This window comes from Leptopilina boulardi, unplaced genomic scaffold, assembly GCF_019393585.1.
Source record: "Leptopilina boulardi isolate dan_hultmark-lab unplaced genomic scaffold, ZJU_Lbou_2.1 LbouV2_126, whole genome shotgun sequence".
Classification (NCBI taxonomy): Eukaryota; Metazoa; Arthropoda; class Insecta; order Hymenoptera; family Figitidae; genus Leptopilina; species Leptopilina boulardi.
This window is the reverse complement of record NW_026137670.1, coordinates 474,990-1,628,422: the sequence shown is the minus strand read 5'-3', so window position 1 is coordinate 1,628,422 and position 1,153,433 is coordinate 474,990. Positions and strand designations below refer to the sequence as shown.

The window sequence follows — 1,153,433 nt, the reverse complement described above, 5'->3', positions numbered from 1 at the left end:
GAATAATAGAATCTCAAGTTTTTATATTTTTTAAAAGTAGAGAAAAATCTAGTGCGGGTAGTATTTTTGTTTGTAGTATATTCAGCCACAAAGTAGCTTTTCCAGACAAGTGGAGAACGAGTGGCTTTGTCTGGTGGAAAATATGGAGGCGAAACATCTGTTTTCAAGGCCAATGTATATATTGTTGGGCTGATAGGAAATTTTAACATGTGCACTTTATTGTCTCTTAGTCCGCGTATAACACGCTTTATTTGCTGAAAGACAAATGTTTCAAGCGACCCTTGTGGCCACTTTCCAATCTTATATCGAGAGGGTCTTTCGAGGGTCATATTTTTGAGTTCTCCATCTTATACGAATTCTCTCTCTCTCTCTCTGGTACTCAATTCACTATATCGTTTCGAATAAAAATTTTCCCTGCCTTAAACATTTTTTTTACATAAAAGAAAGGTTTTCTAAACTCGTATATTCATTTTAATTTATTATTCTAATTTTCAATTCAAGTGTTAAAAATGATTTGTGCCTTATTTTGAAAATTGTGCAATTATTTTTTCTCTTTTTTTTTCGAATATTATATATAAGCTTATAACAAAACGCAAAAGGGCGCGCAACTAACACATGAATATATCAAGGTAAAATGCCTGTCACAATTTCCGGATTTCAATATTGACGCCAGAGCAGAGCTAGGCGTTATCCAATGTGCAAACTTTCGCCCTGTATTTTAATTTTGCGACGTTCAATATGACGCCGTCGCCGCCACCATCACCACACCAAACACCACCACTACCACCGACTATTACCACAGCGAAGCTGCACAGAGTTTGCAATAACAGTTTAATCCCCGGTGATGAGAGAGACACGGGGACCCTCCTTACCCCTTTGCACACACACTAACACCGTTCAACCAAGAGAGAGAGAGAGAGAGAGAGAGAGAGAGAGAGAGAGAGTACTTCAATCAAGCCACGTGTTTGAATTAGTATCGTCCAAGATCCATCGGAGATGATCGATATATAACTCACTCGACGTTTTCAAACTTGCTTCTTATACCTTCATTTATTATATATTGGAAAAAACAGAAAGTTCGATCTTTTTCATTCTAGTACATCTTATATTAAAGTTTACAAATAATGTTTAATCTGCGGGGAAATTAAGAATCCAGAATAGAAATTCTTTTCGTCTTTTATTAAAAACAAAATTGTGCTTTTTTTCTTAATGAAAAAAAAAAAATTTACCTGGAACAGCTAAAGGTTTCACTAAAATAGCGAAAGTTATTAAAATCTTAAATTCTTGAATACAAAAATTAGATGCAACCCAGTGGGAAATTGCCAAGACTGAATATTGGCTAAATATTGGACCAGTTATTTTAGCCAATATTGGACCAAGTCTGAAAGTGTAGAGACTAATGCCAAGGCTCGAATTTCAATATTGGCCCAATATTCAAAAATACAAAAAATCAGACTTCAGCCAAGATTAAAAAAATTAATTATTAAATATACTTATACCCTAACCGATTGATGTTGTTTATGAGAGAGAAAAAAACACTGCCATCTGGCGGATAGTTGGAAAGTTAACGTAGCGCGAAATTCAAATTGCGTGAAGGGAAAACTGTAAGTATAAACATTTACTTGTAAATGTATTTACTTAAGAATGCATACTATTGCATTAAACAAAACTTAATTAATGTTATAATGGTAAAAAATAATTTTTTTAATTTTAATTCTTTATAGTTACAGTTTTTCCTTCATGCAGTTTGAATTTCGCGCTACGTTAACTTTCCAACTATCCGCCAGATGGCAGTGTTTTTCTCTCTCATAAACAACATCAATCGGTTAGGATATAAGTATCCGCGATATGTAAAGAATCTTTACAACATTTCTTTTATTTAGCTGAGAATTGTTAATGCCTAGCAGGACGTTAGAAAATATTTTTTTCTTTTTCATCCATTTATTGCGGATGATTTTATATATAACCCTTGATCCGAAGGGAAATAATAATATTATTATATATAATATATAAATATAACAAAAAATTGTATTACATTTCAGTTTTAATAATTAATCTTTTTAATCTTGGCTGAAGTCTGATTTTTTGTTTTTTTGAATATTGGGCCAATATTGAAAATCAAGCCTTGGCATTGATACACTCCCAGATTTGGTCCAATATTGGCTAAAATAATGGACCAAGATTGGCGAAAGTGCTCCCAATATTGGACCAATATTCAGCCAATCGTGCTTTTCCCACTGGAAAATATCAATTTAAAAATCTAAAATTTAGTAAAAAATGACAAAAGGTTTTTCGTGTAGAAAAGTTTAGAAGGAAAGGTTAAGTTCGAAAAGAAAAGTGAAAAAAAAGATAGGAGGGTGAAAAGAGAGTGCATACGAATTCTCAAGAATTTGAATGCGCCAACCCTTTGTTTACGTATGCAAATCAACGAGGATCAATGACGTTAATTAGTATTCTGTACTCTTTGCGCTTCTATCTCACTCTCTTCTGTTTCTCTCGCTTCACTGATCCTTGTGTCCAGCTATACAATCCTACTGCATTGATTAACATTCATCTTTTTCTTTTTATAAAAAAAAATCCTTTTCTCTCTCTCTCTCTCTCTCTCTCTCTCTCTCTCTCTCTTATTATTCACAAAATTCTCATTAAAAAATATTGCTTATATTTAACAATAAATATTTTACTTTCCCTGTACCATTCAAAAATTAGACATCGACAATTTTTATTTCCAGAATTGGCTCCCTCTGTATTCACATGAACAAAAGGAGAAAAAAAAAATCTTTGGGGTTGATGCTCATCCATCAAAGTACAATGAATGAGTATGAAATCAATATGGGGCAATTGTGGTTTGTGAATATTTGCATTTCTTTTTCATTAGAAAAATTTTTTTATATATAATTTTTTACCCTTTTATTATTGTATCCTGATTGTTAGGATCTTTAATTTATTCACAACATGTATAATCAATTTTTTTTTTGTTTCTTCTTAAACAAAGACATTATATATATATATATATATATATATATATATATATATATATATATATATATACAATTATTAAATTCAGAGAGAGAATTTTGTAATATAATGTCTTGATATAATTTTCTATACGACACCTGTGAGTTTATATTTTGGGTCTCTCTCTTTCTCGCAATCACAGTCGGAACAAATGCCATGGTGTCTGCTGAATTATTTCGTTGGGCCCCGCAAATAAAAGGGTTGCACAAAAGCCTTGGGAACCCAATAAGAGACGTGCATTATATACCTCGCCAAAAGAATTTGTGTGCCTGTTGAAGCGGAACTCGAATAATTCACTATAAATTGGAAAAAGGAAGACATTTTTTTTCACTTTAATGTCATTGCCCTCTTCTGTGCGATAATCATATAACAATTTTTTTTTATATATGCTGAAAAGAATTATTTGAAAAAATTTTTTTTTAAAATTATTTGGTTCAATTTGATAATAGTAATGTAATACTCAACACTGAGAAAAAAATTTAGTGTTTGTAACAAAATTGTTTGGTTAGGCAATTTTGGTTCTTGTAACCAAATTTTGGTTGACTGAAACAAAGCCGTAGAGTTATTTCAACTAAACATTTGGTTAGGCCAACAAAATTATTTGGTTAAACATTTTTAAATTCCAACCAAAATTTGGTTACGACAACAAAATAATTTGGTTAACACAACAAAATAGTTTGGTCTAAAAAACCAAATGATCATTTGTTGTCCTAACCAAAAATTTGGTTGCGACAACCAAATAATTTTATTCGCTCTCAGCTCATAGCTTAAGAGAACAGTTAGTTTAAATCTCTCACAAGGATGGGTTTTTGTTATGCCAATAAAAAACACTCAACCGAATTTTTTGGTTGACTCAATCAAATAGTTTGGTTGCTTAAATACCAATAAAACTTTTTTGTTGGCCCAACCAAATTTTGGTTGCTCTGACTAAATATTTTTCTCAGTGAACTCTCAATATAAATATTATTAACGTCCCTTTCTTTATATTTTTTATTAGAAAAATCATAAGTTTTCCATTTTATTGGAGCAAATTATGATTATTGTTTGACATTGATTGAAAACTATATATATGAAATTTAAAGTGCCCATTTATGTTGATATCTGAGCGCATAAATTTCGATGTTTCACATAAATTCCAAATGTTTACGTGACTGAGTTAGTGCAGCAATGGCTCGACATTTACGAATTGGTTAATTAAATCTAGGAAATTACTATTCCCCTGGTAGCATTCGCTATATTAAGGCAAGAATCTTATTTAATTAGTCTCTGAACTGAGCGCACATCTTTTCATAGTAATCACCATTTTGGATTGTCTTCATGTAACGGTAAATCACTACCAAAGTAGATCCTAAATTTTCACTGATGGAGTTTAGTTTCGAGTGACTATATTATAAATTTAAAATATATACATAATCTTCTAAATAATATAATGTTATTTTAATTATAAATTATTAAACTATTTTATAATTAATAAACGTTGGTAGAATTTTTTGGAGAGGTCTTTTTTTCTCTATATATTATATTTTTTGGGAACGTATTTAATTTCATATTTCATATCATATTTCAATCATATCAAAAATATATGGTGCCTATTAGCGGAAAAAGTTGAGGATATCATTATAATAATTGCTGACCTTCATCTTTTCTATATTCGGTGGCGGGAATAAAGAATAAGGTGGGCGCATTATTATATTGTGGTATTTCTATGAGCAGATGAAAATATAAAGGAGCTTCCGCAGATCTTATGAAGTTTCCATTGAGAGTTTTTGACATGCTATGAATGCCCCCGAGGTGTTCTACGTTATGGTTTATGATGAATATGTCGTATCATATTACGCGCAGTGTTTTTTCCACTCTACCTTTTCTATAACCACTTTACCGCGGTTCATAACCGCAGATGGCGTTATTCGTATCTATTATTAATATATTTCTTCATTTTTAATCGTATTGTTTATAAATAATAATAAATAACATTCCTTTTTTCATTTTACTTTTTTTTTTGCATTCAAATATTTTAAATAATTTTTTTTTTTTAACTATTCGAAAAATATTTACGTATATTTTTTGATATTTAAGGGGAAATCACTTTTCAAAATTCCAGTTATAGTGATATATATATATATGTAGAGTTCTGTTTAGCATATCAAAGCCGTTATCGACTTAGGTGGAAGGGTCTACTGGACAGAAGTTCGCAATATCCCTTAACAAATATAGAGGAAATATAGAAATGTTTGTGAGTTATCATAATATTCAAATTCCTTTTTATATTCATTAAATAAAACAGAATACATGGGAACATAAAAAAATTTACAAGTAAATGATAAGAAAATTTTTTTTCGTTTACTCATTTTTTACAATTGTCTTTTATTGATAAACAAATTTTTATTAGGGATATATTATTGGAAGTTAACATTAGCTTTAAATCAGACGCACGTAAGCTTGCAGTAACCTTGCGGCAAGCTTGCTGAGCAATATTGCCAACCTTACACTGCAATATTTAGGTAAGCTTACCATGCAAGCTTGGGTCAAGTGGGACATTTGAAGCTTGCGGCAAGTTTGCCATGAAAGGTTGTCAATATTGCGCGGTAAACTTTATGCAAGGTTGCTGCAAGCTTACGTGCTTTCTGGGAAACAACATGAAGGTATATTAAATAATGGTAATTATAATAATAATTATAATAATAATAATAATTATAATAATAATAATAATAATAATAATAATAAAAATAGTATAATTAATCATAAAGTTAATTAGAGAACTAAAATAGTAGTAGTTAAGTTCAAATTTAATTCTAAAATAAAAAAAAAGAGACGCAAATAATAATTAAGATGAAAATAAGTCCTTTAAATTAATTTTCCGAAATGATTTTTGAACTTTGAAATTGACAATATGAGCTTGCTTATTGTCCCCATACCGAGGGTATAATAATGGTATTTTTGTACCAAAAAGGAAAGCTTTGAAAATTCTTTGATAATACAAGAAATTGAGATAAAGTTCTTTTTTTTTCTCTCTCTCTTGTTATTGTCTGAGATTATAATTCCTATCTCGAGAAAAGTGAAACGAGGGGTAAAAATTGTAGAATGAGTTGAACTAATCAGACGTAAGGTATAATACATAAAGTGGAATAAAAGCGGAGTTGTGTGTTGGGTTCATTTCGCGGACACAAAAATCGTGTATCCCTGCGCGAAATGAAAACAAATGCAACCATTCCATTGTAAACTCACCCATTTCAACATTTCTCTCTCTCTCTCTCTATCTGTCTTTCTTGTTTTCCCTGGAAAGTTTAATCTGAAATATTTCCTCGAAATATTTTACGCTGTTCGACCATCGTGTGGGGCATAATTTTAGAGTTGATTGTAGCCTCGAAAACCACCTTTTATTAACTACATATATAGTAATCATAAAAGAAAGTCTCGTTTGGAATATTGTACAGATGAGTTTTTAATATTTTAGGAAAAAAAAGAATTAAAATAAAAAAAAAGATAACAGTTAATTGGCAAAGTAGGATGATAATGATGATGATGATAATTTAGTCATAATAATATATGTCAATTAAATAATAGATGTGAAAATGTGAATTATTAATTAATTATGATTGACATCATCATTTTGAGTTATCAAAAGAGAGAGAGAGAGAGAGAGAGAGAGAGAGAGAGAGAGAGAGAGAGAGAGAGATTGGTTGAAATATTAATCCATTGATTATTTCATTGTGAATGATGCCAATAATTTATTTTCTATCCGATGGCTTCAGAATGTATTAAAAAAAAAAAAAAGAAAATCTATGCATTTTATAAAATTATCCGCGTGAAATTTTATTTTTAAATTTAAAAAATGTTTTTATTTCTCTAAAATAATTAAATAAATGTTATTTTTAAGATTATTTAAAAATTTTTTTTAATGCTTAGGTCAGGAAAATTGTCAATTATAAAAGCTGGTTTTTAAATATTAAAAGACTGAATTAATTATCTTAATTTTTTAAAAGCAGGTAATTTGTAACATTGCGCATTAATTTTCTTTTTTTTTTCAACTGAAAGAGTACTTTTTATATTTATAAACTTGAGAAATATTATTTTCCAAGTTTATTTTAAATTAGCGATGGAAATGTTTAATATGTAAAAATATTTCAAATTAAATTTTAATATTTGTTTTTTATGTGAATTATTTTTAGTATAAAATTAACATTTTTTAATATGAAATTGACATTTTTATATAAAAATTGACATTTATTCGATTAATTAACATTTTTTAACTTCGTACAAAATGAAATTGACAAAATCATATATTCGATTATTGAATAATAATTATGATTTATTAAAGTATCAAATTTATACCAAAAATAACAATTTGATATTTTTAAATTAGTGTGAATTTCTCGGGCATTTATTTTTAGAATTTTATATTATTCCAAATATAGATATAAAATAAAAAATTAAATGTTTTTATATAACACAGTTTTTAACGATTTTTAATTATTGTTATGATAACTATAATCAATATTCAATTATTACTTTAATTAAAATTGGCACAGTCTGCAAAACACAAATTTAATTTATTCCGTGTTAGTTTGCCTTTGATTTTTTCTAATTTTTATCATCTGTTCATTTGTATAATAAAATTGCAAGGAACTATTTAAAATTTTGGTTCATTTTAGAGAAATTTATCCACTTTTTTTTTAAAAAAAATTTTTTATAATTTTATTTTATAGTTAAACAATTAATGTGAGGCCAATTTGTGTTAGTGTTTTATTAATAATATTCGTAATTGTAAATCATTTTCCAAAAACGATTTCCATAAACCGAAAATGTCAAATTATAAGGTAGTAAAAGTTCTTGACATTCAATGATATATTGCTAGTGTCAGTGAATTAGTCTCCATTAGAATTTATACGTTAACGTAACTCGAGAATGTGGTCCTTGTGTAAACTTATGTGTTTCCAAATATATCAACACATAAGACCCTTTCGCAGATGGCTAACAAGAAATTGGCTATGAAACTGTTTGAGAGCCAATGATAAACATCAGGGGGATGCTTTCCATACTATAATAATTATAATATCTCCTACGCGATGAGCTTTATCTCTGTTATTTCATTTCCTACTACTAACAATTAAGGCAAATATAATATATTTCACAAAATATTTACTATAAAAACAACAATAATTTAATTTATCATAATTTAATTCAACTAATTGGTTACTTGGCTATTATCAAATAAATATTAATGTTTATTAAATAATAAATATGAATATTATTAAATGAAAATTGTTTGGCTAAAGTAACTATTTATTTAGTTGTATATTTAGTACACAGAAAATTAAAAGGCATTAAAATAAGCTGCAACGCTTATTATTTTAATCCATTTTGGTATTAAAATAAGCAAAATTTGATTAAAATAATAAGCGTTGCAGCTTATTTTAATGCCTTTTAATTTTCTGTGTTAAGAATCAAATAAATTTTTTAAGTTTAGTATTATTATCATTGTTGAAATTATAATAATTTTAAAAATTCTAATTTTGAAATCAAATTAACATTTGATTAATTATCATTTGATTTAATATAACAAAATATGGGAACGATGCCTATATAATTATATAAGATAATCAACGTTGTCTTATAAGCAAGATTCTTATTCTTAATTGCAATTTGCATTTTTTTTTTACTATATTAGTCTTTCAATTGTAGATTAGATAGGAAAATAAGATTTCGAATCTCTGGTTTCCCTTTTAGAAAAATATTTTTTTTTCATATATATATTTATTTTATATAGAGGGACACACAGGACTTTCTCTCAGGAATGAAATTCCGATGTTAGATTTCTTTGTGCAACAAGATAAGATTTTACAGTCATGACTTGTGAATCATCATTCAAATGATTAATTACACCTGAGACAAATTGGCCTCCAGCATTATATAAATATAATACTCGGCTCTTAATTAAAGTTTGAATTCTTTATTAATGATTGAGATTATAATTTATTGCATTGCACTCATATACATATAAATACACTTATATTATATTTACTTATCATTTATATATAATTAACTTATTATTTTTAGTGGTTTATAAAATTAAATTCTTTCCATCACTACTATTATAATTATTATATTATTTTTATTATTATTAATTATTAATGTTATTATTATTACTATCATTCGAAAAAAAAATTTTGTTTTAAATTTAGTTTTGTGGTAATTTATATTTTGTGTGGTGATTTACTTTTCTCTTGTGGAAATAAAAAATAAGTGAGGGTGATTTTTTTTTCTCTCTCTTCTGGTATACATTCACTTTTTTTGTGTGGAATTTTTTTTCCTGTTCGAATCCCTTCCGTTTTCTTTGTGAGACATACAAATCATATTGCACCTTTTTCCCATATAGTCGAAACGAATTGGATATGGTGAGGGAGTGCGCGAAGGCATTTTTCATAATTCATGCCCAGCAGTCTATGGAGCATGCACCTCTACCGCGGAAGGCGATAATTTTGGTACAAGGCACTTTTTAAGCTCTATTAGCGTTCTCTTACAAATCTCTCAGGTCGGAGATCGTGCGATAATACTCCGCGAATCTCAACTTCCATTCGGCATTCATATATATATATATATATATATATATGTTATGTGGCAGAATATATATATATATATACGCTTGCGAAAAAACGAGTTAGGAGGCGCAAGTGTGTCGGATCCCTACAAAATTTGCCCGGAGGTCTCTCGACAGACGCGATACGATAAATCAACGATTTTTGCTGCTCCGCATGAGGAGAACGGCCGGAAACCGAAATTACGCCATCTTTATAGTATGAATTTAATTTATTGTCTTTAAATGTAGATGGCTATATGCAAGAAACTTGCAGCTCTTGTTTTCCAAAGGCCGCTACAATTAGAGTACCATATAAACTAGTCTTTTTATTCTCTCGGAAGTAGCCCTCCGGCAAATGGTTTTGCTTTTTCCCGTATTGTATATATAGTATACACTTGAGATCTGGATGAGGGATAAGAAAACCACCCCGTTCAAAAGATGCCTTATCCTATTTCTTTGTCAGTCATTATTATTTTGTATAATTCATTTTTGACATATGCAAAATAATCGCAACTTACAAATTAATTTATTTATAAAATGAAAATAGTTTTTGTTTTTTTAAAAAAAAGGAAGCAAATATTTTTTTTTTCTCGAAACTTGTAGACCTGGGAAAAAATTTATTTAACTCAAATAATTATTCACTTGAATCGATAATTGATAATTTTTTAATAATTAAATTAAGTTTATTTGAACTAATAATTTGAAGGAAATAATATACGATTCAAATAAATATTATTTATTTGTTGGAAATAAATTTTATTTACGCCAAATAAAAAAAATTATTAGGCTCTGAGACAAATATATTGTTTAACTTAAATATATTTGTTTCAAATAAAACATTTCTTTGGATGTAGTAAAATATTGATTAAAGGCTTTTTATTAAGAAAAATTTATATTTATAGAGAGTGAGAGAGAGAGAGAGAAATGGAAAATTATTCGTTTTTGATAATGGGTTACGCAATTATATTCACCTGACGCAAATGAAACTCGAATCAGCTTAATTGTGACCAAATGTCACTCGTTTTATGAGAGCGCAAGCGGTTTGTGATAGTTTGTTCAATACCTCGCCCCCCCCCCATACCCTCTTCAGGTCTTCTCGAAAATTTTGTTGAGCTATTAAAACTTTGACATGAGTTCTCATTTTACCGAATAGAGACATCGTAAAACGAGGTGTGATGGATCAATTTTCTTCCCTCTTTTATTAAGTCATTTACCTTTACCGTATATATATATATATATATATATATATATATATATATATATATATATATATATATATATATATATATATATACTTTGTAAACATTTTTATTACCGATAAAGTGAAACATCTATTTTTACAAAGATAATTGTAAAAAATTAAATTTGTTTATTGAAAATTTTGTTATTTTTGGTTTAAAGAAATATTTATTGAAGATTTAATTTTGGGTATATTGTAAATTTAATTACTTTCGATTTAATTCTATACACCGCAGGAGACCGAGTTATATTTGTCTTAGAGATAAATAAATATTTATTTGATTTAAATAAACTATTATTTTATTTATAATTCTTTTTTTTTATTCGTTATTATTTTATTATTTTTGTTTCATATTGTTCTTCTATATAAAATATTTCTTTGTAACTATAAATTATTAATCAAAAAAAAAAAAAAAAAAAAAAAAAAAAAAAGAAAGGTCATTTACGTCATCAATGACCTGTGAAAGTATTTTCTATATGTGTGTATCTATCATGAAGATTGTGGTCCCGCATAAAGTTTAACAGCATCAATGTGCGTTTAACACACGACATTCTCAGCTAGTATAAAGAATTATGAAAATATGCGGCAAAAGTTATCTGCATACGGTATCGTCGTGAATTGAATAGCTGCGTTGAGAATACTTTTGAGTTGTATCGTATAACTTTCAATATGAATCCTCTATATAGATATATTTATAAATAATTCTCACGATACTTTTATTTCTTAAACATAGATCTATTTTAAAAACGTCGAATTGATTTTTTCCCTTCAACAAAATTCCATATGAATTTACCAAAAAAAAAAAAAATTGCTAAAAATTTCGAAATATTATCCACAATTATATAATTTGCAAAAAAAAAAAAAAAATGTGTTGAAAACATTTATATAGTCATTGAATAGAAATTTATATATAGACATAAATTAATGCTTTATAAACATAAATTTAGCATTCCATCAAAATTTTTCGCCTTTACCATAGAGGAATTACTTTCTCCGGGGTGCGCGCTTTCTGATTCGACTTGAATCTAAAGTCACAAGTGTAAGATTTATATGTTTGATTAAAATTGCCGTTTCTCTTCCGGGAAGAAAATTATCTTTTATTATTTCAGGCTGAGTAATAGCCTTTAATTTTTAATGAGCGAAAGTGGATATATATATATATATATATATACACGAGGAGGTTAAAGTTTGTGATATTTGTAGAACGAAAAAGTTTCAAGTGCTTGGAGGAATCATTATAATCGAAATTACCATTGTTTGAATTTATTATTGAAATTAAAATTGCTTTTCTTGGCAAAAAAAAAAAATATTTTTTCTTCTGAGATGCTTTTAATCTTATAATGCATTCAGAAAAAAAATTGTTTGGATCAACTAAATAAATGTATTCTAACACCGTCCGACAAAATTCAACTTTTTTTTTGACCCACAAAAAAATTTAACATTTTCGGAAACTAGGACTCAAAAAAAAATACCCGTGTCTGGCCGTTTTGCTAGATCAAGTCGTTTGTGGTTTTTAGGGGTGAAAACAGCCCCTAAATAAAAAGTGACAAGATATCTTTTAAAAATTATTAATATTTTATAAAACTTGGTATCTGGGGGTTTTCGGGGTCGCTGATTATTAATCTGATGTCAGATTTTCAAAATTCAAAATGGCGGATTCAATTTGGCGGTGAAAATTTTACAAAGTTATTAAATTTTTTTTAAACCTTGATATCTAGGGGTTTTTTGGGTCGCTGATGACAAATCTGATATTAAATTTTTAAAATTCAAAATGGCAGATATAAAATAAAAAATTAATAACTTTTTAAAAGTTTGATCGCCTTATTGAATCCGCTATTTTGAATTTTGAAAATCTGACATCAGATTAATAATCAGTGATCCCGAAAACCCCCAGATATCAAGTTTTACAAAATATTAATATTTTTTAAAAGATATCTTGTCACTTTTCATTTAGGGGCTGTTTTCACTCCTAAAAACCACAAACGACTTGATCTAGCAAAACGGCCAGACACGGGTATTTTTTTTTTGAGTCCTAGTTTCCGAAAATGTTAAATTTTTTTGTGGGTCAAAAATTGTGTCGGACGATGTAACCAAACGTTTTTGTGTATTTTCACTTAAAAATTTCAAAACATAACCTATAAATTTTTGTTTCTAAGGTCCCATTTTTCAGATCGCGTCACATTTAGTTTTCACAAAACTTTTAATGTATTATTATTTCATTTTAAAATGTGAAAATAGAATTAGAACCAAAAGATTTTTTTTTAAATTACAAAAAAACGCGTGCGAGATATACGGGGTTGATTTCTATTTCGCACCTCGTCAAGACAGTTGCTCTGCGATAATAATGCTAATTACACACAGATGAAGTCGTTTGGAACAACTCTTCGATATTTATATAAAAAAAAAAATTTCAATGCCATTTACATGTTGTCTCTTCTTGGAATCCCAGTATTCGGAAGATTATACATATATATATAAATACATATATATGTGTATAGCGACTATATAAAGTTTGTGAACACATTGCGGGATTTACTTTAGTCTCGCACCAACATTTATACCCGTGCATTCTCTTTGAAAAGCAAAAGGAAAGCGAAAAAAAAAAAATGTCGGAGCACATATAATATATACAGGCAACGAATTAAGTTGTACCCGCGCGTACATTCTCAAGCGCATCCGGTTTTGCTCGTTTTCGCCTTCCCTCTTACTTCTTTTTTTCACTTAATACAACCTATCGATTCTCGTACATTAAATCCGACGACACTTTAACGAAAAAAAAAAAAAATAAAACTTTCTATGTCACTGATATCGCCATCACGTTATGCCCCTTCGTATTTATCACATTAGCCACTCAAGGTGCTAAAGCAGATAGCTTTTTCTACATTGAAATGTAATTGATTAATAAATTTTACTCAAGTATTCTCACACTTAAAAAAAAATTTTTTTTTTTTTTGCCTTTGACAAATTTTACAGCCTTTGGTCACCTAAGATCTGTTATTGTCTTTTTTATGGTATTATAAATAATAATATGGTAATTTTTAATACAAGAAAAATAAATAAATTAAAATAAATTGTATTTGATATATTATTTTATTACTTTATTGTTATAAAAAAATATAAAATGTATAAAATATTGGTATTAATTAATTACATTGATGAAAGTAGATTTTTTTCATTAATATAATAAATATTGTATTTTGCAATTGCAAAGTTATTAATAAGTTGTACTCAATTTGTTTGTATAATTAACATTTTAAAAGTATGATTAGCCTTTATTAACATAAAAATATATATAGGTATGAAAAGGACTATATAATAAAATGAGATTAATAAACAGACAAGGGTAATAATTTTTAAAAAGTTTAATATATAATATATGCGTACATTTTTAAACTTTCAGTAGAGATCTTTGTTAAAAAAACCAGATGCATGCATTTATCTTTTAATTGGTGGAAAGTTTAATTAAAATTAAATTTATGTGACTCTTTTCTTGATTATATATTTTACTTTTATATATATGCTTTCATTAAATATTGTTTATTAAAAGTGTAGTTTAATACTTGTTCTTTTCATAACGTTTATTAAAATATTTCCAGTCATTTTTATTATCTCTTTATACTATTTGAAATTATTATTATTATTATTATTATTTTATTATTCTTATAGTTTGGCAATTTTTTATTTATATATATATAGCTTGACTATATAACGATTGCAAAAACTGATTTTACACTTTATTAAATTATTAATTAATAAAGGAACATAACTTTGAATTCAGAATATCCCTCTATTTATATATAAAGAAGAAATAATAAATATTTGACAGTTTTTCGATACTTTATTCCATGCATGTGCAATGAGATGTACTTATTTTCTTTGAAGTATTATTGATTAAAAAATGAAAAAGAATGTTAATGTTTGTCGAAGCATGGAGATTTCAATCTTGAAAAAAAAAAGTTATTATTATCTCCCCTCTACTTATTAACAATATTGAGAGAATTCTTCTGGAAAATCGTGAACTGTGTGACATAAACACCCTCATCTTATGACAATTTTTTTTTTTTTTTAAATATATGAAAGAAACGATAGAACATTTTTTTTTAACACTCGTATAATTTTTTTTCTAATAATTTAATAAAAATGCTATAAATAATTTTAAAAATAAAAATTAAATTCAGTACTGATAACATTATAACAAAGTGTGGTGTAAATAGAAATGATAATCGCGTGCAAAAATCAGTTTACTTGGTACTTATATCTCCGCCCAGAAAAAATGTACAATAGAAAAGAATTAATTTTATAAAATGCAAGAATTTTCTTATATATATAGAACTGCTCGTGCACGAACTTATGATATTAATCTTTTGTTACTATTATAAAGTTGCACAAGTTCAATTTGAATGTTTTTACAGAAATATATATATATATATATTCTTTTTGTCATATATATTATATGAAATTTGCCTATTGAAAGTACATATATTCCCTATATAGAAAATCGCATAAATCTCCAAGGGTGTTATTATTATTAATAAGCTTTACTCGAACCCTTGAGGCGTTTTATGAAACTTGTTTAATAAATATTCAAATGCCCGATTGTTAAGCAATTTTTTTCCCCTCCAATACTGTGAGAAATTAATTACTATAGTATTTGTAAAAAAAAGCTTATATATATAATTAGAAAAATTACAAGAATAATAATAATAATAATAAAAATGATATTTATCACAAAAAACACAATTATTGTTATATAATAATTAAAAATAACTTAAAAGTAGACATTATCTATTGTTGTAGGATTTATTAAAAAAGGGGGAATAAAAATAAATCTATAAAATAGACGTAAGAACTTGATGAAAATGATTTTTCTCACAGAATTAATTTATTCCTCCCATTATTCATTAGTTTGAGTGAAGGGAATAAAAAAAATACAGTACTGATTCAGTGAGTTAATTCATTTAGAACGATAAAATTCTAATTCATAAAAGATTGTGATTAATGTTTTGAGTGAGGACCGTGACTAAAAAAGTGGAATTTCATGATAACGGTACTAACACGAAATATACATCTTTTGAGCATAAAGTGTTTTTCGGTATACATTTGTAAATGAATATAAAAAGAAGAACAAGAAGAGGCCAAGCAATTTCGCTTGATAAATTTTTAAAATCCTTTTCGTTCCTCAGGGAGGTCTTAATAAATCATTTGATCATTTTAAAGTGTGCACGCCGCTCGAGTGACCTATCACTTCCTTTTTTTTTTGTTCGCTGCAAATGTCTTTTATTTTTCTCGTTGATAAATATTAAAATTATCGTTACTTTAATAAAATGCTTCAATTTTAGTAGAAAATTTTCGAAATAAAAAAAATATATTTTGGCAATTTGAATTGTTGATGGAATTTAGTAATTGTAATCACTATAGAATGATTTCACTGAAAATAAGTTGAAATCTTTACTTATTGAAGTAGACGATTCTGTTTTACCTGGTAATAATAATAATGAAAAATTTACTGTTCTGTTTTACCGATTAAAGCTAATGCATATTTGACTGTTCTGTTTTACCGACTAGTGATAATGCAAATTTGACTGTTCTGTTTTACCGACTAGTAATGCAGATTTGACTGTTCTTTTTTACCGACTAGTGGTAATGCAGATATGACTGTTCTGTTTTACCGATAAGTGATAATGAAGATTTGATTGTAATTTAGTATAATATGCTTTTAATTTAGAAAGTTAAAATTAAATTTTCAATAGTGAAAACAATTTTTTTTACCAAATCATTTCTACTAATTTAAATTCATATTTTTTTTATTACTTTCATATCATATTGTGTGGATTATAAAAAAGAGGGGTCTTGTTTTTGAAACCCGATCCACATTAGGTTTCTTAAGCCTAATAAAAAGCTTAATTGTCCGGAGTTGTGAGATTCGAAATGTTTTTTTTTCTGTTAAAGGAGTGCGATTGTAGAGAATTAAAGGGAGAGAGAAAGCAAAAAGAGGTATAAAGGTCAGAATCTTTGAAGATATTACAATAAAAGCGCAGCATCGTGTCGTTTTGCTTTTTGTCGGTCTCGCTTCTTCTTTTGTTGTATATATGTACACATATAAAATATATATATATATATATATATATATGTAAGAAGGGGAGGCGCGATGCGAACAAGAAGCAACGGGAAACGAGGCATTGAAACTGCAAATTTCGTCCAAGCTATTTGGCTAATGGACAGATAAAAAGTTGCATCGACAATCTTTGGCGTTTTCAATTCTTTAATGCACGTCATAAGACATTGATAACGTCGAGAGTATAGACCATGCCGAGCCATATAATATACCTTTCTTTTTCCATTCCCTTCGAGCAATCTTTAAGAAGGTACTGTATGTTGGCACACTGGACAATAGATAAGCAAGAACCTGGGCTCGCTTTAATACTGCAATTTTTCAAAGCAGCGTGCATAAGAAATAATCTTTGAGGTACACGCCTATTTCTCATTACTCTTGTGTCGGGGCTCTTGAACCCCTCCCCCCCCCTCCTCTAATGTCGTTCACTGCTCAACTGTAAAATGCTCTGATTATTATTGTTATTATTCTTAAGGACATGTGACATGATTTTACAAAAATATTCCTAATTTTAAAATAAATTTTATTTGGCTTCAATAATTATTTGCGAATATTAGCAAAAATATATTCAATAGTTTACAACTCATAGAAAAAAAATTATAATATAAAAAAATTAATTTATTATTAATTAATATTAAATTCCCATTTCTTTTTGTTTTAGGACGATGATGGGATTTCTGCGAATATTCTTTCTTTAAGGTAAGATATTATAATTATTTTTAAATATTTATAAAAATTTAAACAATTTAAATTACAAATATCCAACAATTTTTTTAATGAAAAAACATTTAAGAATTTTAAAAAAAAAATGATGCATTTCTTTGCGCCTATTGGAAGGGGGTGAAGAAACAATACACCACGCAAGTAGTTTGATTCACGCGATGTAGCGGATGGTAAAATACAATTTCTTGGACACCTTCCCGTCTATTTTTCACCGAGCTAATTACTTATTATTATTATGATTATCTTGATAAGTGATGTTGTATTATATATATAGATATATGTGTGTGTGTGTGTCTAGGTATAGGCGACGGAAGGGGTTTTTTAAATCGAATCTCGCGAAAGGCGTCGCTTAAACATCCGGTTACGGGCGTTAATATAGAGGACGTTATAATAGCTGCTCCGCCCTCTTGTGCACAGTATATTAGCGGTAGAATGCAATGTTTTTTTTTTTTTTTTTTCATGCAATGGAAATCTTTCCAATTCGCACTGACACGCAGCAATAAAATAGAATTTGCCTGAAGCGTCTAATCTCGCGGGGCCGGTTCTTGAAGACGATGTGTAAATTCTCTTGAGAGAGTAGCGTAAGAAAAAAAAGAAACAGCAATCGATTCTAAATAGAGAAATTCAAATAAATAGATTTGATTTAATTATTCCTGAATTAGAATTTTTATATGAATATTTAATGATTTCAAAAATTTCACCTTATTAGGCATTTAGCAGTTTAAATTCTTTACCCGTGGGATGGTCGAGTGGTTACTGTACTGGATTTTCAGTAGCAAGGTCCGGGGTTCGATTCTTCTCGATTGTGGGTTTTTTCGCTTCGAAAATTCTTCTCTCTCTCTCTCTCTCTCTCTCTCTGCCTTTCTCTCGTAATTGTAATTAATTCGAAAAAATATATGCAAATATGAATTATTATTTGCTGTCATTTGAAAGAATAAGAACAAAAGAAAACTTCAAGGACAAGAGAGATAAAAGAAGAGCAAAAAATATTATTGGAAATGAAAAGTTCTACGGAGATTCGGAGAAGCAAAGGAGGAAAAAAAGGAAGAAAGGGAAGACGGATAAGGTGGAAAAGAGGAAAAAAGGAGGAAGGAAAGGAAAACGGTTAAGAAGAAAAGGAAAAAACCGGCAAGGACAAAATAAATAAAAAAAAAGGAGGAAATATTAGAAAAGAAGGAAAAGTTCTACAAAGGTAAAGGAGGAAGGAAAGGAAGAAAGAGGAAAAAAGAATCGGCGGACGAAGGAAATAAAAGAATGAAAAATATTGGAAAAAAAGTAGGAGGCAGAGGAGAAAAATAGGAAGGAAATGAAGAGGAAACGGAAAATAAGAAGAAAGGGGAAGGAATAAAGAAGAGAGAGAGAGAGAGAGAGTGAATTCGAAGGGTCGAGATACTGACATCTCAGAGGGAGGAAGTGAGAGAAACTGAAAAGGGTAGAGGATTGAAGGGTTACGAGAGGGGGGGGGGATTTGAAGGGAGAGGAAAGGCATGGCATGCACGATGCACGTAGCGAGATAACTGGTTTCGCGGAGCCTGCTATCATGCACTCTAATTACCAGCCATTACACCCAGACAGCAAACCCCTCTGAATTGTTGCGTTCTCTTCCTACACTCGTACTCTCGACCACCGAGACCGGTGTGCCCTGACCGCAGCTTTAAATGCAGTATTAATATACAGAATAGCCATTTTGCCGACGTTGCACGTGGTTTTCTCGCGCGAATCCCTCTCAGTCCCTCTTTACCTCTCTCACTCACTCTCTCTCTCTCTCTTTCTCTCTCTCGCCTGCTCCTGCGTTGAGTTTACCACACCGACGCTCCTGTGGCATCGCTAGTCTTACCTTATGTCGTCGCTTTCCGTGTTTGCATCTTAAAACAAGATGTTAGCAAATTGATTAATTGAGAAAGCACATTTTCCCTAGGAAGCGTGCTCAACTTCTTTGATGTGTTTGACATAATATAATCAACCCCGCTTTAATGGAACGTGCATACATTTTTAGTCTCCGCTTTGTGGTTATTATACATAGATAGACAATTTTTTTTAACTCTAGAAAAATTTTTCGGAACAAAACAAATTTTTGTTGATTCACTAATATTTTGTTGCGTCAATTAAAAATTGTTATAAATTTTAAGGGAGGCTAAACAGATATCAAGAAAATATTTTTCCTTTATATTAATAATAATGCTTTTTAATTATTATTATTATAACAGTATATAATTTTCGATAGAAAACAAAAATCAATTTTATATTCCATCGCAACAAGAGAAATATAGATTCTAATCACTGAGTGATTATATTTATTTTTCATTATCTGTATATAATTGAATCAAATGATTGAACCAATCTTAATTTTCAAGATTACAAGTTTAAATTGAAGAAAGAATGAATTTTTAAGATTCGCCAGTATAAGAAACGGTAAATTGTGGAAAACGCTATTAGATACGTATCTTTCGCACTTATAGTATTGGAAAGAGAGAGGATTCTTTATCGAAACTAATGCTTGCGATTTAAGCCAATTCGCAAATATTTCTTATCATAAACTAAAAGTCTAATTATTTTCGATATTTCTAAAAGATCGAAATTATATCCGTGTGACATATAATGTGCGGCAACAACCGATGGATATAAGCAGTGAAAAAGTATATATATACAGTATTGTATATATCTTTACGATCTCACCAAGCTCTGTTGCGATTTAACGATGTCAGATTGACCTCCTCGCTAAGACGATAATGTCGTAAAAATTGATTTTACCGTAACTGTTCCATACTGCTTGCGCTTTGTGCGAGTAGACAAGCAATACACAGAGAGAAGAGAGAGAGAGAGAGTTGGAAGATCAGTGAACTGCAAGTTATTTGCAATTAAAGATATATTGCTTCAGTTTCTCTATATCTATTGAAAGAATGTGCTCGATCCTTTACACATTTTTTCAGCAAAAAAAAAAAAATATATATATATATATACACTTGACTATATTTTCTCAACAATTCTATAGAACAAAGGCATTTTTTTCATTTGGTGTGTGTAATCTTGTAAATCTTTTTTTTTTTCAAGTTTGTATTCTATAATAAATTTTGTGTGATATAAAGATGGAATTCGTTTTATGAAGATGCTCTTTCTTCGCATTAAACATTCACAGAAAATTATAAGGTACTAAAATAAGCTGCAACGCTTATTATTTTAATCCAATTTTGCTTATTTTAATCAATTTTGGTATTACAATAAGCAACATTGGATTAAAATAATAAGCGTTGCAGCTTATTTTAATGCCTTTTAATTTTCTGTGTTTTCATAAAAATATTCTACTATAGATATATATTTTTATTTATTTTTATATACACTGAAAAAAAAAATTTATTTGATTCAAACACTCGATTATTATTATCAAATAAATATTTACTTGAACCAAAGAAAAAAAAAAAAATTTTCCAAATCATTTTAAAATTAAATTTTAATTTTGAAATTTCATTCCGAAATAATCCGATTGTTTTAGATTCTAAATTTAACAATTTTTTTATTTTATGTATTATTATTATTATTAGTAATTACATATAATCTCTGGTATTCAAATCAAATGAATATTATAGTGAAATAAAATTGTTAACGCAGTAATATGGAAAATATATAATAACGCGATATATCGTTACTAATAAATACAAAATTATTGAAACTGTAAATTTTAGCCTCAACAATATATAATTAATGATTGCAGCATCAGATATATAAATTAAATTAATCTTTTGGCTCGTGTGCGATCATTTTCGTTCAAGTGTCAGAATATTATTTATATATATTAATGATTATTGACTGATTTATAATTTTACATAAAATCCACATTCATGCAAATTCAAAGTAATTAAATGATGGAATATATTTCATTTGGAAACTTTATTGGAAATTTGAAACTGAAAATAGAAAATATTCTTTTCGAGAAAGACTAGATATATATTCGTTTCATTAAATGCGAATATATCTCATTATGATATATGGAAAAATGAATGACGAATTTAATATTATAAATAATAAATGTTAATAATATATATATATATATATATATATATATATATAATGAAACAAATGAAATAATTTACATGTTGATATGAAAATGTGATTTTGTTTGAAGTTCCTTTCACATGAACTTTGTGCCATATACTACACGAGTCGTCCTCATTCATGCTAATTTGGACTTTGTGTTAGTTTTGCCATATAGAGGCTGTGTATGGATCTCTCTGTCTCTCTCTCTCTCTCGCTCTGTGCAAGAGTAGAAGGATAATTAGACCGAACATACCGGTCCGATTGAAACGTGCGATCGGTTGAATTGATCTGTTACACGACTCGTCTAGCGAACGCCGCTTTTTAAAGATAGAAAAATTCGATAAGTTTTAATTAATTTCTACATAACTTCTTATCTCTTCAGTAGTCTTAAGAACAATGTTCCCAACTTCTTCTGTATTTTTTTTTTTTTTTTTTTTCATTGCACTGAGAGAAACATTCACTGGGAAATTGTTTTTCCTTCCTAATTAAGCTGATTCAAGTTCAAAAAGTTAAGTAATTTTAAATGAATTTCGATAAATGGGTGAATTACTACTCTGAAAAGAAAATTTATTTGATTTACCGGTGTATTTGGTTATTATCAAATAAATATTTGATTCAAATAAGAAATATTTGATTCAAATAAATATTTATTTGATAATAACCAAATACACCGGTATTTGAATGAAATAAATTTTTTTTTCCGTGTAGTTTTGACTATTCAGTTATTTTTCTGGGCATCTTAAGAAAAATTATTAGCTAGAACTTTCACCGTGTAGTTGTTATTTTTAACTAATACAGATTGTTCAGTTTGCATTAAAAATTTATTTTTTAATCATGTGTTTTATTAATATTTTTTAGTTTAATTAAAATTAAATTAAAATTTTACTTTTTAATATATTTTTTTTTACAAATTTCTTTTTTTTTTATTAGTTGTGCAAATATTTTTTTTTTTTTTTTGATTACCGAATTAAAATGCTTTTTGGTTTCATTTTTTATTAATGGAAAATTCTACTGGCTTTTTGAAGTGAATTTCTTTGATGGAAAAATAATGAATATTTGAATATAACTGGATATTGAAAATGAGATATTTGCACGATCAGAATATAAATAATATAAAGAATATATATGTATAATGAATTAGTTATTTGTTCAGTAAACCAAAATTAATGATTATTTACATAATTTTTGTTTTGCTGCAAATATATAATTTTTTTTTTTGTAATTGTAATGAAATTAAAAAAAAAATTAAATATAATTCTATATTTATCTGGGCAAGATTGAAATGTTAGGCTTTTAACTTTTATAACTTTATTTTCTGTGACTGGGCACATAGGTATGTCTGTATATTGTTTGTGATCTAAAACGATCTTTAGACAATGCATACCTAAGAATGTGCCACTAATTAACCGTTCGTATCGGTCATCTGATTAGCTACTTAATTGGATTAGCTTGCGCATATGTTTTCCACTGAAACATTCACATAGTTAGTTTGTTATATATGTGTAGCAATTATGTCAAAATCTCCATGGAAATTTTTGTGGAATTTCTACGGGATTTCTTTGGAAATTTCCTGGAGTCACTTTTCTGGAATTTTTTTACGTATATGATACTTTAATTTTTTAAAATTTTAATTTACAAAACTTTCTTTTTTTTTTAAACAACGTTTATGTAGAAATATTTAATAACTTTTAATTTTATTTATATGCAAATGAATGTATTAGTAAAATTCTATACAATACACGGAGGAGATAGATTATTAGAATTTTAAATATAAAATGTATGGATATATAATTTATTACTGTATTTTATATGGGTGATCCTGTTTTTTTCTCTCATTATATAAATATGTAATATACCATCAATTTCTTATATGGATTATAATTTTGAATGATCATCAATATATAAAGAGGCGATTAAAGAAATAATCGATAATAAGGAAATCCGTAGGCAGTAATATATTTTGAAATACAATAATCAATGCGTCAGTTATAGAGAAAAGGTAGTATCAAAAACTTCTCACAAAGGATGCTAAATAAAATGCAACGCTCACAGATTAAGAGGGAACCGTTTTCTTTAAAGGTCGTCCGAAGCAAAATGAGAGAAAGAGAGAGAGAGGAGAGAGTTCGAAAAACGAATGATTCTACGTGGGCGTCATTGGGGCGTGTGTGCTTGAGGTAAAAAACTTTTACATGATGTAATGACGCCATAAGAGCCACTGATTTACAATGAGTTAAAGGTGCGGTTTAACATGAAACACACACATTTAGCGCACAAGTAGAATTTCACATTAGCGTGGAATTTTTCATGACGAAAGAAACTTTACCGATTTTGGTTTACGAGAAACATCATTCTTATTGCAAATCCTATATAATTATAAATCAATTGTTTTGTTTTTATTATACAAAAGAAAAATGAAAATGCGGTTTTTCTCTATGTTAGAAATGACATTATGAAAATGTCAACTCTTGAATTGCTTTTATTAAAACGAAAATGCCAACGTTTCGTTGAATCTTCGCACTAGGTACTGTGGCGTAATTAAATTTTCTAATCTTAGGAACGAATCTTTATTAATGATCACATTTTGTGAAATGAGAATTTTCCCTTATGATGCTTTCCTTTTGAAATTAATTTTCTTTTTATTTAAAATTGTTTTCTAAAAAAGATTAGAATGAAATTTTATTCCTGTTATGTAAATTAAACTTTTTAAATTTTACTTTTTTTTTGAAAAATCGTCATAAATTTTCATTGGGAATTATTTACGGATATTTTTTTTTTTTTTAAATTACAGGTTTCGTTTGCGAAGAAAGTGAAAGAAAATTTAATGAGCGTAAAGTTGAAATTTATGAAAATTTGTTATATTGAAACTAGTAACGATGATAAATTTACTTACAATATTAAAGAAACAAAATGTGGGTCATTGAATTTTTTTTTTCACTTATTCCTTTTGTAGATTTTAATTACTTTGAAGTTTTTTGTAAATTTTTTTCACTAATTCCTTTGGTTGATTGTATTATAGTGAAATACAATGAAAAAAATTTTACCAAATAATTTTTATTTGAATTAAATAAATTGTATGTGAACCAATAATTTTTGTATTTGACTCAAATAATAATTATATTTAATAAAAATAAATACTTATTTGATATAGAAATAAATAAAAAAGTACATGATCCGCATTATATATATTTAGCCTCATATTATAAGCGCAAGTTTAAGCTAAAAACACCCACACACTATAAAAAAAACAAAATCATTTACTGTTTATGTATAATTACGTAAAGCGATACAAACGTTTTAACTCGTGTGTAACGCTTTAAAAGCTTTTAAATGATTTGTGAAATGTGGTTTTGGTATATACATTCGTATTTGAAAATCAGCGAAACATCGATTTAATTTACACGTAAATAGAAAGTGACTTTACACAATTTGATAATAAATTACTAATGATTGTCGCGTGAATGAGAGGCGTTTGTAATTTAACGTCAAAGCGTCAATAATATAATTACATAGTAAATAAAAAAAAAAAAATCATTTTCTTAAACCCCTTTTGCATTTAGTAGTGAAAATTTTTCCCTTTTATTAAAGCTGATCAAAATTAATTGTTTCATTTATTTTATAAATTATTATTATTTAAATTATTAAAAAAAAAATTATGGAAAAAACTTAGAAATTGAGACAACTATATATATGATTTGGAAATACTAAATAGATATAAATTGAAAGTGCAATTGAAAATATGCAAATATATGCAACATTATAAAGAAATTGCATTTGTCTATATTAAAAGTTTTTCTAGTATTATTGAAAAGACGATAGAAATATGTAAAGTACAATATGTTGTTTAATGTAACCATTTGTTGTTATTTTTTCTTTTTTTTTTTTTTATTATTTGCAACACATTTGGAACGAATGAGCCTTGCGGGCTTGAATATCGCAATTTTATGCGTCTGTATATGTATCTTTATATTTAATCTGTTTGGCACACATTTGAATTGAGTATATGCACACGCGCCTACACATATTATCATAGTAAATAATACTCGAATCGTAGAAAACTTTGATTGTAGTTATACCGCTATCAGATTTTATATAGCGTGATCAAGGAGTGCCTGGGAAAACGCAGTTATACATATCTCCTGCGGATGTTCGACAAATCTAAACTCTTTCACTAGAACTTTTTCTATTTTACAGAAAAAAAAAAAAATTTAACAAAAGAAAAATCATAAGAAACAAATTTGTCAGTTAGCAGAATTTTTGAAATTTGAAATGGTAACGGTTAATATATAGTAACTGTTACCATGGCAACCGTACGAATGTATTGTATTTTTAAATTTATATTCTTATCACTGTAAAAAGAAAGGTATTAATTTATAATACCGACTTTAGGTAATAAATTGTCATTTGATTCTATTTTGATACCTAAAATCGGTACTTTTTTAATACTTTTCGGTACTGTTTTAGTACTTTTCGGTATTGTTTTAGTACACTCAGAAAAAAATTTGTTTTTTAAAGCAACCAAATTTTGGTTAAATCAACAAAATAAATACATTGATATACATTTAACCAAACATTTGGTTGCATAAACCAAACGTTTATTTAGCTCAATCAAATTTTTTCTTTGTTCAAAAAATTTATTAAAATAAACCAAACAGTTATTTAGATTAAATAAATATTTATTTGAATTAAACAAATTTTGTTTGAACTAACCAAAAAATTGGGTAAATATAAAAAAATGGTACATTTGGTTCAAACATATCTTTTTTCTGAGTGTACTTTCTTTTTACAGTGATTTTAAGAGTCTAGAATATGAGAATAAATTTTTTTTTTTCTATTTATTTTGAATGAAAATTTATAATTTAAAATAAATTTCTTGTTGAAATGCGTGTATATAATTGAATAATATATAATTGAAAATTAAAAATCTATAAAGAGAAAGTGTGCGTAAATTTTGCACACACATGTTAGGAATTATCTTAAGAGATTCGTAAGATCAAACTATATGCTTATTCATTCAAGACAGGTTACATATTAGGCAAATCTAATGAGATATAAATTACGATTGACCAATATGTATAGTTTAAAGTGTATATATATAGTATTATATTGACTTAAAGAGAGAAAAAGAGAGAGAGAAAGAGAGAAAGAGAGAAAGAGAGAAAGATTGTCGAGAAAGCTCATGATGATGCAACTCACGACTCTATGAATCTCTTTCACTACAAAAGCAATTCTCTATTGTTTTAGTAACAATGCTGAAAAATATCTAGGAGTGCTCATCGCAATAAGGACTCTCTTCACCGCTCTATACCTAAAGCAATTTGTTTTCCGCAATACGTTCTGTCAAAAATAAGCTACTTTACCGTGATTTATTAAGCACTCTCGCTTTTCTTAGAGAGATGTGAGACAATACGTACTTATATCATGAATTATAGCTCGCGTATTAAACATTTATTTCATTGACTTTTCTCTTCCTATATACTATATATCGTTATTGTATTTATATTCATTTTAAAAAAAAAATGATGGGTTCATATATGATTGATTGTATCATTTCTTTTGATAATTGCAATACAGAATTTAATAATATATTTAAATAAAAATAAGGAAAATTAATTTTTATAAATTAAATAAAACATTAAATTTTAATTAAATAAAATCTATTTAATAATTATTAATAATGATTGTTAATAAATTTTTTTATTAAATTTATTTTCAAATTTTTATTTTGATAAATACAACTGTTGTTGTATTCAAAACATTACAAAAAGTTGAATGTAAATTCTCTCTCTCTCTCTCTCTCTCTCTCTCTCTCTCCCTATGCCTGTAGAATCCTGTTCTTGACACATTGAAAATTCCATTTCACTAGTTTAAATTTGACAGAAATGTATACATAAACCACTGATTTTTTCACCAGAAAATATATACGTAATTTCTATACCTATTTTCTTTTCAAAAAATAGTGCCTTTTATCAAAATGTTTCAAAATGTTTCAAAATTCTACTCTCTGACAAAAGGTGCGTTAAAAATAAAGATCGAAAATAAAATTTATTAATTTACATTTTAAAAAAGTATATAAATAATAAAAATAAAAATGTAAATATGAAAATACAAATTTAAAATATAAATATAAAATATAAATAAAATATAAATAATAAAATTTAAAGTTAAAAAATTTTAAAAAGTATTTAAAATATTTTTAATAAAAATCTAGTTTTTAAAAAGAATATGTGTTTCTCTAAATTAAAATTCAGAGAGTTCGACAAAAACTAAACTGTATTTTTGATTTAAAAAAATTGAAAGTGAAGATTATTAATCATTTTATTCACGCTATTAAATAATATAATTCAATGTATAAAATCACTTTTGCATTAGTCACGTAATATGGATATTTAACAATATAGAAATCGAAAAAGTTGAGTATAAAATGGAAAATGGCATTTCAATGCTTTGATTGAAACCTGCATTATATATAGGCGCTATTGTTGCTTCCACTGATGAGAGGAACACAACCCACTTACTCCCACGAATGCGTTTCTTTCGATAATGACTTCCACAAATGGCTAAAGAAATATTATTCCTCAAAATGTCATCAATAGAAATCAAAATTATAGGTACAATGAACATTATATATAAAAAAAAAAGAAATTCGTTTTCTTTCAAATATATATTTTTTGATTAGCGTTCAAATTCAAATAAATCTTCCATGTCCATCTTTTTCATATACAACATTTGATTAATTTCATATTTTATTTTTAGAAAAATATTTATAGAAAAGTTCTGTTAACCAAATATATCATTTTTTGGGGGTTTTTATCAAATAAAGTTTGATTCAAATAAATATTTATTTAACCTAAATAAACGTTTAGTTGATTCAACCAAAATTTGGTTATTTCAAACAAATTCTTTCTGAGTATAGTTATTTTTGGTAATATTAAATCTTTTCATTATTATTTATATTTTAATATTTATTTTTAATATTTATTTTTAATATTTATTTTTAATATTTATTTTTAATATTTATTTTTAATATTTATTTTTAATATTTATTTTTTATAAAAAATGTCTGTAGGTATAATATGGCTATTTTAAAAATGTTATTCGCAATATGAAATGGAGGGCACTAGGAACTATATATGTGCGATCGTTATTAATGAATGATTAGAATTTTATGATGCATGAATCTCTCGTGGGTTAGAATTTAGTGCGTTGAAAAGTTTTTTTTTTTTATTTTTTTTATTTATGAGTTCAGTATCGTTACCATAATCTCAAAGATATCAAGAGGTACAAGAGGGCTTTCTCAAGAGAAAGATGACTAGGCATAAGCGAACTTTACTGACCTTTTGCAGTGATATCGCGAAATAGCTGTCCTTACACTGAGACTTTATATATAGAATATATCCCAAGTAGCGTAAGTGCACATTGAACATAGCCAAAGAGATTTTTTATAGCTTCCCATATAAGCCCCTAAGATCAAGACTTAGTACCAAAGTAATCTTTTAAAAATGTTTGTGATTTTTAACAACATTAATATTTTAGTGACATTATTTTTCCAATTTTCGGTAAATTAGTCAATAAACATTTTTTTAAAAAATAATTTCATACATTGGAAATATTTAACAGCTTTTTTTTATAAATAATTGGATTAATCCAACTTTGGGAAATAATTTAGTAATATTAAATAAATTTTATAATTGGAAAATAATTTAATAAATTGGAAATATTTGACTTTTTCTAAATAAATTGAACTAATCCGCAACATTGAGATTTAATTTAATTAATAATATAAATTTTGCCCTCTCACATTGTATGTATATATGTAATGAAATCTAATACCACTGACCCAGAATTCGAATATATACTTGAAAGGATTCATTAGTTCCGTTACGAAATTAATAGGGGGTAATTTGTGTGAGCAGTTCTAAAAACTACATTGTTAGCATTTATGGACTTCTGATATTCGTATATTTTATGCTTTTAACCCACTTTTGAAATTTATACTCACATTCACTTTTCTATATATTTTACGAGATTTAACATCCAATGAAGTGCGGATATTATCTCATTAAAGGGAAATAAAATTCCACACTTGTAATTAACTATACATTAAACTGGGCAGTTAATTATGAGTATCATACTTGTTACTTTATTGATACAATTTTTCTTTCTCAATAATAAATTCATCTAAAAAATTTTTATTTGTTTTAAAAATTAAATTGAAATTTTCTAACTGAAAACAAAATTTCGTAAAATAAAGTCAGTTTGTAAAAAAAATCCTATAATTTTAAAATAAAGTTTTACTTCAAACAATGATAGTTGAAATAATATGAAATTTTCATTGTGGGAAAAGTTGAAGATTTAAATCATTAAGTTTGAAAGGTGTTGTATTATTCAACCACATACTATAAAGATTTAGGAATACGGATTTTATACGAATCTTCTAGATCTTTTTTTGGATGTGTATATATAGTGAAAAAAAAGACCACGCTTTTTATTCCAGATCTGAAAAGTCCTGCTGAGTTTTGAAAGAAAATTCTCTCGACTCGAGAGAAAAATAAACTTTAAAAAACTATTTTGAAAAATTTTCAAGTGAAGTTAATTTTCATTCTTGACACTTTTAAAAGAAAAGATATGTAATTTATTTAAATTTTCCTATAGTAAATTGTTTTTTTTTTTTTATTCTTGAGTATATGTACAATGAGAGGAATAATTTAATAAACAATGAATTAATTCGTATTATGTAAGATAGCATCATGTTGGGATCATAAATTGTAATAACCGTTTTTGGAATACTTCCAACGAGGTGTCTTATAACTTTTTGTTCGCCAAGAGAGAACTTTTACAAATCAAGTTGTCCATTTCAACTCCATTCATTGAAAGTTGAATGTCAGTTAAGATTTATTGACATAAAACCAATGTTTAAAGAGTTGAAAACAATGACAAGCTGCAATTTATCAATGTATAAATAAAGTTTGCAAATGTTCACCAGTATGACAAATTTTTCACTTACAATGCGAATTTTCTAAGCTTTCACTGTATCTCACTTCATTATACATGCAAAATATTTCCTCATTATGTAACACAAAAAATAATTTGGATATTTAAAAATAAATTCTTATGCACTCTCTAAATTTCAATTAGTCAAACTTTTCACATATTTATTAAAATTTTGATTTAGTAAATTTTTTTTTTTTTTTTTTACTAAAGTTTTAGTAAAAAATGACTAAAAATTAGGTAGAAATTTCCAATAATTTAAATTAGTAAACGAATTCTTTAAAATCAGAGAGCATTATCAAATGATATTTTTAAATTATTATTATTATTAAAGTTATGTAAAAATTTTGCATAAAAAAAGCCTTTACCGAATTAAGTATTGATTATTATATATTTTGTATATGTATTAATTAAATTTAATTCTATGATTTGTGGTATTTAAATGAAACTGGCGAGTTTCCTTTCTCGTCAAGTGAGAACCAACTAATAAATAATTCCTTAATCCTGCTTTATAAGCACTGTAAATATTACGGTCGTGTTTTATAAGCAGCTTAACTTCTTTTTTTTGAGTTAAATCTAAGTTTTAAATTATAATGCAAACTCTGCGGTATAATTAAATCATGATGATGATGATGAGAATGTTAAACAAAGAGGAGATGATTCAAAAATTTGTCCCCGTGAAATTCACTCAATTATGTTGTAATAGTTAATGTTTAATATTTATAGTGAATATTTAGATTTTTGTTTGATAATTAATTTTAATATAGAAATAATTATTTTTTATTATTAAAAATATGTATTTTTTTTTTGCATTGTAAAAAAGTATGGAAATATAAAAAAAGCTATTTTTAGTTTCAAATGAAATAGTTTCGAGAGGCAAAGCACTGCTTGTGTTAAATTAAATTTGTCTATTTGAATTTGAAACTCGTTTGATTGAAATCATACTTGCTTTGAGCCAAAGAAATTTTCGCTTAGATACATATTCAGTGCCCATACTGGATAAATTCGTCAGAATGAAACTAAAGTTTTTAGTTGAAAATAAATAAAATATTTAAAAATCATTTATATGTGAAAATTTACTCTATTCACATTTTTTTTCAGTTTTTATATATTTTGCAATTAATTGTTCACTGACCTGTGAATTTAGTGAATAAATGAAGAATTTAATTACTTAAATTAAATGTGTTTTTAGGTTTTTTTTTTTAAACCCTTATATTGAAAATAATTTGGATATAATTTTTTTCTTTTGGTAGATTTTGTGAATAATTGTGGTAAAAATGACTTTTTCTTATTTTTATTATAAACGAGACCCGTTAATATTATTCGACTAAAGGCAAAGGTGCGTGCAAAAGTCTATCTTTTGCCCTAACGAATTTCCTGCCTCAGAAAGCATGTTCGTAAATCACTTAAGAGTAGTAGAGAAAACGCCGGTAGTTCTCTACTCGCCTACACCTTTTTAACGACTAGTAGTTCATGATAGTCTCTCGGTCCGGTGAAATAACCCGTGTTACTCTTGATGAACCTATTTCCGTAACTGTGAACCTGTCTTGATTAATCAAGCGAATAGCTTTCTCTCTCTTTCTCTGAACCCCTTCCATTTTCTTTCATTCATTCCACCATAGTGTGAAAGCTGACGAGTGTAACGATAAACGAATGATTGAATTATTTCGTTCGCAAACTTTACACATTTAACTCCCCGGCGAATATATATATATTTTTTTTCTGTTCACCAACACACGAACCTTGTGATTGGCCCTTGACGCCTTGCCGGAAGGAAACATCACTCTTAACTCTAGTGGCATTGTACGTCTGCTTTTTAACACTGGGTTGTAAAAAAAAGTGTTCGAGTTAATGTTTGTCGCAGCTGCTCTATAAAAATTCTTTTACAGTTTTTTTTCCAACGTGTTTCTAACCAATTACGTTTTATATGTATAATGAATAGACTTTTGGAAATTAAGTTTTTTTTTTTTTATTTTGGTTGTAAAAATTTCTTTTTCAAAACTTGGATTTGGTTGGGGAGAAAAAGAATTTCTCCTAAGGAAAATTATATTGTTTTATTTTTACTTTCATTTCCACTGAATCTAAGTTTTACTGTATTTACAATTCTAATTTTTACTATCTTCACTTTCACTTTCGTTGATTCTAATTTTCACTTTCACTTCATCATGGAAGCAGTTGCTATAGTACCGGTTTCTATGGTACCAGTTTGAATAGTACCGGTTTAAATGGTGCCGGTTACTATTGCACTGGTTACAATGGTACCACATTAAATGGTACCGGTTACTATGGTACCGGTTACTACGGTACCGGTTACTATGGTACCGGTTACTATGGTACCAGTATAACCGGTACCATTTAAACTGGTACCGGTTACTATTGCACTGGTTACTATGGTACGGGTTATCTTGTACCGGTTATTATTGCACTGGTTACTATGGTACCAGTATAAATGGTACCAGTTTAAATGGTACCGGTTACTATGGTACCAGTATAAACGGTACCGGTTACTATGGTCCGGTTACTATAGTACCGGTTACTATTGCACTGGTTACTATGGTACCGGTTACTATAGTACCGGTTACTATTGCACTGGTTACTATGGTACCGGTTACTATAGTACCGGTTACTATTGCACTGGTTACTATGGTACCGGTTTATATGGTACTGATTATTATGGTGCTGGTTTATATGGTACCGATTATTATTGCACTGGTTACTATGGTGCCAGTTTAAATAATACCGGTTATTATTGCACTTGTTACTATGGTACCGCTTACTATGGTACTAGTATAAACGATACCAGTTTAAATGGTGCCGTTACTATTGCACTGGTGACAATGGTACCACATTAAATGGTACCGGTTACTATGGTACCGGTTACTACGGTACCGGTTACTATGGTACCGGTTTATATGGTACTGGTTATTATGGTGCCGGTTTATATGGTACCGATTATTATTGCACTGGTTACTATGGTGCCAGTTTAAATGGTACCGGTTATTATTGCACTTGTTACTATGGTACCAGTATAAACGGTACCGTTACTATGGTACCGGTTACTACGGTACCGGTTACTACGTTACCGGTTACTGTGGTACCGGTTATTATGGTACTGGTTGCTATGGTACCGGTTACTATGGTACCAGTATAAACGGTACCAGTTTAAATGGTACAGGTTACTATGGTTCCGGTTTAAATGTTACCATGGCAACCATACGAGTGTACGACGGACGGACACAATAGTGCAACTATAAGGCTTTTGGACCTGAGCCACGAAACCTCAAAAATTAAAATCTATTTTACTATTTCTTTTATATCAATAAAACATTTTTTTTAATTTCGCCTTTAAATATTCGAAAAACAAGATTTCAAAAAGAATTTCGAAAAATTTCTACATTCCACAAAATAGAAAAAATAAATTCTCTAATATGTTTTGAACAGATTAGAACAAGTTATAACTTGTTTTCTTATAACCTGTTTCGAATGGACATTAAAAAATTCAGTTTGGAAAAAAATATAATAGGCGACTTTGCCTCTCTAAATGATTTAATGGAAAAAAAAAATTAATTTATATAAAAACGTTTTAACAAATTAATAACTTGTTCCAATTAGTTAGTAACAATTACAGAGAGCAAGGTCGTAAAAATTCAACTATCAGAATTTTTTTTTTGTCTCTGATCAAATCTAAATGATGGTTTTACAAAAATGCAAATAAAAAGTGACATTTGGGGAGGTCAGTTTTGTAATTGGCAAACGATCTAATTTCACAATGTCATTGTAGCTGTCATAGTGAATCATCGGATTAGTCGAAAGGGAATAATCGTAATTTATTTGACATTTTGCGTTTATCTGCACTCAAATTTCGATTGGCTGTTGAGAATAATGCGGTGTGTGGATATATATATATATATATATATATATATATATAACGCGTGAATATTTAGTGTATAAATTGCGCGCTTCGTGAAACACAAGGCAAGCAATCGAATGTATAAAATAACATGATGCGATTAATTTAGTAGATTATTGTTGAAAAAAATTTGTTTATAGTTTTCAAAAAAAAAAAAAAAAAGAATAATGACAGAACAATTATCGACAGATGGTCATCCCTTGATAGGAATTATATGTGTTCATAATTTATATATTTTACAGATGTGTGTTGATTGTGGGCGACATATTTTCTCTCCCTCTTTATTTTTTTTTTTTATCGCGTTCTTCTGATCTTTTTTGCGAGTTATATACCATATCGTGGATATACGTCCTCGCAATTATTGGAGCGAGTGAAGTTGGACCTTTAATGTTCAAAAGGGTTTTTTTACACAATGGACAGGTGCTCGAAAACTTTTGACCCCATTTTCATTATAAAATAAAAAAAAAAAGAAATAAGAATACTTCTGGCTATGCGCTACAGTAATTTTACTACTTGGGACATAAAGCTCATACCCGCCCTTTTGCCCATGCCGGAAGTGTAACGCACATCCGCTCGCCGATATAATGTACGAGACCCTCGTTAAGATGTTTCTCATCTTCCTCGAATTTCTATGGAGGCTGCGCGCCACTAACATTAATTTCACAATGTTTCCTTGAAAATTTCAAAGTTACCGTCACAATAAGTTGTTAACATTTCTCATATTCATTACTTTTTTTCCCAATTTTTTATTAAGTTTATTAAATTTTAAATTTAATTGTAAAATTATACTATTTAAATAAAATTTCTAAAAAAAAATTAAAATCTTTTTAATTAAATTAATTTGGTTATAAAAATTGTTAATTATAGCAATTTGAAAATTATTTAAATATTTAAATTATAATTTGTACGTGGCGAGAAATATTTTGTAATACTCTTTACTTATTGTACAGTAATAATAAATAGTTTTGTGAAATTTACATCAAGTTGAAAACTTGTATTATCTCAGTCATCGTCATGATTCCTTTTGTGTTGTGTATAGCAGCAAAACTTATAATGCGAGTTACTGCTCTTGTACTGTATATGTATATATATATATATATATTCGTGTCTTACGCGAGGGTAGAAATTTACAAAGTAAGTTTATCTTCTCAATTACTTTGATTGCTTACATGATATAGTTATATGAAAGTTTTACTCATAAACATAAACAATACAATTCCCTCACACATATGCAGAAAATAATTTCTGGTAAATTTTAACTCATTTAAAATAATTCCCCACTTCAAAGTCATATAAAACTTATTTAATTTCTCTAATTATTATAAATTCCATAGAAATTAATTATTATATATATAGAAAAATTATAATTTTTTTTTTAAATAAAAATTGGAAAAAAAACATTTGGTTTCTATCAATTTTTTTTTTTCCAATAAATTTCTGAATTTAATTGCGAGTTTCATTTTAAAAAAATCAATTCTCATATTAACGAGTATTCTAAAAAAAAAAAGGGCAAACGAAAATCAGCCAATATATAATCAATAACTCAGAACCGTTTGGATGGTGATGGTAGGGAGAGAGGGTTGAAGTTTTGTGAATTTCTTTTTTGCCGCAACCAAACGTGAATTTCATGAAAAATGCATGTTTGGGGAGAACAAGAGCTCTACATCCCTTGGTTTATATATATATATATATATAGTCTAAAATTTAAATATTGAAATATATATTTTTCCAAAGGATATTTTCAATTTTCACCAACGATTCTAATTTGATTTTTTAATATTTAAATTAATAATAAATTTTAAATATGTATAAAATTATTTTCGTCAAAAACAACTTTCGTTTTATTTTCGCACTTTTCAATTTCTCATAGTTGATTGTTAGAAAGCTTCTTCTTCTTCTTCTTCTTCTTTTTTTTCTTCTTTGTCTTCTTTGTGTGATATATAATGAAGCTCTTTCTCAGTATAAAATGAGCCAATTTTCTATGAATAAGTATGATTGCAAAGCGACAATCATCATTTCAAGCCCAAGGGAAATAATCAAGCAAGTTTGAAGGGGTTGTAGAGGGGGTGGGGGGGGTGAAAATTATACCCCGAAATAAATTTGACCCTTATTTATTATACACAATTTTCTTTCTTTTGAGAAACTAATTTTTCAGTTTCAAAGGTGAATTTTCGTTTCTAATAATTAGGAATCAAAATATTTGCGATTATTGTGTAATCCCAATAGTATAATATGAATATATATATATATATATATATATATATATATATATATATATATATATATATATAATATCTACGCACCTGTTGAAATTCACTTAACAGTATTGTGCAAATTTACTTGCTTTGCCAACACATAAAATCTAACCGTTAATTAGCATTTATGTTTCCACTGTTATAGAGCACATTTTACTATCTGTTAAACTATTATCTGCAATATGTCATGAATAGCAAATACATGCGGCTATTGGATAATTGTTATTGTTGCACGCCATATATATATATATGCATATAAAAGGAGAAAACTATTTGCAAAAAAAATATTTAGAAATAAAGGAAAAAAAAATTGAGAAAATAATTTTCTTTTTAAGATCGATTAAAAAAAAAAATAACCATGATAATAATTTTTTTTTTTTTAGAAAAGCAAAATTAATGTTAAAAAAAAGTTAATGCTTTTGAAAATATATTCTTTTAAATCGTATATCATAAATTGAATTTTGTCATCAATATGACAAGCAGATATGGCAAAGGAGGTATGACAAGGGTCGTCAGTAATTTTCAGTAACAAGCCATTATCAGCCATTAGCGGGACATGAAAGCAAGCAAATATACACACTTGGAAAATTAAATTTTGGTTCGAGACAAGCTATTGATCTTGAGTAACAATCAAAATATTAAAAAAAAAAAAATCTTTTTCTAACTGAAAAATAATATTTGGGTAAATATTTTCTAATATATTTTTTGTTATATTTAAATAAATATTTGTTTCAAATAAATTTTATTTAGTTTCAAGAAATAAATAAAAATAAATAATAATTAAAAATTTATTAGTTTCTGAGGCAAATATATTTTTATTTGCGTCTCAATTAAATGCAAAAGAAAGATTTCCCTTTGTTATGATTTTAATTATTAAATATATTAAAAAATAAAAATAATTAAAAAATTAAACAGAAATGATTAAAAAGTGCAAGTAGAAAATTCAAATAACAATAAAAGAACACAATTTGGAGAAATTCCATGAAACAATAATGAGACTAAGACTAAACTTAATTAATAAAATAAATTTAGTCAAGAACTCGAGTGTCGGGGTTATTTTCCCCATTTTGCTTGGGTCCCATAACATCAGTACGGCATTTCCCCTAATTGCGTACTTTCTAAGTGGCACCGATTACAACTAACGAGGACTTGGTTTCCCTGAATAATTTCTAAAACTGACATGGGGTTAAACAAACGTGTAAAATACCACTGACGCATTTAATCAGTAGTCACTGTTTTAATTTTTTTTTTTTTTTTTTCATTTAAAAAAGCCACCAAAAATATCGTATTTTTAATAAAATATTTTCTCTAAACTATCCGGAAAAAAAGTAATTAAAATTTTTATTTTAAATAAAAATTATTTTTTATTTATTTGCAATTTTTTATGATTTACATCAAAACAGTTTTGTTTAGTTTCGTTAAAGGATTTATTTTCATTTTAAACTTTCTCATTATATTGTTATTGACGTTTATAAAGAGGAGCAAGAGGTCGTGTTAAAATCTTTACATCGCGTTCATAATCCCATACATTCCAAAGCTACTGGCATTTTACCATTTTGGCATGATTAGATTACGATAAGCGTATATATATATATATATATATATATATATATATATATAAGAGAGAGAAAGTCATAGATGTCTTCTTGATTGGTTACATTGAGAATTTCTTTATTCTCCATAATTTTCACAATGGACAATATGGACTTTGAATATTTAATCCTTTCAAAAGGCACATACGTAAATAAATTAGAATCAACGTCTGATTACTTCGCGGTCTTTCGATAATTCCTTCGAGACATTAATAATATTTTAATTTTTTTGACTTGACACTTTTTAACTATATCTGTGAGATTATATATATATATATATATATATATATATATATATATATATATATATAAATTGTTAAAAAAAATATCTACTGTACAATTTCATAATTTAATGTCTTGTAATTTTTATCTATTTTCTTGAAAAACTCTCATCATCCTCTTTATAATATAAATATATATTATATAAATACATAAAAGTCGTCTCTTGATTTATTATTGTCTGCATATATGTGGAATATATAAAAATCATCGAATTAATAAGAGATGTTTTTTTTTTTGGAATTTCACACTTGATTGGATGAAATTTATAAATTTTCTTCATTAATAATTATAAACGATTTATATAAAATTTTTATTTTATCCTGCTCAAGTCATTAAATTATTCTCAGTCTCATTGTTATTTTATTGAAATCTTTTTCGATTTGGTTTTTTTTGAGAAAAAAGAAAACCAAGTTTTCACTTCGTGTATGTGAATCTTATGGATTTTTAATATATACAACTTATACAAAAACAGACAGACATTTTTTTATTTATATTTTATGAGATTGAATAATTGTAATCCCATGTTTTAGTTTAGATGAATCTTTTAATTTTGAAAATTCTTTTTTTTTTAAAGTACAGAATGATTCAACATATTTCTTTCAGTGTAATTTTCATTGAGAACAGTATCAAATTGATATAAATTTTTTATTTTTGCTATCAACTTGATACTTTTAAGTGAAATAATAATTTTTATTATTAATTGAAATTCTTTAATAGACTGAAAAATAAATTATTTGATTTATCGGGTACTTGACCTTATATAATAAATATTTATATGTATTAAATAATTATTATTTGAAATTGTATTTGTTTCAAATACAGAAATTGTTGAATCAAATAAAGGAAGGTTAAGAAATTGTTGGTTCAAATAAATATTTATTTTATAACAGACAAGTAACCAATTAATTAAAAGATTTTTTTTTGCACTGTAAAAGATTATAAATATGTCAATTTGTAATAATCAACATATATTTCAATAAAAATGATAAATACATGTGGAAAATACTTTTATATAAAATTAATACGACCATTAAAAGTGACAAATCTCATCGTCGCAGATTCTCCCTTATATGCAATTGTTGAAATATAATTGTAAGATAATTATAATCCCAGACATAAAACACTTTTTTTTTTTACAAATATAACATTTACTAAAAATAAATGCTCCTATTAAGTTTATAGCATATAAATTTTATCGCTGTATCTATTTTTATTAATATTGGTCAGTGGAATATCTGCGACGTCAATAAATTTCTATACTTTGTCTTTGCTTTTCATATATATATACACTTTGTATATATATAAATCTGCGAAACTTGCTTGAAATTCCTGAACAATATTTAAATATTAATTCTCATCAAGTAGATACGTAATGGCAACTGGAATTTATTTCTTGCAATTAATTTACTCCATGCGGGCTAAAGTATATAAGGTTAAAATTAATTTAGATAATTATATAGGATCTATTTTTGAATAATTACTCGGTTAATTTGAGATTAATAGTAGTAATAAATATTCTTATATGCTCATATATATACTATATATATTTATTAATTATTGAATTATTATTTTTGTTTCAACGATAGGGAAGTTTTATTGAATTCTATAAATGTGATTTTATTGGTTGACATGAATATTTTATTAAAATTATTAAAAATTATTATTATATATAGGGTTTTGTAATAATATCACAAAGTTTTTTATTTTTTTTATATTTTTATCAAGATTAAATAAATTTATATTTTATTCTATTATTATTTTGTGTAACTGTTATCAAGGCAATACCGTTTCCATATACACGGAAAGAAAATAAATATCAAATTTTATAAAAGTATTTAGTATCATTTAATAATGAATCAAAAACTTTTGACTATATTTTATTATAACTATAGTAAAATTTCATAAACGTTTATTAAAGATTAGTATTTCTTATATGGAAATTTCGCTTTTTACAATATTTTCCATGACTTGAAAATACTTTTACAAAATTTCAAAATGTTGCTAAGGATTTTTTTCCTTATAGCAACGATTTATTATTTATTTATTCCATGTACATCTTTTAATAGTAGTAGTAGTAGTAATTCAAATTTGAAATTTTTTATTTCAAATTTAGTTTTTTTTTCATTTAATTTCTGTTTTGGAAAGAATTTAACGAATGTTCAAATAAGTTTTGGATGATCATAAACTGTTTAGTTGGAAATGTAACGTTATTTATTTGCAATGTCAGTAATAAAAATCTAGTGGGAAAAGGTTCAGAAGGTCCTTCTTGGCATAATATGAGAATCGCTGAACGATGATTCGCCGTGGGTCGAATACTTTTGAAAAAGAAATGATTATAACTAAGATTTATTTCAAGCTCTTTACTGTCACAACACTCGACTTACTGAGAGAAAGAGAGAAAGAGAGAGAGAGAAACCTTTGCCAACCAAACTAAGTACAAACTCGTTGGATAAAATTCCATTATTCAATGCGGGGACCAGTTCTCCGAAGACGAAAGCGATTATTTAATGCCACATAGCAAGTGTTAAATTAGAATAGATTGCTCTGTTGAATAGCTGACATTCGAAATGTTCGCCTTCGAACAGGTAACTTTGCATCGTGTATATATATATGTACTTACAAGGTATTTAAGATCTGAAAAGCTCCTTGGCGACAATTCACTGTCAACAAGAAAACCGTCAACGGTCATTAGATCAATGGTTTGATTCATTCCTTCCTTTTCAATTCAGATTGAATTTAAAAAAATATTTTTTAACGAAGTCCTTTGAAAAAAAAAAAAAAAATTGTAACATAAATTTTATTTTGACAATCATCATCAGACAATGTCAAACTAAATTTTTTTTTTTAAAACAGAAAAAATTTTATCGCAAATTTTAAAATAATTAACTTTTAGTTAATTTTTAAATTCAAATTTAGACAGAAATTTTTTCTGTTTTTTGTTGTGTATTTTCAAAAATAAGATTAATTATAATTAATTGCGAATACTAAAAGGGAAAAATATTTTTTCTAATAATTTTTAATTTTAAAATAACTAATTTTTAATTTTTATTGATTTTCAGGTGAGCGAATAATCTGGGTTTTAATACGTAAGTAGTAACTTCACTAAGTTTCTCCCTAACTAAGTATCCTAAGTATCTGATGCCCTCGACGCTCGTGTCTCTATCGTTGATCGAGGATTAAAACTTTCAGGAAAATATATACTAAATTTCTAGAAATGTATTTTATTATATAATAATAGTTAAATTTTTATCATCATTAAAAGTATAATAATTTCCCTTTGTCAATTACATTGTAATAATTATTATTGAATAATTTAGTATTATTAAATTTTATTTCATAATTGAAATAAAAAGCGTCGATAATATTTCCGTTCTAGTTATGATTTAATTTATTAATTTTTTTAGTGAAATGTATTTCATGTTTCCGTTTTAAATAATTATATATTATATATAAATTATATAATATATATATATATATATATATATATATATATTTTCAATTGAGAACAATTAAAAAAATTTTCAATTTTGAGAGGTAGAATAATTGTCAGAGGATAACTTTCCATTATTTCGTATGTGAGTTAGTGAATTTTAATTAATTCGAATTTAGATATAGTCGTACTTTTTGGTGTTGAACACGTATACCACTAACGTTACAAAATTTAACAATTTAACGTTCAAACTAGATGGTTGAGCGAATAACTATTTTACGTGAATCGAACTCGAGGGACTAGAAACTGGCGCATATACCTGATCTTGCCTCTTGCTGAGTTTAACTTGATATACAGTTTGCATTAAAATGTCACTTATTTAAAAGACAAAAAAAAAAAAAAAAAAAACTATGGACTATTTTTGTTTATAAATAATTAAATTATTACTTTTTTAACAAAAAATTATTAACTAATTATTTTGCTAATAATTAACTAAATTATTAATCTTTTCTATAAATTATTTACAAAAAAAAAAATAATTTTTTATTAAGAAACAAAAATTGAAATAATAATTTTGCAATGTATTTAGAAAAAAAAAACGTAACGAGTCCAAGAATCCCCCCCCCCCACCCCCACGAAAACCTTTCCATTGCTCACTCTATACTAAGTTTTGAACCGCATGTAATAACTTTGGGGATTTCCTGAAAAAGGAGTTTCAGTGTAGTAATACTTTGTGGTCGAACGACGAGGTTTTAAAGTTTTGGAGTTTCCGTCTTTTGAAAAGTCCCAGAGGTATTTTCCACAATTCATATGTATAGGAAAGTATCCAACTCATATTACGCGAACAGATTGTATTTTTCTTTGAAGATTTATCCATCATCTATATATATGGAAAAAAAAAACATAGACGCTTGGACTTTTTTTCTTCTGTATTAAAAAAAGAAAATATGCGATTTTCATTTTTGGTTAATTAAATTTTTTAAATAGTCAAAAAAAAAAAAAAAAATAACGATGGAATTAAAAAAATGTAATTCATAAAAAAAAATGGGGAGAATCCGCTAATCTCATAAAGTACTAGTACACTTTAACGATGTTTGTTTTTTTCTTTCGATAAATACATAGATAAGTAAAACACGATTATCGCATATGGGTTTTGTAGCGCTTTTAACACGACAATGATTTCAAAGTAATTCGCACGCGTCTGTCAATTTGTGTATATATAGGAATTTATATACAATATACCTTCTCGATTTCCTGTACAGTAACGGGAGCTTGTCAGGATTCGATTTTAATTGCAGGTAGAATCTTATTATCAGAGTGTATTTATCTCGCGAGTCCATGGAAAGTTGAAGAAAAAAAAAATTTTATTTTCTATTAAGCAATTTATTTCATTAAAGTAAGTTGATTGTGGATGTGAGATAATTAGCCATCATTAAACATCATTATCTGAATCGATTCGAGGTGATTTAGTTATATATATATATATTGTAAGGGAAACAGGAAACGATATTGGTGATTTAATTGCTTTTCATGATTTTAATTCGGGGGTTTTTTTTTCAATACAGAGATATGATAACGTTAAATTAAAAAAATCTGTTCTTGTTTGGATTTTGTTATTTATCTCTTTTAAAAATAATTTTTGTTATTCGGTATTTTATTCGTCTTTTTTTTTTTATCTATTTTGTAAAATAAAAATGTAACTGTGTAAGTTTGGGTTAGTAACCTCGTGTCCTAATGGGCAGCCATAAATGAGGAAAGTTATAGGGGGCCATGTGGTGCCATCTGCGAAGTTCCACCTTCCCAACTTCATAACCATCGTTGAAACTGCGAAAACTGGCCATACGTTGAGAAATTTCCTCAGACTATTACTCCTCTACAGTTCTTCCTAAAATCTCACTTGAAACTAAACTGAGTATCATTTCATTTCGAAGGATATGTAATCTGCTTTCTTCTTTCCTCATATAATTTTCCAAAGTGTAAATTCGTGAATTTTTCCAATATATTTTTGAAAAAGAAAATCGAATATTTGTTTTTCCAAATAAAAATTCAAATGAGTCACAATGTTCAAAAATATATTGAATTTCGCTCTCTACTCTCTAAATTTGAATCAGCGGAATCTCGCTGATTCTCAGCTATAAGTATACCACTGATTCCAATCAGCTTATATGCACTGATGAATTAGTGGAATTTCACTGATTTTTCAGCGTATATCTGCTGATTGGTACCAGTGGTATACTTATCGCTGATTCAAATTTAGAGAGTAAATCTGAATTAGTGACTCACTTTTTGCTTCTGAATTAGTAAAATTTGACTAATTATTAGTAACTTTTACTAAAAATTAGTAAAATTTTACTAATTCTAAAGCAAAAAGTGAGTCACTAATTTAAATTAGTAAATATATTTACTAATTCAGATTTAGAGAGTGTTTTACCAAGTAGAAATTACCGTATCAGGGCCCTAGTAGGGAATGAGACGCCACACCTAATTAGGGCCAAATCAGGGCGATCAGAAAATGTGGATTTCCTAATCAGGGCCTGGCAAAAATTTCTACACGGGCATAGTATTATATGAACACAGAAAATTAAAAGGCATTAAAATAAGCTGCAACGCTTATTATTTTAATCCAATTTTGCTTATTTTAATACCAAAATGGATTAAAATAAGTAAAATTGGATTAAAATAATAAGCGTTTCAGCTTATTTTAATGCCATTTAATTTTCTGTGAAATATTCGTAATATTAAGCTAATAAAAAAAAATTATACAATAAGTCCGGTGGATTTTATTAATATTTTTATTTTATATACATTTTAAAATCGGAATCAACTGTTATTTATTTTTTCATATGACCAATGATTTTAAATAAATGAACCAATAAATTTAGTCGAGAGGGTCATATTCACAATATATATATATGGCGAGGAAGCTCACAGTGGGATACTATAGAATTTTGCGATACATTGAAGTTATAACGGAATCGTGATACGCAGTGACATGCTTCTTAACTATGGTAATGCTCTGCTGTGATTCAGTATCATACGTGTATATGTCTAATCCAGAGGTCATGCTAGGGATCAGTATACGGCTCTCATGCTGCAAAATGCACCTGCGCCTATATATACTGGATAGTATGTGCTTCTGCATGATATTGCATTCAAAATATAATCGAATTAAACATCGAAGAATCTCTTCTTTAAATATAATAGACACGCTCGCGAGTTAAATCGCGATAATCTGTATACGCGTTTTCAATTGAGCCACCCGTGGATTTGTTTCAAACTAAAAACAAATTTTTTTTTTCTTTTTACCAGTAATGAATCACATTTATTTTCCAAAAGCTCAATGAATTTGAAAATTAAAGGAACGTTTAATTAATTGCAATTCATGATTTGACCTGTTTATTATTGTTAGGGAAAATTTTATAAGGCGAAGATCATGGTAGAAAATAACCCAAAGATCATAAAATTCAATCAGTTGCAATTCGTGTATTGACCTGTTTAAACGTTGTTGTTGTGTTTGTATATTGCAAGCAAAATTTGACTGTAAATTTTTTTATTCCGGGAGTGTTCAAAATTCTTGAAAAAACGCGATCGCTTAAATCTTTAGAAATAGTATTTTGTTTTTTAAATTAAAAATTGATTTTTCGGTAGTGTTTAGAATTTTTAAAATCACAAGTGTTTCCGGTACATTTTATCGTCCAAAATGTGTGATTCATCAGTTGCCGACTATAAGGTTAGAGATATTATCTTTGAAAAATATTAATAACATTTTATATTTAAAGAGTATTTTTAAGAAATATAAAAACCGGGCATTTTTTTTATTGGTATTTTAAAACGTTTATCGGTCAATTTAAAGTTTTATCAATTTTTTTTCTTCTTTTTTTTGTCCTCACACCGATGCGAAATTACGAATTTCATTTCTATTTTTCAAGGTGGCGTTCGCAAAGCATTATAAAGGGTAATAAACAATTTCAAATTATAAGCCTCGTGGTGGTTTGGAGCGATAAAGAAAACGCGTGTATTCTGTACAGTATGCGCAATAGACAAGTACACTTAGCCGCGCGCTAATGGAACCGTTTATCGATGCTGGGGTTTTAACTTATTATGTATAGACTTCTAAAACACCTTTCATAAATCCTTTTTCTTCATTCACTCTCTCTCTCTCTCTTTCTCTCTCTCTCTTCGTTCCCGTATCTCGTGTTGTCAACATACAGTCATGTTTCTTTCTTTCTCTGTCGATTTTAATCTCAGTCTACTCTTGCGCAGATGCATTTACTTTTAACAAAATAATTTTTTCTTTTTACTACTCGCGTGTCTATAAGGAATGTTTCTAATTACTTATTTACTATTTTTTTGTACATCTTCAAATATATCTATCCTGCTATAAATTACTTCTCGAGATATAGATGTTCTCTTAATTTTTTTTTTGTTTTTCTTTTTTATTTCTTATGTATCTTTTGCTTTTTTTTCTTATATTTTTTTATTTTTTCTTATGGGTTAAAAAAATATCGATCTACATTGATCGAATTATAAAAATAAAGTTTTTATTTATTTCAAACTCATACTTAATTATTTATTTTAGAAATGAATTTTCTATTTATTTACTTTTAGAAATTACAAATTTATTTATTTTAGAGAAATTTTTTATTTATATATTAGTATCATGAGTAAAAAAAAAATGAGATAAACATTTTTTTATTTTTTGCTCTTTTGTTGGAAATCTTTTCGACATTTGTATATATATATATATATATATATATATATATATAGGTGACTAACGCACAGCTCTCGGTTACTTACGATGCTTCAATTAACAGAACCAGCAATTATCTGTTATTTAAATGAGGCTCACCCTCAGAAACTCGTCTCTCTATCTTTGTTTCTCAGTATATTCTCTCTCTCTCTCTTTCTCTTCCGCCTATCTAGTTGAGAGGTTGACAACAAGGGTAAAATCTTGATATACCTTGCACCGTATCCGTTTTCTCTCAGTTCTATATATATATATATATATACATAATACTGTTGCATTTTCGTCCTCCAAGCTCCGTCTCGCCATTCACCGAAAGAGGGTTGACAGCATAAACCTTGCACGACACTGACGGCACTTTCTAAACGCGTGAATTTTTAATAAAATCACCTGTGCCGTGAAAATTCTTTCACAAGCGATTCTTTAAACTTTGATTTAACCAAGTTAAATGCAATATATTTTTAATGTTCAAATTTATACATAAATATAAACTGAGGAGATATTCTTAAGGGAAAAATATATTTTGTAGTATAAAGATTTTCAAATTTTGAAACTATATACACTCGTACGGTTGCCATGGTAACATTAACCATAGCAACTGTTTTCATAGCAACCGTTTCCATGACAACCGCTGCCATAGCAACTGTTTCCATAACTACCATTACCATAGGAATCATTACTATGACAAACGTTACCATAGAAACCGTTTCCATGGTAAACCATGGCTACACTGAGAAAAATATTTAGTCAGAGCAACCAAAATTTGCTTGGGCCAACAAAAAAATTTTGTTGGTATTTAAGCAACCAAAATATTTGTTTGAGTCAACCAAAAAATTTGGTTGAGTGTTTTTTGTTGGGATAACAAAAATGTTTGGTTAGCCCAACCAAATTTTTTTTGTTAAGTCAACAAAAATGTTTGGTTGATCAAACAAATAGTTTTTTTTTTACCTTATCTCTATTCTTTTTATCTTTTTCATTATTTATTTATTTTTAATTTCACATTAAATTTATATTTATCCAATTGAAATATTTGAGGATTTTGAAAAATCTCATCTCCGCCAGGGATCGAACCTCTGTTTTAAAACTAAAGGTCGGGTGCTCTAACCACTGGACTACCCATCCTTGTGAGAGATTTAAACTAACTGTTCTCTTAAGCTATGAGCTGAGAGCGTATCAAATTATTTGGTTGTCGCAACCAAATTTTGGTTGGAATTTAAAAATGTTCAACCAGATAATTTTGTTGGCCTAATCAAATGTTTGGTTGAGATAACTCTACGACTTTGTTTCAGCCAACCAAAATTTGGCTACAAGAACCAAAATTGCCTAACCAAACAATTTTGTTGCAAACACTAAATTTTTTTCTCAGTGTATATTTTATTATATACAAACTAATTTTTGACCTGTTTAGTAAAGAAATTATTTTTTAACAACTGGTTCTTTAAAACAGAAAAAAAATTTTAATTAATAAAATTTATTTTCTTTCAATTATTTATTTTGTTTGTTTGAAAACAAAAATGAATTTTATCGTTGAATTTCCATTTAGATTTAGGGCAATGAGTGAATGAGGGAGAGAGAGAGAGAGAATCGTCTCCTTAAAAACAGATTTAGTAAATCCTGTTGAGAAAATTGTCGCGCGTAAAGAGAAATCTAAGAAGCAAGCGCTTTTCGTGAAAATTGTCGGTAGTGAGATAGGGAAAAGGTAGATGACGTATATACACCCTTAGCCATTTCTTGATAACACCTCTCTCTCTCTCTCTCTCTCTCTCTCTCTTTCTTTCTTCTCTCTCTCTTTCTTCTCTAAAACCTTTTTGTATATAAATAAATATAGTATTACAATTTTGCGCTGACAAATTCCATTGATACCATGATGATTATCTCAGGCTTTTGCTTATGTCATTTCAATATAGATTAGTCACGTAATCTCCAAAGAAAATGAAATTCTTTTCTTCTAAATATAGAATTTATTCACAAAAAGGGCATTGAATTTAATTTATTGAAAAATTAAATTTCCGCAGTTTAATTTTTCATTATAGTTTTTTTTATCTTTACATTTAATCATTCTAATCACAGAAAGTTATAAGGTATTAAAATAAACTGCAACGCTTATTATTTTAATCCAATTTTGCTTATTTTAATTCATTTTGGAATTAAAATAAGCAAAATTGGATTAAAATAATAAGCGTTGCAGCTTATTTTAATGCCTTTTAATTTTCTGTAATATTATATAATTTAAAATATATTTATAACAATATTTGAAAAATTCCATGTAATGTGAATTTTAAAAAACGCGATTTTCTCTTTTAATAAAAATGAGACAACTGTCAGAAAAGTGATTCCTTTATCGAAATGTGTCTTTTTTCACAAAATTATATATATATATATATATTTCTGTTGCAAATTACTTCTTTTGTTGAAAATGTTACGTTCTTTATTTTTTTTAGAGAGAGAAAAAATTCATGTTGCCTTTAAAAGAAAAATATTGCTTTGATGGAGAGAAGTTACAATTGTCGTTACAGTTTGAAATAGAATTGCGAAGTGTTCTTGATATTTTTAAGAAAGAATACTTGCTGAATTGAGATTCGACTTGGTATATATATATATATATAGGGTCCCTGATCGTCAAATAAATTCAGTCTCGAGAATTTCCGTCTGCCTCATTCTCTCCATATCCTCCTTTTGCGATTTGCCCGCTAGTCGAGGGATCAGAACGAGACACGAGAATCAATTTTACACGACATATAGCTTTGAGTTTATCGTTTTATCGTCAGGTGGGCGCGTCGCATTTCCATCATGTCATAATGTCGCTCTTCAAATTACCCTATAATGAGAAATATCACGCATTTCACTTTTTTTTTTTTTCCTTGATAGTGTAAACTATCAATTTATTAGAAATCAATTTTTATTAGAAACTAATGTAACAATTTATTTTTTTCTCCCTAGATATTTATTTTCTAATAGTGAAAAAGAATAATTAATTGGTTAATCTATTTTCAAACCTATTTTATAATTTGTATTTATGAATAATAGAATATATTATGGATTTTAGAGATGGAAAATTGAATTGGTAATATGTAGACGGTTTAGTTGTGTAAAAGTAGGTCAACAACGATGGACCAGATGGCATCAAAATGACCCACCGGGGACTTGGTGCAATTCAGAGACTAGTTTGCTAAATGTGATGGTACTCTGGGTATTGTCGTTAGGCGTATATTTCACTTTTTTTTTTTTTTTTTTTTTCTTTTTTGTTCGCCCTGCATACTTTGACGTTTTGTATTATTGTGGACCTGTGCAGAGCCAGCACACGTCTCAGTGCATTCATGCTCGTTGAAACAAGAGCCTTGCTTACGTATAGAAGTCACTGAGTGATTGAGAGCATCGTCCATGCGACAGATTTCTCCTCTAGAAAATGGAATTTCAACAACATCCCTCAAAGGCTTTCTGTACGTCATTTGATGGAGCGTCTCATTCGAATATCGACTTTTCTCGATCCCCACTGTCATACCAAACTTTTTTTTCTTTTAATTATTATTTAAATTTAGAAAAAAAAAAATTATTCCAATTGGTATTATTATAATTATTGAATCGTAAAAATATGATAATTAATTAGTAATTACTGATATATTAATTCGGTATTATTGTGTATTTTTTTTAAAAATGAGTTGAGAACACCGGGCGCGCTACCAATCACAGCGAGTTACGTCATGCGAGGAGTGGGGGTAACGATCAGTGATTGGTTCCCCCACTCCTCGTTTGTAACGCGCGCAGTGTTCTCAACTTGATTTTTTATAACTATGAAATATAAATAATTCATTTTTTTTTCTATTTCAGATATTTACAGATGTGTTGAAAAGTGATTAGCTTCGGGAGTGTTCGATTTTAAAATCGCGATCGATTAATTAGGTAGTGTATTTTAGTGATTAACAATTAATGCCACTTAGGAAGCAACAAGGAAGGGAAACACGCGACGCATCATAGGCATCCCTATCATCAACAGGTGAGTTTTTAAATAATATATTAATATTATATTAATAATAATAAACTACTATTAAATTTTCAAACTAAATTATAATAATATTAATTATTATTATTATTATTATTAAAAATCGTTTTAATAGAAAGGAAAAGATTTTACCAAATTAGGAAAATGAAATTAAAAAATAAGTTTTTGATTTAAAACAATTTCTTTTTAAAAAGAAGAATAATATTTTGGAGGATCTCTCTTTCTTTTGTGTTAAAACAAAAATGCTTTATACTTTGGTATAGACGAGTGAAAGATTCAAATTTTGTTGTTCGCCTCTGAATCAAATTTTATTTCCGTTTCCATAGTTTCAATTTTCAAATATCTGTTGTAGCTCTACTCTAGTTACGGTTCACTAATTTTCAAACACTTGGTGATCTCTTTTTTCCACTTTTTTTTTTTTTTTTTTTTTTTTTTTTTTTTTTTTTTGAACGAAGCGCACAATCAATATATAGTTTACGCGCGCGCTCATAAAATAAAGCTCCGCAGCAGAAACTTGACGGTGCATTCTCATCAAAGTGCAATTCAAACTTTAACCCAAAAGCCCAGAGCTTTTGGAAAGACACTATAAAAGCTATATGGAAGTAGAAATCGCGTGGCTCAATGAAAAAGACAAAAACCCCCTTTAAAATCCGATTGATGTAATATTATCTATATATATATATATATATAGAGAGAGAGAGATAGATAGATAAAATCGAGCTGAGTTGTTTCTTTTCGATTGTTTCCTTTTCCCGTTATTTCGCTTTTTAGTCTTTAAATTATTGTCTGTCACGGTTCCAAGAAATAACAGAAAATAATAAAATTAATAAGAAAAATAAAACTAATTTTATCAACAATAATTTATATAATAGGAAATAATTTTTAACAATGTAGTAAAAAAAAATTCAAATTCTTCTCACAATTATTGTAAATATTTTTTACTCAAATTTTGAATTGAAAATTTATTTAAAAGAATATAGAAATAATTTGAAAATTGAAAAAATCGAAAGTTGATTAAACAATTGAGAAAAACGGATTTATTGTTATTTTCCTTTTTTTTTACAAATTACATTTTTCTGTAGCATCTGGAATCAAATAATTCGGGAATAATTTCAATTGAGGAGAATCGTTCTGATGGAACAATTTTCGAATTTCTTCAGTTCACGTTTCTGGCTGTCGTGAAAATGGAGAAAATTGTTCCAATTACGTGAAACGTCACCCAGAAACTCAGCATCGAGTCACGGCATTGTTTCTCTTCTCTTTCTTTTTTTTCTTTCTTTTTCTTTCTTTTTTCTTTACGTTTTCTGATTCGTCCTTATTTTCTTCATTGTCTCTCACTTACTATCATCCAAACAGTCGGTTCTAAAGACTAAACTTAAGTACACAAATTTTTCTAACGTCCGCTGATAGACTGATATCTAAATTACACGAATTTAAAACGTTCTGATTAATTAAAATTGACTAATTAAAATACTTATATTAAAAAAATTTGTAAAAAAAATCAGTCTGACAGAAACGGACTTTTACTATTGAAATTTGAAGTATAAAAATATTGCAAAAGCGTGTCTGACTAAATACCCTTTTTCTACTGAATTATAGTAATTTGTAATCTTCTGTCTTACTAATACTGTCTTTGACTACTTAAAAAAACGAAAATATCTAATAATACCTTGTTTGCAATTTATTTATTTTTACGATTTAAAAAAAGTTTTGTTCTTTTATTACTCAATTCAGTTAATTATTTTGCGCGCAGGACAACAAAGTTTCCCTCTTTATATAATGCATTTTACAGTTTCTAAATTTCAATCAAACTTGGAGATTATAATTCCAACGTCATATTCAGATTCAGCAACTTACAAAACTTGGAAATTATAAGTTTTCACTATATTGTATAATTTATAAGAAACAATATTTCTAGAAAATAAATTTTAATGGTTTGTTGAATATCATGTCTTAAAGTTTGATTAAGTTTTTTCCAAAGAGAGAAAAGTGGAAGCTCGAGACTTAGGGAAATTAAATTTATATAATATAATCTATAGCACATATAAATTAAGTGCTGAAATTTCATTTTTTATATAAAAAAACTAAATCAATTGATTTTAATTCACAAACATTAAACCCGTGGTAGAAATAATTAATAATCTTCTATTTTTAATTGGATGCGCGGCATATATATATATATATTTTTTAATATAAAAAGAAAGTTGCATAACAAATATGATTTCAATTATAATTGGCAGTTAATGAAAAAATAATTTAAAATACGAAACAATTTACAATATATAGAATATTGGATTGCAATAAAAATACGTAATTAGCATTCAATCAGTTCAACATTGTGAGCATCAATTTTTCATTTCTCTCATATAGTGTGCGATCATGTTGTCGTGCAATTCTTTGTGCACGGCGCTCGCGATTCCTTCCTACAACTTTTTGCTCTTCACTGCTCGTTTATGAGGCTGCTATGTCTATTTGCTGATGTAATCGTTTATTGCTTGAATTCTATTGCTATTTAAATGCTTATAAAAAAAAAGGTCTCAATTATTACAAGGAGAATAAAAACAAATAATTTTTATCAGTATTTTTAAAATATATTTTTTATATAAATAAAATAAATATATATTTTTATAATATAAATAAGTTATAATATAATAAATAATAGAAGGAAAAAAAATTTGATTAGATTTCTATGATTTAAAATGTAGGGAGGGGGGATGATTTGTTGAAATGGAAAAAGGGTCAATCATTTTTCCGCTATTGGTGTTTACTAGCCGTTGAGAAAAGAAAGGAAAAAAAAAATGCTTCTAACCACAATCTAAAGGATTGTCAATGCCCCTCTCGACGGCTCACTCTCCACGACACAACTTCCGAGAGTTTTTTTTTTTATATTCCAACGTCATTGACGCTGTTCTTTCCGGTTGTTTTTTTTCTCTCTCTCTCTTACTTTTTCATCGTCCCTTTATTCCTTCTAGCTTCTTAAGTGTTTTCTTGTTTTTGTGTCGATTGCTTCCTAAGATTAATTATAGTCTCCGACATCTTTCATGTTTTTATTGTCATTCTCAAATGTATTTATAGATTTTCTTTATCAAGAATTTTTTATTAAATTAAATATGAAAATAGTTGACTATTTAGCACTTGATTCACACTGAGCATCAAATGGCATTAAAAAAAAAAAAAAAAAAAAAAAAGGGTTCTTTTTCCCTGAGAGTCGTAGTAGTCGTCGTTGTCGTATAGTCGTTGAATAATACATGCGCGCACAGTCGGCAGGTATGTAGTTGGAATACACATCGTTTACCGAGCCGGTTCTTGGCCTATTTTACAATTCCTTTGATACTGGATTTCGCATAAGCCAAATCGAATGCTTTTCACAAGAGAGCAACCGACTTCTCTTCGCTCTGCTAACCAATCAAGTGCCCAAGAAAGATCCATGATCTCTGATCCGTCACAAAGTAAACTGGAAATTTTAGTAAAGTCTTTATTTCATTTTATCTTTTGTGTAATTTTTTTTTTTCTATATAAAAAAAATTTTACCAAAAAAAATTGCGTTTATTTTTCATGGGTTTAATTTTGAGATTTAAAAAAATTAAGGAGAAATAGAAGAGTCTTTATTTCATTTTATCGTTTGAGTCTTTTATTTTTTCTACATTAAAAATTCTTAACTGCTCTCTAAATCTGAATTAGTAAAAATGTTTACTAATTTAAATTAGTGACTCACTTTTTGCTTCTGAATTAGTAAAATTTTACTAATTATTAGTAACTTTTACTAAAAATTAGTAAAATTTCACTAATTCTAAAGCAAAAAGTGAGTCACTAATTCAAATTAGTAAACATTTTTACTAATTCATATTTAGAGAGTGTCTTTCTATTTACGAATTTATTTATTTCAATAATTATTATAAAAAAATTTAGCTTTAACTAGCAATAGTTTTAAATTTGATTATATTTATTTATAATTTTATTATAATTATTTAAAAATAACTTTTCAAGAATTTCATCAAAATTATTTAACATGTAACAGGAAGATAGTTTTGTTATTCTTAGAAACTATTGGTGATGCAGGGGAGATAATATTCTTTTTAAGAGACCCTTGAGAAATGACATTTTGACACTTAACGTGGCAAAGATTTCGAATCCTGTTTTAGGTTTACAAATAAAGGGGAAAGCTTTTCCTGGTTCAGTTAAAAAAAAAAATATTCTAAAAACGTAACTTGATCCTATTTATAAATCGCTAACATATTTTTAACACGATTGTCTCTTTAAATTTACAAAAATCATGAAAACATGTAAAAAAAGAGTAATATTAAATTTTTCTTCTATTTTTTTCTACTCAAAAATATGTTAACATTTTTTTTTTTTGAATTAATATTCCAACCGTTAAAATGAAAGTCAAAGTAGTAAATCATTTTTGATATTTTGTAAGCGTTATTTCTCAACTAAAGTATTTACCATTGAATGGTGAATAATTTAATTTCCCTTGACAATTATGAGAGTGTTTATTTTTTTTCTTGGTAAAAAAAAAATGCAATTTACATTTGCAATATAAATATATTATATATATATATAATATTGCAATGTATTTTGAGTAACTTGTATGTTCACACGCTTCATTTACTCGGCAATGAAGAAAAATAGTAGTCAACTAATTAGAAATGAAAATGTAATTTATTCGTCAGAATTTTTTTTTATATTATGTATAACGCATATATGGAAAATCAATGAATCTGCAGATCTCTCGATCGGAATATATCGAAGCGTATTCAAGTGTACAAGTTTGTATTTTATATTCAGTCGAGGATTGAGCAATGTAGAGTTGGAGATTTCCCGCTGGACCAGTTGGCCGATAAACCTAACACGCGGAAGGAAAACTTAAAAAGTCCCCTATACACGTTTTACTCAATGATCGATCGTTGACACATTACCAATATTAATATGTATTACATCTGTTAGAAAAATATTTTCAAAAACTTTTTTCTTTTCTAACCTCCCTTTAGAAATCAGTTAGATTCATTTTTAATTCATAAAATTAAACTTTAATTTAATTATTAGAAATTAATTGCATAATAGTAATAAATTAATTAACTAAATTGTATATAATGATAATAATTATCTAAATAATGTATAATAATAATTATCTAAATAATATATAATATTAATTAACTAAATAATAATAATTATTATTTTCTAAGTAATATATATATATAATTAAATAATTATATAAAAAATTAAATAATCGATTGAGAAATCAAGTTGAAGTAATTAATTATTTTAATGACCTTAATTACGTATGTTAATTAATTGATTCATTAAGCAAAAAAAAAGAGTTTTATTTTCCCAGAGTATTTTCTTTTTTTGGAATATATATTTATTATATAGATAAATACAAATAGTTCTTAATCTCTATTGTAGGTGTCAAACGTTAATGACAGTCGCTTTCACCGCAATTTTCAAGACAAATCTGTTGAATCGCGCAGGAAACTATTTTCCCTTTTCTTTGGCCACACACACACACACAATCGTGTGAGTTAAGATACCGCACCTGCGCTAAAGAAATGTGTGTATGTGCCTTTTAAAGAATTTTATAAATCACAAACTCAACCTTTCCGTGAATAGTTGTTTTATAAGATTCTTGCTCAAGTAAAAGTAAATTAATTTTCTCTCAATTCAAAATACTATTCCTATATAAGTATTTAATTGCAGAATAATGATTATTCTAAATTAATTAATTAAATAAATCTCTTGATCTTCTAAAATAATTAATTATTTACACCGCAAAATAATTTTAATTTTAAATTTAAAAAATAACATAAAGGAATTGTTAAATCTATAATCACATGGCGAAAAAGGTATTGTTAAATCCAGTTTGTGGCGAATAAATTTTTTTTTGTTTTTTCAACTGTTGGTACAATATTTTTAAATTGTTAGAGGAACAAAAAATTTTGTTGCAGCAATATTTTTATATTTTAATTTAATTTGTCGTGGAAACCTTTTTTTTTGTTTACAATTCACAAAAATTTCGAATAAAAAAAAAATGTCTTGCAACAAATCAGATTTATAATTTCTAACAATCCGATTGTCAGTGTAACAATCCTTTCTCTCCGTGAAATATATAAAGTAGAATTTTAATATTGAAAGAAAATTTTTAAAAGAAGAGAAAAATGGAAAGGATAAAGTTAAAACTGAAAACTAATGTTCCCTCTCAAGTGTTGAATAAATAGAGTTACAGAAAATAAACTCGGCATTGAAGTACAACGAACTCAGACCAAGTACTTTTGCCGAGAAGAGGAGAGTGAGAGAGAAAGAGAGAGAGAGAGAACGAGAAAGAGTGAGTGTAGGGTGAGTTATCAGCTTTTCCAATAGATTTCCGTAAGCACCCTTTGTAGGAAATACCCGGGGTACAGAAACTACTGTATCCTATAATACCACCATGGCGGTCCGGTTCAAACCCCCATAGGATTTGAGATGCGAACGGTGAAAAGCCCCATAGCTATCGCATAGCTGCAGGAGAGACTCCTGTGAAGGGTCCCCTGATGATACATACAAACGAAATCAAAAGCGGAGCAACGCACTCGAAAAGAGAAGTCGAGGAAGCTCACAGTAGATTTATTCTCGCGGCGCGCGCTATATATATATATATATATATACATACACGAAAGTGTTGCAGTTCTTTCTAGGGCCGTTATTTTCCTCTTTTTTCGACTTTCCATTCGTCCGAATACTGGAGCTCTCCTCCGAAGGAGTTGGAAAGGATGGCATCCATCACCCGGTTAAGCGAGATAAGAGCCAACCCCTCTTGGATGAGCTATCAATAAAAAGACTGTATTCCATTTGTGAAAGTAAATTTTTCTCAAACTATTTCAATTTGCTAATTTATCACTATTTTCATTATTAAATTTCATTTGACAATTTGTTTTTGTCTTAAACGAAAAAAATTAAGTATAAAGAAAAATAAAAATGTAAAAGAAATATAATTGCAAAATTATTTTTTTTTTAAACTATTGTTAATACAAATTTTTCCTCTTAAAGTAAACTACTTGGGGTAGAAAAATAAAATTTCAACTAAAATTCAGTTATATTTCACTGAAAATCAGTAGAATTATTATATAGATTTAGTCAAATCTGTTTTACCGATTGCTGATAAAGCAGATATAGTCGATTCTGTTTTACCGATTGCTGATAAAACAAATTTAGTCAAATCTGTTTTACCAATTACCGATAAAACAGATTTAGTCAATTCTGTTTTACCGATTGCTGATAAAATAAATTTAATCAAATCTGTTTTACCAATTACCGATGAAACAGATTTAGTCAATTCTGTTTTATCAGCAAATGGTAAAACAGATGACTAAATCAGTAATAATTCTACTGATTTTTCAGTGAAATATAATTGTATTTAAGGGAAAATGTTACTGAAGTGAAATGGAAAATTCAGAGAAAAATCAAGTTAACGATTGAAATGGTTAATAAATAAATAAGATATATATATGAAGTCAATCTAAAATAGGCAACAGGATCGTTTTTTCGTTTACACGGTTGAGTTGTTCTAGGAAACAATTTTGCATACAAATAACTGTCGCGTTACTGCTAAAGCAATAATATAACGTGTATTACGTGGTGGTGCCTACACAATTTTGGTGCGGGAGTAAATTGAATCTTATCGACCAAGCTCCTCGCAAGCTAGCTCTGTGTGTTATATATGTGTGAGAGAACCCCTTAGACGAGGAAGGTTGGTAGTTTCGATAATTTGCATATTTACTTCGTATCCGGATGAAGAGTACAGGCGCGCGTCTCTTGGATTTAATACGGTGACGCCGGTGCTCACGACCTTCTCGTCACTTCGTTTACAGCGACACGATTTTACTGCCAGCGCACTTTTGTTACACATATATATATATATATATATATATAGTGATCGAATTCCATTTGGAAATTTTTTATTATCCTTTTTCGAGAATCAATGACTGATCAACTTTGATACTCTTTCTCTCTCTCTCTCCCTCTCTCAAAAACTTTACTTTAGTCGTAAATGATTAAAAACTTATTCAATTTAACTTCGATAAATCGTCTTCTTCCTTTTCCGTGAGCGATGTTCTCAATTTTTGCGCGAAGAAAGAATTTTTATTCATTTTTAAATTATCTTTTAGTAATGCTCATAATATAAAAAACGTTGAGAGTAGTTGCAAAAATTTACTGTTTTAAAATTATTTTTGTATTTATTCGAAACAAATATATTTTTTCTCTAGGTGTTGATTTTCTTGATAAATTACACTAATTGTTGAATTAATATAATTTACAAACAAAAAAAGAAAATAAATTGAAAATAAACTATAAATTTTGAGAAAAAATATACTTACATTACAAAATGCAAATAAATACATATAGAATTTGGTGAACCTTGAAAAATCTCAAAAGATTGGAGAATATCGAAAGAACAGTGTAAACACTTTGTGTGTGAGAAAGTATATATATATGTATAAGTATATATATATATATATATATATATATATATATATATATATATATATATATATGTATATTATAAACGAGGAACGATATTTCCATCGTACAGGTTCTGTAAATGTTTGTTTAAGAAAGTAGGTTTGTACAAGAGTGTTTTCTGGAAAACTGAAAGCACGTTCTGGAATCGAAACCATTTAAAGAACATAATCTCGCTGAAGCCACTTGCTCCTTTCGTTCTTCTCAGGATCCCTAAAACCTTTTTTAATGTATATTTTTATAAGGGAAACCCAAATTTCTAACAATTTTTACGTTTCATCAAAAAAAATGTTTGAATCTAAAAATTTATTACTCAAAATTGAATGTTATTTTACGATCTTAAAATTTATTTTACAACCTAATTGAAGGTTATTTTACAACCTTAATATTTGGTTTACTTCCTTCAATATTTTTCTACAATCTTAAACAATTGTTTTATATTTTTGATGTTTGGTTTACAAGCTTCAATTTGTTTTACAACCTACTTGAAGGTTTTTGTCCTTGTTTTACTTCCTTCATAGCTTTTCTAAAACCTTATAATTTGTTTTACATTCCAAAAGTTTATTTTACCACCTTCAAGTTTGTTCTATAATATTATTGAAGGTTATTTTATAATCTAGACATTTTTTTACAACCTTTAATGTTGTTCTACAACCTTAAAATTGGATTTAAAACCTTGAAACTTATTGTAGGATTTACCAGGTTATTCTGGAACCTTAAAATATTCTTTTTTTACATTCTTTTTATTTGCTTTGCAACCTTTTAAAGGTTGTAATACATCCTTAAAATTTGTTTATCATTCCTGAAGTTTGTCCTGGAAGATTTAAGTTTCTTTTAGAAAATAGAATACTTAACCATTATCAAAGTTATTCTACAAACCTTAAAATTTGTTTTACCTTTTTAAAATTTGTTCTACAACCTTTAAATTAATTTGGCAACCTAATTGAAGGTTATTTTACAACCTTAATATTTGGTTTACTTCCTTCAAGATTTTTCTACAATCTTAAACAATTGTTTTACATTCTTGATGTTTGGTTTACAAGCTTCAATTTGTTTTACAACTTACTTGAAGGTTTTTGTCCTTGTTTTACTTCCTTCATAGCTTTTCTAAAACCTTATAATTTGTTTTACATTCCAAAAGTTTATTTTACCACCTTCAAGTTTGTTCTATAATATTATTAAAGGTTATTTTATAATCTAGACATTTTTTTACAACCTTTAATGTTGTTCTACAACCTTAAAATTAGTTTTAAAACCTTGAAACTTATTGTAGGATTTACAATGTTATAAAATTATTTTACACTACTAAAACTTATTTTATTTTTCTATACGGTTATTCTGGAACCTTAAAATATTCTTTTTACATTCTTTTTGTTTGTTTTGCAACCTTTTAAAGGTTGTAATACATCCTTAAAATTTGTTTATCATTCCTGTAGTTAGTCCTGGAAGATTCAAGTTTCTTTTAGAAAATAGAATACTTTACCATTTTCAAAGTTATTCTACAACCTTAAAATTTGTTTTACCTTTTTAAAATTTGTTCTACATCCTTTAAATTTATTTTGCAAACTTTTAAAAGGTTATTTTACATCTTCAAAATTTGTATGACATTCCTAAATTCAGTTCGAGAAGATTAAAATTTCTTTTAGGAAAATATAATATTTTACATAGCCTTCAAAGCTATTCTACAATCTGACAATTTGTTCTACAACCTTACAATTTGTTCTACAACCTTCAAAATTTGTTCTACAACCTTTAAAATTATTCTAAAGCATAAAAATCTTGACAAATAATTGTAATGACAATTAAAAAATTTTGTTCATATATACCCGTTTAGTCATAAAAACATTTAGATATCATGCACAAAAGGAAATTCTAATTAAAAAAAATAAACTCCCAATAATTGAGAATTGGTTATGTTTCGTGGATAAAGTCGAGTCAATATCTTCCAGTTAACTGAGAAGGATAATAGAGGGATGAGCGCGATCGGTGATCAGAGCAGGAATAATATATTTGATTTCGGTTTTCAAGGGACTGCGATATACCCTCGTTACATAAACGTAGCCACGTGGCTAGTTTAAACAGAGACCACACGCAGATTTTCGAGAGGAGAGAAAAAGTGAGAAGGAGAGAGAAAATATGTAGAAAAGGAGAAAGAGAGAGAAAGTGTGGATACCGATTCAAACGCATATAGTGCGCTGAACCGTAAGGTATTGTCATTCGACCCTCGTACTCGGATTATTTCGCGCAGTTTTCGAACAGCCCATTAAAAGCCCGGCTTGTTGGGGTGATAAAATGCTGATTCGAAGCTGAGGTTCCCCTCCATCCCCCTGTGGAGCTCACTCATATTCCTCTTATGTCTCAGAATATATATATATATATATATATATATATATATATATATATATATATATATATATATATATATATATATATATAATATTGCTCTAGAGTGATTTCGAGTTGTATACAATAAAATTCCAAAGAGTCAGAGAACATCGACAATGCCAACTCTATTTTACTGGACCAACCGGCGTGGCGTAGAATTACGATTTTCAAAACAAAAGACGTCTTATGCACGCCTTCTGTACCACGAATGACAATTTTACTATATATATATATATATATATATAAATACACAATGACAGTTTATGAAACCTGTAGAGATTTTGTTACGGGTTTACGATTTTTAAATTCTCTTGTTTGTTTCTATTTTTTTTTGTCATCTCTCTCTCTCTCTCACTCTCTCTTCTTTGTTGCAATTGCTGAATGATGAAACAGATTTCAATTCACACCTGTTTCAAAACTTTTCATTTAAATTCCAATATTGCGAGTTAGCCTTTGTTGGTTTTCTATCGCTTCGAGCAGACCTCTGCCATTGAAGTAGAGAGATGTTCTCAAAAAAAAAAAAAAAAAAAAAAAAAAAATTGTATTCGACAATAAAGTGCTTGATGAATCAAAGTAGTTTGAAGTTTTTTATTGGATCCGTTTCGTCTATTGAAAAATTATTGCACACAAAAATCGCTCAAATGTACACAAGTGGAATTCTAATAGGTAATATGTAGCAATGTGACAGGTTAGTGATAGAGTCAGAGTTACATTTGAAAATTGGAGAATCACTTTTTTAACGTGACTGATTTTGAAATATATATTTTTTTTGTTAACTGACGTTATTGTCAATTAGAAATAGGAGTATTGCGCAGAGAACTATAATAAACAAATATATTTCGTTTAAAGATAACCAAACTAGAAATATAATTTTTAATTTAGAATAAATATTTTTTTCTACAAAAAAAAAAAATTGTATATAGCAGATGAAATTGTCAATAAATTGATTATATTGTTTAGGTAACAAAAGAAATGAAAATTCTAATGGCAATATATACATTATTTTAATTTATTACAAAATGGAATATATATGAAATGATCTGAGAGAAAATGAGACCACGCAATATGGAACAAACATGTGGGGAGGCTGGTAATGCTTTAGGATGTTATTTTAATGGAAAGCATTTCTCGCATTGTGTGAGGCGTTCGACCCTAGTGTAATTTTCCAACCCTGCATGAGATCGTTGATCGATTTGATCGGTAAAATAATAACACCAACTTTCAATATACAAAAACACATATATATATATATATATATATAATATATCTTCAGAAATATGTTTCCATTCATTTGTTTATATATTTATTATATTGTACAAATAGTCATATTTTCTTTCCTGCATTTAATATTAAATTAATATCGCAATTAAATTGCCTATTGGAATTTTGTTCATTAAAGTTAATATTTTTTTTATATAACAAGTTCAATAAGTATTTTTTTAATTATTTATAAATTAACGATAGAGAAAACCGATAAATTTGATGTGGGGGTCAAAAAAGTTTGCTGTGACAGAAAATTTTTAAAAATTAAGATTAATATTGTTTATTATAGCAAACTTTTTCGTTGTCATAGCAAAAAATTTAGCTGTGGTTACTAATTTTGATAGATCGGATAACAAACATTAGTTAGCATTTGTAAGAAATTCCTTTTTTTCCATGTATAACAAATCTGGTTTATTGTTGCAATAAATTTTTGTTCCCCTAGCAAAACGGGTTTGTTGTAGTAACAAATATTTGTTTATCCTACAAATATATTTTGTTGTTGCAACAATTTTTTCGCTTGTATAACAAATCTGGTTTATTACTGCAACCTTTTTTTTTTGTTAATATAACAACATAGAAAATTAAAAGGCATTAAAATAAGCTGCAACGTTTATTATTTTAATTCAATGTTGCTTATTTTAATCCATTTTGGTATTAAAATAAGCAAAATTGGATTAAAATAATAAGCGTTGCTGCTTATTTTAGTACCTTATAATTTTTTGTGAAATCTGGTTTATTGTTGTATGTATAGTTTGTTGTTGCAACAAATCGTTTTTGTTCGCCTAACAATTTGAAATTGTTGTGATAACAGTAACACAGAAAATTATAAGGTATTAAAATAAGTTGCAACGCTTATCATTTTAATCCAATTTTGCTTATTTTAATACCAAAATGGATTAAAATAAGCAAAATTGGATTAAAATAATAAGCGTTGCAGCTTATTTTAATGCCTTTTATTTTTCTGTGAAAACTGTTGAGAAAACAAATAAATTTGTTTTTAGAAAAAAAATTTTTAGTTCTGTATTAACAATTCTTTTGCTTTAAAAGAAATTAGTTTAATTTTATTTAAAATTGAAAAATTCCTTATTTCTCCATGTAAATAATAAAATATTCTTTATTAATTTATTAATAAATTTATATTATAGAGAATGAGAATTTGATAAAAGGAATTTTTTTTAAATGATATAATCAGGTAAAGTAGGATTAGAGAAAATATTTGAAAAAAAAAATAAATTCAAGTGAAATGAAGAAAGATTTATATTATAAAAAATTTATAGAATCTGGTGAGCGTGAGTTTTGAGAAATAGCGGATATACCGTGATTTTTATTAGCGGACATCAAAGAGCAATTTCATATTCCTTTCGTTGAATTGGCTCGAAGGAAGGGAATTATTATCCAAGGGTATAGGGAGATGGAGCCTCCTTTGTGCGTTTGACGCTTTGAGTTCGCGTTCAGTAATGATCGTGCTATTTTGTCGATGAAAATCTTGGCGACGATGTCACTTGTACAGTTGTCGTCGTCTTTTGATAAAGGATTACCAAAGGGGGATAAACTATATATATATATATATATATATATATATACAGAGATAGAGATAGGAGAAGAGGGGCATAACGCTAATAGTATATATAGGTGTATTTCATCGAAAACTTTCTCCCCCGTCTCTCTGTGTTATATCGTCCAGAGTTCCGGCCACTAATTCATTACTGTCAACTATCCATTTCTGCGCAAATATCAGTTTCATTCTACTGATTTTTTTTTCTATCTCACTAACATTGAAAGGAGAAAAACTAGCGCAATCAATGAGAAAATATCTAGATATAAACCTCGGGAACACTTTTTTTTTTCTTTTCTGCCTCCGGAAAATGCAATTTGTCTCAGTATAATAAATTTATAAGTTTTTTCCGTTCAGTTCTTTTAAATAAGTCATCGAGTTTCTTATTATATTTAATTTTTTTTGTACTGTTTGGTGGAAAGGATATCATTTTTTTTTGTATTTAATTTGTCGTTAATTGTACTACTATTTGTATTTTTAATAAATTTTAATTGTGAAATTAATTTTTGAAAGAAAAAAAAATCTTTCAGTGCATGAAAGGGAAATATGAAAATTCCAGAGCTCTAGAAACGGTCTTGTTGTTTTATCAATTATATAATAATTTTTCTTCATTCATGTATGGAAAACTTGTATCAAAATATACTACACAGAAAAAATCTGAACTCAAAATGATAGCGTATGCTACTCATTTTGATATGCAGCAAAAATGAGTCAGGTTGGTGGCGCCACTGTTTATGTCGTTTATAGCATTAAAATTTTACATTTAGAAAAAAATTTACGAAAACGAAAAATTATAGAAATGTATTATATTTTAAAAGAAAATAGTTCAATTAACTTTAAAACTGATGTTGAAAAGTTAAGTTATATTTATTTATAGTTAATATCATAACAAATTTTTTTAATATATACGTTTGTGAACCGACCTTTATACATTCAGCACTTTTTATATGAACCTTGGCTTGATACCGTTTTGATTTTCAATACTAAATCTACTTTTCATTGAGCTTTCTAACCTACAAAATTGAAACACATGTCAAATATGTGTTTCAAAAAAAGTTTTATTTTTAATTTATAATTCTTAACTTAACATATATAATATTTTTTCAATTCAATTTTCAAAATTAATTAAAGGTACATGTTTTATAATTGTATAAAAACTAATTTAAGTAATAGCTGCTTCTTACAGTTTTACATTTTTACAGATGACTAAAATTATTATAACTAAAATAACAAAAACTCATTATGTATATTAATTAAAATGAAACAGACGTGACAATGTCGGTATGTATTCTTCATATAAAAAGAGCTTTAATCTTCGTTTGAAAAAATTCTAAAAAGATTTATCTTTGCAGAAATGTATCAGGTCAATTGTTGCAATAAACTAAAAGCCATTTAGGCCAAAAATGAAAAAAAAAACATCTTTTAATTGAAATATATTGGCTTTAACCTAGAAATTTTAAAATGAGACTAAGTTTTTTCTGTGTAATAATTAACTGCGTCTGAATGAAAGAAAATTTGATACTTTTTCAAAGAAATTTGATTCTTTTAGTTTTTTTTGTATAATTAAAATGATTCGTGAGAATTTTCTTTTTTTTCTACAGTTGTTGTGAGAGGAAAAGTTTTTGGCTTCTTTCATTTATTTAAATTAAATGAAGCAGTATAAATATAAGTTTAAGAATAGAATGAAAATCTAAAGTTCCTCTCTTTCTCTCTATAGATGTATACCCATCGAATGTGGAAGTCCGTTTGCGGATTCGAATTCGAGATTCGGTCACTATATATTGATGTGATGCACCACTTTCGGTTGGTGAAGCCTGACAGTCTAAGTGATTTCCTCGGTTTATATGTAATTTCCGCAATCTCTCCTCTTCTCATGGCCGAGTCTCGAACGAGAGTGGTTGAAACTGGGAAGAACTTTTGAGCAATGTCTTCAGCCAGAAACCCGGAAAGTGCTTTAGCAGTGCCAATCATAGTATATTACGGTAGATTTAGTTAAATCTCACATTCCTAATATGCAGGATAAGATTCAAAACTAATAATATAAGAAGTTGAATTAATTTTCAAATTTTTTTTCCCTCTCAATGAATTAGGAAAAAAAAAAATTTTTTTTGTTTCCATATTCTTCAAATATTTCTCGAATATATTTTAATCTTATTTTTAGTTTTGAATTATTAAAAAAAAATTCTAACGGGGCAAATTGTTAAACGAAAATGTAATTGTCAGGGGGGGGGGAAAGGAGAAAGAAAAAAGAATGAATTGAAGAAAAGTGTATAAAAGATGAATATAACTTATTAAAAGAATGAGAAAATACTGGCAAAAGTTAATTCTTTGTTGCGTTGCAGAGAGAAAACGCTTTGATGTTGAAATAAACAGCTTAATTACAAAGAGTTCTTGTTTCTTTCGATCTTTAGACTCGACGCTCATTAAAGATAATAGCGAATACTGCGAGTTATAAGATTCTTGAGACATTGTTCTATTTGAACGATATATAGAGAAATAAATAGAAAAATATATATAGAGAGAGAAAATTATCTTGAAATTCAAATGGTTAATGACTAGATCCGTGTTTCATCATTTATACATAGCCAATCAAGGCCGATTATGTATTAGAACTGTTGAATTTGATTTTTCAAGTATAGCAAAGTCTAATTATGCAAAATTCTCTCTCTCTCTCTCTCTCTCTCTCTCTCTTTATACTGAATCGAAATAATATGTTCGTTATAGTGAATTTTAGTTTTGTTCACATCCTACAACGACAGGATGCATGGCACTTTGCCACACTTTGGATCGATTTCAAAAAAATAAAAAAAAAAAAGGAAAAAAGCACATAAATCTCACGTTGAGAAATTTCTCTAACTTTTACTTTATGAAATTGCAATTATTGCGTCTGCTACTTGGGAATGTTTTTGTGGCTCTTCTTCAGAAAACTTTTATATAACTATTAGATAAGAAAAGTTGCGAGTGATGGAAATTTCTCTGAAAATTCATTAATTTTTTACTTGGCTAGTCTTTGAAATAATAAAGCAACTTGAAGAGGGATGAAAAAAAAAAAAAAAATTAATTCTCAAGAGAAATTTCGAACAAATTTACACGTACGCATTTATCAAATTAGTTTGACAAAATATTTAAGATATAAATTTTTATTTCTATATGAAAATCATAATAGAAAAAAAAATGAGCCAAAAGTTCTGAACGTTCAAATGAACGAAATATTTTTTTCAATCTATAAATTATTAAAAATTATAATGTCAATGTTAAATAAAACAGTAAATTAAATAATTATTAAATTAATAATTTATTTTTAGATATTTAAAACAATATTTTGTAATAAAATTCGTACTTAAAGAAGTTGCAAAAAAAAATTTGTTCATTTGAACGTTCAAAACTTTTGGCTCATATGACAAAAAAGCTAAATTCAATTGAATGGAAAAGACAATGAAAATTGAAATTATATGCAAATACTCGTGATTTTTATATACAAAAGGAATAAGCACATCTAACCTGAGTCAACTTGCAGAGGCTTCTAATCCTGAAACGTTCTAATGCTGATATCTTTGTTATTTGAAGATTAAACTCAAATTCAATTATATTGCACGAAATCCCCGCCAAAATTATCATTTTGAATATTCTGAATATCTCATATTGAATATTATTGTTATTATTATTATCATCATCATTACAATATTCAATGCAACTAGTTGAATACTAGTGGCGTTTGAAACAATAAAAGTTAATATGCAAATGAACTGTTTTCCGAGGGAAAAATTTTTGCTTCTGAAAAATGATTTTGAATTTAAATGAACTCATTTTTAGATTGCAACTCGCACACTACTCTATAAGTTCTTATATAAACCGGAAGTATAAAAGTTTCATTGCTTTCTATTCAAACCGATGGGACGTCCATAAATTTACATTTGGCAGATTTTTTCTCATTTGCTCTTGAAAAAAAAAGAAAATTAATTTCGAGAAGGTGTTATATAAGAGAAAATTTGGATTCTTTTTTCAAATAATATTTTTTTAAAATTGTAGAAATTTCTTTTTTCTGATCAGAAATTATTTTTTTCTTTTGAGAATAAATAAAAATGATTTTAAATTGCATATTCGTGTTGTGTGTATGGTATAAATTGTGGAATAGAAAAATGTCTTGCTACTTGATAAATCTTGAACTGTGCCCTTGAGAATTCGTCAACCTTTGCTCTCGTTGGATTTTGTTTTTCTTTCTCTGTCTCTCGTGTTGAATTTATCCCCTAGGGAGTAAATGCGTGAGGCAGATAGATGTATATATATATATAGGCATTGGAAAAGTAACTGCTAGTAACAATGTTTTCTCACCCTTTTGCGTTTTAGCGGGAATGAAGCTCCTCTGTAGCTGAGATATTCGGTTATATCTTCCGCAATCAATTTCGTCAATACCGCTTGTGAGCTGGTGTCTCGCCCGCGGCGGATTCACTCACCCAACAACCACTTCGTCCCCTTATACGTCAACCCCTGCAGCTCTCTCTTCAGTGGGGTTGTTCGATAGATTTTTACACTACCCTACAGCTGTCGACCTGGAGCCTTTCTCAACATATATATATATAGAGAGCAAAATCTATTCTAGCGTTGCTTATGAAAAATATTACAAGCGCTTTACAAGCCACTCAGCAACTGATCAATCAAAAAATTACTTTTAGAGAGAGAGAAAGAGAGACTTGTATGTTTCGCATTATCCACCCACAATGTCGGTTCATCAAACGTTCTTATTCTTTATTCATTACAAGTCTTGTACTACATATAATACAAAATCTCGAGTAAAATATTGTTTTCATATTTTCACTCTTAATCTTCAAATTTGGAAATGTTTTAATCAAAAATATAATTCCCTTTGGTTTTCAAAAACATTCTTTTTCTATAGTAATAATCTAAAATCTGTTTAAAAAAAAATCGAACGATTTTAATTCAGTTATTTACCCAAGTGAAAAAATTAACGTTACTAACGTTACTAATGTTACTAACATTACTACTCTCTAAATCTGAATTAGTAAAAATGTTTACTAATTTGAATTAGTGACTCACTTTTTGCTTCTGAATTAGTAAAATTTTACTAATTATTAGTAACTTTTACTAAAAATTAGTAAAATTTTACTAATTCTAAAGCAAAAAGTGAGTCACTAATTTCAATTAGTTAACATTTTTACTAATTCAGATTTAGAGAGTAATGTTACTAAAGTTAGTACCTATAAAAAAATTAAGAGTTTCTAAAATATATTTTCACAGAAACTTTGACACTACTTTCCCATTACGACTTTCACTTCCACTTAAACTTTTTATAATTTTCATTCCCATTTCCACTTATACTTTTTCTAATTCTCATTCGCACTTCCATTTCCACTCTTTCTAATTCTCATTTCCACTTTCACTTTTTTATTTTCATTACCACTTCGACTTCCACTTTTTCTAATTTTTATTCCCACTTCCCTTTTTCTAATTTTCATTCCCACTTCTACTCCCATTTTATCCACTTCTAATTTTCATTAGCCGTTGCCATTTCGACTAAAACTCTTTCTAATTTTTATTTACACAACAATTTCCACTTTTTTTAATTATCATAGATGGAAATTAGAAAAAGTGAAAGTGATAATGAAAATTTAAAAAATTAGGAATGGAAGTGGGAGTGAAAATATAAAAAAGTTGTAATGAAAATAAAAAAGTGGAAGATGAAATATGAATGAAAATTGGAATTTTGGTATTAAAATAAGCAAAATTTGATTAAAATAATAAGCGTTGCAGCTTATTTTAATGCCTTTTAATTTTATGTGTTCACTTTTTCTAATTTCCATTCATGGTAATTAAAAAAAGTGGAAATGGTTGTGTAAATGGAAATTAGAAAGAGTTTTAGTCGAAATAGCAACAGCTAATGAAAATTAGAAGTGGAAAAAATGGGAGTAGAAGTGGGAATGAAAATTAGAAAAGGGAAGTGGGAATAAAAATTAAAAAAAAGTGGAAGTGATAATGAAAATAAAAAAGTGAAAATAGGAATGAAAATTAGAAAAAGTGAAAGTGGAAATGAGGGTTAGAAAGAGTGGAAGTGGGAATGGAAGTACGAATGAGAATTAGAAAAAGTGGAAGTGGAAGTGGTAATGTAAATAAAAAAGTGGAAGTGAAAATGGGCATGAAAATTATAAAAAGTGGAAGTGAAAATGGGAATGAGAATTAGAAAAAGTGAAAATGGAAACAGTAATGAAAATAAAAAAGTAGAAGTGATAATAGAAATGATAATTATAAAAAGTGCGGGTAAGAACATTAAATACTTCCTGGTGGTCGATATTCGACAACTTTCTGTAAAAATATAATTTAGAAACAGTTTCTTAATTTTTTTTATAGGTACTAACGTTAGTAACATTATTAACATTAGTAATGTTAATTTTTCTACCTGGGTATGATAAATGGTAAATGATATATAGATTTTTATATTTTTCCTTATACATATTTCAATAGATATGTTTAAACTCACATTGCACGTTCACTAATTCGTCCGAGTTTTACAACAGCTGTGCAATGTGCCTCTGCTCTTGAGAATAAGAAGCAAAAAATGAAAAAAGTAAAAAAAAAACACACATCTTATTTCTTTTCCCAAAGTTTACCTATTAAAAGTAGGGTAAATTTAAAGTAAAAGTTTCTTTTGAAAACTTTTCTATCAAAACTTTTGTTCAAATTATTTGAACGTACACTTGAAATGTGATTAAGTAAATTTCAAACCTTCAGATTTCTGCAAAAGCCCATATTGACTCACATAATTTAAAGTAAAGTAGCAAATTTTTAATCCGAAGAAGTTGTATTACCACTTTTTTTTCACCCCCCCTCCCCCCCTACTACTATTTCTTCTATAATTACAGTTTTTTTTTTATGAAACTCAATTCTCGAAAGAGTTTGAGTAAAGTTTGATTTATAACTTTGCGGAAGTGATCATTTTTCCAAATCTTCCTTCGATTCCCGACATCTTTGCTCTCGACCTTTTCTTCCTTCGAAACCTTTCTCATGACATAAACTATCGTCCCATATCGCAAAGCGACTTTCTTTTCTTATCGTATTTTTCCTATAAAGAATCGGACATTGTGGATTTCGGGAAGCATTTCGCCACATTAAAAGAAGGAGTGGGAAAAAAACCACTTTCTCATACTTGTTATGAATTGCTAGCAAGATTTTTTATTTTTACAAGATTAATATGATTTTTTATTTCTAAGTACATTTTTCAAAAATTCTTTTATTTAATATTTACAAAGAAAATTAAAAGACATTAAAATAAGCTGCAACGGTTATTATTTTAATTTAATTTTGCTTCATTTTGGTATTAAAATAAGCAAAATTGGATTAAAATAATAAGCGTTGCAGCTTATTTTAATACCTTATAATTTTCTGTGTATATTAAAAAATAGTGATTTGGTTATTTTTTTTTGTGAAATTTACTTCAATCAATCAAAGAGCATTGTATCGGTTAATTTCGGAAATTGCTGACAATATTGACGCCTGTACTAACATAATATTAACGACACGATTTGCGGCGGCTTTGTCGACTGCTTGACCATTACGTAATTGCTTTTTGTAAATACGTAACTGGACAGATAGAGAAGTTTGCGGTTAATTCTACCAATAAAATCAATATGTCCATACCATATCAACGAGTGCACATTTCTAAAAGATTACAACCGCAAAACATGTTTGATTTCATGTTCATATTACAACTATATGAAAACAAATGAAATATATATATATATATATATATATATATGTAAACATTTCATGTACACGGACCATTTATGAGATTAAATTTATCGGTTATTTGTATTAACCGCACTGTCGTTTGGTTTATAAAATTGTCTGAAGCGGCGTCGCTACTTCCTGTGAACTAGTTATTCATATTTGTCTCTTTCTCTATAGCAACATTCCAATAGAGAGAAAAAATCACTTTTTTACATGTGACAGAATATTTTTAGAAACTATAGCTTTTTATTTCGGATATTTTGGTTTAAAATAATTTCCCAGACAGCACATAACATTGCGGCAATGTTGCGGCAATATTGCCTTGTAACATTACAGCAATGTTGCCACAACATTAAAATGCCCCACCTTGCTCAATATTGCACAGTAAGCTTGCCACAAGGTTATGGCAAGGTTGCACCACAAGCTTGCATCAATGTTGCTCGGCAAGTTTGCATCGTAAGCTTGCTGTAAGATTCATGTAAGGTCGAATAGTAAGCTAGCTGCAAACTTGATGCTACAGAAAATTCTCGCCGTAGGCCATAAAAATAATTTTTTCTTCCATTAAAAAATAGCCAGATTTAAATGTTTTAATTCCATTTTTTATCCTATCTTTAATTTTTTTTAATTGAACAATTAAGTAAAATAAAATTTAAATTATGGATATTTTCTTTTTTGAAGTGACGTTCAAATATTATATAGCTAAAAAACTGACAATAAATTTAAGAAAAGTGCCTACGGCGAGAATTTTCTGTAGCATTAAGTTTGCAGCTAGCTTACTATTCGACCTTACATGAATCTTACAGCAAGCTTACGATGCAAACTTGCCGAGCAATCTTGCGGCAATGTTACCGTGCAACATTGCTGCAAGCTTGTGGTGCAACCTTGACATAAGCTTGTGGCAAGCTTACTGTGCAATATTGAGCAAGGTGGGACATTTTAATGTTGTGGCAACATTGCTGTAATGTTACACGGTAATATTCCGAAACTTGCCCAGCAATATTGCCGTAACATTGCTGCAATGTTATGTGCTGTCTGGGTTGTATTTGTTTTACAGAAATGTTAATAATTTAATTTTACACAAAGTAAAGTGAATTTAAAATTAAGTTAAGATAACGTTTACTACCATAGTAACAGTTGTCATGGTAACGGTTGCTACACGGAAAAACGCAGGAAATTAAAAGGTATTAAAATAAGCTGCAACGCTTATTATTTTAATCCAATTTTGCTTATTTTAATACCACAATGGATTAAAATAATAATAAGCGTTGCAGCTTATTTTAATGCCTTTTAATTTTCTGTGAAAAGAAAAATTAATTTTTACTACTTTCATAGTAAAACGGGAACTGTCCAAAGTTTCTGCGCATCTCTGTCAACTTTTACTTCAAAAATAGTAAAATTTACTATTTTTGTAGTACATTTTACTGTCCTGTAATAATTTTTACTGTTTATGGAGTAAATTTTACAATTTTTTGAGTAAAAGTTACCAAAGATTCGCAGAAACTTCGGACAGTTCCCCTTTTGACTATAAAAGTAGTAAAAATTCCTTTTTCCTTTTTTCCGTGTATGGAAATGGTTGCTATGGAAACGGTTTCGGGTCTGAGCAACGAAACCCTAAAAAAGGCAATATCAATCATTTTAAGAAATATATTTTTTTCTGACATTATAACTGCATTTTTGAAAAAAAAACCACCAAGTGATTTCACGTTATTAGTTTTCATCTTCCTCTGTAAATTGAAAATCAAATCCTTGAAAATCACTTCAGAAAGCCAGGAGAGAATGTCTTGTGGACTTTCATTTCCTTTGGTCATATATTCCATTGCAGTTCATTTCTGATAAGAAAGCTCATTTGAAAAAAAGAACTGCGCCAGTGATTTAAACGATTCATTCGGAAAATGCTCCCAAGAGGGAGAAAATGGTGCAACGAAAAGTTTCACCGCAAATTATATCACTTTTGAACCCTTTTTTTTTTTTTTTTTTTTTTGAAAATCGAATAAAAAAATTCAATTGCCTCACAAACTTCATATTAAATTTATATAAGAGATGCATTATGACAATATAGAGGATTTCAAAAGAAAATGTAATTTTCCTTTTTGTTTATAGAGACTGATCAAATATGCGTTGATTGCCAAGTATTATATATATGAAATTTATTTTATCTTTCTTTGGATATAGCCACAGATGTGCACACTGTGTACATAATTAAATAAAAGTTCCATCAGGTATATTAAGTACAGACACCCAACACAACGTGTTCAAATCCCAAAGCCAAAGGATTCTCAACTAAATGCGTGGTTATATAATTTATTATTAAACACAAAAGAGAATTTGTTTGTCAAAAGAAAATATTAAAAAATAAAATAAAAATGAAAATTATTTGATACAAATAAATATTTATTTAATAATAGTCAAGTAACCGATTTTATTTGAATGGAAAAAAAAGTTTTTTCATTGTATTATCAATTATTTAATTGAAAATGTCCAAAGTAGCTATATAATGTTTCTTGTATAACAGAAATAGAATTCTGTTTCTTCTCTTTATATACCTTTTTGATGAATCAGGTGCGGCTATATAAAGTAACAAAATACAAAATATCATTTTCGTATATCAGATTTAATGACCCATAATCTCATGGACCCGTAATATCTAAGTTACCTTTGGCACAGGAGCAAAAGGCAGCTCAGGGAGCCACCAGTGTACTTGTGCTAGCTTTTCATCTCAGTAAATGGACTGCTGGTAAAGCAATTTTGGTGCATTATCTATACCTTCACCCTTCTTCACCTCCTGGTTTTCTGCCTTATATCATATAACATTTAGTTCTTCAGTGTCCATAAAAAACAACAGGGAAATTATTTCTTATATTCCCTTATAGAAATCTGTCTTTTTTTTTTAATGAAATCTTTCTTCAAATTAATAATTTTTATTATTTATTTTTTTTTTTATTGAAAATTTACTTTTTATTTATCAAAATAGATTTTAACTTCGATTTACGGTATAATTACAGATTTGACAATTTCTGATATATTAGCAGGAAATGACCTTTTATGCTCTAATTATCAATCTTATTGGTTGTAAACACCGAGAGACTGTAAAGCCCATCTGCATGGCCACTGAAATGTTACCGCTTCAAGCAATATGATGATGTAATCGATGCTGTTGACAGTTACCGAAATCTCCAGTGGTTTATCATCCTTCCTGATGGATTTGATTTCCATCAATTAAAATCCAATTTTACGATATTCTAAACTTTGATGATTCGATATTTTCAAATAATTTTATTATTAAAATTTAATTTTTTTTTTTCTAAAACAAAATAGATTTTTCCTTTTTGGTCAAATGAATCACTGTAATGTTAAGATTCAACTTTTTTTTTTTTTTCATTTGTTCTGATGAAGGACGTTGAGATTGCTGTATGCGACTATTATAAAGGACCTTCTGTGCTGGTTAGAACAATGTAGTTGGCACGTTCTAAGAGTACGTAAGAGGGTGATTTTTTTTTGTTTTTTGTTTGATGCACTTTGCGCGAACCGAGGGCTGAGAAAAGGGGTGACAATACAACACACAGGTCCGGGTAATGCTTTGTCCTTTCGTTGACACACAACTATCCAGCATCATTCATTACCCTATAGTGGTCCATGGTACAAAAGTAAATCCTGATTCATGATATCTTCACGTACAGAAAACTCTTGCAATTATTTTAGTACTCTCGAATTATAAATCAGTCCAATTCTTTTAAATCAGGGGAAAAAATATGTTTGTTGAGAAATTTTTTATTCCAAACGAAATATTTTCAATTATATTTGCCTCGAGCGAGCTTAATGGCAAATTTATTATTGTTTAAATAACTATTTATTTCAACTAACTAAAATTTGTTTGACAAAAATTTATTTCACTAAAATTTAGTTGACACAAATAAATATTTATTTAATTCTCGAGGGAATTAAATTTTTGGCTCTGAAAAATTATATCAATTGGAAGAGCCCATTTGGTAGATCAATTTCGGGATCAATGGTGTTTGATTAAGATGTTTTGAAAGATAAAGGCGTTGTATCATTATTCAATGAAAAAAAAAAAATTGTTGCTTCGCAAAACGAAAATAACATCAATCGAGAATTGCTTCAATGATCATCATAGAACCGCAGACAGAAATTTTTACCTGCGGCAAACTTTCAATCATCTGCCAAAGGTGTCGTCGTCGCATTAAATTTACAGCCGAGTGACTCTGCCGTCACTTCAAATTCAACCCAACACATTCTAACTGCTTCAAATTGTTACAAAACACATGTCTTGTCAGAAATATCTTTTTTCAAAAAAAAAAAAAAAATCCTGCGGGACTGCATCTTTATTTCTTCGGCAAAAAATCAAATCTTGAAAAATTGAAAAAAATCTTGATTCACAATTTCGATAAAACATCAATTATTCACAAAATTCATTGCTTTTTTCTCCACATTTGCATTCTATTTTTACTTTTTCTTCGTAGCTATTAATTTTCTTTCAAATAAAATTTTTGTTGAATCCAAAAAAACAACAAATTAAAATTTTTTTAAAAATTGTTTTTTGAACAAATTTTATTTGAAAACAATTTCATTACTATTTATAATTAAATTGCGTATTCTAAATATAAATTTTCAATTTTGTTATTCATATATAGGAAATAATTGCAGGTAATAGAAATGAATGCGAGTGAAACATGGTACACGATACCTGCACATCTTGTCCATTAACCTGTTCTTAGTACCTAAGTACCAATCGACATTAAAATAAAGGTCCAAACTATGAAAATATATTGCCAACCATCCAATCTTGAAACGACCTGTATTCGAATATCATGTGGCTTTATATCGTTCAGGAATATATTATAACACGATGAGACTAGTGTCACACTGCAATGATCATTCAATGAAAATTTAGGCGAGCTGCAATGGCAACTATCTTGCGGTTTATGACAGTTACATATACATATATATATACACAATGCAATAGATATACATTTTATAACCTTAAAGGAAAACAATTGGCAAAATTTCCATATGAATGATTCAAAATGTGAAAAAAAACATTTTTTTGTATACAAACATTCCAAATAGGAGAACATGTATTGCCTCAATGTTGCAGCAATATTGCCTCAATATTGTCGTGCAATATTCCCAATATTGTCAGGTAATATTAATGCAATATTCACTGAGAAAAATGTTTAGTCAGAGCAACCAAAATTTAGTTGGGCCAACAAAAAAATTTTGTTGGTATTTAAGCAACCAAACTATTTGTTTGAGACAACCAAAAAATTTGGTTGAGTGTTTTTTGTTGGCATAACAAAATTGTTTGGTTAGCTCAACCAAATTTTTTTTGTTAGGTCAACAAAAATGTTTGGTTGATCAAACAGTTTTTTTTTGTAAAATTAAAAATTTTATTCTACCTTATTCTTTTCTTTTTGTTTTTTTTTTTATATTTATCCAATTGAAATATTTGTGGACTTTGAAAAATCTCATCTCCGACTAGGATCGAACCTCTGTTTTAAAACTGAAGGTCGAGAACTCTGACCACTGGACTACCCATCCTTGTGAGAGATTTAAAAATACTGTTCTCTTAAGCTATAAGCTTAGAGCGAATCAAATAATTTGGTTGTCGAAACCAAATTTTGGTTAGGACAACAAACGATCATTTGGTTTTTTAGACCAAACTATTTTGTTGTGTTAACCAAATTATTTTGTTGTCGTAACCAAATTTTTGGTTGGAATTTAAAAATGTTCAACCAAATAATTTTGTTGACCTAACTAAATGTTTGGTTGAGATAACTCTACGACTTTGTTTCAGCCAACCAAAATTTGGTTCTAAGAACCAAAATTGCCTAACCAATCGATTTTGTTGCAAATTTTTTTCTCAGTGTTGTGGCAACATATTGTCCTATTTCGATTTTATCACTAAAAACATAAAGTAAATATATGGTAATTTCTTATACTGAAAAAAGAGTTTGGTATTGACAACCAAAACGTTTGGTTGGTATTTAAGCAACCAAAATTTTTTTTGTTGAATCAACATAATTTTAATTGTCTCAATCAAAATTTGTTTGACACAACCAAAATTAGAAAAAAGGATTTTTATTGTCCTAACTAAAGTTTTAATGGGACAACCAAAATTTGGTTGATTCAACAAAAAAATTTTTGTTGCTTAAATACCAACCAAACGTTTGGTTGTTAATATCAAACCTTTTTTTCAGTGTAGGTTAGGGAAAAATTCACGAAAAAGCAATAATGGAACTTTATTTAATCAAGTGAAAAATACTCAAGTGACGTCTCAATACGTCTGATGTAATTCGAAGACTTTAGAGCGAAGGCTTCTTGGTGAAGGGTCCAAGGATACGAATCTCCTTTGTGCCAAAAGGGTTTATGGGGTGGACCAAAAGCTTCCAGACAATGGCTTAATTAATTCCCTCACGTTTAGTTGAAATGGTAATGATCTTGATCTTCTCAGCATCAATGGAGAATAAATCATCGTAATATTACGAATTTACTATATGTACCATTAGTGAGAATTTCGTTGGGTCAAATTAATCAACGATCTCGATATATTTATATTATTATTATGAAATTTATCTCAAAAAAGTAAATTTTATATTTTGTTTCATACATATCTTTTTTACTAGAGATAATTTTTCATACATATATGTCAATTATATATATATATATATATATATATATATATATATATTGTGAAAAGAAAATTGCAAAAAGAATTTAATGTCCCAGTTTCTGATAAATGATACTGTAAATGGTTTCATGAGGATTTCTATAATGGCCTCGACAAAGTGCTCTCCAAGATTCTTAAGATAAATCGAAGCAGTTTCTTCCTTCAAGTCATTTTTATCTCTAGGAAAAACTAGCATATCGATCGCGTTTGCATTATTTAACATTGCGTGACAAAATATTCACGAAAAATGCAAATTCTTGGGTAAAGTATTCAGGCGGAGACTACTACGATATTGCTATAATATTCATACATATGCATGAACTATATAAGAACATATTTTGTAGACGAAGAGATACTTGATCGATCGATATATGTCTGTTTGCAAACAATTGAGGAACGCATTATAATATATGCTATATATGATTGTATTGGTCAATTAAAAAAAAAAAAAAAAAAATAGAAGAATTTGTCAAAACATATATTTTTTCAGTTAAAAAATAATTGTATATGTTAATTGAAAATATATATATAATGAAAATATTGACTTAATTTTCTATTTCATTATAAAAGCACACATTAAAGTTCCAGGATCATAGAGAGAGTGGAGTACTTGCATTATATATTCAAGTATTCTATGAAACTCGATATAGGACTTGCGACAATGCCTGCGAAGTGGAAATTGACACGTTCGTGCAACATCTTATATTAGTGAGATGAATTAGCCAATCATATAATATTTTAAGTATGGTTTTTTTTTTTTGCAAAAGGTGCTTCTTTTTTTTCTGAAAAAAGCTCATATTCTTGCAAAAAAAATAATTTATGGTTAATCCATATTTTGGAATTAGGGTTTAAATATGAATGTGACAATCATAGAAATTGATGTGTCAACCATAAAATTGTTATGACAAATAGAGAAATTGTTATGACAACCAAAGAATTTGTCGTGGCAACCATAGAAAACGGATAATTCATATTTATCCACATGTCCCAATTTTCCAATTTTGAAAAATATTTTTTTTTCACACCAAAACTTTTACTTTCTATAAGTAAATTACAATATTATTGAATTCTTATCTAATGAAAAAAAAAAAAAATGAGAAATCTTCTGATGAATGATTGCCAAAGGGTTTTTGTGTATATAAATTTAATCGACCGTAATAATTAATCAAAAAAGAAGAAAAGAGGCATAGACGCAAAACTCCTTCGGGATTGAGATGCGCGATGATTTCGTTGAGAGTTTTGGAGGCAGAATGCGCGCAGTAAATCGTTCAAACCAATATGATTGTATGTGTGTGTACGTTTAATTGCAGAGAATGCCCATGGTACCGCCTTTACTCGCAATATATATATATATATACTTCATTACACAAACGTGTCTATTTTTATTATACATTTCAAAAAAAGGAAGGAAGAAGAGAAAAAGAAAAATAATTATATATAAAAAATTGTTCTACAAGAAAAATATAATTTTCTTTTAGATAAAAATGATAATTTTATAACCAATGAAACTATTAGTGGTATATTTACTTAGGATTTGCTCTTAATCGGTTTAAATTAACAATAAATTATTGATTCGATTCTGGAATTACCAGGAGAATTTCCTACATATTCCAAACACCTATTTCGTAAGCTTCATTATGCAATTCCCAGGATAGGTGTGGACTATATATATATATATAGAACAAGGGAATGAAGTTTCCTTGGGGAAAAGTCCTAATCTTACGATCATTAGTTACTAATGTTCTGAAATTGTGACATTGACCTTTACTAAACCAAAATTACGTGCTATAATTTTGATTTGTTTGTTACAAATTAATTTAAAGCCTAGCAAATGTTGCTACGAACATTTTTTTTCACCTAGCAATGGTTGCTAAGGACATTTTTTTGCCTAGCATCGGTTGCTAATGATTTTTTTTATCCTTGAAACGGTTGCTAGGGATCCATATTCTGGAATTTCAGTACAAATTTCTAAATATGGATGTAACAACCATAGTAAATGGATGTGTCAATCATGTACGTTTTGTTACCTTCTATTTGATTTTAGTTACACTATAACATTTGAAAGCAATATTTATATTATATAGCGTTGATAGTAAAAAAAGTGTATATAAAAATTTTCCAAAGGAAATGTCAAATAAAATTTTTTTTTTTTAAGAAAGGATATTATGAGACAAAAGCTTTTTTTTATAATATAGCAAAGATCGATATGCTTGCGATATTGGTCAAATGTTTCCTGACCTACCCAGTAATCAGTGACCGTTAAACTGACACGTTCACGTAAGAATCCTTATGCTATTCAGACACTTAAATATCATAATAATGACTCACGAGTAGCAAATTACATCGGTTATGAGTCACTTTTTCCATCATAAAAAACGATCGTATATATTATATACTCATCTCATGAGAAGATTCCAAGGATAAATATCCTTTTTTTTGATGGTCATAGTTATATTTTACGAGAGTATACCATATATACTGTGCATTTCAAGAAAAGTATTATTAGAAATAATAATGTTAAGATGACTTGAGTTAACATTTAATGTATATTATTATGTGACGCAAATATTACTTATACAGTAGATATAGTCCTTTACCGATTTCCTGTTCAAATGAGAAGAGTTTCCTCTCTTATAGTTTCAATTATATACAAAATATAAATATAATACATTAACGTTAATGGATATAGGCGGTGAAAATTGAAATTTTTATGAATTACCAACAATATATTAATTATCACACACTTGTTATTGTCATTGTAATTATTGCTGTTATTATTGATGTTAAAGTTTTTATTCATATTATTTTATTGACACAGCAATTTAATTATCACACAATTTTTATTGTCATTTATATTATTGCTGTTGTTGCTTTTATTGGTGTTATTCTTATTAGACTATTGTTATTATAGTTGTTATTAGTGTTGTTATTGTTGTTTCTATCTTATAGTTGTTATCGTTGCTGTTATTATTATTATTAGTTTTATCATTGTTATTGTTACTGTTGTTATTCGTGTTATTGTTGGGATTAATGCTATTGTTATTGTTCTTATTAGTGTTATTGTTGGTATTACTGATATTGTTATTGTTACTGTTGTTACTAGTGTTATTGTTGGGATTAATGCTATTGTTATTGTTGTTATTAGTGTTATTGTTGGTATTACTGGTATTGTTATTGTTACTGTTACTAGTGTTATTGTTGGGATTAATGCTATTGTTATTGTTGTTATTAGTGTTTTGGTTGGTATTACTGGTATTGTTATTGTTACTGTTGTTACTAGTGTTATTGTTGGGATTAATGCTATTGTTATTGTTGTTATTAGTGTTATTGTTGGTATTACTGGTATTGTTATTGTTACTGTTGTTATTAGTGTTATTGTTGGTATTACTGGTATTGTTATTGTTACTGTTGTTACTAGTGTTATTGTTATTAATGTTGTTACTGTTGTTATGCTCTGATTATTATTGTTACTGTTATTATTGGTGTTATTGTTATTGTTGTTATTATCATTGTTATTGGTGTTATTGTTGGGATTAATGCTATTGTTATTGTTGTTATTAGTGTTATTGTTGTTATTAGTGTTATTGTTGGTATTACTGGTATTGTTATTGTTACTGTTGTTACTAGTGTTATTGTTATTAATGTTGTTAGTGTTGTTATGCTCTGATTATTATTGTTACTATTATTATTGGTGTTATTGTTATCATTGTTATTGTTGCTATTACTTGTGTTGTTATTATTATTGTTATTGGTATCAATTGTATTGTTATTATTGTTGTTACTGTTGTTATTGTTATTATTGGTGTTATTGTTGTTATTACCGGTGTTGTTATTATTGTTATCTTTGTTATTGGTATTAATTGTGTTTTTATTATTGTTGTTACTTTTGTTATTGTTATTTTTGGTGTTATTATTATCATAGTTATTGTTGTTATTACTGGTGTTATTATTATTGTTATTATTGTTATTGTTGTTATTAATGTTGTTGCTATCATTTTAATTCTTGTTTTGCTGTTATTATTCTTGTTATAATTGTTATTGCTATTATTATTGTTGTTATTGTTATTATTTTATTTTTGCTGTTATTGTTATTATTATATTTTTTCTGTTATTATTATCATTTGTAATTATTGCTGTTATTGTTGTAAAATTAATTAACATGAATTTCATCTTGAAGAATTTGTTAATTTTAAAATGACAATTTTCATGAGAAGGACAGTTATTCCGCGGCGGTACTTATTAAAGTTGATGACGGTGCGTCATTTGAGGTGGAGAGGGGGGGGGGGTGGGAGGCAAACATATAACAGGTAGCTAAACCAAAAGAACATTCATATTAGGGGTTTAAAAAATTGCAGTGAGTTATCTTTTGAGAACGATCTATCCTTGAGATCGAGGGATAGGTTGGAATCATATTTCGACTGTTGAGAGGCGACGCATATATATATATATATATACGAATACACATTTCACCGCGGATTGCGCCTGGGCCCCCTTTTGGCAATCTGGGTAGCGCGAAATGATTGTTATTAATTACTACAGTGAATCGAATTAATAGCCTCAAGCCGTGCTAGTCTGAGCGTCTCATATGTTCCTCTGAAATTCCTCCATCTGTGTATATACCACCTGCCAACTGATATGGTAAAAAATAATTTAAAAAAAAAGAAACAATATTTGCATTTTTTTTGAGAAATATATGTATTTATATATAAATAAATTACTGTCAATCACAATCTCTTATAAACGAATAATTGCAAAATGAAAATGTGTAAAAAAATAATTGTAAAAGAAAGTGAGGAATTTTTTTTAATTTAGATTTTAATAATTTTAATTTCTTAAAAATAAGTTGTGAATGATTATAATTTTTTTTTTTTTTTTGAATAATTTAAGCATGAAACTGATTGTGATTAATGGCACAAATATACAGGAGGAACGTCAGAGAGAATGTTACAATATGCCCTTAAGTCCTTTTAGCCTGTGATTCGCAATTTTGTGGTAACGTTTCTATGTGCCGTTACACTTTGATATAAACGCGACACATATATATACATATATATATTATTGCAGCATCAGGTAACGACTCTCTTTCTCTCTCTCTCTCTCTCTCTCTCTCTCTCTCTCTCTCTCTCTCCGTTGATGCATTATAGACTCTAATCGTAGCTTATCTTCACTAATGCTTTAGGCGCACGTGAATTGCACATTTTAATGTCTTCAGAAAAGACGGGAGTGATTATCCTCTTCCGATGATTAAAAAACATCAAAGCAATATTATTAAGTAAATCATGACTAATATGTCGCTTCTATAAAGTTCCTCTTACTTTTTTTATTTGAATTTCAAAAATTGATTCCAATTTTTATTTACGTTTTTAAAAATATTTTTTTTTTTTGCCAATTTTAGATTTTATAATTGAATAAAAAAGAAAAATTTAAATGAAGCTTTTAAGGAAAAGTTATTTTTGAAAAAGATAAAACAATTTCGTTCTGCATGAAGAGGTAGATTTTCATTGCAACCTCTTTGTTTTAGAGACTATATATATATATATAGAAGAGCATCGGCAATTATTTTCTCCGTGAATTTTCAGTACTCCCGGTGTACATAACACGATCAAGGTGGGGCTCTAGTTCATTGCCTTGACTCACGAGATATTTGCATCCCGGACGCCAGTTTGCCTTCATCGACATTTTGTACGCTGAGAAAATTTTCGGCAGGTATATATATATATATATTGTATATGTGTGTGTAAGGAAAACCTGCACTCAGTAAACAAGTTAAAAGGAGAAAATTTTCACCAAGCAGAAATAATTTACTCTTCTATTTTCTGCAATTACAGTACATTTAGAAGGAGAGTTTATTTAAGACAAAATAACTGATTTTCATGTATATCAATACCATTTATTTTTTTAGGTCATTGAAAAAAAAGAAGATATTTTTTGAGAAGAAAAAAAAATGTTATCAAAAATTTTTTTTTTCAAAATACAATTACAAAAAACTAATCTTGGCATTCACATAATGAGGAAATTTAAAGTTTTTTTTTTTTTTTCTCTTTTCCTTTAAAATTTGCAAAGAGATATTATTTTCCGGTGTGAGAGCTAATTAAAATGAAAGTCGCATTCAGTAAATTTAAAAACAAGTCCTAATTACCCCGAAAACATGGTTTACATGGGGGTAACATTTTGCCGCACATGTAGTATATATAGGGAACGAGTTGGGTACCAACAACTATATAGTGTTGTTGATATTTATGTTTGCAGATTATTTATGACATGCGGAATGAGTACCCACACGCGTGTGTACTATGACTTCTAACACGTACGAGAGAAAATAAAATTAAAAATAAAAAAAAAAAAAAATGTCCGCCCCCGGTACTACGCGATATTTGTGCTCTCTCTCTCTCTCTCTCTCTTTTTCTCTGCATTTAAATACATACCCTACATATCCCTCTCTCTAAAGTAACGTTGAATAAATGAGTCTAGTGTGCTTTATTTGCTTGTATATATACAATATATACCTATATGAGTTTATATAAGTTGAGTAGATAGAAGTATATATAGAGGGGAGTGGTCTTAGCACGCATAACAGACATTATTCACATCACAATGGAAGTTCCAAGTAAAAATAACTTAAACAAAAATATAACACTCCTCGATAGAATTTTTAATAACAATAATAATAATAATAATAATAATAATAATAAATAATAAAAATAATCATCGAATGTGAATTTAATCAAATAATGACCACAGACACACTAATCAACTTGGATGAATGGCATTCAATGATTAATGAATGTACTTGAGACTAATTTTTGGACAATGGGAACTTGAATTTTGTACAGATCAATTGCATTTAATTAAGATGACGATGATTGTTTTATTTTTTTTGATTATCATTCTCATTGTAATTATTTTTTTTTTGTATTTTAATATACGGTTAAAACTTATTTATATATTAGAATTTTTAAGGTCCCGCACACTGAAAAAAAATTCTAGTTAGAATAACCAGAATTCTAGTTAGAATAACCAGAATTCTGGTTAGGGTATATTTAACATTTTGATTCTGGTTAGGTTAACCAGAATTCTGGTTATTTTAACGAGAATTCTAGTTAATTCAACTAGAATTCTGGTTAACATAACTAGAAAGTAATGTTAAATATAGCCTAACCAGAATTTTTTTTTCAGTGCAATATAAAGATTTTCCAAATTCAAAATGGCGAACGAAAAAAGCGATGAGATTTAAAAAAAAAAAGAAAACTGTTTCTTTGAATCAAAGAAGTATTTTCTTTAATATATAAGGTCAAATAAATGTTTTCTTTAATTTAAAGAAAATTTATTTCATTTAAAAACATTTTTTTATAAACTTTTTGAAATTGAAAAAGTATTTTCTTTAAATTAAACAATTCGTTTTTTCAGGGTAATTGTAAATTTTCAACAAAAATATTGAAATAAATATTTGTAAATAATATTGATTTTAAATTTAAATATTTTATAAGCAATATTGTTAATTATAATTAAAAAATTTATTATTATTCTATCTAATGTTATTTTTATTTTATTGTTACAGGTGAGTGAAAGATGACTTTCTAAAATGGTTTTCTGACGATTTCCAATAATTTTCATTCCTTTCGAAGTGAGTACATTTGAATAATTTTTATTTATTAATAATTTTCTTTCAATTTTCTTTCGTTAGCATTGCCTGCAAATTAAAATATATTGCAAGCAATTGTTATTGATTTTTGTAATTATTTTTTTTTTGTATTTTAATATACGGTTAAAACTTATTTATATATTAGAATTTTTAAGGTCCCGCACACTGAAAAAAAATTCTAGTTAGAATAACCAGAATTCTAGTTAGAATAACCAGAATTCTGGTTAGGGTATATTTAACATTTTGATTCTGGTTAGGTTAACCAGAATTCTGGTTATTTTAACGAGAATTCTAGTTAATTCAACTAGAATTCTGGTTAACATAACTAGAAAGTAATGTTAAATATAGCCTAACCAGAATTTTTTTTTCAGTGCAATATAAAGATTTTCCAAATTCAAAATGGCGAACGAAAAAAGCGATGAGATTTAAAAAAAAAAAGAAAACTGTTTCTTTTTTCTTAAAAGTATTTTCTTTTATATATTAGGTCAAATAAATGTTTTCTTTAATTTAAGGAAAATTTATTTGATTTAAAAACATTTTTTTATAAACTATATTTGAAATTGAAAAAGTATTTTCTTTAAATTAAACAATTCGTTTTTAAATCAAAAATTTTCTTTAATTTTAAATATTTCATAAATTTTTGAATTAGATTTTCTTTTCTTAATTGAAAATTCTCAGAATAAAGTCAAAGTGCGCGTCATAACAAAGGTTTATATTCAGGTATACAATAAGGGTCGTTGGTCTAGAATCGTAGATCAAGGGGCGGGACAATTAGAAGCACATTAAAATTATTCAAAACTAAATAGTTACAATTCGTGTCGCAACCGGTTTAGTAGTCATAATTATCGTCGAGCTTTTTTTTTATAATTTTTCAATTGTATTTGCTGCTAAAAAACCTCATTATATAAAGAATTATATTTTTTTATTATATCGGGAGTGATTTAAAATCGCGATCGTCTAATTTTTATAGTGTTTCTTATATTTTTTTGTCTTAGCTTCGGGAGTGTTCGATTTTAATAAAACCGCGATCGAATGTTAGGGTGTTTTCATTTTTTTTGCCGTAATATCGAGAGTGTTCGAAAATTTTTTAAATCGCGTGTTTTTTTTTGTGTGTCCATTCAACATTATCATAACAGCTCAAAGGGGAAAATCGGGATAGGATCGTATACAGCGACGAATAAAAGGTTTTTAGTTTTTTGACATTATATAAATCTGTGCTCATAAAATGGTTACAAAATTATCATTAGCCTAAACCGGGTTTTCAGGGTAATTGTAAATTTTCAACAAAAATATTGAATGTAAATATTTATAAATAATATTGATTTTAAATTTAAATATTTTATAAGCAATATTGTTAATTAATTAATTAATAATTAATTAAAAAATTTATTATTATTCTATCTAATGTTATTTTTATTTTATTGTTACAGGTGAGTGAAAGATGACTTTCTAAAATGGTTTTCAGACGATTTCCAAAAATTTTCATTCCTTTCGAAGTGAGTACATTTGAATAATTTTTGTTTATTAATAATTTTCTTTCAATTTTATTCCGTTAGCATTGCCTGCAAATTAAAATATATTGCAAGCAATTGTTATTGATTTTTATTTTAAAAAAATAACAAACAAATACAGAACAGATACAAAACAAAATTTTTTTAATTACATCTTAATGGGATTTTGAAAATATATTCATGAGCGTCCCATTAAAGTAACTTCAATTTAATTAATTAAATCCATTTGTAATTGTTCCATCAAAACAAATGTATTTTTAAAAAAATTATTATTTAACTCTTAATATTTGAACTAAAAAGTCACTCGGATTCTTGTAATAACATTTGTTAATGTAACAATCTACATTCATGTTACTTGAGATATAAAATTAATTACTATAATTACATATGCGTCGCGAGAACAATGGCACATGTTTAATTAAAAAAAAAAAAAAAAAAAAAAAGTTTATAAAAATTTTCTCCCATACATAGCTTTTATACGCGACTAAAGTTTGATTTATTTTCACAATCCTATTCCCAAAATATATTATGTTATTTTGCTTCGATGCGGGCGCAGCGTAATTTATTCCTATAAGTAGTCATGGGATTATTGTCCCCGCGGGAAATAATTGCAGAACTAATTTGAAAACTGTTTCTGTTATTCAAATTTCCGGGAAAACTAAACATGTATACCAATTTAATACTTATTATTAAACTTGGCACTTAAAATATTGTAATAAACTTTTCTCTCTCTGTATATTTATTATTGGAGTCAATATCATAACCATTAATGGTGAAATTAGTTGAATATATAATTTATATTTCTGCAACATTGAAGTAGAATATTGAAACACGTTGAAGTGGCGCTTAAAATGTGAATTAGTAATTTTTTTTTCTATTTTTTTTTTTTTTTTTAGTATTTTCGCATGGGAAAATCCATTCGATAAATGTGCGCGCAAACTATACAATGCGATAAGTATCGATAATAAAACTGGCTCTGAAAATGGTATCATTGGCAATCACAAGCCACGAACTGGTTGATCGTTAACGTGTGACGATGCAGAGAACAGGGTATCGATCAGAATTTATGTGTCAGGATATATATTTCAATGCGCTCTTCTGTATAGGAAAATCAAATTCTACTCTGGATAACGCACTCGTGCAAGTGTTACACACTAATTTTGAAAAGAATTAGTTGTTTATTGTTCACATTTTTTATTTCCTATTTTGTTTTTTTTCTCTTTTCTTCTTTTTTTTCACCATTTTTTTTTTTTTTTTTTTTTTTTTCGTAAAACGAAATATATTTTTCGACAAGATAAGCGAATATGAATTAGAAATGAAACAACTTTGACATTTCATTTCACTGTCTACTTTAATATATATAAACATATTCTAAAAGGAAAAAATAATAAGAAACATTATTTTTCTTTTCAAATTTTAAAATTGTCCATTAGTTCTGTCTTATCTCTCTTGTAGAAGGGATTATATACTTTCGTCTCAAGACAAAAATTTGACCTTGTATTTTCTCATGGATAATAGATAATGTCAAAAGTTAATTCACAATTCATTATAAATTCTTTATGCTAAAATTTATTGTTGTTAAAAACGTATTTTTTTTGGTTCCAAAAAAAAACTCTCTTAATTTGAATCAGTGAAATTTCACTGGTGAAATATAGCTAGAAGTCGGTTACTGAATCATTTAGTGAAATTTTCACTGAAAATCAGTCATATATCACTGATTTCCAGTGAAAATTTTACATAAGTTATTTTCTATTGCTTGCATATTCACTAATTATATTAGTTTTCAAAAAATAACTGAAACTTCAGTTAAAATGAAAAGTATTGATTGAATTAGTAAAATTTCTACTGATTCAGATTTAGAGAGTACTGAATAATTTCGTCGCTATATTGGATCCGCCATATTGAATTTTTAAATTTTGACATTAAAATCACATTCTGCGATTTTTTATTAGTTTCTTTTTTTGTAAATAACAAATTTCGAAAAAACGGAGTTATGTATGTTTCTATATATTTATATATAAATGCAAAGAGAGAGAGAGAGAGAGAGAGAGAGAGAGAGAGAGAGAGAGAGAGAGAGAGAGAGAGAGAGAGAGAGAGAGAGAGAGAGAGAGAGAGAGAGAGAGAGAGAGAGAGAGAGAGAAGAGTACCTCAAAACGATGGCCTCTAGAATCCATTTAGATAAGTAAACGACTTTGTTAATTAGATTTGTCGAGAATATAATGGAACCTGCGAAGCTAGAGAACGAAACAATTCTGAGTAAACTCGAAAGTACACTGACTAGGCTTACTTGTGCAACCTCCTTCCCCTCCCCTTCTTTATCCCGCTGATACACAATCTAACGAAGAAAACTTTTTCCCTGTAATTATTGTAATTGAAAATGGAGCACACTTCTGCATTTGTCGTAAATCTAATGGTGAAACTAAAACTATTTATTTAACAACTCGAGAGATAAAGTGATTTAATTATATATATGTTTCGTGAATCGTCATATATACTTTGTTAGTCATTTTCACCAAAATTACGGTATTCTAGGTCGGTGATGCTATTATTAAAATACATTTTATATAATAAATATTCATTATTTATTTATGTCCATTGAGTATTAATTTTCTTTTATAAAATAAATTCAAATTATTAACAAGAATAGGTTCTTTACCGTGTAAATCATTTTTTTAATAAAATAAGCAATTGTTAATTAAATATGGGAACATTTTATTAAAAATCTCACTAGCGAGATTGTTGGAAAAAATAATGAAATTTAAATTTTATTTTAAAAATACATAATTTTTCATCATGTGACAAAATAGTAAAAATGAAAATATTTTTCATTATGATTCATATGTAGAAAAGCGTCGAGAGAGAAAGACAGAGGAAGAGTTGAAAGTACCAATTTGTAATTTTCTCAGAAGTTTACGTAGCATAAACTGATAAGGATTTCCCAACCATAAAACGAAGAATTGTAAAGACGTTGAGCTTTATTTGCTGCAATTTGAAGGCATACAGTCTATCTTGCATCTAACGTCGATTCGTCTCTGGGAAAGAGAGAGAGAGAAAGAGAAAGAGAGACACGAGATTTCCTATTTCGTGGAAGAGGCAACTATATTCTGTGTGCAGTTAAGACCTCAAGGTGTATCAAGTTTCTTCGATTGTATCATCAAACGGTCTGCATGGAATCTTCGTCATTCTCTCTCTCCATGCCCCGGCTATTTTGGGGCCCTCTCTCTCTATCTCCTTCCTTCTTCCACACGACGTAAACTGTAAAGCGTCCGTTCCAGAGAAACGCGCTTAATCCGTAAGGACATCTTGTGCAAAAAAGTTCACCACTGCAATGTTTTGCTGGGTGACGACGAATATTCGTTTTATCATCTTCTTGGAAGTATCGAGAGACGAACGAAGCAGAAAGATTTTCGAGATGAGAGAAGAAAGCGGCACGAAACGGCATTATTTTTCTGTTTTTTTTTTTGTCTTTTTCTCTCTCTCTCTCTCTCTCTCTCTCGCTCACTCTTTCATCTTCGTTTTATGACGATATCAAGACATCTATATGTACCTCATGTAGAAATAATAACGTTTCCTTATGCTTTTTCCACTTCTTCGAACAAGTCACAACATTTATTTCTAATAAAGATAGGAGGAGGGTTGTAATTACAGAAATATGTTGAGTATTCAATGTTGTTGAAGTAGGATTCTTTTTTCGTTTATAAACTGGTTATAATTATACGGAAATTTTTATCTTATTATTAATTGTTATTTTTAATTTTTATTTACAAAAAAATGTTTCAAAAATATTCACTTCTACTTCCGCTGATTTCAATTTTCACTCTTTATTTCACATTCACTTCCACTAATTCCAATTTTTACTATCATTTTCCTTTCTAATTTTACATACACTATCATTTTCACTATGCATATTTTATACTCTTTGAAATTTATTTCCCCTTTATTTTAATTTTTACACATTTTGATATTTTTTTTCAACATTAAATAGGAAAAAGAAAATAAGATTAAAAAATTCCTCAGGCCATTTATTAATATTTTGAAAGTAATTTAATAAAACGTGACTAGAGAATATTGACATCTTCGTAACATTAGAGCTCAACTATATATAGCAATTACAAAACTTTATTACTATTTTCGCAATCATCTTTCCTTAATGGAATGAATAAAATAGACATGAAAACATGAGAATAACATTTCAGAGCAAAGTTAATTAATTCTTTATGACTTCCTGAAATAAAAATATATATATTTTCTAATGAAACTTTTGACAAAATCATTTTTTATTTTTAATTTGTAATCTCGGTATATTGCAATCAAGGAAATTATAGTTGGATCAGTGAATATCAACTGAATTTGGTGCAATATATCGAGCCCAAGGCTGTCTCTGACTAATTCACCCATTTTCGTGCAGTAATAGATCATCAACCTGGTGATATCTATTACCCTGAGAAAGAACCTTGAACGGGTACTCTGCCATCAAATTTTCTATTAACACTGTCTTTCAACCCCAGGCTATTGCCATTTTCCGGAAAGTATAGGATCTGAGATTACCACCCTTTACCATCTCTCGTATCTCATATTTCTCATCTTCCACCCACCACCTATCCTTCCATCATTCACCTCATAAATTTTATATCATTAAAATTTCTTAATTGATTAAAATAGATATTATATAAAAATGCCAATATTTAACAATTTTTACATATTGACTTTTAAGAAAATTACATTTTTTTTTCTGAAAAATCCAAATTGGAAAATTATATGAATAAGTTTTAAAAATCATTATAGTCAAAATTTTCACACTAAAAAACTTTATATGATTCAAATATAATATTGGTTATTTGACTCAAATAAATATTTATTTATATCAAATAATTATTATTTGAATCAATTAAATGGTAGGGGAGACCGAGGAGGAAAGTAACAAAAATCAGTTTTTTTATGCTAACATTAAAAATATTTGTCGGATAAATTTGTCCAATATATTAAATGAAAGCTTGGACATTCACCTTTTAAATAAAATTTGAATTAAACATTTATAATAAATTGACAGTTCACAGTATAACTTTTACGCAAGCTCTTCATCTGTTACTTTCCTCCTGACCCCCGAGGAGGAAAGTAACAAGCTCCTAGGAGGAAAGTAACAGTATAAAATTATGTAAAATTCTTTAGACTAATGACTATTATTAATTAGAAATATTTTTATTAGGAACACATAAAAGTTTAAGTACACTTTATACTTATTTGGCACATATTTGGGACATATTTAGCACATATTTCGAACATTTTATGAATTTAGCTCATTTTTTTTCTTAAAGATATTTTATGCTTACCTAGATCACAGGTTTTTCTTAAATAAATCTCTGTTATTCGTAAAATTAAATACGATTTGCTTCAATCATTAGTTAAAACATGGACAATATCGACAACAGGAGAAAAGTAGCGTGTTACTTTCCTCCTCGGTCGCTTTTTTCTTGTATGTCAACAAAAAAGTTAAAACTACACAAATGTTAAATTGTTTGTTTAAGCACAACTTAAAGACAGATAATAAGGCTACAAAATAACGAAAGGCACATTTTGAAAAACAATAAAATTAAAGAAATACGAGACTTTGAAAATTTGAACGAAAACTTACTTTTGACGTTTTTTCTGCACGTCACACCGGAATCAGACCTAACCTTTCCTGTCAGGCTCGGACACACTATGGAGGAGGAAGGGGGAACAGTGCCGACTAAAAATATGTTTGAACCATGTCTATCCGATAATTTGTTTAAAAGTTATAAGCTTTGTTACTTTCCTCCTCTGTTACTTTCCTCCTCGGTCTCCCCTATTTATTTCAAATGAAATTCTATATAAACTGAAAATTTTAATTAATGATTTTTAGAATTTATTTAAGCGTCCCAAATTATAGATTTGATCCAATTAAAATCATGTAGTGAAAATCTGTATTTTCTAAATTTAAACAATTGTAAATTTATATCTTAAAAATAATTTAATTGAAAAATAAAATTCTGTTTAATACACACTGACGCAAATAATTTATATCACAGCTTGAAATATAGTTTAATCAAATCGATAAAGTTTCATATATAAATATATATATATATATGTATATTACCTTTTTTTTGCTGAACTGAATAGGAAAATTGAATCTTTAATTAAATTTTCATAATATTTTCTGCAAACAAATAAAATAGTAAAGTAAAAAACAAAAATATACCCATTTTTTGCAAAATTATTAATTTAGGTCGGATTATGAAAATGTACATGACATATTTTATGAAAATATTATTTCCCTAGTAATTTTTTGTGTATTGAATAATATTGTATTTGTTTTATATATGGTTGGAAAATCCATTTTTATATGTACATTTATAATGATTTGTTTATATAAATTTTTTTTTTTTTGAAAAAGAGATTAAGATAATCCGAATTTTAAACGAACACTGCTTTCCATGTATATACAGTATATGCATATTAAAAATACAACTGGCTGTATATATATATATACATATATATATGGATTTTCTTGCAAAATTAACAACGAAAAATTATTAAAAATTCAAGTACCGGTAATGAAAATGTTTTTCATTTCAAGAACAAAAAGAAAAAAAAACATCTGTGCATACATATATTCATATAGGCGTTACTCAACATAATTATCCGATTTTACTAAGAAAAAGCGTGCCAGTTGGGTGTTAATCATTCCCGACCTATTACACGTATTTTACACACGAAGCCAAATCGTGCTCACTCCTCGTGAACTCAATCCATCAGGTAATAATTTTGATAATTTAAATTTCGAACACAGAGTTAGAAATTAACTTATACAAATTGCGCGGAAAAGGAAGTTTCGCATTTGGCTTTTTTTAAAATTCCAATTGGATTGATAACAATGGAGAATTTTTGAATTTAACTGTTGTATAATTTTTAACAATTATTTGCGAAGGGAAAGGAAATTTTCTTTTTTAAAAATTACGGATAAAAAATTTTTTTTTTCGAGATATTTGTTTTAATTTAGATTATGTTAAATTTTGCTTATTTTCTTAAATAAAGATATGTCAGAAACAAATCCAAATGACGAGTGTATTCATGTTCATACTTAAATGTATATATATATATTTTAGAACTCAAGAGACACAAGCTTCTAAGTAGCGAAACAGTATGATGCTCAGTAGGGAATAAAGTTTTAGTTTACTGGAAAACGTCTTGCACTCGTGATAACAAGATATGTACCACTACTTGAGATGTAATCAAGTTTAAAACAATTAATTAGTTTTTTAACACAATTTATATATATATATATATATATATATATATATATATATATATATATATATATATTCCGCCAGTGGAAACTAAGTTATATAAGATTATAACTTCCACATCAAGTTTCTATATGAAATATATATATATATATATATAAGAAAGGAAATATTTGTTAGACATTTTATCATTTTGATATTATTATCTTTCTGAAACAACAGTTCTCTGAATGATAAAGGCAAATATGCCCATTGACATTGTGCATCTGCACAAATAATCACTATCTTTCAAATACCAAATATAACAATGATAAGAAATATCTTCTCTAAACTTCCGACAATATTCAATCAATGCATTTATTTTTATCAATCATGGTTATAATGATCGTTTTACGATTAAAAATATCCAATTCATTATTTATTTATTTTGCAAAATTGCAACAATTCATTAAATTAATTTCTCTGAAGAAAATTCAATGTTATTTATTCCTTCTGTTTAATTTTATCAATTCAATAAAAGGGCCTTGAATATAATTTAATACAAATAATGGATGATTGATTGATTGATTCAATCATTCATTCCTCATTGATTCTTTTAAAAATTAATTTAGATTTTATAAAATGCATTTTATTGGTTAATTAATTTTATTCAATTCAATTTTTTTAATTTCAAATATTTAGTTGAAATAAATTAATTTCTTTCAATTTATTTAATTGATTTAAATATGAATTGAATTTAATTTTATTGGTTGAATTTAATTTTAGTTTGTTTTAATTCAATTCATTTCTTTTGATTTAATTAAATAAATTAAATTCAATAAAAGTCACCGATTGAATTAACTGAATTGTTTCAATTTAAATTAATTTAATTCAATTTCATTATTATTACAATTTAATTAAATAAATTCAATTTAATATAATTAAATTTGATCCATTGGTTAATTTCAATCAATTTGAATTTAATTTAGATGGTTGGATTTATTTAATTTTCTTCAGTTCATCATTTAAATTTATTCAATTAATTTCTTTTATTTAATAAATTTAATTCAATTAAATTTTTCGATTTAGTTCAATTTTTATTTAATTCAATTTCAATGTAATTAAATAAATTGATAATTGATAAAATTTAATTAATTCAATAATGATTTTAATGAATTTTAATTTAATTAATTTAATCGGTTAGATTCTAATCAATTTGAATTTAATTAATATATTAATTTGGTTTTGAATATAATTATTTTCATAAACTAAAATATGTTTTTGTTTATTATATTTGTGCTCATTAAAATTTGTTTAATTCCATATATAACTTTTCGCGAAATATTTACACGTGAATGACTTTTAAAATATCAGTATTGAAATTCGCATAATAATTTTTTTTTTTTTATATATAATCTCTCGGTAGCATTATGTATAACGTAAACTCGTATGCAACAATTGTTCTCATTTAAACAAAAGGCATTTATTGTTTGATGAATAAATGCGAGAAAACATATAATGAAAGACGAATATATGCTGATAATCATAGAAAACGAAATAGATGAAACTGAATAAATTTTATTCATTTTAACATGAAAAGCGACTATTGTCGTCATATCTACGGCAGTCAGACGAACGGTTGAGCTTTGAATTTTTATCATCGTCACCTGAGGAGGTATAATATAATCGCGTTTGACACCTTCTTGGATTCAGAAATTAGATTTCTCTCTTTCTTTCTCTTTTCTCTCTCTCTCTCTCTCTCTTTCCCTTTCTCTCAAAGGTATTAAGTTTATATTCCATAGACTGATTCTTTATATTTGTGGAAGTTTTATTTCTACGTAGATAATAATAAGACTCGTAAAAAAAAGTCTTCTCCTTCTCTCCAAGTTATCCATCAATATAACGAGATTTACTGACAGACAATATTTCAAAAGTTACTTCATATTGAACAAAAAGGAGTAAAATTACAAAAAATTGAAATTTTTTTAAACCAGTGGAAATTTTTTCTATTTTTTTAATAATTATTTACTTTTCTATATTTTTATAAACATTTTGTTATTATTTTCTCTTTCATTTATCTTAATTTTAATTTTTATTGCATTTATATTTCATTTATTTTATTTTTAATTTTTATTTATATTTTTTGATTTGAATTCATTTAAATTCAATAAAAAAAAATATATATATATATATATATATATATATATATAAATTGACATACAATTTCTCACCTATATTTTGATAATATAAATTTATGACTTTTGTCTATCAATAAATCTCTTTTGATATTTGACAAATCTGTCAATATTTTATTGATTTTAATAATCTCGGATTTTGCAGTTTTGTCATATTTGATCAAAACTGTAATGTTGAGAGAGAAAGGTTCGTTAAACAAAAAGCATAGATCATATGTGACAGACCTTTGTCCTAAACAAACATGCTTGTCTGATTACCAACCCAAACGCCTCTGGGTTGCCGATTACACACCGAAAAAAAAAAAAATGCGAATCAACATTTCACCTTCATATTATTGAAAACTCTACTTCTAAAATTATAATTAATAATTAAAATTTCTGTTTTTAGTAAATAGTTCAATTATTTTAAATTAACATTATTTTATTTTATTATAAAATTACAAATTATCTTGAAATTTCTTTTATAAATTTTTTTGAAAGAAATAAAAATAAAATAATAAATAATAATAATAATAATTAAATAAAATAGTAATAAAATTATAATAAAATAATAATTTATTATATTTTTATTATTAAAAATTATCTAGAAATATATTTTTTTAAAATAAATATTGACAAGATTCACTTTATTATTTTTTTTCCCCGTTCATTTGCACTAATAACGAAAATTTGCTTCAAAAACATGTTTGTAAAGAATCAACGCTCTCTTTTATAGTGAACTCGATTTGTGCCAAGATAGTTTCGTTTTATTGTCAAAAAATTCTTTTGGTCAATACCTATATAATACTTGGAAACGATCGCAATTTCGTTTCGCGAGTGCAAAAAAAAAAAAAAAAAGAAAGAAAAAAAAAACTAAAGCGACCCAGCCACTTGGCGAAGCTTGGTTGGGGAAAAAGCTACCGCTGCGAAATCCGCAATAATTCGATAGAGGACAGGGTCGTTTAATAACTTGGACAAATGTTTTGTCGCGAGTTTCTCTTCGTCGTTCGCTTTTTCAGCTGCTGTAGGGAGGGGGGAGCGCAAAAAAAAAAAAGAAAAAAAAAAAACCTCTATCCAGGCGGTGGAAAATAGTTTGAACAAATGTGTTTCAACCTCCGATCGATGTTAAATTTTCTTCCGCAAAACTTTTCCATTCATTTGTTTTCTAACTAGTTTTCAAAAACGGTTTTTCTAATGAGTTTCCAAAACTATAATACAGTTCCGCGTAAACGAGTTTTTAATTAATTTCTAACGCGGTTTTTTTTTTATAACCAAAATAATCGATTTTCTAATTGTTACTTTTTTTTGAAAAATATTTAATTGGTAGAATTTTTGCCCCTATATTTTTGCATTGTGTATTTAGAATGGATGCTATATAGTGGATATATCCGCAATCTTTATAAGACGCGTGAAAGGCTTTCAAGTGCACTTGTTCATTGGATTTTAAATGCACACTTCATTCCAGCTGTAATATACGATTGTGCACTTTTGTTCTATTATGAGCAAACAATTATTGTACGAAAGTTTCTCACCAGTCGAACATTGTCTGAAGTTTACCCCTACGAAATTATATATAAGCAATTATGTGTAATTATTATTATTATTCAAAATTGAACAATTCACTTTTGCATTTAATGACCGTCATTTCCAAAATGTGAATTTTCAAACTGAAAATAATATATTGTCGACATATATAATATTTTAATATCTGAATTTTGTATTTAATGAAAGAGATATTTTTCAAAATTGATAAAATTCTATTAAAAAATAATTTTTTATAATTATCGAAATTTAATTAACGGATAGAATTAATTTTTTTTAAAGTATTTAAATAAACTTGTAAAAAGAAAGAGAAAAATATTTAAATACCTATTAATATAATTGTAAAATATTTTTACATTTCCACTTTTTAAAATTGTTAAAAAAAACTTTATAATATGGTTTATAACTCGCGCGAAAATAATTCATAACTTTATAAAATAGTTTTTAATGTTCGCACACACTTTGCTTTTTTTTGTGAATAATAAATTTACTTTTTAAATTTTTTGAAAAAAAAAAATAATTCTTTATAGCGCCGGTATTTTTTTTTTAAAGTACTTTTTCTGAATCAACTTTTTTTAAAATATTTATTTTAAAAATTTTATAAAAATCAGTAATTAATAATAATTGATTCGACATATGCTATTTAATATAATTCTATTATTTTAAACGTAAAATAATTAAAATTAATGTATTATTAATAATTATTATTAAACAATTGTTTTTTGCAAAATTCCATTTATATTACAATTGAAATAAACGAAATGATGAAAACTAATTTTATAAACCATGTGAGTAAAATTGTATACAATATTTTATTTCAATTTCCTTTATAAATTATTTTAATGGAAAATGTAATGTATAATTTAAAAATAGATTTCATTTTCAGTCGAATTTATTATATACACACACACACACACATATATATATATATATGTATATATATATATATATATATATATATATATATATTTAAAATCTTTTGACTTATTTTCATCTTTTGAGAATTAAATCTTCAAGATAGTTAATTATGAACTTATATATAGTTGAATAATGTCTAACTCGTTGAGAGGAAATTTCATTACGCAAATAAAGTACGATGTGGTTTAATTGACATATTTTAATATGAGTAATTAATTACCTATTAATATATCTATATTTCAAAACTTCTAATTCTAATTTTATATTTTTAATAATTTTCAATTTCGATTTTCTTCAATGATGACTATTTAAACATTATTTAATCATAATTAATAATCGCATAATCATATAATTGATGATTGTAATAATAATAATTTATAATCATATAATTTTAAAATTTTAATATTTTATTACCAATTATAAATTTTTTATCTACAATTTAATTAAATCAATACGTGCAAAATAAAAAAAGTTACATTAATTATGGAATCATAACTTTTCAAAAATTAATTGACTTTATAAATATGAACGGAAATTATTAAATATATATTTTATAAATTATTATTGTTAAAAAATTATGTTTTAATTAATAATAACAAAAAATTATTAAAATGTCCTTCATATTTGATCCGTCATTTTGAATTTTGAAAATCTGATGACAGATTTTTTATAATCGACCCGAAATCGAAAAAAATTAAAAATACAAATTTTTTAAAATCATAAACTCTTTTTTCTTCTGCGAAATGTTAAAAAAAATTGAATTTTTGCATATGTCGATTCAATGATAGACTATTTATTTTTTGCTTATATCATTGCGCTTCTGTAATTCGCACTAATGACTTAATCCTCCTAATCAAAAAAAAAAGCAAATCTTTTTCTTCTTTCAAAATATGAAATGTAATTAATAAAAGAAAATAGGTATAAAAAGTAGTTTCGTGTTAAGATCTATCAGTGCAAAATTCTTCCCTAAAAGAAAGTAAAGATTAAAAAAGATCCCCTATTTCTTTGTTACTATATATATATATATATATATATATATTATGAAGAAAATGAGTCTTTAATCCCTGCACTTTTAGCACACGATCATTATTCGCTCGCTCGCGCTAAGTTCCAAATGGCGTGATAAGAAAAGATTTTATTCGATTTTGCCGAGTCGCGCTCTTGAGTGGCTATACCACTATATATATATATATGTACTATTTTCACAAATAAAACGAAATAAAGACCAGTAGTGTATAGATATATAATGGAACGATGTAAGTTTAATAATGGCCTTGGAATGATAATTGAGGCATAAAAGATCGAGTATAATCTCTCTCGTAGCTCGCGATTTGCGCCGGAATGGACCTATATTGTACATATTATAGATGGATGGATCTCTTGAGAGAGAAAAGGGTGGGGGGGATATGTATGTGCGAGAGTCAATTTGCAGTGGAAAATAGCATCGTGAAATTGTTTCATCTAAGGTAGTTGTTAATTTAAAAGCGAATTCCTCTTCTCTCTCTCTCTATCACTATATATATATTGCTGAGAATTCTGAACGACACACAGAATCCGACTAGAGAGAGCCACTTGATTTAGTAACGGCAAATCAACTCTTGGGTTTTCCACGCCGACGAAAATGAGCGTGAAGGAAACTTCCTGGGCGTTATACTACTTGTTTTCCACGAGAGAATCTCTATCTTTCTCTTTTTTTTCCCTATTCAAAGAATAAATTACAAATTTTCTACACTATGCATTTCTGAATTATTATTTCGACGAATCTTTAATAATCAACTAGTGCGCTTCCTTATTTTTTTTTGTCTTTTTCTGATGCTGTAACTAAAAAAAAAAGTTCTAGATAAATCAGAGAGGCGATTATGTAATTTTATTTCCACTTCAACAATGCCATTTTCACTTTTGTGAAAGTGGAATTAAAAGGATGAAAGTGGAAATAGAATTGCACAATCATAATAAATGTTGTAGCAAGATTGCCTCAACATTGACATGTAATATTCGCAATATTTTCATGAAATATTGATGCAATATTGTGGCCATATATTGTGCTATTTGGGATAAAATAAAATAAATTAAATTAAATATTCACATTTATTTATTTAAAAAAACATATGTTAAATGAAATGATAAATTTTTTGTATATAATAAAGTATATGTGAAATGAAAACGAGAAACAGAAAAGAAAAAATTTGGCAAGTGACCAGAAGTTGGCGATTAACAGAACGGTTAATTTTTGTTTTACTTTTTTTCATTCCAAACTCTTTTTTGGTTTCCTCTTTCTCCACTGATCGCGGCGTTCATCTGGCTCACTTTTCTCCTTACGCGAGAGAGTTCTTTTAAAGACTGCAGTGAGAGAGCGCGGGTCAATTCTTTTGTCGCTTTTTAGTTTCGGCAAAGAGATATATACACATATACGGTACATACAACGCCTTGAATTTCAAAGAGCGTAAACTTGTGGCTAATGAAGACTCAATTCAAAGAGCATACACACTTTTCGAGATGGGAGATTCCAATATATATATATATATATATATTATTATTATAATAATATACATGTAGAGATGGAGAGAGAGTGCGGTTTTGATATTCGCCGCACCAATGTTGGTAACGTTGTGGAGATGTCCCTTTGCGCATAGATAAATGGAGCTAGTCAAGATAACGACGAGTTATCGACATTTTCTCTTAGATATATGCTACTATGTATGCGGCATAATTATTCGCTTGAGTCAAAAGTTATTATAGTCATTTCTTATCGACTTTGTAAGAATTTATTTTAATAAGAAAGTATCGAGTTACTATTTAAAGGATTCACATTTATTAAAGTCCTATTTTCTAAAATGAATATTTATTAAAAAAAAATTTCCTTTTATACAGGTACATAAAAAATGACACAATACAATTTTCGATTAAAACTCTCAAGTTAAAACATTAACAGTATTCCCTGACGATTATCTCCAAAATTTAAAAAATTCAAAAAATTGTTTTGACCTACCTCAGCATCCGCTAGACCAATCAAAAAGTGCGCCATACATTTTTTGTTCAGAACATTTTGACTATTTTTTTGGCGGTATTCCCGAACGATTATCTCAAAAATTTAATTTTCCGAAAATTTTTCATAAATTAATTTGAGTGTAGCTCAGCATCCGCTGGACCAATCAAAAAGTGCGCCATACATTTTTTGTTCGAAACTTTTTCCCTATTTTATTGGCGGTATTCCGGAGCGATTATCTCGAAAATTTAATTTTTCTAAATTTTTCCAAATTTGTTTTCTAGTGTAGCTCAGCATCCGCTGGACCAATCAAAAAGTGCGCCATACATTTTTTGTTCGCTACTTTTTGCTAAAGACTTTGACGGTATTCCCGAACGATTATCTCGAAAATTTAATTTTCCCAAAATTTTTCATAAATTTATTTGAGTCTAGCTCAGCATCCGCTGGACCAATCTAAAAGTGCGCCATACATTTTTTGTTCGAGACTCCCGGGTTAAGACTTTGGCGGTATTCCCGATCAATTATCTTGCAAATTTAATTTTTCTAAATTTTTTCCAAATTTGCTTTCTAGTGTAGCTCAGCATCCGCTGGACCAATCAAAAAGTGCGCCATACATTTTTTGTTCGAGACTCCCGGGTTAAGACTTTGGCGGTATTCCCGACCAATTATCTCGCAAATTTAATTTTTCGAAATTTTTTAAAAAATTTTTTTGAGTGTAGCTCAGCATCCGCTGGACCAATCAAAAAGTGCGCCATACATTTTTTGTTCGAGACTCCCGGGTTAAGACTTTGGCGCTATTCCCGACCAATTATCTCGCAAATTTAATTTTTCGAAATTTTTTAACAAATTTATTTGAGTGTAGCTCAGCATCCGCTGGACCAATCAAAAAGTGCGCTATACATTTTTTGTTCAGAACTTTCTTCTAATCACTATGGCCGTATTCCCGAACGATTATCTTGCAAATTAAATTTTTCTAAATGTTTTCCAAATTTGCTTTCTAGTGTAGCTCAGCATCCGTTGGACCAATCAAAAAGTGCGCCATACATTTTTTGTTCGCTACTTTTTGCTAAAGACTTTGGCGGTATTCCAGAACGATTATCCCAAAAATTTAATTTTCCCAAAATTTTTCATAAATTAATTTGAGTGTAGCTCAGCATCCGCTGGACCAATCAAAAAGTGCGCCATACATTTTTTGTTCGAAACTTTTTCCCTATTTTATTGGCGGTATTCCGGAGCGATTATCTCGAAAATTTGATTTTTCTAAATTTTTTCCAAATTTGTTTTCTAGTGTAGCTCAGCATCCGCTGGACCAATCAAAAAGTGCGCCATACATTTTTTGTTCGCTACTTTTTGCTAAAGACTTTGACGGTATTCCCGAACGATTATCTCGAAAATTTAATTTTCCCAAAATTTTTCATAAATTTATTTGAGTCTAGCTCAGCATCCGCTGGACCAATCTAAAAGTGCGCCATACATTTTTTGTTCGAGACTCCCGGGTTAAGACTTTGGCGGTATTCCCGATCAATTATCTTGCAAATTTAATTTTTCTAAATTTTTTCCAAATTTGCTTTCTAGTGTAGCTCAGCATCCGCTGGACCAATCAAAAAGTGCGCCATACATTTTTTGTTCGAGACTCCCGGGTTAAGACTTTGGCGGTATTCCCGACCAATTATCTCGCAAATTTAATTTTTCGAAATTTTTAAAATAATTTATCTGAGTGTAGCTCAGCATCCGCTGGACCAATCAAAAAGTGCGCCATACATTTTTTGTTCGAGACTTCCTTCTAATCACTATGGCGGTATTCCCGAACGATTATCATGCAAATTTAATTTTCCTAAATATTTTCCAAATTTACTTTCTAGTGTAGCTCAGCATCCGTTGGACCAATCAAAATGTGCGCCATACATTTTTTGTTCGAGACTCCCGGGTTAAGACTTTGGCGCTATTCCCGACCAATTATCTCGCAAATTTAATTTTTCGAAATTTTTTAAAAAATTTATTTGAGTGTAGCTCAGCATCCGCTGGACCAATCAAAAAGTGCGCCTTACATTTTTTGTTCGAGACTCCCGGGTTAAGACTTTGGCGCTATTCCCGACCAATTATCTCGCAAATTTAATTTTTCGAAATTTTTTAACAAATTTATTTGAGTGTAGCTCAGCATCCGCTGGACCAATCAAAAAGTGCGCTATACATTTTTTGTTCAGAACTTTCTTCTAATCACTATGGCGGTATTCCCGAACGATTATCTTGCAAATTTAATTTTTCTAAATGTTTTCCAAATTTGCTTTCTAGTGTAGCTCAGCATCCGTTGGACCAATCAAAAAGTGCGCCATACATTTTTTGTTCGCTACTTTTTGCTAAAGACTTTGGCGGTATTCCCGAACGATTATCTCGAAAATTTAATTTTCCGAAAATTTTTCATAAATTTATTTGAGTGTAGCTCAGAATCCGCTGGACCAATCAAATAGTGCGCCATACATTTTTTGTTCGAGACTCCCGGGTTAAGACTTTGGCGGTATTCCCGAACGATTATCATGCAAATTTAATTTTCCTAAATATTTTCCAAATTTGCTTTCTAGTGTAGCTCAGCATTCGCTGGACCAATCAAAAAGTGCGCCATACATTTTTTGTTCGAGACTCCCGGGTTAAGACTTTGGCGGTATTCCCGACCAATTATCTCGCAAATTTAATTTTTCGAAATTTTTTAAAAAATTTATTTGAGTGTAGCTCAGCATCCGCTGGACCAATCAAAAAGTGCGCCTTACATTTTTTGTTCGAGACTCCCGGGTTAAGACTTTGGCGCTATTCCCGACCAATTATCTCGCAAATTTAATTTTTCGAAATTTTTTAACAAATTTATTTGAGTGTAGCTCAGCATCCGCTGGACCAATCAAAAAGTGCGCCATACATTTTTTGTTCGAGACTCCCGGGTTAAGACTTTGGCGGTATTCCCGATCAATTATCTTGCAAATTTAATTTTTCTAAATTTTTTCCAAATTTGCTTTCTAGTGTAGCTCAGCATCCGCTGGACCAATCAAAAAGTGCGCCATACATTTTTTGTTCGAGACTCCCGGGTTAAGACTTTGGCGGTATTCCCGATCAATTATCTCGCAAATTAAATTTTTCGAAATTTTTAAAAAAATTTATCTGAGTGTAGCTCAGCATCCGCTGGACCAATCAAAAAGTGCGCCATACATTTTTTGTTCGAGACTTCCTTCTAATCACTATGGCGGTATTCCCGAACGATTATCATGCAAATTTAATTTTCCGAAAATTTTTCATAAATTTATTTGAGTGTAGTTCAGAATCCGCTGGACCAATCAAATAGTGCGCCATACATTTTTTGTTCGAGACTCCCAGGTTAAGACTTTGGCGGTATTCCCGATCAATTATCTTGCAAATTTAATTTTTCTAAATTTTTTCCAAATTTGCTTTCTAGTGTAGCTCAGCATCCGCTGGACCAATCAAAAAGTGCGCCATACATTTTTTGTTCGAGACTCCCGGGTTAAGACTTTGGCGGTATTCCCGATCAATTATCTCGCAAATTAAATTTTTCGAAATTTTTAAAAAAATTTATCTGAGTGTAGCTCAGCATCCGCTGGACCAATCAAAAAGTGCGCCATACATTTTTTGTTCGAGACTTCCTTCTAATCACTATGGCGGTATTCCCGAACGATTATCATGCAAATTTAATTTTCCTAAATATTTTCCAAATTTACTTTCTAGTGTAGCTCAGCATCCGTTGGACCAATCAAAATGTGCGCCATACATTTTTTGTTCGAGACTCCCGGGTTAAGACTTTGGCGCTATTCCCGACCAATTATCTCGCAAATTTAATTTTTCGAAATATTTTAAAAAATTTATTTGAGTGTAGCTCAGCATCCGCTGGACCAATCAAAAAGTGCGCCTTACATTTTTTGTTCGAGACTCCCGGGTTAAGACTTTGGCGCTATTCCCGACCAATTATCTCGCAAATTTAATTTTTCGAAATTTTTTAACAAATTTATTTGAGTGTAGCTCAGCATCCGCTGGACCAATCAAAAAGTGCGCTATACATTTTTTGTTCAGAACTTTCTTCTAATCACTATGGCGGTATTCCCGAACGATTATCTTGCAAATTTAATTTTTCTAAATGTTTTCCAAATTTGCTTTCTAGTGTAGCTCAGCATCCGTTGGACCAATCAAAAAGTGCGCCATACATTTTTTGTTCGCTACTTTTTGCTAAAGACTTTGGCGGTATTCCCGAACGATTATCTCGAAAATTTAATTTTCCGAAAATTTTTCATAAATTTATTTGAGTGTAGCTCAGAATCCGCTGGACCAATCAAATAGTGCGCCATACATTTTTTGTTCGAGACTCCCGGGTTAAGACTTTGGCGGTATTCCCGATCAATTATCTTGCAAATTTAATTTTTCTAAATTTTTTCCAAATTTGCTTTCTAGTGTAGCTCAGCATCCGCTGGACCAATCAAAAAGTGCGCTATATATTTTTTGTTCAGAACTTTCTTCTAATCACTATGGCCGTATTCCCGAACGATTATCTTGCAAATTTAATTTTTCTTAATTTTTTCACAAATTTGCTTTCTAGTGTAGCTCAGCATCCGCTGGACCAATCAAAAAGTGCGCCATACATTTTTTGTTCGAGACTCCCGAGTTAAGACTTTGGCGGTATTCCCGACCAATTATCTTGCAAATTTACTTTTTCTAAATGTTTTCCAAATTTGCTTTCTAGTGTAGCTCAGCATCCGCTGGACCAATCAAAAAGTGCGCCATACATTTTTTGTTCGAGACTCCCGGGTTAAGACTTTGGCGCTATTCCCGACCAATTATCTCGCAAATTTAATTTTTCGAAATTTTTTAACAAATTTATTTGAGTGTAGCTCAGAATCCGCTGGACCAATCAAATAGTGCGCCATACATTTTTTGTTCGAGACTCCCGGGTTAAGACTTTGGCGGTATTCCCGATCAATTATCTTGCAAATTTAATTTTTCTAAATTTTTTCCAAATTTGCTTTCTAGTGTAGCTCAGCATCCGCTGGACCAATCAAAAAGTGCGCCATACATTTTTTGTTCGAGACTCCCGGGTTAAGACTTTGGCGGTATTCCCGATCAATTATCTCGCAAATTAAATTTTTCGAAATTTTTAAAAAAATTTATCTGAGTGTAGCTCAGCATCCGCTGGACCAATCAAAAAGTGCGCTATATATTTTTTGTTCAGAACTTTCTTCTAATCACTATGGCCGTATTCCCGAACGATTATCTTGCAAATTTAATTTTTCTAAATTTTTTCCAAATTTGCTTTCTAGTGTAGCTCAGCATCCGTTGGACCAATCAAAAAGTGCGCCATACATTTTTTGTTCGCTACTTTTTGCTAAAGACTTTGGCGGTATTCCCGAACGATTATCTCGAAAATTTAATTTTCCGAAAATTTTTCATAAATTTTTTTGAGTGTAGCTCAGCACCCGCTGGACCAATCAAAAAGTGCGCCATACATTTTTTGTTCGATACTTTTTGCTCAATTTTTTGGCATTATTCCCGAGACATTATCTCGCAAATTTTATTTTCCGAAAGTTTTTCCCACAATTTTTTGTGTGTAGGTGAGCATCCGCTGGATCAATCAAAAAGTCCGCCATACATTTTTTGATCGAAACTTTTTCCTTATTTTTTTGGTGGTATTCCGAAGCGCGAAAATTTTTCCAAAATGTTTTTGAGTAGTGTTCGATTATCTCGTAAATTCAAATATCCCTAAATTAATTTATAGTTAAAAATCAAAAAAAAAAATTTTTTCAAATGAGTAATACCAAAATCTTTTTTTATTTCATTTTACATGCCTTATTTCATAAAATGTTGAACCCCTTATCTAAATCACAGTTTTAAAAATTTAATTTGAAAAAAATTTAAATGTAATAGCATTTTATACTTTTGTCACATTGAAAACTACTGAACAGAAAAGAGTTTGTGTATAAATATTGTAGAATATAAAAGAAAACACGTGTAACATATGACGACTTTATTGTCCTATTGGGCATAGTTGTCAGCTGCACAAGACATGGGTTTATTGTAGTCATGGGAGTTACCCCATAATATATATAGGAGGGAGATAGTACGTCACTTTTAAAGTGATCCACTCTGATTAATTATGGATTGCTTGTGAAATAGTAAACGTACTTTAAAATCTAACCTTTTGATTTACGTCGTTATTATTCATCCCTATTTAAAGTATCTGGTATATATATATATATATATATATATATATATATATATATATATATAATGATTCAGAGCAAATGGTGAAAGAGCACCGCTGTTCTTGATGCAAATTGATCAATTCAAATTGTAACAAACACCCAATCAAAATCATTCATTTACATTCTTATTGAAGTGCATCGCTTTTTTTCAATTCTTTACAATTCTCGTCTAATAAACGTTAATTTTCTTCATCTACCTTTGAGAATACCAGAATTTAAAGATTCATTAAAATAAAATTGATTTTCCATTAAGAGGAAATTTTTTTTTTTTGTAAATTCTAAATATAAAAATAATTTTTACGAGAATTTTAATGATTTCAAACACGTGCGGCAAAATTGATAGATTGTGGGATAATTATAGTTGGCGTAAAATAACTGTTAAGATCTACATTTACGATTCTCAAGTGTATATATATATATAGGGAAAGTCATAATTTGTCATCACTTATTTGCAAAAAATGAAAACTCTTTGCACGCCATGTCGTCATAAGGCGAAACCCCTCCAATTAGACGTATGGAAAAGGCGGTGGTATATTTTAGGAGAGATATGTGAAGAGTCCCTTTTAGCCCTAGGAAAATAAATTAATCATTAAGCAGTAAAAGTCTTTGCGATGCAAAGTTAAATGTCTCAGTGACGAGTTGTGTGTTAAATTTATATTTATTTATAACTCTCATGAAACCGCAAATACCGAATTTTCAAACAGTCGTTCATTGTATTTTGCAAGTGGTCCGTTTAAAGATTTGGTTCGTCAGCCGACAGGAAACATATATTTTGTCTCTTGTCTAAAAATACAAAAAGACAAAATTCTATATTTATTTATATAATTTTTAATTAAATATGGCCATTTCTTGAATTTAAGGATATAAATATGATTTCAATATTTAATGTAAAGTTTCTGTCAAACTGAAATAAGAAAAGTCATTGAAAATTTAGAAACAGCATTGAAAATAGACATTTTCATTGGGATGGTATTAATGTATAATCAAAAAAAGGGAGAAAAATAAAATCTTTAAATTAAAATATTAATGATCCATGTTAAATCATACATTTTTTTATCATCATTAAATGATGATAAAAAAAATTATTATAAATAAAAATAAATAATATTATTATTGATAAATTGAAATTATGTATATTAAATCCATGTATAATAAAAATAATAAATCTAAATTAACATTTAACAAAATTGACAAATTTTTAAGGGGTTATAAAAATGGAACGAAAAAAAATGGCCCCTAATGTTCTTTTCAATGGTGTAACAAAAGGATGAATAAAAAAAAAAATTGTTCTATATATCAAAAGGGGTTTGTTTATCAGCACGACATTTAGGTAGTCTAATCAGTCCGATCAGATACCGAAAATTTTTCCGCACGTAGAGGGCCATTTTTGTCGCCGCGGTGAGTTTTATAATAATGACAATCGGGATAATAAATCACGAGGGTTGGGTGTGAGAGAGAAAGAGAGAAGTGGAGGACGTGTGCGCGTCGTCGGTGCTAACAAATGTCTCTATTTCGAGGCAATGACATGCCTCCCCTCGTTGAGCCGTAAAAGTCATACAGGCTTAGATATCTTACACATGGTGTACAATAGGGTAGAATTTTTTTTTTTTCGTTTTTTATTGTACCGAATTGAACACAGCTGAATATGCCAAACTATATCTATAGAAGTAACTCCTCGGGGATTAGGAAAAATACACACAGGACAATTGCACAAAATGTATATTCGATTTCGAAGGGTTCAATACAATATCATGGTAATAAAACACAATTTTACCTAAATATAATTTAAAAAAAAAATCGAAACCGAAGTGTAAAAATCATTTGGACTGTTTTCGGAGTGCAGGAATGGCAGAATAAAATAATTATAGTTGAATTTTTCATTTAATAGATTTTTATTTATATTATTATCTCGCGAATTTAATTTTTCGAAAATTTTTCCCAACTTATTTGAGTGTAGCTCAGCATCCGCTGGACCAATCAAAATGTGCGCCATACATTTTTTGTTCGAGACTTTTTGCTCAATTTTTTGGCATTATTCCCGAGGCATTATCTGGCGAATTCAATTTTTCGAAAATTTTTCCATCTTATTTGAGTGTAGCTCAGCATCCGCTGGACCAATCAAAAAGTGCGCCATACATTTTTTGTTCGAGACTTTTTGCTCAATTTTTTGGCATTATTCCCGAAGCATTATCTCGCGAATTTAATTTTTCGAAAATTTTCCGAGGCATTATCATGTATTTAATTTTGACCTAGCTCAATATCCGCTTGACCAATCATTCTGATATAAATATTAAAATTCGGTTGAATTAGAATTATTATAAATGAAATGTACAGTAAGGAGAAATTCCGTTAAATGAAAATTTGTGTAATCTAAAAATTTTAGTTAATATTTATTCAATTGAGCTTTAATTTTAGTTTCATTTTAAATTCAGTTTTAAATTGAAAGAAAAAGTTTTGTTATTGCATCTTTTAATTAAATAACCATTCGTATTATTTTCAACAGCTCGCAATAGCCTTGCACACCTGCTAACTCGGTGCGTTAACGATCGAGTGAATCAACACTCGTGTTTTCATTTTGAAATGTCTAAAATGTACTTGAGTGTCATTAATTTGACCTTTCTGAAACCTCCAGGGACGTGAGGAAAAGATAAATTATACTAAAAGAGTTTGAAATTGAGAATGTCAAGGAAAAAACAAAGGAAAAGAGGGAATTGGTGTTTTTTTTTAAACTTATGGTAAATTGGAATTTCTAATATTCCTGTAGAATGTTCATTGTAATAGTGATTCTTGAATTAGACTTGCATTCTGCACTCTAGTCGAGAATTTAATTTGACTTCTGAAAATGGAAAGTTGTCCTTTAAAGTTTAGACATATTACTATTTTACATACCAATTAATTATCATTTTTGAAATTTTCTATTTGACCAAATTCGGTCAAACGAACTATTTTCCATATAATTTCCTATTTGTCCAAATTTGCATTTAGTCGAATTCGTTCAAACAAAAATTGGAAATTTGCCCAAATCATTTATCCGAATTGGTTCAAACGAAAATTTTCTGTTTGTCCAAATTTGCCTCTGACCGAATCCGGTCAAATATATTATTATTTTAAATCGATTTTCGAATTAAATAAAAATTGAATATCAAAAGAAAATTTAGTAAAAAAAATTTTTTTTGAAAAAATGAGAATTAAATTAAATATATTCGTAATCAAAAAAGTTAAATGGCTTTTTTGGATTGAAAAATAATTGTATTTTTTTTTGTCTATTTTTTTATCGTGAATTTTTTTTTTAATTGATGATTCTCGTAGAAACAAATAATAGAAAAAAAGAATTGTAAATGGATTCCATAAATTACTTGCGAGACAAAAAAAAAAAAAAAAAAAAGAATTAAGTTGAACTGCCATCGTTTTCTGAGCACCGATTCAGCAATTCAGAAAGAGCGTTAATAGATCACGATTAGCGTCAGTGCACGGGGGATGAAACAATTTCCTTAAGTTGTATCTATATCATCCGATTCTGGAAAAGCGTCGTTTGCTATCGAGCGTTTCTTGCTGGGTGATTTAATCTAATGCGAGTGGCATCCCATGGTCTGTGAACCATGTGACTGCCAACTCGACACTAGACATTCAATTCGAATCTTTACTCAACAAACAATTATTAATAATTAAAAAGCTACAAATCGATAGTAAATAAAATAATAATAAATATGTGAAATAAATATTTATTTTTTATTACGAATTTTTTTTTTATACAATTTTTATTTACGTGAAAATTCCTTCAATATAATAGTTTTTGACCGAATTCGGTCAAATGTAAATTTGGAAAAATAGCAAATTTTTCTAAATGAAAATACAGATTAAAACCAAAAGAATAATTCGGGAAAAAAAATTTTCTTTCCCTTAGTAATATTTGTTGTTTTATTTTTGTTTCTCATAACTGCAAATAACTGGGTTTGTTTGTTTATAAAATGTGACTCGTAAAATAGGATTTAATAACTTTGTAAAAGCTATTGTTATTATTCAATAAATACTACAGTTTAACAACAGTGATTGTCATCGAAATTTTGTTCTGAAAAAAAAAATTGATACAGATTTCAGACTGCTATTGATCGAGTTTGTTTGAATATGGAATAAAAAAAAATTACCATTTACGTTTAAACTGCCTGTTATCTTTTTTTTGTCGAGAGTAGCGCAAAAAATGAAATATATATTTTTTTTATTTAGTTTGCCTGAATTTACAAATTTAACGGAAATATTACATTACAATCTCTGTTTATATGAAAAGAGTTGTTGAAAAAAAAATTGTTGCTACGATTGTAAAAAATGAAAAAAATAGAGTTTATTTTCCTAATTTTTTCAGCATGGAAAATGTCTATGCGGAAAATAATCGATTGTTATAAAATTAAAAAAAAAAAATGATTAAAAACAAAAATTAATCCAAAATATTCAAATATTGTCTTATAAAAAGCTTTTAGGGTGATGAATCAAAGTGGTATATTTTATCAATAAACATTTATCCAATCTGTAAAAATTATAATCTCCATCAATCGATTAAAAGAGATACAGAGTTATACACATATTTTTCTATCAATATTGAATCTTTTAAGTTAATGAATAATTTATTTGAAATAATAAATAATTATACTTTGTCAAATGAATTTTTGCATTTTGGGGAAAATACAAATCAATTAGGAATTAATGAATAATTGCAATTTTATTGTTAATCTTAATAATCTCTAATTTTAAAATGCTTTTGAATTTTAAAATTGTAAAAGAAAATTCGATAAAATTTTACAAGACAATTAGATAAAATAGAAAAGCAATATTTTGACAAGACAATTGTATATCCATGACTAAATCAATAAGGGAATTTTTTTTTTTAAAAACAATATATCAAAGTGCGAAGACAGTTTAACCGATTTAGTTTATTCCAAAGTGAGCTAGAGACAGGATGACTAATTTTCCTCTTGACGTGCTATCTATCACGCTCGAGTGGCTTAAAGTAGGCGTTGCAACTGTTAGATTTGATAAGTGTCGACACACTACCATCCCGAAACACCCCTGAAGCTTTCACGTGTGTATATATATACATTTATATATATCCAAAGTTTTACCCAAGCGTCGGACAAGATGATACGTCAGTAAATAAGCGGAGCCGCGGGCTTGATAGAAAAAACCAGGGAGCCTGACGTAATGATGTAGGAAATTATGCAATGAAGGCCAGATATTCCTTTTCGAGGATTAACATAATTTAATTACATAGTAGCAGACTTTTAAGATTGACGGCTGTTGCGAATCTTCCTCACCTTTTTCTTCCCTCTCCTAGACTTAACTATACAGATTGTTTCTATAAACAGACCTCTTTTCGTAAAAAAAAAAAAAATACCAAGATTCTTCTTTTTTTTTAAATTTCATTATTAAATGTTTTTTTTTCAAATCGATTCACGAATAAATTAACTTTTACTGCTTTCAAAAAGTAAAACCTAAACTGTTCGGGAGTTTCTGTGTATTTTTGGAAATTTTTTACTTCAGAAATATAGTAAAATTGACTGTTTCCGGAATAATTTTTACTATTTCAGAAGTAAATTCGACTATTTTCGTATAGTAAATTTGACTATTATCGGAGTAAAAATTACCAGATCCCCACTTAGAAAGATTCCCTGGAAAGTGCCCTCTGGAGGTTCTATCAGAATTCCGTCGGAATTCCATCGGAGTTCGAAAGAATTTCCGACGGAATTCCGATTATTTTTTTTTCAAAAATTTTAGAGTCCTAATTCCGTTGGAATCCCATAGGAAATTCTTTGGAACTCCGATGGAATTCCTACGGAATTACGTTGAAAGTTCCGGCGGAATTATGATAGAACCTTCAGGTGGCACTTTCTGGGGAATCTTTCCAAGTGGGGAAATATGCAGTAACTCCAGACAGTGTAGGTTTGACTTTTAAAGTAGTAAAATATACTTTATTCGTGTGAAAAAATTCCGCGGAAACTCCGTGAGTGAACATATTGCACTTAAGAAAACTCTATTACTTAGTTAAAGTCGTTTTATTTGTATACAAATAAAACTTTTAGGTTAGGAACTTGTTTAATTGCCCAACCATTTCAAACCTAACCTAACCTAAGTTAACCTAAAATTTTGTTTAACTTTCATAAATATACAAATAAAACAACTTTAAGTAATAAAGTTTTCTTAAATTCAAAGTGTTTTATTACAAATAATAATTTTAATTCAGTTATGTTAAAAAAAAACTGAGTTTTTATGCTAAGTTACCCGTGCAGAAATTGGCCCTGGCCTGGTTGAAACAGGGAACCTAACCGGGGCCCAACTAGGCCCTGTTCGGGTTCCGGTTTTAATGGATTTTAATCGGGCTGAAATAGGGTTTTTCTGTGGGCCCTGTCAGGACCCTTTCAAAATTTCTGCACGGATATATAAGAACAAAAATTTGTCGAAATTTCAAATAGGAATCTAGGGAATTTTTTTCACATGGAATTAATTTATAAAATTATTAGGTATACTTGGAATATAATGAAAAATATAGATTTACATCTGGAAATTTCTTATTTATTTACAAATTATTACTTGGAATTTAATAAAAAAAAAAAAAAAAAAATTATAGATTTGCAAGTTGGGAATTTTTATTTTATTTTTTTGTCTAAGATTCGGGATAATCTAGTGTAAGAGGTTCTTGGTGAGATGATAAGCGTTATCGGGAGTATCGTTGCAGCAGGGTCTTTGCGAAACGAGATTAATACCGGGGATAAGAGCTGAGGCACACTAAGGCTATGGTAACACGGGGCCTCGAAGTTTAGAGTGTACTGCGTAACGGATTGGATTAAATCTCTTAGTGGCGCATAGCCGGTGCAGAGAGAAAGAGAAAGAGAGAGAGAGAGGGAGAGAGAGAATGAGCTTTGTGTATATCGGATTTCCAACGGTCTCGGTTCTCGTAATTACCGAAAAAATTCACTTTATTTCACTTAACCCCAACCTTAACACCGCATACACTCTCATTAACATAGTCCCGCGTAAGCTTCAACCGCTATTTGCCTTTGAAAAACGGAATGTTTCGATTGTGTGTATATGTTAAATCCACAAAATGAAAACTGGAAATTTATTTTTTTTTTTTGTCTCCCATTGGATAATGAGAACTATCTTTTATTTCAAGATAGGGTTATCATGTATTAGCAATCAAGCACAAACGGAAAAGGAAACTTACACCTGATTTTATATGGTTAGCGATATCATACTGTGTGGGTTATATGGTCAGCTTTAGAAATATATACACGCATACTTTTGCGGCAAATTTTTTTTTTTATATATAAATACATATATGTATATATGTGCAAAGACTTTTGCAAAACCTCTTTTCATGCTGCTGATGAGCCCTCCTGGTTTGAAATTATGAATCACATGAAATGAAAATTTATCATCCAATATTTATCACTTGAGTCTTCCAACTGACGGATATATATGTATATATATATATATATATATATATATATATATTGTATATACATATACTCTGCGTGCAAACGTCCACTTGCTTCATCAGCTTTCATGTCCAAAGAACTACCGTGTGCCGATTTATAAATTCCTTTTTGCAATCTCCTTGGTGGAAAAAGGCGGCTAAGTGAATTTGTTTCCCTCTTTTTTTTTCCTTTAGCCCTTGCACAAGTGTTTAATATCGTGCGATAATAACTATTTAAGACATTTTAAATTTAATATTCCAAATTATGCAGTAAATAACAATTTTTTATTTTCTGAATTATTCTTTGGATTTTTATTTACTAGAATAGTAATTTTTTTTAAAACTATTGGATTTAAAAAAACTTTGCTTTTATTATTATTATTACAATTTTTTTTTGTTTTGTTTGTTTTTTTTTTTTTTGAGAAAGAAGGTAAAGGAAAAAAATTTGAAAATAATCGTTATGGGGTTCTTTACTATTTATATTAGGTTTGGTGGATTTATTGAATCCATTTTGTGGGTATGAAATCAATATTATGTAGAGATTGCTTTTCTAGAAAGTGCTACCGGTCACGCATTTACTGTCGATTGGGGAGCTTAACTTAAGTTTCCGATAGAAGATACTCTACAGTCTGGCAAAACACAATATATTTTTTTTTCGAGACACAGCATATAAGCTTAAATATTACCTCTTTTTTCGATCAGATTTATATATATTTAAGGTCACTCACCTTTAGTTTTTTTCAAAAGACGCGGATATTTTCATATTTATTTCCTATATAGAATATTTTTATGATAAAAAAATTTCTGTCTTGACAAAACTGACTTTTTCCACTTAAAAAAGAAAAAACTTTACACTGTAAAAAGAAGGTACTAAAATAGTACCGATTTTAGGTATTAAAATAGAACCAAAAGGCAATTTAGTACCTAAAGTTGGTATTAATTTAATACCTTTCGTTTTACAGTGTTTTCACTTATTCTAATAGATAATTATTTTTGAAAATTAAATTTCCAAATAAAAAAAAATTAAATTTAGAATTAAATTAAAAATTTTTTGTTTAAATTAAAAACTATAATATTGAAAAATGACGGGAAACAAATCGATGATTTATTTTAAAGTTGTATGAATATTTTTCTCTCTTTCTCTAATATATTAAAAACATTGTAACCATTTTTTATAGTTACTCAACTCCTCATTTATATCGATGTAGGAATAAAAAAAAAAAAAATGAAAAAAAAATGAGCGAATGCAAAAATGTATTAAAAGTGATAAATTAGTGAATGCCAAAATGATACGTTGTAGTCTTTCTTATTTTGAACGTAATAAGATTAAAAATACGAAAGGTTGGGCAACGATCGTGGATTAAAGCGCGTTTGATGTAAATTTAAGGTAGCTCAAGAGGTTCACTTTCTTTTTTCAGTGAGTTCGTAACACGGCATGTGACTTAAATCAGATTTAAGCCTCCTTTTCGCATCTGACTTTTTTTTGTATCCTTGGACATTTCTTTTTTTTGTTTTTGTGTGATTTTTTTTCTTTTCTTTTTTTTTTTGAAGCAACAGTCAGTGCGACACTGTGTGAGAGTAAATTGTTGCGATGGGACAAAATTCGTGTCCTTACGCGGTGCCAATTTACAGTAATAGCTGCAAATTAGTCCTCATTAACAGATATATATTTTTGATTTTATTTTTTTCTATTATCAAGTAAAAACAATGTTCATTGAACATAAATATGACAATAATTATATTTTCCTAACCATTTATTTTTATTTGAAATTTATTACAACTATTTATAGTTTAGTTTGATATTATATTTTCGCTTAAAAAAATGAAAAAATGATTTACCATTTTTTTATTCACTTTTTGTAAATTATAAATCTTTTATTTGCTTGCTTGTTTTGCATTTAAAAAAGAGATAATGCTATTAGTTTTTATTATCGTTCTTCGAGATGAAATTCCATTCATTCTTTAATCATTTTATCGTTTGGATTTTTCAAAATATTCATTTTGTATGCATGGAAAAAAACGTAAGTGCAAAAATTGCATATTAAAATGTAAATAAAATTACAATTGAAATTAAAAAAAAAAAAATGAGTCATAAAATATATTGAATTACAAATACAAAAAGCAATCATAAATACATTAAATTGCAAATATAAATAAAAATGTAAATGTAAATATAAAATAAATATAAAAAAAGCATAAAATAAATATAAAATAAATGTAAAGATAATTGAAAGATAAATATAAATTTATGCAAATAATTTTTGAAGAACAATAAAATAAAATTTCGATTATGAAAACAAGAACCTATGAAAAAAAAAAAAAAAAAATACAAATACTTAAAATTTATGTGACAATAATTTAAAGGAAAATGATTCCACGTTATCAAAATGATATCGGTCAGAGTATTTACACTAAGTGGAAACAATATTTTTTTGAGATTCTTGGCTGGAAATACGCCTGAGTAAATTATACGAACGAAGCAACAAAGTATGAAAAGTTGTAATAAAAAAAAGAAGTAAAAGTCAGTAAAGATCAGCCCCGAAACCCTAGTGGGACTTGCTTCACCCACAGAGGCCATAATATTCAATATAAACTCTTTTATTTTACTTATTTTTTTTTTTTTTGCTTTTCTTTCAATTCAAAAAGAAACAATAAACCGCAGAACTTGATTTTTTTCATCATCATAGAAAATATTTTAAGGAATTTATTTTCAATGACAATTTTGAAAGCTTAAACAAAATTATTATACACAAATCATATAAATAATTTTTTACAATATTGAAAATTAAAAATTTGACACATTTAGTCATCATATATACAAAATGCTCTTTTTAAAACAATGTCACGTCATCGATTTATCATCAAAAATGGTTTCTCGTGCGTGTATAGAACATGCAACCCTCTGATTTTTTAAAAAAATGTCTTGTTACTGGCATACATATCGCATGCCTGTCCTCCAAAAAATATATATTTTTTTTTCTTTTCTTTTTTTTTTTTTTTTTGCATTTTGCGGCAAGACGGAGCAACAACCAGTCCTTGTGTGTCTGACAAAATTTACGATGGAGTCTCATGCATCGTGGAGGCTTTATTTTAATACGCAGAGGACCTCGGGTATAGGATGTGCCATCCCGCTGTGCCAAAAATCTTAAATATTCATAATTAAATATGCTAATGAACGCGTGACTTCAACAGCAAAATAATTATCGAATTGTACAATGCCCTCTATGTTTAAAAAAAGAGTGTATCAAAAAAAAAAAAAAAAAAAAAAAAAAAATTGAAGGGTGGGGAATATCTGTTTATATTCTTTTGTTTAATAATAATCAACTTTTTCAAGTCCGAAACTCGATATCGTAATCGCATTTAATTAAGAAAACCTCGTTGCAGCTTATATAGCTTTTGTGAAACGTGCGCTTTACGACAGTATGTTAATTTTACATTTATGGATGCTTATAGCTTTTTCTGAAGAGGCACATAACTTGGAAGCGAAAGGAGTGGATGATAACAATTTGTTAGCGAACGAACAAGCCGTCATGTTTAGCTAATAGTTCCCATAAATGATTATATTACTAAATATCCATTTTTTTCTTGTTGGCTTTTTTTTTCCTTGCTACAAAATAATTTCCGAAGGCTTATATGTTCCTAATTAGCCGATTTGGGAATAATTTTATAGACAATTTCTCTACTATTTAAAACGATAGTAAACAATTTTTTTTTGTTTTCCTAAAACGATTTTTTTTTTTTAAAGAGAACAGTAAAAAACAGGAATTGAAAGATTCTTTTTTTTTACAAAAGATTTTATTTATTATAAAGTTGTCAAGGAATATTGTCATATTGAAAATTTATTCTAGTCTCTCTATTGGAGCATGTTAAAGAAGAGAAGATAAAAGGACCAATCAAAAAGGGTAGTTAAGAAACAAAAAAAAAAAAAAATGTGAACAGCAAGACACACAGGGATATCGGAAAGACCAAAGTGCAGACTGGTTGCGTGAGATGACCACATCGTTCTTTTAGTGTACAATTAATTATCGACATTTTACTTTACGAGCATTCAACAATTCATATAAATTTGTGTAACCTGTAACCTTTTGTCAACGACAGAAAAGAATATTGATATTGGTTGGTGCTTTTTTTTATTGCGATACAACTCACTCTTTATTGTATAACATCATTCTCTGTTCATAATGATTTATGTATGTTAACTCTTTAACACCTTGTTGAATTTTAAAATTTTTATTATGACACAGTTTAGAATAACGTAATTACAAATTACTTATTACTAATTAATAACTAATAATTATTAATTATTAATTAATCATTAAAAATTGTCAACTTTTAAAAACTTTGGCCGACATATTGGATCCGACATTTTGAATTCTGCTTTTTGGAAACTTTCCTTTCGGCACTTGTTTTCGGTTCAAAACCAATTTTCTTTTTACCGAACTGCAAATTTTTAGCTTCAATCCTCTTCTGTTTAATTAATTCTCTTCATCTTCTTTTATCCGTCTTCTATATGTAAATGTACTTTTAATATTTTTATAAATTTGTTTTCCTCCTATTTCATGTTTTCTCCCATATATCCTCCATCACATTTCATAATCGTCAATTTGATCCAGGTGTTGAGGAAAATATCTCGTGACCAATCTTGATTCTTTTTGTTTTTTTTTCTGTAAAAGAGAAGGGTGCCAGGAAATGGTACTATCCATTCAATTACATGACTTTGCCGGTGGTCTAAATTATCTTCAATATATATATATATATATATATATATATATATATAAAACTGTCGTTATTAGTATATAAAAGTTGTGTTATTTCGTTATTTTTATTTCACACAAAAATCGTGCGTGTTATGGCTATTCAAAGTGAGTTAAAAGGGACGTGTTGCATGCAGGAATTTCTGAACTGAAATTATCCAAAGCTACTGGTATTGAAGCCATAACTCAAGGCATCTCTTGTGGCTAGTTTAATCAAGTTGTACTTTTTCTTGGTAAAGATTTCTTATCGGAAAAAAATTTTTCATCTACAACATTCATTTAGATCAAATGTTTGACATACCATAAAATGTTATAAATTCATCTAGAATTTTATTTCTTTCTACTGTAGTTTTTAATTTTTTTCTATTCTTGTTTTCTTTCCAGTTTATAGTAGTGAATCTTTTTTTTTTTTTTTGTTTTTAAAAGGTTTCAAGAAGTTTCTACAATGTTCCATTAAAGTTTTTAATAGGTTTTACAAAATTTTCAGAAGGTTCTATCAAATTTCTAGAAGGTTTAATGGAATTTCAGACATTTGCTGAAAGTTTTTAGGTTTGACGAAGTTTCTATAGAATGTTCCATAAAATTTTCAAATGGTTCTATAAAGTTTTTAGAAGGTTCAATGAAATTTTAGATATTTAACGAAAATTTTTAGGTTCTATGAAGATTCTATAGAATGTTCCATAAAGTTTTCAGAAGGTTCTACAAAGTTTCTAAAACGTTCAATGAAATTTTAAACATTTTCCGAAAGTTTTTAGTTTCAATGAAGTTTTTAGAATGTTCCATGAATTTTTCAGAAGATTCTATAAAGTTTTTAGAATGTTCAATGAAATTTTAAACATCTGCCGAAAGTTTTTAGGTTCAATGAAGTTTCTATGGAATATTCCATAAAGTTTTTAGAAGGTTCTTCAAAGCTTCTAAAAGGTTCAATGAAATTTTAAACATTTTCCGAAAGTTTTTAGGTTTGATAAAATTTCTATTGAATGTTCCATAAAGTTTTCAGAAGGTTCTACAAAGTTTCTAAAACGTTCAATGAAACTTTAAACATTTTCCGAAAGTTTTTAGTTTCAATGAAGTTTTTAGAATGTTCCATGAATTTTTCAGAAGATTCTATAAAGTTTTTAGAATGTTCAATGAAATTTTAAACATCTGCCGAAAGTTTTTAGGTTCAATTAAGTTTTCAGAATGTTCCATAAAGTTTCCAGAAGGTTCTCTAATGTTTCCAGAAGATTCAATGAAATAAAATTTAAGCCATTTTCAAATGTTTGACAAACCATAACAAAATTATAAACTAATTAGAATTGTATTTTTTTTATGTATTTTTCAATTTTTTTTCTATCCTCTCTTTTTTTTATCTACAGTTGATATTATTGCTCTCTTTTTTTTGTTTGCAAAAATGGAGCTTTTTTATTTTTATTATAACGACACGCTGTTTAGTAAAATTTCAGATTTTAACGTACATATTTTATATTTTTTTTTTGTGGATATATATGAAAGCTCTTTTGATGCAATTTTTGACTGGTAGCAATTTCAAGCGTGGAATTTTATTATACACAACGCGCATGTTATAATGCAGAAACTTGTGTTGCAGTAACAATCCCGAGTAACCAGATTAATCTCCACCCTTTTTCCCGGACATTTCCGTCAGTGTAGGAGCGCGCTTGGTCATATATTACAAAAGTGGATATCATAAAACCGCGCGTAAATGCGGTAACTTACCTCTTCGTTTCCTAGGAGATTTCGGTGGTGGAAGAGTGAGTCTTTCCTTCTTGTGTGTCTACCCCGAAAAAGAAAGAAACATCATTCTTAGAAAGAAAAAGAAAGAGAGAAAAAAAGGATATAAAAGTAACTTTATAGCACTGCTGTAAAAGTGAGGCGAGGATAAAATGCGCGTTGCAAAAGGATCAAAGTATTTAAGAAATTCTTTTCATGTGGGAAATTTTCCTGTTTGTTGTTTCAATTTTATATTCCATTTTTCATATATTTCAATTAAAAAATTATTTTCCTTTTTACTCCAAAAGTAATTTTTTTTTCCAAAATATAATTTTTTTTCAAATGTAATTTTTGCACACGAAAGAAAATTTTTGTACAAAATACAAACTATGTACGCCAATCATGTTTCGGTTTTATTCCCATGTTTATTTTTTTTCTCCTTTGCTTTTGTTAAAGTTCGTAATCTCCGCGTGCATTTTCCAGAAAGTTCGCCTGATTCTGTTCCGCTTCTTGTTTCTTGAACGTTTTTCTGTATTTTTATTTTATTTCAGCTCAGTTTCTTTTTCACAAGTGTATTTAGTTCCTTGAGACTTGGTTTTATTTTTTTTATTTTTTTTTTTTGCTTCTTTTGTTTTGTATAGCCCCTTCTTTCGTCCTTAGTGGGGCGCGTTTACCAGAGGGCTTTTAGAATGCGATGCCATAAGTATGTCAACTAACTTTTAACAGACGTTATCCTTTAGGAAACGATTTTATCGATTACTACTTTGCCCATTGTTTTTAACACATTTTCTCAAACAACGAGAACAAATTGCCAGAGAGATGACTTCTTCACGGTAATTGAGAAATAACTGTTATTGATGACAATTTTAAGAGACGAGAAAGAGAAGAAAAACTTTTCGATTTTTCTAAATTATACCTTTTGTATAAAAAAAAGTATATATATATTTTATATATACGTGACTGATCAATAAAAAAAAAATTGTATTTTATTATAAAAATGTTTAAAAACAGTTTTTTGTTATATTGCGTAAACATTGAGATATGTATTTCCTGTTGAAAAAGAATTCAAGCGCTTCGTATTATGCATACTTAAAAATTCGTCGCGGTTCTTACCGCTTGATGAAACAAATCGCTGGAATTCTTTTTATTTATTTTTTTTTTTCGTATATATTCCTCCTCTACATATTGTCCAAGTTCACACTGGTAAATCTCATATCGGTGGCGTGCCAAAGAGGCATTAGCGTTCCGACACAATCCACCGGCAAAAATAATAAGCCAGTATCGAGCCCACGCCTTCAAAATTTTCGATTCCTCGAACTTTTCAACCTGAGTTTATACCCCTTTTTTTTAAGCGTACATTCAACCTCCAATTCGAATTTCCGGAAAGCGGCACTTTTCTTTAATCGACACTCACATTTTTTGTCGATTTTTAATTATACTTTTTTTTATAATCAATATTTTTGAATTTTAGTCGATTTGAAATTACTCTGAATTTTTGTTGAAATTAAAATTTTATTCATTTAAAGAGTCGCAAAAGAAAGGTTTATCTAGAGGCTTACTCTGGGCAAAAAGTTGTTTTTTTTTTAAGATGCGACTACATGTTTAATCCGTCTTTATGAAAAGTAATCACTTTTCAAGCTCTGGAAAAAATGTATCACGAATTTTTGTCACGAGACAACAATAAACGTGTAAAAAAAATTGTGTAAAACTTTAATACCATTTGACGTTCACATTGTACAATTAAATTGCATACTTTTTTTCTGCAAAAAAAAACTTCTTGTTCTACTTTTTCAAAAAAAAAAATTTTTTTTTCTAACACCTGACTTTTTAATTAGTTTATAATGAGAAATAATTTAATTTCTTTATTTTTTCACCCGCCAAATTTATATATATGAACGAAATTATTTCTTTTTTGTCGCCCTCCTGCCCCCTCCCCTCTACTTTCTTTTTTTTCTGTGTTCTGCACGACAGGTTACTCGCATGAGCACCTTGGGCCAGAATTATAATTTTTTTTTAAATTTATTGGCCCGCTAACACCGTGAGACTTGTACCACGTTCCCTCACGATGCGCCGTCATATACCGACGGCTAAATCATTTGGTTTTTTAACATCACCCTCTCTCGTAAGTGCGCACACGTATTGCATTCATTTAAACATGAAACATTACTCTTATATTGCGAAAGAAGATGTTCGTAATATTATTATAATTTTTAATTATGATCGTCAAAGCCATAGATTATATTAAGACGAGGTTAAAGAGAGGGGGTTTGTTTCCTCTTGAAAATAAACGATTTTTATTATTTATTACTTTTTAAAAAAAATTATAATGTATAAATTTTTAAATATTGATTTACTATATTGATTTATTTTTTTCAGGTAAGCGTTTCATGAAGTTTAGAAAATGTTCTATGATGTGTCTAAATACAGTCTTTATGAAGTTACTGGTAAGTCCTCCATTACAGATTACTAAAGATTTTTTGGAATTTTTCAAAATTTTACCTTAAAATTTTCATAAATTAAAAATAATTTCATATTAAATTTCTATACAAAGTTTCATAAAGTTTCGTACAAAAAATTTGTTTAGAATGTTCCAGAAAGTTTTAAAAAGGTTTCAGGAAGTTTTCAAATGGTTCTATAAATTTTTTCGAAGGTTCAATGAAATTTTAGACATTTACCGAAATTATTTAGGTTTGACGAAGTTTTCAAAAAGGTTCTACGAAGTTTTTAGAAGATTCACTGAAATTTTAAACATTTAAAAAAAAATTCCAGGCATCAAAATTTTTTTAGAGAATTCAAAAAATAGAATCTAGAAAGTTCCATAAAGTTTCCGAAAGGTTTCACGAAGTTTTCAGAAGGTTTTATGAAGTTTCTAGAAGGTTTAACGAAATTTAAGACATTTGCCGAAGGTTTTTAGGTTCAATGAAGTTTTCAAAAGGTTCTACGAAGTTTTTAGAAGATTCAATGAAATTTTAGATATTTGCCGAAAGTTTTTAGGTTGGATGAAGTTTCTATAGAATGTTCTACGAAGTTTTTAGAAGGTTCAATGAAATTTTAGATATTTGCCGAAAGTTTTTAGGTTCAATGAAGTTTCTATAGAATGTTCCATAAAGTTTTTAGAAGGTTCAACGAAATTTAAGACATTTGCCGAAGGTTTTTAGGTTCAATGAAGTTTCTATAGAATGTTCCATAAAGTTTTCAGAAGGTTCTACAATGTTTTTAGTAGGTTCAATGAAATTTTAGACATTTTCCGAAAGTTTTTAGGTTCAATGAAGTTTCTATAGAATGTTCCATAAAGTTTCTAGAAGGTTCAACGAAATTTAAGACATTTGCCAAAGGTTTTTAGGTTCAATGAAGTTTTCAGAAGGTTCTACAATGTTTTTAGAAGGTCCAATGAAATTTTAGACATTTGCCGAAAGTTTTTAGGTTCAATGAAGTTTTCAGAATGTTCCATAAAGTTTCCAGAAGATTTTCTTAATGGTTCAATGAAATTTTGAATTCCGTCACTTATTTGTCAGAGTATATGGACTTATAAAAGAAGCGACACGTTCCAATTTCGAAAGTTTGCAATCAAGAGATAACTGGTTGATTTAATTTAAGAAAAAGATCCTCGTAATAATTAACGATGTACCAATTAACAGTTGCGTTGGAGTTGCTTTGTGTCCTCATTTGCGTGATTGACTATTTCCTTTCTCTCTTCGACTCTTCAGTTTCTTCTTTTTACTTATACCATTTGTCTGCTGCCCTCTTTTGTGTCTTGCTTGTGTGATCCCATTTTATGTGTATGAATATACGTTTTCTATTATAGACAAACTAAGACACAATTCAAAAATTAATTTTAAACAAAAAATTCTATGAAAAATTAATAAAAACGTTCCATTTAAATCATTCTTTTCAGTTTTATAATTACAAATCGACTTTTTTTTTCTTCTGAATGTTTGAAAAATTTATTTTTGATACTTACAAGAATGTTTAATTTGGATATGGAATATGTCGCGACATATATGGTATTTTTAAAATGAAGAAGAATAAAGCAAGTAAATTATTGAAAAGTTCAATATACTCTTTTTTTTATAAAAATAAATTATCGAAAATGAAAAATTAGCAATATTAATAATAATCAATTTAATAAATGTTGAGAAGCTATTTTTTAGTATGACTAATAATATTCCTTGAATTTTTTTTTTTTTTGGGGAAAATTGAATAAAATATGGAATCGAGAAAATGGAACAACGTATGATTCGATTTGTAGCGATATGCCTGCCATTATCGCGATAGTAAAAGCACGCGCTTTCATCGGTTCGTTAAATGTCGGTGTGGAGCATACTGATAAACTTCCATTAAAGGAGGGTCCATGCAGAATCTATTGATCCATATATATGTATATATATATATATATATATATACATTTTCTGCTTATACGTACTTTGTGAATGTAATTTCGAACCTCCCCAATACCTTCTACCTATATATATATATATATCTACGTCTCCTGATTCTGGCACTAATAAAGGGGTACACTTAATGAAAGGGTTGTATGTTTGATACCCTTAAGAATTGAATTATCAACAGTCTCCTACACTGTTCGCTATTTTCTTTAGGGATGAATGCACTTTAAACTCTGCCTTTTAATAAACCCTTTCCTTTTATTTTTAATTAACTTTTTGAATAAAATTAAAATCTCACGAATTAATCCGATAAAACAAAAAGTTACTGCACTTTTTGAAAATAAGATTCTGATTAAAAACCTGAGACAATAGAAACTCATAAAATTGAAAGATTTTGAGAAACTGTGTTTTTTTTTGTATACATATATCGATACACGTACCTGAGGCTTAGTAAAATCTGTATATGTATTACTATTCTGTAAGTCGTGTCAAAGCCCGAAAGCGCATTGTACTTTTTGAACAAGTTTCGGAAGTTCGGTTTCACTCGTAAAGGTGTATAGCGAAATGGAAGGGAAAGAGGCTTCCACTCGGGAGTTTACGACAACAATAAAAACTAAATAGTATCTCGCGCTGCTGGCTAGGTTACCCGCACTACCATTCCATCGTGTAATGAAAAACTTCATATACATGTATTTATGTATTTGTACATATACAATAGACATGTATTGAATATATAGTTCACTTTTCGTTCATAGTTCTATTTTTTTAAATTAGGTATAAAATATTAATTTTCCCAAAAAATAGGGCAAAATTCAATGTAATGGAAATTAGTAATTATTTTCTTTTTTTCATATACATGGGCTTTTTTTTACTTTATGGTTTTTCCAATTCCTCTTGTAATCGAGGACGACAGAGCTTTAAACTTTTTAAACGATACTATATCCCATACGGAAATACAGAGAAAAAAAAACAGCATTCTCGTTTCACAATAGCACTGCAATTTTACGATATCGTGAATAACTTCGGAGATCCACGTAAATCGTGGACGTTTCTCTGTATAAGGGAGAGAGAGAGAGAGAGAGAAATGGCCATTTGCAGAAAAATCGGTGTGGTCTGTCTTCGCAGCTATAAAGTCAGTTTTACTTTTCGATTTTTTTTATTTTAGGATTAAGTGCATGTGGTATAAAATCCCTAGATAGTCTAGTAATTTTTTTTCACACTAGTAATTTTATATTTCTCATAGGAAATTTCATCTTACATCTATTTTAGTAATTTTTTTCACCTTAGTAATATTTTGTCACTCTAGTAATATTCTGTCACTCCAGTAACTTTTTATTAGCTATATGACTAAAAAATTCAAACCTGAGGTTACTCTAGTAATATTTCGCAACTAGTAATTTTTATTAACTATAAATTACAGTAGATCTAGTAACATTTTGTAACTCTAGTAACTTTTTACTCAGTACATCTTAGAGAAAACTTGGTTCTAAAGCTTCTTTAGTAGTATTTTGTCATTCTGGTTATATTCTGTCACTCTAGTAACATTTTATTGGCTATATCAATGAAAAACTTGAACGTAATGTTGCTTTAGTAAAATTTTCTAAGAGTAATTTTTTATTTGCCATTTAACAGAAAAACGTGAACTTAAAAAAATAATAATTTTCTATATTTCTTAATTTGATTATAAATTAGGTTGATGAATAAATACGAACCAAGAAAAAAAAAAAAAAAAAAAAAAAAATGAATTCGATTATAATTTCTGACAAAATTAACGACGATACAATTGTTTTGAGCGCTCGATTATATTGGCCGCGATGGGAAATTTGTTCGCTATCCTCTCACTGTTATATACTGTGTATTGCAGTTTTTGGTCTTCGCCCTCGATATTTACATATCTGTTCATTTTGGAGGACGTATTCACATTGGAGTGTACATTTAGAGGGATATATATTCTATTGAGGGCTGGCATGAGTCCAACTGTCCAATATTCCCTGCGTTTAATAATCTCGTATGAATCTTTTCACCAAAGCGAAAAGCTCATGTTTGCTAACGAAAATGGAAGTGCAGATACTCAAAACGTATCACACTTGAAAAAATTACTAACCTTTGACGCAAAATTTATCTTTATGTATTATTATTAAAAAAAAAAAAAGAATTCCACTATTTTTCTTCTTTTATAATATTTGCTAATTTAAATTCTACCTCTTTTCATTTTATCTTCAAATAAATTCACTATGAGAAATAATTATGGTTCTAAATAAACGAGAGACCGTTGAATTTCATCTTTGATGTCTATAAAAGAATTTGCAGTAAAGAATGAAAATAAAGAAAAAATTAAACAAAAATTATATTTGAATTACAATTATTATCTTATTTGGTTTTTAGTTATATTATTTTCTCAACTTATTCATTTTCTTATTTGTATTTAGGATCAGAATTTAGAGCTCACAGAATGAAGTAAAGTTTTTTTCTTATCCATAATTTTCATTTATGTATTTGTTTTTATATACGAAAAGCGGACATTTACGAGAGTCATTTAATATACACAATGAAATATAACTGGTGGAAATGTGTGTCTGACATCATTTGACCCACAACGAGAGCAACGATGGTCAATCACATGCAGATTGCACATGTATCGGTGGTTGCGTATATGTACACAGAGAATAATTGTATATATACATACGCGCATCTATATACAAGAACCCAATGCACATGTGTTGTCAGTACGGTGGTCTCACTAAAGCCCTCATAAACCCCGTATTATCAAGTCAGTGTCATGGCTGACTAGTGACTGTGCCCTGTATTTTAATTAAAGCCTATCAATTCAACTAGTAATACACTGACTTCTCTAGATAAGAGAAATTATACTTTTCATATTATTCTATTATTATTCTTCATTGACAATTCGCTTTATTTAATATTAAATCATTTTTTTTATTTTAAATCTCAACTTAAAAATTAGTTCAATTGGATTTAAAATTAAAGTGCAACAAAGATGAAGTACATAGAACTCGTGACGCCATCTTACACTGGAAAAAAAAATTTATTTGATTCAATTAATTGTTTATCAAATAAATATTTATTTGTATCAAATAATTTTTAGGGTTACCATAGCAACTGTTTCCATGGTAACCGATACCATAGTAGTTGTTTCCATAACAACATAGTTGTTTCCATAGCAACTGTTTCCATAACAACATAGTCGTTTCCATACCAAATTTTTCCATAACTACCGTTACCATAGCAACCGTTTCCATCACAACTGTTAGCATAGCAACCGTTTCCACAGTAGTTGTTTCCATAGCAACCGTTACCAGGACAACCGTTAGCATAGCAACCGTTTCCATAGTAGTTGTTTCCATAGCAACTGTTTCCATAACTACCGTTACCATAGCAACCGTTACCATGACAATTGTTAGCATAGCAACCGTTTCCATAGTAGTTGTTTCCAGAGCAACTGTTTCCATAACAACCGTTTCCATAGTAGTTGTTTCCATAGCAACTGTTTCCATAACTACCGTTTCCATAACTACCGTTACCATAGCAACCGTTACTATGACAACCGTTAGCATAGCAACCGTTTCCATAGTAGTTGTTTCCAGAGCAACTGTTTCCATAACAACCGCTACCATAGCAACCGTTTCGAAACTATTTGTTTTCATAGCAACTTTTGTTGCATACTTTTTTTTTTATAAATTTGTTACTTTTGTCATCAGTTTGCTAATAATTAATAATAATAATAATAATAATTAACTGTGAATTAAAATCCAAATAATATCAAAATAATCCGAAAGGAAAATAATTGAAAGAAAAAAAAAAATTATTGAGGTCAAGTTTAGGTGGTCGAAATATATTAGATTTTAGTAATCTGTAGGTATAAAACATAATTATATTTCTGAGTAATTTGAAAGAGTTTTTGAATTTAAAGACGAAGAAGAAGAAGAAGAAAGAAAGGGGGAAAACATTGGTAAAGAGAAATTCGCAGAAGTATCGGATTCTTTGACCCTTTAAAAAAAATTTATACGTATTCAATGTATGGGACTTTAATAAATGTAATGAAGGATAATTGAGTTTTCAAATCATTCGTTGATTACATCTACGGACAGAGAGAAGGAGTGAGAGAGAGAGACCGGTGGGTGAAACATAGGGCAAGGTAATTACGGACCGCCCAGTCCAAAAAGAGCAGGTGCCTGTCGGCCTCAGAATCAAGGTGTGAGGTTCAAATGCTTGGACCGCCCTAGGTTACAGTTCCCTTCTAAACTGGCAGGTTCTGGTCGGTGCCTTGGTTCAAGGGGGAAAAGGAGCATAACTGAAAGGCTTACGAAGAGTGTGTGTGTGTGAGAGAGAGAGAGAGAGAAAAGTTCCTTGCGCGTAATCGCCTTGCTTCATCGTCGAGAAGGAAGATAGAAAAAAGGAGGCAAGGATCACTGTCTCAGATCTCAGAATCTGCAGTTCATGGGAGGAGCTCTTGTGTTGATGAATTTTATTGAAGTTCTTCTTCTTCTTCTTCTTCTTCGTCGTCTTCTTCTTCTCTAGAGCTTGGATGAAAAAAAAATCAGTACCCGTATATACGGTACTTTTTAACGATTTATTCAGACCTCTTTTTATGAATTATTCACAGCTATAAATTTACCGAAATGATATTCTAATAACAGTTTCCAGCTTTGAGATCTGATATGCAAAATTTACTGTTCATATGGCGTGCAATATATTTTTCAGGGATTTGTTCCAATGCAATATTATATTCGGACTCATGCGATGTATTTCTATATCAATATATATATATATATATATATATATGATGAAAAGTTATCATCGCAGTGTCCAACTATTGTGTCATTTCAACACTATTGTTTTATTTATTGACAACACTTCCGTTTATTTTTACATCTGAATTAAAAAAGTTATAGAAAATCCAAAAACATAATTTTAGTATTAGTTATTAAAAATTATTTGTTTTCTTCTAAAATTCGAGAAATTATTTATATATATTAGAAGGTATGAGAAAATATGATGCAGAACCTGTCGTCGATTGAAGAGAAATTGCTATGGAAGTAAAAGAAAAAGTCTAGAGAGAGAGAGAGAGAGAGTGATAACTATTAGGTTCAAAAGTTGAAATTGGTGTGATAATATCAAAAATACGAGAAAACGAATGATAAAGAAAAGGCGAGACAAGAAAAAGATTTCATGAGAGCTTCAATGAAAAATCTCAAAACATATTGTGTGCCTGCTATTCGTGGACATTAAGTCATTATTATTGATTGTTGTCTCCGCTATCTTTTGCCACAATGGCAAAAATATTTTTCCCACGAATATTAGTCATTGTCATTGCTTCTATTTTTCAAATAACTTTTTATATACAATACAATCAAATTCCATAGGAAAATTTATTTGTAAAAATTCACCAAACACTTTATTTCAAAATACATTTTTCCAAAAATTAATATATCTCAAAAAACATTTATTTAATTCAAATAATTGTTTAGTATTCAATTTTTTTTTTGCACTGTAGTAAAAATGCAAATTAGAATTGACATCTCAATTATAAATAGCATCCATTTTCATGTGATAAAAGCAAAAAAAATTTCAATTTCTTATTTTTTGGACATTTATGAAAATAAACGATTGTCTGGAACTTTTAATTTATAAAAATAATTTAATAAACTTCGTGTCTTTCATCGCAAAAAATGTTGTCATTCAATTTTGTTTTTTTTTTGCGATAATTTAAATTTATGTAAATGAGTATAATATCATTAAAATATTATAAATTCTATTAAAAGATATTATATATGACAAAAATCATATAATTTGCAAAATCTTCGCGCACAACTGCGTGAATCATGTATAGCATGTTACGCGAGCTATAAAAATGTCATGAATTATGACCAATAGTTGGAACTACCTGCGGTGTTAATCCCTGGAAGTCTGTAAAACAAGTGAATTTAATTATATCTAACTATATAATCAAATCCAGTACTGTTTGCATGAAATACATTTTTCTATATATATATATATATATATATATATATATATATATATATATATATATTTCATTCAAACAGTATAAAAGCAAAAATGATATATTGCCGGTCCATTAGACGGGTATTAAACTCGAATGTAATAGAGTCGTAGTTTTCTCTTTCTTTTGTAGCTTTTTCGCGCTCATAAAAAAAAGACGTTAATTACTTCGTATATATATACATTTGAATTTTACAAGTAAACTTGCTGTGAATGGAATAGTTGTTTATATATATTTAGCCATTGTCGCGTTTGCTTTTTATTTTCTTTCGCTACCAATCGCGTTACCTGTCGTAAATAGTTTGAGAATTAAAAAATTCTGTATTAATTGGTAAGGAAATAAGGAAAAGTACCTGAAAGTTGTATTTTTTTTCGATAATTTTAACTCTTATTTCAAAATTTACCGTGATGCAGCTACTAAAAAATTACTAGAGTGACAAAATATTACTAGAATATAACTAGATTTTTCTGTTATAACGCTAATAAATTTGTCACTAGAGTTACAAAATGATAAATATTCAAAAATAATTCACCAAAAATTTGTTAATCTGATTAATTTGGAAATTATATATTCAAAATGTAAATTTAATTGTAAAAAAAAAATTGATAGGAAAAACTGTAGCTATATATTCAATGTCTACACTCCTATATATATATATATATATATATATATATATATATCCTGTAAGTTGAGATATAAATCAATGCTATCATTTTGACGAATGGCTTTATAAGAAAAACTTAGGTGACGCAAACGAGGCGACGTGAACTGATTACTGATTAATCTCAATGGTGGTAGCACACACACACACACACATACACAAAATACACATAAAGAATGAAATTAATGATAAATATTTATGGAGCTCATCGATATGCAAAACCCGATCGTTGAATGTTGCACATTGGCCAGACACTCGCCGAAATAATCATGGCTGGTACTACCGGTTATGCGGAAAATAACTCGATCGGCAATTTTGTCTGTAAGCCGAAGGATCTTCCCCCACCCTTCTACTTTCATCCTTTATGGGATGTTCGCTGATCATTATCAAGCGATCGTTTTGTCCTTTCATCGAGTTTCCATTATCGATACACACACACACACACACACACTGAAATCGATTAGATTGTAAAAAAAATCAATTAATCTCTACAATAACATACAGGTGTAAAAATTTCTTTCAAGACACACGTTGGTTAATACTTTTTCGGAAATAAGAGATTTTTATAATTTTTAGTTTTTTTAAACTAACATTTAATATATTATTTTAATATTTATTTCAAATATTGCTGATTAAGGAAGTATGATAATATTTTTTTTTTTTTTTTGCAAAAAAAGCAAAAACCGTTTTTCTTATTCATTTTTTTCTCAAGGAAATTGTCGCATATTCTTGATGACAAGAACTTGTGAAAATATCGAATAAATTAACAGAATCTTGTATATATGGTTGTGGAATTTAACAATATATATTCTTTCGATTTTTTTTTAAAACCAATTTATCATGTCGTGTACGTGACATTGTCGCCACGTGAACGTGTAAAATCTACAGAGATTGTACTGCTAAAAAAAATTTCTCGATTTTCTTTGATATTTTCAAATGTATAAAATAGGTAGAAAGGGGGTATTTCTTCTATATAGATCGCGAATGTTAAAAGTTCCAATAAATTCGCAAAGGTTAGGTTGTAGCAGAGAAAATTTACGATGAAAAATTCCTCAAGTAAAGAGCATTTTTATGATGTAAAAATTAAATGTTTTCTTATTAGTTAATTAATAATTGAACATAAGTTTCTAATCCATGGTTTTTAATTTTTAATCCACAAACATTAAATTGTGTAATTTCACTTTGACTTTTCTTTCCACTCTTCATTTCAATCAAAGTGAAAGTGAAAATGAGTTGTTTTTTGTACGAATTTCGATGATTATTACCAATTGCATCAATTGAAGTTTGAGTAATGTAACAGAAGTGAATTGAATCGAATATTAATTCGCGAATTTGGCGTTAATGAATGAATGTGAATAATTTAACACATATGTGAAACAAGGAAATATTGAATGGCGAATATGTATATATATATATGGAGTGTAACTTGTCAAGTGGTTGCTTTCGGTTGGAAATTATAGGAGAGTAATATTGTTGTAATACAGGGCAGGAGCCCCAGATACGATTATACATTTTGAAGGGAAGATTACCGTAATGAACCCTAGCAACCCCTCGCAGTGCGGTCCAACGATCCGAAATATGGACAAGCATCCACATCCCAGCGCGATTTGAACGTTCGACGATTCCACGCTGAGAGCTTCAATCTCTCCATTTCTTTTCCTGTCTCTTCTTTCCAGTCTATATATATATACAATATACAATATTATATATAGAAGCGTGTGGAGTAGAGCGTCGCGTCGCCCATCTCTCCTCCTCATCCTCCCATTGGGTTTCATCCCAATCAATCTGGTGCCGTTGATCTTGTACGAAGAATGAAATTATTATGCTACAGAAAATACGTGCCCGCCACGCGAGCAATTTCAGTTTCAATCTCACCGCCGAGGTACATGCGTTTATCGAAATGAAAATTCTCCTTCCTTTCTGATACGCGGCTTCCCCTTCCCCCTCTTCGGTCTAACCATTGCATCGTAAAAACATTTTCAAATAGATTCCGCACTGTCCAATCACACGATGAATGGAATAATATAGGAAAAATATATATATATATATATAAAAAAAAGGAATTTGAAAATTCGGTCATGTAAACTTTCAAACTGAGTATTTGTGAAATTGTTTTTAGGATTTTGTAGCCCAGGCCCGGAAGCCTTATTCCATGACAACCGTTTACATAGCAACCGTTTCCATAGTAGTTGTTTCCATAGCAACCGTTTCCACAGTAGTTGTTTCCATAGCAACTGTTTCCATGGTAGTTCTTTCCATATAGCAACCGTTTCCATGATAATCGTTACTATGGCAACCGTTTCCATGGTAGTTGTTTCCATAGCAACTGTTTCTATGGTAGTTGTTTCCGTAGCAACCGTTTCCACAGTAGTTGTATCCATAGCAACTGTTTCTATGGCAACCGTTTCCATGGCAGTTGTTTCCATAGCAACCGTTTCCACAGTAGTTGTTTCCATAGCAACTGTTTCCATAGCAACCGTTTCCATGGTAGTTCTTTCTATAGCAACCGTTTCCATAGTAGTTGTTTCCATAGCAACCGTTTCCACAGTAGTTGTTTCCATAGCAACTGTTTCCATGGTAGTTCTTTCCATATAGCAACCGTTTCCATGATAACCGTTACTATGGCAACCATTTCCATGGTAGTTATTTCCATAGCAACCGTTTCCATGTTAGTTGTTTCCATAGCAACCGTTTCCACAGTAGTTGTTTCCATAGCAACTGTTTCCATAACAACCATTTCCATGGTAGTTCTTTCCATATAGCAACCGTTTCCATGACAACTGTTACCATGACCGTTTTGTTCCTTAGCAAATTAGCAATATTAATATTGGTCACGAAATCCATTGATGAAGGCGCACCCTGCGCCAGCTTTTCTCATATTTTTTTTTAAGACAGAGTAGAAAGTTTTCTATTTTTATTTTTTAAAAAAATGTACTATGAACTGATTCTGTTTATCTTTATCCAAATTTTTTGTTTCTTTTATAATATTGTACAGTGGTTGCAAGATTGAAAATAATGTCCAGTATAAAAAGTAGGATTATTTAATGGTTAATTTTGTGTTCTTGCAATCATCCAACTGTTGTACAGAGCAAAACCGCCTTTTCTCATCCCTCTTTTTCGACTTGAGTGGTGTAAGTGCCTCTTTAATAAAGTAAACTTTAAGACTTGTATAGTCGAGGCGAAGATAAAGTTTAGCAGAAGCTCAAGGAGAGTTAGAGCAGTGCCAAGTTTTGGAGTAAGTTTATCGCTAGAAAGGAGAACGCTTGTTTAACGTTGAAAAAGCGAATGGATGTTGTGAGTGAAAGAGAGAGAGAGAGAGAGAAAGATCTTTTTGTTGTTGTTGTTGCTTCTCGCTGACCCGTGTCTTTTACAAACTCTCTCTCTCTCTCTCTTTCTCTCTCTCTCTTTCTCTCTTTCTCTCTCTCTTTCTTTCTCTCTTTCTTTCTAACGAAAGTTTAAAGGTAAATCGACAAGTTTTTAGCCATTAAAAGCTTTTTCAAATATTTTTTTTTGTCAATAATTATTCCCTCCGGCGTGAAAAATTTGCTTTATAAAATATTACTCGGTCACAAATTTAAACGAAATTTATTTATTTTGTTTAGTCGCTACAATTGTTACTACAACAAATTTTTTAGTTGTTAAAACAAAATTTTGATTATCTCATTATATGGCACAACCAAAATTAATTGACATAACTAAATAAAAAAAAAAGGAACAACAAAAATTTTGTTAACGCAAAAAAAGTTTACTTGCACATTAAAATTTTGTCAAAACTTTTTTTTTTAGTAAGTGAATAAATAAAATTAAATGTTTAATTGAAATAAATTGAAAACTGTCATTAAATGTGAACGAAAAAGAATTACAGAGAGAGGGAGGTGGTGGGGGGGTATGAAATGTTTACGAGAAAATTGAATTTGGGGACGTTTTATGGAAGCGTAAACGATACGAGCCAGTAGCGACCCTTCTCTTTGTGCCTTCCTTCTTTGCAGGTTTAACCAACGGGAAGGTTGCAGAAGGCAGGGTCAACTTACTGCATACACACAATGTGCGTATGGTTTCTAGGCGAGAATTTTTTTTTTTTTCTTTTTTTTTATCTTCCTCATTTACGGTCCTCCTCTTCTTCCTGCTTTAGGAGGCACTAGACCGCATCGTTGTATGTACGGAGAGGGCATTCTATGGCTGGAACCATTACTCTATGGTATGGCGATATATTATACATACACAGTTTTCTGAGGATCTCAAATTGAGACCATAAAGTGTATCAAAATGTTGATAATGCAACGTTTTGATGCTGTTTATGGTCTCAATTTGAGAGCCTCAGAAAACTGTGATATATACTGATGCATATCATGGTTAAACTAGGTTATTTTTAACCTACGCGAAATGTGGAAAATTCTTCTTTTCATCCTTTAATATCAACTTTGTGTTTAAATTATAATATATACGTTTTTTTTCCTCGTTGCCACTTCTTTTTAATATTCGTCACATAAAAGTTGTCAATTTTCAACCTTAGAAATACACTCATGGCAAGTCCCAATGCCACTTTCTTTCAATTTATTTTAAAAAAAAAACGTTTTTCTTTGGTTGCTGCGAATGCCAAGCAAGGTCATATATATATTCGCTTACTCGAAAGCGGTCATTCCTGTTTCTATTTCTTTTCAATGTACAGAGTCTTCTATATAAACTCGTCATTTTACTGTGGCGGTCGAAAGCGGAGAGCTTTTCCAATTTTTCTTATACCTCTCAAGTGCACTTCGATTTTCTTTGTTTGCTTGTTTTCTTTTGCTTTTTTTTTTTTTTGAAGAACATTTTAAAACGCATATTACTGATATGATATAGAGGACATTTTGACCCTAGGGAGTAAAAGCATCTTTTTTGTCCTAGAGTGTGAAATGTATTATTTTTTTAATTGATATTTTTAATTATTATTATTATTTTTGTTGTTAAAAGAACAAAGAACTGAATTATATTTATTATTATTTAATTACCAGTATTATAGGTATTATTTTTAATATTTTCTGCATAGCGTGCAGAAAAGTTATAAAACAGTGGAGAAAAGTATTATTTTCTGCATAGCGTGGAGAAAATTTATAAAAACAGTGAAGAAAAGTATAATTTTCTGCATATTATGCAAAATTTATAAAACTCAATGTAGAAAAGTATTCTTTTCCGTATAATGTGCAGCAAAGTTATAAGAACAGTGCAGAAAAGTTTACTTTTTTACACATTATTACTTTTTTATTTCTTTTATTTATTTATTTTTTTGTTTGTTAAACAAGCAACGAATTGAATTATATTTTTTATTATTATATATATTATTCTTATTATTATTGTTTTTAATTTTATTATTATTACTATTTTTATTAACACCTGTTATTTGTTTTAATTCGATTATTATAGTTATTTTTATTTTATTATCCACTTAATTTATAAATGAAAATCAGATTTAATTTCAATAATTTATTGATCATTTTAGTGTGCATAAAATAATATATATATATATATATATATATATATATATATATATATATATATATATATATATATATATATATATATAATTTATTTGTGCCGCAGTTGTTGAAGTTGAACAAAAGCAATAAAGACACACCCGCGTGTGTTTTAATAATTTAAATGATCATCTATATATATTAGTGAATAGCCTTTTAAAATATTATATATGAAAAGCACCAATTAATATTAATCATCAAAAGAAACAATGCATTGAATTTATATATATCGGACAAATTTTGCAAAATTTATTTAAATTATTAATTCTATTTTTCATCTCTCTTTTTTTTTATATATATCTTTGGACAGGAAAAAAAAAATTTTCCAATGCATTGAAAATAATTTTCGAGGGAGAAAATATATCTAATTATAAATTTTTTTTAAAAAATAATTTTTGTTTAAAAATGCATAAATTTTTTTTATTTAACAAAATTTTATCTCTATTTTTACTTTGGTATGTATTTTTATATTTTACTTGCTTTTTGTCTATACTTTGAATTCAAGATAAGGTTCATCTTCAAATATTTAAAATGATATTCGATGTGAAAAGGGCCGCCGCCAGTCGGAATCTCAAAGTACATTTCGCCCGCGGACGTTTAGGAAGGTAGTAGAGTATAGTAGAAGAAGACTTCTCTGTTCTTCTTCTTTTTTTTTTCCTATAAATCCAGAGTTTTTGGTGCAAGTTTTATGTACTTTAGTCCAAAATGTTAAGTTAGGTGAGACAACAGAGAGACGGAGCTTTTCATTTCGATGCACGAATTTTTTTGTTTTTTTTTTTTTTTTTCCAAAGGGAAAAAAAGTTGGGCTCTCGTCAAGCGACCAACAAGAGAGAACAAGGGAAAAGTCAGAAAAGCGGTAGCTTCGTTTAGAGGTTTGCTTCCATGAGTGTGTGTGTGTGTGTGTAGAGAAAAATATCTAACGCAAGTGTAGAAAGGTTAAACTGGGTTCAGTTTTTTTTTATATATATAACCTTTTTCCCCGTGACAAAGAAGGGAAAAAGTAAGAAGGAAGGAAATATATATCTATATATAGCAGAAAATGTTGGAGTTTTCTTTTCCATTTTGGTATCGTGTACTTTACCAACGCACGTTGAAAAGAACAGCAAATTGACAAGGAAAAAAAAAGAAGGGGAAAACATCCGAGGATTTCGTATATAAGACGCTCGACATTCGTAAACACTGTGACTTTAGACTTGAATGAACTCGAGGGAAAATTTTTTGAAGATGATATGAGAGAGGGGACGAAAAGATGAGGAAAAAAAGGTGCGAGAAAGAGATGTCGTCGTCGCATGAAACTGAGATATTCCCGGAGGTATCTCTCAAGTTTTCAAATCAGTAAAAGTCATTTAAACTTCTTCCCTTGCGTCTTACTTTTCCACACTTGATCGACTTCTTTTCATCATCTTCTTCACGTTTGTTCTCAGTTTCACCTCAACTGCGATTTCATTCTTGACGTAGGGACTTTTTCCTCATAGTCATATATATATATATATTTTCTTCAAATACCATTTGGAATCTTGTTACACACGCTAAAATTTTGATTGGTTAAAACTTTTTTATGATTTCAAATTTTTTTATGCTGAAAAAAAAATTAAGTTTACAAAACTTTTTCAACTGCCGTTCATTCATGTAATTGCACTCTTAACAAAAATATCAGGCATCAAATTAAAAAAAAAAAATTATAAATTTACACAATTGGCAAAATTTGTTAGTAATTTGCAAAAAAATGTTTTTCCAACAAACATTAAATTTCATTCTTAATATGCGAAAAAAAGACAATTTTAATTCACTACATAAAAAAATTGTTTGAATTTATAAAAAAATTTATCCACAAAAAGTTTTTTTTTTCAACACACACAAAATGTATACATATAATACTCATCGTGAAAGAATGTTCAAGTATACTAATTGTTCAATAATTTCATTTTCAAAATGACGCACAATTATTAGCAATAATTATCATTGAATATGTGTTTGAATATCGGTTGGTTATAACGGTCAAAAATATATATACAACTCGTATCTGGTAGTTAATTAACCACACGAAGTTATTATTTAATTGGTCAATTTTACAAAAGAGAATTTCATTCAGAGGAAAAATGAACATACATATATACCTATATTTTTGTGACGCAAAAACATATTCGGGAATCCGAAACAGGTTGCCAGTGAGAAAGACCATGAATATGTACAATTTTAAATTATAAAATTCCACAATTTGAGAACCTGTCTCCCAAAAAAAAAAATATATATATATATACTATATATATATATCCCCAGTGTGGCTTATGAGTTGTCTCGTCCTTTGCCATTTTCATTACTGAAATCCTCGATTCGCGACAACCAGATGAGGTTAAGTTATTAGCCATGTGTGCAATTCTCCCAAGTTTGTTCGTGTGACTCGCGCGCGCACTCCGTTTCAGTCGAAATTCAAGTTCATCAGTACATTTGCATATATATGCATATATATATATGTACATTTTACATAAACGTACATTGTCCCTTGGTGCTGTAAAAAATTTCTTTATATTTAGTTCATATGGAAATTCTCACAAAAAATTGTATTTACTAAAGAATTTTCGCATTTCACCGACATTGGACAAAAAGAATTTTCTTTTGTCCGAATTTGGTTTTCGTCCGAATTTGATTTTCGTCCGAATTTGCTTTTTCCAAATTCGTGATTTTGACAAATTTTGTTTTATCCTAATTTGGTTTTTGTTTGAATTCGGTCTTTTGTCGAATTCAACACAAAAACATAAATCATTCAACATAACTTTGGCCTGACATAAATCACAATTAATATAAATTATACTTAACATAAATTGTATTTAACATAAATTCTATTTAACATAATATTCACATACAAAAAACATAAATCATTCAATATAATTTTGGCTTGACATAAATCACAATTAATATAAATTATACTCAACATAAATTCTATTTAATATAATTCACATACAAAAAACATAAATTATTCAACATAATTTTGGTTTGACATAAATCACATTCAATATAAATTATACTCAACATAAATCCTATTTAACATAAATCACATACAACATAAATCATATTCAACATAAATCTGTCTTAACACAAAAGAAATGCAATTTATGTTAATTGTAAGATTTATGTTGCATGTGATTTATGTTTAATTCGAATTGTGTCAAATGAGATTTACGTTGAATATAATTTATGTTGTATGTATGATTTATGTTGAATACAATTTATGTTAAAGGTGATGTATGTTGTATGACATTTATGTTGAATGTGATTTATGTTGAATACAACATAAATCCTATTTAACATAAATCACATACAACATAAATCATATTCAACATGAATCACATACAACATAAATCATATTCAACATAAATCTGTCTTAACACAAAAGAAATGCAATTTATGTTAATTGTGAAATTTATGTTGCATGTGATTTATGTTTAATTCGAATGTGTCAAATGAGATTTACGTTGAATATAATTTATGTTGTATGTATGATTTATGTTGAATACAATTTATGTTAAAGGTGATGTATGTTGTATGTAATTTATGTTGAATGTGATTTATGTTGAATACAATTTATGTTGAATGCGATTTATGTTGCATGTGATTTATGTTTAATTCGAATTGTGTCAAATGAGATTTACGTTGAATGTGATTTATGATTTTTAAGATTTATGTCAACCAGGATTTAGGGAATATTCATGTGTCTCAACAAAAAAAAACAGAAATGTGAACATGAATGTGAATCAAGTGCGAAGGGAAGATTTTGATGCCACTGTGAATATATTAAACGGTTTTGAACACTCTGCAAGAAACCTCAAGAAGCATTGGCTGAGTAGTCCCTTGAACTTGAGTGGAAACAAGGAATGGGAATTCAACCCTCGACAGTACAGTATATAGAATTTGAGAAGGGATGCAAGTCGGTGTTTGCGTTTACGCGTTGTGCCGTTAACACTGACAGCCGAAATACCTAAGTGCAATCGCGACCATTGAATATATATATATATATACACTCACACGGCCGAAAGCCATCTAGATTCTCTCTCCCTCTCTCTCTCTCTCTATCTCTAAAGCGAGAGACGCGCCATTTGAATACGAAATTCAAATACGCTGACGAGCCGTAAGTACATACATACGTCTCCGTCTGTTTGAACTGGTCCCTCTGTATGGTAATTGTTGAACTATATATACATACGCATCGCATACTCTATGTCAGGAGATATATGTAAGCGTCGGAAACTTTGCAAGATGATGAAAAACACAACCTCACATGAAATCTCTTTCTCGTTCACGTTCATCACGTATACTTACCAATCACTGTTCAAGAGACATCAGAAACGAATATTTATCCTTATACCAATGATATAAGGGAGTTAGGGGGGGGAGAGATAGCGAATTTCTCATGGAAACGAAGAGAGAGAGAGAGAGAACTCACACGCGGAAAATACTGTATCGCATTATTTATTTTTCTTTTCTTTTTTTTATTTCCGATTATCTGATTCGCCGCTTTTGCTTTATGTATTTTGCAACGCTGATTCACTGATCGTGCATGATCTAGGAGGGTATAATGTTTACCCATGGTATTCTGTAAACTGCTATATAGAGCCCAGGCCTTATACTTTATCCACTTGACTTTGAGAAATTCTCAAGTCAATACAAGGATATCATACAAGGAAATGGCGCAAGGAAGAAAGATAAATAAATAAATAAATTCGAAAACCGAATTAGGACAAGAACCGAATTCGGAAAAAAGCAAATTCTGCCGAATACCGAATTCGGACAAAAAGAAAATTTGGTCGAAAACCGAAATAGGACAAAAGCAAATTAGTCCAAAACCGAATTAGGACAAAAACCAAATTTGGAAAAAAAGGAAAGTTGAACAATAACCGAATTTGGAAAAAAGAAAATTCGGCCTTATACTGAATTTGGAAAAAAAGCAAATTCTGCCGAATACCGAATTCGGACAAAAAGCAAATTTGGTCGAAAACCGAAATAGGACAAAAGCAAAGTCGGACAGAAATCGAATTTGGAAAAAAGCAAATTCGGTCTTATACCAAATTCGGAAAAAAGCAAATTCGGCCTTATACCAAATTCGGAAAAAAGCAAATTCTGCCGAATACCGAATTCGGAAAAAAAGCAAATTCAGATAAAAGTAAATACGGCCGAGAACCGAATTAGGACAAAAGCAAAGACGGACAAAAATCGAATTTGGAAAAAAGTAAAGTCGGACAAAAACCGAATTTGGAAAAAGAAAATTTGTCCGAATACCGAATTCGGACAAAAGGCAAGATAAAAGAAAATTCGACTTAATACCGAATTCGGACAAAAATAAATGCGTTTTCTGCCAAGGCAAATTTGTGTCCAAAGTTGATTGAAAAGTAAAATTGTATTTTCTATAAAAAGCTAATTTACTGTGCAATAGAGAAATTAATTTTACTTTGTAACCCACTTTTAAAATATTATTATAATATAAGTAGGGAATATATTCTGTCTGTAGAAATCCTGTGCAAGTATATTTATTATTATTATTATTTAATTTCTATTCGTAATAAATTTCAATAAAATTATCTGTGAGTACTCTCTCTCTCTCTTTCTCTCTTGGCACTCTCGGAAAATATAAATTTGAATCTCTGACCACTTTTGCAAGTTCAAAGTAAACTTGACTCTTATACGAATTCTGAAATCACGTCCCACAATGTTATACCTGTTGGTTCATATATATGTATGTATATATATATATATATATATATATATATATATATATATATATAGTCATGGGGGAAACGTTACAAGTCCGAGTGTCAGGAAGTCGACACACCACTTGTCGGAAGTGAATATCAGACCTCTAGACAGTACAGAGAGTGAGAGTGTGAATATGTGAGTGAGTGAGAAAAACAGAAAGACAGAGAGAAAGAGAGTCTCTGAAAAGTTAAAACTTTATGCATCAAAATAATGTAAACTTTAGAATATCAAAGATAAACTGTGACATGTCAAAAAATTCATTTTGAGTTTATGAGAAGTTATGCAGAGAGGGTCGTTTCAATTTTCTCTCTCTCTTTCACTCTTTCACTCTTTTGGAGGTCGAGGGTTGAGTGACTATATATATATATACACGTTAAGTGTGTATACGTGTGTGCGTAAATTAGGTAGGATATAGAAACTGGCTCTGAATATAAAGCAAGGGGGATGGAAATGGTCAAAATGGTTTATAAAGTGCGTGGGTTGGATCTGGGTAAACGGAGTTTGGGTACATGAGATGGAGTTTGCATTAATCAGGCATCAGAGTGGTTTTATGAGTAACGGAAGGTACAGACAGACAGACAGACGTATAGTATGTATATATGTACTGACAAACCTTTGCAGTATGGATTTTCTGCATGTATTTTCGAAATGCCAAATAGAAATTTAGAAAATTTGAATTAAGAATTAGAGAAAAGTTTAAAAAATTTGATTTAACAAAAAAATTTAATTTTTATTTAAAAAAAACATTGATTGAACATTTTTTTCTATATATAAAAATATTTGGAAAAAAAAATGGAAATTCGAAATTAAAATAAAGAATTGTGTATGATTGAAAATATATGTCATTTTGAGGGGAAAAATTTTTTTGACAATGAAAATCGTGGCAATTATTCGAGGCGACGAATAAACGTCATCAATTTTAAATTCAAACGAAAGCATTTTGCGCAGATTGGCTGTCAGCAAGAGTTGCATATATATATATATATATATATATATACATACAGCATTCGTATATATTGTAAAATCATTCAGCAAGTGCACGTACACTGTGTGAGGGATGCGCGATCGAACGCGCATTTAAATACGAATGCAAAAACAGTAGCGATGAAAGTAGAAAAGTGGGTGAACGAGAGGGAGTATTCTCGTAAAATTAGCGTATTTCTCGCGTTGTCTATGTACGGTAACGATCGAAGCAATCGCTATTCCATGAATACCAAAAAATTTGCGATAGAGGTCGTTTTTTTTTTCCAAAAAACCCTTATAAATCCTTCCTATTTTCGTCTCGGTGCGAATTTTATTCTCGATCTAACTCAAAAATAAATCGTAAAAAAGAATGAAAAGAACAATTTTCACATAGTAAATTTACATCAATTTGTTTACGAATGTAAGTGGTCAGTATTTTTCCCAATTTTTCGTTATGGAAGAAAATTTTGCAAAAATATTGCAAAAATTTCTGCAACGGAATAAAAAAATTTATTTATAAATTTCAATAGAAATTTGTTTTGTTTTCCCACTTGGAAAGATTCCCCGGAAAGTGCCCCCCTGGAGGTTCTATCAGAATTCCGCCGGAACTTCCAACGTAATTCCGTCGGAATTCCAATGAATTTCTGATGGGATTCCGACGGAATTACGACTCTAAACATTTTGAAAAAAATTAATCGGAAATTCTTTGGAACTCCGATGGAATTCCGACGGAATTACGTTGGAAGTTCCGGCGGAATTCTGATAGAACCTTCAGGTGGCACTTTTCGGGGAATATTTCCAAGTGGGATTTGTACTTTATTATCATTTAATTTAAAGAAAAAAATACCGGATTGTATTTTGAATATAATGGAGAAAATTATTTTTCTCAGGTGTATGCAATTTTAGCGCAGTGAGAAAATGTTGAGAGATGTTGAGAAAAAGAAAGAGAGAGAGAGAGGGAGCTTTTATTGAAAAACGAGGGGCATTCGTCCAGTGGAATTTTCACAGCTTGACAACGGTCCTCGTGAAGTAAATCAGAGACGCGCGATTGTCGAGTGCAAACGAAGATTTCTTAATCTCCGACTACAAGAAAGAGAGTTACGTATAACCGTGCTGCTTAATTCCGGTCCGGGCATTTGTCATTTGAAAGACTAAGAGGATTACTGCAAGTTTTACTTCTCTCGTGCGCTAACGAAATTATATCAAAGATATTATCAATCTTGGAAAAACTTTTCGTTAAGATGCATATCGTTAGTATTTCTGTTCAAAAAATTTTTGCGTATTACAAGGTGATCAATTAATTTCGTTTAATTGGAAAAAAAATGTATATACTTTTCTGCATTGTGTGCAGAAAAGTTGAAAAAAACAGTGCAGAAAATTATACTTTTCTGCACAGAGTGTAGCAAAATTGGAAAAAAATGTATACTTTTCTGCATAGCGTGCAGAAAAGTTAAAAAAAACAGTGCAGAAAATTATACTTTTCTGCACAGAGTGTAGCAAAATTGGAAAAAAATGTATACTTTCCTGCATAGTGTGCAGAAAAGTTAAAAAAAACAGTGCAGAAAATTATACTTTTCTGCACAGAGTGTAGCAAAATTATAATGAAAGTGCCAAAAAAATAATTATAAGTATTTTTTTTAGAAATTGATAAAATTAATAATATTTTAAAAATAAATTTAAGGTTATTCTGCAAAGAGTGCAGAAAAGTGTACTTTTCTGCACTCAGTGCAGCAAAGTATTGATTCAATTGCAAAAAAGTGTTTCTTGTTTCAAAATGCAGAAACCAATATGATCTTTTCCACCAGTAAAAATGTCATTTTAGTTACTTTTTACCTTTTAAAAAATATATTTGCTAACATAAAATGTGAAAATATCTTTTTCAGATGGAGAGGATGAAATATACTTCACAGACGACACCGTTAAGGGTAAGTTTTTATATAACATTTATATATTGTTTTTTACCAAAGAAATGTGGATGAAAATTGTTTTGTGCTTTTTTGACTAAACAGCATTTAAAAAAAACCCACAAAAATTTTTCTTGGAAAATTTTTAATGTAGAAAAGAAAATTTTTTTTCAGATATTATTTTTTGAAGACGCAATTTTTATGATGGCTTTTAAAAAATAAATTTCGGTAGTTTTTTTGTTGAATAATTAAGAGTATTTTTCTCAGCATACTTTTCTGATGTAAATGCATTGAGATTTTGGAGCAGATTTTAAATTTTGTATATTTTTTCATGTCAATTCATTTGAATATGCGCTTTTAATATATATATATATATATAAATTGTAAAATAAAATACATGAAACTGCAGTTATGTCCTTGGTGTGTGTATATATAGAGAGCTTGAAAGCACTTGAAAAGGCACACTGACATCACTCTTTGAAGTAATGTACCATGGGTGTAGAAAGGTGGAATTTCCGGAATGTCTCACGGTCATTAAATCAGATTTCCGAGGACGAAAACACCGATCCTTTTTCTCCTTATTCGACATTCTACTAAATCCCAATGTCCACCGAGAAGTGAAATTCGTTTCTCGAAAGCGACTTACGTTCTTTTCGATGTTCAACTAAACTCTTTTCGCGTCGTCGTTGAAACTTTTTTTTTTTTTTTTGTTTATTTTTCCTTTTTTTGAAATCTCATTTACCGCACGATGAGCGCGTTCGGAATTAGTCCACGGGCGCCTCGTCAGTCACGTCGCATCTTTCTGGCATCGAACACAAGAGAGAGAAAGAGAGAGAGAGAAAAGAACCGCGCTCACTTCCAAGAATCACACAAGCAATAAAGTGCCCGCCAATATATGTGCCCGGGTAAATGACTTTACACACGTATGATTCGAAATTTTTGCTTACAACAAGGCTTTGATATCAAAAGATACTTCTTCTTTTGTTTATCCAAAGAACCAATAATCCATAAAGGGGGTGATGAAACCAAACTAACCGTGACGCACCTGTTTTATTTGTTTGCCTTCTCTTGAATGCGTTGGCGAAAAAATAAAATGCTATTCTTTAGAGGAGTTTTTTTCCTCTTCTTAAAACGATGCTGATTAAAAAAAGCCATAAAAAAAAAGTTTCATCAGTTTAATCCAATCCAAAATTTGTTTCCAATCAGTTTTTCTCCCCATGTAGTAAATAATTTACCTACTATTTAAAATTTTTTATAAAAATATGTAATGGTTTTCATGGAAACGGTTGCTATGGTAACCGTTACTATGGTAACTGTTACTATGGTAACCGTTACTATGGTAACCGTTACTATGGTAACCGTTACTATGGTAACCGTTACTATGGCAACCATAAGAAAGTACGACGGACGGACGGACGGACACCAAAGCGAAATTATAATGCTTTCGGGCTTAATCAACGAAACTCTAAAAATTTGTAAAAAAAAATTAAAAAAAAAAATTAATAGCTTTTAAAATAATATTTTCCCGGTTTCAATTCTCCTTAGTGTATTATGGAAAAATATCTTTCTCTCTCTAAAAAAAAATAGTTAGGGAAGTCTTTTGGTTTATATAGCCACTTCCCGGTGTAAATTAGAGGAGGGAGTAAAAAAAAAGAGTTAGTTTTGAAGTATGGTTTCGTTCAATATGCACTGTGTAATATCGCATGTACTCGTGTGACCTTTGCTGTTTCTCGATAATAAAAATGCAGACTTACTGACCACTCTTTGCACGCATTTACATTATACTGGCAAATATATGAGTCACATGGTATTTTTGTTCCTCTCTTATAATACATATATATATACACACATATTATGTAAGATCGATTTTACAATCGTTGTGCATAAAAAAAACACTTGCAAAGGAAATTCCGTAAATTCCCTTTTTTTCCTGATAAGAAATTCGCTAATTGATTCCCGGTTTTTGTTATCTATAACATATTAAAACACAGTTAAAAATTACACTTAAAAAAAAAATAATAAATAAATTAATTTACAAGTTTAATAATTAAAAAAATTATTTTTTATTTGTTAAATGCCTCCAAAGAAATATTAATGTGAAAATATTATTAAAATTTACAATATGGTTTTTTTTTTGGAAAAAAAAATTAAAGAAACAAAATTATATGCCACTTTTGAAAAAGAGATTGCTAAATTATATCACAAAATTAACCTCCCCAAAAATTGTATAGAATTGTGGTATGATTATGTTTTGCGGGGCTTGCATGAGATTGCATGAACACACCAGATTGAACGAGTAATTAACCCCTCGTAATAATCTTAATTCATTTTTCTTGGTAATTCATACTCGACACACAAAATCGAAAAGGTAATGCAATTTTGCAAGCGGAAGTCAAAAATTAATTGTCCATTTACCTCCTATATATATATATATATATATATATATATATATATAAATTTTAATAAAATAAAAGCTTTTTGAAATTATTACATTAGAGTTATAAATTAATTTTACTTTAATTTTACATTTCATAATAAATGTATTTTTAATTTAATATTCTATATTATTTCAATTATAATTATTATCTTATTATAAATGTATATTAGAAATAAAAAATTTTGTTTTATACAAAAATAATATTTGTGTTTAGTATAGTAGAAAGTAAAAAATCGCTAGTCGGAAGCCTCGCTGATTACGAATTTAGCATCAGATTTACGAAATTCAAAATGGCGGCTTCAAAATGGCGAACCTTTTTTAAATTTGATTAAATTCTTTTGAAAATTATTACTCGAGGGTTTTTGGTATCGCTGATTACGAATTTGGCATCAGATTTTCGAATTTTGTTTTCAATAATCAAAAAAATTATTCAAAGCAAGGTTTTGCTGGAATTAATCAAAATTCGTTAAAAAACAATTTCTTATCTTCAGGCAAAAAATCAGAAATAGAAAAAAGAAAATTATTCTCTTTTTTTTGCTCCTAACTCGTAATGTATTTACATTAAGTTTCGATATAGAAGTTGTAATTATTCCGTACTGTGCATACTTTACGTTTTCTAGCGTTTGTGTTATCGCTAATGGAAACTGATGTATTTATTGCAAAAGCGACGCACACGTTTTCTATCGTGGTGTACCCATAGCGATATATTTTACGTACTCCAGATACTTTTTCTCGTAACGCGCGCTCGTGAGTAAACTTTTATCTTGCAGTGATATATGGGGCAACTTTGCTTTTCACCTGGTACTGTGTTGGCCAACTGAAAAGAAAACACTTTTTTTTTCTTTTCTTTTTTTTTTGAACGAATAATCGAGCGTTATGTCTCCATTTGGAACAAACCCTTTTTCCAACTCGTTGTCGTATAGTCGCGAGAGTGTCGTCGCCATCGTTGAAAGTTAATCCACTTCTCCAAAAGTAACTTCTCGGTAAACAACACTCACAAACAGTGAATTATCTTTCGTTTAATTTATTTCAATTAGAAATCCTTTTTTTTTAATTGAAAAAAAAGAATTTTTTGTTGTATAGAATTTTTATTTTTTAATATTTTAATTAAGGTAATTAAAAATTAAAATATACTAAAAACCCTTATTTTGTGAATTATTCAAGATTTTTGAATTTTTACCTTAATAACGCAATTATAAAATCAAATGCATTCAAAATTGTCAATGGAAGTGAAACGTGTTTTTTTTATAGAAAGCGATAGATGGCACTACTGTCGAAAGCGATGCAAAAGAGTTGTAATTCTCTTCGTGTTTACCTGGTTTTTTTTATGCAAGTGACGAATTCAAGTTAATTAGCATCTAATTAGCGTATTATAAAATAAAATTTTCTAGTTCTTATTAAAATTTTTATCTCTTAACGCCCTGTTTAATTCGAAATCATTAAATACACATTAGTTGTTATATTAACATTGTTAATATTGAGATTTCTTATCAACATTTTCATCAAATAGAACTTATTATTATTATTATTATTATTATTATTATTATTATTATCCTTATTATTATATTATTAATATTATTATTATTATTATATTATTAATATTATTATTCATATTATTATTACAGTAAAAGTTGTTTGTTGAAAAACAGTTGAAATATTTTCTGTAATTTTGATACCGACTAAATTTCTTTTTTTTTTTTTTTGAGGGGTATTTTAAAAAATATTTTGTAAGAAATTTGATTTTTTGTTATTTAAGTGATCTAATTTCTAAAGAGTTAAAGAGATACAAAAACTCGAAACCATTTTTCTAAAAATGTATCTATATTACAAATTTCAAGAATACCTTTAAGAAAACAGAGGTTTGAAAAGAGAATACAAGAGAGGGAAAATTACGGAACAAGATAGGGAAACCTCCTTTAAGAAAATGCAACAAAGATCAAGTTCGGAGGGTTTGACCCTTCAACGCAGTCAACTCCTGCCTATAGGTGTCCAATTACAAGAAAGATATATATATATATATATTTCGTTTCGATTACAGTTTGAAATTTTTTTTCCAAATATCTGTTTTTTCAGGTTTATAATACACTTTTATTTATTCAAGAACATGATTATTTTTTTCGAAAAGAAAAAATATTACTAAAAATAGTTAATATTTTACTAAAAATTAGTGAAAATTTCGACTTATTTGAATTAGTGAACAAAATGCCACTAATTCAATAGAGAGTAAAATTATTACCACAATATAAAAATTGTTACAAAAAAAATGTTGTGTCAAAATTTAAAATAATACATTTTCAAATTTTTTATATGCACTCAGAAAAAAAGTTATTTTTGAACCAAATGTGCCATTTTTTTATATTTACCCAATTTTTTGGTTAGTTCAAATAAAATTTGTTTAATTCAAATAAATATTTATTTGATCTAAATAACTGTTTGGTTTATTTTAATAAATTTTTTAAGCAAAGAAAAAATTTAATTGAGCTAAATAAACGTTTGGTTTATGCAACTAAATGTTTGGTTAACTGTATATCAATATATTTATTTTGTTGATTTAACCAAAATTTGGTTGCTTCAAACGAATTTTTTTCTGAGTCTAAAAAAACAGATTTAGTAAAAAATTTTCTAACCAGATGTATTGAAATAGAAATTGACGTTGAAATTTAAATTCAATAATAATAGCATAGTAAATTGAATTGAATAAAATGGAGGGGGGGGGGTTTAGAGAATCATAAGAAAACTGATTGAATTGCCGGTAAATTAAGATGGAAGGAGTAACCCCCCATGGTAATATTGAAAAGAAGAAGAAGCGGGTCTTCAAGGAATTGGAAACCTAATTTCGCGGCATATTGTTTTCATACGAAATTACTTTAACAGCTGCAGATTGATGGATCGCTCGTGTACATTTGTGCGTTGCAAAAAAAAAACAAAAAAAAATTCCCTTGTCAAAGTGATGTATTATGATTAAGTTATATATCCACGCGCCACGCGGATGAAAACTCTCGTATCGCTTTTGTTATTCAAGGTGTTTAAACAATTTCAATTATTTTAATTTCTAATGAATTTTAGAATTAAATTTTTTTTTTTAATTCAATTGCAAAAAAAACGTACATATTTATAACAAATATTTTTGCATATATAAATTTTTTTTTTTTTAATTGATTTCAGAAATAAATATTGTTTTTTGAATTAATGATTATATAAAAGAATTGTAAATTAAAATAATAAAAAAATGATGGTTACAAACGACGATTTGAGATAAATTAAAAGTTAATAAATTAAAGCAAGTTACATTGTATACTAACGAAGGTAAAGATACAATAATTTTAAATGTATTTTTTATTTTTATTTTTAAAGATAGTAATATCAAATTAGCACATAATAACGGGAATTGTATACTTAACCCCTGTTATACCATCAGTATAAGGTGGAGGATAATAAAAAATCTCGAGACGAGATGATAACAAAGTTTGGAAACAAGCCTTATTTTTTAATGGTCGTATACTTGAGAGAGAGAGAGAGAGAGAGAGAGAGAGAGAAAGAGAGTGATTCATGTGTTGCTTAACGAATTTACTGCTCATTATATTCTCAGTGGACTGTATTATCTACCAGCTCATTTCCGTTTCTCGCAAGGTCAACAAGTAGAAAGATGTTACCTTAAAAAAAAAAAATACACATTTACCATTTAAGTCATTAAAATAAGCGAAAAATCACGAAAATGCTTCATTTTTTAATTAAAATAATCAATTAATTTTTTTTTAAAAAAAAGATAAAATTTTTTTATTTTAGTTTAATATTTTAATTTATTTTATTTAAATTGGAATATAGAGTAAATATTATGATAAATCTTAAATTAAATCAATCTTGAAAAGTAGTCTTAATTAAGAAATTAAATGTTAATTTAAACTGAAACTTGTGCTAACATATTTGCAGATCTGAATTTACGAAGCGTGACCTTCTGTGATTTTTCTGCTTTGACTTACAAAATTTAATGGTTTTATCAAATTGTCTTAAATTCAGAACACTTAAAATGTCAATCTTAAATAAATCTATAAAATTAATGGCTATAAAAATATGTTATAAACTAAAATTTTTTTACTAATTTATTATATTTATTTATTTTATATAGTAAAATCATTTTACAGAGGTAAAAGTAAATTTTAATTAAAAAATTTGTGGTTTTTATTATTAGTAGTACGAGTGAGTTTTAGTAAGACAAAGCTATTTTTAAAATTTTACCAATAGTAGAAAAAGTAAGTTTCAATCAGACAAAGCTTGTTGAATTTTTGTCATTTTAGTACCAGTAGAAAAAGTACATTTTAGTTAGACAAAATACACAGAAAATTAAATGGCATTAAAATAAGCTGCAACGCTTATTATTTTAATCCAATTTTTCCAAAAATAAAAAATAAAAAAATTTTAGTTGGAGAATTTTTACTAATCTAGAAATAAGAATCTTTAATTATGTCTAAACTCAAAAAAATACACTAATTTTCTTAATTCATAAAAAATTTACTTTAAACTAGTAAAATATTCTTGAATCAAGAAAATATTTAATTAAATACTGACAACTACACAGAAAATTAATAGGTATTAAAATAAGCTGCAACACTTATTATTTTAATCCAATTTTGCTTATTTTAATACCAAAATAGATTAAAATTTATTAATTTAATCCAATTTATTTTAAGCCATTTTGGTATTAAAATAAGCAAAATTGGATTAAAATAATAAGTGTTGCAGCTTATTTTAATACCTATTAATTTTCTGTGTAGTTGTCAGTATTTAATAAAATATTTTCTTGATTCAAGAATATTTTACTAGTTTAAAGTAAATTTTTTATGAATTAAGAAAATTAGTGGATTTTTTTGAGTTTAGCTAATTAAAGATTCTTATTTCTAGATTAGTAAAAATTCTCCAAATAAAATTTTTTTATTTTTTATTTTTGATTCATACCTTCTTTGAGTGTATAGTCGTATGTCGATGTCAGTGCAAAAACCTTAAAAACCGGTTGTTCTGATCGAGATGGAGTGACCAACCGTATCCAAGATCGGATTCAAAATTGATGTCCCTTTCATGGTACGGGCATCGTGAAAGTCACGAAGCGAGGGCGAAAAGATGTGTGCAAACACACATATAAATAGAACATTCATTGTTAAATGACCAAACACATACACAAATACATGTCAGACGAGAAATTATGACGATTTGCGATCGCGAGATCGTATTAATATTATTCGCCTTTTAGTATTCAGAAATATTTCTTTCATCACTTTAGAAATTCGAGAAGTTTCTTTCTTTTATTTTTGAATATTTTTTTCACTTCTTGTGATTATGAATAATTAAATAATAAATAATAATAATTTATTAAATTAATAAAAATGATTAAATAACTTTTGGTTGTTTTTTTTATTTTCATTTAATTTTGATTTATTATGAATTTGATTTTCTTTTAACTATAACAGTAGTTTCAATAAGTATTTAAAATAATTTAATAATAATAATAAAAATCATACAAATTCCCGGGACAAAATGGAATGAAAATTCTTCTCTCGTCTCTTTTGAGACTTTTTCTTTCTTTTTTTTTATGAAAAAAAAAATCGTATATAATCTTTACCTGCAGGGATTCTTTGATAAACCTGTGTAATCACATGAAACGTCAGGGAGTGTAGAGTGTAAATGGTTCGTAATGGAATTTCTAACCGGAGAAATACACGGATAAAGGTTAATTGTATTGGAGAGTAAGAGTACATTTTATCTGTTCGAGCGCCTGTCCTGGTAAAAAAACATGCACGATAACGGTTGAAAGCTTGCCCCATTAATGCTATCTAGATAGCTCGGACATTCTTCTCAAGAATATCTGAGTAATTATCCGTCGTGTTACTAAGATTGCACGAGTTCGACCTTATTGACATCTCATAACATCACGTATATATATATATACACCTATCATTACTATATTATAAAAAGATATCGTTGCCGCTGATTCAAAAATGAACGCTAGGCGAAAATTTCGAACTGTACTCGCCTACCATTCAACTCGCGTACCGTTCAGAGAATTTCAGAGGCCAAACGACAAAAACAGATTAAAATGAACATAATCTCAAAATTAGTAATATTATTAAGATTTTTAAATTAATATATAAAGTTGATAATTTTTGTTTGAAAAAAATTCATAAATTTTTTAACATTAAAACTATTAATTTTACTTGAGTAAAATTTATGGATTTTGATTCCTGTTTTTTTTTCTTTCTTTTTTCATTAAAACTTGATTTTTTTTGGGGTAAAAATTGGAGGACATTACACGAAAAGTTGAACATGCTCGCGGAAAAAAATTCTCTGGTCCGCTTACTAAGAAAATGTCATAATAATTCATTAGTTTCATGTAAGTGTCCGTGTTTTAGTGTCGTGTAGATTCGCACGTCGAGTTCTCCCAAGCCCTTCGTCCGAGAATATATATATATATATATATACAACACGGCCCCGATTTAACTCGAAAATTAATATCGCGTTACAAGTTGAATTTAACGTCTCGCGAGACCCTCGAATCTCTCTCACTCTCTCTCTCTCTCTCTCTCTCTTCTCCTCAGGACTGGTTCCCAGAAATCGTTCTCTAAACAAGCCGAACCCCTTCATGAATTACCGAATCTCCGATGTAATCCAGGTAATTTTATTGTAATTAATTAATAATCCTACTTTAGTAGAGGGTGTATTCTCCCTCTTAATTGAATTTCCAATTTTCAAAATAATTTTATATTTCTATTTGTGATTAGAGGGTTATATTTCAATATTAAACTAATTAATAGATTGAGTTTATTATGTACTGTAAAGTGATTTCCAATTTTATTCTCAATTTTATAAATTAGTTTTTTTTTTTTAGTACAATTAAATGAATAAAAATTTGTAAAAATTCTTATTAATGTGAATTAGCTTACTTTTCACTAATTTAAATTTCTAATTGTTTTTTATTTTTATTTCTAATTGTAAAAATGGGAAATATTCTTAAATATACGCCCCAAGAAGATAATTAAATTTACATTTTACTTTTCATCGGTGCAGAATTCATATTTCATTTATTATCACAGAAAATTAAAGGGCATTAAAATAAGCTGCAACGCTTCTTATTTTAATCCAATTTTGCTTATTTTAATACCAAAATGGATTAAAATAAGCAAAATTGGATTAAAATAAAAAGCGTTGCAGCTTATTTTAATACCTTTAAATTTTCTGTGATTGTTTAGTTCTACAAAGTTTCGATAATGAAAATTAATTTCATGATAATAATTTTATTAATCGAGAAAACAATCCTTAATATATATATATAATTGGAAATCGATAATTTTTAATTTGCCTTTGAATATTAATATACAATATATTAAAATCTGTATAATTTCTTCATTAAAATAATAAAAGCTTTAACCAAAAGGGAATTTAGTACACAGCGGGCAGAGTGCCGATCTGTCTCTTGAAGTTAATGCCCCTTGATCATAGTTGATCCCCAAGGATTATGTAACACCGCAATGTTTAAGCGCCAAGCCCGAAACACCAGAGACCCGTTTTGGCCTCAGTAAATTTTGTACCCACGATACTTTCCTTGTTGACTTTTATCCTTTCAATGTGTGTGTATGTGTGTGTGTGAGAGAGAGAACATTAGACTGATGCGAGCTTTAATAAATATGTCTTCTTTTAGGTCAACGTCATATAAGACCATAGACAAATTCTTATCTTTCTTTATACATAATTCTAGTTTCTCAAAACTTTTTGCCTTTTATCTTCCATTTTTTTCCGACGTTTTTCTCATTGTTTTCTTTCAACGGGAGAGGAAATATATAAATTTAACTGATAGTCATCCCCCTTGTTTTTAGAAGATGGGAATATTTTTATTTTATTACGTGTTTCTTTTTCGTAAAAAATTTTGAACTTGAAAGTGTAATTTCTATTTTATTACAATTTTTTTTTTGGATCTATCTGAAAATAATAATTATGTAATAAACAATTAGTTCCTGCAAGCTACACTGAGAAAAATATGCTATTGAATCAACAGCATTTCTGCCAAAGGTATAAAAATTATTGATCCAAAAGCATATGCTATAAAATTTGTAAAATATTTTATAGATTCTATAGCATATGCTTTTGAATTAATAATTTTTATACCTTTGGCAGTATTCATTCAATAGCATATTTTTCTCAGTGTACAATATCAAGCTTTATTAATTAAAAACACAGAAAATTAAAAGGTATTAAAATAAGCTGCAACGCTTATTATTTTAATCCAATTTTGCTTATTTTAATCCATTTTGGTATTAAAATAAGCAAAATTGAATTAAAATAATAAGCGTTGCAGCTTATTTTAATGCCTTTTAATTTTCTGTGAATACGACTCACCAGAATTTACATTAAACAGTAGTAGTACATAGTTATGAAAACGGTTGTTATGGAAACAGTTACTATGGAAACAACTACTATGGAAACGGTTGCTATGGTAACTGTTGTCATGGAAACGATTGCTATGGCAATAAATATCGTATTCCGATCGTTTCTTACCACCTTAAATTTTTTTCTACACTTGATTTTTTCAAGGAAGCCAATATCGTTACATGTTTTCGTTTATTTATTAATAATAGTTATTATTATTTATACGTTTTTCAGTTTTAAATTGAATTTTTTTTCCTCTTGTCATTACACTGAGAAAAATGTTTAGTCAGAGCAACCAAAATTTGGTTGGGCCAACAAAATAATTTTGTTGGTATTTAAGCAACCAAACTATTTGTTTGAGTCAACCAAAAAATTAGGTTGAGTGTTTTTTGTTGGCATAACAAAAATGTTTGTTTAGCTCAACCAAATTTTTTTTTGTTAGGTCAACAAAAAAGTTTGGTTAATGAAACCAACAGTTTTTTTTTGTAAAATTAAAAATTTTATTCTACCTTATCTCTTTTCTTTTTTATTTATTTATCAATTTAACATTGAATTAATATTTATCCACTTGAAATATTTATGGACTTTGAAAAATCTCATCTCCGCCTGGAATCGAACCTCTGTTTTAAAACTGAAGATCGGGAGCTCTGACCACTGGACTACCCATCCTTTTGAGAGATTTAAACTAACTGTTCTCTTAAGCTATGAGATGAGAGCGAATCAAATTATTTGGTTGTCGCAACCAAATTTTGGTTAGGACAACAAACGATCATTTGGTTTTTTAGACCAAACTATTTTGTTGTGTTAACCAAATTATTTTGTTGTGTTAACCAAATTATTTTGTTGTCGTAACTAAATTCTGGTTGGAATTTAAAAATGTTCAACCAAATAATTTTGTTGGCCTAACTAAATGTTTGGTTGAGATAACTCTACGACTTTGTTTCAGTCAACCAAAATTTGGTTCCAAAAACCAAAATTGCCTAACCAAACAATTTTGTTGTAAACACTAAATTTTTTTTCTCAGTTTAACGTTGTTTGGTTTGGAAAAATGCTTTATTTCGCCTGTTTTTGTAATAATTGATAGCGAGGCACGTTTATTAAATTCTGTGGGTGACGCCTATGGGACGCTGCTGAACATTTTAGGAAGCAAAAATGTATCTTATGCAGTGTACGGTTGGCTTGTCACTATCGGCATAAATATATATATATATATATATATATATATATATATATATATATATTGACGAAGAAGTGATTTGAAATTCGATATTGAAAGACCCATGAGAAGTGGATGGTAGTTGGTGATATTCCCTTATCTTGCGCTTCATCGTGACGTTGCTTCGTGCAGGTGATGTACGAGATTCGCGTATAACCAAAGGATTAAGTGTATGTACACCAAAGACACTACATATATACACTGACGCGTATATATATATATATATATATATATATACATAACGAGAAACTTTTGGGAACCACACGGTTGCAAGTCTCTCCACATCTTAATATTTGGGAGTATATATATATATATAAATAATCGGCTTACAGTATACCCTTCTGCAGTGTGCCAAGAGTGACACGAGAACGAACGATGGAATGGATGAAGCTTGAATATATATCCAATGTGCCTCCTCCTGGCCCAAGGGCCCGACATCATATCAGCTGACCGAGGAACACAGGATTTCAATTATATACACGAGCTACCATTTCATCAAGAATCGGGGGATGAACACCATCCGGTTATAAGCCTTCAAGGTGTGTCCGCAGGTATCTTTATTGCAAAAGAAAAAAAAAAAACATTTTGCCGATTTTTCGGTTGATGGAATTTTACCGGAAAGTATCGATGACTTTAAAAAGAAGGCCCATTTCCATATCGGAAATGTGTCCCCTTATATTGAGCACTCAATGCTTTTTGCTTTGGAATTTTTTTTTTTCCCCCAAACGATATACACAAATTTATTTGCCAGTAACGCAAGCTAAAAGAAATAATGGAGAATATTTAAGCCAATTTTTATAAAAATTCTTCAATAATGATGATGGAAAAAAAAAATTCTCTGAGAAATTGTCAAACTTATTTTTGAATTATAGTGATAATTTTTACTAATTTAGAGAATTTCGAAAGAATAATTTATTTCATATTTATTAATTGTTAGATGTCTCTGTGAATTTTGTTATAATTATATATATAACAATGTCTTATATATATATCGTCACGTAGATGAATTCTGTCTTGAATTTGAAATTTGCAGTTATGCAGATTTCAAGCATAAATTAGAGCAGTGTTTAGAATAATCGTTTTAGCCATGACGTGTATGAAGAGCCGCCGCAAATTCAGAAACAACGTTTGACAAATTTGTCGTGAGAACACAACATTTCTTAACCAAGCTGAGATTGTTTCTAAATAGAGGGATTCTAGTTTATGGTACCCTCCACTCATCTGATATATGATGCTTATATATATTCTCTCGTTTGGAAGTTTCAAGCTTCTCTCTGACTTTAGTTAAGTGAACGAAGACCTATAGTTGTTTACGCCACAAAATCCCTTCATTAATATCCGCCACACTGACCTTTTCGTCTTATTTCAAAATACATTTTTGTTAATTTCCATTCAATAATAATAATTACATCAATTTTTATCGAATTTATAATATTTAAAAAAATTCGTTGTTCTTGAGAATTCAAGTATTGTGTGAATCCAAGCGAAGAGAAATCTGCCTACAATCAGAAGCCTGGGAATTTTCCAATAATTTAACTTTGACCCGACACAATATTGGCTCGCGGCATTTCACACAATACGCGAGGAAACCGTTAATAAACTTAATGTGCATTGAACATCAGAGCCATGTATCTCTTCAAAGTAACAAGCATTCCTTGTCAGTCACCCGTGCTAGCAGATGTTTACAAGTTCTTCTATACGTATATATATATACACGTATACTAGTCCAAACGCGCGGATCTAAACCACTATATTAACCTGTGCGCTAAATTAAACCGGACGCGCTTTTCGGCTCATTCATGCGTAAATATTTCAAACTCAAAACATCGCCAGGATTCACGATCCAACTGAATTAATCTCGATTCATGACTGTAACAAAACAAGATACCCCTTTATGTTATCCTCATTGTGTGTGTCTCTCCCGACAAGACATGCATCCTTCTTCTTTGGGTTCCTTTTTTCTTTTTTCTCTGAAAAAAAGGGTTCTTTTTTGATAAAGTAGAAAAATTAAAATATCAGTAAGAGAAGCTGGCGCAAAGCGCCTTCATGTAGGGTTTCGCGTCTTTTAAAATTTAGTTCTTTTTTTCTTTTGTTTTAAAATTCAGGTCAAACATTTGTTTGTGTATATTGTAAAAAATAGTTTGCCATGGTAACGTTTACCATGGCAACAGTTGCCATAGTAACGGTTGCTATGATAAAGCATGTCATGAAATCGGTTCCTATGGTCCCATGAAAACGGTTGTTATGGAAACAGTTGCTACGGAAATAAGTACTATGCTAACGGTTGCTATGGAAACAACTACTATGGAAACAACTATTGTGGAAAACAGTTGCTATGGAAACAATAACTACGGTAACGGTTGCTATAGAAACAACTATTGTGGAAACAATTGCTATGGCAACAACTACTATGGAAACGGTTGTTATGGAAACAGTTGCTACGGAAACAATAACTATGGAAACGGTTGTCATGGAAACAGTTGCTACGGAAACAACTACTATGGAAACGGTTGCTATGGAAAGAGTTGCTATGGAAACAACTGCTATGGAAACGGTTGTCATGGAAATAGTTGCTACAGAAACAACAACTATAGAAACGGTTGCTATGGAAACAACTATTGTGGAAACAGTTGCTTTGGAAACGGTTGTCATAGAAATAGTTGCTACGGAAACAACTACTATGGAAACGGTTGCTATGGAAACAGTTGCTATAAAAACAACTACTCTGGAAACGGTTGCTATGGAAACAGTTGCTATGGAAACAACTGCTATGGAAACGGTTGTCATGGAAACAGTTGCTACGGAAACAACTACTATGGAAACGGTTGCTATGGAAACAGTTGCTATAAAAACAACTACTCTGGAAACGGTTGCTATGGAAACAGTTGCTATGGAAACAACTGCTATGGAAACGGTTGTCATAGAAATAGTTGCTACGGAAACAACTACTATGGAAATGGTTGCTATGGAACCAACTATTGTGGAAACAGTTGCTATGGAAACAACTACTATAGAAACTGTTGTTATGGAAACAGTAGCTACGGAAACAACTACTATGGAAACAGTTGCTATAAAAACAACTACTCTGGAAATGGTTGCTATGGAAACAGTTGCTATGGAAACAACTACTATGGAAACGGTTGTCATGGAAACAGTTGCTACGGAAACAACTACTTTGGTAAAAGTTGCTATGGAATCGACTACTATGGAAATGGTTGTCATGGAAACAGTTGCCACGGAAAAAACTACTGTGGAAACAGTTGCTATGGAAACAACTACTGTAGAAACATTTTAGTGTAAACAAAAAGCTAACGTAAAAAAATAATGTTTCAAATTCAAATTGAAGAATTTAACAATGTGAAAGGACCACCTTGCCATTATCTCGTTGGAGAACGGTTTGATTTTTGTATATGCAAGAATTTGCAACTCTCCGACAGTTGTAAATAGTTATCCAGAATGACAGTTGAATTTCAGAGCTCTCCATAAGTTCGTTATTTGAATTCTCCGTTTATTTATTTTTTTTTTTTTCAAGAAGCAAGCAGGCTTCTCAGTTCTGACGTCGCTTCGCAAACTTCTGCAAAATGGTGAACACATATGTATGGGGGGAGGAAAAGGGGGACAGGGACCTAAAGGGACACGGAGGTGATTTCGAAGAAGTTGGTGGATCATTCCCTATACTTTCTCTCCTCTCTCCCCTTTATCCATTCCTCTTTGGAAAGAGGAATATACAAATGTGGAATTGGAGAATCGTATCGTGGAAGAGTCGGTCAGGTTTATCTTTGTCTTTTCTCTCTCTTTCTCTCTCTCTCTCTCGCTCACTCTGTTCTTTTATCTTTTCGATAGAGAATCCTTCGTATCCTTCTTCTTCTTCTTATTATTATTATTTCTTTTTGCCCGCCATTGTATTTTGGACAAAGCCGAAGCAACGAATAACAGCTACTGGTCTTATCCATGGCAACATTCGACAATATCAGAATGAAGAAGACATATATCTTGCTTTCAATTTCTTGAGAATAAGACGCGCGCGCCCTATGCAAAATTAATGCTCTGCTTCTCTTTGGAAAACTCATCGAAGCAAATTTCAAATTCTCATGGGGAAAAAAAAATTAAACATTTTTTTTTTAAATTGCAGCATTTGAAAAAAAAATGATTAAAACTCTAAGAAGTGAAATGAATATTTTATACTTGAGAATAAAATTGTCTATAGATGATTTTATTAGGGTAAAAAAAAAATGAAAAACGGAGTTCGCTGTCGAATCTATCAAAATTAGTAACCAAATTATTTGTTATGACAAGTTATAAACAAGTTTGCAACAATATCTTTGCTCTTACAACCAATTTGTCAGCTTTTTCTATTTTAGCAATTTCATGTGACAGCTAATTTTGTTAGCATTCTTATATTTTAGAAAATATAATTTAGTGTAGAAGTAAATTTATCTGTCTCTATACTTAAGCAAAGATAATTCGATATGGCAACAACAAATAGTCGATTTATTAATTCGAGGATAAAAACGTTGCTACCGACTAATAAGGCAATTTTATTAAATTATTATTACGGTTTAAAAAAAAAACTTTTGCTCTATATTTGTCAATAAATCGTTAATATATACCAGGTATAATTGCAGTCAGACATGAATATTTTACTATAATTTATCTCATTACATCTAATAAAGTTTCTATTTCATTAACAGTTTTCACTCAAGTCTAGACACGTGACCTTTTTATCTTTTAGAATTAAAATCGACATTTGAATTGATGTCTAATTATGTGCTTCTGTATAAATTCTATTATAATTCATACGCAAGCTATTTTCATTTAACATTTATACATTATTTAGTCTAGAATATAATATTTGCCTTTAATAACTTCACTGATTATGTTATTTAATAATTAATTAATTATATTATGCATTCACAATATGTATATATATATACATTCATAGAATCAAATGTCTCATTAAGTATATTTTATTACACAAAAACATTAACTATATATGCAACTAATTTTTTAATTATTTTTTTTAATATTATAGATTTTGCAGTCTAATTATAATTTTGTATAAATAATTTATAGTATTTTTTATATAAATAGTTTTTTTTTTTAGAAAAAGTGTTTAATTAAAAAATAGGTAAAACAATTTTTAGAAATATTTTATTAATAAAATTAGATTTGGGGTGCAATTATGTTCAACTTCAACAAACCTAATAAAAAATTTAAAATATATAATTAATATAGAAATTGTTTTTCATCATTGAACGAATGTTGATTAAGCTCTGAGATATGTGTTTATTATTTTCAAATGGATGTAAAGTGAACATAACGTGTAAAACGATCGTTTCCTATTGGTAGCTTGTATAGTTGATGTACCTTACTATCCTTTCCCAAGATCCAGCATCCAAAGTGAGTGAGACAGAAACCTGCCTGCTCTCAACTACCATTTACATGAAGTCGAGTCGTGGGGTCAGTATATTGGACCAGTCTTTCTCTCTCTCTCTCTCTCTCTCTCTCTCTCTCTCTCTCTCTCTCTCTCTCTCTCTCTCTCTCTCTCTCTCTCTCTCTCTCTCTCTCTCTCTCTCTTTCTCTCTCTGATATTATCTTCAAAACATGGATACATGTTTTGTCATATATAATATAATCCAAATTTAAAATTACTCTCTCGACTGAGTTACTCTCAGATATTCATTCACACCATAAATGATAAATATTTAAATACACACTATACTTTCAAGTTTTAATTATTTTCATCGTTTACATAATTGTATTTAATGATTTTATTATTCTATATCCGACTTTAGTATAAGCCATAAAAATATTTCCATCTTTCATTTGCATACCAAACTTACTGCATTTTCATCTTCTCTTTAAGCATTCATAAAATTTTAAGAGAGTAATTAAACTACATTTTCAAAGTGCACTTTATATATATATATATATATATATATATATATATATATATATATATACTTCATTCTTATATTTTTCAAATTTTTATTAAAGAAAACTGTCTCTTTTTTTTGTAGTTTCAATTTTGAAAACTAAAATATGATTTTTAATTATCAAAACTATTTATTAATTTAAAATACCAGGCGGTGAACTCAGAAAACCTTTTTTTTTGGATTTTGTATTTTAACACATTTGGGTTTCAGGGTTTCGTGGCCCAGACCTAGAAGCCGTATAGTTTCCCTTTGCCGTCCGTCCGTCGTACACTTGTATGGTTACCATGGTAACAGTTTCCATAGCAACTGTTTCCATGGCAGCCGTTTTCATAGCAACCGTTTCCATGACAACCGTTACCATAGTAACCGTTTCCATGGCAACAGTTACCATGACAACCGGTATCATAACAACTGTTACTATGGCAACAGTTACTATGGCAACAGTTACTATGGCAACAGTTACTTACTATGGCAATAGTTACCATAGCAACAGTTACTGTGGCAACAGTTACTATGGCAAAAGTTAGTTACTATGGCAATAGTTACTATGGCTAAAGTTACTATGGCAAAAGTTAGTTACTATGGCAATAGTTACTATGGCTAAAGTTACTATGGCTAAAGTTACTATGGCAATAGTTACTATGGCAAAAGTTACTATGGCAAAAGTTACTATGGCAAAAGTTAGTTACTATGGCAAAAGTTAGTTACTATGGCAAAAGGTAGTTACTATGGCAATAGTTACTATGGCAAAAGTTACTATGGCAATAGTTACTATGGCAAAAGTTACTATGGCAAAAGTTAGTTACTATGGCAAAAGTTACTATGGCAAAAGTTACTATGGCAAAAGTTAGTTACTATGGCAAAAGTTACTATGGCAAAAGGTAGTTACTATGGCAAAAGTTACTATGGCAAAAGTTAGTTACTATGGCAATAGTTACTATGGCTAAAGTTACTATGGCTAAAGTTACTATGGCAAAAGTTAGTTACTATGGCAAAAGTTACTATGGCAATAGTTACTATGGCAAAAGTTACTATGGCAAAAGTTAGTTACTATGGCAAAAGTTACTATGGCAAAAGTTACTATGGCAAAAGTTAGTTACTATGGCAAAAGTTAGTTACTATGGCAAAAGTTAGTTACTATGGCAAAAGGTAGTTACTATGGCAAAAGTTACTATGGCAAAAGTTAGTTACTATGGCAAAAGTTAGTTACTATGGCAAAAGGTAGTTACTATGGCAATAGTTACTATGGCAAAAGTTAGTTTCTATGACAACCGTTACCAAGACCTTATTTCCCTTAGCAACCGTTGCTAAGGATTTTTTTTCCTTAGAAATTCAGGAAGTTAAAAGTAAAAAAAAAGAGGGATAATTGCAGTTACGCATTTTTAATTAGACTTTTTAATAAGATTTTTAATTGATGATTATGAATTAAAATTTTGTTGTAAAATTTATATAATATAATTTAAAATTATCTCTCATGATCCCACGCTGTATAACAACGCAAAAACAAGTGAAAATTCTAAACGTTGTCAGTGTATGTATCTGTTTCTTTTGCATTATAACATAAACGATTAATAATGTTTGTAGCAGATAAAGAGATTATTGTCGTATATGCAAAAAGGACCAGTAGCATTTTCTCTCTTGAGAGGAAAATAGATGTACGTATAAGATTATATAGTGACAGTCGCTAAGTGTTATTCCATATAATGAAAGTTTACCTCGAGTGTGTATCGATAGTGTCAATGCAATTTGATCTGCTTTTGCAGAATCAAGATAAAGAGGCCAATTATATATGCTACTAGAATTGCCAATGATTGCAAATGCTTTACAAAGTGTATAAAAAGTTCCACTGCACACACACATATATATATATATGGAATATAAATATATACATTGAAAGTAATGAATGTTTAATATGTACATACAATCAATTGGTAAGATTTATCTTTTTTATTTCAATTCACGATTCATATTATTTTATTACTCAGTGATCAATTTCTCTTTAATGTATATACATATCTCTACATTAGTAAATGTATTATATATATATATATAAAATTCAATTATTTATTTAAAATAAAACATAAGCCTACCTGTGATAAACGAAATCGATTATTCAATAACGATATTAATTTTATTAATATTCTACTAAAAATAAATTATAAAATTCAAATTTTATTAATGCTGGGAAAATTTTGTAAAAAGCTATATGGTAATTAAATATCTGAATGATATTTAAATTAACATGTATTAAATTAAAAATATAGAAATAAAATTAAGAACTTATAAATTTTTTTAGTACTTGAAAAATGGTTATTAAATTATAATATACTTATTTGTTATTAAATTATATTCACATTAATATGTATTATTTTAAAAATATATGGAACTAAAATTGTTAATACACTATTGGAAATTTCGTTTACAAGAAAAGTATCGATTACTCTTAAAAATAAAGAACATATATTATTTCATTTGACAAATAAGAAATTCAAATTTTGTTGAATATTGGAAAATTGACAATTCTACAAATATAACAACGAACTGACATAATTCATCACAGATATCTAATTTATAAAATTCTATAAATTCTATGTGTAAAATTTAATTATAAATTATGAAAATAAATGATTTTAAAATATTATTAAGAATAATGGATTCGTTAATCAATTATTCTTTAATTATTTTTTTTAAAAAAAGTGATGAATTCGACTTAAATATATAAAAAAAAAAAAAAAAAAAAAATATGACGAATTGATTTCGTTAAATTCAGACAAAGAACATTTGAAGACAAACAATGAATTGTCTGCTAGGCACGTTACATTCTTTATAACAAACCATTTAATTCTCATTTGCTGTCTTCTGAATGAAGAAAACGGAATGATGATGCAAAATTTTCAACCATCTGTCTTGTTGAAACATGATGAGATGGAACAGGCCCTTTATAACACACCAACAAAAAAAAAATGGGGAAAAAGGACTTTTAAATAAGCATTTAACCCCAAAACTGATAATGCGTTTATTGAAGCGATTAATGCATTCCTAATTGGCGATTCAAACAGCTACACTAGCGCCACAGTTGAACTAACTTAGGCGTGACTCGCTCTAAAGCAGTCTCTGTTGTGACAGTTTATTTCAAATTATTTAATTATTCTGATATTTTTATTGCGTTTGTAAAATAATTTTTAAGCGTTAAATAAAAAAAAATAATTTAAAACACATGGAGTGCTACAGAGCGAGTCACGCCTAAATTAGTTCAACTGTGGCGCTAGTGTAGCTGTTTGAATCGCCAATAGTTTGCTATATCATATATAATATTTATTTCATTGTGTGTGATTTGTAGACTTATTTCAAGGGGGGGGATAATTTTAAGTATGCGTATATATATATATATATATATATATATATAAAATACAATGCTTTAGAAAAAAAAACACACTCTTGAGCGAGAAAGAGAGAGAAGAGTCACTGTGATCATTATTCATTTATATAAAAAAAAGTTGGAGGGGGATATTATATCGATGTGCGCCAGCCTTTTGCTTGAATAGACTTTATACTTGAAGCACACACTGCTCAAGTCGACTCTCAAGAACAAATTATATGCTATTCAAAGCAATACGCAGTAGTACATATATACTTACAAAATAGATATCACTGCGTTGAACACCATAAAAGACCGCACCTCTATACACTTAACCCAGCCAGAAAAATTCTACTCCCCCAGCATCTTTTGCTTTCAATATTTACTTGACTCAACGATACTTATATTCCAACGAACATTAAAAGATTATATTCTGATCTCGCCATTTATTGAAATGTTTATTGTGCGAGGTCTTCTAAACCATCAAATCGGATTATGGTACTTGTCAGCAGAAGTTAGTTTAACCATAAGTTTATATCACAAACTATAAAATTGTAAAAAGTATAATTTTAAAAGAACCATAAAGTAACGAAACTATGCGGTTACTACAACCATAAAGTTAATTGAACCATTAGCTAACAAGAATAAAATTACTGCAACCATAAAGTTACTTCAACCATAAAGTTACTTTAACCATAAACTTTCCACAATTATAATTTTATTACAACCATAAAGTTACATCCACTATAAAGTTACTTTAACCATTAGCTTACTACTTCAATAAAATTAATGCAGTATTACTTGTACTATAAAATTACCACAACTATAAAAATACTTTAACCACAAAGTTTCTGCAACTATAATGTTACTACAACCATAAAAATAAAACAACTATAAAGTCCTTACAACCATACAGTTACTACAACCATACAGTTACTACAACCATACAGTTACTACAACCATACAGTTACTATAACCATAAAGTTATTAAAACTAGAAAAATTTTTCAACCATAAAATTTCTATAACTATAAAGTTACTACAACCATACACCTACTACAATCATTAAGTTACTTTAACCATAAGCTTACTACAACAAAAAAAGTACTGCAACCATAAAGATATAACAACTATAATGTTACTTTAATCATAAAGTTTCTACTACTATAATGTTGCAACAACCATAAAATTATATCAACTATAAAGTTACTACAACCATACTATTACTATTTCCATAAACTTACTGTGACCATAAGTTTCCTACAAAAATAAAATTACTGCAACTAGAAAGTTACATTAACTATAAAGTTACTACAACCATAAAGTTACTACAACCAGAAAGTTACTACGACCATAAAGTTACATCAACTATAAATTTACTACTACAAAAAAATACTTGAATCACAAAATTACTTCAAACATAAAGCTTATCAATAACTAGAATGTTACTACAACCATACAGTTACATCAACCATAAAGTTACTACAACTTTAACAGACATTATATGTATGTTATGGTTGCGTATATAATATATGCAACCATAAAATTATTTTAATCAAATTACCGCAAATATAAAGCAGCTTCAACTATGGATTATCCACAATTGTAGAAGTGGTACACAACTGTAAATTGCTTAGAACTGTAAAGTTACTACAGCTATAAAGATGCTGCATCTAAACATATATATATATATATATACAAAACACACTGTTATTCCACAGATGCTGAGAGGATTACAGTTTGAAAGAATACATATAGTGCATTTAATGGCAAAGAGCCGCTGCGTACAATCGAAAGTATTTGGGAAACTTTGATATAAAGTTGAATTAGTCTATTATTTGAAAGCGGGGGAAGTTCTTGTCTTTTAACGTTTGCTCCGCGAAAGGGGATTTCCTGTCTCTCCTGGTTTTCAAGCAAATTGAAAATCAACGCCCTCAGCGGAAATCCTGACCACGGAACCAAACGCAGAGAGCGTTGAATAAAACGAGCGATCAATCTCAGATAACCTATGCCTGACACTGAATTTACTTCTTTCTTCTTTGCGCTCTTTCGATCCAAGAGAATTTACGCCAGGGCGAACACACACATATATATATATATAGTCTCACGAAAATTTATGCGAATGAACGAACGAACCCTGACTTTTCTGAAACGAAGGGTATATATATAAGTATGGTGTATATATATATATAAATATATGTATAGTCGAGTTTCAAAACGTGTCGATACATGCGATTTCACGCGGAATCGCAAATTATATAACATCTGTTGCATCACTTGTCACAGAAAATGGAACTTTATATCGGTTTGAAATTGAAATCTAAAGCTTGACAAAGAGGTTTCACGCTAACTTGTTGGAAATCCTCTTCACTAGAATTTTTCACTCGAGTGATAAAATTTACTGTTTAAATATATTCTCCATATTTGTGAAATTAAAATTTTCTTAATTTTTAAATTTGAATTAGTTATAATTCGTTAACTAATTAGTTAGTGAAAATTTCTACTAATTTTTTTAAGACAAAATTTACTAAAAAATTAGAGAAAATTTTTACTAATTTAAATTTAGAGAGTAAGAAAGAAAATTATTTTTATTCTATAAAATTAATACACAAAATAAGTTAATATATATGTATATATATTTTTTTTTTGGTAATAAAAAGTATATAATCGAACATAACTTTTTTTTAGAAGCGAAAATTTGGTCTGCATTTCAAATAAAATTCTCCATTTGGTATATATATATATGTATATACACCTATTAATTCTGAAACAATTTCCGAGGTCATTTCCTGGCTAAGTTGTCTCTCGACTATGTTCTGTGCGATGTTATTAGCCGATTCGGAGCATCTTCATTTTGCTTGCCGCGAAATTATATACATATATATATATATATATATATATATATATATATATATATCAGAGAGTAGTGTGTGCGAACACAGAATTCCTACTATTCTAGAGACTTACACGTCCTGATAAAAGCCAATTTAGTCTGAGACACGGAGTGGTCTGAGACGTGATTTCTACTACTACCACTACTACCAAAATTTATATATATAGCTCTTTCCGCGTGCACTCGCCAAGATCTCATTGATCCTTTATGCCAGAGAGAAATCTCTGCCGGGAAGAACAGCAGTAAGAGAGACTGCAATTACACTTTGGGCTCGGAGAGTGTGACATTGCACACCTCGCGAAAGTTACGATCCCAACACTGCATAATCCACACAAATTTCGAAAACAAACTCTCACAGAAATATATATATATATATATACACACACAAAAAAAAATATGCAAAAAGCAAAATTTCATGAGAAAAATTTTTCAAAATTATAATCACGCTTAAAAATACATAATTTTCTTTTCCCTAGGGAAAATAAAACCAAAATAAAATTAAAAGAAATAAAATTATAACCCTACTTGTAAAAAAAGAACATTAATTCCTTTTCCGTATGGAAAAAAAACCAAAAGTAGAATTAAAATATTATGAAACTCTTTTTTTATTATCGCTTTATAGTTCCGCTTTGGCGTCTGTCCGTCCGTCCGTCGTACACTCGTCCGGTTGCCATTGTAACAGTTACCATAGCAACAGTTATTATGGCAACAGTTACTATTGCAAAAGTTACTATGGCAACAGTTACTTACTATGGCAATAGTTACTATGGCTAAAGTTACTATAGCAACAGTTACTATGGCAAAAGTTAGTTACTATGGCAAAAGTTACTATGGCAAAAGTTAGTTACTATGGGAATAGTTACTATGGCAAAAGTTAGTTACTTTGGCAAAAGTTACTATGGCAAAAGTTAGTTACTATGGCAAAGGTTACTATGGCAAAAGTTAGTTACTATGGGAATAGTTACTATGGCTAAAGTTACTATGGCAACAGTTACTATTGCAAAAGTTACTATGGCAACAGTTACTATTGCAAAAGTTACTATGGCAACAGTTACTATGGCAATAGTTACTATGGCAACAGATACTATGGCAAAAGTTACTATGGCAACAGTTACTTACTATGGCAATAGTTACTATGGCTAAAGTTACTATAGCAACAGTTACTATGGCAAAAGTTAGTTACTATGGGAATAGTTACTATGGCTAAAGTTACTATGGCAAAAGTTACTATGGCAAAAGTTAGTTACTATGGCTAAAGTTACTATGGCAACAGTTACTATGGCAAAAGTTACTATTGCAAAAGTTAGTTACTATGGCAAAAGTTACTATGGCAAAAGTTAGTTACTATGGGAATAGTTACTATGGCAAAAGTTAGTTACTTTGGCAAAAGTTACTATGGCAAAAGTTAGTTACTATGGCAATAGTTACTATGGCTAATGTTACTATGGCAACCATTACCATGACCTTTTTCTCCTTAGCAACCGTTGCTAAGGATTGTTTGAAAAAAACAATTGAAATGATCTTATTTATTTATTTATTTTTTTTATTTATTGAAACGAAAACATGAAAACTAATTAACAAAAAATGAGTTTAACTTTTGAGATTGTTTCTTTGAAAAATCAGAAACTTGGATGAATTCCAAAAAGTCAAACTAATTTAAGGGAGCGAGTATAGCGCTTTAGAATAACCATTAATCGTATAATATTGATCTCGTGCATAAGGACCTAGTGTAAAGAGATGAGAATGTAGTATTTCTCCTAAGCCTTAAGTAACTTAGAGAAAATTAAGATCGCATTAACGTAATTAGAAAATTTACTTTACTAATAGCATTAAATTATATCAAAGAAAATTAATATTGTGTGTTTTTCTTTTTGAAAATATTCTTAGGAACAATTTGAGAAAAAATGAATTCAAAAAGAATGAGAATCATATAAACTATATATTACAATAAAAGAGTACATAATCCCTATGATATAAGACAAGATACATTTCATTTTTCCTAAAGTAGAATAAAAATTGTCCAATCTTCAATTCACCTCTTTTATCATTGTGATAAAACGAGATCAAATTTTTCTTTTTTTTTTTTTTTCATCACAATTTTTATTCCTATATATTTATTCCAAAAAAAAGAAGAATAAAATTCACTACAATATTTTCCACTAAAACAAAATTTTGCCATCATTTAACAAGATTTAATTATAGTTAATTAAATACGAATAAAAATGTGAAAAAAAAAATCTAGAAAAATGTGCTGAGAATACAAAAAAATGTAATCTACTGGAACCAAGTACCAATTATAATAAGCCGTAAAAGCTTCAGTTATATTAAGTTATCTCTGCTGATAAGTCAACTAACGAAAGTACTAAACTGACTTTTTCCCGTTGAAAGCCAAGATCACGTGCTACCTATAAAAACATAGTATATATAAAGATACAGAGGTCAAAATTCTCACTTCGTCTATCATGACGAACGTGTATAGAAAGACAGTGCAGTAAATGAAATGATATTCCCGTTCTTAATGTCAAGACAAAATGTATTTATTCTCAAAAAGACGTAAACCGGTTCAAATAAAATGTTTCTATCTTTTATAATTAATTAATTTTGTAATTTATGCATTATATTAAAATATTAAATTATAGTAAAATTGTAGTAAAAGCATCGTGTAATAAGTTGATTTTTTATAGTTCATGTTAATTTTGTATTTAGAGGATAAATGAAGAGGAATTTTATTTTTTATATTTTTATCTTTATTTGGATAATATATCGAATGAGAATTTTACAGCCATAATTTAAGGATAATGAAAACCTTACTTGTGGATAATTATCCATAATTTTACTTGTATTCTTTGCATCTTTACATAATTTTACGTCCATAACTTAAGGACAATAAAAACCTTATGGATAATCTGTAAGGATGCTACAGATTCTTATAGATTTATCATTCTTAGGTGCTAAATTCTCAACACCTTGTGCATCCGTAAAAATTTAGGTTCAACTATTTAATTATGCTACATCTGTTTATTATCCGCACGGTAGCAATCAGATAATTTTTGGAATCAACATCGTTTTGTACCATTCTTACACTGAGAAAAATCTGCTATTGAATCAACAGAATTTCTGCCAAAGGTATAAAAATTATTAATTCAAAAGCATATGCTATAGAATCTGTATAATATTTTACAAATTCTATAGCATATGCTTCAGAATCAATAATTTTTATACCTTTGGCAGAAATGCTGTTGATTCAATAGCAGATTTTTCTCAGTGTATAATCTTTCTTATAAAGATAAAACATTGTACCATAATTTTTACGGATAAGATGCAACATCTTTTTAGTAATTGTACTATTAAGAGTTGCATCTTAACATCAATAAAATACAACCTTTCGGCTTTAAAAATTCAGCTATAACAATGTTGTATCTTAACATCAAATTATCCTACATCTTTAATAAAATTTTGATTACAAAAATGCTCTAAACAAATGAATACTAATTTTCTATCTGAAAAATTAAGTAAAATTTTTCTTCTTTACAAATTCAAGTAAGCAAAAATTAGCAGATGTTTGTTTCGTACATTGGAGTGTACTTGTATTTCTTTTTGCTAGAAGCTAGAGCAAAGAGAAGTTCGAATCGCTTAGTGTAATCCAGTGTAACTGGTTCGCCTTGATAGCTCCTCCTTCCCCTCAATTCTTCCTGAACTTTGCTCCTGCTGGGGCCCTTATATTCCCCCACCCTCACCATCATACATTTGAGTACCGCACCCTCACCTGTCTCTCGTTCTCCTCCTCAACCACTCGTCCTTGTCGCTCTCTTTCTTTCTCTTTCTATCTCTCTCTTGTGAGTCCTCCTGAGACTTTGCAGGGCCGTGCATCTTCTTCTCGTGACCCGAGGGCATCACGGGCTTGGTCCGCCCATTTGTAGCGCCCATGTCGTACTTACACTCTCCGCCGTATAACTCGTTGCTTCTCTTCATCCTCTTTCTTTCTTTCTTTCTATCCCCTTTTCTTCAATCACATCCCCTCTTTTGAAATTCAGTTCGTGAATCAAGAGAGAATTTGTACTCTCTCATCTTATTTGACCGTGTGTCCCATAGAAATAGTACTTTCCAATGATCGTAAAACACTAGGATTTTCTTTCATTCGCACCAGTGACAGTTCTTTGGTTGTTTCTTCTCAACATGTTTTATGGTACATAGCACCTAATTTAAAGAATTACCCAGAACCGGACCAATCTCCCAATTTTCCGCCTTCCTTCAAGTAGTGTATCAGATTTTCTCTATCCAATTCCTTTGCCACCATCAACGCTATAGCATATATATACAGCTATATATATAATGTGTAGCATCTTCGAGGAAACGATCGTGTCTCTTTGTGAACTAGCTATAAATTCAGTATTTATATATAAATGCGTCGATCGAACCATTCTTTAATCGATGAATTTATTCCGCAAACTTTCCACAACAAAATTAACATCTTACTGTGTGTGTGCGCGCACGATTGCATAATTATATATAGTTTGAAACATCTCAAGAGGCATATCTATTTCGATGAGTTCTGAGAAACGCTTCGTTTTCCGTTATAAAAGACACACGGTTTGTATATATATTCACGAGAGAGATATCCCTTAAATCTGATGAAGTCTATTCCATAGATGGTAAAATCGTACACAGAAGCTCAGCATCTTTTTATTGCGCAATTGTTTAGATCCTTTCATTTGATATCCTTTTTGCTTTATTTCAATTTTTCTTTGCTTTCTTTGGTTTTCTTAATTAAAATTGTTTAGCTTCCGTCGAAGTATGGTACAGTATAGTAAAATATTGTAAAGAGTTTACCATAGTACAGTACAATATATTTATACTAGTTTTCGAAATTCTTTACTGTTTCAAAATTTAAAATCGTCGATTTTCATCGTTTTTTTTTTGTAATTACTCTCTTGTGGCATGTATATGACATTATTATAGGAGCTTTAATTTCTTTTATTTGTGAGCTTCTTCGCTATATAATGTCATGACATAAGAAAATACATAAATACTTCACGCTGATGTTTCAATACCAGAGTCTCGTACCATAATTCTTTCTGAAGGAAACAAGATCTTGATCCTTATCTTTCAGAAGTATTACTCCAGAGAAAATAAATGCAAACGCCGAAGAGAGTCAGAATTATATTTTCCTTCCAACAGAGATTTTACTTATGCAATTATAATTGCAGTAGTGTGTTATTCTATCTTCAAGACAAGGCATATTCTCTATTTTGTAATCATATATACACGTTCTTTATATAAAAATTTACATTTTCCATTGTACATTTTATTGTCTGAATTTTTTTTTTGCTGAATAAATATCCTATAATTTAATTTATATTAATGCTATTAAATATTTCGAAAAAATTGTTCAATTTAGAAATTATTGATTCGAATGCCATTAAACACAAACACGTATATGCAAATTATTGTCTCTACGATTATGATTGGCGTGAAAATCATATATAGGTATGCTAAATATGCAATCGAGACATTCATGATAGTTGTATGACTAAATTGTAGTTACAATGAATAGCGGTGCTGGCTATATATATACATACAGCTTCAAGAGATATCTCTCGTGACGACGCGCGAGATGTTCGAAAGAGGCGCGCATCTTGTGCTTTTTGTTATCCCAGAACAATTTAAACTTTTATAATGGGTTATCGATCGATCTCGGTCATTGTCGGCACGTTCGAGAGTTCTCCCTACGATTCGACAGAGACAGGCGCATTAATCCTCACTCGCGGAATTTTTGATATATTGTCGTCGCGACGCCTTTAAAAGGTCATGATGAATTTACCATATATACCAAAAATTATTCACAATTTGACGCAATTTAAGGAATATTTTTTTTGCTATTTTTTTTTGTTCGAACTTTATTTTTTTCAAAAATTGTTCTAAAACATTGTTAATGTTACTTACTACTACTGTTACTTACTGTTACAAACTTACTATTGCATATTTACTACTACTACTGTTACTTACTGTTGCAAACTTACTTTTTTATACTTACTACTATACTGTTACTTACTTGTACTGTTACTTACTAGTACTATTACTTACTACTACTGTTACTTACTGTTACTGTTACTGTTACTGCTACTGTTACTTACTAGTACTGTTACTACTACAGTTACTTACTACTTTTGTTACTTACTAGTAACAATACTTACTACTATTGTTACTTACTAGTAACAATACTTACTACTATTGGTACTTAATAGTAACAATACTCACTAGTACTGTGACTTATTTGTACTGTTACTTACTACTACTGTTACTACTACTGTTACTTACTAGTATTGTTACTTACTACTACTGTTACAACTACTGTTACTTACTAGTACTGTTACCTACTAGTACTAATATTTACTACTACTGTTACTTACTGTTACTGCTACTGTTACTTACTAGTACTGTTACTACTACTGTTACTTACTACTATTGTTACTTACTAGTAACAATACTTACTACTATTGGTACTTAATAGTAACAATACTCACTAATACTGTGACATATTTGTACTGTTACTTACTACTACTGTTACTACTACTGTTACTTACTAGTATTGTTACTTACTACTACTGTTACAACTATTGTTACTTACTAGTACTGTTACCTACTAGTACTAATATTTACTACTACTGTTACTTACTGTTACTGTTACTACTACTGTTACTTACTAGTACTGTTACTTACTACTTCTGTTATTTATTACTATTTTTACTTACTAGTAACAATACTCACTACTACTGTTACTTACTACTATTGTTACTTAGTAGTAACAATACTCACTAGTACTGTAACTTATTAGTACTGTTACTTACTAATACTATTACTTACTAGTACTATTACTTACTACTACTGTTACTTACTAGTACTGTTAATTACTATCACTATTACTTACTAGTACTATTACTTACTAGTACTATTACTTACTAGTATTATTACTTACTCCTACTGTTACGTATTGTTACTGTTACTACTATTGTTACTTACTACTACTGTTACTTATTGTTACTGTTACTACTATTGTTACTTACTAGTACTATTACTTACTAGTATTATTACTTACTCCTACTGTTACTTATTGTTACTGTTACTACTATTGTTACTTACTAGTACTATTACTTACTACTATTGTTACTTACTAGTACTATTACTTACTACTATTGTTACTTACTAGTACTATTACTTACTACTACTGTTACTTAATAATACTTTAACCAACTACTATACTGTTACTTTCTACTGTTACAAACATACTATTATATATTTACTTATCTTTACAAACTTACTTTTGTATACTTACTACTACTGTTACTTATACTTACTCTTACAAATTTAATTATGTATATTTAGTACTACTGGTATTTATTGTTAAATACTTACTGTTATATGTTTACTGATACTTACTTTGATATATTTTTAAGAATTCTAAATATTGAAATTTAATTTTACTAACTATATTTGCGTTGGTTTAAAATTAGCCAATAATATAAAAATCTGAAGCATATATTTATTTTGATTGCGCAAATCGAAAAACAATCTTGATCTGATTGTTCCATTAGAATGTTAGACATGGTTTTAATGAATTGCGGAGGCATTTTTGGTAGCAGAAAGAGATAAAAGTGATTCTGAGAAAGGGCAATTACAGGAAACTCTCATCGTGGATCGTTACCACGTTCCCGTATGCCGAGGCATTTGGGAAAAGACGTAATTTGGGATCTGCAGTGGACAGCGGATGGACGGTTTGTTTCAGCAAAAGAAGAGAGAGAAAGAGAGAGAGAGAAGAGGAAATAACGATTCTTTCGGCCTTGCCAAACGGGAATACTACCACTACTATATATATATATATATATAAAATTCGAGACGTTGTCACGACAGTAGCAGAGCCGAACCAGAGAAAAGATTTAAGCGCAGAGCTGGCACACTCGCTCATGAGTTATGCTCAAAAATTGAGGTTACTCCCTGTGTCCGCGTTCGCTCACTATAATCCTATATATATATATATATATATATATATATACACTTCGATTCTCGATTCTTTAGATTCAGACTGCTTTTGTTTCAAACGATATATTTTCTCTCTTTTCCATTCACGAGAGAGAAGAACGTTGTATGTTTGTTGCATCGTGTTTCACTGGTCGACCCTCCTCTTTTGTATATATATATATATACTTTTGGTTGTGAATTCGAGGATTATAATAAATGCGTATGCAGTAGCCATCTGCTGTCTCTTTTCCTCTCCTTCTCTTTACTCACTGTCGTCAAACATGTCTTGTGCGCCGATTCCAAAGGACAAGTAAAAATAATTCAATCGGTGCTCCTGCCGACCAATATCGACAGTTCGATTCTTCTAGATATCAAATATTCTCCCTCTCCCACTTTTTCCATTCTCTTTATTTTCACTGGAAATTTTCATCATTGTGCCATTCATATTCATGGATAGTCATCTCTCCCTCTCTCTCTTTCTTTTTCTCTCTTTTCATATATATGCGATCAAATACATGTCCTCGCATGTGAATTAGAATATATATGCTATTATCAGGTTTATATGAAATCTCAAAATGCACTTAAAATGTCAGAAAATTTTCCATGTTAATCTTATAATGATTTTATGAATAATAACTAAACATATACATACATACATAAAATAATAATCCTATATTGCATTATTGATATTAAATATAGAAAAAATAATATGATAATTATTATTGATGAAAATTGAATTATTTATAAAGTGAACACGCAAATTTAATTATGCTAATGTTACATTTTAAATTGACATACATGATCAATTATTATTAATTTCCATTCTGGACTATATATTAAAATTGTGTTACCCTTTTTTTTGTGTATTTTAAAAAACAATCATTTATTTCATTTTTAAAAAAAGGTAACAAATAAAATCCTACATGGCAAATGTTAATTTCACATGACAAAAAAAAAAATTCAAATTTCCAGAAAATGGAAAAACATTTCGTTTGAAAAAGTTTTATTTTTCCGGTACAAAAAATAAAAATAAATAAAATAACAAGTGAATTGTATTGTAAGTGTGCAAGGCGCGGTGGATTTTTTTCTTTTTTTTTTTTTTTAATTTTCCTCGGAAAATAAAGTCATTCGCACAACCGGAACCCGCCCATCTCTTGTCTAAAGCAGTGATAAAGCAAATAAAGCTTTGCCCTGGCACAATAAACCGTCAGCCGAAATCACGTAATCTAAATAAATTTACATCCGTTTGTACGGGAATAAATTTCACTTCGTTCTTGGACTCTCCGTCATTCGCTATTTCACGCAGGGAGTCATTCTGTGGAACCCCTCCCCCCCCTCTCTCACTCTCTCTCTCTACAAGTTTCCGGACCCGGGACATCAATGAATAACCAAAAAGCGTCTTCTGATGCTCTCCAGATAGTAGCAAAAGCTAAATGAGAGTAGGAGAAAAAAGTCAACATTTTATATTCATTTATAGAGTTAATACAGCAATTTTGAATGAGTGCGGAAAAAAAATAAATCGCATCCTTTTGGAGTTAAAAAAAAGGGGTTGACGCTAGGGAGAGTTAATTTTACACCTATGGAGTTAATTTAATGTTATTAACACACTTTTGGAGTTGATTTTCGCAGTAGAAAACTTTGGGAGTTGGGTGTAAAATTTTTAGAGTTGAAAATCAACTCCAAAAGTGTGTTAACATTAGATTAACTCGATAGGTGTAAAATTAACTTCATCATGAACCCAGAACAAAAAAATAAAAAAGAAACTAATGTATAATAAAAAAAAAAATAGAAGAGGTCCAGTGAAGATCTGTTACTAGAGATGCAGTCTCATATATGTATATGGTACAAGCGACCAGATGAGACGAGATACGACCTTGCAAAGAAGAAGAAGAAAAAAGAAGAAGAAGAAGAAGAAGAAGAAGAAGAAGAAGTCTTACTTGGAATGGAATCAATGGAATCGCAATGATATATGACGCGTAGACGCGAAATAGCATTGCTCTTTCTGTTAACCCTATCTTATACGGTTGCGTGGTGCATATCCGGGGGTGTAATAAACTCGATAATAACACCAAGGCTCGGATATTTAGTGCTTGCTGTAAATCTTATTGCAAATCGACGCCGCGTTTCGTCGAATACATTACTACTTCGGTAGCAAGCTACATATATATACATACAACGCTCACTAACCCACAACATAAAAATTTCTCCAAGCCACCAAAACCTTACAGAAAATAATGGCGAGAGACAGAGAGAGAGAGAGAGAGAGAGAGAGAGAGAGAGAGAGAGAGAGAAAGAGAGAATATACAAAACCTTTTACCGTCGAATATCAAATGTCTTTTTATAATAAACATATATGACACCAATGCTTTCATCATAAAAACTAATCAGATTCTTTAAGTCAATTATATTTGACATTGAGTCTGAGTTAAACGAACTTTTACTACTGGTAGCAAAATTTAAAAAATGTTAACTTTTTGTCCCACTGAAACTAGTTTTTTTACTGATGATAAGTAAAGATGAATTTTTGTCTGACTGAAATATGCTTTTACTACTGATAGCAAAATTTGAAAATTTTGTCCCACTGTAACTGTCTTTTTCTACTGATAAACAATTTACAGTGTTTTCACTGATTACATTTCCTTTTACTACTGATACAAAAAACTTACAATTATATTGAAAACATCAAGTCTGACTAAAACTGACCTTTACTACTGACACTAAAAAAATGTTAACTATTTTGTCTGACTAATACGTGTATTTTCTACTGATAATTTTTAGAATTATTTAATCTACTGAGTCTGACAAAAAAAGACTTTTACTACTTATAACAAAAATTGGAAACTGTCTCACTGAAACTTACTTTCTCCACTGATAAATAATTTACAGAACTATTTTACCTTAATAAAAAATACTTTAAGAAAATTTATACAAAATTTTTTTTTTAATAATAAATTAACAAATTATTTAAACAATTTTGTCTGACTAAAAAGTGGTTTTACTACTTACATCAAATTTACTTGAATTTTCCATGTCTGACTTAAATTTACTTTCACTACTGATATACGAAATTTACATAATTATTTAAACAATTTTGTCTGACTAAAAAGTGGTTTTACTACTTACATTCAATTTACTTGAATTTTCCATGTCTGACTTAAACGTACTTTCACTACTGATCTACGAAATTTACATAATTTTTTAAAACTATTTTGTCTGACTATAACTGGCTTTTATCACTGATATTAAATTCACAATTATTTAATTTTTTAGCATGACAAAAATTCACTTTCCGTAGTGGCAATAAAATTATATATTGCATTATGGAAGTCTGTCTAAAATCAACTTTTACTACTGATAATAAATTGACAATAAAACTAAACAGTTTAAATGAAATGGACTTTTACTACTGATATTAAAATAAACTGTTATTTAAACTATCAAGTCTGACTAAAGGGGAATTTTACTACTTACATTAATTTTACAATTATTTTGAAACTATTAAGTCTGACCAAAACGGGCTTTTACCACTTTTATTTCTAATTTTACAATTTTTTCAACTATTCAGTCTGACTAAATCGTACTTTTACTACTTGTACTCTCTAAATCTGAATTAGTTAAAATGTTTACTAATTTGAATTAGTGACTAATTTTAAAATTTTACTAATTGTTAGTAAAAGTTACTAATAATTAGTAAAATTTTATTAATTCAGAAGCAAAAAGTGAGTCACTAATTCAAATTAGTAAACATTTTTACTAAATCAGATTTGGAGAGTGTATAATTTATTATTCTCTTTTTTTTGTCTTACTGAACATACCTTTGATGCTAAATTTACATTTCAAAAATCTTGTGTGACTAAAACTAACTTTTACTACTACAAGCAAATCTTTATAGCGAATTCTGTTGTAAAATTGACGAAAAAACGAAAAAAAAAAAAAACCTCCAAATTAAAACTCACCAAATAAAATAATAATTTATCAGAGCAATTATTTTCATCGATTATTAATATAAGAAGAACGTAAATAAACTGTACAAAAACGATGGACATTTAGTGCCAGATATTGAAATTTCAGTGTCTAACTGTTGGATGAAATCAATGATGCATTGGTTAGGAAAATTAACGAGTTGATATGCTAGAGGTATGATATTGGATTCAGAAAATTTATGATTCTTGTGTTATACCACCCGCGACGCGCGATTTACGTATATATATACATATATACCTACTTTGTTGTCGGAACATCAATAAGAATTCGCGATGAAAATAAATTTCACTGTTTTGACGCGAGAGGCATTTAATAATAATAATAATTCGCCAATTGTAAAAGCCTCCCTTCTCTCTCTCTCTCTCTCTCTCTCTCTCTCTCTCTCTCTCTCTCTCTCTCTCTCTCTCTCTCTCTCTCTCTCTCTCTCTATATATATATATATATATATACGTATATATTATACAAAAGATCTTCGGCTTCTGTTGCGTGAAGACTCGCATCCTCAGGGCATTCCATTTATTAGCATTTTCTCACACGTCACGCGCGAAGACTGTGAAAATGGAAATATAACACATCTCAAAGATAATTTACTGCCAACTTGTTTGCGATCGAAAAAGAGAGAGAGAGAGAAAAAAAATTATTATTATTATTATTTCAGGAAATAATTTTCAATAATACAACATTTAATTTAATAATCAAAAATAAATATTTTGCATAAAGAAGTTTTTTTAATAAAAAAATTTTTTTTTTTTAATATTTGAGTGGCATAATTTGAATATCTGATGTGAAATTTTTCTCAAAGATTATTTTTCTTTTTTTTTTTGAATTTTTCTTTATACGCTTTTTATTTGTGACTAATATTGAATTGAAGAGAAAAAAAGAGTCTTGTGGATATAATCGTCGACGAAGTTTTCATACTTTCATACTTTCCGAGACTGAACTTCATAGGCTCGTTGAAAAATTCATGACATACGACCGTATCAATAACAACAGATACATTTGTAAACTCTTTAGTTTCACTCGTGCCATTCACCCATTCACTTGTTCTAAAGACTTACTATGCTATGTCTCACGTTTGATACTAATTTATTTATATATAGAGTCTCTTAAAAGGGAGAAAGATACAGTATGTCGCATTTATAATATTCCACTGTCAGCTATTTTTTTTTTTATATATATTTCAAATATTCTCTTTTTTTCAATTCCAATTTTTTTTTTATGAGACAATTTCACTGAAAAAAAAATTTGTTTCAATCGGTTAATAATTGCACTTTCAAAATTGAATTTTTTTTTTATTTTTTAATGCGACATTTAAAAAACTTGACTTTAATTTATGTAAAATACTATATCAATGCGGTATATTATACATCAGAATTTTAATATGAAATGTAAAAAAAAATGTTTTTAATGTGAAATTTTACTGCTAAGTGATTTTTTTTCAGTTGATCTTGTTTAGAATTTTTTTTTCGGTTATTAACATGTGTATGCGAAACCGATCAGATAGACAATTTAGATTAAATGACTCAGCTCCAAAAAATATATATATATAAACGTTTCAAAAGAAGATAGATGATAAATTTGATTGTATTTATTCAAATCGTTTTGAAATTTATTCAAAATGGCTTCCAATCGTTGCCTACCTCAAGGACATGACAATTTTAGTAAAAAAAAAAAAAAAAGTATTTTGTTTACAGTTTTTTTATTTCGCTTCCTTCGTCACGATAGTTAACTGATGTAAAGAAATAGCGGTCAACGGTCTTTTATAATATGATCAAAAAAATTGATTGACATCACAACTATTTGACAAAATAATATATAATATATGTAAAATACATTCATGGATATTAATATTAAATATTTTTATTTATGATTTATAAAGTCGAGTCAAATTTTTTTTTTTTAAATTATATAGCAGATAACTTATAATTATATAAAAAAAAAAATTTGTTTGAATTATTATTCTTTTCTTTTTGCAACTATTTTTGAACTGGAAATTTATTTTACATCGATGTTTATATTTGTGACGAGTGCGCGGGAAAAATGAAAAACTGTTTTAAAACCCTTTTTTATTAAAAATTTTTGTATGAAATATCAATATTCGATTTGTACGTGAGCTCGAGGTACTCTTTTAAAGTTTATGATTTCAAACAATAACTTTTCAGTTTTATGTGTCTTCTTATTCTCCGGACAATTCGCCTGAGATGTGAAAGTGGGTTGGAAAAGTCAGTAAACTTTGTATGTAGCTTGCAGAAATAAGATTCTAGTAATCATAATAAGTAAAACAAGTCAAAATAGTAAAAAAAAATTCTATTTCAAAAGAAACAAAATTTTACCCATATTTTAAATGAAATTTTTTTTACTATGATCCCATATAGTTATATTTTTCTTTTACATTAGTAAATTTTGATTTTTTTCTTCATTTCGTTTTCTAATATTTACAATTTTTTTTTTTTTTTTTTTATACGAATCGTAAATATTTAATATATTCTCTCTTTCTTCAAATGTGTTTTCATAAATAATTCTTGAAAAAAACGAGGTATAAATATATATATATATATATATATTTGTTTTTTGTCAAAAGAAAATTTTTTCTAACATAAAAACTAGATCATCAAAAATTTCCATCTGATAAACATTTCACACTCTAGACTTTTACATTTTCGAGAATTTTTTTTTTTTTCAAATTTATTCCGGGACGTTTACTCAACCTAAGGATATCATTCCCTTAGAATTTAAAAGTTAAATAACATAGATATATAAAGAGACGACCTGGAAAAAAAATTGAATTTTTGCAACACAAAATAAAAAATGCACAGAAATTCAGAGGTATTTTTTTTTCTTTTAACCACTAAAAAAAAACTTTGTTAATTTTAATTTTTTTGTAAAATATACCATAAAGGAGTAACATAATTAATAATTAGTAATATAATTTTAATTCAGTAAAAAAATAGTAATTTTTATTTAATTTTATGATTTAAAATATTAAAATTTGAGTTGAATTTAAAAATTGTTGAGAAATATGATTGAAATGAAGATTTCTTATTTAATCTATATGAAACAGTTTTGAGGTCAATATCCGCAATGACAAGATTACTTGGTGAATTTACACTCAAACGATGGAAAGGAAGTCGCACCATCTAAGCTACGGTGGTATTGACATGTTTAGGTTGATAGCATCCAGTTGTGACTAATAAATTATTATATCATGACAGCATCTAGCTTCAATAACGATCGGTATATTTCCGTATGACTAAAGAAACGAGAGAAATAAGCACCTAACATTGAGAACCAGTTACTGACAAAGTCACAATAATCATATATTTATAAGATTTTATAATTTTATCCCTATATTTAAAAAAAAAAAAATTTTTCCTCAATTATTTTTTCAAAAAAAATTTTTCCCACATTAATTCATTTTACATTGAAAAATATTTTAATTAATACTTAATTTAATTGGAAATTTATAGTTAAATTAATATTTAAAAAAAGGAAAATAATTAAAAATTAATAATATTTATTATTTATTTTTAAATATTTGTTTAATTTATTTATTTGATAATTTAAATATTCAAAAAAAATATTAATTTTAAATATAATAAATAATGTTAATTAATACTGAAAATGTATAAGACGAGAATTTTCCACGTAAAGCTCGAAAATGTCTTGATTATATATAAATGTAATACGAGGGATGAATTCATTGTAACTGAGTACGTTACATGAAATGACGGACTTACCTTGTCGACTTTAAACTCGATCCAATAATAAAGCGAGAGCATTTAGTTAATTGTATTAAATAATGGAACACTTTCATTCTTGAAGTGAGATGTTGCAAGTCACGATTCCATTTCGTTATTACTTTATAAATTATGAATGAATCTGAGGAGCGTCCACAAAGCTCGAAAAGACAATGTTCTAATTTAAATTTAAACGTCACCCTCACATCCGCCCCTCGTTTTTTTTTTTCTTTCTTTTCATTCAATCAAGTCATCAAGTGACAATGATGAAAAAAATATAATCACGCCTTTTTAATGACAAAAAAAAAGAACAATTTTTTTCAGTTTCAAAACATTTGTTTTTTTGAACTACGAGTATTTTTAATATTTTTTAATAATAAATAATTTATTTAAATAAATATATAATAAATATTAAATAATCAATTATTATTTTGTGATAAAAAGGGTACATTTTTAAATATAACAAAATCTAATTATTGTCAATTTTAATTTATTGTATTTTTATTGGTTTACAGTAGTTATTTATTATTATTCTTTTTTTTCATCTAATTTTGGTACAATAAATGTGACAATTATCCCAGTTGAGAATCTATTTATATAAAATAGCTTAATTTTCCGAGAACTAATAATAATTCATTACCTATTTAGTTTCATTACTTTTAATATCAATTTAAGTTCTCGAGAATAATATTTTTTTTTTATTTCAACTTGAAAATTAACTATATATAGAAATGGATGATAAATACTATCAATAGTTTAATTAAAGTTTACCCCGAAAAATTTAATTTATTAGAGATTAATAGAAACTAGTTTTTTTTTATTTTCTAAAACAAAACAAAAAAATTAAAAATAAAAATAAAAACAAGTAAAGGAAAATTAAAATTGAGTTAAAAAAATTAATTTATTTTATATTATAAAAATTTTTTATTTATTTATGAATTATTTTTAAGCGATGAAAATAAAAATTCTGCTTCAACTGATTTAGTATGAGCAAAGAAACTACGGCAACATAATTTGCAAAAGTTTCAGAGCATCATTAGAGGTTTTTTTCTTTTTCCACTTTTTTTTTTTTTTTTTTTCTTTTTATTATAAATATTTGATAAAGTTTGAAAAGTACAATAATGAAGTGTACTGGAATAAAAAGAGTTGACATGACAATTACTATTCGAAAAATAGCTGTGTGTATAATAAAATAATCATGTATATATATATAAATATCGATATCAGAAAACGTGAGGGTAAGGATTGTACATGCATGTTAAATTGATGTAAAGCCCTAACGATCCAGAGTTAGATAACAACGTAACATTACATGCAATGAAACCTTGGTTATTTTCAACGATTCCATTTTCCTAATCACAGAGGTTAAAATTGAATGAAACAAATATTTTTGATTTAAAAATTAAATTAATTTCATATTTAAAAAAAATTAATATTAATAAAAAAATATTTATATTTTTACTCTTAATTAAGGAAAAAAAAAATTTTATACTAATTATTAGAAATTATTTATTTTTACTGTGTTTTTTTTTTCATTTAGTAAATGTTTGCATTATCACCACAGGAAATATTTTGAATCTTGGAAGATATTCATTTGTCTCCATTTGCATCGATAAGAAAAAAAATTAATTAAATTCTCTTAAAATCGTTGAGTTTTACAGAAAAAAATTATTATCAAGTTTTTTTTTCTTCATTTTATTTGCTTTTTATCAAGATATTTTACGTTTCGAGATTTTGATTATCGAAATAACAAATGACAGTCGTGCGTTTATTAAAAATTAAAAGGGACGATAAAAATGTTGAAAAACAGATGGTCCCAAAATTTTTGACAGTGATACGACAATAAAAAAGATTATTGACATGAAATTAAGACGGAAAGTTTTTTTGTAAGTCATTTATGAGAATCATTCTTATAAATTATTTAATTATTATTATTATTTTTTTTTTTATTATTATTATTATTTTGAAATATTTGTTTTTAAAAGTGTGAATGAGAAAATGAATACGATTTCAAAGTTTAGGGAGGAAGAAGAGGGATTAGTTAAAACTCGCGTCTGTTAAAATGTAAATCCCATTAGAGATGCAAGATAGGAAAGTTTAGAAGGGGGGGGGGGGGGGGACGACGACTATACGACGACGACACACGAAATACACAAATTACAGGCAATATACGCAGAGGCAAACATCGCGGATTCATGCACGGGGCCAATTAGCGACGAAACTTTCGAGACGCCGTCTCTCTGAACTAATCAAGATCTCGCGAGCCAGATAATCGACGATGATACCTGGCGTCGCGTTACGTTATATGTACCGAACAGCGTTAAAATCACTGCCACTGATAAATTAGTTCCTTTTATATAAAATTGCTTTCTTTCTTTTTTTTTTATTTTTACAGTGGCTACAATGGAAATAGTTTTTTGCAAAGAGAGATTTTTTTTTTTTTTTTTTACTAAAAATTGAAATTTACAAACAGAAAACTTAATTGAATTTTTATTTTTGCAAAAAGATTTTTTTAAACTAAATTTTAAATAAAAATGTATTTTTTTTGTTTTGTTTAAAAAAAATTCTATAGTAATATATTTATTTAGTTATTTTAAGAAAAAACTTTATTCTATTTATTTAACTTTAAAAACTACATTAATCCATAACTATAATAGCTTACATATAATAAATATTTTATTTTCTCCCTATCTAAACTAGTTACATAAGTCTTGTTATTAAAATAAAGTTCATTTAAGTTAAATAATATTTGAATATTTACATATATATATATATATATGTACATTAATTTCTGTTCCCCAATAAATATTTGCATTTATAATAAAAGAAAATAAATTATACTCAAAATAAAAAAAATTTCGTGAGCGTTAAAATTAATTAATAAAAAAAAAAACAGGAGAAAATATATTTCCGAACACCAAAATTAATTGATGTAATATGAGATAATTAATGACATGTTACGTTAATTTATTAATTATCAATAATTTTATAAATTGACAAAGTCATAAAAATGAAGGTTAATTTATGGTTAGTGAAAGAAAGAAAAAAAAAAAGAAATAATATTACGCAAGACATTTTCTCTCCTTGTGACTGATTGAAAAATGCAGTTTAAGCTATATATATATATATATTGTTATATAAAAGAGCATCATCAATCAGAGTGTTGTCAGGTGAAAGTTTTATTTCATACTATATATAAACAAGAGGTATAGTGAACTCTAGAAAAACTGGTTCAAGTACAATATCTCGCGTAACGTCTAGCGTAACTAGTCATGGCCTTAATAATGTGAAAGTAAAGATCTCGGCCAAGACCTTCAAAGACCTCCGCTCCATCTTTGCAAAAGTGCAGCGTCCCTTATAGTTTATTAACTGTTGACTTGGTTCGTCTATGACGAGGCTATTATATGATCCCGTGAGTACAGTGTCCTTGAGGCGACAAGACATTAATTACGAGTCAAATACAATCGAATTAACACAGGGAAAAAGTTTACATTTCACTTTTTAACATAGTAATAAAATAATAAAATATAAATAGTAATAAATTAATAAGTGAATAGATAATAAAGTAATAATAATAAATAATTAAGTAATAATAAAATAATTAATAAAAATTATTAATAATTAATTAATAATTAATAATTTTTCGACTGTAAAAATTACCAAAAAAAAAATTGTAAACCTCTGACTAGTTTTTACTCCCAGGTGGAAAAGTTCCCGGTAGAGACTACCGGTAGTCATTACCGCTCCCGCTACCGGTAATTTTTCCTAGACTACCAATAGGCACTACCGGTAATTTTTCCGGGACTACCGGTAGCCACTACCGGTAATTTTTCCAGGACTACCGGTAATTCTTCCGGTACTTCCGGTAGTTAATACCGGTAATTTTTCCGGTACTATCGGTAGTCACTACCGGTAATTTTTTCGTTACTACCGGTAGTCACTATCGGTCGTCATTACCGCTCCCGCTACCGGAATATTCACTACCATTAGTCACGACCGGTAATTTTTCCTAGATTACCGGTAGCCACTACCGGTAGGTACTACCGGTAATTTTTCCGGTACTACCGGTAATTTTTTCGTTACTACCGGTAGTCACTATCGGTAATTTTTCGGTAGTCACTACCGGTAATCATTACCGGTAATTTTTCCGGGAGTTACAATCAAAATTTGTTATTTGGTAATAAATTTTGATTGTAATTCCCGGAAAAATTACCGGTAATGACTACCGGTAGTACCGAAAAATTACCGATAGTGACTACCGGTAGCAACGAAAAAATTACCGGTAGTGACTACCGGTAGTACCGAATAATTACCGGCAGTAACAACCGGTAGTACCGGAAGAATTACCGGTAATAACTACCGGAAGAATTACCGGTAATAACTACCGGAAGAATTACCGGTAGTGGCTACCGGTAATCCAGGAAAAATTACCGGTCGTGACTATCGGTAGTGAATATTCCGGTAGCGGGTCTGACTTAAACTCTCTTTCACTACTGATAATTTTAACTATTTGTTCGAAGGTCTGACGGTGTCTTACTTCTATCACTTCAGCCAAAAACGGGTACTTTTTTTTCTAATCTATGTCTGACTATAATTGTCCGTTTCTACTAATGCAAATTTTTTTTCTAAGTTCCCTGACAATTTTTATTCAATGTCAATGTTGAGTATTTTTCTGCACAAAAATACCAAAAAAAAAGAAAGAAAGAAAGAAAGAAAACCAAAATAAAGAAAGAAGGGGAGAAAAAAGAAAATAAAAAGAGACTCGAATGGCGCATAAATCAATCGTTCACTGCTTTTTCTGCATGTGTATATGTATGTGTGTGCTGGCCTAATGGCGGCTCGGTTCGCGTGTTAAACAGCAGTTATCTTTGGCCTTACCTCAAGCCAACTGGTCGCGTGCTTCTTGGGTTGGGTTCAGATCTTCATTGGCGGACCCGGGCGGAGCTTCGTTTTCTGTAACGCGCACTCCTTTTGCTTTGGCTGGCATCGCGCGACAAAGAGGTGTGCAACGCGCTTCTAATTGAACTGCAACGAACAAAAAAAAAAAAAATACACTCTCCTTTCTCCAAACTCCACTGTTTTTTTTTTTTTTTTTTGCCCAGCTGTGTGTACTATCCAATTACACACAAGCAAGGTTTTCTAAAATTAAACACCTTATACGTGGGAATTAATAGTTGTTAAAGGGGAGAAAAAGTATGGTTGCGCTACATTACATAAAATGGTAATCCATATTTCTGGATAGTGCATCTGCCAAAAAAAAACTGGTGGGAAACTTTTTGAACTAAATATTGAAACAGAAAGCATAAATTGGATGAGGTGATAAGAGAAGACGCGGAGGTTTTATTATTGGCTCAACCATAAATATGGATTGGACATCCATACCTTGTACCATATCCATACCATATTCTAATAATAGAATTTGGTCCATAGAAATATGGATGACAATAGATAAACCATAAATTTCTAAATTAACTATGGTTTGCATAGTAAGGTCAACCATAATTAAGGATGGGATATCCATACCTTTTACCATGCCATACCATACCAAACCATATCCATACCTTATATCGTACTTAATACCAAACCATATCCATACCATATTCTAAGAATAGAAAAGTGGTTCATATATGGTTAAGAATAGATAAACTATATATTTCTAAAATATCGATGGTTATCATTGTAATGTCAACCATAAGTATGGATGGGACATTCATAGTTAATACCATATCCATACCATATTCTAATAATAGAATATGGTCCATAGAAATATGGATGACAATGGATAAACCATAAATTTCTAAATTAACTATGGTTTGCATTGTAAGGTCAACCATAATTAAGGATGGAATATCCATACCTTTGTACCATACTATACCAAACCATATCCATACCATATTCTAAGAATAGAAAATGGTTCATTTATGGGTAAGAATAGATAAACCATATATTTTTAAAATATCGATGGTTATCATTGTAATGTCAACCATAAGTATGGATGGGACATTCATAGGTAATACCATATCCATACCATATTCTAATAATAGAATATGGTCCATAGAAATATGGATAACAATGGATAAACCATAAATTTCTAAAATAACTGGTTTGTATTGTAAGGTCAACCATAATTATGGATGAGATATCCGTACTTTATACAAACCGTATTTTGATAATAAAATATAATCCATAGAGAGATGAACGAGAGTGGATAAACCATAAATTTGTAAAATATCTATGGTTTGCATTCTAAGATCAACCATAAGTATGGATGGTACAATAATAATAGAAAATGGTCCATAGAGATTTGGATATTAATAATAAAAATAATAATAATTATTATTATTACTATTATATTATTATATTATCATTGTTAATTATAATAAAAATAAAATAATACTATTAATAATAATAAACAAAAACAATAATGTAATTTTAAAAAAAAATTACCCTAAATGTTGTAATGTGCATTACATGTAAAATATGTGAATAGGAAATGTGTGCGGTGGAGAGCGAAGGGCTTGTGAAAAAAAGAAAGAAATTGAAATTAGTCACAAAAGGTAGGAGAAAAATATCTTCCGCAACTGGCAGAGCGAGTGCAAAAAGTATTGCTCTGCCTTAGGCTTTCACTCTCATTCTCTCTTTCTCTCTCTCTCTCTCTCTCTCTTTTGGCGATCTTTTGTTCGTTCCATAATGAATTCAGTAAGTTTTGTCGAGGGTGGTAGTTTTCATGGTGGCACCCTCAAAATTGGGATGTAACCGAGGAGGAAGGGGGCAATTTATGAACTAGACGTTTCCTTTATGACGGGGCGCGACTGAATTTTAACTCTCGTGACTCACGATGGATCTCACAAAATGAAGGGTCTACTGCCTTAATATGTGCGAATTTACAGTATAATCCAGCAAAAAAAAAAAAAAAAAAAAAAAAAATGCGTGAAAATATATTTTCAACCGTAAAAAAAAAATAATCTCCTATACACAAATGTTTATTATTCATTCTCTTGTGTATCGAAAAACAAGTCTTGCTTTTTCAATTTGCAATCAAAAAATAATTTCACAGGGAAAAAAGAATTTAATTCATTCAAATAAATCAATTACTTAATATTATTTATTATGTATTTACTTGGACAAAATATAGATTTTTAATTAAATCAATTCAAATTATATTTATTTTAAATACAAGAAATTATTTATTCAAATACAATTTATTTAATTTAAATAAAAAAAAAATTATTTGATTCAAGTAAGTATTTATTTGCGTGAAATGAAATATGTCTCTTATTAGTGTAATATTAATTGAGATTGAGTTAATCGATTTAAAAGGAGGATTTTCTCACGTAAATAATAATAATAATAATAATAACATGAGAGAAAGAGAAAGATGCCGTTGTATATTGCAATCGTAATCCAAGTTCTCTTATATAGTAGGACGGGACTAAAGTTTCTGTTCATCAATAACGACTAACGTGTTGTGTTGTGTACTACTTGGTGTGTACTTGGATATTGCGAGTACCGTAATGTTTACGCATTTACAATGTTGGAAACATTGCAAAAGGTTTGCTTTTACTGTAACATGCTTTTTTATGACAATCTCGTTACTAAAGTAATAATAGTATATACCAAAGTCTTATTACACATTGGATATATAACGTGAAAGGATTTTTTTTTCTATGATAAAGAAAAATAAATATTATTCTTTATTTAAAATTATTATAATAACAATTATTATTTTCTTATTTATTCAGAAAGATTTACTAAAATATTTCCGTCACAATTTTACTAAAATAAAATTTTTAAACATTGACTAAATCTGTGTTTTACTACTTATATATAATTTACATGATTTTGACAGACTATTTGTCTGACTAAGAATGACATTTACTACTACATTTGAAATTATTAAAAATTTAAATAGTTCTGTCTGGCTGATATACAAAAAAGTTTTAATGTCTGACTAAAAACTATCTTTTACTACTCATTAAATAAATTTTTTAAAATCGTTGGCTGACTGAAAATTACTTGTACTATTAATTATAATTATAAAAATGTAATACGTTCTGTCTGACTGAATTTGACCTTTACTACTGGTATTTAAATAAATAAAATATTTTTAAAATTGCCTGACGAAAACTGTCTTTTACTACTAATAAAGAAAATGACTAGATTATTTTTTTTTTATAACTTCTGCAAAAGAATAAATAGAAAAATACTTGGAATGTAAAATATAAAAGAAGAAAGTGAAAGAAAAATATGTATATCTCGTAAAAGTATAGATATATATATAAGAAAAGGAAATGAGTTAAAGAGAAAGGAACAAGAGAGAAAGAGAGTGTCGTTGCGTCGATGCCTCGGGGATTATATACGACATCCAGCGACAATACATTTCTGAGATCACTATCGAACCACTATTGTCGACCATTAAAAATATCTTCTCAACATTTATTCGGCAAATAAATCTCGAAGCTGTGGAATGCGTCCCTCCTATATATGAGTATAGGTTCCGCGAGTCGCAAGTGGATCGTTCGTCGATCCACAAGATCAACGTCCTCTCTCTTATGGTTTAAAAAAAAAAAAAACAAAACAAAACAAAATTTGTTGTCCCATCATTGCATTTGACTATAATACATGTCCAAATAATGTTCTTTTTCCATATACGAAAATTAATTATTTTTTGTTTAAATAATAATAAAAACACAATAATCATAAATAACAATTTATAATTAACTGTATTTTAATTACTAACCGTATTTTAATTTCGAACCGTATTTTAATTATTTATCATATTTTATTATTATAAATATATTTATTCTAAAAAAAGAAGATATTTTTAAATGTTCTAAAAAAATGTTCCTTTTTTGTTACAGGAGAAATTTCATTATTTTTTTTTGGCCAGTGATTTTACTCGAAGAAAATTGAAAGTACAACTCACTTCAAAAAATGTAAGTCACTTTTATAATTATCATTCTTATTTTTATTTTGTCACGTCTTATAATGTGAACTTTCTAGTCAATTTATCATTTATGTCCACTTCACGTCACTCTTGAAAAAAAAAAAAAAAATTAAAATTTATTCATGTCGGTGCAAACAAGTTTTCACCTAAAACCTGCGTGGACCATGCGGTTTTTTTTTACATAAGCATTAATGATAATGATATTAATAAAAAAGTAACATTCATTTTAAATGTAAGAAAAAAAAATTCTTACCACTGATTTAGGATTTTTAAACAAAATAAAGATTATAATTATAATTATTTTTATAATTATAATTACAATTACCCAGGTGTGAAAGTTCCCGGTAGTCACTACCGGTAGTCATTACCTCTCACGCTACCGGAATATTCACTACCGGTAGTCACTACCGGTAATTTTTCCGGGACTACCGGTAGCCACTACCGGTAATTTTTCCGAGACTACCGGTAGTCACTAACGGTAATTCTTCCGGTACTACCGGTAATTTTTCCGGTACTACCGGTAGTCACTACCGGTAATTTTTCCGGGACTACCGGTAATTCTTCCGGTACTACCGGTAGTTACTACCGGTAATTTTTCCGGTACTACTGATAGTCACTACCGGTAATTTTTCCGGGACTACCGGTAATTCTTCCGGTACTACCGGTAGTTACTACCGGTAATTTTTCCGGTACTACTGGTAGTCACTACCGGTAATTTTTCCGGTACTACCGGTAGTCACTACCGATAATTTTTTCGTTACTACCGGTAGTCACTATCGGTAATTTTTCCGGGACTACCGGTAGTCATTACCGGTAATCTTTCCGGGAGTTACAATCAAATTTTGATATTTGGTAATAAATTTTGATTGTAATTCCTGGAAAAATTACCGGTAATGACTACCGGTAGTCCCGGAAAAATTACCGATAGTGACTACCGGTAGTAACGAAAAAATTACCGGTAGTGACTACCGGTAGTCCCGGAAAAATTACCGGTAGTGACTACCAGTAGTACCGGAAAAATTACCGGTAGTAACTACCGGTAGTACCGGAAGAATTACCGGTAGTCCCGGAAAAATTACCGGTAGTACCGGAAGAATTACCGTTAGTGACTACCGGTAGTCCCGGAAAAATTACCGGTAGTGGCTACCGGTAGTCCCGGAAAAATTACCGGTAGTCACTACCGGGAACTTTTTCACCTGGGTTTAATAATAAATATAAATAAATAATTTCTAAAAAAAATTAACGATAATTAAAAATAATTTAATAATATTGTTTTTAACTTCTGTAAATCAGAATTTATTTTTTTTTTTTACAATAAACACAAACAAGTATGCAATTGAAATTTTACATGAATTAAATTAAATGCCTAGAATAATTGTTAGCTAGCATATACTCAATATAATCAACTGCATTTAACTAATGTCAAATGCACTTGAAACAATAAAGATAATTAAACTGCCCTTGCTCGTACTATCGTTTATACTGATAAAACAGAAACTATTGACACTCTTTTTAAAACGACATCATTAATCGTATTTAATGATTATATTATGACCGGTTTTTACAAGTCGTTTCTTTGAAATTTTTTTTAACAATATTTATTCATCATCATAAATTGTATCACCAGACTGATAAATACAATTTACACATATATACAATATGCAAAAAAAAAAGAAAAAAAAATGTTAATAGCATAATTATTTAATTCAAATTGCAAAATCTCGTGTGTGTTGGTGTTAATATCTTTGGCGCCATGTTTATATAGAATTTAGTTTCATATATACACGATGACTGTGCAACGAGGTGTGAACCTCTCGAGAACTTACTACTGGTATTCATAATAGTCGATCATCAACCATGCGTGAAGTAATAATTAGCTTAATTAATTTCACACTGTTGACAAACTAAAAATGATAAAAAAAAAAAATTGTAACTTTGTTTTACAAGGTTAAAATTGACAATTTCATAAAATCTAAAAATAGAATTATTTTTATTATCTAATAAGAATCAATTTCATTTATTTTTACAACTATTATTTAATTAGTATATATATTTCTTAAAATTTATAATATTATTACATTATAATTATAATTATTTTATTGATTCTTATAATATTTTTTTGTGATAAATTCTTTATTGTCAGTTCGTTTCAGACAGTTAATAATTATTATTTTATTTAATCTTTTTCAAAAAAAGAAAAGAAAAGAAAAATGAATAATTAAATTCTATAACCTTCAATTGATTTTTATTTCAAATGTCAAAATTTAATTGAATCTTTTGACACAAGATATCCGTGCGGTAAATAAAATATATCAGCAGACAATAATGATTTATTTATGAGATAATTCTTACGTTTGTCGCCGATTGATAGTTTAATATAAGAATGGCAAAAAAATTTATTTAGAAATATAAATTTATTTTAACTAGTAAAATTCTATTTTTATATTTTATTTTATATTTTAATTTTCCATAAAATTTTTGATCATTGATTTATGCCTCCAATTAAATATTTCTAAACAAGAATGGAAAAAATTTAATTAGAAAAAAATAATTTTATTTTGTTTTTGCAAAAATTGTTATTTAGGTTTTTAGTTTTCGTGGCTTAGGCCCAAAAGTCCTATAGTTTCACTTTGGCGTCCGTCCGTCCGTCATACACTCGTATGGTTACCATGGTAACAGTTTCCATAGCAACCGTTTTTCTCATATTTTTTTGATCTAAATAAAATATAGAAACAAATTTTGTCCCTAAAAAAAAAATCCTAAGCTTTATTATATGCAATGAGAATTTACATGTTTAATGAAATTCTAACGCCATTTCGCTAGTAATATACTTTTCAGAGCGCGTGTAATAAGAGACAGAGGAGAATATATTGAACAAAGAGAAATATATACAGAGAGAGAGAGAGAAGGATTAGTAAATTCTAAATCTTGACTCTGTTGAATTACTTGACGAACAAGGAAATTAATTAATTTTCCCTTCGGGTCTAATCGGTGAAAGGCGTGTAAAGGTTTACGTCCACAAGGCAATCTTCCCAAAGAAATATCATCCCGTGAATCTTCCCTTGTGCGCGCACCTTCAAACTATTTTTAAATCTCGCCAAAAAAAAAAATGGGGGAGAAGGAGATATCTTCTCACTTTAGAGACAGGTGAATAAATTAAAAAAATTTCGCGCTTCCTCGACAAAAAGCAAAAAAAAAAAAAAAAAATTATATACTCGAATCCTCTTTTTATATGGACACGAAAAGCCAAATGCGCGCACGAAGACCTCTCGAATGAGAGTGTGACGTGTTTATTATCTAAAAAGCACTCTCTTTTGCATCGCCTTCGTGTCTTAACGAAAAAATGCACTATTAACACCATCTTCGAGAGACATGTATTTCGTTGAAAGATACATTTTTTAAACACGCGCCACACCAATGACTTGTTTCTTTGAAATTAATTTATATTCCACACACTCTGAAAAATAAGTGTTTTGCGATATAAATACAAAAATGCGTAAATTCAATTTTGAATTTTTTTTTATGGTATCAAAAGAATTTAAAAAACATTTTAAAAACAATTTCCGACGTATTGGGTCAGACACAAGGGGGAATTTACTCAGGTAGTCAAGTGTACACTCTTTCTGTAATACTTGTGTAATAACGTGTAATAATGCGTTATTACGGTGCTGTACGTATATCACAGAAAAAAACTGAGTTCATTTTTGTTGCAGTTCATTCTGAATTCGGTATCATAATGAACAACAACTAACTTCAAGTTATTCAAAATGAAGCGGACCCGGATCAAATGTCAGGTTATGTTAGTTTCTGTTGAAATTCAAGATTTTAAGATTATTATGTTGGCAACAACTGCAACTTATGTATGCAGCGCCACACTGGCGCAATATTCAAATTGAAATAGTAGAAATATTTTTTACTTTAATTTAACAATAAATTTGAATAATTATAGTTAATGTATAATATAAATTATTATTATATATTATATTTATAATATTCATTTACAAACTATTATATGTATTATATTTTAAAATAGTATCCTAATATAAATATAATAATAGATAATATATAATAATTGTAAAATATACAAGAATTACAATTAAAAAAATGGTATGGGATAAATTTATTAAAATAAGTTTAAATAAAAATTTATATATATATATATATTAATTAATTATATTAATATTTATTTAATATTAATAATATTAATTAATATTAATACTTTGATATTATTTGATTAGAATTATTTATATATTTATATATTACAAAACTGGACTGCGGATGTAAAATAATTAAATTATACATAAAGTAGTAATTATAATCTGTCACATAATAATATTCTTAAATTAATTATTTCATTATTTTTAAAATTAAAAATATTTAAACTGAAGAATGTTATAACAATCATTACATTATTATAATGAATAACACTTTATTTTTGGTTATAGTTTTAAGTTTAAATTTGGCGCCATTATCTTTGGTTTTTAGACAGTGGCGCCGTTAAATTTCATGTTTCGTGTTGCATGGTTGGTATTTATTTCTGTCAATTCAAAAGTTTCTAACCTAAAAATAATTTATTTTGTTTTCTATAAATTCAATGAATCGGATTTAAGAAACAAAGTTTTTTCAAGTGTAATCTGTTTGTTCATTGAAAACAATAATTTTGATTAATGGTTTTATGATAAAGTGCTTCTTAATTGACTATAATTGTCATTTTAACTTGAACTCAAAATGAATCGGATCTAGCTCATTTTGATGCTTTTTGCCTGAAGTTCAAAATGAGTTTCTCGAGGTTCATTTTTGTGTGTTTTTTTCTGTGTAATAACGCAAAGAAATCTGTAATATCTCTGTAATAATGTGTACTAAACTGTAGTAACATGTAGTACTTAGTAATAAGGGTAATATGAGGTGTATTACCGGTAGTCAAGTGTACACGTTTTTAACTAGTAAATTCCCCCTCGGTGAGACATTTGGAATTTTAAAAAACTAATATATTCGTATTCAGCGACTCTAAAAACCCCCGAGTAACAAATTTTAAGTAATTCGAATGAATTTAAAAAAAAAATCCGCCATATTGAATTTAAAAAAACGCCACTCGGCATCAAAAAGTAAACAAATTTTAATGAATTTTAAGATTGCAATTTATATGTAAACCAATTTTTGAGAGAAAGGTGCTTCAGTTAACACTAATTGAAATAAATTGTTTCAAATGTATCAAGAAATTTTTTTTTTTTACTTTAATAAAATCATTATATTAATGTAAGTGTAATTTGCTGATGACGCATGTCTTTGGCACCTTTGCCACATTTTTTTTCCACCCAAAAAAAAAGTTTCATAATACCCGCGAAGTGAATTTATATATTTTCACCTACACACACACACTGATGTTGTATTTGTATATTCATGTAATTGGATTCGGGTTGAATTAATTTGAAATTAATGACATCACAGTAACAATGATTTTGTAGTCTCTCGTCAAAAATTTTTGAGTTGTCTCCTCCCCATTTTGCACGAAGGCTTTTCAGGCGACTGTTAATAACGGTGGTTATTAGGATGAGCGAAAGCAATGTGCAGGCAACAAATGGTCATTATCAACGATGACTGGCAACAGGTCATCGTCGCAAACGCCGCCGTTGATCCTGAATATGAGTCTGTTATTTTCTACATATATACTATATATATATGTATAGTCGTCAAATCATTAATGTTATACTCTGGTATATATATATTAAGCTTTGACGATTTTTATTCTCTGGGTCCTTTATATATAAATAAGGAGTGGGAGGGGGGCCAAAAAATTATTTACTGTTAATGCCCGGACCGCGGATGTAAAAACGGTAGCTGTCATTTTGATGAGAGATCCACCTTCCTTGTCAAATTTGTACCTATCTCGATTATCCTTCAGGTTCTTTTGCAAAAAAAAGAAAATAATGCCAAAAAAAATTCTTGATTTTGCTTGTCACTTATGGTGGTTGAGTATGATAAATAAAAATTGTAGCACATCCAGAAAATGTATTCTTACATTAAGAGGAAAAATATTTTCGTTTAGCATTGAGAGAATTCTAAAAGGTTTTCCATTTAATTAAAAAAATTAATTAAAAATTTCACCCGTATCGGGCGTCGAACCCTGGACCTTTGGGACTTAACTGTTTCAGACCGAGACGTGTACGCAGACCACGCAGCCACGCTGACTTTAAAAAAATTTGCCTTATTTTAACATTTTTATGTCGATTCTGTAAACTAAAATTTTTTTTCTCCTCTCTCTATTAATTCAATTTACAAAACCAATTAGAATATTAGTGAAAAATAAATGTTATTAAATTAATTTTTAAATTAAAATGAAATTTGTTTTCTTTAAATTTTGTCATTGCTCGATTCTAGTCCTTATTTTTCGTGTTATTTAATTACTTTAAAAAAATTAAAATAATTTCCCAAAATTTTGTCGCTCTAATTTTTGAAATTTCTTCTCATGCTCGAGTAAAGGTCATAGTTTATAGTTGGATAACGAGGGGATTAAGAGAAGGAATCACATGCGGTACCACGTGTTTGCGCATGAGAATTATTGTCACAATTACAGCCACTTTCCTTCTGTATAATATCTTGGCGCTCTTGTGATCTTCACAAATGTCGCTTTCTTCTGCAACATCTTGATGAACAATATCTTCCCCTATATATATATTTCACCGGATATCATATTCTCCCTCGCCTCTAAATATAAATTACTCTTTCCAAAATATAAATCTCACACTAATGAATAACAAAAAAAAAATTTTTTTCTACAAATCTTTACTAATTTTTCATTTTAATTATAATTAAAATTTCTCTTGTATACTTTTTAATAGATTTCTTTTATTTTTAGGACAAAGAAATTCTTTTCTTTTTTACATATAAATTACAAAAACATGATTTTTTTTATAAATTTGTAATTCTATTGTATAAAATAAATTCTATGTGATAATAATTGAATTCTTGACGTGATCGTGAGTCACATGTGAATTTATAATGATTTCGAAATAATCGTGCGAGTGAAACGATTTATGTGCTTTGATGTCTTGGTAATTATTAGTCAATGCTGATAGATTATCAGTTTTATATATATATATATATATATATATATATATACCATTTTGTATATTCTATTCGATAAAACAAATCAATATCCGCAAAAAAAAAAAAAAAAAATTGAACAGAGAGTGGAACTAATGACTAAATTGAGGTAAATTTTTATGTAGAGACCTTGTTCTCTCTCCGTTTCTTCATTATTATCAATGAAAAGTGATTTCACTTGTTTCTTGATATTATATATAAACACACCTTTGAGATCAGGAATTCGATATCTTTTTATTATTTATCATTATCGATATAAAATGTATGTTTTTTAAATTAAAATTCTTTTTTTTACCAATTATTCGGTTTTAAGATAAAAAAAATTTTTTTTAATAAACATTTTTAAAAATAAAAAATTGGAAAATAGTTATCAGAAAAAAAAATTTATAAAAAAATTTTAAAACAATTTAAAGAATTTTTAGCACGAAATTTGAATATCGCAGGTGAACCTCGTTAAAATATGCAATTATTTTTTTTTAATTGTAAAAAAAAAACAAATTTCTTGTTTTACTATGATGAAAAAAAAAGAAATATTCCGAGTGATCAATGATATCTGTTAGTGATAGAAGTAATTGCATCGTTGAACTCATATTTCATGGAAAAAAAAATAAAATAAACAAAAATCAACAAAAATAAAAAAATCTATATATATATATAACGTAATATACAATATTTTCGATAAACTGAAGTCTTGATTAATTCGTAAACCAATATGAACCGGATACAATACACATTGTTACTTTTGCATTGTGATTTTGTGAAGAGCCACCGTTATCTATAGGCTAGAGGCTATTGCACGCAAAGCCATATAAACAAAACGTACCATCGTGTCTCGTCACTGCAAACAACAGTTAAATTTGTGTTAAATAATATTTGTTTTTAACGTTTTTCTAAAAACCACAAACAAAAAAAATATACCAACAACGACTTTTTATTTCGTAATTGCATTTCTTGCAAAAAAAAAAAATCCACATCTTTTTTTCCCAATATTTAAACAATAAAAAATAAAAACAATTATTTATAATTATAATAACTATATAAATAATTAAAATTAATAATCCGTAATTAAAATTTAACAATAATTTTTTTTATTAATGTTTTAATATCTTATTATCTTAATCAAAAATCATAATGAAATTTTTTTTTACAATTTAGTATTAAAGTGTAAAATTAAAGTAGAAGTTTTCAAGTGAATTTTTCGGCGAGAAATTTTCTGCAGAAACTATTTTCATTTTACGATTCTTTTATGGCCTAGACCAGCTGCACCTGCGATATCATGATGATGATGATGGGTCAAATGCATCAATATATATGTGTGTTAGACAGGTGCGTGAATAAAGAAGAATGAAGATTCTTCTTGTCTTTTTTTTTTTTTGACTATAAAAATTCTTAAAGACATATATATAACATTGGAATGTTCAATTTACAATGATCTCGCGTCATATAAACAGTGAATTAGATCGCTTTGAGAAGAAAGCAATTTAATATTTGATGTTTATGACATGATTGATGAATGGTCCATTATAGTTTGATTTCTAAGACAATGATCCAGTGATTTTTGTCCTGCCTCTGAAGACCACACGCACTATATCGGTTCTCGATATATATATATATATATATTTTTTTTTTTTTTAAATTTTCCTATGAAAAATTTTACTATTTATTATTTTTGTAATTTAAAATTTTTAACTTATTCAAATTTAGAGAGTTCTTAATATAACTCTTAAATAATTTTCGTAATAAATTTATGTTGAACAATAATATTGTCGTTTAGTGTCGAAAAACATTTTTTTTAAAATTTCATATTCTTCATTTTCCATCTTTTATGGACACAATATGCAGCTTGTCAATTTTGACTTTTAACACTCACGTCTCTATATATATATATATTGAAGGTTTAGCTTATATTTACGATCGATCGTATGATGCTCAACAACAAACCCATAAATATAAGCCCTTCGATATCACAAATTGAACGCCGCCGGTGACGTTTTATATAAAAATTCAAAATAGAGTTTAAAAAAAAAAAATTATAAACGATTAAAATTGACAAATTTTGTATGTGAAAAAAAAGAAAATTCCAAATATACTGGAAGTCACGATGAAAATGATATTATGATACAAATTAATTAGTTAAGCAAGTAGCTTCTTTTAAAAATTGAACCCCTGTAACATAGTCACATTCTTTCCCTTATATACTACAGTTTCCCTTATTCTGTTCATCGTATGTCGCTATAGTCTATTCCGCTTTGACTTGGTTCCTCTCATTATATTTAAATTCAATTGCTTTGCGTCTGTCTTCCGGATCGGTCGTCTCTATTACGCGTTAAGAGTATTGGAGAGATCGTTATAAACAATTTTAAAACAAAAGTAATCGCTGTGGTTTAGTGCTGTGCACTGGTTACCTGTTTCTCTGTTATTAATTTGGATTAGGTGATATCAGTTGTAAGTTGAATAATTAATAATAATTTATGTGAATGTCTAAACAAAATTACAAATTTATACTTTCCTCGAAATTCAATCCTTTTCGTTTATTCCTTTTATAGTTTATTTATTGGTAAAGCGGGCAACCAATATTATACCCCTCTTTTTTCCTCCGTACAAAAAAAGTAGGTACGGTGTATTTCATAGGTGTATTTATAATAAGAATTTCAATCAATTTCTCTAACTCTGGAAGATTTTAATCAATTTTCCAAATTCTCAAAACAAATTTTCCTTAGAAGTGAATACAGTGGGACAAAACATGGTAGAAGCTAAAGGACAATCAATAACACTAGAGATTGAAATTTCGTTGTAAACACCTCTCTCTCTCTCTCTCTCTCTCTCTCTCTTACTCTCTTCCTTCGGGTGCTATCGACATTTGATTCGTGGAATCGTATCAATATATACGTGTAAATATATATATATATATATATATATATATATAGATATATGTGTGTGAATAACACCTACGTTAAGGCAATGTCAAAGTGGACAACGTCCATTTGCTGTTATGCAATCAAAGGATCCGTGGTAGCCTCTCCTCTTGCTGTCACACACGATTTCAACGTTTTAGTCGTGGTAATTCCAACACCTATGGTGGAAAGCGGATTTGCCGAAATCAATGATCTACTACAACTGCCATACTAATACCAAACCAGCACGGTCCTTTGTGATGTCAATATACTCTTGCTCCAACGTAGACGTGGATCAAATTATTTAGTATACTATTTAGCATATTATAAATATCGTTAAGACATATTAGCATATTCATTTTCAAATATGCGAAGCTTATTTCAAGATTCGGAAAATAGTTAATTAATTTATTGTTTTTTATTTGTTTATTTATTTATTTGTTTATTGGTTTTTTTGTTTAAAGTGTTCAGATATTTAATTGTATATTTATTTGTTTTTTTGTATATTTATTTTTATTTGTTTATTCATTTATTTATTTTTTTGTTTATTTGTTTGTTAATTTCATTATTTGTTTATTTATTTTTTTGTTTTTTTATTGCATTTATTTATTTGTTTATTTTTTTGTTAATTTATTTATTTGTCTATTTTGTTTATTTGTTTGTTAATTTATTTGTTTATTTATTTGTTTTTTTGTTTATTTATTTATTTTTATTCATTTGTTTATTTGTTTATTTATTTTTTTGTTTTTTTATTGCATTTATTTATTAGTTTATTTTTTTGTTAATTTATTTATTCGTCTATTTTGTTTATTTATTTGTTTATTTTATTGTTTTTTTATTTTTATTTGTTTATTCATTTATTTATTTATTTGTTTATTATTTTGTTTTTTTTATTTGTATTTGTTTATTCGTTTATTTTTTTTGTTTATTTATTTGTTTACTTATTTGTTTATTTATTTTTATTTATTTATTCATTTATTTATTTTTTTGTTTATTTATTTGTTTACTTATTTGTTTATTTATTTTTATTTGTTTATTCATTTATTTTTTTTTTGTTTATTTATTTGTTTATTTTTATTCATTTGTTTATTTATTTATTTGTTTATTTATTTGTATATTTATTTTTATTTGTTTATTCATTTATGTATTTGTTTGTTAATTTATTTATTTATTTTTTTGTTTATTTATTTATTTTTATTAATTTCTTTATTTGTTTATTTATTTTTTTGTTTTTTTATTGCATTTATTTAATTGTTTATTTATTTGTTTGTCTATTTTGTTATTATGTTTAATTGTTAATTTATTTGTTTTTTTTTGTTTATTTATTTGTTTATTTTATTTTTTTCTTTTTATTTGTTTATTCATTTATTTATTTAATTGTTTTTTAATTTTTATTTGTTTATTTTTTTGTTTTTTAATATTTATTTGTTTATTTATTTTTTTGCTTATTTATTTGTTTACTTATTTGTTTATTTATTTTTATTTGTTTATTCATTTATTTATTTTTTTTGTTTATTTGTTTGTTTATTTATTTGTTTACTTATTTGTTTTTTTGTTTCTGTAATTTTATTTGTTTATTTATTTTTCTTCATTTGTTTATTAATTTTTTTGTTTATTTTTGTTTATTTATTTGTTTATTTAGTAAAAAAATTTATCCCTGAGGTAAATTTTTTTATTAAACCGAAAAAAAATTTACTTCTGTCAAACCAAATTTTTATTTAAAACAAATAAATAATTATTTATCACAATGACATTCACTTCTGTGTCACTAAAAAAAAAAGTAAATCAAAATTACGTTAATGTTACTTAAAAAATGCGTAACAAAATAAATCAGATCTGTCTTTTCTCGCCGCGAACATTTAGAAATAATTTTCATGACTTTGAGTTTCTAAAAGAACCATTTTGTCATTCTTTTTTTTTGAACTTTCCAAGTATGGGAGCGATTGAATGTATTTTATTATTATTATTTTTTTTTTACCTTTTAAGTGTTACTAAGAATAAGTGTCACATTTTACTTTCAGAAGGGGGGGGGGTAAGCCAAACACCTTAAACACCCTATATATATATAATATGAAAAGGTGGACAATGAACCAAAAAAAAAAAAAAATGAAAAGTGAACGCGCACAGGCATTAAATGTTTCCAACGTCGTTTCACCTTTTCGCACTTTACTCATGTGAAATGACCGTGTTTCAAATATATATTTTACGATCCGCGAGAGAAAGCTCAGTCTTTATAGTGTCTCACCTTTTCTTATTCCGTCTTGTGGTTTGCAATTTTTTGCAATTGCATTATTTTTTTCTTTTCTCTAATGCTTTTGTCGCTTTTTTTCCTCAATAAAAGAAAAAACAAATTGCTCCAGAAATAATAATAAAATTTTATATTTAATACAATTTTTTTTTTACAATTAATACAATTTTTGTTTTCATAATTTCGTTTTTACCTATTTTTAGTTTTTTTATTGTTTCATTTCACCTATACGTCTTTCAGTATAATTTTTTTTTTTATATTCCATTCTATAAATATATTGTTAGAATAGAGTGTTTTAATATTTCATAATACTTTATGTTTGTATTTTGTGCGATTACAAGTTTGATGTGTGTTCAAATTGGATATTAGTCAAAGTTTCATAAGAGTAGTAAAAGTGGTTGTCAAAAATTAATCATATCTTTTATGGTAAAGAGTCAAAGTCCTGGTTATATATATTATATATATATGTATATCTATACAGTGACAACCATTCCTTTCACTTTAACGATGATGCTTGTTAGTCGTATATGCTTATGCATTTTAGTTATATTGGAAATCAATAGCGATGTCAAAGCGTCTTCTCTCTTTGTATAGAATTATACCGGCGCCACTCTAGTGTTTAGTGCTTTGTTTTCAATTCGTTATAATACACATATATATGTATATAATATATATATCTCTAGAAATCAATATTTGTTTTCACATGTCGCACATGTCACTATTCATCGTAAAAGGCTCTTATACTATTTCCTTTCTACTTACAAATTTCAACGATTTTCAATCGCAATAATATTGCAACAAACACGTCAACAAGTTTAATAATTATATCATTATTGTTTCTATTAATTTAATTATAGCTAATGTACTACAATTAATTGGCGTCATTTATAAAAGTTAATATATTTTGAATATAACTATCATTCCATTATTAATTGATAATACTAACTATTATTATTAATAATAATAATTATAATAATAAAAATAGTTATAATAATAATAAAATAGTAATAATAATAAAAACAATAGTAATAATAATATTAATAATAATATCAATTATAAAACAAAAATTTCAATTTTATAAAATTAAAATTTGTTTAAAAAATATAAATATTTTGCTAACGCAATTGAAAATTACATATTTTTTTTTCTTTGGTGAATAAAGAGATCGTTTTGTGAAAAATTTGCAAACGATTGGCAAAATGATCGCAGCAGCCAAGTTTCTCTCGATTTACACGCCAACGCTGCTAACTGCCTCCGGGAATGCATCGCAAACAGCAAATAGTTCCCGTTACACTTTTTCTCGAGATTTATATATACAATATATATAGATATACCAAAAGTCATTCTTATAATGAAAACGATAGAACGATAGTTGAATATGCTGTAGTTATCTGGTCACCAATTTATGTATATAATATTATTAGACTTGAACGTATTCAAAACAGATTTCTCAGATTTGCAGCAAGACAGCTTGCTATACCATATGATGCTCATTCACATGACTATGATAACTTGCGTTCAATATTTAACATGCCTATGATCTCTTCGCGTTTTCTTTATGCTGACTTGATTTTTCTTTATAGACTTGTGAATGGTATGATTAATTGTCCTACTCTACTTTCAATGATTAATTTGTCAGTTCCTGGAAGGTCGAGGAGATACAATTCACTTTTTTCTGTTACTTATCACAGAACTAATTATGGTAATAATGCCTTGATTAATAGGCTTAGTAGAGAAGCAAATTTAGTTGCAAATGATATTGATTTTTTTGATGACAGGTATTCCAGATTCACCTTATTATTGCGTAGATTAATATTGAATCGTATTAATAATGTTCCTACCTAGCTATAAATTAATTAGCTTAATATTAATAAATTGAAATTATACTTAGTTTTAAGAGTACCTATGTACGAAAGGGCTTGTCCCGTTAACTAAATAAATAAATAAATAAATAAATAATAAGGACAAATTTTTCTATCGATTTATTTGTAAAATTCCCTCATGAATAAAATTATATTTATAATTTATTTATTTATGAAAATTTTAAAATTAAAAATTTATATAAATAATTCATTATTTTTATTTATAACCACATAATACAATGCATAGTAAAATTTTCTATTTAGAGGTTTTTTTTATTTAATATAAATTTTTATTTTTATTTACAAAAAAAGTTTGATATGTATTTTTTATTTCAAAAAATAATTTTTATATATATAGAAAACTTTTTTTTGTAGAAAACCTTTTTTAAATAAAAAACTATTTTTATATCATTTTTTCTATATATATATATTTGTATAAAAAAAATACAAAAGAAATGACTATTTTTAAAAAAATTTAACAAAACGTTTGCAGTTGTTTTTTTTCATATATATATATATATGATTGAAAAGACTCAAAAATTCGCAATTTGGATACTAGCCGCTGGCCAGATTTAGCTATCGGTTCATTCAAAGCCGTTTAAAAGGCTTCAATCGATATGACCAGTTGCATAAAGCTATTGGCAGTGATAAACAAAGAAAAAAAAATGGAAAAAAAAAAAATGCGTCATACACAGGACACACAGTGCCATTTGCAAAATAATAAATGTTTCAAGAACAACGAGAGTTTTTTTGTTAGACAGAATAGAAATGCAACAATATGATGATAGTTCGTTAGATTCTATATAACAAGTTTTTCCAAAACAATAATTCACATGTCAAAAATTTATATTCAACTTTTGATTAGAGGAGAAATTTTTCATCTAGAAAAAAATTGTCCATTCTATATTTTTCTCTCTCAAAACATAATTTTTTATTTTTTTATTATTTTTCTTTTATTTATAAATATTTTGTATTATAAATATAAATTTTTATATTATATATAAATATACAATTAAATATAAATACTACTAAAAATTAATTTCAAAATCGATTTGACAAATGAACTATTATTATTAAAATTTTATTAAAAGTGAAAATCCCGACAATAAAGATGTTAACGAAATACAAAATTGTTTCGTGAAACCGCAAAATCCTATAAACATTGACAGTGGTCAACCGCAAAACTGTTATATTGAAAGTTCAATTTGTTCAAACTATATGGATTCACGAATTCTTTTTTTTTTTTGCTATGAAACTTTTTTCTTTTTAATTGCGAAAAATTATTATATCTTCAATGAAAGTAACTATTTTTGAATAAAATTATTTTTTTTTGTCATTTTGAAATCGTTTGCAAAATATTTTTAATTACCGATTAGAGAAAATTTAATTATAATTCAATTATCTTAATGGAATGCCACTAAATATAAAATTTTTGTATCCATTTTATTGGACTCTTTGTGTTATATGTATGGGATTTGACTTAATTTTTAATTATCATGTCACGTGACTTGTTGTATATATATGAACTTCATTTTTAATTAAAAGGGTTCATGAGTTGCGTTTGTCGGTTCGTTTGTTCTATTTCTCTCTTTCTCTCTCTATCTCTCTATCTCCCTATTCTGTGAAATAAACATTCATTAACATTTTCTTCCATGCAAACCACCTAATTTAAATGCCATTAAGTGACAGCGAGCAGCAACTACGTTGCATTTTCATCATCATGATGAAAACTTCACTCGAATATTATATATATATATAAAATTTATCGTTCACCATCAATCATAAAATTCTAATTCTAAATAAAAAAGAAAATTCATTCTCCAATTTTAATTTTTAATCATTCAATCTGATTTTAATTTTTTTTTTTAAATTCTAAATAAAAAAGAAAATGCAATTCCTAATTTTTATTTTCAATTATTTTCTTTCAAAGAGATTGTAAATTATTAAAATTACATTAATCATTGGATTTTAGGGCAAAAAAAGAAATTGATTGAGATAATTTTTTTTTGATATTTGTAAATTCTTATTTCATGGGGGGAGAGGGCGACTATGTAGAGTCGATTATGAATAACAAGTCGACTACGTGACTGACTATACAATAGCTGAATAGAAGCTAATCGGTGACATCCGCCAGTTTAAAGTATCTTTTCAGAAGAAGTTTGCGTCACGACTCGCATGACAAATATAGTTACAATATACACGAGTGCATGACATTACGAAGCTATTTATGCGAATCTCACTGTTACAATATTACACCATTTTCTTTTTTTTTATATAACATTTTGTCAACTACAAATTTTATGCCTTTTATTCTTTTTGAATCGTCATCAAAAAAAAATAAACACGATCCTTAGGGAAATTATTCTTCCTCTAGGAAATTTATTTACTTTTTTTTTCTAAAGTAGAAAATAACTAAAAATATAATTGAATCTTTGATTACGAATTAAATGTCAGTTTTTCAAAATTCAAAATGGCGGATCCAATATGGCGGACGATAAAATTAAAAATTGGTTACCCACTTGGAAAGATTCCCCGGAAAGTGCCCCCTGGAGGTTCTATCGGAATTCCGCCGGAACTTCCAACGTAATTCCGTCGGAATTCCATCGGAGTTACAAAGAATTTTCGATGGGATTCCGACGAAATTCTGACGGAATTCCGACGGAATTAGGACTCTAAAAAATTTAGAAAAATCCCATCGAAAATTCTTTGGAACTCCGATGGAATTCCGACGGAATTTCCGGGGAATCTTTCCGCCGGAACTTCCAACGTAATTCCGTCGGAATTCCATCGGAGTTCCAAAGAATTTTCGATGGGATTCCGACGAAATTCCGACGGAATTAGGACTCTAAAAAATTTAAAAAAATCCCATCGAAAATTCTTTGGAACTCCGATGGAATTCCGACGGAATTTCGGGGGAATCTTTCCGCCGGAACTTCCAACGTAATTCCATCGGAGTTCCAAAGAATTTTCGATGGGATTCCGACGAAATTCCGACGGAATTAGGACTCTAAAAAATTTAGAAAAATCCCATCGAAAATTCTTTGGAACTCCAATGGAATTCCGACGGAATTTCCGGGGAATCTTTCCCCCGGAACTTCCAACGTAATTTCGTCGGAATTCCATCAGAGTTCCAAAGAATTTTTGATGGGATTCCGACGAAATTCTAACGGAATTCCGATGGAATTAGGACTCTAAAAAATTTAGAAAAATCCCATCAAAAATTCTTTGGAACTCCGATGGAATTCCGACGGAATTTCCGGGGAATCTTTCCAAGTGGGTAACCAATTTTTAATTTTATCGTTCGCCATATTGGATCCGCCATTTTGAATTTTGAAAAACTGACATTGGATTACGTTGGAAGTTCCGGCGGAATTCTGATAGAACCTCCAGGGGGGCACTTTCCGCGGATTCTTTCCAAGTGGGTACTCGGATTTACTAATCTTGTCTACAGCCAAGGGGTTAATAAATTAATTGAATAAAATTTTAATTATCTAAATTGATGAAATTGAATTTACAAAAAATGAAAAATGTTTTTTTTTTCCTAAGAAAAGAAAACTTGATTGTTCAAGGTGTGAAAGAATTTTACCGATACTGCTTCTATATATATATGAGATAGCACTCAAGCGAAAACCGTCTTCAAATCCCAAAGTCCTATATGTGTGTGTGTGTGCGATATTGACAGAGCTCGGTTGCACTATATTTGTTCAAGAAAAAGTTGATGGAAAGTCGAAAGATCGTGTTTCAAATAAGTTTTTCTGTGGACAATTCGAAGGTGGCGAGAATGCCCGGAATGCTTTTTGATCATTCAGCCAAAATGTGCTCTGAGTAGTCAACTTTTACGAAAACGAAAAAATTGGATCGTTCGCCATATAACAGTGTGAGATCAATCCAAATAAACTGAGAATTTTCTGCATCGAATAAAATGTTTAGAGCAAAGAGAGAGGGATATATCATATATGATGTATGGGGAAATAAATCGAATTTTCCTTTATTTGTAAACTTTCACATAATATATATATACAAACGGAAAAAAATTTATTTGAAACAACCAAATTTTGTTTGAAAAAAAAACCAAAAATGGTTGATTTAACCAAAAAGTTTATTTGGTTCAAGTAAAAATTTTTCTTCAATTGAATTTATTAAAATAAGATCCACTTTTTAAAAAGCCTGTAAATTATTTTCAATCTAATATGATAAGAATTATTATTATTTTTTCTTTTGATATAATTGGATATATTCAAAGATAATCATCATCAGACTGCAAAATCCGATTACTTAATAACCCTTTGCTTATATATAGTCTTGTAAAAATTATTAGTATACGTTTCATTTATTAAAAAGAAATATACATATTTTTCAATGGATAATTTTTGGTCCTCTTCACATCTCGTATTTTCAGAAAAAAAAAAAAAAATTTATGTATATTTGCAAAGCACGTATTTATTTATTTTTTTTTTTTACAATATGCGAAAAATTCTCAACTCAAACTCAACCTACTCGAAGATAACATGATTTGGTAAACTTCGTTCGAGACTGTTTTTACGATCCATTGCTTTTTCAATATGCTGTTGCAATTAACTTCCAAGAGGTCTCCTCTCCCGTCCTCTTGACTCTCTTGAGTCTCCAAGGAGAACCGGAAGCGGAGAGACTGGGGAAAGGGTGGGGGGTAGGAAGGGGCTCCGGACACTGTAACCGAGTTATAAACACAAGTATAAAAATGAAATTTGTGGAGACCCTCTTCTACGTTCGGATAAGACATTATTTAATTTTGTATCGCAACTACTTTTCGCTTAAAGCAATGTGCTGTCTCTCGCAGATTTTAGCGTCCCTTATCCGCTCTCAAGAAATATTTCATGTCTGGATTTTAATCAGGTTACAAAATTAATTCTCATACCAAACATTTTATAAAAAAAATAAAAATAAAAAAATAAATGAGAGTGAAAGAGAGAGAATTTCATCTCTTCCAAGGTAAAATTCTTCATTGCCGCGCATCTCTTAGCATTTTCATTTTAACCCTTTTTTCACATCTTAGGAATTTGAAAGTGATTAATTTTTGACATTTTCTTTTGCCACTTTTTTTAAAATTTTTACAATTAATTTTTTTTTGACAAAGTATTTAAATTTTTCAAAAGAAATTTATTTTTACTTTTTGGAAGATTTTGATATATATAAAAAATATTGGTTTATTATAAATTTGATGTTAGATTAAAAAAAAAAAAATTCCATCATATTGGATCTGCTATTTTAAATTTTGAAAATCAAACGTCAAATTCGTAATCAGCGACACAAAAAACCCCCGAGTAACAAGTTTCAAGCTAATTCGATATTTAATAAAAAAATTCCGCCATATTGGATCCGCCATTTTGAATTTTAAAAATCTGATGTGAGATTCGTAATTATCGACTTCCAAAATTCTTAGGTAATGAATTTCAGAGTGAATTCAATGAAATTTTAATACAATTTTTCGCGAATTCGATAAATTTAAAAAAAAATTCGCCATATTGGATCCGCCATTTTGAATTTCAAAAAATTGATGTCTTATTCATAATCAGCGACCCCTAGCAACTAGTTTAAAAATAGAAAAAATAATTTTTATTTTTGTATTTAAAAAAGAAAATATATTTCTGAAATAAAATAATTCTTTAATTGGGTATTTTTTAACAATGTTAAATATTTTTAAATATTTTTAAATATTTAAATATTTTTTAAATTTTTAATATTTTACAAATTGTGAAATAATTTTATTTATGGAAATATTTTCTATTTAGTTTAAGAATTCTGAGAATAAAGTCAAAGTGCGCGCATCATAATAAAAGTTTACATTCGCAGGTATACAAGGTCATTGTCTACAATCGCAAATCAAGGGGCGGGACAATTAGAAGCACAGTGAAATTACTCTAAACTAAACAGTTACAATTCGAATTGCAATCAGTGAACACGTGTTCAATTATCGTCAAACAATTTTTTTTTTAATTTCTCAATTCAATATCTAAAGTATAAGATTATTTTCTTTTATCCATTTTTTCAAGAAAGTAAATAGTTTCGGGAGTGTTCGAATTTTTTTTTTAAAACCGCGATCGATGAAATTTTAGGGTGTTTTTTTTTGTATTAAATTTTTTAACCTTTATGTTTGTATAAGCTTCGGGAGTGTTCGAATTTCTTTAAACCGCGATCGAATGTTAGGGTGTTTTCTTTTTATTTTCAATTATATCGGGAGTGTTCGAAATTTTTTTAATCGCGTGTGTATTTTTGTGAGTGCATCTGGTAATATTCATGCAACACCAAATGGAAGGTACTTAATTTTTTTTAATTATTATTTTTTTTTAATTTATTTTTTATCTATTATTATATTTGTTATTATTTTATTTTCATATTTATTATTATTATAATTCACTGTTAAAATTGCATATGATGTACTTTGAAAAGCGAAATTCTATAACAGAAAAATCCAGTCACGAAGAATCGAACCCCGGTCCTTGTTGTTTCAAATCCAGTAGGGAAGCCACTCGGCCATCTCACATGTTTGTGAACTAAAAGTGATAATTCACTGTATTTAGAAAAATTACTACAATTTCTTGAAATTGCTTACATTTTCTTGTAGTGTTTAATGAATTTAATAATTTTACTTTCCAAAATTATCTAAAAATTAGTTTTATAATTAAAATAAATTTTTTTTTGTCTCCTATTTGATTAATTTTCCAAGAGAAAAAAAAATTTCTTTTCTAACTTTGATTTTGGTTTCCATTTTAGATACGAACAATTTGTAAAGTCTTGAAAGAGAGTTGCAATGTTGATTTTCTGTTTTAGTCGAATTCTCCAGGCATTTATCTAAAACGTCGGTTTCGTGTTATGTAGATGACTTCGTATATAGCTCTCTCTCCTCGTTGAGGCTAGGACCTTGTTGTATATATATAAAATTAGCATGCTCCGTGATAGGATTGAATTTATTCATGTACAATTTAAACTAGCTGACGAGGGTGAGCATCTATTGCATGCGTGCATACGCTCTCGCAAAATATATATAGTTATTTATACAGTAACAAGAGCATGTTTTCTCTCCTTCTATATGATTGAACTTCTTTGAATGATTGACTATCAGTTTTCTACTAGTTTTCTATCAACGAGAATATAATATGAAAATTAGTTACATATTCAATTGATCCTTTCAAATATTATAATTTCAATTTCTCCTTTACAAAACAAAATTGTATTTATAATTATTCTACCGAGGAATATATTAGACAATAACTAATCGATTGGGTAATTATTGAGATAATACTCTATATAATCTGTAATTGTCCAATGGAGAACAATTATTTCAATATATTGAACAGAACAAAACATACTTGAATATTATTAATAATCAATATTGTTTCCTTTGCAGTTGCGTAATATTCTCTAGATCTAAATCACAAATTATTACTTTTCTTTAAATTTAACACTTAAGAAATTGGAAATTAGTAGCTTTTTCACTTCATATTTCACTGAAAATTAGTAGAATTCTTTACTGATTGAAGCAGTCAAATCTGTTTTACCGATTAATGATAATGCAGATTTGAGTGTTCTGTTGTACCGATTACTGATAATGCAGATTTTAGTGTTCTGTTTTACCGATTACTGATAATGCAGATTTTTAGTGTTCTGTTTTACCGATTAATGATAATGCCGATTTGACTGTTGAAATCAGTCAAGTTTCCGAAAAAATTAACAATGTAACAATCTTAATGAGTAAAAAAAAGGGATTTTTTCATTGTTAGGAATTTTTTTAGCTAGTAGATGAGAAACTTTTCTTTCATTGGCACACAGAGGGTGTACTTATGAGTGCTTCTAGCCGGTTCAATTATCTCTAAATAGCCGTATAATCGTGGCGGTCGAGAACACATGGGAGATACTTGACAACCAAGAGAGAAAGAGAAGGGTTAGTATTCTTGCATTTTACCACCCTCGACGAATTCCTACATGCTCTTAACAACAAGCACCATTTTTCATTTTATATATATATATATATATATATATATATATATATATATATATATATATATATATATGTGAGAGAGAGAATTAACTCCCTCTCTTTTCACAGATTTCATCTTGTTCCAAAAATTCACTTCGAGATAATGAAAATTTGAATCGTGAAATTATATTTCTAATTTTCTCTACCCTTCAGAATTACATGCGAAAATTATTTCCAAATACTCATCTTAAGGACCTGGGGATTTTAAATAATTATATATCTTCTAAAGAGTATAATATGTATAATTCCAGAATAATGAAAATTTGTGTATATTCACTGAAAATACACAAACGTGAATTTAATGAGGAATTTTTCTTTTTAATTAAATAAAATTACGAATGAAAAATATATTATTTATTTTTCTACCAAATTATATTATAATAAAAAAGCAAAAATTTTTTTTGTTGTGTTTAAAAGAAACAGAAAATGTTTTTTGACTTGTGTAAATCATTTAAAAGTTTTCTTGATATTAAATTATCATGCTCATTGAACATGCAATGAAACAATTTTTCGCAAAATGCCTCTAAAATCTCATCAAGTACATAGTGAAATTGTTTTTAACCCGCACTTTGTTTGATCATACAAATCAAGTTGCCGAGAGTCAAACGACAGTCAATTAACTACCGTTCACCCCTAACCAACATGATTTCAAAGCTCTCTCCTAGTACAGGGAATCTGTCTCTCTCTCTCTCTTGTCCCCTTGTCGAAGTGACATAAAGCCCAGCCCGTTCGTTACCTAATCACATTTGGCACCGCGAGGTCTGAAAGGGTTAACCTCCGTTTCGACGAAGCAACAGAGGTCGAAACGCGCCTAGACTTGAGCGGATGTATATTTCCATGTTTCTCAGTGAAATACACGAATTGCGACCCCGAGATTTTGGCTCTCTGATGAGAAGGCAGGGGGAATGGAAAAAAAGTGAAATTGAAAATGGAGACCATAGGTGGAAAGAGGGTATAAACGAGAATGAAAAGCAGGGATGAGAATGAGAGAAGGAAAAAAGAGTGAATTTCAGGTGAAAAAAAAAAAAGAGAGAGAGAGAGAGAGAGAGAGAGAGAGAGAGAGAGAGAGAGAGAAGTGTATATGTGTGAGAAAGGGGAGAAAAAAAATTCAATGTGAGAAAAAAGGAAAAATTCTTATTGCAAGAGAAAGAAGAAAGAATCAATGTGAGATATGGAAGGAGAGTTCAAGCAGGGTTGAAAAAAAAACATGGTAAAAAAAAGGGTTAAAAGCAAAAAATAAACGAGACATATATACACCATTCTTTTGTATATATGTGATACATTTACTGATACACGTGCGCGAGCTTTACGTTTATTGTTCTGTATAAAATATTAAAAAAGATTTCCAGATGTTTATTTTATTTTTTTCAAAAAAAATAGGTATCATTCTGCATTTGTAGTAAATATATATAAACTGTAATGTTAAAACCAAGGATTTAAAAATCACGTCTTTTTTTTTTTGTCTAATTTCAGAAATTCTTTCCAAGGAGAAGGATGGATGCGACAAAATCAACGACTGGTGAGTAATTTAATTATTAACTAATTTATATTCTAAATAGAATATTATTTTTTCGAAAAATTTTGAAAAAAGATTTTTACAGTGTAGTTTTAATAATTTTCTCATCGTCAACATATTGCCACTCGGGAGAATAAAAGTTTCTCTTTCATAGAATTTGTTTTCCAGAAGCTTAATTTTAATGCTTTTTAAAAGACTTATATTTAATGGAAAATTTAAAAAAAAAAAAAGAAGGAAACAGTTTTAAATTTTAATATTTCACTCGATTATAAATTTTTTTTATCTATTTTTTAATTTTCACAATTTTTATACAAAGTCGTTTTTAATAGTGTTCTGAAATTGAGAAAATAGAGTAAAACAATTTTTTTTCTTTCAATTTTTGCATTCAATTAATAATTTAATAATGTTTTAAAGTCCATCAAATTTTCCCATGAATTTTAAGTAAGATATCAAATTTTTTTTTTTTTTAATATTTTCTAGAATCGTAAAAAAATTTATTATTCTCAAGGGATAAATGATATTTGTCTTTTGAGAAATATTTAATGATTCAAGAAAAAAAAGAGGTTAAAGGGGAAAAAAAATATTTTTAAAAACTGATTCCGCCATATTAGATTCGCCATTTTGAATTTTTGAGAAAATTCTATCGGACTTTTTGCCAGTGATCCCGATTCTCTTTCAGTAACGTGTTCTAAGAGAAAATATTTGCTTAAACTCCCCAAATAATGAGCTTCAAGCGAATAGAATCAATTTTTTAAAATAGTTCCGCAATTTTTGATTCGCAATTTAAAATTTTTAAAAATTGCTATCGAATTTACTGTCAGCGATTCTGAAATTCGCCAAGTAATGATTTTTAAGCAAATGTTTGCTTAAAAACCCCCAAGTAACCAACTTCAAGCAAACAAAAGCGATTTTTCAAAATACTTCCGCCATTTTGTATCCGACATTTTGAATTTCGAAAACTGCTATTGGATTTACAATCAGCGATCCTCAGACACGTCAAATATTGAATTTTTAGCAAATATTTGCTTAAACCCCCCTCCCCCCCCCCAAGTAACCAGCTTCAAGCGAATAAAAGCGATTTTTTAAAATACTTCCGCCATTTTGTTTCCGACATTTTGAATTTCGAAAACTGCTATCGGATTTACAATCAGCGATCCTCAAACACGTCAAATATTGAATTTTTAGCAAATATTTGCTTAAAACCCCCGAAGTAACCAACTCCAAGCAAAAAAAATTAATTTTTAAAACTTATTTCGCCATATTGGATCCGCCATTTTGAATTTTTGAAAAAAACGTTATCTGATTTGCTATCATCAATTCCAAAACTCTCCAATAAACAAATTTTTTTCGCAAATATTTGCTTAAAAATCCCCAAGTAACCAACTCCAAGCAAATAAAAGCGATTTTTTAAAATACTTCCGCCATTTTGTATCCGATATTTTGAATTTCGAAAACTGCTATCGGATTTACAATCAGCGATCCTCAAACACGTCAACTATTGAATTATTAGCAAATATTTGCCTAAACCCCCTCAAGTAACCAATTTCAAGCAAATAAAATTAATTTTTAAAACATATTCCGCCATATTGGATCCGCCATTTTGAATTTTTGAAAAAAACATCGAATTTGCTATCATCAATTCCAAAGTCTTCAATAAACAAATTCTTTTCGCAAATATTTGCTTAAAAATCCCCAAGTAAGGAGTTTTAAATTATTTTAAAACTAGTTCCGCCATATTGGATCCGACATTTTGAATTCTTCAATTCTACCACTGAATTCAGTGTATATATTTTGTCATATTCGAATTATCAAATTCAAAAATCAAATCTGTAAAATATATAATCTAGTTTTTGATTATAGAAAATTATTTATCATAAATCGTATATAATTGACGTGTTATTTTCCACGTATATTGAGGATAAAAAAGTAACCAAATAATCCGCTAATTTTCCTTTTTAATTCACCCTTTTTACTTGTCAAGTACATGCATGTATACCTTTGATAAAATGAGTAAATACATGTGTTCATTTGAATCCACACATACGAATATAAGCGCACTCGATTGGCGACGAGCTGCGCGGCATTGGAAGTGAAAGAGGAGGTTGCTCAAGAGGAGGAGAGTAGAGAAAGGGGGTGAGGGAGGGATTTGAGGGGCGCGATGCTAAAACCCAAAGAAACATTCTGATACTATACAGCGCGAACCGACAGTTTCTGTTCCGAGGTCGGTCGGTTCGCGATTCTCTTTTGCGATGATGCTTCCAAACATCTCTTAATAATTGCTCTCTCAAAAAAAAAAAACTTTACTCATCAGAAACCAAAATTATAAATAGAGATAGAAAAAATAAAAGAGGTTTGACCTTGAACTTCCTTGTGGATTCACGATCCATGTAATCAGAAAAAGAGATCGTTTTAACAGATCGATAATAGTAATCGTCAAAGAGTGGTGGGGGAGCGATAAAAGAAAGATAGATAGAGAGAGAGAGAGAGGGGAATTCGCGCATGGCGAACCGTTGCCTCTCCACCTCCGGAAAACGTCGCGTGCTCTCTTGCAACTTCAGTTCGTTCTCCGAGAACCGCGCTCGGGGTGATTCGCTCTGATTCATTGTGTATATGTGATTCGCAAAATTAAAGCGATTTCTATTTGTATAAAAAAACATGAAGTGTCGTGCATTTTATTTTCAAAATTAGTTTTTTTTTTGGAAAGTCTAATTTACTGGTAAAGGAAATATTAAGGAAATTCTTTCAAAATCAACAAGAAGCATTTTTTTTTTAAGGATTCACAAATCCAATACAAGTGACATTGATGGATATCGCCTGGCAGACACTGTTGTTAAGACGTGAAAGTCTAATCAGTATTCTTAGTATCAATAAATTGGAAGATTTACAAGCGAAGGAAATTTAAATTTTAATGCACTTTCAAGGTGTTTTAATTCCTCTTGTAAAATTGTAAAATCGTTTAGCAAAATATTTGCGGAACATTTAATAAGAATTTTGGAAAGCAGATTTTGAAGAAGAAGCAGATTTAGCTATCTGTAACCTAGGGAGGTACTTGTAATTTGAATTATAGTATTATCCAAAGGAATGATTTATTCGAGGATGATGACAATAGCTAAGGAGGAATATTGTGGATGAAAATGATGTGTTGCATGGAATGTGTTGATTGTCTAAGTAAGCAATAATGAGTGACCAAGTGTAGTGCTTCGGAAACATGATCGGTCACCACGAGTACAAGCAAGTACTTTGGTGTGTTGAGAGTGTTTCGAGGATCCGTGTTATTGTCGATTGGCACTAAAACTACTTGGCATCTGGTGAAACTACTCGTCATCTGTGTGAATATCAACTCCTCGTCTGGTGAATTTACTCCTCATTCGTGAAACCCTTCTCTTCACTACACATATAGATATAGCAGTGAAGTTGTCTATATATATGTGCAAGTTACTCCCACTTGTAGATATATATGTATCAGTGAACTTGCAGTACGTTTGGGAGATCATCAAGTGGCTCTTGTTGTTTTGATGACCTCGGGCCACCTCTGAAGGTGTCAAGTGTGTTGATGCAAATTCAATCTCATCATTCACAGTGCTAAACGCGTGCATCTCTCAGTGATTTTTAGTGTTGAAAAGTTTTGTGTCTTTTCATCATTACTTTGATGATTTTACAGTAAGTTTTTTTTTTTTGTCATACTATCTGGAACGCGCACGCCAAGCTGACAAGGAGAACGCGTCGTAAACTCGCGCGGCAAAACGCTTCTTCTTCACGACCCAAGGAATCTCTTCTTTACCCACCCAAGATTGCCTCACAGGTAAAGTTGGATTCTGAGTATACATGTAATGAGTTCTTACACTTATTTCAAAGCGAGAACAACGCGTCAGTCTAAAGATGATTTGTCGTTATTGCAAAACCAGTAGTGAGCTCAAAACTCATTCACCTCTCTTTTTCTTCTTCTTCTTCTTCTTCTTTTCTTTTACGATGAGGGATTAGCTTCGATTTTACACTTTGAAATTCTTCACGGTTATATCTCTCTTCACTTTAAAGATATGAGAAAAAAAAAGTGATAAAATTTACGTTTTCGTATTAGGGGAAAAATTTCAAGAAATATTAGGTTATTTTTTTTTTTTTAAATTTTGAATTTTTCATTGCTTCCATTTTTGAGAAATTATTTCTATTTCTAATTCTGAATTAGTGTTTTCATAACACTAAAGATTCTATCAGATTAATCAATGACTTTTTTTTCAGTTATCATTAATTTTAGATTAAAATGATTGTTATAATTGATGTTTAAATATTTAAAAAAAAAATACATTACAATTAAAAAACATTAAATTTTGTTTCCAACAATTAGTGATCGTTTAAAACAATGTTTCATAAATCATCAATTAAATGTTCCAGTCAGCATTCGTCAAAAATTATTACCCGGAAAATAAATTCTATTTTATTTTAATCAGTGGTAATTTTAAAACAATAGAAGCAAATTGCTAATAAAAATTTTATTTTCATTTATTGACATATTTTAAAATAATATACGAAAAGTAATTTAAAAATCTTTTTCCGTTTTCAATTAAACAAAAATTTCATATAGTTATATATTTCAATATACAAGTTAATTAAAAAAAAAAATTTTTTTTTATTTTTTATCGACTATAGAAAATTAATCTTTATATAGATATTGTGTGTCCTATTTTATGACATTTTTTTTTTTTTGTGTATATAAAAATAGGGGGTTTGAAAATCTCATTGAAGAGTTAGTTTGTCAATATCCGCAGAGTAATATTATACCGTAAATTGTACAAAATATCGGATAAAAATGTATCTGACAAATCAACAATCTATTTGTGCTTGTTTTTTTGAATGTCATTTACCTTTTTTTTTTTGAACATTTTCCAAAGCGACACTATATATTTTTTTTTTCCTCTTTTTGCATTCAAATCGATATAAATTCTGATGGGAAAATGTTGTTTGCGTTAAATTCATTTCGAGAAAACGATGAATTATTGGCTCGGCTGAAAAATATTGAATATCAAATATATATATTGATGATTTTAAAATCACATGAATTTTGATACGTTTGATTCAAGAATATTAAAAATTCTATTGAAATTTTAAATGATTGATAAATAATTTGAAAAGTTAAATTAATTTCCGTAATAGTATTTTTCCTTTTTTGATTTTTCTTCTACCTGTCTATTTTATCTCTTATTTTCTTCTTTTTTCCTTGAATGCACGTTTAGAAAAATTGTGTCAATAAATTTTTTTAAAATGATAGATTTTGAGAGATTAAAAATCATCAATATATATATATATATATATAATACGTGTGTCAAAGTTCGTTGTATATTTATATAGGAATGAAATGGAAGAGATGAAACATGTTCTTTAACGGAGGAGGAAAAATCGAATACAGTGAGCGCGATAAGCAGGAAATTCAATAGAAACTGACGATTTCGCTAGTATACACATTTGGTCGAAATAAATCGTCTGCGAACTACATACATATATGAGAGACGTGTTCAAGATATTCCTTGCACGATATTGCGTTTATATTTCGCACTACTATACGAATAGAAACGAAATTGCCCCGTTTTTCCGTAATAAATGGTCTCGGAAAATACATACACATGAAAAAGAAATTGTCACGGTTATTAGATACAACTTTCACTTTGCAAAATATCCATTTTAACCTTCGCGAATTCTTCCCGCGTGTATGAAATATAGAAAACATTTGTTTGGAAAAAAAAAATGCTCCACTCTTTTTTATACTATATTTTTTTCATTTATTGAATTAACTCATTTTTTATTATTAATTTTTGAATACAAAATTTGCTTTTTAAATTTTTATATATAACGTCAAATTTTTGTCTCTACGTATAAAATATACCAAAAAAAAAAATTCTAATATTTATGGAGTTGTAAAATTTTTCGAATAGATTATATTTATTTTTTCTAGTGGAAAATGGAAAAAGAAATTGTTTCAACGTTATGTGAGCGCAATTTTTTATTTTTCATGTATTTAATTAATTTTTGTGAAAATTAAAAATTTTAATAAAAATTTTGTTTTTTAATTTTAAATTTATATAACATGGACATAGTTTTAAAAGAGATGGAGATTTTTTCCCTATTTTTCTGAAAATTGAAAAGAGAGAGAAAAATTTTTTTTTTTTTTTATTTATCTGGATTTATATTTATGGTGAAAGAAATGAAAAATTTTTTATTCACATGAACATATAATCTGTTTCTTTAACCGTAATAAACCTCTGAAGCTTTTTCTAAAATTAAATAGGAAACTTGGGCGCAAATGATGAAAATCCAGAACGACATAATTCGAAGATAAAATGATATGCGTTTTCATATATTTTTTTTTTAAAGAAGAGCTTTTTTGAAATGAAAGCTGCTTTTACTTTTGAATTTTGTGATATTTACAATATATAGCTTGAAGGGGGAAAATGGAACTTGATTCAAACCTAAATCCCCAGCTTACCTGTTCTGTCACAGTCTGCATACAAATTATTTGCTTGCGCTAAAATCACGTAAATCTATGAGTTCTCGAAATAAATATTAAAAAAAAAAAAAAAAAAAACAGTGGAAAAATAAACATGTACTTTTTTTCTGCAAAAAGATCTATTACATAAATGCTCAGTTTGTTTTTGAAGTTGGTATATATATATACAATGTAGAATTTTATAGAGACACAAATATTGCAATCGATAGAACAACTTCACTCACTTTTTCTCTATCTCTCTCTCTTTTTCTCTCTTTCTCTATCAATTTTTATGAATGCGCACTTGAAACTGGTTTCAACGTTTTACCACTCTACAATTAGTTCTTTGCCCCGCGCAGTATTAAGGATCTGCTCGTTATTTTATTGGTCTGCAATTATCGCACTTTTACGCGCACTCTCCATGATTATTATATTTTTATAAAACAAATCTCTCCCGACGTATAATTATTTTAAACGCCTTAAATGGCGGCGAAAAATATTACTTTTCATGATTTTTTACTTTTTTAATGAATTTGGATCTGCGGAAGTAAATATATATATATACATATATCTCAATTAGTAAAAATCACTGGGATTTACTTAAATTTTTTTTAGTATTTTTTATTCTAATTCATAGTTTACTTTACTTATTTATTTTAATATTTATTAATTTTTATATAATTACTATTTTTTAGTATTATTTGTATTATTAGTATTATTATTATTATTATTACAATTTTATAAGAAATTTTTTTTTACACTTTTATTATTTTCAGTAAATATTTGAACATAAATTAACGATTTGAGACAAGTTGTCAATTATTTTAATAGTAGTTAAAATTATTTTACAAAGTGTTAAAGCAAATGATTAATGCGAGAGCAGGTTTCGCGGCTCTTGTATAATTTACTGAGTAAACTTAACACTTAAACCTTAAAAAAATATCTAAATATTTAGAACTCATAAAAATGTAGAAGTTGTTTTTTTTTCCAAAAAATAATTTCTATATCGATTTTGTTAATTTTCATAATTTTGAAAAATAACAATAGAAAAATTGTATTACTATTTTACTTCCACTGTATTCAATTTCAATCGTGGCAATAGAAAAAAAAAACAAAATAAAAAATAGACATGGAAAAATATTTATTATTTTTATTGTAATTACAATAGAGAAAGAAAATAAAAAAAAATAGATCGAAAAATATTTATTATTTTTATTGTAATTAAAATAGAGAAACAAATTAAAAAAGTATAGATGGAAAAAATATTTTATTTTCATTGTAATTACAATAGAGAAACAAATTAAAAATTAATTGAAAAATATTTTTATTTTAGTTACAATAGAGAAAAAAAATATTAAAAATATATCGAAAAATATTTATTATTCAATCGTTTTTATTGTAATCACTGTTTTGAAAAGTAAAATGATTGTTAAAACGGTTCCTGAAAACATTTTCCAGTTACAATTATCATAATAATGATCAAGTATATACAATAAAAGTGATTAATATACACGTATAATAATGGGAAAAAAAATATTATCATAAAGGAATGGATAATATTTTTTTTGATGACCTTAAAAGAGGAATAAAAGTTATAACTGTGAATGAATATTGTGATTCATTTATCAACGTTAGAAATGGGAAAAGTCGGTAAATTCAGGGAAAAATAGAAATAATATTACCTCCAAAGGTATGTATATATATATATATATACAATATAAAATCCAAGTGAAGAATCGCGCGCGTAGGTAGAGGTGGTGGTGTATCATCAAACAAAACTGGTTTTTGAATTCTTTCCTCGCCCTCTCGAAGGATTCGATCAAAAGTTGAGGGAACTCGTCTTAGTTTCAGGTCGAACCTATCTCGACGAAAAATCTATGTCAACTGACATGTTGACACGTGTTCGGACGTAGCACGAGACTCCATAGAAGTCAGGTAACTAGTGTCAGATTTCACTATATTTTTATATGTGTACATGTATGTGTGTCTGAAGCACGCATATTCGCATAAAAACGCATCACTTTTTTTTCAACACACTTGACATTCATTTGAGTCACAAATCAAAAAAAAAAAAAATATATATGCGCGAGAAAAACATACGTGTTTCTTTGCAATAAGCAAAAAGGTCAATGTCATTCTGACTATATCATGTTGCTTGATTTTAGATATGCATTTCATTTTGTTATGATGCCGCTATCGTAGCTTCCATTTTTCTGTCATGATGCGCCTCTATAAAAGACATCAACTCAAATGGTTCATTTTATTTCGCAAAACACTCCTCCAATTGTTGTGTGAGTAAAAAAATTGTAATCTCAATTTTTATCAGGGTTTGGAAATGTTAAAATTGAATTTTTTAGTGTTAAACGTTGAATATTTCAATTGTTTTTTGTGAAAAACGTTGAGATTTCTCTGGCATTAAACGGTTGTAGTTTCACTTAATGATGATTTTAGGCGTTGAAAATTTAAAACGCTGATAATTTCAGAAAATAGTAGAGGTAAACGTTGGTATTTCAGTTGACGGTACTTAAAAACGTTGATTCATTTTTGATTCCTTTAGCACTAAACGGTTATAATTTCAGTGGAGGATAATTTTAGGCGTTGAGAATTTGAAACGCTGATAATTTCAAAAAATATTAGAGGTAAACGTTGATATTTCCGTTGACGGTAGTTAAAAACGTTGATTAATATGTGATTCCTTTAGCACTAAACGGTTGCAATTTCAGTAGAGGATAATTTTAGGCGTTGACAATTTAAAACGCTGATAATTTCAAAAAATATTAGAGGTAAACGTTGATATTTCCGTTGACGGTAGTTAAAAACGTTGATTAATATGTGATTCCTTTAGCACTAAACGGTTGCAATTTCAGTAGAGGATAATTTTAGGCGTTGACAATTTAAAACGCTGATAATTTCAAAAAATATTAGAGGTAAACGTTGATATTTCCGTTGACGGTAGTTAAAAACGTTGATTAATTTGTGATTCCCTTAGCACTAAACGGTTATCTATATCTATATTATTAAACTGTAATTTCAGTAGAGGATAATTTTAGGCGTTGACAATTTCAAACGCTGATAATTTCAAAAAATATTAGAGGTAAACGTTGATATTTCCGTTGACGGTAGTTAAAAACGTTGATTAATATGTGATTCCTTTAGCACTAAACGGTTGCAATTTCAGTAGAGGATAATTTTAGGCGTTGACAATTTAAAACGCTGGTAATTTCAAAAAATATTAGAGGTAAACGTTGATATTTCCGTTGACGGTAGTTAAAAACGTTGATTAATTTGTGATTCCCTTAGCACTAAACGGTTATCTATATCTATATTATTAAACTGTAATTTCAGTAGAGGATAATTTTAGGCGTTGACAATTTCAAACGCTGATAATTTCAGAAAATATTTGAGATAAACGTTGATATTTCCGTTGATGGTAGTTAAAACCGTTGATTAATTTGCTATTCGCTTGTAATTTCAGCTGAAGATGATTTTAGGCGTTGACAAATTGAAACGCCGATACATTCAGAAAATAGTATAGGTAAACGTTGATTTTTTCATTGACGGTAATTAAAAACGAATAATTTGTGATTCCTTTAGCACTAAACGCTTGTTATTTCAATAAATAATAATTTTAAACGTTGACAATTTAAAACGCTGATAATTTCAGAAAATAGTAGAGGTAAACGTTGATTTTTCCATTGACGGTAGTTAAAAACGTTGATTAATTTGTAATTTGTTTAACACTAAACGTTTTTAATTTGAGTTGAGAATAATATTAGACGTTGACAATTTTAAAATTCAAATTTTAGTATTTCATAAAATGTTTATGGTTTCTAAAACGTTAATAGATTTAATCGAAATTTTTTTGAAACGTTGATAATTTAAGATAATTTTAACTTCAAACGCTGATAGTTGCAATGAATCATAATTTAAAACGTTGATAATTTAAAAACAAAATTTTAATTTAAAAAATGAAAAGTTAGCTGTTATTATTAACATTAAACGCTGAAAATTTCTTTCGTTGGTAATTTAAAATATTAGTAGCTTCAATCGTTGCTAATTTTAGTGAATTTGTAACTTCAAACGCTGTTAATTTTACATGGCGGTAAAAATAAACGCTGATAGTTGCAATCAATCTTAATTTTAAACATTGAAAATTTTCAAATATATTAAATTAAAAATTAAATTAAATCTAATTTACAAAAAAAAATTGACAAGATAAATTTCTAAAGAAAAAAAAAAATCTTTTTCCCCTCACGAATTTCGAATTATAGCTTTATAAAAATGCAATTTCCATAAAAAAAATATTAAATAAATGATGAAATAGCGGACCCGTGGAAAGAGTAATGGATTTATAATCTCATCCATTAATTTGAGACTGGTGGCAATTAAATCGATGGACATATTATTATTATTAACGTTTTCATATAAATGAAAGACGTGATTAGTCCGTACTTATTGATATTTTATTATTTTCTATAAATCTTAAATTGAATTTCATTTTCTTGGAAATACAGTATTACCTATATTTTACCATGGAATACAATAAATATGTAGGCAACCAAATTCTTTTTTTTGTCCAAAAATTTTGGTTAGGACAAGAAAATTTTTATTGTCAAAGTATATTTATGAATTATTGAAATATTAATTTTCAAAATTGACAATTAGGTGGAAAAAGAATTTAAACTCACACACACAATGATTAATTATTCAATCAATCATTTAAATTTTACATTATAATAATTTATCAGTACTCAATTAATAATTCATCAATTAATTAGTATACAATATCATATATTGGAATATTAATTTGTGTTATTTGGTGACAATAGGAAAAAAAAAAAAATTGCAAATGAAAATTTTAGGTTTTTTTTATGTTCGTCTCGTTATAGAAAGTGTAGAAATTGGTGCAATAAATATGGGACAGAAATATAACTGTGTGCAACTCACAAGATCCAATCATTCAATTAACAGTGTCCAAATCCTTTGGGTAGAATTTTATTTAATAAAGCTAAATCGAAATTGGTTAGTGTGTGTGTGTGTGTGGGGAAAAGAGGCCATTAGTTACATTCGCACCCGTTGGATTGAAGATGTTTTTATTATTTCTTTTTTTTGCCTCTTGTTTTTTTTTTGTTTCATCACCAAGAGATGACAAGTCGCTCGTAAATTTCTGTTCTTTACAGTTGCACATTATATACCAAACTACCATTATTTACATATAAATACCCGGATTCCATTTTTCCACCTTTTATATTTCTTTCATCCCCATAAAAAAAAAATCTGATACTTCTTTTCCCATGATCATTAAGAAAATCTTATATTAAATAAATTTTTGATTAGGAACATTTTTTTACACAAAAATTGGTAATTTTTAAAACTTTTTTATTAAAAAAGAAATTTTCTTTCTCGCAGTGTTTAAATGTCATTTATTATAGTTACATTTAATTAAGAAGGACAGAATGTATATATACACGTAATCCAAGGGAGAATCCAATCGACCAACTACGTTTTATTCCACGAGTTAGCAATAGTGTGGTATATCGTGATAATAGAATCTGCACGTATTGCTGATTCGATCGAGAATTAAAAGAAATTTCACAGTCAAATTTATTCAAATGATTCGTACCGATTAAACACATACCAGGCTTGCATAAAAATAATTACTTTTTCATTCTCCAATTCCCCATACGCGATCTTCCATTTGATATTTACCTTAAATGCAGTTGCTTTTGCCTAATAGACCCAATGCTAGCTTGTCTCATTTTCATTCAATTAGTATGAGATTTTAGTGTAGAACGAATTTTTACAGGGCAAAAAAAAGAGGATAAAAATGCAATGTTTAAAATTTTTATATTTGATACGCAATTAAAGACAAACATAACGGTATTTTTATTGCAAATTTTACAAAACGAATTCTTTTTTAATTTACTGAACATTTAAAAAAAATATTCATTAGATCTAAAAAAGAAAATATATGAAAAATTGGGAAAATTTTATGTGTTACAATTTGAAAATTGTTGACAATAGAGCGACAGAGATAGGGAATAGAAGATAAAAATATAAAGCACCTTAAAAAAAAATGACTCCTCGCGGTACAATATGCGTATAACGTCAAAATGATTCAGTTGAAAACGTAAATTTTGAAATTGAACTGGCCGCCACGTTACGCCAACAAACCTCTCTTCTATCTCTATATACGATATGCCGACATAACTCATATCCGCTCCTATGATTGGCTCCCGCACTATCGATAGGAACATGATCGCCCGTCTAACATTTGCAATACTCTGCGCGTTCGATATTTGTATTCATATATATATAGGTATAGCTATATGTGTTTCAACGGTTTGTGCGATCTTCATTTTCTACGCGACAGAATAACAAGAAATCACAGGCATGCGAATGATACGCATTTCACTGTGTTACAAAGCGCCTATCACTCTTCTTTTGTCAATGACATATGTATTTTCAACATTATCTTGATGATCTTTCGAATGCATATATGTATATTCGCTCACTTTCTACAAGAGAATGACATGAGAAATTGAACAACAGCGCGCGTACACTATAGAAAATTGACCATTGACACCGAAACGCTTCTATATATTTTTTTCTATTCACGCTCATTCACTATATAAACCAAAATCCAATGAGAATTCACTATGTGAATTACTGTATAAATCATGAATATTTCAATTTTAAGTACTTAATTTTTATTAGTAGCTTACTACCATGGAAATGGTTGCAATGGATACGGTTGCTATGGAAACGGTTACTATAGTAACGGTTGCTATGGAAATGGTTGCTACAGTAACGGTTGCTATGGAAATGGTTGCTATAGTAACGGTTGTTATGGAAATGGTTGCTACAGTATCTGTTGCTATAGAAATGGTTGCTATAGTAACGGTTGTTATGGAAACAGTTGCTGTAGTGACGGTTGCTATGGAAACGGTTCCTATAGTAAAGGTTGTCATGGAAACGGTTGCTATGGAAACGGTTCCTATAGTAAAGGTTGTCATGGAAACGGTTGCTATGGAAACGGTTACTATAGTAACGGTTGCTATGGAAATGGTTGCTATAGTAACGGTTGCTATGGAAACGGTTGCTATAGTAACGGTTGCTATAGTAACGGTTGCTATGGAAACGGTTCCTATAGTAACGGTTGCCATGGAAATGGTTGCTATCGAAACGGTGGCTATAGTAACGGTTGCTATGGAAATGGTTGCTATAGTAACGGTTGCTATGAAAACGGTTCCTATAGTAACGGTTGCTATGGAAACGGTTCCTATAGTAACGGTTGCCATGGAAATGGTTGCTATGGAAACGGTGGCTATAGTAACGGTTGCTATGGAAATGGTTGCTATAGTAACGGCTGCTATGGAAACTGTTACTATAGAAACGCTTGCTATGGAAACTGTTGCTATAGTAACGGTTACCATATCAACCATACGCGTGTACGACGGACGGACCCCAAAGCGAAACTATAAGGTTTTCTCTCTAAATTCGCGGATCTTTATTTTTTCTATTCAACGAGAGAGATATTACTTTAGTTTTACCGATATTTATTATTTTATATTTGATAATCTTTGACAATTGCCTTTATTATATTTAACGCTTTCTTATTCTAAACACAAAAATTTTACTCTTCCACAAAATCCAAGTATTTGAATATATTTTCCATTAAAAAAAAAAAGTTGACTAAACATTTTTTTTTTTTTTTGATACTATGTCAAGCTACACAATTGATTAAAAAAAAAAACCAATTTTGATAAACTGCAAACTATGATAAATTGCAAAAAAAAAAGTTGTTTTAAGATTCAATGCAAAATTTATGTATATCAAATGCTTTTTTCGCGTAAATTGCCATGAAAAGCGCGATTGAAAAACTATTTCATGAAATATATGGAGAAAATTTATTAGAATAGGCTATGGTAGAATGAAATACAGAAGTGATATTGAATATACACTATTTATATAGTGTGTATATGTGTGTGCAAAAATGTATTGAAATTTTGAAAAATATTATATAGCTGTATGAAAAAAGATGTGATAATAATAGGGTATTGAAATGATTTTTATTGATCGTAAGGGAAAACAAGTATTGCCTGCTTATTTTTTCTCATCTCTTTCTCTTTCCTTTCCCTCCCCCCCCCTTTTTATTGCGAACATGTTTCAAACCAAGTTAAACGCGTTGTCTAAGAATTCTCTTACAAAAGCCCTTCTCTCTCTCTCTCTCTCTCTCGTTCTCTCTTTTCCCTGCTTTTGCCTTGTCTTTTTCCGAGAAAAGTGATTTTCAAGTAGTACGACGCGAATGAGTTTGCATACCGTTCTGGAACGAGCTTCAGAAGAGAGAGAGAGAGAGAGAGAGAGAGAGAGAGAGAGAGAGAGAGAGAGACTCAGTGATCTCTTCTCTCCTCTCAAGGCCGACAAACTCGGCTTACTAAAGTGGCATTTTATAACACGTAACAAGGTCACACGCGGCTTTTCATCCTCTCCTTTGCTCAATGTTGCGACACTATGTATCTCTCTCTTTCTCCCCAGTAACACTGGAAGAGAATATCTCTTTCTCTCTCTCTTTGTCTCTGGGGTTTTTTTTTTCATTCTCTCCCATGTTCTCTCTCTCTTGTTTATCTCTTCTCAAGTACGAACGTACAAGCATTTCTTTGTTTTTCCTTTGCAAAAACGACGCAGTGCAGATGAATAGATACCGGCTAATTTTCAGCGTTCATTAGAAACAACCAAACGTACAACACGCGCATACCAAACCTTGAGTCGTGCAAAATACACAAAGAATCCTTTGGGAAAATTGATATAGATTTATTTTTTTGTAACTGAAAAAAGTATAACGTAATAATATTAAGTTTTAATGTTAAAATGTCCGTATCAAGGCTTCAATACTGAGAAAAAAAATATTAAAGTTCCGAAAGTCAGGTTGGTTTGTTGGTTAACACTATGGACTCATATTTGAAAGGTTCAGAGTTCGATTCCCACTACCGGGATTTTTTTCTTAAAACAAAAAATTCTGTCAGTATTACATTTTAATATTACACCAATATTACGTGTAATAATACGTCAATATTACCTTAATATTACCTTAAGGCGAATATTTTAAAATTACTGTAATGTTTCGGTAATATTACTGTAATGTTTCTGTAATATTACTGTAATGTTACTGTAATGTTACACCATAATATTACGAATCTTCCATGTAATATTACTGTGATATTAAGGTATTACGTGCTACTTGTGAATAAACACACACACATATATTGTATCTTTATTTATTTTTTGTTTTTTTTGTTTTTTGTTTCAAGAGAAAAAAATGATGATAATGATGGATTTTTTTTTTATTTTTCTATAAAAGGGAACTTGCTACTGTATATATGTGTGTATACATAGGTAACCGATATTTCCTGACGCTTCAGCGGATAATTGAAACCCTTCGGAAATCACGTTTTCTACACAGGCTTGTCATTCTCTCGCGTATAAAAATTGTATTTTATTACCAGACACGTTCATTCTCTCAGACAATTTACTTTTTTTTTTTTTGTTACTGTTGTTGTTAGGTTAATCAAGTTTATTTATTAGGTTTTTTTTCCAAATTGATTACTTTATTGCACATGGAGAATTGCATTTATAAAATTTATAATCTAATTAGACTAAATTATGATACAACCTTCTTTTTTACAATGTATCTTATTTTAAATGAGTCAACTGTACTCTATAAAATTGAATCAGTGAAAATTAAGTGATGAAATAGTTGGAATTTAAGAACTGAATAACTTGAATAAAATTTTGATTGAAATTCAGTTATATTTCACTGAAAATTAGTCGAATTCTTTACTTACCGAAACAGTTAACTCTGTTTTACCGATTAATGATAAAGCAAATTTGACTGTTCTACTTTACCGATAAATGATAAAGGAGATTTGATCTGTTTTACCGATTAATGATAATGCAGATTTGACTGTTCTGCTTTACCGATAAATGATAAAGGAGATTTGATATGTTTTACCGATTAATGATAATGCAGATTTGACTGTTCTGCTTTACCGATAAATGATAAAGGAGATTTGTCTGTTCTGCTTTACCGATAAATGATAAAGGAGATTTGATTTGTTTTACCGATTAATGATAATGCAGATTTGATTGTTTAAAAAAATTTCAGTCAAAAAGGTTACTGAAAAAAATAACAGCAAAATTATGATCAATTGTCAATTCTTCTGTATTAATATTTAAATCTCGGGACTATTTTGAAACTTACTGTTCAACTTGTGATATATAAAAATTGAATTTCATTCATAGTGAGCATTAGCGGAACACGCGGGTGTAACGAAACGTGAGTCATACTTAGTTCAGATGTCAAGATTGTACGATAAGGATTAAATAATATGCGCTGTATAGTATAACGTTTGATTAAACATGAAATCCAAACTACACTTTTCAATCTTGCATGAGGGGATTTTTAAAGTCCCATGATTCTGTTTATATATTATTTTCTTGGTGTACACGCACATGACCTGTAAACTTACTTTAAATTAAGTTGCAATTCATCAAAAATAATAAATAAAAATATTCTCATTATAGAATCATTAAAACAAAAAATTCATGTATACCAAGATTAATATATATTCACTCACCTGAACTGAAGCTGGATTATATTTCACGTACTAATTTGCATTATAACCATCCACCTATATATTGTTACAATTGAAATTCTTTGCTAATATTCAAAAATTAATTTCAATATTTTTTTTGCATAATGTAAAAACTAGTAATTTAATTTTGAAAAAAAAAATTTGCAAAAATAGGTGAGAGAAAATAAAAAGAAAATTAGACGATGATTTTTAAAATGTAATTTATAATATATATATATATATGAGAATAAATGTACGTTGAATTCTGAAAAGGAGAGGAGAAAAACATTTGCTAGGACAAGTATAATGCACTAATTGGAAAGGCACCTACGTACATTTCATTTATGATTGTGTGTGGTGATACGAAGCATATCGCGGTATGTCGTTAATATTATAGTCACGCCACTTTGTTACGAGATACCGTGTGCGTCCATAAAGAATCCTGACTATGGCTTCTCAGGTTTAATGTTTCAACCGCTATGTTTTGTCGCAAACTCCTTTATAGTGTATATCGTTCAGAAAGGCGGCGGCGGCAGCAACAGCGAACAACTTGGCAACGCGATATCATTTACATAGCGATGAATAATCGACGTTAAAATGAAAGTAATTTCTTAATTGATATATATATATACTAAATTAATTAATTATTTATTTAATTAACTACTATATTAAAAATTGATTTTGGTAAATGCTTGAAAATATTCGAAATTATATTGTACCTAAATTTTGAGGTTATGTTCGTTTCTTGGTTAAGGGAATTTAAAGGTTATGTTTGTCGGACAGTCTTAAACACAGCGACAATCCTTCCGGTTATAGTCACAGTCGAAATTCACATAAATTTTGAGGTTATATTCGTTTATTTGTTATAGGGGGTGATTTCCCGCCAAAATTTGAGGTTATGTTCGTTTCTTGAATCAGGAAATTTAAGGTCATGTTTGTAGGACATAGTCTTAAAACCCAGCGGCAATCCTAATGATTTGCGGCTATATCAATATTCACATAAATTTTAGAGGTTATGTTCGTTTTTTGGTTAGGGAGGGGATTTCCCGCCAAAATTTGAAGTTATTTCTGTCAGAAATAGTCTCAAACCCAATAATTAATAAAGTTATCATCAGTTAAAAATACGAAGTAAAATGTAAATAATAAAAAAAAGAAAATACTTATTATTAGAAATAAATCCAAGTAATTGTTTTCTAAGTAAATTTTCAAATAATATTCAGCAATGAAACGTAATTTGAAATGCTAAACCGTATCCGTGCCCTTTAAATTTCGCACGTCAACGAAATTTAATTTTTTTTTTATATATATATATATTCTGATTGAGTAGGATGGTGTTAAAATCTCGTGCATTTCGTATAGAAGAGAGCGAGATGAGAGTCGTGTATTATTATAACAAGAGTGAGAGATACGCACCAACGCAAAAGTGGTCGATCCCCCTCAAAGCTCGCGCGCGACGTCGTTGTCCCCCTCTATATATATAGCTGCATTAAATACATAATCTCGCGCAAATAATGGCGGTTGTAATTAAAAGTTGTCCCATCCACTTCCCCTCATACAGTGCGATGAAATCCCTCGAGAGAAATCTCTCTCGTTCTCTGGATACCGATATACAAAACGGGTTCGGTCTCGCTTGTCCTGCCAGTTTAATCGACATCGCAGTCATTTCTGAGAGCAAGAGGGAAAGCTTTTTATATACGATATATACTCCCCCTCTCCTCTCGCTCTCTATATCTTTCCTTCTCTTTTTCTCTTCTGTTCAATCCTTATGGACGACTTGAGATCATTCGCCATCACTCTTATAAACCTCAACTCGATTCTGGTCGATTCTTTTGTTCAACAATACATTCAAGTCTTTCCTGGACTTTTGACCATTAATAGCTCTATATATGTATATGTATAAGAATCACCTGCTTTAATACCATCATCACAATGGCATTAATCACAACTTCTTTCTCGTTTATTGCCTTTATTACCTCATCACAATCAGTCGATATCAGCGCTCCAGGCTTCCTCTTAATGCATATCTATCCCTCTCTCTCTCTTTGTAATTAACACCAAGTTCATTTTATTCACCTGCAAGGTATCGAATTCTTCATTAATTTTCACAAAATTTCTCTTGGAATTTCAATTTAATTAATTTTATTGTAATTAATTTTATTTTGGACAATGTAGTTTTGGACCACGTTTTGTTTTTATTTTATTGCACTTTTTCGCTACTTGGGATTATTTTTTCAATCACCTGTTCTAAATACAAATATATTTCGGATTTTTACTAAAAATAGTTTTGAAACAATTAGCATATAAAAATTTTTATACTCAAACTTATTTCAGATTAAAAAAAAACCAGAAAGTGTTCCACATTCCCCTATTTTTAATAATGAAACAAATAGAACACTAATTTATATTCCTGTTTATAATATTGTATATATTTTACTCTGAAACCTCACGTATAATCATTTCACTACCCTCTCTCAACTTGTAAAGCCCTAAAACGTTTCTGAAAGCAGATGTCCAGTTTACTACCAACTATACTCTTTGAATAGTAAATAACCTCTCTTGTTGTATAGAATTTACATAAATTTACGATATTAATCGCTAATTAGTTGGTTAATAATTTAATTTCTTTTTTTTCTGTTTATTAAGTTATTAAAAAATGTGTAACACATTATACTGGTTTTCAATTAAAACTATTTTGTATCATTTGAATATATATATATACATATATATATTAATATAGACAATTTATAAAAAGCATTATAATTAAATAATTATGCACAAAGTATTAATTATAATTTTATTATTTTAACAGTATGTCATTTTTAATTAACGTTTATTTCAAGGAACGTTATTTTTAATTATTAATAATTACAAAACGATGATTATTACAAGCGATAGGAGATATAACTGCTGATAAATAAGTTTAAGGTTTTATTTCAATAAAATCTTCCCAATTCAAATAATTTCTTTTTTTTTAATTATAATTAAATAACTACAGGTAATTTTAATTGATTAACAATTTAACAAAAATAACTTTAAACGCTGCTAATTTTATGTTTTTTTTTTAAATTTTACTTGACGATAATTTTAAACGTTGGTAAAATTAAACGCTGATATTTTTTCTCAAATGGTATTTTTAATATTGAGAAAATTAAAAGCTGTAATTTTTTTTCAATGGCAATTTTGAAATAATGGTATTAAACGCTGTTAATTTAAGGGAATAGTAACTTGAAACGTTGCTAATTTAACTTGATGGTATTTTTAAACTTTGACAAAAGTAAACGCTGATACTTTTTCTCGAATGGTATTTTTAACGTTGAGAAAATTAAACGCTGTTACCTTTTTTTCAATGGCAATTTTGAAATAATGGTATTAAACGCTGCTAATTTAAGGAAATAGTAACTTTAAACGCTGCTAATTTAAAGAAATAGTAACTTTCAACGCTGCTAATTTTACTAGACGGTAATTTTAAACGTTGACAATAAAGTAAACGCTGATACTTTTTCTCGAATGGTATTTTTAACGTTGAGAAAATTAAACGCTGATATTTTTTCTTAAATGGCAATTTTGAAATAATGGTATTAAACACTGCTAATTTAAGGAAATAGTAACTTTAAACGCTGCTAATTTTACTTGACGATAATTTTAAACGTTGGTAAAATTAAACGCTGATATTTTTTCTTAAATGGCAATTTTGAAATAATGGTATTAAACACTGCTAATTTAAGGAAATAGTAACTTTAAACGCTGCTAATTTTACTAGACGGTAATTTTAAACGTTGACAATAAAGTAAACGCTGATACTTTTTCTCGAATGGTATTTTTAACGTTGAGAAAATTAAACGCTGATATTTTTTCTTAAATGGCAATTTTGAAATAATGGTATTAAACACTGCTAATTTAAGGAAATAGTAACTTTAAACGCTGCTAATTTTACTTGACGATAATTTTAAACGTTGGTAAAATTAAACGCTGATATTTTTTCTCAAATGGCAATTTTGAAATAATGGTATTAAACACTGCTAATTTAAGGAAATAGTAACTTTAAACGCTGCTAATTTAAAGAAATAGTAACTTTAAACGCTGCTAATTTTACTAGACGGTAATTTTAAACGTTAACAAAAAAGTAAACGCTGATACTTTTTCTCGAATGGTATTTTTAACGTTCAGAAAATTAAAAGCTGTTACCTTTTTTTCAATGGCAATTTTGAAATAATGGTATTAAACGCTGCTAATTTAAAGAAATAGTAACTTTAAACGCTGCTAATTTAACTTGATGGTAATGTTAAACGACAGAATTAAACGCTGATAAGTTTTTTCGGATATAATTTTAAACGTTGATAAATTTGAACGCTAATAATATTTTTCGACGGTAATGTTAATTGTACGTTTCGATATAGTTTAAATTTAAACGTTAGTAAATTTTCCATGAGAATATAAAAAAAATATTAAGTTTTTTTTTTTAATAGTTTCTCAAATATTCCATCTGTTTATACTTTTGGTATTTTTTTTTAAAAAAAATTGTATTTTTTTTTTTATCGTTACTTTAGTGTTGGGAATGAAACAGTTTTATCATTACTAGAGTTCAGAATGAAGCAGTTGATGAGAGATGAAAGTTGCATTTTAAAAAGTCTGTATACGCGCGTTAATTAAACTACCCCTTAAGAGAAAAGGACAGTGATACATTCACATTTTGCGGTATTATATATATATATATGCAAAAGTGACATTATATATGTACACAGAAACCTAGATATATATTCTCAACACAGAGGTATCACAATTCTCGATGAGATTCTGTACAGGTGCAACGTAAAGTTCGCCTCACAATTGTTGTGTAGCTTCCATTGTTGCATCACAAGTTGCTTCCGTTATTTCTCTCTCTCTCTCTCTCTTTTTTTCTCTCTCTAAAGGTGCGCGCACTCTATAATAAGAAAAAGCTCGTCGTTGTAATCGAGAGGTACGCGCGCGGCAATGCTCTTCATTTCTCACCTGAAACTTTCCACCTCAATCTATCTCTTATAAAAGAGAAAAGAAAAAAAAATGCCACAACTTTTTTTCTTTTTTTTTTTAGTAAGTACATACTATATAATATCCAGGTGCAAATTAGTTGCTTTATTTCCATTCGATTCGGACCGTGTGGCTTTTTGTCTTTTTGATAGGGGGGGAAAAAAAAGAACTCGACTCAGAAGCACATACAGAGAAATATAAATCAGCTTCGCGAGATTCGAAACGCTTTGGATGCAATATAATGCAAGAAGAATCCAATGAGTTTTCGTCGACATTCGAACCGTGAAGTACAAACCTTTACCACTTTAGATCACGACACATCGAATCGAATTTTGTAATTTACGATGCGCATAGAAATCTACTTTGGTATGCAAAGGAGTTTGAATTACATTCGAAAATCCCCCCCTCAATATCACTAAACTGTGAAAGTATTCTTTAATATAAACTGCAGAAAAATTGATCCAACTTTCTTCTTCTTCTTTCTTTTTTTTTTGTACACCTTTTTTTTATACACCTTTATATACCTTTTTTTTATAATACGCGTGAGTCTTCAAATTTCGCACTTGAATCGACATGTGAGTCAAGTTTAATGAGTATATATCTCACCTATATATAAAATAAAAACGATCACTCTCTTCGAAAGTTATTGTGTGTAAAGCCCAACCACCTGGCAAAGTTGTATATATATCGTAGACAATTATTAAATTTTTATTTTACAACTTTTTGTTTTGTTTAAATAGAACAAAGATTTCTACTTATAATTTCACTCATTTTCAATTTTGTCTATATTTGTATGGAAATACTATACTAGACACGAATTAGTATTATCTGATAGAAATATTCTTTTATTAATAAATCGTCCTCTTTTATTCCTTTTATTAATAAATAAACTATTTTATCAATTTACTCTCTAAGTCTGAATTAGTAAAAATGTTTACTAATTTGAATTAGTGACTCACTTTTTGCTTCTGAATTAGTAAAATTGTACTAATTCTTAGTAACTTTTACTAACAATTAGTAAAATTTGACTAATTCCGAAGCAAAAAGTGAGTCACTAATTCAAATTAGTAAACATTTTTACTAATTCAGATTTAGAGAGTATACTGACAAAATTATTTTATTCAAATAATCGATTACTTGGTTATTATCAAATAAATATTTATTTAGACCAACTAATTTTTATTTGAATCAAATAATAATTATTTCATACAAATAAATATTTATTTAGACCAACTAATTTTTATTTGAATCAAATAATAATTATTTCATACAAATAAATATTCATTTAATAACATTCAACTAACCGATTATTATTTGAATCTGAAATTTTATTTTCAATAAATTTTTAATAAAAAAAAAATGTACTCTGTAAAAATTAATTTCTAGATATTAATGCGCGCATATTTATAAAATTTAATCAATTTTCCACAATTGAGAATATATAAATATACATATATAAAGAATGTCATGTTTTATTTTCCAATTCGAAAATTGAATTTCGTAATTGCACTAGTTCGTGAGGAATGTTTCAATCCCGAAATACGGTCAGTCGAAATACGTACGACGTGAACAAATATGATTTTACACGGTCGTTTTTGTCTGTGCTAAATAAAATCACTTTTTTAACAAAACAAAAAAAATGAACCGCTAAATTTCCTCTTTGTGCGTTTATTACTCGAGACAAATTCTGATAAAAACAAAAAAAAAAGCAAAAAAAAAAAATTTGCATCTTTTCAACTCTGTATATATATATATATATAGTGTCGTTGAAGTTAGATTTACTTGTGTCGAGTGAATAATGTGAACCTTCAAGAGCAGTATGGCACACTGGATTTAGGATTAAAATCACGTCGCCTCCATGACGCATAAATTGTGTAACACGACCTTTCAGGACATCAAACTCTTGTCGTCCGTTACAAACAAACAAGAAATACTCTTTATTTGAGTATCAGCGCTTTTTTTAACACTATTCTGCTTCGTTGACTACATCCGGGTCACGTATATCGCCATAAAAATCCACACTTTGAAGATTGCCTGCGAAAAAAGGGATGTTAAATAGAAAAACTTCTATGCTTTGAGTTCTTTTTCGCGTGTAAAGTGAAATTAATTGAAAAGTGAAGGAATATTTAGCAAAAAAAAAAAAATTATGTTACTAAAAAACACGTACGGGCAATGGAAAATGGTTTTTGATTTCATTTTTATTTAAATTAATGTTTAGAAGAGAATTTTTTTTTATAACACAATATTTATTTAATAAATACAAAATTCTGCTAAATGAGAATTCGGCTAAATCAAAGTTCCGCTAAATACGAATTATGGTAAATAAAAATAATACACAAATGAAAATCAAAATAAAAATTCTTTTGGATAATTCAGTTAAATACAAAATTCTGCTAAATGAGAATTCGGCTAAATGATAATTCGGCTAAATGAAAGTTCCACTAAATGAAAGTTCCGCTAAATACAAATTACGGTAAATAAAAATAATACACAAATGAAAATCAAGAAAATAAAAATTCTTTTGGATAATTCAGTTAAATACAAAATTCTGCTAAATGAGAATTCGGCTAAATGAAAGTTCCACTAAATAAAAGTTCCGCTAAATACGAATTACGGTAAATAAAAATAATACACAAATGAAAATCAAGAAAATAAAAATTCTGTTGGATATTTCAGTTAAATAAAAATTCAGTTAAATACAAAATTCTGCTAAATGAGAATTCGGCTAAATGAAAGTTCCACTAAATGAAAGTTCCGCTAAATACGAATTACGGTAAATAAAAATAATACACAAATGAAAATCAAGAAATTAAAAATTCTGTTGGATAATTCGGTTAAATAAAAATTTAGTTAAATACAAAATTCTGCTAAATGAGAATTCGGCTAAATGAAAGTTCCACTAAATGAAAGTTCCACTAAATACGAATTACGTTAAATGAAAATAATACACAAATGAAAATGAAGAAAATAAAAAATTCTTTTGGATAATTCGGTTAAATAAAAATTTAGTTAAATATAAATTTTGCTTAATGAGAATTTTGCTAAATAAGTATTCGGCTAAATGAAAGTTCCGCTAAATACGAATTACGGTAAATAAAAATAATACACAAATGAAAATCAAGAAAATAAAAATTCTGTTGGATAATTCGGTTAAATAAAAATTCATTTAAATACAAAATTCTGCTAAATGAGAATTCGGCTAAATGAAAGTTCCGCTAAATACGAATTACGGTTAATAAAAATAATACACAAATGAAAATCAAGAAAATAAAAATTCTGTTGGATAATTCGGTTAAATAAAAATTCATTTAAATACAAATTCTGCTTAATGAATGTTGTTAATTTCCATGAAATAAAATTTCAGCTAAATATCGAAATTCTGGGGAGAATTCGTTTTTTAGTTAATTGAGAAGCATATACATTTCTCTCTATTGGGAAGTTTGCTTCAAGTATTTCACCACGTAATTTCCTGATCGTCTTTAATCGAACACATAGGTTTCGTCGACCTCGTTGCTCTGATTGACCGCAACAAACAGACTCTCTGACCACTTCAATTCGTCTTGTGTATGCCCTATACTATTCCAGTTACACTCTGCTTTTGAATCACTAAATCGGTGTTTCGAACCTCGAAACTCCTCTTTCTCATTCTCTCGAATTGCCTTTTATAGATTTGCAAACATTAAAAAGAAAATAACACAATTTTTTATCTCAAATATATAATATATTGTATATATTGAAAATAATTTTGGTCGTTTGAATAATTTGTAAGGTTTAAATATTTCGTTTTGTAGTTTATCAATTAGTGGTTTATCTTTTCTGTTTTTTTTCTTCGTTCTTTAATATATAATTATTTTTTATTATTTTTTCCCGTGAAACCTTTTAAAGTGTATTAGCTAAAGAAAAAAAAAAGAATATATTCTTCATCGATAAAATAAAGTTGATCCGTTAAACACAAAGTGTATATCTTATTCATTAAAGTAATGTTCTTAATTCACTGAAAAATCTGTGGCATTTAGTTCCGTAAGAAGGGTATAACATTCTTGGCAAATCAGAAACGGATGGTATATTGCGATAGGCCCCCAAGTGAAGAAGAAGAAGGCACTTGGAAGCAAATATAAAGAAGAAACTACGACTAAAAACTTGTTAATGCACGTTTATCGGATTAACTACAAACGAGTCTAATTTATACCTTAGTAAAAGGCCAGACTCTGGTCTTCCACTTCCAATCTTTCGGCAAAGTGGACATTTATATATATATATATATATATATATATATATATATATATACCTATATCTTCTTAAAGCCTTCCATCTTTCGTACAAATTCTGGTCCTGTTCCTATTGTGATAATATACCTTTTCTCACTTATAACCGACGCTCATTTTTCTCTTGATAAAAAAAAAAAAAGAAAAATATCACTATGTTTCATTTCTCTGCCCATCTTCTCCTCGAGTAACTTTTCTCTTTATCACGCCTATTCATTCTAACCTTCACCTTCGTTCTCTTGGTCGTGGCCTTACACATTTTCCAAGAGAGCTTTGCACAGACAGAAAAAGATGAGAAAATTTTTTTTTTTGTAACTTTCTGAGACTCTCACCAGTAGCAACAATGAGCTTTAAAAAAAATCTGTTATACAATGCATTTCGTCAGGAATTGAAAAAAGTTCTAATAAAGTTCCTCTTTTATTACTGTGATTCCTTTGCCTTTTTAAAAATATAAAATACGAAGATATATTTCACTATTTGTGGAAATTTTTAACAAGGTGTATTTCAAACATTTATTTTATTATTTAACTGGAAACAAAATTTTTGTTCTTTTAATGAACTATTTCTATAGTAACATATATAATTATTTTTATTTCACTAAATTTATGTTTAACTGAATTTTTATTTGACTGAATTTATATGGAACCGAATTCATTTTAACTGAATTTATATGGAACTGAATTCATATTTAACTGAATTTATATGGAACTGAATTCATATTTAATTGAATTCATATTTAACTGAATTCATATTTAACTGAATTTATAAGGAACTGAATTCATATTTAACTAAATTTATAAGGAACCAAATTCATATTTAACTAAATTTATATGGAACTGAATATTAATTTAACTTAATTTATACGGAACGAAATTCATATTTAACTGAGTTTATATGGAACCAAATTCATATTTAACTGAATTTATATGGAACCGAATTCATTTTAACTGAATTTATAAGGAACCAAATTCATATGTAACTGAATTTATATGGAACCGAATTTATTTTAACTGAATTTATATCGAACCGAATTCATATTTAACTGAATTTATATGGAACGAAATTAATATTTAACTGAATTCATATTTAACTGAATTTATAAGAAACCAAATTCAGATTTAACTAAATTTATATGGAACCGAATTCATGTTAACTGAAATCATATTTAACTGAATTTATATGGAACAGAATTAAATACAAAGTTTGATAAATGAAAATTAGGCTTAATAAAAATTATGAACAAATAAAAATTCTGTTTGCTTAATTCGGCTAAACAAAAATTCTAAGTACAAAGTCTGTACAATAATAATTCGGTTAAATAGAAATTCTCTATTTAACTTAAAATGTTCTTGTGAAATAAGAATTTTTTTTAAATCAAAATTCTGATAAAAGAAAATTCGGCTAAATAAAAATTTCGTTAAATACAAATTTATCATAAATTAAAATTGAGGTAAATTAAAATTCTGATTATTAAGTTTTGCAATAAATTCAACAAAAAGTACTTTTGTTGCATCTTAAGATTAAAAAATTTTAAATTGCTCTTTCTTTCATGAAAAGTTGTCTTAATTTTTTGTAACTTTGACAAAAATTAAACCAAATCATCACAAAAAATTTTGAAATATTTCAAAAAAACAATTTTTTTTTCCAATGATTGTTATTAAAAATTCATGAACATATTTCCCAAATGTAATTTCCGTATACATTCAATGTCAAGATTTTATAGTATAGATATTTGCCGGAACAGGATCAATTTCGAAAAGTTGTTGGATTGTTATTGGTTTCATGAAAATTGTAGAAGGGGTGGGGGGAATGCGAGTGTCCTTTGCTTGCGTCTGGACGTTATTTTACACTTCAACGATGCTTTGGCCTCATCCCAAGTGCCATTATACTTTAGAAATAGGAGTATTATCATTGGCATGAATACACAAACAGGTTTTCCCTTATGGCACGTAGCGAGGAGTTTACACTCGTAGTTTTTGGTGTACTTACACACCGCTTCAATTTGTAAAAAAAAAAAAAAATAAAGAAATAAAATAAACTATGGCACACGTGGCCTGTACAGGCGTGCTTACATATATAGAATACAAATTAGTTTTTAGGAGGAGGATTTGCGAGAAAACTTTCACCTCTCGGACTCTCAATTTTGTATGTGTATGTGTGTGTGTGATGCATCTCGCGAGAAGGCTTGCACCGCGAATCGGCAGGACACATTAGTATCCCTTATATTCAGTCGTTAACGAGTGTTAGGGCAATTAACACGCGAAGGGGTTGAACCGACGCTATAAATAATGGAACCGAGGCGTCCTGAACGTTGGGTTAATTGACGGGAATAGGAGAAGGGGAAGGAAACTAGTGGTTGCACGTGAGTATAAATACACTCAGTTATATACTAACTTGTACCTATATATATATATATATATATATATAGTTTTGTAACATACGATTCTCGCAGTGTGCCAGATTTTCCATCTTTATACTATTATATGCAAATTGTACCACTGTAAAGTATAAAGGAACAAAAAAGAACTAACCGCCGTGTCATTCTGAAAAAAAAGTTCAAAACTTTTCAAAAAATAACTGACTTTTTCCCCCGCTCAATGGCCAATTATGTCGAGAGAGAACGAGAAGTTGAATTCGTCAAAAGTTGAAATGCAATTTTCTTTACTGCGCAATGTGTCCATATTTCGAACGAGTAGCAACACACTTTTTTTTCTGTTTCTCTATTTGTTCAAAAAAAAAAAAAATTGGTACTAGGGGAATAAAAATTAAATTTTTTCAAAATCTTTAACGTATGTGAAATTTAAAAAATTTTAATTCTATGTATTTAGTTTCCCTCGATCTTAAATGATTTAAAAGGGAAACTTGAATTTATTCGCGACTAAAATAAAAAATGCCTATAGAATATCGCCACCAAATACTGTCTGGTCAACAGATTTTATCGTCGTTTTTTTTTACTATATTGAAACGAGGAAAAAAATGGTTGGAAAGTCATAAGCTCTCAAGGCTTAAGAATTTAATCCATAATCAATTGATCACGACTAATCGTTCTCTCAGGATTTGTAAGATATTATCGTAAAAAAAAATATATATATATATTGAGTGCACCAGACTGAAAGGGATGATATAATAATCAGACGAATTTAATGTAAAGATATTACGAATATAGTTTTAATTAATGTTTGTTGTGTTATTAACAGTAATCATTTGAAAACTTATATAGTCGCAAATATATATATATATATATATATATATATATATATATATATATATATATATACGGATATATTTACATTGAATACGCAATTTAATTAACAGGGATTCGTTAATTATGCATATATCCATATATATTTACACTTCGCTTTTCATCAAATTATTATCAGATGTGATTACAGAAGAAATTGATTACCTAATATTATTTTGAATTTTAGTAATGATAGTATATTACAATACTGTATTATGTATTATTTAATTATCTTATTTCTTTTTATATTTATAATATTAGTTAACTTCTAATTTAATTTATTTTTTATTTCATTTCTTTTAATTTAATTTTATTTCATTTAATTTCATTTCATTTAATTTCATTTAATTTTTGTTTATACAGAACGATATTACAGAAAATATAAAATGAAAAGGAATTTGACATTTTTCTCAATACTTTTTCCTTATGGTAGATGAAAAATAAAAATGTCCTCAAAATAACATCGTTGAGTTGGCAGTGTCACCTCTTCTTTAATAAATTAAGAAAAGATACAACAACCTGAAAAGGAAACTTTTTTTTCGGTATTTCAATATATATATATATATAGATGCGTGCAACGTTATATATATATTATTTATATATAGTTCGCCTTTCAGATTGACTTCTATTCTAACTTTTTGAAACATTTCTGAATCCAATGAAATAAGTCTTTTGAGAATCATAAGTCATTTAAACATCGCTGATTCTGTAGAAAGCAACGAAACTTCAACTTTTATGTTTCTATACCTTCTTTGAATTAATAAATTTAACTTTTCACACATAATTCAGCATTATCAATTCATAATTTCATTGAACCGAATTAATTTTTAAGTAAAGTTTTACGGAAGCACTTTCTACATTAGCAAATTTTTATATAATATAAATATTTAACCGAATTTTTATTTAACCGGGCAAATAAAAATTGTTCTATTAATTACGAATTCTGATACGTGAGAATTTGGCTAAATGTGAATTTTAATCTGTTAAATGCGAATTTTATTTATTTCAAAATTTACTTAAATAAAAATATTATTTAACAAAAATTTGGATAAATAAAAGTTGTTTTACATAAAAATGCTGTGTTAAATGAGAATTTAGATAAATCAAAAGTTCTATTAAATACCAATTTGAATAAATGATATTTCAGCTAGATGAAAATTCGATTACATGATAATTCGGCTAAATGAAAATTCGAATAAATAACAATTCGGCTAAATGAAAATTCGAATGAATAACAATTCGAATGAATAACAATTCAATTAAATAACAATTCGGCTAAATGAAAATTCGATTAAATGATAATTCGGCTAAATGAAAATTCGAATAAATAACAATTCGGCTAAATGAAAAATCGATTAAATGATAATTCGGCTAAATAAAAATTCGAATAAAGAACAATTTGATTAAATGATAATTCGGTTGAATGAAAATTGGATTAAATGATGATTCGGCTAAATGAAAATTCGATTAAATGATAATTCGGCTAAATGATGATTCGACTAAATGAAAAATCGATTAAATGATAATTCGGCTAAATAAAAATTCGAATAAAGAACAATTTGATTAAATGATAATTCGGTTGAATGAAAATTGGATTAAATGATGATTCGGCTAAATGAAAATTCGAATAAATAACAATTCGGCTAAATAAAAATTCGAATAAATGATAATTCGGTTGGATGAAAGTTCGTTTAAATGATAATTCGGCTAAATGAAGATTCGAATAAATAACAATTCGGCTAAATGAAAATTCGATTAAATGATAATTTGGCTAAATGATGATTCGACTAAATGAAAAATCGATTAAATGATAATTCGGCTAAATAAAAATTCGAATAAAGAACAATTTGATTAAATGATAATTCGGTTGAATGAAAATTGGATTAAATGATGATTCGGCTAAATGAAAATTCGAATAAATGATAATTCGGTTGAATGAAAGTTCGTTTAAATGATAATTCGGCTAAATGAAAATTCGAATAAATAACAATTCGGCTAAATGAAAATTCGAATAAATAACAATTCGGCTAAATGAAAATTCGAATAAATGATAATTCGGTTGAATAGAAATTCGTTTAAATGATAATTCGGCTAAATGAAAATTCGAATAAATGATGATTCGGCTAAATGAAAATTTGTTTAAAGGAAAATTAGGTTAAATAAAAATTCGAATAAATAACAATTTGATTAAATGATAATTCGGTTGAATGAAAATTCGATTAAATGATGATTCGGCTAAATGAAAATTCGTTTAAAATAAAATTTAATCAAATATTATATTTGGATCAATAAAAATATTTTCCTTATAAAAAAGCAAAGAAAATAGTTGCCGTGGGAGACAAAGCATTGGTGGGAGAATTGAAAAAGTTTCCGCTTGTTGTTACAGACCTTTTTAATTTTCTCTTGTGTTTATCTCCCTCGATGAGGGCCTCTATAGAAAGGAAACAACTTTTTCACAATATAGATATATATATAAAAGAGAATATAGGCAGTGAGGGTGGTAAGTTATCAGTGCAGTAACTACCTATCGACAACCGTCACTAGAAATAGGAGGATATTGTTTTTAGGTTGCGGTTTTGCGTTAGTTGGGGTCTCCCCTCTTGGGAAATTGGACCTGTAGTTTCGCTGGCAGCACACTCGATTTACGTTGCTTTAACTCTGGGTGGGCCAAAATTCATGGCCCACCCTGAATCCTACAAAGCACACTAGTATAACTGGCCATAGGATCGTTCACCTTTATATATATATATATACACGTACCGTTCAAAATCTGCCGGACAGTGAATTGGCTCATCGCCATATTTATTGGGATAGGCGAAATCGCGTATCAAGCAGAAAATCCCATGACCATGTGCAAATGCAATATCTTGCACGCAATGAACCATCGCGTCTGCTTCACAAGAAATATTGCCTCTTCATGCAAAAAAAAAGAAAAAAAAACCTTTCGATATCCTCGCCAAACGGCAATCTTCCGATATTAGTGATAAAGTCCCATCCATTCAGACAAACGTTTCTTCTTCTTCCTCCTGATACCTTTTTTTTCTATTTCTTCCTCTTCTCTATTTCCTTTTTCTTTTTCTTCAAACTTTTTCCTCTACTTTTCCATCTTCAATTAAATATCGATATTTATTTATCAAGTCTGTATTTTATGAATACAAAAAAATATGTCCGTCTTTAATTTGAAAAAAATTAAATTTTATTATTTCAATTTTTTTTTTAATAGAATATTATTATTATTTAATTAAATGAAAATTAAAAATTGACATAATTAAATTATAAACTTTAACGGTGATAAAGATTGATAGATTATAAAAAAGAAAGGAATTCGATTAACAAAAAAATTCGGTTGTAACAAAGCAAAAAAAAAAAAAATTTTGTTGATAAAATTGTAAATAATTTGACGCTGTCCACTTGGAAAAAAAAGAACTAGTCTGGACAGAGAACAAGTGGAGTGTAAATAAAAGTTCTATCGCGAGCAATCGTGTCAAAATTAAATTTCAATTTAGCCTTATTTCGATCGACGCGAAGCACAATACAAAACTAATTAGTTTCGAATCAAGTTTTCCGTCAATCGGAATAACAATAAAATATAATTTACAGTTGATTTTGACACGATTGCCAGATACAACTTGTATTTCCAATCTATTTCAACATATATATATATATATACATATAAATAGTAATATATTATATATAGCTCGAATATATAGTTGTTAATTAAATTATTCAAAATCAATTTTTTTTCTTATTTTATGTCTGGTATTAAAATTAAAAAACCATTTATAACTACTTGATTTATATTATTTTATTATTATTTATTTATAAAATGTTTTGTAACGAGTTTATTTTTATTCTGTTTCAGGTATGTATTTTATGACAAATACTGACATTCATTCTCTTTGCTGTAAGGTAAATATTTAATTTTGTTACGTTTATTTTTTTTTTTTTAATATTTTATATATTTTTGTTTTTAATTATTAAAGTACAAAGTTGTAAATTTCTATATATATTGAAATTGCATTGCATACTGTGCAGAAAAGTATACTTTTCTGTACTATTTTTTTAATTTTTCTGGATACTAAGCAAAAAAGTGTACTTTTTTGGAATTGATTTTACTACTTTGTTATACATAATATGCAGAAAAGTATTATACTTTTCAGAATTGATTTTACGACTTTGTTATATATTATGCAGAAAATTATAATATTTTCTGCACTGTTTTTTATAATTTTTCTGTAGACCATGCAGAAAAGTATACTTTTCTGAACTATTTTTTATACTTTTTCTTCATACAATGCAGAAAAGTATACTTTCTTGTACTGTTTTTACAACTTTATTGTATACCATGCAGAAAAATATACTTTTTATACAAAGTAAGCTTTGCAATTAGTCAACATTACGCTTTCCGACGATTTTGATTTACAAACTTATAAATAATAATAATAATAAGCAAGATTATAATTATAGGTATTATTATATACCTATATACAACTGCGATACTGACTTTTAGCAAAATATAAGAAAAATTACTGAACTGTATAGTAAATTTTACTCTACCATAGTTGGATTTTATTAAACTGTATATTAAAGTTTACTATACGTTATAGTTGGATTTTACTAAACTGTATAGTAACGTTTACTTTGCGTTAATAAAATTTTACTATACTGCTCTGTAATCTTTCGAATATTACAACACAGAAAATTAAAAGTCATTAAAATAATAAGCGTTGCAGCTTATTTTAATGCATTTTAATTTTCTGTGAATAAGTCACAGCTTAAATATAATAATAATCGCGATATAATAAATATAATAAAAATGTGATATAAAAAAAAGAGTAAAATTATTGAGAGAATTTTTAGAAAAATATTATATATATATGACTTGATTTAGAAAAAAGATATTTTGTTATATTCTGAAAATTGTATAGTGTGATAAATTACCAAATGACAAGATACACTATTGAATATATATGGTCTCAGTGACTATAGGAAACGTGGCAAAGCCATTTCGTACAGATACACGTGCCATAATCGAACCGGCCGACGTTCCGATAATGCGATTTCCGTAATGAGAACTCGTATGATAAACGTGACGTCCAAATGGCACGTCACTTTATGGGTACACGATCGCATTTGAGTTGCGACAATTACAGCCATTATATTAATTCGGGTTTCACGTGTCGATAGTATCCTGCTTAAGTGAAGATCATTTTTATACTAAGGGACGTCACACAAATATATATATATATATATTTTCAATCTCACCCTTCGAAGATATCAAATGACATTGAATTAATATATATATATATATGTTGCAACATTTTCAAATTCTTCGTCAGAAATTTAGTATTGTAATCTATATTTTCCTAATCAGTGAAATATTTTTATTGTCAAAAATATTTAATATAGGATTATATTGCACGCGTTGTGTGACTCACACTTTTCTGTTCTTTTTTCACAATTTTAAAAATAACGAAATATTATAATGAAAATTTCTTAAATTTTTTCTTTTTTATTACCATATATGGAGAAAAAGCAGAGTTTCTAACGGTCAGGGAAATGTCAGGGAAAAGTCAGGGAATTTCAAAAAATTTCATTCAAAGTCAGGGAAATTTCTGTAAATTTATACAAAAATTAAAATTTTTTGTGAATTTAAAAATTTTTTTAATCTAAAAAAACTTGAATGGTTTTTATTACCATTTGTTACTACTATTAGAAATTAATTTATTGTTAAATATGTCAGTAACCATATTTTTGTCCAAAGAAAGCAGAAATAAGGTTATTAAAAAGTCAGGGAAAAATCAAAAAATGTCATGGAAAAGTCAGGGAATTTTTTTCTCAATCCTTGCTGTAGACACCCTGAAAAAGTGATTTTTAATTAAATTAATTAGGTTTTTTAATAATAGTTTTCCATTGTATTTTCTTTGCACGAAATAACTTTGCTTTTGAAAAATTTTGTTTGAAAAAAACAAAAAAAAATTCTTCTTCTTGATTTAAATTATAAGTGAGCACTTGGCCTAGAGGAAATTTATCTCTAAGCCTATTAAGAGAACTATTTTATAATCCGATATGGAGAGAGAGAGAGAGAGAGAGAGAGAGAGAGAGAGAGAGGAGAGAGGATGTATTAATGAAAAGGTATGAGTTATAGCTATCTAGAAGTACGACTTGAATGCGGTAAACGTCCGCTGCAATCACTTCATACATGATTGAAATCATTGGCGTAGAAAGAGATTTCTCGTTTGCTTTTCACATATACACAATAATAATAATAATAATCATAATAATAATAATAACGTCTGTCTGATGACATAAGTTTGATGTTGACGCCACTGACTTGCGGTTACTCTAGAAAATCGATGAGGAATTAAATAAGCTTTATGTTGCTCCATCACTTCTTTTTTTTTCAATACTCTTCCTCTCTATTTTGTCTCGGATTTTTTTTTCAACCCCCCCCCCCCTTTTCTTGATTCTTTTCCTCACACACATCTCACTCTCATTTTCTCTCATTTCTGCTAACAATCGTCGTGACGAATTCTTCGAGTTCCTTCCATTGACGCGTTTTACCTCTCACGTACTCGTAGACAAAAGTTTCTCACGAAGAGAGGAACTTGAACTCATTGCACTCGAGTGGATGCGGAATTTAATAAGACGCGCGAGAGAGGTCCCAGCATACACCGCACTCGGTAGAATTAGCTCGAGCAATCATAATCCGAAACTATTTTCTTGTACCGAAAAAAGAAAGAACTTTACTTTGTCCAGAGAGTTTCATTTCGTCGCTGTTTTTATCTTTCATATATATATATATATATATATATATATATATATATATATTATATATGAAAAGAATTTTTTTGCAAAAGTTGATGAATTTTGAATTAAATTCTTTGGAAAATTATTTCAAGAATTAAAAATAACGAAAATATTTAAATTTATTAGAATTTATCACATTTTTTTATCTAACTTTTTTAAAATTTTTTTTTAACTATTTTTTTGACTTTATTTGAGATAATTTTGTTTTAATACTTTTTTTTAAATTGAGTAAATTCTTGTCAGATATCGATAATGTCTTTCCGTTTGTATAAAGTAATATAGTCAACAGTATTCTAAATTGATTTCGACATCCCATTTTCTTTCTGAAATATAAGAAAGTAGAAGCATCAATGGCATATTTTACTGGACGTCAGAATCTCTTTATACAATTTTTCTTTTTTTTTTTTTTTTTTGTTTTTTGCAAAAAGCCTCCCAACGTCAGCAAAATAAAGTCTTTCTCATATTCCTGCAACAGTTGCATAAACAAATTTAAAGGCCAAAAGAGTCTGTTCTTGTTAAAACGACAGCAAGAAAGTAGAGAAAATTGTTTTTCCTTATTTTTATATATATACGAATATATATCTATATATATTCAGAAAACAAATCCACTTTACGGGTATCAAAAAAAAAAAAAAATATTATATAAGCAAATCTAGTTTATAAAAAAGGAGAATGAAAAAAGGAAACTATATTAGTATAGTATATCTTATATGCAGGAAATATGTATGAAAATAACAGAAAGGAACAAAGTATGAACACAAAAATAATAATATAAACCGCGAGATTAATTTACTTGTTTACATTTGTAAATGGCGCTACTTACAATATGCAAATTGACATGTTTTGCTCTCTTAACAATAATTCCTTTTTTGCGTATATATTACATATATAGTAAATAATTTCTAACTGTACTCAACTGTGTCGATAATAATTTTTGATAGATATCAACCATTTTTCCAACATGCAAACTGACAACCAGTTTGGAATTATATTACTGTTATGTAACACTAATTACAATAAATATATTATATTTATTTATTACTCGTTTACATAACCGGTCAAAATTTAAATATTATTAATAACATTTTAATTTTCAAATTAAGAGAACAATTATTTTATTAATTATAATCAATCAGATACAATTTTAGTATTATATAGTATATAAAAAATAAACTTGAAAAAAATAAAACAAATTGGAATAAACTAATTTCCCTGAGATGATACGTTTTCTCTCTTTGCTTTTTTTTACATTTATTTTATTTTTTTTTTTTTTTTAAACATATTCCGAGGGCAATTAAAACGACAAGAAAAGCTCAGAGATATACGAGCGCGTAAATCACTTCTAAACAACGTTAATTACAACTCTAACCCTCGGCATACTTTGCGAGTTTCTATTTGTAGTTGAAATAAATCACATTGTCGAATCATGCTTTTTTTTATTGATAAATTTTGCAAACTGACGCTTGTAAAATGTTGTTGAAGATTGGGATTCTGATAAAATTCTAATATTTATTATATACATATGTATAAACAACTTGTAATGTTAACTCTCTACTATAACTTATGTTCTTGAGAGTGTTTTAAACACTGTATGTGTGCTTTAAAAAAAAAAACAAACACATAAAAAGCCAAAATTCACAAATAATAATTTCAAATCAGTTGGTTACAAAAATTTATCATTAACAAAAACGTCGGAAACTGTTATTGATAACTAAATTTTATTACTGAAAAAACTATTATCAAAAGAAACTACTATTAGATGGTATCATAACTATTAGGTACTATTAGCGAGAATTATCTATTAGTAGGATTAGTACTATTCGTAGGTACTAGTACTAGTAGGTCCTAGAATTAACGGATACTAGTATTAGTAGGTACTAGTATTATTAGGTACTAGTATTATTAGGTACTAGTATTAGTAGGTACTATTATTAAAAGGTACTAGCATTAGTAGGTAATAATTTCAGAAGGTACTAGTATTAGTAGGTACCAGTATTAGTTGGTACTATTATTAAAAGGTACTAGTATTAATAGGTACTATTATTAGTAGGTACTAGTATTAGTAGGTACTAGTATTAGTAGGTACTAGTATTAGTAGGTACTAGTATTAGTAGGTACTATTATTAAAAGGTACTAGCATTAGTAGGTAATAATTTCAGAAGATACTAGTATTAGTAGGTGCCAGTATTAGTTGGTACTAGTATTATTAGGTACTAGTAGGTACTAGGGTTAGTAGGTACTAGTATTTGTAGGAACTACTATTTGATGGTACCACCACTAATAGGAATTATTAGTGGGAACTATTATTAGTAGATACTAGTATTTATAGAAACTACTATAAGTGGAAACTATTAATAGTGGGTATTATAATATAAAAAAAAATTGACTTTTTGATTATATAAATATGTAAAGGGAGATATTTATAAAACTATATTCTCAAAATAAAGCAATATAAAATAATTGCAATTTATTAACCCCTTCACTGTTACTGACCTCTATAGAGGCAAAAATAAGTCGTGCCACCAGTGTGCATGACCGCTATAGCAGCATCTTAAAAATAAAATAGTTTTACTTAATATAATATTAATGTTAATAAAAACATACAATATGGTAATATAAGTTTTAAAAAAAAAATTTTTTTTTTGCACACTGGTGGCACGGAAACACGATTTTTGCTTCACAGCGAAGGGGTTAAATTGACTTTTCTAATGAGATTACAAATATCGAGTCTAGATTAATATAATAAATTGAATTGGAGAATCAAGAAAGCATTATATCAAATTAATGTTTTGTATATAATCACATATTAAATGGTGTCTTGGGCAATGATTTAATAACCGGGTGGCGGCATATAATGGGCGGTAAAAAAAAAAGAAATAAAATTTTTCGTAACATATGTCTAACGATAGAACCAGTCGATGAACCAATTAACGCGTTGTTCGCATTGTGTTAAACGTCATGCACAATCATTGGCGATCATATACAATGGGCTTTGAAAGTGGCTATGCAAATTAACACACGCGGGTCACATTTGGTCTCTCTCACTCTCTCTTTCTCTCTTCAAGCGCGTCTCGTTTTCGCTCAATTAACAAATAAGATTTTTCTCGTTTATATTAATTTGTATATGAAGTGGGGGGAATAATTTATGCGCGAGTTGAAATAAACATATTAATAATAAATGTATACTAAGATCAGTTCGGGCGATACAAAAGTTGTCGGTTCTTTTGCACGCACTGAATTGTGGACCTCACGCACGACTTCCCCCACCATTTTTCTTTATGTTCCTTTATATTAATTTGACCCCTTTACCCACCAATACCACTATTAGTAGGAGTTATTATTAGTAAGACTTATTATCAGTAGGAACTAGTATTAAATGTTATCACTATATTAATAGCATTTATTATTAGTATAGGATTTACTATTAGTAGGAATTATTATCAGTAGGAACTACTATTAGGTGGTACCAATATTAGTAGGAATTATTATCAGTAGGGCCTACTATTAGGTGGTACCAATATTAGTAGGGATTATTATCAGTAGGAAATACTATTAGGTGGTACCAATATTAGTAGGAAATATTATCAACAGAAAATACTGTTAGGTGGTGCCAATATTAGTAGGAATTATTATCAGTAGGGCCTACTATTAGGTGGTACCAATATTAGCAGGAATCATTATCAATAGAAAATACTATTAGTTGGTACCAATATTAGTAGGGATTATTATCAGTAGGAAATACTATTAGGTGGTACCAATATTAGTAGAAATTATTATCAGTAGAAAATACTATTAGGTGGTACCAATATTAGTAGGAATTATTATCAGTAGGGCCTACTATTAGGTGGTACCAACATTAGTAGGAATCATTATCAATAGAAAATACTATTAGGTGGTACCAATATTAGTAGGAATTATTATCAGTAGGAAATACTATTAGGTGGTACCAATATTAGTAGGAAATATTATCAACAGAAAATACTGTTAGGTGGTGCCAATATTAGTAGGAATTATTATCAGTAGGGCCTACTATTAGGTGGTACCAATATTAGTAGGAATCATTATCAATAGAAAATACTATTAGTTGGTACCAATATTAGTAGGGATTATTATCAGTAGGAAATACTATTAGGTGGTACCAATATTAGTAGAAATTATTATCAGTAGGAAATACTATTAGGTGGTATCAATATTATTAAGGATTTACTACAAGTATGAATTAGTATCAGTTGGAACAACTATTAGACAGCGCTACTATCAGTAGGAACTACTATTATTAGTATAAAATATTTAACTACTGTTAATTCAGTAAATATTATTAAACATTTTTCTTTAATTTCTTGAAATTTTTTCGAAAATTATCATTTAAAAAGAAAGAAAAGTTTAGTAATGAAAAGAAAAACTTTTTCTTTTTCTCCTTCTTGTGTGAAAATGTCGCGTTACTACTTTTCTTGTGTGTATGAGTAGAACATAAATTTAACATGATATTGTGTGCTGGGAGAAAAATGTCGCGAACAAAAATCGTTGAGTTGGAATAAAGTTTTGAAGAAAAAGTTTTTTGACTAGGATAATACGAGTTTAAGAGGCATCTGAATTAGTCACGAGTTTCTATCCTAATTCCTCGTGAAATGAATTATTTCCAACTTTGCCACGGCTTTCGAAATCTGTTTCTTGCCCTTTATTTCACATCATTGAAAGTTAATGCAATGCGCGAGCGCGCACGACAAAAGTGCACACAGCTCAAAAAGTTGGTATTAAAAATTTTAACTCTTCCCGTTTATCAAAAAATGAACATAAATTCAATAAAGTGAATTTAATTAAGAGCAAGCGCCGCTTCTCATTTTCATCGGGTTTATGTTAATTTGTTATATATATATATATATCTACTTTTTTCTTTTAATATTCATTAGTTTTGAGTTATGTATATTTTTCTATTAAATAATGCATGTTTAAATTAAATTAATGTTGGAATTTTTAATTTGGAATTTCTTTTTTTTCTAATTTTTCATTATTTAAAATAGATAAAAAACTGTCGCAATGTTTACAAATATTAATTTATTTATATATTAATATAAAATACTTAATATAAGTAATAGTTCACAGTGACCTATTTTTTCACTAAAAAATGAGTTTTTATTTTTTTGTAAAACGACTATAAAAAAAAAAAAAATTCACCTCTCCAACGAATATAATTTTTTGAAATAGAAAGCGAAAAATGACAATTTCACTCTATTTTATTTCCACTATTTTCTACTAACCATTTTTCTCAGAACTTCCACATAGAGCAAGTATAATTTCGAAATGGAAAGCGAAAAAAAATGACAGTACCACTCAATTTTTCATTCACTAGCTGCAATGTTGGAAAATGCACCAATTTCACCACAAATGTTATAGAATTAATTTGCATAAACATAGGGAATAATTTTATTAAGAAATTTACTTTTAAAAAGAGAATATAGCACTTTTAATTACTGCAATTGAAGTTTATTTTAAATTATTACTCGAAATAATTAAAATGGTGAAATTAGAGTTTTTTTTTCTGAACATTTAGGGAAATTTTCTTTTTTTATTACAAAAATTTTTTTTTAAAACTATTATTCTTTTTTTTTTAATTACAATGATTTGATATTATTTAAAAAATTTCTTTTTACTATTATTAGAAACTACTATTAAGAGTAATTTTTTTTTTTCGTATCACTGAGGAAAATTCCCCTCGAGACTCACAGAAAGACTTAATATCTTAAAACAAGAAGATTCACGCGGAAGTGAAATGAAGTTATAACGCTACACATTGTGGCGTTTAGACATAAAGAAAGAAGAATAATAAACTTTTTTTTAAAAAATGATAACCCTCAGGCTTCTCTCATATATATATACTAAAAGGAGAAAAATATATTCGGTTTTCTCGAAAGAAATAAATAGTACACTCTTTTTTTTTTGTCGTGTCATTTTTTAAATCATTTATTTACAATTCTTTTGACACTTGAGAAATTTAATTTTATATTTAAATTTTTTGTTTTCTCTTGGATAAATATAAAAATTATAAATTATTATTTTATAGAAATAAGTCATAAATATTAAAATGATACTTTTTGCTATAAATGTAGTGATGTTTGTCTGACTCGGAGCTTTTTATCTGATATTCTTGCTAACTTTTCAAATGTATATTTTTATTTAATGACTTTTTTTTATAAATTACGAGAGTATATAATAAAAATGACAAGGGGATAAAAATTCGAATTTACTTTTTCTTATCTTGAAATTATTCTTTTGTGAAATTCAATCAAATATATCTATATATTTATTTCATTCTCGAAAACAGATTATAATTGTGTATATAAATATACACGTAATTAGTGAAGCTACGGGTGCTCGTGCAGTAAGAATAAACATTTCACCTACTGCGAGGACTCATTAGTGCTACGACGATTGTCCCGACCCTCGATAGAGCGCAGAAACTCGTCGAGAATTCTCTCTCTTCCTCTCTCTCTCTCTCTCTGGTTCTTTCTTTCTCTAGCCTCGGAAAAGCGATTATTTGTCGCCGTTGACTCTGACAATAATGCTGTTGTCAGCGTTGCTTCTTCTTGTCTCTTCTTAAGACTCACTCCTTTTGTCTTTGGTTGGAAGGCCAGCTAAAACTGCTAAAAGCTGATTTGCAAAACTCTCCTCTCTCTCTGTATCTTCTTTTCATCAATCGATTGTTTAGTCCGTCTCTTTAATCTCCAGATTCTCAAACAAGAAAATAAAAAAAAATAGAGTGTAACAAGAAAGAACTTTTCTTTCATGATTTTAATTGTCTCTCGGTGTTGAACCGCTTTTCTCATAATCCTCCCGGGTCCCTTTTGTCACAAAACAATTGAATCACTTTTCAAAAACTTAATTGATAATTTAAAATTCAATAACTTTTTTACTTAAATTTTCAAATAGAAAAAAAAAATTGATTGCACAGAAGAGAAATGTGATTTCTTAATAGTAAAAAAGGGCAAAAATAAACAATCATAAGGGCTGATGTTTTGTGAAAATATTATACTACTCTCGACTGTATCCCCCATCTTGTATAAGGTCTTGGATGCCGAGGGCAAGGCCCATACGTTGAGGGAAAGGAGGAAAGAAAGCTAGAGATATACGACCTCATAATTCGCTTCTAAACATCGCTAATTGCAGCGCTGACCCTCTAAATCTTTCACGATGCTATCTGGCGAGCTCGAAAATACTCGCTTCTAACTTGCTCTCTCTCTCTCTCTCTATCTCTCTCTTTCTCTCTCTCTCTCTCTCTCTTAGAGAGATGCTGTGTGTTGTGAACGAATACCTTTTCCCTTTAGCTTACAGCTTACACACGTACTCTATTAACCCCGCGCTGCAGCTCATCCATTTCTCAGATCGACGAGCGATACCGCGTGGGCATTTCGCACTATACTTTGCAAAAAAAAAAAAAAAAAATCAGGTTGAAATAGAGAAAAATATTTTCCAACGGAGAAAAAATAATTTTTCACAGAAAGGTCCAGTGAAAATGAATACAAAAATATTATTTAAAAATGATGAATAATAATAATTTACTTTTTAGTACATAGTATACACTGAGAAAAAAAACACCAAACATTTGGTTAGGCCAACAAAATTATTTGGTTGAACATTTTTAAATTCCAACCAAAATTTGGTTACGACAACAAAATAATTTGGTTACGACAACAACATTTGATTAGGTCAACAAAATTATTTGGTTGAACATTTTTAAATTCCAACCAAAATTTGGTTACGACAACAAAATAATTTGGTTACGACAACAACATTTGGTTAGGTCAACAAAATTATTTGGTTGAACATTTTTAAATTCCAACCAAAATTTGGTTACGACAACAAAATAATTTGGTTACGACAACAACATTTGGTTAGGTCAACAAAATTATTTGGTTGAACATTTTTAAATTCCAACCAAAATTTGGTTACGACAACAAAATAATTTGGTTACGACAACAAAATAGTTTGGTCTAAAAAACCAAATGAACGTTTGTTGTCCTAACCAAAATTTGGTTGCGACAACCAAATAATTTGATTCGCTCTCAGCTTAAGAGAACAATTAGTTACAAGGTTGGGTAGTCCAATGGCCAGTGCTCCCGACTTTCAGTTTTAAAACAGAGGTTCGATCCCAGGCGGAGATGAGATTTTTCAAAGTCCACAAATATTTCAATTGGATAAATATAAATTCAATGTTAAATTGATAATAAATAAATAATGAAATAAATTAAAATGATAAAAAGCAAAGAAATAAGGTAGAATAAAAATTTTAATTTTATAAAAAAATCTGTTTGTTTGATCAATCAAACATTTTTGTTGACTTAACAAAAAAAAATTTAGTTGAGCTAACCAAACCTTTTTTTTATGCCAACAAAAAACACTCAAACAAACATTTTTGTTGACTTAACAAAAAAAATTTAATTGAACTAACCAAACCTTTTTTTTATGCCAACAAAAAACACTCAACCAAACATTTTTGTTGACTTAACAAAAAAAATTTAGTTGAGCTAACCAAACCTTTTTTTTTATGTCAACAAAAAACACTCAACCAAATTTTTTGGTTGACACAAACAAATAGTTTGGTTGCTTAAATACCAACAAAATTTTTTTTGTTGGCCCAACCAAATTTTTGTTGCTCTGACTAAACACTTTTTTCTCAGTGTAGTAATTCTTACAAAATCAAAAATAAAAATAAATTTCCAATTACAATATTGGATTAAAAAGTAAGACAATTGCAATTCAAGAAAATTTTCTTCAATACAATTCATTGAAAATTTATTTTCAAATCATTATTATAATTCAATGAATGTGAAAATATACAATAATTATTAGACAATTGCTTCTCTCGACATAGATTAGACACTTTATATAGGGTATAAATAAATTATTATATCAAGAAAGGCGACAAGCTTTCTTTACTTTTCAACTAAGTTATCCAGTGCTTTTGAAATATAAATGCGATGTTCTACTTTTCCTCATTATGAGAGAACGATTTGTTTGTATTATATATATATAAAGAAACAATTTGTATTATAAAAAGAAATAGCATAATTTTTCTTTTAAATATATATTTATATTTTTTTATTGAATTTATTAAATATAATAAATAATCATTATAAAATTTTCCAGATATTTCATTATTAAAAGCAATAATTTAAATCCGTTTCTTAAGTGAACCATACGTAAAATGTCAATGGAATTAAAGACAATCAACTTTGATTAATCAATGTAAAAGAAAAAAGTTGAAGTAAAAGATCAATTTTTTTTTTATCGTGTGAAAAGAAATTAGCATTATTCGAATGGCTGTATTCATTATTCATTTATTCGTGATTGCCGCGTATACTTTGTACGAATAACGAACAAAAAAAGAAAAATATTTGTAATTTTTCTTCTTTTTTTCCAAGTATAAACGTTTTTTTCGTATTTTGTTTTTTAAAGCCGGTGAAATAAATAAAAATATCAGGAAATTGAAGAAATGATTGCAATTTAAATGCACTACTTCATCAGTGAAGAATGGTATCGGAAAAAAAAAGAGAGAGAGAGAGAAAGAAAGAGAGAGTGAGCCATTTCGCTTATATTCTTTATAAGCAAAACTTCTGAAAGAGTAGCTGAGAGATAGGGTCGGAAGAAGGTTATTGAAACGGGGGTGAGAGGTATCTCGTTTAGCAATCTTGTCTTTTCTCGTCATGGACCGAGCGCGCGGGATCTTAAACAGCTTCTTTCTCTTCGTGTGGTTCAAGTTTAAATTTCAAAGCTCTGCTTCCGCACACGCACAACTCTTTCTCCTTTTTTTTTTTTTTTTTTATTTTTATAAATTCCCCTTTCATGTTGTTCATCCTGTACTTGCGTGTAATATTACAAACTGGAAAATTATTATTTAAAACTATATATTGTTTCGAAAATACACAGGAAAAAATTTTTTTGTTGATTTAAATAAAAATTATTTGGTTCTAGTAAATATTTAATTAATTCAATAAATGTGTAAATCCATTTTCACTTTCATTTCCAATTTCCATTCCTATTTCTACTTTCACTTTTTCCAATTTATTATTAACATTGTTTTTTTCAAAAATATTTATCTATAAAGCTTATATATAGATAGTGTGACATTTTTAAATGATAATCACTTTCCAAATACTTGTAAGATAACGAAGGAAGAAGAATTCCATTCAATCAAACTGTCAACAATATATCTATGACTGTTTAGAATATTTCTTCCATACTAATGGCTCAAGAATTTTTCTCAACATTGGAATTTTGACCAAAAAGCGAAATGAGAAGTAATTTTGTTTGAAATAACCAAAAACGTGTGTTAATACAAAAAAAAAAAATGGTTCAAGCAAAACTTTCCTCCGAGTACAGATGTTATTTTCTTGAACCAATTACGCGGTATATCCTCCACTTTATGAAAGAAAAAATAATTACTTTTACGCGGAATTATTATTATAATGAAAGTCATTATCCATTGTTGGTGTTTTTTTTATGACACTAGGTCCTTAGAGTCATAATTATAAAAAGTTATAATAATAAAGAGTTGTACGTGTTTTTTATGAAGTTTTGAATGTACCATATAGATTTTTTTCTTCTTTTTCTCTTTCTCTCTCTTTTCTATAGTGTATATATATATAAAATATACTGCTTGAGACCGGCTCGAGTTGAGCTTTAAAAGAAACATAACCGGAGGGTTTTGTTGACCAAAATCATTTCGTAAAAGTCACGTCCTTAAAACAAAGTTCTAGAGTACATATAGGACCTTTACAATAACGTAAGCGGACCATGAGAGAGAGAGAGAGAAAGAGAGAGAAAAGAGGCCGTATTTCTCAGGTGGCCACCATGAAGCCCCTAAGAAGCTTGATACTCGTTTCCTGATCGTCTTGTTTGTTCCACTTTGACGCCGACCGGCTCCCAGGAATGCGAGAACGAGACGGGTCAACGGAAAACCATGTCGAATACAATTTTGCTTTTAAAACAATAGATCTCTTTCGTCTCGCTCTTTACAAATTTCCATGAAAACTAGTTTTAACCTCAAGTTTTATAATCGAACAGATAAAGAAACATTTTATATTCCCCTTTAAAGGATTCTCAAAAAGATTTATTTTTTTAAAAGTTGATAATATACCCAATTATACAATATTATTATAATATAATGTTATAATATTATTACATAATAATATTACATAATATTATTACATAATAATATTTTATGTAATTGTATTATATTTATAACAAAAAATGAACAAATTTTTGTTGCGGTTATTTATTAATTATTAACTATTAATTAATTAACTTTGAATATTATAAAATACTATCGGATAAATATTTTCCCGAGTTTGCAATTTATATGAATTAAGCATGCAAAGTATTTTCAGTGGAAATTTTTTTACCTTTAAACAAAATCTCATTGAACAATATATATATATATATATCGAACATTACATTTGAAATACGGTACATATATGTACGTATATAGGAAAATGATTAATCAACATTCAATTAGTTACATTCCTCACATTGTATATTTACCGGAACCTTCAATAGAGCGATACAATCGTTGTATTGAAATTTCAATTTTACTTCGTGGAATAATATAATCGAAAAAAAAAATGGATTTCACTCGAGAATGCAATTAAAATTGTAATAAACATTAATCTTGTAATATTTGAATATAATATATATTTCAATTAAATGAGCAAAATTATTTGATTTATTTTAATCTCAGATAATCATCTTTGTGTGCTTTGTAAACAATAATAATAATAAAAAAAAAAAGTTCCTTTTCAGTAACTATTATACTTTTTATGAATACTTTATTAAAAATTTTCTTTTATACATTTTTTTTTTATTTAAAATTACAGTTTCTACTTTTAAATATAATGAAATTCGTCTTTCTCTCTGAGTTTCATTTATTATATTTTAATATTTTGAATTAAAAATTTTACAATTTTTGCAAATGAAAATTTTTTTTAACTCTTCCACGGGTTTTTTTTTTAATTCAAAATCTGAAAAAAAATTTGACACAAATAATTTTTTTTTCAGTATATTAATTTTTTTCGTGTTTAAAGTCTTAATTTGCCTCGTTCGGCGAATATTACGTAATTTCGCATTGTAAATAATAAATTTTTTTCAACGTCTCTATGAATCACTACAAATGACTTTTGTTTTGTATGAATGCATTGCAAAACTGAATTTTCTTTTTTTTTTAAGAAAAAAAATATGGATTTAATTTTGAATAGAAGAATTTAACTATATGGAGGCTTGGAGAAAAAAATACCTGAGTATATTACCTGTATGGCATTATCACGCTGCGACTTGTAATACTTAACTGACTGAGCCTAATTGTTCAAATACACGCGCTTCACCACAACTTGACTCACCCTCGTGCGAAAACAACAATACTTGGACACCCACACTGAGTTCAATATCTACATTGTATTCTGTGTTATATTCGAGTAGATATATACATATATGTATGTATATATATATAAGTACCTATATATAAGCTGCACGCACATGTTCCATAAGCGGAATTTCAATCAACCCCACCGACCGAAGTAGCGCAACTAATCTTGATCTACCTGCTCATTTCCTAATAGTCCAACAGTTTCAACTAATCACTATGCTTCGTGCAAATTTTAACTTTCCTTCTCTAATCCTTATATATGTTTCCACATGATAAACCCACCAAGAAACGTAACCAAATATATATATGGATCAAAAATTTTGCTCTCTAAAGAACTCCGCACCATTTACATGAGAATTTAGGGTCCGGTGAAATTTTCTGCAACTTTGAACTTTTGTAGTTTTTGACCTTCTGAACAAAAAATGTAAATGGCAAAATTCCAAAAAATGGACAGATTTTTTAAAAATTGAGGTTTAAGTTTAAAAAATAGTGTTAAAAGCGAAAAAAAAATTCAAAAATGAGTAAAACCAAAACAACTAAACAAACTTTCTTAAAACTCGTTAAAAAAATAATTTTTAAACCTTTTTTCGCCAGTCTGCATCCGGTATTTTGAATTTTGAAAAACTATCATCGAATTCGTAATTAGCGACCCCGAAAACCTCCGAGTAACAAGATTTAAGGGAATTCAATGTATTTAAAAAAAATCGTCGGCCATTTTGGATTTTCAAAAATTGACATCGAATTCGTAATGAGCGACCCCGAAAACCCTCGAGTAGCGAGTTTTAAGACAGTTTGTTTACTTCTTTTGGTTTTACTCATTTTTGAATTTTTTTCGCTTGTAACACTATTTTTTAAACTTAAACCTCAATTTTTAAAAAATCTGTCCATTTTTTTGAATTTTGCCATTTACATTTTTTGTTCAGGAGGTCAAAAACTACGAAATTATAAAGTTGCAGAAAATTTCACCGGACCCCAAATTCCCATGTAAATAGTGCGGGGTTCTTTAAATTAGTGAGAATTCGTTAACTATATAATTCAAAAATTAATAGAAATTTTCACTAATTTTTTAGTTAAATATTACTATATATTTGATTTAGTATTTTTTTCTTACATTTTATGATGTGCCACTGAAAAGATTACAGATAATAAAAAAGTGCTTATCTTCATTTTGAGATTAGTCATCAAAGATATTTATTTGATGACTCATCATTCAAAATGCAGATACAAACTTTCCATTTTCTCTTCTGATAATTTCTGATATGATAAAAGATTTTTGAACTATTGCATTTTTTTTTTATCTAGTGATTCATTATTAACTAATTAATAAATTATTATTCTATTATTTTATTATTCATTTATATTATTATTGCAAAACATTTTTAAAAAAAATTCACAAACAAGAATATAAGCAAAAGTTTACAAAATGCTTGAGTTCCTCTTGCATAAAATCCCTTTGAAAATATATGTACACATAACAGAAACGTTTTTTAAATTCAACAATGATTATTTTTGACAAAATTGTTTACTATTCAGTGTTGCAAAAAAAATATATAAATATAGGTAAAAATATTTTTTTCGTCCTTATATTTCCGGTTCTTATTATTTTTCAGAGTCTCAACGTCACTCTCGAAGAATGTCACCGAGTTGAACTCGGCTGTACACTAATGTAACGTGACCGTAAATCTGCATTCTATGTGTATGACGACGTGCGAGCGCTTGGATTTTGGTCCTTTTCTCTCTCTCTCTCTCTCTCTCTCTCTCTTTCTACCCCGTGAAACACGATATTAATGTACGAGAATCATGAAAATCTCATTTTCCCTAGCTTCTCTTGGGAAAGTACCACGTTACGAAGCGACAAGCTACGGGCGACCAAGAAAAGTCGTATTTTCATTCTACATACTCGTCTGGGACATTCAAGCCTTCCAGGTTATTACGTTATAAACATGAGTCTTAAGAATCAACCTCGTTCATGACCCAACCTCTGAACGTCACGACTACAAAATTAATCGAATGTTAAATTTTAATCAAGAATCTCACTCCCTCCCCCCCCCCCTTTATACACACCAGTATCTCTCTGCATCCTTTGGAACTTTATGACTTTTACTCACAAGCGTTTATTTATGACCTTCTTCTTTTTTTTTATATTCAAATTTTTGCAAAACTATGTAAAAATTCTTTTTTCAATTTTCATTGCAATGAAAACAAAAAAAATCCTTTTATTTTTGAAAAATAATTTTAATTGATGCTTTTAACATTGTAGTAATATATTTGTATTTTATTTATAAAATATTTTGTAATAACTCGTCTTTATATTAACAATTTTTTATTTTTCTGTTTCAGGTATGTATCTTATGGCTTTATTCTCTTTCCAGTAAGGTAAATCTTTAATTTTATTATTCTTGTTTTTTTTTACAAAATATATTATTATTTTAATTATTAATTTCACATTTAAATTGTAATCAATAAAAAATAGTATTTGAAAGCTTAATCAACTGTAAAGTAAATTTTACTGTACGCTAGTGGGATTTTACTAAACTGTATAGTAAATTTTACTGTATTTTAGTTGGATTTTACTAGACTGTACAGTAAATTAGTACATTAGTTGGATTTTACTAAACTGTATAGCAAATTTTTCTGTACGTTAGTTGGACTTTACTAAACTGTATAGTAAATTTTACTGTACGTTTGCTGGACTTTACTAAAATGTATAGTTAATTTTACTGTACGTTAGTTGGACATTACTAAACTGTATAGTAAAATTTAATATACGTTAGTTGGATTTTACTGAACTGCACTCAGAAAAAAATTCGTTTGAAGCAACCAAATTTTGGTTAAATCAACAAAATAAATGCATTGATATACAGTAAACCAAACATTTGGTTGCATAAACCAAACGTTTATTTAGCTCAATCAAATTTTTTTTTTTTATTTTTTAAAATAAACCAAACAGTTATTTAGTTCAAATAAATATTTATTTGAATTAAACAAATTTTGTTTAAACTAACCAAAAAAGTGGGTAAATATAAAAAAATGGTACATTTGGTTCAAACATATCTTTTTTCTGAGTGTGTATGGTAAATTTTACTATACGTTAGTTGAATTTTACTAAACTGTATTTTAATCTTTCTTAATTAGAATGTTACAAGTTAGTAAAAATTAGTTTCAACAGTATAATTATGGCGATATATAATAATAATAATAATAATAATAATAATAATAATAATAATAATAATAATAATAATAATAATAATAATAGTAATAATAATAATAATAATAATAGTCCAGTAAAATATAGGAAATGTTTGGGTATTATTTTCCCCTGATAAATAATTCATATAGTAATTGAACTTTCCTCACGACTTGCAATTTTATATCTGACACGGTTAAAAGTGGTGCTAAAATTAGCATCTCTGTTTTATATAAAAAAAAAATACCGTATCTCTTTTGAGTGACAATGCAATTGATGATGCATTAGACATATTTAGCTTATGTATAATGCAGATGATGACAAACAAATAAACAGAAGATTGTATTGTATTAAAATAAGATGCAACACTTTTATTTTATTTTAATTCTAATTACATTTTTTTTTTTTTTTTTTTTTTTATTAAATACAGTTCCATCAGGAAATGTTTTTTCCACTTTATTTGACTATAGGTAATTTTATTTATTATTATTATTTTTTTTTTTGAATATATGTATTCCGCCCTCAAAGAGTGGTCGTAAAATGTGTGAAGTTAAAATAAATTGTTCTTGCTTCTGCATGCATCCTATGACCTTGTTTTGACTTGCTCGTTTTCATATATAAACACCTACGTTTATATATGTATATATAGAATAACGTTGTCGCGACGTGCTAAGACCCTCATAATCTACGCTATTGTATTATATGTGCATGAACAATGTGTGAACGTTTAATCATTGTTTGTCTTTGGTGATAATTTAATTTTTATGTTGGCGAATTAAAATTTTTTTTTTTTACTAATTGTTCCTTTCTTATGGATAATTTTATAATTTTTGCAAATTTTTATTTTTGAATTTTTTTTTCATAATTTTCAAACATTTTTTTGATTTGATTAAAAACGATTTTGTAATTCAATTTAATAACTTTTCTTTATTTTGAATTTTATAATTGTTATTGAATTATCCATGTAACTGAAAGTTGCATTTTCAATTTTACGAGGACATATTTATTATATTATGAAAAGATTTTTATGCTTGAGGCGACAATTTTCGACATAATAACAGCAGTCGATCATATATATAATATATATATTTTTTTTCATAAAAGTGTGGAATCGTAAAAATGACTTTAGTTGAGGTTTCTGTCATATTACATTTCTTGTTGGTAGAATCTATCGCAAATATACAACCATTCAAAAGGTTTCATTCATGTTTGCCGAGGTTAAAAAGGGAAGACTTATTAAAAAAAGAAAAGAAAATTATTTATGAAAAAAAGTCTATAGAAAAAAATATATTTTAAAAAAACATTTGATAAAAACTAAATAAAAATTGTAACTAAATTCTTTACTAATATTAAATGCATAATGATGAAATTACCAGAAGTTGAAAAATTTTATAGTAACACACAATTGGTACTGATAGGGCAAAATTACAAAAATTTGAATTTTATTGTCTGACTAAAAATTGTTTTTACTACTAACAGATAAAAATATTACTTTTTGTCTGACTGAAACTGTCTTATACTACTCATATTATAATCATTAACTAATAAATTATTTTTTGTCTGACTGTGACTTTCTTTTACTACTGACAAAATTATGAAATTACAAGAATTATAATTACAATTACAAGAATTAAACATTGTCTGACTGCAACTGCCTTTTACTACTGATATGATAAATAATAAATGTTTAATTTATTTTGTCTGACTGTAACTATCTTTGACTACTAAACATTGAAATTCCAATTAAAAATTCTTTTTTTAACGAATACTGAAATTACAGAGAATTAGAAATATTCTTTCTCCCTGATAAACTTCTTTTACTATAAAAATATTGAAATTAGAATATTCTATAAAAGTTTTTTCGTTTTCTACTAGATACAGAAATTGCAAAATTTTTAATGTAATTTTTTTATTAGTATTAAAAGAAAGTACCTGTCATAATTCTAATTTTTGGCATATTAGTATTAGTAGTAAAAAAATCACTGTCAGACTGTTCTTGTTCTTTTGTATGAGTAGTAAAAGAACATTTTAGTCAGACAAAATTCTTGTAGTTTTACAATAAGTATGACATTTTTAAAATGTATAAAATATCAGTAGAAGAAAATGGTTTTAGTCAGACTAAATTTTTTCAAAGTCTTGTAATTTTTTACATCAGTAGTAAAATACAGTTCTAATCAGACAAAATTTTAAAAAAAAATCAAATTTTTCTATATAATGTTTACAGTAATTAAAAGAAGTTTTAATCATTTAAATTCGAATTTTAGTAATTTTTCCATTAGTAGTAAAAGACAGTTTTGGTCAGACTGTCTGAAACTATCTAAAACTATACAGATGTGAAAATTATTTTTAAAAAATTGTCTGACTTAGGTCGTCTTTTACTACTGTAATACTAACGTTACAAAATAATTGTCTGTCCCAAACTGTCTTTTACTACTAATATCAAAATCACAAGATTTTTAATGACTGATATGCGCCACTTATTTTAAATAATATAAATTTATTTATAATATATAAATACGTTGTAAAAAATAAAAGTAAAATAATTATCACTTATAATGTGAATCAATTTAGCAATTTTGATCGAATGTGTCTTTTTTCTTTAAAGTATATATATATATATATATATTTGTGATTAATAGTGGACAAAAGTCGAATGTCTGAAATAAATTGGCAATATTGAAGCACATGAGTTTGTACGACTTTGGTTCGTTTCTTTTATTTATGAATCTCATCTGATTATACGATTTAGCGCGATAATTTTCGAATCCTCATTACGACTTTAATCTTTTCGCTTTATCAAGTTGATGATTTACCGGCAGCTGTAGTGCATTACTTCATAATCCTGCAACTCGATTTCGGTGGCTAGGGTTGTATTGCCACAGTATATATATATATATATAGTACATTGTATCATACATGTATATACATTTTCGAATATATAAACATGTGTGTGTGCGATACAACAACGTCAGAATAAAGCTCGTACGAGATGAGATGAGCTCGTGTGTTTTCATGTATGCATGGCTTCTCTCTCACTCACTCTCATGGTAGTGGTTGTACCGTATGGCTCTGGTGCGGTGTGATGTGGTGGGTCTCGTGTGTAACAAGCGAATGTGGGTAGAACAATGTTTTCATTAACTGAATACATGGCCAGCAAGTCGACATTTCGTCCAACTCTCTCTCTCTCTCTTTCTCTCTCTACTTTCAAACATATACACACACTTTTCACAATTCATTTTCACATTTGTCTATAACTTTTTAATTAATATTTTCCATCCTCTCTTGTATATATATACACACATACAACGAATGAGCGTTAGACATTTCTGATGTTGGTGCAATACATGTGGATTCTCCTCTCATTTTAAATATATATACTCTACTAAACAAATATTTATTTGACGTTCGTTTAGTTAAACGTTTGCCAAAAATTAAATACAATTTTATGTTTTACTTATTGTATTAGGTGCATATAATTTATTATTATTACTTATTTTATTTATATTATATCGCTTTTTTTGTTCAATATAATGTATTAAAAAACCTGAACGAAAAATAATTCATGTTCAAATGAAAAATAATAGGTATGGAAAATAGTATATGGGCTACAGCACGTAAAATAGCAGTTAAAATGCAAAGGTTTGAATCAAAAGTAAACTTCGTGTTATATATTTTTTTTTTTGCAAAAAAAGGCGCAGTATGTGCATCTAAACGAGAAAAATAATGTGTAGTCAAAGCGGAAGGTAAATCTGCAGGTTAAATATTAAAAGCTGCATGAATAAGCACGTGGTATAGTATTTTATATAGTGTTCTAGGAGCAAGACATACATATTCATGCTTTTCCTACCCTTGCTATATATATATGCCTCCAATGGTAAAGTAGATTCTCGCTCTCTCTCTCTCGATCTAAGACGACGATATTTCCAAGGTATTTGTTCCCAAAGTACACGGGGGTCTTGATCTCGAGAAATTTATTCCAATTGCAAGAAACTCTTGCATCATATCTCGATGTAGCTTCAAGTCACGAGTATGTTCCACTTTAGTTGGGATTGCAATGCAACTACAGGTGCCTGAACCAAATTTACGTTGCTCGATATATATATATATATATATAGTACTATCGAAAATTTCCCGAAGGACCAATGTCCAGTTGCAAGTTCACCGCTCACGCTCCCTATCTGTTAATGTAACGAACCCTGACAAACGGCAAATATATATATCATTGTAAATAAATGGATGTTATTAATTAATATTTTTTTTTATAATTGTTTCTCCGTTTTTTTTATTACGGTTTTATAATATCCCTACACTGCAAAAAGAAGTATCATGAAATACGTGGTCTCAAACTGTCGATGACGTGTATACACGCAAGCAGATTTTTGCCCAGGTAGAAAAATTAACATTACTAACGTTACTAATATTACTAATGTTAGTACCTATAAAAAAAAAAATAAGAAAATGTTTCTAAATTGTATTTTTGCAGAAACTTGTCGAAAATCGACCACCAGGAAGTATTTAATGTTCTTACCCGCACTTTTTATAATTTTCATTTCTATTATTACTTCCACTTTTTTATTTTCATTGCCGTTTCCACTTTCACTTTTTCTAATTCTCATTCGCACTTCCATTCCCACTTTCACTCTTTCTAATTCTCATTTCCACTTTCACTTTTTTATTGTCATTACCGTTTCCACTTTCACTTTTTCTAATTCTCATTCGCACTTCCATTCCCACTTCCACTCTTTCTAATTCTCATTTTCACTTTCACTTCCCCTTTTTTTATTGTCATTACCGTTTCCACTTTCACTTTTTCTAATTCTCATTCGCACTTCCATTCCCACTTCCACTCTTTCTAATTCTCATTTTCACTTTCACTTCCCCTTTTTTTATTGTCATTACCGTTTCCACTTTCACTTTTTCTAATTCTCATTCGCACTTCCATTCCCACTTCCACTCTTTCTAATTCTCATTTCCATTTTCACTTCCACTTTTTTATTTTCATTACCACTTCCACTTTCACTTTTTCTAATTCTCATTCGCACTTCCATTCCCACTTTCACTTCCACTTTTTTATTTTCATTACCACTTCCACTTCCACTTTTTCTAATTTTTATTCCCACTTCCCTTTTTCTAATTTTCATTCCAACTTCTTCTCCCATTTTCTCCACTTCTAATTTTCATTAGCTGTTGCCATTTCGACTAAAACTTTTTCTAATTTCCATTTACACAACCATTTCCACTTTTTTTAATTACCATGGATGGAAATTAGAAAAAGTGAAAGTGATAATGAAAGTTTAAAAAATTAGGAATGGAAGTGGGAGTGAAAATATAAAAAAGTTGTAATGAAAATAAAAAAGTGGAAGATGAAATGGGAATGAAAATTGGAACAAGTGGAAGTGAAAGTGTGAATGAGAATTAGAAAAAGTGGTAGTGGCAATGAATATAAAAAACTGAAAGTGGAAATAGGAATGGAAATGAAAATTAGAAAAAGTGTAAGTGAAGTGGGAATGAGAATTAGAAATAGTAGAAGTGAGAATGAAAGTGCGAATGAGAATTAGAAAAAGTAGAAGTGGAAATGGGAATGAAAATTATAAAAAGTTTAAGTGGAAGTGAAAGTGAAAGTGGTAATGGGAAAGTAGTGGCAAAGTTTCTGTGAAAATATATTTTAGAAACTCTTAATTTTTTTATAGGTACTAACGTTAGTAACATTAGTAATGTTAGTTACATAAGTAACGTTAGTAACGTTAATTTTTTCACCTGGGTGGCTAGATAAACAGACATATTTGTCCCAAAATTGTTACTCGAGGGTTTACGGGGTCACAGATTACGAATCTGATGTCACTTTTTGAAAATTCAAAATGGCGGATCCAATATGGTGGACGACTTTTTCAAAAAGTCATCTGATTCACTTAAAGTTTGTTACTCTAGGTTTTTCGGGGTCGCTGATTTCGAATTCGACGTCACTTTTTGAAAATTCATAATGACGTATCCAATATGACGGGCAACTTTTTCTAAAATTCATCGTCCGCCATATTGGATCCGACATTTTGAATTTTCAAAATCTGATGTGAGATTCGTAATCAGCGACCCAGAAAACCGCCAAGTAACAAGTTTTAAGTGAATGAAGTGACATTTTGGGCCCACTTATGAGATTTAGATCTGGACTGCGAAGGGGTTAAATTGTTTTAGATAACTTAGAAGCAAGTTATTAAAAACATCTTAAAAAGGCGACCAAAATATCTTAAAATAAGATACTTCTTTTTTCAGTGTAGGTCACATAAGAAAGTTTTTTTTGTAATTTTCTATTTCTGTATAGTATTGTATTTTTCTAATTTTCTAATTTTTTATTTCTGTATTCTTTCATTTTTGTAATTTGTTTTTGTTTACCCCGACGATTATGTAAATAAATTTAAATAGACGAGAAATACAAAATAAGTGACACACGATGCGGAACTGTGAAATTAGCGGATTAAATTCATCCCTATAGTAAACAACACACACACACACACATAGGCGTGAAGCTCGATTAGGATCGGTTTTGTAGATTCTTGTTGCGCGTGTCTAATTCATAGGTCAATGCAATGTCAGTGTATTAAAAAATATATCCTGAATTAACTTCCAGCTTGAAAACTAATTTGTAACTGCAAAATCGTGACGCCTAAATATGACCGACATGCGACAATGAACCAATAAAAAGATAGAAATTATTTATATATTTGACCTTTTGACAATTAACAATTAATAATATACGTCGCGTGCTGAAATTACGTGAGATTGTGATCGCAAGTTTGTATATATATATGTGACACACTGTGCAACCTCTTCAATTGATTCATCGCAATTGTTATGGTAACACTGATCTTGCGATTTTCTTTATATTATATATACCATAATCTAAATTTGAATTAGTAAATAAAATTTACTGAAATTAAATTTTTTTTAATGAATTAGTAAAATTTAACTACTTAATAGTATACACTGAGAAAAATGTTTAGTCAGAGCAACCAAAATTTGGTTGGTATTTAAACAACCAAACTATTTGTTTGAGTCAACCAAAAAATTTGGTTGAGTGTTTTTTGTTGGCATAACAAAAATGTTTGGTTGAGTGTTTTTTGTTGGCATAACAAAAATGTTTGGTTGAGTGTTTTTTGTTGGCATAACAAAAATGTTTGGTTGAGTGTTTTTTGTTGGCATAACAAAAATGTTTGGTTGAGTGTTTTTTGTTGGCATAACAAAAATGTTTGGTTAGTTCAATCAAATTTTTTTGATTAGGTCAACAAAAATGTTTGGTTGATCAAACAAACAGTTTTTTTTGTAAAATTAAAAATTTTATTCTACCTTATTTCTTTTCTTTTTATCATTTTTATTTATTTCATTATTTATTTATTATCAATTTAACATTGAATTTATATTTATCCAATTGAAATATTTGTGGACTTTGAAAAATCTTATCTCCGCCTGGGATCGAACTTGTGTTTTAAAACTGAACTGTTCTCTTAAGCTATGAGCTGAGAGCGAATCAAATTATTTTGTTGTCGCAACCAAATTTTGGTTAGGACAACAAACGATCATTTGGTTTTTAGACCAAACTATTTCGTTATGTTAACAAAATTATTTTGTTGTCGTAACCGAATTTTGGTTGGAATTTAAAAATGTTCAACCAAATAATTTTGTTGGCCTAACCAAATTTTTGGTTGAGATAACTCTGCGACTTTGTTTCAGTCAACCAAAATTTGGTTTCAAGAACCAAAATTGTCTAATCAAACAATTTTGTTGGAATCACTAAATTTTTTTTCCCAGTGTAGAATTTATTTTTGACGAATTAGTAAAATTTAACTATAAGGGGATTCGAACGCACGACCTGAAGCTAATTCACATTTTTTTTAATGCCTTAACGACTGCGACTAATATGGGGATTTTGATTGAAAATTTAACTAATTCCTAAGCAAACAGTTTGTTACTAATTGTTATCAAATATTTACCAGATATTTATTATATAAATTACCAAATAGGTAAATATTTACCAATTAAATATTCATTTACTTAAATTAAAAATTTTTTTTTTATTTAAGTCAAATAAATGTTCATTCAGTTTAAACTATTATTATTATTTAAAGGAAAAATTTATCATTGATGTAAAAATAGGAAAAATAGAACACGAATGAATTCATTCTATGGTAGAACGTTTGAACTAGAAGCAGATCTAAGAGGTTTTGGAATATCATGTTTTCCACATTTTAGCCCTGGGATGATAAGCATATCAAAGAAGCTAAGTGTATATCCTCAAAGCTATTAGATAGGCGAACATATACTGAACCCTAAGAAGATAATGCTTCTGTACGCGAAAGCCAAATATGTGATAGCATAAATATATATAAACACATATTCCATATATAAATCCTATATATATATATTGGAAGTTCGAATATGAAATTTTTTAGATTTATGGTTTTTTTTATATTTATTTAAAAAAAAAATAAATAATAAGAATAATATATAATTATAATTATTATTAATATTATTATTATTAGTCCTGAATTAACAAAAATGTTAATTACGCAAAGCAGTAATTTTTATTTAAAAATTAAAAAATGTAATTTTTTAAATCACAATTAAAAAAATTTTAATTTAATTACATATTTGTTTATTAAAAATAATTAATTTTGTTCAGTTAAGAAATTATGAATTTATTTTTTTTTAAACGGCAATTTAAAGGAAAGGTTAATTAATTCATTACATATATATTGTATATATATATATATAAACACAGTAATATAGTAGGGTTGTACATGCAGGAGCATATATACGAGTCGTATCATCTTTCCGCACCGACGAAAATTTAACTACACTCTCTCGCTGTAATTGCACCGCAGAATAATTGCGGGAAATCGTATGAGAATAAATACGAATACCGCCCGACGGAAATTACATATTTGCAGTTACGGGGAATCTCGATAAAACGTATCCTACTTTCTACGCGCTTGTAAACAAATTAAGCTCAGAGCGATTTGCGTGATTCGACAGTTGGCAAATAACATTATACCTGAGCATTTTCTAATTTACCTAAAAGCCAGCCTCTCTCTCTCTCACTCTCCTCTTGTGTACAATATGTAAAAAAGTAGAAATTTCATTTCTAAAATATTTTTTCCAAATTTTGAAAAATGAAATATTTTGTTATTTTATAATTTTTATCTCATATAAAAATTGATAAAGGGAAATTTTTTTCTCTCTGTGTATAAAGTTTTGGATTTTTTTTTTTATATCCGATTTTACATTGAAATATATATTTTTAAAAAAAATCCTCTTTGATCCATTCAATATAATATATTAATTTAAGAAAAAATTTTTTTTTTTAATTAAAAAAATAACGTAGCATTAGTTTTTTGAAATTTAATTTCAGGGAAAATTAATTTAATTTTACAAGTAAATTAATTGGAATTATACTGTAACGTTCCTCCTAATGTCCTACTTAGGGAAAACTGGTTAGGATCTTGTCAGTATTCCTATAAATTAATACTAATTTATGAGATAATTTTTATTTTAAATAAATGATAATTTAATAATAATAATATTGTTAATACACGAAAACATTTTTTTATCTGGCACTGCGATAATTTTCTCTAGAATAGCGAAAACTTTTGCTGTTTTAGTAAAATATATCGCTGTTCCAGTGAAATTTATCGCAGTTCCAGGTGAAGATTTTTTTCCGTATAATAAAAATAATAATTTTCTTACAAAGAGTAATGTTAGAAACTTAATTTATTTGCATTTCGTTAAACTAGGAAAACTGGCGAGGCCCTGATCAGAGCCCTATTTTTAATCTAGTTTTGTTCTGGAATTATAATAAATTAATTATAAATTTATAATTAATTATTAATTATAAATATAATAAAATATTGTAATTATGTAATAATAATTAATGAAAATAACAAATAATATTTAATAAATAAATAAAAGTAGAAAATAAAATTTAATTTATTTGCATTTCGTTAAAATAGGAAAACTGGCGAGGCCCTGATCAGAGCCCTATTTTTAATCTAGTTTTGTTCTGGAATTATAATAAATTAATTATAAATTTATAATTAATTATTAATTATAAATATAATAAAATATTGTAATTATGTAATAATAATTAATGAAAATAACGAATAATATTTAATAAATAAAGAAAAGTAGAAAATAAAACTTAATTTATTTGCATTTCGTTAAACTAGGAAAACTGGCGAGGCCCTGGCCAGAGCCCTATTTTAAATCTAGTTTCGTTCTGGAATTATAATAAATTAATTATAAATATAATAAAATATTGTAATTGTATAATAATAATTATCGAAAATAACTAATAATATTTAATAAATAAATAAAAGTAGAAAATAAAATTTAATTTATTTGCAATTCGTTAAACTAGGAATAATGGCGAGGCCCTGGTCAGAGCCCTATTTTTAATCTAGTTTCGTTCTGGAATTATAATAAATTAATTATAAATTTATAATTTATAATTAATTATTAATTACAAATATAATAAAATATTGTAATTATATAATAATAATTAATGAAAATAACGAATAATATTTAATAAATAAATAAAAGTAGAAAATAAAACTTAATTTATTTGCAATTCGTTAAACTAGGAATAATGGCGAGGCCCTGGTCAGAGCCCTATTTTTAATCTAGTTTCGTTCTTGAATTATAATAAATTAATTATAAATTTATAATTTATAATTAATTATTAATTATAAATAAAATAAAATATTGTAATTATATAATAATAATTAATGAAAATAACGAATAATATTTAATAAATAAATAAAAGTAGAAAATAAAATTAATAATAAAAATTCTTGTCAAAAATTTACTAACGTTGGTGGTATTAATAATTTAAAAACAATTTTAACTCTTTTAAATGTTTATGTTTCCTCTAGACAATTAATATTATATTTAATTATCAAAGAACACGAACGTTATAGATTATTGAATGAATGAAAATAACAGCAGCCCAGTGTGAGAGAGAATGTGCGTCCTTTATATATATATGTATCTGAGGCGTTAAATCAAATTGAACGGGTTTTGCGAGTTTACAAAAGCGCGTCGGTGTAAATAAAACGTTTGAAACGACAACGACGACTACGACTACGACGACGACTTTGGCTACCTCTGATTCAGTCATCGTAATTCAGCCGTACTCCAGGAAGATTTGTTGTTGGAAGAATTCGTCCGCGTGAGGATTTACGACAACGATTGAAACAAAGATAATGATCGGCTGCCCATTGGGCGAGCGTAATAGTCTGCATGAAACGCCTCTTAACCTTTCGACGAGCGAGTGGCGAATATTGGCACTTTACTCATTTTCTCTCTTTTTCATCTCCCCACCTCTCTCTCTCTATAGTGAGAGAGAGAGACGATTCTCAATTCTCGGAAATTACATTTACGACATTAAACCGAAGAAAATCGGTGAAAGATAGTGCGTTACGCTACAATTGATTCTACGGAAGAACAAAATGTTATATCGTGTATATAGTATATACCTGTCTTTTTCTCATTCTATAATTTTCTGTCATTAATTTTTCGAAATTATCCTTTTTACGCTCACTGATAATTTTCATAGACACATTTCAGAAGAATATTTTACGATTATTAGTTATGAGAGAAAATTATTTTATTTAGGGGAAAAAAATAATTAATTTTTTTTTTCAAATCACAAAAAGAATACATTTTTTTGAACTTAATTTATTTGCATTTCTTTAAACTAGAAAAACTGGCTAGGCCCTGATCAGTGCCCTATTTTTAATCTAATTTCGTTCTGGAATTATAATAAATTCAACCGGGGTGGAAATTTGACAGGGTCCAAATCGGGGTCAGATTAGGCTGTCCTATTAGGGAATGAAACGCCGTGCCTGATGTGGCCCTGATTAAGAAATCCAGATTTTCTGGTCGTTCTGATTTGGTCCTGATCAGATGTAGCGTTTCATTCCCTATTAGGGCTCTGTTAGGGCAATTTCTACACGGGTATTTATAATTACCCCAGCGTAAAAATTGCCTGATAGGATCCAGATTAGGAAATCCACATTTTCTCATAGCCCTGATTTGGTCCTGAACAGATGTAGCGTTTCATTTCCTACTAGGGCTCTGGTAGGGCAATTTTTACACGGGTATTTATAATTACCCTAGCGTAGAAATTGCCCTATCAGAGCCCTAGTAGGAAATGAAACGCTACATCTTTTCAGGACCAAATCAGGGCTATGAGAAAATGTGGATTTCCTAATCAGGACCCCATCAGGCGCAGCGTTTCATTCCCTAATAGGACAGCCTGATTCGGACCCAATCTGGGCCCTGGCAAAATTTCTATATATAATTAATTATTAATTAAATTTAAATAAATAAATAATAAAATAAATTTTTTATTTATATATATATTAATAATTATTATCATTATTATCTATTAAAAGAACAAATTTCCCATTTTAGAGGAAGAAAATTCTTTTTTTTTCTAAAAGGAAACAAGCGTCATGTGTATAAAAGAAGAAAGAATTTGATACAAAGTAAAATGGGAGGGGGGTGATAAAAAAAAGAAAGAGGGGGGAAAGGACGAAAAATGCGAAAAGCAAAAAAGAAAAAAAAAAAAAGCAGGAGACTCTTTCTGCAGTAGCGTTGCATGTTATACGTCTTTCTTTTGTATATATATATATATACGTGTGCGCTAGCTATACTCTCACCGGTGACCGTCGAGGCTGATAATTACGGTGCACACCAAGATCAGGTTTCAGGGTAAAATATTTGTTAACAAACGTGAATGCAGTGACGGGTGGGGCCGAAGGTGTCGGATCCTCGGCATTTGAGACACCTGGCAACATTGTAGGGTAAAACCTCTCTCTCTCTCTCTCACTCTCTCTCTCTTTGTCACCCTTTTTGAGACTGCTTCATAAATAATATAAATTCGCATCGAATTTATGATTATTATTATTATTTCTATTCATCAGAATCTAGTTTATTTTCCCCCTTTCTATTTTTTAAAACTCAAAGCTTATTATTATTCTCTGTTTGCTGCCTCTCATATATGAATGTATATTTGCAATATAGGTAATAAGCTAGTTCCGTGTCACGTCAATAGATGCTGTGTATTTTACTCACTCACATTAATAAATAGACTACAATATATGAAGCATGCCCTTTATACAAGAGTTCACGCCTATTCTTCTTCTTCCGTTGTTGCATTTTTTTTTATATATATGTGACGTTTCACGGTGAAAGGGACCTTAGATGCAAAAAATTTTAGGTTATGTTCGTTACTTAAGAAATCAAACAAGGAGCATCAACTCTTAATACTCTCTAAATCTGAATTAGTAAAAATGTTTACTAATTTAAATTAGTGCCACACTTTTTGTTTTAGAATTAGTTAAATTTTACTAATTGTTAGTAAAAGTTACTAATAATAATTAGTAAAATTTTACTAATTCAGAAGCAAAAAGTGAGTCACTAATTTAAATTAGTAAACATTTTTACTAATTCAGATTTAGAGAGTACTGATTAAGTCGTTATTAAATTCAAAATAAAAAATTTGATTTTATAATTAAAAATGAAAGTTTAAAAACCGCTTAAGTTATCAGTGAACATAACCTAAAAAATTTTTTGCAACTAAGGTCCTTTTTACTGCGTAGCTTCACTGTATATTTAAAAAAATATATGCCACACACGAACGTTGAATATAATAAGCTCTCTCTCATATATATATATGTCATATTGGAGTCGTTCATAAAACCGGAAACACGACAAATCAACCAGTTGGTTTGCGATGCTACAAAACCCTTTAAAAAGATACCACTTATTTCGTCTTAGTTCTCCTCTTACAAGACAACCCTCTCTGACTATTCTCTTTATGCGTAACAATACCCTCTCTGACATGTTCTGCGGTCGCGTTTAGTTCCAGCTTATTATTGACAGAAAGAAATAGGGGGGGGGGGAGGTGGGGATTTTTATACATTGTAGACCTCAGAATTTAATATAGACCTTGTTCCCTTTTTTTCCATTCAAAATATATGTTAATGTATTATTAGTAGTATGATATTACATTGTGGTTTATTTTTTGACGCTGGTATACTTTTTTGATTTTGTGATAATTAACCGTGGAGAAATTTTTGAAATGTGTGCCACGTGGGATACTCAAGACATTTTTAAATATAAAAATTTTCCAGAATTTCCCGAGACTTTTTATCTGTATTTTGTCCAAACTAGGAAAATTGTCAAGGTTAGGAAAACTAGTCAGGGGTGCGATTCTGTAACTTGACTTCACTTTCACTTCACTTTCACTCGAAGTTCACTTGAAGTTCACTTCAATTTCACTTCACTTTCACTTGAAGTTCACTTGAAGTTCACTTCACTTTCACTCGAAGTTCACTTGAAGTTCACTTCACTTTCACTCGAAGTTCACTTGAAGTTCACTTCACTTTTACTTGAAGTGAACTTCGAGTGAACTTCAAGTGAAAGTGAAGTGAAAGTGAAGTGAAGTGAACTTCGAGTGAAAGTGAAGTGAGCTTCGAGTGAACTTCAAGTGAAAGTGAAGTGAACTTTGAGTGAACTTCGAGTGAAAGTGAAGTGAGAGTGAACTTCGAGTGAAAGTGAAGTGAGAGTGAAGTAAACTTCGAGTGAAAGTGAAGTGAAAGTGAAGTGAACTTCGAGTGAAAGTGAAGTGGAAGTGAAGTGAACTTCAAGTGAACTTCGAGTGAAAGTGAAGTGAAATTGAAGTGAACTTCAAGTGAACTTCGAGTGAAAGTGAAGTGAAAGTGAAGTGAACTTCGAGTGAAAGTGAAGTGAAAGTGAAGTCAAGTTACAGAATCGCACCCCAGGACCTTGACTAGTTTTTCTATATTTATTTTTTTGTAAAGATACTTTAAAATTTGTTATTTACATTTTTTTCAAAACTAGGAAAATTTTCAAGATTAGGAAAACTAGTCAGGGCCCTATTTGGGATTTCGGTCAGATTTCCAAAAAAATATTTAAACAATTTTAAAATGACTTCCCTTAATTGTTGATAACTTTCAAACAAGTAGTTTTGAAAACTTAGTTTATTTAAATTTTATCAAAATTAGGAAAACTAGAAAGGCGCTAGTCAGCTATTTTAGATACGAAAAAAAATAAAATACAAATTTTTCCATTTTTTTTCTATTTACGATATATTTTATATGTAATATAGAAAAAAAAATGTACTACTCTTTATTATTGATAGTATTTAAGATTTACGATTATTTATGATTCCGATCACGATGTGTTCAAAACGGAACCTTTATATGGTTTCATTTGTGTATGTGATCTCTCATTTTCAGCATTCTTTTTTTTCACATTGAGAGCTCAAATTTTGTATGCAGGTGTATCTTAACGTGTATTGGTATAAATTATAGGAATAATATAGTGAACATGTTATAGTAATATAGTGAAGCATTAAAAGTCAATTTTTATGATTCATCCATTGAAATCAGAGATTAATTGTATCGATTATTGCTTAATGTAGTTTAATTAAAAATTAAGTAGCTATTCGTTTATATCAATGATTAATAAAATTTTTCAATTCAAAGTAGAGATTGGAATCAAAATCAAAAAACGATTTTTTTTTATTATTTATTTTATTATTGTCAATATTACCTATTATTATTATAATTATTATCATTATTATTTAATATTTTAATTAATGATTATTATCATTATTAATTAATTTTGAAGGTAATATTCAATTTTCGATTAAAATCGAAATCGATTTTAACATCCCTAATTCTGTATATACTTATACTATCAAAAAACTAGAATCATACGTTATTATAAATTAAAATTTATTTTTGCTAAAAATCAATTATTATTAGTAATTATTTATCATATTTTGCAAATTTTATAGCATTTATTTAACAAAATTTTTTTATTTTTTAATGTATTGAAAAAATACATTTACTGGAAACACACACACAGTTCTCAGGTGCCCTTGGTAAAATTCACACTTGCTTGAACAAATGTACTTGCTCTTGTCTTGTGCAAATAAAAATGGAGAAGCAGGTCGCACATCTCGAGTGCTTCTCATAGGTGTTGTTTTCACACACGCAAGAGTGCTACTGGAACTCGTTTTTGCCTCCTTGGTACAAATATATACTGCGTGAAAAAAAAATTAGTTTATTCTTGAAAAATTATATCATTAACAATTATATTTTTATGTTAACTATTATTAATACACGGAAAAAAAGTATTTATTCGATTAAACGATCATTCGAGAATTGACATTTGGGAAAATGACAAAAATATGTGACAATTATCCTTTTTTATTAGTATAAAAATTTTTTTTAAAAAAATATATTTAATGAATTTTTTTGCAGGGGGAAAATTTTTTTTTTTTTTTTCCCTAGATTTTCATCAAAACTCTCGGGGCTTTTATATGAAGGGAATATTATTGCGACGACACTGGTGTGTCTTTGAAAGGACATTCTCAAGAAAGAGAGAAAAACGTATAGGATGGCGTCAGTCTGGTGATAATAGGCTGACTGTCGAAGCGTCAATATTGAACTAAAAGACTGATCGCTATATACATATATATATACATACACTTTGAAAGCAAATGTTTTCAGAAAGACAGGCGGTCAGCGATAGAACGAGATTTTATCAATTATAGTTTATATTCTCAATATCGATGCAGTTTAAAATGAATTTTTTTGATTAAAAACTGGAATTAAGTTACAAATAAAATATTTTCTTTACCTACAGGAAAACTAAAGGAAAAAATTAAGGAATCAGTGATACTTGAATTGTGTAGAAAAAATAATAATTGTAATGAGTTTCTTTTAGTCGGTAAATTTAATTCATTCTCAGGGTATTTTACCGAGTAAAAATATACATAAGTGACTTTACGTATCTTGAAAACTGTAATGGAATTTTCTTTTTTTTTTTTTTTTGGAAACTGTAGTAAAAAATGAAAATGATTTTTATTTGCAAAAATGTGATGAATTTTGCCCTAACTTTATTTTTTTAAAACTGCATAGTGAAAAATAAAATTAACTGGTTACTTTATTGGGAAAGATATAAGATCTCGGATAAATTTGAAACTAAACAGCTTAAAACAGTGGAAAATGGAAATTGGCTTGAAATTTACTTCAGGATCATTTGTCTTCGAGTCACGTTCAAAACAGTGTTATATATGTACGGAACGTTGTTTTGTCATTTATTCAGATCGAAATTTAGACGAACCGCGAGAGCAATTTTTATTGAAATCGATAAAACTACACGAAGAAAAAAAATGTTGTTAAATCTAATAACCGAATTATTAATAAAAAAAAAAAACTAAAAACAAATTTGATTTGTCGTTGAAACAAATAATTTTTTGTTTTCTCAACAGTTTTACTGTTATCATAACAATTTTGAATTATTAGGAACAAAAAAAATTGTTCCTCCAATAAACCATATTTGTTGGGCGAGCAGAAACATTTGATGCTACAACAAGCATAATTTGTTAGTTTTATGTTAATAATTGTCAATGCAACAATTTTTTTCCGTATAATAACGACAATTATTTAATAAGACAAGGAGGCCCCACCGTATCAATTTGATAAAACTGCTTTACAGTATGTTCATGTGTATATTTGTATACATATAAAATTTTATCTTGTAAAATCTCAACTTAATATTTAAGCCATACAAGTTGTGGCTATTCTTTCTAGCAACGAAAATCTGATCATGACGTGCATTTTTTTATGGATATACATATACATATGTGAAAGAAAATAATCGTGGGGTCGAGAAAAAGAGATTTAGGGAGAGAGAGAGAGAAAGAGAGTGAGAGAGAGAGGGGGGGGGAACCCTTCGTATAGTTTCTCCTATCAGGATACGATCGATACCACCCGCCGTTATAGACAGTAATAACCCTCTTCTATATTTCAAAAAAAAAAAAAAGAAACTAAATTGAAAATTAATGACGACAGTGAATTGTCCTCTTGTCAAAATATTGAGAGAGTTCTTTTTTGAGCTGAAAAATTTGTCTTTCAATCAAACAAATTTTTTTGCTTTATACAAATTTTTTTATTCCAACTTAATTATATAGTTTAAATATAAATAAAGCTGACTAAATTTGAATTAATTGTAATTTTAATTTTACTAATTCAGATTTAAAGAGTATTCATTTTTCAATAAAAATTAGTTCATTGGTTACTCATTCACATAATGCATGCTGTTTAATTTTTTTTAACTTTGTAAGGGATTTTTTCATTTTCCAGGAAAACATTCTATTCAAAAAAATGGAATAAAATTGATTATTCTTAGTCTACTGCAATTTAGGTTCAATTGGTAGGTTTTTTTGAAGGTATTACGTGTTTTTTTAAGGTAAAAAAATAATAGAGACATGCTGATTAATTTTATTTGAATTGGTAAGGAATTTATTCATTTTCCAGGAAAACATTCTATTAAAAAAAATGGAATAAAATTGATTATTCTTAGTCTACTGCAATTTAGGTTCAATTGGTAGGTTTTTTTGAAGGTTCTTTGAAGGTTCTTTGAAGGTAAAAAAATAATAGAGACATGCTGATTAATTTTATTTGAATTTTTATGGAATTTTTCATTTTCCAGGAAAACATTCTATTCAAAAAAATGGAATAAAATTGATTATTCTTAGTCTACTGCAATTTAGGTCCATTTGGTAGGTTTTTTTGAAGGTCATAAGTGATGTTTGAAGGTAAAAAAAATAATAGAGACATGCTGCTTAATTTTATTTAACTTTGATAGGGATTTTTTCATTTTCCAGGAAAACATTCTATCAAAAAAATTGAATAAAATTGACTATTCTTATTCGCATGCAATTTAGGTCCAATTAGTAGGTTTTTTGAAGGTTATCAGTGATGTTTGTAGGTGAAAAAAATAGAGACATGCTGCTTAATTTTATTTAACTTTAAAAGGGATTTTTTCATTTTCCAGGAAAACATTCTATCTAAAAAAAGTAAAAAACATTGATTATTCGTATTCCATTGCAATTCAGGTTCAATTGGTAGGTTTTTTTGAAGATTATAAGTGTTTTTTGACAGTAAAAAGATAGTAGTGACATGCTGTGTAATTTTATTCAATTTTGTAACAGATTTTTTCATTTTCCAGGAGAACAATCTTTCACAAATAATATAATAAAGTTGATTACCTTTTATAGATTGAATCAAATAAAAATAATGAATTAAATAAATAAAAGTCTATTTCTTTTTGAGTTTAAATATAACTAATTTTTATTTTCAAACATATTGAATAAGTGATTGTAATAGTATATAGGGAATTATTTTGCAATTACATATTCTCTTCTCTATAATTCAAATTAGGAAATAATTGACATAATTGTTGAAACATTGAAATCTTTAATTTTTAAAATGACCATCTATTTAATTGTACAATCAACTAAAATACAAATTGAACTAAATGAATTAGTGGTTAGAGTATATATATATATATATATATATATATATATATATATATATATATATATATATATATATATATATGTGAAGAATAAAAATATCATTGACAGAATTATAGTTTAATTGACATTCCACTGATGAATTCTCTCTAGTGATTCAATTAAAATCAGTGCTTTTGTCGTCGTTTATCAATACGACAAAATGTATATATAGTATATATAGAGAGAGAGAGAAAAAAAAGAAAGAGAGAGGAGAGAGCATAAAGAAGGATGGAGGTCGATATCGTGGCCCTCTTTTTTCTCATGAATAAATTCACAAGCTGGACACCAGAAGTAAGGACAAAGATGTTAGTCGATGATTGGGGAAACGTTTTCCTTCTTTTAAGATCGTCTTGTTAGTGCGAAAGTCCACCTCCGAAATCTCTTACTCCTTCATTTTTTTCTCTCTCTCTCTCTTCTTCTCTCTATACTTGTATAAATATAATGTCTCCACACCAAGCTGCCGTAAATGGAGATTCCAACGTTGTTACTTAAGCTGTTAGCAGCACGAGGAAACAGGTATAATATTAATCGATACACCTTAATAAACATTTTATCCAAATTCATCGAATTCTTCGCACGAGTATATTTCCCCCTCTCTTTTTTGAGAGAAAGAGGACGTTTTTGAAACATTCTCCCTAGATTTTTCAAATTCCATTTCAAATTTTGCAAGTTTTACAAATTTTTGTTTGCGTTTTCATTTTTTTTTTTTTTTCAATCAACTTTATTTTTGTTTAATAAACATAAATACAAAATTAATTAAAAATTAATAATAATTTTGATCAATGTAAATAATATTATTTTTTTGCTCGACAAAATTGTTTTGTGAACTGTAAAAAAAAAAAAATTCTGTTCTACAATAGGTATTATTTTAAATATTTTCATAGAACACAAAGTGTTCGGATAATTCAGAAATTAGCTTTATAATCTTTAGCGTACTTAACGAGTTTGGTTATACCTAGACAAAAAAGAGTTCGACTTAATTCAAACTGAGCAGAAAGTTTCACTACTGAAGTTAGCTTGGGGCCAGTTTACATTCTCTCTCTCACTCTCTTTTTCTCTACAATAAGAGTGAAGAGAAAGAAATTTTCTTTAAAGAAAAAAAAGAAAGTTTATTGACACTTTTCTATTCGTGTGGAAAAATCAATGTGCGACTGAAAATTAGAATGAGAAATGAAATTCTTTCAATATTTTTTGTCAAATAACGATTATCTTTTTTTTTTTTTTTTGATTTTAATTATAAATTGATATAATTTTCATTGATGGAAATATTTTACAATAATTTCATTTGTTTGAAAATTGTTAGTAATTTTGAATTATCTTTAATTAATACTGATATTCTACTTCACAGTAACTGACAGTGTAATTAATTATTAAAATTACCATTAATTCAAACAAGGAATAATTATCAAGATATATCACATTATGTATAATATGAAATATTTTGAAATTATCAATAATTTATTAAAATATCGTATGTGTAGGATATATTTAAAATTTATTCAATAATATGAAATAATAATATAATAATTATTTCTAATAATTTTAAATTTTTCTAAAAGAAAAAATTGTTGAATTTTCATTGATTTAACTATTTAGTTTGGTTAAAAAGAGTTTAAACAATACCAACCAATTGTGGGTTTTCTTCATTCCCCATAAGAATTAAAATTACGTATTAAATAAAATTAGAAATTTTTTTTTTTCACTTTTGCAATTCTTTACGGGTTTTGTATACTTATTTGTTTACGAAGACGTTTTTGTCACCTCTCTCTCTCTCTCTCGCTCTGGTTCTTGCTAATACTAAGAAATTCTTCAGAGAGTTAGCTTTGAACGACGTAAACAGGGAACTTGGCTTAATGAGAAACTGCCATACGCGAAAGCTAACTTGATTGTTGAAACTACAACATGGAAGGTTGAGATATATATAGAGTCAAACCTAACAAAGGTCGACGGTGGGTGATGGGATGGCTATAACGACAATGCTTTCTTTAACTTGGTTCGATTTTTTTGACCCGCGACCTTTCTTTCCATTTTATTTATTTTTATTTTTTTTTTTTCATTTCGGCAAAGAAACACTCTCTTTACAAAGTGACAAAGAACACTTACTATTGCTCCTCTAAATTGCCACTGTGCGAATTCGATTTCTCGGCATTTCAATTTGTAGCAAAAAAAAAAATAAAGAACAAAAAATTTTCTCAATATAAAAAAAAATTGTACATAAACTAATTAAGATTAAAAACAATACTTGTTTACTTTTGTAGTTTTTATTATTTATTATTAATAATAATAATTTTTATTAATTATTATTTATTAGATTAATTATAAATATTATTTTTATTTTATCAGAAATCAAACAAATGAATTGTAAAAATAAAAATTTAATGCGAGCATATTAATTATGTTGATATTAATTATTATTATTATTATTGGCAAAGTACAGTGAAAGTAATGATTCTTTGGTGAGATTAAAATGGAACAAACAAGGATATTCCATTTGGAACTCGAGGGAATTTGCAATGGATTTTGTTTACGACTTGACAATATTCGCGAAAGTGTTATTAAGCTACAACCTGTCTTTGACACTATTAAATTAATAATTATTAATATTTTAAAATATTTATATTATTAAATAATAATAATTTTAATTATCAATATTTTTTAATATTAACATTTTTAAATACTAATATTTTCTATTTTTTATATAGTCATTTTAAATTCTAGGAATTTTTTTCCTTTTATTAACAATAAACGACGATATTTTATAGAGAAATAAAAAAAAAAAAATTTTTTTTTTTTTCAAATAATGGGAACGGCAGACAGTAAAAGGAGAACGGTATATACGTAAAGTACCATTGTCTACGCATAACTTTCCAGACCAATTGTTTATTGAGGTTATATTTTTTTCACAATTGTAAAACTAAAATCAAAACAAAATTCGAGATTATTGGATTTCTTTTCGAAATAGGCATTTGTGTAAATACATATAGATTTTAAAAGAACTTTTATCCGATTAAATTTTTTTTTTTATATATAGAAGAAAAGAAGGAAAAACTACACTAATATATATATAGAGAAAAATCCATTATAACCGCGGTAATAAAACGTTCATTATATGAAGTATAATCTTGGACTATTAACGAGAAACAAAAAAAAAAAAAAAAAAGTCGTATCATAAAAATAACAATCTTTAGATGATAAAAAAAAGGAGAGATATTACATTGAATTAATACCACGAGGATTATAAAGTGTAAAAATATGCGCAAGTGTTGGAGAGAGAAAAAAAATGTATAATCTATATGATTATTAAAATATGTGCATTCGCATACGATTTAGAAATTATACGCGGGTTAATTAGCACAAGATTAAGGAGATGAAAAATTTTTTTTTTAATAATAAAGAGTTTAAAAAATAATTTATATTTTATCATAAATTCGTAGGATATCTTTCTTTCATTTTTCTATTAATAGAAAATTTGACAGTGGTTATAATTATTACTATTTACATTTAGAAATAGAAATCAATGCAATAAATAATTAATTTTAATTAATAATAATTAAGAAACTATTTTAATATTTCCGTTTTAATAATTTGATTTTTAAAGGCTTTTCAATGTAATAAGGAGTTTATTCTCTGAATGAGAATAGAAAATTCGAGGTGTATAATTTTAATACCAAAAGTGAATTATCATTTCTTTAACCGCGTGTCTCTCTAAATTTGATTAAAATGATAATCAAATGAAACAAGATTAATAGACGAATTTAATACCCTAAAATGGATTATTATTTTAATCCTATTTTCATTGAAAATTTAGTCCGCAATGCTTTTTAAATATAGCATAAGCTTCCTGAGTTTATAATATATAAATATTTAATTTTTTTCATATATATATATATATATATATATAAATTTATTTATAAATAAAGTTTAAGTTTAGATTTTGATAGTAGTACTCCATTATGTGATTCAAATAATCGGTTTCTTGACTGTTATCAAATAAATAATTTTTATTTAAATCAAGTAATTTTTAGTCGAATTAAATAATTTTTATTTGAATAAGATAAATTTTATTAGAATCAAATAATTTTTATTTAAATAAGATAAATATTAGAATCGAATAATTTTTATTATTAATAACACCGTGCGACAAAATTCAACTTTTTTTTTGACCCACAAAAAAATTTAACATTTTCGGAAACTAGGACCAAAAAAAAAAATACCCGTGTCTGGCCGTTTTGCTAGATCAAGTCGTTTGTGGTTTTTAGGGGTGAAAACAGCCACTAAATAAAAAGTGACAATTACACAGAAAAAACGCTGGGTAAATTTTGTTGCAGGTAATTTTAACCAATGCTAATTCACATAGACGGTGGCGCCCTCAACTAGGATAAAATTTGTTGCAGGTAATTTTTATACTGATTTTGGGGTAAAAATTCTACTTTTTTTTCTTGTGTAAGATATCTTTTAAAAATTATTAATATTTTATAAAACGTGGTATCTGGGGGTTTTCAGGGTCGCTGATTATTAATCTGATGTCAGATTTTCAAAGTTCAAAATGGCGGATTCAATATGGCGGTGAAAATTTTAAAAAGTTATTAAATTTTTTTAAACCTTGCTATCTAGGGGTTTTTTGGGTCGCTGATGACGAATCTGATGTTAAATTTTCAAAATTCAAAATGGCAGATATAAAATAAAAAATTAATAACTTTTTAAAAATTTGATCGCTATATTGGATCCGCCATTTTGAATTTTGAAAATCTGACATCAGATTAGTAATCAGTGACCCCGAAAACCCCCAGATACCGAGGTTTTATAAAATATTAATAATTTTTAAAAGATATCTTGTCACTTTTCATTTAGGGGTTGTTTTCACCCCTAAAAACCACAAACGACTTGATCTAGCAAAACGGCCAGACACGGGTATTTTTTTTGGGTCCTAGTTTTCGAAAATGTTAAATTTTTTTGTGCACCGAAAAAAAATCCTCTTGTTTCAAGAGGATTCCTCTTATTTCAATGCATACACAGAAAATTAAAAGGCATTAAAATAAGCTGCAACGCTTATTATTTTAATCCAATTTTGCTTATTTTAATCCATTTTGGTATTAAAATAAGCAAAATTGGATTAAAATAATAAGCGTTGCAGCTTATTTTAATGCCTTTTAATTTTCTGTGTATTTTCCTCTAGTATATGCTGCAAAAGGATGTCCTCTAGGTTTAAGAGGATTTTCCTCTATGTAAAATTATTCCTCTTAGTTTAAGAGAATACTCTTATTTTAAGAGGAAAATATTATCTTAAAAAGAACTCTGAAATAATAAAAATGCAATCATCTAGTTTGTATGTCATAGATATAATTTATAAAATTAAAAGGAATAAAATTTGATATTCCATGATTTACATCTATTTGAGTATAAATAAATTGAAATTGATTTTAATTTTTTTTTTTTGAATAAATCAACTAAATCTATTTTTAATAATATTTTTATGCGCAAAACATATAATTCATTAAATTTGAAAATTTATTTTAAATAAATTTTAAATAAATTTTAAATAAAATTAAAATAAATAAAAATCGTAATAAAATAAAATTTTAAATAGCATAACCTCAAAATTATTTAAATTTTCTTAAAAATTTCTTTTACCTTCAAAAATAGGCACGTATTGTGTAAGTTGCAATTCTATCAAGATATTTAAAAGATTATTATTCATTTTGGTTTATTCCCCTTTTTTCACACAGAAACTAAAACTTTTTTCACGCATAATATGCGATTTATGACGCGACGTAAATGATATGACGCAATCATCTTTGCGCATGAGTGACTTTCTATGGGAAATCCTCTTAGAATTTAGAGGAATATTCTTAAACATAGAAGATTATTCTAAATTCTAAGAATATTATTTTTATTCTAAAAAGATTATTCTGAATATAAGAGGAATGCTCTAGAATAGTCCTTTTGTTTTGATCCTCTTGAAATTGGAGGAAAATAGTCTCATTTAAAGAATAATACTCTTGTTTTAAGAATAAAATTCAAGAGGATTCTGTAAGAGGAATTTTCCTCTGAATACAAGAATATTTTTTTTTCGGTGTAGGTCAAAAATTGTGTCGGACGGTGTAATATAATAATATAATTATAGCTTAATAATATTATTTTCATAAAGAAAGTATCAATGAATGAAGGAGGAAAGTGTTAATAAGATGATAGATATATATTTATAGTAAAAGTGTTACTTTCATTGGTAATTATCGAAATATTATCGAAGGCTTCTAACGAGAATAATCCCAGGGAGAATGCTTATCCAATATTGGATCCAAGTATCGAAGGGTTTAATGGAACACACACGATGTCTCTCGATGTATATGTATATATATATATACCTAAACGATCTACTAGCCCACAATTCACGGCAAGCGTTCACCAGGACGTTTACAATAAAGCTGTGCGCGCTTGAATAAGGGAGAGAGAGAGAGAGAGAGAGAGAGAGAGAGAGAGGCTTAGTTTGCGTGTGCGGGCTATTCGACTCGATTTCTATTACTAAATCAGCCGCGCACTCTGCGTGGCACAGATAACGCAGACGTCTATAATGCTTTTCGACGATGAGGCTTAATTAAGTATATATTAATTAAAATCCGCGTCTCCGTCCTCTCCTCGGATATTACTAATACTATATCTATATATACACGTTCCTCTCCCCCCTCCCCCACTCTTTCCGCGCTACGTCATTTCCGACCAACGAGAAGCCCATTTCTCGCTACATATTTGCGAAGATTAAATTTCGTCGACGCTCGGAACCTCATTAATGGTGAATCGATGTAACCTTAACTGATTTCAACTTGCAAAACTTACCATCGAGTTTTCCTTCTTTGTTCCGATATTGACTAGATATACCAAAACTTAAGTGCTCCTATATATATATATTTATAGTTCATTCACCCTTGCCAAAAGCTTTATTTACCTTAACTCTTTTATATTTTTAACGATTTTACTATTGTCTATTTATTTTCATTTACTGAAAATTTATTTTTACTAATTAAACTATAGCTTTCATTAATTACATGATATTTGTTTTAAAAACAAAAAATATTGCTTCTAATAATAGTAACGCTTGCCATTGTAACGGTTGTTACGGTAACGGTTGCCATGGAAACGGTTTCTATGGTAACACTTAGTTAATTGTCAGTAGTAAATGTAATTTTTCGTCAGACAGAAAATTTTTAATTCTCATTTAATTATTAGTATTAACTGTGCGTTTCTGTTGAATTATTTTTTAATTTCTTTTTTTTGACATCAGTAGTAATAGACAGTTATAGCCAGACAAAATCTATTATTGTTTTGTAGTAGTAAAACCAGTTTCAGCTAGACAATAATTTTTTGTTTAATTTAGTAGCAGTAGTAGCAGTGAGTTATAGCCAGACAAAATATTTTGAACTTTTTTTAATTAGTAGTAAAAACCAGTTTAAGTCAGACAATAATTTTTTTCAATTTAAGTAGCATTAGTAGTCAGTAAGTAATAGTCAGACAAAATATTTTTAACTTTTTTAAATTAGTAGTAAAAGTCATTTTAAGTCAGACAATATTTTATTCTACACTGAAAAAAAAATTTATTTGATTCAAATACTCGATTACTTGACTATTATCAAATAAATATTTATTTGTATTAAATAATTATTATTTGAGTCAATTAAATGGTATTTGTTTCAAGTACAGAAATTATTGGTTCAAATACAATTTATTTAATTCAGATAAAAATTATTGGTTCAAATACAATTTATTTAATTCAAATAAAAATTATTTGGTTCAAATAAATATTTATTTGATAATACTCAAGTAATCGAGTATTTGAATCAAATAAATTTTTTTTCAGTGTACTATTACTTTAAGTATCAGTAGTAACAGTAAGTTATAGTCAAGCAAAACATTTTAAAATTTTTGTAATTAGTAGTAAAATCAACTTAAAGTCAGCCATTCCTTTTTTTTAATTTGAGTAGCAATAGTGGCTGTAAGTTATAGTCAGACAAAACAATTTTGAACTTTTGTAATTAGTAGTAAAAGTAAGTTTAAGCCAGACAATACTTTTTATTTACCTAGTAATTTGAATGCCAGTAAAGTATGTTTTAGTCAGACAAAAATTTAAAAAAAAACTTATTACCTAAATAAAAAAGTTCTTAAAAATTTACAATACGAAGAAAAAAATTCTTACATAAACCAAAATTGCACTTTTACCCAGAATTTTTGAATAATTACAATTTTTTATTTTCTGTCGAAAGAAATATATATATATATATATATACATATATGTTTATTTAAATGCGAATTTCATTTTTTTTTTTTTTTTGCTTTTGTTTATATAAATATAAAACTTGCATTGTCGTTTTGAAAAGTTTACATATAGTGAATACTTTATACATCAACATGAAAGACTGTTGGGTAAGTGACATTTCATGTCTGGTGCTATTCAACGACTGAAGCTAGTGATATGTAGATTGTAAATAAAGTCCTTCTCAGAAGCCTTTTTGTATACTTCAGATAAGAGCACATAAAGAAGTCGACGGAATGTGAAATGTATGATCTAACATTTATTATTTCTGCCAGCGCGTACACTCATTAGTATCATCTGAATCACAAAATCTATTCTGAGATTGAAGAAATAATATTCGTGTGTGGTCCAAAAAATTATGATTTTTTTTTTTTTTTTTGCTTTTCATCGAGAGAACATTAATGATGATGAATTAATTATATATATGAATTAGCTCTATAAGCAAAAAATTCAGTTGATACTTCTTTCTTAACAAAAATAAGTCAATTTTTGAACCAAACTGGATTTTTTTTTAAATAGCAAAATTTATTAAAGTAAATAAAGTAATTTATAATCAAATTTAGTGAAAAAAAAATTTACTTTTGGAATATGGTAATTTAAAAAAAAAAAAATTTCGGTACTCTGATTATTTGTAAATTGAACAATGTATAAGCAATCGAAATTCTCGTGCTTCCTGACCGTAAAATAAATATGTGATATAGTGTCTCTCTCTTTCTCTCACACAATGATCTAAAAATAGATTTGCCAAATATGGAGATGACAGAGAAGACTGGTGACGTTCCATTAATTGTTGGTTGTAGCGATTTGTCGTTATCGGGCGAATCATCTTGGACAAGCAAAGTCAATGACGTCCTTCTTTGAAGGTGATCATCATACCTGTGTAGATGATAGATACATATATATATATATATATATATATAATATAACGTTCCAAGTCCTCTAAGAGCTATCGATCGAATATTATATGCCTCTGACTCTTCATTGGGGGATAATGACTTGTCGTTGATAAAAATAGAAAGTGGAATTCAGTCATAATAGAGTTCACTAGCTTAAATAAATATGTAAATACTAGGTAGTTGCGTTCTTGTCATTGCAATTCACAACTACTCATTTTTCTTTTTCCCCAGAAGCCACTTATTTCACTTTTATGCAGAATACACTATTAGAATATAATTTTATGACTTGAGTACAATTCTTTTTTATTTTCTCTTCTTCTTTTTTTTTAGAAAAAAAACAAGTTTACGCTTATAATTGCTCATTAAGTGTCTTTTTTAAAAGGTTTTTTTTCTTTTCTTCTAAAAATAATTTACAATTACAAACAAAAATTGTATTTTTTTTCTGTGACTATTGAAATTTTTTTCGAATTTAAACTATTGTTATTAAATTAATTTAATTTTTTAAATTGAAATTTTACTGTGATATAATAATTTAATAGAAAAATGTTGGAAATTTTATGAAAGAGATGGAATATATATATATATATATATTATTTCATTGTTGTTTGTCTTTTCTAAAATATAACTTGAAGATTTGTTGAAAGATATATTTAATATTTCAACTGGTGCAGTGGCTGCATCTTAAATCCTATTTTGCGTTAAAATTTCAATCCGTAAATCATGTATCGTCTTTTCCTTCCTTATATGCATCGTTGCCAGCGAAAAGCCCAGAGAGCTTTTCCATGCTTCAGTATGAATCACTATTTCAGCTTAGCAGAAAGCATATCACGTCAGTAAATATTTTTATAAGTTATCTTTAAATGTTTTCCAAAAATGATAAATAAAATATATTTTGTCTTTCCAAATTGCTGATTAGATAAATTTTTAAATAATTAAGTTCATAAATAAATTTATAAAAAAAAAAAATTAAAAATAAATAAATTCACAGATTTATAAAACAACTGTAATCTACAGATATTTATATATAATTGGAACAGAATATAAAACCTGGTTATTTTTGAATTTCACATACTTGAAATCTCATTTCATATAATTTATTTTCAAAAAAAAAAGAGTAATAAAAAAATTTCAGTTATTTCTAATTAAACGGTAATAAAAAAATCACGAGATGACGATCATAAAGGCGACCTAATTATCAAACTCGGCCTATGATATTTGATATTAAACCAGTTTTATAATCGGGACAAATTTACCAGTAAATATTTCTCAAAAGATCATGATGATGATGATGATGATGATGATTATTAAGTGCAGCGAAAAAAACATTGCAAAATGCTCTTTAACAGACATTTTCTTCTTTTGTTAATTATATTGCAAGCTCGTTTTGTCAGTTTCAAAATGCTTCATTCAGTTTGAAATGGCGTCGTGAATGTACCTTCTTAATGATCTTATACTACTGATAATTTATGAGTGAAGCAAAATAGACCTTTTAATATGACTGCGTTACATTCCACTGATAAGAATATATATACACATATATGCGGGTCAATGTGTTTCCAAGGCGAAAGGCGAGTTTTATATCAAAAAAAAAAAAAAAAAAAAAAAGAAAGAGAAAAGAATAATTCTACCTTTCACATCTGAATAAAGTTGTAATTACCTTACCCATAAATAATCTCAACCAATTCTTTAATACAGATTAAGGTCACAGATGAACAATGTCTCATTATTGCTTTTAGAATAAATACCATATTAAAAGTGTGAAAGTAACTTTTACTCTTTTTTTTAATCACATGTTGATAAAAAGGTAATAATTATCCACCCAAAAAAAAAACTCCAATCGATATTTCAGAAACGTTTCTAGAAACTAAAATTTAATTATCAGTTAAGTGATTAATAACTAAAAAAGAAATTATTCAGCTTATGAAAAAAAAGAGGATAATATCTTTGTTTCACTTTCTATAATCATCTTTCTTTAATATCCAAATGTTTAAATTTAGAACCAAAAAAAAAAAATTCGAAATACAAGTCATATTTTTATTAGAAAGAAATTATAAATAAATTTTAACACGAACAAGAATAAAGAAAAAAATTTCAAACCTTAGTCGATAATAATGACGTGTGCAATTAATGATATAAGCGTGAATTGCAATTTTCAAGGTCTATATATATTAAGTGTTGTTAGAAGTGTCAGAGTCATATAAATGAACTTCTAAATAAGTGAAAAAGAGATTCATCAAAGCAACAACCTGCAAAAATCGAAATTCGAAAAATTAACTACATCAGAAATTTAGAGCCCTAATTCTTATTTAGTCTAATCTTCAATTTGATCTAATTATTATTTAGCATGAACTTCAGTTGTCCCTAATTCTTATTTGGCCTAAACTTCAATTGAACTAATTCGTATTTAGCCTAAACTTCAATTTACCTAATTCGTATTTGATCTAAACTTTAATTTGATCTAATTATTATTTAGCATGAAATTCAGTTGCCCCTAATTCTTATTTGGCCTAAACTTCAATTGACCTAATTCGTATTTAGCCTAAACTTCAATTTACCTAATTCGTATTTGATCTAAACTTCCATTTGATCTACTTATTATTTAGCCTAAACTTCAACTGTTCTAATTCGTGTATGGCCTAAACTTCAATTGCCCTAATTCTTATTTGGCCTAAACTTCAACTATTCTAATTTGTATTTGGCCTAAACTTCAATTGACCTAATTCGCATTTGACCTAAACTTCAGTTTTATCTAATTATTATTTAGCCTAAACTTCAATCGTTCTAATTCGTATATGGCCTAAGCTTCAATTGACCTAATTCGCATTTAGCCTAAACTTCAATTGCCCTAATTCCTATTTGGCCTAAACTTTAAGTGACCTAATTGGTATTTGGCCTAAACTTCAATTGTTCTAATTGGTATTTGGCCTAAACTTCAATTTACCTAATTCGTATTTGATCTAAACTTCCATTTGATCTACTTATTATTTAGCCTAAACTTCAACTGTTCTAATTGGTATTTGGCCTAAACTTTAATTGCCCTAATTCGTATTTGGCGTAAACTTCAATTGACCTAATTGGTATTTGGCCTAAACTTCAATTGTTCTAATTGGTATTTGGCCTAAACTTTAATTGCCCTAATTCGTATTTGGCGTAAACTTCAATTGACCTAATTGGTATTTGGCCTAAACTTCAATTGTTCTAATTGGTATTTGGCCTAAACTTCAATTGCCCTAATTCGTATTTGGCGTAAACTTCAATTGACCTAATTGGTATTTGGCCTTAACTGCAATTGTTCTAATTGGTATTTGGCCTAAACTTCAATTGCCCTAATTCGTATTTGGGCTAAACTTCAATTGACCTAATTGGTATTTGGCCTAAACTTCGATTGTTCTAATTCGTATTTGGCCTAAACTTCAATTATCCTAATTCGTATTTGGCCTAAAATTCATTTAACATAATTCGTATTTGATCTAAAAGGTTTCAAAAAGGATCAAATAAGAATAAATTCAAATTACAATTGTGTTTAACAAATTTCACTCACGAATAATAATTACACTGAATATGAATTCGGCCAAATTAATCAGGTTTCTGAATTAGGTCAAATAAATATATTTTAAAAGACAGAAATTGGTTTAATGAGAACAATTGAATTAAGGTAAAATAATTATTTTTGAATTATTACATATGCGATTTGAAATTTTCTTAAAGTTTAAAAATTCATGAACTTTGAAAAAAAAAAATAAAATTGTTGGCGAAAAATTTTTTGGTAGTGATGCGACAAAGGTTATATAAATGCGTCCAGCTGGCTGATAATAATGGAAGGGAGTAGAAGGTATTTTCTGAGTGAACAAGAAACAAACAGTTAAAAGTACGTGGGCCCCTCATTAAGTTGGCACTACGATTGGGTCGTTCCCCTTGATTCTTTTTTGGAATCTCGAACATGAGGGAGGCATTTTCAAAAGAGGGGTGGTTGGGGGGAGAGAGGGGGGGCCTTATGTCCCTTTCGCGGCCATTATCTCCACTTTATTTCTACAATTCTCTATAAACAGTTAAGATGTTATATTTACTATATATAAAATGAATTCGTTTGTCATAAAATTTTGATATTTTATAATTTAATTTATCCAGTTTAAAAAAAATTTTTTTTTGTAATATATTTAAAAAATTTTTTTGTACTATAAATATATATATTTTGTATTTCATTAAATATATACCTATATAGGAGATTATATTTTATCCGCATATTTTAAAAAAATAGTTTAATGAAACTTTATATATATTTTATTTTTAATTAAAAAAGTAGTTTTATAACGTTTTTTTTTATGTAACTTTGTGATATGCTTCTAATATAGAAATTTTCATTTTGTATTTTTAGTAACGATTTAAAAAAAAAAAAAAAAAAAAAAAAAAAAATGGAAAACTTCTATTCATAAATGAGATGCATCAGAAGCAAAAGATTTGGAAAATAATGATGCATGTTTATATGATAAGGTAGTATGTATGCATCTGAGTTGAATAGGAACAGTAGATATATATGTATATAGATCATTCTAAGGAAAACGGCCGATAATGAGATTATCGATATACAGAAGGGATTGCGGAAATCCCTCGGATGCAAAATCTTGTATTAAGAGCTTGTACTGTACATATATATATATATATATAGATATCCCTAATACCTGTAACGACATTTCAACTCAAAACCACTGAATCGCTAATCCACGATTATGTGTAAATGTGGTGCCTGTGAGAAGTACCTTCGTAAATGAAATGTTTGAATCGTTATACAGTTATAACAAGTATCGAGGTCGCGAAATTAATAGTCAACTTGAGAAAAATATAAAAGGTGTCAACGAACTTGTTACATATACAGAAATTTTTTTTTAAATTTTTTATCGCTTTAATAACTCATTAAAATTTTAGGGAAAAAAATTTACCTGGAAGAACGAAAGATTTTACTAGAATAGTTAAAGATTTAACTGAATCAATTAAAACTTTTGCAAGATAAATCTTTTTTCCATGTATACCATTAATTTTAATTATCATATACATGAAGTACAATTAATTAAAATGATTCGTAATAATTTTTAAAATTTGGAATTATTTTGCAAATAATATAAAATACATGTTTTTAAAATAAAAAATGTTTATACAAATATAAATTTAAAAAGTTTTATAAATATTACATAAATATTTAGACACGAACAAATTTAATTAATAAATATATATAAAATAATAATAAAAAATTTTTGTGAAATGTTTCGTATTGCAAAAAAAATAATCAATGTTTTGTTTTTTTTATGTTCAGCAGATTACCCGTGGGAAGTGAAGCAAGTGTACGGCATCTGAAAACATACACGTGAGTAAAATTAATTATTATTTTAATTATTTTTCAATTATCTTTTTGGAGATTTCTAATACATATATATATATATATATATATAAAGAGAGAGAAAGAGAGAGCGATAGAAAATAGAGTCAAATTTCATTTTATTTTCATTAGCGAAATCTGCTAATTAGCAGAGAAATATAAACGAGTTTTTGTTCATTATAACAATGATATTAATTAACTATCAATGTTAATTATTAATTTAACATTGTATTTGGAAAGAAAGAAAAATTTTATTTACAAATTTTTCTTTTTGGAAATTGAAATTTTTTATTAAAACTAATTACCCTGCGTGACACTTGCAAATTTATGAAAACTTACGATCCGAGAAGGTTATTTCAGAAACATATGTGGTTTAATATCAACTATATACATATATGAGAAGAACAATAATTCACCTTCCTATTTATTATATATAATATACAATGAATAGGAAATTACATGATACATCTCATGTCAAAATGTCTCAATTCGTTACCTATATGAAATCTGACTCTTACAGTTTCTTAATATACTTATTACTCTCAACAATAGCGAGATAAATATTTTTCACATAATTTTTATTTAAAATATTTTTTCACGTTAACAATAATAATTAACAATGATAGTACTCTCTAAATCTGAATCAGTAGAAATTTTACTAATTCAATCAGTACTTTTCATTTTAACTGAAGTTTCAGTTATTTTTTGAAAACTAATATGGCAATTAGTAGATTTCTACTGCTAACACTGTAAAAAGAAGGTACTAAAATAGTACCAATTTTAGGTATTAAAATAGAACCAAAAGGCAATTTAGTATACCTAAAGTTGGTATTAAATTAATACCTCTCGTTTTACAGTGAATCAGTGAAATATGACTGATTCAGATTTAGAGAGTACAAGAATGTTAAAATGTCACAATGAATTTAATAGAAATTAATCTTGATTGAATATCAAACAAGATCAGAAAGGTATATAGAATATATGAGGCAATAAAAATAATAATTATCTATACTGTTCTAAACCGGATCGATGACAGAAGCGTGACCATTGTAATAATATTCTGTTCTAACATGTAGTTTCAATATGTAGAGGAAACATGAAACAATTTGTGGTTGATGGGGTCAAATGGAATGTTATCCTCTACCAAGTCTAGGTCATCGACACCCCTTCCCCCCACCCCACCCCTCCATCAACTATAGAGCATCCTTGGAATGTCCGTTAGTGTATTAATCCCATTACCACAGGATGCAAATTAATGTCAAATTAATCAATATATACAGAAATTACATATATGCCATATAATCTTGTCTTATATAATAATAATAATAATAATAATGATTTTTCATTATTTATTTAGAAAAAATACATCCACTTGGAAATATAATTGCCTCGTTACTGAGATTGTAGAATAGTTTAGGAATAATTTTCACTATAATTACGAAATTATACTAAGGTACCTTAAATTAAATTTAAAAATTCAGTACAAATAACTAGAGAAAATTTTAAACACTCACTGAAAAAATTGTATGGTCCGAGCAATCAAATGTTCGGTTAGTACAACCAAACTTTGGTTAGGCTAATCAAACAATTCGGTTGGCACAACCAAAGTTTGGTTGTACTGACCAAACATTTTTTTCAGTGCTATTAAACTTAGACAGAAATTTTTTTCAATTAATTTATTTTAGGGTTTCGCGGCTTAGGCCCGAAAGCCTTATAGTTTGGTGTCCGTCCGTCCATTGTACACTCGTATGGTTGCCATGGTAACAGTTACCATAGCAACCGTTTCTATGGCAAGCTTTACTAAGGATTTTCTTTCCTTAGCAACGGTTGCTAAGGATTTTTTTCCTTAGCATCCTTTTGATACTTAATGCCATAACGATTCTGAATGTTTAAATTAATTAGAAAAAAATTTTTAATCTGGATGGAAACGAACCACGAACGCACAACCTAAGCTAACACCCAAGCGCTTAACGATCACAGCTACTGCGAACTTGAGAATTTTCTATCGATTTACCTCGTTACTAAAATTGTAAATTAGTTTAGGAATAATTTTCACTATAATTAGGTAGGAAATTACACTAAGGAATCTTATATAAAATTTATAAAATCAGTACAAATAGCAAAAAAAAATTTTTAACCACTTTAGAAAGATTTTTTTGTCAATACATTTAATTTCGTGGTTTTTGAATGTTTATTACAGTTAGAAGATGTTATTTTACCATGTCGCGAATATTTTGCATGGTATTACAAAATATGTATAATGATATACGTTTCGTGAAATGCTATTGATGATTCTTTGTGTGTGTGTATGTGTGTTGGATTATCGTGGCTCGATCGAGAACAAGAATGGTACCGTTGATTGTTGAGGTTAGAAAAACTATTCAAGGTCGTCTGGTTGACCGCGTTCCGTAGCATGGTGGTCCAAACCGAAGAAGCATGTTTCACTGGTCCAGTGTGCGGTTCTTTTGCGCGAGTAAAGTTTTTTTTTTTTCTTTTTTTTTAAATTTATGACCCCATGCAAGAGGGCATTTGGAATATCGTCGGTTATAAAAATGTATATACAATGATCTTATCTATACCATAACAAGTTTCTAATGTTCAATATGCATTTATTGTTAGAAAAAAAAAAATTATTTCCCCACATACAAAAAAATTTCAAATTAACAATAGTTTTTAAAAAAAATGCTCTTTTTTTAAAAAATTTTTGTTTCAGTATGGGAAATATATTTTGTTTTTAGAAGAGGTTTGAAAAAAATGCTCTTTTTTAAAAATTTTGTTTTAGTATGGGAAATATATTTTGTTTTTAGAAGAGGTTTGAAAAAAAAAAATTTATCTAGCAATTTTTGCTGAAGATAATATGTCTTTGTATAAATTTTGGTTCAGTGAGCTCTTTTTTCCACCTCAACAACGATAACAAACTTTCTACACGATTTCGAGAGGATATTAATTTCAACCGGGGAAACTATATAGCATTTTGAAATCCTTCTCTTGTTATCCGTATGATCATTATAATGAAGTGAATTCGAGCACATTACAATTCTGACAAAGACTTCTCTTTTCCGTGTCTCTCTAGGGGGTTTTCCTGTTTTTTTTTTTTCGGAAAAAGTTTCAAAATACCCATATCAGAGCGAAATTGTTATATTATTCATTTCCATTTTTTTTCTGTTACTGTACGCGGCAGATACGATTGACGTTTTAAAAATCTCTTTTGAATTTTGTTCCGAGTTTTTCTCTATCGCTTTTTTTTTTTTATTGGCGAGAAATATTCGCGCCAAAGATTCACGATCGTCGAGCGCGCATGATGTCGAAGAAGTCGTTAATGTCAACCGAGTTATGCCCTTGCCATCTGCGGACGACTACCGGTTCTCTTCTATATCGTGCGGAAATGGCATATAGACTGCTCTCTTCTTATATGGGATCCTCCTCCATTGACGATCTTTGTCGTTTAAGGAGCCATTTTTTATCGACAATGAATTTTCCTTCCGTGATGACCAACACACACACAAAATCGTCGGCTTCTCGATTTTCAAACGACAATCCTAAACGTCGCGCCATGCACTTATATATATATACTCAATATGCGCCAATAAATGGCACATTTCTTATTCCTATTCCGCGTGATATATGGATGCACTTTTTTTTTATCAAGACTCAGTTTTCTTGTACTCGAAATCTTTTTTTTGTCGCACAAATGAAATTTTTTTCTGTTTTGTATTTTAAAAGAAATGAAATTTATTTAAATTGAGTAAATATTTTTTTTAGCTCAGCATATAACGTATAGTAAACACTCGATGGTAGTTTAAATTTTTCTTTGTATTTAATACAATGATATAATTACATTTATTGCACAAAGAGAATAGTATTTTTGGATTCAAATATTTTATATATTTAATTCAAACTTATTTTACGCTTTGTTATAAAGATAAATGCATATATTTGAATTTGTTTCAAACATATGTAAAACAATTCTGTTTTAATACAACTAAAATTTAATATATTTTATAAATTAAAATTAATTAATAATTCATTAAAACTCGTAGATATAAAGTTATATATATTATTAAGGGAAATTTTTTGAATAATTATAAACTTTATTATAATTTGTAGTAAATTTCCTATATATGTTTTTAACAAAAGTCTATAATATTTTCCATAAAGTGAAAATTATTTTTTGAACACATTTTCCTTTTATAAAATTTTGATTTTATTTAATAAATTTTATAAATTTCATTATTGCAATTATTGCTATATTATATAGTCCCACTTGGAAAGATTCCCGGGAAAGTGCCCTCTGGAGGTTCTATCAGAATTCCGCCGGAACTTCCAACGTAATTCCGTCGGAATTCCATCGGAGTTCCAAAGAATTTCCGACGGAATTCCGATTAATTTTTTTCAAAAATTTTTGAGTCCTAATCCCTTCGGAATTCCATCAGAATTCCGTCGGAATCTCATCGGAAATTCTTTGGAACTCCGATGGAATTACGTTGGAAGTTCCGGCGGAATTCTGATAGAACCTCCAGGGGTCACTTTCCGGGGAATCTTTCCAAGTGGGAGAATATTTTTTTCGTTACCTAAAAATAAACTTAATAGTTGAAATAGTTGTAAAAAGGGAAAATCCAAGTTTTTAAACAATGTCACGTTCTGAAAACAGATTTTAAAAGAATATGAAGCACTTTAAACAGTATGTATATAGAAACTTTAGAATCGTCTCTCTAAAAATCTTTAAAACTCACAAAGGTTGCAAAGTTCTTATGGTTGTAAAAAGTTTATTAACTGTAACATATACATGTAAAGTACTGAAAATATATATATACAAAAAAATACACACATATAATTCATTGCACTCAGTAGTAATAATAATTAAATTTGACTAACTTAGCAGAATTTTTTTGTCAATTCCATGAAATTCTCAACTATTTTTTTTTTTTTAATACAATGAAGAAATATCCGCTTTCGCTTTTTTTTTTTTTGAACTGAAAAATCCTCTTTAGCTTCTTAAGCATATTCTTATGGAAACAAGTTCTCGCGCTCACACTGACGTAAGACCATTGCAAAATGTAGTTTGCCAGAAATGGCTAACGACGTCAAAATATTATTGAAGGAGACAGCAAATTGCATCGTTTTTATAATGGAAGAAGACATTTCAAAATGAGAATGTCGCAAAGACAGGGAAAAAGTGGAACATTTTAATATTTCATCAAAATACTGTTTTTTTTTTCTTCTTTTTTTTTTTTTTTTGAGCATGCAAATGAGAAAAATGTCATTTCTTAAAAACTATTTTTACTAACTTTATTACACCTGTTGAATATATCCCTGTATTTTCACATTTATATTTTGTGAAAAAAAAAGAAATAAGATAAGACACTTATTTTGTTAATGGTATAAAACGATTTACAAATTTTATGAGAAGGATAAATTTAATTAAATAACATTCCTGTATTCATTACAAGCTGCTATAAGGTCATTAGAGAGAATGAGAGAGAGAGAGGGAGAGAAAGATCTCTTTCAGCTATTTTAATCAAGGATGTCTATCAGACTCGTTTCAATTTTTTTTTTTTTTTTTGTTTCTCGAAATGAGTCAACACAATGCTGTTTCACTTTGGAATATATATTATAAATTAGCCTTCCTTGGAATTTAGTTTCACCGCCCACCGGAAAGATGCAAAGCCTCAAGAATTTAAGCAATGATGCTGGCTGTCAGTTGTGGTCAAAACATTAAATTTATAATATTACTTTTGGTTTTCTTATGTCTTTCTCTCACCTTTTTTTTGTGATAACTATTTTGGCATATTTTAATCATTCTAAGAATTTTCAATACATTGCATTTTTTTTCAAAGGTCACAATTCTTTCGAAAAGAATCGTTCACCTTTTTTTATTTTTAACTATTTTGGCATATTTTTGAAGAATTTTTTAATACATTTATTATTATTAGTATTATTTTACAATATATTTTTTTTCGAAGGTCAACATTTTGAAAGTAGAATAAAAAAATTTTATAAAATGAATTTTACGCAGAAAATTGAAAATATTCATAAAAGAAAAAAAAAATTGCATAAACATTCTATTTACTTGTTTACCTTCTATGTAATATGCGAAGAGGATATAAAATGACAGGTTTGATGATTATATTAGTGAACGCATTCATTATAATATGTAACTGTAATGGGTGAAAATAATCACACTATACGGCGCACCATTGAAAATATATACCTCACGTTATATATATATATTTATATATATATATAGTATATTCGATATGACGTGCATCTCAAAAAATACACTGTGCACCTGTCAAAAAAACCATAATTAAATGCAATTGAGGGAAGAATAAATGTTTAAAATTTTATATATTCCACAAGCCGATTTCTTTAAAATAAAAGTTAAAAGTAATATACACTTATTTCAATTTTGTATGGTCATTTTTTTTTCCTTTACGTACATGAAAAAAAAAACTTTCAAAGTACGGCAATTTTCTGTTATATATATACATATATATAATATACGTAGCAAATTAAAGGGTGGCATGGCATAAAGGCATAAGCCACATTCTCGCGCGAGAAAGGAATTATTAGTGTAAAAAAGAAGAAAAAAAAAGAAATATATTGAAAATTAAAATTTAACTGACGATCAATTCCTTAAACGATCATTAATGATTTTTTTTTACATATATTCAATTTTTATAATTACAGTTTTTATTTTCAGTATTATAATAAATATGTGCAGGATAATTTACATTAATTACAATTATTTTCTAATTACAATTATTTTTTTTAATTGAAAAAGTGTCAATGATTTTAAATTACCAAGAATTTTATATATATATATATATATATATATATATATATATGTGTGTGGATAATTGTTTGTAAGTGCTGGTAATTAAAACTATAGCCAACTATTACAACCATATGCATGAATTTCAAGTACCCGTATAATTGAAAATACTTATTATTATTGGTAACAATCATTGTTCAGAACTGTTATTAATTGTAACCACTTTTGTTTGTAACTGACATTAATGAACATTTTCATTACTTTCAACTATTGACGAGTGTAACCATTTGTCATTCGCTAAAAAAATGTCTAGAATTTTTTGAATTTTATATATTGAGTACAATCAACACTTTAGAAATATTGCAATGAAAGTTTAAGCAATTATTTTTAAGCTTTGAAAACTGAAAGTTGCATTCGAATAAAAAAAATTACTGGGAAGCGATTTAGCTATAGCTAAATATATACTTAAATTAAAGAATTGTTTCTTATTAGAAACTTAATTAGATATATAAAAAAAGATGTATTTTATTTAATATTTTTTTAAAAATGTCGAAAAACTTGCATTTTATTGAAATAATTCGAAAAAAGGCGGAAAAAGTCGTTTAATTCGAGGCGGATTAATGTTGGAAGTGGATGGTGAAAGTGGAATGGTAGGTGTGGAACAATGAAAATGGAATGGTAGAAATAGATGGTAAAAATGGAAAAGTGTAAGTGAAATGAAGAAAGTGGAATCACAGAAATAGGTAGTGGAAGTGGAATGGTAAAAGTGGATGATGAAAGTGGAAGTGGAATGGTAGAAATAGGTAGTTGAAGTAGAATGGTAGGTGTGGAACAATGAAAATGGAATGGTAGAAATAGATGGTAAAAATGGAAAAGTGTAAGTGAAATGAAAAAAGTGGATGATGAAAGTGGAATCGTAGAAATGGGTAGTGGAACTGGAATGGTAGAAGTGGATGATGAAAGTGGAAGTGGAATGATAGGTGTGGAACAATGAAAATGGAAGTGGAATGGTAGGTATGGAACAATGAAAATGGAATGGTAGAAATAGATGGTGAAAATGGAAAAGTGTAAGTGAAATGAAGAAAGTGGAATCGTGGAAATAGGTAGTGGAAGTGGAATGTTAGAAATGGGAAGTGGAATGGTAGGTGTGGAACAATGAAAATGGAATGTTTGAAATAGATGTAAAAGTGGAATAATGAAAATGGAAAAGTATAAGTGAAATGAAGAAAGTGGATGATGAAAGTGGAATCGTAGAAATGGGTAGTGGAAGTGGAGTGGAAAAAGTGGATGATGAAAGTGGAAGTGAAATTTCCCACGAAAAATTTGGATAAGGGAGAGAGAAATTAAAACATAATTACAATTTAGTTTTCTAAAATCTTTCCTATTTCAAAAAGCAAACGTTTATAGTAAAATTTAAAAAAAAATTCTACTAATTATCATAAGGGACAATATTTAAAAAATTTTTAAACAATTGAAAACAAGTTGTCGACATTGACAACTATAAAGAAAAGCATCGGAAGTTACCGCCTAGCGGTTACCATAGAAGAGAGCAAGAGTATACCGAGATCTCCGAGAACTCCTTCAGTCGCCTTCGAAACAGTCGAGTGGTGGTGGTGGGGGGATGGCTAAGGGTGCAATCCACATGGAAGGGATAGTGCACTGTTGGAGTCGATGCAAGGGCGAGAGAGATAAATGGACAGCAAGGGAGAGAGTGCGAGAGAGAGAGAAAGAGAAAAGGGCACAATAGTGGGAGAGAGTGGAGCCACTGGGTTCTACGTTCTCCGAGGGGTTCTACGCTCTACAATCAAAGTGGGGGAAATCAGGTTGTCGATGGTGGGGGAGCGACGCTCTCCCGTCCCTTTCGCGAGTTAGTTTTGCCGTTGCCTCCGTTGTGAGAGGATTTGGTATCGCGTGTGTTGTCGTGTGCTCCGAAAAAATCTTTTTAAATTCCCGATTCAGTGTGTGATCATCCGCCGCTAAGCGTCGGATCAAATTTTATTTCCTTGATTCTTGATCACTTCCAAAAACTACCCCTCCCACGTTAATCCGGTGTTTAAAAAAAAAAAAGTTTATTCAATGTACACCCAATCATGCGAAAAGTGCTCCAAATGAAAAACCTTGTGTGATAATTAGTGTCGCGTGGTTAGAAAAAATTATTCCAAAAAAACTCTTCAAAGTGCAAGTCAAAATAGTGCTTCCCAATTACTGTGTTCAAAAAAATCAAGAATTTTCTCAACAAGGACTAAGTGATTTTGTTAATAAAACGGATTTATTATCAAGTCCTTGTATCGAAGTTCTTAATCCACAGTGAGTTCCTGGATTTTACACTTACTTGAAGGATATAAGTGTGATTTTTTAAGGATTGTGAAATATAGTGTGTTTTTTTGGATAAAAAAAAAAGTGTTTTAATTTGTGTCAAGTGCCGATTCCAAGCTGTACGATGGACTTGGTGTATTTCTCTGGTGTTTTTCAAATTGTAAGTACCCATTTTTTTTTGTAATAGAAACAGTGTATTAAATTAGGACTTTTTAGTAAAAGAGTGTAAAAAAAATGGTCGCTTAAAATTATCCGTCGGGTGATGAAAGAAAGGTAGAATAATGTTTGCAGATTTAAAGTTCCTTTGGACGGATTTAATTGTCCCGTACACCTTAAATCCTTGGGGCTGAAAAAGTTTTATTAGCCTTCTAAGTAATTCGGTTTTACAAGTGAAAGTTTTACAACATCCCAAATGTTTTCAGTGATTTTGGTTTGCAATTTTCTTTTTTTTTTATGGTGCAATTAAACCCAAAAAGGGAAATTCTAATCGAGTCTAATTTTGTATTTTACTTCCGTCTCTCAAATGATTGCAACGGGGACTTTTTTCGAGCCTGTTTTTATTTGTCTAATCGCATTAAAAAGCAGGACAGCGGTATAATTTGTGTTGGTTCGTGGAAAATTATATACGCAGGTATATCATTATACTCAAATAAATCATACGTCCGTTACATTTAAATGTATCATGCGTGTTTGAATATTCATGATTCCGTAGCAACACATATATATATATATTCAATTCGGATTACGAAATTCATCTAAAATAGTTAACCTAAAGTAAAATTTGCTGGTCAAAATGAATAAATTATTTTAAGCTTCTCTCTCTGTTAACACGATAATGTATTTCAATTTAAAGATTACATAGAGGAAAAATAAAACTCAATTTTTCAAAATTACAAATTTCCAACATTTAGCAATAAAAACAATGGTGAATATATTCGATTAGAAAAAAATTTATTCAAATTCATTAATGACAAATCTGAAAAGTTTTAAGAATATTGAAAGTGTGGAAAACTTCTTTTTTTCTCAAGTTTTTTTTTCAGTCAAAAAAATGATGGAACTTAAAGGATTCATTCAAATGTTATTTTTTCCTGAAAAATGATAAATGAAATTTAAAAAAAGAATATTCTATCGCGAAATAAAGTGACGTTACTAATTCTTCCTGTAAAAGACAAATTTTCCCACCAGACTGAAGAGATAGAAGCACATAAATAGAATTAAAGGAACGTAACATTCATTAATATTTCATTAGGAGATTAATTTTGTATTTAGACGGGAAAAAGGATTCACCGATGGAATATGTAGCTAAAAACATCCACTTCGAAATAGCTGTTACATTTGCTATGGTTTAGTAAAATATTTAACTAATTCTGTAAATATTTTAGCATTTTCAAGAGTAAATCGTCTTGTCCGTGTTTGAAAAATTAATATCTCTCTCGCTCTCTCTCTATTTGCAGTAGACTAAAATTTCTCTAGCGCAAATATGACAAAAATAATTTTTGAAACTCTTCCAAAAATAATTATTGAAAATTGCGTTTCAATTATTTCAAACTATTTGAACCTATTCCAAAATAATGATTGAAAAGTTGACAAAGTTTATCTAACAGCCGGAAAAATTTGTTGGAAAAACAAACATTCAAAAATTATTGGCATCTAAAATGTTTCATGAAGAATTTTCGTTGAAACATTTTCTATTGTGAAGTGACCTTTTCACGGGGGCCATGTCAGGTAGTCGAAGCACCTCTCCTTTTACATCCAAGGCTACATTGAATGATGCTAGTTAGTCCTTTTAAAAAAAAAAAATTTTGGAAATAGAGATTTTTCAAGCATTGGAATTTTTTTTCTCTCTATAGATACATATAAATGTGTTTTTTTTTTCGTGAAAGAAAAACGATTTTTCGATTTCTTTTCTATATTGAAATCTTTAACTAGAAATCAAATGACCCGAGTCTCTTTTTCTCTAGATTGCTTCTTTTTCTTCTTCTTCTTCTTACTGAGTGCCACGAATACGAAAAATAAATGAAAAAGCCATTTCGTCGTTTGGTTGGTTGCCGCGCGGCAGCAGCGAAACGAGTTTGTCTTCCAGAGCGCGTTGACTTTCTTTTTGGATCCTTGTTGCGAAGGATGCGAAGTCGTCCTGTCACACACAACGACGACGACGAAGAGAAGTGCCGTTAGGTTCGTTAACTGCGATTAGAGGCGGGCGCGCACACATTGAATTTCAAATTTTCTCTCTCTCTCTCTCTCTCTTACTCCATACGCTATCCTGATTATTCCCTCAAATTAACGAGCATTTATCAAATGTGAGAAAAAGAATTTTCAACTCGTTAGACGAGAAAAGTCTTATATTAATTTTATCTCGCAAGACCTTCATTTTATCGTAACAGCTCTATAAGCAAACAAAGTAATTAATGTGAATCGCTTAATCCAAAACGATATCAAGTACTTAGTTGAGACTGTATAAATTGTCATAAATTAGATATTAGCTTGCAATTTCTAATTTTTATATATTAATTTTTAAATACGTATAAAAAATTGTATTTTACAATAAAAATGAAGAAACATTGCAAAATTCTTTTTTTTTCGGTATTTTTCAGTCTGTTTCGAATGTAGAAAAAAAATGTCTCATGAGAATCAGTTGCAAAAGTTGATCTGCATTTTGAGTATATATTGAAATTCTTTGCTCGTCAATTTCATTTGAAATGTCTCGGGGAATTAAGCAGAGAGTGAGAGAGAGAATAGAAACGAATCTATCCAAAAGAGAAGAGATATTATCTAGGCATTATCCCTTCGATAGTGGGAGAGCGCTGTCTTTCCTGATCCCAAGTCTCAACATTAGACTATATAGGAATTCACGCTTTCAACCTGTCTCTCCCCTTGTCACTTTTTCTATGGATAAAATAATACATTTTTAAAATCCACTGACAACAATCTCGGTTTGTCTTTCGTTTCAATCAATTTTGTCTCTTTTTTTTTAGCTTTTTATAAATTTTATTTTCCGAATCTGAATCTCTAAGAATTAGTAAAAATTTTTTTTATTTGACTTATTTTACTAATTCACTGATTAAAAGTTTAAAGATATTTTTCTAAATTGTGACAGATGCATTTTTTTCTCATTTTTGACGGTTTTATTCGAGCAGTGCGTGCATATCAAAAGACTATCCACTATATATATGAACGTTTGAAGGCGACCGTAATAATAAAATTGTGTTTAAGCCGAACGTACGATGCCGATAAACTTAGTAATAGCAGAAAAATTACTGCGATTAAGGCACAGAAAACATCCAGTAACCGGCGTTTTCTCACAACACCTGCGAATTACCGCGTAATTGCAGCGCCTTCCATCCACTGGCTATTCGTTCATGGGAACTTAAGGTGGGTTCATTGTCTAACGTTGAGTACGCCGGCCTCTCTCTCTCTCTCTCTCTCTCTCTCTCTCTCATTCTCTTTCTCTCTGTCGCAAAGGCACGTAAATCTTCATATCGAATCGGAAATTAGTGCTAAACCGCGAGCTCTATCCGAACATATTTTTTTTTTTTTTTGCTCTCTTGATACTTTCAAACAATTCTCTTCTTTACACGCGAGAATGAGTCTTTTATTTTTGTATGTTACAATTTTCCCGAGAAATTAAACCCGTATTTTCTATATAATATACTCGTAGCAAGAAAAACAAAACATTTCCTCATTTTTTCGAAAAATTATATTTTTCAGAAAAATTAAAATTGCTTTTACCGTTATTTTGTGAATTTGTTGAGAAAATAACTATATATATATATATAATAGTTTAGAAACAAATTAATAATTTCCAACTAAATAGAATAATAATAATAATTTTCTCATTTTTCATTTCGAATTCCGAATAGAAAAAAAAAATGTGATTTTATATATAAATGAAATTTAATTCACCGAAATCCTCTTCAGTAGGAAAATTATGATCGGAATAATATTTGAATCGCAAAGTAGAGATTAACGGATAAATTAAATAAAAAATTATGATGATTCGAGAATGACGATGAAGAATTTTAATAATAATAATAATAATAATAATGTTTTAATCGATAATGAATAATAATAATAGTAGTAATACTCTCTAAATCTGAATTAGTAAAAATGTATACTAATTTCAATTACACACAAAAAACAAATACTGAAACCGTTAACATCTTAAAATCAAAATGCCTTAAAACTAGTGTAATTTTAATCTTAAAACTAGATTAAGTCAATTTTAGGGCTTAAAATCATACACTCAAGGCTGAAATTCAGTAAAAATGTTTCTAATGTTAACGGTTTTAGTCAAAAGTGAACTGAAAGTAAGTATTATTTTTTAGTGTGTAGTGACTCACTTTTTGCTTCTCAATTAGTAAAATTCTACTAATTATTAGTAACTTTTACTAACAATTAGTAAAATTGTAACTAATTTAGAAGCAAAAAGTGAGTCACTAATTCAAATTAGTAAACATTTTTACTAATTCAGATTTAGAGAGTAATAATAGTAGTAATTATAATAATAGTAATAATAATAGTAATAATAATAATAATAATAATAATATTAATAATAATAATAATATTAATAATAATAATAATAATGAAATTCACAATAACATTGTTGATGATTGTTTCTATAACGTGACATATAGAAGTTATAATATGCAACGAAACAAAATTACACAGTAATAATGAAAGTAAATAGAAACCAATGAATATGTAGACCATAAAGCCTATGCGTATTTCACACATGTTGAATCCTACAGCGTCCACATAGAACAAATATATATATATATATATATATATATATATATATATATATCTACACGTGTCCAATTAGAAACCTGAAGCTATTCTCAGTACTTCAACAACAAATAATTGCTACTTCGATAAATTCACAATGTCACGAGAGAGAAATTGCTTTTTGAAAAGCGCATAATATATAAAATATATATATATATATAGAGTAAAATGAAAATAATATTAAATTTTGATGAGGTAATCAAGCGCAGAGGATTAGGTTCATTCGCATTAGGTATATATATAATGTTTATTTTCTAATCAATCAAAAACAAAAGAAATCGATATTATGTGGAACGTGTGTGTCATTGAAGTTTTTTCTTTCCATTTGTTTTATGTTAAGGACGTTGATAATTTTTTTTTTTTTTTTATTCATAAGGTCAAATTCCTTCTTTATATTCTTATATAGATACGTAATATTCATCAAGGCGTTTAGTACGTTTTAAATAATTTGCAATACTTTGTAGAACATTATTTATAATATTACTTGTAATTATAGTATTTTAATTGTACTACTATTATTATAATTTTTTTTTGTTTAAAAGATTAAAAACTAAAAATGAAATTTCACCTGAACCATCTTTCAATATATATTTTGTGTTCGGTGTCCTTTGGAATTAATTGAAAAAATTTGAATTCAAAGAAAATGCGGGAAAAAATTCTTATTGCTCTTCTTTCATTCATTTTCCTCTAATGACCTTCAATTTGCGCCTCTCTCCCTCTCTGTCTCTCATATCGTTTCTAACGCTAATGAAGCTAAAAAAAAAATATATACGGAAATTTCTGCAGATTGTATAATTACACTGGAGATGAATTTTATGAGTGCAACGTTTAAATTTGAAAGAGACGTTCGCAAAGAATCTTATACGAGTCTGAAAGATGTAATTAAGATTCTTTAAACGTATATATATATACATGTGTACATACATCTTTTCATAACACGTTCTCAGACTACTCCTGTTTTTTTTTTAATTTTCTCATTTTATTTTTATACACTGTTTCAAAGTAATTTACCGCGTGTACATAATATAAGAAATCAACGATTTTTGCACAATAATATGTTTAATAACAATTAGTTTTTGTTTGAAACAAATAAAAATTTATTCAATCAAAATTTGGTTTCAAACAATTTTTTAAAAATTTAACAAAATTTTAAGCTCAGTGCACTGAATTTTTGTTTGATATTCACTTTTGAAAACCCCTTTATTTTTAGAAGAAAAAGTGACAAAAACTTTTGAAAGCGCGAATAAAAATTGAGTATAATTTTCAAAGTAATTATATCGTCGAGTAATAATATTCTTATACCTCGTAATGAACCATTTATATGATTAATAGAGGCCAGTAGTGCTCTTGGCTTTACCTTGTGTCTTTTTTCTTCTTTTTTTTTTTTTTCTTTTTTTGAAGCAAAGCCGATACGACGGCTCACGCTCCAGGTATGTATTATCATAATTGCCCGCCAATAACGGCCCATGATTGGCGCGCACTTGACGCTTTTCGACTGTTTCTTTTCGGAAGTTTAGCTCGCACACCAAGGATCGATTTGTGCCTTCAATCTCCTCTACAATTTTATTTTCTCTTTCTTCAATCTTCTTTTTTTTCCTCTTCTTCTTCTTCATTATCGTCATCTCTTTTCCTCCATCAAAGTCTTATATTCACATTTCTTTTCTTCTAATATATATGCCTTTTTTCAATATCTTCCTTTTTTTTCTCAATCGTTGGGTCTCTTTTTTTTTTTTATTTCTCGATATCTTTTTCCCCTTATGCGTAGGGTAATTTTTTATTTTAATAAAAATAAAATTAATCAAGATGGAAAAAGAATAAAAAAATCAATTCAAAATAATTGGTAGACATTTGTATTTAAAGAATTATGTAAGGAAGTTTCAATTAAAAACGGAAACTGAATTTTCATTTTAAAAAAAAAGTCTAAAAATTTGTGCAACTTTTTAATTTTGAAAACTCGAGAAGCAGGTCGACATTTTTTTGCAAAAAATAGAGGCACAAAAAAGAAAAAGAAATTCGTGACCTCTAAAACGAGAGAAAAAAAAAGGTGCTTCTCTCGAGTTTGCTTCAAGTCTCGTTGGGTCAAGTGGAGAGGAATTACGTCAAATTTTCCCAATTTTCACTAAAGTGGAAGCACCGAAAATATCTCCACATTTTTTTTTTCCTTTTTTTTGCGATGCCACGCGCGAAAAAAAAAAATATATATATATATATATAGAGAGAGAGAGGGTCTCTTCTTAAAACATGAATCATTTCCGTTTCCAGCCATTACTCCCTTCGAAACGACTCATTGATTTGACTAGTATGTCGCACAGACGAGTGCCTCGATCATGTCTCCGTCTTGTTCACATAGTCACTAGACTGGAAGTGTAATGTGATCAACGTAAATCAATACCGCGCATTTATTTTCCAAACCTTATAATATATATTAGAATAGACAAATTGAGAAGTTTGAATTTATTTTCCAGTGTTGAAAAATATGTGAGATATTTTCTATTTCAATGATTAATTATTCAAATTGAGATTTTTTTGTTCTGGTAACAATTAATTTGATGATTGTACTATTAAAGTTAGTAAAAAATTACCTAATGCTAGTTTAACTACAATTGAACAACCTACTAACTGGTACAACTACTATTAAATAACGTATACTACTAGTATAACTACTATAATATAATTTATTACCATTATAATGACTGTAAAAAAACTTCTACTATTATAATTACTATTATGGAACCAACTACTAGTATAACTACTATTAATTAACCTACTACTACTATTATAATTACCATAAAAAACGTACTACTATTATAATTACTATTGTGGAACCAACTACTAGTATAACTACTATTAATTAACCTACTACTACTATTATAATTACCATAAAGAACCTACTACTATTATAATTACTATTGTGGAACCAACTACTAGTATAATTACTATTAATTAACCTACTACTACTATTATAATTACTATTATGGAACCTACTACTAGTATAACTACTATTAATTAACCTACTACTACTATTATAATTACTATTATGGAACCTACTACTAGTATAACTACTATTAATTAACCTACTACTACTATTTTAATTACCAGAAAAAACCTACTACTAGTATAACTACTATCAGTTAAAACTACTATTAATTAACCTACTACTATTATTATAATTACTATTATGGAACCTACTACTACTATTATAATTATCAACTATTATCAGTTAACGTACTAGTACTATTATAATTATTATTAAGTAATCTACTACTACGATAATTACTATAAAAAACCTACTACTAGTATACCTACTATTAATTGCCCTAGTTATACTATTATTATTAATATAATCTATACTATTATTATGATTACTAATAATTAATAGTAATAATAGGTTACTTAACATGTTAATTAATAGTAATTATACTAGTAGTAGGTTAATTAATAGTAGCTATAATAGTAATAGTAAGTTAATTAAAAGTAGTTGTACTATTAGTAGGTTTTTTCTAGTAGTAATGCTAGTAGTAACTTTATTAATAGTAGTTATAATAGTAATAGAACGGTAATTAATAGTATTTATAGTAGTAGATTTTTATAGTAATTATACTAGTAGTAGGTATTAGTTCAGTAACCTGCCATTAATTGAGGCCATAATTATTAAAAGCTACCTTAGCCAAAACTATAATGCAATATCTTTTTTTTAAATAGAAATCAATTTTTAATATTCGAGTTAATGTTTTACTTAAATAAATTTTTTTCAAATATTTATAAACCTCTATATTCAATAATAATAATAATAATAATAATACTATAGAGGGATATTTTTTCCAGTGGCGAAAAAGAAAAATTAATTATACAAGCTCCTGTGAAATTATACATTATCAGAATCTCTTTTGTACGATCGCTTCTGCCAGAAACCTCTACAATTATTTTAATTGTATCCGAGCAATCACGAAAGATAATCAACTCTCTTTCTCCATGTTGGCGAGTCGTTTGCTTTTCTTTTTCTTTCTTCATTTTCATTTCTATCAAAAAAATTTATAGAACATCTGATGCAGCTCTTGAGTATATAGTGTAAATTTTCTTTCTATATATGTCTTTAAATATAGACATATACATATATATAAATGTTTCATGATGATTGTGAAATGGAAAATTACACTGTATACCAGACTGACTGGTCTATATAAATGAGGTTAAAAATAGTTCGTTTCTAAGCTTTGATATCGTCAAAGTCGATAACTCTATTCGTAATTGCTTTGCACTTGTTCGTCGGTGCTTGAACTCTCTAATCATTGAATTAGAAACCTTCTAATCACGACACTAATACTTGCCAACATTGTCGCAGGTATATACATTTATACCTTATTATTTAATCAATGGTATATATTTAAAATATTATAACTCATTAATAATTTTTGCAATTTTCCAAAACGTGCGATAGTTATAATTAAAGTGACATTTTTAAATTTTACATTTATAAAAAATAATTACTTTTCTATTTTTTTGATTTATTAGTCAGCTTTAATTAAACGTTTATTGGAAATATATCGCGTTTTTTTTTGTCATTCGTTATTCAGTGAGTAATTATGAAACTTGTTTATTTATTAAATCATGTATTTCCATATTTAAACTCCTTTTACTTTCAGAAAAAAAAGAAAAGTATATATTAAATTTTTATTTAAATTTAAATTAAATTTTCATTAAGTTTATGAAATTGAAGAAAATTTTTTAAAGAAGTTGATAATTTGTATTAATAATTTAAAGATATATTTTAAATATTTAAATTTCTGAGAAAAAACATGATAACATTATTATCTTTTATTTTATTATATAAATATGTGAGAAAATTACAGTGAGATATTATTTAATGTAATAATATTAAAGTTCAATACAATATCAAAGTTCGTTTGTGCAATTATTTTTAAAAATGAAAAATTAAAAATACAATAGAATAAAAAAATAGGTTTTTATTGAAAAATAGTTAAGTTTCTGGAATTACAATTTCTATTTTTGAGAAATGCAATAAAAATAATCGACGTGTTGACACTACATTGACTTTGCGAAATAATTGCTTCTATATACTGATAATTACATTGCAGGCAATTAATTATGAACTATGACCCCATTTTCAAAGAAATTAAAAACAAAACCAACTGATTAAACATCACCATATTTACGTAATCCACTAATATAGCATTTTGATAAATGAAAAATTTCTATATCGTGAAGGTTAAAATCAATATAAATGTTTTATTTAATGTACATTTTTATAGTTATTGTATATATCTATACGAGACTTTTTTTTATGATTTCAAGGCATCATTATGCTAATCAAAACTATTACTACCAATTAGCGTTTAAACCAATAAATCAGTAAATCCAACATTTTTATGATACCTATTTTATAGTTATTGAATTAGAGATTATATGGTTTTTAGAAAATAATGTATATAATAATGAAAAGTTTTTTTTTATAAATAAATTTGATAATATATCAATTATTGAAAATTTTTACAAAAAAAGTCCCAATTATAGAAATTCTTTTTTAGTCTAGAGAAGAGAGAAATATTTCAAAGGTTATTATTTAAAAAAAATTCTCTATTTCGATCTTTTAAATTTTATTTTCTTTTTAATTCTGTTCTTTTGAATTCTAGTTTTGAAATGAATTTTTTTTTTAATGACACATATTTTTTTCTTCAAATCTCGCGATTAAATTTTTGAAGATAAATTTTTTTTTTCTTTCACATATATCTAAGGGAACGGCTTATGTGAAAGGGTTCAGCAACGCCCTATGACATGGAAACATGCGGTTAAAATGGAAACAGGTAAATGCATTGTCAGAGAGAGAGAGAGAGAGAGAGAGAGAGAGAGAGAGAGAGAGAGAGAAAGAGAGAGAGGCGAGAAGGTTAAACGTAGTAGCTATAAATACCTTAAGCAATATGCACTACTGGCAGTAATGACACGACATTTAGGACTTTTTCTTTTTTTCATTTTATTAAATTTGCAGAATCCGAATGTTTTAAATCATTCGCGCTCACGTCCTTTGCGAAACTTAACTTAAAATTACTTATTGACTTCAACTAAATAAAAAAAAAAAGTCATCTCACTTACGAAAAACTTCTCTACTCCCTGTTCTTCACTTCGTTTCTCTCAAAATTCTATTTCTTCCATTTCCTGTCTCCAGCCTCTCTTTCTCTAGTTTCTCTCTCCCCCTCCTCTTTACTCTCGTGACACGTAGGTAATCTTCACCAGCGGTAAACTTTGACGTTTCGCACGTGAGCCTGAGTAAACGCTTTTCACCTTTTCCTTTCTCTCTCGGGAGTTTGCCTCTTTCAAATCGAAACTTTCATCTTTCTCTCTCTATCTTTTTCTTGATCTGCCAATGAAAATGGGTATATATATATATTTGTGCGGCAAAACTTAACTCCATGGGGTTCAATTAAAAAAATTTTTCTGCTTCAAATTGTTAAAAAAATATATATTATATTGTTGCAACTAATTGGTATAGAGATTCAACCATTTTTGTATTTAATTGAAAAAAATATTGTTTTAAATTATACCTAGTAATTTTTGAATATCTTTATAGTATAATATTTATAATTTTTATAGTAATATCTTTACTGCTAAATAATCTAGTAATAGTGTAAACACTATAAAATAATTTATTACTTTTATACTAAGTATAAAAAACCTGCTACTGGTATAACTACTATAAAATACCTACTACTAGTATAACTACTATAATAAACCTTCTACTGCTACTATAATTACTATTAATTTACCTACTACTACTAGTATGACTGCTATAAAACAACTACTACTAGTATAACTATTATAAAATACCTACTACTATTAATTAACCTATTATTACTATTATAACTACTATAAAATATCTACTACTAGTATAACTACTATAAAATACCTACTACTAATAAAACTACTATTAATTAACCTACTTCAAGTAGTATAAATACTATCAAATAACATATTTAGTAACCTACTATTATTATTACTATTAATTAATAGTAATAATAATAGTAGTTTCTAATAATATTAATAATAATAATAATAATAGTTGTACAAGTAGTAGGTTATTTAATAGTAATTATGATAGTAGTAGTAGGTTAATTAATAGTAGTTGTACTAGTAGTAGGTTATTAAATAGTAATTATGATAGTAGTAGTAGGTTAATTAATAGTAGTTATACTAGTAGTAGGTTATTAAATAGTAATTATGATAGTAGTAGTAGGTTAATTAATAGTAGTTATACTAGTAGTAGGTTCTTTATAGTAGTTGTACTAGTAGTAGGTTCTTTATAGTAGTTGTACTAGTAGTAGGTTAATTAATAGTAGTTATACTAGTAGTAGGTTCTTAATAGTAGTTGTACTAGTAGTAGGTTATTAAATAATACTACTACTACTACTAATTTTATAATTAATATTAAGAAACCTACTATTAACTAGAACATTACTAAAATAAAAATAGAAAATTTTTTCTTTAGAAATTTTAGGGACTGTAATTAAATGTAGTCTCGATGTAATGAAAAAAGAAAGGAACTATTGTAAAGATCAGAATGTACAGTAAAAAAATGAATGTTTAGAGATGGATTATAGAAGAGATAGATACTTTTTTGGTACAGTGCGCTTCAATTTTTCAAAAAAAAAAAAGTGATAATTATATTGTATGACCTGTTAGAGCACTTAAAGATGTTCTCGTTAAACGAAACATGATGACTGGTCCCTTGAAAGCTTGTTCTTACTTTTTTCAGGTAATTACCGCGATAGGGAGTCTGACCTTAATTAATTTACGAAAGCCAGTTAGCACAGTAGCCTAGAGACCTAGAGAAGAGAAATTCGATAAGAGTTTTTTTTTTTTTTTTTCTTCTTTTTTGAACGTAATTGCTTCTGAGAAGGCCATATTACGAAATAAAGAAATTGTCTGCTCTATAGCAGAAATTTTTTCTATCATTAAAATTTAATTTCTAAAAAGGAAACACATGTGTACAATTTTTAGATTGAAAAAATAAAGAAAGGGAAAGATTCTATAAATAACATTTCAGTAATTTGCTATATATATGACGTAAAGGTTTTGTTAAATAAATAATTAAATAAAAGTATCGAAAAATTTATCAAACATAATAATTTAAAACTTCAAAAAAGGAATATTTAATGTAAAATAATAGTAAATACTTAATATGCAAAAATGCGAAACGAGAAAAAGAAGAAATTGAAAAAATTTTTAAAAGCTAATAAAAAATGAAACACATGTGTAAAAATTAAAAGGGCTTATTCGGAAAAAGTAGATAAATATTAATAATTACTGGAACGTAATGGTGGAAAATTTTTTTTTTTTTTACGAGCATGTCGCCATAGTGCTAAAGGAGGGACAATAAAATACAACTACTATACAGAAGTTGCTTCCTGTAGGTAACAAATTTCAGACCTTTCCCTCCTTCTACGACCGAAAGTTTCCTGACTCTCCTAGCAAGAGAGAAGAGAGAGAGAGCGAGTTTAGTGGCTTCTGGTTTTAATCGCTATTGTCCTAACGTTACTATCGTAACACCGGCCCTGTTGTTATGTGCTCAGGGATCGTGGCCACTACCCCTCTCTTTGCTTGAGGATAAGCCCCAAATTTCACATTAGACCTACAATTCGCACGGTTCCCTGAATCCACTCTGCCAATTCCCCTCAGTCGTAATACTTTTATAATATCTCATAAACGCATACATACACACAATGCTTATATCGTTTCTCCCGTATGGCATTTTCCCCGTGAATACTGAGAATGTACATATCTATATATATATACACTGGAAATAATATATATAGGGATACCTATTTGACTTTTAGATCCCATTATTTCATATTCTATTTACTGGTGTGTTGTAATAATTTCTCTATCACTTATTTATGCACAGCAGCGACATTTCAATGATGATGCATTCCAGTGAAACAAATGTATATAAATATATTAATGTCGAATGAAAAAGGGGTGTTATAAATTTACATTTTCATTTGGTTTCAAATTTCACCTTTTGAAAATAATAATAATAATAATAATAATAATAATAATATATTTGTAATATTTGTGTAAATTTTAGTTGAAAAAAAATATAAATCATAAAAGAGCATTCATTGGAATCATCAAAATGGTTAAAGTTAAATTAAATTTATCAAAAGTTTGTAGAGAAATTTTTCATTATTAGTTTTAACCACTGGTACTTTCAGTCACTAGTAGTTTCAACCACTTGTATTTTTAAACGGTAGTAGTTTTAACCACTGGTAGATTTAAACATTAGTAGTTTTTAACCATTACTAGTTTTAAACACTGTAGTTTTGGCCTCTACTAGGTTTATCCACTAGTAGTTTTAACCATTAATAGTTGTAACCAGTAGTAGTTTTAACCATTAATAGTTATAATCGGTAGTAGTTTTAACCACTAGTAGTTTTAAACATTAGAAGTTTTTAACCATTACTAGTTTTAAACACTGTAGTTTTAGCCTTTACTCGGTTTAGCGACTAGTAGTTTTAACCATTAATAGTTTTAACCGGTAGTAGTTTTAATCACTTGTAGTTTTAAAAATTAGTAGTTTTTAATCATTACTAGTTTTTAATACTAGTAGTTTAAACCACTAGTAGTTTTAATTATTAGTAGTTTTAACCACTAGTAGTTTTATTCACTAGTAGTTTTAACCACTAGTAGTTTTAACCACAAGTAGTTTTAACCATTAGTAGTTTTAATCAGTAGTAATTTTAACAACTGGTAATTTTAACTACTGGTAGTTTTAATCATTAGTAGTTTTAACCACTGATAGTTTAAACCACTAGTACTTTTAACCATTAGTGGTTTTAAAAATTAATATTTTTAACCATAGCCAACTACCATGGTAGTTAAAACTACTAGTGGTTAAAATTACCAGTGTTTAAAACTACTTATGGTTAAAACCTACTAGTGGTTATAACTACTAGTCTTTAAAACTACTAGTGGCTAATAGTAATAATAATAATAGTAATAATAATAATAATAATAATAATAGTAAGAATAGAATTAATAATTGTTTTGGTTGAACGGTAGTTTTAACGGTTATTATTAACGTTAGTTTTCGATATTTTACTGTATTATTGAGAACAGTGGAAAATATTGACTCGCAACTATCAGGAAAAGGAAGAAGAAGCACGTTTTGCGAAACGGATGGTTGGTTAACGGCTTTGAGCCAAGTTAGTGTTATGAATCAAGAATGTCGTGCGCATTCGTCGAATCTTTAAAAGACTGTCTAAAAGTTCTTCCTCAGTATATATATAGTATATATACGTTCGTATCCATTTGGAACGACAACGACGACGTGTTCACTTTTTCTGGATCAAAGTATCCAAGCCTCCCTTTTTCGCGAAGTCCTTTTACCTTCCACCCAAGTCTCTTCAACGCGTCCTTTCAACTTCTTTTCCTTCACACAATATGACAAAGTTTACGGTTTCATGGAACTCACTGAGAACTCCTTCTGTCTTCATTTTTCTCTCATCGAGACTCTTCTCCTAATTGCTTATGATGAAAATTGTCTACAATGTATATTTCCACGTTTCAAATTACCTGGAAAGATATTATTTTTCTTTGTTTTTTTTTTTTAAAGTCTTCTTACTTTTTAATTTTTTTTGTGAAATTGTTGGTAGAGGTTGAAAAAGGGAAAAATTGAATTGGGGAAAAAAAAAAATCAAAAAATGTTATGAAAAAGACTCGCGGAGACAAAACATGAGAGGAAGAAAAATGTAATAGTAAATATATAGCGGTAGGTGAAGATAAAGTAAAATTAAATATATGAGATGAAAGATAAGTGGAAATATGTTAGAGGGTATATAAAGAGATAAGAGAGAGAGAGAGAAAAGGGGATTGTGAAGATACTTTTTTTTAAAAGATGAGAGGGAGAATAAAATGTGGAACACGATTTAGAAAATAGGGATTCTGGGTAAAAAGATTTGAAAGCATAAAGTGAAATTTTTCGGGAATCGACGTACTGGTAAAAAATAGATTCAATTTAATAAAAACTTTTTTCGGTTTTTTTTTTTTTACAGTACAGAAGTGACTCGCCCTTCGTTTCCTTTTTTTTTTCCTCTCACCAATTTTGTCATGTAAAATTTTTGGGCGGAAAAAAAACGGAAGTTGTGAAATATCTGACAGCATATGGAAGTAGCTAAAAATAGAGACGCACATCAGATTTTTTTTTTCTTTGTCCCTTTTCTATTATTGACAGTAGTCACACCTTTTAAATGGCTCTCGAAAATAATGTTTGATTTTTCTATCGAATTTATCCAATAGTACTTTTGGAGTTTTATTTATTTTATTGACACGCTATTAATCAGATTACTATAGTATTGTCGGTTCGTTTGATTATCGAAAAAGAGAGAGAGGGGGGGATTTTAGAGTCGATAGGGGAACCTCAAATATCTAGGACCCAGACAGAAATCCCTATATAGCCACACCCCAGCAATGAGAAACTGCATCAGTAGAAAATCTTCTAACGTGCCACACCCCGCTTGATCGACCAAGTGTTAAACACGATGGCAAAACTTGAATTTTTCACAGTCCCCAAAATATAAGAATGACCCCTCGGTTTATTGAAAACATGATTTCTCTCTTTTTTTTTTTTTTTTCCTAAAAGAGTCCTGAAAAATCCTACGCCTGTTCCAGGTATTTAACCATAGTATACACATGGCCCCTTGTGCGACTAATTGAGAGTCGTCACGAGGTAAAAACGCTAAGAAAGAGGAGAAGAAAAAAAAAAAACCTTTAGGGGACAAAAAAAAAAAAAGATGTCAGAGCTCACGGTTTATTACTTTTTATTCTCACCGCCATGGAAACTACCACTAACCGGAACGAAATTAGTTTTTGCAATGACTATTTAAAAAAATATTTACATTTATTTTACAACAAATTTTTTCAAAAAAAAAAGAAAATAAATTTTGCAATTATTAAAGGGGACAAAAAAAATGAAGAGCAATTAGTAGAATTTACATCCGGACAGATTTGATTTATTGAGGGCTTAAGAGGGGAGACAGGATGTGCCCCCAAGGCACACCCAAGTCCATCTCGTGCGAGTTTGATTCCTCATATGGCCTTCTTCCTTCCTATAAAGCCCTAAACGTTATGTATGTATTTCTTTTCATATATAGACACACCTCGCCACTTTCTATTGTTGCATTGTCCCCCATTGTTATGAGTATTCATATTTTCGATACATGAGAAATATACACAATTTTTTTTTATTTGAATCCAATTTCGAATATATATATATATTGCGATATCTAATATCGATAACAAAAACATATATTTTTTCAAAAAAAATATTTTCCCATTATCACCCAAAGAGGGGATTATCATTGCATCGTTGTGTGTATATAAAGTTTGGCCTTTAGAATCGCATATAACGGGGAGTGTACGAATTTGAAACTCGGAAATTTCCGTGTCGCATGCACACGTTATTGCACGGAACAATGGACAAGCCGATCAGCTTTACCGCTTTGACGTGCACTCGATCTTAACGTGAATATTATCTTCCACCCGCCACTCGTGCCTCCCCCCCCCCCTTCATTCATCTGCTATACATAACTCTCAATTTATTGTGTGTTCTTTAAGTTAAACCGAGCAGAAGATATGAATTGTTTTTCCTTCATATTAATAACTAAATGAGAAATATTTCAAATTTTTTTCTGCCGAGGAAAAATTGTTCAAATAATATTTTTTATTGATGCTTTTTTTTGTGAGGTGTGATGGTTTTTATCTCTTTTTTTTTTTAATTATTAAAATTATCGACGCTTCATTTTATTTGTTAATTTGATCCATTTGAAAATTTATCATCAATTCTCTCTTTTGTCAATTGATCCTCTTTTTTTTGTAAATCGATTATTAATTGTCATTATTTTTTTTCTGGTAATTGACGCTAATGTGCTTTTTTAATGCTCGCTTTTCTTTTTTGATAATTGATATATGTTAAATTGTCTTTTTTCGATAATTGTTGCTTTTTTGTATTATTTATTTGATACTTGATATTCGGGTTTATTAGAAAAAAATAATGACATTTAAATTTACCAGGAATATTTAATGATAATATTTGCGTACTTTTATTCTCATTATGGATATTGATGATTTTTTATGTTAAACAATAACGTTAATGGTTTTTTTTTATATTTATTGTGAAATCTTGATGATAATATTACTTTTTTTACGATTAGGGAAGTAGCTCTTTTACAATTTAGTGAGTATTATTTATTTTTAACGCATTTACATTGAACATAATGTTTTTGCATAAATTATAAGTAACTGGTTTCTTTTTTTTAGTGTCTCTTTTATCAGTTCTTATATTAGGAAATTAAATGTATTATAATCATTATTATTATAACAATTATTCTTATTATTATTATTGTTATTATTATTATTATTATTATTATCATTATTATTATTATTATTATTATTATTATTATTATTATTTTTATTATTTTTATTATTTTTATTATTTTTATTATTATTTTTATTATTATTATTATTAGAATTATTATTCGAAAAATAAACTTTTTTCTAAAGCCAAAAGAATGAAAAATGATTGCAGTATTTCTGAATAATTACTCAGAGTGAGTTTTTTTCTCATCTCTTGAAAATTCGTTTCTTTTTTTATAGTTATTGAAAAATCTGATTAAAAGTCTCTTCAAAAGGAAGAAAAATCAAAATGACATTTATCTTTATTGAAATCTTTATAGTTTGGGTAGATAAAGAGGGAATGATGAAAAGGACTCATGAAAAAGGAAGAATATACATATAAAGATTATAGAAAGACTGCGTTTGAAGGAGGCGAAGTAGAAGAGATGAGATGAGAGAGAGAAAGAGAGGAGGGGGGGGGGCGGGCGATTCTCTAGGGAACTATTATCGATATAATCGCTCTAGCCATGCGTGTCACCCTACTGTACATAGAAAAGCAAGCTTTCATTCTCGGTGGTAACAGGGCTTAGATTTTTTTTTTTGCTCCTTACGTTTTTTTAGGGATGATCTTGTGCGCCACGTTTACACCGATTTAAAAGTCGGCACGCGCCCCTATACCGTGACCACATAATTTTTATATAGATAACTGAAAATAAAATTTTTTTTTTTCATATTTGCATCTGCCGCGTAACCCTATTTATTTTTATATAAAAAAAAGGGGTGTCAAATAAAATAACACAACTTTTTCATCTATATATTTTTTTTATAGGGTTCATTAAATGACAATTTTTTCGAACCCCACCCCATGTTATATAAGAGCCATTGATAATTCTTGATGTTTTTTTTTCTCTCTTAAACAGATGACTATGAAAAATTTTTGAATCATTGCCGACGCGCCAAGTGTTTATAGGAAGAAAAAAAAAATGCGTGTCATAGAATAAAAATAATTTGATTCTCATCGGTGGCAATAAAAAAGAAAATCCAAGAATATATAACTAATGGATTTTTCTCCTAAACATTATTTTTATTGCAGGATATATAGAATTCTATATATACTAAATTAGACAAATTCATCAAATTGAAGTTAAAATTAATTTACACTGACAACATTATATATATATATATATAAATAGGAAAAAAAAAGAAATTCCTGGTATTCAAACCGGTTTTACGATTCTTATATGAAACTAACAAAACTTGTTCACATTTAAGTTGGAATGACCGGGAAATTTCAAGTTGAGATGCAGAGAAAATTTTAGTATGTCATTAAAACCCAATTTGAAAAAAAAAAAAAAAAATAATAAAATTTACTCCCCGAGTGGCAACTTCTCAAGTGCCTTTTCCTGTCACTGACACTTTACTCTAACATAAAATGAAGCAATATGTTATAAAATTGTATTTCATGAATGTTAAAACGTACCATTCTAACACCTTTATTACAAAAAAAAAAAAATTCTAAAACAAGGCTAATTTAAAATCTTTGTTTTTTTTTTTTTATTTCCAAATTTGACTTCCTCATACGAAATGTGTAAAAAATAGATCCTTTTTTGCTCCCGAGAGAATTGATCAAAGATTATATGACCCTTAAACAATTTGAAATTTCGTGAAATAAATTTTGAGTGAAAATTTATCCTAAAGGAAAATTCTTCCGGGAAAATTTATCCATGGGAAAAAAATTTATATCTTGAGTATAAATTTTGTCCCAAGGAAAAATTTTCAACCCTTCGTGTGTTATATCGTACAACTATGTAAATATGACCCATATAACTTGTAATTCACAGTTACTACTTTTTGGCCATAAATCATTTTGCGTTTTTTTTTTTTTTTTAAACTGAAATATACTTTATTTCTCGAGAGCATAAATAATCGATTTCAGTTTTCATGATGTGTTGATAAGTACCTTGTCACGTTTCAACGAAGCACTTTTAATTCAACGATTATAATTTTTTTTTCTCTCTCTCTCTCTCTTTCTCTGTACTCCACACTCAAGTCCTCCAAAATGAGAAGAAAAAACGTGGAAAAGAAAGACATTAAGTAGGTTGTAGTCATATATATAAGTATATAAAGAAAGAACGTCTCTGGAGAATAAAAAATATTTTATTATTAATAAGAATTCGTTTTTAGTTGAGTGGCTTGCTTTTAGGTGAAAATAAATATAAAACAAAAAAAAAAAAAAAAAAAAATGAAAAAACAAAAGTCCTTTAGTGTCACGCTTCAGGTAAAGTCTTAGGGTAAAAAGTGGCGTAGTACACGAGAACCAATTTGCCTAATTAGTCTGCGGTGTAATATTCCTTTGCACGCAATAATGCGGAATAAATCACGACGGTTAATCAAACGCGCTGGAACGCGCTATACGTGTCACGGTTTCCGATAGATTTAACTACTGTTGAAGATTTACATTTTTCGCGGCAATTCTTACTAATTCACAATTTATTATGAGGTATTTGTTATTTTATTTGAGATATTTAATTTTCTCTCATTAAAAAATTGAAAAAGAATTTTAAAAGAATTTAAAAGGTTTTTTTTTTGACCAATTTATAAGGACTTTTTAAAACAATTTCAGAAGTTTTAGAACAATTGAAAAAGTTTTAAATCAATTTAGAAAGTTTTAAAACAATTTGAAAAGTTTTAGGATATTTTAAAATGTTTTAGAAAAGTTTTTTTGTTTTTTTTTAGTTTAAAAAACAATTTAAAAAGTTTTAAAACAATTTAAAAAATTTTAGGACATTTTTAAAAATTTTTAAAAGAATTTAGAAAGTTTAAAAAACAATTTAAAAAGTTTTAAAACAATTTATAAAGTTGTATAAGAGAATTTAAATTTTTTTTTAAAAAACAATTTATAAATGTAATTTAAAGAAATTGAGAAATTTGTAAAATAATTTTGAAACAATTTAAAAACAATGTTTATAAAACTAGGAAAATTTATAAATAATTTGAATTCATTTAGTACGGTAAAAACAGTATGTAAAGTGATTATAAACATTCAGAGCTATATACATTGCACGTTGAGAGATTAACAACTGATAGTAGATAATTTATCGATAGGAAAAATTATTTTCTCGTGAAATATGTGGCGGGTGCAGAGGTAATTATACCCACTTGCGAATATGTCCGGTACACAAGATTTATCTAATTTTCAAGAAACTATGCATTTTTTTTATCAATTTTTTTTTTTTTTTAAATTTAATTCACAGTATTCACGCTTCTGTGTGATTTATCGTTAAATAAATCTATTTGATTTACAATTAAACGTGTGGCATATTGAGAACAAATAATTTTTTTCTACCTATTAGTTTAAATAATAATTGTGTTTAACTAGTAATAATTTAATTTTTAATAGTTCAAATACACTAATAGTTTAAAATAATTGAATCACATAAGAAACAATAATAATTCTTCTAGTTTAAAAAATCCATTTGTGATGAATTTACCGGGGAAAAGTTTTCAGGTTGAATGATTTTTATGCCGTCAACGGTGAGAAACTTGGTAAATTAAGAAATAGATTATAGACTTTTGCCGAAGTTGTTTTACCTTTGTAATGAAGAAACAAGCAAACAATAAAAATGGTTAATGTATTGTTTCTTTAGATCTCTCGGAGACTGATTATTGTTGTTTTTTTTTTGTATGAAAGTTGTTTTTTCTTCGTTAGTGCTTTGGATACAGAATGGAATTAACGTTTATTTTGCCACCACGGAAATTCGAGGTTGAAAAAAAAAACAAGAGAGAAAGAGAGAGAGAGAGAGAGCGGACGTTACTTAGAGTCGATTCGATATCCTTGGCTGAATCTTAAACTAAACTGCCAAGCGATTCTGTGTAAACAACACAATGTGGATGTTGAAGAGAAGGAAATGAGAGTTTCAGAAGCGCATCCAGAAACTCTTCTCAGGATCGATTACAGAAAATGCTAGGTTCTCCCACTTCTCATCCTCATCCGATAGACGTTAGATTGCAAAATTCTCACTTTCAGTATTGATGATTAAAGAGTCGGGACAGAGTCGAGAAACTTCTTTAACACTTTAAGATCTCTTTTAAAACGCCTTCCATCGTTGAGAGAGAGAGAGAGAAAAAAAAAGAAAAGTTTAACGACTCTAAGTCACTTTTAATCATTACCTTAAAAGGTCCCGCCGATGAGGTTTTTGTACCGTGACATAAAAATTATTGATATTGACAAGGAAAAGAAGAATTTTTACTTGAAAAATAACTTTTTTATTTGAAATATTATTTTAAACGATTTTTGAAACAAATTTTTGATAATTTTTAATAATGAAAATTTAGAAATTTAAATCTTGTTAAAAAAGAGAAGAAAGAGAGACAGAGAGAGTAAATCAGAAAAAAATTTCCGAGAGAGATTTCTCGGGTGATAATTTGGTAAATAAATCATTGGGAGACTGGATTTGAATTATTGTGGGGAGAAAGAGGGATAAGGTCGGGTAATCGTGAGACAAAAAGTGAAATCGCGCTCGCGCTCTGGTTCCTTCTTGTGACACATACACATGCCTTTTTTTTGTCATTGTGTGCCGCGTCATTTTAACGGGGGCCCACCCTCGTCGTTACCAGAAACAGACACACACATACACACGCCATTGCCGCGTTATCCTGACTCTGCAAGAAATGCAGCAAGGGTAGACGCGCGCTCGTTCCGGTGAATGACGTTCGCGTCTCTTCTCACTGTGGTGTGTAACATGGACCTCCTTGTCTCGCGCGTCTCAGTAATTTATGTTTGCTTTATGACCCAGGGAATAAGGAAGCGTCTTATTAAAGACGGTCGGTTATGCTCTTTTTCCCTCTTGAATCATACGAAGACTGACCTCTTGCGGTAGCGTCATCAACTATGTCAAAAAAAAACCGTTTCTTGTTTTTGTCTCTTTGTTCCACAAGATTTTCAACTTAAACAAAAATACCGAAGTTGACAATGACAATATTAAAACGCTTTAATTTTCAAATTTTCCCCATTCGCGGGTGATCCGAAGACTGACCTCTTGCGGCAGCGTCATCAACTATGTCAAAAAAACCGTTTCTTGTTTTTGTCTCTTCGTTCCACAAGATTTTCAACTTAAACAAAAATACCAAAGTTGACAATGATAATATTAAAAGGCTTTAATTTTCAAATTTTCCCCATTCGCGGGTTATTCGAAGACTGACCTCTTGCGGTAGCGTCATCAACTATGTCAAAAAAAAAACCGTTTCTTGTTTTTGTCTCTTCGTTCCACAAGATTTTCAACTTAAACAAAAATACAAAAGTTGACAATGATAATATTAAAAGGCTTTAATTTTTCCCCATTCGCGGGTGATCCGAAGACTGACCTCTTGCGGTAGCGTCATTAACTACGCGACAAATCGCAACTCTTGTTTTTGTTTCACAATTTTTAATAAAACGGAGAAAAAAATACTGACAATGCTTAAACAAATTGTTAAATATTTTGAAATATAACTCCTTGAAAAATGTATTTCCCCGAGAGAATCTTTGGAGAAATAATCTTTTTGATCAAAGCGGATACACTTGAAAATCAATTTAAAATCCAATGAATAAATGGATGGTTCGTATAATAATATTAAAAACATCCTTATATACACCGCAGATTCAACACCGATAAAACTTTTTTTTTTTTTGGGTACAATCGGTTCGTCAAGCATTATCGTCACGGATCTGGGTGCAACGCACTTTTATAATATAATAATCCTGTGTGTGTGTCTCGTACCGTAGGTAAGAAAATCATCTTCAAAGACCATCTGCGATAGATACTGGTTTGCTGGAGCCGAAACTAGAGGATTGTGCACTGAATAGATACATATACATTCAAAGTTCATTGGTGCGGTGAAAGAAACACGATCCTACGCCCATTTCCCATCTTCTCTCTCTCCATATATATATATATATATTATGTGTGTATACCTATTGAAAGTAAACTTTTCTTCAAAGGCACGCAACGAGTGCACAGGGGGGCTTACCTGCAGTTTACCTGTGTGTGTGTATGTGAGAAACTCGACAGAGCGTCAGAATGTTAAGTCTCACGGGAAATCCGTAACTCTCTGTGTTTTGTTGGACGTTGGGTAGGGTAAGCGGATTTGTACTTTCTTGACCATGCTTTTTTTTGAACTTTTGAAAAAAAAAACGCCTATCGTCAGGCGGATTAATAATACCAGAATTTCTCGTTTCATATAATAATAATCTGCCTTAATAACGGTGCAAATTATTGTACCTACAAAAGTTTGGATAGTGCCTCTCTTTTTTTTCATATTCTAATCCTCTTTTCTTTGCACAATGTTTCCTAAATATTTTACTGAGGTGTTAAATTTAAAGCTCATTTTTATTACTGTTTGTTGTATTTTTCTTTTGGGTGAAAAAAATTATTGGAATTTATTTAGGTTAGCTCAAACTAGACTGAATAATGATTTATAACATGATAATATTTCTTCGGTAGTTGTTATTGTAGTCAAAATTAGTACAAACGATTTTTATTTAGCATTCTCAGTTTTGGATTCAAATTTTCTACTACAGATGTGTATGTTATAATTTTTGGCACAATGTTTGATATTTACACAGAAAATTAAAAGGCATTAAAATAAGCAGCAACGCTTATTATTTTAATGCCTTTTAATTTTCTGTGTAGTTACATTAAATTAGGTTAGGATTTATGGAATCAAATGAATGTTTATTGTTTTGTCGACAGTAGGTCATTAGGGAAACTGGCATTTTTGTGTTAATATTTTATGTGATAATAAAAAGTAACTTTAACTAGGTTTATCGATCAGATTACTGTGTCTATTTTCAGCTATATATATAGAGAATTATTCCCAACAAGAGTAAAATGAATGTATTCTGGTAAATTGCAAGTAAAAAAAGAATGGAAAGCGAAAAATGAATGTAATTTTATATTCATGTGTTATATAGAAATAATCCAAGTGTAAATATAATAAAATTCCGATTAGTTTCCAGTGAAGAAGAATGTTACGCAAACATGTTTTCTCTTTCCCTCTTGAGAATTGTTGTATTTCAACGAAACAGTTACGTGAAATAATAATAATACTATCGATATTCAATATATATATATATATATATAGTATTGGTGTGAGCATTAGCGGTAAAGTCATAAAATCGCATTTTAAAACCACCCATTGGCTATTGCTTTTAAAGAATGTCTTACTCGCGTCGATGACATGGCTATAAAACGCCCACCACCTGTGATTCTCAGTACTCAATTTACGTTTTCTCGTCTTTTGACGATCAAAAACTACCTGAACGATGATACGAATGTGTTTATATTTCAATTTTTTTGTCGAAATTGCCAAATTTTTAAGGATCCCTCAACCATTTTTCGATCTAAAAAACGAATTTGGATCAATTGGTTAGCTTGATTTTAAAAATCGAGAAGTTTTTTATTGAATGGTTTCGGTAATTTAAAGAATCTAAAAAGCGTTTAAAAGATTTCTCATATATGATTTATAAAAAAAAGCATCAGTCAGTAAAAAATGATAAGGGCCAATTAGGCAAAGACGCTTTTTTTGGCTATTGGATCATTAGGCTCTTTTCTGTCAGTTTACGAATGTCAAGAACTCGTTTATGTGTATAAATAAACAATTATATGAGCGTTAGAAAGAGGATTCTCAACGGATTATAAGAAGTGTTGCTACATAATTGATCCGCACGAATTTTGTTTATCGGATTATATTAGCCAAGGTGCGGAAAAGTATTAAAGAAGCGAAACGATTAAAAAGAGAGGAGAATAAGAAGAAGAAGAAGAAGTTGGTATCCCTTTGCAAGTGGAGAAGGAGAATGTTTTAGATTTTATACCGGATGACTGGTATACCAGTCGTTTAGCGAGAAATCGTCATTTAGATACTTGCTAAAAGCGATTCGCCATAAAACTGAAACCCCAGATCGTACTCCCCACCTGATAGGAAGTCTAATGGCTGCAACTTTTTATCCCAGAAGTGCCTCTTTCTCTCTTGCCACGTTTTACAACACGCCATACCATCGCGCGAAACCATTCCGTCATGGGACGCTGACAAAGTCACGCACTAACTTAGTTATTTTAATGTGGGCTTGATTTCTCTTTTTTTTTTGTTTTTTATTTGAAAAAAGAAACTTTTGCTGTGCAACCTCGGTGTGATAAGAAAAAACGAGTTTTTTTTTCTTTGTATATATATATATGTATGTCTGCGCGAATATTATCCACTCATCCAACCCTTTTTTTTATGAATCGGTATCAAATCTTTATTACCCACCATTCCTCGCAAGTCTCTTTTATTCTTCCAGCTTATGATTTCCCGACGAAATGAAAGTAGTTTCTTCTTTTGATTTTGTATTGGATTTCAGTTCTGGAATAATAAGTCAGTTTTTCTTTTTGAATTAAATATTTTAATTAATTATGGTTTTACATCAAAATCGTTAAAATTTATGCGTAAAATTTACTTTATCAAAAGGATCAATGTTGGAAAATTTACGGTTTTTGAGATAATTGTGGTCGAAAATAGTGCGTAAAATAATTTGCGTGAATAATTTCGACTGCAATTATCTGGAAAACTACATTTTCTTGCTGTGAGTTTTAATCAGCAAGCCTCAAAGTACATCATACGTGAGTTTCAGCCATTTTGGCTCAAATAATTTCTCTATAAATTGAATTTTTGAGAAACTTTTTTTCAACATAATATCAATTGGCTTTTTTTTTTTTAATCAAGAACTTTCTAAATTGGTTTTCCGGTATTCGCAGAAAACTTGCCCTGTCTCAAATTACTATAGCGCGCACTGCGACTCAGTTCGTTATATTGTATGTACGGTACAAGCTTGTAACAGGCAAGAGAGAGAGAGAGAGAGAGAGAGAAATTGATGTGCATACACACACTAAATTCACCCTGCTCACAGGTTTCCGAACTCCGAATGTCGATTCGACTCGTGTTTCCCATAGACGTTTGCTTACCCCCGAAAATCTCATTTCAATGCAATTCACACACAGTGAGAGAGAGACAGAGAGAGAGAGAGGGAGAGCATCGCGGTGCGTTACAATCACGATTTAATTACGTATCACGCAAAAATATTCCCAAAACGAAACTGTCTGATGGCGAAACTGTGTTAGGTTTCCCTGTTTCGAAAATTCAATACACGCACGCGTGTACAGTGTTGTTATGTACACGTTTAGTTTAGTTATACCGCCGCGTGGAAAACGTGCTTCGCTCTAAAGAGACGTTGATTTGGCTTGTTGTTTTTTCTCCACCCTCTACGAATTGGAATTGCCACCATAAATTTTGATGTCAAAAATAATACAATTCATGGCAAAAAAATACGAATAATCATTAGTATCCAGGTGGAAAAGTTCCACCTGGAACTACTACCGGTAGTCAATACTGCTCCCGCTACCGGATTATTCACTACCGGTAATTTTTCCTAGATTACCGATAGCCACTACCGGTAGTTACTACTGGTAGTTACTACCGGTAATTTTTCCGGTACTACCGGTAGTCACTACCAGTAATTTTTTCGTTACTACCGGTAGGCACTATCGGTAATTTTTCCGGAACTACCGGTAGTCACTATCGGTAATTTTTCCTAGATTACCGGTAGTCACTACCGGTAATTTTTTCGTTACTACCGGTAGTCACTATCGGTAATTTTTCCGGGACTACCGGTAGTCATTACCGGTAATTTTTCCGGGAATTACAATAAAAATTTATTACCAAATAACATATTTTGATTGTAACTCCCGGACTACCGGTAATTTTTCCGGTACTACCGGTAGTCACTACCGGTAATTTTTTCGTTACTACCGGTAGTCATTACCGGTAGTCCCGTAAAAATTACCGATAGTGACTACCGGTAGTAACAAAAAAATTACCAGTAGTACCGGAAGAATTACCGGTAGTCCCGGAAAAATTACCGATAGTGACTACCGGTAGTAACGAAAAAATTACCGGTAGTGACCACCTGTAGTCCCGGAAAAATTACCGGTAGTGAATATTCCGGTAGCGGGAGCGGTAATGACTACCGGTAGTCACTATACCGGGAACTTTTCCACCTGTGTAGATTAGTCGTAAAATACAGAAAAAAGTTGTTATTTTTATTGCATAAGACAGAAGTAGAATTTGTTGCAAATTATTTTAACACTCAAATTCTGGGTTAAAATAAAAAAGATCTTGGTAATTGAATTTTCAATCAGTTTTTAGCATTTTCTCTTTTTTTTTTCTTTTTCTTTTTTTTTTTTTGAAGTGGAATTTTGCGCGGTAGTAACGTTGCGGTGATTTTCCTATAAATGGAAATACTAAGTAGACCACTTGGAAATTGAAATCAGGTACTTTAGGTGGAGAAAAGTACTTCAAGTGGCGAAGGGAAAAAGCGAGAGAGAAGGAGAGAATTCGGCCGATGCGGGAGAGAGCGTATAAGTTTAACGATATCTGTATTCGCAGATATCCGGGCCAACTATCTGCAGTGCGGGCGTGGAAAAAGTAAACGTTTATCATCGTTCGTGCAGCGACAACACGATCGATCTCTCTCTCTCTCCTCCTATCTTTCTGCACACACAGATGTGTGTATGCAATGTGCCAGCGCGTCACGGTGCAATCGAATAAATTGTTGCCCTACATCCGTTTTCCTTTTAGCGTCAATAAAAAATCTTTTTCTCCATGTTTTCCCTTTTTTTTTTAATTCCTAATTGCAGAGGAACGTGTTGTATAGAAATTTTGATGGATTCAGGATTTAAACATTGAAATGAGATTAGCGTATCTCATGATTTATTAAATGTTTCGCGAGAGAGACAGAGAGAGAGCCGTTATTATATACGAAGGTTTCAATAATAGACACGTACGTGCCTTTCGTGCATAAATCTTTTGGATGTGCATCGCGTCGCTGACATAGATATAGCCGGTCAATATGAAATTGCTTTTTGTCTCGATATATATATCCTTTGGAACTTCGATGCTTTCAAATATCTTTTCAGAAAATGGTAAACCTAACAGAAAAAGTCTAGCAGTAACATTGGTAACGGATTTTATATTCTAAATAGTTACCGTTAGAGGTAACATTGGTAACGGATATTTATTCCCCAAATCTGAGTTACCGACCGAGTAGATGTAACATCGGTAACGGAGTTTTATTCCCCAAATCTGAGTTACCGACCGAGTAGATGTAACATCGGTAACGGATTATTATTCCCCAAATCTGAGTTACCGACCGAGTAGATGTAACATTGGTAACGGATTTTTATTTTCTATATAGTTACCGTTAGAGGTAACATCGGTAATGGATTTTTATTCCCCAATTCTGAGTTACCGACCAAGTAGATGTAACATCGGTAACGGATTTTTATTCCCCAAATCTGAGTTACCGACCGAGTAGATATACCATTGGTAACAGATTTTTATTTTCTAAATAGTTACCGTTAGAGGTAACATTGGTAACGGATTTTTATTCCCCAAATCTGAGTTACCGACCGAGTAGATGTAACGTCGGTAACGGATTTTTATTCCCCAAATCTGTGTTACCGATCGAGTAGATGTAACATCAGTAATTAATTTTTATTTAATTAAAATCACTTAGCGAGGCAAATCAGAATAATTTCTCAGTTGATTTTGAATTAGAGATGTGAATACTGCAAGAGATTTGAATGGCAGACAAAACAAGGGTAAATTAACTTGTTTGTAATGACTAAATATACAAGTATAAAGACAAATGTTTTCTGTAGACACTGTGTTTCAAATGAGCGCGAGTATTTTATTAATGCTTGACTACTTTGAACACTCAGGGTTCGTTATTTACGAACTAAAACCTTTTGTCGGTTCTCACAATATGAACAACTCTTCTTCATATATATTATATATTTTTTTTAACTATTCGTTTATGTTATACATATATATATATATAAACATCGAGAAAGTTACTCTTTTAACGAGGTTCGTTTGACAAGAAAAAATGTACAAATCGATCGATCAAGTCATTTGAAAAAGGGGGTAAAAAATTGATGTGACATATGAACAACGCATTAATTCTGATGAAATGTACACGATAAAATGTGTATGTTTTTTATATATAGAGAGAGGAAAAATATAATAATTTCTCAATATTATTTTTTTTTCTCGAGTTTCAGAATATTGGAACTTTTTTTTTTGATTATCAGTTTGACTCACTATATAAATCCCAATCTAAACATATTTATCTTTTAGTTTTCTATTTGTTTTGTTTATCGTTATCTTTTAGTATTTTATATTTTTATTATATATCTTTGTATTAATAATTTTTTTTCGATCAGTTTAATTATTGTGATCAATTATTTAATAAATAATTTTTCAAATTCTTTTTTATGAAAAATTTTCAGTTCTTATTTATTTTTTTTATGGAAAATTACTTTTTTTTGCCGTTAATGTAGTTATTGTTTTTTGCAATTTTTGACTTGTTTAGAAGTTGATGAACTTGCATTGTATATATAGGGAAGAGAAATAGATTACATTGATATGTATATCGAGGCGCGGTTTTATCGTGTTCCATTTAGTAGTGATCGCCATGAAATAGAAAAGTAATTACACCATGCGTGTATCTATATATATATCTTCGTGCGAATACCCGTCTATTTCTCGTCGATGACTATATATGGGCAAAACGAGACGAGACTAGCGTGCAAATTGCGAATTAGGCCTTTTTACCCAAAATCGATACTGTGTACCAAGCAGTGCGTCAATAGAGGGCCTAATTTCCGGTATATATAGTGGAACTCAATTTCTCCTGAATCCAAATGGTTTTTTTCCCTTAAAAAAAAAAATCTCTTTTTTTTTTTAGATTTTTCTTTCTCGTTCACGACTAGACCGGAAAAAGGGTCTGGACTAGAAAAATATGGTCCAGACATATATATAGAGAGAGAGAACAGGAAGTAAACGTATAAATTTGCAGACATGGTGTATATATATATATGTGTGTTCGATCTGATTGCATGCCACGAAGATATTAATCATACTAGGCTGACTTCGTTTCGCGTTATTTACCTCCTTTTCCACCCTTCCTAACAAACACGGTAGGTAGTAGTTACCTATCGACATTATATTGCCCCTGGCAGAGAGTTAGGACACACTGAGGGCAAGGGACGTAATCATCAGAATCCATGATGACTACATTATCGCACAACTTCCGCTGTTTACAATAACTGATGCCATTAAATCAGTCATGAAACAGGAAATGTTTTTTTTCTTCTATTAGAAATATTAATAAATCTTGTAAAAGTTGGTTCAAAAATTGAAAACAAATATTTTTCACAATAATTTTTTACCTAAACTGCTACCAAAGCGAAAATATAAGGCTTTCGGGCCTAAGCCACGAAATCCTAAAAAAGTAACTTCTGTCGTTGGAAAAGACTCACTTTCCATCCGGCTTACAGGTGAAAAATAGTGCACTTTCGATGCTAATTTTTACACACTAAAAAATAATACTTTTTTGACTAAAACCGTTAACATTAGAACCATTTTTACTGAATTTCAGCCTTGAGTTTATGATTTTAAGTTCTAAAATTGACTTAATCTAGTTTTAAGATTAAAATTACACTAGTTTTAAGGCATTTTGATTTTAAGATGTTAACGGTTTCAGTATTTGTTTTTTGTGTGTAGTTTCTAATTGTGAAATTCGCCGAAACGAAATATTGATAGCAAAAATTTTTTTTTTTGTAATACAAAAAAAAACGAAGCGTCAATAAAATATTGAAATTAAAAAATATTTTATCACACCAGAATGTTATAACTGTATAGTTAGACGGATCCCTGTCACGAGCGCGATGTGGAATTCTCATAAAAAATACTCTCGGATTAATTAAAAAATGCCACGTCGGGAGGCGAGACAAAAAAAAAAAGAGAGAGAGAGAGGAAGATAACCAACCGTGGCAAGGTGGAAAGGTGGGTGGGTGTGGGGGGGGGGAGTTGAGGGGGTATACAGGGATTATATGCAGAGAGAAAGAGAGCTAAGGAAGATTATATTTAAGTTCTTCGTTGAGGCTTTAATCGATCCCCTCCTTCCATTCTCTTGTTCTCCATTCGCTTCTCCCTTTTCTCAGCTCTATATATTTTCTCTCTTTCTCTCTTAGACCCCCGGTCCTTGTTAATTTCTTAAACTCTCACTTATTCTCAGTGCAACGACTTTTCCCGTGCTTTTCAAAGTCCAGCTTCTCAATTAGATCTGCGGTTAAACGGAAGTTTTTTTTAAGATACATTTTTTTTCAGTTGATATTGACGTTGATAGAGAGATAGAGAAAGAGGGAGAATATAATTTTGTCAATTTTTCATTTGAGAAAAAAAAGGGGAAGATAAATTTGTCTCGCGCTTTGTTGAAGTGTAATTCATCAGAGAAATGAATATATTTTTTGTGTTTAAATTTGTTTTTTTGCTTGTAACAAAAAAAATAATTATTTGTTGAAATTTGGTGTTTTTGGAGTTAATTTTCAAGATGAATGTAATTTCTTGTTTTAGCAAAAGAGGCAAATTGAATGTTGTCGATGTGTGATTAATGATGATGAAGATTGAAATGTGTTGACCCAATGTGATTAACTATTTTGTATTGACTTGAGATACAATTGTTGGCTAAATAATTGGAGAAATTTCAACAATAGCTGAAATAGAATAGATAATTAGTTTATTTTACCATTTTAAAATGCCATTACTATATGTTTATTTTTAAAAACCTTTTTTAAAATTATTTATTAATAATAATTTTCTTTTTTTTTCTGTTTCAGGTACGTATTTCATGTCAATTCTTCATTCTTCTTTCTGTATAAGGTAAAATGTAAAATATTTATAATTATATTAAACAATCAAAATTTCACAACTTGGGAATAATCAAGAAGAATAAAACTGTAAAAATAATTGAATTAAATTTTAAATGAAAATTTTTCTTTTAAAAGAATTTTTGAATTTTATTCAAAAAGAATATTGAAAAAAAATACTTCTTTTCTGATATAAATTATGATTATAGATAAAAATGTTTATTTAAAGTACTTTTTATGAAAAAAATTGTATATATGAGCGAATATAAAACATTCTATGAATAGTAATATAAATTTATTAAGTAAATGTAATTTCGTTGAGAGAATAATTTAGCATAGAAATTGCATTTGATCGTGGTTTGAGATTCAAGTTAAGTTCCGCTCCAATTAAACATAGATCTTCCCCATGCTTTCAGCATTCTATCGCTCTTGAAATCTAATGTTTTCACGAGTGTTCGAAACTAATCTGTTGATCCTTTTCTAATACATAGCGGCTCATTAACGGTCGTTACAAGAAGTAGTTAATTTACTTCTCTCTTTCAACTCACTCTCTCTCTCTCTCTCTTTCTTTTTCTCTTTTACTCTTTTACTCTCATCCCAAAACAACGAGGGGAAAAGAATTATCCTTCTTGAATTCAGTAGAGAATTTGGGGTTGGATATCGTTGAAAGAATAGTGGTCATTAATGCATTTGGGGTGCGATTAGTGACGAAAGCAATGTGGTTGCCTTTTACTTGTAACAAAAGAAAATATTTACTCTCTTTTTACTATTATATATTATAATCTCGAAAAATCGAATTTTTTTACTAATTTCAATTTTACATGGATTTTTTTATTATTTTGCATTTCTTGTAATTTTTACTCCAGAAATAAATTTACTATGTTCAGAATAGATTTTACTATTTCAGAAGTAAATTTTACTATTTCTGAAGTAAAAATTGCTAGAAATGGAAAAAACTTATTTTTTTTGAAAAATAAATTAGAACCACGTATTATAAAAGAAAAGTGACGCGAATTTTAGTGCTTTGGGGATGAGCCAATCAGGAAATTGGCCTCGATGGAACGAAAGAAAGAGAGTGAGAGAGAAAGAGAGAGTGAGCTTTGAATCTCACGTTTCTAAAGCTAAAGGAACTTGGACTTTTAGTTTGAGAATTGGCCGAAAGAATCGTCTCCGAAAAAACGAGTAAAGGGATTATCGACAATGGCAAGATAAACGACTCCTCTTTCGTTGCCAAGTTCGTTCTCGCTTTTTCTTCTTGTTTAATTAGTTATTTACTTTTCCAAATAGGACTCACGAACGAAAACACATCAATTTGACAAAAAAAAAAAAAGATAGAAAATGACTTTTCTTTCTCTGGGCGCAAAAAAAATTTATTTTTCAATTTTGCGAAATTTTCTGACAAATATAATATCTGTTTAATTGTGTGAAAATAGATTTTTTTTTAAAATAATTTTTAGTGAGTCGACGAAGTGAAAAGAACGAAAATAGAGAATGAAAAATATGTACATAAATATGTATGTATATAGCAATTGTAATGAATAACGTGTTATGACCAGAATGGTTGGGGGGTCGCGGGGAAGAGAAATAAGCTGTGTGCCACTTTCTCGTCGCATAATCACGCTCCGGTCAACGCTGACGACGCACCCGCACAAAGTGTAACTTATTTGTCTTGTTTATTGCGTCATTAGCACAATCCACCTCCCCTAACGACCGACATCGTTTTCTTCGTCTTTCCTCCTCGGTGTAAGTCGTTTTTTTTTTCTACTTTGAATATTTGTTGCAAAATGTCCTCATTACTTTTTTCCTCGGGTAGAAAAAGTAGGATAAAATTTTTGTTGTTGTTGTAAAATATAAAAAAAGGGGAAATTGTACACAGAGCAAAGTTTTCAAACAACCAAATTTTGGTTTAATTTTCGTTTAGGTTTAGAATTTGAAAAAAATTTCAAATTTCTATTTAGATCAAATAAATATTATTTCCAATCGATATAAATATATTTATTTGAATGAAAGAAATAATTTTTTTTAAAAATCAAATAAGTATTTTGTTATGTTAAATGAAGTGCCATCTTTGACAAGAAAATTCACTTTTCTTTGATTTTATATCTATTGTATTTTTTTTTCTAAATAGAAAAAAAAAGTTGTTGTGGAGATTAGAATCTGACCCACCGCGTGCTCACACAACGGGTTGAGATACATATATATATATACATATATAATAAATAACTAGAGAGCCGTGACATAATCCCTTTTAGAAAAAAAGTCATTTCAAACAGCTTCTTAGATCGAAGCAAACATAATGCTAGATTATGGATATGAGTTTCAATCTTTTTTTTTTTTAAATATATTCCAAAGATCCGCCTCTCAGTCTTTCTTTTCAAAAATTCCATTTCTACAATTCTTATCTCTTTCTCTAAGCTCTGGTAAATAATTATGATTCAACGATCAATTTCCGTGAAATTATCTTATTGAAGATTAAAGTCATAAAATTAAACTCGATTAAGCGCGTGTTTGTGTATAAAATTCACGATTAAATATTAAACTGAAAATATTTCTCTCTTTCAAAAAAAAAAAATATATTTCTAATTTACATATATATTGATCGAATATAAGAAATAACTGCGATCTTTTTATGGAATTACTGAGAATTGAACTAAAAAAATTTTTTTTTCTTTTCTATTATTTGGTATATATTGTTGTGTGGTTTAAGCAATCAGTTCAACTGTAAATTGAAGATAGTGTATCGAGAACAATTTCTGAAGTTTCCTTTGAAATGGGGAAGAGAGAGAGAGATAGAGAAAATCTAGCCTTGTCTATTCCGCAATTTAATTGAACCGCGCGCGCGTTTGGTGGCTGTGGCTTGAACCTCCGTTCAAAGAGAGAACAAGAATCCTTTTACCTTAGCTAAACAATTAGCGTAGAATTTGAGCCTTGCTTAAGCGATATCACTGACAATGATTGATCAAAGGGGTAAATAGATACTATGCATGAAATAATGAATATTTAAAAATTCAATTAGGTTTCCATTGCTAGAGAGAGAGAGAGAGAGGGAGAGAGATTTGCGAATTGTCAATGTGGCTAGATTGACCTTTCATTTCATTAGTACTGGACAGTGTAATATTGAACTTAATTAGATTCTTTGACCGCTCAACTATCAACTGCTCTTTTAATCTCATTATATAGGAGAAACGTTCTCGATTGTAAACTTGACCATTAAAAACTGTTCCTTCTTTATTTAATTTCCTTTCTATTCGAAACTGTTTTAGAATTAATTTTAATTTTTAAATTCTATTTCATAATTTTTGAATTTCGTTTTTAGAATATAGAATTTTTTTTTATTTTACATCTAATTTTTAAAAAATAAAGTACTCGGCATTTTTTTTTCTTCCTGACTTTTTCTGTAGTACATTTTTCCCTATACATTTTCAAACTTACATATAACTACTCTTCCGTCAAGTTTTTCGTATTTTCTTGATAAGTATGCTAGAAACTTTTTTATTCCATGTACCACTTAATTCGAACTTCTTGTTTTATCCCATTTTTCTTCAATTTTATATTCCGTCTCTAGTTTTTTTTTCCCCCCTACTCTTTTATTGTTGTTTTATTATATTCTCGTAGTTCTGCATTATAAAAAAGAAAAAAAAATTGAATTATATTAGAAATATTTCAATTACGCGCAGTGCTATAAACAAGATAGATATGGGCATATCTCTAGAACTTTTAAACTTTGAGATATTAGAAAAATTAATTTTTTTTTCAGGGCACATTCGTGAAACAAATTTTATTGTCTTCAGTATTGATCAAATACTATAAAAAAATTTGCGTAACTCATTTTTACACATTGTTACGCATCACAGTGGGCCTTATTGCAAAAAACCTGCCCAAAATCTCTAGATGTGTTTAAAACTGACTGAAATTTGATACTCGCGGATTTTTTTGGTCGCTGATTACAAATGCGACGTTAGTTTTTCAAAATTCAAAATGGCGGATCCAATATGGCGGACGACTTTTAAAAAAATTGATCGAATTTGTCTGAAATTTGTTACTCGGGGGTTTTTTGGGTCGCTACCACCTTTAAAATGATTTAATGCTACAGTTTCGAAAATTTTATGGCCTATTGCTTATTAAGTCATAAGTAAATGTAGTTTATAACAATTTTTGAATTTTTAAAAATTTAATTTTTTAAAAATTTTTTAAAAAATTTTGTTTGCAATTTTGGATCCACCATTTTCAATTTTTAAAAATTAAGTTCAGATTCGTAATCAGCGACCCCATAAACCCCCGAGTAACAAATTTTAGGCCAATGGGATCACTTTTTTAAAAAGTCGTCCGCCATATTGGATTCGCCATTTTGAATTTTGGAAAATTTAAAATTCAGATTAGTAGTCGCAGCAACCCCAAAAACCTTCGAGTGAGAAATATCAGCCAGATTTAAACACATCTATTGGTTAATACTTACTTTTCTTCACAAACTATGCGTCGGACAGTTTAGGTTTATATTCATTATTAATTATACAGTTTTAATGAAGTGTGCAAAGGTTAACTATTTTTCTGTATACTTTTATAATGCATGAGAAGAGATTACAATGAGTTGGGAGCATTTAGAAGCAAAATTCAACATGTGCTTTTCAAATATGTGGTATTTTGATTTGAGTTACGTTTTAAAATTTAATGTTTGAAGTCATTGCATTCTTTGTGTAAAGGAGGCACACATTCCTGTATGGGTTTAAATTACTTCTTATTAGGTAGATAATATAATCCCGTTGTGCCGTTACTCAAAAACCTTCGTTAAAAAAGTTATATCAGTTTAACTGCTAACTTGTAGAAATTTTGAAAAAGTTGTCTCGCAAGTTTGAAGCTACATAGTTTTTATTCAATTTGAGGCACATCATTGTTTCATGGATTTTTTAGTTCTTTACACTCCCACCGACTCCTATTGCAAGCCACAAGACACACAATGTTTCGTTAAAAAAGTTACAGTCTATAAACTAAAAAAACCAGTCAATATCACACACTAGAAACTGTCGATTTCACCACTTTAACTTACGTTCGTCATTTCCTACATAATTAAAAAAATTATATAACGCATGATACATATAAAAAGCCCTATAATTGGTCAAATTATGGTATTGAAAAATTATTTAAAAAATTCTTAAGGTATCATAATGAGCGATAACATAAAGTTTAAAAGTTCTAGAGATATGCCCATATGAGTAATAAAATTTAATAAATCAGATTAGTAACGAGCAGACATATATATATAAATTTGATCTAAAAGTCAAACGATGTAACATGAACTCGACTTCATTTTAAGTGGCTGTATTAGCTTATTTACAATTATTTATCATGAGGGACTTTAATGGAAGTTCACTTATAATCGATTAAATGACTTTATATTAAATATTTATTTATATCAAATATATTAAAATATATTTATATTTTAAATATATTTAAATACAGTTTATTTTAATCAACTAAAAATTATTTTGATCAAATAAATATTTATTTGATAATAATTATTTGAACGAAATAAATGTTTTTTTGTATTTTTGTTCTGTAATGATAAAAAAAAATTATAATTTCCATATTACTAGAGTTTGAATCTTGATATATATATGTGTGTGTATAATTACCTGAGTTGGTGTACGTCAACACATAAATATATCTACATCTTGAAATGTGTGTGAACACAAGAAACATGTATAAGTTTATCTGTCTCACCTAGGAAGCTTTTATAATAAAAAAGACAAGAAAAAAAAAATGTGAATATTGACTTTAAGTAGTTTTATCCAAGGTGACTTCCAAGAAAATAAAAAGGCATGTCACATTCGCATACCAACACCATTAATTACGACTCATTAGGAAGGCAAGCACCATCTGTCCCGGGCGGGATGTGAATCACTCTTAATCATTTCATCTAGAGTCCCTGACTATATAAAATCGTGCATCTTTCTTATACACAAGAATCGTATTCGTGAACACATTATATATATATATAGAGTGCATGTCTCGTGATGCGTATGACTGTATCACTATATCAAAATGTGGTGGTAGTTGTACCTGTTCTTGTATGCAAAAATCAAGACTCACGCAATGCATCAAGTTCGAGAGTTGGAACATATAGTCCCTCTCTCTCTCTCTCTCTCTCTACTGGGCCCGATTACGTGTTTTCGAACCGCAGAGAGCTGTAATCAACAGAAATTGGAAATAAAACCTATATAAATATATATAAATGAAAAATAAAAACTTAATTATCAGACCACATTCTTCAAGATATAAAGGTGAATCATTTTTTTTTTTTTTGAAAAAAAAGTGCGATTTAAAAATAAAAATACTGCATTTTTTTCTCTCTCTTGCCTTATTCTCGTGATAAAAGTAACTAGATTAGAGAAGTGTAACCCAGAAGAATAAAAGCTTAGCTTGAAAATTAATTTTAACAAAGCAGAAATAATTAAATTTTCATATAACCAAGTTGTGTTCTTGAAACGTTGGGGATTTTTCGCTCTCTCTCTCTCTCTCTCAACGAGATTTTAATCTTTCTACAAAACAGCAATAATAATTTTCATTTAAACAACAAAAAAAAAATGGTGCCTTTTCATAAAATGGTTGATTGTGGAAAAATATTTTTTTTTCTTGATTTTAATAATTGAAATAAATAAAAATCATTAAAATGAAATAATTTCTATTTTTTTCAAATTTTCATTAAAAATTCCCTTCACGTTTCTATTTTGTCATTAGTCATGATATAAATACTTTATATAGAGTTGGTTGTTGTTGCTGATCGATTAGAGATAGTTTTCTATAATGGGAATGGATTGCGTGATTATCAGTTCGTGGGAATTTTTGTCGTTAGACCCCAAATAGGAAAAAGTGCATGCATGCGCACCTTTTATATTGTATATATATATATATATATATAGGCATGAACAGTGTGATTAATTTTGAAGATAGTTATGCGCGCCTACGACCTTCGTTTCTCTCTCTCTCTCTCTTTTTATCTCGAATTAACAAAATTATATACGCAATACAAGAAAGTATATATAAAGTGTCTTATTATTTACACAATTTATTATTCACGCAATTGACAATTGGGAGACCGATTACGATATTTGTTGCTATTCACAATTCGCTATTTACAAATAGTTTATAATTGACATGAATTGTATTTTAATCTTTTTTGTTGATTAATTCCATTTCAATTGGAAAATAGTAAATTGAAAAGAATTGAGAAATTGTTTCTTTAGATTTATTTTTGTTTGTCATTATGAAAAAATTGGAATAAAAAGAATTGAAAAATAATATATATATATATATATATATATATATATATATATATATAATAGTTAACGAGAGAAGTGTTAAAAAGAGGGTGAAATCAGAGAAGGACCCATGGTTAAATTATTTTAATTTTATGGATAACATTGTGGTTGGGTTCAATTGTCTCTTCTTAGCGAGCCATTCTTCTTGTAATTGCAGTTTTAATCTGTCCACCAGACCGGGAAACCCACTTTCCCCGAGCAGTGATATTTAGTCCGCTAATCCGAAAAACGAGAAAATTACGACTGCCCTCGGCTTTTTCCATTTTTCACTATATATATAGATATACGTTCAATTTTTCTCATCATTGATTTGTAATTTTCAAAATTTGTTAGCTTCAATCACTATTATTATTATTTAATTTTTAAAATTATCGTAATTCATTGTAATGTTAACCATGACAACAGTTGCCATAGTAACGTTGCTGTGGTAATGGTTGTCATGAATTCGGTTGCTATGGTAAAGATTGTCATGGAAGCGGTGCTATGGTAACTGTTACCATAGCAACCGTTGCTTTAGTAACTGTTACCATGGAAGGCGTTGCTATGGTAACTGTTGCTATATAGCAACGGTTGTCATGGAAACGGTTGCTATGATAACTGTTGCCATGGCAACGGTTGTCATGGAAACGGTTGCTATGATAACTGTTGCCATAACAACGGTTGTTATGGAAACGGTTCCTATGGTAACTGTTACCATGAAAAAAAAAATTAATTATTTTCCGCATGAAAAATATATTTTTTTAATTTGTTGATTGTTGTAAACTTGTTATGAACTTTGCTGACGTGAATCTGAAAATTAAAATCCCTAAATTGTTTCCTAAAATATAATTAAATTCTACATTTTATAAACATGAGAATTTTTTAGTATAATTTTTATTTTTTTTTTTATTTTTTTGTTCTTTTTGAGATTATACACTTGGAAACTGTTTCGTGTCGGTTCACTACTGGGTCGCGTAATGGGTTGGTAAAATTTTTTTTTTTTTTCGGGAGAAAATGCTTAAAAAAAGAGATGGAAGGAGGGGGGAGGTTGTACGACTTGCTCGTGTAAATATTTGGCTCTCGGTCGTGTATATATTCCCCTTTCGTCTGCTCTCGCTGCTTTTGCAGTTTTTCCGCTCACGAATCTCGTGGCAAGGGTCGTCGTAGACGAGAGAGAAAGAGAGAGAGAGAGAGGTGCATCAATGCGAACCTCTTGCATTTTACCTCGATTAAATGCCTACCTCGCCCGTCCTGCTGAGAAAAACCAAGTTGGTTACGTAGGGTAATTACGAAAAGTGGTTAGGGTCCCGACTTCACCTTTTCCGGCTCTTTTCTTTCTTTTTTTTTTACACGCGAAAAATTTGCGCAGATTTCAATTTAAATGCATTGTTGTCAATATTAATGACAATTTTTACTTATGTAGAAATGTATTTTTTTTTTTGTATAAATGTTGTTTTAAATCGGTATTTGTTGATTGATGAAAATTATGAAATAAAATTAAATCAAAATTGAAAAGAACTAGTTAAAAAAGAAAAATACTTTATAATTATCGAACTATTTGTTTCTCAATATTATTATTAGTATACAAGTTTGGTATATGGTATTAATATATAACGCATCATTGTTAATGATTATTTACGCCTGACATTTATCACACCGCTCACCATCTGCCCTTTAAATTTACAATTACGTTTTGGAACAACTGTGTTATGGCTAAAGAGAAAATGAGATATCTATTTTTAGCTCTTGATTTATAGACAAGGGGAATGACAAATCAGGAAAAAAAAATATATATATGGAAAATAGTTGAATTTTTGGCTATATAGTGAATATAAAAGAGAGACTCCTTATGATGACATGATTCAGTGTTGAATGTAATCGTCGTTAGATTAGATTATCCCTTAGGGTCTTAACGAAGTCTGGGAAAAGTATATATATATAAGAGGAGGGAAAAAGAAAAGCCTCACGGATTTTCACTAATCCTCATTGATTGTGGTTGAACGATTCGCAAATCATTTTGTAGGACATGATTCTAAATGTACCGAATCTTATCAAAGATCTGACGCTTTTTTTCCCCCACCCTTCCCTTTTTTTTCCTCCACAAAGTGTTCCCTTTTCATTAAGGCAAAGTACAAAGTGTTTTGCTAGGGTGCGTTAGGAGAAGGTTATATACCTTAGTTCACGAAGGGTTCGTTTTCTCTCATGCATGAAGAACGAGGAGTCTGATTTTCAGATTACGTCGCTTTTTAGTTGGTTTCTGAATATATATTAAAAAAAAAAAATAAAATAAAGTTCCCTGCTTTTGAAAAAACTGTCCCTTTTATGATGTTAAAATATATAATAAAGCATATTGTCAAATTAATAATAATTATAAATATTATTAAAAAATATCGTCGATGTTGAATATTTTTTTGTCACCATTTTTTTTTTTTGGTATTTCATTTCCATATAAATAGAACTCATCGCAATCTCTTTTTATTGCATACGAGGGTTGCAATATACATATAAAAATGTAACGAAAAAAGAGAGAAATTAACTGCTTTGAAAATTGACCAATAATTTTGTTAAGTCGAGCAATTTTATTCAATTATTTTTTGCAGCGATGTTTCGTTTTTGAAACTATTAATTTCTTTTTGATAATTTTTTTCCAAGTTTCTTTTAATATAAATGGAAATTTAAAAAAAAAATTATTTCTATTTAATAATAGTTAAAAAAAATTTTTTCACTATTTTATCTATATGAACGGTTTTTATTTAAATAAAGAAATTGTAGGTTGAAAAAAAAAATTGTTTTTAGTAAATATAGTGAAATAGTAATAGTTTAATGGGCAAGCTTAATGCGAGAATCCTATTAGTGTAAAGGTAATTAAACAAAGGCACAGTTTTAATTGAACGTTTCGTAGATCTTTTTTGCGTAGGCGATTGCGTAATTTGGTATATCCCTCGAGGCAAGAACTCTTTCACTCGAGCACGAAAACGAATTCGAATACGTCAATTTGCATGAAATTCACTCGTCAATTTCAATTCGAAAGATAGAAATTCTGGTTGATTTCCAAGAGAGAGAGAGAGATAGGATATTAGCTATACGTGTATATATATACGCGACTGTTAATATTGATATATTGAAATGATTATTTCGTCTATTATATTGTTTCCGATGGACTTATTATATATATATGATTAAATTTAAAACGAAACTGCATACAATGAATATTCATAAAGTTATTAAATTAATTTATTATTATATATTTTTTCTCATCAATTTTCCCTGAAAAAAAATTTTTCGGAGGTAAGATTCGAACCCTTGACACGTTGGGAACTCAGGAAGTGTATAGAATCTTACCAACTGAGCCACTATAATTTTAACTATTATAACAGGCGTTTTTTTTTATTTTCTTTGAATAATATTGCTTTCTATTATATTTATTAAACTACACTGAGAAAAAAATTTAGTGTTTGCAACAAAATTGTTTGGTCAGGCAATTTTGGTTCTTGGAACCAAATTTTGGTTGGCTGAAACAAAGTCGTAGGGTTATCTCAACCAAACATTTGGTTAGGCCAACAAAATAATTTGATTGAACATTTTTAAATTCCAACCAAAATTTAGTTACGACAACAAAATAATTTGGTTAACACAACAAAATAGTTTGGTCTCAGAAACCAAACGATCGTTTGTTGTCCTAACCAAAATTTGGTTGCGACAACCAAATAGTTTAATTCGCTCTGAGCTCATAGCTTAAGAGAACAGTTAGTTTAAATCTCTCACAAGGATGGGTAGTCCAGTGGTCAGAGCTCCCGACTATCAGTTTTAAAACAGAGGTTCGATCCCAGGCGGAGGTGAGATTTTTCAAAGTCCATAAATATTTCAATTGGATAAATATAAATTCAATGTTAAATTGATAATAAATAAACAATGAAATAAATAAAGAAGATAAAAAGAAAAGAGATAAGGTATAATAAAATTTTTAATTTTACAAAAAAAAACTGTTGGTTTCATCAACCAAACATTTTTGTTGACCTAACAAAAAAAATTTGGTTGAGCTAACCAAACATTTTTGTTATGACAACAAAAAACACTCAACCTAATTTTTTGGTTGACTCAAACAAATAGTTTGGTTGCTTAAATACTAACAAAATTTTTTTGTTGGCCCAACCAAATTTTGGTTGTTCTGACTAAACATTTTTCTCAGTGTATGTTTAAAAAGAACCGTTAATTAAAAATTATGAAGAAACTTTTTTTTGAAAAATAAACCAGTTATAAAGGTGAATTTGATAGATTGAAGTTTTGTTAGGTGAATTCTTAAAGATATTTTTCTTTACTTTTTTTTTTTTTTTTTTGATTTTGCAAAGGACCCATGAGAGAAAGAATGGGGCAGGATTAAAAGAAGCTGCTTATTTTGATCCGATAAGAGTACACTTTATGCAAACAAGAATGAAAGCTTACGACCTTCGTGGCCTTCCTATATCATCCTCTCGTAAGTTGCACTTTTGCCAAGTGCGAGAAGCATTAACTTATACTTTTCTTGGCGCCAGAGCAAATGCCACGACTTTTCTTTTTTAACCGCAAAAAGACTTTTTATACTTTTGATACTTCCTGCATCAGTGGAAGGGTAGGTACTTTCCTCTGTCATAACGTGAATTTTACTGCCCTCAACGAAAGTTTGTCTTGTTCCTCTAGGAGAGAAGCTAAGAGAGAAAAAGAGAGAGAGAAACTTGACTTTTCTAAATGAAATTCCGTGTATTAAAAAACATTTTACAAAATTGCATTTTGAGAACACTGAGACTAGGGAAAAACAAACTAAATTGAATTTAAAAGAAAAATTATTAAAAACTTTTATTATATAAAATACAAAAATATAATTATTTAAAAGATAATATAATAATAATTAGTAAATTTTAATGAAATTAAGACAATATTAAGTTAACTCTGAATAGTATAATTTTGATTTATATGTAGAAAAAAAAGGACAAAATTCTATTTGTGCAAAAGCTTGTTAATTTTTTTGTTTTAAAAGCTATTTTAGATTCACTTTTTATGTGAAATTTTATTTGTCTACTGGAGAGAATGTTGTTAAAAATGGACACAAGTCAATATTCTAACCTTTTTTTTTTTTTTTTTTTTTGTGAACACTTTTTATGTTCTACTCTATTTTTGGTAACATCGATATGGATTTTTTAATGGATGTATGTTTCTTTGTATATGTACAAAATCCTTTTTGGGGTTATAAATGTAAAGACCAAAAAGGCTTTTATTTTTTTTAAATCTCTATATGTGAAAAAAAAGTAGGATGTTTTACATTATTATTTTTAATTTAGATTATATGTATTGTGATAATTATTTATATATATACGGATTTCGTATATAATGAAAATTTTATCAACTTTTCAGTTAAGTCTGTAATTAATATTTTTAAGCACTAGTACATAGCTGAAAAGTTGTTTTTGCTTAATTAGTAGTTACTGATCGTAAATTTACAACACTGAATTTGAATCTCTCTCTCTCTTTCTCGTCATTTAAAGCTTTTTATAGCTTATTTTAAAGCTCTAACTAATTGAAAGCTTTTTTGTTATTTACATTGATCTCATTGTTACTAATTGAAAAGCAATTTATTTATTTTTACGTTCTTCATTATTACTGATATAATATTGATATATTAACAAAAAAAAAATTTTTAATTAAATTTTTGAAAATTATAATGATTACTTAGAAAGGGAAAAATAATGATTATCGTAGTTAATGTAAAAAAAAAGAATTCATTAATGTCAATAAAATGGAAAATAAGAAATTTATCCCCTTTAATCTTATATATATTGGAATATGTATTCAAGCGGGTGCAACCTTTTTGTGTGTATGTTCAATACTTATTTTCACAATCGATTGGTTAGTACTACCCTTAAGCTTATTTAGAAACATCACGTGTCGATTGTCATAGGTGTTTATAATTCTATATTTAAACTTACCCCAAATATTGATGATAAGAGTGGATGAAGAGCGATGGATTTTTGTTTATTTACCAACACAAGTTCACGTTTGTCATGAACTAATATTTATCTATGAATCATTTATTATCTACAATTTCTTTTGTCAGTGAGAAAAAAAAATGCCAAAAAAATTTAATCACATTGAAGTAATTTTTTTTTCGAATTTTAATAATTATATTTTCTTCAAAATAATTGTTTTCGAAACAAATGTAATTGAAATATTTCGAATCATATTTTTTTTTAAAAATAAATTTGATAATTTATTTTTTATTTTGAATTTATTTAAAGAAATTTTTTTTTTTGCACCATATAAACAATGTTGGAATTTGTTTGGCATTTACTGTATAGGGATCGACGAAGGGTGTGATGAAGAATTTTTTTCATGGAGCTTATACGAGGGGAAACAATTTAATGAAAGTTTGTCATTATCGACTTTAGGGAAGAAGGGTGAGGGGGGGGGGGGGATAAAAGGCCCTCTTCGGTTGGAAAATTCAAAAAAGGAGTTGAGAACGTTCCTGTCGCAAGGAGCACGTCTTCTAACTTGTGCCGCATGCCTCTCTTGCTGCATGCCGATCTTCGATATTCGAGTAATTTGTCCGTACGTATAGACCTTTAGAGTATAGATGCTTGGGGTAGTACCAACCCCCCCCCCCCTTTGCCCCCCTCCCTCCCTTCAAGGCTTCTCATCCTCTTCCTCTCCAAAAATGTCTAACGGCATTTCTGAAATTCCATTGCTTCATGCCACCCCCAAGACACGACGACGCTTTAACCATTCTCCCACTTATGCTCTTTATAGAAGAGGGAGGATGATGCTTCTTGTGGTAGTTCCCTTTCACCACAAGATAACGCCGATACTATGTGCTATTTGAAAATTCACACCCCCCATCCCTTTTTTAAAAAAAAAAATCAAAATCACATAAAAAAATATTTTTTAGTAATTAGAATCTTTACTCTCTAAATCTGAATTAGTAAAAATGTTTACTAATTTGAATTAGTGACTCACTTTTTGCTTCTGAATTAGTTAAATTTTACTAATTGTTAGTAGAAATTACTAATAATTAGTAAAATTTAACTAATTCAGAAGCAAAAAGTGAGTCACTAATTCAAATTAGTAAACATTTTTACTAATTCAGATTTAGAGAGTAGTTGTTGTTTTGTTTAGATGCGTGGAATATTTTTTTTAATATAAAAGAAACGGAATCAGTGAAATAATATTTGAATAAAAAAATATTATATAATTTGTATTTTAAATCTGGATTAAATCGATTTTTAAATTAGGTATTTTTATACCTGCCTCCCAATTTTTATGTTTACATTCAAGTACTAAGTGTACCGTAAACCAAAGGTCATAAAATCCCCAAAGATAATAAAATTTAATCAGTTGCAATTCGTGTCTTGACCTGTTTAGGGGAGTAAATTTTCTAATTTTAAAAGAAGTTTTAAATATTTTTTAATTTTAAAAATGGTGATTTTTTTGTCGTTTTAAGTAATTTTTTTTTGTTGCCGGGAGTGATCGAAATTCTTAAAACCGCGATCGTTTCAATTTTTAAGAAAAGTATTTTTTTTTCAATTAAAACGCAGTTTCGGGAGTGTTCGAAATTTTTTAAATCGCGTGTGTGTGTTTCCAGCAGATTATGGTGCAGTTTAAGGTTAGAGATACATTTTTTTATAAATAATAATTCAATTTTTTCACAGAAAATAAAAAGGCATTAAAATAAGCTGCAACGCTTATTATTTTAATTCAATTTTATTTTAATCCATTTTGGTATTAAAATAAGTAAAATTGGATTAAAATAATAAGCGTTGCAGCTTATTTTAATGCCTTTTAATTTTCTGTGTTTCTACTAAAAAAAATTATAAATAATACATGCCCAAACGGTTGCTATAAGGCTTTCGAGTCTGAGCCAGAAAACCCTAAAAAAAAAGGTTTAAAGCTAAAACATTTTAAAACTAACGAAAATTAGAAAAAAATTTTTTTTTTTTTGCAACATCATCTAAATGAATTGCGGTATATTTTTTATATATATGCATATATCTTCTAAAGTATAAAACTGATGTGTATACTTGCTTTTTTGAACTCGATTTTTATTCGTGCACTCTACTTAATTTTCATACAAAAGAATAATCAACGTGGCACTTAGTCTGCATTACTGTAACCGGAAACAAGTGACACAGATCTTTCTTCACAAGTTGCTATATATATATGTATATACTATATATATATACTATACATATACGAAAACGCGTGTCATATTTCCGAAGGTAAAAAGAAGGATGCATCTCTGTCACGCGAAACGTAATTACAAGGCGGTATTCCCAAAGAAATTTTTTTTCTTTTTTTTTTTTTTTTTTTTTATTATAGTGAACTGACACACAGTAAGATTTTTAATTGAGAACCACGTTCTTTCTGTGAAATAAGTGTATATTCTTTCAAAAGAAAGAAATATTTAATTAACATTTTGTTGTATAAAAAATTCAGTATTATAACAGACGCGGAAAATGTGTTTTCAGAAAATACGTATTACGCTATTGTTTCAGTTTACTATTAATTAAAAGTATAGCAATTACTATCGTTTACTAATTACTAATTTCACTGAAATTATTTAAAAAGAAAAATTTATTAAAACTTTTTACAATTAAAAATATATTTTTTATGGACAAAGTTTCCGGCACCAAATTTTTTTGGTGTCAAAATTATTTTTTTTACAGACATCTGTATAATTTAGTAAAGGTATTCAAAAAAAGACCACTATGAATAGTTGGTGAGAAATATTTCCAATTGAGATGTATTATATATATATATGTAATGGTTTAATACAAGTTTGTTGGAGAAATTCCAAATGCTTTCGCGTTTCCCATAATTAACATTTTCACCTGGATTTTGGTGGATGAAAATGTTCGATGCTGCGCGTATTTTAAGAGGGGTGGGTGGGAGTGAGTGAGATTCGGCAAAAGCCCAAACATTTCGTAGAGAGTAATCGAGGCTGTTTTACTCTCGAGTCAGCGAAATCTAATTAGTCATACAGTTGCGGTTCTCTCGTTCATTCTCTCGTTAACGGTTTTGGAATTCAATGGTGGCGGCAAAAGGTATAAACGCATAATCTGGACTAACGTGATTATCGCGGAAACATCTGTAAACTCTTCGGGAGTACAACGATAATTGAATGTTACACGGTTGCGTTTCTACAGTGTTGTTGGGATAAACCTTTTGCGGGCACGATGCGCGCTTATAACGCGCATTACGCATAATTAATCCACCGATGTTATCATCGCATTAACTTTTCTATATATATATATATATGTATTTATATATATTTACATGTATTTATACGTATTTACATGTATTTATACGTATTTGCATGTATTTATACGTATTTACATGTATTTATACGTATTTACATGTATTCATACGTATTTACATGTATTTGTATGTATTTATATGTATTTACATGTATCCGTGCAGAAATCGCGCGAATTATATCTCCGTTACCATTATCCCTTCAACGAATTTTTACAATCGTGAAGAATCCACGCGCTCCATGGCCAGATGCGATCAGTTTGATAATAACTGTGATTGCCATCTTTAAGAAGTAGTAGTGGCTTCTTTAAAAAAAAAAAAAAAAAATTCTAGAATCCGAACTTGGGAACCGCCACTTTTTCACAAGGAAACGAGAAATTACGCCTAATGAAGCGTGGAGCAATGCACCTTACGTTTTTTCCATTCTCGTTTCTTCACGCTGCTTTTTCTCCTCCTCCTCCTTTAATTCTTCTTTCGTTCATTTCTTGTTCCTTGTATGATTATAAGTTTTCGTTTTCTTTTTTTTTCGTTTAAAGTAAAATTTGTTGATTTATGAAAGTTCAGTGTGAAATAACTGCTTACTTTATTGCCTAACAATTTACAGAGAATTTTTAGGTCCCCAATAGCTGCGATCGTTAAGCGCTGGACTTTATTTTAGTCATACGCTTTCGGGTTCGATTCCCCCTGTGGTTGAAATTTTTTCGTATTTGAATTTTCCAAAAATTCTCACTTTAGGTTCAATTGTAGTTATTGGCCAACTGATTTTATAGTGTACTGTTAATTATTTTGTGTTTATTATTACTATTTAAAAAAAAATGTATTAGGATAACACATTTATCAAAAGTTTCGGTAACAAATATATAGGAATTTCAATTGCTCGGTGAAAATACGATGTTTGGCATGTGCTTTATTACATTCCGTGTTACATATATATATATATATATATATATATATATATATATATGAAATTGTAGACGTACATAATATTATACAATTTAGCGCAATTCAATCATCATTAGTTACAAATAACTTATGGTCGGGGAATTTTCATTTAAAATAATATCTACAATTGTAGATGAAAATTATAATTAACTATCATAGAAGAATTAAATTTTTTTTTTGTCATTTTAATAAAAAAAAAGACCGTTTTTTTGAAAATTAAAGTTTCTGTATTATCATAAGGATATTCATTTTTTAATATTTACTATTTTCTTTTAAAATTATTGAATATTTTTGCAATTAATTTTTGTAATTTTCTCCCTAATTGTAAATTATTTATATACAGCTTTGTTTATTTTTTGATATAAAATGTATTTTACATTTATAAACATTTTTAATTAGTATACTCGTTTTCAGAACAATTTATTTGTTTGTTAATTTTTTTTTACCTGGTATATTTATGTTTATTTATTTATATTTTATTTAAATTAAACGAAATATTTGATAAAATATACAAATTCCAATAAAAGTTTTGTTTGCTTTATGCAATTTATTCACATGGAACGTAGTTTAATGAAAAAAAAAAAAAAAAAAAATATGTTTAAAGTAAACAAATTGTATTGTTTATTGTTTGGTAAACAATATGTTCACATTCTTCTGTTTATTCGAAAAAATATTAATAAACACATGAAAATTATTAACCCTTACATTTTTTCAAAAAAATAACCACAAGTACAGGAGTATTGAAAAATATGTTCAAAATACAGAAAAAACTAAAAGCAAATAGGGTACCACCACCCCTGAAAGGGTTAATATAACATTTTTTTTTTATCTTCTAAATATGAAAAAAAAAACTTTTTTTAAATTCTTAATACAAAGAAATATTTTTTATATAAAAAATTATATTTTTTTTTATGTAAAAATTTTTTTGTTTTTGTTTTATTATAAGGATTCTATCTTTTTTAAATTGTCCTATAAAAGCAGTCGTAGAAGGATGATTTGGTTTTCGAAATTGGCCAAGTATCCGTATTTGACTAGTGAATTGATCGGAGGAAGCAATTACTTTTTCAGCATTGGCTTTTCGCGAAAGGGGGGGGGGGTAGGGGGATTGTAGGGTTTCACAGAGGGAGGAGGATGAAATAAATTGACAATGGCAGTGAACTCGCTGAATATACAATAAATCAGTGTGCCTCTGATTTTCCATTTAATCTGTATTCTTTCAAATATTACATTTATTTTCATAATTAAATTAGAGCTCTTGGAAATTTAAATTTTATTGAATCATTGTCGACATTGTTATAAACGTATGTGTGAGTGTGTGTGTGTTTTATACTCCAAATACTAATCTAGATTTTATTTTAAAATTTTTGTATCGTTAAATGAATTTAGTATAAGGAAAAATATATATTTTTCCAGAAATGATAATTAAATTGCATAGAATAATTTTTAAAAAAATATTTGATTTTTTGCATGGAAAGGGTAGTTCTTTTTTTATTGTCAAATTTATTTCACCGAAATAAGGTGAAGTGTTATCGTTGGTTGGTTTTTTGGCTGAGATCGACAATTCAATGGGTATGGAATCACAGTGGAATTAAGTATCGTAACAACGAATTCAATGTGAGAGTGGGTGGAATGTTTTCATTCCGGGTTCTATTGTGTAAACGCGTAAACGTTGAAATGCTGATGTGAAATTGTTTTTCTTTTTTGGGGTTCGTTAACCCACATTCATGTTCAGTTCCCGATCATTCAGGTACTGCATCCACTATATTTTTTGGCCTTTTTTGTCTCTCTCTCTCTCTCTCTTTTTTTCTCTCTCTCGCTCTCTCCTTTCTCCAAACTCTCGAATCATCTCTTCCATAGTTTATTTTGTTCGACTCGCGGATTTTGCCGATTTATCCTGTTTACTAACAATAGAATGCATTTTCCTTCCATGTCTGTGAATTCTATGATTTCTCATGGAACAGTGAACTCTGTTTCCCCCTCTTTCTTTTTGTGTATTTATATATATTTATATTGTTTTCGTGCGTTCATCAGAAAAAAGTTTCTCCGCTATAATTAACTTTATTTTTCACGTTAAGCGGTGAAAAAATAAGTACAAAATAATATGCCTCTTTAAAAATGATAATATAATAGCTTTAGGCTGTTGTTTTTCATTTAAAAAAAAAACTGAATTTTTCAATTGTTTCGACAAGGAAAACTTGGCAGTAGATATATTTTAGAAAACAACCCAGTGAAATAACCCAGAATATAGTTGGATGTTTACCTAGTCTAAGGGAAAAACAGTTTTCACGTTCTCTTTGCTCATTGTAATTAACTTTATGAAGACTCTGTCGAATATAGCTTCATTATATACTACCTCCTCTTCCCCCACCCCCCTTCTTTTAATCCTTGGAAAATGAACCACTCTGTTTGGAAATTTCATAATTAATTTTTTGTTAATTAAAAACTTTGAATAATTGACGAATTATTTTTTTTTCCGCATTTTAGCGAATAATAATAATAATAATAATAATAATAATAATAACATTAAAAATAATAGTAATATTAATATTAACAATTATAGTAATATTAATAACAATATCGATAGTACTTTGATACAAAAACAATTTCGAAATTATTCTTTGTTCTCTCAATGTATATATATATTGAATAATATATATCGTTACCAAATCTATTAAACTAATTTACATGTAAATTGGATGGGTTAAGTAGGACTTTATACAAAGTTCCTGAATTCGATGGTAATTAGTGATTAATTTCAAAAGTTTCGAGAATTTCGAAAAGTACGCTTATAATTATTAGGATCCGATTATTATTATTATTATTTTAATTATTTGCAGCGGGGAAATTTTGTAGTCAAGTGTATTTTAATTGTTGACTATTTTTGGAGATTAATTTTCAAAATTATTATTTATTAATTGACAATCTCTTATATATATATATATGTATAAAAAAAACTGTATACATATGTATATATATATAATTACAAGGAAAATTTACAGAATACGTTCAAATTGAAGAAATTGAATATTTATATGCTGTAAGACCGGTTTTAGAATCTCGTGACACAAAAGTGCTTAAAGTGCAATTTACTTTCGTGAACTTTATGTAAATGTGATTTAGTTTGTTCACTCGTCGTCGACGACGAAGAGAAGTAGACGCGCGCTATTTTCCATAGTTGAAAACAAAATTTTGAAACAAATAGAGAGGATTTTGGAGAAAAAAAAAACATTTTTTTTCATCAATATTAAATGTAAAAGAATTTTCAAAACTTTTTTTTTTCAATTTTATATTGTAATTTAGATTCTTTTCTTTTGTATCTTTATATAGGAATGTAAAAAAGATTTTATTATTGTTTGACTATTTTAATTTTTTTTGTCTCTTTGGATACTAATGAAGAATTAATTTCTAATTTCAGGCGTAGTTGGAGCTCGGAGCCTTGTCATGGAGTGCCGAAAGGGTCGACGGAAAGGCATTCTGAGTAGTTTGCTTTTCGTATGGCTGTTGACCAGCGGTTGCACCGTCGCCGCACGAAGCATGGGTAAGTTTATTTATATAACTCATTTTTTACACTTTTAATTTCAATTTATTAAAATTTGACTTTTTTACTCTTTATAATTTGAAAACCAAAAAAATAATAAGAGCTACGTCGAGAGAAATTTTCTATTTGCGTTTAGTTGGCACAAATAAAATTTATTTGGCTCTAAGAGAGATATGTATGCTCTCTGTTTATAGGGTTAGTAATTAGGAAATTAAGCCCTTTTCGACAAGATTGAAAATTGCGGCTGAAAAATCAAATTTGTCAATTGCTTTTGAAGTGACGAAAGAGAGATAAATCATTCAACATGTACTCGTTTCGCACTCTTATAAAAGGAGGGTTATAACAGAGTCCCATGGGAATAGGGCCATTTGTATATATAGCAAGAGGAATTCGCAACGACTTTTGAAACATTTATTGAAAAGCAAACATAGTAGTGCGTTGTTTAATAAAAGAGGATGTAAAGTAGCGTATATAGATATCGAAAAAGGGGATGGAACCCCTTGCTGATTGCGGAATTATCAACGTAGAGTGCGGTTACGTAAAACGCAGTGATCCCAAACGCTGGCGCCTTGAGTCCCCTTTTGGATGCTGTGTGTGTGTGAGAGATGATACACGGGGGCAAGAGCATTAACGAGCGGTGTGCGAGGGTCTTGAACGTTCGTTGAGCTCACAAGGGTTCGCGAGAGAGCAAGGTATAGAAGAGAAAGGATGAAGGTAGTGAGCGGAAAGTCGAAGCGAGAGAGGGTCTCTATTCCTTGGCGATTATCGCACACTTGGCTGGGTCCAATCCACGCAGCAGCCGCGCCACTCTTCTCTACTTCCATCCTCTCACTTCTTCTTCTTCTTTCTCCTCTCCTCTCTTCTTTTCTTCTTCCCCCTTTTCTCATTTATCCCCCTTCTTTTAACTTTCTTTCATCTTCCTTGGAATCCCCTTCGCGCACCGCAGAAATCCAAACGATAGATAAATCAAAATCGCTTGCACGCTTCAATTCATCGACTTAGTCGACTTTTGTACACATTCTATATACATTATCGTCGCGACACGTTAAACTGTTTTCTGTTGTTTGCACACACTGATATTTCTCTATCGTTCTTGTTTAGAAATTCAATTTTCAAAAGATAAAAATAGTTACAGTAAAATCATGAGAATAAAAGTAAATATTGTAATTGTAAATGTAAAGCTATATCCACTGGGAAAATATCTAATGGAGCAGACAAGGCATCTCATGTCACCAACACACATTTAACCCAAGTCACTTTAGCAGTAACTAGCGACTGATCTGACTGACCCAACGACGTGACCTAACCACGACCTTATACGACCAAGATTTGTGGCACATCCGCGACACCCGGTTGCCTCAATTTACTGCGCATTACCTCGCCTTCCTCGTGTCTGTGTCTAACCATCACTGCTTATAACACATATCCCTCCCTTCTCAAAATCCAACACCCCCAAGCAGGGTGCATGACCTTCTCTTTATTCCACATACAACAGCTTAACTGACATTTCCTTGATCGAACGAGTAATAAACCTCTTTTTATGATGATTCACTTGCCGTAAATTTCATTTGAAAATCTATACCGGATATAGCAACTAAAATCACTTCAGTAAGATTTTCACTGAAATTCAGTTACATTTCACCGAAAATCAGTCGAGTTTTCATTATTATTAATGGGTAAAACAGAATAGCCAAATCTGCATTATCATTAAACGGTAAAACAGAACAGTCAAATCTGCTTTATCCTAAATCGGTAAAAAAGATGCCATTTTATATTACGCTTAACTTTTCAGAACTATTTGGAAATAATTGCAAAATCTATTAAATAAAAATGAAATTAGTTAAAATATTCTTGAATTGTTTTCTAAAATAGCAAATGGATTTAATTTAAAAATTCAATAACCCTGGAGAAAATTATTTATTAGCTGATTGACTTTTTAGAAAAGTTGGAAACAATTTTTCAAAACAGTATTTTTGAACTAATATATTTGTAATAACTTTAGAAAATGTATATAACATTGGAAATTGTGGATGCATTTTCTCAATTACCTTCATATCCCAGAGGTCCCTCAAAACGTCATCTCAAAAATATCAAAAGCATAGATAACGACTCTACACCCAAAAAAAAAAAAAAAAACTGCTGCTGCCATAGCTTTTTTTCCCAATCTCGGAAAGTTTTCGCAATTTTACGATTGTCATATTCCATCAGTTTTTCACATTCTTTTTTTCATTTTATCCACTGCAATTCAGTTTATTTTCGTAAAAAAATTTTAATTTTTCAAAACCTAATTCTGAATTTTTCTATTCTCTCCTCCGGTAAAAAACAATTTGTTGTAAATATTTTATTTAAATGGTTTTTTGTTTTTGTAAATAGAAAATATTTTTCATCAACTACAGGAATAATTTGTGCTCTTCACACGTTTATTGATAAAACGCATTTCTGATGGAAATAGAAAAAAAATGAGAGAAAAAAAAGGGATCTTTAGTATTCTGAAGCACAACTGTTTTTACCTCTCGTTCTTCTTTTTTTTTCTCCATCCCTGTTCTTTTTTTTTTTCCTTTTTATTCTTGGTCTCTAAACCCTCGGAATAGTTCGCTTGTTCGCGGTTCATCCTTTTCACTTTTCTTCTTTGTGTAACCCGTACAACGAAGCTAATCTAATTCCCACGTGTGAGTACGTAACCTTTCTCTTGATGTACCCAATTCACTGAATTTAGCACGAGTTAACTGAAATTCCTTACCTAAATTTAGTGAGGTAGAGCAATCGTACTTTGCACCTCTTTTACCATGTTCTTGAATCAGACACACCAACTGAATTGAACCACTACCCCAAAAAAAAGAAGAAGAAGAAGAAGAAGAAAAAACAGAAAAGAGAGGAAGAAGAAGCAAATGCAGCGAAACCTTCATTTTCCCTGATCTTTAAAGGTACATCCGCTTTTCTACGTGTCTCTAAGCAGCAAAATTCCACTTGGCATTCCGCATTCCCATCGTCTTTCTCTCGTTGGCTTTTTTCCTTCAACATTTTCCAATTCGTGTTTAAATAGATTGGTCACTTGAAAAAATAAAAGTTTACTTAGTATCTAGTGTAGAAAAAAAAGTCTTCATTTATAACGAAAATTTCAATTTGAAATTTCTAAAAATATAATGAAAAAAATACTTTTTTTTCCTAAAGATTTTGATTTTCAAAGCTTCCCCCCCTACCAACTGCTGGCATTGATTCGCGAAATACATTTTCATACATATATTGGAGAAAAAAAAAATTGAAACTCTGATGGAATATTTCAACCTTTAAAATTGCTTCTTGAAAATATTATATATATAATACCTCTCTATATGTAGCGAAACAAAATATCTACAAATCGTTCCCTTAAATTACACACTGAATGTGTTCAAATATAAACGACACACAAGAAATGAAGAAATCAAATTCATATATTGAATATAAGTAAAAATCTATACATCTGAATATAAGTAAAGTCGATACATAAAAAAAAAATATATATATATATAGAATCAGTCAAATTTATACATTGAATAAGTCAATGATTCACGCGTGAAATAGATTTGTCTAGACGTATTTTTGTAGAAAAATATTTGACTTTTCCCTTCTTGAGAAGTGCTTTCTAAGAGAGAGAAAGAGAAAGAGAGAGAGAGAGAGAGTTGCGAGTGAATACAAGTTTTTCTTTTCGTGTAGAATTCGATTTGTGCGAATGTTGGGAGTCGCAAAAATATCACATAGGACATTGCATACTCGGTAGTCTTGAAGTATTTCATTCTCTGATACCCTCTCGCAACTTTTGCTCTATCCCCTTCTTTCTTCCTTCTTTCTCTCTCTCTCTCTCTCTCCCTCTCAGCGCCTTCTTTCTTCCAAGTGCACTTGGATTTTCAACGTAATCGATTTCCGATTTTTGGAGTGGCTTCAATTTTTCACCGCCGAGTGAAAAATAACGGCAGAATAAGCCGTGCTTTTCTCCCCCTTTGAAAACCATCAAATATATCTATAGAGAGAGAGAAAGAGAGAGAGAGAGGGGGAGAGAAACGCGAAACTATATAGTGTTTCTGCAAGTTTTCCCGGACCACCAATTCTTGGCGCACAGCTCGTTTCCGCGTTTATCCCACTGTTCTCGTAACATTCGCATTCTATTTCTGTGGAAATGTTTTCTACAAAGTCGAATAGCATCAACGAGGGGCACAAAATCCTTATCTATTTAATAGATTACGTGAGGCTCTTTCCAGGTACAAAATCCTCCTCGATTTGCCAAAGTTCACAAATTACTAACACACGAAAAGAAATGAATTCGTAAATTTGATTTTTTGCAATTTAAATTTTTCCTACAGTAACTATAAATTTTTCTATGGAAACAAAAAATTCTTTGTCACAGCCAATTTTCTTTTTTTGCATGAAGTATTTTTTTTTGTCTTTAACTTTTGGTACACGAAATTAGAGAAGAGTCGGTTTGAAAATAAGTATTTTTTCTTTTTGTTTCTTAATGTAAAATTAAGAGTTTGGAGAAAAATCCTCGGTGACATTTTTCGAGTTCGTTACAATCAGAGTAATGGTCGTGAGGTAGCTATGGCGATGAGAAGAAAGAACGAGAAAGAGAAAAAAAAAAAACAAAAAACATGTTGCAAAAAATAGCTTTATTAAAAGGAACCTGAACACAACTCACGATAATAAAACGATCTTCTGCAATTCGGGATTGCTCCATTGTTCTTGTTAATGCACGCTCGAAAATTTCGCCTGATCCCTCGCCTTGCTATCGGTACTTGGAATTCCAATAGGGTACAAGCTGATTTAAAATGCTTTTGTGCCGTCGAGAAAAGGTGTAAATTCTCTCCGAATAAATAGCCAAAAGTTAAATAGATAGCAGAGAATACTTTTTTTCCCAATTCTTTCACAATTCAAACGTCACTAGAGCCTAAATTGGATAGGTAATGTTTCAGGAAGGTAGAAAATGCTTCACAGTGCAAAAAAAGACCTTGAAGCTGGTGGAAAACTTTGTTTACAGAGGGAAAATGCCTTAAGCAGTTGGAAAATTTATTCGAAATATAAAAAAAATCTTTAAATAGGTGGGAAAATGGACAAAAAATCTTTAAATAGGTGGAAAATTTCACGAAAATTGCTTTGGATAGTTAGAAAAATCTTTTAGTAGGTGGAAAATACATTAATAATGTAGAAAATGTCTAAAATAGATGGAAAGTTCATTAGGTAGGTGGAAAATTTTCAAGTTAGATAAGAAATGTCGAAAATTGAAATACTTTCTGTAGGTTGAAAATAGTTTAAAGCAATAGAAACAATGAAAAATTGGTGGAAAATGATACAAGTAGGTTGAAAATACTGTAAGTAGGTGGGAAAATTTTTTAAACTGTATAGGAAATGTTTGAAGTAAGTAGAAATTTCTTTAAGTACTCAGGAAAATTTTTTCAGTAGGTAGAAAATACATTAATAAGATAGAGAATGTCTAAAATAGGTGGAAAATTCATTAGGCAGGTGGAAAATTTTAATGATTTATATAAATTAATATCCATAAAAAAATGTGTATTACAGTCGACATTGGCAATAAAGCAATTTATATAATATATATGTATGGATTAAAAAAAATATTTTAATCCTTCCAGTCAATTAATCTGGACCGAATATGGCTCGGTGCACAAAATAGCCTTTGTACTCGGCTTTCCTTTTCTATTTTCCATGAATTTCAAGGGTAATAAAAAAAAATCCTTATTCATAGCGACGCAAATATCGGATTTTAATCCGAGCCAGGATGAATCAGACCAGCCCCAGAGCTCTTTCCCTTTGGGAAGCCTCCCCCCTCTCTCTCTCTCTCTTTTTCTCTATACCACGATTGCAGATACGAAACCTGATATAACGGTGAATATCTATACCCGAAAAAAAATTCTCTACTTATTTTGCGTATAAGCTCACACAATAAAGCTTAAAACCGCAATATTTGAGTGTCTAATGAAACGGTCTCTAAATATTAAAAAAAAAAAGAAGAAAAGGGTGGGGGGAGATACGCAATCTACCCTATCAAACGATTAATCGAAAGGAAATACGAGTTTGCAGTTATCCGGGTAAAAATTTCCGTGTGATAAAATTGCATTTAAATCTTTTTTTTTTTTTTTTTTTTATTAGAATACCCAGTAAAATCGGATATTTATTGCGAGGGCCGGAACATAAAAAGGTGAAAGGTCATCTAGCCATAAAATATCACGCCCTATTTTTGGTTCTCCTTTTTCAACCTATCGTAGTGTGTATGTGGGTGGGTGTTTTCAGGAAGAAATACGTGAGGTGAGTTCTTTTTTTTCTTGGTTTCCTTTTTTTCGCAGGAAAAAAAACTGGCTTTTAGTCGGTATACACAGGGGACTCGTCATTTCGTAAAACGTTTTCAGTTGAAAAGATAGTTGGAAAATTATTCAAGAAGCAGGAAAATCCTCAAGTAGGTGCGGGAAAAATCTTTAAAAATGATGAAATTGCGTAAAGTTCATAAAAAAAAAAATGTTTAAATAGCTGGAAAATTTCTTAATTAAATAGAAATTACTGTAAGAAACTAGAAAATAAATATTTCAGTAGGTGGAAAATACATCAAAACGGTAGAAAATGACTAAAACAGACGGAAAATTTATCAAGAAGGTGGAAAATTTCTAAGGTACATAGCAAAAATCCAAAGTAGGAAAACATCTTGTAGGTTGGTAATATTTTAAAGTAACAGAAAAAGCTGAAAATAGGTAGAAAATTCTGTAGGTGGTTAGGAAATATTATAATTAGGTGGAAAATTATTTAGCTAGAGAAGAAATGTCTAAATAAAGTAGGAATTTCATTATATGTATAGAAAACTTTTTTAAGTAGGTGGAAAATACACCAAAAAGGTAGAAAATTATTGATATAGGTAGAATATGACAGGATAAGGTAGAAAATTCACCAAGAAAGTGGAAAATTTCCAAGTTAAATAGCAAAAATTCAAAGTAGTCATCTTCTAGGATGAAAAAGTTTTAAAGTGACAGAAAAAGACGAAAATAGGTAGAAAATTATGCAAGTAATTGGGAAATATTGTAAGTAGGTGGAAAATTGGTAAACTAGATAGGAAAATTCTAAATTAGGCAGAAATTTTTTATATCTAGGAAAATGTTTCAGTAGGTGGAAAACTTTTCTGTTTTCTTTTTTTGCGGGGAAAAACTGGCTTTTAGTTGTAATACACAGGGGGCTCGTCTTTTCGTAAAACGTTTTCAGTTGAAAAGATAGTGTACGAGTGTCAGCTTGGAAAATCATTTTTTATTTCCGCTATAGGGGCCAGTATATCATTCGCGACATTCGCAGGTCGATCGTGCCACGTTCAACATTCATAACCAACGGCGACGTCAATGGACCAAAAGAGAGAAAAAGAGATAGAGCAAATGCATTCGAGGTGGGCAAGTCTATTTTGCCGAAGGATCCTCAGGGCGACCGACCCCACAGTCTCCGGGGTCGATCTTCCATATCGTGCGCTCACAGTGCAAGTCCCTCGTCGTATTTCTATCTCAATTCGTTCGCGATCGCAATAACTTTATCGTTGCGCTTCTCAACCGTTGAAATCGATTTGAATGCGCCTCGAGACTCTTCGATTCATTTATTCTTTTTTCAAAATACAAAAAAAAAAAAAAAAAAAGAGAAAATATAAAAAGACTTTTCAAGTTACATGAACAACGCACTTTACCCCCCTCTCAAGTTTTATTTGGTGGGACAAGTTTCTCTTGGAAAAATCTTTTTAAATGCCTCTCTTGAGGACCAAGTCTGCGACCAAAGAAAGAATAAAAAGAAGTAGTAGAAGAAGAAGAAGAAGAAGAAGAAGCCAAAAGCGTAGCGCGCGCGACATCGTCGTCACTTCTCTCGAGAATCCCCCAGTCGACAGCACAGACTTTGCTATACAGGAACTTTCGGACCGCGTAATTCACGACCGAGAATTAAGCTCGAGATTACTCTCAGCTCGTGAACCAAAGTCGTATAGACTTGGAGAGTGTCGGTGAAATTGTCACGGATCCGCTCTACGAAACTTTCATTAAAACGAATGACCTTTCAAATTCAGGTTTTTACATCTATATATATATATATATAATTCGTAGGAATTTATTCTTACGCCATTTTGAAAAGGCGATTCACGTACAGATAGAATTTTCATTGTATTCTTTTTTTATGCCCCTTAAAATTTTTGTAACGAACTTTGACTTTCTATAGTGTTTTTTTTTAATTCTTTTCAACTTTAATGAAACTTAAAAAAATTATTAACTTAATAACATTTTTTTGAAAACATATCGCTGTTGCAGATAAAGTTTTTTTTTCGTGCAGGAAAAATGTATGTCAAAATGTGAAATATTAATATAAAAAAATACTAGACTACTAAAAATATATTTCAATCTTTAATAAACGTATTTGAAATTTTAGTAAATATTAACGAACTTAAATATAATTAAATTTTAATAATTTTTTTTTCTGAGAAGGAAATCATATTTAAGATTCAAAAACCATTAATTTAGTTATACGATTCTTGAGTTTTTAATTTTACAAAACATGAATGAATATTGGATTTTTTTTTATATTTAAAAACTTATATTGGGTTTTTTCTTATATTTAACTAAACATGACATTTGATTCGAATATTTTATTGGCAAATCCGTTTAAAAATCTTTGAATTATTGAAAAAGACCAATAAACCGATATTTTATTTTTTGCTTTTAATTTATAAATTTAATTTTACATAAATATAATTTCTGTTTTATAGTTAATATCAGTTTATTTAATTATTGATCCATGAAATGTTATTTATAAAAAATACTTTACTGATATTAATAATATAAATGAAAGAATAGCCATTAGTTATGAATTTTGAGGAACGTGATTATTTTTTATGAAAATTGTATTATTCTTGTTTTGTTGAAAGTTCGACAAGTCATTTAAGGGGTATTAAAATGTTTCCTTACATGTGCTGAATAATTATCTTCAATATAGTTGAGAACCACACACGTTCACGTATACATTTTCGTTTTCCCAACATCCCCCGTAAACCATAGTGTCGTGTGACTCGTGTGCAAATTAGTTACGTTGTTTCTTTCCCTAAGAATGTAACGGTTTATACGGGTTGTTCCTTGCTCGAAACTTTGGCTAAGTTCTACTATACACCAAGAATGTGCTTCGTACACAATTCCAGGTTTCTCTCCTAAACTTCGATATTATAGAGGAGACACACACACACACACATTTCTCCCCCCTTCTATATTTATATATATGAAAATGTTCGTTACACTTTCCAAGTATCTCAATAAACCAAAAATTTTATTGTAAACTTATTTTTTTTGTTTCTTTTATCGATAAATCAAAAACTTTTTCGTAAATTTTAATTCTCTCTCTCTCTCCACATCCAGAGAAATGATATATTTTTCTCAGAGTCAAATAAATAATTATTTTTTGCAAAAAAAATTTTTATTTGATAGAAATAAAAATATGCGTTTATTTAACTTAAATACATTATATTTGGTTCAAGTAAAACATTTATGTGGAGCTTTTGGGGAAAATTGAAAAATTCACATATGTGAAAAAAATTGAGTGATACTTGTGAAAAAAAAATTCTCATTAACGTGTATAGATATATATATATATATATGTATGTAGCGTAAAATTTTGTTGTTGGCACTCAAGATCGAAGTTTAGTTCGATATATATATACATGTATTATGAACGAAGAACGACGACGACGACGACGCCTGTCGTAATCCGAGTCATAAAAAGAAGGTTATAAGCAGTTTTCGCTTGGCCGTCACGCGTGATGATAAAGCTCGTTATAAAAAGGCGCAAGTCGCACCAGATTATAGAGATAAACAAGCGATATTCTCGCGACGTTGGTATACCGGAAGACAAACTCATAAAGATTGCGATTCGATCGATGGATACCTAATAACTTGGAAAATCCCCCATAGATTCTCTTCTGCCAGGTTGGACGCGGCGTTATACCATTATATAGACCACCTTCTAAGATACCAAGCGCAGTTCGATACATCCCGTGTATAGAATATAAGGCATGCTTCTCGAAATATAAATTTAAAATACGTCTCTCTTTCTCTCTCTTTTTTTCCTTATTTTCCTCTCCCTCTTGTTTCATCTCGAACAAGAAAACTGGGCTATCGATTTTTTCTTCTAAATTTATTTTAAAACCTCTTTCTTTCTTCTAACAGAGTAAAAAAAATTGAAATACAGTCAAACCTGGTTAAGTGGTCTTTCGTTTCCATTCTCATGGTTTGCTTTTTGTGTCTTTAAAAAGGTAGAAAATTACTGAAATAGGTAGAAAATTATTGATTTATGTAAAAAAAAATTCACTAAGAAGGTGGGCAATGTAGGTTTGGTAATATTTTAAATTAACAAAAATGTGGAAAATTCTGCAAGTAGTTGGGAAATATTGTGAGTAGGTTGCAAATTGATAAACTAGATAGAAAAAGTCTAAATTAAGTAGAAATTTCTTTAAATGTATAGAAAAATCTTTCAGTAGGAGGAAAATAAACAAAAAAGGTAGGAAATTATTGAATTAGGTAGAAAATTCATCAAAAAGGTGGGAAATTGACAAGCGAGATATAAAAAATAGGAAAACATCTTCTTGGTTAAATATAGTTTAAAGTAACAGAAAAAGAAGAAAATAGGTGGAAAATTCTGTAGGTAGTTGGAAAATACTGATGAAAAATTTGTTAAACTAGATACGAAAAGTCTAAATTAAGTAGGCATTTCTTTAAATGTAAATAAATTAAAAATGTAAGAAATTATTGAATTAGGTAGAAAATTCATCAAGAAAGTGGAAAATTGACAAGCAAGATATAAAAAATAGGAAAACATTTTTTTGGTTAAATATAGTTTAAGTAACAGAAAAAGAAGAAAATAGGTGGAAAATTTTGTAGGTAGTTGGAAAATACTGATGAAAAATTATTAAACTAGATAGGAAAAGTCTAAATTAAGTAGGAATTTTTTTAAATGTATAGAAAAATCTTTCAGTAGGAGGAAAATATACCAAAAAGGTAGGAAATTATTGAATTAGGTAGAAAATTCATCAAAAAGGTGGAAAATTGACAAGCAAGATGTAAAAAATAGGAAAACATCTTCTTCGTTGAATATAGTTTAAAGTAACAAAAAAAGAAGAAAGTAGGTGGAAAATTCTGTAGGTAGTTGGAAAATACTGATGAAATTTGTTAAACTAGATAGGAAAAGTCTTAATTAAGTAGGAATTTCTTTAAATGTGTAGAAAAATCTTTCAGTGGGAGGAAAATACACCAAAAAGGTAGGAAATTATTGAATTAGGTAGAAAATTCATCAAGAAGGTGGAAAATTTACAAGTTAGATAGAAAAAACATCTTCTTGGTTGGAAATTTTTTAAACAGGAAAAAGCCGAAAGTAGGTGTAAAATTCTGCTATTCCCTCTCTTCCTGAGAACAAAACAGTGTCTCACTTAGCGAGGTTCTAGTGTAAAAAATAAATTATTACCTCACAAAGAGACTTTTTTTTGGAGGAAAAAATAGACTTCTCAGTAACTGACATACATTTTTTTTCAGTTTTAGAACGATAATAATAATTTTGTTGAAGGTGAAGACTTCATTATGTACGATTTCCTCGCAATTAAGTTCGCGGCCTCCGGCTCGTTAGTTGGCGGTTACTGTTAGCGATAAACGTCAACGGGAAAAGTTATCGCATCGCTTCATTTACATCTGTAATCTTTTTGGCGAACGATATTCGGTTTGTTGTGCGGTTGGATAATAAACGGTGTAAAATATATATATATATATATATATATATGTATAGATGCGGGTTAACGACTCTGGTTTCACACACAAAGATTTGGCAATAAAAATACATGCTCGATTGTTGGAACGATATCTGGATTGTTAGAAGGATATACTTTTTTTTAGAGAGAGTAGGGGGAGAGTTTAAGTGCAGTTTGGTAACGGAAAATCGGATTTGTTTTTGTAAATGGGAGGTGGGGCGCGAAAATAATCTCACGATCTTTATGACTAATGTATCAAAAAATGCGTTTGTACATTTATGCGAAAATATGTAAGTTTATTCGATTATTTATTTTAATAGCAAAATGTATATATGTATAGGTTACTTTATTACTTGTCCAATTTTACTGTCGAAATCGATAAAATTCATTTTTTTTATTGAACGTTGATCTTATCGTTTTGATTTTTTTTAATTCTCCGAGTTTTGTTGTATTTTATCGTTACAAATTTTGAAAGAAAAAAAAGAAAATTTAATTTTTTCTAATTTTGTTTTGATTTATTATTAAATGGTCGAAAAATAGCCTTTACTTCTTCAACTTGATCTTTTCTGATTTTATTTTCTTTTTCCTTTCGGTACGGAATTTTAAATGCACATCACAGATTCTTATCTGTGAGAATCTCTCTCGGGAGTTTAAGCGACCGAAATTCGAGACAAAGCTAAAGGCGGAAGAAAAGTTGAGTAGGTATATAACGTCTACTGTTATACTTGTATGCAAATTAGGACACAACGGCGGGGTTCTGGGCGCGAGAGATGCAGCGAGTCTCGTGTGTGTGTGTATGTGTTAAGCATATGGGTGGACTCACAAATGCTGCGAGAAAGAAAGAGAGACAGAGAACGCCATGTGGTGAGAATGGGATAGGATTAAGCCAGGTACAAATGCGTGGGACTGCGACAGTCGCAAGTTGAGAGGAAAAGAGAAAAGAAATTTGTTTTATTTAGTTAGGAAAATCTTTCAGTAGGTAGAAAAAACATCAAGATGGTATAAATGACTAAAGTAGGTGGAAAATACACTAAAAAGCTAGAAAATGACTGAATTAGGTAGAAAAATCGCCAAAAAAGTGGAAAATACACTAAAAAGGTAGAAAATCCACCAAAAAGTAGAAAATTCACCAATAAAGAGTAAAATTTTCAAGTTAGATAACAAAAATCCGAAGTATAAAAACATTTTGTAGGTTGGAAATATTTTAAAGTAACAGAAAAAGTCAAAAATAGGTGGAAAATTCTGTAGGTAGTTGGGAAATATTATAATTAGGTGAAAAATTGATAAACTAGATAGGAAAAGTCTAAATTTAGGAATTTCTTTGAGTATTAGGTGGAAAAAATTATTAGATAGACAGGAAAAGTCTAAATTACGTAGGTATTTCTTAAAATGTCTGGAAAAATTGTTTCAGTAGGTGGAAAATTCACCAAAAATTTAGAAAATGACTGAAGTAGGTAGAAAATTCATCGAAAAGGTAGAAAATTATTGAATTTTGTAGAAAATTCATCAAGAAAGTGGGAAATGTAGGTTTGGTAATATTTTAAATTAACAAAAAACAGACGAAAATATGTGGAAAATTCTGCAAGTAGTTGGGAAATATTGTGAGTAGGTTGAAAATTGATAAACTAGATAGTAAAAGTCTAAATTAAGTAGAAATTTCTTTAAATGTATAGAAGAATCTTTCAGTAGGAGGAAAATACACCAAAAAGGTAGGAAATTATTGAATTAGGTAGAAAATTCATCAAGAAAGTGGAAAATTGACAAGCAAGATACAAAGAATAGGAAAACATCTTCTTGGTTGAATATAGTTGAAAGTACCAGAAAAAGAAGAAAATAGGTGGAAAATTTTGCAGGTAGTTGGAAAATACTAATAAAAAATTGTTGAAATAGATAGGAAATGTCTAAATTAAGTAGGAATTTCTTTATAAGTATCTAGAAAGAAAACTTTTACTATGTTGAAAATGCATCAAGAAAGTAGAAATTGACTTAAATAGATAGAAAATTTCATGAAGTAGGTGGAAAATTGCTAAGCTACACTTGAGAAAAGTGTTGAATTTCAAAAGCAGTGAAAATGAGACGGAACAACGGTTGACGCGAGTGTGACTAGAACCAAGTGTTTGGCATACGTTTCGTAGACTATAAGACGAATTCAAGGAAGAATGAGGAAAAGGGAAAAAAGGAAAAGCATAACAAGCGAAGAAGGGATAATGTCAATTTGCATGTCGTGTTTCGAGGCGAACGCTGGACTTTTGTTCTTGAATTCGACCTCCTCGTCGTTTTGAATCTTTTTTGCATATTATGCGTCTATGAAAATCCACAAACTATGTTCTTCATAAACTTTTAAGTGGATGAAGAAAGTATAAAGTTTTCCCTTACCATACCTCTCATCCTTTGAAAAACCATTTTTAGTCGTTTTATTAATTTTCCATTTTATCATGCGCATCTTTCATGGAATTTAACTATATATATTTTGTCCCCAGATTCCCTTCACTTTAGGAATCGATGCATTTAAAAGAAGATTATTTTTCGGAATTTCGTTTTTACATATTGGAATTAATTTCTATTGTTAAATACAGTTTGCGTTAGAAAATGTGCTGTATAATTTTGTGAAAATATCTCTCTTTTTCTCTATCTCGATAAAATAAATCCGAGGGTTTGTGATGCTCCATTGAAACAGTTTCGAATCGGTAAGATATACGTAGCGAGAAGCTTTTTCCGTTTCCGGTTGAACAATTTTTGCTCCACATCTTGTCCAACGGATAAGGAATAGATATATAGAGGAAAGTAGGGGAGGGAGAAAAAAAAACTCATTTGACGAAAAGAGGACATACACAAAAGCGCATAAAGCTTTTGTCAAAAAGTTTAGAGGAGGAATTTCTCTCTCTCTCTCTCTTGTCAGAGAGAAAATGTAGGACAGTTTGAAATAAAATTTCGTATGGTTTACTTTTTTGAGTTCAATTCCTAGAGAAAAAAAAGAGAGAGAGGGAGAAAGGAGTGTGTGTCTTTGAAGGAAACATACGAGCAATTTATTCCTGCTGAGAGAGGCCGCGCAAGCATTGACGTTGAGATTTACCTCTGTTGGTGGTAATTGTTACATGCCAAGTCGGAGGGTCATATATCATATTCGAGTTTAGCAAAACGAAATGGAACGATATAGGAAAGAGGCAGAGGCAACGGGATTTTCGTTAGATGCAATTAGTGGCGTAAACGCCTTGTTTTCTGAAATCATAATGGTGAAGGGAGAGAGAGAGAGAGAGAGAGAAAGAGAGCCAGTCAAGCGGTTAACGAGCCTTCGAAGCAAGTTACTGTTAAATGGCGTTTACTTTAAACTGGTTTCTCAATTGCACACTTTTTAACCCCCCTGCGCGTGTATGTATGTCCCTCTAGTACTCTCCTGTGTTAGTTAATTCTTTCAACTTTGTCAATTCAAGAGGACAGGATTAAATGAATTACTAAACAAATCTCCCCCCAGTGAATGCTTTTTGTTGTTCAAAACAAATTTTTCATACTCTCATATATTCAACAAAACAAGGAGGAGAAAAAACTAATTTTTAACTCGAAAAATATATATTTATCACAATCTAAAATTAGTAAAAAAATAAAATGATCCGCTTTTGAAATAGAGCAAAGCGACAATTAAAAATTCGATCTTGAAATTCTCCTCCTAGTCAACGTAATTACTAATTAGATAAGGAGTGATTCGAATCAATGGAAATGTAGTAGCTAGAAACCTTGTGTCTGCATAATTATAACTGCATTAATTAATCACATATGAGCGCTAATTGGAATTTGCGTAAGACATAATTACTGTAGCTCGGAAATATCTTACATATAGGTACTGAAAATGTATGATATAGACATTAATATTCATATATATTTTGAAATTTTCTTTTTTTTTGACAAAACAAATTATTTTTAAAACGAAATGTCAATTAACTATATATTTGGCAACACGAAACAATCAGCCTTGATCCCTGAGTGTTTGTGTGTGTATGTGGTTGAAAGCGAATAACTTTTCACTAGAATCTCCAAACGTGAGTTGCGAAACTAGTAGTGATGTAACTTTAGGTTGCGCTTGATTAAGGACCCAATTTAGTTATACAAAATGAAGGAACGATTCGTATTGTCGAGTGTTCGACGCACCAGACAAGAGAATATTAATCTTCACTTCAAACTATGTGGTCTAGAAAGTTTATGTTCGCTTTGATATGATTTTCAATTTCTCTTCTTGTATTTTTTACTTTCAATTTTTTTTCACACTGATTATTATATAATAATTCTATTTTTATTTGAATTTTATTTTTTGACATTATGCAAAAAAAGAAGTATTTTTTTTAATTCTCTATTTGATTTACCCTCTAAAAAAGAGCAGTGGGATTTTTTTTTGTTCCCTGAATTTAATGATTGTCGTCGCAATGAAGTTTTTCGTTTTATTGAAAAAAATCCGATTTGTTGGATAGAAAAAAAAAATCCCCTCCACTTTTGCAAACAAAAAAAAGTTTCAACTGTTTTTTAATTGAAAATTCTTTTAACATTGTGAACTTTTTATTTTCTTGCGGTGAATTGGAAAAACGCGTGGATTTTTTTTTTTTTTTTTAATTCAAGATAGCAAGTTATTTTAATTGGTTACAAAACGACAGTTCCCGAAATGGGATAAAATGAATTAAATTGATTGTACAGTAGAGGGAGAGATATATATATATATCTAAACCAGGGTATCCCCTCTCCATGACAGTTGATGAGAGAGAGAAACTCGGTCGCGAGATAAATTTGCTCTTTTTCAATTTGTATCGAGAGTTCTTTCCCTTGTGACGAAACTGCTCGATTAAGTGAGATTTTTAATCCGCAAAGTGCATTTGGCGCCACACACACACTATAGATTGTTCACATTTTCTGAATTGTCTTTTGACTCATTGAAATGCCTCATCAGTCAGCGATAGATTAAAAAAGAAGAGTGAGAGAGAGAGAGCGAAAGGGGGGAATGGGAGATTAAGATTCAAAACGTGTCTGTGCCATTACGGTCTGATAGGGCGATGCGCGCCATGTGTAATTTACGATGCACTTCAAAACGAGTGGAATCTGACACAAATCGACATTAATATGGTTTGGGGCACTTTGTGTCCCCCAAAAAAAAAAAAATTTTTCCCTGATAACCAACCCCCTTCCATCATAGTTTGTGACGCGTCAAGCATTTTGTCGTTCACACACATCGAGAGAGGTATTTTTTTTTTTTACTCTCATCGACATTTAATTAAAACTTGACCACAGTGAGAGAGAGAGAAAAAAAAATTCTATATGTGTGCACAGTAATGGACGACGAAGAGCCTCGCCATCTGTGCCATTCTTGTTCTCGTGATTCACTCTCCCTCTCTCTTTTTTTCTCAACCCTTTTACCCCTACTCCACCTATCTTTTGCAATCGCGCGTCCTATAAATCCTCGAAAGTAAAGTTTTCTCCGGAAAACTCTCGTCGATTTTTACGAGTGTGAGAAAAACCGGACTACAAGGTCCGCTTCAAATATGACATGACTCTCCTATCGTCGTTTCCGCCCAATTAAAAAAGCTGCGCTTTTCTCGTGTGTGTAATTACTCAATGGTGCGGAAGGTGATTCGTTGGTAAGAAAGGGAAAGGGAGGTGAAATGTGGGTTCGGACATTGCATTCAGAATCTCCCCCCCCCCTCCCCACTCTCTTTTGGCAGCAAATACATTATTCGTTCATACTATATAGCCTTTTTTTCATACAAGTCTGTAGATAACGTATACGCAATTTATGGGACGATATCGAGCTCTTGTCGTTTGGTGATGTTCACTGAAATATGAACCCGTTTATCACTGACATACACGCTACTGCCCTTTGGGAATTTTTTCTTACTTGTGTGTAAGAGAGAGAGAAAAAGGAAATTTTTACCCTTGTAAATGTATTTTTATTAGTGTAGCACGAGTACAAAAAATTTAACTAAAACTACATTAAGGGGCCTTTTTGAGGAAATTGTAATCCATAAATGAGCCTTGAGGGAGCCTTAAAGTACTTTCAAGTGAGTACTGAGCCAAAGGAATGCCTTAATGTACTCTAAAGGGACTTGAAAGTACTTTTAGATGAGTCCTGAACCATAAGTGATCCTTAATGTCCTTTTTGGATGAGTTCTGAGTAATAAGAGAGTCTTTAAGTACTTCCGGATTAGTTCTGATCCATAAGTGATCCTTAAATTACTTTTTGGAAGAGTCCTAAGTGATAAGAAAGCCTTTGAGTACTTTTCGGATAAGTCCTGCGCCATCAGAAAACATTAAATTACTTTTTGGATGAGTCCTGAGCCATCAGAAAACCTTAAATTACTTTTGGATTAGTCATGAACTATATACGAGCCTTAAAGTACTTTTCGGATGAGTACTGAGCAATCAGAAAACCTTAAAGTATTTTTGTATGAGTGCTGCACCATACGCGTACCTTAAAGTACTTTTCGGATGAGTCTTGAGCCATCAGAAAACATTAAATTACTTTTGGATTAGTCATGAAGCATAAACGAGCCTTAAAGTACTTTTCGGATGAATACTGAGCAATCAGAATCCCTTAAAGTATTTTTGTCTGAGTGCTGCACCATACGCGAGCCTTAAAGTACTTCTCGGATGAGTCCTGAGCCACCAGAAAACCTTAAAGTACTTTCGGCTGAGTTCTGAACCATAAACGAGCATTAAAGTACTTTTCGGATGAGTACTGAGCAATCAGAAAACCTTAAAGTACTTTTGTACGAATGCTGCACCATACGCGAGCCTTGAAGTACTTTTCGGATTAGTCATGAACTATACACGAGCCTTAAAGTACTTTTCGGATGAGTACTGAGCAATCAGAAACCCTTAAAGTATTTTTGTCTGAGTGCTGCACCATACGCGAGCCTTAAAGTACTTTTCGGATGAGTCCTGAGCCACCAGAAAACCTTAAAGAACTTTCGGCTGAGTTCTGAACCATAAACGAGCCTTAAAGTACTTTTCGGATGAGTACTGAGCAAACAGAAAACCTTAAAGTATTTTTGTCTGAGTGCTGCACCATACACGACCCTTAAAGTACTTTTCGGATGAGTCCTGAGCCATCAGAAAACCTTTAAGTACTTTCGGCTGAGTCCTGAACCATAAACGAATTTTGAGCTCTAATCGATCCTTGAAGTCACCATAAAAAGTATTTTTTGATCCTTAAAGTACTTGTGGTTGACCATTAAAGAACATTTTTGGTACCCAATTATTATTTTCACGCTAATTATCAATATTTCCAATTTACAAAGCAAGATCTAAAAATCGCGAACTTAAACCTTAACCTATTTGAAATAAATCCATATTCAATTTCACTGAAACTAGTTCCAATATTGGAGTAACGAATCGGATACATTGCGGTTTCGTTTAACAAGAAGACGATAAATAAGAGAATTGGAGGGTTAATAAGACAGATTAGAAGAAGTAGTAGCAAAGTGGTTGATTGGAAGATACAGAGAGGAAAGGACGATTTTGCTGACTACTACTATAGAAAAAAAAAAGAAAAAAAGGGAACGAAAAAGAAGATTGGTAAAATTTCCCTCTGTTAGATTCGGATGGACTCTTTCTCTCTTCTGTGTAGCCACTTAGCAGGTCTACCATCTCTTTAAGGCTTTTGTTCTCAGTAGCATACAGACTTTTTTTTTTCTTCTATCGTTTTTCCTCTATACATATATATTCTCCCTTCATCTTATCCATATAACTCGGATTGAGCAAGTCTCCCCCATTTGAGGTTCTAAGCCCTTTCCTCTTATATATATATAGAGAGAGAGAAAAAGAATGGCGCGATCCCCTTTCTATCCACTTTTCGTCCCTTGGGGGGTTAGCGAAAACGCTTTTCCGCCTCAGCGAACCGCGGTGGCGTCGACGCCGGCAGCAGCCCAGGTATGAATAAATATTAGAATTTTGCGGATAAGCCAGGTTTTACGAGGCGATACTTGTTTTCTCTCAAGGATCGATCGAAACTAGCTTTCTTTTTTTTTTTCACCGCGTAAAATTCAATTGGAATTTTCAATTTTTACTTCTTCTTTTATATTAGAGAGGGTGAGTTTTCTCGCGTGGCATAAAGATGCGTGAGACAAGTTACAAGTACTTTTAACAAACACTTTTCTTCTCCATAGGGACAAGAAGTTTTATGAAGTTGAATGTTGTAAAAAAAAATTTTTTTTTTTCTTAAAATTCTCTTGTTTATTACACTCATGTATTTTAAATGAATAAACTTTCTTCATTTTGGAGGAAAACTTTTTTTCTCATTTTTTTGGAAAAAAAAAAATTTTTTATGTCTTTATTATCGGGATTTTCTTTGCGATCTTAAAAATTACAAGTTATTTAAAACGACATAGTTTTGTCAATGGTTTTTTGTTGGTAGGCGCGCCCTTTTATTTATAGTGTGGACAGGTGTATAGCGGACCAGTTTCTGCATTCATTGAGCTACCGAAAGTGCCATTATCGTACTATTAACGCGTCACACGAAGCCGGTAATAGCTTGAAGAGAGAGACGAGGAGAAGAGAGAGAGAGAGAGAGGCAAGCATCAGGGAGGGAAAAGATTAAATTTCATGCGGCGTCCTTTTGAACGTTTTTCATCGATCCTCCTCCTGCTGCAGTAGGAGTGATCAGTTTTTTTTTTTTAGGAAGCTCACTGATCGTTGTTGCCTGTGACATAATGGATAACCGAGAACGTTGCTATATGTAGAGGGATTGTGTGTTATAAATGAAAGAGTACCGGAAAACAGGACATCGATTCAGAAATAAGTTATCCATTTTCGAGTATAGGTCAACTGGTAATAAAACAACCCATTAATATTCGTGAGTTATCATGGAAAAAAACTAGCAGTTTAAAATGAGAACACAACGTGGCGCCACCTACTTGATACTTTAGTATATAGCACTTCTACGCTATTCCTAATTTTTTTCTCTCTGATGTCTCAATTTGCGTTCAGTATTCTAGGGGTCTATTGATGATTTACAGCAAGGGAGCGCTTGTAATAACCAAAAGAGAATTTGTTGGAACATTTTTTTTTTTTTCAAGTAGATGAGGGGTGTATGGAAGAAACAAACATCGAGTGTGGGGTAAAGGATAGAGTTGCTTTTTGGGGTCCCAGATGCGAGTGGCAACGGAGAATACATAATTACAATGTCCCGGCAACGGTTTCTGCTTAGGGTTGCCTGTCTCTACTTGGTAATCTAGACAATGTTCCTCATGGGACTATATCCCTTCGCGAAACGGACTCGGAGAAAACCAAAGTGAGATGCTGCGATATAGTTTCACGTTTTGTATTTTATGGCTGTGTAACACCACGTCACCAAAAGCCACTGGTGATAACAGCTACCTAGTAGGCTGTATAACCCCAAGGGTACAAGTCAGTTACAACCCTCGGATTTGCCGTTCCAGCGTTTTCTTGTCGACACGCTCCATCACTGAAATTAAAAAGCATCCCATTCCATTCTCTGTGGCTAGGGTTTTAGCAAACACACCTAAAATAATAGACTTTACTATTTTCTCTCTTATTCAAACACTATTTCTGGCTCTTGATCCTCTTTGTGGGGAAATTTTCAGTTGCATCAAGGAATTTTTGATGCAGTAGGCTCTTGATATCTTTTGCAGATTGATTGCAATAAAAATGAGGTACTAGTTGGAAATAAAGATGTCTTGGCTATAGGGTCGATGAAAAGTAGTGTGGTTTTTCTTATTTTCAGAAGAGAAATCCTTGCGGCGAGTCTGTTAAAGGATTGGAAAGTGCTGGGTCCTTCCAAAGTGGTTTCAACGCCGGGAAATCGATGGTTTTCATTCTACGTTCGTACGTCTATCGTTCTGCCCTTCCTCTTTTTTTTCCCCAACGCTCTTCCTCCGTAATACCTCTTTCTTTCCCTCAACTCTCTTTCTCCCTGTTTTATTCCTCTTTCCCTCTCACTCAATCTTACTTTCGTTTTTTCTCCTTCCTACCACATTTCTTTCTTTGCACCCCCATTTCCTTCCGTGGGAATTCGCGATGCGACCATTAACTTCGTATTGCAAGAAGAGAACGGGAAACCCAGCAGTTGGGAAGGGGAAGAAAGTCTTGAGAGAGTGAGGAAACGCTTCTTTGTACTCATGCATGCAGTCCAACCAAAATCGTTTCTATTCTTATACCCGAAGACGTAATAGCTCTCTCTCTCTCTCTCTTTTTCTCTTCTTCTCTCTAGTCATGAATAGAAGACCTCTCCTCCATTTATCTCATTTTACGCGCCAACTCTTCTGCATGTCGTAAAGAAGTGCCATTTGGATCTTTTATATGATTTCTGCAAATTGTTCATTTAGTCAAAGAATTATTCACTTTTTTCTCTTGAAAAACTTATTTGAATATCAGGAACAGAAGAGTTTTCTTTTATATCTTCTTTTTCAATTTTTGAAATAATTTTCTTCCAAGTATTAATTTAGGGCAATTGAAATATAATATGGAATTTTCCTTCTGATGAAAAATTATCGTATAATAATCAAATTCACGAGATTTGTCAGTTGTCCTAGGCATATAATGACCAAGTTCAGTAGAGTTGTCAGTTGTTTTAGATATAATAACTAAATTTAGAAGATTTGGCACTTGTTTTTAGGCATAGCAATCAAATTTAGCTGAGTTGTCAGTTGTCTTATATATAATAACAAAAAATTTAGAAGAGTTGTCAATTGTCCTAGGCATAATAACCAAAAGAAGAGTTGGCACTTGTTTTTAGGCATAGCAATCAAATTTAGCAGAGTTGTCAGTTGTCTTACATATAATAACAAAAATTTAGAAGAGTTGTCAATTGTCCTAGGGATAATGACAAAATTCGGTAGAGTTGTCATTTGTCTTACGTATAATAACAAAAAATTTAGTAGAGTTGTCAGTTGTCATAGTTATAATAACCAAATCCAGAAGAGTTGTGACTTGTTAAATCAAATTTAGAAGAGTTGGTATAATATATTTTCCTACTGATGATTTTGTCATCTTTTTTTGCGGAGTGATAAAAAACAGCTTTTCTAAAACTTATGTTAGAATCTTGTTAAATAAAGTACACACTTAAAAGTAACTCTTCCCGTTGAATTACGAGCACAGGATGACGAGATCCTCATAATTTCCTTTGTAAAATAGAGTCACATAAAGGTTGATGAGGAAATGCCATTTGCCCCATGAGGCAATTAACAAGCGCCGTATAGTATACGCTCTCAAGTAATCGTACATATCATGCTCGTAAACTCCAACAGGATCGATGTGAGTGTATATATATATATATATATATATATATGTGAATTTCAATATGCATGTGTGTGAGTTTATTTGGCTACCCAGGTGCTGAGGTGATTGAAGTTGTAGTTGTTGGTTTAACATTTATACATATGGGTTTAGCTGATCAGCATTAGAGTAGAGAGGTTGCGTATCACAAGTAATGCAACTTGGAGACAAGTCTCTCTCTGTCTCTCCCTCTCTCTCTTTCTCTCTCTTGCAAATTCTGTCAGAGTGTCACGTGTTTCGCACACGACATGTGTGAGTGTGCGCATTATACATTCACAAGTCGTGTTCTATGTCACTCGTGACCCTCCAAAGTGACCACCGGCACCGCTTCCTGTCTAGGCTATACCTCCTCGAAATTCCAAGCGCGCTATATCCGCGCCGGCTGCCTTTACTTGGCCCCATTATTCTATAGTTGTGCAGCCGGCTCGATTAACTCACTGACTCTCGTATAAAAAAAAAAATTTTTTTTTTTAGATGATATTGTCATTGGAAACTATCCGGGTTGGATCGTTTTTCCTTTCAAATTTTTTTCTTTTCTTTAGCCGTTGGAAATTCATTATATCTCCCTAAAGCCAAGTAATCCATTCCTTTCGTGAGGAATGAAAAATCGGTGTCGCCTTCGATAAAGTGAATCATTTTTATTTTGTTTTAATTGTTGAATAGTTATTTCTTGTAGCGAATTATCGTCAAATTCATCAGAGTTGTCAGTTGTCCTACGTGTAATGACAAAAATTTACAAGAGTTGGCAGTTGTCCTAGGTATAATAACCAAATTCTTTCGTTTATCGTTATCCAGAACCATTTGTTTCCAATTTTTCTTTATTTTAAAAAAGATTCTTCTTTGAACTGACGACTTTTTCTTAATGCTCGAAGAAAAGGAGGAAAATCGTGTTTTATTCTTTTGGGTAAAGGTGGAGGATGTAAAAATGGAGAAGTTAAAGGTAAATCAGGTTGAAGGGTTGTAAAAAGAAGGAAGGAAGGAAGGTACCTAGTGAGTTTGAAGAGGGGTGTGGCCAGTTGAGGAAAAGTTTTCTCGTAAGGGTGAACTAAAGGAGGAAGTAAGGCGGTAACGCGCAGCGGTCGTTACTGCCGCGGGTAACGATCCTGCTCTCTAAATTAGGTTCTAGGAAAAAAGAGCATGGACGAATCTAGCTCACTCTCTCTCTCTATATATATATATGTATAGGAGTCGTCTCTCGGGTTGCTCGTTTCCTGTCCGAGCTTAGAAGATCTCTCTTTCGGACACAAAATACGCTGTCAGCAACGCGAACGCCATACGTTGTGAGCTCGAAACTATATCGAGCTACCTGATATGTGTCCAGGGAGGCATAACCTTTAACGATCAATTTCCACCTGGTTGTTGCGCGCTCGTACCTCTTTTTCTAATACACTGACTCGACGAAATTTCCTACAAGAATAAGGATAAATAAAATACATAGAATTAAAAAAAAAACATTTAATCACCTCATTTATTGTATAACACAAAGCGTGATTTATTATCCTTTCATTCGTTGGAACAATCAAGTTAATTATGAACCGTTATTTTAATCATAAAATTGAGAGAAGAGATACCGTTTTCTAGTCTCAAGGAAAAAAAAAAGATGATAAAATAGAGACGAATTAAAACGAATTCATAAATCATATACTAAAGTCACAAAAGATGCGTAACGATATTTATACGAATACATTCTCTTTGTGTGTAAACCGCAATCAAACTTTCTTGTCCCTTTTGCTCGCTCTTTCTGATATCAAAATATGCTATTCGGCCAGCGTCGTGTAATCTCCGGTTTGGTCTAAGTGAGTTCGAGTTTAATGTTTGACGATGAGAAGAAGAACGCAGTCCTTTCCTTCCAATCTCCTTTCGAAAAGGAGGTTTATATTCTCGAGGTTAACGTCTCCTCGTTCCCTTACTTGGAAAATCATAGTTCACCTTACAAATGAAAGGGAGACTTGATTGCGCTTGCTGCTTTTTGATTAAATGTGATTTAGCTTAAAATCCATTACATTACATTACACTCACTGACAAAAGGAACTCGTGATTAATTGTAGAAGAAATATATATATATAGAGATTATTTTTTTTTTTTCAAGTCTTCAATAATCAGAATGTAATTTATATTCTTTCAATAGAAGTCCAGGTTTCTTTCACTTTTGAATGCGGTCTTGACCTTACGGTATATTCGAATAAAATGAAATTAGAATCATTATTTTAATTCCAATTGATTCTGACAAGATTATACTTGATAAAAAAAAATAACACATACACACAATGAATATATAGAAGATTGCGTTATAAGATTTCTTGAAATTGAGTATTTTCTCATCTTATAATTTATATAAATGAATTGAAAATGATCCTTTGAACTAACCAAATTTTTTTTTTCTGTTTCAGGTATGTATCGACTCTCACATAGATCATATATGCAGACGTTTATCGCTCCCCAAGGAAAGTAATTTTAACTCACATATATAACTATATGATAAATTTAGTAGAGAATTTAATAGAAATCGTAAATTATATGTGCTTTAATCCTCTTGAATTTTCTTCAAATCTCTCTCTCTCTCTCTCTCTTCGGCGGTCCGAAATCGTTATAAAAAAGAAAAGTCGAGTATCAAATTTGATCTTATGCAGTAAAATTGTCGTAAAATTTTTTTTCAAACATTTCTTTCGCATCAGCATTTATGTGTGTGTCTGGATAAAATGGTTGGATAATAGACTCTCCTATATATAGTGGTGCTGAAAGGGGTATTATTTTAAAGAAAGAGGAAAATAATTCGCGTAAAAGGTATATAGGAGAGAAAGGACATAGTGTGTGTATATATATAGTGTAGGGTTTGAGAGAGAGTGTGTATGTGTGTTGGCTAAAGTGAGTTATGGAGTTACGACTCGAGATGACGAGTACTCTCGGCACTCGGAGGTGGCACTTGCGAACAACGTACAACAGACTGCCAACGAACGAGCAACAACTTCTCTCTGAAAACCACAATTACAATGGACATCTTTTATTAGAATGTTACATATATGAAGTTCACATTAACTTATCTGTCATTAGCTTTGATTTTTTTTAACAAGAAAGTTTTTTATTCTTTGTACAAAATTATCACTTGTCTGTTATGTATTCTGAACAGATTCAGGAGAGTTGTCAGCTGTCGTACGTATAATATCAAAAATTTAGAAGAGTTGTCAATTGTCCTAGGCTTAATGAACAAATTCGGCAGAGTTGTCAGTTGTCCTAGGCATAATGGCTAAATTCAGGAGAGTTGTCAGTTGTCGTACGTATAATAACAAAAATTTAGAAGAGTTATCAGTTGTCCTAGGCTTAATGAACAAATTCGGCAGAGTTGTCAGTTGTCCTAGGCATAATGGCTAAATTCAGAAGAGTTGTCACTTGTCCTACGTATAATAACAAAAATTTAAAAGAGTTGTCAATTGTCCTAGGCTTAATGAACAAATTCGGTAGAGTTGTCAGTTGTCCTAGGCATAATGGCTAAATTCAGGAGAGTTGTCAGTTGTCGTACGTATAATAACAAAAATTTAGAAGAGTTGTCAATTGTCCTAGGCTTAATGAACAAATTCGGCAGAGTTGTCAGTTGTCCTAGGCATTATGATCAAATTTAGGAGAGTTGTCACTTGTCTTTTGTACTATGACCAAATTCAATTTTGCTTTCTTTTGCAACTAATTTAATGACTATATAAGTTCTCGAAACATTTGCTTTTCGCCGACCTGAAGTAAAGCACGGTTACATGCATAAGCCTCGATTACCCAGCGCGCCGACGAGCTTATCCAGCCTTGAGGGATCTATTCCGTTTCGGAATAATCCCACCAGATGCTACTTTTGCCACTGAGCGCGCACCAGATCAAAGACCACGTTTTATTCTCCTGTTTCGAAAATCAGGTGATTTGAATTAAAATTTTACATAAACAATATGTACTGAAAGAGTAGAAAATGTAAAAAGAAATCATCAAAAAAGTTTCAGTACAGTTTCTTGTTTTGTTAAATAAAAAATGCAATTTTGAATTTGTAAATTGTAAGGGAGGGTAAATCGGGTATAAAAGCGTTGATATGATTGGAGGGTTTTTTTTTTTTTCGAAATCCCGAGGCGTTTTGTCAGCTCGACAAAATTCGTTTCGTCAGGGGTATATATGCGCTGGGATTTTTATTGCGTTGAAGAGTCCTCCCGGTCGGTCGTGGCTATCGATATCCCAGGCAAACAGCTGTAAACTTACATTGGATCTTTGCCTCTGGGTGCTGTCGTATTCCCTCGTTCGTCATCTCCGGTCACGTCTCAGGATTCTTGGATTCCAGTCGAAAGAATTGTTGGGAATTTTTTTTTCTTAGTATACTATTTTCTTTTTTTCGATAAAAATATTTGTTTTTCGAAATAGCATTGCTACAGATGTAGAAAATTTTCATTCGTATCCAAGAAAAAGTATTAGCGAGTAAAATGTATAGATAAGCGTGTGTGCGAGCTTAAACCGGAAAAGAGCGTTGTTTCTCCCGGAAGGAACAGAGAAAAGTGGTCTATTTACGAGAGCAAACCACCACCGCCACTATTCTCTAGACAAGCTTTTTCGCACGACGTACGAGGCTTTTCGTATACTTTCCTTGGCTTTTAATCCCACACGTTGGAAAGAGCACCCTTTTACTGAATTCGCCACGCTTTTTATTTATTTGCTTTTTTTTGCACATCTCTCCTGACCTCCTCAAGTTTTCTTTTCAAAATTTTTGCATAATTGGAATCACACGGTAATTTTATTTTAAATGCCTTTTTTGTGTTGCATGTAAAGCGTGCTATCTTTTTAAGGATTAATTTAATACTGTGGTTAATTTAGGATTTACCTGTTGTTTTTGCTATATAATTAATGGTAAACATAATGTAAATAGGTTAATGCTAAAAATGGTAAACATAGTGCTAAAAATAATGTTCAACAGAATTTTAGTAGATTTATGTTGAACATGGTTTAACAAATTAAGAGTAGAAACAAAAGTAATCGGCTGATGTTGAACATAATATTAACAGATTAAAGTTATCAATAGATCAATGATAAACGTAATGTGAAACGATTAATTGAAAAACTAATACCTCCCTAGGGCTAATAAAAGCCTATCATGAAACCTAAAAAAATTATAATATTGAACATAATTGTGAATGATTTTAAAACTAAATATTTGTACCGTAAAGAGACGAATAAGATTTTGAGTAGCGTTTCAGAAGCATTTCATGGATTGAAAAGGTACCATAAACTAAAATTACATGCTCGACACCTGAAAGGACAACTTCAACAATGATATATACGTTTTGAAGATTTCTATTCAAAACTTGAACACATTGCTGTCTTGACGTATTTCATGAATAGCATATTATGAAAGTGATGTTTTGTTTCTCTTTTTTTTTTTTGAAAAAGAGCCTTTTGTTTAAAATAATAATGGTCGTGTGTTATGATTGCAAATGACTTCTGGTGATTAATTTTGAGAAGACTTGTATTTTGGAGTAAAGGATGCATATATATATATATATCTATATAGAAGCGAGGAAAATGCAAGTTATTACTACATATCGTACATTTTAGTGCTGTCGTGTGGACTCATCTTTGTCGTTATGCAGTCGCTAGCCGCTTTCTCTATACTCGTACTGTTGGAGGAATAACGATCGTGGACAATAGGGCCCTGGTTATGTGATAGCGGCGTCGGGCATCCACGGCTACTGATAATTTATACACTACTGCCAGTGACGGACAATGGCTAGTAATTAATTGCCTACAAAATACAGAGAGGGTGGTATTGTGGTATATGTATCGGGTATTTATCTTGAAATAACAACAATACAACAACAACCTGCATAGCAACACACTCGCTGTAACAAAAATATGAGTCATCAAATTATTTACTTTTCTATATATATAATATTTGCCATAATCATTTTTTTTTTATTTTCAATTTAGTTTGTGAAGTGTTATTTTTCAAAAAATAACATTGAAAACTTGGAGAGAAATAGCGTTAAATGCATTTTTCTACTCTGTGTGTGTGATTGAGTTAGTTTCTGAGAGAAAGAAAATAAAACGAGGAAATGTAACGAGGATCCGGATCCATTACTCGACTATTTTCGCCTTCACAAATCATTCGACGCCTGAGAAAATATGTTTCAAAGTATATACCACACATTTGTAAGCTTATTAAAAGACTTTACGATTCTAAATAGTCCGCCCATGTCAAACACAGCATCATTCAAACTATATAGCTGCGAGAAGAAGATTAATTTCTTTTCAAACAGCTTCTTAAAAAAAAAAATGTTGTAATTCAATAACATTCTGTAAATACAACACACGATTTTTGAAAAAAATAAATCGTTGATAAAATAGAAAAAAAAATATTAAATTGTATGAAATTTAAGCGTAAATTTAGCATGAGAATTTTCTAATTAGCGTGAATTGTAATATCGAACGTGCTTCATGCATAAAGAAAATTAAACGAATGCTTTTACTTCCGTTAGGATGCATAAACAGATGAAACTTAGGACTTATTCAGATTTACATATGGTACGTGTATTCGTGTTCTATTCTCAAGTCTAGACGTTAAACGGTCTCTCTCCTCTCTCTCTCTCTCGGTAATTTCTACAGTGCACGTTCATTCAGCTCGAAGAGTCTAATTGCACAGCCGTTGCTGAGAAATTTTGCGTTTAAATGATGTACGCGAATAGGGGAAAATGAACGCGCAAGAGAGTGAATCTCGTAGAGTATAGAGAAAAGCGAGAGAGGAGAGAAAGAGAGATGGTTCGTTAAAAATAGATGGGTACGAGCATCGTGTATATATATATATAAGAGAGCCAAGAGGTGTAACGAAAGAACGAGGAGGACGGATAAATGTATGCAAAAGACAGTTGTGAAAGAGAAAATATACTATTATAATTTCATGCTTTTTTTTTTTTTTTTTTTTGTTTAAACCCAACAAGCTTCTTAATGATAACTCGAGTAACTCAAAGTTTCACTATAAAATTACAACAAAATTTTGTCATAATATACTTTTATTTTCTCTAAATACTAAAAACTTTGAGATTAAAATTGCAATCATTATATTTAGTACTGAACACAAAAGAACTATTTTTAAGGGACAAAAAAATTCTTATTAAGATAAATTTTTCTTTCTATTTTGATGTTTATTAATTAACATTATGTTCAACATTTGTTCATTAACATTATGTTCAACAGTAGCCTTAATACTATATTCAAGAGTAGCCTATTAATTTTTGTTTAATACTAATCAATTAAAATTATGTTTACATTAATCTATTAACATTATGTTCAACATTATGGTCCATTCATTCGTGTTCAATATCAATCCATTATGTTCAATATTAATGTTGATAAAGTAGGGGATGATGATGAAGATACAAGATGATATTAGGACAAACTGCTTCAATTTCTTGAACAAAAGAAAAGGATGGATAATTCGCTATTGTTGTTATGAAAAGAATTTTTCATTGGAACAAATAGTTTTCTATACGAGTAAAAGGATGTAATCAAGAGTCTTTTTCGTGCAAGGGGACTATCTATCGAAGGTATAGGTCAGTTACTGTGCTCTCTCTCTCTCTCTTTCTCTATCTTTTTTTTTCTCTCGTGCTGGAAGCAATAGAAACGAAGGCGAACCTGTAAGAAGAATCCTGATTGCTTTATCGCGAGCAAGAGACTACAATGCTTTTACCATTCCCGCGTCGTTTATTGTTGCGGCTTGATTGCACTTCCGATAAAATAGCGTGCACACTGCGTCTCATAAAAAAGTTTCGGATGCTTATAAGGTATAGGTAGCGGTAGTAATCACTTCATAGAGCGGAAATACCGGACATTAACTAGCCACCTATTCTTCAAGGTGACGCTATGAGGTCGTTTAATCCACTCCATTGTTATCAACTTTTTATATACACGAACCTTATTCTTCAATTCTATAAGCTTTCATTTCTTTTAAATTTTTTGATTTGAAATTTTTTTCACGTCACTTCTTCAGTATTTTATCAAAATCAATTTATTTTTTTTTTGAGAAAAATATATTTTTGATATTGAATGTCGATTTATTTTCAATTTATATTTTGAAATTGAATTTGGATTTAAAAAATGACCCTCTTTCGCAGTCTCTCTCTTTCACCTGGGTTCGTGACTCCCTCAATAGGCGCGAGAGGACGCGTACGTTACAAGATACTCTGTTTTACATGCCTGATTGCATCTTCAACTCGACCGTGACACGCGTCGCCTGCGCTCACGGATCTAAACTTGAAACGACTACTACTACTACTACTACTACTACTTTCCGCATATATAGTGACTCTTTTAATGCCAATAGACCATATAAAACAATTGTGCTTTTATTGCCCGAAATCGTGGCCTACCCTCCTTTTTTTTCCAATTAAATTCTCTCAAGCTTGAATCGAACTTGAAATGCGATGCTACTTTGAAACTAAACGGTATTATTTTTTTTTTTTTTGCAAATTCCTTTTTATAACTATATATTAAAGGGCAAATAAAATGTGATACTTTTTTAAGAGAACTTGGCTTTTATATACGTGTCGCAACAATCTTAACAGTGAAACAATGTTTTCAAGTTGTAAAATTTAATAGATCGTGAATTAGTTGTCATTTTATTGAACTCTCACACAACTGTTACGGAAAATACTTTTATAGTACAGATTTTTTTTTTTTTTTTAAAAAAAAAGGATGTTTTTGTAAACAGTTAAACGATCTTAATTCGATATCGGGAAAATAAATTTCTAGGTTGGTAACAGTAAAGTTACTAGTTCGTAACTAGTTTTTTGGGTTTCTAATTGGTTGTGATACAGAATTAGTAATTTGCCACTCAATCAGAAACAGTTCCCTAAGAGTATTCGGACTTAATAATTTTATTACTAGAGTGACAAAACCCTAGTGACATTAAAGGGTTTCGATAGTTTTCCACTTTGGTTGGTAACAGTAAAGTTACTAGTTCGTAACATAAGGTACTAGTTTTTTAGGTTTCTAATTGGTTGTGATACAGAATTAGTAATTTGCCACTCAATCAGAAACAGTTCCCTAAGAGTATTCGGGCTTAATAATTTTATTACTAGAGTGACAAAACCCTAGTGACATTAAAGGGTTTCGATAGTTTTCCACTTTAAGAAACTATTAGAGAAGGAAAATTGTAGTTTAGAATATTGTCAATGTTGTTACTCTAAATAATCCTGTGAGATAGGTTCCCTTGGAGCACTAGAAATTGGGAAGCTGTTCAAGTTCGACGCACAAGAGAATCCCTTCTTGTCTACAAATGAAGTAGTCGTCAATGTGCTTCCAAACTCCCTCTCTCTCTCTCTCCCAGTAATGCCAGCTAGGGTACAAGGAACAATTTTCAACTGTAGCAGAGAACTCGTAACAAGAGTAAGAGCAGACAAGGGGTCTTTGTCATATTAAGCAGTCCTTCACGGTTTTAGCTCGTTCAAGACACACTCCGTCAAAGATACTTGAGAATAAATGAAATGACAGTTGCTCATTTGGGGGTTTTTTTTTTCTTCACTTATCCGAAAATAACTACAAAAATTAAAATTTGAAACTATTTTCGAATTCCACTTTTGATTTGAAAAAACTAAAGTATTAAATATTTTCATGTAAAACTAATTCGTATCTTGAATGTGACATGTATTACAAGCTTAAGTTATTCGTGACGTGGAATTGTCTTTTTTTCCAGTGTCTTATTTCACACTTGAACAAGAGCAGCCCGACGGTGTATTTTATTCGTGAGGGTGGCACATGCTAGAGTGGAGGCAATTTTATTGGATGTGACACTAGCTCCCCTTCTTCTTTAGAAAGAGAGAGAGAGAGAGAGAGAGGTCCAAATAAGCCTGTCTTTTTCTCGTGTAAGGAAAGGTTTGGGGGGGGGCTTCAAATGGCGGCAATATCCGCGTGTATTGACTCCTAGAATTGGGCTTCCAAGCTGTGCACTCCCTTCTTTTTTTTTTTTTTGTCTTTTTCACACACAGAGGCGACACATATAAATATATACTCACTTCGCTCAATTTCCCTTGCCGCTTTTAGATCCGTCCCATTTCGACCACCACGGGTCTCGTTGCGTTCACCCGAATCACGGAAACCAAACGCTTTATGTGTATATCCTCTTTCCTTTTTCGCTTCGTTTCCCCGAGATGAGCTTACGTTACCTTCTTGACAGTAAGTCTGCGAGAAAAAAAAGAGAGAAAAATTTTTTAACAAATTTCTTTATAGGGCTACAAAATCCTATTGCTACTGAATAATTTGAAATTTTATTTGTCAATTCCGAGAGGAATTGTGATTGGCTTATCATTACGATTATTCGACGCTGAAATTTCTAGTTCGCGATAGTGTTTAAGGAGTGGGGATCGTGACGTGATTGGTTCCCCACTCCGCATGAATGACAATCATTGGACGGCTTAGTTCGTTTCAGGAGAGGGGGGTAGAGTAAAGTGATTGGTTCCCCACTCTTCTTGAATTACGATCCTCTGGACAACGTTAAATATAAAGTAGTGGGGATGCAATTCAATCGTTGCGTCATCAAAAAAAAAAAAGAAATTAATTTTGCTTGATCGCGTACGTTTTGAGTAGGCGAGTCAAAGCTTTTAAAAGCAGCGAGAGTTAAGGTACTTATTCGTCATTGTAAAATCATAAATCAAGGTAATAGTCGTGCGGGGTACACACACAGTGTACACCCCTGCGGCTTTTGTGAGTATATATATATATATATATGAGTATGGAATTAGTACGCGTTTATGTGTACTTGGATGCGACATGAGAGAAGGGAGAACAACCACACGAGAAGTAGGAGGTCTGCTTCGACCGGCTGCTTGCTCTTGGCAAAAATACGAACAAGAACGTAACCACGCCAGTCATCGTTTAAAGTATTGCCTGCGATTTATCATTGGTCGCATTAATGGCCACGGAATCCCATGTATTTCATTTGTATCTGTCCTCTTTTGCGAGCAGGAACTCTAACCTAGCGCTTTCAAAAAAAAAAAAAAATCGTCCTTTCGATCACGTTCTTGTATTATTAATTGGCAGAACTGTTTCATCGCTGAAAAAAGAGAATTTTTATTCTATGAGGGAATAATTTTTGAATTATAATTAACTTTATATTTAAAAACTTTCTGAAATTGAATTTACTGTTTTTAAAAATTTAATAGAATTTAAATAAAAGAAGGGAAATATAGATTGTATAAGTTGTTGGTAAATCTAGGTTTATTGGAAATTCGGTCCATTTCCTCAGTGAGTGCGTTTCTCTCTCTCTTTCTGCTTACTGGAGAAACTTACTGCTACAAAATTCAAACCGGAGGGGATAAAGAAGGGTTTAAAACCATGTAGGAGGAGTAGTAGTAGTGAATGTTTTTCCTTGTTGCTGGAAGGGATTTGGAATTTGTTGTTGTCGTTTCTTGGCATGTTTTTCCATTCTCTCTATACACTCGCAGCATCATGTTTTCACAGTTTGTACGCTCTCATTTTCAATTTTAGAAATAATTTTGCATTTTACAATATACAATTACTAATAATTCGAATCGAAAAATTTTTCATTGTTGTAAATTAATTTATTAATTGTGACACGCTCTGAAAAAACGGACCTTAGAAGCAAACGAATTATATGTTTTAATCATTAAACATAACCTATAATTCGTTTGCTTCTAAGGTCCCTTTCTTCAGAGCGCGTCACAATATTTCTATTTGAGAATTGTTTTTTAATTTTTAGTCTCTTAATGAATAATTAAAAATTGTGATTCCGGTTTGTTAAAGATGGTGATGGGGAGAGAAATGGAATTGCAAAAATTCTCCTACGTCCATCATTGTTTTTAAATGGAGGGGAGACATTAGGTGAGCGTTCACCTTGAAAGTTTTTCGTTGATCCCGCGCAGTCGTTTAATTTATGTTGTTTAAAAATGCAAATCTCGACGATTTGTCTTCGAATGAGCTTTGGTCATCCGACACGCGAAGGTTATATATATAGAAGACCGAAAACCCAATGGGAAGTTGGGAGAAATAAAGAAATTTCTTTTAATTAATCTCTGCCACGTCAATTTCTTTTGGGGCGCTCAGATAATTCGTAAGTAAGTCGCAATAGGGCCTCCTTTCGATTCAACCAAATGGGTTTACGTTTCTTTGCTACCTAGGTGGTCTTCGCGCTCATCATTTTTTTCGTCTATTTTCACTCTAGCCTTATATATATATAAATTGTAAATTTCATTCCTCAATGTCTCTTTTTTTCATATTAAAAAATTAATTTTGTAAACATTTTTTTTTTAATTGTTACGATATTTTTTAATTAAAAAGATTGTTGATGAAAAAAGAGAATATTGTACGAAAAGCTTCTTTTCCGTGAAAGTGACAATCGAGGTAATTTTTTATAGTTAAGAAACGTTGTAATTGTGAAATTAAAGATAAAAAGTGTTTAATTAAGTATAAGAGAATAACTGAGTTGAAAAATGCTTGATTAAAACATTTCCAGATATTCTTGAATATTTTTTTTGTAACAATTTTATATAATTAAAAAAAATGCTAATTTTCATTTTTTCTGTTTCAGGTATGTATTTATCTATACTATACTTTGGTGGATGTGAGTCGAAAAACGGTAACGTACAAAGATAATATATTATTCAAATGTTTAATTCAAGCGCGGGGGAAAAATGCCTTAAAATAGCATTTAGCTGATTAGCATATACAATTCACTGCAAAAAGAACCTTGAACTTCTTTTCTATTTTTTTTTTTTTTTTTTTGCATAGCGTTCTTCATTTGCGTGGACGATGGTAACGCGATAAATCAAGCTATTGAAAAGGGGGGTCGTCGCTTTGAATTTCGCGCGATTTCGAAGCGCTCCATCGGGTGACTATTTAATTATGGAATGGCGGATTTACATAATTGGTCACGACGTTGCTTTCTCGAATAAGATAAGAAAAGAGGACTAGCACAATAGAAACAGAGGTATATAGGTACATTTGAATCACCGACAGAGAATACTTCTTACTTTAAACTTGTCGTTTTTTATCAATTTCCTTTTTTTTGTATTTTTTTTTTTTTTTTTTTTGTTATAAATGAAATGAAAGAATTTTCAAACGCAAAATAAAAGAAAATTAGAGTTAATTTGCAATTGCACTTTGTCGCGCAAATTCGAACCGCCACACAATTACTGCGACTGTTTTTCGATGTGAACAAAATTACCGAGAAACTTGACTCGAAACCGTTCGTTTTGTCGGAAACCGATTGTATCCCGAAATTGTGTACTCTCTCACTGCTTTTGTAATCCACAATTTCACCGCGCAGCGCGGATGCAGTTTCCTGCAATTTCCACTTGCTTCATCCTTCCATCTTTGATTTGTTCCTTTTTTTTTTGCTCTCTCGACAAACACTCTCAACACCTGCTACTTTCTTCTAAAATTCAGGAAATGATTCCATTAACCCAGATTCTAGGGTGGCAATAATATTTCACCTTTTTTTTTTTTTTTATTGTTTTTATCACACTTTCTATAATAAAAGACGGACTATTTATTCGTCTGCGATAATTTCATTATAATCTCAATTTATACTTTAGTTATTGTTAACTAAATCCCAAAAATATTTGGATTAATAAATTATTATAAGCAGCTTAGAAAATTGGGTCAGTATTATTTTGTACACTTTTTTAAATATAGAGAAATAATTGTTATACAACAATTATTACAAAAAATATATTGTCAAAATAATAAGCGATGCAGAAAATCGACTTTGTCGGAGAAAAAGAAAAAGTCTCGTGGAATATCTAAACGTGTCTTCTTATATATTGGGAATTCTTGATCAAATAAGACGACTACGTCGAATGAATTCAAGTTGCCAAGAGAGAGAGAGAGAGAGAGAGAGAGAGAGAGAGAGAGAGAGAGAGAGAGAGAGAGAGAGAGAGAAGACGCCTGCAGGTGCTTACCGACCCGACGTGAAATGCCTCGGCTCTGAGAGTAATACAGTGACTGATACGAATGCATACAGACGGTCGGTCTACCAATATATAAGGCTTCTTTAATAGTGCCAGAGATTTTTCAAGAGCATAATAAATATATATTAAAGTGCAACCTCAAAAAAGTTTCGCAATATTTTTAATAAAGAAAAAAATATATAGAATTTTCGAAAAATAAATTATTCTTCCTCTCTCAATTTTAAATCTGAGATTTCATTATAAAATTCGAGTTTAGTAATTCAATATGATTTCTACTGCAATTCAGTATGGTAATGCAGATTTGGCTGTTCTGTTTTAACGATTAATGATAATACAGATTTAACTGTTCTGTTTTACCGATTAACGATAATACAGATTTAGCTGTTCTGTTTTACCGATTAACGATAATAAAGATTTAACTGTTCTGTTTTACCGATTAACGATAATACAGATTTGACTATTCTGTTTTACCGTATAATGCAAATTTAGTTCCTAAATTTCAGATATTTTTCAATAAAATTTCACTTGAATATTGAGAGAGTGCGAATTTTCATTTGCTCGATATAGAAGCACTGCGGGAGCAAAAATGAACTCGACACTATAAGATAACTTCCGTTGGCTCGTAAGGCGTCATTACATACCGCACTTGAGGAGTCTTATTTCCCCTCGGAATAAGCCGCATTAATTTTCTTAAACATAGTGGCGCTGCAGGTTGAACAGATTCTCCTCTCTGCACAGCAGCAACAACATCCGCGATTTCTATATATACAACAACGACGGCGGCATCGGCATCGTTTCGCCGCGGGTGTACAAGAATTTTCAGATTGCCGTCCCGCAATCGGATCGCGATTATCCTTTGTTCACTGCCCCAGGGTCGTGGATGGAATCGCTCGAGCTCTCTGTTCCTTCGTGTTCTCTCTTTTCAAAAGCCGCGATCTCTCTCTCTCTCTCTCTCTCTTTTTCTCTCTTGCTCCTTTTTGGATCGTCAGCTGAGAATCGGGAGAAAGCGACCGGCACCTCCTCGTGCGCCTAATGACGCCACCTCGCGAGAGAACCGTAATCGCTCTACAATCTTGAGAACCGACGAGTCAAAGGCGTCAAAAACACGTCACGCAAGCGTAACTTTCAAAACTCGCGCGCGCCTACGCAAAAAGTAAGATGAAAGTAGGATTTGCCTTGTGAACAATAAAGTTTTATTTAAATCAAATATTGTGTAGTAAATAAATTTAAATAACAATATATATGGCAATTCACATGTAAATAATTTAGAAAAAAAATTTTCAAGTTTCTTTATGCGAATGAAAAAAGAGTACTTTCTAGTATAATATGGGAAGGTTTCACCATACGCTTTAACCCGTTGCCTGTCGCTGACGCATATATGCGTAAAAAGTGCTCTTTACGCATATATGCGCAACTTAAAAAAAGTGATGAAAAACATCTCAAATATTTCTGAAACTGGTTACTCGGGGGTTTTTGGGGTCGCTGATTCCGAATCTGAGGTCGGTTTTTCAAAATTCAAAATGGCGGATCCAATATGGCGGACGACAATTTGAAAATATGATACAATTCGCTTGAAAATGGTTACTCAGGGGTTTTCGGAGTCGCTGATTACGAATCTGATATTAGTTTTTTAAAATTCAAGATGGATTCGTAATCAGCGATCCCAAAAACCCCCGAGTACCCATTTTCAAGCGAATTGCATTATATTTTCAAATTGTCGTCCGCCATATTGGATCCGCCATTTTGAATTTTGAAAAACCGACATTAGGTTCGTAATCAGCGACCCTGAAAACCTTAAGATACCAAGTTTCATAAAAATTCATTAAAATTTTTTTCAACACACTTTTGGCCCAAATAGTGGAAATCTCGTCGACAGTCAAGGGGTTAAAGAAACGAAAAAAATCAATTATAAAATGAATTTCTGCTGGTACTGATATAATAATAATCTACTTAAGGAAGTTAATTATTGCTACTAAAGTATAGCTTTGTTTGGATTTTTATGAAATAGTTTTATTAAAACGCTTCACCGTGCCGTTTTTTTTCAAAGTAATTCTTTTATATATTTTTCGCAAGGTTGGAATTTTGTCCCTCTCTCTCCCTTTTTCTAGTTTCAAAAATGACTTTTCAAACTTTGAAAAAAAAAGTGTCCGGAGAAAACCGGCTAAACGTCAATTTTTGCCAACATATGTTACGGCTGGACGAGCAGATAACGAGGACCTGTCATATAAGTATATATATATATATAAAAGTAGTACTCTTCGTATGTGTGCAAGCTTCAACTTCTTGGCGCGCAAAAGCACGTAAAGTGAGAGCAGCATTAGTGCACAAGCTTATCAGCAGACGGCTAGCGGCTATCTCGCTTCCAGTTACTGGAAAAGCTCACTGAAATGATTTGTCACAGAGGCAACTCGTGTAGAATATTTTAGCTCCTCCCAAAAAAAAAAAAAAACACCGTATCTGTATTATTTTTTCTTTTTTTTTTCATTCCAACCCTCATTCCTCATATTAGAGTGGCAAGGAGAGGAGGGGGAAGCGCCTCTTTTGCTAAACATGCGAGAGATAAATAGTAAGCTAGCATTCTCATGTTTCATGAGACCCTACAGTGCAGCATCCCTTGAAATCACCAAATATCTTACCACACACCCTATATATATAGATATACATATAAATACACTGAGAATAATGGCACACTAGCAACGTACATTGTGCGCATTTTAATTGCGACATTAAGTCCCGTACTCATTTTACCCTCGCCGTCACATTAAGTGAATTGCTGACAAACGAGTTAAGAGACGGACCAACCGAATTGTCAAATAACAAGGAATGAACCCAAGGATACGACGACGACGACGACGGAATTGTCTAATTCGTATGCTGACGTCTTTTTCCTGACGCTCGAAATTAAGTCTCTTTAAATGTCATTCTAGTAAATTATGACACCTAAACGAGTTCTTTATTCGTTGAAATAATTCCCTTGTTCCTCACGTTTAATTTATATAAAAGTACAAAAAGTGAGAAAACTAAAGCTTCACTTTTGAATTCTCTATATGACGTTGAAATGTTAAAGAAAAAGTTTAGTTCGCGGTTAACATTTCCCAATGGGAAACTGCCACGAGTAACCATTGGCGTATTAATGGCCCAATGATGGGAGCCAATGAAAAAACCATTGGCACCCAATAATGGACCATTATTGGTAAAGTCATGGGCTGTCCACGCCGATGCCAATGATTGGCAACCATCATTGGCAAATTATTGGCAACCAATAATTAGCCAATATTAAAAATTTTAATAATAATTTAAAAAATCAATAATTTAAAAAAAAATTTATATTTTTATTATTTTTTAATAGTTATTATTATTATTATTTTTAATAATTAAATTAAAATAAAAAAATGGTCATCAAAGTATTAGTGAAACTATTTCTTCCAAAAAAGAGTTTGTCTCAAATCCAATTAATAGAAGAGACATCGGGCAGAAAAAAATTTCGACGAGAAAAAAATTTTAGATCACTGCTTATATACCAATCAAGTGGCATCTCAACTGCGAGAAACAGTGATGTTCGCCCTCCCTTTGCGGCGTTGAGTGAACTAAAGTCCAGAGCTGAGCCATCAGCGCAGCGCGGGAACATTTGAAAAATTTGATTTTATTAGATATTTTATTTTATAATAATTAACGAATTATTAAGTATGACATTATGTTATTAATAATTATTAATGACATTAATTATTTATTAAGTTAATTATTTGTCATATTTAAAATAAAATAAAATATCTAATAAAATCAAATTTTTCAAATGTTCCCGCGCTGCGCTGATGGCTCAGCTCTGGACTTTAGTTCACTCAACGCCGCAAAGGGAGGGCGAACATCACTGTTTCTCGCAGTTGAGATGCCACTTGATTGGTATATAAGCAGTGATCTAAAATTTTTTTCTCGTCGAAATTTTTTTCTGCCCGATGTCTCTTCTATTAATTGGATTTGAGACAAACTCTTTTTTGGAAGAAATAGTTTCACTAATACTTTGATGACCATTTTTTTATTTTAATTTAATTATTAAAAATAATAATAATAATAACTATTAAAAAATAATAAAAATATAAATTTTTTTTTAAATTATTGATTTTTTAAATTATTATTAAAATTTTTAATATTGGCTAATTATTGGTTGCCAATAATTTGCCAATGATGGTTGCCAATCATTGGCATCGGCGTGGACAGCCCATGACTTTACCAATAATGGTCCATTATTGGGTGCCATTATTGGAATTATATTGGCATCCCTGGCTCCCATTATTGGGCCATTAATACGCCAATGGTATTTTTCCCATTGGGTTTTTAAATCAAAATCTTATTTTAAGATGAACATGAGTCATTTACAGGTTTTAATTTCAAAAATTAAATTTTTGAAATTGTAAAAATAATTTATTAATTAATCTCACAAAAAAAATTAATTATTTTAAATACAGTGAAGACTCTTGGTATTGTTGTATTTAAATTTCACTTGAAAATTTCAAAACATAACCTATAATTTTTTTTGCTTCTATAAGGTCCCGTCGCGTCACATTTTGACATATTTTTAATTATTTTTCATAAATATAATATTTAATTTTCATATTCCAAACGCTATTTTTTTCAATTTTAAACATAAACTAATCGATAAAAAACTAATTAACCTTAAGTAAATTATTTGCTTTTGTCTATACTAATATTGACAAGCTTGTGCGAGAGAAAACTTTGTTTTTAAAACATCATTATAGAGAATTTTTTTTCATCTCGTCGTCGTCGTCGTCGTCGTGTTTACAATTTAGAAAAAAAATTAAAATGAGATTTACAAAAAAAAAAAAAAAAAATGACATCAAATGTTGGATTAAAAGAAAAAAAAAAATTGGAACACACGGATTATACTTTAACAATTCTTTTGGCTTAGGAATGGTTTCAATGAAAAGACAAAAGAGACTTAGTTTTTCTCTTGCTTTTCTTATATATATCTCTCGTCTGTTGAAGTCTTGTGCGCGAGAAAAAAAATTTCGCGTATATGTATATATATATATGATCACGTAAAACGGGACTATAAGAGAAAAAGTGACAATCGAAAAAGGTTTCGCGCGACAAGATCGGACCGAAAGGATTTTTTTTTTTTTTTGCTTTCTTTATCACACTTGAGCTTTTTCCATCTTCCTGTAAAACTCGCCCTTTCCTTGGATATAACCCCCGTTCCCTTTTTCTATATATACATATATATATATATATATATATATATATATAAATGTATGTGTGCTCCTTTGCGAATAACACGTAACGCGTACACGAAGCAGAGGGTGAACGTTAAGAATGGACTTTCGTGACAGCATGGCAGCCCGAATGGACCTTATGTACGTGACTGGAAATCTTGGAGGTTTACGATTACCTCTTACGTGACAGCCAAGTAGGTAGGACTGCATGCTTCCACTCCAAATCCCGACTAGTTCCATCGTCAAGATTCTATAATTTTCAGTCTGAATTCCCCTTATTCCGTTTTGTCGTCGTCCCTAAATCATTTGCCTTCCAATTTTCTATTCCATCTCAAAATCCGTTTGATGTAATTCCGCTAAATAAAACATTTTGATCAAAAATTTATTTAATTCAAATAATACCTAATTTTAATATTTGAAAGAAATAAAATTTAATTAATTAAAATAAAAATTATTTGATTTAAGGAAATATTTATTTGATTAATAAAGTATAGATTTTTTGAATCAAATAAATTTTTTTCTTCTAAAGAAATAAAATTTCCAAAAAGAAAGGAGCACCTGCTTAGAACTAGACACCGGTTAAAAACAATTTGAATTTTTTTTTTTTGCATCGAAGATATAGTATAGTTTATATAGATTCAAGAAGCCGCCTCGCAAATTAATGATGATCTCATTTTGAAATCATTGCGAAAAGAAGCTTTGTTTTTAACGGGGAATTTTTTTTTCTGAAACAACTTTCTTTTGTTGTTCACCCCCATCCCCTCCCCTTTTCTATATAATGAACGCGCGTGGTCGCGAATGACCATGAAAGCGAAATCTTCTCATTCAGGAATGTCTTTTGCGGATCGATCATCGTTGCTCGACGACTTTTTATCGGCGCTGAGAATTTTTTTTTCTTTTATTGCCAAATGGGAATGTCGTCGAAACTGGAGATTCTGAAAAGAACACGTTTTACTTTTGTTAAAAACTTGCCACACGTTTATTATTTAAGACTCTTCGCGGAAGAGAGTGAAAATTGAGACATTTGGACAACTGTCAAGAAAAAACAATTTTTTTCTTTACTTTATAAATTTAGTCACTTTTGACAAATTTGATTCGTTCATTGAATGAATTAGTAACTAATTAGTAATTCGAAACTACTAATTTTTAATAGAAAATTACTAATTTATTAATTATTAATATAATTATAATCTTTTAAGTCGTATGAATAATCTTCATGTTTTGTTAGTTTAATAATCTAATAATTCAAATTTACTCCAAAGTGGTGGGATGGAGGAATAGGATATGCGAATGAGGGAAGTTTATTTGTTAGAGGGAAGTGTTCTTTGTGAGAAGCAACATCGTACTGAGGCCAAAACCCGCTCCATTGTCCGAACGTCTATAAATTTCCTAACCGTTGGAAAATGTATTTTTCCGCACTCGTTACTATACACAAAACCGGATAAACCTGAAAATTTTTTTTTCTCCTTTTCTTTTTATGTATTCGTTCAAGTTAACCTAGCATGATTTTTTCTCTCGCGCTCGAAATGCCGTAACTTTTCCTATATACATGGCATGAGTTTCCGTTCTGAAAATTCTATGCGGAAATTAATAGAAAGAAAGAAAAATTGAAATCCAAGAAATTTGAGTTTTTGATTTATTTTTCTATTATTAATCGTTAACTATTTCATAAGATCATTTATCGTGAAGAGTATTAATGATTGAAGAGGATGAATTTAATGGCAACAAGATTGCTTATGAGTTGATGTGGAAAACTTGTACCAACGCCATATAGGGAGAAACTGTACTCGATTCATTTTGTTGAGTAACAATTAGAGTTCTGTACCACAGTTTATTGGTCTTAACGAGACGTTGGAACGAGTCAGTTTATATATATATAGTTGGGGAGAATGATCTTCGAGTCCCCTTGGACCATTTCATATATCCAAAAGCCGTAAAGTTCATCCGTGAGTGCTCTTGGCCAAAATTGAACAAACATTGTAGGTATATCATTTCATAGATTGAGATTTTCACTCAAACAAATAGCGACTATTACTCTTCTGATAGTTTAAAGCAATCGTCGCTATTTGTTATACAAGCTACAGTGTTGATTTATTTCCTCAAATTTTCAACTTTGTTTCTTCAAAATTATAATTTTATTTAATTTTTTTTATATTTATTTTAAATATTTAGATTTAATTCTTGTTTTATGTACACACATATTTTCACAAAAAAAGCAGGTAGTTTAAAACTTGAATCACAGTTCTTTAATATTCCACTCTCTGAAACCATGTTTCAGTATAAGTAACTGACTCGCCGCTAGAGGACTCAAGTCCACAACCACACAGAGATAGAGAGATGTGGATAGAACTATCACTGAGAGAAATATTTAGTAGAGCTGCTTGAAATTTCAAGTTAATATAAACTTGTTCGTGAATCAAGGTGATTTAATCAAAGTAATTTTAATCTAAAATTCGAATTTGTATTTTACTTTGCATCAGATTTTTTTTCTTCTTCTTTTGCCCCAAACTATTGCTTTCAATTCCATAACAATTTAGCCAGGAAATAAAAAAAAAAAAAAATTATATTGAATTTTTAAAAATTCTGATTTTATGCGAATTAAATACTTTTTTCTTGCGAGTCTTAGTCAAATAGAACAATTAAATTTGTAACGAGTGAAGCGACAAAGAGACTGTGGAAATCGTAGACAGTGTTATTTTAGGAAAAGAGAGGAGATAGAGAGAGAAATTGGACGATGGTGCTCCTAATATGGTTGGGCATCCGCTGTGAGAGCAACGAGGTCGTCGCGGTTTGTGGACTAAATGCTCTGGACCCCCAGTGAATTGTGGATTTAGAGAGCAACATGAAGCATTGGTCCCACGTACAAGTTTGCGGTGGATTTAATATTGGACAAAGATAGACTTTATAATTTACCAGTCAGATTGGCAGCACTGGATAATCGGTTTACCAAAACTAAGCTCCAATTCCTCAATCAAGAGAGTGCATATTCCACTTTTTGTTTGACCAACGCATATTTGTTGAAAATATAGTGAGAGGGTAGCTCCCATATCTCTTAGTTGTGAAGCTTCAAAAATTCAACCAATATTTTAACGAAATTAATACTTGAATCAATATTTAAGTCAATATTGAACCAGTACTAAATCTGTCATAAACCAATATTGAACAATCTTAAACCAGTACGAAATCAGTCCGAAACTAATTTTGAATTAGTATGAAAGCAGTTCTAAACCAGGCCGAAACCAATATTGAACCAGTATTGAACTAGTACGAAATTAGTTCTAAACCAGTCCGAAACCAATATTGAAACAGTACCAAACTAGTACGAAAGCAGTTCTAAACCAGTCCGAAATAAATTTTGAACCAGTACTAAACCAGTTTGAAACCAGTCCGAAACCAATATTGAACTAGTACCAAACTAGTACAAAAGCAGTTCTAAACCATGCCGAAATCAATATTGAACCAGTACTAAACCAGTTCGAAACCAGTCCGAAACCAATATTGAACTAGTACCAAACTAGTACCAAAGCAGTTCTAAACCAGGCCGAAATCAATATTGAACCAGTACTGAACCAGTACTAAACCAGTTCGAAACCAATATTGAAACAGTACCAAACTAGTACGAAAGCAGTTCTAAACCAGTCCGAAATCAATTTTTGAACCAGTACTAAACCAGTTAGAAACCAGTCCGAAACCAATATTGAACTAGTACCAAACTAGTACAAAAGCAGTTCTAAACCAGTCCGAAAGTAGTATTGAATCAGTTCGCGACGAGTACTAAACAAATACTGAACCAGTACTTAACTAATAAAAAAAAACCAGTACTGTATAAAATATTTACAAAATTTTCCATATATTCCAAAGTTCCGTGAGAAATAAATTTCAACGAGATTAGAAAACTCGATGTCTTGGCAGCCAGTGTGAACATATTCTGGATTGACGATAACTTGGAGTGAATTTACCGCATTTCCTTTTATATATATTGTATATAAAAGAGGAAGCCATTGTCTCTATATACATTGAAACGCATAAAAGAGTAGACGAGTTGTGATGTCGATATGGTCAAGGTCAAGAAGTATTCAGCAAGAATGTCTTATGTAAGAGGGCTTTTGATCCTTCGCCGAACATCAAGTGACATTATGGATATATTGTTTATATATACACATAGGCACACCGGCAGAATATAAGGAAATGTTGATGAATGCTTTATGACCTCCGTTTGTTTCACTCTGTATGAGAGAGAAAACAAGGAAACAGAAAATCGAAGAATATCGATGCTCATAGAAAGGATTATAAAGACTAGCGGATCGATCTTTTTCTCTCTATCTCTCTCTCTCTCTTTCTGCCTTGGACACATTAGTAAATCTGAGTTCGGAATCTTTGTGTACAATGGACCGTGACCACGCGGATGTTGCTCTCGTGTGGTTAAAAAGGACAAGACTCTCCAACAATGTCAAAGAACTTTTTTTTTTTTCTTTAGCGATTTAAAAAAAAGATCTCTCTCTCTCTGTCTTTTTAGTTTTTCTTGACATAAAGTGAGAGAGAAATTCATGGAGTTTACTTTGAAAATCATTGTCAGATTATTGAACTCTTGTTTTTAGTTATCTCAAATCTTTTTTTTTTTGCATATAAACAGGATCAATAAATCCCCGCAAGCTCCTTTGCGTAAACGAGTTGGTCGTGTAACATGAAGAATTAGGGACAGAGAGAAAGAGAAGGAAATGGACTAAAAGAGAGGGAGAGGATGAATGACAATCCGAACGAGAACATATCTCACTGGCGATTCAATTAGGGAGCCGACAATGCCGGTCAGTTGGTGAATTGGTAGAATTTTCACTGAAAACGGAAGGAAATTCTACGGTCGAGGCAACGGCGTGAAATGTATGGACGTTGCACATAATATCGCGCATATACGAACTGACCTGACTATTTGTCATCGGCGTATATCAAGCACGATCCTTTATATACATATATATATATATATATATCTCCCAAGCTAAAGATTTGCATTACAAATATATACGCTTGATGTACGTGTACGTCAATATGACGTCTCTTTGATACATACACTATTAAACGGAAACAAGTCCAGGAATAGATAACGCACAAGTCCCCTAGTTGCAATTTCCGTTTGTCTAGTCAAGCGTCTCATCATGCCTATGCACCATGGAAAATACACTTCAGATAATACAGACACTAATATAGTTTTTTTCTTTTCCTATCAGCTAATGATGACTTCATCATAATAAGATATTGTTAAGTTTCTTTAAATATGATTCTTGTTCGAGGGAAAAATTAATTATTTAGAAGGAATATATAGTCAGCGAATACGTATAAGGACATGGCAGCTGCTCCCAAAAGAACTCCATTATCGTTATCGATGGAGAGCTTCATTCGATGTATACTATTGTTAAGTGAAACGTGTCTCTCGTTGTAAACTTGGCAATTCGATAGTCAATGACGATCTAGAAAATACCTTTTTCTACTTACTGTACTCTAGGGAATATCTAACTCTATCTTTTTTTTATATTTTCCAATCTAACGAATGCTATTTTTTCCCACTAAACTTCTTCTCATAAGAAAAAATACCAATCCTAATAATGATCCATATTTGTAGGTAATTGACAGATAAATCCTTTTTCATAAATTCTATTTGTATAAAGAAATTGTATCCTTCATTTGTGTCACTAAAATCGTCTTATTTTGAAAAGCTTTCAATTTTTGACGACATTTGACAAGTCACTTATTTGAGGGAGATTTTACTTCTTCTTTTTTTTTTGTCGGTGCGAAAATTTAGTTACAAAGACACCTGAATGGGAAACCTTGTCACTTGTAACAATGTATAAGGAGGCGCAAAGAGGACTCACCCTTGTGTTGAAGTTCATTGTAAATACGAAACCCAATGTAGCACCCGTAACCCATACAAGTCTCTTGCACCACCATTCAAGTTTCACCCCAATAGAAATAGACAGAGAGGGAGGGGGGGGGACACATCAAAAAAGGGACATTAGAAGAAAAAAAGGAAAAGAGAATATACTAAGAAATTCAGGGAGACTATTGCCAAACCTATATAACTATATACATAGAATAATGTGTGTGCCATTGCACTCCGACGGGTGTCCTTTAAATAGCGGCTATTCATAGAGAAAGCATTGGACGACAGAATGAATGAATGCCAGACGCCAGAAATATGCTGGCACGTTTGAGCGCGCGAATTCCCTAGACTTCGATATAAATACACCTACACCACCTGTCTCTTTAATCCAACTTCTTCCTGAATATACATCACACTTTTTCTGCTCGTGTATATGTATGTGTCGCACGCGTGCCACGCTGGCTAGAATCTCACTTTCGAGCTAAATCTAAATGCATAACAAAACAACTACAAAATCTCTCTTTGAGATCTTCTCTACGATTGTTATCTTTTTAATTAGATACTTTTCCAGCTGGAGGAAAAATTAATTCTAATCAAAAATTGCACTGTCATGTTGACGTTAAATATTATAATTAGGGAGATTAAAATCTGCTAGTGCAGCTATTTTGGTGGCGAGAGTGAAGCTAAATAGTTTTTGCAGATGAACCATTTCTGATTGTTAGTTTTCAAGCAATACTTAGTAAATGAATACTGAACTAATACAAAACCATTATTAAGCCAGTAGTAAATCAATACTGAACCAGTACGAACCAGTAGGAAACCAGTATTAAATCAATACTGAACCAGTACCAAACCAGTAGAAAACCAATACGAACCAGTGTGAAACTAGTAATAAATCAATACTGAAACTGTAGAAAACCAGTACGAATCAATACGATACCAGTACGAACTGGTGGAAAAACCAGTACGAACCAATACGAAACCAGTACGAACTGGTGGAAAAAGCAGTACGAACCAGTAGGAAACCAGTCATAAATCAATACTGAACCAGTACGAACTGGTGGAAAAACCAGTACGAATCAATACAAAACTATTACGAACCAGTAGGAAAAAAATAATAAATCAATACTGAACCAGTACGAACCGGTAGAAAACCAATACGAAACCAGTACGAACCAGTCATAAATCAATACTGAACCAGTACTAACCGGTAGAAAACCAATACGAAACCAGTACGAACCAGTCATAAATCAATACTGAACCAGTACGAACCGGTATAAATCAATACGAAGCCAGTACGAACTGGTGGAAAAACCAGTACGAACCAATACGAAACCAGTACGAAGCAGTCATAAATAAATACTGAACCAGTACGAACTGGTGGAAAAAGCAGTACAAACCAGTAGAAAACCAGTCATTAATCAATACTGAACCAGTACAAACCGGTAGAAAACCATTACGAAACCAGTACGAACCAGTCATAAATCAATACTAAACCAGTACGAACCAATAGGAAAATAATTCTAAACAACAATAGTCGATTTCTTATTGTAATAAAGATCTTCTTTTAAATAACGTCACTATTGCTTTATGAATTTGGAATATAGTTATAAATAGAAAAATATCAAATATTAAAGTTGTAGAAATTTGTTTTTTCTTTCTTTTTTTTTTTTGATAGCGGAGACAAATTCCTATAGTGCAACCATTTTTCATTCAACATGCAGTGTCATTCGAACAACAATGATTATCGTCCATAAATCTTTTGCGACGCCAGAGTCTTTTAAAGTCTTATTTGTCAGGAGAGTTCCAAGACCTGATTTTGTTGGCTGTTATGGTAATTTTATGATAATGCTCTTTTTTAGAGAAAAAAAAAAAATAAAGAAAAGAAGAATTTGTCTCCGAGAGAAAATCTCTATATTTTTCCTTCTAACAATCTAACGGTTCTTTAAAAATATTCCGCTATTCAAACTCTATAGTCCAATATTATGATGGATTAATAAAGCCATGATTTTTTTTCGATGCAGCATTAGATTTTTTTTTTAAATATCAAGATTTAAAATTTGATTATATATATTTATATGTTTTTTATTTATTCACAAACAGGATGAAAATCAACTACAGTGGCAAATTATCGTTTTTAATTGTGGAATAAATTTTTTTCAGTCTGAAATTATAGTTATTCAATAGAGAGAGAGAGAGAGAGAGGGAGGGGGATAGTTATTGGTAGAGAAACGCGGGGAATGTATATATACGAGTCCTTCGGCCGAAGGTTAAACGCAAGATAGCCCGTTATTCGTAACGTAATCGCGAGAGTTCCTGGTGGTTTGTGTTGAGGTTCAATGACTGGCGCAATATAACGCGACTACTATATGAATATATATATAATGCTCCCCGTGCATTATCGTTCTCTATCGTGTATAAAATGTGGCTCAATGTGAACACGATTCATTGGGTCAATGAAGCGATTCGAAGCTTCGCAACTTGAAAACGGTAGTCGAATCAACTTCCGGGTGTATTGTGTTCCCTCATCGGTATACATTACATATGATCGAATTCTCTTGTAATTGCCTCAGTTGGTAACCTCGAAATTGTGGTCAAGAGCGTACTTCATTTCCCAAGAACAATGCACCGCATGCATTTTGCAATTTCTGTGGTCTCCTCCCCCCCTCCCTACTTTAAATATTCAATTGATTTTTATATTATCAAGTTACGTTCTTTTTATTTTTTATATTCTTTAGGCTTTTTTTCTGTAAATTGAACATTTTTTTTTGATAATATAATTCTATAGAAGAAATTGTATAAAATTTGTAATTCGAAATTTTCAAAGGATTTTCAAACATATACATAAATAATTGATTTCACTTTCTGGGAAAATAGAAAGTGAAAAAGGCACTTATATTGAACGAGAGAAAATCTAAATATATATACAGTTGAAAAAAAAAGATTGTAAAATGGCATATTTGGCTAAAATTGATTTCATGATGTTGATAAAAATTCAAGGATACCAGTGCAAAAAAAAAAAGAAGGAAAATGTAATTGAAGGTAAACTCGGTGTGTAACGCAAAAGGTATAAAAAAAAAACCTCGAAAAAATTCATTATTTGTTTTACGGTCGGGGAGTTAAATTTTTTTTTTTTTTTAGAGAGAGAGAGCGCCATAGGCATATGCGAAAACCGTAAAAGCCTCACATCGATCGCGAGGGAGGTCTGCTGACATAAAAAAATTGTTTTCGCATGCATCTACATGAAAAGGGCGATACTTGTATTCATGTATTCCAAGGAGTGTAAAAGCATTAAGTACAAGTTTTTTTTTTTTTTTTTTTTTTTTTTTAAAGTCCCTTTAATTAAGTGTATAGGGGGAAAAAAGCTATGAAAATAATTAGTCAATAATTGTTAGATAATTGGGTATTATTTATTTAATTAACTTTAACCTTTTTTTTTTAGCAAAAAATTATTTTTTTGTTAAATTAATTTTGTTTGGGGTATTATTTTTGTGAATGGAAATATTTGGAATTTGTTTGTTTTTTTTTTCTTTGAAAATAAGTGAGAGGAATGAAGATTGAAAAATGGGAAGTTGTAATTATGGTTCGTATATATGTAGTGAAACACGAGCCATTGACTCATACTGGTCATTGTTCTCTCGGCTCGGTAGGCTTGCTAATATGACTCGGGTGCGACGTACACACGCACGACCACCCACGCATCTTGACGACGGCAGTGGATTGCTAATTAACGATGACCGTGCCCCGTTGCATTATTGTCTTTGCAACGTATATATACCCGCAACGAACCCACCTGTCTACAAACTCGCTGCTGCAGCTGCAATTCACACAATGTAGATACGCACTTTACAAGTGTGCCGATACTCGTATAGAGAAAGAGAGAGAGAGAGAGAGAAAAACTCCTAACAAGATAACAAACGTGAGAGAGGTGCTTACGCATGTACCTAATAAACGAATCGACCACAAATATAACGCTGTAATTGTTCCCTTTTAACATATACTTTCAAAAAAATTTACTATAGTTTCCCAAAAAAAAATTCCCTGACATTTTAATAAAAGCATTTATTAAATGACAAAATAAATGATTTTGTAAAAATATTAGAAATCTAATTTTAGGAAAAAAATTTATTTGGTGAAATAATACACTTAATAATATAATATAATAAAATTATTTAATATAATATATGTATTTGAATCAAATATTGCGATGTAACTAATAAAAATTCTCTTTTTGTTACAGGTATGTACCAATTATTCATTTTCATGAGTCCATTTACAATCAACGATAAGCGTGAGTCCATAAAAATCATATTTTAATTGAAATTAAAAATTAATTTCAATTCTTTGGTACAAAAAAAAAAAATTGTGTTAACAGAAAAAAATTGAACCTTCAAAAATACTTTCAATCCCATGAAAAAATACACGTACTAAATAAATATTTATTTGGTTCTTAATAAACTTTCTTTGTTTCAATTTTATTTGGTTCACAGAAAATAAAAAGGTATTTTAATGCCTTTTAATTTTCTGTGTTAAACTGTATTTGGTTCCTAATAAATTTATTTGGTTCCTATTGAACTTTATTTAGTTCCTATTGATTTTTACTTGTTTTAAATAAATCTTATTTAGCCCCCAATAAACTTTATTAGTTTCAAATAAATTTTATTTAAATTGTAATATAATTTTTATTTGTACCAAAGAATTCTTTCCGCATAATAACAATCGCTTATAGTGTAATTTAAAAATAAATGAAAATATAAATTACACATTATTGAACGTATTATTGAATACGAAATTAGGGAAGTGAAAATAGCATTTAAGCGTGTATAATTTGACACCTTTCATATATATATATACATATACATATATTCAATATAATGTATGATGCGGGTTTTATGCGAATATATATGCAACTATTAGTTGTGTCGTGACAAAAGGTGTTTTACGGCTGTTTATTATTTTTTTTTCTTTTTTTTCCCCCATATAAACAAGGACAAAGTAAAGTCCTCTTGGTAAGTACGAGAAACGCAGGTGTCAGCTGAAATTGGAGCACCTTGTATACGTGTCTTATTTGGAAGTTCCCAACAAGGAGGGCGAGATACAAAACGATTCGTGTGTATAAGTCTAAAGCTTCCCATCGCGAATATTTTCTAAAATCTAAAACGCAATGTTATATTTTCTTACAAACTCACCAATATTTAAAAAAAATTTATTCTTAATTATTATTTTTTTGAGTAAAAAATCGAGTTTTCAAATATTCATTAATTTTAAAAAACAAGAGAAAATTATAAAAATTAGTATATATATATATTGAAAATCGTTAACTAGATATTTTTCAAATCGTTCGTTAGCCGCGAAAAAAAAAATGAACTCAAGGGAACGGCTTTTATTGAGAAAAAAGAATGAGAGTGGCTCCCTGATCAAGGTAGCATCTAAAGTGGCGATTATCGACCGTTGGGTCGTAATCCGGCGGAACAGCGCTTGGCTGAACATAGAGAGCCTCTGAAATTTGCAAAAATCGCCCTGAGCACGCGAGTCACGTATATATAAAAAAGAGATATTCGTTCTACAGAATCCAGGAATTAATACGATTCGACGGATCTCGCGTCTTGACGTCGGATCTTACTTTCCGAGAAAATACCGACGTTTCTATTTTTTTTTTTTAAAAAAAAGTCGACTCGACTATATATATATGCACGAGGTGTCGCGCTGTCTTTGAAAATAAACACGTACGGGACTCTGGCTTATATGCCACCTAGTGCGAAACGAAGACTGCAGTTCTCTTTCTTGCACATCAAGAAAATTCAGTTCTCTCTCTCTCTCTATGTATATAGTATATATAGATACGTATTCCAGACAAGTCGAGTATATTTACTGCTTTATTATAAAAATTGTTTTTAACATACGAGTAAGGAATAATAAAAAGAAACCGCTTTATCTTCATGGTAAAAATTATTCATCGCGACAAATCTTAGAAGTGAAATAAAAAATTTTATTCCAATAATTGGTTACTATTATTAAATAAATATTTCCCTTAATCAATTATTTGCAAATAAATATATTTTTTTTTAAATAAAGAAAAAGATTATTTGAAATATATAGTAGTAAAATGCAATATTGCGCGTACATAGTAATTAAATTGCCGAGAGTATAAATAGTGCATAACAGTTTATAAGGATGTTTAATTAATAGAATCAAGTATATACGGTTGGATATCTATATGTATAAGACATAGAGAATATAACGGGAGATGTAAGAGACTGCTCGTTAGATGTTCGAAGGCATAGAGTGAAAGAGAGAGAGATGCTGGGTGTAAGGGAGATTAGTCGAATCGAGTTTACAACGGATGAGCGTTGAGCTTTTAACCCGTGACTCTCTCTCTCTCTCTCTATATATATATATATATATATATATATATTTTACTCCTTGGTTTACGGCGTTAACTAAAACCGCGTGGGTAGAGGGCGCGCAAAATACGATTAAACCATGTGCTAGGAGCAATGGACCTGAGACGCGCGATACGAGATTCTCGTCGTCGTCGTCGTCGCCAGGAAACGTCGTCTTTAATCGAATCGCATTAAGATTTAAGGACCCCGTGCCGTTGCAATAAATTGCATTTACCTCCCGAGGCGCTATCGATTCGATAGGCAAAAGGACCGTTCGAAATAATGGCCCCAACGAGTGGCTAAAGGCGAACCGCAAAATTACTCACGCCCATCGCATCGCGGTTCTTCGATCTCAATCACGCAACTGAATCGTACGAATCCCGATTTTCATGTTTAAAATAAAAAATTTACAACTCGTTTTCAATCCTTTAAAATTACGTTTTCACTTCCACTGATTCCTTATTTTCACTTTCATTTTCACTTCCACTGATTCTTATTTTCACTCTCATTTTCACTTCCACTGATTAATAATTTAATTAAAATTAAATAGAAGTGAAAATAATTAAATTTTTTTTTTTTTTGCATTTGTTGCTCTTTTTCTCGATTTTTTTCCCTTCTTAACCTGATTGGCGATCATTATGAGAAAATTGTGAGAATACTGATCGATTTTAAACCCGGAAGAATTTGAAATCAGTGATAGTCGCGCCATTCACTGGTACGATTTACCGAGAAAGCCGTTTACTCTTAGTGCATCGCAATATCGGGATAGTTACCTCGAGAAGGATCTTTTTTTTTTCCTCCTTACATTCACGACATTCGTCACTCGATCACATCTCTGATCGTGATCTCTTTCAGTCGATAAACATCAGTATCAAACATTCGAGATTTACTTTAATTAACAGGCACTTTGACCTTATAGAAAATTCATTCCCAGATCGTGTTTTTATTTCTATATAGAGATTTTTATTTTTTTTCCATCTAATTTTTCGTTTATATTATATATACAGGAAGAGAAAATAAAAATATTTCGATCTAGGAAATTGAAACGGGATTTTACCGGAGATTCTAGATACGGTAACGAGTGTTCTATGAGTGATGAAAGACGTTTTAATGATGTGCACGTGTGTGTACGAAAAAAAAAAAAATAACTACATAAACGCGTAATCACTTTTATTAGATCATTACAATACACACCAGCCAGAGACGGAATAATCTTAACTTAAAGAGTAATTTGTCTTCTAACGATGCATATTTAACGCGAAGCAATACACACTTTAAGTGGAACAGAGTATAATCAAAAGATTTCTCAGCTATCGCGTCGACTATCGCACTCATGATCTGGCATTATTACTAAACTAGTCATTTTTCTTCCGACACGCTGCAACGATCAACTATTCGATTATCCTCGCTCTTTCCTTATATATATACCACCTTACCAAGGAATGTATCTAAGTGGAAATAGTCCAGAAAAAAAAAATGAAATCCAATTCAGAAAATTATCAAATATTTCCATTAAGTCTTCTTATCTGATACTATTTTTTTTTTTTGTTCCTATATTATCTATAAATTGCAAAACTGTATTTATAAATCTTTCAAAACAGGAAGAAAATTTAATTGTATTTTATTTATGCATGAAATGGTATGTATTTGAGACACAAATATATACAGATGCTCTCTGTGGATTAAAACAAAAGAATTGAGTTTTTTTCCAGACGAGAAGTCAGTTAAAGGTGTACTGTAGCAGGAAACACGTTGTACAAGTTCAGTAGTCGTCGTAGTTTTCTGGCGAAAGGATAAATATCGGAAAACATTCCACGAAGCGTAACGTCAACGACGACGCCATTGTGCCAGAATTATCTTTTCTTGAAAGAAAGAGAGTAAAATACCCCGGGTAAAGTTTGTCTATTAATTTTGACTCTTGTTTCTCAGCGAAATGAAAATGTTGACTGAAAAATGGCTCCTTTACTACTTTCACATCTGGGTCATCTTATGTAGTATATTTTAGCCGCTTATTATCTTTTGTTTCACTAAAAAAAAAATGAAGGAAAGATAATATTGCTTTTAGAAATAAATAAAATGAACGACATTAATTGTAAAAATTAATTTTAAAATAAGAATGTTGGCCGAACTATTTTTATCATTGATATTTTTTTCTCAGAGCCAAATAAATATTTTTTAATTACGCTAAATAAATGGACTGAATGAAATATACGTTTATTTAACTCAAATATATTGTATTTGGATGAAATAAAAAAAATTTCTCTGGTTGTAAAAGATTAAATTTTTTTTTCGTTCGATTAATTCTAGTTAAAATTCGAATATGTCGTAGTAGAGGTAAAGTGGAAGAAAATACGAGATTCATCCCTGGAGAGTATTGGCGAGATAAAGTGACGAGTGCGCAAATACGGGTTTTTCAAAGTTGTAGGTTAAACTAAAAACTCTTGATTTCTCCTGAAACAACTCATGCTCTTTTGCTGATTGTAAGTTGCAACTGACTCCGCGAAAGTAATAACAATAGTGTCGTACCTGCATTCCTACGAATAAACCTCAACCCACTATATAATATACTTTCAAACACACATACATGTATCTTTTGCTGCTGCTTTCTAGAAATGGAAAAGATGCATTCGCGTGTGCGGTTTTTCTCTTTCCATCCACCTACATTTTGCCGTATATTGTAATATTTTTAGGTTGCAACCTCTGCGGATATTTTTCTTTCACTCTCTCTTTCTCTCTCTCTCTCTTTTTTTCTCTCCTTTTTGTCGACCTCTTTTTTTCTTTTTCATTCTGTTCCTTTTTTTTTTCATTATTTTCTTTTTTTCACCTTTCCCTCGTTTTATTTATTTGCTTCCGGCTTCCTCTTACGCCTTGATCCTCTCTCTTTCTCACTCAAGTTTATACGTCTCGGTTTTCTTTTCTTCAAGGCATGTATCTCCAACCCGTTTCTTGGGCGATGCTTGCCCCCGCGTGACCTCTGTACCTGATTTATAGTTTTTAATTTGAGTCTCATTTCAACCCCGAGAGCGCGGCACAAAAAAAAAGAAGAAAATAAAAAAAAAAAAAAAAAAAAAGAGAAGGCATCCCGCGAGAAAATTCTAGAGCGGGCCGCGTCCAATCTTTTCGATCTTAAGTGGCCGCGCACTTCTACTTTTTCTCCTCATGCCTCTCTCTCTCTCACTCTCTCATACACACCTTTTTTGTGCTCTTTTTCACACCTTGAAATCAGCTCGAAAGAGTTAAGGGATATACATCTCTGTCTCCACTTTCAAGAGACTATCGTGTTTCTGAAAAAAAAAAAAAAATTCACTTTGAAACGAACAATTCATCTTCTCCAATTTGAAAATGATGATAGACAAAAAAGTCTTGGAAAAATTAGAGTAGAAAATTAATTTTCAGTTAAGATGGTAAATTCGAATTTAATTATTGATTTTTGATTTATTGCAAAATAGCGGTTTCTTTAGAATTTCGAATACTGAAGCAACGGTTGCTAAGGTAGCAGTTTCCATAGCAACAGTTACTAAGGCAACAGTTACCACGGCAACGGTTACTAAGGCTACAGTTACCATAGCAACCGTTGCTACGGCTACAGTTACTTTTGGCAACGTTTACTAAGGCTACAGTTACTTTGGCAACGGTTACTAAGGCTACAGTTACCATAGCAACCGTTGCTACGGCAAAAGTTACTATGGCAACAGTTACTAAGGCTACAGTTACCATAGCAACCGTTGCTAGGGCTACAGTTACTATGGCAACGGTTACTTAAGGTAGCTGTTACCATAGGAACCGTTGCTACGGCAGTAGTTACCATGGCAACGGTTACTAAGGCTACAGTTACCATAGCAACCGTTGCTATGGCTACAGTTACTATGGCAACGGTTACTTAAGGTAACCGTTGCTAGGGCTACAGTTACTTTGGCAACGGTTACTTAAGGCTACAGTTACTTTGGCAACGGTTACTAAGGCTACAGTGACCATAGCAACCGTTGCTAGGGTTCCAGTTACTATGGCAACGGTTACTAAGGTATCGGTTACCATAGAAACCGTTACTAGAGCAACAGTTATCACAACAACGGTTACTATGACAACCAATTTTTATTTCATTAATTTACAAATTATACTGTCTCTATATTTTCCAAATTAAGAAGAAAATTTTAAATAAATATTTCTTTTTTTTTAATTCGTTTTTTGCTACATGTAAAAAAAACATACTCGACAACCGGAAGTGAAAATCATGTTCGCGTTGAATCAGAGTTATTTAAAAAAAAAAAAAAGAGAGACAATAATCGCAATGTGATGGCAAAAGAGTTCCCTTGAGTATGTTGGCCCCGCGCGTCATCCCTTTTTCGTAATCTCTTGTTTTTCCCCCATAAATGTTGCTGCGCGAGGAGCGAAAATTCACATCATCCCCATATTTTTCACATATAGAAGGGAATTGGCGTGCGTGCAAATGCCCATTTTAGGCTAAAAGTATACTCTCCAAGTTCTTTTCTCTTGGAATAGTTCATCGAAGAAATTTTTTTTTTTATTTTCCTCTTTTTTTTTTTCTTCTTTTGCCACCGCCAAGACTTTCGAGAATTGCGCGCGTATATAGAGAAGAGAGAAAACTGTCGAGAATCTTGGTAATCGTCGTTCCTGGATGATTACTGAGATCTCGGAACAAGTGTCGTGCGTTTTTAAACCCGCCTATATGGGAAAGGCATTCTTTTAACAGAGGTCCAAGTTTTTACAAGTGAAATTTTTCAACTTTTGATTCTTATCTTCTGTGTGTATATATAAAAGAGACGTGTTTTGGATTTTTATGATTCTGTAAATTTTTTTGGAAAAAATTTCTTGAAAATTTAAAAAAAGGAAGAATTTTGTTTTTTTATTTATATAGAATTTAATCAAAAATATCGTAAAGTTTGAAATTTTTTTTTTTGGGGGTGGTTTAAATTTCATGTTCGACATTTGATCGACATGGCGATTTTGAGATGATACTTTAAATGCTTTCAACAGTTCGTGGAAGCTGCTTGCGCCAAATTAATCTTCAGTTTTCAACCGGGATATATCCCGAAGCAGTTTTGAACAAAGTTCCTTGGTAAAGCTGACGTTTAAACGTTTCTTCGGGAAATCGCGTTTCAACAATATATAGAGTGAAAATTCGAAAGAAAGGATTTTCCTATCTTCGATCTATATATATAATATCGTTATCTCGTTACCAAACACCTGTCAAGGATTTTCTCTCTACTATACAAAAATAATATCTAAATCGCAAAACTTCTTTTCGGATAGAAAAGAGAAAAATTCTCTCTAGAAAATTCCGTTTTTCTATAAGTAAAAAAAAATTAAATTGAAGTTCAATTTTCAGGGTATTTTTTTTTAAAACTTTTTTTTTTAAACAAAAATGAAACTTTTTTTTATTTGAACAATATGGAGTATTTTTGTCAATGTGGACAATTTTTCTCTCAAATTTTTTTTTCAGTCAGTTACAGAACAGTTATTTTAGCATGAAAAGAGGAAATCGGATTTAGTAACATAAAAAAAAAATTCACATGAAAGTTGGCAAATATGTATAACCTAAAAGAATTAAACATTGAAGCATTGTTCATTTTTTTTCATTTTTTTTTTTTTTTTTAGTGAAACAAGTAAACAAAATATTAACAAAAAACAAGCAGCACATACTAGATTCGCATTTGATCCTTGATGCAAGAGTCGGCAACTTTCCGAGGGGAAAATAAATATATATAGATATAGATGAAAATAGGTAGAATATGTTGATTGCTGTATATATATAAAAAAAACACATACACACACACACAGTAAAGCGTGCATTGGGATTTCAGCATCGTTGAGGATTTTCTACATGTTGCTAATTGAGTTTGCCTACGAGTTCCCACAACGCGCGTCATAAGCAAATCCGCTTTTATTCACTTTAAATGGAGTTTGAAATTCGACTTCAATGTGGAGCTTGCTGAATTTTACAAGTTCCCTCGACGACGACGGTTTTTCTATATATATATATATATATATAAAAGGTATATACTTTATATATAGAGCATGTGAAATACGAAGGTGGAACACAGTTGGAATCGCTCGCATAAATAAAAAAAAAAAAAAAACAAAAAAAAAAGTAAACGACTAAACCATAACGGACCGAACCAATATTTTCTGGGCACGTGCGTGAAATATAGTCGCGCGGGGAAATTAGTGTGTCCGTTTTCTTTTTTCAAAAATTTCGCATGTCGCTCACAGGAAAAAAAAATTATATATAGTTCTTAAAAATTTACTAACTCGAACACAATTTTTCTATTGTCAGTTTATTCTAGAGAATTTATTTTTTTAAATTTTATTTCATATATTTTTTCATATATTTTATTTTCATATAGAAATTTTTCCACAAAAATTGTAGGATTTTGAAAATATTAATTGAAAAGTTCAAAGTTTAATGTCATTGATCAAAAAAAAATGTGATATTAAAACTAAAGGTTATTTTTTTCACAAAAAAAAATCATTGCAGCATAAATTTACACCTCCGAGAAATGTTCATAGTTTCGATTAAAAGGTCGAGCTTTAATGCTAAAGTTCATAATTTCGCTCTAAAGCTTTTTTCAATATTTACTTTTTCTTCAAAATGTTTTTGTTTCGTTTTTTCTGCTCTAAAGTGAAAAATGTCGATTATGATGTATTTTTTTTTTGAAATAGCATTGAATTTTCCCTTACTATTTTTATTTAGCAAAATCTCTACCAAATTTTAATGCAAATTTTACTGAATAAAAATCTGGCTAAATAAAAATTTACATAGTATACAAATTTAGCTGAATAAAAATTCCCTTAGTACAAAAATTTAGCTAAATAAAAATTCTTATATTAGTATATGATAATTTTCATGTAGCATAATTTCCACTACTACTGCTAAATAAAAATTTGTAAATTTGGCTAAATAAAAATTTTCTTAGTACAAAAAAAGCTATAGACAAAAATTCTTAGTGTGATAATTTTCATTTAGCATAATTTCAACTACTGCTGCGCTAAATAGAAATTTGGCTAAATAAAAATCTTCTTAGTATGAAAATTTGGCTAAATAAAAATTCTTTCATTCGTTTAAAGAAAAAAATTGTAAAAATTCGGTTAAATAGAAAATTTGGGTTTATGTAAACGAAATATTAAAAATTCGAATTGCGTAATATTTCACCGAATATTCATGTGCGTCTCCGTTGATTTTATTAAAAAGAAATATGCTAATTATAAAAAGTGACAGTTTTTTGTGGATTAAAATTTTCCCGACTATATTTAAGTAAATCCATCTCTTGATGGAAAATATAAGGACGTCTATATAAAAAAAAATTTTTTTTTTATACATTCAACGACACGTTTTCTTTTCTCCCGTTTTCTTATATTCTCGTATACATATATATATATATATATATAACGACCGAGAACTATTTCTTTGCCCTCAATTCCATAGAAAACGTGTGCAAACTGCAACATATACTCTCTTGGATACTTTGATTAATCGAGACAGGAAATAAATAATACCTGGACGAGAGAGAGAGAGAGAGAGAGAGAGAGAACGCGTGACTGTTTGACACAATCGCCGGCTGTATATCAATGTTAGACGGTTTTGAATAGCCCAAGCTCTCTCGTATTCATCCATAGGATATTTAATGGGATTTTACAGTCCGAGTACATATATATATATATATATTGAGAGAGAGAAAAGAGTCAAATTTCTTGCCAATAGAAAGTCTCCCACAAAGGAGATGCATTCACCTATAAATACACTTTCACTATATTAAAATTAATCGTGAATTTAATGGCAAAAATGATATCGATAAAATTTTCTTTTTATGAAATATTTTATTGGAAAATAAAATTTTTAATAAATTTTGATTTTAAAAAGATCGAAAAATGGGAAAATAATAAAAAAAAAAAATGCTGACCAGGTGTATTTTGCTTCAAAGGGGGGGGGGATAAAAGATATTTATATTTGACGCAGATTCCATGTAATTGAGTATATGAAAATAATGACGTTGACAACAGTATATATATATATATAACTGAAAAGAGTGATGCATTATAATATTCCCGCATATAATAATAATTCTACTCGACCATTTTCATGGTTATTATTGCGCGAGTCATCAGAAAATATTAAAATGTTCGCCTTAAGCCATAAATGCGTGAAAAATTATTATTAACGCGCTTCAGTATGGGCAAATACGATAAGGGTCTTAACGATGACGACAAGGACAACAACATTCATAGGGGGGGGGGAGTAAATTGCAGAGGGCGCCACAATGCTTCCAAATATATACTTGAGAATCCTTTTTGGAGTTTTAAATGACCATTTCGTGTTCAGGCACGCGTGTTAAACAAACAAGGGTGACTATACAAAACCCTTCGTTTTGCTCTTGCACTAGTTGGCATTTATAATTCGAATCTCTTTTTTTTTACCCCTAAAATGGTAACAATTTTCTTTTTCTACTTTTAACAATTTAAAAAAAAAAATTGTTTTTTAATTATTCACAAATTGGAAAAATAATTTAAAAATTAGATGCGTCTTTATGGAGAGAAATTTTGTTAGTACTTTATTGTCTTAATCAACTTCTCAACAGGTTGTAAGCAAACTGTTGCAATATTTACTTTAGGACTTAAAACAAAAGGGGGTGAAAAGGATTAAAACTAGTCGATGTGGGTGGATGTTAATAAAATCATGTATTTTTATAAAAAATTTACACTTTTGTTTTTGTTTTTGCGAAATTTACAAATAGCGAATTTATTCATTAGCGAGAAATAAAACTTTAAGGATAATATTAATAATTCAAATCAATATTGTTAAAAAAAAAATTTTTTAATAATTCAATAAATTCTTTTTTGAAATTAAAAATCAAGAAAATCCTCTATGAAATGAACAAGTTTTGACATACAAATATAATTTTGTGCATAAATGATTCGCATTTATATAATCCTATTATAAATTTGATGCTGCGAAAATTCTAATCTCTGTATAGCGTGATATTAGAGCTTATAAGGGATAATATTATATAAAGCTTCTTTTTTTTCAAAAGAAGGGTTCTGATTCCCAATTGTGATTGTAAACAGTGTCAAAGAAAGAAAATTGTGTATTTAAAAAGGGTGAGAGAAGTGTTATTACAAATTGTGATTATACAGCTGAACTCAAATTTTAATACTAAAACTAAATACTAAAAAAAAAATACTAAAAACTACTAAAAATACTAAGAACCAATCGTAAAGTGAAAATATTTATTTCGAATGGTGTTCGTAAAATATGTCCGATGCGATTACAAGTTATTTTCATCGTTCTAAGATCGAACGAGCAAGATATTTACGTTCTATACTGTTATACGCGTTTAAATCCGATTTAAGTCCCCAGGCTTCCGAGAGAGAAAGAGCTATACAGCTTTTCTTTTCACAACAAGTACGATTCCATGCATGCTCTTATCGCAATTATCAAGAACCAATAGAATTTTATTTTTTCAATTGCTTATCATTTTTTTTTACCCTAAGATCAATTATAGCCTCGGTACCGTTATAACTATTAATTAATAGGAGTAGAGTATTTTTTTATAAATCCTCATTTTTAATATAATTTTTATTTCTCAGAGGGAAAAAATTAATATATTCGTCTCAAGAGTAAAATAATTATTTAGTTCAAATAAAATTTTCTTTTATTTACGACAAATAATAATTTTAATTTAGTGAGAGACAAATATATGTTTATTTAATTCAAATATTTATTTGTTTGAAACAAAAAAAATTCTCCTGTATAATAAAATGTCATATATTGAAAAATGAGAAAGCGATATACATATAAATGCCTATAAAGTGACATTTGTCTCTATAGTAGATGTACACAGGGGTCGTGTTTTTTTTTCTTTTTTTTTTTTTTTTGTTTGAAGTTCTTTTTCGTGATTTTCGATTCAAACGATGCAAACAAGAAGTGTATATATATAGGCATTTTTCACGAGACGAAAGCCATGCAAATAAACAAAGCGCATCCAATAGACGCGACGCACTCGTGTCTCAATACGTGTCGATAAACATTTCCGCTATTGGGACACTCTTTTTTAGGATAGGTAAACCAAGTTCGAATACATTGACTTCAAGAATGGCATTGTTTCTAGATTCTATTACCCTTTCAGAAAATATACTAGTTTTAAAAACAAAAAATTTGAAGACAATTTTTTTTTTTTTTTATTTTGTTTGCGAGTATAAAATAAAAATAATATGCGTGATGTTATTAAATTTTATATTGGTTCATAAAAAGCGAAAATGAACCGTAACAAATTTTTTCATCACTTTTATGAATCACTTTGATTTATTGCAATATTTTTTTTTTTTTTTTTTTTTTTTTTTTTGGCAACGATGACAAAAATTGTTACTTTTATTGAATGGGAACGTAAAAGATATATAAAACCGCAATAACGGAAGAAATAAAAAGAGAATGAAATGAGAAAAATGAAGGAGAGAGAGAAAGAGAGACCTTGCTTTCGAAAATAGTCCGTTAATTTAAGTGATAAATCTGGACTTGAGAGAAATTGTCCCACCTACTTGTATTTATTTTTATTTTTATAAGCAATTGCATGGCTTTTTTTAAAACAGGAAAAAAGGGCTTTTAATTTGTAATGACGTCCACTATTTTGGTCAAAAGTATGCTTCGTCTTCTCGTTAATTATTCTCAGGGCTTTACGATCTTCGCCTTCGCGCGCGCGTATTTTCTTTCTTTCTCTCTCTCTCTCTCTCTCTCTCTCTCTCATTCTCGAATTCGGTATATAAATGTACATTTTTACGAGGATATTAAATATGATTATACCGCGCTTTTTCTCTTTTAAAAACCATTCCATGCTGGGATTCTGAATATTCCTGATTCTTCTTGTATATGTCCCAAAAGCATGCATCCCAAAGAGCCACGAAAATTAAAAGCACCCGGTGAAATCGAATGAAAGAGAAAAAGAGCAGAGCACAAAGATCGACACACTCATTCTTTTGCCTATGGGGGAAATTTTTCAAAGGATTTCATTCATTGGATCTTTAAAAAAAAAAAAAAAAAAAAAAATAATTGAGGGGTCAAGCGGCTCAAAATTCCATTATTTTTTTTTTTCTTACTCACCAGAAAGACAAAAAACGATGCAAATTTAATCTTTAGTTTCTTAAGTTTTAAAACGTAATTTTAGAAAAAAATTTTTTAAAACTATTTTTTTAACTTTTATGAAATAATTTTTTTCTAATTCTTCTATTTTTAGTTTCAACTAACAATTTTGTCCCTTATCTTGTAAAAAGAAAAATTTCAATAAATCCTCAAGCAACAAAAAATTAGTAATTCAAATGTTTTAATTAATCATTTTGATATCAAATTAAGTTTAGAACAAAAAAAAAAAAAAAGATCATGATCACGAAGAAGTATTACGTGCATTTAAATTTGTTGCTGATGAACTAAGATGATAATGTCCCTTAGAATTTCTCCTAAATCTCATACACTGGACAGTCTAATCAAGATCTATTATGATTCTCGTAAGTTTAATTATACAAACCGTAATATTGATTCACGTGATAATTATGATTTTTACAATTAAAATTCTGTTCTAACGGAAAATTTTTCGAGATAAAAAAACAAAATTCTTCTCTGGAATTTAATCTATAATTCTCTATTAACAAATTATTTTTTTCTTCTTCGCAAATTCCAATTAATTTTTTTTCTAATTAAAAGGGAATAAATAAAAAATATATATTTTTTTAATTTGTTAATAAAAACAGAATTAATAATAAAATAGTTATTAAAAAAAAAAGTTTATAAAAAAATGGTTAATAAAAATAAATTTGTTAATAAAAAAAAAATAAAATAAAATAAAAGGGAATATATAAAAAAAAAACGGCGACTGTTAAAATAAAGTAAATGTTGAAGAAGAAATTTGTCGAATTTCTTTTTTAGAAATGTTAATAATAATATATTTGGACCACTTGTGCTATCTGAAGTAAAGGACCCGAAGGCACGATAAGCGTTTTCTCTCTGGGTTACACACATATATATAATACAAAAGCCTGAAGTCGTTCCTGACCTGGCTTTCGAACGGGGAACCTAGCTAAGCGTCTAAAACCCAACTCTCCAACTATTTCTAACCAAACGCTATACTATATAACCACGCCCGGCATTGCAACGACCAAGACGACGTTGGTATTATATCGCCGGTCATAAATAACGAAAGTAGCATCGGCAGCCTTGTAACGGGCATCCTAACGCCTAGCGCTTTAGCCCACGGGGCACGATAGTCAAAGAGAGAGAGAGAGGGAGAGAGAGAGAAAGAGAGAAAATGACTAACGACAAGTCACAATAATATTATTGACATTTTAAATAAGACACTTTTTTTTTACTTACACATTGTAAATTTAATTTTTTTCAACATTGAAACTGAATTTTTAAATATCTAGTTTTTTCTCATTTTTGGAAAATAAAAATCGTATTTAGAAATATTTATTTTGTTTATTTTATTTATTTATTTAAAAAGAAAGAAGTTACTAGAGCTAGATTAAAAAAATAGTATTATTATTTAATAATTATATTGTTAGTAATTATATTACTAACAATTATATTGTTCCTAATAATAGCATTAATAATTATATTGTTAGTAATTATATTATTACTAATAATATTATTACTAATTATATAGTTACTAATTATATTGTTACTAATTATATTGTTAGTAATTATATTGTTAGTAATTATATTATTTCTAATTATATTGTTAGTAATTATATTAGTACTAATTATATTGTTAGTAATTATATTATTACTAATTATATTGCTACTAATTATATTGTTAGTAATTATATTATTACTAATTATATTATTACTAATTATATTGTTAGTAATTATATTATTATATTATATTATTACTAATTATATTGTTACTAATAATATTATTACTAATTATATTGTTACTAATTATATTGTTAGTAATTATATTATTACTAATTATATTGTTAGTAACTATATTATTACTAATTATATTGTTGCTAATAATATTATTACTAATTATATTGTTAGTAATTATATTATTACTAATTATATTATTAATCATCATATTATTATTAATAATATTATTATGAACAATTATTAGAATCAAATAATTAACATAAAAATAATATTATTTATAAATTAAAAAGGAAATGACATTAAAAAAAATAAAATTTCCAAAGTAGAAGAATAAAAATCTGGGTTCTATATTTAAAAAAACTGATTATCATCCCACACAATTGTTATATCAGTTTAGCCGGAAATAAGAAACGAGATTAATTGAAAAATTGAGAAACCTCTATAATTACACCTTGAATGAATACCAGATTAATTATTAAATTACTTTCAAAATTGATATAATGATTGACGTGAATGAGATTTCTTAATACATATACATATGTACAGGAACTGAAAAGGCGTTATATTAAATAAATTTTTGAAAAGAAGAAAAAAAAAAGATATGAGTGAGTGTTGAACAAAAATAGCAGACTAAATTGGTAGGCGAAATGGCGAGAGTTCACAACGACACTTCCGGCGTGCTTTTGCTGAAGATCTCGCTCTTTACCGCGATCTTTATTCTCCTTGACTTTAATTCTCTTTCTCTTATGTATATACTTATATATATATATATATACACCCTCATTCATCCGCTTCCTCTTTCTTTCCACTCGACCACCCAACTTTTCTCTCAACTTTCCTCTTTTCTCTGCACCCCCCTCCCTCCCCAACCTCCCTTCTTCCACGCGTCGCGACAAGTTCAATATAATTAATTATGACCAGCTGAAGGAGGGCGATGAGTATAAATTACGCAATTTAAAGCTCGAGCTAGTAAATTCAAGTTAAGGGAGCCGACTCTGCCTCTCATTCTCTCTATACAAGAATCAGCCGAGGGAGAAAGTTAGGTCTTAAAATTCACAATTGTGCGGTGATTAAACGATTCTGCGAATCTTTATTATTAAAAAAAAGAAAGAAAAACACGAAATGATCTCTTAAGGGTGGATTAAAGTAAATTGGAAAAAAATAATTAAATTTAATTGATTTTAATTGAATTTTCATTTTAATTATTTAAATTATTTTTTATTTTAACAAAAAATTTTCAAGTGAATTTTAATTACTTGCATTTTTTTACTTATTTAACACTAATAATAAATAAATAAACAAAATAAACATATAAATAAATAAATAAACAAATAAATAATTAAATAAATAAGTAAATAAATAAATAATTAAATAAATAAGTAAATAATTAACTAAATAAATAAAAAAATAAATAAGTAAATAAATAACTAAATAAATAAATTAGTAAATAAATAAATAAGTAAACAAATAAATAAGTAAATAAACAAATAAATAAATAAACAAATAAATAAATAAACAAATAATTAAGTAAATAAATAAACAAATAAATAATTAAATAAATAAGTAAATAAATAAATACTTAGTAAATAAGTATATAATTAACTAAATAAATAATAAAATAAATAAGTAAATAAATAAAATAGTAAATAACTAAGTAAATAAATAATGATGTTTAGAGAATATTAATCAGCTTTGTTGATATTTCTATATGTATATACATATATTCTTATAATATAGTTATACAATCAACAGTAGCAACAGTTAAATTACAAACATATATGCAACGAAATTATAATGTAGTGAAATGTTCTAATCTGATTGGTTTTGCTAGAGTATATATCTTATATATTAAAGCGACGGTTATTGTAATTAAAGTAATATCCTGATGACGTTGAACATGAGGGGTGAAATTATATGTAGCTGCAAGGATATTAGATAGCAGAGCTAACGTTTGTCAAGAGTGCGAAACCAAAACGGTGAAAATGAGAGAACGACAAGCATAGATATCAGCTGTGTGTTTGTGTATACTGAAAGCAAACGATGCTCGATTATATTGCATGTCGGTATATAACATGCATATATATATATGTATACATAAGTATGTGTGTGTGTGTGTGTGTGATTTATGTCGTGTTTGGCAGCATACGGGCATTATGTGGATCATCCAAAAACCTATATTACATTTCCCATATATGATCATCCGAACATCCCATTTATAAATTCAATTGTTCGAATTCTTACACCAACTTTTTTCATATAAAAATATTGTTAAATAAAAATTTCGTTATTTGAAAATTTGATTTAATAATAATTCTACTTCGTAAAAAAAATCCCAGCTAAATTGAATTTTGATTCATATGGAAATTTGAACTAATGAGTTTTATATTAATATGTGCATTATCATTTCAGTTTTATATAATCATGTGTATCTGAAATGTTTTTTGTTTCGAAATCGTTTATACCTTCTCGTTTTAAAAAGAAAACGAATGAGAAGAAGGTTGGAAGAAATTGAAAAAAAAATTTTTTTTTTTTTGAAGATTCATCCTCATTAAAAGATTGTTAGCCCTGCTTGTGATGATATTTATAAAGCAACTTGATCGTTCAACTAAACGGATTTCAGGGTGGGAATTTCGAGTGCACTAAATGAGAATCCTTTTTATCAGTACTGGCAGGAATCACAGTGAATTAAGTGCACATGGGTGAGGGATTACGAGGAACATCTCTTCTAAGTTGATTCGGCGCATCCATGAGGATTGAGAGACGGGTTGCTTTGCAAAGGGGCGCGTCTCTCGTTTTAATTGCGCGAACGCTTAGCAAGGTAGCCTAGCGTTAACTCTCTCTCTCTCTCTCTCTTTCTCTCGCTCTCCCAGATCGACAGATGCCCAAACCAAGACCTGGAATTAAGCAAACTGTCCTGGTTTTGCTGGATCGCTTGAAATTCAGTCTCGCGATGCTTCGTTGCATTTGAACTTAAGGGACTCGTGTTTACTAACGAAGACAGTATATAATTGTATTAAAGAACGTAATATTTCTTTTTTTTCTTAATTCTTGTGCTTGTTTACGTTTGCAGAAATTTTTAATTATCGATTTTTGTACGCCCGAGGCGAAATTTGAATCCTCTTTAGCTTCCCTTAGAACCTAAATAGGCCCTCTTTACGATCTTGTAGACTCCCGTAGGCCCTCCTTTGAATCCAAACGTGGAAGAAAGGGAAATTTGCGACTAGTTGAGGAAGCTAAAGAGGGTCTATTTAACTCTACTTTACTCCTTGTAAATTAGGGCTTAAATTTCGCCTCGGGCGTTTACAGAGGAAAAGAAAAATGTTAGGTGGGTTTCAGACCCAAAAAAAAGTATAATATAAATATTAATTGGGAGAAATAGATTTGTAAAATGAAAACTAAAACGAAACTATTGAGAAGGTGATAAATAATCTTTGTTTTTAAAAATATCATTTTTTTTTTCAAAACTCATTAAAAATTCCAAAGCCATTTGGCACAATAAGAAACCAAACGAAGAAAAGAAATTGTTTCAAACAATCAGATTGTTTGAAACAAAACAATTTCTGTTATTTAGTCGGCATTTTTGAAACATGAATTTTTTTTTGGAAAAAGAAGAAAAAAAAAATCATTAATTACGATTGAAGCTAATTACGAGAAGTTTAAATGAGACTCGAGTCTCTCGACGCGCGCAGAGAGTGCACTTTCGTCGATGAATGGATGTATAAGAGAGTTGAAGGTGCCGGTCACGGAAGCAAGAGTTTCAAGAGGCCTCTGTGTCTTCTTTCTCGAAGAAGAAGAAGCAGAAGAAGAAGAAGAAGAAGAGTTTGAAGGAGACGAGAAGAGAGAGAGAGAGAGAGAGAGAGAGTCTGGTAACATATATCTGGCATTCTGGCACTGAGATAAGTTCCAGGAGAATCCAACGCGGTTGCAGTTGTGAAGGTTACTTTTATAAAGAACGATGCGACGAAGGATGAATTGCATCCAGAAGAGAGAAATATAAGAGAGAGAGAGAGAGAAAGAGAGTAGGATTTACTTTGGCTTAGGACTAGAGGATGGCCTGTAGTAACCTCGACTCAACTTGGCTCGGCCATGGCACTTAAAGGAGAGAGGAGAAGGTTGGTTACACGCAGGAAAACCGGTTCCCAGTGCTCACAAGCCTTCCGAGTCTGCACTTTGAGACCGGACGTCGACAACAACGTTGAGATGTCTACTGTACGTTGTTTTTTTTTTTTTTTTTTCTTTAATTCTTTTTTTTTTCTTCAAAGAAGGTGAATACTTGAAGCTTATATACCGCGCTTACTATCCAAGAGAGAGCAAAAGAGAGAAAGAATAAGAGAGTTGGCGAGAAATCAAGGGATAACACGCTGTAATCGTGGTTGTCTTCTTCTATAAGTTCTCGAAAATCTTGTGTGACGTCGTCGTTTACTAGCCACACTCTCTTTATATTTATGTTTCGAATATAATCCTACCGGATGCGCACTTTCATTAAGAAGCCCCGCAAGTCTTTCTGAGGTCGAGGAGATTTTCTTTTTTTTTAAAACGGGATTTAAAAGCTGCTTCGTTTGCTTAACTCTCTTGGATTCGATAAACGAGTCATCGACACATACACACATATTTTCCAAGATACTAACATATAGGATAAACAGATATTTATATGTACTCTTTTAGCAAATTCCTATTTACAATTGTAAATCTCTAGTTTATCTCTTTTCGTTCATTTCTTTTTTTAATTTTAAACTACAAATTTTGTTATCTGTAAAATTAACAGTGTAAATTTTATTGCTAAGGATATTTTTTTTTTTTGCCTAGCAACGGTTGCTACAAACATTTTTTGCCTAGAAACGGTTGCTAAGGACATTTTTTTTGCCTAGCAACGGTTGCGCGCGAATGTCTGGTATATTTAAATAATTGTACTAATAAAAAATATTTTTCTGTTTCAGGTATGTATCACACTTTGTTTCAAAATCAAGTCCAAATTTCTATAAGTGAAGGTAACGTAAATTTTTCTTGTCAATACTTTTCCAAATTGAATTATTTTTTTTTTTTTTTCCCAAAAAATTTGTAACATCACTGTAATCAAATTGAATGGTTATAGCCTCGTATAGAAACACAAATGACTTGAAAAGGGGACACATACAATTTTCCCTGAAAGAACAATTTCGTTAGATACTATTTGCCTTAGCTTATATGTATAGTATCTAGTGAGTAGATATCTCGCACGTGCGTATAACAGTGCAAAACACACTCAAAAGGTCTATTCAAGGAAATATTGCTCTATATCTATATAGGTTTAACCCCATTTACGCAAAGAGATACACTTCTAATATTGAGATAGAAACGTATATATATATATATATATATATATACAAGGTCGTTTAAACAGTTTCGCGAAAAGGGGATGGAAGATAGCCCAATAGACGATAATCCCAGACTCTCTCTCTCTCTCTTGGTGGGTTTTCTCCTGGGCCTTCGGTATTTAAATCGGGCTAAGTCGAGTACTAAAGGATTCGTAATATACGTATAGATATAGATAGATAGATAGAGGGCGAGGGTGCGCGGTATCGTCGCAGCACGCTAAAAGACGACGGGTGGCCCCGCACGAATATTCAATCGAATGCATTCCCGCGTGAAAAACGAACTATGGGAAAAAGCTATCAAAAGCTGGCAAAAGATGGGAGAAGATTTTCGCCATTGTTTTTAAGTTTTATCCCATACTTCAAAGAATTGCAAAAAGCTCACAAACCATTGCTTATGAGCCTTTCCCATACTTTTTTTTAATATCATATAACATTGCTAAAATCTTGCCAAAGTATTGAAAAAATATGGAAATAAAATAAAGTCAATTTTTTCTAACTTACTTCTTATTTTTCTCATTTTTTTTCTGAAAATCATTGCAAAACAATGGGAAAGAAATGGAAAAAATAGAATTGGAAAGAAATGCTAAACAATGGGATTAAGAAAGAAAAAATTTATTTTTCTCATTTTTTCATCTTTAAAAATTAGATTTTTAAAGTATTGCTAAAACCTGGCAAAAATATACGAACAAAATGAATCAATTTTTCTCGTTATTTTAGCTTTAAAAATCTGATTTTTGAAGTATTGCAAAAATATGGGAATAAGATTTTGAAAGAAAAAATCAATTTTCCTCTATTTTTCAACTTTGAAAATTTGATTTTTAAAGTATTGCAAAAATATGGGAAAAAGATTGGTAGTGAAAAAATCAATTTTCCTTATTTTTTAAACTTTAAAACTTTGATTTTTAAAGTATTGCAAAAATATGGGAAAAAGATTTTGAAAGAAAAAATCAATTTTCCTCTATTTTTCAATTTTAAAAATTTAAGTTTTAAAGTATTGCAAAAATATGGGAATAAGATTTTGAAAGAAAAAATCAATTTTCCTCTATTTTTCAACTTTAAAAATTAAATTTTTAAAGTATTGCAAAAATATGGGAAAAAGATTTTGAAAGGAAAAATCAATTTTCCTCTATTTTTCAACTTTGAAAATTTGATTTTTAAAGTATTGCAAAAATATGGGAAAAAGATTTTGAAAGAAAAAATCAATTTTCCTCTATTTTTCAACTTTAAAAATTAAATTTTTAAAGTATTGCAAAAATATGGGAAAAAGATTTTGAAAGGAAAAATCAATTTTCCTCTATTTTTCAACTTTGAAAATTTGATTTTTAAAGTATTGCAAAAATATGGGAAAAAGATTTTGAAAGAAAAAATCAATTTTCCTCTATTTTTCAACTTTAAAAATTTGATTTTTAAAGTATTGCAAAAATATGGGAAAAAGATTTTGAAAGGAAAAATCAATTTTCCTCTATTTTTCAACTTTAAAAATTAAATTTTTAAAGTATTGCAAAAATATGGGAAAAAGATTTTGAAAGAAAAAATCAATTTTTCTCTATTTTTCAACTTTAAAAATTGGATTTTTAAAGTATTGCAAAAATATGGGAAAAAGATTTTGAAAGGAAAAATCAATTTTCCCATATTTTTGCAATACTTTAAAAATCCAATTTTTAAAGTTGAAAAATAGAGAAAAATTGATTTTTTCTTTCAAAATCTTTTTCCCATATTTTTGCAATACTTTAAAACTTAAATTTTTAAAATTGAAAAATAGAGGAAAATACTTTAAAAATGTAAATTAGAGGAAAATTGATTTTTTCTTTCCAATCCACTAATTTTCAACTTTAAAAATTTGATTTTTAAAGTATTGCAAAAATATGGGAAAAAGATTGGAAAGAAAAAATCAATTTTCCTCTAATTTACAATTTTAAAAATTTGATTTTTAAAGTATATAAATATATAAATAAAATATGGGAAATATGAGAAAATTGATTTTTCCTTTCAAAATCTTTTTCCCATATTTTTGCAATACTTTAAAAATTTAATTTTTAAAGTTGAAAAATGGAGGAAAATTGATTTTTCCTTTCAAAATCTTTTTCCCATATTTTTGCAATACTTTAAAAATCAAATTTTTAAAGTTGAAAAATAGAGGAAAATTGATTTTTTCTTTCAAAATCTTTTTCCCATATTTTTGCAATACTTTAAAAATCAAATTTTCAAAGTTGAAAAATAGAGGAAAATTGATTTTTTCTTTCAAAATCTTATTCCCATATTTTTGCAATACTTCAAAAATCAGATTTTTAAAGCTAAAATAACGAGTAAAATTGATTAATTTTGTTCGTATATTTTTGCCAGGTTTTAGCAATACTTTAAAAATCTAATTTTTAAAGATGAAAAAATGAGAAAATAAATTTTTTCTTTCTTAATCTTTTTCCCATTGTTTTGCAATGATTTTCAGAAAAAAAATGAGAAAAATAAGAAGTAAGTTAGAAAAAATTGACTTTATTTTATTTCCATATTTTTTCAATACTTTGGCAAGATTTTAGCAATGTTATATGATATTAAAAAAAAGTATGGGAAAGGCTCATAAGCAATGGTTTGTGAGCTTTTTGCAATTCTTTGAAGTATGGGATAAAACTTAAAAACAATGGCGAAAATCTTCTCCCATCTTTTGCCAGCTTTTGATAGCTTTTTCCCATAGTTCGTTTTTCACGCGGGTTACAGGCTCACTATGTAATCCACTATAGGGCTTTGCGTGCGCCTCGCATACGCACCCCCTGCCTCGTGATATACCATCCACAACTTCCTGTTGAATATTTTCCATTACTATATACACTCGCTTACAAATCGTCTCAAAAAAAAAAAAAAAATCGTTTCTTTCAACTTTCAATAATTCAATTTAATTAAAAATAAATCATAATTCCAGGAGACTTTTTTTTTCCTTCCGGAAAATATAAATAGACAGTTTGGAAAAAACAACGAGGTTTTTTGCACATTTTTTTCCTTCATTTTTTTTTTTTTTGTTTAGCCATTTAATACCCAAAATCGTTTTACACTCTCGCTTGCAAACACAAGAATCGCAGTTTATCCACAGTTTACACAAACGAAACAACTTGCGCTGTTGGTTACGGCTATAATTTCTGAATATCGATGGACACAAAAACCTAGTGTATATGCCTTTTATATATATATATATATATATAGCTAGCGGCGCGCGCGGTGTTGTGCTTTTAACAAAATCTATCGTATACAACTTTTGCGGTACGTTCTCCCGTTTCATTCCAATTTTATATGTGTATGTGTCTACTGCCACCTTTTACAACAAAAGATGCTCACATTTTTCCAATTCACGATACATAATTCACCTTTTCTCTCTGTACATTTATATATATATATATATATATACATATATACGAACGTTGAGGTACTAACTTTTCTGGAAATGACAAAAAAAAAAAAAAAAAATGAAAACGACCCGTTTCACGACATTTCTCAAGTCTCGCGAAATTTTATATGAATATACACGTGTGTTAACAAAATGTTCCCAGCGTTCGCAATTTTACCGAACAAAATATGTCCCATTAATAATTTTTTTTTATTATTATTATTTTAAACTTATTCTATAAGTACTAAAATATTTGAAATAATAATTATTATTATAGACGTAGTCATAAATTTCTTGAATTATAATTTGAAAAGTAGAATTTAAAAAAAAATATCGAAATATAAATTTCATTATACATTAAAATAGGAAATAATATTACATGTATACGTTATTTTCCATATTTACAACAAAATATATATATATATATATATATATATATATAAACATATATCTTTGAGTTAATTTATTTACTAAAATGTATGTTCACGATCAATGAATGTTGATACAAGTTAAAATTTTCCCACACAGTCTTACAATTATTTGCCCGTCTTATACAAATTATGAATTCATTTGAAAATTCAAATGATTTATCCATTTAAATATAATATATGCGAAAGAACTTTACAACTAGAAATAGTGAAATGTGACCCTATGATGAAATACGACTATTTCTTCGACTTGTATATATATATATATATATATATATAGTTGCTACTGGTGTGTAATGTGCATTGCGAACTTTATATATATATATATATATATATATATATATATGTTTTCGAGTGCCTTAAAATTTTTTTCCTTGATCGTAACTCACGTACGAGAAATTATATAGGGACATAGTGTGTATGTACATATAACACTTTCACAAAATTGTTGCTATATTTTTTTGAAAAGAGAATCATAAACGCAAGGGATGTAAATCATTTTTGAGAATGCATTTTTGACGCAAAACTCTAACCGCGGAGTATTAGATTCCCTCTCTTTCTCATTCCGTCTCTCTTTCTCTTATATGGAATATATATAAGCTCTATTGGTATCATGGACCTATGAACGTGCAAGATTTCCATTTAGATTGAGATAAAGAATCGTTTTAAACCCATAGGAAAAATCCTATTCGACTTTTCTTTTCTCCCTACCAAAACCGAGCCAGTAAATTAGACTGCGCTGTTAGTTTAAAAAAGAAAAATTTTAAAAAGAAGTGTGTATAATATATTGCATCACGATTTCATTTTCTGAATTGTGTTATATCGAACTATTGTATTTATCTAAAAATATTTTATTTCTCGAAAGTAGTTAAACTAATAGTACAATTTTTTTTTTTTTACTATTAAATTAGTAAAATTTAACTACTAGTAAAAAAAAGATTTTATTATCAAATTAGTAAAATTTAACTAATTCAAAAGCAAAAAGTAAATCAATAATTTGAATTAGCAAAAAAATGTTTACTACTTCTTTGAGAGTACTGTGATATAATAAATAAAAAATACAATTTTCTTTCTATTTTGATTAATGTAGAATTTAAAAATAGCGAAATGTTTTCAAAACTTGTGTCAATCTTCATCGCAGTTATCTTCTCGGGATAAATATACCTTAAAGGATTTTCAAATCCGATCAGACGTGGATGATATTATAAATGAAGTAACATTGGATTATATATGCACATGTGTCTGCGAATGTCTTTTTAAAGCTTGAAAATAGACACGGGCACATGTGTTTGCTTGTAAGTTTACACGTCCACCTACTTCGTGTATATATATATATATACATATACAGTTCGATACGTACAAGAACACCTACATCATGATCAGCGGTAAGTCGATGCGAATTGTCCCCTTGGATTACCATCCCACTTGTCTCTTCTAAACCGATGCATATATATATATGTATATTGGTATCGATATCTTTGTAATTCCGTCATCCAACAGACCGTATAACGTAGACTGTAGTGGCTGTAATACACGCGAGTATCAGTGCAACTTGACAGAATGAGAAATTATCGATTCTAAATTGCGTTCAAAACTATTAAATTTTACATAAATTGTTATTAAACATTAAGTCGAAGAGCCTGACACTTCGTATTGAATATTAGCTTATTTTGATATAAGTATTGTAGCTAGGCATTAATTTTAATTCTCTAATAAGTAGAAAAATCCGTTTTAGCCAGACATCGATTTTCATTGTTCAATTTTTGATATAAGTAGAAAATTCCATTTTAAGACATCAATTTTCATTCATTATTCAATATTTTGCTAAGTAGAAAAGTACAATTTAGTCAGACATCGGTTTTCAATAGCAAATTTTTCTCTAAGTAAAAAAGTCCATTTTAGTCAGACATCGATTTTTATTCTCCAATTTTTGATATAATTAAAAAAAATTCGTTTCACAGTCACCGATTTCCATTGTATAATTTTTTATGTAAGTAGAAAAATTCGTATTAGTTAGACATCGATTTTGATTAATTATTCAGTTTTTGTTTGAGTAGAAAAATCCTTTTTAGTCAGACATCGATTTTCATTGTTTAATTTTTGATATAAGTAGAAAAATCCATTTTAGCAAGACATCGATTTTCATTCATTATTCAATATTTAACTAAGTAGAAAAGTACGATTTAGTCAGACATCGGTTTTTAATAGCAAATTTTTCTCAAAGTAGAAAAGTCCATTTGAGTCAGACATCGATTTTCATTGTCCAATTTTTGATAAAAGTAGAAAAAACCATATTAGTCGGACATTGGTTGTCATTGCTTAATTTTTTAAAAATAGTAGAAAAATTTGTTTTAGTCAGACATTATTTATTTTGTATAATTATTTTTGAGCAAAGTAGAAAAAACTGTTCTGATAAGACATTATTTTTTAAAAATTTGTTAGTAGAAAAGTCCATTTTAGTTAGACGTCAATTGTTATTAATTGTTACGAGCAATGTTCATGGTAATACTGTGCACAAGAAACATTCCAATATGTGTTTCCATTGTTACAACTAAATTAACGTATCAAATACCTTTGATTACTTAACTACAAATTATGCATTCTCTAAATATTGTTAAATTGATAACCCAATTATAATTTCAAATTCTCGCAATTAAATTTTAATCATTAATTTTTTTTCCCAAATTACAAAATTTGCTATCAAAAACGTTAAAAATCAAATCATATAGCAAAAATAACAAAATATAATTTCAAGAAACAATTATTTTTCATTTTTAAATTTCTCTACATCAGGAAGGGAAATCCCCGTGCAATTATTATGAAAATTGAGAAAGAGAGAGAGAGAGAGAGAAAGATACACACACACAGAATCTCTCTAAATTGAAACGAGCTTTCAATTAGAGAGGATTTTTTTTTCTGTTTGAAAATTGCATTTTAATTTAGGTCACTTTTCCAAGCGCGTACGTGAGGAGACAAAAAAAAAGAATGATTCTTTTCATGAAAATGTATTCAGGGCGTTTTTTTAAATAATGAATTGCATCTATTTTGAAACTAGGTTATATATTTATATGTATATATAAGAGCCGATCAAAAACCGGTAAAGTAGGTATCGCACTTTTGAATCTCAAGATGCATTTTTTTTCTTGTCGAACAAATTTTTTGAATTTAAAAATTTTTTTTTTGGTAAATTTTTGTGTTTTAATAATAATTATATTGTGACAGTGATACTCACAGATGTTTATGTTTTTTTTTCTGTATACGTGAATTGAGCTCTTTTATATGTGTACACACATTCTTGGATCACAAGCACCAAAGTATCTCTCTTTCTCTCTCTCTTTCTCTCTTTCTCTCCCCTCTCTCATTTTATTTCTGTGACTTGGGCGGTAAGTGGAAAAGAGTGGGGAGAAGATGCTCGGGGCCTCTTTATAGGTAAGGGACCCTCGCCAAGATGGCCTCGTCGCATTCCTCTACCAGACTCTTTCTCTCTCTTTCTCTCTCTTTTTCTCTCTTACATCGATCCTTTCGCACTCTAGTCTCCACCGACTACTCACGTCTAGAATTCGTTCTCTGCAATCTGTTCTCTCTGTACAACGTCCTCTTTCTCTCTCTCTTTCTCTCTCCTTCTCTCTCTTTGGTAGCCATCATTCTGGACAAAATGACTTTGCAAGAGATCCTCCCAGCATCCATGTTATATTACATTACGCAGTTACGCAAAAGCAACCTCTTATTCTCAGCTTGAAATGACTCTGCTTCTTTAAACTTTAGCCTAATTGACCGCATGAAGAGTCTTGTGTCTTAAAATTCTAATAGCTCACAATTGAATTACTCGATTGAGAAGAAGAAAAAAGTGCACGTCATTTCTTTTTCTTTCTTTTTTTTTTTTTTTGTTGAAAAAGTCATTCAATTCATTTATTTTAATTGAAACCTTATCTCACTATATTTTATATGGAAAAAAAAAAGTTGAAACTAAAATATATTATTCTCTATTTTTCTATATCTACACCCAGAAAAATGGTATATTTGTCTCAGAGCCTAATAAATATTTATTTATTTGTTTCTACACTCAGAAAAAAGATATGTTTGAACCAAATGTACCATTTTTTTTATATTTACCCAATTTTTTGGTTAGTTCAAACAAAATTTGTTTAAAATAAATATTTATTTGATCTAAATAACTGTTTGGTTTATTTTAATAAATTTTTTTAAACAAAGAAAAAATTTGATTGAGCTAAATAAACGTTTGGTTTATGCAACTAAATGTTTGGTTACACAGAAAATTATAAGGTATTAAAATAAGCTGCAACGCTTATTATTTTAATCCAATTTTGTTTATTTTAATACCAAAATGGATTAAAATAAGCAAAATTTGATTAAAATAAGAAGCGTTGCAGCTTATTTTAATGCCTTTTAGTTTTCAGTGTAACTGTATATCAATGCATTTATTTTGTTGATTTAACCAAAATTTAGTTGCTTCAAACGAATTTTTTTCTAAGTATAAGTGTAAATCTTGTAAACAGCATCATTTTATTTTCATAAATTGAAACCAAAATTTATAAAAATAAACATGCCTTTATCATAAGAGAATATTTTTTTTTTAAATTCTTTTTTTGTTCTAAGAATATTAAATTACTTTTTTTTTTGTATCTTGATTTTCTTTCATGTTGACCTGTTTGATGAAGTTTATTAGAGTCAAAAGAACTGTATTAAAGCATCAAAAGAACTTTCATGTTTGATTTTATGTTTTTAAATCGATTTGTCCCAGGGGTATCGTCCTTCCCCCTCTCTATTTCTCTCTCTATCTATCTAAGAATATAAGAAACTACAGAAAATGGAACTTTTATGAGATCCCACTGAAGGAATTTATGAGATCACAATTTTTTACAGGTTGAGATTTTTTATTCGTTTATTAATCGAATTCGAAATAGGGTCAATATTGGATCGTATTTCGAATTTGGTGTTTTTTTCTTCTCGCACAAAAATCTATATGTAAATATATATTTTTTTTTTTTGTAAACTTGGATTTTTCCTCTTGTTTTTCATTGTTTTCATTTTCATTGTTCAATTTTTTATATAAGTAGAAAAATCCATATTAGTCAGACATTGCTTTTATTAAATACTTAAGTAGAAAAATCCGTTTTAGTCAGACATTGACAAGTAGAAAATTAATAATAATAATTTTATTTCTTATTTTTAATGCAATTTAAAATAATTGAATTTACTAGTAAATGTGTAGGCACATATATATATATATAGAAAACAAAAGAGGGGAACATGCGTGAATTGACAGCCGGGCAATCGTTTTCATTCGGGACGCGTGAAAAATTCGGGTTACGTCAAAAACCACAAATTACATTGCGCGCAAGGTTTGCACGAACTCTTTCTCTCTTACTCGACTCGAACCTTCCTCACCGACATTTTTATGAACTCGAAAAATTATAGAGTAGACCACCTAATTTGAGAGTCTGGCTCGAAAGAAAAGGGATCGCATCGCGCGATTCTTCTCTTGTGCGCATATGCGCGCACTTTAACTTTCAAGCGAGATCTTATACAGCCCGAGCGTGATATATCCGTCCTTTTGTGTAATACGTAATGGAGGTGCTAGCGAAGGTCGTTTCGCGATCATGAGAGAAATCTCACAGTAGGCACATTTTAGCCGCAGTACAGAAAAAAAGGAAGATAAAAAAAAAAATACTAGAACAACTTCATTTGCATATATTATAGCTTCTCTTTTTTTTTTATTTCTTCAAAAGATTAGAAAATTTTTTTTTTTTTTAGTATATAATTATATTGTATTGTGATTAGCATTTTTGCTTATGCGATGAATTTTAGGGATAATATAAAAAGTGAGAAGTTATTTGTAATTTAGATTTTGTGAATTTTATAGTAACTATTCAAAAATTTAAAAATTTAAAAGTAATTAACAATTTTTATTTTTACTGTTATTTTGTATTTTTTTATTCAAGTAGTAAAATTCGTTTCACAGTCATCAATTTTCAATATTTAATTTTTAATAAAAGTAGAAAAATCCATTTCAGTCAGACATCGATTTTTATTACTATATTTTTCTCTCAAAATAGAAATATCCATTTTATCCAGTCATCGATTTTTATTCATTATTCAATTTTTGTCTCAGTAGAAAAATTCGTTTTAGTCAGACATCAATTTTTTTACTCTAATTTTTAAAATTCCTTATCGTAGATCAAAAATTTTCTGTAAAAAAACAATTCTCTCACAAATATCTAAAAAAATAGAAATTTGTAGAAGCTTAGCTTTCGAAATCCAAAGCATCTTGTTGATTGGTTACAAACTGGAATATCGACTGTATATATATATATATATATATAAATTCCAGTAGTTTGTGCACAAGGGAAATAAACTTGTTTTCAGAAGCACATCGTCTTTTGCTGATCATTTCGACTTTTTTTTTATTTCTTCCCCCATGGTATAAAAGAGCGGCGACGAATATCGCGGATTTATTCTCCCTTTCCTGCATCTTTTCTTTCTTCCAGCGGACAATTATTATCCCGAGTTATATATATATATATATATAAATATAGTTGGTTGCACACACGTGAACGCGTGTCTGAAAGTCGAGTGCCTTGCCTCGATAAGAGGTGCACAAGGTCGGAAAATAATAGGATATCGTCCCGGAATAAATTGTTCGCGCGCTATATAGTATAACCCTTCCGGTGGATAGACGAACGCACGTACGTGTTATCTCGATGATTCGAGACGATTTACCAAACGATTCTGAACCAGATCTCCCCGAGATAATACAGATATAAATTGCCAGCTTTTAATAAAAAAAAAAAAAAGAAAGAAAAGAAGGAGAAGAAGAAATAGAAATTGATTTCAAATTACACAATTCAGTGAAACGCTCACTTTTCCCAATTTAGAAATCAATTCACTTTTTTTGAATTCTTTTTATCTGCTATTTTAACAACCAGGTTTGTTGATGGTACAAATTTTTTTTGTACTTGTCGCAAATCTGATTTGTTGGGGCCACAATTTTTTTGGACATCCAACAGATTGGTTTGTGGATGGAACAAATTTTGTTATACATCCTACAGATTTGTTTTGTGTCACTTTTCCCAATTTACTCTCTAAATTTGAATAAGTGAAATTTCACTTAAAATGTGTCAAAAGTCTTCCACGTAGAAAAATAAGTGTATATGCACTTAAAAATAAGTGAAACTTCACTTATTTTTAAGTGAAAACCACTTATTTAAAAGTGCATATACACTTATTTTTCTACGTGGAAGACTTTTGACACATTTTAAGTGAAATTTCACTTATTCAGATTTAGAGAGTAGAAATCAATTCACTTTTTTTGAATTGTTTTTATTTGCTATTCTAACAACCAGGTTTGTTGATGGTACAAATATTTTGTACTTCTTACAAATCTGATCTGTTGGTGCGACAATTTTTTTGTACATCCAACAGATTGGTTTATGAATGGAACAAATTTTGTTATACATCCTACAGATTTGTTTTGTGTCACTTTTCCCAATTTAGAAATCAATTCACTTTTTTTGAATTCTTTTTATCTGCTATTTTAACAACCAGGTTTGTTGATCGTACAAATTTTTTTGTACTTCTCACAAATCTGATTTGTTGGTGCAACAATTTTTTTGTACATCCAACAGATTGGTTTATGGATGGAACAAATTTTGTTATACATCCTACAGATCTGTGCTGTCTCACTTTGGATCACTTTTCCCAATTTAGAAATGAATTCACTTTTTTTGAATTCTTTTTATCTGCTATTTTAAGAACCAGGTTTGTTGATGGTACAATTTTTTGTACTCCTTACAAATCTGATTTGTTGGTGCAACAATTTTTTTTGTACATCCAACAGATTGGTTTGTGAATGGAACAAATTTTGTTATACATCCTACAGATCTGTTTTGTCGCTGCAACAAATTTTTTTGGTTTCTCAACAGTTTTACTGTCAGCGTAACAATTTCAAATTGTTGGACTAACAAAAATTCTGTCTTCCCGACAAACTGTATTTATTAGTACAACAATCCGATTATAAGTCCCATTTTTTGCATGACAAGCAATTTTTCTTTCTTTTTCGGTACAAAAACATTGGCAACTTTGTGTATTACATCAATCGTGTTCGTTGCATTTATATATATATATATGTAGGTTTCGATCGATTTGGCGTGAAATGATTCGTTAACGAGGGGTTTGCACATTGAAGCGTGCATATGGCAAGCGCGCAAAGGATTCTAATGACGGTGCTCGTTCCAAACGATCCTTTCAGTGGCGCTTCTCTTTCGCGATACTTTTACGGGAATATAATAATAAAGGTAATTGTCCGCTGTGTACTGCAATCTTGGTGCAAATTAAACCTCTCGAATGCATCCTTACATATACATTCACAGCATCACATAATGGTCTTACCGAATAGAGTTTTTTTAGCTTTCTAGATTAAAAATTTCGACTTTTTTTTTTCTTCTTTTTTTTCTATTTCAATTTTCACAAAATAATAATTGAAAACAATTAATTTTAAAATATATTTGGAAAAAGAAACGATGGGATATTTTTTGGCTTTCGATGTAAATTATTATTGTTGGTTCCATTTTGATCGTTACAGTCTATTCGCATGCCAGTCGTTCAGGACATGGCCCTCGGGTTCTGAATCTGAATATGCCGGGAGGATTCTAAACGTAAATGGCATCCTCTACTAGGCTAGCTACTAAAGCGTGTGCTACTTCTCTTATCCCCTCCCTCTCCCCTTTCCAAAAGCCTCTAATGCATACACGTCAAGTGGGCTACCTAGATCACTTCCTATTTCTCGTTACGTGAAACACATCTGCATCGTGACTACGCGAGAGATTCACTTCAGTTGCAAATTCATGGAATATACACCATCATCCTTACTTGAACCAATAACTGTCCTCAATATATATATATATATATAGTTCATGTAAATCTCACAAACATATCTAATAACAATTGTATTTCGGTTCACAAACAGAGAAATAATAATTATTTTCTCCCCATAAGTAGAATTTGAAAAAATTAAGTGGTCGTTAAAAAAAATTATAGTATACATATCCACAAATACAACATCAAAAATCTTATATTGTCAATTTGTAATAAACATAAAAAGTGTCCATAAAATTGTCATATATTTAATGTCGTATCAATTTTTGATGTATGTTTAATTTTTAATGCGTCGAATTTACGGATTTAACATAACATTGAAAACATGTATTATATTTTTGATGACAGAGGTTTTTGCGATGTACATATTATAATCATATGGAATTATTTATGTATTTAATGTGTGTTTCTTTATTAAGCCTCTTTTTGTTGTGGAACATAAAAATAATATTGTTTTCTACAATCGAAATCAAAATTATGATGTACACTGACAAAAAAAAATTATTTGATTCAAATACTTTAAAAATTCAGCTAAATAGTAATTCGACATTACAAAATTTTAATAGGTATTATATCTAGATTTTGTGACTAATGAGTTTTTGAAAATATGTCATTACATTTTTTTTTTTTTTTGCCAGTTAAGAATTGTAATTTCTGTTTTATATATCATTTTTAATGGTCTATGGTACATTTTTTTCCCTTGATTACGAGTTGACAGTACAAATTACAAAACTCAAATTATAAATTCGATACCATGTACTTATAATGTCTCTAGATATATATTTTTTTTTTGTTGGAAGTTTAAAAAACGAGCGAATCTTGTAATTGAATGTAATCGCTCTTGAATTAAAATATACTAAAAAAAAAAAAAAATAATAAAATTTTGTGTAGTAATGTTGATAATGACATCCGGTGTAACCTACATCTGGCGCTAGAAATTAGTGTGTCATTAATAAGAAGGGCATAACCATGTACATCTCAAGCGTAACAAATGAAAGGAAAGACGCTTCAGTGACCATGTAAGAAGGAGAGAAAAAAAAGAACTATATATATATATATATACAAACGTTATTTCACAAAAAGCAGTAATTTCAAATTTTTTCCCTCCCCTTTTTTAGAGACAAAAGCCTGTTGTTGACATTGTGGTTATTCCAATAGACGCGCGCGGTCATCGTTTATATACCATTTTAGGAACAATGTCCTTTCTTTGCAGCTACAATTAGATGGGTTATAAAAAAAAGTCACTAATACGAAATTTATTTTTATATACACAGTTCAATTATTTAAATATCAAAATAGATTAAATCCATTCCTGGATTAAAATTGTAAACTTTCCAAAAATTGAACTCTATATTCAGAGAAATGATATATTTGTCTCAGATCCAATTCAAAGTAGAATTAATTTAAAAATAAATTGATATAAAAATTTGTGATATAATATTTTAAAGTTTATGTTTACGAAATACAAAAACGAATTTAATCCAAAACTATGGTTTAATTTAATCTTTTATCTTATGAATTTAATCTGCACTGTAAAAAATGTTTAGTCAAAGCAACCAAAATTTGGTTGAGCTAACAAAAAAATTTTGTTGGTATTTAAGCAACCAAACTATTTGAGTCAACCAAAAAATTAGGTTAAGTGTTTTTTGTTGGCATAACAAAAATGTTTGGTTAGCTCAACCAAATTTTTTTTGTTAGGTCAACAAAAATGTTTCGTTGATCAAACAAACAATTTTTTTTGTAAAATTAAAAATTTTATTCTACCTTATTTCTTTTATTTGTATCTTTTTTTATTTATTTCATTATTTATTTATTATCTAATTTAACGTTTAATTTATATTTATCCAATTGAAATATTTGTGGACTGAAAAATTTCATCTCCGCCTGGGATCGAACCTCTGTTTTAAAACTGAAGGTCGGGAGCTCTGACCACTGGGCTACCCGCATCCTTGTGAGAGATTTAAACTAACTGTTCTCTTAAGCTATGAGCTAAGAGCGAATCAAATTATTTGGTTGTCGCAACCAAATTTTGGTTAGGACAACAAACGATCATTTGGTTTCTTAGACCAAACTATTTTGTTGTGTTAACCAAATTATGTTGTTGTCGTAACTAAATTTTGGTTGGAATTTAAAAATGTTCAACCAAATAATTTTGTTGACCTAACCAAATGTTTGGTTGAGATAACCCTACGACTTTGTTTCAGCCAAGCAAAATTTGGTTACAAGAACCAAAATTGCCTAACCAAACAATTTTGTTGCAAACATTAAATTTTTTTTCTCAGTGTGCAACTCTTTTTAAATAGTGTCAGACACAAAAATTAACGAATTGTTTCTTTTTTTTTGTTACAGGTGAGTGTTCGGAACAATTTCTCTCTTTTAATTCTTCTTCTTGCAAGGATGTGAAAGGTAAGAATTGATCGAATGTGCGGACGCATTGTCATCGTATATAATGAATTTAAAAAAAAAATGAAAGAAAAATTGATATCTGATGTCTCATTGTTGAGTTCATAAAATTGATAATGCAACAAGAAGAACAAGGTATATCAATAGCTCATGTCGGGATGTGAAAAAAAGAGGCCAAGAGAGAAAGAGAGAGAGAGAGAGAGCTTATCGTACACAACTTGAAATACCTGGAGGCGGTCAAGCACGCGTGCAAGATCGTCGGAGATTGCGGAATAAAGTTGGCTTGCTCCTGGCAGCAATGCCTGGTGCGGTTCAGGGAATGTGAAAAATTTACGGAATCGAAGGTTCACGGATGAGATCGTCCTGACTTGGAGATACATGGTTCAGGGTCGATTCTTTGGTGACAATGGTTTTTCGCTCTCTTCTATATATCGTACGTCGTATACCAGAGAATTGTACATTTTTCAAAGTTGACAATTTTTTTTTTTTTTCGAAATTGTAGATATCGATATAATAGGTGGAATCGTTACTCTTTCTTTATATATATAGCTTCTTTTTTCTTCTTTCTTTTTTTTCCTCTTTCTCTCTCTCTCTCTCTCACTTTCTCTGCTTTTTTACTTCTTGCTTGGCTAAGAGAAATCAAGAACCGTCGTAAAGTATCGGTAAAGCCAGAGTGGACCATGAACCAAATGGATTTCGAGGGTTCCTCGTAAAAACGTCCTTGGGAAATCGCTCGTATCGAATAACGCGTTGTGCGACTTTTTTTCACTGTTTTTTTTTTTTGCGCCACAAGATTTTTAACAACGTTCCCTTGTCTCTCGTTGGTAGTTAATTTCCCTAGTAAAAATACGATTGTAAGCTTGCATAACGTTTTGCGGGTATATAAGAAGACGTTACCGGAAAATCATTGCTGGTAACCTTGTTGCTACATAAATTATCCTGATTTACACATTCTTTGCTGGAGAATTAACGACAACTGATACAGATCGAGGGACTTCCATGTTGTATTATATGGGAACAATGTTGTACTTTATTCTTCTATTTTTAAAAGGGGATTTTTTAAATAAAAGGTATTTTAGTTTTTATTATTTCAAATTTTTTAGTATTGTATTTTCTAAAAATTTGCTACTGATTTTCACTTTCACTTCCACTGATACAAATTTTCACTTGTATTTTTATTTCCACTTTCACTAATGGTAGTTTCTTATTGATAAAATATTTGAAAATAAATTACCCCGAGTAAATCGTTTGTCCATGCTTTTCGAACCATTTGATTTTCGAATTGAACTTGTATATATTATTTACCTGATGCTCATGCGGTATCCGTTTCTCGTGACTGCGGAAACAAATGTCTTTACTCGCCGCACACCGTTTGAGTTCGATATGGATTTACGTCGCGCTGTGTGTGGTCATCGCCTCCAGCTTTCTGCAATGACATAATCAAGACCATATATATATATACCTGTTAATTATTATTTGAACGTCATCAACACATTGCCTGTTAAATGAACCATTTAACACTGTCAAAGCCAAAGCTGATAACATGTAATCAGCTTTGACGCCAATGAGAAATGCACATTATTATTATTATTACATAAATTGGGTAATTTTCTTAAAAAGTGGTTCACATTCTAATCAAATTTTTTTTTGAGTGATTTTTTTTTAAATCAATTTTGATGATAATTAAAGTGACCCACTGTTGACCACTTTTTATTGTATTTAAATTTAATTTCGGATTTTCATTTTCGAAAGGTTTCAAAACGCTTGAAAGGATTCTATTTATTCTGAGAGAGGGATTAATTTTATGTATGAAGTTTTAAAATGATAAGAAAGTCACTTATAAACGAAGAGTAGTAAATTTTAGCTTCCATGTAAAAACAATCGATAGTAAGGCGTTCATGAAACTGCTTTCGGCACAAAGAGTAGTAGTCTCTCTCTCTCTCTCTCTCTGAAAATTCTCTCTTCGGATTCTACTTCCGCTTGAAATAGCTCGTTTTTCTCCACTCTTGAGAGTTCTCTCTTCTTCCATTCTCTCTCTCTCTCTCTCTCTTGTCAAGTGACGCTCGAATTGATTTCCGCTTTACTATTGCAGTCGTTAACGTTCAGAGGATCAAGTCCTTCGGCAGTAGGGTACAAAACGTTAGATATAGGCTGTCTCTTTCTCTCTCTCTTTCCCTCATGTCGGAAGCACTGTCTTTGACAGTGGAACGCTATATACGTCAAAACAACTTTCGCATTTCTCTATTTCCTCGGAAAATAATCTCTCTTTCTCTCTCTCTCTCTCTCTTTTTGTTCTTAAAGTACACTTTATGGAAATTTGGAATATTGTCAACAAAGCTTTTGCCTAAGATGGTAAATGATGTTTATTGAAGATGACATTCTCTCTCTTGTTAATTTTTTTTTTTATTAAATAAGTCGACTTTATCCTTCTGAGCAAAAGGAGGTTTTTTTCTCCTAGATTCTTATAATTCCAATAATTGTCAAATAAATTTTATCTATAATTAGAATTTTTTTATATTTTAATTATAAGCAAAGAAAAAAGGAAAATTCATTTTTCATTTTGTTCAGAAGGTCAAAAGAAGTACAAAAATTCACTTTTCGTTTACTTCCGATAAGAAGTATTGTTCCACATCCCCCCCCCCTCTCTCTCTCTCTCTCTCTCTCTCTCTCTCTCTCTCTTTCATTTCTAGCGTCATGTCGCATAGATGAAGAACCTAAATCAATAAATTGCCAAGCCAAAGTGCTTCCCCTTTACCTTTCCCTTTATAGACAGTGGGACGGGCTTTTATTCACTTACCGCTCTGGGGGTGAAGAGAAGGAGGAGGAGGAGGGGGGGGGTTGGATTCGGTAAGACAAAGAGGTCTACACTCGACTTAGTGACTGGGCAAAAGCGAAATGGTACGAACCGCAGGAAAGTCAAGAGAGGGAGAGAGGAGGACCAAGGATTGCTCACCAAAGAGATCGATGTCACTTGATTTTCGGATCAGAGTTGAGTTAAGGGGGATCAAAACCCGTCTCGCCAACCGTGGAATCATTTCTCTTTCGACCATTTTCAACCTACGTTTTTTTTCTCTCTCTCTCTCTCTCTTTTTTTCCCTTTTCTTTCTTCTTCTTTCTTATCACACAAAGTGACCGAGAAAGAGAGAGAGAGAGAAAACGGGACCAATCGAGAAAACGGCTGTATCGCAAAGTGGAAATCCTTAACGTGATATCGAGAAGAATTATATGTCTTGAAGACCACGAAACCCATTTCTCTGGAAAATGAGTTCTTTCACTCAGGTGAAAAAAAGGATCAAATTGTTCCAATCATGTTTTTAACAAGTGAACTTACTTTTTATTCTTTTTTTTTTCTCAAATCATACAAAATCAGAACAAAAATTGTAAAACAAAGAGGAAAAAACACATTTTTCGATAATTTTACTCTCTAAATATTAATAATTTTTAGTTAAAAATTACTAATTAATGGTAGAAAACTACTACAGTGAAACTCACGTATATCGGATTTCAAGAGACCGGAAAAATACTAAAATTACCGACACAGAAATCTCCCTTACCGACTGATGGTAAAACAGGGGTTTCGGAAAATGAAAAAATTAAAAATTACCGACACATAAATCTACCTTACCGACTGATGGTAAATAGTTTAGAAAAGTTGATAAGATTCAAAAAAAATTTCTTTACTGTCAGTCGGTAAGGTAGATTTCTATGTCGGTAATTTTTTATATTTTCATTTTTACTAGCGGTTAGTAGATTTGTACTAAATTTGTATTTGTAAATTGTATTTGTACTAGATTTGTACTAAAATTAGTAGTTTTCTAGAACTATAAATAGTTTTATACTAGAAATTAGTAGTTTTCTACCAGCAATTAGTAGTTTTCTACTAACAATTAGTCATTTTTGTCTAAGAATTAATACAAACGGTTACTAATTCCTTTAATGAACGAATCGACACAGCTGATTTAATCAAAAGTGTATAGTTCACATTTAGAAAATACTTATCATTATTGCAGATTTAGAGAGTGTTTTCGTTTATTTCAAAAATCCTTTTTCAGATTTGTTTTCATTTTCTGCACGTTTTTTTTTTGTTTGTGTTCATTTCTTTAGCGGCTTTTTTCTTCCTTGCCATTTTCTCTTGTAAACTCTTTTTTTTCATTTGACTTTTCGAGTTGGACATTCAATTGATAGAAGTCCACGTGTCTTTTTACAAAAGCACCACAATACACATTGGAGTCGATCGTAAAAGCCAACACAGAAAAGAGAAAGATAGAGAGAGAGAGAAAGAAAGAAAGAGAGTGGACAATCGATTCTGAATTTCGCCTGGATTCGAAAGTGACGTAAGAAGAAACTCGAAACCATTTCGCAATCGAGTTGCGCGCATCTTTTTTTTTTTCTTTACTCTTTTCGATCAGCGTTGCTAACAAAAGAGATGTGTTTCTTTTTTTTTCTCTTTTATTCTCATTGCCAAAAGCCCTTTCATCGACATTCATAATTAGAGGCTATATTCATCTTAGATGAATCCACCACCACTTCCAATAAACGCCAAGCGATATTTCACGGTTAAAGTCTCCTTTCATCCCTCAACCAACGACCATAAACCTTCTGGTTTAAAAAATGAGCGGTCGATTTCAAAGTGGTACTGGGATTGAAGAAAGAAGAAGAAAAACTGATATATGATTTCGTTATTAGTCAACATTCCAACGATTATAAAGGATCAAACTATCATCTATTCATCCTTTTCATCTCGAGTAAATTGTTTCCTCTCGCCTCTAGATTTTGTTTTGCAAATAAAAAAAAAAATTCATTCATCTTGGCCAATTTTATAACATTAAATTTGTGTTTCTCTAAATATATACGACAGAAAAGTCACCTCTTCCTTCTATATCGAAAGGAATTCTCTTAATACTTGGTGCTCGCAACGAAGATGGAGACTGAAGAGGTTAAAGGTCGATTACCATATCCGAGTATGAAACGTGCGATTGAAAATCGCGATTTCATACGACTCGAGTACTCTACCATGTATGCGAGGGAGTCTCCTGGGAAAAACATGAGCGAGTAAAAGAGAAGACGGAAATTTATATAAAACTAGACTGTCGCAATTTTTTTTTCCTCTATAAAAAAAAAAAAATTGTTCCCAAAAAATTTATCTGTTTCTATTAGTTTTTTCAATTTTTTTTTTTAATTCCACTCTTTAGTCTTCTTTAACCGATAAACACCCATGTATTCCCAAGATCTAAAAGAACGATTATTTTAATGAATGAAACTATAACTTGAATATATGTATTATTGTATACTCGATCCTTAGTTGAGACTTGCTTTTTGAGTCACTTTTCGCACCCGGACAAATTGCGCCAATTAATTTGCCTCTTGAGACAATGAATCATATGGGTGGCTTTATTAATCTCGTCTTGTTTTAATTAACATGACTAACCTTCGACTCGACTCTTCCCTGAGAAAGATCTTAAGATATTATATACATCCAATGGAATATTCTTTTGTTTCCCCTTTTTTCACCTCCTATAAATTTGTCTCATTTTTTTTTAACTTATAAGAATCATTTTTAAAGTAAAAAAAAGTTTTTAAATTTTAATACTAGTATTCCTTCAAAAATGATCAATTTCTGAAAACAAAAAAAAAATTTGCTTTTAATATAACACTAATATGAAAATTATTATTTTTGAAAAAGTTTTTTTTTTCTGATAAAAATCTTGCATCGCAAAAGGCGAGAGATGTGATATATATTCAAAGTCGTATCATCGGTCCATGGATAAATGCGCAATCTATCAGCAACGCCCCGTCAGCGATCGCTCTCTTCTCTTCTTCTTCTTCTTCTTCCAGTTTCAGAAACGCGTCGTTTTGCTTCGCTTCAAGGTAGAGAGACTTTCATTCTTTATTATGCCAGTAACGCGTTTCCTCGCGAGAATTATAGCTTCGGATACCTGTTTCTTGAGTGTGTGAGAGAGACAGAGAGAAAGAGAGAGAAGAGTGAGCGCGGAGGCTGTATACGAATATAATGCGACCACTTGCGGTTCTGGACCGCCGAGGGGCTGCTGTATTCAATTATGCAGTGGATTTCACCTCCTTCGTTGTATGTCTGTTCCACTTTGCTTTTACTGTTCAAAAACCCCCAACAACACACTAGCATTAGCACCTAATTCCGTATAAAGAAAAGAGCAAAAAAAAAATGGAATTTTCGAAATAAAAATTAAAAAAAAAGAAATTAAATCTATTCTGGGTGTCGATTATGTAATTCTATTTCCACTTACACTATTCTACTTCCATTTCCACTTTTCCGTTTAACTTACTCTTCCATTATTTCCCTTCCACTTTTCCATTTCCACTTCCACCCTTGTTCCACTTCCGTTATTCTTCTTTCTACTATTCCATTTCTATTTCCTCTTCCACTATTCTACAACACATTTACTTTTCCACTTTTCCATTCTCACTATTTTACTTTCATTTCCACTTCTACTGTTCCACTTTCACTAATCTACATCCATTGTTCCACTTTCACTATTCTTTTTCTACTATTTTACTTCTATTTCCACTTTCACTGTTCCACTTCTACTATTCTGTTTCCACTTTTCCATTCTTACTATTTTACTTTCATTTCCACTTCTACTGTTCCACTTTCACTAATCTACTTCCATTATTCCACTTTCACTATTCTTTTTCTACTATTTTACTTCTATTTCCACTTTCATTGTTCCATTTTCACTAATCTACTTCCATTATTCCACTTTCACTATTCTTTTTCTACTATTTTACTTCTATTTCCACTTTCACTGTTCCACTTCTACTATTCTGCTTCCACTTTTCCATTCTTACTATTCTACTTTTCTATTCTCACTATTTTACTTTCATTTCCACTTCCACTATTCTACTTCCATATCCATGTCCACTGTTCCACTTTTACTATTCTTTTTCCATTATTCCACTTTTATATCCACCTTTGCTGTTCCACTTTTAATATTTTCCTTCCACTTCCACTTTTCCATATTCACTATTTTAGTCCTATTATTCTACTTCCACTATTCTACTATTTCTACTTATTTATCACCCTAATAGAATGAAATGGTAGATGTGAACGGATGGAATGGTGAAAGTGGAAATGAAGGATGTGGAAAGTGGAAGTAGAATAGTGAAAGTGGAAATGGAGGATGTGGAAAGTGGAAGTAGAATAGTGAAAGTGGTAATGGAATGATGAAAGTGAAAATGGTAGAGGAAATGGAATTACATAATCGACCCCCAGAAATAAATATTCCTCTGGCACTTTTCCCGCAGTAAAGAGAGAAAGATATATATATATATGTATGGGGAATCTTCATTGGAATGGGCGGAAGTACCCAAAGCGTTCGCCAATATCGACTAGAAATTATTCATGACGTCCATGTGACCAACCACCAACCGTTCACTTGGACGCTAAAGGGCATCTCGAAACCAACCTATATCGTATCCGATTAACCTATTTTACGAATGAATCGCTCGACCGCTCGTCCTTTGGACCAACCCTTTGATATCGATGCCTATAATAGTTTAACTATCCTCAAGCTCTCTCTCTCTCTCTCCATCTTTCTCTTTTCCTTCTCTTCACTCAATTGGACAAATCACGCTTCGCTTCCTTTGTAACTGTTTTGTTCTCGACTAATTAACAAAATCACTATTTAACTTTTAAGATCTCGATCAAGTTTCAATTTAGGCCTTGTTGTAAGTGGGTATATATATATACTGATTTCTATTAAGATAAACGTGGTCTCATCTTCAATTTTTTTATCCTATTATTATTTCTTTTTAATTGATATAAGAACAAAATTTTCTCGACGATTTGTTTTTCTTGTTTATTTTTGTTCTACTTTGTTGTTCTTTGTTTTTCTTTGCGTTTTTTTTTAATACAGAAATGATAATTTTTTTAAGAAATAACTCGAGATTAATTTATTTAATTAGTCATATCGGTTTTTGACTATCTATATAATTAAAATGAGAATGTAAAAACAAGATAAACATTTTGTCAAATAATAATATGAGTTAACGTCTTGTTGTTTTTTAATTAAACACAGTTCCTCTATATATAACTTGAAGACAAGTTTAGCTTTAAGAGATTTCACGTTCTTCTTTCTCTTGCCAAGAAGAAGAAGAAGAAGACTTGCAACACTTTGATAGTCAGGACCTTGACAAGGGTGGATAAGGATCTCGGGAATAAACCGAACTTAGACGCTCGCTCATTACACGCTTATACCTCATTACACTGTGAGCAGACTACGATTTTCTACCCGACGTCAGCAATGTTACCGAATGCAGATAGAATATATATATATATATATACCTGTTTCGTTATTACAATATGCTTTTAACTACGTAATGACAAAGACAATTTCCTCGCACTGTTCATAACGTGAATGAAGCAAATTCTATGTGTTTCAAACAATTATTTCACAACTCTTGGAGAACATTGAACTATATATATATATATATTTAAGCCATATTCTTTGATGAGCGAGACAAACTATTTTAACACATTTTGATGAGCTTTTTGCCTAACAAATTTTGTAAATGATGCTTATTGTTTTGTAAAAAACTTAAATGAATTTTTGATTAACAAAAAAAAAAAAAAAAAAGAGTTTTTTCAAGGAAACTAAGAGAAAAAATGTGACATGTTGTTAAAGAATGAAACCAAGTGTAAAAAAATTATAAAGACATACAAAATGTTCCTTTTTGTACTTTATAACAAGTACCGATTTTCACATGATGTATAAATAAATATATATTTATAAGATTTGAAGGATCATATATATTGATAACGATAGTAAGGACCTTCTGTTTCACCTTCGTCTACCTTCCTGTCACCACAAGTTACTTGCCAGAGTTATCCAAGTTGTTTTCAAATGGTCGCTCAATTTCCTCGCGCACAAACGCCTCGAGAGACGTGCCAATGACGTGTTATAATAACCAGGAACTATATATATATATATATATATATATATATATGTTGCGTACCCCTGTCGAAAGAGCTTTTGATTTCCTTGACCAAAGTTTCAACTTCACTATATATGAAGAGAAGTGAAATTGTTCTTAAATACGATATGACTTTTGACATCGAGCATTATAAAGTTAAAAGTTTCCCTACTCAATGCAGTCTTAACTCATATATATATATATCGAGTCAGCTGAACTTTGAATATTTTCATGGATAGCTCTTCAGAATGTTGGAAACTTTCCAAAATGGAAATATAAATGTTGGAATTGTAAATATTGCAGGGATAGTAACCTGAATTTCAGAATCAGAATCTACTGCTGAATTGTGAAAGGTATTCTTCGTTGGGAGAAAGCGAATTGTTATTTACGATGAGATGCTGTGTATTTCTCTCTCTCTCTCTCTCTCTATTTCTCTTGTATTCAACTCGTTTTAACCCCCTTTTATACGACTATATACGGTAACTGGTCAAATTTCTTCCTTGAATAGATCACCCACTCAATTTTAGTAGTGCCTCTGTGCAAATATTCCCTTCCTCCTTTGGTGTATGACAATATAAAGGTCCATTAAAGATCTCATTCTATGTCTGTTTGTGCCGCACTGAAAAACAGCACTTTCCAAACTAAAATAATACTTGACATTTTTGCCTTAAGACCAGATTCTCAGTCTCGCTTTCAAATATGCACTCGTCAAGTTGTTTTTTTTATATATATTTTCTTTGACGAGAGGATGTAGCCACTTGAATTTGAAAATAAAATTAAATGCATCAATAAATTATTTTTATACTTCACGAAGGGGAAAAAAAAAATTATGTACCTTGAACAACAAAAATGGTTGCTATGGAAACAGTTGCCATAGTAACGGTTGCTATGGAATCAGTTGCTATAGAAACGGTTGCCATAGTAACGGTTGCTATAGTAACGGTTGCTATGGAAACAACTACTATGGAAATGGTTGCTATGGAAACAGTTGCCATAGTAACGGTTACTATGGAATCAGTTGCTATAGAAACGGTTGCTATGGAAACGGTTGCTATGGAAACGGTTGCTATGGAAACAACTACTATGGAAATGGTTGCTATGGAAACAGTTGCTATAGAAACGGTTGCTATAGAAACGGTTGCTATAGAAACGGTTGCTATAGTAACGGTTGCTATAGTAACGGTTGCTATGGAAACAACTACTATGGAAATGGTTGCTATGGAAACAGTTGCTATAGAAACGGTTGCTATAGAAACGGTTGCTATAGTAACGGTTGCTATAGTAACGGTTGCCATAGTAACGGTTGCCATAGTAACGGTTGCCATAGTAACGGTTGCTATAGTAACGGTTGCTATAGTAACGGTTGCTATAGTAACGGTTGCTATGAAAACAACTACTATGGTAATGGTTGCTATGGCAATAGTTTGCATGGAAACGGTTACTATGGTAACAATTACCATGGCAACCGTATGAATTTAAAACTTAAAGATGGACGCCAAAGAAAAACTATAAGAGTTTCGGCCATGTGCTACGAAACCCTAAAAAAAATGTTTGTGCTATTTTTGGAAGAATCGTACGCATATTATCTTGAAGCGGAATATTAAATTGAAGTATATAAAAATTTTTCCCCCCGTGTGGAATTGAAAAAAATAATACCCCAAGGACTATGTTCTTCACAAATACGATGCAATAAAATTGTAATAGTTTTCCTTTTTGCATTTATCATCTTTTTTTTCAATCTTTAGCACAAAAAAAATATATTTTTCCATATACTCTCCTCCTTTTGATAAAAAAAAAAGAGAAACGAACTATTCAAAATGCAGATAATCAAGTCGGAAAGAATAAATGATAAAAAAAAAAATGGCATAAAAATTGAACTATAAAAGCTTTTCTGTCGATAAAATTGAGCTTCTTTCATTTGGGGAGGGATTTTTTATTCATAAGGTAGCTTTTATTGTCGTCGAATATTAAATTTACGTTCCTCTTGAGCACTGCAAAACTCTTCAGTTGCAAGTGCGTCCCTGTGCGTATCGCGATTGCTGGTTTCCGGCAACGAAAGACGTAGAGGTCGAGAAAAAGAGAGAGAGAGAGAGAGAGAGAGAGAGAGTGGCTGAGACACGATGAGAGTATAGAGAAAACGGAGGAGAAAAAATGAACGATATACCTTGTGGTCGTAACTTAATGTTCCCGAAGAAATGAACGACTTGCGGCATATATCAAAGCGCGGACAGACGTAGGTATAAATGATATAAATAAAATCAACTTGAAGTACCCAAGCGATTTATCATTCGACAGTTTCCACTTCTTTTACGCTTTTAAAAAAGAGAGGGGGAACCCTTCGCGGTAAATACATTTTTTTTTTTTTTAAATATATATATAAATTCATCTCTAACGCCTCTTTCTTTGCATCATTTAACTTTTCACATGGCGGCAAAAAAATTATGGTAACGGCATTATTACCTTTATTTGACATTTTTATACTTTAAATATATTTATATGCCTCGACCTGTATGCGTGTTTATTAATTGTCGGCCTCGCAAATTAAAAACATTCATAATTAGATGTCTTGCAAGACTAATTAACAGCAATTTAAAATCATGATTCTGAGAAGTTGAAGAAACCCGCATGAATAAAAATATATTTTCATTTGAGATTATTAAAAAAAAAAAAAATCGAAAAGATAAAATAAGACTTAATGTATATTAAATTTTATATATTAATAACTGAAATTTGAAAAAAATTTAATTTACACAAAAAAAAGAATAGTTAAAAATTGTTATATTATTATTTTATAATGTTAAAAAATATTACTGTGCAGAAATTTTGAAAAGTCCCTGTCAGGGTCTACGTTGGGAAGCTCAAAATCCACATGAAACAGGGAATCAGATCGGGGCCGAAGAAGAAAGCTTTATTTCAGTCCGATTAAAATCGATTAAAAACGGGGCCCGACCAGGGCCTGGTTTGGCCCCTTTCGTGTTCCCTGTTTAAACCAGATCAGAACCAGGTTGGCGAATTTCTGCACGCGTTATAATATTAAAATACTATCATATAATATTATAATATTTTAATAATATAATAATAATTATAATAATAATTATTATAATAATATAATAATAGGTAACGTTGGCAACAATTATGCATGCGATATTTGTAAATAGGAGATAGATAATACATTATATATATATTGTATATTCGATTGGGTAATGGTTGATGCTATCAAATCGAAAGATCCGACGATGATCGGAGATCGATGATGCCAGCAGCAATGCGATCCGAGTGGTACGGCAGATAAAGGGAATGTGACCTGTAAATCGGTATCGTGATACAGCGAAACTTGGCGGAGAAACGTGGGCGACTTGTTTTGTTATACACGCTGATTTGCATGTTCTTCAAGTTTTCCAAACGTTCAAATGATCAAAAAAAAAAAAAAATTTGTTTCACTCTCTTTTACGGTATTAAATTACACACAATAAATTGTAATGACATTTTTGCCATTTTTTTTTCGATTAGACAAATATTGCAATATTTAAGAAAATTGAGAATGACGATTGTTTGCCAAAAAATTGACTTTTACCACTTATAACAATGTCCAATGAAATTGTCCAATGAGGACTGATTAATACTACTGAGACCAAATTTTACAAAAAAATTTTTAATCTCACTGACTAACTGGCAAAGTTTTATTACTGAGGACTATTGCTAAAACTAACATTTACTACTAATAAGAAAATATTGTAGAAATTATTAATGTTGTCTGACGAATACTGACTTTTACTACTGATATTAAATTTACAAAAATCTGTAAGTCTAACTCGCATTTACTACCAATGCAACAATTACAGGAATTCAAAAATGTCTGACTAAAACGAGCTTTTACTACTAACAGCAAAATAACAATAATTTATAGCATTGTCTGACTAAAACTATCTTTTACTACTGCTGCAATAATTAGAATTAAAATTCTGTTTAAAAAAAAAGGTTACGATTAATAGAAAAATTAAGTCTGACTCTTACTGACTCTTACTACTGAAACAAAACTTACACAAATTTGGAAATCTGACACAAACTATATATTTCCGTATTAATACTAAATAAGAAATTAAAATTTCTCTCTAAATGTAACTTTTGAAATTACTGTTTGAAAATTTTTGCAAAAATGTGCTGTGTTGTCTGACTCAAACTTGACGTTACTACTTAAATTAAAAGTTACAAAAATTTATCAGTATGACTGAAATTGACATCTTATACTAAGAAAAAAAAATTACAAGAATTTTTAGTCTGACCAATACTGACTTTTACTACTGAAATCGAATTAAATTTTTAAAAATTCAAAAGCAAGTCTGACCAAACTTGACTTCTACTACTATTAAAATTACAAAACCAAAAATTTTGCCTAACTGAAGCGGACTCTAATCTACTAATACAAAAATTACAAGAATTTATAAAATTTCGTCTGACTAAAACTGAGTTTTACTACTGAAATCGAATTAAATTTTTAAAAATTCAAAAGCAAGTCTGACCAAACTTGACTTCTACTACTATTAAAATTACAAAACCAAAAATTTTGCCTAACTGAAGCGGACTCTAATCTATTAATACAAAAATTACAAGAATTTATAAAATTTCGTCTGACTAAAACTGAGTTTTACTACTGAAATCGAATTAAATTTTTAAAAATTCAAAAGCAAGTCTGACCAAACTTGACTTCTACTACTATTAAAATTACAAAACCAAAAATTTTGCCTAACTGAAGCGGACTCTAATCTATTAATACAAAAATTACAAGAATTTATAAAATTTCGTCTGACTAAAACTGAGTTTTACTACTGAAATCGAATTAAATTTTTAAAAATTCAAAAGCAAGTCTGACCAAACTTGACTTCTACTACTATTAAAATTACAAAACCAAAAATTTTGCCTAACTGAAGCGGACTCTAATCTACTAATACAAAAATTACAAGAATTTATAAAATTTCGTCTGACTAAAACTGAGTTTTACTACTGAAAGAATATTTTTTCATTAAAATACCAAGTTCCAAGAGTAAAATATATTGAATAATATTAAAATAGAAATTTATTTTGAAAAAATATAATTAAATTATATAATATTATGCAATATAAATCATTATACGATCTCATATTATATGATTTAAAAATCACACGTTAGTTGATATTCAGCCAAATATTTAGACGAATCTGTGAAGATATGCTTGTGATTCTATATATATATATATATATATATATATATATATATATATATATATATATATATATATATATATAATATATACGTATATATTTATATCTAACGTAATGTTTGTTTGTTTTTTTTCAGGTAAGCCAGAGTCTCTTTATGGTCGAGCGAGTCTGGGAAATGCAGGACACCGGTTCAAGGCGGCTAACAGTAAGTCGATCTCTCCTGTGGAGATTCTGAACGCGCGAGAGTTAATATTCATCGGGCCGAGGTTCGAGTCGAGGTCAAATTGGGCCGAATATCTCGCTCTCTTTCCTTTTTTTTTCATTCTCTCGCAAACGAGTGACAAATCTTTTGTTATTCCTTAGCGCCGGTTTTAAATATATTTCGATTCCGTTAAAAAAAAGCTTCAAATACTGAATTTACTTCCATATAGTCAAGAGAAACAATACACAATGTTTTTATACATTATTTGTTAGTTATTATTTTTACTACTATTATTATTATAATTTTTATTATTATTATTTTAACTATTATTAATGACAAATTATCTGTTTTATACTGAATTTTCGACTCAACTTGGACCGATGATTTATTTTCTTTTTTTTTATTATTCTGACCTATATAATGAAAAAACATACGTAAGTACATACGTATGTTTTTTCATTAGAGTCTTATTAAATTTTTGTTTTTTTATTTTTGCACTTTTTTCTGTGTGTGCATTTGATATTAACAATTGATTTTGATTATTGTTTGACTAATTAACATTTTTTTGGTACTTTTTTTTACATACACATTTTTTTTTGGTGTCATGGAAAAAATTTATTTGAACGAGAAATTAGTCGGAGAAATCTGTCATTTCACAAAGAGATTCAAGAAAGAAAAAAAAAGTAAATAAAAGAAGCGGACGTGAAATATTGTTAAAATTGTAGTCATTGGGAAGGAAAGTTTCGGGCAGGTAAAGCTCTCTTTCTTTCTTTCTCGTATAAAATAGGGGGGAAGGGGGTTGAGTGGAATTGTTCCTGGTAAAAGGTGGTGAGGTGTACGAGGGCAAAGTAATTATTCATGGGGAAAAAGAGTAGAGAGAAAAAAAAATGTAGAAAACGGACGTAGCTTTAGGGAATAAAGTACGGGCACGATGGTATAGTTGGGCGTCAGAGAAAGAGAGAGAAAGAAGGATAGAGTAAAACGACGTCAGGAAATATATACATATATATATATATATATATAAAAGAGAAAAGGGAGATGAAGTAAAAAAGAATGAGAAGAATCGGAAGGGAAATGAAGGAACAGGAAAGTGGCGAGTGAAGGAAGAGCGAAAAGAGAAAAGGAAGTTGAGAAGAGAAAAAAGAAAAGATCTCGCGGGACTCGTTCCGCGGAAGACCCACGACCACTTGGGGAAGAGTCTCCTTCGGTCTTTTCGCGCAAAATTTACTGCGTTAAACGGTCGTCTACACTCGCGCTCTCACCTACATATATATTTTTTTTTTCACCCCAAAAATGAATTCCACTTTCTTTTATATTTTTGTTCATTTTTCTTTTTTATTCAACATATAATTTTTTTTCCCGAGGAAAAAACTATTTCTTTGCTGGTAAATTTGCATTACAATTATAGATATTATTTTCGTTGGAAAATAGAGAAAATTATTTTCGCAAAAATTTCTTTAGGGTAAAAAAAAATGGGAGTAGGGTCAGTGATACGGGAAAATCGCGTTAATTTTGGGACAAAAAAAGAAAAAAAAATATAAATAGGGCCAACGTGCAGGAGAATGAAATAAATCGCGTGAATTTTCGACGCGTGCAATGCAGCCACTGGTTCGTCGCACGTGCGTAGGCAAATATTTGAAATTCGTCGGGCGTTTGCGAACCAGCCGAGAACTGACTACGCGGTCGCAATCCAGGAGTAGCAATCAGACCCCGAAAAAAGCCGGAGGACAAAAAAAAAAAAGAAAAAAAAAAAAAAAAGAACGCGGCACACGCACCAAAAGCACAGTTTATCCCTTTCACGTAACAATCCTCCTTTTGTAATCGCGTGTTTGCGAAAAAAACTTTTTAATATCCGCAGAAATTAAAACCTCCCCCCCCCTCTTTCTCTCTCTTTCTCTCAGTCACTCTCTGCTGTTTTTAATCCCTGGCAAGAAAAAAAATTTATAAATTTTATGATCAAACTTTTTATTCATAAAAAATATAACCTTTTTTAAATTAAATTTTAACAAATATTATTAATTACTCTAGTATTTTAACTAATTTTAATTTGTTTTTGAATTAGCAAAAATTGAGAAAAAAAAATTCTTTTTCCAAGACATACATTTTTTTGAAATCTTTTTTTTTCAAAAACAATTTTTTCTTCTATCAAAACAAAAAAAAAAAAGTAACTTCTTTTCACAAATGTTGAAATGTAATTTAAACTTTTTTTTTTGTTTTGTTTGTGAAAAAAAAGAAAACATTTCTCTCTGTCTAAGTGAAAAATTGAATTTGTAGGAAAAAAAAGGAAAATGGAATTTTTTGTTTTTACAAAGAGAAAAACAGTTTTTTTTTTTTTTTTGATAAATCGAAATTGCATTTGATTGGTGACAAGTATTGTTAAATTGGATACATTTGGTTGTTTGCTTTTTATCCTGACATCGATTTACAGTGCAAAGAGAGTGTTTTCCAAGTATTGCGACTATTTTTCTTTTTAAAACGTAAAAGAGAGAGAGAGAGAGACTCTCTTTCTGTCGTCGAAGCTTGTTGGGGGTACTTTCGACCACGCGTTCGAACTTTCTCGATCTACTTTTTCTGCATCTCTTTTTTCTCTTTCTCTTTTGCCCCTAACCAACCCCCTTTTCTTCGTTTCGTTCGTTCGCAAACATCGGGGTTGCCACCCGCGTCTACTCTATGGAATGCGCCGGAATTCCGCGGCGGCTGCGAGCGACGAGATAAATTTTATTTAACTCCTTTATTCGACGCGAGTGAGCACTGTCTATGAACGTATACCCACCGTTGTTGGTAACGTATATATATATATATATATTTTTTATTTCATCATTCTCTAAAATTTCTCTTTATATATTAAACAAAAGTGGCATTTATTTTCTATCCTTTTCTTCATTTTCATTTTTTGCTAAATAGAAAAAAATATATGAATATAATAAATATATAAATATATAAAAGAAAAAAAATTTAATACAAATATAATAAATAGTTACAAAAAAGGAAGATAAAAAAAAATGTTATTAAAGTAACAATGCTCGGTTCTTTCATTTTGAAAGAAAATTTTTTAATATATACAAATAATAAATAATTAAAAAGGAAATATTAATTATTTAACAAAACAATGGGTATAAAATGAAAACAATAGAAGAAGATGGAATTAAATTCTGTTTCTTTCTATAAATTAAACTTTTCATTATTAAAATTTAGCCGATTTTTCCAGTGGCGGAATGTACTGCTCTAATGGTTAATTTTTGCTAGGGAAATAATATATTAAATAATTAAAATAAATAAAAAATTAATTTACGAATTATAAAAAAGAGAAATATAATTATAGTTCACTAATAGAAATGCCTAGACATAAATTAGTGAAAAAATTAGTTTACCCAATGTAGTAACAATTAAAATGTGTTTTCGCTAAATGGAACATTTTTCCAATTTCATTTTCTTTCAATCATTTTTTCTTTCGTTTCTGTGAACATGTCGGGTGATATGGTCGAGAACGGTGGCGTTAATGGTGACGTGGGATCCCCATCGTTTCTCATTCCTCTCTCTCTCTCTTTCTCTCTCACTCTCTCTTTCTCGACCGACGAAGGATCGAGCAGTGTCATTTTCTTCTCGCGTATCTTTCTTCCTCGTTTTTTCCTTTCGGGAGGTAAACGACAGTCATTATTAATGGTCGTATAACTAACGCCGCCGCTCGACGTCGAACGCAATGAAATACCCGTTTTCGAGAGTCCTTTCCTATATATAGAAAAAGAGAGAGAGAGAAAGAAGAAGGTTTACGCGACATGTACATTATTTCCCAATTATTATACGTTATATGTTCCGATAGAATTTCAACTATTTCTTTTATATATTGCATTGCTAACTAGATAAAACGCAAAAAAAAATTATAAATAATTTTTTTTTTTTAATTACGAAATAAAGTTTGTCGTCTGACTAAAATTTGCTTTTACTACTGATGCAAAAAATAAAAGAAGTCTGAATAAAACCTACTTTTACTACTGATAACAAAACTCGATTAAAGTAGAGTGAAGTCTGAGTGAAATTGACTTTTACTACTAGTGTCAAAATTGACGAAAATTGTTGGTAAGACTGAAACTAAATTTACTAATAGTACAAAAAGTGGAAACGTCTGACTAAAAGTGACATTTACTACTGATGATAAAATTCCAAAAATTCACAGCATAGTCTGACTGAAACTTACTTTTGCTACTTAATAAAAAAAATACAAGAAGTCTGACTGGAACTATCTTCTACTACTTAAAACAAAATTACAAAAATTCATTTCCTTGTCTGGCTGAAAATTTCTTTTACTACTAAATTCAAATTTAGTCTGACTGAAACAAACTTTTAACACTGATATTAAAATTACACAAAAATTCTGTCCAACTAAAACTGTCTTCTACTACTAATATTAAAACAACAATAATTTACTATCTTGTCTGACGAAAACTGACTTTTACTACTGAAATAAAATTTATTTTACATTTTTATTCGAAAATTCCCTTAAAACTTTGATTTAATATTAATGGACAATTTCAATAGAATAAATATAAATTCATTTTGGCATAATATCTTAATTAATAACAACACTATTGACTTGCAATGCAAACAAGAACATTAAACTTATTCGACGTATCTACGTGGGAAGATATTAATTTTATTTATGTTTCACATACGTACGTCGATAAATTATTTATCTGAAACTACTTGAACGTATACTGTATATTAATTTATATTTACTGTTTCATTAAAACTTTTTATTAAAATTATATCTGAATTATTCGCACCAAATTTTGAAATCGTAAAAAAATTTCACTTTACTTTTACTAAATAAAATAGAAAATTTTCAAATAGTAAAAAGTTACTTTATATTCACCCACACTAAGAGAAATGTTTTATTTGAACCAAATATAATATATTTAAATTAAATAAACATATATTTATCTCAGAGCCTAATATTTATTGCAAACAAACATTTATCTGTTGTAAATAAATTTTTATTTAATTAAAAAAAAATTATTTATGACAAATAAAATTTTTATTTACGCCAAATAAAAATCGAGCAGTAGGCTCTCAATATACGTTTATTTAACTCAAATATATTATATTTGATTCAAATAAAACGTGTAGTAAAAAAAAATTCAAATTATTTTACTAAATAATTGAGAGACATTTTCATTATTATATTGAATATCATTCGAAGAATCAAAATTAAACATTGCTGAAATTCTATATATGACATTTGGACATTTGAATGGTCCATATTTGGGAAGGCCATTAGAGATCGTGGACAAGAAGAGAGACTGGAGAAATGACATTTGTGGAAGTATATATATATATATGTATATATGAGAAGGCGCCTAGTCATCCAGCTCGACAAATTATTATCTTATAGTCCGAATACCTGTCTGTCTTGCCAAGCTCCCGCTGTAATGTAATCTCACGTTTCTACCCAAATGAGCAATGTAATAACCGCGCGCGGGTTTCATCGCGCGATCCCTTCTCTCTCTGTATATATATATATACACGCTCGTCATAAATAAATTGCACTTACTGTGCATTCGGTATTTCGAGAATTTCTTAGCATTGGTTGTGATATGCAGTATATACGTTTAATGGATGCAGATGATTTGTATTATCCCCTCCCCCCCACCCCTCGCCCATCTCGACATCTCTATGGATATAATACGCGTAGGTATTCTCTCTCCTTGAGGCGCGTTCATGTCAGAAATATATAATACACCTTTATAGAAAAACTACATTACAATAATGAAGTTTTATTATATACACAGCTACCATATTCTTCCCACGAATTTTATTTACAAATTCGACATTAAAAACAAAAAATTTTAATTCAAATAAAAAAGATTTTCTTTGCTCTATAAGGTAAAAAATTGTAACGTAATTCACGAAAAAAAAAATCTTCACCTGGAACAGCAATAAGTTTCACTGAAACAGCGATATGTTTTACTAAAAATAGGGAAAATTTTCACTATTCCAGAGAAACATATCGCTGTTCTAAATAAACATTTGTTCTTCGTGTTTGAACTCATTTTTTACAAATTCAAATTAAAATACTAATTTAGATTTAAAGAGCGAATAATATTTTTCCAAGTTGAAACTTGAGTATAATAATAGCAATAACTACTATATATTTTTTCAGCTAAATATTTGGTTTAATTAAAAAAAAAAAAAAAAAATTTCTCCGGTTAGTAAATATTGGAGTATATTTTGCTCGCGCACCGACAAAATGAAGCAATTAAAAAATAAATTTTCAAGCAATTACTTTTTTACTTGATGGTATATGGTTTTTTTTTTTTTGTCACCAATTTATGCACGAAAGACGTTTCAAGGTGGCGCGCCAAAAACCAGTTTCTATAGGAGAAACATTTTAGTCACTCATTTCTTCTCGCAGGGACAGATTTCTTTGCCAAATATAAATTTTTATTAGAATGTTTTTTGAAAAAATCAATCCAATGATTTTAATGGATCAATTTTAATCAATTGGGGGGTTTTTTTTTTTATCAAATCTAAATTTTCGAAAAATAAATATCAAAATTATTGCCCATCGAATTTTTGAAACGAAATAACCCACTAACGAAGATGAATACTTTCTCATTTTAGTATATACTGTTTTTTATTTCCATTCAAGGCACTCAATTTTCTCAGCGCTCACTTAACGCGAAATTTTCTCGAGTTTCTCACTTCTATATACGAAAACTTTGTACCATGTTACCTGACGAAATGTAGCAAACAATCAAGTCAAAATGCTGCTCAAGCGAGAGCAAACGCGCTCGCGGTCTCGGGTAAATATTTGTGGAAGCTGCAAAACTTCATTATGGCTAGAAGATGACCTACAAATTCAAAAATAAATATATGAAAAAAAAAAATGTTGAAAAAAAAAATATTGAGCATTTTTAAAAGGTTGCATATAATATAATTCAATGAACCCCCCCCCCCCTCCCACCCTTCGTAAAAATATATATATATATATGAAAGTAAAGTACTATGTACTAAAAACGGTGTTGTAAGTTTAATATTCAAATAACGTTCTTTGTTGGCTCAGAAAGTTAGAAAGGATCAATATAGGTCGCTTCCTTCGAGAAAATAAATTGTATACCTGGCAAAATGCGTTGAACAAGGAGTTTGGTATGAGATTCAAGCGTTTATATACCCTATGGTGTGTGCGCGCTCCACCCTCTCTCGCGCGCAAGTGAATGTTATTTCTCGAATTGTTTTTGCATCTCGGGTAGATCCTCGGAAGATACTGGCTACATGCTTTTTCGAGGCTATATAACAGGCATAAGGAGAGAGAGAGAGAGAGAGAGAGAAAGAAAAAGCGTTTATATGCATATCTTGAAAACCGATTATCGTTTCTACAATCGCTATCACACTACTATAGTGGTCCATTTCTATTTTTGGAAATTGCTAACTCAATAAGATTTATTCGATCAAAAAGGAGAAAAAAACACCTTTTTTCTTTTCTCTTTTTATAATTATAAATGAAAATATATTTTTCTATAAATAAAAATATTTACAATAATAATTAAATTATAATAATTATAATTACATCATTTAGGAGAATATGCATCAGTGGAAAGTTCGCATTAATTATATTGTTTGAAATGAATTTTTTTTTTCTCAAAATTTAGCCATTGCGACAGTTAGCAAATGGCAGTCAATTAAATGATTCAGTATAATGTAATTGAGAATCGGAAGCATAATCAGACAATGAAAATGAAATGGACGTTTGACAATTGTTTGAAATTCTATGACGCGAAACGAGCAACTAGACTACTACTGTTACTACTAGTACTACTACTACTACTACTGCATCTACAAAATATACATCTCCGTCGACAATATATATATACCTATAAAATAATGCATACTGCACACTGTGGGATTCACAGTTTGCGAACTTGTGAACCATTTTGTGGAAACAGATTCTAATACCGCTACCACTCCCCTCCGGATAAACCACGCGATTGTTAGTTCACTACCTCTAGGTTATTTCAACGAAATATCTTAGTTTCGAAACTCTCAGAATTCGGTCGGCTTGTTCAAAATTTGTCTCGTTGATGATTTTTTTTTTATTAAGTTATAATATCTTGTGGATATTGGCCGAATTAACCTAATTTTCATTCAACAAAATTGTCATTTCACCGAATTGTCGCTTAGAACTTTCAATTAGCAGAATTGCTATGTAACAAAAATTATTTTTTAATCGAATTGCGTTGTAACAGAATTGTCATTTAACCAAATTTTAGCGCAAATAGTTCGGTTAATTGACAATTCGGTCAAATAATAATTCTATTACAGTTCTGTTGAATAATATTTCCGTTAAGTGACAATTCGGTTGAAGGACAATTTGGTTGTTTCGTTAAATGTCAGAACAGTAAAATGACAATTCTATCAAATGGCAGTTCGGTAAAAATTAATATTCTGTTAGAGGTCAATTTGATGAAATGACATAATTTAGTTAAGTGACAACTCTATTAAATAGCAGTTCAATAAAATAACAATTCGGATAATTCTATTGCCAATTCGGATAATTCTATTGTCAATTCGAATATAGAAATTGATAATTTTTTTTGTGAAATAATTCTTTTTTTTATGCAATTCGATTATATTTTATAACCTAGCAATAAATAAGTTTTTGCTACAGGATATTAGTGATAATAATTCACATGAACGGATATAATAATTTCCCTCATTTTGTTAATTAATTATGAATCAGAAAATAGTCATTATTAAGCTATACATATATATATATATTTATTCACGATAATATGGGAAAAGTGCTTTAATTAACGTCATAGATTAAAGTAGAATATTCTAATATAAAGTTCTCTATATAGTAAATATTGGCCGATTTTAATTTGAAATATACTCAATATAATTAATCGCGGCCTTTTTTTTTAGAAAATACAAACACAATTTTATATATAAATAACAATTTATCTTTTAAACTGTTTAAATTTATTTTCTTATAATATCGAAAATATAACATTTTCATCAAAATTCAGTTTGAATTATTATGGATTTAAATAGGCAAATCTGTATTACTACTAATCGGTAAAACAGAACAGTCAAATCTGCATTACTACTAATCGGTAAAACAGAACAGTCAAATCTGCATTACTACTAATCGGTAAAACAGAACAGTCAAATCTGCATTATCTTTAATCGGTAAAACAGAACAGTCAAATCTGCATTACTACTAATCGGTAAAACAGAACAGTCAAATCTGCATTACCACTAATCGGTAAAACAACAGTCATATCTGCATTACTACTAATCGGTAAAACAGAACAGTCAAATCTGCATTATCTTTAATCGGTAAAACAGAACAGTCAAATCTGCATTACTACTAATCGGTAAAACAGAACAGTCAAATCTGCATTATCTTTAATCGGTAAAACAGAACAGTCAAATCTGCATTACTACTAATCGGTAAAACAGAACAGTCAAATCTGCATTACCACTAATCGGTAAAACAGATTTGACTAATTTTCAAATATTTTATTGAAGGACATTAAATTGTGCTAAATTAGAATTAAAATTGCTTTGGTATGGTAATTAGAAATAATGTCATTAAATTCAATGAATGGAGGTTTTTTTTCTCTCTCTCTCCAATGACAAACATCGAGTTTAATAATGGTACTAGTAGAATTTGGTGTGCGGGGCGAGTTAGAGTGGGAATTGGAAACAACAACGGAGATGCCAGGAGCAATTTCTCTATGAACGTGTCCTGTGTCGTGATCTTCGTCCCAGGTTGGTACTCTATTTCGTTCTATCGATCAGCGTTTATATACTTGCTCTCTCCCTATGCAAACACATATAGAGAGAGTATGGACGGCATGGCGAATACGATGAAACCATCGGTATCTGCGATCATTGCAAGCAGTAACAACGGCAGTTAATGTCCGAGGTCCCGTGGTTGGGTACTTCGTAACCCAATGAACAGATACAATCGGGGAACATAGATTAACTACAATATAGACCTAGAGCTGGTCCATACCTCCGTTTCTCTCCCTCTCTCTCTCTGTATATATTGGATCGACTATGTCCCGAAGCACATAGTCGACACACGAATGACCGTGTCGGCACTGAAAATTGTCCGAATCCTTCCGAGTGGAATCCATCGATCCCCCAATTTACACGTGACTTGTTCCGATGTGTAACAGAGTCGGATTAACGCTAGGGGGAACGAAACGTGGCGGCGCAGGCGGATAGTTTCGGTCAAGTGCAGCACAGCATCCGCTTCATCGGATTTCCGATCGTTTCGCCGCACCCGAGCCAGAAGATTGGCATTGCCTCGTTAGCCAAAATTAAGCTAACCTATTCACAAATAAAAAAAATTCTTTAATTTACCAAAAAAAAATAATTTTTTTTTTTATAATTCGATTTCTACTTTGTAATCTCTAATTATATTGAAATTCTTTGGACTTTAAATGTCATGTTTAGTATAGTACAATTTTGCCGCGCGTATCAACCCACGGTTACATATACCTGATTTTATATTTCGTTTTTACAAAGAGGCGGTATCCTAAATGTATTTCTGTGTTTCGATTAATGAGACAGCGATAAAGCAAACAGGAGACTTGGTGAGCGCGCGCTTGTTGGCCTCTCCAAACAGTATAAACATAGAGATAGAAGAAACTTAAAAAAGAAAAAAAAAAGAGTAACACAAAGAAGGGTTCATTCTTCGAGTTTTAAAAGAGTCTTTTCTCTGCGACTATATAGCTCTCGATCAACGCAATTCTTTAGTTTATATATACGTAATTGCAATATCATTAATTAACTATAGGTTCGTTGCGCGACACTTTTTATCAGTCGCTCACGAATGACCAGAGTCGAATGAAAAGAGAGACAGAGAGAGAAAGAGAGAGAGAGAGAGAGTCCTGCGAGAGTCTTTTGCCCGTTCAACTGGTCGGCCAACTCTCCTCTCTTATCTCTCGAAAGATTCCACGACTTTAATTGCGCTAGTCATTCGTCCTCGTCCCCCATCGACTATCTCCTATGATCCCCTTGCTTTCAACGCTGGGAAACTAGTAATCGAGTCGCAAACTACACACACACACACACAAACTTATTCTCGACTTGTCCCATTCTAACTGGGTGGGTATCCACTCACTTCAACAATCTTCATTAATATTTTTAATTTACCAATCTTTATTTATCTCATACAAATTGCGAGTTATAAAATGTTTTTTACTATAATTAAATTACCAATCACAAAAAAACTCTCACATTTATTTTTTAAGGCTTTGTAATAATTTAAAAAAATTAGTGAATGAAAAGAAAAAATTTATGCAAAAGAGACAAATGAAGAACGTTATGTAAGTTTTCTTTTTTTTTTTCGTAAAGACTCGAAAATGTGACGTTGTTAAGCGATCACGTTTTAATTTTGCAAAAATTCTCCTACCCATTTACGTCGTCTTGGACGATTCCCTCGTGGGGCGGCAGAGAAGCGCGCATAATTCAAGAGACGACCGTTTCCAAGCGCTGAAAACGACTTTTAAAAAATGCAAGCTTCTCTCTTTTGCTTTTCTACCAAAGAGAAAGAAAACCCACCTGCGAGTCACTCGCTTCTTTTCTGTCGCAGTCAACCGCTAATTAAATCGCGAGCGGAAGCAGCACACTTGTCGTCTCGTGTGTCTCATTAAAAACAGGTCGCGCATCTTCCAACACAACGCCTTTGAATAAAAATTTTCTCAATCGAAAATACGTTTTCTCTCTCTTTTTTTTCTCTCTCTCTCTCTCCATTGAGAAAAAAAGATACGATGACGTAAGATTTCTTTTAATTATTTATTGGATAAATTTAACAACGTGAAAAAAAATCTAATATTGATTTTCGGTGTCTAGTGCAAAAAAAAAAATGAGATCAATGTCATAATCAATCATTTGCAAAGTCCGTGAAGCGATGGGGATTTAATTAAATCGTCGGGATCGATTAAACGTTAAAGAAGCATTAAACGTAAGACAAGAAGAACCGCGCTTCTAGATATGAGGTATGTGATGGACGATTTGACACTTTAGACTCGCGAATAGTGATTTTCCAAAACGCCACAAGGAATTATGCATAAAATTATAATACAACGTTGAGGATATATATAAAGGGATATCAAACTTGAAACATGTAGATATATTACTTATCCGTATATGCAAATTGCATTCGAATTGTTCCAAATATACAATTTCTCTCGACAATCATAGTTTTATCATTTTTTTTTTATTAATAAAATTGATTATAATTTACTCATTAACCCTTTGAAGCATACATTTTGCTTTAACAGGAATTTATCTTTCAAGTGCATTATAGGGGGTTTTAAGGGTCGTTGATTACGAATCCGAAGCCAGATTTTAAAAAATTTTCAAAATTCAAAATGCCGGATCCAATATGGCGGACAATTTTTTTTAAATTGATCATATCCGCTCGAAACTGGTTACTCAGAGGTTTTCGGGGTCGCTGATTACGAATCCGATGTCAGTTTTATAAAATTCAAAATAGCGGACAATTTTTTACAAATTGTTCACTATGCCGCAAAGGGTTAAATATACGTCAATTGATTTATTGACCGAAAGTATTTTTATAAAAATTTATTTATTATATTATTTTTCGCAAAAAATACGAGAGCTTGATTTCTCTTTTTATGATAAATTTCATTCATTATGGATCATAAAATGATAAGTAACATATTCCCTCTTTTTCTCTCGATTACGTAATTCGTAAGGAATCCATATAGTGTGTGGGTGAAAAAGGTGCGTGCAAATCATGCAAGAATCGTCTTGTATAATATAATGTGATCTCCCTGCCGGCAGTGCATTAGCTTTTCTCTCTTTTTCACTCTTGGAATCAAGAAAGACCCAAAAGGGTTTTTATGTGAAATTGTATATGCGCATGTGTGACAGACGAATACAAGTAGATGCAAAACAACACGGAAGACTTGGCAGGAACTACCTGACTGCACTCAACCTACGCAATAATCCAAGACTTCAAAATAAATAAAAACCTAAAGAAAAAAACTATATATACGAATCTAAAAAGGGATTACACACACTGAAAAAAAAAATTTATTCGATTCAAATAATTGGTTACTATTATAAAATAAATATTTATTTCTATTAAATGTTAATTAGAAAATTGTCTAAAAAATAATTATAATAAAATTGTTGAAAATGAAAACTGTAATAATTTTTATGGGATAATTTCATTAGACTTTTTTTTTGGTGCCAAGTTTTTTTTTTTTCACATATAGGCCTGACATAAAATAAACTCTTAACCGCAATGTCAATATTCTATCAGAAAGAGTAAAAAAAAAACATCAACACGAAGCTTTTATGTCCGAAATGCGTTTACGATCAACGTCAAGAGATTTGAGATTTTGCAGTAGAGAGTCCTGTCTTAAAAGTTGAGATAAAACGATTTTGGCTTAGAATTCACGCCACGTATTTCGGGATATAAAAAGGTGCCTCTACTTTTTTAAGCTTTAAACGACTTTCTTATATATATATACTTTTTCAAATCATTCCCTTCTATCTTTTTTTCACACTCGAAATCGTGAATACCTATTTCACCTTCATTTCCTTATAACGCGCGCGTTGATTTCCACACTCACACACACACTTTGGCTTCTGACATTTGAACGTTTTCAACATATTCACATAGAAAATACGTTTCTAATATCAATATAACATTTCCAACTTCGATTTCCCATGATTCTATATGACTCATTTATCATTTTGTATAAAAAATATTTTATATTGAAATTAAAATCTTTTTCAAATAAAGGGGGAAAAAAAAATTTTTATTTCTATATTTTTCTGTAAATAATTTTTTTTTCTACTTTGTCATTACATTCGAATCATAAACACTCTTTTTATAAATAGCAACAATTTTCCATTGTTTGAAAATTTTTCCTTACTCTATTTTTTTCCATCATTCGTTGGTGCTTCCATTTTTTTTTGTGTTCAGAAGATAAAACTTTTGCATAAACTACTCAAGTTAACAGTGAGAGAGGGGAAGAGGGATTCTTTTGTTGAAAGGAAAATTTTAATAACTTTAAAGGTTGATTCTTTGAAAGTATTCTTGGAAAATGAAATATTGTGAACTTCTTTCAAAAGTCGTATAATATCATGGGCTAAGAACTAATACCATTGAGGCGAAGACGTGCTATCTGTTTCTCTCTCTATATATATATAATCGCTCTTGGAACTCGTTGAAAGTCGTTGTAACTCAGTATTGTGTATAGTTGAGAGAGCGCGCGCAAAAGTGCTCTAGGCACTGGGAGAAAGGCATGTAATTGCAACCTTATCGTGTTTAAATACAACGTTTTAAATAGTTGGAGGAACGATTTTTCTAATTGAATGTCTTACGCGTTTTCGCGGAACACAATCGTTCAAAGAAACCTTAGGCAATGAGACGATTATAATCAACATTGTGTAATGAATATACATATATATATATATACGTATACACATTTCTCCGCATGTAATTTTATCGTTTGCATGTTAAACTTTTCATAATTCACAATTTTTTTTTTCTTTTTCCCTCATGAATAAAGGATTGTTTTACAAACTTTTCTATATAAAGTAAAGAATTTAATAAAGCTGATGAATCAGTAAAAAATTTTCTATTTCACATTTTGTGTTAATAAAATTTTTACTTTTGTAATTTTTTTTCCATTTTTTTTTCTTCTTTGAAAATAGAAAATCATTCCAGCGAAAATTTTCAATTTTTAATAATAATAAAATAATTAAATAATTAACAATACTTAATTATAATAGTAATTATAAATAAATATTTTAAACAATAGTTTAGAGAATATATTGATTACAGATTTTTTTTAAAATAATAAAAATAATTTTTATTGGAGTTTGCATTTTAATTTAGAAAACAAATGAATTTTTATATATTTAGTAATATGTAATAATGTATATCGGAACATTTATAAATTTTCTCTCAAAGAAAATATAATCAGCTTTTATTTTGTGAAAAATTATTCTATATATAAAAAATATAAATATTTGAATGGGAAATATTTCGATAGTCAAATTAAGTTGAAATCGTCAATATATATATATATATATATATATATATATATATATTCATAGATACAGTTATAATTCGATGCATCAACGAACGTGCGCACTGCTTGATGGTGGGTTATTTCACGATGATGAAAACAAATTTTATCACTGTGAATTTATATTTGCCGCTGGTTTAATTACTCGACCCGTCCCCCGAGGCATTGCGAGCAGCACATCTGCATTTGAATAGCCGGCGGGAAGGACGGGGGGGGGGCTTTCACATTCTTTTCAACAATTCGGAATAGATACCTTCAACATTCTGTGATGGAGCTTAGCAAAAAAAAGAAAACAAAAAAAAAACTTTCTGACGTTTACCGAATTTTAATTATTAACTCAGTTGATATAAACGGACACATATTGTTCGAATTTTGAATAAGATTAATGAATTTTAGTCCATTGTTATATATATATATATATACATACTGATATAAATTTCACTAAAAATAATTTTTCATTTTATTCTTCTCAATTTTTTAAATGTATAATCTTTTCTTTTTTAATTATTGATATAAAAATTAGAAATTATTATTTAAAAATTATTAAAATAAATAATTTTTTTGTGAATAAATGGCGACATGTAAAATATCAAAATTAGCGATACGGTGCGAAAAAAGTTTTTTCAAAGTATATGCATAAATCGACAGTGTTTCTAGAAATTCGGACTCTTTAAGTTCAAAACGAAGAGAATAACGAAAAGAAAAAGGAAAAATAGGAAAAAAAAAATAGAAGTGTAAGAAAGGTGAAGCGTGTTCGCTAAAGTTTCATCGAAGATTCGCGGCATGGACTTTTGACTATGTATATATATATATATATTGGCCTTTGAAGAATAATGGATGACTTCCTAACGACACTTTAAGACAGTTCTCACTTCAACGTGTATTTTCTTTCTCTCGGATTTGCACGAGAGAAACAACTCTCGTGGAAATTTTTATACAAAATTTTCTTTCTATTTTTCTATCAAATATTCCCATTCTTCAAAATTGTTTCACACAGATCCATAAACATATATAAATAAAATAAATATAAAAATAAGAAATATACATATGAAAAATATAAAAACAAAAATATAAATATTCATAAATTATAAATAAAAGGGAAAAAAAATATGTAAGCAAAAAAAAAGAATATACATTTTCGAGTTTCATCTAATTTTCTTATCTTGGCAATTTCCAAGATCAACAAAATTCGTTTTGCGGATGCCGAAATAAAGCAAGGGGGGTAGGGGAGGGTCCCGATGAAAAGTGGTTAAAGTGGAAAGAAACTTTTGCGTCACTTCCATTAACTCTTGCCTTCAAAGCGTTACCTTGACTCTATAAAAGTTGAAATTGGATACCCCCTCCCTCTCCCATCGTGGAAAATCGATTTTTACCTTAATTTCGACTTTGCAATTTCGTTTTCGCGGCCAAAATGCAGTTCTTTAAAAACATTGATAGAGCGACGAATTTCAAACGTTTGAAAGTTTACAAAAATTTCTGATTCCAATCGTATCTTCGCGGATTTTTCAGTTTCCTTATTTGATCTCAGTAAACTTTCATAAATTTCGAAAGTTCGAAATTCAGTTGTATTTCATTGAAAATTAGTCAAATCTGTTTTACCGATTAATGATAAGGTGGATTTGAGTGTTTTGGTTTACCGATTACGGATAATGCAGATTTGACTGTTCTGTTTTACCGATTAGTAGTAATGCAGATTTGACTGTTCTGTTTTACCGATTACGGATAATGCAGATTTGACTGTTTTGTTTTACCGATTAGTAGTAATGCAGATTTGACTGTTCTGTTTTACCGATTAAAGATAATGCAGATTTGACTATTTAAAACAGTAATAATTCAAATGAATTTTGGTGAAAATGTTGCGAAATTCTAACTATTTTGTAAGTAAAATCTCACTGATTTAAATTTAAAGAGTATTTTGAATATTTTTCGATCTTATAAAAAAAAGAAATTGAAGAGTTTATGAGATAAATTGTTATTGGATATAAAATCGTGTTTGTTATTCGAGAACTTTGTGATATCGAGTTAGTATTCGAAAAAAGGAATTACTGGGGCGGTTTTGTATTTTGTAGCTTTCGTTGCAGCTTCTTTTTTCCTCTCTCTCTCTCTTTCGAGAGCTACATTTCATGCATCATGTGCAGTTTTCTTTTCCTGTCGTGCAAGCAACAGCAAAAGATACTTAGGTACAAGGCGTTGCAGCTGCACAGCGCCGCGCCATGCCAGGTCTTACGATCTCTTTATCTCTTTGTCGCTTAAATCGCTTGTGATTCAGTCCTCTTACCATATAGCAGTAGCAAGACTTCGCGTGTATTTTTTTTTTTTTTTTCCTCTTTTTTCCCCTCAATTGCCTCCTATGGTATATAACTTATAACTGACGTCGTCGAATCCACTCCGGGAATCTATTTTCAATCGTTTAAATTTCATCTTCATTGCTACAAAATAAGAAGAAAGGAATATTTTCCATTTACTGTAATATTTATTCAAAAGATTAACATCAGCACGTTGTTTTATTTTTTTTTTTTCTCCTAAAAATTCGATACTTTTCTCTTTGAATGAATTTTTGAATAGACAGTAATTTTTTTTTTAAATTTCTCTTTTTTCTGTTTCAGGTATGTATCCCTTCAGCAACTCTGAATATTCACGGACGTTACTTTTTCGTCGTGGTAATGTTAATTTTTATTTTACTATTTTTATCACTTTTCTCACAATATATTTTTTTTTTGATTTTTAAGAATGAAAAAAATTGTTTTAAAAAAAAAAAAATCAAGAAAAGGGGAGAAAATTATCTGATAAATGTATCTCTATTCCAAGAATATTATATGGTTTATCTGTTACAAGGAGAATGGAGAAAGATATAAACGGACACATCCTTCGTTTTAATTTAAGCGTTCCGTATTCACTGCACTAGGTGGTGTAAACGGGCTCACAGAAGTTTAATACCCAGTGATTTATCCAAGATATGAGACTCATGTGCGTTGATACTGACCGTGTAAGTACGCAATGTACATTATATTGCATACACACACATATAAACAATATATATAAATGTGAATGCGACGCACTTGTTCATCGAGATATAACTCCATGTTTCCGATTCCTCGTATAACAATGCGAGCATCGCGAATATTTTGAGTCTCGAGACTATATGCGTTTATTCTCTCTCCTGTGACCTCTTTGGGACAGGTCAAATGTAATAAATTTCATTTCGACAAAAAAAAAGAATTTAAAAATCGAAAATAAATTCGATAAAAAAAAAATCTCCGCCAAAAAAGAAAAGATAAATATTACTTTCACTTTGTCGAGTCGAAAAAAATATACAGAAGCAAATGCGATTTCATCTCAATATAGTGTGGTGGTGGTGGTGAGTTGTCTCAATCGTGTTCATTTTGCGTGAGGCAAGTTTCGCAAATCTTTGCAAAGGGTTATATAAGGTAAATAAAATAGGTATTTTTTTTCTCCACTTGGACTTGATCTTTTTTCTCTCACCTTCGAAATTTTTTAATTAAGAGAGACATTTTGTTTTAAAATTTTCTTTTTTTCATTTTCTTAATATCGATTTTCCCTTCTCTATTTTAATAATTCCCTTGTTTATGGGAAACTTAATCTCAACGTTGACAGGAAAATATTTTTAATGGATGAAATATTCCCTCTTTCTCTCTTTACAAGGAAGTCTACAAAGAGAAAAGTCTAGTCGCGTTAATGGAATGTATAGTCACGTTTTCATCAAAAAACCATCCGCCCAGCATCCCTAAACTTTCTGCGCGATCCATTCAAAATGACACCTTTTCCCTCTCTTTAGAAATTTTCTCGAAAATTTATGTAAGCCAAGCATTTAATGAATGATTTCATAATAAAATCTATATTTTATGTCCCTGTTGTCGTAAACATTATTTAAAACAGGGGCAAGACATTGTAAAATGTGAAGTGAGAAGAGAGGGTGTTATATGCTCATACATTTTGACGCGTCACTTTATTCTCAGCTTCCATCCTTTCTCAGTATATACATATATATATATATATATATATATAACTCTTCTCACGCCAATAACTTGACACTATTTCCTATAGTTAATACGAAAGATGTCAGTAAACCTTTTATAAAAAAAAACAAGGGATCGATTTTTTTTTCTTCCTCAAAATAATGGAAAAGAAAACTTTGATGGATGCGCCCACATTTTTAAATTTATCACTCACTGTCTCATCTCATTTTCCTTAATGCTAAAACCAATTAATTTGCAAAAAAAAGAATTTTGAATACATTATTCGCAATTCGTAAAAAATTTGTTGTTAGACGAACAAAAAAATTTGTAGTACCGAGAAATTAGATCTGTTAGACGTACAAAAAAATTTGTTGCATCGACAAATCGGATTTGTTAATTCTATACTAACAATCCAATTATCAGTGTAACAATTTTTTTTCTCCGAAAAATAATTTCATTTTACTTGAAAAAAAAAAATACTTTTTTTTTCTTCTGTATCTATTTTATAACCCTTATATAATGCTATTAGTAATTTCTACAGAATGGGTAATTATTCAGTTATAAGGTAAAGCTCAGAGAAGTGGAATCTCTTTAATGCTCGGAATAATTTTCTCATCTTGAAGGCGCAGTCAATTGAAAAAAAAAAAGAGGGAGGCAAAAAAAAAGCAATTCTCAATGAGCTTGAATAACGTCAAGAGAGTAAATGGCCTACGACACATATATGGGAAAGTTTATGCACCCCTAGTGTCTATGGCAGATAGTGACTTGTATATATAGCCACTTATTTTGTTGTTCGCGAATAGTAAAACGCGCATTGCGACGAGCATGTAACCACAACAGGGAAGAAATAACGGATGCAAAAACGAGACAAACTGAAGAAGAAGAAGAAGGAATGGGAAACATAAAAAGAGAAAAGTAGAGGGCGCTTCTCTCTCTCTCTCTGTCTCTCTCTCTCTTTCTCTTTGGATTACAGGTTCAGAACTATTGGTGAGCTTAGTTCGCGGTTGGTTGCCTTTACGAGTTACCCCCCCTCCCCTCTCTCTCCCTTTAACATTTGCGTATTTCACAGAGGCCGTTATGACTATGCAACTGGGAAGATCCCCGCGCACATGCAATTCTTATCTTTTCCCAAGAATCTACGGATACTGGAGTTTGCGATTCACAAGCGCGAATATCTTAAGACCCCAAGAATTAATCTCAAAGTCCTCAGAAGTGGATAATATATATAACATTCAGAGTCATTAAACTGGATATCATATCAGTAACATTTCTCAAAGTCATCGAAAATTCATTAACCAAAAACGACTTTAGAAACTTTGGATTGTAAATGTCTCATCGCTTTATTTAATTCCAATTCATAACTTTGATTTACGAATCAAATAATAACGAGGAATGGGAAAGTATAGATATCTAATAAAGTATACAGAAAAGACAAAAACTCACCAATCTCCATCTCTTGCGATATTATTCTGAAAATAAAAAGCAAAATTAAAAATATTTTTCAAAATATATTTAAAAAATAATATTTTTGTGAATGATAAACTATATAATCTCAATCATGTAATCATGAGCAAAAAACAGACTCAATTGCTGGTTGTGCGCGTAATATGCCAAAGTTTTTTTTTATTATTATTATTTTTTTTTTGTTCTCACAAGGAAGCTTTGGAAATTTATTTTTATTCTTCTTTTTTTGTCGATGGGGAAGAGGGGACCAGAGTCAATGCATGAAAAGGGTTGAATAAGCGTTATCGGACTGGCACGTCCAAATGCCCCGAACTATAGACTAATGCAAACGCTGGAACCTAATCGCAGTATGCAAATCACAGGGCGTCTCTGGGCACATTCGTATAATCAATGGTCTACCTCGGATCGATGCTGTAACCATCGTCTTCTACCTGCTAAGCATTTCCAAACCAAGATATTCGCTCTGCACTTCCAATTTCCTTTGAAATTCCTCCACACATACACATATATATATTACATTTGTCGTAATAAAGATGTATGTGTGTCGCTTCTTTTGCCCTACTGCAAAGTTAATCCCTCAAGACATCATCAAAATCGCAAAGATTTTTTCATGCGATATTTTTGAAAAAAAAATCAGATATATATCAGCATATATTTGATGTAAAATTATATAGTTTTATGATAATTTAAGCGTATAGGTACTTATAATGTACACTTATTTTTATTATTCCTGTATGATGATTTAATTATGTAATCATCATTTTAGGGATTTTTTTTATTCGATTTTTTTTACTTACTGGAATTTTAAAACGTTTTGTCTTACTGAGATTGGATTTTACTACTGATACAAAATTTACAGGAAGCGACAAGAAGAATTTTGTCTTCTAAAAAACACCTTGTCTGGCTTAAAATGCTTTTACTACTTAGACCAAATTTACAAAAAATTGTTTTAAATATTTTGTCTGACTAAAATTTTCTCTTACTACTAATATCAATATTACAAGTATTTACCATCTTTTGTCTGACTTAAACTTACTTTTACTACTGACATAAAAAATTTCTCTCTCATTGCATACTTACAAAATTTAAATCATTTTGTCTGACTAAAACTTGCTATTACTACTTAATTTCACTACCGAAAGTAAAATTTAACAAATAACGTTTTGTCTGACTGCAAAATTTATTTACTACTAATACCAATAATACAATATACAATATTCTGTCTGACTGTTACTCACTTTTACTACTGATATAAAAAAGTTTCTCTTAAATTCGCCATCACTAGGAGCAAAAGTTAAAAAAAACTCAAACGATACAAAAATAACGAAAATTAAAACTATTTCGTCTGACTCTTATTATCTTTTACTACTGAACTCTTGAATTGTCCTGAATCGACAACAGTTCTAAAAAAAAAGAATTAAAAAAATTCAAAGAAAATTTGAATTTCTTTTTTTTGAAAATAAAATATCTCGCTTATTGAAATAGTTGTTTCTTTGATGATGCACTTGAAGGAAGATTATCTCAGGCTATGCGCTCTTGAACAGTCAACTTTGTGCGAGATCGTTGGCTGGATTTGGAAACGCTTGAACGGTTTAGAGGTTTTAGACGCTTAAGTCGTCGAAGGCTTAAACATATAAACCTGTTTCAAACATTGAAAACAGGGAGAGAGAAACTGGATGTTTTTAAATGACTCTTTTATGTCAAATTGAATTTTCTTCAGCTATTCAAACGAAATATATATTCAATTTAATTCACATTTTGTTTTTCAATATCTTTTTCAATTTTACATTGTTTACCATTACTATATATATATATATATATATTTTCATAAAACATTTCTCAACTTTGTTTTTCTTATCGTATATATGAGGACATTTTCAATTTCCATTTTACAATAGATTTTTTTTTCTTGTTTACTAAATTAAATTTTTTCAAGCCAAATTTTTTTCTTTTACACTGTAAGAAAATATTTAAAAAAATTTCAATTACTTTAGTAGAAATTTTAGTCAATATTTTTCAATTTAGGAAAAGTGTCAAAATGTGAAATATTGATATAAAAATTCAAAATAAATAATATTTCTACTCATGGAAAATTTCCTATTTTTATTTTCTTTCAATGTTTAGTGAAAAATGAAGAAAAAATTTTCCATTAATTTAAACTAGAAGTTGAACTATAGAATTTAAAATCTAGATAATGGAGTATAATTTCACAATTTTCGAAAATGTAGATATACTTTATAACGAAAGTTGTTCCTTTCTGAAATTTAATAACAATGTTAGAAAATTAATAACTACTCAGGAAAATTTTGCAACACATAAATGTATAATAACCGATAACTACTTCAATAACTAATTTTGCCAAAGTAACCAATTTCTGATGTGGTATCATTAGAGAATGACGATGATGAAAATATACATATAGTACAATCTAAAAAATTTAATTTCAAAAATTTGAAAAAAAAAATTAAAATTGAAAAAATAAATAGAATTTAGATGAAATAAAATCTCTTTTTTTTATTGAACAAAAGATATATATAGAACATTTTGGAAAATCCAGCACACGCTCATTTGCAAACAAATCGAGTGTTTAATAAATACTCTTCAATTACACGTGGAATAGTATATATATTCCGGTGTGTCTTTCTCGGAAAGTGCTATTCCTTCCCATTGAATGACCGAACGTGCTCTGCTTTCAGGACCTTTGTATGCATGAAAAGTATTGCAAAGGGAAAAGAAAAAAAAAGAAAGAAGAAGAAAAAGAAGAAGAAGAAGGACCAAAAGTATTCCTTCGAGTCTGAATTTCAAACCCGCGCTATATACAACACGTATTGACCCCATCCTGTCTATCTTGTTTGATAAGCAATTTTCATTCATTCATAATTAAAATTCATTTTTTTTTTTTAATAATAATTTCTACAAATATTTCAGATTTTTTCTTGTTACTTTTATGTGGCTTGCTTTTGAAATATTTAATAAATTATCAAATTTTTCCAGACGCCCCGAAACGAGAAAAATAATCCCCTTTTTATTATTTCTTCTCATTTATTTTTATTCTATTTTTTTCAATTTTTTTTTTTTTTTTTAATATTTCAATATTCCAATATTTCAATAAAAAGTTTCCAATATTCAATAACAAGAAGAATTAAAATCAACTAGAAATTTATTGAATTTAAAAAATCCAGTGTATATTTTAAATTGAAATTACCTGTTAATAATATTTTTTATATTATGATTATTTATTTAATATAGATTTTTAAAACTAATGTTTTATGTGAAAATTTTATCAACGAAAGACGTTGAAATATGTTTTTATTAAAAATTAAATATAAAACGAAATCGTGAGAATATTATATATTTTTCAAGCCTTTTGAATTTCATTTGTTGTGAGATTAGAGGTTACACGCGCAACTGCATCAGGGAAATATTAGAAAATATTTTGTAAAGATTTCCAGACATTGATGAATAGAAATCGAGCCAGGTCTAAATAATAATAATCGTTGTTCTCCTTGTGATATATATATATATACATATACGAGCGACGACCGAGAGGGAATAAAAGGGATAAGTAATAAGAAGGAGTTGAACGAGGTCTTCATTGAATTGAAAGGAAAATGATTCGAGTCGGAATATTTCCAAGACTCTAATCCTCCGAAGGCCCCCCGACTGCCTGAATGAATAGGTTCGGGTGAAAGGAGAGAGAAAGAGAGAGAGAGATAGAAAACAGAAAGCGAAAGAGTGATCGACAGAAGGAGAGAGAAAAAGAGAGGCAGACAGAATCAGAAAGAGAGACAGAAAGAGACAGAAATAGAAAAAAATAGACGGAAAGAGAGGCAGAAATAGAAAAAAAGAGACAGAAACAGAAGATAGACAGAAAGAGAGAGAAAAAGAGACAGAATGAGAGAAAGTGAGAAAGTAATATAGAAAGAGTGATCAAGAAAGAAAGGATAATAGAAAAAAAATTGATAATAAAGGACAAAATTATAAAAAGAGTGATAAAAAAAAGTAAGAACAAGAGAAAGAGAAGACAAAAGGAGAAACGAAAGAATTTGAGGAGGTGGTTAAGAGAAGGAAAGAGAAAGAGAGAGAGAGAGAAAGAGCCAGCGGGTCGACTATCAGGGTCATTAGTTACGGATGTCCCGTCCGAACCGAGACCACTCTCTCGTCTCTCGATAAACAGAAGGGGGGCTCGAAAAAAAGAGGCACAAATAATAATTATATCCCGGTAATATAACGGTCAACGCGGCACGGTTATCTCGAGCTCTGAAAGTGCACTACGTTGTCCATAAGATAAAACGTCGCCGTCTCCTTGCATTTTTATTTATTTTTTTTTCTCTTTCTTTCTCTCTCGTTTGATTGGACCATGTCTGATACGGCCACACGACACTTGTGGACTCAACCAGAATTATGGAAGCAGTCACTTGGATGGGCGGTGTTCCGATCATGTATCTCAATGTCGAGGGGGGTTTTATATATCCTTGACTAAGAAGGCAAAATGTTTCCTTTTTATATATTTATATTTATACATGCGATGAAAATTTACTTTTATAATATATTTTCGTTATTTATTTTTCTCCTTTTTTTTTCTTAAATTCCTCGTGACGAATCGTTATAAGAAGTCCTTGGCAAAAGGATATATAGATTAAAAAACCAAATTCGTTTATTATTATTATTATTATTATATCTGCTGACAGGAAAAGTAGTTATGGTTTTAATCGGATAAATATACAATCATAGGGAGGGGGGTTAAAAATACTGGAACAAATTCGAAAATAAAAAGAAAAAAATTAGCAAATTAGAAGAAAAAAATAATAGAAATATATATAATTCGCCAAAGAATCTCTCCCCTTTTTCAATCGTGAAAAAAATGAAAGTAGATATGGAAAAGCAGAGCGCGCGCACGATGATATCGAAAGAGAGATAAGCTTTTTTCTATTTGAAACTCTCGCTATTTATTTTATCGCTTGGTATTATCTCCGTTTCTGGTTTTACAGCGCGGCTTCCGCCTCTTTTGTGTTTCGAAATTAACGACATTGTACATTCTTTCATTTCAACCCCCCCCCCCCCCATTCCATCCTCCCTTAAGAAGGAGGACTTTAAAGAATCGAGAGAGGAAACACGAAATGGCCGTCGGCACAACGGCAACGTCGTCGCTTCGTTTAACGGAGCGTCCCAGCAACAAGTGCATAAGTTGCTTTAGCGTCCTTGATATCGCGACGCTCTTTCGCGCCGGTTATTTCTCGAGATTCCTATGTGCTCTAGCAAAAAAAAAAAAAAAAAAGTGCCTCCAATTACGAGGAAACTGTGTGCGGCACTCTTCTGCCCCTTTTCTTCTCTCCTCTTTCGTTCTATGTCCTCCTCGGCACCACTTCCGACAAAACCCGTTTTCACTTGGTCGAAATTACGTAGGTATATCCGCTTGTAAAAGTGTAAAAAAAAGAAAGCATAAAGAGACAAGAAAAAGATACAAAACTAACGGAGGAAGAAACTGAACTTAAAAATTAAAAAAAGAAACAGTAAAGGGCTTCTATCACAGTTATTTAAAAAGTATCAAATCGTTACTAAAAGTGTCAAATTTTTTGATAATTAATTTGCTACTAAATTTCAACTGTGTATAAATAAATAAATTCTAAATACAAATACTCTGATGAAAAAATTTTATATCTATAAATAGAGGGTAACAAATCGTTTCATGTTCACTCACTTCAACTTTGAAATGAAGTCTCATGGAAAAGTGAAGTAAACTTGAGAGTGAAGAGTTTCGACAAGTGTGGAACACGAAGGGGTTTATTTCCGGATAAGAGGTTTGACCAAGAAAGAGAGAGAGAGATAGAGATAGTCGAGATGCCATCTTGTTCCACAGACATATCTTGGTTAAAGCCTAAGGGCACTTTTTGAGTGTATGTCACCCGCTCCTTGAAAACAGCAACGATCTTCGTAACGTAGTGATCTGCTAATGCAGTTTTATAAGTATCCACTTGCAAAACTCCTTACGATACTCACTTAACCCACAAAGGCGCGCGGGCAACTTCTCCAAGAGCCATTGTTCTTGAATGTGAATTGATTCGTCACTTAATGCGGTCTTATATACTGTATATATCGCCTACCTCCTCTACAAAATGAGAGAGAGAGAAATAAATTAGTGAAACATGAAAACAAAGAAAATATACTTGCAAACGATTTTAATTAAAATATTAATAACCGTTTTTTTTTGCCAAAAAATTATCATTACTCGTTTAGTTGAAATGTCACTTAATCGAAATGTAAAGTAACTGATTTGCCACTTAACCAAACTGTAAACAAACTGAATTGCCGCTTAACCGAACTGTCAAGTAACGGAATTGCTACTTAACCAAACTGTCAAGTAACTGATTTGCCAATTAAACTAACTATCAACAAACTGAATTGCCGCTTAACCAAACTGTCAAGTAACTGATTTGCCAATTAACCTAACTATCAACAAACTGAATTGCCGCTTAACCAAACTGTCAAGTAAATGATTTGCCACTTAACCAAACTGTCAAGTAACTGATTTGCCACTTTACCAAACTGTCTAGTAACTGATTTGCCAATTAACCGAATTGTCACTTAACCAAACTGTCAAGTAACTGATTTGCCAATTAACCTAACTATCCACAAACTGAATTGCCGCTTAACTAAACTGTCAAGTAACTGAGTTGCCACTTTACTCAAACTGTCAAGAAACTGATTTGCCAATTAACCGAATTGTCACTTAACCAAACTGTCAAGTAACTGATTTGCCACGTAACTGAATTGTCAAGTAACTAAATTGCCACTTAACCAAACTGTCAAGTAACTGAATTGCCACTTAACCAAACTGTCAAGTAACTGATTTGCCACTTAACCAAACTGTCAAGTAACTGATTTGCCACTTTACCAAACTGTCTAGTAACTGATTTGCCAATTAACCGAATTGTCACTTAACCAAACTGAGTTACCACTTAACCAAACTGTCAAGTAACTGATTTGCCAATTAAACTAACTATCAACAAACTGAATTGCCGCTTAACCAAACTGTCAAGTAACTGATTTGCCAATTAAACTATCTATCAACAAACTGAATTGCCGCTTAACCAAACTGTCAAGTAACTAAATTGCCACTTAACCAAACTGTCATGTAACTGAGTTGCCACTTTACCAAACTGTCAAGAAACTGATTTGCCAATTAACCGAATTGTCACTTAACCAAACTGAATTGACACTTAACCAAACTGTCAAGTAACTGAATTGCCACTTAACCAAACTGTCAAGTAACGAAATTGCCACTTAACCAAACTGTCAAGTAACGAAATTCCCCCTTTAACCGAATTGTCATTTAACAGAATCGTCATCCTACCAAATTGCCACTTAACCAAACAGGGTACAAAAAAATATCTACACTAAAAGAAGAAGAAGAAGAAGAAGAAGAGAATTCACAACAGTAATAAAATAAACACCCCCTTTTCCCATTAAAAAGAAACTGTCTAGATTTTCCTTTTGTCAAGTGCCACAATAATATATAATTACGACGAAAAATTGTCGTTTGTGTCGTGGATTTAACGCTTTTTCCGCAAGTAATTTTTTTTATATTTACTAAAAGGGTTGTAAACCACGTGCTAAGAGGGCAAAAAACAAACGAGAAGAGTTGTTGTTGCTGTGTATATGTATGTGAAAGGAAACACAAAGTGGAAAGTTGTTGAAAGAGTCAATCGGGAGGGTTTTTTTTTCGTGAAAGAAACGACTTCTATCCTCGTTGAAGGGAATCTAGCTTTAGTTTGGTGTGTTGGAGAAACTCTGGTGGTTAGGTGCCGTTGGGGTGGCAATATTTTAAAAGGCTGTGAGTCTGTTGCGGGCAGAGTATAGCACACACACCGTGCACTTGCGGTGAAGAGTATAGAACCCAACTTGCGCAAACTGAGAGAGAGTGAGACAGAGAGAGAGTAACGGGAGGGCGTGCCGCTGTTATCTTGCTTGTTCCCTGGATGAAATATCGGCTAGCAGTTTCAGGCCTCTTTTCGTCCCGCCTCTACTCTCAAACCTCCTTCTTCTCTTTCGTACATTGGCAAAAGCAACCCCCGCATATTCGCAGATGTACGCATCCTATCCTTTGATTCCCTTTTTCAAATCAGTCGAGACAATGTCCGTTGTTTTCCACTGTTTTTTCAGGACTCTCTCCATATATATGTATGTATGTGTATGTGTTAATGTAGCAAACCCTGACCCCTAAAACTCATCGATCACCTCTTGTGCCTTATCGCTTCCACACACAAATGGCCAACCAAAAAATCCAACGCTGTTGTTCTCCCGCTGCTGGTAAATTACATTAGTCTGGGTATTGTCCGTCAGAGTGGTCGATCAACAAGATGGATATGAAATTGCTCCCGCTCTCAACTCCTGAAAGCTTCTGCTTCAGGTAGCCTTCTTCTTCTTCTTCATTTTCTTCCTCTTCTCTTTTCAAAAATCAAGAAAAATTTTTACTGTTTGTTGAATTCAAGCATAAGCAACCGTTTACAATAATTTCTATATTTAAAACAAATACCATTTAATTGATTCAAATAATAATTATTTGGTTCTAAGTAAATTGATAATAATCAAGTAATCGATTATTTGAATAAAATAAATTTCTTTTTCAGTGTATGTAAATATGATTTAAAGATTTTTCTTTTCTTTTTTTCTTATTAATGGAAATCAATTGGAAGATTTGGAAATTGTAAGACTAAAAGTTGAGCGCAAACGGGCCTTGTGATATTGAAAGAAATGCTTTTAGATACTTGAAGAAGCCGTGGCCACTTAAGGGATCAGGAAAAAGGAGAAAAGAGTGAGTAAAAGAGAGAGAGAGAGACGAGCGAAAGGAGTAAAGCCGAGCATCGAATAAGGGAATTAATTACTCGATTGGCTGAAAAGTTTTTCTCACTGATGGCGACCGAGGGATTCTTTTCCCGCTGCTACTCTGCTACTATATACTGCAAGAACAGGGCTTCTTTTTGCTCCAATTGGAGACTTCAGAGCTAGGGCAGTTTTTATAGCAACTTACCCTCTTTCACCCAGCTTGCTGATAAAAAGCTCCGCTATTCAATTTATTTATCCCCGACGTTAATTAAAAACCATTAGGGTCACCTTAATAAGATATCAAACTGAGATTTGTGGCTGTATGGATTTGTTTTTTTGTTTTTGAAAAAAGTAACGAAATTCTACTCTCACCTATATATGTAGAGAAAGAAAAAAAAACTGACAATAAGAACTAAAAAAATTCTTGTTTGTTGTTGCAACAAATTTTTTTATCAATTCCCTATCAAAAATTGACTACTGGCGTAGTCAATTTTTGGTAGGGGATTGTTAAAAAAATCTGTTTTCACGACAAACCTGATTTTTTAGTTCATTAACAATCCGGTTATTAGATGTAACAAATTCCAGTGATATTCAGTTGAAAATTGAATCGAAGGATAAATTTGTTATTGACGAATCGAAAGTTCATTCGCTTGTTTTGAACACATAGAGAGAGAGAGGGGAGAAGTTGCGTTGAATGGCCTTTCTGTCGCGGAGCGAGTGATAGTGAAGCAGGACAAGTTTCGAACAACGTCGACGTGGCTTCCGTTGTTATCCCACTTGTCCGTAAAGTTTTCCATCGGTCAGTAATGCCTCTCCCGAGTGTTTCATCAACGTTTAGCTTCAAAATGAAATCTTTTTTTTTTAGGTATATACATAACAATAAATACAATATTCATTTATTCAACTGAAATTCGATTTTGAATTTTCGTACTGAGGAAAAAGTTACTAAAAAAAATTAATTTTGAGATTAAGATGGGGCGCGATGTTGAACCATCGGAACGTTGATTCAGAGAAATAAACGTGAGAATAAGAAGAGGGTCGAGTTCGCGGTGCGATAAGTCAGGGTCAAAAGGGCCGCGTGTGAGTCAAAGAAAAGAAAAAAAAAAAGAAAAGGGTGAGAGAAATAAGAGAGAGGGAGGAGATATTTGGAACGTTCGTACACAATTCAAGGTAAGATATAGCCGGGCGAAATAACCGAAGGGAGCTTATGCTCATTTCAGCAGACCATACCTGGAACCAGCGGCAATTCCGTATCGGAGTCAAGATCGCATTGTCACCATCTTTCCTTTCTTTTGCCTCCCACTTTTCAACCTTTGTCCTTCATCCCTTCGTTTTCTCCTTCTTTTTTTTTTTACCTCGGCGAATAAGTCGCGATAGTATAAATCCAAGCCTAGCATACAATGCAGTGCGCGCTCACATAAGGCTACAGGGTATTTTAGCAGATCGATGCTTCTCTTATTCCTTGCGTATACGATCTTTACCTACCCACCTTTCAACCCACCCGTACATACCTATCGGTAAGAATATATTCAAGGAGCAACGACGACGATTCTCGAAGCGAGAAAATTAATGTTCCGATAAAAGACCTTTTGATAAGAAACCACATTTTGATAGATTTGTTGCCTCGGACCATAGTTGTTCTACATTTTTTTTTTTTTTTTTTTGCATACTATTCATACATTTATACTAAATACTAATTATTATATAATTAATAATTCTAATTGCAAATAATAAACATTAAAATTTAATTACCATATTTCTTGATAACTTGGATTTAGAATTGAAATGTGCTCAAAGGATAGATTTATAGATAAATAATTTCCTATCCTGATTTAGGCGAATCTGGACGAGCAACCAAGTCTATATTCCCAACCAATGCTTGATTAAATCACGGATGAGCCGTCTAGTTCGCGTTCTCAACTGAGTTGTGAAACTCAACACCTATTTGCAATCAATACTGTGTGTTGCACAGAAATAGGGAAATTAGCTTATCACAGACAATAGCATTAGTTGCATGATAGTGAATTTTATACTCAAGATTCAGATATCCACGAAGAAAAATACAATTGCTATTATCATTGAAAAAATAGTATTATTGATTCAAGAAAATCATGTATCCAACTAATTTTTCTGATACAAGAAAATTTATTTAAAAATAATAATAATTTTGGGTATTTATATGAAAACAGAAAAAAAATTGGTGAGAAACACCTTGGAAGCGTCAAACTTGGCCCTGTTATAAATAAGAATGGCCACTGTTCCCATGTAACATATCAGGGCCATTGGCAAAGGGAATTCGGCACTTTGGCCCGATTACAGGGGAAGGGTCTTTCCTTTTTTTTTTCGTTTCGATTGCCCTCCTAACGGAAACCGGCTACAGAGTAGAACGAAGACACGCATATAACGCGATCTCCACGCTTCTGCTATACATATACATACATAAAAAACCCCTCAAAACATCGAGTATACCATCATCTTGACATGAGAGATTAGATCGTGCACAGGTGCATCTGCCTATACGAAAATTCTTTGTTCTTTTTGCACAACCAACGAAACACGAGCCCTTTCCCTATTTCAGCAATGATCTTATCTTGCTCACGGAAAACGTCGTTTGGCACCAACCATTTACTTTCAAGATTGCCGAACATTCATATTTCAGTTTTTTTTCGCCCCCTTTCTTCATAAGTAGGCCCCTCACAAAATTGTCATGCATTTGAAAAAAAAATGATGCATAAATATTCGAGAGAATTTGATAGAAATTTATACAGAAAAGGTGTTTTAAGAAAACAATAAAACATTTTGATAAAAATTAGTATTATCAAAATACAAAAATAGAGGAAATGTGTGCTTTGAACAAAAACTATTTTTTGAATAAAAATTCGAATAATTTCAATCCACGTTATATGTATAGAAATAGGAGGGGTGATAGAAGTGGACTGGGGTTGCCTCTTCGATCCCTCGCTCTTCTCTCTCTCTTTGTAGACACCAACGGTGGCTACTGGTTCTGAATGTTACGTAGTTGGCAGCGGTAGAGATGCAGGGTGCTGACGTTTTGCCAATAAACGTTTCAGAGTCGACGACGACGACAGTACTGTGTTCTTTTTGATGAAACGCTTTTGAAGCCCAAAAAAGGTCGTACAGGGGAATTGAAATCACAGATTTTCTCGTTCAATGTGTTTACCTAACTAGTTATACACTTTGGCAGGTCATACAAAAAAAACTACTCTCTAAAATTTGAATTAATGAGATTTCACTGATGAAATAGTTGAAATTTAGCAATTCATCGTTTTAGTAATAACTTCATACAAAATAATTATATGAAATCATTTATATTTAACTGAAAAATTACTAATTACAGTCAAATGTGTATTACCGATTAATGATAATGCAGATTTGACTCTTCTGTTTTACCAATTACTGATAATGCAGATTTAATTGTTCTGTTTTACCGATTAATGGTAATGCAGATTTGACTCTTCTGTTTTACCGATTACTGATAAAACAGCTTTTATTGTTCTGTTTTACCGATTACTGATAAAACAGCTCTTATTGTTCTGTTTTACCGATTACTGATAATGCAGATTTAATAGTTCTGTTCTACCGATTAATGGTAATGCAGATTTGACTTTTCTGTTTTACCGATTACTGATAAAACAGCTTTTACTGTTCTGTTTTACCGATTACTGATAATGCAGATTTGACTATTCTGTTTTACCAATTACTGATAATGCAGATTTAATAATTCTGTTTTACCGATTAATGATAATGCAGATTTAATTGTTTCAATCAGTAAATTTTTTTTCCTAAGCATTTTTCATCTCTTTTTTTTGAGAGGAGAAATGTTGCAGACTGGAAAACAAAAAAGATACTATCTCTCGGGAGATAAATGTGGAGATCATCGAAAATAGAAATGTCGAAAATCTGAACAGCTCGCTCTGAAATTGTGGGCAGAAAACGGAAATTGGCGATTTCCCTCGGCATTCTCCCAAAAGGTCCGACAATGTCGGCATCTTATATACGATTGCAATGCTGATCTTCCTCTCTTCTCTCTCTCTCTCTCTTTATACTTGTTTCCAGCAGTCGTCTAATGAATGGTCAGAGTCTTTTCCCTTAGGGCAAATCTCTTGGGACTTGTTCGTGTTCACTTAATTCTTCGTTCGACGCGTCGTTCTCAATGCTCAGTACCACGTTCAATTCCTCTCTCTCACTCTCTCTCTCGTCGATATACAGAATGGCTCCTCGTGAATTCCACGTGAGTGTTCGTGGAATGCTATTTGCTTCAAGAAGGGTTTTGTGGTAGGTAAATAGGCAGAAACGACACGATCAAGTGCTGTTCAACGGCAATTTCGTAGTCATTACTTGGTTCGCAGTAGCAGAAAACGTCATCAACGGAAATAAGGACAATCTTATTCGCTCGCTGAGATATATACTTAAAAATAGCGCAACTTGCTCATGCATCCATATAAACAAAAGCAACAAATAAAACGCAGTTGCATCTGCGTTTTAAATTAACTCTATTTACCTAAAATATTCTATTTCGAGAATGTTAATAGAATTTCAAAAAAAAAATATCAATTCTAGATAATGAAATTAATTTTAGAGCCTATTATTATTATTATATATTATTTGAAGAGAAATTTTCCTTTTGTAATGATTTTGTTTTTAGAATTTTCCAAAAACAATACCATATCATTTCTTTGTATATATGTAATATGTATCAAAATTCGATTTCGCACACGTTCGTGGTTATTTGAGCAATAATGCACTAATAATGGAAGGTAATTAATTGCTTGCGGCCGAACTTGCTTAAATAACTATTAAGCCGTTGCTATCGGATGGATGAAGTCTGTGCACCCATCACATATTCCATGGCCTTTACAGATTATTTCCACTGCTTTGTTGCCATGCTGTAATATTATGTGGGAAACTAAAAGCCGCTCAATAATCCGTCTATCAAATTCTGTCCTACTCTGGAAGGCAATGGAATATCCTCTCTCTCTCTCTCTCACACACACACTCTATATACTGTAATTCTAGCAAAAGCTTTCAGGATATATTTCAATATTTTCCTTCCTTGTAAACGATATTTCTGTATAGAGAAAAATTTATAAAATCCAATTATTTCTAATTTCGATTCATCCATTGAAAATTCAATTTCACTATTACGAATGACACAAAAAAAAAAAAAAAATGTATCGTTTTTTCTTCTTCTTCGTGTTTGTTCATAACAAGCTCATTGATTACTCACTTGGGCTTCAGGGAATAAAGTTTCTCGTTTCCGTGAAATTCTCGAAAAACACTGGAACATCGTTTTCGATGCCTCGGAAACGTAACACGATACGTCTCGTATCTTAGAAAGACATACAACCCGATCGAAAAACGTGTATTCAACGACAACTCCGTTATTTTTCTTTCCCTCACTGTGATGTTGATACAGTCGAATTTTTTACAGTCGTCGAAAAAAGAAGGTGATCACGAAAAATCGTTTAAAAAATAAAAGAAAAGAAAAAACATACCCTTTTTTTGTGATGCTTTTGGATTCTGTCTTCTCAAACTTTCATTTCTGAAAATAAACAAATGTTTCTTGTAAATTAAATTACATATGAAAAAAATTAAACAGAAAAAGTTTAGCAAAAATTAACGTAAAATCTATTGTTGTTTGAGTTTAAGTTTTTTCTGATTTTATTTATCTAAATAGAGATTTTTAAAAATAATCTAAATTTACATAAATAAAATGAAATTTTCGAAAAAATAAATTACATTAGCATATAAATAAAATTATTTTTCAAAATGTGAGAAAGATCAGATTTTGTTATCTATTGAAAAGAATTTTTGATATTGTATTCCTTTTGTATAAATATATATATAGAATAAATTCCAGAGGTTATCGCGGTGTGTATGTGTGACGAATGTTTTCTATGATTTGCATCACATGACGGTGAACAAAGAAGACATCGATCAACTTTTTCGATCTTGTGGCTTTTCTAAGACGTAGGCGAACCAGACGTTCACAGATAGGAGTGCATTAGCTTCCTGCCCGCATGATCGATCGTCGCTTTATAACCAGAGAGAGAGAGAGAGAGAGAGAGAGAGAGAAAGATAGGGAGAAACAGAAAAGAGAAAGAGATATACACAGGATTTGTTCTTGCATGTACCCAAGGCATATTTATAGCAAAGAAACCCTTTTCTCAATTAGGTACGATCTCGCGACGATCGTTTCAAACGATATAAATGTATCGATTGCCTCTTCTTGTCTCGTGTCTTGGTTTTAGCAGCTCGAATTATATCAGCATAAATCTTTGATTTAATTCGCTCCAGTCTATTTATCGGTAATTCGATACTGCAGTAGGGAGAGAGAGTGAGAGAGAGCGAGATGGAGAGAGAGAGAAAGGGCTGTACGAGAATATCACTGCTACTGGCAGGTGTCAATTAACGCTATGAACGTAAATTCTGAATTACCTGCGAACGTCACTCTCATCGTTCTCTCCCCGACAATTTTAAACTAGGTATTGGATTTCCCCCCCCCCTTTTTTTTGTTCATCGATAAAACTAGAATTCTCCTTTAACTATGCATTTGATTTAAACAATTATAGTTTTTTTGTAATGTCTCGACTATTGATAGTTCATGTCTATAATTAATAGAATCTGTTTTATATTCGAACATAGAGAAATATAAATATAAAGAAATTGTAAAATAATAAAAATTTCAATTTTTATCATAATATATAGAATAAATTCTATTTTAGAGAGAAAAAAAAATGGAGATTTTAATTCGCAGATTGATTATTGTTTCTATCAATATATGAATATAGACACGGTGTTTACTTGAACGAGACCAGAAATTGATTTTCCTTTCAACACGAGTAATTTCGTAAAAGAGGTTGTAAAATTAAATAAAAAAAAAAAAAAAAAAAGCACTCGACGAAATGTCAGTCCTGTACTATCGGTCATCGATCACTCTCTCACATACAAGAGAGAGAGACACACCGGAAACTGATATTGACAAGGTTGACTAGTTACATCGGAAAAAGTGGCATTTCACGTGTATAATCGTTTTCCACTTGCTTTTTTCTCTCTCTCGTCGTACACATATTGAAATTAATTCCTCTCTAAATAAAATATCGTATATTTATATAGATGATTCTTCAGAAAATTGAACTAATTTCAATTTCTTTTATTAATTTCCATTTAATTTATATATTTTCTATTTATTATTATTATACCTAAAGAGATAAATAAACTGGAATAATCTCAATTTATAGTGAAATTTATAGTGAATCAACTGAAATATTTATAATATGTAATTAATTAAATTATTCACGGAAAAAAATAATTACGACAATCAAGTCCAAAAATTTGTACAAAATCAATTCATACATTATTTATAGTATAAGGAAACAAAAAAATATTTATCTACATTTCTTGTCTATCCTATAAAATTTTATCGCCTTTCGACGATATATTAACACAAACATGTCCGACACCCGTTTGTCTAGAATTCATCGTAAATCGATATAAACGTAATTAGAGCTCAGAAAAGGATTAGCTGAATTAGAAATCTCGCGCTTCGCAACGAAGCCTCTCGAGTCCAACAAACCAGAGTCTCGGAGGACTTTGATTTATGCGTCCCAACGGCGCTTCACGGTTTGAGCTTGGCAAGAATATGGAGAGAAGGAAAAAGAGAGAGAGAGAGAAGGCAAAGACGCATAGCTTTCGAAACTACCGTTCACGTAAAACGCTGTTTCTATTTCTCCAAAGAATTCACCTACTATAAATTATCATGGAATTTCATTTCTACTTTTCATTTTTTTTTTTCCAACAATGAGGAAATTGAAAATAGCGAAGAAGAAAGTTTCTTATTTTTTACTAACCTTTTTATAAAAATACAGGAAATTTTTTTTTTGAAATTAAAAAAAAATGTGAATTTTTAAATTGAAAATGATTTTCAAGTGGAAACTTGGAAAAATTGAAAAAATAATAGACATCTGGTGTGTGTTCTCTTCTTATCGGGTGAAAAATTTAACATATTCCAAAGTGCTGGATTATTTTAGTCATTTCTAAGAATACAGTAACTACATTAGTCGTTTCTTTAAACGCATATCCATGTAAAGACTAAACAGAGAAGCAATCTGGTGAATATCAAGACACTTTAGATCTCACTTTTTCTCCAGAATTCAAGTTTCTTTTTCCGGCAATATCCTCCGAGGGGCGTTTTTTTTTTTTTCACTGAACCTATTTATCTAATCTCGCAAACCCATTTCATTTCTTCTACACATTGGCTTGTAACATATCAATGCACCTCCTAAAAAAATACAATTCCTACACCGGAATCAAAAATGGTTCTTTCTTACTCCGAATAAAAAAAAAAAAAATAATTTCATTTCTAACAAAAATTACCAGAATTGAGACAAAATTCTAGTAACATTATTATATCTCCCTACATCCTCTATTTTTAAACCTCGTCCTCGAATGCTTTTTATCTCAGCCGATTTCACGCAACCCTTTTTTTTCCTTTGTCGGCAACAATGCAAAAATAATTATAAAAAAAAAGAATTCTCCCAATTCCTGCTTCTGAATTCACCTACAAGAAAAAAAAATAATAAAGGGCCATAATTAAATATAAATATAGAGGGAAATAATAATTAGACGTAATTTTCATTTAATAATATTTAATTACAAAACACACAACCGGAAGATGATTCTTTTCCTTGCATGAAAGAAAAAAAGAGACCTCCCCGAAATGTTATGTCGAAAACATTAGAGAGAATGAGAAATTGTCAACTCAAGACATTATCAAGATGAGAAGGACTGTTTGTTTTGTATATATATAGAGAGAGAAAGAGAAACACAATGGTCAAAGTTGGCGGGCCACAGATGAAGGTTTTGATTCTAAGAGTATACTAAGAGCCGACATCCCGCTGTTTGGTGAATCCTTTCAAGTTCACCGCCATGGCAGCAGGAGGCGCAGCCCCGATATATTATTACCCAAAGTCATTAATGGTAAACTGCAATTCTCCTCTTTCTCTCAGTGATCAGGTTGTGGTAGAATATGTGAGAGGGGAAAAAAAAAAAAAATTATTCCTTCTCTTTCTCTTCAAGAACCTCTGTTTTCTCCGAGACCTGTAGAGTGCAATGTATTTGTATGATTGTATATATATATATGTTGCACTGTATATCGACACGTGGAATGGATTCTCAGCGATCCAATGATTCGGAACAAGCATGTACGCAACCGGGTGTGGATCCCTTGGGTACGTCTTGCTCGAGCAAACTATACGGCTCTTGACGTCCATTCGAACACTTCTCTTCCTCTCTCTCTCGCTCTCTCTCTCTCTCTTTCTCTCCTTCTCTCTCCCTCATCGAGAAGCTTCCGCGAGACCACAAGACTTCCTTATATACCAAGGATCCCCTAGTGTCTGATTCGTACTACTGCTGACGCTTCTCTCTTGTCCAACGTGTTAACACCTTTTTACTTTTCTCTCTCTCTCACTCTCTATCGAAAATGTTCTCTCAATCTCGTAGAAAATCCCACAATTGGCAAAAAAAGAAGAAAGAAATCTTCTTTGATTCGAGAAAATGTTCCCTTTTCAACGAGAATTACAATAGCTTTTATGATGATGAACAAACTATTCTTGTCACATTCAATAAATTTTTATATCTTTTCGAAAGGAGAAATTGAGTAAATTACAAAAAGAAAAACAAATATTTACCATATTATTCATCTAATAAGCCTTTTAAATCTAAATATTACCTTTATTATTGATCTAATAAGCTTTTTTAAATCCGAATATATCAAAGATAGTTTGTGGTTCAGTGGTTAGGTTATTGGACTCGTAGGCCTAGAGTCATGGGTTCAATTCCCGATGCCTGGGATTTTTTTTCGATTAAATAACTAAATAACAGCAATGTTTTAGATGATGATTAAAATAAAATTGCATTATTCTCGACTATAAAAGGAAAATTAAATGACATAATTGTTGATTTAGTTAAGTTTATGATTAATTAACAAAAGTTCTATTAATCACAAGGTGAATTAAATAATTTTTTTCTCTCTCTCGCTCTTTCTGTATGTTGCCGAGAGGCATACACTTGTTACTAAGTTGCCAGTCAACCTGCTACTTTCCAAAGTTTTTGATCTTCGTTACAAAGGCTTTGTGTAAGCGAGAGAGAAAGAGAAAGAGAGAGAGAGAGACTAAATATTACTTTGCTGCTGCTGTTGCTTCTTCTACAGTTGCGATTACTCACGATATTAACGTTCAGGGATTGGAATGCTTCCGGCGACATCTTTATTTTAACCATGTTGATGTCTGGATATTCTGAATGCCCAGCTTTGCAACTGACGTTACTTGCAATCGCAGCAGCTAAACTATTCGTCCTTCGGGTTACTTGATTCTCCCTTTTCCTCACTGCCCTCGTCTTTTAAAAAAAAAAAAAAAAAAAAAAAAAACTCGTTCTTCTTTGCTTATATATACCTATAGTCTCGATGCTCGTTAATTTCCAGCTCGTTAATACACGCTAAGCCACCTTGAAATGAATCGCCACCAATTACGTGTTCTCGATCTACTTTTAAGACTTCTTTACTCTAGAAATTCATTTTAATTACGTCCTAACCCTTCGGTGATCGATTGTCTTATAAATGAATATATTTAGAATTTACCATTTTAGAAAAATAGTTTGATAGAACGGAGAAAAACTATAGTATTGTATAGTTTTTTAAATTTTTGTTAAAGGGACATTAATTATTTTATTTATCAAAATTAAAGTAACAAAAGTAACTAAACTAACTGAACTAAGAAAGCAAACTAAACTAAATAAAGTAAACAAGATTAACAAAAATACTAAATGTAACTAAAGTAACAAAAATAACTGAACTGAGTAAATTAAACGAAAGTAACGAAAGTAACTAAAGCAAACAAAAATAAGTAAAGTGAATAAAGGCACAAAAATAACTGAACTAAGCAAATTAAAGTAAATAAATCAAACTAAAGTAACGAAAGTAACTAAAGTAATGAAAATAACTAAAATAATGAAAGTAACAAAATTAACTGAACTAAGAAAGTTAAATTAAACAAACTAATGTAACGAAAGTGACTAAAGAAAACTAAAGTAACTAAACAAAGTGGACTAAGCCAACTAAAGTAACCAAAGCAAACTAAAGTAAAGTAACTAAAGAAAACTAAAGTAATTAAAGTAACTAAAGTAACTAAACTAAAAAACAGAGATTACAATATTTTTCAAAAAATATCGTCCAATAAAATCATTGATAAATTATAAATAAACAATAATTATAATTATCAATAAATATATAATATTAATAAAATGGTTTTAATATTCATAATTTTTTTTATTTGTTTATTAATTTTTTTTATAAGTGTGAACACTGATGCGCGCTCTGTTTTCATTGCCTGCTCGCTTTTTGCATCGTTGAATACGTGTTAATTGTAAACTCTCGGATATATCATGAAACGACCCTCTTTTGTGGCACCTGAGTCTCTCTACACCCCTGTTTCCCTCGATCACAAAGATTACACGCGTGCACGCAGACGACGACAACGACGAGAAACAAGAATCCTCTCGAGTTCCTAACCGCGGTCTAAAACAGCATTGTAGCGCGTTCGTATGGAACTAATGAACTCATGGAGAATGACGACGACGACGACGCCGCCGGTGAACCTTTACAGAATTATTATAGACCTTTCTTTCCTTTTTCTATCCCCATATATATATATTAACTCTCATTATTTGTCCTGCGAGTCTTTAGCTTTCTTTTCCAAAAAAAATTAAATGCCAGCCATAATTTCAATTAACAAAGGCGAGGGGTCAATTAAAAAAATGTCTGACGACCTAGAGACATATATAATGAATTTAAAAATGAATCAATTTTTTAATCCTTTCTTTATTAGAACGCGAGTGAAAAAAAAGGAAATAATTAAAAATTTTAGAACAGTCTACCTAATGTGTGGAGAATAAAAAAAATTATATGCTACCATTTTTTTCCTCACGACGATATTTGCAAAATTATTTATTAAATTATTTACTCACACGATTATAATTTTAAACAAATTTGTATAAGGTATAACAAAAGCGACTCGCACACTGTATGTACCGCAGGTTTACTATTATATGCACTTCTTTTACAAACAGATGCAGCCTACCGAAAATTTTGTAATATCCAACATTTTAAGCTGAATCTCTCACTAATTTTGAATATTTTCCTATTCCCATATGCGTTGCAAAACATTTTACCCTCTAAAGCGCATATAATTCACAATGAAAAGATTTTCATTCAAACCGTTTTATGTATATATTTGCTTATAACACTGACCGAAATCTAATTGTTAATTTTTGTCCACAATGCAGATTTACACTTTTTTTCATGTATTATTTTCCCCTATTAATATTAATTATTCTTATTAGTATTTTAATTTATAAAAATATTAAATATTTATTATTAAATGAAATTAGCGATAAAATATGGTAATTAGCAAGATTTTTCTTCTCCTTTTTTTTTTGTAAGGATAAATGAATTAAGGAAGAAAATGGTGCAGTCATATATTGACTTGCGGATGAATTATACAGGTTGAGAGAGCCCGTTGAAAAGGGGTATTATAAATAACTAGAACAATTTTTAATGCGTTAATTTGTATGCAAATGAAGCCCGCGCTCAATGCGAGGGCATAAGAGAGAGCGAGAGAGAGAGAGAAAGATAGAGAGAGATTTTGCGGAATTATGTGGAAACTCAAGAGTTGTGGCTCAACAATCTGGGATTTTGGCCCCATTCAAATAGTCCACGAAGAAGAGCATGGGGAAGAGAAAGTCTTTGCGACATCTCATTCTCACCACCATCACCACCCACTCCACGATCCCTTTATCTTAATTCTATTACCGTTTTACAAGGCGGGAGAGTCTCTATCTCTCTCTCTCTCAGCGGGCAAACTCACTTTGCAAAATATATACCTAACCCCCTTTTGCCCCCCCCCCTCCTCCCTCCTGTGAACTACTCGACCTCCGAGCCGCGTCCAATTTCATACTTCCTTTGACAGTCTGAAAAGTCATCGCGTCCACACCGCGTTTCGAAAAGGAGCTTTTATCCCTCCCTATGAGCTATAAGAGAAAGAGAGGATAAGATCCATGAAAAGAGAGAAGAATCGAGAGATAAGTCCTTTATATAGTGACTCGCGACAACACAAGACGTTTATTTGCTTCGAAGTCCCTAATTATCCGCTTCGGAATGACTTGTTAGTTTTCCTATTACCCCGAAAAATATCCTTAGAGGGAAAGAGAGATTGAAACATGCTTTTAATTATAATGTAATAATTATTTTTCAATTCTAATTAAATATTTTAGAAATTAATTTTTTATACTTGTTATTTTACGTTTTTTGGGGAGGGGGGGTTAGGGGTAAAAGTAAGACAGACTTTCAAATTTTTTACAAATTTTAGTAGTTAAAACCAGCTTTAGTCAGACATTGAAAAATTCTATAAATTTTAGTAGCAGAAGCCTATTTCAGTCAGACGTCGAAATTATTTTAAATTTTAGTAGTAAAAGATAGTTTTAGTCAGACCTAGAAAATTTCTATAAATTTCAGTAGCAAAAGACAGTTTTAGTCAGACAAGTTTCAGTATTCCCTTGAAATTTAAATGTAAATTTAGTATTAGTAAAAAAAGAAAGTTACAGTCAGACTTAGAAGCTCTAAAAACCAGTTTCAGTCAGACAATATTTAAAGTTCTTAAAATTTTTGAATTAAAAAACCAAATTTGTTTTTATAAATAAATTTGTTTTAAATACAATTTTGTTGATATTAATAAATTTTTATGAATGCAAATTGCTAAACTTTATATATTAATTTATTTATAATGAAATAATTTAATGAAAAACAAGATTACGAAATTAATTGAGAAAACTATATATAATGAAGTTTTGCTTTTGCTTTTTGCAGAGAGGTACGACACAGCATACGCTTGCGAGAGCAAAACACTGCGGATAGAATGCCAAGAGGGAGATTTGATACACCTCATAAGGGCGAACTATGGAAGGTTCTCCATAACGATATGCAACGAACACGGGAACACTGATTGGAGTGTCAATTGCATGTCGCAAAAATCTTTTCGAGTCCTTTACAACAAGTAAGCTATATTATATATTTTCAAATTATTCTACTAAACTAAATAATAGCTAAACTACAAAAAGAAATTTTTTTTTTTAATTCTTTTTTAAATATAATGCTCAATCAAATCTCGAGGCGCTCTCCCAAAAGTCACAAATATTATTACAAATTAATAAAAAAACCTTAATTTATAATAATAAAAATTAAACTGCGTACTCTAATAATAATATTAATTTTTAACAAGATTATTAATAATAATCTTACTAGGAAATAAAATATTAATTACACCAAAAATGGTTAATTAAAATCTTATTTACTCTTTAATAAAAAAAAAATTACTAAGATATTCGACAGAATTGAAATATTTGTTCACTATAAGGGAAAAATTATTACTAATATATGAAGACATGGAAAAATATAAAATTAATTAAAATCTTACATCATTAGATAGGAAAAATTTCAATTAGAATATTAGAAAAAAAAAAATTATTCAAGAAATATTGATATAAAAATTTTTGCAATAAAAAAAAATATTAAGTGGAATTTATAAAATTAAAAATCATAATTCTCGGTCTAATTCATTAGTGAGGATAATAATAACGGTCTATAGTAAGGAAATATATTGTAACATAAAGTCTTATTTATATTGCAATTTACTTTTTATTACAATATAACTCGTAAAATGTATATGTATACATATGTTAGGTAACCACTTTCAAATATTTACAAGCAAGATCATCATTTTATTTTGCCGGCTTTTTATTAGTGTTCATTTGTAATTTTTACTAACCATGTACGTCAAAGAGGAAAAAATATCACAAGTTTCAGGTTTAATTTATAAATGTCAAATCAATTTTACAATTTTTTTTTTTACTAACAAATTAAATACAAGGAGAAAAAAATTTGTTAAATCTAGTAACCGGATTGTCAATATAGAACTAACAAATCTGGTTTGTAGTTTATACAAATTATTTTGTATTTTCAACAATTATTACTCACTTTAATCTCAATTAGAGTGAAAAAGTCATCTGCTAATTTAAATTAATGACAAACTAAAAACGAAAAAAATTATTCATTTTAGTATAATAAATTCAAATTTCCAAAATCAAATAAGACCATTAATAAAATTTAAATAACGAATAGTAATGATGATTTCGGCAAAATGGAATTCACTGCAAAGTCTAATTATGTTAATGAGCAATTGAGTGCGGTTTTAAACTAATAATAAATCTTGCATCTCTTAAGAGATAGGATATAGCAGCTCTTATCCTGAATTGCAGTAGAGAGTTTCGTGAATCAAGTGACTTTTGCTGAGCACGCCTAAAACGAGATTCGATCGATGCCATTTCCCCCTACATATATACTATAATACATATATATATAGTTAGAACTATCCCCTTGAAATCTCTCTACGATAAGAAATAAAGAGTAAGGATTGAGATGAAAAAAAAAAAAAAAAAAACAAGAAATGGAGTGGTGAAGCACACAGCTTCACGTGGTCCTGCGAACTGGCCAATCGCTTGACCATTGGAGCGTGTATTGGCAGTGGATCGGTTCAGGTAGAGAGAGAATCGCCGAGTCAGCGCTACTTCTCTATCCCTCCCGATCTGCTGCGAAATCCACTCTATTTCCTTCAATCTTTTCCAAACCGCTCACACCCTCAAAACCATTGTCCTCTCCTAACCTAATCTAGAATATACCTCTTTTCATTTCGTTTTTTTCTCTTTTATATATATATATACACATACCTTTCGTTAATTTTTCTTTATTTGATTTTTAGAAGCAGAAATTCCTCCTCGAGAGGTTGATCCCAGAAATTGGCAACGCCATTTTTATTTTCTGTAACAATACAACAATTTACTTTTTGTTAATAATTACAGTATTTTAATTATTATTTTAATTATATAAATTAGAAAATTTTAATTTCTGGTCTAGTTGTAAATTATTCCGCTCAAGTAAATTTTACATCGAGGGTTCAATTCCCATAGGGGATGAAGAAAAAAGAAAGAATTTTATCCACGAGATTTTAAAATGGCGTTGTCACATTTTTGGGAAAATTTTCCAGTTACAAGATTATTAATGTTTGCACATGCACGTGATTTACAATCGTCGAAAGAGTAAAAAAAAAAAGAAAAAGTAAAAACGATCAGGACTATTTATGATTGACTTCTTTTTTTTTAAGAGAAAAGTTCCCGAAACTCACTCTCTTTGGATGAGAAATGTTCGGATAAAAAAACAATCTCTTTTTATCCTTTCTTACAAAATTGGAAAGCAAACGGTCAAAAATTTAAGAGAAAAAAAAACCGAAAATAATATTCAAAAATTTTAAATTAACATCAAAATTAATAACAAACAATATTTCATAACGAAAGAACATTTTTGCGAAACTCGAAAAAAAGTAGATCAAGCTAAAAGAAAAAAAAAACTAAATTTCAAGCTTTTTAATTAAATGAATTTTTACGTATACTTTATCATCGATTTAATCTTTGTTCATTTAAAGAAATTAGAAAATTTAAAAAAGAAAAAAGATTTTTTTGCTGAATTGACAAAAAAGGCGAACAATAATATTCTTTTCTTCGCCTCTTTTGGTATATATATGTATATAGAAAAAGGTCGCGTAAAAATGATAATCTTGTAAAGTTGGATTATTATGCAGAAGGGTACAATTTAAGAAAAAAAGTATTTAAAAAGTTTCATAGAGCGCGCGACTCGTGCCACGAGTTTACGAGAGACGTCGCAAAATAACTTTTGAATAAACTTTTTTGCATCGAGAGAAAACTTCACAACTCGCTGTTTGATCGTCTCGCGAAAATATGTACACCGTGAATTACTGGATTTGTAAAAATATGTCTCTCGCGATAAAAAAAAAAAAAAAAGAAAGAAAGAAATTCAAAGATCAAATAAGTGACTGAATTTTTCTCTTTTTTCTCCCCAAAAAAAAAGTCAACACAGTATCCTGATTGGTATTCTTTTTTTCCGATGTAAATCACGTGTACAATAAATAAATTTTTCATACAGGAATTTTAATAAAGAATCTTATATAAGAGAAAATCAATATTATAGTTATATGTGTTCAATTTATTTTTTTTTTTTTAAATATTTTTTTTGAACAAAAAATTTGTAGAAATATTTAGTCAATACATTTTTCTACATATTTTATTATTTTTCCTCGTATAAGTAATATAGTAAAGTAAAATTTCAATAATCGTATGAAATTTTCTTTTTTTTTTTTTTTGTTATTCTTTTAATAATTCCAGCATGAAAAATTTCCTTTTTTCCTCTGACTAGTTATTATTTTTTTTTACTGATTGTTATTATTTTTGGTTATTAAAATTTTTTGTGATTTAAATAAAATTTTAATTGATTGTCAGAATTTCTAGAAAGAGTTTTCCCTTTTTAATAAATGTAAATTTATGTATTGAAAGAAAATCAATAACTTTTATATATATTTAATTAGATATATTTTAATTAGTTTAAATAGTATTCAATATACATGTATGATATAAATTATTAATTTCATCTGACATAATAATTCATTATTATTTATAATAATATTTAATTTAATAAGGTGAAATTAAGTAAAATTAATTAATAATTAATATTATGTCAGATGAAATTAATAATTTGTAAATTTAATAAACTCTTTCTCGAATTTCTATTAATTTTTTTTTTGTACTATTTTGCGTGGAATGAACAGTATAGTGTCTCGTCGTTATTGGGAAATTTTTTAGAACATGATTTGTAGAAAAGGTAAAATCGTTGAGATGAAAAATTATTTTCGAAACGATTGACTGTAATTTTTTTTTTTTATAACTTTGCATCTTTTTCGTTACTTCTTGTCAATTGCATGCTTTTAGATTTTTCATTAATCTTATTTTCATTATTTCTCTGTAGATTTTAATACATGCATGAATTATTTAATAATATTTATATTTGTATACTTTCTATATTTTTTTTAAATATTATCGAAAAACACAATTAAAAAAAAAAAAATTTTAACGCTTGCAAATCTTGAAATTAATTTAAAACTGATAAATAACATTTATAATATTTGTGATAATTATTAATTTCAAAAATATTAGTATATCTAACATTCCGCGTTGTATTTTTATTTTCTCGTATAATTTTTCTAAGAGACAAACATACCGCAGATATTTTTTTTCCACACACAAGAAAAAGGACAAAAATGTTGTGTAGCGAGTTTCTCGATATAAATTGTTTTAACTTTTTATTTTTTCACTCCATTTTTTGTTTATTTAAAATGCCTGTAATCTTTATATCTATGAATGAAATTAATCATCGTTATAAACAGCAAATAACTTGCAGTTAATTAATTTAATGGCAATATTAATCCACAAGCTAAAAATTCATTACATTGAATGTTCTCACATACACGCAAATATACTTTTCATCTCATATATATATACAAATTTTTAATTTTTTAGTTTTTTTTTAAGTTTTATTTTAAATATCTTTTGTATAACTTCGTATACAATTCGTAGACATTTTTTTAAAACATTTTTTAAAAAATTAATTTTCTAAATTGTATTTTTTTTTTTAAATTTCTTTTTACATTTCGTTAAAAAAAAATAACATTTTCATTGTGTTATAGTTTTTCCATATCTCCCATACGCAATTAAACCTAATCCTAAAATTTTCCTACGTAAAAAAATTTAATTAACAAAAATATAACAAGTCCAAGTTTTCTCTCTCGGTTTTTTTTTCAAAAATTGTTTTAAATTCTTGTGAAATATTTTTATGCTTTAGATGCAAAAAAAAAAATGATTAAATGTTACAAAAATAAAATAAATATTTTAATATCAACAAATATTAATTTAAATCACATTATTTGAATAATTTTCTCCCCTGCATGAAAAAAAAAATAATAAATTGTAATTTCTTAAAATTTTTGTCATTAAAAAAAAATGAATAAATTTTCTTGTTAGTATAGTAATAATATAAACCAATGATTTCTAGTAATTTTAAACCCGTGAGAAGATCACGTATAAAAATGAAAATTTGTAACACACAAACAAGCATTGCATTTTTCTCCTCGCTTTAACGTCTTACTGAAACTCGTTTAATCCCACTGGGATTAAACGAAAGGGACTTTGTAGCTGACGCATAAAAGTATTCCAATCACGAACAAGCGCGGATAGTGAATACACGAGGAATATTTTACTCGAAGGAAAAAAAGGGATGCTGTAAAGAGAGAAATGCAAAACTGGAAATAATGAATCCCAGTCAATGGTTGAAAAACTTGGACTCTTTATATCGAACAAAAATATATAAAATTCCGCGAATCCTTACTCCCAATATCAAAATATTAATATCCAAAAAAAAAAAAAAAAATGTTGCTCTCAAAAAAATAAAAATTTGCATGCTTTTTACCATATTTTATATTATAAATATAAAATTAAAGAAATGTCACAGTTACGATTTTTTTTTAAATTTCTTTATAATGACATTATGATGTATTAACAAATGGCCAGTCGAAAAATTCATCATAATGTTTCACTTTTGCCTTTTTTGTCATCATGAAAATTAATTATTCCCGACATTAAATCACAATAATCGTAATTGTGACAAATCTTTAAATAAAAACCACATGGGATTAAAAAAAAAAAGTATTAAAAGCTTTCAACCATTTTTAATGATTAATATATTCTATTTTTAATTTCACATATACAATAAAAGTGGTTGAAAATTTAAAAAATCGGTTTCATTTACTATTTTTAAAAAAATGATCTCTTTGAGACAATTTTTAATTGTCATATATATCACACCAGACTTTATAAAAATGACATTTTTATTCAATTATCCTCTGTTCTTATTTTAAATATAAATTTGAATATCGCACAAAAAAAAAGAAATATTTTTTCATTTCATTTAATTTACTCGACAAAAATATATAAATTATTCGGTTATTTTCAGCGAAAAAGATGTAATTTTTTATTAAAATTGAATTTTCAAAAAAAAAGAATGAGTATTAAAAATTTTCAACTAATAAAATGTCATTTTACATTGAAAAATTATATACTGTAAATTTAACCGATTTTCTTCTTTCTGCTATCTTTATTCTCTTAAAGAAAGAGAGATATTTATGAATAATTGAAAGTTACTATTTCATTTTGTAATGAAAATAAAATATATCTATTCTATAATTGAAATGGAAAAAAAACTTGAATTACAAAATAAATTATTAAATCGAATGTCCTAGATTGAGGTGGTAATATTTAGTATAAAACTTTATATTGAAATGGATTATGAATTTTTGAAAGGACGCTAAAAATATGCCAATCTATCTGACATTATTTCTATATAAATTTTTAAGGCATGTCGTGTAAAAAAAATGACAAACCGTCCATTACGTTGATGAACATCCAATTTTTGTATATGTACTAAAAAGTGACGAGGTGTTTTCAATATATATATTTTTTTTTTTCACACTACATCAAAAGTTATTTATCACAAGAGCTTTTTAAGGAGATTATGATCAATTATATGAAAACATTTCTTCTTCTTTTTCAATTAAATTTCAAATATTTTTTTAATAAAATTAAATATTTTGAAAATAAATAATAATTATATTTCAATTAAATATTAATGTAATAATTTTATAAATTTGTTTTTTAAATTTTTCGGAAAAAAAACTGAAAATCGATTTACTCAATTTATTTTTACAAAACGAAAGTCAAAGTTTATTTTTTCAAATTGTAAAATAAATAACTGAGCAATTAGTGAAAAATTCCTTCTTTTCGAGAAAAAAGATAGCAGAAAAAAAATAAAAAGGACAATTGCTCCGCATTACGTGCTTTAAAAAAAAAAAGAAAATAAAAAAAAAAACCCTCTAGCGATAGATTCAGCTTAAATTGTGCGTGTGTACTGCCATGGAGTTCGTTTTCTTTTGGAATGTGACAACGAAAGGCCAGCTTGTGTCAGTCTGTGTAAATTAGTACTGTAAATCATCCATTTACAGTGAGGAAAGTCGTCCCCTGGGAAATTCCTGTTAAGGGCTTTACGCTTTACATATACATATATATATATATTTACAGTTTTGTGTGTAAAATATACGCGTAACACTAGGAACGAGAAATTCCTTAGGTAGGTACACCTAAAGATCGCTACGAATTCAAAAAATAATAGAAAAAAACTGCCGATAAATCGAAGGAACATCTTGTTATTAACAAAGCATTTTAAGATCATAAAAAAAAAATTTAATTGGGAAAAAGTATAAAAAAATACTTTTTAGAAATAATTATGATTGACTTTAATATAGTCAATTATAGTTGTAAAAAAAATATTTAAGAAAATTAAAAAATATAAAAATATATTTATAATTATTTCGATATTAATCGAAATATAAATTATTGTTATTATTACTTTTTTTTAATAACAGGTATTATCATCATTATTATACATAATAAATATACTAGATGGAAAAACTACAAGTAATTTAAATGTAAAATAATTAAAAACAAAAAAATGTATTCAGAAACAATTGCGCTATTTTTTTTTTAAATTAATTTTCCCATTTTTCAAAGTTTTTGGAAAAAATGTAAATATAGAAAAAAAAAACAGAAAGATAATCAAAAATTTCCCCCTCTTTTTTCTCTTGTTATTAAATATTTAATAAAAAAATAAAAAAAAATCTTTTTCATTAAAAGCTGATGTTATTTAAAATTCTGCAACGTTGAATTTCAAAAGAGAAAAACAATTTTGTTTGATGATGTTCATAAAAAAAAGAGAGAATATTGGCTTTAGTTGCTTGACTTGTGGGACATTCGCGAAGGATGTTTAATTGTTTTTGGTTGATGAAAGCGCGACATTGCTTTTAAAACGACAATAATAACGAATTTATATATATATATATATACATATACACCATTGAAAAATATGAAAAATGAATGAATAACTGGTTTTTTATATCCCAGATTTGAAATCTCGTTCCGAGATCACATTTACCACAGCGGGAGCGTCAATTTTAGATTCTCAATGTGCGTGACTTTGGGTCATGAAACACTTGTGTTTGCAACGTCAAACTGCACTCGGCTTTTATTTTATTTATATATATTTTTTTTTATTTCTTTTTTTTTCCTCCCCACTTTGCAATTCAGTTCAAGAGCGCAATGTGTGTATATATATATATATCTAACCCATCACGATCGTAGTGTCGGTTTCTACAAAGAAATCTCAGCTACGTGACGATTAAAAAGCTATTCGATGCTGCTTTGAAGATAGAATTTCTCACGTTTGAAAATCCTTTTTAATTACAATTCTCATGTAATACAAACTAACGCAGCAAAAGAAAAAGATAAAAAAAAACAAATTTCCATTTTAAATTAAAATTTCCCGTCATTTCAAACAAAAAAATTTTATCGTAAAAATTATATTCCATTTCTAATTTGTTGGACAAAAATTTAAATTAAAAAAATACTTTTTGAAAAAATTAAAAAAAATCTCTTTTATTTAAACGAAAATTAATAATTAAAATTATTGAATTTTAATAAATTTAAGAGAAAATTAATTTAATTAAATTTTAATAAATATAAAAATATTGCGAAAAAAAAGATCATATAGGCAAATTACTAAATAAAAAAAAAAAGTTGAAAAAAATCAATAAACTTGAAAGTTTACACCAGTGAAGTTGTAGAATATTTTTTTAACCCTTCGAAATTGTTATTATTCATAAAATTTAATTGGAATTGTACGATTTTTCATTATTCTCCCATGGATATGAATATATGAGGTAACATATATTTTTTAAAAAAATAAAAAAAAAAAAAAAAAAAAAGTGAAATCGTTTTGAACCCAATCAACGTTTTCCTCGTTGAAAATAGAAATATGAGAAAGAAAAAAGAAGAAATTTTTTTTTCCACACACTCTTTGAAAAAATATATTCACTATCATGTTCACATAATATTTAATTTTATTTCAAAACAAAATAACAAACAAACAAATATGCGTATTTGTAAAATAAAGGTAAAACTGTTGTTTTTTCTATATATATATAAAAAAAATATATTTTTCAAGTGTACGAGACTTTTATTTCGTTTATTTTTCCCTCGTGCAACTGTTTCTGAATGCATTGTATAAAAAAAAATAGAATTATAAAATTTTTTCCACTAGTATAAATATGCGCATTTACGTAAAAATTCATGCGTAAAAAGATATATTTTTTTTTGTAAATCTACGTTTCAAACAATTACAGGCCTAAAAAAAAATTTTTTCATACAGATTCACGTGTAAATTTCACACAATTAAAAAAAAATACGGAAATCTTAAGCAAACTAGTTTTCTCACGTGTCTAGACTTATTTTTCCAAGGGGATGGGAGATGAAAGAAAAAACAAATTTTCGTATAAGTATTCTTTAAAAAATTTTAGTCCAAATTTTCATTGTTTCAAAAAATTTTCCTCATGGCATTTAAATAAAAAATGAAAATTTGGGCTTATAAAATTCGATTCAAAATTGCAATTAATGAGTATCAGGAAATATTTACACCCTTTTCTCTTTGCTAAAGAAAAATATTTCTTTTTTTTTAGAGTTTTTATGCCTTTTCGTTAATGGCACTTTGCTAATCGCGATTACTTGCGGAAGGGGAAGTTTCAAAAAAAAAAAAAAAAAAGACGGATTACGATCTGAAAAAGTTGAATTTTTGTTCGACGCGTTAATCCCGAAAGCGATGGTTTTATAATACTTGAATAATTCTTCTGAATTCATTTGTCAGAATCCCTGCCTGCAAGTTACGCCTTTTGATTTATCAGACTCCCTCGCATTTTCATTTAGTGTCCAATTAGTAACGTTGTTGCTCGCAGTTTATTACGCGAAAATAACAAAATATACAAGAGGGAGGGTTTGAAATAATTTTGCAAATTTCCGTCTCTCTTTAATTGTAAGTAGGTAAAGTGCGTGTTGGTGTGGCACGTCAACGACGCGCGTCCATCCGAGACAACTCATCGGGCAATGATTTACAAGCATTTTCCAACTCGTTTCCCCCATCAGATTCGCTTTTATATATATATATATATATATATATATATTCGTCGACGATAATTCCACACTCACAAAAGATTTTAAAGCCGGCTGGCTAAAGCATCAGGGGGTGATAATTCTGTTTACGAGGGTCACTGTCAATTCAATAATCATGACGCATTACTTGGCGCGTACATTTCAACTCTGAAAATCCTTGCAATAATAGTACGACAATGAAAAATTGTGCAGAAAAAAGAGGGGGTCATAAATTAATCAAGATTACAACAAAAAAAAAAGACGAAATTTTAGTTTCAAAAAAAAAAATTTCAATAAATTAATTGACTTGAAAATAAATTATTTATATTTATTTCAATTTCTATTTTTTAGATACTTATTTTCCATTTTTTATCAAAAAAAAAAGTTGATAATTTTAGTTTTGAAAATTAATTAATTTCATCAAAAAAAAGGAAATTAACTTTTCACCTAAATTTATGTCCATTATCATGAAATAAATTTTAACAGTTTAAACAATTTTTGCATGTATACATTTCACATATCTGTTTTTTAATTAAATTTTCCCTTTTTTTGACATTTTAATTAATTCCGCAAATTATTCCTCAATTTCGTGATATCAATCAATTTTTTTTTTTTTTAATTATAATTTTCCATAATTAATATTTTCAAAATTCAGTTATATTCAACAATTATTATTTCATTACAAGGCATTTATGCAGATATTTAAAAAAATATATATATAACTTTTTTGTCATGTAACAATTTTACATGAAAATTTATCTTTTTATATTTAAAAAATTACTCTCATATAGAAATGGAAAAATAAAAATTGAAATAAATAATTTAAAACTTAATTACATTTTTTTTTAATAAAAAAAAGAATTACCAAGTATAAATATTTCACGGAGTGTTAATTTGTTTTTTTTTTTTTGCCTGCCAGACAGGAAAGGGTTAGAGAGAAATGCACTTGAACGAAAGGGGTGTATAAAATCAATATTAAAAAAAAAACCGTCAACTGTTTACAATTTTCAAATAAAATGATAAAATCATGTATACAATTTCGAAAATTGACGTAAAAAAAAATTCTCCGTATATTAAAAAAAAAAAGGAAAGTAAATCTTTGTGTTTGATTTTGCAATATGACAGTTTTAATCATCACATCATATTTATATATAAATCCGAGGGAATGGGTAATGTTTTTGCTTTATATGAATATAATTCACCCTTCAACGGTAAACCTTTCATTGCCAGAAATGCAAATCCCTCAATGTACACACATGCGGTATTTGCGCGTATATATTTATATATACATATATTGAAATTTGAATATAAAATTATTAAAACTAGAATTTAATTACCTACTTGAAATTTTAGATAATCTAACACGCTTTATACTTCTTTCAAAACAATAATAAAAATATTTTTTAAAAATAATTGAAAAGAAAATATTGATATTTTTAATATTATTTTTAAAAAATATTTTTTTATTATTATAAATAATATACTTTTCCTTCATCAAAACAAGATTTATTCTTTGCACATTTTTTTTTTAAGAACACATTTTCAACTTGGGAAATTTCTTTTTCTATATATTTATTTATAATATAAGTGGATTCGTTTCGAAATTGAAAATTGGCTACTTATCTCAAATGCCTACTGTGCTTTTGTCTCAAAACTGTTATTATCAACCCACTGTCGCTAACCTCAGTTCTATTGTTTAATCTAACCTTTATGTCACGCTTCTCCAAAGGCAAAGTCATATTATTACGATTATTTCTTTAATGAAGACAACTTTCAAGTCGCTATATACATATAACCTGCAATGCAATAATAACTTTATATAAATGTGCCGTCCGCGAAGAGTGAATCATAAAATATTTTCACGAGAATATTTAAATTAACTTGAAATTATTATTATTATTATTTAGTACTATTTTTACAGTAATCAAAAAAGTAATTTTTGGGTGATTTTCATTTTTTTTAATATGATAAATAAAGTGACAAAATAAAGTTTTCTAAATAAATCAGAGTGGGTACTATACTATTATAGAATGCAATAAATTAAGTCGAGGGAAAATGGGTATTTTTTTTTGTTTGTTGAGAGCTTTTTCTTTTTTTGTTGTTACCACGCGAGATTTATTACTGTATCATTCCACGCTGAAATAGAATTCTGGAAAAAAATCCAGAGATTTCATGGGGAATGTATTTCTTTTTCACGTTGCGGTCGCAGGTGCAACGGGCACCGGTTTTGCACAGTGGAAGTAAGGAGCGATGTTTTCGAGGAGGACCCATGTCCCGGGACAGGAAAATACATCGAGGTGCAATATCACTGTCTAGGTTGGTTTATGTTCCTTCATTTAATAAAAATAACAAAAAAAAACAAGAAATAAAAAGTCAATAACAAAACCATTTCCCACAAAATAGATAAAAACAATTTTCAATTTTACAGATTATTGAAAAATATTTTATTTTTATTAATTGATTTATTTTATTCCTTTCTTTCATTTATTTATTATTTGTTTTATTTATTTATTATTATTAATTATTAATAATTATTAATAATAAATAAAATAAATAATAAATGACAGAATTAATTAATTTGTTAATGATAATAATTATTATTATTCAATATTTTGTTTAATTAACCAAAAATTGGTTTTGCTACAAAAAAAGTTGTATCATTAAAATAAAATTGTTTACTCTCTAAATTTAAATTAGTAAAGTTTTTACTAATTTGAATTAGTGACTCATCTTTTGCTTTTAAATTAGTAACTCATCTTTTGCTTTTAAATTAGTAAAATTATACTAATTCGATAGTAAAAAAAAACAAAATTTTACTATTAATTAGTGAAATTTTACTAATTCAAAGGCAAAAAGTGAGTCAGTAATTCAAATTAGATACAAAATTTTACTAATTCAAATTTAGAGAGTAAATATAAAGATAAATTTATTTAAATCAATTCATCTTATTTTAAATTTCCCTAAATGCACACAAATATTTTGTTAAGTGCAAAATAATTTTTTTTTAAACAAAATTTAAAGAGATAATTTTATTATTTACAACTAAATACGATTTGTTATTAATAACTAAATTACAATAATAAAATTATTATTTAGTTAATAACAAAAAAAATGAAAATTACAATAAAATATTGTATCCTTAAAAAAAGGAAAATACATAAATGAAAAATATCAGATAAAGCGTGGAATTTGCGGGCGCCAGAAAAAAAAAGAGAAAAAAAAAAAGAAGAAGGTGAGAGAAATGGAGTGAAACTTGAAATTTCTGGTTTGCTCGAGAAATCCTGATTACGATGTAGCGAGTTATTCGCAGTAATATGGCGTTTGAAATGGGCACTCATCGTCGGATGTGCCCCCTACGGCAGGAAATCAATCGACAAAACGAGAGAGCGAGAGAGAGAGAGAGAGAGAGAAGGGGATGCGGCTCCCACGACTCTCTCCCTGAAGGCAATGATAATAACCTCGGTTTACGGTAGGCTGAGCGTCGATACGTGGACCGCGTTTCAACGACCCTTCGTCACCACCGGACGGTACCACCCCGATCTACAAGGGTTTAGTTTCTAGACAGTTACCTTCGTTTCCCTCAAGTTTCTGCCAAGTCCATTCGGGGCCCCTTTATATATAGTGATAGAAAACAGAAAAAAAAGCGAAAACTATCCTCGATGGACTGACTTTTCATCGACTTGATTAAAATTAAATGCGATCGGCAAGACGAGTGTGTTCAATACTCAACAAAAGTCGTGACTTGCCTTCGGGCCAACATTTCAAAAAAAAAAAAAAAGAAGACACGAAAAAAAACGTCATCCATGGCAGTACACACGTTGCAAAAAAAAGCTATATACAATCAAAAAAACCTCGATAATTAAATTGTTCCATTCGCAATCTTTCGAACAGGTGTAATCAGCAGCAGAATTGCAGTATTGTGGCATCGACCTCACAGTTTGGAGATCCGTGTCCAAACACCTTAAAATATCTCGAGGCACATTATCAGTGCGTTTCTGGTAAGTAGAAAATCGTTTTTTTTTTTTTTTTGTCTTCGATAAATTCGAATGGACAATTATTATAATTCAAAACAAAAATACCAAAAAATTATTTTATCGACGAGAATAATTTTTTACCTTTTGGTAAGTAAATTTTATTTATAAAGAAAAATATCCAGTTACTCAAGGGAAATCTTGAAGAGATTTCTTTTTTTCTCGATAAAATGCGCAAAATTCTTAACTCAGTTATAAGATTATAGATGAATAATTTGCGTTTGGTTGAGAGATAATTAAAGAATAAAATTTAAACTACTGCTGTGAAAGGTACTTTTCTAGAAAATTAAGGAAAAAAATTTATATTCCTAACAAGGAAAAAATTTATATTTTCTTTTTTTGCAAAGAAGAAATTAATCATTTAATGAAATAAAAAAGTAAAAGTTTTTTATATATTAAATGAGAAGAGGAATGTCATAATTTAAACAAAAAAACTTGGAAAAATCTTTCAGTACCAATGTTAATTTTTTTTCACTTTACAAAAATAGGGAGATTTTTACATCTTCGCATAATATTATAATATATTTAACTTAATTATATTCTATTTAACAGCTGTTACGGCTATGTGCTATGTTTTGGAAATTTGCCAAAATGAAAGAAATAATCTGAGCGAGTAACTTGTTTCAAAGGAACGCATTCCTTACTACTTATTATAGTTTAAATTTTCAGTAGACCGAATTTTATGAGACTTACTTTCTATTAAGCCAAATTTTACATAAAATAACTTAATATTAAAATGTACATTTTATATTGTAATTTACTTCGATTAATAAAATATTCTATTAAATAAAAATTCGGTTAAATAAATATTTGGTATAATAAAATTTGGTATAATAAAAATTCGGTTTATTAAAAATGTTGTTAAATAAAAATTTAGTTTAATAAAAATGTTATTAAATAGAAATTTGGTGTAATAAAAATTTGGTTCAATAAAAATTCGGTTTAATCTGAGTAAATTCAAACGTCCTAATATACGTAATTGAAAAAAAATTTAACAATTGATTTTGATTTAAGATCTAAAGAAAGAAAATAAAACGAAAAAAGTATAATTGTAAAATGTTAAAAATTAAGTGTTTCCTCTGTATACATAAATTTATGAATACTTAAAAGGAGTTGTATAGTTTTTCAACAGTCTGAGTGTATATGATTATTATTATTATTATTATTCGCGTACAAGAATCGAACTTGCTGTGCGTTTGAACTCTGACGTACTTGTCGCGATAAGGATTTCATTACGAGAGCGATAACGATCTCATTTCATGCGCCACTGCTTATAATGCATAGACGATGATGGAGAACAAACGCGTCGCTCCATTACAAGTTGCTTGACTCACCTACATGTATATTGGTTTTTCAAGTGGAAAGAGTCCACTTTAGTCAGCCCAGTTATTTTTTTTTTTTTTCTTATAACTTTCTTATTATTATTATTATTATTATTATTATTCGCTTTTAATTACATCTCTAATGAATCTTTAAAATAAAAAAAAAACGTCGACAATATCTCAGGTCAAGCTGATTATTTATTTATATATCTTGACGAAAAATAATAATTTCCTATTTACGATGGCAAATAAAAACACTAAAATTCAATTTAAAAAAAAGAAGGAATTGAATTTAATTTTTCAAAAAGGATACACTAAGGACGAAAATACAAACAATGACCTAATTTTTTCCAGACACAAATATTGATTATTATGTCTGAAAATAGTATTCATTTACAATCACAAATATTTGCTAATTATTATTCATAATCGAGAAGAAGAGAGATTATATGGAATTTTAGATTAATTTAAAAATAACAATTTTAGATATGTATTTGCGAAGGAGCAAAAAAAATATAAAGAAAATGGGCTGACTCATATGATTAATGGAGAAAATAATTAATTTTAACGCCTGATAAAATTGGATTTATAGAAAAAAAAAATTCTATAAAATGATTTAAGAAGAAAAATAAGATCCTTTTTTTGAGAATAAAATATATAATATTTAATTAGAATTTTACTACGAAAATTTTCCCTGCTTTATATTATTATTATAAATATAGGGATGAAAATAATCGATTGTGCAAATTTTAGTTTTTAAAATGATTTCCATTATGTCCACAGCTTCTACGACTACAACTACGTCACGTCCTAGTCCACCATGGCTGATAACGTCCCAGCCCAGTGTTTGGAGTACAGTTAAGGCAACAGTCCGACCACCCTCGAGGATTACAACACCAGCTGCTCAACAGCCTCCCCAACACTCAGTACCATCCACTACCCCTTCAATAACAACTCTACCGAGGTCAGTTATATATTCATATACTTGCAAGGAAGAAAAAAGAATTATGAATCATGAATACTTTTTTGGGAAAAAAAATCATTAAATATTTAGTTAAATATAGTTCCATCAGATTTGCTACAAAAACTTTAGAAAAAAAAATTCCCCGTCTTTTAAAAGATAATTTCCGGAACTTTAAATAATTATTAACCTTTTTGGGTCAATATACTTTTTAATTTTTGTTTAATAGAAAAAAAACAAAATTTATCAAAAATATATCACTAACCTTAGCCTGCAACTAATATATCAGATCTGCTGGAAACACACACACGCGATTTAAAAAATTTCAAACACTTCCGAAACTGTGTTTTTTAAAAAATAGATAATACCGGAAAATACTTTTTCTCAAGATTTAAACGATCGCGATTTTAAGAATTTCGAACATTCCCGAATTTATTCACTTGAAATAAAATACGATAAAGAAAATAGATAATTTTTTTTTTCCTTTTAAAATTGTAACATTTACACGATTACGTCTAAACAAGTCAAGACACGAATTGCAACTAATTGAATTATCTTTAGGATTTTTAATCCGCCCATTTTTATGACCTTCGACTTAAGATACCTTTTGTACTACAATGTAAACATAAAGCTCGGGATTCAGGTATAAAGATAATTACAAAATCGCTTCAAAACAAACTAAACTATTTCGAATTTATAATTTTTAAATTTAAATATTTCATTTATAAATTATAAATTAGTTAAAATTTGCTAATAAATTAGTCAAAATTTACTAATAAATAAGTTAAAAATTTATAAATAAATTATTAAAAAGACAATCATTAATTAATTAGCAAATTTAACTTATTTATATCGCAAAATAAGTCAATTAAAATTTTTTACAAATTCAGATTTAGAGAATACTATGCACTGAAAAAAGGGTTTGGTATTGACAATCAAACATTTGGTTGGTATTTAAGCAACCAAAATTTTTTTGTTGAATCAACAAAATTTTAATTGTCGCAACCAAAATTTGTTTTACACAACCAAAATTAGAAAAAAACGATTTTTGTTGTCCTAACTAAAGTTTAATTGGGACAACCAAAATTTTGTTGATTCAACAAAAAAATTTTGATTGCTTAAATACCAACCAAACGTTTGGTTGTCAATACCAATCCTTTTTTTCAATGTGTATTTACTGTATTATTGATAATAATTTCTTTTTTAAATAATACATTGAATAAGATATTTACTTATACTATTTTTGCCATAAAATTATAAATCTATTTTCAAAATAAAATGAGAATATATATACATAAAACTCCGTCAGATTTTAATTTATATAAGACGTTAAATGACAGATTTTAATAAAAATTGAAGTTATTAAAAAAAAGTCTTTCCTTTTAAATTTTTGAAAACTCTCTTTTTTTTGACATTTAATTTCTCCAAATAAAATGAATATATACTCTTTAAATTTATATTTACATTCGCTTTTAAAACATAAAACATTCAGCCTTTGACCTCTTATTCAATTCAACAGAATTCTCATCAATTAATTTCAAATTTAATCTGTCGTGTATTTTGAAGTGTATTAAGGAATTATTTCAAAAGTTTGTAATTTATTCATTGTATTCACTTCGATCTATATTCTCTCTTTTTTTTGCGTCTATCTGCTGTACTATACTTGAATAAGAAATTTAAAGTACTTAATGAATTTTTGTTATCTTTAAATATTTTTAATTTTTAATATAATAAAAAAAAAATCCCAGATTGTTTTAAATCAAAATTAAAGGAATATATAATATTCGATAATCATGTAATATTAAATAAACTAATTGATAATTTATTACTTTTTTTAATTTTAGTCCTACGTCGACGAGACTCGGTAGTGATGTAAAAGTCGACGAGAATGAGGATTTGGTTCGTCCTGTCAGCGATTTTGAATCAGTTGAAGTGCCTGTCGAACCGGAAACAACGCAGGCAACAACAACGTCAATGTTTGTTTCAATGCGAACTAGTCGTAGAACAACTGGTAATTATTATTTTATAAAATATTATATTCGTAAATTTTGACGAAATGTAAGATAAATAAAATCCAAAGAAAAAGGTCTTTCGAAGAATTATATGAATATAGTAAAATGCAACCACATTAGTGGAATCTAGTTTCTTTATATACGAAGCCTTCTTTCAGTATATATACATATACACAAGATTGAGAAAAGTTACATGAGGCACACGTTTCAAAGGGATCGATGTAGTTTTTTTTTTTCGAAAACCAACTTTCTTTATTCAGATGCATGAGAAATATTTTCTGGATATTGCTTGCTCAAAAAGAATACCTCAAGTATATATACATTGAGACTTTTCTCCAATGCATATAAATATTTACCAATCTTATAGAATTTCCAACAAAAAAAAAAAAGTTCCACTTGTTTATATTTCAATTTAATAATAAAAACTTGTGGATTATACTCCCTTTCAAAAATTGAAAAAAAAAATTAAAAAAAGCAGAAAATATTTCAAAATCATTTTCATGTATCTAATTGAGAAAATTGTAATTTGCAATATAATAACAAGAGAGAGAGAGAGAGGAAAATTATTTCCGTTAACTCGGAAATGTTGGCCTCGTCGCCAATCTGCTATCTTAATTGACTTGGTCTGCAATTTACCAGAAATAGATTTAGTAGACGAATCATCATCATCTATCGTTTGATTTCAGTGCCTAGTACACAGTATCCAGAATCGAGCTCGAATGGCCAGTGGTATGATTATGGTCGACAATTATGCTTGCCGAGAGAGGCCAGAAATTTGATTTGGAATACCACACGTGCTGGTGACATGGCGGTACAAAATTGTCCTGGTGGTGCAAATGGCTATGCACGTTGGAATTGCGTTGCCAGAGGTGATTCAGCTGCATCCTGGGATCGTGACACTCCCGATCTCAGCGAATGTCGTTCAGTGTGGTTGACATCATTGGAGAATAGAATCGCCGAAGGTGATGTGATTCTTGGTATTAGCCGTGATTTATCACAAGTGACAAACAATAGTCAAATGTTGTATGGTGGTGATATGAAAATAACAACCAAAATCATTCAAAATATGGCAAAAAAATTAGCCGAAGATATTAAAACTTATCAGGATGCAAGCCAACGGGAAGTTAGTGTCACTGAATTATTACAAGGTGTCATTAGAACGGGTAGTAATCTTCTTGATGAGGCACAATTGGCATCGTGGCGTGATCTCAGTGAAAATGATCAAATGGCAGTGGCAACATCACTTTTCATTGGTTTAGAAGAAAATGCCTTTCTTCTTGCCGAGACACTTAGACACGAGAGGAAAATAATTCAGGAGGGCAAAAATATACGTAAGTTTCAATTTTCTTTTTTTTTTTTTTAGGAATTTTCGGATTTCTGTAGAATTCATGTCTTGATTGTAATATTTTTTGTTTTTATTTCCAGTAATGGAAGTTCGTGTACTGGAGACGCGCAATATCAATAACAATGTGGAAGTATTTCCTTCGAAATCGACTCAACAAAAATGGAACGCCTCGATACAACTGCCAAGGCGAGCTCTTATTGAGAACAGTGAGGGTGGAATTGTACGACTTGTTTTCATGGCATTCGATAGACTCGAAGAAATTTTACAAACTGTTGAAAAAGTACCAACAGTTGTTATGAGCGACGATCAAATTTTAGTAAAACCAAAAGAAAATAGAACGAGAATTTTAAATAGTAAAGTCATTTCAGCATCACTTGGCAAGGGACGACATATTGAATTATCAGAATCAGTGAAAATTTATTTTCGACATTTGACAGTCGCTGATAATATTTCTAATCCAACATGTGTCTTCTGGGATTATACCGTCAAGTAAATTTCATTTTTTCTTTATCTTTTGATTTTTTTTTTTTTTTATCTCACTTTTTGGAGATAAGTGTTAATGATAATTATTAATTTACAGTGCCTGGTCGAATGAAGGTTGCAATGTTTTGGATACAAATACAACACACACTGTTTGTACTTGTAGACATTTGACAAATTTTGCAATTTTAATGGATGTACACGCAGTTAAATTGACTCATGATCAAGATCGTGCTCTACAAATAATGACATACATTGGATGTACAATTTCAGTTGTGTGTCTTTTCCTGGCAATTCTTACATTTCAACTGTTTCGTGGATTAAAGGTATTTTATTTTTTTTTTAAATACTCTTCTTTGATCTTGTCTTCTATGTACCTTATTCTTGTGTCTATATAATGACAAAGAAAAGTCACTAAAGAATATTAAAAAATACAATTGCAATCAAATAATTATTTTTCTTATTTACAGTCTGATAGAACGACCATTCACAAGAATCTCTGCGTCTGTTTACTCGTCGCTGAGATTCTTTTCGTCTGTGGAATCGGACAAACGGATCAGAGAATTCTCTGCGGTATTGTTGCAGGACTATTGCATTTCTTTTTCTTGTGCGCCTTTGCTTGGATGTTCCTCGAAGGTATAAGACTCAATTCAATCTTGACTCAATTTTTAATTAAGATATAATAATTAAAATATAATAGTAAAGATATAACAACTAAATTATAATGAAAAATTTAAAAAAAAAAAAAATTAATTGACCAATATTATTTACCAGGCTTTCAGTTGTACGTGATGTTAATCGAAGTTTTTGAAGCTGAAAAATCGCGACTTCGATGGTACTATCTTGTAGCTTACGGCCTGCCATTAGTTATAGTTGCCGTCTCTTGCATAATCGATCCTCTTAGCTACGGTACTGAACAACACTGTTGGCTCAGAACGGATAACTATTTCATCTTTAGTTTTGTCGGACCTGTGATCCTCGTTATTCTGGTAATTATGCGACAAATATTATTTATTTAAAAATCATAATAAAAATTTTCAACATGTAAATTGAAACCTCGTTAATCTCTTTTTTTTTAGTTGTTACTGCTTCTTTTTTTTTTTCTTTCAAACTATACAATTTCCATAAAAATAATCAACCTTATCAGTGAGCATACAATTTTTAACCTTTTTTCCATTTTTACAGGCAAATTTGGTATTTCTTTCAATGGCAATTTATATGATGTGTCGACACGCGAACACCACTGTTTCTATGAAGAGTAAAGAACATTCTCGCCTCGCCAGTGCAAGGTAAGCTAAAGCAATTCATTTTTTTTTTTTTCACAAACGCTGCGCAATTTGTACATAACAAAATATCGGAAAATTACACTATACATACGACGACAGAACTCTGGACGAGTAGAATCAAAAGTGTGTTTTATGCTTTTAATTTAATTTTAGCTTGTCTAGCTTTCAAAAAAAAAAACCTTCCAGGACTTCACGCATATTTTTTGAATTTTTATTTATCAAACAATTTTTAAAATTCTTTTCTTTCGTTTGATTTTTCACATTTTTGTTTTGTTTGGAATGATCGCATATTGCGTTCATATTGTAATGCAGTATTTTTGTAGATTTTTTTTTAACACGCATTGTTGATTATTATTCACAGTACATTTATATTTTGCCAATGATTTTACTCATTCATGCCTGTCACGATATTTTGCACATTTGAAAAAATTATATAGATATGCAATAAATCGAAAAAAAATTGTAAATAGACTTGATTGGAAAAAATTTTTTTCAAAACAAAAAAAAAATGAAATTTATATTTTTATTATATATCATTTTGTATATATATTTCACAAAATGGGTGATTGGATTATTATTTTTTTTTTCGAAAAATTATTATTTTTATAAAGGGGTGATGGAGATACTAAAACAATAATCACGATTGAAATGAATTTCTCTTTTTTTTTATTCATGAAAGGAAAATTTATTTCCGTTATTTTGCTTGATTCGTGGCAAGAAACGGAAATTATTATTCAAATTGCGAGATAGGCTTTATTTTTTAAATTATTAAATTTATTATTAACGGTGTTGGAACAACCACCTAACTGCTGTATTGTTTAATTTTGTTTTTTTAAAAAAACAAAAAAAAAACTTCTACCCCACTTCTGTCTACACTTGTCTACATTCTTCTGCATGGCGTGGTTGGTTGGTAGTGGAAAGGAGGAGAATGCTCTTCCCAACAAATTGCAAGCGCACTTGTAAGATATTTACGATTTTTATTATCCTTTATCCCACTCATTAGCTTTAATTATTTTTTTTATCATTTTATCATACAAGCTAACTTATTAAATTTTTTTTTAATCATCCACGTAATATTGTAGAATAGCTTTTTATCATATAATGAGTTAACAAAACCCACTGGAGCATTGTAAAAATATTTTTTCTAAAGATGGTTCTTTAAAAAATTATTTTTTACAAAAATAATATAAATTAATTTGATTTATTCAAAATGATAAAAAAAAATATATATTGGGAATTAAATGATTGAATTTGATAAATTCAATTTTTTTTTCATGAGGAAAAAGAACTATCTCTTGAAGAAGTAATTAAAAATCAACAATTATTTAAAGAATTAATTAGAGAAGTTCCGAGAGAGTTCATTTCTTAGTTGAGAGGCAAAAAAAAATTAATTTCTTAATAGAAAGAAAAGAATAATTTCTTTAAAGATATATATATTCACATTATTATGAGAGATAATTTCATAAAAATGTCATTCGCCAATTAACAGGAATACTTTTTTTTTTTAATACCATTGGGTTTTTAAAACGATATGGTGCATGGTTTTTAATTTTTTTTAGTTTCATTCATTTTCTTTTAATTAATGTAGTTATCAATGTAGACGTAGTAGTAGTAGTAGTAGTAGTAAAAAAAGACTAAACCAATTAATTATAAGCTCTCAACATATAGACTTACACTCGAGTATTTATTTTACAATAATTGTACACGAAATGTTTATTAATTGCACAGAAAAATTAGTGGAAAAATAAACAAGTACGTGTACAATTTTTTGTTAAAGATAACACAATATTTTATTAATATTTCAAGAAGAAACTATAGATAAATTATTATTATTATTTATCAGGGCCTGGCTACGAGGAGCAGTTGTCTTGGTGTTCCTTTTAGGACTCACCTGGACTTTCGGACTACTTTATCTCAATCAAAGTACCATTGTGATGGCGTACATCTTCACTATTCTTAATAGCCTTCAAGGATTGTTTATCTTCTTATTCCACTGTGTACAGAATGAAAAAGTAAGTCGAGAAATTCTTTCCAAAAATCTCTTTCAATTTCTATTCGAAAATAATAAAATTCTTTTTTTCATTTTCAAGAAACTTTTGTTCAACAACAATTTTCGTATTGTTAAAGAAAATTTTATTTTTGAATTAAACTAATTTCCCATTGTTACAGGTGAAGAAGGAATATCGAAAATTCATCAGAAGACATTCCTGGTTACCAAAGTGTTTGAGGTGTTCGAAAACAGTCACCGGAAGTTCGGGTGGATCTTCAGGCACAAGTGGAGTTGGCGCTGGTGCAAATGGTGGCAAGGATTTTGGTTCTCATAATACATCATCAAATCCATCAGCACCAACGACGGATAGTTCGGGATTGTCGCCGCACGCGGCTTCCAATGTGGGTACCACTTCACCAAACAATCACAGCAACCTGGCAGCAGCTTGTAACAATACGAATCTTTCGATAAACGTGAACTTGAACAATTTGGCACTGAGATCGCCAGTGGGTCCACACCAGTTACATTTGATGACGCCTAGCAACCACAATAGGCATCCCACTCATCAAGGTATCCAAAGACCGCTTATACACCAAACCAAAGAAAAAAAAAAAAAAAAAAAACCCCCGCTCGAAGTCTCTTTTTTGTGCTTTTTTATTTATTCTCTATGTCTCTTTTTGGACAACGGAATTAACTTTCATTTCACGGGCCGTGACTTTTCTCGATTCCACTCTTTTGGTCCATGGAAAAAAAAGTGTGCATCAATTCTTATTATTATTCCTCTCTAGGATATTCCGTTTCAAAACTCTGTTTTCTCGATCTCTGCATCTCTTAAACCCTTATTTTTCTTCTTTTATAACTCCACTTTGTTCCAGGGTATTGAAAAACAAGGATCGTTTATCAAATAAAAAATTTTTTTTTCTCTTTTGTACAGAATATTTTGAAAAAGACCAGAGAAGTATGCAGTTTGTACATATAGATTTCAGAAGAAACTTGCAATTTTTGTATATAAGAAAATGATTTTGTTCCTCATATTGGAAAATTCAGATTGGAGCTGATTTTCTCGTTATTTTTAATGTAAATTAAATTTTTTTTTAATTTCGCCTTTTTTTCCAGCTAAGGATTGTCACGGCTACGCGATTGATTCACCCGCATGAGAAAATTTAATTTTTTATTGTAAATTTTGTAAAAAAAAAAACAAAGTAAAAAAACAATTCTAAAACTTTTAGATGCACAAAAAGCTATCACACGCTAGACATACACAAGAGTACAAACTAGTTTACAAAGTTCAAACAAGATCTCTTACTAACCAAAGGTGATTTTGTTATGCTTCTTTTGCGGCGGGGTTTGGTGTACGCGGTTGCCGGTTACTTTGTTCGCACTTAATACAAAAAAAAAAAAAAAAAAAAAAACACTTAACAAAATTTATGTTCCCAAACGGTTTATCCATTCGATTTACAGAACCGCAAATATTTTCTTCCTATTACGGAGAAAAACCAGTAAGGAACTGGTCCGTGCTTTTGAAAGATTCGTAATGTACAAAGCAATTGGAACTTGAGAAGAGCAATTTCGACTTATAAAGCCAAAAAATATAAAGAAATTAAATTTTTTTTAGAAAAATACAAATTCTAAAATGTCAAAAACAGAAAAGTTTGCAAATTGTTCTTCTCTGGCTCCAAAATCACAATCATAAGGCAACATTTCAAAATTTCATTGGGATAATTAACAAGGAAAAAATGGTTAATTTTGAAATGTTGCCTTACTATTATTACTATTCTTTTTTTTTTGGATCGCACTTGTAAAATACAAAAAAGCTAATACGCATTTCTCACTCATGCACGCACGCCATAAAAAAAACACAAATTTTGCCAAAAAAAAATTTCCAGTCAAGTTTTCCTTTTTTTTTTTTTTGCAAACAAACATATATTTTCTTCATAAAAAGAAAGAATGTTCTTTGCAAAAAAAAAATTGAAATTATACGTGAAAAATACTCTCTTTCATTGGAAATTTTCAAAGTTGATACGAAGCCAAAGGAGTTTTGCTTGAAACTCTATGGCTAACAGTATTGAAATCGATTACAAACTACATTCGAAACTTGTACACTTGCAACTGGAAAACTTTTTGGCACTATTTGGCTCCAACATATCCCAACGCCTCTTCCATATACAGTCACCCGAAAGACCTCTCGACGAGTTTTACAACACCAGGTACCTGAAAAGGCCATTCCGGATTAACTTTTCAAATCGATTCAATGTCAGAAAGAGAGAAAGAGGGACAACATGTATGAAATCCATTCTCACTTAACGTGAACTGTTGTACTTTGCCCTATTATTCTTTTTCGACATTTTTGGAAAAATTATTGAAACTACTGTATTTTAGGTGAAATTGATTTTTTTCGGGTAATTTTCCATATTAAGAATTATGAAAAATTTACTAAATAGTAAACGTTATTGTTTAAATTTCAAGTATTCTTTCTATTTTTACGTTCGTGTCTAAATTCCAGTGTATCTTTCCAATGTAAAATTCTACAATTTTGTATTTTTTTTTTTATTTCGAAAATTTTTTTTCTTTCCTCTTTAGGAAACTTTTTCCTTTTTTGTAATTATTTTTCCCTCTTTGTAATTACTTTTTCTTTTTTTTTAATTTTCCTTTTTTGTAAGTTTTACTTTTCCCTTTTTTTTTTCTTGTAATTTGCTATTCTTTTATTTTCTTAATTAAAGTTTTCCTTGTAATTATTTCTTCGCTCGTTTTCATATATATATATATATATATGTCCTTGTATATATATATATTGTATAGAGCAACAATCTGTTTTTTCAAGCATTGCAACAACCTGATTCTCGCGCGCGCACTACAAATTTCTTACCTAAATCTTCGGTAAAACGTTTGCTGTCGGTTTATCACGCGAGAAAATCTCGCGTGATCGTTCTCTATAGGTCACGCGAGACGCGTTCAGTAATTTTCGGACAAGTGTGCGTGCGTGCAAACGTCGCGTATCTTCTTTATAGATCGTAGTAGATTCCATTCTGCACAAAGCCTAAGCTGGAATCCACGTCTCTTATCACGAACAACATGTTTCCATGTGCAACGGGGATAAAATCATCAGTATAGTTTCAAGACAAATTAACTTCTGATACTAAGCGACACAAAATCATTATTAAATTATACTTTTTCAAGACCATATTTATATATTATCATTTCATATTTCATCATAATAATCAATCATTTTTAAATTTTATATTCCCGAAATTTTTTGCTTAAAATTTTGAAATCAATTTTTTTTTTCAATATTCACCTTTTTTTATGTGGAAAATTTCGTGGAAATTACATATTTTTTTTTTAGAATGAATAATATAATTGTACAGTACATATTTATAATATAAAATATATTATAAAAGTAAACGTTAATAATTTGATGAAATTAGTTAATTGGAGAAATTATTGTTCAAGAAATAATTCGATAAATTAGGACCAATTTTCGGAATTTTTAATTCTAAATTAAAGCGAATCATACGCTTATAATAATAATAATAATAATGATAAAATAGTTCGCTTAACGAGTCATAATAGTACAATTTAATAATAAACGAGAAATTATTATCTCTAGATATATATTCTCTATCTTAAACATTCTGAAAACTTAATGAACCAATTAACATTTAAATTCTAGTCAATTTATTAGTAGAATTTGGGTTAATTACATAATCAATGAATTTAATTCAGTAAGATTTATTCGAACAAATTATATCATTTAAAAAAAATAATTTTATGTTTAAAATCGAATTATTTAATTAATTTTATTTTTAAAAATCAAATTAATTTTATTTTTGAAAATCAAATTATATAATTAACTAATTATTTTACTGATAAATAAGAATTAGTTAAATATAATAAAAAATGATTAAAAACGGAAAATAAAAAAAAATTGATTGAAAAAATGGGGCCGAGGTACAACCGGGACATAAAGAATCCACGAATAGTTAAGGAGAATGGCTAACCATTGGTTTACAGTACTTGGTGTCCGGACGAGGTTGGCCAAATGCTGATAGGCAAGCAGCAGTCACAGTGCCACACGAAAGTTCTACTTCAGAGAATCATATTGTGGCGACGCTGCCCCACGCCCGTAACGCCTTCTTTCCTTCAGCTCCCAATATCCCCAAATCTGCCACTGCCACCTGGGGACCCCTTAACAAAAACCTCATGTGGAAGGTAACTAACTCTTGGCTTTTTTTCGAGAGCCACGCTTTACTACTAATACTATATGATATAACTTTACTTCTTTTTTTTTGTATCCAAGCACCAAAAATTCTGCTAAATTCACTCCCGTTGCACCAAAAAAAAAAAAAAAAATACCTTCCATCCTATCTGCTATTCTTTTGCATGAAAAAGTACATTTTATTTCATCTCGTTATTTTTTTTTCTCGACTAAAAAAAAATAAAAATTCTCAATAAAATTGAATGAGATGAAATAAATTGTTCTTCTAGACTTGCTTCAAAATTATTAATTTTATTATTTATTAGAAATTAGAATTATATAATTTCTAAAATGTTTTTTTAAAACTAATAGTCACTGAGAAACTGATCATTTTGCAGCTTTTTTTTGTTCCCAATATTGTGCTTTTTTAAAAATAATTACTTGGAATTTTTATAATAAATGATTTTTTTAAATCTATTATCAATGTAATTAGAACGTCATTTTAAGATGCTCTCTGAAAAATTCAATTGTTTTTGAAAAGATTAATTTGTAATTTCTTTTTTAACACTTTATTAATCTAATTCTTATTTAGCTTAATTTTTATTTGACCTAATTCTCCTTTAGCCAAATTTTTCTGCAATCTAATTATCTTATTTGTCCTAATTTTTGTCTGACATAATTTTTGTATGACTAAATCTTTAATTAACATAATTCTTATTCGACTTTATCTTTATCTGATCTTGGTCCTATATGACAAAATCTTTATTAAATCTAATTTTTCCATTTGCATCTATGTCCTATAAAGATTAGTCAACATGAGAATTAGGCCAAATAAAGATTAGGTCTAATAAAAATTAGATTACAGAAAGATTATGCCAAATAAAAATTATGTCAAATTGAAATTAGATCACATAAAAATTTTACCAGATAAAAATTATGCCAAACAGAAATGAAGTTAGAGAAAAATTAGATTAAATGAGGATTAGGTCAAAAATGATAATTATGCTTAATGGGGAGATTTAAATAAAAATTAGACTAAATAAGAATTGGAATTAAAAATTTAGCCACATCAGAATTAAATAAGCCTAAATAAAATTTGGATCAGACTAAAATTCGGCAAAATAAAACTTGGATTAACTGAAGACTAGTCCAAATAGAAATTAGGTGAAAAGAATTTTGACCTAATTATTAAACTAGCAAATTTTTTTTTGAAAATATTTTTTTGCTTGCAAAGATCATTTTTCGATAGAAGACTTTGAATTTTAAGATATAGATTTCGAGAGTACTTGGAAGTAGAATAAAAATATTTCATATCTATTGTTTTTTTGTTCCAACAGAACATTTCTTTTAAATCATACTCCCGTGACTCTGGACATGGAGGATCGGAACAAGAGGAATCGCCACGTACTCATGGCTCGATGACCTTACAGGGCTACTCAGGAAGAACGCGGGAACGACGAACGGGAAATGGTGGTGTTGATGATCTTGTTGGCTCAAGGACAACTGGAAGAAGAGCAGCATCTCCGTATAATCATACATATACGGAAATTCGCGATGGACGCGCCGGTGGCGGTCATCATCAGTTACACGGTCATCATCATCATGGTCAACATATGCTGTTGGCAAGAGGACTTGTGGGCGAGGATGATCCGGTCTATGAGGAAATTGAACGTGGAGGTGAAATTCAAGTGTCAGACATGTCAGATGAGGATGGCAGACGACAAAGTGATATGAGTAGACAATCATCACGTAGCTATGGCGATCATAGGCCATTGATTCCATATTCGCCGGCTAATGATCGTAATAATTTAAATCATTATGGACAAACGCAAGGTGATCGTAATAATATTGCTCATTATGATCCATCTGAATATAGTCCAGCTCAAGAGAGATCGTTAAATGCATGTTGGGAGAAAATACGAAGACAACAAGCCAGGTATGAATTAGGTGAATTGCCACGATTACCTGGAACTTATGGAATTTCACCACAAGATCATACGAGGACAGTTGCTGTTCTCGATGGGCACACTGTCGTCTGTCATTTACAACCACAAACTGACATGTACACAGGACGCGGAATTCCCCCACCATCCTACAGCGAATGTTAGGGAAATCGTCATTAAAAGAAAAACGAAATAAAAAAAAATTTGCCAGAAAGAAAGAGCTGAAGAAAATCGCCCGCAGTTTCGTCTTGATAACGAGTCCCTTGTTAAAATTCTTCAACTACTACTACTATTACTACTACTACCACTATTACTACCATTTAATAAAAAGCTTTTTTTTATAATTCTTGTAAATTTCAATAATCTCGTTTAAAAATTCAAAATAATTGAAGCGAGATAATATTTGAAAAATAAAAAAACTTGTAGTATTTTTGAGGAATTTTCCTAAGGAGTTTTGTTGCTTAAGTAGACGAAGAGTAGCTCAAGTTTGGTTAAAAAAAAAAAATTGCGATACCTATAGACGATTTTGCCGAGAATCTTAGCCATATTATGACCATAGGAGGGAGAGATAGGCGTTTATATTTTCGCGGGTCGAAATGAGGTATTACGCCGACTGATTTGCCATCGTCCAATATTTTTCTTTCTCTTTGTTGAAAACATTTCAATAATTTTTTTTCTTTTTTTTTTAATATCTTCGACAATTTTTCGGTGAGTCTAACAAATATTGTTCTGTACAAAGAAAAGTCTAATTTTTCAACTCACCAAAAATGAAACAAAAAATTTTGAAAAATATACACGGAGGAAAATAGCATTTGAAACTACTTTTTTTAAGCTTTTTTAAAATTACACGATAGTTTGGTAAATTTTACCTTTTATAGCAAACATTATATTTACTGTACTATCATGTAATTTTAACAATAGCTTCATAAAAATTACAAAAATGTTTCGTAATTCACTTTTTCTCTCGTGTAGTTACACAAATAAAAACAACACACTGTATAGACTAAAAGAATAAGTGAACCTTTAAACAAAACAACTCAGAATTTTTACATTTTTCTTTAAATGAAATTATTTTTATAAAAAAAGTCATGGATGAAAAAAAATTACTATTGTGTTTTCAACAACAAGAAAACTAAAAACAGTTGCAAAAAAAATCAATTTTTGAAGGAAAAATTCTTTATTTTGAGTCAAAATTAATTAAGAACAAAACATAAAATTAATATAAAATTTAAATATAGAAATCAAATTTTAATAAAATGAAAAAATGTTTTGTGAATAAAAAAATAAATTTAATAAGAAAAAATTCTTTTCCTTCAATAATGAAAAAAAAAAATTGTCTTATCTGGACGAGGGCATTTTGCGTGTGATAAGTGTGCGTAATGTTACTCGGAACATTTTTTTTTGTTTGTTTTTTTTTTTATTTTGCGAAAACGATTTGTATGTATACTTGGGAACGAATGAGTGTATCTGTGATTAAGTATATATATATATCGAGTCCTGTATCATAACTAGCGGACCTCCTTTTTCTCTCGAGTATAAGATACATGCGCATGTATCTTGATCGAAGAAACCGATTGAAACGTGTGCATTAGGAATTGATCGCATTCAAAATTCACGAAATTCTTATCGTGAAATATCATTAACTTATAAGATTGCCAGTCGCACGCAAAAAAAAAAAAAAAAAAAAATCTTCATCTTTCTTTTATTTCCGAGGCGAATTTTTCGGAGGAGATGAATGAATTTTTAAAGCAGTGCGCCGTACAATCGTTTTTTCAAAAAAAGAAAAAAAAAAAAAAACTGTGACTGTATAAAACACGATCCATTGACATTGTCCTATAGCTCAATAAGGATTGTCAATCGGATCTTGTTTTCTTTTTTTCTTAGTTTATGATATGCCGTTTTAAAGAGTTTAGTCAAATTGCGCTATTTTGAATTCGAAATTTTTGTTCTTCTATAAAAGAGAAGTTTACTTTTAATTTAAGTTTTTGTTTTACAAAAAAAAAAGTTACTTTTTAAAATAATTTTATCCTTCTTCAGAATAATAATTTGTATTTTTAAAAAATAATTTCGTTCAAAAATAACGGAAATTGACTTTTTTCGAAACTCATTTTCAATAATGCCGCGATGTTTTCAATCGATAAAAAAAATATGAACAAAAAACACGTAGACGGATTTAGTGTGAAAATGTAAGAACTTTTGTATAAATTGTACTTCTTTTATTTATTGACGCTAAAATTATAATATTTCTTTTTATTATCTTACTTTTTGCACAAGAATTCTTAAAAATTGTCTACGTGATATGTTAAAGGATAATTCAGATGTTATTAAATCTGATTATTGTAAAATAATATTAAATTAACAATTAGATAAATTATTAGTTTTTTAATTTATTTTTTTTTCTCAATTATATATGAAATTTTTTGTATACGATTTTCAAACACTCCCTGATTGTGTGATATATATATATATTTTATTTAATTAAAATTTTTCATTATAATTTGATGATAAAAATTAGAGACAAACACGATTTTTTCTTTATCGATTGAAACACGTCCGCATAACGTTTCTTTGTATATTTCTTTTTTTTCCCCATTGGAATGTTATGTTTTGGTCCCAGAATGTTATTTTTATAAATAAATATATATGTATGTATATGTATGTAAACCGTGTACTAATGACGCAAGCGTGCGTGTGAGGAGGATGTAAGAATAAGCGATTTTCCAAGCGTTGAGGAAATGGCAAAACATAGTCACTGTTTTTTACTAATTTTTAAAAAATGTATCTATATTTATTTTTTTAACACTCCTTAAAAAAAAACGTTTTTAATATGTATAAATTATGAAAAAAAATGCTCGTTGTACGCATCGCTCGAGAACATCTATGAACACAAGAATTTTCTTTTTGAAAAAAAATTTCTCGGAAATAATAATTCTATAATATTCTCGAGATTCATTATCGATGCTTTGATTTAATTTCCAAAATTAATCAATTTATCCACCAAAACTTTGCTCTGATATATGATATTAAAATAACTGCATTTAGACGTACAACTGTGTTAAATGTTAAGTGTTCCCAAAAAAAAAAGTGTTTTCGCACTGAAATATAAGCACCTATCGCAGCATTGTGAAAGACAATTTATATTATTATATAAATCAGACTTAAAATCAATATAAAAAAAAACAAACATCTCTTTTGTAAAATAACCTTTCTACTTTGTTGTCTGTAAAATAATTTTCTAAATTCTTTTTGTAAAATAACTAACAAAATTTCTTTTGTAAGATAACTTTCTAAAAAAAAAAATTTATTTCTAATTTTTTTTTTTTTCTGTAAAATTGTAAAACTTTTTGTAAAAAATATAGGTTTTTTTAAATTTCTAGATTAGGTAGAATTTTCTTGTCAAAACTTTTTGTTTTGCAATAAAGACAATTTTCAAAAGAGAATTTTTTTTCTATTTTGAAAAGATGTAATTTAAAAGACAAAATAATGACAACTATTAAAAAAAAAAATAAGATTCATAGAATGATCTTTCTGTGCATATATAGGGAACCAATTATTATGCCGATTGCGTTGCAAATTATAATTTAATGTATCGCGTTATTGTCGAAGTGTTTCTTCGAGCTCTGTAAATATTGTACATAATGGTTGAATACTTGTAATGTAAGTATGAATGGTGAATAAAACAAAAAAAGTTAACGTAACAATTGACGCGTATAATTAATTTAAGTACCGAAAATGTAATTGGTATATGTAAATAATTAAGCCATGAGGTAAAAATACTAAAAAAAAAAAAAAAAGTCCCAAATAATCATTGGATATTTATATAATAAAAAATGATTCCAACTATAGAGTAGGAGGCGACGGCGAAAGAAAATTTTTTTTGTTCACCAAAATGCTGCCGAAAACGTCATTTTTTTAAAATCGATATGCGCCGCATTAAATCCAGAGAGACAAATGTACAATGATACTGTTTTCCTTTTTTTCAAAAATAAAAATTCACCGTTAACTTTTCATTTTATTTTATAAATGAGTCCTCCAAAAAAAAAGAATTAAATGGTAGAAAGTATGTGAGCGTCAAATGTGAATCCTTTTGAAAATGAAAAGTTAACGGTAATTTTTTTTTTTCGAAAATACAACACAATGCTCTTTTTATAAAGCTAATATTCTATTTCCGCTCGAGAATGCAAAACAAAAAAGCAATTGTTGTTGTTATTATTATTCATTTCTTGTTAGTTAATTTTTCTTTCTCTTGTTGACTCCTAATTTCTTTCTCTCAAGTCAATTGTTTTCGTTTCTTTTTTCGTTTATTATTGTCAATTCTTTTTTTTAAGAGCAAACTTTATTTAAAACTTGTAACTTTGAACAAGTGGAACTCTGGATTTGTTGAGTTACTTTTTTTTTTGTTTCATTTATCTACTTGCACCAATGAAAAGAAACGATGCAAGAATTGTAAAAAAAAAAAATTTCAGACTTGTAATAATCTTGTTTATTCATTTTATATGCTTCTCTAAGACTGTCTGAAACAAAAACAGAATAAATATATGTGTACCAATCTCTGAAGAATCACTGCATTTCGTTTTGTTTTATTTCTCCCAACTTTTTTTTCTGTGATATAAAAGTTAACTAATTTTTATATTAAAAAAGAAATAGAAATTAAATTTAAAAAAAATTAGTTTATAAAATATTTAAATATATTTTTCGATACATGGGTGTTTTTTGCAAATAATTAAATTTTATTTTTTTTTTGCCAAGTAACTGATATTGAGTTAAAATCTATACATCTTCACGTTTATTATCAGAGGAATATTTTAACAATAATTCAACAATATCATATTGAGCGTTTCGCTTTGCAGCAACTAATGGCGTAATATGAAACAGAGCCTCTGATTGAACGTCGATCAAGTTACATTCCAAAACGTATTGAACAGTATCGATATTTCCCACGGCAGCGGCAATATGAAGAATATTTTGTTTAACATCGTCAACAATAGTAATATCAGCGCCAAGTTTTATTAAAAGTTTTGTTATTTCTAAATTTTTGCTTTTTATCGATTCATGCAATGATGTTGAACCAGACGAATCACGTGCATTTAATAATTCACAATTTTTCGATGCCAATAATTCAATTATATTTTTGCATCCATGAAATGCTGAAATTTTTTATATATATATTTTTTTAAAATAATCATCAAAAGACTAAAACAATAAATTATAAATAAACAAATAAACTGTAAATAAGAAAATAATAAAATAAATAGAATTAAAAAATTTATTCATTTATTATTTGTTTATTAATTAATTATTTATTTATTTGAAATTTAATTTAAATTACCAGCAATATGTAAAGCATTTCGTCCATTGTTGCTCTTGGCCTCAATACATTTTGGCGAGTATTCTAATAAAAGTTTCACAATATTAATGTCAGCCGAACGACAAGCCAAATGAAAGGCTGTCCATCCATCCTTATTTTTAATAGATAAATTTGCATTAGCGTTTAATAAAGATTTAATACAGTGATAAGCATCGGATCCTGTTTTTGTTGAAGCCAACATCAGTGGAGTCCAATCAGCGCGTTTTAAAGTATTAACATTTGCATCTAAATAAATTATTTGGTAGTAAAAATTTTTAATAGGTTTTAAACTATTTAAAAATATTCCCCTTTCCATATGAGTATAAATAAAATTTTTATGAATTTATTTTGAAAGTAGTAAAGGTTAGTTTCAGTCAGACATATTCTGTAACATTAAATTACTAAATCAAATAAGTAGTAACGGAAATTTTAGTCAGACATAATGTTTTTTTGTACCAGTAATATAATTATTTATCAGTCAAGTTGTTTAACTAGTAGTTACAGTCAAATTAAGTCAGACATAGAAATTCTTGAAATATTTGTTTCAGTAGTAAAAGACGATTTTAATCAGACAAAGTTTTTTTGTACTAAAAGTATATGTAGTTTTCTTTGTAATTGTATTAGTAGTAAAAGACATGTTTAATCAGACAAAAGATTTCAATTTCTCGCAATTTCAGTTTCAGTAGTAAAAGGCATTTTTAGTCAGACAAAACGTTTTAATTTTCTCCAATCTTACACAGAAAATTAAAAGGTATTAAAATAAGCTGCAACGCTTCTCATTTTAATCCATTTTTACTTATTTTAATACCAAAATGGATTAAAATAAGAAAAATTTGATTAAAATAAGAAGCGTTGCAGCTTATTTTAATACCTTTTAGTTTTCTGTGATATTGCCTATAGTAAGTCAGTTTTTATAAATTTTATAAATTTTGTACAAGTAGTAGAAGACAGTTTCAGTCAGACATTTTGTCATTTTTTTTGTTTTTGTATTGTTATTTACGTCAGTAATTAAAGTAAGCCTAAGGAAATTTTTTTTCAGTAGTAAATGAAATTTGCAGTCAGGCAAAATGTTTAAAATTATGTAACGTTATTGTCAGTAGTAAAATCAAGTCTAAGTCAGACAACGTACTTAAAAATCCTTCAATTTTTGCATCACAAAGTTCAGTTTCAGATATATTAAAAACCTTTTAAAAAATTATTTTCAGAAATACAGTAATTGTTATTTTCAGTCAGAACATTTCAAAATTCCTATCATTTTATTGTCAGTAGTAATAGTCACTTCTAGTCAGACATCCTTGAATTTATTATTCAAAACTAATATTTAGGTATCAGTGAAATAATTCTCTTCTATTTATTTTAAACCAAAAGTTAAGTTAATTTTTTTTTAAACATTAGTAAAGAAAATTAAGAAAACCTTTTTTAATAAGATAATCAACAACAGAAGTTCTCGAAAATTGTGCGGCTTCATGTAAAGGAGTTTTCATCTCAAGATTAACAACTTCAATCGTGCATTTTTGTTCTTTCCAATTTTCACATAAAAATCGCACAATTTCCAAATGACCTTCACGTGCTGCAATATGCAAGGGACTGTCACCCGAAGAACTATGTCGAATTAATGACCAATCATTAATATCATTTTTTAGGTTAATAAGTTTTGATAAATCTCCTTTTTGTGATGCTCGTAAAAATTCCTTATCCAGCATAATTAAAAATTGTTTCTAAAAAAGAAAAATTTTTAATTTTACCAAAAAAATTTTAAGGTTATGTTGTAACATAAATTTTCATGATTAAAAATGTAAATTAATATATTTCTATTAATTCGCTTACTTTTATCTCAAATTATTTACTTCCGTTTAACGACAACTTTCAATTATTTCACATTTTTACATATAACTGACAATTACTTTTGACACTATTTCTAAACAAAACGTCTTTCAAATGTCAAAAACGCACGTGGCTTTTTATTTATCATTTTGTGGCGCCATCTGAAAGATCTACTTTACCATCGCAATTGAAATTAAATTCGAAAAATCCCGAAAATTACTATTATTTCTATATTAATAGTTAACCGATTGTTGCTAATATATCACAGAAAAAAATGTCAGGTAAAAATTTATAAAATTAAAAAAAAATTTTTTAATAATTTTTACAAATTTAATTTGAATTCAAAATTAAACAATTCTTTACACAGATGTAGGTGCAATTGCCTATCATCAGGAGTAATAAATTGAAAATTGAATCAAATGAATTTTATCAAAAAAAATTTTTTTTTGTATTATTTAAAAAAATTAAAATTATTAAAAAAAATTTGTATTTATTTTTTTTATTTCTAGCGAAAATAATAAAAAATAATTCCTTTGTATAAAATATTTACTTGTAGTTATATAATTTATTTACTTTTAATTTTAAATAAATTACCCCAAATTATATATTGTCTAGTTTTTCTTAAATTCTTTAATAAAATCAATTTCGCGTGTTAAATTAATTGTGCAGCGAATATTCTTAATAAAAAAAATTCCTTTTTCTTCGCGTATTTACACAATCGATCTATCGAAACAATCTAGTCCGGTTTACTAATCATTAGTAATATCTAAGCATATATAGATTTCGAAAGTAGGATATTCCACTACTTTGCTGACCTTATCCGTGCTGTTTATGACTCATAAAGAAATTCCTCATATTTTGAAAAAAAAAAAATTATTTCTCTTTAATTCCATTTATATTTGACAAAAAGAATGTGTCTTTTATTAAAATTATTCTAAAGAAAAAAAAATACTTTAAAAAAATGTTTATCATTCATTCAAAAATTAATCAATATTTTTATAAAGAAAAACTTGAAAATTTCGTGTTACTTTTCAAATTAATTTCATTAAAGAATGAAACGTTTTTTCTCTATAATTAATGATAATTTCTTGAACGATGTTTCTGAGAAAAAAATTTTTACGAGACAACAACAAAATTATATTAAATTATCCTAATCCCAATTATAATCCCATTTAATTGTTTCTTATCATTATTCCAATTAAAATAATTGTTCGTTAAATCTTAATTTGTGCATTACTATATAGAATATTGCAAGCAACAAAAAAAATAAATAAATAACAAAAATAATGAATAAAAAAGGAAATCACATATATAGTTCTATGTAGGTGTATTTATAATAATCTTATTGTTCTCATCTCATGAAATTTTATTCTGTCACATATTATGTATTGTTTATAGTTTTGATAAGTTTTAAGTTTAATGAATCAACAAATTGCGACTAAATTTTTAGCATCTATTTTAAAATACTTGGAATAAAATTTATTCTTACATTCAAAATATAAAAGAAACACTTAAAATGAGAATTTAAATGCTTAATTTAAATTTAAATAATAATAATAATATAATAATTTTTTTTTGTATAAATATATAAAAAAGATTACTTAATACATGCGTTTATATGTTCATGAAATGAGTACAGTAATAAAAATAATTATGAATAATATTAATTGCAAAATTAATCAATATAATATGAAACGACCGTGTAGCGTCGCAAATCGATGCAATCACCTGTATAATATGCATAAATGTGTGCATGTGAAAATTATCGATCAATAATTTGCCAACGTTTGTAATTGTTTTATTTCACGCTAGTTCGCAATTATTTATAGTTAAACTGTTATTTATCTATCAAAAATTATCAAAATTATCATCAACAATATGAACTACATATGGAAAATTACTGTATTTGAAAACTCCTAATGTAATTTTAATTAGTTGCATATAAATAAATTTCTAAAGAGATCAATACATCATATATCGATATAGATCTTTCTTTATTTACATATAGAATTAAATAAAAATTAGTCAAAGAGTATTAAAATTTCAAATATTCAGATAAATTTTTTGTTAAATTCTACATTTCAAAATAAGAATAAAATTTATTTGTAAGAACTTCTTGTTTTAAAAGGACAGAGGGATTTTCCTCTTAATATAAAATTAATTTTTTTATATTACTAATTTTTCCCAACACTTATATTATAATTATACACGAGAAAAATATAAGTAATTAATTTCCAATTATTAATGTAAATGGATAAATGATTTGTAAATGTTTCTTTTTTTGCTGTTAATTGGCCATTACAATGTTTGTAAATGAAATGTCTTTAAAGTATTTAAGAGTTCTCACTTCTGATGTATACAATGGAAATGCATCATCATAGGAGTAAATTTTATAAAAACATTATTACATGTACACGAAACCGGATGCAAGGTATAGTTGAGAAAAACTATAATTTCTCGATAGATGAGCGGTATCAGCCTCATGACCATAATTTTCATTTTCAACTCTTTTATTGTCAATGAAGGGAAGTGCAAAATGCACATTGAGTTAATTGCATTGAAGAAAAACATTTATTTGATTCAAATAATCGATTATTTATTACTATAAATAAATAGTTATTTATATAAAATTATTATTATTAATTTATTTGATAATTAATAAAAATATTAATATATAAGTATTAATATTTATAATTAGTACCTATATTAATATAAATAATTATTGAACCGAATACAATTTACTTGATCCAAATAAAAATTATTTGTTACAAGTAAATATTTACTTTAATATGATAATCAAATAACCGATTATTTAAATTAAATTAATTTTTTTCAGTTTGCAAAATAGTAGATAATTTACGTGAATTCTAAATAATTTTTTAAATTTGTTATAAAATTAAACAATGTGAAAAAAGACTCACTACTTTTGTTGATATGGCAGCATAATTTTCCTTTTTCTGGATCAGGTATCTGAAAATAAAAAAAAAGATATAATTATTAATTACGTTTTATATATGTATAACAAAGAAAATACGTTTAATATTTTGATAAATAAAAAGGGTGTATATGGAAATATAATTAATTAATGAAAATAATTAATTACATTTTTCAACATTTATTTATTCTTTTTTTTGTGATAAAACATTTTTTAATGATTCATTCAGTGTGAATCAATTATACGCATTTTTTAATATATTTGTTTCAATTATTAAATACTATCGAGATAAAAAAAGAAAATATTATTTTAAAAAACTCTTGACGTGAATATAAAAACATTTCAGAAATTTTTAAACAATGACACACGAAAATATTATAGGTTTTTTTATTATTCTATGATAAATATAATCTATATATTCTATAATAATTTTTATAATCACGACACGAGAGCATATTTAAAATAACAAAATCTTTTTTTAATATTGCATTAAAAATGTTGCCTAAATATTTTTTTTTTAAGAATTTAAAGGACATTTGTTTTAGAATTAAATTACAAAGTTCATTTTGATGTACTTGCAAGTTCAAGGACATTTGCGGTACGCAATCAAGGTCGACTATTACATTATAAGTTGATTATCAGAACGTGTAGCCTTCTTGTACCAAAAAGTGTCTGATGTGATTGGAATTTAAATATATCCCAAATAAAGAAAAAAAATGCTTGTTTTATAAGATAAATTTAAATTTAATTTAATTTTTTTGAATTTTAAATGGAGGTATTAACAGAGGGAATTATAATTAAAATATAAGTCCATCTGAAATAAATATATAATAGAAATTTTTATAAACTTATTTACACTTTTACTATAACGCTTTTTAATTGTTTGTCCGATTCTTTCTCTAGTCGCAATATTTTTAAATATTGAACATACATTTTCCCGCGTATATAAATAAATATTTATGCATAAAATAGTATTTTTTTTATATAATATATAACCGCGAGTTTATCTCATTGACTGATATTAATTATAGTGACATCAGATACAAATCTAACTTTAGAGAAGGAATGATAGTTTTATAATAATAACATGTGTCATCGCCTATCCAGAAAGGTAATATTTACCGCTATATGCGCTCTGTTGCAGAAATCCTTTCTATTGCATTTATTTTTATTAGAGTATTTACAATTTTCAATAACGTCTGAATCGTCTCTGATTAGACGCTGCATTTTCTTATATATATGTACATTAAAGCACATTGAACAATAAATTTGAGTCGATATCAAAACTACACAAAAGTTTTCAAAAAATTAACAAAATTAAAAATATCGAATGTTCAAACATTAAAAAAAAATTAAAACAAAAATATTACTATTAGTTTACTTATTATTAAGTCTAATCTACAAATTATTAAAAACCAAATATTCAATTTTGATTAATTAATTAAGAAAATAATTAAAACAATTAACTTTTTTTTTGCAAAAATTAAAATGTTTCATTATACTACTTATACTGTACACACTAATGCTATATCGAATTTACTGTGACAGTATTGATCAAACAACTTTTCAGCTATAAATATAATCGCGAATAAAAAAAATAAACTTTCATGACTGACAAAAAAAAATGTCAATTAGTTCAACAAATAAACTTTATTTCTGCATTTAAAACAAATACCATTCAATTGACTAAATTAATAATTATTTAAACAAATAAATATTTATTTGATAATATACACAAAGAATCGACTATATTTAGATCAAGTAAAATTATTTCTTCAGAGCATATAAAACTTTATTATATTTTTTATAAATTCTTCCGATACTTCCTTATCTTATTCAAATTCTTATTTTGTCACATAGTGACCTATTTACATTTATTACAAACACTATATAAAAATGTCTATAGCTGGCACATATTGTTTAGTATCATCGATATAATGTATATTTTGAAAATAAAAAAACACATGAAAAAAAAAATGTTTCTTTTGAAAGTCAATCTTTTTATAGTTATATTCGAATAGCAATCATCGCCTCGTCACTGCGTAAACTACCTATTGTCTTCCCTTGAAAGATATCTTCTTAGCAACATATTAAACTCATCATAAATTTTCTTTAAGGTCTTCTGGACGGTATGTACAAGTCATGAATCATATTGTGAATTTTATGATTATCTCTTTCCAATAAGGGAGAGAACACTTGAAAAGTTTCTTTTAAACCAGTAAATTTCAAAGAGAAATTTTCTTTTTCCTTTTCGTTAAAAAAATTCACATGTAGGTAATAAATAATAATATTTTACTTTTTCGCGCTCACTTAAAGTGAAGTGCGTTATTTTAGTTAATTATAGAATTTCGGAAAAATTAAAAAAAAAAATTGTTATTTAAATTATGTCAGTATTGTGTCAAATATTATTATTATATATAATTAAATAATTAATATTTATAATTTAATTATTTATAATATTATAATTAATTATCTACCTAATAACTTTACTCAAAGAGAAAAAGAAGACTTCATTTTTAGTACATTTTCCTTTCACTTTAATGACAATTTTATTAGACTTAATTTCAATTAAATTTCATTAATTATGTTTTCACTATATATATATTATAAATATTTCTACAAATATTTACGGTAATAAAAAATGAAAGTTATTTTACATTCGACTTTAACATCATTTTTCATGAAAGTTAAAGAAAAATGTACAACAAAAATTTGTGTGAAAAATATATATGTATCCACCAATTTCATAAATTAGTTACAATTCACAAAATTACGTTCTAGACATTTAAAGTGTTGAAATCCATTTAATACAAGGAAAACGATTACTACATAAATAATTCAATAAACGAATTTAGACGCAGTTAAATTAGTCAACAGTGATTTAGACAAGTATTATTCTATATAATTGAAATTAGTTATTATTATTAACTAAATTAAATTGATATATTGGATAGAAAATTGTTTATTCAATTTTCAATGATTTATTCATTTAAATTAATTTCTTTTGACTAATTCAACTGAGCCGATACTAAATTAATTAGTAGTAATATCTTAATTAGTATAGTAGTAACGAATTAGTCAAAATTTACTAATATATTAGTAAAATTTAACTAAAAACAAAATCACTAATTCAAATTTTTAGTATCTATAACATTTTTTGCTAATTTAAATTTTAGAGAGTAGGAGAAAAATAATCAAGATTCTTTGTCAAAAAAAACTACAAATGTAAGTAGTGAAAAAAAGATATGCGGGAAACGTGAAGATGAAAACAAAAGGACGTGCCTCCTTTCTCTCTCTCTTTATATATATATAGGATCTAATTGTGAGAGAGGGATCTGAAAAGGACCCAGGAGCAGAATCCAGAGGCCCATTACGATCGGGATGCCGATCGAATTCCTCTCGCAAATTCCTTGGTCTCTCACCGGTCTCTTGATCTCATCGGCACGCAAAAAGGGGGTGTTGTAGGGGGTCACATATCTCTCTGTGTCTCTCTCTCTCTCTCTCTTTCTCTCTCAGTGGTTCCATCGTAGAACGACGCGACTTCTCGACGACGACAACGACGACGAGAATGACGACAACGGGATATCGTACCATCGCGGAAAGAAAGGATTTTGCTGTGCAGGGGTCCCAATTAACCCCCACACGGGTTTAAAGCGAACTATACGCAAACCCATGGACGTCCGTCTATGCAGTCTCGCGCGCAACATCGAATACGCGACTTGCGATTTTCAGAGCTCCTGCCCGTGTATAGTTTTCATATTTAATGTTTGTTATTTATTTCTTTTTTTTTTTTTAAAAATTCATTTTTTCCAAATAAGTTTTTTTTTTTTGTTAAAGAAGGTAAAGCTCTCCCTTCTTTTTCTAATATAAAAGTGTCATTGTGTATGTGTTACAATTTTTTCATTATTTATTCCTCGTTGACGTGTGACTGATATTATCTCACTTCAATTATATACATTCATTCAGATTCATATACACAATTGTCAGGAAATTTTTTTTTTTTTTTTTTTTTATGTTTCTAACATATAACCCAAATTATATACACAAAAAAATTATACAAATTATACACCTGCTACCAAGTTGTGTAATTTTCAAAAAATAAAAATTTTCCTTTCATTATTGTTTTGTTTGCTCTATATTGAAAAAAAAATTTATTTTAATCAACATTCGAAAAATAATTATTATTTTCTTAAAAATAATAATAATTACTAATATTTAGTTAATTAAAAATTAATTTTTATATAGTGAGTATATAATATTTCTTTATCTATAGTATGTACGGTGTAAAAATTGTATTTTCGTGATCAAAGTTCAAAAAATAACTTTTTTTTAAAAAAAAATGTTTTCTTTGAAAAATATCTCATTTAAATACTTTCTTTCGTGTTACTCAACTAAACATACATTTTTTATTTCCTCTTAAACGTTTTCAAATGACGTTATGTTAAAAACGTTTTTCCAAGAAGAAGTTGATGTCACTGATATTTCCTATTAATTTGTCACGACTTTAACAATTGAAATTATAAAGTGAAAATTTGCCCGATTCTCACTATGTATAGATTAAAATTAAATGCCTAAATCCTCATTACATTAAAATTAAATGCTTATTAAAGCATGCAAATAATATCGTAACGGAATATACACGATGCTTGAGATAATGAATACATAACTAAATTGCTGTTTATTATGCAAACAATATTCAATAACTGTGCTACTTGTAAATATATACATATATATATGTGTGTATGAATCTATGTATAGAAATCAATTTAAAATTATTGGTACTAGATAATATATCACTCGAAAGAAAAAAAAACGAACCATAAAGAATCCCTTTCAATCAATAAGAAAAAAAATCAAATTCGCCAGAGACAATATGTTATATCGATTGTTTTTATTTTAAACTCATTTATTAAGCTAAAGTTTTGCATTTACTATTCACTTGATAAGAAAATTATATTACTCACATATATAAAATCTTATACGTACTTGAGCTCTTACTTCTCAAGGTTAATTAATAGCCACGAACGTTTCTTTTTTTTGGGGGGAAATAAATTTTTTGATATTATTTAATTATACAAATTTTTAATTAATAACACATTAATTTTCTAATCAAACGCCGACATTAACAAATTTTTCAAATTTTAATAATAATCAAAATTATTAATCATTTTTATAATAATTATTAATAATTTTAATAATTATTATTAATTATTATTAATCGTTTAAAAAAAAATATATAAAAAAATTGATAAAAATTATGTACCATTTTGTGAAGAAACAATCTCTCATTATTTCATTTTCGTTCATTATAATAATTTCTACAATTTTCTTTCTTTGATATATATTGGTGTTAATAATGCTTGATTTTTTACGACAGATGTAATAATTCATTAACACGAAACGTTTTTTTTTCTATATATTTAAAAAAGAAGTGCGTCAAGTGACTGGTAGGCACGAGAAAATCGTGCGACCTAGACTTTAAAACACGAACTGGAATTAATAAACGAAAAAAAAACAGACTAAGGACTTTACTACAAAAACCAAGAGCATATTTTATACCTATCAGTGATCAGTGTTATTCGAGTTTACTGCTCTGAATTTAAAGTAGTAAATAATAAAACAAAAACCATTGTAATATGTAATATTAAAAAAAAAAAAAAAAAAAAAAATTGGTGGAAATTACAAATTTTACAATTTTATATTGATGACGAAGGGAATTCCCCCAAAAATGGAACGCGGCCGGTAATCTTATTATCATCACAAGTGAAAACTTTTGAAGCTACCGGAAGTATAGACCAAATCGTGCATACAACACACAAGTCAAACGTGTCACAGAAAAAAAAGTGAAGTCAAATCAATAATAATCAAAATAATATAATTCACGGATAATTTTTGTGATTTTTGATCTAGAAAGTTAATTAATCCAAAAAGTGTGATATATATTTTTTTTTTGAAAAATAACTTGAAAAAAGAGAAGTGACGTATAATACATCACGGAAGAAAGAAGAAAAAAAAACCCATGAGAAAAAGGCGTGAAATTGTTTTTTTTGGATAATGTCTAAATTTACAACACCAGGAATGGATCATTCAAGAACGATGATCTTGATCATTCTTCACGGAATATTGGCGCTTTGCAATGGTTAGAATTTTTTTAAACACTTTTTAGAAACTTATTATATACCTATTAAGTTTTTCGATATAATTTTAATTTTATTTCGAAATTTTGTTTTTTTTTCTAAATAAAGAATTTCGCTTCTTGTATTAAATTATAAATTCTGCTGTTATTGAAAAATTCTATTCCAAGATAAAGTTTTTTATCATGTTTAGGCATTCCGTGAATTTCTATTAATTCACATAAATTTCTATCAATCCTATTTCTTTAGTCCTCCTACTCTTTTATTAACTTGCGAAGAATGTTCAGATGTATGTTCCCACATGTTTTTCTTTTTCTCTCAAATATTCAATCAAAAGAAAGTTAATTGAAAATTAATTTTTTTAAACAAAAAAATGTATTATTTAATAAAATTTTTGGAAAAAAAAAATTTGTTTTCAAGATAGGGGGAAAAAACTGAATACGCGCATTTAGAATCAAGTTTTTCTGTAAATGCATATATGACACCTAATTTGGTTCTAAGTGTAACGCGTGTAACTGGGATGAAAGTAGTTTAACTATCGTTTGGTTTCACTGCAGTAAAGATAAAACATTGGAAAGTCAAAGTTCCTTATGTCTATAAGCCATGGAAAAGAGGCTACATTTTCAATTTTGAGACATCAAAATATTTATATTCAAATTTTGAATTTTTCAACTTTAGTAGAAATATGATTATTTTTAAATAGCAAATTATAAGATTTTGTTATATTATATGATACATATAAAGAAACCATTTACAGTCGACAGTTATAAATTAATTGCAATTACCCGACCCAGATACATATGAACAAAGATATTGCAAAATAAAAATTAATATTAGATTACAATCATAATTAATAATAATTTTATGAAATATCATTGATGATGTTGGGAGTGTATTGAAAGATTTTTTTGCTCTTTCTAAAATAACTGCTAATTGTAAATTGACCATCTTGAGAAGTATATTACGTGTTGATAATAGGAACCTCGTATATAGTTGATTTAACGATTGGACTATCACGTCAACAGAAATTGCTTACGTAATTAACAGTTCGCGTAGACTCAAGTGACTAACTTATTTACGTAATACAGGATGCGCGCTCCTTCATATATATATATATATATATATATTTTTATATTGTCGATTGGTCCGCCGTTGAAACTCCAAAATGCATTGTTCACGACAAATAAATGACCAAAGATAAAGAATCTCTCTCTCTCTTAATTAACATCTTGTTTAAACTCATACAATAAAATTGTCATCTATCATATGTGCAAAAAAAAGAAAAAAACAAACATAATATCCCACTACCAAAATCTCAAACAAAAAATTAAAATTTGTCTACATTTTCCAATTATTAATTGTATCTATATTTAATTAAAAACGACTCGTTTTTCTGAATTAAAAATTATTTAATCTAAAACAAAAATTTTTTGTTACAAATACAAAATAAAATTTGTTTTAACACTTTTTAAAATAAATTTTGGTTGCTTCAAACAAATTTTTTTCTGAGTGTAAAAAAAAATGTTTAATAGTAAAAAAAAATCAAGTAACGAAAAAATAATTAATTCAATCTGAATGACTGAAGACTAGCAAACACTTTCTAGAGTTAAAACCTTGACCGTGACTTGACTACAAGACACATGGTCAAATGATTTCTCGGCAAAATTATATGTTATCCTATATAGTTAGTTATTTGATTAAATTACGCCCTTTTTTTTAAATAAACCCATTTTTTGCAAATATTCAATTTTAAATTATAATCAAAATTTTTAAAAAATAATCTGTTAATAATGAAAAAGAAATTATTTTATTCAATTAACCGATTGTAATAGTTATATACTATCAATATAATAATAGTAATAATCGATTATATTTGAATCAAAATAAATTTTTCAATTCAGTGCGCGAAACTATTTTTTATTCAAGTTGTATTATAAATAGAATAGTATATATTTAAAATAAATATCAGTCACACATATGTATGATCATAGTATCTTTTATTCTTATATTCTTTATATTATGATGACAAAGACCTTGGCAAGGACTTTTATCAAGGTCGCATGCTAAATGTAATGTTCAAAAAAAAAAGCAATAACCGAGTTCATAATAATTAGACAACAGACTACTTTAAAAAAAAATTTAACTAAAGATTATTTTGAAAACTGACATTTTTTTAACGAGATGCACATTTTTTTTAAATGGGAATATTAATGGCTTCATGAACAGAAAAATTACACCTTGACCAATATTACAAACAAGGTTTTAGTATCTTTCATTGTAATCATTAACGTGACTAAGTCAAGTTAATTTACAAGTTTCCCTTTTTAATTTAAAATTTTTATGTAAGAAAATGATATATTTATTAGATTACGACGAAGGAGAAAAAAAAGTATAAAATCAATTACGGTTTATAAGAGTATTGGAAAAACAATAATGTTAAAAAAAATTCACTGCCACAGCAAACTTCATCTACGCGTGTATATAACCAAAGAAATTATATATTTGTTTCAGAGCCAAATAAATATTTATACTTGTTGCAAATAAATTTTTATTTGGTTTAAATAAAAATTTTATTTATGACAAAATTTTTTATTTATGCCAAATAAATGGGATAGTGGGCTCTGAGACAAATATACATTTATTTAACTCAAATATACAATATTTGGTTCAAATAAAACATTTCTCTGGGTGTAAAAATCCAAAATTTCTCAGATTCCATATTTACAAAGAAAAATTTAAAAATATAATTAATTTAAAAATATTTATACAACCATTCCAGGCATTGTCTTTTTATAATTACTATTTAATCTTTTATTACAGAAAAAAAAGAATATTTTAATTTACTCAAATACATAAAACATAAATGCGTATGTATAAAAATATCCATTACTTTTTTTTAAAAAAATTCTTATTCTATCTTTGTAATTAATTCGAATTAAAATATATTTTTAAACAATACAAAAAAAAATGTGGAAAAAATATTAAATGCCAATATTAACACGAATGAATCACGTTACAAGAATTTTTGATATAGATGTATATAGCAATTAAGTAAATAATATATAAATATTCATATATAATTTTGCGAATTTAATTCCTCTATACTCCCGGGATATTTGAGGAATTTTATATATCGCGTGCAGAAAAGTATACATGGGTTTTTAAACTGACGATAAGATGATATTTAAAACAAAAAAATGTGGCAAGTGCGTTTGCATCCGATTAACAAATTCTTTCATAAGGATAACTTGAGAGTGTGACGCATTGACCGGTTATAAAATATGTGTTCGAATATTGTGAATATATTGCCAAGGGCAATCACTTTCATGGAATATATATATATATATATGTATGTGTGTGTGTGTGTCATTAACATAAGGAGCGACCTGATGATTTTCGCTTATATATATATATATAGATACCAACACGGCGATGGGACCGGCTTCGAGAAATTATGCCGATCTCACGCACCTGAATTAGAGCACGACTTAACTACTGGTTTTTAACTTGTCTCGACTCTTGCGTGCGCCAGGAATTTATTCCTTCGTGAGTCATTATAATATCATAAAGCTTTCGATCTATATAGATGACCACAAAATTTTTTTTTTTTAATTCACTTTTAAAATAGTATATCGTAACGTATTTAATCGATTAATGAATATTTAAGTTATACTAAAAATTAATTAAATAATTATTATTTGAATCAATTAAATGGTATTTGTATCGAATACAGAAATTATTCAAATGTTTTTTTTTTAGTATTCATATCAACACTTCAATGCACTTTTCGAGATTTTTATAAATGATACGGACAGATAACTGTCATGAATGTGACCTTATTTAATATATAGAGTACGAAAAATTCTCTCAATGACACAATTTCCCTAAAATGGAGCACAGAATATTAAAAGTTAAAACAAGTTATACTAAAAAAAAAAAAAGTGCGTAAACTTTTGTTTCTGAGTTCAATGCTAAAATTTTCAGGTAAAAAAATTCAATTCAATAAAATCAATTAATAAAAAAATGTGTATTTTATGTGTAGAAGGAAGAAAACAGAAGATGCTAATATTCCTAACCGCATATGTACATAGAATATGCAATTTTAAAGATTGTGTTTGATTAAGTGAAATCAATAGTGTTTTGCAATAATTTTTACAATAAGACACAGTTATCCAACAATTATTATTGTGAAGATAAAATAAAAGAATAATAAAGAAAAACAAAAAATTACTATTCGCAGACTAATGATTTGAAACCCGTTTTTCTTTATTTTACATGATTTGAGTAATTCATATATATAGACAGAAAATTATATAAAGCAAAGCCAAATTGTTCATTAATATTAATTAAATTAAATAATAATTAATAATTATAAGAACTACTATTATCTATTCAATTAATGTTAATTAAAAATTATTGATATTCGAATTTTTAAAATTAATGCAGGTAAAATTTTGGAGGAGAATGCAACAACAATAATTTTTGATCAAAATTATACGGAAAGTTCAACGCAAATATCAACAGCAACAGATAAAGTGGAGGGTCATCTTATGGATGACATTCTGCCAGGAACAAAACCACCGACACCTGCTGTTATTTTTGTCGATGTTCCTGCACACACGGAAACAAAATTAGGAGCCCCTGTTGTATTATCATGCAGAACTGCATTTCCAGTAACCGAATGTCAATGGTCCTGGCGACCACTTCCTTCAACACATTTTCCACTTCCGGAAATCAATGACAATTCTTTTGTTCCTACTTGTGAGTATTTATTTATTAATTGAAATTATTATAATTAGCATAGACTATTTTTAAGCCATTGACAATTGAATTTAGAAACGATAGTTAAAATGAATAAAGAAAAATCTGAATTCGTTTTCAGTGAGTACAACGTCCACACTAACAACAACACAAGCAACTTCTTTACCACTTCAACAATTTCCAGCTTTTGGTAACAATAGTAATGACTGTTCAGTGAGATTTTCAAGCACAAAACATGCACAAACAGGCTATTGGACGTGTGCTGCTAGGATTTCGAAAAATGATTCCTTTATCAGTACACAACCGGCAAAATTAAGCATTGCTAAAATAACCAAAGGTTTGTTTATTCTACTACATTTTTTTAAAATCCACTATACTTAACTATTACTTTTGGAATTCTATCGAATCTTCAAATTCTAGAAATTTAAACTCTCGCTCAATTTTCACTCTCAAGAGGACAAAAATTTCACTTCGAGAAATTTAGAGCACGAGATTTTTTCCTCGAGCAAAATGATTAAATATACAATCAAAGTTTCAGTCTAGTAACCAATTTATATATGTGTGTAGCGTTTTGATCATTTTGTGAAATTTCAATTAATTCTTAATTAACACCTTCTTACCGGATGTTATTCACTTTCCATTTAAATTCATCTATATCACATCATCAATCATGAAATCATCTAACCATTAATTTTCATAAACTTCCAATTTACTAGTTTTCTATTCACTGCGATAAGTATGTATATATATATATATTTAAATTATATACATATGACGATATAAAATAAATATATGAATTGCCATAAAGAAGAAACTTTTGTATTGATGAAAACAATGCGAATAAACTATAGACTTTAATATAAAAATTGATTTTGTTGCAGAGAAGCCGATTATTTTTGAAAATCAGGACAGCACGATTGAAGCACCTGCCGGATCGCCGACACAGATATTGTGTCGAACAATGACCCCTGTTTACGAGTGTCAGTGGACTTGGCGGCGGTTGAACCAGTCACAACCTTGGAATCGCGAGGTGAAGAAGTTAAAGGCCTTCGGGAATGAGAGCAACGAGTGCAGCATCAAGTTCAAGAACATTCTACATGATCGAGAGGGTTTCTGGACCTGCGGTGCTCGAATGAACATCAACTCGTCCTTTGTTTTTGCAAATCCTATTCGATTACTCATATCCGAAGGTATAATATATAATTTCAATTCTATTTCAACACAATTATACAGTACAATATCTGTAGTTGAGAAAAAATATTCCGATTTTTCAAAATTTATTTTTTCTACAATTTAAAAAATAGAACCTCAATTTCTTTAATAATATTTCTCGAACGTAAAAGATTAAATAATGTTTCAGTTGAATTTGTAAAACTATCACGTGGATTAAAAATAGCATCAGGTGAGACGGTATTTCTTCACTGTCTCGTTAACAAACCAGTGGTCCAATGTGAATGGTTTTTTAAGCCATTAAATTCAAGTATGGAGCGAACAGTGGTGAATAAATTCACGCCAAGTAAAGAAGCTGAACATGACTGTTCAATGAAATTTAAAAATGTTATACATAAAGGAGAGGGCCTATGGACGTGTGGCGTTCGTCTATCAACAAATGGAATTCTTCATGAAGCACCACCTGCAACTGTGACAATTTTGCCTACTGGTAATTATGATGCAATTTTTTTTTTTTTTTTCTTAGTCATTGTAGACGGCGCCAATTTAATTATGGTATATATGCTAATTACCAAGTCGGAATTATTGATGATGAATGATTGATGTTATTTCCTTTTTACTATATATACAATTAACCAGTATTGATGATGAATTTTATACGAAAAGGACTTATTAAAATTAGTTATTATTTTAAGTACAGCAATAATTAATGGTACTATTTGTTACTTCTTTCTTTAATTTCGATTGATGATGATCATCGAATCGACAGTAAATCAATATAATAATACGATAATAATCTCTTTGTCGATATTTTTTTTCTGCGCAGATGTTACGAATAAGGAAGTGTATGAATCATCTCCTCTTGTATATCTCTTTTTTATGTACCTCTTTTTAAAAAATTTTCCCCCTTTTTCGTTTCTTCTTTTCAAATTCATGCATCTTAATTGGCAAAGCATATTTCTGTAAAATATGTATATATATATATATATATATATAAATTATGGAAAACCTTGGCAGTCAATATTATATGTATGCTAAAATTGGAAATTAACATTCCTTGGTTCATTATGAAACAAGAGGTGGCAACGGAAGCGAAAAATATTAGCAAACTATGTGAAAGGCCTCAAGGCGTGGCTTATCTTTCAATTGAGTGAGGAAAAAAAAAATTAAAAATTGAGAAATATATTTCCGATGAAGAATTTTTATGATTTTTGCCTTGTCCGATATCATCTCGATACTTTCTATAACTAAAATTTAATAAATGCTTCTCTTTTTTGGACACAGGTAATGTGAGTTTTGTTGAGAAGCCGGAAGATACATCAGTACCAATAGGCACTGAGGCCATTCTAAAATGTGTGACTAATGAACGTGTTGAAAAATGTGCCTGGAGTTGGAGGCCTTTAATCGGAAACGATGATGAGATCATCGTTCACGAATTCCCCAGTAAGGGTGAAGTTGGTCGTGATTGTAGTCTCAATCTACCTCGTGTCTATGCTAAAGAACAAGGTTTCTGGAGCTGTCAAGTCTCAGTACCTGGATCAAATACAATTTTATCTACTCATATTGTGAAACTCACAATGTACGAACAAGGTAAGAAAAAACTATTCCACTTTTTTTTAAAAACCTAAACTAAAAAAAAAAGATTGCCTTTTGACAATTAAAATTCCCCTAATTTTCTATTTTCAGAGGACATTACATTCTCAGAATTGTCACAGGACTTTCAAATATCAGCGGGTAAAAGTATTCAATTGCGTTGTGTGACATCATCGGCAGTTGATCAATGTCGATGGTCATTGACGCCGGTAAATTCAAATACAACAGTTGTCGTTAGACAATTTCCTCCAATTGGCACCGAGGATCGTGACTGCAGTACAAGACTGACAAATGCCCTTGCCGAACAGGAAGGTCTTTGGACATGTGGTGCCAAAACTAGGAGTCAACAAAATTACACAGACGCATCGCCAGCCAAATTAAGCCTTCTTGAACCAGGTATCAATGAATCCTGAGACAATCACATACACATACACACACACAAACAACGAATATTATGTGCATTTTAATTATGTAAATCCACGGTCAATTAATTTATGCACAAAAATGAATTTGGTCGCACTCACTTGGTTTGGTGGTGGAAAAAAAAGAATGTCTATTGTGATCGTTTTTTTTTTTTAATTCTATCCCCCATCAAAAAAAATCAATTGAACTGAACTTCTTTTCTTTTTGGCCAGAAATATGATGAGAAAACTAAAAAAAAAAAAAAAGAGTGCTTCATATTTTTGTAGTTTGAAATGGAATATTATTTTTCCAAGAAACTAGTTTTTAAATATAGAATATTTATTGAGACTATTGAACTATTAGTATACTTCTAAAATATTGGAATATTTATTTGCTTCCTTTAAGTTTCCTTTTTTTTGGCATTCTTGCTTTTCTATATATAATAGCAAATTACTATGCTAAAAAGTCTTTATAGAAAAATTACGATTGAGTATTTCCTTAGAGAGAGTATATTGAGCATTTTCTATGAATACTTTAGGAAATTTATTTCTTAAACCTTATTCTTTAGCGAAGAGATAAATTCGAAATCATCTCTCTTGCTGTAAGTCTGATTTGACTTCTCGAAAAATTAAGCTAGAATTTTTTTTTTAAATGGTACACTCTAGAAACGAATGCTACCTCAGCGGCTAATACCTCTAATTTATTCTATATAGGTAGTCGTTATCACTTTCATGACTTGTCGCATTTCCTTTTAGCAAATTAGTTTACCTCAATTTCAGATGCATGAAGCATTTTACATTCAGAGTATATATCTACTTTGATTCTATTATACGTCAATAAAAAAAAACGATTGCTTTAATGCAATATATGATACTTCATATTGTAAGAATGTTGGTTTTGAATTTAATGAAGCTTAATTAGTTCGAGGCTATTTTAGCACCTTGTGAATAATTTCAAATCTCGCATTGAAGAAGCGTTTGCACTTCTCATATAGTTTTAAGGTCCTTGAAAAATTATTGATTAATTAGATATTCCTGTGTGCAATAAGTCGAATGAATCGAGACAAGTTTTTTTTTTTTTAAGTTAAAAATGTTGCAATTCAAATAAATCCAAAGCAACTTTTTTTTTTATTCTAATATTAGAGTTGCTCAATTTTCTATCGATATCGATAATAATTGTTTATTATTCCATTTAATTATTAAGTTACATATAATTAAAATATGATGTGTATATGTGTATTTTCTAATTTTCAAAACCTCACACACTTTTCATTGTCATTCCATTTTTATTTATTACTTCACGTGATAGTACGTATGTGAAAAAAGTTATAGTTGTACTTTAATTTAGAAATAAGAAATTTCATTATAATCTAACGACAAAAAAAAATTCTTTGTATATTCTTAATGAATGAATTTTTTAAATTTCAATTTAGATAATTTTTTTTTTTGTTTTTTCTTGTCTTTTCATTTTAGTTTTATTTATAGACAAAAATACCAGTGACAAAAAAAGAGAAATTAAAAAAAATAGATTAATAAGAAAGAAAAGAAAAAGAGGAGAAAAAATAAATGATTCTTAGTTTTTAAAAAAAAATTAATTAAATTGAAAATTTATGTCACTATCGTCAGCTTTTGCTTCGTGGATATTTTTTTTCACTTCGACGTGACAAAAGAAAGTTGAGAGTAAATAAATTTTAGAGAGCAACTAAATCTACACATAGTCATGAATGCATTATGTAGAGCAACGTTGCTTTACCACTCTCATGCTAAATACACACTGTGTGCAATTTGTTGGATCGATTGCCCCCTATATATACATATATACGTTTTCCTAAAGATTTTGTTCCTAATAGAGAAACGAAATAACTCTATCAACTAGTGCCTTGATAAATCAAACTTGTAAAAAAAACAAATAACGATCATCGATTTTTTTTACATTATTTCGCAAATAGAACATTTTTTATTTACAGCTGCAAAATATTCTCAAGTAAAAACAAAATTAAAAAAACTCATTTTATGCACAAAACGTAATTCTATATATGAAATTTTCTAAATTTAATTTTCAAATTTACATTTTTAAATAGCGAACAATAATTCATATCAAGAAAAATATTTCTTGATTAAAATTTGCAAAATATATAATTAAATTAAAAAAGATTACATTTTTTTTTTTAATTAGAATAGAATATTAGAGACAAATTTGTCAACTGTTATAAAATTTCAAATAATTTACGGAAAGAATATTTTCACTGATGTTAAATCGTATATCTTTAATATGTGTTAGTTAATAATGACTGACAATTATACATAGAGAGAAAGAGAGAAAGAGAGGGAGAATAAAGTGAAAACTAATGACATTAGTTTGAAGCAATTGCGTGTGTAAAAAAATTGTGGTTCTACAAATTGTAGAAAAAAAATTTAGGAAATAAACAAGTTTTTTTACAATAAAAAAAAAGTCTTGATATACTCTTTGACTCTTCCTTTTCCTTAATTAAAAGAAAATAAATGTAATTCTCCAGTAGTGTGTTCACCATTTAATGTTACATGTACTATTGTATTACACCTCATGCTTATAGAAAAAAAGAAGCAGAAATCATTTTCTGGTGTCTGGGGAAAAATAAAAGAAGAAAGCTTCAAAAGGTGTTCGGTGAAATATTCTATCAAAAGTGAATGTTAATAATAATAATAAAAAAAAATTTAATATTGGACTGTGAATATTATAGAACCAGTAACAGTGACACTTTGGGCTGCTCATCATCAAGCTGTTACTTTGGCTTGTAAAATTGGTCCAGTACCACCAAAAACTGAATGTCAATGGCTTCATGGACATGATGTTCTTACAAAAAGAGACAATTACAGTTCATCAATTCAAAACAAGTATGTAAAATAATAAAAATATTATTATTACTTTTTTATTATAAATAATATTATTTTTATTATAACAAATAATTTTTTATTAATTAATTATTTTTGCAAGATATTACATGCTGATGGAGCCACAAAGTGGAGTCTGTACTCTACATTTTGTTCCTGGACCTTTAGATTTTGGCCAATGGAAATGTAAATTTATGTTGCCTAATGAAAACCTAACAGTGGAATTGGGAAATGATAGCCTCCTGCTGTTAGAGGAAATCGAAAGTAAGATTATTTTAAATTATAAACAAATTTTTTTTAAACAATGAAAATTTTACGAAAATTTTCTTTTTTTTTACAGATGATAAATTGGGATGGCTTGTTGGTGTTTTAACAGTATTAATTTCATTTTTAGCAATTATTATAGTTGTTCTTGTTGTTTGTCGGGGTCGTATTTTTCGTACAAAAATTCCATCAATGTTGGAAACAATTTCGCCAAGTGAGAGAAAACGAAAAGATGTTCTTTTTAAAATTCAAAATATACCAGATTCAATTAAAATTGAGCAAACAAATCAAAATAATTTAACAGTTCATCATGTTTTGCCAAATAGAAGTCCACGTTTTCAAGAAAAATCACAAAAAACAAATCCTAGTCCCTACGAAAATACATTAAATGTTCTCTAAGTCATTATTATTATTATTCGTTGTGATAAAAAAGAAAAAAACGCGAATACCTCATAATAAATAATTGTTAAGAATTTTAAATTGTTTAATTGTTGTTACAAAAAATTTCAGATCATGAAAAAACTCATCTTTTGTACACTTTACACGTATGTTTGTAATCAATAAATTTATTTAGTGTTGTAATTTATAATTTTTGTTTTTCTAAAATGTAATTAAATGAAAAAGCACAAAAATTGTTAATTAATAAATAGTAAAAACATTCATTTAATTATTTAGAAAAAAATGTCTAATATTAACAGATTAATATTGAAAGTTCGATTTGTATAATATTTGGTAAATTATTATTAAATTGTTAAAAAAAAAAATTATAAAAAAAAACTATTTTAATTTCAATTTAATTAATTGTCATTTTAACATACGTTTCAAAATATACTTCACTTTATTCCCTACAATTAACTATATAGCTATTGTATGCAAGATAATGTATAATTTATTTTCAAGTAATCTGTTCAGTGAAAACAGCTTGAAGTACATTTATCAAGATCATCACGAGATAATATAAGTTTTGTAAATTTATTCCAAAAATTTCTACTCTAGACAAGTTTTAAAAGAAGACAGTATAACAAAATAATATTGTAAATCAACTGTCTTCCTTTAAAGAAAGTCGTTTGAATTATTAATACATCATATTAAAAATACGGCTTTCATTAATTTCCCTTTAAGTGTAAACCTAACAATATTAGATAAATTAATTTATTAGATTTTACGTTTAAATTAAAAAATTTTTTTTCTAAACTCTACATAGTTTATTAATTTTTCTACATATTTGTTTCGATACATTTTTATTGAAGAAAATAATAATTATTATTAAAAAATAAACACACAGATACAATCTGTATAACGGCACATGCAAAAACTTTGATAAAACTCAAAATGTTTACAATTATTTGTGGCTTTTTATACTTTTAATTAACCTACTTAATATGGCTATAATTTTTTTTTTAAATTATTAATAATATTTCTTAAGCAGTTGAAAACAATTTTTTTATTCTCTTAATCTCATTTAATCAAAATCTACTAAGGAAGTGACGAAAAACCGCCTTTTTAATTAAAATAATATTTCATCTAAATTAATTAACGACTACTTATCATTATTATTATCAGAAAACTACTAACTTTGTAATCAGACTTCAAATTAACTTTAAGCCATTAATTTTTACTATAATTAATTTAGAAATAAAAATTCACTAATTAATTTAAATATCAAAATATTGCTAATAATAACAGAGAATAAATTTCTAAATTTTTTCAATTAACAAATTTTATCCACTTTTTTGAGCAATAAAATTTTTCTAATTTTACGAAAAAAAAAACATATTTTACATACTAAAATTGATTACAGATTTTAGTAGTTCTCTACTAATGACTAACATTTTTCCATTCTTTGTAGAATTTTTTTTTCTATAAAATAAAAATTAATATATAATTTATACCATTAGTAAATTTTGACTAATTTCTAATTAAAGAGAACAAATGAAATTCTTCGAAAATGACTATAACTATATTGTACCTTCTATATCACTGAAATATATATACAAAATTTTATATTGCATATAAATTATATTATCGTAATTATTAAATTTTACTAAAAATATTCATATTAGTACTAAAGTACTTATGTATTTTACAATTTAGGGTAAAAAGCTTCAATAGAGAAATTTTTTACACAAGAATAGTAAAGAAAATTCTATAAAAAATTTGAGATAAAAATTCATCAAAATAAAATTTTCTCTACAATCTAAAATATTTAAATTTTCTGTTATTTTTTACTAAAAAGAATTTTTCTTCATGAAAAAGTTTACTTTTTCATACACACACTTGCCCCAAATTATAAAATACTATCTTTAAAATTAATTAATCACTTATTTTCATTGTAAAAATATTTTTAGAAACAATGCCAGACGTTCGAAATAATGTTATCACATCCTGGTTAATTCTATATGTATACGTATATAATACTTGCTTCACATGCCTTAACAGTGAAGATGATGTTATTTAAAAATTAGTTAATTAATTTCGCATTTATAATAATAATTATAATAATGATTATTAATATTTGATTGCACAAAATTGTTTTGAATCAATTCACATACTGCCAAATACTTTCCGGCCTTTTGTGACTGATAAAGATACAATTACGACACTTAATATAAAAAAGATGATTCCAAAGAGTGTAATTATTACGCGACACCATTGACGTCTTCGTTTCGCTTCCTCAATTGTTCGACGTAATCTTTCAGCTCTCGATCCATCTAAAGTGAAATTCAAACTTTTTTCAAATATCCCAGACTCTCGACACCAACTATCCTTTGATGACAAACGACTATTTCCCTCGCTTGACGTTCCCTCCTCACCATAATTTAACTGCTAAAACAATTATCTTCAAATAGTACCAGAAAATTGTCTCATGTATAAAAGTATATCTCAGGATTCTTCAACATTTTTTTTTTAAATTTTACTCAAAAATTTTGAAATACTATTTTTAATATACTTATTGTTCAATTTTAATTTCTCTCTTTTTACAAATTACATAAAACAAAAAGAAAAGTTATCCAATCTTAATTATTTCTCTAAATTTTCGTTATTTATTTATTTTATATTTATTATTTAGTCAGTAATATTTTTTTTTTTGTAAATATATATGTAGAAAAAAAAAGTATTGAATATGGTAACACATTATCAAAAATAATGTATAATTAAGTAAATTGAATATTCCTGAGATACTCTCATACAATATAAAAGAAACCTAATTAAGAATGAAAAATTCTTTAGCTCACCATTGAATAACCATGGCTCACATGTGGATACTCCTTTTTTAAATCAAACTTATCCCTATCAGTATTCAATTGCGAAGAATCTTTCCCAGGTTCTTTTGCTTTTGTCACACCATTCGAATTATTAAATCCATGACAGGAACAATTTTTATGAAAATTTTTCTTACTATAAGAGTGAATATTTTTTGAAAAAAATCCTCGATTTTCGGGAACAAGAAGAATTTCAGGATTAGCGTCTTTTCGTTTTTTATCACCACTACCACTACTACCATCAATAAGAGAATTATTTTGATCTACAAAAGGAGTTGCAAGAAGATCCTGACTAACAAAATTTTTTTCACAATGACAATGCATCCACGATGAATTTTGCATACCAAGATAATTTTCATTTTTACTATAAACCCGTGAATTAATAGGATTCATCTCAGTGGGAAATGAATCTTTAACGCCACTTGACGATGATGAATTACGATAAATATAATCCTCGAGAGATGTTTTTTTATCCAAATCAATGCTCTGATTAATAGTACGAGAAATATCTCGTAAAACTTCTGCCGGTGTCATTCCAGTATCACCTTCCAAGACAGAGTTCAATGTTCGAGATAACTCCATTAGTACTTCGCGTGCTACAGTTCCGGAAGTTTGTTCACGATCCCACTGGCAATAAGGGTGCGGAAATGCATAGCCATAACAGCAACAAGGAATCGCACCTGTTGAAACAATGTTTTTATATAAATTTATCAGCATTACATTTTGATATGGAGACAAAGAAGCAAATTTTTCATTCCACATTTATGCATACGTAAGCGATAAGATAGAGTTTCCTGTTTCTAACATTCCTAATATATCAAAGCGCATAACCTTGTTGAAAAATGCATCATTTATATACCAATTTCAAGGATTTTTATCACTAAATCTTTCCCATTATCAATGTTGTCGAAAGAGAATTTCCATAATCTTGTGATAATAATCAGTCGTAGATTGAGAAGACAATTAGCATATATATATATATATATATATATATATGAAACATTTTATGCTAATTATCCAACAATGACTGCCAATGATAAAAATCACATTTTACAGACAAAATCTTTCACTCTTTTTGTCCAATTATCCTGTATTTTTGAGGCCCGAGAATTTCATAATAATTTTTTTTTTTAAAGTCTAATTAAAAGTTAATGTACAACAAAAATTATACACTTCGTTATTTTTTTTTTATTATTAAAAGTATAAATTATTAAAAAATTTCATTTTTGAAATTCTCGGGAATTTTAGGTTCTTTTTTAGTCGAAATTACATTTAACCAAAGTTTATAAAATAGAATTTACATTTAAAAAAATTTTCATAACGAAGAATTATTATTTAAACAAATTTTTATATTACAGATTCATTATTTCACCAGTTTTATGTAACAAAATTTCTTTGTATTAAACCAAGTCCACTTCTGGGCCGAAAGGCTGAAGCTTAATTAATAAATAAATAAATGTAACAAAATTTCTATTCAACAAAATTTCCATTTGACAAAATTCAGATAGGTAAAAATTTAGTTAAAAAAATAAATAATAATTCAAGTAAATAAATATTTACTTGTTTCAAATAATTATAATTTTTATTTGAATTAAATAAACTGTATTTGATTCAATAATTTCTAAATTTGAAAAAAAATACATACAATTTAATCCACTCAAATAATTATTTAATACAAATAAATATTTATTTGATAATTGTCAAGTAATCAATTATTTGAAGCAAATAAATGTTTATTTCGGTGTAAGCTGTTTTTTTTATATAAATTATTCAGTGAAATATAAAAATTCTGCAATTTAAAAATTTAGTTAAATAACAATTTGAAATTAAATTATACATTTTTAATTAATTGTCAGTTAAGTGGCAATAGAATTAAGACAGTTAATTATAAATTTTTGGTTAGTAGCAGTTTGGTTAAATGTGAATTAAGTGAAATAAAGAAGCAGTGCAAAAGAAAATACAGTGTAATATACGCATTTCTAACAAATGGAAATTCGAACAAACAACATTTGAGGAAATTTTTATGCGTCCCTTTGAAAACCATGTGCAAGGAAAAGTTAAGAAAACGAAAAGCAATGAGAGTAAAAGAAAAAGTATGTGAAAAAAGCAGACATATAGTGACAAGATGAATTGTGTGAGTGCTTCATGTCAATGTTCTCTTATCTTTTGAAAAAAAGAGACACCTAATTGTCAATTTACAAGCGTCATCAGAGATGCTTTTTTTATATACCTTTCATTTCACCGTTACGCTCTACGCAGGCACCATAATGAATATTTTTTGAATTATCATCTAAAGAAGGCCAAATTGGACTTGGAATTGTTTTTCCCTCGTGAATCACAGCTAAACCTGGTCCTTGTTCCTTGAAAGGATTAGTGGTTGAGGCAGCAACTGCACCTTGTTGTTGAGGTATAACAGAAACACAGCACGTATAGGATGTTGCTGAAAGTGGTGGTGAATGACTCGAATATCCTGAACTCGTTGATGTTCGATAACATTTTTTTGAATTCTGTGATGACGCTATGGCGTTAACCAATCCGGATACTTCAACGTCTAAGGAATCTGGTTCTATCCTGCAACCATTAAGAATGCTAATACTTTGCTCAAGTCTTGGAGATTTACGAAGAAGAAAAAAAAACTGGATTTTTTCTGCTATTACAGCTAAATTTTAACAAATCATCTCTCTACTCTTTTCAACCAACTAAAATATCAAATTACAAAAAAACTTTTCTTCTTCTTGTATAAAATTTCTTCAAATTCATTTTTTTTTCAAATGATTTTATAAATTGCGAAAAATGGATTCATAAACGATTGCGCTTGATTTTTACTATTTGTGAATTACAAACAAACACGAGCCGCAAAGTGTTTTCACTTTTAGATTTCTCTCTGATTTTTTTCAAGTGCAGATTAAATATAAAAAATAATTTTTAATTTTTTTTTTTTACATCCACAATATATAATTTTAATACTGTATGAAGATGTTTAACAAATTATTAATATCACTGATTAAACATTTAAAATTCTCGTCAGTTTAATTTAAAATAAAAAAAATTTATTGCCTACATTAAACTGTTGTAAAATAAAATCATTATAAATATTATAATTATATTCTTATGTAAACTTTTTTCTTTGTTCGAAAATAAGAAAAAAAAAACATTTCTCTAGACAATTTTTATTTTACTACTTCTCTGTAAAATAATGAATTTCCCATTAAGAAAAATAAAGAACAAACCATTTCTTTTAATGTTGTTCATAAACGTAAATTATTATTTTTCGAATAATTTAAAAATTAACGATTATTTAAGACTCTCATGTTTTATTAACATAAAAACGAAAAACTAATAAAAGTTTTACTATAAAATAATTTATCATTAATTAAAAATAATTGCTTAATCAATGCAGATTGAAAAAAAAGAAAATCAATTCGTAAAAATTTTTTTGTTACTTCTTTTTTTATTTTATTTTTCAAACGATTCTGCAAACGGATGGTTTTATTACAAAATTAGACTGCCGAGAATTTTTTTAATGTCTCAACCAGTGACGTCACACATAATGTGTTTTATGCACTCACAACATTATCTTGTGCAATTTCACATTTAGAATCCAAGGATAGGAACGTTTATAATCTGGTGAATTGTTCTACCAGTCATTGTGTAAATATATATTGTGGATTGCTATAATCTAAGCAAATGTGTCTAATGTTTTTTTTTTCTCTTCAAATTACAAAAGTAAAATATCCGGTAATTATAAAAATAGATTAGGAATAAACAAAAAAAAAAAAGGAAAATCTAGACTGAACTTGCACCTTTTGATAAAAACCAGTTTTGAATCTTAGGAATTAGAAAGTCTTACCATTCTACTTCGCGATTATTAATTCCTGATGCAGGAAAGTCACCATTAGGATTAAACCTGTTGGTATTTTGGTACAAGGACTGTGTAAAACCTCCTTCTACAGTGGGTTGTTCGTCCGTGGAAACTGCCAAGGTCGAAGCCAATGCGGCTCTAGATGAGGCCTTACCACGTGCGAGCATCCCCTAATACGATCCAACGGATTTTATCCCGATGGAACGTGTTCCTTAATTGATGCTACCGCATGGATCTGATGCTGGTTCGTCAAGAGCAAGCAGCCAAAGCGGCATACTATCTTAACGTGACAATTCAAAAAATCCAAAGCCCATTGTCATTTAATTTTTATTATTGTTGACATTTTTCCCCCAAGTTCATTTGATCCAATTTGTTTGTCAGCAGAACTATCAAATTGAAAAATAAATCATATTTAGCAATCATCATCCCTTCGAATATTGTAAAATATTATGTACCGACAAAAAAAACTATTTCACCCTAAATTTATTTACTTTTTTAATGATTAAGTGCCTAAAGATTTGAACTTAAAAGTAGTAAACAAATTTTTGTATTGTATACATATAGAATTATTCACAGAATTTGAATTTTTTAGAACGATTCATCTGACATGTTATCTCTCAATTTGATTATATATGTGAAAAATATTAAAAAATATTAAGTAACAATTCTAAAAAATTTTCAAAATCTACATCTTAATTTCAGGAAATTAATTAAGAACACACGATTAAGCAATCAATATTATGTTACACAATTAGCATATTAAAAATTCGGTAATAACATTTTGTATATATGCAAAATAATATTATTACTCTAACTGAACGCGTTTGTAATTGAAAAATTTTCAAATTACATAAATTCGTGAAATGATACAATTCTTTGACAATTTTATTACTGTAACCGTGTTCTGCTTTTTTTACAACTGCATTATATATCAGTGAAGCATTGCGCAATGATAATAAAAAAAAAATACATATTATTACACAGAAGTCACAAAAAGCATTGAATTCAAATGTATATATTTTCATCTGATTTAGTCACAAACTTAAAGCCATATAAATATAAAAATATTTACATAGACGGAAGTATTTTGAAAAATAATTTCTTCTTTAGAAAAAATGAACAAAAAACGAAAAAAATTGGCAAATTTCAAGAAGAATTGTAACCAACAATTATTGTATATGTTTGCGCAATAAGTTGTAAAACACTTTTTCAATCACATTTGGCAATAAAACCCGCATAGGTATTTTTTTTATCATTTCTATTAAAATTATCATAATTATCAGCATTAAATTAATACAAATTACGGTATAATTGTTCGGAAAATTATATTTCAAACTACTACTGTGCTGTGAGTTAAAAATTTTTTTTTTACTGACACGCTACGAGTAAGATAATACAATTTTAAGGCTATAAACATTATTGGGCAATTTTCTGGAATGTAAAATGTTCACCATAAAATACTATGGCGCCATAGGTCTCGAAGAATTTCATTCGTTTTTGGATCTCTTTCTGCAACTTTGAATCGGACAACTTTTTTTTTTTTATAAATTTAAGAAGCCAATATATGTATGTATACACAACAGACATACATATATGTAAAGCACAAACATAAATCGTCGAATATCGATGTAAAAGGTTAAATAAACTTTTAATAAATTGCAAAGAAAAAAATTTATAATCTTTGAAAAAATACTCCTACGACAAAATTATTTTTTTTTTTTTTTTAATTTGATGTAAATAATTCTTTCAATTAATATAACTGATTAGATGAATTTATAATTTACAATTTACATAAAAATATGATTTACACGTTGTTTTATTTAATTTTAAACCAAATTTAATGTCTAAAGACAAATTTCAAGGATATTTGCTATTTAAAAAAAATATCATCGAAACTGAATGAAATTATCATAATTTGAAATTAACATTGCGGAACTGATTATTTGGAATGAGGATTAGTTGAAACTATTAGAAATTGTAACTAAAATACACTGAAAAAAACATTTATTTCATTCAAATAATCGGTACTTGATTATTATCTACACTGCAAAAAGATGTATCTTATTTTAAGATGTTTTGGTAGCATTTAGATGTTTAAAATGTCTTAATGTCTTAAAAACGCTACCCAAACATCTTAAAATAAAATACTTCTTTTTGCAGTGTAATAAAATTAAAAAATAAAAAATAAAATAAATTTGAATCAAATAATTATTATTTTAGTCAATTTATTTGTTCCAAATAAAGAAATTATTGGTCCAAATATTTAATTGAAATAAAAATTATTTGGTTCAAGTAAATATTTATTTGATAATAATAATCAAGGGACCAATTATCTGAATCAAATAAATTTGTTTTTAGCGATTGAAATTGTAACCTATTCGAACTACCATTTTTGGAAATTAATGAAACTATTAATTGGAATAACCATCAGCTAAACCTAGCAAATTAAACCACTCATTGTTAAAGAAGTCATGGATTGGAAAATATTTGATTAAAATAAGATGTTACTTTAAGTTATGCAATATTTTAAGACTAATAATTTAAGACTAATTTTACTATTTTTTCTAAATATTTGCAAAATAAAGTCAATTTTAAAGTCACTATTAAAACAATACAAAATTTTTCAAAAACATGTGTAGTTTTTATACCGACTCCAATTTTATCATAAGAATATGCGAAACTATTGTGTGTTTTGATTATTATTTTTATCATGACTCACACTTATAAAAGTGTCATATTCATATTCTCTTTCTCTATACGTGAGACATATTTTTTATGTTCTCAAATTCCCATAAAAATATTTGTTCACACCCGATTAAATTGAAGGCTTTTTGAAATTGTATCGGAATGTTTGGTTGTGAGTTAACGAAAGTCGGTGACCTTGGAATTAAAGTGAAAAGGAGACCATGAAAGATTGAGGTAAAATCTGAATCATTCATGAAGAACTTGCAATAAAAATTGTTAATGAGAGTTACTTGATATATTTACGCGTATATGTATATGCGCGCAAAAATTACGAATGCAAGTTAAATGTGCATTATCTTACATTAACACTTTGCTAAATACAAAAAAAATAAATGTAAGCATCTTATGTTTCAGCTTTCTCTTTCACATCACATCACCTTTACATAAGCGCGCATCATCATATATAAGTTTAAATTTGCCGCGCTTCTCTTCTAATTTTATTTGTTTTTTCCCCATTTTTCTAATTGCCTGACATCTAACAATGTTTTATAATCTAATTGAATTTTTTCTTTCAATTTTCTCTGCGGTAATATTTTATTATAGAAGAGGAATGAAATCATCAAATTCAATGAGAATTTGATTGAAAATTTATAGAAAATTTAACACAGACTATTTTTTGTAAAGTGATCTAATTTTTTTTTTTTTTTAAATTACCAATAACTTTTTTATAGAAGAAAACATGAAAGATTTATATTTCTAATGATAGGAGAAAGTTTGAAGATATGACGTAATTTTATGTATTTTATCATATCCTTATAATCCGTCTGCTGCTTTCGACTTTAGTTTAGAAAAGATAGATAGTTTGCATAAGAAAGATAAAAATTATGTGAAACATAGTTTCATTGGACTTTAAATTGTGCTTTGCTTCGCTTTTATTATTCGTTACAATACAATTTTACAATCCTTTAAAATATGGGATTCCCAGACTCTTACTTAAATGTATAAAAAAAAAAAAAAAACACGATGTCATATAATAATAAACTGAATTCTACATCGAAATTTACTTATAAATTTTAGCAAATTTATTTATTTTTTTATTCTTGCTTTCGCTTCAGAATTAATTAAAAAAAGTATAATAAAATTGCGTTGTTTGTAAAATCGTAACACATTGCTGATTATTTTAATTCGAAAATAAATACTCGAGAAAAAATGTTTAAATGAAAAAAATATTTATAGATACCGACAATGTAAAACAATCTCTACCGCAACTAAAAACAAAAATTTCTTTCCCTTCTTAAATTAATCATCATTTTTAAAAATGACCACAAATATTTATTATTATGATATTAACAAATAAGTGTTTTTCTCATTTTTTTTCTTTCTAAATATTAACAAATTTTTGCTTTTATTTAAAATTTTTTGCATCAAAAACTGAGAATTCATCTTCTAAATGAGAAATTCCGTATATAATAAACAAAACTAGTCTAATTTAGTATCACCGCGCACAATGTGCGCAAAGGAGAAACAAGAAACTCAACAAAAACTGAATCAATTACAGAGAGGATAGCATATATGTCCAAGTTTGCAAAATGATTGCTCATACCTACTGAATCAGTAACATGTTTTTCTCAAAGCATTGGCCCGCATTCCACCGCCAATCATTATTTACTTTCCTGTTGACAAGAGCAACATTTCATGACTTTACACTAGAATGTCAAGTAGCAATGAGAAGATCACACTATTCAAACATTATACTTGTTTAATCATTTTTAATGACTTGACACAAAAAAAAAAAATTGTCAATGACTTATTTGATAATATCAACACCTTTTAACAATCTTATTCATATCATCATCAAGCCTTTTTTTTCCTATAATCAATTCAAGAGATTTTTTCTTACATTCCTAACACTATAGGGGCATAAATCAGAGTGCATAGATACATCTAATAGAATATTACAAAATAATGGAAATAATAATATAGAATAAAATGAGAGAAGAAATAACGTTTTCCAACTCTTGCGCGGTAAAAAAAAATTATTATTTCTCATATATATAATAGAAGTAACGATGTTAAATATATAAAGAAGATTACTGGAAAAGGTTTCTTGAGACGATTGCGAGTGCATATACATATATATATATACTGATTGGCATTAAATCCCTGACAAAAGTGTTAGAGTCAGTACTTTGCGAGGGAGATCGTCTCGTCCTCCTGGGAGCAGTCGTAAAAATATTTGACTTACAAACTTTCACTCCAACTTATACTCAGGGTCGTCTCGCGAAAACTCGTCACGCAGTTGAAGAACCGCGTTCGAAGCTGCAAAATCGATTTATTACATTTACTGATCAAATATACATTAAATATATATTATTATATTCGAAACAAGAAATCTTTTAATCGAATGACATCATATATTTTTGGGTAATACTTTTCGTCATTTTTTTTTTTTTTTCAATAACTCGTTATATAAAGAAAAACATATATGACAGAAGAGAAAAATACACTTGATATCAGAAGAATAAACAAAGAACCTGTATCTATTATAGTCACGTATAGAGGAAGGGAGCAAATATCATCACTCGATTTCAAAAGTGCACTTAATGTCATCAACAATTTCTAATATTACCGAAGCGACTATATATCAAATCTCTATTTTACAAGAAATGTTCTCAAGTATTATAATACAAAACATTAAAAATACAAAAAATTTTTGAAGATGAAAAAAATCCGCTGCCAAAAGCAACTAATGATGAAAATTATCCTTCTCTAAAAATCTAATTTGAAATAATGAAATATTATTCGTAAAAAAACATGAGTAAACTCAAGGAAAAATGAAATAATCCATCAATAAAGAGCGGCATCACACAAAAAAAATATACTAAATTACCATAATATACGAATGCATATTATAGGAAAAAAATCGTTTTTATAATAAGTAATCCTTGATTCTGTGAATGGTTTACGCAACATTCGTTCATTATTAAACTTATGTTAATTAAAAAAGAAAAAAGAACGCATAACACGAATGGCCTCAATTAGAAAGATTTCGCTTTTCTCATAAAGCAAAGCTAAACTAAAATCATTCTGCTGAAATAAAGTGTATAGAAAAAAAAATTGAAGAAAAACTCATCCTAGCACCGTCGTATACATTGTAACAGCCAATTACACAGTGACCTTGCATAATTTTCATAATAATATAAACAACTTTTTTTTCTTAAAAAAAAAGCCAATTTTCTACAGAGTTTTCATCTGATAATTATTTTTCATTATTTAATAATAATAGTGTTTCTGATTTTGCAATTTTTGGTTATTATTTACGCAAATATTCTATAGAAAATATTTTATTGATTTTAAAATATTGCAATAAACCAGATGAAATTTTTACTCAGGTAAAAAATTTCCAAGAAATTAATTGAATTACGTCAAAGAGATAAATTTAAGTGCAATTTAAAAACAGTGGTAACTACAAAACGAATTACCCTCCCAAAAGAAACGAAAATTCGAAGCAAGAAACATATTTGTTTAAGAACTAAATAAATATATTTATTTGATACAAATAAATTTTACGTTGTACAAATAAAAATTTTATAACGAATAAGATTTTTGTTTGAAAAATGTTGTTTGTTTTAAAAAAATTTAAGTTTTACACAAATATAGTTCTCCGACAAATATATTTTTATTTAATTCAAATAAAATTATATTTCGTTGAAATAAAAAAATTCTTTGTGTGGACTAAAAAACTGATACAAATAATCGTTATCAAATAAATATTTACTTGAACCAAAAAATATTTTTAATAATTACATTTATTAATATTAATTAATTAATTAATTAATTAATTAACAAATATTATTATTACCATATTATCTAATTTTTTAAATATTTATTGAACGAAAAGGAATTTATCCTTGTAAGTCCGTTTACTATTTAAATAAATAAAAAATAAATCTGCACAAATAAATATTTATTTGATAATAATTAATTAATTAAATCAAATAAATTTTTGTAAACATTTTAATATTCATTTATTTTAAATTAAAAAAAAAATTAATATTAATTTTTAAACTAATTTAAGTTTATGTTCATCCTCTTTCTCCCTCTTCCAAAGCCCTTGACTAAATCCAAGAAAATTAAAAATCACCTTTTTAAATCAAATACTAAATACCTATAATATTTCATTAATAGGAAAATAAAAATCAACTAAATCTTTTATTTAGATATCTTCCTGAAGTTTAATGGTCCTATTAAGAAATCAATGAATGAATTCAAAGTATATAAAATGATATAAATTTTAATTAGTTATGAAAATGTTATTTCATAGTATAAGAAAATGTTACTAAATATGCATATAAATAGCATATTATATTTTGTGTAGGTATGACGATACATATGAAGGTAAAGAGGAAGACATATTACAGCATACTTCCTTCTGTATTGGTCAATACAATAATTGTGAATTATTTACAGGTGTGATAAATCAAAAGTGGGAATTTGAAGTTGTCGGATATATATGAATAGAGGTATAATCACGGAAGATATTATAACTATGGGATGATGATAATGATGATGATGGAGCAAAAGTGACTGTTGAATCTTTTTTTTTACTTGACTGGAGAAAGTGCAAAAAATGAAAATTGCCTTGCGGCTTTGTGCGAGTAGCGCACACTCAACATATATATATATAAATGACCCTCCCAAGTTACGTCAGGAACGCACATAGGTATACGTGATTTGAGATTCAATAGTAGAGTCACTTGCATTGTTAAGACAATAGCCTCACGTCTAGTCTTACGCTTACCGGTTTTTTATCACTAACGAACAATATATTTATTATATATACACACATTTTTCTTTATGTACAAGAAAATTTGTAATTATCTCCCTCTATTACGCATTTTTAATACCAACAATTATTTAAAACAGTATATACATGTGCGAATCCTTCACTATTATAATTACTACTTTCATTAATATTAATTTTTAATTCATATTAATAACAATAATAATAATTATTGTTATTATTATTATTATTATTATTCATTAATAATATGAAATATTATAAAAAATACGAATTTTGTAATTAAATAATATAATAATAAAATATAATAAAAAATTAATAACATTATTGTTAAATATTTATTTATTAAAATTTTGTCCACAGAAAATATAGAACATTATCTATTATTCTGGTATGTTTTTTGTAATGACTATATAAAAAGAAATAATTGAACAAATTTTTTTTAATAATATAAAAGAATAATGTGTGCATAATTTACTTTTCAATTTTTACAAAGCAAGGACGTTATTCAATTAGTCATTTTGCAAATAATAATTATATGTACATAACACGACTGTATATTGTATTTAATTCTCATGGTGTTAAAAGAATCCTTCGAACAAATTGATTAAAGATTACAATGTAAAATGTACTTGACTCGAAATAATTATTATAATTAAATTTAACAATGATTAATAATAATAATAATTTCCTTGGAAAAATTTAAATTATTACGTTATCAATATTATTCAATGTAACGTAACGTATATTACGCGTATATAATAGTCTACAATAAAGAAAGTTTTTTTTTTCCCTAACTAATGATTTTGACATATACGAACAATATAAAGATAGACCAACGTCAATTAAAGAAGAAAAAAATACTTTCCCTGAATATTTAAATTCGGAAGTGAATTCAAAATTAGTCAATTCATATATATATATACATGAATTATAGCCTTGAGCGATAAGATTCATAGAGCGACGAAATTTTAGAAAGTACTTTGAAACCTCGAAAATTATTCAATTAGTCGTGCAAAACTTCCAACATCATATAAAAATCCAATACGATATGAGAAATACAGAGGAAAAAAATCTTATTTCTGTTTATTGTTTTGATTTATTTTGATGAAAATCACAAGTTTTATGCAATTGTTTTATTGGCAAATTATACAAAAAAAAGTGAGACCATTTATTTGCATATTAAAAATAATTTGTTTTAAGAACAACTTTTTTAAATCTGAAATTAGTTTAAAGAACATTTTTCTTTTGATTATTTTTTTGTTTTGTTTATTTAATTATTATTCTTTTGATTTTATTCAATTAGAAACAATCCAATTAAAGTTTGTAATATACAAAAAAGAAAATACAGAAAAAAATTCAATTTAGGTGAGACAAAAAAGATTCTCTTAAACCAATAATAAAAATTTGGTTAAAAATGTGATGAAAAAAAGAATTTTTTTTTTTAAATTTTAAAGTTGATAAAAACAATTTTTTATTTCATCTACTTCTCAATTCAAATTTTATTATGGAATATCGTCTCACGTATCAAATATCTTATTATGCTAATAAAAGGTCATTCACCGTGTTCAGTTTTATGCTAATTGCCATTTATGTTTTATCCTTCTAGAATATATATATATATATATATATATATATATATGTATATAAAAATATTTTTGTGCAATATTCAAATCTAAACAAAAAAATTTTTTGTTAAACCATTAGAACATTAAAAATATTTATGGTACCAAAAAATAAATGTTATACTAAGCAAACATAAATTTTTAGTGCAAGTAAGTAATTAACTGAATACAAAATAATTATATAATCAAAACAGTATATAGATGAATAAGTCTTAATTTAAGACATAAAAATGTCTGGATTTCACATTTTTCGTAAATGTTATTTTCACCCAAATTTCAGATTTAAAAAATCCGATTATTTCGATACTTTGTGAAATAAATAATAAATAATAATAATTAATAATTTTAAATTTAATAAACTAAGTGCAATAAAATAATCTTTAGTGCTCTCTAAATCTGAATTAGTAAAAATGTTTATACTAATTTGAATTAGTGACTCACTTTTTGCTTCTGAGTTAGTAAAATTTTACTAATTGTTAGTAAAAGTTACTAATAATTAGTAAAATTAATTATTTTAATTAGTAAAAGTGACTCACTTTTTGCTTCTGAGTTAGTAAAATTTTACTAATTGTTAGTAAAAGTGACTCACTTTTTGCTTCTGAGTTAGTAAAATTTTACTAATTGTTAGTAAAAGTTACTAATAATTAGTAAAATTTTACTAATTCAGAAGCAACAAGTGAGTCACTAATTCAAATTAGTAAACATTTTTACTAATTCAGTAACTTTTACTAACAATTAGTAAAATTTTACTAATTCAGAAGCAAAAAGTGAGTCACTAATTCAAATTAGTAAATATTTTTACTAATTCAGATTTAGAGAGTGCATAATAAAAAAAAAAAGAAAAAAAAAACTTTTATTGTTAATATATTTTGAAATGTGCATATAGACTGAAAACAAGATTTTTTTCCTCTGTGCATTGTAAAATCATTTTTTTGTTTAACAAACAAAAAAAACAGCGAAGAAAATAACAAACATATCTCACACTGAATTTCAATGAACTGTGAATATATTTATTTATATCTCTTGTCTTGAATACCAGAAAGGAACGAGTTTTACGAACTGCACGATTCTTTTGGATTCCATTTGGGTTTTACTTAAGTAAAAATAAAAAAGACAAAAATGCAAATCAACATATTTTGAAGATGAAGTAAGTATTTCGTGTGTGTGTTTTTTTTTCTTGAAAAAAGAAAAAATATATATATAAAGAATCCGGAATATTGAGGTAGATTAAGAGAGAATCGCATATTATTATTATTATTTTTTTTTTTATTAATTTTTAAGAGTGTGTGTTGTTCAAAATATATTTGTCCTTCGATATAGTGTATATATATATGACGTATGGGTGAGCCCCGGGCTCATGGCAACGACAGGTAATTTCGCAACCCTCGATTATAGACTGAGGGTATACGAGCATATAGTCACATGCTCGTATTTCGAATTCACTGACTACTTTCAAATAAGTTGACGAAAGGTGTTGAGAAAAAAAAAAGTATGACGGTATGTCAACCGTCAACGTGTTTAGTTTGAAGAAATTATGAAAGTTAGCCATTATATATCGACATTGAAAAATATTCTATATAAAGAAATGAATCCGCAAACAATAGAGTCAAAAACGTAGTCCTACTTCGAATTTCAAAAAAAAAAAATATGAGTAATACTCCCGTGAAAGTTGGAGGATTTAAACAAGAATATATTAATTGATTTAAAAAAAAATAATTTATCATTGTTGTTAATTTATTTCATAAAAAAACAATTTAAAAAATGTATTAAAATACAATGTAAATACACTAAGAATACAATTTTTTCTCTGAACTAATTAATTTAAAAAAATTAAATTAATAAAAAGTTGAGTTTATATAATATATGAATAATATTAATTATATATTATATTATGTTTTCAAATAATTCTATATTTTTTTCTGAATATCGAAAAAAATTTTATTCTGTGTGTAGTACATCATATATTCTACTTATGCAAATTAATTTTATCAGTATTACATATTTCTTCCATGAAAATGCTGGTAATTCCAAAGCATAATACTTATTAATGATTCTAAAAATAAACGAAAATTTAAAAATAAAATTTATTAATTCTTCAGTTACTTGATATTTATTTGTAAAATTAAATATTATGAAATTTAATTGCAATATTTATTTATCATTGTAATTTCAATATTTATTTATTTTTAATGGTGCTATTTTATAATTTAGGAAAGTGTTACAAATTTAGAAATTTTCACGCATAAAAATTCTCTTATATAATATACGTTATAATGTTTATTATAATACTTTTAATATAATTTTTTATTATGTAAGAAAATGTAAAACTTTTTAAAAAAAACTTAACAATTTATTATTATTAAGCAAAAAAAAAAAATTATAATAAATAATTAATATTATTAAAATAAATTTTTCATTATTATTACTTTAATATAAAAATTTAGATTTCTTCTCTCAAAAGTGTCAAATAATTCATTAATATTAATTAATTATTTTCTTTAATTGTGTAATTAAATTAATTAATATTCATCAAAATCTAATTGCTACACTGTGTAACGCTTGCAATTAAATAACAAAAAAAAATTTTAATTAACTTTACACAGTTATTTAAATTGTAATTATGAAATCGAAATTGACGTAAAGAATTAATCGTCCATAAAAAGACAAAACACGTTCCTAGATTATATTTTAAACAATAAAAAAGAATGAATGCAAAAAAAAAAAATACTTAATTACTTCGGAAGTGTTTCTATATTTTGTAATTAACGAAAAGAGATAGTTTCATGGAAAAATATTATGTAATAATTATAGAACTTTATATATGAAAATATATATTATAATAATATGTGTTATGAGGTAAATATATATTGCAAAAATTGTTTTTTTTTATCTATTTTTACATTAACTCTATATAGCGGATGTAACAGCTTTCCTTTCATTGAAAATAATTATATTAATATCCTCTTTTGACCTTTGATTACAGAGATCTATCATTAAAATCACAGAAATGCACTTAAATTGCACTCTCTTATAGACATCCACCTCACATTAACACACAATATCAAATTGATTTTGCGCCTATATCGTGAAGAAAAAAAAAAAAAATTCGCGCCTATATACCTGCAATAATTTCTGCACACACAAGGATTAAATGTTGAGTATATATAAAACTTTCACGTGTATATTATAAACGTGCGCCTATTGCGCTCGCTCTTGTCTTGCACCCGCGGAACCTCAAAAGAAACTGAAAGTCCCGCTTCTTTCAAGCTGGTCCACTACTGAAGTTCGTTTCCACCGTATAAGACAAGAGGGGCCCCACAAAGAAGTACACACATTTATATTTATGTTTCACATGAATCCTGACCATTTACATCGTTTACGTCTCTCATGGCAAACATTTTTTTTTTTTTTCAATTCTATATATCTATTTCGCAAAAGATAGTGTAGTTAATGCAGTTTTTTAGTCATGCTTCAAGAATTCATCATGATTCACTGGAAGAAGTACTCGTTTTTTTTTTCTAATTAAATAATAAGCTCGATATTAAGGAAAAAGAAGATCTGTTTATAATTATGTCGAATTGTACATTAATAATTGTTAAATAATTATAATGCCTACTTATTTGTTTTTTTTCATTCACAATTGACAAATAGGGCAATATAATTATTTTGACAAATTATTAATTGACGCACTGAAAAAAAAATTTATTTGATTCAAATACTCGATTACTTGAGTATTATCAAATAAATATTTATTTGAACCAAATAATTTTTATTTGAATTAAATAAATTGTATTTGAACCAATAATTTCTGTACTTGAAACAAATACCATTTAATTGACTCAAATAATAATTATTTGATACAAATAAATATTTATTTGATAATAGTCAAGTAATCGAGTATTTGAATCAAATAAATTTTTTTTCAGTGCGCGTTTTATTTCAAATCATTTTTGAATATCAAAAAATAAAAAAAAATAGAAACGAATCAGTTTGATGATTTGAAAATTAAGATTAATTTGCAAAAAGGTAAAAGCTTTTAAGTACTTTAAAAGCACCTTTTTTTAGTTTCTTTGAATAAAAAATTCGTTTGAATTACTTCAAAATTTCATTTTAATTACATAAATATATATTTAATTCAGTGCAGTCACAATGTTGTTTAAACAAAGAATAAAGCACTCACCGATTGCGGATTCCCTCGACGAAACGATGGTTGCATTGCCTCTTTTGGAACGCAGCCCTCGGAAATCCCTCCTTTTTCTGCATCCTCGTCTGCATCAAAGAACTACTATATGCTGGGGGCCACTTTTACTCTGCATCCTCCTGACCTTCAGACTGAAACATTTTAAAAATAGCCATTAATATTGCATTTGAATTAATTAAATGACATTGAAAATGTCAATTATAAACGTTTACTTTCCAAAAAAGAAAAAATTTTTTTTTTAATTGTATGTTATGCGTTTCATTTTTGTTATACTTTTTTAAAATCGAAACATTTTTAACAATAATAGAATAAAGAAAACAACAAATACTTACTGAGAACTGCATTCGTTTGTAAACGACCTCCATTCTGGAGTGGCGGCTCAAGAACAATGATTAATTACCGAAAAAAAACACTCCCGTCGTTATTTTATAAATAATTTTCAGTAAAAGAATTAAAATTGCATTATAATGATTGATTGCACGAATTTAGACAAAGGAGTCGAACACTTCCGAGAAAATTGAAGGGATACATTTTGAAAAATTAAAAAAAAAATTTTTTACTCTTTTTATAAAAATATTTTGCGAACTCGAACGGTTTAAAAACTCGCGTCCACGGACACTCCCGACAAAATTGATTGAAAAAATAATGGGGCATAAATTTTGAAAAATAAAAGTATTTATACTTTTTATAGAAATATTTTGCGAACTCGAACGGTTTAAAAACACACGATCACGGACACTCCCGATATAATTAATTGCAAAAAAAAAAAAAATGTTTTTTATAAAAATATTTTTCGTATTTCGGAACGGTTTTAAAAATATGCGACTTTTCTGTAACAGAGAGAAAATGCTGTTAATATTCGTTATTCTATTTTTTCATGCTTTTATACATTTCTATAATTAACAATATACGATAAATACAGTATAATAAATACTTATTTCTAGATTAAGAATATACTAAATTACATATTCCTGAAAAAATAAATGATTATTAATATAAAAAAGATATATTATTTCTCACCACGATGATGCAACTGAAAAAAATTATTAATTAAACAAAACATTCACAAAACATTTAAAAAACAATCACACAACACTTACAGACATTCACAAAACATTAAAATGTAAGACAACATAGTGACAAAAAAAATAAAAGATAAAATACATTTTCACTGGTACTCCAGTTACTTGTTTTTACTTACATTTTTCACCCGATTTCCCTACCTGTTGCTATATTTAAAACGAACATAAATGCCTATTTTTCCCGAATTTTCTACCTACATTTATATTCTAAACGAAACTAATACCGCCCAGGTGCAAAATGACCTACACTAGGGTTAACGTCCCGGGACGTTACCGTCACCTGAGCGATCTTTTCTGAAAAGAAAACATTTAATTAGTCCATAATTGAAAAAATTATCAAAAAATTTTTATTTCCACATGCATTAATATTTAACTTTTGAAAATAAAATTTACTATTCAAAATTGAAAAATTGTGAACAAAATTAATTAATTAAATTATTTAAAGTTAATAACATTTTATAAATTTAGTTTAAATTACTTTTTTTAATAGAAAGAAAATTAATTTGACTCATTAAGAAAAATTACAAAACATTAAAAATATTAAACACACAATAAATAACATACATATCATATAAACAATGAAAAGGAACATTAACAATATTATTAATTTACCTAGTATTAAGGTAGTAATCCACAAAACATGTAATATTTTAGGATGTGGGGAGTGTTAGAAATTTTGAGGGGCTAAATATCCGAAAATATCATATGCTTTTTTTAGATTACCCCTAAAAATTACCAGAAAATAATAACTTTGTCAATGGTGTCACTATGTTGTTTTTTTCCTTCCCTGTTTTTTTTTAATTTTAATATATTGTTTGAATCAATATAATTATTTTTTTAAGTCAAAAAAATTTATGAATTAAAAATATTTTTAAAAAATTAAGTTTCAATTTATAAATCTATTTTAATTAAATTAATAAAAAAAAATAACTGCTTTAAACAGGGAAGGAGTTAAATAAAAAATGACTCACCGATCGGCGAATCCCACGTCGGGGCAAAAGTTACATCGCCACTTCTCGAGCGCTTCAGGCCTGCTCCCGAGGATCCCTCTTTCTTGTGCGCACTTCTGCGCGAGGCCGGGAGCGTTAAAAAAAATCTTATAAAAAAAAAAGAAAAAAGAAAACAAAAAATTTTATTAAAAAAAAGTATGCAGGGGCCACTTTTCTTCTTCCACATCCTTCCTGTCCTTCAAGTTGTTTATTGGGCATTGTCTGAAAAACACTGAAACAATAAAAAATTAATTAAAACTTAAATAATTTACAATTATATTTTAAAATCCTAATAAATATTGACAATATCCTACAATATTTACATTATTGTAATAATGTTTAAAATTAATCAACTTACCTATTGCGAATTTTTTCGTCGTGTTAAAGATATGATGACACCATACTCTCTCTATCTCTTTCAATAGATGAAAGTTTCTTCCCTGGAATAGACTGAAAATAAAAAAAAACATGTCATATGTAAAATAAAGAATTCCTGATTTGATTGTACAGTTAATTATTACAATTGATAACAAAATTATTTATTTAAAATAATAAATAAGATCAATCAAATAATTTTGTTTCTTTTTATCACAATTTATAAGTATTTCTAAAAAGATTCTAAAGTATTGAAAACTATTTTTTACTAGCACTACATATTATTTAAAAAAGGATATTTCCAATAATATCTATTTATTATCATTATTTCTAATTTTTTAAATTTTACTTTGTTCAAAATTAACCAATGAAAAAGAATACTTACAATTTGCGATTTTTCGCGACGTGTCAAAGGTACGATGACTGCTAAATCTCTCTGCTACTGGACCAACTGCCTGAAAAAAATAATTCGTTATATTATATGTGTAAAATAAATTTTTAAAAAATCCTGAATATTGTCAATTATTAGATTATTCTAATAATTATTATACTTTTAAATATGTCAATATTTATAAATGCTAACTGTTAATATTGTACTAAACATCATTTCAAATACTAAAATAAATTTTAATTATACATATTTTTATTTCTAAATATTTAAACAAATTAATTTTGTCAATAGCATTCATCATTATCTCAAAATATACATAAACTAAGAGAAAAAATTTAACAACTCACATTGAACTGCGACTCAGCAATGCCAGATCTCCTCCAGGAGCAGCTCCGCAACAAACACCCATCCTTCATGATTGAACACCTTGAAATTGCGAAAAAAAACTATTTTATACAAAAATTATTAAAAATAATAATTTTTAAGAAAAAATGAATTTAATTATTTTTTAGGTTAATTTTATAAAAATTAAACCATTTCTTATTCTCAGTTTTTTAATAAATATTAATTAAAAATTTGAAATTATGAATTTTGAAATTAATTAATAATTAAGTAAAATAATAATTTTCTCCATCAAGAGAAGGACATCCATGCGCTAATAAATATGTAAACAAAAAAATACATAAGAGACTCACCTATTCGTTGATTTAGTAGAAGTTGTCATTGTCATCACATTGGATAAAAATGTCATCCAATTTTTCTCCAAGTCTGAATTCTGTAAATAAATAAAAAAACAAAAATTCGTTAAATAAAAAATTAGAAGTTTTTTTTTGAAAAATAGATCCATAAATAGAAAATTTAAAAAAAATTACTGTATTTGCAAATATAAAATTAAAAATTATTAAAAATGTTAAAAAATGTTTAATAAAAGTGCAATTAAAATGGAAGATAGAATTTTTAGAAAAAAATGTTAAAATTTAAAAAAATGAAAAGTTGATGACGCCGAAAGGAAAAACATATTTTTGGCTTTCTTTTACTGACGTTATTTTATTCCGTTTTTCAGTACTGTAAACAAACAAAAAAAAGTTAAATAAATTGTTAAACTACTTTTTTTCACTGTAATAACCTATCAGAACTTCATTTATTTTCAATTTAATTAATTAATTTTCAATTATTTTTTAAATTTTTATTTAATGTTCATTTATATATAATAATAAGAATAATAATATTTAATGTTGATTAGAAATTGAAAAGCTGTACAAGATTGCAATCTAGTAACGGCAATGTGAAGTCATAATCTATGCAACAAGTCACAAATGCAAAAAATTTTTAGGTTAGAATTCTTGTCGAAAATATTTTACCTAATTTTTTTCTTTTTCTTCACAACTGCCAGGAAACTTATGTGATTTTTCGATTATTTTAATAAAACAGTACTCAATTCTTACAAAATATGTATAAATTAACGTTTCGATTAACAAAATACTATAAGATTAAACTCAGACGCACAAAATGTGAATCTCCTATCAGATGACGTCATTTGCAATGAGCAGAAATGCCAACCCAAGATTGCAAAAAACTAAACTCTTCACTATGCCAATATGAACAAAATTCCTGTCTGATAAAAGCTTGATTTTTTTTTTATTCATTTAATTTGCTATTTTTATATTAATTATTCATAAAATAAAATTTTTATATTAATACGATTTGTATTATACATTTACCTGTACTTTCTTTTTTGACATTGCGATGCTACACTTTTTAGGTTAGATTTCTGTGTCAAAAAATTTTATCGACATATACTAATTTTTTTTATTCCTGCCATGAAACTTTTATAAATTTTCGATAATTTCGAGAAATCTGAACTTAATTACAATGAAATACATATAATTAACGTTTCGATTAACAAAATACTATAATAAGATTAAACTGAGACGCACAAAATGTGAACCTCCTACTATCAGACGACTCCATTTGCAATGAGCAGAAATGCCAACCCAAGATTGCAAAAAACTAAACTTTTCACTTCTACCAATATGAACAAAATTCGTCTGATAAATGCTTGATTTTTTTTATTTGTTTAATTTGCTATTTTTATATTAATTATTCATATTTTTATATTAATACGATTTGCATTATATATTTACCTGTATTTTCATGTTAAGCATTGGGATGCAAAACTTATAGGGTTAGATTTCCGTGTCAAAAATTTTTATCGAAATATACTAATTTTCTGCCATGAAACTTTTATAAATTTTCGATAATATTTAGACAAACCTGAACTTAATTACAATGAAATTTGTATAATTAACGTTTCCATTAACAAAATACTATAAGATTAAATTTAGACGCACAAAATGTGAACTTCCTACTATCAGATGACGCCATTTGCAATGAGCAGTAATGCCAACCCAAGATTCCAAAAAACTAAACTTTTCACTTCTACCAACATGACTATCGTTAAACAAGATATTAAAGCAAAAACTAATTTAACTTCCCAATAAATAAACAAAAATTGATTAAGTTTTATATTATATATAGGAAAATACTAACCAATATTCACGACAAAATCACATTTTATAACAATTGAAATCGATTGTGTAAAACAGCAGGCAATATATCTTGATTTACGATATGACAATAAAAAATAAAATTCATATTTCATACCTGCATCATTGAATTGCTGGTGCTTAAAAGCACTTCTTGTTTCATTTGTCCTTAAATTCTCCTCTTCTACTGCAAATAAGTGGGAGAAGTCAATGATTGTTGAATTAAAACTATTAAAAAAAATTTTTCGAAGCGACGTGGATCCTTCCTTCAAGACGTCCAAGATGGGAATGAGTGTCTGCTGTGGAGAAATTTTATTTTATACTCGGCTCGATACTCGGGCTCTGGCTGCCGTGCGCTGATTGGACGGGCCACTCTCTGCGACAGCTAGACGCTGATTGGCCGGGCGCACTTATGGCCAACGTCTATAAATATAGGTAGTTTTTTTGCGATCGCTTCAGTGAGCAGTTGAATCTTCAAGAAGCAATATCTGTGCAGCTTAAAAAAATATTTTTAGCTTCTATTCGTTGTTGGAATTAGAGAACCACTTCCAATATTGAAGATAATATAACCGAAAAAACATTTATATTTGTTCTTCTACTACAAAATCACTATATATATTTTTAAACAAAAAGAATTATGTAAATAATATTTAATTATTCAAAATTATATAAATAAAAGCATTATGATATCAGGTGAGTTGATCGTGCTCTGCGATAATTGTCATCTATTATATAGTACCTCCATAACAATTGAGTAATAACAGGTATTAACATGATCTCCATGCGGTAACCAGACGTGGGATATTGTTACCGACAGTTTTGTCGACACACTGGACCAAGAAGATTTCTTCTTGACCCAGAGTAGTTCTAGTAGTAATTGACGTTGGCGCTTATACTGACTTTTGTTAATCATTCAATAGTGAAAGTAATTTTTTTACAATTATTCACTCCTGCAATTTATAAAATTTTTAAAATGAAAGCTATTATTCAACGTGTTTCTAAAGCAAGTGTTTCGGGTAATTGTAGTTTACTTTATATATAAAATCAATTGTTGCAACTTTTTAGCAAAGTTGTTTTTTCTTTTTTTTCATTAACGATTCTGTCACGTGTTATTCAATTTACATATTAAAATTCCATTAGTTTTTAAATTAAATTGATAAATGTATAAATATGAAACTGTTAAAACCATAACTATGTTTATTATTATTTCAGTTAAACAAACAATTCATCTGATTATAAATGATAGTTAAAGGAATTAATATAAATAAAACATTTGAATACATTAATAGTAAACAATTAAGTTACACTTTTCTTTTTTAGAATTTTTATGTCTCAATAAATATATTAAAATAATTTAACTACTTTTTATGATAATTTTCGAAAGTTTAAAAAATTATTTATATGTTAAAAAGTTTTAAAAATGGTAAAATATTTGTATTGTTTTAGTTAATGGAGAAATTATTAGCAGTATTGAAAATGGCTTGTGTGTTCTGATTGGTATAAAAAGAGACGACACACTAAATGATATGGAATACATGTAATAAAAGAATTGTCACCTCTAAATTATACCCTTTTTATATTAAAAAGCCAACTGCATGAAAAATGATTTTTTTTTAACTTTAAAGTCTGCATTTTAATAATTATAATTTTAATTGCTTATTTTACACAAATTCTGTTATTTTGTGACGTTTTGTAATTTTATAATTACAATTTTTATTGCAGAGTTAAAAAAATATTAAATACAAAAGTTTTTGAAAGTGACGATGGAAAAAAGTGGGCGGCAAGTGTAAAAGAAAAGAAATATGAAATACTTTGTATAAGTCAATTTACACTTTATCATATTTTAAAAGGTAATCGACTTGATTTTCATAGAGCAATGCATGCTCACGAAGCAGAGATTTTTTACAATAAATTTCTTACTCAACTTAGTGAAGATTATGATTCAGAAAAAATAAAAGGTATAGATTTTTATTTTTAAAATACATATTTTAGTATTATTTTTAGTTTTTAAATTTTAATTCCGAAATTTTAGATGGTAAATTTGGTGCAATGATGGAAGTTAATATTCAAAATTCTGGACCAGTAACTTTGGAAATAGAATCTTCAGTTCTCTCGGATTGAAAAAAAAAATAAATTTAAACATATATTTTTGTTAAAATATTGCATGCTGCTGGTAATTATAGTTTTTTCACATGTTTATATTTGAATACATGTTTTTATTGAAAACAAACACAAAAAAATTCGTTAATTTGAAATGAATTTTCCTTAATTTATTTAGTTTTAATAGGATATTAAATTAGAGTAATTAAATATAACAGAAAAAATGTCAGCTATGACAAATCTAGTTTTAAAAAATTGAGGTTAAGTTACAACTTTTAATTGAAAAGGAAATTTTGTTAAATTCTATTTTTGATATCGTTAAACTTGATTTTTCTAAAAAAAAAAAAGTAATATTATTAAATTATACTAGTTATATAATACTTATATTAGGACTGACAATTTATAAAGTGACGTTGACAGTAACAGTTTTGCGCCATTGACAGAAATCAGCTGATGCTGACAATATGTCAGAGGCGAGGTAAAAAGTTTATAGGTTATAAATTTTAGTTTTTTCATTTAATTTTTGATTATTTCGCATAAAAATAATTTGAATTTTGTAATTAAAATGACTTTTCATCATTGTGAATTTAATCTAATAATTATTTTCTTTCTCTACAGGAATTGTATGTTTAAACAAATTTCCTTATGTTTATAATAATATTTCATATCTCGTGTTGTCACTTGTGCCTTAATTTTGTGTGATTTTATAAATGTAAATATGAATAATAAAAAGGTCCAGGAGAAAAATGAGAATTCAAATAATATAAATTCTAATGTTAATCCAGGTAATTAAATTTTATTATGTAATTTTTATTATTTAAAAAAAACACTTGAATTAATTTAAATGCAATTGTTTTGATTATTGTTGCAGATAATTTAAAAAAAAGTGAAATGGATGTTTTAAAAAAAACTGATAAAGAAACTCCAAAAACGAAATTAAAAAATGACACTGAAGAAGTTAGTAATTTATCAAAAACGTCACCGGTAAATAAATACACTTTGCTTGTTAATTAATGAATTTATAATTATTGGTAAACTATTTAAAGAAAATTTTAGAAATATATATTTTAAAAAAATATATATTTTTCAGTTAAAAACGCGAAAAGAAGAGAGAAAATCGGAAACAGTTGATGATTTAAAATTACAATTAAATACGTTAATGAATTCACTGGCGACTCTTTCTGCAGAAAAGTCAAAAATGGAAGCTCAATTTCAAATTGATAAAAAGCAATTAAGAAGCGATCGAGAAGAAGTAAAGTATCCCTTTTTTTCTGTAAAAATCATGAAAATAATTTCGTTGAATTATGTTAAATATAATTTTGTTTCTAACAGAATGAAAAAGTAATCAAAGATTTAAAAGATAAACTAAAATATGCCCAAAATAATTCACATTCGGAAATGGAGCATTTAAAGTATAAATTAATTATGGAGAGACATGAAAGAGAAAAGGAGCACTCTGATCATTCTGCAATAATGAAGTATATAGATAATTATGATAATTTAATAAATAATAATAAATAAATCATTTTTTAAATTATAATTTTCATTATAGAGAACTTCAAAAGGTCGTTAACAATGAACGACGAATTCGTGAACAATTGGAAGGGCAAATAAAGGATTTAAAAGGACATGTATCGAATAAATCACAGAATAAAGTTTTAGAAGCCGAATTAGAAATAATGAAAAATAAATTGAAACATGCAGAAGCTGCAGCTAAAGAGACTCCGCCATTGCTTCTTTCCTTGCAAGCCGAAATGACAGCAATGAAAAAGCAACATCGTTCCGCGATACACGATGTAAATTTTATTTCATTTTTTATTATCTTGTATTTGCATTTATTTTTACGTATTTTTTAATTTATTTACATTTTATATTTTTATTTTCTCATTGACAGGAGCAAAAGAAAGCAACAGCTGCTCAACAACATGCAAGAGCTCTTGCAATGGTTCATGAAAAACGTGTAGCAAGTTTAGAAGCTCGATTGGCAGAACTTTCAGAAACTGTTGGTGGTTATGATAGAGCCAGACAGCAAGATCAACAGGCAATTCAAAAATTAAAAGATCAATTAACATATCTTGAAAATATTGACTATAGTGATCATTTTAGTAATGATTTTTCCAAAGATCCAAAAAAAATTGTTTCAAACATACGTGAACAATATACACTTCTAATGAATTTAGACAGAGAACATTCTTTTGCCAATGTTAAAGGTAATTAAAATTTAAACAATTTTTTTTCTATTTAATTTAAAAAGAATAATAATAGAATTTTTTTTAAATCCGAAATTTTTAGATTTATTAAACAGTTTAAATTTGAGTGATGCCAGTCAGGATCATGGGAATAAATACGAGAGTCTTTTAGAAGAATTTGAAGAACTTAAGCGTCAGAAAGTTGTATCGAGCAATAATACAACGAAAAATGAAATGGCAAATAGTTTTAAAAATTCTAACGAAAATTCAAATGAATGCGCTCAATTACAACGTATTAAAACACATAATAAAAATTTAGAAGAGAGAATACGATTATTAAACGAAGAGATTGCTAAACGAGAGCAAGAATTCAAAGTCAAATTAGAAAATCAACATAAAGTAATTATTTTATTATTTAAGATCCAAAAATTATAATTTAATACTAATTTTGAAAAAATAATTTTTTAGATATTGCAAGATGAACGTATAAAATATGAGAGACTAATGAATCAAAAGGATAATGAATATCGAGGAAAAATTGTAGCACTTGAACATCAATTATTGCGACAAAGAGAACGATCATTAGCCGTTATTAATGAGAAGGATCAAGAAATTTTAACATTAAAATCCTCTTTTCAGGCCTTATTACCAAATAAAGGATCATCATTTTCTGATAATAAAATTCATCATTCATCTGTTGATGTTAACAGTGAGCCATCAGCTGATTTGGTAACTGGATTGTTAACCACAGACAATAATCCTCCAATGTTGCATTACGCTCAAGAATTAGCGAGACGTGAAATAGAAGTTTCAAATTTACGAAAACAAAATGTTGAACTTGAGGCAATGCTACGAGAAAAACAACGTGATCTTTTTCACGAAACAGAAAGACACAAAGATGAATTAAAAAAATTACAGTCTCAAATAACCAGGTTCGTGTTTTGAAACTAAAAAAAAAAATAAATAAATACTTGAAATTGTTTAAAAAATAAGATTTTTCTTCCCAAATTTATAGATTGGAAGCATGCAAATCGAGGGAAGGAGCTAATCTAGAGTATCTTAAGAATGTAATTGTTAATTATTTGATAACCAGTGATCCATCAAGTAAAAGACATATGTTAAATGCAATTTCGACAGTATTACATTTCACGGCTGAAGAAACGGAAAAAATTCGTCGAGTTAAGTAGCAAAAAAATAAAAATTTAATAAAAGTTTTTACACTAAAATAAATAGTTTTTTCAGATAAAAATGATAATTTTTTTTTGGTGGAATTTAAGAAAAAACATTATGAAGATGATGTCCTCGAACATTGAATATATTTTGCCTCCTTTACATTTTTTTTCTTTTTTTCTTTTTTTTTTTTTGTAAAATAATTGTACAGCATACTCGAATACCCATTTCGAATGTACACTTTTTTTTTTAAAACGAAGGAAAAGAAACAATTTCAACTAAATCATTCAGTCAGACACAATGGAAGAATTACGTATTGACTTTCTTTCTATCCCATGTCGTTCATAAATAGACATTTTTGTTAATATTTTTATACCAAAAAGTTGAGTGCTTAATCCTTATACATATTCACGGAAAAAAAAAAATCTTCCTTTTTTGTTAAATTAATAAGTTTGAAAAGTACTTTCTTACTAATGATCCAAGAAGCAGAATTTTCTCATAAATTAAACTATTTTGTTAATCATTTTTTTTTTCGATAACATTTGGCTATTTTAAAAATAATTTTATTTACAAGTAGAATCTTGATAAGTCAAAGAAAAAAAAATTTTTTTTTTGTTCCCTTCCTTTTAACAAATTTGTTCAAACTACATTTTTAAAACACTCCCGTTAAAATTCGATTTAACAAGGTTCTACTTTTAGAAAAAGCACTTCAGTCCTCTTTTTTAATAATAAACTCATTCTCCCTTAAATTCTACTTCTTGCTAATCATTTTTTTTTTTTCAAAAACATGGACACATTTAATATTTTCTTTTTATACACTTATAAATAAAAATTTTCTATAATTTTTTCTACAATTTTTTTTTTCATATATAAAATTATAGTGCACTCTTGCCTTCTGTTATACAAAATTGATATCACAGGCTTCGAATCTCGAATAAAGAAAGAAATTTTCATAATTATCAAAAATATTCATAAATAAAATGATAAATTTTCAATTTTTTTGTCATTTTTAAATTAAATTAGAAATCAATTAAATTATTTAATGAGGTTTTTTAAAAAAATTTTGAAATTGAGATCAAAAAGCGTGTGATATCATTGGATAAATTGTCACTGATTAATTTCTCTCCAAACATACATTTTGACATGATGTCATAATATTCAAAAACTAGAACATCTGCGTGCGCCAGAAACAAATTTGGTCCGACGAACTGGTTTTTTTTTTCATTAATTTTTTTTTGTCTGGACATTGGAGTTAAAACCTACCAATCACGATTAATTTTTTTTTCAAACTAGAGATTTAAATGCGAAAATATTGTGTCTCGAATTCATTTTTTCCGTTTATATTCTTCATTTCTAAATTAAATTCTAATTTCTAAATTTAGAACCTTCTAAATGTTTTTCTTTTTTTTATTATTATATATAAAATTTATAGCATCTTGTATTAAAAATTAATATTTTATCAAACACTGAAAGGCTTTTCGCATTTTAATCTCTCGTTGAATTTAAAGAGAAAAAGAGGCCGGTAAGACTTAATTAACAGCGAAGTGGATGAGGAGGAAGCTACAAACTTTTACAATTATTGAAAGGCGAACAGGTCTCTCTTCTTTTTTTTTTATTATTACAATGCCATTCCTTTCTAAATTTTTCGCTTGTTAAGTACAATTTGTGATTAAGAAAAAAAAGAAAATAAAATCTCTTACTAGTTTCTTCATTTTTAATTTAACAATTAATTCATTTTTAAATTTTAAAAATAATTGATGGTCCCGTCAAGCTTAACAAATGCAATTTAACAATCGATCAGTTTAAATAATTAATAAATATGTTTTTTTTATTGTTTTAAAAGGGGAAATCCATTAAAAACAATAAATTACTTTAATTAATTTAAAAATTAAGTTAATTATAAATTTCAAAGATAAAAAACAAATTAAAAATTTTTTTTTTACATAAAATATAAATTTTGTTAGAATTTTAATTTTTAAAAACTATTTTATTGTATTTTTCATTAATAAAATATTGAAAAATTTGGTAATCCCCTTTTAAAATTGACTTTTTGAGACTTACAATACAGTTCATATTCCCTTTCAATTCCTTCGCGTTAAATGAATGAACTATGTAATTTCGAAGAGAAATATAATGGTGTGTATTTTTTTTTATGTACATGATCGGATCAATTAAATCATCGCTGTTTAGTCGCTATCGTACTCAAATTAGAATTTTTTTTTTTTAACAAATATTTACTCCGAATGAATGGAGATTGTCGTTCGACTGCAATATCAAGCACTTTGTGGCAAATAAGAGGCACGAGATATTTACTTCCGCAAAGAACATCCTGTTCCGAGACAAAGTTTTTTATTTATTTTTTTTACTAACTTCTTTTTAAAATTTTTGTACTTCCAAAAGTAGTTTTTTTTACCCTTTCTACATCAAGCGTCAACCTCTTTATCAATAATCAATAAATAATTTTATAGGATTTTTTTCAAAGTCCGAAACATTAATTTGTACCAAAAACCGGATTTTTTTATTTTATGAAAAAACTCGTCTGTTATTCTTTTAGAGAGAGTTTTCTGTAAAAATTAATTAATTTCAATTTATTAAAAAATCGTTTATCGTTTCAAATATAAAATTTTTAATTATAACATTAAATTAGCTAAATATTAAAATATTTAATTTAAAAGAATTAAACATTTTACATTTAATTTTTTACATTAGCTAAATTTTCAAATTGAATAATAAAATGTAATTTTCAACTTTAATTTCCTTTTAAATTCAAAATATTTCTGAAAAAAAAATAATTTTACTATTATTATAATTATGTGTTGTCATTTTTTTTTTAAATAAAAATAATCAGTTTTTAGTATTGCGAAAATGTTGGTTTTTTTTCAAAAGGTTGAATAACTTTTTATTTACATATTATTTACAAACTCGACGAGATTTTCAAAACCGGAAACAAAAGAGAATTCTCGAGTTTCCCCTATGAAAAATCCGGTTTGTTCTTTGAATAGAATTCTAAAAAAGAGCTTGTTTAAATTTACTTGTAGAAATTAAAATTTTTATATTAAAAAGAAAAACATTATCTTTTCAGAAAACTGAATTTTTTTAATAATTTTTTAAAAGTCAATATCAATTGACTGATATATAACAATAATAGAATTTCTTTTTTTTAGAATTCTATTCGATTGAGCAAAGAAAATGCACATTCTTCATAACTCTATTCTCTAAAATTCGTACTTCGTCGGAAACAATGCGGTCGATTTTACGGAATTCATCGGATTGGTTAAGATTTTAATACCTCTGCCTGATATTTTTTGTTAAAACGTCAAATATATTTTATACATATCGAGGCATCTTTCCATATTGTGTTATTTTTTAATTTTAAAACTCTCATTCAAAAACAAAAAAGTATAATATTTATATATAATATATATATATATATATGGAAACAAAATCCAAGTGTTTCTCTAAATTGAGAAAACAAGAATTTTGACAAAAAAAAAGAGTGCGTTGAACATTATGGGAAAATAGGCCTTATATGTACATGTCGACACATTTTTTTCAGAGTATCATAATTTTCATATTTTCTATATAATGATTTATTGTTTACGTATGCGCGTATTTTTACCTGCATAATCGTATTCTGTCAAATATATTATAATATATACAGATGGATTTTACTGCACAGATGTACGTTGAATATATAAATATACAATAAGAACGTTTTAACTTTAGTCATTGATAATTTAAAACAGATTTTTTTTTTCATTCCATACTGAAAAATTTCAATAATATTGATACACGATTATTCAAAAAAAAAAAAAAAATTAAACAAAAGATTTTCTATATAATTGTATAATATATATTTATATAATCATGTATCGTGAGATATGACCAAAAAAGACGTCTTTACTGTATAATATATATTATATATCTATAGAGAGACTTTTAGCACTTCTACACGTGACATTATTTTTTTTTTTCGTATGCTTGTTATAATTGCATAACATTATATTCGATCGATATATATAATATTTATATAACAGTTTTTAAAAATATTTCAAAATTAAACAAGGGACAATAGAATAATAATAATTGTTACAATCGATAATAGCAACTAATAGTATCGTACAGATATGATAATCCGATTTAGATTCATAATAAGTTTTCTCTCAGAGAACTGATTCTTTTCCTATACAGTTTCTTTCTTTCATTTTTTTTTTATCAGCGGTTTTCGCATTTTAAAAGTGAGTTGATTAAGAAATATAGCTTGGAAGTCAGCTAGATATATGTAAAGCTCGAAGAAGAAGAAAAAAAATATTTCAAAACAAAAAAATTATCAGGACAGGAAGATAAGTTGTGGTGAAAAAATTGTCAGTGTCATAGCCGCCACTTTACTTTACTTCTGTTTTTTTTTCTAGATCACAGTCACTTGCATGGCTGCTAAATCATGGAACACATTTAATCACCTTGTTAAAGAAAAGAAAAGAAAAAAAAAATTGAAAAGTATCAAAGCCTTCTCAAAAATCTTATCAATACTGGAAAGTAGCTTACACGCTTACACAAGTACAAAATATAGTAATTTTATCGTTTCTTTGAGCGGGGGCAATCGCGAAGGACGCTTTTATCCCTGTTTCAGTTCATTAAATATTTCTCATCGAAGACAATTATATGCAAGAACAATTTAAAAAAAAATGTGTAAATACAATTATTTAGATTTATTCGATTAAAAAAAAAAATGTTTGAGAAAAATTCAACATATTAAAAATTTTACTAATTAAATTAATAAAAGAAACAAAATAATTTCTTTCATTTTAATAAAAAGCTCAATAAAATTTTTTAAAAAATTACCTATTATCAATCGAAAAATAAAAAGATTGAATTTTTTTTTATCAAAAAAATTGTCTTCTTAAAAAGAGAAAAAAAAGGCGAGAAATAAGCGTCCCTTCTATACGAGCAAAACATGATTGTTGCCACCTTTACATTAAAAACGCCTCACAAAAGAACTATAACATGATGAGTTATCTGAGAATAATATGTAGTATTTTTTTTTATGTACAATTAAAAGTGATTTAACACTTTAGAAAAAAAGGGCAACTTTGGAGGAGGGTTAAGGGGGAACCGTCCAGAGCACAAAAGTCTGTCGACGTATCAAGGCCCATTATTCTATCATAGTTTTTTTTTTAAACTACCCTAATCCTGCCTTTCTTATATATTCATGTCGTTACATTATGGATTGTAACGCTACCATAATTTGTCTACTTCAAATTTACAATCTACGATTTTTTCTTTTTATAATAATAATAATAATATAATAATAATATAATAATATAATAATAATAATAATAATAATAAAATAATAATAATAATAATAATTCAATTAATGTACCGTACGCATCTATTTACAAAATATATCGAAGAAATCTATCCTAACTAATAATAAGGTAATGCGTGCTGTGGCGCGAAACCCTAAAAAAAATTCTTTTAAAGTGCGCTTTCGCCAAGTTCTTGTTAATTTACATCCCCTATTTTACAGCCAAATTCAACAATCCTCGTTCAGATTCAACACATTAGCTTCAATCACTCCCCCCTCAAAAAAAAAACAATAAAAATAACGTAAAAGATAGAAATAAAAATAAAAATTTCATAAAAAATGTAAAATTGTAAAAACGTAATTTTCTGGTAAAGGAAAAAAAACATAACTAACGTTCAGCACAATAACACGTTATTTTCTCTTCTTTTTGTGAAATAAAATAAAATTTATTTCTGAAAATGTATTTTTTTAAAATTACGATTTATAAAAAAAAAAATCTTTAAATTTCCTTTCAAGGAAAATAATATTTATAACTCGAATAAAAATATTTTACACTATAACGATAAAAGTTTTACCAAAAAAAAAGAAAAAACCTCGTTTTTTGTTTATAATAAGTATTTCGAAGTAGAAAATATTGAAAGTTAATATCAAAAATTATCATTTCAAAAACGTTTTGTTAACATTGTTGTAAAAATTGATGGTAATAAAGATATAGATAATTAATAACAATATAGTAGTATGTAAACAGTAGAAAGTTACATTAACAATAAAAAATATTATTAATAAATAATATTTAAAATTTATTTTCATTAAAAAAAAAAATTTCTGTTAAAATAAAACAATCAAAAATGCATTGAAAAACAAGTCCTAATTTATAAAAAATATTTTGAAAAAAATAAAAAATCTATTGCCACAGAAATAAATATGTTGAAAAATAGAACATATGGTTGAAAAAAATACAGATGAAAAGAAAAACCGAGAACATAAAAATTATGTTTACAAATCGAGATCATAAAAGTATGTTTGAAAATTCAAAAACTGTTTGAAGAATCAAAAAACAAAAATACATTTGAACAAAACAAAATCGATTGATAAAAAATCATGAAAAAAAAAGATCATGAAAAAAATGTGTTGAATTTGAGCAAGGCTTTAAAAACAGTTGATAAGTACTTTCAAGAAACATTTTACAGATTAACTATATATCCCGAGTAGCGTCTAACAGTTAATTTATTACTAACAAGGGAAAATGCAACGATCGCATTTTTTTTTGTCGCCGCACAATGGCACGTTCTTTTTTTTTTTTTTTTTATTTTTTGCTTTTCATTCTTTATATGATATAATCTAGAAATCACCAAAAAACACACCGCGCATAGTCTTGAATTCAAGACCGCGGGTATAATAATAGACCTTTTTTTTTTTTTTAACTCTTTCGGAAATTTTTCGTTCTCTCTTTTTTTTTCAAGACTTGCCACAGTGTTTTACACGATAGAATAAATATTATGTTTTTGCGGATACATAACTTTTTTTTTGTGCTATGGTTAATGCAGTTGTTTTTTTTTTATCCTTCAATCCATAGAGCTTTTCTTTTTCAACTATATAGTAATATTATTGAAGTATAACTAAAGTATATAAACTCTGATTTTTATAATTTCTTGTTATATAATTCTAATAGTTCTCCGATTCATTTCTCACGCATACATGCACTCTGTTTTTTTTTCTCTCTCCCTCAGTTTCCTTGTCATCATAGTATTTTCAACAACATTTAACAATGGCTTAGGCTTAAGCGTGCCAATCTACAACGATCAGCTTCTATAATAATATTATAATTTATTCTACACAGTCTCGTACCAAAATAAATTCAAGTTCTCTTTTTTTTTAATAGAGAGAAAAAGAGAGAGAGAGAGACATATAGAGAGGGAGAGAGAGACTGTCTTTGAATTTAGAATAGAGATTCGTATTGTCTTCGATTATTTGGAGATAAAGAACTCACACCTATCGAAGGTTTATTGAGGTCAAGAAATTTAATTTCTTTCTTTTTTTTTGTGCATTCGCTTATCATTGTTGAGAAATTACTATATAATATTTATATATAATATATTTAAGTTTGTTCTTTGAATATAACTGACGTTTGTATGTTAGCACGCTTGTAAATTTACCTATACAACACATTAGATCAAGATTTCAAATTGCACTGAAGCCTTACAGTTTATCCAAAGGAAACTGTACATTAACAATTCTTTTTTTTTTTACCAAGACGAAACAGCAGCATCCTTTTCAGAGGATAATGATGTATTCATGTTTAGGAATTAGGGGATGCAAAGTATCACAGTTGACTCGTGGGTGCTAGCTACCACTGCTGCTTACAGGCAGTGATTGGGGAGCTCCCATTGATGTGGGAGGAGCAGTCAAGGGACCTAAAAAGCAAATTTATTTTCTTTAATTGAATTTCAAATTCAACAAAAAGGCAAATACAATATTTTGATTTTTAATTCGAAAATTATCACATTTATTTCATTAATAATTTTCAATATTTATTTATTCTCATTTAAAGTATACTTAAAAATTAAATATCCAATTGTAAAATGAAAAATTGATAGAGCTGTAGTTGCATTTTGTTTGAATTATCAGTGTAATTGTGTTTAAAGTTTTGTGTGAATCGCATATGTAATGAGAGAAAAAGTGTTTGAATTATTAATTCATACCTGTTTATAAAGCCTCCATTCTTTGGCGTCAATGGCCAACGTATCAAAAATACGAATGTAGTGGCAATATAAATGATATTTGACAAAAAAATTTCAAAATTTATAAAAAAAAAAGGAAATAATTCTAAAATTGCAATAAAGATTAATAAAAAATGGAAAAAAGCAATACACAAAACTGTAAACAAAATACAATAAACAAATAGATAAACGAATTTATAAATAAATATACGAGGAAAAATATAGCAAATAAATATAGTAAACGAATATAATACAAATTTAAATAAAAATAAAAATATAATAAACAAATTAACTAATGAATAATAAAATAAATACTATAAATAAATATTATATTATAAACAAATATATAAAAATAATATATAAAATAAATAATCTAAACAAATATGGCAAACAATTTCAGAGAAATAATAAAATTAAAAAAAAGAAAACGAATTTAAAAAAGTAAAACTAAATGAAAACAACACGCTTTAATACCTTTAGCAGTTATTACTTTCAAGCCACCATTGACGCCAATTGGATGAAGGTGTTCTTGAATCCGTCGAAACTAAATGAAATGACAATGTTGATTAAATTTGGAAAAAATATATACAATCCAGTTTGATGTTTTCACTATTTTAATTTTGATTTTCAAGAACATGGCAAAAAATAAGATTGTATTTTAGTGTTGCAAAAAAAAAAAAAAAAAAAAAAATTCACTTACCAGAAATATTAGGTGATGGTTCAGAAGTGGGCAGAGGACTCACAAGACTATTGGCGCTCATTGGAGTTGAATTAGATTTAAGTTTTTGTCTAACTTCACGAATTTTTAATTGCAAACTTGTTTTACTTGGAAAAATATCCGAATGTTTCGCCTGAAATGCAGAGGTAGCTTGCGTTGATGGAAAATAACCATTTTCTTGAAACAATTGCATAACAAGTTGTCGTCGTTGCTCTAAAATTTTCCTATGACCACGTTCATTATCACTTCTATTGACACCAACATTTGTATTTCCACCTACACCTCCGCCCGGTGTTTTTGGTGTTCGCGGTGATGTTGCATCAACATCACCCAAAATATCCGTACTAGCTCTATAAGCATCAACATTGAAATCCGGTCCAAAGAAGGTATTGCCAGTTAATTTTACATTTGTTGTTGATTTTGATGTCGCTGAAACTGGCACATCGGATTCCATTTCTTCCTCGTTAACTAATTTCAAAAAAGAAGAAGAAAATTAAAATTATTTCAATTTTCTTAAAATAAACTACTTTTTTTTAAAAAAATATATTTTTTTATTAAAGAAAGAAAGAAATTACTTGAAGCACGATGAGATCCTGATATAGATTTTTTGCGATAACTTTGCAAGGATGAGGCGATATTGGAAGAATGTAAATTTGCAGTGACGGGGCCATGAGCCGATGTTCCGGCCGATGCGTTCAAGCTAATTGCACTAGGACTTTGGATATCTTCCGGTTTAAATTCCGGTAATGATGAAAATTTTTCTTGGAAATTGACTTGCTCAAGGACCCTAAAAATATTAATAAAATTATATTATAACATTTGGTTAAAGATTAAATGTAAAAAAAAAAAAAGAGAAACATACCTATCCATGCCGTCTTCGAAGTTTTTCTTGAAGAAAGAACCTTTTTTTGTTGAAGGTGAAGGCGATGCGAGAGATTCTGACAAATTTTGTTGTAAAATTTGCTCCGTATTTTGGGACGAACTATTAAGTGATCTATTGTCTGAACGTTGAGACGTTAGAGGCCCATGATCTCCTGCATTTGATGTGGGAGGCATTGCTGTTTTACAATAAAATAATTAATTATTAGATAAATAAATCAAAATTTCATAATTTAGAAGTTTTAATTTTATTAAATTAATTTTTATGTTATTTCAAAAATTGTAAAAAAATTTATTGAATTATACCCATTGATTGTCTCCTTTGTAAAGGTGCTCGACCAAGTTGTGCAGGTGTGGGCGCTAACATAAAAGTTCCTTTATTGGTAGCAACATCATTAGCAGAACCCATTGTTTCATCTACAGTATACGATTTATTAGACGAATGATCACCACCACTTCCGGAATTGCTATGAGGAGTATGGGGTGTATGAGGCGTTGATGGTGGTTTTTGTTTCTCGATAATCATCAAATTGTTCACAGTATCTTTTCTCTCTTGCTCTTTAATGTTATTTACTGAAATAAATTGTTATTTTCTAATTACTCTAAATAACATACTTTCAAAAACTAACAAAAATTCACTTTTTATTATTATTAACATTTAAATTAATTTACAGGTCATAAATAATATTCTCTATTGTTTCTTATTAATTTGTTAAAAATTTATTATTTATAATTGTATCGTTTAAAAATGATTTATTATTAATTTTATTTTAAATCATTAATTTGGAAAAATATACTCACCATACGTTTGATTGTGATTTTCATTTTTCTCGGGTTCTGCGAGTCTAGCGATTGAATGACCTATTCCTCGATAACTTGGAGTACTGGGATTTGATGTTGAAACAGGATATGATTTACTAACAATAACACCATGGGATTCTACTTTACCGGGAATTAGATTTTGTACAGATATGTTACGTCCACTGGCATCTAAAAAATTTCAATTTTAAAATCTTAGATTTTTCTAATTTCAAATATTGAATTATTTTTTACGTGAAAATTCTTTTCTTTAAGGGAAATTTCGAGTTTTAATTAAAAAAGAGATTTTAATTTTTTAAACATAAAATCAAAATTGCAGAAATAAAAGAAAATTGAAGGAGATAATTAATATTTTAAAATAATTAATTTATAAAGTGTATTGTAATAAATTACCGGAAATTGGTATTTGAAATCCGCAATACATTCGTGAATGAGGTCCAGCTGGCCCAATATATTGTGCAGTCTGTTGAGGTTTAGAAACAGTCACAAGTTGATCATGATCAACCAATGTTAAAGTGAGTGACGATGGATAAGTTGTTGTTGTAATTGGTTGTCGATGAACAGTGCCTAAAGGTTGTAATGGCTGCTGTTGTTTTAACAGAGCCATCATGGGTTTCGATCCAATCTGTTAGTATCCGTTAATCATTGTTTTTTTTTTTCAAGAATTTATATTTTTTTCAACTCAGTTTTAGAAAAATATTTTTTGTACGAATTTTAATTTAAGAAAAAGAAATCTTGTTTACAAAATTAAATTTTTGTAAATTTAAACAAAATTAAAATTACTTTACTTTGAAAAGCCTTTTTAAATTATTTATTGTTATAAATAATTTGAATAAAATTCAAAATATTGAAAAATTCAAAACTTAAAATAATTAAATAATTGATTTTAAACTTACAGAATGTAATACTGGTGCAGCTGTGAATTTGTTTCTTCCATTTTCAGGATGGACATTGGCAACAAGATTGTTGACAGTGTATTGTGTGCTGTATTGTTGTTCGCTTTTCACGGCTTCCGGTTTGATGACTTTGGGCGATACGGGCATGGTGATGAAAGCTCCTCCAGTTGGTTGAAAGCCTGACACTCCTGTGGGATTGACGGGACTGTGATAAGGATATGTGGTCGATAAAACGGAAACTGTGCCACCCTTGTCCAAAGAAGCATGATGATATTTAGCTGTTGTTTCTATGCTCGTTGACGGTAGACGTGCTGCAATTAATTACTTTTTTCAAATATCTTTCTCCAAAAGATTTTTTTCTTCTTCAGTTTGAAAACTTTCCTTGTCAATTAAATTAATACAAAAAAAAGAAAAATTACCTTTGATTGGTTTTGGCCTACAAGTAATGTCCGTTTTGACAGCATCCGATTTTTGTCCACCTGTTGAATAAATTTGCATTTTTTTCTCAGGATCATCATCCTGTCCCTCATTGTCGCTGTCAATTAATTTATCCTTACATTTTAAATCTATTTCCGGTTGAGGATCTTCACAAATAACCATTTGATCATCGTCAGAGGCGTTTGCCTCTTCCTCCTGTTTTGTTTCTAATTCTGTACTTTCAACATGTAACGTTGCTTCTGGTATTCGATGAGTACTGTACGACTGGCTGACCTATTAGTAATAAAAGAAATATTTTTTTTTTAATTCAAAATTTCAAAAATTTTTTTAATAACAAAAATTTTAAATATTTTTAATATAATTACTTCAACTGTTGGATTTTCGTTGTAGATAGAATTAACAGGCATTGTGACATCATCATTTGCTCTTGGTGTTAATGGAACATCATCGGATGGTGGTCCAGCATCTGTTTCTTCACCGGTACTATTTAATTTTCCTCTTTGATCACCACCCTTAAAACTTGTTGTCGATGATTTTCGTCTATCTTTACTACACCATTTCCATTCGGGATGCGCTTTAAAATGTGCTTCCTTTACTTCTGAGGCGAGATTGTGATATTTTTGTTTCTCCTCTGGACCCAATGCGTACCACCATTCGCCAAGGATTTTCGATACCGTACGATTATCCTGATTTGGATGCCTTTGATGTACTACTGCCCGATGACGTTTCGAGAATATCATAAATGCATTCATTGGCCTACGAATTCGGTCTTTTGTCTGTAATAATTCGAAATTTATAAAAACAAAATTCCTTAATATTACAATTTTTTTAATTACAAAAGTTTGGCAGTAAATTGAATTTTTTTTTTTGAAAAAATTACCTTGAGCGGACTCTGTGGTTCTTTATTATGCAAAGAGCTGAGGGATTGACTACGACGTTTATTGGCATTAGCCTCGATTTCCGATGGTGTAATGGGCGTGGGCTCAAAAACATCGTCATCTTCTTCCTCAGCTGGGGTTATTGGTTCTGGTCCAGGACCATCTTCAGGAGGATTGCCAATTGTCATTGGAATTGGCGGTGCACTCAATGGTGGACTTAATGTCGATGGAGGTGGACTCACTTCTGGTTGATCCAATACTGTCTGCCAGGAAAAAGCTGCAATGAAGTTTGGGAGTTAGTTGCAATGAATGTTGTTAGTATTTTTTTTTACAGGGCAATAGCAGCCTATTCATGAAAATAAAAAAAAATAAAAATACAATTATAATTGTTAACTCGCGAGTAATCGACGATAACTGCAACGCTGCTGCTACAACCCTGAAGAATATGATGAGTTATTGTGCAAAGAGTTTTTTTTTTTCAATTATCGCTCTCTAGTGAAAAATTCCCTTAAAATTAATTTTAAAAAAAATTCATTATTTATTACTCTATTTATTATTTTTATAATCAGTGAATGAAAAAAAAATTGAAAAATTTTTGTCAAAAATTTATTAAAAATAAAAAATAAATATCAAGAGCGATAATTTGAAAATAGTGGTTAGTATAGAAACATTAATTTTCAGCAATCAAGCGATATTATACAATTATGCCTTGCTAGAAAAAAAGGGATAATGAAATGAGGATTAGATTAAGAGCATAGGTACTCGAAGATTTGTTGTAACAATGGTACTTTTTTTTCCGATAAGATTTTAAAATAGAAATAGTGTGTGAGGTGAAACAAACTCATGCAAAATATTTGCTTCAAATTTCAGTTAAGAATAGTAGAGATGTACTGGAAAAGAAATTCTAAAGCTCTACATTCGACTCCAAATAATAGAATACCATTGTATATTCTCTTTTTTACAACACATGCTTTCATTGCGGTCGTATGTTTTCTTTTCATTTTGGAATTCCAAACCTTTTTTCCAATTGCGTCCTGCACTGTTGAGAAATGTTGGGGGATGGGGCTGGTATGCAGAAGTAACATCATGGCTGCCATCTGTGAAACCCTTACCATTTAGTTAAACTCGCAAAAAACATGCGGGTTTTTTTGTTTTCAATCAAATTCCGTTTTTTATTATTAATTATGTATTATTATTTTAGTTTATTATTATTAAATTGTTAATATTACGACACGAGGTTTTTTTTACAATAGTGATTCTTCGGATAAAAAAAAAAATTTCTTGCTCCCAATTATTATTGTGCACTGATTGCGGTGGTGAGAAAAAAATATGGTTAAAGCTGTTAATCACAGATTCAATTGTCAGAATGTTAATAATTGTTTGTGTAATAAAAACAGGTGCTATTCTATTAAATGTACGAGCATAAAAAATGTGCATCATTATATATTTTATCTGTAATTTTTTTTGTAAAAATGGAAATATACGAGCAGACTACAAAAAGAAATTTCATTCATAAAGTCAAAAACTCTAAAAACATTTATAAAAAAAAATAAACTACATGCTAACATTTTATTAATAAATGCTCTAATAAAATTATATTTTTGCAAAAATTTGAAGAAACAAAAAAATTAAAATATAAAACTTGCCAAATTCTACACTACCACTATAGTGAAGGATAAAAATAAAGTGGCAAAAATTTTCATAAACGAACAAACTGTGAAACAAATTGTTGCTATTAATGAAAAAATGACTTACATAAAACTCCATTATTCTTTGTGCTTTCCTCACGTGGAAGTTGACAAACACTTTTGGGTACTTGAATTAAATGAGGTGTTGGTTGTACAATGACTTGTTGATAGACACTTGTTGGAGTGGAAATATTTGTAACAGGCGCCGTTGTAGTTGCTGCTATAACAACATTCGCTGGTGGAGGTTGAATCCTTTGTATATCCGTATGAACAGGTATGTGAGGAATTATTTTATTCGTCTGAAAAATTCAAAGTAGGTTTTAGTTGACTATTTCCTCATTTTATTAGCTTATTTTTTAAATAAGTACTTTTTTTGCAAAAAAAAAGATAGGATTCGATTTACTTTTTAAAATTTAATAAATTTTTAGTAATTTAAATAATAAAAAACTAATATATATAATAAAAAAATCAAATCATTTTTATACCCAGAAAGAAATAAAATTCTAAAAGAAAATACTATTACTTTGCTTTGAATATATTAAATCAAATTTTATTTTCAAATGAATGGGATATTTTTAGAAAAGAGCATATTAATCAAGAAAGATGTGTGAAATGATTGAAACTCAAAATAGTCGAATATCGTTGGCAATAATCCAAACACAGTGAGAGAGAAAGAGAATGAGTGAAAAAAAAAAGTCTTTACCTGTTGTACAACTGACATTTTCTCATGAACGGATGATGGAGCCGCCGCTGGCGATTGTGGTGGTGGTTGACACTGGATTTGATGTAACGATGGAAGAGAGCCAATTGGATTAATTAAAGAATGACGATATTTTTCATCTTGATTGACAACGTGCACTGGTGACGCAACTTCCATACTATTTTTTATAACAAAATACTTTTTTTCATGTTGCTGCATTACGTAGAGTGATTGTGATTGTGTTTGAGGTTGAGCATAATCAACGGGTTGTTCTTGAGTTTTATGTAAATGAGTTAATGGAGTTTGTGGTGGAGGTGCCGTCAATGGAACATGAGGCGAATGTGGCTGTTTTAATAATTGATTTTGCTGTTCGGAAATGTCGGAATGTGTCGGAAATCCATTATTTGAAGTCAGTGCTTGTTGTAGTATTATGCCTTGTTGTTGTTGGTGTTGTTGTTGCTGCTGATGCTGTTGATGCTGATGTTGTTGGTGTTGCTGTTGTTGATGCTGCTGATGTTGCTGTTGTTGATGTTGTTGCTGTTGTTGATGTTGCTGCTGTTGTTGTTGTTGATGTTGTTGTTGTTGATGTTGTTGAGCAATTGACGTGACAACCGAAGGATGTCTCGGCGGTGGACTTTGCTCTGACCATGAGAGCGATAAATTCTGATTGGGCATTCCACGTCCAACTGGGGAGATTCTTATAACACTGGTTCCTATACTAGCTGGGGCTGGAGCAGTCGGTGCCGGTCTATTTGGTCTCACCATTCGATTTGGTTCCGGCTTTATCACCTGTTGCTGGTATTGCACCAAAAAATTTGACTGTGTTGGCGAATGTTTCCATTTTGCACTGGGGGATATTAATGGTGTCACATGATGTGCCGGACTCGAGATTGGCATAAAAACATTGTTCTGATTCAGGCCCAATGCCGGTACCGGAGATTGATTTATGCACGGTGATATTGATGATTGACCCGTTGGCGACGAGAACGCTGGAGTCGCTGATCTCGAACTTCCTAAGGATACTGAAACAAAAGAAAATTCATAAACAACAAATAAATTGGTAAACAAATAAAGGTAAATAAAATGGAAAATAATCTTACCGAGCATATTAGCAGCTTCAGTTTCGTCTTGATCAAATCTGCCAGCTATTCTTCTGTCTCCATAATTTGGTGATGTTTCTGAATCTCTTGAAGTTTCTTCTCCGTCAACTCTTCCCCTAATAAAAGAGAAAAAAAAATTAAATTTTCGAAATGCAATTACATAGGTGAATTGATATTTGAAAATTTTAAATTCTTACCCAGGAAAGGTATTTGTTGGTCCTCTAAGGCCGGACCCTTTTAGACTAAGATGACGAGAGCAGTAACCTCGTCGTTGGCTCTCCTTGGAACATCCTTCTTTCGAACAGAGCCTTCTCCACTGCTTGCCATTGTATTTTTTCTTAATTCCACTTGGAGTAACTACTATATCACCCTTTTTATATTTATGTGGCGTTGCCGCCTGAGATCTGCAAATAAAAAAACAAGATAAATATTTTTAATTCTTTGTAAATAAATTTACATTACAAAAAAAAAATGATTCAATTTAAAAATTAATTTGATATTTTATCATTCTAATAAGTTACCTGGGTGTAGCAGCTTGAGAACGAGGAGTTATGCTTCGTTGCTCAACAAGACTACTAGTACTACCTCGACTTTGCATGCTACTTCTTTTACTGCTTCCCGACAATTTTGCATCTGCAAATAATTTCATTAAATACATAATTAATCAGTGAAAATAATTTTTGTTTTAGAATTCAGTAATTTTTATAATTCTAATTCTAATTGAAAATTTTAATTGTTTAATCATACCTGCATCCGGAAATGCAATATCTTCTCGATCTAAATCATCTTCACTCTCAATATCGTCATACGGCCTAGTCCCATTACTAAGTGCTGCCGAATGAACCGGTGTACTTGTCAACGGCATAAGTGGACTTGTAGCAGTAGTTCTATAATAACTACTCGTATCGCCATGTGTCGATACATGAGACGTTTGCTGATGCGAATGCAATTGTAAAATCGTCCCTGAAGCATCCAAGGAATTTCGATAATCTATTTGAAAAAAAAACAATTAATGTAATTAATGAAAAAAAATAATAAAATAAAAACAATGGAAGATTTAAATACCAGTCGATGATTCGCAGTCTTCCATTCCCTCTTCAAGTTCATCCCACCATGGTGGTTGCACCAATCTTAAATCAGCACGTTTCACAATAAAACTGTCACTTTGATCGTCGTCCCTTGGTATTTTAACAACAAAACCCTTTGGCCTTGTTAATATTTTGCACACAGTCCCTTTAACAAACATATTAGTCATTGCGTCAATGTGACAATTTGTCGTTGGACATCTGACGCACACTTTTGTATCTATTTTCACTTGGCCCACTGATGGGCTTGCATCGCTTATCACATCGTACTTGCCAACGCCAAATACATCACTGTAATGCACTATTTTTCCTTCACCATCAAATTCAATCCGAACTTCACCATGACTCGCGCTACGTATTACACCAGGAAAATAACGTGAATCTCTTAATGCTAACACACGATGATTGCACCACTCGCTGAGATCAATTCCGACGGGATGTGGCCGTGGACGAGAACGTGGCGATTCATCACGTAATGAATAATCCACTGCTGTACTCTGTGGAGGCAAAACAACCACCGACTGGCCTGAGGTTATCTGTAGAAAAAAGAAAAACAATTCTCTAAATCGATTCGAATAAAATGACATAATTTGAATAGGTTTAGAATTATACCTGAAAGCATTCTTGAACAGGTACTTGTTGAATCGGCGAGTGTTGCCGTTGAGGATGTTGCAAAGACATTGTATTTGAATGAATTGATGACGATGATGATGATGACAACGACTGATGACAGGATGTATAACTGATTGGTTGATTATTGGCGCGTATAATCATATTATTAACATTTGCGGTAACATTGCTTGTCTTATCCATTTCCTCAAGTTCTGATGGATCAAATTTTCTTTTCTTCGGTAATTTCTTGGCGCTGATCGTTGGATCTGATGGATCACGTTGGGGAGGCGGTGGTGGCGGGGGTGGTTGATCAGCGGTACATTTTTCATTAATCACCATACCACCCCCGCCAGTTCCATATTGCCCCCCACCACCAAGGGGGACAATATCCCTCTTCTCATGCATCTCAGGATGCGCAGTCAGCATTTTGCCCGCCTCACACTGCTCTGAAAAATTATTTTCATTTACAAATTATAATTTCTAGCTTTTTTTTTTTTTTTTGGAAAAATCTTAATCAGAGATTTTTTTTTTTTTTGGTAAATGATTTGCGAATTAAGAAATCGGTAGGAAAAATAGAATAGGGGGATTGATTTATGACCGATATACTTACAATCGATATAGATGAGAGGAGGCTGTAGACCGGAGTGCGGTAAGTTGAAGGTGGGAGGATGATGGCAACGGCTGGGTGCATACCTTAGCACCCGGCTGTCGGGGACGGGATGTGTTGTGTCAGGGCTCACACTTCTTGGCTTATCTTGCAAAACGGTTGTTCCCTCTCCCAGCTCCAATTCTTCTTCTTCTTCTTCTTCTTCCCAAACCCAGCTGCCGAGCATCCTCCCCCAAAGATTCTCTTTTTAGTCCAACACTTCCTCCTTCTTAATTTTTCTCACTTTTGTCAACAGTTTCCTGAAATAAAACAATATAATGTCAATTTTTTCTATATAAAATCGGGATTTCAAAATTTTTAATTTAATTTTTTTAATTTTTAATATTAATTATTATTAATATTTTTATTTTAATAAAAATAAAATAAAATTTTTAGCCTCTTTTTCTTCAAATTGGATTACAAATATAATAAATTGATAAAAATAAAACAAAAGAAAAAAATTATTAATTCTCATTGTTGAGAAACGTGTTGCTAAAAATAAAAAATGCTAAAGGATACTTGGGTTGCAAATCCCCTTGCACTGAACACAGAAAATTCTTGTATATATAGAAAGAAATCGTCAAGATATATAAAATATAATTCGCTACTGAAAGGAGATTAGAGATTTTCGCACGCGAGATATAATATTACGAAAGTATGTAATATTACAAATGAATGACGCAAACTCCACTAGGTGTAGAGTGAGAGAGACCATATTCGTAGGCGTATATTACCTGGCATAGTATTAATTATAATAAGTTCCTATGAAGTGTCAGAATGTCAGACATCCACTCGCACGTGTCATAGACAAATACATGTAAGCATATTTATTATATATATACAATTCCTTTCATTCTGAAAGACTGAAACTTTGCGCTTGCGTATATATGTACACATCAGGTAACTTCTTGCATACAGATGCACAATATATAACTTATCAAAGAAAATTATATCTTTCTTTTTTTTTTCTTCAAATATTGTTTTATAATCTAACTCTGTCATACAAATAATACGATAATGATACTTTTATCAAACATTTATTCATTGAACTAATTCACGAATAAACATAATTTTTTTTAATTAATTAATTAATAATAATTTTATAATTAATTAATATTTTAATATCAATTTATATTTTATAGTTATTATTAATTGCAAAATTTCTAGTGTTGTTTCAATCTATCATTATTTTAAACTGCCAATTAATGACACAATGATTTATTGAAAATTCGTGATTAATTGAAATTACAAAATAAATTGTAATTATGAACAATCATTCATTGACAATATTAATAATTATAAATTTAAATGGTCATTGATACGAAAATTAATTATTAATATGGAAACTGTCGTAAAACAAAAATTTTTTTTTTTTATTTGATTTTAATAAAACAATTTTCCTTGGACCAAATAACATTTTTATTTATGTCAAATAATTTTTATTTATATCAAAAAAATTATTTAAAATAATTAAAAATTGTTATTTAGTTAAATATAATTTTATTGAATTGAAATAAATATTTGGTTTGAAAAAAATTCTCTGGATTTGTAATTGTGAGAATCAATTAGTATATAAAATATAAGATAAATATGCGTCTATATTAGCAGTGAGAAAATGAGGAAGCGTTTTAATATGAACGTCAACGCGAGAGAGACGAGTTGAGGGAGTAGTGCATCGATTGAAAATCGCACATATATATATGTATATACAACATATAACAATCATGCGGGTGTTTATTGTATGAGTCGAACCTCAGAGTTGTATAAGCGTGCGCGCGTGTATATTTGATTCAACGCGCCACGAGAATGGAAGGGGTTATGTAAACAGTGCCGTAACTTTACAAACTTTTCTTTGGGTGGATGGGCGAGAACCATTAAAAAAAAAAAAAAAAAATTAAAAAAACAAAAAGACTTTTACATATATAATTATAAATATTAAGAAAAAATCTGAATACATATAATTTAATTCTGAAAGAATTAAAAATTAAAATTAAATTAATTAAACATAGAATTGAATAATAGAAATAATTAATAAAACAAAGAAAATCTTATTTTAAGGTAGTAATACAAATAATAATAATAACAAAGACAAATTATTTTTTTTTTTATATAAAAGCAACTGAATTCAAGAAACAAATGTCTTGAAATAAAAATTGTTCTTTTACACTAATTTTTTTTTTAATCACAATTATGATTATGTATAATGATTTATTATGTATATATGAATCAAAATTCAAATAATAAGCGGAAGAAAAAAAAAAACACAAAGTTGGTAATGACTTTATAATTTTTAATGAAAATAAAATGCGCAAGCGCCGTTGACTTTATCGCACTTCAGTTCAATGAAAAGTTTCAATGATTCATGAATTTTTCAATACTTCAATGAAACGTTTCATTAAGTGACTTCAATACTACAATACACCTAAATCCCAAATACTAATTTTAAGACAATTATCTTTCAATTTAAAAAATTCATTCAAAACAACTTTTTTTTAAATACATAATCTAAATAGTAATAATAATCCTCCTCATTATTATTATTATTTTTATTATTATTAATATTATTTAAATTATCTGCAGTTGAACAATAAATTATAAAAATATAATTATTATTTATTTAACTCTTTAGACAAATGTTTAAATTTTTTTTCTCTTATTAATATATAAAACAATGCGACTGCACTATTTTTTTTCAAATTGGAGATTACTTTAAATAAAAATTTTGTTATCTTATTTCTTTCGGAGATAAAAAATGCGCAGCAAAATTAAAAGTGTTGAAAAAGATAATAAGGAATTATATGTTTTTTGTGTTAAAAAAAAAAAAAAAAAATTAAAAAATTAGTTTGTCCCAAATAAAAACAATTGAGAAAAATAAATTCATGAAAAAAAAAAACAGTGTAACCTTCTGATTTCCACTTGATGAAGCATTTTACCTTCGCCTTTGACCTTTTAAACTCTACAAAAAAATCTAATTTTTTTTTTAATTTAATTTAAATTTTAATCTATAATAATAATTATACCGTAGAAAACAATTTATTTGTTTTAATAAATATTCTAATTCATGGAATTGAAAAAAGAAAAAAATATTAAATAATAATAATTAACAATAATTAATTCCGATAATCGAAATTTAAGACAACTTCCACTGATTTCGAGTTTAAAAAGAAAAAAGTATTTGGATTTTTGAATTTAAGATTAAAAATATAATTTTAAATAAATAAAATTTCTATATTAAATAATTTTATATTTTTAATATTAAAAAACTACTGTTTTTTGGAATGATAGAAATAAAATTTTTGAAAGGTGTTAAAAATTCGTTGAAAGTCTAAAATGAATCTTATTACGATTCCAAGATTCAGGTTAAGAAGGAGAAGAAGACTTTCAGCCACGAGTTCAGAGGGGAAATAAAAAAAAAAGAGAAAAAAAAAAAAGGAACATAAGTAAATAAAAAATGAAGAACCAAGAGAAAGAGAGAGAGAGAAAGAGGCGCGTCGCCTGCGTGGCCGAGGCTTTGAAAACAAGTCTCTTTGGATGGTGTGGGTAAAGGACCAAGGGTAATGTACCTCCTCAAAGTCTGACTCACGGACATTCCCACTTCCATTCTCACGAAGAAACTATCCGCCATTATGTTGCATGACCTGTCGCTTCCTATCTCTACCGTTTTTAGAACCAATTTCTTTCTATCTAGTATTTGAAATCATTTATAAAATTCTAAATCTATTTCTAGATTTCAATTTTTTTCCCCCATTATTTAAATCTAACTTCATTATAAATGAGAAACAAAATTTGTTTGTTTTACCTTCTCTCTTAATCTAAATTAATGAAAAATAGTTACAGTAAAATCTAACTGATTTTTTGCTTCAGCAAATTATAAGAAAAACTAATTATTAGTAAAAAAAAAAAAAAGTAAATAATTTTCAGTGGAAAAATAACTCAAAATTTTATTTTCAAGAAATGTGGAAATTTGTATTTATATAATTAAAAAAAAAATGATGAAAAAGAAACGAGAATTATCTCTAAAAAATTCACAAATGAAAACTTAAAAAAAAGATGATGACACCTTGACATAAATTACTCTAATAGAAAAAATTGTAATCTTACATTTCCAAAAATCTCCTTAGCCAATCGATAATATTATACATTTAAATGACTTGGTTTGTTAAAGTGACTCTCTGAAGAAATCCAAAAAATAAATTATATTTATAATAGTTAAAAGTTAAAATAATAATAATAATAATAATAATAATAATAATAGTGTTGAATATATGAAAATAAAAATTATAATTTAAAAATTCAATAGGTGATAATGTGTATACTTTTCCTAATCTTAAAAATCAAAAGGCATTATTTTATCCAAGTATCAATAGTTTTTCTCTGTAATAGATACACCCTCATCTTTCTCTCTATACATAAAAGAGTCCGGTCGGCTTAACTCGAGTGGAGGTAGAGTTCGCCAGGTACCTGCACGATTCATAACTTAACTGTGTCCATAATAACATTCGTGGGAGAGAAAGAGAGAGAGAGAGAGATGGGTCAGTTTATTATTACAGATCTTTTATTTTTGAACGCCGCCCGGAAAAAATTGTCGACAATATTCTTTTGACAATTTGACATTGAAGAAAAAGACTGAAGAGGGTCTCATTCTATATATATATATACGATATTTCGCCCTTAGGAGAGACACTTTTGTCCCCGGGAACCATCTCAATAACACACACCATTTTGAATCGGTTTTAAAGGCCTTTTATACAATTTACACTGCGCGCCTCTAAAACTCCAGGTCAAGTGTAATTAGATAATTCACAATAGAACCTCTCGAAAGTCGAATAAGATTCTCTGTCCTTCGCTTGTCTATATCGTTTCATTTTTTTTTTTTTTTCTTTTTTTCTATATAAGAAAGAATGTTCTACAACTTGTGGCCATAAAAAGAAAAAAAAATATTCCTAAGGACAATTTTATTGAGTTTTAATATATGTGAGGGGGGGGGGAGTGTCCCAATATATTTGTCAATGGTCCCATATTACAAAAGAAAAAAATATTTCAATGATGCTAAATTATATTATCGCAAAAAAAAAAAGAAAAACTACGTAATTTGACGGATAGTCAAAACAAAACTATTTTGAAATTTGTAAATAAAAAAACCAATATTTAAATTAAAAAAAACATTTTAGATTAAAATTTAATAAATACAATTTTTTCACTAGGAAATTATTTAAAATTTCACAATAATAATAATAGTGAAAAATTAACAAAAAAATTGTTTATTCTTAATTATTTTTTTATTTAAAAATTACGAAAATATATTACTAACTTTTGTTTTAAATGTTCCGTACGATTAAAAAAAAAAATTTTTTTTTGTTGGAGATTTATTAGTAATTAAAACAACTTTATTGATTTTAAGAAACAAGTTTGCTTTGAGGAAGAATGTAACTACAGGAAATGTCGTTGATGTGAACCATTAAGCTACTTTGAAGCAACAAGTTCTAATGTTTCACTAAACAAGACCCTTTATAGTTACCGTTTTCCTTTTCCACATGAGAGAATAAAGGGAGCTTTTAAACTTCAAATAAACACCATTAAATTGTTCCTTAGTTTGTTACAATTTACTTTGCCATTTTAATGACCATTAACTTTTTTTTCCGAGTTATTTTAATAAAAAAAAAAAAAAAACTAATTATTTATTAATTATAATAAAATCCGATGCATTTTTCGGCCAAAAGAAAAAAAAAGAGAATTGGCATGAGCCGAAGATTAATGGCAAAAATAGAAAAGAAAAAAGAGGTGTGGGATGAAACGGACATTTCAAAAATTTTAACTCTCTTCTTCGTGGAAGGTTTTTCTTTGATTCAATGAATACAAGTTCGACAAAAGAAGATTTTTCACGCAGATCAGTAGAAAAAGTACTTTTTTTTTCTTTCTGAATTTCCTATGAAGTGCCCTACCATTTAAAAGATTTTTGACACATTTATAAATATTTTCGAATAAAAAGTTTATTTCCACTTGTATATATTTATATTTGAAAGAAATAATTGTAATAAATTATTATTCAATGATAAAATTAAAAATGTTTCTAAATGTATAAAAAAAATAGAATACTATTGATTTTCATAATTAGTAATAATCGATTCGCTTCTCATTCGATATTTTTTCAAGAGAAAAGAGAGAAAAAGAGAAAAAATTTGAGATGGAAAAATCGAAAATAAGGGAAAGTGTCCTATAAAGAGATGAAGAAGAGTCTGTTTTCCAGGTATAGAATGAATATTGGAAGAAACTATTCAACTCGGTAAGAGCTTTCTTTTAACGGTCTTAACAACCTGTAACCGATCTCTGGTCCAGAGGAGAGCTTGTATCCAGATTCTGAAAGACAGAATATCGTTTTTGCGAAATGCTGCATTATAATAATGCCCATAGAAATGTGAGATTTTTACAATGGACACACCGTGGAGTTTTCGAGAGGTTTTTAAAGAGTCCACTCGAACATAAATCAGATAGGGCAATACTTGTTGAGTCAGGTAGAATGTAGATGGTAAAAAGGGCGGATCGCACCCATTGTGCCTACACCACCATTCAACAAAGAACCTATAGTACTATATAGTGTACTATATATATACACACACTACTATACTATAAACTTGAAAACTCTGGACCACTCTGGACCATATTCTCCTCTGGATCTCTATATATATATGTCTTTCGATTATATCCACCCTCTTCAAGATAACACCTGTTTTTCTCTCTCTTTCTAATTTTCCCTCACGATTGTTTTACACAGAAAAAAATAAATTTGAAAACGCGTCAAAAATCATTTTCAGTAACTTAAAGTTTGTCGCTTACTCAAAATGAGTAGCAATAAAAATAAGTTTAAAAAAGTGTCGAAAAAACGTTACGTAATTTGTGAACGCTCCCTATATACACTAAACAGAATGCATTGTTTTCATTCTACTCCCAACATGTGGGAACAGGACGTGAAACACGTGAGGCAACCCCCATTCAGATTTCGGCATGCGGGAATGATGGCCATTGAAAAATTTATCACTGTCCGCAAAGTCGTGCGTTATCCGTATATACAATACGAGGAACGTGAAAAAGATTTGACAAATGGAATTCAAGATTAAATGACATTGAATAAAAAAAAAAAATAGTCATAAGTTATTTCTTTCATAAAAGTAATATATGTATGATAAGAATTCAAAATGGAAATTTACAAATCAGAATTCTAATAAATTATAATATTTAAACAAGACCATGATATAATATAAATTATCAAAAAAATGATCATACGAAATTTTTAAGGAAATCTATTTTTTAAATGAAAAAAAAAAAATAGAATGAATTTTCATATTTCTTGCAATGTTTAATGTTTATTGATTAACAAATTATTAAACATATTTTTTGCCGTTACTAAGAAAAAAGTTTTATTTTAATCTATTACCATTTTTTTTTGGTATTAACACAATTTTTATAAACGAGAGAAAAAACGAATTTCATTTTTGTGTCTTTTTATATAGAAGCAAAAAGAAAAAAAACAATGAGATTATTATTACCATTTTCCGATAATATTTATAGAAATTTAAATTCTTTTTTCACATTCAACGCGCGATTACACAATATGTAAAAGTCACATGTGCATACTATAAACACGTGCTGATTGTATCAAATCTTCTTGTAATATTCTAAACTGTTTTTTTTTTTTTTACTTTAAAATTCAATTACTTAAAACTTCATTATTCTCGCCATATATGATTTTGTCTATCATTATATTGTTATTATTATTATATTATTATATTTTTATCATTATTATTATTATATTAGTATTATTCTATTAGTATTTTTTTATTATCATTAGTATTAATTATTGTTATTAATTAATTATCCCCGAACTTCGAGATTTGATAATTTTTTTAAATAACATTATTTTCTTATTGTTTTTCTATCTCCATTAGTATAAACGTTATTAAATGACATTTACGTAAATGATAAAATATCTGGTGAATTATGTAATAAAATTTTCCAGATATATTATATATTTAGGGTCTCTTCCCCCTTTTTTTTATGTAAAATAAATTTATATAATTTATATTATGTTATATAGTGAAACACGTTGATTCATATATAACCAAATATATAAATTTGGAAAAAATTATTTTCAAATATAGGAAAAATAAACACGTGTCAGAATATACTACTTTATATAAATATATATATAATAATAATATGTATAAGTACTCTCGGTATATAACATAACAATAAAACACTCTTTGTGATATAGTAAAAAGCAACGAGTTTATATCATCAATATATACCAAGTGACTTCCGGCATTCTTTACTGATAATGATATCATTGGGATATATATGGCAAATATTTTATTATTATAAATTCACAATTTATATTAAATATATATAAATGAATTACAATTTAATAGTTATTATCATATTAGTATATTATTATAATGATTAAATTAAAAAGTACCAGAGAAAATTTTCTCGCAAAAAAAAAAGTAAAGATATATTATGAATCATATCTCGCATGAGACATGTCATCTCTTGAAGATTAAAAGTGACATGAAATGGGCGAGTCTTTGATTTAATGACCAAAGTCGCAGAGACAGGATGTTACTGTATTGATCTGACATTATATTATAAATTTACATTATAATATAATTATATAAATCTAACATGCAATTATCAACACTGAAATGAGACTATTAAATAATAACAATAATAATTTATAATAATGATAATAAAAATAATACTAATATAATAATAATCAAATAATAATAATAATAATAATAATAATAATAATAATAATAATAATTCTCAATAAGATCAAATATTCATACACATACAATTATTTTTGAGTGAATATTATAGAGAAAATGAAATATCATCGAAATTTAAAATTAAAAATGTTTGACTAATTATCTTGAATTGATAAGGAGAATAAAAATAAATAAAGAAAAAAAAAAGAAACTATATAGGCGCAAGCGATAATAAATTTAAGGAAAAAGGCCTTAGAAATGAAAGTGTTGATAAAGAAATACGTTAAATGATTTTCTTTGTACGATTGACTATCAGTTCGAATCATCCGTGACATTCACGAGTCAACTTTGACCTTATTGACATTTTCATGACAAAAATGTCATTTTATCAATTAACTCCATTAACGGGGTCATTTATTGCTTCAATATATGTATGTATATATACTATTTACTGTTTTACAATTCATCCTCATCTTATTTTGATTGATTGTCAGTATATTAGGATCATTAAATCTACATAATATATATGTATATTGTCATTATTATATTTTCTATTATAATTGTAATAATAATTAAATTATACGCTCAATTGATCGTGATGGTAAAAATGACAAAAAAAAAAAACTATTGAACTTTTTCATATAAATTAATATGAAAACTACACAAAATTGTATTTTCAATAAAAAAAAAAATAATAATTACCAGAATAATTATTAATTTAATTAATAAAAGTAAAAACATCGAATGTATAAAAATAACAATGTTTATTATTATTATTATGTTTTGTTCAATGTGATATTTTTTTAGAAAATTTTTTTTGTAGTTTTGATACTCTATATAGCGAGATTTATATTGCAATTTATTAATATGCGTTATTATACTTTTTGACAAACTAATTTTTTTTCATTTTTTTAATTAACGCACATATATATATAGTTAAAAGTACATAATCATTTTTTTTCCCATTAAGCGCGACGATCTTTCCCTTGAAAAAGTGAGGAGCCATTGGATGGTAAAATTAAAAAGAGGAGATAAAAAAAATAGTAAATCGATAAACACGCCTACTATGTAAACATATAAAGGCGCGGTTCTTTCATGCTAGTCAGGGTCAGTTGAGTTCACTGTATACGAAAAGTAAATTATCGTGTGAGATTGCAGATAAGATTTAAATATAGTGAAATCTAACTTGTCAAAGAAAGATTATAAACAATATATAGTATATAATATATGGGAGAAAATTTTTTTTTTTTTTTGCTTTTTTGAAAAATTTATTTCATAGCGTTAAAAAAAGCGTCTTAGAGCTAAATATTAAATAAAAATTTTATTTGCAAATTAAATTTTTTATTTGAAACAAATAAATTTATTAGGCTCTTGAGACAAGTATATTTTTATTTTTTCACAAATAAAATATTATTCTTCGATAAATATATATTGTTTTTAAAAAAAATGTTAATTTCCTATTCAAAGTTTGAAATTTGAATAAAATGATGATGCTAACGAATTGTACTTTTTTTTGACGAGACACATATGGTGTCGCAATTGTTGTGACTAGCAATGGATGTTATCTTCACATTACGCTTATAGTTTCGACAAAATATATATCGCACCGTTTGAAACAAAGAAAAGGAGTATTCCACCAAAAATATCGATATGAGATAATAAGTCAGAAAAATAAAAAATATATAATCCCCCCCCCCCTAAATAAGAAAATTACATCAGAAATAGATTTGAAAAAAAGTGTCCTCCAAAAATCATTAAGCTCAATCAGCGTTATCATTACTCGTGTAATTAAAGATACCATTTCTGTGTCATACTCGTACTATTGACCCCATCTCCTGGTCATCAGTGTCAATTATTACAAATATATATATATATATATATATACTCTCTAAATCTGAATCAGTAGAAATTTTACTAATTCAATCAGTACTTTTCATTTTAACTGAAGTTTCAGTTATTTTTTGAAATTTACTAATATAATTAGTGAATATGCAAGCAATAGAAAATAACTTGTGTAAATCAGTAATTTTGTATATAACATAACCTTTAAAATTAACTATTAAATCAGTGCCGCCGCCATATATTTATATTACTGATTCAATCAGTAATTGATATTTTACTAATTGAATCAAATTTCTACTAATTGTCAGTTGCTCAATTCTCGCTATGGCAATTAGTATAGATTTCTACTGATAATCAGTAAAATATGACTGATTCAGATTTAGAGATCAATTCATTTTTTTAAACATTTTTTTCTCAAATTTTCCAATAAAAATATTTCAATTTAAAAAAAAAGAAGTAGAAGAATAAAAATTATTCAAAATATATATTTCTCTGGTTGTATTTTTTTACAGGAAGGGATAAAAGTTGACATTAGAATTGATTTTGAAAAATTATAAAGCAAGGTCACGAACTTAAAAAGAAGATGGCCACCAAGACACTATAGACATTTATTCGAAGCACGTCTGCTTCTCACTATCAGGGACGATTCAGACAGTTGAACGAGAGAGGCATGATGAATTCATAAATTATACAGCTTTGTTGCAATTCGCAACTGACTTTATAAATATAAACGAGATCGCTTGTAAGGCGATACAATTCTCTCTCTCTCTCTCTCTCTCTTTTTCCCCCCCTCTCTTTCTCTCTCTCAATATCAGGACTATTTAAATTTTCTTCATTATAACGCAATACTTTATTATCACAGTTTCTTTATAAATATATAAATACCGAGATTCAATATACGCGACTACCTACATTTTTAAATATCACGATAATTCAATTTCTCTGAATTAAAAATTATCTTGTTTAAATAAATCATTAAATATATAATATTTGCATAATTAAAAAGTTCAATAAACTCTCTAGTATATATACGTTTTAATATATAAATCAAATTACACTAATTTTATAATTCATTACTCCAATATTGATTTCATATATGTTTAAAAATTAATATCGTTTTTTCAAGTGACTTAAAAACTTGAAATAGAGTAAAATTTTAATGAAAGCGATTTTTTCGAATAAATATACAAATTAACCAAGGAACCAAACTGTCTGGGTGTGTATCTTTTTTATAAAAACGAAAAAAAATAACAATACTATAAATTCACTATCAATTGTAAATTAGTCGTTAATAGTATACTTTATGTGAAAATGTGTTATTCATTAGAGATTTTAACTGTTTTAGAAATACGAAAATTATTCCAAAGTTTTTGCTTTAAATTTAATCATCAAATAAAGACTATTTTAAAATACTATTATATACTGAATTTTTTTTTATCTCAATGTACAATTATTATTGAAACTGTATCATTTTTCAGCAACTTTAATAAATTCATTGAAAACAGATGTTTCTTTTTTTCATTGATATATATAATTTTTTCGAATATAAAAATTTTTTTTACAAAAATTTATTTTTATTTATTAATTAATTTATTATTATTAAAAATATCTTTGTCTCAGTACAATGCAATATTCAATATATTTCTATTTCAGTGTAAGCAAGATTGAAATTGAATAAATATATTTTTATTATAAGCAAAATAAATTCATATTTATCAATGTTATAAACACGTGTTCGCGTTTTGATTATACTAACACTCTCTGTTGGATAATGCACGACTATACAACTTTTCCATTAAAAAAAAAAGAAGTGTATAAAATATTTTATTTCACTTCCTCTGCAATTTTCTTCAAGACAATGACATAAAAGTGATTAGTAATCTAATATTTATTTTATATATTCTCCCACAAATATGTTACTTATTTTATAATGATATAATTCTCATTATCATAATGAATTATTTATAAACAAGTAATTTTTTTCTTGTATTAAATAACTGTATGTGAAATGTAAAACAAATTTAACAATCCGTTAGCAACAAATATAAAGTACAAATAAATTTAAATTAAAAAAAAAAAAAAAATCGAAGCCGATTGTAAAAACGATGGAAATTAATGAATAATTTTGTCTTATCTTAAGAACTAAAATAATTATAAAATTTTTTTTATATAAATACCAAATGAATTAATAATTATTAATGTTTTCATTATAAGACTAAATTTTTAATTATTTAATAAAGTTTTAATAATTTTCATTCAATTATATTTCTTCGCTTATTAAATGCTGAGACAAAATGAATAAATTAATTTCAATCAGGGAAAAAAATAACTGATTATAAATTCGTGATTATGTGGGTTTAATCACATCAAGAATAAATCAATATATATAGTTATATATCCTTGTAATTAAAGTTACAAACGTCCATAAGAAAAAAACTTTTTAATTCGATTAAAATAATGTCACAAACTGCTTATACACCTGAATATATATATATCTATTCTTTAAATAAACAATTCAGTGAATCTATAATAATTAAAACTCTTATATTTTAGTCGATAGTTTATTTTATTTTTTTTTATTGAAAAAAAGTGTTTCAATTACCTATATTTTTAACGTTTGAAATTTTTTTTTAATATTTCAAAAATATAGATAAAAAAAATACCTATTTGAAATATTTAATAATTTTTATATTACAAAAAATTGTCTAATAAGCACTTTGATTAAAAAAACAGAAATACAAAAAAAAAAAAATTGGGAAATAACGTACGTTATCAAAACATGTATGGCATTAAAGATCTTAATATTTACACATTGGTATCATAATGTATATTCAAACAACAAATTCAACATGACATTGAAATTTTTACATCTAATATTGAGTTTAGAATTAGTTACGATTATAGTTGAATTAAAACTTTTAAATTATATCATAGTAGTTCCAAATTGTAATATTTTATAATCAAAAGTTTAAAAATATTTCTATCAATTTATATAGAGTATAGTTTTAATAAAAAAATAGTAATTTTAAATTTGAATTTGTCTAATTTTAATTAATTGTACATTTAAACAATAAGTAAATATCACCTTTACTTTCAGTTATTTTTTTAATTTTATTTTATAAATTTTTTCGCTTTTTTATACAAATTGCAAAATTCAGCATCATTTTATCTCAAATCATTGCCAAATTATCGAATTTTAGCAAAAATATAATAAAAATTTAAAAAATAAAGAAATTATTAAATTTTTTTTTTAATATATCTGTTACTTTTGTATATATAATATAGTAACTTGCGGTTATTCCCTAGTTAAAGAGAGAATATATCTGACAGACGTTAAAACTGCACAACTAAAAATAATTCCAAATCAATATTTCTTGAAGCTAAACTCCACAGACTTCTTGTCTGTGAATTTCAGAGGATAAAATATTACAATTTGCAAATTTATTAATTGACGAAATTAATTAAAATCATTTTATCTTATTTAGAGTGAAAATAAATGTCAATCTTATATAAGTACAATATTCAGATTTTCATATATTATCAAATCTTTTCTATTTTCTTTCAATTTATTTTATGGGATGAATCCTAAAATTCTTGTATACACAGCATCAGGGTTTATCTAATAAATTTTTTTTGGTTGCTACAACAAATCTGTATTGTTACACTGACAATATATATTTGTTACTACAAAAATTATTTAATTTTTATGACAATACAAATCTGTTGTAAGAAACAAAAGAATTTTATTGTAACAAATAAAAATTTGTTGTAGTAACAAATATATATTTGTTAGTGTATCAAATTGTTGTAGCGACCAAACAAAATCTGTTAGTACCAGATTTAGTAAGCACAATTCATTTTTCTCCGTGCAAGTAATAGATTATTTAAATCAAATAAATTATTTTTAGTGCGTAATAGTAACAATAATAATTAATTCAATAAATAATGCCTATAAATATTGAAAATTAGTCAAAATTTTGGTATATTGTAAGTATTTGGAATCAGTATTTGAATGAGTGGTAAAAATCAGGATTAGCATTCATCTAGATGATAAAATAACTTTAGCAGTGAAGATTTAGTTAATTCCTAATTTAGAATTTTAACAAGACTGCTGCTTACCGGAAAGTGCTGTTAATTAGAATTCTTGTTAAATCAACCTTGATTACTTTAACTTTATATAGAAAAATTAATATGATATACATGGAGAAAAATGAATTGTACTTACTAAACCTGGAACAAACAAATATATATTGTTGCACTAACAATATTGTTATTACAACAAATTTTTAGTTGTTACAACAAAATTTTATTGTTTCTTACAACTCTGTAAAAAGAAAGGTATTAATTTAATACCGACTTCAGGTACTAAATTGTCATTTGGTTCTATTTTTATACCTAAAATCGGTACTGTTTTAGTACTTTCTTTTTATAGTGAACAAATTCGTATTGTTATACCAACGAATATATTATTTGAATTACTAAGAAATACAATAACAATACAGATTTGTTGTACCAAACAAAATTTGTTAATTCCAGGTTTAGTAACTAAAATTCCTTTTTCTCCGTGTGGGTTTTTGGTTAGAATAACCAGAATTTTAAAATCAAAAAACCCCTGCACTGCATTATTCTCGATTCAATAATTTTTAGACAATACCTCAAAATCCTCTAATAACCTATCCACACAAAGGGAAAACACTATTTGGTCCATAATAAACTAAAACAATATATGTGGATGGCTACACATTTATTACATCAGAATGAAGTTGCTCCTGTATCATATTCATTAAAATCAATACCGTCTTCTTTCGTCAAGTATTGATAGCATTCCTAAAGATTCACTACTATTTCCCTCTTTCTCACCCCTCTCTATACTATATATTGGATTTCAGCTAGTTTTTCTTAGTGTCGTCGAATGAGGGCTATACACACAAAAAGGGACGAGTGTCACGTGGTTGTTGAACGACTTTATGCTGTCCAAGTCGTATCCATTGAGTAAAGTTTTGCCAGGGCGGTATCGGTCGCGTCGGTGCATGAACACACGAGTAATGGTTTCCCTTATACGTGTATTTGTATGTTACACATAGAAGGGGTGTGTTCACAAAAAAAAAAGGGGGATGGAATCAAGTAGCGAGAATATGGAGGGGTTGCTTTTATCACAAGTGCAGGAAAAGTGGGGAAAATGTGTGCGCGGACACGAACCTCCTGCATCGCGGTTGACGACAACTTTGGCGTCGAAACCCCTGGAGACGAGAAAGAAGAGAGGACAAATCTGGCTCAATACGAATCTTTTTTTTTTGTCTTAAATTAAACCAACACCACACTATTTTTTGAGCAAGTTATATTCCATAATGGCTGAGTGCACTCACCGAGTTGCTACTTTTCCTTCTCTCACTAACACAATAAATCCATTGTGAGAGGATTCCTGACGGCGCATTCCGCGTGTACGTACTAGCGTACGGGTACGAGGGTGTACGACTCACGGAGGTTCGGCTCGACTCGTTTGCGGATGTCGTCACGAGGCAAGGAGAGTTGGAGTGAGAGGGAAAGGCAGAGGAAAGAAAGGGTAGGGTTCGGGAAGAAGAGCGAGAATGAGAGTAAAGGAATAGTGTGAGAATGTATGTGTGTGTGTGTGGAGGGATTGAGGGGGCAAGAGAAGACGAGACAAGAGGGCAAGGGGAAAGAGGATGACGAGTATTAGAAGGGGAAGATAGGAAGAGAGTGAGAGAGTAGTACTCGCGTATGGTCGCTGTATAAATAGACAAGAGGCGATAGGCGGTATAGTGAACCTCCTAGGCCAGGTAGTAATAAATGCTCGTACGACCAAACTGCATACTTCGGTCCTACCGACTCACAAACATTCCACCTCCGATATAGTATATGTATGAGCGATATTTCTGTATGAATGTTTCAATGTGTTTATGCAAATAACACATATGCGAGGCATGTATTAGTTATACATACATGTGGTACTGCATACGACAGCGTAAGTGTAACATATCTCTACAAATAAAATTACACACCAATATGTCCTCCTACATGTATGGAGCATGAAAAGCTGTTAAAAAAAAAGATACGCACCAAGTGACACATACACTCACGTAGTTTCACTGCACCATACTGATATTACCGGGTCATGGGTAAATAAACATACAGCCAAATTTCGAATAGTTAATTGTTTTGTCATAGAGATTCTTTTTGGAATTAAGAATCAGGATTTATAAATAGAGCAATTACGATGGAACAATTACCGTGCGTAAGCCATCGTAGTTCCAAATTATTGACATCTTCCCCGCTCCGCACTCTGCTGGGGATCACACATCACACACGTATACGTATATGAGGGTATATAGTTACTTGCTGAATTGCTCAAGTGAACTGACTTGACTACTCCAATCCGAATCCACACTGGATTGGAAGGAGTGCGCGCACACAGAGATCTTTTGAGGCGCACACTAATGCTGAACGGCGCGCGCAACTACGACATCACTACGTACGAACGAAAGAACCGTGGAATTCACACACCAACAAGAAAAGTGAGAGAGAGAGAGAGAGAGACAGAGAGGGGATCCCTCACTCTGCCGGACCCTCCAACACCTACGCATATAGCCAGCCAAGCTCAGCCAAACATATACAACCGAATAGCCTAGTAGTCTCAGGAACGGATTGGCTCAGTTTTGGCCCCAGGCTGCCACACTTCTTCTTAGATATCTACAGATTAAGATTCGAGAGAGAAAGAGACTGGTATTTCAACTAAAATAGACTCCTAACCCATTGCAAATGAGTTTCATAGATGAAGAGATATTGTGTATTTTCAGTACTAAGGCTCAGATTCAGGCTTCAAAATTTTAAGGAGTCATTCGACAAACCTAGGTCAGGTTCCTAAGCCAATGTAAAAACCTATAGTAAGTCGCTTTTCCATAAGTTTCAAAATCTGATTCGATATGACCAAACTTTTACTTTGGACCTGCTTTCATTAAAAAGTAGAAATAAGAATAAATTCAAAAACTTTATAATTATAGTTACGCTCATGGTAACACAAAAAGAGAATGAACAAAAATTACCCCTTTCTCTTACTCCTGTGGGTCATCATATAATCATCGCAATTCTACACATATACAACAAGAATCATATACTTGAGTTCCAAATGACCTTCCTTTATGGTGAAACCGCAAGTTATGTTCGAAAGAAAATTGTATAATTTGACCTTGAAGTCTCATTCTAAAAAAGGGGAATTTAACTTCAAATGCAAAATTTTAAGAAACAAATGAATTTCGCCACATTTATAAATTGTAGAAGCTGAAGAAATTGATTTTTAAAAAAACTAATACCTAGTACTAGAAGAAATTTGCTGTCACAGAAAATTTATTAGTTGTCCTAGCAAATGTCATACCTACAGCAAATATACGTACTATCTGGGATCATAACACAGGCCGCAAAATTTTAACCTATTTCAGAACCAGACTATACTATTCCGAAACATTTTAAATTCGAATCTGACCTCAGAATTGACCCAGAACGTTAGGTTTTCAAAATATTCTAACCAAATAAATTTTTTTTTTATCGAATTAAATATATATGAATTACCTATTCGCACACGAACAATTAAATCTATTAAAAGCATTTTAAGTGTCCTTTAATTCTCATTTAAAGAAGTAGATAATTGCTCATTAACAATTAACAAGGTTTTTCTCTAGAAGATTTTTATATTATTATTAAATTAGATATGAACTTTAATTAAAGTAATTTCTAAATGTGTCTATAAAATTTATATAGAGAGTTATAATACGAGATCACAAAACGTGTCTAAACGTGTTTAATCCCAGCAAAAGTTAACGAATACTACTGTCGGATGTTATCAAGGCAAGCGCTATTTCGAATAAAGCCTGCGTCAAGTGTTCTAATACTATACACGTATAGTAATCCTTATTTTGCTGTCGTCGTTGATATTTTAATCCAATTTGTGGCGAGGAGAATATTCTTGCGTCTTTATAATATATTAAATATTCAATTAAAATCCTTAAACGAATGAATAATTTTCATTATTTTCTATAGGGAAATATGTATATCGATTTTCATCTGAATTATAAATATAACTCTCTAAATCTGAATTAGTAAAAATGTTCACTAATTCCAATTAGTAACTCACTTTTTGCTTCTCAATTAGTAAAATTTTACTAATTATTAGTAACTTTTAACTAATTGAGAAGCAAAAAGTGAGTCACTAATTTAAATTAGTAAACATTTTTACTAATTCAGATTTAGAGAGAATAAAAAAGAATCCTTTCATTAATTAGTATTTATTGATTGGAATATTATATTTCCTATCTGGTGTAAATTTATTTTTCTCTTGACAAAAAGAAAATTGTAAAACTTGTTTTCTATAAGGTAAAAGGATCCTTTTTTTTCTTTGAGAGGATTATCAAAAGAATCAGAAGAAGTGCGATTACTTAAATTAAAATTCTATGTTTTAAATATCAAAATACCTTTCAAAATTACAAGAGATATTTCTGATTATGAGAAGAAAATACAATAATCAAATTTATTACCTACTCTCACCGAATTACAGTTGAAAATAGACATCAGGTTATGAATATTACATACATATTTGCTCCAAGTCTAGAGTTACAAATGTGATTCTAATTAATGCAATAAGAGTTGTTTTTACCCCAAAGATTCTACATAAATCAGAATAATTTTGCAAATGATTAATTAATATTTTATAGTAGAGCATTCTATATAGAGAAACTATATTTCGAATTATTGAATAAGTCAAATTAGCTCTATTAATGTTTATAAGATGACAATTTTTGTATGTACTAAAATTGAACCTGTTCATATATATATCCTGATACAATAAAAAACAAACTCCAAAGAGCATCTAAAAATGGGTTTTTAATAAGATGTACATACAAGCCTCGACACTTAAGACCTTATTGTTCAACCAGTCAAATAAGGAAATATACTGATTTATAAAACATGAATACAAGACAACCTATACTATATTTATAAAATTGAGAAAACGAAAATTAATGCATGTCAACTGATATATACAAATATCATCTTCATTTAAAATTTATATTCTCAAACCAATCAAAATGTAATAATAAATTTATCAAGAAACCGTACTATTTCAATGTCTATTTTTCATCTTCTCAATTAGAAACCAATAATTTACTATTTTTGGGATTATAAAGGATTTCGCTTTACTCGTGTTTTGCATATTAAATAAAAATTGCTGTTGATTCTAAAAATGATTTTATAAAGAGAAAATGAAATGTTTTAAAAGCAAGGAAGTAAAATGAAGATTCCGATAACGAGAGCCTAAGGAAAATTGCGTACAAGTAGCATACTCTTATATATGTACAGATAGAAATGAATCATTGAAATAGTTATACAAAAAGAAATGCAAATATACACAATGTATATAGTGATTCAAGCACGAGGCTTTCGACCTCCAATCATGCTTAGTCTCAAAGAACGACATGTATACGCGGTTTTATATGATGGTTAAAGTAACAGTAGCGCCTCTCAATACTACAGCAAAAGTTAACGTGTATTATACAAAAATATATACGCCACACCTATTTACACACATATACATATGCATATATATAGATATAAAATGCATTATGCTTAACGCTACACTTCAAGCCTCAAACAGGGCCGCATAAATAAAATATCTCATCAACTTATATATGCCATAATGTCTGTAAACTTCTTCCAAGAACTCTTCCGAGAATAAAGCCTAAAGAACCTAGTAAAAAGCTTTTATGTCTTTAAGACGAAATAATGTCTTTTCATACATGTTGAAATAATGAATGATCGTTTGTTTCAACCTATAGTTCTTTATTGCATGAACTTATTTACTTTTGCATTTATATATACGCATATTATTAGTGACAATTAATTCATTGATCTATTTGAAAAAATTTTAATCTCTTAAATTAAGACTGTTATAGACTCAACTATAAGGTATTAAAAAGCATTGCAGATTTTTATACCATAAAAGATTAAAATACCATTTTTTGGATTAAATTAGTTTTTGTATTTCTATACTGTATACTCTACTATATATACTACTATACTATACTTGTTCTACTATATTAAACGAATGATCCAACATAAAACCCTTTTACCAAAAATGAATGATGAAATTTTGATATGTAGAAAATCCTTTCATATATAAATTATTATCTAAATTGAAATTCGAAACTGAAATTCAACTCTATAATTTCTCACGAATTGATTACTTTCATTTAAAACCATGCTTATCAGTTTGGTGTCAATTGACATATTTCTCAATACATACATTTTCTATGAATAATCTCTGCAATAACAGACATGTCTCTAAAATACCTGTATATTATGAAATTCTGCAACTATATAATATTAATGAATATAATATATATATATAGGAACACGCGCGAAAAAATTTATTGTGGCAACCACAATTCCAGTTCTAGAATAGACAAATTGTAAAAACTGTGCTGTAAACAAAGAAAATAGTGTTTCCACCCGGGTAGAAATTTGGCCAAATGGGGCGTTCATAAAATTGGCATGAAACGCCTTACCTGATTTGGGCCACAAGATGAAGCCACATTTTGACGCTTCCCAGGTCTGGCCCATATTGGGTGAGACGTTTCAAGCCATTTTTGGGCCAAATATGGCAATTTCTACACGGGCAACAGAGCAAATCACAAAACAAGCTGTTTCTTTGTCACAAAAAAATTTTCTCGTACCAAAAAATTGTTTTGTTCACAAGTTTGATTTGTGTATTTTCCAAAATCAACTGTTTTGTGGAGACTAAAATTGCAGTTTGTAGATAATACAAGAAAATTTTATCCGTTAATATTGCGATTTTAACTATATATGGCAAAATGTGAAATAAAAACAGTAATGAGGGTAAAATCAAGAGTTCCTACCAATTAGGAAAGTAATTAAAAGATCTAACACTTCTTTTATATATTAAAAGGAAATTTTTGGAGATTCTCTTTCATCTTTTTCTTTTGCCAGAAACTGGGAATATAATACGCACCCCCAGAGTACTTGCGTGGAAAAAGAGAGTACTTTTCTGTGTGTGCCAACTGACGAGCGCATGCTTTGTAAAAAAAAAAAGAGAGAAAAAAAAACGAGTAAAGCCTACTAGCTAGCAACCAATCGAGAAAACGCCTCTGGTACCTATGAATTCTCAACTCCTGGAACAGTCTTGTTGCTAAGGGGAGAGAGAGAGAGGGCTTCTACAACCGCGTAACGAAAGTGGTCATTCATTAGCAGGAGCTTAACAAGAGTTTTAAGATCACTGACTTCCTGCAGAGAGAATCAGACCACCTGATGAAGGGTCAATAATTTTTTTTTTTTTTTCGCAAAAATAAAGAAAAAATTATATCTTCATATATTAATCAAAAAAAAGAATATAATTTATGTTATGCAATAAAAAAAAAGATGATAAAAAGATAAAGATGTTAGGAAAATATAATTCTCAATACATATAAAAACCTGTTACTTCCTATGTGGAGAAAGGAGTTTAGTATATACGATTTAGTATATATGTATGTACTATAGTTTACAAACGAGTGACTCATGGAAAATCTTGGGTGATCAGTAATAGTGTACAACTCGAGCAATGACACACACTCGTGCACTTAAATACTTCAATGAAACGCAGTCTCTTTCTTTATTATATACACTATATGCATATAACGTTATCACAATTATATTCAAATAAAAACGCGTGACCAATAGATATTAAAATATATTTTCCCTGTCAGATAATTAAAATATGTCTTTATAAAAAGGTTTCATTTTCAATTTAGATATTTACATTTTGCAAAAACTATTATTGTGAATGGAAACAATAAAATTAACGATATAATTATATATGTTTTTTTTGTTGCTCATAATGACATATATATATATATATTAAAAACGCACAAGGAAAAAAATATGTTAATGAAAACTAAACTTTTAAGTATACTCTCTCTAAATTCCTTAAAGTGAAATTTACTTCGTTAAGAGCAATCAGAATTTAGACATATTCAAATAGCTCGATTATTTTTTTTTCTATTAGGAAAAATTTATTCAAAAAATTTTATGAAAAAGTTTATTTATATATATATAGAGATCAATTTTAATAAAAAGTTCCATTTCAAAATTTGCTTCATTTAAAATGTATACATATTCTGAATCGTATCAGTTTCAAATCTTTTTTTTTTCTTATTTTGTATATAATTACAATTAATTTCTCATTTAACACCCACGCTTACAGTTTTAACACGCATACCACACAATAAATATGTTTCAATTTATCAGATTTCTAAATTGAATATTTTAAGAAACCCCCCCCCCTATTAACTATATGCGTGTAGAAATTAAAAAAGCAGTATCTTATTTTGCTTACTCAACTTAGTTTTTAAAAAAAAAAAATTTCAACTACATATAATCATTGAATTATATTATAAATCCAGGTATAGATAATTTTAATAATTAGAATTAGAATTTTTAATTGAAAGAAATTAATAATTCGGCTAAAAGTATAAAATTCTATAACAAATGAATTTTTAAAAATTCCATTAAATCGGTATTCTGTTTCTAACAAATAATTTAATTTTAATTGAAATAAATTTTTTGTCAAGATTTAGCCAAAAAGAATAAAAAAAAAAATTCTAAAAATTTGGAATTAAAAATCAATGGTGGGAGAAATATATTTTGAAACAAGGAGAATTGTTGTTCTAATAAAAGGGAGTATAAGTATGTGTGTAAGTACCATATTAGCGTGTCTCTCTCATATATATTCGCGGTGATTTAGTATGCCAGCTGTGTAAGAATAAACGTCGATTGAATATCTATAAATGACTCCTACACACGAGAATATTGAGGATAGAATAGGCCAAAGTATGTATATAAGTGAAGTGGTGAATAGTAAGTGTATGTATATTTTATTCGTCATGTCGCTTGCTTTAGAAGGTGAGGCAAAGTCAGTGAAGTGAGTCTAATTACGAGAGCTAGACAATAGACTGTGTGTGCTAAAGACCTCGAATTGCAATATCATACCACACAACAATAATATTATAGTAATGCACTTTATATATATATATATATATATATATCTATGTCTATTATTTGATTCGTATATATTGTATATTGGAAAAGTAGGCAACCCGGCTATTACGCTCCTGACACTGAGACATTGTTGAATGAGTTGCTTGGCTATTGGTCGATGTTGGTATCATGTGCGCAACTCTGCGTTCATTCTCTCTTTCTACAATTGGTACGTGTATACGTTTTCCGCACAAATAAACTCAGACTCTCCGAGATGAAAATTTTCTCTTCAACAATATCAAACACAAATTTAAAAAAAAAAAAAATTAAATAAAAAATATTAATTAATTTTTACTTCTTTTTAAATGGCAAAAAGAAAAAAAAATTTAGACACTAAAATGTCTTGTAATGAGATAATTAACTTTTAAATTTTCCAATTTTTTTTCGATTAATGAAAAGTATTTTAAAACACAGCAAAATTTGTTTTAAATAAACGAAAATCTGAGAAGACGTTACGAAAAGATATCACAGTCTTTGTTTATACAAAGTGAATATAGGAAATGATGAAAGCAAGAATACAATATATGCATGTTGCAGGAATATCGCAAAATAATAAATCATCTCGATAGAGGAAACCTGCTTGCAACAAGCGACTAATGGTCCTTTTCTACAAGATGAATTATATTTCAAAAACTTGAAAAAATAATAATTTTAGTCCCTTCAAAATAAATTATTTTTATAGACGATTATAATTTCAATCCGCAGAAAAAAAAAATTTTGTTTCAAATAATCGATTACTTGCCAAATAAATATTTATTTAATTCAACGGTAATTATTTCATTTTAAATACAGAAATTGTTGATCCAAATACACTTTAATTAATGAAAAATAAAAATTATTTAGTTCAAGGAAATATTTATTTACTTTATTATTTATTTATAATATTATAAATTTATTATTATATATTATATAAAAATTATTTGGTCCAAGTAAATATTTATTTGATAATATAATACTATTTGCATCAAATAAATTTTTTTTTTTCTAATATTCCAGGGTCACGGAATTTTTCATTTACACAACAATTTATGTATTTGTTTAACAATAGTAGTTTAAAACTAATTTCGTGTACTTATATGCAAGAATAAACATCAAGAATCAACGCACACACGGTGAAAAATAGTATATAGAAAATAATTCTCCATCTGTCTGAACAAAAACATTCAACTTCACTTATAACCCTATTCACATTGTGGGAACTGGAACTTCCTTTTTCTCAAGTAACAAGGTGCTGAAGAAATATGCCTATACATAATTCCACATATTCGCAATTATTTATTTAGTTTTTTTTTTTTTGTTAAAAATTTATTAACATTTCTTGTACAAACGACTTTTTTTTATAAAGGACCATTATTATTAAAAGAAACTCTTATTCGATTTTGTCAGAGAAAATCTATTCAGGAATAAAAATTAATGAAGAAAATCCGATATAAACAAGTGCAAAATAACTAATAAACAAATAAAAAAATAAAAATCCAAAAAATATAAAATAATTACAAAAAAAAATTTATTTAATTCAAATACTCGATTACTTGACTGTTAAATAAATATTTACTTGAACTAAATAATTTTTATTTTAATTAAATAAATCGTACTTGAACCAATAATTATTTCACGTACATAAACTTAGCGAAACAACTTCAAAAACCAAAAGTCTTATATAGACCAAAATTTGCCGCTTTTTAGTCGCTAATTAGTTGTGAAAAAAAAAATTTTGTCGCTCTTCAATTTTTTTTAAAATAGGGTGCTTTGCTAAGTTTACATAAAGTTAGCGAAGCACCCATTCTAACTCCGTTGTTTACAAAGATTCACAAAATTCTTCTTGACAGAAATTTGCCGTTTTTTTGCCGTAACAAGACCAAATAATTCATTTTCCAAAAACCCAAAAAATTAATTAAAAAAATTTAAAAAAAAAAATTTTTTAATTTCAAAAAAATTTTTTTTAAATTTAAAAATAAAATTAAGAAAAAAATTTTTATACGAACTGTAAATGAATGTAAATTAAACAACTGCAGATGAATCACATAAGTACAGTAAAAAAAATGTAATTCATATAGAAAAAGAAAAACTTATTTGTTAAATTTTACATTAAACTAAATTAAATTATTTCATAAGAATTTAAAATCTATGCAAGAGAAAATACGTAATCATAAATTATAAAAAAAAATTAATCAACTACTCATACGAAGAACTACTCAAGCAAAAAAAAATATTCTTAAAAAAAATTAATTTCATTACCTCATTTCACTTACATATAACTAACTACAAAACTTTCATTAAAAATGTTAATTGTTATTAAAAATCAATTTTTTACTTCATTTTTGACGTTAACTTTTTTAAAACAGTATTTATCAATTTTAATTTGTCACGACAAAATCGAAACCAAATGAAATGATCTTAATAGTCAAAGCGACAAATTCCCCAAGTAAAATTTGAATTAAAAAAGTTAATTGATATTAAAAATCACATTTTCAATTTCGTTTCCGACTTAAAATTTTTTTAATCACTATTTATCAATTTTAATTTGTCACGACAAAATCGAAACCTACTTGAATACACTTAATAGTCAAAGCGACAAATTCCCCAATTAAAATTTTCATTAAAAAATATTAATTGTTATTAAAAATCACATTTTCAATTTCGTTTTCGACTCAAAATATGTTTAATCATTATTGATCAGGTTTAATTTGTCACGACAAAATCGAAACATAATTGAATACACTTAAAAGTCAAAGCGACAAATTCCCCAAGTAAAATTTTCATTATAAAAGATTAATTGTTAATAAAAATCACATTTTCAATTTCGTTTTCGACTTAAAATTTGTTTAATCAATATTTATCAATTTTAATTTGTCACGACAAAATCGAAACCTACTTGAATACACTTAATAGTCAAAGCGACAAATTCCCCAATTAAAATTTTCATTAAAAAATATTAATTGTTAATAAAAATCACATTTTCAATTTCGTTTTCGACTCAAAATATGTTTAATCATTATTGATCGCAGGTTTAATTTGTCACGACAAAATCGAAACATAATTGAATACACTTAATAGTCAAAGCGACAAATTCCCCAATTAAAATTTTCATTAAGAAAAATTAATTGTTATTAAAAATCACAATTTCAATTTCGTTTTCGACTTAAAATTTTTTTAATTCGTATTTATCAATTCTAATTTGTCACGACAAAATCGAAACCTACTTGAATACACTTAAAAGTCAAAGCGACAAATTCCCCAAGTAAAATTTTCATTAAGAAAAATTAATTGTTATTAAAAATCACATTTTCAATTTCGTTTTCGTCTTAAAATTTGATTAATCAATATTTATCAATTCTAATTTGTCACGACAAAATCGAAACCTACTTGAATACACTTAATAGTCAAAGCGACAAATTCCCCAATTAAAATTTTCATTAAGAAAAATTAATTGTTATTAAAAATCACAATTTCAATTTCGTTTTCGACTTAAAATTTTTTTAATTCGTATTTATCAATTTTAATTTGTCACGACAAAATCGAAACCTACTTGAATACACTTAATAGTCAAAGCGACAAATTCCCCAATTAAAATTTTCATTAAAAAATATTAATTGTTAATAAAAATCACATTTTCAATTTCGTTTTCATCTTAAAATTTGATTAATCCATATTTATCAATTCTAATTTGTCACGACAAAATCGAAACCTACTTGAATACACTTAAAAGTCAAAGCGACAAATTCCCCAATTAAAATTTTCATTAAAAAATATTAATTGTTAATAAAAATCACATTTTCAATTTCGTTTTCGTCTTAAAATTTGATTAATCCATATTTATCAATTCTAATTTGTCACGACAAAATCGAAACCTACTTGAATACACTTAATAGTCAAAGCGACAAATTCCCCAATTAAAATTTTCATTAAGAAAAATTAATTGTTATTAAAAATCACAATTTCAATTTCGTTTTCGACTTAAAATTTTTTTAATTCGTATTTATCAATTTTAATTTGTCACGACAAAATCGAAACCTACTTGAATACACTTAATAGTCAAAGCGACAAATTCCCCAATTAAAATTTTCATTAAAAAATATTAATTGTTAATAAAAATCACATTTTCAATTTCGTTTTCGACTCAAAATATGTTTAATCATTATTGATCAGGTTTAATTTGTCACGACAAAATCGAAACCTACTTGAATACACTTAATAGTCAAAGCGACAAATTCCCCAATTAAAATTTTCATTAAGAAAAATTAATTGTTATTAAAAATCACAATTTCAATTTCGTTTTCGACTTAAAATTTTTTTAATTCGTATTTATCAATTTTAATTTATCACGACAAAATCGAAACCTACTTGAATACACTTAATAGTCAAAGCGACAAATTCCCCAATTAAAATTTTCATTAAAAAATATTAATTGTTAATAAAAATCACATTTTCAATTTCGTTTTCGACTCAAAATATGTTTAATCATTATTGATCAGGTTTAATTTGTCACGACAAAATCGAAACATAATTGAATACACTTAATAGTCAAAGCGACAAATTCCCCAATTAAAATTTTCATTAAGAAAAATTAATTGTTATTAAAAATCACAATTTCAATTTCGTTTTCGACTTAAAATTTTTTTAATTCGTATTTATCAATTTTAATTTGTCACGACAAAATCGAAACCTACTTGAATACACTTAATAGTCAAAGCGACAAATTCCCCAATTAAAATTTTCATTAAAAAATATTAATTGTTAATAAAAATCACATTTTCAATTTCGTTTTCGACTCAAAATATGTTTAATCATTATTGATCAGGTTTAATTTGTCACGACAAAATCGAAACCTACTTGAATACACTTAATAGTCAAAGCGACAAATTCCCCAATTAAAATTTTCATTAAGAAAAATTAATTGTTATTAAAAATCACAATTTCAATTTCGTTTTCGACTTAAAATTTTTTTAATTCGTATTTATCAATTTTAATTTATCACGACAAAATCGAAACCTACTTGAATACACTTAATAGTCAAAGCGACAAATTCCCCAATTAAAATTTTCATTAAAAAATATTAATTGTTAATAAAAATCACATTTTCAATTTCGTTTTCGTCTTAAAATTTGATTAATCCATATTTATCAATTCTAATTTGTCACGACAAAATCGAAACCTACTTGAATACACTTAATAGTCAAAGCGACAAATTCCCCAATTAAAATTTTCATTAAAAAATATTAATTGTTAATAAAAATCACATTTTCAATTTCGTTTTCGACTTAAAATTTTTTTAATTCGTATTTATCAATTTTAATTTGTCACGACAAAATCGAAACCTACTTGAATACACTTAATAGTCAAAGCGACAAATTCCCCAATTAAAATTTTCATTAAAAAATATTAATTGTTATTAAAAATCACATTTTCAATTTCGTTTTCGACTTAAAATTTGTTTAATCAATATTTATCAATTCTAATTTGTCACGACAAAATCGAAACCTACTTGAATACACTTAATAGTCAAAGCGACAAATTCCCCAAGTAAAATTTTCATTAAGAAAAATTAATTGTTATTAAAAATCACATTTTCAATTTCGTTTTCGACTTAAAATTTTTTTAATTCGTATTTATCAATTTTAATTTGTCACGACAAAATCGAAACCTACTTGAATACACTTAATAGTCAAAGCGACAAATTCCCCAATTAAAATTTTCATTAAAAAATATTAATTGTTAATAAAAATCACATTTTCAATTTCGTTTTCGTCTTAAAATTTGATTAATCCATATTTATCAATTCTAATTTGTCACGACAAAATCGAAACCTACTTGAATACACTTAAAAGTCAAAGCGACAAATTCCCCAAGTAAAATTTTCATTAAGAAAAATTAATTGTTAATAAAAATCACATTTTCAATTTCGTTTTCGTCTTAAAATTTGATTAATCCATATTTATCAATTTTAATTTGTCACGACAAAATCGAAACATAATTGAATACACTTAAAAGTCAAAGCGACAAATTCCCCAAGTAAAATTTTCATTATAAAAGATTAATTGTTAATAAAAATCACATTTTCAATTTCGTTTTCGACTTAAAATTTGTTTAATCAATATTTATCAATTCTAATTTGTCACGACAAAATCGAAACCTACTTGAATACACTTAATAGTCAAAGCGACAAATTCCCCAAGTAAAATTTTCATTAAGAAAAATTAATTGTTATTAAAAATCACATTTTCAATTTCGTTTTCGACTTAAAATTTTTTTAATTCGTATTTATCAATTTTAATTTGTCACGACAAAATCGAAACCTACTTGAATACACTTAATAGTCAAAGCGACAAATTCCCCAATTAAAATTTTCATTAAAAAATATTAATTGTTATTAAAAATCACATTTTCAATTTCGTTTTCGACTTAAAATTTTTTTAATTCGTATTTATCAATTTTAATTTGTCACGACAAAATCGAAAACTACTTGAATACACTTAATAGTCAAAGCGACAAATTCCCCAAGTAAAATTTTCATTAAGAAAAATTAATTGTTATTAAAAATCACATTTTCAATTTCGTTTTCGTCTTAAAATTTGATTAATCCATATTTATCAATTCTAATTTGTCACGACAAAATCGAAACCTACTTGAATACACTTAATAGTCAAAGCGACAAATTCCCCAATTAAAATTTTCATTAAAAAATATTAATTGTTATTAAAAATCACATTTTCAATTTCGTTTTCGACTTAAAAATTTTTTAATCACTATTTATCAATTTTAATTTGTCACGACAAAATCGAAAACTACTTGAATACACTTAAAAGTCAAAGCGACAAATTCCCCAATTAAAATTTTCATTAAAAAATATTAATTGTTATTATTAATCACATTTTCAATTTCGTTTTCGACTTAAAATTTTTTTAATCAATATTTATCAATTTTAATTTGTCACGACAAAATCGAAACCTACTTGAATACACTTAAAAGTCTAAGCGACAAATTCCCGAAGTAAAATTTTCATTAAAAAAAAATAACAATTAATATTTTTTAATGAAAATTTTACTTGGGGAATTTGTCGCTTAGACTTTTAACCCAGACAGCACATAACATTGCGGCAATGTTGCGGCAATATTGGTGGGCAAGTTTCGCAATATTGCCTTGTAACATTACAGCAATGTTGCCACAACATTAAAATGTCCCACCTTGCTCAATATTGCACAGTAAGCTTGCCACAAGGTTATGTCAAGGTTGCACCACAAGCTTGCAGCAATGTTGCACGGTAACATTGCCACAAGATTGCTCGGCAAGTTTGCATCGTAAGATTGGTGTAAGGTCGAATAGTAAGCTAGCTGCAAACTTGATGCTACAGAAAATTCTCGCCGTAGGCCATTAAAATAATTTTTTCTTCCATTAAAAAATAACTAGATTTAAATGTTTTAATTCCATTTTTTATCCTATCTTTAATTTTTTTTAATTGAACAATTAAGTAAAATAAAATTTAAATTATGGATATTTCCTTTTTTGAAGTGACGTTCAAATATTATATAGCCAAAAAACTGACAATAAATGTAAGAAAAGTGCCTTCGGCGAGAATTTTCTGTAGCATTAAGTTTGCAGCTAGCTTACTATTCGACCTTACATGAATCTTACAGCAAGCTTACGATGCAAACTTGCCGAGCAATCTTGCGGCAATGTAACCGTGCAACATTGCAGCAAGCTTGTGGTGCAACTTTGACATAAATTGTGGCAAGCATACTGTGCAATATTGAGCAGGGTGGGACATTTTAATGTTGTGGCAACATTGCTGTAATGTTACACGGCAATATTGCGAAACATGCCCAGCAATATTGCCAAAACATTGCCGCAATGTTATGTGCTGTCTGGGAAGTGTATTCAATTAGGTTTCGATTTTGTCGTGACAAATTAAAACTGATCAATAATGATTAAACATATTTTGAGTCGAAAACGAAATTGAAAATGTGATTCTTAATAACAATTAATATTTTTTAATGAAAATTTTAATTGGGGAATTTGTCGCTTTGAATATTAAGTGTATTCAAGTAGGTTTCGATTTTGTCGTGACAAATTGAAATTGATAATTATTGATTAAATATATTTTGAGTCGAAATCGAAATTGAAAATGTGATTTTTAATAACAATTAATATTTTTTAATGAAAATTTTAATTGGGGAATTTGTCGCTTTGACTATTAAGTGTATTCAAGTAGGTTTCGATTTTGTCGTGACAAATTAGAATTGATAAATATTGATTAAACAAATTTTAAGTCGAAAACGAAATTGAAAATGTGATTTTTATTAACAATTAATCTTTTATAATGAAAATTTTACTTGGGGAATTTGTCGCTTTGACTTTTAAGTGTATTCAATTATGTTTCGATTTTGTCGTGACAAATTAAACCTGATCAATAATGATTAAACATATTTTGAGTCGAAAACAAAATTGAAAATGTGATTTTTATTAACAATTAATATTTTTTAATGAAAATTTTAATTGGGGAATTTGTCGCTTTGACTATTAAGTGTATTCAAGTAGGTTTCGATTTTGTCGTGACAAATTAAAATTGATAAATACGAATTAAAAAAATTTTAAGTCGAAAACGAAATTGAAATTGTGATTTTTAATAACAATTAATTTTTCTTAATGAAAATTTTAATTGGGGAATTTGTCGCTTTGACTATTAAGTGTATTCAAGTAGGTTTCGATTTTGTCGTGACAAATTAGAATTGATAAATATGGATTAATCAAATTTTAAGACGAAAACGAAATTGAAAATGTGATTTTTATTAACAATTAATATTTTTTAATGAAAATTTTAATTGGGGAATTTGTCGCTTTGACTTTTAAGTGTATTCAAGTAGGTTTCGATTTTGTCGTGACAAATTAGAATTGATAAATATGGATTAATCAAATTTTAAGATGAAAACGAAATTGAAAATGTGATTTTTATTAACAATTAATATTTTTTAATGAAAATTTTAATTGGGGAATTTGTCGCTTTGACTATTAAGTGTATTCAAGTAGGTTTCGATTTTGTCGTGACAAATTAAAATTGATAAATACGAATTAAAAAAATTTTAAGTCGAAAACGAAATTGAAATTGTGATTTTTAATAACAATTAATTTTTCTTAATGAAAATTTTAATTGGGGAATTTGTCGCTTTGACTATTAAGTGTATTCAAGTAGGTTTCGATTTTGTCGTGACAAATTAGAATTGATAAATATTGATTAATCAAATTTTAAGACGAAAACGAAATTGAAAATGTGATTTTTAATAACAATTAATTTTTCTTAATGAAAATTTTACTTGGGGAATTTGTCGCTTTGACTTTTAAGTGTATTCAAGTAGGTTTCGATTTTGTCGTGACAAATTAGAATTGATAAATACGAATTAAAAAAATTTTAAGTCGAAAACGAAATTGAAATTGTGATTTTTAATAACAATTAATTTTTCTTAATGAAAATTTTAATTGGGGAATTTGTCGCTTTGACTATTAAGTGTATTCAATTATGTTTCGATTTTGTCGTGACAAATTAAACCTGCGATCAATAATGATTAAACATATTTTGAGTCGAAAACGAAATTGAAAATGTGATTTTTATTAACAATTAATATTTTTTAATGAAAATTTTAATTGGGGAATTTGTCGCTTTGACTATTAAGTGTATTCAAGTAGGTTTCGATTTTGTCGTGACAAATTAAAATTGATAAATATTGATTAAACAAATTTTAAGTCGAAAACGAAATTGAAAATGTGATTTTTATTAACAATTAATCTTTTATAATGAAAATTTTACTTGGGGAATTTGTCGCTTTGACTTTTAAGTGTATTCAATTATGTTTCGATTTTGTCGTGACAAATTAAACCTGATCAATAATGATTAAACATATTTTGAGTCGAAAACGAAATTGAAAATGTGATTTTTAATAACAATTAATATTTTTTAATGAAAATTTTAATTGGGGAATTTGTCGCTTTGACTATTAAGTGTATTCAAGTAGGTTTCGATTTTGTCGTGACAAATTAAAATTGATAAATAGTGATTAAAAAAATTTTAAGTCGGAAACGAAATTGAAAATGTGATTTTTAATATCAATTAACTTTTTTAATTCAAATTTTACTTGGGGAATTTGTCGCTTTGACTATTAAGATCATTTCATTTGGTTTCGATTTTGTCGTGACAAATTAAAATTGATAAATACTGTTTTAAAAAAGTTAACGTCAAAAATGAAGTAAAAAATTGATTTTTAATAACAATTAACATTTTTAATGAAAGTTTTGTAGTTAGTTATATGTAAGTGAAATGAGGTAATGAAATTAATTTTTTTTAAGAATATTTTTTTTTGCTTGAGTAGTTCTTCGTATGAGTAGTTGATTAATTTTTTTTTATAATTTATGATTACGTATTTTCTCTTGCATAGATTTTAAATTCTTATGAAATAATTTAATTTAGTTTAATGTAAAATTTAACAAATAAGTTTTTCTTTTTCTATATGAATTACATTTTTTTTACTGTACTTATGTGATTCATCTGCAGTTGTTTAATTTACATTCATTTACAGTTCGTATAAAAATTTTTTTCTTAATTTTATTTTTAAATTTAAAAAAATTTTTTTTTGAAATTAAAAAATTTTTTTTTTTAAATTTTTTTAATTAATTTTTTGGGTTTTTGGAAAATGAATTATTTGGTCTTGTTACGGCAAAAAAACGGCAAATTTCTGTCAAGAAGAATTTTGTGAATCTTTGTAAACAACGGAGTTAGAATGGGTGCTTCGCTAACTTTATGTAAACTTAGCAAAGCACCCTATTTTAAAAAAAATTGAAGAGCGACAAAATTTTTTTTTTCACAACTAATTAGCGACTAAAAAGCGGCAAATTTTGGTCTATATAAGACTTTTGGTTTTTGAAGTTGTTTCGCTAAGTTTATGTACGTAATTATTTCAGTATTTGAAACAAATGCCATTCAATTGAATTAAATAATAATTATTTAATACAAGTAAATATTTATTTGGTTCAAGTAAATTTTATTTAATAAAAGTAAATATTTATTTGGTTCAAGTAAATTTCATTTGCTACAAGTATAAATATTTATTTAGTTCAAAATAAATTTTATTTGTTACAAAGAAATATTTGTCAAATATAATCGATTATTTGAATAAAATAAATTTTTTCCTCAGTGTAGAATATATCTTTATGAAGTTCTCGCAGAAAAATGTCTCTTATAATGAACCTAAAATGAAAGGATATCATGAATATTTTTGAAAAATAAAAAAAAATACACTACTATATATAATGAAAAAATCGGATACGGTAGAGAGAAGATTAGACTTTTATATAGCACCAAGAGTAGTGAATTCCCTCAACCATAAGGCCTGGTCGTCGCTGAGTGCGTGTTTTTTTTCAGTCGTTAGACAGGTTTTAACGCCAGGAAGTCATCATATCGTCTGGTATTATTTCGCATATCCCGTAATCAAAAGCGCGCAAAACTGAACGCGGTATATAAACGTTTTTGGCAAAATTCAACTATAATAATAATTCATCTGACTATATATAAATGTCAATGAGAATATGTAATAAATGTTCCTCTCTCGTACACAAAATTGACACAAAACGCGTCATCGATAGAAAATTTACAATTTCGAGTAGGTACATTAATTACACAATCAACACACTAGTTTGAATACTAGACCAATAATAATATTTCCCTCTCTCTCTCTCAATACTGAATTTTGCAATAATTTACAATAATGACAGAATATCAATTAATATTAGTTTCCATTTTCTATTAGTTTCAAATACAAAGCAAGGATTTAAAAAAAGAAACAAATTTCAAAATCGAAATAAAATATAATTTTCTCGTAAAATTTAAATTTGATAATTGAAGTTAATTAAAAAAAAATAGATTAAAAAGTAAACTAATTAAAAGGCAGATCACCTGTTAATAAAAAATAAATTCTGAACAAAATAATAAAGTTTATTTTGAAAATAAAAATAGATAATTAAAAATTGTAACTGAAAATCAAGTACTAATTTATTTTTGCCATTATTAAATTCAGGATTCAGAATATTTTGTATATATATAAAAGTTTAAACTATATCTTTGAAAATATATTCATGAGAGACAAACTTATATCTTTATATACAATAGCGATCGTATAACCGGAGATCAATAAAAGTCCTATATCCTGCGATGCTTTTGAACGTAATATTATTTATTTGGTAACAATCCAACAGGCCGACGCACTTCGGTTAATTTTACATCGTCGTAAATTGACGTTATACTAGTGGAAGAAATGTGTTTTCATCGTATTTCAAAAGCGCAGTAAATGTAGAGTGCCAAAATGAAAAACACTATTTTATATAAATATAAAATAGAAAAGAAAAAGAAAGGATATTGAAAACTATATGAAATTAAACAATTTTTAAATAAACTATAATAATTTTTAGTTTATTTCCAAAAAACAAAAATGATTTCTCAAACTCTACCCAGGGAAGAATTTTTTAATATCTCAGAAAAAGTCTGGGATTTATATTATGATGAAAGAAGTGAGGTTTTTTTTTTTTTTAATTCCAAAGGGGTGTGCAGAAACAACGAAGAAGAAATGTTGTTCGCCAATGAAAATATTTCATTCAGCAGTTGTCTCTCGCATATTCACGTTCTCGTGCCAAGGATTGACCGAAGAGACGTCTAGCGTGTGTCTATAAGTCTATTCCGTGTCTATTAAAAGTCACAATATATGCATAGTTATATAGTTTTGTTATATAGATGCGCGTAAAGGCGTCACGACGCGGTTCGTCTTGCGCTGGTGGAAGCGTCGTCGTTGCTCGGTTAGCAACAGATTTAGATCAGGATCGGACTCACTGAGCCTCAAAAGAGGTGCACCTGAGGGCCCCACCCCCTCGAATCTTCATACACTCTGTACTCACTCTCCCTCTCTCTCACTCACTCACTCACTCTCTTTCTCTCTCTCTCTCTCTCTCCTTTGCTTTACTCTTCAACTCGTTTCCCCTACAACGAAAGAACGCATGTCGAGCTCAAATCGATAAACCTGCCACTAAGCTCTCAAAATATTTTCTCTCCTAATTATAAACTTTTCATTTATTTTCTTCATTATTCGAATTATACATCACGATGTTAATCAATAAATTTGCATTATTTATTTTTAATTACACTGTTAAGAAACGTCAATATTTGAGAAAATGGGATAAATAGTAACACTATGGGGTAAATAGGAGGATAGTATTTATACTAAAAACTATTTCCAGCCAGATTAAATTTTTATTTTACAAAGTAAAATTTTGTATCGAACCGAATTGAAATTTTTGTTCAATCAAATTAATATTAAAATTTTTAATTAAGAAAATTTTTATTTTGTAAAATTTGCATTAATATAATTTATAATTTTCAATTTAATTTTTATATTTAATTCAATTTTCATTTAATAGAATTTTCCCTCAATGTAAAAATTTAATTTAACTCTGAATTTTCAGTTAATAGAATTTCTATTTAATCGAATTCTCATTTTAATAGAACTTCCATTCTACCAAACAACCATATTTCGTCAAAAATAGTTGAAATCGTGAATTTTAAAACCAACCAATCAGAAATATAAAAAAAAATTGATTAGTTCATTTCTAAATTTGCACCAAAATGATTCTGATAAATTCGGTGAAATGAATATTCTATTTCAAACAAAAAAAAATTCATAGATACGTCAAAAAAAAAATTTATTTTGATGGCAAATATTTCCGATAAAAAAAAAATTTCACGTTAAATTTTATAACAAAAATTGTTTAATAGTTTTATATTTACACAAACGATATATTTAAGAAAATGTTTCACAATAATGCCATAAGTTTATCAAAAATTACTATTTATTGAAATACGAAAACATTATTTGTAAAACAATATTTGTTTAATATTCAAAAATAGTTATGTATTTAATTTATTATTTCTAGGTGAGAAATATTCAAGTAAAAAAAATATTTTTTAAATATCCATTAAAACTGTCTGCTTGGTATATAAATTCATCATTAATAAGTTAAAAGAAATTGTGATAAGACAATAATAAAGACTAAATTAAATTTCAAAAAAGTTGAAAATCGAGAAAATTAATTATTTGCGAAATACATTTTTTTTTCTCTCGTTAAACATATTTAATTGCTTTTATAAAAGTAAATTCATTTAAATCGAATATATATGAAAAACTTTGAACTTAATGACTGACTCGTTGGTAGACAGGTTTGTACGATCTCTTATGAATTCATAATTCTGAATAAAAGGTGCATTTCAAATTGCACATAAATATTAATTAACTTTGTGTGCATGTATGTATATGTATTTTATTTCATATACTAACTGTAACATAGATATTTTTAAAAAATATTGTAAAATGATAAAAAACGAAACTCTCTTTATAATCGAATATGCGAAAAGTAATAAAATTTTAATTTTTAAATTATTTAATAAAAACTCTCATATGGACAATATTGAATTTTACTTATAAAAGAAAAACCAGAGGCAATATAGAGTTAAAATAAAATTAAAAATTTAAATTACAAGTCTTTAAACATGTTTAAAACAAAAATTAAATTATAATTGAATATCATTAAAAAAAAAAGAAGAAAAAATTGGGAAAATTTATATTAAATAAAAATCATGATAGTAATTCGATTTTGCATGTAAGGAAAATATCTGCACAATGGCATGGTGCCCAATTTACTATTAATGGTATTTAATTACCCGCTTTGTGGAATGAAAATTGTCACCGAGTTGGCATTATACCTAGTTTCGTTTCCAATTATATCAAATGCTTTAATATATTTCATTTATATAAAAGCAGACAAATTTTCCAATATATTATCTCAAATTTAAAATGTGCCAGAGAAGAAATCTTCTTAATTAACATCTGAATACGTTTATTTATAATTTATCGACAAATATTTATTACTTTTTATTACTGCAATTGAATAATGAAATTTTAACAAATATTTTAGAATTTACTGAGTTTAATAAGAATAAGAGAATTTATGGTGCAATCATTTCTGATTATTGCAAATTTTTTAAATTTAAATTTTTAATTTTTAAGATTTTCTTAAAAATTTAGTTTTTTTAAATGAAATTCAATACACTTTAAATGCTTATACTGATAAATGGTTCAAATTTATGGTAATATCATATTTTCTAACGAAAAGTATATTCAATCTTGACACTTAAAACTAAGGAATTTTTTGCATAATGTAAAAATATTCATATAATCCAAACTCGATTTGAAGAATCTAAAATTAGTCAAAAGATTAATGAAGAACCGGAAAAAATATCGCAATAAAAGTACCAGTTATCGAACAGGTTTTCCTGTCTGATTGGAGTATTATCGCTACTTGCCAGACAATGTCAACGACATTCTAACCACGATAATTGCTTTTATTCTAATTTAACAGAATTCCTTCCTTTTTTTTAATGAGTGTCAATAATGAAACATTAATTAATCTATATGATATTGATTGTAAAAGGTACATACGTTAAGAGATTTATCCAGATCCGTTGCTTACATCCATTAGGTTGATAATAAAGATGGTTCTCTTGGAAAATCCAAAAAACGGAGAAAACTTTCACTCACGATAATTAAAAATAAATTTCCAACACATTTATAAATTCGTTTCAACACAAGTTTTTCCACCAAAATTGTTTTTTGCTTAAATTCACACTTTGGAGCATACTTTATCAGAGTTGAACTCCCAATAAAACTTCACTTTAATTCACAGTTTTAAAGGCAATTAAATAGCGACTTTGTATTATTTTAAACATTTTAGCACTTTTTTGATATTACTGACAGGTGGAAATTACATTTTATTAAAATAATAAAAATCGCGACGGTGAGAAAATGTAACCTCACTTTTTTTTTGCCTTCACTACGAAATATAACGCAAAATGAAGACGGACGGCGATCGTTTCGTGTGTTTCAATCCTGGGAATTTAGGGAAGACTCATCAAGACTTCGTTTTTGCCCCATCGACACTGATTTTTACCTGTGTGACCGCTGGTAGTACCTTAACAGAGGTAAAGTCCGAACAAAGGCGACGATGGTGAGGAGGTGGAATGTCATGATTTCCAGGATATTTCTGGCGCTAGTGTCGAACTTTTTTTTTCTCTTTTTTTTATTAAAGTTTCACAGAAACGTTTACGAATCGGCAATTGCTTTTTCTACCGTGGCCCGACACAATACTAAGAATCACAAACATATTATTCAAAGACACAGAAATTTAACTTGAGAAAATATAATAAGACTATGTAAATGGGAGCGCCGCCATCTTGAAAACACACCGGCGCGGGCTATGGTTATATTTCTTGTCTAGTCTTCTGTCACATTTTGTTCGTTCTGAACAACAGAACAACCAGCCGACCTATCCCAATTACAGTAAACGTCCTTGAGGTGACTAACATCATCTACGGGGAATAGAGAGGGGTGCACGTCACCCTAGTAGAAGTGGGGAGAAATCGACGGAGAGTTAGGTTAGGTGGGGGTGATCTCATCGCGACAACTTTCAAAAATTTTAATTTCAATTTTATCAATCTATAATCTTGAATTAGAAAATTTTTACAGGTCACTAATCGATTGAAATTCATTTTAGAAACGTTGATATCTTTCATTAACCATCAAATCACAAAATCATGTACACTATACACTTTTCACTTTTTTGAGCAAAATACTGAACTGAACTTAATAATTCTTAATATTTGTTAATTAAAAATGTTCCTACCTATCTTTTGACTAAATATTGTACTAAATAATGTTTAATAATACTCTTAAATTAGAAAATAATTGATTTTTCACACGCGGGGAACGTTAACTTTAATTTGGCGGTTAAGCACTGAAGTGAAGTTAGGCTAGAATCGATTAGTCACAATTTGCAATGCATCATGGGAAAACGATATCAAATGAAAATGGCGGGAGTTATTTGAAAATTTGAATTTTGCATTATAGAATAATAAATTAGTAATTAATTAATTATTACTACATAATTATAAATTATCGAATAATCTATTAATTATCTATTACATACTAATAAAATATTTATTAATTATTATAAAAAAAAATTGCTATAAATAATTAATCAAATTTTGTGAAAGTTATAATAAAATTCAAAATATAATTGGCTTATAAAAAAAAACAATTTATCAATTTTCCTGCATTGCGTATAGAAAAACTCTCGTGATTATTTATGAATTACTATATATACAATTATTTCTAGTGTATATAGTGAAAGTTTATGTTTCTTATATTATGTGTATTTCTCAATGTGGAATGTGAATCGTTTCATCCTTGCGTTTAAATTCTATATTTTCAGTTTTTCCTATAAATGACACAATTATTTGTTAATTGAAAAAAAAATTAATACCTTATCGAATATGCATTAATTATAATTTTTTATATAAAAAAAAAAACTAACGTGACATCATCAATGTACAGGTTTGAGAGTACATTGATCTATGACGTATATCCATTTTCTCGTGTGAAATATAGCATCATACGGAAATAATTGTGAGTCATACCTTTTTACTTCAAAATGCTTGAATGCATTTTTTTACACATTGTTTTATTGTTAATTATCATAATTAATATAAAATTTTATTATTATTATATTATTTTATATAATAATAATATTATTATAATTATAAATAATAATTATTTAATTACATTAATTATAAAAAATAATAATTACCGTATATTTTTCTATTTCTGAAAGAAATATCAAAGAAAAAAAAAATTTGTTCTAAATTTTAATTAAAAATTTTTTTAAAATTATAAACAAAATAATTTTTATTAATTGTGATTTTCATATGACATTTTTATTTTCTAAAAAAATGAATGTATTTTGACATTATAAAAACAAATTTAATTCAATTCTGAGTACTGGAGAAAATTTATGTCAAATTAACTATAATAATTTCCGTATTCATTCATTCATTCCGTCTGTCTACACTTGAAGTTAGTCGTATTTTGTTCCTTTTGTTTTTCTAAAATTTTGACAATTCTTGATTTCGTAATATTTTATGGTTAACGGGACGGATATTTTTATTCATCGTCATTAATTAAGTCATATGCTAAGTATCAGTTTAAAGTAAAAAAAAATACTGTTCATTGTGTGCTGCACCAGTATATTTCCTACTTGGTATTTATAGAAAAAAAAGTTTCAATTATAATATAATTTTTATTATTATTTATAAATTTATTATATTATATACTTATACATTTTTTTAAATATAATGATTATTACAGATAAATAGAACATTTTAACTTATAATTATTATTTATCTTTCATTATTTTTTCATTATTCATTATTATTTATTATATATTATTATTCATAAATTTATTATTATTAATTATTAAATTGTTATATTTTTTTATCTATAAACAATATAAAAATTAGTTTGCTTTTTTAAAAAATTTTCAATTTGATTTTAATTTTTAATTTAAGTTTAAAGTTTAAAACATTACAAATTTTTTTTAGGTTTTATTTTTTCAAAATTTTTAAATATTTTTTAATTGCTTAATACTTTTTAAAATATAATTAATAATTTTCAGTTAATTTAAATTTCTTATTGATTACATAATTTTTCAATATTTATTAATTATCAGTTAATTAAATTTTTTGAAAAAAAAACATAAATTTAAAATTTTCATTTGCAACGAAATATTTATAGAAAATACAAAAAAATATTTAGCATAACTAATTTTTTGTAATTTGAAAGATTATAAAAAATTCATCGAACATTGACTTTATCAAAAATATTTATTTCTAAAATTTTAATATTTATATTTTAAAATTTTTACTTAAATTTATTTATTTATATAACATCAAACTCATTTTTTTCTGTGTATAAATAAATGATAACGTGAAAATTAGAAATATACCTATTATTAATTTAATACTCCACTGATGCAGAATTATTATTATTATTATTATTATTATTATTATTATTATTATTATTATTATTATTATTATTATTATTATTATTATTATTATTTTAAAATAACCATTGCAATTAAAGTTGGACGCGCGCTTGCGCGCGTGTAATTTTGCTAGTAAATTATTAAAAGACAAAGGAATCAGGCATGTATTTTAATTGAAATTAGTTGTTTCATGATACTTTTGTTATGCAAATTGTCTCTTACAAAGAACGTCATACTTTTGAATAAAGAGATTTCATTGATAAAAATCTAAGATACATATCGAAGGTTATTGAAATTTTCAAAATTCAAGGAAAAATTTATTACATTTTCACAATTTTTTTTTTTTGATTAAAAATGTTGATTAACTAATTAAAATTAATTAATTAGAATTAATTAAAAATTACTTAATTTATTTGAAAAAAATGTAATTCATTAAATTAAATTAAATATTTCACAAAATATTTAACTAATATTAATTAATAATTATTAATTAATTAATTAATTAATAAAAATAATAATAATATTAAATTAATAATATTTAAATATTTATTTTCTGCAAAAAAATTGATTTAAAAAAATTCAATAAATTTAATTCTCGAAATTAATCACTTATAGGACAAATTTTTATCTAATGAGAATTTATATCAATTAAAAAAATAATTATTATGCAAACTAATACAAAGAGAAACAAATAAACTTGATCTGTAACTCTCTGTAATGGATTCGATCTTTTTTTTTTCTTTTTTTTATGTATTGCATTCACATATATAGTACTACAATATATACAGATGCGTTCTTGTATCGATGTACTCAACTGTGAGAACAAAGAGATAATATGCTTAAACTAATTGCGAACTGACGATATACATATTAAACAAAATGCAATATATCTCGGACAGAGTCATTTTATTTTTCACGCTCCCTTGAAAACATATTAAACTTTTTCTTCTTTTTTTATTTTACAATTTATTTTTAATTTTGTTTAATTTTTTATTTTTAATTTAAAAATATTTTTCACTGAAATTTCTTAAAGAAAAAAAAAAAAAATTAAGTATTTTAATTTAATTAATTATATAAAATATTATTCCATTTTTTAGAATAAAATTTTTTCAATGATTACTAGGATTTAGAGAACACATAAAAAAAAATATTTGATAAATCGTGAGATTTAAAAGAAGAGGACAATTATTCTTTTCTTTCCACTTGTGTTTTATTCTGTTAATGTCTCACATAATACTAACAAAACATTTAATTACAAAACATGGGCAATGGACATAGTGTGATTGTGTGTATATACGTAATTGTGTGACGTGAAGCTGCTATTGCGTTACGCATAATATCTTCTGAAATAATGTATTACAATAATTATTTTATAGAGAGTGTGTGTATTGATTTGCCACAGAACAAAAAAAAAAAAAAAAAAAAAAAAAGAAATGTGTCGAGTGCCTTTATAATGTCCAATGATATCCCATTGCGTAATTATACATTTCCTCGTGACTCATTTTTTTTTTGTTTTATGCGATCTACAATAATTTCCCTATATGGCCTATTTTTTTTTCTTTTTCTTTCTTTCATTCTCTCGGTGAATATGCAGAAACGCAGAGTTAAAAATGCTACTAATATGCAATATTTTTTTTTTTTTTTTTTTTTTTTTTTAATCATTAATATTAGTATGTCATTGATATTAGTTTTGTTATTATTAAATAAGTTTCAATAGTTATTTGTCCAAACACTGAATATTTTACAACAGCCATCGGTCTCAACTAGTCATATATAGTTTTATTTTTTTTTTTTCCAAATTTTATATATTGTATAATATTATGCGTAGCACGTTTGATCCAATATCATATCAATAATAGGGATATATATCATAAATTTTGTAATTTTCTAAAAAATATTCTCTAAAAAATATGTTGACCTAAAGATTATTATGACTGATAATCACAGACAATTTTTTAACTTTTTTTTTTTTTTTTTTTTTTTTATTTATCCCCCTTTCTACGTCATTCGGTTTTGTCGTCTTCGTCGTTTTTTCATTAGTAATCTTTTTCTCCAAAAAACGAATACAATATTAATTATTAAATATTCTACAATATTTTTCTCTAGAAATTACGATAGTAGTATGTTTACACGTGTGTCAAGAAGCGTTTTATATTTCAATTTTAATTCCTTAAAAGTCGTTTCTCCCTCTTTATCATCTTTTTTTTTTTTTTAAATTACTCTCTCATTATTCATTCCTATTCACTCTTATACATCTCGAATATAAATCTATATACTTTGAATTTTTCAATGCTGACAGAAGATTTTGATAATTAATTTGAAAACTGACTACGATTGCGTTTCTTAAAAAGCGATTCTTCATCTAAAGTATATATATATATATATAATAATAATAATAATAATAAATCTATAAACTACGGAGAAGAATATTTCCCTTTCGAGGGAATTAGAAATTTGTTCGCTGTTAAAATTATTGTACAAAAAAATCCCTATTTAGCAGTAGGATAATTATAAAGAAAGTTCAGGTCGCGTTAAAAAGAAAATAGAAAAAAGAACAAAAAGAAAGAAAAACTAGAATAGAAAACAAGACAGAAAAGAAGAAAATAATACGAGCGTGTAAAAAAAAAAAATTACCGACGTGTACACGAGCGAGCAATGATTACTAATTATCTATGCGTAGTTTTAATTAATAATAATAGTCGTGTGGGCTGTAGTGCAATACTAGAAAATTCTCACTCTACTAAAGTGTAGCAATGAGAGATTCAGGAGATACTTAAGACTCAACAAGAAAAATATTCGTTAAGCAAGGAATTATAAAGCAATTCTGTACTCTATCTCGAAATCGCTAGTACACGTACGCTCCTCTTCAAATTATAAATAAAAAAAAAAACCTACTACAAAGGGACGCGTGCCTTACAGAAAATATTCATGTATATAATTAGCTCTTGTACTCACTGGCTCGTGAACTTGTTTCCCTTTAACAACTTACAGTTCTTTGATATAAAAAAAATAAATGCTCAAATTAAAAAGTAATTTCTGTGAAATACGCTTCCCTTAAGCAAAAAAAATAAAATAAAATAAAATAAAAAAATACTCGCTGATTGACATTTGCGCAAAGGGTTTTTTTTTATATCGCCTCCATTTATATAATATTAATAATAAAAAAAAAAAATATTTTTTCACCTATCTCAAAATTCGACTGTAATCAATAAATATCAATAAAATATCTAACATTTCTATTTATATATTCAAGTAATTACCTTCCTTAATTCATATCATTTTTTTTTTTTACAAATTATAATATTAATTATCATTATATTAACAATAATTCATCTGCACGTTATAGAATATAATCATCGATTAGAATTAATTATACATTTAAAAAAGAAAAGAATCAAAATACCTAAAAAAATGGCAATTTCTCGTGACCAGAACTAGTTTACAATTTTTTTTTTTCTGTTTTTTTCCTCTCTCATTTACTTTTTACAACTCATCATACACAATTTGTACCAAACCAGGCCGATTAAACAAACAAAAAATAATAATGGCGTACGTTCCCGCCATCATTTCAATCAATTTTTTTTTTTATATTACTCCGTTAAATAAATCGCAATCGACAATCTTCATTTCTACTATCGAAATAACCTTCCCTATTAATTATTATCAAACACTTCTGCATTGATCTACTATCTCTTATTATCTAGGCCATTGTTATTATTTCTTTTTTTTTAATTTTTATTATTATTTTTTTTTTTTTATTTTTCATTTGAAAAGTGCACTTGACGGTGTCCAGGGAGCACCAGATTAACGGGAGGACTACCTCGGCAGAAATTGATAAATTGTGTCATTCGAAATACTTTCGTTTCCTTATTTATATTGTATATCCTATGGATTATTATTTTTTTTTTTTTATTATAAATAATTAGAAAGACAATTTTTTTTTTTCATTAACGAGTTGAGGAGCTAAAAAAGTCTTCGACACGTTTCCTTATTAAGCTTATCACTGGATTAAAACGTATAGATAGAATTAAAAAATTTAAGGCAAAATTTCATCTCACAGATTCAGTACCGTTATTCACGATAAATCGTCAATATCCTCACTTTTTTTTTTCTTTTTACTATTCTAAAAGACTTTTTTTTTTCTTTGATTTCTTATCACCAGGAAGATTTCAAACGGACATTAATATTAATTTTAATAATCAATCAAAAAAATTTTTTTTCTTCTCTCCCTTTATTTCGCGCATCATTTCATCTTGAATACAAACGAGAAAAATAACAATATTTCTCAAAAAAAAATTTTTTTTTGAAATTGCGTGTAAAAAATAAAAACAAATTCAAATTCTTTCTCGTTCGTAATACAAAAAACTTCAATTTTTATATTCGTTCTTTGAAGTTAATTAATTTTTTTTTTTTTGCGATTTTATCGCCCTTTTTTTTGCACAGCTTAAAGTGTTCTTACAATATTTTGCAGTAAAAAATATATATTATTATAGAAAAATATTGAATGGCGTGACAATCTAGTTTCTAAAGCTTTCGCGACAATTAGCAGTAAAAAATAATTTAATTTAAAAAAATAAATTGCTTAATTAATTAAAAAATAAAAGGAAACGAATCACGTTATCATTGAAAATTAATGGAATAAAGAAGTAAGCATGAATGCTTTCATCAGAGTGGAAGCACTGTGACGTAACATGAGAATAGAGTTTAGAAATTTGTAATAATAATAATAATTATAATAATAAAAGTATTAAAATCCACGCTTTATGCGATTCACACCAAGTTCCACATGAAATAATTGTTTTGCGTAACGCGTGCAATATTGCATGCGATATCTAACGCACATAAATGGAAATCGAAAGTCCTATATCGCGAGATAATTATAAAGCTCGCTATTTTGACTTTCTTTTATCCATTGATAATGTCACAATATTTGACTTTTTTTTCATCAATATCTGCCAAAGTAGCTTATTTTTCCTCTCATGCCTTTCATTCTCTCAATCCTCATCTCATTAGAACATATATATATATTTTTTTATATTTATATCATTCTAGGTAGTTTTAATGTTTAAAAATTCATTACTGTACTAATTTATATCGAGACAATCCCTACACTCTAACAATTACATAATATTTTACAAAGAGAGTTTGATAATTCAGCCTAAAGCAATACACAGAGTGTTCTATAAAAGTAATTTTCCAGCACTTTATTCCAAATTACAAATTCTTTTTTCCTGATTTTAAATCTTGAAAAAAATCACTTTTTTTTATTTAATGAATATATTTCTAAAAAAAAAAAATATAGATATTATATATCTTCATAAAATAAATCTCAATATTTATTTAATCTTCGGCTTTCAAAAGTATTTTTTTTTTAAAAATAATTACTCAAAAAAAACAGAATTATTTTTTTCTTGTCTTTTTTTTGGTCAAAAAACAAACGAAAAAAATGTTTCTTAATATGTAAAATAAAGTCAATCTTGATCTTTTATAAAAAGAAATTAAAAAAAAAATAATTTTCAAACTAATACAATTGCATTGCTTTAGTTCTAAAAAAATAGATATAAAAAATAAAAGAAATTTCTATTCTTTTGGAAGACTAATAATATTTTTGTGGTATTTTTCGATTTCATTGAATAAAATACCGGCGAAAATAATAATAATATAAAATAATAAATAATAAAATAAAAATAACTATAATGAAAATTATAAAAATAAATTAAAACTTAGAAATTAATGAAAAATCTGCATAAATTGATTTTATGCAATTAAAAAAAAATAGACTATAATAACTTGTTTATAATAAAACAAGTTTGAATTTTTATAGTACTTTCACATTAAACTCAAAACATTTCTTAATAATATTAATAAATGTCAATTAAATTTTGCTTATTCGATTAATTAATTTTTAATATTAATAACTTTTAATTCACGTAAATAAAAAAATAAACGAAAACAAACTAAATTTCGAATAATTAACATAATTTTCTTTCACTTGGAATAAAGTGCTAATAATATATTTTGTAGAGAAAGCCTCGCTAGTGGGGGGGGGGGGGACAAAAGTGCAACGAGATTTTTATAAATTCGTAATGAAACTAAGTTTAGCGATTTGCACATTGTTTCTAGAGCGAAAGCAGAAAATCTGTAATAGGGTTATTGCTATATATATATATAAGTATTCTCCTTAAATCAACCATAAAGCATAGTTATGTTAACCAAAAAATTATATGGTAACATTACAACAATGCTTTTTCAACGTAAATATGTATATCTGGCCTTCTATGTAACTATAAATCTATAGATATTTCATTTCTCTCTCTCTCCCTCCCATTTAATCCCCTTATGCCTTTTTTTTAGTAATAAAAAAGCTGTCATCTCTGAAAATATATCATCGCCGATTAAATTAATAACGATTTAATATAATAACTGAAATTCTGTCTCAAAAACGCACTCAATGTCAGCATATTTCATTGCTTCTTTTTTTTGTGCCCAATCGCGTTCTTAGACTAAAAAAAAAAAAATTTTTACGCAGTCTCAATTGAGGTATTTACGACATCTGCGAGAGCCGCAGGTACACGGTATTTTAATATCCTCGAATGGAAATTTGTAGTCGTACGTCAGCTCTTCTCCTTGAACGATGCGGCGTAGAGCAAAAATTAAAATGTGTTTCTTACCTAGGATGTCAACCACTCGTGAATAACAATTCGGCTGAAATAAATCATTACTTGTTAAAGAAGTGTCAAGAAAAATGAAAAATTAGTTCTATAAAAATAAAAACAGAATTACAAATATGTACAAAAAAATAATAATAATTACTTTTACTCAATAGAAACAAATCGTGAATAATGAGGAAAAAAAAGATTGAATGAAAAAAAAAACTGTGTAATTAGAATCAGAAGTTCATTGAGAAAATTAGAGATCAAAAGTATTAATTAATTTTACTTAATGAAAACAAAAATCAACGTCAATATATATTCAGATGTTTCATTCAATAAATAAAATGAATGAAAGATATATAATTGATTCATGAGGAAAAAAAAAACACCTAATAAATGTTGAGTGTGTGATTTAAAAAAGATTATTACCTCGCACGAATGATTAATAAACCTTGCTGCATTTCCTTTCATAGTAGCATCAACAACGAGATGATCATCTATTTTAAACATGTAGCATCCAATGTTTTTGCTGTCGTAATATTTTTCACGCTTGTCCGTTAGGGAAGCTCGAATTACCTATTAAAGTAAGAAAATAATAATTATTTTCAATTGATATTTAATGGGATTATAATTTAAATAATTACTTCGATTTGTTTTGTATTATATAATAATATTAAATGATTTATTTTATTACAATTTACAACTCATTGTAGAAAGGAAAGTTAATTTTTGAAATTAATTTTTATAACTTACTTCTCCGGCATACTCAATGACCATTTCTCCAGCTTCAATGTCCCGTAAACAAAAGAGTCCTCTGCCATGAATGTGTGAATGATAAACGCCAACTGATTCCTTTGATGTTTCCTTAAGAATTCTGAATCTCATCGCCATTGGCAGATTTGTGCTAGCTGCTCTTCTGCAAATAAAATAATTTATGTAAAAAAAATTCTACAATTAATTAATTTTTTCTTCAGCTGGGCTTAAAATAAATTAAATTCAAATAAATAAAATTATAAATGATTATAAATTTTACATATATATTTAAATATATATTTAAATATATATTTAAATATTTTTTTTTTACATAGAAAATAAATTTTCTAAAAATTCAATATGACCTTGTGTGTTGATTCATTGTAGATTGAACTTGAACTTTTTACATTCTTGTCAGTTATAGAATACCCTTAATGCTGTTGTAAGTTCGGGCGAAAGTCTGTCCATTCGGTCTCTTTCGGATCACTTCGGTTCTAATTCTTTTATATCGGACAATATTCGGATATAGTGAACAAGGCGTCATTTCAGTGATTTTACGTTGTACATATGGCGTCGATCAAAATATTCATTGTTCTTCATTTATATAAAATTATCATATAGAATCAGTCAACATTGAATTTATTTAATTTATCAATAATTCGAAGAAGATTATTTTAATAAATGAATATAACAACATAAATATATTGATTCACGAGAAGAACGAGGATATTTACACAATTTGCAATAAAGTACGTATGCCAAAAATAATATCAATAAAATTAAAGCTTATTTTGCAAATTTTAATTTCATATTCTTTTTTGAGAGAATATTTTGAAATTAAAATAGAATATAAATTTTCTATGATAAATAAATATTAATCGATTAATTTATCGTAATTAATCCTAATGATTTTTCAATTATTTTGCGATATAGATAAATTTACTATGGCATCATTTATAACTAATTACGAAGCGGTTGATATCAAGGAAGAATTGCCATCAGATGAAGAAGACGACAATGAAATTGATGAGAAAATTTTAAAGATATTAACTGACAACAATAAAGAAACAATAAAAACAGAAGAAGTATTTCAAAAGATTGAACTCGAGGAACATGATCATGAAAGTTTGGAAAAATTACGTGCAGCACGTAAATATATAAAAGTAAAAAAAATCGAAGAAGTTAAGAAAAAAATTGACGCCGGTATTTATATATTAGAACAAAAATCAGGCGGTAGAAGTGAGGCATGGAAAAAATTTCAAATAATTGTTGAAGCAGATACCGGTGCAAAAACAGAATATGTACAATGTAAAATTTGTGAATTTATTCAAAAATACGTTGGTACAACAACGGGTACGTCACAATTATTACGACACTCGTGTATAAAGAAAAATATTGTAACAACAAATCCAAATAAACATTGTCTTTCAATTATATTAAAAGCGTGTGTCGATTTTTGTGCAATGGATTTACAACCATTAACCGTACTTAAAGGTGTTGGTTTTGAGAAATTGGCACAAAATTTAATTAATATCGGTGCAAAATTAGGACCAACGAGAATTGAAGATTTAATGCCTGATCAAAATACATTATTTATACAAATATCACAGGAAGTTCATATAGCGAGGCAAGAATTATTTTCATCAATTTTGCCAAATATTCAAAAAGAAGAGGGTGCTATTTCTTTGAACACGTGGATTGATAATTGTACCGGTCATTCATATACAAATGTTGTTTTTCATCATATTGACGAGAAATGGGAATTTAATAGCAGTTTAATGTTCACCGTATTCAATTCAGAAAATAAAAAGAAATATCATGAAATTTTAAATGAAATTATACAAAAATTCATTCGTCTTGGTGCTCCATTAAATGCAATTAAATTAATTACAATTGTATCCGAACAAAAAATGGAGGAACAATCAAATTCAATAATCCCTAATCATATTCCATGTGTTGAAAATTCTCTAAATAACATCATCAATAATGTTCTTTATAGTGAATTCACAAGAACAGAAACATCAGAAATTTATCAAATACTATCAGGTTTAAGTAATTTTGTAAAATTTATGAATCAATCAGGTTTATCATTACGTTTAAAGCAACAATTGCCACTTCACAAAAATGAAACCTGGCAAGAACATCTTCAGTCACTTAATATTATTGTTAAAAATTATAATCAAATTGTTAAATTAGTGAAAGGAACAGAAGATTGGTTTGTCAAATTTAATAAAGCAATTGCCGATGATTTAGTGAAATTTTTACAATTATTCAATGAAGTTATCAAAGATTTGATTGATGATCATAAACCAAATATTCATTTAGTTTTATTGTGGTATAGAAAAATAATGAATTTCTGCGCTGAAAGAGCCAATGACAATGTGACAATTAAAATAATGAAAGCACGTACAATTGAGATATTAAAATCATTATATCCAATAAATTATCGACACAAAGTTGCAACATTTTTATGGTCATCGGTGAGAAAAATGAAAATGCTCTCTGATCTTGAGCGTGTTCAATTTATGCAACAATTGCAAACTGAATTAAATCAAATGGATTCTGTGATAGAGGAAGAAGAGAAAGATCCATTGGCCGATAATGAACCACCGGAAAAAAGGAGGAAAATACATTTTCATCAGTGGCTGGAAAATCAAGAAGATGGTAAATAATTAAATTTAAAATATACTAAATTTATAATATTATGGAAAAAAAAATTTAATATCTAAATAATTTATTTTGCAGATGGAAAAAATGATGAAATTTTCAATTATCTGATGTCAAAACAATGTAATAATAGTGATCTTTTGATGTGGTGGAAACAAAAGGCGGTGAAATTTCCAAAATTGGCATGTATGGCAAAAAAATATTTATGCATACCAGCAACAAAACGTTATTCGGAAAAATTTTTCGAACCAGCAAAAAATCTATTGAATAATCGATCAGCAGATATGAAACCATGCACCGTCATTGATTTAAATTATTTACACTATTTCTATAATTCAATATAATAGAAATTTATTTCACTTAAATTTTTTCTTATTAAGTTTTTTATATTTAAATATACTTTCAGTTGTATTATTTTTTGTTTGTTTGTTAAAAAACTTCATCAAAAAAAGACAAAATTGTTTATAATTAATATAAATGTAAAAAAAAATTATTTAATAAAGGAAAATATATATCTTTTTGTAAAATAAAACTATTTTTTAATTTTATGACGTTTTCAAAAATAACTTTTAATTTTTCAGATAATTGAATTTTCGAAAAATATTTAAAAAAAAAAATAATTGAATTATCGGAAGAGTTGAAGTTGAAATTATTAAGAAAAAGTTTTAGAATATTGTAGATATAAATACCTGGATTCATTTTCTGTGATTGCAATCAGCTTTGGTTGTTGTCGATGCCTCGAAGCAAGCCAACTAAAGACATCGTGAACTTTTCTCTCCTTGAATGGTTCAGCGCGTGCAGCTCCATTAATACATTCCGTCAATAAATCCCCATCACCTTCACCTGGCTTTGGTGGTGTTAAATTATGGAATTTTGGTTTATATTTTGTGCATCTATTAACACCGGGCAATTGTTCCACCAAATAGACAGTTGCATTATTTTCCAATCCAAGATTTTCCGTCAATGGATTATGAGGTAATGGCGGTAAATTATGAGCTTTACGTGCATTTTGAACAGCTTGAAATACAGTTTCCCAAACTTCACTCATCGATGATGCTGTATGTGTAAAACCATCTTGTGACTTAATTTCATACATAAGACTTGGTACTGTTAATTTTTTCTTTTGCTGTACAATTGTTGGTGGTGGTGGTTGTTGTTTTGAGTTTTTCACTGCATTTTTTGACGCAAGTCTCGGTTTTTTCACGGCTATTGGTGGTGATTTAATTTTCACGAAATTTAGATTATTATTTGTTGATACAGTTTTTTCGCTAAGGGCATTTGTTTTTAATGTAAATGTTTTGATTGGTAAAAGTTGTAACTGATTTTGTGGTTGTGGAATCGATTTTTTCTGATTTGTGGTTGTTAAATTGTGTGTAATTTTGTAAGAACCATCTTGTAATTGTTTTTGTAGTACAATTTTCAATGATGATGGTGATTTTTCTTTGGGCTCAATATCGGATTTATTTTTTAAATTTTCTTTCATACTTTCATTTTTGTCCTTTTTCTCTTTAACATTATCTTTTTCACGCTTAATATTCTCCTTGATTTTTACATTTTCTTTTATATTTTCCCTTATATTTTCCTTTGCTATTTCTTTCATATTTACTTTTGCTATTTCTTTAATAGTGCCTTTCATTTCTTTGATATTTTCCCTTACGTATTCTTTTATTTCTTTTATACTCTCTCGTACGTTATCCTTAATTTCTTTAATAGTTTCTCTTGTGTTTTCTTTTATCGTTTCTTTTAGATTTTCATTTAGATTTTCTTTTATTAGTGTATCATTAGCAAATTCTTTGACGTTCTCTTTAAGACTTTCCTTGATATTGTCAGTGAATGTTTCCTTGATATTCTCGTTGATATTTTTCTTGACATTCTCTTTTAGACTGATTATATTGTTTTCTTTGAGATTTTCCCTGAAATTTTCTTTGAATATTTGTTTATCATTCTCTTCGAATTCTTCCAGTAATTTGAAATTTTCACCAGTTGCATCGACGATCATTTCCAAATTATTGATTTTTAATTTAATCTCAGGTTTAATAATCGGAGAAATTTCCTTGGGTGGTAAATCGATTTTTTCAGTCTCAATTGATTTGATTTCGGGTTTTGTAGGCTCTTCCACAATATCAGACTTTTGGTTTTGTTTTATGGATTCTAATTTAGGCGTGACAGCTTGCATCGGTAGAACCCTGTTCATTGGTCGGGTATTAAATGTCATTATTTTATTCTGTGCACTGGGGTTTGAGATAACTGGACTATTATTTAATGTTAAATTATTACAATTACTATTGTTATTTGTTAGCGAGCTACTGTAGTTACTATGCACACTATTTACATCATTACATTTATTTACAATATTTCTATGAGTGCAATGATTATGCAAGGGAGGAATCTTGCTTGATATGCTCGATTTAATCATGCTTGTGTTTTGTGACACGTGTTTTGAATCAAAATAAGGCCGAATACTGTTGTTAATTGGTTGCTCATTGGCAAGAATTGGTTCAGTAATTTTCCATGGATCATTTTCTGATGGATTCATTGGATTTGGTCGAACCGCTACTCTTGGAATTGTTGGCATTTGCTTTAATGAATTATTTATATCGACAATTGATGTTTCGAAATTTTGAATTGATTCATCGAGAATAGGTCTAATGGAGGATGTTGTTTCAAGATTGTGAATTGGTCTGACTGATGATTCTAGAATTGGTCCAACTGAAGTTCTTACTGATTCGATAGATTGTGTTGGGGTTATTGTTGATGAAAGATTTGTACACGCAACGGGTGTGTAATTAGGTTCGGGATTCGTTGATACGCTCAATTGAGGTGTTGAAATTGTGTCTGTTAAAGAAGCTGGTTGATTGACGACAACATAACTGCCAGCCATTCCAGGAACGCCTTGAACTGCTTGCACTGTTGGGACATTTGGCATTGCTGACACTGCTTGAACGTCAACAATTGGCTCCATGAGTTTTGAAGCTTGAAATACTTGTGTTGTCGTTTGATAACTGCTGGCTAAAACTTGAGGTACTGTACCGGCGACAAATTGACTTGATGACATCACCGTGTTGCTGACAATTGTTTCCAAGCCATAATACATTGGTTGGCTTGATACAAACATACTTCCAGTGGAATCGGTGAACATTTCCAAAGTGGGAGTTGAACTTAGAACCAATTGCTCCGAGGATATTACTCCGCATTGAATTGCACTTGGCTGCTGTTGGATAATTGTTCCCAAAACTGTTGGTTGAGGTTGAGCCAATTGGACACTTGGAAGCACCGAAATACCTAGAAATGTGAATTTATTATTATCATTATCATTATTTATCATTGTGATAAAAATTACTTACCACCATTCTGTAGAGCTAATAAATTATCAGGCGTTGTCTGTATGTACGAACCAGGAACCAATTGATTAGTGGCGATAAATTGAGGTTTAAATGCCGCTTCATGTTGACCACCAATTGCGGCAATGTATTGCAAATTTTGTCCCGATTGTTGTTGTAAAGTTTCAACGTATGCTGACATGAGACTTTGAGGTGCGACCTGTTGTAAAATAACTGTTGGTGCAGTTGCCGCCTGCCTTTGTGATTGTTGCAATTGTATCATTTGTGGATTATTTTGCATCGCTTGACATCTAATTGACGATTGTCCAGAATTTCGTACAACTGGTGCCCGAACAGTTTTAGTTCTTGGTTTTGGAGCTCTAGGTGATTTTACCTTTGGAGCCTTCACTGATGGTTGAGTGGGAATTGGTGGGGAAAAATTGGTTATTGTTTCCGTCGAAGGATTCATGGGATTTAAATCATTTGAATCTGAACTTGGAATTTCGGTGATTTGAACACCGTTCTCTGATGGTACAACTGAAGAATTTGGAAGTGTTGTTGTTGTTCTTGTATATTGAGTTTGTACAATCATGTCATTTGAAGTTAATACTGTTTGATGAACAGTTTCCACAGTTGCGTGAGTATGCATTTGTGGAGTGATAATTGCCTGTGCAATTGGTTCAATTTGCATATTGGGATGAGGTGAAGGAACTGATGCTTCCAATGGTGATGTCACTTGCATATCGGGATATTCGGATAGAAGTGTATGACCCTCGGATGGTGACATTGATGCAAATTGCGGTGACATGGAAAATGTTGAATCCGGTGATGCTAATTTATTATCCATTGTTTCTGAATCGCTGTCACTTGTTGTCATAATGTCACAATTTGTCAAATGACGATTGTAACTGTCTAGAGTTCGATAAGTGCATTGGCAACGTTTACATTTGACTGGTTGATCACCGAGTTCTTCTGTAATCACTTCTGGAATTGATTGATTGATCTCGTGATTAATTTGCGAATTTATGCATTCATCATCACTGGAAATATCATCAGCACCGTCGAGTTGAGGGATTTTCAGAGAAAATGCATTTTTAGAGATTTCTTGCTCAGTGAGTTTTTTCCTTGATTCTATCTCACTGAATTCGAAAATCCTTTGTAATCTCGATTTCAGAATGTCTTTTGCATCGTCTGATTGGATTTTGATTTCTTTTGCTTCCAATTTGTTGTCCTGTGATGTGTCATCATTGGCTCCGTCAAGTTGGGGCATTGAGGGGCAATTTGGAAGGATTCTCTCTTCAAGATTGTACTCGGGAGAGCTGCATTCGCTGGCACTGCTTGCATCAGCTGGACCATCAACTTGCACTATCCTCGGCTGTTGTCTCGAGTGCCATAGGAGATTTTTATGATCTTTCGTTTCGTCCTTTGATGGCAAGAGTCTGCAATTGATACTACTGGCATCATCAACACAATATTTGAGTTCTCTTACCGATTCTGAAATGATATTCGAGGTACTCGTTCGACCAACAGTCACCATGATGCTGTCAGGAATTCGCAAATCGTGAAACATTGATTTCCGATCGTCTTGTTGTTCCATAATTGCATCATTGGATTTGACTGAATTAGAATTTCTCGGCACTTTTCTTCTTTTCATTGTTGGATTGTAAGTACTGTCTAGTTTACAACTCCAAGTTAAAGAACAAGAACGTTGACATCTCTGACCGTTGACAATGACATTTCCCGTTGCTTCTGATTTTGAACGTCTTATCTCTTTTCCTTGTTTTTGATTCTTTGGATCAAATATATCGTCCATTAGATCAGAATTTTTCGCCTCCAACCAACTGTCACTTTGTGAGTTAGAATCTAAAATTGAATCCGTTTTGGAAGCCTTATTCTCAGAAAGTTTCAATTCCTCAACCTCTGTTGGAAGCATTTCATCTTTCAACAATTCAGTTGAAAACGCGTCGTTTTTTAAATCCATGACTAGAAAATCTTCGATACTCATTTTTGGAAAAATGTCTTGCATAGAGATACCATCCAACAGATCGTGTGGTAGATCCTCAAAAATAGCTTCCTTTAATTCGGGAGGTAGAAGATCGGTATTATTTTGCTCGGCAAGATTTTCATCGACTTCTTTATTGCATACTGTATCAATAAGAGCATCGAGTGTTTGTTTAACGGCTAAAAATTCCATTTTCTGAATTCTTAACTCCTCCTCAATTTGTTGTTCCTTCGAATGATCGATTGTTACATTATTTTCCAAATCGGTGGATACTTCTGGTACATATACTTGAACATAAGTCCTAATATAGTACCTGACAATTTTCAAAGGGTTCACCGTTGACCAATAAAGTCTCGAACATTTATATCCACTGGGTATGATTTTTTCAATACCATCCGAAAATTCCGGAGATATTGTTCCTAAACAATCAACAGTCAATGAGCCAATCATCACCTTGACTTTATCAGGTTCAGCGAATTTCTTTTTCTTTCGATCCAATTCCACATAAACGGGCCTCTTTAGACAAAAATCATTTTCATTTTGAATCTTCTTACTCGAACAATCGTCCGCGTGTAGAGAGCAAAACACCGTTTTATCATCATTAAATAACATATTCATATTCCTCGCACAAGAATAATGAAAAGTATTATTACAATTTCTCGAACAACAACCAATACTCGCTCCTTTTTTTCCACATTCGCTGCAACGAATTAAACGTCCTCGCGATATTGTACTGTGAACATTTTGCAATGAACCATCAATTTCTTCAAAAACTTCATTAGACCAAAGAGCACAATTCGAATGAACCCATTCATTTTGTCCACAATATAAAAGACGACCTTCTTTTAATTCTTGACCATCGCCAAGACCTTTACAAAGAGAACAAGATCTAGCATCTTCAACATTTATATTGCTGTAAACATTTCCCGTTTTTGCTGTAACTGATTTTGGTGATCTTAAAATTTCTTCTTTCCATGCGTCTAAAATACTATTGTCCAATTTCATTCCCGGTGAATCAAAACCATTTTGATTCTCCTTGGAAGGTGTTGAAAAGAGATTTATCTCCAATGACGAACTGAGAGTATCAAACCAGGGGAATATTTCCTTTAGAATATTGTGATAAGCCTCTAATAAATCAGGAGCACCTATACGATTAATAACATGTTCCATATCACAGTGAAATTGTGCAAGTGAACCATATTCGTTGCCATTAACTTTTTGCTTCACCGACAATAATGTTGGCGATGGTCTCGTTATAATTTGTTGTTCCGAACAATTACAATCACTTGAATTCTCTTGATCGGTACTTTCCTTTGAATTTATTTCACTGTGGTTTTTCATTTTTCCACTACAATCCTTGGTGTGAATTTTTTGTCTCAATCTTCGTAAACCACGTCTAGGAACGTCAATTGGTTGCTCGTCTAAATCAAAGTTAAATCGATTTAACTCACCTTTGAAATTACAATTTGATTCACTCGTTAATTTATCAGTCATAGAATCATCAATATCTTCATTTATTGTACCATTTTTATTTGTTGATTCGAATTTTTCGTCAAAATCAAGTTTCCTGATTGTTGTCAATGGTCGACAGAGACATTCTTTTCTTGGACTCCATTGAAGTGCGGCGCATGTTTTTCGATTTTTGCTCAACGCTTTTACAACGGCTATAAATCCTGTTTTGAGTTCAGCTTCAATTGCATTACGCCAAATGGAATTTGGATTTGACGAGCATTGACGACAGGTGAATTCAATGGTGTCAGGCAAATAACTGAGTATTTGATAGCGTTCATCTGAAAGACCTTCGCAATGTGCGTGAACCCAACAGGAGCATTCATTACATTCCATCATCTGAAGAGAGAAATTTAATAATTAATAATTTTTTTTTTTTTTTAAATAATAATTTTAAGAGAAGTGAAACTTTACCTTGGTGTCAAAATCATTTTCGTTGTAGCATCTTTGACAAAGAGGACAATAATTTCCTCGTTGACGTAGCTTGAAGCACATGGAGCATAATGGAAGATTTCCCACGTAAACATTGACCCCTTCACTTCCACAGCTTTTGCATTTAATACAACTTTGACATACGTACGGTCTGTCAGGACTGTATAATCTTGCGCTGACACCAGATTTTGGAAAACATGAATAATGAAAGGATTGTCGACAACGAATACAGGATAATTTTGTTCCAGAACGAAGTTGACAGGTCTGACATACTGTACAACGTGGACAACACCAATTTGGTTGAATACAAGCGTTCCATTCGCTTGGTTCCAAGCAAAATATATGGTATGGCTCGCAACAACACTGACAATGGATAAGCTGCAAAAATTAATGCAATTTTAGATAATGAAATAGTTATTATTTTTTTTAACAGACTCCCAGATAATTCTCGAACGTAAAACGTTAATTAATTAATTAATACAATTTTGTTTAATAAATACAATAAAATTATTAATAAAATAATTACAAATTATTATTATTATTAAATAAATAATAAATAGAATAGAAAATATTTGAATAATTTTAAATCAATTTTAAATTTAAAAAACTAGTATATTTTTTAATGAATACCAAAAATATTTTTAAAATAAAAATTCAATACAATTTTTTCAGTAATTAAAAATGTATTGTAAATAAATGGATAAATTATAATCAAGCTTAAAGTGTTTACTTTTATATAAAATTATTGGCAATTTTTTTGATTAAAAATCCGTTGTAATTAATTTTTATTTAAATTAAATTATTTAAAAAATAAACGATTCTTTATTAATTTTTATAAAATGAGTTATTTTTTGTTTTGTTAATTTTTGAAATTTTGTATAGGCAAAACGAAAATTGATTAAATTATTAGTACAGGAAAATGTGAATTATTTTTGTACCTTGAAGTTTTAAACGTTCAAATGAATTTATTATTAAATACAGAAAGCAATATTTTATAATAAAATTTGAAATTAAAAAAGTGGTAAACAAATTTTTCGTTCATTTGAATGTTCATAACTTCAGGTACATACTTATTTTGATAATATAAATTTTCTTTTTTAAAAAATCGTTTCCTTAAAAGGATTTTAAAATAATTTTTCTAAATTAAATTTTCTTTTTTAAATTTAATAATATAATTATAAAAGATTCTTACCGGTTCTCTTCCAGCACTTCCGCACAAAAAACAAATGGCAGGAATGTGAAATAATTCAGAGCCAATGAGTGCAAATCCTTTAGCTCCAACTTGAGCTGGATCATATTGTTCCCAAAAATCAATAGAGACAGTATGAAGTGTTTCGACAATCTGTTTCGGTAAAGATCGTTCCTGAAATTTAATTTTCAATTATAATATCGAAAAAATATTTCAATTAAATAAGTAAAATTTTTCAGTGTCCAAAAAATTGAATTAAAAAAAGACGTACCACGGAAAAATTCACCGCCAAATTATTTTGATTTTTGCCTCTCTTCGGTTGTAATTGAGGAATGGAATTAATATTGCAAATAAGACCCTCTTGATTAGATTTATGAGACTCCTTTTCTCTGGTAACTTCTTCTTTTTTGTCGGATTTTTCACCTTCTTTTTGTGCTTTTGGAGTAATTTTATTGACTTCAACATCATCTTTGCAATCAGGTGATGGAAAAGTTGCAATTGGCTGACCAAGTGCAACACTAGCACTTCGACACACATGCTTCACTCTTGGTCCTTTTAATTCTACCCTTTGTCTCGTTGATACTGCCGTTGGACTTTTATTAAACGTCGTCGGTGTAACCGAAGGATTTTTCATTTTCTTACGTACTTTTATTCGATTTTCCTTTTTACGTTTCTTTATTGGCGACACTGATGCGGGATAATCAAATTTATCTGTTTTCTTTGTTAAAAAACCACCAAGACTACCAGCACCACCACTATGATAATTAGATTTTTGTCCAATTTCCATATTATTCCAATTCATTGCCGATTTAAATAAATTCTTTTCCAAACAATCCTCATTTGGCCAACCCATATTGCAACCAATTAATTTTTGATTTTGTAAATCATTATCGTCAAGACACAATGGCAATGATATTGTGAGTGGATCTCTCATTAATGGTGGTAACATTGCATTTAAACCTGTACGCAATACTGCTGGTATATTATAACATTTGAGACACATTTTTAACCAACACGCTGGACATCGTGCTTTATAAACACATCTCATAAGATTCCATTGTTGACTTCTTACAACAGGTGGAACTAAACACAATCCATCGCCCTTGTGACATTGAAGGCATGTTAGTGTATTGTTTGTCGATTTAGCGCAAGCTTGACGTTTTATCATTTTACTAATGAATTTTCGACAAGACTCACAACTATAGATGCCAAATTTCCGAGCTTGTTTCACAAATCGATAGAATCTTACTGCTCCACAAACGCCACATTTCACTGTTCCTGTGAGTCCTGAAAATAATTATTTCTTTAAATAAAAATTGATTCCTTCATAAAAAGTTATTAAATTAAAAAGAAAAAAAAACATTACCTGTATTTGGACTTCCATTAGAGACACATTGAACATTTGCCATTGAAAAAGGTCCTTCAGTTCCTCCCAAAGTTTTGTTATCTAATTTTAATCTCGCCTTTCTTAAAATCACTTTTCCTCCACTTAATTTTGTCCCTGTCCATTCGGATTGTTCATCCTCGGAATTATTGCCATGTTCACTGCCACTTTCCGATAATGAACTTTCCGAATCAAAATGATCTGTATCTGTTTTACAATTCGTTGAAATATCATTAGTGTCGTGGCTATTTTTCGAATTTTTTAGACTATTATTACTTTCGATTGTTTCTTCAGTGGGCATTGATATTTCATGATTTTCAGGTACTTTTTGGGAAGGATTTTGACTGGTGGACGCATTATTAAGAGCTCCTGATCTTGTTTGAATTCTGGAAGACTCTGAATTTGGAATATTGATTGTATCATTGGGAAGAACTTTTGCAGGAATACCATTATTGTTATTATTAATAATATTATGTTTCTGATATTGGGACGCAAGAGGTTGATCATTTGAATTTAGTTTATTAATTTTTTGCCTTGATGTCGTTTGTGCAATTGATTTTTCATTACATTTTCCAGTGGATTGAGAATTTTGATTAATTAACTTCTTTAATTTTGTCCTCGATTCTTTTTCATTTGATTTTAACAATGAATTTTCATCCTCTTTCCCTTTTTTTGCTTTCTTCGTTTGTTTTGCATCATTTTCACTGTGCTCAGTTGTTGATTTCTCCTCTAATTCCTCGATAAATCGTTTATTTGGTTTGATGACACGTGAGGAATGAGCACTGCGTATTGGTAAAACAAATTTTCGTACATTGATAGATTTATCGGTGGTGGATTGTACCGGAGTACCACGTGCATTTGAATTGTTTGATTTTGCTTTTTGCAATAAACGTTTAGCTGTACTGTTTCTCAATTGCCTGGTACGATGATGTCTATCGAGAATATTATTTACCGATTTTAAAACAGGTGTTTTGATAAAATTTGAAAATTTCTCAACTTTTCCACTTTTATTTGCTCTTGTTGATGGTGATGATGGTTTTTCATCGGATTTATCGACTATTACTGATGATGTTGTTTCTATTTTCTCGTTCTTAATAGGATCTTTATTCTCTTGCACATCAATTTTATGATTTTCTTTAACAGAAGAGGAAGTTTTTGTATTTTTTACAATATCCTCATCAATACTGCTTGAACACGGAAGATTTTCGTATGAATCCTTCGCACTATTTTTTCCATCTTGCTGTTGCGTTTTTATATATGACGCAGATAGCTTAGCCTCTTTGCTGCTGAAACCGTGAAACGGTGGATGTTCCTAAAAAAAAAAAAGGCTTTATATTTTCACATCTAAAATTCAATTACATTTTTACAGAATATAAAAATTATCAAAAAAAAAAAAATATAACATTTGTTTCAAATTAAAAAAAAAAACTTTTTCAAATAATTGTTGAAAATGAAGGTGATAAAGTGAAGAATCACATTAGTTTAAGGAAAACAAATTAATTGAGGCAGTAAATAAGGATTAAATTCATAAATCCTATGGAATATTTACTCAAACTTTTTAATCCCTCATTTTCTAAAGTGGAGGGTTTCGTTTACTCACGAGATTATGTTTTGTGAACCCTAACAAAATATCGACTTTCTTTCCTTTGTTTACAAATTAGAGTGATTTATTTATGACACTCTCGTTATTAATAAGAGTTACGACATAATCCCAAAAATCACGTAATTGTTTTAGAGTCGTCTTTAAACGAATAATTCAATAAAGTTGGTAAAAACAATTAGTTACAAATTGGTAAAGTGCCATTTACATAGATGATACTGCCAAATTTCCCAATTAAAACAAAAAAATTTATCTATAATTAACTTTGCAATTGCAAACTAAAATTAAATTATACTAAAAAAAAATAATTCAAATTTAGAAATAAACAAATGTTAAATTTTATAAACGTTTTCGAAAAATTATTTAAACATTGTATTAATTTTAATAGTGATTTTAATATTATTCTTTCATTCGTACATTAATTTTTCTAAACTCGAATTAAAATTAAAATCTAAATGAAGAGATAGAAAATAAACTTTCCACTATAGTGAAATTCAAAATTACCGCTTTGTAGGAGAAAAAAAAAAACAAAAACAACCTCATACTCAAAACGACAAATCACTGAGAAAAAGGAGGAAACTTTTCGGAGCAATGCAGTGGATACATCAATAATAAGTGAAGACAGTCAAAAATTTAAAGTGGGGCCTAACAAAGTACACAAAAGGTCAACAAAAACCTTTGTTACGATAAAAGAGCATCAATTTTTCGAGCGCTCCAAAAAGGCATTAGAGGTTAGGAACATTTGGAAATAGAATTTTTTGCATCAGAAATTAGAAAGGTACTTTTACAAGTAAATGCAACTCATCAACAAGAAAATTGAGGACTGTTATTTAATAAAATTCTCCATATCGGCGTCCGGAGGCCTTTCGCATAAGGATCTTAACATTTGACATGAATCGAATTGAAGGTGTTTTTTTTTCGCGATGAAATATCACGACCTTATGCGTCTTTTTTTTGGACGCTTATAATACACTCACAACACAATTATCTGAAAACAATTGTCAAACAAATCACTGGAAATTGACAAGATGCGTTCATTATGATTTGCGCGGTATATGCGCGACATATAGAGAGAGAGGCGCGAATTACCTTTTCGTTGTCACCAAACGTCTCATTGAACAGGGAAAGTCCGTAGTAGATGTTCTCGGCGACAGTTATGGAATCACTTTGAGTTGCTTCTGGCCATGCGAGAACTTTGATACGCTTCCTGGTGACCGTCTTTGGCGGTTTCCCGGGAAATTTAGACCTTCCCATGTTCACTTATTCTCAACGATCAAATTGTAAATCCATTTTACGCGATTATACTCGCCGAGGCGCACTACTCACTCACTCTCTCCTATACTCATTCTGGAGCTTGGGACCTCGGTATTATTCGTACTGTCTCGGAATTATTCGGCATCGACACCAAACGCGCGGATTATCAAATGGGGGAAATAAAGAGAAGCACGTACGTGTTTTGTTGGATAAAAATCTGACTGTATATTATACGATGCTCGAGTGAAACAACTAGTGAAAGAAGTTTCGCGGATCGCTTGTATCAACCGGCATTGACTCTCTGAGAAAATAACCTTGGACTTGAGGCCATTTGCTTTGTCTCTCTCACGAAAAATTGGTCCCTTTCAAAAACATTTTTACGTCTGATTTCACTTAATTCCAAGGTCACTTGTCAGTTTTTCAAATGAGGGCGCAACCCTTATTTTAAATATATATATAAAGGGTGCGCTTTTAGAGATGTTAAGATACAATTTAAAATTGCTAACGAGATATGCCCAGACACATTTTTATATTAATTCAGGGTCACAATATTTTTTTTTTCATATTTTTCTTTGTTTTTCGATTAAACCTGAAAAAAATGTATATATTTATAGAACTTTATCTTCATGCAATTTAATTTAAATTGATGTTTATAATTGATGATCATTTAATTAAAAAAAAAATTCAAGGTTAGATATTTTATTTTTAAGTACTTATTAGGATATATAAATAATAAATAAATATCTAAAAAGAAATAATAAAGGAAATTCTTAAAAAAGTAAATAATAAATAATACCTTTAATTTTAAAATAAAATAAAATTTTGAAATCCAAAAAGTTGACATTTAAATGTTTCTCAGGGACGTAACAATAACTTTTGATTACACATTATTAGGATTTATTTACGTAATGTTTTTAAAGGTTATTTATTTAGGGTTTTTTATTTTTGGTTTTGAAAATAGAAATTAAATCCTATTTGGAGTATTTGATAACGGAAAAATATTTTGATGTTAGGGTCGGAAAATATTTGATACGTTACTGATTGCATTTATATACACAGTATTATGTAAATGTGTTTGTAATTATGTATATGTTGAGATATATCAGTCCCACTTTCTTATTAAGTTGTTCAAAGTTCATTCAAAGTTAATTTAGAATTTTGTAACTAGTAAAAAGCTGTTATTAATCAATAAACGGAGAATATAGACGAAAAAAAATATATTTTTTTGTTCAGAAGAGTGTGCAAAGTGAACAAAAATAACCTTTTCAAGTGTATGGAAACAAAATTAATAAACGGGAACATAAAATTTTGTTCCTCTATTGTTTTTTACTTATAAATTTAGGTAAGTTAATATATATTTTTTTTAATGAAATAAAATTAATTAAATATTATATTAAGACCAATTAGTTACAAGAAATAACATAACCTAATATTTTTTTCAATTTTGTACACTTGTTGTAAAACTGTTTTTTAATTTTTTTTTCTTAATTGTTAGCTTCTTAATTGTTAATTTTTTTTTGTTATTTAATTTAAGGCTTCAATTTAATAATCGTTGGATTTGTTTTCTTTTCAGATTTTATTTAAAAAAAAGTGTCAGGAATGTCAAGGGTGTATAAACTTGTTTCCCATGTATCGAAGAAAGCGTATAGTACGACGACCTTCCCGAAAATAACAACTCATTATACAGTCGTTCCACGAGAAAACGATCCACGATGGAAAGAGGTCAATATGGAAAGGTATGTGGACGAGACGGATATATTGATTGTAGGTGGTGGTCCAGGAGGGATGTCAGCAGCGATACAAGCGCGAAAACTTGCTCAGGAACGTGGCAAGGAATTACGTGTGACACTCGTTGAGAAATCATCGACAATTGGTGGTCATATTTTAAGTGGCGCTTGTATCGATCCAATTGCACTTAATGAATTAATACCAAATTGGCAAGAATTGAATGCACCATTAAAAACGCCTGTTACTAAGGATAAATTTGCATATCTCACTGAAAATGGACGAATTTCAATTCCAATAATGAAAGGTATGCCAATGTATAATCATGGTAATTATGTTGTTCGTTTAGGACATGTTGTATCTTGGCTTGGTGAACAGGCCGAAGCTGCTGGTGTTGAACTTTATCCAGGTTATGCAGCTGCTGAAATTCTCTATCATGAGGATGGTTCTGTAAAAGGAATTGCCACCAATGATGTTGGAATTGCCAAGGATGGTTCGCCAAAGGATAATTTTGAACGTGGAATGGAACTTCATGCGAAATGTACAATTTTTGCTGAAGGATGTCATGGTCATTTGGCGAAACAATTGATGAATCGATTTAATTTACGTGAAAATTGTGAACCACAAACTTATGGTATTGGTTTAAAGGAAATTTGGGAAATTGATCCTGCAAAACATTCGCCAGGATTAGTTGAACATACAGTTGGATGGCCTTTGAATAAAAATACATACGGAGGATCGTTTTTGTATCATTTGAATGAAGACAGTCCATTGATTGCCATTGGTTTTGTTGTGGGTTTAGATTATCAGAATCCTTATTTAAGTCCTTTTCGAGAGTTCCAAAGATTTAAGCATCATCCATCAATTAAATCAACATTGGAAGGTGGAAAGAGAGTGGCTTATGGAGCACGAGCCCTCGTTGAAGGTGGTTTTCAATCAATTCCAAAACTTCAATTTCCAGGTGGTTGTTTGATTGGATGTACTGCTGGATTTTTGAATGTTCCAAAAATTAAAGGTACACACAATGCAATGAAAAGTGGAATGCTCGCTGCTGAAAGTGCAATCGATGCGATTATCAAAGCTGAGACGACAAATTCACCAACGAAAGGCCTTACGCCCGATGATTATGAGGGAAAAATAAAAAATAGTTGGATCTACAAGGAATTGAAAGCAGTGAGAAATTTCCGACCGAGTTTTCATTCACCACTTGGTTTATTTGGTGGAGTTTTGTATTCAGGATTATCAATGATATTAGGTGGAAGGGAACCATGGACATTTTCACATGGTGGTCCAGATCATAAAAAACTTAAACCTGCCGCAGTATCAACTCCAATTGAATATCCAAAACCGGATAATAAAATTAGTTTTGATTTATTGTCATCTGTTGCACTAACGGGAACAAATCATGAGGCTGATCAACCGCCACATTTAACGCTTATGGATGATACGGTACCGGTGATGAAAAATTTGACAATTTTCGATGGACCCGAAGGTCGTTTTTGTCCCGCTGGTGTTTATGAATTTGTTCCACTTGAAAGTGACGATGGACAACGATTGCAAATTAATGCACAAAATTGTATTCACTGTAAAACATGTGATATCAAAGATCCAAGTCAAAATATTAATTGGGTTGTGCCTGAAGGTGGAGGTGGTCCAGCCTATAATGGCATGTAAAATTCTTTTTCATTGAAAAGAAAAATAGTGCCTTATTTTTAATGGCAAATATACAATGATTTTCATTAGAGTAACAATTTTATTTTTTACTAATTGAAATTAGAGAAAAATTATTTTTTCTATCTGTATTTCAATTATACAAATGGATAAAAAAAAATGACTGAGAATGAAAAAGTAAAATGAAAAATACAATTATGAATAAAAAATATAAACTACTTACATCACTAAAATGTGAAACGGATTACAAAAGAAAAACATATATAAATTATTTCCAACAGTAATATTTCTTATAAAAATGTTTATTAACGTTTTTTGTTAAAAAAGTGTTTATACTATTGTACAGATTTTCTAAATTTTTCCATACTATTTACTGAATTGAAATTTGTGATATATGTTTACATTGGTTTTGTAATTATTTTTATTATAGTTAATTAAATTTAATAAAATTGATGCAATTTTTAGTTTATAATAAACTAATGAAATTGATATAATTTTTAGTTCAAATGATTAAATTCTTTTCTAAGAATTAATTATATAAAAAAAATTAAAACAAATTATAATATGAAAATAGTTAATTGACATCAATTTTTTTGTATATACAAAAAATTTATTGTAATTATCTAATTATTTTTATACATATTTTTATAAAAATACTTTTAACTATTGTGTATTGAATTGTTCAATTTGTACATATATATATGAAATACAAAAAAAGTTTTACGGAATTTAAACTTATTTTATTTTAAAACCAAAACGAACCATGAATTTTTTTTTAAAATAAAATAATAAAAATTTAACAACTTATAATTAAATAATTATTAAAAACTATTTCTATTATACATTTCTAAAATTTTGTTATAAATTTTAATTCTTTGTTTGTAATTATTTGTTTAAATAATTGCAATATATTTTTAAATAAATAAAATCTCAATTTCAAATTATGGCGCGCGAAATTGAGTTGGTACTTAATTGATCGGAGAAAATCATTTTACCGACGCATATATATGTATATAAATACGTGTATTTGTTTGTATAGATAGTCATTGTCTGCACCAATTTGACATTATTGTCTTTCATTATATATATTATTTAACAAAAAATTAATTTGATTTATGAAAATGTAAGTAAACTAATAATTTTCTTACTTCACAAACAGGTATGGATTTTTATCGAATGAAAACTTTTTGGCTTGTTTTTTTTTCTAAATATACCTGCTGGAACAATTATATGTATGCTGGAACAACAACATAACCTGGAACCTATCATTTTAGCATATTTTTATTTTACATTTTTTAAATTATTTATTTCAAGTTTTCGAAAATGTTTGTAAGTAATATTTAATGAACAGTTCCTTTTAACGTATGATATACTTCTACGCTGTTAAAGTAATGTCATTCCTTTGTAATTTAACATATTTTAACGCCACATATATTTTATTGTTTTTTTTTTCTCTTTTTTAATTGCTATACCTATATAATATTTCTATATTTTCATATAATTTTATAGTTTAGATGCTTATAAACGTATTGATAGTGCGATAAAAATATTAAACTTTGAAAGATAAATGTGAAAATGATTCAGCTATACTTTCAATTATTATTCTTAGAACTTTTATTGTTAGTCATGTGTTTACGTTTTTGAATATTTTTACAAATTTTTATTTTGAAAATATATATTTTGAATTATTACAATTGAATTTTTATATTATGTTTTAATTTCTTCTTTTTATAAAATTTTGAAACATAAAAATTTTGATTTTGAGAAAGAATATATAAATACTTTACTTTTTATTTATAAAAACGTATTTTGTTTAAAAAATCATTACTGAATTTAATTTGATAAATTAATTGTTTTTTTTTTATTTGATTCATTTTTTGATACGAGGTTATAAAGTATATGTCAAAAAAAATTTAATTATACAAATCATATATGTTAATTAAAATTGTTTTGTTGTATACGAGGAAGGAATCTGTTCTAAAATAGTAAATATAATTTTTCATAAACTTGAAAATGTTTCTAGGATTAACCATGTGCTTTAAAAAACATTATATCACCTGAATTTCTTGAAGAGTTTACCTTATAGAACTATGCAAACATCAGATTCAACATGGTTAGTTTATCAAATATCTGTAATTTGCTTAAATGATTATGGTTTTTTTTTTTTTTTTTGTATATAGAAAACGTATTTAGATCATTATGAAAAAAAAAATTATTTTCATTGTTCAAGCGAGCATGTCTGTGAAAATGTTATTTTAATATGTGATTCAGTTAATATTTATAATTTATTATTATTATTGCATCACTAACACAGTAATTAATGTATATTATGTTAATTATCATCAATCGTTAAGATTTAATTTGTATTTATTTTCATTAGTAGTAAGTCAAATTTATTATCATTTTGTTTTATTTTCATTTCATTTAGCTTAATAAAACATTATTTATCGCCATTTCGTTAAATTTGATTTTCCATTTTCATTGCAATAAAATATGTGGTACAATAATTATATATTTAAAAAAAACTAATATATTTAATTTTGCATCCAGGCAAGTTGGTCGAAAAAACGCCGTTTGGACAGTGATTTTGATTTGATAATAACGCAAACGAATTTACAAAAAGAAATGTTTTGCTGGGGAAGTACTGTACATGGAGAACTTGGTCTCGGTGGAATTGAAGATGAAAATATTCTTTCACCACGAGTAATTGATTTTGAAAAAGCTTCAGAAGTCGAACAAAGTAAATAACATTCAATTCTTCTTTATTATTATTTTTTAATTTATCTTTATATAGTTTTTAATGTAAATTTCTGAATATTGAATACTAATTGCTTTTATTATTAGCATTATCGTTAAAATTCATGGAAAATTTGTTTTTCAGTTGCCTGTGGTGAAAATTACACAATTGTTATTACTCGAGATGGACAAATGTATTCGTGTGGAAATAATGACTTTGGACAGTTAGGACATGAGAAAGATAGAAAAAAAAGATTAGGTAAGTGTTAATCGTTTTAAAAAGAAATGTTTTCTTTCTTTTATTATCAGTTTTTAATGTCAATTTTTTTCCTTTTTCAGAGTTAATTCCAGAATTAGAAACTTTTGCATTCAAAAAAGTTGCATGTGGTGCTTATCACAGTTTGGTTATTAATGAATGGGGTCAAGTTTTTTGTTGGGGATGCAATACTGAGGGACAATTAGGTATCATAAAATTTAGCCTACATAATAACAAAAAATTAATTAGATAAATTAAATTAAATGTAAAAAATTTAAAGGATTAGATTCGTCATCGATTGCTGAGAGGATACCTCGAATGCTAAAGGCCCTAGCAACAAGGATAGTTGTTCAAATAGCTTGTGGTCTGAAGCATGCACTGGCTTTAACAAATAATGGAGAATTATATTCTTGGGGATCAAATAAAGAAGGTCAATTGGGAATTGGTTCGCATATTAAAAAAGAACTCAAACCGAAACTAATCTCTAGTTTAGCTGGTATTCCAATTGCTTTTATTGCCTGTGGTGGTTATCATAGTATAGTCGTATCAAAATCAGGTAAACTGTGTGTTTTTAAATTAAATGCATTAATTATAATTGAGTACAATTTAAATTTATTGTAAATTAAAAATTGAATTCTGTTAATATTCAGGAGCAATTTTTGGTTGGGGAAAGAACAATTTTGGTCAACTAGGATTAAATGATACTCAAGGAAGAAATCTTCCATCGCAATTAAGGACATTAAGAAATTCAAAAGTTCGATATGTGTCATGTGGAGAAGAATTTTCAGTGTTTTTAACAATGGTAAGAAAATAAAATCTCAATAATTAAAAATTTTAAATTAGTTGTCGAAAATAGGAAAAATTTTATTCTTTTCAAGGACGGTGGTGTATTTACATGTGGCGCTGGAATGTACGGTCAACTCGGACATGGGAGTTATAGCAACGAAATTTTACCACGTCAAGTCGCTGAACTAATGGGTAGTGTTGTTACCCAAGTAGGTATTTGAAATAATTATTAAAATTTGCAAAATGTGTGTGTTTTTTTTTTAATTTTATGAGTAATCAACATAATAGGTGGTTTGTGGAAGAAAACATACACTGGCCTTTGTTTCAAGAGGAGGAAGAGCTTATTCTTGGGGTTTAGGTGGCGCAGGACAATTAGGAATTCGTGTTGCAAAAAGTGTAACAACACCACAAGTCGTACTTGGACCATGGTTATCTTCAAATGATGTTTTCAGCAGTAAAGTTGAACCTTCTCTTAGTCCATACACGAAGAATTGTGCCCTGAAACATATCTTTAGCGGCGGAAGTGGAAATCATTGTTTTGTAACAGTGACACAAATAAAGGATAATATTAATCCCGATGATTGTAGAATATTACCATCAAGCTCGCAAATATTGACCATAACAGAGGAGCAATTAATTGCCTGTCAAAAAGTTTCTTTTGGAGCTTCCATTGATCATGATCTTTTCACGTAAGCTTGCAAAATTAATTCTAAATTAATATATTGTAAAATTTACTAAAATAATAATAAAAAATTACATTTCTCAGATATCTAGAGACTGTTTTTAGAAGTTTGGCTTGCATTAATGCATCTTTTCTTCTTGCGAATGATGCACATTATGGATGTTCCAGTAAACATCATGGCATTGATATTAATCAAGCGAAAAAATTATTTGGCATCATTTCCGAATTTGATAATGCAACTATTAAAGAATTGGTAATAAAAATTGAATATTAATAATTAATTAAAATAAAATGATTCACTTTTAAAATTATATAATAATTACTAGATTTCGAATTGTATTTTGGATCTTCTAAAATCTTTGGCACCATCGCCACCGGATGTAGAGACACTGAGAATTTATGTTTTATTGCCTCTCTATCATGGATTTGCCGATCCTTTGAATTGCAATACTCTTCATAGACCATTTACAAAATCAGTGCTAGATTTAAAACTCGAGGCAAGAAAAATTGTTGGTCTTTGGTGGAGAAATACACCGGCATTTTATTTTGAACGATTAGTACGAATCTATAAAGCATTGGTACAAAATTTTTTGAAAGAAACAAAAATCACGGAAAATAAAGTAAGAATTAAGAATTGTTTAATCAAATGAATTTATGTGTATTTTCTAAAGATATAAAAATTTTTTTAAACTATCAGCCCATCATTCAAGACTACATGTTGAAACTTGCTCTGACAATGTTAAAATTTCTCTACGATCTCAATCAAAATTCAGAAGGTCAACGAGTATCATATGATGTATTTCATTTGCCTGATTTAGTGAATCTTGTAAATATTCAATTGGATTATTATATATGGTTAACGGACAATAGTCGATCGGTAAATGTTTTATATTTCTATTCTTATTTCCTTTAGAATTTGATTTAATTGAGATTAATTCTTTTTTTGTTATTTAATTTACAGCAAAGAATACATTTATGTGATTTTCCATTTCTTTTTGATGCGGAAGCAAAGACAATATTGCTTGAAACTGATCAAGCTATTCAGGTATAATTTCCATTAATTTAATAATTTAATTAATATTGTGATATTTAAATTATTCAGAATTTACAATGGTTTTTTTTTCGTTTATTTTAGATGCAATCAGCGATGAATGAAGCAGCCACAAGGAATATTACCCACATGTTTTTAAATATGTTCTCAACTTCTGATCCTGTTCAGCAATTTGTCATGCTTAATGTTTCTCGAGAAAATTTAGTCGACGATACACTGAGAGAATTATCTCAATATGAGTCGAGAGATTTGAAAAAACCACTTAGAGTAAGTATTTTTAGTTTCTATTTAAAAAGAAGTTGTTTTTTCATTGTTTTTTTTTCTATTTTAAAGGTAAAATTTCACGGTGAAGAGGCAGAGGATGCAGGTGGAGTAAAGAAAGAATTTTTCATGCTTCTTCTCAAGGAAATATTAGATCCAAAATATGGAATGTTCAAGGAATATGAGGAAACAAGAACAATTTGGTTCAATGAATATACATTTGAGGATGTAAAAATGTATTTCCTGATTGGATTACTTTGTGGTCTTGCTATCTACAATTTCATCATAATTGACTTACCATTTCCTTTAGCACTATACAAAAAACTTTTAAACGAGCCAGTTGGTCTTAATGATATCAAGGATATGGATCCAATTTGCGCCAAGTAATATATACATATATATTATTAATAAGTTTGCAAAAAAAAAATTATTTTTTATATACATTTTTAATTTTTCTTACAGGAGTTTTCAGGATATTTTGAATTACACAGAGACTGATTTTGAAGATGTTTTTTGTCTCAATTTTGAAATTACTAGAGAAGTTTATGGAGAGAATAAAATTTACGAATTAATACCTGGCGGAGGTAAAGTTCCTGTTACTCTAGAAAATAAGTAAGCATTTTTTTTAAATCTTAAATTAATTTAAAATTTTGGGCCTTTAATTAAAACTGATAAGCTCTTCTTATTTCTAATATTTTTGATTATTCTTTAATGTTTAGGAAACAATACGTGGACCTGATGGTAGATTATATTTTAAATAAATCGGTGGAAAATCAATTTGATGAATTTAACAAAGGTTTTCATAAAGTTTGCGGTGGTCGTGTATTACAACTCTTTCACAGTCATGAATTAATGGCTGTAGTTGTTGGAAATGAAAATTATGATTGGGAAGAGCTTGAAAAAAATGCTAGCTACAAAGAAGGATACACAAAGAATGATCCAACTATTGTTCTTTTTTGGCAAGTTTTTCATGAATTATCTTTGGAAGAAAAGAAGAAATTTTTACTCTTTTTGACTGGCAGTGATCGAATTCCCATTCAAGGAATGAAAGCAATCAAGGTGAGTCATTTTTTTTTTAGTACAATTTTTCATTTAATTAAAGGAACTAATTAATTCTTTTCGACAAAAAATTTTAATTAACCTTAAAAAACAATTAATTCTTTCAACTTTAAATTAATTACACAATTCAATTAATTGGAATACACTTTTATAATATTAAGAATACAATTCCAGATAACGATTCAACCAATGACAGACGAAAGATTCCTTCCTGTTGCTCACACTTGTTTTAATCTTTTAGACTTGCCACGATATCAAACTCGAGAAAAATTAAGATATAAATTATTACAGGCAATTCAGCAAACGCAAGGTTTTTCTTTAGTTTAGAATTTGATTAATTTTGACACTTATAAAAACTAATTCAACGAAAAATTTACAACTAAAAGTACATTAAAAAATATATATTTTAAAAAAATTCTTTAAATTGATATTATTAATAATATGATTTGACGCTTTAAAGGAAATTTAATTTTTTAAAAATACGAAACAATTATTTTATAGTTAACAATCTTTTTTTTTAAATAATAAATGAAAACTCAGGGAAGTGTTATTTGGGAAATGTTTAAATATTGAACATGTATGTACAATGCAGAATTATGACTAAACTGTAAAAAGAAAATTTGTACAAAGATTTTTGCAGATAAGCATTTATTTATTATTTATTGCTAATGATAAATATTTTACTTTTTATTCTCTCTATAAAAGGTAGTCGAATACTGTTGTTAAACATATTTATATATAATATACAAATCTATTTATCTTGAAAGAAAAAAAGGAATCTAATTTTTGGGCTTCTGTATTTTATGAATAAAAATAATATTTTAGTTTAAAATAAATAAGTCTCAAAAACTTTTATTACATTTATTCATGGCAATATATATATATACATATATAATACACCATTTTAAAAAGGATAATCGTTAGTCGGTTACCTATACTTGAATTACATTACAAAAATATTAATATCCCTTTCGTATTTACATTCACAGCTTTTTATTTTCGATTTTTCGTTCGTCTCGAGTTTTGGTTTCGATTTGTTTATTTTTTATTTCGCGCGCGCGTGTGTGTTTGTGTGTGTACATAGATTCGACTATCTTCGAAGCTAAATTTTCGATATTTTGTTATTTCTCGACTTTTTTTTAAAACACAATGCCCTGCATCAAATATTTTGCGATCAGAAGCGTTAGTTTCTCAATTTATTAATAAAAACGCGAGCCAAAGCAATTGGCGAAAAGAAAAATTGAATTATATAATTTCTTTCAGTCAACAAAACTTGCGGTACTCTTTAAAAGAAAATTTTTTAAATTATATAAATTAAATTTTAACATACTGTTAATAAATATTAATAATATATTAATTTGAATTTATATTTTAATAAATTTATAGTAATTTATAAAATGAAAGTTTTTGAAATTTGATTGTAAAATTCATTGAGAGGTAATTTGTTACTGTTTTGATATATTATTTTTTTTGTTGCAATTTTTTTATGTTTCCTTGGCGATTTTAATAAAGGAAAATTTGCAACTTGATCGCAGTCTTCGAGATTTAAAAAAAAAAAAGACTTAGAAACTAGTTTCTTTTCGTTTAGTTTTGATACCCGGGAGTAAAGTACTGAGTTCCTGGTGGTGCTCTATAACCAGGATAAGTACTATTCAAGGCGTGTTGCGCAAAAAATCCACTATAATCTTTTCTTACTCTTCGCGGTCTACAAACGGGTCCTTTCGCTAATTCCATTCGAGCCTTATTTTCCGCCTCTGTCTGAACTTTTACACTTTCCGGTGGCCATTTTTGATCTCCCCTCATATTGCCACTTATCGGTGCTTTTGTCGCTGCCGGTTGTGCTAAATAAACAGGTGCTGGTTTCTAGAAAAAAAATGCATTAAAATAAAACTTTGATAATTATAAAAAATATCCTGAATTTGATTTTCAAAGGATTTAATTTAATAAAAAGGAATTTGTGTTTTTGTAAAAAAAAAAAAAAAATGTTGATTACATTTCAAAATATATTTCTTATTTTATTCAGTCTTTTAGTTTATCGGCTATCAAGGCCTGATAACGTTCTCTCCAGAGTTCTGCAATTATTTTCGAATCGTGCTGTAAAATATGAACACTTCTTTGAGTGAGAACGACGAGTTCATTCACACCATCGCCAGTTAAATCCGTATAACATATAGAATGAATTGCAGCGTCAAATAATTTTTTACTAGTCATTTCCCAACTTCCGTTTCGATTTGCGAAAACTAAAACTTCTCGTTCGTACGTGCCAAGTAAAATTTCATTTTGATTATCCATATTTATGTCCGCGATACAACAACAAAGAACACAAGCCGTTGGATCGTTGTTTCTCAATTTAATATCATTTTCCAATCCTTGCTTTAAAACATTCTCAAATATTATTGTCGTACTCGCTGTATTTACAAGAATATTAAAATTAATATTCACTTCAACGTCAGGTATCATATCCAAATATAATGGCTTCTCAATTAAATTTCTATGAGTAAATATACGAACTCCTGATACTGGACTGTCATATCTAAATGAACATTGATAATTTATTCAAATTAAAAATATTGCAATTTACTTTTTTTCATTTAATAACAAAATTTAATAGAATATATACCTAAGCGACCAATGGCGAGTAATTTCCACTTTGATTACATCAATTTCCGCTACTTTAACTAATCCACATTCACAACCAACAACAGTAAGTCGTCGTTTATAATCTTCATAATAATAAATATCCATCCATAAAGCAATTGCTTTCAATTCATTAAATTCCGGAAAATATTTATCAATTTCCGATTCAATGTATCCATGACTTGTTTTATCTTCCCTTATCATATGAACTTTAAAATCATCTCCCGATATTAACCAAACAATTTCTTTTTCCAAATCCTGTGAAATGACTGTATGATATAAATGATAAGGAGTATAATTTAATTCAACCATGAGACAATTTTGTGCAATTGCTTCAATAGAATTATCCTCAGCATCTCCAGCACCTTCTGAATAAATATTTAAATACCTTTCAACTGAAGTTTCACTGCTATATTTCATTATTGTAATTCCAATAACAAATTCATCATCTTCTTTTGATTTATTGTACGCGTCAATGGAAATAATTTCCGCTCCACTTGGAATATATGTGAATAATAATTCTTTAATTAAAGGATTTATTTGATTTTTTGGTAATATTTGACATTCGCATAGATAAATATTTCTTTTTAATGATGCAACTAAAACTTTATTGGCATTTTTTGTTGATTTTAAATTAGTGAGTGAATAAATATTTCCCTGTGAAATTAAGGGAAACCAATGTAAATCAACAATATTCTCCATACTTTGATTTCTCACTTCTCAATGTTTGTCACTTTTAATAAAATTTTTAATCATTTTTTTTATAAAAATATCTGTCCAGATGATGACACGTGTGTTTATAAATAAACTTCTAACCTATAAATGTCAAAAATAAAAAAACCGAGTTTCAGAGCCATCTCTCGGTGTTGTTTGGAACTACTACCTAATTGAGGGCGCTAGTGTCGTTCATTTTAAAAAGTGAAGTAGAACTTGATGCCGCGCAACCGTTTTTTGAGATTTGGTAAAAATTAATTGAATTTTGTTTATTTAGAATGGTAATTAAATTATAAAAGTTGGTGTAAAAGTTCGGAAAGTAAATGTAGTGTTATTATAGTGAAAGTTTTGATAAAATCAAAATAGTGGTGATTCGATAAACGTGTTTGAAGTTCGCTTAGTTATGACATTACAATTTTTTTGTTTATATTCAGTAAAAATGTGATATTTTATTCTTTGTTACCTAAAATAAGTGTTTTAGAGGATAAAACAATAATAATAAGTGATTATATCAGTTAATTTTTATATCATCTACATTGACAAGTGGAGAATTTTCGATTTGGGAATTTGAGGTTAACAACGTGATCATCGACAAACAGAAGGCGTCATCACGGTAGGTAAGATATCTTTTTAATGTTAATTATCTTATTAATTATTCAAATTTTCTCAATTTGTATTGACCAATAATGTTCAATAATTTTTCCATTTGTAACAATAATTATGTTTTTATTTTCATAAATATCAATTTATTTATCCTCAAATCGGTAAGCAAGTCAAAGATTTTTATTTCGATTTTTCTGTAGGAAGAGTACAAATTGTATATACAATAACAAATGAATTAACCTTATCCCTAGAATTGAGACAGATATTTAGTTGAATATTATTGTAGCATTAATAATGTGCCTAATAGCAATTGAGAAATTGCCAAGTGGACTGTGTCATTATGAATGTTCAACTTTGATAAATTATGAGAGAGGATTTAGTATTACAACATTCGCACACTCTTTTCGATTTCATGTATATTATCTAAGACATTAGTTTTGTTGAAAGTTATTTTTAAGGAACACGTCAATTTTATTCAGCCACTTAATCAGTAGTTAGTAAGTCTGACGTTTACTTTAGCTTTTTGTTTTTTAAAAAAAAGAAATACGACAATTAAATATTATTTCGAAAGTATCGAATTTATTCTCCATTTGTCCAAGATAAAAATTAATATATCAAATTATAATAACAAATTACCTGAGAAATTGGTGGTTCTGGCCTCAATGTGATAATCGAAGGTGGTGCTTCAAAAGTAGAAACTGGTGACGAATAAGGTTGTCGCGTTCGATCCACTGAGCTCTGTAAACAAATTTTTATTTCAAACTTATTTCATCTTCTTGTGGAATATATATATATTTATATCAAGAAAAATCTATAAATTGTCTTTGTTGAATGATTTGTCGTTTGTGAAAATATTTGAGAACTTAATTTTATATTTTTGAAAATAGGAATTTAAAAATAACGTTCTATCTTCTGGAATCTCTATTCTTGTGTTTTAAAAAAGAATATTTCGATATATTTTGACATTTAAAAAGAAAAACAAGTAAATTTAATTTTATTAATAACATTCCAATATCACAATTCATCAGTTGACTACACATTTCCTTCGAGATTTGTAAATTTTTAATTTATATGAATTATGAATGATATTTATTAAAAAAGAAACAATAAATTATTATAATGAAAAATGCTATATGAAGAAACAATAATTAGTCACAATATAAAAATTATATAAATAAATAAATTTTTTGTATACATACTTTATATAATTCTGAAAAATCTGTAATTAATTTTCGTCAATTAATTGTCAACTTTTTTTGTTTCAGGTTTAAAAATAATAAAAAATCAATCGCTTCATCGTTTACGGCAAAAGTAAGTGGCATACACTAAAAATTAAAATTATAATAAAAGACGAATTATAGATCTGGGATAAAAGTGTATTGCCTAATGGAATATTTAAAGAATGAAAAAGAAGGATATATAAAATTTCGTGTTAAATTTTTATTGAAACTCACCTGAGTTTGCAAATGTGTTGGCGATTGTTGTGATGATTGATTCCAATTGGGTGGCTGGAGAATTGTTTGGGGCAAAGGAGAGGTGGCTGGGGGTGTAACAGGTGCCCAACCTTTAGCCGATTTTTGTTGTTGAAAGTGTGAGGGTTGACGTAATGTACCACCAGGACTCACTGGCGTTGGCGATGTTTGTGCAAAATTCTGGGGCGATGGACTACTCTGGTACGTGGCGTATTCGCCAATTCCACGAGTCTTTTTTTTTTTTTAAACAAGAAATATATAATTTTCCCAAAATATAGGTCAATTCTTGCATTCTTATTGTTTTACATTATTCACTTGGTTTTTTTTTATATAAATCATTTTCTAATTTTAGTAAAATATTGGAATGCAAGGAATGACAATATTATGGATAAAAGATTAAATAAAAAGTTTCTGTTAGACCCTCTAGGCCTCGAAAACTATGTGCAGTCAACTAGGAACTTTAGAATGGTCCTTGATTTATTAATTATAAATGTAAAATTAATTTTTTTTTAGCGAAACCATATTGCAGTTATCTTTGGAATTTTTATAGTAGATCAAAAAAGCGTTAATAATTCATACTTTATTTCTATTTTATAAAGTAATAAAGTTTGAAAATTATTTTCAAAATATATATATATTATTTTTATTTTGTCAGTTACAATACATTGTTAAGAGAGAGACTCACTCAATAAAAATTTGGCATCATAAGGTTTGCGTTGGTGTAGAAGATTAATGCAACGTCGGTTTCACTAAAAGAGTAAGCTTTATTATATTTGAAAATCGCGTATTTATTAAAGATTACCTTGGCTTGAACAGGACCTTGTTCAATGTACTCGTCAATATCTTGATCCTCTGGCGGAGGAGGCCACGCAACACGTTTCAGATCTATAATTCGTTTTAAACAAATATAGATTTTATAATATTTTAATTATATAATATTATATGACATTTTTATTGACAATTTTCTATATTTTATTTTTTATTCGCGTATTCGTTATTAATTATATTTCAAAAATTTTGCAATTATTGAGAAAATGTTATTCCCATTTCATGATTTATACAGAAAATGAATTTCGAATAAAAAAATTTATTTATAATTAAGATTTATATTATAATTTTAATGATCCTTCTATTTGAAGAAGAGTCGTTTTAATTAAATATAAATTTACTTTATATTTAAACAAGAGAGAAAAACAAGAAATCATTTAAAAAAACATTTGGAATAATTTGAACTTGAATAAAGGCGGATAATTTTTGGCAAATGATATAACTTGGATGCAATTTAAAGATTTCGTAATATGATGGCAAAATAAGGTGCCATCTAAAATGAATAAGAGAATAAAATTAAAATCAAAAATTTTTATTAAAAATTAAAAAATTAAAATTTTATTTTAGGAAAATATAAACAAAAATAATTAGTGTAGGAAATTTATAAAAGTTTCTAATAATTAAATCATCGTAAAGTTTTATTATTAATTATATAATTAATTAGGAATTATTTTCTATTAATTAATTAATTTTAATAATTTAGAATTATAATTAATTTACACGTTATTTAAAATTTAGATAATATAATTGAAATGAAACGATACTTTCAATTGTGTCTGACCAAAGAAGGTTTTTTCCACTTGGGACCACTCACTAGCACTTTTATACTACTTAAATATGATCCTGAAGATTTAAATAAGCCTTTAACTTCTTTCACTTATAATTACAAAAAAATTAATTTTTGTTGCCATTAATTAAATTTAATTATTTTAATAATTTTTAAAAATAATAATTCTATAACGGGATAAAATATTGTAAAAACTGAAAAATTAAATAAATAAAAATATAAAATTAAATTATAAATTAAATATATTTAAATAATATTTAAAATTTTAATAATAAATAACATTTAAATAAATAATATTTTTTAAAAACCATATTAATTTTCAAAATATAAAAATGGATAGTATTTTTTTTTTTGTGATAAATTACAAACTTATTCAAGTTATAGTTTCGAGTGGTTTTTCTTTATACACAAATTTCACCAATAGTTTTTTTTTTGTACCTTTTTTGATCAAATTATAGATTGAGGTAAAAAAAGTGTGATTATCGTGACTTTGCCAATACGAATACTGGCCAACAACTAAACCTATTCCATGGTCTACTTGATTATTGTTAGAAACTATCTTGAGACTGATTTTAGACATCTCTTCACGGTCAAGACAAGGGTGGGAGTTAACAATATTTAAAGAAGGGTGGGGGGAGGGGATGTCTCACGTGCTTCTGGAAAGTCTGTCATATCATATGTAGAAGGTCACATTTTTTTTATTATTACAAAAAAAATAATTATCTTGTATATAATTTAAATTATAAGTTTATTCGGAGGAATTTTTCGATAAAAATTTAAAACAAATACGGAAAAATAGATTTAAAAATGATAAAAAATTATGAAGAATTTTTTTGTTTTTTGAAAATTAAAAAGTAGGTGATTATAAGATTTGGAATTTTCAAATGACTCACTAGGTTGTTGTCCATTGCGTTTTCTGATCTCCTCTTCTTCGAGCATCCGAAGCACTGCGCTATTTTGGAGATTCGCCGGTTTGGCTAACTGGTTGAAATCGATCCTGTAATATAAAATTTATTTTGTAAATTTAAAAAAAAAAAAAATTAATTACTTTAGTCAATATAAATTTGTGAAAATTAGTACATTAATTAAAATTAATTTCTTTCAATTTAAGTATCATTAAACATTTATTTTTTTTATATTTTAATAATAATTTTTGTAATTTAAATATTTTGAATTCATTTCCCTTTAAAAGAATTTTTTTCCTTTAATAATTTATAATTCAATTAATATTTTCATTATTTATTGATTAGTAATTATTAATTATTAATTATTAATTATTATCAATTTAATTCAATTTTTTTGGAATTTTACATATTTTCTTTTTTTGAAAGAACTTTTTTGTCACTAATAGAATCACTTTGCAAAAAAATAGCATTCCTGTTGAGATTGATAAATATTTTTATTGCAAAATTTCAAATCCATAAAAAAGGGTTTCTTAGATGTAAAAAAAAATCGAGATAGAAAATTGTTTGGCAAGAAAAGTCGATCATCACCTTCGTTCCTCGATCATGATTGCTCTAGTATGGATTTTATAAAATTATACAATTAAGGCGAATCTTTATAGTAAAGTGAAACCGATTAGACACTTTCAGATATTAAGTGAATACCTGAGGCCATCAAACGCGAAACTAAGTCAAGTACGGACGACTTTGCGGTTCTTTGCGCAACACACACAGAGTATAGTTTAAGCTCACATCCAGGGGTTTATTTCTATCATGCGATGATTCGCGTTTCTGAAAATAATCTTTACAAGTTTATACCGATCACCACTTTGGCTTAATATTTTTATAAAATCATCTTTCTCTCTCTCTCTCTCTCTATCTTTGATTCATCCGAATCATTTAGAATTGTATATACAATGACGTCAGTATAGCAACATCTGTCAATCGTAAAGCCGCGACCTATACAGACCAGAGGGTCACTGAGCGCAAGAATATGATCATCACCAGACATTCGGTGATTTCATTCATGATCGACGTGCTTCCTTTATTTGCAAAATACAATTCCTAAAATTAATTTAATTAAAATTAAATTCTTATTTTTTTCTAAAAAAAAAAATATCTTATTTTCAATTTTTTAGAATCAATACAAAAATGTATAATTATTTTTTCCCAAGAATATTTTTGTTTTCGATATAATAATTTCATGTCATATTTCATTCATTTGCCAAAGAAAGCATTGAAATTATAATTATTATAGTTGAAATAAATAAATATATATTTATAAGTGAAATATCTTTCATCACATCTTTAATGCACTTTTCCCGAAAAATTTTATCTCACTCTTATAATACGTCTGAGTTAATTTTAAAGTCTAAAACAAACATCTATTTGCCTCAAGGGAAATAATGAGTCCAAGTTGTAATACATATTTTACACTTCTGCGCCAATAAGTCACTAATCTTGTTTTCTTTTGTGTCCAATAATACATATATGAAATAGTTTTCGATTTTAATTTTATTTTAATTGCCCTCTAGTCTGCGATTTTCTTGGACAATTAGATTCTCTTCTTCTTCTTCTGGCAAGTGTCATTAATATAATAATAATAATAATAATTTGAAAATTCTTCCTCAAAATTTTATTTTTATCTTTCATTCGCAATAAATGGTTAAATCTAAAATTTCACAATTCAAGGACGATGCATTATTTTTTTTCAAAGGGGAATTTTTTCTTTTTTTCTTAATCGCAAACAATTTTCTTATTTATACGAATTTGCGAAAACAAATATAAAATTCTAGTGGTTGCTATTTTGTAAATACAATTTTTCACATTTAAAATAAATATAAATTTATTATTATTCTTACCCGATTGCACCGTTGGCTAGAATTTGAGTTTGGCGATCCAACGTTTCCTGGATTGACTGTGGTGAATATAATTTGATAGGAGAATTAAACTGGTTGTTCACAAACTTTGGCCCTGGGCCGGACATTGTGCTTGATTTTTATTTTTTTAGTTTCTAATTTCTGAAATAAAAATTCAAAAATTCCGATAATTATTGAAAATAAATTTGAATATAAATATATTGTTAAAAATATAATAAAATAATATTCTAATTGTGAAATTCTGTTAATTATTAGACATATTATTGTGCGCCAAGAAAATTAAAGACGCGAATGATGTAAAATTCGAAATTTCACATTTCATTTGTTAAATTTAACTTTCTTAAGAGATCAATGATCTTTCGAGTTAATTCTATTATTAACTTCTATTATCTCTCTATTCACATTATTCTGAATGGAAATATTATTAGAGAATTAATAATTATGTAAATTTCAAATTAATTTCTAATCTAGAATTTATAAAAAGAAAATTAGGTTATCAAAAATATTTAATTATTTTTTTCAAATCATCGATAACAGAACCCCTTTGCTATGTCGATATTTTTAATTTAGATGAAATGATTTTTTTTATATTTTTGTTTTTTACGGGGTTTTAGCGCACGAAAGAGCATGTGTTTTCTCTTCCGGAAAACGTGACAAAACTTATATGTATATATTACAAAATAACTAAAACTAACAACGTCCCAGTGAACAAGAAACGAGTGGTCCAGAGAGTAGTTATTTTTGCTACAAAATTCCTCCGAATATATCTTAGACACGCAATTTTCGTTTCTCTTTTCACACTCTCATTTCTAGATTTTGATAGTCTATAGTTGTGTGAAATTTGATTCTAACGGAAATAAATTTTCCCAAGATCATTTCCTGATAGCTATAATCTATAAATATTTAAATAGGAATTTTATTTCAATTTATTTTCAAAATTCTATTTCATTATATTATTCACACAAAATCAAGGAAATAAATAAAATAATTCAACGCAAACTTGAATTTATTATTATTTATTACCAATATAAATCGTTTGATAGATTTTCATTTCATGTATAATAAAACCAAATAAAAATAGATAAAATTACGTGTTTAGAAAAAGATATAATAAAAATATGAAAATTAAAATATTTTAAAAAAATTAAATCACAAAAATACTATACTTAACCCAGTGGGACAAAAAAATTTTTTTTTAATATCATAATAAAAAATACATTGAATCATTAATAAATTACCTTAAATTAAATAAATATTACAAAATCTTACAAAGTTAATTAAAATATTTTCGCTTCGAATTTTCGAATTTTATGAAAATTAATTAATTAGAATTAAATAAAATAATAAATTATGTTAAATATAATAATTATTGTAAAAAAATTGTAATGCGGGAAAAAAAATGATCTAATATTAATAAAAACTTATTTTCCTAGTTACTTGAACGAATGTAAAAGGAAAAATTAAAAAAAAAGAAAATATTAAGAATAAAATAAGTTGACAGTAAGAGTGGCGCGTTGGTAAATTGAGCGTTGCGACGAATGCATCTGTATATGTGTGTAATACCATCCCTCTTGACTCCTTCTTCAATAAGAAAATTTGTCAGACAGAGAGGGTAAACGATGCACTTCCTTGCAATCCTTTTTTGTCGGAATCCAATGACGCAAAAATACTTACCTAAAAGTTTAAAACGTTGAAAACTCGAGTAGTACTTCGGAAGGTGGAACACACTAAACTCAATAGCAAAAGCAAACTTCAACGACCACCTACTCCTCCACCAACATTTCTTCTCTCTCCCAAATACCCCTTCCCCCTCTTTTTTTCCCCCCTTTCCTCTTAACATGCTAAGTTATTTTCGACCCCCCTTTCATATATAATCCACACACTACTATCTCACATGCCATTAATTCCTGGCAAAAGCAAAAAAAAAAAATCTTTTTTCTCCTTAACATCACGAGGAAACAAAAATCTCTCAAAAAAAGTATTTTCAAATTCACAGAAAAAATATACCTGAAATAATTCCTAAGATTATCATTTTCTCAAACTTATTATTTCAAATTTCCAATAATGAAAATTTTATTCAATCAAATTTATAGTAATCCAAATTTTTACTAAAGAAAATTTTTTATATATTTGAACTTTTAATTAACAGAATTTTAATTTAACCGAAAGATTTCAAAAAAAATTAAACTTGCTAAATGCGAAAATTCCTCTAAATAAAGATTCTTTTAATTAAATTTTGTGGGATTAAAAAAAATCTCGATTAAATGAATATTTTTTTATAATATAAAAAATCGTAAATTTTCGAGATTTATTTTTAACGTATTATTAACTTTTTTTTCTTTTTCGAAACCAAAGTGCGTTGTTGACGTCATTTTATACTCGCGTCACTTTTACTGTCTCGCTGACATTCGTTTCAACCACCCACACAAACTATAAACACGAGTAAATGTTCACTACCAAAATTTTTGTTTTTCGTTATTTGAAGGTATTTTTAAAAAAAATAACCTTACCGCTTTCATTCAAATTAAGAGAAATTTGATATAGTTTTAGAGAATTTGCAAAAGCAAAACGAAAAATTCAACTGATGCCAATTTAAAAAAAAAAAAAAAAAAAAAAGTATTCAAAATTCTAATTTGAAATAAATATTAAATATTGATTAGAAATAAAATTAGATTTAATTAATTATTAACATTGATTTTCAAATGTTAATTTTCTAGTAAAATTTTCTATTAATATCTAAAATAATGTATTTGTGACAGATTAGAGAAAATTTTATAGAGGAAAAAACTTAAATCAGAGCTAAATTTGCATCAAGATTAATGAAGGCAATTAATGAAAGTGATTATTGGAAAAAAGCTTTTCTTTTGCAACAAAGAACGTAAGATTCCGGATTCTCTAAAAAATAATACTAAATAATCTATTAATATTATTGTTAATAATAATTTAATTATCAAGAATATTTAATAATTTAATAATTATTTTAATTTTTAATATTAATAACTCTAAATTGAAATAATTATTTCCTACATAGGAGTGAGTTAGAGCGAGAAAATTTTATCATATGCATGAAAAGAGAATGTGAAGATATTTTGCAAGTAACGCGTAACAGTGCAGAAAAACATTTTCAAGAATTGATAAAACTTTATGAAACTGCTCGAATTAAGGTACATAATATTATAATAAATAATAAATTAATTTTCATTATAACCGATAATTCTAATTTTAAATCACAAAATATATTTCACATTTTTTAAAAAGAAATTCTAATTAAAAATCAAATAAAAGAAAATAGTAAATAAATAAAAAAAAAAAAAAAAAAAATGAAAAAAATTTAATCTTCCAGTCGGAGATGTTGGAGAAGCAGGTGAACATTCTTCAGCAGAAGAACAAAAATAAACAGGAGAAAACCTTAGAACTGGCAAATCTTCTTGAAACTTTGGCACAGTTTAATGTAAATGTAGAATCAGTTTGTCAAATTTCAGCAGAAGGTGCGTTCAAATTGGCACACATTTAAAGAATGAATCGAATTTTTTGAAAAAAAAACAAACACACGCAACTTTTTAATCTAGTTTTGAGAAATTTGGAGAAACACGATTGTATTTATGTTGAAAAAATGCGAAAATTACGACAACTCACTTGGGAAGCCAAGGAGAATAACAATTTTCCTGAACAGAAACAACTTCGATTACAAAATTCAGTTTTAAAAGAAATTGTCAAAAGTCTCAAAAAGAAGGTACTGAATATTTCTAATTCGATATTAATTTAAATTAAAAACAATTAATTTTAGAATTAATTTTAATTTACAAAATTGGAAATAACAATAAGTTGCAGATAAAATATTCGAGAAAAGAAGAAATTCCAGAAAAAGATAAATCTCCAAAGCAAATAAATTATCAGAATTTTTGTGGAAATATTCTTCCAAATGATGATGTACACAATAAATCTTTTATTCATCCAGAATCTAATCAAATAATAAAAAAATTGGAAAATTTCACTGTGCCTTTAAAATTTGAAACAATAAATTCAAATGAAAATCATATTGAAAAAAATACAACTAATTTTCCAAATCGAACAAAAAATAAATCATCAGAAAATTTAAAAAAAGTTGCAAAATCAATAATTCCACATATTGAATTATTTCAATCTCATTTCAATGGGATACCATATGAAGAATATATTTTCAAATTTTCCAAAAATAAAGAAATGAAATTAAAATTTTCACTTAGCATAAATGATTTGCCTTTAAAAATTCAATTTACAGATGACGAAATTGAATATGAAGATGCTTCAATGGATAAAATTTACGTTTATCTTAGGAATATTGAAAAAATCGTTAAACTAAAAAATTGTGGTTTAAATTGTGCAGTTCAAACTACAAGAGTTAAATTAATTAATAATTATTCTCAAACTAAATTGACAAATTCGAATAATTCATTTTCTCGATTAAATGTTGGCGTTACGGTAAAAAAACATTAAAAAACATTTTTTAATAATAAATAATAATAATAATAATAATAAAAATAAACCTTAAAATAAAACTTTCAGATGCTGAATAGTGAAAAAAGGGCAATTGAAAGATGTCTTTCTAAATTAGAAAAAACTGTAATTGATTTGAAATTAAATGCAGCTCATCAAGCATGTCCGATGTCAAAAGATTCAAACTACGAGAAAAATGACGGCTATCGTGATTATATGCAGTTTTTGAAAAGATGAAAAAATCTGCACAATTAAAATTTAAAATAGCAACAATTAAATTCTATTTTAAATATATTTGAACTATATTTTAATTTTTTAAAAATTGGCAAAGGATAATTAATTAAAATAAGTTTTACTGTACAAAGACATTATTATTCTGTCATTATAGAAACGTTATCTGGTTAGTTTTTAGTACACGTCGTACTATTACATATATAATGTCAGTGTACATAATAATCTTAATTTAAATCTACTTGAATCTGTAGCAATTTTCAGTTCGCGCTATATAAAGTGCAATATTTTTTTTTTTTTTTTTTTATTACAAACCATTTGCAACGCACTATCTAAAAAAATAATAATCTTTCGAAATATTCAAATAAGAATGAAGGCATTCGTCATTATTGGAATTGATTCTTATTTGAATTTCGAAAGCGAAGTATAATATTGAGTAAATTAAAAACAAGCACTAAAACACTTTACATATTCTTTTTTTTTCTGTATAAATCTGAAAACGGCGTAGCATTTACTGGTAAAAATTGTATCAGACACAATTATTAATCTCTAATCTCTCGCATTTTTTTTTAACACAATAATTCTGATTTTAAAACAAGGAGAATAAACTGAGCAAAACATTAGAAATTCTTTTCTAATTTAAAAAAGAAGCATTCATTTTAAAATGAAAAAAAAAAGTTTATAAACTTCATTGTTTTTTTTTTCTCTTCAAATTCTTGTGTTGCTTATGCGCACAATCGTTAACTAACAAATTCAAATAAAATAAATAGATCAATACTTCCTAAAAAAATTGGTTATCAAATATATTTTGTATAACCAGGTACTGTAAAGCACAAAAGAGAGAAAAAAAATAATATAGAGAATACTATAGAAAATTTGAATACAGAAAACGACATGCACGACTGAATTGTTAAAGTCTCGTAAACATATATCCAAATATTGGTCAAAGGTATAAAGGAATGTCGTAAACTGCAAACATTTAAAAAAAAAAGTCTTTTGCCTTTCAATATTTCTTCATTCCTAATCTTTTTTTTTTTTTTTGTTCTATATTGCTTTCTTCCCTTATTTAAATTTCAGTCCTTTTAAAAAAAAACAAAATCCAAACAGGCCTGCTGTACGTAAAATAAATTGTCATTCTTTCGTGTGTGTGTTTGACGAAATATTCTTGAAGGAAGTTTTTTTTTTTAAATTTGAAGAAATACAAAAAAGAGAACATTGCGTCTAGACGCAAAAACCTTCAAGAAACATAATAAAGATCATCTATCTTTTTTGTTTTTTGTGCCTGTGAAAGAATGTTCGATTATGATCAAATCCTGGGGCTTGACACTAGGAGCTTGCATTTCTTGTGATGCTCTGCATTACGCGTTGACCCCACCAAATTTCCAAATTAAATGGTTGGAAATCTATAATTAAAAAATCAATTATATACAGTTGAAATATAAATTAAATTTAAACATTTATTGATAAATTTAAATTAACATAAAGTTAAATTATCGTACCTTTGAGTTGAGGATTCGGTTCTCGCTCTTGATAATACGTGACAGTTGCTGCTCCATTTCTATAATTTGACGTATTGCATGTATCCAATTCTCTGGATACTGAATTCCATGCTAAAAAATAAATTTATATAATTTTCCATTAAATTTATATATATATATTTTTTTTATTTGATTTTTAGTACTTACAATCACATATATATCTAATGAGGTCTAAATGCTGAGATGTCGATTCATTTTGATGTCTTGGAGGAATCGACGAAAGCCTCTTTCCATTCATTGTAGTCATTTGTGGTCGGCCACTGTATAAAAAATTAAAATTTTTAATACTTATTTAAAAAAAAAATGTTTTCCTCTTAAGGAATTTATTTTCATTTCATATTTAATAATTTAACAAATAAAAATATTTTGATATTCTAATTATTAATTAAAAATTCGCATTTTACATAAAGAAAAACAAACAACTGTTGCAAATAAATTTTATTTACCGTACTTAATTGCATATATGTTATCTCTCAGAAAAAATTTTATAATTTTCTTTATAATTTCATAGCGATAAAATTTTGATAAAGAAAAAAATGATATACAAAGAGTATCAGATTTCAGAAACAATGTGTTGATATTTCTATATAACAAAGGACGAAAAAAATATAAAAATATTCTTAAAAAAAATCTCAAACTAATAAGTGCAATGCATTTTATTTTTTTTTCAATGAAATAAAAATAATATGATATTGTGAATTAAAAGCATGTGCGGGGAAACGTCAAAAAAGAGCGTACTTTCCCAATGACAAGTCATCAACAAACGTCAATGAGAAAAACATGGCGACTGAACGTGACACTTGTTTAAACTTGCTTTCATTATCTGTCTACCTTCTTGATAACATAAAAAAGCATAAGTAACGTAAATACTATATTTATGAGAAATTAAAATGAAATATATATACATATATAACTGTAGAATAGGAAAATTAACAAATATAATTTCTGTTGTTTTTATATACAAACCTCATTTTTATGATTATAAATTGAGTAAAATAATTTGTCGTTGACACTTGGATTTATATTATAATTTTTTACTAAGGCCGCGAGTGTTCGGCACTAAAATACATGTAGAAATATCACAAACCGCGTAAATACTAAGGTGCGTCACTTTTTTTTTTATGAAAAGAAATGTCTATTTCTATATATTATACATATATAGTGTCTCGTTGACAGCAGCGCGACGCGCGTGGATGCAGCTGTGACCGAATTTGATCTAAATTTTTTAGAGAGGGGGCACATTGTTGAAATAAACTGCAAAAAGGATTCTGATTGGTTCAGAAACTTGTGTATATTTTCGAATTTTAAAGTTCATACACCTGTAAAATCTAAAGTTTATTTCACAACTTTTAGCTCAATGCAAGTGAAGTTGACTTAATATGTTCCATTTATGATTGGTGGACAAATTGCGCGAATTTTTAAAATGTTGATCTTTTATTTCAATAAATTAAGTTTTTTATTTTAAATTTAATTAAAATAATTGTTTGAGAGTAATTTTTATATTTTAGAAAATTGTTTAAGAATAATTATAATATATTTAGAATATTTTATAAATTATTTGATAGTAGATATTTCAAATTTGCGCGGGTTTGTCCACCAATAGGGAAATAGTATTTTCCTAAAGGTTAGTTTTGTGTGCAGTTAATTATTTATTTTAATGTGAGGCTGGGGCTTGGGTCAGCCGGTTGGGCTGGCCAAGAATTGAGTTTTCGTTTGCTCTTTGTGGGATGCGGATGGTCTCTTGGGAAGATTTTTTTTACTCTTACACGATGAAGGGAGTGTAGCACAGTGAAGACGGATATATTCACGTAGAGCATCGAAGGGAGGACGAGTGGGTGCGTGCGCGACGCATAGAGATAATTCAAGATCGTTTTTTCTTAGTAAAGAATCAGCTCTCAGTGCTAACAGTGTCAGTGTTTTAGTGACGTGTTTTATCAAGCTATTATCACCAGGATATCGATCAAGAGTCCATTTTTTCCCCCTTTTTTTTTTTGAGGAATAGTTTCGTGAAATTAAGAGATCTTGCATAAGGAGAAGGCGAGCCTTTTTTTTCTACCCATCAGGCAATAATTTTCAAGCCGCTCTGGCTGTGGTGGAACAGGTGCAGGTGCGGGCGCGTCTCGTGTTTTTTCATCGAGTGCAAAGTTCAACGGCAAGGTTGATTTGAGAAGAAACCCCGGGTCTTAATTTGGAAAGTCGCCGTCGGACGTGACGGCAATGGGAGACAATAATCCCGGGCGGAGCAGTAGCAGCGCCGCTGATGACGAGGCTGAAACGTCCCCGACATCATCGTCAACATTTTCGACCTCATCATTGGCAACAATGGCAAATTCTGATTTTCGTACATCATCAGCCGGTGGACGCGGATCAGCATTGCCGACGACAGCAACCCCATCGTCATCGCCGGGGTGTGGCTGCGTCGTTTCTCCAGTTACGGATCCTGAAATCACCATCAGTATCACGCCAACGACAGGTGGACAGTTTGATTTAACTGTTGATCGTAATGAGACAATTGAAAATTTAAAGAAGATCATTTCAAAGAGGCTCAAGGTCGCTAAGGAACGGATTTGTTTACTACATCGAGAGAGGTGAGTGTTTTTTTTTTCCTTTTTTTTTTTCTATCTTTGTCTTAATATGATCGCTCGGCTGCGCCTGAGAGCAAGAACTCTCCGGGGGAAGAAGGGTGCGTGTGTTTGTGAAAAGAGAGAGCAATCAGAAGGTGATGATGGTGTGTGTCGCCTGGGCCAAGCAACGGTGCGGGCGACCAGACGTCACGCCTGGAGATGGAGAGATCCCCTTCCTTTTTCTAAAGGATATATAGGAGACAGAGAATAGAGGATGGGTCTAAGGTTCGTTTCAGAATATTGCGAAAGAACCACTGATTATTTTTTTTCTTCTTCCTTTTTTTGACCGGGATAAGAGGGAGAGGGGATCTCAAGGATTTTAATGTTGTCTAGGTTCGATAAGTCTGATGTTCCTTCTTCTTTGTTTAAATGGCCAGTTCCAGTGAATTGTATCCCTCAATTTTCGGGATTCACAAATGGAAGTCTAAGAACAAAATTATAAAAAAAACAATTGATCAAATAAAAGTGTGATTTACATTATCTGTTATTCAAATTTGTGGCACTTTGAATTAATATTAGATTGTCATTGACTCCGAAAAAAATTTTTTTTTTTTTTTTTTTTATTAATATAATATATCTTATTTGGAGTTAAATGGTATGTAATTTACAAAAATTTAAGGACATGTGACGCATTTGTCTGTTCATTAAAAATTCTCACTCGTTTTATTTTTAAATTGCTTTTTTTTTTTTGTCGAAACTTTTGTTACTATGTACGTTGTTATAAAGACATTAATTGCGTGATTAGAAAGACATTTTATGGAAGTTTTAAAGAGATAAGAGAATATTATGAGAAGTCTAGATATTTATATATTCAGACTTTTTTTTAACAATTAAATATTATTTAGAAATAAAATTTACGTATCGCTTTTTTTAATTTAAAAAAACAACTTTTAGAGAAATATTCGACTTTTTAAAATTTTAGCTTACAGTAGAAAAAATTGAATGGTTTGTAATTATACATGAACGGGATGACGTCATGATTTCACATGCCTTTAAATAAAGTATTTTTGTTCTATAGATTTGATTATTTTTTTTTTATTCAAGTTTTTTTTTACTTCGAACTTTTTTTTTTCTATTCATTTCCATAATGTTTTATTTACTTTCATTCAAACTTTTTCAATTTACTTTTAATTTCACTTGTAAGTTATTTTTAATTTCATTTGAATTGATTTTTAATATATTTTTAAATGAATTTTTATTTTTTTTTTGTAACAAATTTTTTTAAATTCATTTTTGGAGTAAATTATATATAGTTTTATGAAGAATTTTTTGTATTATTTTTATTAGAATAAATTCGTATAAACGCTATATGTGTAAAAGGCCCGTTAGCCACTGCTTACGCCACTGTATGTATAGGGTGAGAGGGGTGGGGGGAGGGGGCATGAACTACCTGTGATATCGATACCATACTCGTGTAACAGCACGACAGAATTATTCCTGGTTCGTCGACATATATGTGGCAACGCGAATCCGTATCTTCTTTGTCTTCTATATCTTCAAAATCGACTTTTTCATTTGTTAAGAAAATTTTTGTTTTTATAGAAATATTTTTTTGGTTTAGACACTCTTTTTTTTGTATTCGATTATTATTATTCATTATATGACCCAAATATTCATTCAAATTTCTAAAGAATTATATATATATATATATGTTAATTGGATATTAAATAATGATATAAAATCAAAGGCAAAAATAAATTATGTAATTTACTTTTTTTTTTGTTCGATTAATTTTTTTTCCTTTGATAGTTGATTTTGGATAAGAGAAAAAAATTTGTAAATTATTTTCCACTATTTTTCATTTAAATGGCAATTAAAATTACTCTGCTCTTTAAATTTCTCGTTGAATTGAGTAAGAGATAAAGAGGGGGCGGTGAAGATAGTGTTTATTATTTTAATTCTATAATTTAATCAACAATTGACTTTGCGGATTAATAATTATTATTAATATTAACATTGTCGATTATGATTTTAGTGAAAAAATGCAATATTAAGCAAACAGAAAAAAAATGTAATTTCTTTGAAAGGTGAAATTAAAAGACAATTGAAAGTTTAGTAAGAATCGTGAGAGACAAATGGAAAGCGGGTTTCGTTTTTGGGATGAGACACTTCACTTTCAAGTTAGGCTAAGCACTCTCGCTTCTCTTATATATATATATATACGAATATAGTGTTATCGCGCTTGTTGCAGAAGGAGAAAAATGCAGGTTACGTAAAAGTTGATGTCTCCCGTCGACTCTGATTGTGCTCGCTTTAATTGCTTGAGAAACATTTATTCATAAGTGAAAAAGTTTACTTCATCCTTGAGTATCTCTCTTTCTATTTTTATTTTTTGATCTTGGGAAAATTAAATTAAATTTTTGATTATGGAGGAAAAAATAATTTCGATGAAATGAAAGCAGATGGTATATATATAAAATTCTGCAAAAAAAAAGAGTTCTTTTTTTTTATATATATATTGAAAAAAATGTGTTCGGCCCTGAAGGCGCTCCCACAATTCGTTTCTGCTTGCGTTTCACATGCACGTGCGTAACTTCCTCTCGGACGTGAACTTTTATCAGCAGCAGCGCACAAAATACACGAGGCTTTGTCCTTCGTTCGAAAAACACTCGACGTGGGTAGGGAATCGGCGGCGGTGCATTTTCGACTCTCTTTGAATTTGTGTGTGTGTGTGTGGGATGGTTAAATTTTGTAGGCGTCACGAGAGGACCAGTCTTAAATGAATCTTCCATTATTTTTTAGCGAGAAAATGCGATGAACAAACATACCAATTGGAGTAGGTGGAAGAGAATGAAGGAGGAAAAAAATAAAGTAGGTAGAATTGTAGAATCACACACGTTAAGCAAAGTGGAACAACGACAATCGGCTCTTCTGCAATTGTATATATATATATTATATGGGTGGAGGCTATGGGCTATTCCCGTACACTCCTGGGATTCTTCTTCTCTCCCTTTTTTTCGATCTTTAAAAAAAGGAACCAAGGGTCTCTTTCTTCGATCAATCCACCTGGAAAGGAAATCCCTTTTTACAATAATTTTCGAGTTTGAGATTGATATATGTCGGTTTGAATATTTATTTTTTGTTTTTTAGATTGAGGTTTAATAAAAATTAAAAATGAAATTTGAATCCCTACTCTTGTGCGTTCCCAGGGTTTCTTTTTTGCTTTTCGTGTGTGGTGTGTTCGGAGTTTTCTCTCTCTCTCTCTCGATAGTGCGATTGAGGTCTCTGGCCCCCAGGCTTGGCTTGGTTGCTGCTGTTGCCTTTTGTGCCTGTCGGGCCAGTTTCAGGCATATATACAGGTACGCTCTCTGGTATATATCTATATATATATATATCGCGTTGCACATGTGTGCCTGGGATATTGCTAGTCGTCTCGTCAGAGGCGTAGAAAACGTTTTCGATTACGGTGGTTAGTAACAATGCAGAAAGGAAAAGAAAAGAGAGATAGATTCTTTTCTCGTAATTCGTTTGGTCAAGGTCCAGAAAAGAATGCCTTGTGACTTTTAACAGAAAGCGGTGTTCTCTAGGACTAACTTTGTCTTCAAACATTCACTTCTTTTTTTCATTCAGTAGCTTTCTTTTTCAAATTCCCCTTCTTTTTTTTTTTTCTTGACAACAATTTAGGCTATTTTGAAATCGATTTTTATCGTCTGGCTTCAATTCTATTTTTGGAAGTAATAAAATAAAAAAGAACACATTTCACTTGTTTAAATATATATCACACTTTCTTTTTAATTTTAGAATCTAGATTATTGTCTTGGATTATAAAAAAAAGGGAAAGAGCAAAAAAAAAAATAAATACAGGTGGTTTGAGTGAATGTCTAGCGTACATCTATTTTCATCATCTGCGTGTGCACTTTTTTCTTCATAGTAGATAGAGGCGCGTGCAGCTGAGATCTCAGTGCTGTGCGAAGAAAATTTTCTAACCCTGACCAAGGGAAAAACGTGTTAAAATAATGAAGCGATACTTGTGTGTATTTTTATAGTGAAATTCAACTCCATTCACTTCATCACACACGTTTGGAGAGAAATTTAAGTTTGTCCTAAAGAATTTCCCGAGAAGGTTTGCAACTTGACGTTGATTTCAATTTAGGAAAAATGTCCTTTCACCATCTTCTGCATTTTCTTCTTGTGCCATTTTCTAAATTAAATCAGTTGCACAAAGTTATCTTTAATTGGATATATATATAGATTTAAAAAATATTTCTTTTTCTATTTTCCAAATGAAACAAACTATATATAATTACTATTATTATATTTGAAATTTGTTTGCTGCAATATGTATACTGTGTTTTGAGTAATTTTTTGCATTTATTTCAAAAGAAGTTAATTCTCCTGCAATGTAATATGTATAGAAAGTAAAATTGATTCTCAACATTTTTTTTATGATATTAGTTTGGGAAAATGACAATATTTATGGTTCTTGCGTATATTAGACTTATTTGAGACCAAGGTGGTCACCTTGCTTGCCTTGCCCTCGTAAACGTTTTCTGCGAGTTTAAACAACAATTCACAACGCACACAAAAAAAAAAAAAAAAAAATTATACCTCGGTCCTGAAAGTATTCAGTAGTCCCGATAATATACTTATATACTGCTTGCTCATTGTTATCGAGAGAATGGAATAGAATATATCATTTCTTACATTTGCGTACACGGAAAAGCCTGTTCTTAAATCTTGCATAACATCTGTTTTAGAAAAAAGAGAGAGAAGGATTTGAAAAACTTTAAAAAGAATATTTTCTTTATTCAAATCTGGTTTTTTGCAAATTTTAAAAATGACAAAATAATTCTTGTATTTTTCTTTACATAAAAATTTATATCCGCTCCATTTGATTTTAATGACGAGGTTAAAATGTTGAGTAATGAAATCAATTATATTTATGAATTAGAAAAGAAATACTTTTTTTTTTTGAAAATGAAAGTTTAGGAACAAAAAAAGAGAATATTGGAGTAAATACAGCACTGTTTTGTATCATCATTGCTGACGAAGTCTCTCTTTCTCTCTCTCACACACACAGACTCTCTGTCATGGAGACGGTATTTCGAGCTTGGTTACGAGATAGAATACTTGTTTGGGCTGCCTAGGTACAGCTATACATATAAGAGAGCAAATGTACATCCATATACCTACACACGTTGGCCTTGTGTGTCTCGCATCCTCCTGCAAAACGATCCGATCGAAATCAGACTTGTCATACTCGGAAAAAACCTTTTTTAAAAGGCCACTCGAACGAGGACAAACTTTTCAAATAATATAATATATATATATATATAAAATACCTAAATGGATTTGAAAACTTTTATTCAACTTGTATTTTATTTGATAAAAAAAAAAAGTTATTTGTTTATCCATTCTTAAACTTATTGATATAATTACATAAACGTGAGATTGAACACGTGTTATTAAAAATAACTTTTATTATTTAAAAATAAAAATTATTTTCTAATATAAAAATTACTGTTCAATTAATAATAATTTATACAGTATTTTTATTATTTAATAATCATTTCATTGTAATTTAATTTTATAATAAAATAACTTTTGAAAAAAAATTTTCCTCTATTGAGACAAAAAATTCATATTTTCTGTGATGTAATGAAATATCCACGTGTTGTATAGGTCATAAATATATATATTCTTCATCATCGCAATCTTTCTGACTGTAATAAATCGTGAAATTTGTTCACAAACTACGTCGAATGATTATCACTTCTTTGTGTGCGGCTGAATTGGATATGTTCAATTTGACCCTTGATTGTTGTTTTCACATCATTGGGTCATTGGCTCGTCATAGACGAATTATATTTCACGGGTTTTTTTATTTTTATATTTAATTCCGCAGGAGATACAATCGTTCATATGTAATTTTAGTCGCGAGTTTAAAATATATATATATAGAGAAAAATAGAAATTTATATTTTTATCAAGATGCGGATGCATTTTGTAATATTTTCCTAAAGAACATTAGAATTATCATTTAATATTGAGAACATTGTTGATTGAATGTAGCACTGAAATTGTAATTAATTTACAATGTACTATGAACAGAAACTATAATTAATAATTTTCAATCGATATTTAATTATATGAAGCTGAAGTACGTAACGTTTATGATAAACGATTTTTAAAAAAATAATTTTTTAAAATGAAAAATTCTATAATTTTCCTTAAAAAATATTTCTTGTAGTTTTCATTAATCAACAAATTATAAAAAAATATTTTTTAGGCAAAAAATTATTTCTTTAAAAATAGTTTATCATAAACGTTGCGTACTTCAGCTTCGTATTTAATTTTTACAAAGTGTGTTTAAAAAAAAAACTCATTTCAATAGATGAATTACAAGGAATAATTTGGATGTTATACAAGGTGATATTTTTAAAGACTTGATGAACATCTTTTTTTCGAAATGGATTCTACTATAATCTTCAGCTTAATGTGTATTCTGTAATTCAATACAGTGCATTATGGTCCTCCTAACGTTCAGAATTTCTTTGGCTTATGTTATATAGGTGTATTCTTGCCATGGGTCGAAAATACGTACCTGAGAGAGTTGATTTTTATTTACGAGCACCTTTCACGACGACCCTGTACTGTGTATGAGATTAAAAGCATTTGCACGTGTTACAGACATAGTCATAGGATTTTTCAAATGTTCCTCGTCAAAAATGAATATAGGGGTCTCTTTTTCTATTGGGTCAAATAAAATATATATATATATATATCTTTACTTGAGTAAGAAATTAATAGAGAATTTTGATGGATCGATATTCATCTAAGAAAAAAAATTTTTTTTTAATTTATATAATTCGGAAAATGAATTTAAAATATGTGCATTGATTTTTGTTGTTTTGAAACTAATATTGAATTAATGGGAATTTTAATAAATATTCATTTCAAGGTTTTCTTGAAGTTGAAGGTCAAATGTTGGGAAATAATTTGAATTTTTATTTTCTTAAACGTATTTCGAGGTCTGGAAACAATTTTTAGATTCTTCAGTGTTAATTCCCATATAATATTTATTATCAAGAATTCGTTTCTGCAGAAAGCCTATTATTTACATAATTCTGTTTTTCATTACAAAATAGTCTCTCTCTCCATGGGCGTTAAAAAGAAATATGTATTTTCAAAATGCATTTTTGAAAAATTAAATATAATAAAATTCAAATTAGTTTTTATATAAATATTATATATGAGTATAACAGACATTTATTGCATTGAACATTAGGATAATTTTTCGAAAATTGATTTTTAAATATTTCTTTCAAATGATCCGTGTAAAAGAAATATATAAGTATTTCTAAAACTCGACGGGATAATTATTTAGAAATTTCTTATTTTGAAAAATAATTTTGCAATTTTAAGACCGTGAAAATCCTCTCTTGAAACAACAAATGATTTTTCGTGGCACAAATCACTATTAGGGGATTGACTAATATAATATTCATAAATATGATGCGCATTCTTCAAAAAGATAATCTCGTTGAAATTCTCTTTGGGATGAATTCAAACTGGTGATGGTGGTCGGTTCGTAAATGATGGTCGCACCTTGGATTTACGGTTACATTCCCGTTACCATGGCCCTAAGGAAATTGTGGGTATATTTCTGATATGGTTTCCATTACTATGGGCTACAAAGGAAAGCGTTCTTTCAAATTTTTTCATTCCAAAGGTCTACTCTTTCCAATCTATATATTATATATATATGAAATTGAACATTAAAAAAAAGTGCCTCTCAGCAGACGACTTTATCTTGCAAAGAAACCCACCTATATATTCATTTTCCCCCCTTCAAATCTCCTCATGGAATCATCCATGCGACGGCAAATAATGTTTCATCGTATATATTTTCTCAAATGAAAATTGTTGCCAAGGTGAACTTCTCTGTGATTTCTATCTTGGAATACAAAATATATATTTCGTATAAGAAACCAATAAATTACAAATTTGCAAATTATATTAAAAAAGCGATGAAATTTGCAAACAATTAATTAGCGAAACAATTTCATTGTTTGCGGAAGTAGAGTAATTTTTAGAAATTTTTAGAAATTAAATTAAATTTTAGTCAAAATTAATCAATAAAATTTTTTTTTTTTTTTTATCGAATGACAAAAATGCAATTTAATGTCGAATTAATTTGTTAGGGAACGAATTCATGAAACTTTGAAATTAATTTGATTTTGCGCCGGAAAGGAAATTTCCCGCTTTGAAAATAATTGCGTGAGCAATCCACGCCGCATAGAGAGAAGTGAAAACATTGTGTATACGTATATGTGCATTTACGAATCTAAATGACTCAAACGATCATTGTCACTTTTTACGCGATTTTCTCGATTTATCTACATATATATATATATAGAGAGAGAGAAGGGCCCTTCGAAAATAACGAACCGTAACGAACCGCTAGTTTTCTTTTCCGGCAATGAAACCGGAAACATTGGGGTCCCATGTAGCTATGTTGTTGAACTTTAAAAATTTATTAAAAGTTTATATGGAGATTTTTTTTTTCAACAAAAAGAAATCCCTACTTATTTTGCATAAAAAAAAATTGATATTCATAAAAATAAATATATAAATAAGTATAAATAACTTTTTATATATATTTATAATTATTCTTTGAAATATTATCTGAAATAATTCTAAAAACCTTCATTTGTGGTTTTAAATTTAATTATAAAAAATTGTTTTTCATTTTTTACATTGCATTTTTTTTACACCTTTTACAATATTTTTACTTCAAAAAATTTTTTTTTTAAAATAAATTTTCGTCAGTTTTTTTTTTTTGTAATTTTGCGAGTCGAACGAAGGACATTGTGACATCGAACTTTGTTTAAGTGGGTGTATAAGCTTTTACACTGAGAAAGAGAAAGAGAGAAACGTTCTTTTAAAAAAAAAATATGCACACGTGCTTGTCTGTTTTTGCTCGCGCTTGCTTTTGCGTTTTAACGCGATGGTTTTGCTTACGAATGCGATTTTAATGCACGCGCACTGCATATAAGTATTGAGAACATTATGTGCGATATAAATACGTCAGAAAAGGAGTGTACACTGAAGTGTACATCATTTTTTTTTTTTATAATTGTTTGTTATTAATCAAATATTATTGCACACACAGGTTGAAAATTACATATATATTTAAAAATACAGAAAAAAGATATTTTTCACGTCATATTTTAAACCACTTGGCTAAATTATTGACTGCAATATTTTATTTATTATACATTTTTTTTTTTAAATTTTCCATTTGAATTTTTTTTAGAATTGATTTTTGGAAAATATTTAAGTTTTGCAATTAAAATTTTTTGTAGCATTTATAAAATAATGAAGATTTACTCATTGTGAATTATTGACGATAAATAATCTATAAATGCACCGCACGCTTAATATTATTATTATTAGTTAAAGCGCTGACCAAATGACTTTTAGTGTATATAAACCGAAAGTGTGCGCGGGCGTCAGCAAAGAAATTGACAGTAGGATTCTTGATGCTAGGGAGTTTGTGACTTTAGAAATTGAAGGCTTAAACATCCCACCATTTTGAAAGCTGAGGGAGGCGAAAAAGGAGTTCGCCTTGTATACAACAGAGCATATTAATAATTTAAAAAAAAAAAATAGTCACACCTATATATACAAAATTTCCATTATCAAATATATTTTAAAATTCTTCGTTCTTGTATGTATTAATTTTACATGAAAAAATTTTTCTCTATTTATTTGATTTAAAGTTTCTTTTATAGAAATTAATAATTTTCTCTATTCAATTTTAATTTAAAGAATTTTTTTTTAATATTATTCCAATAAATGCACTTAATGCACTCGAGTTGCTTGAAAATTTTTTTTTATAAAGTTGCATATATATGAAACTTGAGAATATCCCCCTTTTGTCAGTGACTGTCGCTTTGTTAGTTCAGTCTTTTACAACGAATGTTTTATCTACACATTCTTTGTGCGGTAATCAGTTGTTGGGTTACCGTTGTCACTCAGTGTGTTTAAAATACTAAAAAAAAATATATATATTTTTAAAAATTGAAAAAACATTCTACTTTTAAAATTGAATTTCTCTATCACTATTTTTCATATTATATAATTAAATATATCATTTGATTCAATTTTGAATAATTAAAATTCAAAAAAAATTTTATATTTTAAAATTATGCAGATCGGAAAGAAATTGGAAAATTCCGAATTAGAATTTTGTCAGATTTATCGATTTATTGAGTATTTAGGGTTGAAATGAAAAGTACCAGGTGAAGACTAGTTTAATATTTTTGGATAGGGTCTCCTCTCTTTGAGAGAGAGAGAGAAAAAAAAACGGGGTAGGAAGTCTAACTCGATTCCCACGTATATATATATACTGATCCAAGAAGCATCTGCTGGATAGAATGTGTTAAATGTCCATTTCTTTGCATAAAGGAATGCAGATGAAGTTGTAGTACCTCTATATATATACTTCCACCAACTATAAGAAGAAAGACATGTAAATTTTTCATTAAGAAAACGAATTCGATTTCTCAAGCTGGGAACAACTTAGTTTATCGTTAAAATCCTTGGGTCTCTCTCTCTCTTTCTCTCTCTGGGAACGAGAGTGGCAATACCTATGCAAATTTTATTTCTAGATTGAAACTTCATTACCTTTCAAAGAGAGATTGCACCTTCGTTTATACTGAAAAAAAATTATATTAAATTTTTCACGGTTCACACAAATTAGGAAAATGGATGGATTTATTAAAGTAATCGATTTTTTTTTTTTGAAACAACGGAACTTGGAGACGTTATACGCATGATTGAGTTCATTGAGAAAAGAAACCAATAATCAATCGTCTAAAGACCGTTTTAATGAAACGGTGGTTAAAGTTTTCCTGAAAACTAATCTTTTATCAAAACTAAAGATCATTGATAATTTTTCTTTCTTCCTTTTATATTATTAGTGGCTTTTTCTTGTGTCTTTTCCTATAAGAGATATTATATCTCTCGAAGGTCTTTGCCTTGCTCTGAATTATATTGACTTAGGTTTTTTTTCTCTTTGAGATTAAACTTTTGGGATATACAAAAATAAAAAATATATTTTTCTTTTAAAAACTTAAATCTTTTTACAATTTTTGATAAATTATTATTATATTAATTGAAAATTATTTTTTTAGGCAATTACGAGAGGGAACATTGGATGAAAATCGTCTTCAGGATGGTAGCCGATTGACATTGTTGCCAAGTGTAGAAACTGGATTATTGGTAAGTGACTTTAACATATATTTTATTCAGACAGTTCCGTGTGTTTTTTTTTTTTTATGCAACGTGTCCTCTCTTTTCTTTCTCTCCCGTTGTTTTTCAGTCCCACTTGATTTTTAATTACCGTTTGAAGATTACGTGAAATCGGTGACGTTCACCGAACGGTAGTCTATCCTGATGTATAAAGGTTCCGCAAAGACGATGGAATAGGCGCAATATACTCTTACAAGAGAACAAGCGCTCTGAATATAAACTCCGTTAACTCTGGTGCACGAGCTGCTTCGTCAGGTCACTTGGTTTCTCGGTCATCTTTCAAGTCTCTTTAATTGCCATCTTTGGAAACAGAAAAGTATTTCACATTTTTTTTGTTGTTTCGTTTTCCTGTCTTATTTCTTCAAAATTGATTTAATATCATGATTTTCAGTTTGTATTAAAAATAAATGATCATATGTTGCCAGCGTGTTTGGAATCAGCTGACGATGGTTTTAAATCCGTTTCATCTGATGGCTTCTTTTTTCCTGCGTGGCGATATTATGATGATGATGATGACGACAACAACAACGACGACGACTTGGTTTTAAAGGGAGAATATTTCGTGTGTATATAAAGGGTGTGTTCCGAAATTGACGAAGCAGAGCTGGCAACAGCGCTCACGGTCCTTATCGCAGCCGACGAGGCTGGTTCGCATAGCTGTCAAGCGAACCGCCCGCCCGGACTCTCCGCAGTCAATTTTAAAGCGCCTTCGTACATACCAACGCAACGCCTCTCGGATTCGATCGAAACTCCACTACTGGCACAAGGCTCGTCTTTCTGCACACGCGTGCCTAAAATTTCAGGCCGGAAGCTCCTTTTCTCACCTGCAACACGATCAGTAAAATTCCTTTTGTTATCTTCCTTCCACCCCCTCCCACTCTTTTCTCAGACATTGGATTTTAGTTAGTTCTGATTTCTCAATATCCTTTGTTTCTTTTTCTTCTTATCATGGTGTAATCCTACACCAGATTTCTTTCTCAAAAAAAATATTACTTTAAGGGTTAATGAACTCATTTTTGTATTTATATTCAAATTTCGTTTCGAAATTGAAAAATATGAAAAAAATGTTTAGTTTCTTAATTCAAAATTCTGTTTATTTCAATCATTTGAAAACTATAAACGATCATTTGCAAGGTCATTGCATAAGATGAATGTCACCGATCGGAGTCTTGAAAACTTTTTTTGATTATCCTTGTTTATTATCCTTGAACTATTTCATCTTGATGAAATATTTGAGATGACAAAAAATAGATTATTTCTTCATTTTTATTATTTCTATGTAAATAAATTGTTACATAATCCATCAATGAAAAAAAAGTATTTAGTTTTTTAAACGGGAAAAATTTTTTTCGTTTCTCCAAATTATTGAGGCCAAGTGATGTATCTTGATACCGTTTATCGTTCACATACAACACGATAACCATTTCTTTGCTTTTTTTTCTGGAAATTTTATCTGATCCAACATATGGAGCCTTCAAAATTTATTTTTCGAAGCGCTATTTATCGTTTTCTTTTTTTTTTTAGAGCAAGGTCTTTTATCGAATCCAATTAATAATCATTGATTTTCGATTTTTTTTCTTGATCATTCTGTTAATTTTTTTTTCCTATAAAACAAAAGGGGAAATTATGTATGATTCTTTTTTTTTTTATGTCATTGAGGAAACTGCGAATCAGAGTTTGCTGGGTAACAAAGGGACGTAACCATGCGCGAATATTATCGGTCAATTCAACGAAGCGAAACGATCGAGATTGGCAACGAAGCTTAGCGTGTGTCTCTCTGTGGCATGACTTGTCCAGGAAATTCGGCATCGACAATGGCGGCCTATGAGGCCGTAGCCTTCGTTGAAGCCAAATGCGGTCGCCGGCAAAGCATAGTCATCAAATGTTGTTGGTAGAGGAGTCATATATATATATATATGTATATACCCTTATAGCTAGCTGAAAAGAGAGGCAGAACCTCGGGAGTTAGAGTAGGTATTATGGAAGTTTTAAACGACCAACGAGGGACCATGGCTTTGCTCTCCATGCAGCTGTATATAGAGGGATAACTATGCATATATGCCCCACAGTAAAAACCCAATACTTGTACAAACTATATATGCCAGAGGCTGAAACACTCGTGTGAACGTTGTGAGCTCACACGTGTACGCATATAATATATATATATATAATGTGGGAGGGTGAGGGCGAAAAGGCGTAGGTCCGAGTTCGCTCGCCTGGTTGCCTGCCAGCTTACACACTTACTTATCTTCTCTACTACTTTGCTTGCCTCTTGCATTTGTGGTGGTGTACCTCTCCCCTCCCCCCTTCTCATTTATACCGGGGACGTGACACGTGGGTCACTTCACCCATCGGATGCGGTTAGAAGCAGGTTGCATTGCATCTCTGGCGCCACCTACGTCCACAGACATTCAACTCAGATCTTTGGATGCTGTGTGTGCACGCTAGTCGATAAACCCCAGGAAAAGAGCTTTTCTTCACATCCAAAACTCATCACTTTCATTTTCCTAATATAAATCTAATTTCGATTTTCCTTTTTTTTTACTCGATTAAATTATTTTAAAATTTTTCTTCTGTTTATTATTTAAATTTTCATTACATTGATTTTATTAATCTCAAGGAAATATAAATAAATTGAATTACCGAATCCACATAAATATTAGTGATTTTTTTTTTTAACGAAAGAAGTCCGTTAGGTGTTTGTTGAAAGAGTGGGTTGGGACCACCTACCGGTGTTGAGGGTTCTGGGCTTCGATTCCGCGAGGTTTCCTCTTCCGCTGCAGGTCTTCTTGCGTTTCTATCTCTTGGCCGGGGCTCTTATCGATTTCCCTTATCTTTACACGTGCAATATCCGTGCAATCACGTTTCATCTGACACTTTTCAAATTCAATTTCCATCCCAAAAGCTTTCATTTATTTAAAAATTTATTTTTTCACATAAATAATTTTTTTTTTCAGGCACAACGCCCAGAGCAAAGTGTGATGCAAGCCTTGGAAAGTTTAAGCGACTCGCAAGTTAATGATTTTCTTTCGGGTAAAGCGCCACTTAATCTAACGATGCGCCTTGGGGACCATATGATGCTGATTCAGCTTCAATTATCAACTGTGACACCAGCATCTCCTGTTATCAGATCCACTAGTCCAACGAGCAGTGGAACGACCTCATCATCGGGAAGTAATCTCAATTCAACTTCAATGGGAACGATGACGAATCATGTCACGACACCATTATCGAATCGAAGATCAACTGTTCTCTCGGCTCGTTCAACAAGCTCATCGACAAAACTTCAAAATACAACAGCAAGGACCTCTTCATTAATTAGTAGCTTAACTTCTGCCAATTGCAATACAAGTCTCTTTACGGCAACAACAACAACAAATTGTTCCGAACGAGCATCGCCTTCACCGACTACTTCTTCTCCATCATCTACTTCTTCTTCGTCATCATCATCTCCTGTTTCACATCCTTCTCAAACATCATCACCCGTTCAATCATCACGTAGCACACCAACTTCACCTCAACCAAATGGTACCAATGCAACATCACCTCGCCAATCCTGCCTCTTACATCACCATCATCACCATCATACACATCATCATCATCACCATCATCACCATCATCATCATCACACGAGAAAAAGCAATTCTTTAAATATTCGCACACCAAATTCCACTTCGGTTGAATTATTTCCATCTACCTCAAATGTCACTGATCTTTCATCAAGAGATGAGGATTGTGACACAACACCGGCAAAGAAAAAATTGTGCACTGGTCATCATCATCATCATCAACAAACTACAACTGGAAGTAGTTCAATTAGTTCTCGCAGTCCATCAAATGAGGAACATTGTTTGACATCGAGTACTGAGTCATCGATGGGAATTGTTGATGTTGGCAAAGGAACATCGGCAACATTGGACACGCGAGCTCTTGCGGAAGCTTCTCGTAATTTAACGCAAAAGCTTAAGCAGCTATCCTCTGAGGTATTTACCTCACGGGTTGACCTCGCAGAGGTAGATTTACCGAAGCAAGCTCTCCTGTGTTATCATTTTATATTTATAACAAAAACGGGATCGTTTAAATATTCTCTTTTTATTTCTTGTCGAAAAATTTAAATTAGAAAAATAAATCAGAACATTTGATATATAAATTAATAGAATAGAAATAAAAACTAAATTTTTTTACAAGGATAAATTATATATTTAACCGTTCCCATTTTGCACGCTTATTTTTATGTTAAACATTTTATTTCTTAAATTTATTTTAATTTTTTTTTCGTTTTAATATTTGTTATTAATTAAAATTATTGCCAGTAATATTTTCAAATTTTGTATATCTTTCACAAATCTTGGTTGAAAATTTGACAGAATTTATAATTAAGAGAATTTTTATTTAAATATTTATTTAGATGAACATTCGATCGTATTTTACAAAAGAATTGAGCTAAATGAAAATACGTTCTGTTAAAATATGAGTTCAGTTAAATAATAATTTAAAGACATATAAATTCGATTAGATTGGAATTTTGTTTTTTTTTTTAGAAATTTGGTGAAATATAATAGAAATTAATTATCTTGAAAATGAAAAATTGACAATAAATTTTGAATTCTTCAGGAAAATGCAAGACGTAGACAAGGTGCGATAATACAAAGTATGCATCATCATGGAAAGGGTGTTTATTCGGGAACATTTAGTGGAACTTTAAATCCAGCTTTACAAGATCGTCATGGTCGACCAAAGCGAGATATTAGCACTATCATTCATATTCTTAATGATCTTCTTTGCGCAACACCAGCAACAACTGCAGGACATTATAGGCATCATCATAGGCATTCGAGCACACGTCAAATTTCCTCCACGTCGGCACTTTCTGCCAATTCCTCAGTTGCTGGTAATGGAATGTCTACAGCTGCTTGCCTTGAATCGCCTACTCCTGGATATTCTAGTGGTACGTTCAATTCGATTTTTTTTAAAAAATAATTCTAATGATTTTGTTCTACTTTTCTGAATTAATGAACAATATTATCATTTTCTGATTGTCTGAAATTTCCCAATTATTTATATTGTTTCACCTAATTATCGTTTAACATAATTTTTTTTTTTGAGTAATACAACTTATAAATTAATTAGGGAAAATCAAAGTAAAATTAGATTAAATGTTAATCGGATAAAATGAAAATGATACTTGTGAAATTTTAAATTTGATACTAATGAGAAACACTAATTTTGAAATTTTATCTTTTGTAGAAGAGCTCTCGAAGGAAAACGAGACGACGAAGGGAAAATTACGGCGTTTACGTTTAGTAATGGAGCAACGAAGAGCAAAAAGAAAAGCCAGAAGACTAGCTCGAGCAGCACCATATACAACTCAATGGGCAGCAGTTACACCGGATCCTGATCCAAATCACGATCCAAATACACCAGCTGCATCGCCAAATTCCAGTGGCTCAGCGGCCAATGATTCTCAAACAGAGAATGATCTGCAGCCTTGCAATACAGAGCCTGTTGTTGCTTAATTTTTTTTTTCTCTCATTTTAAATCGGCCTCTCGCAGAGTCGTTTGAACTAGAAAGCGCAAAAAAAAAAAAAATAAGCAGTAGTTTATTGATTTCTTCAACCCATGAACTTTGATATACCAAGTGATTCAGATATATGCTCTCGTATTGAATCGAAAAGAAATAACTGATTTACATTTAAAAATAATAATTTCAAAATAAGTCGAATCGAACCGATCATAATTCATATACAATTTATTGAAATGTCAAAGACTCAATTATTTGGAAAAATTTTTTCATTGAGAATTGATCGGATATTTATAATCGCCATCGACGCATAATACGTTTACAGCCATTATTAATTATTATCCTGCTAAAATCATAAGTAGTTTATGAATTAGTCTATTATCCCCGTTTAAAAACGTGTTTTTTCACGAAATCTGGCTGTAAGCAATATCACCCAATTATTTTACAACAGTGTTTATTGGACTTTTGCAAAGAAAAACAAACAAAAAAAAAATATATATATATATATATAAAAATATATAAATATAATAAGAATGGAAATTACGTCGGTAAACAGAAAGGTAGAATTTTTTTCCATTATGTATTTTAATAATTACACTGGGACAATAATTGAGAATTTGAAAGTTGATTTTTCTTAAAGTGCAAAGATTTAAATAAACAAGGACGTGACGCATCAATATTTTCTAAAAAAAAAAAATATGAGCTTGAATTTTTAATATTTCGAAATTCATATCGTAAAATTTCTAATTAATTGAAATTTATAATGAAACACATTTTTTATTCTATTAAATTATTATTTAATAAAACTTCTATTTAATCATACTAAAACAAATGAAACTCGATTTGTAGCATTTCAGAATTTATTTTTTTTGAATCTGACTCAAAATTGACCATTTAAAAGAAGTTTTTCTCAAAATTTGTGGACAAAAATTGGAAATATAAATAACAAATATCTTAAATTTTTATTACTTCTATATTTATGCAGAGGAAATTTGAAAATTTTTTCACATTTAATACACGGCATCAAAATATTAAATGCAAAAAGTTTATTTTGTTTAGAAAAATATGTATAGTATAGTAAAAAGAAAAAAAATTGTCACTGGAAAAATACAGATGACGGAACACTTTTTGACATTTTTTATTTTTGAAGTCTTGTACAATAATGTTAACGAATTTTCAATATCTTATGGATAAAAATAAAAGAATAGAAATTCAATTAACTTTTGATATTTTCTCCCAATATGTCTGTGTTTTAAGAGAAATTTCTTAAATCTAAAAAATAAAATTTAGAATATAAATTGACGGATATTTTTGTCGACAGATTCAAAGACGAGAATTCTATAATGATGTTTTCAATTAAAGTTCCAGTGTAAATTTGCTTTTTTCTTTCTTTTTTTTAAATTGCGTTGTTTTTGTTGCTGTCCATTTCTTTTTTTTTAATAAAATGAAGGTTTTCTTGCGCGAAAAAAATTTGTCATTCTTCGGGTAATGAACAATATTTTAGAAGCAAAACATTAGAAATTTGAGTGAGAAAGAACGTTGTTTTTCTTTAGTTCGATTTCACTGTGAAACAAGCGCGTGGATGGAGATCAAAAACTGTTTAAAAGAAAGAAATTTAAAAAAAAAAAACGGGGACAAAGAATGAGAAAATGATTTATTTGAAAATATTTTAAAAATATTTTTTGCATATAAACTGGTTTAAAATAATGTATATGAATAAATGGGATTGTTTTTGTTGTTAATGAAGAAGAAGAAGAAGAAAAAGAAGATTGTTCTTTTTTTTAACATAGTTCAAGATCTCTGTCTTGTGTAGATAAATTTAAATGGTTTTGATATATGACCGTGATATCAATACCATTTAAATTTATTAGATATTAAATATTATATCACTCTTTAAGCGTATTATTATTAGGTTATTTAGAAAAATTATTATTATTATTATTATTATTACTATTATTATTAATTATTATTACAAGTACTATTACAGTTTTGCAAACTGGCTCAAGATTGTAAAATAATGAGTATGGAACCTTATCGAGTACCAAAATAAATATGATCGCTTGCTAAGTCAAGTAAAGTCATCAGCGATTTCGTTTAAACTGTCGTATAACGTCAATGAACGCGGCATTATATATGTTGTGCACTTTGTGTTATTGTTGTTGTTACTTAGTTTCAAATGAAAATTGCTCGAATTTCTCGGGAGACTATTTTTTCATACACGCAAAATAATTTATCTAAAATAGCTAAAAAAAAAAAAATGAAAAAAAAAACATTTGCCTAAAGTAGCTAGAACAGAATCACTTTAGTTTAGTTATACAATAAGTTTCTCTGCTTTAGATAAATATTTAGCTATTTCTGATATAAATGTTTTAGTTGTTGGAGAAAAATTGTTTGCGTGCAAATTTCGGAACCGTTTATCATTTTTGTGCGCGCGTGTTTTTTTTTTCATAATCATATATTATTCTTTTTTTTTCTCTTTAGCTTTGTCAATGTGATAATATAATATAATATGTCTTTTTGAGTAAAAAATAAGCGGTGCGTGAAAAAAAAATCACAAAAATGGAAGTGGACATGAAATGTAACGGAGAAATTGGACCAAAAATTGAGGTCGATTAAATTTAAAATGTTTTTATTTAAATTACCACCTACGTTATACGTACAATTGTAGAATCATACCAATGCTTTTTAAATTACTCTCTACAAATAGTTTATTATCCTAATTCATTCCTGTAGTACAATATACAGTACAGACTTAACGACAATACAACTACTATTATTATTATTATATAAAAATTACAATTCCGACGATTCAGATAAAGTGAATCATCAATTTTATTTTTGTCACTATTATGCGTATTGGCATGAGACAGACGCGCATCGTGATTTTACAGAGAAAAAACGTATCTAAAAATTCGTTACAAAAAATAAAAAAAAAAATATATAGTAAAATTGTAAAATTTTTCGTCCTTTTTTGGAATTTGATTTTTGTTGCTTAAAAAAGTGGTCAGTCGTGTAGGGGGAGAGCATTTTTTAAAAAAAAAATGAAATTTATTTTTACGAAGGGGGGAGGACAAAATATGGACGGGAATACGCGAGCAAAAGCGTTGATTCAAATATTTCCAAAAAGCGTCGATTAATTATTTTTTTTATATTATATATATATATAATTAAAAAAGGCATTTATCGTTACAGACTTTTCTAATTTGCATTATGGCACGATGTGGTACATAAATAACAAATTTTTTTTTTTTGTCGATCACGAGTAACACCGGGGAGACATGAGTGACTGTGCTACGACAATGACGACGATGACGACGCAACGACAAACGACGACATTACATATATTTGGCAGATGAGATTTTTTTTTTTTTTTGCGGATTAGAACCGCGTGCAAGACCAATTTCCTTTTATAATCTTATTATTTAATATAAATTTATTTTTTTGGTAATTGTTTGACGACACATGTGGCATGTTTTTAACGGTGCTGCACAATGTTCGCAGGCTCCATGACCACATAAGAAAGCTACATTGCGTCGACGTTCCATGCAAATACTGCACATATGTGCCTCCTCGAGGTCAGCTACTCTAGTTTCTAAGTACCGTAGACGTTCTAAATTTTTATCTTTTTCCCTATTTTCCTTAATCTCTTGCTGTTTATTCTCTATTTCATCATTTCTTTCGTTTCCTTCTTTCGTTTCACCCTCTGTGAAATGGAAAGATATTTTAATTAAATTTGAATATTGACATAATTTTTTTTTTTTATTTATGTATTTAATGATTTTTAGGAGAAAAAAAAATTAAAAAATATTTAGACCATCACCTGTGACACTGCCACCTGGAGCAATTCTTTTTGGAGTACCACGACAACTTCGACACTCGTCAGCATCACCGGAAGTGCGAGGATACTTTTTTGTGACATCAGTTTCTCCTGTAGACTCGAGATTATTCGTTGGACAGTTCTCATTACTACTCGCAGGATTATTTCCTTGACTTTGGAAAAAATTGTTGAGTTTAATTCAAAATATTTTTTTTTTCTTCAAAGGCTGAAAATGTGATTAGATATTTTAGAAAATAAATTATTAAAAATACTTACTGAGACGGAACATTACTATTTGTTTGATTATAATAAGAACGTAAAACATCTGGTATGGATGGATCTTCATCAGACTGTAGAAGTTCAATGGGCGTTTTACCCTTGGAATTTTTCGCTTGTTCCAATATAACGCCACTTCTGTCTTGACTGATTAAATAACAAGCTAATGCAAATTCAGTCTTTGTATTTTGTCTCGCCAAATTTAACCAAATCTATATAAATCAATTATTATTTAATTTGAATAACTTTTTTTTTGGAATTTTTTTTTTTATAGCTTTTTTACTTACTACGTAAGTTAATGGAGAATCCCGACAGCTTTCTGGTGTGACCGCCGTTGGTTGACTTCGACTTTTTTTAATAGCGATATGTAATGCTGTGTCACCATCTTCATCGGTAGCGGAAATATCTGCTTTGTGACTGAGAAGAAGCTCAACCAGAGCCCAGTGACCTTGCGATGTCGCCAGATGGAGAGGCGTTTGACGTCGATTATTCCGCAAACCGACATTCGCTCGACCACCTGTTGGAGAAAGGAGAATATCCGCAACTTCACGATGACCATTTAAGGCTGCAAGATGTAGTGCCGCAAAACCATCGTCCTTCTTTACATTAACCAAATGCTGAGCACGAAGCACTACTTTTTCTGTGGCACTGAAAATTTTTTTTATTTTAAAATAGGTTAGTCAATTTTTCAATTTTTTTTTTTTTTTTACTAATAATTTAAGAAACGTACTATGCATTTCCCTTGAGTGCTGCATGGTGTAAGACATTAAATCCCCGTTTATTTCGAAGTGTGAAATTTAATCTCTCACATGCACAGAGAGCGTCAGTAATATCAAGTACATCTTTTCCAATAGCGTCATGTAATGCTGTGTCTCCATAAGAATCCTGAAGATTCACATCACAGCCATGTCGCAATAAAGTATGAACACATTGCGCTTGTTTATTTACTGCCACGTGAAGAGCGCTACATTTTCCATTATTTACCGCATTTATCAGCGCACCACGACCCAACAATAATTCCATTATTTCCGGCTGATCACTGTTGGAACAAAATTTTCTTTTTCATTTGCCATTCAAAAAATTAATTTTTCTTTTATTGTTTTTGTTTTTTATTTTACCCGAACGCTGCATAATGTAAAGGTGTGTCTCCATCTTCATCGGCAGCGTGAAGGGAAGCACCAGCATCCAATAAAAGAATGCACAATTCACGCTGTCCTTGATGCGCAGCTACCTGCAAACAAGTTTTCCTTCCACCACCGGGACCACCAGCCCTAGCGTCCACTTTATCAGGATGTTTTCTTAAAAATTCCCTAACAGCAGTCAATGCTGATTCACCTCTTACTGTTTCGCGTAACAATTTTTCTATATCACTATCAAATTCATTGTTCACAACTGCAAAAAATAATTTAATAAGAAATTAAATATTAAATTAAGAAAAAAAAAAAGAAAAAAAATCTTACCACCATCACGATCTTCTTCTTTAACCGAATTCCCTAATTCTGAATTCGTGTTAACGAGAATTACACTCAATGGATTGAATGTCCAAATGTGTCCATCTAAAGCTACCCTCATATCTCCATCAGGATAAATTTTTATTATTTTACCGGTTTTACCGAGTGCCTGGATAATAAATCGATTATTTTTTTTAAAAAAATCATTTCGAAAATAGTAAATAAATACTTACAGTCTTCATTACATCTATCCATTCTCCATGACCCCGTTGAAAATTCTTAACCGCTACTGAATCACTTTTTATTCTAACTATATCGCCTACGGAAAAATTATCCTTAGTCATGATTTTTGTCAATGCAGCCGGATGAAAAGTCCATCGATTATTACAGCCTTCATATTGAACTCTGATATCTCCTTTATCTGTAATTCGATGCACCACTCCAACCTGTAATTTTTTTTCCTCGTTAAATTTTCAAAATTACCAAAAAAAAAGGGGGGGGGTTTGTTAGATAATAAAATATGTGGAATATCAAAAATAATTTGGGGGAAAAAAAATCAAAATACCTGTCCTAAATAATCTCCCATGCGTGGATTCCATCCACCATGACCTTCTTGCATTGTTTTGAGAGTATTAATATCTTTCATTACTTTTACTTTGTCACCAACGAGGAATGTTAAATGTCGTGGTCCCGGATTTTCCGAGGTTGTTGCATCACCATTTGTAACGGGATTTTCAATTGTCTGTACAGACTGTCCTAAAAGTGGTAAATGATCCTTGTAATAAACACCACCAGTTGCCTCTTCTACGTAACAAAGATCCACACATCCTTTATAACCAACTCGATAAACATTTGTAGTTCCCGATGACCATGTTACAGTAGCCACTGATCTACTACTTTCATTATCCCATCCTCGAATATCCATTACTCTTCCCGTTTTGCCTATTCCAAGAAAATTACATACAATTTTGCTAATTTAATAAAAATTAAAAAATAATTTTTTCGGCAATTACCTCGACCTCCATCTTGATTACTCCATTCCCAGTCTGTTCCACGGCTAACTTTTGCTCCAATAAATATTCCTCTTAGCATTATTTTCGTGCCGCCTTCTCTCACAGGAAGTTGTACCCTTATTAATTAGAAAAACAATTTAATTTTCAACATTTGAGATTTTTTTTTAGTTTTCAAAAAAAAAACCTATCGCTTACCCAGCAGAATTAATTGTTTGAAATCGTTGAAATGTGTGATTTAAATCGTGAACGTCTGCCATGTAGCACTGTGTACATAAATCATAATCGAAACATTGTGCGCACTTCCATCGCATTCCAAAAATTCCATGTTTTTTACATCCATCGCATATTATATTTGGATGTTTAACACCAATTGGAGCATTATCATAGAGAAGCAAATCGTATGCATCTTGATAACCAATACGATAATTACTCCTTGGTCCATGATCCCATTGTACGATTACAGTTTTATCAGGTGTTTTATCACCAGTTACAGGTGTTGACGATGCACTATTTGCATCGTATGGTTTTCCAATTTCAACCACCGTTCCCGTGTGTCCTTCGCCTCCATCCTGATCGCTCCATTTCCAATCTTTACCCCGAACTACTCTCACACCAACTTCCAGCATATCCAATTTTTTTCGGTCCGTCTGCCGCGTCTGCATTTATTTAATTTCACACTTAAATTTACAAATTCTCTCTTCTTAATAATTTACATTTAATGTTATTTACTTCAATAATACAATATTTAAAATACATATACATTATATTTTGCAAAAAATATATCTATACTTGAAAGAAATATCAATAATTGATAAATTCAAGTTATATATATATATATATTGAAAAATATATTTATTTGTAGTGCAGTTACCAAGTTCAATTACCATATTAATAGATAAGAAACTCGTCATGCAGCGTCAATTTCACTCTAGGAAATAGACCGTGAGTTTAATTTATTTTAAATTTAAAGAAATTTTCTTAAAAAGAAAGTTACACGGACTGTGATTTTTATGACATGTTTCTCACTTCATCTCATGTCTTTAAATCACAAACAATGTAGGAAAAAAAAAGTAAACATGATTCATCATATAATAAAAAATAACTTTTAACATATAAACACAAAAATTTAACAAATTGTTTAAAATAAATTAATTTGTTATAACTAGGAAAATCTTAATTTATTTTATTTTTTAACAAATTAATGTACACTGTAGAGAAGAATTTACAAAAGTTCTAATGACTTACAATAAAAATAAACATAAATATTAATTTGACATTTATGAAATTAAATTAAACACTACATGACGAGAAACAATTTAATAAGTAAATTAACATATTTAAATGTTTATATTTGAATATTTAATATATAAAGAGTATAAAATGTTTTTTTTTTTAAAAAAAAAAAGAAAACAAATTATATTAATGAGTTTGGAAATTATTGATATTTTATTAGGCAGATGCTGTAATATTTTGTACAAACCTAAAACGGCCGGATGTACATGAATTCCTCAGAATCATAAGCCAAAACGTGATATTCTATGTACTCTAAAGTAAAATATAAAACAAATAGAAATATAAAAAAAACACCTCCGATAAAACGTCAAAAAATTGTTAAGTTCCGAACTTTTGGGAAAACCCGTGCGACATTACGCAGCATCAGCATCATCACCGAGAAGCGCGTAGTGTTTACTAAGAAAGTATTCGAATATCAAAAAACTTTTACAAAAAGCGCCTCTTCAGGGTGTATACAGTAATTACTTTATTTTAAGAAAAAAGATATTCTTTTTCCATTCTTTTATTACAAAAAACAAGTTTAAATTCCACTCAACTTTGAATAATCCAAATACTTTTTTTTTTTGCAAAAATTGTCAATTAAAGGTGCTTATATACCTCAAATTTCGATCAGATGAACATTATTTCTGGACCGTGAAAATGCGTGAAAAGTCATTTTCACGGCGGGTATTTTTGAATTGTTTTAAACAAAAAATGTTTTTTTAAGAAATATAATATTAAATAATTGTTTTAATATGTAAGAACACTTTAAAATAGTGATAGAGAGATGATTTGATTAAAAAATGTAGCAAATTTTGCTTTAAAACGTTTTCTGCTACAAGAAAGTGTAAAATGACGATGTTTGTGAAATGGTTTGTACAGTGCTTCTTCCTTGTGAGTGTCTCTCAGAGTTTTGTTTATGTTATGTCGTTTCTTTTTAACTTGTAATAAATAATGAGTGCTCAAGATAAATCGGTAAGTTGAAATGTTTATTAAATAAATTTAAATTCAACTAATTGTTTCGAATAACTGAAAGAAACATGTACACATGTACACTGTACAAACCATTTCACAAACATCGTCATTTTACACTTTCTTGTAGCAGAAAACGTTTTAAAGCAAAATTTGCTACATTTTTTAATCAAATCATCTCTCTATCACTATTTTAAAGTGTTCTTACATATTAAAACAATTATTTAATATTATATTTCTTAAAAAAACATTTTTTGTATAAAACAATTCAAAAATACCCGCCATGAAAATGACTTTTCACGCATTTTCACGGTCCAGAAATAATGTTCATCTGATCGAAATTTGAGGTATATAAGCACCTTAAATGTTTTGACATTTTTTAAAAATATTAACTTTTTCAAAAATATCATCAAAAATGCGCAGACGATTCTGCGCAATTCTCCCTCCATTTGCTCTGGACAAATTAAGCTTGTTTCATATGTCAATTAAGCTTCGGATAATTTCCGTCAACCAAATGGCGCTCATTATTCACAATTTAAGTAATTAAGTCGACCATCTATTTGTATAGTTTTTTTTAAATCCTCGAACACGTGTTAGTGTTTTCCTGCGCGTTTTCGGTTGTTTTTCTTATTGTTGTAACAATAATGTTTAATACTAAATGAATTAAAAGAATTTAAATATAGAAAAAAGAGAAGAAAAGGAAGCAAAACAAAATGAAGAATTTAACTCTTTATAATCAGGAAATACGTGAACTTACAAAACGTGACTCATTAGAGTGCAATCATACTTTTTGCATTGATCAAGACAATGATGATTTTTACATTAGTGGAGAAGAAGATTTTTATCGTATACCTTCTGATAGTAAAAAATCAGAAGATGTTATAAATACTAATCATTGTGGTGATATTATTGGCATGTTCACATTTTTGAACAGAATTTATTATGCCACTGACAATGGAAATATGTTTTGTTTTGATATTCTTGATCCTGAAAATTTATTATTTTATGAACAATTAAATGTCGATTTACATTGCATGAATGTTAGTCCTGATATGGATATTATTGTCGTTGTCACAACAGAAGGACATATTGTTACTATTGATTTATCTTTGGAAGTATTGTCAAAGGTAATATACAATGTTTATTAATTAATTTTCTAAAAAAAAAATAATACATTCTTATCTATAAATTCTTTGTTAGGTTGATTTATTTTCTTCGGATTTTGGCGAGAAACAATTTGTAACTGTTGGCTGGGGCAAAAAAGAGACACAATTTCATGGATCAGAGGGCAAAGCAGCTGCAAAAATAAAACAAACTGTCTTCACAAAATCAGAAACTGATGATGGAAAACCAAGAATAACTTGGCGTGGTGATGGCACAATGTTTGCTGTCAGTTTTATTAATAATGAATCGAAAACACGACAATTTAAAGTTTATAATCGAGAAAATGTTTTACAATATACGAGTGAATTATTAGATGGTTTAGAGGAAAATATCTCTTGGAAACCTTCGGGTAATTTAATTGCCACCACGCAAAAACAACCGAATAAACATGTTGTGGCTTTATTTGAAAAAAATGGTTTAAAACACAGGGAATTTACTTTACCTTCAAATCTCAAATTAAAGGTATGTATTTTAATTAAATGTTATTCTAACACTTTTCTATTTAAGTTTAATTGAAAAATTAAATTTCTTTTTTATTCGTAGATTAAAAATTTACTCTGGTCGGATGATTCGGAAATTTTAGTAATTTGGTGTAAAAATATAGAAACTGAAGAAACACTTTTGCAATTATGGTGTGAGGGAAATTATCATTGGTACTTGAAGCAAGTTCTTAAATTTAATAAAGACACATCAGTACTTCATGTAACGTGGAGTGGTTCTTCAAAAAATGGCAATAAATTAATAGTTTTAACAGAAATGCATTTAATATCGTATACATTTCATTGGACAGTTAATTATAGTCGTGGTCAGGATTCCAATGATAAGGCAATTGTCGGTGTAATTGATGGTGATAAAGCTTTGATAACAAGTTTTAAAGATGGAATTGTACCACCGCCAATGTGTCAAGAAAATTTGGAAATCAATGGAATGATAAATAATATTCTTTTTGCTCCACATGAAACGACAATGAACTCACCAATCAATTCAAATGCATTGATTTGCATTTTAGATGATTATCGAATGGCTCTTTATGTGAATTCAAATGTAAGTTTGTAATTATTTTTTAAAAACTGTCTTTTTTTTAAATATTATTTTCTTTTTTCTATTGCAATAATTTTACAGGAATCATATCTAAAATATAAATTCGTCAAAACTTATGATATTGAATGGAAAAGTGAGAATATTTTAAATAAAAATATCCCAATGAGTCTTCATCATTTTTTGTGGTTTAAAGAGGATAGCATTTTATGCGCTGCACCAAATAATTCAATTTGCATTATTCGCCTGGAGGATTTAAATAACACTGATGCCAATAAAGCTGTCATAGAGTGAGATAATTTTTACAAACAATTATTGAAATTTACTTAAAAATGAAATAAATTAATATTAAATAATTACAGGAAAGTGAAAACATTTGATGAAACAATACAACATATTGTTCCTTCTCCAGATATAAATTCAGCTTACATTATTGTCAATGGCAATGTTTTACGTTACATTAATAATGAATTTATTCCAATTGGTATTAATTTACTGGACGTTTGTAAAAAAGTTGAAATTCTAGAAATTGGAAAAAAACATTTAATTATTTCTCTCAGTCAAAAATATCGTTTTTTTATCGATGGCAAAGAAGTGTGTAATAATGTCACTTCATTTTATGTACATTCTGACTTTTTACTTCTTACAACTTTGCAAAATTCTCTAATATGTTTTCCTCTAAATGAAAAAGGCATTGGACAAATTGTCTTAAATGATTTGACACTTAAACCATGGGAGAATGGCAATAATGAAGTATTACATTCAGGTAAGACATTTATTAAATTTACTCATGAAAAAGTGATCTTTTATTTAAATTTTATTTCTAGAATTAAGTATCAGACGTGTTGAACGAGGATCATTATTAGTTCGTGCAATTCCAAAAGATGCGCAAACAATTTTACAAATGCCACGTGGAAATTTAGAATGCATTCAACCTAGAGCACTTTCTCTACACATAATTGGCATTTATATTGATAATTTAAATTACAAAGCAGCTTTTGATTTAATGAGAAAACAACGAATAAATTTAAATCTACTTTACGATCACAATCCAAATTTATTTTTGGAAAATGCCATACAATTTGTTAATAATGTCAATAATCCATCATGGTTGAGTTTATTTCTGTCAGAATTGAAAGAAGAAGATGTTACACAAACAACATATGCCAGTAGTTATCAAAATAAAAAATCGCAAAATAATTCAAACAAAGAAATAGAAGTTGAAGTGAAATTCAAAGTGGACAAAATATGTGATATTTTGAAAAATATAATGGAAGAAAGACATGATTCAAATCGTTTTATACAACCAATTTTAATAAGTTTAGTGAAAAAACAACAAACTGTTGCATTTGAGGATGCATTGAAAAAGTTGAAAGAAATAAAAAATAATGAATTATCGATGAATAATGAAGAGGAACGTGTTTCAGGAGAAGAAGCTTTGAAATATTTATTGTATTTAGTTGATGTAAATGTTTTATTTGACACGGCATTAGGAATGTATGATTTTGATTTGACAATGTTTATTGCACAAAAATCACAAAAAGATCCAAAAGAATATGTTCCATTTTTGAATCATTTAAAAAATCTCGAGGAAAATTATATGAAATTCAATATTGATAAGCATCTCAAACGTTATAATAAAGCATTAGAACATATTGTGAAATTGAATGATAAATTTGAGGAATGTTTCGAATTTATTAAGAAACATGAATTATATATGAAAGCTCTTAATTTATTTAATTCACGAAGCACAGAATATAGAGAAATTGCTAAATCTTTTGGAGAATTTTTTATACGTAAATCAAAATATCGAGAAGCTGCAATTATGTTTCATAAAGCTGAGTGCCTTAGGGAAGCATTAAATGCTCACAAATTAGCTGGAAACTATCAAGAAGTTATCATCACAGTTGTTAAAATGAATTTAAGGTATGTATCACCAATTTAAAATTTTTTTTTTATTATTTTTCAAAAATAAAAATATTTTATATGTTATAAGCTCTCATTTTTATTTTAATAATTTCAGTTTATCGGAATCGTATGAAATTTATGAAGATTTGGTGAATCGTTTAAGAGAAAATAAAAAATTCAAGGAAGCTGCAGAAGTATTGATGTACCATTTGAATAAATCAGAAGATGCTGTTGCTGTTTTGTGTGAAGGTAAAGTGTGGCGTGATGCTTGGAAGGAAACATATTGTATGAAACGGATGGATCTAATTGGTGAGTTTAATTATTTTTATAAGAAGTAAATCTTTTTCTTGTATTTTTTATTTTTTAATTTAACATTTTTAATTTTCTTTTTTTTTAGAGACGCATGTAAAACCTGGAGTTCATGAGCATGGAAGAGATTTAATTTTGCACATTGAAAAAACCAGGGAAGAATTCTGTAAATATAAAACACGATTAGCTTTTATCAGATCAGACGAATATAAAAGACAAATGCAATTAAAAAACGAAATTCGTTTTGATAATGAGCCAGACTCTGCGCAGGGATTCAGCGATTTGATAAGTGAAACTTCAAGTATTGCAGGTTCAACGGTAACGAGAACATCTCAATCTTCTCGATCCTCGGGGTAATTATTTATTGTTACGTGCCTAAAAAGTCTCATTTGAATTAAAAATAATTATTTTAACGTTACAATTTTCTAGGAGAACATATAAATCGAGTAAAAATCGCAGAAAACATGAGCGTAAACTTTTGAATTTAAAGGAAGGAAGTATTTTTGAAGATTTGGCCTTACTTCGAACTTTACATGAAATTATCATCAAGATTTACGCACAGAAAGGTAAATTTTTTTTAAAAGTAAAATAAATATTTTGAATATAAGTTTTATTTTATATTTATTTTTTAGGTGAAGTGTCCTTAGTTGCAGAGATGCTTTTAAATTTCAATAATGAAAAACTAGCAGAGGAATTGAACAATGTTTATTGTTTGTTCTTAAATTTGATTGAGCGTGCAAAATACGAAATTTGGAATAAAAAAGATATCGATGAAAGACTGAGAATGGTAGTTATAATAAACTAAATTTAAATTAATTGAATTTTTGTTATAAATTGTAAAAAAAAACAATACTTTTAATTGCATTTTCTTTTATTCCACAGACAAATGATGATTTGGAAAATTCGCAAAATCCACTACCGAAAAATTTAATTGGTAAGTTTTTCAAATTTACGGTAATATATTTAAAAGAATGTATTTTAAAATGTAATTTAAAAATTTCTTTCTTTCAGAGCCAAAAATATTTTACCCTCCTGAAATCAAATCAAATTCTTTGGGACTTGATATGTTTACATCGAAAAAAGTAGAAATGACTTAACTTTTTTATAACTTAAAAGTAAGTAAAATTTTTTTTTTTTTTAAATAAAAGAATGAATTTATTCTTAAAATAGTTTTTAAATAAAATAATGCTATTTTTTGACTATTACAATTAGATAATTCTATTTCTAATTGTCAGATTTTAGATCTTTTTTTTGAAATTAGAATAGAATTTTTTAATTCCTGGACAAAGTCCTATCCTTAGATCCTTTTTTTTCGATAATTAGAATTTTATGAAAGGTAATTAAACAAAGAAAAATGTCGATAGATGATGAATTTATTTACAAAATGATTTCATTCCTAGAATATTATAAAGGTCAGTCGGTCGATAATATTACGAAAAGTTGACTATGATGAAAATCAAAGGAAACGGTTTAACATTTAGTATCCTCTCGTTATTTTTCTCTTTTTTTTATGCCTTTTCAATTTTACAATTGTCATTTTTAATTCATCTGTAATTTTTAAAGCGTACAACGCATGGCATAACTTCAATTTAAATTCATTCATTTATTTTCAAGTTGCAATGTATATATATAATTGCCACATTCTTAAAACCTATTATTATTTTTCCTTGATAATATACAATATATATCTATATAAAAATAAAATAAACAAAAATTGCGTGCTGTGGGCAGTGAGAGTTTTAAACTATCGACAGATGAAAATTAATTTTCTTTTAATAGTACCAAATTAAAAAAAAAAAAAAGAAAAGAAAAAAAATAATTTAATCGAAATTGTTAATATCCATCGATAGATCACAGTCTCTAGCCTCATATCACCGACGTTAGTAAACTAAAGTCATTACTTTTCTATGTAGATCATTAAGAATCTAAAAAAAAAAAAAATTGTGTCTCACGTCAAAACGCCAGATACTCTAATTAATGACTATCGATTATTAATTTTTTTTTTCTCAAACACACATAATTGCCTTTTTTTTTAGCACGTTATATATTAAAAACAATACTCAAGTTATCTTCGCTTAAGAAGAAAACGTATTATAAAAACATTTCCCACAAGAACAGAAATTCACAAGTTTTCTTCTATTTCGTATTATTTTTTTAAAAATGTTTCTACAATTTATGAAATTTGAGTTGAGAAATAGTTATTAGGTAAAATATAATTTCATAATCGTCGATGCATTAGGCTAACAAAATAGAAAATATTAAAAAAGCAAACAGCTTCGCAGTTTTTTTTTTTTGTTTTTGAAATGTCAAATTATCGAAAAATCCATTGTAAGTAGGAATCTAAATACACCTTTCTCCATCTAATAGCTACTATGGGGAAAAAAAATTCACATTTTTCTTCACGATATATTCTTGTTTCATCAAACGAAACAATTTCGTGAATAGTTCAATTTTGCATGCAGAGAAAATGTAGACTAAGGTATTGAACGTTACCCTCTTTTAAATTCACAAGAGTTGATCTGTCGTTTCCCTTATTATTATTAATTTTTAAACTAAACTCAATTCAATATGTATATTATATATATATTACACTTTTAAGCCTGTTTTTTCTTTGCCAATGCAATCATTGTTGGCGATTTGAGTTCCGTTCGTAAACTAACCCTCATATGTTTTGTTAGTGTATACTTCTTTCTTACAGCTTGATATTTGCTTTTTTCTGCTTCCAATACAATTGAGGCAATCTCATGAACTACCGGTAAAACTTCTTCTCTTTTATAAGTTGTATAATACCTCAAAGTTGTTGTCCAAATCGCTTTGCCCTCTTCGCATTCTTCGTTGCCAATAACACTGAAATTTTCAAATTTTTAAAGGAAATTAATTATAAAGAAATTTTCAACTTAAAACAAACAGTTATTGCAATAATCTACTTACAAGAATGATAGATAAATAGCTGCTGCCGCGATTAAACTCGGATGATAGTGGCTTGTTTCATAATTAACAATACTGAGCTCCAAAAAATATTTTGCCATTGTATGATGAATTCCAAGAGCCTGAAAATGTTGAAAAATTAGAATTAAATTATTTTAAAATATTGATTTAAAAATAAATTTAAAAAACACTGAATTTACTTTACCTTTCCAGCTTTGCTGTATCGTCTCAAAAAATGAAGTGGTAGTGGTTTTCCGAAGGAGTAATTTAACGTTCTAACAATGAGCATTTCCATTTGAAGGATTTCCGTTTTTGAATATGCATTATCAGTGATATAAACAAAATCACTAATGTCTGGAGAGTACATTTCTTCGTACTTACTGGCTATGAACATGGCGGTGACTCCTACTAATTGTAATCTTTTTTTATCTATCGAGCGGAACGCCTAAAAAAAAAAAAAAAAACAAATTTAATTTTCATTAATATTACAAAATAACAATTTGAATATTAATTTTTGTTTTTAAAATGAAAACAAACCTGCAAAAAACGATCAATGATAGATGTAGTTAGATAAAGAGTTTCTTGCATCAAACGAAATTGTTGATGAACTTCGACTAGCCAGTCGACAAGAACTAGCCTCATTTTTGGTGTAACTTCCTGTCCAGCCAAAAATCCTTTCTTCAAAGGATATTCCCTTTCTAATTTTCTTAGATAATCATAAATATCATTGCTGTAAATTGAAACTAGGATGGGATTCTCTTTGTCATCCTCGTCGATATCCTCTACTTCTAAGAGGTCGGATGAAAAAGATTCAACTTCTTTCCTTAATTCAACTTCTTTTTTTATTTCAGAGATAACATCAACTTTAACCACCGGTTTAACAACTTGGATTGGTAGTTTGTCTAATAATTTTTCCGAATCTTTATTGCATTGTTCTTTTAATGTTGGCTTCTTTTGAGCAAGCAAACTTGATTTATGAATTTGATCAACCCCCCGATGAATTGTTACTTTATTTCCAATTTCACCCAAAGCTGGTCTTCGTGTTGGTTTTGGAACACCAACTGCTGTTGATTTAGCATTTTTCGTGTTCTCCTGGTTAAGGATATTCTAAAAAAAAAAATATATATATATAGTTATTTTTTAGAGGAAAAATTTACAAATAATATTTCATTTACTGTTTTTGTTAAATGAACATTAAAGAATGATTTTTCATTAGATAAATATGTTCATATTTAAATTAAAGAAAATTTGTCAATATTTTGATGTTTGTTTCTCTAGCTGTGAGGTCAATGAAAATAGAAGCATTTTCCCCTAAACAAAATAATTCATTCATATTATTTATTAAAACAATTTAATTTGAATAAATTTGTGATAAATTTAAAGAAGAAAATTTGAATAATAGAAAATAAACATTATTCTATTACTTTCTTTTCCTTTTTCGTTTTTTTTTTCATCGTTGGAAAAAGCAAACATTCAGACATTATTGTCAAGCCTTACTTCATAAATAAGTCAAATTCCGTTTTAATAAAAATTTATTGAAAAAAAAACAAAGAAACTATATATCTTCTGTCAACCACAAAATTAAAAAAAAATTCGTCTAATTAGAAAAATAAAATCAAAATAGAAGTGGCGTGGTTTTTTTGATTAAAAATCACAAAGAGGGCATTTAAACGACACTTTAACGGTCACGCGTTCCCCCCCTTGTTTCCATTGAAAAGCATTTTTCTTTATTTTTTGAAATTATTAAGACTTACCGTAACTGGAATACGATTTCTCAATGCCATTGTGATTTTTATTCTTGTGAAAATCAAAACTTCTCAAGAGGCGATCCTAAAACGAAGCCGAAAATATCAAATGATATTTTAGATAACGGACTTCTCAAATAACGTCTCTCTGTTTGAATTTGTTTAGTTGCTGACTGCTGATGGGTGACTGGGGTGGAGGGAAAGAGGAATGAGACACGCCGGAAGTAAGTACCGAAATTTGCCGAAATTTCACGACTTTTACCGATTCAAATAGAATATTAAATTTTGATTGGTTAAACAGTTTTAGTTTCCATAAAAGACATAAAGTGATTGGTTAGATTTAATTGTTTTGGTAAAGTCATTCATTTTGTCTTGTGTATTCGACATAACTTCTTTTTTTAATCAAAGAAAATATATTTCAAAATATTTAGCAAGTAGTGTTTAGATCAAGATATTTCGATAAATTAAATTCAGTGTGTAATTATTTTGTCTTTGTAGAATCTATTTGTGTTTAATATATATATTTTTTAATACGTTTCAAAAAATGAAGAGGTTAAGTGCACTGAAATTTTAACGTTTAGTTAATTTGACATATACATATTTATCTATTTCATTCTCTTATTGTTGTGAATAATATATTGTTTTTCCGTTGCTTTTAACATTTTTTAAGTTAATTTTAAAAGCATTATGTCGATCAGTGTTGATATTAGGTTAAAAAGAGCCAGTAAAATATATCATGAAGGGGTTAGTTTTTGAATTTTCGTATTATTAAAAATGTGAATTATTTAATGTTTCTGTTTTTTTTTTTTTTGTAGGAAAGTGTTACAGGTTTAATTTTGATACAAACGAATTCAGATATCAAACATGATGGTATTTTTCTCACAATGGAGGGTTGTGTTAATTTGCAACTCAGTTCTAAAACTGTTGGCATCTTCGAGGCATTTTACAATTCTGTTAAGGTATAATATAATTAATTTGGACAAAAATATTATTAAAGCAGTAATTAACAATTGTTAATTATTATAAAATTATTTATTTCAGCCAATACAACTTGTGCAATACACTTTGGATGTTGCTCCATCAGGAAAAATTCCTAGTGGCAAAACAGAAATACCTTTTGATCTTCCCTTAAAGCCTCGTGGTAGTAAAACTCTTTATGAAACATATCATGGAGTATTTGTGAATATTCAATATATGATTCGATGTGATATTAAAAGAAGTTTTCTTGCCAAAGACGTGAATAAATCAGTAGAATTTATGGTTGAGGATAAATTATGTCCTAAATTGGTTAACGAGCAAATAAAACCAGTGCCATTTAAAATTATGCCAGAATCACTTCATAATACAAGAGAAAGAACAAATTTACCTCGATTCTTTATTTCTGGCAAATTAAATTCATTGAGTTGTAAATTATCTGAACCTTTGACAGGAGAGGTTAGAATTAAAAACTTTTATTTGTAAATTTATTTACAAAATTGAATTATTATATTTAAAAATTTGTTTTCAGGTAAATATTGAACATTGTGAAGCTGTGATAAAATCCATAGAATTACAACTTGTAAGGGTAGAAACTTGTGGATGTGCTGAAGGTTATTCAAGGGATGGTGAGTGTAAAAAATTTTCTACTTAAAATTTAAAAAAAAAAAAGTTTTAGGAATTAAATAGGATCATTTTTAGCTACCGAAATACAAAATATTCAAATTGGTGAAGGTAGTGTTTGTACTGGTCTTCCAATACCGATTTATATGATATTTCCACGTCTTTTTACATGTCCGTCACTTACAACAAGTAATTTTAAAGTTGGTAAGAAAATTAAAATTATAGAATTCAGTAAAAGTGCGATAACTTTCAAAATTAGGAAAATTATTTTAATGTGGAAAATTATAGAAAGTTATCGAACTTTGCCTCATTCTGTGAAAATTATCAAAGAATAGCGATAATGAATTCTTCATTTTTCCAGAATTTGAGGTAAATCTTATTATCGTGTTCGAAGACGATTATTTGGTAACTGAAAACTTCCCAATTATTTTAACGAGAAACTAAATGGTCAACATTGAGGGATATTGGTAGTTATATAGAATAATTCTAATTTATCTATTTTACATATTTTTCTAGGATAAATTTTGAATCTGTCATTCTATATTTTTCCCCTTTGAGATTTTTCTTTTGGTCAGTTTTTTAGCAATTGTTTATAAATATTTTTTTTAATATTAAAATAATTTCGTTAGTTGTCTTCGATTATTTAATTCAATTGTCGAGTTTTCAATTAATTTTTTCTCCAATTTACTAGTCTTCGATTTATTATATGTTTGAGAAAATTAATTAGTTTACTAATAGTTAGGAAAGTGATCGAGCGTATTTAAAAAACGGTAATATTTATTTATATTGTAAATAGTCGTTAAGTACAAAAATTTTGGTAAAAATAATTTTCCTATTCGAAGCCTGCTCTTTGTATAAATAATTTTAAATATTTTTCGACATGTTTATTATGTGTTAAACCAACAGAAGCTAATAAGACGACGTAACCAAGTACGAATGTCAGTAGTTTGTGTTTTCGGAACCATGCGAGCACGCCTGTTTTGTTTGACTCTCTGAAAAAAAACAGTTTTGAAACTTAATTTTTATCTTTAGTTTTCAAATAATCTATATTACCTTGACGAATTAAATTCTTGACTGTAGACAAGTAGATAGCGAATTCGAACTAAATCACTGTTGGTTACTACGTAATATTTGTTTGGTACCTTCCCACCAACAGCATCTGGTATCACACTCCTTCCCTTCTCAGCTTTAATTAAGAAAGTATAAATTTTTTTTTAAATCGTTTAGAGATAGTTTTTTTCACGTAAAATTTTCGTTAATTACCGGAATCTCCTCGTTTTACGCCAGGATGATTAATTAGTTCACAAAGTGCAACACAACTCATTTTGCTGCCAAGAAGACTACCACCCCAGCCGTAACCAACAGGACTGTATGGTAAACTGACTCCTAATTCACTGGATAAATAAATTCCATTGCCAAACAGAGGATTCTAGAATAAAAGAAAGATATAAAATTATAGATTCGAAATTAATGACATTTTTTTTTCAATTTTAATATTTTTTACATTACTTTGCACATGTTTTGTTGTAAACCATAATGTAAAATGGAATGAAAATTATCTAGTCGACTGCCATGATAGGCATAAAATGTGGCATGACCTCTGGCTGCTGTTTGCCATTTTTCCTCTGATGTGGAATGTTTCATACTAGCGATTTGGAAAATTAAATTTGGTGGAGCTACTTGCATTTCCGATGGGACTTTCTTCAATACTGTTTCAAACTGAAAAAAAAATGCAATTTCCATTAGAGAGAAATAAATAGAAAAATTTTCTCCAATTTTTTTAACAAAAAAATTAATTACTTTTTAAATACTAATTTTTCGAAAATTCATTTATACGTACACTTTCTTTGCTAACACTTTTCATATGAGGATCTCGTAATTTTACTAATAACCAATATAATAAATCTATAGCTGGACCATAATTTTCATAAACATTTGGCTCATTGAGTTCATGATAAATTATACTTAAAGGAGGAATTGTTTCTAGTGTTTTTCTCTAAAAAAAATATATATATATTATTTTTTTTCCATAATATTATTTCGTTCACTTAAATTATTCGTTAAATTAAAATTATATTTACTAAAGCATCAATGTCCTTGCATTCTTTCCTTATATACATTGGAGGAAATGGTTTGAGACAAGTGTCATATCGATAAGTATGACTGGCTGCGATAAATAAAGACCATTTAAGGTCTGCAGACTTTGGATCTTTTTCCAATAAATGCTTTAAAGAAAGTATTTTCTTTTCGACATTTTCCTCTAATATTGTTTTTTCTATTAAATCCGTTTTATTTCTTTGCCCGTCAATTCTGTAATTTTTCGAAGAAATTTCTTCCTTATTCGAATTATTTTCCGCAGTTTCCATAATTATAAAGCAAACAGCAGCACCTAAAAAATTAATAATCTATCATTACTCTATTCAGTTGAATAATTTTATAACAAATTTTATTTTAAATATTACAATTTAAAAAATTAAAAAAAAGAATAAAAATTCTTTTAAAAATGTCATTAATTTCTGTCAATTAACATAAATATGCGTAGGTCACCTGATTCATTTGGCAGTTAAATTAAAATTAAAATTTTATCGTTCGATGTTTAATATTTAACATTTTTTATTTAAAATGTAGAAAAAATTATTAAGTGGATAAAAATTCATTTAAATTATGTGTAAACAAATTCTAATGACACGTCAAGATATTTGATTCTACAGTCCTTCATAAGGAAATGTACATGTCATCATTGATGATAAAGTGTCACAATCAGGTTATTCTATGTAAATACTTCATTTTTATGATAAAAGTCATCACGAAATGATAAAATATTTCAACACTGGCAAACAATTGTACAATTCTGAAGTTCGATGAAAGAACACTAATTTATGAACTAATTTCATAATTAAAAATACAATTTATTTACATATTTAACTTACTTATTACAGGGAATTTGTCCTTAAATGACAGAAATCATTTTTTCTTATTAAAAACTTTAATCCATTTGCATTAAATGAAGTCACTATAAAATTGTTTCGCGTCGTCTTTTGTTATGTCAATGAAACTACCTGAAGTGAGGTACCATTGCCGACGCGACGTAAACTAGCATATTATTATATTATTTTCAAAGAAATTTGCTTTTTTAAAAGAAAAGTACGTTGTATTTTCAATATTTTTGTCTTTAGGGTTTATGATTAATATATTCTCTGCCATATCATAGTAAAAATGCATTATTTTTCATACAATTTAAATGCAAAAATTCGCATTTATTAAAACTGCAAACCATAATAATAATTGAATTTTCGCGCCAAATACCGCCACGCCATCTACTACTTCCGAATTTCTTTTTGATTGGCTAATGAAAAAATTTCCTTTGGAAACTTTTAAATGTTTTAAAACTAGCGCCAAAATTACATTTTTGTCACCACCAAAAGTCACTAGATAAAAAAATTTACATTTTTCAGAAAATGCGTGTTCATACATTATGATCTTTTCGTTATAAAGTTATTAGTCTCAATTTTCTTTTTACTTATTCTCAAAACAGTTTCTTAAAAATTCTTTAATTATTGCAGTTAAATTGTTTGAGTCACGTGAACATTGCCTTTCATTTTTTTCTACTCCAGTCACTTTCATTTGCTTTTTAAAGCACTTTGTTGTCAGTCTTTAACAATAAAAAGTGTTTTTTCTTAAATTGCTGATTCATATTGATTGTTTTCATCAATCATTTTCATAGAAATTCCAATTGTTTTTCGAAAAATTTCTTAATTCCAATAAAATGCGGGCATTTAATGAAATACAGTTGGCAGCACTGGAATTCAATGTCATGCTTCAAGGTAAACTATGGATGACGTCAGTGTACGTCACTTAACAAGTGGGAGTGGATGGATGGATGTCGGCAATCGTGGTTGTTTTTACGATTAGTGCACGAAATTTCTCCAAAATCAAGTAGTTTTCATTCAATAATGTTTTAGGTTTTTTAGCAATGTAGTGTCGTGAAAAGTGAAGTTGTTTTGCACGTGGTTTTCGGTACATGGAAAATCACCGAAAAACGTTTGCGCATGTCTGTCTCCGATGACGTCACGAAAATTGTGGTTTTGATCAGGCTCGCTCGGTTTTTTTTTTTTTTAGTACAATAATGTTACTGTGCGAAGTTAAATAATTCGTGAAACGAAAAAGGAACCTCAACCAAAAAGTAATATTCAACCGGTATAAATTTACAAGTAAGTAAAATTCCTTGTCATGTTTATCTATTTGAATCTTAAAGCACAATGTGCAGTCCGTCTGTTGTACATGGCCTTCGGTTTACATATGACATTGAGTTTCGTTTTTGGCAAAAAATCAGCTTCACTCCCGCTTGTTTTTCCCCCTGGCGGAGTTCGCAATTTGCATCTGTTCGATGTTTCAAGAGAAAGCTCAACTCTTGTAATATTCAGTCTTGTTCTTTTCAAAAAATGTATCGATGTGCTTATGTTGTCATGCGAGATATATTGATCTTGTTTGCACTCTGAATGGTATACGAACCAGAAAAATATAACTCGCCTCCTTCACATTATCATGTTTTTTGAATAGATTCATTTCTTTTTTTTTTCATTCTTGGTCTCACATTCTTATTCTTTATTGTCGTTTCTTTCAATGTCAATCTTTTTGAGATCTTTTTTATAACTGAAAACAAGTTAAACTGATCTCTCCCTGATTACATTCTTTATTTGTTTCTAATTTTTTTTTTAAAGTTTAAATATTGTTCATAATTTATTTCATTAATTGGGACAATAGTTAGTTTCTTTTTGGTGGATTTTAAACGACATTATTATTGAAGATTTTTATTTAAAGTAGAAAGACTTGATAATTAATACTTAACTGATAAGATTGGTGTATATGACTATTCAATTCTTGTTAAAATCCTTATCCTACAAATGTTTCATTTGCTAAAATAATATTTTAAAAGCCCCTGTAAAGAATCTCGTTTTATTATTTAGTAAAATACTTTTCACTGTTTTGATTAGCAATTGCTACTGTAATCCTTGAGGTATTATTCTATTTCACAAGTGTTGATTTTGTTTATTTTAACAATTAAATTTTTTTTTGTGTTTATAGATTATTCACTAGAGAAAATTATTATATTTTTTCAAAATCACTTTCATTTAAAAAAATGTAGGTTATGTAAAATCAATTTAGTAAATTTTGTATATTTTTTACAAAATATAAAATTTATTCACACTTTTATTGACAAAAATTGATCTACGTTTTATTATTTTATATATATTTTTCAAAGAGCATAGATTCTTGTTTTCATTTTCTGTCATTATCTACTCAATATTATAAAACTTAACGCACACCTATAATGATAATATGTAAATTTAAACAGCTGGAATATTTCTGTAAAATTTATAACTATTAGCACTTGGTTTTGTCTAACAATTAAAATTGAGTCTTCGTATCGCGTATACACATGAGTGTACTAATTTTTCTATTTAACTAAATTTTTTTTTTTGTATAATAACAAAAGTAAACAATACAAGGTTATAAAAATTGTTATTCGCACTAAGGATAACATTTTGTAAGTTACTGCTTGTTTTTTTAGATGTTTTTTTTTTTTTTTAATATAAAGACAACATATTTTTACATACATTAAATTCTCTGTTTGTGATTAACGAGTGAAATTGAAAATTTATAATATGTTTCCGGTTAATTTACAGAAATGATAACAAGATTAATTAATAATGAAAGATAATTAATTTTTTAAATTTATTTTATTTTCTCTGAATAAAAATTCAAGATGTGTGTGCATGATGTCGCCATCTGGAATGTCTTATTGAATCGGTAAAGTAGAAAATTAATCGCATTTTATGTAAATGCAAGTAATCCTGTTTACTTGTTTTCAAAACACTTGAATAATTTTTCAATCCAAGGTTTTTCTGACGTGAAAATTCAATCTCAAGTTTTTTTTTATTATTATTACTATTAATTTACCGTAATGAAGAAAATACATGTTATTTTTTTTCTATTAGGCGTAAAATTTAGCGGTAAATATTTTATTTGAAGAATGAATTAAATTTCGCTGGGATTATTATTACATGAATGTTTATGTTTTCAAAAAACTGCTTTATTATCTTTTTCATGTAGTGTAGTATCATTTGTTTTTTTAATTAATTAAATTTTCTTATCTTAATGTTCTTTTCTTGTTCAAATTATATATACTTGTAAGATGTGAATTCAGTTAAAATAATTTTTTTTTTATATTGAAATTTAAAAAGTATTTTGCGAAAAAAAAAGAATTCTAATGAATACGTTAATTTAGGGATTAAAATTTTATTGACTGTAATTAATTATTTAAATGGAATATAATTCTAAGAGTCATTGTTTTGCTTTAGTATATATACATTGTCCTAAGTGTGTCAAAATTTTAAACTTCATCAAGTTTCCTAGATCTTGAAATCGATATAGGATCCTAATCGTTTTCTCCTTGAGGCACTTTCAAATTGATTTTACACAAATCAACATTACAGGGCGAGGGTATGTACGATATTATCTCGACTGCTGTAATTACATGGTCAGAATGTGATTTAATAACACACACACATACACAAAACTTTGATATAACGCATAGAAATTCAAATAATTTTCTATAGACATTTTTATCATTTAATTTAAAAAAAAAAAAAAAATTTAGTAAAAAGAAAATTATAATTTAAGGAAGAAATAAATCGATTGTTAATATTTAGAAACAATTACACTAAAGTAATTTTTATGCACGCGCAAAGTCATCAAATCATCGAAGTTATTTTTGTTAAAGATCATCGTATTTTTTCTTCTTTTTTTTTTTAATATAAGAATAAAGTGATTTTCTTGTAGTTATCAATTCTTGAGGCGATTTCAGTATACACACTTTAAGACTTTTATCAGATGTCAGCTTATCAGTGAATCTCACAGAACCTAGACCTACACAACGGATAATATAATACCAGGTTCATGACAATACATCGTTTGACCTTACGATACAAAAGATATATTCAATATAGAATCCACAAGATATGCAAAATTGTGTATAACATGACCTAAACGTTGACTCGATTATATTACCTTTATTTATTTATTTTTTTTTTTTTTAACGTAAATCAGTATTCTGACGAAATTATTTCCCTCGATTTCGTTTGATTTCTATAGTTTGAAAATATTGCCCCCTCTTATTTTCTCTAAAAATTATATACTAAACATTCACAGAAAAGATTTTTCATACAACAGAAAAATTATTTTGCATTTTAATTCAGAGAAATTTTTTTTAACAATTCTAATTAAATTGTAGATGCGATAAATTTCATATTTGTTTAGAAATATTTTTTAGTAATATTTAATTGCAGATTGTTTAATTAAAATATATATTTATATTTTTTATTATTATAAAATGTTCTGATTTTTTTGTTTTCTTATTTTTCAAGGAATCAGTTGAGGATTGTACAATACACAATGAATTTTGGAAGATTGAGTGAAAACGATGGAAGAATTGGAATTTTATCAGATAAAGAAACAAAAAAGAGTCGATTTTAGTGAGATGAAAATGCTGTGCAACATCCATTCTGAAAAGTAGGGCAACGTCTCATGAAAAATTAGTGAAAATAATTGAATTACGACGGTGCTTGTAAGCGGCTTATCGACTATTTTGGTCATTGACGTAGGGAATGATAAAAGAGGGAAACGTGCAAACGCTGAGAAAATTCAGGATAACTACAGTTTCATAAGGTAAGTTTTACCTGAATATATAAAACAATCTACATTTATCATATTTTTAGTTTTTAAGGTTTCTTTAAAATTGAAAAAATAATTAATATCATTGATTCTTGATTATCCAATAATCAAAAAATTATTGGATAAAAAGTTTGCATCTTATAATTTTCATCGATACTATTATAGACCTCGTGATCTTCGAATAGATTATTATCTCTATTTTTTTTTTTCATTGATATTCAGTCGCGATTCTTTCTTTATACGGAATTAACATTCTTTATTTATTTTTAAAACTCTTCCGCAATTGTTTTCTTTTTTAAAATGTTCAACTAATAATAATGTTTTATAATCATTATATTTAAATATAAACGGTAAAACTTTTCTTCTTGTTTTAAAAATGAAAAATAGCAATAAATTCATTTTGTTGATTAATTTTTTTTATGTATACAGTTATTTAAAAATATTTTAAAGAATACAAAATTCACTTATTTTGTATAAATTATTATTATATTATTTTTTGCTTTTATAAATATATTCAATAATAATTTGTTTTAATTTTTATAAACGGAATAAATTGAGCTTTATAATTATACACAATAAAGATTAAAGTAATTTTAAAAATAATTTTTTAAAGTTAAATTTACTTTTATAAAGTTTATTACAAGATAAAAAAAATTAATGTCTAAAGGAAAGTTAATATCACCATAATACTGAGTACGTTTTGTCACTAACATAACGATTAATTAACGTAGTTTATATATATGAAGTCACGTTATAATTTTTAATGAATCAGCTTATATTTACCGATTGCGCGTAATTTTTTTTCATGACATCCGAAATGCAAACCCAACGTCTGACTTGATAATTGGGAGATGTTATGCAAGTTTTGTTAACCGTCATATACTCCACTCGAGTTAAGAGAGAGAGAGAGAGAAAGAGAAAGAGTAGGGAAGACAAGTCAATATTAGACGTTGAATTTTTAACTCCTCTTTCCTTCTCGTTTCAGTATCAACTCGCTTGAGAAATATAATTTCAGATTTTTCTCGTTTTAAAACAACTTATCAGAAAAAAAAATCGTGATTTATTTATTAAATCAATTTTCTCGATTTTTATTTAAATAATTCAATCGAATGTTCAAAAATAGGATACAAAATCGTTATAATTTTATTTTACTCTAAAATTAAAAAAGATTTTATTTCCACTTTTCTGCATTTTTTTTTTTTTTTAACAATATTTCTATATTTTTGTATTTAAACAATGATTATTAATAAATATATCTTATCATAACATCTCACGAAACAGTAAAAGCAATTTAAATTGTCTGTATTTGACATATTGTGATACTTTAATAATATCGCCCCCCCCCTAAAATAAGTATTATATTAGCTTGTCTGGAATAATTAAGAAACCATTGATTGAATTCCACATTGTATTTAAAGATATTTTTGTTATTTTCATATACACGTATTAATTAAATTGAAAGAATCACGAAATGATTGGAAATGACAATTTATTGTCGCGCACTCTCTCTATCTGCGTTAAAGTATATAATTTACGTCATGAGAAACAGTTAGAGAAAAATGGAGGTCTTGCACGTGGCGATAGGACCACGTGGGCCTTTTGCCTGCGTCACCGACCGAACCGACACCCCATCATAATTATTGATTGAGGGTGGCCATGGTCGTTTCCATGGTAACGTTTCTTTTACCTGTACGCCTCGTATACATGATCGTCCACCTATATAACATATATATTCAACGATATATAACATAACGTCCCATACCTGTGCTTCTCTCTCTCTCTGTCTCTCTCTTTCTCTCTAGGGTTGTCCCTTACTTCACCTGTCTCACCAACCGTACAGCCCAGTTTGCATCTTTCTATATACCACATTTTTCTATATGTTACACCTATCTGCCTCCTCTCTGCACGCTCAGAAATTCCCCCAGCCCCATCACATCACCTTTTCAAAGCTAAAGAAATTACACGGAAACCTGAACTAATTGTAGTATTATATATATGAGGTATACTTCTTTTTCTTTTATGTTTGCTCGACTTTGTTTTCACCTTCAATTTCCATCAACAAAAAAAAAAAAAAAAAAAATAATATATTTTTATATATTATACATGTAACTAGAGACAATAAACTGTCAATCGATTTTTAAAGGGTGAATAACACTCGATTCAACCATTCAATGTCGATTTCAAATCTTTGATAACACTCTCTTGTATGGAAATCATTTTTATGAAAGGATTTTATTTTTTCATCAAAAGAAAAGTTTTCATAAATAAAACTAACATTATTGGGATATGTCAGTTTGCGTATAGTTAATTCTATACTTACATTATATTATAGAGTGTGAGAGAAAAAAAAAACGAAAAATAAAAGTGAAAAGCGTACGTCGAACTATATAGGCATTTTATTCGACTCAATTGCACATTGGAAGATAACTAGCATTGACGAGAGAATGATGTCTATGTCATTTACCCTTTATACACGAAGGCTTGAGAAAAAAAAAAATTCCTATTGGGTTTCTCTTTCTCTATAATTCATTGAATTCTAAATGATTTCGAGTTTCCTCTTGATAAATTGAAAATGAAGAAAAATTTAGACTCACATTTCTGACAACTTTATAATCTTTTTAAAAGTTTTAAAATAACATTTTTGAAAGTGAAAAAAAATTAAATCTTTGATTCGGTTGTAATTTCAATTATAATGGTATTTTCAAAAAAAATGTAATATAAATTTTATATACTTTTACAGATTTAAAAGAATCTATAAATATTAAATATTATTTACATAAAATATTTTATTTGAAAATATAATTAGAGTTTATATAAAGAAACTTAAGGTATACACTTTATAAATTTATATATTATTATAAAAATAGAAAAATATTTGTAGCATATTTTCTCTCTCTTTAGATTGTTGAACTTGAAAACAATACAGCGAAATACCAGAACTGCAGGGGTATATATATATTTAAATTCTGCTCTTTTAAGCGACAGAAACTTATTTCTAAAGCTACTCTCTGAATTTATAGATACGAGTAACGTGGAAATAGAATAACTTGCAATGAATGATGTGTATTTTTATATGTTGCGTTTACTATAACTGATTATTTTACACGCGGAGTATTTTTATTTATATTACAATTGCAAAATTAAAATGGAATTTATAATATTTGAGGGAAATTTTTTTTTTTTTTTCTTTTTTTTTTTATTGACGTATATATAACAATACTTTGAGTGACTTTATTATATGTTTAATAAAATGCTTTCATTTTTAACGTACGCATGTACAAAGCTCTATCGATTGAGACTATGATTCGAATGACGTCATTAGCTTTCCTTATTGTATAATACAATAATATATATATATATATATATATAGTAAAACCTGAAGTTTCAACTTGGACACATATTCTTTTGTAAATTAATACATGCTCCAAAAAAAAGTTAGCAAATTAAAACATTTTTTATTTAAATTACAGTCAATAATAAACGCAAAGAAAAAAACTATTTGTCTCTAATTACCAGTGTTATTAAAAAAAAATTTTTTACTATAAATTCAGTTGACCATTGTTTTAGAATAAACTTCAATTAAAAATTACATTTCATTTAAATTACACTCAGAAATTTTTTTTTTTTTTGTTTTTGTTTCAAAGAAATTTTTATTTTTCAATTAAAAACAGGGTGTCAACTAGTCCTGGAAATCCTGGAAATGTCCTGGAATTTGAAAAAATGTCCTGGAATGTCCTTGAAAGTCCTGAAATTTTAATTTTTGTCCTTGAATTTTTTATATTTTGCTTTTAAATTTTCAAAAATTTATAATTTTGTCAATAAAGTTAAAAAAAATTCATTAAATAAAATGAAAATTTACTTAAGTAATTAATTAATTTTTTAATAATTTCTGAAAACAATAGTTAAACTAAAAATATTTTATTCCTTAAAGTCATTCAATTTAATGTCCTGGAAAAATAAGAAATTTGTCCTGGAAAGTCCTGATAAAGTCCTGGAATTTTAATTCGCAGATTTTTAGTAGACACCCTGAAAAAACAAAATTTCTTTGAATGCTAGAATTTCTTTGAATTGCAGAATACAATTTTTTTGATCCAAATATTTGAATCAAAAATTCTTTTCAAGGAAAAATTTGTGAAACAAAACAAGTCAATGAGCCAAAAGTTCTGAACGTTCATATGAACGAAATATTTTTTTCACTCTATAAATTATTAAAAATTATTATGTCAATGTAAAAAAAAAACAGTAAATTAAACAATTATTAAATTAATAATTTATTTTTAGATATTTAAAACAATATTTTGTAATAAAATTCGTACTTAAAGAAGTTGCAAAAAAAAATTTTGTTCATTTGAACGTTCAAAACTTTTGGCTCCAACAAGTCAAAGAAACGGATTTTTTTAAATTAACAAAAAAAATTTTATTTGAGTGTTCAAATTATTATGACAAATGTTAATTATTATTAAAAAAAAAAATAAAAAATTATTTCTCTGGGAGCTTGACTGAAATAATTATTTTGAAAATACCATTTATTGGAAATATCAATTAAATAATAGTTTAGCGTTTTGAAGCAATGTGCATGATTTTTAATACTCTAATAAAAGAGTTAATTAAAATTTTCCATATCTATAAAGACATTAAAATCGGAATTTAAAGAAAGATTTTAATAAAATGGAATAATTTTTAAAAAGTTGATTATAAAATAGAGAGAAAAACTCCAAAATCTTATTATATAATTTCTCCCTTTTTGAATTTTTTTTTTTTTAAGAATGAAGCAAATGCATAACACTTTGCAATATTCTTTTAATTGAATGTGCAGACTTTGTTGAAATAAAATATTCACAATAAAATACCCACGTTCTTCATTGTGAATTCTTAGGAAATATCGTCTTTTTTTTCTTCTCGTGATTTTTTAAATTTTATCTCTATATATAGAATTTAGAGATAAAATATTTGTCATATGCCTTCGTAACTTTTTTTCCATTTTGGAATTTTCGCTATTTTCACTATACTGATAATAAATAAAAGAATGTATATTTATTTATTTATTTATATAAAAATAAATAAGAAATTTAAGATGTTTAAAAACAAAAACGCAAAGAAGAAAATATAATCAAAGTTGAAGTGTTTAAAAACTTGAAGTAGTACATATTTGTGGCGTGGATTTTCTTTAGATATGGCCGCGCTTCTTATCATGAATTTTTGTCGAAAAAGCATTAGCAGTAGTGGCTTCTTCTTCTTCTTCTTCTACTTGAAAGTTTTGAGGCGATACAGCACTCTCGAGACTTTGAACGTTTGGTTAGGGGTGAGGGGGGTAAAAGGGGGTTTTGGGGGGGTCTGTTGAGCGCGTAAGGTGACGGTGTTGGGGGTGGGGGAGGGCTGTTGCGACGCCGGGCGTCCGGTGATCGCGCCTTAAATGGTTCGACGCCGCACGCGCCCAACAGCTGCCAGCTCGACTTTCTCGCTTCTCTCTTCTCTTCTCTTCTCTTTACTTCTTCTCCCTTTATATACATAAACGCACTCACGCACATGTGCTTTTAAAACTTCTAATGGAAAAATTCTCAAAACTCGGGTTTCCCCCACAAATTTTTTTTTTTTTTTTTTTAAATTCCCCCCCCTAAAAAAAACAAAATTACATTCCAATTTGCGAATATAAAAATGATTTGAATACCAATAAGAAATTCGGAGAATTTAATTAAATTTTTAATTTCAAAAAATTGTTTTTTTTAACGATATTTAAAGTTAAAAAGTTAAATTCTATCTATTTTTTGTATATATATTTGTTTTAGCATATAACTATATTAATTTCAATGTATGAGAATATCGAATATTTTTTTATTTATTGATATTGACTTTATTGAGAAATTTGTATATATATGCGATAAAAATGTTACTTGCATATAAATTACGCAAGATAAGGAAGTTTAATTTTTTTTTTTTTTTATATATTTATATAAATATTATTTTAACAACCGTTTGTTTAAATATCTTTCTACATTTAAAATATTGTTATATTTAAATTAATTTTGCAAACACGATAAATTATTTATATATTTTATATGTATTTAAATTTTTTTGTAATTTGTATATTTTTTTTCGAATACAATTTTTAGTGTATTATTATAATTTAGTATACCAATATTATTATATTGAAATTAGAATTAATTGGAATTATTATTTTTTAAAATTACAAATATTCGATGGATCTTTTGTTTTATATAAAACTTTGAATTTTTCATTTTTTGATAATTCAAACTTTTTTTTAAAATTATTTAAAATTTAAAATATAAATAAAATATTTAAAATTTTTTAATTTGAAATAATTGAATAGAAAAATATTTTTTCTTGTAAATCGTTGATCATAAACGTGAATTTCTCATTGATGTGATTAATTTTTGAAAAAAAGGATAAATGAAGTTGAAATTAATATATATATGAGTATAGGATATTGTGTATATATCGTTTATCTATAATTCTTATATAGTCTATAAGTAGATTAGTCAGAGAGGCGATTAGATCATTTTGCATGAAGCTGGCTGGCATCAGCAATATATAATCTCTTTTTGAAAAATGTTAGTTTGATAATGTAACCGGCAAAGAGGTTTACTCATACCTTCAAGAATTGACCCTCTCTGTTTTTCTCTGACACACATGATGCTGTGTTTTTTATCTCTCTTTTTGGACTCTTTGAGTGTTAGTTGAAATCTCTCTTCTTTCTCTCTCTCTCTCTCTTTTTCCCTCTCTCTGTTTAATTTACGCACATCTCGTTCCCACCTAAGAGAGGCTCTGTATCCTCCTCATAACCTCGGTGTCGCATTTCAAGCACTGCGCCGTATACAGTAGTATAGATCTTTGAAAAAGAGGAAGGAGGCTGCGGGAGAGCAATATAGCACATGATGATTTCCTCGGCTGCTACAGGTTACTTCATATATATGTATATATGAATAAAACCACAATCTCCAACACAGACACTTTTTGTGTCTGGATTCAATGACTAGAAATTGATGATAATTTTTGAATCACCTCTCTCAGAAAATTACACTTTTGATTTATTACACGTTTATAAAGCAACTAATTTAATGTCATTGAGAAAATTATTTATTACATCTGGCATCACCTTTTTTTTTTAATTTAGTTTTATCGTTAACGATTAGATGCGTAAATTAATTAATATTTATTATTTTTATTTACACTTTTTAACAATTTTTTTTTTTTTTTTTTTTACAAGGACCGGTATTTTTCCCACAAAAAATTTTAAAACATCCATAAATATTTCGAATTTTTATATCAATAACAAATGTAGAATTTTTATTTAAATATAAATTTTTATTTTGCGGAATTTTGAATTAAAATTTTTGTTTACGTCAAATAAAAATGTTTTTGACAAAATAAAAATTCGATGTTTTTTTTTTTAAATTTAAAATTTTATTTTTGTATTTTCATAATTTAGTTCAGCACATAATAAAATTATTATATTTTATTATAATTTTTATATAAAAAAAGTCTTTTTAAAAAAGAAAAACTCGATGAATAATTTACTTAATTATATCACATTTGAACACAATTTAATTCATGACATTTTATACTTAATTCGTTTATCATTTTTGAGTGAAATTTTATTTTAAAATTTATATATTATAATTGTTTTAAATGAATTATTTATTAGATTTATCTTTCATTGGACTTAATAAGGTTAATTTATTATGAAATAATAATATTATATATTTTTAAATATATTTCCTCTAAATTAAAAAAAAAAAAAAAAAGAATCTAGTTCATCACAAGTTATTTTATATCATTTTGTGTTCAATATAATTTATTTGTTGAAAATTTGATTAAAAATTTGTTTTATCTTTTAAAGAGAATATTGTTGTTTGTTTGTTTTTAAAGGATTTTTATATATTTTTATATTTATAGATATACTGATTTATATTTAGACATTCGAATTTTTTAATTGACTCTAAATTCGGATACCAGTTATTTTTGCATATAAAATGAAAATATTGCAAAGAGAAAGTTTTCGAAATCTTTCAATAACAAATTGGAAGTCATAAATGCGTTTCGTAAGGAATTTTAATTTCATAGTCTTCTCTCGAACCTACTTTTTTTTGGAAAAAAATAATAACATACATTTATTTTGTTTTCTTTTTTTTTATTATTATTATTAAATATTTTTGATTCCGTTTCTTTTATAAAAATTTATAAATTATATATTGATTGTTTTGTTATATATTCTTACAATAATTGTAATAAGTTGATTGAGCAAAATAATAAGTGAAAAAAAATGAACGTAATTCTTATAATTTGCAATTAAAGTTTATTACTTTTATGAAGTACGTTAATACAATTAAATGAAATTTAGTATTCTCGGATTTTCAAATTAATTTCATTAACTAGAACCAATACAACATATAATTAAATCAGGATATTCAATTTAGATTTCCTATAAGTTTGCTAATAAGAGCGAAGAGTTTATACTTATTACGTAATTTTAATATAATTATTAAAAATCTCATTTAAGTAAAAAATATGAAATTTTATAAGAGTCCAGTCAAAGAATTGAAATCTAATAAGTAGGCGTTTATTTTTAATAAGTTTATAATATTAATAAATATTTTTTTTTTTTTTATATTAATAAATATTTTTATATTTTACATTAATTGGAACAAAAGACTTGTTTGTGGCTTAAATTGGAATTACGTTATAATAATATAGAATACGGAAATATTAATTAATAGAAATCCGCTTAAATTATACTTATACACACAACAAACATTGATTAATGTTTTTAATTAATTTTTCATTTGTAGTTACATAATATTTATTTTATATATATTTTTAAAGTATTCTCTAAATGTTAATAAATAAAATACTTATTAAAAATTATAACTCGCTCTCTGGTTTAATAATATTTTAAGTAATGTGAAATTTCACTTAAAATAAGTGAAAAATTCTCTTATTTAAAGTGCATATACACTTATTGAACGAGATAGCGTCTTATAATTTTTAATAAGTCAGTTATTCTTTATAGAGATTATAATGAAATTTTAAGAAAAAGAGATTTTTTTTTATTTTAAGGAAAAAAAAATTTACAAATACTTAATTAATATAATTCTCTGGTGATTAAATTTTTGCTTTTAAAATATGATTTTAAAAAAAGAAATTCTTTCGTCTTTATAATGTTCAGTGAATTCAATTTCCGTTAATTAAATTTTCCCTTAATTTTCATTCGAAATAATCGAATTGCAGTCATTTATACATTATATCAGAAAAAGAAAATTTAATTTTTCTAAAGTCTCAATATCTTTTTATTCATTCTTATTTTTTTTTCTCACAAATGGAAAATATATTTATAAATGCAATAATTATTTCAATTCTTATTTTATTTATAAATTTTTTTAAAATAATTTTTACTACTATTTAATATTTTTTTTTTATTTATAACTTAAATAAATAAACTTTTCTAAACTTTGTACAATTAAAAGATGAAATAATTTTGTTTAATAATTTAAACTTTTTATCGAATTAGTTAATTGCTATTCGTGATTCATTGACCGAAAAATTGGGAAAAAAAAGAAAGATTCTTTCATAAAGTTTTTCTGGCGATAAAAAAAAATACACTTACGCGTCTAAGAATTGAAAGAATAAGTTTAAGCTATAAATCTCAGACTTATATAATATCTAGAAAAAGGGCAGAATATAAATGTCGTGTATTGCAGCTTTTAATTGTGAACTTCCGGTATTTCAATGAGTCAGCCGGATCCTTAATAGAAATTGGATCTGGCTGGATAACAAAAGTGATTCAGATAATTTGAAGAAGATCTGAATGAATATAACTGCGAGATGAGAAGGAACTCTCTAATTTTTTTGTTTTATTTTAAGGCATTTGAATTTAATTGTAAAAGTCAAAATTTCTATTTTCTCTTTTTTGAAGGTAATTTTTTTTTTTTTTTTTTTTTAATTGATTAAGACGCCTCGTGTACTTTTAGTATGCAAGCGACATTCACTTTTTGTTATACGTATATGTATATATATATATTGTGCGCGAGAACTTGCAATGGCGTCCAAGATTATCTGGACGATCGCCATTTATTCGCTTATTATATATACTGTGTGATTCAAGAATGAAAGACCGCGCTCTCATTATCAGTGTCATGAAAATGTTTGAGAGAAGAAATTATAATTTCGCTTAGGAGTAAACAAAATTATTTTATATAATGTTTACCAAAAAAATTTCTACATAAATTTGAATTGTTAAAAAATTTTAATTAATTTGAATTAATATAATTGATTTTTTGCTTTGAAATTAGTTAAATATTATTGATTCCTTAAAAATAATTTTTCTATTAATTAGTAATAATTTAAAAACTCAAAAACAAAACGTGTTGTTAATTCAAATTAGTTAAATTTTTTTTACTAATAATTCAAATTTAAATATTATTTATGATGATAAACAATATAAAAAATATCGAAAATTATTTAACTGGTAAATTAACAATTTGCCATTAATTTCCTTGAACTACTATTTTTTAGCATTTATTGTTATTACCATAATTGAAATATAGGATTATCTTAATTTTCCCTTTCTATAATAGTTTTCGAATTTTATTACACTGTCTTAAAAAATAAATTTTTTTCTGTTCTAAATTTTAAAAATCTCAGCATGAAATTTTCTTTGAAAAAAAAAAAATTCCCATCAGTGTGGGTCACTTTTTGTTGTCAAGATGTGTAAAATCACTGCGTGATTTTTCATCTCTTATTACTATCCCAGAGAAACGTGAGGCGCGTAGCAGTATTTTAAACCTGTAAGTCCAGTTGAGAGATCGCGCCCCCTTGAAGTTTCGGCACATTAGGAGATTTTCGTTCGAATTGTGTGTGTGTGTGTGTTACATTAAACAAATGTCGGGGAAAAAGCAAATGTATACAGGAGGCAATACAACCCCACACGTGGCCCCCTTTTGACCGAATGTGGTACATGTGTTTTCCAGCCTCCTACAGAGATTATACTCTACACGGGATAAAACACACCGTTGCGAGAAAAGAAGTTTCATCCCGCATGTGTTTGCCCCTAAATAAGAAGTTAAAATCCTCTCTTTTACAGGTTTTTGAAAATTCTCGTACATTTGATCTTCGTGCGAACCGAGAAGAAAATTTTAATCTTTTAGTCCACAGTGGAGGATTTAGGAAGTGAAATCTTCATTTTTCAAATGTTAACTTGTCCTTGAAGAAGTTTAGGAATTAGAATTTTCATTTTCCGAATTAGGATTTTAATTTTTTAAATTCTGGCATTTCTGGATTTAAAACAAATACCATCTCAAATAATAATTATTTGCTCTCTAAATCTGAATTAGTAAAAATGTTTACTAATGTGACTCACTTTTTGCTTCTGAATTAGTAAAATTTTACTAATTGTTAGTAAAAGTTACTAATAATTAGTACAATTTTACTAATTCAGAAGCAAAAAGTGAGTCACTAATTACACAGAAAATTAAAAGGCATTAAAATAAGCTGCAACGCTTATTATTTTAATCCATTTTGGTATTAAAATAAGCAAAATTGGATTAAAATAAAAAGCGTTGCAGCTTATTTTAATGCCTTTTAATTTTCTGTGTTCAAATTAGTAAACATTTTTACTAATTCAGATTTAGAGAGTGATATAAATAAATATTTATTTGATAATAGTAGAGAGTATTTGAATCAAATAAATTTTTTTCAGTGTAAAATTCTTTAAAATGAAAATTCTAAATGAATTTTATGGAATAATCGCGCTCCGATTTTTAGGACCACCAAAGAATATAAAAGATGACACATTAAAAAGGTCTTCTTTTTTAGGAGGGGGGGGAGGGGTTCTTTTTTTTCATATGTGTATAAATTCACGATGAATTTATTGAGCTTTGCTGTTGGTTGGGTGCACGTGTTCGGATACACGCACGCTTTCAGGAATGTCTGAAAATCTACACTTGGCAAAAGGAAGAAGCTTTTGGACTTGCGCGACTTTCATCTCTCTCTCTCGCGAGAATTTTTAAGGGGCTATGCATTTTCTTCTTTCGACGACTACTCTTACAATAATGTGTAAAATTGGTATTCAACATCAGGAGTGATAATTGATAGACGCTAGAGAAAATGAAATGTTTGCTTGTCTGTAATGAAGGGGGAAGGGGGATTTTGGAAGGGTAAAAAGAGGGCAAGGCACACGTCATTTATACTGAAAGCACGTGCTTTGGTTCCTGGCGCGTTTGTTCCTGCTCAACCTCAGTCTCTCTCTCTCTCTCTCTTTCATAGTTAGCGTCTTGGTTTAATTTTAGCATCCAAGCTGTGCTGTGACTTCGCCTTGTCATTAGAACAAAGAATATGGCTAAGATGTGGTTGCATATGTTGCTTCATTAATTAACAAAGAATAACAAAATTCTCTTATATATAAAAAAAAAAAAAAAAATCGAAAAACTTTTTGAACGACTTAAGTTTATTACTCATCCTCGTGTATGACCAATAAAAGTATATCCCTCTCTGTCTATATAATCAACAGCTGTTCCCATAACTTTGTTTCTAATAACAAAAGCAATCTTCCCCTAAAAAAAAAATTTTTTTTTGCCTTTTAGTCTCTCTTCTTAATGTTTCATGTCAACAGGACGCTCACAAATCACAGATATATATCTCTCTCTCTTGGAACTCTCAAAGAGACAGAGAGCTTTGTTAAATTTCTTGAAATTTTGCTAATCTTTAGTCATTTATATTTATTTTTTTTTTTGGTTTCTGAAGGATTCGATTTTGTTTACTGAAAATTTTAATCAAATTACTCTCTAAATCTGAATTAGTAAAAAAAGTAAAATTAGTAAAATTTTACTAATTGAGAAGCAAAAAGTGAGTCACTAATTCAAATTAGTAAACTTTTTTACTAATTCAGATTTAGAGAGTAGTGATTGACTTTTATGAACCAATTTTAATAAATTATTAAAAAAAAAAAATTTCTCTAATTCATTAGTAAAATACATCACTAATTTAAATGTACAGTAAGTTTTAAATTGTAGTTTTCATTTACATTTTTAATATTCTTATATGTTTGTTTTTTTAATTTTTTGAAATTGATAAAAAAATTGAAATAAACAAATATATTTATATGAACCAATATAAAATTTTCTTATGTATTCGAAACAGAAAATTATAGGTTTTAACCATTGATTTTCTGAATTAAATATTTATCAAGCTTTTTAAACAGATCATTAGTAGCATAACGAGCATCAATATTATTAATATTGATTTTCGAGTATTAAATGCTCAGAACTTATGTTAAAGTTTGGAAGAGAAATATATATATATATATATATATATATATATATAAATTATTTGACACTGCTGATAAAGAAATAATTTATTTAAAATATTTCAAGGCCAAAATTAACTTTATTATTTTGTAATAATTTACAGTTATATAAAATAAGTAAAATGTCAATAAAAAAAAAAAAAATTGCGAAATATTAACGAAAAAATTGATGCGTCTACATGTATAAAAACATGATGAATAGAGTAATCTACGCGCATATATATAATAACTGTAACCTTCATCTTTCAAGATTTGGCATGTATCCTAGATTGCAAATGTTCGAACAATGTATTGAAGAATGCATTTCACAATAAATACTTAAGACCATTGATCTGTCATGAAATTTCGAATGGAACAAATATGTGAGAAATTAAATATTAGATCAAATCAATATTAATGCAATCAAATTGGATCGATTTTGAAATTAAGTTATTCGGTCTAATCACAAAATAAATCGCATAAAAAATTAGTCCACAACATTTTATAAATAATATAATACATATATAGTGGAATTCATATTTTGTTATTGATATTTTTATCTATTATATACATATATATACATTTTATAACTAATTTATTTTATTACAGGTGAGTCTACATTTTTTGATATTCAACATTCATTTTATCATCATATATACGTGAGTAATTAATTTTTATATTTAAATATTCATTGAAAAATATATTAATACATAGTTTAATGTATTTTTCGATTATAATATGATATATTTTAATAATAGAATTTTAATATAATTCATTAAACAACTAAAAAGTATTTTTCCCTCATAGTTTAATGAAAGAAACTTAATTTGATTAAATTTCTTTCTTTAAATTTAGAGGAAGAAAATTTAATTTTTTTTTATATTTGATATATTAAAAATTATGTTTGACATAATTCATTTTGAAATTCGTATCATTCTGAAAAATCGTGATATAATAAAATTACTGAAAAATATAATTTTATATTATAAAAATGAAGAAAAAAAAAAAAAATCTTGCTCTAAAATAATATTGACAAATTTAATACAAAATACGAATATAACATTTTGCTCTAAAATAATCTTATAACGGATATTAAATTATTTTTAGTTAAATTTAATACGCATAATTTAATTAAAGAATATTAAATAAAAATGTGAAAAAGAAAGAGTTTATAGTTAATTTAAATTTTTATATTATAAATTATTTTAAAACTTGTCAAATTTAAATATTTCATTATTCACATATTTCGAGGTGGAATTTCAAAACTTATCAAATTCAAATGTTCTGTTTATAAATATTTGATTATCTTGAAATATTAAATTTCAACCTTATAATGATATCTTCACGTAAAAACAAGGCATTTTTTTTTTAATCCACTTCTTATCGCATTTATGTATCTTCAGGTACAAGTACCCACAACAATTATTATGAAATTATCTGTTTGAGATTAAAAGATTCATTTTTTTTTAAAAATTCATCTTTTTTTTGAATAACATTACGTAATTTTGCTAAAGTTATTCATTTATATTTTAATTAAGTATATTTTATTGAAACTAATGTAATTTATCAATATTTAACTTTGTCATTTTGGGAATAATTTATTTGGAAATAACGATTTACTGAAACTACTCGTGAAACTATCATTATTTAGAAATACTTTTATATATAATTTGGAGATAATACACAGAGAGTAATTTATAAATATAATATAGTCTAGGTTTTCGAATTGTCCTATGCAATATTGAGGCAAAAAATTAATACAAGTCGATTATGAATTTTTATTAAGGAGATTATTAATGTATTTATCTTAAAATATAATTGAGAAATGTTGAATGAACTCGAGTATAAAATATACAAAGCAAAACAATTTAGACTGAAATATTCTGATTATTATATATAAAATGGATTTTTGATAATATATATATATTGAAGATGTTCACTTGCACTGCTTGAAACACGTGTACATAGACGTGACTTGGTAAAAGCAGGGGGATGTTGGCCCTCCTGGACCGAGAATCAGAAACTTGGTTTGCCGGCTGTGGCCTCAGCTGCCGACAGATTTATCGAGTGGCACGTGCCGATCCATTGCAATGTCGTTTCACTTTCCTGTTTTCTTCCAGACCTCCGTTCATAAACTTCGGCTTTGGTTTTCAATTTCAAATGCAATGCCTAAATGATTATTATTTCTCCCCTTTAAAGTTCTTTTTCTCTTTACTTGATTCGTTTCTGTCAAACACTCGAACAATCAACATAAAATGCCAGGTGGATTTTATTTCTGTTCTGCACCTTTCTCTTTATGCTTTTTAGTAATTTTTAATTAATTTGTTTAGTTATAAATTGTTACAAACTATTTTTAAATATAAATTTCCAGTCCATTTGTGAAATGGTTGTTTTTCATCAATCCATCGTTAATGAATGAGATGTATAGCGAAATTTGCGATTGTCAATTGAGAGTTGAATTTGTGTTTTTAAATTTGACATATATCCCATCAGTTTCAGGTTGATTTCATTCAGAGTAAAAAGCATTAGAGGTTTAGTCGATTTGCTTCAGGTTTCAATAAACGAATTAGTAGTGAATATATAATCCGAGGACTGATATCTCGTGTTCATCAACTATTCAGTGATATCTTGAAGCGCGCAATTTGGTTTCACGCTAATATCGAATAATTCCTGAATTTCCGACATTACGACAGATTTTATTATTGCAGATATATATATATATACCAAAAACCTATAGAGGTTCTCTGTTAAAATGAAATTACGTCATATCATACGATGCGGAGGAACGAATGACTTCTGCCTTATACCGTCGATCTAATTTATAGATACAGCTACTAACGAATTATTAATGTCACTCTACCGGATATCTCTCGCTCCTTTACTTCAAATTTTATATATATATATATATGTACGATTTGATTAAACCGCAGAAATTAGTCTCCAATAGACAATAAATGATTTTACCGATTAAACTTCTGCCCCATTATATCAATTCATTCTACGTTGTACAATAAAATGAAAAATTAATTCACCAAAATCGTCACCTATTGCTGCGCTTCTATTTACTATATTAGAAATGCAGAATTTTTAAAAATTTCAAAATTGTTAGCAATGCTGCCACTTTGTTGTAATGCTGTTTACTGCGTTTTAGCAGCTAAGGCTAGAATTCTTAAAATTACCTTAACCCAGACCAAGTGGTTTGTTTCACATCTGAATTGTCATGCAATCAAAATCGAACCTTACATTACAATCTGTTTAATCTTCAGCTTTGAATTGTAAATTAAAAACAGCTAGCCTGACGATATCATCTAAACCAATTTTATATAGGTTTGTAGTGTTTTCAAACTTACCTACCTCACACTATTTTCTCAAAAGAAGAATTTAAATTGAAATCATCTAAAAATCTTTGATCCAAGAGTGAACTTAACAAAAATCTTAACGGATCAACGTCCCGCCTCGGTGTATCTCATTCGTTCTTTCTAATGTTTGGCAAGCGTCGCGACGCCTCCTCTCATTGAGCGAATCGGATGTTGGTCCGCCGCCATCATCGACAATGCGATCTTCTCTTGCGATTCAACGCGTCATGATGGCGCGTCAGTCAAATAACTTGGTGGACATAAACGGGGTACAAGGGGTATAAGGTGAGGGCTATACGGTTGGTACAGAATCTGCGATGGGGTATACCGCGAGTTACGATGGTATTTTGGTTTTGGCTCGGTTCGACCCGTGCAGTTCTGGGAGTGGAGTTCTAAAAACAGCAGAGGTAAGTCCTATCTTGAATAAGCAGCTGCTTGCACAGCCTTTTAGCCTAACCACCAGCAAACTCTCGCATACTAGCTCTCACTCGCACCAATGCTGTATCTCCTCTTCTTATAATACCTACCCAGACCTAAGGCCGCAACCACCACGCACCCCGATTTATTTCTTCACACCGGAATTATTTTTGGTATCTTTTCCCTCGGTTTGTTAATACTTACTACACGCTAAAATTGTAACCCCGCGCAACCCGCGTGTACAGCCAAACCCGCGCAACGAAAACGTTTTACAATCAAGGTCCGTTTAGTTGGTTTGACGCGAGCACTCCATACACTTCGCACTTTTTTCGGTTTTTGATTTACAAATAATTTTGGAAAAAAAAGAGAGAGAGAGAGAGGAAGAAAGGAAAATTGATGTGGATTTCAGAATTTAGAGGGGGTTCTTATTTACAGCAAGGAATTGTATAAACTGAGGATTATCAGTGTCAAGTTGTGCGTTGGTTATGATGATGACATTGGTCATCAGTGTGCGCCTCTGCGAATGCGATATGATGACTCCTCTGCGCGGTAGACCTTGCTCAAGTATCACGGATACTGTGACCTCTTTCATGTAAGTCGCTTGGATAACATGGCGCCTACCCTTTCTCGTGAGATTGTTTCAGAGATGAAAATCATTTGACTTTAACCTCAGTTCTTACCACCTTAATTCGACTTTATTGTTTAAACAGTTTTTCTAGTGTTTTTTATAATATAAATTGCTTTATAAATTTCTATAGTCGCTTTATCTCTCTCGTGTTATTGTCTTAATTATATATGATTCCCTGATTGCTACCAATAATTGCTGAATTTATAAACAATTTTTAAAACGTTTTTATAACATTTTAATCGGTTATTTTTGTTAGAATTTAATTTATTAATATTGAATTAATAATAATTATATTAAAGAAGTATGATAATAAAATATTTAAAATTATCATGATGTCCAATCTATTATTATTACCATATTATTGTTGAAAGTATAATTGATAATTGCCTCTAAGTTTAGTAAAAATTATCGGATTCTGGTTTATTGTTAAAATAGAATCTTTATAAGAATGTGATTGCTAATTTTTAATTTTAGATTGTCTAGAAAATTTAGTAAATTTAACTGATTCGATATTTCCATTAAAACGTCAAATTTTAGTCACTCAATGAAACAATAATAAGAAAAGGTTAAAAAATAAACTTTTCTTCATTTAGAATTTCATGTATAAATTCTGATTCTAATTCTAAATAAATAATATAAGATTGTACGTGGCTAAATTTTACAAATCTTCTATTTAATATTTTTCAATAATAGAGAATTTAAAATTCACTTCAAACAGTATATGGTTATTTATATTAAATTAATTTAATTGATTATTGAGTACATAAATATCAAACTGGGAAAATCCAAATATATTTTATCTTTTTTTTTTTAACTTAATTCTAATGATTAGTTAACTAAAATTTTATTACACATTTACTTACATAGACATTGTTTTTAATGAAATTTTTCTTTATAATTAGTGAGAGATATCTAAATCTACTTGTCAAACAAGAAATATCAGAGCAAGTTGCATATTCCAAATGAATTTCCATCTAGAATATTATCTTATAAGCTTATTAACGACGATTGAAACCAATATTGTATATCTGATTAGAAATCGTTTACGTTTCCTGTTCAATGGTAACTAATTACTAAGTTTAGTAATCTGCGCTATTCCCTATATATGACGATAATCTTATTAATTAATGATATATGCGACAGAATTTATTTTGTTCAATATATATATATATATCGACATTTATTATAATGGAAATAATTGATTCCATATATCGTTTTCATTTTAATTAGATGCAAGAAAATTTGCATGAATATGTGACGAATAAAAATTCCAAAATTAAAAATCTCTTAAAATAAAATTTATAATATAACTCGGCCAGATGTGCGCCACAATATATATGTATTAAAAATTATATATTATCTTCACGAATCCATTACCACTAATTTTTCTGATAAGCATATATATATAAGATTAACATTCTATTCAACAGTCAAATTATAATGAAACTTAATGGCATTTTATTTAATTTCATAATTAATGGAAATTTTCAAGATGCAATATTTAACTTATATTACATTAAAATCATAATTTTTAAATTGTTATTTAAAAAAATACGCTAGCAAAATTCTGAGAATAGAAACAATTTTTAATTTTCATGGAAAAAATAGATTAAAATGAAAATTAAATTTTATTAATTTATTAAAATTTGTTCACCTCTTGGCTTAATTATTATACGCGTTACATTTTTTTTTTTTTTTTTTTTTTTTTTTTTATTCTACACCATAATTGAAAAATGTTATCTTCTCTCCTATTCAATTATTTGCACTAATTTGCCTCGTTTTTCTTTTTTTAATCCAAGAAGGAAAAAGTCTTTAAATCATTTTGATTCATTCTGCTCATAATTAGTGTAGTTTTTTCTCATTAACTGTTTTACGAATTTGCAGAACGACTATTATGTGCACACTTACCATAAGCAAGTTATACGGCAGAATTTTATAATAATTACATTAATCAGTAAAAAAAAAAAAAATTACATAGTAGGGATTGTGAGGATGTGCGATAAGATCATATATAGAATTTTTTTTTCACGTACTTCAAAGTCACTGACATATACTTTTTAATAGCAGAACTCAATTTTAAACATTATTTTTCAATTTTTAATTAATTATATAATTTATTTTTATTTCGTTTTTTATTATATTTTCTTTAATTTTATTATATTTTTTTTATTTTATTATTTTATTTTTATATTTATTTTTATAATGTTTATATTTTTCAATATGTATATATTTAAAATTTCCAAATACTTTTAAATGAATAATTATTATTTACGTTTAAACCACAATTTGTGTTCTTATCAATAACTTATCATTTCTCTGACAAAGAAACACGATTACTTTCAGTCTTCAGCAATAACATTTTCTCCATTGAAAAGAAATACATTTATTTCTTTATTTTTTTGTGCTAACAGAAATTTTACATATACATATTTTTTTTAAGTGATACTTTAGAAATTTTTTATTATAATTTGTTTATTATTCTTTTTATTTGTAAAATTTTATTTCATAATTTTTTAAAGAAAAATAATGTTTTTGATAGTTTTTCTGTATATTAAATTGTTGGAATTAAAAGTAAGAAAATTATTAAAAATTGAAAATAAAAAAAATTATTTTCTTTTTTTTTTGTTCACTTGTAATTAAGTAATCTTGGTGCCTCAATAGGTCAGCTATTGATCCACATGCACGAGTACGTCAGAGAGATAGATTTTCTTTGAAAAAAATTCACATCGTCGGCTAGCCGTGGATTTTGCTTTTGCCCGACAGGTTGACGTCATCCTTCAGCACTGGTTCTTTTCTTTTTGAAAACGTGCCAATTGCGCAAAATACATGCTCGTTTTTCATCGTCGAGAGATTATGTGTTTGGATAAGCGTTATAATAGAGTCTTTTTGAATTTTTTTTCAAAATTTTGTTATTATACGAAAAATTAGGAAACAAATTCTTTTTATTACAAATTCGTGAGAATTTGAAGTTTTCTTGTAAAAATTGAGGGGGAAAAAAAGAAATTGACTTGAAAATGGAAACGACGGGGATTAGTGTTGAATTTAATGAAGTTGACATCGAGTGAAAGAGGAACGCGTGCGATGGATATATGGGATCATTGAACGCGATCCTCTTGGCATGATTATCGCTCCCTTTTCTAGTTCATCTTCTTCTTCTTCTTCTTCTACTTTTTCTTATACGATTTATCTTCCAAAGCTAGTTGATGTTTTTTTGAGTGTCGGAACAAGATGTCCCTCAGGTCGAGAGTCAAGCGCAGGGTGAGCGGATATCCGGTACTGCGACATACAGACATCCCAGTCTCTCTCTTTTATGTATATATACAGGACGTGGGGTGTGCTCTTCCAATAAACGTTATAATGTTACTTCCAAGCCCAGGAAGAAGCTGCAAGTTTGGCAGCCACCTGGTATTTTCGTTATGGGTTTATGGTCCTCTACAATTTCCAATTTATATAAACTTTTTTCAATTCTTGTCACAGTTTTACAATCTTTAAACTTCCTCAATATTTTCTTTTTTTGAAGAAGCCGCTAAGTGAAATTTAAATTTTTATTATTTTTCCAAAAAAAAAAGAATTTTAACGAACAACTATATCGAATAATTATTATTTATCGGGACGCATGATTATGTTCTAAAAATCATTAGTCATAATTTACATTTTATCGAATTTGTCCTAATCAGTTAAGAACCGAATTTTAATTTGTTCGAAATAGCATTTGGCATAATTTTCATCAATCCGATTTTCTATATGGCAGAATTTTTATATAACGGAAAATTCAACTCACAGAATTTTTATTTGCTCGAATTTTCATTTAACATAATCGGCATTTTAAAGAATTTTTATTAGGTAGAATTTCATTTAGATGAATTTTTATTTGTTCGAATTATTATTTGATATAATTTTCATATAATCGATTTTTCATACTACAGAATTTTTACTTAACCGACAAATCATTTAATAGAATTTCTAATTGATAGAATTTTCATTTGTCCGAATTTTCAAATGGCCGAACAAACAATCGACAGAAAGATTTCAGCGCGATTTTTAAAATCAACCAATCACAATTTTATGAATAATTTTTGATTGGTTGATTTTAAAAATCGAGCCGAAATCTTTCTGTCGATTGTTTGTTCGGCCATTTGAAAATTCGGACAAATGAAAATTCTATTCAATGAAATTCTACCTAATAAAAATTCTTTAAAATGCCGATTATGTTAAATGAAAATTCGAACAAATAAAAATTCTGACAAATAAAAATTCGAAGAAATGAAAATTCTGTGAGTTGAATTTTCCGTTATATAAAAATTCTGCCATATAGAAAATCGGATTGAAGAAAATTATGCCAAATGCTATTTCGAACAAATTAAAATTCGGTTCATAACTGATTAGGACAAATAAAATTCGATAAAATGTAAATTATGACTAATGATTTTTAGAACATAATCATGCGTCCCTATTTATCTCAAATTATATTTGTTTTAAATATAAAAATTATTGGTTCGAATAGGATTTATTTGATTTAATTAAAAATTATTTTTTTAAAATAAATATTTATTTGATTATATAAAAATTATTTCGTTCAATTAAATATAAAATACAAATATATATTCGATTATTTGAACAAAATTGCAATATTTTTAAAAATTAACATTAAATCCAAGATTAAATTCAAATAATTTAAATAAATATTTGTGGAAAATTTTTGTTTTATTTTCGTCAACTGTTTTAAACATTAAAAGTGTGAATTTTCCGGGGAAAAAAAAATGTCCAGATTTATCGTGTCTGATAAATCAATCATCGACGCTTGAAAAGATGAGGTTTTTCCCCGCTCTCCTATATACTCTAAGGAAGAAACTTTTCTCTCTCTCTCTCTCTCTCTCTCTCTCTCTTTCTCTCACTCATGACAGACACATCCGGCAACAGTTTTGTGTCGAGAATTCCCTCTCTCGTTGAAAAAAAAAAAAATAATGTAATATTCACTACCGGGAGAAGGTTTTTTTTTTAGTTTTAAAAAATTCATTATTGAAATCGTCGATATAGGAAAATGAACTTGGAGAGAAAAATTGATGGACGGACACTTTTGTAGTTTATATATATATCTATATTGTAATAATATCGTAAGGAAAAGAAATTTTGTTTACGTCGAAAAGAGTCTTCATGCCTTGCATTCAGATATATATACAAGTAGTGCACTTCATAAAGCATAGCATTGAAATCACTGTCACGTAAAAATGTCGTAGAGCTTCAATTCTTGTTCTTTCTATATATTATACGACAGGAAATCTAAAAATATGATTTTATGCATATTTGAAAATTTTATGAATTTGTAACTAGAACATTTTCTTTTGTTCATTTGTTTCTAAAAAAAAAAAATAAAATATCTTCATTGATGATAAAATCCATATATGTTTTTGACGTGAACGGGTCAAACTGCCGAATTCATATATATACCAGAAGAGAAATTTAATTGTTTTGATCTTCGCCGATGAACTATTTTCACAATTGACTTGTTATTTTTGTGTAAAATTGTCTCTTTAAAAATCCTCTCTTACTCTCTCTCTCTCTCTATTTTTCTTGAGTTGAATTTATGATGAAATTGATTTAAATTTTTATTTTGTGACGTCTTTTTTTATATACACGAGTTTTTTAGTTCTTTGAAAAATTCACGAAAATTCATCCATACCTTTCTATTTCTGTGTCAGGATCTGGACTCACTTCTGTCGTTTTCAGTGACATTCTATTTTCAACTTGGGTTTTGATCGACCAGGTCACACGGTTAAGCGCGATTTATTCAATAATGAAGATGGACATTCCTTGATTTTAGTTAAGAATTCAACAATTCCCGACAGTAGAGAGAAAGAGAGAGGAAGTAGAAGATATAATACAAAAATGATTAGAGAATTTAAAAAAAAAATTAACTGATTTATTTATTTTATTAGATGATCGATGATGATTTTTTTTTTTTCGAGAGAGCGAATATTATATTTCGCACATACCGAGCAAAAATAGAAATATATGATAAATTATTTAAAAAATGGAATAAAAACCCGATTCTGAGAATCGATATTGTTTAACAATAATCACTCTCCATTATTCCATGGCACACTTTTAATGGCAATTTTCTCTTCTTCTCTCCGATAATTTAATTTCAAATGGAATAAATTTTTATCCGTCATCAATAATTAATATGCTTGAAAACCTTTACTTATTGCATTAACTTGAAAGCCAATATATTGAATTATTTTTAATTTTAACCCTTTAATTTGTAACCAATAGCGAGTTTAAAAATCTTTTCAAATATAAATGAAAATAAATTAGGTTTTATTTTACGAAATTTGGAAAAATTAAATTTCAATGGAATATTTTGTGCAACATTTTTTTTTTTTAACTTGATGGATGAAATAAAAAAAAAAAATTGATTTTTGTTTGAGTCGCGAGATTGCTCGTCAACTCGTAAATTATTACAATCAAGTGATTTTTAACGCGCGTCCGTGCATTTAAATGTATCGGGTTAATTAAATGTCAAGCTTCCCTTATATGCGCGTCCATCGGATGTGGTATAATTTAACAATCTCGAAGAGAGTTTTTCACGCTTTCACCATCTGTCATATTTATTTACCACATTTCCCACATCCGATATTTTATAAAATATATATATATACTGCATATAGGAGTTGAATTCACAATCTAAAAATATTATCTGTGTTTCTCGATAATTAACTGTTTAACTGTCCGATTAATTTTGCAAAATAATATCAACTCTTTTTTTCCCCAGTGAATATTTCATATATTTATTGATTTACTGCGCAGATAGAAATTTTATTATTTTCAAATTTGAAATTTTAAAACAATATTGGAAAAAAAAATTTATTTTAAAAATTTTCTAATTGAATTATTTTTATAAATTAATTTATTGTTTTAATTATAAAGTCACAAATTATCATTTTTTTTTTTTTTAAATAATAATAATAATAATAGAAATTTTTTGAAATTTTAATATTCACAAGGTTTTTCCATTTGACTATACAATATAAATCTCTCAATCAGAATTTAATATTTATATGCATCAGCCAACAGTCATTGGTGGAAAATACGTTAAATTTGGAATTCCAATATGCTTTTGCAAAAGATTAATTAATTTACGAGAAATGGCTTTTATGTCAGTTACTCGAACAAGAGATCACTTCTGAGGATCCAGGATATATCGAACAAGAATATCTTTAATAGATATCTGACAGAGAACAGGTACACCTTTCATCTTATGCATAAAACATTTGATTTCAGGTGTTATATTTACCCTCGAGTTCGAGATAAACTGACGGAATATCGGTTACATTTCCCCTACATTTTTATATCAATAATATATATTTACTTTTGAAAAAATATTATTCAAATTTTATAATATGCAATAATCTATATAATTTGTGACAAAAAAAAAAGAAAATTTTTTTACTTTTAAAAATTGTCTAAAAAAAAAAGGAAAAAATAATTTATAATATATTGATATAGTTATTATTATAATCTTGATATTAAAAAGGGGGGAAAAAAAAGAAAATGGTTAAAAAAAATTGACGTAATCGGGTGACGTAGAAAGAAATATATTTTAAATCGTACGTCATAGAAAACGATGAAATGTCAAAAGGTTTCTTTCTTGAAAAAAAAGTGCATATTTGTTATTTAATAAATTATTCAAATTTTTATAAATTTATATTTAAAATTTTTCTGATATATTCTAGTTGGATATTTTTATTACTATATTTTTGGCATTGCAATTTTAGTTAAGAGTTTTTTTTCGGTTCTCGATTATATTGATTCAAAAATAAATTTAAAGAATTTTAAATATTAAAAGTATTTTAACTTAATTAATTTTTCAAAAAATTTTTTTTTTATTAAATAAATATAGAAAATTATTTATTTAAAAGAAAATATAATGGCACTTTTTTTTTAGAATATATTTTAATGGAATTTAATCTTAAAGTTAGTATAATTTAAAAAATTTAAATATTCTAAAAAGTAGGTTCAATGAAAAAAAAATATATATATCTTTTTTTCTTTAACATCAAAAAGGGGTTGTATTATAATTTAAGAATATTGAAAGACTTTGGTGTCGATTTTATATATTTTTTTTTTTTTCAAAGAAGGTTCGCAAGACTTTCCCTGTGATTTTTTTCAGTGCGTGAATTCCTTGATATACATACTGTGCATTGTAGGTAATCGAGATAAGAGTATGCGTCGGGTCTGTAAAGAAATGGAAGGGAGTTTATGTCGTCGTTAGGGTTCGAGGACGAGAAATCTTTCGCGCGATCGCGTTCTTTGCGCCCAGGGTGCGGAACGCAACTCGAGTGAGAAGATAAAGAGATGGATGAATACTTCATTATTTTATATAAGACCATAAAAAAATTACTCTCTTGTAATATATATATATATACGAAGAAAAAAGTATTCTTAATTAACACAATAAACCTTGGCTATCGTTAAAAAAAAAAAGAAAAAAAAAATGGATTTGAAAGAATATTGTCACATGACTTAAATATTTTTTAATTGACAGAAAAACTTTCGTTTTTTTGGAACATTTGAAAACAGGGAATTAATTAATAAGAATTAAATTTGTTTTTTTTCGATATATTCAAATTTATTTGAGTTGCAATCAATGGTAATTAATATAGTAATTTTCATACTAATTATGATAGATTCAATTAATTATTGTTTCATTAAAATAATTATTGCAATTATAATGGAATTTTTCCAATTTTAAATGTTATTTCATATTATAAAAATTGATAAATTATTGTCAGAAAATTATTCTTGTCATATATTTATATAGTTTATAGACTATATTTAAATTTCAATTAAATGCCCAAGAATAGATTAAAAATTTCTTTCTTTCTTTTTTTCAATTGATAATTATTTAAAGACATATTTTATGGATATTCAAAAGTAATTGTTTTAATATTAATTACATCTAGAATGGCGTTAATGAAATTTTATAAGATTTATGATAAAAAATTAATTTTTCTTTAAATTGATTTTAAATCCATATAATTAAAAAAAATATTTTTTTTAAAGTAGGAAAAAAAATGTTATATACGTATACGTTAGAGAAATATGTGTAGGTTGGTATGAATAAAATCAGTGATACGGAATTTTTTAATATTAGACATGGGAAGTTCAAGGTCGTATTTATAATAATAATAATAATAATTTTTATTATTATTATTAAAAAATATTTATTATTTTATTAATTTTGTATTTGCAATTATTGTAGAAATTTAGAAATTTGAATAATATTAAATTACAATTAGATTTCAATAAATTATATATTAATCTAATATATAGTTGGAAATAATTTTTTTTTTGAACTATCAGACAATTATATAAGTAATTTTTTTTTTCTAATGAAAATAGACGGTACTTTATGACGTGATGTAATAATAATTGATTTATGGGAAAAATTATATTTGAAAGATAAAAGTGATTATAGAAAGATACATATGAATGATCGATGGCAAACTGTGTGTATGTTTTAATGAAATCATTCAAATACAGTGTATAGACTATACCAATGTATTGAAATCATGTCAAAGTCATTTAAATTGTTGAGAATGAGGTTCTCATCACTTCTACATAGTTTTATGACTTTACAATATATTGTTTATAGTCAATTATTATATGGAAACTGATGAATTATTTATTAATGAATTATTTTTTTTTTTCATAACAATAGCAAGTGATTATTTCATTGTTTTATTACATTTATTATATATGTTTACTATATATAAATTTTTTTTTCAATAATTTATTAAATCATCAATCTTTGTTATTTCCCGATTTGCTGTACAAAGTAAAAATGATACATAAGCAACAATATAAACGTTGTTTACGCTTCTTTTTCATAACGCGGTGCAAAAAAGAGGCACTTTTTTAGGACGCCGTGCTAAAAAGTGCGTTTTTTTGCACCTTGTCATGAAAAGTATCGTTCGTAACTTGTGTTAATATTTGCAGATTTTTGAAAAAGTGTTTTTTTTGGGACAAGCTGTAGGTAAAGCTTCGCTTCGCCTACAGCTCGTCCCAAAAAAAACACTTTTTCAAAAATTTGCAAATATTCACACTCGTTACGAAATATACTATTTTTACTTTATACATAGCCGCGATTTGATTCTATTATTCTAGTCCTTTAAAAAAAAAAACTTATTACAAAAATAGTTTTAAAAAAATTAAAAATTATTGAAAAAAATTGTTTTAATCGTATATAGTTAACGTATAATTAATTTAATTATTATGTGCTTTTAACATGATTTAACTACAATAATTAATGAGAAAAAGTTTGCAACTATATGAAATCATAAAAATAGAAATATAAACTTGTAATGGAATCCGTTTAAAATATTTATTGCGTTTCACGTAGAATTTAAAAAAAAAGTAAAATATTTTTTTCACTTAATCTCTACATTATATAACCTACTTTTTCGCCGAAAGGAATTTTCATTTTACTGCAAAATTTCATTACAGTTACAAAAGGAATTTTTAGAACAAATTTTTTCGAGTTACCATCCGTTTATATATTCATTTAAATTCTTTCAATATAAATTTTTCAAAAGCTCTTCTTTTTTTTTTGTGAAAAATTAATTAGATGTATATAATATTAAAAAACTTTATATTTCAAAAAATAAATTATTTTCATTTGATTTTTTAAAATAAATGTCACGTATATTTGAATATGATTTTATAAATAAATTAATAGTCATCTTATTAAGAAGTTATATAGAATTTTTTAATTATTTTAAGCGAACGTATTCTTTTTTTAGTTCATTTGAAAAAAAAAAAAATTTATGAACAATAATATTCTACTGATTTTTATTCACTTTGTTAATAAAATATTTATTTGGAATTTAATTCTTCATCATGCAAATTTTATTTTTTTGAAAAAAATTACAATTTTTTTTTTTTTTTATTTCAATCGCAAATAGAAAATATAAAATTTATCTAGAATAATTTTAAAAATAAAAATTTACTAAAATATATATATAATATTTAAATGTCAGATAATATTAAAGATTCAAAAAGAATATATATCTAGAATATTTTTAAAAATATTTAAATATAATATTTATAATCAGAATATTTGAAAGAATATTTATATAAATATATGAAATTTGTGAGATAGAAAAAAAAAATTGTTGGATCGTTTATGAAAAAAATTGTTATATAGGTATATATCTAATATATCTTGATTGAATGACGTGATTTCAATTTCACTCAAGTAATTTCTGAAACAGATCTACACCTGAGAATTTGAAAATTCTTATCTCCATACTCTCTCAAGACCAAATACATTTTCGCGTCTATATATGTAATCGCGAATTGAATTCCATTAGAGAGAGTGTGTATATGAAAACGTGTAAAAGAGAGAAAGGATAAAGCGCTCGTGCTTTACGGAGGGGGATGTGGGAGGAGGTTTACTTGTATTTGTAAGGAGGGTGTGTGTTATGTCGGAAAGAGGAAAAAGGAGGGGGGAGGAGGGTGCATGTAGGGAGAGAAGACTCGACCAGCTGACCGTGGAGGATACGGTAGCGATAGTCAAGTAAAGTGTAAGACACTTGGAGTGGGACGAATACATCCGGCACATAGAGAAAGAGAGAGAGTCACCCAGACAAATTTTTATCTTTAAATCTCAAAGGGAGTTGATGCTGAGGAAGTTATAATGTTAATAGGAAATTAATACGCTAAGGGAGTTAATAATTAATTCCAAAATTAAACTAATTAACAATAAACTTCAATTTATTTGCAAAAAATTTAATTCTTAACTTTGGTTGCAATTAGGTGAAAAATTAAATTCAATCCCTTTTGGAGTTGATTTTTAACTATGAAAATTGTACTCCCAAGGTTGCAAATTTTTTACACTGTATAAATGTCGTTTTGTAGTTAAATTGATTTTTAAGTGGAAAAATTTTACTCCCAAGAAACTAATGGGATTTTATAAAACTCGCACCTTTTTGGAGTTAATGGGAAAATATTTCATTAACTTCCTAACAACTACTCCAAAAGGATGCAAATTGTATACAAATTTTTCGAATTTAAACTCAACTCTAAAAGTGAACTCACTAAGCCTCGAGCTTCTTTTGCTTTAACTCCAAAAAAGTGCGACTATTATAGAATATAGTTGTCCTTTTTTTAATAGAATTTCGTTGGTACGTTAAATTCGTTTTCTTTGGTACACTGTAAAAAAGGGAGTTTGGTTTTAACTCCCAAATGGGACTATATAAAAGTCGCACCTTTTTGGAGTAAAAGCAAAGGGAATTAATGAAATCATTTTTGGAGTTGATTTTGGAGTAGAAGAAAAGTTAAAAGCAAACGTAGAAGTAACATTTTTCAAATTGAAATTCAACTCCAAAAGTGTGTGATAATTGGATTAACTCTTAGCATTAAATCCTTAGGCATGAAAAAGAAGTTAAATTTTAACTCCCAATGAGATTCTATAAAAGTCCCATCTTTCTGGAGTTGAAGCAAAATTATTTAATGCTAAGGGAGTTAATTTAATGTTAACTCACTTTTAGAGTTGATTTTTAACTCCAAAAATTTTACTCCCAACTTCGATTGCCAACTCCTCAAATTTTTTACATTAGCTCCACTTTGCTAATCCAAGGAGTTGGATTACTTTGCTAACTCCAAAAGGACTTATAAACTCCCGTTGGGAGTTAATAATTTTCCTTTTTTTTAAATAAAACTAATTTCTTTGTGAGTTAAATCGTTTTTAAAAAATTTCGAAAGTTAATGGCAAACGAAATTGGTAGTACAATTTTTGAAGTTAAAAATCAGCTTCAAAAGTGAGTTAGCACTAGATTAACTCCTTTAGCATCAACTCTTTTTGAACGCCAAAAGGGTGAGACTTTAATAGAATTCTGTTAGGAGTTAAAATCAGTTTTCTTTGCTTCAACTCCAAAAGGGTGGGACTTATACACTGTAAAAAAAATTAAGGAGTTAACGTTACTGGGAGTTGGAAGTTAAATTTTTCGAGTTAAAAATCAACTCAAAAAGGGAGTTAATAATTAAATTAACTCCTTAAAACTAACTCCCTAGGTATAAAAATTAACTCGTAAAGCATTAACTCCCATCGCTTCAACTCCAAAAGGGTGGGACTTTTATAGCATCCCCTAGGGAGTTAAAATTCAACTCCTTTTTTTTACAGTGTAGACTCCCGTTGAGAGTTAAAATCTTACTACTTTTTTCCGGTGTAGTAACGTTTAGTTTTAACTTCTCATTGGAGTGAATTTTTACTCCTTTTTCCCCAACTCTAATGGAATGCATTCCATATGGATATTTTTTTTGTTAATTTTTTTTTATATTTTAACAGATACACTGTAACAAAATTAGGGAGTTAATGTTACTGGGAGTTAAAATTTTCGAGTTAAAAATCTACTCAAAAAGGGAGTTAATAATTAAATTAACTCCTTAAAACCAACTCCCTAGGCATGAAATTAACTCGTAAAGTATTAACTCCCATCGCTTCAACTCCAAAAGGCTGGGACTTTTATAGCATCCCCTAGGGAGTTAAAATTCAACTCCTTTTTTTACAGTGTAGACTCCCGTTGAGAGTTAAAATCATACTCCTTTTTTCCGGTGTAGCAACGTTTAGTTTTAACTCCTCATTGGAGTAAATTTTTACTCCTTTTTCCTCAACTCTAATGGAATGCATTCCATATGAATATTTTTTTTGTAAATTTTTTTTTATATTTTAACAGATACACTGTAACAAAATTAGGGAGTTAATGTTACTGGGAGTTAAAATTTTCGAGTTAAAATTAACTCAAAAAGGGAGTTAGTAATTAAATTACCTCCTTAAAACCAACTCCCTAGGCATAAAATTAACTCGTAAAGCATTCGCTTAAACTCCAAAAGGGTGGGACTTTTATAGCATCCCCTAGGAATTTGAAATTCATCCCTTTTTTTTACGTGTATCTTTACAAATAGGGATATATTTTAGCGAATGCAGAAATGTATACATATTTGAATGAATATGGATATGTACCTATATATGCATGAGAGTAAATGTGTCATATATGATTCTACATTATACAAATACATGAACATATTTCTACGTATATATATATATATATGCAAAGATGGAGAACGAGAGTGGGATTGTGTGTTCGCGCATGCACATTGAGCATGTTTTGTAAAGTTGTGCGCTCTCACATGTCCGTGGTAAAATGTGCACATGTGCATAGAGAATTTTAGCGTCGCAGTCTGTTGGGATGTCGGTTTCTGTTTCTGTCTCTTTTTCTCTCGTTTTTTCTCCTTCTCTCTTTTCTCTCTTTCTCTCTCTCTCTCTTTCACGTTTACCGCTTTCTCAAATCTTTATTTCAAGCCCGACCGCGAACTCGGGGCGAACTGGTCGAAGCGCGCGCGACCGCCCCGCTTTTTAACGCCCCCGGGTAGTCTCTACTGCCTTTTGCCTTGGCTTGCCCTGGCTTGCGACGACGACGACGACGACGCACGCAGTTTCTAAATTTGAATCATCGAAGAGAGAAGTCGCGCACCGCGTGTGCTATAAGCCGGTCGTCGCTGCCGTCGCTTAAACTCAAAAAACTCTCCACATGTGACACAAGTATTTTAAGAAAGACACTCACGCAGTGTGCATCTAGTCAACACAATCTAGTCCCCCCATATAAACCGTAGCGCGGATATATGCCGAAACGGTATCGTACGAACTAATAATAATTTTCTTAGACGATATTATTAAACCACACCTATAAATAATTTCGAATTACATTTTCTCTTGTGTGTGTATATAACAACACGGAATCACACACCCCTCCCCCGGCAAAAAGTGCATCGACTCTTTTTTCCGCGATTTTATTATTATTATTATTATTTCTATAAATATTTAATAAAATAATTCTCCAAAAGTGCTCAAAAAAATATTTTGTGAATAAAATAAGGAAAATATTTTTTATACATTTACATATATATAATTAAAGTGTAAAAAAGAATTTTTTAATTAAGTGAAGATTTGTGCTTAGAAAAAAAAAAATAGTGAATGTTCTTTTGGGGAAAGATAATTTTTTTTTTTTAAATAATTTTGTGAAAGTGATTGTTGTGATTTTGAGAGATGTGTTTTGTGAAATAATAATGACTTAGGAGAATAGAGAATATATTATATGAAGGGTTTGGTTATATACAGTTCAACTTGAAGAGTAACCTCAGGGGGTTCCCCGCTCGATTACGCTCGATTCCATGGTCCATCGCCTCGTCCTCGAAAGCAAGCAGAGCTTTTGCATGCTTTCCTCGTCACAAACAACACTGGTGAGTGTTAGAGAGAAAGAGAGAGAAAGCCGACGCCACTGTCTGGCGGACTCTTGTTTTTTTTTTTTTTTTTTTTTTCTCTGTTTTTTCTTTTTTTTTCTCTCGCTAATTTACCAAGAGCGCACATACGATCAGAGAAAAAGAGAGAGAGAGAGAGAAAGAGAGAGACTTCTATACTCGCGAATTAAGCGCGGTTCCACGTCCGCTCTCAATCCCCACTATTTGTTGGAAACCGGCCAAATTGGCACGGATTCGAAAAAGGGAGGAGAGTTAAATTTCAGGGCTAAGACATTAGTGCGGTTCGAGAAAATTTATTTCTCTTCTTTTTTTCTTCTTCTTCTTTTTCTTCTTCTTCTTCTTCTTCTTCTTCTTTTTCCTTTTCCTAATTGTCTCTCGTTGCATTTAAGCGAATTTTTCAGAAAAAAGCCGATTTTTTTAAACTTAAATGTTAGGAAAAAAAGACTACTTACGAGATGGTTAAATCTATTTGAGAATTTTTTTTCATTTAATATAAAATAAATATAAAATTGATAAATTTTATCACAAAAGAAAATTTTTTTTCAGAGTGCACTGAAAAAATGGTATTTGAATCAAGAAAATCCATTTACTTTTCTGTATTTGATTCAATATTTTCTTGATCCAAGAAAATTAGTGAATCAAATATACGGACAAGTACATAATTTTCTTGAATCAGTGAAATTTTTTTTCAATGTAGAAAATAGTGAAATATTTTTGAGATTTTAATGTATTTGAAAATAATAATTATTATTTGATTACGATAAAAATTATTTGGTCCAAGTAAATATTTACATATTTGCTAAAGATTTATAAATATAATTAATAATTATTCATAATTATTAATAATTAATAATTATTCATAATTATTAATAATTAATAATAATTCATAATTAATAACAAGAAGAAAAATTTACACTATCAATCGAAATAAAATATAGTATTAACAAAACTGATTTATTGTTGCAACAGAATTTCTGTTCCTCTATAACAATTCAAAATTGTTTGTGGTAACAAAATCAAAATTATTGAGAGAAGAAAAAATTTTGTTGTCACAACAAAACAAAATTTGTTAGTTGTATATATTTTATATATATTTTTTATTGTATATATTTTTTTTGTATATATTTTATTAAATTTAATTATTCTTCTTTCTCCTTGTCAAGTAAACGATTATTTGAATTAAATGAATTTTTTTTTTCAATGTCAAATATAATTAATTTATTATAAATAATATTTAAACGTAAAATTGAAAAAAAAAAAAAGATTTATAATTCAATTATTGCCAAAGTTAAAGTATTTCTTTAAATTAAGATTAAGACTGTTGAATAAAGGATTTTATCTGGAAATAAAAAAATTATCAAGATTTTAATAAGTCTTTTATATTATAAGAGTAATTAAATCTAATCTGAAAATTGATAACAATATCTAAATGTTATTAATGTTTTTGTTATTATTATTATTATTATTATTATTATTATTATTATTATTAAAATTATTATTATTAAAATTATTATTATTATTATTACATATTATTATTATTATTATGATATTATACATATTATTATGATTATTATTACATATTAGTAAATATTTTAAAAAAGTGAATTGATATATAAAAGTTGTATTCCATTACAACTTGAAGTTATAATGAAGAAGTAACTTTCGCAACCCCCTATTGTTATACCTTCAGTTAAGAAAATTTTTTTTGTAAAACACTACTGACACGCAAAGAAAAGATTCATTTAAGTTAAAGTCAATTCATTATCATTTATAATACGCACAAAAAATTTTGTCTCTTTTTTTTTCTTTTTTTGGAAAATGTTCTCAATTGTTTTATATGTATTAAATTACAATAGGGATAATTTTTGGAAAGAAATGAAAAAATTTAATATTCAAATGAAGTAATTTTGTTGAAATAATATTATTATTTTAATATATATATATATATTGTATACCAATATATATATATATATATATATATATATATATATATATATGTAATATGGCTATATACATAAAGTTCATTTTTATGAATTAAAGTAGCTTAATTTTTCTGAGAAAAAGTTATTCAATAAATTATTATATTAATACGGAACATAAACTTGAATGAAAAGTAATAGACATTGGGTTACGTAATAATAGTAAAATATAGTTATATTTAAAGGTATATCAGTGCTTATTTATATATATATATATATGGTTAGATAAAAAGACTTTAATATATATAAGGAATCAATGAAAAAATGTTAAGTTACTGTGTATAGTGTGTAAAGTCATGAAAAAAAATTTGTTTCTTTTTTCTCTGTGATATACAATAGTAATAAAAATTGAAAAGTTTACACTTAAATATCGAAGAAGGAAAAGAAAAGAAAAAATTTTTTTTTTAAATAAATTTGAAAAATTTCCTCCTCCTCCTGGAGGAAGCATTGTAATACTAAAATTTTTTGATGTTGTTTTTTTGTCGAAAATTATAGTTAACTTATAGGGAGTCAATCGGAGAATAAAAATGAATATTTTAGGTTTGATTTTGATAAGACGGTAATTTTTGAAATATGTAGCTAACCCAAAGAGAGAGAGAGAGAGAATGTTGTTTATATTATATACTCTAAACTCTTTTTGAAATTCATATATCAACTGTATTTAAAAATTCGATCAAGGTGTAAAGTGTGCAGGTCATCATGCTGGTCGCTGACCTCACAGTTAGAGTACGCTCTTGTATAATAAACCGAATTCGATCGAGACACTAGCTTATTCTATGTATATGTATATATATATATATTCTATTCGCACTATTGTAAACGTCTCGACACTTCACCTATCAACGTATATAGAGTAAAGCCTAGACTAGAGCCTTCAGAAAATTGAGTCCCGTTGCACTTTCCTTTCAGAGACATCAGTCCTTATATATATATATTGACTTTATAGATTAGTTTTCCATTTACTATTTCATTCGACTTTCTTTTTAAACAATTTTCATTATTTTTTTATATCTCCCACATTTTTTTTTTAAATTTTTGTATAATTTCAAAAAAATAATTCAATTTTCAAATTAATTTAGAAAATAAAAATCAGTTAAAGTACCTGAGATTCTGTTGAATATCATACTGATAATATACAATCAGTAAATAAAATCATAGTATAATACCAAAGTGACATTGAACTCAATTTTTTTTGACAATTTTTTTTTTAAAGTAGAAATGGTTTTTTTTAACAATTGGTAATAAAAAAAAAAAAATTATCAAAAATAAAAAAAATTAACCATTATTTAGTAAACAGTGAATACATATATATATATATTCAAGAAAATAATCTCTGAAGTCATCTTTAGATTGTAAATTTCTGGTCAACCTTACACGCAACCAAGGACGACTAGGTTCTTACTTTCGAAAAATGAAACAATTCCAGAAGCCCTGCAGTTAAATTTTCTTGATTTGTCGGGTAAAATTGAGTCTCAGGAAATTATAACTTTTTTTATTTTCTAAACCTTGAATGCAATTTTTTTTTATTTACACAATATTTTTTTACTTTTATCTAAAATTTTACTCTTTTTTTTTATTACTATATTATATAAATATAAGAAATAAAAAGAGAATCGAGTATATATATATATATATAAAAAAATATGTTTATTTCAATTGATTATAAATGTAAAATGTTATTCAGTCGAAAGAATATTTATAATAATCATCAATTTTTTTTTTTTCTTTTTTTTGATAAGAATTATAATGATTATAATAGAATGGTATATGATATAACCTTGGGCTTTTTTCCAAGAATTCCATCTCATTTTTTAATGGCGTCAAGTCAGGTGAAGTTTGTTTATACAAGCCAAGAAAAATCTGCTGACTTATCAGCAAACATCTGTTAAAATAGTAAATAGTTGAAATTTGGTGAAAAATTTATTTTTCAAAAAAAATTCGAATTTTACAATCAAAAGCCGTATATTTTACTGTAAAAAAATTAGTTCATTATATATATTATTAATGATAATTATAATAATAATCTTAATTCTATTCATATATAAAGTTAAAAAATTTCAAGAAAGTATATTTTTATCGGTTTGAAAAATATTTTTTTTTAATCAGATTTATATAAAATTATTCATAAAAAAAAAGTGTCATTACAAAAAAAAATTGTTCAGCTACATTGAATTTAATATATTGTTTGAAAAACAACTGTCTTTCGCGATGAATACCAAAGACAAGTCACAAAAGTCGCTTTAAGCATCAGTCATGTGTACATTACGTTTTTAAAGTCTTAATATCTAAGCGGATTATCTTGTCCGCCTTTATTCAGGAACGTGTGTCATATTTTGTAAACCCTCAACAAGTATTTTATTCTTTTTTTTTTCCTCGAAAAGGAAGTTAACAAATAAAATTCTGTATACATTATTATAGATATCGGAAATATTTAATTTCCATGTTCATTCCTTTACAGTTTAACATTATAACAAAAAAAAAATTTCAAAAAATAATTTAATTCTAAATATTTATTTAGATTAAACAAATTTATAAAATAACCAAAAATGGGTAAAAAAAAATATTCTTCTTTCTAAATTGTTACTTTTTCAAATTGGATACTTATTTAAAAAAAAAAAAAATGTTTTATGATCCATTAAGGATTATATGATATACTTATATGGTGAATGAAAAATGCAATAAGAACTAGAGGTGGTTCTTATAAAGATTAGGGCCGTTACTTTAATTAGTATTATCAACTCGATTATCTGCTTTTTTGATATCACCCTTATTATCTTTCGTTTCCAATTAGTAGGCACATGAATAGGCTTTCTAAACTTCGTGTTAATCCCTCTAAGTACAATGTCAAAATTTACTTCCTATAAAAAAATTGGATATATTTTTATGTTCGAAGGTTATAATATTTATAATAAAATATAATATAATATTTACAATATAATATTTAAATAAATATAATATTTACAAATTATTAATATATTTTTTATATTCATAATTATTTATAATCCTTTCCTTATTTTAGAGAGAAAATCATTTTTTTAAACACATTTTTTCTATGACAGAGATTATTTAATATATTTTACAATAACCCTATTTTGTAGCTTCACTGAGACTTTTTTTTCAGAAAAAAAAAATTTAAAAAAAGGTAGTAAAATTTTAAGTGCTTTTTGTCAATTTATTATTTCCTATAGTTTTTTTTAGTTATTAAAACAAAAATAATATAAAAAAAATATATTAAAAAAATTCCTTGTTTAAATATCCCGAAAAGCTATTTTTTCAGCTTCCTTCAAAATATAAAATTTGTTTCCTGTGCCTTATGAAAAAAAAAAAATGCGCCAATTAATCTAGACATAGATGGATTATATATTAAGTAAAATATACTTTTGACCCTTTGATCTTTTTAATCTCATAATTTTATTGAGATTAACATTGGTTCAAGTAGAAAATTTAGCCCCGATTCTTGAAATATAATTTTTATATATACTTTTTTTTTTTGTTTCTCTTAATTAATCAATATTCATTTCCAGGTGATAGCAAATTTATTTCTATTATTCAAATCTTATAACTAATTATAAATAATTAAAATAAAAAAAGAATGGTTTTTAACAAATTTTATTTTTTTTTCCAGAGTTTTTAACATTCCATCCCAAGGCATAATACAGCGTTCCCAATTTCAGGAAAAATTGCCACAATGGGTCGGAAGAAGATACAGATCTCGCGAATCACGGACGAACGAAATCGTCAGGTATTTATACGAAAAATTTATTTTAAATATTTAAAAAAACTATTTTTTCTTTAAAGTATTTAAATTTTTATATAAAAAAAAATATATAAATAAAAAAATTGAATAATTTATAATATTAATTGATTCAAATTTGTAAATTCGACAAGAAATATTGAACTTCCTTTATTATGTAAGAAAATTAGCATGTTAGTGTGGAATTTAAAAATCAAACGTATCCAAATACGTAATAAATGAATGTATTTAACTGAGGAATTTTTTTTTCTGTTCTCCTGACTAGGTGACTTTTAATAAAAGAAAATTTGGGGTAATGAAGAAGGCATACGAGTTGTCAGTTTTATGTGACTGTGAAATTGCATTGATTATATTCAGTTCAAGTAATAAACTTTACCAGTATGCAAGTACTGACATGGACAAGGTTCTTCTCAAGTATACGGAGTACAACGAACCCCACGAGTCACTTACCAACAAGAATATAATCGAGGTGAGTCGATTTCATATTTTGCGTAGGTACACTAAAACTTTCAATAATAGAAATTCATCTTTCAATCCTATTTAACAAGTTCAAAAAAAAAAAAAAAATTATTCTCTATCCTTTTCGTCATTTATAAAAATCGAGACGCTTCAATATTCCTCAAAAATGCATTAGTTCGAATTTTATTTATTTTTATTTCATTTTATGAATTTCAAAAAAAAAACTGAAAATTCGAACTCATGGTTTTTAATGAATATTTATGCGTCTTATCAAAAAAAAATTTCTGTCCTCTTTCATTTTTCCAATACTCTAGAATTTTTCTTAGACTCTTTAGAATTTCTTGCATGACAATAATTCCGCTGGTGCACTCGACTGTATTTGATTATTTTTTTTTTTTAATTCTATTTTGAAAATCGAAAAAAAATGCACTCAAATGAGAATTGTGTTCGATTAGGAATTTCGGAATTTTATTTACGAAATGTAAAATCGATGTTTGTGTCGTAAAAGAAAAAAAATTCGGAGCACTTTTTTTTTAATATTGAAATTAAATAAAAATATATAATTTTTGAAGGACGTTTTCTACGCAGGATTATAATAAAAGAATTTAAAATCGATACTTTGACGATTTTCCAAGTTTGAAAAAAGAAAAGATAGTTTAAAAACGTGTAATCTAGGCCGATTTTTTTCTTTTTTCTTTTGAAGGGTTGGGGGGGGGGAGGTTAAAATTTAGAATCGGTTTTGAGAATTATACTCGATAATAATTGGTTAGGATAATTTGTGTGTCGGTGTTTATACTAACGTGCATGTGAAAGTTGAGTGCCCTCGGGCGGTGTGGTCACGTGAACCTGTCTGCTGACACTTGCAGGCGCTCAACAAGAAGGAGCATAAGGGTGCAATGTCTCCAGAGAGCCCCGAGCCGGATACCAGTGAATACAATCTTACCCCCCGAACAGAGGCCAAATACACCAAAATCGATGAGGAGTTTCAGATGATGATGCAAAGAAATCAGCACAACGGAACGAGGGTGAGTTTTTCTTTTCACACACACACACACATAAATATATATCTGAACCCTCGAAAAATTGAGGTATCTATTTCATTCACAAATAATCCCATTGAAAAAGCTTTCGTACAAGTTCATCAAACTCTTCATATTTTTTTTTTCTTTTTTATTATCAAATTATCTGTATTTTATTTTTATTTCGCTACGAAATCAAATTATACTAATTTCAATTTGTTTTCGTTTTTTTTTTGTGTTACGAAATTTACCTGATCTGAAGAAATCTGGTTTTCATTATCACTATTTTTATGATTGTATATTAAATAATGTTTAATTTTTTAGGGAATGGGTCAGTCTAATTATACACTACCTGTTACCGTACCTGTGAATAGTTATGGAGGAGAATCTCTTTTGGGATCTAGTCCACAAATGGCACACACCAGCATCTCTCCAAGGCCATCGTCATCTGAAACTGATTCAGGTAATTATGCCACTCAAATTGTAATTAAATAATTGGCTTTAAGGGATTACATCAAGGTGATCGTGTGATCATTTTAAATGAATTTTTATATATGTAAATGAATAATTTAAAAAAAAAATTTTTCAAAAATGACAAATATTAATTTTCTTCTTTTAATCATTTAAATTAAATTTATTCCTTTTTCTTTTACGAACGAAATGTAAATGTCATGTGACAACCTTGAATACGTATGACCTGAAAATTAGATATAAAAAAAAAATTTATCTCTGAATTTTGTAAATTGTATACCACTTTTAAAATATTCAGGAAAATTTAAATTAAATCGAAAACAAAAAATAAAGAAATAAAATTACCTTCAGAATAATGATTTAGAAGAAAAATTTCTTTTTAAAATTAATAATGTAAAAAAAGAAACAAAAAGTTATAAGTATTGATTGTTTATTATTTTTTGTAGTTTATCCACCGGGAGGGATGTTGGAGATGAGTAATGGATATCCACCGTCAGCATCTCCATTGGGCGGATCTCCAAGTCCTGGACCTTCACCTGCTCTTGGAGTTGGTGGCGGTAGCGGAAATAAACCTGGTAATCCTCCTAGACATTCACCACAACCACCGCCGCCACCTCATCCTCACAGAGCCAATTTACGAGTAGTTATACCCACGCCTCTTACACAATCTCTTTCAGAAGACACAAATTATGATGTGAGTAATAAAATTGATTTTTATTTCATACATTTTTATATTTACTCAATTTACCAAATGCTACAAACATAAATATCTTTTTTTTTTACTTTTTTTTTATATATAATTTCTTTTTTCGTGATTTCACTTTATTATCAAATGTATTATTTATCAGAAAAATTGTAATAAAAACGGTTCATTTAATAATAATTTAATAATAGTTAATAGAAATATATATTTATAGAATTTAATTGTTCACTGATTATTAATTAATTTCTGAATTACAGAGCGGACACACGCAATCCTCGTTAAACACGCCGGTAGTAGCATTACAAACACCATCAGTTCCTGCTGGTTATTCTAGTTTTGGACCAACAGATTATTCCACGGATCTTGGCAATTTAACGTGGTCTCATCAGAGGTACGTTGATGACTTATCAATGTATTCAGCAGTCGCCATGTCCAACATCAGGTAATTCTCATTTCATAATTATTGTGTTATATGAAAAAAAAACTAATTGTATGTCCAGCTAATTCTTTTTATAATAGCATTTTTTTTCTCTTTAAATTCTTTGATGAATGCTTTCTTTTATTTTTGCACTTTTTTCTTTTTTTGCGTGATTATTTTTAATCTATTTTTCTATTTGCATTGCTTAACAAGATTTTTTTATTTTTATAAAATATAAAACTGATTGTATATTATAATACATAATTTTTCCGTTATTGTATTTACTTTTTTTATTATATAATTGTATAGAATTATAAAACCAGAATTTTGTACCATTCATTTCAAATTTAAGATAGTATAATTTTTTTTAAGGGTAGTTTAGATTTTGCATAACTTTTAGTATTCGAGCAGAGGAAATATGTCTCTTTGTCATGTTTATGGAATGAAATATTTATATAATGAAACGTATCTAAATTCTACGTCGCATTTTGTAGAAGATATTTCGTTACAGATGTATTGAAACTTATGAATGGTAAATTTACGTCATGTTAGAATAATTTTGTCTGTTCTGTATTTAATTTTTTTTTTTGGAAAGTAAGAGAAATTTCTGTTTTTTTAAATATTGAAAATATTTATGCATTTCTATAGGATTTGTTTTCTTTCTCTAGATTATTTAACGTTAATATAATTATTAAAAGAAGTTAAAAAATTATCGATAATTTTGTTTTTGATATTGAAAATATTACAATGTTCAGTGGACTTACATAGTTTATTTTTCTATAACACGTTTTAACCCATCATCGAGTCATGTGCTTTTTAATTTACTAACTCTATATTTTTTACTGCTCACCTTGTTTAGTGAATTTTTTTTTATTAGGTGTAAATTGAAAATTGCTTTATTTTCTAAAGATTACTTGAATTCAATTATTTGGAATTTTAGTTATATTTAATTATTTTGCATGAAGTACCACGATATTTATATAATCATTGTTACATAACACTTGTATCGATTTTAATTAAAATGCAGAGATTTTATATTATAAATATTTACATTTCAATTATAGAATTTTTTTTTTTGATAATAATTTTAATAAAAGATTAGTAAATTATTCATATTTTTCTTTAAATTTGGAAAAAAAAATTCTTTATATCGGGAAAATGATTTATTAGAATATTGAAAATTCAAAGAATCTCGAAGAAATTCGAAATTAGAAAAAAAAACTTAATTATTTAATTGCATTATATTTTCAAGTCTTTTTGAAAATGTGTCATTCTTATCGGATTAAATTTATATATTTTCAATTGCAAATAAGAATAGCAAAAAAAAAAAATTGATTGAAAATTGGCTTTTTAAGAATTAAACTTATCTCTCGATTTTTTGCAACATTAAATGAGACTTTTGACAATTTTCTTTTTTTAAAACTTCGCTTCTTTCTCGTTAAACTTTTAGATTTTGACCTTTTAAATAAAGTGAATTTTTCATTCAATCACTTTGAAAATAATGACTTCTTGTTATTTAATGATTTCTTCAGAATTTTGTAAATTCTTTTTCTATTTGCTTTTGAATTATTTTCTTGCTTAATAAAATGTGTTTTTGTGTCAAATTGATGATTTTGTGATTAATTTTTGTTTTTTTTTATTACAGCGGTCTTCCTCATTTAGCAGTGTCGAGCAGTACACCGCCGCCGCCCTCTTCGCCTTTAACAGTAAAAATTAAAAGCGAACCAATAAGTCCACCAAGAGATCCACACGGGTCAAGCGGTGGACCAAGCAATCCTAGTAATCTTCATCATACGAATTTGAGTATTGGTCCATCATCAAGTGGTCCACCGCCACATCATCTTTCACATACAGGTCCACAAACATTGAATTTAGTATCGAGTAGACCAAGCAGCAATCCACCGTCTCATTCGGGCAGTATAACGCCGACAAATTTACCATCGCCTGGTGGTGGTAATGTTGTTGGCGATCTCAGAAGTCACACGGGTGGCGGTGGTAATGGAGGAAATAGTTCAGACTATGAAAATGGACCACTTATGAAACGTTCAAGAATCACCGAGGGATGGGCGACTTAATATCGATTTAAGTATCGCAATCAATTCATCCCTTCGCACAATGGCGCATAGTGCTTGTGAGTTAAAGTTTTTTTTTCTATACTAAAAAAAAAAAGAAAGAAAAAAAATGAAAAGCAACAAAACATATATAAACTACAGACAAAAAAAGAACTCTTTTTGTCATTGTTGAAAATCTTGATTTTAAATCAGGAACTGAACTGTTTTAATGAAAGACGGCTTCAAAAATCTCAGAAACCGCTTTCTAGCCAACAGTGCGCAAAATCTGTTTATATTTTCAAACTAACACAGAATACATTTATTTGAAAAATAAAATGCGGTGCCATAATGTTGAAACTTTATATATATATATATATAAATATTATATATATATATTCGATTGATATATATATTTTCATGTATATAATAAGAGGTGTTGTTTGTATATATGTCTTGAATTGAGAAAGATTTAAACGAAGTGTTTACGCTTCACAGTGAATGACTTATGAAAAAAAAAAAAAAAGAAAAGGTATCGGCACAAAGTGTGTGAGAAATATTAGGACCACCATCGCAATTGTTGTTAAATGTGGTATAGTAGTCTTCAAAAAAAAAAAAGCAGCATGATCCGTTAATTTTAAATTAACCCTCTTCGTTGGACAGCAATCGAGTTTCAAATGTCTTCGCACCAATACTTTCGCACCGATTAATTATTAAACTTATTGAGATAAACAGAGAGACATTGTAGAAAATGAATTTCACTGAATCGATGATTTTAGAATTCCCCTTCGCGCACAATCGTATACTATATATATATGGTAGAGATTAAATTTTTTCCAACGCACGCAGGGAGTTTACCTTAACGGTTCAATGTCTGCTGGCACATGAAAAGTCGGCTGCTGTACTCAAAAATAAAAAAAATAAAATAAAATATTCACGATATTCTATATATGGAGAACAAGATTCGAAATTAATATATTGTGGAGTAACGTTAGATAGTTAGATAGAAACATTATTCTATAATCTTTATAAGATGGAAAACCGTTCACAAAAAAAAAAAACACTGGCGCATATTATCTATATTATAAAATCTATATTATCGTATATAAACATTTTCCACGAGTATTTTGCACATTTGATATTTAAAAAAAAAAAAAAAATACAATGTACGAAGAGACAATTTGCAATCCTTTTCGAAGCCTAAAAAAAACGAGGGCTCGTCTCACAAGTATGTGTCGCGATTCGAGAAAACTTTCCATACCGATTGATCGTCATTTGGATTTAAAAAAAAATATAAAGTTCGTACAAAAACAAAAGTACACCGAAAAGCGACATTCCTTTTTGACAAAGTCGTTTTTCAAATTTAAAAAAAAGCAAATTTCTAAACTCGAATAGCGACGTAACTTTTTTTAAGCATTCTTTCACTTTTTTGGAATGATATAAAGTTGTTTAGCGTCGTTGACGAGAAGAGACGTCTTTTTCTAAATGTTGATTGAATCGAAAGTATCGACCACGAGTACAAATTTTCTTTTCGAGCCTTTCACTGTATGCCTTACCTTGTTGTTGTCTGTAGACATATTCTCGTGAGAATTGCTCTCGTGCGTTTCAAAGATCGACGAGCGAATGTAATTTTAATTGTATTTTAAATGGAGTACACAGGTATTTAAATAAATAGTGCCTGGCACCATTCGTGGCCCTCCTATTATCGTAAATATCGTATATATAAATATATATATATATATGTATAAGAAGATTATATAAGCAAATCTTCAATTTTTTCTTTATGAAAAAAAGCATTATTATTGAAAAAAAAAAATGAATAATAAGAGAAAAAAAATATTTGAAAAAAAAAATTGTGAATCGCGGGACACACGAATAGTCGATATTTAATCTCCAATTTTTAAGATGATCACAAAGTGCAATCTCTTAGCCAACACAATTTTTTAATGAAAAAAAAGAAAAAAAAACAAGAAAGAAATATAAAGAAATTGTTATTTTTCATAAATGAAAATATGATGTTTAAATGTATCGAAAGGAAAGATATATATATGCCTCCTCTCTAATCGTGTAAATTTTACAATATCGCAAAGATACCAAATTTATTTTATTCGAAATCCTAGATTAAGGTCAAACACATACACACACACACAAACATTGTTTCATATTGTCATTGTAAAAAAAATCATTCGAAAAACTTCCATTTTTAGAAATTATTTTTTTATTAAAATTTAAAAAATTCTGTTTTTAAAAAAAGGGAATGTTTTTTAAAAAGAAATTTGTTTTTATAAAAAAGAATATTAATATCAAATGTACTGTATCTGTGTGTTTAAATATGTTGCAAAAAATTCTATTGAATATTATTTTTCAACATTTTTAAAAAATTTTATTATTTTTATTTTACAATATTTTTTGTACTAAATTTTTAAACGTCTTTTATGCTATTTTTCTAATGTTTGTTTTAAAACTCTTGAATTTATGAAAATTTAAAATACAGAAGTGTTAATATTTTTAAAATATCTCAAGATGTTTTTAAAAAAATTATTTTAGAATTGACTCTTATAAAGTTTTATTAAAAATAAACTTTAAAAGATTGTTTGCAAAAATCTGTTACAAAATTTTGAGAATTTAATAGAGAATTTTCACGTTTGAATTTATTTATTTTTTTTTTTTTTTGAAACTATTTCTTTTTAAATGTTTATTTCATGTGTAAATATAAATATAATTGAGTTAATATATAGATTTATGATTATTATCTAATAATAGTGGAGATGAGAATTTTTAAATAATTTTTAACTTTGTTAATTTATAAAAAAAAATTTAAATAATTCTAATTATTAAATTTATATTATTATAAATTTATATAACTGTTATTTGATAAAAGAGATGACGAAATGAAATTTACCAAATAATGTGAAAATATTTCTAGAAATGGAAATTTTCAAAAAGGAAGTTTTTCGAGTGTTTGTGAACAAATTTTTTTTTTATAAAAGTGATTGTGTATTTTTTATTTTTGTCATATGGCAAAGCGAGAAAGAAGCTACATAGGACAATCTATTGTGTCAGGAAAGTCGCACTTCTCACGAAAAATGATCGTCATTCGAATTTGTTCTGTGATTGAGTACTATACAAATTTTTAAAACTGTTGTCTCAAAGTACGATATTTTATTCGCAGTTTCACTTTCTCTCTCTCTCTCTTTCTATATCTCTCTTATAACTATGAATCAGGGTCACAATGTCCTCCGATATTATAATTGCGACGCGTGTACGTACTAGTGATATAAAGAAAATTGATAATTTCCTCAAGAGTAAGAAACTTTTTAAAAAGGAAATTCATTTCTCTGATATACCAGTGACTATATTAAAGCACATAACTTTTTAAAATATTATTCAATTCTATGATTTAAAAAAAAAAAAAATGTTTTGTTAAGCACCGACTCAGGAATGAAAGTCACTCTCTTCAGTGCAGATTGATTGCGAGATTTATATTACTATCCGACTTTACCACAAAATACAGTATATATATATGACGTACTAGCTAAATTTAGAATATCGCTTAATTTGTTAACTGTACGTGTCGCACATGCGTACATTGTAATGTATATTTTTAATATCGAGTATGTCTATAAGTGATACTTTGGTCAAGTTAAAGAAAAAATGATGTAACGAAGATTTTATATTTGTTCGACACAGCTGATGACCAAGGAACCAATTTTTCTTATATATAGAGAAATTAAATTTTTTTCTTTCCTTGAAATTTGTGAAACTGCCACAAAGAGAGTTTTTAGACAAAAATGTGAGAAGGTAGACTCACTGCAATCATGAAAATATCTATAATTGGCGTTGTTAAATTAGTTTTTAAAAAACAGCTTTTTTTTAGATATTAAATTTTAAAAAAACAGCTGAATTCAATTTTTTCTGATGAAAACTTAGTATGTACTGTTTTTTTAAGAAAAAAAAAGAAACCCAAAATAGCGGATTTTAAAATTACAAAAAAAAGAATTCGAGCTTTTGAAAAGAATGGTTCAATTTTCTTTTTTTTTAATGACTTGGTACTAAGTTTTTGTTCAGATAAATAAAAAGCAATTCGAATGCAATATTAAACTAAATCTTCCTCTACTAGATCTCGAATCAATTTGTTGTCTGTGAATCTTCATAAAGTGCAATTTTTTTTTTCTTGTTTATCCTGATGTTGGTCATACAGCTGATCTTGACGAATTTAAATTGCGCTTGCTTCTCAAAAAAAAAAAAGTGAGAAAAAAAGAAATAATTTCCTGTTAAAAGTGAGAAAATATCTCGTTTTTAATTTGCTCCCTCAAAAATTGTACAAATGAGAAAAGAAAATAGAAGAAAAATCCTCAAAATCAATATTACAAAAAAATATTTTCCATAAGTCAAATTACATAAAATCTCTAAATTTAAAAGAAAATTTGATTATCTCTTAAGATTTTTCATTCAGTAATTTTTTATTTGATCAAAGAAATTTCTTTTAATTTTATTTAATATCAATTAATAATTTTGAGGGTGCAAATTCGAAAATTTGAGATGTTTGTGAAAAAACAGGTGAAGCCATAATAACTGTAAGCGAATGGTCAGTTGTACTATTGTTTCGGGTAGCGAAACTAAAAAAAAAAATCATAGGGTATATTATAAAATACGGAAATAAGTTAGCTCTTAGCGAGCTAAAACGCGCAATGATTGTTGATAAGTGAATTGCAATGCACGGCACAAGTACAGACCATGTAGCGATGTAAAATGTATGTACTAGCCACAACTGTTGTCACCACAAAAAAAAAATAAATAAATAAATAAGCGATTATTAAGTTATGCAGGTTTAAGTACCGAACATATCTGTAAAGCCAGGTAGCATCACGTTTCAGAAAAAATATAAATTAAGAATATCGCCATTTTTAGCGTTACTGTTATAACACAACTGTGCATTTTAAAACTAAAAAAAAAGAAAAAAAATAATGGGACGCTTCGTCAATAATTTCAAAATCATTTTCACGTAACGTCCAAACGTCAAATAATATAATAAGTGGGCTGATGAAAATAAATTAGTTTTGAAATGCACCTTTGAAGAACGAAGAGTTTATTAACCGAGAGAATTTTTAGCGTGTTACGAAAATATTTGACCTTTTTTTTTCTTTGTACGATAAAGTTTATTAGAAGGTTGTTTAAACATGTTTTTTGCGCGAAATTGTGTATTTTAGTGTTAAGATGGATTTTTAATTACTATTATATTGCAAAGTGTATAAATTTTTAATAGAATTATGTATGTGTACGTATATATATACACACACATTAAACAAGAATATATAACACATAATGACCACTGAAAAAAAGATACATGTGAAAAAAAATTATATTTGAAAAAAAATTACAGAAATAGAGAACAAATTTTGACATGCTTGTGTAAATACACGTATAGTATTCGGCATGTTTAAAAAAAAAAAATGTGAGTATGTATATATAACAAGTAATACATAATGTTGTAGGAGTAACATGTTAAAGAGTAGTCGTGCGTTAAATTAGATCTTAAATCCAAGAAAAAAAAAAGAAAGTAATACTTATAGTGCCATTGTAACTGACTAATGATTAAAAAAAAAAATACCAGTTTATGTTTTAAGTAGTACCTTAGAATGTTATTTGAGGAAAATAGTTGCGGTGTTGAAGACAAAGACTCGGTTTATGTTATTTTTTTTTCATGTTTACCAATCACAAGAACAGTCATTTCATATTATATATGATAAAAAAAAATTAGGTGCAATTGATGAAAAAAAAAAAAAAAATTATGATAAAGAAAAGTGTAAATTGGCAAATATATTATAATTGTGTATAATTGTAATGAACATCCTAAGAAAAAATCGCAACTCTTTATTTAAATACGTATCTCATTTTTGGTGCTCGATATACCCAGTTATTGTTATATTATTACTGATCTACATGACTATATTATCATATTGCCTATTATCGGTCAGTAAAATAATTTTTCGGAGTTAGTGATTATAAAGACGATGGTTATTTGATATCGCTATATATGTAAATCACTCAGATATACATATATGACCTTGTAAAACACATACACATTGTGGTTATATTTCAGTGTATCAGCATAATGATATAATTATTATGATGTTGCCCATAGAATACATTTTACTTGGTTTTTATATTCTGATTTATTTATTTAATTACCTTTTACCACATTTTAATTAGAGATCATCGACAAAAAAATTACACATAGATGGTTAAAAAATTAACAAGACAGTAAAAAATTGTGAAAAATGAAAATATAAAAAATTACCTACATAGAAATCTACCTTACCGACTGCTGGTAAAACAGTTTTTTTTTGAAAAATGAAAATATAAAAAATTACCTACATAGAAATCTACCTTACCGACTGATGGTAAAACAGTTTTTTGAAAAATGAAAATATAAAAATTACTTACATAGGAATCTACCTTACCGACTGATGGTAAAACAGTTTTTTGAAAAATGAAAATATAAAAAATTATCGACATAGAAATCTACTTAACCGACTGATGGTAAAACAGTTTTGAAAATTGATAAAAATCCGGAAAATGTTCTTTACCATCAGTCGGTAAGGTAGATTCCTATGTAGGTAATTTTTTATATTTTCATTTTTCAAAAAAACTGTTTTACCATCAGTCGGTAAGGTAGATTTCTATGTAGGTAATTTTTTTATTTTCATTTTTCAAAAAAAACTGTTTTACCAGCAGTCGGTAAGGTTTAACGCTTAATTCAATACAGTGAAACACACGTATATATAGGACTCTCATAATTCGGATTCCCGCTTACATCAGAATTTTTTCCAGTCCCTTGAAATCCGATATACCTGTGTTTCACTGTATCTTATACTGCCGCCCCAACAAGAATAACCGTATCTGCATTTAGGATGAGTCACCTACTTGCCACTGCCACTGCCACCAATAAGTGACTTAACCAAAATGTAGTTACTGCTACTCTTGTTGGGACGGCAGTATATCCTTGGGTATTTTTGTATTAATAATATAAAGACACTATTTTTTGTGTTGTGACATTTACTTTTTTTATTACACACAATTTATTGTATACAAAAATTTTTGCATCACACTTTTATATTTTCGTCAAAAAATATGAAGCATTAAAATATATAATATATAGATTTAAAATATTGACGATGACCACACTCGCAACGAAAGGGAAAAAAATAAAAAAAAGCATACGAGATTTTTGTTAGTGTTGCCCAAATGAACTTTATATTATTATTATTATCATAATTATTATAATTGATTAAAGTATCGAAAATAATTATGTCCAAGCTGCTCTATAATTGAAAATACCTTAAAAAAGATACAATTGTTATACTATAAATTTTTTTTCTTTTTTTTTTTATATTATTGGAACCACTTTAAAGCAGTGCTAGAATAAAAAATATTTTTTTCTTTATCGCAACACGCCAGAGATTGGATAAATGCATTTATATTTTCTAAATCCCCAATTTAGTTTCTTTTTCTTTCAAATATATATATCAATAGCATTAATTATTCCTTTTCATAATTCGAGGAGTAATTTATAATATAATAGTCGTTTAAGTTGAAAATAAGTAAACAAAATTCTAACAGGAACAATGATAATCATTTTGTTTTTTAACTTAATAATACGAGTCTTGAATCCTGTTTAATGTTCGGTGTAACTGATAAACACTTATTTTATCGCAATGAGTCAATATAAACCAAGGCAGAAAAATGATAAAATTAAGAAAAAAAAAAATTTGCGTTGTAAAATAATTTTGCAACTCAAAATCTAAGTACTTCGGAATAAAATCCGAAAATTGTATCTTTAAAAAAAAACCTCTTATCAAATCTCTTCTTATTTCTCACATTTTTTTTTTTGTACACTTCAAGTATTCTCTTGTTATTTGCACTCCAGGAATTACAGTCTGTATTATTTTACACACAATTCAAAACTCTTTTTTTCAAAGGATAACTTCAAAAGATAAATTTGTTTTCAAACCTTGGTGATTCTTAAACTCGTACAGCGTAAAATATTGTTACAAGCTTAGAAACTTTTTTTTGTTTTTCTTTAAAAATAATATTAAATTTTTGATATATCTCTTAAATTTCTATATAAAGATTATGCTCACATTAAAGAACAACGATCATCACCTTGTGGATCGCCCTGAAACAAAAACAAAATCATTTTCATTTTATTGTATTTGTGAATTTCTTCTCATTTTTTACGTACCCATCTCCATTATTTCCAGTTCAGAATAAGATTGTCAATAATTGAATTTTTTTCTTAAATTTAATTTTAAATTAATTAATTTCATTTTTAATTATATAGAAAAAGGATTTTTAAATTTTCAACCTTTTTCTGTTTGGAAAAACAATTTTTTGTTTGTTTTTTTGATTAGTTACAATAATAGTGAAAATTTCTAAAAATTCTAAAATTATTAAATTCGAATAATAATTTTTGCCGACTAAATGATATTCGTGTCACTTTATGACCTGCAGGCAGGCGAAAAGCTTATATAGATGTAAATGCAAAAATATTCGAATGTGTAACAAAATTCACAATGTCAATCAATTAAAATACAAAACAATCAATATTTTTCCATTAAAATATTGAAAATTCTAATAAATTTTTCATTAAATCAAATTCAATATAAAATTTAAAAAAATGATATGACAATAAATATTATAAATAATATATAATTCAATATGTGATATACTTAATTATCAGTTTGAAAATAATTGGTCAAATATAAACAATCTTCAAAAATTCTTACCAAAAATGATAAATTATTCATTTAACAAATGTTAATAGCGTGGTAATAAATTTCTATTTTTTTTAGTGTTTGCCAACCTGCATAATATTTAAAAAGACAAGCACGCCAAAAAGACAACACATAAGTAATTATTATTTTCAGAAGATATTTTCTTTTATTGTTCGAAAGACAATGTGGTTAAGTGGAGAAATTCCCGATTTCAATGTAAGTATTCAACAACCTCGATAAACACACATTTTTTTTCATTTTAGTAAAGCGAAAGCGGAAAAATGTGCAATGTGAATTTGAGAAGGATTCTGCTGTACTAAAGAAGAATTTACATCAACAACAATAAAAACATTGCTATTTATGAAAGTTCTTCTTTAATATGACAAAATTATACAACATAAAAAAGCAAAATAAAATTTTGAAAACAGCACTTTTTTTTTAAAAAAAAGGCAATAATTCTAGTATGATATGCAAAATGATTGGAATGTACATCTGATAGATTTAGGTACAACTTACATAGGCTGACCATTTGAGCCGTGTGCCTTCTCACTTATTATGGGTAGAGATAAGATGTTCTCTATAGAACAAGAAGTGGACATTGGTTTACAGAAAAAAAAATCTACATGTATTTATTTTAATATTAACTTTTTAATTAATAATTTTTAAATAAGAAAAATTTTTAAAAACATTACTTTTGATAATTTTACATTTTTGGCAACTTTTAAAACATTAAACATTTTAAAAATTCAGGTGTTTAATATCACACAATAATCGAAAAAAATTAAATATTCTACAAAGTTAGATATCAATATATTTTTAAAAATCTTTTTCCGATCAAGAAAAATCAATTTCTCCTTGATTGTGCAACAGTTAAATGTGAAAAAATGCGAGATGAATACGATAAAAAAATAAATATTTTTAGTTTATTGAAAAAGAAAAATAAATTAAGTGAAATTAAAACAAAAACTTGCAATCAAGCCGACAAATTGGACTCTTCTGTGTCAAAAATATCCACATTGTCTTCTAAAAATAACATTTTCCAATGTTCTTTTTTTTTAAATTTTCAATCAAGTCATTACTTGCTTTTTAAGCTTTTCTACTTTTCAACGAATAAAATTGCCATTGAATTTTTTTTTAATTTTTAAAATAAACATATTTTCTTACCTGCTGATGATGAAAATCCTCAGATCCTCTGAAACCAAGACTCTCCCTATGTCGAGACAAAGTGGTGGACAAGTGTTGCCTTTTACGTTCAGACGTTGCCATTTCCTGCAAAATAAAAAGAATTATAAATAAAAAGAAAGCTAGAAATATTTTTTATATTTTTGTATCATATTTTTTTTTTTTTTTGTTAATTGAAATAATAAATATAAAAATTTGTTTTAATCAAAACATACTTCTCCTTCGTTGTTTAAGAGAACAGTTGTCATATTATCTGCGGTGAACCATTTTTGACTTTTCATAACAATATTGGATGGAGGTTCATGAGTGGCACCAACATCTGACGACCAGACCATTACATTTGCACCACTATCGACTTTTGCAGTCCTGTGGAATTTGAAAATTGTTTCCAAATTTCCAGCTTTACGAATGATTTGCCATCCACTCAAAACTAATTCCTGCAATAGAAACAAATTAATTTATTGTAATAAATATAAAAATAATATGTCACATGTCCTTTTACTTTCTCTAAACATAGTATATTTTTCAATATTTATATAGAAAAGAAAAATCAAAAAAAGTAATGATTATCAAATTTCTTTCAAATTTTTCTAAAAATTGTATATATTTTTGATTTTCTCTGAAGAAGAAAATTACCTTGGCTCCTTTGTTCGTTAATTTGACATAACGACCCTGTGGATCGGCTTCTGTGATTTCCATGTCTCCTCTCGCTGTTCCTGAAACACTGTAATCACTGCTGCTACGTTCTTCACTTTCTTCCAAAAGTGTACGCTTTCGTTTTCCACCTCGAATTGGAGTATGACGCGATGGAGTTGTTCTGCCACCGGTTAATGTTGAACTAGGAGTTGGCATCGGTGTAATGTTTAATCTGTGAAATATTAACAATTTTTTAAAAAAAATTTTTGAATTAATCATATTGTTTATTATAATATTATTATCATCATTATTTCCTTATATTTACCTTGCCTCTTCAGACTCAAGAAGCTTTCTGTATGCTGCAATTTCCAAATCAAGTGCAATCTTAATATCCATAAGATCTTGATATTCTTGCAAATGTGTGGCCATTTCATCACGCATTCGAGACAAATCTCCCTCGAGATTAGCCAAATCTTCGGCGTGACGAGCTCTCTCATTCTCGCGCAGAGTTTCTGACTCTCTGTGAAAATAAATATTGTATTATTTTTATATAATTACTTTATTTTTACTTTTAATAATTTTTTGAATTTTTCGATTTTAAATTATGAAAATTGTCTTACCTGATTTTTGCATTAAGAGCATTATTAAGAGTTTCTAGTTCACTAATTTTTTGATTCAATCCATCAATTCGAGTACGAGTTTGACGAAGTTCCTCAACTGCAAGTGTAGCTGCACCGCTGTTTCTTTGTGCATGAGATGTCAAATTTTTAATCTTACTCTCGTACAACAACTCAATTTCTTCGCGATTAGTACGCATTTGAGCTTCATATTGATCACGCAATTCTTGTAGAGATTGTTGCATTTTTGCTTCATATTGCTCAGCAAGACGTCCATCAATTTCTGATATTTCAACCTAAAAGAAATTAAAATTCTTTAATTTTAGATTTCATTTATTTTGTTGCATAAATTTTAGTTATTTTATTTTTGTATGAAAAAAAAACTTACCTGGCGACGTGTACGTGTCTCTGTTAATTCTTGTTGGAAAACTTGATCCTTAAAACTATTTTCCTCCTTAAGACTTTGAATATGATTTTCTAGATCAATTCGCTGTAAAGTTTCTTCCTCAAGACTTTTTCGACAATCATCTAATAATGTTTGTAGTCTCTCATTTTCCTTTTCCAATTCTCTTACCCTTTCGGTAAGTTTCTTACGATCAGCTTGCGATTGATTGAATTGTGCTTGTAAATCACCACAACGGGATTCATAAATTGTAGCATTTCTTTCAGCAATTTGTAAATCTTTTGTCTTCTTATCTAATCTACAAAGAAAAAATAATTTATTAATTATTAATTAATAATTATGATTATGATTTGAAAGTTTCAATTACAGTCATTTTTGCTATAAATAACATTAATTAAAAAATTCAAAATAAACCATTAATTTTTGTATATTACTTTCAAAAATCATCATTATTAAGATCTCTTAAAATTTTTAACTTAAAAATAAATTATATATTTTTAGGTGAATTTTCAACTTGGGTCTAGGTCTAAGTTTTAATAAGTTTTAAAGAGTTTTTCAAGCGAAGCAGGAAGGCGTGGCACGCATCACCCTATACTCAAAATGTGATCACTGAACTCAAACCTTCCCTTTACTGTATATTATAAGTCGCCTTTAGTTTCACTAGTCCAACAGTTTATGTTACTTTTTTTTAATGGAACACATGTTTCAAAAATAAACATCCATTTTAAAATTCTCCATGTTATTAAAAAGAATTTACAATAATAAAAAAATATTATTATAATTTACCTACACCTATATCTTTCTAAAATTCCTGATTACCAAGATTCCGGAATTTAATCTTAATCGATAACGATATATACAGTTAAGTGACGTTTTTAGAATGTAAAAAAATACTCTAAATGCCGTTATATACATCAAAATGGGAAAATGAATAAAAAATATTTTTTTTTTGTTTATTAATCAAATTTAAATTTCTGTTTTAAATCATAAAAAAGATTTGAATTTAAAAAAACGGCTGTTTTCAAAGTTTTAGAAAAAGAAAAAACTTTACTGCAATAAGGAAATTAAATCTAGAAATGCAAGGATATAAAATAAAGCAGGTAAACGCAGATTTTTTTCTCAAATTGTTTATCAAGGAGAAAAAAAGTGACATCATAGTAGTTGATAATATAAATTTTTGCTGATTCTGTCTCGTTATCCTTGGCCTACTGTCTTTTACTCCAAGCATCAGATATTCCTAATTCATAGTCTTGATTTATTTATTTTTCTCTTATTTAGAAGAAGAATAGTATTGACAATTCGTTAAATTTTCAGAGAAGGAAATCGTAAATAGAAAAAAGAATCTTTTATGTAATAAATTCAGGTATAGAAAAGCACGCAACTTTCTCAATCTTTTTGAATGAAGATGACCTTTTATTCAATTTTTCATGGGATACAGCCAACTATTGGTCCTACACTAATCTTATGTATTTCTTGTTCCTATTTTCAGCTGCTCGACGACCCACATTCACAATTTTTTAATTCTCGCGTGAATCTCAAAGAAGCATTTCATCTTTCTGTTTCTTTATATCATTGTTGTTTTTCAAAAAAAATTAATATTTTAAATGAATTTTTTTTAATAATTTTTAATTCAAAAGAAATTCAAATATTTTATATAATAAGCAGTTAATTCTATCGATTTGCGAATCTAAATGTTATACGGGGTTTTAATCATTTCGCTTTGCGGCAATTGAAACAGGAAAAGATATAGAAAGAAAGGAGAGAATGTAGGCGAGTTATCTCAGTAGGGGAGTTTATTGGCCAACGGACATTTTGCACAATTATAGTACCAACATATGTGTTGATCTAACGTGCAATGTCAAGAGCATGATAGTGATACTTTAATAATTACATTTTTTCAATTTTAAGATATGAATTTCAAAAATTTTCATTCACTTTTAATTGGGACAAAATTAAAGAAATTCTTCTTAATTGTGTAATTTACAAAATCTCGGAAAAGAATTAATTACAAGTCTAATTAAACTAATTATAAAACTAAGAATTTGTTTTCGATAAAAAAATGTATTATGAAAATATGAGGAAAGACGTGTTCAATAAAAATTTCAGTTCTATAAATTAAAAACTACAAAGTCCATCTAATATATAACTTCGACCTTCGTTGAAATTTGATTTTTTTTCTCCATTTTAGCTAAACAAGTTTATTGACCTTTGATTAACATTGAAGAAACCAATTAAATCCCACGAATGACATATAAATTACAACAAATTATAAACGAAATACTATTTTTATTACTATAAAAATTTCGTTTATTTAGCAAGCATATTTTTTTTTTAGAAAAAAATTATAAACTACGAAACATATGATTGACCTTTAAAAAAATGTCATTGAAAATTTTCGGCTATTCGTTCCTAATTATAAAGAGGGGAAACTTCCCTCGCATTCCAGAATTTACGATTGAGTAATCATTCCCTATATTCAGATATGATTACACCTCTCATGTCTCATGTAAAGACATACAAGATGCTTGGTAAATATTTGCATGGAGGATACAAATTCATAATCTTGCGTTACCACTATCTCACGACTATAATTTTACAAAAAAAACACTTGACCATTAAACTTTGAATAATACAAAATAATTATTTAAAAATTAAAAAGTATAAATAATCGAAAAAAAAATTTATCTATTATTTTCCATGAAATTTAAATTTACTGCTACAAAAGTGAATCATTTCTTAATTTAAAATATAAAGCCGTGAGTAAAATTAAAAAATTATTATTTCTCACGAATTTTAAATTATCGGCAAATATATATATTTGCACGTGTGAGGAGTAATTGCAATTTCGATGCATGCCGGTGAAATTCTCAAGTTTATTTCTTGTGAATTAAAAATTGAGTCAATGTTTTTAAGTCAGGTGATGTTTTAAGGGGCTGACATCATCGTAAGTCGTGACGCAATCGTAGTAACGTCATGTCTGATTTGGACACACAACCAAAGCAGACCGACCGGCTTTTTTTTTTTTTTAATGCCGGACATTGATTGCTCGATGTTTAACGCTAAGTCGTTAATTTTCTATATTGATTTTAATCACTTCCAAAATTAACTCTCGCACTATAGTTACGTCATTATAACTATTTTCTTTTTTTTGAAAATATGCTTAGAATCATAACAAAAATTCAGATAAGATAAATGAATCAATGTCAATATTAAGATTTTCAAGTAAACAGTATTTCGATAACTGAATGAAAAATAAATAATTCACATATTAGGGGGGGGAATGATCATCAATCATTTTGAAGTAGGTGTGCATGACACCTTCAAATTTCTCGCGTAAACTTTCTCCTTTGTTCCTGTCTTCCTACGCAAGGTGCAATGAATATTGGCGATATTTTATATGATCAATTTAAAATTAGTAAAAAAATAAATTATTTTGAAAACAATTATTCAAAAAATTTTTAGTGATGAAATAAATTAAATATGGGTAGTTTTTTTTTTGTCTATTAGGACATGAGAAACTATTGATCCAACTGGAATTAATTTTGTATTGCTAATCCTTCAACTAGGACTCTACCTGTTCACTTGACCTACTTGAATTTCTATTTAATTTTCAGTTGCACAAAGGACATAAAACTAAATACCAAAAGATAAAAGTGAATGCCGGTTATGACTGCAATATTTATTTCATTGTCAGCAACATACCTGTTTCAAATATACATATACGAAACAAACTGTTTTTATTGGTCTGACTAAAGGTGGATAATAAGGATAATGAGTTTCGATTCCTAAGAAGCTAAAAAGGTAAATGATATACAGAATTTTGAAGAAAATGAAATGTGTTAGAAATCTCACTGGAAAACTTTATCTATTCTATACATACTTTTCATATTTACTATTTTTCATAATTGTAATTTCGAGACTTTGAGCGTATATAAAAATTAATTAATTTGAAAAAATTACTATTTGATAGTTTAAATTTTATAAATGATCAATTAGGAAAAAAAAATTGATAAAAACAAGCAGAATTGAAAATCAATGTTTGAAAAAAAAAATATACACGAGGCAATTCTTTTTTTTGTTTACAAACATGTGAAAAAATTCGACCTTGTCTCTTTAATACACTGAAATTAGTAAATGAAAAATATGAATTTTTTTTTTTGAAGTCATTTCTTTTTATAAGAGAAAAAGAAATTCGTTTGATGAATCACTTTCGTAATATCAACTAAATATAGAATTTATGACGATGCTACTATGTTTAAAATGAAAAAGCAACTTCATCAAATTCACAATTTTAAATTAAACATTCGTGTTTTGTTATGTTCAAAATATAAATTAATTTCGAGAAAAATAAAAATACAAAGAAACACAATTATTAATCAATTTAGTAGTTATTTTTCTAAATAAATATATATGTAATTTAAGGGGAAGGAAAAACTTACTTAGCCTTGAGATCCTCATTATCATCCCAAAGACGTTTGGTGTCAATTTCAAGTTTTGCTCTTTCTCTAGCAGTGTCGTCTAATAATTTTCTAGCATCTGATAATTCATGCTCGTACATAGATTTAATATTAGAGACTTCCCGCGTGACAGTTTCCTGTGATGTTTGAACTTCTCTTGTGAGCCGGGAATTTTCAGTCTCAAGATGACGAACTTTATCAATGTAACAGGCAAGACGATCATTGAGATTTTGTAAATCATGTTTCTCTTGAAGTCTTGAATAACGTGTTGGACTTAATGGACTTCCAGGACGTCGTGTACCAATTGGCGTCGATGTACTTGGCATGGGCGTTTGCTGAGAGGTAGCGCTCGAGGAAGTCACCGATGTTTTCTTACTTGCTTTAGTTGACATTTTTTTTTTCTTTTATTGACTAGTACTTACTAGTTTTACAATCACTATTTTAAAAGTTCGTTTCAAATTGATATTCAATCACCTTTTCAACATGAGACGATCATTCACACTTAGTCACTGCGTCAAACTTTTTTTTTGTTTCGAGTTAGAACGCGCACGGGAACTGTCTTGTGTTTTATAAATCTCTTTCTCGACCAAGAGACGAGTAACGGAAAAAGAAATGACGCCGGACGCCGGCTTCCTTTTTAGCACTGTTGCCAACGTTTGAAATTTTTTCTGGTTAATTCATCATGTCCCTAGATCACATTTTCTTCTTGGCAAAATCAAAGGCACTTTTATAAAATTTAGCAAAAGTTGAATTAATTACGAAGAATGAGTGCAATTTAAAGAAATTTCTTGTAGGTGAAAAATTTGTTTTTTTTGGTGATAAGAAGGTTATTTCTAGGAAATTTCAAACTAGCCATCTTTGTTCTAGATTTAGCGGGAAATTTAAACTAAACTTTTATCTAATGTTGGTAAAGACATTTATATTTAAAGAGAAACATTAATTTTTCCCTGTTAACCATGAATGATTAACTAATTGATTTGCTGTAAATCTTTTTTGTGGATCTACCTTCAATAAACCTTTTATTACCTCCTTACCTAAAAAAAATTAAAATATTTATCCAAAATTCAGATTTTATAAAAAATTCTTAAAATAATTATAATTAAAAATGATACTTACATTTATCAGAAACATGACTGATAATATCTTCATTATATTTACTTTTTCCTGATTTTATATTAAGTGCAGAATTTGTAGCAGCTGAATAAGGAAAAGCTTCCTTGACAGTTAATAAATAATACAAAATACATCCAATACTCCAAATATCACAGCTTTCGTTATATTTTTCCAATGCAACAATTTCCGGTGCAGCGTAAGGAAGTGAGAAGAATTTATATTTCATTGGTTGACATTCATTTTTATTAACTGATAGACCAAAATCTATTATTTTAATTAGTGCATCATCATTTATGGAATGTGAAAAAATTAAATTCTCAGGTTTAATATCACGATGTACAATATCTTTAGAATGTAAATATTGTACAGCTGAACTCAATTGTTTAATTATTTTCTTCGATTGTTCCTCATTAAATGGTTTATTTTCTAATACATCAAATAAATCACCACCTGTTAATAATTCCATTACTAAATATTTACTATCATCACAGTCTATAAAGGCACCTATAAATTCAACAATATTTAGATGACCCTGGGCTTTTTTTAAAAAATATATCTCTTCTGGATCGTAATTATCTTCGTTGATTATTTTCACAGCATATTCTTTACGTGTTTTTTTGTCAAGACATTTTCGACAGGTGGAAAAATTTCCTGTTTTCATGACAAATTTTTCCTTTGGTACTAATTCGTAAAATTCTAAAAAATCTTCTGTTATTTCAATATTTTTTATACTTTTATCACACATTGTCACAGCCATAAAATATTTAATCTGAAAAAAAGACGTAATTTACAAACAAATCAAACATTATACAAATTTTGTTTATAAAATAGTCAACCTAACCTATATAATAATACTCACAAAAATTAGTATTGCTTTAAAATATTGTAACAAATTCACAAAATATAATGGTAAAATTTAACTTCAATTACTGTTTACTACAGAATATTGAATAATAATGAGAAAAAGTATAGAAATATCCTAAAATCGATATTAGTCATACTTTCAAGGTTAAAAGATATTGTATATACATTAACTCAAATTAGAAGAGAAATATCTAAATGAAATCATTGCATCGATATTTGATTTCTTTTTTTATAATAATTTTACATTATACAGTTTAATATATGAATTTTATTATATTTAATTTGTGAATATTATTACTTTAAATATAAAAGGGTTAATGATTTTTCATGCAATTATTTGTGTTGGCAATTATGATATCAGTGACGCCAATCTTGCACATGCTATTGGAAAGATTTTCTATTGGTTGAATTAAGCGTGCTTCTTTAAAATTTCCCGTATTGATTGGAGCATTTTAAAAAAAACGCGCTAATATTGACCAATGAGACAACTTTCAAAGTAAGATTATGCGCAGTTTATTAAACTCTCTCTTTCTCAAGTTGGCATCACTGTTGGAATTAAAGTTTACACAAAAAATGGCGAATGACAGAAGTGAGGTTATGTTTAATTAAAAACGCTACAGAATCATTCTAATTATTGACAAAAAAGTATTTTTTCACAGTAAAAGTGTTATAAAAGTAATAAGAAAAATTGGTAAGTATATTTCTTATGCTTCGCGCAGAAAAAAGTAATATATTTCACATTAATTTTTGTGTATAAAATTTCAGAGTATTACTCACAAAAATGTCAGATTTAATTGTTTACACAATTATATATTTGAGAATTGTGACTGTATAATTGTTAGTTTACTCTGAAATACTTTCAAAATAATTGTGTATTTATAATTTTTTTTTAAATTAAAAATGTTATAACGATATATATATTATATTGTTACTCAACAATTAGTTTTTTTTATAATAAATAAAGATATCACATATCTATTAGTCAACTACTTTTATAACTAATTTAGGAGTATATTATGTAATTTTTCAATAGCGAAACAAATTTAATTGAATATTGTTAAACTTTCAGAATATCATTGTCATTAGTTCTACAAAATCAAGAAAAAATGGCTCTTCGAACTTATGGTGATAAGCCTATAAGCTTTCAAGTCGAGGAAAATGGAGAATATTATTGCATTGGTTCCGAAGTGGGAAATTATTTACGACTATTTCGAGGGTCATTATATAAACGCTATCCTGGCATGTTTAGAAGATCAATTACAAATGATGAACGAAAAAAATTAGTAGAACTTGGTTTAAGTCAACATGTTCTTGCGTCTAGTGTTTCTCTTTTGAGAGCAAGCGAAGTTGAGGATATAATTGAGGGAAATGATGAAAAATATAAAGCCGTTTCTGTTCATTCATCAGAACCGCCTGCACCGCGAGAAGGAAAATCTAAAAAATCAATGGCATGGGTTCCCAGTTTACCAAATAGTTCACATTTGGATGCTGTTCCACAAGCTACACCTATCAATCGCAATCGAGTGCATAATAAAAAAGTTCGCACTTTTCCGCTATGGTCAGTTTCTAAAAATTTCTTTACATAAACAATGATTTATAATTTTTTTTTATAAATAAGTTATTTAATATTCATAAAATATTTCTTACAGTTTTGATGACACAGATCCATCAGCTAATTTAGAGAACGCAGCCCAGCAGGAAATGCTTGTTCCAATTCGTTTAGATATGGAAATTGAGGGGCAAAAATTGCGCGATACTTTCACGTGGAATAAAAATGGTAAATTTCAATTTTAGAGATACAAACTCACGATTATGAAATAAGATTTCAATAACTAGTAAAAATTATTTAATTCTAATTTTTTTTTGTTAATTTAATTACAGAGAGTTTAATAACACCAGAACAATTTGCTGAGGTTTTGTGCGACGATTTGGACCTTAATCCATTGACTTTCGTTCCTGCGATCGCACAAGCGATAAGACAACAAATAGACGCCTTCCCTCAGGAGATAATATTAGAAGATCAATGCGATCAGAGAGTTATTATTAAATTAAATATTCACGTTGGAAATACATCGTTAGTCGATCAAGTTGAATGGGATATGTCAGAAAAAGAGAATAATCCGGAAAAATTTGCAATGAAACTTTGTGCTGAACTTGGACTTGGCGGAGAATTCGTTACTGCCATCGCTTACAGGTAGAAAATTAAATTTTTTTTATAATTATTGTTGAAAAATTTCTGAATTAATTTTCTTTTCGCACACACAGTGTACGAGGACAATTGTCCTGGCATCAGAGGACGTATGCATTTTCAGAAGCTCCACTACCAACGGTTGAAGTTCCTTTTAGATCACCATCAGAAGCTGATCAATGGGCTCCATTCTTGGAGACATTGACAGATGCAGAAATGGAGAAGAAAATACGAGATCAAGATCGAAATACACGGTAAATAAAATATCAAATTTCAAATATAAAATATAGAAATTTTATAAAAAAAAAAAAAATTTCTACTCCGATAAATTTTTGAAACTAATTTACTAATTTTATGAATTTTTTCTTTCAGACGAATGCGACGGTTGGCTAATACTACACCTGTATGGTAAAATGATATACATTTAAATAAATTACAATTCAATGATTAAGTTTATATAAAATTACTTCGTAATTATCTATTGATTAAAAGGAATTGTAAGTTTTTACGGTTTGTGTAAGTATCTAACAATTTTTTTTTATGTAAAGAAAGTCATTTGAAAATAAATCATCTTCAACTAACACTGCATGAAAATTTTCTATTCTTACCTATTCGAAAAATTTATATTCCTTTAAATGAAGAAAAATCCTTTTAAATCTAAGTTTTGAATTTATGACTCAATAAAAATAAAACTTTTTACGACCCTTTTAGAAGTGGAGAAACTTAATGAGATTTTCTAAACCGAATGTTTGAAATTAGAATTTTCCTGGTTTTTTATCTTTACTATTAAGATTATTTAAACGAGTGAAATTTTTTAAAAGAATGGAAATTGTTTAAAGTTCCTTTAGTATCTAATTTTGGAGATAATGCAATAGAATTAAATTAAATGTAATTACAAAAATTAAATATATATTAATAATTCGGGAGAAAAAACAAAAACACTCCGAATATTTACAATAATGAAAACAATGAAAAATATATTAAATAAAAATAACTAAAACTTAAAAAAAATGAACAAATTTTGTTGTATTAGAAAATAAAAAAAATAAATTGAAAAATATTACAAAAAAGTAAAGAAAAAAAAAAGTTACATAAAAGAAAAGTGAGTGAATATTTGTCACACACTGTAGATTTATATTGATAGGAAATGAAATTAATTTTAAACAACTTCATGTGAACTTTTTGCCAGCTTATTGTATATGAATTTCGCGTAAATTTGTGAATGGTGAATTCCTTGACCCCCGAGACCGGACAGCTTGTGAATAGTCAACAGTATTAAAGACAACTTGATAATAAAGAGGAAATTGCGGTAGGGGACATCGTTCTATTCACATGAGACAAGAACACGATTCTCAACGAGCGGCACAGTGTGCGATTCAGTTCTGTTCAGTTCTAAACGAGCGGTTTAAGGGAAAGTATCGTCGGGGAACTATTTTTTTTTTTTTTGGTAAGAAAAAATAAAAATGGATTCAATTTCACTAATACGTGAGTGTATGCTATCTAAAGGACGAGTACTTCCTGGTAATCCTTTTATTACAAGACCCTGGCTCGAGGATAAAGCATTAGCGGCAACACCCAGTGGAAACGTGGGTGTTAAAGGAATCATTGCTGGTAAATTTATTATTTTTCTTTTAAAAAGAAAACTAATTTTTAAAATTAAAATTTTCCCATGATTCAACAAAATTATAAATTAAAAAAAATGTTAAAAAAATAACCTTGACAGTGACCTCGTGCTTTTTTTAAAGGTTAGAATAAACCATGCGCATGACAGGTGTCAAAACGAAAACAAAATTTTCAATTTAAGCTCAATAACCGATTCAGTATATCAATTTTTGATAATAAAAAAAAGTATTTCATGCAATATTTATCATTTTTTTTATACTGACCTTTTTTTGATGTCGATAACACTTGACTTTTGATTAGAATTCTTGAAATTTTGAAAAATGACATAACCCCAAATTTCTTCATTTACGCCGGATTTCCGTTTTTCTGAAATAATAATTATTATTGCAAATTAGTTTTTACTGATGATATAAGTTTAAAGTCCAAGGTTGATATTTCTAACAAAATTACATATTTTAGCTTGGTAACAATCTTTGACACAATATTCAGAATGATAACAATTTTTTATACTCCGAAAAAGAATTCTGGAATTATATTAATTTTAGATTGAAATATTTTAATAATAAATAGTATAGTTAATGTTTATATAATTATTAATTAAATTAAGAAAAATATATTTGATTTAAATTTTAAATTTACAAAAAAAATTAACATTTTTTGAAAATTTTGGAGAATTTTTATCTCTATCTCGTCCGAGTTGATTTTATATTCGAGATGAAGGATTTCTCTATTATTAGACACGTTGAAGACAAGCTTCTTTATACTGGAATTTGCACATTAATTAAATCAATTTTTTAAGAACACTTTCGCCATTGACACGTTTCTGGAAAATTTGAGAAGGGACAAATTCTATTTATAAATAAAACTTGGCTAAAGATTTTCTTTTCCTGTATACGCATTCCTTTCTAAAATCGATTTCAAATAATATTTAAAATTTTCAATTTAGATTGTAAAAAATAGAAAATTCCAAACAATGGTAAATAAATTATTGTTCTTTTTAGAAAAAGAAATATGGAATTTGTTTGATTTTTAAATAATAAAAATTTTGATAAAAATTTCAGGTGGAATAACAGGTGGAATAGAAATTTGCATTACATATCCAACAGAATATGTGAAAACTCAATTACAGTTGGATGGCAAGGCGGGCGCAGGAAAAGAATATTCAGGAATATGGGATTGTGTTACAAAAACAGTGAAAAATCGAGGATTTTTTGGACTTTATCGTGGCCTATCAGTTTTACTTTATGGCTCTATTCCAAAATCAGCGGTTCGTTTTGGAGCATTTGAAAGTGTAAAACAGCAAATTGTTGATGAAAATGGACAACTCACTGCACAAAAACGACTTTTTGCTGGCCTCAGTGCAGGAATTTGCGAAGCTATTTTTGCAGTAACGCCCATGGAGACTGTTAAAGTAAAATTTATCAACGATCAAAGATCCGCGAATCCAAGATTCCGAGGATTTGTTCATGGAGTTGGCATTATTCTTCGTGAAAATGGTAAAGTTTTTTATTTCTTATATTTCAATTAATATCCTCGTCTTGAATCTAAAAATTAAAAATAATTAATTAAAATTAAATTTTTTTCAAGTGTTAAAAAATTGTAATTTATTAAATAATTAATTTTCAAATATTTTTTTAAGGTTTCAGAGGAGTGTATCAGGGTCTGGTACCCACAATGTTGAAACAAGGAAGTAATCAAGCGATTCGATTCTTCACGGTAGAAACTTTGAAGGAATGGTATAAGGGTGATGACAAGAACAAACCAGTACCAAAACTTGTTGTTGGTATTTTTGGAGCAATTGCAGGTGCTGCTTCTGTGTTTGGAAATACTCCCATTGATGTTGTAAAAACGAGAATGCAGGTAATTATTCACAAAATATTATTTTAAAAAATATTTTTGATCCACAAAATCGAAATTATTATTTTTTTTAAAAAACATTTTCATTTAAAATAAATAACTTAATTCCAGGGATTGGAAGCATCAAAATATAAAAACAGTTGGGATTGTACAGTACAAATTTGGAAGAAAGAAGGACCAATGGCCTTCTATAAAGGAACTGTTCCTAGACTCGGTCGAGTTTGTCTAGACGTTGCAATAACATTCATGATCTACGATTCGTTTATGGATCTTTTTAACAAAGTCTGGCCTTAAAAAAATGTCATGCCTTAATTTTAACTATTTGTCTAATGTTAGTAGAATTACTAACAAGAATAGAACAACTAGACAAAAGTGCAATTTTTCCCTGATATTCAGGTTCGTTAAAGAGGATAAAATACAAAAGAACTGATTATATATGAATTTGAAAAATATTTTAAAATTCGCACAAATGAAAAAAGAACAAAAAAAAACAATAAGTTATTCGAGACGTGATATTTTTGTGTTTGTATATTTTCTTTTTTTAAAATCAAGTTTTAAAACAAATTGAAGTTCCAGTTTGAAAATAAAAAATTATATTCAACGAAAAATTGTGGCATTTAGCCAGAATTTCAAGGACAAATAATGGCGTGTATATAGATATTTATATATATATTATGATCATGATACTATTGTATCGTCATCATAAAACAAAAGATAAGTAGAATTTTTTTTACGCTTAAAAAACAATATTTATCTTGTCTGTTGCGTTAGGATTAACACATATTGTTACAAGTATTTTTACATGTCTCTCTATATTAATTGACCAAAAATCTGTGAATGCCTTTGGTTTTCATATAATTTAAATATTTATTCATTAATTTCTGTAATATTCAGAAAGTTATTACTGATTTTATTAATAATTAATATTGTCATTATTTAACAATATTTATTATCAATTTCAACTAACCAAGATGTATTAATATCGCAACTAAACTATTTCATATTAAAATTAATATTGAAAAAAATCAAAGGCAACAATATAGAAAATTTCAACTTTAAATTTTTATCTAATTTCTGTGAAAATAATTATTACACGCATGATTATTTATTCTCAGTACAATGAATTGTTTCTTACAACGTTCATTCCAACGATCATTCCAATTAAAGTTTTTACTATAGAAATATTTTATACTCTAATATTGAATTCCGTTATATCAAGTTTTGTTAAACACTATAAGAACAGAATATATTTATAAAATTGAGTTCCACTAAAAAATTTTTATACATTATTCGTATAATAATTTGTAATCTTCAATTATTGTTATCACCGTTGTTACTAGTTTGATTATAATTTATTACTGTAATTTCAGAAAAATATATAAATTTGTGTGATCAATTGAATTATCTTTTATTCTCCTTTCTCTTTTCTAAAAATATTTTAAAGAAAGCAAATGATATTTTTAAAATATATGCTTTCTAAATAGGTAAATAAAAAAAATTGTAAATTGAATTTTTTGAAATTTAGAATTTTAAAAAATTTAAAGAAAATATCTCAATTTTCAACATTTTAATATCAATCTTCATGATTAGTATTTATTTTTAGAAATAGTTGAAATTTATTTTCAAATTCTATTTAAAGCTATGTAAAAATAAATATTGTATTAATGAAAAATCCACTAAAAAAACTAAATAATTTATAAATTTAAAATAATCTTTATGAAGAATAGAAAATATTAATTATATAGAAATATTTGTAATTGTAAAAAATTATGATTTAATATTTAAAAAAATACTGATAATGACATAGGGTACAAAAATATAACTCAATATAACGTATAACACAATTTAATATTATATACTCTAATGAAAATTTCACAAAAGGGATAAAATTACTGAAATTACTTTAAATCTTCTATACGAATGAAATATTACAGAGTAACGGAGTAATATTAATAATCATTAATAAAAGCACATGTAACTGTGGCTTTCGCAGTACAATACTGGAGTAAAAAGTGTAAGAAAGAAAATTTCTTTTTTTTTTTTGGAATGATCACAGAAATAAAAATTCTACGAAACATTTTATTCCTCTTGACACGCATTAAATTGCATGATAAATAAATTTTCTTTAGCTTCAATAATACTAATCATTCGAAATCGAATGAAATTTCGACTAGAGACAGATAATATTTAGTTTCGCAAAATATCATCACAATTTTCGACAAGTTCTATTATTATTAAATATTATTTTTCTTCCTATAAAAATTGTACCTTAGTATCTCATATCTCTACAAAAATACATATATACAAGGTATTTATTGTTATTAAATTCTATTAGACAAACTTCTCCGCGATTGTATATATCCTTTTTTCAAATAGAATAACGTAAAAAAAAAACATTTTCTTTATCTTCAAAAATAGTTTGCTCTACTTATTCTGATTTTTGCAAACTATAATTTTCATTATCTAATCTTTTGCTACATTTTTTTTTTTTAATAGAAAATGTGATGTGAATTAATTTCAAGACCACATCACGTTAAAAATGTCAAAAAGTGTATCGTAAATCATAAAAGTTATGGAAACTTCTAAACAAACTCTGCTGAGTCTTGGTATAGTTCCTTTGTAAAATGCTTTTGGTCCTTCAATTTTCCACATTTGAACTGCACAATCCCAAGCATTTTTATATTTTGCAGCTTCCAATCCCTTAAATTGGAAAATATAGTATATAACCTAGATCTCAATCTATTTTCTTTTTTTTTAATTTAAATTTACCTGTAATTAAATATCGCTAATTACCTGCATTCTCGTTTTTATAACGTCTATTGGAGTGTTTCCTAAAACCGAAACACCTCCCGCAAATGCACCAAAAAGACCAACTATGGGCTTAGGGGCTACTTTACTTTTATCATCTCCACTGTACCAATCTTTTAATGTTTCCACAACAAAAAAACGAATCGCTTGATTGCTTCCTTGTTTTATCATTGTTGGCACAAGTCCTTGATAAACACCTCTAAGACCTGGGGTAAATCTCATTTTTAAATATAAAATACAATTTAAATTAATACAATTTTACTAAAAGTTGTTAATATTAATTTACCAGTTTCTTTAATTATAGTGCTGATACCGTGAATAATTCCACGAAATCTTGGCTTTGGTGATCGTTGATCGTTGACAATTTTCACATTAATTGTATCTGCAGGTGTTACTACAAGAATAGCTTCACATAAACCAGCACTGAGACCAGCGAAAAATCTTTTTTCCGGTGAGAGTTTCCCTTCGCTATTAAGAAATTGTTTTTTAATTGACTCAAAGGCACCAAAACGAACCGATACTTTTGCAATAGCACCAGAAATAACAACAGTGAGTCCTCGATAAAGTCCAAAAAATCCACGATTATTTACAGTTTTTGTCACTACATCCCATATTCCTGAGTATTGTTTTCCCGCTCCTGCCTTTCCATCCAATTGCAATTGCATTTTAACATAATTAAATGGATATGTAATACACATCTCGATTCCACCTGTGAGTCCACCTAAATTTATAAAATATATTTTAATATTATTAATACTATTCCCACTGAATTCTTTGTTTTTTAACCAAAAAAAAAGGAAAATAAATGAACCAAAATATATCAAATTAAAAAAGAAGAAATTCTAAATAAAAGAGAAAATATCTAATTAGAAATTATACAAAAAAACAATTTGAATAATTAATAAAAAAATCTACGAAAAAAGGAATTTACAAATTATTTATGTAAAATAATGAAAATAAAATTAAAGGGAAGAAATTTTAATAAGAACTAAAAAAAACCAGCAAAATTATATATTAAACAAAATTTATGACTTATAATAAAATTAGAGATTAACCAAAAAAAAAACCTAGATAATTAAAAGTCTTAAAAAAAATGTAAACAAAAATTTGCCATGAGCATTTCCAAATATTTGACCAAAATTTGTACAGTATTATTTTTATTTTGAGATCAGCCATGCGCACTTTAACGATAATCTATATAAGAAGTGACGTAACAGTAAAATATTTTACTGACATTAGAATATTTACCGGCAATGATTCCTTTGATTCGTACATTATCTGTATTTGCATTAGCTGCTGAGTTATCATAAAGCCATGGTCGCAATATGAATGGATTGCCAGGAACTTTAGTTCTATGGGACAATATACATTCGTGTACTAGTTGGACTGGATCCATTTTACAATTACAGAACTTATTTCCATGTGACGCGACCCATTCGTTGAGCCGCCCGCTTCAAACTGACACAAAGTAATATTCCTCGAAACATATATTTTTAAAGGAAAAAAATACACCGTTTATCTTACACGAAAAAGAATAGAATTCCAAATTTATATTTCAAAAAATTTGGAAAATTAAAATAAAATTTATTTTCCATTTGAAATATATCAAAATTAGAAAAAAAAATTATAGAGAAAATGAATAATTAAATAAAACTTCTAAATATTTTTTTTTTTCTATCAATATAATAGCTATAAATGTAAAAAAATAGCATTTTTCCTATATAAAGGAAGAATACCTTCCATGGATTTTATTTTTGTAACAAATAATTTAAAACTATTTAAGTAATAGTTTTAATTTATTGAAAAAATAAATAAAATCAAGCAAAATTTATTTAAAATTCAGTTAAATAGTAACGATATAGAAGTTATCGATCTGTTATGCAATATATTACAAAACTGATATATAAAATTCTATATTATTTTCTTTATTGATAAGAAAATAAACAGATAACTTTTGTGATAAATTAAAAATATTAATTTAATTTGGTAATTTATCATTGAAATTAAATAATAAATTAATTGCTTACTAACTGTATATAGATGTTAGTTACCATCTAAGTCAATGATAAATTAACACATTTTCTTATCAACAAATGAATTTTTATGATTTAAATTCACTGATTATTTACGAAAAAATAGCATAAATGTTTCTCATATGATTTTTTCATTAATAAGATTAATTATTAAGTAAAATAAAAAATAATAATTAATATTATTGATATTTTAATTGATTTTGATAACTATAATAATGTTCAATGTTAACATTTTTTTGTTTGCAAAAAAACTTGTTAAAACAATTCGTTATAAATAAAAAAAATTTTGATTTTAAAAAGAACTGAATAATCTACCTCTTACTAGTTTCTTTTTAATCCCCATTTTTTTTCTTTAATGTATATCAAATTGTTTAAACAAATTAATAACAAACGAATTTTAACATCAATAATAATTATTACGACTCATATACTAAAATTTTAATTTTCTAAATATTTTTTTTCTAAGCCTTAATAAAAAATTAAAGGACAACTTTTTCCTCATTAAGGGGTAAAAAATTACTTTTTAACATTGGTGCAAAATTCAAATAACGAACGATTTTATCAATGAAAATAATAAAATTCATTAAAGTGGAGTAAAAAAAGTAAAAATTAAATGAAATCAAAATAAACCAAATGCAATGACATCTGAATTTCTCCGAGCCTGTGAGCGGGCAATATTTCAATTTGTTAATTAACATATGATCGAGGTGAAAGTAAAAAAAATTGCCAAACTGCAAATTTCTCTCATTCACCGTACACGGAATTCTCTCATAAAAATTGAAAATGCGTTTCACCTTTCTTTCTTTAATACTCTCTCGAGGCAAATTTCGAATTTCTTCGCTAATGGGTTAAGGTAATACCGGAAATTCAGAGATGGGCCTTATGAAAAAATAGTTGAGGGTCTTGGAGGGCCCTGAGGGTCACAAGCTGGGGGCCTTAATATCTGTGTATATGTGTGTGTGTGTATACGTTTGTGTGTGCGATGTTGTCCCCCCCACTCTGGGCCCAAGGGGGAACCTGGGGTCACATTCCAAGATGGCCGTGCCTCAGGAATGCAGTGGGTGCCTAAGACCGCCTGCCTCCCTCCTTTTTTATTAATCAATCCAATTTATCCGACCTTTTGAAAACAAACTCGCTGTTTTCGACCAACATCCTCATCCATCTTCAATAGGTGTGATTTCGCACTTCCGCGAAACATTTTTTTTTTTTTTTTAAATGCTAGTCAAGAATCACAGGTGTTGTGTGACTTATTTTTGTGAAAAAAGAAACAAAAAAATTAAAAACGAACCCAAGAAACAAGTGTCCGAAGAAAAACGGTCAAGTGTGTTGTGCGCTAGAAGATCAGAGGAAGAAGAAGAAGAATTCTGCTGATCCAAGTCCGGATCTTTATCTAATGGAACGGATGATGCCCAGTGAAAAGCATGCTACTTTCTCGTTTTAAACAATGTCTCATAGGGATATATCTGAGGTAATTGTCACCGGTCCTTCCACCATATTAGTAGTTCCAACGGTCTACATTCAATTTTTCCTTCCTTCCTTCTTTTCTTTTTTTTTTGAAAAAAAAACCGTTACGGATATCCGTACTTGAGTATATCTGAAAATAAAATTAAAATATATATCAATTTTGACAAAAATTTTGATTTTTTTAAAGTAAAATTGTAAATAGGTAAATTAATTTTTTAATGTAGATTTTATTTCTGTATCGCGGTTGCGAGCAAATCTCCATTAATTGATGAAGACAGTTATGTGATTTTTATTTTTTTACATTCTTGACCTCAGTGAAGATACGCTCCAATAATAATTACATTGAATCTCTCAGTTTCTTGAACAATTCATCACTTTTTGAGAATTTTATTTTATTTTTGACAAAAATAAAAATAAGCAAATTTTTTTATATTTCGATAACTTCAAATATAAACGAAAACTTTCTAAAATTTTTTTTTACCGTCTAATGTTTAGTAATTAAATTACTAATCAATAAAAATATGAAATGTTTAATCACAATTAATCAATTATTAAAAAATGTATAATTTTAATGATTTATTAAAAAATAAATAGCTTTTAAATTAATTTTTTTTAATTGAAAATAAATTTAATTTAAATTAAAAAATAAGAAATAATTTGAAATGATTTTCTCATAATTTTTGCTCCTCGATTAAAATTTGTAAAAGTGAAACATTACTATAATTTAAAAAAAAGTCTAATAATTATATTTTACACTATAAAAATCGAGAGTCGTAAACTCGTGAGTTTTATAAAAATAGTATCCATTATTTACTGCAATTTTCACAAAGTTACATAAATAAATTATCTCGAGTCAAATCATACATTTTAACGTGGTAAATACTTTATTTTTCAGACTCAGATCGATTAAATTCTATTTTTTAATTGAAATTCTGCAATTATTTCTATTTAATTTTTAATAATAAAATATAAATTAATTGTTGTAATCATTTCAAATTAATTAATTAAAATTAATTTACTTATCCATTTTTTACGTTTAAATATCAGTTCATGTTTACTTTCTCTTTATATAAAAATCATCTCATAAAAAATGTGCCTTTTTTTAAGAATATTAAATTTATATCCGAAATTCTTTTTTAATAATTTAAATCCTAATTATTCAAAATTAGCTTTAAAAAATTATTTTTTTCCAACGTATGAATATAATACGATTAGAGAAAGGCAGTAGATTAAAATTCAAAAATTATTTCTTTTATCCATATTAATAATAGAGATAAATGTAAATTCTATTCACAATTTTTTTTGCGGATGTTTTTGACAGCTGTATCTATTCGTAAAGAAAAAGGAAAAAAAAAATTAATAAAATTTTATAATTACATGAAAGGTCGAGCCCGAAGGTACGTCGGCCTTGGCCGCTGGATCTCGAGTGTTATTCCTGGAGACGGTTCGTCGTAGCAATGCAGCATGTCAAAACGGAGATTACGCTCTAGCTGCATCTCTTTACACGGAAGCTCTTGCCTTGGATCCCATTAGCCATGTTCTTTATTCAAATAGATCGGCGGCTCGTCTCAAAATGGGAATGTTTGCCTTGGCGTTACAAGATGCTGTTAGAGCCACGGAATTGAGTCCCGAATGGCCAAAGGTAAAATTCTCTCTTATTTCTTGAATGCACTTCAAATTTCAAGTTCTTCCCCTTGAATTCTAAAATATTTAAAATTATAATTAATTTTATTAATTGAGAGCGTTTATTATTATTAATTAGTAATTATTATAATGAAATAATATTTACAGGCTTACTATCGTCAAGGTGTGGCTCTTCAATGCTTGGGAAGACATGGAGAAGCTCTGGTTGCATTCAGTGTTGGATTGGCACGTGATCCATCAAATTGTCAATTGCTCTCGGGACTCGTGGAAGCTTCTTTAAAATCACCTCTTCGTGTTACATTGGAACCGACGTTTCAACAGCTTCGAGCAATGAAATTAGATGAATCTCCATTTGTTGTCATCTCTGTGGTTGGACAAGAACTTTTGGGTGCTGGTCAATATAGAGCAGCAGCTGGAGTTCTTGAAGCCGCCTTATCAATTGGATCTTGTAGTTTAAAATTACGAGGTTCAGTCTTCTCTGCACTTTCCAGTGCTTACTGGGCTCTAAATTCATTGGACAAAGCTATCAGTTATATGCAACAGGATCTTGGTAAAAATCAAAAATATTTACAAAATATTGCTAATATTTTCTAAAATTTATTAAAAAAAAATTTTTTTCAATCAGGAGTTGCAAGATCATTAGGCGATACGCAAGGTGAATGTCGAGCGCATGGAAATTTGGGATCGGCCTACTTCAGTAAAGGAAGTTATAAAGAAGCATTGACAGCTCATCGTTATCAATTGGTACTGGCAATGAAATGTAAAGATACGCAAGCAGCAGCTTCGGCATTAACGAGTCTTGGACATGTTTACACGGCAATTGGAGATTTACCAAATGCACTTGCTTCTCATAAGCAGTGTGTTCAACTTGTTAAACAAATGGGTGATCGTCTTCAAGAGGCAAGAGAAATTGGTAATGTTGGAGCTGTTTATCTAGCAATGGGCGAATTTGAAAGTGCAGTCGATTGTCATACACAACATTTGAGAATAGCCAGAAGACTCGGTGATCGAGTTGAAGAAGCCAGGGCTTTTAGTAATCTGGGATCATCACATCATTATCGGAGAAATTTTGGTCAGGCGATGGCTTATCATGAAAATGTACTTAGAATCGCTCAGGAACTCGGCGACAGGGCAATTGAAACTAGAGCCTACGCTGGTTTGGGACACGCTGCCAGATGTGCCGGTTAGTCACTAAAATAAGAAAAAATTTAAAAATTTTTTAAATAATTTAAATAATTGTAAAAAAAATATTTTTCAGGTGATTTAGCCCAAGCAAAACTTTGGCATCAACGACAATTGGATGTGGCACTGACGACAAAAGACAAAGTAGCAGAGGGAAGAGCTTGTAGTAATCTTGGAATTGTTTATCAACTTCTGGGAGAGCATGATGCGGCTCTTAAATTACATCAGGCACATCTTGGAATTGCCAGAAGTTTGGGTGATAAAGCAGGAATGGGTAGAGCTTACGGAAACATTGGTAATGCATACAATGCTCTAGGATATTATGAGCAAGCTATTAAATATCACAAGCAAGAATTAACAATAAGCAAAGAGGTAAGACTATTTTATATTCTCTAGTGAGGGGAAAATATTATTAACGCTTTTTTATTTTTTAAAGGTCAACGATCGAAGTTCAGAAGCGAGTACTCATGGAAATTTAGCAGTGGCCTATCAAGCAGTTCAAGGACATGAGGCTGCATTAAGACACTATAGGGTACATTTGGCAATAGCAAGAGAATTAAAAGACGCTGCCGGTGAAGCATGTGCACTTTTAAATCTCGCCAATTGTCTCTCATCACGAGGAAGATTCGAGGAAGCTGTTCCATATTATGAAAATTATTTAATGTTGTCTCAGGAATTACATGATGTTGAAGGTGAAGCAAAAGCTTGTCATTTTCTTGGTTATGCACACTATTGTTTGGGAAATCATCGTGAAGCTGTTAGATATTATGATCAAGATTTGGCTCTGGCAAAGGATTTGCAGGACAAATCGGGCATGGGAAGAGCATACTGTAATCTTGGATTGGCTCATTTGGCACTTGGAAATTTAGATACAGCATTGGAATGCCAAAAATATTATCTTGGTAAGATTTTTGATTCACACTGAAAAAAATTTGATTTCAAATAATCGACTATTGTCGAATAATAATTATTTTATAAATATTTATTTGATAATAGTAAAAATTACTTGAATCAATTTTTTTCAGTAGAGATATATTTAGAGTAGAGTATATTTAACTAAAAACTCAACTTATTCTTATTTTGAATTTTACAGCAATTGCTCACATGACAAAGCACTTTGCTGGTAAATTTCGAGCTTTGGGAAATATTGGAGATTGTCTTTTGAAACTCGGTGAGTCTGAGGAGGCAATAAAGATGCATCAGAGGCAATTGAATTTGGCACGGCAATCGGCTGATAGAAGTTTAGAGGCTGCGGCTTATGGAGCATTGGGAATTGCTCATCGAACAACGAGAAATTTGGACAAAGCATTAGGATTTCACACTCAAGAATTGACATTGAGACAAGAGGCTGGGGATTTAAGGGGTGAGTGTCGAGCACATGGAAATTTGGGTGCTGTTCATATGGCTTTGGGACAGTATACTCATGCTGTTAAGTGCTATCAGGAACAATTGGAGAGAGCAAGAGAGTTGGCTGATTCGGGAGTTGAAGCACAAGCTTTGGGTAATTTGGGAATTGCGAGATTGAACATGGCTCATTATGAGGAGGCTATTGGATATTTTGAGCAACAATTGGCTACGTTGGAACCCCTAACGACTGGAACGGCTTTATTGGATAAAGCTCGAGCTCTTGGGAATTTGGGAGATTGTTACGAAGCACTGGGTGATCCTGAGGAAGCTATCAAGTGCCATGAGCAACAATTGTCAGCAGCACTTAAATTGCGTAGTATTCGTGATCAAGAGAGAGCTTATAGAGGACTTGGTAGGGCTAGGGAAGCTTCGGGTAATTTGCAAGAGGCTTTAGTGTGTTTTGAAAAACGACTGGTGACTGCTCACGAAGTGGATAATCTCGAATTACGAGGTGCAGCTTATGGTGACTTGGGTAGAGTTCATACAGCTCTTGGAAATCATGAACAAGCTGTGAGTTGTTTGTCCCATCAATTAGCTTTGGCTAGGGGTTTGGGTGATCGGGCTGGAGAAGCAGAAGCTGCAAGTGGACTTGGAGTTGTACATCTTCTGATGGATGATCTCAATTCTGCTTTGCGTCATCATCAATTGGAATTGTCAATTGCTGAAAGTTTGGATGCAGCTGGATTGCAGGCGAGGGCTTGCGCTAATTTGGGAGCAACTCATGAAGCACTGGCTCAATTTGAGGAAGCAATAAGACTTCAGGAACAATCATTGAGTTTGGCTGCAGCGGCTGGTGATCAAATCGCAAGAGCAGCGGCTTTCTCGAGTCTTGGAAGACTTCATCATTTATGTGGCGATCTTTGTCGAGCACTTAGTTATCTTCAATCGGGATTATCATTGTCTGAAGGTTTAGGTAGAAGGGAAGAGGCAGCGAGACTTAGACATCGTTTGGGTTTAGTGCATTGGGAAGCTGGAGAGGCGACAATTTCTGTTGAACAGCTTGAAAAAGCTGCCAGTTTACTGGAGTCTCTAGATAATTCTTCAGCGAGTTTGGTATATATTTGTGGACAACCTAGTAGAGCTGAACTACTTTCTCAAACTTATAGAATGTTGCAAAAGGTTCTGGTGAATTTAAGTAGACCTGAGGAAGCTCTCAATTGGGCGGAGCGTTCGAGAAGAACCAAGAACAACAGTTTGGAAGATGCGACACATTATTCTGAGATTGTTGATAGGCAGAGGGGGATTATTTTATACTACAGTGAAGTGGAAAGTGAACTTCATGCTTGGTGTCTTGCTCCAGGTCGAGGACTAATTAGATTCCATTCAACTATTCTGGAGAATGGAGTTAATTTGGAAAAGAGAGTTCTTCATGCTCGAGAAGCACTTCTTGGTGAAACTAGTGATATCAATGAAGAGTGCGCAACAATTCCCTCGAGAGGTCATCATCTAAATGCAAGTTCTTACAGTTTGAGTAGTTTATTTAGCGTCGGTTCGGTAAGTTCACGAGCTGGTAGCGCACGATGGGGAAGAGCCAAGGGTCCATCCTGGCAAGCACCTCAAGCAATTCAACATCTATATGATCTACTTTTAGCACCATTCGAAGATCTTTTACCACCAACAAGAAAAGAATTGATCATGGTTGTGGAAAAGTCACTATTCCTAGCTCCTCTACCGGCACTTCAATCGCCTTCCAGTGAGGATTATTTGTGTGAGAGATTTTCTCTTTTGGTAGTACCTTCTCTTGCTGCTCTTAAAAAACGATCAAGAACTCCAATGCCAGAAGGTGGTGCAACTGTTGCCGCTTTAGTGGCAGGAAATCCAACACTACCTGACAAAGTACGAGAAGAATTCGGTTGGCCTGAAAGTGTCTCTTCAGCAGAGACGGAAACTGGAATTGTTGCTGAACTCCTAGAGACGAGACCTTTGATTGGTTCCGAAGCAACAAGATCAGCAGTCTTGAGATCATTGCCTGATGCAGAATGTGTGCATTTGACAACTCCTATTTTATGGAATTCATCGAATTTAGCATTATGTGCTGATCAAAGCGAGGAACCACCAGAGAGGCCAGAATATCTAATTGGTTGTCCTGATGTTTCGAGATTAAAATTAACAGCTCGTTTGGTTGTTCTTTCTAGTGGACATTGTTGGAGTGGTGGTGAAAATACAACAGTTACTACTGATGGAGTTGAAAAATTGACAAAAACTTTGCTTCACGCTGGTGCTCAGTGTGTTTTGATTGGAATGTGGCCAGTGCCACCAACAGCTGGTAGTATTTTACTCCGAGCTTTCTACAGTGCAATGTTACAAGGTGCAAGAGCATCGAGAGCTTTGGCTGAAGCTATGCAAACTGTTCAACACACTAGACATTTTGCTCATCCTATCAATTGGGCCGGATGGCTTCTCCTTGGAGGCGATGCACGACTATCAAACAAAGTAAGAAAATCATTTAATTAATTATTTAATATTATTATAAAAATATGGATTGAAAAAAGATGAAAATGAATTTTTTTTTCCAGGTTGCTTTGATGGGTCAGGCTTTAGCAGAATTGTTACGAAGTGGTCCAGAGCAGAGTCGAGACGCTTTGCGAGTGACTTTGCATCTAGTGGAAAAATCTTTACAAAGAATACACTGTGGTCAAAAAAATGCGATGTACACTACTCAGAGGAGTATAGAAAATAAAGTTGGTTCAGCAACTGGTTGGAGGGAATTACTCATGTCAGTTGGATTTAGATTTGAACCAGCTGGAAATGGAATTCGACCTTCGGTATTTTTCCCTCAAAGTGATCCGGAGGAAAGATTGACTAGATGTAGTGCAAGTTTACAAGCACTTCTTGGATTGGGTCCTGCTTCATTGCACGCTTTAGTTCGACTTTTACAGGTTTGTATCAATTTTTTAAAATAGAATTATTTAAATATTTTCTCAAACAAATTATTAATGTTAATTAATTTTAGGCGCCAGAAGTTGCGGAAGATGTAATATCAGCGATGAGAAGAGCAAGTAGTGCAACTGAGGGTCAAGAAATTTCGTTACCAGTTCACGTATGGAGAGCATCGGGTTCACACGAATTATTTGCAAGTTTGGGATTCGATTTAATGGAAGTTGGTCAGTCTGAAGTTATTCTCAGAACTGGTAAACAAGCTTCACGCAGAGCAGTGCAATTCGCTCTTCAGGCTCTTTTAGCACTTTTCGGTAAGAAATTTATAATTTAAAAATTAATTTTAATGAAAAATTTACCTTGTAAAAATAAATAAAAATTCTAGATACACAAGAAGCGCCAAAGAGTCTTAGCCTTGATTCTGGAAGTTCTATGGAGAGCCTGGTTTCCGTTGCTCCCACGGATAAAAGTTTATCGGATCGTCCAAGATTAGGTGGTGCTTTTGCTAGTTATGTTCGACATCGTGGCGAGCCTGACGGTAAAACAACAGAGCCTTCCAACATTTCTGTATCCAGACAATCAATCCAAAACGGAGGAGGTAATTTTTTTTCCTCAAATATCTGAAAAATAAATGTTTTCATATTTTTAAATTTTTTGATATTTTTTCAATAGGTGAATCAGATGTTGCATTCACTCCAAGTCCACCAATGGCAATGAATCTGAATCATCAGAAACGTATTAGAAATATATATTCTGATCAAAATGCAAGACCCGGTTCAAGTTCAAGTAGTTCAGTGACAGATTGGGAAAATGGTCACGCAACAGTATTGAGAAGACAACCTCTACCTCCTTTACCTGTAACTGTATTGGAACGATTGAGTGTAAGAACAGAAATTGGAAATGGTTCCTCGAGAAAAATAAGAAATTCCTCAAATGAGGAATTGAAACCTCCAAAGGAAACATCGCAAACTAATAATGAAGCGATACCTCTTAATTTACGAAATGTGGCAACTTCCTTGACAAGTTTGACACGTGAATTAACGCCAACAATTTCGGAAGTTTATCATGAACGAAATTTAGGATTGGGCCTAGCTCCATCTCTTTCAAAACTTCTTGAAGACGTGGATTCAGTTCCTGAGACTGAGCAAAATCAAATGAGAAGAACAGCACAACCACAGACTAATTGGTTGCACAACGAGACTGAATTATGTCGGCGTGATGAAGCCGATGGAAGATCAATTGCTGAATCCCAATGTAGCGCAACAAGTTCTAATAAAATACATAGAAAAGCGCCTCCACCTCCAGTATAAATTATTATTTATGAAGACATATTTATAAGAGGAAAAAAAAAATTTTTTTTTTGGAATATTGTTATTATGTTAACAATATTACTTAAGATATATGTAAGATATTGTTTTATATTATGAGCAGTGAAAATAAATCGATTAATCAGTTGGCATTTCATGCCACATTAATTTGTTTTTGTTTCTTCATTAAAAATGTCTATTTTTTTTAAAGTAGATTTTCATTATTTTTTTTTATTAAATACGAATTGATAATTTTCAAATTTTCCAGTTACAACAGCAGATAATTTCTTATAATTGATAAAAATTCATCAATTTACGCAAATAATGGTGAAAGAAAATTTTCAAGACTTTGTGGTAGAAAAATTTGTATTTAAAATAATAAGTTTAGTATAATTTTAAATGACCAGTTACTTTGTCTATTTTTTTAAAAGGTCCTGGCCCAACTGCACACACAGTTTTACTTCCTCTTGCAATTTGTGTTCGTCCTGCATCTTGTATCACATTTGTAATGAGTCCTAAAGATTTTGCATGTTTGTAAACTTCTAACAATGATACCTCGTCATCAACCTAAATGGATTAATTAATTTTTTAATTTTTAAAATCCTTACTAAATAGTTTGTTTTTTTTTATTATTATAAAAAGATTTTAATACTTGAACTGTTATTTTCATCTGGCCACAATCTTCCCAAGCATTTAAAATTGAAGGATATTTCAAAGCCATTTTGTATGATGCCACTGCTGCGTGAGCACATTGAGCAGCAGCTTTTCCTTTTCCCATTTTCAAATCTTTTCTAATTACCAAAACCATTTTAAAATCATCATTGGTAGTTGAAACTGGAGACATTTTCTGTGATTGAGAAGAAAACATTTAATTTAGTTTATGAAAAATATATATTAAAATGGAAAAACTAAAATAAATATTCAATAGTAATACATAATCTTAAGTTAAAAATACTTTTTTAATTGAAAACATTGAAAAAAAAAGAATAAGAATTAATTGTAAAGATTGTAAATAAAAATATTTTTACTTTGAGGTTATGTAAGGTATTGAATATTCTTAAATATATAATGAAAGAAAATAATTAATTTTGTTTTATGTATTTAAAAGAACAAAATCTATTCTTACCGGTAATGAATTATCGTTTTCAATTGACTTTTTATTACAATTCTTCTTTAAAAATAACGAATAAACACTATAAACGAATATAATTGCGTATGGTACTCCAATTTTTGGATCCAATAAACTTTCAAATGTTGAACGCAATAATTCCATCTTTTTTCTATTTGAACAATCAACTAATACAAATTCATTTTCTTTAGTAACGAAATTTTCAAATTAATTAACTTTCTTTTTATAAGTTATTTTTTACTAACAAAAATCATTTGTTTACAGTGTGCCACATGTATTCAGGATATGGTAGGTGTTTATTCAATTACTACACTGTTTTACCGAAACGTACCGTACGTTCTCAGTTACGAACTATACGTAATCTTGCTACGTATTGTGCTTTGATATAAATTATACAATAATATATTTAACTGGTTAATAATAAATGTTTAACATTATAACCAATTATTTTAATAATCACTAATTATTTTAAAAAATCAGAAGAGTGTAAATCGTGAATCAAACATTAATTTACAGAGCATTTGAGTTTTATGTAATTTTGAGGTTATGTATAAAACATTTCAAAATAATATTTATTTTATATAAAGAAAAATATTGAATTTTTTTGCTCTTTTATAATATAAATAAATTATAATTTAAAATAACAATAATTTTATTATCATATAAGTTTTATTAATAATAATTACCATTAGGATAAAAATTTCCATCTGATAACTTAATTTATATTTACAGATAATCGGAGAAAAAATGACAGCAATATTAGGTGGAGGTATTTCAGGATTAAGTGCAGCTTATTACGCCCTTGAGAATCCAAAATTAGGATCTATAGTTTTATTAGAAGCATCAAATAGATTGGGAGGATGGGTATGTACGAAAAAATCACCAACTGGAGCAATTTTTGAACAAGGACCTAGAACAATTCGACCACATGGTGATGCTGGTAAAAATACTTTGAAATTAGTTGACGATTTGAAATTAGGTGAAAAAGTTTTATCTATACCTGTAAATCATCCTTCTGCACTAAATAGATTTATCTATGTGGATAAACAATTACACGCTTTACCAATATCATTGAAACCATTGTTTAAAACATGTCCACCATTTAAACGACCTCTAATAAAAGCAATTTGGAGTGAAATACATACAGCTTCCATTCCAAGTGATGATGAAAGTGTATATAGTTTTATATCAAGGCGAATGGGAACAGATATAGCTGATAATATTATTAGTCCAATAATATGTGGAATATGTGCAGGTGATGCAAAGAAAATAAGTGTCAAATTTTTAATGCCAAATGTATTTAAAGGAGAACAAAAATATGGATCTATATTTAAAGGAATGATTAAAGAAAAATTATTTAATAAACTAGGACCAAGTAATATGAAAACTGATAAAAATATTCCAAAAGATCCACTTGAAATGAATTTAGTAGATCGTTCAATAAAGTCTAATTGGGCTTTTTGGACATTGGACGGTGGTTTGGAACAATTGTCTCAAGCTTTAGCGAATAATTTATATTCTAGAAATACACACATTCGTCTAGGTACAGAGTGTAAAGAATTAATATTTCATTCGGATTCCGTGGAATTAAGATCGGGAGGTGAGACAAAAAAATATGAACGAATTATTTCAAGTTTACCGGCGAAAGATCTCGCTAAATTAGTTAAAAATCAACATCCGGAATTAGCAAACGAATTGGAAGCAATACCAACAGTTAATGTTGGTATCGTTAATCTCGAATATCCTCAAGGAATTGTACCTCAAGAAGCATTTGGATTTCTTGTACCACCTAAAGAGGGATTGCCAATTTTGGGAACTTCTTTTGATTCCTGCATTTCCCCTCAGGAAAATGTGGTAAGTTTCTTATTTTATTTTTTTTTTTAACAGCACAATAACGGAGAAGGGGAAAATATTTTTTTCTTTTTTTAACAGGTTATGACAGTGATGATCGGTGGAGCATGGTTCGAGGAATATTTTGGTACAAATCCAACGGAAGAGTACTTATTATCAGTTGCTTTAGAACAATTAAAAACGATATTAAAAATTGAAATACCACCACTCTCGCAAAACGTATCGATCCTAAGAAATTGCATTCCACAATATATTGTGGGACATAACGATAGAGTAGAAAGAATTAAAGATTATATTTCGGTACATAAACTTCCCTTAGGATTGTGTGGCTCTTCCTATGAAGGTGTTGGAGTTAATGATGTTATTTTATCAGCAAAAAAAGCGGTATCTAATGATAATTAGTTACCGAGTTTCATTGTAATTAAAATTATTAATATTGTATTCGCATTTCATATGATTATTCCATTTAAAAATTTGTACAAAGGCATTTAGTAACAATTTTTAATAAATCTGTAGTTTAAGTTAATAATTAATTTCTTCTTTTTTTTAAATATAATTTATTTTAAAAAATTATATTTTTCGATTATAAATACAAATTAATCTAAATTTTTTATTGCAAAAATTGTTTAGAAATTATTTTCTTAATTACTATATACAGGTACTGTTAGTCATATGGCAATTGTCAAAATCGACAAAAAAAAAAATGTGCATCCCGAAAGAATTATTTGAACGTAGCTAATAAATAGATCTGGAGTGAAAAACTTTCCTTAGCTTTATCAGGATCTTCAGTCGAAGTTTGTGAAGTCGCAGACCTTATTCTGTTAAGGAAAAAAGACTAACTGAATATTCGAAATAATATAAAAAAAATTTCTAATTCCACTAACTACGCAATGCATTTCAAAACAATATTATTGGCAAATTTTTAATTGTGCACACATACACATGCTGCACTGTGAATCCAAAGTTTTTCTTTAATTATAAATAGAAATTGAGTAATCAATTAAAATCGTGTTTACAAGTTGAATTAATTTTGATTACGAAATAAAAAAAAATTAATAATCAAACACTATAATTGTAATCGATTATAATTTAAAATTTAATTAAAAAGTTTAAAGTCAAACATTCAAAATTCAATCGATTAGCTATTATAAGTATAGGTCAGAAATAATGTGTCTTCTACATGCCAAAGGCATTAGTTTTATTTCAGCAATTTATGTGCACAAGAAATAACCATAAATTGATTATATTTAAAACTATAATTAAAATAATCTTTAACTTTTCGTTTGTACTAAAAGTAATCTACTTATGCGAAATGTAACAAAAAAAAAAGAGAAATGGTCTTATCTACAAACTAAACGAAACAGGAAACAATAACAACGTAGTTTCAAGTACACGAAAATAAAATAAAATTTTATATATCGAAAACCTAAAGAAAAAATAACATGAGTAAAAGTATATTTTTTGTACTTTAACATTATTCTTTCTCATATTTTATTCCTTAAAGGAAATTTAAACATTTTATTTTTATTTGCACAAAGCCTTGATTTAACCTTCAAAGTCACTGAAATAACTTATTTCGGCTTTTGTTGCAATCAATACTAATAAACTTACAACAAATCAAGATCTCAAACAGATAAATTAAGAAATAGAATTTAGTTTAAAACATACTTTAAGCAGTCTTTCATAAAAAAAAATAATAATTAAATCTAACTAATTATCGACATATCTGCTCCTTTTCCACAAAAACAAAATATTTTATAAACCCATCACCTTATCCTCTACATTAAATAATCTATTCATTAATAACTATTATCATCATTCTCACTATAAGCTAATTTTCCATTAAAAAAAGTTCGTAAACATCAGTCGAGTTTCTAATCAAAATTTTCAACAAAAAGATGCATTTAATGTTTCAAAATGCTTTAGAATCAAACTTGTAAAAAAAAAAAAAAACTTTCATGCGCTGCAATATCACGTGTCATACGCAATTAAATAAGAAATGATTTCTTGATAAGTTATCGAAATAATAGTATTCAAGGTAATAGTGAATTTTTGATAAAGAAAAATCCATACAAAAGACAGATATAGGAATGATGTTACGTAATAATCACTCTATAGAGAACAAAAATATCTAAAAATGCAAGCAGTATATATGAGAGCATTTTTTCACTGATTGACAGTACCTGCATATTTAACCTCATCGAAAGCTTTTCTTGCTTTTTTAAGTTCCTCATTCATTGTGAGTAAATCTTTTACTCTGGCATATTTTCTCGCATCTTTTCTAACTGAAAAGCAAGATTTTTATAATTATGAGTGTCACTTTTCCCCAAAAAATTCAGAATAGTGTAACCAAAATGCAAATTTAATTTTTACATTATCAGAATTCTAATTCTGATATAATTAAATACAATTATCATAAATAAATACAAATAAATAAAGATTCAATAGCGAAAAATTTAAATATAAATAATGTAATAAATATAGGAGTATATTTAAAGGACTCACCTAAAAATACGATATCCTCAACCTGGACTCGACCAGTACGACCAATTTCCATTGCACGATGTGTCATTTCTGTGATGAATTCTATTACAAGATCTTCCAATAAATCTACACTTTCTGTATAAGGATTTTGATCATCTCCAAAGCCATACATCATACATCTTAATTCCTTTGAGAAAAGTCGTTTACGTCCTCCAGGTAAAGTTCCTCCTATTGCAATTTCAGTCTCCTCATCCTCAAACTGCAAACAATTAAATTAATTAATAAATTATACAGAAACATGACAAACAAAATTATTTTCAAATGTAAACAAACTTAATTTTTCCTCTACACTTGAAAAATACCACATATTTTTCTTAAAATAAATTTTTCAAACTTCCGATTTAAACAAACATCAAAAAGATTATTGTTAAAAATAAATTTTATCAACAATCATATTCTTAAATCAACAATAATTTTAGAAAAAAATGCGCGATTAAAGATTAGAGGTTATGACGTTGTTAAAACCTAACCTCAAAAAGAGGCACAAAGAAGGAGTTATTAATTATATATGCAGGATGATTGTAAGGATTGCAAAAAAAAAAGTATATACGATAAAAATGTCTAGATAAGAAAGAATCGATTGTGAAGAGGAAAAAGTCAAGTTTAATACTCACTTGTTCGAATCCCTCTTCTGCGGCCATTATATCAAATCAACAAACGTCAAAGAAAGAGTGATTCTGCGGTGAAATCAAGATTGAACGACAAAAATTAAACATGCAATCCTTGTAAAGTCTCCACGTAATAAAATCCTGTTTGCGTGTTTTCGCGTGCTTAAAATACAATTTCAAAAACAGAATTTACTAAAACTCGTTTAGCGAAAAAAGTATATATATATATACATATATGAACGATAACAAGCGAAATCAGCTGATCAAACTTTGAATTCGACAGATGGCCTTGTGAGTTTTGATATCGCGCGCACGCTCAAAATTTCTCTCTCTTTCTCTCTTTCTCTAAAAAGACTTCTGTCCCGCTAAATTAGACGAAACACATTTCCAACTCATTGCCACCTGCTTCTTTGTATCGAGAAGATATCCTTCAAATTCACAGAGAAAATGTGTAACAGATGACTGACATTTCTACAAATTGAAGTGACAAAAATAAAGTTTTCAATATTTTCATCTCACATAACCTAATGCAATGTTTCTTATTATTCTCCTGAAGGTCGGGTACGATTAAAAAAAAAAATCGATTATCTACCTTGGCCACAATGAACACCTGGCGGAACCAACAGCTAAAAAGAACGCGATTTTCATTTTTTAATTACAAGTTTATAGCAGTCTTTTAAATTAAGCTGTGTGAATTTCAAAGAGGAAAGCATGAAATGCGTAAATTGACAAAAAGAACCACGTAAGTTGATTATTATTTTATATATACCTATACCAAATAATTAAGTACTTGTTTTTGTGTAAACATTTTATATGGATATTTGAGAAACAAAAATTTTTTTCAATTTCATAAAATATTTCAAAATTTGTCTACAAAAGTAAATTTGCACTTATATATAGTCTGTATAAATATTTTCTTCAATTATAATCATAATTTTAATCAAACAAAGGAAAGTAGTTCACGTAGTGTAAATTGTTACAAATTATTACTATTCAATTCAATAAGAGAATCAATTGAAATTTAAACAAACTGATATTGTTATTTGTTTTTTTGATTGTTATTTGATTTTCAAATTTCGTTAATTTAAATTATTAGTTTTTTTTTATATAAACTATATTGATTATTATTGAATACATTATTTATTTGCAGTAATAAATGGATAAATTTTTTAATATTCCAAAAATGTTTTTTTCAGTACTTTTAAGAAGAAAGTGAAATTACCACACAATGCATTGCAAAGAACTACAATTGACAGAAGGGAAAATAGTATAATAAAAAGTTTAATTCAAAAAAGTCCACCAACATTTACAATTCGTAATAATGAATCTGCAAGTTGGGCTGAACAAAGTGGTGGTACAACGACACTTTCATGGCCCGAAGATATGGAAGAAGTGGCCACTAAACGTGTCACTCAACAATGGAATGCTGTGGAAAGAACACTTTACAATGAAAACGATCAACTTCCACTTGGTTCATCTTTCGATGAATGCCTACAGTGGCAAAATCAATTGCCACACTTAAGAATTGTTGGTAAAAATCTTGAAAAAAAAGAAACAGAAGAGACTGAAAACAATGAAGATTCTACATTGAAGAAAAAGCAACAGGATTTTGAAACTCAAGAGACAAACGAAATTACCTCGAATAATAATTTTTTACTAGAGGTAATTTTTAATTTTTAATTTTACTTTTAATAATTCATTAATAATTTTCTTTTTTTTTTTTTTTAATAGGACTCAGAAGGTTCAACATCAGAAAAACACAAACGTGCTCGAGAAGATGTTGTTGATGAACTCATGGAATATGTAAATTCCGCTCTAATTCTTCGAGACGACATTGAAGAAGAGAATATGTTAAGTCACGATTTAGAGGAACTACTGACAATAACTCCAGCACCAACAAATAATTTTCGTAGTACTTTTAGTTCTACAAAACAAATTTATCGTGATGACAATTTTCAAAAATCTGATTCTGATAAAGCCTCATGTAAAATAAAAACCCATATTGAAACAAATGACACGGACAAATCTTCTTGGTATAAAAATAATATTTATTAATAGAATAAAATTTGGTGAAAAATAAAAATATTTTCAAATATTTCAGGAATCGTCGAACTGCTATATCGGCAAGATATCCAACAGTAGAAACAAGTCACAAGAGTGAAAGACCCATAACTCCGCAATTAAGTAGAAATAAAACGGGTATGATTTTTAATGAAAAAATAGTCGTCAGTCCAGTACCATTTGTTCGTTCAACGAGAGAAAGTTTTTGTACTCTACAAACAGCTCCAATTCAAATTTTAGGACAATCAACAAGTACAACATGGAATCGAGGTGATTAAAAAAATAAAATTCACTTTTTATTTAGAATTAATATACAATAAAAATATAATTATTTTTTCTAATTTCATATTCAGGAATGAATAGACAAATTAATTCTGGACGAAGATTAGTTTCGGGGAGAAAAACGAGTCTGATGCGAGAACCACAAATTCATTCGGCATGGCAGCCACCAGTTTGTCCCACAATATGGCCAAAAAACGTGAGACTTGCTCCAATTGATTCTAGCCGACTGCCTAATTCTAAACAGAGGTAAATAATTTTCTATTTTCTTTAAATGATTCTTTAGAAAATCAAAATAAAAATGAATTTTTCAAAGAAAAATATTTTTTTTTATTCAAGAACAATATCAACTGCTACGCCTCAACGTGGACGAGGTTCATTGAGTCCAATTCCTCAAACAACGCTGCCAATTTCATTGCAAAAATCAAATACAAATCCAAAGGAACTTTTAGAAATACATGGTACTCATATTCTTGGACAATCGCAAAAAAATGATGAGCTCAAATCAAATTTTAATCAAACTCCAAAGCATAAAAGCAGCGGAAGAAAGAAAGCGCGACATAAAATCGATAATGTGTGATTGAAAAAAAAAAAATTTTGATTTCTCAAATTTTCAACGTTCATAAAAAGGAATTTTTAAACTTGTTAATTAATGCACTAATTAATTAATTTCAATTCTTAATTACTGGATTATAAGAACAATTTTTTAATGTTCAAATCTTATATAGTTAATTAAAACCGATATACTGTTCTTTTATTCAATGAATATTTAAAACATTGAGAAAATAACAATTTTTCGTGGAAAAAAAAAATTGTGATTATCACAATAATATAAAAATAATCTTGTGATCAATTATAACAATCAAAAACGTAATTATCAGGCAGTTAAAACGATTTATTTTTAAATCGTACATATTGTGATTTTAAATTACTATTTGTAAGGGGACCACATAGTTGTAATTAACATATCTTTGAGCATGTCTTTATAAAAAAAAAAAAGAATCAAACTACCTCACATCTCGCGTCAATGTTTATGTAATTAATCAATTTTACGTATAGAAGAAAAAAAAATATTTTTATATATAGCATTCATTCATATATATGTTCTGTAAATACATTAATTGAAATTAAAAATGTATTGATGTAACATTAAATTTGCAAAATGTTTTCTAATAATTGCATTTAATTAAAGATTTACTTATTATTTGTTTTTAAAAAATATTCTTTTAATTAATTTTTTAATTAATTTTGCTTTAATTTCATTAGTTTAAATCATTAATAAACAAAATTTTAATTTTCATCTAATTCGTTCAAATGAAAATTATGTTAATTAGAAATTTTCTTAATTTAAAAATTATATTTGATTGATAAATATATCTTTCTCTCGATGAGAAATTTGGGATATTTTTTGACGAGAGAAAAAAAAAATGCGCACGCGCTTTTTGTAGCGCGCGAACACCTAAAGAGGATCAAAGCTTATGAGAGGAGAATCTGTCTCTAAAAGCTCTTTGAAGCTTTCAGTTGGCGTTGCGCGAGCCACAGGACAACATATTTACGAGCTTCAAGTGAAATAAATAGCATTGAAAAAGCCGCGAATAATTTTAAATAATAAATTTAATGATGTGAATCAAATTTATAATCAACAAAATTCTAATCTTCTTTTTGAAAATATTTCCCATTTAAAAAAAAATCATTGGAGATTTATAAAGAAGTAAATATTGAAAAATAAAAAGTTTTATCAACTTTTTTTTTTTTAATAAAGTTAAATTTTTTTTCTATTTTATATAAATTATGCGAATAAAATTCTTTTTTACAATTTCAAAAAATTTCTTTGCCAGTTCATAAAACATTTTTCTCAATAAATAAGAAACCAAGAAATATTTTCTCAACGTGAAAATTTGTTCTTTTTTTTTATTATGCATTAAGTTTTGAAATTGAGAAAAAATTTGCATATTTCTTCTCAAGATTGTTTTTGCTTTTTATTTATTTATTTCTTTTTTATTGAAAAAAAAAAAAATGCTTTTCTTGACTTGGAAAATATTTCAAGGGAGGACATAACATCAATTTTGTCCGTGGCTGAAATTGCTTTTGCAGCCCATAAAGCTTATATATGCGTCTCTCTATATATATATGTGTTTGCAACTCGGACTTGAATTTTTCTCATGTCAGTGCACTTTATGACCATAAAATTGTACATATATAGTTTGATGCTGCTTGGTTGATCAGCAGTCACCCTCGGGTTTTTATCGATTTTCTATATTCAAACATTCAACGTCGTAATTATAATGGTGAGCCACGTGAATGATTTTGGCGCGACAAAGAAGTCAGTTGCACTACCCGAATATGCCAAACCAATCGAGGATCATTTGACGCTCTTCACCAGGATAATAGGCATTTGTACTGCTATCGGTCAGTAAAAAAAAAAAAAAAATTCATTTTTCAAATCTTATCTAAAATATTGAAAATCGATTTTTATAATTATATATTTCTTTGCCAAACTTAATTAACTGTCACTTGCACGCATATTAAACGTTATTAATTTTTTCTGAAAGATAAAGTAAATTTTTTAAAAAATTCTCTTTGCTCGAAATTAATTATTATGACAATGATTGACTTGTTGATTATATTGAAAAGAAAAAAGTTACTCGGAAAAAGTTTAGCACAATTATATTTTTGAAAGGATTTAATCTCTCGTCAATTGACTATATTAAATTTTCTTTTTTTTTTTTGTTGCAAACTGTCAAAGAAAGTTTTTAAATTGGAAAAAAAAAAGTTTTTATATCGGAGCAAAGAGAGAACATGAAGCCATGAAAGTTGCACTGAAATATTATGAGTCTACCTATACTGACATTTGTGAGAGCACAGAGAGTGTATTTGCTTTCAATGGGTTTTTATAAGTTATGCTGACTTTGATCTTCATAAATCTGTCTCTCTCTCTCTCTCTATATAAAAGAAATCACATTGAAAATGGTAACTGCCATATAAAGAAAACGATATATTTTTAGCCACGTGTGTTTTATAAAAGAAATTTTTTTTTACTTCGTTATAAATGAAAGAATAGAAATTTCCATTTTGTAGAAATTTGAAAACAATGGAAAAATATTTATTTTATTTATAATATTGTAAATTTCTCGCGAATTTTTCTTCTAGAATGTACTTACAATTTTTTTTTGACAAAATGATTAAACAAATAGTTTATAAGGGGGAAATAATAAATTTTACAGAATAGGAATATATTTGAGAATTTAATTGTAATTAAATTTTAAAATACCTAAATGAACTTCACACATATAGCACAGCGTGTGCATTGGAATATCATCCGAGAGCTAAAAGTTTCGTACGTTTTCAAATTTAAACGCTACTCAAACTAAAATCGAATTAATTTGTATGCTCTCTGTGGAATTGCAAATATGATTTAAATATTCTCGAAGGATATATTATAAATTAAAATAACCTGATTTCAAATATATTTTCTCTTTTTATAGAGAAACACTATTCTACTATAATTTTTCCCCACGAATAGAATAATTCTTTTAATCTCTAAAGTTACTTCTTGATGCCGTCTGACCAAAATTGATCCAAACTACTTAATCTCATCTAAACTAATTTTGTAAGTTAATGAACATCTGCCTCAAATAAACTTATAATTAATTTCTATTAAACATAAACTATTTTTTTTTTTATAAATCAATAATAATGAGAATTAAATTATAAAATAGAAATTATTATCATTAATTTTGAATTTCAAGTGATTTTTGAAATAGATAATTTTTTACCCATTTATAACAAACAGTCAATCAAGAAGCTTCCTCCGATCGAATGACCACAATTTACACTTGTTATGCAATGTGTGCACAGGGCATGTGCTTTGAATATTGCTCATTTCATCATCTTCGCACTATATATCCAAGTATATGTAAACATCAATTGAGAATTTCATTTTCAATGAATTTTAGATATACTCTAGTCCCTGATGAATATGTTATAAAACGTGACTGTTATTTCGATTTAAAGAAAATTATTTAGAAATACAGAAAAAAAAAATTTTTTTTAACAATCATTTTTATGAAAGTTTTTTTTTTAAAAAAAAAAAGATTCGAAACAATGTATGTTTTGATTGGTTTGACAGTATATAACAATTTTATTCTATATTTAAATTTCTATTTCATATATCTATACAATTCCCTTCCAATTGATGTGGAGTTTAATAAAAGTTTTTATTTTCAAAAACCTTTTTTTCTATTCTAAAAAGAGGTTTTCATTTGTTAAATAGAAATTTAATCTAAAGATAAAAGAAAACTTCTTCTGTACTAAATATAAAAGGTAAAATATAAAAATTTTTTTCTCTAATTAAAAAATATTTCCTCCCTTACTGAATAAATATTTTAATAATACTTGAAAAAATAAAATTTTCTTTGAAAAAGGATAAAAAAAATTCTGTACAAAAAAAAAATTGTGATTTTGCAATGTGAAAAAAAGGAAAATTTTTTTTTTTTTTTTAAATTAGAGAAGAAAAACAAAAATTCGAATTTCATTATAACTTTTTTTTCTATAATATATATATATATTTATCTTAGAAAAAATAGAATCTTTTTCTCTATAGATTGAAGCACAATAAAATATTTATTATATATAATTTTATGGAGAGTTGGTATATAAAAATGCAAATAAGAATCTATAAGAGGGAAATGTCCTCTTTGGAGGGGGAAGAAGGAAAAACTCTCACTTATTTACAGAATATACATAGCAAACCGCCCCACTGAGTCGAATGACAATGCACGATCTGCTTGGGTAATGCGGGAAAAGAGGTCGATGGTATAAGCTTTGTTTATGGGAGAGAATTGCTCCAAGTGTATTGGTATAGAATCTATATATATATATAAGATGCTATACGAAAAAGAACACGACCGGAAAATAGTAAGTGGATACAATATAAATCGCTAAAGGAAAAAAGTTTCTTTACTCCCTCTTGAAACTCAAACATCTCAAATAACACACACCAAAAGCCATTTCGTCTGATTAAGCACTACTGCAGAACATGTTTTATGATATAAGAAAAAATACTAAAACTATATTAATCCTAATCTTGCCATATAACTTATGGAAATATTTCAATCTTACAAAAAGCAACTTCCACAACTTATTACAACATAAATCCATCGAGTTTTTCTAATTCTCCAAACACTCTACTCTAAATCAATTTAATTTTCAAAAACTTTTTTTCGTGAAAAATATTTTCAAAAAAAAAAAAAACAATTAAAAAAAGAAAATTTCATTGTATAACCATATTTTCTTCCTGAGATTTCTATATGCGAGAAATTCTCTTTTAGACAGCTTTTTAAATTTTATTTTCAGAAGAAACTTTTCCCTGGACTGCAAACTATATATATGTATACGCAATGGCATCATTTTTTTCAAATTTAATGTGTACACATATGAATAAAACTACAATATATATATATCACACATTCTCTTTTTTTCTTCACATATATATGAAAGGATAATAATTTTTTTTTCACACGCAGTAAAAATATTTTCACAGTAAAAAAAGCCCATCTACTTTTATGACATCTACATATATATATAATAAACCATTGGAAAAAAAGTATACAGCATATTATTTCATAACTACCATTTCAATTAATAAAATAAACTGTAATAATCAATAAAATAAACTAATAACACAGAAAATTAAAAGGCATTAAAATAAGCTGCAAATTATTTTAATCCAATTTTGCTTATTTTAATCCATTTTGGTATTAAAATAAGCAAAATTGGATTAAAATAATTTGCAGCTTATTTTAATACCTACCTTTTAATTTTCTGTGAATAAAAGCAAAGAATATCGAAAAATAAAAGTTTTGAAATTATTATTTTTATATAAAAAAGAACTGTAAAATATTTAATTTTTTTTTTTTTTATAAAAAATATCCCACTTTCATAGCTTGAATGAATGATGTTTTATTCAACAATGTATGTCTTTTGAGAAAAGGCAAAGGAAAGGTCTTCCAAGAAAGACACAAAAGAAAAATATCTTTAAAGACTTTTTTTAAAAAAAAAAAAGAAACTAAGAGCATTCTCTATGCGAAATAATTTTTCTTTATATTTATTTTCAAACAATAGCGCAAGAGAGAAATGATATTCATAAAAAAAAAAAAACAGATGATATCTAATTTTCACACCAGCGGATAATAAAAGTTGGGGAAATTGACGAAAAAAAAAAAAAAAAACATTATCCTAGAGATAAAACTTATTTAATAAACTTTATCGAGGAGCTTATTAAAAGGATATATAAAAAAAAGGAAATTTTTTTTTATATTTTATCACGTAAATAAAATATTTGCAACGAACGATAAATAAAAATAACTGTGTAAAATATTTTGAAGGTAATACAAATAAAAATAATAAAATATGAAACAATAAATTTCTAATTAACTTAATTTTTCAAACAATGAATTTTAATTTTAAATCCGCATGCGTTTATATATATATATATACAATCGTAAACTTTTAATTATTAAAAATAGAGAATATTCGCGATTTGTTATTTAAATGAAATGAAATTATATTTATTGAAACGTGATGAAATAAACACGTATTTACTATATTACAAAATAATGTTCGCATAATAAATTGATTAAATAAGTTTTATGATTTAATAATTTTCTCTTTTGATTACAACGAAAACCGCGTTTAGTTCTCAAGTATGTACGTCAAAAGCAGATGCAATTAAATGAAATTCTCTTATATATATGAGATAAAAGAGAAGAATGATAAGTATGTTTCATTCAAAAAAAAAGAGTAAAATTGCAAATAACTCTTACTAAACAATTTGAAATTTATATTAAAATAATATTTTTTTTAATCATTTTAAAAAATATTTTAAACAAAATATTTATATTTGTCTCCAAAAGAAGTATAAATTTGTTTTGTGACAAATTATGTACATATTTGATTCAATAATACTTTTTCTCACTTTTATATAAGTTTCGGATCAATGGGAGTAAAATCTCTCGAGAACCACAGTTTTCACATTTTCATTTCACATAGGAATATACATATATAGTATACTAAATATAAATATAGTAGATAGTATATGCACTTATTCAAAGTCTGCCCTTTCCTATCTAACTCAGTCTCTATCGCCTATAGGTATACATGTATGAACACACAGGTAATATATCATCAGAAACTGCATGTACATATATATACAATATATATATATAAGATACTTCGTTATCATTTAAACGTTAGAGCTCGAGATATTCCAATTTCCAAATACAACCTGTCTCTTTAAAAATTCGTTAAAATTGAAGAATAGGTTTTACAAAACCATGAAATTTTTTATTAAAATCTCAAATTTAATAACCCTCTGGTGTTTTAAGTTAAAGAAGAACTGAAAAAAAACTTATTTCATTCAAATAATCGGTTACTTGACTTTTTATCAAATAAATATTTACTTAAACCAAATAAATTTTATTTAAATTAAATAAATTTGGACCAATAATTTCTGTATTTGAAACAAATACCATTTTTATTGAATCAAATAAAAATTAATTAGTTCAAGTAAATATAAGACTTATTTTGGGACGCATGATTATGTTCTAAAAATCATTAGTTATAATTTACATTTTATCGAATTTTATTTGTCCTAATTAGTTTTGAGCCGAATTTTAATTTGTTCGAAATAGCATTTGGCATAATTTTCAACAATCCGATTTTCTATATGGCAGAATTTTTATATAACGGAAAATTCAACTCACAGAATTTTTATTTGTCAGAATTTTTATTTACTCGAATTTTCATTTAACATAATCGGCATTTTAAAGAATTTTTATTGGGTAGAATTTCATTATTCATAAAATTGTGATTGGTTGATTTTAAAAATCGCGCTGAAATCTTTCTGTCGATTGTTTGTTCGGCCATTTGAAAATTCGGACAAATGAAAATTCTATCAATTAGAAATTCTATTAAATGATTTGTCGGTTAAGTAAAAATTCTGTAGTATGAAAAATCGATTATATGGAAATTATATCAAATAATAATTCGAACAAATGAAAATTCATCTAAATGAAAATTCTATTCAATGAAATTCTACCCAATAAAACTTCTTTAAAATGCCGATTATGTTAAATGAAAATTCGAGTAAATAAAAATTCTGACAATTAAAAATTCGAAGAAATAAAAATTCTGTGAGTTGAATTTTTCGTTATATAAAAATTCTGCCATATAGAAAATCGGACTGATGAAAATTATGCCAAATGCTATTTCGAACAAATTAAAATTCGGCTCAAAACTAATTAGGACAAATAAAATTCGATAAAATGTAAATTATGACTAATGATTTTTAGAACATAATCATGCGTCCCCTTATTTTTCCCTTTAAAATAAGATTCAAATATAATTTTTTTTTCAAAATAGTTACATCAACAGTTAAAATGAGAAAGTATAAATGTGAAACGACACACACACACACATAAACAGGTGTTGATTGAATTTTTCAGAAAACGAATTTGAGATTTTGTGAGGAACTGTACGCAATTCGATAAGTTTAAAAATTTTTTTTTTTTTTTTTTTTGGTAAAAGATGAAAGCTTCAATATATATTGAAGCTTCCGTACGCTTTAACCATCCCTATAGCAACCTTTGGGACTGCATCGCACTAATCCAAAGCCATTTCAGTCTCATAAACACGATCCTATCTCTGAATTCGATTGGATTTGTAGTTTTTTTTTTTTTTTAATCTAAAAATATATCCGGTATGAGAATTTTAAAAACAAATCAAATTTTTGTTACCCCTAATTATTTCATGTATTTTATGATACTCGATATATAAAATATTATGAACCATAAAAAATAATATATATATTATTTATATAATAATTATTATATTTAACAATAATTACTATTATTTAATAATAAATAATATAATAATAATAATTATTATTATTTCAAAATTTATCATTTCTCTTTCATATTTCTAGATTTTTTTTTCAGAACAAATTTTCATAAATGCGACTTTCATTTTTATAAAATATGAATTTTTTGCACAACGAATTATTAAATTAAGCGAATATCATTAAGTCGAGTGGAATTTTTTTTTTATATAATAAAATCAAAGTAGAAGGGTTCTCTTTTGAAAAAATTTTTTTTTTTTTTTACCAAAATAATTGAGTTATAATTCTTTTAACGTACCTAAAATGCATAATTGAAAAATTGTAATAGAATAAAAAAAACTAAACTTTCAAAATTTCGAAAAAAATCGGATATGATAAAAAATTTTATTTTATTAAAGGATAATATAAATAAAATATGAAAATTCATGTAATAATTAGTTTCTAACACGAAGTGAACAATAATGTTGTTATATTCATGAAGTCGAAGATGTCTAGGGCAATTAATTAGAAGGGCATGAGAACGTGTTTCATTAGCATATAAATGAGTAAAGTATATATACTGGTCGTCAATTTTGGGAATTTAATTTACATAATGATTATAATCGTCCACAATTTTTATGACAAGCTATTTATTATTCTCTAGTCGTTAAAAGATTATCTCTTTATATATATATATATATATATATATGACAACCAATTTATTTCAATAAAATATAGAAATCAATTTTCAAATGGTATATTTTCCTATATAATTTACCATCATTATGCAATCAAAAAATAATAATTCAAGCTTTTTCATTTCCTTCTATTAAAAGTTTTTCTTTTTCATATTTGCATAGAATTTTTATTTAAATTCTCTATATGTAAAGAACTTTTCATTTAAATATTTGCAATAAATTACGGTATATGCGGTAAAAAGGAATTTTTAAAATAAATTCCTTTAAGAACTTTTTCTTTCACGTTTTCAAGTCGAAGAAGTAAAGATAAAAAGGACAAATTGAAAAGAAAGTCTGATTTCAAAAGATGGCATATTCTTAAAATAGGAAGTGACAGCTGCGCGCGAAGAATCTTTTCTTTTCCCACTATATTATCCACACCGACCTCTAAAGTGCTCTATATATGCCAAACCTGTCGCACTTTTGAAAGTAAACTCTCAAACTCTCAGCAAACACAATTTTTTGATTTGTTTTTTTTTTTCAACGACCATAGAGAATATAACTTCACTATAAAAGATATATTGAAGATTTTTACAGAATTTCTGATCAGAATTTAAACACATATATATTTTTTTTCCCTATAAAATATTGATTTTTGTATATGTACAAAAAAAATGAAACAAATTGTTCAAAACAGATAAACAAAAATTTTTTTAAGCAATTTTAAAATTGAGAAATTAATTCAGGACGACCCAAGGAAAAGAAAATTGTAAATGAGATAAGAATTTTATAATTTAGTGATCATACGACTTCATTTTGTTAAGTATATTCTATTATTACACAACCGCGTTCTTTATTGTTATAGGTTGCTGTAAAACTTTTAGTAATCTAAAAACATTATCTTAGAGAAATGGATGATACACGTAACAACGTTAGTATAATAACCCATGCATAATATTGGCCTATATTCCAAGAAAAGTTTATCGTTGAGATTTCCAATTTCATTGCAAAATACTTTTGCGCGCAGAATGACGCCTGTAACTTCAATTTTCTCATATTTACGCATTTAAAATTTACAGTTCACTAGATCTGAATTTATTCCACTTTTTTTTTTTTGTAATATTATTACAAAAGAAATATGAAATTCGACAAAGATTTTTAAAATCAATATCTCTCATAAAAAGAAAATTCATCCCTCAAGAACACGTGACTTATTACGTAATTTGAAATGTGACACAACAGTCACATGCAGTCTCTAATTTAAATAATTTTTTTTTTATAATGCGGCAAATTATGTTTTTTTTTTCTATATTATATGCTAAAAATGTCTTTGAAATTCATGAAGCTATAAAGTTTTCAACTTTTTAAAAACTTTTTTTATTTGAAATTAACGTTATATAGTTTTCAAGTATACTTAAAAGTTTATTATAAGCGTATAGTTGGGAACAAATTAAGCTCAATTGAAATTCCAAGTAAAAAAAAATTCTAATTATACAGAAAGCTTCCTCACTTTTTCGCCTAAGCACATTTTTTTTTTGATACTATACATTTTTGTATATAAAAGGTGCTCAAAAAAATTAAAAAAAAAAAAAAAAAGGATTTCATCAGAGACTTTTGATGTAACTTCTTGAGACAAATCTAATTGTCGCCGCGGAAAACTTGGAAAATTCTATTTCCTTTCGAGCACGCCTTCGCGCGTCTGTCGGAATTTTTCATTGCATTTCGCATGCTATATATAAGTATATATTCCACAAGATTTTTATTTTATTGCGGGGTGTTGTATATTGAATTTTGAAACCTAGAAAAACGATGTGTTTCAAATATTGTTCAAGAGTTGGCGTATATTTATCGACATTTTTTCAATTTATAATAAAAGTAGAGAAATATTTTATTCAAATCAAATATTTCTCATATTCAATTACTTAAATTATACATATATAACTATTATTAATATTAATTAATTAATTTTTATTTAGATAGATTTATTTGCTTCATTGTACACTTTTCACAAGTATTAATTAATTAATTATTAATATTAATTATTATGTAAATTAAATAAATGAATTATAAATTAAAAAAATAGTCTGTTCATAAAATTACCACACTCAATAAAATTATGAATTATAATTAAATTATTCTCAATATTTTTTTGCTTTTCTTTTAAAAAACCTTTTATTTCATTTCTTGAAAACAGTTTTTCCAATGTTTCTGGAACAAATAAAAAGTTGCCTTTTTTTTCAATGAAACTTAATATCCATTAAGAACTTTGAGACTCCATTCTACCCAACTAAATTGAAGAACTAGTAAAGTTTGACGGAAATAATCCTAATATACAGAAAACTATAAAGAGATATATATAAATTTTTTAATAAGACTTTTTCCACACTATTATATTTATTTCTCTTAAATTTTTTTTCCCCTATCGCAGTGTGGCAAATGGAAGAATTTAGCAACATTGAAAGTGAAAAAATATAAGGCCAAATATCGAACAAAGTGAACACGAAGGAATTGTTGGAAAATATGACACTTGAGTTTTAAAGCACTTGTTTCAAGTACTGGCGCTTGATGTCGTGCCTAATTGCATATAGTCACGTAAAGAGAGTAGCTAGGGACAGAGAGAAGAGAAGAGCACACGACTACTAATTGAAACCGCGTTGGTTAGAATTTCGATTTTCCCGTGAGTTGCGCCTCAGGAAAGCCATCAGATGACAACAATCGTGAAAATAAGGCAGACAGACAGATCTAATATGCAGAATGAGAACAACCCTGAATATATGTATATATATATCTAAATGCTTCCAACAGTAAAATTTCTACTGACATATTTCTTCAGATCACAAAATATATAATATCTTCAACCCCCCCTATAAAATTTTTTAATTAGTTTTTTGTTTTATTTGTATATAATAATGACACAGAAAATTAAAAGGCACTCTCTAAATCTGAATTAGTAAAAATGTTTACTAATTGTTAGTAAAAGTTACTAATAATTAGTAAAATTTTACTAATTCAGAAGCAAAAAGTGAGTCACTAATTTCAATTAGTAAACATTTTTACTAATTCAGATTTAGAGAGCATTAAAATAAGCTGCAACGCTTATTATTTTAATCCAATTTTGCTTACTTTAATACCTTAAAATTAAAAAAATTTTTTTTTTTTTTGAATAAAAAAATTTATTTAGTACAAAAAAGAATTTTATTTAGCGCAAATAAAATTATTATTTGACTAAGAAAAAATTTTTTTTTGAAACAAATATTTAATTGTCTCTGAGACAAATAAAATTTTGTTTTAAAAAAAATTTTTTCTTAGTCAAATAATAATTTTATTTGCGCTAAATAAAATTCTTTTTGTACTAAATAAATTTTAATTGATTTAAATTAACTTTATTTTGGTTAAAATTAATTTCACAGAAAATTAGAAGGCATTAAAATAAGCTGGAACGCTTATTACTTTAATCCAATTTTGCTTATTTTAATCCATTTTGGTATTAAAATAAGCAAAAATTGGATTAAAATAATAAGCGTTGCAGCTTATTTTAATACCTTATAATTTTCTGTGGAGCCAAAAGTTTTGAACGTTCAAATGAACAAAATTTTTTTTGCAACTTCTTTCAAGTACGAATTTTATTACAAAATATTGTTTTAAATATCTAAAAATAAATTATTAATTTAATAATTGTTTAATTTACTGTTTTTTTTACATTTTTAATAATTTATAGAGTGAAAAAAATATTTCGTTCAGAACTTTTGGCTCATTATATAATAAACACTTTTTGATAGGATCAATTATCCTCCAACCTACAATGGACCAAAGCGGATACAAATTTTTCTACTTATTTTTTATAAAAAAAAAATATATATATATCTCTAACCTTAGTCTCTGCAACCGATGAATCCATCACGCGAGTTTAAAAATTTCAAACACAAAACCACGTTTAAATTATAAAAAAAAAAAAAATTCTAAAAATCGCGATTTTAATTTCCAACACTTCCGGAACAAAAAATTGAATTGAATCAAATATTGATAATATGAATATAAAAATTAATAAAGAAACTATTTTAACACTTAAATTCATGAAATTTAACACTCACTCCCGATGACCATGTCTTGACAGGTCAATGCGCGATTTGCAACTGATTTAATTATCTTTGGGATTTTATGATCGTACCCTTTGTACTTAAATGTAAACATACAGCTCCAGGTATAAGGTTAATAATTTAAAAATAGCTCCGCCCATTTTAAAATAATTCGAAATTCTAATTTTCTTTATCATTTATATTTATATAAATTACTTGAAAGTTTTTTTTTTGATTTATTGAAGAATATCTTCATTTTTAGTTTACCGTAATCGTATGTGACAAAATTATCAAATAAATCGCATAGGAGAAAAATTCACTATTAATATATAATTATACAAAAATACTGAAAGTCAGTATTATTAATTGTAAATTTCCTTTTTAATTTTCCACTCTTAATTAAATCAGAATTATAATCTTAAAGTAAAAAAAGAAATTTATGAAAAAAAGTTAATCCGCTCACCAGCTGTAACAGATATCTTCCAGGGGCAATTCTGCAACAAATTGATGCCTGTAAATAGAAAAAAAAAATATTGTTCAAATATACAAAAAAATTTTTTTATCAATTATTACAGTTTGAATAATATAAATAAAAAAAATATATATATTCTTTAACGAATTTTGAAAAATCTTAAAAGCTTCTCTACATTATTCATATTTATGTAAATAGATGTGGTGAAATTTAAAAATTTTCAAGTTTTATGATGGAGATTTGGAAAAGTTATGGAGAATGAGTATGATTTACGAAGTGTATGAAACCATAAAGCTGTAATGCAGCTTTCTAAAAAACGTGAAAACCACAGGAAGTCTTGCAAAATATGGAGCAAACCTTTTATGTCTGCGAGAGCACAAACAGGAAATACTTATATAACTGAATCTTATAAAACAAAGCTTATTAAAGAAGCGATATCTTTCATTTCAAGAAAATAAATTCACAAATTTAAAATTTTTGAACACACAAAAATAAATTATAAAAAAATTATTTATACATATAATATAGGTATAAAAATAAATATTTTATCAGACAAATAAAATTTATTTAAAGCAAATAAAAAAAATTTATTTAAAATATAAAATTTTATTTAACGCAAATAAAATTTTTTTATTTAACTCAAATAAAATTTATTTTACCTCTCAGACAAATATATATCCTTTCTCTGAGTGTATAAATATAACAAAACGTGAAAAGTATTTGACTTTGACAATAAAATATTTGCATTAAAATGTCAACTAAATTTTTTGTGGTTGGTTTTATTATTATTTTACAATTTATGTACTTGGAGATATATATATTTCAAGAAAATAATTCTTTTCTTTTATATATGTACTTGATTTGATTCTTAAGTAGTAAAAGTCAATACGGTCAGACCTAGTACTACTGCTGGCAGTTGGTTGGAGGTAGAGAATAATGTGGTTCTTTATTTAAATTAAACTTCTCTTTTCTCAGGAAAAACAAGAATCGCAAGAAATTCTTTTGTAAATGCTTTTAAAAACGTTTGCATTTTTATTGTATAATTTAAATATGAAAATGCGTTTCACAAAAAAGTGTGCGCATAAAACTTTGTTAAAATAATAATGTAGAATAATAATAATAATAATAATAATAATAATAATAATAATAATAATATACTAGAAAATAACATTTCTATTCAAAATGGCAGCACATTTATCAGTAGCAGTTGTAAAATAAAACAATAATATTGTTTTTCTAAAGAACCACATTATTCTTTCAGACAGCGGTTAAACTGACCGTATATTGACTTTTACTACTTGAAATTGAGACTGTTAAAGGGAAGAATTGAAACTAAATAATTAAAATTTACACTGAAAAAAAATTATTTGATTTAAATAATCCGTTACTTGATTATTATCAAATAAATATTTTTTTCTATTAAATAATTATTATTATTTTTCTATAATAATTTAATAATTATTAGAAAAATTATTGGTTCAAATAAAAATTATTTGGTACATATTTTTCAGTGAATTAAATGGTAATTTGAAAATTTAAAATTTTTTGTTTATAAATACAGTTATAAGTAACTTTTGAAAAAGAAAAATGGTTTTAATTTCTAAAACAGATGATCTTGTACACACTGTCTTTGTCTAATATCCGATGACACTGTCAGTTTGTGGAGAGGAATTAGTTTATAAACTTGATGCCACCGAGAATAGAACCACAAGCAAAGCCTGTTCCTTATAATTAAGCGTACCTGCTTGCTTTTGGTAGAACATAATCTCTTTGAGTCCGATTGACTGTCAGATCACCCAAGAAGTACCTTTGTGAATAACCACAATCTATCTTGTTACCCTTTAGCAATGTGGTTCATTCGCAGTTTCTAAACTTGAATAATTCCAAAGTTGCGATCATGAATTAAAGTTGGAAAAAAGAAAATCATCACAATATTTTTTATCAAAAATAATTTATATTTATGATTAGAATGATAAGGATTATAAATAGGTGGGAGAATTTTATCATTTACCCATAAGAAGAGAGAGAGAAAGAGAATACAATCAAATGTTCATTTTGAAATCAATTTCTTGAGCACACACAAGAATAGGTGAACTTAAATCTATAACAGAGAGCGTATATAAAGGGAATTTAATCCGCAAAAGATATACACTTTTCTTTCAAGATTCCATAGTAGCTGTATATATGAAACGAGTATTTCATGACTCATATTTCACGATTTTCAAATTTCATTTTTCTCTCTATTGCAATTTTTATATAAAACATGTTTTTGTTTACTATGATGGACCAATCAGAAGAACAAGCCCTATTGAAAAAAAACAATGCCCAGTGATAAAAATCGCAATGAAGGGACTAAATTGCGACATATATATATATATATATATCTGCTCTCAAAGTTCGAAACAAGAGACACTCAATCAGCACAAAGCGAAATGAGAGACACGACTTGTAACCTGTCATTTACTATATCGTGTCGCGCATATAATTCACAATTCAATGCATCAAATAATAATAATTTTATTACTACGAATAAATCACTGTATATTTTCATTAAAATACATAAATATTCTAGAGAAAGAGGATTTAAACTCAATGTCCTTCAAATTAAGTTCTCAATTTACAAGAGAATTCAACTGATAATGAAAAATGAATAATTTAACACTTTTGTTACTAAAAAAAAAGAACTCTTGAGAGAGAAAATGGACACAAAAAACTTCCATATTTCATCCATTTATGATGAATTTCAAATTGAGAAAAATAACACACGTCATTTTTTTTATCAATAAAATATTCCCTACAAATTTCCATTTTTTTGAAGCTTTTTTTTTGAAAGAACAAAAATAATGGAATTTTATTTTTATTGGAACTAGTAGCGTTAAATGGAACAAAGACCATTTTTTTGTGAGTCTGTGCGAGAGGTATTATAATATATAATTTATAAAAACTTTAAAATTATACTCCGAAAAAAAAGTTCTATATTAATTTGTTACTTTTCTATTAATTTTAAATATATTTAAGTTTTCATATAAAAAGTATGATAATACAAACAATTTTACACTGAAAAAAAAATTTATTTGATTCACATACCGGTGTATTTGGTTATTATCAAATAAATATTTACTTGAATCAAATATTTCTTATTTGAATCAAATATATAATATTTGAATCAAATATTTCAGTATTTAAAGCAAATACCATTTATTTGATTCAAATAAGAAATATTTGATTCAAGTAAATATTTATTTAATAATAACCAAATACACCGGTATTTGAATTAAATAAATTTTTTTTTCAGTGTATGTTTAAAAAAATACTTTTAATAATTATCGATAAACATATTTCATTTTCGAGAATTTTATATAAAAAAAAATGAAATTCAAATCTGTTTTATTTTTAACACATGGCAATAAACTTCACACACACACACACAACAAGAGAGAGAGGAATAATAAAAGTTGAAATGAAGGAATGAAAATGGATAAATTCAAGTAACCCCGAGATATCTAGAGAACGTTGACATGAATATAGTCACAAGTGTTCTCGTTCTTTAGACTTTTATTAAACAGCGGTGTTATTTCTTATATATATAAAGAATATAAGACTTTTCTTGCATATAATAATAGCAAAATATTTGTGAAATTATTTTTTTATTATTATATATTATACTATATATATAATCGCGACTAGAATATTAAAACATTTTTTTAGTTGAGCAAAAATACATAATGAAAAGAATTTCTTATTAAAAAAGAATTATATAATTTATTTATTATTTAAATGCTAAATAATTAAATATTAAATATTAAAAAAACATATATTAAAAACTTTTATATAAAATCAAGTTTGAGTTTTAAACCTTTGTGAAAATATATATATTAAAATTATTTTTTAATGAAAATATAAGAAAATATTGAAAAACATAATAAATTTTCCGTCGGTGATATTCTCTACTTGACCTAATTAAAAATGTGTAATAATAATTTTAGAGAACTTTGAGTGAATACGCGTCTATAAACTGAAATATTAGATAATTTATATTCTTCCAGTTCTGATATCAAGAATGTGAGAAGAAAAATTAATAAAATAAAAATATATTAATTTTTTAGAGACAAGTGAAAATTTCTAATATAAAATAAATAAAATTGTGGTTTAGATCAAATTTTGTGGTTGAACAAAATTCCTAAAGCCTTGGTGGTTAATCCAAGTATTATATACAATATGTTTTGTCATGTAGTCGATATAGAATGTCAAAAATGCGTTAAATATTTTAGAGATAAATATTTTTGTCTTATTTTTTGCATTTTTTTTTTTTTCTACAAAAAGAATTTTTCCCTTCTATTAATATAAATTATGAAAAAGAAATTTTCGTCCATTGAAATATATATTATATTCAATGGTCATTTTTAAAAAAAAAGCGCGCGTGACAAAAATGTTAAAAATATTACATTTTTCTTATATATGAAAATTAGAATATAATATATGGAATACTGCGAGTGAAATTATTTTTTACTTTTTTGTTTCAGTTATCTCTGGCGTTGGAGTAGATGTGGCTTATCACGGACATGTCATGGGGTTTTACGTTACGTGAGGATAATACAACATCCGTATATATACCGTAATTCATTTCTATCTGGATTCACAAAACGTGAAAAGGGAAAAGTTGGACCCTTATTTTCGAAGCTATTTTTTATTCACCACTTTGAAAACTAACTAATATTATAGCAACGTTCACAAAAAAAAAATATATAATTGCAAAGACAAATAACGATAAACAATTATTTTTGTAATATTTTAAAAACAAAAAATTTTTCCATAGAAAAAATATATTTGTTTTTTATTTGAAATCACTATTTAAATATAGAAATATTTTTAGAAATAAAAACATAGAAATATTTAATTGATTTAACCAAATGTTTTAGTTGATTTAAATCAAACTTTTCTCTGAGTGTATTTTGAAAGTAAACATTTAGATTGAAATAAATGAAAATCGCGCGCAATAATCATTGTCAAAGAATTGGTAATTGGATAAATAGTTTATGTCATTCTATAGGGCACTTGATCGAGTTGTAATTAAAAGCAACAAAATTTGATTCCAAAAAGAGGGGGGGGGGAAGACCAATACCATCGAGACAAAGCAAATGCAATAAATTTGTACAGCCGCTGACGGGGTCGCGTTAATCAATAGTTGATAACTTAATTGGGACTTCGACTAGTAAATCTCCTTAAAGATGAGATCCAATTATGTATATACATATAACCGAATAATTTTGTACTCGATAATATTAAATTTTTAAAATGTCATTTTTTATTTTTAAAGAAAATTTTTACTATTTCGTATAATAATTGAAAACATTATATTGAATAATACTTGCATAACTACAAAATTATTTTTATCATAAGTCTTTTTTTAAATCTATAATCACTTTTTTTAAATATTGTAAAATATATTTGTCTTTTATAAAAAATAATTTTTTCTATAAATTTCCAGGGGAGCGTCAATTGTAATATTTCTCCTTGAAGTAACTTGGGCTATTACATTATTTATACAAATTTTTATCAAGTAAGTATTTACAATGATAAATAATTATTTATAATTTGCAACAATTCTTTTTAATTAAAAAAAAAAAGAAAATTGATAATTTTGATTAAATTACAAAAACTACAATTGTTTTAGGTTTTTCTTTTAAATACTGTTCCTTAGCAGATAAAGTAAAAAAAAAAAAAAAAAAAAAAAAAAAAAAGTAAAAATAAACTGAAACGAACGTGTGTCTTACTTATTTCGACAAAACCTTGCTTCCGGCATTCGTCCTTGTTTTTCTTAACTACGTATTTTCTTGGAGTGACTCTCCGGAAAAAAGAGAAATGTAAGACACAAATCCACAGAAAAATATATAAAAGGAAATAGAATTGCGGGTTTGACATTAAAAATAATAAATTAAATAACGTCTAATAATAATGATGATAATTTTGAAGAAATATTTGAAAATTATATATATGAAACCTTGTATTTATTCATCAAATATATAATTATATTTAGATTAATCATTACGATACTTTCAAAATATTTATTTAAGAACACAAATGAAAATGTTGATTATTAGAAAACACGAAATAAAAATATTAAGATAAAAATATTTTATGAACTTTTTTTCCCTACGTTTTAATTCAATTTTTTTTATTTATTTTTAATTGAAAATTTGTGACTATAGCGCGATGTGAGAAATGAGAATTCCATAGAGGTGAAAGCACAGTAAAATGAACTCCCGAAGTGCACGTAAATTATATTGGAAAGAACGACCAATTGTGTTACAAGAAGTAAAGTTATATGAGGATTAATATCGTTTACGAAGTACAATATAACGTCACTCCGTCTTTTTCGTGTTAACCACTTTATCAACGTCTTGTACATTATTATTTTACCTTCTCTCCCCTCCCCTATATAGTAAGCCTTATAAATCCCCATCATGTTGAAAATAAATTTCGTCACAAATCATTTTAATAATTTTATTGTCTTTTGAATAGGCACAATTATTCAAGAAAAAAAAATTCCCCTTTCAATTTTCCCTAAAAGTGATATTTTTTTGACATTCACAATATTTAAAAATTATAATAAATTTTCTAAAGTCGAATAATTTTTTTAAAACTATATGGAGGAAAAAATAATTCCGTAAAAACAAAAACATTTTAAAGTTTCGAATAAATTTTTTTTTTCCTTCTGTTCAGATATTTGTATTTGTCAATTTATCCACAGATTTTTTTTTGTTAATAGTTATACCAGTAGAGTATAGAATTTAATAGAGTTCAGGAAAGAGAAAATTGCATATTAAACACGATGAAATAACTTTCCAACTTGATGAATATTAATCAAAACATTTCTAAAGTTTTGTTTTGAATGTAAATTTGTTTGTGAAAGGAACGAATGGAAATGTTCATGAAATATTCGTTTTACTTTAAATTTTAATGCATATACGATTGTTCTTCTTTAGATTAACAAAGTATACATATATATTTGAACAAAAAAAAAAAAAAAATATTATTTGTTGAGAATAATAATTTTTTTTTTTATTTAAATCTAGGTCAGTTATTTAATTTAATTACAGATTCTGATAAAGCCCCCTTATAATTTGTATACAGAAGGCCAATTATTTTATTCGACTTGAAAAATAAATCCAATTAACCTTGTTACATTTTGTTTCCTTTTTTTTTTTAGAAATATATTTACAATGATTGAACGCACACAAATAAGTCAATTAACGAGTAATCAATTGTAAAATATAATAAATTAAAATTTGTCATTTATTTATATTATTATTTAAATTATAGACAAAATTTTAATTCATTATATCAAGATTATATAATAATTAATCAACATGTACATTTAGAAACGAATTTGCATAATCCCCTTATTTTGTAGAGAAAAGAATTTCGAACTAATTTATTAGATTTCAACTGTGAAAAACGATCATGTTAATCAAATTAGAATTTATTGAAGAAATTCTTTTATACCAATAGGAAATATTTTATTTTATTTCAAGAGAGGAAAAACGAAATTCTTAAATTGATTATTTCTATATAGTAGAATTTCCTCCATCTGCCTGCCAATTGTCGTAATCAGTGCGAACCTGTAATTTTCTCTAATTTCCGGGGCAAATTTGTCGGCGACAGGAGAAAGGATATACGTGCGAGCTTCCGTTAATTTTGTGCCACAGAAAATCCGGAATTCTCTAAAGTGATAAAAATCATTTCCCTTATCTCACTCTCTGATTATTTTCTATTTTATTAAATAAAACAGCAAATTCGATTAAATTTATTAGTACAATTAGTAAATAAAAATAATTATTTTTATAATCAAAATTGGGAAAAAATAGAAGATTCATTAAAAAAAAAAAAAAAAAACTTGAATATCATTAAATTCACATTGAGAGCAATTATTTAAGAAAATAATGATCGCTTCACAAAATAGAGAAATCGAACATGAAAGAAGATATTTTTCTTTAGTCTGTGAAGAAATTAATTTTGGGAAATGATCATCTCTTAGAGATAGAAGGGGAGGGAAAAGAGAGCTATATATATATGAGAGATATTCGATACATTTAAATTCCTCAAAGAGTTGAATATATAAGATTAAATGAAACGTGAGAAGAATCAATTGCCTTTTCACAAGAATGAACTGAAAGTGAACTTTGTTCCAGAAACGACGAGTCCCTTTGTTGGAATTGCTGGGCGAGCGTTCTGATGATAACGAGGGGCTGGCGAAGGTCTTTGTTTTACCTCCCCGTGTCCTGCATTTTGGCTTGGAAACCATACAGACTTTGGCTCTCTTTTGTTGCTGGTAAGTAGAAGCTCATCCCTTGCTTCTCTCTCTCTGTATGACGACAAGAAAATGACAAAAACATGAAAACAGAAGATTCTTTTGTATTTGAAAAACTTGAAAAAGCAAAAGTCGCAAAGCAAATCTGAAAATCCGTTCTAACAGAGAGTAAATTCCCTTTAACTCACTGCAAACAAGAGACAATTATTAGATTTATTTTGTCGAAATAATATCAAAAAAGAAGAAGACTATTATTTTATAAATATAATTTATTATTTTATTTTATATATGAAATTAGTCGATAAACGTGTGAAAAACTTATTTCATCAAGAAATTAAGTAATTAAAGAAAAAGTACAAAAACAATTTAGAGAAATTACTAGAAAATTAAATAAGTTAATAAAAATGTAAAAATATGGAAAAAAAATTCTAGTGATTTATCTGGAATTATTTCTGATACATTCGAATTAATTTGTAATTAAATTGATCTATTATTTTTTCAGCTGGACTTTTGGCTGTTTTATCTCTAGCTTATATTGCAACTAGTGCTCTAGATAATCGAAGTCCTAATCAAACTAATGCAGGAATTGATCAACTGGGAGAAAGTCTTTTGCATACACGTCCAGAATGCTACGATCATTTTGAAGATGTTTTAGTAAGATTTTGATTTTTATCAATAATATTTAATATTAAATATCTCCTATATATCTAAAAAGAACCGTCAAAAATAATAAAATAAACAAATTTCTAAAAATTTCATTGAAGTCGAATGATTGTAAATTGGCAATTTCATTACTTTTTGAGGTTATGGTGCATGCAAGGGAAATTTTCAGAAACATTTGTTCTTATACTAGCATACAATTTAAAAACTAAGATAGAAAGAAGAAAATTACAATAAATTAATTACTCACTTATGTAAATATCAAAAATTGTTACCTTTTAATTCCATTGATTCAATCTAATTGTGGTTTCTTCACTATGCACAAATCACTCACACAACACTTCATATTTCGACTCGTATTGTCCAATATATAACCGCACAAGACACTAATTTTCACTGCTCACGATTTTTAAATATACTTTTTAACAATAAACCAACAAATACAATCCATTGTTTTGTAAAAATACACGAAAATGAACAAAAACAAATCGCCAGTTATGCCGAGAGCAACGACAGTTGACAACAGTGAACAAAGTACGAACTGATGCCGACAGATCAAAATTTTCAGAAGCTATTATTTTATCAAATTTTCACTCCCGATTTTAAATTATAGCACTATTTGATGCTTTATCACTGTAACAACAATAATTACTTGAATAAATTACTTGTTTCATCATAATAACGCGAAAATTTGGTAAAATATGAAACGCGACAACGGTTTTATGAAAACGGCGCGGACAAAACCGGAAGACTGAAACTTGCATGTACTACATTCGTCAAACTAACATCTTTTACATTAAAATTAATACTTTAGAGAAAAAACTATTTTTCACACATTAAATAGATGAATTATGATATAAACGTAATAGAAAATAATTAATAATTAAAAATAATAGTTAATAATTAGTCCTGCGTTTGTTAAATTGTGTTAAACGAGGAAAGTATTCTTCCTGTATAAAGGGCGGCAAATTTTTTTGAATTCAAATATTTGAAGTTGAATAAAGTCTCGTTTATTTTACTATATACATATAATATTATAATTAAATGTATTTATATACCTATTTATATGATAAATATAATTATAATAAATAATATTTATTATGAAAAATAATATAATAAAAATATTATAATATAAATAAATAATTTAAAATCAATTTAATAAATAAATAATAATTAGAATATAATTAAGAATTGTAAAAAATTATATATAAAAGAAATGGAAAAATATGTTAATAAATAAAGTAATTGACTTTAATAATAGGTGACGGAAGTCTTCGATGACGTTTCGGGTTCACAAGGTCGTTACATTGATAGTGATGGAGAAATATGACAAGAAAGACAATCTTCGTGGGCTAGCGAAACCGACGAAGATAGCGAACCAGAACAAAGGATTTGTCAAATTGCGACATTATCTTAGTTTCTTTAAAAAAAATAATATTGCCTGGAAAAAAATTTTGTATTGTTATTTTAATTTATTTATTTAAATTCGCTTATTCAAAAGCATAATTTTTTGTAAACATTTTAAAATTATTGAAAAAATTAAGAAACAAGTTATTTATAAGATGCACCATTTTTTTTTAAATTAAAAACATTAATTTAAAAATGTTGACTGTTAATGTGAAAATGTTAAGCTTTTGTGAAATTTTCCGGTGCCAAGAAAAAAAAAGATATAAATGTATAAATACTGATGTAAATATATCTATAGAAGAGTGTATGAGTTTTTTATGTACTTAAAAGTCTAATTAAAACTAGAGATATGTAATAAAATAGAGATGTGCTAATTGTAAAATAATTATCGATATTTTATGAGCATCGATGGATAATTGTTTATAATAATAATAAAGAACGGAAATTTCGTTGATTATGTTTTTATTAGACTATTAAATATTATTTAGTAAATAATTCTGTATACTAAAAATTCTAATTTTTTCTACATTTGACAGAATAATATTAATATTCTATTTAAATTTACCTATTAAATTACTTACCAAAATAGATAATAATATTAACAATAAACAAAATAATTCGTCGTTGTAAGATAAAAAAAATAAGTTCTCATAACAAAGAAATATCAAAAATATGGAAATTAACACACACAAAAAAAAAACCACCCTGAATGTATAAGTAGTAACTAGGAGCCCGTTTTGTTTATATAGTAAAAATATTAATTATTGTCTGTTTTAAACAAAACATCGAAAGCTCCTTTAAATATATATTATATGCATCTAATGACAGACTTGTTCTTCTCATTTTTTAAAAAATTGAGAAAATTTATAATTTTTCAACATCACAAAGAATAATCTATTTATAATTATAAACAAAAAATTATGTTTGACAATTATAAATAGAAAAAGATTCTTAAATTTTTGTGCTGAGTCTAAAAATTGTATTTTAACCTCGATTCCAGGTAAGTAATTCATCCAAAAGAGAAATGAGATAAGGATTACCACCCAACCTTTCTATTTCTTTTCTTGCTTTCTCATTAAGCTCCGAGAGAACGTTTCTCGTATACTTAAAAGAACCAAATTTTTCTAGAAGATTAACGCAGTACCTTTTCACTTCCACTTTTTTCGTTCGTTGCCGTAAAATATCTGTGAGTTTCGATTAAGGAAAAACATTTTAAAATTGTTTAATTAGAAAAAAATAATAAATAAATAAAATTTAAATTTACAAATAAATTTTTTACAAAGGATACTCAATACTTGGTCGTCTTCAGGTTGATTTTTAATTGCGTGTATGATAGGAAAACTGAATTTACCCTCAGAAAGATCCTCACAATAGCTTTTGTTTTCTGTATACTGTTAAAATTGATTTAAAATTAATATTTAAAATTTGTTCCCTTAATTAAAAATATATTTAGAATTTAATATTGAAATTTCTACCTCTTGGAGACATAAATTGCAATAATCATCTCGAATTTGGAAATACAGGCCCAAAATTCCAGCTAACGGTGCAAAATCTTCCTTACAATCGGAAAAAAGTTGCATCAATCTTACTGCAAGATTAAAAAGACCTCCAGTCTCTGTTAAAATAATTCTCCATTAGTCATTATTCATTTTAATTAATTAATTACGTTCAATCTTACTAACTTCTAATTGTCATAGTTCTGTATTCATCTTCCGAAGGACAAATAAAATTATCTCTCCAATAAATCTCCATACCTTGACCGCGGTGTAATTCCATTAACTGTTCAGTAAACACCTGAGTCGCCTGATTCAAAAGAAACCAATTTACATTTTGATTTGTAGAAAATTACTTCAATTTTACTATTTCAAAATTTATACATGAATATTTAATACGATTATTTATTTGCTGGCAATTTCAGTAAAATATATTTTTTAATTTCTAAATTTACACATGAATAATAATAACAATTTATTATATTATATGACATTTACAAAGACCTTTACAATTTCCATATGAATATTTAAAACGATTATTTATTTACAGTCAATGTCAGTACAACTTTTTTCTCAAATTTTTTTTTAGTTTTTGAAATTGTGAATTTTTCCTTTAAAGTGAAAAGAATTAATTCTTAATAAAAAATTTAAGACAGAAATTTTCAAAATTAACTATCAAGCAAATAATCATATTAATTAAAATATTTAATATTTAATTTAGGAATAAAAAAACAAACCTCAGGATGATTTAATGATAAAACATTTTCTAAAGCGATAAAAAGAACATAATTTGCAGCATTGATTGTACTAGCTACTCCATAAATTGAATGTGCGACAGGAATTCCTCTTCTTAAAATCGAGTTATCTTCAATATCATCAATCCTGTAGAAATCTCTTTTAATACAATATTTTCATGTAATAATTATAATTATAATTATATTTCAATCTATTGTAAGATTTTATCTATTTCAACAAAGAAATGTATCTTTTAATCTCTATTTTATTTTAAAATCTGATGCAATTAACAAATAAACCAAAAATGTTTATTTAAATTGTAAATTTTATTTAAAATAAACTTTGTTTTTTTTTATAAATTATAAAACAAATAACGCGTTTGATAGATATTGGAAAGAAACTTTTACATAAATAAATATTTCATTGATATGAATATTCAAAAATTTAAATAAGCTTTTTTTCTCAACATTCTATGGGTATAATAAAAATATAAAAAATTATTGGAAAAATATAATTACTTACAAAAGACTTGAATTGTGAAGCATTTGAATAATATTACCAACTACCAGAATTTTTTCATTGGCAATTTTCAGCCAAAAATTAAAAGCGTGCGCTAATTTTCCTCGAATTTGTTTTCCAGGTACTTGAAGTATATAAGTAAATGGCTTCAGTAGTTTCTAAAAAATATATTTCATAGTAAAAATAATATATTCATTATAAAAAATGTATCACACACAGATTTAATTAAAATTTTTGCAAAAATTAAAAAAAAATTATATTCAATTGTTAAGAACTCAATTATTATTATTTAAATTAATAAAATTAAGTGTATTTAAAAAAACACTTTATTTACAAACATTAACAAAGTCATTTTTCAAAAATGTTTATTATAAATTAAAAATAAATTGATTTACAAAATGCAATCTAATAGAAAAAAGAAGAAATGACATAAGATTATTTTAAAAAATTCCAAAAAGACTCTTTATAATAAGTAGAAATTGTAATGATTGTATATTTAATAGATTTTAAATAAATGAATACTAATAATAAATAATAAAATATTGATTGTCAAGGTTGTAAAAAAAAACTAACCTCATCTTCCTCTTTGTCGCCACTTTGTGAGTAAGGAACACCGTTCTTCTCTGACTCCATGATGCAAAATGAAATAAGAATCAAACTTTGAAACGCTTTATTTCCCACGAACGCATTACCTTAATGAATAAAACAGTGTTAATTATATTTTTTTTATACAAACTGACAAGCCGATTTCATAACAGCTGATAAGACTCTAAAGTGCCATGCGCCATCGACAGACGAAAGGCGCCAAAATTTAAACATCAACTGGAAGGGATAGAGCGGGTAAATTTGAATCAATTTATAAAAAAAAACGTAATTAAAATATTTTTATAGTTTAAGTTATTTTTGTCCTGCAACAGTTTAATTTCTATTTTGACACAACTGTTATTTTTTCAAGAATGTGCAATTAAAAAGAAGACAAAAATCTTTAAGTTACAACATTTATTCCAATGCTTTATTACAATTTATAGTGTAAAATTAACGACAAAAATGACTTAGTACATATATACATCTCAATTTGGTAACGAATCTTTTTTTTTTATAATTTTTTCAAATGCAAACCAATTTCTTAATTTAAAATATGTGAGAAAAATGATAAAATCATTTTTTTTCAAATTTGTATTATAATCTATTTAAATAAATTACAATACTTATTATTATAAATATAAAATAGTTTTTTGATATCATGAAACATCAAATATTTCATAATTTTTCATCAATATAATAACAAAACAATATTCCTTTTTTTTCACAATTTCTAAAATTTACACATTATCATAATAAAATAATAACACGATAGTTATAACATTCATCATCACATTAAATAATAATTAATAATTGTTCATAATATCAAAATTTCATAAACATTGAGATTAGATATTGTCAATTTGAATATTTTCAAATTTTAATAAATGCTTTTTTAAATATTCAAATGTAAAATTTTTCTTTGAAAAATTCTCAACAACTTTCTATATTTATATTATAGTAATAATAATATATTAAAAACTAGAAAGAAATATTTACATAATTGGAGTATTATTACACAACCGATCAAATAATCGTGATGTTAATCAAATTAAGTTCATCATTAAGAAAAATAAAAGGTCACTATTCACAGCTTTTCACCACTCAAATTAAGTACGTTATAGTACGAGTGATCCGGAAACCTGTCTAGTTCAATGTAATCAGTTTCATCAAGTAAAAGTCCTTCAGTTAAATTTACCAATTCGCCAAATGAGGGTCTACACGCCGGATCCTTATCCCAACAGTAATACATTATATTATAAAGTTCTCGCTTACAATGTTCTGGCCTGTCAAGTCGATAGCCTTCTTTTATTCGCCTCATCACCTAAAAATAAATATTTCATTTAGAAAATTTAATTATTAGAATTTAGAAATGTTTAAATATCTTTTTTTGTTATCTTACAAAAAGAAAAAAAATCTTACCTCAGCAGCTCCTAATCCAGGATAGGGAGTTGAACCAAGAGTGACAATTTCCCAAATAAGAACGCCAAAACTCCAAATATCTGATTTTACGGAAAATATATTATCGTAGAGACTTTCAGGCGCCATCCATCGAATTGGAAGTCGTCCTTCTGATTTTCTTTCGTAAATTTGATTTGCCGCTACGTCTCTTGCAAATCCAAAATCAGCAACTTTACACGCTCTATTCTCGTCTATTAAAATATTTCTAGCAGCAAGATCTCTATGAATTATGCCCTTTGATGCTAAATACTCCATGCCCTTTGAAATCTGTAATTAGAAATTTATTCAAATTAATTACAATGTTAATTTAACCTTCGCCGGACTGGATACTTTTTATATACACGGTTGACAAGATCCCACCCAGGGTGGGCCAAATGTTTTCTTCTTTGTATATTGCAATAAAAACTTAGAATCATTCAGTTTTTTTCCAAAATTGTTATATGTTAACAAATAATATATTTTATTAATGTTTTGTTGATTTTTTATTTGTTTAAACAATTTATTATTAATAATTTATAACTATTTCAAATATACATACGACAGTAGAAGAATTTTATAAATTTGTTACCTTTTCTTCGTAGTTATTAATTCAAAGGTTATAAATAAAATAAAATATATAATTCAATTTGCAACAACTATTATTATAAATTGTTTAAACAAATAATTGTTGCTATTTATTAACATTCTTCATAATATTCCTAGAAAATTGCAATTTTTTTCTAATTTTGCAACTTAACAAGCACAACCTAATGACACAAAGATTTTATATGAATTTACTATTTAACCAATTGTTTAAACAAATAATTGTTGCTATTTATTAACTTTCTTTATAATGTTCCAAGAAAGTTGCAATTTTTTTCTAATTTTGCAACTTAACAAGCTCAACATAATAAACATGAAGATTTTATATGAATTTAGTATTCAAACGATTGTTTAAACAATTTATTGTTATTTATTAACTTTCTTGTAGTGTACCTAGAAAGATGCAGTTTTTTCCTACACGGAGAAAAAAGATTTCTTTTATAAAGTAACTTTTACTACTTTCAGAGTAAAACTGGACCAACTCGAAGTTTCTGCGCATCTCTGGCAATTTTTACTCCAAAAATAGTAAAATTTACTCTAGAAATAGTAAAACTTACTACGGAAACAGTAAAATTTACTACAGAAATAATAAATTTTACTATTTTTGGAGTAAAAATTGCCAGAGATGCGCAGAAACTTCGAGTTGGTCCAGTTTTACTCTGAAAGTAGTAAAAATTACTTTTTCTTTTTCTCCGTGTAATTTTGCAATTTATCAAACCGAATTTAATATAGCCAGACAGATTTGACATAAATTTACTAATTTAACAATTGTTTAAACAATTGTTGAATTTACAATTTTACATCAAATCTATCTTTTATTATATTCGGCTTGATGAGTTGCAAAATTAGAAAAAAACGGCAACTTTCCAGGTGCCGTACAAAAAAAGTTAGTAAATAACAACAATAAATTGTTTAAACAATTGTTGAATTAATAATTTTACATCAAATCTATCTTTTATTATATTCGGCTTGATAAATTGCAAAATTAGAAAAAAACTGCATCTTTCTAGGTGCAGAACAAAAAAAGTTAGTAAATAATAACAATAATTGTTTAAATAATTGTTGAATTAATAATTTTACATCAAATCTATCTTTTATTATATTCCGCTTGATAAATTGCAAAATTAGAAAAAAACTGCATCTTTCTAGGTGCAGAACAAAGAAAGTTAATAAATAATAACAATAAATTGTTTAAACAAATGAAAAATGCAATATAATATTTTTTATATCTATTATTTGACATCATAAAACACTCACAGTGAAAAGTCTGCATGATTTCAAGTCTTTTTGTAAAATAGAATTAAAAAAATATCTGAATCATCCCGGTTATCTCCGTACATACATTGATAAAAGTTATAAATAATCAAGAAGAAATTTTTTTTAAAAAGTTGTTTTTACATTTTTTGAAAGTTCTTAAGATTTTGTTCAGTGACTTAAAATCGCGATTCAATTAAGGCAAAACTTTAGAAGATATGGCAATTTCAATTTGTCTGGCCCACCCTGGGTGGGCATCTTGTCAAGCGAAGGTTAAATTTAAATTCGTTAAATTATTTCAAAAAATATGGAGAATTTTTTTTTTTTTTAAATTTGATTTATAAAATACCTGATAAACGAAACCAGTTAAATCCCTCGATGTGAGACCAGGTTTTCCATGATTTCTCTCTTCTCTCGAGGCTCGTAGAAAACTTTGAAGTTTCCCACCGCTGATATACTCCAAAATGATAAACATCGGTTCACGTTCAGTGCAACATCCAAGTAATCTAACCACATTTGGATGTGGCTCGAGGCTTTTCATCACTTTGAGTTCCTGTGCAAAGTCCAGTCTCTCTCTCTCCGTGACATTCTCTTTTAATGTTTTCACAGCAACAATTGTTGGTCCTGGTATACCATCAATATCTATGGCTTCATATTTCCACACTTGGCCAAAGCAACCTTCTCCAAGAATACTGAAGACCTGAATTTGAAAAAGAAAAGTATAGAAACCAATAATTTTCGATAGAGACATAGAATTTTAATAATCTGATGATGAAGAAAACAATGACGATTTGAATAATATCAATTTACCAACCTTTAGCCTATGTCTTGGAAACTCCCATTTATCTTTATGCGATTTGTTTTGGATGCCCAATCGACTTTCCTTTTCCCATGGCTCATAACGATTGTTACGAGCTTTTGGTCCTCCCCATCTTTTCAGGACTAGAGATGGATCGTCCGATATATTTGAAACACTAACACTGGCTTGCTCCTTCTGAAAGTTCATAAAAACATTAGAATAATTATACTTTTGTCTTATTTCATACATAGTTTTCAATTTTTTAATTTTTTTTTTTAATTCGATCTAAAGAAGAGAGATTTTTTTTTGAAAAGTTGGATAAATTGAAAATCGATTGAATATGAAACTAAATGCTACTTTGATTAAATGCAAAAATTGAATAAAAATTCGATGAATGGACAATTATTTTAAAATTAAACTTCAGTTAAAAGAAAAAATTTTATATTTGTAGAGTAAGGATTTTCCCTTCCGGAATGTTTAATAAAAAGTTGAGAAAAATTCGATCCTTGGAAGGAATAAAATAACATAAAAATTGTATGTTATTAATATTGTTTATTGTCACAAAACAAGAAACGACGTTTCGATGACTTGGTTCGTCATCATCTTCAGGTTAAATTTACTGAAAATATTTATAATTTTTATTTATAACACCACATTATTATTATTATTATTATTATTATTATTATTATTTTTTTTTTTTTAAATAATAAAGAATAAACAAGTAATAACATTTACCAAAAAATTAATTGAACCGTTACATCTTATGTATTTTTAATTTAGTCTTGACGATACCGGTCTATAAACCTGACGTGCCAGCATGGTCTGTGCAAAAAAAAAAAATTTTAACGCTAAGATGTAACGGTTCAATTAATTTTTTGGTAATTGTTATTACTTGTTTATTCTTTATTATTTAAAAAAAAAAAAAAATAATAATAATAATAATAATAATAATAATAATAATGTGGTGTTATAAATAAAAATTATAAATATTTTCAGTAAATTTAACCTGAAGATGATGACGAACCAAGTCATCGAAACGTCGTTTCTTGTTTTGTGACAATAAACAATATTCATAACATACAATTTTTATGTTATTTTATTCCTTCCAAGGATCGAATTTTTCTCAACTTTTTAGAAAAAATTTTAGCAATGTGAAAATTCCAACAAATGCAATTTTATTAAAATGACAATTAATTTGCAAACTAAAAACAATTCCAATAATGAAAATAAAATAGAAATTTTCAAAGTAGGTCAATTGAAATAAAAACTCTAAATCAATATTCAATTAAAAAATATAATACAATTACGAAATCGTTTTTTGACTTTCGATGAAATATGAGCTGAAGGGGGAAAAAAAAGAATCAAATCGAAAGTATATCATAAACGAATGAAAAGTGAAAAAAAAAAAAAATAAAGAGGGAAAGGAGAAAGGATGACATGTTTGGATGTGGGTTGATCTCTCAATTGAAAAAATGATAATCCAAGAAACAAACTCCTCATACCGTGTCCTCCTTGGACTTTCGACTTCCACAAAACCTGTTTCGAAGGAACCATGTGCCAGCACCAAATATAAGAAGAAGTATACAGACAGCGGCAACAGGTATGAAGGTCATTGCAATAAATTGCGATTGTGGTGCTTCACTTGGAGCAACTTTAGTACTCAATGTATGACCTTCAATTTCATTATTGACCTCGTCAGCTTCCGCAGGAAATACAGTACTCGTTCGTTGTTCTTCATTTTCATCTAATTTTGCCCCTTGTGGTTGTAATTTCGTTGTTCTTGGCTTGGTGACAGTTTGTGGGAATTCAATCGACGATGGTTGTAATGTTGGAAGTTGAGAGATTGAAGGTCGAGGATAACCCGATAAATTGGGTAATTTTAAAATTGGCGGTCTCATACGTCCACCTGATCCCGGTTGAAATGGCGATCTAAAAATGTAAATTATTATTATTTTTTAAAATCCGTTATTTAAGATTATCGTAAACATATTATTTATTGCGTAAGAAAGAAAAGATTCTTCAAATTAGAAACTACCAGACTCTGACATCAATAAATGAGGGAGTGAAAGAGAAAGTGGTTTAGGTCACATTTCACTTTTTTTCCCTCCCACCACCCTGAAGTAAACGATCACCTCTACCGATTTTAATTAATTTCGAGAGGGAAAGAAAGTTTCGTGCCAAAATTATTATATATATATAAGATATGATTCCTTTTCGTGTGCGTAAAATTGTAAAAAAAAAAGACAACTTGAAAAACAGGAACACTTTCGCAAAACTTTCTATGAAATATTTTTGAAATTTTTTAAATTTTCAAATTGAAAAATAAATTTTTTTATTGATAAAAGATTTATTATCATTTGAAAATATATTTTATCGGAAAAATATATATTTACCTCGTGTGACCTGCATTCGATTCTGTCTCGTTTTTTTGTATCAAAGCGTAGGCTTCTGACTTTAAAGCTACTTTTCCATCAGAAACGGTCACGTAGAAGAATAGCTCTTGTCCTCCCTGGAAACAGTTAATAAAGATAAGTCTAAACCGGATTTACTGATTCAATTGCTGGGTAATATAAAAATGACAATAAAATCAATACTATTTTTGAAATAAACGGTTTTAATTTAAGAAAAAAAGCTGCAAAATATTTTCAAGCGTTTTAAAATAAATTCTCATTAAATTCAAAGAAAGAATTTCAATATATCTCCTTGAAAGAAGATACGAATCATGATTATTTAAAAAATTATTTCAAGATCTGTAGTAAAAAAAAAAAAAATTCAGTTTTATTGTGCAATCGAATCTTTAAGTTTTAAAATTGATTCGAACATGGTTTGAGTCATGCGTTAGAGAAATAGAAGAAGAAGAAGAAGAAGAATTTCAGGTCGATTTTAAAGCCAGTTTTTGCGTCTGAGTCTGTGTGTAAAAGGTTTTTCTTTATTAAGTATAAAAGGTACGCTAGCCGCATACAATGACTCATCCTACTTACTCTTCCTTGAAGCGTCTCATTTACAACGACGATTCCAGTCATGTTGTTGATTGAAAAAGGTAGCGGCTCTTGAGAATCGGCGTCTTTCTTTTCCAAGCTAAATGTTAAATCATCATCCTCAGAATCTTCAGCTCTTACTTTAATAACTTGATGTCCAATTTGATCTGTGTCCCATAGTCGAATATTTCGATCGAACCACATTACCGGAGGAGTATTGTCAGCACTGTTGCTGAATTGTCCATCTGCAAAGGAAAAAAAATTATTTCAAATTATTAACATCCAAGAAATAAAAATTATTATTAATATTTATAATTTTTTGAAATTATTTTCAATTTTTAGAATAAAATTCAATTTATTTGATTAAAATTAATTTTTTAGAAAAAAAAAAGATTTTTTTTTGCTCAAAGCAAGAGTTCTAATTAATTCAACGTAATTAGAGAGAGGTAAGCAAAGAATCCGTTGGAAGAAATGTAGCTCGTTGAGAGATCGGCCTTGATATGCACGTTCCTGAATTTCGAGTTCAGATCAAGTAGAGTGTGAATCTCAAGACCTTTTGACTATAATAATCGAACGTTTTGCGCGATTTCAAACGCCGCCAATGTGTCTGAAGGCTAATATGTCTGGTTTGTGTATATGTTAATTTTCTTCATATTGCAACTGAAGATGAAACAAAGACATAAAAGTTCTCTTGAAATATTTATTTATTGTTATTATATTAAATGACCCTGAAGTTTTTAAAAAAAATAATGTTTTTCTCTCTTCAAATCGTTAATAAACATTATAAGAAACAATTATATATATATATATATATATATATATTGTTTGTCTCAGTTGAAATTGAAGCTATATTTAAAATTACAATTAGTTTTTTTTTTTTATTAATTATTTATTTATAATTAAAAAATGCTTTTTTATACAATTGTGAATCGGTTAAAAAAAAAGAAAATTGTTTTTTCAATAAAAAAATAGTTTTCATTTAACGAATTTTTTTTTTAAAAACATTTTTATTAAAAATTTGAATCATTGCAATTTTGCTAGTTCAATGAAATAACGAAGCTGAAGTACCGCAACGTTTAGGATAAACGATTTTTAAAGAAATAATTTTTTAAAATGTAAAATTCTATAATGTTTTGCCTAAAAAATATTTTTTTTATAATTTGTTGTTAATTAATGAAAACTACAAGAAATATTTTTTAGGCGAAAAATTATAGAATTTTTCATTTTAAAAAATTAATTCTTTAAAAATCGTTTATCATAAACGTTGCGTACTTCAGCTTCGTATCAAATATAAATGTCAAATTTAAAACTCGAGGTGAAGCACACAATATACGCGGAATTTCCTTATCTAAAATGTGAATCGACATTTTATAATAGAATAATTTAAAAATTGCTCAATAATTGAAAGTTTCGATTATTATACCGACATTGTGGAATTTAAAAAAAAAAAAATATGCACTATTCGAGATATTTGGGATATATAAGTGAAAAATTGTTTAGCGCAATATAATAATGATAGTCAGGAAATATATTCGAGGGAAACATAAATCTGAATGTGAAAGTAGTTTTATATTAAGGAGAGTCGATAACATCTAAAATTAAGACATAATCGAAGAGATCTTATTCTCTCTGAACTTGTTTATAGGAATTTTTGACCCTATACATAAGCACGCGGTTTCGTCGACGTAATTACAAACCTTGCGCGAAGTCGTGAAAAATAATCGAACACATTTTGTGCATTTTTTTTTTTTTAAAGAATTGAGTCATTATTTATGAACAAAGATGAGGAAGAAGAATAAGCGTAAGAAAAAAAAAACAACTTTTATATCCACGAATTGTGTGTTAATAGCAGGTAACGATTGTGTCGTAACGGGGAATACCCGAGTCAAATTTTTTTTCCACAAAAAAAATATATGACGCATTTGGATAAAATTGAAATTATTTTTTTTTAAAATTTTTAAAATAAAAAAATAATAGTAATAAAAATAAATAATTAAACAAATTCTATAATTTTAAATTGGGCAATTAGAAGAAATTTAGAAAAAATAAGTTATTATTATTATAATACCCATGTTTGTATATATATATTTTTTTTTGAATAAAAATGAAATTTTTCTTGCGGTGTGAGTTTAGAAAAAAAAATCAGATATTTTTCACGTTATATTTATGATTTCAGTTTTATTACATATGCCAAGGACTCTCGTTACTTTCGCAGAGCCGCAAGAATATTTATATATCTATATATACAAAGTACGCAATCAAGTGTGAATGAGTTTTATGAGAGTGTATGCATTCTCGAAGAACTCCTACACGACATATCTTTACACAAATACAGGTTTAAAGGGTGTAGCCTTTGTCGATATACGAGGGACATAGTAATGAGTTTTCATTTATATATATGTCTGACAGAGAAAGTCTCTGACATTGCTTAAATAATTAGAAATTTTTAAATCCCCATTAATTAAAAATACAATGTTAATAAATTTTTAATTTGGTAGTGAAAAATTATTTAAATATAAAAATACTTTTATAATTTTTACACATTAAAAATTTTTAAAATAATTGAAAATTCACAATTAAAAAATACCATTTATAATTTTAGGCAAAATATTTCTAATATTTCACTGTAAATTGTCAGGTTAAAATTTTACATTTCCACTTTTCTATTGTAAATGATTAAAAAAATAAAATACATATTTCAATCTCGCAAAGAATTAGAAAATTTTTATATTTTAATATTTGCGAGAACGTGCAAGTAAAATGAAATAATCTCCGGGAAATTGCAATTCTTTCTTCATGGGGGATTTTAAATACAGAATTATTGCCATAACTAACAAAATTAAAATTAACAAAAAGCAGGAAGCAAAGATTTGTCACGTTTTCCTTGAAAAAAAAAAAAAAAAAAAAAAAAAACCACAGAATTCATAAATGCATTCATGAGAATGTCTAGTAAGATAACTGTATTCTTAAAGTACGATGACTTCAAAACCGCTATATAATGTTGTATATGCGCGGGTATTGTGTGCACACACGCTATTTGTATAGACATGGCCATGCCAACTATATTAAAGACATGTAATTTTTTTTTTTCACCATATAAATACACAGAAATTACTTATTTATACCAGTGTATGAAAAATTCAAAAATCCACAAACCGCACTTAGACATAATGATTAAAAGTCAAAAGAATAATTGTCAGAAACAAAATTTACTTTTGAAATTAAAAAGCGAAAAATAAGAAAATTATTTCTATGAAGAAGGAATAATTTTTTTTCTACTTTTTTTTTTTTTACATTTGAATAAATAAAACAATAAACATAAATAATAAAACCAATAGAAAATAATAAAAAATAATAATAAATAAAAAAAAATAATAAAAAATTAAATAATAATAAAATAGTAAACAAAAATAATAATTAACGACGGAAAAAAAATTTTCACCTGAAACAGCGATTTCATTAAAACAGTGAAAATTTTCGTTATTCTAGAGAAACATATCGCTGTTCCAGATAAAAATTTTTTTCTTGCAGCTAATAATTTTATAGCAATTATGATTGATAAATAATTGATTATTTGTTCCCTCATTTAAAGGAGGCAATGCGCCTTTAATTACATTATGTAAAATAATAATAATAATAATAATAATAATAATAATAAAATAATCGATTATTAAAAATAATTATATTAGTATTTGTTTATATTATATTTGTTTACTATTTGTTTAATAAAAATTTTTTAAAATTGTATTGGAAAAATGTTTCGATTTTTTTTTGTTCGATATTTTTATTAAAAAATTCCAAGTGAAGAAATATATAAAAGTTTTAAAATAACCCTAATTAAAAAATTAAAAGATGGGCGCTTCTTTTTTCTTTGAAAGATAATTATTATCTATTTTATAATCCCTAATTACTAAAATTTCTTTTTAAAACCTATTTATTAAAATTCCAACGGAAAAATATGTTAAATTATATAGGTGCGTTAAAATTAAAATTTTCCTTTTTTTTTTTTCTCATATTAATATATTTTTATTATACATGCGTTTAGGATATATTTTGACTATATTATTTAAAATATCGTTAAAGTTAATTTAATATAAAAATTTTTTTCTTTAATATTCTTTATAGTTAGAAAAATTAAAAAATTTAAAAAAAAAAATCTAATTCGATTTGTTTATTATAATTTTTATTTATTTTAGATGCGAGCTTCTCTTTTTCCAAGTGATCTCGACATTGATGTTATAGAGCTTGGCGCAGAGAAAGTGGGACGATGAAAGTGCGACCAAACGGAAGACTATTATTAAGTTTACATGAAACCTCCTCTTCCTATCACTCTTTCGTCTTAAGGCTAAATGCAAAATGTAAAATCTATTACTGAAGAAACAATCTCACTGAGAATGGATTTCAATTATAAAATCTCACAAACAAACTTTCAAAACAAAAGATTCTCTTTTGCGTAATAATAAAAAAATAAAAAAAAAATGTTTTTAAAAAATAATTCATTTTTATTGTTAATAAAAATATATTTTATAAAAATTGAAAGGTCATAGTTGAAAATTCTATTTGCTAAACTATAATAACAACAGAATTATTATGAAATTAGCCATTAGAATTATTTATTTGCACAATTACATTTTGCCTGTGTACCTGTGTAAATTAAGTCCAAGGCAGTAATTTTCTTTTGTTAATTAAAATGATTGAGGATGAATAATAATGTAATTTTTATAAATTCCTTCTATATTCTTGTCTTCGGTATTAGAATAGAAAAAAATACAGTCACAACGAAAGGGGGGGAAAGAGAGAAAAAAAAATCCATTAGAGAAACTGCATTTAACGAGAAGATATTTGCAACATCATCTGCAAACAAGACGCCCACTTTATTGTACGCGCATGTGCGATAATGACACAAAAGGTATAGTGTCCCCCCCCTTTTTTTAATAGAATAAAAATTATAAAAAAAAATAAAATAAAATCGTGAGAAAAAAAAAACGCGAGAGTGAATAAAATTAAATCTTTATACACTTTTATAAAAGTTGCTACACTTTTTATTCTGACGCACAATTCTGCAATTTCAAGGAGAATGCACTATAATTTAATATATATAAAACAGAATAAATTTATCATTATTAAGAAAATTTATGCGCAAAGTAATTAAATTAACTTTATTTGGAATTATTGTTAATTATGAGTAATTTTATTAGAACTAAAAAAAAACTATCAATTTTATAATAATTATTTTTATAAATAAATTCTATAATTTATTTATAAATAAAAAAAAACAATTTAAAATAATTTATTGGAGTAAATTTTTTTGTATAAAAATTTTGTCTTCCTTTTGAATGAGTTAATTTGCAGAACATTAGTGATTGAAATTTAGTTGCACGCTAATATTTTTCATCGGTTCGTTGAACCGAAACGATTTGGAAACACAAGCAAGGAAATGCCGAATACCGTTATAGAAACTCCTATCTAATGGAAAATCTTTTATCTTCTCAAGTGTACGACCGTGAAATTTGTATATATATACAAAAAAAAAAGAAAGAAAAATATATATTTAAGAAAATAAATCTTCTCGCGACATTGTTTTTTATTTATCGCGAGACAATATTATTTATTGACTATATATATATATATATAAATGCAATTTTCACCGAAAGGTGAAAGCAAATTAGTTAATTTAATGACAAATTACGTTCTGCCTCAAGGATCAATTTCTTTAAAGAGAGAAAATAAAAAAATCCAAAATAACTTTTTTCTTTTGTTTATAATTTATTTATTAAATGTATAATAATAAAAAAAAGTAAATGTTATACTGTTTTTTTCTCCCTTTTTAAATAAAAAAAAAAAATTTTTTATTTTCTTACGAGGGTATATATACACACACGATTTAAAAAGATGTCACAATTACTTGCAAATATAATTGTAGAGCAAACTACAACACAAAGTATGTCAACCGTCACTAATGGTTAGAAAGTCAGCCGATCTGCGTTTAGTTCTTCGATATTTGCAGTTTACCAAGTCTACAAGTTTTTTTCCGTCTCAAGGACAAGTGCGATGATAAGCCTGTCATATAAGAAAGTTAGTGAAAATTTACAATATAATTTACATAAGAGAAAAAAAAATTATTGCGTGTCTTTGCGCAGGAAAAGTCCATTAAAAAAAACAACTATTCTACAGAAAAGAAGTTATCAAAAAATGGTACTTAAAAATTCCAAGTTTCACGATTGTATCTGTTATTTCAAAAGAAAAACGAAATATTTAGTTCAAAAATTGTTTTTCAAAATTCAATTTTTAAATTTTCCCTACTAAGAATTCTAATATTTTCTATTCTATAAACTTCGATTAAATAGAAATTCGCAATTATATGAATTCGAAAAAATAATGGAAATACCAATGCAATTTCAAGTGTTTCAAAAAAAAAAAAAATTTTAGACAATAAAATTTTCCTACAGGGTCAGAATTTCTCATCACCTAAAATTCAGAAATTTTTTTTTAGTCTCATTTTTTTTCTCAACGGTTTCTTACACAAAATTGTGTGGGGAATTCAAAAAAAAAAATTTAATTTTCTGTAGGACGTCAAGAACACTATTTTTTAATAACATTTTATAAATAAATAATATAAAAATCTATTAAATATGAAATTTTTTCAAAATAAAAATTATATTTAAAAACTACATTTTAAGACTAGAAAAAACCCTTTTTTCTTTTAATTGGTGAACAGGAACTCGAGAAAAGAATTTTTCAAAATAAGACTGCAAAAAATTTCAATTGTTTATAACTTTAACAAAAAATTTTTTTTTGATCTAAAAATTTCAGGGACTTATTTTTACCATGTAAAGGAGTCAAAAGAAATGATTTTTGATTAAAAAAAAAATTTTCTGAATTTTAGGTGATCCGTTTGAGAAATTCTGACCCTACATTGAAACATGAACACTAATTTATAGATGATGAATTATAATAAATTGTCCCGTTATTGTTAAAATAAATAAAATTAAGATTATTGTCTAGAATAAACAAGATTAAAATAAATCGTGTTGCAAAAAAAGTAGGCTATGGTCAAACGAAGCGATTAGTTAATTATAATTTTGCATCGTGAATCAACAATAAGTTATACATACTATAGAATTTTTCCTATTAAAATATAAATAATCAAGATCTTGCACGAATGATATTTCATCCTACACGTTTGTTAAGTAAAAAAAAAAAAAAAAAATATACATATACAGTCAACATATGTGAATATGTTGTACAAATCGACTCCTTGGGCATTGAAATCACTTATGTACACATATAAGCAAAATAAGCTTTCCTTGGGAAGAAAGTATGAAGATTGAAGATTACTTAACGTGTGTACGATAATTTTTGACTGTGTGCATCGTGGGAAGATGTTGCAAGTTAGTGATTTTTTTTGTTGTTGTTATTTTCCAAGTTTATATAGATATATTAACTATAAGTATATTTGATGAGAAGAACTTTATTCCAAGAATGACTAAGCCAAAGGCATGATGTATACCTATACATTAAGCGCACGATTTTATATTTTATATATATATATATATATATATATATTTGAAACTATAAACTGTAAAACTATAGAGGGAATATTTTCTGCACTAAACAGGATCTGAAAGTGAATAATGAACGAGAGCCGATTTCTGTCAGTGGTCGCGAGAAATTTGATAAGCGAAGGGGATAAAGATTAATAAAATAACGTTCTTCTTATATACAGTGAAATTCTACTCTTTTTTCGTAATCAAAGGAACTCGAGTACCTGCCTCAAAAAAAAAAAAAAAAAAATTTATGAAAAACCGCATAAAAGTAATTTATCAAACTTCCAATATTCTTCATTTGTTAAGTAGAAACACGAGTCTCGTTTATATATATTCACTGAAAACCGCAGTTTAATCTATCAGTTTCTAAAATTGATTCTGAAATTGTCTATTTTTTCATTAAGAAACAATTTTAGTGTCTAAAAATTTCAAAACACTGAAAACATAATTTTAAGTCATTTTAAAACATTTTAAACCATTTTAAAACATTTTAAGACACTTTAAGATATTTTAAAACATTTTAAACCATTTAAAAATTTTTTAAGACACTAAGATATTTTAAAACATTTTAAACTATTTAAAATTTTTTTTAAACATTTTAAGACACTTTAAAACATTTTAAAACGTACTAAAATATTCTAAAATATTCTAAGACACTTTTATGTTAAAATGTAAAAATAAGAAGCATCATTTGTAACATTTGGTTTAAGTAAATTTTGTGCCTGAGACAATAAAAATATCTCAAGTTAAGACACTGTTCTAAGTGTATTTGGCATTGTATGTTGCATAATATGTTTAAAACTATCATAAACATTAATTATACCAAAATAGTGTTTTAGATATCTAAAAATATAATTTAAGACACTTTTAACGTAATGAAAAAAGAATTTGATTCACAAACTCGGTTACATAATTATTAATCAAATAAATATTTAATTGCACCAAATAATTTTTATTCGCATTAAATATTTATTTCACAGAAAATTAAAAGGCATTAAAATAAGCTGCAACGGTTATTATTTTAATCCAATTTTGCTTATTTTAATCCATTTTGGTATTAAAATAAGCAAAATTAGATTAAAATAATAAGCGTTGCAGCTTATTTTAATACCTTATAATTTTTTGTATTGAAACCAAATAATTTTTATTGGAATTAAATATTTGAACCAATAATTTCTGTATTTAAAACAAATATACCTCAATAATAATTGTTTAATACAAATAAATATTTATGTGATATTAGCTAAGCAATTATTTGAATTAAAAATTTTTTCTCACTGTGACATTAATTAAAGAAACTAAAAAAGGTTTTCCACCTTTTTTGTGGAACAGTCGAAAACACAAAGTTGTCACTAAAGCATATTAAAAAAAAATTTTTTAGTAACTTATTAACACTAAAACAGTATCTTAAATTAAAACACTAAAACAATTGAAACAATATTTTAAGACACTAAAAAAGAAAAATTTAAAGACATTTCAAAAGAAATACAAGTTGAAAATATAAAAAATGAAAAGATATATATATTTATAATTTATGGAAAATTATTCCAATGGATTCTTTTTTTTCCAAAAAGTGAAATGTGGGTCACTTTCTTGTCATCATTATAATACGATATTTTTTGAAAAGGGGGAAATAGAATATTAAAGTGGACCCTTATTACGAAATAATATTTGTGTATATGTAATTTCTATGATGTCAAAGATCTCATAATATATGTTTTGAAAAAGGTACGCAGGGAATTTATTTCCGGGAATATGTCTCTTTGGTTCGAAACAGAAAATTTAGAAGATGAACGGGGCTCCAAAGCAAAGAATTGAATAAATAAATATATATATATATGTATATATGGAAGAAGACTTTCACTTTGGTAAGGCCAGCAGACTGTTTTTAAATGAGTAGGGAACACTTCACTTTCATGCACACACCACTCCTTCCATTTTGAACTAAACTCTCTGCGGATATCCTGATTCTCATATTGTTCAAAAAAAAAAAAATTTTAACTTTTATACTTTTTTATTTAAAATTCCTTCAATTTTTTTTTTATTCATATACCCACTGTAAACAAATAATAATTTTAGTTAAGGCAAATAAATAATTAACAAAATATATAAAATAAAAAAAAAATAAATAAAGAAAAATTTAATAAATAAAGAAATAATTATAAAAAAAAGTAAAAAAAATAATTTTAAAAAATAGTAAAAAAAATAATTTTAAAAAATAAATAAAGCTGACGAATAAATTTAATAAATGAAAAAAAATATAATAAATTACAAATGTGATAAAAGCAGAGACTATCTTATTTACAGTAATTAACGACATGAAATTAATTACTTTAATTGATTTTTGTGTCATTAGTGCGGAAGAACATACAAAATAATTAATATTATGAGCTTAATGAAATCAACATTCCTAGTTTTTTTTTTTAAAATAAATATCTCTTTACTGTTTACAATTTTAAATTTGCTGATGATTTAATAAAATTTTTTTTTTTTTTTACAAAAGAAGAGAAAAAAATTAACTCGATATAATAAATTTCAAATGGAAAAATAGTAAAATTCTGATTTTGCTGTGCAGTAAAAGTTATCTTGTTCAAGAACATAAATTTTCATATGTATGCGTGTATTTGCATACATGTCTTAATAAATACCTATATACATATAGATAAAATAATATTTTCTAATATAACAGGTGTTCATAATTATTTAAAAATTCAAATATCAATTTTTTTGTTAATCTAAATTTCAAACTAAAGAATTTCTCGACTATTTTTTTAACAAACATATTTTTTTTTTTTTAAATACAATAAATAATTTTAAATCTATTGCGATTAACGTTATCTATATAATAGAAAAATTAATAAATTAAAAAAGATTGAAAGGATTTTCCTTTCTAATTTTAACGATTAAAATAGTCCCATATTTTATCTTCTTTTGCCATTCTAATCTCATGATTTTAATTGCCCTGCAATTTGAAGTAATTAGCATTTTCCATGTTACATTATATGCATCTATATATATTATGAAGAATCTGATATACCAGAAATTGTTGCCTAACTTTTTGAATTCATCTTCAACGTAATTGTAGCAGGTGAGTTATGTAATAATAATTTATGTTTTATAAAAAGATTTATAAATATGTTTTAGCAACTTGATTATAAGGAATTCCCATTTCTCTATATAGCAGATATTTGTATCGCTGAGTAATAAATTATACTCAGCATTTAAAGAATAAATATTCTTTAAACAATAAAATTTTATTTATTTTTTAAATTATATATATTTATATATACGAATGTGAAATTTACAATATTCTTTATAAATAAATTCAGTATTTTACGTAATCAAATTTCAAGTGAGATAAGAGACCTATTGTTAATTAGAATTTTTTTCCAAATGATTTGTAAGATACGTTAGATAAGACTTTTATTTCATTTGAAAATGAAGTATCAAATTGATTCATTATTCTTCACTTAAAACAATGATTTCAAGAATAAAAATTATTTTATTGAAACGTAAAATCTGTATTTTTTCTCGTTTATGACTTATAAAAATTCTTTAAAAAGAAAAAATAAATAAAAAACTGTTACTTATTATATAGGTTTAATACGATAAAAATATATATTCTCTCTCACGCTATGCGATCGTCATGATCGTTATTATTCTTTAAAAGAGATTTTTTTCTCAATTTTTTTTTTCGTAGGTGTAAAAAAAATATAATTTAATCGATCTTCTATACTTCAATATTATATATATAGAGGGGAGTAAATATAATTTAACGGTAGTCTTAGCTTTTATTCTTTGGATTAATGAGACAGTAAACACGTATAAGGCCAGACAAGTTTTTAATGAAGGTATAAAGCCTGTTTTATCTCTCTGTGAGTCTAACTGAATTTACTTTATTCAATTTTTTTCCTCCTCTTATTCTTCTTCTTCACAAAACGCGGTCTTGTTCTTCGTTCATTTAATTTAGAATTAATTTTTTTACATACAGGTAATTATATCAAAAATAGAACAGTTTAGAATTTTTTAAATTTATAATTTCCTCTTTGTAAAAAAAATTATATTCTTAACTGAAGAATAATTATTTTCATAAAAATAAAATAAATGCAATTTTTTTCATTTACAGTTAGATATTTTTTTATTTCTTCTATTTTTTATTTTTTCTTTCTTTCTTATTTTTAAAATATATTTTCTAACTTTAAGAATAGGAACAAAAAAATAAAATTCAGAAAAAAGTTTCAAAAAAAAAATTCATATAAAATTTGCAATTTTATTAAAATTAAGTTTACGAAATATGAAGAGTTGATTTTTACATTTATAACAGTTTCATTATTCTACTACCTCTGCGGAGTAATTGTCGCAATTTCGCATTTAAAATTGCTACTTTTTTATGACGATATTAAAAACTGTTATATTTTTTAAATTCTTTCGAATAATGATAGAGGGCTTTTATATGTTAAATCGTAAAAAAAATGTATAAAAAAAACTCCAAAACAAAATTTACATAAAATTTTTTTTTTGTGGCCAACAAAAGAAAAATCAAACAAAGAATTTGTTTACTATATTTTAAGAATATTTATTCTATTGAGAATAAAATGCAGTTTTTATTATTAAATAAAAACAAATTCGAATTTAGAACAATAATATTTAAAATTAAAATAATGAATAGTACAATTAAAAAATAGAAATTATAAAATAGAAATTAAATAATAAAATAATTATAATAGGATTGAAATCAGGTGAATAAACTCACCGGTACCAATGAGGAGGCACGTCAAGAAAATCCATCTGAAGAACATCGCTCCACATTTGTTGAAAAATGAGCAGCAATATTCACTCCTCCTATTGAGAATATTTTAAAACTTGTCACATTTATCGTAGAAAAAAATATTTTTTTTTTCCGATTTTTCATCCAACTTCGACAATCATTTTAACTCATCACTTTTTTTTGAGGCACTAGATATTCAAAAAAAAGGTATATATTATACCAATTAAAATTTGATGCTAATGAAACTTTTTTTTACACATTCAAATCATGTCTATTATTAATAAAAATTTCCATTCAAACTTTTTTGCAATCGCTTTGTAAATTATACGTCTAAAGAATTAAAATTAAAAAAAAAAACTGACGGAAACACTTTTTTCTTCATTTGCAATTCCAAAGATTCATCTTCAATGTGACGACAAAAATTCCCGATAGTTGTATAATGTTTAGATTTTATAAAAACAATTATTGTTATTTTTCCACTTGACCCACTTATATATTCCAACTTTGAAAAACTTTCACTGAATGCGATTTATCCATTATTTAAACACTGGTTTTTTTTTTAACTCCACTGAATATTATTTTGAAATATTTAAAAAAATATCTAAATTTATGGATAATTTTTCTTTTCTCTCAATTTACATTTGTTTTAACACTTGATTGACATTTTATTGTTGTAATTTTTTGGAATATTAAATCAAGATTGATCTTGAGAGGAAATACGTAATAAAACCGGCTTCGTGATTTCTTTGGATATAATCAACTTGACACGCATCGAGCTCACTGCGAATGAATCGTGTTTAACGTTGTCGAAGAATAACATTTCACCTGTTGCTCATTTATATATAGAGAGTGAGATTTATTTAAAATTATTAATATTTTCAAATGTTTATGAAAATATTCCAATTCACAATGATTTTATTTTAATTTTTGTGAGGAAAATAAATAACATTTATTTATTAATTTAAAACTTTTAAAACAGAGACACAAACGTATGTCACGGTGGTCTGTCATCGACTGCCATTAACTACTTACACACTACTGTCATGGCCGACTACCAGTTGTTGTATTCTTCCACCTGATACTTTCAACCATCACAAGAATATAATTTATATTTTTCCTCTTTTTTATTTCTTTTATCTTAAAAAAAAATTTTTTTTTTTTAGCAAATCATAAGAAATCATTTTATCAAAATAATTAAATAAAATAATAAATAAATTACAAAATTAGAAAGAAATTTTATTATAATAATTTAAAAGCAGTTATGCGTATCTGTTTGCCTACTTTCAGGAGCAAATACGTTATTTATTATACTTGTGTTTTTAAGGTAAAAAAAATTAGTATTTTTAAAATAATAAATTAAATTTAAATAAATCAGTAAATAATAAAAATGACAAAGATGGAAATAATGAATAAATTTAGATAATAATTAATAATTAATAGTTCATTGTACGTATAATAATTAATTATATAATAAATAATTATAATGGTTAATTAATAATAAATAATAATATCAATAATAAATTATTATTAACTAGAAAAATTAAACGCGCGCAAAATTAGATATTCCGTTGTTTATTATAAAGATATTTTAAAGAAACCAATTCCGAAATTTGAAAACACAATTATACAACTTTGACAAAAATGAGAATAGTAATTTTCAATATTTGACACAAATTTGACAGTTAAAAAGTTAAAAAAAAATTAAACAGCATGTCTCTATTATTTTTTTTCTTGTAAAACAACACTTATTACCTTCAAAAAAACCTACCAATTGAACGTAAATTGCAATAGAATAAGAATAATCAATTTTTTTCGATTTTTTTAGGTAGAATGTTTTCCTGCAAAATGAAAAAATTCCTTACAAATTTAAAAAAAATTAATCAGCATGGCTCTATTATTTTTTTACCTTAAAACAACACGTAATACCTTCAAAAAAAATACCAATTGAACCTAAATTGCAGTAGACTAAGAATAATCAATTTTATTCCATTTTTTTGAATAGAATGTTTTCCTGGAAAATGAAAAAATTCCTTACAAATTTAAAAAAAATTAATCAGCATGGCTCTATTATTTTTTTACCTTCAAAGAACCTTCAAAGAACCTTCAAAAAAACCTACCAATTGAACCTAAATTGCAGTAGACTAAGAATAATCAATTTTATTCCATTTTTTTGAATAGAATGTTTTCCTGCAAAATGAAAAAATTCCTTACAAATTTAAAAAAAATTAATCAGCATGGCTCTATTATTTTTTTACCTTAAAACAACACGTAATACCTTCAAAAAAAATACCAATTGAACCTAAATTGCAGTAGACTAAGAATAATCAATTTTATTCCATTTTTTTGAATAGAATGTTTTCCTGGAAAATGAAAAAATTCCTTACAAATTTAAAAAAAATTAATCAGCATGGCTCTATTATTTTTTTACCTTCAAAGAACCTTCAAAGAACCTTCAAAAAAACCTACCAATTGAACCTAAATTGCAGTAGACTAAGAATAATCAATTTTATTCCATTTTTTTGAATAGAATGTTTTCCTGCAAAATGAAAAAATTCCTTACAAATTTAAAAAAAATTAATCAGCATGGCTCTATTATTTTTTTACCTTAAAACAACACGTAATACCTTCAAAAAAAATACCAATTGAACCTAAATTGCAGTAGACTAAGAATAATCAATTTTATTCCATTTTTTTGAATAGAATGTTTTCCTGGAAAATGAAAAAATTCCTTACAAATTTAAAAAAAATTAATCAGCATGGCTCTATTATTTTTTTACCTTCAAAGAACCTTCAAAGAACCTTCAAAAAAACCTACCAATTGAACCTAAATTGCAGGAGAGTAAGAATAATCAATTTTATTCCATTTTTTTGATAGAATGTTTTCCTGGAAAATGAAAAAATCCCGTTCAAAGTCAAATAAAATTAATCAGCATGTCTCTATTATTTTTTTACCTTCAAAGAACCTTCAAAGAACCTTCAAAAAAACCTACCAATTGAACCTAAATTGCAGGAGACTAAGAATAATCAATTTTATTCCATTTTTTTGATAGAATGTTTTCCTGGAAAATGAAAAAATCCCGTTCAAAGTCAAATAAAATTAATCAGCATGTCTCTATTATTTTTTTACCTTCAAAGAACCATCAAAGAACCTTCAAAAAAACCTACCAATTGAACCTAAATTGCAGTAGACTAAGAATAATCAATTTTATTCCATTTTTTTAAATAGAATGTTTTCCTGGAAAATGAAAAAATTCCTTACAAATTTAAAAAAAATTAATCAGCATGGCTCTATTATTTTTTTACCTTAAAACAACACGTAATACCTTCAAAAAAAATACCAATTGAACCTAAATTGCAGTAGACTAAGAATAATCAATTTTATTCCATTTTTTTGAATAGAATGTTTTCCTGGAAAATGAAAAAATTCCTTACAAATTTAAAAAAAATTAATCAGCATGGCTCTATTATTTTTTTACCTTCAAAGAACCTTCAAAGAACCTTCAAAAAAACCTACCAATTGAACCTAAATTGCAGGAGACTAAGAATAATCAATTTTATTCCATTTTTTTGATAGAATGTTTTCCTGGAAAATGAAAAAATCCCGTTCAAAGTCAAATAAAATTAATCAGCATGTCTCTATTATTTTTTTACCTTCAAAGAACCTTCAAAGAACCTTCAAAAAAACCTACCAATTGAACCTAAATTGCAGGAGACTAAGAATAATCAATTTTATTCCATTTTTTTGATAGAATGTTTTCCTGGAAAATGAAAAAATCCCGTTCAAAGTCAAATAAAATTAATCAGCATGTCTCTATTATTTTTTTACCTTCAAAGAACCTTCAAAGAACCTTCAAAAAAACCTACCAATTGAACCTAAATTGCAGGAGACTAAGAATAATCAATTTTATTCCATTTTTTTGATAGAATGTTTTCCTGGAAAATGAAAAAATTCCTTACAAATTCAAAAAAAATTAATCAGCATGTCTCTATTATTTTCAAACCTTTTGTACCTTTAAAATACCTTCAAAAAAACCTACCAATTGAACCTAAATTGCAATAGACTAAGAATAATCAATTTTATTCCATTTTTTTGAATAGAATGTTTTCCTGGAAAATGAAAAAATTCCTTACAAATTTAAAAAAAATTAATCAGCATGGCTCTATTATTTTTTTACCTTCAAAGAACCTTCAAAGAACCTTCAAAAAAACCTACCAATTGAACCTAAATTGCAGTAGACTAAGAATAATCAATTTTATTCCATTTTTTTGAATAGAATGTTTTCCTGGAAAATGAAAAAATTCCTTACAAATTTAAAAAAAATTAATCAGCATGGCTCTATTATTTTTTTACCTTCAAAGAACCTTCAAAGAACCTTCAAAAAAACCTACCAATTGAACCTAAATTGCAGTAGACTAAGAATAATCAATTTTATTCCATTTTTTTGAATAGAATGTTTTCCTGGAAAATGAAAAAATTCCTTACAAATTTAAAAAAAATTAATCAGCATGGCTCTATTATTTTTTTACCTTCAAAGAACCTTCAAAGAACCTTCAAAAAAACCTACCAATTGAACCTAAATTGCAGGAGACTAAGAATAATCAATTTTATTCCATTTTTTTGATAGAATGTTTTCCTGGAAAATGAAAAAATCCCGTTCAAAGTCAAATAAAATTAATCAGCATGTCTCTATTATTTTTTTACCTTCAAAGAACCATCAAAGAACCTTCAAAAAAACCTACCAATTGAACCTAAATTGCAGTAGACTAAGAATAATCAATTTTATTCCATTTCTTTAAATAGAATGTTTTCCTGGAAAATGAAAAAATTCCTTACAAATTTAAAAAAAATTAATCAGCATGGCTCTATTATTTTTTTACCTTAAAACAACACGTAATACCTTCAAAAAAAATACCAATTGAACCTAAATTGCAGTAGACTAAGAATAATCAATTTTATTCCATTTTTTTGAATAGAATGTTTTCCTGGAAAATGAAAAAATTCCTTACAAATTTAAAAAAAATTAATCAGCATGGCTCTATTATTTTTTTACCTTCAAAGAACCTTCAAAGAACCTTCAAAAAAACCTACCAATTGAACCTAAATTGCAGGAGACTAAGAATAATCAATTTTATTCCATTTTTTTGATAGAATGTTTTCCTGGAAAATGAAAAAATCCCGTTCAAAGTCAAATAAAATTAATCAGCATGTCTCTATTATTTTTTTACCTTCAAAGAACCTTCAAAGAACCTTCAAAAAAACCTACCAATTGAACCTAAATTGCAGGAGACTAAGAATAATCAATTTTATTCCATTTTTTTGATAGAATGTTTTCCTGGAAAATGAAAAAATTCCTTACAAATTCAAAAAAAATTAATCAGCATGTCTCTATTATTTTCAAACCTTTTGTACCTTTAAAATACCTTCAAAAAAACCTACCAATTGAACCTAAATTGCAATAGACTAAGAATAATCAATTTTATTCCATTTTTTTGAATAGAATGTTTTCCTGGAAAATGAAAAAATTCCTTACAAATTTAAAAAAAATTAATCAGCATGGCTCTATTATTTTTTTACCTTCAAAGAACCTTCAAAGAACCTTCAAAAAAACCTACCAATTGAACCTAAATTGCAGTAGACTAAGAATAATCAATTTTATTCCATTTTTTTGAATAGAATGTTTTCCTGGAAAATGAAAAAATTCCTTACAAATTTAAAAAAAATTAATCAGCATGGCTCTATTATTTTTTTACCTTCAAAGAACCTTCAAAGAACCTTCAAAAAAACCTACCAATTGAACCTAAATTGCAGTAGACTAAGAATAATCAATTTTATTCCATTTTTTTGAATAGAATGTTTTCCTGGAAAATGAAAAATTCCAAAAAATTCAAATAAAATTAATCAGCATGTCTCTATTATTTTTTTACCTTCAAAGAACCTTCAAAGAACCTTCAAAAAAACCTACCAATTGAACCTAAATTGCAGTAGACTAAGAATAATCAATTTTATTCCATTTTTTTAAATAGAATGTTTTCCTGGAAAATGAAAAAATTCCTTACAAATTCAAAAAAAATTAATCAGCATGTCTCTATTATTTTCAAACCTTTTGTACCTTTAAAATACCTTCAAAAAAACCTACCAATTGAACCTAAATTGCAATAGACTAAGAATAATCAATTTTATTCCATTTTTTTGAATAGAATGTTTTCCTGGAAAATGAAAAAATTCCTTACAAATTTAAAAAAAATTAATCAGCATGGCTCTATTATTTTTTTACCTTCAAAGAACCTTCAAAGAACCTTCAAAAAAACCTACCAATTGAACCTAAATTGCAGGAGAGTAAGAATAATCAATTTTATTCCATTTTTTTAAATAGAATGTTTTCCTGGAAAATGAAAAAATTCCTTACAAATTTAAAAAAAATTAATCAGCATGGCTCTATTATTTTTTTACCTTCAAAGAACCTTCAAAGAACCTTCAAAAAAACCTACCAATTGAACCTAAATTGCAGTAGACTAAGAATAATCAATTTATTCCATTTTTTTGAATAGAATGTTTTCCTGGAAAATGAAAAAATTCCTTACAAATTTAAAAAAAATTAATCAGCATGGCTCTATTATTTTTTTACCTTCAAAGAACCTTCAAAGAACCTTCAAAAAAACCTACCAATTGAACCTAAATTGCAGTAGACTAAGAATAATCAATTTTATTCCATTTTTTTGAATAGAATGTTTTCCTGGAAAATGAAAAAATTCCTTACAAATTTAAAAAAAATTAATCAGCATGGCTCTATTATTTTTTTACCTTCAAAGAACCTTCAAAGAACCTTCAAAAAAACCTACCAATTGAACCTAAATTGCAGTAGACTAAGATTAATCAATTTTATTCCATTTTTTTGAATAGAATGTTTTCCTGGAAAATGAAAAATTCCAAAAAATTCAAATAAAATTAATCAGCATGTCTCTATTATTTTTTTACCTTCAAAGAACCTTCAAAGAACCTTCAAAAAAACCTACCAATTGAACCTAAATTGCAGGAGACTAAGAATAATCAATTTTATTCCATTTTTTTGATAGAATGTTTTCCTGGAAAATGAAAAAATCCCGTTCAAAGTCAAATAAAATTAATCAGCATGTCTCTATTATTTTTTTACCTTCAAAGAACCATCAAAGAACCTTCAAAAAAACCTACCAATTGAACCTAAATTGCAGTAGACTAAGAATAATCAATTTTATTCCATTTTTTTAAATAGAATGTTTTCCTGGAAAATGAAAAAATTCCTTACAAATTCAAATAAAATTAATCAGCATGTCTCTATTATTTTTTTACCTTCAAAGAACCTTCAAAGAACCTTCAAAAAAACCTACCAATTGAACCTAAATTGCAGTAGACTAAGAATAATCAATTTTATTCCATTTTTTTGAATAGAATGTTTTCCTGGAAAATGAAAAAATTCCTTACAAATTTAAAAAAAATTAATCAGCATGGTTCTCTTATTTTTTTACCTTAAAACAACACGTAATACCTTCAAAAAAAATACCAATTGAACCTAAATTGCAGTAGACTAAGAATAATCAATTTTATTCCATTTTTTTGAATAGAATGTTTTCCTGGAAAATGAAAAAATTCCTTACAAATTTAAAAAAAATTAATCAGCATGTCTCTATTATTTTTTTACCTTCAAAGAACCATCAAAGAACCTTCAAAAAAACCTACCAATTGAACCTAAATTGCAGTAGACTAAGAATAATCAATTTTATTCCATTTTTTTAAATAGAATGTTTTCCTGGAAAATGAAAAAATTCCTTACAAATTTAAAAAAAATTAATCAGCATGGCTCTATTATTTTTTTACCTTCAAAGAACCTTCAAAGAACCTTCAAAAAAACCTACCAATTGAACCTAAATTGCAGTAGACTAAGAATAATCAATTTTATTCCATTTTTTTGAATAGAATGTTTTCCTGGAAAATGAAAAATTCCAAAAAATTCAAATAAAATTAATCAGCATGTCTCTATTATTTTTTTACCTTCAAAGAACCTTCAAAGAACCTTCAAAAAAACCTACCAATTGAACCTAAATTGCAGTAGACTAAGAATAATCAATTTTATTCCATTTTTTTGAATAGAATGTTTTCCTGGAAAATGAAAAAATTCAATAAAAATTCGAATAAATTAATCAGCATGTATCTATTATTTTTTTACCTTCAAAGAACTTTCAATGAACCTTCAAAAAAACCTACCAATTAAACCTAAATTGCAGTAGACTAAGAATAATCAATTTTATTCCATTTTTTTGAATAGAATGTTTTCCTGGAAAATGAAAGAATTCCTTACAAATTCAAATAAAATTAATCAGCATGTCTCTATTATTTTTTTACCTTCAAAGAACCTTCAAAGAACTTCAAAAAAACCTACCAATTGAACCTAAATTGCAGTAGACTAAGAATAATCAATTTTATTCCATTTTTTTGAATAGAATGTTTTCCTGGAAAATGAAAGAATTCCTTACAAATTCAAATAAAATTAATCAGCATGTCTCTATTATTTTTTTACCTTCAAAGAACTTTCAAAGAACCTTCAAAAAAACCTACCAATTGAACCTAAATTGCAGTAGACTAAGAATAATCAATTTTATTCCATTTTTTTTGAATAGAATGTTTTCCTGGAAAATGAAAGAATTCCTTACAAATTCAAATAAAATTAATCAGCATGTCTCTATTATTTTTTACCTTCAAAGAACCTTCAAAGAACTTCAAAAAAACCTACCAATTGAACCTAAATTGCAGTAGACTAAGAATAATGAATTTTATTCCATTTTTTTGAATAGAATGTTTTCCTGGAAAATGAAAAATTCCAAAAAATTCAAATAAAATTAATCAGCATGTCTCTATTATTTTTTTACCTTAAAAGAACCTTCAAAGAACCTTCAAAAAAACCACTAATTCAACCTAAATTGCAGTAGACTAAGAATAATCAATTTTATTCCATTTTTTTGAATAGAATGTTTTCCTGGAAAATGAAAAAATTTCTTACAGATTCAAAAAAAATTAAACAGCATGTCTCTATTTTTTTTTTTTTGTAAAACAATGTATTTTACCGTATAAAGTGTAACACTTGAACTGTATTTAAAAAATAATAAGAATAACCAATTTTATTCTATCACTAGTAGAATTAAACGCGCGCAAGCGCGAGATATTGGGCATTTAATTGTTTATTATAAAGAAATTTTGGAGAAACCAATTCCGAAATTTGAAAACACAATTATACAACTTTGTCAAAAATGAGAAAAAGAGTTTTCAAAATTTGACACAAATTTGACACGTCATAATATTACAATTCAAAAAAAACAGGGAAATTATTAAAGACCAACTTCAAGTTAGGACAGAATGACAGTACTTTTGTTTTTATTTCTTTGCAATTATAACCCTTTTGAAAATTTTGACATTTCTTTGTAATTTTCATTCGTTAGAGGAAATGGGAAATATAATATATTTTGTAATTTTTAATTAGAAATTGAGTTTTTTTTTTAAATATATATTATTAAAAAAAAGGAATATGTTTTGCATACAGTGATAATATTTATATTTGTGAATATAATGGACATGAGGCAGACAATATGGAAGTTGAAAAGAGAAAATATGACGAGAAAGGAAATTACAAAAGTATGGACATAAAAAAATTAAATAAAAGTTTGGTTCGCCGTACCCATCCGTTGACTACTTCATCGAATGAAACTTCTCTCATCATCGACAAAAGACTCTGCAATTATGTGGCCTTGATTCAAAACAATGTTATTCACATGGAAAATGATGTAACTACTGGCCCAACTGATTATTGTGAATTTTCGTATTACAGGTTCTATTTTACTTTTAATTTATCTCTTAGTCCGTATTTCAATTGTAATTATTTATTGTTTACGTTTTTTTTTTAAATTTTAAACATACTTTAATCAACTAATTAAAATTATTGTAATTTTCAGTTATTTTTAAAGGAATTATTTTTTTAAAAACAATTTTTGTGTTGTAAATTTAAATTATTATAAAATTTTACATATATATTTTTTATTTTTATTATTACTTCTGTGTGTTATTTGATTATTGCAGAAGTAGTGATTCGATTTGTGATAGTGTTTTAAAAAAAGATGTTGCAGTGTCATGTTCAATTTTAGAGAAAAATTCAAATATAAATATTTTAACATCAACAATTGACAAATATTTATTGAAACAAATTAAAAGTGAATATGGAGAATTTAGAAAATATTTGCAAAATTTAACAAAAAACTATAAAAGAAAATCGTTGAATGTAAATATTATTTATTTACGTTATTTTTATAACTCCTCTTGGAATTATTGTATTAGTAGTAAAAGCCAGTCTTAGTCAGACTATTAACTTTTTGTAAATAAAAAAATAAGTCAGTGTTAGTCAGACAAGATTTTTAATTAATGAAATTTTAGTATTAGTAGTTATTGACAAATTAAGTCAGACGAGCAGTTTCTGAAAAATTTGTTTTAGTCAGACAGTCTTACATATTGTAAATTTTATTTAAACTTAAGTATTAGTAGTTCGAGTCATTCTTGGACAGACAATTTTTGTAAAATTGTCAATTTCTTAAGAATTTAGTTATATCAGTAGTAAAAATAAGTTTTAGTTAGCCAAAATTTTAAATTGTTAAATAGTTGAATATTTAAATATAAGTAGTAGAAGTCAGTTTTAGTCAGACAACATTTTTAAATTGTCAAGTTAATCTAAATTTTAATGTTAGTAGTGAAAGTCAGACTTAGTCAGAAAATTTTTTAAAATTGGAAAATTCTGAAAATATTAGTAGAAATATTAACAGTAGTAAAAGACAGTTTCAGTCAGACATTTTAAATTCTTACAATTTTAGTATTAGTAAGAACTATTTTGATAATAAATTTCAATTTTGATTTTCTTTCCAGATCAAAAATACAAGAAAACAAGCAGTGGCAACGGAATACGTTGATAAAAATGGAAATATTTGTTTAAAACTAAGAGTAAAAAATTTTCAGCCTACTCCAATGAAAAAAGAAAATTCTATTAAAAATATTATGTCAATTTTCTTTGATTCGTGGAATTTTTTGTTTCCGAGACAAGAAAGGAAGGAAAATGTTAAAGGTAACTTAATAAAAAAATATATGTTAATCAATGTAAATATTAGAACGTGTTTTTTATCACGTATATGTGAAACAAAAAAAAAAAAATTCTACAGAATCTCATCAGGTACACTGTCTTTACTGTCATAAAAACAAATATCGAAAGGTCGACAGAATTCCATTAACAAAAAAAAAAATTCACATCTAAATAAATGTGATACACTAATTCGAATACGAAAAGAATAAAAAGTGATATTGCCATAAATCTCATGTGAAGATTTTCGATTATTGTTTAATGAATTTAATAATGTTTAATAATGTCAAATAAATTGTTTATAGTATTTAAAACACGCTAATTTAAAAATATCAAATTGATCCTTTTTATATGAATTGAATTTTTTTTTTGGTATAAATTTGATACTTTTAAATTATTGTGAAATTAAATTTAAAACAAAATATTTTGTAGTTCGTATTATTATAATAATTAATTATGAATTGAGAGGCAATTATAAAATATCAAAAAAAATTTGTGAATTATAATTTTCTGATTAATAATTTTTTTCGAATTCATTGAAATTTTTAAATTAAACGATTACAATAATTAACAGTTGATAATTTTGTAATTGCAATGGTAATTTATTGATTAGAGTTTTGTAGTAATATTTCATTTGACTTCATTTCACTGTAGCTAGATGGCATTTTGGCGTGAAATTAAAAATAAATTTTGTTTCTAAAATAAACTATAAATAAATTATTTAATAATATACCAACAAAAATTTGTTTACAATAAAAGAAATCATTTAAAAATTTTAAAGAATCTAAAATCTTTAAGAATTTTCAAAAATTCGTTTTTTATTATAAAACAAATATAATATATTTGAGTTAGATAAATGTACATTTGTCTCAGAACAATTTTATTAACATAGACATGTTAACATAACAATTTTTTATTTGGCTTAAATAAACATTTTATTTGTCATAAATAAAATTTTTATTTAAATCAAATAAAATTTATTTGTCCTCGAGACAAATATAAAATTTCTCTAGATGAACATAATACGAAAAAAAACTTTATCTGTAACAGTGAAAGATTTAACTGAAACAATTAAAACTTTTACCATTCCAATGAATCCCCATTGGTGTTTCAGGTAAATCTTTTTTCCGTGAATATTCGGGTCATTAACGTATTTATCTTCTAATTATAATATTTCTACCCTTAAAATAAATAATAAAATTAGAAATTCGTAATTGTTTCATAAGCGAAAAATATTTTTCTCTATTTACTTTCGTGAATAACAAATTTTCATTTAGGAAAAATCGATATAGACTAATTGACAAATGTGGCCCTTATTATATTTCCTTTTTGTGAATAATTAAAAATCTCATTAAACATCTACCTCGAAAAATATTACAAAATAGTTGGGAGAGTCATTAAATCGTTATCACATAGACAATTCGAGCTTATATGAAAATTAGAAAGAAAGTGTTTTTCTAGTGTTTAGTTGAAACAGTTAAAATTTATTAGAAATCATGTCATCGCAAAATAAAGAAAAATATAATTTTGATTTTACTGTAAAACTCACACGTTGGAGTATGCAATTTTGTGGAATGTGGCCAATTGAAGATCGTTTTTCAAAATTCCGTTTCATTCTTACATTAATATTTGTTTTCTCCATAACAATGCCAGTAATGATAAAATGTTATCTTGTGAATAATTTTTTTACCGAAGTTGAAATTATATTCCTATGTATCAATTTAATATCAACATTTATTAAAGTAATATTTATTGGAATTTCAAAAGAAAAACTTGCACCACTTGTACAAGATATGATTCAAGATTGGAATGACAAGTCATTGTCAAAAAAGTCAAAAAATATAATGATACATCATTCAAAACGTGGGAGATATCTTAATGCTTTATGTATTGTTTTAGTTGGTGGTTCTTTCATTCGTAAGTAATTTAATAGCTAATTTTATATAAAAATATAAATTATACAAAAATAATTGAAAATTAAAATAATTGTGAAAAATATTTGATAAATTTTAAATTAATTATTCAAGAATTAAATATATTCTTTTTAGATTTTATGACAAGGCCACTAATGGGATTTGAAACTGAATTTTCACAAAAATCCTGTTTGTGTATAACTTATTATCCATTTGATCTTCAAGAATCATCAAACATTGAATTAGCTTATTTGTTGCAATTATTTTTAACAGGCTATGCAATTGCTGCATCGATAAGTGTTAATAATTTTTTAACTCTCATTGTTTTTCATTTATGTGGACAATTACAAGTATTGGGTCTAAATATCAAAAGCATTGTAAATGAAAATAATGTTTTTCATAATGACAGCTCAATGATTTCTCAACAGTATAATTCCTTTGAACATATCATTGAACGACATCAAAAATTAATAAGGTATTATTATAATTTTATAACATAAAATTAAAATTCAAAGATATTTCATTAACAGCAAGAGAGATATTTATAAAAAAAAAAATCATTTCTTAATTTTTTATATCCTAATCACAATGAAAAAAAAATTATTTGGTTTAAGTAAATATTTTTTTGATAATAGTCAAGTAATTGAGTATTTGAATTAAATAATTTTTTTTTTTCAGTGAAAAATAATAATAATAATAATTGAAAATTTCTTCCATAGAGATTCAAAGGTCCTTGAAAGCTCGTTTAACATTATGTTTTTAATGGAAGTTGTAATCACTGTTATAAGTCTGTGCTTTGTGATGTTTGTTCTTCTTGTGGTAAATATATTCAATATTAAAATAAATTTTTTTTAAAAAACATTTTTAGGGTTGTAATTTTTATAATTTGTTTCGTATATAAGGTTTCACCAGCTAAAGATATTTATAGTATCTTCATTAACATTATCTACCTTTTAACACCGACAATTTTGATATTTTTGTACAATTATGTTGGCGAAAATCTGATTAATCACGTAAGTTCATATTATATTTACAAATACAAATAATATATATATAAAAATTTATATATATTTTACATATAAATTTTTTGCATAAATTTTTTAAGTAACAATAATCAAATTTGTGAATTAAAATAAGCAGCACCGCTTATTATTTTAATCTAATTTTGCTTATTTTAATACCAAAACGTATTAAAATAAACAAAATTGGATTAAAATAATAAGCGTTGCACAGCTTATTTTAATGCCTTTTAATTTTCTGTGAAAAATTTTCTCGTACATAATACATGTTTAAAATTTCCTCAAGAGTATAGATATAGGTGTTCAAGTTTACAATTCGAATTGGGAAGATTGTGATCCACAATTAGTTCAATCATTAATGTTAATTATTATTAGATCGCAAAGGCCATTGACACTCACGGGAGGGAAATTTTTTCTCATGTCACTTGACACATTTAAAAATGTAAGATATTATAAAAACTTTTTCATTAATATAATTGATTTCTATATTATAGTGATAATTAATTGAAATTAAAATAATTCTCATGATAATTTCTTAATTTGTTTCTTTTTTATATATACAGATTATGTTGTCAGGCTGGACATATGCAACTTTTCTTCAAAGTATCAAACCGTAATGATTAATAATAATGAATTTCTACTGGTATTTAAGAATTATTTTATAAGTTCGACTAAAATTAATTTTTACTAATATTTATTATTTGAATTCTTTAGCAACTTAAAATGTTGTTAAAACTAATTTTAACGACTAATGTAAATTAATTTTTAAAAAATTTTCCAATTTCCAAAATTGGCTGACTAAGACTGACTTTCGCTACTAAAATTTACATTAACTTGACAATTTAAAAACGTTGTCTGACTAAAACTGACTTCTACTACTTATATTTAAATATACAACTATTAAAAAAATTTTAATTTTGGCTGACTAAAACTAATTTTTACTACTAATATAACTAAATTCTTAAGAATTTGACAATTTTACAAATTGTCTCTCCACTCTCTAAATCTGAATTAGTAAAAATATTTACTAATTTGAATTAGTGACTCACTTTTTGCTTCTGAATTAGTAAAATTTGACTAATTATTAGTAACTTTTACTAACAATTAGTAAAACTTTATTCAGAAGCAAAAAGTGAGTCACTAATTCAAATTAGTAAACATTTTTACTAATTTAGATTTAGAGAGCAAAACTGACTTGAACTACTAATACTTAAATTTTGATAAAATTGACAATATTGACTGTCTGACCAAAACTTATTTTTTCCACTAAAATTATATTTTTTAATCTATTCGTCTGACTTAATTTGCCACTAACTACTAATACTAAAATTTCATTAATTAAAAATTGTATCTGACTAACATTGACTCTTACCACACTTAGAAAAAAATTCGTTTGAAGCAACCAAATTTTGGTTAAATTAACAAAATAAATGCATTGATATACAGTTAACCAAACATTTGGTTGCATAAACCAAACGTTTATTTAGCTCAATCAAATTTTTTCTTTGCTTCAAAAAATTTATTAAAATAAACCAAACAGTTATTTAGATCAAATAAATATTTATTTGAATTAAACAAATTTTGTTTGAACTAACCAAAAAATTGGATAAATATAAAAAAATGGTACATTTGGTTCAAAAATATCTTTTTTCTGAGTGCACTTATTTCTTAATTTACAAGAAATTAGTAGTCAATTTGAAACTAACTTTTATTACTAAAATCGAAAATGACAAAAATTAGCATGTCTGACTGAAAGTGATTTTTACTACTAATACCTTAATTTACAAGAATTTGATGATTTTTACGTTGTCTAATTGAGACAGACTTTTTCTATTGATACTAAAATTAAAAGAAACTAAAAGGTTTTCTGACTAAAATTGACATTTAATATTAAAAATTTACAATTTTCGAAGTCTGCCTAAAATTGTCTTTCACTACTCTTAAATTGTAATTTTCTTAAATTGTAATTTTCTTAAATTGTAATTTTCTTAAATATAAATTAAGTTAAATAAAAAAATGATATCCTAAATAAATCAATAAAATAGATTTTATTCTTTCTAAACACTTTAAAAAATTCTAAATATACGAAAATCTAATAATTCATTCATTTTCTTTAAGTAAAAAAAAAATATGCCAAAAATAGGAACCAATTTTTCAAATTGTAGAATTTTTTTTTCTTAAAATTATATTTTATAACTGTATGAATAAAATGCATATACACATTATATTCATAAGGGCGCCAATATATATTATCTATGTAGAATATCCATTCGGTGAAAATCAATAAAAAAAACCAAAATTTATCATATCGGTAAATTTTTTTCATCGCGAGAAAAGGTAGAAAATATATTCATTCAAAAATTTTATATCATTTGAAGGTAATTTCTATGAATTAAGAAAATTTTTCTTTATAATATATAGAATTCTACTTTAACTACAATCGATATTTTTCGATGCTTTATGAAAACACCATAAGATGGCGCGCATTTTGTTAAAATTATAACTCCCGCCATTATGCGAAGCGCCGCACGCCGGTTATTAAGGCGCAATTCTTTAAATATTGATTAAAAGTAGTTTGAAAAGCAGGAGACGAAGGCGTGGGGTTGATGGGTGAAATGACGGTGGAGGAAAGGGGAGGGGGGGGCAAAAAGAAGGAAGGGGGTGAAATGAGGTAGTAGAGGGTTGTTGAAGAAGAAGAAGAAGAAGAGAACGAAAAAGTTAAAGAAGATGAAAAAGAAGACGGTGAAGGTTAGCGAACGAGATGAGATGAGATGAGAAGGTGGACCCCGAGAAGGGGAAAGCGTCTATTATATATGATGGGCGCGGCCGCCCTATATGGATTTTTTTCCCATTATAAATGCAGGGCATTTTGCTTATAAATTCTTAATCACGCCGCTTTGAACATCCTATGAAAATTTTATCGAACCAAGAAAGCCAGTTATCCATCTAATCATTATTATTATCATCATCATCATAATTTTTAAAAAAATATACATGTGAAAGAAAAAAAATTCATTTTTTTTTTTAAATCAAATTATTCTCTTGAAAAATTTTTTTTCTTTGTATTTTTTCTTTATTATTGTATTATTTGCAAGTCTTTATAATTTGAATATTATTAATTTTTTCCTATTTCCTTTTGTTTTATTGTTCGGTGACAATTTTTTGGTTTAATAATCTAAATGGAAAACAGTGTTTTTCGAAATAATAAATATCAAACAAAAAAACAATGTTTGTATTTATATATAAAACAATTGTTCTTTTAAATTTCAAACATAATTTTCATATTAATGTATTGAAAATGTATTTTTTTGTTTTAAATTGTTTTCTTATCAAACATGTGGCTCCCTCTTCTCTCCCTCGTGTGGCATAAAACACGTTTATGATTTAGCTTTTGTCTTTTATTCTAATCCACTTACGTCTCATGGGGAACCCATTATCTTTCATTGTATTTATTTTTCAGTCAATTTTTATTTTAACTCTATTATTATTTATCTCATGATGAAAAAAAAGGAAGGCGACGACCAAAGAGCTTTTTAACTTTTTTTGAACAATGCGCTTCCTCTTATATATTAATATAATAATGACAATATGGATTTTATGATTTTCAAGAGGAAAATTTGTTAGAGTTAAATATTTTCAAAAAACAATTTTTTTTCAATACATAAAATCTTAAATAATAAAATGTAAATTAATAAAATATGAAATAGTAAAATGTAAATTAATAAAATGTAAAATAAAAAATAGAATATGAAGAAGAAGAATAAAAAAAAATTAATAAAACAAAAACAATTTTTGGTTGATGACAAATTTTTAATAATTTTATGTAAATTTCTTATATAAACGGAGAAAATAGTTCCTTTTAATAAAAAAAAAAGAATTTTAATCATACTCGGAAAAAAATTTCATTTCAAACAACGAAAGGTTTTACTAGAATAGTGAAAGATTTAACTGAAATCATTAAAATTTTTGCTATTGTAAATCCATTCGCTATTCCAGGTAAATATTTTTTTCGCGAAAAAGTTCCAGTTTAAAAAAGCTTTGGTTTTCTATTTTTTTAAATTAAATATTCAATAAATTAAAAAAAATAATTATTTGTATATATATATATTTGTACTAAATAATATAAATAATTTAATAAGAAATTTGTTATTAAATTTAAAATTAAATTTATATTAATATAAGGGATTTTAAAATGTAAAAACTATGTACATAGTATACAAGAGAATAAATAAAATAAATTATTAATTAATACACATAAATGATTAATTAATACAAATAAATTTATTAATTAATATAAATTATTTATTAATTAATAATAATTTATTTCATTTGTGAAAAATATGAATAATTGAGCAAAAATTAAAAAAAAAATTGCTAAAAAGGAAAAAAATTATTAAATTGGAATAGAGAAATTTAGAATTCAGAGAGAGAGTGAGAAAGGCGTTCATTTTTTTTTTATTCCTGTATATGGACGTTTGAAATTGATATGATTTTTTTAGAAGGTACCACTTGTAAGCATAAGCATTTTTTCTTTTGTGTCATGGCCCTAAGCTAAGGGTTATGAGAGGACCTTTCCCTTGAAGCGCCATGTTTTTTTTTAGGGTGCGTGGAATGTCGCCAGCTTTTGTTTTGCCTTTAGCGCGAACCACTGCTACCACCACCACTACTACTACTACTACTACCATCACTGGGATATCGTCTCTCCAACTCTCCCCCCACCCCCTCAGCCAAGCATCCCTTATCCCGTGGTAGTTCAGCCCCTCTTTTTTTTCAAGCGAAGAGAGAAAGAAAGCGAATGTGAGAGAGAGAGAAAAAAAAGAGAGAAAGCACAACCCCTATGGATTTTTTTTTCCGTCCCGCGGGCACCCCTTGGCACGTAGTGCCGCGATGCTGGTTTTCACCCCTGGCGCGGCCAGTCTAAAAAATTCAACCACCAATTTGTAGACCGCGGCTGTTTAATTGCGATATCCAACTCCGCTTCTCATTCTGGTCGTTTTACTCGATTTTTTTTCCCTCGTCTTATTTATTTTTTTTTTTTTCGCCCTTCCTGCCTTTTGGTGGCACTATATATATATAGATAGATATATAGAAGGTCCCGTTTCTGCAGGTCGTTAATCTTCCAAGCTCCTTACCGCCGGGTTACTTGGGAATAACAATGAATCTAATCCAAGAGACCGGTCTCTGGCACGTTCATTTTTCGTGTTAATTTTCAGCGAGACATTACTTCGTCACACACACACACACTCACAAGGATATGATTTTATTGTTCACATAATGTCGCGGGAGACGCAGCAAGCGAGAAAATGTGGAACTGCTTTCATTAAGAGACTTGAAATGTCGTTTGTTTGTATTAGATTTCAGATTGTCAAGAGGGGCGAGATTATTTAATGTTGTGAGATTATTTCATGAAATTTGCCGTCATTATTCTTTAGACTTAAAAAAAAAAAATGTTTTTCTTCTTCAAATATTAACTTCATTAGACGGAAATGACGATTTGTATTTAGTTTTAAAATTTGTTTAGCAAGGAAAAAAATCTCGTAAAATAAATAAATATTCTAAATTTTAGATGTTAATAATTTTTTTTAAGTAAAAATCTAAATATAACAATATTTATAAATTCAAAGAAAATTATTCATAAAATAAAAATGATAGATAGAGCGAAAAATATTTATCGAAACTTAAAAAAAATAAACTTAAAAAGTGTTACTAATTTTTATAATTGTTAATAATTTTTATTAACTTAAATATGATATATTTCACAAAATTGAAAAATTCATTTGCTTTCAATATTTTTCCATGATTCTGCATTATTAACCAATTATTATATTATATAATATTATAAAATGATTGATATGCCAAAAATGATGGATTTCACTAAATTGTTTGTTTTTTTTCAAGTAGGGGATCAGTAAAATTTTACCCTATCGAAATTTATGTTTCTTCAGAATGCCAATTTAGTATATTACATATTCAGGAATAAAAGTTATGCGTTCCATTTACAAAAAAAAATTACAAAACAATTTGTTCTCCTTTTTCTTTATAAAAATTAAAAAAATATAAATAATTTATCTAAAACAATTTATAAAAAATAAAAATACTTCAATTAAAAAAATAATTATAAATACAAAAAAAAAAATTACAAAAAAAAAGAAAATAAATAATTTTCAAAAACTTTGGATTAAAAAACTATTTTCTGCAAAGAATATTTCTATAAATTCGCAACAAAATAAAAATTTTTTTATCTCTAGAAACACACGTTCCACTTTTAAAATCTCATTTAAAAATATTCACTAAATTCAATTCATACAAAAAAAAAAACATAAAAAAAAATTCTACACCGCTTATAATTTTAAATTACACTACAACTATAATAGAAAAAAAAATGCGATTCAATAGATAATACTCTTAAATAAAAATGCAGCTTTTTACATATTTTTCCGCGTATTTACCTTTAATAGAGAAAGGTATAACCCGCGCGTACATAAATTATCGAGAGGATCATTTAAATCCATGTATAAGCGACACGAGTGAGAGGACTCGTATTCATTGAATCGTATGTCGTATAAGGGTGTTATGCAAATAGGGATCCATATAGTTTCCCACCCTTTCGATTCGCGGCTGTCTAATTGCGATATCCTCTTTTTTTTCGCGGTACGGATTATTGCCGCGAGCAATTTTTTGCTTGCAGCCCCAACTATATATATATATACATATAGCGTTCAAAACCAGTCATGAGTTTTTTTCGCGCTATTTTCTGCTCCCGGTAATTATGTGGGCGCGGCAGACCAAACAAGGGGTTGTACAGTATAGGAAAGCAAAACGAAAAAAAAAAGTTGAAAAAAAGTCGCTTACCATATTTAAATCCCGCTGAGAAGAGAAAGGGGTTTCTATCCCTCTCTCTTGCTCTCATTCTCTCTTCGCTCATCTAACAAACCCCCTTTTTGAAAATCAGAGAGAGGGCGCGTGCGCGAAACAATGGCGGTGTTTGCATACCCGAAAATTGGCGGGCGCAAAAAAAAAACCGGTTCAAGCAAAAAATACTCGAGAAACAAAAAAGGCAGCAACGCGATACTAATGACACTAATAGTAAGAGAGACCTTATTTTGTGTGTGTGTGTGTGTGGTCTGTTTAAAACAGGTAGATATAATAATATTCACACCTTTTCATTAGATTGAAATTGAATAATATTTTTTCACGCTTATTTTCATCTTTAATTGTGGCTTATTAGTAGGCGCTGAAAATTAGTTTGTACGTACCAAACAAGTGCTTAAGATTTTATTTCGCAAAATTGGAAAAATAATTAAAATAATTTATTAGTATAATTTAATAAATTTGGATGGTAAAAAAAATAGAAACATTTAAATTAGTAATAATTTAAATCTAGCTCAGCATCCGCTAAACCAATCAAAAAATGAGCAACACATTTTTTGATCAAGACTCCCGGGTTAAAATTTTGGTGATATTTCGGAGCGATTATCTCGCAAATTTATTTTTGCGAAAATTTTTTCCAAATTTTTTAGTGTAGCTCAGCATCCGCTGGACCAATCAAAAAGTGCGCCATACATTTTTTGTTCGAAACTTTTTCCCTATTTTATTGGCGGTATTCCCGAACGATTATCTGGAAAATTTAATTTTTCAACATTTTTCCAAAATGTTTTTTAGTGTAGCTCAGCATCCGCTGGACCAGTCAAAAAGTGCGCCATACATTTTTTGATCGAGACTCCCGGGTTAAGACTTTGGCGGTATTCCCGAACGATTTTCTCTAAAATTTAATTTTTCTAAATTTTTTCCAAATTTGTTTTCTAGTGTAGCTCAGCATCCGCTGGACCAATCTAAAAGTGCGCCATACATTTTTTGTTCGCTACTTTTTGCTAAAGACTTTGGCGGTATTCCCGAACGATTATCTGGAAAATTTAATTTTTCAACAATTTTTCCAAAATTTTTTTTAGTGTAGCTCAGCATCCGCTGGACCAATCAAAAAGTGCGCTATACATTTTTTGTTCGAGACTCCCGGGTTAAGACTTTGGCGGTATTCCCGAACGATTTTCTCTAAAATTTAATTTTTCGAAAATTTTTCATAATTTTATTTGAGTGTTGCTCAGCATCCGCTGGACCAATCTAAAAGTGCGCCATACATTTTTTGTTCGAAACTTTTTCCCTATTTTATTGGCGGTATTCCGGAAGGAATATCTCGCAAATTTAATTTTTCTAAATTTTTTCCAAATTTGTTTTCTAGTGTAGCTCAGCATCCGCTGGACCAATCTAAAAGTGCGCCATACATTTTTTGTTCGCTACTTTTTGCTAAAGACTTTGGCGGTATTCCCGAACAATTATCTGGAAAATTTAATTTTTCAACAATTTTTCCAAAATTTTTTTTAGTGTAGCTCAGCATCCGCTGGACCAATCAAAAAGTGCGCCATACATTTTTTGTTCGAGACTCCCGGGTTAAGACTTTGGCGGTATTCCCGAACGATTTTCTCTAAAATTTAATTTTTCGAAAATTTTTCATAATTTTATTTGAGTGTTGCTCAGCATCCGCTGGACCAATCTAAAAGTGCGCCATACATTTTTTGTTCGAAACTTTTTCCCTATTTTATTGGCGGTATTCCGGAAGGAATATCTCGCAAATTTAATTTTTCTAAATTTTTTCCAAATTTGTTTTCTATTGTAGCTCAGCATCCGCTGGACCAATCAAAAAGTGCGCCATACATTTTTTGTTCGAGACTCCCGGGTAAAGACTTTAGCGGTATTCCCGATCAATTATCGCGCAAATTTAAATTTTCAAAATTTTTTAAAAAATTTATCTGAGTGTAGCTCAGCATCCGCTGGACCAATCAAAAAGTGCGCCATACATTTTTTGTTCGAGACTCCCGGGTTAAGACTTTGGCGGTATTCCCGAACGATTTTCTCTAAAATTTAATTTTTCTAAATTTTTTCCAAATTTGTTTTCTAGTGTAGCTCAGCATCCGCTGGACCAATCAAAAAGTGCGCCATACATTTTTTGTTCGCTACTTTTTGCTCAAGACATTGGCGGTAATCCCGAACAATTATCTCTAAAATTTAATTTTTCGAAAATTTTTCATAAATTTATTTGAGTGTAGCTCAGCATCCGCTGGACCAATCAAAAAGTGCGCCCTACATTTTTTGTTCGAAACTTTTTCCCTATTTTATTGGCGGTATTCCGGAAGGAAAATCTCGCAAATTTAATTTTTATAAATTTTTTCCAAATTTGTTTTCTAGTGTAGCTCAGCATCCGCTGAACCTATCAAAAAGTGCGCCATACATTTTTTGTTCAGAACTTTCTTCTAATGACTGTGGTGGTTTTCTGGAAGGAATATCTCGCAAATTTAATTTTTCTAAATTTTTTCCAAATTTGTTTTCTAGTGTAGCTCAGCATCCGCTGGACCAATCAAAAAGTGCGCCATACATTTTTTGTTCGCTACTTTTTGCTAAAGACATTGGCGGTAATCCCGAACGATTATTTCTAAAATTTTATTTTTCGAAAATTTTTCCAAAATTTTTTTTAGTGTAGCTCAGCATCCGCTGGACCAATCAAAAAGTGCGCCATACATTTTTTGTTCAGAACTTTCTTCTAATGACTTTGGTGGTTTTCTGGAAGGAATATCTCGCAAATTTAATTTTTCTAAATTTTTTCCAAATTTGTTTTCTAGTGTAGCTCAGCATCCGCTGGACCAATCAAAAAGTGCGCCATACATTTTTTGTTCAGAACTTTTTGACTATTTTTTTGGTGGCATTCCCGAACGATTATCTCGAAAATTTAATTTTTCAAAAATTTTTCCAACATGTTTTTGTGTGTAGCTCAGCATCCGCTGGACCAATCAAAAATTGCGCCATACATTTTTTGTTCGCTACTTTTTGCTAAAGACATTGGCGGTAATCCCGAACGATTATTTCTAAAATTTTATTTTTCGAAAATTTTTCCAAAATTTTTTTTAGTGTTGCTCAGCATCCGCTGGACCAATCAAAAAGTGCTCCATACATTTTTTGTTCGAGACTCCCGGGTAAAGACTTAAGCGGTATTCCCGATCAATTATCGGGCAAATTTAATTTTTCAAAATTTTTTAAAAAATTTATCTGAGTGTAGCTCAGCATCCGCTGGACCAATCAAAAAGTGCGCCATAAATTTTTTGTTCGCTACTTTTTGCTAAAGACTTTGGCGGTATTCCCGAACGATTATCTGGAAAATTTAATTTTTCAACAATTTTTCCAAAATTTTTTTTAGTGTAGCTCAGCATCCGCTGGACCAATCAAAAAGTGCGCCATACATTTTTTGTTCGAGACTCCCGGGTTAAGACTTTGGCGGTATTCCCGAACGATTTTCTCTAAAATTTAATTTTTCTAAATTTTTTCCAAATTTGTTTTCTAGTGTAGCTCAGCATCCGCTGGACCAATCAAAAAGTGCGCCATACATTTTTTGTTCGCTACTTTTTGCTCAAGACATTGGCGGTAATCCCGAACAATTATCTCTAAAATTTAATTTTTCGAAAATTTTTCATAAATTTATTTGAGTGTAGCTCAGCATCCGCTGGACCAATCAAAAAGTGCGCCCTACATTTTTTGTTCGAAACTTTTTCCCTATTTTATTGGCGGTATTCCGGAAGGAAAATCTCGCAAATTTAATTTTTATAAATTTTTTCCAAATTTGTTTTCTAGTGTAGCTCAGCATCCGCTGGACCTATCAAAAAGTGCGCCATACATTTTTTGTTCAGAACTTTCTTCTAATGACTTTGGTGGTTTTCTGGAAGGAATATCTCGCAAATTTAATTTTTCTAAATTTTTTCCAAATTTGTTTTCTAGTGTAGCTCAGCATCCGCTGGACCTATCAAAAAGTGCGCCATACATTTTTTGTTCAGAACTTTCTTCTAATGACTTTGGTGGTTTTCTGGAAGGAATATCTCGCAAATTTAATTTTTCTAAATTTTTTCCAAATTTGTTTTCTAGTGTAGCTCAGCATCCGCTGGACCAATCAAAAAGTGCGCCATACATTTTTTGTTCGCTACTTTTTGCTAAAGACATTGGCGGTAATCCCGAACGATTATTTCTAAAATTTTATTTTTCGAAAATTTTTCCAAAATTTTTTTTAGTGTAGCTCAGCATCCGCTGGACCAATCAAAAAGTGCGCCATACATTTTTTGTTCAGAACTTTCTTCTAATGACTTTGGTGGTTTTCTGGAAGGAATATCTCGCAAATTTAATTTTTCTAAATTTTTTCCAAATTTGTTTTCTAGTGTAGCTCAGCATCCGCTGGACCAATCAAAAAGTGCGCCATACATTTTTTGTTCAGAACTTTTTGACTATTTTTTTGGTGGCATTCCCGAACGATTATCTCGAAAATTTAATTTTTCAAAAATTTTTCCAACATGTTTTTGTGTGTAGCTCAGCATCCGCTGGACCAATCAAAAATTGCGCCATACATTTTTTGTTCGCTACTTTTTGCTAAAGACATTGGCGGTAATCCCGAACGATTATTTCTAAAATTTTATTTTTCGAAAATTTTTCCAAAATTTTTTTTAGTGTTGCTCAGCATCCGCTGGACCAATCAAAAAGTGCTCCATACATTTTTTGTTCGAGACTCCCGGGTAAAGACTTAAGCGGTATTCCCGATCAATTATCGGGCAAATTTAATTTTTCAAAATTTTTTAAAAAATTTATCTGAGTGTAGCTCAGCATCCGCTGGACCAATCAAAAAGTGCGCCATAAATTTTTTGTTCGCTACTTTTTGCTAAAGACTTTGGCGGTATTCCCGAACGATTATCTGGAAAATTTAATTTTTCAACAATTTTTCCAAAATTTTTTTTAGTGTAGCTCAGCATCCGCTGGACCAATCAAAAAGTGCGCCATACATTTTTTGTTCGAGACTCCCGGGTTAAGACTTTGGCGGTATTCCCGAACGATTTTCTCTAAAATTTAATTTTTCTAAATTTTTTCCAAATTTGTTTTCTAGTGTAGCTCAGCATCCGCTGGACCAATCAAAAAGTGCGCCATACATTTTTTGTTCGCTACTTTTTGCTCAAGACATTGGCGGTAATCCCGAACAATTATCTCTAAAATTTAATTTTTCGAAAATTTTTCATAAATTTATTTGAGTGTAGCTCAGCATCCGCTGGACCAATCAAAAAGTGCGCCCTACATTTTTTGTTCGAAACTTTTTCCCTATTTTATTGGCGGTATTCCGGAAGGAAAATCTCGCAAATTTAATTTTTATAAATTTTTTCCAAATTTGTTTTCTAGTGTAGCTCAGCATCCGCTGGACCTATCAAAAAGTGCGCCATACATTTTTTGTTCAGAACTTTCTTCTAATGACTTTGGTGGTTTTCTGGAAGGAATATCTCGCAAATTTAATTTTTCTAAATTTTTTCCAAATTTGTTTTCTAGTGTAGCTCAGCATCCGCTGGACCTATCAAAAAGTGCGCCATACATTTTTTGTTCAGAACTTTCTTCTAATGACTTTGGTGGTTTTCTGGAAGGAATATCTCGCAAATTTAATTTTTCTAAATTTTTTCCAAATTTGTTTTCTAGTGTAGCTCAGCATCCGCTGGACCAATCAAAAAGTGCGCCATACATTTTTTGTTCGCTACTTTTTGCTAAAGACATTGGCGGTAATCCCGAACGATTATTTCTAAAATTTTATTTTTCGAAAATTTTTCCAAAATTTTTTTTAGTGTAGCTCAGCATCCGCTGGACCAATCAAAAAGTGCGCCATACATTTTTTGTTCAGAACTTTCTTCTAATGACTTTGGTGGTTTTCTGGAAGGAATATCTCGCAAATTTAATTTTTCTAAATTTTTTCCAAATTTGTTTTCTAGTGTAGCTCAGCATCCGCTGGACCAATCAAAAAGTGCGCCATACATTTTTTGTTCAGAACTTTTTGACTATTTTTTTGGTGGCATTCCCGAACGATTATCTCGAAAATTTAATTTTTCAAAAATTTTTCCAACATGTTTTTGTGTGTAGCTCAGCATCCGCTGGACCAATCAAAAAGTGCGCCATACATTTTTTGTTCGCTACTTTTTGCAAAAGACATTGGCGGTAATCCCAAACGATTATCTCTAAAATTTAATTTTTCGAAAATTTTTCATAAATTTATTTGAGTGTAGCTCAGCATCCGCTGGACCAATCAAAAAGTGCGCCATACATTTTTTGTTCAGAACTTTCTTCTAATGACTTTGGTGGTTTTCTGGAAGGAATATCTCGCAAATTTAATTTTTCCAAATTTTTTCCAAATTTGTTTTCTAGTGTAGCTCAGCATCCGCTGGACCAATCAAAAAGTGCGCCATACATTTTTTGTTCGCTACTTTTTGCTAAAGACATTGGCGGTAATCCCGAACGATTATTTCTAAAATTTTATTTTTCGAAAATTTTTCCAAAATTTTTTTTAGTGTAGCTCAGCATCCGCTGGACCAATCAAAAAGTGCGCCATACATTTTTTGTTCAGAACTTTCTTCTAATGACTTTGGTGGTTTTCTGGAAGGAATATCTCGCAAATTTAATTTTTCTAAATTTTTTCCAAATTTGTTTTCTAGTGTAGCTCAGCATCCGCTGGACCAATCAAAAAGTGCGCCATACATTTTTTGTTCAGAACTTTTTGACTATTTTTTTGGTGGCATTCCCGAACGATTATCTCGAAAATTTAATTTTTCAAAAATTTTTCCAACATGTTTTTGTGTGTAGCTCAGCATCCGCTGGACCAATCAAAAAGTGCGCCATACATTTTTTGTTCAGAACTTTCTTCTAATGACTTTGGTGGTTTTCTGGAAGGAATATCTCGCAAATTTAATTTTTCCAAATTTTTTCCAAATTTGTTTTCTAGTGTAGCTCAGCATCCGCTAGACCAATCAAAAAGTGCGCCATACATTTTTTGTTCGCTACTTTTTGCAAAAGACATTGGCGGTATTCCCGAACGATTTTCTCTAAAATTTAATTTTTCGAAAATTTTTCATAATTTTATTTGAGTGTAGCTCAGCATCCGCTGGACCAATCAAAAAGTGCGCCATACATTTTTTGTTCGAGACTCCCGGGTTAAGACTTTGGTGGTATTCCCGAACGATTTTCTCTAAAATTTAATTTTTCGAAAATTTTTCATAATTTTATTTGAGTGTTGCTCAGCATCCGCTGGACCAATCAAAAAGTGCTCCATACATTTTTTGTTCGAGACTCCCGGGTAAAGACTTAAGCGGTATTCCCGATCAATTATCGCGCAAATTTAATTTTTCAAAATTTTTTAAAAAATTTATCTGAGTGTAGCTCAGCATCCGCTGGACCAATCAAAAAGTGCGCCATAAATTTTTTGTTCGCTACTTTTTGCTAAAGACTTTGGCGGTATTCCCGAACGATTTTCTCTAAAATTTAATTTTTTGAAAATTTTTCATAATTTTATTTGAGTGTTGCTCAGCATCCGCTGGACCAATCAAAAAGTGCGCAATACATTTTTTGTTCGAGACTCCCGGGTAAAGACTTTAGCGGTATTCCCGATCAATTATCGCGCAAATTTAATTTTTCTAAATTTTTTCCAAATTTGTTTTCTAGTGTAGCTCAGCATCCGCTGGACCAATCAAAAAGTGCGCCATAAATTTTTTGTTTGCTACTTTTTGCTAAAGACTTTGGCGTTATTCCTGAACGATTTTCTCTAAAATTTAATTTTTCGAAAATTTTTCATAATTTTATTTGAGTGTAGCTCAGCATCCGCTGGACCAATCAAAAAGTGCGCCATACATTTTTTGTTCAGAACTTTCTTCTAATGACTTTGGCGATATTCCCGAACGATTATCTCTAAAATTTAATTTTTCGAAAATTTTTCATAATTTTATTTGAGTGTTGCTCAGCATCCGCTGTACCAATCAAAAAGTGCGCCATACATTTTTTGTTCGAGACTCCCGGGTTAAGACTTTGGTGATATTCCCGAACGATTTTCTTTAAAATTTAATTTTTCGAAAATTTTTCATAATTTTATTTGAGTGTTGCTCAGCATCCGCTGGACCAATCAAAAAGTGCGCCATACATTTTTTGTTCGAGACTCCCGGGTTAAGACTTTGGCGGTATTCCCGTCCAATTATCTCGCAAATTTAATTTTTCGAAATTTTTTAAAAAATTTATCTGAGTGGAGCTCAGCATCCGCTGGACCAATCAAAAAGTGCGCCATAAATTTTTGTTGGGAACTTTTTGACTATTTTTTTGGCGGTGTTCTCGAACGATTATCTCGAAAATTTTCCATAAATTTATTCGAGTGTAGCTCAGCATCCGCTGGACCAATCAAAAAGTGCGCCATACATTTTTTGTTCGAGACTCCCGGGTTAAGACTTTGGCGGTATTCCCGTCCAATTATCTCGCAAATTTAATTTTTCGAAATTTTTTAAAAAATTTATCTGAGTGGAGCTCAGCATCCGCTGGACCAATCAAAAAGTGCGCCATAAATTTTTGTTGGGAACTTTTTGACTATTTTTTTGGCGGTGTTCTCGAACGATTATCTCGAAAATTTTCCATAAATTTATTCGAGTGTAGCTCAGCATCCGCTGGACCAATCAAAAAGTGCGCCATACATTTTTTTTCGGAACTTTTTGACTATTTTTATGGCGGTATTCCCGAACGATTATCTCGAAAATTTAATTTTCCGAAAATTTTTCATAAATTTGTTTGAGTGTAGCTCAGCATCCGTTCATTAATTTTTAATAGAAATATAACGGAAATTTTATTTTCAGTTATTATTAATTATTTTCAAAGTGAGAAGTGTCAATTTTTTTAACAAAGACAAAACAGCGGCTTTATGATTAGTAATATAAAAACGCAAAAAAAATCCATTTCTCGCACCCTCGAGTTATAATTTTTCGATAATATATATTTCAAAACGAGATATCTTTTTTTTTCTTTTATTTTTTGTGTTATAATAAATCAAAATTGATTCAGTTAATTTCTAGCTATTCTTGCGTACATATATCTATGTATATAGTTAGAAACAGCCAGGTGGTTCTTTTCAGATGAGGCATATATTATTACCAGTAATATATCGATGCATGGGCGTTAAACACGTATATATATATTGCACATAGGATCCAATTTTCCACATGCGATTATTTATAATTTATAAAATGAGTGTGAAAAGTATTGATAAAAATAAAGGGGTGAATGAAAAAAAAATGGGGGGGGAGGGGGAAAGAGAAAAGTTTATATAGAGAAAAATAGTGAAAGAGTTTGTCTCTATGGTGGGGAGAAGCACATTTTCAGGGATGCATTTAACCTTCGTCGCGGGCCCTATATATATATTGTGCAAGGTTAAACCCAAAATCTCCCTTTCTCTTTTGAGTGTAAGAAAAAGGTTTATATACGAAACTCGCGAACCATATGCTCTTTTTGTTCCCCCCTCGATTCTTTTACAAAATGTTTCCTGGAAACGCTTACCAGAAACGCCTGTGAAAGGATTTTTACCTTTCGCGCGCAATTTCCAATTGGGGACATTATTAATCCCCTTTCTTTAAAATTTAAGTAAACGATATTTAAACTAAAGTATACCCTATTATAAAGAAATTAAAATGAAAGTTAAATATTTTAAAAACAGTAATGTTTTATACTAAAGGTAATAAAAAAATAGAAAGAGAAAATAAAAAATAGAATTATTTTTAATAATTAATAAAATATTATAAATAATTTTTTTCTCGCTATTTTCGCCAAAGAATTGAAATTTTGTTTCAAGTTGTAAAAATCGATAATTTATTTTATATAATAGGTAACATATGAAATAACCCAGATGGATATGTAATTAAAATTCCCTGATATGTAATATTGTTATGTCATGAATCTTATTTTTTTTTTTATTTTTTATTAAGTGGGGGAATAATAAAACAGAAATTGTAATTTCTTGATCCGGGAAGAGAATCGATCTTCTCTTCCTCCCTCCCACACTCTCTTTTTCGGAAGCGGAACTAATCGTTTTTTTTTCTTTTTTTTTTTAAGTCGGTGCCCCGCGGTGCCTGATGGGATCGAGCTATTATGATTATGATTCTCTCTCTCTCTCACTCAATATATATATATATATTGGCTCCCGGAACGTGCCACGCATGGAGCACACGTGGATGTTGATATACGAACCGAACGAATTGAACGAGCCGAACACCGTTCGATAGGCATCGAGGACTGACAGATGTTTCCCAATTTTTTTTTTTTTTTTTTTTTTTGCCTCTCACCAGAAACGCCGTTATTTCGCAAAAAAATTCTCAAAAACCGATCGGGGCCCTCGCACCCCGTTTTAAGAGTGACTCCCTTTTATCGAATCGATTTCTGTTCAAAGTGCATTTCAAATGCTCTCTCTCTCTCTCGCATAATATCTATATGTGTACATGAAATCGAAATTTCACAGAAATATTCTACCATATATAAATAAATGGATATTCAAATTTTACTTTACGAATTTTTTTTTTGTATTTTCTTTTTTCAGATCAGAAATATATTTTCGGAATATGGAAATTTTGAATTTTTTTTTTTTTTTGCTGTCAAATCGTACGAAATATTCTTATAATTATATAACAAGAGAAATATTTTATTTGAGACAATAATATTTATTTTGAATCAAATGTAAATTTTATTTAAGTAAAAAATTTAATTTAATAGAAATTAAATTTTATTAAATTAAATAAATAATTATATTATTAATTTTAATAAAAATTTAATTTTTATTTGAATCAAATATAATTGAATTTTACATCCAGAGAAATATTTTATTTGAAACAAATATAATATATTTGAGTTAAATAAACGTTTATTAATTTTTTTATTTAGCGTAAATAAAAATTTTATTTGTCATCAATAAAATTTTTATTTAGATTAAATAAAATTTATTTGCAACAAATAAATATTTATTGGAAACTAATAAATATTTATTTAAAACTAATAAATATTTATTTCAAATAAATAAGAATTTATTTTGCTCTGAGACAAATTATTATAAATTTTTTTTAAATTAAATATAATTTATTATTTTTTTTTCATCTTTTTTTACTTTATTTTGAAAAATTTAGAAAAGAGATAAAATTGACATTTAGATAAAACGGAGATTTTACGAATGGCTCTTACTTATTACAGAATAATTTTGAAGGGCTCATATATAGTATACAATATAAAGTCAGTCGTAATGGTTGGTAATTTTTTAGAATGGAGATTACGAGATAGTCACAAAGACTGGTCATTTTTGGCAGGATAACGTTGTAATCCTGTGTGATACACTTTGATAGGAGATGGTAACTTTTTTTCCTGAATGACATATATACATAGAAAAGGGAGAAGGAAAAAACGCGGAAAACCCTGTAATCCGGGATGGACAGAAATAACGAGTGTTTGATGATGGACCGCATAGAGATCGTGAAACCGTCCTCTGTACCTACTATTACTACTGCTGCTACTAATACTATTCCTGGGGGTTAGGCAACGTGAGAATGAAAAAAAAAATGAAAAAAAAAACGTTGTGGGGCACGCGCTCATCTGGGTACCTTCCCTATAACGTAAGTATTAGCGACGGGTATAAACGATAGAAGTTTTGTATTCTTTCCAACTATTCTCATAAATATATATATAATTCTCTGAGAGTGAGAAAATTATTATTAAACTGTATTTTTTTTTATTACTAATTTCCTATAAAATTTTGCTAATTAAAATTAGTAAATTTTAATTTTAATAATAAATTCTTATTACAATATTCTTAAAATAAGAATATATTCTGAATTTATCTATTTTAGGATCAATGATATATTCTTAATTTAAGAATATTTTTTTCGATTAAATATAGCAAAATTAAATTCTTTTCTAGAATTCTCTATTTTGCAGAAAAATATTATTCTTAATTTAAAAAGGAAATATAAAAAGAATTACTTACCAAAGGAGTCGTTTTCTGATTCCTGAAATGTTCCTTCAAAATCTGAAACAAAGAAAATTATTTAAATTATAGACAGATTTAAAAAAAAGAAATTACAAATAACGATATTAAAAAAATATTATGTCGAAATTTTTTTAGTTCGAAACAACTTTTTCTGTTCATATAGTCACTAAAATATTCCTCTCAAATTACTCTCTAAATCTGAATAAGTAAAAATTACTAATTTAAATTAGTGACTCACTTTTTGCTTTAGAATTAGTTAAATTTTACTATTTTTTAGTAAAAGTTACTAATAATTAGTAAAATTTTACTAATTGAGAATCAAAAAGTGAGTCACTAATTCAAATTAGTAAACATTTTTACTAATTCAGATTTAGAGTAAGAGGATTTTTTATAGCAGGAAACAAATCTTATTTTTCTATATAATTATTTTTATTATTTATTATTTATTGATTATTTTTTATTATTTATATTATATATATATATATATATATATATATATATATATTTATATTATATTTATATTTATATTATTATTTATCCACCTTATTTTTCTCTAATTAAAAGTAGATATTTTCTTTTTTTAGTTGCAAAATATTTTCGTTTTAATAAGAAAACTTAAAAGTAATTCAACAATATATTCCTCTCAATTTAAGAATTTCTTTTTCTTTATGATGCAAGAAAAAAAGAAATTCCAAATAAAAAATATTACGATAAAATGTAATAGAAACAAAAATGTAAATACAAAGAAATGCAAGAAAATAAAAAATTAATGTAAAATTACAATATTATAAAATGAAAAACGTTAATAGTGAATTTTTTTTTTTTTTTTTTTTTTTTATTCAACAGATAAATATATTTTTAACTGTAGTAGCTTGTTCCTACCCGCTGCGAATTCATCGAAACCTTCGCTAGAATTAAATTGACCCCCTTCGGTTTTTATACAAGGGTTTTCCAAAGGGGGGAAGTTTTTTATAATGGGACCCTTACATTCGTGGGGTAGAATTTTTTTTTATACGCCAGCATCTGTACCCAGGGATCGAGGAACGCGAAAAATTTTTCAGTGAGCCAGTCACTCACCTGGCCCAACTCGGAGCGGTGTTACTCCTTGAGGAAGAAATTCGTAAAAATCTTTCTTTCCTCAATCAATAAATAAATAAATAAAAAGTGACAATAAACTTTCAAAAATTGTCAATCATTTTTTTTTTTGTTTATTTGTCTCTCTTATTGGTGTTGTCATTGTTGTTGTTCTTTTCTTTGTTGTTTAATTGCCGCATGTTAATCGACGTATCGATTTTTTTTATTAAAAAAAAAAATGTTTTTTCACAGAAAGATTTAAGAAAAAACAATTGAAAAAACTGTTTTTGCAAAATATTGTTAATAAATTAAATAAGTAAAAGTGAATAAATATAAATAAATAAAATAAAGATAATGAAAATAAATACACAAAATAATAAAAATAAAAAGAATAATAAATAAAAATAATAAAATGGAACAGATAAAAATAATTAAAAATGGTTAAATAAATTTTTGAAAATGGGCACAAGTTTTTAAAAGTAAAAACATGTAGCAGAAAATGGAGAGGAATAAAAAAAAAAGTAAAAAAATAGTGTAAGTAAAATTTAACCCTTGATATATTTTAACTACAAAATTTTATACTCTAATCTCCAAAAAATTATTTTCTCGAAGATAAATAAAAACCTCGATTAGATCATAAAAAACGAAATTCCAGAAAATGTGAAAGAATAAATGTTTTATTTCGTGTCATTGAAAAAAAAAGTGAATGAAAAAAGTGTTGTGAAATAATATTAATAATACAAAATTGAAGATAATGGAATATGGAACAAGTGCTGGGACACACGTCTAGGCAGGTTTGAAAACAAAAGCAAAACCCCTAAAAAAAAAAATATGAAAGAAAAAGAAAAAATGGCGCGTGTGACTATACCAAAACCACCACCGATGGTTACACTGTGTGTTGTGTTTCAGTTGGAACAAAAAGTTATTTCTCTCTTCATCCCTCCATCCACCTGTAAGATTAAAACGCTCGCAAACGAGTCACAAACTCGTTTGTCAGGTCGGGGGTTTCTTTCCATCTCCCTTTCTCATCCATTAGTTTTCCTTTCTCTCCCTCTTTTCTCTCTCTCTCTCTCTCTCTCTCTCTCTCTCTCTCTCTCTCTCTCTTTCAAGCTCAAAACGTTTTTCTCGCACTTTAAGCTGAGTCAGATAACGAAGCGAAGACGTCGCGCGGCTAATTTTCCGTAATTTCTCAAAACTCCTCGCTTCACTCCTACCACTGGATTAAAGGGTGGGGGGGAGGGGAGTTTTTTTTCGGATTCTTCTCCCTCGGCGTGCGCGCAAGACTTTCTGACTCGTTGACGCTTCTCTCTCATCGTTGAAAAAAGAAAAGAAAAATAATCTCTTATATACGACGCTAAGGTGTAATGGGGGATATTTCGCGCTGCAAAACACCTTTCCTATTCTTTCTTTTTGTCCTCTTATCATCCCTACTTCTTCGTGAAATATCCTCTTTTGTTCTCCACACAGAGTATTTTCTCTCTCACACACCCTTAAGTTTCACACCTCTTTTTCTTTCATGAAAAAAAAAAAAACGATACGGAAAAATAATAACTATGAAGGGGAGAGAAAGGAAAAAAAATATATATAGATATATATTATAAATGAAAGAATCGCGAGAAAAACGGCGACTACTTGATATTCGGCGTGTCTCGGAAGCTGAATTCGAGCCATAGTGAAACTCGTCCTGGCTTGAGTTAAGAATAAAATAAAATAAAAAGAAAAAAAAAAAAAAAAATACGCTTACACCAGAAAATTAGGATAATGAGGTTTCCGCTTTCGTTACTGCTTCGACTTTATGCCGAGCTTGGAATCTGATTTTTTTTTTTTTTTTATTATTGTCATCTATAGCACAAAGCAGCAGACAATCGAGAAAAGTCGTTTTTAAAATGCCCTCCCCTTCTCGCTATGGCTCCTCTTTTTCTCTCACTCTTTTCTTCTATTTCTTAAACTTTATACGAGCTCTGGTTAAAAAGTTTCAATCTTGTTTATGAAATTTACAGAGAGAAATGATGGTGGAAGTTAATCGTGGAAGGAAACAGCTTTTTATTGGAGTAAAAAATTTAAAGAGGAATGGTACTTAATATTCATTTGAAAAAGAATGGCTGTCTGTGAAAGACAAAGCAAGATGAATGTGGAAAAATGATTTAGATGTTAATTTCGGGGGGTGGTGTTTTTTTGTTTTTTATTTTTCTACCTTACATTCTTATGTTTTCGTTTATTTTAATCGGTTTCGTTTTGAATGTCATATTTTTTTTTTTTTTTTTGAACTGTTTTATGAGGAGGGACTGCGATTCAATTTTTATTAATGATCTTTGAAAAATTAAATACTCAATAAATTTAGTAATGATTTTTAATTAAAAAATGAATTAATTTTGTTGAATAAACAATTTTTAATAATAATAAGTAAAGTTTTCGATCAGAAATAGTTGTGTTAAATAAATTGATTTTTAATATAAAAATAAAATTAACAAATATTAATTTTTAGTTTTGTTAAAAAACGACGGAATAATAAATTTGTTATTTTAATTCACAAAAATATTAAATTGATATTTATTCTCTAAATCTGAATCAGTAAAATTTTTAACTAATTTGAATTAATGACTTAGTTTCTGTTTTTAAATTATACTTAAATATCAAATAGGTAATTAGTACAAAAAATTCTTTATTATTAACTGATTATTGTAAAATTTAACTATTTAATTATAGTAAAATTTAAATAATTCAAAAGCAAAAAGTGAGTCAATAATTTAAATTTGTAAACCAATATTAAAATATCGAAAAAAATTATTTTGTAATTAATAACAATTTTTTATCATTTTGATACAAAATTTAAAACATTAATAAATATGATAGTTTAAAAAATTATTTCATAAATGTTAAACTGACAAAAGAAATCATTTCGACTGCATACTCTATAAGGCACCATTTTGTCGCTGAGCGCGCATAAAAGTTCCGCGAGCATTGTTCTCACCTCGAAAATAAATCTAAATTATTTGTTATCATTTCAAATTAATTTTTAACTATAAAATGTTTAAAAATTTTAATTAATTAAACACTTGGTAAAACTGTTTTTTAATTTAAAATATTTTTCTTAAAACTACTTGGGAATTTTTAGTTTCAATTATTTACAATTCTTTTCAGAGAAACAAAAAAAAAAAATTATAAAATAAAGAAAAAACAATGGAATGTTTAATTAAAAAACTATTTGATTGAACCCAGAATTTATTCTTTTTTTAACAATTTTTTTGAATGAAAAAAAAAATTTCGAATCTGATAAAATTTTGTAGATAGAATGTCAAAGAAATAATTCTCTTAATTTCAAAAAGCATTTTTTCTCTCAAAGAAGTTTTATTTTATATTACATTTTTAAAATGTTTGCTTGAGAAATTTTTTTTTCAATCCAACAGTTTATTGCTTAAATCAAAAACAAAAAAAAATATAGGTACTAAAAAAAAATTTTTTTTTAACGAATTTTTTTCATCAAAAAAGTTTAAATACAAATATTTATTTATCTTTGATGCAAATAAAAAAAAGAAAAAAATATTGAAAGTTAAAAAAGTATATTTTGTTGTTTATAAAAGTTTCTAGCTAACCAGAAAAACGGATACAGTATTAATAAAACAAATATTCCGTATATATAAAATAAATGAACCATAATTTTAATTTTTTTAATTTTTCTATTTTCTTTTTCTACACTCAGAGAAATGGTATATTTATCTCCGAGTCTACTAACACATTTATTTGTTGCAAATATATTTTATTTCATTTAAATAAAAAATTTATTTGAGCCAAAGAAAAATTTATTTATGACAAATAAAATTTTTATTTACGCCAAATAAATATGTTAGTAGGCTCTGAGACAAATATTTGTTTATTTAATTCAAATATATTTTATTTGATTCAAATAAATCATTTCTCTGGGTGTATTTTCTTTTTTTATTTAAGAAAATTTTTTTCTATTTCAATTAATAATTTCTCATTCAAAAATTTTCAAAATATGTTAAAAAAATAATTCCCCTTATTCAACGCACAATTAATAAGAAAAATTTTATACAATATATGTTAAATCATATTATTTCAGCGGCGTTCATAAAACGAAGCATGCGTATAAATAAAATGAGAAAAAAGAAACCCCCGAATGAATCAATAAAGAATAAAAATCCAATTACCAGTTATATGAGAGACTAATATTAAAATAAAAATCTCTATATATGAGGAGAAAGAAGCGCGAGCAGATTTCGGGTAGTGGGGGGGGGTCTACCATCTTTCTCTCTCTCTCTCACTCTCCTACTCTTTTTTTTTTACAGCACATATTACCTAATAACCTTCCCCGAGTATAGGAGTCGCAACATTTCTTCATATAACGCTCGCAAACTGTGCTATAACTTTTAATAAAGATTATTAGACAGCTCAATCTCCTCCCTCATAATAATATACGCGATATTCCTCTGAATTTATCACATGCGGCATTCGTACATTCAAACAAAATCAATTTCTTTCATTCTGCAAACGCCCTGGGACAAAAAAAAAAAGGAAAAAAAAATACCACCTCACGGCAAAAAGGTTTTTCCACCTCAACGAAATGGGGTCGTTGGCAGTTTTACCTATACGATTTATCCTGGGAAAAAGGAAATTTTCGAAACTTAGAAACCGCATCCTCGAATCGGTTCCTAGAGAGAGAGAGAGAGAAAGAGTGAGAGAGCCGGAGGCAGCAATTATCCCGAAGGCTTTGGCGATTTTGCATTCGCTTCAGCGAGTATACCTTGGCTTCAAATCGCGAGCAAGAGAGAGAGAGAGATACACTTTGCAGCGGCGACGAAGTATAAGCGGGCTCCATTTTGTCCTGGGGGGTCCTTAGACTTGCACACATACATTGTCAAGGCACACACTCATTAGAAACGACACATGAAGCCACATGAGGGAACCCCCCTCCCCCCTCTCTCTCCAACACGCATACGTGTGTTCCTTACTTATATGCGCGCGCAGAAAAAAAGAGAGAAAAAAAAAACCCCACAAGCATCTCAGTAGCACAGTGGGGGTAAGGATAAACGGGGTGGGGTGACGAGGGGGGGGGGTGTTCAACAGAAGGGATGTTGAGTGTTATTTCTACGCAAGCGCAGCTCACAAGATATTGATAAAAATACGCGAGGGTCCACCCTCTTCTCTAACTCCCCCCCCCACATACCCCTCCACCCCTAAGTCCGACCCCGCGGCGGCATCTAAGGAGATATTCTTATGTCGAGAGCCCGTTACCATTTTCTCCCACCCCCCCTTCTTCACCCACGGAAAACTCGTCCTGGCAACGAAGCCCATACCCTCTTATTACGAACATTAACATAATTATTAATATATTTCGGTGGAATTTCATTCTGCGGCCAAGCGAGCGAGAAAAATTACAAACCGAGTCAACCGAATATCAACCCCCCCCCCCCCCTATGGTGTCGTCTCCACCTCTTTCTCTCTCTTTCTTTCTTACCCTTGGAAGGATTTTTTTTTTCACTTCCGCTATTGGTATTTGCATCTCACTTTTTCTTTCGCGGATTTTATATTTTATATATATATATATATATATGTGTATATATTGTGTGTTGTATCGATATCTAGTAGCTACATCATAAAGGAACGCTACCGCGATCTTAACGACCGACGATTTGCGCCATAATCTCGTGTTATTGCGCTTCGTGTTTATACATTTTATGTATATAGATATATATATATTTGTGGCATGACGTTTCTCGATTTTTTAAAAATAGTTGTCACTTGACAATAAAAGTTTGTCTCTCGACAATGCAAGCAGTATATATAATTTTTCTTCTTTTTGAATAATATAATTTTATTTTGAATAGCATTTTTTTTTTTTTTTTTTTATTTGAATATTATTTGCTTTGTACTAATTTTCGAGTAATTTTTTGTATGGAGAGAATTTTTCAAAAATTCGCGTATTCATGAAAAATAATAAAAGAATTCTAAAAAAGTTAATAGGAAAATTTTTAATTAATTTAAATTAGTAACTGATTTTTTTATTATGAATTAGTTAAATTTTACTTAATGGAAAAAATTTGTTTAACAATATTTTAGTAAATTAGTGACAGACTTTTGTTACGAGTTAGTTAAATTATACTATAATCAGTTACTAATAGACAATTTTTTGTTACTAATTCTTTAGTAAAATACTAACTGATTTTTTGTTATAAGTTAAATTTTTCTATAATGAATTAGTTAAATTTTACTTTTATCAATAAGTAATTAAGAAATTTTTGTTACTAATTTAGTAAATTAGTGACTGACTAATTAGTTAAATTTTACTGTAATCAGTTACTATTAAAGAATTTTTCGTTACTAATTATTTAGTAAAATCACAGAAAATTAAAAGGTATTAAAATAAGCTGCAACGCTTATTTTAATGCCTTTTAATTTTCTGTGATAGTGACAGATTTTTCGTTTTGAATTAGTTAAATTTTACTATTATTAGTTAATAATTAAGAATTTTTTATTACTAATTCACTAATTCATAAATAGTCACTGATTTTTTGTTATGATTTAGTTAAATTTTTCTATTATCAGTTCGTAAAGAAGAATTTTTTGTTACTAATTTTTTTTAGTAAATTAGTGACTTACTTTTTATTATGAATTAGTTAAATTTTACTATAAAACTATAATTAGTTAATTTTACATTACAGTTAGTAATAAAGAATTTATTGTTACTAATTCTTCCATTACAATTGTGACTGATTTTTTGTTATACTAATACTAATATACCAATTATTTAGCATTTAACTAATTCTTATTGTAAACAGTTGTCCATTAATTCAAATTGGTTAAAATTTATACACTAATTCAAATTTATAAATAATTTATAAATATAAATTTGAATTATAGTAAATAGTTGATAACTAAATAAAATTCATTTCAGTGAAAATTTCTACTAACTTTTATTAGTTATTTTGCACTAAAACTTTAATAAAGAAAAAAAATTACGACTACCAAAACAAATATATAGGTAATGTTTTGCTAAAAATTAATTTTTTATTAAAAATCAGTGAAGATTTCTTCTAATTTAAATTAGTATAGACAACTTTTCATTCTCCCTAAATCTAAACTAGTAGAAATTTAAACTAATTTGAATTAGTAACCATTTTTTTCGAATTAGTAAAATTTAACTATAATTAATAGTAAAACAATTTTTTTAATTAACAAATCAGTAAAATTCAACGAATTCAAAAAATCAGTTAATTTTTGTTACTAATTCAGATTTAACATATAAAATTTATAACAAATTTATTACAAGGAAAAAAAAATGCAAAATATCCACTTTTGAATTTGAAAAATACATAAAACTCCCTAGATTCAAAAATTAGAAATCTATACTGACAGATGTACAATTTTTTTTAATCATTTGCCCATAGCAAATTACAAAAAAATCGGGGAAAATCAATAATTCTGACATATTACAGTCAAACTTTGACCCGTCAGTGACGGATACGATAGATAGTATATATATTTATATATATATATATATATATATATATATATGAGCAGGGGGTGGTTTTTTTTTATCTTCCTCTCTTTGTGGTAAATGCTAACCGCGCACAACGGCGCTCATTCACGGCAAATATTTTCCTTTGCGGAAAGATAATCTCTGCGGACCTCGCGTTGCGGTCAGACTATTTGCTATGTTGTGAATTTTACCCCCTCAAAAAAAAAAAAAAAAAAAAAAGAAAAAGAAGAAGGAAGAGGGAAAACAAGGAAATGGAGGGTTGAATGCCTCTTTTCTATTTTTAGGTCAAGTAGCGTGTGCGTGGAATTCATAGTGGGAGATTAAATTGTGATTAATTAGACATTTTTTGTACCCTGATAACCGTGTATAATGGGGATTTTCAAGCGTGTCGGGAACGTATTTTCGATTTTTTTTTATGAGCGGCACTTAAAGAATTTTTCATAAAAAAAAAGAAAATTCCCCCTTTATTATAAAATATAATTTTATTATTTATTTTATAATGCGAAATTTTCATAAATTTTTTCCGAAAAATTTCATTATTTCATATTTTAATTAAAATAATTCTTTAATGAAATATATAATTAATTATCATGTTATTATATTATTAATTGTATTATTATAATTATTAATGTAATATATAATTAAATAATAATTATTTAATATTGAAAAAATAATATTTTATATCTCCCTTTTTTTTGTATGTAATGTAAATTTTTTTTAATTTATAAAGCAAAATTAAATTGTAATTATAAATAAACTTTTTTTCAAATAATTTATTATATATAATAGGGATTTTCGAGCATATTTTTTTATGAGCAGCACTTAAAGGAGAGCATAGAAATTCTAAGTGGCGTAAAGCCCTGCTCGTGCGTTTTTTTTCTTTTTTTTTTGTTGGAAAGATTAGTCAGAAGCTGTAAATGGAGTAAAAAAGTGAAGAAAGAAATTTCCATGAGATGAGAAACATTCTTTTTCTACATCGGAAATAAAAAATTTCACTGATTTTTAGTTTAATCGTTAATTTACATTCAATTAAAATTCGTTAAAAAAAATTAATTTTCATAAAAAATGTTGCTTTTCACAAAAAATTGAAATAAAAATCTTTCGGGCACAAAATTAATTTTTTTTTTCTAATTTATTATTTATAAATACAGTTCATTAAAAAAAAAAAAAAAAAAATAATAGTAATCATTGTATGTCAAAAATGTATAAAAGTTATTTAGGGATACTTTTTTTGCGTAGCATATAGTACTATTATGAGACGATTTGAATAAGCAATCCGAAATAAAAAGTTTCATCATAAAGAATTTTATGAGACGAGATAAAAAAAAAAAGAATACTGTTTAGCATTCTTTACATATATTGAGTTAACCAATGTATAGTAAATGGGGTAAATGTGACACATTTTTTTCTATGCAACCCCGAATGAGATCCACTATATATATATATAGGCCAACTAAGCCCTAGCTTAGTCCGATACTTTTTTGAGGGGACGATTTTTTTGTAGCTAGTCGAGAAAAAAAAATCATCTCACGAGCCTAGAAAATAAATTTCCAACTTTTTGTATCTTACAATCATGATAATAATAATCACATGGTTTGTCTAGATTACACAATTGCTATCTATTTTATTTTCTCCCCACTCCCTTTGCTCTCATAAAAAGAAACATATTTCAAACTTGTTTTAAGAGAAAAAAGAAGTTTTTATCTTCAAACTTAATTTGGGCTAATAAGGACTAATTAATAAAATTCTTAAAATTTTTATTGCGTAAATTTTCATTTAAAAATTTTTGATATTTCTATTTTTTTGGAAACTTTTTCGTATAAGAATTGCTATTATATAAAGATGAGTTACTTATATATATACTATTTTACAATAAATGGACAGTTGAAAAGAAAGTTTTGGGTTAAAAAGTTTTCCTTTCCATAAATACAATATTATTTACGTATTTGTCAGTGTATATATATAGTTGGATCCACGCGAAAGTCGCGAAAAATCTCCTTATCTTTTATCCTATGTGCATTCGTTAACTGCATAGATCCCGCAGAAGTTAAGCATGATTTATGGAGAGATTCATATGACTTCAAGCTTATCCTATATAGCAAGGTTAAATTTTGCTTCACAAACTTTTTCTTATATATGTATCCCCAATAGAAAAATTTATTCCATACAGTTTAACTTCTTATGGAAATTTAAGAAAAAAAAAAACAAAACAATTCTTTTCTCAACAATCATGGAAATATTTTTCTATTCGATTATTAACAAATTATTATCAAAAAAGAATAATATTCTTAAAATAAAATTTTTATATATGCAAAATCAATTGCGAATGTCAAAATAAATTTTAAATAAGAGTCAAATTTTTTTTTTACCGACTAAAAAAAAAAGTCCTCTTTCAATTGAGACATTTTCTAAGGTTGCGAACCGTTTTTTTTTCTCTTCAAAGTTCCTTTGAAGGTATCATGACGTACTAAATTTATCGATCATAATGAACCTGCCCGAACGCGAACGGTGGCGTCTAGGGGCGAGAAATAAAAAAAAAAAAAAGAAAAGAAAAGATGAGGTTGAAAGGGCGAAAGGGAAGAGGAGAGAGAAAAAAAAGGACCGACGAACGGTATTCAAAATGATAGGAAGTGCGATGCGAGAGAGACCGCGCGGCTACCGTGCGGTCTTTCTTTTCTTTCTCTTCTCTCGGGATCACAGGGCGTATCCCCCTTTTTTGGTCGATTTTAAGAAGTTTTTAAGAGGCACTTTTTTATCCCTCCACTCCCCTTTCCTTAAACCCCCCCCCCTCTCATTTCGCCTCGTGCCACGACGTCATTCTTTCGTTTCACCTTCCCGTGGTTGGGAACTCGCAGGTCGAGCGGAAACAATGAGATTGCTACGGGGCCTCGCAATTAAAACGTTCTGTTTCAAGTGTTTCTCTTTGTAAAACCGGATGGGATTCCAACTCTTGTTTATAGGGTGAGGGGTTACTTTGTCTCTCTCTCTCTCTCTCTTTCTCTCTTTCTCAAGTGGACGATCAAAGGAGAGGACCTTTCATTAAATCGACTAATCATCTGTATACTGCCATCTAGAGACTAGACAATTTGCTTCTTTCTAATTCAAATGGATCTGACTTTTCAATCCCTCCACTTCAAACCATACCTACTTTATATTCATTATACATTTCCTTTACAATTAATTAATTGCTCGTTTCATTTTATGTTATTATAATGACGATTAAATTACGTATGCAATAATAGCGATATTAATGAAGAAAAATATTGTATCCCAATCAAAAATTTACTACTGGTGCAGTACTGACAAGAATAAGGCGCACTACTGGCACCCAGTATTGGCGTAACTTTGGGATGATAACATTTTACCAGTGTTGGCACCAGTACTGGTAACCACTGCTGGTTCAGTACTGGCCAAGTACTGGTAACCACTGCTGGTTCAGTACTGGCCAAGTACTGGCAGTTTTGTAATTTATTGTATACGAAAAGAAAGCTTTAACTGTAACAGAGATAAGTTTCACTGCAATAGTGAACACACACTCAAAAAAATAAGTAGTAGATTTGACTACTTTTTAACTACCCTTTATAGTACAATAGGTCCTCAACTCAGTTTTAAAAGTTGTATTAACTACTAAAAAGTAGTTAAAATAACTAAGAATGTAGTTGATATAATAAGATTTTGTACACTGAGAAAAAAGGTTTGAGCTGACAACCAAATATTTCATTTAATATATGTGCAACTAAAATTTTTTGGTTGACACAACTAAACTTTAGTTGACATCAACCAAAGTGTGGTTGAGATTACCAAATTCTTTTTCATTTTCTTATTTATAGTCGTCTGAAACAAACTTTGGTTGTTGTCAACTAAAGTTTAGTTGTGTCAACCAAAAAATTTTAGTTGCACATATATTGAATGAAATATTTGGTTGTCAGCACAAACCTTTTTTCTCAGTGTAGTGAGTTTTAAATTCTAACTACATTTTTAAGTTAATTGTACTACTAATTTTTAACTTCTTAAGAAATAATGAAATTAACTACACAAACATTGTTAAACTAACTAAGAAAGTAATTGTTTTAACTTCTTTTCACTCAACTACCAAAAGGTAGTTGAAGATTTCGGATACATTTTTTTCAGTGCAGAAAATTAAAAAGTATTAAAATAAGCTGCAACGCTTATTATTTTAATCCAATTTTGCTTATTTTAAAACCAAAATGGATTAAAATAAGCAAAATTGGATTAAAATAATAAGCGTTGCAGCTTATTTTAATGCCTTTTAATTTTCTGCGAAATCTCTGCTCGAGGTAATACTTTTTTGGTATATATGTATGGATATATATATATATATCGTTTAAAATTTTTTTTTGGTTTATTGCATATCAGAAAACAATAAGAAAATCTTGCAAAATGTTTTGGAATTGATCTCAGGAAACTTTTTGTTTAAATAATTTTACCCACAGAAAAGCAAAATAAAATACATTTTAATTTTGAAGAATAAAATCAAGGTGAAAAAATTTTTATAAACAAAATATTTAAACTAAAAGATTCATTAGGTTCACTCTAGAACTTTTTGTAAACTAGTATTAATCAAAAAGAAAATCTATTTGAGCCAGTACTGGCTCAATATCGGTTAGTACTGGCTCAATATCGGTTCAGTACTGGTTTTCCAGTACTTCGAGGGTGGTACTGCAACAGTACTGATACAATGTAAATACCAGTACTGGTTCAGTACAGACTGCCCAATCTCGGCAGCTAATACTGAACCAGTATTGCGCCAGTAGTGAACTCTGGTATAATACTGAAATTTTTAGTTGGGATACGATATTCTAAATTTGAGAAATTATAATTTTTTGGCAAATATTTAAGAATAAAATTGATGTATTATAGAAAATATTTTAATTTTTAGAATATATTGTACTTTTTTTTAAAGAATAACTGCAACAACGGTTAACATGGCAACGGTTACTATGGGGCAGTTACTATAGCAACGGTTAGTATAGTAACGGTTAGTATAGCAACTGTTGTATAGTAACAGTTACCTTACAGTAAACTGTTTCTGCGCGCACATATAAGTAAAATAAAAAAAAATTAATTCCCAAAAACCATATTTCTCCAACAGTTATAATTTGTCATTTATAAAATAAATAATAGATCATATATTTCTTTTTTTTTTCTCCTGAAAAGTCCAGTGACACGTCGCGCTATAATCTTGGCAGATCGTGTGAGAGCCCAAGTAGGAAGTTGCGGGAGCAAAGGAAAATTATATTTTTTTGTCGTCAAGACACGTCCTCGTGTTCTGGACCTCCCAGCATCCCTGGGGTATTTAAAGACTCTTCCATCCACCTTCGCGAGAGAACGAGGGTTAGAGGGGTGATGGGTGGGTGGGGGAGGGGGGGGGGTAAAGCACATCTCGTAAGGCAGTAATCCTTCGGGTTCTCACACATTGGAAAAATCGCTATATTCCCCTGAAGAAAATAGCCTGGGTCACGTGGGTATTAGTGTGTATGGGAGGCATATAATCTTATACATATATGTGTATATATATATATATATAGTCGACGAAAAACCGCGATCAAGTAGGATTACTCCTAAGCAATATGTTCTTTCCCTTTTTGCCCCCCCCCTGCTTTCTTTTTCAACCCCCGCAATTTTTTTTTTTTTTCTTGAAGTAACTGTTCCTCTTTCTCGCGTTTTTGGCAACAACATATCAAGCCCCCTACCTTCATCTTCCATCCTTGTTGGACCACAGCGGCCACCATCTTTTTAACCCTCAGTACACTTGAGTCACGGTTTTTTTTCTCTCTCGTCTCCCCCTTTGAGCAAGGACACGTACAGTCAACACATTTGTGCAAAAGCTCTTCTTTCTACCCAACCCTTATTCAACCTTCTCTGTCTTTCTCTCTCTCTCTTGGGCAATGGCCGTTATCTAAAAAACCAGCCTGAAATGAGAATTTGCTGTGTGTATCGGCGCGATGGTTACGCGACGTCACGGGTTGCGACTAAATGCTGACCCAAGGCATTAGCTATCTTCTGGAGAATCTCTCTCTCTCTCTTTCTTTCTCTCTCGTTGATTCTTTTTTCCTTCGAGTTTTCTTTATGCTTGCACGTTTTTATGGTTTCTTTTGTTCTTTTTAAACCATAGAGATATACAAGAAAAAAAGTGTTGGGATTTATGATGCTGAGATAACGCAATGTTTTGGTTGTGATACCGTTAGAAATTACAAATATAAATTATATTTTTGTAATTTTGATTTCTTTATACAATAAAAAAAGTATTGTTAATTGAAAAAAAAATTGATTCCTCGCATTAAAAAAATGCACAAAAAATTCGTGACATACACGGAAAAAAAATTTTACCTTGAACAGTTTTACTGGAACAGCGATATGTTTCACTAAAACAGTGAAAGTTTTCTCTATTCTAGAGAAATATCCCACTTGGAAAGATTCCCCGGAAAATGCCCCCTGGAGGTTCCATCAGAATTCCGCCGGAACTTCCAATGTAATTCCGTCGGAGTTCCAAAGAATTTCCGATGGGATCCCCCTAATTCCGTCGGAATTCCGTCGGAATCCCATCGGAAATTCTTTGGAATTCCAACGGAATTACGTTGGAAGTTCCGGCGGAATTCTGATAGAACCTTCAGGGGGCACTTTCCGGGGAATCTTTCCAAGTGGGATATCGTTGTTCCAGATAAAACTTTTTTCCGTGTAATAAGATTAATTTAATGTCAAATTGGATTAAAATAAGTTTAAAATATACATTAAAGTAATTTAATAATATTAAATAATACATTTCTTTGGTTCAAGTAAATATTTATTTGATAATAGTCAACCGATTATTTGAATCAAATAAATTTTTTTTTTTTTAGTATAGAACATTATTAGAACACAATTTATTTTATTGAAAATAATCAAAACATAAAATGTAATTAATACGAAAAATAATTTCGTAAGCTATAAAATAATAATAAATTTTCATTTAAAAAAATGGAGTATTTTTAGTAGAAAAAAAAATTATTATTTATAAAAAAAATTTATATATTTCTAACCTTATAATCCTTAGATGGCAACCGATGTTATTTCAATCGAGATGATCTGTATAGGAAACACAAGCGATTTAAAAATTACGAACACTCCCGAAATTTAAATTAATTATTAAAATAAACAAAATACTTTTCCTAATAATTGAAGCGATCGCGATTTTAATAAATACGAACGCTCCCGGAATAAAACAAATTTACTAAAAAAAAAAAAAAAATTATCACTTTCAAAATTAATTCGTTCGCGATTTAAAAAAATTCGAGCACTCCCGAAGCTATTTACAATTCAAATGTGAATATAATAAAAAAAATAAATGAATAAAGGAAATATAATTATATTTAATACAGACTTTAAAAATTATAAAATTTACAATCACGTTTCTTCATGTCTAAACAGATCAATACACGATTTGCAACTGATTAAATTATCCCTAGGATTTTATGACCTACGGCATAAGGTATATCTTTTGTATTTCAATGTAAACATACAGCTCGGAATCCAGGTATAAATATAATTGTATAACCGCCATTTTCAAAAATACTTTGAAATTATCATTTTCTAAAATATTATTTCATTATTATTATTATTATTATTTATTTATTAATTAATATTAAAATTTATCTATTATGAAAAATAATATATCTTAGCATTTATATGTAATATTTTCACTCTCCTTAGAATATATTTTTTCATATTTTAATATATTTTTGAAAGTTAGAAAATATTTTAAAACTATATACTAATATATATATTCTTAAATCACATGTTATCCTTACATTTGCATATATAGGAAATTAGATATACCTATATATATATGCTCTAAAATCGCTATATTACTTTCGTGTTCTTTATAACGTACAAGTTTTTCCGTTCACCAATTTTCTGCGAATGAATTATTACCAAGGACTTTTGTTTGTAAGGCATGATTCGCTGACGTTCGACATCGTGTCCTTGCCTCAGGTCATATTACCAGAAAAGAAATATTTTATCCCCCTCTGATGTCGCGACTCGATTTTACTCTCGAGATTCTTCGATCGTGAACGCATTATAAAAAGGTTCAAACAATAGACTGTAACTTATTATGCCAGGGATATATTTACAAGATGTTTAACAAGGTGTTTCGTGTATACAAAAGAAAATAAAAATTAGAGATGAGGAGGGGTTATATTCAATTTTCAAATTTAATTAGAGAATAAAAATTTACGTATTGGGAGATATTTTATTTCATATAATTTAATTTAAAAAAAATAAAATAATTAATTTTTTTTAACAGTTTATTAATTTTTGACACTATTTATAGTGAAATATTTTGATAACATTCAAATCGACATTGATGAATAAAATTTGAATTATTTTTTGTAACCTAATCTCAAATCTAGATGACAGCAGAAAATCTCTCACCTGAGTTGCAACAGTGTTGCCGCAAGAGCGCTAGTATCGCTAACTAAAAACAATTTCTTTTTCGAATAATTGTGGTAAAAAAGGAATTTTTTTTTTAGTGTAAATAAAATATTTATCTGCAAATTATATTTTTTTCCCTAATTCGAATGTAATTAATATACAAATAATTCAGAATTACTTTGTGTATACGAAAAATAAAAATATAAACTTGAAAAAAGGGGAAACAAATGTATATTTTCCTTTTATTATCACACAACGTGTGAGGCAAAAATAGCAGTCAACTTCCGTCGTATTCAAATTTTCAAGCCTCCACCCTCTCTTTCTTTTATATAAAAAAAAAAAAACACACACAACACTTGGAAGTCGCATATCTCAACCCCCGGGAAATTTTTTGCACAAGTGCGTAAAAGCGTCTATTAACAAATCCTAATGGGACGAGGTTCGGCATCATTTTGACCCTCACACAAATAAAATCAAAAAAGGAAAAAAAAAAGAGAGAGAGAGAGATACATTGAGGGTGCAATTCTAGAGAGGATGAGAGAAGCAAAAGAGGAGGAGGAGGAGGAAGAAGAAGAAGAAGACGAGGAATTGAGAAAGAAGGGGGTTACGCGGGGTAAAAGTCCGCGAGCCATTTTTCCCCATATAATTATAAGAGAGGGACTGGGAGTCTCCATGGTAACCACACACCAACCCCCCATTCCCTCGTCTTCTTTTCTCTCGCTCTTTCTCTTTTCTTTACTTATACGGGAGAGGACGCTGGCACATGTGCGTCACTGAAATGTGAATGTGTATGTATATATATATATATATATATATTGGAGAAACGAGGGGTTGAGGGGTTCGCATGTGCTCGAGCTCGGAAGATGAGAGTGGGTGGGGTGTATGGACCAGTGGGTGGAGGGCGGGTGACCGACTGAGGGGTGGGGAGGCGGCGAGGGTGAAATTAATGTATTTGTTCTGCGGCCACCCTCATATGCCCTCGCTTGGTCGCGAAAAGGTCTTCGTGCGAGGCAACGCGGTACACACATACTACACACGGTCTCATTTACACACGTCTCGTTTCTTCTTTCTTTCTTTCGTCTCTTTTTTTTTCTCTTAAGAGTAAGAGAGAGAGAGAGAGAAAAGGAGACTCTTTCTCTCTACATATATAGAAAGAATATCCGCGACCATTATTGCTTTTGCGTGAAACGAATGTCGCCTTTCTCGCTATTCTTCCCAGTCTCTGTCCTGTCTCTTTCCCCTTTTTTGTACGGAAGACCGTACGCTTCATATATCTTCCAATGCAAAATAACAGAACTCCACGAGAGCGTTTCAAATTACTCGTTTCCTTCACCCCACATACAATTTATGTCTTTACTGTTTTGTATAATCGGTCCGTCGTATACACTTTTCAAATTATATTTTGTATTCTGTTGCTGTTTTTATTACAGAATCTAATATGTGGGAAAAATTTTTCTTTTCGTGATATATATATGAAAATATTTGCGGGGGGTTATTTTTCTTTTAAACCATATTGTTTTCAGAATTATATAGATTGGGTGGGGAATATTTTCTGATCAGTTTTTATTCTCTTATGTAATAAAATATAATTCTTTTCGAATCTATTTTGTTTCAATGTTGAATTTTAATTATTTTGAATCTTGAAATTTCTTTTCGAATCAACTCGTTTACAAACCAATTGGATTAATTCCGAGATTAATTCCGTAATTTCAAGATTCAAAACACAGAAAATTAAAAGGCATTAAAAAAAGCTGCAACGCTTATTATTTTAATGCCTTTTAATTTTCTGTGAAGGCATTAAAATTCAGCATTGGATTTATTAGGAAAGAATTTTTATACAATTCAAAAGGATTCAAATTCAGCCTCAGATTCGCAGCTTTGGATTCATTCGGATAAAAACTGATTGGCTCGGAAACAAAAGTAGAAAATTAATTGCGCGATAAATATATACACATTGAGGTTTCATTTATACTTTAATAAATAATAAAAAAAAGGAATATTAATTTTATATATTAAGCACTATCCTTAAAAAGCTTTTAGAGAAATAAAAAGTTGAACTTTGCTTTCTGATGTATAAATTATATTATGTTACGGTCATTTAAAAAAATTATTTCTTTGAGTATAAAAAAAAAAGTCTCAATTATTTTATGACAAAATCATTTCGCCAATGTCTTATCAAAATTTTATTCTTCGCTGAATCAGGACGCCTTTCACGCCGTAAACACGTCAATGTCTTTTTATAGTTCCCTCTGGAATCCGCCAAGATGATCACGATGGCAGACTTTATATTTCATAAGTTCTTGAATGCGTATATATATATATATATATATATATATACAACAATGGCTGACAATAATTTAACATTGACATTTGAGGTTTTCTGTAATTTAATATTTTTTGCAACAGATTTCTGTAATTTCTATATATATAAATATATATTAGAATTTAACAAAATTTTTGAAGATAAACTTGCAAAATTTTACAGTATCAGTTCTGTATTGGCTTAGGTATATGATTCAGCATTATAACTGATTACTAATTTAGTAATGGTTTCGTACTGGCATACTACTGGAACCGAGAAATATTTTTTAGTATGCTGAAAATTGGTACTTTTTGTACAAAATCAGTTTATAACTGGCTTAAAAATAGTTCAGCAATTGCTTATTAATTTAGGGGCCATCCATAAATTACGTTGCACTATTTTCCACCATTTTCGACACCCTCCACCCCCATGTTGCACATTTTGCATACATTAGCGCCATTTTTTCTATTGAATGTTAAAAATTCTTGACCCCCCCTCCCCTTCAAGCGCAACGTAATTTATATATGGCCCCTTAGTACAGATTTTAATAATTTTAATAACCAGTTTAAAGTGGATTAGTAAAGGTTATTATTATTAGCTTAGAAATAGTTCAATACGGGCTAATTAATAGTTTTGGGTTCAGGTATGATTCAATAATAATATTGACTAATTTAGTAATGGTTTGGTACTGGCATGATCGATATGATAATCCAGAAATACGCTGAAAACTGGTAGTTTTTCTGTACTGGCTAAAAATCAGTTTAGTACTGGCTTAGAAATACAGAGATTTCTAATTTTCTAAGCAATTGCGCTTACTAATGGTTCAGTACAGATTTTAGTAGTTCTAAACAGCCAGTAAATAAACAGGATTAGTTTATTATTTGCTTAAAAATGATTACCTTAAAAATAGTTCAGCAATTGCTTATTAATTTAGGGGCCATCCATAAATGACGTTGCACTATTTTTCACCATTTTCGACTCCCCCTCCACCACCATGTTGCACATTTTGCATACATTAGTGCTATTTTTTCTATTGAATGTTGCAAATTCTTGACCCCCCCTCCCCTTCAAGCGCAACGTAATTTATGGATGGCCCTTTAGTACAGATTTTAATAGTTTTAACAACCAGTTTAAAGTGGATTACTAAAGGTTTATTATTGGCTTAGAAGTGGTTCAATACTGGCTAATTAATAGTTCTGGGTTTAGGTATTATTCAGTAATAATTGTTTACTAATTTAGTAATAGTTTGGTACTGGCATATGATAATCCAGAAATATGCTGAAAACTGGTACTTTTGCTGTACTGGCTCAAAATTAGTTTAGTACTGGCTTAAAAATACAGAGATTTCTAATTTTCTAAGCAATTGCGCTTACTACACTGAAAAAAAATTCTAGTTAGAATAACCAGAATTCTGGTTAGGGTATATTTAACATTTTGATTCTGGTTAGGTTAACCAGAATTCTGGTTATTTTAACGAGAATTCTAGTTAATTCAACTAGAATTCTGGTTAACATAACTAGAAAGTATAATGTTAAATATAGCCTAACCAGAATTTTTTTTCAGTGTAATGGTTCAGTACAGATTTTAGTAGTTCTAAACAGCCAGTAAATAAACTGGATTAGTTTATTATTTCCTAAAAAATGATTACCTTAAAAATAGTTCAGTACTATTATAAAAATAGATCAGTATTCACTTAGAAATTATTGAATACAATTTCTAATGGTCCAATACTAATTTTGTCAATTCGAAAATCATAGGCTAATGGCTTATATAGTAATGGATCAGTACTGGCTGAAAAATAACTCAATACAATTTCTAATACAGTACTAATTTTGACAGTTTATACAAAATTTCTTCGCTACTGATTTAGAATTGCCTTTTCATATAATAAATTCAATGAATATTTTAATAAACAAGAGTGGAAAAAAAAATTTCTATCGGAATATTGTTCTCCAATGAGCAATTTTGCATATATGCTTTCAGATATATTCCATTCGTCTGTATATAACTGGAGCAGTTCACCATTTTCACGGTTTATTTTTCCACTTGGATTCGTAGAAACAATGCCGCATTGCGAATTAATGTATAGGCTGGAGAGTTTGAATTCAATTGTAGTTCGATTACAATGCATTTTACGATGTGGAGGTAGGTATATATATATACGTGTAACGGAAATGGCGGTGAATATACGTACTCGTCTCTATACGTCGTTTCGACGGAAAAAGGGTCCTGGAATTCGAAGTAACTAGTACTACCCAGAGAATAAGGAGAAGGATGAGGGGGGGGAGGGGGAAACGAAGGGGAATTGTGCGGGGTTCCAAACGAGTGGGGAGAGGGGGGAGGTGGTTAGGGGGTGGACTGTGTAGGGGTTGGTTCGAGCTCCCCTTTGGAAAAAAGCCATTTAAATAGGTACGATCGGGGCTTTGGGGTGGGTTGGTTGGTTTGGTTCGATGGCGGTGGGTAGGTTCTCCATAGCTTCATCCTGAAGAGCGGCAACCGGCCGTACGAGTTCGTAAGGAAATTGCCTTCAATGCAGGAGAAAACTAAGAGCCTCTCTAATTTTCTTAAACAGAGAGATTTGCTCAGACTCGTCGAGGCTATTTGACTTTCTCAACTCAAAGGAATAATGCGAACATAGGGATTCAATTGCTAATTAAATTGATTGCTAACGAAGCTCAAAAGACCTATTCTACTCTTATTATTTCATTTTCTACATTTTATTTCCCAATTATTATACTTTATTCATTATTTTATTCTTGTTAATTTTAATTAATTTTCATTGATTTCAATTTAGATTTGAATTAAATTAATTAATTTTGTTTCGTTTTCATTTTATTTCTGCCTTTCTCGATTCTTTAATTTTGTACTAATTCTCTACTAATATGATTATTACTATAATTATTTCTATATTTTCAATATTAAAGAAAATATTTTTTAATTGATTTTTTTTTTAGAAAAGAGCTCTAATTTCTCCTCGTTAAAATACATTCAAGATTCATTCAAAAAATAATTTCTTCAATTATACTATATAAATATCAAGAGCTAATTATAAATTGTGAAATTAATTATCTAGACTTGAATGATCATGAGAAGGAAAACAGAAATAAAAGAAAAAGTTCTAGAAGAAAATTCGAAAGGAAAATTTTTTAGAATTTTTTTTTTTTTAATGGTGATAATAATTAGGGTTTAATTTATTTATCATTTTTAAAGAAAATCTCGACATTTTCTCTAGGGATTATAATTATTTATCAGAATAATGCAAAATAAATAAAATTGCAGATATTTTTAGTTATTATATATATATAATTGCAAATAAATTGATTTATTTTGAAACAATATTTGCACTCGGAGAAAAGAAAGGAAGAAAATAGTCAACGTCAGCGAATATTCAATATCAGTGTAGTAAATAAACATAAGGAAATATCAAATATATAACCAATATATGTACATATATATATATATATATTGTTTGAGAAAAGTATATTGCAAGCAAGTCTTGGTCATGGAAACAGCCAATTATATTTTCGATTTCTCTTCAACAACTCTATGTATGTGTGTGTGTTGAAAAGTTATATGAAAGACTGACAGCTTAAAGTATATAGGTATATTATAAATTTTTTTTTTTTTTTCATCAAATTAACGAAATAATTGAGTTTCTTTTCATAAAGTTTTTCAAACCATTGAAAATAAGAGTCTTATATGATGAAGTATTCAAAGCAAAAGGCAAATATATATTAATATTGACAGTGTATAGAGTCCTCTAGAATATATATACAAAAAATAAATATCTTCTTTAAAAAAAAAAATGATCTTTTTTCTAATAATTTTTTTTCTCCAATTTTCTTATTTCTTTTTTACGATAATTATTATTCGTTAGGTATAGGGTCTTTTGGAATGGTGTATAAAAAACGGCCAAGTTTCCTCTTTTGAGAAGCGCAGGTAGATATCTTTACAAGAGGGGAACGAATAAACTCTATATACACTGCAAAAACGGATGTCTTATTTTAAAACACTTTAGTACTGATTTTAAAGATATTTATGGTGTTTAAATAAATTTTTGTAAATGGCTAATTTTTTTTGGCTGTAAAAAAAGAGACGCTCTACGAGAAAAGGGACCTTATAGGCAAAAAAATTTTAGGTTATGTTTAGTGATAGTTTTAGTTTTATTAAACGTCTATTTTTAATTATGTAAAGTCAAATTCAGTTTCTATTGAATATTTTGAATATATAACAAAAACATATATAAACATAAGTGGTTTTTAATAAAAGTTGATCCTGTTTGGGTATTTTTAATCTAAAAATCACAAACATAAAATTTTTTGCCTCTAAGGTCACTTTTCTCATGGAACGTCACATATATACACACAATTTTTATTCTATTCCCAAAAAAATTTGCCATTTACTAACATTTATTATTAATTTGGAGTACAGTAAAACCCCGACTTACGCTACCCCATTTTACGCGAATTCGGAGATACGCGGTTTTTTAATGGCCGCGCGAATTAATTCGTAATTAATTAATAAATAATTTATCATTGTTTTTTACGTTGTTTTTATTAATAAAAATGTGAATAGTTTTCTTAATTGATATTTTATTAAACATATTTCTTATAAATTCTAAATTATTTGGTATTTATTTTATATGAAAACTTAAACCCCGATTTACGCGAATTCGACTTACACAGTCGTCGCTCGGTCCCACCTATCGCCTAAGTCCGGGGTATTACTGTATAATCCCAGGTAGAAAAATTAACATTACTAACGTTACTAATATTACTAACGTTCCTAATGTTACTAACGTTAGTACCTATAAAAAAATTACGAAACTGTTTCTAAATTGTATTTTTGCAGAAACTTGTCGAAAATCGACCACCAGGAAGTATTTAATGTTCTTACCCGCACTTTTTATAATTTTCATTTCTATTATCACTTACACTTTTTTATTTTTATTACCCTTTCCACTTTCACTTTTTCTAATTCTCATTCCCATTTTCACTTCCACTTTTTATAATTTTCATGTCCATTTTCACTTCACTTTTTTATTTACATTACCACTTCCACATTTTCTAATTCTCATTCGCACTTCCATTGTGGGAAAGTGAAAGTGAAATGTGAATGTGAAATGTGAAAATGGGAATGAGAATTAGAAAAATTAGCAGTGTCAATAAATATAAAAAACTGGAAGTGGAAATAGGAATGGGAATGAAAATTAGAAAAAGTAGAAGTGGCAATGAATATAAAAAAGTGGAAGTGAAAATGGGAATGAAAATTGGAACAAGTGGAAGTGGCAGTGAAAGTGGAAATGAGAATTAGAAAAAGTGGTAGTGGCAATGAATATAAAAAACTGGAAGTGGAAATAGGAATGGGAATGAAAAATTGAAAAAGAGGAGGTGAAGTGGGAATAAGAATTAGAAAGAGTAGAAGTGAGAATGGAAGTGCGAATGAGAATTAGAAAAAGTATAAGTGGAAATGGAAATGAAAATTATAAAAAGTTTAAGTGAAAGTGAAAGTGGTAATGGAAAAGTAGTGTTAAAGTTTCTGTGAAAATATATTTTAGAAACTCTTAATTTTTTTATAGGTACTGACGTTAGTAACATTAGTAATGTTAGTAACATTAGTAACGTTTGTAACGTTAATTTTTTCACCTGGGATATTAATAAAGAATTGTATTATTATTAATATTATAATTATTATTCATATTATTATTATTATTATTATTATTATTATTATTATTATTATTATTATTATTAATTATTATTAATTATTATTAATTATTAATTAATTATAAATACCTATAATATAAATTTTATATATAAGAAATAAAATTTCTCTCAATTTTTTTATTTTGGACACAAGAAAACTACCTTATTTTGCACATATATTTTTTTTCATTTCTCTTTTCGTTTTTTTTTTTTTTTTTTGACGCGTGTTGGTGTTTGTGCAGACGTGGATGCGAGGAACATACAGGCTCTGGGAGACATTTAAGCGGCGGAGGAGATTCCCGTGAATAATTGAGCCGCGTAATTTATCGCGAGGAATGCAGCCGAGACTCGCTTTCCCGGATCCCGGATGGGGTGAAAACCGGGGTGAGGGGGGACAAGGATGAGAATAGAAGTGTGAGTGAAAGAGAAAGATAGGATGCGCGGGGGAGAAGGAGAGTATAAAGGAAAAGGAGAAAAATGGAGAAATAGAGAGAAAGGCAGAGAGAGAGAGAGAGAGAAGGGGAGGGAAGAGGGTGAGGTTGGTGGAAATTGAATTTCGATCGAACACGCTAGGATAGTGGAGAGGGCGAGTGAGGAAACGGGAAAGGGTCGTGAGTGAGAGAGAGAGAGAGAGAGAGAGAGAGAAAGAGAGAGTGTAGGACATTACAGGGCATCCGCCCCCACCCTCACTGAACAAATGAGCAATTCTCTCATCCCCTTACGTCCTATGATGTCCTGCACGTAGGACACATGAGGTGAGTATCCTCTCGCTATATGGCTCGATCTTGCTTCTTTTCCTCTCTCTCTCTCTCTCTTACTCTTGTGCCACCTACGCTGAGACTTCGCCACCTTCAACCTAAACTGCCACCTTCTCATTCTCCTCCTCTTTCACTCGAGAAATGCTCCCAGCCACCCAAAGGAGCACCCGAGAGAGATGATCGTAGTTTAAAATTTCTCACACGACTCTCGGTCCGGAAACTCTCCATAGTAGTCGTGTAGTCGTCGGTAACGTTGTCGTCGTCGTGGTATCGAAGGTTTTCTTGAGAGGGGTCCTGGGATCTGGGACAGGGTGCAAGAGAGAGAGAGAGAGAGAGATAGAGTCGCGATGCTGACGAATTATTTTCCGAAGTTGGAAATTACAGTTTGATGTTGGCTGAGGTAGAGTCGCGCTAGGCACTGCACATTTCTCAGACGAAGGAGTCTTTTTCAGGGTAAATTTTTCTTACGAAAAGAAAATAAAACTTGATGATGTACACAGAAAAGAAGTACAGTTGATTTTCTACCCGATTTGCGAAGGAAATTACACGAAATGAATGAAAAACCATCGTTATATTCTCTCTAAATCTGAATTAGTGACTCACTTTTCGCTTCTAAATTAGTTAAATTTTACTAATTGTTAGTAAAATTTTACTAATTCCGAAGCAAAAAGTGAATCACTAATTCAAATTAGTAAACATTTTTACTAATTCAAATTTAGAGAGTTATTATATTTATATTGATATTTAAAGAATTTTCAGTTAATAATGTTTAATTCTACTATTAAAAAATATAAATACTAAATGCAATAAAAATTAATAAGAAATAATATAGTTTTATTTATACAAAAAAAAATCTTCACCTGAAACAGCGATATTTTCTTCACTAAAACAACGAAAGTTTTTGCTATTCTATATTAGAGAAACATATCGCTGTTACAGATAAAGATTTTTTTTTTTTTTCGTGTAATGATTGAGAAATTTTGTATAAATTATATATAATTTGTGTTTCTATTTACCGTATAAGGTTTAAATTAAAAAAAATTTCTATATGATATTAAATTTAAATGCTATGAAGATTTCAAGGGAAAAAATGGATAAATATGTTTTTCTCTGATAGAAGTTTACGTGGTTATTCCGATAGTCACCACTCCTGCGAATTCAAATCCCAAAGCTCTTTCATGGACGTTTTTCTTACGCATTATACACATATCAAATTTCAAAATATTATTAGACTTTAAATTGAAATGATATATATACATAAAAAATGAAAAGGAGAGAAAAATATAATCTGAATTATTAATATTTTATTATATAAAAAAAATTGTATATTTGATGAACCAATAATTTGTATATTTGTAACAAATACCATTTCATTGATTCACTCTCTAAATCTAAATTAGTAAAAATGTTTACTAATTTGAATTAGTAACTCACTTTTTGCTTCTGAATGAGTAAAATTTTACTAATTATTAGTAACTTTAACTAACAATTAGTAAAATTTAACTAATTCTAAAGCAAAAAGTGAGTCACTAATTTAAATTAGTAAACATTTTTACTAATTCAGATTTAGAGAGCAAATAAATATTTATTTTATAGTAGACAAGTAATGGATTATTTGAATCAAATACATACTCTCTAAATCTGAATCAGTAGAAATTTTACTAATTCAATCAGTACTTTTCATTTTAACTGAAGTTTCAGTTATTTTTTGAAATTTACTAATATAATTAGTGAATATGCAAGCAATAGAACCAAATAAATTTGAATTAAACTAATAATTTCTTTAAAACAAATACCATATTTAATTGCAACTAAAATAATTATTTAGCACTTATAAATAAATATTTATTTGATAATAGTTAAGTAACGGATTATTTAAATTAAATAAATATTTATTCGAACCAAATAAATTTGAATTAAACTAATAATATCTTTGAAACAGATACCATTTAATTGCAACTAAAATAATTATTTGGCAATTACAATTAAATATTTATTTGATAATAGTTAAGTAACGGATTATTTAAATTAAATAAATATTTATTCGTATCAAATAATTATTATTTGACATATGGTATTTATTTCAAATACAAAAATTATTGCTTCAAATAAAATTTATTTAATTCAATTATTCGGTTTCAAAAATTATTTGAATTTTTTTTTAGTGTAAAAATATTTTTAAAAAAACTAAAATTCTTATCATAAATATTTACTCGAACCAAATAAATTTGAATTAAACTAATAATTTCTTTGAAACAAATACCATATTTAATTGCAACTAAAATAATTATTTAGCACTTACAAATAAATATTTATTTGATAATATAGTTAAGTAACGGATTATTTAAATTAAATAAATATTTATTCGTATCAAATAATTATTATTTGACATGGTATTTGTTTCAAATACAAAAATTATTGCTTCAAAATAAAATTTATTTAATTATTTGGTTTCGAAAATAATTTGAATTTTCTTTGTCAGTGTAAAAATATAAAAAAAAAAAAAAACTAAAAATCTTATCAAATTTCAGATATTAAAAAACTTGTGATAAAATAAAAAATCCCCTTAATGTCCGTTGCAGTCTTATACTACCATCATTAGAAGGAACGAATTGTTCCGTGATAATTCATGCACTTTACTTTTATGCTGCTATTTACTTATTCATATAGCTAAAGTAGGAAGATGGTGAGCAGCGAACTGCTTCTTGAATTTACATGCAATAAATGTACAGCACGTGATTAAGGTCTTGTTATTCGTTCGGCGAAGAGGGGGATAGGAGGGGGGTGGGGTGGGTTTATGTGCCGGATAATAAAGCATGTGTACATATACACATATTAGCCATGTACATATATATATACAGCACATGAACATATATATATATATTGAGAATGCGCACATTGTATAAAAGAAGGCATGTATAGAAGACGTAAATGTGATCGCACGAACGAGAAAAAGCCGGCGAAGTAACTAGGAAGAAAACGAGATTTCGCGAATCCCTCTGCCGTTTCGCGAATGCGGGCGAGCCATTTTTGTTTGCCGCTTTCGGCATATAAGCCTTTGCAGTGAAGCCGGTGGAAGCTAATCTAATCCTCAAGTATATATATATATATAAGTTGTCGTGTTGGGGTGGGGTGGGTTTATATGTGCTCATGATGCGAGCGTGTATGTAATATAGTTGGGTGTCTAAATGTGAATTTTTATATATATATATATGTGTGTGTATGGTCGAGGGGGGAGTGTTGGGTATAGAGGGTGGCAGAGGCAGCAATGGCGCCCCGCTCGGGCGTTTATTATTATGATTATACTTGATATCCCCTGCCCAAAGCAGTAGGGCCAGTCAGCCTGCGAAACTTTCCCTCCTTTCCTTTCCGATATTAATATTATTTTTGCCCGGGCGTAGCGGCCGCCATATATCTCGCTCTGGGCATAAAATCCATTCCCCGTTCCAAACCCCCGACCATCGGTCGAGACCCACCCTCATCGGACAAGAGGAGGAGAGAGAGAGAGAGAGAGAGAGAGAGAGAAAGAGGGCAAGAAATCTAGAGAAAGAAAGTCGAAGGAGAGAATAAGAAAAGGGGTGGTTTGTGAGGGGGTGAAGAAGAGAAAGAGAAAAAAGAAAGAGAGAGAGAGAGAGATTCTCTCTGCCCAGTCGCGACTCCACTCGGTCCTATTATTAATTAATGGCGGGTCGGCCATTTTCTTTCTCTCCGGGTTCATGAGCCCGTGTGCCCTCGAGCAGTCGCAAAGTAAGGCAAAGTTTCCAAGTATGGCTTGTTTACTTCGCTTAATGCGATTGTTAATGCCAACAGTTCTAAGTATATATTTTCCCTCCGCAATGATGGTCAAATCTCAAGATAACAAGATATATGTAAATTGCCTGCGCGATTGAGAAAAATTTTTAAACAGAGCAACCAAAATTTGATTGGGCCAACCAAAAAAATCTATATTTGAGTCAACCAAAAAAGATTACAAAAAACAAAATTGCCTAACTAAACGATTTTGTTGCAAAATCCTTTTTTTTCAGTATAATGTTTCAATTTTAAGGCAGATTATAAATTTTTCGAAAATTTATTTATTGGCAAAAAAAACTTTTTTTTCTTCCTCCCTCTCCTCGTCAAGTTTTTAATTAGTCTAGACAGTTGAATACTTTATTCCCTTCGAGTACTTTATTCAACGCACTCTCTGTTATATATATATATATATATATATTGAAAGGGGAGGGAATATTAAAACTTGCTTTCGACTCCTCTTTTGTAATATAGGCATATTTATAGTCTGTGTGTATCTCGCGGAATGAAAAAAGTATATAGACTCTGCGAGAATCAGGGTTTACTTGAAATATTAATGGGTGTAATGTATATCTGTGAGAGGGAAGATTGAAATTAGGCAATTTTTTTTATTTCCTTTTTTTCAATAATAATCAACGAGACGAAAAATTATTTGTATTTATAGGACAAAATTTTAATAATTATTTTTGGAAATTTTGAATTAATTCAATAAAATTATCAGAAATCCAGAATATGAATAAACTATATATATATCACCTGGAGAAAAGATTTTTTTAGAATGAAACAAATTTTTCTAAAATCAAAAAAAATTTGTGCATTAAATCAAAGAAATTCTAACATTGATATTGAAAGAAACAAGATTTTTTGAATTAAATAAAAAATTTCTTTGAAACGAAGATAATTTTTTTTTTTGAATCAAAGAATTTAAAATAACTGGAATTCTAGATAATATTCTAAATTACAATAGAATAAAATTTTGATTTGATTCTCAAAATATGCTAATTGAGTTTCAGTGGACAATTAAGTAGTAAACGTCGATTTTAGTCAGACAATGTTCTTTATTTCATTCTTCGATTCTTTTTTTGTAAACTTTCATAAATATTAAAAATGACAACTATAATTCAAAATCTAAATTTTTCGTTCTTTTATTTAAGAAGATTTTCGAATGTAAATAATAGAATTTTTTTTTTTACCTGCATATAATATTGCGATCAAATAAAGTATGTTGCAGTAGTTATGACAGAATTAAGTCAGACGTAATGTTTTATTTAAATATATATATGTACATTCTCTTTTTTATTTTTTAAATTATTTTTATTCACGTAAACGTAAACTAAATTCACTGATATTATATATTTATTGTTTTGTATAATTATATTTTATATATAATTATATAAATTTAGATAATTATAATTATATAATAATTATATTAATTGTTTATATTAATAATAACTTATATTAATTATTATTATATTTATAATATATTATAATTATTACTATTATTGTTTAATTTTATTTAATTGAAGGTTCTATATGGAAATAACGAAATTACAAGTAGAGGAATATATTTCATGTCTGACTAAAAAGTGATGTAACTACTGAAATTTTTTTTTTTTATTAATTATTGCAAAGTTTACGAAATTCGTATTAGTCAATCATAAAATTATTACTAGTAATATTACATATTACATATTTTAAATAATGTTATATCACTTTGAGAAAAATGTAAACCACGTCTGACTTAAATCGATTTTACTACTGAAATGAATATTCACGATTAATAAAAACATATTCTACTAATTAAAATATGCTAATTTCTGCATATATTACAAAAATTTTTTTTTATTCGCACAGATATATTTTTTACTCATTGGAAATTTAAATCTATTTTCTACTATTTTATTCAATTATTTATGATCTTTCTCATTAAATTCAACAATAATTCCAAATAAATCTAACAAAGTAAAAATAATTTTCAAATCTCTTTTTTAAAGAAATCATTATTCATATATATATATAAACATTTTACTATATACTGTCACCCACACACACCCCATCAGAATTTTCTACTTTATATAATATACATTTTCATAAATGGGGTCACATTCTATATTAAGAAAAATAATGAATTTCATCGAGAGAATGGTATTGCTTTTTATATATATATATTTCGACTCCCCGCTTTTTTTTTTTTTTTCTTTCCCAATCTCATCTTCTATTGACTTTCCTAATCGCGTTGTTTAGCTGTCGACCAATGAGGCACGACGAGGTCCGAGGTTAATCTGCGTGACGTCACAGACTCATCCAATCGTCCTCTGTGTGGATCCGGAAAAGAGGAGAAAAAAAAAAGAAAAAAAAAAAAAAAAAAAAAACACACCCAAACGTCCTTGGACTAACCCTCTAATCCCGTCATCCCCCGGGTTACGAGCAGTGTAGATGCATTTATATCGAATTGCAGCTCGACCGTATATTGGCTCTTCGAAATGGAGGCTTTTGTCTTCGTGTCTGCCTCATAAGCGTGGATTTCGCCTTATCCAACATACAGCAGTCTTGTCTCTCTTTTCCTCTCATCAACTTCCTTCAACTTTGTTTTTTCCTCCTTCTTGGGTAATGCCGTGCGCTTCATCTTTCTCTCTTTCTCTCTTTTTTCTCTCTCAATGTGTGTATTTTGTGAATGTATGTGTAAAGTCATCCCCATACGTGGTGAGCGTTTTTTTTTATTTTTTTTTTTTCGCCGCTTGTTTTGGGGAGGAAGTTAGTGCAGCCTCCACGCACGATGGACCAACACACACGCCACAGGCACTTAAGCGAAGAAGAGAGAAAAAAAAAACATTCACACACGAAGTGAATAAAATGAGATGGACGCACACATACATGTATAAAAAAAAAGTCGCCTTCATTTTTCCTTCTTCTGTATATATATATACACACGCGTGTATATTCGTTTCGTTTCATTATCATACCATTATTTTTTGCTCGTGTCATAAATTGCCTTTTTCCATGGCTTTTCGTACTTTATGCGTCCCACTTCTGCCATTAATGTCAGGCCTGCCAAGCACCCCCTCCCCCTCCCCCCTCACCCTTCATCACCCATTTATTTTAGGATACGTGACTTTTCTTGCCAGGAACACATTTCGCACAGGACGGTTATATTAATGAACCACACTGTGACGTATATATATATATAATCTTCCGTTTTTTGAACTCGATATTGAACTTTCAACCTACTGTTTGACAGGGATTGATTTTTAATAAAATTTTCCTATTTTTATAGAGGGTGGTTTCTTTTTTCAACAGAATTTTTGTGAATAATAAAAATAGCCAATCAAATTTTTTTTGTTTAAAAAGAATCTTCATCTAAATTATATAATTATTTTTATTTATTGGTATATTTAGTAATAATATAAAAATAAAAAAAGTATTTTAGAAGAATGAAATAATAGAGAAAAAAAAATGTGTATGACACGTGATGTTAATGTATATTAGAATTTTAGAAATGAGTAAAAAAAAATTGGGAGAAACTTCTTCTCGCAGAAAACCGTCTAAAGAAAGATTATTTAATTTCATATTCAAGACCTCTCTTTGCTCAAGGCAGAATAATCAGGGCTTCTTATGCTAAAGCCTTATTATCAATGCTAATTCATGTAAGAATCTTGGAAAATTCTAAAAAAAAAAAAAAAAAATTTCACATCGTCCCAAGAGATTGTGCAAATTTTTTTAAGAGTCTCCCGAGTTTACAAAATTATTTTCTCTTTCAAAGAAATATATAATAGAATTAAAAAAAATATGTTCTATATGAGAGGTCAAATCTACGATACGTTCATTTTTCATCTGTTTTTTTTTGTTAATTTACAGAAGGAAAAAAACAAAATTTAATTGCTTCTTTAAATGACTCTCAAGTTTGTTTATCAATTAGAAAATAATATAAATTCTTACCTCATTTTTCCTGTTTTCCAGTTTCTCCTGATCTGCATTGAATTCTGTAAATTTAAAATATGAAAATATTATTGCCAATTCGGTTTTTATTTTCTTGTAGTTTAATTTTTATTCTAAATTGGATTAATTTTAGTTTTCTCTTGCTCTGTAAATCTGAATTAGTAAAAATGTTTACTAATTTGAATTAGAGACTCACTTTTTGCTTCTGAATTAGTTAAATTTTACTAATTGTTAGTAAAAGTTACTAGTAATTAGTAAAAGTTACTAATAATTAGTAAAATTTTACTAATTCAGAAGCAAAAAGTGAGTCACTGATTCAAATTAGTAAACATTTTTACTAATTCAGATTTAGAGAGTACATTTTGTTTACTTTTAAAATTTGAATTAGTAAAAATTTTAACTACCTGGTAGGAAAATTTCTACACGGGATTTTGTGCTTTTCAATTATAGTAAAATTAAACTAATTAATGGTAAAAAAAAATTTACTAAACGGATTTGTAAAATATAACTGTAATTTAAATGCAAAAGGACAATTATTATTAATTCAGTTAGTATAGAGATTTTTACTACTTTGGATTCCAAAAGTGGAAGTAAAATATATATTCTCATTCTTAGAGGAAAATTTAAAAGGAATTTTGAAAAGGCGAAAATAATCCGTTCAAATTGAGAATATTTTTTGTCAGGTGCTCTCTAAATAAATGATTATTTTTTTAGTTATATTTTTGACGAAGAACTTGTAAAGTTAACTAATATTTAGTAATTCTTACTAAAATTTAGTAATGTTTACTAATATTTAGTAATTTTTCACTAGTTTTTGGCTAAGAATTAGTAAATTTTGCTAATATTTAGTGGTTTTTTTTACAAAAATTGAGTAAAGTTTACTAATATTTAGTAATTCTTACTAAAATTTAGTAATGTTTACTAATATTGAGTAATTTTTCACTAGTTTTTGGCTAAGAATTAGTAAATTTTACTAATATTTAGTGCTCTCTAAATCTCAATTAGTAAAAATGTTTACTAATTTAAATTTGAGACTTACTTTTTGCTTTAGAATTAGTTAAATTTTACTAATTGTTAATAAAAGTTACTAATAATTAGTAAAATTTTACTCATTCAGAAGCAAAAAGTGAGTCACTGATTCAAATTAGTAAACATTTTTACTAATTCAGATTTAGAGAGTACATTTTGTTTACTTTTAAAATTTGAATTAGTAAAAATTTTAACTACCTGGTAGGAAAATTTCTACACGGGTAATTTTTGAATTAGTGATTTACTTTTTCGCTTTTGCATTTGTAAAATAATTTCAATTATTATTATTATTTTATATAACATAAAATAATTGTTATTTAATAAAATAAAAATTTCAAAAAAAATAAAATGGTTTTTTAATTCTTTTTTTTTTTTACATATATTATTTAGAATAAAAAAAAATTATTTTTTCTTTTTTCTAAAAAAAAACCGAAATTAAAAAAAGAATTATGAAATAAATTGTCCATGAAATTGTGACAAAGATGATAAATCTACTCGCATCAAAGAAAACCGCATAATCAAGAAAAAGAAGGAATTTTTTTTTTGATAACCACTAAAAATACAATCAACGAGGAAAATTATTTTCTCTCACACACGATGAGATATAAATATTTACTCACACACATATATATATATATATCTGCTCGAGATGGTGCGTTTTCATCAAGAAAAATATGTGAGGGCTAATGAAAAACGAGTCAATGGACCGCAAAAAGGTCCCTTTTCGTCTATAGTAGGGAAAACATCAAGAACAAACCTGAAGATGACGAACGAGGATATGACGAGCGCAATAGTGAAGATGAAAAGAAATATGCGACAAAAAAATAAAGGGGGAAAAGGCGTGACGATAGGTTACCCAAACACTTGACCCAAAGGAGAATATACAAATATATATGTATATATAAAATGGAGAGTAGCACTTTTAGTGATTAAAGTGTGAAACCAAAGAAATTTGTATGAAGAATCACAAAAGAGACCTACAATCGTGTGGGCAAAAGGAGTGAAAGGTTTTTTTTTATCATTTCTTTTCTTTCTCTCTCTCTCTCTCTATCTTTCTAGGGTGGAGACAAGAAGGAGCGGTGGCAATCAGTGAAATGGCGGCGAAAATAAATGAATGGAAATCAAGTCTGTCTCTTCGAAATTCGAACAAGTCAGTAGAAAGAAAGAAAGAGAGTGAGCCGATGAACCGTCAAGGCAAAGAGAGAAAGAGAGAGAGAAAGAAAAAGACTTGGAATATATAACATTCGCCTCTCCTTGTGTTTTCAACCTGCAGAAATGGATTGCTAAGCGCGCGGACTCCACATTTGTGATTGTAAGGAGGCCGTTTCCTTCGATCTTGCATTTGCCAAAGAGAACGAAAAAGACGCGACCATATTCCTCGCGGGCAGGACCCTTTCGTATATTTTATTATGCGAACCCAGCGAATCGTTGACAGCCTCCCAGGCACTGTCTCAAGTATTATATATATATAAATGAAAAAAATGCTCTAACGTCATTATTCAACAACATTATATAAGGAAGAAAAAATCAAATATGTTAATCAGTATTTTTCAATTTTTTTTTTTCTCGGGGTGCATATTATTTTATTTCAATAACATTAGGAATTTAAATCCTCCCCCAACACAATAAGAGGACTGAAATTAAAAACAGTGAATTCCTTTTTTCAAATTGAATATCGCTAAGTTTTGAATGAGTAAAAATTAGTAGAAATTTTTAATAATTTAATTTAGTAAATAATTAAAATTACTTAAAAACTAATATTAATAAGTGATTAATTAATTGGAAAATAATAATTCAGAGTTTTATTCTTTTGAATCAAGGAAAAAAAAATAATTATTTTTTCCCCACCGCCAAGTTCTTCTTTCTAGGAATTCTTAATTACTTTAGGAGGGATTCTTACATACATATATATAGAGAGGAAGGAAAGAAAAAAAAATTTTGGCAATTCACCAAGGAGTGTTTTCATGGACTATAACGATTCCTTTGAAAGATTTCCCATGAAAGCCATCGTCAAACGGCGACGAAGGGCTCCGAACACGCCAGTAGTGCTTGACTGTGTTTCGTATTTGGAATCCCTAAACTAAACTATACCTCATCCCTATCAAAGATAAACCCCCTTCCTCCCCCCTTTTTTCACCCCTCCCACTTCCCCTTCCCCCCTAAACTTAGATACCCCACGAAAGCAAAGCTTAATGCCTCGGAAAAAATAACACACTCTTTCACTCAAACCATATACATATATATATGTATGTCTTGTATGTGAGTTTCCCGTATCCTTTTCTTTTTTTAGGAGGGTGGACATTTAGGGCGAAAAAAGGGACACTCTGTCCTATTACACAACTCCTGCTGTTTTATCAAGAGTTTTCTAAGTTCCCTACTATATATATACTATTTTGCTATCGTGTGTGTTCGCGCCATTTTTCAGATCTACATTTTGCGATATTTGTTTTTTTTATAAATTTATTAGAGTGCTAATAATCTAAATTTGTTGGAAATATAATTGGTTTTGCGCAATAAAATATTTGGGGTGAATTTTTGTTTTATTGAAATTAGTAATAATATTACTAATTAATAAATTAAATTAATTAATTAAATTAATATTACTAATAATTATTACTAATAATATTACTAGCTACTACTATTATTATTATTATTATTATATATTATTATAACTAATTATTAAGAAAATACTAACTATTTTATTTTAGAAAAAAAGTTTCGACTAAAAAAATATTTTAAAAAATTAATTTTCCTTCGACAATGTTTAGAAATTTCTTTATTTTATACATTAATCGAAATCTCTAAATAATATCTGTATATATTTTCTCTTCGTAACCACCCAGTGAGTGGTGCCATCTAGGCCCTAAAATCATTAAATTCCTGTATTTTAAAAGAAATATCAGAAATATATTTTTCTAACAAATTTCAAAACAAGAATGTTGGCAAAGTAATTAAAAATTGCGAAGAGGAGAAGAAAAGTGCAAAGAATATGTAAAAATTTTTCAATTAAAAATAAGAATAAAGAATTTTATCAAAAAAAAAATTTTAAATAACACTCGAATAATATTTAAACTCCAAAAAATTCTGAACGAAAAACCATATAGAATTCTAGTTAAATTGTAATAAATTTAGAATTTTGGAATTCCATTTTTAACCAGAATTCTGGTTATAGCAAAAATAAAATTTATTTTTATCATTTTTAGAACTCTGGATAAATTAATAAAAAATTCTGATTAATCTAATTAAAAGTACAATATATTAAATATCCATTAACCAGAATTCTGGAACATTTTTGTTCCAGAGTCAACAAAAATTACTTAAAATAGACAAAACTATTGTTATTACAACTAGAAATTCTTAAGACGTTATTAATGTTAATTAAAAAACCAGAGTTCTGGTTAAATTAGAACAAATGGTTTGTACTGAAAAAATATGCTAAACTATATTTAACAGTACATTCTAGTTAAGCTAACTATAATTCTGGTTAATCTATACAAACTAATAATGTTATATATACCATAACCAGAATACTAGATAGAGAAACCAAATTTCTTGTTAAAGTGGCCAAAATTCTAATTTGAATTAACAGAATTCTGGTTAATCTGAGTCAAACTTATAATGTCTTGAATAGTCTAAACAGAATTATGTTGAAGTAACCAAAATTCTAATATAAATAACCAAAATTTTAGTAAGAATAACCAGAATTCTAATTTCAATATCCAGAATTCTGGTTAACCAAAGCCAAACTAATAATATCTTGAATAGTCTAACTAAAATTATGTTAGAGTAACTAAAATTCTAATTTAAATAATCAGAATTCTGGTTTACGAAATCAGGAGAATAATGTTATTTATACCCTAAACCAGAATTCTAATTAGAGTAATCGAAATTACAATGAGATTAACCAGAATTCTGGTTAGTCTAAGCAGACTAATAATATTACAAATACCCGAACCAGAATTCTATTAAGAGTGACCAGAATTCTAATTTGAATAACCAAAATTCTGGTTGGATTATCGAGAATTCTTATTTTAAAAAACTTCTAGTTATTAAGTAACCAGAATTCTTGTTAGAGTAACTAGAATTCTAATTCGAATATACAGAATTCTCATTTGAATAAATAAAATTCTAGTTATAAAGTAACCAGAATTCTAGTTATACAGTAACCAAAGTTTTAATTTGAATAACCAGAATTCTACTTAAAGTAACCAGAATCCTAATTTAAATAACCAGAATTCTAGTTAATGTAACCAGATTTCTAATTTAAATAAATAAAATTCTAGTTATAAAGTAACCAGAATTCTAGTTATACAGTAACCAAAGTTCTAATTTGAATAACCAGAATTCTACTTAAAGTAACCAGAATCCTAATTTGAATAACCAGAATTCTAGTTAGAGTAACTAGAATTCTAATTTGAATAACCAGAATTTTAATTTGAATAAAAAAAATTCTAGTTGTAGAGTAACCAGAATTCTAATTTTAATTAACAGAATTCTAGTTAGAGTAATCAGAATTATAATTTGAATAAACAAAATTCTAGTTATGAAGTAACCAGAATTCTTGTTAGAGTAACTAGAATTCTAATTTGAATAACCAGAATTCTCATTTCCATAAATAAAATTCTAGTTATAAAGTAACCAGAATTTTAGTTATACAGTAACCAAAGTTCTAATTTGAATAAACAAAATTCTAGTTATGAAGTAACCAGAATTCTTGTTAGAGTAACTAGAATTCTAATTTGAATAACCAGAATTCTCATTTCCATAAATAAAATTCTAGTTATAAAGTAACCAGAATTTTAGTTATACAGTAACCAAAGTTCTAATTTGAATAACCAGAATTCTACTTAAAGTAACCAGAATTCTAATTTAAATAACATATATTCTTGTTAACGGAAGCAGACATATAATGTTATGTATAGCCTAACCAGAATTCTAGTTAGAGTAATCAAAATTCTAGTTAGAGGAACCAAAATTCAGGTTGCTCTAAGCATCCTAATAGTGTTACAAATACGCGAACCAGAATTCTAATTTGAATAACCAGAATTCCGGTTATTCAAACCAGAATTTTTGTTCAGTGTACTAAATATTTACGTATGCCAAGAAAAATTATGTTTTCACCTCGAAAATAAAAAAAAAATATCATCACAATATAATTAATAAAAAAAATTAATTATTTAACGAGCCACGCCTAGAGGTTCAAGAACGTTCGCTACACATTCTTTGCAAGAAAGAAAAAGAAAGAAAGAGAGAGAGAGAGCAGTAATGCTGGGATGCACCCAGGGTTATTCTGTCTACCTTGTATTGTACTGGCCAGACGCCATGTAGGAGTATGTGCTCATCAAGACTTCTCTATATATATATACAAAACTCGTATATACCAATACATTCTCCAGAGGCTCGTGACTCTTTTCAGCACTCATACATATATGCACACACACACACATACATGCATGCACATATTCATACACCAACCAAGACATGTTTAGTGATTTTGTAGATCGCATATAGCGTTCATTCGATGCACGAAGGTAAGTACGGAGGTCCTCACACAGGCGCTATAACACCACCACCTTAATCCCCCCCACCATCGTTAATTTCCCCTTAAGCGCTCTCCCACTCAACTACCACGTGGTCGTGTCCTCCGCCATGTTGGCCACTCCCACCACGCGCGCCTTTACCCCACCAATATTTCGAGTGCCGCGGGGGGTAACACACACGTGCCCACATAAACACTCGAGCCAGCTCTCTCCTCTGTTGAGTTTCAACCTTCGTGTGAGGTGGAGCTCTCCAAGAGAAGGAGAAAAAGGGACACAAGGGGAAGAGAGAGAGAGAGAGTGTCTAGCTTATTTTAGAATCCTCCACATATAGGTGTCGCAAAAAGGGCAGGAGGGGGAGGGGTAAGACAGAGGAGGAGCAGCACTTGGACTTAATTTCTATACTACCCCCTCAACCTACGTCCACTTCTTAGGTTCGTTGGTGCCGATCTCTCTCTCTCTCAACCCTCGTTACATTGCTTCGTGCTCGGCACCATGTTACTCGGCTGTAGGGATCTCTTTTTTTTTCTTTTCTTTTTTTTTTTAAACTGACTATATCTGTAGGTGGCTATTACGATCCATCGAATGGGTAACGACTATCCGCTACTGTTTCGGCACGAAGTATATTCTGCCTTCGTTATATGTATATATATATACTAGCGAGAAAAACTTTCAATACGAGAGATCCAACGAGAGAGATTCCGGCAAGTTGGGTAAATTGCTTTATCGGTCATCCAAGTTGAAGAATGCTGCACTGGCTTTTGCTATGGGGCGCGCACATCTGTTCACTAATCGGCACACAACCATTTATATACACACACGACGTTTCTCGATACGAAACTTATGATATAGAGAACTTGTAACAAGTTTTAAGTATAATGAGTTGTGTTTACACCCAGGATATATGTGTGTATAGTGAGAAAAAAATACACATTGAAAAAATATTTATTTGATTCATATAATTGGTTACCTTATCAAATAAATTTTTTATTATTATTTGTGAGTCAATTAAATATAGTATTTGGTTTAAATACAAAGTTACTGTAAGGAGACAATATTGTGTACCCGCCTAACCAGAATTCTAGTTAGAATCATCAGAATTATAATTTGAATAAACAAAATTCTAGTTATGAATTAACCAGAATTCTTGTTAGAGTAACTAGAATTTTAATTTGAATAACCAGAATTCTCATTTGAATAAATAAAATTCTAGTTATAAAGTAACCAGAATTCTAGTTAGAATAACCAGAGTTCTAATTTAAATAACCAGAATTCTACTTAAAGTAACCAGAATCCTAATTCGAATAACCAGAATTCTAGTTAATGTAACCAGATTTCTAATTTGAATAAATAAAATTTTAATTATAAAGTAACCAGAATTCTAGTTACAGTAAGCAGCGTTCTAATTTGAATAACCAGAATTCTAGTTACAGTAAGCAGAGTTCTAATTTGAATAACCAGAATTCTACTTAAAGTAACCAGAATTCTACTTAAAGTAACCAGAATCCTAATTTGAATAACCAGAATTCTAGTCAATGTAACCAGATTTCTAATTTGAATAAATAAAATTCTAGTTATAAAGTAACCAGAATTCTAGTTCCAGTAACCAGATTTCTAATTTGAATAAATAAAATTCTAGTTATAAAGTAACCAGAATTCTAGTTACAGTAACCAGAGTTCTAATTTGAATAAATAAAATTTTAGTTATAAAGTAACCAGAATTCTAGTTACAGTAAGCAGAGTTCTAATTTGAATAACCAGGATTCTACTTAAAGTAACCAGAATCCTAATTTGAATAACCAGAATTCTAGTTAATGTAACCAGAATCCTAATTTGAATAACCAGAATTCTAGTTAATGTAACCAGATTTCTAATTTGAATAAATAAAATTCTAGTTATAAAGTAACCAGAATTCTAGTTACAGTAACCAGAGTTCTAATTTGAATAAATAAAATTTTAGTTATAAAGTAACCAGAATTCTAGTTACAGTAAGCAGAGTTCTAATTTGAATAACCAGAATTCTACTTAAAGTAACCAGAATTCTACTTAAAGTAACCAGAATCCTAATTTGAATAACCAGAATTCTAGTTAATGTAACCAGAATCCTAATTTGAATAACCAGAATTCTAGTTAATGTAACCAGATTTCTAATTTGAATAAATAAAATTCTAGTTATAAAGTAACCAGAATTCTAGTTACAGTAACCAGAGTTCTAATTTGAATAAATAAAATTTTAGTTATAAAGTAACCAGAATTCTAGTTACAGTAAGCAGAGTTCTAATTTGAATAACCAGAATTCTACTTAAAGTAACCAGAATTCTACTTAAAGTAACCAGAATCCTAATTTGAATAACCAGAATTCTAGTTAATGTAACCAGAATCCTAATTTGAATAACCAGAATTCTAGTTAATGTAACCAGATTTCTAATTTGAATAAATAAAATTCTAGTTATAAAGTAACCAGAATTCTAGTTACAGTAACCGGAATTCTAGTTACAGTAACCAGAGTTCTAATTTGAAGAAACAGAATTCTACTTAAAGTAACCAGAATCCTAATTTGAATAACCAGAATTCTAGTTAATGTAACCAGATTTTTAATTTGAATAAATAAAATTCTAGTTATAAAGTAACCATAATTCTACTTAAAGTAACCAGAATTCTAATTTGAATAAATAAAATTCTAGTTATAGAGTAACCAGAATTCTAATTTGAATAAACAAAATTCTAGTTATAAAATAATCAGAATTCTAGTTAAACCGTTTATTATTATTGGAATCATAAATTTTGTTTAAAATTGAAGAAATATTTTTGATTAATGTTTCATTAAACGCATATACGTTAAGGGTAAGTTTTTTTCTTTTTTTTGAAATTCCAAACAAAAGAAAAAATTTACATATCACTTTTTCTGAAACTTGAAAAGCTTGTTAAAAAAAATTCTAAAGACGGAAAAAATGACATAATATTACTTTGTATATAGTTTATAATAAGCAAAAGAAAAAAATTTATTTGAGTTAATTTCCGAGATGGCTATTTTGCCGAGAACGGTATACACTTTTCTCGCTGCAACTAAAGCGCGCGCGCCCGAAAATTGAGTTTAAATTTCATTTTGAGATCCAATTCCAAGTTTTAATAGTTGCCATTAAAATAGAAATTTTCAAACCTCACCTTGTCATAATAATCTACTTTATGTACATTAATACCACTTTTGTTGCACACAGTTAACTTTGATTTTTTCATATCCTATTTTTCTTTTATACGAAAATTTTATAATAAAAAATTATATTATATTGTATACCTATATATATATTCATTATTATTTCTCATTGTGGCTATATATGAAATAATTTCAAGTTTTTTTTTTCCTTTTATAAATGCCCGCAGGTCTTTATAACATTTAAATAAAATGATACTCTTTTTGTTTTGTTTCGTTTTTATATATATATTTTTATAACTGCGCTTTAAAAAGATTGTAATCTGTATAAAATTATATGAGCGTCGGGGATAATAATAATTTCAGGTCGTCTTATTACGCGACTGTTGAATTCAAAATATAACGTTTGTGTGTATGTATGTGTGTGAGAGAGAGAGAGAGAGAAAGATTGCGATTGGATGCGCGATTTTACGAGGTGGTGTCGACGGTAAATGTACTTTCTTCGGATGGAATACATAATGCGACTCACTCAGCGACTCATCAATGGCAGAGGATCGCCTCTCGACTATATGGCATTTGGACCGAATGAGAGAAAACCATTCGCATAAATTTTTGCCCCAAGAAAAGCGATATAAACCGTTTTGACATTTCGCGTTTCATTTAATTTCTCTTTAATGCGATACTTATATATATTGCGTATATATTTTCTTTATTGAAATTTATAAATCGATCGTAGAAAAAAAAAAAATTCACGATATCGGATTGTATATATATATTTAGAAAAAATCTAGAAATAATTTTAATCAATGTTTTTTTAAGCAGTTGTAATTTTTAAAAATTAATTATAATTACCAATTAATAAATAATTAATAATAAATTATTTATTAATAGGTAATATTTATTCTTAGTAGTTGGTAATAATTAATCATATAATTAATAGGTAATAATTAATCATTTAATTAATAGATAATAATTAATGATTAATAGATAATAATTAATGATTAATTAGTAAGAATTAATATATAAAATAAAATAAATGTTGCTGGAATGATAAATAGTAAAAAAAAAATTATGTTTAGAAATAAAATGAATGTGAACTGATGCAATGTCCCCTATTCGAATCGTGGTGAGACTTTGCTTTCTCTTTCACAACAGATGGCGACACGAGTATAAAAATCCATGAGAGTTAAAAAATAGTTGATCGTTGTTTTTGGTTTTAATTTATTAATTATTAGGGTAAAAATTACAAATTTTTTTTTTAGTAAAATTGTGGTTGACTTTTTCATTTAGTAATTAGTGAAAAATATAATTATTAGTGGAAGAAATGAACTTAGATAACTGAATTAATTAATGGAAATTACTATCACGATAATTAATTTTTGATAATTAATTTAGAATTAGAAAGATTTTCATACTTTTTAATGTTAATTTTACTACAATGCTATTTATAATCAGTTCAGTATTCTTTTCAGTACAAAAAAATAATGATAACTCTCAAATAATAACTAAATAACAAAATATTTATAAACTTTACTAAATTTTAGGAAAAATAACTAAATATTAGTAAACTTTACTCAATTTTTGTAAAAAAAAAACACTAAATATTAGTAAAATTTACTAATTCTTAGCCAAAAACTAGTGACAAATTACTAAATATTAGTAAACATTACTAAATTTTAGTAAGAATTACTAAATATTAGTAAACTTTACTCAATTTTTGTAAAAAAAACACTAAATATTAGTAAAATTTACTAATTTTTAGACAAAAACTAGTGAAAAATTACTAAATATTAGCAAACATTACTAAATTTTAGTAAGAATTACTAAATATTAGTAAACTTTATTCAATTTTTGAAAAAAAACCACTAAATATTAGTAAAATTTACTAATTCTTAGCCAAAAACTAGTGAAAAATTACTAAATATTAGTAAACATTACTAAATTTTAGTAAGAATTACTAAATATTAGTAAACTTTATTCAATTTTTGAAAAAAAACCACTAAATATTAGTAAAATTTACTAATTCTTAGCCAAAAACTAGTGAAAAATTACTAAATATTAGTAAACATTACTAAATTTTAGTAAGAATTACTAAATATTAGTAAACTTTACTCAATTTTTGTAAAAAAAACACTAAATATTAGTAAAATTTACTAATTCTTAGCCAAAAACTAGTGAAAAATTACTAAATATTAGTAAACATTACTAAATTTTAGTAAGAATTACTAAATATTAGTCAAATTTACAATTTCTTCGTCAAAAATATAACTAAAAAAATAATCATTTATTTAGAGAGCACCTGACAAAAAATATTCTCAATTTGAACGGATTATTTTCGCCTTTTCAAAATTCCTTTTAAATTTTCCTCTAAGAATGAGAATATATATTTGACTTCCACTTTCGGAATCTAAAGTAGTAAAAATCTCTATACTAAACTGAATTAATAATTGTCCTTTTGCATTTAAATTACAGTTATATTTTTCAAATCCGTTTAGTAAATTTTTTTTTACCATTAATTAGTTTAATTTTACTATAATTGAAATGCACAAAATCAATTACTATAATTAGTTAAAAATAAATTAATTAAATTTTTGTATGTAAACTAAATAGAAGAATACAAATAAAAAGAAGAGAGTTTTTAAAAAAATAGAAAAGGACTAAATATTACAGTGGAACCTCGATTATCCGAACCCTCTATATTATCTGAACCGAAAAACATTTTATCCGAACTTCTATTATCGGAACTATTTTTTGATCTCCCAAATTTTAAATTTTATTTTCTCTATTTATTTTATCATTCATTCATTTCTGAGAAGAATGCGTGATTTGGCATCTAAAAAATGAATAGATGCTATCTTTCAAAGCAAAATAACCAAATTTATGCCAAAAAAAAAAACTTTCCGAATTTTCTGAGTTTTTAATATATTATTAATTAATATATATTTACATATATGTATATACTTATGTATATTTAAAATGATATGTATATTAAGTTAAATATATAGTTCAACTGTACATTTATTTACTTTAATTATAAAAAAAAATTAAATCTCTATTATCCGAATTTTCGATTATCCGAACCCGGCCTTGCCTATATTAATTCGGATAATCGAGGTTCCACTGTATATAAAAATTGGAGAAAATAATTTGTTATTGCCATATTTTGAAAAAAAAAAAAAAATTCAAAGACCCCTATATATATATGTGTGTGTGTGTAATTTTCAATAGACAGAATTTTCTCACATATATAATATAGCTATAGACTTTTCAGAGCTTTTGTGCCGAAACAAGTGAAAGATGGAAATTTCGAAACTGGAGAAAATTCACAATAACCAGGAACGCTGGGCTAAGAGGCAGAGAGGGTGAAAAGAGGGTGGGAGGGGTGGGTGGATTTGAGCTCAATTTTCTCTCGAGTTCACACATCGATATTCCGTGCGGAGCCTGTAAAATTTTCTATGAAACTCGATATAAATGCACTCTCGCCCCTCGACTGGCTGACGTGGGACACGTTTCTGAGAAGAAGAAGAAGAAGAAGAAGAAGAAGAAGAAGGTGGCGACGTAGTAGGTGGTTGTTCAAAGGAGGGGGGGGGGGGTTGGTAGGTTAGCGTTCAGGTTATAACGGGGCTGAAGCGTAAGTGCTTTTTGTTGGAAAATTATATGATATAGCCGGAGAGAGAGAGAGAGAGAGAGATGCGAAGCTTTTTTTTCCTTTTTTCCTTCCACTCGGGCACTGGGATTAGAAAATATGATTAGCTTTCGTAGCAAGAGCCCGGTCATATACACACATCCGTGTCACTAAGAGAAGAGAGAGAAATAAGGGGTGGTTTTTAGAAGGGTGGCTAAAGGACCGAGCCTGTCAGTAGTCTTTGGGATTTTATGGATGACTATATGTCGCCCTATACGTGCTCGGGTCAAACACTTTTCACTCCCCCCCCCCCCTACTATTTTTTTTTCTCTTTTTGAAAAACCTTATATCTTAAAATGTATCTCAAATGTTTCTTATAAATTGTATAGCGAAAAGAAAAAAAAACCATACGTAAATATCATCACATTCAGGAACAGCCCGAGGGATGAAAAATTGATATTGAAATTGATTCCAGCCTATTTTTAGATATAGGAAAAGGTTTGCATGATACATGAGAGGAGTGTTATCACATCGGTTAAATATAATAATATGTTCTCTATTGTCAGCTTAGGAGAAATTTCAGGATATATAATACACACATATGATGTATAAAAACGTGTCTTTTATTTTCGATCTTTCACCTTAGTGATAAAAGATATATATATTTGAATATATTGTATGAGGAATTTAAAGTCATCATTGTTATATATATATATACTTTTTTTTAACACACGTGTAAAGGTGAACTATTTTTGTTTTATTATACAAGAAAAATTCTTATTGAAAATAGATATTATTCGCAAAATTGATAATAATTTTTTTGTATTATTTATTTATACTGAGAAGCATTTTTTTTTTTTTAAAGATTATATTTTATGAAATACACGCGCGGGTATATACGTTGAAAATTCAAAGGCAAGGCAATTTGAAGACACGTCATTTTGTACAGGAAAAAGTATCTCGATTTGGTATCTTGGTGAAACGGAGATGTAAGGATGCGATGAAAAAGCGAATGTTAGATCTAAAACAAGGCAATGGTATGAGGGGCCTGAAATGGGAAAAAGGTAGGCAACGCACGTCTCGCTCTCGTTTTGCTTTCATAAACCTTTCCTGCCACCTCTTCCGTCCTCCTCTCTTGCTTCGTTTCTGTCCCCTTTTTATATACACCAACCAACCACCCACACATATATATATACACACAACATCCTCTCCTCCTCATCCCTCTTGGAAGACTCGTGAACTATAAACCCTCCTGGAAACTGACTGAGTGACTCTGTGACTACACAATACGAATGTGCAGCCAAGTACGTGAAGAACGAACGTCTCGTTTGACCAAAAATTTGAATAAGGGGTGACTCAATAGTTTTTTTCCCCGAGAATAAGATTTTTATTCACTGAAGAATGTAAAGTAGATTTTACTTGGAATGGATTTATGTGAGATTTCCCTCTCACTCACTCACTCATTCGCTCACTTTCTTAACTGTATAAACGAATGTCAATTTTAAAATTGATCTTCACTTAAAAATAAAGAAAATTTTCATTTTGTTCTTTAAATTTACAAAATAAAAAAATTCTTACTTCGAATTTACAATGTTTTAAATAGGTTCGAATTTCTAATAAGCAAAATTTCATAAAGCAGAATTTCTATTTATTAAACCAAATTTACATGTAAGGAAATATTTATTTAACCGGATTCGTATTTAATCGAAGTTTATAATGTAGAATTAAAATTTTCAAAGGGCAAAGAATATTTATTTATAACCTAAATATGTAAAGTAGAATTTATATTAAACCAAATTTTCAAGTGGCAGAAAATATTTACTTAACCGAAATTTATAAAACAGGATTTATATTAAATCAAATTTTCATAAATAAAATAAATTTCCTTTATTTAATCGAAATTTATAAAGCAGAATTTATCAAAATTCTATTAATTTAAAATCAAATTTTTATTTAGGAAAACATAATTACTTAACAGAATTTTTATTTAGCTAAATTTTTATGTAACAAATATTCAATTTTGCCAAATTTTCATTCAAGAAAAACTATATTTAACTGAATTTGTATTCAGCAAAATTTTCAAAAGATTTTTTATTTAACCGTATATTATATTTAGCCGAAATTTATAATGCAGAATTTTTGTATTAAATCAAATTTTGATAAAGCAGAGAATATTTATTTAGCCAAAATTTATAAAGTGGAATTTATATTAAACCAAATTTTCAAGTGGCAGAAAATATTTACTTAACCGAAATTTATAAAACAGGATTTATATTAAATCAAATTTTCATAAATAAAATAAATTTCATTTATTTAGAAATTGATAAAGCAGAATTTATCAAAATTTAATTAATTTAAAATCAAATTTTTATTTAGGAAAACATAATTACTTAAAAGAATTTTTATTTAGCTAAATTTTTATGTAACAGATATTCAATTTTGCCATATTTTCATTTAAGAAAAATTATAGGGTAAGTGTATGAATTACTGCTGATGCGCCAATTACTGCGATTTTTATAAAATTAGTAAAACTTAGTATTTGAGAACATAAAACTGTTTCAAAATGACTTTAAAACTTATTCCAAATGATATTTGATATTATATCCACTAATGATGCATATTTCGACTACTATCAAATTAATTATTCAAGTTACAATTGAACCTATCACAGTAATTAGAGCATGCGTATATTTTTCGCATTCTGCTATTACTGCGTGGTCTATCCAGTCAACCTAACCTCTAAATCAACACTTTTAGCGTTGCAGTAATTGGTGCACACCATTCGCAGTAATTCATGCAAACTTGCAGTAATACCAGCATATGCCATTTTTAAAAAAGTTAATATTTTTAATAACATATTTGTTATTTCTTTAAGTTTAAAGTATCGTTTCTATTTTAATAGACACTAATAGTGATTTAACAAAAAGAATTAAATCATTATTTCATTTACACTTTTATTATTTTATCATTACAGTCGGTCTTGGGTTGTACATCACAGTAATTGGGACATTTACCCTATTTAACTGAATTTGTATATTCAGCAAAATTTTCAAAAGATTATTTATTTAACCGCATATTATATTTAACCGAAATTTATAATGCAGAATTTTTGTATTAAATCAAATTTTGATAAAGCAGAGAATATTTATTTAGCCAAAATTTATAAAGTAGAATTTATATTAAACCAAATTTTCTTATAGTAGAGAAATATTTATTTAACAGATTTCATATTTAATCGAATTTTTATACAGTAAATTTTACTATTACGCCTAATTTTGCATGCAAAAAAAAATTATATTTAGCATAATTTCTATAAAATAGAATTTTTCTTTAATTTCCTCTTAACCGAGAATTTTGCCTCACAGAAAATTAAAAGGCATTAAAATAAGCTGCAACGCTTATTATTTTAATCCAATTTTGCTTATTTTAATGCCAAAATGGATTAAAATAAGCAAAATTGGATTAAAATAATAAACGTTGTAGCTTATTTTAATGCCTTCTAATTTTCTGTGCTAATAATATTTCTCTGAATTTTCAATAAACCAAAATTTTATTAAGCAGAATTATTATATATTTATATTTTATTAAAATAGCTTGTAAATGTTTGTATCTATATAACGATACCTTAGAATAAAAATCCTATATTAAATTATACTTCATTCTAATAAAAATTGTATACTGTATGAAAATTCTGCTTAATATTAAATCTTACGATTAAATAAAAATTCGATTTTGTAAAATTTGAAAATTCGAACTAAATTTCAGAAACATTATTTTGATTCTTATATTATTTTTTTTTAAAATATTATACACTATTTAAATTAAATACGAATAAAAACTTAAAAACAAACGATACCAATAAAAATGATTTTTAATAAAAGACATTTAAATGAAAAAAAAATTCAATTGCAAAGAAAATTCTCCTAAATCGATAATATAGAAAATCAATTTAGTGAATAAACGAGAATATTAATCGAATATGATATCTGAATAAGAAATTCTGAAAAGATAATTTTTTTAAAATAAAAATCGAAAGAAAAATTCAAAAACGGAATAACTAGAGAGGTAAAGAGGGATTTAAGAAAATGAACTCAGTGGGCTGGAGTGGGGGTTAAACGATGAAATAAAATCAGAGAGTCAGTGAAATAAACCCGATCTAACTATTAGAATCTTGGATAGTGTGTATGACCTCGTGTGAAGATCGCCTCGGGATATCATATCGACGTCGCGTACCAACCATAAAACGATAAAGCATAAAAAATGCTTATCTGGTTCGGTCGAAGTCATTGGCCACGATAATCGTTTTAGTTGATCGCTCTAGAACTCGACTCGAAACCAGAGAGTGCGATGGGGTATATATTTTCGGCATACCTATAGAGAGATTGTATATAAAGGGGGGACGAGAGAGTGAAAAAAAAGAGGGAGAGCGAAAAAAAAGGAGAGAGAAAAAAAGAGAGAGAGAGAGAGAGAGGAGCGCGAAGGAGAGACTTGGAGAACGCCATAGAAAAATCACCCCCTCCCATTTATGTGCAGGGGGGTGGCGATGAGTATTTCCCAAAGGAGGACCTCCAAGTCGACTCATCAGACGACCCTAACCTTAACGCCCGGGTTGCATAATAAAACCATGCCAATTTTTGCGACTCCTCGTTTCTATTGCGAACCATTTCTTTCTTTTTTTTCCACTTTTTTTTTCAGTCGTTTTGCGATTAGATCTCAACGTTTCCGTTTTAGTTGGGTTATTAGGACCCTTCCTCCCCCCCCCTCTTTCTCTTTCTTTTTCTCTCTTTCTCATTTTCTAACCATCGGCAATGGAATCAAGAGTATAATTTTATTTGAAGGTCCTGCATGTGGCAACACTTTGCCATAATGCGCGAGAGCGAGCAATTTTTCCTTTTATTCTTTTCTCCATAATCGTGAAATAAATTGAATTTGAATTTTCAAAACACAAGAACTGTATTAGAAAATTTTTAATTTAATCTCAATTAAAAAAATACAATTTTAATTTCTCAACAACAAATACTTTCCAATATAAACAAAATATTTCTAATGACAACAAATAAAAAAAACGAACCTCAAACAGCCATGGGGAAACATATTTCAAAGCTAGTGGGTAGAAAGGTACTTTTTTTTTTTTAAAAAAAAAAAAGAAATGTATATAGTCGAGAATAGAAATTTAATATCAGAGTGGAACGAAATATTTATTTGGAAAGCGAGGAGAGACGCGTCGTTGGGAAAACGAGCAACGGACGTTTCTTTAAAGTCACAATAGAACAGTAAACAGGAGAAGTGATCGATAAAAAAAAAAAAAAAAAAAAAAAAAAAGGGCGATCGGCTTCAACCCCATCCTTTTGCAATGTGTACAACCCGACCCCTCGATGAGAAACGAGCCCCAAATTTATATCGGAATCGAACTATTGATCTTGGCACGCGCGATGGTTGGCCACGCACTGATCTTTACAATTTTAACGAACTCACCCTTATGTTACAATCCCTCGACGACCCTTGGCTTTCCCAAGTGTCGTCCGCGATTTATCTTCACGACTTGTGATATCCACTGTGTATATACATACATATATATAAATATAAGCAAGACGAATTAATTAATACGGATTTTCACCAATTTCACATATATATACAAAGTTTGACCAAAGACTGATTGGTCAGTGTCTGGTTTCTGTTTTAACTACGGATAAACAAGACTAATTGTACAAGTGGACATTGTCTATATTTGAACTACAGATTATATCAATTTTTCAAATTTATTTGAGTGGCATGGAAAAAAAATGATGAGTTAAAAATAATCATCATTAATCAAAAAAAAAAAAAAAAAGGGAGATTTTTTTTTTCATTTTTTCGAAAACGTGGGGAAGGTTATTTTGATTGGATTATTCTTATAGAGAGGGTTGTCAATTTATATTAATGAGCTGTATATAATAAAAAATTTGGGGTGAGTTCATAATCGTTTTAACTTACGTGTTTTAGGGCAGTTTTCTCCCATTTTTTTTTTTGTCTGTAAAATCAAAATATAAATTAAAGATGAATTAGAGATCAATTTAAAAAAATGGACATGTGTTTGAATAATTTTTTTTCTCGTAAAAAGAAGGGAGAATTTTATCGAAAAAAAAAAGTTAAAATTAATTTTGTTCTCTGTATTTTGTAATTTTCTATCCCAGGTGAAAAAATTAACGTTACTAACGTTACTAATGTTACTAAAGTTAGTACCTATAAAAAAATTAAGAGTTTCTAAAATATATTTTCACAGAAACTTTGACACTACTTTCCCATTACCACTTTCACTTCCACCTAAACTTTTTCTAATTCTCATTCGCACTTCCATTCTCACTACTACTGTTTCTAATTCTCATTCCCACATCACTTCCACTTTTTCTAATTTTCATTCCCATTCCTATTTCCACTTCCAGTTTTTTATATTCATTGCCACTACCACTTTTTCTAATTCTCATTCCCACTTTCACTTCCACTTCCACTTGTTCCAATTTTCATTCCCATTTTCACTTCCACTTTTTCTAATTTTCATTCCCATTCCTATTTCCACTTCCAGTTTTTTATATTCATTGCCACTACCACTTTTTCGAATTCTCATTCCCACTTTCACATTCACATTTCACTTTCACACAATGGAAGTGCGAATGAGAATTAGAAAAAGTGGAAGTGGTAATGTAAATAAAAAAGTGGATGTGAAAATGGGAATGAAAATTGTAACAAGTGGAAGTGGAAGTGAAAGTGGGAATGAGAATTAGAAAAAGTGGTAGTGGCAATGAATATAAAAAACTGGAAGTGGAAATAGGAATGGGAATGAAAATTAGAAAAAGTGGAAGTGAAAATGGGAATGAGAATTAGAAAAAGTGGAAGTGGAAACGGTAATGAAAATAAAAAAGTGGAAGTGATAATAGAAATGAAAATTATAAAAAGTGCGGGTAAGAACATTAAATACTTCTTTGTGGTCGATTTTCGACAAGTTTCTGCAAAAATACAATTTAGAAACATTTTCTTAATTTTTTTATAGGTACTAACGTTAGTAACATTAGTAACGTTAGTAATATTAATAACGTTAGTAATGTTAATTTTTCTACCTGGGATATAATTTACGTATGAATAAATAACGAGAGGGAGGAAATTATTTTTTTTCGGCGAAAATCAAAAAAATGATAGAAACTGTTTTATATTTAAATTATGTCTGACTTAAATGTATTTTACTACTGAAAATTTGGAGGGATTTTAAGTTTTACTAATTCGATAGTAAAGGGACAAAATCACTAATTTAAATTAGTTGAAATTTTTTTCAGATTTAAAAAAATAAACTTTTGTCTGACTAAAAATGATGATACTACTGAAAGTAAATATTTGAGTATATACAATTTTTATTGCTGTATTAATTTTTTTTTATTCATAGTAAAAGTGACATTATTTTTTTCAACTACCAAAGTCAAATATTTTATCAAGGACATATTTTAGATGACAAAAAATTTCAGTAGTAAAATTACTTTTGGTCAGACACATTTCTTTCTAATATACTGCTTTTTTCAATTATCGAAAACAATTTCAGTAGTAGCCATTTAAGGTCAGACATATATTTTTTTAAAACCCTTACAAATACCTCTTCTTTTTACAATAATAAAAAATACAAAGAATTTTTCTAACAATTTTCATCACTCTACAAAAATACCATCTCCTTTTCTTTAATCAAAATCATTTCTGATGGCAAGGAAACTGCATTTTAATTAAAAAAAAAAAAACCTCCCCGTCAATCTTAAACAAATTAGCTTTCGTCTTTTATACAAGCCTATCTTACCAAAGCTTATAAACGCGCGGTTCTTTCAATTTCAACCAAGAATTAAAAAAAAAAAAAAAAAAAAGAAAACTGCTCAACGATGAAACCCTAGGAAAAAATTAATTCTAATATGAATGGCACATAATTGCGTCTTTCATCATCTCTAAAGAAACGGTTGAGTTTGTAAAAAAAAAAAGAAGTGAGAGGGTGAAAGAATAGAAACGAAAAAAAAAATTATCAAGGAAGACAAAAAAAAAAAAAAAAGGCGAGTATTATCACTTTCGAGTGAAAAAAGGTTCATGTTCCAAGGAAAGAAAGAATAATTGGATACGAGGGTCCAGTCGAAAGAACCCCTTTCGTGCTTCAACGTCGCCCGAGCCATCTTACACCCCCCTGAGCGCGTGATCTTTAAGGGGAAAATTGTAATGGTGGGGGGGATGGTCACACGAACGAAACAAGTGAAGGCGTTCGTTGAAGAGGAGAAGAAGAAGGGGTGGATAGGGGGTGGGTCAGAATAGAGGGGGGGTGGATTCTGGTGTAAAATATGGATTTACCTCTCCTCCAAGCTTCTTGGGTTTCCCTCCGGGTATCTCCTATCTTCCAAAGAGAAGCCTTGACGTTCTCTCTATATATGCGCGTGTTCGAATCTCTCCACATTTTCTTGTGTGAGTCTCATCGAAACACATATGACGTCATACACACTTCCTCAGCCTCCACGCCCTCCCCCTTCATCCCCATTATGTGAAAGAGAGGGAGGAAGAGGGTGTCGTGGCTCGTTTGTTAGAACTGCTCTCTCTTTCTCTCTCTCTCTCTCTCTCTCGCCGTTTGGCCGGGCATCGCGCACAAGGTGGTTCCGAGGGTCGCGCGAAAGGAGCGCCACCCAATGTTTTGTTAGTGTTTTATTTGCACCAGCATATAAGACGACAGTATTTTGTCTCTGTCCGCCAGCCAATGTATATATATATATATATATATATATAAATAAAGGAAGAAAACAAGAAAATGTTTCATGCTGGATATTTTTTCTAGGAGACAGCAGAGAAAATTTAATCGCTCTCAAGTTTAGCAACGAGGATGCTTTTAGCTCGGAGAATTTTAGCTTTTATCCCTCAACCCCCCTTAACCTTTGCCCCCTTTCCCCTCTTACACATTCTGCTCTTCACTTTCTTAACCCCCCCCACCCCTCCTCCCATCCTTCACCCTACTTCCGCCCAATGTGCACATTTACGAGTTTTCTTCTTTAATGTATCAAAGTGAGATTTTTTTTTTTATTTTTTTTTCTATTAATGGAGTTTATTTTTTTGGTTTGTAAAATTTAATATTCTTGGCGGGAGAAATTTAGTAATATCTTGTGTTTTAGTTTGTTAAACATGGTTTTTTTTTTTTTTGTTAAGTCAAAGGAAGTGTTATTTAGAGGAATTCAGTGACTTTTGTTGCGTGTATTTACATTGGTATTTACTGGGTGTGGGTGTAACTTTTTGAGAGATACATTTTTTTGTAGGGAAAATATTTTTTTAAGTTAGAAATTATTAATTTCAGTAGGAGAAATCAAAATTTGAGTAGATGAACAACAAATACAAATCAAATTTCAGTAGTAAAAATCGACATAGAGTCAGACGTATGTTAAATGTCGGAAAATATTAGCGGGGGGGTATAATTTTTTGAGAAATAAATTTTTTTTGCAAGGAAAATATTTTTTTACATTAGAAAATATTAATTTTAGTAGTACAAATCAAATTTAAGTAGTAGAAAGCAAATTTTAGTAGTATAAATCGCTATATAGTCAGACGTATATTAAATATTGAAAGATAAAAAATTATTCAAGTAGTAACATCCTTTTTAGTCAGACACTAGTTTAGTTTTTTCCTTAAAAAATTTTCTTTCTTTCTTTTTTAGTTCCAAAAAAAATTTTGTTTGCTTAACTAAAAAATATTGTTACTACTCAAAAAATTGTCGGTATTCTAGAATAAATAACTTTGAATTACTTTAAAAAAGAATTTAAATAATTAAAAAGAGTAGTTTAATAATGAAAGAAGTATTTTCCAAACAATAATCATTTGTCTGACCAAAACTGATTTTACTACTTGAAAAATTGTTCCAAGTAGAAGCTATTTTTTTATTACCAGAAAGCAGTGATATAAATATTTTTTATATTTCACTTTTTGTCTGACTTAAATTGACATTACTACTGTAATATAATTTGTTATCAATAAAATTTTTAGTATTCAATACATTGAACTGTTTTACAATTAAAATTTATGTTTTCTAGTGAAAACAAACATATGAGTCAGACATTTTTTAAATAATAATTGCAGTAGTAGTAGTATTTATGGTCAGACATTTTTTTTGGACACTCAATAATATCAGTAGTAATGCCGTTTTTGGTCAGACATTTTTTTCTTTGCAAATAATTTCTCTATATTCGACTTTTAATGATTCAAGTAGTAAAAATCGTTTAGGTCAGACAATTTAAACTACACTGAAAAAAAATTTATTTGGTTCAAATACTCGATTACTTGACTATTATCAAATAAATATTTATTTGTATCAAATAATTATTATTTGAGTCAATTGAATGATATTTGTTTCAAATACAGAAATTATTGGTTCAATTACAATTTATTTAATTCAAATAAAAATTATTTGGTTCAAATAAATATTTATTTGATAATACTCAAGTAATTAAGTATTTGAATCAAATAAATTTTTTTTTCAGTGTACGTTAATTCTTTCAACTAGTAAACATCATTTTCTGTCAGACAAAAATTTCTTTAGTGAAAAAAAAACGAATTTTTTTCAGTAGTAACATTATTTATATACTTAGATAACATTTATTTTTTCAAATATTTCTTTTATTACATTTTTTTTACCAATTTCACGATATTTCGAGTTTTTTTTTGTTTTTGCAAGAAAATCCCTTAACAAAGGAAAAAAAAACATACAAGTCAACGACATCTAAATTATATCTCGCTTTTTAAAAATGAATAAGGCAAATTGGAGAAGTTCAGAAATTTTTTTTTTAGGGTTTCAAGTGGCTTTTATAATTAAATAAAATGAAAAAGGAAAGAAAAAAAAAATAAAGAAGACGTGAGATTCTCGTGGCAAATGGAAGAAACGGATTTAAAGAAAACGACTTTCGAACCCCGCGCGGACACCCGCTTCTAATGTAACATACACGCGTATACACAAACGCGGGTAAATTTAAAATGCGATTACGCGAAACGAAGAGGGTTTTCCCCCACATTGCAGGGGATATATATATATAGAGAGAGAGAGAGAACATTCGGTGGACATAAGAATGGCTAATACGGTATATATATATAGAGGTAAAGGGAGATTGCAGAAAGAGCGGACGGAGGTGGTTGGATGGCTGCCATTAAAAGATTTCACCCCTCCCCCTTACATCCCTTGATCCACCCACCCTGACTGCCTTAGCGTCCACAGCTCCCATATATAAGGGTGAGTAATCTGAGAGCCACCCCTTCTTTTCTCATTTTCCTTCCTTCTTTTTCTCACCCGTTCAACACACGCGCGTTTCCTTCCTTGGAGCACACACACACATACATACACACACTATCTCTCCCCAATGTATATGCTAAAGGGTGTTACCAAATGACCTCTTCCGAATCCAAAGAGTCCTGGGAATGAGATGCTGACTTATTCCTCGTTTTATTATCGAACAATTTTCCTACATTTTTTTTCATTTTCTACACTAAAAAAAAAAAGGGAAGTGAATTTTCCAAATTACCTACACTTGTAACATTAGGGATTATGAATTTTCTCCAACTGTATATATTACAAAATTAAATCAAAGGAAAAAAATTTTATGATAATTTTTATTATAATTATAAAACATTATAATTTAATTAACAGAAATAAATATAGGAAAGGCAGTAAAAGATTTTCGTGTAGAAACGTGATTTTGTTATAATAAATTTGACTATATAAAGAAAAATTAATTCCACTATACTATTGTACACTCAAGTACCGCACGTCAAGAAAATATTAATCTTTAATATTTTTCAAATAAAAAAAAAAATTCGATTATAAGAAAATAAAATCCATTATCGACGACTAAAAAAAAAAAAAAATGTGTGACGAGAGTGTCGTACACAGTGGAATTCTTGATATAGACATCATTAAAAGAAGAAAAAAAAATGAGTACCTTCTTTTTTACTCAAAGATCATTAAACAACGCCCTTTATGTCTCGCGTCCGTAACTTTAAAGACACATACGAGGAGTATAAATGTCCTGGCAGTAAAACCTGTACAGACACACACACACACGTTTCTTCTCTCTCTCTCTCTCTCTCTCTCTCTCTCTCTCTCTCTCTCTCTCTCTCTCTCTCTCTCTCTCTCTCTCTCTCTCTCTTGTGACAAGGTTGCATCGAGATAAAGTAAGAGAGAAATGTAAAATGAAGAAAAGTTAAACACACATGCAATTCGTGTATAGGTATACGTCAAGGTGAACTGAAGAAATACATTCCCCAAATACAAAAGTATACATATATGAAAACGCAAACAAATTCAAATCCCTACACAAATGAGAAAATTGAACCACACATATACATTTGGGGGCCAGTGAAAATTGAACCACCTACACAAATGAATGTAAAAATTCCACTACACTGACAAGGAGGGAAATATGTGTGGGTGTAGGTCACCGATTCACACATGTGGTGAATATGTAGATATGTAGAAAGAGAAGGAATGAGAAAAAGAGAAAAAGAGAAAGAGGGAAAGAAAGAGAGAGAGAGAGAGAGGGAGGGAGAAAGAGAGAATGGGAGAAAAGGAGAAAGAAAGAGAGAAGCATACAAAGAAAAGTGTTCGGTCCCTAGCACAAATACAAACGCAGTGCGTTAGGTAGGTTCCCTACACATGTAGGAGAGATTACATTGGATAGGATTGGCAGGTCTGATCAATATTCGATTTTTGAAATATCTCCCCACCAGTCTCGACCGACCCCAGCCCGACATTGCCCTCCGTCAGGCTCGCTCCCCCCCCCCCCCGCCCCTTCAGCCACCCATCTTCACCCCACTCCATCGCCCACTAGCACGTTCCTCCAAAGCTCAATACTCCATTTGTATTTTTAAACTGGAATCCCCCATGTACATACCTATATGTACAAATGCCCTCTCTCTCTTTCTCTTTCTCTTTTTCTCTCTCCCTGGTCCTCGCGCATCACCAACCATCGCACCATAGCTATCGCCATCACAATCACCATTACCATCGCCGACATCGTCCCCTCCCCATCCCGCAGTACCATTTTCTTGTCACTGAAACTTTTTTCTCTTTCTCTCTCATATTCTATTTCTTTCTTTTTTTTTTATCACTTTACTTCGTGGACGCGTCCATGTTCTCCATTACACAATGCTAATGCGTACGGTAGAACACTGCTGGAAAAATTAAAAGGCACTTGACGTGCGGTATCAGGAAAATGGTTTTTGAGATTTAAATTTTTAGCTACTGCTTGAAGAACCGAGAGAGAGAGAGAAAGTAAAATTCTTGGAGGGTTGGAAAATTGTAGGTATATATGATGGATGAAGTGAATTTAGTGTGGGATTTAACATCCCAGTGGGAAATTTTGCATTGATAATAATCGGCTTCAAAAGTTATGCGCGATTCGCGAAATGAGACGAGAGAGAGAGAGAGAGAGAATCTCAAAAAGAGAAAGAAAAACAATTATTAGGTTCCAATGATAAAAGAAGTTGTAAATTCAGACGTTCATTAAATGAACATTTTGCTTTACCATTAAAGCAATTTTTGTAATAGAAAAATTTTCAAAAAAATTCAATTTGTCTTAGGCAGACTATTTTATTGAAATTTCTTGCACAAAATACACCTAAAAGTGTAAAAAAAAATTGATAGCCCGATCCGAGTAGAGGAACACCAATTTTATGACCATTAAAGCGATTTTCGTCAAAAAAAATTTTCAAAAAAATTCAATTTGTCTTAGGCAGACTATTTTATTGCAATTTCTTGCACAAAATACACCTAAAAGTGTAAAAAAAAATTGACAGCCCGATCCGAGTAGAGGAAGACACCTATTAGCACCATTAAAGCACAAATCGTCAAAAAAAAATTTTCAAAAAAATTCAATTTCTCTTAGGCAGACTATTTTATTGCATATTCTTGCACAAAATACACCTAAAAGTGTAGAAAAAAATTGACAGCCCGATCCGAGTAGAGGAACACCAATTTTATGACCATTAAAGCGATTTTCGTCAAAAAAAAATTTTCAAAAAAATTTAATTTTTCTTAGGCAGACTATTTTATTGCAATTTCTTGCACAAAATACACCTAAAAGTGTAGAAAAAAATTGACTGCCCGATACGAGTAGAGGAAGACACCTTTTAGAACTATTAAAGCACTTTTTGTCATAGTAAAATTGTAAAAACAAAATGTAAATTTAGATGTTCATGATATGAAGATTTTGCTTCCTGTTTACAATCAGCAAAAAAATTTGCTTCCTCGTGGAGAAAGCATTAACTTTAAAATAATACAGAAATAACTAAACATTCTAATAACTAATTAAATTAATCAAATTTGGCAATTTTTCTAGTTATTTTTGACTAAAAATTAGTAAATTTTACAAACATTTTATAATTTTGACTAATAATTAGTTATTTTTACTAATAGTTGATAATTTTTACTAATATGCAGTTATGTTTACTAATAGTTGCTAATTTTTACTAAAATTTAGTAATTTTTACTAACAGTTAGTAATGTTTTATTAAAATTTAATAATGTTTACTTACATTTAGTAATATTTACTAATATTTAGTTATTTTTTACTTATTTCTAAATCAAGAAGTTAACTGATGTTTTATTAACAATTAGTTATTTTTAACTAATTTAGATTTAGAAAATTATTTTTTATAATATTAATAATTAATTTTTACTAATTACTAAAGGAGAAAGACGTAGGATTTCACGATTATAAATACGATGACAGATTTTCAAAATTCAAAATGTCGGTTCCTTTTTTTTAAAAAAATTGTTCATACTCGCTTAAAATTCGTTACTTGAGTGGGGGAGTATTTGTGTATTTTTCTTGAATATTTGATTTTTCTCATAGTTTCTCCTGAACAGTAATTAATTAAAAATTTCCAAGAATAAAGTAATAATCACATTAATTTTTTTAATTAACATTGTTGTAAAATTTATATACGTTTTGTTTGAATCCTATTACTATTTTAGACATGGACATTTCGCTTCGAAAGTGGACATTCAGGATTCATCGGAATTTTATGGAAAGCAGGAAAGAATACTCGTACGTGGTGATGCGCACGAATAAATTCTTTCCGCCATATGCATTCGCCCGAGACGCGCACTTATGCTTGTCATTTTGTACGTGTGCATTTTGAGTATTCGAACACACTTGGATGGTGTTGACAGGGAGATTGAGTGGGTGGCAAAGGAGGGGTAAGATGGTTACAAGAAATTGGGCAAAAAAGGGGGGAAAGTGTCACGCGAAATAACCCCCTCTCCTTTCTTACTCTCTCTCTCTCTCTCTCTCTGTTTCTCTCTTTTCCGACATTTGGTTACACTAAAGTTTATTTCTTTTTCTACATTTCCACTTCCTTTTACCATTTTCCCTCTACCTTCCATCACTCCTTGAGGAATTGGAATTTCTCTCGCGGATAAAATTCCCTCGTGAGGAAATCACGTGACGCTTATGTAAGTACTAGGCACGCGTGCCACCTGCGAATGTGACAGAGCCTCACGATCGATAACTGACGGTTAACCTTTCTTGCATCTTGAGATAGAATTTTCTATATATCAAAAAAAATTCAAATACTTAATTTTTTTACTCGAGATTCAGTAGATAAGCCATATCACGGGTCAGACATCGAGAGATTATAATTATATATTGCTTCAGTAGTAAAAACGCGTTTATCGTCAGATTGAAATAATAGTTTTTTGATATAATTAAATTTTTCCCTTATTTCCCTCGTGAATGAAAGTTGTAAAATCTAACATTGTTTCGGTACAGTAGTATAATGGTATTTTAAGTCAGACGTGAAGCTTTTATGTAAATTTGCCCCTCCAATAAGGGATTTTCGTTTCAGTCAGACGATAAATTATACTTTATAATTATTAACAATAAAATTTTTATTTATGAATGTTTTGTTAATAATAATGATAATAATAAGTCGGAAAGATGTCAACTAAAAAAAAATTTGAATATTTGAGCAAGTAGAAAAGACCTTTTATCGTCAGACAAACAAATCTTATATAGCATTTTCTTCGATAAGAAATATTCGTAAATTTTAAATCCCCTCGACGTTTGCCAGTAGAAATGGCATTCACAGCCGGACAAATTGTTTACCTACTGAAATTGCTAGTGGTGACGGCAATCATAGTCAGACAAATTTTTATATTGCAAAAACATATTCCTAATAAAACAAATTTTATAAGTGAGTTTTTAAATAAAATTCGCATTTCTAAGTATAAGATAATTCCTTTCAAATTAAAAAATGTAACAGCTGGAAGTATGGAATTTTTTTTAAGTGAAAATAATCAGTCACTGTCAGACAAATTGAAAATATTCTAACATAAAAACTAGAATATTGTTTGTCCCAATAAATACTTTAGAAATTTCTTTTTAGCGTATAAAATTCCATGAAAAAAAATCGAAGAATTAGAGTACCAATTTTTTCAGTAGTAACGGCTATCATGGTCAGACAAATTGTATACAAGTTTAGAAAGAAAATTCCAAAGCTATTTTTGATTAGAAACAGAAATTCAAATACAATTTCTTAGTATATTATCGCATTTTCTTATCAATCTGAAATCTTGCGAGTAAACTTTGAAACCTGGCTCAAACCCGGCGTATAAAAATTACAATTTTGACATTTTAAGTGGAAAAAAAAATTGAACTTCAGTTTTTAGAACATTGGAATTACTTTATTAGATAAGAAAATGTTTTAGAAGCAAATTTTCTAACCTGGCCCTGTAAGGGCACATCAAAAATACAATTCTAAAGCGATTTTAATTTAAAAATAGAAATATCACATTTTAAAACATTCTCTGTTACTCCACTTTGTAAAAATAGTTCCAGAAGCGAATTTTCTATCTTGGCTCTAACCTGGCACATCAAAAACACTATTGGAAAACTATTTTAATAGGATAAAAAAAAATCCAGTTCTTAGAACTTTCTCTATATCTTTATTTTGGAAAAGCTGTCTCAGAAGCAAATATTCTAACCTGGCCCTGTGAGGGTAGAACACAAATACAATTTTAAAACTATTTTAATGAGATGGAAATAAACTCCAATTCTTAGAATTTTCTCTATTACTTTCTTTTTGGAAAAAAAACTGTCCCAGAAGTAAATTTTTTAACCTGGCCCTGTAAGGGCACATCAAAAATACAATTCTAAAGTGATTTTAATTTAAAAATAGAAATATCACATTTTAAAACATTCTCTGTTACTCCACTTTGTAAAAATAGTTCCAGAAGCGAATTTTCTATCTTGGCTCTAACCTGGCACATCAAAAACACTATTGGAAAACTATTTTAATAGGGTAAAAAAGAAACTCCAGTTCTTAGAACTTTCTCTATTACTTCCTTTTTGAAAAAGCTGTCCCAGAAGCAAATATTCTAACCTGGCCCTGTGAGGGCAGAACACAAATACGATTCTAAAACTATTTTAATGGGATAGAAATAAACTCCAATTCTTAGAATTTTCTCTATTACTTCCTTTTTGGAAAAAAACGGTCCCAGAAGCAAATTTTCTAACCTGGCCCTGTAAGGGCACATCAAAAATACAATTCTAAAGTGATTTTAATTTAAAAATAGAAATACCACATTTTAAAACATTCTCTGTTACTCCACTTTGTAAAAATAGTTCCAGAAGCGAATTTTCTATGTTGGCTCTAACCTGGCACATCAAAAACACTATCGGAAAACTATTTTAATAGGATAAAAAAGAAACTCCAGTTTTCAGAACTTTCTCTATATCTTTATTTTGGAAAAGCTGTCTCAGAAGCAAATATTCTAACCTGGCCCTGTGAGGGCAGAACACAAATACAATTCTAAAACTATTTTAATGGGATAGAAATAAACGCCAATTCTTAGAATTTTCTCTATTACTTCCTTTTTGAAAAAAAACTGTCTCAGAAGCAAATTTTCTAACCTGGCCCTGTAAGGGCACATCAAACAATTCTAAAGCGATTTTAATACAAAAAAGCAAACAACAAAATCTGGCAAATGGAGAACAAAATTGTAACATAATTTTAGTACTCAAACTTCAATTTACCAAATTAGAAATTAAACACAAGAGATAAAAAAAAAACTCTAATCAGAGTCCAATGAAAAAAAAAAAATATCCTTAAAACAGAAAATAAATGAACCCTCACGTAGAAAGTACACTCTCTATAACAAAGTAATTACCATAAAGCAATTTTTCAAAGGATTCAAGAAATAAAAGCGTTATCTCACTGTGGGGGTATATATAAAAGTGTATAAGGTAGAGATTACCATTCCGGTTGGTGGAGCATAGAGAGCTGCCCCCCCCCCTCTCGTTTCAGAACAGGAAGCTCTAGAGAGGTTTGCAATTAGAGACGAAGCTGCGGAGGTTTTATAAGGTCGCGTTCATTAGCGGGGCGTTGATTGGATGTTGGGTTGATGTCACGTGACCAAGAGCGAAAGGGGAATTTGTGAATGGGGGTAGGGATATATTGCACAGTCAGTTGTTTCTAGAGTCTCATGACCACGCCTATCCCCTTTCGAGGCCACTATTGAAGGCGGGAACTTCCGACTAATTATGACGCCCACCGACAAATGAAACTGGCAAACCCACAAGAATCAAGCGCGCGCACTACCCTCAGAAACCTGATTAAAATATAATTAATCAATATAAGCCGAGAGTTGAACTGACCAATCATTACACACTCTTTCCATTATAATGATGGAAGCCAGCAGGAGCATAATTAGTAACGCTAGAGTGAGCGCGCGAACTCTTTTTACCTCTTTGCAGACAATCAAAGGTATGGTGTATGTGAATGTGAGGGGGGGGGGGCAATCTAAATTAAATCGAAGATACGGCCGCGGGCAGACTTTCATAGATTCAATTTCCGATTGCCAATTAGTATTCCAATCTCGGAGTCAGAGTCATGAATAAATAAGATAATTTACGAAGGGTACTGTGTAAAACTGCCAAGACGGATCGCGTGTCGAGAAACTGAAATTAATCGCGAGCAAGGGAGTTGGAATAATCCCGCTGTGGTAAAATTAAGTTGAAAAATGCAGAATTCTCAGATTATGATAATTTTGAAAGGCAATAATTCTACTCTGTGTGTGAAAAAAAAAATACTGATAAGTATCCTTTTATGGTACTATTCTTTTTCTCTCATACAGAAAAAAAAATAGTAAAAAATTCTCAAGACAATATGTATCCCAAAGGATTTAAATTTATCAATTTGGATTAAAAAAAAAAATTGTATTGTATTACAAAAAAGACCCCACTTGTCCATAGTTGATTAAATATTCTCTAGATCCAAAAAAATAAATTTTCTTGAATTAAGAAAATTAGCTGCATCAAAATACTTAATTTTCTTAAATTAATGATTTTTTTCAGTAATAAAATTGTATTTAATGAATAATATTCTAATTTATAAAAATAACTCTTCCTGGATAAATTTTTTTGTTATTAAATAGATTTTCACAATTTCGAAATACGATAAAAAAAAAAAGTAAAAGTTTAACTAAATTAGACATTTTTTTTCACCTATATATATATATATATATATATATGTACGACCCATCTGCTCGCATCGAAAAAAAAGACGATTAAGTATGCAGATTCCATGCAAATTTTTCGTTCTCGCATTTAAAAGAGGGTTTGATTGGCCACTCGTCAAATCCCTTGATTGGATTGCTATCTCGAGCCAGCTAATCACGCGATTGCGTAATACCCAACTTTCATTTTATCCTTAATTAAATCCAATCTCGCGAATCCGCGGTAAAATCTCTTCTGCAGGGATAGGAGCATCAGGATTTATCCAAGGATCAAAAAAACTTATTTTCAAAAAAAGTTTTCAAAAAATCATATAAATTTGATATATTTAGACATTTAAGCCGCAATTACAATTTAGGCTAAATAAAGTTTAAGCTAAATAAAGTTTAAGCTAAATAAATTTTTAGCTTAATAAAATTTATAACAGTTAAAATTTAAGCTAAATAAAATTTAACCTTAATATTATATAAATCAATTAAAATTTAAGCTAAATTAATTGTCAGCTTAATAACATTTAAGTTATGTCAAATAAAGTTTAAGACAATAAAAATTTAAGCTAAATCAATATTTAAGCTCAATATAATTCAAACCAATTAAAATTTAAGCCAAATATAAATAGAGCTAAATTAATTTTGAGCTTAATAAAAATCCCGTTAAATAAAAATTCAATGAACACTATATATCTGAATAACAAAAAAAAATCCAGTTAAACGAAAATTCATTTGATTTCGCTATATAAATATATAATTTATACGAATTTTAACTAATGATTTTTTGGAAATATTAATTAAAAAATAGAAATCGTTTTTTTTTACCATATATATGAAAACGAAAAAAAGAAATGATGTGTCGGAGAGAAAAGAAGAAGGGGGGGGGCTACAATTCGAAACCTTGACAAACGACCCTGTTGACGTTCACCCTCGTCGAAACAAAACGATCGAAAATTTATATATATATATATACTCGGTCCGCGTACCATTCATATTTCATATTTCGAACACACTTCCACAAATTTTTCCCTCAGTGTACGACCACTTCTAAATCGAACTCTACGACGGCTCCTCAATTTCTTTTTTTTTTCGTCTCCACCTTCATACACTACGCGAGATTAATTTCTGATGTACGACTATAGCGATACGACGTTCGTCAATATATAGTATATAGAATAAAAAAAAAAAGAAAAAAAAAGCTGCGACTTGAGGGAATGAAAGGGAGAGGGAGAGGGGGGGGGGTGGAAGAAAAAAACAACCTCAAGGCGCACATAAAAGTTTCGAAGTCTTTTAGTTTTTGTTGCTATAAATACGATTTTACTATTGAATTATACGGAACAAAAAAATTTATTTAATTCAAATAATCGGTTATACTTGACTATTATCAAATAAATATTTTCTTAAATCAAATAAATTGTATTTGAACCAATATAATTTCTATATTAGAAACAAAATAAAATTTAATTTGAATCAATATAGTAAATAATTATTTGATACAATTAAATATTTACTTGATACAATTAAATGTTTAGTTGATACAATTAAATATTTACTTGATACAATTAAATGTTTAGTTGATACAATTAAATATTAACTTGATAGAATTAAATATTTATTTAATAATTGTGAAGTAACCGATTATTTTATTTTTAATTCTTTAATTTTTTAATTAATTATTTAAAATCAAAAACAATAATTTAAAAAAAAACAAATAAAAAACTATATTATATACAATGGAATCTTGTCGAAATTTCCTTCTGTAATCTAGAATCTCTTTGTCTGTCTCTCTCTCTCTCTCTGGAATAACGAGGAATTAAGCGAATTTGTATTCGAAATTATTCATAATTGAAGGGCATCAATTTGAGACCGCGTATATTGCCCACAATGGGACGGATCAAACGGCCGTTGCTCTTTTGTTCGTTAATTTAATTGCCGCAGAAAATTTGAATGCGAAATTCCGCACAGCCGCGGGCGACCATCAAACTAGTCCGGCTGATCGAGAACCAAAATTAAATCGAACTTCATCAACCTCTTTTATTTTTTTTTTTACTTTCTATATTTTATTAAGTCTAAAATGTGACAATTTTTTCAAATTTTATATTTTTACATTTATATATATTACTATATAGTTTAATCAAATTTTTTTTCATTCAAATTAATTTTTCAATTATAGAATAGTAAATTATTAAAAAATTCGAAAATAAAAACAATTTTAACATCTGAAACAATAAATTTGACAGTAATTTTTTGGCTATATATAGTGTTTACAAAACAGACATTTCAAATGTTGTCGTGACGCTAGACGGGTTGCGTGACGATTAAAAAAAAAAAAAGCTTCGAGGGGATTCCATGATTCCATTAAGTCTCGATTAAGTTGTATCAGTTCACGGAATTCTCCAAGAATCAAGCGGGAATGAAGATGAGTTGTCTACCTTCTCAAAGCTTAAAAAAAAGAAAAAAAAAACGAAAAAAAAAATACTATAAAAACCGTGGGTAAATCAGAGGCTACGGTAGACAGCGGAACAAAATACCCAAAAACTCACACCCCCTCCCCTTAATTGGTAATTTAAGATAAAACACTCAGCAAAAAATAAATATCTAAAAAAATAGTTTTAATTTGAAAAATCAGATTTGTATGAAAAATAGGAAAATTTCCCTTTACTATCATATATGTAAATTCATGTCCTTTTTTTCCATGAGCAATGGATATTAATATAAGTATAAAAGAATAAATTTTAAATTTAATAATAGGAGTCTGGGAAAAAGTTAATTTACATCTACCTCAATTTTTTTTCAAGCAACGAGAAAGTTGATTAAAATTTTCCAGCGTGCAAGAGTGAGAAAGTAATTTAAAAGAAGCCATTGAAATTCTTCGTTTTTTTTTTCTTTTTTCTTTTTTTTTTTTTTTTTTTTTAATCTTATAAAATCAGAGACCAACGCCGGACGTAAAATTTCTTCATCAACGGTTATAGTATAGGTATAGCGTCACCATCAAGAAGAAAAAAAATCTTAAGGGGGTGTGGGTCGTCTGTTTTCCCCGTCTTAATTTATTTGGCCGAGAAACGAGAAGCTAATTTAGTTTAATATATTAAAAACTCCAAGAGGCTATGTTGTGAGCGCGGGTCTCGCGAGGCAGCTGCCTAATGGCGTAATCCTCTAAAAAAGTTATAAAATTACTAAGTTCATTTTTAAAGACAACCTTTCAACCCCTCCACTGACTTCACCGCGTCACCTAAGCTTCAAGTTATGCGACTTTAACGTCTTCCCCATGCTATGCTGAAAATACTTATGATATTTTTATTGCATCGTATTTCACGTCATGTGCAATCTACTTCTGCATATTTATACAGCAGGGTAAGTAGCTACCTTGCTATATGATGTCGTGTATTTTAAAGAAACGAGGTAGATCCTACAGGACGGTTTCTAACTCGACTAGATGTCGACGAGAAGGGTGAGAGAAGAAGGAAAGGGGGAGGGTAAAGTCTATCGACTTTTTCCCGAAGAGAAATATGCAAAATGCTCGCATCTATACTGATAGAGAGAGGTGAAATTTGTTCAATCTAGTGTACCTCAAGAAAGCGATTTAAACCAATATTTAAAAAATGGGAAATGAAAATTTTCCTAAAGAGACTTTTATACTTGAAAATCGGAATTTTAATGAATTTTTTTTTTTACCACGTTTCTTACACCAGCTAGTATTTTAGAGATTCCTTCATTTTTTATTTTCTATATATATTAATAATTATTATATATTACACGGAGAAAAAATAAGTTAATTTTCTAATCGATAAATTCCCAACCAAACCAGTACTGAGCCGATATTGAGCCAGTACTGGCTCAAATAGATTTTCTTTTTGATTAATACTAGTTTACAAAAAGTTCTAGAGTGAAACTTATCTCTGTTACAGTTAAAGCTTTCTTTTCGTATACAATAAATTACAAAATTACCAGTACTCAGCCAGTACTGAAACAGTAGTGGTTACCAGTACTGGTACTCTGGCAGCCAATACTGGTAAAATGTTATCATCCCAAAGTTACGTCAACTCTAGTGCCAATATTGGGTGCAAAATCAAAATTTTTGATTGGGTTACTAAAAAAAAATTTTGCTCCAAAATTCCAGTTGAATTTAACTGTAATTGGATCTTAAAATTAATGACAATTTTTGTAGCTATAAATATTTCATCTCTTCAAGGGTGAAACACAAAAAAAATTCCCTAAACAAAATTAATGGATATATATTTCTAAAAAATAGATCCCTTTCGATTTAATTCATTAATGAAATTCAAAAATGAATTTTCTTAACTAAAAAAAAAACCCCTGTGTCATGATTTACAAGAGCATATATACATATAGATATTTATATAGGAGTTTCCACTTTAGAATTTGGAATCACATTCTGAATAATGAAAGCTCATTTCCCTAAGGCAAAAATAAACCCAAAGTGTAACGGATAATAGTCGTAAAATGTTGGAAATAGGAAAAAGAAAGTAAAGAAGAAAACTAACTGATAGTAGGACGACGGTGGGTAGCAGGTGACGCGCTTAGTTTTCTCTTGCAGCATTTATCTTTCTCCCTTATTCACCTTTTCTTGCCTCTTTCTCTCTTTCTCTCTCTATATATATATGTGCCCGCTGGAATAAATTTGAATTTAGGTGCACACATCTGTTGCCAGAGGCCGGGACTAATTAGGGTCATCTATATAAAAGGTACTCTCTATTCCGATATATATATATATATAAAACACAAGTAGTCTTATATAATTATCCTCCATTTAAAATCGATACACAGTTCAGATGGGTTCAGGTGGTCTCGAATATAATAAAAACTTAAAACCATCTTCGATTTATGTTTCTTTATCTAAATTACACTTTCGCAAATTATAATCATACTACTAGAAATTTTGGTTGAAAGAAGGAAAAATTTTATTGGAACAAAAAAATTAATTAACAATAATAATAAATATATGAAATTTTCTGAGAAGTTTATTATATACTGAGAAAAATGTTTAGTCAGAGCAACTAAAATTTGGTTGGGCAACAAAAAAATTTTGTTGGTATTTAAGCAACCAAACTATTTGCTTGAGACTACCAAAAAATTTGGTTTGTTTTTCGTTGGCATAACAAAAATGTTTGGTTAGCTCAATCAAATTTTTTTTGTTAGGTTAACAAAAATGTTTGGTTTATCAAACAAACAGTTTTTTTTGTAAAATTAAAAATTTTTATTCTACCTTATTTCTTTTCCTTTTAACTTTTTTATTTATTTCATTATTTATTTATTATCAATTTGACATTGAATTTATATTTATCCACACTCAGAAAAAAGATATGTTTAAACCAAATATACCATTTTTTTATATTTACCCAATTTTTTGGTTAGTTGAAACAAAATTTGTTTAATTCAAATAAATATTTATATGATCTAAATAACTGTTTGGTTTATTTTAATAAATTTTTTGAACAAAGAAAAAATTTGATTGAGCTAAATAAACGTTTGGTTTGAAGAAACCAAATGTTTGGTTAAGTGTATATCAATGCATTTATTTTGTTGATTTAACCAAAATTTGGTTGCTTCAAACGAATTTTTTTCTGAGTGCAATTGAAATATTTGTGAACTTTGAAAAATCTCATCACCGTCTGGAATCGAACCTCTGTTTTAAAACTGAAGGTCGGGAGTTCTGACCACTGGACTATCCATCCTTGTGAGAAATTTAAACTAATTGTTCTCTTACTCTCTAAATCTGAATTAGTAAAAATGTTTACTAATTTGAATTAGTGACTCACTTTTTGCTTCTGAATTAGTTAAATTTTACTAATTGTTAGTAAAAGTTACTAATAATTAGTAAAATTTTACTAATTCAGAAGCAAAAAGTGAGCCACTAATTCAAATTAGTAAACTTTTTTACTAATTCAGATTTAGAGAGTAAGCTATGAGCTGAGAGTGAATCAAATTATTTGGTTGTCGCAACCAAATTTTAGTTAGGACAACAAACGATCATTTGGTTTTTTAGACCAAACTATTTTGTTGTGTTAACCAAATTATTTTGTTGACGTACACAGAAAATTAAAAGGCTTTAAAATAAGCTGACAACGCTTATTATTTTAATCCAGTTTTGCTTACAATTAGTTTAATCCATTTTGGTATTAAAATAAGAAAAATTGGATTAAAATAATAAGCGTTGCAGCTTATTTTAATGCCTTTTAATTTTTTGTGTAACCAAATTTTGGTTGAAATTTAAAAATATTCAACCAAATAATTTTGTTGGCCTAACTAAATGTTTGGTTGAGATAACTTTGTTTCAGCCAACCAAAATTTAGTTACAAGAACCAAAATTGCCTAACCAAACAATTTTGTTGCAAACAATAATTTTTTTTTTCTCATTGTATATATATACTTCTCTTTTGATTTTAATCGACTATTTGTCAAAAATAAAAAAGTTTTTAGCTCATTTTTATAAGAAACAAAAATTGAGTACGGTGACTAAAGTACCGCATGAATGATATTCAGCTAAATATTTATGTGATTTAATTAAGCGTTGCCGTCTGCTCGTTTTCGAACAATTGCGTGAGGTTGCATAAAAAGTCATCTTGGTTGCGCGCACCGTCTTCGGCCTTTGTTCGTCCTGACAATGAAGACATTGTCATTATTATTATTTCTCGCGCGCGATCCTTTGCATTACCGATATATATATATATATATATATATATATATATATATAAACTTGGTATAGAGTGGAAAAGGGTCTGGTGAGGGCGAAACAGAAGAGAACAAGTCAAAGCCGAACCACAGTCCCTGTTCCTTCTTTTGCTCAACAAAACAAGAGCACGAGCAGAAAATATAAACTACGATCGAGAGTAAGAGAGAGAGAGAGAGAGAAGAGCAAGAATTCACGAGCGTTCGTTCGTTCCTTCGCCAAGGTGAGCATTTTTTCTCCCGTTTGATTGACTAACGTCAGTCAAACGAGCAAGCGGGACTCGCCACGATGGTTCCCTATTTGGTATTCCATGTAGATAAGTACATAACGAATGCAGGGTCACTTGTGATTATGCGCTACCTGTGACTGTGTAAGTCCATCTCTCAGTAATACTTCTCTTTAGTTTTATATATATCAACAATTGTATATCTAACATGTGCAAGAGATAGTGTGTGCAAAAGAAATCGAAGATCCGAGGCGAGAGAGTACCGACAATACGTCCCTGACTTCGTTATATTATATATTCTCCTTTTCATCTCTCTCTCTATATATATAGAGAGAGAAAAAAATACTTTTTGTCGTTTTTGAAACTCTATACTCCTATCGTATTTGAAAAAAAAAATTGAGCAAAAAAATTTATTGAGAGGTGCATCAGCTACTACTACTACTACTACTACCACGGTAATGGAATAGGGAATAGAGAGTCGATCAACGATCCTCCCTGAGATCTGCTCTCGATTCATCTGCGTTAGAAGAGATTCTAATGACATTTGTATTGGAATTTCACACGTGATATAGACACATTTCTCATCCTCTTTTTCCATTTTCTCTTTTACTTTTTTTTTTCTTTTTTTTTAATATAAAAATTTTTTTTTTTAAAATTATAGGCAAATTTTTTACTCTCTTTTTAAATTTCAAGCAACATTTGTTAAAAGAATAAATCCCCCTTTCCATATCGTTTGTAAAATTCATTATAAAACAAAATTTTTTTTTCCCTACCCGGTTCGAGTATAATTTAATTCAAAGAACTGACTTCACCGTGCATTTTTATCAAAAGCAATAAACATAAATAAAGTCTAAATATTGGTACAACAATGACACATTCAATCAAATGCCAATCAATCTCGTATATTGCCTCTTTTCTCCTCTCGCACAATGACGAATGATTATTTTCACCTCGCTTAAGAAAATAGGTCATTTGATTAGTCCAAAGAGACTTACAATCAAAAAAAAAAAAAAAAAAATACTTTATACCGTAATTGTCTACACATATATTTAAAGTCAAACGTAACCGATCACATAAGAGGTGATGACAGGTCGTTTCAATGATTTATACAATTGTACAATAATCTGAAATGCCAATATTTCTACATCGATTTAATTACAATAGTCCCGACAAAAGTTTTATATAAATATATAAATATCCCCCTTTATAAAATATTCTTATGTAATTATATTCAAAATGGCGAATATCTGTTTTTTTCACTCGAAGAATTTTTCTAATATTAATTTTCCGGTGATTAAAAATGAAAATTTAAAAAAAAAATGTATCCATAAAAAAACACACTTTTCTAGTTTCCAAAACGCAATTCTAATTTATTCAAATATATCAAATAGACGCTGCTCTACTTAGAATTATTCTCACGTATATATACTCGGATTTGCGAATATTTATCAAAAATAGAACTCGTTTATTGAAATCTACATTTTTTTTACGAACGAATATTTCAAAAGTTAAAAAACACTCGAAATTTTTAAAAAATATATTGAAAAAAATTAATAATTAAATAATAGAAAAAGAAATTATTTATTTATTCATTTTTATTATATTTATAAACATACAAAGAAAGGATTAAAAAAAAAAAAGAGGGGGTGGAGAGGACCGTGCTCTGGCGACCATCACCAAGTCAAATCGCCTCTCGCAACGCGCCAGCGAATAATCTTAAATTCAAATTAAGAGCGAGTCTACAAATTTAAACAATAAACGATCAGATTCCCTGCGATTTAAATTTAAACGCCGGTGGACAATGGGACGATGAGCGCATTTTGTGTATACCGTTCCATCTTTTCCACCGAATTTTTTTTTTAACCCTAACTAGGTGCCCGTTCTTAAAGCTTTTACCAAATGCCACGAAATTAGATATACATTAATGCCTCTACATTCATCTCTCTCAAAAAAAATAAATATTTATTTAGACTTTGTTTCCACTTTTGATTTAATTATTACAAGAGAAAAAAAATTCTTCAAATATTTTATTTCTTTTATCTTTTTAGAAAAAATTTAATAAAAAATATGTGATGAAATTTTTATTTAATATATATTTTAAATAGTACAATAATAAAAGTCCTTTTCTGAATGCTTGAAAAAAGAAATAATTTTTTTTCCTCAAGGCAAAAAAAAAAAAAATCTCAACCACTATTAAAAATATATATTCCTGTCTCGACAAAGGACAATATTTATGTCTCTGAGATATTTTAATGCAATAATTTACTTAATTGAGTAAAGTTGTGAGGGCAAAAAAATGTTGAATCGAAATTTGTGAGCGCAAGTGATGAAGGGATCAAAGCTCAAAAAAAAGAAAAAAAATCAACATTCGTTCGAATCGGTTGAAAAATAGAGGCGCGCAATGCAAGAAAAAATGTACATGAAAAAAAGAGAGAGAGAGAGAGAGAACCACAGGATAAAATGAGTGGTTCAGAGATAGTATATATATAGGGGTTAAGGGTATAAGAAAGAAGAGACAAGAAGTGATCGTACGTCAGATCGAATCTTGTTGCTGAATCAAATTTGACCAAATAAAAATTGGGAAGAGAGAGATTCTTTCTCTTTTTCTAACACACGATTCTTTAAAGAAGAAGAAGAAGAGAGAAGAAAATTTAGAGAGCGAAAAAAAAAGTATATCGAAAGAAGAGGCATGGAAGGCCCGCGAGAGAACAGTTGTGTTTCGTGCGTGCATTAGCATGCGGTAGGGCAACCCAAGTTTTTGAGGAAGAAGACACGAGGACAAAAAATCCACAAAAAAGGACTTTTTTTTTGAACTTTCTTTGTGTGCTAAACAGCCTGCGGTAGAATGAATTCCACTTTTTTTTTTTTTTTGGGTCCACACAACTATACACACGAAAAGCGAGAAAGAAATTTTTTAAAAATATTTCCCGTGAATCAGTAAAGTTTCGTAGATTTTACTTTTTCTCTTTGAGGTAACAACTCAAAAGAAGTTATTGAAAACCTTATATATTTCTCCGCACAGAAACACTCCATATATTTCTTTCAATCTGTTTTAACATGAGAAATAAGAAATTCACAAAGGGACGCAATGTTAAGAGTCTCTCTCTCTCTCTCACTCACTCTTCAAACTGAGGGAATTTAATTGCACGAATTTATAAACTCTCTTTTTCTATATAACGTCTTCATGCTTGCGGAAATTGAAATATAAAATAAAATTAATGCACTTATCGTTTGTGGGAGGATTTTTTTTTTTTAGAGTCGTACACGCCTGAGGAGATGCAACCCGAAAAGCGGACGCGTATCCGACCTAGCGTAGCGGGATACCCTAAAAGGGGTCGCCCTCCGTTCATAGATAAAAAGAATTCATATTTCTTTCATTCAAGAATGTTATTTTTAGTTTTTGTTTCTTTTTTTTTCTCTCACTATCAAAAGGAAATTTGAAAAAATAATTCACAAATAAGAATATTTCAAATTTTTATTGAATTATAAAAGTTCTTTTTATATATATATACCAGCAAAGAAAAATGAATTTCGTGTTGCGGATAATAAGGTTGAGTGTAGTGAAGATTGGATTTTTTTTTTTTTTTTTATTGTATTTCGTTTAACGACAGAGCTCGTTGTTCTTGAAGATTCATCCCGTCGACCTCACTCAGAGAATCGTTTCTGGCTACCCCTAATAGCGTGGTGCTCGTGTATACTGGGGCAACGAGTTTACAAGCCTCCAAAAGAGGACCGTATAGTCGTCTTCGTCAAGTACGTGAGGTAGATCGTCGCGCTAGACAACCAACGCCGTTTAAGAGGACAATTTAAATTCACGCCGCGTCCACACCATTCCCTGTCGCTGCGTTTCCTCGCATTAATACAGTTTGTAAATTAGTCCGAATGTACTACCTTGACAACTCCACCCCCAATTTTGCGGCTTCATTATCTACACTGTTCACTCTCTAACTCTATACGTGCTCCCTTCTGTCTCCAGTTTTCCTCAATTTGTATATATATATATGTACAAATCCTGCTTTTCATCTAAAGCTCAATTATATATTTATGGAAAAATTGATTTAATACTTAAAAAGAAATATTAGTATTAAAATTATTTTTTCCATTTCAAAAAATTAATATTTCTCCATACGGTATTTATGTTTATAAACAAATAATTAGTAGATTAAACCTACATTAAACCTACGTTGAACTTGCTTAAACTAATTTAATTCTACATTGAGTCTTATTTAATTCTATATTGCACCTACTTCTATCCTACCTTCACTTTACTGTGACCCATTATTGAATCGACTTTAAGTCCACATTGAACTAAATTTAACCTGACCATAAACCTATTTTAAACGACTGTAACCTTACGTTAAACCTGCTTTGCCTCTTCGTTGACTCTATATTAACCCTATTTTGACCTTACATTGATCTTACATTAACTCTACTTCGAATTTACATTGATTCTATACATTATAACTATTTCTGCTCTATTTTGTACGTATTTTACTCCTAAATCTAATTTAACCCTACATTAAAACTCATTTAACTCTACATTGAGTCTTATTTAATTCTATATTGCACCTACTTCTATCCTACCTTCACTTTACTGTGACCCATTATTGAATCTACTTTAAGTCCACATTGAACTAAATTTAACCTGACCATAAACCTATTTTAAACGACTGTAACCTTATACGTTAAACCTGCTTTGCCTCTTCGTTGACTCTATATTAACCCTATTTGACCTTACATTGATCCTATATTAAAACTACTTTGATACTACCATGAACGTACTTTGAAACAGAATTAAACCTTCTTTAACGCTAAATTGAACCTAATTGAACCCTAAATTGATCCTAATTCAAGACTACATTGAACCTAATTTAACCCTACATTACATCTAAATTAACCCCACGTTAAACGTACTTCAATTCTGCATTAAAACAATTTAAACCCTACATTAAACATATTTAAACTCTGCATTAAACCTAATTATATCCTAAATTGAACCTTGCCTTGCGCCTTCATTGACTCTACATTAATCCTACTTAAACCTTGTATTGATCTTGCATTAAAAAAATTTTGAGACTATCTTGAACCTAATTTGAAACAGCAATGAATCCACTTTAACCCTACATGGAACCCTAATCTTAATTTACATATATCTTAACCCTATATTAACTCTTTATTGAACCTAATCTATTCCTATATTGCACCTAATTTAACCCCACGTTAAGTATACTCAAACTCTGAATAGAAACCAATAATTAAACTCTACACTAAACATATTTAAACTCTTCATTGAACCTAATTAAATCCTACATTGAACTTAATTAAATCCTACATTGATCCTACTTTAACCCTACTTTGTATCTAAATTAACCCCACGTTAAACGTACTTCAATTCTGTATTAAAACAATTTAAACCCTACATTAAATATATTTAAACTCTGCATTAAACCTAATTATATCCTAAATTGAACCTTGCCTTGCGCCTTCATTGACTCTACATTAATCCTACTTAAACCTTGCATTGATCTTGCATTAAAAAAATTTTGAGACTATCTTGAACCTAATTTGAAACAGCAATGAATCCACTTTAACCCTACATTGAACCCTAATCCTAATTTACATATACCTTAACCCTATATTAACTCTTTATTGAACCTAATCTAATCCTATATTGCACCTAATTTAACCCCACGTTAAGTATACTCAAACTCTGAATTGAAACCAATAATTAAACTCTGTACACTAAACATATTTAAACTCTTCATTGAACCTAATTAAATTCCTACATTGAACTTAATTAAATCCTACATTGATCCTACTTTAACCCTACATTGAGTTCTACATCAGAAAACTGATACTCTTTTCTAAAAACCTTTCCCCTGAAATTGGCGAAAAATTATATAATAATTACACATTTATAATCAAAATCATAAAAAAAAATTTGTTGAACCCAAATCGCTGTTTCTTGCGAGTAAAAGAAAATAATTGCTGATTTATGTTACGGATTTGTTTCTTATAATAAGAACTCCGAGAATATTTTGTAATGACAATCAGTCTATATACTCCTCTCAAGTATATATTCAGAATAAAAGTATTTTTATCAGAATACAAAGAGTACTTAGCATATCGGGAATGAATTGACAAAAATCTATATACACACAGAAAAATATATTTCTTTGTCTGCAAACAAGGAAAATGCTTTTGTATAAGAACAAGGCGTTGAATACAAGAGAAGAGGGAATCTTACTTTCGTGACTCTATAATTATAAAGTTTTATAAACTGAAAAAAGAAATACATTTCTCTTTTGAAAATTGCGATGCTAAGCAATTAATTTATATATAATAGAAAGAATTTCGTTTTGGTATATCAAATTAGAAATAATTTTCCTGATGCAAAAAAAAAGTGTGTTTTGCGAAAATATGCTCTGCTTTTTGTTTCTCACTCTCGACTGTAAGGAATTTATCTATAGCCAACTTCTCTTTTGTTTATTATGCATACCCAGATACGTGTTGTAGATTGTTGCACGTGGTAGACTCAGCGCGGTAGTTACACGACACACGTGTGTAACGAGACACCCGATTGGTCCAAGCGAGCGATGAGTCTTACCTCTCTCTCTTTCTTTCTTTATATTATTTTTCTTTTTCAACTGCAGTAACTGCATATGGTTTGCAACTGATCACGCATAGAACCTATCTTTCTGAGGATCAGTATAAAACGCATGCACCACTCGATCTTCGCAACTTCAAGAGTCATTCATCAGGATATTCTCTAAGAAGCAAATCAGAAAAAATAGATACTTATTTTCATTTCAAAAATTTTTTTCCAAATTCTCTTATTTTCGATGGATTTTTGCAATTTCGAACGTAAACAGAAAATCTTTTTTCAGATACTAAAATTAAGTTAGTTTTGTAAATAATAATAATATAATATAATAATTACTATTATTATTATTGAATAACTGTTATTATTATGTTATTATTCTCATTATTATTTATTACTATTAGAGTTAATTTATGAAGTTTCATTCTATTAAATGAACGACAATATTACAATTTCCTAAAAAAATGAACAAGGAAAAAAAATTGTAGACATACATATAAAAGGAAAGTATTCGAAATTTTACGTAATCGTAAAGCCAGTTAGACGAGTGTGGACAAGAACTCACATTTGAGTCGCGTGGATAAAACCAGTGTGGTATACCGTTTTTTATGCCAAGAGTTCGTAATTTGGAACACTCGCTACTGGTATTCACGGTCAATGGTCACTTATATATAAATAAAATTCTACAAACTATTTCTAATAAAATACGACTCAGCGGAAACAATTTAGACATATATTTCAATTTTTTTTTCTTTATATTCAAAAGAAAAACTCATTTTCTACTTTTTTAAAAACCAATTACCCTTGATTTAAAAATATATTCTCATTTAATTTAGTCGCTAAGGAAATAATTAATATCCTCCGCATAATTATTAAAAACGAATATAAGATTAAACCTTGTTTGAATCTACGTTGAACTTGATTTGATTCTACATTGACCCTACATTAACCCTACTTCGATCTTATATTGATCGTACATTAAAACTATTTAGGTCCTAACTCGTACCTACTTTTATTCTGCATTGAACTTCATTTAACACTACGTTGAACCTAATTTAAACCTTCATTGAACCTAATTAAATTCTACGTTAAACCTTCTTTGCCCCTTTATTGATTCTGTGTTAAACCTACTTTAACCTTTCATTAATCCTACATTAACTGCATCGGCCCAACCTTATACCTATTTTAATGCAACTCTAAATGTAATTTAACTCTACATTGGACCTAATTTAATTCTTCATTAACCCTAATCTAATCCTACATTGCGTCTAATTTAACCACAAGTTAAACATACTGAAACTCTGCTTTGCAACTAATTAAACCTTACACTAAACTTACTTCAACTCTGCATTGAACCTAATTAAATTCTACATTGAACCTTCTTTGCCCCTTCATTGACTCTATATTAAACCTACTTTAACCTTTCATTAATTCTACATTAACTGCATCGGCCCAACCTTATACCTATATTTTAATGCAACTCTAAATCTAATTTAACTCTACATTGGACCTAATTTAATTCTTCATTAAGCCTAATCTAATCCTACATTGCGTCTAATTTAACCACAAGTTAAACATACTGAAACTGCTTTACAACTAATTAAATCTTACACTAAACTTACTTCAACTCTGTATTGAACCTAATTAAATACTACATTGAACCTTCTTTGCCCCTTCATTGACTCTGTATTAAACCTACTTTAACCTTTCATTAATTCTACATTAACTGCATCGGCCCAACCTTATACCTATATTTTAATGCAACTCTAAATCTAATTTAACTCTACATTGGACCTAATTTAATTCTTCATTAAACCTAATCTTATCCTACATTGCGTCTAATTTAACCACAAGTTAAACATACTGAAACTCTGCTTTGCAACTAATTAAACCTTACACTAAACATACTTCAACTCTGCATTGAACCTAATTAAATTCTACATTGAACCTTCTATGCCCCTTCATTGACTCTATATTAAACCTACTTTAACCTTACATTAATCCTACATTAATTAACCTTATACCTATTTTAATGCAACTCTAAATCTAATTTAACTCTACATTGGACCTAATTTAATTCTTCATTAAGCCTAATCTAATCCTACATTGCGTCTAATTTAACCACAAGTTAAACATACTGAAACTCTGCTTTGCAACTAATTAAACCTTACACTCAACATACTTCAACTATGCATTGAACCTAATTAAATTCTACATTAAACCTTCTTTGCCCCTTCATTGACTCTGTATTAAACCTCCTTTAACCTTTCATTAATTCTACGCAATAAAACAACTTCGATAATTCACGTAATTAAAAAAAAATCTAATTAATTTTTAATTTTAATTAGCTGTGAGAAATTTGCGTTATTATTCTCTACTAGTTGATAAACTCTACTAACTGATAACTCACTAAATATTTAAAAATTTCGCTAAAACAAAGCAGTTATATTTTCAGAGCAATAAAAAATAAACAAAGATTTTAATTCGAAATGCTTCGTTCAAAATCTCAAAAAAAAAAAAGTCTCAATAGAGTACTTACTATTCCAAGTCAAGACGGAGAAATCGAGTATACATCGGTATAATGACCACTGTTATGAGAGTCTACAAAGTCATTAATAGAAACAAGATCTTATTATTGCTCGCCACAGATGAATCATAAAAATGGAGAAAAAAAAATTTATATTAAAAAAGGACAAATGACAATTGTAATTCAGACTCTTTACTAGAATTATAACTTTTAGCTTTCATTTAGCAAAAGAAACCTAAAACTATATGGTTTTTAATCGGATCTTGAGATCTCACGAAAAAAAAAAATATAAGCGGTAGCAAATAAAGAAAGGAATGGTTTAGAAGAAAAGAGACAGAGAGGACCAAAAGAAGAATAAAACGAGAGAATATAAAGGAAAGGATCACGTACAGCACAGCAGAACAATTCTTCATCACGTGAATTTCATAAAACCTGAATGTGAAACTGGCCCGGGCGGCCCAACGAAATTAAGATAAAATTATGGATAAACGCGAGCATCCTTGTAATAAAAAAAAAAAGAAAAAAAAAAACGAGTGATATAAGAAGAATGATGAGAGGGGGAAAAAAAAGTGGGAGGATTTTGAGCGTGCGGAAAGAGAGAGAGAGAGAGCCTGTTAAGATTGGTGCTTACGCTGGTTTACACGCGCATTGGTAGTAAACTGGGGGAGGCGGCATGGCGGTTCCATTCAAACGTCCTCTGAATTAAAACGCGCGGCTTCTGCGGATTGCGTGTATGTGGTTACATTTTGCCGAGGGTTTTTTTTTGGGGTTTTTTTTTTTTTTTTTTTTTTTTCTTAAAGCATATATAAAAGGCGCGTAAGGGTATCAAGAGGTGCCTGCTGAGACACCGAAAACAATACTAACTGCTCTAACATATATACACTGAGCCGCAAGTGGAGAAGCCCATTAAAATCAACTATATATCGAGAACTCCATTGTCGGAGGTTTTTTTTTTTCTCTCTTCTTTTTTTGCCAATACTTTTCAACTTTTGACGATCGCTTATTTTATATTCATTGCTTTCGTCGCCGATGATATATTGAATAATAATAGGGAATACAATACTCTTTTCACTTACCCTTTTTTTTCCCCCGCGTACGAAAAGTCGCCAACAAAAATATATTCCAGACCATCGTGTTTCGAAAGCTCCAAATTCACTCTGTAAACAAAATTTTTCAATGATTAAAAAAAAAATTACATCCAAAAGAAAAATAATTCGGTTCTTAATTTACATTTTCTTCTTAAAAATGATATTTTTCTTTTTATAAAAGAATTTCTTTATTTCATTCAAATAAACAGTATTATCGAATAAAATAATAATTTTCCAATTTCTGTATTTTTGGCAATATCAATTTTTGAAAAATTAAAAAAAAAAATGGATAAAACTTTTATAAATAAATTTTCTTTACCTTCAATTTTTTTTCAGGAAAACAAAAACTTTGTAAGAAAAAATAATGCAACATTTTTCAATAAAATTATGTCTTTTGTAAAAATATTAAATTAACAAAAAAGTCTAATAATTTTCGATGATATAAAAACTTTGAAACTTTACTATATGGTGAATATATAAGGTATTTATGTTACTGAATAAAAAACACTCCAGATGATTAAATTTTGAAGCAATATTTCAAAATTGCAAATTTTTATATATGAAAATTTAATAAAAATGTAATATAAAATTAATATTTAATACAAAATTAAAAAGTAGTACTAATACAATTTTTTAGGGAAAATTTAATTTTTTTGCAAGGTTTTAAAACTTTCATTTAGAGAAGTAATAGGGGATGAATTTTTTTTTTTTTTTACTACGAGATCTTTATGAGATGACGTTTATGACAGTTATAATAAAATGAATTTTTATTTTCGGAAACAAGAAACGCGAATTAGCACGAATAATAATGGATGTTGAGAAGCTCAATTTCCATGAAGGTCCTCATTTTGATTAACCATCTTGTAACCTTTTTCTTGTCTTTAAAAGATCGCTTTCTTTTTTAAAAACCGAAACTATGCCGCCTTTTTCGCGACGAGAATCTTTTCTTGGAACAACTTCGATAAAAGTGCAGAAACAAGCGTAAACGAGCCTTGTAAAGTTGATGCTTTGCCACATTGTGTCAAATGTATATATACACACAAAGAATTTTATTATAAATACAACAACGAATTTTCACAATTTTTAAATAAAACAGTGATATTTATTTGAAAATTCAAATTGAAAAAAAAAATTTTGTCAATAAGCTAAATTGATTCATTTATTATTTGATGTAAATAAAATATTTTCTTATTATAGAAATCATAACTAATTCTATATTTTAATACCACAAAAGAAAGAAAAAATTAATAATTGAATAAAACATTTATTTTTTTTTCTTTAGTGAAAAATATATATTTTTTCATCACAAGATTAACGATAAGTAAATTAAAGTGAAATATGGTAATAGACAAACAATTGTAATTTATTGTAATATTGATTTCAGAATCCCAAAAAAAAAAAAAATAAATAAATAAATAAACAAATTATCTTTCGAAACTGTCCGAAGATTATTTGCAAGTCTACCGCTACAAATTATAATATTGTCAACGATCGATCGAATGTCAAGGTCTATACTCTATTACCATAGCTATTGAAGTTCTAAGAAAAGTTAAAAAATGAGAAAAGACGGGATTATCGGATCTTGTATAATGAAAGTCAGACGTAGTTTCTGCCTCACTTATGAATAAATTTTAATAAATCTCAAAAAAACTTTTAAAAACGGTGAGTCGAAAATGGTGCAATGATGTATATATATACATATACTATAAAATTGTCATGATAATAATCCCAAAGCTGTTAAAAAAAAAAAAAAAAATTAATTTTTATTCCATTCAAGATATTTGACAAATAAAAATTTTTCATTGCAGGACACACATTTTCCAAAATGACTTTCCCAAGGATTTTTTTTTTCCTAATAATTATACTTGTACCAACAAAAACTTTTCCCAAGTGACATTTCCAAAAATAATAATAATAATAATAATAAGAAATAAAATAAAAATCTTATTCAAATGTTGAATTCATTTTCTTTTTATTTTATCGGGCGCAAAAATTTAATTAGACTGAAATACCAAAGAGATTGTTCTTTAAATTTGCTGAGATTGCCATAAGGTTAACTTCCCTGTCGAATCGCGACATTGTAAAAATCTTTCGGCATCTGGGGATAAAAGCGCTGGCTCGAAAATTGCTTTCGACGCGCTTCTAAGATAAAGCGAAAAGAGTGCAAAAGCTAAAGAAGAAGAAAAAGAAAGAAAAATATATATATATAGAAAAAAAAAAAAAAAAAAAAAAAAAGTTGGGCAGATCGAGGGGACAAAGAAGCAAGAACGACAGGATGGACGCAGAGTCAAGAGGTGGGAATAGAGAGGGAAGGAGGGGGGGGGGTTAGAGGGGGTGAGAGGGAATTCGGGAGCGATTAAGCAAATGAGAATCGTTTCTCGATTAGCATACCGCAACATACATTATCCGGAACGACTGACTCTCGTGCGACCGGGGAATGGTTTCATGGGGGTGTATATACATATATTTATATATATATATATATGTGTGCAAGGTGCTATGGGGGATGAACGGAAACAAAAGACCGATTGGTATCTCCGGTTAAGCGTCACGCTGTCCGCTTTGGGCTCAAGCGTATAGTCACCGCGAGCTGGCAAAGCAAGAGAAAAAGAGAGAGAGAGAGAGAGAGAGAGAGAGAGAGAGAGAGAGAGAGAGAGAGAGAGAGAGAGAGAGAGAGAGAGAGAGAGAGAGAGAGAGAGAGAGAGAGAGAGCGTCGAAAACCTGCGTGGTCGCTTTTCTGCCACGGACCTGCCTGAAAACGTTCTTATCATTCGCGCGGATCGCAACGATATTTCTGGAGAGAAAAAGGGTGCCACGTACCAATGCCGCTCTCGTAACTTAAAGAGCGTTATCAATTATCAGCGCGCGTCGAGACTCATTAAACGTTTAACAAAATCGCCGCTTCCGGAATGCCGACAGTGATTTCTCTTTTTTTTTTTAAATTCTATTATTTCGTTTCTTCTTTTTATCCGAAATTTCGAAAAAATAACAAATTCAGCCAAATAGAAATGCAGAAAAAATTAAAATTTCACAAAGCAAAATAATTTGGTTAAACATAGAAATTTAAATTGATTAAATTGTGGACAAATAAGATTTTGGTTTAATAAAAGTTTGGCTAAATAAAAATGCATATAAACATAGGGCAGGTGAAATGGACAGATAAAAAATTTTAACACAAAAACAATTGAAAATTTATCGAAACTCCAATGGATGTAATTGAGAATATATAATATTTCGACTAAATGAAAATTTCAGACTGATAATTGTTTGGCTAAATAGAATTTCGAATAAATAATATTTGACCAAACAGAAATTTCAGACTGGTAATAACTGTAGGCTAAACAGAATTGCGAATAAATAATATTTCGGCCAAATAAAATTTCAAACTAACAAAATACTGTTCGGCTAAATAAAAATGTAGAGAAATTAAATTTCTCGGACTAATGAAAAGTCGACTAAATATTAGAAATATGCAGACAAATGAAATTGAAACTCGCTATTATTATATTTTTTCTGGCAATATGTATTTGGTGAATACGCTTCTTGTATATATGTATACGTATATATTTTTGTGAATAAATATTTTTGCAGACAAACTCTCTCGCCAGGTCGATTGCAGGTTTCAATGCAACACTGTATGTTTATATATATATATATATATGTGGGAGTAGAGTGGAATGCAGATGGAATGTAATGTCCACCCCTTTTTTCTCCAACCATACGCCATCTCGATGCCTTATGGACTTTACAAAACTTCAACAACGGTGGCCATTTCTCGATTATTTATCAAACCTTTCAATTTTACTAATGGAAAAATGATTAATACTCTCTTCGATATGCAACTTTTTAAAAATGGAACACAAATTTTATACTGGAAAAGTGAATTGGATGAATTTCATATGTGTGTGTGTAAATTTTTGTATATGCAAACTTGAAACAGCAATCCATTTCGCATTGGAAGATTTTAATTCCAATGATATATTTATAATTTAATAATTATATTTATCATTTTTTTTTTAATGCCCACCACATTTTTTGTAGACAATTGAGTCTCTTCTCTCTCTTTGTACATATACTTGCTGAGATATTTCTAGTGGTTTATATCAAAAATTTTAAATTTCGACATTTTTTTTCATTTTGGTCCATCGGATGCTGTTGGTCCATTTAAAGATTGTTCAATACAGTTTTTGAAGAACACTATCTGGGGATAACTCTCCTGCTATTCCCTAGAATTTATTTCAAAAATTTAAAATTTTTGTCCACTTTGGTCTATATTGTAGTTCGGATGCTGCTGGTCCATTACACAAAGTGCCCCATACATTTTTTTGTAGAGTACACTATCTGAGAATAACTCTCTTGCTATTGCCGAGACTTTATATCGAAAATGTAGAATTTCGAAATTTTTTGTCCACTTTGGTCCATTGTAACTCGGATGCTGTTGGTCCATTTAACAAAGTGTCCTATACATTTTTTGTAAAATACTAATTGGGGAAAAGTCTCCTGCTATTCCTGAGACTTTATTTTGAAAATGTAGAATTTCGAAAATTTTTGTCTACTTTGGTCCATTGTAACTTGGATGCTGTTGGTCCATTTCACAAAGTGTCCCATATATTTTTTGTAAAGCACTATTTGGGTAGAAATCTCCTGCTATTAACGAGATCTTATGTGGAAAATGTAGAATTTCGAAAATTTTGTCCCTTTTTGGTCCATCGTAGTTTGGATGCTGTTGGTCCATTTCACAAAATATCCCATACATTTTTTGTAGAGTATACTATCTGAGGATAACTCTCTTGCTATTCCTGAGACTTTATTTTGAAAATGTAGAATTTCGAAATTTTTTGTCTACTATGGTCCATTGTAACTCGGATGCTGTTGGTCCATTTAACAAAGTGTCCCATACATTTTTTGTAAAGCACTATTTGGGGAAAAGTCTCCTGCTATTAACGAAATTTTATCTCGAAAATGTAGAATTTCGACAATTTTTGCCCACTTTGGTCCATTGCAGCTCGGATGCTGCTGGACCATTTCACAAAGTCCCCCCTACATTTTTTGTAGAGTATACTATCTGAGGATAACTCTCTTACTATTCCTGAGACTTTATCTCGAAAATATAGAATTTCGAAATTTTTTGTCCACTTTGGTCCATTGTAACTCGGATGCTGTTGGTCCATTTCACAAAGTGTCCCATACATTTTTTGTAAAGCACTATTTGGGTAGAAATCTCCTGCTATTAACGAGATCTTATGTGGAAAATGTAGAATTTCGACAATTTTTGCCCACTTTGGTCCATTGCAGCTCGGATGCTGCTGGACCATTTCACAAAGTCCCCCCTACATTTTTTGTAGAGTATACTATCTGAGGATAACTCTCTTGCTATTCCTGAGACTTTATTTTGAAAATGTAGAATTTCGAAAATTTTTGCCCACTTTGGTCCATCGTAGTTCGGATGCTGTTGGTCCATTTCACAAAATATCCCATACATTTTTTATACATTTTTATATTTGAGGATAATTCTCTTGCTATTCCCGAGACTTTATCTAAAAAATTTTTGTTCTCTTTGGTACATTGTAGCTCGGATGCTGTTGGTCCATTAATTAGCAATGATTTTTTTAAAACTATTTACGAAAAATTATTATTAAAATAATAAATATTGTATTTATTTGCCCTATAAGTAGCAGCTATAAAAGTAGTAGCTGTTATGTACCCTTGTGGTTTCGTTCCAAAGACAAGGGGGCGAAGATTCTAATCGTTTCGAATGTAACTTTAGAAGCTAGAGAAGGAGAGGAGTAAATTTTTTTGAGGTTTTTAAGTAATAAGTTTCCATTGGCACATTGCTTGGAAGATTGCGTCGAGTGCGAATAGATATATGTAAACGAAGAAGATGAAAAGAGGAATAATAAAACAAACAAACAAAAAAAAAAAAAAAGACGATTGGGTCAGAGTAAAACGGGAGCCGACCTGCGTGGTACGCAAACTTGCCACAAATAAAAAAAAAAAAAAAGTGGAAAAAAAGAGAAGAACCGTAATATGAGAATCTCATATAGTAGTGGCTAAGATCTAATCTACCGTGTCTGTCCGCGGGGAGAAACACTAGACACGCAGGGTTTGCCTGCCGGGGGTCTACACACCACAACGGGATCGACCCTACATTTGCTCCCTCTCTTTTTCTCTCTGTGACTTCCCAGAAAAGAGATTGCTTCAGGAAACACAGAAATTCTGAAAGGTGCTAAAAGCCCTTGCATTTTATGTTTAAAACCTTGACCTTTTGTCTCCCTTTTCAACGCGCGACTCGCTTCTTTTGCACATTTTTTTTATCCCCCTCATATTCTCAACGATTTTTTTTTGCAGACATTTTTTTTTCCATCTAACTTTTTCTAAAGAAATTTAAAAAAAATTCCAGTAAATCAAATTATTTTAAAGAGATGTGAAAAAAAATTTCTTCAATTGAAACAACTTAATTCATCCCCTAAAATCAAGAATATTATCTACACTGTAAAAAGAAGGTACTAAAATAGTACCAATTTTAGGTATTAAAATAGAACCAAAAGGCAATTTAGTACCTAAAGTTGGTATTAAATTAATACCTTTCGTTTTACATACTTTAATTAAAAGATGATTTTTTTTATCTACTTTAAATCAGAAATATTGAATAATTTAGTCAAATTAAAAGCGATTCTCTTAAGTCACTGATAAATGAATCTGTCAAAAAAAAGAATATTTTCTACAAATAGGGGACATTCGAAATATTTATAATCAGATCACAGGTTAGAATTTATGTTCGTTACTTTCGTTGACAAGAAATAAAATATATTCCTAATTGAAAAACACCTGATTGTCCAAAAATTCCAAAACAATTTATAAATGTATATAGAATATAATTAAATTTAAAATATTCAGTGAGAAATGGCGCGCACGCTTTCCAAATGTCGTTTTTCTTCCGGTCGAAATAGATTTAGATCGCGGGGGAATTTTTTTCTTTTTCGAAACACAAGGGTAGAAAAAGCAATTAAACAACTGGTGACAAAAGCGTTTGTACAGTACCTATATATATATATAGGCAGCAGTAGGCAACCGGCTGGAAATTATATTGGAATTCAAGAATCTCATTGCTTTCTGCTATGATTATCGGTGTTAAGTTATTTCGTTAGCCTCAGGAGTGTTAACGGAAATTAATATTTATGGATGAAGGAAACGGTCTCTCTCTCTCTCTCTTTCTTGGAATGAAATTCTTCGCGAGCGTATACATAATTTGATAAATATCGAATTATGCATTTCTATAAATGGAATATTTCTAATAAATTAATTATATATTGATAATAAATGGCAAATAAATACTCAACCTAACTGTTTTTAATTAATAACTAATTTTACTCAACAATTTATTAATATTAAAAATTAGTGAAATTAAATTTTTAATATTGTAAATAAATTCATTTTGTTTCCTACTCCTTTATAGGTTTTTTTTTTTTAAATATGATATTAACTAATTTATTTAACACTCGATTTTAGTTAAATTTTACTTTTTTTAACAAATTAATTTGTTAATTAGTAGATTTACTAAATAATTTACAAAATGGTTTAGGATTTAGTACACTGAAAAAAAAATTTATTTGATTCAAATACCGGTGTAATTGGTTATTATCAAATAAATATTTACTTGAATCAAATATTTTTTATTTGAATCAAATAAATGGTATTTGCTTCAAATAATGAAATATTTGATTCAAGTAAATATTTATTTGATAATAACTAAATACACCGGTATTTGAATCAAATAAATTTTTTTTTTCAGTGTAGTACCTTTTTCCCAGGTGAAAAAATTAACGTTACTAACGTTACTAATGTTACTAACATTACTAATGTTACTAACGTTAGTACCTATAAAAAAATTAAAAGTTTCTAAAATATATTTTCACAGAAACTTTGCCACTACTTTCCCATTACCACTTTCACTATCACTTCCACTTTTTTATTTTCATTCCCATTTCCACTTATACTTTTTCTAATTCTCATTCGCACTTCCATTCTCATTTCTACTCTTTCTAATTCTCATTCCTACTTCACTTCCACTTTTTCTAATTTTCATTCCCATTTCCACTTCCACTTTTTCTAATTTTCATTCCCATTCCTATTTCCACTTCCAGTTTTTTATATTCATTGCCACTACCACTTTTTCTAATTCTCATTCACACTTTCACTTCCACTTGTTCCAATTATCATTCCCATTTCATCTTCCACTTTTTTATTTTCATTACAACTTTTTTATATTTTCACGCCCACTTCCATTCCTAATTTTTAAAATTTTCATTATCATTTTCACTTTTTCTAATTTCCATCCATGGTAATTGAAAAAAAGTGGAAATGGTTGTGTAAATGGAAATTAGAAAGAGTTTTAGTCGAAATGGCAACAGCTAATGAAAATTAGAAGTGGAAAAAATGGGAGTAGAAGTGGGAATGAAAATTAGAAAAAGTGGAAGTGGTAATGAAAATAAAAAAAGTGAAAGTGGAAATGAGAATTAGAAAGTGTGGAAGTGGGAATGGAAGTGCGAATGAGAATTAGAAAAAGTGAAAGTGGAAACGCTAATGAAAATAAAAAAGTAGAAGTGATAATAGAAATGAAAATTCTAAAAAGTGCGGGTAAGAACATTAAATACTTTGTGGTGGTCGATTTTCGACAAGTTTCTGCAAAAATACAATTTAGAAACATTTTCTTAATTTTTTTTTATAGGTACTAACGTTAGTAACATTAGTAACGTTAGTAATATTAGTAACGTTAGTAATGTTAATTTTTCTACCTGGGTTGAAAGTATATGAAAATTTTATATACATTTATTAATACTTATTTTTTACTGATTTAAATTTACAGATATATAAAATGTAAATAAAATTTAATTTCATATTTTCAAAGAGTGAGAACTAATCATCTTCTTCTTTTTTTCCATCAATATTATATTATAATACTCGTTTGCAAATACACTATTCCAATTTGAAATACACGCGCGCAGCATTAGCATGGAATTCCAATTAGGAATAATCTTTTTCGGAAAGTCTTGAAAGTGGAGAAAAATTGAGGTAGTTTATTATACGCGAATATAACAACCTTGGGTCAGTAGTCATCAAGATTACATTTATTACAAGATTATCATTAGGTGGTGCACAGTGTAGGCTTTTGCTCGAAAGTGTATTCGAAATGAAGGCATATAGGATCTCATCATGTGCGTCTAGTCCAAGAACCTTATCTGGTAATCTTAATTTTCCAGATTCTCCAGGATATAATGTTACAGTCTCTCTCTCTCTCTCTCTTTCTCTCTCCTTTTTCTCTCTTTTTTCTCTCTTTCTCGCATGTGACTCGATTGCAAATCTTGGTACTTGGAACTAGAACAAAATTATTCCATTTTCTGAAGGGATTTCAACTTACGCACCTTTCTTGTTACAAGAAACCAACACGTATAGCGCTTCTTCTTCTATATTTACAGTCGTTTAGAGAACGTGCCCCGTTTCATTTATACCATAAAAGCCGCGTGTTGATTCCAACATCGACATTTTCATCTCGTTTGTGATGAATAAGTTAAAAAAAAAAAAAATCACTATAGAAAATGAGAACAATCTCGTATACATTAATCGAATCAGAATTGTTCAGAATTTTTGCTTCAATTGTCGTGAGAAAATTTACTTCTCCCTTACAGGGGGGAAAAAATTAATTTTTTTTTTGTTATAAACCCCCAGGTGATAATTTTTTTTTAATTTACTTAAAAAAATGCAAATTATATTTTCATAAAACTTGGTAGATGACTAATTTAGATTGAGAAGTAAAAAAAAAGAAGTAATAAAGATAAAAATTAGATCAGATTATGTATGCTTGTCTCTTAAATAATAACACGAGTCTCGTCGACGCCTACGTTTATTATAACGTATATTTATAAAATCAAGAGGGCGTTGATGTCTCGACTTTGCGGCCCAGAGGCAAAAGAACACAACCCGCTTGATATCATGGTATATAATAATCGAAATTATTTAACTAAAAATTTTAATTTTAAAAAAACAAATAATTAATTTTTTTTTCTACTCTTGTTTCTTGAAAGTTACACTTGAAAGGGGGAAAAAAAAATATTGTCGCAAAAAAGGTATTGAGACGCGATTAAAAAAAAAAAAAAAAGGGAGAGAAAGAAAAGACATGCGAAAGCAAGATTCCATAACGCACGCCATGGGGCACATTCGCCTTTAGTTTTGCTTCGTGTGGCATTTGTTTCTCGTATTCGAAAGCGAAATAATAACAATAGGAATCTACACGGGGTGGCCCGCGGGATAGTTTATTAGCGCTCCGAAGACAATGGAGGTCGAGACCCGAAAAGAAGAAGAGAAGAATGAGGATGTAAAGGAGCAAAAGATTGTTGGAAGGGGATGGAAGAGGACAACGAGGTGAGGTAAGAGCATCAGCAGCAGCAACAGCAGCGTGGAGAAAAGAAAATAAAACAAAAAAAAAAAAAAACAAAAAAAAAAAAAACAAAAATGTAAGAGCAGGCGGTGAAGCAGAAGGTTTCGATCCATATTTAAGTATGCGAGTCCGCCGCCTTCAAATTTATGCGTGGCGACAAATATTTCAAAATCATTCCTTCTCCCCCTTTTTTGCTCCCATAATGCTATTCTCTCTCGCGTATTTTTTTTTTTCTGCAGATCTTTTTTTGCCGCGCTTATTTCGATTCCACACAAACACATAGAGAGAGAGAGAGAGAGAGAGACCCAATAATAACGCGAGACTCTTGTAAAAATAAAAGGACACACATACAAAAGCGGTTCTTTTGCTATTCGAAAATATATTCAAAAATTTAAATCGTCTATTAGAAGATGAGATCGGGGGACACGGGAGCCGTGTCGATACCGCAAGATAGAGGAATATAAGGAATCAAAGACTCCCGCGGAGTGTTGTTGTTGTTTCCTGGAAAAGACAAGAGCCTCATTTTTGCATCTTTTGCAACCTATATAATTAAGGGACTGTTTAAATTCCACTAGAGAGATAGAGAGAATGAGAAAAAAAGAAATTAAAATACTTTGCATAAAGATGGAAATTAGAAAAGATGAATTAACATTTTCTTTTGTTATTTAAGTTGAATTTATAATAATTTAACTGAATATTTTATCATTCATTGAAAAGATGACAAATTGAAAAATATACAAATTTTTGTTTTTCTTTTTGTTTTTTCTTCAATGAAATTTATTAACAGTCCATAAGAACGAAAAGAATAGAACAAAATTAATTTTAAAATTTGTTATCAATCTTTAAATGAACATTCTTGCAATGTATTAGTTTATTTGCATGAAACGTGTTACACAATAGCTGATGCATAATAATTGCAGAACATAGTATAAATATTATGCATATATATGATATAATAAAAGGTTATAAAGAATCGTGAACAAAAAAAAAAAAAAAGAAACGAAAATAAAAAGCAGTAAACGGCCCTGAGAAATAAGCAGGAGAGAATCCTTGCAAATTCGATAGATTTCGAGGAGAGATAAAGAAAAAGAGGGCAGAATGAAGGAAGGGAGAGAAAAAGATTCACAAATTATAAAGCCGAGCTATGGTAGCCAATAGGTATATAATATCCAATTCGCTGCCGTGTATGGTCGCGAGCACAAGTCGGTGGATATGTATTTTTTTTTTTTACCCTTCCTTCCTTCGGGCACAGCTGGAGTTCTCTTGTTCTGCTATTTAGGATTTTGGATAGAAAGGATTTAGGACATATGCCCAGTATAAGGATTTCAAGAAAAAGAGACCAATAAATCCTCTCTCAAAATCCATACCTTCACTTTTCTTCATTTTTTTTTCTTACAGATATATATATATATTGTAAAATAGTTACAAATATCATTAATAAAAAGCAAAAAAGAGTAGCTGCGAACTAGTTTTGAATATTGTGAGAATAGGATTAGATTACTAAGCAATAGATCATATTACTAAGAAGCAGTTTAGAATATTTTACATTTCTTATAAGAGTATTCAGAGTTACCTAAAAATACTCAGAATTAGCTAAAAATACTAGGGAATAGCTAAAATTAATCGGAATTAGCTAAATATACTAAGAATTAGCTGAAAATAATTAAGAGTAGCTAAAAAACACTAAAACTTAGCTACAAATATTCAGAAGTAGCTAAAAATACTGAGAATTAGCTAAAAACGCTAAAAATTAACTACAAATCCTAAGACCTAGCTGAAAATACTGAGGATTGCCAAAAAAACACTAAAAATTAGTTTAAAATACTAAGAATTACACAGAAAATTATAAGGTATTAAAATAAGCTGCAACGCTTATTATTTTAATCCAATTTTGCTTATTTTAATACCAAAATGGATTAAAATAAGCAAAATTTGATTAAAATAATAAGCGTTGCACCTTATTTTAATGCCTTTTAATTTTCTGTGTAGCTAAAAATACTGAGAAGTAGCTAAAAACGCTAAAAATTAACTACAAATCCTAAGATTTAGCCGAAAATACTGAGGATTGCCAAAAAACACTAAAAATTAGTTTAAAATACTAAGAATTACCTAAAAATTCTAAGGATTAACTAAAAACACTAAAAATGAGCTAAAAATACTCAGTTAGCTAAAAATACTAAGAATTAGCTAAAAAAATAAAGATTAGCTGAGAATACTAAGAATAAACTGAAAATTAGTTAAGAATACAAATAACCAGTTCAAAATATCAATTTACTTGTACAAAAAAAAAATAGTTATATAAATTCGAATTAATTAGAACTTATAAATAACTAATTCTTGGTACTTTTAACTAATCTTTTTATTCTTAGGTAATTCTTTGCATTCTTAATTAAATTTCATTAATTTTAACAAATTTTTCCCAATGTCAACTAATTTTTATTAACTTTATTGAATTCTAAATTAATAATCTTAATTATATTTTTGAAATCTCGATTAATTTTAGTTTACTAACTAAAATAGTAGCCTTACTAAATAAATAAGTAGTTTTCTACTAACAATTAGTCATTTTTTACTAGGAATTAGTAACCTTCTTAACTAATTGATAATATAAAACTACTAATTGATAGTAAAAAAAATAAATATTTCATTTATTAAAGTTTTCTAATTAAAATAGTATGCTTACTAAATAAATTAGTAGTTTTCTACTAACAATTAGTCATTTTTTACTAGGAATTAGTAACCTTCTTAACTAATTGATAATATAAAACTACTAAATGTTAGTAAAAAAAATAAATATTTCATTTATTAAAGTTTTCTAATTAAAATAGTATGCTTACTAAATAAATTAGTAGTTTTCTACTAACAATTAGTCATTTTTTACTAGGAATTAGTAACCTTCTTAACTAATTGATAATATAAAACTACTAATTGATAGTAAAAAATAACTATTTCATCTATTTAAGTTTACTAATTAAAATAGTATGCTTACTAAATAAATTAGTAGTTTTCTACTTCCAATTAGTCATTTTTAACTAAAAATTAGTAATCATTTTGAGTAATTTTTAGTTAAAAATAATTAACTAATAGTAGAAACTACTAATTCAGTAAAGTTTACTAATTAAAATAGTAGCTTTACTAAATTAGTAATATTCTACTAAAAATTAGTTACTTTTAACTGAAAATTAGTCAAAAAGGTTATACTATTTCATTTAATAAACGAATCGGCACAGTTGAATTAATAAAAAGTTAATTCACATTTAGTGAGTACAAAAATAGTCCTTTTAATTCATGTACAGCGCAATAATTTCAATGAATTAGTAAACATTTTAACTAATTTGAAATAGTGACTTACATTTTGCTGTTGAATTAGTAAAATTTAACTAATTCAAAAGCAAAAATTGAGTCACTAATCCAAATTACTTAAACATTTTTACTAATTTACAGAGTACTCTCTAAATCTGAATTAGTAAAAATGTTTACTAATTTGAATTAGTAAAAATGTTTACTAATTTGAATTAGTGACTCACTTTTTACTTCTGAATTAGTAAAATTTTACTAACAATTAGTAAAATTTAACAAATTCAGAAGCAAAAAGTGAGTCACTAATTCAAATTAGTAAAAATTTTCACTAATTCAAATTTAGAGAGTAAGATAACAAATATAAAATCAAACATTTGCCACAGGAATATTCAAATATAAACTATAATAATGAAAATATCCTACATTTATGTACATATAAAATAAATGATTCTATAACCCGCGGCGTAAAATTCTTGGGTTTTAATCTTCTCCGAGTGCGCGGCAATACACACACAGAGACGATACTATACGACACATACATGTAAAAACTAGGAGGGAATATATATGAATATAGGTGCGTACATAGACAAATCTATGTATATCGCTAGGCGTTGGGTGCAGATATAGGGGGTGGAATATTTAGAGTGCGCGAGAATCGAACATTCGCTCTGTGCCGTGACATCAATATACATGATCTATACACCGTTTCGTTATATCGTGTGTGACCCCTTCAAATGTATGTGTATAATGCATTTTGTTGCATATACGTATAGAAATGTATGTTATACATATTATATATATATATATGTATAACACACTTTATGTGTATAAATGTAGAAAATAGATGTGTCTATCGAGAGGCTGTGTGTGGATTCATAGTATCATCAAAACCTATACCTGTGGAGTTGCCCGAGCGAATACATCATATCCGCGGTTACCAAAGCTACGCGATGCTCCAGACGGAAGCGGCCCGACCCGCAGCTGGGTGGAGGGAGATAGATTTGCATACATATGACGTCACACACACACACACACCCTTCTAATATCTCGAGGCATGGATGGAAATTAAGTCTCGAATCGAGAACGATACCCACTCAATCGAGCGTGCGTTTCGATCGTTAAATCAACGCGGCTTTGGAAACGATTCCAATGTTCCATTGCCTGCACACACTCGCAAAGCATTACGAACAAAAGTGCTCCCTTAATACATATATATATATATATATATTTGGGAATTGCTGTGGATGAATCGAGACAGTTTCGATTTACCTTCATGTCGTGTTCAAATGCTTTTATGTTTTATTGTCAAATTAATACACTGGCTGGCAATTTTTACTATACATGCTTTTATACTCTAAAGGAAATAGAAGTAATTTCCCACTCTATACATTTTATTCAATATTTCTATCTTTGTTGCGTGTTTAAATATGTCATCCTTGACAGTTTGTAAATTAGAAATTGTTTTAATTGTCATCATATTTTATAGAAAAAATATTTTAAACTTTAATAATGTACACTTTTTTAGTAAATGTATGCGTTTAGCATAAAGATTTAAAATTTGAGAATTTTCTAAAACTATACTGTAAAGGATATTTTATTATTTAATTAAAAAAAATTTTGTTTCTTCATGAATATAAGGGAGATTTAAATTTTATTTCACTTCTATTGACAAGTGCACTAGTTATGTACTCACAGTAAACTTTAAGGTATTAAAAAGCGTTGCAGATTAAAATAATACTAAAAAGGATTAAAATAATACCATAAAGGATTAAAATAATCCACTTTTCAGGATTAAATTTTTCTATATAAATATTTCAATTATTCATCATAAAAAGCGAGAAAGTGATAGTATAATTACAATTACTTATCGGAACTAAGACACCATTATGTCTAGAAGTAATTTGAACACCTTCTTTAGAGAATTCGGTTCCTAACAAAGTATTATTTAATCCAACTGTTATTTCCAATATACCAAGCTATATCTTGGTGTCATTTAGTCAACTTCTTCGGGGAAATTTGTCCTTTATCAAGTAATCGTTTCTCTGGGTTAGCACTAAACTACATTTGGGTGTCTAAAAGTCGTTTGGACATCTTCTTCGAGGAATTTTGAGTAATTGTATCTCCAGGTTGACATGAAGATAGTAAACGGCACAGTTAATGACAACTGATATAAAAATGATAAAAAATGTTTTTAAAAATATATTAAAATAAATTTTCAGGTATTTCTTGAATAAATTACAATACATAGCAACTATTATAACAAATGTTTACTTTATTATTTATTTATAGTTCATATCTGTCGGTTTAGGATGAACTTTCGATTTACATATTTTCGTTATAACAAATGTAATATTCAATTACTTTATATCTTTTTCTATATTTCACTTATTATAAAAACATAACATAAAAATATTAATTTTAATAATAATATACGAGTTTACTCAAGAAATAGATATTGTTCAATTAAGAAAAGGGTATTGCTAACTGATTTCTGACATAGCTTCCTTCATTAAATTCCAGCTTTTTCCAATAGATTAGTAACTGACAGATATCGCCATTTGGCTGGTATAAGCCGGCTTACATGTCGTCCAAAAATAATGTGTTCCAATAAAGAACATTGAAATTTTAAATTTTGATTATACATTATATTAAAAATATAATATGATGCAATAAGCAAAATCACTGCTTCCAGGGAATCGGTGCAGTGCATCGGTTCCGAATCGACATAACACTTTAATTGTCGTCCTTCAATGTCAGCAGCTATCAAGTATGGCGGTCTATCAGTTTCTGGAATAGTCTCCTATACGAATATAACATAATAAATTTCGGATTATAAATGCAACTTATAACAAATAATTTGAATTTGAATGAAATAATTCAAGCAAATAACGTAAGGGTGTCCAGCAAGACTTAAGGAAAAAATCCCTGACTTTTTCCTAATTAGTCTCTGACTTTTCTATTCCTTCTTTGTTGAACTATTGAAATTAAAAATTTGATTATCAAAGACATTTTTAATCACTAAAGATTAGATTTTAAAAAAAACATTAAATTTTTAATAATGAAACACATCAATTCTTCTAATTGTGGTCAACATCAAATTCATTCAATAAATCTCAATATTAATTAATAAAAAAAATTACTTGATTAAAATTTTTAAATTTATATCATTTAAATTCATAAAAATAAGTTTAACTCAAAAATAAATTATCAAAAATTATTCAAAACTATTGCATGATTAAAGTTTAAAATATAACTTTTAATTGATTAAAACTTCGAAAAATGAAAATTTTAATTAATTGTAATGAGAAATAATTTAATTTTTAATTTATTACAACTTGGAAAAATGTAATTTGTAATCAATTAAAATGTGGAATGGAATTTTTAATTAAAAAAAAATTAATAAAAAGTTTTGTCTTTTAAATATATTTAAAAAAATCCCTGACTTTACCCTAACTTCCTTGACCTCTGGACACCCTGTAACGTAAATAATGAAAAAAAGATGTTACATACATTTCATATGTTATGAAATCAGAAAATTTGTTTTAACTTACATCAACATTCATTTCCAGAATATTTTTGAGTTTGGCGTTCTTTCCCTTAGGCTTAAAAAATTCAGATAAATTTTGTAATAAGTGTATTAAAAGAGATTTTTCTTCTTTTTCACGCTTTTTTGTTAAAATTTCACACAACTTAGGCACGGCATTAGATAGGTTACGTCTCATAACTTTAATGGGAATGTCCACAATTTTTTCAAATTCCCAGAGAAACTAAAAAATAGAAATAAATGCGTATTAGTCATTAATAAAAAATTTAAGCAGTTCAAAAAAAATAAACAGGCATGTTTAAAGAATAGAGTGCTATAAACGTTAAACTTACAATATCTTTATCATTTAAGGCCGGATATTTTCGCAGCATTTGCGAAGCAGATAATTTTTGGGCTTCTAATTTTCTTTGTTGTCGAGTCTGTGATAAAAGTTGTTTTATTTTACCTCTGTCGACATCCAACTTCTGCCACTCTTCTTGCATGAGTAAATGCAAATTATTATCTGCTACTGCTGTCTCTATAAGTTCATTTCTTTTGGTCTTCTTCGACACACTTTCTTTGGCATTACTATTTTTCCGTTTTTTCTCCGAACTTTTTTGATTTTTCAATCGATTGATAATTCTCTTTTCCAATCTTTCCTAAAATCATTAAAAATAGAATGTAGTTAAAAATAATTATTTATCATATAAATTTATTTTACAATATTAATTGAGACAATAGTATTCATATCAACTTTTGAAAATTTGCTCCTCAATTAAAAGAATACATTATTTATATAAAAATTGATTTGATTTTCAATATTACTTTTCACTTTAAAATATAATAGATAAAACAAGAAACTATTAAAATTAGTCATTGTTGAGAGCAAAAAAGGTAATATAGAAAAACATTCAACAAACATTCCAATATTTATCAAATATAAAATTATTTCTCTTAAAATTTAAGATTTCATTCCTAGAATAGCATACTAATTAAAATTACAAACAAAAAAGTAGGTGTAAATATGTTTTACAAAATCTACTGAAAATTATCGTAAAAAAACTTTTTTTGAAAAGGAAGTTTTTCATATGTGGATTAATCTAAAAAAATTAGTTTCTACAGTGGCTAAAAAAGTAGAATATTGTATTAAAAGTAGAATTTAAAATTAATATATTTACATGAGCTTCGCCATTTAATCCTTTTAAGCCAGGAAATTTTTCAACGATTAAAATTGCTACCTGACGGATCTCATCTCTTGAGGTAAAACCTTTATTTTTCATTTTATCAAAAATAATTCTAACTACGCGATTAAATTCGTTTCTTTTAACTTCAGAATACAGTCCTGCATCTTCATCAGCTTCTCTATTAATGTTGAACGAATCGGGTATAAGCTGCGCCAGCAATTCCTATATTTATATAATTGTCAAAGTAAATTATTATGAATACATATGTAGTTCTATGTCAAAAAATATGTATGTATGTACAATTTCAATTTGTGCGAAAAGTTCTTTTGTATAATATTAACTTTACAGAATAAAAATTTTGAAGAATCTTAATTTTGCAGAAAAGAAATTTGACATAAATATATTTTAATAGAATATTTCTTTGATCAAATTTCAATTTAGCAGAAATTCAATTTTATCAAATTTTAATTTTTGCCAAAAATTTTTTCCTACAATTTTAAGTTAGCAAAATTAAAAGAATTCTAATTCTGCGGAAAAATTTAATAGAAATCTATTTTAGCAGAATATGCATTTGTTGGAATTTGAATTATACAGAAAATCCGCATGTTTGAAAACAGAAACATTTCCGGACAAAATTGATCAATCACAATCATGTTGATAACTTTTGATTAGTCAATTTCAAAATTAGCACCGAAATATTTCTGTCAAATTGATTTTTGACCATTTGGATTTTGTGTAAAATTAAAATTAGAAAAAAACATGATAAAATAGATTTTTATCAAAATTATTTTGTGCAGAAATAAGATTCTTGTAAATTGACATTCTGCAAAAACAACATTTTAGAAAGAAAACGTTTCGAACGAATTACAGTTAGATCAAATTGAAGTTAGGCCAAATTAAAATTCGAAGCAATTTAGTTTCTGGCAAATTAAAATTGATCAAACTAAGAAATAGTCAACTAAAATAGATTTCTATTCAATTTCTGTTCTTCAAAATTAAAATTCTCTAAAATTACTATTCTGCAAATTGAAAATTCTACGAAACAACATTTAGCGTAAATTAAAATTCGACCAAACGTAATTTTTATTAAATTAAAAGTCAATGAATTAGAACTTTCGCAAAATTTAAATTTGACCAAATTTAATTTTCACCAAATTTAAATTCAAACAAATTAAGTTTCTAGCAAAATAAAATTCGATCAAATTGGATTTGTGCTAAAATTTAAATTCGAAGCAATTTAGTTTCTGGAAAATTAAAATTGATCAAACTAAGAAATAGTCAACTAAAATAGATTTCTATTCAATTTCTTTTCTTCAAAATTAAAATTCTCTAAAATTACTATTCTGCAAATTGAAAATTCTACGAAACAACATTTAGCGTAAATTAAAATTCGACCAAACGTAATTTTTATTAAATTAAAAGTCAATGAATTAGAACTTTCGCAAAATTTAAATTTGACCAAATTTAATTTTCACCAAATTTAAATTCAAACAAATTAAGTTTCTAGCAAAATAAAATTCGATCAAATTGGATTTGTGCTAAAATTTAAATTCGAAGCAATTTAGTTTCTGGCAAATTAAAATTGATCAAACTAAGAAATAGTCAACTAAAATAGATTTCTATTCAATTTCTTTTCTTCAAAATTAAAATTCTCTAAAATTACTATTCTGCAAATTGAAAATTCTACGAAACAACATTTAGCGTAAATTAAAATTCGACCAAACGTAATTTTTATTAAATTAAAAGTCAATGAATTAGAACTTTCGCAAAATTTAAATTTGACCAAATTTAATTTTCACCAAATTTAAATTCAAACAAATTAAGTTTCTAGCAAAATAAAATTCGATCAAATTGGATTTGTGCTAAAATTTAAATTCGAAGCAATTTAGTTTCTGGCAAATTAAAATTGATCAAACTAAGAAATAGTCAACTAAAATAGATTTCTATTCAATTTCTGTTCTTCAAAATTAAAATTCTCTAAAATTACTATTCTGCAAATTGAAAATTCTACGAAACAACATTTAGCGTAAATTAAAATTCGACCAAACGTAATTTTTATTAAATTAAAAGTCAATGAATTAGAACTTTCGCAAAATTTAAATTTGACCAAATTTAATTTTCACCAAATTTAAATTCAAACAAATTAAGTTTCTAGCAAAATAAAATTCGATCTAATTGGATTTGTGCTAAAATTTAAATTCGAAGCAATTTAGTTTCTGGCAAATTAAAATTGATCAAACTAAGAAATAGTCAACTAAAATAGATTTCTATTCAATTTCTGTTCTTCAAAATTAAAATTCTCTAAAATTACTATTCTGCAAATTGAAAATTCTACGAAACAACATTTAGCGTAAATTAAAATTCGACCAAACGTAATTTTTATTAAATTAAAAGTCAATGAATTAGAACTTTCGCAAAATTTAAATTTGACCAAATTTAATTTTCACCAAATTTAAATTCAAACAAATTAAGTTTCTAGCAAAATAAAATTCGATCAAATTGGATTTGTGCTAAAATTTAAATTCGAAGCAATTTAGTTTCTGGCAAATTAAAATTGATCAAACTAAGAAATAGTCAACTAAAATAGATTTCTATTCAATTTCTGTTCTTCAAAATTAAAATTCTCTAAAATTACTATTCTGCAAATTGAAAATTCTACGAAACAACATTTAGCGTAAATTAAAATTCGACCAAACGTAATTTTTATTAAATTAAAAGTCAATGAATTAGAACTTTCGCAAAATTTAAATTTGACCAAATTTAATTTTCACCAAATTTAAATTCAAACAAATTAAGTTTCTAGCAAAATAAAATTCGATCAAATTGGATTTGTGCTAAAATTTAAATTCGAAGCAATTTAGTTTCTGGCAAATTAAAATTGATCAAACTAAGAAATAGTCAACTAAAATAGATTTCTATTCAATTTCTGTTCTTCAAAATTAAAATTCTCTAAAATTACTATTCTGCAAATTGAAAATTCTACGAAACAACATTTAGCGTAAATTAAAATTCGACCAAACGTAATTTTTATTAAATTAAAAGTCAATGAATTAGAACTTTCGCAAAATTTAAATTTGACCAAATTTAATTTTCACCAAATTTAAATTCAAACAAATTAAGTTTCTAGCAAAATAAAATTCGATCAAATTGGATTTGTGCTAAAATTTAAATTCGAAGCAATTTAGTTTCTGGAAAATTAAAATTGATCAAACTAAGAAATAGTCAACTAAAATAGATTTCTATTCAATTTCTTTTCTTCAAAATTAAAATTCTCTAAAATTACTATTCTGCAAATTGAAAATTCTACGAAACAACATTTAGCGTAAATTAAAATTCGACCAAACGTAATTTTTATTAAATTAAAAGTCAATGAATTAGAACTTTCGCAAAATTTAAATTTGACCAAATTTAATTTTCACCAAATTTAAATTCAAACAAATTAAGTTTCTAGCAAAATAAAATTCGATCAAATTGGATTTGTGCTAAAATTTAAATTCGAAGCAATTTAGTTTCTGGAAAATTAAAATTGATCAAACTAAGAAATAGTCAACTAAAATAGATTTCTATTCAATTTCTTTTCTTCAAAATTAAAATTCTCTAAAATTACTATTCTGCAAATTGAAAATTCTACGAAACAACATTTAGCGTAAATTAAAATTCGACCAAACGTAATTTTTATTAAATTAAAAGTCAATGAATTAGAACTTTCGCAAAATTTAAATTTGACCAAATTTAATTTTCACCAAATTTAAATTCAAACAAATTAAGTTTCTAGCAAAATAAAATTCGATCAAATTGGATTTGTGCTAAAATTTAAATTCGAAGCAATTTAGTTTCTGGCAAATTAAAATTGATCAAACTAAGAAATAGTCAACTAAAATAGATTTCTATTCAATTTCTGTTCAAAATTAAAATTCTCTAAAATTACTATTCTGCAAATTGAAAATTTTACGAAACAGCGTTTAGCGTAAATTAAAATTGTACCAAACGTAATTTTTGTTAAATTAAAATTCAATGAATTAGAACTTTCGCAAAATTTGAATTTGACCAAATTGAATTTCTTAAACTTCAAATTAGAAAACATAAATATTCTGATAAAATAGATTTCTATCAAATTTATTTTCTGCAGAATTAAGTTTCTTGTAAATTAATATTCTGCTAAATTAAAAATTCTACCAAAAGAACGTTTCGCATGAATTAAAATTCGATAAAATTTAATTTTTAAGAAATTAATGGAATTTCTGCTGAATTAAAATTCGATAAAATTCAATTTCTGCCAAATTCGAACAAATTGAGTTTTTGCCAAATTAAAATTTGAATACGTCAAAAATCTCTTACTGCTTTATTTTTCAAATCTTGAGGTAAATTTGAAATAGACAAATGACTTGACTGTTCTGAAGAGTTTTCCCTGTCTTCTGGAGACTCTAGATTTCCACTTTGATTATCATTTTCCTGCGATGTTGAATTTTCTGGCGGAGAGTATGAATTTTCATTTTGAAATTCATCAGAAAAATTATTTTGTCTATCAGAATCTTTGTAATTGGCAGAATCATTCTGGTCAGTAAAATTATTGTCATCCATAGAATCATTGTTGCTAGCAGAATCATTGTAAGTAGCAACTAAATTTAGAACATAAGAATATTAACCGAATAAATTTGTAAAAATTATTATTTTATTAATTAAATTTTTCTTATTATACCACATTTTTTACTGTTTAAAAATTTTTGATACTCACTTATCTTGACGTGGTGGATTGGCACGCATTTGCAGTATGAGCAAAAATTTTCAGGGCAGAAGACATAGCAAGGACACTGATTACAGTTTACACACATTCCCCGCCTTACTCCGAATAGATCTTTGTTATTGATACCTAAATTTCTGAAAAAAATAATTTGTAAATATAATCAGGATTTTAACCAATAAATTTAAATTTAAAAAAACTTAAATTACTTGGCAAAAGTTTTTTTTAGTGAAGATCACCAAAACATCGTTTTACATAAATGTAAAACTGATTTTCGATTCGGTGACTGTGAAATATATCATGGGTAATAAGATCGTCAGGAGAATATTGAGCATATAAATTTGATTCTACCGAAATATGATACGCCATAAATTTCATGTCGTGACAAATAGTTCGCACTAACTTACAAATAAAGGTAAATCCCCGATTATTTTGAATTATTGTTTCTAAAGCAGCGAATTGTGGAAGGTTATCTTCGGAATACCCAATTGCAATGAAGCATTTTTCGGCAACATATTTAACACCGTGGTATTTAACCCAAGAAACTTTACAAAGCATTTCCCCTACACGAAAAAAATCTGAATACGGTAAATTATAATTCGCTACAATTTTTCGGCGTCCATATTCAACCTCTTTCGTGAGTGGACTTAATAATTTTAAAGCTTGCCACTGCTGATACCTGACCGAAAGTGTTAAAGGCAGGTTTTTGTAATTCCTCATGCCTTGCGTTTTTCTTTTAAAAAATTGGTGCTTTGCTTCACATCGCATACACATATAAATGCTGAGTGGCCCATATTTTAAAATGTACCTGGGATCATGAATACTATAATGCTGTTTTGGCACAAAATCTTTTTTCTTTTCATCGTCAACGTCATTTTCTACGTCTTCAAGGTCAACATTTCCGTAAATGTTTGCAAATTCTTCCAAGTACTCGCTTATCAGATCTGAAAGAATATCAACCATACCAAGGCTTATTTGGTGACCAAAAAGAATGGACGATATTTGTAACAGATCTATAAAATTTTTAAAATATGGACAATCCGGTTCAATTAAATCTTGAATAATAAATGGTATCATGTGAGCAAGTAACCACATTTGCGATGCCGATACTTTAAAATTAGCACCTGGAACAAGATGAACTGCTCTAAGTTTTGGAGGACGAGTATCGACTTCTGAAAATCCATAATCAAATGCAGCTATACGTGCATTTAATTCATCAAGAGAAATTTTTGTTATTATTGTTTTTTGAATTAAATGCTGCAGAGTCCTCGGCAGAATTCCAAGAAGATAATTATGGACTAAATCGTGTGGTGCTCCCAAAATAATATGAAATCCATCAATTTCATTTAGCACACTTCGACCGTTTATTCCATGATTTTTCATCAAAGTCTCTTTTCTTCGCCCTTCTGACTCCTCTATTGCGCGAACCGCAATGTCATGGTTTTCAGGTGTACGTAGGAGAGTTGGGTCTTCTTCGATCATCGTACGTGCATTTAAATTGTCTGCCATGCAAGTTCGGCATGGATGCTTCGCCTGGCCAACCGATTCTTTCAGTCTGAACATTCCATTCACAGCAGGAATGTCGCCCTGAATAGCAAACAAACTACCTTTTATTATTCCATTTAGTCCAACGATACCAACTTTAAATTTATTCAAATTTTCTACAATGGGCTTAAATACGCGATTTAAACCATATCGCTTTATATTCTCGTATTTTACTATTGCAACCAAGTGAATAAATATTAAATTAGATCGATATCGAGGATGAATTCTAAGAGAGGAAGCATATATCATGCCTAGCTTCTGTTGACCAGCGGCTTTAGACCCTAGACCGTCGCACATGTCGACTTCATCATAATAAAGCAAAATATCATGATGATCTCCGAACCTCCAAGGTTCATTTAAATACTTTGTTCCGTCTTTATGAGACGAAAGAACTCCTTCCTGAGGTACATGATCATCAAAAGTCTCATGGTAAGTCGGATTATTTGAAAAATTTTGTATTACCTCTGTAAGAGGAACGAAATACATTTCGTCAACTTTTACTTTAGTAGGCCTCTCTTCTTTATTTTTAGCACTACCGTACTTAATGAAACGTTTCCCTAAAATGTACTTTTTTGGTGTCATGACCTGAAATTCGCTTTTAAAATATTTATTTCTTTTGCTTTTTTTATCCAAATGAAATGTACAATTAATCGATTGTACTTCGTTGTCAATATTAAAATGTTCTCGAAGATTTATTCCAGCTCTTTCTTGTAAAGTTTGCTCAACTTTAATTAAGCAATGAGAAACGTATTCTCGAACAATATTTTGAGAATATTGGAGAATTTCCTTAATTTTGTCTTCGCTGACATTCGTTGATGATCGCATCATGAGGAGGAACAACCCAACTGCCCTTTTTCTAGGATTATTTTCTTCAGCTTCTGCTTCACCATTTTCTTCATCGCTTTCATCGCTTGAGTTTTCATTTTCAGATTCCTCATTTTCGGAGCTAACATAATCAGATTCATGTTCTTCTAACACTTCGGGAATTTCTTCATCGTCACGATCTTCAGCTTCATATATTCTCCTTCCAACGTTTTCATTATTTATATCCAATAAATCATCTTCGCCAGGATCCTGATCTTCATTCATTCTTCTTTCAGAATTTCCATTTTCCACACCGCCCATCAATTCATCTTCAGGAAAATTGACATGAAGTGGAGGTTGATGATTTCCTGCATCTTCAGCGAAAACATCATTTTCCTCGTTTCGTATTACGATTGGCTGAGCAAATCTTTTGCCATGAATTCGAGATCTATGAGACCTCAATGACGACTGATTTCGAAAAATTGCACCACAATTTTGTACATCGCACCAAAATCTTCTGTTTTGTGCATTGTTTTCCATTTTTATTGGCAAAAGTGTTTACTATAATAATATATAATGATTTTGAAAAATAACGAAACTGAAGTACGCAACGTTTATATAAACGATTTTTACAGAAATAATTTTTTTAAATGAAAAATTCTATAATTTTTCGCCTAAAAAATATTTCTTAGTTTTCATTGATCAACAAATGATAAAAAAAATATTTTTTAGGCAAAAAATTATAGCATTTTTCATTATAAAAAATTATTTCTTTAAAAATCGTTTATATAAACGTTTCGTATTTCAGCTTCGTGAAAAATAAATATAAATAAAATCATTTATATATTTGAAAAACAAATCTCCTTGACCTTAAAAATTGCTTTAGTATTAACAAGTGCAATAAAAAATAGGAATTTTAAGGCTTATCCATTGACAAAAATATATTAGAAAAAGTCGTTTATTTTCTTCAGATTGGAAAACAATTTTTGCAAAACTTTGAATCCAATGAAAAATCGCAAAAAACATAAATTCTTATTAGTAACAGAAAATCAAGAAATAGTTAATAAGCTTCTTAAATTTTAGATGCTTCTCAGAAATTTTTTAAGTCCTAATCTTAATTTTTTCATACTTTATTCAATAAAATATTCGTATAACTTAATGTTTGTTTCTTACAATGCTGTTTAATATAATTATGTGATCTAATTTTCAATTATACAAATTAAAATGAAAATAAATTTTTTCGCCTAAATGTAATATAAAATAAATTATTTAAAACGAATTATTGATTGAAAAAAAGAAAACGTTTTACCTGGATTTAATATAACTATTATGAAATTTATAAGTATTGTTATTAAGATTCTCTAAAAATTACTATTCTGCCAAATTAAAATTCCATGAAGTTCAATTTCTGCCAAATTTAAATTCGAACCAATTTCGATTATGGCAAATGAAAATTCGATGAAATTGGATTTCTGCCAAATTAAAATTGATCAAACTAAGAAATAGTACCTCCCTGAAGTTGGCGTCGACGCTCAGCGTTGGACATTATTTTTCATGGGTCCAAAAATATTAAATTTTTTTAAAAATGTTTTGAGTCCACATAGTACCTTGAAAAGTATTTCTTAAGGTATTATTTGGACCGAAAATATTTTTTAAAAAAATAATTGATATTTTTAATCCTGTAAAAATAGTTTTCGGCGCAGTGTGTCGAAGCCATCTTCATGGACGAAATAGTCAACTACAATAGATTTCTATTCAATTTCTTTTCTGCAAAATTAAGGTTCTCTAAAATTACTGTTCTGCCAAATGAAAATTCGATCAAATTGGATTTCTGCAAAATTTAAATTCCAACCAATTTAGTTTCTGGCAAATGAAAATTCGATGAAATTGGATTATTTATTCTAATTTATTATTTTTTAATTGTCATTTGTTCAAATGCAGAATTTCTCGAAATGTCAGTTTTTTTAAAATTACTGTTGTAATAACTTTATTTACTCTAAACATTGTAAAAACAAACATTAATATACGAATATCTTATTAAAGCTTTGCAAAAAAATTGAAGTAAAGTGATAGTGATTAAAAATGGACCAAAAATTTATTTACTGAAAATATTTTTGCCAAAGTAACGACTGCAAGCAATAAACTTGTCGTAAAATGACTTTCTAATAAACAAAATTTCATGTCGATTCCCATTGGACACTTCTAAATTGAATGAAAAGATTTTTTTTTCATTAAAAATGAACTGACCTTTTAATTTTTTCAAGTAAATCAATAAGCAAATACTAAACGGCCGAAATAATCTATCACTGATATTTCGACAACTTTCCCCTATCTATATATTTTTCGAAACTGGCTAAATAGACACAACGAAATATTATATTATTATTTATTCATAGTACACACCTTTCGGTTTAGTACGGACTTCTGGATTATATTTTACATACATATTCACGTATGACATTAATTAAATTACTGAAATTAATTGAAATTAAGATATGGATAAAACATAAAAAACCAACGTAATATTGTATATGAAAACTTAATTGAACTTTTTCTGTTGAAAATTTTCGATGTTTAAAAATTAAAATTTAACTGAATGATTTTTAATAATTATTTATAGTGAAATATTAGTTTTGAACTTTGAAACACATTACGTTATTTGTATGTCGCCTAATATATTTTTTTATTTCATAACTTTTATATCTACCCTACAAATACTTAAAAGAAAATTCAACTTGAACAAAAGTTGAGGTTATGTTTGCTCAATATGAAAAAAGCACACTTTGGAAACATAATATTTTTCTTAATGTTATAAAGTTATTTTATTTAATAATTTAATGAAAGTCAATTATTATTCAATTTTTATATTCTATGATTTAATGGTATTTTCACAAAAAAATTTAGTTTTTATATTTACCTTTGCACTGGGTCCATTACCAATATCTGCTACAAATAATAATAATAATAATACAAAAACAAATATTTGTAACCAATAACCAGAAATCCCAAATTTTTTCTCCACTTTCTTCTGGGCACGACAAATTCGTCCACAATATAAAATAAAATCAGTTTTTCAATATGCGTTGCTCAATTCTTAGCGTCACTTGGTATCACTTGGCGTCACTTGGCGTTGCTTAACGAGCATGGAGGATGCAGACGGTGACAGGAAGGTAGACTCAAGCCACGTTTTCAATAAGATTAAGCTACTTTTCCAATAATGGTTCAGTCCCATGTATGATGTATGTAGAATAATAAAATAGTGGAATATATTTAACCAATTAGATGATTGGACTTTTTGAACACCTTCTCTGATTGGTCAATTCTATTACACTATTCCACTGTTTTACCAGCATGGGACTGCACCCTAAGTTTAAACAAAGTTTTCAATAACCGGAAGTACAGGGCCTAGGGCTAAATACAAAAACAAAGATAAGGTCTTTGACAAAAATCACACTGATCTTTATAAAGTCGTTCGCGAACGTGACACATGAGTTAAAAAAGGACAGAGATATATTCGTATCCTTTCCCATCTCATGCATCTCGTTCGCGAAACTATTGTGCGTAGGCCTTAGTGAATGTGATTTTCAAGCGTGACCCCAATTAAAGGGGCGATGGCCATATTGCTTGTGCCTTGTTGTGAAATTCAAAGTGAGTCCACTTTTTTATTTTTATTTAAAAATATTTGACTGTTCACGTAATTGATATAAAAGTGTTGTTTTTAGGAGTCACATAAAATGATATTTTAATTATAAAAGTGTGCAGGAAATATGGGTGAGTAGCTATAATGTTTATTATATTGTGTTCGAAAGTAAGGTTATGCTTTATATTATGAGAATTATACTTATATATTATATACTTATTATTATACTTATGTTTAAATAATTAAAAGTAATAACATATATTCTAAGGTAACAAATATTTTGCAAGAAAGTCTAAAATATTTTGTTTATAAAATATTATTAAGGTTAGGAAAAGTTTTGACAGTTTAATGTTTTGAAAATTTATATGAGATGGAGTTTGTGAATTACGGAATACAAAATTGAAGAAAAATGATGTTGCTTAAAAAATATTAAACTAATGACACTGTAGTTACCAAACGTTGAATCGACGAAAAGAATTTTTTTTTTCTAAGATTGAATATTTCTCGGTTCTTGGCCTTTAAAGTAATCTGAAAACGAAAAAATTGTTCGTTGATTCATCAAATCAGCGTTGGCAACTTCAGCATCATTTAAACTACGACATTTTGTCATTGAAACATAAGAAAAATTAATTTGTAATTGTTTTTTATTTTTTAATTGTAATTGTAATTTAAATCGTTTAAAATATCACAGCAACTACGTTTCAGTGAAAAGTAGTTTTAAAAAATTTATTGAAAAAATATTCTTTATTATTGTGTTTATTCTACTCAATTTCATAATATTTGAAGTGTATGTAACATCTCTTTTTCATTATTTACCTTACAGGGTGTCCACAGGTGAAGGAAGTTAGGGGAAAATCAGAGATTTTTTTTAATATAAAAGAAAAAAATTGTTTATTATTTTTTTTTAAATTAAAAATTCCATTATTCCACATTGATAATTTTTATTACTCAAAAATTATTTTATGTATTTGACTTAATAATTTTCCAAGAATTGTGTTTTCATAAATTTTTTAAAAATAAACCTTGAAAGTTTTTGATTTTAAAATTTTACTGTAAATCTGAATTAAAATAATTGCCTCAATAAAACTTCAAAATATGGTTGAAAAAAAGAAATTTTGCATTTTTTTAAATATAAAAATAGTAAAATTTTTGCTGAGTTTAATTATTGAAAAATTAATGTTTACTTTATATCTAAAATTAATAGTCAAAACATTTCTTTGCTTATTAAATTTTAAATTTCAATAGTTCAAACACAAAAAGTCGGAATAATCGAAAAAGTCAGGGAAGAGTGAGGGTAAAGTCATAGAATTTTTTTCTCAAGTCTTGCTGCACATCCTAAGTAGAAATTAGATTTATAATTTTGATTTTTTTATAATTTTATATTTAAAAATAAAAAGTGTGGATTTAATTATTGGTTAATTGAAATTCTTATATTTAAAAAATTTTGTTTTTTAAGGCGATTTTGCAGCAGGCTTTGCAATATTATTATCAAGGAACACAATTTTCATCACCCATGTTTGTGCTGCTTCATTTTACTTTGGGTCAGATGTACATCTATCGAGGATATTCTGATAATGTGAGAAAATATAAAACTTTTCAATAATAAAAAACAAAGTGAAAGAGAACATAAATTTTGCTTCCTGTTTTTAGGCGGCTGAATGTTTTGGAAAAGTACTAAAGGCCCAACCGGGAAATATGAGACGATAAAGGTTCTCGGATCTCTCAATGTGAACTTAACTTCTCTATCGAAACATGACATTGCCAAGAATCATTTGAAAAAAATAACTCCATAACTTCCCGTTGGTAAGGAAACTTGGATCAAATTGGCACAAATTCTGGATCAATCAGACTGAAATGGTGCTTTGAGTGCTTACGGGATTGCGATGAAAATCTTCAAGGACAAAGTCGGTGTTGACATTCCACCGGAAATTATCGGCTCCTAACACAGGCTTCACAGTGATCCTAAAAAATATTCAAGGGGAAATAGGAAATTTAAAAATAGGGGACTTTTAGAGTACTACGAAAATTAATGTTCAATTTATAGGCCAGACCACCAGGGTTATCACAAAACGTTGGCTTTGTTTTTCCCTGATTTCCAGGCATAATTTTGGCTTTTTCCTTGATCTTGATTTGTCCAAAATGAACAAATGTTCCAAAATTCAATTATTTTTAGATGCATTCTGGTCTAAAAACTGTGATAAGAAAATAACATATTTTTCAGTGGATATAAAATATTTTTAAAGAATTTTTATTGTAATATTTTGATAAAAATGGATAATTATAAGTAATAAAAAAATTTTAATAATAATACAGTGTAAGAATTTCCAGAAAATGTAATTTAATAAAGTTTCTATAAAAAAAATTTTGGTAAATATTAAATTTTCCTTTATGAATGGCTATGGTGGATTTTTAATCCAAATCATTTGATAAGTATTAGTATTAAATTTGTAATTGGTAATCGTTTTATCCAAACATTTGATATAGATTCATTAAATGTAGTTTTGGTAGAAAATGAATATTTTTAAAGAGTATTCTCATAAGAATAAAAACTTTATACTAATTTTTTGTTTGTAAATGAATTTATTTTTTGTATAATGCTTAATATTTAAAAAAAAATATTTTATTTAGCTTTTAGTTACAAAAAAAGTTTACAAATATTGCTTGCACTCTTAGGAATTTGGAGAAGGCGAGAAAAGATTTGCATAAATCGTCACTCAATTTCCACAGAATACATTTTTTAAAATTTGACGCAAGAAATGTCACAACACACATCAAGCAAAAGGTTAATTAGGAACACTTTTCTAGCATGCCAGACACTGCGATCCACTATCAAGTAGTATATACACTGTAAAAAAATGTAAATTTACAATACTGAGTAATGCAAGAAAATTAACCAGTACTCAGTATTAAGTTTTTCCATGTTTCGATGTAAAATCCTATTTTGTTTGGAAAATTTACTGAGTTTTGTAAATTTAAAATAATCAATAATGCGAGGAAATTAATCATTACTCAGTAAGACAAATTTCCTAACCACATGCAAAGTTCCATTATCAAATACTAATACTGTAGATCCTGCTTTCTAACGGTAAATTTACAACTACATGTATTTTTCTAACCTCAAATTGTGAATTCACATTCCACTATAATTGGAATGTTACAAAAAAAAGGGTTTTACTTTTCAATATGTTATTTACATTTTGATTTTTTACATTGTAAAGATCAGTGAAAAATCATAATTCATATTATTATTACAACCTCACTTTCTTAATAAATTTTGACAATTATTTTATAGAATTTTATTTGTGTGACAGAATGAAGACAAAAAATAGCAAAGTATTCTAACAAAATTTTTTATTAATTATTTTAAATACATGCACTTACCTGTCAAGCATAATTAAAATTAGAGGTTAAATATAAGTACGTCAATCTGGAGATACGATTAATTGATAGGAATCTGGAGAGTGATACGTCAGTGCCGAGTTTGCTTATTAAATATTTCATAAAAATTTTATTTTTATTAGTAAAATGCAAGGCTATCATTTTAAAATAGGGTAAATATCAGGGGTATCTAATATCAGTAGCATTAAGTTTAATGGAATTTTGTAATTTTAATCCTCGATGGATTATTTTAATCCTTGATGGATTATTTTAATTCTTCGAAGGATTAATTTTATCCACGATGGATAAAAGCGTTGCATCTTATTTTAATCCATTTTGGTATTAAAATAATACCCTACAATTTTCTGTGTATGCCTATATATACTAAACGTAAAACGCATTTTCTTTTTTTTTTAATTTCAAAAAAATTAATGTTTTATCAAATAATAAATATTGTAAAATCAAATTTTAATTTCAATTTATTTTCTATATATATAATTTCACAATTTATAAACTCCCTTCAATCCGCCCACTACTCGTTTTATATATATATATACTGAGTAAATTTCAAAAAGGTTTCAATATAATTGCAAATCTCATGTAAATTGCTTTCTTTGATTTCAGATCCTCATGGATATAAATTCACAAGATTCTCGTGGATTCTTGGCAATCAAGAGATGTCTTTTCCAAGGACAGGATTAACAATCATCTATACTTGAAGGATACAGTCAACTATAAACTTACTACTTGGGGAATTATCCAAAAGTCGAAAGAATTAAAATCTCGACTAATTTTTCAAAATCGTTCAATTATAATATTTATGTTTTAATTTAATTAATTATATTTTAAGTTTCTACTTTTTGACATGTATTTGTTTTTTAATTATTACTCTTAGAGGAATCCTTTCATTTTTGACATATAATTTTTTTATTAATATATAAGTATTATTTTAAGTTTTATAAAAAAAATGTATATAAAAATAAATTTTTCAATTTTCAACAAAAAAATATCATTTGTAATTTATATTACAACCTATTATTCAGTAGTAGAAGTCAGTTACAGTCAGACGGAAGTTTTTGAACACTTGAAATTTTAATACACTACAGATAAAAGTAAATTCTTCTACAGATAAAATAAATTTTTTAAGTAACAATAATAAAAATTATTAAACTCAATAAATTCCTGTGATATTAGTAGCAAAACTCAATTTTAGTCATACAGTGTTAAAATTCTTATGCTTTTGATTCTTATAATTAGTTGCAGAGTTTTTGAATTTTTTTCAATTCTAGATTTAAATAAATTAAATTGATTGTATTAAAACAGAAAATTTTACCAAAACTATTTTAGTGCATCAGTGGAAAAATTATATTTTAGTTAGACAATACCTATTTAAATTGGTTCTTTATTGAAGTTATTTAATCTCTAAATCTGAATTAGTGATTTTTAACTAATTAAATTGCGTCGATTCTTTTATTAACTGAATTAGTAACCATTTTTACTAATTTTCTATGAATTATTTTAATAATTTTTTAGTCGGAAATTGCTAATTGATAGTAGAATTCTACTAATTAATTTATTAAAGTTTATTAATTAAATTAGTAGACTTACTATTTTTTATATATTTAGTTCTAGTAGTTTTAGTTAGTAGTTTTTTCTAGTAGTTTTCTAATAATGATTAGTAATTTCGACTAACAATTAGTCATTTTCTGCTAAAAATTAGTCAAAACAATTATTAATTCATTTAGAGAGAATATATAATTTTAGAATTAAACGTAAATTCAGTCGGAATTTACAAATATTTTTGCTGTGCTGATTCGTTTATTAAATAAATTAGTAACCGATTTGGCTAATTTTTTATGAATTATTTTAATTAATTTTTAGTCAAAAATAACTAATTAATTAGTAGAAAACTACTAACTACTTTTAAAACTATTCAAACTACTAACTACTAAGCCTTACTACTTTTTATATTTTTAGTTCTAGTAGTTTTAGTTAGAATTAGTAGTTTTCTACTAATGATTAGTAATTTCGACTAACAATTAGTAGTTTTCTACTAACAATTAGTAGTTTTCTACTAACAATTAGTAGTTTTCTACTAACAATTAGTAGTTTTCTACTAACAATTAGTAGTTTTCTACTAACAATTAGTAATTTTCTACTTAAAAATTGTGCATTTTTTTTCCTAACAGTTATTTTCTACTAAAAATTAGTCAAAACGATTGCTAATTCATTTAGAGAGAATATGTAATTTTAGAATTAAACGTAAATTCAGTCGGAATTTGCAAATATTTTTGCTGTGCCGATTCGTTTATTAAATAAATTTGTAACCGTTTTGACTAATTTTCTATGAATTATTTTAATTAATTTTTAATCAAAAATAACTAATTAATTAGTAGAAAACTACTAACTACTTCTAAAACTATTCAAACTGCTAACTACTAAGCCTTACTACTTTTTATATTTTTAGTTCTAGTAGTTTCCCAAGTAGAAATATCCGTAGCTCGCCGTAATTAAACACCGGCATGGTACTGATCCAATACTGGCTGTCGGTATTGACTTTCAGTACTGGCAGTGTACTGACTAATACACCGAATCAGTACTATGTCGGAGGTAAAAAAATATTAAAACCAGTACTGGCAGTACACTGTCATTCACACCGAATTAGTACTATGCGTCGGTGATAAAAAACATTAAATGAAAAAGTCTTTAAATTATTCCAATAGGTAGAAAACGATGATTTTTTATTTTAAAAAATGTATATTAATTTCTTTCGAATACTTTCCCTCAAAATTTTGGATTTAATTGTAATGTATTATTATATACCTATATAAAATATATTTATGTTTTTTTAGTTATTTTATAGTACTCATTGAAATATGTGCATTAAGTTATTTATCATGCATACAATAACAATAAGTTGAGAATTTTTTTCTAATAGTTTTAAAAATAAAGCAAATGTAATTTTTTCACTGTAATTTTTAAAAATTATTAATAATTAAATATTAAATTTAAAAAATTTTTTACCATTCATATTTTACAGTCGTCTTTTATTAACTTATTTTTAATTATGTAATTCATCAATCATTTTTGTCTGTTTTAATATTATTTACGGTAAAAATAATTTATTAAAAATATTTAACTGAAATTGATATCCAGTTTTATTTCATTAAATCTTTGTAAAAATTGAAAAAATTTTGTGAGTTTAAAAAATTTAAGAATAAATTCATTTTATTTTCGTGATCAATAGATAATACAAACTTTGAAATCAAAACTTTTGTATTAGGTGAACTACTTCAAGTCAGCATTTCAAGCCAGCGCGGCTGTGCGGTATGCGTATCTGACTTGCGTTCTAAGGGTTTAGGGTTCGATCCCCCATGCGTGCGAGATTTTTCGTTCTTAGTTTTAAGTGTTATAAGTACAATATTTGTTCATGTGTAATATCAATTATTAAATAATTATTAAATTAAGTATAAGTGCAAAGTAAAAAAAATTAAATATTATGAATTTAAAAAAATAAAAAAATTTACAACACAAATTATTTTTTGTAAAATAATTTATTAAAAATAAAATAATTTAATTAATATAAATGATAATTATTATTTTAATTATTTCTTGTTAATAATATTTTATATATTCTAAATAACATTAACTATTATTGGCTTCACATTACCTGTTCGTGGTAAAAATGGGAGTAATAAGCTAATAAGGATGAAATTTGCATTGGAAAGCGTGTTTTAGCATTTTGTAAAAAAGTGAGATTTTAAGTCCGGATGAGTACTTTGCCAGTATTATGCCAGTATTATTCTAGTACTACGTTAGTACTGGTGAGCGGGACAAAATCAGTACTGGACAGCGTTACCAGCCAGGGTTGGTCCACTACTGGCCCAGTACGGCAGTCAGTACTATTATACTGACTGGCAGTGTTGGGTCAGTACTATGCCAGTGGCACATTTCTACTTGGGTTTAGTTAGAATAAGTAGTTTTCTACTAATGATTAGTAATTTCTTCTAACAATTAGTAGTTTTATACTAACAATTAGTAGTTTTCTACTAACAATTAGTAATTTTCTACTTAAAAATTGTGAATTTTTTTTACAAACAGTTATTTTCTACTAAAAATGAGTCAAAACGATTACTAATTCATTTAGTGAGAGTATATAACTGGATGGAATCATAAATCCAGTTGGAATTTGCTTTTTTCTGTTTTTTCAGTAGTTGAAGTCAGTTATACTGTCAGACATTCTAAATTCTTGTAATTTCATTAATGTAACAGCAAATATAACAGTTTCAAAAGAAAAAAAAGGAAACTAAAATAAATTTTCAGCTTCTTCTCGAGATAAAGTAACTACATATATATATATAGGATTAACAGGTACTACAACACCATGACTAAAATGAAAATCAGTAATGGTGTTCTATATATACATAGAAGCGGATTGTCACAAAGGACAAATTCAACAAGAGGAAAGCCTGTATATATAGGTAGCTTTTGCAGATTGAGCGAGCCATTCTGACGGGCATTGGATAAGTAAAGGGATGACAGTCCAGGGTGAAATGTTATAAGGGGTTGGTCAGTGTCGAAGAGGGATGATCCTACATGTACATATACAAAGTGAACGTGATTTGCGGTTCAGCTTCTCGAGTCCCGGATTTGAATTTATCTTGTGTCCTCCCTCCTATTTCTGTCTGCTCTCTAACTCTCCGATCCGCTTTGCGCCGCCTGGATTGTATAGTTAAGAAATATTACAGATCTTTGATCCAATAGAGAAAGAGATATATATATATATATATATATATATAGAAAAGAGGGGAAAATTAGTTGCATCATTTCCGCTCATGTCGATAGTACATGAGTTAGGTTATGCCTGCAGAGAATCCATAATGTCGCAATATATATATTTATATAGAGTGATATGAGAGAGAGACACAAAATGTGATAAGATCACAGCACTCGAAGGATTCGTCAAGACGTGCGTGATATAATAAGTGTGCGCAAGGAATTCTTACGATATTCATAAAAGGAGGGCAGGGATTACGCTCCGTATGCAGATGATCTCTCTCTCTCTCTTTCTATACGGAAACTGCGGTATCGACCTCTCATATTCATATAACCGCGACTGCTATTATAGCCACGTACACGCGAGTTGGGGCACTTTTGTACGAATCGAGGTAGAAAAAGTATATCGCATAATGGCTGCGAAAAAAAAATCCCGGAGTATATATCTATATCCTTATTAAAAAGTATTCGCGACTTTTGATATATAAAAGTTTATTCAACTCTAAATATGTGACAAACTTTTTGCCTCCTCATTTTATCACATACGGGGGTTTTTTTTTTAATTATTTCTTCTTTTCTTCCGTTTTAAAATTTTTTTCCACACGTTATTTTGGAATTATATAATAATAATAGATGACAATATAAATATTTTACGATTATTTAAATAAATTGCATTTAAAGGAAAAATTACTCGTCTGACTATACTCGAAATTACTACTTAGATTCGAGAAAGTTCGCAAGTTTTACTCTTTTTCTAATGTTCATCGTAAAAATTTACTTAATACCAACAAAAAAATATATATATATATATATATATATTTACTTGATCCAAATAAGTTTAATTTGAGTCAATAAGTTTTGTATTTGAACAAATAAATTTTGTTTTTAAAACAAATATCACAGAAAATTAAAAGGTATTAAAATAAGTTGCAACGCTTCTTATTTTAATCAAATTTTGCTTATTTTAGTCCATTTTGGTATTAAAATAAGCAAAATTGGATTAAAATAAGAAGCGTTGCAACTTATTTTAATACCTTTTAATTTTCTGTGATACCATTTAATTCCACAGAAAATTATAAGGTGTTAAAATAAGCTGCAACGCTTATTATTTTAATCCAATTTTGCTTATTTTAATACCAAAAAGGGTTAAAAAAAAGCAAAATTAGATTAAAATAATAAGCGTTGCAGCTTATTTTAATGCCTTTTAATTTTCTGTGTCACTCAAATAATAATTATATAATAAAAAATAAATACTTATTTGTCAAGTAATCAATTATTTGAATTAATTTTTTCTATAATCAATTATTTGATTTGGACCCTTAATTTTTTACTACACTCAGAAAAAAATTCGTTTGAAGCAACCAAATTTTGGTTAAATCAACAAAAAAAAGCATTGATATACAGTTAACCAAACATTTGGTTGCATAAACCAACACAGAAAATTAAAAGGCATTAAAATAAGCTGCAACGCTTATTATTTTAATCCAATTTTGATTATTTTAATACCAAAATGGATTAAAATAAGCAAAATTTGATTAAAATAATAAGCGTTGCAGCTTATTTTAATGCCTTTTAATTTTCTGTGAAACGTTTATTTAGCTCAATCAAATTTTTTCTTTCACTGAAAAAAAAAATTCTAGTTAGGCTATATTTAACATTACTTTCTAGTTATGTTAACCAGAATTCTAGTTGAATTAACTAGAATTCTCGTTAAAATAACCAAAATTCTGGTTAACCTAACCAGAATCAAAATGTTAAATATACCCTAACCAGAATTCTGGTTATTCTAACTAGAATTCTGGTTATTCTAACTAGAATTTTTTTTCAGTGTTGTTCATAAAATTTATTAAAATAAACCAAACAGTTATTTAGATCAAATAAATATTTATTTGAATTAAACAAATTTTGTTTGAACTAACCAAAAAATTGGGTAAATATAAAAAAAATGGTACATTTGATTCAAACATATCTTTTTTCTGAGTGTATATAAATTCAGAATTTGAAAATTTTTTATAATGTACATGGGAAAATTCAAAATTTATAATCATCAGTGGTTAAAATCACATGATTACGAACAATATTTGCGATGGTATGAAATATGAAGCTCTCAAGCTTCATTGGTCTCTTGCAGTGCATTTTACGTATGTATGTGTATGTGTGGGCGCAGCCATTATTTCGAAACAAACGACTAACGACCCGCCGCTGAGCGCCGATTGGACGAATTACGGAAATCGGCGTACGTGTATCTACATCATTTCAATGTGTTAGTGTAAATATATATATATGTATGTTGATTATTAAGGGAGGATACGACGTCGGCGCCAGGGTTGGAATAATTAGCCTCGTATGAATGAAGCTTTAATTGGCCCAACCCCATACTCGCGCGTTTTACTCCATATATAACATAACTCGAAAAGCTTCAGGGCTTTCGGAAACCCTTTGACTTGGAGAAGACAAAGTGCCAACGAGGAGGGTTCTCTCTCTCTTTCTCTCTCTTCCTCTCAATGTGTCTTTCATTTCTCGTCAGATATTATTAGCATTGTTAACCAACTAACTTGTGCTCTATTACCCCTTGGAATCGTGATCCTTCACGCGGGATCGCGATCCATTCAACCCTTTTAGTCATTTGCCCGCGGGCCATTTTCACGATTTCGCCACCCCTTTTTAGCGTCTTAATTGGCGCACTAGAATTGTATAATGTGGGTGATCCTGTCAAGTGATCCTTCAACCCTTGCTTTGCTTTTTCAACAACACGTATATGATAAAACAAATTTTAGGTTATGTTGACAATTTTTAAAGTGTAGAAATTTCCCTACCAGGGCCCTAGTAGGGAAGGAAACACCACACCTGATTAGGGTCAAATTAGGGCGATCAGAAAATGTGGATTTCCTAATCAGGCGCGGCGTTTCATTCCCTAATAGGGCAGTCTGATCCAGCCCCGATCTTGGTCCTGGCAGAATTTATACACGGGACTCTTAATATGTGACGCTCCGAAGGGACCTACCTCCGAAATAATATTAGGCTTAGTTTTCATGTACGGTGCACGGAAAACTGAGCCTAATGTTATTTCGAAGATAGGTCCTTTCTCTCGTGGAGCGAAAACATTTATTAAAAATAATAATAGAAAAACTTTCTTGGGAAAAAAATTAAAGGTAGCAAATTGACTTGATTGAGAAATAAAAGAAAATGCAAATTGAATAAAAAGGGGAAAAAACTCCTTTTCCTCTCGAATGCATTAATCGAATAGAAAAAATAAGGATTATATACACCATCATAGTGAAATAAATATCGAAAGCAGAAGTTGAGAACAAATATGTCAGTGAAAAATAAATCTTACAGAAAACGGGAGGTGGAGGGGGGGAGGCGGTTTCTATATATGTAAGATTTCGTTGGAAGGTGTGTAACTGTGTATAGGACATAGTTTGAAAAGGACGAAAGCACCAGGCAGGCAGGGCAAGACGAGTCTCGGGTTGACGTTTCATTCCCGGCCAACTCCCGCACTATGCATACTAACTAGGTTGCTACGTTAGCTATACTCTTCCGACGTGCTGTTTGCGGCTTGATCCTTGGGGGACAAGGGAAGAAAAGAGACAGTAATAGTAGAAAGTCAGAAAAAAAGAAGAAGAAGAAGAAGAAAAAAAAAACTTGGAAACGAAAAAGAAAAATAAATATCAAGGCAAAATCGAGCTCTATAATTCCTTATATACCTAGCGAACCAACGTCTCGAGCAGGTCCAACAACCCTTCAAGACCTCAGGGATGCTGGTCAATTCTCTACTTTCAGATAAAGCCAACAGATGCTGCCAGCATCCATTTTTTTTCTCCCCACAGTATATATTTATTAAATATTCAATTGTATCGAAATTTCCATCGTTGAATGCAAAATATTTCAAATTGCCGAGAGTATAAGAAGCAAAGATAAAAAAAAAGAAGTAAAATAAAAAAATAAGTAAAAAAAAAAATAAAGAAACAAAAAAAAATAATTAGTGTTTCAAGAACCAAAATAATAAAAAAATTAATACAATGAGAGAACAATTGGATTTCGTTACTAAGAATATTTCAGCTAATTTATATTAGTAACTGATACCATTTAGTTAAACATTTATATAAGGCAACTAAATAGTTGTTCCAACAAAGTAATTAGTTAAACCGGCTAATAAAATAGTTATGCCAAAATAGTAACTACAACTAATCAAACCATACTATTGCTAATTTATTAGTTGTTACTATTTTTATTCGATGGCATAACTATTTTATTAGCCGGTTTAACTAATTAGTTTGTTGTAATAACTATTTACTTATAAATGGTTAGGCTAACTAACTAAATGATAACAGTTACTAAAATAAATTAGCAAAAATACTCTCAACGAAATGGTAATTCAATTGTTTCTCGTGAGCGAAATATTTAAATTAATACCAAATTATTAAAATGTAAAATAAAAGAAAATAAATTGGTATTGAAATGTAAAAAAAACAGTAAATAGAATATTTTGATAAACAAAATTTCGAAGACAACCGTTGATTCTCGACAACAAGGATAATATGAATGACATAAATGCATATAGAAGAGCATATAGAGGACTCTCATATAAAGCATATAAGCTTTGAAAACGATGGTAGTCACGAAATCGAAGGGGGGACGTGAAATTTAGATAGCCTACCTAGGTCTATTTTTAAATGGTTTCCCATTACCCATGGCAACTATCTTCAACTACAGATCTAAACCATTTATTTTGGTCTAGTCTTGTTTTTTTTTTCTTTTTTTTTTTTTGCAGCCCTTCACAGTCTACCTGGGATTTTATTTGCTTTTATTCCAATGTAATTGTTGGGGCCAGTCACCACTATCGCCACTGTCTTCAAATGTCTAACTATCCACTTGGGTTGAATGTTTCTGAGCCACGCGACCCTTTTATATATATATATATATATATATACACGACGAATCATACAATCCAGTCAGCGAGGCCCTCTCTATTCTTTTTCTCTCTCTCTATATATATACATAGCTATCCTTCTTTCGCTGCTAGCTCATCCTCGTTCTCGTTTTGCGAGGACGACGTCTCGACGACTGATTCTCCTCTCCACGGCGACGCGAAATCTTTTTATTTTCTTTTCTACTTCGCTTTTTTTTCTTCTTTTTCTCTTTTTTTTTTGTCTCCTGAAGCGAAAAATAGAGGCGTCGCTTTCCACGGAAATCAGGGAGAATTCTCTCGAAACGATCTTACTGATTTTTTCGTTTTTTTTTTTTTTCTAGACTCTGTGGTGTGTATCGTTCTACATCTCGATGAATTGTTTCCGAAGTACTGTGATTCCTCTTCTTTTTTTGTAATAGAGCCACTTAAACGTAGTAGCGAATTGAAAACGGGGGTTTTTTTTTTAAAGTAAAACGAGTCTAGGGAAAATATTCCTTTAATTGATAGAAAAAAGAATTTCTTTTTTTTTTAGAAAAACAATAACATTCAATTTTTATAATAAATAGTGGGCTGGAGTTTAAAAATTGTAAATTAAATCTAAAATATTCAATTAAAAAACTTATTTTGATTTTACATAATTGAAAATAAACGTTTAATTAAGGTAAAACTATCATTAAACATAATCTAAAATTTAGTTTATCGTAAGGTTCCTTTCACCATGTCGGCACACCTGATGACAACCCACGTTAGCTTGCAGCAAGCTTGTCACGCAATATTGCCAACCTTGCACGGCAAGCTTGCAGCAAGCTTTAAATGTCCTACCTCACACAAGCTTGCACAGTAATATTATCGCAAGATTGCATAGTAAGCTTACCGAAAAATTGCAGTGTAAGGTTACTGCAAGATTGCATGATAAAATTATCGCAAGCTTGCATAGTAAGCTTACCGAAAGATTGCAGTATAAGGTTACTGCAAGACTGTATGATAAGATTATCGCGGTAAGCTTGTGGCAAGCTTTAAATGTCCTACCTCACACAAGCTTGCACAGTAAGATTATCGCAATATTGCATAGTAAGCTTACCGAAAGATTGCAGTGTAAGGTTACTGCAAGATTACATGATAAGATTATCGCAAGCTTGCATAGTAAGCTTGCGCGGTAAGCTTGTGGCAAGGTTGGTGCAACCTTCTGTGCTGATTGGCAAGGTTATTTGGCAACTTTGCACCAACCTTGCGACAAGCTTACCGTGCAAGCTTACTGAGCAATCTTGCGATAATCTTACTGTGCAATTTTGCAGTAACCTTACACTGCAATCTTTCGGCAAGTTTACCATGCAAGCTTGGGTTAGGTGGGACATTTCAATCTTGCCGCAAGGTTGCTGCAAGCTTACATGCTATCTGGGAAACGAGAGGAACTGCAAGGACATTTTTGTCTGCAATTTAACTAAATTTCCCGGACAAGTTTTCTATTTTTTTCATCTTGTTTTGAGTGTACGCCTAGAATTAATGAAAATAGGAACCCTCTCTCACTCTCTCTCTCTCTGGAAACAGCGCGTAGGCAACAGTAATAATCGCAATAATCGCAATGGCAATCCGGTGCCGAGCCAATTTGAATATGAATCCGAGTGCGAACAATGTCATTGGGGGGTTTATACGTGACGTATCTCCCCCACGGATCGCGACCAGTACTTGCTAACTGTCCGGACTGTTAGTTAGTTAACTAGCCCGACAGGGTGACAGTCACGTAGACCGTTGTGGAGTGAGAGAGAGAGAGAATTGGAGAGAGAGGGACAGGAAGTGTAAAACGACAGAGGGACCAGACCGAGACACGAGATTCCGAGCATTTGAATCCGGAACTCTCATCAGAATCAGCGTTCGCTACGTTTAACCCGATAATTAAACTCAGAAGCGTCCCCAAGTCCGTTACACCAAGAGAGAGAGAGAGAGAAAGCGGCACTTCGACGAGGGAAATCGTGCGGTCCAAAATTTGCATTCGCAGATTTCATTCAAAGTAACGAATCACCATCGTATATACGGTACGGATCTATAAGTTTCATGTTTCTGATTTCGGACACTCATCCCTATAACCCTTCTATAAATTTGATTCCAACAATTTCATTCGCACGAAATGAAATTGTCCATTCGAGTTTGCATCCAAGTTAATTAAATTCATGGAAAAAAAATAATAATGACTCACCATTTTGCGTTTTCAGGCCTCATCGTTACCAGAGATCTGAAAAAAAAATTTTTCATTTACTACAACAAAGAATTAACAAAAAAAAAACTTAAATATGTAAAAGTGCAAACTGGGTCTGTGAGACCTTTTCAAATTTCTATACTGATCGGATCAATATTAATATAGAAACCATACACAAAGAGTTAAGAAAAAATTAAAATTTTCTAAAGATCTAAATATATTTTGAATACAATACAAAAAAAAAGTAACGAATCTTTTATCACCGCTTAAGTAATTTTCGAACAAAACCGCGCAGGTAACCTTAGGTTCATATTATATATTCATTTTTCAAATATCTTGTATGTTAAATATTTATGTTTCTTTCTTCTTTATGGAAAGAAAAAAATTAGACTTTTTGATTTCTCTATAATATGAATGATTATAAAAATTTTCTTTTGTAATAAGTTTTAAATATATATATTTTTCTTTATGCTCAACGTTTCCTTTATTTTCCCAAAAATTATTCCATTGGGACACAATAAAAGACAATGGAAATATTTTTAGAAAATGAATATGCTTTTCATATAGAAAGCGAAATAGAATTAAAAAACAGGCACCAAATTTTCTTCATCTGGTGAAAAAATTTTGATGAATATTCTTTGAATATATTTTTAATACAGAATATATATAATTTTCATTGAGACAACTATAATTTTAGTTTTATTTTAATATTTTATTCTTGAGAAAAAAATGGAAGTCAAAATTTTAAAAATTTAAAGTTTTATTTGTTTTAAATTAAAAAATTTGTTTAGCACAAATAAAATTTTATTTAGCGAAAATAAAAATTTATTTGTATCAAATAAATATTTATTTGGCTCTGAGAAAAATTAATTTCTCTGAGTGTGAATGTAATTTCATTTCTGTATAAATTAATCAAACAAATTTTCTTTTTTCTTTATTTAGAAAAATTGTAGCAACGTTTGCTTTGAAAAAAAAGGAAAATTTAATTTATTCAACCTTCTGGTCCAGAGAGAAAGAGAGAGAGAGTGAAACTCGAGGGCATATAAAATATGTAAAGAAGCTAATGTGAGGTCAGGCAGCGGGAGAATTAGTAACGAGAAGATATATAATAGCCATGACGAGGGACGTTGAGGACAGCAATAACAATGAGTAGCAAAAGCAAGATAAAGAGAGATGGAACAAGTTTGCGATGGATTAATGTAGCGCGAATCGTCCCAATTAAAAATCCAATTAAAGAAAGTATAGGAAGAAGGAGAGTAGAGCGCGCGTACCAATGCCAAATGTAAGAGCGTTAAGATTTAAATGAGAACTCTTGGAATCAAAATCACTTCCGCCCGATAAAGCCGGCGTTCATTTGTTAACTGCCCCTTCAAGGACCTTCGTTTCTTTCTTATTTTTTTTTTTTCCCCTCCTTCTCATTCACGTCCTTTCCTTTCCTCTCCTCTCCTCTTTTCTCTACTGCAGCTTCTCGCCGTTAATTCCCCACGGCCAGGCGTTAGTTTTATCGCTCGTCATTTTTTTAAGTGCAAATGAGTTCCCAGCGGGTCCCACTCACCCCCTCCTCCTCCTTCTTTCCAACCACGGGTTTTTCGCGCTACGCTCTCGGGGAATGGAATCCGTCCTTTATTTCTTTAATTTAAAAACGGAACGATTCCACCGGGGGTGGCATCGCGGATTAAAAACTCTGTCTCGAGACTGATACCTCGACTTACCTCTTAGACAGTTGTGTGTGTATATATGCTTCAACGGAAACCAATTTATCTTCTATCTCTCTCTCTCTCGAAAAAAAATCGAGCTTTCGATTCATTTGAATTAATTGTTGACGTGAGAATGAAATTCAAGATTAAAATTTAATAAGCTTTTTATTGAAAATTTCTTCTTTAATAAGTCTGATTTCTATTTGACAAAAAAACGTCGAAAACTGACGGGGTGGAATTCTATTCTTCTTTTTCTTCAAGGTAATAAAGTAAAAAAAAAAAAAAATTTTTCTTGTCACACGAGAAATAATCTTAAAGAGATTTTAAAAATGTAAATATAAATATAAAGCAGGTGAAAAATACATACAGACAGAGGAAAGGTTTTTTTTTTTAAATACTTCACGGTTCAAAGATTTATTTATTAATGCTGTCCATAAGGGTGAACTCGATCTTTGTTTGCGCTTCGTCATCTATTAGTGGCGCATAGTATATAATGACAGGTAACATTAGTCAGTAATTACCAAAATAACGTGCATACCATAACGGATGTTTCATTCGTCTATACCACCATTAAACAATATAATTGCCTACATCCTGTCTGGCTTTCCGTTATGCTTATATATATACTCATAAGATATCACTCGACGCTCCCACCAATCTAGAATCGCACAATTTCTACTTCCCCAATTCTTATTTAACTTTATTTTTTTGCTATTCTTTTTATTAATTCAGTCCAATTATATTTATGTGACACGCTGAAAGGGATCTTAACTTCAAACAAATTTTAGGTTATGTCAGTGGTTTTTAAAAAAACACAAACATAACCTAAAATTTTTTTCCAGCTAAGGTCGTCCTTTTCACCGTGAAGCGCAAAATATAAAAGTTTTTTTCAGTAGGCCGATTCCATTTCAATTCAGACAGGCTATGTTTCTGTAACTCATGTTATCGTTTCCTATGAAAATATATTATTTTTCACACAATTTTAGACGACACGTGTTTTGCCGTTTTACCAAAAAAAAATTATTTAACGAAGTTAGGCGCATTTGAATTTTTATAACTGCAAAGTCAAGATTTCAAAAAAATGACGATAAAATATTTTTAAATTATTGTATCTTTTATGCAAATGCATATAATTTAATGATTCTTTTTGCTCCTAATTCTGGATTAAACGTTCTTTTAAATCCCGCATGTTAAATTAAAAAATATTAAAATTTAACAAAATGGCGGCGATTTTTCGAAAAAAATTAAAATCAAATTTTCTCAAAAACCCCAGCGTTTTTTTTTCTTCTTGATTTTTTTTATTGCTTTCTGGAATGCTAATGATTATTTTCCAAAAGAATTTATTGAGGTCCTGCGTCTTGAGAAAGAGTAAAAAATTTTTTTCTTATATTTTTTTTTAATTTGTTGCTATTAGATTTATGCTACCTTTATTTCTTCGTTAGTGTTTTATTTCTAGACGTTTTGTCTTTTGAATTGTCATTTCTGAAAAACTGACACAAGAAAGTATTAATAGAAATAATTGACAAATTATTCCATATGCCACATAGCCTGGCGGTAACGTCCTCGACTCGCGATTCAAAGTCATATGGGGTTCGATTCCCGGTGGAAGACAATTTTTATACTATTTAAAATTCCTTATCAGTTTTTATAAATGTAAAATTTATATTTACTAGAACACAAATATTTTAACGATTTTTTTTAAAAACCCTTTTAATTATTTAAATATATCAAAATTTTCTTGGGGCGAATGAGAATCGAATTGGTGCATAGAAATACTCCCAAGTACAAGTGGCATGTTCGTTATTAGACATTCCTGTGTTACCGACTGAGGTATCTTTGTTCGTATCGTATTCGCGACCACACTGGACTTCTCTCCCCTCTCTCTCTCTCTCTCTCTCTCTCTCTCTTTCTCTGCCTAATCGGTTGTGAACGTGCCCCCTTTGTGTTTGGCCCTCGAGATATTGCTTCGTTGTTTAATTTCGTGGCGGGCACCTCCTTTGTTTCGAACGTTTCAATTTAAATCGATGCGATGCCCATGCCACACGGCACAACCGATTCTTGTATATAGAGAGGAAGAGGGGGTTGAATTTAAGAGTGGGGGAAGAATCGGGCGCCGATCCGTTATTAATTAGATTGGCGGGCTGACGGGAGGAAAGAGCGCGTAACTGTAAGAGCTGAAGTTGAAAAGGCCGGCCATCAGATCCGATCGTTTCTCTCAGTTTCAGGAATTCCGGGGCCCCTCCGGGCGGCCCGGGCCACGGTTCCAGATCTGGCGAAATTCGATGAAATTAATTGCCGTACCGTGCCATCCGTCGAAGGTCGATTCTTTTTTTTATTTTTAATCAGAATCCTTTGATCCTGAATGTTTCGGTCCGCGCATAAATGGGGCTTTTATCGACAGATTATGTAATATCTCTTTTCTATTCTTTTGATTTTGCATTCTCCGTTTGGCAGATGCTCTAGAAAACGGTCGGAAATAATCAGTAATTACAGTATGTGTTTGATTAATTTGCCAATTTCGAGAAAAATCAAAAAAATATGCATAATTTGTTAATATTGATTCTAGTCCAGTGGTAACGGTCTCGACTTGCCAGTCAATCTCAAAGGGTTCGAATCCCGAGAGAGTTGAATTTTTTCTACGATAAAAACTAGTTTAAATTGTCATATCTATTAATAAATTTTCACTAAATAATACTACAATAAATAATAGTGAAAATAATAATTCGAAATATATAAATAAATTATTAGTGTCATGTGATTTAGGCAAAGAATGATTAAAAAAAAAAAGGGAAAAACTCGTCAGGACGCGACGACGATGACGCTTGAAGGAAAAAAAACTATTTCTAATGAAGCGCGACGACTTCTTCTTCATTAAACTTGGTCGTGTGTGTCTGTGTGTAAAAAAAACGCGTCTTACTACAACGTGTTAGCGGCGAATCGAATCGGTCCAGCCCCATAATATATATATATATATATAGTGTTAAAGAGGTCCCCGAGAGTCACAAGAATCGACCTTCGTTATGCTACTTTTTTACTCCACGCTGCCAAACATCAGTGCTAATTAAGTATTTGTTATCACACTCACGAATTATTGGAACTACATTCCGCCAATGTGTTCATTGATCAACACAACTCGTGTGAGAAAAAAAAATCATTAACACAACAATTTTTATTTTCAATCCAATTTAAATTCATTTTTATATAAACGTTAAATTAATTTAACAATAAATAATAAATTTCTCAGTGAAGACAAAAAACTCAAAAATTTAAGGAAAAATTGAATATATTTTCTCCAAGTTTCAAAATATATTTTGAAGAAAAAAATTTCTAATTTAAAAAAAATGCCAAAATAAAAATTTCTTTTTTTTGCTCGATAAATTTCAGTATGGATTTAATATGTTATGACTATAGAGGTTATTACACATTCGACAATGTTGTTTCAAGTAGGAGGAAGTTACAATGCTAATTTTTAAAGTGGTTTTAATGTTCGAAAAAAAAAAAATTTGTGAAGAGTCATTGTCGAGCAACCTTGTTGACTCTCTTCTGCATGCAAAAGGTTTGCGCGCTCAAAGATCAATATATTTTATGCTCTGGTTTCAATTAAGCTAAGGTGAATATTTATCGACAAACGACCAATCATGAGTCATTTTAAAAACACGGGAAGATTCAACACTTGTTCACGAATGAACTTGAGAAAACCAACATCGTTAGTTTAAAAGGGACACGATACTATAAAAGGAAGCCGTGCTCGCATAAAGAATATATATATATATATATATATATATATATACAAAATTCTTGTACATTAAATCCCATATAAATTATGGCTATTATATATTTTCACAGTGTCAGAAAATGGAATATAAATAATAATTAGATGTACTTATTATTAATATTGTAAAAAATTGACTTTTTTTTTATTAAGTGAACTTTAATAGAATTTGAATTTAACTAAATTTTTATTTAACAGAAATTTCATTTAACCAAATTTTTATTTAGCAGAATTTTCATTTAACCAAATTTCTATTTAGTAGAATTTTCATTCAACCAAATTTCTATTTAGCAGAAATTTCATTTAACCACATTTCTATTTAGCAGATTTTTCATTTAACCAAATTTTTATTTAGCAGAATTTTCATTCAACCAAATTTCTATTTAATAGAATTTTCATTTAACCAAATTTCTATTTAGCGGTATTTTCATTTAATAAATTTTCTATTTAGCACAATTTTCATTTAGCAAATATTCTTTAATTTGAATATATTTTTAATATTTATCATTAGAATAGTTTTTCAATAATCATTCAGTGTTACTAATATTGCGTAGGTCATTTAACCAAATTTTTATTTAGCAGAATTTTCATTCAACCAAATTCCTATTTAGTAGAATTTTCATTTAACCAAATTTTTATTTAGCAGAATTTTCATTCAACCAAATTCCTATTTAGTAGAATTTTCATTTAACCAAATTTCTATTTAGCGGAATTTTCATTTAATAAATTTTCTATTTAGCACAATTTTCATTTAGCAAATTTTCTTTAATTTGAATATATTTTTAATATTTATCATTAGAATAGTTTTTCAATAATCATTCAGTGTTACTAATATTGCGTAGGTCATTCAACCAAATTCCTATTTAGTAGAATTTTCATTTAACCAAATTTTTATTTAGCAGAATTTTCATTCAACCACATTTCTATTTAGCAGAATTTTCATTCAACCAAATTTCTATTTAGTAGAATTTTCATTTAACCAAATTTCTATTTAGCGGAATTTTCATTTAATAAATTTTCTATTTAGCACAATTTTCATTTAGCAAATTTTCTTTAATTTGAATATATTTTTAATATTTATCATTAGAATAGTTTTTCAATAATCATTCAGTGTTACTAATATTGCGTAGGTCATTTAACCAAATTTTTATTTAGCAGAATTTTCATTCAACCAAATTTCTATTTAGTAGAATTTTCATTTAACCAAATTTTTATTTAGCAGAATTTCCATTCAACCACATTTCTATTTAGCAGATTTTTCATTTAACCAAATTTTTATTTAGCAGAATTTTCATTCAGCCAAATTTCTATTTAGTAGAATTTTCATTTAACCAAATTTCTATTTAGCAGAATTTTCATTTAATAAATTTTCTATTTAGCACAATTTTCATTTAGCAAATATTCTTTAATTTGAATATATTTTTAATATTTATCATTAGAATAGTTTTTCAATAATCATTCAGTGTTACTAATATTGCGTAGGAATTTTTTCGAAAAACGATTTTCGATGTATAAACCCACACAAAGATGAATCATTTTAAGTATATATATAATTGAAAAATTATTGACGACAGAAATAAATATAGAAGTTATTAATATTATGAATCGAAGACAGAATGCCGAAAGGAAACTAATTCATTGGGCTTTCATAATCAACATGCTTTAAGATTGTGATTCATATATATATATATATATATATATATATATCTTGGGCGCGAAAACGAGAGTTCTAAATCTTCGGATATGAATCGGGTAATCCCTCGTAATGAACCTTTCAAGGCTATCTGCTTGTGGAGAAGATTCAAATATTTATTTCATCGCGACGTCACCCAAACGTCTTATACTATATTCTTTAGTTTTTAATGAAGGACGCATCAATGAGTCTCTTCGATATTCAACCCCTTATCCCCGTGAATTTCAAATAATAATTCTAGTTTTGGTCAATAGACTTGTGGTCATAGATGACAAATGTAAATTTTAATAGAAATATTTCTTTAACGTTAAATAAAAAATTATTCTAACTGTAGCTAAAAAAAAATTTTACAATGAAACAAATTGTTAACGATTGAAAATATTTCAAAAAAAAACGGTAAATAAAAATCAAATGTTTCTTTAAAAGAGAAGCAATGTGTTTCCCGCGCTTATCGAGTTTCTCTGTCTTTTAGTTCTGGACTGTATTAAGAGATGTCAGACTCTGTCCCGCTCGGAACTTTTATAGTTCCATTTGCCGGCAACACGAGCAAAAAATATTCTTTCTTTTAATTTTCCCTACAATTTATATTTATTAATATTTTTATTATTTAATTTATTTATTAGTTTCAAATAAGAAAAAAATAATAATCAATAATTTTTTTCATAAATAATTATTATTTATATAATAATTTATTCTCAAAATAATGAGAATAAAATAAATATAGAAGAGTCATAAGAATAATGAAACAATGATAATGAGAGTATATATGAAATCAACAATGTACAAGTATGATGACACTTATATATATAAAAAAAGTTCAACAGTCTCTCTATTTGGTAGAAGTAAATGATTATTATTGATGATCATTTTACTATCAAAAAAGGAGTGTCTAATACCGAATGTTAATTAGGACATGACGTGTTTATTGTTTATGCGCACACAGCTTCATTAGCGTAAAAATGCAAGTAATATATAATTAATCATAATATATTAAGAATCACAAAAAGTAATAATGGAAAGTCAAGTTTGCACAAGACTATTAAAAAGAATTAACATAGTATTGAATATGCAACATCAACTTTTAGTATGACAATAAACATTCTTATTCAGATGAGAAACAGAAAAAAAAAAATGTCAACATCATGACAAGAATGTTTCAAACAATAATATGCTATTAACTAAATTGTAAATGATTGTCACCATATAAAAAAATTATCTAGTTTTGTATCAGTGAAATTGATATTAAATAAACAAAATAGAAAATTAAAATAATTATTAAAAAAACAGTTTCAAGCAATCAAATTCTTAAAAAAAATTGTCAAGAAATATTTCTTTGATACAAAAAAAAAAAATTCTTCTCTCAAAAGAAAATATAATTTTTACAGATGAAAAATTGAATTTATTGCCTGACACAAATCAACGTTTACTACTTAAAATTTTATCTTAGAAAAAATTCAACTTGTTCTCGTTAAAAAATATCTAAATTTTGCTCTGATAATAAATTTATGACTTTTCGGATACAAATACCTTTCCTATAATAAAAAAATTACTATCTGATACAATATTTTTTTTTACGTAAAAAAATAAGATAATTTTCCACAAGTTTTAATTCGTTGTCTGACAAAATAAAAAATTTACTACTTAAAAGAAAAAAGTTTTCTTTTCTAAAAAAAATCCCAAATTACTTGAATACAATAAGATTTGCAAATAATTTTCATTAAACGAAACGTTTTTTTGACACTAATCTATTTTTTTTTTTAAATGCAACTTTCTCTCACGACATATTGTAATTACATTCCAGTTTGAATAATAATCAACGACTAATATGTATATATATATTGAAATCTGAAAATGAAATGTTTATCGAAAAGTGGTTGTATAAGAGCATTTGTTTCCTGTCTGTTGCCACTGAAAGCGTCATGTTTCTGTCAGAAAGTTTCACGAGCTAGTCGTCAATGAATATGACTGTTCTTTCAACGGTAGATCGGAGCACTTGGAAACTGGTTTAAATGCTTTCTGGGCACGTGGTTTTAACATATAGGTATATATACAGCCGGTCTTCCGTCAGGGTCGAATATATATATATATATATATATATATATTTATAAATTCTAGTATATATACGTTATCTGCGGGTCATATCTTTCGCTTGATCCTCTTCAGTTCTCATTTCTTTTATATACTAGAGAACCCATTGTATTCATCCACAAAGCTCTGATTGAACACTATGTGCATAACAGTATATCATTATCCATCTATGCAAGATAATTTAACTCTTCTTTAAAAAATAAAAAAAAAAATAAAACAAATTTGTCCCAAAAATATTCAAGATTCCCTCCGGCAGATACACTGGACCACAATATTCTATTGTTATATATTCACAATATTATATGGCATTTGGTGATTCATTAAATTTTCGAAAATTATTTGTCAATGATTAATGATTTAATTATAATTTTTTTTTTCAAATCCATTTCTTATAGAATTAAATTGATTCTTTTTTTCATGATAAAACAAGATTGGTGATCAAAAAAGTGCGTTGATTTGAAACTATAAAGACTCACGAATGCGTCTGGAAATAATTAAAATTAATTTAGAGATGGAACGTTAAATCTAAGCCCCATCCGAACGTAGGAATAAACCCAACTGGCTCTGATTAGTCTTAATGTGTTAATTAGAGAAGATTGCTGTCTGGCCTTATCTCCCTTACCCCCCTGACTTTTTTTTTTTTTTTTTTTTTTTTGCTTCATCCGTTTGATGATCTTGACTCTAAAAAAAGAAAAAAAGTGTGCGTTGGCACTCGCGCCATTCCCGCGAATTTTTGTGTCGAAATCAACGCTAGATGGCGGGTCAACTTCTTATACAGAGAGTATCATATTTTAACTAACACCAACGCATCATTTTTATACACACACATTGGCGCACGATCATTAATCACTATTATCTCGGGGTAATTTTTCTTCAATATAATTTCGTCTGTTTACCCCCCTTCGCATCAAGTAGTGCGCGAGAGGCGATCGTCAAGTATATATTCTTTTGGCTTTAAAAAAAAAAAGGGCGCCACTTTACACTCCCAGAGGGGAGGTTTTTCTATTAACAAGTCGATAATCTCATATTTCAATTTTGAAATCAAATATGATAAATTATTTTATCCAATTTCCCGTTAAAAAATAAAATAATTAAGAATTTTTTGATCCTGTTTCCAAAAATGTAACTGGCGAGAAAAATTTATCTAAAAAAAAACAGAAGAATTCGGAAGGAATTTTTACTCGCAAGAAATGGAAAAAAAAAGTTGCTACCTTCGAAGAGAGGATATTATTATTCATGCTATCTCCATTGGTCCATAACGTCATTAATCATCGGATAAATTGGACAGGCTACAAAATCCTGATAGGGCCTATCTCAAACGTTGAATAGATTGAGCGACCATAAATTAATGAACGTCACTATTATATAGAGGGTCCAAGAAGAGTAAAAAACGGGGGCTTAGATTTTCCTCAGATTCTTTGCGAAAAAACGCTCTTTTCTTCTTTTTTTTTTATTTTTCAATTGGGACTAAATAGCAAGAAAAAAAAAAAAAATTCCCACTTGGAATCCTCTCTTGAGACAGGAGGCCGTTCCTTCCGTGTCTTTTCTTTTCGCGTGCGCGCATCTCATCCTCTATACATAAAACACTAATTCTTATCCAACCACTTACAACATCAGCCGCACAAAACTCAAGTATTTTATTTACACAGCTAATGCGGCAGTTCATATATTGCTATATAGCTACTTCAACGACACTGAGAGAAGATTTGCGCACATGTTAATCTAGCGCCTGGGCTATTTTAATGTTGTATTTACACACTTTTCGAGAGGACACTCTTTCTCGTCCAATGGAACTTCCGAATACCATTTTTATCTTCTGTTGTTATTTTATATTTATTATGAAACAACCACAGTTATTATAAATTCTAAAGACTTATCGAAATAATCATTCTAATTTTAATAAACTTTTTCCATCAACTTTTCCCATTCATTCAGCCGAAATGTCCTTTAATCATTTTTTATTCAACCCCTAGTCTAATTAATTTTTCATTTAGCCGAATTGTAAATCAAACAACTTTTTACTAACTCGAACTGTCATTGAACCAGAATTTAATAAACCAATCTGTCATTGGAGACGATTTTTTTATTTAGCCGAAAAATCTAACCACACTGACATCTAACCAATTTTTTATTTAACCGTACTGTCATTCAACTGAATTTTCAATTAACCGAACTGACATTGCGCCAATTTTTTTTTATTTAGCCAAATTGATATCGAAACAAATTATGCAATACAACTAAACTGATATTTAACCATAATGATATTTGACCAATTTTTAATATAATCGAATTGTCATTTAATCAATTTCTTATTTAATTGATCTCAAATCAAAACTGATTTTTTATTTAACTGAACTGTTAATCAACTGAATTTTTAATTATAAACACTCGGATATTTCACCGATTTTTTTTTATTTAGCCGAAATGACATTTAAACGAATTATGATACAACTAAACTGCTACTTAACCAAATTTATATTTAACCAATTTTCTATTTAAATGATCTCACATCTAACCAATATTTTATTTCACCATACTGTCATTCAACTGAATTTTTTTTTTAATTATCTAAACGAGCTGACATTTAGCCAAACTGTTATTTAACCGAACTAATATACAACCAAATTTTCATTTAGCCAAACTTTCATTTAACCTACTTTTTTGTTTAGCCAGGCAAATATAAATTCAGTGATGTAAGAATTTTGCTATTTAACAAGTAAAATAGAATTTCGGTTAACTATCAATTAGATGATATAACTATTTGGTTAAATGACAATTTGGTTACATGACAACTTGGTTAAATGATAAATTGGTTAAATTATAATTTGGTTACACGACAACTTGTTTAAATGATAATTTGGTTAAATGATAATTTGGTTAAACGGCAATTTGGTTATATGACAACTTGGTTAAAGGATAATTTGGTTAAATGACGATTTGGTGAAATGGCAGTTTGGTTACATAACAACTTGGTTAAATGATAATTTGGTTAAATGATAATTTGGTTAATTGACAATTTGGTTAAAGGACAATTTGGTTACATGACAATTTGGTTAAATGATAATTTGGTTAAATGACGATTTGGTGAAATGGCAGTTTGGTTACATAACAACTTGGTTAAATGATAATTTGGTTAAATGACAATTTGGTTACATAACAACTTGGTTAAATGATAATTTGGTTAAATGACAATTTGGTTACATGACAACTTGGTTAAATGATAATTTGGTTAAATGATAATTTGGTTACATGACAACTTGGTTAAAGGATAATTTGGTTATATGACAACTTGGTTAAATGATAAATTGGTTAAATTACAATTTGGTTACACGACAACTTGTTTAAATGATATTTTGGTTAAATGATAATTTGGTTAAATGGCAATTTGGTTATATGACAACTTGGTTAAAGGATAATTTGGTTAAATGACGATTTGGTGAAATGGCAGTTTGGTTACATAACAACTTGGTTAAATGATAATTTGGTTAAATGATAATTTGGTTAAATGACAATTTGGTTAAAGGACAATTTGGTTACATGACAACTTGGTTAAATGATAATTTGGTTAAATGACGATTTGGTGAAATGGCAGTTTGGTTACATAACAACTTGGTTAAATGATAATTTGGTTAAATGACAATTTGGTTACATAACAACTTGGTTAAATGATAATTTGGTTAAATGACAATTTGGTTACATGACAACTTGGTTAAATGATAATTTGGTTAAATGATAATTTGGTTACATGACAACTTGGTTAAAGGATAATTTGGTTATATGACAACTTGGTTAAATGATAAATTGGTTAAATTACAATTTGGTTACACGACAACTTGTTTAAATGATATTTTGGTTAAATGATAATTTGGTTAAATGGCAATTTGGTTATATGACAACTTGGTTAAAGGATAATTTGGTTAAATGACGATTTGGTGAAATGGCAGTTTCTTTACATAACAACTTGGTTAAATGATAATTTGGTTAAATGATAATTTGGTTAAATGACAATTTGGTTAAAGGACAATTTGGTTACATGACAACTTGGTTAAATGATAATTTGGTTAAATGACGATTTGGTGAAATGGCAGTTTGGTTACATAACAACTTGGTTAAATGATAATTTGGTTAAATGACAATTTGGTTACATAACAACTTGGTTAAATGATAATTTGGTTAAATGACAATTTGGTTACATAACAACTTGGTTAAATGATAATTTGGTTAAATGACAATTTGGTTACATGACAACTTGGTTAAAGGACAATTTGGTTACATGACAACTTGGTTAAATGATAATTTGGTTAAATGACGATTTGGTGAAATGGCAGTTTGGTTACATAACAACTTGGTTAAATGATAATTTGGTTAAATGACAATTTGGTTACATAACAACTTGGTTAAATGATAATTTGGTTAAATGACAATTTGGTTACATAACAACTTGGTTAAATGATAATTTGGTTAAATGACAATTTGGTTACATGACAACTTGGTTAAATGATAATTTGGTTAAATGACAATTTGGTTACATAACAACTTGGTTAAATGATAATTTGGTTAAATGACAATTTGGTTACATGACAACTTGGTTAAATGATAATTTGGTTAAATGACGATTTGGTGAAATGGCAGTTTGGTTACATAACAACTTGGTTAAATGATAATTTGGTTAAATGACAATTTGGTTACATAACAACTTGGTTAAATGATAATTTGGTTAAATGACAATTTGGTTACATAACAACTTGGTTAAATGATAATTTGGTTAAATGACAATTTGGTTACATGACAACTTGGTTAAAGGACAATTTGGTTACATGACAACTTGGTTAAATGATAATTTGGTTAAATGACGATTTGGTGAAATGGCAGTTTGGTTACATAACAACTTGGTTAAATGATAATTTGGTTAAATGACAATTTGGTTACATAACAACTTGGTTAAATGATAATTTGGTTAAATGACAATTTGGTTACATAACAACTTGGTTAAATGATAATTTGGTTAAATGACAATTTGGTTACATGACAACTTGGTTAAATGATAATTTGGTTAAATGACAATTTGGTTACATAACAACTTGGTTAAATGATAATTTGGTTAAATGACAATTTGGTTACATGACAACTTGGTTAAATGATAATTTGATTAAATGATAATTTGGTTACATGACAACTTGGTTAAATGATAATTTGGTTATATGACAACTTGGTTAAAGGATAATTTGGTTAAATTACAATTTGGTTACATGACAACTTCGTTAAAAGATGATTTGGTTAAATGACAATTTGGTTAAATGATAATTTGGTTACATGACAACTTGGTTAAATTATAATTTGGTTACATGACAACTTGGTTAAATGACAATTTGGTTAAATGATAATTTGGTTACATGACAACTTGGTTAAATGATAATTTGGTTAAATGACGATTTGGTTTAATAACAATTTGGTTAAATGATAATTTAATTATGAATAGAAATTGAAATCATTCGATTTTCGAGTAGGATTATTATTATTATCATCATCATCATTATTAATTCTCTCGTCTGGCGAATAATTACACGATATATAATTAATAAATTTCGCATAAATATTTTAAAATTTATGAGCAAAAAAAAAAAAAAGATTCACGCCAGGAAATGTAGATATTATAATAAGAGAATTTATGTGTTTAGAAAATATGAGTTGAATCGCATTTTTTTAAATATATTATAAAGATTTTTTTTTAGTGAAAAGGGTATTTTTGTTGGGATTTATTAGCTGTTAGTTGGTACATAATTGTGATAATTAATTAAGCCAAGGGGGCCGCCTCTTGTATATAGACAACGAGACGTGTGGGTATATAAGAAGTTGCTGGAATTAGTGTTGCAAATGAAACAAATTTGTTAAGACATGGAATTCTCATTTGATTTACGGTATCCAGACTATGTTTAAGACGTTTCTTAGATGCTACTAAATCAAATTTTATTAAAATAATCTCACATTATTAGACTCAATTAACTGTGATTATAATCTTTTTTTTTATGAATTAAAAAAAAAAAGAATTATAAATTCGTTATTTAAAAAATTTCATGACAAAAGTTTTCGTCGCCAATTAATTTTTCCGGAAACATATATATATACATATGTAAACGTGACAATCTTTAATCGTAAAGTAAATTCAAGTGTGTTCGTGTTTATCAAGCATCTAAAAGCTAAACAAAGGTATAAGCTTATGATTTGCATAAGGCGTGTAATAGATGGTCAACGATTATTTAGTCTGTTCTCACTTGGAATCTACCCCTTAAATCAAATTTTTACTCTCAGAGAACTTTTTTGATTGCTTCCTATTTACAAAAGCTTTATTTTTTTCAGGTTCACTATACTCTATTCTATTATTCACGCGTACTCTTAAAATGTGTATGTATACATATACACACAATGATGATGATGATCATCATCATAAGACTTAACTAAATGACTCGAGATCCTGTATAGATCTTTCCTTGAGATGATGGTCACTCGACCAACGTGTATAAATCACCTACGAGAAGTGTCATCCTGGGGTTCGACCCACCCCAGCATTCCTTCATTTGAATGCCACACACACGAACACCTATCTCTCTTCTTTCAAAACATTATTATGGAGGATCGTTGGCAACCGATATAATAAATGAATTGTATCGAGAGCCTTCAATATTTTCGATGGATCGATGTTGCCAGAAAATTTTCAAGCTATACATAATAAATTTTTTTTTCCCCCTCTTTTTCTAATGTTTACTTTTTCAAATAATTCTATTATATAAGATAAATGAGATCTCATTTTATTAAAAAAAATGGAATTTCAGTTTAGATTATTCTAAATTAATTATAATTCAATTTTAATATTTTAATTTAGTAAAATTAGAAAATGCCACTAATTATTTATAGGTTATAAATTATTTAGAGACAAGTAGGGACTTTTTCTAATTTTATTTTTACATCCAGAGAAATATTTCATTTGCATTTATTTGAAAAAAATAAAAAAATTTTTAAACTAAATAAAATTTATTTAAATCGAATATTTATTTGGTTCTGAGACAAATATATATCGTTTCTCTGGGTGTAATATTATTATATAGATTTTTATTTGTACCTGCGTGGTAATGTTGATTATTGACCATATTCTAGGAAACTTGATCAGATCGCGATTTTCGTAAATTCGAACACTCCCGAAACGAATTTTTTTTTACAATGAAATAAAAACTATTCAAATTTTTCTACATACAGAGAAAAGATATATTTGTCCCAGAGCCAAATAAATATTTATTTGTCACAAATATATTTTATTTGTTTCAAATAAATTTTATTTGTATCAAATACATTTTATTTGGTTTAAATAAATAATTTATTTGGGCTAAATAAAATATTATTTCTCATCAAATAAAAATGTTTATTTGAAAACAAATAGAATTTTTTTATTTAAAACAAATAAAATGTTATTAGACTTTAAGACGAATATATTTTTTTATTTGATTCAAAGAAATGCAAATAAAATATTTCTCAAGGTGTAAAGCCACGTGTTTTTCGAAAAAATACAACTAATTAAAAATTATAAAACGATCGCGTTTTAAAAATATACTCGAACACTTCCGAATGAATATTTTTCAAAACTGATATTAATTTTTTTTTTTTTTTTTTATATTATTAAAACACACTTTTATATTATATATTAAAATATAAATTCAAAAATACGTCTAACACTATTCGATGTACGCACTATAACTGACAAACTTTGTATTAATTTTCAATTATGACCTGCGATTCAATGTAAACTCTGACCTGGCTTCGTACCGTACCGCCCCTTTGTTTTGATATATTTCTCCAAAGTCAATAAAGTTTTATTTCATTATAATTATAAATAATAAAAATAATACAAACTAAATTGAAAGCAATGTGAAAAGAATGAAATAAATAGAAAAGAAAATGGTCAAAACTTCTCAAACGTATCATCCAAAATTAAAAAATTTAATTTTTAAATTTAAACCCATTTTTTTTACTCCTGCTGTAAAAAGAAGTTTCTAAAAATATTAGACACAAAAAAAAGTTGCTAATAACTTTGACAAGAAAATTTTTTTAATCTAATATTTTCAGAAATTTATTTCCATCGAAGTAGAAGTAAAAAAAAATTGTTACAACATTAAAAATTAATTAATTTTTGAAAATTTTAAGTGATATGTTTAAAAAAATTCTGACATAAAAATAAAAATAATTTAAAATGTAAAATTGATTAAAATATATAAAAATAATTAAAATATAATTGTATTATATTATGAAAAAAATAAATATTTATACTTTATTAATTTAAATTAATTATTTATTTATTTATTAAAATATAAAAATAATAAAATTACAAATATTGTCTTAAATGAAAAAAAAAAAAATGCAAATCGTCTATATGAAGGGCGCGGATTGTAGTCAAGACCTGGTCAGATAAGACATATAATAGTGACTTGTCCGGAGGTTGTTAATAGTCAACATGGGATCACAGTGAGATAGCGCGCTAATGCACGCATTTATTTGAAATATTAAACCCCGACGTTTCCCTTTTGGTAGAGGGAGTGAATTTCCTTGTGTTTTATCTCACTCACGCGCATCACAATCTTATATTATATCCTTCTCAAGTTCGAAGAAAAAGAGAAATAGTACAGTTGACTCAAGAAGAGACAATTATTAATTATGATAATTAGCAAAGATCCTTAACCGCAGTCACCCCGTGACTCTAAACTTGTATATATATACATATATCCATACAATACATCGACCTTTTTCTTTCTTTCTTATGGCACTCTTTTAAAGTTTCTGATGGATGGAAAAAATTCGGGAGCGCCGAGTTAATGATGTGAAGCTTGATAACTTATCTAAATCGAAAATTTAACATTCCTCGCTTCTTACGAGTAAAGGGATCCTAATCTTTACAGAAGTTGATTTTCTTAATGACTTATAAGAGTTTTTCAAAATAACAAATATTGCCTACTGTCACCCCTATATTTCCGTTTAAACTCAAAAAAATCATGATTCATCACCAAAAATTTCTACCTTGTCATTAATTCTATATATAAATTTCCAATATTTTCAAAATAGATAAAAATGTTCAAATTAATAATTTTATGAAAAATTATTATCTCGAATTACGTATTTACTTTATACACTTTCAGCGAATTAATGTTTTTTGAAGTTCACACTAAAAATGAAGTTAAAAAAAAAATATATGTTGATTATGCGGCACGATAATACTTTTATGACGCTTTGAAAGTCATGATTTCTTAGGGGCAAACGAGTGTACACGAAAAACCTTTCTATTTATCTCACAGCAACGAGAAATCGTTTCTTTTCCAAGACTCATGCTGATTGTTTCTCTCCTTGCCTCTCTCTCTCCGTTTATATATATATATACAATGTGGTTTACTCTCTCCAACAAGAGAGACAGAGAGAGAATTGTGAAGAGGTTGATCGAATCAACAACTGTGATACTACTAACTTGAACTCACTCTCTCTCTCTCTATCCCTCTCTCTTCCTAATTAATAATTCGCTCGAGTGGAGAAGATAAAACACGAAATCATCGACGAAGCGTTGCCCTCCCACACACACATATATATACATACACACACCTTTCGCGTCATTGCTAAATGTACACTCAAATGATTAATTAAAATCACATCACGACATGCCGGTTTCGTTCGTTCGTATATATTATCAATGCGCAAACTCACACTCACAAACTACACGCCTTGTGTTTGAAACACTCTTTTATTATCTGATAAATGCATCAATGTGTATGTTTTTCTGTTCTGGCTGACGTACGATTTTAATAATGGATTTCAATCTTCTCGTAAATGAATGTTTAACAAATGAAATACTTTATTTGGCTCAAGCAAACTACTTTTCTCATTAATTATTCATATTTATATGTTATAATATACTTTTTCATTCCAAAATTCAAAACATTATACACCCTAAAAAAAGTAATCTTGATTCTAGCGAATTCCTCTTAATTTGATGCATATTTTCCTCTTATATATTGTATCAAAAGTACACACAAAAAACAAATACTGAAACCATTAACATCTTAAAATCAAAATGCCTTAACCCAGGTGAAACGATTCTACGGAAATCACTCCACGGAAATTTCATACGGAATTCCGCAAAATTTTGAAAGTATTCCTTTCGTAATTTTGCGAATTTTTTTGGAAGAATTCCATACAGAATTGCACAAAATTTTCAATAAAATTCCACAACTTTATTTTTTGCTGATTTTTTTGTGATTTTAAAATAACTGCTGCTACTATAACGAAAACTAGTCGACGATGATGTTCCTGGTGGATATAATATAGAATTTACGATAGATTAATTAATATCTAGTCGAACTTATTTGAGAGGTCAATAAAACGTTTTCCAAAAGAAATTTACTATTTTTCAGTCAACTAACTAACGGTAGTTGAATTTCTCGACTAATTTTTTTCAGTGTATCCACCAGCAGTTATTTTAAAATTACAAAAAAATTAGTAAAAAATACTATACTACTTAAAAGAACTAAGAATTTAGTTGGGTCAAGGAGATTTTGTAATTGTTCTAATTTTTAAAGTTGATTTAACTACTTTTGTTAAGTACAATTAACTACTAATTCTTAACTCCATAAAAAATATAGTTAAATTGACTACACGCACATAGTTAAAATAACCAAAAAAGTAGTTACTTTTACTACTTTCAAGTCAGTTAACTAAAGGTAGTTGAGGATTTCCGCTAAATTTTTTTCAGTGTACAGTTGTGAAATTCTAACAAAAATTTTGTGCAATTCTGTATAGAGATTATGTGTGTAATTCTTATAAAAAATTCGTAAAATTACAAAAGAACTTCTTTCAAAAATTTTGCGGAAATTTTTGCGGAATTCCGTGTGGAATTTCCGTACGAAATTTCCGTGGAGTAGTTTCCGTAGAATCGTTTCACCTGGGTAAAACTAGTGTAATTTTAATCTTAAAACTAGATTAAGTCAATTTTAGAACTTAAAATCATACACTCAAGGCTGAAATTCAGTTAACGGTTTTAGTCAAAAGTGAACTGAAAGTAAGTATTATTTTTTAGTGTGTAATAGTCTTCACTTGAGAGGATTTTCCTCTCGCATTTAATTTGACAATTATAGTTATAAACTGATAAAGAAAAGCTATAATCATGCACTAAATTAAATATCTTTAATTAAATATTAAATATAATTAATGATTTATAGTTAATTACTTACATTAATTAATAGATTTGTTTATTTATTTAACTTTAATTCAATGTTTTTGACATCAGAACCTCAAAAAAATTGTTTTGTTTTATTATTAGTCCATCAAAGAATAAAAATATTCTACATTCAAGTGGAATACTTTTGTTTTAAGAGGAAAAATTGAGAGGATATTAGAAGAGGATTTTTCCTCTAAATATGAGATTACTTTTTTCAGGGTGTATAAAATAATAGACAAAAAAAAATGAAAAAATAATTATAAAAGAAAATTCCTAAAAAAAAAATTAATTATAAATGAGACAAGAATCCAAAATTCAGTTTCTATAGTAAAATCAGATCACGTCTCTAAAAATTAGTATTCCATTGAAATTAACAAAAGAATGATGATATTCATTACCTGGAATTTTAAATTCTAATTTTGATACTGTAATTTAAAATACCTTGACTTTGATAAAATGCCTTTCACTTCAATCTTGGAATTTTCACTCTATAGAAGTATAATCACTATATAACGAAATAGTAAACTGTTATTTCTAATTTTATACGAAATTCATTTTATCCAGAAATGTCTTGGTGACAAAAAAAAAATTGATTTTATGTAAATATTTATTCAGTTTTGATTGTCAACAAAAACTTCATCGAATTCTTAAAAAATATAAAATTCCAAAGGAATTAATTAAATCCTGATTTAACGTTAAATCTTAATTTTAATACAAATTATATGAATTTAATTTAGATACAACTAATTCGTAGAAGCCATAAGTGAAAATAAATCAATATTTTATTTTCTCATCTCCCACGTGTAGTTGATACATTCACTTGGTATCTTGTCGAATTTTATCAAACACTCATTAATAAGAAAAAAAAAAGAAGAGACGCTCATCAATATGTAAATAAAGTGAAAGGTATAGTTTTAACATGCAAACAGCCAAAGAAGACAAATTTGGTTAAATAAATAAAAAAAAAAAAGACTTTTTTTCAGGTAGCTTCAAATTACGCTCGCGTAGTTTGGTCATCTGTCATTAACGCGCTACCGGGTGTCCGTGAAAATGTTTCCTGCCTAATGAGCCGATCATAATTTGCCCAGTTTGGCCTCGAGTTTATAAGCACGCCTGAGAATATCAACCGCAGAAACAGATTTTCTTGACCGATCACGCCATTCCTCAGAAGTTGATTCTCTCGTGAAATGATGTCCAACGCCAATTAGTTTTAAAAAAGAAGAAAAAAAAAATAAAAGTTTCACAAAAGAACAAAAAAAACAATTGTCCAATCAATTTTCTCATACTAAAAAAAATTATTGAACTTAATAAATACAATTTTTTGGTAAATATTTTGGATATTGACTAATTTAAAGGACACTGCTTTCTGTGAAAAGGAGAAGTTTAAATCTTTCTCGAAATTGACCATTTTATTTTCTTTAGAATTTTGTTTTAGTCAACTATGATTTCCTCTTTGAATTTATTCTCCAATTGTAATTCAGGGTTACGAATTAAAAATTTGCCTTCTGTGAGAAGGAGGTGTTTTGCTTCAGCCATTCATCGAATTTAATCTCCATTAGAAATAAACGAAATCAATCCTGACTGGATTAAGAAAAAATGGAGGTTCAATTCAATAAATGAAAGAAATAAGATTCAAACTCCACCTTCTCACAGAAAGCAACATTTTAATTCAAAGCCCTGAAATACAAGATGTAGAGTAGATAAAAAAAAATATTTTACTAGGCGAAAACTTTTAAGACAAGATGGAGAGTAAATTCAACCAATGAAAAAAAAATTCAAACTCCACCTTCTCACAGAAAGCAAAATTTTAATTCGTCATTTTGAATTAAAAGATGTAGAGAAAATTAAAAAAGAAACCGAAATCTAATTAAACGAAACCTCTCTAAACAAGACATAGGCATTCAACAAATAATAGAAAGATTCAAACTCCTTCTTCTCATAGAAAGCAAAGTTGTTATTTCCAGCCCTAAAATACAATATAGAGAGTGGATTGAAATAAATTAAATCACATCAAGCCTGTAAAAAATACAGCTTAAATTCAACAAATGAAAGAAAGATTCAAACTCCTCCTTCTCATAGAAAGCAAAGTTGTTATTTCCAGCCCTAAACTACAATATAGAGAGTGGATTTTACCAAGCCTGTAAAAAATACAGTTTAAATTCAACAAATGAAAGAAAGATTCAAACTCCTCCTTCTCATAGAAAGCAAAGTTGTTATTTCCAGCCCTAAACTACAATATAGAGAGTGGATTGAAATAAATTAAATCGCACCAAGCCTGTAAAAAATACAGTTTAAATTCAACAAATGAAAGAAGGATTCAAACTTCTCCTTCTCATAGAAAGCAAAGTTGTTATTTCCAGCCCTAAACTACAATAAAGAGAGTGGATTGAAATAAATTAAATCGCACCAAGCCTGTAAAAAATACAGTTTAAATTCAACAAATGAAAGAAGGATTCAAACTTCTCCTTCTCATAGAAAGCAAAGTTGTTATTTCCAGCCCTAAACTACAATAAAGAGAGTGGATTGAAATAAATTAAATCGCACCAAGCCTGTAAAAAATACAGTTTAAATTCAACAATTGAAAGTAAGATTCAAACTCCTCCTTCTCACATAAAGCACAGTTGTTATTTGCAGCCCTAAACTACAATATAGAGAGTGGATTGAAATAAATTAAATCACACCAAGCCTGTAAAAAATACAGTTTAAATTCAACAAATGAAAGAAAGATTCAAACTTCACCTTCTCACAGAAGGTAAAAAAAAATCATAAATCCAACTATGTGTGACAAATAGAATTTGAAAATAATAACAAGAGTGGATTTATGTATTATATTATAACGAGAAGGGGGAGGGGGGAAGTATCATTGAAACTGTGACTTCGTTATTCTCCAACGAAGACACTCTGTATTACCTGACCTCGCCTCTACACAGGATACCGGACGTCAATAAGAATAACAATCGCGATGGATCATAACGTGAAGAAGAGAGCGTCATTACGTCGAGAGTATATCTCTCTGGAGTTCTCTTGAGTTTGGTTACCGTGGTTGGGACCGCACCCTTTAGTCGCCCCCTTCTTCTTTGAAAAAATACCACACCCCCTACCGTGACTGGATCCCCCTCATATCTAATATATATTTAATCAGGCTCATAAGTGCGCAACACACACACACACACAACCTTAAGCTCATTCTCGCGGATATAACATCAGCCATAAGGAGAAACGGACGCGCGATCTTGAATCTTGAGGCCCAATACTAACTAACACCGTGGCAGTCGCATTAAGTCGACACCCACACGAGCTCATATTCCATCCTTGTCTTTTCTCTTCTCTTTGCTTGGAAATTTCTCTTTTTATCTCTCTTTCTCTCTCTCTCTCTCTCTCTCTCTTTATTTCTCTCTTACTCTCTTACTCTCGAGTGGATTCGAACACCTTTTTTGAATCAGAGGGTCAAGCGACTCGGCCGTAGATCATCTTAATGCCTCCATTGTTGTTTTAGGACGCTCGCGACTATACAGGGTGTCCGTCGCGATAATGTCTCGAGGTATCAGAACGAGAATACTTATATAAAGAATGGACCTCCGCGACTGCTCAATGACTGAATTCCAGGGCGTGTCCCTTCTCTTCTGAAAACTTTTCTTGCTCATCAAGAATTTAATCCTTGTATATATGCTGCTGAGGATTCTATAAAGGCACATATACACTTGTATAGCAATCGAAGATAACATCTTTTCATATAAAATATTTCTTTTTGATTTTATTAACATTTAATAAAATCACTTTCTAAAATTTTACAAAATTTACCGATTTTTCTTTTTCACATACATTCTAATGATTTGTTTGAAACAACGAAAATTTTAGATGAATCAACCAAAGAAATTTACTTCTATATACAGTTAATCAAACTAAGGGAAAAAAATCCTTAGCAAACTTCACTTTCGGGCCTGGCCCACAAAACCCTAAAAATGGTACACACTTGGTTCAAACAAAATTTTTCCCTGAAAGAAAAAACTAATTTTTAACTAAAAATTCTGTTTCGTAATAAATAAATAAAAATTCGTTTCAAAAAAAGTACCAACTGCGCTATTAAAATCCAACACCAAAAAAAAACCCCAACTACTCCAAAAATAAACAAATGACACTCTCTTAATTAAGATTAACGAGACATTAACGACTATTTTACATATGGAATAATTCAGTGAAAAGAAAAGAGAAAAAAATTTCCAACACTTTTGACTGCCACAAAAAATAAACATATATTAAAGTCATATCACTTTATGAATAATAAAATTGGCTTTAAAAGAATCAGTCACGTGATCAGGTTTAGTACAAATGCCCTTAAGAAAAATTTTTATAACTGGACCCATACACAACCTTTCATTGTGTTGAATATTTCATTCTCTTCTTTTTGGATGATAATCATGTTTATGCAAATTTATTTTTCCCTGAAAAGGAGACACATACACACGAGGAAAAAAAAAAACAATTAAAAAAAAAAAGAAAAAAATGAAAAATAAATTGCACATACATTAGTTATAATATATCCTGATATACAATGCATTATAAAATTTTTTTTGGGGGGGATAAAGAAGGTGGTTTAATACGAGGAAAGAGAGCAATTAAACCTACGCATATAAGTTTGAAATATGAAAAGTTCAACGCTATAAATCTGATGCAATTAGCATGAGGAACGGTTGCTAGTGATCTGAGAAAATATATATTTGCAAACCAAGGTTACTTTTCTCTTGGTATTGTATATATATATATATGTATAAAATTTGCAAAGAGCGAAGACTTTTGCCTTGTGGGCAAATCGTGTTCTTGAACCGCGATCGTTTTACTCGAAATCACTCGATTATATTGTGTATAGAGGGAATGTCATGAAGACCTTTCGTGCTACATAGAGCACGTCCATTTCTGCCACTGAAACCAACGTCCTCGATCCAAACCGCCCCCCCCTCTCCCACTCTCAATTCTGATCGTGATCTAATCGATTATTTGTACCAAAGTGCATGCTTCATTAACCAATCGATGCTGAGATATAAATTTCTTTAAATCACTCCATCTTTCTTATATATATACTCGAATTACAAAAGTTGATTAATTCAATTGATTATGACCTATAACTCTTCCATCAGACATTTATTATTTCGCTACTAGCTTTTTAATATAGAAAAAAAATATATATATTTGTCTCAGAATTAAATATTTGTTTAACCCTTTGAAGCATATATTTTTTTTAACAGGAATTTAACTTTGAAGTGCATTATAGGGGGTTTTAAGGGTCGCTGATTACGAATCCGAAGCCAGATTTTAAAAATTTACAAAATTCAAAATGGCGGATCCAATATGGCGGAAATTTTTTTTAAATTGATCATATCCGCTCGAAACTGGTTACTCAGGGGTTTTCGGGGTCGCTGATTACGAATCAGATGTCAGTTTTTCAAAATTCAAAATGGCGGATCCAATATAGCGGACAATTTTGTTAAAATTGATTAAATTGATCACAGACACACACACACAAAAGCGCCATTTTGAATTATAAAAATCCAACGTCATATTCGTAATCAGCGACCTCAAAAACCCCCGAATAACAAGTTTCAAGCCATTCCTATAAATTCTTCATTTTCTCATCCGCCATATTGGATCCGCCATTTTGAATTTTGATAATCCAACATCATATTCGTAACGAACGACCCAAAAACCCCCCGAGTAACAAGTTTCAAGCCATTTCTATAAATTTTTCATTTTCTCATCCGCCATATTGGATCCGCCATTTTGAATTTTGAAAATCTAACGTCATATTCGTAATCAGCGCCCCCAAAAACACACGAGTTACAAGTTTCAAGGATATCCGATCAATTTTTCATTTTGTCATCCTCCATATTGGATCCGCCATTTTGAATTTTGAAAATCTGATGCCAGATTCGTAATCAGCGACCCCGAAAACTTTATAGACATTATTGTTAGGTTATTTCCTATTGTTGTTTAGTCACAATTACATTTATTGTAAAAAAACGCTATTTTTAAACTTAATTTGTTTATAAGATTTATTTTATTTATAAAAAACACTTTTTTAATGTAGTTATATTGTAATAGATATTCTAAAATACATTTTAAATACATTTTGTTACTGAAATGTGTAAAATAGTGGCTGAAGTATTCAAAAAAGTGCAAGAAAAAAGGTGACACTTAGGAGTGTCACTATGCCGCAACGGGTTAAAATAAATTTTATTTGAATTAAATAAAAAAAATTATTTACTCTAAATAGAATTTTATTTGTTCTAAATAAATTTTTTATATTTAAAACAAAAAGTTTTAAGACAAATATATTTTTATTTTCCTCGAATAAATTTTTTGTCTTAAACGCGAATAAAAAATTTCTCTGGATGTATGATAATATTTATTGAAAACAAAGAATCTTTTTTAGAGGACATTTTTTTAAGCTTCAAATTTTTCTTTATAAATTCTCAAGTAGGGTGAATTATTTTTATCCCAAAAAGAAGGAATAAATTTTCGAGAATTGCAATTTTAAGATTTCTTTGAATTTGTGTGTGTGTATTATTGTCTTTTATTGAGAACGTTTTTAAAATCGTTTGCGGTTTCTTTCAAAAACTTTTCGGTCCTTTCAAGGATTTCCGAGGCTGAGTAGTTGGCGAACATCGGGCATCGACTGAACAGGAAAGGGCACTCTCTTGGTCGGCTTGTAAATCGAGAGCTGCTTGTAAATCCAAGTGTAATTCTGGGCAGAACGGGAACGTTAACGTGAACGCGCCCCGGCCATAGGAGTTACGGTCGACATGAATCGCGAATTACCAGCACAAACCAGGGCACAAGAGCACACACAAGATGCGAATAAGCTAAGACATGCAGGTCCAAGTCTCGTTGACACTGGAAACTACTTCGATCTCTCAACGCGCAAACTTTTTCCATCCCCTTCATTCCCAAATACATTTAACATGTATTATTGTTGGGAGAAAAAAAACAAATTACAATTCTTTTTAACGCACCAATACACAGTGTGAAAACAAATATTTCAAAAATATTTTCATTCCTTAACAATGAATTTCAATTCAATAAACTTATCTAAATTTCTATTTTTCTTATTTTTTTCTTCGTTAATTAATTATTTTTCTATAAATTGCAAAAAAATTTTAATGAATTTAGATTTGAATTTTTATAAAATTTAGTCTTAAGTTTAACTAAACTTTATGAATTTCAACAAAAACTTTTTAAAATTTTAAGTAGGTGTAACTTAAATTCAGAAACTCGGTGTCTTAATTAAAAATTATTTAGATACAAACACTATAATTATAAAAAAAAAAAAATATGAACACAGTTTTACAACTGAATACATGTACATAGACAGTACAAAATGTGTACAAAAATTATTTACCGGAAACCAGTGAAGGATTATCCGAATATCATAAATTTTATCGATCACTGTCGTTAAATTTGTATCGCTTATTCGAGCCAAGTGCTTTTTATTTACTACCAACGTCAAATCCATCAAGATGAATCGAACGCGGAGTTCGGTTGTAAAATTCAAATCCAAATCCATTAAAATGATAAGATATTCAAGATTTTTATCATTTTTCCTTTTTTTCACCGAAATACATCAAGAAAGTTTTTCATCAATGGCACAGAGGAGAAAATGAAAACATTTTTCAAATAATAATTATAAATTAAAATTTGTAAATTATTTTTATTTATGTTTCTCAATTTTTAAAGAGATTTATGAAAATTTTTTCATCCAAATTGAAATTTCTGATTATTTTTCGTTCGGATAGAATTAACCCTTTGAAGCATACATTTTTCTTTAACAGGAATTTATCTTTGAAGTGCATTATAGAGGGTTTTAAGGGTCGCTGATTACGAATCCAAAGCCAGATTTAAAAAATTTTAAAAATTCAAAATGGCGGATCCACTATGGCGGACAATTTTTTTTAAATTGATCATATTTTCCAAAATATTTTTGAGTGTAGCTCAGCATCCGCTGGACCAATCAAAAAGTGCGCCATACATTTTTTGTTCGCTACTTTTTGCTAAAGAATTTGGCGGTATTCCCGAACGATTATCTCGCGAATTTAATTTTTCGAAAATTTTTCCGAATTTGTTTTCTAGTTTAGCTCAGCATCCGCTGGACCAATCAAAAAGTGCGCCATACATTTTTTGTTCGCTACTTTTTGCTAAAGAATTTGGCGGTATTCCCGAACGATTATCTCGCGAATTTAATTTTTCAAAAATTTTTCCAAAATATTTTTGAGTGTAGCTCAGCATCCGCTGGACCAATCAAAAAGTGCGCCATACATTTTTTGTTCGAAACTTTTTCCCTATTTTATTGGTGGTATTCCCGAACGATTATCTCGCGAATTTAATTTTTCGAAAATTTTTCCGAATTTGTTTTCTACTTTAGCTCAGCATCCGCTGGACCAATCAAAAAGTGCGCCATACATTTTTTGTTCGCTACTTTTTGCTAAAGAATTTGGCGGTATTCCCGAACGATTATCTCGCGAATTTAATTTTTCGAAAATTTTTCCAAAATATTTTTGAGTGTAGCTCAGCATCCGCTGGACCAATCAAAAAGTGCGCCATACTTTTTGTGTTCGAAACTTTTTCCCTATTTTATTGGTGGTATTCCCGAACGATTATCTCGCGAATTTAATTTTTCGAAAATTTTTCCGAATTTGTTTTCTACTTTAGCTCAGCATCCGCTGGACCAATCAAAAAGTGCGCCATACATTTTTTGTTCGCTACTTTTTGCTAAAGAATTTGGCGGTATTCCCGAACGATTATCTCGCGAATTTAATTTTTCGAAAATTTTTCCAAAATATTTTTGAGTGTAGCTCAGCATCCTCTGGACCAATCAAAAAGTGCGTCATACATTTTTTGTTCGAAACTTTTTCCCTATTTTATTGGTGGTATTCCCGAACGATTATCTCGCGAATTTAATTTTAAGAAAATTTTTCCGAATTTGTTTTCTAGTTTACCTCAGCATCCGCTGGACCAATCAAAAAGTGCGCCATACATTCTTTGTTCGCTACTTTTTGCTAAAGAATTTGGCGGTATTCCCGAACGATTATCTCGCGAATTTAATTTTTCGAAAATTTTTCCGAATTTGTTTTCTAGTTTAGCTCAGCATCCGCTGGACCAATCAAAAAGTGCGCCATACATTTTTTGTTCGCTACTTTTTGCTAAAGAATTTGGCGGTATTCCCGAACGATTATCTCGCGAATTTAATTTTTCGAAAATTTTTCCAAAATCTTTTTGAGTGTAGCTCAGCATCCGCTGGACCAATCAAAAAGTGCGCCATACATTTTTTGTTCGAAACTTTTTCCCTATTTTATTGGTGGTATTCCCGAACGATTATCTCGCGAATTTAATTTTTCGAAAATTTTTCCGAATTTGTTTTCTAGTTTAGCTCAGCATCCGCTGGACCAATCAAAAAGTGCGCCATACATTTTTTGTTCGCTACTTTTTGCTAAAGAATTTGGCGGTATTCCCGAACGATTATCTCGCGAATTTAATTTTTCGAAAATTTTTCCAAAATATTTTTGAGTGTAGCTCAGCATCCTCTGGACCAATCAAAAAGTGCGTCATACATTTTTTGTTCGAAACTTTTTCCCTATTTTATTGGTGGTATTCCCGAACGATTATCTCGCGAATTTAATTTTTCGAAAATTTTTCCGAATTTGTTTTCTAGTTTAGCTCAGCATCCGCTGGACCAATCAAAAAGTGCGCCATACATTTTTTGTTCGCTACTTTTTGCTAAAGAATTTGGCGGTATTCCCGAACGATTATCTCGCGTATTTAATTTTTCGAAAATTTTTCCAAAATATTTTTGAGTGTAGCTCAGCATCCGCTGGACCAATCAAAAAGTGCGCCATACATTTTTTGTTCGAAACTTTTTCCCTATTTTATTGGTGGTATTCTCGAACGATTATCTCGCGAATTTAATTTTTCGAAAATTTTTCCAAAATATTTTTGAGTGTACCTCAGCATCCGCTGGACCAATCAAAAAGTGCGCCATACATTTTTGGTTCGAAACTTTTTCCCTATTTTATTGGTGGTATTCCCGAACGATTATCTCGCGAATTTAATTTTTCGAAAATTTTTCCGAATTTGTTTTCTAGTTTAGCTCAGCATCCGCTGGACCAATCAAAAAGTGCGCCATACATTCTTTGTTCGCTACTTTTTGCTAAAGAATTTGGCGGTATTCCCGAACGATTATCTCGCGAATTTAATTTTTCGAAAATTTTTCCAAAATATTTTTGAGTGTAGCTCAGCATCCGCTGGACCAATCAAAAAGTGCGCCATACATTTTTGGTTCGAAACTTTTTCCCTATTTTATTGGTGGTATTCCCGAACGATTATCTCGCGAATTTAATTTTTCGAAAATTTTTCCGAATTTGTTTTCTAGTTTAGCTCAGCATCCGCTGGACCAATCAAAAAGTGCGCCATACATTCTTTGTTCGCTACTTTTTGCTAAAGAATTTGGCGGTATTCCCGAACGATTATCTCGCGAATTTAATTTTTCGAAAATTTTTCCAAAATATTTTTGAGTGTAGCTCAGCATCCGCTGGACCAATCAAAAAGTGCGCCATACATTTTTTGTTCGAAACTTTTTCCCTATTTTATTGGTGATATTCCCGAACGATTATCTCGCGAATTTAATTTTTCGAAAATTTTTCCAAAATATTTTTGAGTGTAGCTCAGCATCCGCTGGACCAATCAAAAAGTGCGCCATACATTTTTTGTTCGAAACTTTTTCCCTATTTTATTGGTGGTATTCCTGAACGATTATCTCGCGAATTTAATTTTTCGAAAATTTTTCCGAATTTGTTTTCTAGTTTAGCTCAGCATCCGCTGGACCAATCAAAAAGTGCGCCATACATTTTTTGTTCGCTACTTTTTGCTAAAGAATTTGGCGGTATTCCCGAACGATTATCTCGCGTATTTAATTTTTCGAAAATTTTTCCAAAATATTTTTGAGTGTAGCTCAGCATCCGCTGGACCAATCAAAAAGTGCGCCATACATTTTTTGTTCGAAACTTTTTCCCTATTTTATTGGTGGTATTCTCGAACGATTATCTCGCGAATTTAATTTTTCGAAAATTTTTCCAAAATATTTTTGAGTGTACCTCAGCATCCGCTGGACCAATCAAAAAGTGCGCCATACATTTTTGGTTCGAAACTTTTTCCCTATTTTATTGGTGGTATTCCCGAACGATTATCTCGCGAATTTAATTTTTCGAAAATTTTTCCGAATTTGTTTTCTAGTTTAGCTCAGCATCCGCTGGACCAATCAAAAAGTGCGCCATACATTCTTTGTTCGCTACTTTTTGCTAAAGAATTTGGCGGTATTCCCGAACGATTATCTCGCGAATTTAATTTTTCGAAAATTTTTCCAAAATATTTTTGAGTGTAGCTCAGCATCCGCTGGACCAATCAAAAAGTGCGCCATACATTTTTGGTTCGAAACTTTTTCCCTATTTTATTGGTGGTATTCCCGAACGATTATCTCGCGAATTTAATTTTTCGAAAATTTTTCCGAATTTGTTTTCTAGTTTAGCTCAGCATCCGCTGGACCAATCAAAAAGTGCGCCATACATTCTTTGTTCGCTACTTTTTGCTAAAGAATTTGGCGGTATTCCCGAACGATTATCTCGCGAATTTAATTTTTCGAAAATTTTTCCAAAATATTTTTGAGTGTAGCTCAGCATCCGCTGGACCAATCAAAAAGTGCGCCATACATTTTTGGTTCGAAACTTTTTCCCTATTTTATTGGTGGTATTCCCGAACGATTATCTCGCGAATTTAATTTTTCGAAAATTTTTCCGAATTTGTTTTCTAGTTTAGCTCAGCATCCGCTGGACCAATCAAAAAGTGCGCCATACATTCTTTGTTCGCTACTTTTTGCTAAAGAATTTGGCGGTATTCCCGAACGATTATCTCGCGAATTTAATTTTTCGAAAATTTTTCCAAAATATTTTTGAGTGTACCTCAGCATCCGCTGGACCAATCAAAAAGTGCGCCATACATTTTTTGTTCGAAACTTTTTCCCTATTTTATTGGTGGTATTCCCGAACGATTATCTCGCGAATTAAGTTTTTCGAAAATTTTTCCGAATTTGTTTTCTAGTTTAGCTCAGCGAAAACTTTATAGACATTATTGTTAGGTTATTTCCTGTTGTTGTTTAGTCACAATTACGTTTATTGTAAAAAAACGCTATTTTTAAACTTAATTTGTTTATAACATTTATTTTATTTATAAAAAAAAACTTTTTTAATGTAGTTATATATTGTAATAGATATTCTAAAATACATTTTAAATTCATTTTTTTTACAGAAATGTGTAAAATAGTGGCTGAAGTATTTAAAAAAGTGCAAGAAGAAAGATGACTATGAGTGTCACTATGTCGCAAAGGGTTAAAAGAATTTTGCTTTAAAAATGAAAATTTCAATTACGTTACAAATATGTAATTGAATGAAAAATACAATGGAGGAGAATTGAGCAAAGGTGGAGAAGTAAAGGACGAATGATGAGTATATGAAAATTATTCTCTGGATGCAAGTATGAGTACACTTGTCAAGATGGCGAATGGAATTAATTAAATTAAGCCTGCACCTCCCTGTGAGAGGTAAGAAAGATGATGTGCGAGAGAGAAAGAAAAATTGAGTTCGAAAAGGCAGCAGGTCGTGTATGGGGAAATATAAGATGGACTGAGAGGCCAAAGAGGGATCTTGAGTTCGACATTGAGTGCAAGTCATTCTCCATAGGAATCCGTTGAGCCAGAGAACGATCCTGTTTATTGTACTTATGGTGTTGTATGTATATATGTATATATATATATAAGTTATGTGCGCGCGAGGGCGTCTTCGCTAAGTGCGTGCCTTATGTGGATGAGGTGTGTTTTGACGTTCGCCCTCGCGTCCAGGTATGCTCGTTTCTGCACAACCCCGTCATGTAGGAATTCAAGGTATGCCGACTGTCGTATAACCGGATCGATCTCTCGCTAAATTCAAACATTCATTCAAGATTGAGAGAAAGAAGAAAAGAAGAAAGCACCGAGGAGGTGGGGATGAAAGTGCCCACATAAAAGAAATTAACTACCGACAACAACCATTCGTTTTAAGCACCAATGATGAGTTGATTTACATTCTTTCTGACTCGTCGGATTTCATTGAAAATCAATCTAAATAAATTATACGTATTATGCGCGCTCTTCGTTTCACGACAAAAGATTTTTCGATATACCTCGTTAAGAGCTTACGCAACCAATCTGGATATCGTCCAACTGCCTAATTAGGAGACGAAAAGAAGGAGACATTGTTAACTCTTATTAGAAGGTAAAAAGAAAAACTCAAAAACCTTATGTGTATTATATATATATTGACAATGATGTCTAGATCTTGAGACATCTTGAAAATTTTATATAATTTTTTTTTCCTCATTTTCTTTATACAATGTCGCCTTGTTAAATTGTCAAATGTATAAATAGGCTGATTTACTTAATTGAACAATAAAATTGTGTCTCTCTGTTAAGCAAAATTATTATAACAAGAAATCTTCGACTTGGTATTTATGTTGTGTAATAAAAAGGACGATATATTCATTCTTGGATATAAAAGAGTCTTCTTCGAGGAGGGGGTTTTCTTTTTCTTTCTTTTTTTTTATATACGATTCAAGAAAATGATACCCGGTAGTTAGTGATGTAAATTATTGTATCTTTAAGAGCAGAAGCGTTTATATTCCAACTCCTTGGAAAACGTGGGACGATGGCAGCGGCGGGAGCTAGCAATTCATTTTATATGCCACCTTAAGCGCTTAATCTAACTTTCTATTATGATAATTAATATAGTAGTGAGCGTCCCACTGCGTGAACCTATCAGATTACAAGAACGGATTGTGCAATGATTCGAGTGGTGTCACATTTCACGACTCTCAGCCACACACACACATACACACTAACAAAAGATTCATTAAATCATTTTTCTTAATTTCTCTTATGAATCAAATCCCGGACGTGTACTGTTTTTCTTCATATCCAAATTTTTATCATTTTATTTTTCAAACTTTACATTTATTAATAAAATTATCATTTAAATTTCTGTAAATTTAATATTTTTTTTTTTTATCACGAGTCAAAGGAAGTTTAACAAAGTTTACTGAAAATTATATGAGAGAAGCAGATGCATGGCGCCTCCATCGCAGGATTTTGTGACAAAGGAAAAGCCGAAAAAAAATCCTTCGAAACCGTTGTTAAGGAAAAAAAAAATCCTTAGCAACCGTCGCTAAGGAAAAGAAATTCTTAGCAACTGTTGCTATGGACAAAAATCCTTAGCAACGGTTGGTAAGGAAAAGAAATCCTTAGAAATCATTGCTAAGGAAAATAAATCCTTAGCAAGGAAAAAACGAAAAGTATTTTATCCGATTTTTTTTTATTATTTTGACACTTTTGGCATCAAAGATTTTTCAAAACGAACACGATTTTGAAACATTAATAAATCCTCTGGGAATTATTTATATACACCTGAACCGATTGAACCTGATTAAGCCAAGTGACGACTCTCTTTCTATTCTCACAGTCAACTATATATATTTATATTCGTCTTCCCTTTCACTCTCATTCTCTCTCGCGTCCTGCGGGTCGAGAGTTGATCGCACGCAAGGTCTTGCAATTAACGAATCAGATATGGCACGACATCAAAAAAGACAAATGACCTCAGCGCGATGGCAGCGGATAAATACGCGTGTGTGCATATATATATATATATACATACACAAGAACTTTTTTTTCGTTTTTGCGCTTGACGAGTATGAATCGGAGATCTGATAATAACCAAAGAAATGGTCGACTGGCTCGCGAGGGGCGCATATAGTGGAAATATATATATATATATATATATATATATATATATATATATATATATACAAGACTGCGACTGTGGCAATGGGTTAGAAAAGAACAGACAAGGTGTGAAGGGAAGGGACAAAAAAGGAGAGATAGAGATTTCAGGAAAGAAAAACGAGAAAGATTCTGTATGAGAGAAAAACGTGAGAAATTTTCAACGAGAAATAAAAAGGAGAAAGATTGTGAGAAAAAATATAGTTGTGCAAAAATCTAAAAGTTAAATATACGAATTAGAAATAGAAAAATTAATGTTTACTCCCAAAAATGAGTAAAAAAAAAAAATTATTTTTGATTTACTCCAGAAAAATGCATTTATCTGAATCCAAAGGAATTTTTAACATTTGTCTAATAATTCATTTGACAAAAATAACAATTATTTTGATTGGTATCAAAAAAAAAAGAAACAGAAAGAAAAAGAAAACAGTGGTAAAAAGTCAATCATGAAAAGTTATTTTAAAAGCCCCGTATATTGTTCATCGCCTGACATGAGAGAGCAAGGCGTTATAGTATAATAGAACGAAAAAAAAGAGTTAAAAAAGCTCGTATACGAACCTGGGCAGTGCCGGCTTGTTGACACTTGGCCCCTGGGTCGCTAAATCGCTTTAAGAGTTTAAGAGTTAAGCGTTCGCAGCCTAAACGTCTCTCCCCCGCGGTGTCAAAGAATATATATATATATATATATATATATATATATATATATATATATATATATATATATATATATATATATATATATACAAGCGAAAAAGAGAACGGATGAGAGACAAGTTTTACGTTTACCATTTATGAAGGCGAAAAAAAGATAGAAGGGTAGGTGGCTAAAGAACGAATAAAGAAAGAAGAAATATTTGTGGATCCAAGAGAGAGAGATGAACAAGTGGTTGGTATAAAGGATGCAAATGCTTGCGCCGACCATCAAAATCTAATTAACCGTCGAAAGAACGGGCCAGCGGGCGAGTCAAAAAAAAAAAAAAAAAGAAAATGGAAAAAAATTCCAAGAGGTAAAAAAGAGGATGTGGTTTAACAGTTGGAAGGTGTCGGAGACCGGTACGGTTCGTTTATGCATATAGATGCCAGTCGGCCTCCCCCTCGAACTCTCTTTCTCTCTCTCTCAAGGGGTAAGAAGGCCCCACGGTGCAAAGAAATCTGTCGTTACTAACCGAGTTTATGTTATTTTCTACATATAACACCCCGCAGCACAAAATTCTCTCCTCTGTTCTAACCAGCTCTCTTTCATTTCAAAACAAGATGTTGCAAAAAACAAAACATTTGGAAAAAAAAATGTATTCTCTTTTGGTGCCAGGAATTTGTTGATTCTATACTAAACTGAAAAAAAAATTCATTTCAAACTAAACATTATTTGCTAAAATCTAAAGAAAATTTTCTAAAATCAAAATCAGTACAACGGATTAGTTATATAGAAGAAAGAAGAAATGATTATTTAGAAGAATTGGATTTATTGAATAGATCATTTCCGTTTAAAAATTGAATGATTCCATTTAGAAGAAGCTAAAATCTAAAGAAAATTTTCTAAAATCAAAATCAGTACTACGGATTAGTTATATAGAAGAAAGAAGAAATGATTATTTACAAGAATTGGATTTATTGAATAGATCATTTCCGTTTAAAAATTTAATGATTCCATTTAGAAGAACCAATAAGATAATTTCCGTATTAAAAATTCAAAAGAATAAGAGATCGAAGGTATATTATACAAAATGAACCTTTGGGTTAAATGCCAATTGCGAGCACTAGTCGCCTGCAGCGAAAGTACACCTCCAAGAAGAGCAAGACAAGTCTCCGTGTTATTCGAGCATGAGTGGTTGTTGGTTTATTAAGGTTATTGATACGAGATCTCAGATCCACCAGTCGGATTAGTCTGATTCTGACATAATTTTTTTTTGTCCCTCTCATTTTGTATTTCTTAATAATAAATTGTACCTATTCTAAAATCACAAACCTTCATTCAAAAAAAAAATCAATTCTAAATAAAAACAAAAATTCTCTTTACCTAACTGAAAAATCATACGCACCCTGATATTTTTTTTACTTCTCAAATGATTAAAAAAAGAAATGAGGAAGTAAACAATAAAATGCAAATCTATTACATCAGCGTGTTTTGCAAAAAAAAAACATATTGTAAAAAGACAAATCTTTTCAATTGCGGATTAACATATCCCAAGTAGAAATATCCGTAGCTCGCCGTAATTTAACACCGGCATGGTACTGATCCAATACTGGCTGTCGGTATTGACTTTCAGTACTGGCAGTGTACTGACTAATACACCGAATCAGTACTATGTCGGAGGTAAAAAAATATTAAAACCAGTACTGGCAGTACACTGTCATTCACACCGAATCAGTACTATGTCGGTGATAAAAAACATTAAATGAAAAAGTCTTTAAATTATTCCAATAGGTAGAAAACGATGATTTTTTATTTAAAAAAATGTATATTAATTTCTTTCGAATACTTTCCCTCAAAATTTTGGATGTAATTGTAATGTATTATTATATACCTATATAAAATATATTTATGTTTTTTTAGTTATTTTAGTACTCATTGAAATATGTGCATTAAGTTATTTATCATGCATACAATAACAATAAGTTGAGAATTTTTTTCTAATAGTTTTAAAAATAAAGCAAATGAATTTTTTTCACTGTAATTTTTAAATATTATTAATAATTAAATATTAAATTTAAAAATTTTTTTACCATTCATATTTTACAGTCGTCTTTTATTAACTTATTTTTAATTATGTAATTCATCAATCATTTTTGTCTGTTTTAATATTATTTACGGTAAAAATAATTTATTAAAAATATTTAACTGAAATTGATATCCAGTTTTATTTCATTAAATCTTTGTAAAAATTGAAAAAATTTTGTGAGTTTAAAAAATTTAAGAATAAATTCATTTTATTTTCGTGATCAATAGATAATACAAACTTTGAAATCAAAACTTTTGTATTAGGTGAACTACTTCAAGTCAGCACTTCAAGCCAGCGCGGCTGTGCGGTATGCGTATCTGACTTGCGTTCTAAGGGTTTAGGGTTCGATCCCCCATGCGTGCGAGATTTTTCGTTCTTAGTTTTAAGTGTTATAAGTACAATATTTGTTCATGTGTAATATCAATTATTAAATAATTATTAAATTAAGTATAAGTGCAAAGTAAAAAAAATTAAATATTATGAATTTAAAAAAATAAAAAAATTTACAACACAAATTATTTTTTGTAAAATAATTTATTAAAAATAAAATAATTTAATTAATATAAATGATAATTATTATTTTAATTATTTATTGTTAATAATATTTTATATATTCTAAATAACATTAACTATTATTGGCTTCACATTACCTGTTCGTGGTAAAAATCGGAGTAATAAGCTAATAAGGATGAAATTTGCATTGGAAAGCGTGTTTTAGCACTTTGTAAAAAAGTGAGATTTTAAGTCCGGATGAGTACTTTGCCAGTATTATGCCAGTATTATTCTAGTACTACGTTAGTACTGGTGAGCGGGACAAAATCAGTACTGGACAGCGTTACCAGCCAGGGTTGGTCCACTACTGGCCCAGTCCGGCAGTCAGTACTATTATACTGACTGGCAGTGTTGGGTCAGTACTATGCCAGTGGCACATTTCTACTTGGGATATGACAGGAAAATTATGACTGACTTTTAAAATGACTCATTTATATTTGAAAGTGCATCAATTTATCAGTGAACGTTTGATAATTTTCAGATCAATATATATATATATATAAAGTTCCACACGTTTTGTTGCAAAACATTTTGCTGCAGATATACATACACACACACATATATATATATATAGTTGATTCATTCGTCGAACCGTCTTCTCTACCTATTCAACTGTCGGGCTTTAATCAATAAGGTGTCACAAAGTTAACGATTCATGCTGGGTTTCCAATCACGATGACGTACGAGCTTAATGTAATCACGACTAATCACGGGATATTTCAATTGAATATGGCTACAATAGCCTGTGATGTGTGCGGTTTGCTATTATCAAAAGAACTCTCTGGCAGCATTTTATAAACAAACTTTATAATTGAAATTTTCCAAAATCATCGCGATAATTAACTATCGAACCATCGACACACTAACTGGAGGTTATTATAATTTGAGTACAATTTTTTTAAAAAATAAAATAATAAAAAAAAAAATTATCATCAAGGAGAAAAAGTTAGCTACCGCAGCTAATTTTTGGCAATCTTAACTAATATTTAGCTACCTTAATTAATATTTGGCTACATTAGCAAATATTTATCTACGTTACACTCAGAAAAAAATTCGTTTGAAGCAACCAAATTTTGGTTAAATCAACAAAATAAATGCATTGATATACAGTTAACCAAACATTTGGTTGCAGAATCCAAACGTTTATTTAGCTCAATCAAATTTTTTCTTTGTTTCAAAAAAATTTATTTAAATAAACCAAACAGTTATTTAGATCAAATAAATATTTATTTGAATTAAACAAATTTTTGTTTGAACTAACCAAAAAATTGGGTAAATATAAAAAAATGGTATATTTGGTTCCAACATATCTTTTTTCTGAGTGTACCAAATATTTAGCTACCTTAACTAATATTTAGCTACACTGAGAAAAATGTTTAGTCAGAGCAACCAAAATTTGGTTTAGCCAACAAAAAAATTTTGTTGGTATTTAAACTATTTGTTTGAGACAACCAAAAAATTTGGTTGAGTGTCTTTTGTTGGCATAACAAAAATGTTTGGTTAGCTCAACCAAATATTTTTTGTTAGGTCAACAAAAATGTTTGGTTGATCAAACAAACAGTTTTTTTGTAAAATTAAAAACTGTATTCTACCTTATTTCTTTTCCTTTTATCTTTTTTATTTATTTCATTATTTATTTATTATCAATTTAACATTGAATTTATATTTATCCAATTGAAATATTTGTGGACTTTGAAAAATCTCATCTCCGCCTGGGATCGAACCTCTGTTTTAAAACTGAAGATCGGGAGCTCTGACCACCCATCCTTGTGAAAGATTTAAACTAACTGTTCTCTTAAGCTATGAGCTGAGAGCGAATCAAATTATTTGGTTGTCGCAACCAAATTTTGGTTAGGACAACAAACGATCATTTGGTTTCTTAGACCAAACTATTTTGTTGTGTTAACCAAATTATTTTGTTGTCGTAACTAAATTTTGGTTGGAATTTAAAAATGTTCAAAATTTTGTTGGCCTAATCAAATGTTTGGTTGAGATAACTCTACGACTTTGTTTCAGCCAAACAAAATTTGGTTACACTCAGAAAAAAATTCGTTTGAAGCAACCAAATTTTGGTTAAATCAACAAAACAAATGCATTGATATATACACACACTAATTTAAAAGTATCAAATTGATACCAAAAATATCAAATTAATATAAAAATTCGTATCAATTTGATATTTTTGGTATCAATTTGATACATTTAAATTAGTGTGCAGTTAACCAAACATTTGATTGCATAAACCAAACGTTTATTTAGCTCAATCAAATTTTTTCTTTGGTCAAAAAATTTATTAAAATAAACCAAACAGTTATTTAGATCAAATAAATATTTATTTGAATTAAAACAAATTTTGTTTGAACTAACCAAAAAATTGGGTAAATATAAAAAAATGGTACATTTGATTCAAACATATCTTTTTTCTGAGTGTACAAGAACCAAAATTGCCTAACCAAACAATTTTGTTGCAAACACTAAATTTTTTTTCTCAGTATATACATTACCTAAATCCTGATATCAAATATCAGAGCTTGATAGATTTTTATTTGTTTGAAATAAAAAATTTAATTTAATTTAAATTTAATTTAACACAATTAGAAAAAATAAAATTTTAATTCGTCATATTTTGTAAGAACAATTTGCTTGATTACATAATTAACAAAAACGACCTTCATTAGAATCGAAACAATAATTATATACAGTTCGAAAAAGAGTAGTTTATTTAGAAGAAGAAAGCTACCCTAATTTTGAACCCACTCTTCTACCTATCAATTAAATCTATATTCAATTTAAGAAACTAAAACTATTTTCATTCAACGAAAGGAATCACTTCAAGAATTTCAGAATTGCCGCCAATAAGGGTCAGTCTGGCCTTAAACTCTATATATTCGCACTGATTTATGGGTAATCGAGACCTAAACGCACCGCCCGCAACAGGGGTAAATGGTTCCTTATTCCTCTTCTCTTCTCTCTCTTTCTACATATATATATATTGAGAGACAGGATCGATTGCGGTTAAACGGAAGAAGAACATAACAGAGAAGAATGAAAAATAATAATAATAAAAAAAATAAAATAAATGCAGAAAACCAAAGAGGAAGAAGGAAGGGGGAGGAGTGGATTTCACGAACCGTGTAAGGAATCCGGGTGGCGATTACGATCTTCATTCGGACGTGTCGTGGCCTCGGGTGGTATTTAGTCTCTAATTTCCGATCAATCAAAACTTTCGAGGAAATAAAAATGAATCATGAAGGTACGCCCGTTTGTGCGAAGGCAAAGGTTTCTCGCCCGTGGGCGGTCCTCGGGGCCAGCGCTAACTAGGGGCAACAATAAGAGTTTTTTTTTTTTCAAAGTTTCAGGTTCGTCAGCATCTTCACCACGATGATTATGATCATCATCATCATCATCATCATCGTGTGTCGAGTGATTTTGAAAGAATGGCGAATATAAAAGAAGACAGAAACCCGGCACGAAAGAAGTGGCGGATTTTATATACAAGCGAAAGGGAATGAGACTATATGCGGAACCAACAAGATGAGAGATAACCTCACTTCATTGGGAGTGAAGAAATAGAAAAAGAGAAGAAATGGCGCGAGATTATTTGCCTCTGCCAACGTAGAAGATGATGTGGGAGAGGGCAGATCTTAAATGTCGATAATAACTATAACTTGGCGTGATCACTGAAAAATGGCTGTCAAAAAATTTTTCATCCTCTTCAAATTACCACGGGGACATTTATTCATTTTCTTAATCAATCGGCTAATCAATCGTTTTATCATTTATTTTTAGTGTTCAAAAAAGTTTTTTCTTCTGAGTTGATCTGATATTTTTTTTTTATCTTTATTAGTTTTCTTTCTACTTTTGAAGAAATGTTAATAGATAAGAAAATGTGATCTTTTTCACATATATCAAATATCATAAAAGAAATTTTTTTTTTTTAAACTTTAGTTAATTTTTTCGATGTAGGAAAAATTTTATATTTTGTTTGTTATCTATATTCAAAATATTTTATCGATTGGAAAATAACTCGTGTAAAATACATTGAAGTATTCTGAAATATCTTGAAATATTTTGCAACTTTTTAAGTATTTGAAGTATTTATTGAATTATCTAAAGTATCCTGATTTATCTGAAGTAAAGGAAATTACACGCATAGAAAAAGTTTGCTGCGAAATATTTGCTGTCACATCAAACACACTAAAAAATAATACTTACTTTCAGTTCACTTTTGACTAAAACCGTTAACATTAGAATCATTTTTACTGAATTTCAGCCTTGAGTGTATGATTTTAAGATCTAAAATTGACTTAATCTAGTTTTAAGATTAAAATTACACTAGTTTTAAGGCATTTTGATTTTAAGATGTTAATGGTTTCAGTATTTGTTTTTTGTGTGAAATACGTTAGCTAATATAGGGACAGCGAACAAATTTGCTGTGGGGTCGAAAAAGTTTAATTTTAAAAAATTGAGACTATTATTGTTTATCACAGCAAACATTTTTGTTATCATAGCAAAAAAATTTAGCAGTGGTTACTAATTTTGATAGATTTTTGATATCGCATTTTTTCAGATCAATTATTTTTTTCATTTTTCAATAAGAAAACAGGATAAAAATATTATAAATAAGAAATATAATAACAGTATTCATATTTTTAAATGAAATGTTTTCGACATATTTACAAAGGGATATAATCTAAGGGGATTGAAATTCTAAACAACTAAATTTAAGAAATACGTTTACTCTCTCTCTATCTGTGGATTTTCTTTTATATATAGTAGCTAGCGCGAGCGCGCATAGTTATAACGCTTTCCGGGAAGAGTACTTTGTAAACTGGTAGTTTTCGTGCGAAAAGCATTAAACGAAGGGGGACCGATTTCTATTGGTAGCATAGAGAAAGAATCAAGTTTTGTTTCTCTTTGCTGTCTTGGGGGACCCTCAATCTTCTAAATAGATGGTTCTACGCTCTTTAGGATCACGAACCAATTGTCGACGCCTGAAGTCGGCTTAACAATTTTCTCCCACTAGAATTCCTTCAAACCGTGAGAGAGCTTTCAAATATGAGGAGAGTCTATAAAAATGCATATATATATATATAAATTTTTTGAAACTTTACCTTTTTATCGTCCAACGATGTTGAATTTGGAACCTGAAATAAAAAAAAATATTTAAATAAAAATCTCATTTCAAATAGATTTTTGGTTAATAGTCTCTTAAAAAATATATTAAAAAATGAATGAATGATAATAAAAAATTACATTTTTTTTATTAGCACTTCTAATTTTTAATTTATTATAAGAGAAAAATATTTTTAAAAAATAATTGAGAAAATTCTTTTCGGACCAAAAAAAAAAGCACACAATCTCATATACGCATCGGTTAAAGTCAAAAACAGCCACCAGGCAGATTATAAACGAGTTCGCGTTAAAGAAAGAATCCTCACAGAGCAAGGGTTGCTTCTGCTATATTTATTTATTTTCTCCTCATCTTCCCTCGCACTCCACTCTTTAACGACCGATATAAATTTCTCGATAAATGGCCACTTAGTAGAGCAACGATGCGATTTTGAGAGATTTTCATTCGTGAAGAAAAATTGTTTCCCTGCCACTAACAGTCATTTAAATGTTATTCAATAATTGTTCAATATTTCAATTTTATTGTTAAGAGAAACAAAAACCAAATTTAAATTTTAAATATAATAATATAAATTTTTTTTTATTATTATATATACTTATAATTACAAACTAATATTTATAATTACTATTATTTTTTATTGTGAATTTTTAATTAAAAATGTCAATGTCATAAAATTCTCATACACACGGGTTTTGATAATTCCAAACGTATCGTTTCTGATTGGAGGATAATTAATCACCGAGTAATCATTAATCATTAGGTATATATATATATATATACATCTTCACTTTTAGTCATTGAATAATCGACACGTTCGTTTAGGGCAAATACCTTGTATTATTTTTATTTTTTGCAAACATTGATGAAGGACATAGATAAATTCCTCACATTCTTTCTTTCAGTGACCCGAACAATTTTCTATATTTCACTATCACTGAATAAAAAAATTTATTTTATTTAATCGGTTATTATTAAATAAATATTCAAATTACTAAATATAAAAAATATTTTCAAAAACAGATGAAACAATACAAACTAGATTCGATTGAATGATATAGCTTTGCAAAAAAGCAGTCAGTGTTTTTTTTTTCTCTTTTTTAAGAGTGGAATGTGAGTTTAACAAAAGAACTCAATTAAAATATTTGAAATTGCTTATTCGCCTTTCATGAAATATAATAATTATAACCGACAAAGAGATGAAAGGATCTCCTGAGGAATATGTTTGAACTGGTGAAAAGCAATGGTGAACGTGGAGAACGCGTATATAGTGATGAACACATAGAGAAGAGAGACAGGGGGGGGGGAGAAGAAAAAAAAAAAAAGAAAAAAAGAGTTGAGGGAACGTTTGAGACGAGGGAGTAAGTCCCGCGTGTTGCCCGGGGGTGCCAACCGCAGGATAATAATTTTATAATTGGGGGAATTACTTCGGCTCGCCGTGGTACAGTCCCAACATATTGTATATTGCGTGGGAGGGCAGTTCAACATTGTTTTAACCGTCTACAAGTAGTTTTATCGATATCTCGAGTGTCTGTATTCTGAACAAGAGAGAGAGAGAGAGAGAGAGAGAGAGAGAGAGAAGCCCTGGGTGAGATATAGCCACATAATCATCGAATCATTATCCCTCAAATACCACCGCACACAAATTCGCGATTCGCCCACGGCCGAATTATGAAATTACTCGCGGTACTCATCGTTAAAAACATTATGAGCACTTTATCAAAAATGGATAGGTCTCGAGACAAGTGTGCACATTCTGCCCCCTAAAGAATGCACTCCTGTCCTAAAATTTTTCAAAAGAGAGAAAAACAGAGAGAAAGAGAGAGAGAGAGAGAGTAAAAAATGATTATATGCCTCTAGAGAGTTTAAATCAATCGACAATAATTGTAAATCAAAAAAAATTGTCTACATAAAAATATTGTTTTTCAAAATATACACCGAAAAAAAAAATATTCTTGTATTCAGAGGAAACTTCCTCTTACAGAATCCTCTTGAATTTTATTCTTAAAACAAGAGTATTACTCTTTAAATGAGTATATTTTCCTCTAATTTCAAGAGGATCGAAACAAAAGGACTATATTCTAGAGCATTCCTCTTATATTTAGAATAATCTTTTTAGAATAAAAATAATACTCTTAGAATTTAGAATAATCTTCTATGTTTAAGAATATTCCTCTAAATTCTAAGAGGATTTCCCATAGAAAGTCGCTCATGCGCAAAAATGATTGCGTCATATCATTTACGTCGCGTCATAAATCGCATATCATGCGTGAAAAAGTTTTAGTTTCTGTGTGAAAAAAAAGGGAATAAACCAAAATGGATAATAAGCTTTTAAATATCTTGCTAGAGTTGCAACTTACACAATACGTGTCTATTTTTGAAGGTAAAAGAAATTTTTAAGAAAATTTAAATAATTTTGAGGTTGTGTTATTTAAAATTTTATTTTATTACGATTTTTATTTAACATTTATTTAAAATAAATTTTCAAATTTAATGAATTATATGTTTTGCGCATAAAAATATTATACATATATTATTATAATATAGATTATATCTATGACATACAAACTATACACGGAGAAAAAAGATTTCTTTTATAAAGTAACTTTTACTACTTTCAGAGTAAAACTGGACCAACTCGAAGTTTCTGCGCATCTCTGGCAATTTTTACTCCAAAAATAGTAAAATTTACTCTAGAAATAGTAAAACTTACTACGGAAACAGTATAATTTACTACAGAAATAATAAATTTTACTATTTTTGGAGTAAAAATTGCCAGAGATGCGCAGAAATTTCGAGTTGGTCCAGTTTTACTCTGAAAGTATAGTAATAATTACTTTTTCTTTTTCTCCGTGTATGATTGCATTTTTATTATTTCAGAGTTCTTTTTAAGATGATATTTTCCTCTTAAAATAAGAATATCCTCCTAAATTAAGAGAAATAATTTTACATAGAGGGCAATCCACTTAAACCTAGAGGACATCCTTTTGCAGCATATACTAGAGGAAAATATGCATTGAAATAAGAGGAATCCTCTTGAAACAAGAGGATTTTTTTTGGTGTATTGTTTGGCAAAAAGGTGTAAATTCACTTTCTGAAAGGACAAAATGTAATTTTTTTTTTTCGTATTTTGGAAAAAAAATTAATTAAGACAAAATTATAAAGAATACAGGAAACTAACGGTGATTTTTGTCAATTGTATACAGGTATATATATATATATATATATCCTTTCAAGGATCATATAAAAAGAAGAAAAAAAAATTGTCAACAGTGTCATTTTTCATGTATATCGGTGCGAATAAAAAAGGCGGGAAGTGGCAGACCGACCGTGAAACGCGCATATTTCTTTTTATGAATACTTTGTGTATATACATATAGATTATTATATTATACCTTCAAGGTTGAAAAATTTGTGGTTTTTTTATATATCAAAAACTAAATAAATAATATAGCAATAACAATAGTAATTTTAATATAATGATAATTAAAATTTTTTTTTGAAATATTATTCTATGAGAAAAATGTCATTTAATCTTCATCCGAGAGAAAATTCCATGTAACAGAAAAGAAATTCCCTTCATCAGACTACAATTTTCAGTTTCTTTTTGAAAGGACACGTCTGATGTCCTCGCAGTTCATTTCATCAAGTGTCAAAATAACAATTTCCTCTCAAGTGGTGATAATTTTTTTGTTTTTTCGATCATCATTTTTTATTCCTTTCTTAACATAAAAAATAGCGAAAAATATCTATGGACCAGGTGTAAATTTTGAAAAAATTTACGGTGCACAACTCACAATTATAAAATGTTCGAATAGGAGTCGCGGATGTCCGAGGTTGGTGTTGCACATCAGGCATTTTACAATGAGGAAAACGATGATTGGTTCGCACGAAGAATAAAAGAATATAAAGAAGAATAATAATAATAATAAAAATAATAATAATACTGAAAAAAGAAGAGACGAGTTATAAGGAATAAAAGAAGATAGAGAGAGAGGAGAGGAGAGGAAGCATCCGTATTTCGAGGAGAGGTCGTTGGCTAGTTGCTTGGAAATCGAAATAATGAGGCATCGTCTCCTTCGCTATAGTCATTGGATCACGTGCTTCTGTGGTCGCGATCATTTCCCATTATTATTATTATCATCGATCGCCGTGCCTACCCTGTCGATATTGCGACGACTCGCAATGAACTCGATCGAAATAACTCGACTTTACCATTGGGGAGAATAAATTTAGTTCTTATTCTCCTTCTGGAATTTTCTGTTCATCTTTTGTTCATATCTATTACAAAAAAAAAAAAAAATTTTCTAGCGCTTATGAATATTCCCCAATCACTAATTTTACAATTTCTATTTGACAGAAATAAGAAAAATTTAGCCGAATTTTTATTTAACCAATATAATATTTGATTCAGATTTTATTTAGCTATTTAGCATTTTAGTTAATTACTCTCTAAATCTGAATTAGTAAAAATGTTTACTAATTTAAATTAGTGACTCACTTTTTGCTTTAGAATTAGTTAAATTTTACTAATTGATAGTAAAAGTTACTAATAATTAGTAAAATTTTACTAATTGAGAAGCAAAAAGTGAGTCACTAATTCAAATTAGTAAACTTTTTTACTAATTCAGATTTAGAGAGTAGTAATTTGGCTAAATGTAAGTTAATTATTAATTCGGCTAAATAATTATTCTGTTGAACGCAAATTTGGTTAAATAACTGTTTAAATAGAAATCAAAATCACATCAAATTCAACTATTTACAATTTCAGTTAATAATTTAGCTAAATTAAAGTTTAGTTAAATGTCAATTCGGTTAAATAATAATTCGGCTAAATTAAATATTCCCGCAGATGTAAATTTGACATTTATATTTTGTAACGTATTCTAAAAAGAAAAAAAATCTAAGAAACTATAAATTTGCTCCATCTAAGATTTTCTTTTTTTTTTTAAAAAAAAAGTACAAAACGGATGGCAAAAATCTTGTTAACTGATTTTTCTCATCCACTTAGGTAGATTCTTTTTGGCATATTCCAGTGGACAGCTGGTTCATCTTTGGAGTCTAATCTAATCGACGAAAAAAAAACTCATTCGACGTCTCGAGAAACAACTCCCTTCATTTCGTTGCTCTCTAACATTTTTATCCTCAAGTGTGTCGTCTCTCACTTTCTCACATTTTGTCTCTCTTTCTCTCTCTCTATATATACGTGCTATAAGCTTTGGAAAGCTTACGAGTTAAGAAACTTCAGGAACGCAGCTTTCGACCCCCCCTCTTCTTCTCTACTTCAACCAACCAAGCCAGTGCCTCTTCCTAAGTTATTAGCAAAGTTTTCGCTGACCGCGGCATTTTCTTAATTAGATACGTACCCTCTCTAATATATAGGGCCAGTTAATAAGGCTATTTTCCTACATTTGTCTTCTGAGATTTGGTATTAACTCATTTTCAAGATCACGTTTAGTGATTATAAAACTCTAATAATTTTTTCTCAAAATCTATATATTTCTTTTCTTATTATAATATTTAAATAAATATAAAAAATATATATTTATTTTATTAAATTATTGAAAATATAGGAAATAAAAAGTAAAAAAAAAGTTTTATTGGAAAAAAATAAACGAGATGAACTGTGTAAAAGGGGGAGAGGTTATAGTATGGTGAATGTGGAGGTCGTGAGTTCAGTCATATAATTTTGTGAAATACTTTACCAGTTTAAAAAGCGTGTAAAGCCCTGGCAAAATGATTAGACGTCTTCGAAACTCTTTGCTTCTTCTTTTTTTTTTAACCTTTATTTTGTACCCGCGAGCGCTCATCCCTCTCAACATTCAACGGTGATTTGAATTTGAACGACCCTCCATTACTGAACTTGCCTATCATCGAGTCACCGTACTCCTATATATACTTGTTCGTTAGACTATTTACTACGTGCCTTACGTCACTTTAGTCAAATTATTTCCCAACGATTTGGTATACCCTCCCCCACCCAACAAAAATATATCGAATTTCTTTTTCTCTCAAGAAAAATAACTACTTATCCTCTACCAAATTAATTTTTTTTTGCTAATTTCCAATTGTCATATTTCTCACCTCTTTTTTTCTATTTGTTAAAACGGAAAAAATTAAGAAAGTACATTTCTATTATAAAAAAAAGGAGACTCAACAAAATGCTATTACCCACATTTTAAACATTTGAAATGAGTGGAGTAATAACCCCTCTGTGAATAGTTTTACGAGCTTCACAGTCTAGTAATTCTTGGAAAGCTTCATGAATTACAGTCATACCTACAAAAGTGATTTACAAAGTAAAATGAACAAAAAAAAAAGAATGAGTAAAAGAAGAAGGGTTTGTTACATTTTATCGGGATAAATATAACCTCACTCTTGAAGTTATCCGTCGAATCTCGATCGTTATCCACGTGGCAATGCCTGAATTCTTGGGATGCATGAAATTACACAGCGCTGCCGTATATCAGGGGTGTAAAGTGAACGACGACATGCAATTGAGCCGAGTGAACAAAACCAGAAATTGGTTCTTTGCATTCCACATTTTCGCAGATATATAGCAAAATTCAACAAGATTATAAAATTAATACATCGAATACAGAAAAAAGAGAGAAAAATTTTTTTCGATTTTTCACAATTTTCCAAAAGTAACTATTCCATTAATGACAATAATTTACAAGTCGTAAATAAATTTTTAAATCAATATCTAAAAAAAAATATACATATCACGCATCATACCGTTTTATTTCAACAATTGAAACACACGTCATACAAATTTGAAATTATTACTCAAAAACATATCAAGGAAATCGACTTGTTACATTTAATAACGTAGAACGGTGCCGGCTCATTAACAACACGCAATATTTTTTTTTCTATATATATATATATATATATATATGAAGAAAGAAGAAGAAGAAGAAGAAGAATTTGTAAATATTATATTTCTCAGGGTGCGTTGAGAGAGTGAAACTTCCCCCGAGCAGAAAACATACAGTCTACATATTTATTACGTCAGAATGGGAATAGAAATCAAACGTTTGAGGGTTCGTCAAACATGAATTCGATACGTATATAACGGTGAAACGATGCAAAATGCCGATAGCGGATGGATATATAAAAGCTTCTAAAGACTGAAATCTTCTAACTACCATTGCCAGCAGCAATCCATGAAGAAATAAACAAAACTCTTATAATTACAATAAACGTTATACTGTATAATTAATCTTTTCATATAATTAACCTTTTTTTTATATTAAATAATGTTTTTTTCTGTAAATAACTTTGTTTTTATTAAATATTCCAGCCACTTTACTTGGAATTTTAATTTCTTTTAATCTAATAAAAAAAAACTAGACCTGTGTAGAAATTTTGCTAGGGCCCAGATCGGGGCTGCCTTATCCCGTGCAGAAATTTTACCAGGGCCCAGATCGGGGCCGAATTAGGCTGCCCTATTAGAGAATGAAACGCCGCGCCTGATGTGGCCCTGAGAAGGAAATCCCTATTTTCTGGTCGCCCTGATTTGGCTCTGATCAGGTGTGGCGTCTCATTCCCTACTAGGGCCCTGGTAAGGCAATTTATACACGGGATTAGAGAATATGAAACGCCGCGCCTGATGTGGCCCTGATAAGGAAATCCCCATTTTCTGGTCGCCCTGATTTGGCCCTGATCAGCGTTTCATTCCTCACTACGGCCCTGATAGGGCAATTTCTACACGGGATTAGGAAATGAAACGCAGCGCCTAATGTGGCCCTTATTAGGAAATCCCCATTTTCTGGTCGCCCTGATTTGGCCCTGATAAGGTGTGGCGTCTCATTCCCTACTAGGGCCCTGGTAGGGCAATTTCTATACGCGGGATTAGGAAATGAAACGCCGCGCCTAATGTGGCCCTTATTAGAAAATCCCCATTTTCTGGTCGCCCTGATTTGGCCCTGATAAGGTGTGGCGTCTCATTCCCTACTAGGGCCCTGGTAGGGTAATTTCTATTCGCGGGATTAGGAAATGAAACGCCGCGCCTCATGTGGCCCTAATTAGGAAATCCCCATTTTCTGGTCGCCCTGATTTGGCCCTGATCAGCGTCTCATTCCTCACTAGGGCCCTGATAGGGCAGTTTCTACACGAGATTAGGAAATAAAACGCCGCGCCTAATGTGGCCCTAATTAGGAAATCCATCCTTTTCTGGTCGCCCTGATCAGCGTTTCATTCCCTACTAGGGCCCTGATAGGGCAATTTCTACACGCGGGATTAGGAAATGAAACGCCGCGTCTCATGTGGCCCTAATTAGGAAATCCCCATTTTCTGGTCGCCCTGATTTGGCCCTGATCAGCGTCTCATTCCTCACTAGGGCCCTGATAGGGCAGTTTCTACACGAGATTAGGAAATAAAACGCCGCGCCTAATGTGGCCCTAATTAGGAAATCCATCCTTTTCTGGTCGCCCTGATCAGCGTTTCATTCCCTACTAGGGCCCTGATAGGGCAATTTCTACACGCGGGATTAGGAAATGAAACGCCGCGTCTCATGTGGCCCTAATTAGGAAATCCCCATTTTCTGGTCGCCCTGGTTTGGCCCTGATCAGCGTTTCATTCCCCACTAGGGCCCTGATAGGACAATTTCTACACGGAAACTGAAGGACAAAGTAAATTCCAGAAACAAAAACGTGTGAGCTAAGAGGAATTATTTTCCTCACAAGATATAGAAATGGCTTTAGGGTTCTTGTAGATATACAGATTTGTATGTAAGGTCTACTAGTCAGCATTTTCGAGATATCTGATATTATAAGTTTATATATATATATATATATAAAATCGATGGATTGGGAGGCATGCTAATTTGTGTTATATAGAAGAGCAAGCAGCCATCAGTTAGAACGGCGTGGCATTAATATAACAAGATCCGGCGTGCATGCTGATGGGGGCTCGTCGTCCGCATTATGACAGTCTCCTCGTATAGCCATCTGATACCAATAATCCGAATGCAAGTTTGCCGCGACATGCAATGTAGTGTCTCGTTATGCAATTTGCATCTCTCCCACTGGCAAAAGGGAAGTGCCTTGCCTTTTCTTGCTCGCGCGTGTGTAATATCTAAAACGAGAAGGAAAGAGAGAGATGACTTTCAAGAAAAAGGGACGATCGTTACTAGGTTTATCCTATACACGCGTCTCGTAAATTTATCCAAATACCATGCCTATATCGTTTCATATATACAATCGATCACCGAGGGGGGAAAAAAAACCACCGTTGAAAATATTTGCTCGAAGCAACCTTTAGGCATGGATCCTGGATCTGCAATTCTTAACTCTCGAGTCAGCCATTTTGATGAGTTAAACTTTCTTTACTGCCACTTGTAAAGAGTCAAAGAAACTGATTTGCATCGAGGTTAACTGACCTATACGGAATGATTAGCACGAAAATTGAAACTTTATGTGTACTCTCTAAAAATCAATTTGGAAAAAACATATATGAAAAATATAAATTAATCTTAATATAATATCACGTGTCTAAAATAATTAACCTTACTGATCATAATTTATTTACATACATTATAAACGCGGCTAAATTTGCTTGTTTAGAAGTTAACACTAATTTGTCTCTATATTGATTCAAGAGACCTCGGTTCGTTAATTGTACTCGAAACAAAATGCCATTCGTGACAGTATTCATTACCCTGTCTTTTAAGCAAGGTGAAACAGACTGATTGCCCCCTAATTACATCTTTCATTAATAAATAACAACAATAAACAAAAAAAAAAACATTCCTATTCCCGGTGAGCGCGAAACCATAAAAAAAAGAAACTCTTCCTGTCGACAGGATCCGCAAGAACCGCCCCTCGCACTAATTATCGCTAAAGATCGTAATTAAATCGTTTTCTCGCTGCGCGCGCGCGCTCTGTTCTGATATACTCTTTGTCGGCTTATATATATAAAGGGGCGGCTGAAACAGAGGTTAGGAGAAAAAAAAAAAAAAACAGGCCCAAAGGGTGCCCCCAAAAAACCAAGACTTGTGAAAAGAGAGTGAGTGAATGGTCGAGGGAGGATGTGCGCAAAAGTTCTTTCAGTCTCTGTTGGCAGCCCCTTTTGTCCACCGGACGAAATGAAATTAGCTGCCTTCAGCCATCGCGCTTTGTTTTCAAGCTATATACTCTACCAAGAGGCTACGCCTTTAAAAAAAGAAAAAACTACTTATTACGCTAATTATACGCGGGTGCTTTATCGACACAACCAGAACCCCTGACAGCGACCCGATTACCGCCAACTGTCGATCTCTCTCTCTTATTTCTGATCAGCTATTTACCCCCAAGCAACTAAACAACCATATAGTGTCACCTATTTTTTTTTTATTTTTTTTGTTTTGACGTTACATACACGCTCAAACCCTTACCCTCCAAAAAAGGATTTTGTTCGCTGACTAAACCAATTCAATTGATATACCAGCTCTATCGAATTATACTCCACAATCTCTCTCCCTCTCTCTCATTGTTCGAATGAAGATGTATTATTTCTTTTTAAAAAAACTTGTATGTATTTATCTCTATTTAGTTAAGTAAAAAGAATCTCAAAATAAAAAAGAGGAAAAATTTTCCCACAAATTAATTAATTAATTATCTAATTATTAAATTACAAATCCATTACGTATATAATATATTGTGTAAAAAAAAGAATAAACGAAAAACTTGAAAAAAAAATTGAGCTCCACGACCTCCTTATGTACAACTAGAAAAACATAATCTCATTATCTTCTGTGGGCAAGTAATAATCAGAGGTACATATAATTTGATTCAGGTAGTACGTGCAGCACGGCTCATTTTCTTCAATGTTCAAAGTTTTATTTGTATGTGTGTATATGTATGTGAGAGAGACTCGCTTATCGAGCACAGAATGTAACTATAACACACCACACCGCATGAGAGCCCACTCTTTTGAAGCGAAAAACGCTCTCTCTCTCTTTCTCTCTTTTGTAATTACGACTTTCGCAGTAATCGCCATAATAACCGAGGGCCGAGAAAAAGAGAGAGGGAGAGAGAGGGGGTGAGTTCAAAAACGTTCTTATACACCCCCAAATGGGTCCGAGCGCAAGCATTAATTACTGTGTTTATAGATAATTACCGCAAAAGCGTTATACACACTCACACCATATATCCTTCTATTCGGAGCATTGTTTTCCCTATACCACTATATAAGAAAGAAAAAGAGAGAGAGAGAATGAGCCTCACATGCACCTTCCATAATTATACTCTTTTTTTATTACAGGGTTTTGCTTCAAGATGATAAGTCTCTGAGATTTTGTATACAATCTTAAAAATTCTAGTAAAATAATTATACCAAGAGGGACTTTCGTACTACACACACCATTATTATTAACAGTGTCCTTTCGGAAATAATTTTTTAATTATAATGTAATAACTTTTAAGTATAGAAAATCAAAATAATGGAAAAAAAAACTATACTTTTTTGTACAACATTGTGTAAAATTATTTCTGTAAATAATTAATACAATTTTTAATTCTTTGCGAATTTTCATTTAACATTAATTTAATTTATTTAAATTTTCTTAAGTTTTTATTTCGATTTCGAATTTCGATTCAATCGAATAATTCTTTAAATGAATATTTTTATTTAGCAAATTTTTTCACCATAATTTTTATTTAACAGATTATTTGTATTTAAATTTCTGTATAATTGAATTTTTATTTAGCACAGTTTTCTTTTACAAGAATTTTCGTTTAATAGAATTTTTAATTAACCAAATTTGTATTAAGCAAAATATTTATTTAACCTAATTCAACCTATGTAAAAAACGGCAAAGTAAAAATATAAATTCTACACTTTTCGGTGTATTTTGTGCAAGAATATGCAATAAAATCGTCTGCCTAAGAAAAATTGAATTTTTTTGTTAAGTTTTTTATGTTTTTGAATGCGTTTTTGGTCATAAAAATGGTCTTCCTCTACTCGGATCTGGGTGTCAATTTTTTTCTACACTTTTCGGTGTATTTTGTGCAAGAATATGCAATAAAATCGTCTGCCTAAGAAAAATTGAATTTTTTTGGTCAGTTTTTTATGTTTTTGGATGCGTTTTTGGTGATAAAAAGGGTCTTCCTCTACTCGGATCTGGGTGTCAATTTTTTTCTACACTTTTCGGTGTATTTTGTGCAAGAATATGCAATAAAATCGTCTGCCTAAGAAAAATTGAATTTTTTTTGAAGGTTTTTTATGTTTTTGGTCATAAAAATGGTCTTCCTCTACTCGGATCTGGGTGTCAATTTTTTTCTACACTTTTCGGTGTATTTTGTGCTAGAATATGCAATAAAATCGTCTGCCTAAGAAAAATTGAATTTTTTTGGTCAGTTTTTTATGTTTTTGGATGCGTTTTTGTTCATAAAAATGGTCTTCCTCTACTCGGATCTGGGTGTCAATTTTTTTCTACACATTATGGTGTATTTTGTGCAAGAATATGCAATAAAATCGTCTGCCTAAGAAAAATTGAATTTTTTTGGTAAGTTTTTTATGTTTTTGGATGCGTTTTTGGTGATAAAAAGGGTCTTCCTCTACTCGGATCTGGGTGTCAATTTTTTTCTACACTTTTCGGTGTATTTTGTGCAAGAATATGCAATAAAATCGTCTGCCTAAGAAAAATTGAATTTTTTTGGTAAGTTTTTCATGCTTTTGGATGCGTTTTTGGTCATAAAAAGGGTCTTCCTCTACTCGGATCTGGGTGTCAATTTTTTTCTACACTTTTCGGTGTATTTTGTGAAAGAATATGCAATAAAATCGTCTGCCTAAGAAAAATTGAATTTTTTTTGAAGGTTTTTTATGTTTTTGGATGCGTTTTTGGTCATAAAAATGGTCTTCCTCTACTCGGATCTGGGTGTCAATTTTTTTCTACACTTTTCGGTGTATTTTGTGCTAGAATATGCAATAAAATCGTCTGCCTAAGAAAAATTGAATTTTTTTGGTAAGTTTTTTATGTTTTTGGATGCGTTTTTGGTGATAAAAAGGGTCTTCCTCTACTCGGATCTGGGTGTCAATTTTTTTCTACACTTTTCGGTGTATTTTGTGCAAGAATATGCAATAAAATCGTCTGCCTAAGAAAAATTGAATTTTTTTTGAAGGTTTTTTATGTTTTTGGTCATAAAAATGGTCTTCCTCTACTCGGATCTGGGTGTCAATTTTTTTCTACACTTTTCGGTGTATTTTGTGCTAGAATATGCAATAAAATCGTCTGCCTAAGAAAAATTGAATTTTTTTGGTCAGTTTTTTATGTTTTTGGATGCGTTTTTGTTCATAAAAATGGTCTTCCTCTACTCGGATCTGGGTGTCAATTTTTTTCTACACATTATGGTGTATTTTGTGCAAGAATATGCAATAAAATCGTCTGCCTAAGAAAAATTGAATTTTTTTGGTAAGTTTTTTATGTTTTTGGATGCGTTTTTGGTGATAAAAAGGGTCTTCCTCTACTCGGATCTGGGTGTCAATTTTTTTCTACACTTTTCGGTGTATTTTGTGCAAGAATATGCAATAAAATCGTCTGCCTAAGAAAAATTGAATTTTTTTGGTAAGTTTTTCATGCTTTTGGATGCGTTTTTGGTCATAAAAATGGTCTTCCTCTACTCGGATCTGGGTGTCAATTTTTTTCTACACATTATGGTGTATTTTGTGCAAGAATATGCAATAAAATCGTCTGCCTAAGAAAAATTGAATTTTTTTGGTAAGTTTTTCATGCTTTTAGATGCGTTTTTGGTCATAAAAAGGGTCTTCCTCTTCTCGGATCTGGGTGTCAATTTTTTTCTACACTTTTTGGTGTATTTTGTGCAAGAATATGCAATAAAATCGTCTGCCTAAGAAAAATTGAATTTTTTTGGTAAGTTTTTCATGCTTTTGGATGCGTTTTTGGTCATAAAAAGGGTCTTCCTCTACTCGGATCTGGGTGTCAATTTTTTTCTACACTTTTCGGTGTATTTTGTGCAAGAATATGCAATAAAATCGTCTGCCTAAGAAAAATTGAATTTTTTTGGTAAGTTTTTCATGTTTTTGGATGCGTTTTTGGTCATAAAAATGGTCTTCCTCTACTCGGATCTGGGTGTCAATTTTTTTCTACACTTTTCGGTGTATTTTGTGCAAGAATATGCAATAAAATCGTCTGCCTAAGAAAAATTGAATTTTTTTGGTAAGTTTTTTATGTTTTTGGATGCGTTTTTGGTGATAAAAAGGGTCTTCCTCTACTCGGATCTGGGTGTCAATTTTTTTCTACACTTTTCGGTGTATTTTGTGCAAGAATATGCAATAAAATCGTCTGCCTAAGAAAAATTGAATTTTTTTGTTAAGTTTTTCATGCTTTTAGATGCGTTTTTGGTCATAAAAAGGGTCTTCCTCTTCTCGGATCTGGGTGTCAATTTTTTTCTACACTTTTCGGTGTATTTTGTGCAAGAATATGCAATAAAATCGTCTGCCTAAGAAAAATTGAATTTTTTTGGTAAGTTTTTTATGTTTTTCGATGCGTTTTTGGTGATAAAAAGGGTCTTCCTCTACTCGGATCTGGGTGTCAATTTTTTTCTACACTTTTCGGTGTATTTTGTGCAAGAATATGCAATAAAATCGTCTGCCTAAGAAAAATTGAATTTTTTTGGTAAGTTTTTCATGTTTTTGGATGCGTTTTTGGTCATAAAAATGGTCTTCCTCTACTCGGATCTGGGTGTCAATTTTTTTCTACACTTTTCGGTGTATTTTGTGCAAGAATATGCAATAAAATCGTCTGCCTAAGAAAAATTGAATTTTTTTGGTAAGTTTTTCATGCTTTTGGATGCGTTTTTGGTCATAAAAATGGTCTTCCTCTACTCGGATCTGGGTGTCAATTTTTTTCTACACTTTTCGGTGTATTTTGTGAAAGAATATGCAATAAAATCGTCTGCCTAAGAAAAATTGAATTTTTTTGGTAAGTTTTTTATGTTTTTGGATGCGTTTTTGGTGATAAAAAGGGTCTTCCTCTACTCGGATCTGGGTGTCAATTTTTTTCTACACTTTTCGGTGTATTTTGTGCAAGAATATGCAATAAAATCGTCTGCCTAAGAAAAATTGAATTTTTTTGGTAAGTTTTTCATGCTTTTGGATGCGTTTTTGGTCATAAAAATGGTCTTCCTCTACTCGGATCTGGGTGTCAATTTTTTTCTACACATTATGGTGTATTTTGTGCAAGAATATGCAATAAAATCGTCTGCCTAAGAAAAATTGAATTTTTTTGGTAAGTTTTTCATGCTTTTAGATGCGTTTTTGGTCATAAAAAGGGTCTTCCTCTTCTCGGATCTGGGTGTCAATTTTTTTCTACACTTTTTGGTGTATTTTGTGCAAGAATATGCAATAAAATCGTCTGCCTAAGAAAAATTGAATTTTTTTGGTAAGTTTTTCATGCTTTTGGATGCGTTTTTGGTCATAAAAAGGGTCTTCCTCTACTCGGATCTGGGTGTCAATTTTTTTCTACACTTTTCGGTGTATTTTGTGCAAGAATATGCAATAAAATCGTCTGCCTAAGAAAAATTGAATTTTTTTGGTAAGTTTTTCATGTTTTTGGATGCGTTTTTGGTCATAAAAATGGTCTTCCTCTACTCGGATCTGGGTGTCAATTTTTTTCTACACTTTTCGGTGTATTTTGTGCAAGAATATGCAATAAAATCGTCTGCCTAAGAAAAATTGAATTTTTTTGGTAAGTTTTTTATGTTTTTGGATGCGTTTTTGGTGATAAAAAGGGTCTTCCTCTACTCGGATCTGGGTGTCAATTTTTTTCTACACTTTTCGGTGTATTTTGTGCAAGAATATGCAATAAAATCGTCTGCCTAAGAAAAATTGAATTTTTTTGTTAAGTTTTTCATGCTTTTAGATGCGTTTTTGGTCATAAAAAGGGTCTTCCTCTTCTCGGATCTGGGTGTCAATTTTTTTCTACACTTTTCGGTGTATTTTGTGCAAGAATATGCAATAAAATCGTCTGCCTAAGAAAAATTGAATTTTTTTGGTAAGTTTTTTATGTTTTTCGATGCGTTTTTGGTGATAAAAAGGGTCTTCCTCTACTCGGATCTGGGTGTCAATTTTTTTCTACACTTTTCGGTGTATTTTGTGCAAGAATATGCAATAAAATCGTCTGCCTAAGAAAAATTGAATTTTTTTGGTAAGTTTTTCATGTTTTTGGATGCGTTTTTGGTCATAAAAATGGTCTTCCTCTACTCGGATCTGGGTGTCAATTTTTTTCTACACTTTTCGGTGTATTTTGTGCAAGAATATGCAATAAAATCGTCTGCCTAAGAAAAATTGAATTTTTTTGGTAAGTTTTTCATGCTTTTGGATGCGTTTTTGGTCATAAAAATGGTCTTCCTCTACTCGGATCTGGGTGTCAATTTTTTTCTACACTTTTCGGTGTATTTTGTGAAAGAATATGCAATAAAATCGTCTGCCTAAGAAAAATTGAATTTTTTTGGTAAGTTTTTCATGCTTTTGGATGCGTTTTTGGTCATAAAAAGGGTCTTCCTCTACTCGGATCTGGGTGTCAATTTTTTTCTACACTTTTCGGTGTATTTTGTGCAAGAATATGCAATAAAATCGTCTGCCTAAGAAAAATTGAATTTTTTTGGTAAGTTTTTTATGTTTTTGGATGCGTTTTTGGTCATAAAAAGGGTCTTCCTCTACTCGGATCTGGGTGTCAATTTTTTTCTACACTTTTCGGTGTATTTTGTGCAAGAATATGCAATAAAATCGTCTGCCTAAGAAAAATTGAATTTTTTTGGTAAGTTTTTTATGTTTTTGGATGCGTTTTTGGTCATAAAAATGGTCTTCCTCTACTCGGATCTGGGTGTCAATTTTTTTCTACACTTTTCGGTGTATTTTGTGCAAGAATATGCAATAAAATCGTCTGCCTAAGAAAAATCGAATTTTTTTGGTAAGTTTTTTATGTTTTTGGATGCGTTTTTGGTCATAAAAATGGTGTTCCTCTACTCGGATCTGGGTGTCAATTTTTTTCTACACTTTTCGGTGTATTTTGTGCAAGAATATGCAATAAAATCGTCTGCCTAAGAAAAATTGAATTTTTTGCTTCCTCGTGGAGAAAGCTTTTTAGTCCTTTCATTTATAAAACTTTTCAAAGTGGCGAAAACAAATTTTTTTCTTTATAAAAACATTTTATATGAGATCCTGATCAATTGTCCGGATGTTTGTATGTGTGTGTGTATGTGTGTGGATCCCTTTTTTGTTTAGAAGATAACTTTAACAGGTTCTAATGGATTTAGATAAAATTTGGTAGGCTCATTTATCATATTAATATCTCAAATCTGACCAAAGGATTTTGAAAAATACCCCAAAAAAAAAATTTTATCGTCTTTTTTCTAAAATTTTTTTTTAATCGAAAAATTTTTAAATAGAAAAATTTAAGGTTATATATAATAAAATCGTATTCTTTACGTCAAAATGAATCGACCGATATATATAAAGTATACATTTGAAGTAAATTTAAAGAATTAATGAAAGTTAAAAAATCAAAAATTCACATTTTGTCAATAAAATTTTGCTTTCTCCACGAGGAAGCAAATTTTTTTGCTGATCGTAAAGAGGAAGCAAAATGTTCATGTAATGAACATCTGAATTTACAACTTGTTTAAAAGATATCTTGTCACTTTTTATTTAGGGGCTGTTTTTACCCCTAAAAACCACAAACAACTTGATCTAGCAAAACAGCCAGACACTGGTATTTTTTTTGGGTCCTACTTTCCGAAAATGTTGGATTTTTTTGTAGGTCAAAAAAAAAGTTGAATTTTGTCGAACGATGTTATACCATTAAGTATATGGTAATTTTTGCGATAGGAAAAAAATGATTCTCACTTTAAGAAACAATAGAAAAGTACAATAATTTTCCCCCTATCATATATATATATATATATAAATTATATTTAATAAATTCTAAAATTAAATCTCCTATACCTTGAAAATGACATCACCAAAGAATTATTAATTCTCCTTTCATTAAAACGATAAAAATTCTAATAAAACTCTCCCTATCACGATTCGATCGTAAAAATCAGTTTGCAAGCTTTACAAATGTCCTGCCCAAAGCCGGATTAACATAATCCCTAGTTTTGATCAGAGATTAACTTCTGACCAAAGTCAGTAAAACCGATAGCGCGCGCGCAGGTATGTATCTGTTTCACAAAGGCGGAAATAGGGTGGTAAGATAGTTTGGTGTCCAGTACTGTTTCGAAGTAAACGAAACTGCAGATGCAGTCTTTGTAATGGTAATGTATAGTTTGCTAATACTATCAAGGGAGGGGAGTGTCCTCTCCCAAAGAGAAAGAGAGAAAGAGAGAGAAATATTCCAGATGCTCAATATGGATACACCGGCCTGTGGTCCATTATATGTAATATAGAATGTACAATTCTAAATTATGCCTATTCGTTAACACAAATTTAACATTTATTGAAGAAAGACAATTCATATATTCATTGCGAATGTATATGGAAAATGGATCGAAGATTTCTTATTCTTTGTAAATTCGTGAGGCCTCGAGGGTCTTCTCGATGGCGCTGGGCCTTCTTTAAATATTGACGGAATGAGATAAACGTATAAATTACCAGCCATCTCAAGGACCCTCAGGCAACGCGCTCTTCTTCGTATCTTTGGGGACGTTGATCCGGTTGTCTGAGTCGAGGAAGGTGCCAAGAAATTTTTCACTCATTTACATGTTTGTCGAAGGCGAAATTTTCTCGAGAAAAAAAAAAAGTGAACACAAAAAAATCTATACAAGGAATAAGGAAAACTGAAGAAAAAAAAATTCAAAATTTCAATTAAATGATGACTCGATAATTTCCTACCTAACAAGAAACATGATGACAATATTTTACACAGCATCTTCTAATCAATATATATATATAATTTCTCAAGTTTTGTTAGAGAGTATGAGAATCAGATTTATATTCACATATATATATGTTGGATGACTAAACGAAACAGTCCTGTCAGAAATCATTTTTCTCTTGCTGCATCTTACATCGATCTTCTTAATTATCGAAAAGATTTCATTTGCCTTTTGAACGCGTGCTAAATGTAGAATACATTCTTACGTCATGCAGCTTTGACACAAATGATTAATGGATATTAAATTAAAAGCCTGAATTAATGCAAACAAGATTCGAACACACTTTGACGATCAAACGTACATACGTATATACAAGGAGATCGATCGATCGGCTTCAAGTTTGACCATGAAAGAATTAATTCATGTCTTTTGTGCGAGTGGGAGATATATGCCTTCGAACTCAAAGCCTATAAGATATATATATATATATATATATATTCCACGCCCGTATTTCATTAGTATTAAATATTTAATATCCTGTATTAAAAAACAAAGTTATTTTTTATTTTTGATATAAAAAAGTTTAGGGGTTAAAAAAATTATTATCTTTATAGAATCTTGAAGATTATGTTTCAGTAAAGAAAATTAAAGAAAAAAAAATTTGTAATTTTATATAATACGCGGAGATAAAGTGAAGTTGATAAGAGAGCATATAAAATACTCGAAAGGGTTAATTGCAGAGGTAGAGGTACGTTTCCTCTGAAGAGAGAAAGAGTTCGCGACAGCGCATTATGCATACGAGTTTCTGACCGCGCTTATGAAGGGATCTGATTGAGTTCTGAGTATATGGCGTCTGGGGTTCTCGAGCTGCTAATTAAACACCCGCGAAGAAACAGAACACACCGAATGTTTCATCTTGCTTCTGCGTTTCTCTTTTATTCTTTTTCTTTCTCTTACTCACTGATTGATATTTAGGTCCGTAAGTTTAAACCACCTCCCTTTCTCTTCTCTGTATTTCTTCCATCTTGTTTCACAGAGTCGTTAGCGAGTTTGCTGCTGCTTCTGATGTTACTGATGCACTCGGTTCTTATATGTTGCTGATGATTTTTGCACACCTGGCCTTGCCGGAACAGTATATATATATAGTATGCCACGATTAAATCCGTTTTGCAATTTCTTAAACTACTTCTGACAATTTTCTTTCAGATATAAAGCATACTTTTGTAGTTTTAATCATTCTGACGATCACAATATTGAAAAATGATTTTTATTAACCTAAATATTTGGAGATTTTCAAATATTTTTGATTCAGTTACGGTAGTTATTGAATAGACATTAATTTTTGCTTCGTCATAAAGAAAACATTGTAATGAGCAATCCATTGGTGACTGAATCCATTGGTTCATTCGATTGTGAATCCTCATGTAAAGAATTTATGAAACTGATTCATTTACAATTTTTCGTTTACTGTTCATTTATTTTACAAATATATTTTCTATAATAACAAAAGAGCTCGAATTTTTAGCTATATAGAAAATATTTGGTAACAAAACAAATCAATTTTAATGTTTTGACTAAGAAACAATTTGCAAGAGTGAAAAGGAAAAAAATATTATGTGCAGCAAATCGTGTATGCCAAAAAGTTAATAACAAGTGGTTATCGACAAGTATTAAACACGGTGACCATTCGAAATCGTTTTATCAGACATCGAGTCGTTTCGGTTCGCAATTACCATTTCAAATGCTCACCTCGCCCTCACCTGAGTTCGTATGGCTGGCACTACACACTACTTCTTATTCCGTGTGTTACACCGGGTGGTCCTTGTCGCGGTTGGGTTGGGTGTCTTGAAAGGAGGGGGGTTATTATTTAGTTTGGTCGTTTCTATCTCTCATCTCTTCGAGCACATTCTCTTTTCTCTTTTCCATCTTCTTCTTCTTCTTATTCTTCTTTCTTTCTTTCTCGTATATATATATATATGCATCCACACCCACGCCTATTCTCATTCTAATCAGCTCTACCGCCTTTTCTCTCGACCTAAGCATTGCACTTTGAATTTTTCAAGAGTCTTACAAATCTTGTTTTATTATTTTTACATCTTCTCTCATCCTCACCCTTTAACTCTTCTTCAAACAAGTGAGATGGGTTATTATTTAACGTTCTTTTTTTTAAATCTAATTTTTCAATAATAATCTTTGGAAGAACAGTGTTAAAAAAATCAAATGCGGAGAATTCTAATTAGCATGCAGGTGGTCTTGATCAGATGACAAAGAAATGATGAGCACGCAAAATCGTCAAATGCGTATCATATCCCTATCGAACGTGTCTTGGATTAATGTTTTAGAAGAAGTTGAATGAATCTATTTTTGCGCTAACTTCCTTCAATTTCTAAGAAGTTAATTAACATTTTTCTTCGGTAGCATATGTACACGTCGAGCTTTGAATAAACACCTAATTTTAATTAGCCTCGCAAAACATTTTTAGAATAGTAAATGTTAATAGCAATTGGAATATTTAATTACAACTTGAAGGAATATAATATTAAAAAAGTGATTATATTTTATTATTAATCTCTTTTTGTGCGCGAAACAACAGTATTTCTTTGAAGTTACTTGCAAATATTTTTCTTAGCCAATTAAAGCAGTGTTTATCAATGTTTGAAGTTGGATTGATTAATCATCCTATTAAAAGAGGCTACACCTCAGGATCCTTATACACTGCGAGAGGTAATAAACATCCACTATTTCACTGGCGAGGAGACTCTTTAGAGTGAGAGTATATATATATACGTATATGTGTGTTGCGTGAAAATAAATGGGTAAATAGATCAGTACGACAGATTCATACTGATATATGGCCCCGGTGTATTTTGCGTGGACCGAGAGGGAAAGAGAGAGAGAGTATATACTGTTTGTGTGCCCAGTTAATTACTCGCGTAGTAAATTATCGGGTAATGAGGTGCCGGTTTCATGCCTTGGGCCTTGAAGGTGCCACCCCCAAACGAGAAAGAGAGAACTAATAAATCCAAGAGAGCGCCTTAAGAAGGGATATATTGTTAGTTGTGAGGTAAATCATCTCCACGGCTTGAAAATGCATCTCTTTTTCTTCTCTCTGTTACCATGGCTTCTCTCGGGTACATCGTGATCTGCTGCTTGGCACCTTATTCTCTCTTTCCATGCTAGTGGTCCAGTTAGCGTCAATTGTTAGACATATGCCTTCGTCATTAGCGTCATCGTGGTTGGAAAGATGATGGTGGTGGTACACGTCTCGCGCGGGATAATCTTGTACCATCCTTGAGTCAACATTTACTATATATACGCAGCAACCCCCGAGAAGAAGAAGACACTCATCTCATGAGGTGTATCCGTTATTAATGATTCTCTGAGAAGTCGAGGAGTGACGGAGTATCTACCGTTCTGCTGCTGATGTTACTCTGAACCAACGAGAGTGCATCCATGGTCATTAGCGATACGATGGTCCTGGCTTCTGTATAATGAGCGCGTTCCCTTTTCACTATATATACATTGATCCTGATGTGGGTTTAACAGTAACGTATACACTGATTAAGGCAATGCACAATATTTACACAGAAATTCTTCAAAAAATTTATTCAAATTAAAGAAATCATACTTTCTTGAATTTTTTTACAAAGTAGCAGATTGAAACACGGAAAGCTGTTTTAAATTCCGTAATTTGAATATTCATAAATCGAGGGACATTTTCGTAACTAAAAATCAATCTTAGAGAGAGGATTAATTAAAAACAGGCGTGATTGATCGTCACTTGATCCGTATTCCACCGTCATCCGAATTCATTGACATTTTAGCTATAACATTCCTGCCTACTAAACGTATATCCAATCTCGTAATTAATTATTCTCTCAGCAATAGTAGTATCGATTTTATAAATTAATTCAAAAACAAATATTCGCAATATGATTAATCTTCACAATTGCAAACTGATCAAATTCAATTTATATAAATATTTTTCATTGACAATTTCTGGAAGATTATAGCTTATATTGATAATATTTAAAAGAGATTTAATTGACAATATATTAAAAAGAATTTGAATTGAAAATATTTTAAAAAGAATGAATTATTTAAGAGTTTGAATTATTTAAAAGAGTTTTAATTGACAATATTAAAACATTTTTCACATAGTGTAACATTTAAGACATAAACGACCATTATATAGAGCGGTGCCTTCATAGAAATATGTTCAGAGAAATGTTACCTCATAATTCTTGAGCGTCTATGAAAATGTCACTATATAACATTTCTGTTGTCAAATTGGTACAATGGCCAGTGTCAAAGCTATATTGGTACAAAACAAATATTTTCTTTACTGATCTCAATTTTACTGCACCTATGTTTTTAATGGCATTCTTCTCTTAATTGTCCCAATCACAGAAAATTAAAAGGCATTAAAATAAGCTGCAACGCTTATTATTTTAATCCAATTTTGCTTATTTTAATACCAAAATGGATTAAAATAAGCAAAATCACATATGAGAAATTCGCTTTGACAAACGATGAAGAAAGGATTCAATATTTTTTTTTAAAGTAATAATTCCAAGACTACTGAAATGTAAATTGACCCGCATTCACCTGAGAGTAATGATAAAGTGAGTTGTCAAGCTTTGAATTTCAATGTGATGAAGTACACGCGACAACTCCATCCGTTTATAACGCAAATGTTACAATTTGCGATTTCCAATAATAATCCGAAGCAAATCGAAGGAGTTGGTTTTCGAAGTTACTCCGAGATTCGAGGATAACCTCGTCGCGTTATAATGATCGCTAAGCTGGCAATTACCCAGCGCTCGAATTCAGTCAATTGTCATTCAGCTCGTGCAGGACAATGCCCGTTGTTCACCCGCGCATCTGACTGGAATATCATATGATCCTCATAACAAAAATTGCTGCAGAGAGACCAGAGTGTTTCGTGCTCACATATATATAGACACACACACACACACACATCAAAAACTATGCGCCATACGAAAACTTGGCTTACATTATATGAACGTTCGCAAGTTATATATATGGATAGCGGGAAGTGAGCCAATGGTATTATTCTGCTTTGTCTATACACCAGAGTAAAGATCATGTTATAGAGATTTTCTCTTGGAATCCATGGGAATTCCCCCGTTGAAGGACTCATGAAATCACTCTCTCATTCGTTGAGAGAGAAACGTTCACTCGCGTGAACCAATATAAGCAACATTGAAATGCCTCATTTTCGAGAAATGTATAGAATACCGAGAAGAAATGCTCCCGAACGAGCTTGCAGAAGCTTACCGCTCGTTCCATGGGAATTATGATTGTCGAGAAAGAGAGAGAGAGAGAGACTCTCGAGCTTCCTGTATCGTATCATAAAAAGGGGCCTTTTTTCCTAGGTCGTCTAAGGCAATCCTATAAAGGCACTGAGGACATGAAAATTCCTTCCACATTTACCTATTTGAGCTAAAGGTGCGCACGTTGCGTTTATTGGCTGCGGGTGTAGAAAAGTGAAATCCTATCTATACGCTTGAAAGCCTTGATATACCTCTTTACATTTCTCTCTTCTTTGAGACAATCTTTTCGCTTAGACGAACAGTTAAGAGAATTGATAAAAAATTTATTTGCTCGAAATGCAATTTCCATCTCGACACGTAAAACAAAAATACTTCTCTTTAAAAAATCTTAACGAAAAATCTATATAAAAAGTAACAAATTTTTCTCTAAATAAAAACGCACTGATTTTAAGAATAATATTAAATCAATCTACCTGATTTTTTTTTTCGCATAAAAAGGAAATTAGACAAAACTAAAAGTAGAAGAAATTTTCTTTTTTAACTCTCCTTTCATTTGAACTCAAGAGATTTTATTATTTCCACGATCGCATTGAATAAGTGGAAACAACTCCCGACATTTTCTTCGAAAAAGACAAATTTAATGCCCGCTTTCAGTAAATCACCGCATGTAACTAAACCTTTTGTTTCGAAATCAATGCAATATCACCATTTACTTATATACAATGAGAATAAGAAAAACGGGGCAATATATTTTTCAAAGTTGAAGAATTATTTTACTTCACTGACCAATCAACAAATTATGTGCAAAGTGTCGATGCAACGCCTGGGGAATCGTTAAAAGCACGAAGGCTAACGTCGTAATATACCACCGTCGTTATACTCGCACCTTCATTGCAATGTTTCGTGTTGTTGGGCGGGAAAAAAAAAAAAATATATCCACTCAAACGATACCGCCCTGAAATCTACATTTACCTCCTGAATTTTATAGGCGATGGGGTGAGCCGACGCGATCCCTTTTGCCAACGTTTTTGATGGCTATTCCCGTAACAGCTAATGTTCGGCCCTAACGCGAACAGATCACTTGCGAACTGCTTTTTTGCACATCGATTACGATAGTTTTACGATAGTTAGTCGAGTGTTCTTACGCTCGTAAAGCAACCGATCGCGTCCTTTCTCCTAACATTTTTGCGCCTTCAAACAAATCGAATAACAATGATTACAGAGACTCGCAAATGATGACCGCGAAATTTCCACCTTGAGCGACAATACTTTTATAATTGTTTTATAGCTCACAATTTTTTTTTTAATTCTTCGATTAATTAGAAATTTCATACTTTTGAAAATTCTATCAATTAAAAATTCGGACAAATTCACAGAAAATTATAAGGTATTAAAATAAGCTGCAACGCTTATTATTTTAATCCAATTTTGCTTATTTTAAGGGGACTTTCTGGTTTAGAATTGACAAAAAAGGAAGGTTTTAAAACTTTTATTGTAAGAACAGTATTAAAGAAATTGTAAAAATTATTTTTGAACATTGTAGCACATTGCGTAGAGAAAATTTAAAAAATATGTTTGAGTGTATTTAGTTCAATTTCATAGCTGTAGGTGGCAAAGATACCTTTTTTTTGGTACGTTAGATTCCGGGCAACCTGTAATACATAAATTCAAGTTCCAAACGGGAATCTCTTCACAAGGATTTATTCTTGTGCCTAAACCTCAAAAACGATTTTTTTACAGGTTTTTTTATTTTTTATGTACATTTTTCTTAAAAACTCGCAAAAACGCCGTGTTTTTGGGTCAATTTACCTCCATATAAAAACACAGGGGGTAGAAATATGAGTTTTTAGAGGGTTAGGCACCAGTTTTTTAAATAAAGAATCGAAAAATTTTTGAGATTTCAAAATCGGTTCGGTAGATTTCGAGAAAAGTTCTGTACCAGTTTGAAAAATGAGTTTTCGAGAAAAACGCGTTCAAGGTTTTCATAACATAATTCATTGAGTCATGAATATCAAACAACTTTTTATTACAACAGAACTTCGCATCCCGCTGTTTTTGGGGTCGCTGATTACGAATTTGATGTTCGTTTTGGAAAATTCAAAATGGCGGATCCAATATGGCGGACGAAAAAATAAAAATTCAACCGGATTTGCTTAAAACTTGTTACTCGGGGGTTTTTGGGGTCGCTGATTACGAATTTGATGTCCGTTTTGGAAAATCCAAAATGGCGGATCCAATATGGCGGACAAAAAAAATAAAAATTCAACCGGATTTGCTTAAAACTTGTTACTCGGGGGTTTTTGGGGTCGCTGATTACGAATTTGATGTCCGTTTTTGAAAATTCAAAATGGCGGATCCAATATGGCGGACGAAAAAATAAAAAGTCAACCGGATTTGCTTAAAACTTGCTACTCGGGGGTTTTTGGGGTCGCTGATTACGAATTTGATGCCATTTTGTATTTTCAAAAACTGACATCAAATTCGTAATCAGCGACCCCAAAAACCCTCGAGTAACATATTTCAAACTAATATCAATAAAAGAGGAACACCAAATATGTAAATAAGATAATTGTAGATTTGTTGTTGAAATACATACCGTCATAAATATTGTTATAACTTTTGTATTTGTACATATTTTTTAAAAAACGTTTTGGGACATTAATTCTATGATACTATGGAACATTTTTAAGCAAAAAAAAAAAAAAATCGATTTTTTTGAAATTCTAAACCAGAAAATCCCCTTAATACCAAAATGGATTAAAATAAGCAAAATTGGATTAAAATAATAAGCGTTGCAGCTTATTTTAATGCCTTTTAATTTTTTGTGTTAAAATTCGGTGCATTGAAAATTGTAGTGTTTAAAAATTCGAAGCAATTAAAATTCTATTAGATGAGAATTCTATTAAATTAAAGAAGAAATTCTGTAAAATAAAAATTATCTAAAAATTCTGTAAAGTAAAAATTTATAATTCGCTGTCCCAATAGCAAAAATTTCCAGTGGTAACAAATAATTCGCTGCTAAAATTTTGATCATTTCATTTAAATCTTTCATTATTCTAGTAAAAAAATTTCAATGTTAGTTATATTATATTTTACTAGAACAATTTTTTCAAAGCAACTGTTGCTCAGACGAATATTTTTCTTCGCCAATATAAATCCTACACGTCGAAAGTCCAATTTCAAGCAATAAAATGAGAATGTTCGCGGGGAGCGACACTTCGCAATGTTCATCCCATAATATTCTCACAGGAGTTTTGCTTGAGAGAAAGAAAGAAAAGACTTATCTCATCCATTCTTGCTTGGTCAAGCATGCTTGAATAAATAAATAACTCGTGTGAATAATACCCTGTAGAACATTGTCTGTTATACGAAGGAGCGCGCGCGTCATCTTGCAAAGATATATCGTCGAACATCGATATTCACCCAAGAACCTCTACTGCCTGTTAAAATTTCTTTCGCTTTAGTTTCTCGTCCAAAAGAATAACAAAACAAGTATCGTTTGCGTTTAAAACATATATAGAACAACACGCGAAGGGGGGAGGTGGGTTACAAAATTTACAGAAGCTCGCATTTGCCACGGTCAGAATTGAGAGCCGGCAATTTGACGAGGGATAGGCATACCATTGCCACTGGAGAACACTATATACATTTCGACCTTTTGTTTGTTTGAGTTTAAAGAACTGAAACGCAATTGAGAATGGAAGCTCATGATTATGTTGACCAAGGCTAAAGTGCTGGGTTTCACGAGAGAGAGAGAGAGAGAGAGAGAAACGCCTGCCAAGTGATTTGAAGGAGCCAAGCAAAATGAGAAGAGAAGCCAGGAATCAACGCGAAAGTAACAAGAAAGAAAAGGGGAAAGAGGAAGGGAAAGATGAGAAAAAAAATATTATGAAATTGGCATTCCTTGTGTACAGAGGCAGTAATTTGACCCGCAGCTAACGATTAACACTCAAATGAGCTCTCTTGGACCTTTTCCTCTCTACTTTCCTTTGTTGCCTTTCTGGATTTGCAATATAGACAATAGTAGTGCTATTTGGCGCAAATTTTTCGAAAGAGGAATAATTCTCAGTAAGTGGATAATGTCTAGAGCTTCTAACCTACGCATCAAGAATCCTTCTCATATCTCCCTCTCAAGAATTTCTAAACCCACTTCCCTCTCTTTTACTCATAGTATACCATAAAAATAAAATGTCCGATTGCTCTCTCAAGAGAGTATACACCATTCCCAGATACTTTCCAACATTGTGGAATTTGCCTTTTTCTTTTCGAATTTTATCGCGAAAAGATCCCTTTCCGCCATTCGCGGCTCCACCTCCAATTATCTCCCTTCATGCAGAGCACCAAGGTTATTATTACACTATATACAAGGCTCTGCATACCCGAGGTCTATATTTCCCTTTTTTTACCTTCTTTTCAAAGAATCGGTCGTTAACGCAAAAATGAGGATTTTGTGACTAGTGGTGTCCTGAAAATCGGTTTGTGCCACCGATTGACATAATGTATAATAACGAGGAGCGAATAAGAAAAAAAAAAGAAAAGAGTATTGAAGGTGTTATTCTTCAAGGTGCATCATTTGTATACTTTGTGGAGGGGCTGATATTATCAAGAGAGATAGAGAGAGCTCGAAAATGTATCATAGTTATTTCTGCGAGAAATGGATATTGGAAATATTTACGTCTAGCTTGGTTGCATTCATTCAGTTCCCTCTTTCATCTACCGTGTACATTAATTTGACGTATCAAAATATATTCACCCCCTTCCCTTCGATCCATTTCTCCATTTCGCGTATACCCATTCAAAAAATAGTTTATTCATCTCCAGGAAATCATTATACCCAAAAAGAATTTCTCATATTCAACATATACAAATTGGAACTTAAATTCAATCTACAATTTTTCAAATGCGAATAATATCAACTTTCAATATATATATAATTGAAAAATATTTCACGATTCGTATGTTTATTATTAAAAAAAAAAAAAAAAATTGTAATTAACATCCTAATAGTAAAATAAAGCTGAATAATAAAAATTCAAATCAATACAACAATTGTTGGTCCAAATTGTTTTTTTTGTCTGTTTCGATGGCGTGGGAGTTAAAATTCAAGTTCGAATAAATTACGCGCACGTATGTTTTGACCGCTCGCGTATATATATATGCGAGGTCCAAAAGTCTCTCGTCACCATACGATAAGTTAAGCGATTCACGTACTAGTTGGTAATTATGGATGCGTTTAAGTCGCGGCAGTTTCGGAAACTAAATAAAATAATATACGTGAGCCGGGGTTTTTATTGCTGGATTAAGTGCGCTTCTTCTCCGTGCCAAGCCTATCTCTCTACTTAATCTTGCTTGAAAAAAATAACTCAGACCAACAGTCATCGCCCCGACATGGATTCTGACAAGGGTGATATTCCCTTATACTTGTCATCGCTCGAGTTAAATTGTATAATATATATACAAGCGCGCACAATGCGAAAAAAAAAGATTAATTTGGTAAATTAGACAATTTTTTTCAAAGCAAAAAAATCACAATTGTCCTGTGAATTCAAATTATGCAGAAAATTAACTATCTCCTTTGAATAAATTAAAAACTATTTTTTACATTTTCTATTTAGTTTCTGTTTTAGTATATGAGAAATTTTTATGCTTGTCTCATTATATTATTTTTTTTTCGAAAATAAATAGCACCTCTATAAAAAGATATTTATAGATGAAATACTCATGTCTCGGTTATGTCTTCATGTTACAAGGTTTCGAAAGATATATATATACAGTCAAAAGGGAAAGAAAGTGTGTACGCGGAAGAAAGTATATAAAGATCTTCACGCCGCGCCGACGGGATGTGATTATCTTTGCGATCCGTAGGTGGAGAACAGGGAATCCCAGAGAGTGTAAAATCGCGGGTATCGATGTGCGGAATCATGAAAATTCAACGTCAACCCATAACGCATCAGATGGTCTCTAACGATTCCTCAATCCAGCTTCTTTTTTTTTCCCAATCTTTTTCTTTTTTTTTTTTTTATTCTTTGTGACACTCATCAACCTCTCGCTTCCCTCAATTATCTCAACTGTCTCCTTCTCACTCTCTTCCTTTTTTTTTCACATCACAATCGATCTCAGAAATAATATTCTCGAGTTTTTTTTTTTTTTTATTATTTCTAACCAATATCGGGGCGAGGCCGTTTCCATCACGAAGAATTGAAAATGATGATTGGTGGTAAGGAAAGGGGGGGGAGACTAAGAAAGAGATAGAAAATTATAAACAATGAGAGAGAGAGAGAGGAAGCGGCAATAAGGAGATAAATAAGAAAAGTATAGAAAGAAAGAAGGTGGCAGAAAGATCGGGACGAGGCCAACGCGCAATTCGTCCAAGAAGGGAAAAGGTGTGTATAAGAGGTAAAAGAAAAAGAGTCCGCAGGAGCGCGCGAATTAAGTCGATCGCTGTGCGTGGAACCACATCCTTCTCGCCCGGTACCTCCAGATACGGCTTTTCTTTTGTCCCTCTCTCTTTCTCTTATATATATATATATTCGAGAATGCCAACGGCAAGAGGAGCACCTCTTCTTTATTATCGACATCAACAGTCGACTTTTGTTTTATAATAACCACTGCTGTGGTCGCCAACACCTCGTCTTCGTTTTGTGATGCCAATAAAGCAGTGCAGCAAGGCTTCTACTTCAATGGCGACGAGGTCGCTTGCAATCGACAAGTATATATAACGAGAAAAAAACTCAGATTTATCCCTTTTGCTTCAAGGGGATTTTTAATTTTTTTCCCCCCTCCTCTTTCTTTTTTTTTCTTAGTATTGTTTTCAAAGTCTTCAAGTTCTCACACCTTATTTAATCATTTGCGAAACGAGCGCGCAGAGCAATCAATATATTTATCCAAGAAAAACAATCGAACTAAATTAATTGGACTTGTTTACAAAAAAAAAACTATGAACAACACTTAAAATGATATTCCTTTAGAAATGCTTCAAGACATGAAAACCAAAGAATTATACTTGCAGCAAGAAATTGAATTCACAATTCCGTGATTTCCGCAGGATTATAAGTATACATTGAACAAAATTAAAAATTTAACTTTCTGTATACAATAAAAATTGTCTTCAAATTTTCAATTGTAATAGAAAGGAGAAAATATTGAAAATTTGTTTTCTAGATTAAAAATGTTATTTCTTTGTAGAAAAATAATCAGTATAGATAACGAGGGAAGGGATGAAATAAAAAATCGACTCACCGATCGGTGAATCCCACGTTGGAGCAATGATAACATTGCCCCCTTTTGGTCCCGAACTCCTGCATATCCGTGCTTTGCTTCCTTGTCCTTCGGATTGTTAGTTGAGCATAGACTGAAAAATAAAAAATAAATTAACTAAAAGCAATTAACTATTTACTAAAATTATCTAAAAAAAAAACTAGTACGGTTGCCTTGGTAACAGTTACCATAACAACCGTTTTCATGACAATCGTTACCATTGCAACCGTTTCCATAGCAATCATTGCCATAGCAATCATTACCATAGCAACAGTTGCTAAGGATTTTTTCCCTTAGCAACGGTATTATTATTGGCTATGAAACATATTAACTATGGTAACTAATTTTTTTTTCTCCGCTCTCTAAATCTGAATCAGTAGAAATTTGACTAATTCAATCAGTACTTTTCATTTTAACTGAAGTTTCAGTTATTTTTTGAAATTTACTAATATAATTAGTAAATATGCAAGCAATAGAAAATAACTTATGTAAATCAGTAATTTGTATACAACATAACCTTTAAAATTAACTATTAACCCGTTGCCTGTCGCTGACGCATATATGCGTAAAACTAAAACTGGCCGGTTTTTCAAAATTCAAAATGGCGGATCCAATATGGCGGACAACAATTTGAAAATATGATACAATTCGCTTGAAAATGGTTACTCTGGGGTTTTCGGAGTCGCTGATTACGAATCTGATATCAGTTTTTTAAAATTCAACATGGCTGATCCATTATGGCGGAAAATTTTTCAAAATTGATCGGATTCAATTCAAGCGAATTGCATTATATTTTCAAATTGTTGTCCGCCATATTGGATCCGCCATTTTGAATTTTGAAAAACCGACCTTAGGTTCGTAATCAGCGACCCGGAAAACCTTAAGATACCAAGTTTCATAAAAAATCATTAAATTTTTTTCAACACACTTTTGGCCCAAATAGTGGAAATCTCGTCGACAATCAGGGGGTTAAATCAGTAGATTTTGTGGCCGCCGCCATATATTTATATTACTGATTCAATCAGTAATTGATATTTTACTAATTGAATCAGTAAATTTCTACTAATTGTCAGTAAAATATGACTGATTCAGATGTATATAAAATATACAAAAAATTTGTTTAAATGATAAAAAAAAAAGAAGCGAAACAGGTGATAATCACTGATACCTGTGATCTTATTCGACATAATTCAAAAATACATTTTGAAAAGATATTTTATATAAGTGGATCCAAGAGAATTTAAATACAGCAGAAGAGGGAATAAATCAACATCTAAAAATAAATGTATATATGGAGCCGATAAATCGTGGTATTGGTGACGTTATTAATACTGAAATGGTCTTATAAGATTGTATTAGTGAACGCCCCCCTTCACACAAGTATTATATAAATACACATACATAAAACACTCGAGCTGAAAATACATATATATACATATAGATATATAAAGTTGTGTGTATTAGTGATCACCATGCACATCGTTCTCTGAACATAATGTCACACATGCTGATTTCTTTGTACGATTGCTATAGTGGACCCGTTCACATTTACACTGGACCATCGTGTACACGTGAACACGCGCACGATTGCCAAGTGTCCTGCATAGTACCAATGTTCTCCTCTCTCTCTTGTGGGGTATCCCGACTGTTAGGAGAAGAATATAAGGTGCTTTGGTCCTCGCTATGTCGATGGTTGGATGGTTGTTGGTTGGTTAGTTGAACGACCTAGCCCGGATCTGCTTCGTACCGATTACCGCTTTCTGTCTCCTTCTTCGGAACATGCCTGTGTTTATAAATACTTTGACCATGCATATTTACTCCAACTTTTGCTGCATACCGCACAACAGAGAGAATAAAAAAAAAACTATTCATTACATCTACTTATTATTCTCATTCGTTTCAATCGAGAGTTCTTATTCTTTTTCATTGTTTCTTACTTTTGTATATTATATCAAATATATAACACAGTTACAATTTATCATCGACAATTAAAGGATCAATCATCAAATTTCATCAGCACAAAAAATAGAATTCCATTTTTCAAAAAATAAGCCAATTGTACACGGAGAGACCGCCGGTTAGAAAAATTACTAAAAAAATTTACAAGTAGCGGAAATAAGGTTACATTGTCAAATATTGCTGTAGGAAATCGAAAATTCTACTAGCAGCATACTTAATAAAACTGTAGACTATAGTAATTTCTATTCCAATTTGTGTGCAATTTCACTATAGTATACAGGTTTTATTAAGTATGCATATACAAAGTAACCTTATTTCCGCTACTTGTAAATCTTTTTAGTAATTTTTCCAACCGGCGGTCTCTCCGTGTAATAAATTAAAAATTCGAACAGATGAACTTTTTGGAAAAGGAAATTTTTGAAAATTCTTATGAATGACATTTCGGATTAATAAAAAGTTTGATAAATGTAAATTTGAAGGTACAAAAGATGTGGAAAATAAAATTTCAGAGAAATGTAAATTCAGGAATTCAAAATTAAAACAAATTCGGACAAGTGGAAATTTAGAAATAGATCTGCAGTACAAATTAAAAATTCCAGTTGGATGGAAATTTGGACAAATTAATATTAGAAATTCGGTCAATTACAAATTTCGGACAAATATAAAAATTTAAATCAATGGAAATTAAGCCAAATAAAATATTGAATAAATGAAAATTTAGAAAAATTCAATTCAAATGAACACAAAAAATTAAAAGGCATTAAAATAAGCTGCAACGATTATTATTTTAATCCAATTTCGCTTATTTTAATCCATTTTGGTATTAAAATAAGCAAAATTGGATTAAAATAATAAGCGTTGCAGCTTATTTTCATACCTTATAACTTTCTGTGAAAATACGAGCACCTAAAAATTCGAACAAATTAAAACGATGCGATGGATAAAAATTTGGACAAGTTAAAATTTTGAAAACCAAAATTCAGGATAAATAGAAAGTAAGACAATAATAATTGTACAGAAAGAAATTTCTGCCTAATAAAATTTTAAATAGACGAAAATTCAGTGCACGAACTAATAAAAAATTAGATAAGTGAAAATTCGGATAAACCAATCGATTATATAGAGTTAATATGTGTTTTTTTTTTATTTTTTTTCCAATCAACTGCCCTTAGAAGTGTGTTTGTATTTGGAAAACGTGAATTGTGAGAGTAAAGTCAAGAGTCAAAATTAGTTGTATTGAGCGGGGAAATTGCAGTATCGATTGTACAATCACCGCGGCGCGCAGTCACCCCCTTATTCTCTTTTTTTTACGGTTCTTTGTTTCTTAAAAGGTACTTCAGAATATACTGTATACTCGAATGAAGTAGGTACTCGGTATTCAGTGACGCAGGTCGCACGCGACCCAACAACGAAGTCAAAACATTATGTTTTTTGTCCACGTCTTGACTCGGTACAGTGGACGCAGTTACACTGCTAATTATAATTTAGAGAGGAAAAAAATTTTTTTTTGCAAAAAATATATCGTCTTTTTTTAAAAAAAAACCTTGTTTTTATTTTTTTTTTTTTTGAATATCTAAGAGAAAATCGTTTATAATAAATAAAAAAATAAACTCACCGGTCTGCACAAAGTCCAGTGGATTCATTTTCTTTTTTGGCTCCTGAAATAGAGAAAAAGTATTTTTAAATTTTTTACAAACTGAAATCAATGAGAAATATAAAAATAGTTTTAGTTGATTTGAAAAATAAATTATTATTCTACTGCGAAAGGTGTATAAAATAAGAAATTTGAGTTTTAAATATATTTTATAGTAAAAGCTCGGGTGTTTAAGTTAAAGCTGTTTATGGATTAAAAGCTAGTGGCGCCTGAAACGAGACATGTGGGATGCATGAAGCCTGTCAATTATTCTACAATGTCACTTTTTAAAATAGGATTACGTGATAAGAAAAAGAAGTGCGCTATACGTAGTTTTCTAATAGAGCTACCGTTTCCCGCAACCTATATTGATTTTCTTCACACGGACCAACAAATTACATATTCATTTATCAATGATCTTATTTCTGATAATCGATAATTGCTATATAAAGATAAGGTTTCAGACTATTCTAAACATATTCTTTTAATAATGAGGCAAAGATTGTAAATCAGATTATTTATCTTTTAGAGAAAGAATAATTTTTTTTTATTACTTAATAATTGCAATTTCAAACCTTTGATTTAAATTAGCGATTTATACACTGAAAAAAGGGTTTGGTATTGACAACCAAACGTTTGATTGGTATTTAAGCAATCATAATTTTTTTGTTGAATCAACAAAATTTTAATTGTCTCAATCAAAATTTGTTTGACACAACCAAAATTTTGTTGATTCAACAAAGAATTTTTGATTGCTTAAATACTAATCAAATGTTTGGTTATTAATACCAAACCTTTTTTTCAGTGTATGAACAGAGAAATATGGAAAATCAGAATTTTAATTACAAAAATTCTCATTTCTGATTTTTAGGCAAAATAATTTTAAAAGGGGAAAAAAATTTGTTTTTCCTTCTTGTCCTTGTGATTGGACAGAATCGACAGTGATTACGATTGTCCTATGTAATGGCTCATTTGTTTCTAGATCACGAATTACTAGGAGAAGAGCAGCTGCGTCAATCGCACTTCATATAATGGACTTTAACAATCGGGATCGGTTCGTCGTTTCTCTTTATCACTCTTTTTTTTAATATATATATATAGAAAACATCCCTCCATCTTTATCTCGCACGTTTCTCTGATTCTCTTCTCCGTTAACGGCATTTCCGTCTTTGTCATTCTCGTCCTCATGATAATCATCGTCATCATAATCATCATCATCATCCTCGTCTCTCTCGTACAGTTGATTGTATAATTGGGTGGCAGCAACGAGCTCCGTGCGTCACTGCTATGATTTTACCCCCACTCCATCCCCTACCACCGGTCAACACGGGCTTCGGTCAATCACGTCGTAATTACTTTTAATGCTGGACGATTCGACTGACACAATATCTAACCCGGCTCGTCCCGTCTCTCGCTATAACTAACTGCCCGCGCGCTCTGCATACTTCGCACGATCGAATTAATTGGTAATAGACCGCGATGCTCAACCGAGCAAATATAAATTTTGTTCAAAATAATCCAATGACGAACGTATATACTTTCTTTTTTTTTTTTTTAACATTTCTGCTAATTCTAGACACGGCAAACAGGAGTCTGTAATCCTATGTATATACAACCGGCAATTAGGGACAACTTTCGATCGGTTATAGGTGCCAGAATTAACCTTAATTTTGTTTCTTCTCTTTTTTAATAATTATATGCAGAAATCATTTACATAGGAATTTATGTTAATAAATATCCTGACGAATAGCTTTACGATGGCGAGGAGAGAAATATATGATTGGTATGCAGAATACGCTTTGACACTGAAGCTATATAATTGATGAATTCAACATGTTTGATTGAGCACCACTGCGTGTTCTTAAGTGAAATTGATACGTTCTTTCATTTTTGTTGGAGGAACTTGTTTCTAGCTATACATTGTCGTTGTCAGTTGACTAATTAATATTGTCAATTGTCTGCAATGATAATTTTTGCCTCTTAGTTATTCGATTAAAAAAAAAAAAAAAAAAAATTAACATTCTCAGAATTAATAACATTTTTTGAACTTTGAATACGAATTTTTTAGTTCTAATTCGATACATAGAAAATTAAAAGGCATTAAAATAAGCTGCAACGCTTATTATTTTAATCCATTTTGGTATTAAAATAAGCAAAATTGGATTAAAATAATAAGCGTGTTGCAGCTTATTTTAATAATTTTCTGTGTTAGTTCTAATTCGATAATTTATTTCAATAAATTTCCAAATACAAAAATAATACCATAACAAAATTTTATTTACAGTAAGTGAAAATGCATTTTTTTTTCCTTGTATAACGGTATATAAAATTATTCTTTCATAATCAACGGTAATGTCAATTACATTTAATAAAAGAAAAGATACGCTTTGACATCCAGTTATGACCAGTAATTTTGTCAGGAACCCTCATTTCCGGTTTTAAAAGTCCACTAATTAAGTCACTTCCTTTATGAAAGGAGATTCTAATTGTTTACCAAAAAATAATTTTTATATTTATATAAAACACAAATAGGCTTTGTGTGAAAAAAATGACACGACAAAAAGTGCAGTCTCATTTCAAAAAAAAAAAAAATTGAATAGGTAAAAATTAAAATCATTTCACTGTTTAAAAATATTCTATAATAATTAATTCTATCAATATGAAAATACTAAAAAATAAATAAAATTTTAATTAAAAATAAAAAGTGTTTTTTTTCAAATTAGATTAAAAATAGGAAAATTTTGAAATTGTAAATTTTTCCAGTGTTGAAATTAATCATGCACTCATCTATTTCGATTGGTTTTCAAACAGATCATGCTGTGATTTGATTAGAAAATAAAATAGAGTGGCGATGATTCAGGTTAAGGACAATTTGTTTCAATACATCAAAGAATCGACTTTGAACTATTGTTAGATGGTTTGTAACTGACCCAGAGAGATTTATACTAAAGAATTAATAAGCTTCATAATTAGAAAAGACAACATATTTTTATTGACCAAACGAATTGACTTTGAAAAAAAAAAAAAAAAAAAAAACAATTCGCAATATGGATATTAAAAATAATTGCATCAATAAAAATATTTTTCTATTCTTAGAAGATAAAAACAAATTTTAATTTTTCTCCATGGACAATGAAATAATATTTTTTTTTTCGCATGTTTGGAATCTGGGAACTTTGTAAATAATCAAGATTTAATAAAGGCCTATCCAACGTCTTTCGAGGCTAGAAATCATTCTTTGCGCGCCGTCGAAGTCGTCGTCACATTTATTGGAATTATAAAGCGTGTAGAGGAAGGAGGGCAGGAAAGAGAGATTTGTTTGAATTATTCAAATTAGATACGAAATTGAATGCGTGCTCTGCTCGTGTGCAGGTAATGACGGGCACTTGCATATAAATGGTAATTATTGTCATTATTCTGACCGGTCGTTGTGTGTACGCGCATCGTCGTTGTGCCTCCTGTAATGCCGTGTGTTCCCATACACTAATTGAGATAATTATCAAAATTGTTTTATTGTTGCTATAATTACGGGGGACATGCCATGTCCTCTTCATTTCCCCCCTCCATTTTAACCATGATTTTTCATTTTAATTCCATATTCTCATTACAAAAAAAAAAAACAAATTTCATTTAAAGAAAACGATTCTTAAAAAAATGCCAATTTTTCGATTTTATAAAAGAATATAAATATTTTCAACGAACACTTCTTTTATCACCCTCTTTGAAATTGTTGGTAATTGTTCACCGTCACGAGTAACACCAGCGAGAATAAATTCGTGACTGTCAATGGTCGTTGTGGTGCTCTCGAAATTAATAATAAAACCTCGAAGCGGCAGTGGCATTGAGTCCGAAGCCCTCTTGTCATAGATTTAATAAGAGCAAAGAGAGGTGGGTTAAGGGAGAGGGGGGGGGCAGAAGAAAGAGAAAGAACGTGAAAAGGAACAACTCCCCCCACCAAAACAAAAAAAAAAAGAGATGGATAACACAAAGCAGACTCACTCTCCTTAAGTCCAAAGCTGCTGGAGCAAGGGCCACTCTTGGCTCGGAGGACAAAATCATAATAAAGCCAATAATTAAGCCACAATATAGCGACCGTCAAAAAAATGATGGGTTAAGAAAAATGGGGAAGGGGAGAACGGGGAAAGCCCGAGTGGCTCTCATTGTCCGGTCGGTTTGAAAAGGAGTTCAAAGATATATATATATATATATATATATATATATATATATATATATATACGAAAAGAGACCACGCGACGAAGACCCTTTTTTTCCAAGGAAACAATAACTGCGACAAGGATCGCACAATACAGGAATTATTAGCTTTTTTTCGTCGAAAAATAAAACTAGTAATGACCATTGACTCTTATCATATCAGCCATCTCTTTTTTTGCCTCAGCTTAATAATTTATCTTTTTCATTCTCTTTCTGATTTTCCACCCTCTTTAGCTCAAAGAGAATTATTTCATTCAATGACCATATATATTTATAATTTGACTATTATAATTATAATTATGTAATTACAATTATAAAATTATAATTTTGTAATTACAATTATAAAATTATAATTATGTAACTACAATTATAAAATTATAATTATGTAATTAAAATTTTATAAATGTAATTAAAATCCACGGACTAATATTTGAATGCAAAAACAAATAAAACCGTTAATCATTTTATAAATTGCAAAAAAAAAAGAGAATTAATTTTTGGGCGTTGATTGATTTCATTGAAAGTGGTCTTATCAGAGAAACAATGTCTGAAATCTTATCCAATGGCAGAGAGCAAGCAAATAAGTGATTGATTTCCCGACAGGCCACGTGGAACAAAAACCAGCGTGTGATCGTGTCGATCGAGAGACGTGTGGTTTTAAGTAATCGAAGTCAAGAATCATGCGAGTATTTTTTTTTAATATATATGTATTTAAACGATCGTCATATTGAATTATTGTATATTTGAAAGACAGAAAGAGAGGGAAGGGGGGGGGGTTAGAAAAGATGCGAAACAAAAAAGGAGTATAACAACGTTATCAGACACGATTCATCAACCCGATAAATCTTTTCGGTCATTCAATTTTCTATACCTCACGATCAAGGAAGAGAATAAAGGAAATCTAGACCATCATGTACATTCCTTTTGCGATGAGCAAGAGAGAGAAAGAGAGGATAAAAAAAACTGCATGAGACTTTTTTAAAATTGTCGAAGGTTCCTTCTTTTCTGCGCTTCAATTCCGTAATCTGAGTCTTGTTCTCACGCTGGTCTTCTAATACCGCGCATGTTATTATTTTTTCTCTCTTTATATATTTATTTGTCTTTCTATATATATATATATATATATTTGATGCGGATGTGATACTGTCCGTAAGAGGGGAGAAAACATTTTCTATAGGTTCATTGTCCGTGTAATTAACCGCAATCGGATCATATTCAATTTGTCACTAATTGATAATTTCTCAGACCTATATTACAACCAAATATAATAAGTATAATTATAATCAAAAGTTCTTTTCAATTTGACAAAGTATCATATCACAGGATGTCTAGATATTCTTTGATCCCTTTTCTGGGTCACATTAAAAAAAATTTTTAATTAATTAAGAGCCGCAATGACAATTTAAATGTTAATAGAATAAAAATTGTAATTTAGTATTAAAAAAAATTGTTCCCTTCGAAGAAAATTCATCAAAAAATTTACTATTGGAAACCCTATGATAAAATAATTTATCACCTTGGATCAATTTTCCTCAACTATAAAGCAATTACGATAATAAAAAAAAGCCTGTCGTATTTTCAATATTTTTCTCGAGACATAAAAAAATTGAAAGGCAGAGTGTTTTTTGCTCTTGTTAAAATTGCTGTTTATAGAAAGTTTTTTTTTCACGGGCATTATTATTCATCGCCTAAATCGTGCTTTCCCTTTTAGGAGCTTTTTCACGCAATGCTGAACTTCGGTCGACCATTTCCCGCCTCTTCCATCTCTCATTTCTTTCTCTCTTTCTCTCTCGAAGAAAACGGTTAAAAATTGTCTAAAGACGTCTACCGCTGCTTCTTTTAAAGATGGGGAGGATGGGCTTTAAGCCCCGAAACCATTTCCCTAAATACGCTCGCGACGCCAAGCATAAATGGAGACACTGAGCACAGTAAGGAGCAATAGAAGGAAGGGTGGAAGTGGTGATAAAAGTGGAAAAAAGGGGTGCGAGCGAGAGAGAGAGCGAGAGAGGTGTGTATACTGTGTGGAACTGCAAAAACCGATCTCGTTTCAGTAGAACGGAGATGAAATGACAAGCCGTTCGCTTCTGCTGCTATCGTCTAGAAAAGAGGAAAGCAGACGGGTGAATGTTGGCGAGAGAAAATCGGGCAAAAATGAACGAGAGAAAAGAAGAGAGGACTACTTTTGTGGTTTAAGTGTGTACAACGATGCGCCGAGTGTTGTGTGACAAAGTATTGGCACTGGGGTGAGGGACAAAAAAAAGAAATCCCAGCAAAAAAAGAAGGAAATAAAAGGGGATCGCGTATGAGCGACAATTAGCTCATCTAATGGCGCGCGAAAAACAAAAGATCCACTCAACCGCAAGTTGAAAATAAAACACCTTTTAAGTTTCAAAATAAAATATTTCTCAAAACGACTAAAAATAATTTTCCAATGTAAATTAATTTACAATAGGACGAAAGAAAAAAATGAAAATCCCAATTATCCTAAACTACAAATGTGGTAAATCTTTAATAAAGTTAATAAGCAAGATTGGTCAAATTTCTTGTTGGGAATTTAATATTAATTTCCTTAGGGATAGTTCCTAAGGCTATGGAAAGGTAAATTGCAATTCTGAATCCTTTCTGGAATGTTTTAATTAGATTGCTTAAGAAATCTTTTGAAGTTTCGTGTATACATAGTTTCCTAAAGGAACAGAGATGGTTAAATAGTTTTCCGTTATAGACTGTTAACTTTGATAATTTACATTTACGTATATATATACTAAAGTATTACATTTATTCAGAGCGTTGGGGCTTTATATATATATATTATAAATGTTCTTTTTTGTACTACTTTTAGAGGGTTTGCGATACACGTAAACGATAGCGGTGGCAATGTAAGGAGTAAGCAAAAATAAAAAAGCAAAAGCTGCTGTTGTTGGCTAAGAGCAGCTGACGCCTCGAGTTCTTTAATTAAAACTGACCGCCTGCTTTTCTTCCCTGCTTGAGCAATAACGAGATTTATTTCGCAATGCAAGTTTATATTATCAAATAAAACCCCACTAATGACTTTTCTCAAATATATCCTTCAAAATTCACCTCGTACAATTTATTTCCAAAACAATAAAAATCAAAACTTTTTTTTTTAGTTTCTTATTTTAATCTCAATTTTTTTTTTTTATAAACAAATTCTTTTTGAATAAAAACTAATTCTCAATATATTACTTCTTGGAGAAGGAAGGAAAAAAAGCTTTATTTTTGCAAAAGATGTGCTTTGATCATCCAATTAAATCGTATTTCTCAAGTCTGTGCAAGTTAAACACATTTTTTTTTTTTTTTTTAAAGGAAAAAAAAGAAAATAAATTTCGTAATCAAGCCTTTAAAAGCATGAAGAAAAACTGTCAGACGAAATAGAAAATTAAAAAAAGAAATATTGTAATGCTCAAAGGAAAAACTTATTACGAATTCGCAAGCACAGTCGACAATTTTTTTTTTCTGCTTCGCAATTATTCGTGTCAAAGTCGCGAAATCTGAGATATACACGCCTCCGTGAGAAACTAATAGTATATACATATATACAAGATAAGTACATTCTAGAGCATAAAGTAAAGCTTTCGTTTCGTCTATTACCAAAAGCAATTGGATCACTCGTAATTGAAAGAGAAAAAAAAATCAAGTGCTTTTGAATAAGCGCTCTCTCTCTCTATCACAGCGCTAAATTATCTTAAAAGATACACTTCGTTTAAAAATCTTGTTTCTAAAATACATTCCTGAATTACTTAGTTCGCAAAAGAAATTACAATAATATTTTTGCAAAAAAAATCCAATAAAATTATAAATATCAGATCTATCAAGAAAAACTGTTTTATTATTATTATTAAAAATTGGAACAGAATCAGAGAAATATAAGCGAGTACTCTTAAGAAAGCATTATCAAGATTTACATTTTTATTCCGCAGTTGAACACCTGCTTCAAAAAAATCTCTGCGAGGGATATATCTTTTTATTTGTTCTTTTTAGGTCCTTTGCGATTCTCTCTTGCACAAGATTTTTCCAGTTGTGAGAGATCATAAAAGGAGGGGAGCCAGCCGGTGGGTAAATTAAGGAAAACTAGTGAAATATGTAGAAAATATTGATTTGTATAGTTTGCGCGTGCTCGTAAGCTACGTTTACAAAACCGTGAAGTTCGCGAGCGTCGCGACGCGGAAGTTAAGCGCACTATTTTGCTGAGTGCCCTATTAGAATTGCGAATATATATATATATATATATATATATAGCTTTATATATACACACACATAGAAAACATAGACGTCATACGGTCAAGCTCAAAACACATCTTTTCCAGTTGCTTTTCCACAAAGCCACAAATCACACTTCTCCCTTCACCTTCTTCAATCCCACCCACACACAAAGTGAAATCAAATTATATACGTTACACAAAACTATTTCAAATAAATCCCATCCATTTGATTGAACACAGATTATTCTTCAAGGACGAAGAATCAATTTCAAATTCTTCGGGAAATATAAATCATATAATGAAATTATGATTTAGAATAAAAAATTTAAAAACAAAAAACAGTATTTAAAAATAATTGTCAATTTGAATGAAAAAGAATGTCAATTCTTGTATATATGTAAAAACAAGTGACATGTACACTATAAACAGTTAATTAAAAATTAGCCTAATTGAAGAAAAATATTTGTTGAGATATTTGAATATAAATTAACATCATCTGGTAAATAGTGGTTGGTATGTAAATAAAACTAGTTGCAAATTCTAACTGAAATGTAACTGGTAACCCGGTTGTATGACATTATAGTGATTCAATAAGCGTATCCCGATAATTATTTTAATGGGAACCACTTCATTTCAAACAACATTTATCTCACTCGAGTGCACCTTTCGCCATGCGTTACAGAAAGTTACGTATATATATATAGTATTACAACGTTCGTGACCCCCCCGATACTGAACCTGTATATTTTTTTTTTTTTAACAACTATATACTCCGAAATATTTATATCAGTTAGTTGCAACAATAGTTAGGAATTAATTTTCCAATCAAGGGAAAACTATATTTAAACTTTTAAAAAATAGATGAAAATTCCTACAAACAAAATTTCGACTAAATGACAATTCGGACGCCTATAAATTTTGAACGAATTAAAAAATCTGACCGTTGAAATTTTTGAATATTTAATTTTCGAATGAGTCTTTAACATCAATTTCTTCGTAAACGAATTTTTACAAAATTTTTAGATAACTTTTATTTGGCAAAATTTTTGTTTCACAGAATTTCTTTTTATTCAACTTTTTTTAAAAAAGAATTCTAACACAGAAAATTAAAAGGCATTAAAATAAGCTGATTATTTTAATCCAATTTCGCTTATTTTAATCCATTTTGGTATTAAAATAAGTAAAATTGGATTAAAATAATAAGCGTTGAAGCTTATTTTAATGCCTTTTAATTTTCTGTGAATTTCTCTGAATTTTAAATTTAACATAATGAAAATTCGTAAAAAAAAAATAATCATATGTAATCTAATTCTTTGAAATGAAAATTGTGTCGTATAAGTACAATATAGTCAAAAGATTCGAACGTAGACATTCTTAGTAGTTACAGACGGATAAAGCAAGACACTAGTCTTACCATACTCATCATTTACTACTTGCTACATAAAAGAGTGATTTTTCCTCAATTTTCCTAATTTTATCTCATTTTAAATCAACTTTTATTTAATCTATATAATAATCTTTTAATTTTTTCCATCAATCAGTCATTTGTAATTATTATAATCACAGTTTTCTGAGGCTCTCCACACAAAAACCAAATACTGAAATCGTTAACATCTTAAAATCAAAATACCTGAAAACTAGCGTAATTTTTATCTTAAAACTAGATTAAGTCAATTTTAGGACTTAAAATCATACACTGAAGGCTGAAATTCAGTAAAAATTGTTCTAATGTTAACGGTTTTAGTCAAAAGTAAACTAAAAGTAAGTATTATTTTTTAGTGTGTCAAATTGAGACCATAAACAGCATCAGAACGTTGCATTATCAACAATTTGATACACTTTATGGTCTCAATTTGAGATCTTCAGAAAACTGTAATATTTTAAGAATCCAAATAGCAGAAATTATTTTTTTTCAATTTAAAAGAAATGAAAAACATTTAATATTGTAATAAATTTCAAAATCAAAAAATTCAATTCTTGAAAATATAAATATATCTAAATTAATAACAAATTTTGGAAATAGAGAAAATTTTGCACTTATTTACAATATATAGAGGAAATATATATTTGTATTAATTCGAAAGCTTTTTCGAGTAACTCTATTACCATGAATCCCATTTTATTTCTCTATTGAAATACCAGAAAATTGGCATCCGAGACAATCAATCTAAAGCTAGATCACATCATTCAAGGAGAAATCAAGTCTCCTCACCCCCCCCCCCTCCTCCCTTCCACCTAACCAACCCTATAAGATAGTTAATTCGGCATTTATCGAAAACAGGGAAATCCCACTAAATCACTCGACTTTTATTTCCAACTTTTGGCAATATTACCACGATTGCCTGCAGGAAGCATAGCTCGTATAAGGAATCACATCGACTTAAACGTCTGGTGAAATTGCCGAATCTCAATTTCCCTCTAAAGGATCGTGAAATCGAGCGATCGTCGCTTTCAAACCACATTTAAGGTGTATTTTCACATCCCGATGCCAATATATATATATACACATTTTTTTTACAGAATTGAAAAAGCTTTTACCGCATTTTTTTTTTGACGCGTTATATATACCGCAAAAATTCCTCTATAAAATATATGTTTAGGAGCATATATATAAAGTGCGTGTACTCAGCTGTTTATGCGCGTAAACACGTGCGCGCAAAGGGGTCGCTTTTTTTTAACAATGTGTATGTTTTCTCGCACAATCGGTGAGTGAATATATGTGCGCATGTGTAACCACCGCGTGTGGGTGGTTTGCAAGTGTATTGAAGCGTCTCTCTTTCTGTGAAATTAGTGGTATGTGTGCGGACCTAAACGAGGGAGGCAAGCCAGTAGCTCAGACGCGCCGGAGCGGCTAGCAGCCATTTTACCCGAATTCCGTGAAAAAAATAAAAGGAAGAAGAAAATTTCTTATCACACAAGATTTTTTCCAATTTTATAGTGTTCGAAGAAAAAAAAAAAAAGAAGTAAATAAACGACAATCGTATCGATTGACAGCGATAGAATGTTATATATGTAGAGTTTATATGCACCTGACATACGTGTGTGTTCCGTGCCACGTGAGGAAAAGAGAGAGAGAGAGAGAAAAAAAAGAGGCATTTGGATACACTTGTCCGTCAATGTGCACACGCACTTTGGATTCCATTGGAGAGTGAGAGGGAGTGAGACAGTGTGTGTATAGTGTGAGAGAGAGAAAGAGATAAAAACGATATAGAAAAAGAGAAGGAGAGGGACAAACACGAACGAGACCACGAGGTGAGGCTATTCTCTGCGCAGGACCGTTTAAATTCACCGCCTGCTTTGCATACCGTTTTACCACCCCCAAACCAACCCCACGGAAAGTCCTTCGTGAGACCACCCTGCAAACGCCTCTCTCATTCGACGAATCCCATGAGCTTGGACGCAAGTCCGCCGCTGTTAAACCTTGTCTGACAATACTCAAACTGTTCTACTCATTTTCATTTTTCTCTGTCTTCGATATCTTTTATAAAATTAATGAATTTCACTTGCGTTGATGGGGAAGAATTTTTTTTTTTCCCTTTTTTAATGACGAGCATGAAAAATCTTTCAATCATTTTGCTTCTTGAATTTTTCATAACGAAAAAAAAAAATACAGACTTTTACTCAACACTAAAAGAATTTAATTTTAAAATTCAGAATGGGACGAGTAAAAAATTAATCAAACATTTATTATTGACCAAAATGTCATTAGGGAATTCATTACGTGAAATTTTTCCTACTTTTCAATTGAAGTAATTTTATTTTTTTACTATTTCATCCAAATTGAAAATAGTAACTTTAGATTTTCTAATAATTATTATAATTATTTTCATAAAATGTCAGCCAAGATTATTTTGATTAAATTGATCCAAATTCAATGCCAATTATTATCATTCAATTACAATTTGTAATTGTTCAAGTCACAAATAAAATTTCCATTTTCAAAATTTCGAATCATTACACCTAATTGTATTTCCACATATATTGCATAAAATTTAAAAATACACTTTTAAAAAAAATGAGCAAATTTAACCAACCAAGAATTTCTTTAAAATTTTCAAAATTTCATATCATTTAATTAACACTATTCATTAAAATTGTCTGTATTAAGTTTTCAAAGTAAAAAATAAATTATATTAAAATGTATACGAGCTACATGCAGTGGATTTTTCATTTATACGTTGACAGTTCTACGAAATAGTCTTTCAGAAAATATTTTTTCTCGAACTTCTTTACATTTTTTATCAATACAGTTCATTAGTGACTTTCCTAGTGGCAAATTTCAAGGAGCTCACAATCTTTTCCGAGTAATCGCATAAGCGAACAGGAGATCGCGTCGTGAAGAACGAGTCCCTGGGCTCATTACTGATAACTAGATTTTTTTATGCTATTTAGATGAAAGTTTAATTCCTTTGAAGTTTATTACTAACGAAAGTACGACTGATAAATAACGTTATTACATTCGAAAAAAGACTTTTGATTATAAACTTCATATTCCTTGGCATGGAATGATTCAAAAATCATTAGCCTCTGTGAATATAAATTTTTTATCAAAGTTATAAAATTATATTTTATCAAGGTTTTAAAACATACTCTTTTAATTTAATGAAAAAAAAAATTTAAACGTTTAATTAAAATTTCTTTCATCTTTTAAAAATTCTAAAAATAAATATAAAAGTTTATTTTAAAAAGAATTTCTTTGATAATGAAAATTTGATTATTTATTAAAAACTATTTCAACATTTTATTTTTGATTGAATAATAAATCTTTACGAATGCAACACTGATTTATTTGTTCCCGTTTACTAATTCAAATTATTTTTAAACGTCAGTGAACACATGTTATGTGTGTTTGTATGTGTATAAAGGCATCGTCATTTTAATACTGACTTTGAATTATGAATTGGTCCACGAGCAATCGTCACATTTTCACACAATCAAAACTCAAGGAATATATAATTAGAATCAGTCTGGCATAATATAACATCACTTTCTGATCACAAAGAACTATTCATGCTAAATCATAAGTTTATATACAGTACTTTAAATAAATTCTAATACTAGTTCTTAAGATACAAATTTTTCGAATAAATTTCATTGTTTAAAATTAATTAATTAATTAATTTAACGAATTTTAATTGATGGACTATTAATAGAATTCTCATATATACGGTGGAAATGGATATGTATTTTGAATAAGAATGACGTACAAAAAAAATTCAACTAAATGAAGTGCAAATTTTCCTGTCCAAAAATATAGTTCAGATATCATTGTTCATCGTGGTTTACAAACAATTTTACAAAAACGTTTCTCAGAGTTCTCTTAATGCTGTCTCACGTAATGAGTGACTTGGCTCCAACGAGCACATATTTTCTTTTACGATGCCTAAATATAATCTTAACGATGTCCTTATGGCCTAGAGTAAGTAACTCCAGTAAGAAATTCAAATTTGCAAAAGCTTAATTTCACATATATTATCTTACGCAATTTCATTAAATTCAAATTGTCGCGCAATTTCTTTTTTTAAAATTCATCTCAAAATATATTACCCGCATTTCCTTTTTTTTTATTTACAATTATTAATTATTTACTATTATTTTTCTATTTTTTATTTAATTTTTCATTTTTATTCAAACTTTTCAGTTTATAAATCCAGTGTTTTTTTTTTCAAGCATTTTTTCACACCTATTAAGATCAGAGATCGAAGTCACGTACGCGTAAGTTGGCTATCGATAGTCTATAAAACGATCGTCGCGCGCGAGTGTCAGTGTCGACTGCTGGTCGATTTTCTATAGAAAACTCGTGTAACAACTTTCGATTGATGGCTTTACGGCTATTATATATGCAATCTTCATATCTTTCACAAGTCTTATGTCAATCATTTATTTAACTTCATAAACCTCATGTATGAAAATAAAATTTATTTGATTTAAACAAATTTTAACCCTCTAAATGTAATATTAAATTGTAATAAAACTCATCAAACATTGACAATACAAAAAAGAATGAAAGAATAAATAAGTATACCGTTAAAAAAAAAAAAAAATTTCTAACGGACAAAAAATAATTATACCATTACATGTAAAAATTCTAATGAGAAATATGATAATTTAAAAAAAACTTTAGATAGAAAATAAATTTCAATTATAATTTCAGATACAATCATTCAAATTAACACCGCATAATTTTCTTCATTATTCAAAAAAATATTTTTTTAACATACAATAATTATATTAATATACTGTGTGTGTGTGTATGTGTTTGCATTTGAATAACAAAACTTTTTTTATCAGATAAAAGTCCTATTTTCTAATAGCATTTCTGCCTTTAGAAATTATGATTTCTCTCACAATCTATTTTTGATTCTTTATGGAGATTTGCGAATGACGTTTGTTGGTGGCAACGTCACTAAAAAAAGAAAAAAAAATAAAATAAAAAAAAAACGCTTATTGCATCACGCCAAAGGACAATTAAGCTTACAAACGAAGCAACCAAACTAATCGTCATCCCCCCGAGCTATCGTGACACCCCCTTGTGTCCTTGCAATCGGGGGCTGTAAACCTGTCATTATCCTGATTATTATTCCCGGCTGCTTAATCACAAGCTGTCGTTCGTGTCATT

General features: G+C 28.7%; 38 protein-coding genes and 3 long non-coding RNA genes across 86 annotated transcripts in view; 22 read left to right on the top strand and 19 right to left on the bottom strand.

Annotated features, from left to right (window-relative positions):
• Positions 1-197,273, top strand: part of LOC127291211 (uncharacterized) — a 270,805-nt gene extending 73,532 nt beyond the window's left edge. The window contains exons 10-13 of the long non-coding RNA XR_007844558.1: positions 17,606-17,643; positions 50,729-50,894; positions 148,385-148,426; positions 197,255-197,273. This is a non-coding gene — a long non-coding RNA (uncharacterized LOC127291211). The remainder of the gene's footprint in view (positions 1-17,605; positions 17,644-50,728; positions 50,895-148,384; positions 148,427-197,254) is intronic.
• Positions 197,274-217,510: 20,237 nt separating this feature from the next.
• LOC127291197 (latrophilin Cirl-like) lies at positions 217,511-549,880 on the top strand. 11 transcript variants are annotated; one of them, XM_051320149.1, is made up of 21 exons: positions 217,511-217,740; positions 220,936-220,981; positions 306,972-307,022; positions 370,026-370,148; positions 472,212-472,280; positions 489,970-490,023; positions 515,570-515,756; positions 529,639-529,745; positions 531,884-532,064; positions 533,906-534,072; positions 534,760-535,404; positions 535,499-535,907; positions 535,999-536,224; positions 536,369-536,534; positions 536,673-536,887; positions 537,084-537,187; positions 538,099-538,143; positions 539,028-539,196; positions 539,354-539,575; positions 543,186-543,383; positions 544,707-549,880. In XM_051320149.1, the coding sequence occupies exons 4-21, from the start codon at positions 370,052-370,054 to the stop codon at positions 545,475-545,477; spliced, it is 4,032 nt and encodes a 1,343-aa protein (XP_051176106.1). In that variant the 5' UTR covers positions 217,511-217,740; positions 220,936-220,981; positions 306,972-307,022; positions 370,026-370,051; the 3' UTR covers positions 545,478-549,880. The 11 variants fall into 11 exon arrangements, with proteins under 11 accessions (XP_051176106.1, XP_051176115.1, XP_051176108.1 ...); XM_051320151.1 differs by lacking the exon at positions 217,511-217,740 and having other exon boundaries at positions 220,964-220,981; positions 306,975-307,022; XM_051320150.1 differs by lacking the exons at positions 217,511-217,740; positions 220,936-220,981 and adding an exon at positions 223,532-224,780.
• Positions 306,885-555,748, bottom strand: LOC127291210 (uncharacterized). The gene is made up of 8 exons (XR_007844557.1): positions 555,587-555,748; positions 555,405-555,453; positions 517,486-517,576; positions 507,147-507,193; positions 492,784-492,809; positions 459,233-459,353; positions 403,209-403,374; positions 306,885-307,008 (listed from the first exon to the last, which is right to left on the bottom strand). It is a non-coding gene; the product is annotated as an uncharacterized LOC127291210 (long non-coding RNA).
• On the bottom strand, positions 549,781-552,632 carry LOC127291206 (ankyrin repeat domain-containing protein 16-like). The gene is made up of 4 exons (XM_051320182.1): positions 552,487-552,632; positions 552,074-552,377; positions 550,642-550,905; positions 549,781-550,459 (listed from the first exon to the last, which is right to left on the bottom strand). The coding sequence occupies exons 2-4, from the start codon at positions 552,360-552,362 to the stop codon at positions 550,083-550,085; spliced, it is 930 nt and encodes a 309-aa protein (XP_051176139.1). The 5' UTR covers positions 552,363-552,377; positions 552,487-552,632; the 3' UTR covers positions 549,781-550,082.
• Positions 555,749-559,090: 3,342 nt separating the features above from the next.
• On the top strand, positions 559,091-573,244 carry LOC127291199 (uncharacterized). Of its 7 annotated transcripts, none has more exons than XM_051320166.1 (11): positions 559,091-559,183; positions 560,796-561,557; positions 565,999-566,313; positions 566,435-566,650; positions 567,195-567,503; positions 567,674-567,973; positions 568,768-569,073; positions 569,170-569,472; positions 572,198-572,351; positions 572,452-572,612; positions 572,689-573,244. In XM_051320166.1, the coding sequence occupies exons 2-11, from the start codon at positions 561,473-561,475 to the stop codon at positions 573,009-573,011; spliced, it is 2,472 nt and encodes an 823-aa protein (XP_051176123.1). In that variant the 5' UTR covers positions 559,091-559,183; positions 560,796-561,472; the 3' UTR covers positions 573,012-573,244. The 7 variants fall into 7 exon arrangements, with proteins under 7 accessions (XP_051176123.1, XP_051176124.1, XP_051176121.1 ...); XM_051320167.1 differs by having other exon boundaries at positions 559,093-559,258; positions 560,851-561,557; XM_051320164.1 differs by having other exon boundaries at positions 559,093-559,258; positions 560,848-561,557.
• A 1,297-nt stretch (positions 573,245-574,541) lies between these two features.
• On the bottom strand, positions 574,542-594,422 carry LOC127291204 (uncharacterized). Of its 3 annotated transcripts, XM_051320176.1 has the most exons (6): positions 593,382-594,422; positions 593,029-593,180; positions 579,726-580,123; positions 578,106-578,446; positions 575,849-576,555; positions 574,547-575,438 (listed from the first exon to the last, which is right to left on the bottom strand). In XM_051320176.1, the coding sequence occupies exons 3-6, from the start codon at positions 579,902-579,904 to the stop codon at positions 575,157-575,159; spliced, it is 1,509 nt and encodes a 502-aa protein (XP_051176133.1). In that variant the 5' UTR covers positions 579,905-580,123; positions 593,029-593,180; positions 593,382-594,422; the 3' UTR covers positions 574,547-575,156. The 3 variants fall into 3 exon arrangements, with proteins under 3 accessions (XP_051176134.1, XP_051176133.1, XP_051176132.1); XM_051320177.1 differs by lacking the exons at positions 593,029-593,180; positions 593,382-594,422 and adding an exon at positions 591,969-592,192 and having other exon boundaries at positions 574,542-575,435; XM_051320175.1 differs by lacking the exons at positions 593,029-593,180; positions 593,382-594,422 and adding an exon at positions 591,969-592,184.
• Positions 594,423-594,910: 488 nt separating this feature from the next.
• On the bottom strand, positions 594,911-598,698 carry LOC127291209 (uncharacterized). The gene is made up of 6 exons (XM_051320186.1): positions 598,551-598,698; positions 596,582-596,661; positions 596,234-596,312; positions 595,881-595,950; positions 595,479-595,570; positions 594,911-595,352 (listed from the first exon to the last, which is right to left on the bottom strand). The coding sequence occupies exons 1-5, from the start codon at positions 598,593-598,595 to the stop codon at positions 595,539-595,541; spliced, it is 306 nt and encodes a 101-aa protein (XP_051176143.1). The 5' UTR covers positions 598,596-598,698; the 3' UTR covers positions 594,911-595,352; positions 595,479-595,538.
• Positions 598,699-599,289: 591 nt separating this feature from the next.
• Positions 599,290-600,635, top strand: LOC127291207 (D-aminoacyl-tRNA deacylase 1). Its single transcript, XM_051320184.1, has 4 exons — positions 599,290-599,448; positions 599,879-599,969; positions 600,155-600,390; positions 600,465-600,635. The coding sequence occupies exons 1-4, from the start codon at positions 599,406-599,408 to the stop codon at positions 600,551-600,553; spliced, it is 459 nt and encodes a 152-aa protein (XP_051176141.1). The 5' UTR covers positions 599,290-599,405; the 3' UTR covers positions 600,554-600,635.
• LOC127291202 (GRIP and coiled-coil domain-containing protein 1) lies at positions 600,468-605,829 on the top strand. 2 transcript variants are annotated; one of them, XM_051320172.1, is made up of 10 exons: positions 600,468-600,605; positions 601,151-601,317; positions 601,404-601,516; positions 601,623-601,784; positions 601,865-602,010; positions 602,085-602,328; positions 602,427-602,742; positions 602,825-603,120; positions 603,190-603,653; positions 603,737-605,829. In XM_051320172.1, exons 2-10 carry the CDS (start codon positions 601,251-601,253, stop codon positions 603,906-603,908), a joined length of 1,980 nt encoding a protein of 659 aa, XP_051176129.1. In that variant the 5' UTR covers positions 600,468-600,605; positions 601,151-601,250; the 3' UTR covers positions 603,909-605,829. The 2 variants fall into 2 exon arrangements, with proteins under 2 accessions (XP_051176129.1, XP_051176128.1); XM_051320171.1 differs by lacking the exon at positions 600,468-600,605 and adding an exon at positions 600,885-601,010.
• LOC127291196 (putative transcription factor capicua) lies at positions 604,016-662,945 on the bottom strand. Of its 2 annotated transcripts, none has more exons than XM_051320145.1 (22): positions 661,599-662,945; positions 622,340-622,635; positions 621,730-622,175; positions 621,098-621,653; positions 620,780-621,022; positions 620,554-620,665; positions 620,230-620,436; positions 620,033-620,148; positions 618,936-619,954; positions 618,300-618,531; positions 617,561-617,641; positions 616,547-616,821; positions 616,032-616,442; positions 615,648-615,939; positions 615,229-615,539; positions 614,726-614,957; positions 614,315-614,503; positions 613,820-614,086; positions 613,497-613,692; positions 613,210-613,421; positions 612,617-613,102; positions 604,016-611,610 (listed from the first exon to the last, which is right to left on the bottom strand). In XM_051320145.1, exons 3-22 carry the CDS (start codon positions 622,153-622,155, stop codon positions 611,540-611,542), a joined length of 5,934 nt encoding a protein of 1,977 aa, XP_051176102.1. In that variant the 5' UTR covers positions 622,156-622,175; positions 622,340-622,635; positions 661,599-662,945; the 3' UTR covers positions 604,016-611,539. The 2 variants fall into 2 exon arrangements, with proteins under 2 accessions (XP_051176102.1, XP_051176103.1); XM_051320146.1 differs by having other exon boundaries at positions 614,726-614,918.
• Positions 662,946-666,426: 3,481 nt separating this feature from the next.
• On the bottom strand, positions 666,427-687,905 carry LOC127291194 (histone-lysine N-methyltransferase trithorax). The gene is made up of 10 exons (XM_051320144.1): positions 687,633-687,905; positions 684,926-686,255; positions 683,831-684,846; positions 683,563-683,733; positions 682,353-682,748; positions 678,452-682,277; positions 675,797-678,389; positions 672,441-672,603; positions 672,117-672,263; positions 666,427-671,739 (listed from the first exon to the last, which is right to left on the bottom strand). Exons 1-10 carry the CDS (start codon positions 687,795-687,797, stop codon positions 671,566-671,568), a joined length of 9,981 nt encoding a protein of 3,326 aa, XP_051176101.1. The 5' UTR covers positions 687,798-687,905; the 3' UTR covers positions 666,427-671,565.
• LOC127291201 (E3 SUMO-protein ligase ZBED1-like) lies at positions 672,829-675,639 on the top strand. The gene is made up of 3 exons (XM_051320170.1): positions 672,829-673,189; positions 673,374-675,104; positions 675,186-675,639. The coding sequence occupies exons 2-3, from the start codon at positions 673,385-673,387 to the stop codon at positions 675,449-675,451; spliced, it is 1,986 nt and encodes a 661-aa protein (XP_051176127.1). The 5' UTR covers positions 672,829-673,189; positions 673,374-673,384; the 3' UTR covers positions 675,452-675,639.
• A 967-nt stretch (positions 687,906-688,872) lies between the features above and the next one.
• Positions 688,873-691,594, top strand: LOC127291203 (electron transfer flavoprotein-ubiquinone oxidoreductase, mitochondrial). The gene is made up of 2 exons (XM_051320173.1): positions 688,873-689,139; positions 689,371-691,594. Exon 2 carries the CDS (start codon positions 689,397-689,399, stop codon positions 691,194-691,196), a length of 1,800 nt encoding a protein of 599 aa, XP_051176130.1. The 5' UTR covers positions 688,873-689,139; positions 689,371-689,396; the 3' UTR covers positions 691,197-691,594.
• Positions 691,595-692,185: 591 nt separating this feature from the next.
• Positions 692,186-699,404, top strand: LOC127291198 (probable E3 ubiquitin-protein ligase HERC4). 2 transcript variants are annotated; one of them, XM_051320161.1, is made up of 18 exons: positions 692,186-692,316; positions 693,217-693,306; positions 693,744-693,933; positions 694,075-694,188; positions 694,269-694,391; positions 694,466-694,741; positions 694,836-694,987; positions 695,064-695,180; positions 695,260-695,660; positions 695,738-695,906; positions 695,980-696,273; positions 696,351-696,530; positions 696,615-696,698; positions 696,789-696,971; positions 697,038-697,348; positions 697,428-697,577; positions 697,685-698,024; positions 698,199-699,404. In XM_051320161.1, exons 2-18 carry the CDS (start codon positions 693,304-693,306, stop codon positions 698,349-698,351), a joined length of 3,240 nt encoding a protein of 1,079 aa, XP_051176118.1. In that variant the 5' UTR covers positions 692,186-692,316; positions 693,217-693,303; the 3' UTR covers positions 698,352-699,404. The 2 variants fall into 2 exon arrangements, with proteins under 2 accessions (XP_051176118.1, XP_051176119.1); XM_051320162.1 differs by lacking the exon at positions 693,217-693,306 and having other exon boundaries at positions 692,203-692,316.
• LOC127291205 (KICSTOR complex protein kaptin-like) lies at positions 698,872-709,692 on the bottom strand. Of its 4 annotated transcripts, XM_051320179.1 has the most exons (7): positions 709,561-709,692; positions 707,869-708,027; positions 705,959-706,062; positions 704,253-704,335; positions 703,433-703,681; positions 702,615-702,716; positions 698,872-699,887 (listed from the first exon to the last, which is right to left on the bottom strand). In XM_051320179.1, exons 2-7 carry the CDS (start codon positions 707,991-707,993, stop codon positions 699,609-699,611), a joined length of 942 nt encoding a protein of 313 aa, XP_051176136.1. In that variant the 5' UTR covers positions 707,994-708,027; positions 709,561-709,692; the 3' UTR covers positions 698,872-699,608. The 4 variants fall into 4 exon arrangements, with proteins under 4 accessions (XP_051176136.1, XP_051176138.1, XP_051176137.1 ...); XM_051320181.1 differs by lacking the exons at positions 707,869-708,027; positions 709,561-709,692 and adding an exon at positions 706,559-706,744; XM_051320180.1 differs by lacking the exons at positions 705,959-706,062; positions 707,869-708,027; positions 709,561-709,692 and adding an exon at positions 705,504-705,682.
• LOC127291162 (uncharacterized) lies at positions 701,872-713,488 on the top strand. Its single transcript, XM_051320090.1, has 7 exons — positions 701,872-701,988; positions 710,646-710,764; positions 710,918-711,050; positions 711,230-711,388; positions 711,431-711,619; positions 711,712-712,347; positions 712,432-713,488. Exons 2-7 carry the CDS (start codon positions 710,706-710,708, stop codon positions 712,597-712,599), a joined length of 1,344 nt encoding a protein of 447 aa, XP_051176047.1. The 5' UTR covers positions 701,872-701,988; positions 710,646-710,705; the 3' UTR covers positions 712,600-713,488.
• On the bottom strand, positions 712,713-715,356 carry LOC127291208 (MAPK regulated corepressor interacting protein 2-like). The gene is made up of 4 exons (XM_051320185.1): positions 715,098-715,356; positions 714,279-714,391; positions 714,093-714,203; positions 712,713-713,996 (listed from the first exon to the last, which is right to left on the bottom strand). The coding sequence occupies exons 1-4, from the start codon at positions 715,100-715,102 to the stop codon at positions 713,920-713,922; spliced, it is 306 nt and encodes a 101-aa protein (XP_051176142.1). The 5' UTR covers positions 715,103-715,356; the 3' UTR covers positions 712,713-713,919.
• Positions 715,357-715,792: 436 nt separating this feature from the next.
• Positions 715,793-733,606, top strand: LOC127291193 (midnolin-A-like). Its single transcript, XM_051320143.1, has 5 exons — positions 715,793-716,719; positions 727,897-727,984; positions 730,972-731,997; positions 732,629-732,962; positions 733,262-733,606. Exons 1-5 carry the CDS (start codon positions 716,349-716,351, stop codon positions 733,528-733,530), a joined length of 2,088 nt encoding a protein of 695 aa, XP_051176100.1. The 5' UTR covers positions 715,793-716,348; the 3' UTR covers positions 733,531-733,606.
• Positions 733,607-734,222: 616 nt separating this feature from the next.
• Positions 734,223-741,789, bottom strand: LOC127291192 (E3 ubiquitin-protein ligase MIB2). Its single transcript, XM_051320142.1, has 12 exons — positions 741,573-741,789; positions 740,288-740,748; positions 740,093-740,208; positions 739,645-740,021; positions 739,313-739,525; positions 739,089-739,248; positions 738,747-739,020; positions 738,359-738,667; positions 737,916-738,276; positions 737,629-737,840; positions 737,356-737,525; positions 734,223-737,238 (listed from the first exon to the last, which is right to left on the bottom strand). Exons 2-12 carry the CDS (start codon positions 740,716-740,718, stop codon positions 736,958-736,960), a joined length of 2,904 nt encoding a protein of 967 aa, XP_051176099.1. The 5' UTR covers positions 740,719-740,748; positions 741,573-741,789; the 3' UTR covers positions 734,223-736,957.
• Positions 741,790-742,904: 1,115 nt separating this feature from the next.
• On the top strand, positions 742,905-748,766 carry LOC127291174 (putative elongator complex protein 1). The gene is made up of 12 exons (XM_051320105.1): positions 742,905-743,463; positions 743,537-743,962; positions 744,044-744,544; positions 744,623-744,828; positions 744,901-745,304; positions 745,366-746,464; positions 746,562-746,755; positions 746,844-747,108; positions 747,185-747,321; positions 747,388-747,542; positions 747,638-747,689; positions 747,767-748,766. The coding sequence occupies exons 1-12, from the start codon at positions 743,050-743,052 to the stop codon at positions 747,850-747,852; spliced, it is 3,939 nt and encodes a 1,312-aa protein (XP_051176062.1). The 5' UTR covers positions 742,905-743,049; the 3' UTR covers positions 747,853-748,766.
• Positions 748,113-751,619, bottom strand: LOC127291181 (G2/mitotic-specific cyclin-B). The gene is made up of 5 exons (XM_051320120.1): positions 751,438-751,619; positions 750,221-750,790; positions 749,889-750,128; positions 749,687-749,805; positions 748,113-749,602 (listed from the first exon to the last, which is right to left on the bottom strand). The coding sequence occupies exons 1-5, from the start codon at positions 751,465-751,467 to the stop codon at positions 749,350-749,352; spliced, it is 1,212 nt and encodes a 403-aa protein (XP_051176077.1). The 5' UTR covers positions 751,468-751,619; the 3' UTR covers positions 748,113-749,349.
• Positions 751,567-753,960, top strand: LOC127291187 (vacuolar protein sorting-associated protein 26C). Of its 2 annotated transcripts, none has more exons than XM_051320132.1 (6): positions 751,567-751,652; positions 752,244-752,387; positions 752,470-752,862; positions 752,936-753,032; positions 753,106-753,231; positions 753,389-753,960. In XM_051320132.1, the coding sequence occupies exons 2-6, from the start codon at positions 752,313-752,315 to the stop codon at positions 753,469-753,471; spliced, it is 774 nt and encodes a 257-aa protein (XP_051176089.1). In that variant the 5' UTR covers positions 751,567-751,652; positions 752,244-752,312; the 3' UTR covers positions 753,472-753,960. The 2 variants fall into 2 exon arrangements, with proteins under 2 accessions (XP_051176089.1, XP_051176088.1); XM_051320131.1 differs by lacking the exon at positions 751,567-751,652 and adding an exon at positions 751,809-752,172.
• LOC127291183 (protein mono-ADP-ribosyltransferase PARP16) lies at positions 753,787-756,122 on the bottom strand. Of its 2 annotated transcripts, none has more exons than XM_051320122.1 (7): positions 755,958-756,122; positions 755,109-755,416; positions 754,868-755,023; positions 754,537-754,746; positions 754,291-754,456; positions 754,081-754,213; positions 753,787-754,019 (listed from the first exon to the last, which is right to left on the bottom strand). In XM_051320122.1, exons 2-7 carry the CDS (start codon positions 755,391-755,393, stop codon positions 753,860-753,862), a joined length of 1,110 nt encoding a protein of 369 aa, XP_051176079.1. In that variant the 5' UTR covers positions 755,394-755,416; positions 755,958-756,122; the 3' UTR covers positions 753,787-753,859. The 2 variants fall into 2 exon arrangements, with proteins under 2 accessions (XP_051176079.1, XP_051176080.1); XM_051320123.1 differs by lacking the exon at positions 755,958-756,122 and adding an exon at positions 755,575-755,750.
• Positions 756,123-756,852: 730 nt separating this feature from the next.
• On the top strand, positions 756,853-810,795 carry LOC127291179 (myocyte-specific enhancer factor 2). Of its 8 annotated transcripts, none has more exons than XM_051320119.1 (9): positions 756,853-757,238; positions 760,455-760,755; positions 799,382-799,498; positions 799,776-799,979; positions 800,836-800,994; positions 801,313-801,451; positions 801,906-802,153; positions 802,420-802,553; positions 804,226-810,795. In XM_051320119.1, the coding sequence occupies exons 3-9, from the start codon at positions 799,445-799,447 to the stop codon at positions 804,653-804,655; spliced, it is 1,368 nt and encodes a 455-aa protein (XP_051176076.1). In that variant the 5' UTR covers positions 756,853-757,238; positions 760,455-760,755; positions 799,382-799,444; the 3' UTR covers positions 804,656-810,795. The 8 variants fall into 8 exon arrangements, with proteins under 8 accessions (XP_051176076.1, XP_051176074.1, XP_051176073.1 ...); XM_051320117.1 differs by having other exon boundaries at positions 756,854-757,238; positions 800,851-800,994; positions 802,420-802,604; XM_051320116.1 differs by having other exon boundaries at positions 756,854-757,238; positions 800,848-800,994; positions 802,420-802,604.
• On the bottom strand, positions 808,347-821,295 carry LOC127291175 (lamin-C-like). Of its 2 annotated transcripts, XM_051320107.1 has the most exons (9): positions 820,683-821,295; positions 816,229-816,541; positions 815,844-816,136; positions 815,549-815,743; positions 815,224-815,455; positions 814,803-815,024; positions 814,570-814,674; positions 813,922-813,982; positions 808,347-812,807 (listed from the first exon to the last, which is right to left on the bottom strand). In XM_051320107.1, exons 1-8 carry the CDS (start codon positions 821,090-821,092, stop codon positions 813,959-813,961), a joined length of 1,794 nt encoding a protein of 597 aa, XP_051176064.1. In that variant the 5' UTR covers positions 821,093-821,295; the 3' UTR covers positions 808,347-812,807; positions 813,922-813,958. The 2 variants fall into 2 exon arrangements, with proteins under 2 accessions (XP_051176064.1, XP_051176063.1); XM_051320106.1 differs by lacking the exon at positions 813,922-813,982 and having other exon boundaries at positions 820,683-821,294.
• LOC127291188 (ribosomal protein S6 kinase alpha-5-like) lies at positions 821,123-822,997 on the bottom strand. Its single transcript, XM_051320133.1, has 3 exons — positions 822,673-822,997; positions 821,817-822,582; positions 821,123-821,734 (listed from the first exon to the last, which is right to left on the bottom strand). The coding sequence occupies exons 2-3, from the start codon at positions 822,568-822,570 to the stop codon at positions 821,637-821,639; spliced, it is 852 nt and encodes a 283-aa protein (XP_051176090.1). The 5' UTR covers positions 822,571-822,582; positions 822,673-822,997; the 3' UTR covers positions 821,123-821,636.
• A 205-nt stretch (positions 822,998-823,202) lies between these two features.
• On the top strand, positions 823,203-825,448 carry LOC127291182 (SWI/SNF-related matrix-associated actin-dependent regulator of chromatin subfamily B member 1). Its single transcript, XM_051320121.1, has 6 exons — positions 823,203-823,368; positions 823,747-824,235; positions 824,327-824,454; positions 824,559-824,871; positions 824,943-825,119; positions 825,238-825,448. Exons 2-6 carry the CDS (start codon positions 823,784-823,786, stop codon positions 825,275-825,277), a joined length of 1,110 nt encoding a protein of 369 aa, XP_051176078.1. The 5' UTR covers positions 823,203-823,368; positions 823,747-823,783; the 3' UTR covers positions 825,278-825,448.
• A 628-nt stretch (positions 825,449-826,076) lies between these two features.
• Positions 826,077-828,842, top strand: LOC127291184 (putative tricarboxylate transport protein, mitochondrial). Its single transcript, XM_051320124.1, has 4 exons — positions 826,077-826,476; positions 827,550-827,984; positions 828,128-828,348; positions 828,457-828,842. The coding sequence occupies exons 1-4, from the start codon at positions 826,329-826,331 to the stop codon at positions 828,637-828,639; spliced, it is 987 nt and encodes a 328-aa protein (XP_051176081.1). The 5' UTR covers positions 826,077-826,328; the 3' UTR covers positions 828,640-828,842.
• Positions 828,843-830,174: 1,332 nt separating this feature from the next.
• LOC127291185 (putative tricarboxylate transport protein, mitochondrial) lies at positions 830,175-834,599 on the bottom strand. Of its 3 annotated transcripts, none has more exons than XM_051320126.1 (4): positions 834,475-834,599; positions 831,440-831,874; positions 831,139-831,359; positions 830,175-831,045 (listed from the first exon to the last, which is right to left on the bottom strand). In XM_051320126.1, exons 2-4 carry the CDS (start codon positions 831,849-831,851, stop codon positions 830,863-830,865), a joined length of 816 nt encoding a protein of 271 aa, XP_051176083.1. In that variant the 5' UTR covers positions 831,852-831,874; positions 834,475-834,599; the 3' UTR covers positions 830,175-830,862. The 3 variants fall into 3 exon arrangements, with proteins under 3 accessions (XP_051176083.1, XP_051176082.1, XP_051176085.1); XM_051320125.1 differs by lacking the exon at positions 834,475-834,599 and adding an exon at positions 832,402-832,631; XM_051320128.1 differs by lacking the exon at positions 834,475-834,599 and adding an exon at positions 832,388-832,518.
• On the top strand, positions 834,510-843,235 carry LOC127291173 (tetratricopeptide repeat protein 28). Its single transcript, XM_051320103.1, has 11 exons — positions 834,510-834,654; positions 836,035-836,292; positions 836,442-836,844; positions 836,920-837,477; positions 837,553-837,848; positions 837,913-838,378; positions 838,570-841,316; positions 841,400-841,762; positions 841,837-842,074; positions 842,146-842,358; positions 842,433-843,235. Exons 1-11 carry the CDS (start codon positions 834,631-834,633, stop codon positions 843,068-843,070), a joined length of 6,204 nt encoding a protein of 2,067 aa, XP_051176060.1. The 5' UTR covers positions 834,510-834,630; the 3' UTR covers positions 843,071-843,235.
• Positions 843,236-843,415: 180 nt separating this feature from the next.
• On the bottom strand, positions 843,416-844,492 carry LOC127291190 (peptidyl-tRNA hydrolase 2, mitochondrial). Its single transcript, XM_051320139.1, has 3 exons — positions 844,194-844,492; positions 843,720-843,914; positions 843,416-843,634 (listed from the first exon to the last, which is right to left on the bottom strand). Exons 1-3 carry the CDS (start codon positions 844,338-844,340, stop codon positions 843,452-843,454), a joined length of 525 nt encoding a protein of 174 aa, XP_051176096.1. The 5' UTR covers positions 844,341-844,492; the 3' UTR covers positions 843,416-843,451.
• A 76-nt stretch (positions 844,493-844,568) lies between these two features.
• LOC127291178 (protoporphyrinogen oxidase) lies at positions 844,569-846,576 on the top strand. Of its 2 annotated transcripts, none has more exons than XM_051320110.1 (3): positions 844,569-844,609; positions 844,929-846,050; positions 846,129-846,576. In XM_051320110.1, exons 2-3 carry the CDS (start codon positions 844,944-844,946, stop codon positions 846,447-846,449), a joined length of 1,428 nt encoding a protein of 475 aa, XP_051176067.1. In that variant the 5' UTR covers positions 844,569-844,609; positions 844,929-844,943; the 3' UTR covers positions 846,450-846,576. The 2 variants fall into 2 exon arrangements, with proteins under 2 accessions (XP_051176067.1, XP_051176066.1); XM_051320109.1 differs by having other exon boundaries at positions 844,572-844,739.
• On the bottom strand, positions 846,484-849,462 carry LOC127291191 (transcription initiation factor TFIID subunit 13). 2 transcript variants are annotated; one of them, XM_051320141.1, is made up of 4 exons: positions 849,206-849,461; positions 848,553-848,790; positions 848,231-848,332; positions 846,484-846,865 (listed from the first exon to the last, which is right to left on the bottom strand). In XM_051320141.1, exons 1-4 carry the CDS (start codon positions 849,230-849,232, stop codon positions 846,861-846,863), a joined length of 372 nt encoding a protein of 123 aa, XP_051176098.1. In that variant the 5' UTR covers positions 849,233-849,461; the 3' UTR covers positions 846,484-846,860. The 2 variants fall into 2 exon arrangements, with proteins under 2 accessions (XP_051176098.1, XP_051176097.1); XM_051320140.1 differs by lacking the exon at positions 846,484-846,865 and having other exon boundaries at positions 847,213-848,332; positions 849,206-849,462.
• Positions 849,463-849,549: 87 nt separating this feature from the next.
• Positions 849,550-852,296, top strand: LOC127291176 (uncharacterized). The gene is made up of 6 exons (XM_051320108.1): positions 849,550-849,941; positions 850,396-850,861; positions 850,931-851,232; positions 851,301-851,530; positions 851,614-851,788; positions 851,879-852,296. Exons 1-6 carry the CDS (start codon positions 849,916-849,918, stop codon positions 852,117-852,119), a joined length of 1,440 nt encoding a protein of 479 aa, XP_051176065.1. The 5' UTR covers positions 849,550-849,915; the 3' UTR covers positions 852,120-852,296.
• Positions 852,297-853,041: 745 nt separating this feature from the next.
• Positions 853,042-876,186, top strand: LOC127291189 (uncharacterized). 4 transcript variants are annotated; one of them, XM_051320137.1, is made up of 7 exons: positions 853,042-853,250; positions 853,634-853,948; positions 870,163-870,223; positions 871,128-871,199; positions 873,832-873,971; positions 874,453-874,604; positions 875,872-876,186. In XM_051320137.1, the coding sequence occupies exons 2-7, from the start codon at positions 853,825-853,827 to the stop codon at positions 875,938-875,940; spliced, it is 618 nt and encodes a 205-aa protein (XP_051176094.1). In that variant the 5' UTR covers positions 853,042-853,250; positions 853,634-853,824; the 3' UTR covers positions 875,941-876,186. The 4 variants fall into 4 exon arrangements, with proteins under 4 accessions (XP_051176094.1, XP_051176092.1, XP_051176091.1 ...); XM_051320135.1 differs by having other exon boundaries at positions 853,587-853,948; XM_051320134.1 differs by lacking the exon at positions 853,042-853,250 and having other exon boundaries at positions 853,270-853,948.
• Positions 876,187-876,462: 276 nt separating this feature from the next.
• On the bottom strand, positions 876,463-879,543 carry LOC127291186 (terpene synthase). 2 transcript variants are annotated; one of them, XM_051320129.1, is made up of 7 exons: positions 879,338-879,543; positions 878,768-878,922; positions 878,248-878,404; positions 877,700-877,820; positions 877,493-877,632; positions 877,306-877,408; positions 876,463-877,201 (listed from the first exon to the last, which is right to left on the bottom strand). In XM_051320129.1, exons 1-7 carry the CDS (start codon positions 879,395-879,397, stop codon positions 877,002-877,004), a joined length of 936 nt encoding a protein of 311 aa, XP_051176086.1. In that variant the 5' UTR covers positions 879,398-879,543; the 3' UTR covers positions 876,463-877,001. The 2 variants fall into 2 exon arrangements, with proteins under 2 accessions (XP_051176086.1, XP_051176087.1); XM_051320130.1 differs by having other exon boundaries at positions 878,248-878,392.
• A 339-nt stretch (positions 879,544-879,882) lies between these two features.
• LOC127291153 (tyrosine kinase receptor Cad96Ca) lies at positions 879,883-965,227 on the bottom strand. 2 transcript variants are annotated; one of them, XM_051320084.1, is made up of 9 exons: positions 965,184-965,227; positions 931,689-931,730; positions 886,424-886,665; positions 885,836-885,951; positions 884,945-885,371; positions 883,458-883,637; positions 882,993-883,343; positions 880,769-881,074; positions 879,883-880,670 (listed from the first exon to the last, which is right to left on the bottom strand). In XM_051320084.1, the coding sequence occupies exons 3-9, from the start codon at positions 886,622-886,624 to the stop codon at positions 880,434-880,436; spliced, it is 1,818 nt and encodes a 605-aa protein (XP_051176041.1). In that variant the 5' UTR covers positions 886,625-886,665; positions 931,689-931,730; positions 965,184-965,227; the 3' UTR covers positions 879,883-880,433. The 2 variants fall into 2 exon arrangements, with proteins under 2 accessions (XP_051176041.1, XP_051176039.1); XM_051320082.1 differs by lacking the exons at positions 931,689-931,730; positions 965,184-965,227 and adding an exon at positions 898,721-899,749.
• On the top strand, positions 908,168-912,225 carry LOC127291161 (uncharacterized). The gene is made up of 6 exons (XM_051320089.1): positions 908,168-908,589; positions 908,838-909,036; positions 909,672-909,867; positions 911,647-911,796; positions 911,928-912,142; positions 912,202-912,225. Exons 1-6 carry the CDS (start codon positions 908,351-908,353, stop codon positions 912,223-912,225), a joined length of 1,023 nt encoding a protein of 340 aa, XP_051176046.1. The 5' UTR covers positions 908,168-908,350.
• Positions 912,521-913,651, top strand: LOC127291156 (odorant receptor 9a-like). Its single transcript, XM_051320087.1, has 4 exons — positions 912,521-912,611; positions 912,695-912,805; positions 913,098-913,253; positions 913,375-913,651. Exons 1-4 carry the CDS (start codon positions 912,546-912,548, stop codon positions 913,426-913,428), a joined length of 387 nt encoding a protein of 128 aa, XP_051176044.1. The 5' UTR covers positions 912,521-912,545; the 3' UTR covers positions 913,429-913,651.
• On the bottom strand, positions 965,184-1,142,224 carry LOC127291172 (uncharacterized). The gene is made up of 7 exons (XM_051320102.1): positions 1,142,128-1,142,224; positions 1,138,365-1,138,407; positions 1,134,773-1,134,884; positions 1,103,399-1,103,431; positions 1,059,613-1,059,648; positions 1,015,169-1,015,249; positions 965,184-965,227 (listed from the first exon to the last, which is right to left on the bottom strand). Exons 1-5 carry the CDS (start codon positions 1,142,222-1,142,224, stop codon positions 1,059,625-1,059,627), a joined length of 309 nt encoding a protein of 102 aa, XP_051176059.1. The 3' UTR covers positions 965,184-965,227; positions 1,015,169-1,015,249; positions 1,059,613-1,059,624.
• Positions 1,115,240-1,120,312, top strand: LOC127291157 (uncharacterized). Of its 3 annotated transcripts, none has more exons than XR_007844552.1 (4): positions 1,115,240-1,115,309; positions 1,117,429-1,117,733; positions 1,119,112-1,119,263; positions 1,120,183-1,120,312. It is a non-coding gene; the product is annotated as an uncharacterized LOC127291157 (long non-coding RNA). The 3 variants fall into 3 exon arrangements; XR_007844550.1 differs by lacking the exon at positions 1,120,183-1,120,312 and adding an exon at positions 1,120,030-1,120,175; XR_007844551.1 differs by lacking the exon at positions 1,120,183-1,120,312 and adding an exon at positions 1,119,571-1,120,022.
• Positions 1,142,225-1,153,433: the final 11,209 nt, after the last annotated feature.

Bases quoted from the DNA above. Each gene is read 5' to 3' on its own strand.
- LOC127291197 (XM_051320149.1), top strand. From the start codon at position 370,052: ATGGAGTGCCGAAAGGGTCGACGGAAAGGCATTCTGAGTAGTTTGCTT. The intron at 472,281-489,969 runs GTAAGTCGATCT...TTTCTGTTTCAG, and splicing joins CCGGTTCAAGGCGGCTAACA to GTATGTATCCCTTCAGCAAC. The intron at 490,024-515,569 runs GTAATGTTAATT...TGCTTTTTGCAG, and splicing joins GACGTTACTTTTTCGTCGTG to AGAGGTACGACACAGCATAC.
- LOC127291206 (XM_051320182.1), bottom strand. From the start codon at position 552,362: ATGCTGGATAAGGAATTTTTACGAGCATCACAAAAAGGAGATTTATCA. The intron at 550,906-552,073 runs GTTTTCTTAATT...TAATTTATTTAG, and splicing joins TGATTATCTTATTAAAAAAG to ATGCAAATGTTAATACTTTA. The intron at 550,460-550,641 runs GTAATTTAAATT...AAAAAATTTCAG, and splicing joins AAATGCTTTACATATTGCTG to CATTTCATGGATGCAAAAAT.
- LOC127291199 (XM_051320166.1), top strand. From the start codon at position 561,473: ATGTCTAAATTTACAACACCAGGAATGGATCATTCAAGAACGATGATC. The intron at 566,314-566,434 runs GTGAGTATTTAT...ATTCGTTTTCAG, and splicing joins CAATTCTTTTGTTCCTACTT to TGAGTACAACGTCCACACTA. The intron at 572,613-572,688 runs GTAAGATTATTT...TTTTTTTTACAG, and splicing joins GCTGTTAGAGGAAATCGAAA to ATGATAAATTGGGATGGCTT.
- LOC127291204 (XM_051320176.1), bottom strand. From the start codon at position 579,904: ATGCTCGCACGTGGTAAGGCCTCATCTAGAGCCGCATTGGCTTCGACC. The intron at 578,447-579,725 runs GTAAGACTTTCT...TAATGGTTGCAG, and splicing joins AATAATCGCGAAGTAGAATG to GATAGAACCAGATTCCTTAG. The intron at 576,556-578,105 runs GTATATAAAAAA...TTGTTTCAACAG, and splicing joins GCGTAACGGTGAAATGAAAG to GTGCGATTCCTTGTTGCTGT.
- LOC127291209 (XM_051320186.1), bottom strand. From the start codon at position 598,595: ATGAAACAAGAAGTGCTTTTAAGCACCAGCAATTCAATGATGCAG. The intron at 596,662-598,550 runs GTATGAAATATG...ATTTATTTACAG, and splicing joins CCAGCAATTCAATGATGCAG to AATTCAGACTTGGAGAAAAA. The intron at 595,571-595,880 runs GTAAGTATTCTT...TTTTATTTTCAG, and splicing joins GTCGCGAAAAATCGCAAATT to TCTATTCCAGGGAAGAAACT.
- LOC127291207 (XM_051320184.1), top strand. From the start codon at position 599,406: ATGAAAGCTATTATTCAACGTGTTTCTAAAGCAAGTGTTTCGG. The intron at 599,970-600,154 runs GTAATAAAAGAA...TTTTTATTGCAG, and splicing joins CTAAATGATATGGAATACAT to AGTTAAAAAAATATTAAATA. The intron at 600,391-600,464 runs GTATAGATTTTT...CCGAAATTTTAG, and splicing joins TGATTCAGAAAAAATAAAAG to ATGGTAAATTTGGTGCAATG.
- LOC127291202 (XM_051320172.1), top strand. From the start codon at position 601,251: ATGAATAATAAAAAGGTCCAGGAGAAAAATGAGAATTCAAATAATATA. The intron at 602,329-602,426 runs GTAAATTTTATT...TCTCATTGACAG, and splicing joins ATCGTTCCGCGATACACGAT to GAGCAAAAGAAAGCAACAGC. The intron at 603,654-603,736 runs GTTCGTGTTTTG...CCAAATTTATAG, and splicing joins TTACAGTCTCAAATAACCAG to ATTGGAAGCATGCAAATCGA.
- LOC127291196 (XM_051320145.1), bottom strand. From the start codon at position 622,155: ATGCTGACTGCGCATCCTGAGATGCATGAGAAGAGGGATATTGTCCCC. The intron at 621,023-621,097 runs GTATTTAAATCT...TTTTTCAAATAG, and splicing joins AGACTGCGAATCATCGACTG to ATTATCGAAATTCCTTGGAT. The intron at 616,443-616,546 runs GTAATTTTTTCA...GAATTATTACAG, and splicing joins AACCACAGAGTCCGCTCAAG to ACAAAAGACCGAATTCGTAG.
- LOC127291201 (XM_051320170.1), top strand. From the start codon at position 673,385: ATGGCATCATTTATAACTAATTACGAAGCGGTTGATATCAAGGAAGAA. The intron at 675,105-675,185 runs GTAAATAATTAA...TTTATTTTGCAG, and splicing joins GCTGGAAAATCAAGAAGATG to ATGGAAAAAATGATGAAATT.
- LOC127291194 (XM_051320144.1), bottom strand. From the start codon at position 687,797: ATGGGAAGGTCTAAATTTCCCGGGAAACCGCCAAAGACGGTCACCAGG. The intron at 672,604-675,796 runs GTATTTATATCT...TTTTATTTGCAG, and splicing joins ATCACAGAAAATGAATCCAG to AAGAGCAGCTAGCACAAATC. The intron at 671,740-672,116 runs GTAATAATCTTT...GATTTATTTCAG, and splicing joins TTATTAATCATTCGTGCGAG to CCGAATTGTTATTCACGAGT.
- LOC127291203 (XM_051320173.1), top strand. From the start codon at position 689,397: ATGTCAAGGGTGTATAAACTTGTTTCCCATGTATCGAAGAAAGCGTAT.
- LOC127291198 (XM_051320161.1), top strand. The intron at 695,907-695,979 runs GTAATAAAAATT...AATAATTACTAG, and splicing joins ATGCAACTATTAAAGAATTG to ATTTCGAATTGTATTTTGGA. The intron at 696,699-696,788 runs GTATAATTTCCA...CGTTTATTTTAG, and splicing joins AAACTGATCAAGCTATTCAG to ATGCAATCAGCGATGAATGA.
- LOC127291205 (XM_051320178.1), bottom strand. From the start codon at position 701,363: ATGGAGAATATTGTTGATTTACATTGGTTTCCCTTAATTTCACAGGGA. The intron at 700,558-700,644 runs GTATATATTCTA...ATGTTCATTTAG, and splicing joins ACTCGCCATTGGTCGCTTAG to ATATGACAGTCCAGTATCAG.
- LOC127291162 (XM_051320090.1), top strand. From the start codon at position 710,706: ATGAAGGCAATTAATGAAAGTGATTATTGGAAAAAAGCTTTTCTTTTG. The intron at 710,765-710,917 runs GTAAGATTCCGG...TTTCCTACATAG, and splicing joins TTTCTTTTGCAACAAAGAAC to GAGTGAGTTAGAGCGAGAAA. The intron at 711,620-711,711 runs GTACTGAATATT...AATAACAATAAG, and splicing joins TCAAAAGTCTCAAAAAGAAG to TTGCAGATAAAATATTCGAG.
- LOC127291208 (XM_051320185.1), bottom strand. The intron at 714,204-714,278 runs GTAAGTACTAAA...TTTATTTTTTAG, and splicing joins CATTAGATATATATGTGATT to CATGGAATTCAGTATCCAGA. The intron at 713,997-714,092 runs GTACGATAATTT...TTTTAATTATAG, and splicing joins ACCGAATCCTCAACTCAAAG to ATTTCCAACCATTTAATTTG.
- LOC127291193 (XM_051320143.1), top strand. From the start codon at position 716,349: ATGGGAGACAATAATCCCGGGCGGAGCAGTAGCAGCGCCGCTGATGAC. The intron at 727,985-730,971 runs GTAAGTGACTTT...TTTTTTTTTCAG, and splicing joins GTGTAGAAACTGGATTATTG to GCACAACGCCCAGAGCAAAG. The intron at 732,963-733,261 runs GTACGTTCAATT...TATCTTTTGTAG, and splicing joins TACTCCTGGATATTCTAGTG to AAGAGCTCTCGAAGGAAAAC.
- LOC127291192 (XM_051320142.1), bottom strand. From the start codon at position 740,718: ATGCTGGAAGTTGGTGTGAGAGTAGTTCGGGGTAAAGATTGGAAATGG. The intron at 738,668-738,746 runs GTAAAATAAAAA...TTGTTCCAACAG, and splicing joins TTACATTATGCAGCGTTCGG to TGATCAGCCGGAAATAATGG. The intron at 737,841-737,915 runs GTAAGTAAAAAA...TGATTTATATAG, and splicing joins ATTCTCCATTAACTTACGTA to ATTTGGTTAAATTTGGCGAG.
- LOC127291174 (XM_051320105.1), top strand. From the start codon at position 743,050: ATGAAGAATTTAACTCTTTATAATCAGGAAATACGTGAACTTACAAAA. The intron at 743,464-743,536 runs GTAATATACAAT...ATTCTTTGTTAG, and splicing joins CTTTGGAAGTATTGTCAAAG to GTTGATTTATTTTCTTCGGA. The intron at 745,305-745,365 runs GTAAGACATTTA...TTTTATTTCTAG, and splicing joins TAATGAAGTATTACATTCAG to AATTAAGTATCAGACGTGTT.
- LOC127291181 (XM_051320120.1), bottom strand. From the start codon at position 751,467: ATGGCATTGAGAAATCGTATTCCAGTTACG. The intron at 750,129-750,220 runs GTTTGTTTTCAT...TTTTTTTTTTAG, and splicing joins TCATTGATCGTTTTTTGCAG to GCGTTCCGCTCGATAGATAA. The intron at 749,603-749,686 runs GTAAGTAGATTA...TGAAAATTTCAG, and splicing joins GCTATTTATCTATCATTCTT to TGTTATTGGCAACGAAGAAT.
- LOC127291187 (XM_051320131.1), top strand. From the start codon at position 752,116: ATGTCGATCAGTGTTGATATTAGGTTAAAAAGAGCCAGTAAAATATAT. The intron at 752,173-752,243 runs GTTAGTTTTTGA...TTTTTTTTGTAG, and splicing joins GTAAAATATATCATGAAGGG to GAAAGTGTTACAGGTTTAAT. The intron at 753,232-753,388 runs GTAAGAAAATTA...TCATTTTTCCAG, and splicing joins AACAAGTAATTTTAAAGTTG to AATTTGAGGTAAATCTTATT.
- LOC127291183 (XM_051320122.1), bottom strand. From the start codon at position 755,393: ATGGAAACTGCGGAAAATAATTCGAATAAGGAAGAAATTTCTTCGAAA. The intron at 754,747-754,867 runs GTACGTATAAAT...TTTTTTTTTCAG, and splicing joins AAAGTGTTAGCAAAGAAAGT to TTTGAAACAGTATTGAAGAA. The intron at 754,020-754,080 runs GTAATATAGATT...GTTTTTTTTCAG, and splicing joins CAAGAATTTAATTCGTCAAG to AGAGTCAAACAAAACAGGCG.
- LOC127291179 (XM_051320111.1), top strand. From the start codon at position 799,445: ATGGGTCGGAAGAAGATACAGATCTCGCGAATCACGGACGAACGAAAT. The intron at 799,499-799,775 runs GTATTTATACGA...TCTCCTGACTAG, and splicing joins CGGACGAACGAAATCGTCAG to GTGACTTTTAATAAAAGAAA. The intron at 801,452-801,905 runs GTAATTATGCCA...TATTTTTTGTAG, and splicing joins GTCATCTGAAACTGATTCAG to TTTATCCACCGGGAGGGATG.
- LOC127291175 (XM_051320106.1), bottom strand. From the start codon at position 821,092: ATGTCAACTAAAGCAAGTAAGAAAACATCGGTGACTTCCTCGAGCGCT. The intron at 815,025-815,223 runs GTAATTTTCTTC...TTTCTATTGCAG, and splicing joins TAACGAACAAAGGAGCCAAG to GAATTAGTTTTGAGTGGATG. The intron at 812,808-814,569 runs GTAAGAAAATAT...TTTTTGTTTCAG, and splicing joins AGGATTTTCATCATCAGCAG to GGCGATCCACAAGGTGATGA.
- LOC127291188 (XM_051320133.1), bottom strand. From the start codon at position 822,570: ATGGCTGTGACAATGTGTGATAAAAGTATAAAAAATATTGAAATAACA. The intron at 821,735-821,816 runs GTAAGTATCATT...AATTTTTTTTAG, and splicing joins CAGTCATGTTTCTGATAAAT to GTAAGGAGGTAATAAAAGGT.
- LOC127291182 (XM_051320121.1), top strand. From the start codon at position 823,784: ATGGCTCTTCGAACTTATGGTGATAAGCCTATAAGCTTTCAAGTCGAG. The intron at 824,455-824,558 runs GTAAATTTCAAT...ATTTAATTACAG, and splicing joins TTTCACGTGGAATAAAAATG to AGAGTTTAATAACACCAGAA. The intron at 824,872-824,942 runs GTAGAAAATTAA...TCGCACACACAG, and splicing joins GTTACTGCCATCGCTTACAG to TGTACGAGGACAATTGTCCT.
- LOC127291184 (XM_051320124.1), top strand. From the start codon at position 826,329: ATGGATTCAATTTCACTAATACGTGAGTGTATGCTATCTAAAGGACGA. The intron at 826,477-827,549 runs GTAAATTTATTA...TAAAAATTTCAG, and splicing joins TGTTAAAGGAATCATTGCTG to GTGGAATAACAGGTGGAATA. The intron at 827,985-828,127 runs GTAAAGTTTTTT...TATTTTTTTAAG, and splicing joins CATTATTCTTCGTGAAAATG to GTTTCAGAGGAGTGTATCAG.
- LOC127291185 (XM_051320125.1), bottom strand. From the start codon at position 832,549: ATGGATCCAGTCCAACTAGTACACGAATGTATATTGTCCCATAGAACT. The intron at 831,360-831,439 runs GTAAATTAATAT...GATTTACCCCAG, and splicing joins CACTATAATTAAAGAAACTG to GTCTTAGAGGTGTTTATCAA. The intron at 831,046-831,138 runs GTAATTAGCGAT...TTCCAATTTAAG, and splicing joins TTATAAAAACGAGAATGCAG to GGATTGGAAGCTGCAAAATA.
- LOC127291173 (XM_051320103.1), top strand. From the start codon at position 834,631: ATGTCTCATAGGGATATATCTGAG. The intron at 841,763-841,836 runs GTTTGTATCAAT...AATTAATTTTAG, and splicing joins CTTTAGTTCGACTTTTACAG to GCGCCAGAAGTTGCGGAAGA. The intron at 842,359-842,432 runs GTAATTTTTTTT...TTTTTTCAATAG, and splicing joins ATCAATCCAAAACGGAGGAG to GTGAATCAGATGTTGCATTC.
- LOC127291190 (XM_051320139.1), bottom strand. From the start codon at position 844,340: ATGGAATTATTGCGTTCAACATTTGAAAGTTTATTGGATCCAAAAATT. The intron at 843,915-844,193 runs GTAAGAATAGAT...TCTCAATCACAG, and splicing joins AAAACGATAATTCATTACCG to AAAATGTCTCCAGTTTCAAC. The intron at 843,635-843,719 runs GTATTAAAATCT...TAATCCATTTAG, and splicing joins AGATGAAAATAACAGTTCAA to GTTGATGACGAGGTATCATT.
- LOC127291178 (XM_051320110.1), top strand. From the start codon at position 844,944: ATGACAGCAATATTAGGTGGAGGTATTTCAGGATTAAGTGCAGCTTAT. The intron at 846,051-846,128 runs GTAAGTTTCTTA...TTTTTTTAACAG, and splicing joins TTTCCCCTCAGGAAAATGTG to GTTATGACAGTGATGATCGG.
- LOC127291191 (XM_051320140.1), bottom strand. From the start codon at position 849,232: ATGGCCGCAGAAGAGGGATTCGAACAA. The intron at 848,791-849,205 runs GTGAGTATTAAA...AATTGTTTGCAG, and splicing joins CAGAAGAGGGATTCGAACAA to TTTGAGGATGAGGAGACTGA. The intron at 848,333-848,552 runs GTGAGTCCTTTA...CTTGCTTTTCAG, and splicing joins TGAGGATATCGTATTTTTAG to TTAGAAAAGATGCGAGAAAA.
- LOC127291176 (XM_051320108.1), top strand. From the start codon at position 849,916: ATGCGTAAATTGACAAAAAGAACCAC. The intron at 850,862-850,930 runs GTAATTTTTAAT...TTTTTTTAATAG, and splicing joins ATAATAATTTTTTACTAGAG to GACTCAGAAGGTTCAACATC. The intron at 851,233-851,300 runs GTATAAAAATAA...CAAATATTTCAG, and splicing joins GACACGGACAAATCTTCTTG to GAATCGTCGAACTGCTATAT.
- LOC127291189 (XM_051320137.1), top strand. From the start codon at position 853,825: ATGGTGAGCCACGTGAATGATTTTGGCGCGACAAAGAAGTCAGTTGCA. The intron at 873,972-874,452 runs GTAAGTAGAAGC...TTATTTTTTCAG, and splicing joins TTGGCTCTCTTTTGTTGCTG to CTGGACTTTTGGCTGTTTTA. The intron at 874,605-875,871 runs GTAAGATTTTGA...CTTTAATAATAG, and splicing joins ATCATTTTGAAGATGTTTTA to GTGACGGAAGTCTTCGATGA.
- LOC127291186 (XM_051320129.1), bottom strand. From the start codon at position 879,397: ATGGAGTCAGAGAAGAACGGTGTTCCTTACTCACAAAGTGGCGACAAA. The intron at 877,821-878,247 runs GTTTGTTTTTTT...CTTTTGAATCAG, and splicing joins TATCATTAAATCATCCTGAG to GCGACTCAGGTGTTTACTGA. The intron at 877,202-877,305 runs GTATCCTTTGTA...CGAAACTCACAG, and splicing joins TGAAGACGACCAAGTATTGA to ATATTTTACGGCAACGAACG.
- LOC127291153 (XM_051320082.1), bottom strand. From the start codon at position 898,766: ATGTTCTTCAGATGGATTTTCTTGACGTGCCTCCTCATTGGTACCG. The intron at 883,638-884,944 runs GTATGAGGAGTT...ATGAACTTTCAG, and splicing joins GAAAGTCCAAGGAGGACACG to AAGGAGCAAGCCAGTGTTAG. The intron at 883,344-883,457 runs GTTGGTAAATTG...TTTCAAATTCAG, and splicing joins TTCCAAGACATAGGCTAAAG to GTCTTCAGTATTCTTGGAGA.
- LOC127291161 (XM_051320089.1), top strand. From the start codon at position 908,351: ATGGAAGTTGAAAAGAGAAAATATGACGAGAAAGGAAATTACAAAAGT. The intron at 908,590-908,837 runs GTTCTATTTTAC...TGATTATTGCAG, and splicing joins TGTGAATTTTCGTATTACAG to AAGTAGTGATTCGATTTGTG. The intron at 912,143-912,201 runs GTATTGGGTCTA...TCATAATGACAG, and splicing joins ATTTATGTGGACAATTACAA to CTCAATGATTTCTCAACAGT.
- LOC127291156 (XM_051320087.1), top strand. From the start codon at position 912,546: ATGTTTTTAATGGAAGTTGTAATCACTGTTATAAGTCTGTGCTTTGTG. The intron at 912,612-912,694 runs GTAAATATATTC...TTCGTATATAAG, and splicing joins TGATGTTTGTTCTTCTTGTG to GTTTCACCAGCTAAAGATAT. The intron at 913,254-913,374 runs GTAAGATATTAT...TTATATATACAG, and splicing joins CACTTGACACATTTAAAAAT to ATTATGTTGTCAGGCTGGAC.
- LOC127291172 (XM_051320102.1), bottom strand. From the start codon at position 1,142,224: ATGCCACTGCCGCTTCGAGGTTTTATTATTAATTTCGAGAGCACCACA. The intron at 1,138,408-1,142,127 runs GTGAACAATTAC...TCTCTATTTCAG, and splicing joins CGCTGGTGTTACTCGTGACG to GAGCCAAAAAAGAAAATGAA. The intron at 1,103,432-1,134,772 runs GTGAGTCGATTT...TTTTTATTTCAG, and splicing joins AACGTGGGATTCACCGATCG to GTTCCAAATTCAACATCGTT.